This window comes from Podarcis liolepis (genome assembly GCF_965112155.1).
Source record: "Podarcis liolepis genome assembly, chromosome: 6".
NCBI lineage: Eukaryota > Metazoa > Chordata > Lepidosauria > Squamata > Lacertidae > Podarcis > Podarcis liolepis.
This window is the reverse complement of record NC_139559.1, coordinates 11,422,202-12,575,634: the sequence shown is the minus strand read 5'-3', so window position 1 is coordinate 12,575,634 and position 1,153,433 is coordinate 11,422,202. Positions and strand designations below refer to the sequence as shown.

The 1,153,433-nt window shown below is 44.5% G+C and overlaps 1 protein-coding gene and 3 long non-coding RNA genes across 10 annotated transcripts; 3 read left to right on the top strand and 1 right to left on the bottom strand.

Annotated features, from left to right (window-relative positions):
* The first annotated feature begins 77,363 nt into the window (after positions 1 to 77,363).
* LOC310708948 lies at positions 77,364 to 96,224 on the top strand. Its single transcript, XR_014527247.1, has 3 exons — positions 77,364 to 77,472; positions 91,130 to 91,255; positions 96,117 to 96,224. It is a non-coding gene; the product is annotated as an uncharacterized lncRNA (long non-coding RNA).
* Positions 96,225 to 281,659: 185,435 nt separating this feature from the next.
* Positions 281,660 to 1,087,826, top strand: CDH4 (cadherin 4). 7 transcript variants are annotated; one of them, XM_083507371.1, is made up of 16 exons: positions 281,660 to 281,989; positions 285,589 to 285,700; positions 762,071 to 762,294; positions 789,929 to 790,102; positions 901,279 to 901,434; positions 918,584 to 918,728; positions 945,563 to 945,735; positions 1,004,751 to 1,004,888; positions 1,041,259 to 1,041,444; positions 1,051,215 to 1,051,468; positions 1,057,187 to 1,057,329; positions 1,064,580 to 1,064,813; positions 1,066,623 to 1,066,856; positions 1,076,745 to 1,076,884; positions 1,078,242 to 1,078,406; positions 1,086,581 to 1,087,826. In XM_083507371.1, the coding sequence occupies exons 1-16, from the start codon at positions 281,930 to 281,932 to the stop codon at positions 1,086,785 to 1,086,787; spliced, it is 2,745 nt and encodes a 914-aa protein (XP_083363497.1). In that variant the 5' UTR covers positions 281,660 to 281,929; the 3' UTR covers positions 1,086,788 to 1,087,826. The 7 variants fall into 7 exon arrangements, with proteins under 7 accessions (XP_083363497.1, XP_083363501.1, XP_083363500.1 ...); XM_083507375.1 differs by having other exon boundaries at positions 281,703 to 281,989; positions 762,071 to 762,135; XM_083507374.1 differs by having other exon boundaries at positions 281,703 to 281,989; positions 762,071 to 762,135; positions 789,926 to 790,102.
* Positions 560,964 to 584,963, top strand: LOC310708911. Its single transcript, XR_014527203.1, has 2 exons — positions 560,964 to 561,302; positions 584,586 to 584,963. It is a non-coding gene; the product is annotated as an uncharacterized lncRNA (long non-coding RNA).
* A 17,469-nt stretch (positions 1,087,827 to 1,105,295) lies between the features above and the next one.
* LOC310708965 lies at positions 1,105,296 to 1,105,680 on the bottom strand. Its single transcript, XR_014527267.1, has 2 exons — positions 1,105,541 to 1,105,680; positions 1,105,296 to 1,105,500 (listed from the first exon to the last, which is right to left on the bottom strand). It is a non-coding gene; the product is annotated as an uncharacterized lncRNA (long non-coding RNA).
* Between the last annotated feature and the right edge of the window lie 47,753 nt (positions 1,105,681 to 1,153,433).

The window sequence follows — 1,153,433 nt, the reverse complement described above, 5'->3', positions numbered from 1 at the left end:
GCACTGCCCAAACGGTCTGCCAGCTGCCTTTCCCCAGCTGTAAGGTGACTGAGTGGGAGGAGGCAAGCAGACTCTGGAGGCCTCACAGTGTGCCCCGCCCCATGGGTGCCTCACTCCACCCTCACCCTGCCCCTAAGAGCAGTTCACCCCGCCCCTGGGCATGCCACCCCAGGCACCCGAGCAGCTTCCTCTGCCGCTGTCTAGAATCATAGAATTGTAGAGTTGGAAGGGACCCCAGGGGTCATCTAGTCCAACCCCCTAGAATGCAGGAATCTCAGCTAAAGCATCCATGACAGATGACCATCCAAACTCTGCTTAGAAACCTTCAAGGAAGGAGAGTCCACCACCTTCTGTGGAAATCCATTTCACTGTCAAACAGCTCTTGCTGTCAGGAAGTTCTTGCTGGTGTTGAGTTGGAATCTTCTGTTTAAACCATTGGTTCGAGTCCTACCCTCCAGAGCAGGATAAAACAAGCTTGCTCCATCCTCCATGTGACAGCCCTTGAGATATACTGCAGTAGACTGGATCATACTCTTGGTCCATCCAGTTCAATATTCCCTACACTGGTGGGCAGTGGCTCTTTGGGGTTTTAGAGAAGATCTCTCCTGGTCCTACCTGGAGATGTTGGGGACGCAACTTGGAACCTTTGGCATGCAAAGTTGGTATTATACCTCTTAGCCATGGTCTACAGTATGGATTTCTAGAGAAGATATATTGTGCTGGAGCAACCAATCTCAAGAGGAACAATAGATATAATGTTGCAGATATTTAAATGAGTGTATGTGCCTTGAAATTCCAAGAACAATTTGTTTAATGCATTTGTTTAATTTATTTCTGATATCTCATCTTTCCTCCAATGGTGGCATACACGGCTCTCCCTTTCCCCAGTGTCATCCTCACAGCAACTCTATAAATTAGGTTAGGCTGGCCCATGAAAGTATTCTAGGTATTACCGTCCTTCATTTTCTTCTTCTTCAAAGAATGGCCATCACCCCACTTTATTCATTGCTTCTTGGGCCAACCACAGTTCCCTTCTTCAAGCAAATTCAAGATAAAATTGTTTTTAAATTAATATTTAATTATCCTGCTGCTATTGCATGCGTCCTGCGAGGAAGAATTAGCCCATCTATATGCATGTTTTTCATTTCTTAGGTATACCTTTCTTGCTATGAATTTATCAATCAAAGAAAACGGCAGATAAATAATCATTTCTGCCGTGAGTCTATTATGCTCTCGGAATTTATTTCAGGCCTGGATTAAGTTCATAACTATTGCTGGAGAAATATTGGGATTTATCTCTTCTATTGAGGAATAAATTTCATCAGCTCTGGTGATTCAAGAAAGCAGCTGTCTTATATGTCAGAAACAATGTTCAGTTGGACCTCTTTTCTCCCTAAGTCAGGTGACCATATAGCCAAGGAGATGGAATATCGATGTGTGTTCCAGGGAGCTGTTCCTTTTGCACTTGAAAGAAAACTCCATCTATTTCACTGAGCTCAGCAGTCTGAAAGTTCACACTGAGCGTAGACCTTTCCACAATGTCTAAGAACTTATTTATTTATTTATATCATTATTTCTCCCCCTGCTCTTCTAATGTATATAGCACAGGCAGGGCAACATACAACAATTAAAATCACAGTACCATGATTGTGATGCATGTTGTGTAAAATTTCAATGGAGCCAGGCAAACAAATTGCAGATTCTATCTATCTATCTGCCTGGTAATGGGGGGGGGGGGCTTGCCCAATAAGGTCATATTCACACCATACATTTAAAGCACTATGATTCTACTTTAAACAGCTATGGTTTCCCCCATAGGATTCTCTGAGCTATAGTTTGTTACGAGTGTCAATAGTTGTTAGAAAACCCCTAGTTCCTTTGCAGAGCTACCATTCCCAGGGTGGTCTAACAATTAACCCCTTCTCACAGGAAACTCTAGGAATTGCTGTTTTGTGAGGGGCCACTGCCTTGCAACACAGAGAAGCCAACTGGAAGTTGACTTGTACATCAACAATGGTTGGAACAGTGTCTTGTACCACACCAGTGGGCAGCTGGCTAACTTAAAGGGCTCACCACAAATTATTTCAGAAAAGCACAGGGGTAGTCTAGGGGGCTCAGAAGGAAGAGCAGGGGCCTGCTGCTGCCGTCGCCCCCACACATCTCAACATCTGTCACCTGAGGCTTCTGCCTCTCTTCAGTGAGGCTGGCCCTCATGTGGAGCTGCCATTTTAATGTCACTCGGTGCTTTAGATCATTGCCATGATGGGGGCATAAGATGGCAGCTAGACCCAATGCTCAAGGTACTAGACCAGAAGATGGGAAGGTTGCACAGTTTTAACAGAAGTGGCTGAATAAAGCAACCTGAATCCAGGAAGTTAAGGTCTTGGCAAACTTTACTGAGCCACAAACTGATAAGAGGAATGAAACAGATCAGGCAGCTGCAACAGTCACACATGTTGGATATGCTAGCCTCTAGAAACCTCAGGCTGGAGGAATCTTCCAAGGTTCTGCCTGGCTGCTAAGCAAAACATACATACCACTTAGGAGCCCAGTTTGTAGCCAGGGTTCTCTGGGTGTAATAGAACTACCAGTTAGCTCTGACATGACACCCAAGAACTGCTTGCACTTTGGGTTGTGATCCCTTGCCACTACTATTCCAAGCCACAGAAAGTTGACTTATACAGGGTCAGACCTGACAGGATCAGGCTATGGTTACCAGATTTTTTTTCAATGAATTCGGAGACACTTTTTTAAAGCTGAGTCAGTAGTGGGGATGTCAGTGGACAGGGAGTCAGTAGTGGGGATGGTGAGGCAAAAGACCCTGGGCCCAAGCACACATGCATATTGTATAAAAGTGCAAAGCCCTTCTTTCACACCATGTGAAACATAAATGTGCAGAGTTTTTTTAAAACTGGGCAACGGCTGCCCGCCCGCAATTCCCAAGCCTCCCCCGATCAGTCAAAGGGAAGGGAGCAGGAGATCTGTACCGCCGGACGTCCCTGGTTCCCCTTTGGCAGTGGCAACAGTCAGCAGCGCATCTTCCGGCGAGGAAAAATGGTGGGCGCCACAGCAGCTAGCAGCTCCTGAAGCCAGCCAGAGCCAACTGCGCTACCAGGCTGGCTCCAGGCTGCTGAGGTTGCCACTGCCACGTTTCCCAGGGACAGATTTGCAAATCTAGAGACATTCTGGGGATGGAATTTGTCCGGGGACAGATATACAAATCCGGGGACTGTCCCCGGGAACCGGGGATGTCTGGTAATCCTACCATAGGCCCACCAGTGTTGTCTACACTGACTGGCAGTGTCTCTCCAGAGTTCAAAACAGGGGCCTTTCCCAGCCCAAGTTGGCCAAGGACTGAACATGATACCATCTGTGTCCAAAGCATGTGCTCTCCCACATCCCCAGGAGAGGCATGAGTGGTGAGCAATACCAGGACATTGGGACCCAAATAGGTGCCAAAGGATACCAGGTTCTGACACTGGCCTTGCTCACAGAGCTCCCCAGCAGCTCATGGTGCTGTTTATTTTTGTATTCTTTGTGCATTCAGTCTCCACCCCTCTTCATGGCAAACTGCTGGCTCAAACACAGGGACAGCAAAATAAATAGGAGGTGTGCAGAATTATGGAGATTTTCTGACAAAGGCATTGCCAACGCAGCAGGACACAAATCCTTCTCTTGGGACGCCTCTGAACTTCCTCCTGAACTTTGAGCTACTGTAAATGAAACTGCAAGTTCTGATGGCACATTAAATATTAAAGCCAGTATAAAACTTAATCCGAATTTATAGTTCAGTTCAGTCTAATTTACTACATATTGCACAATTTCCTTTACAGATAACTTTTAGTGTGCTATATAAATAATAAATCAGCTCTCATGATTCTCAATTGTTTTAATAGGGCTTGATATTAAACTTGCATTTGCCTTCACTTAAATATCACCACACCAATTTATTTTTATATGAACTCTTTCCCTGCACCTTCTCTATCCCTTAATTCAGCTTGCACATTTTAAATCTGTTCAGAACATTGCCTATTATTTTCTGGGAAATGCATGAGTTTCCAGTGAGCCAGGGATATTTTTTTCTCAAAAAGAGAAGAAAAATCAAAGAAGTATGTGTTGTTTTACTTCATGAACAGGAAGGGCAAGCATACAAGTGTGTGAAAGGTAAGATCTGATCCTTGAGTTACAGTTGTTGGATGAGGAAAGGTTTTCTATCGGCTTTGATTACAGTCTAAGTCATGATGACGTCATCACACATTTCTGGATTTGCCACCCTGTCATAATTATGACATCATCAGGAGGAGAGCGATGGAGTTGAGGATATGGCTGGACAGTTTAGTATGACTACTATTCACCTGGAGAACCAGGTTTGATACCCTTTCTAGGATATGAATAAAATATTGCCATGTCCATCTGCCCCATGTGGACAACTACTGAACTGCAGGCTGAAACCTTCCTGGTGAAGAACTTGAGACTTGACACCATTACATCCTTCTGGACAGGAAGGAATATGCAAGGGCTTCCTCTTCCTGCTGCAGGAAGTGGAACAGCAGGAACGATCCATTGTGTGATTTAAGGGGATAATTCTGCTCCCGATCTGGATGACAGCAAACTGGAGATTCTAGTCAGCTCGGAGTTTGCTTTCAGTGAGGAAGACCGTTGAGATTTCACAACTCATGAAGTTGGAGAGCAAAGTCATTCTGAACGAGTTTTTCCCTTGTGTACGCCTAGCCTAAGGAAGTCAAACCTCTGTTTCATTTCTCTTCAATTTATACCCTGTATTTGTTCAGTTTACATCTGTTTCTTTTCTTAATAAAATTGCAATCAGGACTTGAAATATAAGCAAAGGAATGAGAATGATAAAGGAATGTTATGTAGGATGTATGTTTTAAAGAAATATTATATTTATGGCAGTAGATGAATGATTTGAATAGAAACATCATGGAAGAAAGGGTGGGAAGTCAAAAGTTTAAGGGAATATAGTATAGAAATTGAATTGGATTTGTTCAATTGTTTAAAAACTAATAAAAATTGTGTTTAAAAAATTCTGTTTCTTTTCTCTCTGGACTCTATCTGTTTTTCCCCCTGGTAACATTGCAAAGCCCTGGTACTGCATCCTTGATTATTCTAATCAGGAGATTAGTCTTCTGAATTGCTCACTGATGCTGCCTCCTGGCTTGTCCTCTAGTCATGACTTCCACTTCATCAATCAGTTCCTCCCTATTGGTGAGGACCAGATCCAAGATAGATGATCCCCTCATCTTGTTTTGCTTCCCATACTCATGGGAACCATGAGTTGTTCCCTGCAGCTGCTTCCTTCCTGTAAGTTTCTGGAGCACCACCTCAGTTTCCTGTGCATACATGTAGCTATTATCCCCAGTGCTAGGTGCTCTTTTGACATTCATATTGTTTTCTCCCTCCCCCTCAAGATCTAGTTTAAAGCTCTCCTGGTCAGATTCTCAAGATTCTTGGCAAACACATTCTTGCCAACTGCTGTGAGGTGCAGCCCATCTCTCTACAAAAGTCCTACCTCAAGGAAGCGGAGACCATGATCCAAGAAACCAAATCCTTCCTGATGACACCACCTGTGCAGCCAATGGGTTACCTCAAGTATTTTCCTCTCTCTTCTTGGGCCACGACCTTCAACAGGAAGGAGTGATGAAAAGACTACCTGTGCCAGAAGTCTCTTCAGCTCCTTGCCCAGTGTCTCATAGTCTCTTGCTATGTGTTGGAGGCTATGTGTTGCAGTATTATTTGTACCTACACAAATCAGAAAGAAGGGGCAACTTCTCCATCACATTGTGGACCTTTGCACCCAAAAGACAGCCCACCTCCCATGACACCCTGTTTCCTCCACACACTACTGCCTCTGTTCCCCTCAATAGGGAGTCACCTATCATCACCACTCATCTCCCCCTCCTCTGGGGAGCAGCAGAAATCATTCTATGGACTTTGCCTTCCAAAGGCTGCTTGGAGTGTTCTGAGGTCTGCTTCTGTTGTTCTTGAGTCTTCCCCTCTTGTTTATTGGAGCCTATTTTGATATTGTTGTGATAAGTTACAAAGGCCGGAAAATTGTGGTTTGAGTACTTGGTTTTCTTTCTATTGGCTTGTGGGGAAAGGTTGAAAACAGCAAAGCTTTAATTTACCCTGGCACAAAAACATATCAGAGAAGAAAAATATACAAGAGGCAAATGGTGATGCTAGAAGAATTAAAGTGTTATTATATAAAGAGAAAAATTGGTGTCTTAGGGGCATTAAAGATCTTTTAAAACTTCATGTTCCTCTTGAATTAAATGGGGGGGGGGAAGTAGCAAGATGAAAAAGGGATAATTAACAAAGAGGCTATGGGGGATCCAAGAAGATCTAAATTGGAGTTATAAATGAAAGCAACAAAAGATGATGATGTGCTTAAAGCATAATATCTCTGCACTTTTATTTTCCCTGTTCACTGTTATACATCAGCCAAGTGGCAGAGACATAATACACCTGCCTTTACCTCAAAGCTCTAGTCTTCCAGATGGAGAATGCTTAGTGTTCTGATATACTTCCCTCTGTTCTAACTGGTTATGTATTTCTTTATAAAATTTATTCAGCACCTTTCCCAAAACATAAAAGCAGATAAACCAGTCTAATAAACATGCCTTCAAAACAGAGTAAAAATCTGCAATGCTATAAATTAGGAAGCACCTGTTTAGACAAAGCTAATGGGTACTACCTGTTCTCAGCATCCGTGTGACAGGGGTTGTACCAGGTAGGCCCAGGTAGGTCCTATTTTTAAAAAATAAAAAAGCAGAGATCATTGGAAGAAGACAGAGAAGTAGGCAGAATAAATCTGAGCACCTAACAGCCACCAGTCAATAACTGCTGATAAAGCAGGGGTGGGGAATTTGAGGTCCTCCAGATGTTAGACTCCAAGTCTCATCATCACTGACCATTGGCCATACTGGCTAGGGCTCATGGGAGTTGTAGTCCGACATCTGGAGACCCACAAGTTCCTCTACTATTGCCATTGATGGGACAGCTACAGGCATCAGTTCATAGCCTGACACACATAGACATTCATGTGGTGCTGCCAAGGAGATGTGGTGAAAAGCATTACCTGGGGGGGAAAACTCCTGCTCTTAAAAGTACAGGGGAGAGCCTGAGTTTCAAGGATGACAATCTCATTATTCATTTATTTAAAAGATTTATGGGCCACTTTGTGCTTGACAAAAGGCCCCTAAGGTGGTCAGCAAGGAGAGAGGGTGGGAGCACATCATCCAATGATCAGGAGAGAGTGTTGTTGCTTATATATCCAAAACAATGACATCTACTTGCAAGAAGGAGGCATCAGCAAAAGCACAAAGACATATTTAAGTGGAAAGTATTCCTAAATAGAGGCTGGAGGAACACCCAGACAAAGATCATATGCAGTAACCATATAGAGCTGACTTGATAGTTGGATGAGGAACAGAAAACCTGATTGGGTAAGCAGGGCTAAGCTGGTATACCTGAAGGAGCGTCTCCACCCCCATCGTTCTGCCTGGACACTGAGGTTCAGTGCCAAGGGCCTTCTGGCAATTCCCTCCCTGCGAGAAGCCAAGTTACAGGGAACCAAGCAGAGGGCCTTCTTGGTAGTGGCACCCTCCCTGTGCAACGCCCTCCCATCAGATGTCAAAGAAGTAAACAACTATCTGACATTTAGAAGACATCTGAAGGCAGCCCTGTTTAGGGGAGTTTTTAATGACTGATGTTTTAATGTATTTTTAATCTTTTGTTGGAAGCTGCCCAGAGTGGCTGGGGAAACCCAGCCGGATGTGCGGAGTATAAATGATTATGATTATGATTATGATTATTATTACTACTACTATGGACTGAAATATCCTTGCGGAGAGCATGGCTGAAATGATGAACGGCAAACAGCCCCCACTTTTTGTAGACAAACAGATTCATTTACTTATGTTAAGATAGGGCTCTTATGAATGCATTGCATAGGTAGGTGGATGAGATGATGATGTGATGACTCCGTTCTGACCCATTTCACGCCAAGGTCACTTTCCCCATGGACAATCTTCTGGGGAAACCACATGCCAGTGGTGGACAGGGCCAGAGGGGAAAGTGGGTGGGGCAACTGTGACTCTTACGTTTGTACAACAAATGTCAGAGGTGTCCATCTTGGAGAAATTTAAGAGGGGTTCCTAGACTGGAAGTATCTGTCCCAGAAACCCAACAGAAAAGGATGCAGGGTCTAATTGAAAAGGTATGCTTCTATTGAAATACAGCCTCAAAAATAAGGAGGCTGCAAAGAACCACAACCAAAGCAATGTTTCTTGCACACTTCCAGATTACACACATGATTTCCATTCACCAATCAAAGGATGGCAGCAATCTTAGCAGTTGCAGCCCAATGTCATCATCCAGAACCAATCATAATCTTTAAGCTCTTCAGATCAGCCCTAGTGATAATATCATGTAATTACATATAATCATTTTTCAGCGTCTTTCTTTATTAAGACTTTGACTAATTTCCCCTTTCATTAAATGTCTCCCAGTATCCTCTTCCATCTTTCAACAGAACAATTCAAGATTAACAACAATCGCCATGCCTAGCTAGCCAAGTCAATTCTCTTTTCGTGCATACAATGGTCACCACAGAGTCTAACACTTTGTTCTTTCCAGTGTTCTGCAATGAACATTTGCTACAATCAGTACCTAAAAGCAACTTGTTCTGTTTTGTGAAAGGTTGGCAGGCACAGGCCTTCTCAGTTCAGTTGGCCATAGGCTCAAAAGAAAATAGAATCATCAGAACAGTACAGTTTTGTGAAACTATTCTTTCCTCCATCTTCCAGATATGCTCACACCCCAGACATATGCTCCTCCATCCTCCATCCAGATAAGCAGAAGAAATGGACTGAGAATGGGCATTATTATTGTTACAGATTTAGGGAGGACCCCCTCCTCCCAAAAAACCTAGGAATTAATAAATGCTAGGATTTTGATTAATTGGGATGTGGATTAAAGTATAAACTTCAGAGCCATGCCAAACAGGGAATTCCTGGGCCATAGCCATATTTTGAACAGTGAACATCCAGGCAGAAAAGTTGTTGACTATTTTTGCCCAAAGTTGTTGGGCTTTTTTTTTTTTTTTAAGCAAAAAAAGAGAGTTCTGAGATCTATTTTGGCTTGAGGCTGCCTGTGTGGCTGCCTCTTAAAACGACCAGGCCATAAGATCTGGACTCCCTTCATGCAGATAGATGAATAAACCATATTTCTTAAAGCCGCAACAGTCTCTGCCATGTCTTCAATTCTCCGAAGAGACACAGACCCTGTGTGGGTGCCTGGGACGCCATGGGCTCTTGCTACCACTTGGCAGAGAGAGGGGCAGGCACCTGACTTTTGTAACATTATTTATATCCCAACTTTCCTCCAAGAAGTTAGAGGTGGTATACATAATTCTCCCTGCTCCATTTTATCTTTGTAACAACACTGTGATGTAGGTCAGGCTGAGACACTGTGACTGGCCCAAAGTCACCCAGTGGGCTTCATGGTTGAGTGGGGGATTTGAACCCTGGTCTCTCGGATATATATATATATATATATATATATATATATATATGCAGGTTTTGGTGTCTTCGGGTGTCTTCCCGTGTAAGAGTTGGGGTGTCTAGGCGACGTTTCGACGAGGTCTCACTCGTCATCTTCAGGCTGGTGCTTTCGGCTTCTTGTTACTGGAACAGAGCAGGATCTCAGTGTTTGAGTTCCTATAAATACTGTTGAGGGGGTGTGGTGTATGGCCTCCAACGTTCTGGGCAGATAGGAAGTTCCCAGGTTAGTGTGCCTTTTCTTCTTTTGTTCCTTAATTACTTGAGGGATATCTTGAGTGATTTCTTGAGTGATATTCTGAGTACCACTTAGGTGGGTCATTAAGTGTGGATTAGTTGCTAAAGCTTTCGTGTCTTGACCTCTTGAGCTTGTGAAGAGTTTTTCTGAGAAGATGGCTGTACTGCACTTAGTTGTGCTCTGGCTTGGCTTCGTGTATAGGGGCGAGCTGTGGTTTTGTGCCCTGTGCCAGCCAGATCTGTGTAGGGATTGCAGGGGGGTGCAGCATCCGGAGGTGCCACTATGGTTTGGCTACTGGATGGTGTCTGTAATTTATCTGTGGAGAGGGTCTGGGTTTGGGTCTGGTGTGGTTGATTGGTGATGGCGTTCTGTGTGCCTCTGGTTCTGGTGTCGGTTTTTGTGGGGAGGGCTAATTTCCAGATGTCTGGCAGGCGGGACGTGTCGTCACGCTTGTTCATGTTGTGAGGGTGTTTCTCTATCTCGATGGCTTCCATGATTATTCTCTTGTGGTGATGTTCCATGTTAAAGAGCAATTTGGAATCTGCAAAATTAATTTCGTGTCCTGTTTCTTTCATGTGTTGGAAAAGAGAGGAAGTTTTTTCTTCTTTTTTGACGGCATTCTTGTGTTCTGCGATACGTGCATTTATTCGTCTGTTTGTTTGTCCAATGTACGTGGCTGGGCAGACTTTGCAGGGTATTTCATAGACCCCTTGGTTTTCCAACTGGATTTTATCTTTGGGGTTTCTGAGGATATTGGCTATTTTTTGGTTGGTGCAAAAGGCTGTTTTGATATTGTGTTTATGGAGGATTTTGCTAATTTTATCTGTAGTGCCCTTGATATAAGGAAGGAGGGCCATGCCATTGTTTTCTTCTGTGTCTTGGTTTTTGGGGGGACACAGAAGAAAACAATGGCATGGCCCTCCTTCCTTATATCAAGGGCACTACAGATAAAATTAGCAAAATCCTCCATAAACACAATATCAAAACAGCCTTTTGCACCAACCAAAAAATAGCCAATATCCTCAGAAACCCCAAAGATAAAATCCAGTTGGAAAACCAAGGGGTCTATGAAATACCCTGCAAAGTCTGCCCAGCCACGTACATTGGACAAACAAACAGACGAATAAATGCACGTATCGCAGAACACAAGAATGCCGTCAAAAAAGAAGAAAAAACTTCCTCTCTTTTCCAACACATGAAAGAAACAGGACACGAAATTAATTTTGCAGATTCCAAATTGCTCTTTAACATGGAACATCACCACAAGAGAATAATCATGGAAGCCATCGAGATAGAGAAACACCCTCACAACATGAACAAGCGTGACGACACGTCCCGCCTGCCAGACATCTGGAAATTAGCCCTCCCCACAAAAACCGACACCAGAACCAGAGGCACACAGAACGCCATCACCAATCAACCACACCAGACCCAAACCCAGACCCTCTCCACAGATAAATTACAGACACCATCCAGTAGCCAAACCATAGTGGCACCTCCGGATGCTGCACCCCCCTGCAATCCCTACACAGATCTGGCTGGCACAGGGCACAAAACCACAGCTCGCCCCTATACACGAAGCCAAGCCAGAGCACAACTAAGTGCAGTACAGCCATCTTCTCAGAAAAACTCTTCACAAGCTCAAGAGGTCAAGACACGAAAGCTTTAGCAACTAATCCACACTTAATGACCCACCTAAGTGGTACTCAGAATATCACTCAAGAAATCACTCAAGATATCCCTCAAGTAATTAAGGAACAAAAGAAGAAAAGGCACACTAACCTGGGAACTTCCTATCTGCCCAGAACGTTGGAGGCCATACACCACACCCCCTCAACAGTATTTATAGGAACTCAAACACTGAGATCCTGCTCTGTTCCAGTAACAAGAAGCCGAAAGCACCAGCCTGAAGATGACGAGTGAGACCTCGTCGAAACGTCGCCTAGACACCCCAACTCTTACACGGGAAGACACCCGAAGACACCAAAACCTGCATTCCTGTACCCGTGAAAATCTACAAAAGCATATATATATATATATATAGTTTTTACATATGTTTTCCAAACGTAACATCCCATTTTAAACAACATAACAAACCTTTGCTTATCACAGCCTAGGACTTCCATCAACCTCAACTGATGGTTTTCTAACTTCCTTTCTAATTTTGCATTTTATTATTATAGTTATTGATATTAAATCCAAATCCTAAATAAACTCCTTCTTAGTCCTCTTTCGCAATAATGTAGTTCTCCTTACAAAGAGGTTGATTGATTACAATTGTCTTTCAAATACCGATATATCATGGATTTCTTCCAGTCCTTCAGGAAAGTGTGGTCTTGCTGGCTCCAAATTTTCCCAGTTAATTTCACCAACTCAGCATAATCCATCAATTTTATCTGCCACTCTTCTCTTGTTGGTAATTCTTCCTGCTTCCATCGTTGGGCTAATAGTATACTTGTGGCAGATGTCGCATATAAAAACATGTTTTTATCACACTTATGTCTCTGTACCTACAATACCAAGTAAAAGGGCTTCTCTTTTGTTTTGGTTTTTTTACAAATGTATATTTCAACATTTTGTAAAATCTCATTATAAATCATTTCCCAGAAGTCCTTCACATTCTTACATTCCCACCACCTACCACACATGGCTTGGGAAGAGTCCTGAGGGTGAGACAGAGAGGCCGTGAGTCTGCATTTGGCCTCCGGTCCTGAGTTTCAGTAGCCCTGCTTCCCAGACATGCGTTACCTAGCAACCAAGCCCAGGTAGCTCCAGGTATTTTCATCTTGAGGAAGTGGGGCTTCTCCTCAGCTGGGCAGTCAGCAACAATTTCAGCAGCCGTGGTGACTGTAGAAGGCACCAGAGGCAAAGTCAATGTGAAATGTACTTTCTGAACATCCTTTGGCAAGAACGAGAAACTAGAGCAATTATTTAAACACCTGTCCTTGTCTTTGTTGCAGTCGTTTTGGTATTTGGGAGCAAATGCAGGTTTTGATTACAACAGCAAAAGAAAGAAAGAAGAGAAATGGAAGGGAAGGCTTATATATAACTGACTGGAAGCAAAGATTGCAATTCTTTATGCTAATGTAGCAGTTGTTTAACCAAGAAACAGCACTTAGATTAGATAAATTTAAGGACTTTCACACACCCGAAGTATATTTCACGTTCTATACTTTAACTCAGTATTGATTATTTGATAATTATTATACCAGAAATGCGTTATAATGGAGACCTCTGTCGTGGTTTATTGTGCTGTAGTGTGAACGTCTATATTTCCAGTTGTCATTTTGGTAGATTTATTTCTAATCAAGACTTGTCTCAGTGTCAGTAGGCCTTGTATTCATATGATTTATCAAGATAATGAGCCAAGAAGGAACTTCACTTTCCAGTAACTAAGACAGCTTTTTTATTTATAAATAAATGTACAAAGCAAGCTACAGTCTTGAAACAGGAAGTTCACCTCCCATACTGGAAGAACTGCTTTCCGGACCTGGAAATCTCTGAGAGTATCTGAGAGTATCATTAGTCATTAGGACAGCCAAGACGCTCCCTGGTCAAGGAGATTGTATTCCTATGTTGTTGTTGTTGTTTAGTCGTTTAGTCTGTACGACTCTTCATGACCCCATGGACCAGAGCACACCAGGCACTCCTGTCTTCCACTGCCTCCCGCAGCTTAGTCAAGCTCATGCTGGTAGCTTTGAGAACACTATCCAACCATCTTGTCCTCTGTCATCCCCTTCTCCTTGTGCCCTCCATCTTTCCCAGCATCAGGGTCTTTTCCAGGGAGTCTTCTCCTCTCATGAGGTGGCCAAAGTATTGGAGCCTTCACGATCTGTCCTTCCAGTGAGCCCTCAGGGCTGATTTCCTTCAGAATGGATGCGTTTGATCTTCTTGCAGTCCATGGGACTCTCAAGAGTTTCCTCCAGCACCATAATTCAAAAGCATCAATTCTTCAGCGATCAGCCTTCTTTATGGTCCAGCTGTCACTTCCATACATCACTACTGGGAAAATCATAGCTTTAACTATACGGACCTTTGTCGGCAAGGTGATGTCTCTGCTTTTTAAGATGCTGTCTAGGTTTGTCATTGCTTTTCTCCCAAGAAGCAGGCGTCTCTTAATTTTGTGGCTGCTGTCACCATCTGCAGTGATCATGGAGCCCAAGAAAGTAAAATCTCTCGCTGCCTCCATTTCTTCCCCTTCTATTTGCCAGGAGGTGATGGGACCAGTGGCCATGATCTTCATAGAATCATAGAATCATAGAGTTGGAATAGACCACAAAGGCCATCGAGTCCAACCCCCTGTCAAGCAGGAAACACCATCAGAGCACTCCTGACATATGGTTGTCAAGTCTCTGCTTAAAGACCTCCAAAGAAGGAGACTCCACCACACTCCTTGGAAGCAAATTCCACTGTCGAACAGCTCTTACTGTCAGGAAGTTCTTCCTAATGTTTAGGTGGAATCTTCTTTCTTGTAGTTTGGATCCATTGCTCCGTGTCCGCTTCTCTGGAGCAGCAGAAAACAACCTTTCTCCCTCCTCTATATGACATCCTTTTATATATTTGAACATGGCTATCATATCACCCCTTAACCTCCTCTTCTCCAGGCTAAACATGCCCAGCTCCCTTAGCCGTTCCTCATAAGGCATCGTTTCCAGACCTTTGACCATTTTGGTTGCCCTCCTCTGGACATGTTACAGTTTGTCAGTGTCCTTCTTGAACTGTGGTGCCCAGAACTGGACACAGTACTCCAGGTGAGGTCTGACCAGAGCAGAATACAGTGGCACTATTACTTCCCTTGATCTAGATGCTATACTCCTATTGATGCAGCCCAGAATTGCATTGGCTTTTTTAGCTGCCGTGTCACACCATTGGCTCATGTCAAGTTTGTGGTCAACCAAGACTCCTAGATCCTTTTCACATGTACTGCTCTCAAGCCAGGTGTCACCCATCTTGTATTTGTGCCTCTCATTTTTTTTTGCCCAAGTGCAATTCCTTCGTTTATTCCTATAGACAATAGCAAACATCATCACCACCCAGTGTTGAACTCCCTCCCCAAAGAGGTGTGTCTAGTATCACTGCGCTTCTGTAATATATGGAAACCATTTAGTTTTGCCATGGCCTCATGAATATGAGCTTACAGTAATGCAGAGGTGGTATTTTCCACTGTCAGCCCCAGCGTTACAGCTCTCCCTACTGAAATATGAGAGGCCACAACAATACTGGCATTCTGCCAGTTCTGGAACACACACCTGTTTAGACAAGTATTCCTATCATCTCCTGTTTTAACTGTTTTAATTGTATTGCTGTTTTAATTGCTGTCCATTTTAATTGTGGGTGTTTATTTTTACGTTTGGATGAAGTCACTTTATTGTCTATGTTAATTATGTGTGTCTTTTGTTATTGGCTTTACGCTTGTAATTACCTTGGCAATTAAGTGGTGGGTGATGATGATGATGATGATTAACAACAACAACAACCTTTGAAAGTTAAGGTATTTTTGTGAGACCCACCAGTTTCCTTTTGTTGAACCTATACTCTGCTGCTTTGGTTTTGAATTGTTTTATTTGTTTTTATTTGTATGATTATATTGCTGTAACCTGCCCTGAGACACAATGGTGAAGGGTAGGTAAAAATATTTGAACTGTATGTCTTAATGTGTGTGTGTGTTTTAATGAAATTCTACATTTGTTATTAATGTTATTAATGTAAGCCACCTTGGGAAGGCTATGAGCTTGAAATATGGCTTAGAAATGTCTGGAAATAAAAGAAAATTAATGTCCTTATGTTCCTCACACAGTGGGCAAATGAGATAAGACTAGAACGGCCTCCGAATTTAGCTTAAAATGAAATTGCAAGACAGAATGCGAGTCTTCTGGCTTGGGAAGAAACATCTAGTGATTTCCAGAGAAGCACAAAGGCTCATGATAAGACCAGCAAAATTTCTCAACAGACGTCACTATCAGTATGCCAGTAGCATGCGCTTTGCTTCTCGATGCTGCTAAATAAGAAAACTTATTTAGAGAAGGGTAAAATATCATCACAGGAAATCACTTTATTGATCTGTAGCTTCCAATTAATATTTATGGAATTCTCCAGATGATGCAACAATATATCTACTACCGAGTGACTGCCCCCCAAAGCTGCTTGCCATTGTCATGAAAGGAAGTCTTAATTTTCTGTGTGCCAGAAAGGCACATTGCACTCATCATGCAGCTGCCTCCAAAAAACAGGCTAATGTGGCAAGCGATATCTGTCCCTTTGGCAGCTCTGCAATTCCTCTGACGTTTCATGTGACGATAAAGGCATTTTGCTTCCCATTTTGCTCCAGGCGAGATATCAGTAGCAACTTCAGCTGGGGCTCTAAGTATCAATTCCCTGAGCACAACAGTGGGCTCTCACTCCTGATATTGCCAGATGGTGAGCCCACTTCTCCTTTATTGATCCACAACTCTGAAACAGAAACAGGTGCTTTGCAGGACCATCCTGATGACACATTGAATTCGATTTATGTAGCAACAATTGTATCCCGAGCTCATTTTGCTGGAGAGTTCTTCCTGTTTTTTGTTGGTTGGGCCTTCTAACTCCTTTCCAAAGTGGTCCACTATGTTTTTTCAAAGGCTTGTTTATGTGATGCATTAAATCCCCCAAAATTGATCTCCTCCCAAAAGTAAGCATCTGCTCTCGAGGAATCCAGCCCTGATCAACCCCGGAGAGGATGCAGGTCCAAGGCGGAACATCTAAGGCAGCAGAAGCTCTTTGAGAAGGAAAAGCAATAAAACAAATGTTGCTAAATTATTCATTGAAGTGGTAAGTGAGTAGATTTGGTCTTGACTGATTCTCACATTGTCTGCGAAGTGTTGATGTCAGTTACGGAAACAGATGTCCTATGTCTTTGGCATGGCTCATCTGTTCTGGTCTAGTTGCTTTTTATATCCCAATTGAGAAGATATACAGGCTCACGGTTCTTGGGCAGAAAAGGAAGGAACGTCTTCCAAAAACTGGAGCAAAATCAGCAGCTAGTGTGCTCCCCTTCTTCCTGCATGTGTGTTCAACCTAGAAGGAGGTGGGGCTGTGTGTTTAGTGGAAATGACTCAGCTGGGGCTCCTGACTGCGGCCACATCCACCCCATACATTTAAATCACAGTGGTACCACTTAAAACAGTCATGACTTCCACCAAAGAATTCTGGGAGCTATAGTTTGTTAAGGGTGCTGAGGGTTGTTAGGATAGATATTTGTATTTCGAGGAGTTGGTGATCTAACCTGGTTTCCCTTCCTGCCTCTGTTTGCTTCCCCCTATTTCTTGTTCAACTCTTTGATGGCTAAGAACAGCCTTTAATGCCCTAATCCATGGGTAGGCAAACTAAGGCCCAGGGGGCCAGATCCAGCCCGATCACCTTCTAAATCCAGCCCACGGACGGTCCAGGAATCAGTATGTTTTTACATTATTAGAATGTGCCCTTTTATTTAAAATGCATCTCTGGGTTATTTTTCTCTCTCTCCAAAATATAATCCGCCCCCCCCCCAACAAGGTCTGAGGGACAGTGGACTGGCCCACTGCTGAAAAAGTTTGCTGACCCCTGCCTCATCTGTGGACGGGAGTGGTGGGTACCTTCACCTTCTTTGATATTAGACATTGTTTGGAGAGCTTGAGGCACTGGGAAAAGTGGCTAATGAATAATCTGCATGTAGCCAGTCTAGCAAGCAATGCAGGCTAACAGGCTAGCTCTCTAGAAATCAGATGGTGTTGGACCGAGTTCATAGAAGCTTATGCACAGACTGATGGCCACAGGGCCATGCAAACTGAGGTTGCCTGGGGGAGTCACTTCAGCATATCTTGAGGGCTTCCAAGTGGCAGACTGAAGTGCTTGCTTGGTTATGTATACAGTGGTACCTCGGGTTCAGTATTTAATTCATTCTGGAGGTCCGTTCTTAACCTGAAACTGTTCTTAACCTGAAGCACCACTTTAGCTAATGGGGCCTCCTGCTGCTGCCACGCTGCCGGAGCACGATTTCTCTTCTCATCCTGAAGCAAAGTTCTTAACCTGAAGCACTATTTCTGGGTTAGCGGAGTCTGTAACCTGAAGCATATGTAACCTGAAGCGTATGTAACCCGAGGTACCACTGTATGTTGCTAGCTGTTTAGAATAAATTGTTAATCTACTCACTCACTTGTGTTTTGTATTACTTCTGAATCTCATTTAAAAGAACCACTTTGCATTTGGCAAGACAATATTATAAATGCTGTATTGTTTGTTAATCATATAATATGACTTTGGTTATAATTGTTATGTTTAGTTTATTTTTAATTGCTGCTTTGTTAATGGTGTTTTGTAGATTGTAATTGTTTTACTGACAATTTGTTAATTCTTTTATATGATTTATGTTGTATTTCTGATGTCCCTTTATGTTTAATTATGTTACTGCTATTTCACAGAATCGTAGAATTGTAGAGTTGAAAAGATCATCTAGTCCAGTCCCCTGAATTTCAGGAATCTCAACTAAAGCATCTGTGACAGATGGCCATCCGACTTCCACTTTGAGAGTCATTTGAATGGAAAGCAGCATAGAAATACAATCAGTCAATTAATCCATCCATCAAAGGTCTGTAGGGGTGTTATGTACTGAAGTTCTCACCCTGGGCCAGCAGGGGGATACTGTAGATAGTTCAGGTCCACATATGCAAATAAGGGATCGAAAGTGACGTTCAGTGATTGGATAGTTACAGAAAGTTGTTACAGTTACGTTGTACTGGAGCTCTATATAAGCAGGCTGGCTGAACCCTTCAGTTCAGTTCTGTTCTGACCTGTGAATAAACAAGAGCTGTTTGGAGAATCGCTGTGTCGTCTGATATGTTCACCCACAACTTAACAAGGGGCATTTGCTCTATCTATATTGACTCATCTCTATAGCTGGTCACCTTCTGATAGACCTTACAATAATATAGTCAGCTCCCCTTTCTGGTCAGAAAGTTTTTTCCCCCTATTCCACTGGAGAAAATTGACCAGAATCTGAAAATGGTAGGGGCCATGGAACTTTTATAGACCAATCACTTCATTTTTTTATTTCCCAGGCACACTATTAGGCTAATTCCAAAAGGAAGGTCTCTGGTGTAAGAATGGTATTCAAGCTACACAAAACACAGTGTAGAAACACTTGTTCCCGCTTTTCAAAGCACAGCCCTGGAGTGTGATCTCCTCTGATCATTTGGAAAGAAACTTTGTCCGCAATTTTTCAAAGAAGCTCTCATTGATTGAGTGTAATATTTATAATGCAGAACGTGCATGTTTTGCAGCTTGAGCCCAGAGGAAGTATGAACTTCAATGAGACTGTTGCTTTAAGGTATTTAGTAAATTATTTTCAGGCACGGGCTTTGCGCAGCCGACTCACCCAGCCTGCCTTGGAAATATTGGGCCACAGTGACTATTTTGCTCATGATACTCTGCGGGTAAATTGACAATTCAAAATGAAAGTTAATCAGAGGGCAACAAATCTGGACAAGGTCAGCCATGCGGAAAATTGGTAAGGCACAAATACTTGGCCTGGTTTTTTATTATTATTAGGAAGTCGGTTCTCTCTGATACAATTTGTTTCTGTCAAGAAAATGGAAGAGTGTGTTCGCCGATCACACATGTTCATTTAGGAGGCATTGATACAAACGTTCACATTTATGTTTTACTTGATGAGATCCACAGTAGCTCAGTGTGTGGGTTAAACACACACTCAGTAAAAATGAACAAAAGGTGAGCTTGCTCCAAGCTAAACAGAAAGGAAACTGGAGCCGTTATATTGTAAGAAATTGCAACCAACGATCCTACAATCCTAAATCTGAGTACGATGCAGACAAAATAAGGTACATCTGAATCTGCAGATTATGAGTTCATTTCTTTCTGTTCTTTGCTTCTATTGTGTTGTTTTTTTAAAATGTTGCTGGTTTGTTGTTTGTACTGTTGTTTTTGTTTTTTATTTAAAAGGCATCCTAATCTTCCCTGAGTGCGCATTTGCCTTAAAAAGGTTATATGAAAATTCTAACATAAATGCATTCGTTCTCTCTCTCTCTCTCTCTCTCTCTCTCACACACACACACACACACACACACACACACATCCTAAGCACAGCTGCTAGGAAGCAAACCTTACTGAACTCAAAGATTTACTTCTGGGTCCAGGGCTGTGCTTCAAATTCCATTGATATCAGTGGGATAGCAGAACTCATTGGGCCTTTGAATGAATCACCCAATTGTTGACCAGCAATGTATGGAGGGGAAGAGTCGGTATTAAAAAAATAATAATTCAAGGATACATGGATACACACACACACACACACACACACACACACACAGCCAGCAGCTTAGACACATTTAACTTTTGTAATGATGATGATGATGATGATGGATGGGCATCTGGGGGAAAAGACATTGGCAATCCCACTCACCATTGCACCCAATGTATTTTGACTATACACAATTTCGGCTTTGGCACGATCATCAGAATGTAACCCCTGCGTAAGTTGCAGGCTTACTGTACATATATATATGAACAGTTTGATTGCAGAGGCTTGGAGGGCCACAAAAAGCTTTTGGCATTGCAGCATCACAAGAGGTGAACCAATGAAAGCAGTCAGTATAGTCAGACGCTCACAATTTCGCACATACGTTTTATGCAAACCATTATATTTTGCATTACTCTCAAAAGTCCACTGCATGATGAAGTAGCTTACAAATTAATAAGGTGAAATATGTTTTGAGGATCTGTGCTTCTGTAAGTTTATAATCGAATTATTTCTTAAAATGTGTACCATACCACTTCTACTGCAGCAAAAAATGCAGGCCTGTCCTTATCTGGATGGCATGATGCTTGGTGTTTTCTATGGGTTTAATCATTTCTACTGTGCTACTTCTTTGCAAACAAAAGGCAAAAAAGAAAGAATTGCTCTATATTAATCTCTCTTAGTTTTCAAGGATGTACATTTTTTCTTATCAAGCATTCCGGCTTTTGCCTGGGGTGAAGAATTGTGTGATGAATTCATTTTTGTTTTATTTTCTTTATAAAACAGTGCTCACCCCTGCAGCGCAAATCAGCATCCCTGGATTGCCGCAAGTGGGCTCATTTGAATTTTATCATCGATCTCGTCTGCCCAGTGACTCACTTTGGTGTTATTTAATTCCTAGTGTGCTACTACTGTATGCCCCAACGTGAATCCCTTGCTCCCTCAACACTGCAGCATACTTTTATTCCTCCCTAACGACAGAGCTTAGTGTAAAATACTAGGCTACGCAACATCTCAATGCTAAACAGCTATTTTGCAAGAACGTAAATCGGCTTGTTTTGGAGGCATGGATAAAATGAAACCGGTGTAGCCAGAGCTATGTGTTTGTGGAGCCATGTGGTGTGGTACTATTTATTTATTTGTGGCATTTTTACCTTACTCATCAGCCCCCTCCCCCCCCCAAAAGCAGGTTACAGAAACCCACACTAAGACAGCCCGGCTCATAATTTTAAAATGCATGGCACATGAGGAAAAGGGAAAGGGGGGCAGAGGAAAAAGCAATATCAGGCACAAGTTGTTCAGGTTTCAAGTCTTATAATATGGTTATACAGTGGTACTTAGGGTTAAGAACTTAATTCATTCTAGAGGTCCGTTCTTAACCTGAAACTGTTCTTAACCTGAGGTACCACTTTAGCTAATGGGGCCTCCTGCTGCCGCTGTGCAGCTGCTGTGCGATTTCTGTTCTCATCCTGAAGCAAAGTTTTGGGTTAGCAGAGTCTGTAACCTGAAGTGTCTGTAACCCGAGGTACCACTGTATAGCTTCTGGCTGTGTTGCCCTTAATTAAGAACAGACCTACCCTAAATTACTCTTTATGCTGTCATGTGGGTTTGTTCCTGTGCGCATCACAAGAGATGGGCCTCTGCGGAGGAGAATAATTCAGCAACAGAGAAGCTATGGCTTTCTCCTGTTGGCTTTTTGCAGTATAGTAACGCTGCAGAGAGCTTGCTGGGGAGATCATGCATTAAAAAGAAAGGACTCAAAAATAACTTAAAGAAGGTTTTAATAAGAAAAACAAAAACTCCATTAACACTAAATACATCAACAAACCAGACCCAACCACCAACCCATCCCCCAGGGTAATGGGAGAGCTAGATGCTGCTCCTTATATACTCTACCCAAATGCTGACACACCTTAATCAAATACAACTCAGCAGCACCTGCTATGTTACACAGCTGTAAAGCTGGCTCTCGTTATCTTGCTCTGGCCCCTTAAAGACATACACATGGAGTGAAACAATGATGAACCTTTACATTTAAAGAAACCATTCAACATTTCCCCTGCGGTTCATCATTGTGGAACAAAAACATAAAGCATACTTTGTACATGTTTTTCATGTGTAACCTTTGGAAGTGCTTCTTGTAAACTGCAACCTATAATGTTTGGTATGTTTAAGGTACATTACCACTCTCTTAAGAGCAGAGAAACATTGCATAGTGGGCTTTTCCACATTGTGATGCATCTTTTGACAAAAGCTTAACTGTTTCATATTTTACACTTGGTGAATAGCACAAATCATAATCTTCACCTGGAATTTGTTGAAAGACCCTAGCAACTAGTCTTGCCTTGTACCTTACAACTTCATTTTTGTCATTCATTTTAACTCTATAAACCCATTTTGAATCAATAAGTCTCATATCTGGGGTTTGTGGTACGAGAGACCAAGTGTTATGCTCTTTTAAAGAAGCTATCTCAGAGTTCATAGCTTTATACCAATTTACAGCTTGGTGCTTAGGTAAATTCTTAACATCATTGTAGCTTTTTGGCTCAAAAGCCACCTTATTGGCATACACAGTATTAAAATGTTCATCTGCGAAATGTTGTGGTTTCTGCCTCTTTCTATCTGAACGTCTCAGTCCGGAAGGAGAGTCAGACTCCTCAGACTTAATGGGACTCAGTGAACTACTAGTTTCAGGTTGTAAATTATCATTGTCAGACTGTAGAGGTGCCTGTAGGCTAAGCTCACGGTCAGAAAACTCAAGAGAATCTAACCTCCCCTCGGGTGCCTGTGACTTTAAATCATCAAACAAATTATCAGATTCAACAGGCTTTTTGTCTTTTTCTATTAATTCAGAATCACCATTTCCTCCTCCTGCTGCTGCTGCTTCCTCTTCTTCCTCAGTATCATTTATACCATCAGTATCTTGGAAAACAGCAACCCCATTCCAATTTACAGTTTGTATCATGCTTCTGGTAATATGAAATTTGCCAGTTGCTGGTATGTAAATTCTGTACGCCCCCTGCTGGTAGCCCATTAATTTTCCCTGAACACTACGTTCACCCAATTTCTGCTTAGCAGGATAATGCATAATTACATCTGAACCCCAAATACGTAGGTATTTCAGATTAGGGCGTTTTTTTAAACAACTTCTCATAGGGGGTGACATCTAAACCAGAATGATAACTGCGATTTCTAACATAACAAAAGGCATGGAGTGCTTCAGCCCAAAAGTCTTTGGGCAGATTAGCATCGTGCAGATAAGTTTTAACCCCTGCCTGCAGGTCACGCTGCACAACTTCAACAAGCCCATTTTGCCAGGGACTTCAGGGGCAAGATAACTCATGAGTCGTCCCCTGCGCTTCCAGGAATTTCTCAAAATCTTCAGAAACAAATTCCCCGCCCCGGTCAGAAAACAGGTTCTTAATAGGTTTGTTAAAGCGCGTTTTTACCCAGTTGCAAAAAACCTTGTACTTCTCAAAAGCTTGGGACTTCTCAGCTATTGCATAAGTCCAACAATATCTACTATACTGGTCTATCAGAGTAAGCCAGTACTTTGAACCTCCTAATGAGGGTGGGAGTGGCCCAACTAAATCACAATGTACACGCTCAAATGGCTCAGTTACTTTCCTATCTGAGCACCTACCCTTGCGTGCAACCTTAATCTTATTCTTGCAACAGGATAGACACTGCATAAAGAATTTACATGGTTTTAAGTTGAGGCCATTGACAATATTCTTTGTCTTAATTACATCAGCAAAATTCAGGTGTCCCAGAATTCTGTGCGCCACGTGGATACACCCAGAATGTGGTCTTACATTCCTCAACCCCTGGCTTGACTGTGCTGCTCTGCAATTTATAGGCGATTGGGAGTAGGTGCGAAAATACAGTCTATATAAACCATCAGATTCCCGGGCATACAATAGACGTTTGTTCCCTTCGAAAAACTCACACATTGACTTTAAGAAACGCACAGTTATGCCTTGACGAGCAAAACACCTTACTGATAATAAATTGTCCACTGACGGGCAGTAAATGCAGTTTGCTATTGTAATGTTTAAAGAGTCAAGTTTAACAGTACCCCTGCCAAGCGACTGCATGACTTGTGAATTGGCTAAATGTACATTACCAATTTCCTCTTCGAAAGAAATAAACAAGCTTCGATCATTGCAAACGTGCTGCGATGCTCCTGAGTCGACAACAAAAGACTTCCACTTGGCACCTTTAATTCTTTTACGATCTGTAGTCCGAGCGTGAAAAGCTCGCGGCTCGTTTCTGTCTTTACGGTACGATGCCGGCTGCTGGGCTGACGACCGTGATTGACGAACAGAAACAGACTTGGGAGTACTTTGCTTTCTTTTGGCTCTGCAGTCCTTTGCAAAATGTCCTTGCTTATTGCAGAACCAACAACGCTTTGCAGCTTTAAATGCAGTTGTATCACCACAGGTTTGCATAGGGCGTTCCTCATTCTTTCTGGAAACAGGAGTGCTTATGGCACAAGCCTCCCTTCTATCCAACTCGCCCATTAATCTTGCCGTTACCCCTTCCACAGTTAATTGTGCTGGTGGAACAGCAGATATCTGGCTAGCTATACCATCAAAGTCCTCATTAAGGGAACAAAGGATGATAAAAACATACTGAATATCAGGTATCTCCATGTCCCTTCGACTTAACTCGCCGCGTATTGCCTCCAGACGTCTCAAGTGTGCTGCCAAATCTCCACCAGGCTGCAACTTCGTCTGGTACAACTGCTTGAAAAAGGTCAATGCAGACGCTGACTCTTTTCTAACATGCACTGCTGCAAGACTGTCCCACATTTCTTTGGCAGTTTTCTTATTTCTTATATAGACTACTTGCTGGTCGCTGACTGCCAAATTAATTATCGCCCTGGCTTTTGCATCTCCTTTCGACCAAGCATTAGTCACAGGGTCAGGAGGGTCATCTGTTACATAGGTCCATACTTCTCTAGAGGTCAAAAGCACCTCCACCCGAAAAGACCATAAACTATAGTTCTCATCTGTCAGCTGTGGGAAGACCAGAGCCTTCTCAGCTTCAGGAACCCGGTCAACCATTCTGGAACTCTTCCAGACCCACAAAAACTACGCTAACAGGAGAAGGAGTTTTCAAACCTTTCTCAGAGTCCAAAAATAAGCAGTCATCCACTCAGCAGCTGGGCCCATAACCAAAGATGTTGGCTTTTTGCAGTATAGTAACGCTGCAGAGAGCTTGCTGGGGAGATCATGCATTAAAAAGAAAGGACTCAAAAATAACTTAAAGAAGGTTTTAATAAGAAAAACAAAAACTCCATTAACACTAAATACATCAACAAACCAGACCCAACCACCAACCCATCCCCCAGGGTAATGGGAGAGCTAGATGCTGCTCCTTATATACTCTACCCAAATGCTGACACACCTTAATCAAATACAACTCAGCAGCACCTGCTATGTTACACAGCTGTAAAGCTGGCTCTCGTTATCTTGCTCTGGCCCCTTAAAGACATACACATGGAGTGAAACAATGATGAACCTTTACATTTAAAGAAACCATGCAACAGAGGCTCCTCATATTTTACATAGTTAATAAAGTTTATCTTATGTATATGGACATTTTGTATCCTGCTAGTTATGGATCTAAGAATAGCAGACGGTATCAGAAATAGTTAGGTGCAAGTTGGACTGACTGCACTTAGCAACAAGGAAGGTGAAATAGATACAAAAGATCAGGAAGAGAGGGGGATAAAGGGAAAAAAGATGGAGCAACTCAGAACTCCAGCACTTCTTATTCTCTTTGGAAATGCAGCAGAGAGCTTGAAAAGGTTCAGACGAGAACTTAACCTCTTTATGAAAGCTGGTGGAGCTGCGAAGAAAACTGGTGAGCAAAAAGTAGCTATTCCCCCCCCCCAAAAAAAAAAATAATATTGCTGTGTCAGAAGCATTAGATGTATTTAGCAGTTTGCAGCTGAGTGAAGAAGAGCAAGTTCATTATGAGGCTGTGTTACAGAGATTTCAGGAATATTGCACTCCTAAACTCAACCCTTGAGAGATGACAGTTTCATACGAGAGCACAGAAGGATGGGAAAACATTTGAATCCTTTATTACACATCTTAGACTGTTAAGCAAGGCATTTAATTTGGGAGGACTTGCAGATTCACTCATTAGGGACCCAGTTGTCATTGGAAGCAAGGCTTCAGACTAAAGAGAAAGATTGCTTGAGGAATCTGCCTTAACTTTGAAAAAGGCACTCAGAATTTGCCAAGTTGTGAAGCTGAACAAGGCCAGAATGCAAGTTCTGGAAGGAAAGTAGGAAATGCAACCATGGACTAGAGCAGACAGTTTGGGAACCAAAAGAGCATGCAAAATCAAAATAATGTTCCAATGTGAATAGTACAAGGAAGAGTCGGACTGAATCTGCAAAAGACCGTATAAATGAATGTTCATGCTGTGGGAGCAGACATTTGTTGTTTAGTCGTTTAGTCATGTCTGACCCTTCATGACCCCATGGACCAGAGCACGCCAGGTACTCCTGTCTTCCACTGCCTCCCGCAGTTTGATCAAACTCATGCTGGTAGCTTCAAGAACACTATCCAACCATCTCGTCCTCTGTCGTCCCCTTTTCCTTGTGCCTTCCATCTTTCCCAACATCAGGGTCTTTTCCAGGGAGACTTCTCTTCTCATGAGGTGGCCAAAATATTGGAGCCTCAGCTTCAGGATCTGTCCTTCCAGTGAGCACTCAGGGCTGATTTCCTTAAGAATGGATAGGTTTGATCTTCTTGCAGTCCATGGGACTCTCAAGAGTCTCCTCCAGCACCATAATTCAAAAGCATCAATTCTTTGGCGATCCGCCTTCTTTATGGTCCAGCTCTCACTTCCATACATCACTACTGGGAAAACCATAGCTTTTACTATACGGACCTTTGTTGACAAGGTGATATCTCTGCTTTTTAAGATGCTGTCTAGGTTTGTCATTGCTTTTCTCCCAAGAAGCAGGCGTCTTTTAATTTCGTGGCTGCTGTCACCATCTGCAGTGATCGGGAGCAGGCATAGACCCAGGCAATGTCCTGCATTTGGAAAGAGCTGCAACTTTTGCAAAACAAACAAACAAACAAACAACAGAATGACTTTGCAAATGTTTACAAGCAAGCACAGACTGGGCCCAGACAGAAACAAAGTATCAGCATTCTGCATGACAGAGAAAACATAAACACTCATTTGCAAAGAGAGGATTACAGCACAGCAGAAAACTTTTTATTTTAGGAAGTCTACAAGAGGCATCAGGATTCAGTGACTGAACAACTACTCTGAATACAAATTGAACTTTTGTTACTTAAAAATTGGATACTGGAGCTCAAGTAAATGTAGTAGCTGAGGTGAAAGGATTGGAGCGAAAGCCAAGCCACACAGAATACAACTTAAAAAATCCAGTTTAAAACTTACAGTTGAGAGCTTATTCCAACTCAGGGAGTTTGTGAACTGGATGCTCAGGTAAACAACAAAACATTAAAGTTATTGTTTGTAGTTGTTGCTGGAAATTGGATACTTATATAAGGACTGAAAACATGTCATACTTTAGTTCTTATTAAGAAGCTGTGCAGTGTGGAAGGACAGGGTCACATGAACACTGAAGATCAGTTTTTAATGATGTCTTTATCGACATTGGCAAGCTTTGAGCAGAATATAAAATAGAACTGATTGACCCCTGTATTCCAGTTGTACATGCACCCAGGAATGTCCTGCTGGCTCTTAGAGATAAAGCTAAAAGAGGAACTAGGTAGACTAATCGAACTTGACATTATAGAGAAAGTTGAAGCACCTGCAGAATGGGTTAATTCTGAAGTTGAGAAAAAAAGATGGGTCCCTAAGGCTGTGTCTGGATCCTAAAGAACTGAACAAATATGTTAAAAGAGAACATTTTCCAATACTCACTAAAGAGAAGATCTTTGGTCAAACATATTTTTCACCTTTGCACGCATCTTCTGGATTTTGGCAGGTGCCCCTATAACAAAGTAGCAAACGACTTTGCACTTTCAATACCCCTTTTGATAAGTTTTGCTTTACTAGATTTCCTTTTGGACTTTGTTCTGCCCCCAAAGTCTTTAATAGAAAGATACAACAGATCTTTTGAAACTACTAAAGTGTATATTGATGATGTTCTGATATGAGGTTGTGAAGTTAACCCACATTCCATCATATTCACACGTTGCTAGTCATTGCTTTAAAAGGTGAAATGAAACACACAGGAGAGACATTGGGGAAGTGGGAAAAAGGCTTATACTGTACACTTATACTAACTTCAAACTCACAGGGATGGCTATGGATCCTAAGCTTACATCATGAGAGGTAGTTTCGTGGCTGCCTTGTGCAGTAGGCAGGGGGGGAGAGGCTGCACACAGGAGGAAGGAGTGGAGATTGGGGGTTTATTTAGGGTTGCCATATATCAAGAGGTAAAAATCAGGACAAAAAATGTTGTTGAGCTATTTGGGGCCCCCGGCTGCCAACTGCTGCCCATGCCGAGCCTGAACCTAAACCTTAGCTGCCCCAGAATTTCCTGGACATATGGCAACCCTAGGTTTCATGGGAAACTGTACAGTCATACCTTGGTTTTCAAACGGCTTAGTTCCTGAATGGCTCCCGAACATCACAAAACTGGAAGTGACTGTTCTGGTTTGTGAACTATTTTTGGAAGCTGACCATCCGCCGGGGCTTCCGCAGCTTCTGATTGGCTGCAGGAACTTCCTGCAGCCACTCAGAAGCCACAATTTGGTTTTCAAACATTTTGGAAGTCAAATGGACTTCCGGAACAGATTCCGTCCAACTTCCAAGGTGCAACTGTAATTTACTTCACTATCTGTTAGTCTCAACCCTGTCCTCTACTGACTGGAGACATGCAAGGTTGCATTTACCCAACGGGACTTACTCTTGAGTAGACAGGAATAGGATTGTATTATCATTCCAAAATTACTTTCACCTTATTGCAAGCCCTACAGAGAATGATAAGAAAAGAGGAGTCGACTGCCCTCCCTTGAATTTGGGCAATGAATGAGCTATAGCTCAAGCCTTTCACACTCAATTTCCTTTGAAGTGTTGCAGCCCACACTGTTTTCCAAATGGAACTCCACAGGCAAAGCAACCCTTTTCACTGGTTAATTGAGGCAACTTATGAAGTCTTCTGTTCCATCTGCTTTTGCTTGCAGGATTTGAACATATTATCATAATGAGGCTCCCAGGCTTTGCAAAAGACCCATATACAAATGTATCCTTAGGAGTGGGCTGGATCAAATGCAACGTCCGGTGGTCCAGAGACAACAGTCTTAGCATCATGAGATAATGCAAATGGTTTTGAGGACAGGCTGGTGAACTTCATTCAGCTTAATGAAGATCCCTACTGTGTTGCTTTCCTTCTTCTTCTTCTTGCACTGCAAGAGAATTGATAGAAGAGAGAGAAATCAGCCAGTCCTCGCATGGGCTTTAGCGAAGAATTTGACCCGACCTCTCATTAGTGTGTTGTCTGCCAGAACACTGTGTTTCCTTTGCACGAGACAGGTGATGCTGTTTATTCTTTTTCTGCTGACGAGCTTGAGAGCTAAACTAAACAAATGATTTATTATCTACGGATTCATAGAGAGAAAGATGTTTTCTTATGAGCTTTCAAAAGCAGTTGCAACGAGGAACTCGGCTACACTTAAGAAGAAGCAAGTATCAATATATCACATGGAGAGATTTATGCCAATTAGCAGTGTGTGTGGAAGAGGACTCATGTATGGCTAATTGGCAGATTTGGGGACCGACAGTAGCTCGGTGGGAGAGAAAGAGAGGCAGAAGTTGCTGGAAACCACAGGAGGGCCGAGAGCTCTTGTGCTGGGTACCACTTGTGGGTTTCCCACAGGATGACCACTGTGAGAGCAGGATGGGCCCATGGCCTGATCCAGCAGGCTCTTCTTATGTCCTAATAATAATAATAATAATAATAATAATAATAATAATAATAATTTATTATTTATACCCCACCCATCTGGCTGGGCTTCCCCAGCCACTCTATGCGGCTTCCAACAAAATACAAAAATACTGTAATACATCAAACATTAAAAGCTTCCCTAAACAGGGCTGCCTTCAGATGTCTTCTAAAAGTCTGGTACTGTAGTTGTTGTTCTCTTTGACATCTGGCGGGAGGGCATTCCACAGGGCGGGTGCCACTACCAAGAAGGCCCTCTGCCTGGTTCCCTATAACTTGGCTTCTCGCAATGCGGGAACCGCCAGAAGGCCCTCGGCGCTGGACCTCAGTTTCCGGGTAGAACGATGGGGGTGGAGACGCTCCTTCAGATATACTGCATGCTTTGTAGGCAAAAGGTCCTTTGTTTAGACTCAATGCTACATAACAAGATATATCCTTGGACAGCTGCCAATCAAAGTATGCATCACTGTGGAAGTGGCTTACTGGGTGGGCTTGAGCCACTGGTCTAAACCACTGAGCCTCTTGGGCTTGCCAATCGGAAGGTCGGCGGTTTGAATCCCTGTAATGGGGTGAGCTCCCGTTGCTCTGCCCCAGCTCCTGCCAACCTAGCAGTTCGAAAGCACACCAGTGCAAGTAGATAATAAGGTACAGCTGCAGCAGGAAGGTGAACAGCATGTCCGCGCACTCTGGTTTCCGTCACGGTGTCCCGTTGCACCAGAAGCAGTTTAGTTATGCTGGCCACATGACCCAGAAAGCTGTCTGTGGACAAACGTTGGACAAAAGTGAGATGAGCGCCACAACCCCACAGTTGCCTTTGACTGGACTTAACCGTCCAGGGGTCCTTTACCTTTCTTTTTTTAACCTTGCTGTGCTAGGAGCCTAAAAGGTGGATTGTTGGAGGAAAGGCAGGAGGTGCGAGGTGGTGGGGAAATCATGATGCAAAGATATGGATGCCTGTATGAGAGGCAGGTCAGGGTAGTTTTTCTCAGGGTGGGACACTGAAGAAGAGGAAACTCTACCAGGTGGGAAGTGGGAGGATTCAACTCTCTGTATATGTGAAGATCAAGATAAAAGGGTGACCAAGGGTTACAGCAATATATTTATAACTTTCTGTCTCATGAGGCTCATATAAGGATTATTAATGTGTTTTGTTTTCTTTTTCTCTTTTTTTCTGTTTGATTTATTATTTTCTATTAGTCTCTTTAGCTGGAATTTTATGGTATATAAAGTTGAAAACATTTAATAAAATTGATTTTTTTTAAAGGCACAGGTGGAGCTAATCTGCCAGTCCTGCTGGTATGTCTGCCCCCTGCCAACCACCCCACTGCCTCCTCCTTCTCCCACCCATTAAGCAACAGTGACCCACCTGCTGGAAAGCTAGCAAATGAGCGCCACCCCAACCAGTGGTAAAAACGAAAATATGAAAGCTAGGAGCTCAATGGCACCTTAAACCTAGATTATGGGCGCAACAACGGAACGTCTAGGCATGCATTTTTATAACAAGAATGCAAGGCCAAAAATGAATGAACTGCAGTTAAAATATTATGCTCATTTTTCACATGGCCTAGGCCTTCCCCTGCCCACCCCCCTAATATTCTTAAGAGGGTCTCTTCTCCAGTTTTCAGAGAGTAGTTGCAAGTGGGGAGGCAGAAAAAGATCCTCCTTTCCTTCCACTCTGCAGTTTTAATCTGAAATCTAAGGTGCAGTACTGTGCCCGGAGCTCAGAAACTGTTTCTGCTAATGAAATTCCCTGTTGCAAAATGCGCCTAGAACAATGGGAGTTTCGAACACTGACCCCAACCCAGGGAGCTGTCTCTTCATCAACTCCGGTCTGACATGGCATAACGCTGGTTCATATGTTCGTTTTAATGTGTGCATGAGGTTGTTTTCAATGCTAACCCTGCTCAGACTAGAGGCATTGAAGTTAATGAACATTACCGCCTTAGATTCATCCATGTAAATGAGTCTACTCTGAGTAGGGCTAGCATGGGGTGGAACTGAGTGACCTACTCTTCCAGCTGTTTTGCGTGAGCAAGCATTGAAGCTTGCCAAATGGAATGATTCCCCTCTCCTCCTCTGAGTTCTCTTCGCTGGCAGTGGTGGAGGGTGTTAGGATCATCGTACTCGTGTGTAGGACGCCGGCAGAGACACATGCCTGACTGGCATGTTCTCTCCCTCCTGGTCAGTCGTTCAGGAGCTTAAAAAACTTTCTCCAGCCTGAACATCACAGCGACTGATACCAAGAGGCATCAACACACTTACGGAACCTGCAGAGTATTGGCAGTTCGTGTAACAGACTCAATAGCTCAGCATATTGGCTAAACTACTTTATTTACATATAATATACTCGGAGCATCTTGACTCAGCTCCTTCCGCTTTCTCATCAGATAGCAAAAAGAGAGAACAAAGGACAATAGTCCTACATGATGGAAACATAGTAATCCAAACATCCTGTCTCCGTCACCTCCCACTGTGTGGAATGAAAACATACACCGTCATGTGATAAAAAAACAATCCCATGACTGCAAGCATGGAGCAAGAATCCTAACAGAGGGATGGGGACACGGGGGGGGGGAGAGAGAGAAAGCCCCATGGTGCAAGCTAAAGTCCTTGTGTAGGGCTTCTGCCAACAGGATGGGTTAGGTGAATCCCACCCATGGTGAATAATTTCATTTCTCTTATCTGGGGTTGGTGCCAAGGTTCACAATCGATGGTGAAGTGCAGAGGGCCCACATCCCAGCTGGAGGTCCATTGGCAAGATCCCCCTGGCAGTGAAGAGTTAGACCCACTGAGGGAGGGGGGCCATGGAAGGCATCTTGCCTAAATTCCCTCCAAACTCTGGGGTCAACACTTCTGTCAGTTTCCCCATTATGTCTTTGAAAGGCAAGGCAAGTCATTTTTATCTAGGTAGCCAGATTCAGGGTACAGTTAGGGGTCATTGACATACAGCAGAGACTATTGAGAATGAGGACATTTGTGTGTGAGACTTTTATCCACAAAAGAAAGTGCTGCTCCTCCAGCTCTCTAGTATGGAAATCATGCAAATTAAAGGACTGTCACTTTATAACCTGGCAAATTATGAACAGTCCTGTTGTTGACTCTGTCACTAGGGCAAAATAAGTTAGATCCTCTAGGGGATTTAAAGCAGGTAAGTAAAATCCTGGACATTTGGAGGCATTGCTTTATTTTAGCAATTAAATGTGGACTTGGAAACACAGATCCCCAATGCCTAACAGTACAGGTCACTACTGCCTAATGGTGATTATAGCTACTTTTCCTGTTTTCAGAATGGCACAGTGCATCGTAATCATCATTGTATCATTATTCGTGTCTGCTGCCTGTAGAAGCCCCTTTGTGCAGGCACATCCTTTTAAAGTTGAAGGCAACATTGACTGATGTTTGTTCAGACATACAATTCTGAGTTTACAGAGAGAATAAGGGCCAACTCCATTCCATGTCAATTTCCCTGCTTACTATATTCAGAGTTCTTGAAAATGATGGCCACGGTAGGTGGGGGTGATAGACACTCAACAAGCAACACAATTATGGGGAAGAGCTTCAACAGACACTTTGCATCCAGTTTCAAAGGGGAATTAAACAGCATCTGTGCCATGTCCAAATTGCAAGATGGTGGCAACCCTAAAAAGGAAAGAAAAAACGAACTCCCTGTCTGTGAAAAATCTGTTAGAATATGCCTTCTGCCCATAATAGATTCTTAATACTTTTTTCTGTCATTAATAATCCCCACCATCATATTTAACAGTGAATTCGTTCCTTAAGGATAAAAAGTAATATTTTATAGCTGTGGAGAAATATCATTATCTGTGCTCTGAAAGATGGGCAAAATACCAAGGTCATTTGTACCATTTGTACCAAAGTCACGAGTAGGTTTGTCATTTTTGAAACACCAAATGCAACTTAGTATATCTGGGGCAACAAAAATGCATATGATATTGGGAAATGTACAGTGTCTTCAAAGCCTTTGATTGGAGTGTGTGTGTGAGTGAGTGAGTGAGAGAGAGAGAGAGAGAGAGAGAAATTCAGAGGTCATCTGGAAATCATCCAAAGGAGCACTGTTATTTTGACATCATGTTAATAATACCCAACTGGCCTCCATTAGTTGGGCATTCAGTATCAGCCTTCTTATGCTGTTGAATAGTCTTCCAGCAGAGGTTTGGTAGGCATCCTTGCTTAGATTTTTAGATACAGGTAGGTAGCCGTGTTGATCTGCCATAGTCGAAACAAAATTTAAAAAATCCTTCCAGTAGCACCTTGTTGTTGTTTAGTCGTGTCCGACTCTTCGTGACCCCCTGGACCAGAGCACGCCAGGCACTCCTGTCTTCCACTGCCTCCTGAAGTTTGGTCAAACGCATGCTGGTAGCTTCGAGAACACTATCCAACCATCTCGTCCTCTGTCGTCCCCTTTTCCTTGTGCCCTCCATCTTTCCCAACATCAGGGTCTTTTCCAGGGAGTCTTCTCTTCTCATGAGGTGGCCAAAGTATTGGAGCCTCAGCTTCACGATCTGTCCTTCCAGTGAGCACTCAGGGCTGATTTCCTTAAGAATGGATAAGTAGCACCTTAGAGACCAACTAAGTTTGTTATTGGTATGAGCTTTTGTGTTCATGCACACTTCTTCATATACAATGAAACAGAAGTCACCAGACCCTTATATATAGTGAGAGGGTGGGGAGGGGTATTATTCAGAAGGGTGGTGGGAATGGGTGATTGGCTGATAGGTGTGGTAAACCTGTTGACGACTGTTAACGACTGCAGTTGGTCTTACAGGAAAAAACAAGGGGTGAGATGGCTAAAAATAGCTTTATCATGTATAATGAGATAATCCAATGTCTCTATTCAGACCAGGTCCCTCCATGGTTTTAAGTTTGGTAATAATTCAGAAATTCAGCAACTTCTCTTTCCAGTCTATTTCTGAAATTCTTTTGTAATAAGACAGCAACTTTGAGATCTTGTATAGAATGTCCTGGGAGATTGAAGTGTTGTCCTACTGGTTTCTCTGTCTAGATGTTTAGATGTCTCTTGAAAACCTTCGTGCACCAACAGGCCTATGCAGGAGTCTTGAAGATTTTGGGGGGCTGTTCAGTTGTTTGAATGATTCTTTTGTACTGTTTTTAACAATGCTTTCTTGTGGTGCGTCATCCCAATATTGCAGTATATACTTTTATAAAGAAATAAAATAGTACCTTCCAGATGATGTTGACCAGAATGCCATCATTCCAGACCTGGGAGACTAGAGCTGATGGGAGTTGTAGTCCAAAACATCTGGAGTGGGGCCACATTGACTATCCTTGGTGTAATGAGTCTGGAAACCGACAGGAATCCTGACAGCTCACTGATAACATTTATCAGTGTCAAATGAGGGTGAGAAGAAAGGAATCTTGTATTGCTCTCTGTTCTTGTATGAAGTTGAACAAAATGCTGTGTGTGTGTGTGTGTGTGTGTGTGTGTGTGTGTGTGTGTGTTATCAAGTAGCCAATCTGCTTTTAATTCTTTTAAGAATAGTGTTTTATAGCTCACTTTGGTGATATAAATTTGCAAATATTTTCTTTTGTATTTCACAAAACTTTCTTGAGTTGGTGGGACAGAAATCTCTTCATGGGCTCTGTAGCATGAATCTTGGAAGGATGTGCTAAGACCGCTGTCCCACACATCTAGTGTTCTTCGCTATCATGTAGTGACAGATGATAGCTGGAGGAAGCGGAGCAACAAATACATTTAACGCCCTTCTGATCACAGTAAGCATGTTGCAACAGAAGCCAAAGTAATTAGACCTGTTGTTCTGAAGGGGCTCTTTTTCCACTCTTCCAACTGGTCTGGTGGAATGGAGGGAGATAGTACTGAGGAGCACGAAGCCCTTAATGGATTAGGCAGTTCTACAAATCTGCAAGGGTTTTAGAAGGGGGGGAATAGTTTACAAAAAAAGAAAAAAGCTTTGAAATAAACATCCAGGCTAACAGGAAATAAAGAAAAAGGACAGGTATTGGATGTGTTCTTTTATGGAGGGCTGATCCTAGATTTAAAAAGCTCCTTGTTCACAGTTAGTTGGTCTGATCCAACCATCATCATCATCATCATAAAATTTATTTATATCCCGCTCTCCCCAGCCGAAGCCGGGCTCAGGGCGGCTAACAACAATAAAACAGTACAAAAGTACAGACACAAACAACACTCTAAAAACATTCATTATAAAATTAATTCAAATCAAGCCACTGGCAACCATTGGGCCAGAGCTCCGCAAAGATTGCCGAGGGAGGGAGTCAGGCTGTGCCCTGGCCAAAGGCCTGGTGGAACAGCTCTGTCTTGCAGGCCCTGCGGAAAGATGTCAAGTCCCGCAGGGCCCTAGTCTCTTGTGACAGAGTGTTCCACCAGATCGGAGCCACAGCCAAAAAAGCCCTGGCTCTAGTTGAGGCCAGCCTAACTTCTCTGTGGCCTGGGACCTTCAAGATGTTTTTATTTGAAGACCATAAGTTTCTCTGTGGGGCATACCAGGAGAGGCGGTCCCGTAGGTACGAGGGTCCTAGGCCGTATAGGGCTTTAAAGGTTAAAACCAGCACCTTAAACCTGACCCTGTACTCCACCGGGAGCCAGTGCAGCTGGTATAGCACCGGGTGAATGTGATCTCGCAGCAAAGACCCCGTAAGGAGTCTCGCTGCGGCATTCTGCGCCCGCTGGAGTTTCTGGGTCAGTCTCAAGGGCAGCCCCACATAGAGCGAGTTACAATAATCCAGTCTGGAGGTGACCGTCGCGTGGATCACAGTGGCTAGGTCAGGGCGAGAGAGGTAAGGAGCCAACTGCTTAGCTTGGTGGAGATGGAAAAATGCCGCCTTTGTTATAGCTGCAATCTGCACCTCCTTGGAAAGGGAGGTGTCGAAGATTACACCCAAACTCTTAATGGACGGTGCTGGCACTAATTGCACCCCCGCAAGAGATGGGAGTTGCCCCCCCCCCCAATCCCATATCGTCCCGTCCCAGCCACAGGACCTCTGTCTTCGAAGGATTTAGCTTCAACCGGCTCCCACGTAACCATCCAGCCACAGCTTCCAAACATCTGGTCAGTGTGTCATATCAAATACCCCCAGGTTCAAGACAGCAAGACAGTTGTCCAGTGGTTGAAGCACAGATTGCTCTGAGTAGGGGATGGGGAGAAATTCAATCCAGTTAGCACTGAAAGGCAAATTTATCAAATTTGCACTTTCTGAAACAATATGGCGACCAAAGCAAGGCCATCCTTCAAAATTCACACTTCCCTCAGTTTTGCAATGCAAGTCTCCAACCAATGTTTACCAATAATAATAAAAAAAAATGGAAGGCATAGAGTAGGGGGAAGTGTGCATAAAAATTAATACATTGGTGAAAATAACCTTAAACATGCGTTGTATGTGGGTGAATGGCTTGCAAAAATGTGCCCATCACTGAAAACAGCTTACAAAGCTGGACTAAGCTTGCACTAAAATGCTAATGATTTTCATGATATTATTATTATTATTAAATGTGAATTGTTGCAGAAATCTGAAAGACAGAGTGGCTAGAAACTTATGCTGTCCAACTTTTCATGGCAGGAGAGGGAGAGGAAGAAAGAGAACATTATTTTGCCTCCTGGGTTCCAACATGGCCCCATTCACAGGAGACCGATCGATCCTTTTCATCTTGGCGTGGCTATAAATACATCCAGATGAGTGCTGTGTTTTTCCTAAGCAACAGTTAGCTGTGGCCTTTCTTTGTAGTTCTTCTGTTACTGCATTTTTAAAAATCTGTGTTTCTTTCTGCCTGCTGCACGAGGTTACTGTTGGGTGGACCAAAGTCAAAGAATACTCACAAATGGTTCCTCAACATCCTGAAAAAGTGACAAGGGTTCTGTCCTGGGCCGACTGTTGTTCAACATCTTTATAAATGACTTGGGTGAAGGAATTGAGGGGATGCTCGTCAAATTTGAAGATGACACCAGTCTTGGAGGGTTCGGTGCAGAAGACAGAATCGGGATTCAAGAGGACCATAATGGGTTGGAGAACTGGGTCCAAACTAACAAAATGAAGTGCAATAGGTACAAATGTAAGGTTTGACACTTAAGCAGTGAGAACCAGCTGCACAGATATAAGATGGTAAACACCTGGCTTGCCAGTAGTACAAGTGAAAAGGATCTAGGAGTCTTAGTAGACCATAAGCTTAACATGAGTCTACAGTGTGATGCAGCAGCAAAAAAAGCTAATGCTATTCTGGGCTGCATTAACAGAAGTATAGTGTCCTGATCAAGGAAAGTACTAGTATCACTCTATTCTGCCTTAGTCAGACCCCACTTGGAGTACTGTGTTCAGTTTAAGGTACAATATCTTTTTCCCCACCATCCTGCAAAATGCAGACCACCTAGAGGCAATCTTTATAATTACCTAGAGGCAATTAGATAGATATAGATATAGATATAGATATAGATATAGATATAGATATAGATATAGGTATAGGTATAGGTATAGGTATAGGTATAGGTATAGGTATAGGTATAGGTATAGGTATAGGTATAGGTATAGGTATAGGTATAGGTATATAATATTTCATAATACAATGCAATAAAAAACCAAATTAATCTAATGAAAATGAAAACAGAAAGAGGAAGAGGAAGAAAAATGCAGTCTTCTCTCACAGGTAAATATTAACTCTTGTCTAACACAGAAAGTGATGGACCCTACCAACTCACATCTGGGAGCTTCCCTTCCTTCTGTTCCCTGCCTCTTACACAGGGTTCTTCACCATCCATCCATCACCTTCATCATCTGTGTTGGGCACCTAAATCTAGGAAGGATATTGACAAGCTGGAACGTGTGTCATGGAGGGCAAGCAAGATGATGAAAGGTCTGGAAACCAAGCCTTATGAGGAACAGCTGAGGGAGTTGAGTATGTTAAGCCTCGAGAAGAGGAGACCGAGAGGAGATATGATAGCCAGCTTCAAATATCTCAAAGGCTGTCACACGGAAGATGGATCAAGCTTGTTTTCTCCTGCTCTGATGGGTAGGACATGAACCAATGGCTTCAAGTTACAAGAAAAGAGATTCCAACTAAATATCAGGAAGAACTTCCTGACCATAAGAGCTGTTTGACAATGGAACGAACTCTCTCAGGGTCACTCCCTACTCTACAATTCTATGATTCTATGCTTCCCCCCTGCCTGGATCTAACTCCCAGTTAACAACAGGGCATATGGTTGGGCTCATGTTCTGTCGTGTAGCTCAAACAGAACCTGGCTGGATGTGACAGGTCAATACCAGCTTTTCAGAATTCCATACTGGTTACCCATGGGTTTACTGGCCTGTCTAGTACAACAATGGCAGGCTGGCAACCCTACAGATTCCTCAAGTGTGGATGCAGCCAGTGAATGACCATGTTTCTTTTCCTTTCTTCATAGTGCCTTGATCTTTTCTGATCTTTGGAAACGTCAGCCCCTCTCCCTGCATCCTGCAGCAACTTAATCCAGCTATGTTGCTGCTGCATATGGCGCAGTGTCAACAACTCAGTTATTATCACTATCATAGTTTTAATCAGGAGATGATGATTTTGCCTTATACAAAGTCAAATTATTTGTCCACCTGGCTCAGTTATTGTCCATTTTTCATCAGCAGTGGTTTCCCAGGAACTCAGGAAGTGGCTTTTCCTCGTCAGGTCAAGAAAAACAAAGAACTTATTTATGTATGCTACAACAGCGGTAAGAGTCTTGATAGCACAAGGATGGAAGGACGAGGAAATCCCAACAAAAGAACAGTGGCAAGAAAAATTGATGAGCCACGCAGAGCTGGCTAAATTGACATACAAATTGAGGGACAAGGACAACTGTGACTTTAAGGGAGAACGGGAGCTTTCTATAATTTATCTAAAAAGACAACAAAATGAATTGGACTCCTTGGCAGGTTTTGAATAAACATACACAAATTTATTTGTTGATAACATGGTCGATAGATAATGTAAGGATATGGATAATTTTATAACATGCAGAGAATAATATGTGCTGAGAAATCAGAGAGAGGAGCTGAGGGAAGTCGCTGGGGGGGAGGGAGGGTTTGAAGGGGGTGGGAAAAAAAGAAAAAATAATGAATATGATACGTTTTGATAATTTGTTATGTTGAAATTGTTAATAAAAACATTTTTTTTAAAAAAAAAAGGAAGTGGCTTTTCCCAGCATCTGGTAAGCAGTTCTGAAAGCTGGAGATATCAGGGACTGAATCAAGGATCTTCTGCCTGAAAAGCGTGTTATTTGGGGGATCATGAATCAAAATAGATGTACATCGATCCCCCCAATAGTTCCTAGTTTTCCCAAACTAAGGACCCATGTTATATACTTAAATGGCTCAGGACAGCAATATTTCAAAAACCACCTCTTCCCATATGAACTGACACAAACCCCGCAATCATCATCTGAAGCTCTTCTTCATGTGTCTCCTCCACAAGTGTGGGGGGGGGCTCTTTTGCTTGGGTCATGCATGAAGGTTTCCCACAGGTATTTGGGTGGCCACTGTGGGAACAGGATACTGGACTAGATTGGTCTGATCCAGCAGGCTCTTCTTATGTTCCTCCCTATCCCGGTGTTTTCAGCAAAATATCGGAAACCTGGATTTGACACAGAGAAAGCAAAATGGAATGAAGCAGAACAACTCTCTAAAGACTTGTCTACAATGTGGCTTTCCAGATCACTAATATCTTTCCGCTCCGTGATCAGAATACTGGAACAATACTCCACAAGTGTGGTGTGTGTGTGTGTGTGTGTGTGTGTGTGTGTGTGAGAGAGAGAGAGAGAGAGAGCTGTTCTACCAACTTCAGCAAAATGAAGCCTGATTGCTAGTCTATTTGCCCTTCTCCAGATATTTAGAGAGTGACCATCTGGGAAGTTAGTAATAATTAGACATTGTTTAGCCAGAGTGTGCCAGAATTCGAGTGTCTATACAGATTTGCAAATTGAGCTGAGACTTACCATGCATAATAAGGGGGCTCTTGCTGTTGTAGCACAGTGTGTCTGCAGCTAAATGCAGGAATGTCATTCTCGTCAGGAAACTGAATTTAGAACTTTATAGTGCAGGGGTGGAAAAAGTGTGATCATCCAATTGTTGCTGGAATGCAACTCTAATAATCTCTGTCCATTAGCCGTTATGGGAATTGGGGTACTTTTAAGGTTCTGGGGGAATTTCTGAGGCTCAGCATTCAGAACTTTGGATCCACAAGGATTGTACCACTCGGCTCCTTCTCCTCCACCCTCCGATGCTAATGACTCCCCCCCATGCTGATGCCTCCAGTGCCACCCCCCGATGTTGGCGTTCCTCCTCCCTGTACCAGCTTCCTTTTCTCATCCTCCTTGTCCTCGCCAGGGCAGGTGAGAGACAGTCAGTGGAGGTAGGTAAGCAAGGGAGGAGTCTTCAGTGGCAGAGAAGGAGGGGGCACTTTTGTTTTGCCTCACTGACAAAATGTGCTGGGTCTTCCTTGGGAATGTATTTTGGAGCTAAGCTGTCTCACCCACTTGGAGTCAGGAGGGCTCAGGGTGGCTTCTCTCAACGACTGAAGAGGAGTAGCAAGGGCCAGATTTAGGTTTGATGAGGCCCTAAGCTACTGATGGTAATGGGGCCCTTTATATGTCCAGCTGTCCTTTGTCAAAAACAAATTGTTGCTGTTTTTTGTTTTGAATATATGCTATATGGTAATTATGGACCTAATAGGTATCTATTAAAAAGCAGAAGCAGAGACATCACCTTGCCGACAAAAGTCCGTATAGTTATAGCGATAGTTTTCCCAGTAGTGATGTATGGAAGTGAAAGCTGGACCATAAAGAAGGCTGACCGCTGAAGAATTGATGCTTTTGAATTATGGTGCTGGAGGAGACTCTTGAGAGTCCCATGGACTGCAAGAAGATCAAACACATCCATTCTGAAGGAAATCAGCCCTGAGTGCTCACTGGAAGGACAGATCCTGAAGCTGAGGCTCCAGTACTTTGGCCACCTCATGAGAAGAGAAGACTCCCTGGAAAAGACCCTGATGTTGGGAAAGATTGAGGGCACAAGGAGAAGGGGACGGCAGAGGACAAGATGGTTGGACAGTGTTCTTGAAGCTACCAGCATGAGTTTGACCAAACTGCGGGAGGCAGTGTAAGACAGGAGTGCCTGGCGTGCTCTGGTCCATGGGGTCACAAAGAGTTGGGCATGACTAAACAACAATAGGTATCTGAAGCCATTTGTACATGCAGAATGAAAGCACCCTATATATTTACATCATAGGAGCCTATACAACACAAAAAATTGTTGCTGCACATTTATTTGTTTTTTTATCTTATATTTTGGAAATGTACATCCAGTGGTTTTTTCCCTTTGCAGTTTTTTTGGGGCCCCAAGAGAGTGGGCCCCTAAGCTATAGCTTGTTTAGCTTATACATAAATTTGGCACTGGGAGTACCCAATGGGAAGAGGGTAGGAATTCGGTCAGGCTCACCTGAAGCTCCAGGTAGGTATATTCATGAGGTGGCTCCTACAACAATATGCAATCTTTCACGGTGTAAGAATTGTTGGACATCTTGCTATTATTATAGAGTTGGGGGACCCCCTCTCTAAACCCAATAAATTAATAAAGAATAGGATTTTGATTACAGTGGTGCCCCTAAGACGAATGCCTCGCAAGACGGAAAACCCACTAGACGAAAGGGTTTTCCGTTTTGGAGGTGCTTCGCAAAACGAATTTCCTATGGGCTTGCTTCGCAAGACGAAAATGTCTTGCGAGTTCCTGCGGTTTTTTTTCCCTCCCCCCCCTTTTCCCCAAGCCGCTAAGCCACTTAACAGCTGATCCTAAGCCGCTACGGCGCTTAACAGCTGATCCGCTAAGCCGCTTAACAGCTGATCCGCTGATCCGCTTACCAGCTGATCCGCTAAGCCCGCTAAGCCGCTAATAGCGCTAATCCGCTAATCCGATAATGGGCTTGCTTCGCAAGACAAAAAAACCGCAAGACGAAGAGACTCGCGGAATGGATTCTTTTCGTCTTGCGAGGCACCACTGTACTTGGGATATGGATGAAAGTAGAAGCTGCAGAACTGTGCCAAACAAGGAATTCCTGGGCTGGCTTATTCCTGGCTGGCCTAGTGAAGAGCAAATCTGTTATTATGACAAAAGGGCCACCTGAGACAAATCCTTTGGCCTGGGGAGACAGATGTTGCCAAAGTGGGGGGGGGTGTTTGAAGGGACAGGAAAGGGGAGTTTTTGAGCAAGGTGTTCTGGGAAGAAGAAGGGAGAGAAAAGACCGAGATCCATCTTGGGCAGGCTGGCTGAAGGCCGGCCGCACTGCTGTGGGGGACAAGCCCCTTTTGAATTGGCCATGCTGTAAGCTCTGGACTTCCTCCACGCAGACTGAAGGTGTAAATAGGTGAATAAATCATATTTCTTAAAGCAATGGCAATCTGTGCCATGTCTCAATTCTCCAAAGGAACACAGACCCTGGGTGAGTGCCTGGAACCCGCCTGGGCTCTTGCCACCACTCGGTGGAGAGAGGGGGAGGCACTCAACTTTTCCAGCAATCTGTTAGTGCTGCTCCAGATGACTTGTTTATTCTGCATTCAGTCTGGCCTGCTTGCACCTATTCTCCTTGGGGAGGCCACTATGCCAAATATTCACCAGCAGAGGACTGGAATTGTCCCACAATTCAGGAAGACAGAAAATAAACATTTCAAATGATTTTTTCTTTTCTTTTTATAAGGAACGTTCTTATGTAAATTTCCAGCTTATCCCTACTTTTGCCCCATTGTCCTATCAGGTTCTTGAAGTGCCAAAATAACCTGTTTATTTTCTTTTTCTTTTATTTCATTTCTCCCTTGCCTTTCTGCCCAGAGGGCCCACAAGGCAATTTGCCAGATACGATAGTGATGGGACTGTGCATATGAAACTGTGATAGCTATATCACACCATCCTCAACATTCAGAAAGAAAGAAAGAAAAAGACTTTCATGGGTCTCCAGGCTTACCTCACAGGGCTCTTGAAAAGAGAGATGAGGATCCATTAGCATATTTATTTTTGAGGTGATAAAATCTGCACATGGTGACTTTAGCACATTATTTTCATGTGGGGAACTATTTTTGAGAAATCACCCCCACATAGGAGGGGAATGAAAAGTTACCACTTCAAGAGGAATGTTAGTTGTTGAGCATTTTCTCTGACACAGTCGTTTTTCATTTTCTCCTGTGAGAGCTGTTTCATACAAAATGGCTCCCCACACGAAAATGAGGTGGCAAATTTGCGAATTAGCCCTCAGATAACAGCTGCAAAACATTTAGCGTGCTAAAAGGGGGGGGGCTTGAATAAATGAAAATACAATTTTTTTGAGTCTCATTAACCAGTCTGAAGAAAAAGAAGAAGAAAAACTGCATCAAAGTCATTTCCTCGTTTGGCCATTACATACAGGGAACATTAGCTGGTAGTTTAAGAGGGGCACTTTGCCTACCCTTCAGTTTTAACAGAGACCTGGACCTTTTCCATATCAGCCAAATTTAATAGGTACAGATGGTGATACAGCGATGAAAGCTGCATCTATTGAACATCTGTATTTCATGCAACTGTTAAAGGCACACAATCCTTTCTTGGAGGGGACAGGAGAAAGAAAACCTGCAGGCCTGCTCACCAGTTGAAATAATGTACATTCCAGAATCTTCCAGAATCGCTATGATGAAGGGTGGGACTTCTCTGTCCTTTCTGCCTCATGGTTGGTACAGTGGTACCTCGGGTTAAGTACTTAATTCGTTCCTAAGGTCCTTTCTTAACCTGAAACTGTTCTTAACCTGAAGCACCACTTTAGCTAATGCCGCCACGCCACCGGAGCATGATTTCTGTTCTCATCCTGAAGCAAAGTTCTTAACCTGAGGTACTATTTCTGGGTTAGCAGAGTCTGTAACCTGAAGCGTATGTAACTTGAAGCGTATGTAACCCGAGGTACCACTGTACAGCTATGTGCTCTAACCAGTGTTTGGTTGGCTTCAGTATGAGATCTATGCCACCGATGTTCTAGCTGCTATCCAACTTGCTTCACTGCCCACAGCTCACTAGATATATCACAGGCTCTGCAGCACTAGGGAGTGCACTCGGTATTTCAGATATTAATATTGCACAGTTTGAAGTGACTGGATGCATAAAAACTGTTCCTTTTGGAATGAAGCATTGTCTAGTCCCATTAGATATTATTCAGAAACTGTACTTGCAGAACTTTCTCCAAAACAAAACATCAAATGGTACACCCAAAATGATCCATAAGATCATGTTCAATGTCCAGCACAGCCTCAGCTTCTTAGAAATAACTTTAATTTATAATCAGAACTGACAAACATAGCCGTGTCTCTTGTAGGCTCCATTTTGACTGCATTCCGGCCCCAAGGCTGTATGCTCTGGAGAGCCATTCACACATCCTGACTCCATGGAGCCTGGGAACAAAGAAATCAAGGGCATATACCTTCAAAATGGTGATTTGCAATTCAACACCTCTCATGTGATCTAAAGTTAAACACTCACATGTTAGCTAACAGAAAACAACAATACTTAATTATAAACTCGGTTAAAGCTCAGAGAGACCTTTTCCCTCTTAATTTAGCTTCAGTGGAATCTTCCAGTTACCGTAAACCCTTTCACCAATACACATAGCCACTCACAATTTCAGTGTTAATTAAACCAATTATACTTAACACTCAGGAGTGATTGTGACAGTAGTCCTCTGCCTCTGTACTCCCTCTCCCTCTCCCTCTCTCTCCCTCTCTTTCTCTCTTATTAATATATTAATATCCCACCATTCTCCCAGTCCGGGATACAAACTAGCTTACAACATAAAGCAATGTACAGAGCTACATTATATTGGGGAGGGGATGCATAGGAAAATGAGCAACGTGCATGAAAATACATGCTAATTTCCATGCCAATTTTTGAAGAAAAACCTGCAAATTGATGTTGAAAGGCAGGGGGCAGAGGTTTGGAAAAAAATGAGAAATAGAGAAACGAAAAATGAGAGATTCGTCTGTTCCTAGCTGCAGGACTTGAAGTGTTTACATTCAAGCCTTTAATGATGTAGAGAGACACTGGAATTGCTGAAACAGGGTACTGCAAGGATGCCCACATGGTTTTGGCACTGGGATCTGATCACAAACAGATTTTTGCCTCTGTTGCTAAAGAACACTCACCCCCCCACCTCCCAGTTCCAGCTCCATTGTTCTTGTTCATGTTTGTAACCACAGCTCCCTCACTCAATTGCAAATCTTGTAGCACGATGGAGATGAAATCCTTTTCACACATGCATTCAGCAGGCACATGAATACCTGTTGATTCCATTAGTAGTTCATTGTGTCAACACTCGTTTCCTAATAACAATAATCTATGATGCTGCCTATTGATTACTAAAAGTAGGATCGAAAAAGAGCTTTATGCTAAAGGTAGTGGAGAAACCCTTCACTAACCTTGAAACTTTTTTGTGCTATGCATAAAAGATGCTCTTTCCTCCTGAATAGTCACTTGCTTTCTTCAACATTTTCCAAAGGCAGGTTTTCTCCCCTCCTTTTATTCTTGCCCTTTATCTAAGTGTGTCTATTCAAGCAAGTGACGTTCTTCTTCCCTCGAGCCAGAGTCCTAGTATTAGCTCTCATAGGGAGGGGGGGAGGAAGCTCTGGGCTTCACAAAGAGTGGGGTATAAATATAATCAACAGATATCAAATGCTGGTATTTTCAAAAAATATATAAACATGGATGCACCTACAAAGCTGCCATTGGCCTGTCTGCTCTGAATCATAGCAGCCCCTCGGATCTTGAGGGGTCTTTCTCAGATTGCTTGCTCTTTTAGCTGGTGTCACAACCTTAATATATCACATTAAGAGGAGGACCACCTGCTGAGGGCCTGAAGGGCCCCACCCTGCCTCTTTCTACCTGGCGTGGGGTGGGGCCTGACAGGCTTCACAAGGACTGCGGCGGCGGCTTAGCACCGAGGGCTCCTCTTTTAAATTGTTTTTAATTTTTATCTGTGTTGTTTTAAATGAGACCATCTTGGCTGTGAGCCCTGGAAGACCTGTACCCTGCCTTGGTGGACTTTTCCCATCTGGCCTGGGAGAATAGAGTGTGGACTGACTCCAGCTACAAACGCTGAAGCTGTTGAACAGATTCTTGGGCTGCAGTATTGCTGTTGCTGTTATTGATATTATTGACATAAGAGTAGGGCTTTGCAACTGATTTGTCTAAATGAGTTTGGGGCAAATTTGTAGAGAAAAGGTAAATTTTAAGAAGGGAAGTAATGTTCCACACGTAAGGAGCAGCAAGGGAAAATGGGTGGAATCATTTCAAAGGGTAAGGTCTGCTGAAGAAGGTAAACCTGGAAGAGTGAACACCGCAGGAAGGGTTATATTGGGAAATAACTAGGGAGGAGCAAAACCATGGAGGGTTTTGAAGAGGTGGATAAGAAACCAGTAACGTAATGCAAGGTGGTGCATCCCATGGTCAGAGTGATGAAAGAAGTGAATAACTTTGACTGGATTTATGTATCTCCAGGTGTGGGCCTTTCCCAGTCCACAAGATGATATTCTATAATTTAATTAATTTAATTTAACCCTACTGCCATGCACAGTTCCAAATCACCTTCGGAAGTCTTTGTCAGTTTGCATTTCTTAGTGCAGAAAGTGTTGATCTGATGTCTAGATATCTTTCCTATTCTAAATCATTCAAGAGGGTTCTGGAAGTTTCTGGAAGTTTCTCTGTATGAAAGTAGCTTATGATTGTTTGGGTTATACCTTAAGGTTACGGGATGTCCCCATTTCTCGGGGACAGTCTCCGGATTTACAAATCAGTCCCGACAAAATCCATCTATTTAGTAGGAAGTTGAAAAGTGTCCCTGGATTCATTGGGGGGGAAATCTGGTAACCTTATTATACCTTCAGAGAAGCTGAGTACAGCTGGCTTGAACTGGTTCGTCTATCTCTTCCAATTAAGGTCACATTGACTATAAATATAGGCCAGAAGGAGCCTGGGTTTCACTTTCTCTTTCTATCTCTTTGTTCTCGTGTGGTGTTCTGTACATAATATGCTTAGTCTTAGTCTTGTTATAAGTTTTGTAAGTGCTGAAACTGCATTTCAATGGACTGTGCCAATCCTGAAAGTAATGGATTTGCCTTCAGTAGCAAGTAAAGTGCTGCTGGATGAGGTAAAATTGCCTCTGGTCTATTTTTGGGAACTCTGCTACGTGTTTAAGATTTTTTTCCTGCTCCCCCATAATGGGCGTCAGTCTTAGTTTGCTACTACTTCCCTAGATGGACTGGCCTGTGATGTGGATTTGTTAGACCATTTACAAGATGTGGATGCACATAGGCAGCTATCATAAAGTTATTGTTTTCTTTCCATATCAGTGTTTTCAACTGGAAGAGATAGAGCACAGAAACTAGGACAGTTCACAGGTACCAGCTAAATCCCAGGTCCTGAAAAGAATCAGGCCAACCCAAGATTTGTCTGGACTGGGCTGAGACAGCCCCAGATCACCCTGGACCATACTGGGTCCATGAAGAGCGAACCAGGGTTTTCAAAAGCCAAGTGGTCTGGTGGTGAGGAGTAGGAGGGGGAAGGCGATACAAGCAGGCAGCCTGTATGAATTTTCTTCTTCCCTCCCCCTCCTGATTGCATGTTTAGTTAGGGCTGAAAAACTTAATTAAACACTGTGCAAGGACCCCAAATCAGTTTGGAGCCCTGATCTGAGGTGGGTGAGCCCCACCTTGTTCTGGGTCAGATTGGGGCCCCTATGAAATGACAGACTGGGCCCCAAACTGGACGGGACTTGTGCACTGCCTAATGGAAACTCATAATTATTTTGTGTCTTCCATTTGCATCTTGAGTCTTCCGTGTAGAGTTAAAATGAATGAATGAATCAAACGATTTATTTTGGTCACTGACCAGAGTAGAGTGAAAATGGTATCACCACTAGGCTGGTGTTTGTTTTTCTTGGAGGTAATGGAAAATATTTACTGCAACCTGGAACCAGCCCTGCATCAGAGTAGGAAAACAATAGTCAAGTTTAGTTATACGATTCCATTGAAAGCATTCTGAAAGTTGCTATGGTTTTCTTTTTATGTCCCAATCTCTTGACTATTATTGTACATGATCCAGGTATTGGTAAACCATACGTGGATTTCATAAGGACCTTCCAAACAAGCATAAAAGGGCAGCTCTATACCATACCGTGTTTCAGTTAAGAGGAAGCTAAGAAAACATTCAAAAGTACACAGAACCCTTGCCTGTATATTATTTCCATAACTGTGTATGGAATAAAAGTTACCCATAGAATTTGTGAAGGACACAAGGTTCCTCTTAAGTTCCTTTTCATGAAAATCTCATTATCTTTCCCACTGCTCCTCTTTTCCTTTCTTGTTTTCCTTTCTTCTTAGAAGAGTCCTCAGCAAGTCAAATTTCAAGGTCATGGTGAAGAGGATTCTAATGTAAGCAGCCTTGATGAAGCAAGTCTCTTTGGCAAAGCCCTCAGCATCTGGTTGAGGAACGCTTCCCATTTGACATCAGTTAGAAACACAAATTGAGAGCTGACGATTCTATTGCATGAGTAGCATCTGACAGATCTAAACAGAGAATGGAGAGGCACAAATCTTATTCCAAATCCAAGAGATGAGGGCAGCAAGTCTTAGAGGGAAGAGGTTGAAAGTGGAGGTGGAATTCTCAAACAGATTTGTGCTCCACTCCAAGTTCAGTAGGACTATTAGCATTGAAGCTGAAACAATTTTTGTGATGGCAGAGAATCCCCTTACTCAAACTTATTTCTAAAATATGGATTTTATGTTATTCTGCTTTTATTCATTCCTAACTTTCCCAGTTTGGATTTAGAGAATGTAATTTTAAAAGGCATCAAAGAAGTGAATTTGAAAAGCTGATACTGAACATCAGAAGAAGTTTACCCCTCCACACACACACACGCAAAAAGGTAATTTTGAAATTGAATTACAACAGCAAAATAACCCTGAAAATATCCACAATGGAAAACATGGATTTTATTTCTAGCACCCAATATTAAAATTAATTTACCCAGATTTTGATTTTATGTGAAACTTTGGATCCGCTCTAGTGGAAGTGAATCTTGGTTTTGTGAATAGTTCAACATGAAATATGATCAAAGGCCAATGCAACCAGGACAGTCTCATTTGGCTGGTAGGAGAGTTGGCCAGTGATCAGAGAGCATGTGTATCCTTTGAGATGAATGTGGCTCATTTCAATCTGCACCAGGAGGAGGCAGGGGAGAAAAAAAAAAGCTGGGGAAAATGAATGCAAATTCATTGTGAAAGACATCTATATTGTGTTCCCAAATATGGGATATTTGGTTTCTCATTAAAAGCCAGTGATGTATGCAGAATTCAGGAAGCAATGAGGGAGTTGGTAACTGTCTGCCCCAGTTAAGAATGGACATAGCCATCAACGATGCGAGGGACCTCCAACTCCCAAGAGACTGCGATCTACTCACAGAATAAAAAATGGGCAAAGGAATAATAATAATAATAATAATAATAATAATAATAATAATAATAATAATTTATTATTTATACCCCGCCCATCTGGCTGAGTTTCCCCAGCCACTCTGGGCGGCTCCCAATCAGTGTTAAAAACAGTACAGCGTTACATATTAAAAACTTCCTTGAACAGGGCTGCCTTAAGATGTCTTCTGAATGTCAGGTAATTATTTATCTCTTTGACATCTGATGGGAGGGCGTTCCACAGGGCGGGCGCCACTACCAAGAAGGCCCTCTGTCTGGTTCCCTGTAGCCTCACTTCTCGCAATGAGGGAACCGCCAGAAGGCCCTCGGCACTGGATCTCAGTGTCCGGGCTGAACGATGGGGGTGGAGACGCTCCTTCAGGTATACAGGACCGAGGCCGTTTAGGGCTTTAAAGGTCAGCACCAACACTTTGAATCGTGCTCGGAAACGTACTGGGAGCCAATGCAGATCTCTCAGAACCGGTGTTATGTGGTCCCGGCGGCCACTCCCAGTCACCAGTCTAGCTGCCGCATTCTGGATTAATTGCAGTTTCCGGGTCACCTTCAAAGGTAGCCCCACGTAGAGCGCATTGCAGTAGTCCAAGCGTGAGATAACTAGAGCATGCACCACTCTGGCGAGACAGTTCGCGGGTAGGTAGGGTCTTAGCCTGCGTACCAGGTGGAGCTGGTAGACAGCTGCCCTGGACACAGAGTTAACCTGCGCCTCCATGGACAGCTGTGAGTCCAAAATGACTCCCAGGCTGCGCACCTGGTCCTTCAGGAAAAAGTCGCTCACCAGAAGATCGCCCAGGAAACAAAAACCTTGCAGCGATAACTCCGGCTTCTGTTTTAGCAATCATGCATGAATGGAGGCCAGGGCAAGGGACAGGGGGAGGATGTTCTTTTTCCCCCACAAAGGAAAAAGAACCTGCAATGACCGCTAGCTCCCGGGGATCAACCCATCAATCGCGGTTGACCGGTTGGACATCCCTGAACGATGTCATCCAGGAAGTATTTTAGATGATATCACATACCTATTTTCACTACTTCTTTGAAAGCATCATAATAAGGCCTTATTCTTCATACCAGCCCATTACAAAAGGGTATTGGATTCTTGCCTGAAACAGGAACCTCCACAAAGGTACTTTAAAAACACTGTTTGGCAAATAAATGCCACGTGTATCTAAGGGCTGGCATTTGTTTTATTTAAAACATTTTAATGCTGCGCTTCATTCAAAATTCCATGGACGTTTTATGACATATAAATAACAATACAATAAAACAACAATATCCTGTAAGTTACAGATAGGTAGCCGTGTTGGTCTGCCATAGTCAAAATAAAAAATTCCTTCCAGTAGCACCTTAAAGACCAACTAAGTTAGTTCTTAGCTCATACCATAACTAAGCTCATACCAAGAACTAACTTAGTTGGTCTTTAAGGTGCTACTGGAAGGAATTTTTTAATATCCTGTAAGTACAGCAACAACAACAACAACATACAACATCTGGACAATTCTGCAAGGATTGTTATGAAGGTCCAACAAAGGCCTGAGTAAGCAGGAGGTGCAAAAACCCAGCAGAATAGGTGCCTGTCGTATTTCAAAGGAAAGATGATTCCACAACAGAAGAGATTCAGCAGGATGCCGAACAAACTGGAGAACCTCATTTTGATACCTCAGCAACTAAGCAGGTCTATACAGTGGTACCTCGGGTTAAGAACTTAATTCGTTCCGGAGGTCTGTTCTTAACCTGAAACTGTTCTTAACCTGAAGCACCACTTTAGCTAATGGGGCCTTCCGCTGCCACCGTGCTGCCACAGCACAATTTCAGTTCTCATCCTGAAGGAAAGTTCTTAACCCGAGGTATTATTTCTGGGTTAGCAGAGTCTGTAACCTGAAGCGTATGTAACCTGAAGCGTATGTAACCCGAGGTACCACTGTATGTTCCTTTGGGGAATCAGGTCTCAAGTCATTAAGGGTTTTACATCAACAATGGGCTCTTTGCCCATTCTCAAATGAGCAGCCAATGTCGCTCTTTGAGCAAAGGTACCGCATTCTTGTGGTAGGCTGTGCCAGCTGGCAGCTGCATATTGCATAGCCCACAGCTCCCAGACCAACCTTAAAGGCATCCCCACATCTAGTGCATTGCAGCAATTTAGGCTTGAGGTTACTAATGCATGGATTAATGTGGCCAGACTATTCTCATCCAGGAATGGACATAGCTGGCAAAAGCTTTAAAAGGCACTCCTAACTGCTATGGCCACTTCAACCTCCAGAGGCTATATTCAATAGGACACCTAGACTGACTACCTGTTGCTCAAGGGGGAGTACAACCCCACCCAGAACAAGCATTCTGCATGATATCCATACCTGGAAACCAGTTACCCACAATGTCTCCATCTCCTAATTTTATTAAATTTGCTTAGTAACATAACATTATTATATATATTCTATAAAACAAAGAATACAAAACACCATTCATTCATACTACAATGCATAACTACATAACGTTTATATATATCCATCTTGACCTCTACACTTTCACTCCACCTTGGAGGCTCGGTAGGAGTTTGCAATGCTATCACAGCAAGTCTCTCAAGGCAAAAAGAAGGAGGAGGAGAAATGTAGTATAAACACCAGCAATTGGGAAACACTGGCCTACGAGCGCTCCAGTTGGAGAGCAGCCTTTACCAAAGGTGTCATGGACTTTGAAGATGCTCACACTCAGGACGAAAGGGAGAAACGTGCTAAGAGGAAGGCACGCTTGGCAAACCCTCACCGTGATCCTCCTTTGAATCCCCACTGTGGAAGGATGTGTGGATCCAGAATTAGCCTCCACAGTCACTTATGGACTCACTGTTAAGACCGTGTTCATGGAAGACAAACTTACTCGGCTACAAGTGATCGCCAAAGAAGAAGAAAGAAGCTATCACAGCAGAGTAAGGTCAAAGTTTTAAAACAAAGAAAGGTTGTCTTCTTGGTGGCAATATATTATATGGCTCTGGTTACCTTTACAGAAGTAACCCTAATGGGGTTCATTTTGCATGTTTCACACAAATGCTACATACATATGTGCACACCCACCCACATACACACAACCGTGTTATTTTCTTATCGATTCCCTCCATGCTTTGCCATCCTGTAGCACCTGTTGAAGGATCACTTCCCACCTTTTCTCCAGCTCCTCTCTCTTTACAAGAGCTCTTGGGGCATTCCATTGGTAAACCACAGACAGGATAACAGGAGACAAGGCATTTAGCTCTTCACCAGGCACTTTCTACCTGATTAAATCAAGTTGCATTGTTCACAGAAATGTCACGCTGACAGACTGGAGAGGGAAGGCACTACCAATCTGGAGAGAAGTGTGCCATTTGAAACTGCAAACTTATTAGGATGAGTGGAAATGGACATTTCCACCGACAGTTTCAGAACTGTTGGGAAAAAACACACCTCCCTTTTCCAATGATTTCACAGCACTCCTGACTAAAATGCCCACCTGTCCACAAGAAGCTAAATGGGACATGTGGACTTTGTTTAAATACATTTCTTAGAACTCAACGTGCAATTCTGTGCATGACTACTCAGATGTACTCCAGGTAAGTGTGCATGGTATGGTTTGGGAACGTCAGGCCAGGGGTAAATGTGACCCTCCAGGCTTTTCTGTGGACAGAGAAAAGGTTTTCTACAGTGGTACCTCGCAAGACGAATGCCTCGCAAGACAAAAAACTCGCTAGACGAAAGGTTTTTCCGTTTTCGATTTGCCTCGCAAGACGAATTTCCCTATGGGCTTGTTTCGCGAGACAAAAACGTCTCGCGACTTTGTTTCCTTTGTCTAAAAACAAAGACATGTTTTGTTTATAAAGTTAATTTATTTTCCCTTCAATTTTTGAACTGCTCTTTACAGTATGTGTGACTTTAAAGAGCAGTTAATAAACTGTTGTTGTACCAAATTTGGCTTTGTTTGGACTTTTTTTGACCATAGGAACGCATTAATTGATTTTCAATGCATTCCTATGGGATTTCGTGATTCGCAAGACGAAAAATTCGCTAGACGACAAAACTTGCGGAACGAATTAATTTCGTCTTGCGGGGCACCACTGTATCTCCAATAATGCCAGAACTCGTGGACACCCAATAAATGTTGGAAGATTTGTGGCTGAATAAAAGAAGTGCATCTTCACACTGAGCATAGTTAAACTATTGGAACTTGTTCCCAACTTTAAAAGAAGTTTGGACAAATTCCCAGAGGAAAAGGCTACTGATGACCACTAGACAAGATGGCTTTGCTCTGTCTCCACAGCTGCAGGCAGCAATGCTTCTAAATACAGTGGTACCTCTAGTTGCAGACACGATCCATTCCGGGGTGCCGTACGATAGAGCGCTTCTGCGCATGTGCAAAGTGCTCAGAACACTTCTGCGCATGCACAGCAAATCCAGAAGTATACGCTTCCAGGTTTGCTGCGTTTGCAAGCCAAAAAGACGCAACATGAACCGAACGCAACACGAGGTATGACTGTACCAGTTGCTGGAAACCACAGGAGTGCAGAGGGCTCTTGTGCTCAGGATTCTTGAAGCTGTAGTTTGTTAAATTCCTAAGATTTATTACTGAGAGCCCTAATCCCCTCGCATAGAGTTCATAGAATCATAGAGTTTGAAGGGAATCAAAGGTCATCTAGTACAACTCCTTGCAATACGGGAATCTCAGCTAAGGCATCCATGACAGGTGGCCATCCAACCTCTGCTTAAAAACCTCCAAGGATGGAGAGTCCACAACTTCCTGAGGGAGACCGTTCCACTGTCAAACAACTCTTACTGTCAGAAAGTTCTTCCAGATGTTTAGTCGGAATCGCCTTTCTTTTAACTTGAAGCCATTGGTTCAAGTCCTAAACTCCAGAGCAGGAGAAAACAAGCTTGTTCCCTCTTCCATGCAGTTTAACAAACACATGGATTGAAACCTCATGGATTGTTAAACCAGAGTGGTTTAACAAACAATACCTCTTCACAGGGAACTCTGGGAATTATGGCCCTTGGAGGCAGGGGAAGAGGGGCTTCTTGAAAATTCTTAGCACCTTAAACAGACTACAAGTCCCAGAATGCTTTGGGGATGCCCTTCTTTAGGCTCTAGGGCAGGCTTCCTCAAACTCGACCCTCCCGATGTTTTGAGACTACAATTCCCATAATCCCTGGCCACTGGTCTTGCTAGCTAGGGATCATGGGAGTTGTAGGCCAAAAACATCTGGAAGGCCGAGTTTGAGGAAGTCTGCTCTAGAGCTACTTCTTTCTCTGCTTCTACAATGTGAGGTAGAAGGGATCATGGAGATCCTTGCAGGGATTTCTGCCCATCATACTAGGTTTAAGGAAGAAACAAGAAGTGTGTTTTGTGTGGCAGATATATTGGCAATGTAGACTTTGGATATCGTCCACACCTTCTGACCTTCTATAGGTCCTGGAAGAAAAATAATCATTACCAAAGAGTATTCAAACATGTAAGTTGCACAGCTTCTGGTCATTGTGAGTGCGAGGTCAAACACCGATATCTATAGCCTCTAACCAACTGCAGAAACATCCCCATGTTATCAGATTTTCAGAATATTCTCTGCCTAGACCCAATTTGATTGAACATGGAGACTGCACATTGACCCCCCACAAACTGCTATTGTACTATCATTTAAGTGGGGTGGATGGGTATTGTGAAACATAACAACTCATCCAGTTAAATGACATTATTGGACATTATGTTATTATATGGGGAAACCATACTATGAAAATAGCATGTTGGGCTGGTCACATTGTGGTCTAAACGACTGAGCCTCTTCGACTTGCCGATCGTCAGGTCGGTGGTTCGAATCCGTGTGATGGGGTGAGCTCCCCTTGCTCTGTCCCAGCTCCTGCCAACCTAGCAGTTTGAAAGCACACCAGTGCAAGTAGATAAATAGGTACTGCTGTGGCAGGAAGGAAACACTGTTTCCATGCACTCTGGTTTCCACCACGGTGTTCCGTTGAGCCAGAAGCGGTTCAGTCACACTGTCCACATGACCTGGAAAGCTGTCTGTGGACAAACGCCGGCTCCCTCAGCCTGAAAGCGAGATGAGCGCCGCAACCCCATAGTCACCTTTGACTGGACTTAACCGTCCAGGTTTTTTTACTACCATTGAGCTATAAGCTTTCATGCAATTGCAAAATTCATAATGCCACAGGGCACACACAAACCTTTGCCTTCCCTCCTCCAGCTCTTTGGATCTTTGCCACTACCTGACCATTAATGAAATCCTGGCGCTGTCAACAAATCAATGCGTATTACACATGGCTTACAATTTTTTCTCCATCTCTCTCTCTCTCTTTAAAAAAGGCAAGCGTATTTTTAAGACCATACTCGTCTGAACTGTGAGCTTGACAGAGCAGAGTGTTGCGCACTGCATTTATTTATTTATCTCTCTGAGCTGACACGTTGCGTTGTGGAAAGTCACTTCAGATTGTGTCACTTCCCTCAAATTGTATCCCATAATGAAATGTGACTGATGCAAGCTGACATCACATGCCACCCCCGGGATCCCTCAGCTGAAAATTTGAGTTAATTTGTTTTCTCAAAAGCTGCAAGATTCTAAAGATTAAGGTCATGCTCCGTGGAGGAACTTCATCTTTGGTGGGTCGTAATTAAAAACTGAGGTCCTGGTGAAATTCACTAAATTTGCTTGGGCTCCGATACAGACTTCGGGACTTGTAAAACTCACCTGTTTTCTCTATGAAGTTCAAAATTTGGATTGAAGTCTGAGATGGAGGGTGTGTGTCGTTTCCCCTCCTACACTCTCTCTCTCTCTCTCTCTCTCTCTCTCTCTCTCTCTCTCAATTTTAAAAATTATTTCTAATTTCAAGAAAAAAGGCAAATTAATACAATGGTACCTCGCTTTTAAAGGGATGCGGGTGGCGCTGTGGTCTAAACCACAGAGCCTAGGGCTTGCCGATCGGAAGGTCGGCAGTTTGAATTCCCACGATGGGGTGAGCTCCTGTTGCTCGATCCCTGCTCCTGCCAACCTAGCAGTTCGAAAGCACATCAAAGTTCAAGTAGATAAATAGGTACCGCTCCAGCGGGAAGGTAAACGGTGTTTCTGTGCACTGCCTTGGTTTGCCAGAAGCGGCTTAGTCATGCTGGCCACATGACCTGGAAAAACTGTCTGCAGACAAACGCCAGTTCCCTCGGCCAGTAAAGCAAGATGAGCGCCACAACCCCAGAGTCGTCCATGACTGGACCTAATGGTCAGGGGTCCCTTTACCTTTACCTCGGTTTAAGAACAGCCCTGTTTACGAACTATTCAGTATACGAACTCCACAAAACCGGAAGTAGTGTTCTAGTTAGCGAACTTTACCTCGGTCTACGAATGGAAGCCGAACAGTGGAAGGGCATCGATGGTGGGAGGCCTCATTAGAAAGTGTGCCTCGGTTTAAGAAAGGCTTTTGTTTAAGAATGGACTTCTGGAACGAATTAAGTTCATAAACCGAGGTACCACTGTACAACATTTTCCAATTAACATTGGACTTCCCCTTGACGGTTTCCCCATATTTTCAAATATTGCTGCATATTGAATGAATGAATGAATGAATGGATCTTTATTTGCATCACCCATCGGCCATAAAACAACAATACGGTATACAAAGAATAGAAATAAAAAGTCAATTATATAAAATACATTTTAGGGTTTTGAATCAATAGTCAAATAGTGGATCTTATTCTAATTGCCCCAGCTAAAAACCTTGTAACCTTTGCTGTAACCTGCTCATCTTGATCTGCCAAGAGAAAAGACAGTGTTGCAGTGGCTGGGCGACCCGGAATGGACAATAAAAGAGGGGTGATAACCTCATTCCTTAAGTCTTTATAAAGAGTGGAAGGCAGAAGGGCTTGTGCCACTGATTCGGTACAGGGACATAAGCATTTTTCATGTGGAATCTGTTGGAATCATCCCTCAAGTACAGCCAAGGGCAATACGTTCAATCTTGTGAGAGTAAAAGTGTGTCTATATTTTAGAATCGCTAGGTTATGCAGATAACCTGCATATTATAGTTATTTCACACCTTATCTCCACCTCAATTTTCTCAGATAACTTCCTACTACTCTTCCTCTCAAGCCTTCCTTGTGTCCCAAATATATTCCACATCAGCCTCCCAATTACGAACATAAGAAGAGTCATTGGGCTAGGGATTTGGGGTATAATATTCAAATGAAATCTTGGAAGAAGTTATGGAGAGAAGAAATTAAATTTACCGCGTGTTGTTTGCTGAAAGAAAATTATATGAAAATGATGTATTTGGTGCGATTAAAATTGCAAAGATGTATAAAATTAGTTCAAAATTATGTTGGAAATGCAAGGAGAAAGAAGGTACTTTTTACCATATGTGGTGGTCTTGCAATAAGGTAAAAGCTTTCTGGGAGATGATTTATAATGAATTAAAGAAAATGTTTAAAAATACATTTGTTAAAAAATCCAGAGGCCTTACTGTTAGGTATAGTAGGTGAAGATAGACTATTTATGTATGCAACAGCAGCGAGAGTATTGCTAGCCCAAAATTGGAAATAATAATAATAATAATAATAATAAAATAATAATAATAATAATAATAATAATATCTTTATTGTCATTGCCCCCTCTCGGGGACAACAAAATTACTTAGAAGTACCATTGAAAGAAGAATGGCAGACAAAACGGATGGACTATGCGGAGATGGCAAAATTGACAGGGAAGATCCGAAACCAGGAAGATCAGGTATTTGAAGAAGACTGGAATAATTTTTTTACATTACTTAAAGGGCCACTGTAACATCTAAAATCACTGGCAGGAATGTGAAGATGCTTGTAATGTGAAATTCTAATCATATGGTGTTTTTTAATGGAAAAAATAGTGGATTGATTGGATAATTTAAAAGGATGCAGATAACTTTGTATTATCGAAAGGACCCATGGAGAGAAGTCCGATGGTTCTAAGGAACCTTAATTTTTTGGGGATGTGTGAGATGGTTAATGTAAAGATATACAAAAATGTGAAAACATATAATGAGAGAACATACAAAGAGTCTGCTGGATGATGCCAATGGCCCATCTAGGCAAGCAGAGGCAGCATGGTATAGCGGTTAGCGTTAAAGGACCTAGGAGACCTCAAGTCCTCACTCAGCCAAGAAACTCCCTGGGTGGGGTTTGCCCAGTTAGAATCATAGAATCATAGAATCATAGAGTTGGAAGAGACCACAAGGGCCATCGAGTCCAACCCCCTGCCAAGCAGGAAACACCATCAGAGCACTCCTGACATATGGTTGTCAAGCCTCTGCTTAAAGACCTCCAAAGTAGGAGACTCCACCACACTCCTTGGCAGCAAATTCCACTGTCGAACAGCTCTTACTGTCAGGAAGTTCTTCCTAATGTTTAGCTGGAATCTTCTTTCTTGTAGTTTGGATCCATTGCTCCGTGTCCGCTTCTCTGGAGCAGCAGAAAACAACCTTTCTCCCTCCTCTATGTGACATCCTTTTATATATTTGAACATGGCTATCATATCACCCCTTAACCTCCTCTTCTCCAGGCTAAACATGCCCAGCTCCCTTAGCCGTTCCTCATAAGGCATCGTTTCCAGGCCTTTGACCATTTTGGTTGCCCTCCTCTGGACACGTTCCAGTTTGTCAGTGTCCTTCTTGAATTGTGGTGCCCAGAACTGGACACAGTACTCCAGGTGAGGTCTGACCAGAGCAGAATACAGTGGCACTATTACTGCCCTTGATCTAGATGCTATACTCCTATTGATGCAGCCCAGGATTGCATTGGCTTTTTTAGCTGCCGCGTCACACTGTTGGCTCATGTCAAATTTGTGGTCAACCAAGACTCCTAGATCCTTTTCACATGTACTGCTCTCAAGCCAGGGGTCCCCCATCTTGTATTTGTGCCTTTCATTTTTTTTGCCCAAGTGCAATACTTTACATTTCTCCCTGTTAAAATTCATCTTGTTACTGTCTCTCAGCCTAACCTACCTTGCAGGATTGTTGTAAGGGTTAAATGAGGAGGGGGAGAACCATAAGCTCCTTGGAGGAAAATGTGAATAAGCAAGAAAGCTGTGCCTTTCTTGGTGCCGGCCACCGAAAACAGTGCTTCATCGCAGCTCATAGTAAGACTGACCCTGACGAAGGCTTCTATAGAAGTGACAATTTAGAACAAAAAAGCAGGTGATAATCCTTTTGGAAGAAAGCTGTGAATCAAGTCATAACATCATGGCTACTGTCATTCCATTTTGCAGAGACCGCCAAATGTTCCCCTCAAATAAATGAAGCTGAAATGGTTCACTCAGTTGTGCTACAATAAGCACGCTCTAATATTTCTTTGTTCTGCAAAGTAGGCCTTAATGCGCACATCAGAAAAGGTAGACGGCTTGATAAAATGTCTAGCCTGTATAACGCTATTAAAGTTGTTATGAGGGAGCAAAACAGAATTTCGTGTCAGATCAAATTGTCTTGAGTTGCAAAAAAAAGAGAGGAAAAAACAGAATCATGGATATTATTAGAGAGGGAAAGTGTACACTCTGGAAGCACAAGTAGCACCAGGCAAATTATTCCTGTCCATTTAAAAATAATAAATATAATCTATATACTAATATGAAACTCGAGGTTGCTAGTTGGAGACCATGTTAAGGGGAGAAAGAGGTTTGAATGTGGTCTGCCAGTGACTGCAGATAATCATAGTTTTAGAGGAAATTTGCACAGAAATACCATTATTATTTTTAAACACACATACACATGGAGAGATTTTTACCCACAATTAACAGGAACAGCACAATTGCATGTATGTATGGTTTATTTTAAAGAAACAGCAGTAAATTTCCATTACCTACATATCCTGATGAAGTTCTAGCTGGCAGGATTTCAACCTAAACACTTGCATAGCAGGCAACACAACCTCCAATGGTGCTTAAAGGGAAATGGTCTTCAGCCATCTCACCCCACCAACTTCCTTCATGGCTGTTTCTAAGTGAAGGAGAGGCAGGAAGATGAATGAAGAAGTCTCTCGCCTCCCAAGGTTCGTATGGGCTCACTGTCAGCTTCGCCTTTGAGCCAGTGCCACCGTCTGGGCTCAAGCACTTCAGCCCTGACTGGGCCAGGCGAGCTGGGTAGCACTTCCAGAGACCTTCTTCTGCAGGAGGTTGTGAAGAACTTCCTGACAGTAAGAGCTGTTCGACAGTGGAATTTGCTGCCAAGGAGTGTGGTGGAGTCTCCTTCTTTGGAGGTCTTTAAGCAGAGGCTTGACATCCATATGTCAGGAGTGCTCTGATGGTGTTTCCTGCTTGGCAGGGGGTTGGACTCGATGGCCCTTGTGGTCTCTTCCAACTCTATGATTCTATGATTCTAGGAACAGGTCTAAGTCCTGTGGACTCACAACTCAGAGCTGTGAGCACCAAACTCACTTCCAGAAGACAGTCATGCACAGCAGAGTACAGCAGAGCATAAATCACTCGGACGACAGCGCTGAAGAATATCTTCTTTTATTCACTACAGCTGCTGTACTATACAAACTATATACAAATGGAGACGCTGGACTGCACTGAGTGTTACAGCTGTTTTCTGCAGCGACCTTATCTACACTCAGTCTCCCCCTTTGAAGTGAGGCTGGAGCGGAATAAGTAGCAAGCACAATCCGCCCCCTCCTCTCTGGAAAATCAGCAGATTCTTGCAATGGGAGGGGTGAAATCTCCTCACTCACTACCTGCCATGTCGCACTACTTATTTCAAAATAGTTATCTACCTCTCTTTAACTGGAGGCTACTTCTTCTGACCCTTGAAGCCACCATTGATGGGTGGCTTCCTGCACCTGCATCTTTTGTGATCAGCATCGCATGGGGTGCAGTTGGACCTCACCCTCTGAAACCAAAAGGTGCATACGGGTTCTTTGGAACCTCATCTATGGTTTGCTGCAAAAAAGGCCTGGTGTTACTTCACCAGACATCCCGGAGATGTCTCTGATAACACGGGAGCCTGGAGTCCCCATAACATCTTTGGACTTTGTGACATTAGGGTCTTTACCTGATGAGGAGTCACTTTGGGCAGATGGGCCGAGTTCCGCCCAACATTGTGGGGCTCGTCACATGTGTGTGGTATCACACATGCCACATGCCACACATTGTGTGGTCCTGAGGGCCTGCTGCCACTGCGCCAAGGCACTTTGAAGGCCTCTCTCTCTCTCTCTCCCACACCCACACCCACAAACACACCCCACTTTGTATTAAACATAACATATGCTTTGGCCCTATACTGTGATTCTAAACCAGGGGTCAGCAAACTTTTTCAGCAAGAGCTGGTCCTTGTGGGGGGCTGGACTATATTTTTTTTTGGGGGGTGAACGAATTCTTGTGCCCCACAAATAACCCAGAGATGCATTTTAAATAAAAGGACACATTCTACTCATGTAAAAACACACTGATTCCCGGACTGACCGTGGATTGAGAAGGCGATTGGGTCATATCTGGCCCCCGGGCCTTAGTTTGCCCACCCATGTTCTAAACACACAATGCTGCTGGTTTAAGACTAAACTGGAGACCAATACCTTCACAGCTGTTTCCCCGGATCGGTAGCAATGTTGTTTTGCTTGCTTACAACTTACCCTTCATACAGTAGATCCAAACCCAAGCCCAAACCCAGATGAAGAATACATGGGACCAGCAAAGGTACCTCATGTTGTCCTGGTCTTGTGATGCCTTATGAAGCAACTGAAATGTCTTATACTGTTGGAGGAATCCTCATAAGAACATAAGAAGAGCCTGATGGATCGGGACAGTGGTCCATCTAGACCAGCATCCTCTTCTCACAGCAGCCAATCAGATGCCTGCGAGGAACCCTGAAGCAGGACCTGATCACAAGAGCATTCTCTTCTCCATGGTGACCTCCATGGGTTCCCCCATGATCCATACCTGTTTAGAATTGTTTTTGCTACATGCTACTCCTGCACTCCTGTAATTTCCAGTGTTAAATTAAAGGAGACATGGCTGTGAGAGTGGTCTTCTACAATTCCTCCAACCACTCACTATGATTTCCATCTTTCTTTCTTTTTCATATCTCAGCTCATGCAGGCCTATTACTTAGTTTAAAGTAAAATTGGAAACATTTCCTCATCTGGGAAAACACAGAATGTATAGCCCCTGTAGCCATAGTTTTATTAGTTTTTAAAACATTCCCAGTGCTGGGTTTTTATATCTTTTTTTTTTAAAAAAAAGTAGAACATAGTTCTGTTAAATTGGCAACAAATGCTATTGATAAAAAAAATTCTACATCCATTGGATTAGGCAATATTCTGATCTTGCGTTTGAACGAGGAGAACGCCACTGGGTTTTGAATGCTATTTCTGTCATTTTGCCACAACTCGGAAGCATTCACATCTGAAAACATGACAAATCATGGTGAATTTAGGGGAAAATGTATATTCAATAAATCCCCCAGGTATTTTGCAATGCAACGTATAAAGACGGTATCAGAAGGCTTTCAGTCAGCAAGCGTGGCATTTTGCAAGGAAGTCATTTGCATTCATTACCTTTTATACCAGCTTATTTACTGTGTTTCTGAAAAATCATTGATGTATCTGTGCCAAACACAGAAAATAACTTATTAAAGCTTGAGGAAACTATTGATGAGATTGGGGAAAGGATAGTGTTGTTGTTTTTCCATCAATGCTTATGGCTGCACTTTTCCAATCATAGCAGAATTACAGGAAAGTAAAATGTAAGACAAACCATTCAACGGGCCTGTCAATTTCCCCATTTTTAAAAGAAGACAGACAAAGAAAGGAAGCTGCCTCATATTGCGGCAACTGCTCCATTTAGCTCAGTACTGCAAAGTCTCTTTAGGGTTTCAGACAGGGGTCTCTCCCAACCCTACTTTGAGGTGCTAGGGGTTGAATCTAGGGAGCTTTTGCTTCCAAAGTGGGTGCTGTGGCCCTGCCAATTAACTTTTCAAAAATAGTCTTCCTACCTTCCATTTTGACATTGACTGACCTGGCATTGCCATTGTTCCAGTCAGCTCAACCTCCCCTGGCATTTCCTGAAAACATAAGCACACATTATGACTTCACATAACACACAATTAATGTATAGAATTTTACCAGAGATAGTTCTATTTACTAAATTTTAAATTTTATTCTCTTATATCTGTATCCCACCTTCCCTTCACCATGAAACCCAAGGCAGCAAAAGTGTGGTGCCCAGGCAATCACCCATCCAGACACTAAGTAAATAGGTAAAGGACCCCTGGATGGTTAAGTCCAGTCAAATTCAACTATGGGGTTGCGGTGCTCATCTCGCTTTCAGGCCAAGGGAGCCAGCGTTTGTCCACAGACAGCTTTCCAGTTCATGTGGCCAGCATGGCTAAACCACTTCTGGCATAACGGAACACCGTGATGGAAACCAGAGCACATGGAAATGCCATTTACCTCCCCACTGCAGAAGTACCTATTTATCTACTTGCACTGGTGTGCTTTTGAACTGCTAGGTTGGCAGGAACTGGGACAGAACAACGGGAGCTCACCCTGTCATGGGGATTCGAACTGCCAACCTGCCGATCAACAAGCCAGTGGTTTAGACCACAGAGCCACCCGTGTCCCTGGCATCCAGACACTGACAAAGTCCCAATCTATGGGGGCCATGTTCAAACCTTATGCATTGCATGGAATTTGGAAGTATGTCATGTTCACCTGATAGGCAGATACACTCTCACTCCCCTCCACATTTATGAGCCAAACTGGGAAGAAAACTCTCCAATCCAGCCCCCTACTTTGGTCAGGGAGTGGCCAGGTTCAAACTGGATTCTACCTGACTCCAAGCTTTGTCTCTTCACCACTACTCTGAATGTTCAATAAGACTCAGATATCTCTCAGGGGCATTGCACATATCATCACTAGGTCGCTGCTGAATGTCAGCTAAGTGGCATTCAAAGCAAATTCGAAATCCTCACTAGGGTAAAATACCTGAGAAATAAGGAAAGAGGCTAAAAGTTTTTCAATCAAAAACCAGGAAATTTCACTGCAGTGTTCTGTGCATCCTGGTTTTTTGTTTTGTTTTGTTTTTTAAATGCACTGGTCTTTTGAAATAAACATCTGGTCTGATGCCATCAAATGTACGCCTATAGCAATCTTACAGTAGAAGCAGCATCTCTGAATGCCTCACTTACTCGTTCCAACTGGTTTGTACAGAAACCTCCCTGAACAGGATGTCAACATTTCTCTGTGAGCATGAATATCCATAGAAGGGAATAATTTCCTAGAACTTCAGTGAGCTTTGATACAGATGCTTCTAATGTTGCGCCAGTATTATCAGTGGAAAAAAGGTAGCCAATTTATCATTGTTTAGTCATATAAAAACATCGGATTCCTAAGGCATGGAGGAGATAACGGTGTTTCACACTCAAAATAAAAGTAACAAAATCTTTGCAGGTAACGTTGCCATAATCTCCCAAACCAGATCACTAACCGTGAACAGAGATGCAGGAAGGAAAGCCCTGCTGAGCAAAGGATGGGTAATTTTAGAGCTTTTTGTCACCTACCTGGACAACTTTCGTCTGTTTCCCTCTCTTCATTCTCCATTTTGCCATTTTATTGTATCATATTTTTATTTACTTTATTTACCTCATTTATAGACTGTTCTTTCTTGAATACTTTCAGTCCCAGAGCAGGGAATAAATATAATAATAATAATAATAATAATAATAATAATAATAATAATAATAAAATTTATTTATATCCCGCCCTCCCCAGCCGAAGCCGGGCTCAGGGCGGCTAACAACAATAAAATAGTGCAACATTCTAAAAACATTTCATTATAAAAATTAATTAAAATCAAATTGATGGCAACCATAAGCTTAAGTTCTGTAAAGATTGCCAAAGGAGGGAGTCAGGCTGCGCCCTGACCAAAGGCCTGGTGGAACAGCTCCGTCTCGCAGGCCCTGTGGAAAGATGTCAAATCCCGCAGGGCCCTAGTCTCTTGTGGCAGAGCGTTCCACCAGATCGGAGCCGCAGCCGAAAAAGCCCTGGCTCTAGTTGAGGCCAGCCTAACCTCTCTGTGGCCTGGGACCTTCTGGATGTTTTTGTTTGAAACAGCTACTACTACTACTACTACTACTACTACTAATAATAATAATAATAATAATATATTTATACCCCGCCCACCCTGGGCGGCTTCCAACAGAATATTAAAATACAATAGTCTATTAAACATTAAAAGCTTCCCTGAACAGGGCTGCCTTCAGATGTCTTAATAATAATAATAGGAAGTAACAAAAATAGACAAGAGGATACAAAAATTACAAAATCATATAAGCAGGTGCAATAAACAACAAATTATCAATTGTGTTGCAAGGTGAGCAAACAAAACTGCAAGGACATTTTTTTAAAAAAAAAATCCAGTATAATCACATGCCTAAACAACCAATGGTCTTCGCCAGTGGCGTAGCATGGGGGGTGCAGGGGGGGGGCGGCCGCACCAGGCGCAACATCTGGGGGGGGGGGCGCTCGCACTCGCAGCTCTCTGCCCCTACCTGGCTCACTCACTCTCTCTCACTGCAGTGCTGGCTGTGCGAATCCGATCCGAGCCGCTGGGTCACCGCCCACTGTGGAGGGGGTGGGTGCCAGGCGTGCGGTGCGGAGAGAGAGCGAGGGACTATCTGGGGGAGGGACAGTGCAGCGGCTGCCCAGCGCAGCGCTGAGCGCGGGAGAGAACCACACCAGACCAGACCAGGCAGCAGCAAGAAGAAGCTGGCAGCGGCGGCAGGTTAGGGGTTAGGGGCGCAAATTACTTGCCTTGCCCCGGGTTAGGGGGCACAAATTACTTGCCTTGCCCCGGGTGCTGACAACCCACGCTACGCTGCTGGTCTTCGCAGCAGTTCCAACCCCATTTTCCACTTACAACAATGCACTCGGTCCCCGCTGCTCTGTCTCTCACACAGAGAGGACCGCACTCTGTGCCAACACACTCTCACTCTGTGGCTTTTGGGCAACTGAACACCTTTCACCTCCACTCTCCAGCCCATCCAGGCTCTGACACAGAGTGATAAGAATTGTTGCCCACAAGCACCTGTAGCAATAATCTCTCGCAATGATCTCTCTGTCCAGAAGCAACAGAGTAAAACATACACGGAGAGACAGGAGAGGAAAGCCATAAGCCACAGCTGGTGTCCCAGGTTTAGTAGGATTCCTAGGGAGTGACATGCAGGTAGCCTTGCTGCTCCTCTCATCTGTCTTCTCCTTACCAGCCCTGGTTTGTTAAGGGTGCTGGGAATTGTAGATTGTTGAGGACAGTGTCCATAAGAAACTACCATTTCAAGGATTCTCCATGACTCTTAAAGTGGTACAATAATGCTTTAAGTGTATGGTATGGGTGTGACCCATGTTTTTCTTTGAACACTTCTGCAGGGTTGTTAAGGCAGCAGAGAGCATTGTTGGCTGCCCACTTCCCACCTTAGAGCAGATTTATGCCACAAGGTGCCATAGGAAGGCACTGGACATAGTAAAAGATCCATCGCATCCTGGTCACTGTCTCTTCGAGCTCTTGCCGTCGGGTCCGTGATACAGGACGATGAAGACAAGAACGAGCCGTCTTAAGAACAGCTTCTTCTCCAGAGCGATCTCGGCCCTGAATGGGAAGCCCGGACTTTGAAAGTCATCTAATCTCCCTTGCTGTATTACACTGTATTGTTTAATTAGTGTTTTTATGGAACAGTCAAATAATTTCGTTGTCCCCGAAGGGGGCAATGACAATAAAGATATTATTATTATTATTATTATTATTATTATTATTATTATTATTATTATCTGGGTCCCTGAAAATTTTTAACACATTGAATCATACAGAGATGCAGTTGACAGCCTCTTGCTGCAGATGGCATGATCTGCAGTTGACAGGAGCCTTCTGTTATAATTTTGATTCGTTTCTCATTGCACACTAGCAATTGTCTTGCAGAATGCTAAGTTTGTACAATGAACTCAAGGTTTCAAACTGGGGGTTCCAGTAGCCACTGTACTCCCTGCCCCACCATGGCATTTCCCCAGAGGAAGAAACTGCTGGCATGTTGTCCACTGCTTTGCAATGAAAATGGACAACCAGTGTGATTAACCCTACTAGGGGGTCAGGTGAGAAAAATGGGCCAATAGGATTCCAGCTGGTCCCATACTAGTGAATAGTTTCTGGATTGGTATGTCTCTGTCCACCTTTTGGAAACTTTCTGCCCTTCCCTAGGAGTCCCACCAGAACTTGGTTCTGGTTAGCGCGTTGTGATAGTGTTGCTAGTAACTTCCCTGCACCAGAGCAATCAAAAGTTTAAATGATGAGTAATTTGAATTGTTTATGTCTCAGAACAATGGTCTTTTCATAATTGTGTGTTTTGAAGCACACAGAATAATAGAATCACAGGACTGTAGAGTTGTGAGGTCCTCTAGTCCAGGCCCTTGCAATGCAGGAATATTTTGCTCTGTGTGGGGTTCAAACTCACATCTGTGACATTAAGCATCTCATGTTCTACTGACTGCACTATCCCAGCTGCACCCAGAAGCATGAAATGAAGTCTCTGTCTGTCTGTCTGTCTGAGGCTGGGCCTCGGTTTAGGGCTCTGTATTGTGGAAAAGACCCTGATGTTGGGAAAGATGGAGGGCACAAAGAGAAGGGGACGACAGAGGACGAGATGGTTGGACAGTGTTCTCAAAGCCACCAGCATGAGTTTGACCAGACTGCAGGAGGCAGTGGAAGACAGGAGTGCCTGGCATGCTCTGGTCCATGGGGTCACGAAGAGTCGGATACGACTAAACGACTAAACAACAACAACAATTGTGGGGAGGCTTTGTGATTGGGGTCATGTGTAGGATTTGCTTATCGTGTGACACCAATATTCAGCATTGCTCATGTGTGTCAGGATTTGTGAGCTGGACGGTGGAAGACCATTGACGCCTCATGTTGGGATAGGCTGGAACGTTCCGATCCAGTATCAAATATGAAGTAATATCTAGCATAATGTAAACCTCTTAGCAATTTAAGCGGTATATAAAATTTTAAAAAGAGAAGAGGGAAGTGAAAGGAGAAGATAAAACTGTGAATCCTAGCTTAGTCCCTCAATCTGAGCAGTTTCTCACTCAGGCACGGGCTGAGTTACTCTCAAGCTGTTCATCCCATCTAAAGACCAATCCTGACATTGTGCCCTTACACACAGTTAGGGCATTACTGAACCATGATTATCTCTTGTTGAGATCAACAGTAATTCAAGCGGCCTGTACAACAGCTGAAGGCCTCGGCCAATTGTCCCAAATTGTGAATATACTTTCAGATGCCGTTCCTGACCCCATCTGCTACCCCCAGCCTCTGCTTGACAAGAGGCAACCTAAATTGAGTTCATTACCGGTCATGAATCTTCTGATGATATTGGAGTTTGACCACTGGAGTCCCTCTTTAGAGCCAGAGTGTTGTGTTTTCTTTTGCCTTGCCTTGCCTTCCCTCTCCGAAGACCTATCACTAAAGTTGCAGCCTCAAATATATCCTCCGGGAAATCAATAACAAATCAAGCCAGCTATTCACTCAGATTTATTGGCGTAACCAGGTGAGGCTGCCAAAAATCTCCAAGAGTGGGTTGTTGATTACCAAGGAGGCAGCGTAAAGCCACTCATGGCTGAATTTCAAGCTGATTTGATAAACTTCACCTGCAGCCCCTGGTAATGCAAGCGCTAAGTCAAACGGACAGATCCTCAACTCGGAGCAATACACTTTATTCTGCTTCCTGCATGGGCCTGTCTGGAGAATGCCTTATCCGTTGCGGGTCAGGGAGGCCTCCTCAGATACACTTTAGGGATTAGAGCACAACTGATTAGAACATAATTGAATATAATTTTAAAATGCAAAAGCGCAGCTCTCGTTCTCAAAAATGGCATTGAATATACAAAGCTGCCTTATACTCACTTTGACCACCTGTTGAAGTCAGCACTCTGTTTTACTAGCAAGCCGTGGCTTTGTAGGGTTTGACAGTCTATCCTGGCTTTAGTTGGATATGCTAGTGATTGGGCCCTGGTGTTTTCTCTCTCTATCTTCTCTGACTCTTGATCCTCATTGAGAGAATCAGGTCCCATCTGCTGTAAATGATTAAAGCAGCATCATAGCCTTGGGTTGTTAGGAGATCTCTATTCCCTCACAGAGCTACAGTGACCAGAGTTCTGTGGGAATCATAGAAGCATAGAATCCTAGAGTTGGAAGGGACTCCAAGGGTCATCTAGTCCAACCCCCTGCAATTCAGGTATCCCAGCTAAAGCATCCATGACAGGTGGCCGCCCAACCTCTGCTTAAAAACCTCCAGGGAAGGAGAGTCCACCACCTTTTGAGGGAGACCGTTCCACTATTGAACAGCTCTTGAAAGTTCTTCGTGCTGTTTACTCAGAACCTCCTTTCTTGTAACTTGAAGCCACTGGTTTGAGTCTGACCCTCTAGACTCACAGCAGTTCTCAACCTGTGGGTCCCCAGATGTTGTTGGACTACAACTCCCATCATCCCTGAGCTCTGGCCTTGCTAGCTAGGGATGATGGGAGTTGTAGTCCAACAGCATCTGGGGACCCACAGGTTGAGAACCATTGCGTCTAGAGCAAGAGAAAACAAGTTTCTTCCCTCTTCCATGAAGAGAGTGATTTTTAAACCACTCTGAGAATTATAGCTCTGTGGGGGGAACAGGAGTGCCCTGACAACTCTTAGCACCCTTAACAAACTAGAGTTCCTGCAATTATTGTGGGGAGGGAACCCGTGAATAGTATTATTAATATTTTACATTATTACCCACCCTTCACCCTGAAGACCCACAGCTTCAAACAGTTTAAAAACTTACAATTAAAAATGCATGTATTATGATATTGCTTTAAATGTGTTGTACAAATGAGGCCTTTATTTGACAGGGGAAGGACTTTGTGGGATCCAGTGTGTGTGTGTGTGTGTGTGTGTGTGTATCATCTGTTTGAAATCTTGGCTTCATGCTATGCTCAGCATATGAAAAGCAGCTCTATAATGTATATCATACCCTGGGTGGATCTACACACAGGGAAAAAACCACTATAAATAAATCAGAAATTAGATCGTTATAGCAAAAGGGGAGGGAACCCTATGGAAAATCAGGTAGAAAAATATTCTGCTCTCTGGCACCATCAAGTGTTGCATGTTTACAATCCATTCAATTAATTGTTTTTTGACTAATGTAGCTGAGTTCTCTGACTATCGAGAATTCTTAAGTTTCACCTAGAGAAAGCTGGTTGAGGTGTAGAATCGCTCTCACCAGTGTTTGCTTCTCTTATTTAGCAGCTTGTTGTCCCTGCTCCACTTCCCTCCTAAGTCCTTGGAACATTGACCTGATTGCATAAACAAATGGTAAGCATAGTTCAACCTGGTCCCTTGACGTAGCTCCACTGCAACTTTCATCAGCCCCAGCTGGCATGACTAAGGTTCAGAGATCATGGGAGCTGTGGTCCAATGCTAGAGAACCTCTGGTCTGTGGGACAAATTAGGCCTAGCGGCACTCCCATGGGGCCATTTCCTCTAACCATGCCTGCCTGCTCCACACCTGACATATTAATGTGCATGGGAGGGCAGATACTGACTAGGGCCAATGGAAATGGTCATCCAAAACATCTGAAGGTCACCAAGTTGTTGAAGACTGCAGTGAGAAGTGTTGGAATCTTAAGCCTTATCAGAGGAAACTGGCCACTCTCCAGGCACCCGGCTTGAGATCCTTGTTGACCTCCCCGTCTGCGTCTCCTGGCAGGATACAGGTGAGGTCACTATCGGCGATCCCACTCAGCGTGAGAGGGACACACCACTCCTCCCTCCTCCCTGCTTCCCTCAGGGAGGGGAAAGAGACAGACAGAAATCTATTTACATGTCTTTATTTCTGTCATTGCAGCAGTACAGAGAAACACGTCTGCACTCTCCAGACTCCAACAGTAGAGTAAGAAACTCCACCCCTGTACTTCCAGTACAGGTCAGATGACACTCTGAGCTAACATCCGGTGCTCAGTACAGTGAATAGACTGCCCCTTTGTTCCCATGGTACAGTCCCAAACATCAACATCCTGTTTTGCTTTCCAGCCATCTGCAGCTCGCTCTCGCATTGCTGCTTTTCCGTAACATACTCCCCCAAAAGTATCAATGTGCGTTGCGAGCAAAGCGTGATCCAGAGAAGAAAACAAACAGTTGTTATACATATAACATTCCCCTGTTGTTTCAGTTCCACCCTTGGAACTCCCCATCCAAAACATCTGAAGGTCACCGAGTTGTTGAAGACTGCAGTGAGAAGTAGTTTCATAAGAACATAATAATGTACAAAGAGCTTGCTGGATCAGGTCGGTGACCCATTTATTCCAGCATCCTGTTCTCACAGTGGCTACCCACAATGCCTGTGGGAAATCTGCAGGCAGGACCCAAGCAGAAGACTCTTCTCATTTCCTGAGTTTTCTAGTTACTGGCTGTGGCGTTTGCCCTCCTAGGTGTGTGACGTCATACTGGGTTCATAAGGAAAGGGTTAAAAGGTAAAGGGACCCCTGACCATTAGGTCCAGTCGTGACCGACTCTGGGGTTGCGGTGCTCATCTCGTTTTATTGGCCGAGGGAGCCAGCGTACAGCTTCCGGGTCATGTGGCCAGCATGACTAAGCCACTTCTGGCGAACCAGAGCAGTGCACGGAAACGCCGTTTACCTTCCCGCTGGAGCGGTACCTATTTATCTACTTGCACTTTGACGTGCTTTCGAACTGCTAGGTTGGCAGGAGAAGGAAAGGGTTAACCAATTGTAAAATGACTAACCAGGGGAGGAGTTAGAGTTAGGGCGGTTGAGAAGACAGTCTGGAGTTAGAAGAGGATAAGTCTGAGGGTTGGGCTAGTCTGATGTGAGAGAGTGAGAGAATTTGTTAAGAGGAGTCAGTCAAACAGCTGAGATAATCAGTCAGTATTGGGAATTAGGAAGGTATAGGCCGGTAAAGAAACTAAAGTTAAGATACTGACAGGAATATTATCTGAGAAACCATAAACTTGTTAACGTTTATAAAATAAACTTGTTTATTTGGTTCACTTTTAACAACCCAGTGTTTTACCCGAGAGTAACGGGTTGGTGGCAGTGGGGAAGTGAACACAGTGGTGGCACAGGGATCAATAAACGTCCAGGGACCCTGTGTGATCACCACACTGGCATTCAAAGGCATACACCTCCAAATGTGGAGAGCAAGCATAGTCACCTTGACCAGCAGTCATGGAGAGACTTCAGCTGCATTGAATCCCAACACTGGTGTTTCTTGGAATCAGGGTCTGGGTTTGAATCCAAGGAAGCTTATGGGGGGGGGGGTAGACTGCCCCTCATGGTTTCCAGCTGCCCATTCTAGCCTTGAATGAGTGTGTGAGAGTCAGGAAAATGTAATTTGCCTTTGAACAGCTGTATCAAAGTACAAAATGTCAAATGAGAAGCAGCCCCCACAGGCAGCGTGGTTAAAGGTGGTCTTGTTCTGAATTAACAACAGCAAGGTGGCCGCAAACAGGATTTGAAAGGCACAGTTAAAAGGGGGGGGGGAGAGATGCCACTCATTTTCATTGGTGGCGAGGCTGCCAAACTGACAATTAATTTTCTATTATCCTTAAACATTGTTAAAGGGCTGGATCCTACCCCCCACCCACTGACATTGTCTCACTTTGTTTGCAATCACTTGTTTGGGTTGGCAGCCTTCTATGTTTCTTAATTGGAAAAAAAATGTCACCTGAATGTTAATTTAATAATTCAATATATCATTACAGTTTCCTTTGGCTAATTGGGCTCCCTTCATTCTTTGCAGGTATAATTAGAAAAAGGGATGACTAATTAGGAAAAGAACCTTCCTGAGAGTCTAAAAGAAGCTTATTTCATGTCGGTGCACCAAAGCACCCTTAACCTAAGCAAGATAAGTTAACTCTTTGTGCTATAGACCAGTGTTCTTCAACCTTGGGTCTGCATATGTTGTTGGACTACAGTTATCATCATCCTTGACCATTAGCTAAGCTGACTGGGGATGATGGGAGCTGTAGTCCAACAATATATGGGACCCAAGGTTGAAGGACACTGCTGTAGACCAGGGGTAACCATTGTGGGAGTTATATGTAGGTTCCACTGTTGATCATAACCATCAGAGTTTGTGGCCATTGATAGCTTCAATCTCCATGAGTTTTTCTAATCTTCTTTTAAAGCCATCCAACTTAGTGGCCATCACTTAGTGGCCATCACCATTTCCATAACCTAGGACTATGTACTGGATTCAGCCAATGCCTGAACCAAAATGGGCCAATTGGGGGAAGGAATCTGGGCATTGTTCAAGTTGGTTTTGGCATGGTCCCAGTTCACCACAGATCAGGTGGTCCAGAGCGATCAGAGGTTCTCAGGCAACAGGGATCAGGTAAGAAGGAGAGGCAGGCATTGAGTGAAAGAATGAGAAACGAGGAGAAGAAACTAGGAGACATTTACCTGCCTTCCTGCGTCTTCCTGGGAGGGTAGAGGTGGGTTTGGATGAGTTTGGATATAGGATGCAGGCTTTCCCTGACCTCCTGACCTCTCCTTCTTCCCACCCAGGGTCCTACCCTTGACCACCGGTGAGTAGTCATCAGGTTGGCCTGGGGTGGGAAGGTCTGATCCAAGGCTCCCAAATTGGGTAGATCCAAGACTCCCACAGGGTAGATGGGGGGGGGAGGCTGGGCTTGCCCTACTTTATATGCTGCATGAATATATTTCACACATACCCTGAGTATTGTGTCAATTTTAAGCTGCAAGGCCATCCCATCAGTCTAGCCACATCCTCAATCCTAATTCTAATTAATGCAAAGATGCAATAGAATGGTGGGTTTTGCTTTTACGCATATGAATTCTGTGTGAAAGCAGACTTTGCAATGTTTCACTTACGGCATTTTCCTTGTCTCCAAAGAGATTTTTGCCTCTCCTTTTTTTAAAAAGAAAAGAAAGAAAGATAAGATGCAAACAACACTGAAGAACCAAATAAGGATCAGTACAAAGTGCTGCAATCTGTTTACACACCTATAGCTTTCTCTTAGGAGCCCTCACGAGAAGTGTGCGTTGTGTTTGTAAAAGAAGTTAGTTTATTGGCCCTTGTTTCATGAGAGCTTTTATTTCAAAATCTAACAAAGAACAAGTAGTGCCATCTAGCAAGATGCACCTGTTGTTATTGTTATTCCTAGTCAGTGCATGATTCTTCACTTAACCCCCACATGTGGACCTGAAGCTGCATTTGTAGTAGGCACTCCGAAACAAATTAGCGTCTTTGCAGCATGACAGCCATCGAGCCAAGGACGTTTGTGATATCTCTTCTACGTTTCTTTGTCAGACTGAGATGTACCATCTATGGATAGCCAGACCATCCCTCCAGAGTCAGTCGCAGAATTGAACTCAGTGGGTACAGAAACCTCTTCCAAAACTGGACATGGGCCTTCCAACCTCCTAATCTTCTTAACTTTCTCATGGGACCTAAAATCTGAGAACTGGGGAAATGAACTCTCTTGCATTCTTTTTATTTTGGAGGTTTTTATTTTATTTTTATTACAAACTGAAGAAATTGCTTTGCTTCATTAGTTTGAATGGGGGAGCAGAAAAAAAACCTGATCTGGAGTAGGTTCTGACTTCTCCCCGGCTACACACACCCTCCAGAGGTTGGGATATATTCATCCTTCAGATTTTGCATATGGAGGTTTGCTTTCTCCACCTGATTCCAAGGCTGTCTGGAAACCTATCTTCCAAGGATGGACTACCCTAATAGGTCCCCTGCCTCTGCAGAGGTGAAAAGGTGCTGAAAGCCTAAATCTCAACAGGAAGTGAACTGACCATGACAAGGGACTAATAGTCCATTTTGTGTGCTTTGTTGAAGCCTTTGCCCTGTGCCCAAGACAGTTTCTCCATTCAGCAAACGTGCCCATGGCCCCCAGAAGGTTGGCAGCTGCTGGCTTAGGGGCTAACTTTTCCCTGCCCGGCCCTCATCCCATGACATGGAGGCTTCTACCTGACCAAACTTGATAGAGCTATCGACATAACTTGAGAGATGAAGAAGGTTCACTGGCTGATACGAATCAGCTTGTCTGTCAGAGAGGCAAAGATGACAGCTGAAAGATTCAGAAGGCACATTTTCAGTGAAAGGAAACTGCTGACATCCCAACAAGTTAAGAGATGAAAGGATTGGTATCACTGAGATGATGTACTTTTCTCTCTCTCTCCCGTCCCCACTGTCACCACCTTAATGCAATGGCAATATTTCTATTGATCCTGTGGTCAGGAGAATGATAACAAAGCTGTGTTTATTTCTGTGTGTTCTTTGAGAGCAAATTGAATTAGATTAAATTGACTCCTCTTAATCTTCCCCAGAGTATTTGCCACCCATCTTCTTCAATGTAACTAGGCCTTATGTGTTATCTGTTGCATGTACAAGGGAGAGCAGGGCAACGCCACAGTCTCTGGTCCTAATTATGTGCCACCACTAGCTTTGACAGCTTAACATCCTCATGTTTACCACAGAAACTTGCAAAGGTGTACCTATTCATGAGCAGATGATTGTGCCTCAGGGCTCAATGTGGTTGAGACCCTGTGGGGTGAGGTATCCCAATTTTTTAGAGCCTCTGTAGTGACAGGTCTGGAGGAAAATTAGTGTGTTTGAGAATGATAACCAAGCATGCTCAGTGTTCTCCATGAGTCATGGCCTGTTAAGCATTGGCTGGAATGGAAGAACAGAACGGAAGATGTCAGTGAATGGAATGATCTGTTTGATCCCCTTGAAACTTAAGAAGGGAAGCTGGTCTGGTCTAGATAGAACCCCCAAAAGGAGCATGTCCTAAGTTATAAACCCAGAAACATGCAGCAGCTTAGCAGAAACCCTTCAGAGCCACAAGTCCTCCCAGTTTTCTAGAGGTGATGTGGTGAGTCTCTTTATTACTTTGCAAAGGAAGGTCTTTTTATATATAATATTTTTATTAGTTTTCAATTACAGTCCAATAATAGCCTCATTATAAAGGAAGGTCTGGCACTCTTCACCTCACAAGGTTCTTGTGAGGCTTAATTGTATATTATTACTCACCACCCAAAGTTTTTATAGCACCTGCTTCCTTCCAGGTACCCAAGACTGCGTAGTTTCTTGACTGACAGCCCCCCATTTTAGCAACCCCACCTTAAGTCCACATCTTCTCTTGGATTTCTTCATTGCCTCTGAGGTTGTCCTAAGGTTCACTCTCAACCTCCGTCATTTGCTGCTGCTGCTGCTGCTGCTGCTGCTGCTGCTGTATTTGCTGCTATCACCCTTCACCTTAAATGCAGGCAGGGTTTCCCCAGCCACTCTGGGTGGCTCATAGCTGGGATTATATTCTTTGGGATCATTTTTGTACCAAAGGGTGTTGCTTAGAGGACCCCTTCCCTGTTTGAAGGAAAATGAACTTCAGCAAATTTCAGCGTCTGAGGGAGAGGTTAGAGAGAAACCCCCTTAACTGCTTTGTCTGGGAGTAGGGATGTTGAAGAATTCTGACAAACGTGGAATTGAGAACAGAAATTGCCAATGCTCACTTATTCATCCCATGTCCCTAACAGAAACCAGTCTAGTTGATGGTGAGGGACTTGTAACAGATGGGTCTAATAAGACCCACCAAACCCCTTGATTTGGCCTGTGAGGTTACTTATAATGTGCCTAACATAAAACATGGAAAAGTTCAAGCCATGGCTGCCAAAGGAGAACCAGGTGTGTTAAGTTCAAATTGGCGGAATTGGTGGAAATGACTGGTAGAATCCGAGACCAGGGAGAAGAGTCGGTGGAAGAAGATTGGAAGAAATTTAAAGACTATTTACAGAAATATTGCAAAATTAATGAATGTTAGAAGGATGTTTGATTGAAGTTAAGTGGTTTCTAGCTGTAATGGTATAAAAGAATATGGAAAAATTGGATTTTTAATAGGTAAAAATTTAATGCTACAATATATTAAGATTAAAGATCAGGATAATAAGGAGGGAAAGGAATTGCTGAACTAATAAATTGAACTGGAATACAAAAAAGGGAAGTATGAGGAGGTCCGGGAAACAAGTAAATGAAAGATAAGTGACGAAAAGATGGAATTATTTTTAACTGTTTTTTATTTTGTATTTTTTCTTTTTTCTTTTTCATTATGTTAATACTGTGAAAACTTTAATAAATATTTATAAAAAAACAAAAAAACAAATTTGTCTGCTTTTTTCTGTTGACCTCACTTTGGCAGAGATTACATCCAACCGGGAGTGATAGACAGGAGAAAGGAAATAGCACTGGATATCTGAAAGTAATGACTTCAAGTGATGACTGCAAAGTTAAAATTGGAAGCACTCTGAAGCTTGAGTGCCTTCTCATTTCTTCCTTTACAACCATGGTTTGAAATTTCCTGTTGTGGATGTCAGGTGATTGACAGGTGAGGACATTCCACCCAGGGGCGTAGGAACGCCCCAGGTACCATCATGGAGGGGGTTGACAAATTATCAAGGAACAATTACCGCCCTACTAGGGCGGTTCCTAAAAAACTTTTTTTTAAAAAAAAAAATGCCTGCTCCAAAGGTCTTATCTTACTACACTAGGGATTATATAGCTATACATGAAATTCCATGCATATCGGTTAATAACTTGACCCTCCTCCACAAAAATAGCTGTTTACTTGGCTGTTCTCCTATGTCATGAAGGCTGAAATTTCAATTCAGTGGAGCAGGGTCAAGATATTAACTGATATGCATGAAATTTCAGATATAGCTATATAATCCCTAGTTTAGTAAAATAAGACCTTTGGCGCAGGCATTTTTTTTAAAAAAAGAAAAGGTTTTTATGAACTGCCCTACTGCCCTACTGCCCTACCCTCCGCCGGGCTTCCCGGGTCCTGGAAAGTCGTCCTATGTGAAGAAAATAAGACTAGGCCGAGTAGATTAGATAATACAGAGCATGGTGAAATCACAATAAATAAAACCTCCCCTTCAGTAGTTTCAAGCACTACTACAGGTTCCACATAATACCTGTACTGCATTGTTTACTGTGACAGCACCTGCAGTTTGGAACTCCCCGCCTATTGCAACAAAGCACGTCCCTTTGCTAGACTCTTTTCGGGCACCTGATAAAAGCATTCTTCTTTAGGCAAGCATACCTTCCTTAGGAATTTGAAGTAATTTTAGTCTTCATATTTTAGCTTTTGTATGTTTTAAAGTAGGATTGTTAATTTTTCTTGATTTTACTGCTGTGGTTTGTTTGTTTTTTGGTTGTTGTTGTTTTTATTTTTGGTAAACCACTTTGCAGGTTTTTTAAAATAAATTTTATTAAATAAATAAACAATAAATATAAATAAAATAACACAAGCCAAAACACAATCCATCCTGTAGATTTAAGTGTCTGTCCATAGTTGCCTGCTTGCTATCAGAGGCCCAGAATCAACATTCCTTTGTAAGAAACTATGAAATAACGTAAAACCATTTTTGCAGGCAAAAAATCAATTGGGGGGGGGGGTGACAAGTAATTTTTTGCACCGGATAGCACCTAACCTTCCTATGCCTCTGATTCTACCCACTAATCAATATGGCTGGGCACTTTGGGATTCAGTCCTTGGGTTGAAAATGGTTTCCTACCCCTAGGGGTGTAGATAAACACACACACCACCCTCAGCCCCCTCACCATGATGGTGAAAAACCGGAGGACAGATTTCGGCACGACACTAACATGAAATAGGACCGCAGATTTTCTAGTTTCCCTCTTTCCTCTCAGCTCCTGTCGCCTTTTGTACTGCATCTCTCAGATTCTAAGCCTTTCCTTTCTCTACAAAGAAGTATAAACTTCCTAGAACACCTTGGCAGAAAAGTGGCTGATAAATGGCGCAAGAAAACAAACCAAGTGCTGGGAATAGTTCCTAAGCAGGTGCATATTCCAAAAAGCACAAGCTATGGCTGTGCAGAATCGGTGTTTGAAAATGATGCCGACTTCAGCTGGAAATATTAAAACACTCTTTCATGGATGTCTGCAACCGTACATCAGGCTTTCAATCTTCCCCAGAGGGTCTTGGGGCGGGGGGAACCTCCAGTAACAAGCCTCGTAATTCCGCTCTGCTTATCTTCAGCCGTCTCGCCTTTATTTATTGAGGGACCTTCAGCACCTTTGTCTTTCTTCTTTTGCTTTTTTGCTTAACCTTTCCTTCTTCATCCTCCTGCTGCCTCCCATAAGAAAAAAATTGCATCAGTATTTCATCTCTTCATCCACACTTAAGTGCCTTTGATCTGTTGCTGTGCAAGGGTTATTTATTTGCCACTACCTCCGGGGGTTGGTTGGGAAGTCACCCAGGAATAGAACAATAGAGATTTCACCCTTTCATGAGTGTTTTGCTGCGCGCAACCATTTATTTTCCCCTGATTGTCTTTGCATTTCATTTTGATACGGTCTCGACTGAACTTTACCATTTCTGCATATTTGGCATTCTTCTTTTCCCGCAAAGATGAAACGGCTTCCCCCAAATCTGTATTGCTTTATTATTCATCTCCCTTTGTGCTGGAGTAGCAGAAACATGATTGCCTTTTGTCAGGCGGGCTTCAAAATCTCTTTAATTTTTATTTCCTTCAATGAGAGACCTCTGTTTGTAGCGTTAATGTTTTCCCAATTACTTTTTGATCATTGCTGAGAAGCAGCCTGGTTCCCCCTTTATTCTAGTGCAGAGTCTCCAGCACTGGAGGCTACATAAATATTTGTGTGTTTATTTGTTAAATGTATATTCTGCCTATCCGAAGGTGCCCAGGGTGGCTAGCCACATAAAAGGGGTGGAGAACCTCAGGTCTGAAGGTTAAATGTGGTCCTCCAGGTCTCTTCCCCACTCCATTCTCATGCCTTCTCCAAAGGCCATACCCTCACCTGCCTGCTTCACACCCTCCTTGAATGTTTCTGCATGACTGGAATGTGTCCTTCAACTCTGGTCAAGACATTTGTTTGCCTGGATTAAGGGGCAGCTGTGAGTGTGCATTGCTGCTTTTGTTGTTGGCACCTGTCTGTCTTGAGAGAAAATGGGGTGAAGTCAAACTTCTGTGTTAGCAGCACTGAAGAGACTTCCCCTGGGCAGTGTGTATGGAGATCCTGGGCTGCCCAGACAACAGGATTCCTATTTTGTGGTCCAAAGTAAAGTAGAGTAATATGTTTGGAACCAGCTTGGCTGCAGGAGTTGCCAGAAGGAAGTGTACAAGGCGTCATCCAACCACCTTAGGGACTCCAGATTTTTTTACTTGTTGCAGGAAAACTCCCCCCCCCCCCAATCATTCAGTTTGTACAAACACAACACACACACACACACACACACACCACATACATGACATTTCTGTTATAAATTCATAGTAAATCAACCATACATTGGATTTACACCGGTCCACTTTTATTTTACTCCATAAAGGAAGGACTGTCAAAGAAGGGTGGTTTGATACAGGACGGCCATAATCCCTTAACCATACCAGCACATACACAGGAGCCCTGCCCAGTTGGCATGACAACCTTGATGGTCCCAGACAGAAGACCATCCAGGTCACAAAGGACTTGCATATGGGAGTGGATTCAACATGGACTGGAACAAAGGCCAATGATCAGATCTTCCCTCTGGGGGCAGGAAACTGCTAACTCCCTTTTGTCCTCTGGAAATGACTCATGGGGAGGGGGAGAGGAGGAACCAGCCAGGTGACAAGATAGTCAGGTTACCTCCACAACTCCACCCTCAACCCCTCCTTTTTTGTGATGTAGTTGTGATGTAGTCTTAGGGGTGTAGTTTGGGGGATTAGTAACTAATAAAAGTTGGGGTCTTATTTTGTTCTGGACTTCCATTTTGCTTCATCTTGTTGCGGGTGGGAGTCCTGTTGCAACAGTATCCAATAAAGGCCAAGCCTACAGGCTGCTGTTTTGCTCCAAGTTATCCTGGTTGGCGTCTTTGTTTTTGTCCAAGGGAGCCCTCAGATTTTTGCGTTAACATACTCCTTAGCCTTTTCTTTTCCTGAAGTTATCCCTCAAGGTGGCAGATGTTTAGGATCACAGTAGATGACACAGTAGATGGCCTCTCCTTGGTCTTCCTACCATTAAACCCCAAGAAGAAGGAGAAGTAAACTATCTGTTGGAACTTATTGAAGAAGGTACTCCTGCGGATACTTGGGCTTTGTGTATTACTGCCAATACCTTGAACTGGAAGGACACCAGCAGCCACTGCACTATTATTACTATTACTAGAAGTATTCCCCACACACACACTCTGTGGTCCCAGTACTCTCAGTATGTGCTCTTCTCTGATTGCTTTATGGTCCAGTTCAATGATCTGGCCTAGTTTCAGCATCATTTTCCCCTGAACTAAGGAGACCCATTTGACATCAACACAATACCAAGCCTTTGGTGTCATTGTCTTACTCATGTGAAACGCTCTATCACAGAGATCAGCAGGCACCGTTTGTCTCTCTCCTGACTCAAATTCCCCTCCCTTCCTTCCCAAAGTCACAAAATCTCCTCAACATTTTCACTGCTTGCAAATCCGGCAGCAAAATACAATGTGCAAAGAAAGATTATTATTTTTTTTGCAACAGCCTTGGCTTTTTTTTTAACAATAAAAATTGCTGTTTTCATTAAGTGTTATATTTGAACATTTTAATTATTACTTTGAATTCTCTATCTCAGGTACATTTTGCCAAGCAAAGAGAAATGAATTCTTTAATAGGAGCCCATGAACGTCCTAAATAAATGCATTATCGACCACCACACAGTACAAAGATCTATGATAACATTTAAGTCCTGAAGAATTATGAGATGAATAATATGTATATCCCTCCCTCGGCTTCAGTTATCAAGTGATTAGCTGAGAAAATTTTCTGTGAGAGATTTGCCATGTGAACAAGAGCCCCCAAATTACTTAAACTAATAAGTATATTATTGCGAGACTCTCTATATTATTTAAACATTTCTGGTTACTGCTAGCATGATTTATACATTCAATACGGAAAGTCTCGGATGCTTTGCCTGCTATATTATTAGTCTCTCTTGATAAAACCTCTTTGCTTTCCTTCCATCTCAAGGGAACCTAATTTAAATATGAATACACACACGCACATAGAGAAAAAATAACAGTTGTTGAAACTGAAATTAATAATGCCCCTTTTTTAAGAAAGGAAAAGATAAAACAAAATTGAACAGTTCTCTCCCCCCCCCCCCTCTTTTCTTTCTTTCTTCGAAATAGCCTGGACAAAAATATGAACAAAATGTTAGTAGTTCCTATTTTAGAAACAAGAAAAGGGTAAAATGTGCCTGTTTGGCATTGTGTTTGCCTTATGGGTAATCGATTTAGGATGCAATAAGATTTTGGGTGCAATGCAAGCAACAGCAGGTTAGCAGACTCAAGTCTCATTGGTTTCCATAGGAGTGGAATGTAGTTACTTCTCTCCCATGAAAATTAATCAGATCTGGGGTGTGCGTTAAAGGTCACAATCCTAAAGTTGGCAAAAAGCCCTCTGAAGAAGCCATTGGGGCTGTGGGAAGAATTGAGATCTGTTTGTGCCCTACCATACTCCTTATTGTAGATGTTGGTCAGTTACCAACATCTGGCTTAGGGCCCTCGTATTTACAGGACCGCCTCTCCTGGTATGCCCCGCAGAGGACCTTAAGGTCCATGAATAATCATAGTTTAGAGGTCCCGGGCCCTAAGGAAGTCAGATTGTCCTCCACCAGGGCCAGGGCCTTCTCAGTGATGGCTCTGACCTGGTGGAATGCTCTGTCCCATGAGACCAGGGCCCTGCAGGATTTAACTTCCTTCTGCAGGGCCTGTAAGACAGAGCTATTCTGCCTGGCTTTCAGTGTGAACTTAGCCTGATCTTTTATTCCCCTTGCTTCCCTCCCCCTCCCCTTTTTATGAAGATTGCCCACTCTGGGATCCCACAGCTAATTATCCCCTGGTCTCCTTGTTGGCCCAAATAGGACTAATTTAGCCAGCTAGCCCTGGTGATCATCTAATGTTTATTGGCTGGATTTTCCCCCTAAATTGATTTTTGAATTCTGAATTTATTGTTATTCACATTTTATACTGTATTTTATGCTGTTTTTTGTTGCATCAATTAAGTGTTTTAAATTTGTTGTTAGCCACCCTGAGCCCGGTTTTCTGAACTGGGAAGAGCGGGGTATAAATAAAAATCTATTATTATTTATTATTATTACCAATTATTTAGTCAGTCTATTGATTGATTGATTGATATACCACTGAGGTTTCTAAGCAGAGGTTGAATGGCCATCTGTAATGGATGCTTTAGTTGAGTTTCCTGCATTACAGGGGGTCAGACTAGATGGCCCTTGAGTCCCTTCCAACTCTATGATTTTATGAGATGCTGAAATGGCTTCTAAGCAGTTTAGAGCTAGCTGTAAATTTGATCCAGGATTATAATATGGAATGGCATTAAAGAACCCATAATGGAAATAAACAATAAAGCAAACAATTGAAAAGTGATTTGAATTGCCACATCCATAGTCAACATCAGTTGACATCTGCACAACGTGCCCCTTCTTGGTGATGTTGCCTTCATCGTCCATTGGTAGCTTCCAGCTCAGGTATGATAGACTGATAACCTTCCCCATTCAAGCTGTTCCCCTCTCCAGTTCTGCCCATATATCCTTATATTCAAGAGGTACAGAATTTATTAGGTGGAGGCGTGATAAATGAAAATTAGCAATCAGTATTAATGAGCCTACTGTATATGCAAATTCAAAAAAATGACAGCATATCCTGTGGTATAATTATCTAACACCCTTTGCACCATCCTAGATAAGGGAATATCAGTAATGCATGTCTAGCTTATGTCTCTAGAGAGAAAAGTAAAATGTATTTATCCTCAGACTGACTGAATAGGCATGTATTGAAAACTAACAAAGGGATTCTGTTGATAATTTTTTTTCATTCAGTGGGTTTTTTGTTTGTTTGAAGAGAAATAACCAAAAATTTGAATTACGTTGGCTATCGTGGTACGATAGCTGTTATGGTTTCTCACAAATACAAAGGATTAAATGACTATCACCATTAAATGTATAAAACGAACGGAAATACATGTGCCAGAATTGTTTCACAACTTTTTTTCACTTACAAAATATTTTCATTGGGTTATAATTGAACAGTTAAATTGCTGTGATATAATTTATAGCAGTTAGCTGATGTGGTTAGACTTCTTGCTTGCTGTTGTTTTTAAAATTCACTATGGGTTCTGTTTAAGATAGATGTTAGATAGATAGATAGATAGGTGGTAGATAGATAATAGATGACAGAGAGATGAGAGAGAGAGAGAGAGAGAGAGAGAGAGAGGTCACCACAATCTTCACTTCCAGGGGTTCCAAATACAGTGGTATCTCGGGTTACATATGCTTCAGGTTACAGCCTCCGCTAACCCAGAAATAGTGCTTCAGGTTAAGAACTTTGCTTCAGGGTGAGAACAGAAATCGTGCTCCGGCGGCGCAGCAGCAGCAGCAGGAGGCCCCATTAGCTAAAGTGGTGCTTCAGGTTAAGAACAGTTTCAGGTTAAGTACAGACCTCCGGAATGAATTAAGTACTTAACCCGAGGTACCACTGTACTTACCTAGGGTTCATGTTTTTTTCAGAAATTAGGCACAGCAGAGACTGTGGTGTCTTTATGATATATGGTTTTATTTGCAAATATCTACAACCTGTAACTCCTCTGCTACAATTGTTGCTACTAGCCATCTCTGACTTCTCACGTTTCCTCTCCTGCTGTGAGAGCTGCAGCTCAGATTTCTGGCAATGAGCCATCAGGCAGTTTAGGTGCATAGAATCATAGAGTTGGACGGGATCCCAAAGGCCATCCAATCCAACCCCTGGCAATGCAGGAATCTCAACACGCGGTCCCCCATGCAATTCAAAACCATACCCGGCCCTGCTTAGCTTTGCAAATGTGCCGGCAGTTTTATTGCTGAACCACTTGGCAGGGCTTAACTCACTCTTCTGCTCTCCCCCAGAGTGGAAGAACTGAATTTAAGATTGGGAAAAGGAATTTAAGATTGGGAAAAGGAGAAACTGGGAGAAATTGAAGCTCACAGATTCACCCCTTCCTTTATTCAATATAAGGCAGCCTTGTGCACTTTGGCAAATCTGTAGGCATATATTTCCATTACTGTGCCACAACCCCCCCCCCAAAAAAAAAAAAACCTTCTATCCAGCAGGATCTAACCAATTCAGCCAACCTAACTATCATGGGTCTCTCTGTGCAGGTTCTTCTGATGATTCCTCACTCCCACCCCTGAATAAAACTCAGTAGGACCTTTCGTGCATTGACAGTTTCCCTCATCTTTCAGTTACTCAGACTGTTGCCTTTGATATGTCGGAAGCCATTTCATGTGAAAGTTCTCTCCTTCCTAGGCTTGAATTTGATTCTCTGAAGGATTACTGTAGCTGTCTTTGAAGTGAGGTCATCATCACAACGGAATCCTCACCATCGATGGTGACAACCACCTAGTTGGCTTGTGCGCTAAGCTTTCACTTCCTCTTTCTTTCTTTCTTTCTTTCTTTCTTTCTTTCTTTCTTTCCAGACCCAGACGTTTTTAGTTCCAGCCTTCAAAGAAAAGTAGGAAGAGAGGCAAAAAAGCCTCTTGCACTGTCGTTTCCTTGCACCTGTAGTTAAACTTTTCCAGCTGACATGTCACCCTGCAAGATGTCTTTTCAGATTTGATTGAAAAGAGGAGTCAGACATCCTACTGTCGATTAAACCTGAGCCAGTCTTCAGGGGCTTAGGGAGCATATGAAAGAGGCAGGGAGCCTTCCTGTCTGAGCTGTGCTCCCAAATCATTTCCGCTAACTCTTTTGTGAGGCTGAGATCCTTTTTCCTGCTCTGAAGCCCTTGTGCTGTTAAAATGTTGTTCCAGATAGGTTCCATTAGGGGCTGACAGGGGCACACATCAATCAGATGCTTGCAAACAAATCCGTCAGATGTCAGCCATATGCAAAGTTGCAGAGAACGAGGCCCTTATAGATCCTTTTCCTTAAATTGTGTGGCATATTTTGCATTTATATCCCAGCTTTTTCCCCAAAGAGCTCCAAGGTATACACAGTTCTTCACCTCCGCAATTAATCCTCACAGCAACCCTTGGAGGTAGGCGAGACTGAGAGGTAGCGACTGACTCTGGGTCACCCAGTGAGCTTCATGGCTGAGTGGGGCTTTGAACCCTGGTCTCCCAGGTCCTAGTCCAACATGCTATACCACTATACCCCACTTGAGGCAGTGTCTTTTGTCTGCCCCACACTTGCCTCTAGGGCTTTGCAAAATATTCTCCCAGAATTGGTTACAAGGTGATTATAAATATTTTCCAGAAACCCATTTTTTTGCTCCAGTGCAGTTTATCCCTGTTTCCTGTTTCTCCAGCTCTAGCGAAACTTGTGTGTGTGTTTCCTTCTGTTTTGCATTCTGTTTCTCCTAACGTATGCATTTTGGCAAGCCATCTTCCAAGTCAATGCCTTGTTATTTTCAGTAAGATACCCACCATATAAATCCTCTCCCCAATATACACATTTTTGTGTCCATCTTTGGCTGGAATGTTGTTGTTGTTTAGTCGTTTAGTCATGTCCGACTCTTCGTGACCCCATGGACCAGAGCACACCAGGCACTCCTGTCTTCCACTGCCTCCCACAGTTTGGTCAAATTCATGCTGGTAGCTTCAAGAACAATATCCAACCATCTCTATCCAGTATTGGCTGGAATACTGCATCACAAAATTCAGAGTGCAGCAAATGTCAAAGAGTTGCATGCATGTGTTTCACACATTCTTTCAAGAAGTGTGTACAGTGGTACCTCAGTTTTTGAACGTCTCCATTGATGAATGTTTTGGTTTTCGAACACCATAAACCTGGAAGTAAATGCTTCAGTTTTCGAACACACCTCAGAAGTTAAACATGAAACATGACTTCCATTTTGAGTTTTCCGCTTTGAGCAGGCATAGGCAAACTCTGACCCTCCAGATGTTTGGGACTACAATTCCCATCATCCCTGACCACTGGTCCTGTTAGCTAGGGATGATGGGAATTGTAGTCCCAAACATCTGGAGGGCCGGAGTTTGCCTATGCCTGGTTTTAAGGCTTCCATTCTGAGCTTTCAGTTTTCGAAAGTTTCGGAATTCAAACGGTCTTCCAAAATGGACTACGTTTGAAAACCGAGGTACCACTGTATTTGGCAAATCTGCACCAGTATGTAAATTGAAATTAATTTACCCTCCATCACATGACCTTTCTTTCAGCCTTTGAAATGGAAGAACAGAGAAGGTGACAGACAACTACAAGAAGCATCCCTCGCTTTGGCTGAGGAACTAACTTTCCTTGGATGTGAGAAAATGACTGACAGTGGTTCAGTGCATAACAACTTTTGTAGGGCCAGCATCAAACCCAAATGTCCTTTCGATATGTTAGATGAGCCAGGGAATTTGCTGTCTCCACTTGCTGTAGATTTTGAGATTATCCTAAAAGCGAGGCAAGTGGGTAACCAGGCCACTCAAGCAAATCTGAAAATTGGTGAAATTTTCAGCCTAGAGTTCATCAGACTGCTCTCCATGACCCACAAGAGCTAAATTTTGTTCATTAAACCAGAAGACGCTGCATGTAGTGCTACAAATTCTGAGATGACCGGCTGTAGGAATCCCTGTGCTTATATAATTGCAGACACTCTGCAAGGAACAATCTATTGCAATTTCACAGGAACAGAGGCTGGGGTTGTGACAGTTCGTTCTGATCCATTGCTGTCCACCCTTGCCTCCCCTGGTTCGTGACAAAGCTGGCAAACTTTTCCACTTGAAGGAAACCCTGCAGTTTTGTTTTTTTTAAAAAAGGGAAGAAATGTAAATCTACGTCTGTCCCATTTCATCTTCATCATTATGGATTAGGATAACCAGACAGCCTCAGGTATTGCTGTGTTCAGACATCCCATGACAAATGTAAATTGTAATGCAACATTTAGATGGAAATTCCTGGGAACCAGAGATGCTTATGATGAACACAACTGGGCCAAAGATTTGTGTGTGTGTGTGTGTGTGTGTGTGTGTGCGTGTGTGTGCTGTTTCACTTTCAGTAACTACCTCTGTATTCAATGTGCTTTCCAAATTTTGTCAAGTTTTTGACAAATCGTGACAAAGGCTCTTTTTTAAGATAGTGGGGTACTGAGCTAGCCTACAAAGCACACACCAGGGTTGTTCCTGAGCAAGGAATCCAGTCCCTGCATCTGCTTGATCAGCCTCTCAGGAAGTCTATCCTGAGAGTCAGTAATCTGACAGATCCATCAAGCAGCTGTTATTTCATTTCCAACAGAACCTAGACGCAGCTGGTTAGCAGCACAATCCTATACTTGTCAACTTAGAAGCAAGTTCCATTGAATTCAGTGGAATTTATTCCTAAATTATGGAACAATCCAGACCACCAACCCCTTCATCCAGATTAGGGTGGTGGTGGATTGGGCAAAAGTGACTCATCACCCACCTTTCCCAGAAAGGCAAGCCAGCCATCACCACCAACAACCACGCCATCCAAGTCACACAACCCTTTCCACTCACTGAACACACAGGTGGGCAGGATGCCTGCCACTGGAAGCCCACAAAAGGGACATTCTAGAGGTAAAGAAGAGCTGAGATGGTTCAGAATCTGTTGATTCCTGAGCCAGTCTCACTGCCATTGTTCAATGGCATCTGACCTGATCCAGGTCTGATTGCTGGTTTGATCGCTTCTGGAATTCTGGAAGACATCTGGCTAGCCACACCTAACTAGATGGGACCTCACTCTGATGCTGTGGAACTATTCTTACATTCTTCTTGTGTTTTGATCCAAGGGAGGATGAAAGACCACGTTAGACATAATGAGGAGCATATTTGTCTTTAAAAGGTAAAGGGTAAAGGGACCCCTGACCATTAGGTCCAGTTGTGACCGACTCTGGTGTTGCGGTGCTCATCTCACTTTATTGGCAAGGGAGCCGGCGTACAGCTTCCAGGTCATGTGGCCAGCATGACTAAGCCGCTTCCGGCGATCCAGAGCAGCGCACGGAAACACCATTCACCTTCCCACCAGAGCGGTACCTACTTATCTACGTGCACTTGACGTGCTTTTGAATTGCTAGATTGGCAGGAGCAGGGACCGAGCAACTGGAGCTCACCCCGTCGCAGGATTTCGAACCGCCGACCTTCTGATCAGCAAGTCCTAGGCTCTGTGGTTTAACCCACAGCACCACCCGTGTCCCCTATTTGTCTTTACAGGGGAGCGATTTTTAAAATTGTTATCAAGATTGCAGCAGTCTGGCAGGAGAAGTTTATCCCTTCCTTCCCCAGTCAAAAAACTGAGGAACCTGAAACTCCCCAGTTTCACGAGGTTTGGTTTTTCCAAAAAAAAAAAAAAATAAATCTCATGGGGATTGTGGTTGGGGAGAGGTAAAGCTTCTTGCCCCGTGTGCCACAATTCTGATGACAATTAGTCAGGGAAGGGGGATCTCTGGCTGCAAGCCATTAAAGAAAAGCATGAGAGCTGTGCATTTCATGTTAATCGTGACATACAGTTTTGCCCCCCCCCCCCATAGCTCCTGGGAGCAGTGCAGGAATCCATGCATGACCTCATGCTGATCGGCACATCTGTGGCAGCAGGAAGCCGCAAGCGTACAGTAAATTGAGGACAAGACTGCAAGAGCAACTTCTGGGATTCTAAGGTAATGTTTCCTTTTCTCCGCCGGCTGAATTTACGCCAATAAGATTTCCTCTTCCTGCATCTGGAGAACCAAGAAGTGTCTTCAGTGCCGCAAAGCTTCACCTGGTGACATTACGGTTTAATAAATATATAGCTTTCCATTTCCTCTGCCATTGACATAATGTTCTTTGTAGATTTCCTTTGCCTAACTTTTAGTATGCCTGTCAGCACTGAACTGCCCTGTAGCTGCTCCCATAACAAGGGAATTTGTGCCTCCTAATTCCAGTCACATGGCCTCTTGGGCATCGATTCATCACTTAAATTTGTCATAAGTGCATTAAACTGAACATTGAAATTGTTCTTGTCAAATCATCTCCAAGACTTATAGAGCTAGGCTCCACCGCATCCCCAGCATGCAGCTTAGATATCTTTGCTCTGTCAAAATATGGCAGGCATTTTCATCCTTTTAAAAAGTCCTTAAGCCATTAAATTGCATTATCGTTTCTACATTTTGATGTAAGAGCTTATTTGCATTGCATGTAGTTATGAATCTGTCAGGGTGTGTGTGTGTGTGTTTTCTTTTCACTTATTAAATTCCCTCCCTTTCACTATTGCCAAGGATTCAGGCAGTAACTCAGCCTTAGCCATTTGCTTGAGGCTAAAACTTAAAAATGTAAACTCTCAGATGGAGATACAAAATGAAGCAAAAGTTGGGAGAAAATGCTCGAGCAAACTGGGTTTTGTAGCCTTCAGACAGGATGCTTCCAAAATTTTCATCATCAAAATTGCTCCATGAAGTTTGGGAGTTCTTAATGACCTATTCACAAGTTTTGACTCATGCATTGTCAGGATCTCACCCAACCCAGGCCTTGGAGAGACCTCTTCTGAAGAAGCATCAGACCTCTCTCCAACTGAGGACCCAGAAGAACATCTCAGAAGTACCCAAGGCAGCCTAAAGTGGCTTGGATCCTGCGTGTCTCACCTGTGCCCCTGCAATGATCCGTCTAACCACAGGCCTACCTTGATCTCCAATTCTGCCCGATCATCATCTGCTCCTCAAGAGCAAAGGCAACAGTCAGCCCCAATGGAAAACCCACAGTCACAGGAGTGTCCCCTTGGCTGTCAGAAGACTCTACTGCTGGAGGTCTCTTTGGGTTGAAGGGTCTACTCAGGAGGACTCTCTCCACAGAAGGGGAGAATGCTGTTGTACTTAGTTCAGGCTCATGGGCTTCAGGTCAGAGATGGAAAAGGATGCTGGACTAGATGGGCCATTGGCCTGATTCTGAAGGGCTATCCTCACATTCTTAATGATCCAACAGATGACCAGGAAAAAGAGGAGTTAACAATGAGAATATAAGCCTCTCAGTCTCCTCTAGACTCCGGTTGGGTTGAAAGCTCACTTCCTCAACTCCAGACCTCTTGCTCTGTCTCCAGAACCAACTCCCACAGTAGATGCCACACACGAGCATGCATTTTCCCAAAGTGTGAGTTGGGCAGCACCAAGTAGCCTTATTCCGGACATCACATGCTTAGGCATGGCCCTGGCAGCTGGGCAGCTGTGTGAAGTCTTTGTCTCTCTGAACATTCATGCTCTAGGTCCAGGTACCAAGGGATGAGACTAGTTCACACATGCAGTCTTCTTCTTTGGCGATCACTCATAGCCAAGTAAGATTGTCTTCCATAAACATGGTTTTAACAATGAGTCCGTAAGTGAGTGTGGAGGCCAATTCTGGATCCACACGTCCTTCCACAGTGGGGACAGTTGTTTCTGGGCAGGAGGTGATCACGGTGTGGATTTGCCAAGCATGCCTTCCCCTTAGCACATTTCTCCCTTGCGTCCTGAGTAAAGGCTGTTCTCTAATTGGGGTGCTCGCAGGCCAGTGTTTCCCAATTGTTGGTGTTTATATTACATTTTTTTTTAGATTTGCCTTGAGAGAGTCTTTAAACCTCTTTTGTTGACCACCAGCATTACGCTTTCCATTTTAAAGTTTGGAATAGAGTTGTTGCTTTGGAAGACGATAATCAGGCATCTGCACAACATGTCCAGTCCAATGAAGTTGATGTTGAAGAATCATTGCTTCAACACTGGTAATCTTTGCTTCTTCCAGTACATTGGTATTAGTTCACCTGTCTTCCCAAGTGATGTGTAAAATTTTTCGGAGACACCGTTGATAGAATCTTTCAAGAAGTTGGAGGCGGTATTTATAAGTGGTCCATGTTTCACAAGCATACAGTAAGGTTGGTAGTACAATAGCTTTGTAAACAAGCATTTTGGTTTCCCTGTGAATGTCCCAGTCCTCAAACACTCTGCACTTCAATCAGGAGAAAGCTGCCCTCGCAGAGCTCAGGCAATGCTGGATTTCAGCATCAATGTTGGCCCTTGTGGAGAGATAACTGCCCAGGTAAGATAAGTGATCAACATTTTTTAACTTTACACCATTGAGTTGGATTTGTGGCACTGCAGGAGGGTTATTTTGTATTTGTTGGTGCAGCACTTTGGTTTTTTGGATGTTGAGCAATAGGCATCAGGGACATAGCAGTCCCACTCAGCTGTTAGCAGGAGGCATGCATTAGAATTCTGAACAGGGCAATAATTCTATTTCCAAGGTGGAGCTGATATATCAAGAAGCCCCGGTTGTTCTGATTTACTGTATATGTATATGACCTGCAGGTATAGGGCGGTATATAAATTCAATAAATAAATAAAAAATACGTATATGAATATGTACATCTAAGCAAACTGAATATTTTAGAACTTAGGTCATGTGAATGAATGAATCGATTTATTTCGGTCACCGACCAGAGTGCAACATATGCAACAACAGATACCATGCAAGCATGTTAAAATTAAGCTCCGCGAGCTAATACACGATAAATAATTCAGATAAAAACAGCTAAAATATGTAAGTTAAAACCTTAACTGCTATTTTAAAACATATTAAGACATCGGCGGTAAGATTCGTTCAAGGCTTGTCTCCTTAATTTTATAGCATCAGCACAGAATTGAGCCACTTTTAAGGTAATCTCTGGTCATAGGCAGTTTGCACATATTTCATTTCCTTCTGGAGACAGGTGACTTTGAGTTCTCCCCATTTTAATTCAATATGGATTTGAAAACCCCCCTCCCAAAAAATGGGAGAAATGGGAATTTTTTTTTCAGAGCCCAAATGGGAGTGGGCTGAAAAATGCCCACCAACGACCTATTTCCTCCCCCAGCTTTGCTCCGGTATGATTCCTGCTTCCTCTGCCTCTGTTCCACAGGCAGTGATAGCAGAAGCATTAAAGAAGTTTTGAAACAAAGGCTTCACCCCTTCTTCTCCCTTATGCACTGACTAGCAACTTGTAGGGCAGAAGATCCCAGTGAATGGTGTCTCAAATTTACACTGCAATCCTGCACCCATTTACCTTGGGAGGAGGCTCAATTGATTTCATTGGGGTTTCCTCCTACAAAGTCGGCCTGTATAGGATTGCATTGTTAGGGTGCGAGGCGGGCAGGGTAACGACTATTCTCAGCTTACATTACTCTATAAAATGCCAAATGCACTGATAGTGTTAGAAGATGATGATGATTATGATGTGTGAGAGAGAACCGTAATGTCTGCAAGAGTGAAATGGCAGTATTGATTTTTAAAAATTTGTTTCTAAGGGTTTCGTGGCAGAAAGCTCTTGCTGAAAAAGAGTGTGGAAGAGATCAAGATTTCAGGCAGAAGAATCCAAACCCCGCTTACCTCAAAGCAAGCTCCATTCAATTCAGTAGGACATCTCTGCCTGCGATAAGACATCACACCACCCAAACACCCTTCATCTAACTTTAGCTGTTATTTCCTTGTCATTACCATCCCTTTTCCCCAAATTACGGTTGTGCAGAGAATGGCATTTTGGCAGATTACATTTTTCAAACACTTGCTTACAGCCAAGAGTAATATGTCAAGGAGCACATACTAAAATCCTCACCTCTGTGCAGTTATGAATGATAAAGAGCCCTAATAAAAGCACAAGAAAATTGTCCATTCTGCATAACAGGTCTCAAACGTGCTGAGGAATGGGTCTACTTTTATAATGGACCTGCCTCCAATCCAAGTGTCTACAGTTGTCGGATAACTGATTACAAGCCAACCTTGTTAGCCATGCTTAGAGTTGTTGTTTAGTCGTTTAGTCGTGTCTGACTCTTCGTGACCCCATGGACCAGAGCATGCCAGGCACTCCTGTCTTCCACTGCCTCCCACAGTTTGATCAAACTCATGCTGGTAGCTTTGGGAACACTGTCCAACCATCTCTTCCTCTGTCGTCCCCTTCTCCTTGTGCCCTCCATCTTTCCCAACATCAGGGTCTTTTCCAGGGAGTCTTCTCTTCTCATGAGGTGGCCAAAGTATTGGAGCCTCAGCTTCAGGATCTGTCCTTCCAGTGAGCACTCAGGGCTGATTTCCTTCAGAATGGATAGGTTTGATCTTCTTGCAGTCCATGGGACTCTCAAGAGTCTCCTCCAGCACCATAATTCAAAAGCATCAATTCTTCAGCGATCAGCCTTCTTTATGGTCCAGCTCTCACTTCCATACATCACTACTGGGAAAACCATAGCTTTAACAATACGGACCTTTGTTGGCAAGGTGATGTCTCTGCTTTTTAAGATGCTATCTAGGTTTGTCATTGCTTTTCATGCTTAGAGTAGACCCATTGAAATCAATGGAGCTTAAGTTGGTCAGAATGATGCCCCACCGAGTCCAACAGGCAGAGTCTGTGTCTATCCCTCTGTCTCCACTTTACCTGCTTCCTTTTAATCATTTCAAAGATTCGCAGTGACATTTAACCATTCTTGAAATGAGGACATCTCTAGAAGCAAAAGTGTTGCCACATCCATTAAATGGTCCCCATTTTCTTCTTAGGAGAATGAGAGAAGAAATGAGGAGGAGAATCTGTGGAAAAAATGCAGAAATAAGGTTAGAATTGACCTTGTTGCTACGAGGACTTCTGCCAGCTTTTGAGGATGGGGGAAAATAAAATAAAATTTATTAACCTTGTTCTCTTGCATCTGCACTGCCTGAAGAAGGCCTCTTGGCACACACATCACTTCTAATCTTATTTCCATTTCTTCTTGTACATATTGTATTAAGCACAGTTTGCATTTGCCTTGTTTTTAGCTTTTTAAAAGCATCACATGAGGGTTTGGAACCCCCACCCCATTGCTTTGCCCAGTCAACAGCAATTTAAATCTTCAGTGTCACGACAGATTAATTCAGTTGGAGGGTAGGGCTTGTGGCTGCCAGGTTAAACACGAAAATGAGTTTTGGGGAAAGCTGATGCAACATCTGCATGTATTTGTGGGTGGAGTTGGGGGGGTGTCAGCTGGCCAACAGCCACCACTTCCACTGAAGGGACATACTTCCACACTGAAGGGCATGAATTTATGAACACAAACCCCAACGTACAGGCAGAGAACCTTCCCTTGCAAGGGCATTCATTTTTCAAGAGCAGGGAAAACACTGGGCACACATGTTTATTCCGCTTATTTATTTATCAGGCTTATACTTTGCCCTTTCTTCACAAAGGTCAGTGCTTCTTATACAAGTTTCCCAGGTGGCCTCCTAGCCAGACAGTTAGCAGGGCTGGGCCTGGCTAGCTTGACTTATAGAAGCACACAGGCTGTTCTTGTAGAGAATTATCTGAGGGGCGGAAAGGGAAAACAAAGAGATATCTCCAGAATGTATTAGAGATAAGTACTATACAGAGCAGTTTATAGGTGGCTGCATTCTATCATCCCTAGGGATGGTGACAAAGTTTGTGGAAATTGAACAAGAAAGTGAACTTAGTGGAGTTCACTTGTCCACAAGCAGAATGATCCTCAGACTGCCCTGTGAGTTCTCCCAATAAGGCTGGATACCCAATTTTAAAAACCTTTTTCACACCAAAATTCCAATTACTGAGTTTTGGAGCATTCTGAGGCAGCCTAACGAAACCTACCAGCACTAACTGAGCACAGTGAAGCAACATGCCCCATCCCTAAACATCACAACAGCTCTGTGAAGTGGGTTGTGTTGAATGATAATGGGTTGTATCTAGCCCTGTGCAAGCAGCATCTCAAACAACAGGACTCCACTTCTGTGCACCTCCAAAAACTGCAGAAGGGAGAAGTCCCATTAAGCAAGTCTGTTTTGTGGCCATCTGTCATGGATGCTTTAGCTGAGATTCCTGCATTGCAGGAGGTTGACTAGATGGCCTTTGGGGTCACTTCCAACTCTAGGATTCTATGATCTTAAATCCATCCATTTTCGTTTCTCTCAGCTTCTCGTTTTTCTTCAGGTCTCCACATTTCCACATCAGGTTGCATTTTTTCCCTTTTGGTCCTGAAAATTCATCATGATTTTAGTGTGCTTAAGATACACATTTTCAGAAAGCATTTCCACCTGGTACAATGCATTACTTTGTGTTATTTTCATGAATGTGTGCATTTATATGCACACTTTACCCTGGCACATGCATTTTTGTGCACATTACATAGCTGGAAAGCTACATTGCAAAATTTGGGGAAGTCCAAATTTCAGAGGCTGTGTTTCAGACTGGGTACTGTTTCAGAAAGTGAGAATTTGGTGGGCTCACCTTTAAATGTGAACTGAATTGAATTTCTCTCCCCAACCGCCTGCATAGGATATAGGGCATACATAGCAGATTTTATTAAACTCCTATACTTTCCTGTTGCATTCAGTGGGCGTGTATTAATTTAACATCTAGGTATTCCACATTTTATCTTCAAAATAACCCTGTGAATGATACTTAGTGGTCTGAGAGGCGTTGAAGGATGAAGGTTGTCTGAACCCAGGTTTGTGAACACAGCAAAATTTCATTCAGGTAGGCAATCGGTTAGGCAGCTGGACGGAACATCAGAGAACTAGTTGGAAAAAATGTGTGTACATCTTTGCTCTGCTCTGTTGTACCATTTTCCTTTTTATTGAGTTTTAAATATATTGTAAGCTGCCTCAAGAACTTTGGTTGGTAGGTATAAAAGAAATCCTAAATAAAGTTAGCCATGTCATGCTTTTGTTTACTGCATGTCTTTTAATATATTTGAATCTCTGTCCTGACAAACCACTTTGAGATTGCCTTGTTTATACTAATCAGCATATAAATATTATTGCATGGGGGGGAAAACATTAGGTGGGCTTCAAGAAACAAGCCTTGTCCATTGATGGTCACACAAAGGTTTCTGCTAGCATAATGGGGGTTTTCCAACTTTCCTCATCACATGCCCCCCATTTGCTGTGGGGGTGGGTTGGGGGAAAACCCTGAGAAATGCACAGCAAGATGAGAAGGCAGATCATTCCATCACGCTAGCAGAAATGTTTGCACTGTCTGACCTATCTGCTTATTGCTACACTGAATTCCTAAGATCAAAAAAACTTCCAACCCAGAGGGGAAAACCCTCTACAAAGGCAGGTTGAACCAGGTTTCTTTGGACTACCATCCTCAAACCATTCACAAGGCTGATTCAACTAATACAAAACCACTTAAAATGTATTTGACGTCAAACCCAGTGATCTCTGCCTGCTTGCACAATCAAAATCTGTTTGCATATGGAGAATTCTACTTTCTCTTCTCTCTCTCCAGTTCCCCCAGACCATAGCTGTCAACTTACAGATTTGAAAATAAGGGACCAGCAGCCTCGAAAATAAGGGATCAGCAGCCAAAATAAGGGATTTTCCAAGCACAGGTATGTTCAACTTCCGAGCCCCTCTGAGCCAAAGGCAGAAAGCCCAGCCAGCAGCCAAACGAAGCCTTAAGCCTCAAGGAAAACCACCATCACCTCTCCGCTGGGAAGCGCTGAGCAAAGGCGACTCCCCAGGCAACGCAGCCGATTTGATCAGCACAAAGCATGCAAGCTCCACCCCCCCAGTCGTTCTTAGACTTCTTATTGGGTGAGTAACACAGCCAAGCAACACAGTTGGAGCCTCCCTCCTCACTGGCCAGCAAGGAGGGAGGGAGAGGAGCTGCTTCCTTTGAAACCCGGGAAATTTAAGGGACATCATCAATAAGGGACAGCAGCGGGACATGGCGCTGGGATAAGGGACTGTCCTGCCAAATAAGGGACCCTTGACAGCTATGCCCCAGACATGCCTCCAAAATCTACTCTGGAGGGTCTACTTCTGAAGCAGATATTGTGGGTGGGACACACAGGGAGATTCAGCCAGAGAGGAAAGGAAAGAGAAGCATTCTTATGTGAGTGGATGCCTGCCTTGTGCTGAAACACCACCCTCCCCTTAAAAAAAGCCATCAATGTGATTCTAATTTGGATACATGGACATGCTTGCCTTTATCAAAGCTACTAGGCGGCTCAGTCCACACGCCAATGTGTTGTCGTTTAATGCACACAGTCTCCTGATGAGGGTGAACAGCTGCATCAACCAGAGAGAGAGGATATTTGTCGCTTTCCCCACCCTGCAGTGTGCTTTGTGTGGTTTCTCAGTGGGATGTTATGGCCAGCTATGTTTGTTTCTTTAAACTGTTCATGTCCTGCCTCTCAGCCATAGCTGCAACAACATTTCAAAGTATCTACAAGAAATGCAACCGCAAAAGCTAGAGCAGCAATTAAAATGAAGTCGCGGAAGAAACAGTAAATGCAAGGAGTAATGAAACTGCTATGAAAACATTTCAGAAGCAACACCACGAGTAACAAGTGTATCTCAAAACAGAGGTTGAGCCAAAAGTTTTCCACAGAGAACTTCAAGTTCAAATTTAAGGCTCATAGTAGGGTGAATGGGGAGTCATCAAATTGGAGAGCGGCGACTCGCCATAGGTGAAATTGACTTTGTGGGCTGGACTCACTACCATTCCCAGGTACCATCCCTTTCTCAAAATCCCTCTGGAGCATCACTCTAATATGATGTTGCATCACTCTGATTGGGGCTTCTGGAAATTTTGTCTCTGTTTTTTATATATTAATTATTATTATATTATTCAAATTTCTATCCAGCCCTCCTTCCTCCCAAGAGATCCCAGGGTGGAAAACAAACAAAGGGGCATCATGAAACCATGAAAGATAGAATGAAAACACATTTAAAACATTTAAAGATGGGGACATACTGCCCCAGCTACTAATTCCAAGGTTGCCAGGAACTATATCTTTCAGCCAGGGTGAACAGGGATGCTTTAAAATTCCTCCTGAAAGTTAACAATTAAGGAGACAGATGTACTTCACCAGGAGGAGCATTCCACAGATGGGAAAACCACGAGCTAGAAGGTCAATTCTGAGAATCAGAATTGCCTCTCCTCCTTCGCCCTACTTCTGGAAGTTACTGCTATGTGAATCCGGACCAGTTTTCTTTCACTGTCCTGAGCAAAGTAATTGAAGCAGATTCTTCTTATGCTGTAGTACAGCAGTAGCCAACATGGTACCATCCAGAAGCAGTGGACTACAACTCCCATCAGCCTCAGCCAGCACGGCGGGCGATCCAGGATGATGGGAGTTGTAGTCTAAAATATCACCTTCTGCTTCTTTAACAAACCTCACTAAACCAGGAGGTCCTTCTAGGACATTTTCAACCCTATCTTCAACTCAGACCCTTTCTCAAAATGAAAGGCTTTCTTTTTCAGGACCAGGACACATGTCAAAAGCTAAAAGAAACCATTGCCGAATGCAATGTCTCAGTGTGATTCATTATTATTTATGAATCACTTACAATAACAAAAATTTCCAAAGTGGTTTTAAAAAGAATGGGTAAAGGTAAAGAGACCCCTGACCATTAGGTCCAGTCGTGACCGACTCTGGGGTTGTGGCACTCATCTCACTTTATTGGCCGAGGGAGCCAGCGTACAGCTTCCTGGTCATGTGGCCAGCATGACTAAGCCACTTCTGGAGAACCTGAGTAGCTCACGGAAATGCTGTTTACCTTCCCGCCAGAGCGGTATCTATTTATCTACTTGCACTTCAACGTGCTTTCAAACTGCTAGGTTGGCAGGAGCAGGGACCAAGCAACAGGAGCTCACCCCGTCATGGGGATTCAAACCGCCGACCTTCTGATCAGGAAGACCTAGGCTCTGTGGTTTAACCCACAGCACCACCCAATACATAAAAATGACATATAAAACTACGGGGTTGCATTCAACCAAATTGCATGTGCAGACTGAAGTTCTTCTCCCTCTCGTTGCCCCAATGCCCCCAATATTGCCCCCAAAATTACTACAGGCGGTGGGGGGGGGGAATCACCTAGAGTAGATTGGGAAGAAGGGTCCAGAGGAAGAAGAGATGTGTAACTTTTTGTTGCACTCGTGGAAGTTGTTCCATGTACACAACAATTTTGTGGCTACAGCTCACTGTCGGAGTAAAATTTCTCCAAGAAAAAATAATTAGTAGTCTTTTGAGAAACTAGCAATATAAAATATTCAATTTAGTACTTTTTAAAATGGCAACTATGAGAAGGCCACGGTGTATGGGGTTGCCATATGCCTTTTGCAGCAAGAGTAGAGTTGTTACTCCTGAAGACTGTTGGCTTAAAGGCAGGATTTATTTCCTTGAAGGAAATGGGAAATATCGGGCAATGAACTGGAAAAGTTTGAGGCAATTTCCCTCTACCTTTCCCCTCAGATGTGTATGTGATGAAGATGCACCATACAATGTTTGCCGCCACGAGAGCGGAGGCTGAGGACGGATCCTAAACTGTACTTCTGTATCAAGAAAAGATGACAGGAGAAATCAATAAAAAGGGAATTGCTTGTCTTGTTTTTGCTTTCTTCCTTTCCTATTATTTTCTTTAGTCTCCCCCCCTCTCCCCCCAAGAAAATAATACTCAGAGAAAATATGATAACGTATCTTGAAGAGAGGTCAGTCAGGGGAAGTTTAACTGAACAGAGACATAGAGGAAACAAAAGGTGTGACTAATCCAAGGATTCCTTTATGGTCGGGTCTCTCCAGCTCCTTGATGCTGCCGGATTGGATTCAAGCAAAACCGATTGTGGAGATTGCATTTTGTTTCCTTCGCCTGCGCCACAGCAGGGGGCTCGTCACCATTAAGTTAGCAGAGGTTCTTTGGTCAGCAGAGCAAACCTGCATGTTGGGAACATGTGTTATCCATCCGGACCTGCTTGAAATCCCATGGTGTTTTGGGACAACCGGAAAGAAAGACCAAGATAAATAAATAACATCAAGCCACCCTTTTCTCCAGGACTCTCCTTCAGTCCCCCCGCCCCCCAAAAAACCATACCTATCACCAGCCCTCCTTTAATACCTCCTTGACAATTTTTGCCTGCCTGGAATGTGTCCTTGAACCATGTTAATGCCTCTTGCTTACCCATCTGGAGAATAGAGAGATGTATTTGTGTAAAGGTAAAGGGACCCCTGACCATTAGGTCCAGTCGTGGCTGACTCTGGGGTTGCGGTGCTCATCTCACTTTATTGGCCGAGGGAGCCGGCGTACAGCTTCCGGGTCATGTGGCCAGCATGACTAAGCCGCTTCTGGTGAACCGGAGCAGCGCACGGAAATGCTGTTTACCTTCCCGCTGGAGCGGTACCTTTTTTATCTACTTGCACTTTGACGTGCTTTCGAACTGCTAGGTTGGCAGGAGCTGGGACCGAGCAACAGGAGCTCACCCGGTCGCAGGGATTCGAACCGCCAACCTGTGATTTAACCCACAGCGCCACCCGCATCTGAAGAATAGAGAGATGTTTTTGTGTAGAAACCTTCAAATTTTGCATGGCTATGATATATCATGCTCAGCCATTGTTCCACCTCCTTTTGCCTCTGGCCCCATCTGCCACCAACATGTGGTCCCCAGAAGGTTCTCTGTGTGAATGTGCCCCTCATATGGAAAATGTTCCCCACGTCTGATTTAGGTGTCCATAGATCTGGGAGAATTCATAATGTCCCACCTTCTGGTATCCGAAAAGCTGAGCTGCAAGTATTATTTTCTACAAGCATCTGTAGGAAAAGAGAAATTTAGGATTTGAAGCTCCTTTTTAAAGCCACCACAACGCTTTAGATATTTGACCATGGCTCCCCTCAGTCTCCTCTTTACCAGGCTAAACATACCCAATTCTTTCAATCATTCCTCATAAGACTTGGTTTCCAAACCATTTATCATGTGGTATAAACACCAACAACTGGGAAACGATTGTGAGCGCTCCAGTTGGAGAACAACTTTATCAAAGGTGTAATGGGCTTTGAAGACACTTGAACTCAGGACGTGAGGAACAAACGTACAATCCTACAAACACTGTCGTGGGAAAGAGCCCTGTTGTAATCCATGAGACTTACTTCTGAGTAGACATGTGTACGATTGTGTTTTCATCCCCTGGCTTTCGCTGTGTTTCAACAGAGTTTGAGGCTCAAAAATTGCAACTAAACTATTTATTTCTTTGTTCGTGAACCAGTGAATGCAAAAACAGGTCTCTAAGCAGCTTTCAAGCATAAAAACCAATTATGGAAGCATTAAAATATAAACATTTATAATTTCAAAAATGTAATAAAACAGTTCCATTCAAACATTAATATACAAACTTTCATAATTTAAATATGCAATTTTTTTTTATTAAAAGTACATTAATTAAAAAGGGAGGCTCAGGTCCAGAGATCAAAGGAATCCCTGGTAAACAGGTGCATAATAAAAAGCCGACAGAATGCCAATACAGATGGGGCCTCTCATATTTCAGCAGGGAGTGCATCCCATAATACTGGTGCCATGGGTGGAAAAGCTATTCTTAAATATATATTTCAAAATGTAAATCTGGAGAGAATATATGCTTTAAAATATGTATTTTTTTAATTTGGAGAGAAAATACAATTAAAATACATATTAAAATATGTCTTGTGCTGATTCTTTTTTTTTAAAGATATTGATACAGAAATTAAATTGAAACACCCACCTTATGAAATGATCTCTCTTTGGAGGTCTGGCAGGCACCCACAGCACTGGTATTTCACCGCTTATTAAAAACTCATCTGTTTACTCAGGCATTATCAAGCCATTAATTCTTCGTAACAGCGTTTAATAAGCCTGGATATTTTTGTGTGTGTGTTTTAGTTCATTGTAAATCACCCTGTAATCATTCTGGTGAAAGGTGACATAGAAACTGCTTTAAATAAATAGGATGGAAATATGGGTGAGCAAATGCAAAAGTGCCAAAGACCATAGATAGATTGATTTGTCCAACCAGAACCAGAACTCTATGGGGCAAAGTACACATTGCTTGTAAAAGAGTACAACAAAGCCCTATTATACTCTTTTTCAATGAAAAGCAGCCTTGGGAGGCTGCATTGCTGATCAGAGGAGCATTAGGGACAGGTAACTCCTTCTCTCATTGGCTGATTGCATGTTTCCAAGATTAAGTATGCATATGCTTCCCTGTAGAAGGGAAAGTTGCTTGGATACATGTGCTTTCAATTGGAAAATCAGCCATTTGGGAAAGAACTAAGCACATACTCGTCCACACACACAAATGGGCTCCCAGCCAATCAGCACTCCTGCATAGCTGGCTCCCAGCCAATCAGCATCAAGCCAGCTCATCAGTGCTATGCTGTAGACCGGACAGAACCAGCCTTTCTGTTCTAAAGAGGAATAATATGTGAGTCAACAATGCAGTATGTGCATTCCAGAACACGGTGAATTCGGTCCCTTAAATCTATTTTACTGCTTTCTGTATTACCAGTGAGATTCTATAGAAATGTTTCCCTTTCTCCTTCAGAATGTATATTTTAATAAAGCTATTGACATCATGCTCCCCACTCTAAACCATAATCTTCTATTTTTCCACTGCATAACTCATAAATTGCATCAACTCCTCCACTCCCCAATCACTGACTTCTTCCCTGGTCTAGTTTAGGAGATTCACCTCGACTCAAACTGTCTTTTGAAAGCAGGCAGCAACAAGATTAGACTGAGAAATTCAAGGCACTCATTTCCTAAAGTTAGGGTCTGCTTGAAAGGAATTCCCATTTGACACAGGGTCATGCTAGATGCACAAGCAATCCAAGCCTCGGCTCTGAAAACATCAAAGACTTCAAACAAGCCAATAAGGAAAGGAACAAACAAAAAACAACGTGTAAATTGAGACTCCCTGGGAGGTTTGTAAAAATAAAAAATAAAAATCAATCTTTTTCCATTTGAAATAATGTCTCTTTTTTCAGGCTTCTCTCCTGAGGATATAGGAAGTAAAGGGGAGGGGTTGAGAATAAGATGTTTTGTAAGAAAAAGAATTCAGCAGGAGGTGAAATCAGTTCTTATATCCTTTCCATTTCAGGCAAAATTTACATGAGCAAATGCTACTATCCAGCATGGGCTCACTCCAAGTGGAAAAAGGAGTTGGGTTCAAAGTGCCCTGGAGTGGACCAGTGCCTGGGAAGTTCATTTTTAAAAGGAACTAGTTCAAGCTATAGTTCCTCATGTCCCAAAAGGAACTAGTTCCGGTTCTAGTGCTTCCTTTTACAAAATGAATTAAGGTAAAGGTAAAGGGACCCCTGACCATTAGGTCCAGTCATGGCCAACTCTGGGGTTGCGGCGCTCATCTCACTTTATTGGCCGAGGGAGCTGGCATACAGCTTCCAGGTCATGTGGCCAGCATGACTAAGCCGCTTCTGGTGAACCGGAGCAGCGCACGGAAACGCCGTTTACCTTCCCACCAGAGTGGTACCTATTTATCTACTTGCACTTTGACGTGCTTTCAAACTGCTAGGTTGGCAGGAGCAGGGACCGAGCAACGGGAGCTCACCCTGTTGCAGGGATTCGAACTGCCAACCTTCTGATCGGCAAGTCCTAGGCTCCGTGGTTTAACCCACAGTCCCACCCAGGTCCCTACAAAATGAATTAGTTTGATTCAAATTCATCTGAATGAACATTTTAGTTCATAAAAATGTAACGCTCGCATATATATCAGAATGTTACAAGCTCCTGTAATCAGGGGTATAACTAGCTGCTCTGGCACCCGCAGCAGCAGGGGTGGGGCGATCCAGCCAAGGGGGCCGGGCGATTTGCCCAGGGGGGCACAGTGGCGATCTACCCTCCTGGCCGACGCAAGTCCCATGCTGCCGTTTTGAGCAGTGCGGAGCACTGAGCCACTGTGTCACTCCCAGGAGAAATGCGTGGCTTGGGCGCACTGCAGGCCAGGCCCCACGGTAAGTGCCACCCCCCCCCACGGTGTACCATTTTGTCACCCACTCAGGGATGACACCCGGGACGGGCTGCCCCCTGCCCCCGTTCCTACGCCCCTGCCCGTAGTGAAGTGTAGGGTCCAAATGTAAATCATAATAAGGTTTCTGACAGGCTGAACATCTACAGGTGAAGCATTCACTATCATTTTATTTCCATACTTGAAAAGGCTTACTTTGTTTAATTTGTACCACACACACACAGCCATTAAAGAGGCAAGGCATCATTTGTTACAGGTGTTGCATGTATTTCTTGCTGCAAGCTGCTCTTGTGGGACGAGAGCAAATCTCTTCACCAGGGAACGCAAAGGAAATGCCTCATTTTCCTCCCTTCTGATTGCTTTGCAGCAGTGGTATGCAGAACAAAGCTAAGTATTTGAAACCGGTGGAACTGGCACTGGTTAAAATTAAGATAGCATAAATCACCTCTATTGAAACTCTGTTCAGGAGTGGGGTTATTACCAGCTGAACTGGCCTAAGCCTGGCAGAGGGAAAACAAACCTTTAAAAAAGAGTTTTACTTATACCACTCTTTTCTGCCAGGGTGTGCTGGTCCCGGGGGTAAGGTACCGTGAGTGTAGGAGAGTCCACACGAAGAGGGGCGAGGTCCGATGCAGAGAGCCGGGCGGGGAACAGGAACGCTGGAACAGAAGGCGGAGCAGGTAACAGGAACGCCGGATGGTCGGGAACAGGAGGCCGAGCAGGGAACAGGAGTACTGGATAGTCAGGAACAGGAAGCCGAGCAGGGATCAAGAACACAGGAAGGTCCGTAGCCAACAACGACGTTGCTCCCGCAACCTGGGGCCGGCCTGACTGGGCTTTTATCCTCTTCTAAGGTCAGGGGCGGTCCCGACCCCCAGGAGCCCCGCCTCCTCTGGCCTTAAGGCGAGCACTCCTCCTGGGGGCAACCAGTTCCCTTCGCCTCTCTGCCCTAAGCCTCTGCAGATCAGGAGAGGCCGAAGGGTTACTGGGCCCTGGAGGAGGCTCACCTGTGGCCACTGAGTCATCCAGCACCTCTGGGGCCAGAATGGTTTCACCTGGTGCCTGCTCTTGAGTTTCCTCAGCATCTAGGCCTTGCCCCAGTTCAGCCGGCCCTGGAGGCGGGGACTCCTGTGCCGGCTGGGATTCCTCCGGATCGCTCTCAGACTCGGAATCCCAGGCCATCACACCATCCCCCCTCCCAGGCCCCCCCCCTCACTTGAGGGTCCGGACCCGGCTTGCTGGGGTACGCCGCATGAAACTCTCGGATGCAGGCAGGCGCGTGGACGTTGGCCGCTGGTTCCCAGGAACGGTCCTCTGGCCCATACCCCTTCCAGTCAATGAGATACTGCAGCCTTCCCCTGCGGTATCGGGAGTCCAGAATGTGTTCCACCTCGTACTCGGGCTCTCCCTGCACCAAAACTGGCTGCGGTCGGGGACGGTTCGGGTGGAACTCGTCGGGTGGGGCCACCGGACTCAGAAGGGACCTGTGGAATACCGGGTGAACCTTCAGGTGTGCTGGCAACCGGAGACGGAAAGCCACAGGCGAGACCTGGTTCACGATAGGGAACGGGCCGGTGAACCGGGCGTCCAGCTTCCGCGAAGGCCGAGAAGGGTGGAGGTGGCGAGTGGAAAGCCACACCAGGTCACCGACGTGAAGTTCCGGCCCCACCTGGCGGTGGCGGTCGGCCTGGACCTTGTACGCCTCCTTGGCCTGGCGCAGCTGCTCCATCAACAGCTGTTGCTGGGACTGGAGCTCCTGAAGCCACTCTGTCACCGCAGGGACCGCAGATGCCGGCAGCACATCCGGAAACAACCGTGGATGAAAACCATAACTGGCTTGGAACGGGGTCTGCTGGGTGGACGCATTCACCGCGTTGTTATAAGCGAACTCCGCCAATGCTAGGTGGTCGACCCAGTCGTCCTGCTGGTAGCTGCAGTAACACCGGAGGTACTGTTCCAGCACTGCGTTCGCCCGTTCCGTCTGGCCATCAGTCTGTGGGTGGTAAGCAGATGAGAGACAGACCTCTGTCCCGAGGGCCTGGTGCAAAGCACGCCAAAACCGGGACGTGAACTGAACGCCACGGTCGGACACTACACGCTCAGGTAGGCCATGCAGGCGGAAGACATGCTGAAGGTACAGCTGCGCGGTTTCCTTAGCTGAGGGTACGGATGGGCAGGGGGCACAGTGCACCATCTTCGTGAAGTGGTCGGAGAAAACTAGAAGGCAGGTGCAGCCACGAGACGGGGGTAACTCCACTACAAAGTCCAAAGAAACTGTGTGCCAAGGACGTGGTGGAACCGGCAACGGCTGAAGAAGGCCGGGGGGTCGCCCGGTAGGCCCCTTGGCCCGCCTGCAGACGTCACAACCAGCGACGTAGCGAGCCACGTCGGCCTTCAAACGGGGCCACCAAAACTCACGGCTTACCAGATGGGTGGTCCGATACCGCCCAAAGTGCCCCGCCGCTGGCGCATCATGGGTCATCCGGAGAATCTCAGCCCGCAGCGGCCCTGATGGGATGTACAGGCGCCCGTGGTGCAGCAGAAGACCCTGATGCGAGACCAGCCCTGGATACTGAGGGCATGATCCTTCGGCCAGTTCCCGGAGTCGTTCCTGGGCCCAAGCGTCGACCCGCTGCTGTTCCCGCACCCGAGCCTGCAGTGGCTCAACCTCCTGGGTGGCCAGGAATGCGGCTGGTGGTAGGATCGTGGTGGGTGCTGCTTGCTGAACCGTGTCTACGTTGTCTTCGGGTTTCCGGGACAGGGCATCCGCCTTCTGGTTTTGGGAGCTAGGGATGTAGCGGATCCGGAACTGGAACCGGGAAAAGAACAACGCCCACCGGATCTGCCTTTGGTTCAGCTTGCGGGTGGTCTGGAGGTATTCCAGGTTCCGGTGGTCGGTTCTCACCTCCACCGGGTGTCGTGCTCCTTCAAGATGATGGCGCCAAACCTCAAAGGCCACCTTGATGGCCAGTAGTTCCCGCTCCCACACGGTATAGTTACGCTCCGCTGGGAGGAGCTGGCGGGAATAGAAGGCGCAGGGTAAAAGTGGCGCTTCCGGTCCGTGCTGCTGAGACAAGACGGCACCGAGAGCCGTACTGGAGGCATCAGTCTCTACCACAAAGGGTCGAGAAGGATCCGGATGTTGCAAGATTGGCGCTCTCTGGAAACAGGCCTTCAACCCTTGAAACGCCTCCTCCGCCTCCTCGTCCCAGGAAAACGGCGTCTTGGGGCGCAGTAGTCGGGTCAACGGGGTGGTGCGGTGAGCATAGTCCGCAATGAAAGTCCGGTAATAGTTGGCGAACCCCAGGAAACGCTGTAGGTCCTTGCGGTTCCGAGGTGCCGCCCATTCTCGAACCGCTGCCACCTTCCCAGGATCCATCTGCACCCCACCTGGTGAGAGTCGGTGACCCAGGAAGTCCACTGACCGCTGATGAAACTCGCACTTGCTGAGCTTTGCATACAGACGATGCTCGCGCAAGCGCTGCAGCACGGTCCGGACATGGCCTTCGTGGCACACCGGGTCACGGGAGTAAACCAGAATGTCATCCAAGTACACCACCACGTACTTGTCTAGTAAGTCCTGGAACACGTGGTTAATGTACCGTTGGAACACAGCAGGCGCGTTGCACAAACCAAAGGGCATAACCAGGTATTCGAACTGTCCGTACCGGGTCCCAAATGCGGTCTTCCACTCATCCCCGGCGCGGATCCGAATCAAATTGTAGGCACCCCGGAGGTCTAGCTTGGTGAACACCTGCGCCCCTTGCACCCGCTCCAGTAACTCCGAAATAAGGGGCAAGGGGTACCGGTCCGGGATGGTAATTTTGTTCAGGGCCCGGTAATCATGGCAAAGGCGGAGCTCCCCACATTTCTTTTTAACAAAGAGCACTGGCGCAGCAGTGGGCGAGGTAGAAGGCCTAATGAACCCACGCTCCAGGTTCTTGCGCAAGAAGTCCTGTAAAGCCTCGCGCTCTGGCTCTGTTAACGAGTATAAGCGACTCACCGGTAGAGGCGCTCCGGGCTGGAGGTCTATGCCACAGTCAAAGGACCGATGCGGCGGTAGCTGGTCTGCCCCCCGTTCCTCAAACACGTCGTGATATTCCCGGTATTCAGCGGGGAGCGTTGCAGCAACCTCCTCAGTGGGCGCAGCTGCTAGCATCTCAGTCTCAGCAGGAGAACTGGGGTCTGGGAAGTGTACAGTCCGTTTGACCCAGTCGATCCGCACATTGTGAGCCTCCAGCCAGTCCATCCCAAGCACCAGGGGGAACCGGGGCATGGAGGCAATATCCAGAGTTCGCATCTCACGGTGCTGCTGGAGGCACAGGACCAGGGGCTGGCTCTCCTGAGTGACGGCACCCGAACGCAGGGGCCGTCCGTCGATTGCCTCCACCTGCACTGGTTCTGGCTTGTTCCGAAGTGGCACCCGATGCTGGGCAGCAAAAGCAGCGTCCATATAAGAGCGGGTTGCGCCCGAATCCACCAGCGCATGGGTAAGAATCCATGGCCCTCCTGGAGGGTATAGATGTACCGGAACCATAAGGTGTTGTAATTCAATTGGTGCGGCCCCATTCTGTGCTGTTTGGGACCCCAGGTAGCCAGGGCCATCAGCTACTGGGGTTTGGTGGTTTCCCTGCGGCTGGCGTTTCTCAGGACAGGACCTTGCATAGTGTCCGCTTCCGCCACAATAGAGACATAGATTCCCCTCCCGACGCCGCGACTTCTCTGCGGGGGAGAGGCGTGGCCGCACTGCCCCAAGCTGCATAGGTTCCTCCAATGACTTAGCTGGGCCCATGGGGCTGCTGGTAGACACTGGGGCCAAGAACTGGAGGTGCCGGCGGTCCCGAGCCTGACGCCGGTCCTCTAGCCGATCGTCAATCTGTAGACTCCATTGAATAAGAGTGTCTAGCGTGGTGGGGCGTTCCATTGTGGCCAGCTGGTCCAGTATCTCATCTGAAAGCCCCTCGAGATACTGGTCCCGGAGAGCCGAGTCGTTCCAGGTCAAGTCCTGTGCCAGCAGCCGGAATTCTGTGGTGTATGCGGCCACCGTGGTCTTGCCCTGCCTCAACCGCCGAATCGCCCGGTTGGCTTGACTCTCCTTCTGGGGGTTGCCGAACGCGGCCTCCAACAGATTGCAAAACCCCCCGTAGTCTGTCAGCAAGGGGGAGTCTTGCCTGAGCAGCGGCAACGCCCACTTGGCCGCCTGGTCCTTTAACAAACTAATCAAAAAATGCACCTTGGTGCGGTCGTCAGGGAAATTCCGGGCGCGCCCCTGAATATACAGCTTGGCCTGGGCAAGGAACATGGGAAAGCTGGCCGGGGCCCCATCAAATTTCTCAGGCAAAGCCACTGGGTACTTTCCAGACGCCGGGGCGTCGGCCCCAGGAGCCGGTAGGGCGTCCAAACGCTGCTGCAGTGCCGTAACCGCGTTACTGAGCTGCTGCACGGTGTGCCTCAAAGCCTGGTTCTCCTGGGCTATTGCCAACAGTGTAGCCGCTTGGTCGGCCATGGCCTCTGACTCTTCCCGAACGCACCCCTACGAAGGGGGAGTGCGGGTGTGGCGGGAGCAAACTGTGCTGGTCCCGGGGGTAAGGTACCGTGAGTGTAGGAGAGTCCACACGAAGAGGGGCGAGGTCCGATGCAGAGAGCCGGGCGGGGAACAGGAACGCTGGAACAGAAGGCGGAGCAGGTAACAGGAACGCCGGATGGTCGGGAACAGGAGGCCGAGCAGGGAACAGGAGTACTGGATAGTCAGGAACAGGAAGCCGAGCAGGGATCAAGAACACAGGAAGGTCCGTAGCCAACAACGACGTTGCTCCCGCAACCTGGGGCCGGCCTGACTGGGCTTTTATCCTCTTCTAAGGTCAGGGGCGGTCCCGACCCCCAGGAGCCCCGCCTCCTCTGGCCTTAAGGCGAGCACTCCTCCTGGGGGCAACCAGTTCCCTTCGCCTCTCTGCCCTAAGCCTCTGCAGATCAGGAGAGGCCGAAGGGTTACTGGGCCCTGGAGGAGGCTCACCTGTGGCCACTGAGTCATCCAGCACCTCTGGGGCCAGAATGGTTTCACCTGGTGCCTGCTCTTGAGTTTCCTCAGCATCTAGGCCTTGCCCCAGTTCAGCCGGCCCTGGAGGCGGGGACTCCTGTGCCGGCTGGGATTCCTCCGGATCGCTCTCAGACTCGGAATCCCAGGCCATCACACAGGGTAAGTTCCACCAAGTTGCAAGGTCATGTAACTGAGCCAAATGGAGTTATGATCCAGTGTAAGTCTCCTGAGCCCAGTTTTTCCCTCACCACCCTGCAGCTGGCCCATTTTCCAGGGTTTATACTGGTGTAAGATCCACCAGTCTTGTCTCAGTTGACTGAACCCTGGTTTCACTGAGACAAAGGTGTTACACTGGTGTTGCATTGGCTGAACTGGGACATGGGCTTATTCAGGTAGAGTTTGGCTGAACCAGAAACTGGTTGGCTGAGCCAGAGATGTGACAGACCCAACCTCTTACTGGCAGGTCTTTTCCCCCCAGCTGGAACTCACTGGAACTCAGTTCCAGCACCCCTCAGGTGGGTGACATTGCCATTCTAAGAGAATGAGGGAGGTGTTCATGTAGAGTTCCAGAATCTCTTTTTCTAGAAAAACAGCACTGGACAGATGCTTACTCTCTTGTCCCAACAGACACTGTGTTTAGATTGTCCCTTAAATCCAAAGCAACGGCATTAGCCATGCCTGCCTAATAAGCCTTAAAATGTTGCCTCCACATTTTGCTTTCTAACTTACTAATTGATGTCTGATTAATTTACTTAAAAACAGAAAGTTAAAAATTCATCAGTGTTTTAGTGCACTTTACTGAAAACAAAACAATTTCCTTTAATACAATGAATCGTTATATGATTACTTTATATGCATTTTTATGCACACTTTCCCCTAGCATACGGAATTCTGGATTAGGGAGCTGTATTGCAAAATTGAAAGAAGTGGGACTTTTGAAGGACAGCTGAATTTTGGTTCATGCATTTTTCAGAAAGTGTGAATTAGCTGGGTTTGCACTAAAATGTGATTGAATCCCCCCCCCCATCCGTAAGGAGGACATGGATCAAAAGAGGTAATCCAGGGTCATTAACAGAACATAGTAAAATTAAAAATGTAAAGGACACCTGGACAGTTAAGTCCAGTCAAAGGCAACTATGGGGTTGCAGTGCTCATCTCACTTCAGGCCGAGGAAGCCGGCATTTGTGCACACACAGCTTTCTGGATCATGTGGCCAGCATGACTAAACCACTTCTGGTGCAATGGAACACCATGATGGGAGCCAGAGCACATAGAAATGCCATTTACCTTCCTGCCGCAGTGGTACCTACTTATCTACTTGCACTGGTCTGCTTTCGATCTGCTAGGTTGCCAGAAGCTGGAATAGAGTGCCGGGAGCTCACCCTGTAGCACGGATTCGAACCGCCAACCTCCCGATTGGCAAGCCCAAGAGGCTCAGTGGTTTAGACCACAGCGTCGCCCGTATCCCCCTAACAGAACATAGCATAAAGAGTCATTAAACTGACTGGTGTGCCTGTGGGAATGGATGTGGAAGCTGTGTAGTAAAGGCTAAAGCTAACATCCTGCCTAACCAACCAATCTAGGACCAGGGAATCAGTGATTTTAACTCTCACCTGAGTCATGAACTGCCTAAGTGGCCTTAGGAATGCACCATCACTTCTCCATCTGCAATATACAGAAGGTAATAAGAGTAGGCATTACGAAGGGTGAGGTGGCCTAACTCCAAGGGACGATGCGTTCCTGCCTATGCAAAGAGGACACCTTCGAAATGTGACTTTGAATACCCCAGCTTCCATAATGTTCCTTTCTCTGCAGAGAGGCTTGGTTTTGCTAATGAAACCTTATTCCTTTCCTCACCCCCTTCCCATCTCCCTCTCTCTCCTTCTCTTACATTCACGCTGCCACCTTGCAAGGAAATGTTCGTTTCCAAGCATTTCGGGGGTTTTTATCACAAATGTCAGCCTTGCCAACACTGCCAATTAGAAACTGAAGGAACTTTCCTTTCCCTTTTGACATTTTGACTTTCCGTCTGAAATCGGAAACAATGTGGGAATGACCTGCTCAAGTGGAACTGGCTGGCAAACCTAAGCCAAGTGCAAGGTACCTGCATTAATTTACAAGGCCCTTCACCATTTGGATCCAGGTGGCTCGAGGCCTGCCCAGTCCCTCATATTCTCGGATGTCTTTGGAGAAATCGCCGCTAGTAGTTCCTCCATGATTCAGTGCATGGTTTGCAACCACCAGGACAGATCCTGGTACTTGGGTGCATTTCTTTTCCAGTTGAGGTCAGACAGGCCTCCTCCTTGTTGAGCTTCGGGAGGCTAAAAGGTAAAGGTAAAGGGACCTCTGACCATTAGGTCCAGTCATGGCCGACTCTGGGATTGCACTGCTCATCTCGCTTTATTGGCCGAGGGAGCCAGCGTACAGCTTCCGGGTCATGTGGCCAGCATGACTAAGCCGCTTCTGGCGAACCACAGCAGCACACGGAAATGCCGTTTACCTTCCCACCAAAGCGGTACCTATTTATCTACTTGCACTTTGATGTGCTTTCGAACTGCTAGGTTGGCAGGAGCAGGGACCGAGCAACGGGAACTCACCCCGTTGCGGGGATTCGAACCGCCGACCTTCTGATCGGCAAGTCCTAGGCTCTGTGGTTTAATTCACTACTGAATACTTTTTTAAAAAAAAAACCATTAGGCATTTTAATTGAAATCTGATTTTACCGTTCCAACTGAATTCTGACCTTATTTGTGTTGTATTTCTTCTATAGCATTTAGAGGCAATGGTAGTTAAGTGGTAGAAAGAAAGAAAGAAAGAAAGAAAGAAAGAAAGAAAGAAAGAAAGAAAGAAAGAAAGAAAGAAAGAAAGAAAGAAAGACTGTCACCTCACACCACTAGAGGGAGAAACGTAAAGAGCATCTAGAAATCCAGTACTAAAATGGGTCCATTGTGATATCACAGCATTTGTGGCCATCTCCTGCTTTCAGCATCTAACTGTTGCTGCTTGTCATTGTTTCTGTAGTTTACTGAGAATTTTTAATTATCTATATGAGAGCTGGGCCCATATGAGGCCCTCCAGACCTAGTTTTGTGGCCCTCAGGACTCTCTCCCAGATCAAATTATCTACCCAGATCACACCTTTCGCTGCTCCTGCTCTCACCTGTCTCAGGTGTTTTTTGCCTGGCTGCAATGTGTCCTTCCACTGCAATAATGCCTCTTGCCTGCCTGGCTGGAGAAGGGATGGATACCTGTGTAAAGAAAACTTTTCACCTTTGCATGACTGGAATATATCCTCTTCAACAAAAGCAAAAGCCACATTTGCTGCTTTTCCGGCTTCTTTTCCCCCCAGGAGGGAAAGTGACCCTTGAGTTGAGAAAAATATTTCCCACCTTTACCAATAACAATAAATTATGAGAGAAATGGAAAAGAAAAGGCTGTTCCAATTTTAGTTATAACGTTTTTAAAAAAGGGTATATCATCCTTTTGGGTAAAATACGTAAAAGTAAAAGAAGAAGAAGCTGTCAGGAAGAAAAGAAGTTTGCAATAATTAAATTATGCCCCTGTCATAACAGTTTTGGAGCTCTGTAGAATTATTGAAAATCCTGCCTTTCCTTTTTATCGAGTTAAGTAGGAAGAATGGGGAAAAGGCAGAAGAGGATAAATGTGGAGGAAGGGCAGGGAAAGAGGAGGTGAAGGGGCAAGGAGATTGCTGATGGAGAGCCTATGCTTTGTCCGGGAAAAGTTCCAGGTTTAATCAAAAGCATCTCTCAAGCTAAATGCACCAGGCGATGGGAAATAATTTCCCCTCCTTAAAGTGACTTTGCTGTTGTTGTTGTTTAGTCGTTCAGTCGTGTCCTACTCTTCGTGACCCCATGGACCAGAGCACGCCAGGCACTCCTGTCTTCCACTGCCTCCCACAGTTTGGTCAAACTCATGATGGTAACTTTGAGAACACTGTCCCACCATCTTGTCCTCTGTCGTCCCCTTCTCCTTGTGCCCTCCATCTTTCCCAACATCAGGGTCTTTTCCAGGGAGTCTTCTCTTCTCATGAGGTAGCCAAAGTATTGGAGTCTCAGCTTCAGGATCGGTCCTTCCAGTGAGCACTCAGGGCTGATTTCCTTAAGAATGGATAGGTTTGATCTTCTTGCAGTCCGTGGGACTCTCAAGAGTCTCCTCCAGCACCATAATTCAAAAGCATCAATTCTTTGGTGATCAGCCTTCTTTATGGTCCAGCTCTCACTTTCATACATCACTACTGGGAAAACCACAGCTTTAACTATAAGGACCTTTGTTGGCAAGGCGATGTCTCTGCTTTTTAAGATGCTATCTAGGTTTGTCATTGCTTTTCTCCCAAGAAGCAGGCATCCGAAGTGACTTTAGCATGGTCTTTTCCAGTTGCAGCATGGTAGGACCAGCCTTTCGCTCATAAGAGCATAAGGAGAGCCTGCTGGATGAGGCCAATGACCCATCTAGTCCAGCACCCTGTTCTCACAGTGGCCAACCAGATGCCTGTGTTGGAAACCCACAACCACAACCTAGGCAGAAGAGCACTCTCTTCTCCTGTGGCTTCCAGCAACTGAAACATAGCCATCATGGCCCGCAGCCACTGATAGACTGACCCACCACGAATTTGTCTAATCCTCTTTTAAAGCCATCACAGTTGTTGGCCATCATTACCTTTCCTGAGAGCATCTCCCATAGTTAAACTATCCACCATGTACAGAAGTACCTTCTTTTCTCTGTCCTGAATCTTCCAACATTCAGCTTCATTGGATGATACCCATTTCTAGTATTAAGAGGAAGGGAGAAAAACTTCTCTCTATCAACTTTCTCCACATCACACACAATTGTGCATACCTCCGTCACGTCCAACCCCTTTAACCACCTTTTCTTCCAAACTGTCATCCCCACTCAAACCTAACTCTTCCTCAAGAGAGATTTCCTCCCCCAAAAAGTGCTTCCAGGTTGTAAAATTAACTGTGCCAATTCCTTTCCTTCCTGCACACATCCTCCCGCAATGATGAGCATTCATTTAGTATCTTTGTTAGTTCTCCATTGTGTGTATTAAAATACGCAGATGTCTTTACAGATGCGTAGACTTTGCAGATTGGTTTAAGTCAACTGTGATTTAGGGTGGTCCTTGATACCATCTTTGTGATAGTATTAGAAGTGTGTGTGAAATAAAGACCAGAGAGATTTGATCCAGACAGGAGCGTAGGAAGGGGGGGTGCTGGGGGTGCGGTCCACCCCAGGTGTCATCCCTGAGGGGGGGACAAGATGGCACACCGCGGGGGGCAGCACTTTCTGCGGGGCCTGGCCTGCAGCGCACCCTAGCCATGCGTCTCTCCTGGGAGTGACGCAGTGGCTCGGGGCCCTGCGCTGCTCAAAATCATAGAATCATAGAATCATAGAATTGGAATAGACCACAAGGGCCATCGGGTCCAACCCCCTGCCAAGCAGGAAACACCATCAGAGCACTCCTGACATATGGTTGTCAAGCCTCTGCTTAAAGACCTCCAAAGTAGGAGACTCCACCACACTCCTTGGCAGCAAATTCCACTGTCAAACAGCTCTTACTGTCAGGAAGTTCTTCCTAATGTTTAGGTGGAATCTTCTTTCTTGTAGTTTGGATCCATTGCTCTGTGTCCGCTTCTCTGGAGCAGCAGAAAACAACCTTTCTCCCTTCTCTATGTGACATCCTTTTATATATTTGAACATGGCTATCATATCACCCCTTAACTTCCTCTTCTCCAGGCTAAACATGCCCAGCTCCCTTAGCCGTTCCTCATAAGGCATCGTTTCCAGGCCTTTGACCATTTTGGTTGCCCTCCTCTGGACACGTTCCAGTTTGTCAGTGTCCTTCTTGAACTGTGGTGCCCAGAACTGGACACAGTACTCCAGGTGAGGTCTGACCAGAGCAGAATTCAGTGGCACTATTACTTCCCTTGATCTAGATGCTATGCTCCTATTGATGCAGCCCAGAATTGCATTGGCTTTTTTAGCTGCCGCATCACACTGTTGGCTCATGTCAAGTTTGTGGTCAACCAAGACTCCTAGATCCTTTTCACATGTACTGCTCTCAAGCCAGGTGTCACCCATCTTGTATTTGTGCCTCTCATTTTTTTTGCCCAAGTGCAATACTTTACATTTCTCCCTGTTAAAATTCATCTTCTTTGTTTTTGCCCAGTTCTCTAATCTGTCAAGGTCGTTTTGAAGTGTGATCCTGTCCTCTGGGGTGTTAGCCACCCCTCCCAGTTTGGTGTCATCTGCAATTTGGCAGCGTGGGGCTTGCGTCTGCCAGGCAGACTCTGTGGGCAGCTCACCGCACTGCCCCCCTGGGTGGATCGCTATGGCACCCCCGTGGGTGGTTCGCCCTGCTCCCACAGCTCCGGGTGCCAGAGCAGCTAGCTACGCCCCTGGATCCAGGGCAATGTGGCTAAATCACCAGATCACCTCTGATGGGCTCTATCAAGCATGGGCTGATATAATTGCTCAAGTGGGTATCTCACTTGGATTAGCAGCTGTCATATATATAAATTTTACAAAATCAGCCTGCAAATATATGTAAATCAAATGCATTATCTCATCAGAGTGAACATCGCTATCAAAAGACAAGTGACAAGTCTCACTGAGGCCCCCCTACTGAGTGCATATTCTGTCATTCAGCAACTTGTTCAAAGTCCTGTATTTTCCATTTCCTTTGCAAACTTTTGATGATCCTCTCTCTCAGTCTGGTTCCAACACCTTCTCACTTCTTTAGTGAAATTCAGTGGCTCCTTCGTCTCTCTTTCCACCTCCTATTCATCTCCGTATACTTCCCATCTCATGTCCTTCTTGGAAAACTGCCACCTGTAAGGGCAGCCATTCGACACAGCCTATTCATTCAGGAATATTTATCTCCAGCTCTATCTCATCTATAGATAGATGCACACACATGCACACGCACGCACACACACATGCACACGCGCACACATACACGGGGTATGAATAATAAATACATAATAAAACTGCTGCTGTTGTTGTTATATCCTGCTGTCCCTCCCCATGGGGACCATGGTGGCAAAAACTGCCTCTCAGTGTTGTAGCCTCGGTTGCAATACTTGCAGTTTTTTAAAAAATCTGTTGCTGTCTTGTTAGATCTCTCTGAGCATCTAAAGCTTGGTTCCTCTTCAGCTGGAAGGGTCCACCTATACTTGGAGGTAAGAACAACTTTCTTTGCACAATCTTACCTAGTGGAGCAAGGGATGCGGGTGGCACTGTGAGTTAAACCACAGAGCCTAGGACTTGCCGATCAGAGGGTCAGCAGTTCGAATCTCCGCGATGGGGTGAGCTCCCATTGCTCAGTCCCAGCTCCTGCCAGCCTAGCAGTTCGAAAGCATGTCAAAGTGCAAGTAGATAAATAGGTACCACTTCAGTGGGAAGGTAAACGGCATTTCCGTGTGCTGCTGTGGTTCGCCAGAAGCGGCTTAGTCATGCTGGCCACATGACCCGGAAGCTGTACACTGGCTCCCTCGGCCAATAAAGTGAGATGAGCGGTGCAATCCCAGAGTCGGCCATGACTGGACCTAATGGTCAGGGGTCCCTTAACCTTTACCTTTTAGCCTCCCGAAGCTCAACAAGGAGCAGTTTGAAAGCATGTCAAAGTGCAAGTAGATAAATAGGTAGCGCTCTAAACAGTGTTTCCGTGCACTGCTCTGGTTCGCCAGAAGCGGCTTAGTCATGCTGGCCACATGACCCGGAAGCTGTACGCCGGCTCCCTCAGCCAATAAAACCCCAGAGTCAGCCACGACTGGACCTAATGGTCAGGGGTCCCTTTACCTTTCGCTTTTACCTAATGGAGCAAGGGGGAGAGGCAACCAGATTGGGCCCCATGATGTTTGTCAGCAGTGAAACTGGCTTGGATGGATCCTGGACCAGCCCAGCAGCACAACAGCTGGAACACACTGTTTTGGAGCCTTCTATTGGATAGTAAAGACACTTTCTGACCTTGGAAGTAGCAGCAGTAGAGGCTGGTGCCCACTGAAACTGGTAGAAGGTGTTCCAGTAAGTGGAGATAGAGCCAACAGCTGGTGGAGTCAACTAATTTTGGGCTTTCCACCAGCCTTCTCCCTGCCAAATATCCTGCTGCACTGGATATAAGGAAGAATGTAGGCTGCTGGGATGAGGTTGATGACATAGTGCCACATTCATTCTAAGGGACCAGCTTTAACTGGTTGTTGTTGCAGAAAGAGGGTGAGACACCCTCTGGCCTAGGCAGCACATGGCAACAGATCCCTCTTCTGCCACTTTCCCAGTCCATCGGATGCTGACTGTGCAGGTAAAAAAGTGGGGCATCCTCTCAAGGCATGTCTCATTGATTATGAATGTACTAAGAGTTTCAGGGTAATAGTTCCTGGCTCCAAATAAAAAGTGAGTATTATGAGCAGCAGAAATTCATATTATATGTATCACTGGTTTTGTATTCATCAGCAACTTTAGTTTCAGCTCAACTCTGCATAATAGCATTCCCAATCTGCAGTTCATCTAGAAAGACTTGTTAGAGTAACACAATAACTGGGTATCCCTGTGTGTGTGTGTGTGTGTTTGTGTGCTTAACGCTCTTTCGTGCACAGGGCCAAAATTTCAGAGTTCTGTCAAAGCTGATCTAAATTAACAACTAAAACAGGAAAGCTTTATTGCCCAAATAGTATTTCTGTTCCCAGAATGATAAGGACATTATGACAGCTATTGATCTCCTAAGATGGCAGTAGGCATTGAAAGATGGATCTTCCCATTTTCTTTTTGTCCTCACCCTATTATTATCTGTATTGGGGATCTGTCGGGGTGGTTGACACTAAATCCCGGGCTGCTGATAAACAGATAAACCCTGTATATATGGGAAGTAATGACTGATCAATGTATATTAAATAGCTCTTAGGAGGGGGGAATATAATACTTTCTCGGCTTCCCCCTGCAGCAATATTTAATAGCCAATCATGCCTCCCAGTTGTTTCCTTGGGAATCTCCACTGCTTTCCCGACCCTCAATTAATTACTTTCATTTGGATGATGAGTATAGTTTTTCTCATGGGTGAGCTCTAAGTCAGAAGAGCTCCACTTGGAGAAGAGTAATTGTCAAACAATGTAACTTTGTATACTTGTTGTTTCTAATTAGATTCTTCTCCCCCTCCCTTTCATGCCTTACGCATGTTGAAAGCACATTTAGCAAATCAGAAATGTGCTTCAAGGGTAGCTGATGTGTAAATAAATACCAAGGTGAAAGCAGAAGATATAAGGTTGTGTTCAATGTAGCAATAAGCAAAAGTTTCAGTGGAATATTCTTCCCCTCTCCTTCCTTTGAATGCCTCCCAAATCTATTCTGGGATTTGTCATCCCAACCATCTGGAGCAGATTTGAGGATGGTGCGGGAGGAAAAGGGGAAATCCCATTGTATTCACAGTAATCCTTACATTAGCGCAACTATTTACAGTGGTACCTTGGTTTTAGAACAGCTTAGTTTATGAACAACTTGGAAACAGAATGCTGCAAACCCAGAAGTAGGTGTTCCAGTTTGTGAACTTTGCCTTGGAAGCAGAACATGTTCCATATCCTGTTGAGTGTGTTTTGTTTGTAAATTGAGTCACCCGCTGCTAATCAGAGGCTTCCTGTTGAGTCTCAAGCACCCACGCAACACAGAGGTGATATCTGGAGCTTTTGTTTTTGCTATTTTTTTGCATTTTTGTTTGCGTTGCTTTTTCCTTTTTTTTTTTACTGTGACTTGTTCTTTGTTTTATGGGACTGACTTGTGACTGTGGCTTGTGACTTCGTTTTTGTGACTTGTTTTTGTGACTGTGTGGAACCCAGTTCAATCATTGATTGATTGATTGATTGATTGATTGTGTGACTGCAGTAATGGATAAAAGCCCCCCATCCAAACAATGACTATCATCAGTGCACGTACGGAAAACATAATAATTTTAATTTTTATCATCTACAATACTGTCTTATTTATTTATAGTACAGTACTTTGATTGTTGCTTTCATTTTATGGATCAGTGGTCTCATTAGATAGTAAAATTCATGTTAAATTGCTGTTTTAAGGGTTGTTTTTAAAAGTCCGGAATGGATTAATCCATTTTGCATTACTTTCTATGGGAAAGCCTGCCTTGGTTTTAGAACGCTTTGGTTTTGGAGCAGACTTCCGGAATTGATTAAGTTTGGGAACCAAGGTACCACTGTAGTTGAAAATTGCCCATAGGCCACTTTAGACTGTCACTATTTTGTGAGAATGATTCAGTCGTATATCAGCATATTTAGGTCGCACAATTCAAGTGAATTTGACACTCTTGTACAACATGCTAGCTTCTAAAAAAAACCCACAACTCTCCTTCATTGAAGGTTTTTAAACAGAGGTTGGATGACCATCTTTCAGGGATTCTTTAGCTGTGATTCCTATATTGCACAGAGTTGACTAGGTGACCCTCTGGGTCCCTTTCAACTCTGCAATTCTATGAATCTTTGAAAACAAAAGCAAAACACCAGATTTTTATTTTTGCTGTCAGAAAAGTAATGGGGAAATGTCCCGGGATGCATGGGATAATGATGACATTGGGCAATGTCATATAACCTCTGTGCAAATAATAAAAAGGGAATGCTTAATAAGCAGCCATACAAATAAACTCCATACAAATATGAGGCAAACAAATCAGGACAAATGCTCAATAAGTAGGTTGTCTGGGAGAGCCTATAATCTAGTTTACCAGTGTAAATGATCAGTTAATCAGCAACAAAACTCTCTTCGTGTAGGAGTGGAATCAATCAATCAAAATGTCTTTACCGCACAGCGAGAAAATTGCCTGACAATATATCAAAAATTCCCAGACAAATCCGCAAGAATATGGTCCACCACTAAATCAAAAACATATTAACATGATCAATGCTATAGAAGTTAGAATTCCTTACATCGGCATGAAAGGGGAAAGGAAAACATGTTTCAGTCTTATCCATTTCCAAACTCGCAGAAACACAGCTGCGCAATTTTCCTCGTCAGCTAGCAAAAGAATGAAGTCAACATTCTGCAAACGCTAACCACTTTGGGCTCTTTTTAGTTTGTAAGAAAGAAAGATGGAAATGGTACCCAACAGAGGACCAACTTTTTTTTCATGAAAAGGAGGCGATTGGACAAGGTAAATGAAGAAGACCACTCAATAACCTTTGTAATAATAGTGCTTTGGGAAAATGTTAAACTTTTCATCTCTCTCTCTGTCTCTCTCTCTCTCAAATTAATTCCATGAAGGAACTATTTCGATGCATGCTCCTTCAAATGTCCTTCAGAGGATGAATAATGATGCTTGAATTTATTTTTGCTAATAGAGAAGAAAATGCTAATCTGCTCCCCCCTCTTAATAAATTAATTGCAGGGTTTCCCCCCCCCAATCCCTGTTGTATACTTGCAAAGTAATCCTGTTATTAGAATCTATTTATATTTTCCAGCTTTAGGTTGCATGGATTTCTTGCCTGCTGACAAAGCTCCTCTCTTTCTTTTATTGCATTTTGATGGGTTTCCTTTTCCTGAACCTGATCTCTATCTCTTGATATAATGGCAACCACTCTGTCCCTCTCCTTTTTTTGCAGATGCCAAATGGCCTCTCTCCCCCCCCCCCCGATAAAATGAAAAGGTATTAATCACATTTACAGGTCTGACGTCAGTCGTTGGTATGGCTGGGTATCAGCCAGGAGCAGTGCGCTCAGAAGGGCTCACTCAACTCAATAGCAGGATACATTGTGGGTGTGGGAATATTCAGGGAGGCAGAAGAGGATATATTGTTTGATGATAGCCTTCCTAACTTGTGTTAGCAACTTCTATATCTTAGCAGAGTTAAACGTTCCCTTTTAAATGCACAGCGGTTTCATTGTTGCACGCTCACCTGAGCCTCTCTCTATAAGATTCCTGATAAGATCCCTTCTTGTCCGTCTTAAAAAGAATACACAACAATCTTATTAATGTCTATATAAAAGGAATTTACTCACATTCATTCAGTTCACGGTTGGATCCCTGAAGGCAGACTTAGGTTACAAAAAAATACATGTACATGTGGAACTATCCCTTAAGGGAGTTAGGCCCAAGTGACTGCCGACACGTCGAAAAACAAAATGGAGAAGAGAGGAGCAAAAGAAGAATGTGTGCTCCTCTACCCAAATTAGGCCACACCCACAGGAAGTTTTCTCCTAGCTGGTACAAAGCATCTCCTAGCTTGTCCATTCTAGGAATGTTGTTCTTGCCTGCTATGTGTTTCACATCCCACAGTGGGTTGGCATCACTCACCCGATCTCTGATTGGTCCCTTTCTTGCCTCTTACCAGGACGTATAGGGGGAGGGGTAAGACAGTGGGGAGGTTTTTTATATTGGGAATAATCCAGACAGAAATACCCAGGTGTCAGAAAAAGTTTATTTATGTATACAACAACGGCAGCGCGAATATTGCTAGCCCAAAAATGGAAGGTGAGTGAGGTCCCAGCTAAAGAGGACAGGCAATTTAAGATGTTAGAATATGCAGAACTTGCAGGTTTAACACACAGATTAAGAGAACAAGAAGAACATTTATTTAAAGAGTAGGAAATATTTACTGAATATATGGAAAATATTTGTACACAGCTGAAAAAGCTGGCAGCATTAAGTTAAATTCAACAGCGTAAATAATGCTTAAATGATGTAAAATGGAGAACGGACTTAAATGGTTAGAGCAAAATATGCAGGATAATAATAATAATAATTTTTAATTTATATCCCACCCATCTGGCTGGGTTTCCCTAGCCACTCTGGGCAGCCTACAACATATAAAAAACAACAAAGCATCAAACATTAAAAAACAAGATATCCTATACAAGCAACATATAAACCAATAAATCAGTGAAAACCTGTAACAACAATAATAAACAGTTTATAGTTATACCCAAATTAAAGTAACTGCCAACCCCAATGGGAGATATATAAAATGAACCATGGAAAGAGAAGAAGAACAGAAGTCATTGGATATTTAAAAGTATGTAAAATGTTCATTTTTGAAATGTAAAATTGAAAACTTAATAAAAATTATTTTTTAAAAAGACAGTGGCATGGTTGGCACATTCCAGATGCACCAGCAATGGCAGATCACCTCCACTGGTGCATTTGAAACCATTTCCCCACCTCTCTTCTAGCTTCCTAGGAGGTGGAAATAGACATAGCTCTGAGCTACTGTGAGAATCTTAAGAATAGGCTTAATGAATAATGCACACTGTTGATCAGCTGCTCCAGTCATCAATATCATCACCCTAAAGCAGGTATCCCCAAACTCGGCCCTCCAGATGTTTTGGGACTACAACCCCTATCATCCCTAGCTAACATGACCAGTGGTCAGGGATCATAGAATCATAGAATCATAGAGTTGGAATAGACCACAAGGGCCATCGAGTCCAACCCCCTGCCAAGCAGGAAACACCATCAGAACACTCCTGACATATGGTTGTCAAGCCTCTGCTTAAAGACCTCCAAAGAAGGAGACTCCATCACACTCCTTGGCAGCAAATTCCACTGTCGAACAGCTCTTACTGTCAGGAACTTCTTCCTAATGTTTAGGTGGAATCTTCTTTCTTGTAGTCTTGTAGGATGATGGGAACTGTAGTCTCAAAACATCTGGAGGGCCGAGTTTGCCTATGCCTGCCCTAAAGTAAGGCACCACCATCCCAAACAAACTTTTGGGAAATGTCATCCTTTCCCTGCAGCAAAATAATAATAATTAAATATATATATTTCTGTGAATGGCAGCAATCCTGCAGATAGGAGGAAGAAGTGTGCATGCACACGAAAGCTCATACCAAGAACTAACTTAGTTGGTCTTTAAGGTGCTACTGGAAGGAATTTTTTTATTTTGACTATGGCAGACCAACACGGCTACCTATCTGTAACAGCAATCCTGCAGAAATGCAGAGTGATGGGGGGGGGATCACTATTTTCCAGCTGATATTGCTGCAAGAATGCCACAGTTGCATGGTGGGCTCACTTTCTTCCATCCTGGATTCCCCAGGGAGTGAGCCTAGTATTAGAATTGCAGGCAGGCAGGCAGGTGGGGCTTCTTGGCTGAATAAGCCATTGTGTTCAGTGGTTGGAACAGATTATTGCCACTAGGGACAGAACGAGCAGCATAATACCATCCTGTTTCAGCTTTGCCGGCTCACAGTCATGGGTTTGTTCCATCCCGTTTCATGCATCTACTTTAAAAGAATGCACAAAAAGACCGCATTTAAATTGCATGCATTTTGTAGAGACATTTTACACGTGGTCTGCAGTTTTATTGCCTTTCATCTTAAAGTGCATTTCATCTTAAAATATACATTTGTGTGTGTGTGTGCAGAATATGTACAGTGGTACCTCGGGTTACAGACGCTTCTGGTTACATACGCTTCAGGTTACAGACTCTGCTAACCCAGAAATAGTACCTTTGGTTAAGAACTTTGCTTCAGGATGAGAACAGAAATCGCACGGCGGTGGCGCAGAAGGCCCCATTAGCTAAAGTGGTGCTTCAGGTTAAGAACAGTTTCAGGTTAAGAACGGACCTCCGGAACGAATTAAGTGCTTAACCCGAGGTACCACTGTATTTTTGTGTGCACTTTTTGCATGCTGAAACAGTATTACAAAATCCAGAAAAAATGGACGTTTTAGTTAAGAATGGCATTCTGATCCACAAGACACTTCTGAAGTGTTGGATAGGGCTGGTCCACCGCAGTAAGGAGACCAAACGAATTATTCCTCCATTCCCAGCAATGACTGTTTGGAGAAAAATAATAGGAAACTGCCATAAACCACTGTCATTCTAGCGCAACATTGCTGGCACTGCCTGGAAGCAGTTCTCCAGGGTTTCAGGTAGGAAATCTCCCCCAAACCTACCTGGGGTTTCTTTTTTCTATTTAAACCATCTTTATTGAATTAAAATACAAACATATATACATACATAAACATAAAAAAGAAAAAATTAAGACAAGAAAAGAAAGAGGAAAAACACACACATACAAAAAAAAAGAATTTGCATTATTATACAATCGTTCATTGAATTTCTAAATAAAAGACTTCCAGTTCTTCTCATTGTACTTGTATTGTTATTTACGTTTAACGCACAGCCTTCTATTACCCTAAATTGTTTTCATGTACTCTAACAAATTAACATTTGCACATTTCATTTTACAAGGATCAGTTTAATTCCGCAAGGAGATTGTTATTTGGACAATACCTGGGGTTTCGAACAAAATGATCAAGAAGAAGAAGAAGAGTTTGGATTTGATATCCCGCTTTATCACTACCCAAAGGAGTTTCAAAGCGGCCAACATTCTCCTTTCCCTTCCTCCCCCACAACAAACACTCTGTGAGGTGAGTGGGGCTGAGAGACTTCAAAGAAGTGTGACTACCCCAAGGTCACCCAGCAGCTGCATATGGAGGAGCGGAGATGCGAATCTGGTTCACCAGATTATGAGTCTACCACACTTAACCACTACACTACACTGGCTCTGGATCAAGGGGAAAGAGCTCTATTCCATCAAGGGGATGGAACTCCCCTGTGGGGCAAGGTTGCAGCATTTGAGCCTCCTTAGTTTAGAGCTGGACCATAAAGAAGGCTGATCGCCGAAGAATTGATGCTTTTGAATTATGGTGCTGGAGGAGACTCTTGAGAGTCCCATGGACTACAAGAAGGTCAAACCTCTCCATTCTGAAGCAAATCAGCCCCGAGTGCTCACTGGAAGGACAGATCCTGAAGCTGAGGCTCCAATACTTTGGCCACCTCATGAGAAGAGAAGACTCCCTGGAAAAGACCCTGATGTTGGGAAAGATGGAGGGCACAAGGAGAAGGGGACGACAGAGGATGAGATGGTTGGATAGTGTTCTCGAAGCTACCAGCATGAATTTCACCAAACTGTGGGAGGCAGTGGAAGACAGGAGTGCCTGGAGTGCTCTGGTCCATGGGGTCACGAAGAGTCGGACACGAGTAAACAACAACAACAAGTTTAGAGACAAGGTGAGTAATAGGAGACTATAATGGCATGGTAGAAGTTTATGAAATTATGTATGGGGTGAAGGAAGTGGACTTTCTCCTTCTCTTGCAATACTAGAACTCATGGACCTCCAGTGAAGCTGAATGTTGGAAGAGTCAGGACAGATAAAAGAAAATACTTCTTCATGCAGTGCATATTTAAACTATGGAGCTCTCTCCCACAGGAGGCATTGATGGCCACCAACCTAGATGACTTTAAAACAGAGTAGACAAATTCAAGGAGAACAAAGATACTAACCGTGATGGCTGTAATCTGCTTCCAGCAATGCTTCTGAATGCCAGTTGCTGGGAATCACAGACTGCTCTTGTGATTGGATCCTGCTTGCAGGTTTCCCATAGTCATCTGGTTGGCCACTGTGAGAACAAGATGCTGGACTACATGGGCCATTGGCCTGATCCAGCAGGTTCTACCCATCTTCTTATGTTTTTATCAGTGGAGGCTGGACCATTAGTGTCAGGAATGAGCCAGCTCCCAGCAAAGGTTTGCAGCCAACTGCAGAAAGCAGCCAGGAACAGAGAGGCTTAGATGTTAGTCAGGCAGGGGAGAGCCGGCAGCTGCAGACTTCGGCTCTTCCTCACCTTGACAGGCTGGCTGAGAAGGCAGTAGCTGAGAGCAGGCTGGAACACAGCCAAAGTTTCAGGAAGAACAAAGAGGCATGAATAGCCTCTCAGAACAGGAAGAGGTTGGAGTTGATCCACTCAGTCCAAAGAGTCGGCGAATGGGAGGGCTGTTAGAGAAGAAGCAAAACAAGAGACGTAAGGGTCGTAAGTTCAATATCTTCTGTCATTGCCGGAAGCAGTCTTCAGAAGGGTCATCTTGAATAATGATGCTGGAGGCTTGGTTGAAGCTGTCCAGAGCTATCTGTTTGTTTTTGCAATTAATCCTCCTTTTTAATTACCTACGCTTACTGTGTTATCAAGTGGGGAATCTGGTCCTCAGCCAGCCCCAACACCTACCTTTTTCTTTAGAACCAGTCCAATAGGTGGCACTGGCTGTCAGCTTTATCCTTCTTAGCGTCAGTGTTGACTTTCTAGGACTCAGCTGGGATGAGGATGGGGACAAAACCAGAATTAGTTGGCTCTGCCTATTCTTGAATGTGGTTGCACCTGACATTGGCTCTAGCTCTGCCTATTATTGACCTTCTGGCATATGTCCCACAAGTCTCAACAGGCACCAGCCACCTCTTAGAACAAGCCTGGGACTTCTCGCAAGCAAAACATCTGCTTTATGAGACCATCACACAGGCCTCCTTTACAGTGTGGTTGTAAGCATTCCTGGGCTATGGCTTGTTAAAAAAACACACCTTTAAAAAGCCCTGTGAAATTAAGTATTAATTAAGTATAAATGCAACGAAGTGTGAGTGTGATTCCATTTCTCTCTCCTGCCTCTAAGAGCTGCTCAGCTAAGTCACAATTTGAATACCAACAAAGTGGTCCCTCCTGACAGCCTGAGAATTTGACAAGTTGGCATAAAGTGCCTTCGCTGAATTGTTGGTCTTGTCATGTTATTTCTCCCCATAATGGGTATGACTCGAGTTGATAGTGACTCGAATGCCTAAAAATAGATGAACGGAAAATAGGCCTTTTTCGAATCCATAGCCAGGAGGAGCTGGCGTTTCTTATCACCTTGGCTCTCTATGCCATTACATGGTGTAATGTGATAGCTTAAAATAACTAAGTGCCAGTTTGGTGCCAAAAATATGAAGTGTCACTCAGTATTACAGGATCTATTTCAGCAGGAAAAAGCTGGTATCACTTTCTCGGAGAAGCTTGCCTAGCAGAAATAATTTGAAGGGTTGCCCCAGATTGAATGCTTGCAAGGGACGAAAGCTCCTCCAACAATTACTATTCTAAACGTGGAATGAGATAAGCAATTGGGCCGTAGTATCTCCCCTTCTGCACTGGGATTAGTGTACAGAAGATGCTCTGCCCTGGTTTCCATTGATTCTGGGCTTTATGCAAGGTTCACAGGATGTGCATTTGTGACATTATGCTGACAACAGCCCCTTCTTTGTGTTTTTGCAAGAATTGTGTGTTTCCCTCCCCGGCGATGCAGCCTGATCTCCTGCAAGAACATGCTGGCTTAAGAATGCATCATTGGTGCCGACATCCCCGGGGAAGCTCCGTATTGACACTCTTGGGTTCAGCTGTGTGGGAGTACAGAATCTGTACTTATTCTTGCTTGCTTGCTCATGTTCTAATTTTTGTTCTTCCGGAAATCATTCATGCATATGATGAATCCACCGTTGTTTCAATGAGCTGGAACTTTCTGCTTGAGATGATGTCTCAGCAACTTGCTTCACGACTCAAATGCAGACAAAACATTTTCTTGTTCAGACATCATGCATTCTCATGAGCATGGATTTTGCATGTCTCTGGAGAATGTGCCACACGACAGATTATTTCCTGGGCATTTGATTGGTTGCAATTGCTTTAAATAAGGCTTGGACTTCCTATTTGCTTACAAATTTGTCTGATTATTTGATAAATTTGTATCTTACCTTTTCACCAAAGACTGCTCAAGGCAGCTTACTAACTACAGTACAATGTAAAGGGGGGGGGAATCAAATTGTTAAAAACATGGGAGCAGAACAATAAAAACAGCCTGTTGAACAAATTACACAGGTAAGGTAAAGGAGCCCTGGACAGTTAAACCTGACTATGGGGTGGGTTGCTCATCTCGCTCCAAGCCAAGGGAGCCAGTGTTTGTCTGCAGACAGCTCTTCCAGGTCATGTGGCTGTTGTTGTTTAGTCGTTTAGTCGTGTCCGACTCTTCGTGACCCCATGGACCAGAGAACGCCAGGCACTCCTGTCTACCACTGCCTCCCGCAGTTTGGCTAGCATGTGGCTAGCATGACTAAATTGTTTCTGGTGCAACGGAACACCGTGACTGAAGCCAAAGTTCACAGAAATGTCATTTACCTTCCCACTGCAGCAGTGCCTATTTATCTGCTTGCGCTGGTATGCTTTCAAACTGCTAGGTTGGCAGGAGCTGGGACAAAGCAATGGGAGATCACCCCATCGCATGGATTTGAACTGCTAACCTTACAGTCGGCAAACCCAAGAGGCTCGGTGGCTTAGACCACAGCACTACCCGCATCCCTAAAATACTTACAATGGACATAACAATCTGCTTATGAATATCTTCTTTTTCTTCATCTTCTTCTTTGGCAATCACTCGTAGACGAGTAAAATTGTCTTCCATAAACACAGTTTTAACAGTGAGTCAGTAAGTGATTGTGGAGGCCAGTTGTGGATCCAGACGTCCTTCCACAGTGGGGACATAGGTTTCCAGGTGGGAATTGATCATGGTGTGGGTTTGCCAAGTATGCCTTCCTCTTAGCATGTTTCTCCCTTTCATCCTGAGTTCAAGCGTCTTCAAAGCTCATGACACCTTTGGTAAAGGCTGTTCTCCAATTGGGGCAACTTGCAGGCCAGTGTTTCCCAGTTGTCAATGTTTATATTACATTTTGTGTGGCGGAGAGTCCCCAGAGAAGGGGCAAGGCAGTCCTCCCTTGGTAAGAAGCTCCAAAGCTTGGGTGAAGCCACCAAGAAGGCCCTTCCTTAAGTTTCTACTGTATGGAATGTCAGTGGCAAAACCAATAACCCTATGTTTCTTCCCAGTCACTCCCCAGTAGTATTCAGTCTTTTAAAAAGTGAGATATGATATTGCTTTAGCACTTGTGTGGTATAGTGGTTAGAGTGTTAGATTAGGGCCTGAGAGATCAGGGTTCAAACCCCACTCAACCATAAATCTCACTGGGTGACCTTGGGACCTCCTAGGGTGATTGTGTGGGTAAAATGAGAATTGTTAGACCACCCTTCAGCTCTTTTGAGGAAAGGCAGGATAGAAATGTAATAATAATTGGGGGAGGGGCTGGGTTCATCCTTCTCTTTCTCTGTGTTAGACATATATCTCAAAGAGCAATGCAGAAACAATGCAAAACAGACTTTCAATAAATACAAAGTGGCTTTATTTCTTACTGCTTATTTATTTGCACTTGCATGCCACAGTGATGAACATTCAGGGTTCACGAGAAAGCTCACCATGCAAATGTAAAATAGATAGAAAACCAAAACCAGCTTCAGAACAAATGCCACAGAAATAAATGTAAAGGCAATTGCACAACTTTTTTTTTTTTACAAGAAAGCTAAAGTGAATTCTCAGCAGCTAGCCAGTCCCAACACAGCTTTTCATCAGTAAGTGAGGAATTAGGGCCACACTAGATGTGATGTTAAATGTGCCTTTGCATTTAACATGCACATTTGGGTGCCAATTGGAGTTTTCCTCCCAATGCAAATAGAAGCTTCAAAGGAATGGTTTTTGTCAGGATCTCAGCAGGAGAAACAAAGACTAAACTCCCCCTCCCCACCCACTGTGATTCCAACACTGCGATTCTCGCAAACAACAGAGATACTATTTGCATTTATTTAATTTTAAGGGGCACATTAAATGCAAAACATACTTAACATTATGTTTAGTTTGGTCCTGATAGGGGAGAACAGCCCCTTTCACAATGTTTTTTGGGCTCTTTGTGAAGAGGAGTGGTTGGAGCATCAGGCAAGGACTTATGAGACCTGGGTTCAAATCCTCACTCGGCCACGAAGCTTGATGGTCCCGTCACTGCTTCTCAGCCTAACCTCCCTCATTTGATAATGAGGATTTGTTTATTTATTTATTTATTTATTTACGGCTATTAGCCCATAAAATATGTACAAACATAAAAGCACAGAGGCATAAGGACCGATATATTCGACACCAAAGGGTGAACACCACGGTACTAGGGTGGGTCAATGAGCAGAGCCAAATAACGATAATGAGGATAATCCCTCCTCATCAGTGGCGTAGCGTGGGTTGTCAGCACCCAGGGCAAGGCAAGTAATTTGTGCCCCCTAACCCGTGGATTTGCGCCCCCTAACCCTAACCCCCAGATGTTGCGCCTGGTGCGGCCGGGCCCCCCTGCACCCCCCACACTACGCCACTGCTCCTCATTATCAAATGAGGAGGGAGATAACTGTGGATCCCTCTTTGAGCTCCATGGTGAAAAAAGTGAACTATTAATGCAATGAATACATAGAATGCAATTGCATAGGCTTCTGTGCTGGGAAAAGTTGCAGGGGCAATAGGTATGATCCTGATAACCTCCACACATTCAGCTGACAGAATTTCCAACCACATAAAAAGAGAGACTGCTGTGTGCATGGACTGAGGGAGGATGCTGGAGCAATGTGGGGGTCCTCAGCAATGTGAAATCTGACTTAGGGGAGGGGGCAATCAAACCTCTGTCTCCCCTTCCCACAGTCCAGCAGTGGGGCCGCCTCTGCACCTGTAGTCCTGCTATGCAAGGCAGTAGGGACACATGTTGGAAGGTGAGCCTGGAGTTGGTGAAGCTGTTAGGATTGGGCCCAGTGCTGTCACATGATGGCGACAGGGCCATCTTGGAATCCAGTGGATTGTGAGGACAGGTTTACTTTGCTGGGGGGGGGGCTTTTTGCTGGCTGCTACCAACAGGGATTATGTTAGCAGCATACTTGGTCTAGTGGTTAAGAGCGGTAGACTCGTAATCTGGTGAACCGGGTTCGCATCCCCGCTCCTCCACATGCAGCTGCTGGGTAACCTTGGGCTGGTCACACTTCTCTGAAGTCTCTCAGCCTCATTCACCTCACAGTGTTTGTTGTGGGGGAGGAAGGGAAAGGAGAATGTTAGCCGCTTTGAGACTCCTTAGGGTAGTGATAAAGTGGGATATCAAATCCAAATTCTTCTTCTTCTTCTTCTTTGGGCAGATGGAAGGAGGAGCAAGTGGAAGTTTTTAATATATGATCAGGAAGTTTTTAATGCATGATGCTTTTCTATGTTTAATATATGCTGTAAGCCACCCAGAGTGGCATGAGAAACCCTGTCAGATGGGCAGGATATAAATAATAAAAATATTATTTACGTGAAGCTACCATTGCAGGTGACCCGGAAACAACAATTAATCCAAAATGTGGCAGCTAGACTGGTGACTGGGAGCAGCCACCAAGAACACATAACACCAGTCCTGAAAGACCTACATTGGCTTGCAGTATGTTTCCGAGCACAATTCAAAGTGTTGGTGCTGACCTTTAAAGCCCTAAATGGCCTCGGCCCAGTATACCTGAAGGAGCTTCTCCACCCCCATCGTTCAACCCAGATACTGAGGTCTAGTTCCAAGGGCCTTCTGGCGGTACCCTCCCTGCAAGAAGTGAGGCTACAGGGAACCAGGCAGCAGGCCTTCTTGGTAGTGGTGCCCACCCTGTGGAACACCCTCCCATCAGATGTGAAGGAAATAAATAACTATCTGGCTTTTAGAAGACATCTGAAGGCAGGAAGTTTTTAATGTTTGATGTTTTATCGTGTTTTTAATATTCTGTTAGGAGCTGCTCAGAGTGGCTGGGAAAACCCAGCCAGATAGGCAGGGTATAAATAAATTGTTGTTGTTGTTGTTGTTGTTGTTGTTGTTGCTAAACCAATGGACCCTGACAGGGGTGGGCAGAAGATTACCTCCATGCACTCCCAACACTCAACAAGGGAGAGGTGGATGGACTGATTTGCCTGCTGATTATCTTAAAGATAATTATAATTCCAGTTTATACCACAAGCAGGCTTAGTAGCATCACATGCTAAGCCACAGAGCCCCCCTCCCAGCGCGTGTAAGTGCTGAATGGTAGAATGAATGGACACGACAACTGTCTGGGATTTAAATAGCCACAGCTTAATTTTCTTCAGAAGTAGGAAGCTTTGGCATGGGCGCTGGGTGTGTATCCCTCTCAGCCCCCCCCCCAGGAACTAAGGCATGACAGGGTCTATTCGGGGGTGGATCCACTGCAAAACACAGGTTTACGCAGATGGCCCTCGAACGCTGAGGGAAGCTCTATGGCCCGCTAGCCCTACGCACTTAGATCTTTGGACAAACTTCCTCTAGACCCCTCTAACGGGGTACCCTGTTAACGCCGCCACAGGGAACGGGGTGGACAAGATGGTAAGCAGCCATTCTTCACACCAGTTTGAGTCTTCTCCAGTTGTCTTCAATATAATCATCATCATCATCATCTATTAATTATACCCCGCCCATCTGGCTGGGCTTCCCCAGCCACTCTGGGCGGCTTCCAAATAAATATTAAAATACCATAATGCATAAAACATTAAAAGCTTCCCTAAACAGGGCTGCCTTCAGATGTCTTCTAAAAGTCTGGTAGTTGTTGTTCTCTTTGACATCTGGTGGGAGGGCGTTCCACAGGGCGGGTGCCAAGAAGGCCCTCTGCCTGCTTCCCTGTAACTGGGCTTCTCACAATAAAAAAATTCCTTCCAGTAGCACCTTAAAGACCAACTAAGTTAGTTCTTGGTATGAGCTTTCGTGTGCATGCACACTTCTTCAGATACCATGCATGCACACGAAAGCTCATACCAAGAACTAACTTAGTTGGTCTTTAAGGTGCTACTGGAAGGAATTTTTTTATTTTGACTATGGCAGACCAAGACGGCTACCTATCTGTAACTGGGCTTCTCACAGTGAGGGAACTGCCAAAAGGCCCTCAGCACTTCAAGTCCACTTCACACGCCCTCCCCCCCCCCAAAAAAAAGTTACGACAGATATATGTGCACATAGCCAGACACTATAAGCACATAACTACTGTTTTACACTCAAGAAAATGTATGGGATTTCTCTTTTCCCTCCCCCCACCACTTCAAGATTTCCAACGTCTCCCTACCAGATGGTGGTACAAACTGGGGCAACCTTTTTATCTAGATTTCATTGAAGGCACTCAGATCAGTATTCATTATGTATGATGCATCTGTGGGAACGCTGGGGCAAAATCGAGATTGTAGTAGCCATTTATCTTCGTCGTGAAGCCTGTGAAGTTCACTCTGGTTCTTACAATCTATTTGCTGAAGCATCAAGGACATCTGCCACTTTTATCCATCAGATAAGGACCAGCTATGGGAGCTAGAGGTGCAAAGCCAAACCAATTTAGATATTATTAACCTTCATTCAAGTTGACGGGGGGAAAAACTGCAACCTGTTGGGCACTCTGGGGAAGGAACTCAGTACTTCTTCCAAGGTTGGGACCAAGTAGTCCTCCTAGCCGTCCTTGAAGAGAAAGAACAGGAGATTGAATGTCATCCACCCTTTCTCTGAGAGCTTTTCATTTCATGGAAACTGCTATCTATATTCTACTATTGCCTTTTCATCGGGTAAGAAGAATTCTGATTATTTCCCAGAGTGGCTAAGACATTCTACTATCTATCCATCCACCCACTCAGTTTATAATACACTCCACCCTAAAAGCTTCGTGGTTAGGCTATATTTAAAATGGATAAAAAATGGATCCACCCTGCAGAAATGAGTTTTTCCAAATTATCCCCTGTAGTCTCCAGAATCAACCATGGAAGTGATTCTAATAATAGTTACTTGTCATTGTTCACACACACCCCTGCCAATACAGAGTCCTGTCTAGTATTTCAGAGTGCCCTCCACATCAGACCTGGGATGATCCCACGCCAGCCTGACTGAGATCCGGGCCCTGAAATGACATGAGATGTCCTTTCCAGTTTCTGCAATCAGCTCTATGCTCTTTTCAAGGTTCGGAGTAGAATCACAGAATTGTAAAATTGAAAGGGACACCAAGGGTCATCTAGTCCAACCCCCTGCAATGCAAGAATCTCAGCCAAGGCATCCATGACAGATGGCCATCCAACCACTGCTTAAAAACCTCCAAGGAAGGAGAGTCCACAGTCTCCAGAGGGAGACCATTCCACTGTTGAAAAAGCTCTTAGGGTCAGAAAGTTCTTCCTGGTGTTTAGTCGGAATCTACTTTCTTGTAATTTGAAGCCATTGGTTCGAGTCCTACCCTCCAGAGCTGGAGAAAACAAGCTTGCTCCATCTTCCATGTGAAAGCCCTTGAGATATTTGAAGATTCTACTGGATAATTCTATGGGATACAACTTTTGCCCATATCCCTTGGAACAATGAGTGTATGTCTACAGTGGTGCCTCGCAAGATGAAAAGAATCTGTTCTGTGATTCTCTTCGTCTAGCAGTTTTTTTGTCTTGCGAAGCAAGCCCATTGACGGATTAGCAGATTAGCGCTATTAGCGCCATTAGCGGCTTTTAGCGGCTTATCTGCTGATCGGATCAGCTGATAAGCGGCTTAGCGGCTTAGAAAAGGGGGGGGAGGGAAAAAAACCAGCAGGAACTCGCAAGACATTGTCGTCTTGCGAAGCAAGCCCATAGGAGATTCATTTTGCGAAGCACCTCCAAAACGGAAAACCCTTTCGTCTAGCAAGTTTTCCGTCTTGCGGGGCACCACTGTATTTGCTTTCTCTCTTTCTGATTCTCCGGTTGTGGTGGTGGAGATCTGGGAGAGAGAGGGAGGAATGAGAAGAGGTGGCACGCACTCAAAAAAATCCCAATGCCCCCTTGGGCATAAAAACATTCAGTGATCCCTGCAAACTGCATGCCAGCTTAGACGGACCAGAGAGGGTTCTTTTATTTGTATATATATATGCTTTGGCCTTTGGGGCTGCAAGATTTGAGTGACTGACAGAGGCAATGAATCTACCAAAGCTTTAATTACAAACTAAAAATGGCCTTTCAATCAGTCTAGCAATCAGCATGGCTCACAACAACTCATGGTCCTCATATATGGTCTGAAAGTACATCTTTCTGACGTGGGAAACAATATCTGGCTGAAAGGCATCGTAGAGGGCATTAGAGGTTGGTTGCAGGTGTGAGAGTGTTGGCGGCGAGCCGTTTGGCCTTGAGGGGTAGTTAGGCATTGGATAAGTCTTTTTTTAATGGGGGGGGGTCAACAAGTGTATCCTGTTAAAGGGATCCGGGTGTGTGGATCCCAGATGTGGGCTAGGATCATTCCACAACCCCAACAGGGACCCCTCGCACCCCTAATTGATGTAAATCATAGGGCTCCCCCTTCTCATGGTTTACCCTTAGTTTGACTCCCTGCAGACCAGATGGAGTCAGGATATAGCCTGGTTTCACCCAATGCCTAAGCTAAACTGCTCACATCTGTAACCAATAAAGTTGTGGCCTGTTTTAGCCCATAGTCCTAAACACTCGCCTCTGTGTTTTATTAATCAATAGGTAACTGCTGGGTAAGGGGCCTTGGCACGCAATAGGCTAAGCAGCAAAAGACGAACAAACCATCCTTGCTGAAGCTAAGTGTGATGGCCTGGGACTCGGACTCGGATGCTGAATCTGAGGTATCCCAGCCTGCACAGGATTCCCTGCCTACAGAACCAGCTGAGCTGGGGCTGGGGTATGAGCCTGAAGGGTCCTCACCTGTGCTGGATCCTCAGGTGCAGGCATCAGCTGAGTCTGCTCTGACTCCTGAGGTGATGGAGGACCCATTGCCTGCAGGTACTCCACTCTCAGCCCTGTCAGAGGAAGCTGAGGTTCCCTCTGGGTCCGGTAACCTTCCAGCCTCTCCTGAGCTGCAGAGGCTCAGGGCAGAGAGGCGGAGGGAAATAAGTTCCCGCAGGAGGAGTGCTCGCCTCCAGGCCAGGAGAGGTGAGTCACCAGAGGATCAAGGCTGCCCTATGCCTTGGGGCAGATAAAAGCCAGCTAGCCCCAGTCCCAGGTTGCGGGAGCAACATTGTTGGTTGCTGGTTCCTGCCTGAACCTTGTCCTGCTTTCCTGGCCTGAGCTCCTGACCAGCCCTGGCTCCCTGCTTGCATGCCTGTTCCTGACTTCACCCAACTCCCTGCCCTGCACCCAGCTTCAGCTACTACAGACTGCCTCCACGTTGCTCCTTTGACCACGGACCAGACTTGGACCTTGCCTCTTGGGTAACCCACAGGACGAGGACACTAAGAAGACATGGGTTGGGTCAGGTGGGGGATAATGCAGTGGAAAAGTTCAATGATGGAAGGAAGTTGGGATATAAATGCAAGAGACAAATATTGGACAGGGTCCACCTAGGAGTGCTCATCAGCGGAAGCCTTGCACAAGGACTTTTGCTTGCACAACGGGACATCCTTCCTTTCCTCCCTAGGTACGCCCACACCCAAAATTGGCTTGCTAGAGTTCAGAGAACTCCCCAGACCAGCACAAGACAGGAGGAGACATTGCTTCATCTGGAAAGCTGATAAGCTTGTGCAGATTGTATGTTTGCAATAGCATGGTGTGGAATTCCTCCCAATATATTGCTTTCAGCAGTGTGGGAGCCCCTGCGATATGGCTGCTCCCAGACATTTCACGAGCCAGAGGTGACATGAGAGATGTTTTAAAAATAATGCATGGCTTAGAGAATGAAATTTCTCCCTCTCTCATAACGCTAGAACTCAGGGACATTCCTTGAAGCTGCATGTTGGAAGATTCAGGGCAGATAAAAGAAAGTGCTTCTTCGTGCAGTGCATAGTTAACCTATGGAACTCACTGCAACAGGAGGCAGTAGTGACTACCAACCTAGATGGCTTTAAAAGATGATAGATAAATTTATGGAGAATAAAGATACTAGGCATGATGGCTGTACTCTGCTTCCAGCAACACTTCTGAATGCTCTTGTTCTTGGGTTCTGCATGCGGGGTTACCCACAGTCATCTGGTTAGCCACTGTGGGAACAGGATGGGCCATTGGCTTGATATAATAATAATAATAATAATAATAATAATAATAATAATTTTATTTATACCCTGCCCTCCCCAGCCAAGACCGGGCTCAGGGCGGCTAACAACCAATAATAAAAACAAGCTGATTGAAATACAACTTAAAAAACAAGATTAAAATACAACATTAAAACATTAAAATGCAACCTCACCACAGGAGGAGAAAGGGTAAAAGAAAGAGGGGGAGGGAATGAAACTGATTCCAAGCCAAAGGCCAGACGGAACAACTCTGTCTTACAGGCCCTGCGGCAAGAAATCAGATCCTGCAGGGCCCTGGTCTCATGAGGCAGAGCGTTCCACCAGGCCGGAGCCAGTGTTGAAAAGGCCCTGGCTCTGGTTGAGGCTAATCTAACTTCCTTAGGGCCTGGGACCTCTATTTATGGACCTTAAGGTCCTTCGTGGGGCATACCAGGAGAGGTGGTCCCATAGGTATGAGGGCTAGCAAGCTCTCCTTATGTTCTCATGGCACCCATTGTAGTATTGGTAGCAGTGGCAGCAGCGGCATGCTCACTTTGGGGTGGGGTGGGGAGTCCATGTCAATCATGTTTGAATTCTAAGCACTCAGAGCTTGGTGGTTGCTTGGTAACTGTCCCTCCTCCCCTTTGTAGGAACACTTGAAAGTGTTTTCTGAAAAGAGGAGAGCTTAAAAGCCGACAGCAATTACAAGCAAGGCAAGGCAACTCTTTTCCTCTGAGAAACCAACATACAAACGGGTCCTACTAGTCTGTTAGCATTTCATTATGATTTAAATTGCCCCCCGCTACCCCTCCTCCTCTCCTCTACAAGTGGCAAAGTGTTGAGGTAATAGACCTTTGAATAGGAGTTTTGGTATGGTTTCTTTTTCTTTCTTTCTTTCGTCAACAGAAAGCTTCCACTTCCATCCACCTCCATCTCTAATTCAGCGGAAGAGTTTGAGAGAAACATCTGAACGGGAGGAAGGACAGAGGCAGACTGTGCCAACCTGGTGCCCTCTAGATGCTTTGGACTACAACTCCCATCAGCCCCAGCCAGCTTAGCTGTATTGGCTGGGAATGATGGGAGCTGTAGTCCAAAGCCTCAGGCTGTGGATGACTTCAGGGTAAGGTTGCCACCTTTGGTGGGTCAAACTATGGGACAGGTCGAGGGACTGGGGATTGTGGGGCACACATTCTCTCTTGACACCAAATCTTCTGCCCCTTGTGGAGGGGGGAGGTCCTTGCATTTGACCTCCTGCCTCCCTCACCATCCCAGCTCTGCTCTTCCCCTTGACTCAGGGCCAGGGGTAAACAGCTGGCTCTCATGGGCAGCTTGAGCCACAGCTCCAGCCTCTTCCCCATGCTGGTGTTGGAAGAGACTCAAGTGAAGACTAGAAGGAGGAAGAAGGAGAGGGAGGGAAGGAAGGAAGGAAGGAAGGAAGGAAGGAAGGAAGGAAGGAAGGAAGGAAGGAAATTATATTTATTTGGTCTCCTTCAGCCATTCCTGAATCCATATGCAAAGAGATCTGGCCACACAAAGTTTTGCATACGCCATCCTGTCCCTCTCGGCATCTTTCAGATTTTGTTTTCTCCCTCATACCTTCATCTGCTGGATAATGAAATGTCAAACTGTGAGCTACAGGGTGGTCTCGGCAATTATTTATTTATTAAACCTTTCACGGACTTTTGCCTCCCATTGTGATGGTTTTAATTAGCCATGCAAGCCTTGAGTAATTTGGTTTCCATCCAGCTCTTGTGACTGTCAAATGCCCTTGAAAAATGTCTCGAGAAAGAAGAATGCATAAAGGTAAACCCCCAAGTTGCTCCATGTTGTCCCAGCGCTGGCTCCGGAAGAGGCCAATTTCTTCTTACACAGAGGTCACTTGTGATATTTTGTGGCAGATGGCGAACTGACTCAGACCCGCAACTAAGAATAGAATGTGGCCTTTTCCACAGAGAAAACAGGTGTGAGAGAGGGCCTCCCTGGTGTATTAACTTTCCATGGACGAGCTTTTGCAATCAAACACCCACACTCAAAAGGAAGCAGGTCTCCTTCACTTCCAACAGCTGTGTGGGAGTAAGAAATCCAACAACATCTGGAGTGGCAGGAGGGGACGATGATATTCTGGACTAAGCCTCCTGGTGGCACCATCATCACCATGTACCTGCATGGGAAGGTGAAACGCAGAGTGGTGGGAATGTTGGGTGGTTTGGGAACACTTGCAGAGCAAATCCAGTACTCCCAATGGTGAACCTGAATCTTCCCAACTTTCCCAGTCCCCTGCACTGTCCCTTACTGTCCTCGTCTACAATAGTTCTGCCGCTACTAGGAGGCTACTCCTGTGCATGAGCTTGCTCCACTTTTCTTCATCTTCAAATATCTCAAGGGCTGTCACATGGAAGATGGAACAAACTTGTTTTCTCATGCTCACTGAGAGCCAGAGTGGTGTAGTGGTCAAGAGTGGTAGACTCGTAATCTGGTGAACCGGGTTCGCGTCTCCGCTCCTCCACATGCAGCTGCTGGGTGACCTTGGGCCAGTCACACTTCTCTGAAGTCTCTCAGCCTCACTCACCTCACAGAGTGTTTGTTGTGAGGGAGGAAGGGAAAGGAGAATGTTAGCCGCTTTGAGACTCCTTCGGGTAGTGATAAAGCGGGATATCAAATCCTAATGCTTCTTCTTCTCTTGGGGGGGTAGGACCCAAACCAATGGCTTCAAGTTACAAGACAGGAGATTCCAACTAAACACCAGGAATAACTTTCTGACAGTTAAGAGCTGTTCAACAGTGGAACGGTCTCCCTCTGAAGGTTGTGGACTCTCCTTCCTTGGAGGTTTTTAAGCAGTGGTTGGATGACTCTGTCATGGTTGCTTTGGCTGAGATTCCTGCATTTGCGAGGGTTGAACCAGCTGACTCTTGGGGTCCTTGTTAACCCTATGATTCACATGGCCATCTGCTGAGGAGAGCTGCACTGAGGAGGAATGGTGGGAGCCTCCCCCTCCCCCTGCTCCTGATCAGGATCCTGAAACTTCCCAGGAGCAGGGAAGTAGCATAGATTTGGAACAGTGGTTTGCAGAAGGACATAGTTCAGAAGGCTGGCGTTGGGAAGTACTTGGTGGGGAACAGCTAGGAGGAGGAGAACTGGGAGAGAGAAAGTTAACAGACTCATTGTCACTGGAAAGCATCCAGCCGCTCAGCCCAAGGTCAAGGAGAGCAGATAAGGTGGCAGCACAGAAAGCACAGTGGTTGCCAGATCAGGTTTCAAAATGCTGCAGTGATGTGGGTGACTAGGGAGAAAGTGGGTGGACCCCTTAATTGGGAGCGCCTTCATTCTGAGGAATGAATTATTTGTTTCTCTTGCTGTGATCATTAAAATTTCCAACTGGTAAGAGGCTCCTTTTGCTTTGTTCTGCTTATCTGCTGCCAAAGGGGGCGGGCGGGGGGGGGGGGAGAGCTGAGTCCCTGAAGCCTGACACCACCCAGCCCTCATAGTGCTATGAGAGAACTTTACCCCCTCCATTTGAATCTGTTCTCAATTTGGTAGGCATCGTCTCTTCTGTGATGGTCCAGTTGACTTTAGCTTGTTTCCAGATGCTTTCTGGGAGGCTAACAATCCTTTAGACGTCCATTCCTGTCATATATCCAATAATATCACTTTGTCCATTTGAAATAATTAATTGTCAGGGGGTGCCAGAAATGACCAGGAAACGCACAGCAGTTACCCTAACCCATTAACCCTTGAGTGGCTTCAGTCACCCTTCCCTTGAGTTACTGAAGGGTCACCAGGAGCCACAAGGATGAAATGGTATTTCCGCCAGGGCCATTAGCACACTCTGGAGATAATTACATAATGTAGTATTCCTCGGGATTTACTTCGGTGCCGTAATCATGTATGTGAAGTTCAGTGGTGGGAAATTATACGTAATTTATATTGGTTTTTGTTCTGTTTCTATAGCAATAGCAGTAATTACTAATAAACAGACCACTTTATTCACTGATATCCTTCTACAGCACAGCCTGAAATGGGAAAACAATGCTACTGAGACCCAGCCATGCAACCCACTCCAGAAAGAAATGCTATATATGTGTCCCGTCCCCCCCTTGCACACAACAGATCCTTTTTACTTGATTAAATTCCCAGGCAGACAAAGAGTTATGAGCTGGATCCTCAGCTGGAGTAAATCAGCAAAGACAGTGATGTGCCAAGAGTCTAATCTATCTGATGGAACTGGTGCCAAAACGCATCCCTGATATACGTCCAGTCTAAAAAAATATTAAAAAAATTAATGGGGCATTGAATTTTCTACAATTATTTCTTTACTCCCCCCCCCCCGTCAAGGCTCCTGTGCCTTTAAAAACGCAACAACAAAGACATTAAGAACATAAGAAGACCCTGATGGATCAGTCCAATGGTCCCAGTCTAGTCCAGCATCCCATTCTCACAGCAACCAATGTCTGTGGGAAATCCGCAAGTCGGATGTGAGGACAACAGCACTCCCCCCTCCTGTGGTTTCCTGCAACTGTTGTTCAGAGGAATACTGCCTTTGTCCATGGAGGTAGAAAATAGCCATCAGGAGTCATAGCCTATGATAGACCTCTTCTCCATGAATTCGCCTAACCCTCTTTTGAAGCCAGCTGTGGGAACAAGTTCAGCTATGCACCATGTGAAAAATGACTTTCTTTCCTCTGTGCTCAATCCACCAACATTCAGCTTCATGGACTATCCCTGAGTTCCAGTTTTATGATTATAATCTAGGTACCCATTTTACCAAATGCACAAGTCCTGGGATGTGTAAGTAATAAAACTATTCCCAAACTGGTTCAATTGTTTCTTTGTTTGTCACTCTCTCTATATATATTACTGATAATTATGTTTACAGGTATTAACATGTTCAGAGGTACTGCTAGTTTGTTGTACCAAAAAAGAAAGAAAGAAGTATATGCCTCTTTTCTGTATCCCGAAGTCAAGGTGTTTCTCCTACAAAAACAAGTAATAACCTACAAGTTAAAAGTGTTGTTGTGTAATTTTTCTATTACTATTTATATATTGTTAACACTGGTTAATTGTAACGAATTGATGTAGCAATTACTGCGGTTTTTTCCTTTGTTATTGTTGAATTCTAAATAAAGTATTATTCTTTTTAAAAAAATAACCTACAATTAAGAACACAATATTACAGTGTCAAATGCTATCCTTTTGATAATTTTTATTGGTTTACAAAATACAAGAAAACTTGCAACAATAAAAAATATATATATCCGGCACATGCAGCACAGTATTACAGTTTTGATGCATCATGAATGGATTAAGTAAACTATGCAAAGGTATCCAGCAGCCATGGAGAATCCATGGAGAGTCACCACCATCTCCACCATCTCTCGGGACACCAGCGCATCCTCCTCCCTGAGCTCACTGACAGCAGTACTGGCGGAAGAAATAGAGTCATTCTGGGATCAAATGAGAAGCCAGGATCGCTTTTGTGATTCCGGGACTGTTCCTGGAAAATTGGAGGGTATGGTTTTTCACCCTTCCTGTCTCTTCCTATTGCTAAGCAGGCAGCTGCCCAAAGCAAGGAAACTAAGGCTTTATAGGTCGCTGAGGGGTTCAGTTTTAATGAACGATAATGCTAGCCTTTTGATAAAATAGGTTCAAAGAGCAAGAGGATCAAATCTGACATCGAAGCCCCTCAGAACCAATTCAGAAACCAATCAAGCCCTTTTGCCAGAAAGACAGGCCTTCTACTGATGCCAAATTAAATTAGGAAGGCCACTTAGTCAGTGTGTCTCATAGGAGTATTCCACAATGTAGGTATTTCCTCTGAATATATATATATATATATTCCAAAAGACAGTTCAAGTGACACCAACAAGGTGATATAATAGAGAAGCCCGTTTTGTCAAATGAAACTTTACCAGAAGAGCCTTGCTTTAAGGGGAAAACTGTACTTGATACATAAACGTGTGTGAATCAAAAACGTGTGTGTGTGTGTGTGTGTGTGTGTGTGTGTGTGTGTAAGCCATTTTGGGAACCGTTACTAGCACTGCTCTGGTTTCGCCAGAAGCGGCTTAGTCATGCTGGTCACATGACCCGGAAAAACTGTCTGTGAACAAATGCTGGCTCCCTCAGCTACTAAAGTGAGATGAGAGCCACAACCCCATAGTCATTTGCGACTGGACTTAACTGTCAGGGGTCCTTTACCTTTTTTACTAGAGTGAGGCAGCCTCCTCAGGAAAGGGCAGTGAATTGTTAGTTATTTAATTCATTACTATTATATTGTCGCTGCCTTTGGGGGTGGACTCAAACTGCTGGAAGGTTGCAGCGCCTGCTGTGGCTATAGAGACCAATGTGGATGAGTCATGTTTTGCTGCAGCTGGGGCAGATGAAGGCGTTCGGTTATGCAAATGCACCATGGAATTTATGCTCCCTGCACTTCTCCAAGTGGAGAAATGCACGGGGGTGGGTGGGATGGAGGATTGTAAATTTTGAAGGATGGCTAGATCTCAGCTTGCATATTGCTTCAGAAAGTGTGAGTTAGGTAGGTCTGCCTTTAAATGCAACTTGAATTGAATTTTCTCCTCATTCCTAGACGAAAGGAGTGCATAACCCTTAGCCTGCCAATCATTTCTCCAGTAAAAATCACTCCTACTGTGCTGCTCTTCATTCCATCTTTATCTGCTTTTGAAACCTATTATTTTACTTTCTCGTGCTTGGGTTCTTCCAGGCACCATAGCGCTGAGAAAGCTGCAAGCTTATTTTTATCTTACATGTGCTGCTGTAGCCAGAAAACTTTCTGAGTATCCTAGATGAAATCTACTTTTTTTCTCTTCTGCTCCCAGAGATAAACCACTCCATCTACTCCTATCCCAGGACTCACTTGTCCATTCTTTGCCAATCTACAAAGTTTCTTCTCTCCCTGATCCCATGCTCGCTCCTCCTTTTTCTCCTTTAAAATGCACCACACAGGCAAACTCTTTGGTTTTCAGACATATTCCCAGACTGATCCCCATGCCTCCTTGAAAAATTGATGCACGGCGGTCTGCCTGCAGAGCTTCGCTTTCTCATAACTTGCATCTCTGTCTTGTACATATCTGTTCTGCCTTTGGAACGCATGGTCTAATTGTGGTTTGGACATCACTCTAGAAATAGACTCTCGCAAAGGAAGTCAGACCTGAGAAGAATCCCTTACAGTGGTTAGAATGTTAGCATGGATATACCACTATTCCTCATTTTTTAACCATGCTGTGTTCACTAATTGGTTGTTCCGACTGAGATAAAGGTACACTAAGGGAAACAGAAAGGCTACGGGCTTATCCACACTTAACATTCCTCTGTGCCTTCGAGGCATGACTTTTGCCATGAGAACTCGTCATTTGTGAGACCTGTGGCTGTGTGGGGCAAAATGTAAGAGTGAACATTCACAAACAATTGACAAACAATTGTTCCTACACTCTGGGCCACATTCACACTCTACGTGCCTTCCATCAGCTTCGGCTGGTGGCCCAGCTACGCCCCTATCTGGACAGGGATAGCCTAACTACTGTTGTCTATGCTCTGGTAACCTCAAGGTTAGATTACTGCAATGCGTTATACACAGAGCTGCCTTTGAAGACGGTTCAGAAACTTCAGCTGGTGCAGAATTCAGTGGCCAGGTTGCTCTCTGGAGCAAGACGGTTTGAGTATATTACACCAATCCTGGTCCAACTGCACTGGCTACCAATTAGTTTCTGGGCCCAATTCAAAGTGCTAATTTTGACCCATAAAGCCTTAAATGGCTCAGGCCTGCAATACCTCAAGGATAGCCTTGTCCCAAATGAACCTACCCAGACCCTGAGATCAACTTCTGAGGCTCTTCTTCGTGTGCCTTCTCCGTGAGAGGTCAGGAGGGTGGCAACACGAGAACGGACCTTTTCTGCAGTGGCTCCCTATCTGTGGATATGTTGGGATCTCCGCTCGGCCAAGCTGATAAAGCTCATTTTCTTCCCCTGAGTCTTCAGAATCGCCTCCCAACGTATAACGACCTGAGCCTTCAATGAGGCCTCAGGCACATTCTTCAGCAGAGTTTCCAGCACAGGAAAGAGATGAGAGGTTTGGGATACATTGTAAAGAGTTTATTTCTAAGCTATGCAGTCAGAAAAGACATCCTCTCTCTCTATGAAAGCAGAGAGCAACCGAACAAAGGAACAAACGAACAGGAAACCACTAACGTCACATCCTGTCTCCCCTCCCATGAGACTGGAAGGTCTCTGGAATGTAAACAGAGTCCTGTGACTCCAAGCAGCTGCACAGTGATAAGAACAGAAACTAACAGAATGCTCTCCCCAGGGAAGTTCGCCTGGCGCCTTCACTATACACTTTTAGGTGCCAGACAAGAGCATTCATTTTCAACCAGGCCTTTGCCTTGATATACATCCTATACCCTTTTTAAAAATGCTGGCTCTTGGGGGGCGTTATTAGGTTGTTGATTTTTTAAAATGTATTTGATATTTTATTACAGATAGGTAGCCGTGTTGGTCTGTCATAGTCAAAATAAATAATAAATAAAAAATAAAAAAATAAAAAAGGTATCTGAAGAAGTGTGCATGCACACGAAAGCTCATACCAAGAACTAGCTTAGTTGGTCTTTAAGGTGCTACTGGAAGGAATTTTTTTATTTTGATATTTTATGTGAACCTTCCTGAGACCTTTGGGTATAGGGCGGTATAGAAAACAAACAAACACTGAAAGCATTGTGATACTACTTTAAATGGCTTTCCCCCAAAGAGTTATGGGAACTATTATTTTCTAAGGTTGTTGAGAGTTACATAAAAAGGTAAAGGGACCCCTGACCATTAGGTCCAGTCGTGACCAACTCTGGGGTTGCAGCGCTCATCTCGCTTTATTGGCCGAGGGAGCCGGCATACAGCTTCCGGGTCATGTGGCCAGCATGATTAAGCCACTTCTGGCAAAGCAGAGCAGCACACGGAAATGCCGTTTACCTTCCCGCCAGAGTGGTACCTATTTATCTACTTGCACTTTGATGTGCTTTCGAACTGCTAGGTTGGCAGGAGCTGGGACCGAGCAACAGGAACTCACCCTGTCGCGGGGATTTGAACCGCCGACTTTCTGATCAGCAAGTCCTAGGCTCTGTGGTTTAACCCACAGTGCCACCCATGCCGCACCGAGAATTAAGTAGGAGGCCCCTGTTCACTGCACAGAACTACAATTTCCAGAGTGGTTTAACCATTGATCCCTCTCCACAGGGAACTCTGGCAATTTAAGCTGATGAAATGGGGATGGGGGAAAGGTTTAAAAACATGACCTCATCCAGATCACCCTACATGCACACACTTGTTTTAACAAGCCAACGAAAACGACAGGCTATCTCACCATAGTGTTGCCAAATCATCTATAGTTTCACCTTCAGACCTTTAACAGCTGCTGGGCTTGTTCAACATGCCGGTCCCCATGCGATAACCATGCATGTGTGAACCAAAAGCAGCCTGCTGTATAATTGGCTTCATTTCTCTAGAATGCAGAAAATTCACCGCATCCATAAAATTATAGGTATTATTTTATTATTCAACAAGTGTTCTAAATATTTTAGCCATAAATCAAGGAAAGAGAATAATACCTATTCTGGTGACTGCAGCTAAAAACACATATGCCATTTTCTTCTTTCTTTCTTTTTTTTTGTGTGTGGGGGGGAATAAGTTATCTGCACACATCTGTATAGCATGAATGCTTATTGTGGAAAAAGCTATCATTATATGTGATTGAGCATCAAACAACTATTTCATTATTGGGCCCATTATCAGAAAATACACTGGCATTAGAATACCTGCATGCTGTTACTATAGATACCTGACTTCTCGGTAAGTGTTCTACAATATCTCGATGTGTAGAGATCCTGAGTGCCTTCTTCAAGCATTTTGTACAGATGTTAGCGTACTTTGATAGACATAATTACACGAGGTGTGCTAGACAATCTTTATTTGAATGCTTTGAGATCTCACAAAAGTGTCACGAATGCAAATGCACGAGGCAATACTTTTGTAACTCAGCTTTTTTCTAGCAGGCAATACATTTTTTCTAAAAGAACCTGTGAAAACACATCGGACTAGGAGATTACTGTGTGGAGTACAAAGAAAATGTCTCTAATGGCTGGACAGTTATGCTTGCAAAATGTCAAGTGCCACATTCATCTTGCTTAGTCGTTTCCAATGCGGGAGGTACTGCCCGCTGGGGGCCTGGGGGATTACCAAGGGGGTGCTGAGAGGCAGTGGGTGGCATGGGGTGGCATGGGGATGCTGGAGATGTAAATGACAATCAGATTTTTCAAAGTTGGTATGACTGGATGAAGTTAATCTATTTTGTTGAATTAATTAAACTAAATCGTTTCAACTAGATTTTGAATAATTGTGAAACCAATTATTGCTGTCTTATCGTGTTATCATTTTCCTTAGTGGGCCAATCAAACCACTGTTTCGAACCATGCTTTTCCTAGGGTAGGAGGAATTGGGGATGAATTTATGGAAACAAGGGGGCAGCCAGTGCCCCAAAATCTTTGGGGAAAACTCGTCTAGCTCATCTCTCCACACTATACATTTTGATTTCTATGGGAACTCATTGGCTGCATTCAGACATAAAAGTTAACCATTATAGCCAGAGTCTAAAGCATCCCCCTTCTGATCTCTCATAGGGAATAGAAGCTTCCGCTCCTGGTTTTCAACAAACCCTAGTTGGCCACTTGATCCAAACTCTGAAAATGGTGGTTTTGTGTTGTGCCTACCATGGTTTGGCACACTGTTTTGTGGGCAAACCATTGTTTGCTGGGTTTGGATGAAATGGAAATCCAATGTTTGCTGCTATATTAAAAATGAAAGCTTTTCATGACTGCACTGCACACTATACAAAGAAGGAGGGAACAAATGAGACTTAGGTTCATGATGCTAAGGTAGCCTTTCTTAAAAGGTAAAGTCCAGGTAAAGTCCGTTAGGTCCAGTCACGGACGACTCTGGGGTTGCGGCACTCATCTCGCTTTACTGGCCAAGGGAGCCGGCGTACAGCTTCCGGGTCATATGGCCAGCACAACTAAGCCGCTTCTGGTGAACTAGAGAAGCACACGGAAACGCTGTTTACCTTCCCACCGGAGCAGTACCTACTTATCTACTTGCACTTTGATGTGCTTTTGAACTGCTAGGTTGGCAGGAGCAGGGACCAAGCAACAGGAGCTCACCCCGTCGTGGTGATTCGAACCGCCGACCTTCTGATCAGCAAGCCCTAGGTTCTGTGGTTTGGACCACAGCGCCACCCGCATCCCACCTAGCCTTCCTTAACCAGCTGCTTTTCAGATGTTGGAAAGCAGATCTACCTTCATCCAGTACCATTGGCCATGCTGGCGGGGGGAGATGAGTATTTGATTCCAAGACATCTGGAGGGCATGAGGTTGGGGGTCACTGTGCTAAACCATGGTATAACATGACATCTAAATAAGGTTGCTCAAATAGTTCTTGGCCCAGTAGAAGTCTAGGGATGACTAAACCCTACCCAGCAACTACAAAATACAGATATTAATCAGAAAATGCCACACACATAGAAAACTAGGGTATTGAGCAGGAGAGTTCTAAGTTATTACTTGTCCATAACTTACTAGTTTTATATGGTGCAGCAGTCCATGGATCTACTCCTCCTGCATACATTTCTCTGATGAAAATAGGGATGTGCTGTTCCATTATTATTATTTATTATTATTAATCTGACTGGGTTGCCCCGGCCACTCTGGGTGGGTTCTGACATATATAAAAGCATAAGAAAACATTCAACATGAAAAAGACTTTGCTGCCTTCTGATGTCTTCTAAAGGTTACTTATCTCCTTTGCTTGGGGGTTGCATAACTCCATACCTTCCAAGATTTCTCCAATGAAAATAGGGACATCTTACGGAAAAGTGGGACATTCTGGGATCAAATCAGAAACAGAGACGGCTTCTGTAAATCTGGGACTGTCCCTGGAAAAGAGGAACACTTCTCCTGTGTTTCACCTCTGAAGTCTCCTCCATTCACATTGCTCAAACCTAGGCTAAGAAACTCTTAAGCCTCCTCATGTAATTCCTGCAAGGATGTTACCCAACCTATCATGAATATTTGCATAGAAACAGAGCCCCCTCACAAATGCCATGGCATTAATTGTCAGTGATACCTTTGCAATGTAACATCCCAATGACCCCACCTGATTATAAGCAGTTGGAGGCTATGGTTCTAAAGTCCCCCAATAAGCACTTGACAGTGCAATATTCACTTAAGCCGCAACCATCCCTAGGCTTAATCATGGCATTGCTTGCAAGGTACATGCAGAAAGCCCTTTTCAAATATATCAGTCTTGGAATCAATGGCAGTGATCATTAAATCCCATCCTTCCTCTCCGGAGAGCCTAGCGTGGCTAGCTCTAAGCAGAAAAGTGTGAAATACAAAAGCAGAACCACAACACAAAAATACAGCCTGTAATAATAAGCAATAATGCATTATGCAAATGGTGGCATTCCTGCTGGAATTCAAAGACTCTGGGGATCCTCCGGCTTCCTTTCAAAATAAATTTGCATTCTGTGAGCAAAATAAAAGCCTCCAAAAATTAGGAGCATCATTGGCTACCTAGGCTGAATCCAGCCTTCCAGACCTGCCCATGTGGCCCCTGGGAGTCTCTCCAGGCCATATCTTCTCAACAGATCTGTTCTTTGAGTGCTTTTGGCTGTCTGGAATGTGTCCTTGAACTGCGGGGATGCCTCTCGCTTGTTGCCAGGATGGAGAGGTGTGTGGGTTGGTGTATGTATGCATAGAAACTTCTGCAATGTAGAAAGGTAAAGGTAAAGGACCCCTGACAGTTAAGTTCATCCGCAGACAACTCTGGGGTTGCGGTGCTCATCTCGCTTTGCAGGCTGAGGGAGCCAGTGTTTTTCTGCAGACAATTTTTCCAGGTCATGACTATGCTGTTTCTGATGCAACAGAACACCGAAACCAGAGCAGCGCACGGAAACACCATTTACCTTCCTGCTGGAGAGGTACCTATTTATCTACTTGGACTTTTTGGCATGCTTTTGAACTGCTAGGTTGGCAGGAGCTGGGACTGAGCAATGGGAGCTCACCCCATCATGGGGATTCGAACCGCCGACCTTCTGATCGGCAAGCCCAAGAGGCTCAGTGGTTTAGACTACTACTGTAAAAAGAGACGTGCCACTTCCATTCCCAGAAAGCACCAGAGGTGGGGAGATGGCCAGCTCTAAACAAGTTTGCACTCCCCTGGAAGAAGCAGGTCAGTAGCATGCTAGTGCTGCTAAATCAATTATCACTGGAAACTCAGACAGCCTTGATGATCTCTTTCCAGCTATGGCTGGTTCACTGGCTACAGTGCCTCTTTGACAGAGGGCAACTGATGTCTATGCAAAGTACACCAGCATCACCTAGAAGCCTATAATTTCCAGCTAGGTCAGGAGGAACCAATGTGTTGGATGGAACCATCCTTAGATCAGAGAAAGGAGTACTGTTCCTTCTTCTTCTACTCCTCTAAAGCCTCGACTCGCTTACCACAAGGGGCTCCTGGTTCAAACCCTGGGCAGCTCTGATACATGGATTTCATTTCTCCAGAATACTGTTGCCAAGCAAGGTGCTTTCATTTTCTTCTGCGCCCATGCAGAACATGCAAAACAACACGGCAGCATGTGAACCCCATAAACAGGTGACCACAGAAGTCACCACACAGCAGAGAAAACAGAACCCAGAAAATCTATTCTTCATTTAACTTAATCCAAGGCCAAGAAATAGAAGCGTAAAAACAAGTGTGTTAAACCCAGAATGTCACCTTGGTCCTTTTTCCTTTCTTCTTTTCTTTCCTAAACACACCTTCTTTCAAAAGAAAACGCACAGTCTCTCAAATTGCAAGCAACAATAACCCTCATTTTCAGGTCCCCTTGACCTGGACCTTGATCCTGGAATCAGATGGCAGAAAGAAAGAGTGAATGCTCATCTTTCATGAAATATATAAAGAGCCTGGATACTTATAAAGAGCTTTTCTTCTATTGTTAAAAAAAAGGGGGGTTGGTTAAAGGTAATTCTGACATTTTCTTTCTGATGACTCCTTTATTAACATTGTGCGGATTCACAAGAAGATGGCCTGACGAAAAGAAAAGAAAAGAAAAGAAAAGAAAAGAAAAGAAGAATGCAGTTACTACTTCAGTCTTTAATGGCACCAAGAGTTGAGATGCCAGAGTCAAGCGAATCAGCCCCCCCCCAATCCTCCACGCCTATATCTCTTTCTTGTACTCTTCTCCTCACCCTCCCCTCACCATTTTGCACAAGACTGAATTCTCTTTGGATTAGTTCTTGTGGAAATTAAATTGATTTATAACCTCCCCCACTTTCCCCGTCCAACAGCAGCCACTCGCATTGCCTTTGAGGACCAAGTTAGACGGTGGAAATTATGAGTCTCTCAGTTTGCTGGTTGAAGCAGAGGCAGTCCCAAGCATGGGCACTTGTGCCACAAGCAAGACGCCTCAGAGATCCAAGGAGCCATTTTGTGCCTCGCTCCTGAATTTGCTTTTGAAGCAACCCAAGAACTAAGAGGGAGAACTGAAAGTTGGCAAGTGGGCGATTTGTAGGGTTGTGGACCACTTTTTAGATCATGGCTCATGTGGCTTTTCAGCAATGGATTGCCTTCCGATGTACTAAAACTCCAACAGAGAAGTTGAGGGAAGTGTAAGGTAGCTGAGGCCTGAGCTAGACAAGACATGGATGCAGTTGATGTGCAAATTTTCTAATTATGTAAATAGCATGGTGGGGGTGAATGAGGGTAAATGAGGATTTGCTGAAATACTTAATTGAACTAGAATACAAAAAAGGGAGGTGTGAGGAGGTCAGGGAAACAAGTAAATGAAAGATAAGACATGGAAAGATGGAATTGTTTTTAATTGTTTACATTTTCTTGTATTTTGTATTTTCTGCTCTCTTTTTTTCTTTTCTTTTTCTTTTTTTTGGTAACTTCTTTGAAACTCTAATAAATATTATTAAAAAAAAAGAATGAGGGTAGATAACTCTCTCCCTGCACATGTCTGACAAAAATCCCCTCTCGGAACCTGCTGGTTGCATTTTAAGGGATGCTGCAATTAATACCAGTGTGATTTTCAGCTATTTATTTATTGGATTTATATTCCAACTTTTATCCAAGGAGCTTATGGGGGTGTACATGATTCTCCCTTAGGCTGAGAGGCAGAGGCTGGCCCAAGGTCACTCAGTGAGTTTCATGGCTAAGTGGGGACTGGAATTCTGATCTCCCAGTGCCAGTGTGGTGTAGTGGTTAAGAGCGGTAGTCTCGTTATCTGGGGAACCGGGTTCGCGTCTCCGCTCCTCCACATGCAGCTGCTGGGTGACCTTGGGCTAGTCACACTTCTTTGAAGTCTCTCAGCCCCACTCACCTCACAGAGTGTTTGTTGTGGGGGAGGAAGGGAAAGGAGAATGTTAGCCGCTTTGAGACTCCTTAAAGGGAGTGAAAGGCGGGATATCAAATCCAAACTCTTCTTCTTCTTCTTCTTCCCAGGCCCTGGTCTGAAACTCTAACTGCTACATATGGGGAAGAGATTCTTGTTGAGACTGTGGAAAGAAGAGAAAGAATTCGTCATCAACAACAACACTGTTTTATCTCAGTCCGCAGACCAGGGAAAGAAAATGCAGAGCACACCAAAATCTTAAATAGAGGACAAATACAAAGAAGGATAGCATAGTAACAACAGCTCAGTTATAGACAAAGAAACGGATAACTTCAGGTAAACCCCTGGAAATAAACCTTTTAGGTGTCAGGGACCGTGGTGAGGACGGCTACCCTGGGCTACCCCCTCCCCCTGATCCTGATCCTGAATCTTCCCAGGAGTAGGACAGCATAGATTTCGAACAGTGGTTTGCAGAGGGGCACAGTTCAGAAGGCAGAAGCTGGGAAATCCTCGATGGGGAACATCTAGGAGAGGAAAACGCTGGAAGAGAGAGAGAGAGTTAACAGATTCACAGTCTCTGGATAGCATCCAAAGTCACAAAGAGCTCAGAAGGTGTCAGAACAGGAAGCACAAGAGGGTACAAACTCAGATTACAAGACGTAGGAGTGACGTAGATTAATAGGGATGGAGGGGGGAGTGTCCCTTAACTGGGAGCACCGCCATTTCTAGGAGACGTGTTCTTTGTTCTCTCGCTGTGGTTATTAAAGATTCTAACCGGTAAGGCATTCTTTTTGTTAGATCTCTTATCTGCTTCTTGGGGGGGGGGGAGCCAATTCCCCGAAGCCTGACATTCGGTGGCTGATTGCTTTCTTGTTCTCATTGCTCCCCATAGAAATTTGGCCACTGTCAGTGACACACATGGGATTTGCTCTCCCAGAAAACAGACAACCCAGTGTGCCCAGACCCATTTCACATTGTCAGAGCATGAGACAGGATCTGTGAGTCAACGATGCAGCAGAAGCAAATGCACATTAGGTTTACATGCATGGGTCCAACTGCAACTCTCACCCTTGGAAGCACCCTGAGATGGGCAGGGGTTTAAGGTGCCCTTTCCTCTGTGCTCCTCACAATGTTTAAGGGAGCAACCAGAGAAAGTATCATCCAATTTGTCCCATTAGTAAAATCAATAATGAATGGAAACAGGAATGGATTGAATCATTTAATGCATTGTGAGCTTTTATAAAGATGCTTTTCACGGTGAAAAATGAAATTCAAACCCAGCAGAACTTTCTTCAGGAGATGTGTGGTTACACTGCTGAAAAACTTTTTGGCAGTAAAATGGGAAATGCAATTCAGTGCAAACAAGGGTAAAACGATACATCTTTGGACAATACCCCACCCCTGGCTAATTTCAAGTATAAACTGTTAGGGATGCTATAACCAAAGCAAGACCACCTCCATCTTTGTTACAACTGAAGATTCCATCTTGAGCCAATAGTCATTGACACCATTTTTAAGTGACATAATCATTTGTTTGTAATCATTCTAAAATGCCAGCTTAAGAGAGGAACAGAAAAAGAACAAAGAAATGGTGTAAGTAAAAGTTATAAAAGAGTGGTATTATTATTATTATTATTATTATTATTATTATTATTATTATTATTATTATTATTATTATTATATTTGTACCCCACTCATATGACTGGGTCGCCCCAGCCATTCTGGGCAGCTTCCAACATATAGGAAAACATAGTAAAACATTGCACATTAAAAGGCTTCCCAATGGAGAGCTGCCTTCAGATGTCTTCTAAAGGTTATATAGTTACTCATCACCTTGACATCTGATGGGAGGGCGTTCTACTGCCTGGCTCCCTGTAGCTTCACTTCCCGCAGTGAGGGAACCGCCAGAAGACTCTCACTGCTGGATCTCAGAGTCCAGGCTGAATGATGGGGATGGAGACGCTCCTTTGAGTATGACCTTTTAAAAAAGGTGTAAACAGGGAAATGCCTGGTTAGCTGAGGTGTGGAAACATCTGTCTTTGCCATTAAGCTTGTGGTAATATATCACCGGGGGTCTTGCACGTCTAACCTATATGGTTATAGATTCAGGTAAGTAGCCGTGTTGGTCTGACGTAGTCGAAATAAATTTTAGAAATGTGCAGTAGCACCTTAGAGACCAACTAAGTTTGTTCTGGGTATAAGCTTTCACGTGCATGCACACTTATTCAGATACCATATGGTTCAGATCTATATGGTTACAGAAACTGTGTGTTAACAGAAATCAGGATTCCAGACTCTGATCACTTTCCTGATTGCTTGCTGTAACCTTTCCTGACTGAGCAAGAATCAAAACCTTCCTTTTAGATAATTCTTGGGCGTCACTCATTATTGCTAGTGAGTAAAGGACTTGGTTGTGCAATGGACCTTAGGTGGAGATTTCCCAAATCAGGCACAAGGATGAGAGCAGAGGTAACTTACCTGTCCTGATTACCAACCCTTCTCCCCATGCTGATTAATGATTATGTTTAGGCTACTGTGCATATTATTAACCATATCTGTGCAACTTTTTTTTTTTAAAAAAAACCAACAACGAATACTTTGTAAACCACTTAGAAGCCTGTTTGGGGGTGTGTGTGTGTGTGTGTGTGTGTGTGTGTGTGTGTGTGTGTGTAAAAAGACTCAATAATGCTACTGAAAAGCTATAAATAGGTTGGCGGAAAGAATAACTACAGATCTGAGTCAATGGTCAGCCCTCACCTCTCAGTGACAGAGAAAATGTGGTGATGTTAGGCCAGATAATTTCATAGGCACAATAAATACCCTTCGCACAGTTTGCAGAGAGGAGATTGCTTTCATTATAGTTTGCTTGTTCCTTTTAAACAGAAGTCAAAAGGAACATCAACATATTTGCTTACATTTTGACCAATAGGAATGCTGCTTTTATCTTAAATTTAGCACTGCTGTTCATAAGTCGTCTTCTTCTGTAAAATGAGATGCAAATTTTAAAAGGTTTCATAAACTGAGGATGATGGGTTAATCATGTATATAAGTGGGATCTGCTACAAAATGTTGCAGTGTAAAGTGTTGCTGCTGAGGGTTCTAGTCAGCCAGCCATACCCCATTCCACTCCTGTCCCCCCCCCATTAAGGAGTAGGGCTTTGCAGGGAGGGAGGTACTTCTACAAACACTGGGTTCTCCTCCAAGCCTTTTACACCTCTCTCTAGTGCACAGATGGTGCCATTTTGAGTGCAAACAGATTCACACTCAAAGAATGAGCTTGCTTTTCATTTATGGGATACATTCATACCTCAGGTTACAGCCGCTTCAGGTTGCGTTTTTTTAGGTTACGGACCGCCGAAACCCAGAAGTACCGGAACAGGTTACTTCCGGGTTTTGGCAGTCGCACATGTGCAGAAGCGCTAAATCGCGCTTTGCGCATGTGCAGAAGCACCGAATCGCAACCCATGCGTGCACAGACGCGGGTTGCGAATGCTGTGGGTTGCACAAGTGCATCCTGCATGGATCACGTTCGCAACCCGAGCATCCACTGTATATATATTTTAACAGTTTCATGTGCCTGTCAAAATCAACAGATATTAACTTTGCAATTTTTGTGTGAGGGTTGACCATGTGAATTAAGCCTTGTATTCAGTATGATTGTGGGGTTGCAGCAAAGCTTTTGATTCAGCAAGAATCTGTGTTATTTTCTTGGGTTGCACCCCCCCCACACACACACATTCATTTTGTGCCTTAGCATAACCATTGAGGAGAAATTTCCTCTGAGCATTGCCTTTTCCCTCAATCCGCTCTGGAAACATATTGCATTGTTTTGCCCTGCTTGCCGGCTAAGTGCCTTTCTAAAGATCCCTGATGCCAAACTTGATATATCCTTAACATTTTCATTAAGTTCATTCTTTGGGGCATGCATTATCCCTTCAGGTAGCAAACAGCATGGTGTTTCCCTGCTGTGGCCACGCATAGTAAGCTTTTCAAAACACCGGAGCTATTGGTGGAGGCTTTACAAGTGAACAACGGAGGGGGAGGAACATTCAGATTTCTTATGCAAAAGATCTGTGTGGCTTAAGTGTGCCTTTACTTAGTAGCTATGGGTATGAAACTCTCTGTAAGTACTAATAGAAAAGACCATGGAAGACCAGGTGTCATGTGTGGCCTGTCTCTTTAAAGAAGTCCCCTCTCCTCTCTGGGTGTGATTCCCTTCATGGATCACATCCTTGCTCCCTTGTTGAGTTGCTGCTCTGTTGTTCCTAGGAAAGTTCAGTATGAAAGTTCTCCTGCTGCTTCTTGGTATTAGGGCAGATCTGTTGCAAAGTTTCTTGGGCAGTGGCTGCTGCTTCCAAACCCACAGGATACTACAGTAGGGATGAGGGAGGAATTAATTCAGTTTGGGTTTCGGTCAGAGCTTCTTTTTCCCAACAGGAACTCACCAGAACTGAGGGCGGTGTTCATTGTGAGTTCTCTTTTTCGAGAAAAAATAGCAGTGGTTTTAGCGCAACCCTACATGAACTGCCAGTTCCAAACCAGTAAGAGAATGGAAACACAGCTCTCCTGCAAAGTGTGCACTTCTCTGAATTCTGCAATGCTGGTGCATGCAAAAATGCGTGTACTAATTTAAAGAATGCACAAGCACATACATATATTAGTTAAAAATAATGTACAGAGTTGTATTAAATTAGAGGGCATTTTGAAAAAGTTAAGGGAGCATCGTTCATAAAGTGGCTGCCATCAATATATAGCATAACACAAAATGGCTGCTGTGGAGTGGGGCGGCCTAACACAAAATGGTTGCCACATTCGAAAGGGCAGAAAAGGAGGAAGGACCTCCTCCTAACCTAGCTCTGCAGTGAGGAAGAACCTCCCTTCTGCTGAGCAGGGTGCCCACTGCAATATGTGTATGTGAGCAAAAACACACCCCTGCCTTTCCATGTACCCGAATGTGTGCATGTGGTGGGTGAATGTGAGTGCATGCACCTGTGTACATGCACATGCACATGAGGCATACAGCCCACAGAACTGACCCTTAGACTGAAAAACATGTGCCACTCTTGAATGAAGGCTACGAACAGGAAACTGTTACCCTTATGCTAGCGTGGTCTGGCTTCAGTTAGGATGAGCCTCTGGGAGGCTGGGCAAGGAGATGGATGGGTTTAGAATCAGTGGCACATTCTGGAGAGGTGGAACATCTGTGATGCGCTCGGAGGTGGTGACTTGGCAAGGCAGCCGACCACCCCAAGTCGACCACAAGCAAAGATTGGGATGCTTGTGGGAATAGTTGGGGGTTCGGGAGAAATCCACAAGGAGCTCCCACTGCCCTTTGGCAACCTCCACCTCCCCTGGATTCCTCACACTGCCCAACGGTAGAGCCAGCCCTGCATAAAAGCAGAACTTCCTATTATATTGAAGTGATTTACACAGACTCTTTTTACCTGGTTTTCCATTGAATACCATGGGCCTTAGGTGTACGTATGTAATAGCGGACTAGTAAGCATATAGGATCAGGATGCAGCCATTCTCTGTTGATGCTATAATAAAAGATAATGCCTCACCTATTTTGCATTTTCTGTTTCTCCAAATACTGTCATAGAAAGCCAGCACAACAGCTGTTAGTTCTCCAGCAGCTCCTGATTCCTCCCCCAGTCTCTTCCCCTGTGATTTCTTCTTCTGTGATTTTTTGTGTGTTTTGTACAGATGCAATTTAACAGATCATAAATCAATCACTACTTTTGGTAGGTTTTCCCCCAACCCCTCTTCCATGAACAGATGTCTTCTTTAGGGACTGCCATATAAATGCAGTTAACCCCCACCCCATATTCTCTTTGTTTTGAAGAACTGCCAGTTACAAAAGGATGCCAATTGGCACCACCATTCCTTGAACATATGACTTCCTAATCGATACTATTTTCTGGATGACATATAGAGAGATGAGCACAGAAGGATGTTTTTCGTTGTCCATCTGAGCCTTCAGATGGGAGAATCTGCTTTTTAGCGTCATATGACAGAGCCACCACCAAGCAGAAGCAAAAATGTGTTCATTGTTGTTGGCACTTCAAATAAACAGCTGCCTTCTTAAATGCTTTGGAAGAAGCACTGGTGAGCACCCTCCCATGTTAAAGGAAGATCATCTGCTAATTAAAGACAATGATTCTCTTCAAATACCCACCTTTGAAAAAGTGCTGTTGCCACCCGAAAAACTTGGTTGACACAAAGAAGTACCAGTGAAGTGCTTCCTCTAGTCCAGGGAATTTCCCTTTCTTCTTCTCGCCTTAAAGGTGAAGGGACCCCTGACCATTAGGTCCAGTCGCAGACGACTCTGGGGTTGTGGCGCTCATCTTGCTTTATTGGCTGAGGGAGCCGGTGTACAGCTTCTGGGTCATGTGGCCAGCATGACTAAGCTACTTCTGGAGAACCAGAGCAGTGCACGGAAATGCTGTTTACCTTCCCGCCGGAGCAGTACCTATTTATCTACTTGCACTTTAACATGCTTTTGAACAGCTAGGTTGGCAGGAGAGGGACTAAGCAACATGAGCTCACACCATTGCGGGGATTCGAACTGCCGTCTTTCTGATCGGCAGTGGTATAACCCACATCACCACCCGCATCTTCTCGCCTTAGGTACCTCCTAAATCTGTTCTGGTGTTTCCTCCAACCCTCTGCATTTCGGGAGGATTAAGTGGGTGTAGTAGGGACGCAGGTGGCGCTGTGGTATAAACCACTGAGCCTAGGGCTTGCCAATGGGAAGGTCAGTGGTTTGAATCCCCTCGATCAATAAAGGTACTGCTCCGGTGGGAAGGTAAATGGCGTTTCCGTGCGCTGCTCTGGTTCGCCAGAAGCAGCTTAGTCATGCTGGCCACATGACCTAGAAGCTGTACACCGGCTCCCTCGGCCAGTAAAGCGAAATGAGCGCCGCAACCCTAGAGTTGGTCACGACTGGACCTAATGGTCAGGGTCCCTTTACCTTTTAAGTGGGTGTGGTAGGAGAAGAAAGGGAGAAGAAGTTCCTTTGCTTAAGTGGAAATCCCTGTGCTAGCAGAAGCACTTTGTTGGATACCATCCACATGCTGTAGCTGTATTAACTCAGAAGAACCTGTGCATTGGGTATAATGGAATAATATAAGACAGGCACCACTCTTTCATATATATGTCATTCTTGGGGGGGGGGGGGGTTAGAAGTATTTGACAAGATGTAGGCAAAAGTATGTCTAGAAATCCTTTTACATCTAGAAATCCCATGGGAATTGGTCTTTAAGTGGTTAATATTGTTCTTTTTAATAAGGCATTAGTTTAGTTACGGCCTTGGTCCTGTACACCTGAAGGAGCATCTCCACCCCCTATCATTCAGCCCAGACACTGAGATCCAGCGCCGAGGGCCTTCTGGCGGTTCCCTCATTGCGAGAAGTAAGGTTACAGGGAACCAGACAGAGGGCTTTCTCGGTAGTGGTGCCCACCTTGTGGAACACCCTCCCTTCAGATGTGAAGGAAATAAGTAGCTATCCTGTCTTTAAAAGACATCTGAAGGCAGTCCTGTTCAGGGAAGTTTTTAATATTTAACACTGTATTGTTTTTAACACTTGATTGGGAGCCGCCCAGAGTGGCTGGGGAAACTCAGCCATATGGGCAGGGTATAAATTATTATTATTATTATTATTATTATTATTATTATTATTATTATTATTATTATTATTATTTCACACAGGGCTCATCCACATTTATCTTTTTCCCCACTTTTTCCAGGCACAGGTCCACACTTAAAAGCTCTGCATCTGAGAGTGCTTAATTTTTTTATGGTCCGAAGCTTTCCACGTGGAAACCCGCTCTTTAGCACTCCATGGGAAGCAGACATAATTCTGGGGTTAGCACTCCATGGGAAGCAGACATAATTCTGGGGTTTCTCGCATTGACGTTTGTCCAGTTGAGTTGTAAAGTGTGGGTTTTTATGTGGAATTCTCTGAAGCAAAGAAAAAGGGTGGGGGGCCAGACAAGGAGGAACTTTAAAGTGTGGACTGTTCCTGGAAAGAGCAGAGGAAAGGAAAGGATAAGCCATTAGTTGTAGATTGAGATGGCACCACATTTGCCAGAGGCGCCAACTTCTGAGGGACAATGTGTGTGTGGGGGGGGGTGAAGTCATGCACATGACATCAGGACATTGGGAGAAGCTGGGGATGGAGCTGAAACTGGCAGCAGTGAAGCATCAGTGGCCAGCGGCTCCTCCTCCTGCCACCGCCAGCGGACACTGGGTGCTTTCCTGCTCCTTCGCATCTGCAGGAGGAGGAGGAGGGACTAGCCTCTGAAGCCACACCATGCTTGGCCTCTTCCACCCCCTTTAAACATTGTGGGAGTCTGGCCTCCTCCCAAAATATATTGGGGCTTGGCTCCTAGGAGGTGGCACCCCTGGTATATGCCCACTTGACCACTTCGATCTGCAGAGCTTGCAGCAGGGGCAGACTTTGTTTTTTCACCTTTCTGCGGTGCCCCGTGCGAAGATAAAATTTGGCACCCTGCTCCACAACTTGCCTTCTTTCCTGCGCAATTCACTACTTCCTAGTCGGTGCTCTGTGGTGCCCCCTAGGCTTGGCACCCAGTTGTGCTGCCCGAAATCCGCCTCTGCTTGCACTTTCACTGGTGCCACATAATACTTGTTCCACACTTGTCAGAATTGATCTTTCAGTGCAGCAGCACCCATTCTTTGAAACTCCCTGCCTCTTGATCTCAGGCAGGCACCTTCAGTGTACAGTAGTACCTCTGGTTAAGAACTTAATTCGTTCCGGAGGTCCATTCTTAACCTGAAACCGTTCTTAACCTGAGGTACCACTTTAGCTAACGGGGCCTCCTGCTGCTGCCAAGCCACCACAGCATGATTTCTGTTCTCATCCTGAAGCAAAGTTCTTAACCCAAGGTACTATTTCTGGATTAGCGGAGTCTGTAACCTGAAGTGTCTGTAACCCGAGGTGTCTGTAACCCAAGGTACCACTGTACTGTTTTCAGCATGTGCTAAAAATATTTCTGTGACTGGCCTAACATTGCCCAGCGAGCTTCATGGCTGAGTGGAGATATGAACCCTGGTTTCTTAATTCGTAGTCCAATGCTCTAACCACTACACCACACTGGCACTCTATCATCCAATGCCAGGAAGGCCTGAGTGAACAGGTGAGATTTTGACTAGCTGAAGAAATATTGGCATTGTGAGCCCATGTGGGGAATCCAGGGGGGTGATGAATATCCAGAAGACATGGCCAAACCTAGAGGACTTCTTCTGATCAATGTAGTGGGCAAGGCACTAAAACTCCATGTAAAATCTGGAAGTGTGTTTAATCTGATAGCTGCATCCTGATCCATAGGAAGGTAAGATCAGGTTAGTCCACTGTGAAAAGTGGACCAAATGAATTCCTCCCTCATCCCTGGACTTTAGGCTCTGCTGCCGATTTGCCTTTGGATGGCTTCATGCCTTGACTTTAGCAGGTGAGACAGGCACTCTGCATATTGCCCTCAAATGAAGTGGTATAAGATGGAAAACGAGTCATGCCTGGTAAATGAGAGCATCTTAATCAGATGGAGAAAATATCTGTTATGCCCATAGGCAAGGCTAGCTCTCTTTCTACAGATAGGTTGTTGTTTTTCCCCAAATCTGCACAGCCTACAGAAAGCGTAAATAGTTAAAGTGAAAGCAATACAGAGAAGTATCACGGTTGTCATATAGCAAAAAGATTTTCTTCACTTCTCTCTGAATAAGTAACTTATCGGGGCAAAGATGTAAGAGTAATTCTATTGCAAACACTTCGTATGGCTTAGTGACAAAAAACAGCCAATCCTAGGGGGAAATATGACAAAATCGCACTGGTTATTGATGATCCACTTGCTCTGATTCCTACTCCTGGTGCAATGTTAGCTGTTACTCAATCGATGTTGTAGGCTATACTAAAGCTACAGTCCTCTGTGCATTTCAAATGAAGCCCATAGGGTTAGAGCCAGACTTAGGCGGCAATTCTAACCACGTCTACTCAGAAGTAAGTCTCATTTAATTCAATGAGACTTACTCCCAGGTAGGTGGTGTTAGGATCACCGCTTAGTCATTCTTATTGTGACTAACCTAAATCCTATTGATTTCCATTAGTCTGCTCTAACCATCACAAAGCCTGGATCCAACACATGGGCTTTTAAAATAATAATAATAATAATAAACCTGCAATAGAGCCTTCATCTGCAGTATGAGCCCAGATTTCCAGGTTGCAGACATACATTACCAAGAAGTCAAACACAGGATCAGCCCACAGCCATGTGGCTCTTGATGAACATCATACAGTGTTTTTGCCTTTTAAATAATTATGGAGATGGCATATGAGCATCTGCTCATAAATTAATTTCTTGCACTCTACCCTTTAACATCACAAACATTTACAGAGGAATGTTGCATATGTTTCCTTGGAATTAAATCCCGCTGTGCCTAGTGAGGGTCTCAAGTAAGTGTGCAAAGAACTGCAGCCTTAAAGACAATTGCAAGACTGCTCCAGGGTTGTTCTTGTTTTGCAGGGGGGCAGAGTTAGGTATGCTACTGATGACACAGACACTAGCCAATAGTACCTCCATCACCAGATTTTCCTACTGAAGCGAAACCCTTTAAAACAAACAACTGCAGTGTCCTCTGTGTTTTTGTTCTGTGCACCTTGCTCTGAAAGTGAAAAACAAACCATTGGTCTTGCTACCAAACTGGCTACTCTTAAAATGTTCCCTCCATCTTCACCCATAGATGATGAACCAGGGAGCTGAATGCTTTGGTGAATAATAGAGGAATGTCACGACAGTGTCAACAGAGTGTTTTATTTGTCCACTCTGAAGCAACACAGATAACAAAACACAAAAGCCATCAGATGAAGAGCGCTCTCCCTCTGCAAAGCTCAAAATTACTCCATTAATGTATCCCATCAAAGGCATCAAATATCGGCTGGCAGTTTCCTTGCCAACCATCTGGAAAGTTGATATGCTGTTGGCTTTGCATAAAATTACCCTCAAAATAATGTTAAATAATGAGGGAGGGGTGGAATCTCACAGCTGATAAGGACCTGTGAGTGGAAGACAGAGATGTGAAATGCAGTGGGGCAAGAACAAAACACAGCAAATGGATGGCACATATTTCTCTACTTACATTTCAAAGTATGCATTATCTAATGAGCATGGATTCTGTTTCTTTCCAGTTTGGAAAATAAATGTTACATTAATCCACTAGATGGGGGAATATCCTTCTGTTGAGGGAATGCTTGGGCAAGTGTGGGGTTTTTTTGCATCTGATTATTGGAGAAAGAGCCCTTCTCTGTGGAATGGATCATTTCTTGCCATGGGAACTGATGGTCACACATCTGACATAGCTTTTGAAGACAAGCAGTATGGAATCTAAGCATCCGCAGATGGCCTTGACATGATCCTCAGGACATATGTAGGTTTTCTGATTTTTTAAGGAATACAGATAAAAAGCAATTTATGCTGAGGTCTTTAGAAATGCCTTCCTCAGCCTAACTAGTGTCATTCAGATCTCTTGGACTACACTCCAAAATGTGTTTAGAATGTGCATATTAGGGAAAATGCGATTTTATGGACCCTGCGAGGGCATCCCAGAGACAATAGGAGATACTGAATCGCCCACTCTGAAGTAAACAAACAGGCAAAGCAGCCTTTGCAACAGGACCAAAAGGAAACATTATTATTATGAAAATGAGAGAGCAAAATCTGATGTTGGATGCTGCCTCCCTGTCTTTGCAGAAACATCCATGGCTTTAGCCCAGTTGACATCAGTGCTCCAATGTCGGTAGAGCCCCAAAGGTGAAGTATGGGGATTGTTCAGGACTATGTCATGGGCAGAATGGGAAAGGGCTTGGATCTCAAGGATCCAAAGACATCATGGTCCACTGACACATCCCAAAACCAAAGAGAGATTCAGACCCTCCAAACGTCACTATTTTCCAGGGACAGTCCCGCATTTATAGAAGCTGTCCTGGTTGCTGATTTGATCCCAGAATCTCCCGCTTTTCCTTAGGATGTCCCTATTTTCATCAGAGAACTGTTGGAGGGCATGGACTCCCCTAGGAAAGGAGATAAGTAGCTATACAACCTTTGGAAGACACCTGAAGGCAGCCCTGTATAGGGAAGGTTTTTAAAAATGTTTTTATATATGTTGGAAGCCGCCAGAGTGGCTGGGACAACCCAGTCAGATGGATGGGGTATTGTTGTTGTTAAATAGGATGCCCTGATGGAGAAATGTTGGAGGATATGGAGATCTAGACCAATTCATGGGCGGGTCGAGGTCCCCATTTGAACAATACCTTCAAGTTACTATGATACCAATTTAACAGTCAAGGCTCACCTTCTCCTGAACTATAGTTTTGTTAAGAGTGAGGAGAATTGCAGCACCAGATTTAGGGTGGTGCAGGTGGTCCCCCCCCCAGGGCGCTGAGCCAAGGGGGAATATATTCAACATTAAAATCATCATCATGCCTGTATTTATATGGATACCTATTGCAAAAATCAATTAAAAAGCAACAGGACCAAAAGGAATTATTATTATGAAAATAAGAAAGGGGGGGTGATTTTGTCCTCACTTGGGGCACCATATTACCAAAGCCCACTTCTGAGAGTTCTTAGGAGACCCCCCATTCTCTTCACAGAGCTGAAATTCCCAGATTTCCCTGGGAAGAGAGATTGATTGTTAAACCACTCTGGGAATTGTATTCCCTGAGGGGAACAGGGGTCTCATAAGAACTTTCAGCACCCTTAGCAAAGCATAGTTCTCAGGTTTCTTTTGGTGGAGCCATGACTATGGGGAAAGAGTGCTTTCAAGTGGATGCAACCTAAATCTCTCCTGTGAATTTCCCTTACATTGTTCCCAACCTCAGCAACACTGATTAACACAATGGAGGTTTGGGGAGAAGAGTATTTCTCCAACCTTGCTTCCACCTTGCAAATGGAAGCCTGGCAGAGCTTTGGGTGTGTAGTTAAACTACCATAAAATGGCACGTTAAGAAATGCAGACCTTAAGATAGTGCATGTTTCTTATTTAAATGTAGATTTCCCTGCTGATGTTTTTTTTTTTTTCTTGGAAAAGTTGTCAATTAATGCAGAAGTGAAACTGAACTGACTTTTGAGTCAACGCATGCAAAAGAGTCAGCAACCAGAAATAGACAGTGGCTGATTATTATTGTAAGGTAAGGTAAAGGTAAAAGGGTAAAAGACCCTTGGATGGTTAAGTCCAGTCAAAGGCGACTATGGGGTTGCGGCGCTCCTCTCACTTTTGAGGCCAAGGGAGCCGGCGTTTGTCCACAGACAGCTTTCTGGGTCATGTGGCCAGCATGACAAAATCGCTTCTGGCACAATGGGGCAGAAGCCAGAGCGCACAGAGATGGCATTTACCTTCCCGCCGCAGTGGTAGCTATTTAACTACTCGTACTGGTGTGCTTTCGGATTGCTAGGTTGGCAGGAGCTGGGGCAAAGTGAAAAGAGCTCATCTCGTTGCATGGATTTGAACCACCAACCTTCCAGTCGGCAAGCGCGAGAGGCCTCATGGTTTAGACCACAGCACCACCTGCATCCCTAATTATAGTAATATATGCCTGTTACGCCTGGAAGGACAGATTGTGAAGCTGAGACTCCAATACTTTGGCCACCTCATGAGAAGAGAAGACTCCCTGGAAAAGACCCTGATGTTGGGAAAGATTGAGGGCACAAGGAAAAGGGGACAACAGGGGACGAGATGGTTGGATAGTGTTCTCGAAGCTACTAACATGAGTTTGACCGAGCTGTAGAAGACAGGAGTACCTGGTGTGCCTGGCGTGCTCTGGTCCATGGGTCACAAAGAGTCGGACATGACTAATCGACTAAACAACGCCTGTTACATTCAATGAGCGTAGCATTTGTGTGCCCCTGTACACTAAATTGACCTGTATACTTGTTTAATTCACATGCAATTATTCACATGCAGCATTCAAGAAGTGTATCGTTCACAGACCTGTTCACACAATAACTGAGTTGTAGAAATCAGCATGTGTGCAGTTTCGCACTCGTGCATGTTCAAAAACAGCTTATACCTGCATTGTGTGTCGTGTGTGAACGAGACTTGGGTGAGGTACAGTCAAGTATCTGAAATGAGTTCCAGACTTCCTGTTTGCAGGAAACGAGAAACCAACCATCTACTTACAATTGAAGTGTTTTCAAACTTGTTGCTTAATTTTAATTATTTATGAAAAAAGAAGATATTTGATATTACCATGAGAGATACTTAAAAGGCACTTGAAGTAACTGATACGCCTTTGAATACACAGTGTGAGACCTGGGGAACAGAGCTGGTATTTTCGAAGCCTCCTGGAGTTCTGTAGCTTACCAAAACAATGATCATAGCTTGGAAGGAGAGAAGCTCTCACTTTGATACTAGCCACCCGACTGTTGAGTGAACATCGTAAGCCTGGAAGAACGTCGTAGGAGATGTGGCTGACAGAAGTGTCAGGAAGTTTCATCACTAGGAGGGAGAGGAAAGCAAAAGAAAACGAAGCAATATAACTAGACACCAGAAGAATAATGAATTTTGTGGAACAGACACGTAATTGAATAAAGACACCCTACTATGTTTAAAGTTTTGCCCATCTTTTTTGATGTCAGATGAGCCATTTCTTAAGAGTAAAGGCAGGGATCCAATGATTTTGATTCTGATTGCGTGGGTTTGTTTTTCTTTTGAATGCTAATGATGTGAAGAGAAAAATAAATAGCCCATAGTTATTCGTAACATTTTCTGATAAATTACAGAGTGGCTGATTGTACCAATTGAAGGCCACATTTATGGGGTTGACTTGACCCAAGACGGTCACATTAGCTCGGCCCAACCAACAAACAGGCAAAGCAGCCTTTGCTCACAATTGTTTTAAAGAATGTTCAAGCTGATTAAAAATGGGTTGGTTAATTTGCAGGTCAATTGGTTTATAAAGCCCTCAATTATTTGCAACGGCATTTCTCTTGAATGTCTCAGAAAACCGTTCCAGGTTTTTCAAAGGAATGTTTCTTTTTTTAAAACAAAAAAACTCTGCTTTGCTAGATCAGCTGAAAGTCCAGTGTTATATTGCCAGCTAAGGCCGCAAAAAATATTAGACGCCTCTGAATAATCAGAGCAGAAGCAAAGGATGAAAGTGCTGGCCTTTCACTGCAGTTCGTCCCCAGAATCTGGTACCTTGGAATTTTTTATGAATGATGGAGAGAGAGTAAATTAACAGATGTTCTGTTCTGTCTTTCACAATACTATAAGTCAGGATCAATAAATTAAATTGATTGAGGTATCACAAAACAGAGCACTCCTTGCCACAGCACATAATTAACTTATGGAATCCCATTACCACAACAGTCACCAGCTTAAAGATTTTTTAAAAAAATCATTATATTATACAAATTAATGGCAAATAGGCCTTCCAAGAGACATTTGCACACCACATGGAACCTCCACAGCCAGAGGCAATCTATCTGGGAATAGCATGTGCTGGCAATAAACGAGATATGAATGGTTAGATCATGCCCCATTCGAGAGTTCCCCACAGTTGTTCACAGTTGTCATCCAAGTGCTGGACATGATGGGCCTTTTGCAATGACCCAGCAAAGCAATTCTTGTGCCCTTAATTTGAAGGCCATTTACAGCAGGAGTGACTGAAAAGTTCCCTTCTCTGAAATGAAGCATTTGCCAGGAGAGGATCCAAGCTATTATCAAATAGCTAGAAGACACAATTGCAAGATATCTACCACTGTAAAAAGGAAAAGGGGATTATTGCTTTTGGAAACCATTAGAAAGCATGTAAATAACTTGAGTAAATCTTCCTCTCATTTACATAACTCTCATTTGCATAATGTTGCTTGTTTACGCACTGGCATGGGCTCTCCTCTTCTTTCCCCTTCTCTCTTCCTTTGGCTACGGCAAACCTCTGCGTCTGCGGTGGATATTTACTCCTGCAACAAGAGGCTTAGAAACGTGTTCTTTTTGAATACTTCATGACCTTGGCTTTTGCTCTTGAAGCTGCTAGATTGAAACTATGAAGTTCTGAACAATATATATATTCTCACCCTTCTTGCCTTCCGATAATTAGCTTGGCTTGCACTAATGCTGTCACTTTGCCACCCATTTGCATAGAGATTTGGGCGCAACGGCTGAGTTGATTTCCCCTCCCAAGGAAGGCTTGCAAGAAGTGGAAATTTCAACCATAACTCTTTGAGAGTAAGAAAAGATACATATTTTACAGGCCTGGTGAAGTGAGAATTCCTTGCGATGCTCACCTCACATGCTACAATTAAATTTATTTATTGCATGTATATATGTAGGACCTCAAGGTGGCATAAACACTTCTCCTGCTCCCCATTTTATCCTCACAGTAACTCTGTGTTGTAGGTTAGTCTAAGAGACTGTGACTGGTCCAAGATCACCCAGTGAGATTCATGACTGTGTGAGGATGTGAACTCTGATCTTCCTGGTCCTCCCAGCTCTTGTGTTTACCTTTGAAGACCTCCATAGGTATGTACCATCCTATCTTTCCACCCTTACCTCCAACCTTTTCCTGCCAGTGACCTTCATTCCATCTTTGGCCATCCCAACTTTCCTCTGAGGTAAAGCTAAAGGTACCCCTGACCATTAGGTCCAGTTGCGGACAACTCTTGGGTTGTGGCGCTCATCTCGCTCTATGGGCCGAGGGAGCCGGCATTTGTCCACAGACAGCTTCCAGGTCATGTGGACAGCATGACTAAGCCGCTTCTGGTAAATCAGAGCAGCGCACAGAAACGCCGTTTACCTTCCCACCAGAGCGGTACCTATTTATCTACTTGAACTTTTTGGCATGCTTTCAAACTGCTAGGTTGGCAGGAGCTGGGACTGAGCAACGGGAGCTCACCCCATCATGAGGATTCGAACTGCCGGCCTTCTGATTCACAAGCCCTAGGCTCTGTGGTTTAGACCACACCGCCACCTGCGTCCCATAACTTTTCTCTTACTCCCTTACAAAGCTCAAAACTTAAGAGCAGGCCTGCTGGACCAAACCAAATCCCATCTAGTCCAATATCCAATTTTCAGAGTGGCCAACCAGATGCCTATGAGAAGTCTCCCCACTTGTGATTCCCAATAACTGTCTCAGGTAGCGGAGGCAGACCAGAGCCATCCACTCGTTTTCTAATCCTCTTTTTGAGCCATCCAAGGTGGTGGCAAAAAATACTCTCTTATGGTAAGAAATTCCATAGTTTAACCATGTGCCGTAAGAAGCAGGTGCTTATCACTTCATGCTGCCTAATGGGTGGGTCGGCCCTGGTAGCAGGTGATGGAACAGACCTCTTTGAGAGCCAGTGTGGTGTAGTGGTTAAGAGCAGTAGATTCATAATCTGGGGAACCGGGTTCACGTCTTCGCTCCTCCACATGCAGCTGCTGGGTGACCTTGGGCCAGTCACACTTCTCTGATGTCTCTCAGCCTCACTCACCTCACAGAGTGTTTGTTGTGGGGGAGAAAGGGAAAGGAGAATGTTAGCCGCTTTGAGACTCCTTTGGGTAGTGATAAAGCAGGATATGAAATCCAAACTCTTCTTCTTCTCTGTCAGAGAGCAGCCACCACTCAACATAGATAATACTGGCCTAGATAGTCCCCTAATCATATTACTAACATTTTTTCCAAATGAGAAAAAATGTGTCTTCCTGAAAAGGGAGAAGCTCTGTTGGTTTACCCTCCTCTCCTATGGCTCAGTGGAATGTGATGCAAATGGCCTGGGATGGACCCTCACCTGCCTACTACATACCAGCTGCAGAGGTAGCCAAGCTGAAGTGAGAGGACAACATGGGAAGAGAGGAAGTTGAATGAGCCACCATTACAGTCCCAGGGCAAATAGCATCCCAGTCCTAGTCAGGACTGTGTTTCTTGCAAAGAGTTAAATGCCACCAAGCTGTGCCCCTGATCCAAATAACCTCACCCCAGATATCATGGATGAGGGGACCACAAGGGTAAAACATATTGTGAAATCACATTAGGCCTTAGGTTACTCCTCTGGCCACCTCCTCCTTCTACTCCTTCCTCTGGACTATTCCCTCCCTCCATCCCACATCCCTCTGCTTCTAGGGATTTGCCTTCTCCTGAAGTCCCTGCCTATGGTGTTCCTTTCCTAGCCCCTTCAACCTAAATCCCTCAGCCAAGGGTAGGGAACATCAGGCTCAAGAGCCAAATATCTGCCTCTAGCCCTCTCTGGTCCCCTGGGTCTCCCTAGGCTTCATCAGCTCTCTTCTAAGCCATCCGTGAGTGCTTTTGCTGGCTGGAATGTGACCTTGAACTATGATATTGTCTCTTGCTTGCCTGGGCAGAGGATACAGAGGTAGATGGATGGATGAATGAATGAATGTGGGAGTGCTGATTTTTATATATCTGGAATGTATTCTGCCATACAAAGGTATGATTCACAAGAGAATGCACCCATCTGGTTGAATGTTCCCCATCTCTGCCCTAGGCTCTTACAGCTGTTTTTGTCCTCTCTAGGATTTGAGCAGCTCAGCCAATTACGACCCCACTGTGACATAAGGGCAGCTCACCCAATCACTGCCTCGTGTTCCGCCAATGCCAACACATTTTGAGAGTGTTTCAAAAGATACTGCACTGTGCCATCTTAAATATGGGCTCTGTCTTCGTGAGTTCAATACCTTCCAGCAGGAAATATATATATATAATGTATGAAGAACAGAGTGATTTATATCTGGTTTTATAGTTAAATAATGCACTACGGAACTCATTAATCAAGGCTGCGTTTGTCCCGCCCCCAGTAAGACAATGAATGAATTTTAACTCCAGGAAACAAAAGTTGTGTGACACTTTCAAGCCAATTCTGGTGGTAAAATTGGGAGTTCGTGGACAGGTCTTTGTGGTTTTAGGGCAGTTGATTAATCCGCCATTCTTCAGAGCAGGTTTGATTTCAGAGTTCAGGTATTTTACAGACCCATTCAAAGCAGCCGGCAACAGAGACTTTCCTTTGAAATTATTTTTCATCTAAGGCAGTGCTGAATTATACCTTTTTTCCCCCTGACAAGGGCGCAGCTGTGTTAATAACAGAATCCAGCACAAGCTCTCCTACAGTCCTCATTTTCCCAGAGAGCGCCATTTAAAGTTTCCACGGATGTCCAACAAAATGCAGCAAAGGGACACCGATTTCTTTTGTGCTCTGGCTAATGAAACCCAGAAACTACACACCAGGATTCCAGGTGGATTTTCTAAGTGTGCTGAAATGTTCCTAACAGCCAATGAGGCCTATTCTAGTCAATGCTAATGATTAACTCCCTTTGTTGGCAGGACCAGGGGACACTGGGACTATGTCGTCATAGTCTGCAGATTATATGCTTCAGTTTTCACCATCAGGAACAATAAATATATAGAGATAGGTAAGAGCCGTGACATGCCCTCCAACATTTATCCGATGAAAATAAGGACATCCTATCCTATTGTATATTATTATTATTATTATTATTATTATTATTATTATTATTAATACCCCACCCATCTTGCTGGGTTGCCTCAGCCACTCTGGGTGGTTTCGAACATATATAAAAACATTAAGCATTAAAAAACTTCCCTATACAAGGCTTCTTTCAGACATTTCCTAAAAGTTGTATAGTAACATATCTCCTTGGCTTGGGGGTTGCATAACTCCTTATCCTCCAATATTTCTACAACGAAAATCGGGATGTCCTAAGGGAAAGCGGGACATTCCAGGGTCAAATCAGAAACCGGGATGGCTTCTGTAAATCGACGATTGCCCCTGGAAAACAGAGACACTTAGAGGGTCTGCCATGACCTTAGGATTCTGGAACATTCTAGAGCAGGCATCCCCAACCTTCGGTCCTCCAGATGTTTTGGACTACAACTCCCATCATCCCTGACCACTGGTCCTGTTAGCTAGAGATCATGGGAGTTGTAGGCCAAAACATCTGGAGGGCCGCAGGTTGGGGATGCCTGCTCTAGAGCCTCAAGCCCTAGGGCCCTCCTAGCTTCTATGTGTGTGGACTCTCCCCTGCCCATACCCCTTCCTCAGCCACCTGTTTTCTCTCTAGACCACACCTATCCCTGGTCCTGTTTGGCAACCCAACTTCTGAGGTTTTGCTTGGCTGGAATGTGTCCTTTGACCTCTGATCATGCATCTTGCTTGCCTGTTTAGAGGTTAGGGATGGGTGCGTGGGTGTGTAGAAGCTAGCCTTGTACTACAAAGGTAGCATTGCCATTCCTTGCTCTGCCCACTTTGCCTCTGGCCACACCCACTCCCGGCATGTGGATCTGTGAAGGTTGCCCGGAAGGCCGTGAAGATCTGGCCTGTAAATGTTTTTTCAACCCTGCTCCCAGACAGAAGCCACGCAGGCGAAGAAGTGGGATTATGTAGATAGGGGTGAGGTTCATATAGCATTGGTTCCCACTGAACTCAACGAAACACAGAAGAAGAAGAAAGCAATTCCATCAGCCGACATTAAGATTGGTGGTTTTTGAGGGTGATGTCATGAGGGCTGCAAAAATTAAATGGGAATGCAAACGGTGGACTCTCACAGTAAACTCTGTTGTGGACAAGCTCTGAGTGTTCACTCAACTGCAAACCATCGCAGTGTAGTTCTGCAATGCGCTCATTTGACATACTCACACTTTACACTTCAATAAAGGATACATTTAAATGTTTTGGATGTGTACACCTAAAAGTGGGATATAGCTCTCATAATAATAATATTTTAGAATAATAATTTATTATTTATACCCCACCCATCTGGCTGGGTTTCCCCAGCCATTCTGGGCGGCTCCCAACTGAATATTAAAAACATGATAAAACATCAAACATTAAAAACTTCCCTAAACAGATGTTCAGATATCTTCTAAAAGTCAGATGGTTGTTTATTTCCTTGACATCTGTTGGGAGGACATTCCACAGGGAGGGTGCCACTACCGAGAAGGCCCTCTGCCTGGTTCCCTGTAACCTCACTTCTCGCAGTGAGGGAACCACTAGAAGGCCCTCGAAGCTGGACCTCAATGTCCGGGCTGAACGATGGGGGTGGAGATGCTTTTTCAGGTATACTGGATTTCTAAAGGAGTATACTCAGATTTCTAAAGGAGTAGTGGGATAGATGTACTGTATATTTGCTGTGTAGCACTACATGTGTTTACTCAGAGGTAAGCTACTTTGTGTTTGACAGGATTTGCTCCCAGATAAGAAAGTACAGGATTACAGGAAAATTGCAGTCAGCAAATCTCACGGAACACAGTAGGACTCATTTTCCACCGTAGGAATTTACGTTGCTCTGTAAATGAGTTAATAAATATTTGGAGTTTCCCTGCCTTTTCATTGAGATTGCTGGATGCAAAAGAGGGCGAGGACCCCAAGGTGAAGATAAAATAATTTCAATGAGTATAGTTTAAGTGATTGAAAAATCTTATTGCATTTGGCCATGCTATTTTTCATCAGAATTTAATTTTGAGTTTTAGGGTCCTAGTCGTTATGATGGGATTCCAACAATTTTGTTATACCACTGCAATGACGTGTCAATTAAAAAGAGATCGTTAAGAACAGCAAATTAGTTAAAATATTCTCTGGTACACCATCACACCAGCATAAATCATTTAGTGACAAGAAACTTTTAGTATTAAGCAATTCCACCAATGTAAGTGGGGAGAGAGAAATTCCTCTGTTTTAATGAGAACTGAACAGAGAGATACCTAAACATCAAGAGGGCTTTAATTAGAAACCCTGCCTGTAACTACATCTAAATAGTGGGAAGCAAAGTCACTGAATACTTCTAATTATAATCATTATTCTGTTTTCTTTTCTTAGGTAACTAGATTCATTAATTACTTGGAAAAACTTCAAGGCTTTTATTAAAAAACCTACCATGGAGTATAGAGTGGTTTCTGTTTGTATTGTGATAGTTACACACACACTGCAAAAGCACTTTGTATTAATTAAGCAGTAGAAGCAAATGTTAGTAGGTCAAATCTAAGAGGATATTGGCTCGACTCTAAGGCAGACAAACTCTTCCAAGTTTTACCTGCTTTTTTCCCCAGGTTTGTAATTGACATGCCCACCCCTACCCAAGTATGACAACTTGTCATTCATCCATTCTCTCAGAACATAGCATGCAAATATCCAAACCCGGACACTTGTGTCAACCCATATAATTAGATACATGACACTTCTGAGCAGCGATGGACAACTCAGACAATTTCAGTTTCTGCCCCCTTTCTCATTTTCCCATTTTTTCTTCCACATTTCTGCATCAATTTCTGGTTGTTGTTTTTTGTAGTCATCAGGAAAATGTGTTAGCCTTTTAGCATGCCTTTTGCATAATATACATTGTGCCATGCACAGTTTTGCTTAATATACCAGTTTTGCAAGCAAATCCCCCTAACAAATGAATTTCTGTATATTGATTTTGCTACAACATGCACCTTTTCCCTTGATGTGTGCATCACAACTGCTTCACAACATTTGAAGAAGTGTGAATTTCAAAGAACAGCGGTGCTTCACACAGTATTTCAGGAAGTGTGAATTAGGCATCCCCTCCACCACCAACAACCCCCAAAAAATCCTTGCTTCCAGGCAGAACTAATGTCATAAAGGACGTCGAGCTGCAAGAAGATCAAACCTCTCCATTCTTAAAGAAATCAGCCCAGAGCGCTCACTGGAAGGACAGATCGTGAAGCTGAGGCTCCAATACTTTGGCCACCTCATGAGAAGAGAAGACTCCCTGGAAAAGACCCTGATGTTGGGAAAGATGGAGGGCACAAGGAGAAGGGGACGACAGAGGACGAGATGGTTGGATAGTGTTCTCGAAGCTACAAACATGAGTTTGACCAAGCTGCAGGAGGCAGTGGAAGACAGGAGTGCCTGGCATGCTCTGGTCCATGGGGCCACGAAGAGTCAGACACGATTAAACAACTAAACAACAACAACATGAAACAACAACAGGAAATTGACATGCTTGGGTCAACTCATCATCCTACAACATGACCTAGGAGGGTCACAGGCAAATGATGTGATCCAAGACAATGGTCAAGTCTGAAAACAAATCAGATTCCAAGATTCCAGAAGCAAGTAACGTGGTTCATTGCTTATGTTCCACGACAGGCAGCCAAATATAGAGATCACATGGTCCAATACCCTGGCAGACCCTCCAAGTGTCCCTATTTTCTAGGGACAGTCTCAGATTTACAGAAGCAGTCCCAGTTTGTGATTTGATCCTGGAATGTCCCAATTTTGTTTAGGACATCCTTATATTCATCAGAGAAATTTTGGAGGGGTATGGAGTTATGCAACCCCTGAGCCAAGGAGATAAGTAACTATACAACCTTTAGAAGACACCTGAAGTAAGCCCTGCATAGGGAAGGTGTTTTTTTATGTTTAATGTTTTAATATGCTTTGATATATATTGGAAGCTGCCCAGAGTGGCTGATGGGTGGAGTATAAATGATAAAATTATTATTATTATTATCATCATCATCATGGAATAGAACATCCCTATTTTCATCGGAGAAATGTTGGAGGGTTTGAGACAGGTAAAGGGTCTATTTCCAGACCGTTGGTAAACCAAGATTTCTCAAGCAGTAGTTTTCTCAAAAAGCCTCGGTCCGCCTCTAGGATTTTATATAGCAAGTTGATGTCTTGCCCTGCAAGACCCAAACAGGACAACTTGAAACTCTTCACCCTTTTCAAAAGGGGGGGGGGACTGGGATGGGGGCAAGCATTTTGGCAAATATTTTCAATAGGTTGTGTGTGTATTAATTCTCCCAAAGTTCAAAGAGAGCCCCAAAAAAGAAATGTCTCATTAAATTTACCAGAAACTTGTTTTGTGTAGAAATTCAGACCTGCAGCTCACCCACATTTACAGGGAGCCTAATTTTCTCACTCATGTTTTCCTCAAGAGGATGAATTGAATACCAAGCCCATAATGAGCATTTAAAGACATTTTTCCTCCTGAGATGATTGATTGATTATTTCTAACAAAGTACTGAATGTGTGTAATCAGCTTACCAATTACATGAAAAATGCAAATGATTCGATGTCCTTTTCCCTCCTCCTCCTCTCATTCCATTCTTGACCCATACAGAGAAAGTAGGTTTCTATTTAGGTGGGATTTGAATGTCAGATTTATGACAAATACAGTGGGGTATTGATAGTGCTAAAATGCTGCCTGCGGCAATAAACGCAGCTCTGCCGGTATTTGCTTTTCAATAATTTGATGAATTGCCTTGTCAAAATACATTGCAGAAAGTTCTCCAGGTGGGGGAGGGGGGGGAAAAAGATTGGCATTAGATTGAGTCTACTTTTTTAAAAAAAAACAACAACTCCCTCCCAAACCAATCCTTTTTTGTAGGAAGGAGGGGAATTTTGGAATTGTTTTCAAAATAATTCACGAGTAAGGCTATGTAGAACTGTAATTAATGCATCGCTGTGCTTTTGATTCCATTGTGCAATTAATTAGCTGTTTGTATTGACGCTATATTACTAATTAAGGCTGCCCTTGGCCAATTCAATGAATCCTTCAGGACCAGCAATTGACCTGCCTAGCCAGACGCAGAACCTCCACCCTTTCGGCAACAAACATAACTGCAGCCATGCTTTATGCGAATAACCATCCTCCGCTGCCAACCCCCCCCCCCTGCTCCTGAAAATGATGCCATGGCTAGATCTAGACATATCAAAGGAGCGTTTGAGTTTAAAGCATTGTAAATTTAAACAGGGAAAACAGGTAGAGCAAACTGGGACTCCACTGCACCATCTGGTGGCACAGTGTTATATTGCACAAACAACACACAGGGGCGTGGCTAGCTGCTATGGCGGGGGCGGGGCGAACTGCCCACAGGAGTGCCGCAGCGATCCGCCCAGGGGGTGGCGGAGTGAGCTGTCCATGGAGTCCGCCTCGCGGACACAAGCAACACACTGCTGTTTCGGGCAGTGCAAGGCCCCAAGCCACCGCGTCACTCCCAGGAGAGACATGTGGCTCAGGCACACTGCAGGCCAGGCCCCACAGTAAGTGCTGACCCCCGCGGTGTGCCATTTTGTCACACACACCCCTCAAGGATGACACCCGGGGAGGACCACACATCCCACACACCCCTTCCTATGCCCCTGACAACACATATAAATCACCTTTTCTCTACCAGTCTAGCTGAGTCTTTGGAAGAAGAAGAAGAAGAGTTTGGATTTGATATCCCGCTTTATCACTACCCGAAGGAGTCTCAAAGCGGCTAACATTCTCCTTTCCCTTCCTCCCCCACAACAAACACTCTGTGAGGTGAGTGGGGCTGCGAGACTTCAGAGAAGTGTGACTAGCCCAAGGTCACCCAGCAGCTGCATGTGGAGGAGCAGGGAAGTGAACCCGGTTCCCCAGATTGCAAATCTACCGCTCTTAACCACTGCACCACACTGGCTCCCTTAGTCGTCATCTAGGCAAAAGTGGTTTGTCAGGTAAGGTATAGTAGCTATGCCAGCTTCCCAGCAAGTGGGTCATTGGTTGGGCCACAGATTGGCACCACAGGGCAGGTGTGGGGGTCCATGCGCAACCCTACTTTCCACTCTGATGCTGAACCTTCACTGCCTTGTGGGATATCTTAAGGAGGAGAAGAAAAAGGATAAAGAGTAAACTCTACACAAATCTGGAGTGGATTCCCTACGATGGTTCAATGCCTCCTTGCACTCCTCCTTCCAGCAACTCCTGAAGCTAAGCTGGTGCCAAACATATCGCTTTGCTTTCCTTTGGACCACATCAGTGAGGCTAAGAAGGGAATCTTGTCATCTGGGCAGCCCAGGACCTCCAGACACACTGCTTGCGCCCCGGGGAGGTCACGTCAGTGCTGCAAATGCTACAATTTGACTTCACCTCCAAAGCCGCACTCCATTGTCTCTCGAGACATATGGATGCTAACAATAAGAGAGTTTCTGGTACCTCTGCAATGTCCAATGATCACTACCTGTTAGAAAGGTCTTTCTGTGAAACTGGAATCACTATCCTCCTTTTTCCATAATTGATGCTTGATGAATTCCTTCCTCCTCCAGAGGAAGGACGGCAGTTTGACTCCGATATCACATTGAAAACCAACAAGGGAGAGAGCCGGCAGGAAAAGAAGAGAACAGAAAAGCCCGATGTTCAAAGAGAAATGATTCTCTGTCTCATCTTTTTTATTTTTCACTCCGTTGAGATTTGTTGTATGTATCTGATTTGCTGTTCTTGAAATGTGTAATCTTGATGTCTATAAAGGAAGCATCTTTGCTATCAAATGTGAATATGTTTAGAACACTGTGTTCCTTCCAGCACTTCATTCCTAGTTCGTTTTGCCCTTAAGTTTGATGAAGGAAACTGGGTCTGAAAAGTCACTCCGTTCTGGGCGGTTGCATCATCATTTTGCATGCGTTTTCACTTTGGGAAGGAAGAAGCTCCCATGCACGAAAATGATTTACTCCACCCTCACCCTCCCGGCATAGTTTACCGATGAAACTGGCAGCACATAGAATCAATATCATACAGCGGATGATCCTCGGGAATACGGAAGTCAATATATGTACGCTCTATTCAGCTACGGCTAGAGCAGGACTCCTCTACGAACATCAGAGCCCTGCTGTATCAAACCAAAGGTCAATCTAGTCAAGCATTTAGTTTCCAACTGTGGCTAGCCAGAGGCTTCCAAATGCTCAGAAACAAGGCAGGGAAGCAACTTTCATTCCCTGTTGTTGATTCACAAAATTATCAATGAGTTACAGTCATACCTCATGTTGCATCCGCTTCGGGTTACGTGTTTTCGTGTTGCGTCCCGTGGCAACCCAGAAGTACCGGAACAGACTACTTCCGGGTTTTGCCGCTCACACATGCGCAGAAACACTAAATCGCATTTCGCGCATGCACAGAAGTTATGCCATGTGCATGCTCAGAAATGCTAAATTGCGCCACATGTGTGCACAGATGTGGCGTTTCGGCTTGCATCAGTTCCGTGTTACGGACGGGCCTCAGGAACAGATCCCGTCCATAACACGAGGTTCCACTGTATTATAAAAAACACTCAGAATCATAGAATCATATGTACATGATTGTCACTCAGATTTTACGTGGCTTGAAACAGACACGGAGGAAACAGGAGAGGGGAGAACCTCAATAGGTACTAGGAAACAATTCATTATGAAGAAAGTAAATGATGTTGGTCATAGGATCAGAGACTTGGAAGGTGTTCTGGGGTCATCTAGTTCAACCCCCTGCAATGCAGGAATCTCAGTTGAATCATCCATGACAGATAGCCATCCAACCTTTACTTCAAAACCTATTGTGGAGTCTACAACCTCCTGAGGGAGACTGTTCCAGAACTGTGGTTCTTTTCTAACCTATCTCCTGGGACTTCATGTATTCCAGTTTTGTCAGAGTAGGGAACCTCAGGCCCGATCCTGATTATGGCCTTCCAGTCTTCTTCATCAGGCCTCCAGAAATCTCCCCGGGTGATGTCACTCTCTCAGGCTAAGAAAGGTTCCTTGTCTCGTTCAGAAGAGAACACTGCTTCTGCTGTTTCCTAGTTCTTGTTGACATCCCCTCCTCTCCTTTTCCCCTATCCGTATTTTCTTCTTTCCCCCATAGAGCCATTGAATCCCAGTCGAGGTGGAATAATGCATTTATGAACTCAGGAGGTACTAATTGTGAACTGGATCCACAATTGCCCTGATGAGAGTTCTGCTTTAATGAAGGGGCAGGCAGGCAATGTTCCCCAGTTGTACATGTCGCCTCTCTGTGTCCCCTTAAAAACCTCTGCTTAAAAACATCCACGAAAGGAGAGTCCACCACCTTCCAATGGAGTCTTTTCCACTGTCAAACAGCTCACAGCAGCAGCAGTAATTTACTGTCTTACTCTTACTGTCAGAAAGTTCTTCCTGGTGTTTAGTCAGAACAGGGATGGGCTTTGGTCTTCTGCATTACAGCTGTGCCCTGTGCGATGCCAAAATTTAGTGCTCCCCCTTCCATTCTGCTCAATTCACTAAGTCATAGCTGTGACACTCTGCAACGTCTTTTCCTGGCTAAACATACCCAGCTCCCTCAACCATTCCTCATAAGGCTTGGTTTCATCTTGAATCCCAAGTCTGTCTTCTGTGGCATTAGCTACCCCTTCCAATTTGGTGTCCTCTACAGATTTGATGAGCATCCCCTCAGTTACTGCATCGAGTCATTTATAAAGATACTGAACAGCAGACAGAATCCTGTGCCTCACTCCCCCCCCCCCCGCTTGTAACTTTTTCCCAGGATGACAAGGTACCGTTAGTAAATACTCTTTGGGTTTAGTCAGCCATTCAGTTACAAATCCACCTTACAGTTATCTCATCCAGCCCACATCTTACCACCCTCTCTGCAATCATATCATGGGGGACTTTGTCAAAAGCCTTACTGAAATCAATATATACTATGTCCACAGCATTCCCCTGATCCACCAAGCTTGTAACTCTATCAGACAAATAAATGAGATTTGTCTGGCTTGGCTTGCTTTTGAGAAACCCATGCTGGGTCTTAGTAATCACAGTATCCTTTTCTAAGTGCTCACAGACAAGCTGTTGGATTATCTGTTCTAGGAATTTTCCTTCCAGTAGCACCTTAAAGACCAACTAAGTTAGTTCTTGGTATGAGCTTTCGTGTGCATGCACACTTCTGGTATTGATGTCAAGCTCACCATTTGGTAGTTACCTGGGTGCTCATCCCCCCACCCTTTTTGAAAATGGGGACAAAATTTGCCCACCTCTAGTCTGCAGGGACCTAACCTGTTCTCTAGGAAACCACAAAGCTTATAAACAGAGACTCTGAGATTACATCTGCAAGCTCTTTTAGTACCCTTGGATGCAGCTCATCAGGACCTCGAGATCTGAATTCATTTAAACCAGGTAACTGTTCCCTTACCAACTTTTCTCCTATCTTGGGCTGCAGCTCCCTCCTTGAATCTTTTATCATGTTATCAGCAGGTTGGGCCCTGCTTTCCATTTGGGTGGAGGAAAAGCAGGCATTGAACAGTTCCACCTTCTCTCTGTGACCCAGTGGCATTTCTCTGTCTTCATGCAAAGGACCTTGTATCTGCTTGTTCTTCCTCTGGCTGGTGTTGGTTCCTCAACCCATTCAAATACATGCCAAAAATATTTACTGCGGATGTGCATTAGCTTTCTGCATACCCCCCCCCCCAATTAAAAGGTGAATTGAGGTGATTTGGAGGAGGTCCTCACCTTTTTAATGTGGATCCTGCAGTTCAAGGCGATTCAGGAATTTCCTTTGTTTTCAAAGTGGCTCTGTGGCCTTGGGTGTCCAGAAGAGTACGAAGGCATGACCACTGTTTCCCTGCAAGCAACAAAGCCAAGCTTATTGGGGAAATGCCAGAAGCTCTGAGAGAGGAGAGTGGTAAGGTGGGGGATCTTTGGTTGTGATTTACAGGTCTATCTTTTAATCCTAGTGAATAATTATCCCAGGGTTTTCCTGTTACTGTGGAGAGAAGCAAAGTGTTTTTGGTTTCATGTGGGTGCCTGTACTCCCCTATGAAGGTCAATGGAGAGACATCCATTGTCTCCTCAAAACTCTGTTGTGGGGAGCATAAGCTTATCCCCACCAGGAAAAAAAACCATTCCTCTTCTCCCTGGATTTTGGCTAATCAAACCATGTATGGCTTTTTAAATTGGAGAGGTATTGATTTCATTTCTTCTTCTTCTTCTTCTTCTTCTTCTTCTTCTTCTTCTTCTTCTTCTTCTTCTTCTTCTATATTGTAAACTGCCCAATGATCTTTGGATGAAGAGTGGTATTGAAATTTTAACAACAACAACAACCATTGGAGCAACAGCTGGCATTTCATAATTCCTAGTGATTTCTGCTATTTTTCCATCATCCCCATCCCCTGTGTAAGACCAGAGAGAACAAGCTGTAGCTCCAGCATTCCACAAGGTTGTGAGAAGAAGCTCAGCCCCCACCAAATGATGCTTGGGGTCCCTGCTGAGAATGGCATTTCACCCACCCCAGTCTTTCCTGGGAATACGTGCTATTTTTCCACCACCTTCACACCCCCTGTGATAAAGTGTTAAAGTTTGCCATTGTGGGAGAATCATTGCATTTATCCTCCAAAGGTGAGGCACTGCTTGAAAAATGTATCCAATTCTGGTAGAAAATGAAAAAGTTATAGGGTTCCCCCCTTTTTATAAACATATAAAAATCAAATTTTAAAGGTGCCCTGTACATAAACTCATGGATTTCTCTGGCTACGATTTGGCAGTCTTAATCCACTCTGCTGTGCCTGTCTATTTCATCCAGTTCTGTGAAAAGGGGGAGCGAAAACAATGTTTAGATTCCCCATGACAGGAGTTGAAAGCAGAACTCAGTTTTCTACAGATCTGCTCTGGGTCTGAAGACACAGAGCACCTCCAAAACAGATCAGACCACTTTCCAAAGCTACAGAGACCAGTCAAATCATCTGGTCAGTACACACCTTTAACATTTGCTAGAAGTAAAGCAAGATCCACTTAATATCCTGCTTTAGCACCTTGGAAAGCAGGTCTCTTCACCAAACACTGCCTTGGTGCAACCCACTTTAGAACAGAACTGAAGTCTCCTCTCACTCAGAGATGGCCAAATCTGTTAATTTTGGGGTTGTTGTTTTTCCAGTTTCTCATTTATCCAGTCTTAAATTCATCTCATTTCTGCATTTTGTGCCAGCACAGGAAAGGCCCAACTCCAAATTCCCTTTGTAATCGCTCCATAAGAAATAGAAGGAGAACAGCTTTCATCAACCTGATACCCTCCCAGATGTTTTAGACTCCAATGCCCATCAGCCCCATCCGGCACAGCTGTGCCTCCATCATTTGGTCAAGCTGGCTGGGTCTGATAGGAGTTGTAGTTCTACACATTTAGAGGGCACTAGGTCTGTCTTAAAAGATGAGGGGGAAGCATATGGGAGAGAAAAGGAAGGAATGTTTTTCACATTTACCCAGGTATTCAAGCATGCAACAATTTGGGTTGGATCAGTTGCCAGCTTTCCCAGTTAAGTGTCATTAAAAATGGCAACGATTACAGAATAGGTACTAAGGCACAGAAAGTTTCTGCAGATCTTGACTATGGCAGATGTGCTCATCTACACTTAAATAGAGTTCTGAGCCATATCTTTTCCCAAAGAGAGGTGTCAAAACGCTATCAGTAAATGATTCATAACATTGGATACGAGCCCTGCATTGCATGGCAACATCTCCTTTAAAGTGTTCCCTCTTTTCCTCTCTCTCTCACGCACAGAACTTGCAGAATTAGCATGAATTGTGCACAAAATTCTTGAGTCAATGACCTGCGTGCAGCTGTTTTTTAATAGGACATTAGGTCCGTCTCACCTTTTAGATGTTCCATGTTCTCGCAAACAAGGCCAGAGTAAAAGATGATATTTTGAAATTGAAACTCACCATTAATTATAAGAGGAATTCGCCTTATTCAAAAACCTGCCAGGGACTTGTGCTAGGGATCTAATGAAGGGGGCTACAAGTATTGGGGGCCCATATGAAAACCACACATTTTTTGGGGGTACTTTCTCTGAGTATATTTTAATTCCTTTGTATTTTACATTTTGTAGCAGCAGCAGCTAGAACAGTTTCTTCCATTCATTTATTAACTTCTCAAAAGTTTTAGTTTTTCATTCAGCCTTGTTCAGTTCACCACGTTTCCATATCAATATTTCTTTTAAAATATCAGCCCAAAAGTATGTATCTTTTGTTTTATTGGGGGGGGGTCCACCTTGATAATAAAAGTCACTTTTCCCACAGAGTACACTCAAATTCAACTTATATTGAAACCAGTTAAGAACATTGTGGGAGACTGGGACCTAAAAACAGAACAAACAGATAAAAAGCAGGACTTATACATTCCACGGCACTAATAGAGGTCATGGTGCCACCCTTTAAATTAAGGACCAAAACCCAAGTAAAGAGAAATGCCTTTGCCTGGCACCTAAAAATGGGGGGGGGGGGGGAGAGAGATGGCACCAGACATGCCTCCCTGGAGAGATCGTTCCACAAGCAAGGAGCCACTGCTGAAAAGGCCCAAATCTTGTGCTGCCACCCTCCAAATCTTCTGTGGCAGGGTCAAATGAAGAAGAGCCTCAGATTATGATCTTAGGTACCATACAAGGAGAGGCGATCCTTGAGGTACTGTGGTATATGGGTTTTTGCATGCAATTGCCTGCTTCTTGGGAGAAAAGCAATGACAAACCTACACAGCATCTTAAAAAGCAGAGACATCGCGTTGCCGACAAAGGTCCGTATAGTTAAAGCTATGGTTTTCCCAGTAGTGATGTATGGAAGTGAGAGCTGGACCATAAAGAAGGCTGATCGTCGAAGAATGGATGCTTTTGAATTATGGTGCTGGAGGAGACTCTTGAGAGTCCCATGGACTGCAAGAAGATCAGACCAATCCATTCTGAAGGAAACCAGCCCTGAGTGCTCACTGGAAGGACAGATCCTGAAGCTGAGACTCCAATACTTTGGCCACCTCATGAGAAGACTTCCTGGAAAAGACCCTGATGTTGGGAAAGATTGAGGGCACAAGGAGAAGGGGATGACAGAGGATGAGATGGTTAGACAGTGTTCTTGAAGCTACCAACATGAGTTTGACCAAACTGCGGGAGGCAGTGGAAGACAGGAATGCCTGGTGTGCTCTGGTCCATGGGGTCACGAAGAGTCAGACATGACTAAACAACTGAACAACAACAACAAATGCATTCCTGAAAGGTGATAATTCTCTAATAGAATGGGTTGTATTCAAATTAGTACAGCAAAGACTTTCCTCCTGAAGAGAGGGGAGTGGTTGTGGGCGGGAGCCCGAGCCCTGCCTCTAGCAGGGGGCGTTAGCCCCCTGCCTCTCACTCACCTGGCTGGCGCCCACGCCCATCGGCAGGCACCCAACCAGGTGCCTCTGAGGGGGCGTGTACAGCAGCCTTAATACTGCGGCGCCAGGCCCTCCTCGGCCTCACTCTTCGTCGTCCCATCGCGATTCACCCACCCTCCACTCCCTTTGAGCTCAGGGCTTAGTTTTCTTTGGCCTTGCTATGGACCTTAGGTTGGTCGCCCTGGTTGTCCAGGGGGCCTGGTAGGAATTTTTCCATTTGGCATTAGGCTTTTTGGTTTTTTCGCCTACCTCGTAGCAATCGTCACAACTTTCGTGGTATTGGTGGGTAGGTTAGGCATTGGAATAATGTATTGTGGTGTCGAAGGGCTAGGTGTGGTCATTGCCTATGCCTTCAATTTTTGGGTATTCCGTTAAAGGAATCTGGTGGTCGTGTATTCTGTCCGATGCCTGCTTGGTGGGAGGCCATGGCACGACCCTCGGTGACATCAGGGGAGAGCCTATAGTTGGATTAGCATCAACAGGCTCCGCCTACTGGTGAATAAACCCCCCTTGTTTTAGACTCACCCCTCTCTGAGGGGGTGGAGTCAGCTGACGTAATCCAATGCCTAAGCCAATACCTTTTCTCTTGCTGTAATCAATAAAGTTGTGGCCTTTTCTTGCCCATTAACGTTATATCACGTGTCCTTGTGTATTCATTCCACTTGGGGGGGGGGATCGGGTCCTCAAACCACAATTTCTGCTTGCACAACAGAACTTTTTTCCTCTTTCCCCCCAACAGGAATCTGATCTAGGGGTCCCCCCCAACCCTCTGGAGCAGATGTGGGGAGAGGAAGGAAAGTGTGAGATTCCATTTTGCAAGTTGATGGGATGAGTTAGTAGAGTACCACTCAACATCATTTTCTGCCTGGTTTTTACTTCTGTTGTTGGAGAGATGCACCATAAAACCCAGAGATGTGTGAATTTTGCAGGGTAGCTGCGTTTCAGTTCCCTTCTTGATTCAAGAGGTATGAATCAGAACAGATTCAGCTGAACTGAAGGAATTTCAATTAGGATTCAGTGTGAAATTGCATCCACAAGGCTTTGGTGCTGAGGGTTGATTTTTTTAACATCACCAACTCTTCCCTTCATTGATCATGAGCATTGCCTGGCTAGAATCCTACTAATGAATGAAGGAATACATTTCATTTGGTTCTCAATAAAGAGGATATAGGGTGGGTGTTCTTCCTCCTTTAATCAATTCAGAGAGAAACTAGTCCTGAATTAATATTAGATTTTTTTTCCTTATGTTTAATTAAGTCTAATTAAACAATGCAGACATCTTCCTGTCACCTGTGGTGTGATTACGTTAAATATTTAATGGTTTTGAAGGATTAGCCTGAACATCTAATCTATATCTAGCAATCTGTTTTCCTCTCTGGGGTATATGTATTTTTTATTTATTTAGTTCTGCTTTGGTATAATGAATTGCATTTCCAAGGAAATTGTTAGATGCGTCGGAGGAAAAAGGAGATGGGCTGGGGGCCATTTGGGAAGGTGGAAAGCACTTCTAATTGGGCGTGGAGAATGACATGGTGGTGGTGTGCTTTGATGCTTGCTCTTGGGAGACATGGGAAGAAGAAGGTATCTGCTTTTCGAGTACCATTCCTTGCCCTTGTTAAAAAAGAAAAGTGCTTATTTAGCTGTGGTCCATCCCTCCCAAGACATGGCACCAGGACTGCTGTTCTGATAATAGATGACAACAAACCAGTTCAAATCTTTTGGCTCATTTGCACAGGTAGCTGTTGACATGAACAACAAAGACTTAGGCTGCACACATACCATACCTTTAAAGTCAAAAATAAAAAAATTCCTTCCAGTAGCACCTTAAAGACCAACTAAGTTAGTTCTTGGTATGAGCTTTCGTGTGCATGCACACTTCTTCAGATACACTGAAACAGAAGTTGCCAGATCCTTCTATATAGTGAGAAGGTGGGGAGGGGTATTACTCAGAAGGGTGGTGGGAATGGGTGATTGGCAGATAGCTGAGATGAGCGTGTTGACGACTCTTAACGACTGCAATAGGTCTTACAGGAAAAGGCAAGGGGTGAGAAGGTGAGAAATGGCTTAGTCATGTATAATGAGATAAGAATCCAATGTCTCTGTTGAGACCAGGTCTCTCCATGGTTTTAAGTTTGGTAATGAGTTGCAATTCAGCAGCTTCTCTTTCCAGTCTATTTCTGAAATTCCTTTGTAGTAAAACAGCTACTTTGAGATCTTGTATAGAATGTCCTGGGAGATTGAAGTGTTCTCCTACTGGTTTCTCTGTTTTGTGATTCTTGATGTCAGATTTATGTCCGTTTATTCTTTGGCGTTGGTGAGGTTGATGGACTTCCATTTCATGCGGCTCAATGTGGTGCCTTCCATAGGCACCACATTGAGCCGCATGAAATGGAAGTCCATCAACCTCACCAAAAGGCTACCTATCTGTAACTGGAACTATGGAAGGCACCACATTGAGCCGCATGAAATGGAAGTCCATCAACCTCACCAAGGCTACCTATCTGTAACATACCTTTAAAGCACATTCAAAGTGCACACAAGAATCCTGGGAACTGTACTTGACCCCTAGCAGGGCTACAATTCCAATCGCCCATAGTGAACTACAGTTCCTAGGATTCTTTTAATGTGCTTTCAAGCCATGGTGCTTATTCAGCCTCACACAAGGGCCCAGACTTCCCTGTAGCCTGAATCCCTGCTGATCAGGATCTTATCACCACCAAATTCGTCTTAGTTAGTAGTTGTCAGCCAGCAGAGGAACCAACCCCCACGACAGGTTGCCAGGAATGGACAAGGCAAGGGAAAGTCCTTACCATCTGCTTTTCTTCAATATTCACAGAGAGAGGCTTGGGAATGTGGCCTCTCGGAATAATGACATTGCTCCGAGTGAATCTCCACCCCTCCCACTTCCTCATGAGTCATCACTACGGGTGCTGGGACATGCCTTCTGCCTTTGAGCTCTTTGCTCTCCTACTTTCAAGGCCCGCCATGTTGTGGGAGAGAGGGGGGTCTGGAATGCTAAGGACACTGAGTCTGTCAGCTGTCTCTCTCCTGGTGCTTCCTCTTCTTCCTCCTCCTCTCCCATTATTTCCCAGCTTTCCCCCTCATCTGCCTCTGAGCTGTGACCTCCCTCAAAACCCTGTCGTAATTCTGACCTGTCTCCTTCTTCTCTAGAAGGGCCAGGCTGGAAAGGAGGTCTTCACCACTCCTCCTCTGCCCTGTCCCTGACATCAGTGATGGGAGACAATGTAGAAGGTTCCACCAAAGACCAGAGGGGTGCAGGCTACAAAGAGACTTGTTAGGGTACCCATGCTTCTGCAGGGTAGCTACAGCATTCTGCAATTATAAGATCTGAAATCCCCGTGATGTCAAGATACTTGAGACATGCTGTCCTGAGGACTGTCTATAGCCTGTGCTCTACTTTGATGGGGCCCTACCTGCTCCCACCATTCCATTCTCCAGCTCCAGGGTGTCTAGCAGAGGGGGGGCAGCACACACCTTCCCTCAGCAGCAATACTGTGCTTACAGAGAGGGAAAGGGAGCATGGCAATGAAGTGAAGGACACGAGTCAGGTGTTGGTTATCGGGTGAGCTGTGCATAAGCAAGCTGCCAGCTAGCTCTGCCAAAGCTTTTTTTTTTTTATTACCACAATATGCAAAACCAGTCAGACACATTTTGGACTGTAACCTTTACACATCTTCCAATCCCAAGATTGAGGGGTGGTACAAGGTTATTTTGGCACCAGTTTCCACCACGTCACTTTCCCCTTGCACAATGTTTAATCAAAATAGACAAAGGTCACAGACAGGCCATGGCAGACTACTAAAAGAGCAAAAGGTTAGATAGAGGGCATGATGTTCAGACAGCTGCGGTTTGTCTGCTGGTGGAAGTGTGCTCCTTTGCAGATGACTTGGTACTTACCCTACAAGAGCCAGACACTAGTACAAAAAGGGTTTTAGAATTAATTCAAGAATTTGGTCAAGTTGCAGGATTTAGGTTGAACAAACAAAAAACCAAGGTATTGGAGAAAAACTTAACAGATATTGAAAGGGAGAGGTTCCAGAATGAAACAGGATTAACTGTGGTTAAGAAGGTGAAATACTTGGGGATTGATATGACATCGAAGAATGTGAATCTATTTAAAGATAATTATGAGAAATGCTGGACAGAAGTAAAAAAAAAGACTTAGAAATATGGTCAAATTTGAAGCTTTCCTTGTTAGGCCGAATTGCTTTTATTAAGATGAATGTATTGCCTAGAATGTTGTTTTTATTTCAAACATTGCAAATTGTGCATAAGATGGATTGCTTCAAGAGGTGGCAGAAAGATATTTCGAAGTTTGTCTGGCAGGGCAAAAAACCCAGAATAAAATTTAAGATTTTAACTGACGCAAAGGAAAGAGGGGGATTTGCCCTGCCGGACTTAAAACTGTACTATGAATCAGCAGCTTTTTGCTGGATGAAGGACTGGCTACTTCTTGAGAATACAGACATTTTGGATTTGGAAGGTTTTAACAATGTATTTGGATGGCATGCATATATATGGTATGACAAGGTTAAAGCTCATAAAGCTTTTAAAAATCACATTGTTAGGAAAGCATTATATAATGTTTGGATTAGATGTAAAGACTTGTTGGAAAATAAAACCCCAAGGTGGTTGTCACCAATGGAGGCAAAAGCCGTGAAAAAGCTTAATATGGAGGCCAAATGGCCAAAATATTGGGAAATTTTGGAACAGGAGGGAGATAAATTGAAATTAAGGAGTTTCGAGAAATTGAAGGTGAAAGTACGAGATTGGCTCCATTATTATCAAATAATGGAGGTTTATAAACAGGACAGGAAAATTGGCTTCCAGGTGGAGAAATCAAAATTAGAAACAGAACTGTTAGAACCCAATACTAAGAATTTGTCGAAAATGTACAACTTATTGTTGAAATGGAATACGCAAGATGAAATAGTGAAATCAGCTATGATAAAGTGGGCACAGGACATTGGTCATAACATTATGTTTGCGGACTGGGAACAGTTGTGGACCACCGGTATAAAATTCACGGCATGTAATGCCTTAAGAGAGAATATTATGAAAATGATTTACAGGTGGTACATGACCCCAGTCAAGCTTGCAAAAATCTACCATTTGCCCGATAATAAATGTTGGAAATGTAAAGAAACTGAAGGTACATTTTTTCACCTTTGGTGGACGTGCCCAAGGATTAAGGCTTTCTGGGAGATGATATATAATGAAATGAAAAAGGTACTTAAATGTACTTTTCCCAAGAAACCAGAGGCATTTCTCTTGGGCATTGTCGGCCAATTGGTGCCAAAGAAAGACAGAACTTTTTTTATGTATGCGACAACAGCTGCAAGAATACTCATCGCAAAGTATTGGAAGACGCAAGACTTACCCACTCTGGAAGAATGGCAGATGAAGGTGATAGACTACATGGGACTGGCTGAAATGACCGGCAGAATCTGAGACCAGGGGAAGGAGACGGTGGAAGAAGATTGGAAGAAATTTAAAATTTATCTTAAGAAATATTGTAAAATTAATGAGTGTTAAAATGTTGTGGTTATAGAAAGTAAGGGATTATAGCGGTAAAAGTTTAAGTAAAAGGAAAGAAAAGGAGGGGAAATTAGATAAAATTAAGGGGGAGGATTTGCTGAAACAAATTTGGGATTTTATTTTTTTTTAAGGAAGTGTGCTCCACACCCGGCGATCATTCCTTCAGGGAAAGATCACAAGGAGGCCTATCTGGTGCTCCCAGCACTGTTCCTGCACCATGCTGATATCCCCGCTACCTCTCCCTTCCCAATAAGTGCAGTGACACCGCTGGCAGGGAGCCAAGTGCATGATGGCATCTCCCAAATCATTTAAAGGCATAGCCAGGTCAGGTTCACAATGGCATGGACATAACATGTACCAAGGCTTCTAGACCTGACATGCTTCTAATTATAGCATTTTAGAGTTAGAAATACCCCCCAAGTGCAATCTCCAACCCCCTGCAATGCAGGAATTTCAGCTAAAGCATCCATGACAGGTGGTCCATGTACTCATTGGAAGTACGGTACACTGAGATCCGGAATATCCCAAGAACATTTTGGAAAGTTCACTACCTTCATAGAGACTCCCAAATGCCAGCTTGGTGGGTGAATCTGAATTAGGCTGCTGAAAAACCTTTGGAATCTTTGGGGAAATGAATGAAGGAATGAATGGAGTAGGAACAAAAAGAACAGGAAATGCTTACTGCGAGACAGATATCATCAGGTAGCAGCTACTATGGAAAATGCACCATTGGTCACTGTCAGGCAATGAATTTTACCATATCACATACTGTCAAATGTTGGCTGCTGTTGAAAGCAGGAAATAACTGCATACCAAATGGCAAAAAATATGCACAGCCAGTGAATATTTGCCACCCCAATTTGCAGGGAGGAGAATCTGGACATGAATTTCAACTTTAGTGCACACCCACAGCGCAACATGGCCCAAACATTAATGCTGGCATGGTTGTTTGTTTGTTTTGGTGCTTTGCAAGTTTCTGAGGGGTCCCCTTGCCTGGCAGAGCAGGATGATTAAGGACCGAGTGTGATAGCTGAGGGTTCACATTGGAAATATCCCTGCTGGCATATGCGCACTTCTCAAGGTTGCTCATTTCTTAGGCTTGTTTTCCCAAGGCGCTGTCAGCTGTGTAACAGGAGGAAAAATGTATTTGCACATCTCCCCCTTCCAGCCTCCTCCCAGACCCACAGCCCCCTTTGCTCCTGCTTCTCGGAAACTGCACAATGCACAATTCAGTCACTGTTGGGAATAGAGCAATTGTAAGCAAGGTCCACAAACATGTGAGCATGCTTTATTCTGTTTGTGCATCCAACAGTTCTTAATGATGTCTTCCCTTTGGCTGGCAAAAAAAGGAAAGGGGGAGGAGGGAGAGAGAGAGTCCTACTTTGAGAGGGGGGGAAAAATATTAGAAGAAAATATAGCACAATCAAGGCTATGACTAGCAATGGGGAATAATTCACAGAGTCTTTATTTGTATTGCATCTAAGAACAAAAGATAAATTCCTATAATTATTTTCCAGTTGGTTTGGTCCATGCTTGTGTAATCATTCTTCCTATTATTTCTTTCCCCCCCTTCCCATCATACACAGCCATTCCTCCATAAAACATCCTGGTTAATGGCTCCTTCATATTTACTGCTCAGAAGGAGATGATCCGGCAGTCGGACTTTATTTTTATTTTATGATGTAGGGTGAACTTTTAAAAAATTAAATTAGTGGTGCTTACAGCGGCGCCTCTCGTTGTGAGCTAATTGCTCCTCTTGGCAGGGCCACCTTGGCTCCTGGGAGCACAAGGGGGATTTGCTGTCAGAATGTGGGTTGGAAACTCCCACATTCATTGGAAACGAGGAGGGCTGGGGGAGAGGTGATGCACTGATGAGGTGAGAGGTGGCCAGGGAACACTGGAAACAGGCCTTCTCAAACAGGAAAGAAACTCTCATCTGAGCGAACCAGGAGCACGTCTTCTCTTTTTCCCTCTCCCGCCCCCCTCAATTCAGCAGAATCTCACAGTTGCAGCTTTTCTGATCCTGCCGATAAACCCACACGTTTTGATCTGCAGAAACTGTTTAACGTTCGGAAGGGGCTCTATTACATGGAGCTCTGTAGGGGGAACTTGAGTCAAACAATAAAGCCTCAAACAGAGGAACACACCCACCGCTTGCCTTCTGTGCAGTGGGGGGGGGGGAGGAGGTAGGACTGAAATAAATGGCTCCTTGGGTACCTGTCGGCAGAGCAGATCATGTATATTCAACAGCCTAACTGGCTTTTTGAGCAGTAACTTTGCACTTATGCAAAATTAATAGGGTATTCATTATGAAATCCAGGCAGAGTCTTATTAAATCTGCTCTGTCACTGAAAGGAGAAGTCGGAAGGAGGAGCCAGGGGTTTTTGTTTTGTTTTGTTTTTTTAAGCTGGGGTTTGGTTGCCCTCTAGTGAATGAGGTCAGCACTATGCATGGGGAAATTATTTTGATGGCTGCATAATTAATGTTTGTGGAAGTTCACAAAGAACACAGAGTCCCAGCCCAAGCTCCCCGAAACCGCTTGATTCACATGCACGACAGAGAAGCCCCATGCTGCTGACACACAATTTTTGCTGCTAGCTTTTCTCACCGCAATGGAAGAGGATGTTCAACAGGGTGGCTTTTCATGATAAGGCGAGCAAAAGAGGCATGTGGCATAAATCAGCAGCAATCTGGCTTGGAAGAACAGCAGCTGTTTCATATATTTGTATACACTGAATGTGCCTTTGAAAGAGAATGTCTACTGTCGTGTTCTCCCCCCCCCCCAAAGAAAAGGTCAATGAGTTTACAATAGTAACCTCAATGCGCACCATGGTTTACTTTCAGAAAGAACACCGAAATTTATGGGCAAAAACTACAATGCCACATTTTTGAGGGGCAGGGGATGAAATAAAAGGAAATCCACAAAGAAGCACTGATTCCTTCGTTCCAAGGAAAGCAAGGATTTCCACTTTGACGCCTCCTTCTTCCCATGTCCTTCAGAATCTCTTCCAAGGATTTCCTCAACCAACCAGAGCAGATTTGTGAAAGGCATGAGATGGAGGTGGGACACTGAGGGGGAGGAAAGTTCCACTTGTGAAAGTGGAAATCTTTGCAATAGAGTTGGATATCGGATCTCAGTCAGGAGAATCAGTGAAAATTCAGTTGATGCCCCAAAGATGTTGGAATCCGTAAGAACGAGGAAATCCTGACCAAAGAACTGTGGCAAGAGAAACTGATGGACTATGCGGAATTGGCGAAACTGACACACAAACTACATGATAAGGACAACTGTGACTTTAAAGAAGAATGGGAACCCTTTACAAAGTACTTAAAGAAACAACAAAATTAACTGGACTCCTTGGCAGGTTCTGAATAAACATACACAAACTTTTTATTGGTAGCATATATAGAGATAAATTAAGGATCTTTACAATTTTATAATATGCAGAGAATAACAAGTGTTGAAAAACCAGAGAGAGTGGCTGAGGGACGTCTGGGTGGTGGTGGTGGGGTTCTTTTTTGGGGAGGGGGAGGGGAAAATGGGGGGGAATGAGGATGGTGTATCTTTGATAAATTGTTATGTTGAAATTCTAATAATTTTTTTAAGGAATCCGTTAGTAATGAGTTGGTGGAATTAAAATTGGGTGGGAATTCTGTCAATCTAGGTAACCTAAAGGGGGACACAAAATAGGTAATGGGTGTGACTGACAGATCTTGGGTCATCCTGCTGGCCAAGTGGAGAGACAACCAATCAGGTGGTAGTCAAAAATAAGAAGGTAGAATTTGGCAATTTAACTGTGAGATTGGGCCTGGCTAGGGAAGTAGCTGTGTGGTTTGGAGCTTCTTAGGGAGGACAAAGTGGTTTAATATCCATAGGGGTCAGAAGAGATCCTGGAAAGGGGCTAGAGGCATTTTACAGGCAAGGTAAAACAGATAACCATCCTAGGAAGCATTGGATTTCTTAGAAACAGCATGGTAGAGGAAAATTATAAATGAAGTTCTTTATTGCATTTGTAAAAGAAGGTTGGATTGAAACTAAGTACTGTGCCTTTACTAGCGAAACCACTACGCTTCATTCCTCATAGAGTGCTTGTTAATAAAATTCCATTTTTATTTCCATTCTGCCTCATCTTTAGTTTTATCCCAGTTCAAGAAATACCTGGTAACAGGACCTCCCACACATAAAGAAAAGTCCTTGTTACTGAAAACACTACCACAAACATAATGGGACACGGGTGGTGCTGTGGGTTAAACCACAGAGCCTAGGACTTGCCGATCAGAAGGTCGGCGGTTCAAATCCCTGCAACAGGGTGAGCTCTCATTGTTCGGTCCCAGCTCCTGCCCACCTAGCAGTTCAAAAGCTTGTCAAAGTGCAAGTAGATAAATAGGTACCGCTCCGGCGGGAAGGTAAACGGCATTTCCGTGCGCTGCTCTGGTTTGCCAGAAACAGCTTAGTCATGCTGGCCACATGACCCAGAAGCTGTACTCCGGCTCCCTCGGCCAATAAAGCGAGATGAGCGCCGCAACCCCAGAGTTGGTCACGACTGGACCAAATGGTCAGGGGTCCCTTTACTCTGAATTCATAGCTGTTTCTAACAGGGAAGGTTTGAGTCTAAATCACCCAGACCTGGTCAAATTACCTCACTTCCACAATGGGCTCCCTCATCACTGCTCATAGGGGGAAAGTGGACTTGTCCAGAGATGCTGTAGTTGTATCACCAGTCCTGTTTCTATAGAGACAAAGTCACTAGCAATCTATTTACCTTTTTCCTAGAGCATAGCATGATTTTCAGGCAATTGTCACCAAACACGAATGGAACACTGGATTGCTCAATTTCCCCAATAGTGGAGAAATCTGGGGCACTGGCAGACTAGAAAGATTTTAATGTAGTATATATTTTTTTAAGTACAGTGGTGCCTCGCAAGATGAAAATAATTCGTTCCGCGAGTCTTTTCGTCTTGCGATGTTTTTCGCCTTGCGAAGCACGGTCCGTCGCAACTGCGCCTCTTCAAGCGGCTTTTAAAAAAAGCGCAAGACGTTTTCGTCTTGCGAAGCAAGCCCATAGGGAAATTCATCTAGCGAAGCAACGCAAAACCGAAAAACCCTTTCGTCTAGCGAGTTTTCCGTCTTGCGAGGCATTCGTCTTGCGGGGCACCACTGTAGGCATTATCCCCCCACCCACACTCCCTGAATTGTATCAAGTTTTCTCTTTCATTCTTGAATATAATTCCACTGAACTACAAGTATGTCAAAAAGTTGGGGGCTGAGGGGGCAGATATACAAATAGTTCTTTATTATGGAATGGGGTTTGGCACACTTGCCAGCAGTACAGATAATGCAAAAAGCCCAATGTGATAAATACATTTCTTTGAACCTGTCACTGGCAGGATGAGACACTGCAAGGGTTAGTTGTTTCTTCTTCTTCTTCTTCTTCTTCTTCTTCTTCTTCTTCTTCTTCTTCTTCTTCTTCTTCTTCTTCTCCTTCTTCTTCGATCACTCATAGTCGAGTAAGATTGTCTTCCATAAACACAGTTTTAACAAAGAGTCTGTAAGTGACTGTGGAGGCTGATTCTGGATCCATGCGTCCTTCCACAGTGGGAGTTGATCATGGTGTGGGATTGCCAAGCGTGCCTTCCTCTTAGCACGTTTCTCCCTTGTGTCCTGAGTTCGAGTGTCTTCAAAGCCCATGACACCTTTGGTAAAGGCTGTTCTCCAAGGCCAGTGTTTCCCAATTGTTGGTGTTTATACCACATTTTTTAAAAAAATGCCTTGAGACAGTCTTTAAACCTCTTTTGTTGACCATCAGCATTACGCTTTCCATTTTTAAGTTTGAAATAGAGTAGTTGCTTTGGAAGACGATAATTGGGCATCCACACAACATGACCAGTCACACATAGGACATAGTGAGCACAGCAGAACGGAAGCCAAGGTGTGGAGGGTGCCAAATCAAAAGGACTTTCTCTTTCAGAGTTCCCCTATCTTTATTTCTTTAATTTCATTGCATACTTCTGAGTCCATTCTCGAGCTATTCTGTTGTTGTTTTGATTTCCATTTGACTGCTTTCTATAAGCCCACGCCTCATCTTCCCCTGGGCACATGTTTACCTGATACCGAAGTGCTGCGTGTTGTACATACTTGGAACAATGAAATACTGTATTCCATACCAACATTGACTCCTAGCGAAGAAATGTGTGTGAAAAGCCAGTTCTTCAAAGTCTAGTTGTGAGCATAAAAGCATTCCTAAAATATTTAAATTGGGCATAAACCGAAGGTAGGGGCAGGGGGCAGAGAGTAAAAGGCTTTCAGTGATTGAAAAGGAGAATTTTGTTTAAGTGGAATCCTTTTAAACTCATAACAGTTATGAAAAACGTATGTGAAGAACTTGAAGCTGTTTCTGGATTTTTATTCTGAAGGACCTACTTAGGTAAATGTATGACCTAAGGTCAAACTGTACCCACATCCTGTGTTTAAAGGTCTAAGTTTAACTGGTCAGCATTTAAATGCATTGGAGCTATTAGTGCATCAAGTGACGTTGATTTTGTTTTGGCTTCTCTCCCCCTCCCCCCTTCCCTTCATAATTTTGGTTTGTAAATATATTTTTTTTCTAGGCTTGATACGTTTCAGAACAAAGCTTTCCTAAAGCGCCCCGTTCATTTGATGAGAATTGCTGAGGAAAATGTACCCGAGGAGATGGATCAGCCCACATCGCATTGGGTTGAGTCATAGCACCATCCTACACACATCTATTCGAAAATGAGTCCCTCTTAAGTACAATAGAGCTTACTCATAAGAACATGCCCAGACTGAAGAATCGTCTGCGAATTTGGTTTCCAATTGTACTTGTTTTATCTGTTTTGTATTATTTGGTTTGACTTGTACTGAGATCATACATGATGAGGGACAGGATATAAATCTTGCATACAAACACCTTCTGGGTCCAAAGTTCAGCTTAACATACTGTCACAGCAGCCAGCCAGTTGTCTATGGGAAACCTGCAAACTGAATCTAAGCTAGGCTTGCCATTTAAACCGGAAAATTCTGGTCATGTCCATGGGGCAATGACAAACATGGATGCCCAGGTGGAATTTTAAATGTAATAGTCAATATCTGGATTCCTGTCTGTTCCCCAGCGGAAGCAGAAGCACTGTGGAGAGGTCGCTTTTGCCTCCCAGACAGTGATTGCAGGAGCCCGCTCAACACCGCCAGTGCCGATCACCCAAAGAAAGGTCAACAATCTTGGACGATCACCCCCCAAAATTGCAACCCTAACCTAAGCCCTATAGCACTCTCCCCATTCATGCTTCCTAGCAACTGTTATTCAGAGGCATGCTGGTATTCACTTGCTCCTAGGTAACTGGATATAGGATTGCAGGTGATGCTGTTTCGTGTGTTGATTGGCTGGTCATCTGAAGCTTTTGCCCAATGACGAGTTGCCAAATTGTCTGTCCTTTCCAAAGACATGAGCAATCAATGTAAAGCAAGGCTGGAGGGAACCTCTTCAGGTGTCCTTGGACTCCAATTCCCATCAACCCCATCCAGCACAGTTAAGGATCGGGGAGATGAGAGTTACACCACATCAAAATCCATAGGGCCCAGGGGTGGAGGAAGGGGGGGCAGTGGGGATGGTCTGCCCTGGGTGTCATCACTGAGGGGGGGACATTTGGCGTGCTGCCGGCCTGTGACTCCCAAGCCTACCCCGAACTGTCATTTTGACAGCTCAGGGGAGGTTTGGGAGTTGTGGGCAGGCGGCGCGTCGTTGCCCCCCAGTCCAGGGCTGCTTCCTGGGGGGGGGCAGCCTCCCCCAAGCTGTGCTGGTCCCGGGGGTAAGGTACCGTGAGTGTAGCAGAGTCCACACGAAGAGGGGCCAGGTCCGATGCAGAGAGCCGGGCGGGGAACAGGAACGCTGGAACAGAAGGCGGAGCAGGTAACAGGAACGCCGGATGGTCGGGAACAGGAGGCCGAGCATGGAACAGGAGTACTGGATAGTCAGGAACAGGAAGCCGAGCAGGGATCAAGAACACAGGAAGGTCCGTAGCCAACAACGACGTTGCTCCCGCAACCTGGGGCCGGCCTGACTGGGCTTTTATCCTCTTCTAAGGTCAGGGGCGGTCCCGACCCCCAGGAGCCCCGCCTCCTCTGGCCTTAAGGCGAGCACTCCTCCTGGGGGCAACCAGTTCCCTTCGCCTCTCTGCCCTAAGCCTCTGCAGATCAGGAGAGGCTGAAGGGTTACTGGGCCCTGGAGGAGGCTCACCTGTGGCCACTGAGTCATCCAGCACCTCTGGGGCCAGAATGGTTTCACCTGGTGCCTGCTCTTGAGTTTCCTCAGCATCTAGGCCTTGCCCCAGTTCAGCCGGCCCTGGAGGCGGGGACTCCTGTGCCGGCTGGGATTCCTCCGGATCGCTCTCAGACTCGGAATCCCAGGCCATCACACCAGCTGTCAAAAGGAAGAGGGAAGGGAGGAAGGCTGCTGGCAAAGCTGCGCAACTCCACCCCCCACCCACCCAGGAAGCAGCACACCATGGGCGGCTCACTCCGCCCCCATGACCCCACCCACGGGTGCACAGCATGTTAGCTCTGCCTCTGATAGGGCCACAGAGTCTCCCAACCATAAGACTCAGGGCAGGGCCTTTTCAGTTGTGGTGCCCAGACTGCAGAGGCAGTTTTAGGGCAGCATGGCCATTGCAGCGGCACTGGGTGCTGCACTGCAGGGGGTGCCACAACAATGCCGTAGAACAGAGTAGGAGAGGCAGTGGGGATGCCCAATTTTAGCTCCACACTTTAGCCGCTGAAATTTGAGAGCCCAAAGTCCACCACTGCCAGACTATGGAACTCCCATCCTAAAAAAATTCCGCACTCCTTTCTGAGTGCAGGAGAACCTCAAATCCTTAAAATCTTATAATTGGGATTGAGTCTTTGTCTTTTGTTCCCCCTGGCTGATGGTGTTTTATTACCCACAACTGCTCCATGTGCCCTATAAGAGACAGCCAACACCTTCTCATTGCAAGGTCTACTCCATACAATGTAGGAATTGGGCCTTTTAGTGTAAAACCACCTCCCTCCCGTTACATCTGAGAGGTGCAATCTGCACTGTTTCCCCATGACCTTCCTTTTTCAGCAAGCCTTTGTGGTAGAGCTATTTTATGCCTGTGTGCCTCACTATTAAATATGAAATAATTTTTATACATGTTTTCAATGTTAAATCACCTCAGGATGTTTCACAGGAGGCACCTCAAATGAAATAAACAAAACTGATCTTCTCTATTTTCATTTTTAATTGTTTAACTAATATTGCTGCTGTTATATTTATCGGTATTATTTTATCATAAGCCACCTTGGTAAACTTTTAAGGGTCGTTGAGTTGTTGTTTTTTAAAAAAAGTTAATTACTTAATTAATAATTTGGTGCAAATTGTGGCTAACCTATTGGGAAACCTAATAATAATAATAATAATAATAATAATAATAATAATAATAATAATAATTTGCAGATCCTTATGGACAAAGCAGTCCATGATTTGCATTTCTTTATTCTATGCGAAGTTTTTCCCCTGTAGACCTTTTGGGGAGATTTCTAGTATTATTTAGCTATCTTCATCTTATTTTCCACCTGCTGTTTAGCTTTTATCTGCTCAACTATTCATAGTAACAGCATTTCCCACCATGACAGCACAGCAACAGCATTTATAATGTCATCCTGTATGCACATCAGGCAGAGTTAATAATATTGGTGCTCGCGCAGAACTTGTGACCTCTAGACAAGAGAGGAAAAGAACCAGAGGAACATAATGTTGCATGAAGCAGCATGTGAAGTGTCAAAACATAGAGAGTCAGACCTTGGTGTGCAATTTTTAAAATAAGAAAACTAAATGTAGGAAGCAATCCTGAAAGGGAGAAGTCGGAGGTTAAATCCTGAATATACTTGCTTGGGAGTATATTCAGAAGTGGCTCACTTGATAGAGCAGAACTGCAATGCTAGATTTTCAGCAGCGGTCTCATTGCAGCTCACCAGCAGGGGGAGAAGTAAAGTGGCAGGGAGATTGTGACTGTGCAGACACAAGGCATGCAGGGCCAGCAGAACCCACCATGTGTCAAGATGCTGTCAGTGGCTCCCGGCTGGTTGCCCAGGAAAGTATAAAGACGAGGAAAAGTATCTTACAGTCCTTTTTGATTTCAAACTTTACAGAGAGGCTGTAGAACCCAGCCTCTTGGATAATGGCATTGTCCCGAGTGAATCTCCACCCCCCTTCTTTTCCTTCTTCCTCATTCTGCATCATCATCACCTTCTCCTCAGTTTGGTGTAGTGGTTAAGAGCGGTGGACTCGTGATCTGGTGAACCAGGTTCGCTTCCCAGCTCCTCCATATGCAGCTGCTGGGTGACCTTGGGCCAGTCACACTTCTCTGAAGTCTCTCAGCCCCACTCACCTCACAGAGTGTTTGTTGTGGGGGAGGAAGGGAAAGGAAATTGTTAGCCGCTTTGAGACTCATTAGGGTAGTGATAAAGTGGGATATCAAATCCAAACTCTTCTTCTTCTTCTCTACGGATGCCGCTAAGTGCCCTTGGTCTTCGAGCTCTTTGCTCTCCTGCATTTAAGGCTCAACTGGTTCTGGAATGCTTTTTCTTTTTTCTTTACTTTTTTATTAAAGATTTCTTGATTTACAAAAGTATGTGCAATGTCTGTTTTTTCAAGTTACATTTTCTACAGATCAGTTTCATTTGTTGAGACATTAGTGTTACATTAGGAAGAAATGGGGGAAAGAGGTGGAGGGGGCCATGGTGAGTGGGGTGGAGTCGGGTGGCAATGCTTCTATTCTTAATGTATGTTTGGGGTTTTGTGTCAGCGTCGCTTGTGCGGGTTCTCTTTACTATTCACTTGTGTTCCTTTGGTGCTGAGAGAGGTTGGGGTTGGCCTAGGGTGTGGTTGCTTGTCTGTGATTGGCTGTGATGAACTTTGTTTTCATGTGTGAGTTGGGTGAGTGGGCATTTTTGAATCAGGTTAGCCATACTGATTCGAACCGCCAACCTTCTGATTGGCAAGCCCTAGGCTCTGTTGTTTAACCCACAGTGCCACCCGCATCCCTTCTGGTGCCAGATGTACTGCTCTGCTTTCCTGCAAACCACATCTGCAAGGTTGAGAGGGAGTACTTGTCACCCTGGGCAGCCCAGGACGTCCATCATCATCATTTTTAATTTGTATACCGTCTTTCTATCTTACAATACTCAAGGCGGTTTACAATCTGAAGAAACAAAAAATGTACATCTTATAACAATCTAATGCAATACAAAATGTGATAATAAGACAACTTTAAAATAGGCAACCTACATCAAAAAAGTAACATTCAACAATCATTAGAATAGTATAAAATAATAATATATAAAAGTTAAACTGAATTCCACTCAACAGTTACAATAAATAATTTCTAAACTATAATTAATAAAACAATGGCAAGCCACAGTACAGTGGTACCTCGGGTTACATATGCTTCAGGTTATATACGCTTCAGGTTACAGACTCCACTAACCCAGAAATAATACCTCAGGTTAAGAACTTTGCTTCAGGATGAGAACAGAAATCGCTGGGCAGCAGCAGGAGGCCCCATTAGCTAAAGTGGTGCTTCAAGTTAAGAACAGTTTCAGGTTAAGAACGGACCTCTGGAATGAATTAAGTACGTAACCAGAGGTGCCACTGTACATAAAATAAAATACAAATTGAGAAGTAGAGATAAGAGGGTGGAGCAAGGCAGGTGGAAGAGGCCTAGCTTGATGGAGTCTCTCCCCTCACCAGACACACTTCCCAGGCTTGCGCCCTGGAGAGGTCACTTCAGTGCTGCTAATGCAACAAAACAATGCTGGAGGCAGCAGTTATGAGTAATAATAATAATAATTTATTATTTATACCCCGCCCATCTGGCTGGGCTTCCCCAGCCACTCTGGGCAGCTTCCAAAAAAAATTTAAAATACTGTAATACATCAAACATTAGAAGCTTCCATAAACAAGGCTGCCTTCAGATGTCTTCTAAAAGCCTGGTAGTTGTTGTTCTCTTTGACATCTGGTGGGAGGGTGTTCCACAGGGCAAGTGCCACTACCCAGAAGGCCCTCTGCCTGGTTCCCTGTAACTTGGCTTCTTGCAGTGAGGGAACCGCCAGAAGGCCCTCAGTGCTGGACCTCAGTGTCCGGGTAGAACGATGGGGGTGGAGACGCTCCTTCAGATATACTGGACCGAGTAACTGGACTCTGCAGCTGCAGCAGACACTGTGTTTCTCCAGAGGTTTGACTTCACCCCTGGAGGCACGCTCCATTGTCTGTTGAGACAGACGGATACTAACAATAATACTTATCAGTAAAGTGTAATGTGCAACCATCCCGTATGAATGAAAGCAGCAATATAGTCCTCACTTTCCCCATTATGCATTGGCCCTGTGATATTTGCTAATACGGTTTGATTCCCCTGCCTGCTTTTTGTACTCAGTGCAAACAGCTATGAACCTTGACCCAGCTGCCACTTATTACATCCCCTTTTGCAGCTGCATTAAAGTAGAGTCTGGGAGTTATGGACCCCTTGGCAATAAAATGCACTCATAACTGGAAATTGTTTAAAAAATTGCAACAGAGGGAAGACACCAAAAGAAAGGCATCTGGTTGACTGGTCTCTAGGTAGCTCATATAGATAAGCTTCGACTCTGTTCCCTCCATTAAGAATGAGAAGTCGTTTTGCCACATTTGGGGGAATATTTCAAGGGCTTTTGCTCTGTGATTACAGATAGTTATGTGAAAATGAAATCACAGGTTCCACTGCTCTGGGAAGTACTTGTATTTCCCCTGGATCATGATGGAATAAATGTTATCTGAAGTTGCAAAACTGTAGGATCAGGGCATAGTTATAGCAGCAATTGGCTGAATGCCCTTCAGGGGGTTGCATTCCCTTGAAGGAAGAAGGGCATAATTTGGAGTTTCTCCTGGACTTGACACTTTCTAGGGGGACAGTGGTGGCCAGGAAGAAGAAGAAGAAGAAGAAGAAGAAGAAGAAGAAGAAGAAGAAGAAGAAGAAGAAGAAGAAGAAGAATTTAGATTTGATACCCCGCTTTATCACTACCCGAAGGAGTCTCAAAGCAGCTAATATTCTCCTTTCCCTTCTTCCCCCACAACAAACACTCTGTGAGGTGAGTGGGGCTGAGAGACTTCAGAGAAGTGTGACTAGCCCAAGGTCACCCAGCAGCTGCATGTGGAGGAGCTGGGAAGCGAACCTGGTTCACCAGATTACGAGACTACCACTCTTAACCACTACACCACACTGGAACTCCTTTTAACACTTGTGTCGGCTGGGGTACACTAGTGGTAGCCCCCTTCTCATTTGTTCCTCCTTGACTGTACCTGTCTGCTGGAGGACAGGATTGTGTGAGCCACTCCAGGAACCCCCATAACTTTCCTGCCTCAGGGAGCAAAATATCTCAGGCCGACCCAATAGTCTGTTTTTGCAGAGAAACCATTACTATTTTCTCCTCTTAGACTGTTGATTTCTTGTACATGTATTTTAATTGCTTTGTTTCTTTTTAACTATAGACCTCCCTTACTTTCATTGACCTGAAAGGTAGGGTATTAAACATTGCAAATAAAAGAGGAAACACGACAGCTGGCAGACATATGTCGTCTTGGCACTTCACATTTCATGATTCCAAATTGTGGAAGCCTATCTCTTTTTTTGATAATATTTTTTATTAGTTTTCAGTTACAATAATCCAATAAGAGCCTCATTATAACAATGCCAAATTATAATACAATTACTAATACTAATCATTCAGATAACAAATTATATAATTTAGGTGGCCCCTGCATGCTAGAATTGATGGTTTGATTATTTACTTTATTTCTGCATTCCAAAATCTTACTAATTTCAAATACACTCCAGTCAAAATAATAATCCCTTATACAACAACTGCAATATTAATAACTTATATTTGTATTGACACATTATATTATTTATAAATCTACAGGTGAGGCACTCAAACTTGTTCTTCCTGTGTGTGGCAATTATTCTGTTGGTGATGTTTCTTCCTGTCTTTGTAGAATAGTATGTCTATCTTTTCCCAGTTGTTGCTGTTCTCCATCATGTTGTTTCAGAAATTCTCCATTGCTCCATCCCGTGCTTCATTGTTTTGCAACTATAACAGCAGCTGCAAAAATCACACTGTCCCAATAAATAACCTGTTTTCGCCATTTCCCCTCTCAGCCTGGGAAGAAGAGTGATCCGTCGAACTGCAAATGACTCAGTAATGAACCTTATCAACTCCTTTGGCAAGCTGGCAGACCCCTTTCATCCCTCCGTTCAACCAAAGATATGTGAGCCAATCTCAACCAGAACATCGCAATCAATGATGGAGGTTAGTGTTCTTCAACCTCAAGCCCCCAGATGTGGTTAGACTATAACTCCCATCATCCCTGGCCATTGGCTAAGCACACAAAGGATGATAGGAACTGTAGTCCAACCCAAGGCTGAAGAAAACTGATAAAGGTAAGTTGGTTTCAGACACTTAACAATCACCTTTACATTATGAGCAAATAATCCTGTGAATGCAGTCCTTGATTAGGTTGCTCAAACCATGTGCCTTTATATCACTGTGCTTTAAAAAATAATAATGTGCTGCCGTGCTTACTGATCTTCACATTCAAATGGTCCACTTCTGCTTGTCTCTTCTTTTGCATCCTTCACTATCCGTGAGACCTAATCTATGGATTTGTGCTGAGCAAATAGAGCTTTATATCCCAGATAATTGATTAAACTCAACATGTTTGCATGGGGAAAACAGTTGTAGGCATAAGATCCTGAGGAGGAGCACACAGCTTGCAAGTGCTGAATCAGATTACAAATGGCTGGCTTCTTCAAGAACAGAGCTAGAACAGGGGCATTACAAAGCAAAGAGAAATTAACTGCTACACGAAATTTTGGTCTCGCAGCATTTTTTATTTTAATGAAACATTCACGGAAGGAGTACATCACAGCACGTTTCGTATGCCACCTCCTGGGCAAAGGCAATCTCTGTGTTGCCTTATTCTCCGTAATCATCAAGCTATTTTTCATAGCTTTATACACTGAAAAAGCTGAACCACGACTGACAGACGGATCCTAAGGAGCTGTGGTTTTGCCATCCTAAGCAGAGGAGCTAGAACAGAGCTTCCCTGCTCGGTCCCACTTGCAGTCAGAAAGCCTTTAAAGAGCAGGAATTCCCGACACAGCACTGCAGCAGGTCAAACTGTGAAGAGTGATGAACCTGTGGCCCTCTAGAACTTGTAGAGTACATCTTCCATCAATCCCAGCCACCATGGCCAATGGTCAGGGATGATGGGGACCGAAATCCAACAAAATCTGGAGTCACAGGCTCCCCACCCCTTTAATATAGTGAAGAGTCTCCTAGTTTTCAGTGATGTCTTTTGACAACATGTCAGTCTGGACTGTGGAATTTTTAGCAATCATCTTGCAGGCCACTCTACTGTGTTATGTTCGGGCCCTAACCTGCTGAACCATCTCATTTTAGTAAATCTCCACAGTGCCCTGGAAGCAGGCTGCAGGAATCTAGCCATTAGGGAGAGAGGTGAGCAGGGTTTAGGAACATGACCTTGTTGATTCTTCTTGGTCTCTCTGTGGCTCTGTTTCAACACCTCCGGCAAAGGAGAACCCACCACTTCCTGAGTTAGTCTGTTCCACTGCTGAAGAGCTTGTACTGTTCATTTTCATAAAATTTACATAGCGCTTGATTGTAGAAAACCAGGATGTGGTTTTGCTTCTGTGAGAAACTGTTGTTCTCTCCTAACGTTTAGCCAAAATCTGATTCCTTGTAATCTCCACCCATTATTATTTTTTTTGAAATAGTTTTTATTTGATTTCACAAGTAAAAAAAGTTATCACATTACCAAATACATAACTATATGGTGGGATTTCTCTGAATCCCTTGACCTCGAACCATCCCCTCCATTGGTCCCATTGTCAACATTTTCACCTGCATATTATTAAATAAGTCACAATTTCCCCCCATTCTTCCTGTTGTCTTCTTGGCTCCTGAGCTTTACAGTCAGTTTTGCCATTTCGGCATATTCCATCATCTTAATTTGCCATTCCTCTCTTGTGGGGACTTTGTCTTCTTTCCATCTCTGGGCTAGTAGCATCCATGTGGCTGTTCTCACGTACATAAACAATCTTTTCAGCTCCTTTGGAATGTCAGTACCTAAAATTCCTAGTAAAAAAGCTTCTGGGTTGGTGTTTTTTACAAAGGTTATTTTAAACATTTTTTTCAATTCATTATGTAACATTTCCCAGAAAGCTTTCATTACCTTACATGACCACCACATATGATAAAAGGTACCTTCTTTCTTTTTACATTTCCAACAGGTATTTGTACTTGTCTTAGTAATCTCCACCCATTGGTTCTAGTTCTGGCCACTGAAGCAACAGAGAACAAGCTTGTGGCATTTTTTGCATGAAAGCCCTTGAGATATTTGAAGACCACTATCATGGTTGTCTGCTCCAGATGTTTGAAGACATAGAATCATAGAGTTGGAAGAGACCACAAGGGCCATCGAGTCCAACCCCCTGCCAAGCAGGAAACACCATCAGAGCACTCCTGACATATGGTTGTCAAGCCTCTGCTTAAAGACCTCCAAAAAAGGAGACTCCACCACACTCCTTGGCAGCAAATTCCACTGTCGAACAGCTCTTACTGTCAGGATCTTAATGTTGTCTACTCCAGCTAAACATAGCCACCTTTTTCAGCCATTCCCCACAGAGCATGGTTTCTAGTCCCTCATCAGAAATTCAGCCTACACCTCATATGACTTCATATATATATATAATATGCAGGGATGGGGAGAATGGGGCTCTTCAGATGTTGTTGGATGACATCTTCCATCTTGCCTGGCTATTCACCATGCTGGATGACAACATCTGCTTCAACAACATCTGGAAGGCCACAGGTTCCTTATGCCTGCCTTACTGACTGTCTGTCCTTCTGCATTCTTTCAGTAATTTGGAAGTTATTTGTTTTCGATTTATTTCACTAACTGCCATGAGCTTTTTAAAGGAAATGTGGTATATTGGATAGACAGATAGATATTCTTAGGAAATGATGAGGCTCAGCCTTGCATACAAATGGAGATGATGAGGGTTTTTTGGTAAATTATTCTATTTGTGCATTGCTATACCTGTCAGATCTGTAGCTAGTTCCTTATATAACATTCAAACCCACACAAAAACGTCTTCATACTATTTAGTGTAAGAGGTCTTAATTTCTAGGAAATGATCAGTCCCCAAAATGGATCGCCATCTCCATAGCAACATGCTTTGAATGTGTGGTTTTTTTGTATTCCAACATGTAGCAAAAAGTGAGGGAGGCTGTGCTTCTGCTTTCAAACTTCTTGACGATAATTAGCACCGGGGATGTCAGCCAATTAAAGACTGTGTAGATGCCTGTCAACCAATTAATTATTTGATCCAGTTTAAATGTGGATTTATAGCAAAACTTCAGTATAGATGCCTTTTAAGGGATGTAAGAAAGACACATAAGAAAACACACAGTTCAATAAGGAACAGATACTACTCTTTGTTAGATGGGAAGATCCCCTTTAATATTTTTCTTTTTCATTCCTTACTAAGCAACAAGCAAGCTTGTCCTTTCAGTGTAATCAATACAGCAAGCATCAAGTAATCAAGTGTAACTCTTTAGTAATTTAATCTGTCAGTCAAAACAAGAGTGGGAAACCTGCGGCTCTCTATTTGTTGCTGGACTGCAGGTAGTATTGGCTGTGGCTGGTGTGAGTTGGAGACCAACAACATCTAGAGGCTACAGATGCCCCATCCCTGTCAGATGTTAGAGCTATAAGCTAATGTTCTCGCCATTTGCTACATGGGTCATGCAGTTGACACCAGAAACTGCATCCCCTATAATGTGTTTGGTGCTGTAATTTATTAAGTCAATTCTACTAACTAGATGGAAAGTTTGCATGGCAACACTGTAAGAGTTCATCTAGATCAGACCAAAGGCACATCTTCTCCAGCATCTTCATTCCCACAGTGGCCAACCAGATGCCTAGGAGAAGTTCACAAGCAGGAGATGAGCTCAATATCCCACTCTTCCCATTGCATTCCAGTGACTGGTCTGCAGAATCATACTTGCTCTGATAGTGGAAGCAATATATATATATATATATGTATTCATCATTGCTAGTAATTATTGGTAGGCTGATCCTCCATCAATTTGTCTTTCAAAGTCATTGAAGTTGATGGCCATTGCCACCTCTTGTAATGATGATGATGATGGTGATGTACCGGTATTTATACCCAGCCCATCTGATTGGGTTGTCCCAGCCACTCTGGGCAGCAGTGGCGTAGCGTGGGGGTGCAGGGGGGGCCGACCACACCAGGCGCAACATCTGGGGGTTAGGGTTAGGGGGCGCAAATCCACGGGTTAGGGGGCACAAATTACTTGCCTTGCCCCGGGTGCTGACAACCCACGCTACGCCACTGCTGGGCAGCTACATTAAACATTATAAACTTCCCTATACAGAGCTACCTTCAGATGTCTTCTAAACGTTGTAGTTAGTTATGGGGTTGCTGTTTTTCAAGATGTGAAAATTGAGCTTTTTAAAGTTTTGCCCAACATTTTTGTGTTTTTGTTTTTGTTTTGCAAAGTTAGGCTACTTTTAAAGAAAATTGGCAAAAACGACACTGCCAACATGGTTTGGCATGTGTCCAGACATTTTCTGCCAATTTCCGGGAAGTTCTGGACGTATGGTAACCTTATATAGTTATTTATCTCCTTAACATCTGATGGGAGGGCATTCCACAGGGTGGACACCATTACAGAGAAGGCCCTCTGCCCGATTCCCTGTAACCTCACTTCTCACAGTGAGGGAACTGCCAGAAGGCCCTCAGTGGTGAACCTCAGTGTCCGGGCTGAATGACCGGGGTGGAGATGCTCCTTCAGGTATACAGGGCTGAGCCTAGGGCTTTAATGGTCAGCGCCAACACTAATACCATAGTTTAACTATGTGCTGTGTATAGAAATACATGCTCTTGGGGGGGTGGGATACTTCCTTTTGTCCACCCCGAATCTCCCCTCATTCAGCATTTATTCAGTGGCTGTGGCTTGTAGAGTTATGAGAGAGGATGAAATCCTCTCTCCATTTTCTCCACCTCTGGCACATTTCTATCCCTTTCTATCCTACCCATCCTTAAGATTTGCTCTTGGAATTTATTTAAAGCCTTGCAGATACTTGCAGCATTGGCCACCTCAGAAAGGACTGCCCATTTGGAAGCCAACATCTTAAAGCAGCACTTAAAGAAAAATAAACAGCCATTTAGTCGACTTGTACAGTAAAATAAGAGGGACGCGGGTGACGCTGTGGGTTAAACCACAGAGCCTAGTGCTTGCCGATCAGAAGGTCGGTGGTTCGAATCCCCGTGATGGGGTGAGCTCCCATTGCTCAGTCCCTGCTCCTGCCCACCTAGCAGTTCGAAAGCACGTCAAAGTGCAAGTAGATAAATAGGTACCTCTCTGGCGGGAAGGTAAACGGCATTTCCATGCGCTGCTCTGGTTCGTCAGAAGCGGCTTAGTCATGCTGGCCACATGACCCAGAAGCTGTACGCCGGCTCCTTCGGCCAATAAAGTGAGATGAGCGCCGCAACCCCAGAGTTGGCCACGACTGGACCTAATGGTCAGGGGTCCCTTTACCTTTACAGTAAAATAAGATAGGTGCAGCATTGCCTTTGGAAACGATGTTCTACCCCTTGAATAGTTGGGGGGGGGGAGACCATTGAAAGGTTTGGCAGAGCACAGCTTCATACCTTCCTATTTTGAGCCAGAAGCTTGCAAGGGCAATGCTAAGGACATTTGGTGTTTCTGATAGCAAGGGGAACTCCAAACCTATTCACCTGAATGCACATAGACTGAATGCACTTCAGAACTTTCCCTGTGGGTGAAACTGTCACTCTCTTTCTCTTAAGTTCAGTTCTCCATGTTTCCACATCAGCCTGCAAGTTCCTTTAAGTCCTCATGAAAATTCAGCAGCATCTTAGTGCCTACACTGTTAGGATTCTTGCTCCTTGTTTGTAGTCATGAGATTGTTGTCTATCACATGACTGTGTATGTTTTCGTTCCACAGTGTGGGAAGTGATGGAGACAGGATGTTTGTGTTACTGTGTTTTGTGAAGTGGGACTATTGTCCTTTGCAACAGCCTGCACAGCACTTGTGTCTGATCCAAAAAGATGCAACAGTATGAGGAGGGAATGAAGTAGCAGAATGGAATGTGCCATATCAGGCTGCAGATGGGGAGAGTCATATTTTTTACACCTAATGTTAGTATTAAAATACCCCACTTCTGCAAGTAGAAAATTAACCCAGCAAGAAACAGTCTGGCCTTGAATCTTTATTCCTCAGGTACCAACTTTTTTCTTTTTTAACTTGCAGGAGAAGTTACATGGAGAGCATTAGATACATCCTCTACCTGCAACATAAAATGACACAGTCCACTCTATCACTCAAGATTCTACTTTCCCATTCAACTGCATGGGTAGACCAAGCCTTTCTCTGGCAGAATTTCCCCATTGATCCCTCTGGATAGTGGAGAAACTCTTGTTGCTGACTCTTCAGGTTTTTCGACATCCAATATTGTATTCTCCTGAAGTACGTAGGTGTGCATCTCATTTGACAAGTGAGGGCTCTCCCCCCCCCCCCATATTCGTTTTCTTCAAATAAGTTCTTCAAAACCTGCAGACTTTGACAGGAAATATTCCATAAACAATGAGTCAGTCTTCACTGCTGGTGACAGCAGAAAAGCATATTCTCCGGCACTGGCTTCAATTCAAGTCTTCAGGAAGGCACAACAATATTAATACACTGGGGAGTGCTTTCCATATAAATATATGTGACTATATATAGGTACATATTAGAGGTACATATGGGAGTGGGAGGGGAGTTAAATGAATAAGATGGTCTGCCGAAGATATATTCTCCAGGTTCAAAATTTCATAGCAACAGTGTTGTAGTGCGTTCTATGTGGTCTTGAGTCCTGTAATGCACTCCCCATAGGTCTAACCTTGAAGGCAGTTCAGAAACTGCAAAATGCTGTCCCTAGCATGTTGCCTAGGCACTTCAGTGCACAGCCATATAAAACTTATCTTGCAAGCTTTGCATTGGATGCCTATATTTCCGCAGGGCCTGCAAGACAGAACTGTACCGCCTGGCCTTAGGTTTGGACTCAGGCTGACCCTTATGTTTCCCTCCCCTTACGGTTTTGACCTATGGACTTTAAAATGAGGCTGCATTTTAAATTGCATTTCAACCTGTATTTTAAATTGCTTTATTTTATTTTATTCTATTATGTTTTTATTGTAAATTTATTGTTGTTAGCCGCCCTGAGCCTGTCTTTGGCTGGGGAGGGCAGGGTATAAATAAATATTATTATTATTATTATTATTATTATTATTATTATTATTATTATTATGCCAGGGGTCAGCAAAGTTTAGCTCGCCTGAGCCGGTTACTCCAGCAGAGATCCCTCTGTGGGCCAGATCACGCATGCACCCACAATTTGCAACGTCTGCTCGTCCGCGATTTCCAGTACTTTCATCTGCGCGCCTGTGTGTCATTTTTTTAAAAAAGGAAATGCCCACCTCTCCATCAGCTGGTGTTGCTCTGATGGGTGATGAATCAACCAACTGATGAGCCTTGGGGTGGGGTTCAATATCGCATTGACTACATGTGTCAGTTCCTGTTAGGGACCTGCCATGTGTAGCAAGGGCTGTAGGATTTCAAATACGCTAACCCTTTGGGGCAGGGGCTTAATCCTGCTCAGATTAGCAAAAATCGGTGCAAACCCTTGCCTGAATTAGCAAAACTGCTGAGATGCCATGAGGTTGAATGAGCAGTGATAGTGGCAACTCTCTCCTTATCCAAGGGCTGAAAACAGCATCTCAACACACAGCTGCTGCTCCTCCCTGTTTTGGAGCCTTGCAGCCACTACAGGAGAAGGGAGGCTTCTTCCCATGTTGATGCTACATTAAGAGGCAAACAGCTGGACCAGAGCTCACACTGTCCAACTTTTAAAAAGCAACATCTCCAAGATATAGCAGAATCCCCAAAGCAGAGAAATATGCCAGGATCACACAGGGCATCCTGGCATCTGCCACAATATATGAGGCAATTAGCATGTTTCGTTATACAGTAGACAAATAGAAGCTCTATCTGTGGATTGATTCCTAGCCTTCTGTGGTGTGTGTGTGTGTGTGTGTGTGTGTGTGTGTGTGCACGCACATGTTTTATTAGCTGATTATTAACATTGCTGCCTACCCTGCTTTAATGACCCATGTCATTAATCTGTGCTGCTAACTTCCTGCTCTGTGCTCGCCTCTCTGTCAACCCTTCATGCCCATAAATATCCTCCGCTTGTACACCGCCACAGAGAACTCTGTAAATCATCTCCTCCATCCTGCCCACTCTGAAATCCAGCACTTAAGTTCTAAAGTTCAAAGAGCAAGCGCATCATGCACAAAAGTTGACTAAGCTGAATAATAAGTTGTGTAAGCTGAGTGGTGTGAAGGTTTTCTTTTACTGCAGTGAAACTTGAAATGACGCACTGTGCAGCTCTGTTGCAGATGTGAATCCTGTGGCCCTCCAAATATTGCTGGACTACAACTCCCATGATCCCTGATCATTGGCCAAGTTGGCTGCAGCTGGTGGGGGTTGGAGTCAAATGACATATGGAGGAGCACAGGTTCCACATCCCTGACCTAAGAAGAGGTGGAAAACCAGGCTGCATCTCCAGCCAACATGGCCAATGATCAGTGGACCTAGAGGCTGATAACATCAGAAGGATGAAGGCTTCCCATGTAGAGCACTTAGGTGAGAAGAGGGAATTCATCTTAATACCATCCACAGCTAGAAACCAACACAGCTTTCTCTCCAAGACCCAACGCCTTGGTTGCCTACTCTGGAGTCAGAGAGGGCATTTTGAGAGGGCATTCCACAGCCACCACTGAGAAGCCGTCTGCTTTGTGTGATCACATAACATACTTCCAGTTAAGAAGGCACTTGGAGTAATGGAAGATCTTATAACATTGATGGATAGAATCCTTCGGGATTGGAGTCCCTGACCATTTAGGGCAGGGATGGGGAACCTGAAGCCTGGAGGGCCAATGCAGCCCTCCAGGCCTATCTGGTTAGTCCTTGAAGCCCTGCTTTGCATCCTCCTTGAGTGTTTCTCCTGACTATAAATGGTATTTGAACTCTGATATTGCTTCTAGTTTGCAGGATGGGAGATGCGATGGTGGGGGATGTGAAGAGAATCCGGCCTACTCTATCATGGTAAAATTCATCTTTTTCATTCTGCCCCCCCCCCCCAGGCCCACTGTTTTGCATGTCACTGCAGTAGGTGGATCTTGGAGTTCCAGTAAAAATAAAAAGTATTTGGTCTGTTCATGTCTGCATAAGACCATGCCGACCCTAGTAGCTGACCCAGAGAGTGGTTTTGCTTAGTGCTTTATATTGGAAGATACCCTATACAAGTCAGACCATTGGTCCATCAAGCCCAGTACTGTTTACACTGAGTGGCAGTGTCTCTCCAGAATTCCAGACAGGGCTGTCTTCCAGTCTTGTCTAGAGATGCCAAGGATTGGCCCCCAAACTTCTGCATGCAAAACAGATGCTCTAACACTAAGTCATGGTCCTTCCATTTATTCTTATCTCTGACTTGGTATCTATAGTCTTTGTGCCTTAGGAGGTGAAATTTGCCCTTTCACACATTACTTTGCTAGATCTGAGAGTTTTGAATGGATAAAATTTGTTGGATGTTTTTGAGAGGGCAGTGCTTCTGAGCCTATGCAAAGTGCCACTGAAATAATTGTGATTATTAAGACTCCTCTGCATTCACATTTAAATTGTATGGGTTTGTTTGGAGATTGAAGGGAGGGCTTGCATAAGCAAGGAAAATATCTCAGTGGATGCCTGTCGAGATTGGGGTCATGTCAGCAAACGTACGGCGGAGCGTTTTCAAGAGGTATCACAAGACAAGCTTGATAAGAACTCTTAACTGTCACATCTACAGGAAAGCTGACTTTTCATGAGGAAGATGTTGGCTTTATTGTGACAAAGTACAGTGATGTTTGAGAACTCCTAATATCTAATATATAAGGAAGGTCATGAATTCATATCTAAGAAGGGGTGAATATCACACTCTGTGTGCCAGAGATGGATGGTGCTTCACTGTGTTATGCTACACAGCTAAGGAAAACACTAAATCATAAGGTGTTCCTGCTCACCTTGCTGAATTTCTAAAATGGATATTGCATTCCCTGCCCACTGAAAGACCCAATTAAAATAGTGAATTGGCATGTGGTACAGATCCAGGGTTCCCAGAAGCTAAGCTACTTTCACAAAATGAAGCGTGAAAGACTCCGCAGAGAACTATACATCAGAAAAGGCAATAGGAGCCATGTTGGCCCATAGGACAAAAACATCCAAAAGCCACAGTCAGGCATTGCCTTTATTCGCTCAACCAGAATGCCACAAAACAGTGTGCCAGCTTTTGAGCTCTCCAGAAATCTCCATCAAACCAAACCAGAGACATGGAACCTCAAGCCTGGGAGTCAAATATGCCCCTCCAAAACTCTCTATGTGGCCCTTGAGCCACTCCCCAAGCCACTCTCTCTCTTTCCTGGCCACACTTTTTCCAGACCTGCCATCGGTGCCGGTGCCAAGCTATTTAGCACTCTAGGCGAGGATAGCTAACCTCAGTTTTCAAAAACAGAGGCCTTGTCGGGGGGGGGGGGGGATGGGGGGATGAAAATCACAAAACTTGAAACTGCTAAATTTAGTTTAAATTGCAATAATGAGTAACACAACAATGGTTGATTATCTTTCTCAGGTAGAAAAGAACGGGTTTTTGCACACAGACCACTTAGAATAATCTTGCGAATTGTGATGTTAAAATTTAAGTCTCTTAAAAGTTTCAATTTCAAGCACGTCATAGTTTGTTTGCTTTTTCAGGAATGATGGGGCTGCTTTACCAACCTACCATCCACTGAAAATCCAACCTGATTTGTTTGCAAGGGAATTCAATAGCATTAACTAATAAGCATTTACTCTGGTTTGTTTACAGGGAGGCTGAATCATGCTATGTCAAAGCAAGTGTTATCCCACAGTTTCCATTGCACTTTCTTGTCACTTTTCTTTCAGCAAAACAATTATGATCTTTTAGGGGAGTGGGCTCAGTGCACAAGACATCTCAATCAACTATAATTATGCAACCTGAATTTGCCAGTATATGATTGAATCCCACCTGAAAACAGAGTGAGCCTGGAAGTGCCCTTTGTGTCCCAAAATAAGGAGTGTCAATGTCACACACTGGCAAGATGTCAACATTTGTGCTGCACACATTCCTGGCTTTTGTACAAGGTATACAAGCTCACCTTCGCTCTTGGTGAATGTACACACTTTGAAACCTGGAGTTGCATCCCTGAACAATAGGAAACAGATATTCTCTTCAGCAGAATGGATGGGGCATGTCTTTTATGCTCTACACAATTGTACATCATCCACCTGTAAGATCTAAAGCAGATGAAACATTATCTGATTGGGTAGTTACTATCTGTAGCTTGGGAAGTTTCTTGAAGAAAACAAATGGTGTTTATGGTAGAGTTTGAGGGAAACAATTGTTCTTTCAAATGATTGATTGAAAGAGATGTCAAGCGATATTAGCTTCAAGTACGCAGTAAATGTCAGCCAAGTAAATGAAAGAATGATACCTTTTTTTAAGGGTGTTTGATTCACAGATACACAAACCCTAGATTAACTTGACTGATTTTCTGTTTGCTATCTTCATCCAAAGCTCTTCTCCCAGCCATTGTGACTGGAGGCTATGGGATCTCTTACACAGAGCACTTAAATAGATTCTCGCTCCCGTTGCTCAGTCCCTGCTCCTGCCAACCTAGGAGTACAAAATCACATCAATGAGCAAGTAGATAAATAGGTACCACTCCGGCAGGAAGGTAAACAGCATTTCTGTGTGCTGCTCTGGTTCGCCAGAAGTGGCTCAGTCATGCTGCCCACATGACCCGGAAGCTGTACACCGGCTCCATCGGCCAGTAAAGCGAGAATGAGCGCCACAACCCCAGAGTCATCCGCTATTGGACCTAACTGTCAGGGGTCCCTTTACCTTTAAGCTTAAAGTCACAGAGTGATCCTGTGGCCGACCAGATGTTTGGCCTCCAACTCCCAACAACCCCAACCAGCAATGGCCAATTATGAAAGCTGCAGTCCAACGGCCAGGTTCACAATTCCTGATTTAGGTCCTATTACCTAAAGTAGATCGGGGAGTTGGGAACCTATGACCCTCCATGTGCTTTTGAACTGCAGCTCCCATAATCCCTGCCTGTTAGCCATGCTGACTGGACCTGATGGGAGCTGGAGTCCAGCAACAATTTAGAGGGCCTTGGGTTTCCCATTCCTGGGAAATGGCTCATGTAGTGACTTTCTGGGGTTTTAGACAGCAGGCTTTCTCAGGTCTACTTGGGATGCCAATAAACCTAGGATCTTCTGCATGAGAATCATGTGCCTTATTAGTGAGCTACAATCCATCCCTATGGCACTTTTCTGATGGTGCAAACTTTGTTTCTCCATGTTACCTGGCATTTTTTTAAAAAACAGATTCTCATTGTGTCCCACAGTTATTCTTCATTAAGACATAGTTAAATTACTTAGCCTACTATCACCTATCACTAATACTCCCACAAACAGGCAAACGTTCCAGGGAGCACTTGAAAACACACCAAAAGGAAACAGAGGAGGTATTGCTGTTAGTGAAACAAACTAGAGAAGGTTCCATTTCAGCTATACTGCAGAAATGTTCTTCCAAATACTGTGTTTCGTTTATACCTATCCAACTCTGTCCCCTATAGAGAAGCCAGCAAAGTTATTCTGAGACAGGCTCACAAAAGAAGCCCACTTCAAAAGAGAGGCAACACAGGAAGCTGCTGAGTAAGTATTCCAAGTCAGATCATTGGTCCATCTACAGTAGCTCAGTATTGTCAACACTGTGACTAGCAAGGACTCTCCAGGGTGTCAGGTAAAGGACATTCCTTCCCCTACCTGAAGATGCAAAGGATGGAACCTGGAATTTCTGTGTACAGGGCAGATGGTCTTACCCTGTATAGGCTCCAGAAGTCTTCTTCCCATTTATTTATAATGTGTTTGTGTGTGAGAGAGAGAGAGTGGGCGGAATTGTTGGCTCAGTTTTGAATGCGATGGAGCCATGTTGCTCCATTATAGATAGCTAAAAAGTGTCAGTTTGGGAAATGCTACTTTAGCAATGCCACAAAAGTACAAATAATAATTTGGGGATGCAGAAAAGGCAAGTATGCAAAGCAAATGCATACAAATGGCTGGTCTCTGAACAAATGTGCAAGGCTTTCTGTGCGCTCCCTTCACATTTCTAGGCAGAAGTGCTGACAGTCTTTCCTGGAGAATCATCACAGAATTTTATATAACAGATAGACCACACACACAATTGTAATTGTATGAAGATCATAGGTGTTGCTCTTAGCTATAGCATATAAGAGAAAAATCAATTTTTCATTCCTCTGGAACAGAACTGGCAATACAAAAGGAATATTACAGGTACCAAGTAAACAAAATTATATTTTAGTTCTACTGGAAATAAGAAAAAAAAATGGAGCAAAAAAGATTTCTTGTTCTCTGTCTTTGAGTGGTTTTCAGAGATTTGAAAAAGGAGAAGCAGGAAGGTAAATCAAGTACAGTTTGGTATGAACTACTATTCTTTTTTTCTTTTCTTTAAGTGAATCAAAACCAACTTGAAGCACTTTAAAGACTCTTTACTGAATTTTATTCATTAACTAGTTTTGGTTCCAGTTTCAGCTCAGCAAAAGAGTTTCAAATTATGCTTCTGGTTCTGTGCAGGCCTGTTCCTAAAATCCATCCTTATCCTTATCAGCCTCATAGCAACAGATTCACTTTAGAACATTGAAATGATTCTTACATACTGGAAGCTTGCTTCTTGTGTTCTGAATGATTATTAAGGTCTTTGTGACAGAAGAACCTAAGACAGTTTAAGTGTACATCTAATTGAGGAAAGTATATGAAGCAAGTAATATAGTATTTGTGTCACACAGGTACACTCATAAAACAGCTCGGATTGGTTGCAGCTCTCAGAGCAAACCCAGATTTGCTGCTACCTAATCTTTGAAATGGGCCTCTTTAGATATTCTGGCCTACTCTACCCACTTTTGGAAACCCTATTTGCATTTAGTGAAGAATAAGCCCTGTCAGAATCAGTTCATGCTGTCATACTGAATTCAACCGTAATTAACAGTATGAACTACAATCACCTCAGCCCTAGTGGAACCAGAGGAAGAAATGAGCTGCAAAATTTACTAGCATGACTCTCTGGACAGGAAGTTTGTAGGACAAAGGCAAAGTGAAAGAAATGTAAGCACCCAGGTTTAAGCAGGTGCATGAAATCCAAAGGAAGAATGAAGTAGAACCTTGCTTTGGACCAGAGCTCTGTGAGTAGTCAGGTATATATGGGCAACACTCTACTGTGGGTTGGTTGAACCTTTCATTAACATAAACAGAGTTGTTGTGAATCAGACCAAAGGCCTATCGAGTCCAGCATCCTGTTCTCATACTGGCCAACCAGATGCTTATGGGAAGTCCTCAAGCAGGAGGGCAATAGCACTCACCCAGACTGTGGTTCCCATTTCAATGGAAGAGGAAATCCACACATACCCTTAAAAAGCACACATTAATCTTCTAGCTCCACAGCAATGAACTATCAGAGCTCCACACCCATACGAAACTGCTGAATCAGTGTGCTTGACCACAAATGATTACTGTATTTTTTGCTCTATAAGACTCACTTTTCCCCTCCTTAAAAGTAAGGGGAAATGTGTGTGCGTCTTATGGAGCGAATGCAGGCTGCGCAGCTATCCCAGAAGCCAGAACACCAAGAGGAATTGCTGCTTTCACTGCGCAGCGATCCTTCTTGCTGTTCTGGCTTCTGAGATTCAGAATATTTTTTTTCTTGTTTTCCTCCTCCAAAAACTAGGTGCGTCTTGTGGTCTGGTGCCTCTTATAGAGCGAAAAATACGGTACTCTAACTATATCCCTTTTCAACTTATGCACTGTCCTTTGTGCTGAAATGTGGACAGGAGGATACTTTCTTGTATATCATCCTGAATCATGAAACCTTATTGCCCTTCCTTCTTGAGTACAGAGGTACCTCGGGTTAAGAACTCAATTCGTTCTTGAGGTCTGTTCTTAACCTGAAAATGTTCTTAACCTGAGGTACCACTTTAGCTAATGGGGCCTCCTGCTGCCACCGCCACGCGATTTCTGTTCTTATCCTGAAGCAAAGTTCTTAACCCGAGGTAGTATTTCTGGGTTAGCGGAGTCTGTAAGTTGAAGTGTCTGTAACCCGAGGTACCACTGTATGCATTGCAATCAGTGATGACAGTGAAAACATTGCCTGTCCACCTTCATTTAGTGACCATCCCCATTAAAATCCAGCTACAGAATTTGTCTCAGTGAACTCTTAAGAGGCATGAGTTCTACAGGATGAAATGCCCATTAGGAAAGAAATAAATGTGTGGGTTTATCTTTAAATTATACATGGGAGGGGGAAAGGAACTGACATATACTGACCTCCTCTATATGTCAGCTCTAATGCTAATCCCCTTCCTTTCTTACTACAAATGGTGCATGACATATTTTTTTCCTTGAGTAAAGCTCAGGATGGTAATCAGAAGTGTTCAGCAGCTTTCATAGCATTTACAGAGTGCAATTAACTTGCCCGACAAAGAAGAAATACTAATTAATGTGCAATGGGTGTATTGAACATCCCATTTCCTAAAGCTTTGAAATTACTTCACTTAACATTGTATTCTTTGTTTCTTTTTCTTTTATATATGAGTACAGTAGTGGTTGCCCACCCCCTTTAGATTTCCAGATGATTTGAAATGGTTTGGGTTGAAGCAAAGGAAATCATAGTTATATACAATAAAATTTTAATTTAATTGAACCTCGGGTTATTTATTTCCTAGAAGATTTTTTTTAAAAGTAATTATCTCTACCCCAAGCTTGAATCTTTTTTCCCCCAAGTCAACAAAACTTTATTGTCTAAAACCTTATTGGGTACCCATGTTCTTTAATGGAAAATGTAGCTGCATATGCCTCCTGGAAAAAACAATCTTGGCTTGTTAGTTATTGAAAAAGGCATGCCATCTGGTTCCCTGCACTGCAACAGGGATTTCAGTGTCCAGTGGGATTTTTTTGTCATATGTTTACCTCTTTTATCAACATCTCAGTATTTACAGAAAAGCCAAACCCACCACTATTTACCCTGAAACAAGTCTCATTAAACATCTTTGTGGCACAATCAATCAAGACCTTCCCCAGTGAAAGCCCATTGAAAGGCATGGGAGATGCTCAAAATGTTAGTTGTGCTTCCGTCCACGACACTGCACCTTTTTCTTTTCAGTTGGGCTTATATTTTGGAGAACTACCCAGTCAATGCTGAGTGCCAGTTTAGAGTGCTGGGTTGTTTTTGTTGCTGTTTATTTTACGTAAGTTTTTCTAGTACTCTTCCCATCTCCTTCTCATTGGCATCCGCCATTCCTAAAGCACCTTTAAACTACACATGGCGCTTCGAGATCCATATGTCCTTGCAACAACCTTGCTTGACAGGTTTACTGCTGTTTCATGACAGGGAGCAGAGATTGAGAGATAGATCCCAATCAGCGGTGAAATGGAATGGTGTGTTTTTTCTGAAACTCCTGCAACACCTTTCTCTTTCCCACGAACACACACACACACCTATTTTTAAAAGCTAAGTTTTGAAATGAGCCTGTGGAATTCCCATGGCAGATGCTCACTGAGCCCCACACAACTTCCTGCAGGAGCTGGGCTGCTAGCCAACTTCTGACCCAGCTGGGATTGTGTGTAGGTGCCAAATCATATCACTGGAACCTCAAGATGGTGCGGGGGTGGACATGTGGCTTCTGCAATTTGTTTGCTCCCACTGCCACCTTTTTGAGCTGCTACAATTGTACAAACAGAAGCAACCATAAGTTATCCCGCCCATGCAAATGTTGCAGCACTGTATTATACCATCTGCACCTATGTGCAGTCCTTGCCATGTTGCAAACCCAGTGTTCCCAAAGGATCCAAGTGATTCTCAATGTAAATCTGACCTGGGTCCATGATATGGACAACTGGCTCATCCCTGACCACTATTATCACTGGGTTACAGCACAAATGAATCTGTCCAAGAAGTTGCAGAAGGTGCGGGTGGCAAACTGATTGACAGGCAATCTCACCATGGAGAATTCAAAATGAGATTAGGAACAGAGAGGAGTTCCACCCCAAAGAGAATCCTGGCCTTTGGGATCAAATCCGGGAAAGGGGGGTGAGAGTTTAGGAATCCAAAGGGTGTATAACTATATGTTTTCTTTTTGGTATTTTGTTTTGTAATTATTATAAAAACTGGGAAATTTGTGAAAGGGAATTTGGGTCGACCTTAGAAAAGGGTGTAGATGAGTATTGGTGTTTAAATTGAGGTCTATAAGTTAAAATTGGTCATTTAAGATGAATTAAGTATAACATTAATAAGGTAAAAGTTGGCGATAAGAACTTGCTGAGCTAATTATGGGAATTGGGATACAAGAAGGGGAGGTGTGGGGAAGTCAGTGAAAGATGTTAACAAAATAAGGATTTGAAATTATACTTGTTATTTGTGTTGTGTTGTGTTGTGTTGTGCTGTGCTGTGTATGTCTATGTTTTTGTGTCTGTCTTAAAAATTTGTGAAAATTCAATAAAAATGTTTTTTAAAAAACAACAAAGAGAATCCTGGCCACAGTGAACCATGGTTTTCCACTGCTTTCTAATGGGTTTGTGGGTTCATTCCAGATACTTCATTTATTCTATCAATTACATTTCTGTTCCATCCTTCTTCCCAAAGGAGTGCAGGGAAGGAAGCAACATTGCAGGAAAAGAGTTTAATTGTTTTACAAGCGGTTTGAAAGCATTAAAAATATCTAAAGATATTTAAAAGCACTCATGTATCATCACAGCTAATAATTTCAAGGATTTGGGGTACAGTATCTTTCAAGCCATCAAATGCTTGGGTGGACAGGGATATTTTAAAATTGTTTCTGAAAGTAAATAATGAAGGAGACAGACACACCACACTGAGAAGGCCCCATCATGATGAGTCAGCACCAGGTGATCATAAGCCCCCAAATGACTGATATTTGAGAAGGCATTCTTTCATGGCTTTGTGTGAGAGGGGAGCAAACTATGGCTTGTGGTGACAGTGGCGTGTGATGAGCCCCTGTGGGCTGGTGTCTCCACCTCTTCCGTGTATTGTTTGGCCTCTCTTTGCATGCCTAGCATCTGCCACAGAGCCCATGAACTCCATATGGGAGTTGGAACTTAAGAGGTTAAGTTGTTCCCATGATGCCTCAGCATTCTGACGTCAGGAATGGAAGCTGGGAGGAGCTTTCCTGTCTGTTCCTCTCTAGTCGTTGAGAGAGAGAGGGTGTTTGCCATGTCTGCGAGAAGTCCTGGAAATATCTGAGAAAATGATGCAATAAAAGAGCTGTAAATGGACATTACTGTGCTCTGTGTGTTTGTGGGAAACTGAGTGACAAGTTGCTGCTGTGTTTTACTCTGCTGGGCGTGACGGAGAAGAAGGAGCAGATTCGCGCAGAGGAAGTGTGCCGGACCTGCCGAAGCTGCCATAAAGAGCTAATTGCCGATAATAAATCAATTAGCACGTCACGGACTAATCAAAATACCTACAGGTTATGGACCCATAAATTACCGCTTGTAAACTTGTCACTAGAGGCTGCTGGAATGCTTTGAAGTTGCGTTCGGATGGCAGTGGAGTTGGCGAAAGCGGAGGTCTGTGTCTAAGGCAAGCAAGCAGGCTGAAAAACGCTGTGCTGAATGCAGAAGTGCTGAGAACAGTGGAAATCGTTTCTCCACGCAGCAGGAGCCGGAAGAGCTGGTGTTTCTGTGAGTACAGCTTGGGGCCCCTGGGGAGAACAGGAAACCATGGCAGAAGGCCACGATTCCTATTCCGTACCTTTCGAAAAATTGGACGGAAAGAATTGGCAAGAATATAGCAGGAGGCTGAAGGCATGGCTGGTGGCGAAGGGTCTGTGGGAGGCCGTGCAGGGACCGCCACTTCCTACACCAGGGGCTGGAGCTACAGCAGCTGAGATAGCAGACGCCCGAAATTCCCAGAGGAGGAACCAGAGGGCCCTGGGAGCAATCGTGCTTAGCCTGGATGGTTCGCAGCTACCTTTGGTTGAGGGCCTGGAAAATGCTTGTGAGGCTTATCAGGCGTTGGAACGGGTGCACCACAGAACCACGGCTGGGGCAAAGATCCACACCACCAGACGCTTGTTTGAGATGAAGTTACGTCCTGGGGATAGTATCAGGAAGCATGTAACTGATATGCTGGCCGTGTTTAACCAGCTGAGACTGTTGGGTGTCGATTTTCCAGAGGAGCAGAAAGTGTACATTTTGCTCAGTTCTCTGGACAAGAGTTATGACAATCTGTGTCTAACTCTGGAGTCTCAGGATCCGCAACAGCTGACGCTGCATTACGTGGCGGGACGCTTGCAGGACGAAGAAGAGAAACGCAAGAAAGAGGGCAGAGCTGGCACAGGGAGCTCGGGGTGCAGAGGCGGAGCCAAGCCCGCGGAATGCACGGTACAGGCGTTTTCCGTTCGTCGGTGTTACATTTGTAATTCTACAGACCATCTGCGTCGAAATTGCCCCCACCGGAGCAGAGAGGCAAGGCAGGATGTTTTCAAGGACAACTCTCATGGGAATCAGTCGGGTTTCCATGGCAACAAGTCTGGGAAAACAGCCAGGCGTGGGACTGAGGCTAGTGTACGTGCCAGGTGCCAGGAAGAGACGTATGAGGTCACGGCTAGTCTGGCGTTGTTTGAAAACAGCTGTGAGAAAGGATCAAAGTTTCGTTTCGTTATAGACTCTGCAGCTAATCGCAACTTGATTCCAGAGACCCCTGCTGTCGAGATGTGGAATTGCAAGGCAATTCCTGCCGGGAACACTGTGCTGTTTGCAAATGGACAGAAAAAATGTATGACTAACGTTGTAAATCTGCATTTTCGTATTTTACAGGAAACGCTGGAGTGTTGTACCGTTCCTGGGATGAACCACTGTCTTTTATCTGTGCCGTATCTACTGAAATTGGGATTTACGGTTTGTTTTCAGGGTGATGTGTGCACAATCTCCAAAGGAGGGAGGATGCTTGCCAAGGTTAAAAAGGGGCAGAATGATCTTTTCATTCTTGAAACGTCTCTGGAGGGTGAGGGGAAGGTTGAGAAAGCACAAGCACTGCGTGCTACAATTCCCAATCATGATGCATGTGTACACGCTTGGCATGCTAGGACAGCTCATGGCTCTGTAGAAGAACTACAGACGCTACCCGAGGTCGCTAACGGTTGCCACATTGTAGAATGTGGATGTGCGATGGATTGTGAAGCATGCAGACATGCAAAGGTAAAAGGGTGCAGTTACCCAAAAGTGGATAGGGTAACCGAAAAACCTTTTGAGCTAGTTCACATAGATCTGTTTGGTCCTGTAAAAGAACCAAGTCTGGGAGGGTCAAGGTTTCTGCTCTCGATGCAGGATAATTTTACGCAGAATTCCTGGACCCATGGTCTCAAATCCAGGGATGATGCAGCACAGCTGATCAAAAGGTGGATTGAGGAGGTGGAACAAAGGTTTGCCACCAAAGTGCAAGCTGTCACAAGTGACAGAGGTGCTCAATTTACAGGTTCTGCTTTGCAGAAGTTCTTTCGCAAGAAAGGGATACGTCACACAGTGACTTCACCCAATCAGAGGGGGGAAGCAGAGCTACGTTGTGAGGCTCTGGTCCAGACTGCAAAGGTGTTGCTGAAGGATTCTGGGTTGCCACCAAAGTTTTGGCTGGAGGCAATCAGGTATGTGAGCTTCACCTGGAATCGGACCTACAATTCAGTGGTAGGTGACACACCGTTTGGGCTGTTGCATGGCAGGAAACCCCAGATTCATTTTTTGCGCAAGTTTGGGTCGGAAGCATCTGTGCCAGTGGCTAAAGTTTTGCAGGGGCCAGATGGATCCAAGTTCCGGAAAATGATCTTCTGTGGGTATGAGCCAGCAGCGAATGCATGGAGGTTCGCGTTTCCATCAGGTGATCAGAGTAAACTGCTGATCAGCAAACACGCTGAGTTCTATGAGCAGGATGAAAAGTCCAAGGCTGCTGTCAAGCGTGATGTTCTCTCAGAGTGTCTCTCTGATTCAGAACAGGAAGGTTCTGAGGGGGAGGAAGAAGAGGCTGAGTCTGCTGATGACGATCAGGTCACTGACCAAGGTCTGGAGCAGGGTGGGGCATCTCCACAAGTTGTTAAAAGGGAGGCCAAGAGTGAGCCCAGTTCTCCTGTGAGTGTAATGGAGAGGATTCGAAAACGCTTTAAGTCAGAGGGGGAATCCCGTGATGCTGAGGACACAGTTCCTGGTGGCAGTGAGTCAGAGGTAACATCTGAGTTTGTGCCCAGGCGATCCAGTCGCACAACGAAGGGTGTTCCACCGGAAAGATACCAAGCCACAGGTGCGTTGGTAAGTTTCGCACAGTGTGAACCTAAGAGTGACGTGGATGTTCCACAGGTATTGTCAGAATGTGTGGCAGAGGGGGTATGGGAGTTGGAACTTAAGAGGTTAAGTTGTTCCCATGATGCCTCAGCATTCTGACGTCAGGAATGGAAGCTGGGAGGAGCTTTCCTGTCTGTTCCTCTCTAGTCGTTGAGAGAGAGAGGGTGTTTGCCATGTCTGCGAGAAGTCCTGGAAATATCTGAGAAAATGATGCAATAAAAGAGCTGTAAATGGACATTACTGTGCTCTGTGTGTTTGTGGGAAACTGAGTGACAAGTTGCTGCTGTGTTTTACTCTGCTGGGCGTGACGGAGAAGAAGGAGCAGATTCGCGCAGAGGAAGTGTGCCGGACCTGCCGAAGCTGCCATAAAGAGCTAATTGCCGATAATAAATCAATTAGCACGTCACGGACTAATCAAAATACCTACACTCCAGAGTATTAGCAGAGCAGAAGGGACACAAATGTAGTGGGCAACCCTAGCAGAGATTTCCAGTCTGCTATTCCAACCTAAAATGCCCACTATTGCCAACAACACCTCAACTCAAACTCTGCCTCTGTTTTAAATCCTGCATGCACTTTTAGTGCTCTGCTGAATCGTCTGTGGAGATGAATGGGGGCCCCTCACAAGAGCAGAGTTATGTATGTGTTTAACTAATTGCAGGATAAGGACCATGGAGAGCAGCCGAATTGCTTGTAAGGAAATTGAAAACATATTCTTTCCATTTAACCGAGGCTGCCTAGAGTAATTCGTATGACTGCGCTCCAGAGGCATTAAATAAGGACTCTGACTTGCTGCTGTTTTAAAATGCTATTTATATCCCCATTGTATGTAGTCTGCAGCTATAATTATTTCTTTAATGCATTATTTTATTGCAGAGGTACCGCAGCAATGATTATAAGGTATCAGAGAGTGTAGGTGGTTGTAGTGTTAATAGCATTCATAAATCCACCGGAACATCTATTTTCTCTGATGGCCCAGAATTTCCATTTTACTTTTCCATATATTTACCTCCATGCAAAGTCATCACCTCTAAATTTGATTGTAAATGAAACATTCTGCCCACAGCCAGGTAAATGCCCTTTTGGAGGAAATCCTGCAAATTAATAGTGATGCCTTCTGTTTGATGAAGTGAGCTGGATTATTTTTTTCTACAAGTCATTAAGGCATCTGCACTCTATGTAGCTGCTGCACCATAGGTAACATAGTATATTTAATTGGAGCAGGTTGTGTAAATATACAACTAGACTCTCTGCTAATGCAGAATACTTTGCCAGGAAGACAGAATTCTTCTGTAAGGTCTTCCAACTGATGATACGATTTTAATGCCCCAATCACCTGCCTTTTGACCACTTAAATAATGGCTTGATCAATTACCTTTTAATAAATTTGCCAGTTACCAAAGCCTTCGTTTAGGTGTTCTTTCCTGAGATGGTGAAAAATAATAGGATCATGCAATAAACAAAAGTTACCCATCATTCTATGAGGATACTATTATTATTATTATTATTATTATTTATTTATTTATTTATTTATTTATTTATTTCCTTGGCAATCCATTTAGATTTATAGGCCTCCCCAATGTGAAAGCTCAAGGCATGTAACAAAGAAAAAATAAATCAGCAAAAAGGAAAATAGTTTCATCTAAACCTGTCTATTCTAGACTTAATCCTAATCCCCCAAGGCCAGCTCAAACTGGTGGTTCTTTCAATGCTTAAGAAAGGAACTTGGGATTGGACTCAGTGATTTGTAATATTTTCCCATGTATGCCTTACGATAGTAACATACTTTACTGAAACTAGCCCTTAGCTTGCAATGTCACCAATTAAAACTGGCCAGCTGCCACTCATCGATGAAATATTCAGCTAAGTAATTCACGAATAAAGCCAGCTGAGGCTTGCAGTCATAGTACCAGCAGGTCAAAAGTTCATTGATGTGTCAAGGATGGTTTGGTGAGATATGGTGGTTAGCATTGTCAGAGGTTAAGTAGTAGACTAATTAGGGGGACTGTAAAGGAAGAATAAATAAGATCGGTTTAGAGAAACCTGTTTTCCTTTAATGCCATATGGAAGAACCCATAGGTTTTTCCTGCTGAAGTCCCAGGTGTCTTGGATGGATTGTATTGTCATGAAGCAAATAAATAAATAAAAATGAACTCTTGGAGGAAATAAAGTTTGTTACATGGTTTTTAGTGAGGGGGAAATGGAAACATTTAGGACACTTGTGGCTCAAACTCATTGCACTCAGACTGTTGCTTATTAAGTTTACTCTGTGTGTTTGGTATGTATGCACACACGGACCAATATATTATATAATATAATCACCATCGGCCTAATTCATCTCTAGCACCAATTTGGCAACATCCCTAAGAATGTATTTGACTGAATAACACAATATTATTATTCATTTTATAGTTTCGTCTTTCTGCAAACTGCTTTGAGCTTTTCTCCTTTTTTTGCAATTGAGTGGTGTGTAAATTGTATGAAACAAATAAATAATATCCATTGTTGAGGGGTGGGTTTTGTGTGGTTTTTTTAATATGCCAATCCCCGTTAGATTTCATCATGAGCGTGTGTAAACACATTTCCCTTTTTTAATTACCATATTTTTTGCTCTATAAGACTCACTTTTCCCCTCCTAAAAAGTAAGGGGAAATGAGTGTGCGTCTTATGGAGCAAATGCAGGCTGCACAGCTATCCCAGAAGCCAGAACAGCAAGAGGGATTGCTGCTTTCGCTGCGCAGCGATCCCTCTTGCTGTTCTGGCTTCTGAGATTCAGAATACTTTTTTTTCTTGTTTTCCTCCTCCAAAAACTAGGTGTGTCTTATGGTCTGGTGCGTCTTATAGAGTGAAAAATACGGTATTTATTTATTTTAAGTCTCCGGAGACATTTGAAATTGCAAAGCCTCCCGAACATAAAATGGTATCACGGAAGAAGAAAGAAGCTGTATAGTTTTCCATTCTCTCTCGTTATGTAAAGTATAATTGCTACCAGCACACCTGAGTCTAACATGACATTAAGAGGGGAATGCTAAGCCCCCTTCAAGCCATCTTGAATAAAGGGGATTACTCGTACAAAGGTAGGACTCTGATCACCTAATATCAATACACCGGTGAGGCCTTTAGTTTTTCCTCAGGTGTTAAGTGGGTGATTAAGGAGTTAAGCAGGATATACAACAGTTTAGTGACATGCTGTCAACAAGTGCAGCAGAATCCCTGGGACTCAGCTCCTTTTAGCTTTTCAGGTCATGCCACTCCTGTCTGTCAAGCAAACACAATAGGAATTACTCAATTTAACACCATTTCAGTTCTAATTGAATTCCATTTGCTAAATCCTGAATAAATACATTATAACTGCTGCTTCGGTCAAACAGAGAGAAATAGCCATCTTTTAATGACTCCCCTGTGGATTTAATGCCTATTCTATCTGTTAGAATAATGATTCCAACATCACTTGAATACATTTAAGGGATAATAGTTATTTAAACATGCCAAGTCTTCATAGAGCAGATAAGGGTTGGGGACGGGGAGGGGCGCTTTTGTTTCGTTTCAGAATTTGCATTTATGAAATCGGAACAGAGGGCATCAAACACGCAGTTGCCAGCTTGTCTGTTTTCCAAGACATCTGTGAAATCTGCGCGAATCATTTTTTAAAAGTGTATTTTGCATGTGATGAGTAACATCCCTGATGCAGATTTGAGACTGAATGGAATTCCCCAAACTCTGGCAACATTTATAAATCCATCCAGTTCTAATAGTCAGGTTTGAAGGCTCTTGCTTGTGTGGACAATATGGCACGGACCATACACTAGAGGGAAGAATTAGCAGGATTTGGGGGGGAAACTACAAGGTCTGCATAAGTATCTTGGGTGGAGGAGTAGGCAGTGTGGAGAACTCAGCCCAATAGCGAATGAAGACTGAGAATGTCTAGTGGTCATAAAATGTTGAGAAACAGTTGAGGGGCTGAATGGAAAGCAAGTGGGAAGGGGAAAGGGAGTGGTTTGAGATTTGAATGGGGACCAGTTGCTCTAGGCGCCATCTATTTTAGTATTGTATAATGTGAATTCAAGACATGAGACGCAACAAGGCATTGAACTAGCATTTAGATTTGTTTGCAAAAACAAAACAAAAAAATCAGTCCTTCATTGGAAGTTTCAATTATCTTTTAACAATTACAAGAGGGAGAAATAATAAATATTTCTCAAAACCCTTCTTCAGAAGAGCAGATATGTTATCTCTATGGGTGGTACAAAATTGTATGGAAGGAAAAAAATGCTTCACATAATGAAAGGATGTGCCTATTATTCACAAATTGATCTCTGACTTATCCCACTCCACAGCTTCCTACAAAGAGGTGTAGCTGAATTATTTCTCTGCAATGTACAGTTGGCAAGAAGTGCCTTGCAAATTCAGAGTCAGGAAACCTGCCACAGTCATTCTCTCCTCCACAGATGCAAATTGGTTTCAAACCAGTTACGCAGGTGATAATCATTTGGAGTAAAAACTCTGCTTGCTACAGGCTTAAAATTTATAAAAACCAAGGACTAGCCTATGGTGACAGACCTTGATGTCAACTCTGGACACGTATTTCCTCTGGCAAGCCTGTTACAGCTGCTAATAAGGTCATCTACACCATCCCATGCTCATTCCCCTGCTCCAATGTGGTATTGTTGTTGGTATGTGGTGGTAACAGGATCTCCCAGAGAGAAAGCTGGAATAGCTGGGCCCTTTGGTGAGGGGTCCTCCTGAAATTTTTGGAAACTTGCACTATCCATGGAAGTTCCACTGGGATGGCCCAGAGTGGGAAAACTCAAAGACTGGATTTACCCAGCCCTCCTTCCCCATGGGGAAGCATAAGAGCAGCAGAGACATCACCTTGCCAACAAAGGTCCGTATACTTAAAGCTATGGTTTTCCCAGTAGTGATGTATGGAAGTGAGAGCTGGACCATAAAGAAGGCTGATCACCGAAGAATTGATGCTTTTGAATTATGGTGCTGGAGGAGACTCTTGAGAGTCCCATGGACTGCAAGAAAATCAAACCTATCCATTCTTAAGGAAATCAGCCCTGAGTGCTCACTGGAAGGACAGATCCTGAAGCTGAGGCTCCAATACTTTGGCCACCTCATGAGAAGAGAAGACTCCCTGGAAAAGACCCTGGTGTTGGGAAAGATTGAGGGCAGAAGGAGAAGGGGATGACAGAGGACGAGATGGTTGGACAGTGTTCTCGAAGCTACCAGCATGAGTTTGACCAAACTGCGGGAGGCAGTGGAAGACAGGAGGGCCTGGCGTGCTCATGGTCCATAGGATCATGAAGAGTTGGACATGACTAAATGACTAAACAACAAGACCAACAGCAAGGAGCTAGGACACTCCCATCCCCTTTAGCAAGAGCCTGCCACAGAACCCTGGCAGGATCTGAAATCTGTCCCTGAAATCTGGGATTTACTCTAAAGGAGGCTTAAGTAGAAAAAGGAAAAGTGGAGAGGGAAGAATGCTGAAGTTGCCACCTCTGGGAGACAAGACCTGTTGAAAAGTGAAGTCATTTAAGGAGCTTGGCAGACGCAGGAGTGTGAATTAACATTCCTGAAATAAAGCTTTACTTTGGGTGAGGTGGTGCATCATTCTGATCCACTAGCATATTTAGGGTACCCCATTAGAGGGGTCTCGGTGGAAGTCTCTGTCCCAAAGCGAAGAGAGGCATAGATGGGCCATAGAGCTTCCAGCAGCAACCATAGGAGGGCCATCTTTGTAGACTGGCATCTTGGGGAGGCCATAATCCTTGGCATGACCCTGGAAAAGTTTCAACTCTCTATCAGAAGGCTAAAATGGATTTACTTCCAATGTCTGAGCCAAAATTCCACCTGCATCTGTAATCAATGAAGTGGTGGCCATTTCTAATCTAGATCTTTGTCTTTATATTATGTGAGTTTACATTATCATACCTTACATTTAGCCACTGTCCAGGGAAGGGTGGCACTACAAATGAGACCGCAAGTCCCTTTCCCCAGGGTGAAGAACACAAGAGTTTCAATGCTATCACTTATGGACATAGGTGCCGACTCCATAGGGCCTGAGGGGGCCCGAGCCCCCTCAAAAATTCCTTTGGGGGGGCTCTGCCCCCCCAATAATCTCGGGCGCCCCTCCAGCAGAGTGCCACCGCCGCCCCTCCCCCAGCCCAAAATGCACAGGGTCGGGCTGCATGCCTCCTGCCCTCCCTCCCGAGCAAAAGCTCCACCCAATTTCCTTTGGAGCTGATTAATAGGCGCAGCACGCTCTCCCCTATTCGCTCACGAGGAGGCGGCGCCACTTTATCTGCATATTCATGAGCTTATTTATTATTCATGAGCTTTCGCGGGCTCCCCCAATATTTTTTATAAGTCGGCGCCCCTGCTTATGGACTGAACCACAAGACAAAGGATTTTCAACTCATTACATGTGTTAATTGGCTTACCAGTGCCAGGATGTCTGTATCATCGAGAGCTGTTTTTTGGGTTACCAATGTTAAGTATGTAATTATCACTTTCTGTACTTTTCTGCATTTCATTTCCCTCTTACATCGAATTTACATGCACACACACACACCTCCCCAACCCCAACCCCCCAACTCTCTGTGTATTTGTATACACACAAATAGCTATAACTCAGGACAACACTTTATGGCTATGATGAATTGGACTGTGGCCCACAAAGAGTTATGCCATGATGAATGACTTACTCTTGAACATGCCACAAGATTCTTGGTTGAATTTAAAAAGACAGGCACAAATAATTATCAGGCACAACAGTTGAAGGATCTGCACTTCTAGTAACAGCGTGAAAGATGGGTGCTGACTGGAGGATTTTGAATACAGAGAAATATTTCTGCACCAGATGAACATATGGTCCACTACCACCAGTAGAGATATGCCAGCCCAGCTGTGTGGACAAGCCAGCACAACTCCACAATGGCATAACCTCTCTTTCTACCCCCCCCCCCCCCCGCTATTCTTTTTTTATTGGGTTTTTCATTTTTACAATATCTGTAATCATTACATTACATTCAGGTTTCAATTTCCCCCTTTCCTGCTGACTTCCCTCAACTTCCATCCCTGGTTTATTACATCTCATGTTACATTCTGCTGTTTATATATACTTCTGTATTATTGTACTATTAAGTTTCTTGTTTTTTATAAATAAAATTAAAAAAATTCCTTCCAGTAGCACCTTAAAGACCAACTAAGTTAGTTCTTGGTATGAGCTTTCATGTGCATGCACACTTTTTCAGATACACTGAAACAGAAGTTGCCAGATCCTTCTATATAGTGAGAAGGTGGGGAGGGGTATTACTCAGAAGGGTGGTGGGAATGGGAGATTGGCAGACAGCTGAGATGAGCCTGTTGACGACTCTTAACGACTGCAATAGGTCTTACAGGAAAAGGCAAGATCTCAAAGTAGCTGTTTTACTACAAAGGAATTTCAGAAATAGACTGGAAAGAGAAGCTGCTGAATTGCAACTCATTACCAAACTTAAAACCATGGAGAGACCTGGTCTGAATAAAGACATTGGATTCTTATCTCATTATACATGACTAAGCCATTTTTCACCTTCTCACCCCTGTAAGACCTATTGCAGTCGTTAAGAGTCATCAACACGCTCATCTCAGCTATCTGCCAATCACCCATTCCCACCACCCTTCTGAGTAATACTCCTCCCCACCTTCTCACTATATAGAAGGATCTGGCAACTTCTGTTTCAGTGTACCCGAAGAAGTGTGCATGCGCACGAAAGCTCATACCAAGAACTAACTTAGTTGGTCTTTAAGGTGCTACTGGAAGGATTTTTTTTTTATTTTGACTATGGCAGACCAACACGGCTACCTATCTGTAACTATAAATAAAATTGCAAATGTTTATTTAAATCATGCCAGTGACTCTATTTTTTTTTTGTTGTTTCTGCAAATATGATGTAAAAGGGTCCCATTCTTTTTCAAAGTCACTATTGTCTTTTTCACGTAGTTTATCTGTGAACTTTGCCAACTTTGCAAATTCTCTTGCCATTGCTCCTTTGATAGTATTTCTCCACTCTTCCAGTTCTGTGCTATCAGAATTCTTGCCACTGTCATTGCATACAGAAATAATGTCCATTTTTCTTTCGGCAGTTGTCCTAAAATTCCTATCAAAAAAGCTTCTATATTTTAGTAAATGTCATTTTAAACATTTTTTTTAATTCATTATATATCATTTCCCAAAAAACTGAATATTCTTACATTCCCACCACATATGATAAAAGTACCTTCCCTTTCTTTACATCTCCAACAATTCCTTTGTTCTGTTTGCTACATTCTTGCCAATTTTGTTGGTATGACATGCCACCTGCACATCATCTTCATATAGTTCTCCTTTAACAATATACAATCCGTAAACTTCAAATCAACTTTCCAGAGTATAACTTCACTTTCAGCACAACTGGGATATAGGATTGCTCACCTAACACAAGGTAATAGGTTGCTTCTCATACTTCCTGGGATCCTTTTTAACTATATCCAATGGAGTGATGATAGATTTTTGCTAGGTGACCAGTGCAGTATTCACTTCAAAATGTCTAGATCTTAAAAGGGTGTCATGTCATTGTGTGCATATTTATTGATTTTTAAGAAAGGTTTCAGTGAAAGGGAGGGGAAGTTCCTTTCCAGTTGATACAAGTCATTGTGCTCTGGGTAACTGTTCTGCTTGATATCTTCAGCATGGAATATAAGTTGAGCCAATGATTTAAAAGACACACACTACTGGTTTGGAATCATAGAATTGTAGAGTTGGAAGGGACCTCAAGGGTCATCTAGTCCAACCCCCTGCAATGGAGGAATCTCAGCTGACAGATGGCTATCCAACCTCTGCTTTAAAACCTCCAAGGAAGGAGATCTAGCCTCCTGAAGGAGTCCGTTCCACTGTTGAACAGCTCTCACTGTCAGAAAGTTCTTCCTGAAGTTTAGTTGGAATCTATTTTCTTGGAACTTGAAGTCATGGGTTCGAGTCCTACCCTCCAGAGCAGGCGAAAACAAGCTTGCTCCATCCTCCATGTGACAGCCCTTGAAATATTTGAAGATGGCTATCATGTCTCCTCTCAGCCTCCTCTTTTCCAGCTCCTTCAAGTGCTCCTCATAAGGCTTGGTTTCCATTTTGGTTGCCCTCCTCTGCACATGTTCCAGCTTGTCAACATCCTTCTCAAACTGTGGTGCCTAGAATTGGACACATTATTCCAGGTGTGGTCTGACCGAGGCAGAATAGAATGGTAAGCCAGAGCTGAGCCTCTTCTTTTCTCCTTGGGCTGACCTCAGAAGAGTTATGGACACTTCTAATCTGCGTAAATTTAAGAAAAGCAGAACACATATACACATCTTCAAGCTAATGAAAAGATAAGATAAACACCCACAGATCTGGAGCGGGCGATACAATGCAATGTGCTGGTGAGCCAAAAACTACATTGGCAGCAGCCCAGAAATGTCTCAGGAGACAGACGAGAAAGGAGGAGGAGGGGTGGGGGGAAGCAGGCAGATTGAAACAATTATTGATCACGACCTTTCGTACAAGGAGCCAAAGTTAATAACATTTTATATCAAAATCAACGGTGAATCCTGAGGGCTAGATGCACATTCTAAAAATGTTTGTTTGCCCTTTCCTATGCCTAGCTAGACAGCAGTTCGAGTTGCTTAGGATTTCTGCTGGTGTGCAACTCCTCTTTCTAACAAAGTACATCCGCAGCCTGTGCTGCCTGTATCAGATCGCTGGCAAAATGCCTGCCATTAGAGTGTGTGAGTTCTATGCAGAGAAAGGGGTTTCACAATGCAGTCACCCCCAGGGTGGGGAGCTGTGAGCAGGGGCGTAGGAAGGAGGCAGTGGGGGTGGTCCGCCCTGGGTGTCATCGCAGAGGGGGGTGACAAAATCCCCTCTGGGAGGATCACCGCCGTGCCGATCGGGGGCCCCAGGCAGATCGCCACCACGCCAACTGGGCCTCCCCGTGCGGATCGCAGCGCCCCCGGGAAGTGCACTGCTCCAGGTGCCTGAGCAACTAGCTCCGCCACTGGCTGTGAGCCCTGTGTGTATGTACAGATGCAATACATACCTCTGCAAAATCTTGGCTGCTGTTGAGCCAAGTCACAGCAGCAGAAGGAGGTACTGGGCAGCTGGGCTCCTGGTTGCAGTTTTGTTGCGGCTTACCATGTGAGCAGGAGAGCAAGAACTGACTCCACCAGGGCACATGCACAGCCCTGCACCAGCCCAGTAAGTGTCAATGCCCTCTTCTGCTGGCCTGCTGCTGCATGGTGTGTCCTACCCAGCTGAATTCCTCCCCCATCCCTAGATGAGAAAGCAGCAAGGCTGGGGGTCTGCTTATTGAAAAAGCAATGTCTGCTTGTTGAAAAACATGTAAGCAAAGCGTGAGTTGAGGACAACAGAAGGCTGCATACTTAAGTCTACTGTCTTTTGTGAAAGTGGCAAATCTGGATGTACAGGTGGGCGCAAATGATGGAATGCATACCCTCCCACCTGCTGCGGAGGAAAATTGGGTTTGCACATCTTTGGGGACTGGACTCTTGCACAAGTCATGTGACTCACATGAGAGTGCAACCCCCCCCCCCAAGGGAATCTTTGGGGTGGTGCTCTTGCGGGAGCCAAAACAGGACATCCTGAAATCCAATCAGAAGCTTGGATGGCTTCTGCAATTCTGGGATGTCTGGGACGGTTGAGGGGTATGTAGAATGCTCCCCAGCAGGCATGAAGGAAGATTCCTACACATCAAAAACTAGCAAGTCAAATATGATACTAGACTCTGCTCTTGGACATGGTGGTTTTCTGTGTACATGGATGTTCTCCTTCTTGTTGTTCATTCAGCTATGTGGGCTTCCTCCTACACCTTGTAAAGCGCAGACCAGAGGCGGTTGGTGCCCAATGAGACTTTTCAGTGAGACCAACAACAGATGGAGCCAGCTAATTTTAGCTTTGCCCCCAGTCCCCATTGAGTTCTACAGGCACTAAGGAGAAACAAGCTGATAGCCAGTTCTACACCATGAGCTGGCTGAAGGTAATAAGGCAGGAAGGTGGAGCTGGCTGAGAACATATTGGTGTGGGTGGGATACTCACCCTAATGAATCAACCTCCACTGACTCAAACACAAATTTACCATCTCAGTGACAACTAGCCATGCACACACACTTACACACGCACACGTGTGTGAAACAGCTGCCCCAGAATTGCAATGTATGAGAACTTTGGCAAATGCAAGTGAATACCTCTGCTGCAAGTTCCATTTGTACCAATATTTTGAGTTATCATTAAACCTAATGTGGCATAGATGTGCAAAATCACATTCAGTTTTGGATAATTCACTTTATATACATGAGAAGCATGGTGCTTTCCAGTGAAACTAGTAAAGCAAACATCCTGCTTCTGGCTAAATGTCAGAGCTTCTACCTCATTCTGAAAACATATCTTTATGAATTAAACAACAACAACCCTCCATTGATTCAGGCAGAAGCTGGTAAACAATGTTTCTTGTTTGCCATTGACCATATCGTTATTGAGACAGAGAAGGGGAATTTGGTAGGTCAAAGGTTGACCCAAGATTCTTAATTGTGCCTGCAAAATTTTGAGATTTATAAATTATGTATTTACTGCAAAGTCTACATATCTTTTCCTATTATTTGAATGCAGATGAGGAATTTGTGTTGATAGCATAAGAAGGAAGGAAGAGGCCTGTTGTGTCAAGACAAATACTTTGTTTTGTTTATTATATTTCTATGCTGCTTTTCATTCAAATGAATCCCAACACGGCTTACAAACATTAACAACATGATATAACATCACAAGTGCAGAATAAATCATATCAAATAATTAACAAATCACCAGTGGAACAATTACAATCTATAAAACACTGTTAGTTCAGCAACCGCTGAAAAAATATGTTAAGCATCACAACTGAAGCAAAAGTCATGTTATACGATTAACAAATCAGTACAACGTTTCTAATCCTTAAAGGGTAAAGGTAAAGGGACCCCTGACCATTAGGTCCAGTCGTGACTGACTCTGGGGTTGCGGCACTCATCTCGCTTTATTGGCTGAGGGAGCTGGCGTGTAGCTTCTGGGTCATGTGGCCAGCATGACTAAGCCGCTTCTGGCGAACCAGAGCAGCGCACGGAAACGTCATTTACCTTCCCACCAGAGCAGTACCTATTTATCTACTTGCATTTTGACCTGCTTTCGAACTGCTAGGTTGGCAGGAGCAGGGACCGAGCAACGGGAGCTCACCCTGTCACGGGGATGCGAACCACCGACCTTCTGATCAGCAAGTCGTAGGCTCTGTGGTTTAACCCACAGCGCCACCCGCGTCCCTTATAATCCTTAGAACAACATTAACAGCATTAGCAAAATAGCAGCCAAAGACTCTTAATAATCTTCCACTCTATTCAGCTCATTAAAATACGCATACACATAATGCCCATGGCAGCCACTCCCTTCTGAAGGTTCTTCAGGCTGGAGGCAGGACAGCACAGGAGAAACCAACCATCCCCAATGGCAAACAGAGGACAAAGGCCCATTTAGTTCAACATCCTGTTCTTGCAGTGACCAGATGCCAATAGGAAGTCCACAAGCAGGCTGTGAGTGCAGCAGAATACAGTGGTACTTTGGTTGTCAAACTTATTCTGTTCCAGGAGTCTGTTCGACTCCTGGAACGCTTCAAAAACCAAGGTGTGGCTTCAGATTGGCTGCAGGAGCTTCCTGCACTCAACCAGAAGCCACGGAGGATGTTCAACATCCCAAAAACATTTGCAAACCGGAACACTCACTACTGGGTTTGTGGCATTTGGGAGCCTAGTTGTTCGGGAGCCAAGCCATTTGACCACCAAGGTACCACTGTAGTTACCATTGGTGGTTTCCTGCAACTGGGCTTCAAGGACATACGGCCTCTGGCCATGGAGAGAATATAGAGCCATGATTACTAGTAGCCAATAAGCAGTGACTTGAGCATTCTTACTGGTAAAATCCCATATGGACTACAGGAGACGTTTTTTTCCTTTTGGAAGTGTCAAGTGCTTGAGACTTTTGTGACCTACTTGAAGACCAGCAGAGTCCCTATCCCCATCCATATCAGCCGATCTAGCTAGAATTGGTCCTCAGAGGTAATTCTTCCTTGCCTGAACAGTGGGTGAAGAGGGGGTACTTGTAGAAACTAGTCTACTGGAAAAAGGTAAAAAAAAAAAATGTGGTAATTAGTTGTGCGGACGTTCCTTTGACAGGCGACAGGTCCTTTGACCCTTTTAAATAGTTCTCTTTTCTCCTCGAAAAACCATGCGACACTTGCTTTTAAAGTTTAAAAATAACATGTGACTTTTACTTGCTCTTGTCAGATTGAATGTACAAGAGAGGCAGGTGATACCTATATTTACATGAATTTGCATCTGACTGGTATTTACAGACTGGCTCTGATGCTGGCAGCAGCATAATGCAACACTCTTCCTGCTTTCACAGTTAAAATTCTCACACAGTAGATAACTGAACTAACTGGAAAAACCTGCCTCAGTGTGTGTGTGTGTGTTATAAGAATTTTAAGGTATCAAATATAGAATAAATATTCATGAATGAACACATATCTAAATATATAAACCATGTGTCTGAAATAGTACGGGAGAGCAATCCTGAAGCCATATTGACTCTCGCAATGACCTCAAATATTCCTCTGCAGTAAGGGAGGCAAATGGGGAAAGCCTTCCCATTGTCTTTTCGCTTACAAATCCTGTCTTAAGGGCATGCATGAATAGGGTGAGCCTGTGACCTGGAATCATCTCAAAAGAATGGCCGGGCTGCCCAGGTAATGCAATCAGTGACCATTATCAGGTATCCTGGCAGACAGGATTTCTGCTGCAGACCACCTCCTTCTGTGGTGTATGTATGATGATTTTGGGGTGGTCTTTGGCTAAGGGGGTTGGGCAATGTCAAAAGTCTTTAAGGATTCCTGTACTCTTTTGTACAGGGTCTCTCCCTCCTTAGAAGGAGGGGAGGGAACTCTGTTGCAACAGAAAAATAAATACCTGACTTGTTTTCCACTGGATCCTGCCCTCCATCTATTTTTCTCTGACCGAGCATGGACTTAGGGGACCCAGAGTCCCACGGGATGTTGGGCAGCAAAAACAAAACCCCAAGTTTTACATTATATGACATCACAAGATTGTATGCTACAGCATTAACCCTTTGCATAGTATTATAGACGCACCATTCTCACAAAATTCGAGCTAGTTACTTTGCTTAGTTTTGCCTCTGGTGCTGCCCATCACTGGCATGTGTCCTGCAGAATGTTGCCCGGTGTTAGGTTTAGCTCCAATACTTTGGCCACCTCATGAGAAGAGAAGACTCCCTGGAAAAGACCCTGATGTTGGGAAAGATGGAGGGCACAAGGAGAAGGGGACAACAGAGGACGAGATGGTTGGATAGTGTTCTCGAAGCTACCAGCATGAGTTTGACTAAACTGCGGGAGGCAGTGGAAGACTGAAGTGCCTGGCGTGCTCTGGTCCATGGGGTCATGAAGAGTCGGACACGACTAAACAACAACAACACAGTTTAACTCCTTTAACTTTATTTGGCGATTACAGGCTTACAGCAAACAGAGCCTCCCACAGCTCATTCTTCACTATCAGAGTCAGTTGACTCGACTGACCTCCGGCCCCTTCCAAAGCCAGATATCAGCTGATCTTCCTTTGCTGCAATTGCTTGCTCCGCCTCCTACTTCTAGGAGACACAGGTGCAGCCAATTCCTTCTCCTCTGGAGTTAAATCCAACCCCTTATGACCACCTGCCTCCTGCTGCTGCATCTCAGTGTTGCTTTGAGAAGTGACAGGCAGCCCTCTGTTTTCCTCTGCCTCTTCCTCCCCATCTGCCAATTCCTCTCTGTGGGCCTTGTCTCTGACACCCAGAAGGGTGTCAATCTGGAGAAAAGGGGTTCCCCATTCCTGGAAGAAGCTAACAAGTTGCGGCACACCTTTCAGCAATTATCAGGGTGACATTGTGGATGAGCAATGGCCAGATAAAGGAGCTTTCTCCATGCTTGAGCTACGCTGGTGTTAGAGAGGGTAAGTAAGATGTCTGCTTGCATTTTTCTAGCTTGTGCTTGCCGATAGGGAATAAGAGGACCACTCTGGGGCCATGGTGGTCCTCCTGCAGGTCCACCACATGCTGGTGGTAGCACTACATGCTTGTTTTTTCCCCTTTCTTATATTTACTGGTCACCTTTTTTACATGGAAGCATCTCAAAGTAGTTTTCAGAGTAGAAATAAGAAGGATCGTTCAAACCAATGGTAAGAGCAACAACAACAACAGCCTGAAATGCTTATTCATAAATACATCTAAAATGGACAAATCCAAGCTACCCTACTAAAAAGCTGAACACACACAAAAAGAAACCAGAGACATGACCCTCCCAAATATAGATCTGAAGGCCTGGTACATAAACCAGAAGAAGAAGAAGAGGAGTTTGGATTTGATATCCCACTTTATCACTACCCAAAGGAGTCTCAAAGTGGCTAACATTCTCCTTTCCCTTCCTCCCCCACAACAAACACTCTGTGAGGTGAGTGGGGCTGAGAGACTTCAAAGAAGTGTGACTGGCCCAAGGTCACCCAGCAGCTGCATGTGGAGGAGCAGAGACGTGAACCCGGTTCACCAGATTACGAGTCTATCGCACCTAACCACTACACCACACTGGCTCTCAAACAAATGAAACAGCCAATGATAGCGTGCCTTCCCAGGGAGCAGTGGCGAAGCTGCATGCTGTGGCACCGGGGACGGAGAGCAGGCGGGGTTGTGGCTGGCGTGCGTCCCGGGGGCATTGCACGTCACCCACGGGGGTGTGGTGTGCATCCCAGGGGCGTGGCATGCTGCCCGCGGGGGTGTGGCATGCATACAGGGCATGGTGTGCCACTTGAGAGGTGTGGTGCCACCGCGGTGGGGGAGGGTGCAGTGCGGTGCGTGTCCGGGGGGGCAGCCACAATGGTACCCCCTCCCCGATGATGCCAGGGGCAGTGCGCTCCCCCCCGCCACCCCCGTTCCTCCGCCAGTGCCAGGGAGTGAATTTCACAAGCAGGGTGCCACCCCTGGAGGAGCCCATTCTCTTGTCTCCACCCACCCCTTCTCTTAAAGGGGCACATGAAGAAGAGCCGCTGAGCCACCGCCCTTCTTCTGTAGTGCTTATATTTGGTCTTCTTTTGAGTCTTCTCACTTACATTATGTAGCCTTCTGCGCAGTTTAGGCCGTTTTTTCCACTACTTTTTGAACAATCTTGGTAGCTCAGCCCCCTCCCCGCCCCAAAGGGAAATCAATTTGGGGCTAAAGTACTAACAAAATGGCACAAAATATAGTTCCACTTACATTCAAGGCTATGAGGAATATTTCAGTCTGGAAGCTAAGAAGAAATGATATCCAGGAACTTTTTGGAAACTTCGGCCTTCATTAAAAGTACTGAGACTTCTGTTACAAAACCTCCAATTCTTCCTGTAACCCCTTTTGGTTTTTCTTTCCCCCTTTTTTATTACTCCATTTTGATGGAGAAGATTTTAAAAGGTTGTTCTGGAGAGCAGTGCATTAACTGTTTAGGGGGGAAATAGTATATATAAAATAGTTTTGTTTTTGAAGCTTGCTCTGTGGCTTTAGAATGCTTCCACAAGTGGTGATAAAAACTCACTTTTATTTTTTGACACATTTTTAAAAACGAAATGAAACAAAGAATCACGTGATCCCCTAGAAAGGTGGCTATCAAGAGTTTTAAGCAATGAGTTATTTGAAAGCAGCCTGACCTAGCCACTGTGATCCATGAGACGGTCACCTCCAGACTTGATTATTGTACCTCACTCTACGTAGGGCTGCCCTTGAGACTGACCCAGAAACTCCAGTGGGTGCAGAATGCCGCGGCGAGACTCCTTACAGGGTCCTCGTCGTGGGATCACATTCACCCGGTGCTATACCAGCTGCACTGGCTCCTGGTGGAGTACAGGATCAGGTTTAAGGTGCTGGTTTTAACCTTTAAAGCCCTATACGGCCTAGGACGCTCGTACCTACAGGACCTCCTCTCCTGGTATGTCCCACGGAGGACCTTGCGGTTTTCAAACAAAAACATCTTGGAGGTCCAGGGCCACAGGGAGGTTAGGTTGGCCTCAACCAGAGCCAGGGCTTTTTTGGCTGTGACCCCGATCTGGTGGAATGCTCTGTCACAAGAGACTAAGGCCCTGCAGGACTTGACATCTTTCCACAGGGCCTGCAAAACAGAGCTGTTCCACCAGGCCTTTGGCCAAGGCACAGCCTGACCCCATCCTTTGGTAATCCTCACAGAACTCTAGCCCAATGTTTGCCATTAATTTGATTTTGAATTGATTTTAGAATGAATTAATTTTAGAATGCTGTGTTACTTTTATTGTTGTTAGCCGCTCTGAACCCGGCTTTGGCTGGGGAGGGTGGGATATAAATAAATTATTATTATTATTATTATTATTATTATTATTATTATTATTATTATTATTATATTAAAATCTAGCAGACATAAGAAAAGCCTACTGGATCAGACCAATGCTCCATTCTGTCCAGCATCCAGTTCTTACAGTGGCCAACCAGAGGCCTGTGAGAAACTGCAAGCAGGATCCATGCATAAGAAGAAGAAGAGAAGTCCTTTGTCCACCTATGACTCCCACCAACTGGTATTCGGAAACATGGCTGCCTCTAACTATGGAGCCATTGGCTAAGTTGCCTTCATGTCACAGAGGGAGGGATGAGGCAGGCAGAAAGGTCTTGAGCTGTTCTCAGCCAAGAAAAGGCAGCCAGAACAGCTGAGGAAGGGGAGGTTGAAAAAAAACCAATCTACCTTCAAAGCCTGAGAAGGCAGCAGAATAAGGGAAGCAAGAAGGGAAGGGGGCTGACGATCCAGAAAATTCAGCCAGAGATGGAGCAAACAGAGGGATGGACAGCTGGAAGGCCAGGTGGGACCAGCAGCAAATAAAAGTTGCAGTCTGGCAGTCGTGGTTGCTGCTCATTGGGACTGGGAGGGCACAAGGCAGAGAGCCCATTCAGTAGCTGGAGCCAAAGCCAATGACAGGCAAAGCCAATGAATTCCAGTTTTGTACCCAGACTCCTCCCTGCTGAATTCTACAGAGGAGGAGGAAGCTGACAAGCAGTGGTGTCCCCTAGGTAGAAAGAGGCTGACCCTATTTGCCCTTATGGACCAGCAGTTTCTGGGCTTGCCTTCATAAGGCTTTGGTCCTACTGGGTTTTCTGTTTCCTTCTGAGAACTTTGGGGTCCCTCACAGCTCCTTCTTCTTCATGGGCCATGTCATTTTGGCTAGATGCTGGATTGGCGCTTGGAGAATGAGTTTGCTATTAGTACACAGGAACTGCAGAACATACCAGTGCTGAAGTTCACATCATTTCAAATCACATGCTAAATCTTTGCTAGCAGGCTCCCAGATCTGCAGTGCATCTAGAGTTTCCAAACTGCCACTCGTGGATTGAACGAAGACAACAGATTTTTAACCAACGATATGTGTTAATTTGCTTACCAATGCCAAAAGTCTGTATCACCGAGAGCTGTTTTGTGAATGACCGGTGTTGAGGATGCAATTATCACTGCTTTTACTCTGTACTTTATTTCCCTCTGATCTCACATTTGCCCACTCCTAAAAATGTTGTGTGTTTATATAGACACATATACATACATCTATAACTCAGGGTTATTATGCATCTGATGAAATAGACTGTAGTCCACTTAAGCTTATGCCATGATTGATGCTTTACTCTTGAACAGGCCACAAGACTCTTGGTTGATTTAAAAAAAAAAAAAGCACAAAGCATTATCAGGCATAACCGTTTCGTTAAGAACAATACAACATTTCCCCAATAGTTAATTTATCCAATGCATTAGAATTTCCTGTTGCAAAGCAAAAATCAGGTGTGGTCTTAAATCCACAGTATTCTGTGATTAATGTTCCTACATTTCAGTTTTGAGTTCAAAGTAGTGCTTTCAGGCAAGGAGAAATATTGTTAGATGAGGGACCTTGATTGTGAGAAAATTCACATTCCACTCCCACCCCCACCCCCATTTTCTGGCACTGTCCTTGTTTCCCTTGCCTTCTGCTTTGACACTATTCCCACCCCTCTTCTAATTACTGTGCTAACAAAAAATTTCACACAATTATTTCCCAGAAAACATACACAGCATAACATAAATGTGGAATGTAACACAGCTAATTAGAGCCCATACATAAAATAAGCTGGAAATTTAATATACAACACAAACAATAAAATCAGTGTCGTTACATATAAATGAAGCAAATTATGAACCAGTGTTTAACAAGGCATGGCTTAGTGAGCACTTCTGAAAGTGAAAGTCGACCTAATCTCTCCCCAATGGAATGCAGAATGTTTGTGAACATTCTGTGATGCTGTAACAGTTGAACTCATGGCTGCAGTCCTCATCCAGCAGCAACCAGTGGTAGACAGTTTGAAGCATGCAATTTTGGCTTGGAAGCATCACTTGCAATAAGCACAGAGCTTTAATTTTGTTCCCATTTCATGGGGCAGGAGCGATGAGAATGGAAGGTTTAAAATCAGGTCCCTGATCTGGGACAAGAGCCCAAAGCCCAATGAATGCATGTGCCAGTATGTGGCCACTAAACATTTCACACTAATACACAATAGTACGAAACCCAGGGGGCCTCTGTTTGAAACTTTAACACAAATAAACTTGTGAAAAGGAAAAGGTTTCAGAAAGTGGTTGGAGGCAAGGAGCAAACTAAGAAGAGTGATACAGGAAGGGTTAAGCACCTTCTCTCCCTTGTTGCCTCCACCTCACACTATGTTTTCCCTGGTGGTGTTGATACAGAAATACCAGCCATCTCAGTGTTGCTATACATCTTTGCATGTACAATGCAATGCTTTGGGGCTGTTTGGCATTTGAGGCGCATAAGTACATTTTTGAGACAAAGCTAGTAAAGAGCGTTCAGAGGTTTCCATTTGAGCAATTTTTAAACAGAAGGCCTTTAATGAATCCTTTCCACAGTTTTGGGGTGTGATTTTGAGGTGGAATATTTAACCTTTTCTGTATGGTGCCTTAATTGGAGAGAATGCATTGTCTGTTTATCTTCTGTGCTTATTTTAGTCAGAAGGTGAATATAAGTCATTTTCATTAGGAACCACTCTGTAAAATGTGCTATTTATGGATTTGGTTGCCGTTTGAAAATGTTAAGTACGTAGTTCCACAAAAAGTAAAAAACCACATCAGCTCAGATTCACTATTCAGGGAAGGGCTGTGAATAAATTTCCTACTCCTTAACTCATAATCTTATTTGAAATAATGAAAAATGCCATTTTGACGCACCTTCCTACATTTGGTGTTTCTGCAAGTTAATTTTTTTCAAAGGGTGAAAGAATCTGTTAGTTAACACTGCAGTTTAAAGCTGTGCAATGGGATGACATTGTAGTTCTCTGCATTAGCCAGATTGTACTCAGTGATGCTCAGGTACCAAAGTGATGTGCTGAGGGCTGCCAGTTCCCATGGTCCCCACAGGTGTTCTGTACCTCGCAGCACAGGCTGCAATGCTTCGTCCCTGGACCAAACACTTCTGTCAGTTCCTGGCATCATCTCCTGCCTTGATAAATCTATGAAGGATCCCAGCAACACTCACTTTGCCCCTTCACCAGCTGCACACATCATCATTCCCCACCTGCGGTACACTTTACCTGCCACTCCTCTTTCACCCAGCATCCTGATCTCCTTGACAACAGCTACCTGAAGGCATGCACAATGTACCTGACCTTTCTTGTCCTCCATTCCACCCAGGTGAATCTTCCTACTTCTTGCTACAAGGCATTCTACACACACACACACACACACACACAGAGAGAGAGAGAGAGAGAGAGAGAGAGGGAGAGAGAGAGAGAGAGAGATGCTGAACCTCCCCACCCAGAAGTAGTGCTGGTTCCTGCCAGAAAACCACCAGATGGCATAGAGCAGATTTATGCCACAAGGTGCCATAGGAAGGCACTGGACATAGTAAAAGATCCATCGCATCCTGGTCACTGTCTCTTTGAGCTCTTGCCGTCGGGACGGAGATACAGGACGATGAAGACAAGAACGAGCTGTCTTAAGAACAGCTTCATCCCCATACTTGCCTGGATGAAGGATAGAGAGTGACATGCAAGTGTCGAAAGTGGCCTATTATACAAAAGTAATATCTGCCAAACCTCCCTGGGGACAGCATTCCACAAACGGAGCCACTGCAGAAAAGGCCCATTTTCGTGTTGCTACCCTCCAGACCTCTCACGGAGGAGGCACACGAATAAGGGCCTTAGAGGATGATCTCAGGGTTTGGGTAGTTCATACAGACCCTCCAAGTGTTCCTATTTTTCCAGGGATGTTCCTGATTTAGAGAAGCTATCCTGGTTTCTGATTTGATCCCAGAATGTCCCACTTTTCTTTAGGATGTCCCTATTTTCATTGGAGAAATGTTGGAGGGTATGGAGTTATCTGACCCCCTCCCCCGAGTTATCTGAAGGTAATCCTGTATAGGGAAGGTGTGGTTTTTTTAATGTTTAATGTTTTATTATGTTTTTGTAAGATGTGTGGGATATAAACAGTAAAATTATCTTTATGGAATGGGATGTCCCGATTTTCATTGGAGAAATGTTACAGGGTATGGTTTATAGGGAGAGACGCAGTCCTTGAGGTACTGTGGTCCTGGGCCATTCAAGGCTTTATAGGTCAAAACCAGAACGTTGAATTGGGCCCAGAAACTAATTGGCAGTCAGGCCAGGATCGGTGTAATATGCTCAAACAGTCTTGCCCCGGCCACCAAATTCTGCACCATCTGAAGTTTCTGAACCACCTTCAAAATATTAAACATAGAAAGTTGTCTTATACTGAGTCACACTACTGGTCCCACTAGCCTTCTCATGTCTCTCCAGGGTTTCAGACTGGGCACATTTCCTACCTAGAGTTGCCAAGGCTTGAGCATTCAACCTTCTGCATGAAAAGCCATGGTTCTACTCCTGAGCTATGGCACTTTCCCAAGGAAGGTGAAGAACACCCTTTTGCTGAAGTTTTTCACCTGCTGTCAGATACATCTATACATCTGTGGAGACTGGCAGGTGCCCTGCTGTTGAGTTTTTTTAAGAAAAGGTGGAAGAGAGTCACAAATGCATCATGGTTGCATTCAAATAATTTTTCGCAGTCTCTGAATTGACTTGACAGATTCTTCTATCCAGCTGTGAGGTTAACTATTAAGTTCTAAACAAGGATGTCTGTCAATAAACATGGTAACGATGTGGTAGCCTTGGCTTCTCGAAGAACTATAATTTCTTTCCAGATGCTGCAAACTGCAGTTGCATGATACATAAATAGCTGCTTCCTGTCTCTGTGATAACACCTACATTCAAATCATCTACTGAGCACAACAGGCGCAGAGACTAAATATGAAGCATTCATAGTTTACCTACAGGCAATAACTAGAAAAAGCTAAACCCCCAGGAAGTTTCATGTTGGACAGGTGTTCTCCGGAAATCTAAAACTACTGGTTTCAAATGCTGGGAGGGATTGCAACACGAATCTGCAAGATGAGTTTGGAAGCTTCCAGAAATTGGAAAACTGGATTGTAGCGAGTGCCACCCAAACCCTCTCATACCTGCCAACATACCACAGAGGAAAATCGGGATGAGCATCTTTTGGGGCTGTGCTCTCTCATGTGTCACATGACTAAATGGTCTCAGTCCAGTATACCTGAAGGAGCCTTTCCACCCCCATCGTTCTGCCCAGACACTGAGGTCCAGTGCCTAGGGCCTTCTGGTGGTACCCTTGCTGTGAGAAGCCAAGTTACAGGGAACCAGGAAGAGAGGGCCTTCTTGGTAGTGGTGCCCATCCTGTGGAATGCCCTCCCACCAGATGTCAAAGAGAACAACAACTACCAGACTTTTGGAAGACATCTGAAGGCAGCCCTGTTTAGGGAAGCTTTTAATGTTTAATAGATTTTTGTATTTTAATATTCTGTTAACCCAACCAGATGGGTGGGGTATAAATAGTAGTAGTAGTAGTAGTAGTAGTAGTAGTAGTAGTAGTAGTATTGCAGAGTTGGAAGGGCTCTTGTGGGTCATCTGAGCCCAACCCACTGCAAGGCTGGAATCTTCAACTCATCCTGGCAGGGCAGGTTTCCTGGAGGCTAAGAGCAGAGGAAGCAGTAAAGCTTACAAGGCCTACACAATCATTTAATCCTAAACCTGCTGAATGCTAACTGTTAACAGCAAACTGCTGCATCACTGTGACTCATGACTCATCTTGGGTGATGACTCATTCTCCCTATAAAAGGTAGGCAGCCTCTCTATGGGCCTCAGTCAGAGAGCTGTATGGATTGTGTATGGAGTAGTCTGTGGAATAGCGCTGTTGTTGCTGCTATGTAAAGCTAAGGCAGACCGAGTGGCTCCAGGACTCTAGTAAATCCCTAACTTAAGACTGTGCCTCTGCGAGGAGTCATATAGTTGCTATGAGCACTCTGTGTATGCTCTTTGACTATACTGTTTCTGAACAAGTTTGTTTTCTTCAAGTAAAAGTTTTATTCTGTTTATAAAGAAGACTCTGCATCAATTAATTTACCGCTGCGCAACAGAGAGCCCAGGCTCTCTCCTTAGAGCCAGCTGCTGGCAGGGGATGCAGCCTGTTGGAAGGTGGAAAGGAGGCATGGAGGAAGCCAGAGTGAGTGTCTGCCTTCTCCTCCTCCAATGTTGGGTGGAAGTAGTGGCTCTCTAGGCCAGTGTTTCCCAAACACCACCATTAAAGCCCCGCCCCGTGACGTCAGCGCGCAGCGTCACGCCGGGAGGGACGCACAAAAGTGAAAGTTTTTTCCCTCCCCCTTGCTGGGGAACCTCCAAGCTTTGGGGGTGGGAGGAGGCAGCAGAGCGAGGGACTGAGGGACGGCGGCAACTGAGGCGGCGGCGGCTGTTGTGGTGGTGGCGGCGATAGCGGGCGGAGGAGGGGGCGGCGGCGGGGCTTGAGGAGCCGTCGCCGGGAGTTGCTGCTGCTGCTGCTGCTGCTGCTGCCCGGACATGCCGGCCTCCTCCTCCTCCGCTGTCTCGCGCTCCTCCCTTTTGCACGCGCTGCCCCGCCGCTCGGCACCACCACCGCGGAGCCGCCCCCGGCTCGACGCGGATCCTCGCCGCCGCCTCAGTTGCCGCCGTCCCTCAGTCCCTCGCTCGGAATTCAGTTCGGAATTCAGCCTGAGGAAAACCCCAAGTCCCCACATTTCTAGTTTCCCGCGCCCTTTAAAGGGCGATACGAGCCCCACGGCAGGCAGGCAGGCAGAGCTGGGAAGGGGGTTTCCAGGGGACACGGCAGCTCCTCGAAAGGCTTCTCTCAGCTGCGCTCAATCCGCCTCGGAGAGGATTTCCCCTCCGGTCCCATGCGTTCGTTTGGGGCATCGCTCCGGCTGCTCCCTCTCCCGCCGCGCAGGAGCGATGCCTCTCTCTGGCTCTCCCTCCGCGCAGGCTGAGGGAGGGAGGGAGGGGCGCGTGTGACCCGTCTCTGCTGGGAGACCAAACCCAGCGAGGCAGAGTCGCGCGGAGGCGCCCAGGCAGCGCTGCCGGCTGCGAGGAGGAGCGCCAGGCAGCAGCAGGAGGCGCGGCCTCTCCTCGCCGCCCCGCCTCTCGCCGCCCGACTCGCCCACCTCCCTCCAGGCATCTCGCGGCACACGAGGCAACGTCTCACGGCACACTCGTGTGCCGCGGAACACCGGTTGGGAAACACTGCTCTAGGCAGCACCATCACTATTCAGGGGCTGTGAGCGTCTCGCAGACACTGTGACGGACTCTGTGTTCTTCAGTGACTCACACAAGAGTGAGGTCCACCAAAATGGGCGTATTTTGGGACTGCGATCTTGCGGGAGCCCAAAATGGGACATCTCGGGATCCCATCAGAAATTGGTGTGGCTTCTGTAATTCTGGGACGTCCCGTTTAAAGTGGGACCATTGAGGGGGTATGCACTCATTCATGTGGAATTTGAAACTCATTGGGAGTTCTTCATTTTGATGCATCTGAGGAATTTTGTGAGAAGCCAAAGTTATAACAAGATTTAAAAAACGGAAGGAAAGAGCTCAAGGTGACATACATGATTCTCCCCCTGCCCAGTGCCCAGGAATGCCGTACTTAATACTAAGCAGCAGCACAAATTTATGCATTTCTACTCAGAAGTAAGTACATTGGGACTGGACCGAGTTCTGAGGATAGGACTATGGCTCCAGGATTGTGCAGCAGAAAATACAATGTGGAAGGGGTTCTCTGAGGGCAAGATGTTTGGAAACCACCAGTTCAGTATTCTTGGCATTTCCTCTGTGGACTTAAGTAGATGAGGCTAGCTAAGATTTTAGCAAAGAAGAGCTCTTTGCATGTTTTAATCAGGAACACAGAAAGCTGCATTACACCGAGGCTATCTTTCTTAGCAGTTTCCACAGTGATGGGCAGTGACTCTCCAGGGTTTCAAACAGGAGATATTCCCAGCTCTGCCTGGAGAAACCAGAGGTTGAAGCTGGGACCTTCTGCATGCAAAATGGATGCTCAACCATGGAGCTACAGCTTTTCTCCCAAAATGCTTTCTTAATAAGAAAGCCTCTTTGGGAACTTTCCATTGATGAGCAGCCCACTCATCATTCTGGGAAGTGTGAATGCACACAGTATTGAATTATCTTGCCAGCTCTTCTAGATGTTTTGAGCATTTATTTTTGCATGCCGGAGTTTATTTATTTTTCCAGATTTTTGCATATAGGAGTTTGTTTATTTTTTCAGATATTTTTTTTTTTTAATAACGTCTCTAGCATAAACCTGATTTACCTCTGATATTTCTTCTCCCCCTGGGAAATTCACGTCTGTTTCTGGCATCTGTCCTCATTTTTGTGTGCAAACACTGAAAGAAACATTAATTTTGTGGGTATTTTTTTATGAATTTTGGTCAATAAATCATCCCTTATTCTCAAGGAGAAGCTGCACCCCTGCACATCAATATCGTTTCAAAAATGGACTTAACAACTCACGCTCGAAGAATAATTCATAGGACTCGGAGGGGGGCAGATGCAAAATTGAGACAAGTTAATTTAGTGGCTTAACACCACATTCCCCAGAACAGCCATAATGAGGAACGGCCAAACAATTGGCAAGCGTTGTTTTGGGCAAAATATACTGTAGAAATCATCTATAATATGACTTTAAATTAAAATAAACTCTGGAAGTACACCTCTTGATTGACATGTATTCTTCCTCCTCTGAAATGCTCACAAAAGTTGCAAAGGAGATTGCAAAGAAAATTAATGGATCTAACATGTGCAAACTGTGGCTGTAGACTAGACCTGCTCCTGGAACTTTGCCATGGGACTATCTCCACTTAGACATCATCATGTAGCTTGGGCACCATGCCTTTTAAGTTGACAGATGATCAGGGATCTGCTCTGGTGGGCTTCACAGTGCAAGACATCCTCCTCCTATACACTGGAAAGAGCCCACTGCCATTTTTATCTTCCAGATAGAACTAGCAGAACAGCTGTTACTTCCCTGTTGTGCAGGGATTAAAAAGATGTGGCCTCTTTGATGTGCCTAGACAACCATTCCCATCATCCCTGACCATTGACCATGATGCCTGGGGGTGACAGGACCTGGAGTGCAACATCTGGAAGGCCATAGCTTCCATATTCTTATGGGGCAACCTTAACCCTAAATCTACCAGGTTGGAACACAGTCCCACAGGAGGCAGTGAGGGCCACCAACTTAGATGGCTTTAAAAGAGGATTTGAGAAATCCATGGAGGACAGCACTATCAGTGGCTACTAGCCATTATGTCTATGCTCTACCTCCACAGTTGGAGGTGATAATGCTTCTGAATAACAGTTGCTGGAAACCACAGCAGAGAATGCTCTGGTACTCATGTATCCACATGGTGCTTACAGAATAACTTCTACCTAAATGTTAGTAAGACAAAGGAGATGGTATTGGACTTCCGGAGGAAGAGAGGGGAACATGCCCCATTGTATATTGGGGGGGGGTGTGGAGAGAGTCTCCTCCTTTAAATTCCTGGGAGTTCACCTTAGTGAGGACCTCACTTGGAAAATCAACACAACTCAGGTGGTCAGAAAGGCCCAACAGAGACTCCATTTCCTCAGGGTCTTGCGAAAGAATAATGTTAAACAACAACTGATGTTAAACAACAACTTTTACTGGTCCACAATAGAAAGTGTCCTTTCATATTGTATCAGTGTGGTATGCTGGCTTGACAGCCACGGACAGAAAGTCTCTACAGCAGGTGGGGAATGCAGCACATGATATCATGGGTTGTCCCTTGAGTCCACTAGATGACATCGCAAGGGATTGTTGCCTTAGGAGAGCAAGAAAAATTCTCAGGGATGACTCACACCCTGGCCAGCACCTCTTTAATCTTCTACCCTCGGGCAGGAGATATAGAAGTATAATCAGTCGTACCAACAGGCTAAAAAATAGCTTCTATCCGTGGGCTGTTAGGCTGTTGAACGGAAAATAACATAACACAACTGACTTGTGTTGTGCAATAAGCACACAGAGTGCAATGAGATTGAGTGTTTGGGGGGGAGGCTTCGTTAATTTCATTGTACACAGGGTGTACATTGACAATAAAGGTATTATATTATTATTTATGTTCTGCTGTCTGGTTTCCCACAGGTTGGCCACTGTGAGAACAGGATGTTGGACTACATGGTCCATTGGCCTGATCCAGTGGGCCATTCTTATGTTCTTATATTCTTAACTTGGTATTGACAGGTACGTTGCCTCTGAACATGGAAGTTCATTTGCCCATCTTGGGGCAATAGTCATTGGCATGCCTATTCTCTGGGAACTTGTCTAAGTCGTCGTCTTCTTCTTCTTCTTCTTCTTCTTCTTCTTCTTCTTCTTCTTCTTCTTCTTCTTGGAAGGTTTCTAAATTGGCGCACATCACCACATCTCATGGCATTGGAACCCATAAGTTAATTACCCACTGTGTTAAGAAATATTTCCTTTTGTCAGCCCGGAACCTACTCCCCATCAGCATCCCACTGACTTCTAATATTATATGAGAGGGGGAGAGAAAAGTCATTTTCCCTAATTTTATTAACCTTGATCACACTCTTAGTCATCTACTCAATACATAATTAAAATCTCAGTTTGATTCCAACTTAATGGATGGTAGACAAAGAACACTTCCATTCATTTCTTTCACTTTCTTGCATCAACAGAATTGTTAAGTCGCTGTCCTGAAACTTGCAGAGAAAAGGGTGTCTGGCGCCCTTTGGGACTGGCAGGGTGGAAAGCAGGGAGCCCAAACAGTAGATGGAACCAAAGCCAATGACAGAACCAACTAGTTCTAGCCTTTCCCCTTTCCTCTCCTCAGTTCTACAAGGGCATAGCTGAGATGGAAGAGGAAAAGTTGGCTAACCCAATCACCTGGACTGTTGTAAGTGGGAAGGCTGGTAGGTGGGGGCTGGCTGTGGGTAGACTTTGGTAGGTCAGTGCCCCATTTTCCCTAATGGACCAGCCATCACTAGATGGAAATGGGGGGTGAATGAAGTGTTCTCATTAATGTTTTCTGTAATATATCTTCAGTCTTACATTTCTGAGGTGGTCCAGATGAAATAGAGGACAGTATTCATAGAAGCATAGCATATTCCACCCAACGTGGGGCTTGAACCCACGACCCTGAGATTGAGAGTCTCATGCTCTGCTGACTGAGCCACAGCACACTGCATCTTTAATAGTTCCATGGAAGAAGCAGCCGTAGCTTCTCCATCCATCTTGCACACAGTTGTTAAGGGTGCAGAAGCTCTGTCCTCTTTTTAACCCAGCCACTCTATTTGAGCTTCCTAAGCTAGCCTGCTATCTTCAGATATAGGGCAAGACATGGTCCCAACACTATTGCAGAACTAAAATAAACTGTCAGGCCATATGTCAGTGTTGGTTTCATTGTGATTCCAGCATTGCAAGGAGTTGGACTAGATGTTTCTATCCCTCCTTCAGATCAGAACCAGTGAGGCCAGTGAAGGTCCTGTGCGAGTGTCTGGATGCAGTTGGCAGGTGGATGGAGGCTAAGAGATTGAGGTTGAATCCTGACAAGACAGAGGTACTGTTCTTGGGGGGACGGGGGGTGAGTGTGGGAGACTCCCTGGTCCTGAATGGGGTAACTGTGCCCCTGAAAGACCAGGTGCACAGCCTGGGAGTCATTTTGGACTCACAGCTGTCCATGGATGCGCAGGTTAATTCTGTGTCAAGGGCAACTGTCTACCAGCTCCATTTGGCCAGTGTGGTGTAGTGGTTAAGAGCGGTAGTCACGTAATCTGGGTAACCGGGTTCGCGTCTCCGCTCCTCCACATGCAGCTGCTGGGTGACCTTGGGCCAGTCACACTTCTCTGAAGTCTCTCAGCCCCACTCACCTCACAGAGTGTTTGTTGTGGGGGAGGAAGGGAAAGGAGAATGTTAGCCGCTTTGAGACTCCTGAAGGGGAGTGAAAGGCGGGATATCAAATCCAAACTCTTCTTCTTCTTCTTCTTGGTACGCAGGCTGATACCCTACCTGCCCATAGACTGTCTCACCAGAGTGGTGCATGCTCTAGTTATCTCCCACTTGGACTACTGCAATGCGCTCTATGTGGGGCTCACCTTTGAATGTGACCCGAAAACTACAATTAATCCAGAAGGTGGCAGCTAGACTGGTGACTGGGAACAGCCGCCAAGACCATATAACACCAGTTCTGAAAGACCTACATTGGCTCCCAGTATGTTTCTGGGCACAATTCAAAGTGTTGGTGCTGACCTTTAAAGCCCTAAACAGCCTCGGCCCAGTATACCTGAAGGAGCGTCTCCACCCCCATCGTTCTGCCCGGACACTGAGGTCCAGCTCCGAGGGCCTTCTGGTGGTTCTCTCGCTGCGAGAAGCCAAATTACAGGGAACCAGGCAGAGGGCCTTCTCGGTAGTGTCAACCATGCTGTGGAATGCCCTCCCACCAGAAGTCAAAGAGAACAACAACTACCAGACTTTTAGAAGACATCTGAAGGCAGCCCTGTTTAGAGAAGTTTTTAAAGATTGATGTTTTTATTATGTTGTGTTATGTTATTATTTAGTTATGTTGTATGCCGCCCAGAGTGTCTGAGTGGTATTATTATTATTATTATTATTATTATTATTATTATTATTATTATTATCATCATCATCATCCTTCTCTGGCTGGTTTGCACAAGGGCTTATGCATTCAGCTTCTGACTGCTGGATGGATTTTGCCTGACAAATAAATAAACAAACAAACAAACAACATAGAATTAGATGTAAGCAAGGTTTTAAACAGTTGTGCACACCAATATCCACATTAGAAATTTACCCTGTTGATTTAGTGAATCCCAACATTCCAGTGAATATTCTCTGGAAAAGCCAGTAGTTTTTGCAGTACAAAGAGCTATGTCAAGATTTGAGCTGGAGTTTTAGAGATTCCTGTTAGAAGATTCCTTTTGTTTATCTGCTTTGCTCGTTTCTTCCTGATTTATCTCATTGAGCAAAAGGATTAATGAAGTTATACTAGATTCTACCTAGGAGTCTGCATCGGTCTAATCGCTCTGACAAAGCTCTCCTTCCCTTATAAATTGTGAGCATCATGAAGGCGCTGTACTGTAAATAGCACCACTTAGTGGCAGAATGACACTTTAAAATATTTATTTCTATCAGCTCAGCTAGACAATGATATACGAATTAAATAAATGGAATACCCAGCCACACATAATTAATTTTTTGCATTCGGTACTTTGGGGGGTGGGGGAGGAGCAGGAGGTGTTTCATTTTGTTTTTGTTCGGATGCGTATATTCGCAATTCAAGCATTTGGTAGCATTGGGTACCTTGGGGAAGTGAGAATCCTAGTCAATCAGGCATCGCTTATTAATGGAGGGAGGCATATACACCTAGGATTCCTTTAGACTGATGCTAATCAAGCATCATTTGGTGGGGAGAGGGGAGAATGACTGGGGTGTGTGTGTCGGGGGGGGTCTATGGATGAGATCAGTCCACATGTTCTGAATCTTCTCTCCCCTGAAATTTGATTCCGTTTGAATTTAAAGATGAAACTGCTTAATCTATTTTGCTGTTTCCGAAACAATACAAAACAGGCGTCTTTTGAAATCTGCAGTTCTCCTAATTTTGCAAAGAAGTTCTCCAGCTATGTGATGTGCACAGAGATGCATATATTACTAAACTAGGATACAAATAGAGATAGATGATAGATAGATAGATAGATAGATAGATAGATAGATAGATAGATAGATAGTAGTAGGGAAGATTGCAAATATGGGCATCTTAGACATAATTGCATAGAAATTGTGGGTATTGAGAGAAATTTTCACCAAAATGCTGATGGAGTTTCCTGAGGACCTTTTTAAGTAAGTAAGTAAGTAAGTAAGTATTGTAGACTGATGTGGAGAAATGTGAATTCAGATTCCCACTCAGCCACAACAATTTCTGGGCAACTTTCCCAGCCTAACCCTGCCTCTCAGGGTTGTTGTGAGAGAAGGCAGGAGTCATGTATGCCATCTTGTGTCCTTTGGAAGGAAAGGTGAGACAGAAACACAAGAAATAAACAAAATAAGTAGATCGTTGCTGTTCTATGTCTGATTTAAGAAAGGGGAATCTGAACTGGTTGTGTGAAGCAGGAAAGATGGCTTCATGCCATTGTAATGAGAAAAGATAGTAGTGACAGTAATAATACATTGCTTAAATCAACTCAACAGTAACGTGACCTTGCATAAGGAAAGAGAAGACGCAATGGTGTCTTCAGTGAACTGTTTCAGGCTCTGCCTGGAAGAAATCCAACAATAGCTACATTACAGTCAATTAAAAACCCCTATTTCAAAGTCATTTTTCACATTCGGTGAAGTTAAACATAGTTTAAACTAACACACTTTATCCTGCCATAATGTGAAATTAATGAGCTTAACGTCTGAATATAGAATTTATAATCCTTTCTTTTGATTCTTTTTTTTTTAAAAAAAAACCAACCCTGACAGTCAAGTTTATTCCTACCTTTACCTCAGAATCAAGTAAGTGAGCCAAGCTGGCCTTAAAACAGAAAACAGATTCGTGCCTAATCTCTCCTATATATTTGACTACAAATATACTGCCACGTATTGCCTGTGAGTCTCGGCCAATGGCCAAGCAGCTGTGATGTCACAGAATGTTCATTTCTTCGCTGCTGCAGGAGAAGGATCAGTCAAAGAATAGGGGCAACAGGACAATTCTCTGGGAGCAAAGGGAAAGGTCAGTTTGGTTAAGGATTCGATTCATTTGGGTCACAGAGCAGGTGTGTCTTTTGGTAGATTCCTGCATTGAAGGGGGTTGGACTAGATGACCCTTGGGTCCCTTCCAACTCCACAATTCTATTATTCTGTGGTATGACATTATCTGGCTTATTAGCAGGGTTCTTATACAGCTCTGTGGCAGGGCCCTTAACACAAGCCTGCAGCAGGGCATTTCCATTTTAGCTGCGATTTCGATGAAAATGTTGACAGGTCGTTGTGTGAGGACAACTGCCAGTCAAGTCACCTGATGTCATAAGGCTGGCAGGTGGATTGCCACACCCACCTGTCAGACTTGGCCCATGGGGGACATACAAGGATATTTCCCCCCAAAAAAACACAAAAACAGTTCCCCACCCTTGTCGTAAGCCAAGAGGAGAAGAGGGTCTTGTATGTACCTAAGGGAACAATGCACAGCAAATACTACTATTACTACTACTACCACTACTACTACTACAACAAACTTCCCACAGTGTGGTAAGGTAAAGGTAAAGGGACCCCTGACCATTAGGTCTAGTCGTGACCGACTCTGGGGTTGCAATGCTCATCTCGCTTTATTGGCTGAGGGAGCCAGCGTACAGCTTCCAGGTCATGGGGCCAGCATGACTAAGCCACTTCTGGCAAACCAGAGCAGCGCACGGAAACACCGTTTACCTTCCTGCCAGAGTGGTACCTATTTATCTACTTGCACTTTGACGTGCTTTCGAACTGCTAGGTTGGCAGGAGCAGGGACCGAGCAACGGGAGCTCACTCCGTCACGGGGATTTGATCTGCCGACCTTCTGATCGGCAAGTCCTAGGCTCTGTGGTTTAACCCACAGCGCCACCAGCATCCCTCCCACAGTGTGGTATGCTGGCCAAATGCAGAAAGGGGACAGGAGCCTCCTGCACCTTTAACAGTTGTATAGAAGAAAGCACTTCACTTGCCTAACAAGCTGCAGCTGCTGAAATCCTCCAGAAATTCTCCACCATTTTTGTGCCTCAGCTCATCTTGCAAAGTCAATGACAGTGTGATGCAGTAGTTTGAATGTCAGACTAAGGCTGGTCCCTACTCAGCCATGAAGCTTGCTGGGTGTCCTTGGGTCAATCACTGCTTCTCAGCCTAACCTACCTCATAGGGTTGTTGGGGGGATTAATTTGGGAAGGGAGAATTATATGCACTGCCTTGAGCTCGGTGGAGAAAATGTGGGATGTCAATCAATCGTCAATCATTTTTAATTGTCTTGTTTCTTGCCGTCCATACAAATAATGAATAAGGAATCTTCAACAAGTTTCCCCTCCTTATCGGGGTGTTACTTTCCTGTGTCACACTGCCTGATTTAACACAAACACATACACATCATGCCATCTGCAAGGTGGCACTATGCTAAACAGAAAAAAACAAGACTTGACCAGTCTCCAACTGTTTGGCTGTTTGAGTCTTGCATTCGGAGACCAGATCCTCTTCCTTCGATGTGTCACAATTGGAGCTGAAACCAAAAGCTATTACAGTTTTGGCTCAGGAGAGCACAGTTTGCTTTTTGCATCTCCAGGGAGTCCATGTTAAGCTGACCTGCAAACTGTGGTGCAGCCTCACCAGTTACATTTTTTTTAAAAAGGGTGGGTGGGTGTGCTCTTGACCTGGACAAGATGACTAGCTCAAGACATGCATGCCCCAACATGCTTTCAGTCACCTCATCTAAACATAGTGTTGCTAGGTTGACACTAATATATTTTACCGAGAGGTCTTGTGAGTTTTCAGCCTGAACTACCACCCTGGCCTCTGTGCTACAAAACTGAATTGAAGCACCCTGGTGAAAATTGTGATCATTTGCCTCCCAGTTACGATTTTTCAGCTGTTGTTCATGCTTTGGTGGCATCTGCTTACTCTCTCCATCCTCTCTTCTTCCACAGGGAGATGTTTTTCTTTTTAATCACTCTGCTTGACTTCAGAATAGTAATGTTTTGCAATCCAACATCAATTCATTACAACTTGAAGATGTCTGCCATTATGATGGGTAGGGTGCTTGTGGGTACCTCCTGCAAGGACCTCTAGAAAATCCTGTCTGCGATGCCTGAGTTGCTGATATTAAAGATGGGGGTAAAAAAGTACCCTTGCTGCAACAATGCTACCAAGTGTACCATTGATCCACCCACCCATAAGAATAGATGGCAGCGATTTGCTTACATTATTCTCTGTGTCCCACGGACTGTAAGAAGATCAAACCTCTCCATTCTTAAGGAAATCAGCCCTGACTGCACACTGGAAGGACAGATCCTGAAGCTGAAGCTCCAGTACTTTGGCCACCTCATGAGAAGAGAAGACTCCCTGGAAAAGATCCTGATGTTGGGAAAGATGGAGGGTACAAGGAGAAGGGGATGACAGAGGATGAGATGGTTGGACAGTGTTCTGGAAGCTACAAACATAAGTCTGACCAAACTGTGGGAGACAGTGGAAGACAGGAGTGCCTAGTGTGCTGTGGTCCATGGGGTCATGAAGAGTCGGACATAACTAAATGACTAAACAACAACAACAAATTTTCTGTGGTGGAGAAACAATGGGGTGTATTGATGCTAAACCTGTTGGCTGTCCCTGCAGAACACACACACCCCACTACAGTGATGGCACACACAGAGATCCTGTAAAGTATAATTGCTTAATTGACACTGAAATGGAGAATGCCTGTGTGTATTGCTGAAAGGGTTTAACTGGAAGATTCCATTGAAGCTAAAGAACAGCAAAGAGGGCTCTCTGCACTGCTTAATGGGTTGATAATTAACTATCTCCTCTAGCAGCTAACACCTGAGTGAATAGCCTTAGATCACATGAGAGCTATTGAATTGCAAATTCACCATCTTGGAAGGGTGGTAGCCGAGTCTTTGTTCCCAGGCTCTGTGGGAGTAAGGATGTAAATGAATCTCTCCAGGAGTGCACAACCTGAGGCTGGGATGGAGGAAAAGACAGAGTTATGATCTCAATCCTGTTTAAAGTTATTTCTAAGAAGATGCTGATCCTATGCTTTGATCGGCATGTGTTTTATGGAACTATTTGGATGTATCTTTGATGCGTTTGTTCTGCTTTGAATAAAGTTCTGCAAATAAAGTTCTGAATCAAACAAATAGGTCTAGACGAAGTTTCATTCCAAAAGGACTCAGTTTTTATGCATCCGGTCCAGGCATAGGCAAACTCGGTCCTCCAGGTGTTTTGGGACTACAATTCCCATCGTCCCTGACCACTGGTCCTGTTAGCTAGGGATCATGGGAGTCGTAGTCCCAAAACATCTGGAGGTCCGAGTTTGCCTATGCCTGATCCGGTCAGTTCAAGCCGTGCAATATTAATAGCTATAATAGACTCAAGGTGCAATAGACTCAAGCATGTTGCTATATGGATAGCTGCATCCTGGGATGCAGGGATACCCGGCGCTCACCTGATGTTATTTGACCATTGTGCCCAGTTCAGCCAACTGGGCATGACATTAGCTCCCCCTGGTCCATAGGAAGCAGATTTGCACCAGATCATCTAGCCTAGCATTAAACTACTCTGATACTGACTCCCCAGGTGTCATGTTCTACCTGATGCTGTTTAACCTAGAGATGCCAGGGATGGTACCTAAAGTCATCTGCATGGAAAGCTATGCCTCCCCCCCCCCCGGCTTATAGTCAGAAGTTTAAGTGGCATCTCAGTGGCCCTACTTCCTGTTGAGAGAACCTGTTGTTCCCATACTTTTATATTGATCAGGCCCACGTTGTGTGCTTTATAGAACTTCGCAGATGCTCCACCCCTCCTTTGAGCTTATTTTCTATTTTGAGCACCTTACCTGACATCCGATAGTTCTCTTCTTGATACTCACGGTTCCATTATCCCCTTGACACGCACATATAACTCCCATTGCTGTCATTGAGAATTGCGTGTGCTCAGTGAGGGGAGAAAGTTCCTTCATTGTTTTCCACATTCCATTCATTATCTTGGCACAGTCTGTTCCATGGATTTCTCATCTTTTAGAGCCCTCTATTCTCTCGAGTGCGGTGTAATGTAACAAGTTGGCTCTCCAGAGAAACAGCTTCGCTCTTCAGACATTTAGTAAGTTGATTTAATGCACACATGTACATTCCTGTAAAAGTTGTCAGCTAGCAAGCCACATGCCTTGTTATAGAGCTCAGATGGTGCAGGATGAACCTCCCATTCCACACATACACCCCTTTCCCATTGAAACCCTTTGGCCAATTCAGACAATCAAAAGGGAAAGACAAGGAATGGGGATTTCAGAAGCAAGAGGTATTCCCTCCCTCCAGTTCCTTGTTTCTAGCAGAACATTTGAAAGAGGAAGCTGCAGATCTCATTCTGGTGAGAGACTTGTGAGCCCGAGGTCATTTCAGGCATCCAGACCTCAGAGATCTCTCTGTGTTTTTCCCAACTGGACAAAGAGCAGTACGGAAGGAGGGGCAGAAAGATTTTATTGGATTTGGTGGAAAAGTCACTAAATCCTCCATTCTGATCCAAATGCTCCCAGTGGCTGCTATTCAATAAAAAAGTGGGTATTCCTATTCATAGTTCATCCACTTCATACCTACCTGAGCTGTGAGTGAGCTTTTAAACCTAGAATCCTACAGTCGGTCACTGTATTCACAGCATCACTCTGGTTTTCAACAAACGCTGGACATCAGCCAGCTCATTCAGATCCATGCACTCCAAACAGCTCCAGTTCATTCATCATCATAAATTATTATTATTATTATTATTATTATTATTATTATTATTATTATTATTACCCCACCCATCTGGCTGGGTTTCCCCAGCCACTCTGGGCAGCTTCCAACCGAATATTAAAAACAATCCATGCATTGGCAATCTGTTCAATTATCTCAAGACGCTGTCAAAGGTTAATTAATTAATTATTATTATATATTTATTTATTGAATTTATATATCACCCTTCATCCGTAGATCTCAGGAAAGTTCATAACATAATATATGATTTTTAAAAACCATGCAAAATACATAATAAAAACAAGAACAAAGAGCCCCCCCATACCAATAACCCCACCCCACTCCTCTTCTGCAAAAGGGGTAGAAGATGTTAAGCATTTAAAAGGGGTAGAAGATGTTAAGCAGCCCAAAGACTGGTTGAAGCAGAATGTTTTTGCCTGGCACCTAATGGTGCATAATGAAGGCGCCAGCTGAACTTCCCTGGGGAGAGCATTCCACAAATAGGGAGTCACTGCAGAAAAGCCCCTGTTCTCGTGTTGCCTCCCTCCGGACCTCATGTGGAGGAGGAACATCAAGAAGGGCCTCTGATTATGATAAGAGGGTCCATACCCTCCAACATTTCTCTGATGATAATAGAGATGTCCTATTCAATAATGAGGATGATGATGAGAAGAAGAAGCGTTTGGATTTGATATCCCGCTTTATCACTACCCTAAGGAGTCTCAAAGCGGCTAACATTCTCCTTTCCCTTCCTCCCCCACAACAAACACTCTGTGAGGTGAGTGAGGCTGAGAGACTTCAGAGAAGTGTGACTAGCCCAAGGGCACCCAGCAGCTGCATGTGGAGGAGTGGAGACGCGAACCCGGTTCCCCAGATTACGAGTCCACCGCTCTTAACCACTACACCACACTGACTTTATTATTTATACCCTGCCCATCTGACTGGGTTGCCCCAGCCACTCTGGGCGGCTTCCAACATATATAAAATCATAGTGAGACATTAAACATTAAAACAAAAACTTCCCTGTGCAGGGTTGCCTTCAGATGTCTTCTGATGGTTGTATAGTTGCTCATCTCCTTGGCTCAGGGGTCACATAACTCCATACACTCCAACATTTCTGTGATGAAAATAGGGACGTCCTAAGGAAAAGGGGGACATTCCAGGATCAAATCAGAAACAGGGATGGCTTCTGTAAATCTGGGACTGTCGCTGGAAAATAGGGACACTTGGGTAGGTTCATATGGTGAGTGGGGTTCTTGAAATATTGTGGCCTTCATGAGGGGCTTTCCATATATGGACATTTACCTGGGGAAATGTCTACTTCACCAACCTTCTGACCTCCAGATATTTGTGGACCACAAGTCCCATCCTCTGTGGCCATTCCTGAATCTGCCTGGGGCTGGAACCCAACCACATCTAGATAGAGCATGCAGCAATCATGACTATCCTTATCCCTCCAGAAAGTTGGAAGAAATACAAAGAACTTGGAAAGGAATATATGTATATATTTATCAAGTGTCTGGAGGTAGTAGCAAATGTGCTAAAACTGAAGATGGAAAAAGCTTGTTTCTTTGGCTGTGGAGGGTGGGTGGGTGGGTGGGGGAAACAGCGCCGGTGCTTTTGTCGCCAGATTAGAAGCCTATTTTAAATACACTGAAGAAATCTATTTCTCCTGCTCTGCCTTTTTCTTCACAGTATCTCGTGGTGTGAGACTTATTTTGACAATACCGGCAGAACTTGTCATGCTAATAGTTATTTGAGAGAGAATTCACGCTGAGCAACAGCTGTAGTCCAGCCAGAGTCAACGATTCATAGGTGTTTTCAAGAGAATACTCGCTTACACTCGGCTCACACAAATCAGCTTCAATTTTTTTTAAGGAACGAAGAACAACACAGCGACGCTGAAGCACAAATCCTTGCCCCCTGAGATCTTTAGATTTCATATGGCAGCCGCAACAGCTGCACCAAGTCCCCCGCAACTCCTCATCCAAATGTTTGGGTCCCGAGGGGAAGATTACAGAAGGCCGCATTTAGGCGATGCATTAGTAGAGATTATTGCTAAATCCTTCCACTGGGTCAGTGGTTTTCAAACTGTGTGGCAAGGGATACTCGGGTTCCTTCAGGAGCTATCATGGGCACCAATTAGAGCTGGAAGGGTCATAGCTTAGTGGTGGAGCATATTCTTTGCATGCAGAAGGTATCAGGTTCAAACTCTACGGTTCTATGATCCCATGAAATGCAGAATGAGTATTATATGGTACTCTGTCAGCAATCATGCTGCAGCATTCTGGATTTCGCAAGGGTGAGGAGCCTCAAGCTGAATGTGGCCCCCGAGGCCTCCCTATCTGGCTCTCAAGACTTTCCCCAAGCCATACCCCATCGTTGACCTTCCTCAACTGTTTTTGCCTGGCTGGAATGTTTCCTGGAGCTATGACCATACCTCTTGCTTGATTCTGAGCCTGCCCACCTATTCTGTGTGGGGTGTCCATGGGGAAATATGGTCTTGGGCTGAAAACCTCACTCCTGGAAAACAGGAACTCTTTGTTTGCCCCTTGTCTCAGCTCCTATGCTTTGAACAGCAGCCTGCAAAACATTAACATTTGCAGACATTGTAGCCACCTGTGTTAGAATCTATACAGTGGTACCTTGGGTTAAGAGCTTAATTCGTTCCGGAGGTCCGTTCTTAACCTGAAACTGTTCTTAACCTGAAGCACCACTTTAGCCAATGGGGCCTCCCACTGCTGCCATGCCGCCGGAGCACAATTTCTGTTCTCATCCTGAAGCTATTTCTGGGTTAGCGGAGTCTGTAACCTGAAGCGTATGTAACCCGAGGTACCACTGCACTGCCTCTCTGTATAAAAAGGAACTTTGGCCAGTGATTGGATTAACTGAATTTATTTTGTTCCATGTTTCCGTCATACAAGAATATGGTATGTAAACTTCTTGTTTAATTTGTATGTTATGTTACTTAGTTTGTGTAAGGATTGTGTTATATCATGTTTGTTTAATTTAGAGTATGCACACTGACAAAGCCCGGTTGGATGAAACAAGGTATTAACCCAGAATCCCTGTCGAGTCATACCTTCAAGTTTTCCATCTGATATGATATCTACAAACAAGGAATGTTAGAATCCTCACAGCAGCGATATGTGGAACATCAAAAGATAAGCATACCATATTGTGGTTATTGCCAACATGCCAATTTAGGAACCGAATGGACTTCATCTCCTGACCATCCATTGGACTTTAATTTCTCTTGACAGTGGCATAGTGTGGGGGGTGTAGGGGGGCCGGCCGCACCAGGCGCAACATCTGAGGGTTAGGGTTGGGGGCGCAAATCCACTGGTTAGGGGGCGCAAATCCACTGGTTAGGGGGCGCAAATCCACTGGTTAGGGGGCGCAAATTACTTGCCTTGCCCCGGGTGCTGACAACCCACGCTACGCCACTGTCTCTTGATATGTTCTATTTGCACGATGCGTTGGTCTATGGAATTACACTTTGTGAGATATTATATGTTGAATTGTGTTTGAAATAGAAGTTACATAGTTAAAAACAGCCTGTTACGTTGTGTGTGTTGTTACTTGAACAGCAGCCGGGCATGCATATAGCTAAAGCCAGTGATGTTTTTGGCTATCTTTTGATCTCCATGCTAGGAAAAACTTCAGCTGCTAAATTTCTGTATGCCTGGCTGTGGTTAAAAGGCATATGACATGGTGAATACGCCTGTTGAAATGTCTGCTTATTCCTTACATTTTACAAACCACGTTTCTCCCCAAGGTGGCGTGTGTTGTTCTCTCTCACCCATTGTATCTGCACAACAACCCTGTGAGGTAGGTTAGGCTGAGAGAGAGTAATTGGCCTAAGGCTAGCCTTCATGGCTGAGTGGGGAGTGTTGAACACTGGCCTCCCTGGTTAGAGTCCAAAACTCTAACTGTTATACCAACAGCAAAAGCCTACCCATAGTAACCCCCCTACTTTCCCCCATGAGTGGCGACAAAATTTATTAACCTTGCCTCTACTAAATTGCTGCTTTGATCAGGAACCACACCCCTTTGTCATTTCCTTTATTTTATATTGTTGTTGTGCACTACTCCCTCAAAGTCAACCTCCCCCTTTCCCACTGATATAATATTAGCATAGCAACACTGGGCTACTTTGCAGGGACGCTCCCTTGAGTTCCTTGGAGGAATAGATGGCATATTAATCAATCAATCAATCAATCAATCAATCAATCACAGGTGTGTGTGTGTGTGTGTGTGTGTGTGTGTGTGTGTGTGTGTGTGTGTATAACCACAGACTTGGTTTGAATGAAGCCTGTACATTTATTTCTTCATCATATCTTTAGTTCCATAAGGGCTGGAGACTTACTTTTTTCTTTAGGCGGGGTGATTTATTTATATATATATATTTAAATAGCTCAGCGTCTGCCCCCTTGTTGGCTTTGGGTCTAGTGCAGCTGTACCCCACGTATTTCTGGGAACCCCGGTTGTGCTTTGAAAGAACTCAAAGATTCTTCCTGAAAAAATGGGGAGGGGAACCGCCACATTTCACAAATAAGCACATGTTTCTTTCATGTTTCACACTGAGCATTTATAAGACTGAGTTAACTGCAGAACAGACCAGGGGCACAAAGCTGGAAGTACAAAATTCTCTGCTTTTTTTTTTTTTTTTTAGTCGTGTTTCCCCCTTTATTACCAGCCCTGGTTTTGTCCCTTTAACCACAGCCTTGTGCGCAGAAATTCAACAGCGCGCTTTTGTCTCTGCGCCTGGAAAAGCTTTGCCTGCTAAATTGCAATGCAGAAGCCTGCTGTTAGTGGCATGTAAGCAGGTTCAGTAATAAAACTGACAACCCTGTTTTAGAGGAGGGCTGATGAGGCATGTTTTACATACATATCAGGAAAGGGCAGTAGCTTGGTGGGAGAGCATCTGTTTTACATGCAGAAGGTCCAGAGTTCAGTCATTGGCATCTCTCCAGGCAGACCATGCTACTTGCCTGAAACCCTAGAAAGACCCTGCCAGTCCGTGTCAGAAATATTGGATGGGATGCACTAGGGTCAGAGAGACCTGGGTTCAAATCCTGATCATCCATAAAAGCTCACCGGTCATTTGTTTTCAAAATGCTTTTAATATTGCATTCCAGATTGTTGTAACCCACCCTAGAACCTTAGGGTAGGTAATAAACCAATTTCTTCGTTGTCATCATCTTGGGACATCCTTTGGGCATAATCTACCCCACAGGGTTGTTGACAGGATTAAAAATGGACATGGGGTACTGCTACTGAGCATGCCAGACAGCTCATAGCTGTCAACTGTCCCTTATTTGGTGGGAAAGTCCCTTATCCCAGCGCCGTGTCCCGCTGCTGTCCCTTATTGATGATGTCCCTTAAATTTCCCGGGTTTCAAAGGAAGCAGCTCCTCTCCCTCCCTGCCTGCCTGCCAGGGAGGAGGGAGGCTCCAACTGTGTTGCTTGGCTGCGTTGCTCACCCAATAAGGAGTCTAAGAATGACTGGGGGGGTGGAGCTTGCATGCCTTTTGCCTATCAAATCGGCCACATTGCCTGGGGACTCGCCTTTGCTCAGTGCTTCCCAGCAGAGAGGTGACGGTGGTTTTCCTTGCTGCATCCCCTTTGCCGGTTGCTGCGCTGTGGGAACCACCGCTTGAGGCTTCATTTGGCTGCTGGCTGGGCTTTCTGCCTTTGGCTCGGAGGGGCTCAGAAGTCGAACATACCTGTGCTCTGAAAATCCCTTATTTTGGCTGCTGATCCCTTATTTCCGAGGCTGCTGGTCCCTTATTTTCAAATCTGTAAGTTGACAGCTATGGTGGTGCTTGTAATGCCAAGGTTGCAGGTTCGATCCCAGCTGCATATTCCTGCATTGTGGATTTTTTGGGGGCAACAATTCCCATCATCCCTAGCTAGCAGGACCAGTGGTCAGGGATGGTGGGAACTGGAGTCCAAAAACAGCTGGAGACCCAAGATTGGAAAACCCTGGACTAGATCCTCAGGATCCCTTCCAACTTTGCAATTCTATGATTCTATGCTCCATTGCAGCCAAACATAGGAAGCTGCCTTAAACTGACCCAGACCATTGCTCCATCTAATTCAGTACTAGCTGCACTGACTGGCAGTCCCCCAAATTGCTGCCGCAAGTAACTCTGTCACTTGCATTTGCTCATGCTGCCGGGCCAAACCTTGACCCACTTCTGCATTTGCACCTAAGAAATCTAGCGACGCTAAGAAGGACACCCTGGGGCCTTGCCAGATCTGTGGAAGGGAAGGAGCTGATGGAAATTTACATCAGGACTCTCTCTGCTCCTTTTAAATCTCAGCTCCTTCTTCGGTAAGCATTTCCAGTCAGGCCATCAGAGCAATACCTACCAGAAACCTGTGTTAACATCGCTCTCTCTCTCCCCCCCCCCACTTCCCTATTCAAAACATTTCAAATTCAGCAGAAACGATTGAGTCTCGCAGTCAGCAAGTGGCTTTGTTAAGGAAGCTATTCCAAGCTTGAGCTCGTGCTGTGCTTTCTCCTAGCTATGTTAGTTTTTCCCCCCTCTCATATTTCTTGTACAGAACATTACACTGCGGTGCATAAATAAGAACTAAAAAGGGCTAACCTAATCATTTCCAAGATGAAAACCTGACTTCTGCGAACACAACGGTGCTCTGCTTTGCTTTGCAGAGATAAGATGTCGCTAAATTGTCTCACGGAGCAGCATGGAGGGCTGCTCCCGAAATTGTTTAATTGGCGCCTTTAAAAAAGATCTGCAATTTTACGGGACTTTTTTTAAAAAAATGATGCAATGCCACAAACTCTTCAAAATAAGACACTACCCAAGACATCACACAGTCAGTGGTATAGATTACCCCTGCGGTCCTTCCCAGCCCGTCTTTTACAGCACACGTCATTTACAACTTCAAGGAAAGAGAATATGAAAAGAGGAGAAAGAGAGGCGGAAGGGAGACCACAGTCAGGAACAGCAAAAGGAGGATAACCTGGAGAGGATGAATGATTGAACTTTTGCTTTGGGCATTTAGAACTGCGAGGGTTAACAATCCCATTTTTATTTTTTATTTTTTGTATGCCTTCATGCTTGCTTGAATGGGACATGGGTGGTGCTGTGGGTTAAACCACAGAGCCTAGGACTTGCCGATCAGAAGGTCTGTGGTTCGAATCCCCACAACGGGGTGAGCTCCCGTTGCTCAGTCACTGCTCCTGCCAACCTAGCAGTTCAAAAGCACATCAAAATGCAAGTAGATAAATAGGTACCGCTCCAGTGGGAAGGTAAACGGCGTTTCCGTGCGCTGCTCTGGTTTGCCAACAGCAGCTTTGTCATGCTGGCCACATGACCCAGAAGTTGTACGCCGGCTCCCTCGGCCAATAAAGTGAGATGAGCACCGCAACCCCAGAGTCGGTCACAACTGGACCTAATGGTCAGGGGTCCCTTTACCTTTACCTTTACGCTTGCTTGAAACATGCAAAAGAGGTGGGGCTCCTTTAGAAAACTTAGGAGAAAACCAACGATCTGTTTGCAAACTCCAGTTCTGGTACAGTGTAACCTTGGTTCTTGAACTTAATCTGTTCCAGAAGTCCGTTCGACTCCTGAAACCGTTCGAAAACCAAGGCAGCACTCAAGCAGAAGCTGTGCTGGACGTTCGTCTTCTGAAAAATGTTCAAAAAGCAGAACACTTACTTCCAGTATATCTGAAGGAGCGTCTCCACCCCCATCGTTCTACCCGGACACTGAGGTCCAGCACCGAGGGCCTTCTGGCGGTTCCCTCACTGCGAGAAGCCAAGTTACAGGGAACCAGGCAGAGGGCCTTCTCGGTAGTGGCGCCCGCCCTGTGGAATGCCCTCCCACCAGATGTCAAAGAGAACAACAACTACCAGGCTTTTAGAAGACATCTGAAGGCAGCCCTGTTTCGGGAAGCTTTTAATGTTTGATGTATTATAGTATTTTAATATTCTTTTGGAAGCCGCCCAGAGTGGCTGGGGAAGCCCAGCCAGATTGGCGGGGTATAAATAAATAAATTATTATTATTATTATTATTATTATTATTATTATTATTATTATTATTATTATTCCAGGTTTGGGAGCTGATTTGTTCATCAACTAAGCTGTTTGAGAACCAAGGTACCGCTGTACTTTAAAAAAAGCATTCCTTAGCTAAGCATGTGCTCAGAGGCACCTTGCTCCTCAATTCCAGTGTGCTGTAGTGGTTAGCGCATCAGATGAAGAACAGATTTCAAATCCTCAGCCATGAAGCTCACGGGGTGACCTTGGCCAGTCCCTCCCTCTTTATCAAGCCTACCTCACAGGGTGGATAAAATGTAATAATGCCATCATTGACTTAGTGCAGCAATGAATTAAATAGAAATAAATAAATTCTCTGCCATCCTTCCTGAACTACTGTTTTTGGTAGATCTCAGGGTTTTAGTTTTAAAAAATGAAGTCCCTCTGCCCCTGTTATATACAGTATTTTCATCCATGCAGGCTGTTCACACATTCACACTGCAAGAAATCTACCACCAGTGAGACACTAAAAGAGCTGGCCTTTCTATGAGCCAAATCAGCGTGGGCTGCCTCAGGCTGTGGAGTTAGGAAGGGCAGATGATGTTCATTTATTTTTAAGGCTTTCACATCCTCTTAACTTTTTCTAAACGGTGCCTTCGGCAATATATTTGAATTAATATTTCCTCATTGTGCCCGTGGGTGTAGCACGTGGGTGTTCTGGGCAGGAAAAACCACCCCAGTCAAGAGGGAGAAGCCAAGCACAGTTTTAGGTGAGGGGTATCTCCAGATGACTTATATATCGAACCTCCATTTTAATTTACTTATGCAAAAATTAAACTGTCTTTATTGCCTATTTGTTCCAGTTTGTTTGTGGGGAGGTTACACGACAACGAGCATTTTTCCTGATTCACTTGTGGGGTGTTTCTATGGCTCCCCGTTGATCAATCATTCATCCCAGAGTTTTCAGTGCATTTCCTCCTCACTTCCCCACCTGCAAAATGTCATTTAAAAAAGTTGACAGGTTGAATGTGCTTCAGGTTGAGCGCTTTCGGGTTGTGCTCCGCGGCAACTCAGAAGTAACGGAGCGCATTACTTCCAGGTTTCGCTGTTCGCGCATGCGCAGACGGTCAAAATTACATCACACGCATACGCAGAAGTGGCAAAACACGACCCTTGCATGTGCCGTCGCGTCTTACATTCTATTCAGGATGTGAACAGGACTCTGGAATGGATCCCGTTCACATCCCGAGGTACCACTGTACAGTGGTACCTCGGGTTAAGTACTTAATTCGTTCCGGAGGTCCGTTCTTATCCTGAAACTGTTCCTGGGTTAATGGAGCCTCCAGCTGCCACCGCGCCGCCAGAGCACGATTTCTGTTCTCATCCTGAAGCAAAATTCTTAACCTGAGGTACTATTTCTGGGTTAGCAGAGTCTGTAACCTAAAGCGTATGTAACCCGAGGTACCACTGTATTAGCAAAACCGGGTCCGCATAGGAATGTCAGGCCTGAGCACAGTAATAGGTCTTGTTGCCCATGAAAAAGTTGTCAAGACTAAAGGCCCTCACCTCCCCACAGCCACCTGTCTCCTCCTGAGTTTTTTTTCTAAGCAGTCAGAGACTGTGCCTGCGTGTCTCTCTTCTCCTACTTCATATCTCTCCTGGTTCTGGGAGACCAGAGGGGAAGTCAGCTTGGTGTGGCAGGAGGGGGAGACCCCAGCGACTCTTCACCAGTCTGACTCATCTCTGCCATTTGACCTTCGTCATCCCACTCTCCTGGTTCAGCTTCTGTCTGAGATTCTGGATTGGTCTCTGCCACAGAGTCTCCCAGCTCACTGAACCCTGTTACCTCTTCAGCGTCCAATGCCTCCTCTTCCCAGTCATCTCCCTCTGACTACTCATCCCACCACCTTTCCCTCAGCTCTGAGCTTTCTTCCCTTGGGGGTTCCCTCACTAGCTCCTCTCACCGTTTGTTTGTGTCCAACCAATCCATGACAAAAGTGGATTTGTGCTAGAGAGAGGGAGCAGTGATGGTCTGGAGACATCCTAAATGGCCAATTGACTGAAACCACCCCTCTCCTCAAGGACCTCAATAATAAAGAGAGTGGATGGAGTGGTCTAAGGGAGCACATAGTTCCAGGAACACTTGATGCTGAGAGCACCCCAGTGTTTTCACCCAGCTTCTGCCACCTCCTTTGCTATTTTAATCTGCCACCTCCTTTGGCCATTTGAGTAGGTAAAATGAGGTTGCATGGATTGGGGGGGGGTAAATTAGGGGGGACCTGACCATTAGGTCCAGTCATGGCCAACTCTGGGGTTGCGGCGCTCATCTCGCTTTACTGGCTGAGGGAGCCGGCGTACAGCTTCCGGGTCATGTGGCCAGCATGACTAAGTCGCTTCTGGTGAGCCAGAGCAGTGCATGGAAACGCTGTTTACCTTCCCGCCGGAGCAGTACCTATTTATCTTCTTGCACTTTGACATGCTTTTGAACTACTAGGGTGGCAGGAGCAGGGACCGAGCAACGGGAGCTCACCCCATTACAGGGATTCGAACCATGGATCTTCTGATCGGCAAGTCCTAGGCTCTGTGGTTTAAACCACAGCGCCACCCCTCCCTTTGTGGGGGGGGGGAGGAAGCAGCTAAAAAGAAATAAAAGGGGAAAGGGGGGTGGAGGGAGAGTTTGGGGGCACAAATAGTTTTATATCTAAAAGCAAGTACTGGGTATCTTGCTACTATATCTTTCTAATATCCAGTGCAGTGGTGAGATGAGACCTGGGGGGGATTATCTGTAAAACTGCCTAGCTTTTGCTCTAGGAAGTTTTGTGGAACCCTACAGGAATTGCTCTCCTCTAACTCATCTGTAAATGAATGTGGGCTTTTGCAGAGACCTGGGCTCCTGCATCTTTCTCCCCTCTTTAGTTTCCGACATGCCAGCTCCAATGGACCGAGGGTGTTCAATAAAAGCAGCTGTCCTTTTTTTCTCCATGAGCCTAGTGGTAGACCTATGGACATCTAAATCATGAAAATAGCATAGGTGAAAGGGTTTCTCTCATGCCTTCAATACTCATTCATAAGAACGTAAGTCTGATGGATTAATATTATTAGTATTACTATTATTCATCCCATCTCTCTACGGCTTTATAGTTTTAAGGGGGGGGATTCAAAGTGGTTTCATGACACATTAAAATATCAGATAAAACAACCCAGAACAAAACATTACGGGAGAAAGTCAAATCTAAAGTATACATTCAATGCAGCATAATTAACAGGAAACCAAAATATGATTATCTTAAGGATTTCAAAATGAAACATTACAAAGGAGGTCCACCACAGAAAACGCATCTAATACAGCAAAGTTACCAACAAACAACAACAACAAAAAATTATCTTAAACATTTCAAAAGAAACCATTAATAAAGGAAGTCAAATATAAAATGCACATCCAAAACAGAATAATTAACAAGATAATAAATATTATCATCAGCAGAAAACGTATCTGCTGCTCTTCCTGCTGGTCCTGCCAATGGTGGTTCATGGAGGGCAATGGCTGTGGAAGGACCTGGGTCTGCGCAAAGAGACAGCCAAGAATGGTCAGGTCAGTGGTCCAGCATTTACTCCAGCATCCTGTTTTTATAGTGGCCAGCCAGATGCCTATGGGAAACCTGCAAGCAGGACCAGAGCACAAGAGTACTCTTCCCGTTCTCTCAGGATAGCTCAGTTGGTGAGACTGTGGTGCTAAAACACCAAGGTTGCAGGTTCGATCCCTGTATGGGACAGCTGCGGCGCAGTCTTTAGCATATGCACCGCTGGGGTGCAAAGATCTGCCCAGCGCCCCCAAATTTAGTTTAGCCTCCAAATTAACTTTTATTATGATGTAAGAGTTAGTTTCGTGTGCACGGAGCCGGTGAGAATGACAAGTGCCACTATTGTGAAGGACAAGCGCCGCCGCTGGCACGGTGCGTCTTTGGTAAATGAGCGCACAAAGTCAAAAGTCATTTAGTGAAACAGTCGGTATACATTTTGGTAATATCTAGGTATATATGTATTTTGTTTTCCCAGCTTGATCAAAACTATTTATTATTTCATAACAGGTAGATAGTTAGGCAGCTTCATTGGTGGGTGCCTGGCACCCCCCAGAATTCGGCGCCCTGGTGCCCTGCATCCCTTGTACCCCTGGGTAAAGACGGCCCTGGACAGCTGCATAGTCCTGAATTGCAGGGGGTTGCAGCGTTTCTCAACCTGTGGGTCCCCAGATGTTGTTGGACTACAACTCCCATCATCCCTGAGCTCTGGCCTTGCTAGCTAGGGGTGATGGGAGTTGTAGTTCAACAACATCTGGGGACCCACAGGTTGAGAAAGGCTGAGCTAGAGGATCTTCAGGGTCCCTTCCAATTCTATGATCTGAGATATTTTAAATGGAGATGCCAAAGATTGAAGCTGCGACCCTTTGCCACTACCAGTGTCCCCTTCCCATGAGGCTATGTTGACTATCCAAATAATGAGACATCACTCGCGTCCATGTTCACAGATGAATTAGCCCTAGGCTAAGGCTGTTACTATACTCCAAAGGCAGTGCCCCTTTAGGTACACTAATAACTGTCCCTGAACTATCCAGCAAGCCGAAAATTGCACGTTCTGCATGTTGCAAAGCTTCGTGACATCATCATGCGTCCATGTTGCCACGAAGATGCTGCTGAACATGCCACATGTGTACTCTCTTCCATGTCATGCATGTAAAATGTTGCCACTAGGGGAAAATAAAAACATTCTCTGTGATGGTACTGACTGGGGTGTTTTGTTCCATAGCTGCAGTTTCCCACAGGTGGAGTATTGTTTAAGACTGCAATGAGCTGACATGTGCCAATCGGCCCATTGTAGCGGCAGGAGCTTCCACGCTCCAAATTTAACATTTCTGAGAAACAAATTAGAGATGCAACAAGCCATACCTGGGAAAGAAATAGTGCTGTTTTTTAATTTTTTGAACTGGTGTATTTTTCCTCATATGTTTTGTGCCATTGGATTTTTGTCCATCATAACTGTTGCATGAGGATCTACAGGGCCTGAGCCAAGAGGCTTGTGGGTAGGATAACCAGATAGGGATACAGTACAAGAAGGGATTCCAAAGGTGCAACATACATGACTTTGACTAACCATTGCTCCGTGTCCACTTCTCTGGAGCAGCAGAAAACAACCTTTCTCCCTCCTCTATATGACATTTTTATATATATAAAATATATATATATTTGAACATGGCTATCATATCACCCCTTAACCTCCTCTTCTCCAGGCTAAACATGACCAGCTCCCTTAGCCGTTCCTCATAAGGCATCGTTTCTGAGATTTTTGGCAAAAACATTCCTCCCAACCGTTGTGAGGTGCAGCCCATCGCTTGCCAGAAGTCCATCTTCAAGAAACTGCAGTCCGTGATCTAAGAATCCAAACCGTTCCTGTTTACACCATTTGTGAAGCCAGCTGTTCACTTTCACTATTTTTCCCTCTCTCCCTGGGCCACGTCGTTCAACTGGGAGGACAGATGAGATGGCAATTTGTGCATTTAATTAAACCTACAGTGGTGCCCTGCAAGACGAATGCCTCGCAAGACGAAAAACTCGCTAGACGAAAGGGTTTTTCGGTTTTGCGTTGCTTCGCTAGACGAGTTTCCCTATGGGCTTGCTTCGCAAGACGAAAACGTCTTGCACTTTTTTCTTAAAGCCGCTTGAAGAGGCGCAGTTGCGACGGACCGTGCTTCGCAAGACGAAAAACATCGCAAGACGAAAAGACTCGCGGAACGAATTATTTTCGTCTTGCGAGGCACCACTGTAGTTTATTTAAACCTAGTTTGTTTTATTTAGAAGAATATTTTAAAAACCCCACCAACTCATAAAAAATATGAGTTATTGTTGTGTACAATAAAATCATTAAAACCTACTAACTACAAGATGATAAAAACATTTATTTTGCATTTCTAGGGGCCCTGGAGAGAGAGTTTAGTTTGGATGCAAAACTTACTTGGGAGTAAATTCCACGAAACTCAGAGAGAGGCTCTCTTCTGAGTAAACATGCATAATACATCCAGTCTATTAAATTTTCATGCAACCTGATCTTATCCATATTTACTTCAATTGGCTCCTTTTCAAACAAGTGTGCAAAGCGTTGTATTTTTATTTTATTTTAAAAAGGAAACCAAACCACAGCACAACCCTACAGATGTGCAATCACAATGGTCATTGGTTTGAAGGGGCACCACTTCCAAGCAGGTGTGCATAGCATTGCAGCTCACATGTCTACTCAGAAACAAGTGCCATTGAATTCAACGGGCACCACTCGCGCGCACAGGATAGCAGCAGCCTCAAGGTCCCGTTTGCGCACCTCCCTATAGGAGACAAATGCAGGCCGAGCTATCGCTGGGTAAAGCAACCCAGTACTGCTTAACGGGCTCCGGGCTCGATTAATGCAGCGCACGCTTACTTCGGGGCAAGCCCTGCCTGAACTCCGCGGGCCCTACTTCCGAGTAAACCTCTTGCAGCCGCGGGGCCCGATCGTCGGCAAAAACACAACCGTGCAACAAGAACCTCGAGGAAGCGCGCCTTCGAATGATGCCCCTTGCAACCCCGCAGGCGCTTCCTCGGGAGTAAGACCCGCGGAACTTCCTTCTGCCTGCGCCAGCGGGAGAGTTGGAGCTGGGGCAAGTCCTTACTAAGTGGATCCTGGGAATCAGCACCCAACCTCTGCTGACTCCCGAGTAAGCCCGTCCTGGAGAGCGCAGGATTCCCTCCCGAGCCTTTTTTTGTGTGTGTGCGCGCTGGGCTGGCCAGCCGGCAAGCGCGCGCTCCCCTTCTGGCTGTTGCTGCTGCAGCCGCGGCTGCTCCTTTAAGGGCGCCCGCCTGCCCCTTCCGCACCGTATGGGCCGGGCTTGGAGGCGGGGACTCGCTCGAGCAGCACGGAGAGCGCTTCACCTGCAGTTCAGAGCGGCGGCGAGGAATTGAGCGCGGCAAGGCAGGCAGAGGAAGAGGAGCAGAAGCAGCGGCGACGGCGGCTGCGAAGAGTTGGCGGCTCGGAGGCGCCGCGGGATAACCAGGCAGCGCCGGGCGGAGCAGGCAGGTCGCGCGCTGGGGGTTGCCCTGCCCGGGCTGAGCGCGGTGGAACCGGCGGCAGGAGGCGGCGGACGAGCCCGGCTCGGGATCCGCGAAGATGCCCGTGGGCTCGAGGATGCTACTTCTCTTGTTCTTTTGCTGCGGGGGCTCGGCCCGGGTAAGTTGCAGCAGCAGCAGCAGCAGCAGCAGCTCCCGCCTGGAGAGGGATGGGGCGCTGCCGGAGGGAGACGACGACGAGGAGGAGGGGTGGGGGGTGGGAAGGGGACCGTGCTGGGTTCCGGGGCTTGGAAGCTCGCCTGGAAGGAGCCACGAGAGTACCGCTTTCCTTGCAATTCCTCTCTCTTTCCGCACATCATTAACTGCACGCTTGGAGATGGCTGGGTTATAGCTCTGCTTATGTATGTGTGTGTGTTGGGGAAAGGGGTTCCCCTTTATTTCTGCATGCGGCTTGAGCGCCCCCCCCTTCTCCAGATGCCTTGTGCAATAGAGGTTTCTCGTGAATGTGTGTGTGTAGCGGGGGGGGGGGTAGAGGAAGAGCTCCTGCAAAAGCTCCACCGTACAGCACTTCCACACACACACACACACCGCACCGCCGGCTAAGCGCTGTCCCTTTTCCTTTTTTGTTTTTTTGCAGAGTATGTGCAACAATGTTAGCCTGTGTGTGTCTCCCCGCTGAGCCCCCCTCCCCTCCACTTTCTCCCCTCTATCAATTCATAGACAACTGGCAGACGAAAATCCAGAGGAGGAGGAGGAGGAAGGATTGAGCAAAGGAGGGGGGCGGCGGCGGTAGTGCTAGGGAAAGCTGGATGGTCGTTTTGCTAAATACAAAGCGACTTAACGGGCGGAAATGTGTCTCTTTGCCGTAGCCGGGGATAGAGACCTGGGCTGGTAGACAACCGCGTGGATAGAGCATCCCAAGTTGTTTTTAGCTGGCGATGAGATCCAAACGGGGGAAAAAAGAAAGAAAGCCAGCACCGCTGAAAGGAGCATATAATTATATCTGCATATTAGAGATCGGTTATTATTTTTTAAAAAGCTTTGCTTTGTTAGGATCCTCCCAGAACTTCAGAATGCATCTTGCCCTCGTGTGCTTAACCCACGTGGCGTGGCTGAAGTCTTGGGTGTTGCGCTGTAGAGAGAACTGGAGCACTCGGAGGACCCAGGCAAATCGAGACCGGCTTAAGGGTGGTTGTGTGGATGTGGGACTCTTGAGCCTCTCCTCTGCTATTAAAATTTTTTAATAGCATTTTTTTAAGAGCAGAAATTGTGCATCTTTCAACCCGACACACCCATGGCTGAGGCTAATACGGATCTATGCAGGGAGTCCTGCTATGCACCTGATAAAACTACTCATAACATAAAAATTGGGAAGTCCCCCCCCCTTTCCCCCAAAATAGGTATTCCCTAGAGAAACTTGCTTTAATAGCTTTTAGGGGAATAACAGACTTTTACTTGACTGCAAATGTGTATTAACGCAGCTCAGAATCTGGGTTGGCAGCTCTAACTTGCTTCCAAATATCCCGGTGTGCTGTATGTATTTTAAGGGAATATTTACCATGCGGTCTGCCACGGAGCCTTTTAAAACGAAAGGATAGGGATGCATAATGCTGAAATACTTTTTTTGTGGGAGGGATATTAGGTGCCATGCTCCCTTTCTGCTTTTTGATTATTCCTATATTTTGTCTCTTTCTAAATTTTAAGATGATTTCAGAAGGACACCCACGGCTGCCAAATCAGCCTGATTCTCAAAACCATTTTTGAGTTAAAATTGATCAGATGGCAATTTCTCTTCCTTTCCAGGCTGATATGGAAAGCCCTCTAGAGTCTTATTATCATTAAGCACATTTCCAGTACTGGAGATCTGACTGACAATGGACACGATCTGTTGGGAAGTTCTCCTGCATAAATCTGCCTACAGCAGTGTGCCATTCATTGCTTGGACAGGAGAGCTTCCTGGCAAATGGCACCCCAATAATGGCTCTTGTTTGGGACCCCCTTTCCCAAGACAAATTGAGGCACTTTATTTGTAAGCCTGGAGAGAGAGAGAACTTGATTGGGGGTGGGGAGAGAGAGAATACTGTCCTAATTAAAAACCCATCAAGGGAAAGCCGCTTTGTAAGGCTTGGCTGTGTAACCCTACCACCGACTCTCTGCTGCAGTGGCCCCACTGCTAGGGCCATTGTAATAAGTGGGTGATTGGAAATCCAAAGCCTATTATCTACTGTCAGACTCTGAAATGCTTCTGAATTGTAGATCTTGCCAGGAGACTGCCGGAGTGCACAGCCGAGTCCCTCTCATGCACTTTCCAGAGACGGTAGCTGGCATTTCTCTCCCAAGCGTGATTTCTCGCCGATATTACATTGGCTTACTTTTTGCTTAGTAAGCTCCTCTGCAAGCCAGGAGACAGACTCTCTGTTCTCTTCGCCCCTTCTCTCCCTCTCTCATCCACATGCTGTGTGGCTTTCTTTCAGTCCACCGTTATTTAAAAAGCCACCTCAGCTGAGCCTGCTTCTTTCTGCTACATATTAAGTCCTCAAAGCGCCTAATTTTTCCAGTGATCATGGGGTTGGCCTGGCTTGCTCCCCCCCCCACTCTCTATAGGGTTTAGACCACTTGGTTTTGTCATCAGCATGTACCTTTAATCTGTTTGGGAGAGTCCCTAGAAAAATCTTGCCTGGGGTAGTAGAAAAACAGGGGTGACACCCCACCACCACCACCTTCCCAACCTCATTTGCTATATAGGAATTTGTTTACAAATCACCAGCTAACAAGCCATTCAGTTTCTGTGCCTGCATGTTGGCTGGAGTCTGATTGAGCACATAGATCTGGAAAGCCTAGGCACAAGGAAAATTGATTCTCCCCTCCAAGGCTTGGGCTTGAAACTAGCCTTTTTCTACGACGATTCGCTCCAGTGTGCAGCTGGAAACAAATCTCTGTCCCTAAAGGGAGGAAGTTACATGGCATAAGCTATGGATGTAGCATGCCGGCTAGGGTGTCTAGGTGATGCTCCTAAATTGCCTCGCTGGGGGTGGTCAGGGACAGGCAGAGGGACTGTGCGTATTTCTGTTTCTCTGGGTTACCCTGTGAACCTTTCAGGATTTTGCTTTGCGTTCCAGCTAGGGATGCTTGCATGTGTACACTCGCTTCCTCCCTCTCCCTCCGCCTGCCTGCCAGGTGGTGATTGCTCAGCAGTTCTGCATTGATTTGTTAAGGGAGGTACAGGCTGGGTATATATGCAGACTTAACAGCATCCTGCTGTAGCTTTAACAGTAACTCTCCAGATCCCGATTGTCCAATGACTAGGGCCAAAGATGGTGATCAGATGGGTTTCTTAAACCTGGGGGGGGGGGTGCTTCTGGCATGCGAGTCCTCAGGCTTGCCAGCCACGGCTTGATTTGTATTGATCTGAGATGTGAGGGTGCCTGTAATCCAACTGGGGAGATTTATTGCTGTGTTCATCACTCAAGCCTCCACCATTCCCAGCAACCTTGCTGAATAATATTCCCCCCCCCCCCCCAAGTCATCTCTCCAGCAAAAGGCTACTGCTATTTTCTGACTGGTGTTTCATTTTCCCCACCCGGCTTGAAACATGTTATCAGTGTGAGACTTGATGAACGCTGTTTCTGTTGCTCAGACTTGCCTGTTTGCAGAACACTTGCGCACGGGCTGTGAAACCTCCCCCCAACCCTGGAGATTCCCACTAGAAACAACAATACAATTCACAGTGTTCTGTTGCTCTTGTTTTGGACTCTGCAGGCACCCAATGGGGATCTTACAGTCAGACCCACTTGCAAGCCAGGCTTCTCGGAAGATGATTACACAGCGCTGGTTTCCCAAAACATCATGGAAGGGCAGAAGTTACTCAAAGGTAGGAAGTATAAACTGGGAATGCAGTGGGATAGGTTAAGGAACACTTGTCCCAGTGGAGAGGAAACAGCTGACAGATGTGAAAAGCAGGGACCCCAGACTCAAATGTTTCATCAGCAAAATGAATGGTGAATTGTGGACTTGTGCACTGGTGAGACGAAGACCACATTCTTCGGTTGCATATTGTGTGGCTTGAGTGAAAGAAATGTCAGAGTAGTGTGGCACACCAGCCCTTACTTCATGGATTTGGTTTGTTTTTTAACCTCTGCCTGCTGTTGGCAGAAGTATCTGTACCTGTGTCATATATTTTTTTAAATATTGTGGGTGTGCACACCTCTGTAGAGAGCATCCTTGCATTTGAGATGTGAAGATCCTTAAACCATCCTTTGCTTGCAATGCTTGATAAAGCAGACATTGTTGTTGGATTATGTGGTAAACAAGCCCACAGACATTCTGTTCTCAAATGTGGCATTCATGTTCATTACTGTCCCACTGACAACATGAAAACACAGCCAGTGAGAAAGTACCAATTAGCTTTACAGTAATTGCAGGATTATAACGTGTGTGTGTGTGTGTGTGTGTGTGTGACGAGAAACTCTTAAAACAGCTTCATAATCCGAAGGAAAACAGCTTATTTGTGAGCATTGTTCCTTTTCCTTTTTGTCCCCTTCCCCTGCCTCTGCCTTTTAAAGTTATTACAATAATTAAACTTTCCTATTTGTGTGGCACAGGAAATGCAGCCTTTAGTTGAGTCCTGTGAGAATCTTAAAAGCCAAACTGGAACACTTCTCTGTACTTTGCTTCCTAATTGCTAATAGGCGCTGTAGATGTCACGCTGCCGCTTCTGCAGTGCCAATCTGATATGGCAGGGAGATGTTGCTGAAGGAAGAGAAGTGAGTTTTGGAGTAAGCAAGAGATGGCAAACACTTTAGCAAAGGAGGCCAACGAAGCTCATTTTGCGATGGGCTGTTTTTGTTTCCTTGAGGGTCTGTTGTAATGAGACAGCAAAATGGCACACTGAAACCCAAGAACGTTGTTCTGAATGGTTTCTTTCTGCTTCCAAACCCTTTTATTTTCTGCAAAGATTTCATTCCTCCTGTCTTTCATGTCCAGAAAGAGGAGAATGATTATGGTTGTACAGTGTTACATGCATTGCTGTGTGTGTGTGTGTGTGTGTGTGTGTCTTGCTCTAGAAACTGGCATGGCTGTATTGTAAGAGGACTGTCTGGTAAGTCATGAGTCATTTTTTAAAAATCCTATCTCAGAGGAGTAATTATATTCTGAGAAATATAAATAATATTGTGAGGAAACATCCTATGTGAACCTGAGAAAACAGCTCAAAATCTTAGGTATGTGCAATTTTATTTAAGGACCTGGAAATTTCTCCAGGCTAGGGTTACTGAGATGCCGTATGCTAACAAGTGCAGCTATACATTGCAAAATACTTTCTGGTTTTTTTTAATTTCTACCATTTTAATTATTAAATGTAGCTGTTAATACTGAGTTGATTATTTTGGGGCATTGCCCCCTCCCCAAATATCCTGCCACCACTTAATTTTAATTATTATTACATTTATATCCCATACATATTTGCCCCCTCCCCAAATATCCTGCCACCACTTAATTTTAACTATTATTACATTTATATCCCACACATAGCTGTTTCCCTTTCTAAAAGGGAAATTCCCTTATTCCGAATAGGATTCCTCGCAAGAAAAGGGGAAAAGTTGACAGCTGTGATCCCACATTTCCTCCAAGGGGTTTAAAGTGACACACATGGTTCCCTCTCTTCTCATTTTACAACCCCCCTATGAGGTTGGCTAGGCTTGGGAGATGGTGCATTGCTGAAACCTTCTTGATCCATTGTTTCCTTGAGTAGCTAGTATCTAGCTGCTACTGCTACTACACCCTCCCCAATTCTTTGTCTCCTGGCTACTCTTTTTCTCCTGCTTCCTGACTAGTCGGGTACCATTACTGGGATGGGATGATGATGCATAGCCACATAGCCAATCAAATCTGATGCCACTGAGGGCAAGCAAAGTTGGCTGGAGAGCAAGGGAGGGCCACATGAGCAGACAACCATTTTTGCCAGAAGCGTCCCCCCGGTCCACACAATTCCTGTGTGACTTGACACTGGCAGAAAGGGGCGAGTCAGTGTTTTGCCGGTTATGTGGACAATAAGCAGTCTAAAGCTCAGTATGTCCTCAAGTGTTGGATTCTAACCCTACTGGGAGCTCAGAAAGGAATGGAGGAAGGCCATGGGCTGTGAAAGGCTTCATTTCCTCAGGCTGGAGGTGAAGTGGGAGAGGAATATGGGCCGTCATCCAAGGATACAGCAGATGTTGGCTGCACAATGCATCTGCTGCTGACTCCTTTAGAAAGGTATATGAGTTCTGAACTTCTTTATTGCTTGACCATAATTTGCAGCTGAGTGTGCACCTTTGCCACTTCAGTCTTATAACCCTTTTATTACACCCTGGGCTTTCAGTCCGTTTTGTGCCTTTGCCTTACGTTCAGAAGTCCATTTTAATTTGTTCCCCTCTCTGAACTTGGAATTAATGAACAAAGTTTGAGCTGTTTTGGATTTAACTGACTCGATCCAAGCGCTCCGGAGGATGAATTAATGCTGGGTTTGTATGATCAGAGGCAGCAGCAGAAGGGAGCTTCTCAGTTGGCCTGGTGGCTATTCCAGTGTGGTGTAGTGGTTAAGAGTGGTAGACTCGTAATCTGGGGAACCGGGTTCGCTTCCCTGCTCCTCCATACAGCTGCTGGGTGACCTTGGGCCAGTCACACTTCTCTGAAGTCTCTCAGCCTCACTCACGTCACAGAGTATTTGTTGTGGGGGAGGAAGGGAAAGGAGATTGTTAGCCGCTTTGAGACTCCTTCGGGTAGTGATAAAGCGGGATATCAAATCCAAACTCTTCTTCTTCCAGTCGTCCACCACCTGCCTGCAGGTTGATCATTGACTGACTGACAACATGAAGGGTGTGTGGGGAGGGAATAACACATGAAGCTGTCCTATACTGACTTAGGCTATGGTTATTGCCATGTCTGCTTAGGTGTCCAATTGGATTCAGTGGGGCTTACTTCCAGGAGATAGCTCAGTTGGTAGAGCAGGAGACTTTTAATCTCAGGGTTAACGGTTTGAGCCCCACCTTGAGCAAAAGATTCCTGCATTGCAGGGAGTTACTAGATGACCCCCTTGTTCCTTCCATCTCCACAATTCTATAATTGTAAAGTGAGATGGGGACTGTAAGCTTAGATGATTAGCCTCTCTAGCTCAGGAATAGGGATTCTGTAGCTCACCAGAAGTTGGTGGATTCCATCCGCCCTTAGCCCCAGGCAGCATAGCCATTGATGAAGGGAGTTCTAAGTCAAATATCTAGATAGCCACAGGTTCTCCATCCCTGATCTAGCCCACTCTCAGGCCAGGGTCTTATTCTGCTCTCTTTAAATGGAGACTAGTCTGGATTTTCGGTTCTGTCTGTATGCAAAGCACTTGCTACACCATTGAGCTAAATCTTCCAAATCGTAAAGTGTTCCTTGCTCAGTTCAGGTGAAGTGGGTCTTCTTTGCAGCAGGTAACCAGACAAGTGGCTTTGCACATACTTTAGTTAACATTGTATCCATGATCCAATGGGATCATTGTGGTTTGTATGCATTTGCTCCCAGGCTGCTTCTTACCCTTGTTTTGCTATCTTTCTCTGACTGACAGTGTTTTTCCTAATGTTTATCTTGCCTCTTCATCTTTGCAGACAATGTAATTGGCCTGTTCTTTTGGAAGGGGATTTATGACAATTGGGTGTTTGATGCATTGTGTTGTGTTGTTGCTGGCTGGACAATAGAGATGGAACAGAAGGTCTGGGGAAGGCAGTTCAAAGGCAGTGCCAGCTGAGGCTGCAGAGAAGCTGCCATGTAATTATAACATCAGCTGATTGTGATCTTTAAATAAATAGAAAATTATATCACAATAAGCCATTTAAGCACTTCCTGTGAATGAGCAATTTCCATCAATGATTGTTTCTCCTGATCATGTTGAAACTCCCTTGAGTTGATGCTGGGAGTAGATTATGAGTCTTCAGAGGGTCTGTTTCCAGAGCAGCAACCATGCTAGTCTGCTGCCACAAAATCGACCCTCTTGTGGTATCCTAAACTTTCATTGTCTTACTTCATCAGATGCCAAGGATCTTGTGCATGTCTCCATGATCTTATCGGGCAGGGCTTTTACTTTCATGGGCATTTCCCACTCTTGAGTTTTTGCCCCAGGGTGCTTTAGTGGGATATGTTAAATGTATTCAAATTCCATTCAGCCAATGAAAAGTTTCAGTGATTTCTGTCTGAATTCATATCAAGAGAAGTGGTTTTGGGGGAGATTTATTTTTAAAGGGGATTTTTTTATTTTATTTTGTCAGAGGGCAAGCTAGCTATTTATTACAAAAAAAATCTTCTTGCTGGCATCCCAAGGAAGAAACCAAAAATCATTGAAATACTTGAAACAGCTAAGCAAGCAAGCAAGCAAAAAAACCAAAAAACTAGCATCTTTATTTGAAAAACAAGCAAACATTGGAAAACATGCTTTAACTTAGGCACAAGTTAAAACTAGCATCTTTATTTGAAAAACAAGCAAACATTGGAAAACATGCTTTAACTTTGTGCCTAAGCAAAAGCAAGCAGAGAGGGTCTTTATGGGCATCCTTCAGGATGTTTTTCAAACACTGTTGTACCACTTAACTGCTCCAGCAATCTTATAGCCTGATTTCAGAGAAGGCGTTTTGTGACACTAGGAGCAAGCAGTTGCCAGTTGTCCTTAAGACAGCATGGTTTTGTTAGAGAATCTTCCTCTGTTTCAAAGGCAAAGTGGTCCAGTGGCCCAATCAGGACACAGATGCCTGGAAACGATGCCTTATGAGGAACGGCAAAGGGAGCTGGGCATGTTTAGCCTGGAGAAGAGGAGGTTAAGGGGTGATATGATAGCCATGTTCAAATATATAAAAGGATGTCACATAGAGGAGGGAGAAAGGTTGTTTTCTGCTGCTCCAGAGAAGCGAACACGGAGCAATGGATCCAAACTACAAGAAAGAAGATTCCACCTAAACATTAGGAAGAACTTCCTGACAGTAAGAGCTGTTCGACAGTGGAATTTGCTGCCAAGGAGTGTGGTGGAGTCTCCTACTTTGGAGGTCTTTAAGCAGAGGCTTGACAACCATATGTCAGGAGTGCTCTGATGGTGTTTCCTGCTTGGCAGGGGGTTGGACTTGATGGCCCTTGTGGTCTCTTCCAACTCTATGATTCTATGATTCTATGTATCATGCCCCATGCCCCTTGATTTCAACAACAGGATGAAGCATCCTATGGACATGCCACACCTCATGGTCTCGACTGAGTTTCTTCCTTTTGGATATTTTCAAGCATTTCAGAGCTAACATAGAGCTTACACACGAGCCTTGATAAATGGTGAATAAGCAGATGACTAACACTTTGGATAGCAAGCTGAGGTTGTGCAGGTCACCAGGTTTGCATCCAGAGTGGAGCCATTGAGATACCAGCAGAAAGTATTGTCCTGCTTGCAGGAACCCTGTGGTTTGCAGAAGCACCTAATACCTTCAAAAGCAGAAGCCAACCAGAAAAAAAAACCCACACACAACTTTTTTTGGGAGATGGTGATGCAGCAGAGAACTGGAAGTCCCTCTTATATTGAATAGGGTATATAATGATATATCTACAATTTGATGATTCTAAGTGGCGTCACTTATATTGAATAGAAAGAATCGCAAGATCTGCAACATAAATGTCGTACTGCACATGCAAGGGGGGGAGGCAAACGAACCAGAGCAAGATGAGCAATATATCTGAGCATGATATAATAAATGGTGCAATAATGAGAATGGACACAATCCAGTGGGAAGATACCCAGGCAAGTCCCATTAAAATTAGCTTGAGCTGTGAAAGAGCCAGCTCTTCTACAGAGGATGGCCAAGAAAAAGAAAAGAACAACTTGCCAATAAGCTAACATAAGACTAGATAGCAGAAGGAAATTTCTCAAGAGTCCAGAGTTTCTTGGTGCACGTAGACATCCAAAGCAGTTTGATAATATGGGCTGTCCTTGTTCTCCATAGTATGAATTCTCTCACTTCGTGAAAATCCTGTTGGTCATATTTGAAGCTTTCAGCTACAAACGCAGTGCTTGGATCTGATGCATTTGAGATCCATGGTTCTTTTGGCCTTTCCTTCAGAACGACTCTGTTTCTGGCTGAAGCTTAAAGTGATGTCGAAATGTCGCTGCAGCAGCCAGTAACAAGCTCCACTGAAGAGTGGTTACTATGCCCTTGCCAGGTAGTCCCATTCATTTCAGAAGGTCTTGACCTTGGAGAACTCTGACTGGACTATCCTCATTGTTTGCTTATGGAACATATTCTGCTAGTGGGAATAGAGTAGCAATTTTATCAATGGAACTCCTTGTGATCTATCTTTAAAAAGTAATTGTTTTGTTTGCCAATAGACGAGAAATCTGTTTTGCACCTTTTGGAATTCGTATGCTGAAATACATGTTGCTGTTTATCATTGTGAAACAAATATCTCTAATTTGTATAACAACTGGGATAAATCTGTTACTTTAAAAATACTCTCCCCCCACATACACATTCTCTTCCTTGCTTATGAATTGAGTTAATTATCCAAGGATACATTTCATTTTATTTCCTGACACTTTGTATAAATGCATTTCTTTTTCTTTCCATCCGTGTGACATTACCTCTGTTTTTCCTATGTGGCTGGGAGGTGACGATCAGAAAGTTTTGCTTGCATTTCAACTAAACTATGGTCTGTACCTGGTTAGACCTTTCCATGGTTTTGTGAAGTAAGCCAGCATCAGCAACCATGGTTTGCCTTGTTTCTTTTAAACATAAGTCCAACCGGAGCTTTTTCTGCGTTTCTAGTATCAGAAGACTACCGTATTTTTCGCTCTATAAGATGCACCAGACCACAAGACACACCTAGTTTTTGGAGGAGGAAAAAAAGAAAAAAAATATTCTGAATCTCAGAAGCCAGAACAGCAAGAGGGATCGATGCGCAGTGAAAGCAGCAATCCCTCTTGCTGTTCTGGCTTCTGGGATAGCTGTGCAGCCTGCATTCGCTCCATAAGACGCACACACATTTCCCCTTACTTTTTAGGGGGGAAAAAGTGAGTCTTATACAGCAAAAAATACTGTAGTCACTCATGGAAACAGGATGACCACTGTGATTCAATATGGCAGTGCTTTTGTTCTTAGGCTAAAAAGCTCCTGGTCTCCAAGCAGGTTTTGTATATGTGTTTATCAATTGGTACTTCTGCATGCTTGTTGCTCAATATCCTTTTTGTGTACATGACTCAAAGGGTCTAGATAGACTTTTCAAGTAGTGTGGTTATTTGTTGTCCCTGACTTGGAATTTCGTGCAAAGCTCACATATTTGAAATGTCCCCACTCCTCTGGTGGAACAGTGAACTGCAAGTTTACTACCAGAAATGTGACCACAAATATTTTTGTGTGGGGAAGGGAACAGAGCTCGGTGTCAGTGCGTTGGCCTTGCATGGAGTAGGTTCAAGGCTCAACAGCGGTCATCTCCAGTTTAGGAGGACCAGCTATCAGGTGATATAACCTGAGATTCTGGAATGCTGCTGGCAGTCAGAGTGCTTAGAAGACAGTTTCTTATATTCCTACGCAGGCATGGTGCTGAGTCCACAAAAGAACTACATGGGTATCAGTGTTTTAAGGGTAAATTTGAAGTTATCCCTTGAGATCAAAATTAGGACAGATGCCTCAGCTGCTGGTAGTTGCTACGGGAATAAGTGGCCTTTTTGGCTGCTTTTTCATCCTCCTCCTGAGAGCATAAGCGATGCTGGATGAGGCCAAAGGCTCATCTACACCAGTGCTTTGTTCTCAAGGGGCCAACCAGATGTCCCTGGGAAGGCTGCAAACAGGCTATTGAGCACACTAGCACTCTTCCCACCTGTGATTCCTAACAACTGGTATTTAGAGGCATACTGCTTCCCAGTAGGTGGCTGTCAATACCTCCCAGCTCCCTGCCCGCACCACTTAGTGGAACTCTCTGCAGAAATTGTGCTGACTTCATAGATAAGGAGGGGCAGGGATGGAGGACATTGCAGTGTGATGAGCAGGTTCTTTGTGATCTGCCTGAAGGGGTTAGAAAACATAACACTGGGATGCCAGTCTCTGAGGGGAGTGTAATGGCTGCATGACCTCTGATATTTATCTTGGGCTCAAAAGATTGGGATAACTCAATGGAAGGAAGGTAGCTCTGTTGGATCCTGGGTGGCTAACCTTTTAGCCCTCCATCTGTTGTTGGACTTGAGCTCCCATAACCCCCAGCCAAGCTGTAGTCCAGCAACATATGGAGGGACACATGTTAGCTACCCTTGCTTTAGAATCCCAAGGAAAGAGGCAGAATGAAGAAATGCAATTGCAGTAGGTACTCATCTCGTTGCCACCATCAGCGCAGCAAGGAGGAAGTTGTGTTCCGACGTGCTGAGCTGTTAAGACAAGGAGAGGAATACTTCACTTTGGCCCAATAAAAACAGACAAACTGAACTGGTGTGTGTATTTAAGAACATGAGAATAATTGGTGTTCAAAATTAGCCAGGCCCGTTTTGCTACTGGTCCAAGTGTGACTACATGGAGATTTCTGGGTGCCAGGTTGGTGACCCCAGGTTAAAAACTTCTGCTTTACTCCATGGTTAATTCCATTTCCAATTCTGTGTTTTTCTCCTCCTTGCATACTGGGACAAGTGAATTGTTGTAAGAGCAAGCTACAGACATGCAATGTAGTTGAGATCACAGAACCATAGAATTGGAGTGTTGGAGGGACATTTAGTCCAACCCCCCAGTGAATAGTAGTAGATAGGTAGCCGTGTTGGTCTGCCATAGTCAAAATAAAAAAATTCCTTCCAGTAGCACCTTAAAGACCAACTAAGTTAGTTCTTGGTATGAGCTTTCGTGTGCATGCACACTTCTTCAGATACACTGAAACAGAAGTTGCCAGATCCTTCTATATAGTGAGAAGGTGGGGAGGGGTGTTACTCAGAAGGGTGGTGGGAATGGGAGATAGGCAGATAGCTGAGAGAGCCTCTTGACGACTCTTAATGACTGTAATAGGTCTTACAGGAAAAGGCAAGGGGTGGGAAGGTGAGAAATGGTTTAGTTATGTATAGTGAGATAAGAATCCAATGTCTTTGTTCAGCCCAGGTCTTTTCATGGTTTTAAGTTTGGTAATGAGTTGTAATTCAGCAGCTTCTCTTTCCAGTCTATTTCTGAAATTCCTTTGTAGTAAAACAGCTACTTTGAGATCTTGTATAGAATGTCCTGGGAGATTGAAGTGTTCTCCTACTGGTTTCTCTGTTCTGTGATTCTTGATGTCAGATTTATGTCCGTTTATTCTTTGGCGTAAGGTTTGGCCTGTTTGTCCAATATAGAGAGCTGAAGGACACTGTTGGCATTTGATGGCATACACAATGTTAGACGATGAGCAATTAAATAGTCCCGAGATGGTATGTGTGATGTTGTTGGGGCCAGTAATGGTGTTGTCCGGGTGTATGTGGCAGCAAAGTTGGCATCTGGGTTTATTGCAGGCTCTGGTGCCAGTGTCTGTGTTAAGTCTGGTTGTAGTATTATTGTGGGTTAGGAGTTGTTTAAGATTGGGTGGCTGTCTGTAGGCAATGAAAGGTCTTCCTCCCAGAGCTTGAGAAAGAGAACTGTCATTGTCCAGGAGAGGTTGTAGATCTCTGATGATGCGTTGTACTGTTTTAACTTGGGAGCTGTATGTGATGACTAGAGGTGTTCTGTTATTTTCTTTTTTGGGTCTGTCTTGCAGCAAGTTCTCTCTGGGTATCAGTCTGGCTCTGTTGATTTGTTGTCTAACTTCATCTGCTGGGTATTTTAGTTCTGAGAAGGTTTGCTGTAGATCCACAGGGGATCTACACAGGGGATGGAAGTTAAGCTATGAGGGAGGATCTCGTAGTTTCTTTTTCTGGTTCTTTCTTCTCGTTCTTTCCTGCCGATTAGCTTGTTTCTTCTATTGTATTGTGAAAACTTCATTATTATTATTTTAAGGCATCCAAATCGGTGGCCGTCACTGTAGGAACAATTTCCTTAGTTTCAAAGATGTGCTGCGTTTAAATGGTTTGCCATTGTCTTGACAATTGCTTGTGCCTCCTTCTAGAAAGGAGATCTAAATCACATGCTTGGAACTTCTGATAATAAAGCAGATGTGACTCATTGTTGAGGTTCTCTTGTTTGGCGTGTGTGTGTGTGTGTGTGTGTGTGTGTGTGTGTGTTGGAACTGAATCAGCATTCCAGTGCTCAGCTGTGTGTCATTCTTCAGGTCCCCGGACTGGCATGACTCCTCCTTCCATTGCATCTAGATTAGAAAGGGGGGGGGGGAAGCCCAGGCTTCCTGGTTGGAATTCAGTTAAACAGATAATGACTACTTTGTAATTGAGTTATTCCAATGGAAATGGCTTAGCCTTAATTTGACAACAAAAGCTTTCACAGAGTCATTGTTTTATTATAAGTACGCCATAAGCTATTAACTACTACTTTGTGGTTCATCTTCTTTGCCTGACTCAGCTCTCTTAACATCCTCCAAAACATTGGGAATCCAGCAGGCACCCATTTGTTACACAGTAATTAACTTGTTTATGATGAATGGATGGAGGAAATGCCATGGCATTTTGCTTTATGTCTCACTGAAATAAAATAAAAAAAACCAGTGTTTGCATTCTTCCCAAATTCCATGCTAATTAGGCTTCAAATAGTTTTCCCCAATAGGGTAGCAAATCCAGCAGGTTGCAAACCACGGCACAGGCCACGTCTTAATGTGGACATACTTAGCTGAAACTGATTTGCAGAACTATTGGCGTTCTGTGTTGCTATTTTTTTGCCTTGTGTTTCTTTTATTATTGCTCCGTTATTTGTTCGTTCCCTCGATATAGCACGTCGTCTTCTTTTTTTTGTTGTTTAGCAGGATAATAAACTTATGCTCATGATCACTGGTGCATGGAAATGTATGAAATAAGATGGTTAAAGCTGTTTTCTTAAGGCTAACATTGAACAGACGTGTATGTGAGTGTGTGTGTGTGGGAGAAATTCTGCATTGTAGCAGAGGACAATTACTTCGCTGGTATCTCTTTCTCTGCTTTGTTTAATTATTAATGTTAACTTAAACTGGTGAGAACAGCCTGCCGCAGGCTAGGGAGGGTGCTGGCTGGGAAGCGAAGAGAAAGGGAAAATGCGGTCGATGAAAGGTTGGGCGAAAGCGCCTGGTAATATTGGTGATGCAAGAGAAATGTGGAGTTCAGGGACTTGGAATGGTCATACACTGACTTTACAGTGGGGATTGAAATTTGGCAAAGGGGAGAGGGAATTTGTGGCTCTTCCTGGTCTAAGTGGTAAAAAAAGAAGTTTTTTTTTTAAAAAAAAATAAACCTGGGTTGTGAAATATAAGTAAGAATTAATTTCAGGCTGACTCCTGTATTTAGACCGAAGCACGGTGCCTAGCGATGCTTGTTCGTCTTTTCGGTTTGGGTTTGTACCCAGATCACATCGCTGTAATTCCTGAACACCTGCCTTCCGTGCATTAAATAACATGATTAGCAGCTGTCACTTGTGGTTCTCTCAAGAGCTCTGAGAAGGGAGGTTGAGCAATTGAGAGTGGAAGGTGGTATTTAATTATGCTGTCTCATTGTGTTTGCCAGCACCTGTTTTATGCTATTAACTGTTTAAAAACCTTGGTGGCTCTTGTCTCCCCATTTCCCCCATGCAGCTTTAAGAAAGTCACTTTGACTAGTTTGCTCATTGGTTAGCATTTCTTAGCCAGAGAACAGGGATGAGGGATGTTTCTCAGCCTGAAGGCTACGCTTACTCATGGAAAACCATCTGGGAACGATGTGTCCATAGCAGGTGGGTCTCCACATGGTGTTGGACTGAAATTCCCATCATCCCCAGGCAGTTTAGCCCACGAACAGGGAAAGGTGAGAGTTTCAGTCCTGCAACATCTGGCAACTCAAGGTTGAAGAATGCCATTTTCATCCACTACAGAAGGCAGGTTCCTATGTTTGTCTTATCCCTGTTATATGGTTACCGCTTAGATGACTCTGAAGGCCATGCCTGGAGATGTTTTTATCTCTCCAGACCATGGGTAGGCAACCTAAGACCCAAGGGCTGGATACGGCCCAATCACCTTCTAAATCTGGCCCACGGAGGTCGGGGAATCAGCGTGTTTTTACATGAGTAGAAGGTGTGCTTTTATTTAAAATGCATTTCTGGTTTATTTGTGGGGCATAGGAATTCATTCATTTTCTTCTTCTTCAAAATATAGTCCAGCCCCCACAAGGTCTGAGAGACAGTGGACTGGCCCCCTGCTGAAAGAGTTTGCTGACCCCGGCTGCAGACCATTCTAATCAGCATTCCAAATTTTCCAGGCACCAGGTGCATTTCTTACCTGGCTCTCAGCCACTTGAGACCAAGTGAAGATGCCTGGATGCTGGGATGGTGCCTGACAGCTCCACCATCTGGAGCTGCAGGCCTGGGAGTCCTTGGACCTTGATTGTGTTCACACACTAGCAACATACCCCACAGAATTCTAGCCATGATATTTTATCTGCACAATCAGAATGAATTTTGGAAACGAAAAGTTGTATGGAAAAATTCAACTTTTGAGCTGTCTGGCCCCCAAATGGAAACTCAGTATTCTGTTTTAGCATCTGTAACCTGGATTTCAGGAGCCATTTGGTGCCTAGTAAAAGGTAAAGGGACCCCTGACCATTAGGTCCAGTCATGGCCGACTCCCAGAACAGCGCATCAGCAGATAAGCCGCCAAAACCCGCTAATAGCGCTAATACCGCTAATCCGTCAATGGGCTTGCTTCGCAAGACAAAAAAACCGCTGGACGAAGAGAATCACAGAACGAATTCTTTTCGTCTTGTGAGGCACCACTGTAATAATAATTTATTATTTATACCCCGCCCATCTGGCTGGGTTTTCCCAGCCACTCTGGGCGGCTTCCAACCGAATATTAAAAACAATACAGTGTCAGACATTAAAAACTTCCCTAAACTTCCCTAAACAGGGCTGCCTTCAGTTGTCTTTTAAAAGTAAAATAGTTGTTTATTGCCTTGACATCTGCTGGGAGGGTGTTCCACAGGGCAGGCGCCACTACTGAGAAGGCCCTCTGCCTGGTGCCCTGTAACCTCACTTCTCACAGTGAGGGAACCGCCAGAAGGCCCTCGGCACTGGACCTCAGTGTCCGGGCTGGATGATGGGGGTGGAGTTTTGTTTGTTTGTTTTTCTTTTAGTGGTTTTTTTGTATCTTCATTTTTAGGTTTTATTATGGTTTATGTGGAAATTGTTCAGTTTGGTTGTGTACTTTTTGATGTGTTTTATTTATTGTTTATGACTACGTTTGTAATTATGTAAATTTTTTCATGTTGGGAGCTGCCTTGAGCATGGTTTTAACTATGGAAGGGGACAAATGCAGGGATAATAATTAGGCTCTGAGCAGTCACCAACACTGTGGCCTCAGCAGCCTGGTCTGATGAATGCTGACCATACAGGAAGCTGGGCAGGCAATCGCCTTGGAAAATGCCTCAGGAATTAAGAATAGGCTGAGTTTAAATTGCGAAGTATGGACACAAAGCGCAGTTGGGCTATGAGTGGAGGCCATTTATGTTTGTATATTTCCTTGGGTGGAGGGAGCTGTGCCTGGCTTCTCTGGCTTTTTCCTTAAATTGGCTTTGAATTTATGGAGGTTAAAGGCTACTAGGCACGATGGCTGGGTTCTCCCTTCACTGTGAGAGGCAGTAAGCCTCTGAATGCCGGTTGCTGTAAGCCTCTGAATTCAAGTTGCTTCACAAACGGGAAGAGGGCAGCTGTGCTCAGGTCTTGCTTGCAAGCTTCCCCCAAGCATCTTTCTTGGGGTAGCTCACTTGGTAGAGCATGAGACTCATAATATTAGGGCTATGGGTTCAAGCTCCACATTGGGCAAAACATCCCTGCATTGCAGTGGGTTGGACTAGATGACCCCATGGTCCCAACCCTGCAATTCTATGATTCTATCTGGTGGTTGGGCCTTTTGCTTAATCCAGCTGGGCTCTTCTTATATTCTTCATTCTCTCTCTCTCTCTCTGCAGGAGCCTTTCACTATCAGTCGCCTCTCTGTTCAATAATAATTGATATGGGCTAGAGCTCAAGTATTCCATAAACTGAGCCATGTTTAACATTTAAAAGACTTTTACTTCTTAGCGGAGTCCCTTGACCGTAGCCTTCTCTTCCGAGGGGCTCAGATTAATTGCTTTTTATCAGAGGCTATTCTAGAGATCTGTCTATTGCCGGAGAGAAATTGCAAACATGTTGCTGTTGAAGCCATTTACTACCCTGTGATTCTTCCTGAACCCTCATTCACATTAATATCTGATTTTAACTTTTTTTAAACAAATGCATTGAACTGAAACTCTGTTCCTAAGTAATGCAGAATTTAGTGATGCAAGGATCTGTCAATTTCAGTTTCAGTTATTTTCCTGACCTCCCAGTCTTTAGTTTAATTTGCAACATTCCTGCATCAGTTTGCATTAAAAAGTTTTCACTTCCTTGCTTTTTAGTGTTCATTCATCCTATGACAAATATTGTTATATGCAGTTTGGCCTCAAATAACTTTTTTTTTTTTTGCAATCAATTTTCCTAATACCATGGTTGTTTCTTAAATGAGCATTATCACACCCCTGCGGAGGGGAACTGCACCAGGGAACTCCGAGAAGTGTGAATTCTGAAGGATAGTTGAGTTTTGGTTCATGTACCACTTTGGAAAGTACCAATCTGCTAGGTTCTCAAATGCATCCCCTTGAACATTTCTCCATTGAAAATAGAGATGTCCTATTCCATAATAATGGTAATAATGTTATTATCTGTGCCCTGCCCATCTAACTGGGTTGCCCCTGCCACTCTGGGTAGGTTCCAGGGTATATAAAAACATAACAAAACATGAAATGTTTTAAAAAAAACTTCTCTATACAGGGCTGCCTTCAGATGTTTTCTGAAGATTGTATAGTTACTTATCTTGGCTCAGGGATTGCATAACTCCATACCCTCTAGCATTTCCAGGATCAAATCAGAAACCGGGATGGCTTCTGTAAATCCAGGACTGTCCCTGGAAAATAGGGACACTTGAAGGGTCTGCAAAGGCACCCAAGACCTCTCTGTTCTTGATTATCTTCAGGGTAGTAAACCTGTCTCTGAACAGTACTGCTTGAGACTGCTGGAGGTGAGGACACTCAAACTGAAGGCTGCTTTCTATGAAAACAAATTAATCCCTGCACATAAATGGCTAGCATGTCAGGGACCTTCTGTGCAAGGAATTTTGCTGAACAAAGGAGTGTTCAGTCGCACACTTTATAGAAGTCTGAAGTGGTACAGTTCTCGTTGGGAATGCTAGGCCAAAGTTTCATAACCCATGACACAATGAAAGGGATGTGGAAAAGATGAAGCTACATCATCACCTTCACTGTGAGAAACTGCATTTTTATTTACTTTGTAGGCATCTTTTATTCTACTTTTATGCTGCCTAATGTGATAAGCAGTTTTACTCAAATACAGTAAAAATACAAGAGGAATTCCATAAAACATCTTTAAAAATAAAAGGAAAACACTTCTGTGTAACCCAAATAAAACCAAACAATGCACAAAACAAAAAATAAGGGTTGTATCCGCTGTTGGTCATACATACTCAGAGTAGACCTGTTGAAATGCATGGACACTACTAATTTAGGTACATACATTTCAATGGCTCTGCTCTGTGGAGAACTTAGTTGGAGGCGAGCCAAGGAACTGGAGTGAAGGAAAGCTTTGCTAAATGTATTGTTACAGATTTAAGGTAACAGAGTTTAGGGGTGCAAAGACCCCCATAACTGCTAGAGTTAGTGAATGTTAGAAATTAGTAAAATTTAGATAACATTTGGGATATTGAAGGGAAAATACAGGCTGCAGCAGTTCTCCTGAAGTGTACCAAACAGGGAAATTGCTGGGTTTAGCCTATGCAAACTAGCCTGGTCAGGCTTGTTGAGTGCAAGCCATGATGAAACGATGCCCAGTCATCAACACATCAAAGAAAGATCCTTGGGTCTGTGCAGAACAGGTGTTTGTTGCCAGGGTTACAGAGGAGGGGGGCATGGTGTCACACAGGAAAAAGTGTCCATTTTAAAACAGGTTTGAAGAAGGTGAGGGACCACTGAGCAAATATTGCTGGGAAGGAGAAAGCAGGTGCTTGAACTCCAGGCAGAACCCACGCAGGGCAGAACCATATTGGCAGGCTGGGGCAGAGGCACAGAGATCTGCTGTTCTGCTGTGGAGAACAAACCTCTTTGGGGATGTAATTCTGTGAACTCTCTTCCTCCGTCTACCATGGGTAGGCAAACTAAGGCCTGGGGGCTGGATCCAGCCCAATTGCCTTCTAAATCTGGCCCGTGGACGGTGCGGGAATCTGGGTTATTTGTGGGGCATAGGAATTCATTCATTCCCCCCCCCCCCGCCAAAATGTAGTCCGGCCCCCCACAAGGTCTGAGGGACAGTGGACCAGCCCCCTGCTGGAAAAGTTTGCTGACCCCTGATCTAGACCCAGGTGTATATAGGTCTTAAATAAAGCCTCTATCTTAAAACACTACAGTCTCTGATGTGCTTGAATTCCCAATGGAAACACGACTCAGGGTAAATGACTGGAACCCTCTGAAATCTTGCTAGAAGAAGAGTTTGGATTTGATATCCCACTTTATCACTACCCGAAGGAGTCTCAAAGCAGCTAACATTCTCCTTTCCCTTCCTCCCCCACAACAAACACTCTGTGAGGTGAGTGGGGCTGAGAGACTTCAGAGAAGTGTGACTGGCCCAAGGTCACCCAGCAGCTGCATGTGGAGGAGCGGGGAAGCGAACCCGGTTCACCAGATCACGAGTCCACTGCTCTTAACCCCTACACCACACTGGTTCTCACCAGAGATTGTGGGTGGTGCACAACCTTTGCAACAGTATGTTTTTAAGAGGTATTGAAAGGTTATTTGACTTGCAGTGGGTGACATTCCAGGGTATGGGTGCCTCTGTTGAAAACAGGCTAATGGACTTTGTGAACCATTTTTGCCTGGTTCTGTTTTGTCCTGTTATGTAAGGACTGTAGAAATATGATTTCCTTTGTTCCCTGATGCACACAGACAGTACCATTCCCCCCTCTTTGTTACACAAATCCTCAGAAGCAGCACAGGAATGAATCTGTGCTTGTCTAAAAGGACTGACAGCTCTATTGATAGATCATGTGGTTTCTGAACCTTTTGTCCCAATATGCTGGGTACAACCCTTTCAGGTGTAAGTGTACCTGCAGTAAAGGAGGCCAAAAAAAGGGAAAGAAAACAGAATACCAAGTGGTGAATTTGCAGGAAGTCTGTGTCTAGATCAAATACCTCTTAGTAAGAGCCATAATACCTTGCTGTTTGTGCAAAGCGGTGATGAATGCTGGTGAGTAGATCTTACTTGTTGAAATTTCAGTAGGGAAACTTTTGAACATGCCGTAACGATTGTATACAAGATCGAGATTCTTCCTACCTGCCAAAAAATGCTTGTATAATAGAGTTCCATTATCCTTTCAAAAGAGTGAGAATTTTTGAGTCTATTTCCAGGAGTTATGGGTAAGTTATCTTCTGTTTCAGCAATAGGTTAGGGTTGCTACCTCCCATCAGAGAGGGTACTTAGAAAGTCATCTTGTCCATTCTGTTGCTACAGTTTTGGCTAGTCTTGCATCCATCCCAGTTTCTCAATTTCAGATGCATTGATACTATACTCTATGCTGAAATGTCCAAATGAGTCTTTGATTGTCCTTGAATCTTTGCAACAAACTTACTATCCTCTCCAGTCACATCCATTGAAAACCACTGGAAGTGTCTGGGGAACGCTGAACAATAAGTTTTGAAATGAAAAGATGTTAGAATGCATAAATAAAATGATGATTTTTTTTGGGGGGGGGTGGAAAAACTTCCAGTACATCAATAGAGCATTACAAAACTTCTGGAGGGAAATTCCACCCGACATCACTGATACAGTTATGGGGGGCTTGGGGGGAGGTTGTGTCTGTCCTGAGATACACTAGGATCATCCATTCATTCATTTGCTAGTGAATAAACATCTCTGTCCCCACGTAATTTTTCAGGACACCAGCTGCTCATCTGTAAAAACCAAGACCACGGCTCTTCTAGACCTTCCTGGGATTTTGTAGCAATAAATACATCAAAAAAGTACAAGAATCTTCTATCACACAGCTTTTTTTAGGGTGGGGGAAAAATTCCAGCAACCTTAGATGCCCATATGTAGGTCACTTATCCAATTGATGGCACTGAAGCCTGCAGAGTAGATACCACTGGGGTATGATCTTTTGTCACTGTGATTGATGAGATGTCCCACAGTCTGAAGTACAATTTCCCAGGCACAAAATGGATTGTGTCGCGGGTTCCGTTTGTGACAGAGGTAGCAGCGGGTGCTACGGATGAGGTTCAGAGTTATGGCATTGTTTTGGGGACTGATAAACTGCTAGCTCTTTTAGTGTGTGTGTGTGTGGGATATGTAGAGTTGCTCTTGCCATGTCATTGATCCATAATAGGGAGGGATTTATTGATGCTTCAAGCTTTTGCACTGTTTTGGGGTTTGCGCCGGTACTTCCGACCGTATCCTCTTGAGGGGTGTTCAGAAGAGAGTTCAAAGCCCCTCTGAAGGGATGAAACTGTGCCAGGGTTTTTAATGTTTTGTTCTTTGTTATAAAGATCACTTCCAGACAACCCATGAGCATTCATCCTGGCTTGTTTTCACAAAGTTTCAGAGGAGGTTACACAGTGTCTGCTGTTGGAACATTTGTTCTGATTTCTTTGCAGGAAAGTGATATTGTTTGTGGGAAGCTTATATATGACCTACGAAGCCACTGTCATTCTGTACTTTTCCAGTGCATTTTTGGGTCACTTTCCGTATTGCAAAATTTGGTTTTGGGGGTGGGGCGGGGCAGTGGGTTTGACAGGAATATAAGGACATATGAAGAGCTTGGTGGATCGAGCAAATTGCCCATTTCTTCTAGCATCCTGCGCTCAGTGGCCAATCAGACGGCTGCAGGAAACCTGCAGTCAGGCTCTGGGCATAAGAACACTCCTCATTCCCAATCCTACGGTAGATTCCAGTAAGCGGGTAGTTAGACGCACCACTAGCTTCAAACTGTGGAGTCAGAGCAAAGGACCCCATGGCAGTTAAGTCCAGTCAAAGGTGACTATGGGGTTGTGGCACTCGTCTTGCTTTCAGGCTGAGGGAGCTGGCGTTTGTCCACAGACAGCTTTCCGGGTCATGTGGCCAGCATAACTAAACCGCTCCTAGCTCCCGTAACAGAAACCAGAGCGCATGGAAACGCCATTTACCTTCCTGCTGCAGTGGTACCTACTTATCTACTTGCACTGGCATGCTTTTGAACTGCTAGGAGCTGGGACAGAGCAACGGGAGCTCACCCCATCATGGGGATTTGAACCACTGACCTTCTGATCGGCAAGCCCAAGAGGCTTGGTGGTTTAGACCGTGTCCCAGGCTATCATGGCTAATATCTTTATTCTCCATGAATTTGTCTAACCCTCTTTAAAAGACATTTAGGTTGGTGCCCACCACGGCCTCCTGTGGGTGTGAGTTCCACAGGTTAACTATGCACTGTGTGAAGAAGTAGCATAAGAACACCAAATTCATTGTGCAACCTGAATTTGCTGCTAAGCAATTGAACTGCGTTTGGACTAGACCACCCTCACGGTCCCTTCCAACTCTACAATTCTATGACTCGCCGGCCAGAGATCATGAGTCTGGAAGCAAACCCACATGGCTGCTTTCTATAGGCTGTTGTCACCAGAAAGGTCACAGGAAAGAGAGAGAAAAATGGATTCAGTACAGTCATACCTCGTGTTACATTTGCTTCACGTTGCGGCTTTTCAGGTTACAAACGTGGCAAACCCAGATGTGTTTACTTCCAGGTTCGCTGTGTGTGCATGCGCAGAAGCGGTCTGTGCGTTTTGCGCATGCGCAGGAGTGCTCTATCGCGCTTCGCGCATTCACAGTAGCAGTGCTCTACTTATGGCCTTTTTGGGGTGCGAACGGCACCCTGAAACGGATCACGTTTGTAAGTAGTGGTACCACTGTAGTTTAAGGGGGAAACTCCCCCCCCCCACAAAAATATGAATTTGGAAACAAATACAGGACTCTGCATCGGGGCCTAGAGTTTGGAGGTGGGGGTTGAGTTGGAACTAATGTCTATTATGGGTAGAGATAAAACACAGTTAAAGGGGCTTGGGGCACTGTGCAGTGTGGAGCACCATAGAAGAAAAGCCAAAAGAGAAGGCTGAAAATCTGGCCAGCAAGTGACCCCTTGGGAGGCCCGGGAAAGGATAAGTAATGGCTTGGATAGGAGGACAGTCAATTCTAGGGTTTGTTGGCTGCGCTTCCCTCCTTTTTAAATATTGCTCTTATGGGACTCCACTTTTTTTTTAAAAAAGAAAGACTTATTTTAAGAACAATGTTCGAAAAGTGCTTTAACTTGCTTGCCTCCCCGCCCCCCCCCCGCTAATTAAAAACTCTTTGGGTTTAAATATGTCGGATATGCCTTGTTCAACCTATTTCTCATTGCCTAAACCACTTGATTGTGACAGGGGTTTTTTGTTTTTAATGTCCCTAAAGTTAAAGCTGTTTTGGGGAAGTAGCCAGGAAAGAAAAATCCACTCAGTGACACTGGTCAAGTTAAGGTGATTTACTTGCCTCCTATCTCACAGTAAATGTTGCTAGCCTGTGCCAGTCCAGACGCAATTTACATTGGGAGAGATTTTGCAGTCTTTCTAGGTAGCATCTTCTAAGCCTGGTTTATCCTTGGAAAGTCAACAGAATATTATTCTTAATAATAAAAGGTAATAAAACACCAAACACTAAAAACTTCTCTACACAGGGCTGCCTTCAGGTGTCTTCTGAAAGTCAGGTAGTTATATATTTCCTTGACATCTGATGGGAGGGTGTTCCACAGGGAGGGCGCCACTACCAAGAAGGCCCGCTGCCTGGTTCCCTGTAGCCTCACTTCTCGCAGTGAGGGAACCACCAGAAGGCCCTCGAAGCTGGACCTCAGTGTCCTGACAGAACGATGGGGATGAAGACGCTCCTTCAGGTATATTGGACCGAGGCATGAATTGGAAAATTCATGGAGGATATTGGTTGGCAATAGTCACAATGGCTTTCGTCTCCCACCACTGTAGTATGCTTCTGAACAGTAGCTTCTTAGAATCACAAGTGCAGAGTCTTGCTTGCAGGCTTTCCATAAGCATCTGGTTGCGCACTGTCAGTACAGAATGTGGCTCTGGCCTGATCCAGTTGGGGTCTTCTTAATATTACCTTTCCACCTACCTCTTTTTTAGCTCAACATCTGATGCTTGCCTTACCCTTTATGCGTATGCTGAACGTGTTTTTATTAGTTTGACTTACTTAAAAAAAGAATGCTATTGGTATTGCAGTTTCTGAGACAGCTTGCAGAAACCAAAAAGTAAATTAAAATACAGTGTTACCTCGGGTTAAGAACTTAATTCATTCTGGAGGTCTGTTCTTAACCCGAAACTGTTCTTAACCTGAGGTACCACTTTAGCTAATGGGGCCTCCCACCGCCGCTGCGCTGCCAGTGCACAATTTCTGTTCTCATCCTGAAGCAAAGTTCTTAACCCGAGGTACCATTTTTGGGTTAGCGGAGTCTGTAACCTGAAATGTCTGTAACCCGAGGTACCACTGTAATGCAATTAAAAACAGCAGCAGCAGCAGCAGTAGCGACAGAGAGCACCCACTGTATGGGGAACTTGGTTCTTTTTGAAAAGGCCTGGAAAAATGCAAAAGTTTTGCTTTGTGCCTAAATGCCATCAGGTTTGTGGTGGCAAGCTTCCCTGGAGGTGAAGGGCAGGTTCCAAAACCAAGGCCATCACAACCGAATCAGCACCTTCTCTGGTCATTGTTGTAGAATCTTTGAGTCGCCCATTGCAGGGCTTCATATGATCAACAGTAGTAACTGGGCATATTAATATGGGGAGAAAATGGTAGTTTAGTACTTGCCTCTTCCTACATCAACTATCTTTCTTAATACATTTGAAATCTGCCAGCACCTCGCCAGCTCCAGAACCCTATGTACTTAATCTTCTATTTTTAGATTAAGGTATTTTTATGCATAGCACAGGAATCCACTCAGGATGGATTCTTGCTGGGGGAAATGAAGCAGCCGACGTCGCTGACAAACATTTTGAAGGGGAAAAACCTGATGCTTTCTGCTAATTTCTGTTCAGTATTCGTGATACGAATGGGCTCAGTGTGTTGTCATCATATCCTTCATGCATGTTGAGCATTTGCGCCTTGAGTGTGAGGCCTGTGTGCGAGAATGGGTGGCCCCTGACTCTTGGCTTCCTGGGACACAGGAGCAAATGGCGGTCCTTCCACAACTCTCCCTCAGATCATGGCTCTCCCTCAAATCAAGGCCGGCCAAATTACTTTGACAGCAGATTACGTAAGCACCTTTCATTGGAAGTAAAAATACAATAGCCGGTTAAATAGTGAACCATTTTCTGCCCTTTTGTAACACGCAAAATCTCCTCACTATCCAATGGTAGGGCTGGTTACATCTATGCCTACATTTCTGGTTCTTCCACCTGAATTGCTTGGCAATACAGTGGTACCTCGGGTTAAGTACTTAATTCATTCCGGAGGTCTATTCTTAACCTGAAACTGTTCTTAACCTGAAGCACCACTTTAGCTAATGGGGCCTCCTGTTGCCGCCATGCCACCGGAGCCCGATTTCTGTTCTTATCCTGAAGCAAAGTTCTTAACCTGAAGCACGATTTCTGGGTTAGTGGAGTCTGTAACCTGAAGCGTATGTAACCTGAAGCATATGTAACCCAAGGTACCACTGTACACAGAGCTAGATTATCCTAGGTCAGACCCTCCATCTCTGCCAGTAGTGACTTCTGGCTGGCAACAGCTCCCTATGTCCTCAGGCACAGGTCTTTTTATCCCTTTACCTGATCCTTTTAACTAGAGATGTTGAGGACTGAACATTGCAATGCCTGTATGCATATCCACTCCCGTTGAGCTCTCCCTGCTTTCCTGTGATCTTCATCAGGAGTAGCCAACCTGTGGCCCTTCAGGTGTTGAACTCTCACTGGCCTCATCTAGCGGGTTCATTGGCTCAGTGTATCTGCTTTGCATGCAGAAATTTTAGTCCCCAGCACCCCTTGGTAGGGCTGGGAGTGAACTCTGTCTGAGCTGCTCCTAGTTAACAGAGGTAGCATTGAGATAGATGGCCCCAATGGTCTCACTCTGTATAAGGTAGCTTCCTGTGTCCTTGATGAGGGGAGCTGCAGGCCACCATCATCTGAAGAGCATCATGGTGGTAAACCAAGGCCTCTAGATCTTGTTCCAGGTTGTTTTCCTTCTAGGCATCCTTGAACTATGGTGACTAGAATTCCCCAGATCATTCAAATAAGCAGGGAATGGGTTGGCATTGGTTCTGGATCAACCTAGCCTCTTTGCCTTCTGTCCTACCCATCACACTGGGCACCAACCACTACTGCAAATACGGTATTGCCAGTACTCAGACTTTCAGAGTCTTAGAGATGAGGCCCCCTTCAGACAGCCTTTATTTACCTATCTTCTTGCATTCAGTCCAGGGAGTGACACTGGCTATCGGATTCCAACTCCTTAGTCTCAGTGTTGCCCTTGAATTACTCAGCAGAGGAGTATTATGGGGCAAAGCTGGAATGGGTTTGTATTGGTACTGGGTCAACCTAGCCTCTCTGCCTTCTGCTCCTTCTTGCTAAAGCCTGGACTTTCAGAATGCACTTAGGCTGCATTCACATGGCTGATTATTCCATTTCCCCAATGTTTCCCTGACTGTTCATTGCAGACTCATATTTGACCTTTCACGCAATGTAGAAGGCGGTTCTGGAAAACCGGTGGAATGTTTAGTGCTCGGTTCTATGTTACTCGGCTAGAACAAAATCCCTTACCCCAGAAAATTGCAATGTCGAAGTAATGGAATTTAGGGTGATACACTGGCACACAATGTTCTCCTGTTTTCATGGGGGAACCATGAGGGAACAGAAGCACGCATGAGTAAAAAGGATGGGGGAGTTTGGCATTGCCCAGTGATGTCCCTTGTTGTGCCACACCACACCCATTGGTTTGAATGAAATCAAGTGCCACATGCCAGGATGTTGGTTGAAAAAAACTGTGGTTCCATAACACAACTGTTGCAGAAGGAAGATAAGAAAATGGGACAGAAATGGTAGCATTATAAGTAGGAAAACTAAAGCAATATTCGCCACTTCTGCATGCACTCCTAGTCAAAACTGTGATGCATGTGGCAAAGTGGAGAGTTTAAGAATTCTTTAGGTGCTGCTCTGCTTCTCCTCCTGGCAGTGTGGAAACCCTTTTGGATTAACTCGAGACCTAAATGCTTGAGCTGGAGATGAAGATCTGACAACAACCGCGCATCAAGCCCAATCATGAGCGTGTGGTATGAATATTTCTTTTGTAAAGAATAAAAGGAAAACATCTGTTTTTCCTTCAAAAATATTTGTCTGTAATGCTGGATGTTTTATTTCCTTGAGCAAGAATCCTTCCCAAGTGGATTCCTGTGCTGTGCATTAAAAAAAAAAAAAAGTTAGCTGAGCAGAATTCCTTTCTGCTGCAGGCTTTAATGTTTCGTCGCTTATTATCAAATACAACTACGTTCGGGTGTGTGAAAATATTAGTTACAAGGGTAAGAGAGAGGAAGTTGGGAGTTAAGTTAGTCTGGAGATGAATAGTACCCCCCACCCCCCGCACCGTCAGAGTTGGCAGCTGTATGATGAAAGCGTTGCGGTGTGTGGATGATGATAAACAGCCGTTTTCCCCATTGCTCAAGTTGGGCTGTATTCTGTTTCCAGCCTTGGGGTACTTCTGGGTGGTTCTCCCAAAAATACATTCGGGATCTGGAAGAAAAATCCCAAACTGTTTTCAACTTTGATGCCAGTCCTGTCCCTGATCTGTACATCAAGGTCTTCAGTGGAGGGTGGGTAGCCTTGCCATCTGAGCTGAAGCAGGTGTCTGTCAGAGAGCCTTGGTGGCATCCTGGTTTTGGAATTCTCTCTCCAGAGAGGGCTCCCTACCTGCGTACCTTCTTTCAAGGCACCAGGCAAAGCTCTTTTTATTTTTTGTTTTGTTACAATCCTGCTGACTGTGTGGTGTTGTGCTGCTTCTACTGATTTTTGTAGCTTGTGTGGGGTCTCTGTGTTATATATTAACAGTTCTATTTATTTTTCTCAGGTGTTCTAAAACTATTAAATGTCATAGCAAAACAGGAAGCTACTGTTGTGAATTTTTGGGAGGCATCAATATACCCCTAAAATATATGGATTCATATAGTAAAGGGCTAAAATTTAAACAAGCTCCTAAATTCCTGGGTGTAGTAGGTGCTGGAGTTCAAACCTGTTCTTCAGGGTCCAGGAAACCACCTGGTAGAGGAGAAATCAGGAGGTAATCACTGGAATGATTGACATAACAAAGACAGAGTCATGATGCATCAAGATTGTCCATCAGCGAAGCAAAGGTTGTGCCAGTCACAAATGGGAGAGTTAGTAAGACAGAAGACCAGTAGTTTTGGTTTAGGAATCCACTTTGCCTCATGTAAGCAAACAGAAAAAAGTGTCAGTTTGGCAAGTCAGAGAAGGAGGAGGGGGACTGCTCTCCAGCTCTGCATTAGTGAGCAGAGACAAAAGAAGGGTTTGGGATTTCGGTTTTGGATGACGTAGGCTGGGAGGAGAGAGCACCATGTGGGATGGCTTGGGACAGGCTATAACAAAGACAGAGCACGGCTGGCTTCTCTGCTTGCAGACCCAACCCTGCTGCACTTACTAGAGAAGCAAAGGACCCCCTTTGCAGTGTAATGCTGCGGTTTGAATCCCCGCGACGGGGTGCGCTCCCATTGCTCTGTCCCAGCTCCTGCCAACCTAGCAGTTTGAAAACACATCAGTGCAAGTAGATAAATAGGTATACTGCTGCGGTGGGAAGGGAACCATGCACTGTGGTTTCCATCATGGTGTTCTGTTGCATCAGAAGCAGTTTAGTCATGCTGGCCACATGACCCAGAAAGCTGTTTGCAGACAAACACCAGCTCCCTTGGCCTGAAAAGCGAGATGAGTGCTACAACCCCATAGTTGTCGTTGACTGGCCCTAACCATCCAGGTGTCCTTTACCTTTTACCTATATATGTGTAAATAAACAATCCATCTTAAAGACACCACAGACTCTGCAAAGGAAACACAGACCCTGGTAAGTGAGTTTGATACCCTAGTAAACTTGCACGACTCAGAGGTTGGGGTGGCATGTAGCACTACTTTGTTGTTGTTGTTGTTTAGTCGTTTAGTCGTGTCTGACTCTTTGTGACCCCATGGACCTGAGCATGCCAGGCACTCCTGTCTTCCACTGCCTCCCGCAGTTTGGTCAAACTCATGCTGGTAGCTTCAAGAACACTGTCCAACCATCTCGTCCTCTGTCGTACCCTTCTCCTTGTGCCCTCCATCTTCCCCAACATCAGGGTCTTTTCCAGGGAGTCTTCTCTTCTCATGAGGTGGCCCAAAGTATTGGAGCCTCAGCTTCACGATCTGTTCTTCCAGTGAGCACTCAGGGCTGATTTCCTTAAGAATGGATAGGTTTGATCTTCTTGCAGTCCATGGGACTCTCAAGAGTCTCCCTCCAGCACCATAATTCAAAAGTAGCAATTCTTCGGCGATTGGCCTTCTTTATGGTCCAGCTCTCACTTCCATACATCACTACTGGGAAAACCATAGCTTTAACTATACAGTCTGTATAGTTAAAGCACTACCTTACACTAAGGCAAAGCATAGGTCCATGTAGTTTGGTACTGTCTACACTGATGTTCTGTGGGGTCCCAGGCAGGGGACATCCCCAGCCCTACCTGGAGATGCTGGGGATTGAACCTGGCACCTTCTGCATGCAAAGTAGATGCTCTGCCACTGACCCAGGGCCCTCTTCCCAACTAAGTCATACTCTGAGGAGACCCGCTGAAATCAATGGTTGAGTTATTAAAGTCCATTGGTGTCATCATTGTACTTTGAGTATTGCAAGCATATTGCCCTCAACAAATAAGCACGACCAAAAAGAAATGCTTGCAGTGCCATAGGAAAAGATTTCTCTGTTGTAACACCCACCTCCTAAAGCCTGTTGCCTATCCCTGTCCAAAATCTTCTGGCTGGTCTGCCACCCAGCCTTTCTGAAATGGATGCGATGGTGACATCTGCTTCCTGTTCTCCCACTGTCTGCCTGATGTTGACTGCCTGCTTGCCGGCCAGCTCACCATCAGATCAGCTGTCTGCTGCCCCTTCTTGGTCTGAGAGATGCTTTGCTGTTCCAGGCTGGTCTCACGATTGCCTCCAGCCTCTCTGCTGCATCCCGTTTGGTGCCAGTGGCAACAGAAGCCACCATCCTGTTTTATCTTCCAAAATGCCTGGCTGTGCAGGAGGCGATAATGCAATGTCTGTGAGCACTGACCATCTCTGTATTTCTACAGAGTGTCTTCTCAACCTCCCCCCACCAAAAAAAGAAACATTGGTCCCCAAATACAGCAAATGTGCCCAGTAAAATTTCAAGATTCCTACGTGTACAGTATCCTTTATCTCTATTAGCTGCATAGCAAGTAGGGCACAGTCACTGTAGCATTCTCCTGGGCAGATTTAAACAAAACTGTTTGGTGAGACTGATAATCAATCTTGCCCAGAGTTCTGTGGCCAACAGACTGTTCATATTTATTCAAATTGGAGGCCTGATTCAGAAATAAATAGGTGTGCATGGGAAGTTCGATAACTGCCATGGCTCCCGCTTGCTGCAGAACATGGACTTGGCAACACAACAACAACAAACAAACAAACCTATGGTCACGTAAAGCATCCTCAATAAACACACAAGATGTAACCGGCTGTGTTCTTAGATAAATAAGGTATACTATTGTATCAAATTGTAAATTTCAACAGAAGTAACTCATAAACGAACAAAGCAGAAGACCCAGTGGATCAAATCATTCACAAGCATGTTCTCTCCTGCTCTGGAGGGTAGGACTCGAACCAGTGTCTTCAAGTTTCAATAGAGGAGATTCCGATTAAACATATGGAGAAACTTTATTGACAGTAAGAGTTGTTTGACTGTGGACAGTCTCCCTGGAGGTTTTTAAGCAGAGGTTGGATGGTCATCTGTCATGGATGCTTTAGCTGAGATTCCTACACTGCAGGTGGTTGGACTAGATTTCCTGGTACCTAAACATAGACAAACCAAACTATATAACTGAATCTTAGAGTTGGAAGGGCCCCAAGGATCATCTGTCATGTAAGCAGTGCTATTTTTCCAGAAAAGAGGTTCTGGAACTCACCATGAACACCTGCCTTCTTCTCTTATGATGACAATGGTGCCCACCTGATTGTTCTAGCAAGTTCCGGCAGGGGGAAAAAGCCCTGTGTGTAAGAGGTTGTATTTGAAGTTCACGTGTACATTTAAAGCAATCATGTGCCACCTTAAATTGTCATGGCTTTCCCCAGAGAAAGAAAAACAGACCCCTGTTCCCCTCGCAGAGCTCAGTGGCTTAACAATCAATTCCTCTTCCCACGCAACTTAGGAATTGTAGCTCTGTGAAGGGAATAGGGGCTTGCTAACAACTCACCATGTAAGGTATAGCTTTTGGGATTCTTTAAAGGAAGCCATGATTGCCTAAAGTAGCATAAGAGTCTTAAAATATACGTTGTGGACAGGGCTTTTTTCTCCCCCCACCATTATAAGTCACTCCACAAAAGTGGCTTTTAGCAGTTCTTGAATTGATGTCCCAGCCAAAATATTTGCAATTTGCAGAGCTTCTGTCTGGTTGAGTTTTAAGTTCCCGACACTGCTTTCCCTTTCGTTCTGGAATAACATGTGGATGAAACCATTTTTTTTTTTAAATAGCAAGACAGGGTGCTGCTGCTTATAAACAAATGATCTATGCAAAGCTTTTTATCAGTTTTACCAGTCAAGTTGGTCTCTGTGGTATCTTGCTATGGGCCTTTTACAACAAATACAGGTCAAGCAATCGATGAAGTAAAATGGGTTTTTGCTCTAGCTTGGAAAGTAATACGATTTGGGGTTTCCAGGCATCTTTTAAGAAGAAAAGCAGCACAGCACACTACATTTCCACTTAGGGAAACAAACATATTTCTTTTTTTCTTTTTTAAAAGAAGAATAAACAAACAGGATTCGAAGCCTGATGCAGCACAAAACCCAAGATTTTATAAGTCATTTGGCATTATTAGGAACAAGTGTCTGAGCTGAAAACAGGAATTGTTTTAGATCTTGCTTGCCGGTTTTTTATCTGTCACATTTTGTAACCATCCTTCCCTTCTACTAAGCCTATTGGGATGGCAAACCCTCTCTTCTCCTCCCTCCCTTTTTTCACAGGACAACTTCCAAAGGGCCATGTTCAGTGTATGTTACATTATTGTTAATATGTCACCTTTCAGCCCAGAAAGACACCCCAAGGCAGCTCACAAACAATGCAAATGCAAACATGCCAGTGCAAACACAGAACAATAAAAACCCAACTAAATATTAATACCTGGAATACAGCGTCCAGTTCTGGGCACCACAATTTAAGGATATTGACCAGCTGGAATGTGTGCAGAGGAGGGCAGGCAAGATGATCAAGGGCCAGCAAACCAAGCCTTATGAAGAATGGTTGAAGGAGCTGGGTTTATTTAGCCTGGAGAGGAGGAGACTCAGAGGAGATATGACAGCTGGGGCTGTTTTTTAGCCAGAACTCACCAGAACTTAGTTCTGGCAGCTCTCAGGTTGGCACCATTGCCATTCTAAGAGAGCAAGGGAGGTATTCAGGATGAGTTCTGGCATCTCTTTTTCTAGAAAAATAGCATTAAGCAGGCTTAAATCCTCATTGCAGCCACCATAACTCATCACTAGAAGATTTGACTGGGCTGTTTTCTTTTTCTTTCTCTCTTTTTTGAGCTCCATCTTTAATTACTTTCATCTGCTCTGGGTCCTGTTGAACAGATAAGCTTCAAGCAGGTCGGCTCAGGTGCTTTAACACTGAGTTGCCATCCAACCAGATAATAAAATAAAAACAGATCTCTAAAAGTTGGTGTTGTGCTCCTGATATGTTACCAAGTTTAAATTAGCTTAATAACAACCATTTAAACCACATTTAAAATAAACAAAACAGCAGAGCTCAGACTTGCCGTGGCACTCCAAGCTCCACCTCAGGCATACATCCAAAAATTCAGTTTAGAAAATTAAGAAATTCATTGACAAGCTCAGGAAAAGCAAGGCAATTAAAAAGAAGAAGTAGTTACCAGTGCAAGTTGCAATCTTCCTTTCCAAGACACTCACTTGGACTCATTCAAATAACAAAGTCCAATGAAAGACACAAGCTTCTGTTGAGCAGAGGTTTGGCTTTGCAAAAGTTATCACGTTGACAGATTTTTTTGTTTTTAGCCATGCGGGCAATTTTTTTGTCCACCCCTCCCTCAATTCTTCCCATCAGTGATCTAGTTTCTCCCTGCTTCCTGAAATTAAGCTAAGGAATTTGAAAGTTTATTCAGCCCCCAAATCTGTTGTTCTGTCCCTCTCCTCTCTCTAACACCCTTTCATAGATCATAGAGTTGGAAGGACTCTGCCCCTCATACCGGTCCTGGGCAATGTATCCATACATCTCCCAGGCCTACACTGACTTGCTCCTGGGACCTGCAGGAATTCTAGGTAGTAGAGGCTGTTGAATAGAGAAACAAACTGCCCCCCCCTCTCTGGAATATGTTCAGAAGTCGTCTGAGGCAGTACTGAGATGCAACAGTCTGAAGCGGATAACTTGAAGCAGAACGTTGCGAGCAATTTCACTGAGTTGTACATTGCAGTCAGGGGTTGGTGGCACGGCAGAAGACTGTGTGTGCAGCTGGGATGGCACCACCTCATTTTGCCCTAATACCAAGCCTCTACTGGGGGTGGATGTGGGTTTTCCCACAATTTTACCTCTACAACACTCCTGGGAGGCAGATGAGCCAGAGGGTAGTGACTGGCCTAAGTCATATTTATGGGGTGAGGGGAATATTTGTTCAACTGTAAAGAAGTGGGGACCACTGGGACATCCTCTTTGGGTTTGACTACAGCTTTCTTGTTGGCCGCTCCTGTGTTTGCTGTGAAGTCATTATTCTTTGAGTGGAAGGCACTTTCCATGTGCAGAAGGACACCTTCTGGATGCAACACTCCGGGTGAAGAATGGGTATTAAATCCAGCGATAATAACAACCCATTATGCATGCGCTTCTTTGTCTTCATCCCGAAAGGCCACAGTCCTTGGGGGCCCATTATCATGTGGCGTTTCTGAATGTGGAGCTCCCAAATAGTCTTATTCAAGTCTGCGGGAATACTTTGGAGTAAGTGGTTCGGGCCCTTTGGGTATTGTCAATAATTCATCCGGCAGCTCTTGTCTACTGAGCTCTCTCATAATCAGCTTTACCACAGCCTTGTTCGTGTGGGCACTGATGGCACTTAAAACCAATCTAAAGATCTCCTCTACATTGCTTTCCATTGCTTTGAGAGTGCCGAGGTAATGTAGGCTCTGATTATTCTTGCTCTGTGTGTTTGCCATCTTCAAGCAAAGCCAGACTGTTATTTCAGCACTCAGAATGCCCTCCTGAGCCTTTAAAATGTCTGTGGAAAGCCATAAAAAGAGATACAAATCTTTGCAATGCATGCATACCCCCTAAAGGGTACATTACTTTATTCATAAAAAAACAAAGCGCAACTTGCTTAATTCTGAGGGTATTACGGAGAGTGTTCTTGTATTAATTCAATATAAATATGGGCACCTGCAGTTCTGATAATGGAGAGGCCTGGGGAAGGCACACAGTGGATTAGGCTGTGCATCTCCTCTGGTTTAAAGCCATGTTATCCCCAAGGAGTCCTGGTTTATGTTACAACTGGCAACTTTTAAGTGCAGCTCGGGAGCCCAGATTGAATCACTCAGTATTGTTCAGCTTCTGCCCAAACTGTACTCTAAATGGAACGAAAGCTTCCCTGTATAGTACAAAGGCAGGCTTTAAAACTACATCACTGTCTGCGGCTCAGTCTGCAGGCAACATCAAGCCAAACACTCGCTTTAGGGAAACATGTGAGCATTGAGGCTCACAGGGTGGCAGTTGGACCCTTGGATGTCATCGTCGTCATCTTCTTTGGTGATCACTCGTAGCCAAGTAAGACTGTCTTCCATGAACTGTGTGTCTGTAGGTGCCTGTGGAGGCCAATTTCCACCCTTGGATGACAAGGGAGTCAAAGGTGTGCTAAAAGAAGATAAGGAGATTGCAAAGAAATTGAATGACTTCTTTGTATTTGTCTTCACAACAGAAAATATAGGGCATAACCCAGTGTCTGAAGGAGCTTTTACAGGAAGGAAGTGATGAGACACTCCCTTTCTGCAGATAGCGGTGAGCAGAGATGATGTTCTAGGCCTAATAGACAAAACAAAAACTGACAAATCACCAGGTTTTCTAACAAAGTAATTTGTCCTCATAGCAGCCTCCATACCTGAGGACTGTAACACCAATATTTATAAATTGATGCAAAGGGGATCCTGGAAATTACAGGCTTGTTAGCTTGATGTCTGTCCCTAGGACACCGGTGGAAAGTATTGTTGAAGATCAAATAGCTAAACTTGTATAAGAACAACCCTCGCTGAAGCAGAGCCAGCATGGCTTCTGCAAGGACAAATCCCTTCTCACAAACCTTTGGGAGTTCTTTGAGAGTGTTAACAAGCATACTAATCATAGGGACATGTTGCATATCCCTATTCTCTTCTGTGTCCGAAAGTATGAGGACTCAGTATCCACAGTCCATGCTAACTCAACAGGCTAGGGCAGATTTCACCAACCTTATGTCCTTGAGATGTTGTTGGACTCCAGGCTCTCATCCGCCCCATCCAGCATGATCAGGAGTGATGGGAGTCACAATCAAAAAACTTGGGGAGCACACGGTTAGGAAGGGCTGAGCTAGGACCTAACCACTGTTGTGAATTCCTGAGGCTCTTTCTTAAGCCTGTTTAGGATAAGGCTTACAGCAGGCATCACCAACCTTCGGCCCTCCAGATGTTTTGGACTACAATTCCCATCATCCCTGACCACTGGTCCTGTTAGCTAGCGATCATGGAAGTTGTAGGCCAAAACATCTGGAGGGCCGAAGGTTGGGGATGCCTAGCTTACAGTGACTTGTGTGGGTAGTTTGCATTACAAATTGCAGGTGCACTTTAAAGGATACTGATCAGTTTCTTTAAACACGCATACTCATTTGTCTTTCTATCCTACAGCTTTACAATACTTAAACATTCTTTGTAAGCATTGTCTTCCTCCCCTGATGCTCTGTACTGCCCCGTTACTCGTCTGTTCCTCAGATCAAAATTAATAGCAAGAAGAGCAGCATGTTGCTTGCCAGTCCATTGTTTGCATGGCACCTGAAAGCTGCTTCAGTATAGAGAGTCTGGTCATTCTGCTTTTTCATGCAGGACAGAGCCAGGTATCTTTTTAAAAACAAATTCTCACAGCCTGGTAACAGTAGCTTCTGCTGAGCAGCAGGAGAATAGCTACTGTATTCTGAATTCTGGGGGAGGACAATGGCATCCAGAACAGAGCATAAGATTGTAGTCCACTCTTTATTGTAGTGAACTCTTGAGATAACTTGACCATAGCAGGGATTCCTGTTTATCTGAAACCCAGTTCTATAACATTCTTAGACCTTGGGCTTAGCCTGCTGTGTTTACTTCATAGTGCTTACTAGCTCATAACAATAAAACCTTCCCTTTTATCATGAATGATCTTTTGAGGCAGGCCTGCCAGCTTCATTACAAGCATGTAACGCTTTGGAAGTAGGGAAGCTATTTTGATTGCCTGGTCAGTTCACAATAAGATGAGATTTTGTTAATTCAGCAACGTGGCACAAATGGGATGTGCTTAATACAAGAACTCCCTTGGGATGAAGGTCATCTTTGATTGGCTGTTCTCTGGTGCGTTGGAAGTATTTGCAAAATGCTGGACAGTAAGCACAGTGAGCTAATGGAAAATGCCACTTGGTATTATGCTCTTTGACGCATGATGTCAATCACGAGGCTAAAATAATGCCCCTCTTGTGTAGGGATTGGTCCCCAACTACCAATGGGCCACTTGGCAATTAGGGCAACTAGTAGAACAGGGGTCACCAACCTACGGCCTGGGGCCGGATAAGGACCGAAGGACTCGTTTATCCAGCCTGCGGTGGCGCCCGCCGCCCACTCTTACTGGCGCAGTGCAGCGTGGGGACCCACTTCTGGGTCAGAGGAGCACCAGAAATAGCTTGTGCGCATGTGCACAGGCCTCCTCCGACCTGGATGTGCACCGGAAATAGTGTCTGCGTATGCGCAACGTGTGCACAAATGCTATTTCCAGTGAACATCCGGGTCGGAGGAAGCCTGTGCGCATGCACACAAGCTATTTCTGGTGCTCCTCCGACATGGAAGTGCGCTGGAAATAGAGTGTGCACGCACGTATGGGCATGTGCTCCTCCGGCCAGCTGCGCAATCGTCGCTGGAGACACCGGCCCGAGGCAAGGAAAGCTTGGAGACCCCGGTAGTAGAACGTCTAAGGCCCTACTAATTAATGTGATGCTTGCAAATAATGCTGGAACTATGTCTGGGTGCAGCGCAACCAGGCAGTATTATTTAATCAGTGTACATTCAGCGCCTTGCAAGTCGAACGTTTTGGCTCCCGAACGCTACAAACCCGGGAGTGTTCTGGTTTGTGAACGTTCTTTGGAACCCGAATGTCCAACTCGACTTCAACAGCCTCCAGTTGGCTGCAGGAGCTTCCTGCAACCCATAGGAAGCCACGCCTTGGTTTCTGAACATTTTCAAAGTCGCACAGACTTCCGGAACGGACTCCGTTCGACTTCCGAGGTACCACTCTATATATTTAAGTTTTGTTTTTTTTATTTAGTCACACGTTACTTCACAACAGTTCATGTTATTTTTTTAAAAAAATATTACAAATCACAGAACATAATTCAACTATCAGTAAAATATTAGCAATAATAATAATAAAGCCACAAATTTAGCACTCTAAAACAAAAGACTCAAGACTCAAAAGCAGTATAACCATAGCCACCCAAAACTAGACGTAATAAGTAAATTTCTGCTAAACAGTGAACTCGCAACAAACATGTGACCATTCATGCCTTCTGGAGGAGAATGTTCCAGAACTGGGACATCACTAGCTAAGGGAGCTGGGCATGTTTAGCCTGGAGAAGAGGAGGTTAAGGGGTGATATGATAGCCATGTTCAAATATATAAAAGGATGTCACATAGAGGAGGGAGAAAGGCTGTTTTCTGCTGCTCCAGAGAAGCGGACATGGAGCAATGGATCCAAACTACAAGAAAGAAGATTCCACCTAAACATTAGGAAGAACTTCCTGACAGTAAGAGCTGTTCAACAATGGAATTTGCTGCCAAGGAGTGTGGTGGAGTCTCCTTCTTTGGAGGTCTTTAAGCAGAGGCTTGACAACCATATGTCAGGAGTGCTCTGATGGTGTTTCCTGCTTGGCAGGGGGTTGGACTCAATGGCCCTTGTGGCCTCTTCCAACTCTATGATTCTATGATTCTATTATAGCCACTTGGTTCTTCCTCTTGTGGGTCTTCATGTGCCTGGGCCGACACTCCATTAATGTCCTCTCCATCTTATGCTCTTAATTGGTTGGTCACCCTTGGCTGAAAGCCACAGGGGGGAAGCCCTTTGGCTTTCGTGCCAAGGGCTCACATCCTTGCCAGATGCCAGCTTTACGTAATACTGGAGGAAGTTGGAGAAGGAGACGAAAAGTCTCACTTGCAATCTGGAGCAGCAGCTGAGTCTCCTCCACCAAATACACAGCCCCACCACGCCAGAACACTTCTTCAGGTTAAGTGAAAGTTCATGCTTGAAATCATTAAAAACAGATTAGTTATGCCTAATTGAGCATGCAAATGGATCATGTGGATTCAGGTTTTTTGTGGGTTTTTTTTAGAAAAGGGAAGGATAGACCGTTGAAGACTGATCTTGCTCTAGTGTGCATGCAATAGAAGGGCATGCTAAAAGACTGAAAACTAACTTTTAAAAACCAGTCGAATGAACCAACAATGCAGCATTTCAAGTATTTATTACCTAAATGCATTATCTTTGCACTTTGTGAAATCTCACCCACTTTCAGTATTACATTTGAAGCCATCCCTGGGAGAGAGAGACCCTGTAAAGAGCCATGTCAAATTGTTCAGTTTCAGAATTCCAAAAAATGAAGGGTGCTGACAAGTTGTAATATTACTTGACAGTACAAAATATATTTTGGTTAAATTAATATAATTTAGTTTTGCTTGGTGAATAAAATATTTGTAAAATTGCATAAAAATGATTAAAAATGATTGCCAAGGACTTGCATTTATATTATCTATTAATATTATTTTTATTTATTAGATTTATTTGCCATTAGCTGATATTTTTAAGCTAAAATTAAAATTCTTTGGTTTTCCAAAAGCAGCTTATGTGCCTCTTCATCAAACGTGGACTTGCCACGCTAAATGTTGTCCAGTCACAAATACAATAATAGCAGATCTGAATTCCTCACATCCTAGAATTTTTTTTTAAGATGCATACTGAATAAAGTTGCAAGAAATGAGTTTCACCTCCTAAAATGACATAATGGGGCAACTGAAGTATGGGTGGAAGGTGTTTTAACCAACAGCAGGACCTGTCTCTCTGAACCTCATGAGACATTTTTTGCAGAGAGCTTTTGGCTGCTCCCCTCCCTCCGTAAGTCCTAGCCCTGTATCAATCTCCCATTGATACCTTTGTCTGATATCTGCAAATACTTCTAGTACTCAGTAATATATCCTTTTCCGCTGGCATCACTTTACATCTGCAGTTCTGAGCTCCTCTTTGGAATGCTACCAATAACAGCTTTCATTTGACCTTGGTTTCTGTTGGGGTTGAATGAGCCTCTAACACAAAATATGATGGGGATGGCAAGAGCTACTGTACCATATAGAGCTTTGTATTCACTACATTGCTGGGTTGACAAGGACTGATGCTTCTGGCTCCTTGAACCTTCCTTCTTGCTTCCATTGCTTGGAAAGAGTCACTACTTTCTTTGGTGTTTGAGCATTCAAAAACCTGTGCTTCTTCCACAGTCTTTGTCTTGCTTGATCTTTGGGTGTGGCAGGCAGCAGTAGGGTAGGGGTCCAGTGTGGTCTGTTTCATGCCTCTGTCATGAACTACCTGAGACTTGCACCTTGGCCATCCGTATTGTAAAGTACCCTGTCTTAGAGCAGGTGGTCAGATGATATAATTTGTGGAGTCTTTTCATTCTCTAAAAGGCCGCTATTGTATCCCGTCCATTGGGATTTCAGATTTCCACTTGGATCGTGACAGGTGCATGATCTGGGGATAGATGAGAGACAATGTAGTCCTTTTATCTCTATGGAGACTTAACAACTAAGGGAAAGGAGATAAGAATAGGGCCAAGGCTCTGAACTTCAGACAGAAGCCCAGCAACTTCACATTGCAAGACTTAACTGGGGGTGGGGATTTGGGGCGTGGGTGGGGATTAGCTGCAGTAAATTAATAAAACAAGGTGCCGTTGCAAACTTAATTAGATGGGCACAAAATTACAGAAACAATTGGAGTTGCTTAAAATGTGTGATGCCTTGAGAAATAATGGGTTTATACACACTGGGCCAGAATGGCAGATGTGCAACCATCTCAGGATTGAAAGTTATGCCCAGAATCTGGGTAGAATGTGGGGGTCAGATGACAGCACAGGAGCTGGGGAGGTGAGGTGTCAGAGTGGTGCATCACATCCAGATGGGGGAACCTCAGGTTATACCGTATTTTTCGCCCCATAGGGCGCACCGCCCCATAGAACGCACCTAGTTTTTTTTGGGGGGGGGGAATAAAGAAAAAAAATTATTTCCCCCCCAGGCGCGGGGCTGGTGTGGGGGAAGCCCGAGCTTCCCCTAATCCCAGCCCCGAGAACAGCCTGCTATCCGCAAGCCTAGGGAGGCCAGCGGTAAGTCGTGCCAGTCTCCCCAGGCTTCGGAATGCAGGCAGCTCTGCGCAGCCATCGGGAGGCGGGCGCGACTTCGCGCCCCGCTCCGGATGGCTGCGCAGAGCTGCGCTCGCCTCGGGACTGCAGGCAGCTCTGCGCAACCCTCAGGAGGCGGGCGCGAAGTGGCACCGGTCTCCCGAGGGTTGCACAGAGCTTCCTGAAGCCTGGAGAGCGAGAGGGGTCTCGCTCTCCAGGCTTCAGCGAAAGCCTGCATTCGCCCCATAGGACGCACACACATTTCCCCTTCATTTTTGGAGGGGGAAAAGTGTGTCCTATAGGGCGAAAAATACGGTGAGAGAGTTGGCAGCCACCATAAGAGATGTCAATCCGAAAGCAAGGAATACTAGCCAACAACAGCCTAGCCAATACATCTTACAGACCCATCCCCTGGTCTTACACCTATTCACACATTGCACTGAAAACATGTACAAACTGTCTCTACACGTGTAAGTCTGGCTTGTTGTGTACAGACTGTGCACTTACTGAATGTAATGTGTGAACACCCATAGTCAGGGTTTTTTTTTAGGGCGTATTCCCCCCAAAAAGCTCTCCCTAAAAAGGTCAACAGGTTCCGTCACCACTTTGTCTAGGAAAAAAGCCCTGACCATATTAACAAAACTCATCAGAGCAAGGGAAACAGATGTTGGCCAGGCAAGAACAGAACTTTGTGTTTGTTTCCTTCAAGTGGTGCTGTGGACAGCTCCTCCTTTAATAAGAAGTTCATAGAGTAGATAGGGAATCCTTAGCCTAAATGTTGATTTCCTATATGCATAAACCTCACCGTGGTTTTTGCCAGACTTTGCCCAGGAGTTGCACTACTAATTGGCAGTGGGGGGAGGGAGCAGGACTCTTCTTCAAGGCTGATTGTCCATCATGACCCAGTGTCTTACTGAGACCCCCCCCCCAATTAGCTTTCAAGGAGCCTCAAGGGATTCCCATAACATGTTTGAATGTCACTGATATAGAGAATACATATTTGAAACTGGCGCTCCTTGCTCTCCTATTACACCTGACCAGGAAGCTTCTATGATGTGTGGCTGGTCTTGGTTATAGAGTTTTTTTACCCAGCCTTCACCATACGGTCCCAAGGTGGGTGAGAGCAAAATATTGATGGTAGAGAATGAGGCAGAGGATGCGCTCTGCTAGGCTGCCATTTCTGAACCTCTGAGAGTGATGGAACTACCAAGAGAGCTTCCTCTGCTGATCTTAACACCCGAGGAAGTCCATAGGGAAGGGCAGGGTCCTCCTGATATTTGAGGCATAAGTCATTTAGGGCTCACTACCGTGAGCACACTTGAATTGGGCCCAGAAGCAATCAGGCAAGAAATGCTTTAAAATGGGGATCGTCTGAGTTCTAGATGAAACTGTGGCCAGAAATATGTGTGCTGTAATTTGGACTCAAAGGCAGCCCCACATACAACACACTGTAGCAATCCGATCCGGATGTTATCAGAGCAATGGAGTACATTGGTAAAGTCACCTCTGTCCAAAAGCGGCTGTAGCAGGCAGACCAGCCACAGCTGGAACCAGGCACCCGTGCCCACCAAGGCCACCACCATGTTGGACCTGGAATGCCTCCAAGCTCTTTCAAGTCCCATTCTAATGTTGGAGTGCCATTTTTTTGTGGTAGGACAATGAACTCCCTGCAGCTACTCCTTTTCTGGTTGATAGTTGGGCATCACTCTGATGTTCACCTTGCTGTGATGCTGCCTTAGGAAGCCGTCTCCCCATGCCCCTTGCTCCTTTGACAGGTGACAAGAGGCCATAATGCCCAGTAGATTCCACCTTGTTGCTCTTGCCTCCGAAATCACGAATAGCTTATGTGAAAACTGGGGTGCAGCCAAGGTAATTCGTTCCTCCTTCAGATGAAATGGGAACAAAGCTTAAGAAATTTGCACAGATAAAGCAAAACTGCCAACTTTTATCTTTCCAACCAGTGCAAGTATCTAATTGCATTGTTTTTTTCCACTTGTATTATATCAGAAAGGCAGACCATACATGTGGTTATCTTTCAGTTCCCTTATTGCTTTTGAGCTTTATCAGTGTAGTTTTTTATTATTATTAACCACCTCTTTTCTCCCCCACTCGTTTTAAATACAAAGCTGGACAAATTTTACAATTAAGTGTTATCAATACAGAACACTCCCCCACTCCTCATTGACTATAATCCCTAGTGTGATAGAGGAATGTAGTTAACGTGGATGGCTTTCATTCTCCCCCCACCCTCCAAAAAAACACAAATGGATGGGGAGTTGATCCTTAACAGTTGTCTATGACCTAGTTCTACTCCATCAGCTAGGACTGTGGAAGGAAAGGCTTATCTATTTATTTCTGAACGTATTGTGGTTTTAATCTAAACCTACTTTCTCCCGATGGAATTGCTATTCAGAAGGCTTTGGTCTCTCTCTTTGGGAAGCTATTTGATTTCTGAAGTTCTTACAAAGAAGGAAGGGATTTGATATTGTGGTGTTTGTGATAAGCTTGGTTCTCATACAGAGTTACCCATTATTGTGTCTTCTGAATAGTTGGCTATGCAAAAGCAGTTCCTTGCCCTCTGAGGAAGAGTGCCCAAACTGACCTATGTGTGGGCAAAATGACTGAAAACAAGGGTGTGTTGCAGGCCACAGTGGTACATCTTCAGTCCCATTGTTCGGCTGTGACACCCCACAATTTAGCCAGCCATGCTCTCACTGGCTGGGTGAGAATGGCTTCAGAGGGGTCTATTCCTAGTAGGGGCTCAGTGTTGTATGTTACCTCCTGGCTATTGTCTGGAGTAGACCAATAGGAGTAATGCCAAGAGACAATGACCCAGCAGAAATAGATGCCACACTGAAGCATTTTCAAAGACCTCGTGGTTGGAGTTCTTGGTGCCACAGGTCAACACTGTAGTGTTTTAACAAAGAAAGGGGGGAGGGTTTGATATTACTGCCTTGCAACTCAGCTGAAACCACTTGCTCCAAAGGAAGAGAGGAATCTGTGGTTAGACCAATTTATTTTTCAGCGTTTCCAGTTACTGGATCTTCCATCTACTTAAAAAGGTAAAGGGACCCCTGACCATTACGTCAAGTCATGACCAACTATGGGGTTGTGGTGCTCATCTTGCTTTATTGGCCAAGGGAGCCGGCGTACAGTTTCCGGGTCATGTGGCCAGCATGACTAAGCCGTTTACCTTCCCGCTGGAGTGGTACCTATTTATCTACTTGCACTTTGACGTGCTTTTGAACTGCTAGGTTGGCAGGAGCAGGGACTGAGCAATGGGAGCTCACCCTGTCGCGGGGATTCGAACCGCTGACCTTCTGATCGGCAAGTCCTAGGCTCTGTGGTTTAACCCACGGCGCCACCCGCGTCCCTTCCATCTACTTTACTTGCCAACAAAAAGTCATGGGTGACCAAGGAGATTTTAGCACAACTCCTTGCCCATTCTAGCCCACAAGCTTACGCACTCCGGAACAGTGGAGGCTAATTCATTGGGGTAAATGGGGCACTGCCCCACCTATCTCAATCTGTCCTCAGCCAGCCCCCATCCTCCCATACCTGCTGTCTTACTTACAAGCAGTTCAGGGGGCAACACTGACTGTCAGTCTTTTCCTCTCTGTGTTGCCTTTGAGGAACACAGCATGGAGGAGGATGGAGACAAAACTTGTATTAGATGGCTCTACCTGTCACTGGTCTTGTCTATATCTATTGTTGATCTCCCTGCTTTGTGCTCTGTCTGTCCCAGTGGTCACTAGACACCACGGATCTGGAGCCTGCAGAAATTTGCCGTATGGAAGATGTTGTGTTTGCCATTTGCATATAAAAATATTCTTATAACAGCTCAGCTTTATTTGAGTGCTAAAAATTAATGTCAGTGATATGACTGGGTTTAATAATAACTACTAATGACTTAACAATCTTGATGGGTGGGCAAGAGCAGGCTTGTATTTCTGAATGCCTCTACACCCTCCATTCCCATGAAGCTAAGATTCCCCTGTCACAAGCATTTTACAAGCCTCATTTTGTGTTTGTGTGTGATGTGAGTAATGCATAACGATGGGATCTTTGATTTTCTTGAAGGAATTTATACCCTGCTTTTCAGAATGTCTCAAAGCAGCAAGTATGCTCTCTCTGTGTTACATATATAGAAACAGACAAAATGGGTGCATAAAATAGCCGCACATCTTTAACAAAAATAATAATACAAGGTTTTTCTGTGCCGTTCCTTTTGTTTGTATGATATTTGCAGTGACCTTGCTGGTTCAAACCGCACTTCTAAAAGTGGTTCTTGTAAACAGAGTGTTGCTGAACAGGCTTAGAAAACAATAGCAACGCAAGGAGCTTGAGACTTCCCTGCGTAGGAATCTGGGTTAGCAATACAACTGGCGATTAATTTTGTTCCTGAGAAATTGGATGTGAGAGCAGGCGCTGTTATACTATTGCAAGATTGCACCGCAGATGACCTCTGGTTTTCTTTTCTTAAAAAAAAATATGGTTGTGAGATCAACTGTAGGGCAAAGAGCTGCATAGCAAAGGACGAAGGGATGACAGATAATTGGAAAGAAATGGAGATAGAATGAAAATCTGTGCAAATATCCTCAAATGTACGATACCAGGTTCTGGGTGGGGGCAGCAGTGGCATGACTTCTGCAATGTCAAATGGGAACTGGATAGAGCCCCTTATGATATTATAGTAAATATAGTATGTTCAAATGGATTTTGGGGTTTTCTTCTGTGTCTTATCTTCCTTCTGATGGCTGCAGCTGGTTTGCAGGGACAATAATTGTTTCTGCAGTGCTACCTTGGTTCTCAAACTTAATCTGTTCCAGAAGTTGGTTCCAAAACTGAAACATTCCAAAACCAAGGTGCGCTTTCCCATAGAAAGTAATGCAAAATGGATTAATCCATTCCAGACTTTTAAAAACAACCCCTAAAACAGCAATTTAACATGAATTTGACTGTCTAACGAGACCATTGATCCATAAAATGAAAGCAATAAACAATCAGTAGCTGAACTGGGTTTCATACAGTCACACACACACACAAAAAGAGCCGCAAAAATAGAAATGCAAAATAAATAGCAAAAACAGACAGACCTCAGTGTAACACTCAAAACAGAAGCATAACTCTCAAAACGGAGCATGTTCGGCTTCCGAAAAAAGTTCGCAAACCGGAACACTTACTTCCGGGTTTGCAGTGTTTGGGTTCCAAGTTGTTCAAGTACAAAGGCGTTTGAGAACCAAGGTATCACTGTGTGTGTGTGTGTGTGTGTGTGTGTGTGTGTATTTACCCAGGAAATGGAAAAGTTGGGAGGCTATTGTTATACTACGAGGTGTAATTGGCAGTGGCTGTGGAAGGCACCAACTGTGTGCTCTAAAGATTGTAAGAAATAGAACCCAAAGTGGCAAACTGGGCTGTCTGGGTAGAAGCAGGCTTCGTTCCATTTCTTCCCTGGTTCCATTTCTTCACCTTTCTTTACCTTTCCTGTTGGGTTCTGCGGGACTAAATGGAAAGGTCTAGGATGCCATGAGTTGTGAAAGGGTAAACTGCGGGAGGCAGTGGAAGACAGGAGTGCCTGGCGTGCTCTGGTCCATGGGGTCACGAAGAGTCGGACACGACTAAATGACTAAACGACAACAACAAGGCCCGATGCCCTGTTTTGTAGCGTGCCGAAGGATCTTAGGGTTCTCCAGAGTCCCATGTTTCTCAAATTTTCACTTACTCCTCTGTTAGAGGAGTTTAGACGCCCTTTTCATCTTTTAATGAGTTTCATCTTAAGCATAACCATGAAGCACTTTGACTTGTGCTCTAGCTAGTGAAAGATTTCAGTAACGTGCATATTTGTTCTCTGAATCCAGAAGGTTTATAGACCAGGGGTGTTTTGGAGAAGGTGTCCTTGGCTCCCCAAACAGTCTGCTCCAAAGATAAATAAAATAGATTAAGCAATTAAAAAAACCACAAACGGCTTAGTGACTTAGCTCCACCTCACCACTTGCTAGAGGACACTGGTTTGTCATACAGCTAATGGAGGCTAGCAGGGGAGTGGTGTTGTCAGCTTGGGCACAAGCCTCAAAAAGAGCCTTCTGTTCCTTTAGAAAAAAAAGCATCAGGAGAAAAATGTCGCCAACCCTGATGGCTGTAGCCCCCTAGCTCTGTCACCTGCGGTCATGGCTCTGCGTTCTTCACCCCTGCAGCCAGGGTTTACTATCTGGGCAGATTCAAAAGTTCCTCTCGCATGATTGGTAGAGAAACGATCAAATTGTGGGACATATTTTAAAGCAACAGCTGTGTTTGAAGTCACTTCAAACCCACTTTTGCAGGCGCAGGCCTGAGAGTGCCTTGCAAATTTCGTTGTGGTAATAAAACACTTGGAGAGATAAAGCTGGCACGGCCAGTGATTTGACTTAAAACTCAATTAATGTATTTCACAGAACATTGATTAAGACACACTCCAGTACTATACAGCTGAGCCAAGCAGGTATCCTAGGCTTCTTGGGGCTTTAGGAACTCTGAAGGGAATGTGTGAGGCGGGGTTCTGACTCCTTCCTGTAATGGTGGCTGGGGTCTCCAGGGATTCTGCAGCTGCCCTGCTGTTATAATAGTCTACTGTAGAAGCTGGGTCATTCAGCTCAGGTATCACCCTTAACAAGAACTTATTTCAAGCATGCGCCTGTTAGAATTCCTGCTCCATGATTGTAGTCATGGAATTTTTGTCTATCACATGACGGTGTATGTTTTGACTCCACAGAGTGGGAAGTGACAGAGACAGGGTGTTTGTGTTACTGTGTTCCGTGAAGTGGGACTATTGTCCTTTGTTCTTTTTCTCTTTGCTGTCTGATGGTAGAGAGAGGGGAAGCCGTGTTGCGGTGCTCTGTGTGTGTTTATATGTAAATAAAGTAGATTAGCCAAAATGCTGAGTTGCTGAGTTCTGTTACACAAGCTGCGAAGACTCTGCGGATCCCTAAGTGTGCCAATGTCTGTTGGCATTGGTCGCTGTGATGTTTGGGCAGAAGAAAGCTTTTGAAGCTCCTGAACGATTGACCAGGAGGGAGATAACATGCCAGTCGGGCATTTGTCTCTGCTAGGGTCCTACTCGAGGGTAGGACAAGCTCCTGTCAGCACCTTGGAGATAGAGCACATAAATGGTAGGGATCTCCTTGAAAAAGTGCTGCTGCCGATGGCTCCCTGGTGTATACAAGTTATTCACTTAGCCCAAGAAGAGAGATTTCATTGTAGCAACCAGCAACCAGCATTCAAAATTGGCCTAGCGCATTTTGCACCTGGCTATTGGCCACTTGCGATCAAGCCTGGAGATCTCTCATGCCTGGAGATCCTTGGATATTGCTTGTTTTCACACACTTAGTGTGTGAAAAACACATCTTTTAGAATTCTGTCCATGATATTTTATCTGCACAATCAGAATGAATTTCAGGAACCCAAAAGTTATTTGGAATACAGTGGTACCTTGTTTCTCAAACTTAATCCATTCCAGAAGTCCATTTCAAAACCAAAGCGTTCCAAAACCAAGGCACGTTTTCCCATAGAAAGTAATGCAAAATGGATTAATCCATTCCAGACTTTTTAAAACAACCCCTAAAACAGTAATTTAACACGAATTTTAATATCTAACAAGACCATTGATCCATAAAATGAAAGCAATAAACAGTGTACTGCAGCCACACAGTCAATCAATCAGTAGCTGAACTGGGTTCCACACAGTAGCGAAAACAAAACAAAAAAGCTTAAAAAACAAAAATGCAAAATAAATAGCAAAAACCGACATACCTCGGCGTAACACTCAAAACAGAAGCATGGCACTCAAAATGGAGCATGTTTGACTTCTGAAAAAAGTTCACAAACTGGAACACTTTGCAGTGTTTGGGTTCTAAGTTGTTTGAGTACCAAGGCGTTTTTGAGAACCAATGTACCACTTTAATACGACTTTCAAGCTGTCTGGCCCCAAAATGGCAACCAGACATTTATTGCGGCAACTGTAACCTTGCTTTAAGGAGCCATTTGGCACCTAGCTTATCTATCTGAGTTTCTGACACTGGTTGTATCTAATGGACAGGTTGTTGAAGGTATCTGAGGATCATAGGAAGCTGTTTTATATGGAGTAAGGCCATTGGCCCATTTACCTCAGTATTGCTTGCACTGACTGACAGCAACTGGCCAGGCATTCAGACGGGGGATGTTCTCAACTTGACCTGGAGGTGTTGGGAACTGAATGTAGGGCCTTCTCCAAGCAAGCGTCTGCTCTACCACTTAGCTATTATTCTCTCCTCCCACTCACCTTGGAAGGCCACATCTGAATTTGCTTAGGCTTTCTTCGCAGGCCAGCTCTGAGTAAAGTAGAACATAATTGGTTTTCCTTTTTAAAAATCCCCCTCCAGTTTATATGAGTTGGCTTTTTAATGTAAAGAAACAATAGAGCATCCTAATGCTTAGGCTTCTCATATTCCATTAAGTTGCTCCTTTGAAGAAACATCTTCATTTCACCATCTAGGGAATAGACTGTGGCAGTTTCGATGTCTTTTCCCCTTAGGAGAAAGGCCCTTTAATTGTCCCACCTGTTGGAGAGCGGCCAAGGACATTTCTTTCATAGCATATTCCATTACCTGTTAAGGTCCAGTTAGCAAAGGGATAGCAAAGCCCATTAAAAGGGCAGCAAACCCCCTAGAGTCCTTTAGCAACTGCTTCTTCCTCTCTGAGACTCTTGTTACCCAGGATTTAATAAAACAATGATTTCCTCCCCGCTTTCTGTCTGTGTACCCGAAGGGGGAAAATGAGGAGTGCTGCCTGCTAATAGATATACTGAGCAGAATTCCATATTGTTGTATGAAGTTACAAACAGTGTCTGTTTGTGGAATGGAGAGGCCACAATGAGAAGCTCTAAGAGAGTTAGCTTTATAGGGCCATTGGGTTAAGGGTGGGTTGACTGAATCACATTTTGGCATCATCGTGTGAAATTGAGGAGTGGAAAATAGGTTTCATGGGTTGTATTCTCTCTATATGTCAAACCGTGGTGCCTCATTTGAGTGGATGGGGGACAGAAATAACAACAACAGCAGCAACAACAACATTATTATTATTATTATTATTATTATTATTATTATTATTATTAATTGAATTTATATACTGCCCATACCTGGGGGTCTCAGGGCGGTTTAGTTTTTTTAAGTGCACAAAAAGTTTTATTTACAGAAAACAAGGCATGCCTCGGCAGGTGTTGTTGTTGTTTTTTGTATACTTCCCCCAAAACTGTTTCGTATAAGCCAACATTAATTTGGTAATCAGTGCAAGAAAATCCTAGTAGTTACCTTTTTAATTAAACTATTCAAAACAAAGACTTGTGAAATTATAAATGAAACAGAAATGGTATGATGCATACCATATCTTGTCCATACTAGAAATCAAGTCTTTACAGATTTTTAAGAGTTCATTCTTTGCCTCCTTTTTGCTCAGCGCCTTCTCACGCATTTACTTACTTCATAAAATAAATAAATGGATATTCATTTACATCAAGCAAACCACTTGATTGTAAAAAAAAACCCCTCAAAGAGTTTTGTGAAAAGAGGGAAAGTATATGACTATTATTAGTAAAAACGATTAAAACATTCAAAATATTTAAACCAGCAATAAACAAAAAACACACCAGCATCCTGAAAAACTGGGTAGGAGTGAAGACATAAGCTAGGCCAATAAATTTGCCTTTCTGTCTTGGGTGGAAATAGTAGAATCCAGCTGGTATGAGCCAATACCCAGAGAAAAATATGGTGGCCTTCTACCAGGCTTGGCTGGTTCAGAGGTTTTCATGAGGGAGATCTCACAGGATGCTGATGAGGATAAACTAATTCTAATAAATGTGGTAGGTGGTTCCATAAAATCTCAGCACTAAAAGGCTCAGGGGGAAATAGTTTTTTAAAGCTTGATGTCAAAGGATAATGCGATAGATGCTGGCTGAACTTCTGAGAGGAGGATGTTCCACTGCTGTGCAGTACATGGAGAAAGGACCTCTCTTCCAGATTTTTGAACAACCTACCAGGATTAAGATCACTGCAGATGGTGACAGCAGTCACGAAATTAAAAGCCGCCTGCTCCTTGGGAGAAAGGCGATGGCAAACCTAGACAGCATCTTAAAAAGCAGAGACATCACCTTGCCAACAAAGGTCCGTATAGTTAAAGCCATGGTTTTCCCAGTAGTGATGTATGGAAGTGAGAGCTGGACCATCAAGAAGGCTGATCGCCGAAGAATTGATGCTTTTGAATTATGGTGCTGGAGGAGACTCTTGAGAGTCCCATGGACCGCAAGAAGATCTAACTTATCCATTCTTAAGGAAATCAGCCCTGAGTGCTCACTGGAAGGACATATTGTGAAGTTGAGGCTCCAATACTTTGGCCACCTCATGAGAAGAGAAGACTCCCTGGAAAAGACCCTGATGTTGGGAAAGATGGAGGGCACAAGGAGAAGGGGACGACAGAGGATGAGATGGTTGGACAGTATTCTCGAAGCTACAAACATGAGCCTGACCAAACTGCAGGAGGCGGTGGAAGACAGGAGTGCCTGGCGTGCTCTGGTCCATGGGGTCACGAAGAGTCGGATACGACTAAACAACAACCAGGATTAAAGGCAATCCTTTAGCTACTGGGTTCTTGAGTTGCATGTGGCTTTATGCGCCAACCTCAGCACAATGACACTGTTACCATAAACCAGCTCTTGCATTTTTTCCCCTGGGGAGTCTCTCCACCTGAATTAAGTGTTCTTGTATTTTGTCCGTTGCAACTGCAGAGTGTTCAACCGAAATCTTTTTTGGTGACCCCTAAAATTCTAAGAGCAGACCCTTCAGCTCATCAAACTTTATTTTCTGAGTTTGAAGCACTCAGAGTGATACACTTCACTTCTTTTCAAATCCATCCTTCTGACAATTTGAAGACTTGGGCCTACCCAGCTTGAACTCTGATGTGCTGATAGTTGCAGTTTCTTCCTTTATTGGGTCCTCTTAAGGGGGAATTCTAGTTCCTAACTGCTTATTGCCACACACAACAGCTTTGTTCCCTCCATCCCTCTTGTGCTTCCAGGTGTCTCATTTTGTTTATTTATTTACTTCTGAATAAAGTAACTGTCATAGTCTGATGGGCTATGAACACATGGCCCCTTTATTTTTCTTCTTCTTTTAAATAAACCTTTCAGCTGTGTGCAAAATGCAACCTTCCCCACTGACCTCTGAAGTGCCACTCTCCCCTTGCAAAAAATACACCTGTCTCCTGTGTGCATTCAAAGCTAGAGAGTTTTGCCTGTTATTTCGAACTCCTTAAACTGCTTAACTGACAGCATGGAGCAAAGAGTGAGTGCCAAGAGCGCTCTGATACAGTTTGTACTACCTTGCAAGTTGCTTTTGTGGAAAGAATCTGCTCCCTCCTCAGTGATTGTAGATTGCTCATTAATTTGTCAGATTGTGTCCGACAGAGTTCTAGATTTGCAAGATGATACACTCCTAGGACACCTATTTCCCCAACCTCACTCCCAGCTCACACCAAGTTTCGAAACAGACTGTGGTTTTAAACCTTTCCACAGATGGTACAATTTCCCCTGTTAAGGAATGTTTTGTGTGTGTTGAGTACTACAGTGGTACCTCGGGTTAAGTACTTACCGTATTTTTCGCTCTATAACACGCACCAGACCATAACACGCACATAGTTTTTAGAGGAGGAAAACAAGGAAAAAAATATTCTAAACGAAATAGTGGATATATGATTTTTGTGGTTCATGCTGTGGCCACAGACATGTGATCTGACAGTGAGTTTGGAGTAGACCAATGCAAAAATCCTGAGGATCCATGTGGATCCATGCTTTGTAACCATGGAGGAGGGAAGGAAGGGGAACCATGGATCCTCTGCTCACGACTGCAGCAGATCCCCCCCCCCGCCACCTGCAGGCATTCGCTCCATAACACGCACAGACATTTCCCCTTACTTTCTAGGAGGAAAAAAGTGAATGTTATGGTGCAAAAAATACGGTAATTCGTTCCGGAGGTCCGTTCTTAACCTGAAACTGTTCTTAACTGAAGCACCACTTTAGCTAATGGGGCCTCCTGCTGCTGCCGCGCCGGCAGAGTACGATTTCTGTTCTCATCCTGAAGCAAAGTTCTTAACCTGAAGCACTATTTCTGGGTTAGCGGAGTCTGTAACTGAAGCGAATGTAACCTGAAGCATATGTAACCTGAGGTACCACTGTACATAACAATGGCAATGGTGCTGTAGGAAAAGCGAAGGGTTTTTGTTTTGTTTTTTAAATCCCAACTTTTATTGTCACACTGATAGAGTGGACTTGCGAATGTGATCCATGTAGGATGCATGTTCACAAACCGCAGCGTTTGCAACCTGCGCCTGTGTGTCTGTGCACGCGCGGGTTGCTATTCAGCACATACGTGCATGCACAAAGCGTGATTTAGTGCTTCTGTGCATGTGCGACCACCGAAATCCGGAAGTAACCCGTTCCGGTACTTCCGGGTTTCGGCGGTCCGCATCCCAAAAAAATGCAACCTGAAGAATCTGTAACCCGAGGTATGACTGTAATTACTTTAAAAAGCTTGCTAAACCCTTCAACATTGTTCTTTCTTATCCAAAAACTCTGGCTCATCGTACAGCTGCCTTGTTCACAGTAGCGGAGCTACGGGGGTGGGACAACTGGTGCCGTGCCAATCTGTCGGAGGGTGTGTGATCAGTGCGGCATCAATCCACCGGGGTGTGTGTGTGATCAGTGCTGTGGGGGTGTGTGTGTGGATTTTGTCACCCCCCCATCAGGGATGACATCTGGGGTGGACCGCCCCCCTTCCTACGCTTGTTCCAAGTATTAACACAGTATCTTAGGGTTTCCCAGCTGGTATAACTTCCATGAAACTCATATGCAGTCCCCTCCCAAATAAGTATAAGAATAAGAATAAATTACTTGTCATAGTGTTGGATAGGCCCTAATAAAGATATTGCCCTTGGGTAGAGTCTGAGGCTGGGTAGATAAAGGCACTTGGATGGTTGAAATATCCTCCATATCTGAGGTTTCTCAGCCTTGCGCTACAGACTGCGCTGTAAGATGAAGACATAGAAGTGTAATTGTATTTTACTAAACTGCAGTGAGTTAACTCTGTTGTGACCCTTGTACACACAGTCCAGCTTCCCTGTGGCCTAGAGCAGTGTTTCCCAACCACTGTTCCGCGGCACACTAGTGTGCCGCGAGATGTTGCCTGGTCTGCCGCGAGATGTTGCCTGGAGGGAGGCGGGCGAGTCGGGCGGCGAGAGGCGGGGCGGCGGCGGCGAGGAGGCCGCCCAGCGCGGGGCTCTCGCTGTCTGCCTGCCTGGCTGCCTGTGAGCTCGGCGGGCAGCGCCTCCGTCCGCAGCGCCCGCCTCGCGGCTCTCATTCCCTGCCCCTGCCAAAGCTCACCCAGCCAAGCCGCGCTCTCCTTCCTGCCTCGCTTTGCTGCCTCCTCCCCCCCACCCCCAAAGCTTGGAGGTTCCCCGGCAAGGGGGAGGGGGAAAAATTGAAACTTACACTTTCGTGCGTCCCTCCCGGCGTCACGGGGCTGTAATGGTGGTGTGCCTCGAGATTTTTTTCATCAAACAAATGTGCCTTTGCCCAAAAAAGGTTGGGAAACACTGACCTAGAGAAACCCTGCTTGCTGGCCTGGGTTAGGAGGGCAGGCAGGAATTTGCATACAAACTTGGTAAATAAGCTGAGCTATTTACAGTTGCTGCGTAGAGCCTGAATACAATAGTTGGGAGACAGGGCATTGTGTTCAATAACGTCAAGGGTTCAAGGAAATGTGCCTCTTACTAGATATTGGAGCTGTAAATACTGCAGAGAGCTGGCCTTGGGTGGAAAGAAATGGCGAAATACTCGGATACGTCCAGCTATGTTGCACCAGTGGAGTGTGACCAATGGAACAGATAAACACCAGACAGTGCTAGGTAGAGTCAGTCCCTTTATTGACAGTATAATGCAGTTCCACAGCTTATAGGTTACATAGAGTTGTAATATATAGTCCTTCCAGCAGCATAGAGTCTCCTTGCAACCTCATTTCAATACAGTGGTGCCCTGCAAGACGAATGCCTTGCAAGATGGAAAACTCGCTAGACGAAAGAGTTTTCTGTTTTGGAGGTGCTTCGCAAAACGAATTTCCTATGGGCTTGCTTCGCAAGACGACAATGTCTTGCGAGTTCCTGCTGGTTTCTTTCCCCTTTCCCCCTTTTTCTAAGCCGCTTATCAGCTGATCTGATCAGCAGATAAGCCGCTAAAAGCCGCTAATAGCGCTAATCCGCTAATCCGTCAATGGGCTTGCTTCGCAAGATGAAAAAACCGCTAGACGAAGAGAATCACAGAACGGATTCTTTTCGTCTTGCGAGGCACCACTGTACAGACCAGGCTCTGGCCAAGGGTAGGGGCCAACAGCAAACTTGCTTTAAACACAAGCATATTTAGACTTTAGATTGTGCTGACTCACTTTCCCATGCTTCCTGACTCACTCCCACATGCTGAACTTGTTGCAGGTGCAAGACAAACACACCCAGAATTAACCAGCACACCTAGCTTAACCCTCTCTTGTCCTTTTTCTCGGCATGCATTAACCGTTCATACATTAACAGACTATACAGAGCATAGAGAACTCTTAACGGTAAGAAACCCAAAGGCCCACTAACAAAACAAGACGACATAACTCCTATGCAATTAATATAAGGTTGTGTTTTCTGCAGAGAAGGGTGATACATTGAAAGATTCTTATTGGATCTAATTAAAAAGCAATGCAAAAATAATACTGACTGAGGCTGGATTAACTTGAGATGAAAGTTACTCAGATAACAGAGCCTATGAAGTATCCAAAGAACACACGAGAACAATAGGCTCTGGCGTACGCTAATTTAAAAGCAGGCGGGAAAGGGTCAACAGGCCCTTGGACTGCATGGCCCAGTAAACGTCCCCAGTGTCTGCTCACTGCAGATTTGCATTGAAAAGGAAGAATGCTCAGCACTAGAGAAGATAGGCAAAAAAATTTTTTAAAATTCCTAAGGAATATGCCATCAAAGGACATTTGACTCATACAGAGAATGAACATTCTTACGTTAAAGAAGCCAGCAGTGCTGATGGAAGATTTATACCTAGCCACAATATATAATAATAGTATTTTTTTTGGAATGGAGGAAGCATTTTTCATCATTCAGAGGACCCAAGACAGAACTAGTAGACTTTGAAGATTGCTGTGGGAGTACAAGTTAACTGCATTCCTGAGAAAGGGAATCTGAGAGGATAGTACGGAACAGGAGGCACTTCTCCGGAGGATCAGAAAGGAGAGTGTCAAATGCAGTAAAGATGACACAGAATCATAGAGTAGGAAAGGAACCTGGGCACCATCAATCCATCCTCTATCCACTGCTGGATCAGCAAAGCAACATGAAAGCCTACATGTCTGTGGTAGACTCACCTTCTATGCCAGTATTTCAACTGAAGGCCCTACAGACACAAGATCTATTTAAAAAAAAAAAAAAAATCTTAATGACAGTATTTGGCTCAGTTGAATCAAGTGGAACTCTAGTGAATGAAGGAGCCAGGATAAATCAAGAAAGTTGAAGAGCACTCAGAACTGGTTAAGTTTAGTAGTCACTGTAGAAAAGAGAACAACCAGTGCGGTGCACATAGGTCAGAGACTGGAATAATCTGAAAGTATGCAGGGCAGCTGTTGTCCAATGCTTCTACCTGGTAACAGTGCTACAGGTAGGAACAGAACCACTATAACATTCTGAGAGGAACTCAGCATTCAATCTGGGTAAGCATTTTGGCTTTCCAGACAGAATGAGTCCCACAAGCTTAACACGAGTCTGCAGTGTGATGCAGCAGCAAAACCAAAAAAGACCCTAATACTAGGCTGCATCAACCGAACACTAAGGGCACCCAGAACAAGCGAAGTAATAGTCCCACTCTAGTCTGCCTTGGTCAGACCACACCTGGAGTACTGTGTCCAGTTCTGGGTGCCACAATTTAAGAGCGATGTTGACCAGCTGGAAAGTGTGCAGAGGACAGCGACCATGAAGATCAAGGGTCTGGAAACCAAGCTTTATGAGGAACAGTTGAGGGAGTTAGGGATGTTTAGCCTGGAGAAGAGGAGACTGAGAAGAGATATGATAGCCATCTTCAAATATCTAGAGGGTTGCCACATGGAACATGGAGCACGTTTGTTATCTTCTGTTCCAGAGGGTAGGGCCCGAATCAGTGGCTTCAAGTTACAAGAAAGGAGATTGAAACAAAACCTCAGGAAAAAAATTCTGATGGTAAAGAGATTCTTGACAATGGAATGGACTCCCTTTGAAGGTGGTGGACTTCCCTTCACTGGATGTTTTCAAGCAGAGGTTGGATGACCATCTGCCATGGATGCTTTAGTTGAGATTCCCGCATTGCAGGCAGTTGAACTAGATGATTCCTGGGGTATTTTCCAACTCCACGGTTCTATGATGCTATGATACACCTCCCCTCAAGGACATTGTTCAGAAATTGGCGGCAGCAAATATTTTAAATGTGCTGGATACCCTGTTGGGATGCTGGCAGAGCAGACTGGATGAAAACAGCAGCAAACTTGCCACCTTTAATGCATAATTTGGAAGTTTGCCTTTTGGCATATCGTCTTTGTGGGAGCCTTTCCAAAGTGGGGGGAAAGTGTAATAATTTTCTAGGGTCTGGAGGGTATCAAATTGGATGATATTCCAGTATGCGGAAGCTCTAAATAACTGATGCAACAAACAAACAAAAAAAGACAGAATGCAAGGAGACCAGCTGAATGTTGAATTGAATGCTGAGGAAAAGCAAACTGGAGTAGAGCAAGTGAACAATGTCAGATGTTTCCTACAAAGGGAAAGCATTAGAATATGGTAAAAGAAATGAAACAAAGGAACATCCTCGCCAGATGGAATTTCTAATCCATGCGCATCTTCTAATCTTGAGTTGTAGGGATGGTTGAGCGTATTTTGCTAAATATTCAGCAGGTTCTTGGCGACTGCCCATTGGTAGTGTCAGGGAACTGACATCAGAGCAGAGGGGGGAGGCGAGGCTTCCGGATTCTGCAGGAGAGGGAACGAGTAAGGGTAGAGAGAGAACGTCATCTGGGGAAGGAAGTCCAGGTGACACCAGGAAGAAGGGAGAGGGAGAGAGCATCTCAGAGGTGAGGCTCCGAGACTCTTCCAGTGAAGTCAGTGAGGAGGGTGGAGGACCACCACTAGGCATGCCCACTCTGCGCAGAAGGCTTCCGCGCAGAGAGGCGAGGCGAAGGTTGTCTGTTAAGGAATTCTTATGCTGGAGGAAATTTAGGAGACGCCCACTCACGGATTCTGCTAGCGACTAAGCAGCAGCGGCAAGGCTGCTCAGTCAGGGAAAGACACAACCGTCCCTAAGCAGTTTGGAACAGCTAGAGGTTTACACACAAGCAACCCCAATTCCCGTGACAGGTAGTGACACAACTCCAGCCCCAGCTTTATCTTTTCAACCTGACTGCACTTTAGTTTAACTGGTTTTATGGCTCCTTATTCTGAATTACCAGAGGTCCGTTGCATGTCATCAAAGCAGCCTTCATCAAACTACTGTCTATTACTGTTTTGGGTTGCCTGCATCTCTAAAATAACTGAACACCCTGATCTCGAAATATATTTCCCTTTTGCATTTCCTTTAAAGGAACTAGTAAACTGCAGGCAAAGGCCGTGAAAGGTGGAAAAGACAGATGCTCTTTAAATACTATGCACTACAAAGGCTAACATATTGAACTACAAACTGCAGGAGCAGACATTTTCCCATTTCACCAAATTCCTCAATGGACTAAATAGTACCTAGCAAAAGAGACAGAAATGATGGCCAAAAAACCCACACATAAACTGGCATTATATACAGTGGACCCTCCGGATACAAATTTAATTCATTCTGGGGGTCCATGTGCACCCCAGCAATTTCATAAGAAGAGGCACCACTTCTGTGCCTGCGTGCGGTGTGCAGAGCGCTTCTGCGTACATGGCAAAACTCAGGTTTGCCGCATTCACAACCCAAACGTTACATTATCCGAAGTTAACGTAACCCTAGGGCTACCATACTTGTATACAAAGTTAACTGAAAAGTTTATTCCCTGCAATTGTTTTGCTTCAAACAATGAGAAAAATAGTCTAGTACATAAAAGCATCCTAACGATATGCTACTTAAGTTCCATTATTTTTTTATTGCACTAAAGCTAGTTTCTACTCCTCCTTCCATGGAACTGTTTCACACCAGTTGAGCCGTGTATCTGTTTAGAGTATTCATTTCCATTCATCATGTGAATTGGGCATATTTAAAATGATCCCTTAACCCTAATATATTGTTGGCGAATCCATGCTTCCACCACCACCCTGGTGATTTAAGGCTAATGTAGGGCATCCATAGCAGTTTATTTAAACAATGCTTTATTTAAAATGTACAGTGGTACCTTGGGTTACATACGCTTCAGGTTACAGACTCCACTAACCCAGAAATCGTGCTTCAGGTTAAGAACTTTGCTTCAGGATGAGAACAGAAATCGTGCTCTGGTGGCGCGGCAGCAGCTGGAGGCCCCATTAGCTAAAGTGGTGCTTCAGGTTAAGAACAGTTTCAGGTTAAGTACGGACCTCCGGAATGAATTAAGTACTTAACCCGAGGTACCACTGTATAGACTCTGTACTCACAGAACTGAGCAAATTCCCTCTCAGATTTTGGAGTCAGCCTTTTCATGCTTGAGTTCCGAAGTGGTTGGCCAACCAGCTGTTTTTGCAGAAACCTTCTTTGTTAAAAAAAGGTCACTTTTAAGGGGGGAGAATCTAGTTGATATAACTGTGGAGAAGGCGTGGTCAACCCTCACCCTCCCAAATTCTTTGTTTTTGTAGGCTGTTGTGCATCAGTTCAGATGTATGTCCCCCCCACTGAGGTATAGTTTAATGATGGTGTTGAATTCATTTTATATCACACGCTTCCTCCTTAAGGAGCCTGGGGTGGTAAAAACATTCACAAGAAGATAATCTAAAAAACATTCTAAGAATGGTTAAAAACATTCTGCCATATAATGATCCGAAGGCTGCCAGGAAAAAGTGTCCTTCAGCTAGCAAATACCTAGGTAAACAGAAGTGTTTTCAAATTCTTCCTCAAATTCAGTAATGATGGTGACAGATGGTGATAGGGAGGGAAATGAGGAACCACCAAGGAAAAGACCATGTCATGGGTTAACACAAACCTGCCAACCGCTGCCATTTGTAAAGAACAATATAGCTATTCTGAAGTTATTTCTATGTTGCTGAAGGAACCTTACTCAGAACCTATTGTCTCGCTGCTCCAGATATCTCTGCATCTATAAAGTGGTTATTTAGTACTCTGGACACACAAAATGATATTTACCAGTTAAATTAATTGTATTATAACCATAAAAACCATAGGCAGAACAAATTTTGTCTAAGGGTTGTTGTTTTTAGATGTGAACTACCAATATCTCAGGTTTATTTCTAGCCAGCCGTGTGTCTTCTGTTGACTGAAGTGTTTTTAAAAGGCCATTCTCTTTTCTAACAAGTAAATCCAAAAAACAGATCACCTCAGGATTCTTACAGGCATCAGATTGAATTTTAGCATATTTCAGTGCGCTCAAAGAACATTTCCAAATCTGCATCAGTTTCCTTGTACACCTTAAGATATAAGTACAAGGCAAGAATGGTGTCATCTGATACTGCCTGCACAATGGAGACTGTAAAATGCCTCTTATAGAGCTATTGTAATGAGGCCCCAGAACTTGAGTGCTTTGAAAGACACTTTATAAAATGCTAAATATAGCTGTTATGTTGGTCTAGGCATATTCAGACCCTAAATCTCTGCTGAGGGTTGGAAGATTATATCTCCAAAACTAGGGGGTGATGCTCAGAGGCTGTAAGTTGTTCCTTTCCGCACCTCTATGGTAAATCCTGGTCCTCTTCATTTATGATGGGGTTAAAAGTTTATTTTTACATAGATGTGCATTAGTTTTATTATTGTTGTTGTTGTTGTTTCTCTTTGGTATTAATATTTTATTGAAAAGCTTTCAATTATAAAGAAATAAAGCGATACAAAGAAAAAGAGAAGGAGAAAATAAAAAGGCACACAAATATTGGGGGGGGAGAATATATACAAAAAATACCCTAACCCATAGATTCTTTTATAAATTTGATATTATTATCCTAATACATATGTAAATATTAATAGCCTACTACATTTTGTATAAACTCAATAGGATAACACTCACAACTTTTGAACTTAAGGTGCTACTGGAAGGAATTTTTTTGTTTTGACTATGGCAGACCAACACGGCTACCTATCTGTAACTTTTGAACTGACATTGACTTTGTTTGGAAAAATATGACAATATTTGTGTTCATATTACACAAGCAGCTCAATGCCTGGGTATACATACCCCCCTTTTTTTTAATCCTCAAAACAACCCTGTGAGGTGATTTAGGCCAAAATTGTGACTAGATCATGCTCCTCCCAGCGAAATGTACAGCTGATCAGATATTGGAACCTGTTTTAACCACCTTAACCATGAGACCATATAATGTTAAAGTGGATTTGGAGGGCCCATATATACAAATATTTTGCACACATTTGCAAAATAAAAACACACAGTTGGTTATTGTTTTTCATTTAAAGATCTATGCCCCATTTTCCTCAACAAGAGTGGCTAATAATACATAAAATGGTTCAAGTTACAGCAAAAAAACAAGCAAACCCAGACCAAGAAACTGAAATCAATTTTCTACATTAAAAGGAGGAGCAGGGTAGAATGATTCAGCATAAAACAGGGAGATGCATCTTCAGCTTGCACTAAAAGCTCACCAAAATAAAGGCCTTAAGAGCTCACTCGAAGTTTTAAATATTGGTTTTGGGGGGGGCACAACTGAGGATGGAAAGGAAATGGGTTGGTTTTAGAGCACAACAGTTCCTTGTTGGACTACTGCAGTGCACTCTATGTGGGGCTACCTTTGAAGGTGACCCGGAAACTACAACTAATCCAGAATGTGGCAGCTAGACTGGTGACTGGGAGTGGCCGCCGAGACCATATAACACCGGTCTTGAAAGATCTACACTGGCCTTCTGGCAGATCCCTCGCTGCGAGAAGCCAAGTTACAGGGAACCAGGCAGAGGGCCTTCTCGGTAGTGGCACCCGCGCTGTGGAACGCCCTCCGACCAGATGTCAAAGAGAAAAATAACTACCAAACTTTTAGAAGACATCTGAAGGCAGCCCTGTTTAGGGAAGCTTTTAATGTTTAACAGGTTATTGTATTTTAGTGTTTTGCTGGAAGCCGCCCAGAGTTGCTGGGGAAACCCAGCCAGATGCGCGGGGCATAAATAATAAATTGTTGTTGTTGTTGTTACAGATCTGAAATTTACAAGCATGCAATGGACATGGCTTCTCAGAATATGTAACAAAACACATTCTTAGACATTCCCCAGGCACCAGGCATGTTTTGTGACTGGTGTGGGTCCAATTGTGTCCACATGGAGATCTCTGGATGCAAAGCTGGTGACTGACATCTCCATTTGGCTGGATTGGGATTCAGTTTGTTGGCTCTTTCCCAGCCTGTTATCAGGGCAAAACATTGGTCCAGCAAATCCACTGACACACCTGTAGATGGAAAGGAGAACTAGAGCTGTGTGTCACCAGGATATTGCTGACAATCTACTCCAAATCTCCAAAATTTAATCTGGGATTGCTAATCCCCCCTTTTTCTTCTTCTTTTTACTGCAAACAGTTTAATTGTGTTTTATTTATTTTATTACATTTGAATCTTGCCCTTCTTCCTGAAGAAGCCTAGGGCAGCAAACACGTTGGCGATAAAGCAGTGCAATTAAAAACAGAATAACACATTTGGAACATTAAAAAAATTAGAAACCTCTAAAAGCATGCAAAACAATCACATGTGGTCACAGCTAGTAATTTCGAGGTTTCTGAAAACAGTATTTTTCAGCCATCAAATGCTTCGGTGAACAGGCGTACTTATTCATTGCGACTGAAAGTTAATAAAGAGAGAGAAGACAGGCACACCTCAGTAAGGATGGCATTCATTTTTTCCTTGAATTTTTATTAACGCTTGAAAGAAAAACAGTATACAGGCATAAACATTAAATATCCAGCATTTTTTAAAAACATAGGAAGAAAAAGAAAATAGACAAAGAAGAGAAGAAACAAGAAATGGAGAAAATTTCTTATTCTCCATCTAACAACTTGGGTTAAATTCTGACTTTATAATAAACAACAACAGCAGCAACAACAACAATTTTATTATTTTATTATTTATACCTCGCCCATCTGGCTGTGTTTCCCCAGCCACTTTGGGTGGCTACCAACAGAACACTAAGAACAGAATAAAACTTCAAACATCAAAAACTTCCCTAAACAGGGCTGTCTTCAGATGTCTTCTAAAAGTTAGATAGTTGTCTATTTCCTTGACATCTGGTGGGAGGGCGTTCCACAGGGTGGGCGCCACCACCAAGAAGGCCCTCTGCCTGGTTCCCTGTAACCTCACTTCTCGCAGGGAGGGAACCGCCAGAAGGCCCTCGGCACTGGACCTCAGTGTCCAGAATTGCCCCCACCCGTGGGAAACACCTATCATGGGTCCACACCAACCAGGCAGCATTGCAAGAAGACCTCCTGGGCCATTCCTTGAGTTTGAGATGTTTTGTGCTTGTGATGGTCCAAGCCATGTTCTCACTAATGGAATCCCTTCTTTGTATCAATCGTAGCTGAGTACAGTGGTACCTCGGGTTAAGAACTTAATTCGTTCTGGAGGTCCGTTCTTAACCTGAAACTGTTCTTAACCTGAGGTACCACTTTAGCTAACGGGGCCTCCCGCTGCTGCCGTGCCACCATCACACAATTTCTGTTCTCATCCTGAAGTTCTGAAGTTCTTAACCTGAGGTTCTATTTCTGGGTTAGCGGAGTCTGTAACCTGAAGCATCTGTAACCCAAGGTACCACTGTATATGTAATGGAGGGGCAGCAGTAGTATTGTGGCTTCCCTAGAGATAGCTGGTTGGTCTCAATGGAAAGCAGGATTCTTAACTGCAGGGACCTTTGGTCTGATGAGCAGGACCACGGCATTCAGACCCTGGCCAGCTTGCTTCAACAAGCAGCCTTCATCATGTGCCTTCAGTGCATGTCTTCAGCGCATGCTGGATAGTGCACACCCTCCAAGTGTCCCTGTTTTCCAGGGACAACCCCAGGTTTACATCCAGGTTTCTGATTTGATCCTGGAATGCCCCACTTTCCATTAGGATGTCCCTATTTTCATCAGAGAAATGTTGGAGGGTATGGAGTTATCCGACCCCCAAGCCAAGGATATAAGTAACAGTACAACCTTTAGAAGACCTCTGAAGGCAGCCCTGTATAGTGATTTTTTTATGTTTAATGTTTTATTATGTTTTTATATATGTTGGAAGCTGCTCAGAGTGGCTGGGGCAACCCAGTCAGTTGGATGGAGTATAAATAATAAAATTATTATTATTACTAAATAGGACATCCATATTTCCATCAGAGAAATGTTGGAGAGTATGAGAGCGGTGCTGAAAAATGGCCTCACCTGTTGGCTTATGAGAACAGCTGGACTAATAACTGATGCCTCTTGCATATGTAAAGGGTATAGGGACCCCTGACCATTAGGTCCAGTCGTGACTGACTCTGGGGTTGCGCGCTCATCTCGCTCTATAGGCCGAGGGAACCGGCATTTGTCCGCAGACAGCTTCTGGGTCATGTGGCCAGCATGACTAAGCCGCTTCTGGCGAACCAGAGCAGCACACGGAAATGCTGTTTACCTTCCCGCTGGAGGGAATTTATCTATTTATCTACTTGCATATGTACACAGGGGTAAAATATATTTGGTCTTCTGTCTCCTTGGTCCTCTTACTATGGTTCCTTTACAATGGGGAATGAGACCACACCCTTAGTTGTTTCCTGAAATCGCCTAAATAAGGGGAGCAAATCCACGTCTTTCCGTTCCTGTAAAAATACTTCCTTTCTTTATATTTCTACCACAGAATTCTGCAGTTTTTTGTTTCCTGAGTAGGCCCAGCTCCTTGTTTCTGAGGTTTTGTTTCATATCTTTTACTACATTAAAAAACCAAAAAAACATTTCAAAATGGAAGGAAGGGGTGAGGAGAGCAATTCTCCACTTTCCCCCCTCCTTTCCTATGCAGAAATAAGCACTTGAGTATATCTGTTAACATTCCCAGTATAGTTTTCTCTGCTGAAAATTGGGTAACTGTGTAAAATTATATTGGCCTGAGGGGATGGAGATATGGAGGTGGCCGTGCACTTGCTTAACTGTGCAGGAATCAAACTGTTTTACTGATAACATTTTTATTGATTCATCTCCTCTCTGTGCTACAAGTTGCCTGAAGCTCCTCAGAAATGAGCTGACAGTGGGTGTCCCCCCCCCCCATTCTCATACAGCAGATAACTATACTCTGGCATCATTTTGCAAGGCTTATGATTTTTCTTAAGGAACCTGCACGTGACAGATGTAAGATGCTCGTTAATTATTAGCTGGTGAGTTTTCTTTAATGTCCAGTGAGAAAACTCTTTTTCACTTTTTAGAGTTGGGTGAAGCTGGGCTGGCAATGAGAACGGAACCGACAGACTAGGCCAGTGGTTTTCAACCAGTGTGCCGTGGCACCCTGGGGTGCCTAGAATGATGCTCAGGGGTGTCGTGGGCAACCCTGGCCTCTGTCCCTCTTTCCTTCCCTCCCTCCTCTGATGCCCTCTCACATCTCTGCCTCCCAAAGGCTTGCACAGCTGTTTGTTGCAGCAAATCCTGGCTACAAGCTCCCTAGGCGAATGGTGCCTCTGGCGCTGGCCAGGGGGGTGCAAGGATTGAGACATGCTCATCCATGTGGGTGTGCAAGAGCAAGTGGCTGCCAACCACTTTACCGGCATGTGCTAAATTGGTGTGAAAAGGATGTTCATGCTAAGTGCAAGGCACCCACAGAAAAGTAAAAGGTAAACCATTAGGTCCAGTCGTGGCCAACTCAGGGGTTCCGGCGCTCATCTCGCTTTATTGGCCGAGGGAGCCGGTGTACAGCTTCCGGGTCATGTGGCCAGCATGACTAAGCCCCTTCTGGCGAACCAGAGCAGCGCACGGAAACGCCATTTACCTTCCCGCCAGAGCGGTACCTATTTATCTACTTGCACTTTGACGTGCTTTTGAACTGCTAGGTTGGCAGGAGCAGGGACCGAGCAACGGGAGCTCACCTCGTCGCGGGGATTTGAACCGCCGACCTTCTGATCAGCAAGTCCTAGGCTCTGTGGTTTAACCCACAGCGTCACCCGCACCCCCACAAGTAGCTCTCCTCATTAGAGAACCAGACTTCAAATAGACTTACATTGAAGTATTCTGGTTTAACTGGTTTTTCTTTGGTTGGGATTGTGGATGAAGAAGATACCAGTGAAGGTTTTGTGGGCCTATCTACATGAACAGTCTTAAACTGGTTTCACAGCTGTTTCTTCTTCCCAAGGAACCACTGTGACGATGCCTCATCAAACTACCATTCCCAGGATTATTGGGGGAAAGCGTTACGGTTAACCAACATGACTTTGTACTTTAGCATCTTGACAAAGTCTGACCAAACTGCGGGAGGCAGTAGAAGACAGGAGTGCCTGGCGTGCTCTGGTCCATGGGGTCACGAAGAGTCGGACACGACTAAACGACTAAACAACAACAACAACATCTTGACAAAAACAAAACTGTGAAGAGGGCATCCTTGGGAAACAGGGAAGCTTAACAAATGACAATCCACTGGGAGGCTGGGCTATCAGGCAACTCCCATTTTTACCCTGCAGGAGAACTTTCTGCTAGATTCTGTGAAACAGTACTTGGATGTCCACCAATGTCTCTCCCGGGAGGAAGTATACTGCCCATCAACCGAATGATACCAATGCCTGCTGAAAAGACTTGCTTTGAGGTTGGGACCTCATTTTTCTTCACTCTGGCACTTACACATGATGAAAACTCTCTTCTTCATACCATCACTCCTTCCCTAGCCACAAGCTCCCTAGGTGAATGGTGCCTCTGGGGCTGGCCAGGGGGTGCTTCCCAGACCCCTGTGGGGCAGTGTGAGAAGGCACCTCTCTTTGGGTCAGCGGGGGCAGCTTAGAGACTGGGGCGGCAGCAGCAACAGCTGCCCAGAGGACTCCCAAGGAGAGGGGAGGAAAAGAGGCTGAGGAAATACTCCACAAGGGTGTTCGAAAAAGGGTGGAGAGACTGCCAGCTCTGCAGGCAAGGGGTGACATAACTGGGCTCCTGAGCCCCACAGAGGTGCCATAGAAAGACTGTAGTTGGTCAAGGGAGCCATGGACTCAAAAAAAGTTGAAAACCTCTGGACTAGGTGCCAGAAGCTCTTATGCTGCTTTAACCTTTAGGAGATCCCTATTTCCCCTCACAATTCCCAGAGTTCCACATGAAAAAGAACAGATAGTTTAAAAACATTCTAGGAATTTAGCTCGGGGGCTGGGGGGGGGAATGAGAAACCTCCTAACAACTTTCAGTGACTTTGAACTACAGTTCCCAGAATGCTTTAGGGGAGGCCACAACTGTTAATTGAGGCATAAGAATGCTTTCATGGTCTGGTGTGGTTATGGCTTAGCATATAAGACACTCAAAAACAGGGAAGAGGGGTGGATGATGTATCTTTGAGGAACTTCTGGTCCTGCACTGTGGTAACATTGTTGGAGGTTGATGTGCACCAGCATTTAATGTTCCGAATTGGTACAACAATGCTTGATTTTTGCACCAGGTCCTGTTTAAGATTAAGTATATGGTTGGTGTCCCTCTGGTCAGTTTCATGACTAGCACACAGTCATTTGAGGTATCTAGAAATTTCACTTCTTTGTTGTGACTTGTTAAATAGTGGGAAGGATGAACGAAGGACACAGCTCTGTTAGATTCACAGCTCTTTATTACAGCAGTTAGAACTGCTCCTGGAGTCAGACCGACTGCAGCCTAGCTGGCTGCTTCATATAATACTAAGTAACTTGTAACAGTAACAACTCCCAACTAGCTAACCAATCAGTGAGCGACAGTTCTCAATCCTTCATTTGCATACTGGTGGCTCTGAGTGAGAACTGCAGCTAATCTTAATACATAACATGACTGGTCCACATGTATCCAGCATATGTGAGATTGCCTGAAGTCAACCATTAGTGCACCATTTCCTCCTTCAGATGCCTCCTTGAATTCATTCTACTTCTCAGATCTCCCTGAGCATTTTTTTTAAAAAAAATCAGGGGACAATAATCAACCACTCTATTTGCATGTTGCCTTTCCAAAGTCAAAACCGTGATCAAGGCAGCTTACAACATGTAAAAAAATTGTTTTGCAAACATAACTAAAGTCATCATAAACAATAAGCAAATCTGACTTTGCCAGGATCAGACCTGATAAGTTCACCATAATGTAAAAACATTTTCAATGGCATATCTTTAAGAAGTGTGTGTGTGTGTGTGTGTGTGTGCATGCGTGTGTGAGAGAGAGTTCTCTGTATGTTTAAATCTGGATATGTTGACTAATTACATTCATTTTTTGTGGGAGCTAATTTGATATATTGCATTTAATGAAGGCTTGCTTCAGTTTTTAAAACTTTCCCCCCCTTGTTCCCATAGAATGCCACATTGACTCATGACATATTTTTACGCAGGCTTCATTTTTCCAGGAACAACAGTAGCTGAAAGCGGAGTGCTCTTGATGAAGTGTGATTAAATTAGCTCATTGTCGTTGCAGATGTTCCACTACACTTGTTTGCTCTGGTATGAATTGATCATGGGGTGCTCACAATAGCTTTTGAAGGCAATGTTTTGTTGTCGATTGTATTTCTTGATCTTGAGTGTTAGTCAACCTGTTGGCAAGTTTTGTGATATAATTTGGTTTTGCCGTGAAGGCTGCAAGGTGAAGAGAAGATGCCTTTTATTAATGCAATTAAATCAGAAGTGGAAAAAGCTCTCTGGCTGAAACTTGCAAATACACTGGAATTGAGAGTCTGCGAGATTCTGCAGATATGGACATTGAGGGGTTTTTTTTGGTTTTTTTTGTTTGTAACATATTTCTTGGATTAATGGAAAGTAGTTTCAAACTCTGTATTCCAGAGTCTTATTTCATTATTACATATTTAATTTTAAATATATTTTGATGCCACCTTTCTATCACACAGTGGGTGGTATTCAAGGCAGCTCCTAAGAGAACCCCGTTCCCTGAAAATCCAGCCATTTTGCATTATACGACCAGGGAGTCCCCCACACCCGCCCACCCACCTCCTGTCCCCCCAAAACAGTACGTCTGTATTGTCAGGATTCAACCTCAATCTAAATCTCAAGGCAAATTTAGTCATGCAATAAAGAAATATCAAAGTAATTTGACAACAATGCAGAGAAAACACCCCTGGGTGTAAACGCTGTGCAGATGAGCATCTATGGAGGAGACCAATTCTGTCCTGCTTCCCCCCCCCCCTTCAAGCTGGTAAATCTGGTTAAAACAATTATGGTTTATATAGAAATGTAGCACAAGCATTTTGGACTGCTCTGATGGGGACACAACCCTCTCCAGTGAAAGTAGGGACATCCTATCCATACCCTCCAACATTTCTCTGATGAAAATAGGGACACCCAGGGCTATTTTCCTAGAAAAAGAGGCACTGGAACTCACCACAAACACTTCCCTTGTTCTCTTATAATGGCAATGGCACCCACCTGAGAGGGGACGTCCTCTCAGCGCTGGGGACGCCCTATTCCGTACCCCTCCAACATTTCTCAGATGAAAATAAGGACGTCCTAAGAAAAAACAGTCCTGCCAACCTAGCAGTTTGAAAGCACATCAAAGTGCAAGTAGATAAATAGGTACCACGGCGGTTCGCCAGAAGTGGCTTAGTCATGCTGGCCACATGACCCGGAAGCTGTACACCAGCTCCCTCGGCCAATAAAGCGAGATGAGCGCCGCAACCCCAGAGTCGGCCACGACTGGACCTAATGGTCAGGGGCCCCTTTACCTTTACCTTTAAGGAAAAGCAGGACATTCCAGGATCAAATCAGAAACCTGGACAGCTTCTGTAAATCTGGGACTGTCGCTGGAAAATAGGGACATTTGGAGGGTCTGAAGAAGCTGTCCTTACTTGCTCTCCTAAAATCCATTATCTGGATTGTTTGTTTGCTTTAAGATCCAAGTGATTAGAAGCTTATATTAGTTTATGCCGGAGGTTTTGAACACCCCAAGGCAAACAAAGGCAGTCCTTAACAAAGGGGGTGTTTGTTCAGGAAAAACAACAGAAAATAAGACATGCTGCACTTTGCAAATGGGAAATATGGTGGGGAGACTATGACTCAGTTGCTTATACTGCGGTGCCAGGAAACTTCCTGACTCTGCTCAGAACTGAGCTGAAGCCTTACCCTCTGTCGAGAGTGGACTGGTTTTGTATTTTACAGTTGCCTGCACACTGGAAGGGGGACTCATTAACGAGGCACGGATGACGGAGAGAACCATAATTACATTTTTAGGGGGAAAAACATATCACGATGCTGCGGTAGGGTCCCCCCCCCCTTCATTATCTCAACTTCCGAACAAATAGAACAGGCAGCGGGTTGTAAAATGTTCATCTTTTAGATAAAAGTTCTTGAAGTTCCTGCTGGCTGTGTGTATATGTGCGTGTGTTTATCTAAATAATAATTTTTTGGAAGCTGCCCAGAGTGGCTGGGGAAGCCCAGCCAGATGGGCGGGATATAAATAATAAATTATTATTATATTATTATATAAATATATAACAATTTGGCAGTATGGCTGCTAATAATAATGATAATGATTTATATACCACTTTTATATTCCAAGAATCTCAAGGTGGTATAACATGGTTCTCCTCCTCCTCCTCCTCCCCATTTCATCCTAACAACAACCTTGTAAAGTAGTCGAAATAAATAAAATATTGTCCAGTAGCACCTTAGAGATCAACTAAGTTTGTTATGGGTATAAGCTTTCGTGTGCGTGCACACTTCTTCAGATTCACTGAAACAGAAGTCACCAGACCCTTATATATAGTGAGGGGATGTAGGACTAATTGCAGTCATTAACAGTAGTCAACAGGTTTACCATACCCATTGAACCAATCACCTATCTCCTACCCTTCTGAGAAAAACCCCACCCTCCCACTATATACAGTGGTACCTCGGGTTACAGATGCTTCAGGTTTCAGACTCCACTAACCCAGAAATAGTACCTCGGGTTAAGAACTTTGCTTCAGGATGAGAACAGAAATCGCATGGCGGCGGTGCTGTGGCAGCAGGAAGTGCTATTAGCTAAAGTGGTACCTCAGGTTAAGAGCATTTTCAGGTTAAGAATGGACCTCCGGAATGAATTAAGTTCTTATCCTGAGGTACCACTGTATAAGGGTCTGGTGACTTCTGTTTCAGTGTATCTAAAGAAGTGTGCATGCACACGAAAGCTTATACTCAGAACAATCTTAGTTGGTCTCTAAGGTGCTACTGGATAATTTTTTATTTATTTTGACTGTGTCAGACCAACACGGCTATCTACCTGTGTCTTGTAGAGTAGTTTAGGCAAAGAGATGATGACTGGCCTAAGGTCATCCAGTGATGATGATAATAATAATAATAATAATAATAATAATAATAATAATAATATTAATATGCCACCCATCTGACTGGGTTTCCCCAGCCATTCTGGGCAGCTTCCAGCAAATTAAAACAGCGAGCTTTATAGCTAAATGGGAAGTCGAACCCTGCTCTCCCAGGTCCAAGTCCAACACTAGCCATTATGCCACAATGACATATGTGTTTAATAATAATAGTAATAGTAATACATTTTTGGTACAACAGGTGGGGGGGATGAGAGGATGAATGAGAATATATGTATTTTATTTTTGTATTGCACTCTACCCTGGTATCAGTACCAAGGTAAAAAAAAGGCAAAGGACCCCTGGACGTTTAAGTCCAGTCAAAGGCGACTATGGGGTTGCGGCACTCATCTCACTTTCAGGCCGAAGGGAGCTGGCGTTTGTCCACAGACAGCTTTCCGGGTCTTGTGGCCAGCATGACTAAACTGCTTCTGGTGTAACAGGACACTGTGACGGAACCCAGAGCACACAGAAATGCTGTTTACCTTCCCACTGAAGTGGTACTTATTTATCTACTTGCATGCTTTCGAACTGCTAGGTTGGCAGGAGCTGGGGCAGAGCGACAGGTGTTCACTCCATCCCGAGGATTCGAACCACCGATCTTCTGATCGGCAAGCCCAAGAGGCTCAGTGGTTTAGACCACAGCACCACCTATGTCCCTCAGTACCAGTGAAGGGTGGGCTATAGATCTTCTTGATACTTATGAGGGTGTGGTGTTGACTGTACGGAGTCTCAACCACATAGGCAGTCTGGGGTGGAGCAAGCCAAGCAGCAGTTTTTGGGAGGCTACACCTGACTTTGTACCATGGTGGTATGATCGACTGGCATTGGGGGAGGGTGGATGGAGAGGGAGAAGCGAGAGATTCAAGAAGTGGTGGTAGAACCAGCTTTGACCTTTTCAGTATGCCAGGAGAACTTCCAAAGTGGGCAAGTTGGTAGCTCCTATTATTGTTTTGTTATATTTATATCCCGACCATTGCCCACACCTGAGACTTAGGGTGGCTTACACAAATTGAAACACAGATAAAATACAGACAAAAACACACAAAAAGATAATAGTTAAAAATAATAATTCAACTCTAATAGAATTAAAACAACATTTTAAAACCGCATAATGCAACACAAGCGTTTTGTTCCACTCTGAAAGGCACCCCTTCCCTTTCTAGACTTAAAACAATATATTAAATGCAGGTAATAAGAAAAATGACTTTTTAATTATCTGTATGGTTCTATATTTTGTTATTACAGTTCATACTTTTATGTTGTTATATTAAAACTCAATATTTTTTATGTAGCTAAATGCACAGCACCATTAAAGCCCTATCATTTCCTAACAGTCATTTTCAAAAGGCCTTTTGGAATAAGACAGTCTTCACCTGCTAGAGGAAGAACAACAAGGAGGAGGCAGTCTAGAACAGGGCGGTCCAACTTTCCATACCAAGTGGGCTGCCAGAGAACGTGGACACAGAACCAGTGGGATGCACATCTTCCCAAAGCCAGCTACTAGGCTAGATGGCTGAATAGGCTGATCTGATATGAGACAGCCTTGCTGGTAGCTCTGAGATGCACTCTTTTGGGGAACAGAGGCAAAAGAAGGAGAAGATGATCAGCACCAGGGAGGCAAGCCTCCAGTTGGCGTTGGGTGGAAAACAATCTACTGTATTTTTTGCTCTATAAGACTCACTTTTTCCCTCCTAAAAAGTAAGGGGAAATGTGTGTGCGTCTTATGGAGCAAATGCCGGCTGCGCAGCTATCCCAGAAGCCAGAACAGCAAGACGGATTGCTGCTTTCACTGCTCAGAGATCCCTCTTGCTGCTCTGGCTTCTGAGATTCAGAATATTTTTTTTCTTGTTTTCCTCCTCCAAAAACTAGGTGCGTCTTATGGTCTGGTGCGTCTTATAGAGCGAAAAATACGGTAATTCTCGTAGGGTGAAAAATCATAGCACACGCAAGATCTTTTGATTGGAAATTTCCCTCAAGGGACTAGAGAGAGATCCCTTGTGAGTAAGGTGCCTAAGGACATATTTATGGGGAGAGGCGGAGAGGGTGCTATTGCCGGTTGAAACAAATTAGATGTTGTAGTTTTTAGAACTCGGCTAGGGGGGGAAAAGAGAGTTTCCTCTACCAAACACCAGCTTGCCTGCCTTATCTGGATTTATCAGGGGGAAGTGCCATACACTTTCTACGTGCTTCTTTCCTTTCATTTTTGGTAAAAATTGTGGTGATCGGGATGTTCCCTGCCTCCCTTTGAGTTTTAAAATGTGCATGCTGAGATACATCTTCTTTTTGATGGTTTTCTCTCTTCCTTATTTCTCCTTTTTTCCTGCCATTTTGCTTCCCCCTTTGGCTCGGTGGGTTCTTGTGGTCATTTTTCTTTTGCATACTTGTCACTGTCAAAAATACAGTAAAAAGTTACTTAGAAAAGATAAACGCTTCTAACGCCAGTCCTGGCCCAATTGAACTGGCTTCCCATTGCAGTCATACCTCGGCTCCCAAACGCCTTGGGAGTTGAATGTTCCGGCTCCCGAACGATCAAAAACCAGAAGTGAGTGTTACGGTTTTTGAACATTCTTTTGGAAGCTGAATGTCTAACGGGGCTTCCATGGCTTCTGATTGGCTGCAGGAGCTTCCTGCAGCCAATCAGAAGCCACACTTCTGAAATTCGAATGTTTCAGAAGTCGAACGGACTTCTAGAAAGGATTCTGTTCGACTTCAGAGCTATGACTGTAGTTTCCAGGCCCAATTCAAAGTGCTGGTTTTGACCTATGGCTGAGGACTGCAATACCCCAAAGACCACCTCTCCCAATATGAGCCGACCTGAACCCTGTGATTATTATCTGAGGCCCTTATTCATGTGCCTCCTCCACAAGAGGTCCCAAGAGTGGTAACATGAGAATGGCCCTTTTCTTCAGGGACTCTCCAATTGTGCCTTCATTGCATATCTTTAGGTGCTGGGCAAAAGTATTTGTTTATAACCAGGCATTTGGCTGATTAACATCCTGTACCCTTTTAAATGTATGGGGGCTGGGACTGGGGTGTTTTGTCTTTGTTTTTATTATGTATTTTGTGTTTTTTATCTTGTTTTTTATGTTGTGAAGCTCCCTGAGATCTACAGATGAAGGGCAGTATACAAATTAATAATGTACTGTACTTTTCTGTGTATAAGACTATGATTATTTTCTTTTAAAATCATGCTAAAAAGTGGGGGTAATCTAATACATGGATAGTGCACAGGGTGGACGTTTGTTTGGTTGCTGCTGCAGCTGTTAGCAGCTACAGTGGTGCCCTGCAAGACGAATGCCTCGCAAGACGGAAAACTCGCTAGACGAAAGAGTTTTCTGTTTTGGAGGTGCTTCGCAAAACGAATCTCCTATGGGCTTGCTTCGCAAGACGACAATGTCTTGCGAGTTCCTGCGGGTTCCCCCCCTTTTTCTAAGCCGCTAAGCCGCTTAACAGCTGATCCGATAAGCCGATAAGCCGCTAAAAGCTGCTAATAGCGCTAATAGCGCTAATCCGCTAATCCGTCAATGGACTTGCTTCGCAAGACGAAAAAACCGCTAGACGAAGAGAATCACAGAACGGATTCTTTTCGTCTTGCGAGGCACCACTGTATTGTGCATGTTATTGGTTGCTGTGTCAATGGGTGGTGTTGATTGGCTGATGTTCCGGCAGTTGGGCAGGCGATTGGCAGCTTCTGCCGGTGATGGGACAGACGGGAGGCAGATTTTGTGACTCGTTCAGGCTCAACAACCCTGGGTAATCCCTCCCCCAAAAGCTCAACAACTCTGTGCCATCTCCCCTCATTTTCTTAAATTTGAGTCCCCCAAAATAAGGGGTGTCTTATACACGGGGGCATCTTATAGACGTAAAAGTATGGTAATATAATAACGTATATATCCCTGCCCATTTCAACTGCCAATCAGTGGCAGTTCATATGCCTCGCTGTGAGCTACTTGAATTTCCAAGGAGCGATTGTGTTTGAGTATTTAGTGAGTATGAATATATTGCTTCATTTAAGAACTGATGGCTAATCCTAATGAGTGGAAAATTAAGCACTCTTAAATGGAAATGAATTGACCGAAACCTTGATTCTAAGTCCTTCGTGTTGATGTCTCCTTGCTGAAATCTCATGCTAAATGAAGGTTACAAACTTCAGGATTTCCCCCTTTTCTATATTTTTAAAATAGTCATATTAGATTGCTACCTAGCAGCACATTATCCACCTTTCTTTTCCAGAAGTACATATTTATTAAAACCCCAGAGGGCTTAATTAAATGTGCCTGTTGCAGTTGTCTACCAATGTAGGCTAGAATCAAAACCTCAGCAATTGAAGAAAAATGGGAATAAGGTTTATAGTTCTTATTCCTTTCTGCTGTTTTGGCTCCTCCTGATTTTTCCCCAAAGAGCAAAACGGGTTGAAAAGATGCAAGATGTAGAATACATCACCAGGAATACTTTTGTATGGAAGCTTTCAGAGGTGTCTCCACTTTCTTTAGTGTCAAAAGCATGCAAAGCTGTTGGAAGACTCAACTGTTTGTTCTGTTTATGATCCTCTTCCCCAGTTTGCTGCTCTCCCGTATTCTGGGGCAGCTACAGCTAGGCCCCAGCTAGCATGGCCAGTATATGGGTATTGTGGGAGACACAGACCAAAACATCTGAAACTGCCTTATGTGGAGTCAGACCATTGGTTTCATCCTGTCAACCTTGACTGGAAGCAGCTTCGTGGATTTCAGACACAGGTCTCTCTCCCAGACCAACCTGGAGATGTCAGGGATTGTATTTGGGGCCTTCTGTGGTCAGAGGAGATGCTCTGCCATTAACCTGTGGCCCTTCCTTATAATGTACAGAGAATCCCCAATTCCACAATGCTAAGCGTTGCTTTGAGCACTGCATAATAATGTGTAGTATTGTGGAAAGAGTCAGTACTAGAATAGGTTATATATATGTGTGTGTGTTTAAGTGAAACAGGGTCAGAGAAAGCTCATGCGCCTGTGGAACGTCAGGAGTAGGGAAGCAAACTTCACTCCAATGGTGAAATGCACAAGCTGTCTCTTCCTCTGGCTTTTGTTAATCTCACTATACAAATGCGCCATTGCTTCTGAAACAAAGTGCCAACTATATGTGAGCCTCTTCTTTTCCCTGCTGTCTCAGCGTTATGTAACTTCCAAAGTCAACTTTGGTTCCTTCCAGATTCCGGTGTGCCCTAGGATCTTGGCAACCGTATCAGTCAGTGTCAATGTGGGAGGTATTTAGTAAGTGTATCTCAGACGTTTGAAGGTTTGAATCCACATCATCAGATACAACTATCTTTCTAAATAGTTAATGATAGCTGCTGATTTGGACAGGTGTCACAACCAAATGTTCCAGAAACAACCCAAGAAAAGGCAGGTGCAGTTTCTAATGAGGCAGTCTGTTCTGCTCCGCAGTCTGTCTTGGGTTATATTAGACCAGAGGATTACGTTGGACCACCACAAGCGGAATATGGTAGGGCTCGAACCAATGGCTTCAAGTCACAAGAAAGGAGATTCTGACTAAACATCAGGAAGAACTTTCTGACAGTATGAGCTGTTTGAAAGTGGAACGGTCTCCCTTGGAAGCTTGTGGGCTCAGGGCTGTCTTAAGCATATGCGGCGCCAGGGTGCAAAGATCCACCCGGTGCCGCCCCCCCCCCCGTTACCCATAGTTGTTGACCTTTGTTTAGGGCAGGTTGGCAAGGTGCACAGCAGAGCTGGCCTGGCCGGCTGCCTCAGCAGCAACAGAGGAGCCCGAGGTGGTGGCGGAGGCAGCAGAGCAAGGCCGGGGGGGGGGGCAAGCAGAGCCCAGCACAACAACAGTCGAGCCCGAGGCGGCGGCAACTGAGCAAAGACGGGAGCCTCATGTGAGCAGTGTGTGCTGGGCAGACCTCTCGACGGCCCGCCAATCCCAGGCGCGCAGGAGGGCAGAGCTGGCCGACTGCCTCAGCGCCCCGCTCACCCGGAGCAGAAGAGCTGTGGCGCTCCGACGGGCTCTGCTCCACTTGGCATCGGCTGTCCGTGCTTCCCAATCCCCGGACTCCAAACTCTTGGCCTGGTGCCCCTGAGAGCCCAGCGCCTGGGTACCCTGCGCCCCTAGCACCTATGGGTAAGATGGCCCTGTGTGGGCTCTCCTTCCTTGGAGGTTTTCAAGCTGAGGTTGGATGAACATCTGTCATGGATGCTTTAGTTGAGATTCCTGCATTGCAAAGGGTTGGACTTGGTAACCCTCGGGGTCCCTTCTAACTCTGATTCTATGATATGGATCCACATGACGTGTATCATGTGTGTGCAAGTCTATATTTTCCCAAAATAATGGACGTGAAAACATGAAATACAGTCATACCTCGGGTTACAGACACTTCAGGTTGCATTTTTTTGACCCGCCGGAACCCGGAAGTACCAGAATGGGTTACTTCCGGATTTCGGTGGTTGCGCATGCGCAGAAGCACTAAATCGTGCTATGCGCAGAAGCGCCGAATTGCAACCTGTGCATGCGCAGATGCGCCGCTGCAGGTTGCGAACATGCATCCGGCACAGATCCCGTTCACAACCTGAGCGTCCACTGTCATACGAAGGAAGACTAGTTCAGGTATTATAAGGATTAGGCCTTACCACTACTGCCATAGTGGAAGACTTTGAATTCCAGTGTCTACAGCTCTCAAACCTTTAGAGCAGGGGTAGCTATCATGATGCCCCCATATGTTGTTGGACTGCAAATCCCACCAGCTTAAGATGGCAAGGATAGGGACAGTGGAGATTATAGTCCAGAAACATCAGCAGGGAACCCCATTGTTCACCCCGGCTTTAGAGAAAATATTGGTAGAAATGGAGCACACAGCACCACTGAGATTCCTGTGCATTGTAGGAAACTGATTTCCTAGCAGATATTTTTTGGGAGCAGGTGATGGCCACTTTTCCCTTTTTCCCATATCCCTAACTTGGAGTAATAAAATTCTTTTTCCTTTTTGTTGCAAGAAGGGAGCAAACTCTGAAGGCAATGGATTTATCTGAGGACCCGAGTTATGAGCTGGCACTTCTGGGTAGTAATCCCGAAAGCAAACATATGACAGTGTAAAAGCTTTTTAACAGCACTGCATATTGGACCAGTTCAGAAGGCATTAAAACTGTAACAACAAGAAAAAGACAATGAAAAAGGATGCTCCTTGCATAAAAGCTTGCATACAAGGATCTCTGAATAGCTGACGGCTCCATTTCTACTTGTTTATGGGCAAATTACACAGTTGCATCTGTTCCCCATCTATATATACAGTCAAGCATCTCTGGTTTTTAAGGCGCTCCTTGACATTCTTTGAAGATTTAATGCCAAGCCGGAGATCAGTTAGAATTACAGATACCCTAAACCTTCAATATGATGATCTCGCTTCAAGGTTGTTTTACTTCTGCACCCAACTTTAATGAGCTGCACTCAAAGCATCATAACTAAAATGGTGGCATCAACAATGAAAATAAGCTTAATGCATTTTAAAATGGCAAAACAAAACATTTAGCCATCCGTCGGGCAGGGGTGGGAAATCCAAATGTTCTATATTTATTCCCCTTAAATGTGCATCTCAGAGCTAAGCCGAAACACATGGTCCGGTGAGTGACATGAAGCAGTTTTTCCTGGGTTGCCCCATTTCAGATCCCCGGTGAGAGATCAGGTAACAGATGCTTCCCTATATTAAAAAAAGAAAGAGAAGCAAATTCTTCACATAGAAAAATGATACTCTGGGGAGAAGATTAGGTTTTAATCTAAGTAAGTGTCCAGTCAGTTCAAGAATTCCGGCCCTCCCCTGGAGACCTCAAGTCTCCCTCTGGAGACTTGGTGGAAAACCTGAAACAGATTTAGGGGTGCACAGGAGGAGGAGGAGAAAATTGAGAATCCTTGCACCAATTGGATGCTTACTTAACACTGCATTAGATACAATTCTGTAGCCTTCATTAGATGCACTACTTCCTTGTATGCTTACGTGTGAGGAGCATTCCAGCATGCACAGCACCCCACAGTCTGAACCGAGAGCCTATCTTTTCTAGGTGTTATTTATTCAATTTATGAATCGCTTCCCATCGAGCTTTCCAAAGCTTTGCTTCCATCGTAGGGAGTGTACCAGATGGAGCTGGTAGACAGCTGCCCTGGACACAGAATTGACCTGTGCCTCCATGGACAGCTGTGAATCCAAAATGACTCCCAAGCTGCGTACCTGGTCCTTCAGGGGCACATTTGCCCCATTCAGGACCAGGGAGTCCCACACTCCCGCCCACCCCCTGTCCCCCCAAATCAGTACTTCTGTCTTGTCAGGATTCAACCTCAATCCATTAGCCGCCATCCATCCTCCATCCGCCTCCAGGCACCCAGAAGTCCGTGGCAAAAGAAAAGCAGCCACTGTGCTGGGAAACTTCTAGTTTCATTTGGTTTTGAATGCCCTTTTGCTTCGGTGCCATGCTGGTACCTGTAGTCTGAAGTGGCACAACCTGTGCCGGCGCAGAAGAACAGCTGCCCCTTCATTCTGCTGCATGTGTGAAAGCCCAAGAGTGTGCAGAGGCAAGGATGCCGGTACGTCCTCTCTCCCCCCAGCCCCACCTTGCATTCTGTGAGTTACATAACAAGCGTTGTGTGAGAACTCTGAGCTGGAGGAAACTGATGGTGGCTATCAGTTAGTGGATTTCTGTTTAGTAATTGTTTCATCCATTCAATACTATTGAAAAGCCCCTTGAGCGGAATATAGCTGCAGGGGAACAACACTCTCTAAAGCAGCCAGCTAATTAATGAACCTCATTGCCATTTAGGCCAACATTATGCAGCTCGCTTCGCTTGTCAGGAAAGATCTGTCTTTCCCGTGTTATGCCATTGCCATCCGGAATGGGGATTGGGGGGGAGGGGGAGGGGATGCCATTATGAAAAAAGCAAGTGGGTTTTGCAGCAAAGCACGGGAGCATGTCTTTGCATCTTATCAGGTCTGCCCATGTTCAAACCTATGCCCTTCTATGCAGTGCACAATTGTGTTATTTCCAATTCTTTTCCAACTGTCAGCATTCTGTGTCTACTGAGCATGCTCAGTCCACATTTGGCTTTCTTGGCGAGGTGCTCAGTACAAGTGCTCAGTACAGTGGTACCTCTGGTTATGAACTTAATTTGTTCCGGAGGTCCGTTCTTAACCTGAAGCCGTTCTTAACCTGAGGTACCACTTTAGCTAATAGGGCCTCCTGCTGCCACCGCCACTGCACGATTTGTCTTCTCATCCTGAGGTAAAGTTCTTAGCCCGAGGTACTACTTCCAGGTTAGCGGAATCTGTAACCCGAAATGTTTGTAACCCAAGGTGTTTGTAACCCGAGGTACCACTGTACTGGCTCCTTCTGCACAAACCTCACAAGCTGTGATGCTTTGGTTGTGACCCACCTTTGTGTTTCTTCGAAATTAAATGTGGTATTTAAACCCTTTTAGCAAATGGAAGCCAACCCATAGATTATTTGCAATGCTTTAATGTCTCCTGCTGATTTTCTCCATTGCGTTATCCAGAACCTGAATCTCGGAACATTGACTTTCAGCCTCAGTTTATAACATTACTCATTATCTTGTACTGTGCATATCCTGCAATTACAGAGGCCGTGCTTAATACATCTGAGATGTGATGTATGAGAGAAGACGGACGGAAGGGAGGGCAAAGGCACTGTTGTGATTAAAGCTCAGAGGTCCCTCCGGGAGACAAAAGGAAGGTGGTTGTACGGGACAATGGATCAATAAGGGCCATCTTCTCCAATCTGATCCTTCCCTTAATGCAGTAGCCTTAATTGGACAATCTGCTGTGTAATATCTTGCCTTGAATGGATACCTGCTGTTAAAAGTGGTTTTGCCCACATTGGTCAGATTATAGCTGCACCTGGCAGAATGGTTATAGTCACTTTTCCGATGTTTATGTGAATCAGATTGTTCAGCCACATACACACACTACTTATATATTTATTTACATTCGGTCCTTCTTCCTAAAGGAGCCTGGGCAGAAAAACTCGAAGTGCTAAAACAATGCAGTTGAAAATTATCTTAAAATGGGGAATTTACAAAAAAAAGGAAAAAAAGAATGTGAGTTAGTAGCCTACTGATCTGAGGGCCTTAAGTCATGGATACCCTGGGCACAATACCTCTGTGTGCTCATGAAACAGTCCCTTGCCACTCCTGAGTTTAACATGTCTTTGTCTGTGCAATGGTGCTGGAAGGAGGGGCTTGCCTGGTACGATTCTCAAAGTTTCCCCTCCCAGGAACTGTTAGCAGACCTTGTAGCTTGACTGAATAAAAATAAAGTACAGTGGTACCTTGGGTTACAGATGCTTCAGGTTACAGATGCTTCAGGTTGCAGACTCCGCTAACCCAGAAATAGTACCTCAGGTTAAGAACTTTGCTTCAGGATGAGAACAGAAATCTCATGGCGGTGGCACAGCGGCAGCGGGAGGCCCCATTAGCTAAAGTGGTACCTCAGGTTAAGGACAGTTTCAGGTTAAGAACGGACCTCCGGAACGAATTAAGTTCTTAACCCGAGGTACCACTGTAATCACTTACAATTTCTGGAGTTCAAAGGCATTGTTCATGCAGGAGCTATATTTACAGGATAAGTGGAGATGAGAGAGAGAAAATAGCAGATGTCTTGTCTGGAAAGAACAGCAAACAAATTGGCTTAGCTTTAGGGGTGGAGGTAATTTAGACAAAGAGGTATTGGCTAGATCGCTAGACAAACAGTGCCGTCATGTGGTTTAAAGTAACACGTGTGGTTCCCTAATTGCAAGAAGTGAAGTTACAGGGAACCAGGCAGAGGGGCCTTCTCAGTAGTGGTGCCTGCCCTGTGGAACACCCTCCCATCAGATGTCAAAGAGAGCAACAATTATACAACCTCCCGTAGGCATTGGGAAACTTTTAATTTCAGATGTATCATGTGTTCTTTTATACCTTTTTCTACTCTGGCCAGGCCAACCCAGTCAAATGGGTAGTGTACAGTAATGATGATGATGATGATGATGATGATGATGATGATAACAACAACAACAACTAGAAGCTTAAGGGAAGGAAATGTATTTGTTTTCCTGGGGAGACCTGGGAACTAACATTTATGGAATCTGCTATACTGGTGTTTCTGTGGCATAATGGAATTCACATTTCAGGGCCTTTCTTCCATGCCCGTTTAGTAGATTTTTGGTCAAGGGAAGGAAGACAAAGGCAGGGTCATTGATGCCTGTGGGGTAGGCATTCAGGCACTATTGTACCTCTGGGGTCATTGGGAGCGCAATGGGTCAAAACTTCAGAATGTTCTTAGAAATGAAATAGATTAATATCCGCTAATAATAACAACAACCGAGTACTTTCGAAATTGGATCTAGTGGAGGACGGTCTTGACTATTTCTATCTCTCTGTCTCTGATTGTCTCTCTTTCTCTATGTTTGTGTATGACTGTCAAATGAATGTATCAAAAACTGCCAATAAATCCATTAATTAGCTACGAAGATCCCTGGAAGGCTAAAAACTGCCAAGCAGTCATGCTTACATGGACGTAAGCCACATTGGATTTCACTAGGACTTCCTTCAGAGTAACTATGGGATTGTGCTGCACAGTATCGACATGATTAAGGGAATTTTGTTCTGTTCTTTAGGGCTTTGGTTCATAGCCTGGTCCGAACCAGCTTAGACTGAACTCTGAGTTTAAGACAAATGGTTATTCTCCCTGACTGTTGGAATAGGTATTGTAAAAAGATTGCAGTTGCAAATCACGTATTCTCTACTCTGTCACTTCTAATAACAAAAGTGGCCCATGATCCTTGGGTCTCCTTAACTGGTGCACTGAGCCATCGAATTTCCCCCCTGCAAATAACAGAGGCTGCCCGAATGTCAGTATTCTATAATAAGATTACGAGGAGGGAAGGGGGATGTAATAAAGGACATTAAAATGTGTAAAAAGTTAGCAATCCGGCGGCGGGGGGAGATTACTTAGCACTCCTGGCATTTTCCATCCAACGGATTTCTCTGCTCCTTACAAATATTAGCTAATTAAACCAAACATCATCCTGTGAAGCAGGTAAAGGTTAATAATCACTTCATTTGCCACTCTCACTAGTAGAATATAATAACATTTTGGGCCGCAGACAACAATGCTATGAGAGAATAAATGTATTCCCATGAAATAAAGGAATGGCATTTGGGAAGAAAAATAGTAATTTTTTGTAAAACACTAAGAGGTTCTGTTTGTGATTAAGCAGTATATGTCTTTTTGTTGAATTTTCACACCAAAGCTTCATTCTTTGGGTGGAAAACCATTCTTAATCTGTGGGTTGTGTTTCCTAGTAAATGCATCTGGGTTTGTGGGAGCCAATATTGATTCTTTTGATATCCCTACCAAACCACTGTCAACATATGGTTTTTGGTCATGGATTGTGTGAATGAGGACTGCATTGTGGGGCATACATGCACAGAGAGGTCTTTGTGCTACACTGATGATGCAGATGTAAGCACATCTGGTGTACATCTTCCTGACGTACTAACTTTGGATGTGCTGGAAATACACTCCATGAGGAACAGGAAGCTATGAGGATGCCCACCTACCTGCAGTCTAAAGCATCTTATCAGTCGTGGGGGACCTTTGGTCTTTCAGAAGTTGCTGAACTACAACTCTGCTTGCTGGGGCTGGTGGGAGTTATAGTTCAGCAACATCATGAAGGACAAAGATTCCCTGGCCTATGGTAGTCTGGTGGTTTGACCAGCTGACTCCTCAGACTTCTGAATTAGCATTTGATGCAAACATTTCTTTTCTTGTTCCCTATTTCAACTTGGTGAATGGGATGCTTCCCCAAAACCATGCAAAACAAGTCTATCATCTTCCACCTGTATGTATGGATGCCCCTAGAATTGATCGATGAATGGTGCAAGAAGGAGCTAGTTTGCTTTCCTTGGTGTGAATATAGGGCTGCGTCCAATGTTACTCCTAGACCCATTGATATTATTTTAGGAATATTCACTTCAATGGTGCTACTCTAAGTAGGATTAGCATTGGCTACAACCCAGGGCTTAATAATAATAATAATAATAATAATAATAATAATAATAATAATAAATTTATTTATACCCCGCCCATCTGGCTGAGTTCCCCCAGCCACTCTGGGCAGCTCCCAATCAAATGTTAAAAACAGTAAAGCATTAAATATTAAAAACTTCCCTGAACAATGCTGCCTTCAGATGTCTTTTAAAGATATGATAGCTGCTTATTTCCTTCACACTGAAGGGAGGTGTTCCACAGGCTGGGCGCCACTACCGAGAAGGCCCTCTGTCTGGTTCCCTGTAATCTCACTTCTCGCAATGAGGGAACTGCCAGAAGGCCCTCGGCGATGGATCTCAGTGTCTGGGCTGAGTGATGGGGGTGGAGACGCTCCTTCAGGTATACAGGACAGAGGCCGTTTAGGGCTTTAAAGGTCAGCACCAGCACTTTGAATTGTGCTCGGAAACGTACTGGGAGCCAATGCAGATCTCTCAGGTCTGGTGTTATGTGGTCCCAGCGGCCAATCCCAGTCACCAGTCTAGCTGCCGCATTCTGGATTAATTGGAGTTTCCGGGTCACCTTCAAAGGTAGATAAATAATTACCTGACATTCAGAAGACATCTTAAGGCAGCCCTGTTCAGGGAAGTTTTTAATATGTAACGCTGTACTGTTTTTAACACTGATTGGGAGCCGCCCAGAGTGGCTGGGGAAACTCAGCCAGATGGGCGGGGTATAAATAATAAATTATTATTATTATTATTATTATTATTATTATTATTATTATTATTATAGCCCCATGTAGACCGCATTGCAGTAGTCCAAGCGGGAGATAACTAGATAATGATAACTTTATCATTCAGGGAACTTCTTCTCTGGTCTGGCTGTAAGATTTCGCTGGGTCTGCACCCTTCATGGGCATCAGATAGTGGCTAGCCTGCCTTGTGTAGTTTTCCCCATGCTTGCTCTAGCTAGTTGTCATTGTCAGTATGCCTGTTTGCCTCCTTACCCTCCCATTCTGGCTCTCACTCCAGATGTATTGGTTCATGTTCTGACTCTGATTCAATATTGGCCCTCCCATGGATCTTCCCATCAGCTTCATATGAGATCTTGTGATTTGTTCTCATTTCACGTATACTCAGCTGCCTGCGTCCCATCTCTGGGACCTTGGATTTTCTCATCTGAAAGATTAAAAAAGGACCAAGAAAGAAGAAATTGGGAAATGGATCTGCAGCTATTAAAGAGAAGAGAGAGAGGGCCCACCTTAACTTTTATTTCATTATTTCTTCAGCTGGTAGATAATGAGACCCTTAATCTCAGATTCATGGGTTTGAGCTCCACTTTGGGTAAGGAAAATGCTGCGTTGCATTGGGTTGAGCTTAGATGACCTGCATAGTCCCTTCTAACTTATGATCATCTTGAGTTTATTTGTATGCGGCTTTTCTGTGGTAGAACCATACCCTCAAAGCTGCCCACAACAGTGTATGGAATACAATATAACAACATTTAAAGAAAACACATAACATAACAATTATGAAACAGAAGAATTATATAAATAATATAAATAAATAAATATTTTTTATATTTATTAATCAATATAAAACATTGATTAAAATGTGACTTTAAAACAGCATAAAATACAACATAAAATGCAGCGTCAATATCAATAAAATTCAAAAAAATAATAATTGGAGGGGGGGGTCACCCAAAAAACCAGTCAGCAGACATCAAATGATCACCAGGGCTAACTGGGCAGGTTGGTCCTACTAGGGCCAGCAAGGAGACCAGGGAAGAATTGAAATGTGGTGTCCCAGAAAGGGTTTCTTCATAGAAGAGGAAAGGGAAAATGGAATAGAGGATCAGACTAATTCAAATTGAAGGCCAGGCAGAATAGCTCTGTCTTACAGGCCCTGCGGAAGGATATCAAGTCCTGCAGGGCCCTAGTCTCATGGGACAGAGCATTCCACCAGGTCGGAGCCATCACTGAAAAAGCCCTGGCCCTGGTGGAGGATAGTCTGGCTTCCTTAGGTCCTGGGACCTTTAAGCTATTATTATTCGTGGACCTTAGTGTTCTATGCGGGACATGCCATTATGAAATGGAATAGAAAGTCACATTAATATCAAGAGGGCAAACAAACATTTCATGTTAATAAACGCTAAAACCACAGCTAACAATAAAATACAACTCATTACCAAACTTAAAACCATGGAGAGACCTGGTCTGAACAAAGACATTGGATTCTTATCTCATTATACATGACTAAGCCATTTTTCACCTTCTCACCCCTTGCCTTTTCCTGTAAGACCTATTGTAGTCGTTAAGAGTCGTCAACAGGCTCATCTCAGCTATCTGCCAATCTCCCATTCCCACCACCCTTCTGAGTAATACCCCTCCCCACCTTCTCACTATATAGAAGGATCTGGCAACTTCTGTTTCAGTGTATCTGAAGAAGTGTGCATGCACACGAAAGCTCATACCAAGAACTAACTTAGTTGGTCTTTAAGGTGCTACTGGAAGGATTTTTTTTATTTTGATAAAATACAAAACATCCAAATGGCTGCAAAAACAATACACACACTTCTAGGCCGGGTGTTGGGCAAAGCAGATGGAAAAGATGGTTCCAGAAGGCTCTCACTTTATGCCCTTCCACTTGGTTCCCCCTTTCTATCTTCACCACAACCCTGTGAGGTAGGTTAGAATGAGGAATTAACTGGCCCAAGGTCAGCCCCTGAGCTTCATGGCTGAGTGGGCATTTACCCCTGGTCTCCTAGGTCCAGCACACTGACTGCAACACCACACCGGATCTCAAAATTTGTCTTGTTTCAAGCTCTGTGTTCTTCTGAACAGGTTCCCAGTGATTGTCGAACCTCTTGGTCTGTGCATGGGCAGCTTGCATTCATGGTCTTGGCATGACTTAAGAGCCGTTCCTCGTCCAAAAAGCTTTCTCTAGTACAAATATGAAGGGAAAACTTTTAAAATATGAGCTGGTTTTTTTCTGATCTATTTATGCAGTTCTCTCACCATCCCTGCATTACTAGATGAATGCATGCCTTATTTATTTATTTATTTTTTCCTTTTGGGGTGGGGTGAAGCATATTTTTCTTTCCCCAGGCAGCCACAAATTGAGCTTAGTTATGCTAAGATGTTATTGTTGAAGTCTTAAAATTTTCCACTAATTATCCCCCGAGGGCACCTCAGTTGTCTAGAAGCTCAAGCCAGCTTGTTGTCACCCTCTTTAGATTTCTTCTTTTGCTAACCACATACAACCACACTAATTGGGCCGTCCCCTTCCATCAGCCAACTTGTATAAAAGTAAGAGAGGCTTTCATGGCTGAAGTTTTCCTGCTGAGGAATGCGCTTCCCCCGTTCCAAACTTCTGTTGCGCTTGGCTCCCCTCGACGCTTTCCTCCCCCCCCCCTTAATGACAAACAAACAAACAAACATAGCCCCTGCTCTGAAAGCAGCTGATTTCAATGGCAGCGAGAGGGCAAAATAGGTTTCAATTTGCATTTTTGGTGTGTGTTGATTTTAAATAATAGGGCTGGGGTTTGAAAGATCAGCGGTTCTTGGTCCTGAAGGCGTATGATGCAGTCAAATGGTGGAAGACGGGAGGTTGTTTTGGAACTAAATGAAAACCACCTCCAAGCTCTTTGGAGAAAATAAATAAAAAATGTGTGTGTGTGTGTGTTGATTTGAATAGTTATTATGCTATATTGTATTCCAGGAGGCATGTGTTCAGCATCTGATCACTTCTGCCTCCAACTTGGACTGCTGGACATAAGGCAGAACCAGATGCTACTGACAGGATGGGCTTTTTGCTGTGAAAAGTCCCTTTTCCTGTGCTATAGACAGTGTCGGGGGCTTTGCAGAAAATTCCAAATAGGAACATATTACGGTATGTTTCTTTTAAAAAACTCTCTGCAATCTGCATCGGAAATTCTTTAGTTTAGAAAAGGTTTAGTTTGAATTTTGTGGCAATATTAGGTTGAAAACCTTGAATAAAAGTGATTTTTTTAAAAAAGAAAATTTTCTGATGCTGTCGACTAGAGCATGAGTTGCCAATGTAGTTTCCTCTGGATGATTCAGACGCCAACGCCCATCAGCCCTGACCATTGGTCATGATGGCCAGGACTGATGGAGTTGGAGCCTGAAACATCCCCCGGCTCTCCCTGCCCTAGAGAGTGATCTAAATCACGTCTTTTATTTTACTTGCATTTAGTAAACAAACTTGAAACCTTCAAAGCTGCCAAAATTTCCTAATACTGTATCTGCAGTTGGCATCCGTTCTTTTGCTAATGAACCTATGAAACGGGGGGGGGGGGGAATTAAGCACTGGGAATCTTTTCCAAAAATCATTTATGTTTGGGGAGTTTTCCTCCCTGCATCATTGCTTATGAGTAGCAATGAAACATGTGGCATGCAGTGTGTTACATAATTCCATTAACCACCAGCCGCCAATTCTTTACCACCCTTCACCAAATCTGGTCACCAAGTGGTTTACAAAAATAAGGTAATATAAAAGTAGTAGATCATAAAAAGCAAAAAAAATAATTCTCATAAAATACATAAGTAGCATAGTTGCGTGTTTAGACCTTTTAACCTCCCCCTTTAAATAAATTCAGACAAGACTCAAATTTTGGTTTGGTTTTTTGGCAGAATTTAGGCCACAACTTTGTTGATTACGTCAAGTGAGTGGTTGCATAGGCTCTGGTTCAACTAGCTCCCTGCAGCCTTGCAGGCAGCGCTGACCCAGGGCACCAGCGTAGGTCAGCCTAGGGTGAACACCTGGAACAGCGGAAAGCTGGGGTCAGGCTACTCCACCACCCAGATGCCCCCCTGGACTCAGGCATGGGGACAACCCCTCTCAGGATTGACCAAACCATTGAGTTCCTGGATTCCTTTAACGGAATACCCTTCTCAAAGGGTTGGTGAGAGCGTTCCCCCATCCCTATCACCTGAACCAGAGCCTGTCCGCAACCTTACAAGTTGTGATGATTTGCTACGCGGCAGGCGTAGCAAATCAGCCAAGTGGGGAAAATTCCTGCCATGCCCCTGTCCCAACGACAGACGACACGATGGCATAGCAAGGTCAAGCACAAGCCCTAAATATAGGGAGAGGTGGGCGGGTGTTCCGATGCACTGGCCCAAAGAGGAAGCTCAGGGTCATGTGCATAGGCATATATAGGTCCCTCGATCCATTTGGTTAGCATCTCATTGGCCTGATTAAACCCAGCATCAAGGGACCTACCAATAAGGTGTTGTGGTTATCCAATCGTACCCACCCACAACACAGGGTTTGGTTGCCTGGTCGCACCGCAACACATGCTCTCATTGAGGGAGGACATGATTTAGAAACACCACAAAAATGACGTAACCCCGTCAGTCACTAAAGGTGGATTTTTAAACTGGCATCTGGAAGAATACAAAGTTGGTGCAAGACACAGCCCAGTGGCAAGATCATTCTACCACCGAAAAGGTTCTCGCACAGATTGCTGCAATGCACACTTCATTTAATGGAGGAACAGCTAGGAAAGACTCTCCCACTGATCTCAGTAGATAAGTCAAGTTGACAGGGGACAAGGTGTTCTCTCAGATATTTGGGCTCCAGGACAATTCAGGGCTTTAAATGGCAATGACGTGGAGGAGGGGAGAGGGACAATGTCCCTTGTCTCCCCCGAGCATGGAATGGGTGAGTGAGGGGGGCAGAAATATCGTGTCCAGTCCTTTAGGGAAAATCACATATTGGGGCACAGTGCTATACAACAGATGGGTCATGCAGCGACAGCAGTGACCAGAGAATGACCCCAGGGAGGAGTGCAAAGAGAAGAAATGCCATAATGCACCTGTAGCAGCGAAACCGGAAGCCTTCATCTGCCCCACCTGCAATAAAACATATCTCTCCCTTATCGGTCTCTACAGCTGCAGCTGGTACAGTCACTGCCAACAGTTTCCTCCTGAAGGCACACTTTTCCATTGTCTCTCAAGAAAGACTGATACCAATTCTAATAGGTGGCCTCCAGTGTCAGCCTCCTTCTCTGCAGTCTCAGTGTTACCTTTGTAGAATTCAGCAGGGAGGAGGAGGGTGACAAAGGCAGAATTAGTTGGTACTGCCTGTCATTTGCTCTGGCACCACCCTAAAAGTCCCCTATTCAGGGCTGGATTCAGGGCTGGATTCAGGTTTGATGAGGCCCTAAGCTACTGAAGGTAATGGGGCCCTTTATATGTGATATTTTAGGGAGCAGGCTAGCAGGCAGGGCCTATTATTTACATCATAGGAGCCTACACAACACAAAACACTGTTGCTGTATGTAGGTTTTATTTTATTTGTTTTTTATCTTATATTTTGGATTTTGGGGGGGGGGCATGAGAGTGGGGCCCTAAGCTATAGCTTGTTTAGCTTATGCAGTGGATGCTCAGGTTGTGAACCTGATCTGTGCGGGAGGCACATTTGCAACCCGCAGCTCCTCGTCTGCGCACTCGTGGGTCGCAATTCGACGCTTCTGCGTATGCACAAAGCACAATTTACCGTTTTTGCGCATGCGCGAGCGCCAAAACCCGGAAGTAACCCGTTCCGGTAGTTCCAGGTTTGGCGCGGTGCGCAACCTGAAAACGCGCAACCTGAAACGTCTGTAACCCGAGGTATGACCACATAAATCCGGCACTGCCCCCATTGGCACCAGCCAATATGTTGCCGTATTACAGGGAAACATAGAAACCAGATCTGAGGTCATATTGGCCACACAGAAGACTAGAAAATCTGCACGGGGCAGCAGGCAAGTGGGGCATAACATTGGTGGGGGAATGCAGCAAGCTTGCTGTATAAGCGCAGCAAGCAATAAGCCTCCTCTGTATGTCTGTCGAAGAGCAGCTGTCACATAAAGAGCCCTCCCTTTGTTAATCCAGAATTTAAGTTGAGAAGGTAAATGCAAATGCTAGAGAAAACTGGATTGATTTAAATCAAGGCAATTGAAATCGCCCAAGAAGGAAACGAGAAAAAAAAGACCAATTAAATAATTGATTTACATCTGGTTTCCCATTTTGTAAATTCATACATTTCCTGAACTAGCAACCATTTAGCGAGCATACTTGAATAATTTAAAACATTGGTTTACAACTAAATAGAGCCTTTATACTACTTTGAAGTAACTCTTAAAGCTTTTAGTCATGCGATCCATACGTCTTTTACACGGCAGAATTTATATCTGCTGCTGAGAGCTGAGGGGGGCACTGTAAAATTAATGGATTTCAGCTTTTCCTAGCCCATTTTTTTTTTTAACACATACAAGGACAGTAAGCCCAAAGTATCTGAGGATGAAGGTCAGGATCTGCAGAGTGGGGGTTTTAGACTTGTGCTTTTCTCACATAGCAAACCTTATCCAGCACCTTGCCTAAAGGCCCCACGGCCAACCGCTTTTGAATTTGCAGAGAGTTGCAAAAGTCTCTATGTCATGGGGAGAAGTTGCTGAGAGTCAGAAATCTTCTTCGGCTAGAAGAAACTGTGTAAACCTTTGTGTACGTCTGTGGATTCTGGCTGAAGTGCCCATAACAGTGCAGAACAGAGCTTTTTCATCACGACATTGAAAGTTTCTTCCCTCCCACGACTGACTACATTCATTCATTCATTCCCCATTTTATTTGTATTCCCCTTTTCCACACGCACTGAAACATGCTCAAAGCGACTTGCAGCAAAGAAACAGGAATGCATTTCAAAATCAAACATTGCAAAGCCGTGTTACAATAACATAAATAAAACAGCAGCACAACAGCAAATATAACAGCCTAAAAAGCAACATTTCAATACCAAAGATATAACCAGATTACATTAACAACACCCAAGAGCAAAAATATCAGGGGAGCTTGACAGTTTCTCCATGGCCCTAGAAACACCTCTCCTTGGACTTAATATCTATCTATTTATGATATGGGACGCGGGTGGCGCTGTGGGTTAAACCACAGAGCCTAGGGCTTGCTGATCAGAAGGTCGGTGGTTCGAATCCCCACGACGGGGTGAGCTCCTGTTGCTCGGTTCCTGCTCCTGCCAACCCAGCAGTTCGAAAGCACGTCAAAAGTGCAAGTAGATAAATAGGTACCGCTCTGGCAGGAAGGTAAACAGCGTTTCCGTGCGCTGCTCTGGTTTGCCAGAAGCGGCTTAGTCATGCTGGCCACATGACCTGGAAGCTGTACGCCGGCTCCCTCGGCCAATAAAGTGAGATGAGTGCCACAACCCCAGAGTCGGTCACGACTGGACCTAATGGTCAGGGGTCCCTTTACCTATTTATGATATACCCCCTTTAATCATAAGATCTCTGGGCTGTTCACAGAATAAGATACAGGATAAAAACAAGTAAAGAGGTAAAACAAGACAGCAAAATAATAACTACCCTTTCCCCCACATTAATCTGATTTAATGTTAAAAGTAACTTTTAAAAAAGCAACACTTTTTATAGTGGACTAGCTGCTTTGTAGGTGATTAAGAAACAATCCTCAATTATCATTGAATTGCTTAGCTTCCCCACTGCACTTATACTTTGGGGAGATCCACACAGACATAGATTGCTCTGTTAGCTGTTCCATCTTCATGGTTTTGCTTGTTAAGGCTGGAGTTCTTTGAATTCTCTTGTAGAGAGTCTTAGTCATCTGTAGAAAAACAGTTCCCAGAGCTTCCAGGGAAGTGGAGATGACTGTGGTTGTTGTTGCTGCTGCTGTTGCCTAAAAAAGTAATAATGTTTTAAGCCTGTGATGTAGCAATGTCTTTAGTTTCACATTCTTCAGGTAAACTCAAAGCCTTCGAATACTTTACTAGACAGTCTAAGCCAACAAATCTAAGTATTAAATCCAGCTCTGCTCCCTCATTCAATGCTACAGGGACCCAAATAAGTCTCAGCACTCTTTATGCCATTAATATAAATCTAATCTGCAAAACAGGTCACGTTAAAAAACTTTTCCTTCTAATTACAGTAAGATTTTTTTATTGAATGCACATTATACCTATAGATCATAATACTTATTTAAAAAAAAAGACTATTAAGATTTTACAGTTCAGGAATTTACAGGCAATGGAGAATAGTGGAAGCCTGATGTTATTTTCTGAGAATCATATCTGCATTAGGAAGATAAAGGACAATTTAGGAAGATTACAAAAGCCATGATTTAGAGTACAACATAAAAATCTGCTGAGAACTAATTCGCATTGCCAGCTGCTGCTAAGCTTCTTAATCTTTATCTAGTTCAATTAAAATCTGAATGTTGGGGATTTCATTAACAACTGGGGACCGCAGAAATTACATGCACTCATACACTGTAGTCAAAATGTGTTTGCCACGTTCCTGGGAAGGTTCCCTCTAACGTCCTCAGGTAGACTTGGGATATAATTAAAACTTAAGTACTTAAAGGATAATGCGGTAGTAAAAGAGGATTATTTTAATTTTGCTGTTGGATCCAGTTGACCAAAAGGAGAGAGTTGGGCTGCGGTGGGGAAATGGTTGCAGTCAAAGGGAGCTGAGGATCAGAATAAAAGGCAGCACAGCTGAGCACTACGGTGTGTCTGCTAAAGGGTTAAACAAGTTTCATAGTCTTCTTCTTGCCCCAAGGAACCTTGGGAACTGCAGTTGTGTATGGGGGGGGGACTAAGGAAGTTGTGGGGAGGCTAGGGGTCTTCAACTACTTCCTGGTCAAACTGTGGTTTCCAGGCTTAGCTTATGGCTTCCCCCACCCCCAAGTTATATATCATATCGAGCCTCTATGAGCAGTGGCTGTGCCATCACGAATGGCCTGCCTCTTATTTATACGATGGCTTAGCACCTCCTGCTCACTTCCCATTCAAATGCCCATTAATTATGCTTTTTAGGGGATCTGCAAGCCGAAATTAAACTTAGTAAAAGGAGGCACAAGGTTTTTAATCATTTAATACCTGCATGTGAAAAATCATTAATTTTCATTAATTCCTCTAGGTTAATTCTTTTTTTCTTCCTTCCAAAAGTAATGAGGGCCTTTATAGGTTCGTTTTCTTTTCTATGTGATTTTTTTTTTTTTGCACTTTGTATTGCAAGGATAAACAAGAAATGTGTTTTTTCTTAATGTGATGCAGACCCTGCAGATTTCTGCTACATCCTAATTCCGCATCCGTTGGTACATCATTTACCCTTTTAATAGTGCACACAGCAGACGGGGAAGCTGAGGCTCAGCACCCAAATGTGGTTCTCCAGACCTATCCTCCTGGCCTTTGGGATTCTCCCCAGGCTATGCTCCTCTTCAGCCTATATCTGGATATTTGGCCAGTGGGACAGGACCAAACATTTCTAAATGGCTGGGCAAAAGAACTGCAAAGTCTTCCATGTTCCCCCATTCAAAGGAAACTCCATGGAAAGCTAAACTCCCAGAAGGAGAACCATGAAATAGGTACTTATGGGAAACAAAATTGCTGGGGAGTATATAGACCATGTTAGATGTCCTCTAGAGCAGGGATGGGAAATCCACTTCTGTCCAAGATGATGATGGGCTACAACTCTGTTCGGACCTAGCCAATGCATTTATAAATGGTCATGGGAGTTGTGGTCCAGCATCTGCAGGGCCACAGGTTTCCCACCCCTGTTTTACAGGTAAGTAGGCTCCTGGGCCGTGTCCAGAAAGTGGTGGTGGGGGATGAGTGTTCAGACCTCTGGGCTCTCACTTGTGGGGTGCCTCAGGGTTCTGTCCTCTCCCCCATGCTTTTTAATATCTATATGAAGCTGCTGGGAGAGATCATCAGGGGGTTTGGACTGGGTGTTCATCAGTATGCAGATGACACCCAGCTCTACCTCTCCTTTAAATCAGAACCAGTGAAGGCGGGGAAGGTCCTGTGTGAGTGCCTGGAGGCGGTTGGAGGATGGATGGCGGCTAACAGATTGAGGTTGAATCCTGACAAGACAGAAGTACTGTTTTTGGGGTACAGGGAGCGGGTTGGTGTGGGGGATTCCCTGGTCTTGAATGGGGTAACTGTGCCCCTGAAGGACCAGGTTCACAGCCTGGGAGTCATTTTGGACTCACAGCTGTCTATGGAGGCACAGGTTAACTCTGTGTCCAGGGCAGCTGTCTACCAGCTCCACCTGGTACGCAGGCTAAGACCCTACCTGCCCGCGAACTGTCTCGCCAGAGTGGTGCATGCTCTAGTTATCTCACGCTTGGACTACTGCAACGCACTCTACGTGGGGCTACCTTTGAAGGTGACCCGGAAACTGCAATTAATCCAGAATGCGGCAGCTAGACTGGTGACTGGGAGTGGCCGCCGGGACCACATAACACCGGTTCTGAGAGATCTGCATTGGCTCCCAGTACGTTTCCGAGCACGATTCAAAGTGTTGGTACTGACCTTTAAAGCCCTAAACAGCCTCGGTCCAGTATACCTGAATGAGTGTCTCCACCCCCATCGTTCAGCCCGGACACTGAGATCCAGCGCCGAGGGCCTTCTGGCGGTTCCCTCATTGCGAGAAGTGAGACTACAGGGAACCAGACAGAGGGCCTTCTCGGTAGTGGCGCCCGCCCTGTGGAACGCCCTCCTGTCAGATGTCAAAGAGATAAATAATTACCTGACATTCAGAAGACATCTTAAGGCAGCCCTGTTCAGGGAAGTTTTTAATATGTAACGCTGTACTGTTTTTAACACTGATTGGGAGCCGCCCAGAGTGGCTGGGGAAACTCAGCCAGATGGGCGGGGTATAAATAATAAAAAATTATTATTATTATTATTATTATTATTATTATTATTATTATTAGGCTAGTTGAGACAAGGGATGATTTTTCATCCATATTAACTGTATAGACGAGGGCATTTCAACAAGTCCTGTTTCTCATTCCTATTGCACTACTTAAACCTATTTAACTATTTGGCATTCAGGGACCATAGAGTAGGTGCGGTGTGTGTGTGTTGTAAGCTTTCTAGTTCAGTGACCTTAGGGAATTGAGATATAGGGTGTCCCCAATAGATGACTGTCCAGCTTCTTGAGGACTTCAGTAAAGAAGAGGCCCGTCCCTAGCCCTTGGGCCCATCACTGAACTGCCACTATTATGGTTCTCCTTGTGATGCTACCTTGCTGTATTCCAAGCCCACCACTATCTATGCCCTGAGCAAATTGTGTGGGCAACTGTTTTCTCTCTCCTCCCTCTCTTGAAATTAGAAAACTGTCAACATCACCAGATTACTCATTCTCTTCCCACCACCCACCAGTGCCACCTCTAGCTAAATATACCTTCTCGCCCTTCAGCATTGCTAATCCATGTGGGGTCCTCCGCATTGTCTTTCAATGGTGCAAAACGTTTTTTTAAGGACTTTATATGTGAATAAGCTAGAGGATTTTCAAAAACCCATGACAAGGTGTGTCATGCATCTATGATGACTGCCTTTTGTCAGCGACCTAAAATTCTAAATGTGCAAAAAGAACTTTCTTGCATTTTGGACAAGGAGGATACATTTCATTCTTGTTGGGCACCAAGCGTTCTTCTCTTGAGTGATTCAGTCGTCTCTGCTTCTCTTTTTAAAGCACAGATAGAAGGGTTACAGACCTAAAGGATATTGCTTCATGGAATTTTGCTGTATTGGGAGCAAACTTGAAAACATAGTGTGGTGTAGTGGTTAAGAGCGGTGGACTTGTAATCTGGTGAACCGGGTTCGCTTCCCCGCTTCTCCACATGCAGCTGCTGGGTGATTTTGAGCTAATCACACTTCTCTGAAGTCTCTCAGCCTCACTCACCTCACAGAGTGTTTGTTGTGGGGGAGGAAGGGAAAGGAGAATGTTAGCCGCTTTGAGACTCCTTAAAGGGAGTGAAAGGTGGGATATCAAATCCAAACTCTTCTTCTTCTTGGTCAAGATCCAAAGAAAGGAATATTTTGTTGATAATTTTGTTCCTGCTTTTCCCAAAGCCTAAGGCACATTATGAAACTGAGGGTGATGGTGATAAAACTGTACTTAACGTACAGAAATATAGGAAGCTATCCTATGCCAAGTCAGGCCATTGGTTCTTATTGCTCAGTATTATCTACACTGGGTCCGAGGGTTCAAGCAGGAGGCATTGACAGCTCTACCTGGACATGCTTGAGATTGAACCAATCACCTTTTGTATGTAAAGTACCGTATTTTTCGCTCTATAACACGCACCCAACCATAACACACACGTAGTTTTTAGAGGAGGAAAATCCGTAGGCATGCCACCCGTAGGCATTCCCTCCATAACACACACAGACATTTCCCCTTACTTTTTAGGAGGAAAAAAGTGAGTGTTGTGGTGCAAAAAATACGGTAGATGCTTCACTACTGAGATGCAGTGCTTCCCCTATCTGTGTGTATTCAGTCCAGGTGCTTTGAACCCCTGTAAGATCGGCGGGAGAATTGAGCACCGGCCAGCACACCTTGTCAGCTTCAGGTCTGAGTGGGTGCTTGACCCCTCCTCTGTCACTGGACACTGACAAGCTTATCTGACTCTACTGGCACCATTGAGTGGCTGTGTCTTAGCCAACCTTTCAGTTTTGCATCATCTCCCAGAACAGTGCTAGGCTGGTGTCACTGTGGGAAATTTTAAAGGGGCGGTTAGATGCAGTCTTCTGGTGCTTTTCTGATGGTAAGGCAGGGGGGCAGGGAATAACAGGTCAGAAAAACAGAGGATGCAAAGCAGGTGTCAAAAGTAGACCCTAGCAGGGTTCTTGAGCCCTAGCAGATGTTCAAGAACACCTGCTTCTGGCACTGGGTCTCCTTGTGAGTCCTGCACCATTGCCTTCTATATGCCTGGAGGTCAAGAATTATGTTTATCAAGTACTTGCAGGTTGACACACTTGACTAGTGGACTTCATTTGGTTCATGTAACCTCAGGGTTTTGGGGGGTTTTTAATGCTCATTTTTTCCATTTAAGACATCGGGATGTGATTGATCGTACCACAGGTGGAACCTTTTAATTGGCTGTTTCTTGGTGGATGAGCATTTGATTTGGGGGAAGCTAGAGCGGTTTGGCCAATTCCTAGGGTGTTGCAGTTGTTTCCCAGTCTTGGAGTAGTAAACCTGTTCACAGGCATCTTGCAGTTGGCTTTGTAAATAACTAGTGTTCCCAAAGCGATGTTCTTTCCCACAAGTGATTCATGCATGCTATTGTAGAGACAAGATACTCTGAAACCTGCACAGTGACTTGTCTCTTCAGTTGCAGGTATATCTGCAACAAAACTGCAAAGTAAACATTATGCATATCCCTGATTTTGAACTGCAGCTGGGATCTCCAGGTGGTACTGTATGTCTGCTTCTTAAAATGCAAGTTCATAGAAAAAGGACCACTAACACAATTACTGTGTGTTGCCCACTACTGCCCTATGTCTATTACTTTCCCAACTTTTGACTCCAATGAGTCAAAATAACAACAGGTTGTTGATTAACAGTAGGTCATGAACAGAATGCATTTGTCAGTGCTTTTCTCTTTGAGAGTTTTGTGGTCTTTGCCACAATTCAAATGTCCACGAGACTCCCAGTGTGATGTAGTGGTTAAGAGCGGTAGTCTTGCAATCTGGGGAAGTGGGTTCGCGTCTCTGCTCCTCCACATGCAGCTGCTGGGTGACCTTGGGCTAGTCGCACTTCTCTGAAGTCTCTCAGCCCCACTCACCTCACAGAGTGTTTGTTGTGGGGGAGGAAGGGAAAGGAGAATGTTAGCCGCTTTGAGACTCCTTCGGGTAGTGATAAAGAGGGATATCAAATCCAAACTCTTCTTCTTCTTCTTCTTCCCATTCATGCACTGAGCTCCACAAGAGCAGGGTGGTGATTCCCATTCTCTTTGGTGGCGAATAATGAGTTACTCGTAACAAAAGATGCAGATCAGCCTCAATAATCAAACAATACAATGCATCCTCTGTTCACATGGAGCTTCACTGTTTCTATGCAGCCATTGGAGCTTTACACTTTGGGTTATTATGTTTCAAGAATTTTGCAACATCTCCTCTCACTCCCAAATCATCAGTATATAAAGAGAGAACCCCGTTGCTCCAGTTGTGGCAGCGTATCATCAGAGGATGGGTGGGTTTTTTTAAGTACTTCAAAGTTTCACTGAAGGCATTCATGGGCTGTATTCTTTTCTCCTCCAGCTAGAAGATGGAAATAAATAAAAGGAAAGATGCTGATATATCACAAGCAGTTACTGCAAATATATCACTGGGGAGGCGTGTGAGAGTTTTGAGCCAGATAGAACTGCAGATAAGTGTCTCTGCACTGGGCATCAGATAGCAAAATCTATGCCAAGAGATTGCTCCTGGAGGAGTAATAAATACACACCTTATCTGTAATGATTCTCCAACTTCATAAACCCTGCATTAATGGCATTCATTGCATCTTTTTCATGTCTCTCAGGTCTTATTTTTATGAGACTTCCATTTTTGTGTGTGTTAATTTTATGAAAATTGCACCATCTGTTGTTGTTGGGTGTATGGTGTTTATTTTCTCTCTCTCTCTCTTTTTCTATTTTCCTTGGGTCTAGCTATTGACTTAAACTAGATGCAAGCAGTAATTCCCAGCGTGTGTTTTGAGGTATGCTGTATAAAGCACCTATATAACCTCCAAAGTAGCCATCAGCAGACAGAAGAGCTTTCCCACGGTGTCTCTTCAAAATTTATTCTGGCCTCCTTCCAGTCAACCTCCATGCATTGCTGACAATTATGTCTCTGTGTAGCCATCTGATTTGGTGAATTGTATTCTCATTGGTGTTATTTTTTATTTTCCTAACCCATCATATCCATTGTGTCCCAGGGTGTGTAATAAACCATGGCAAGGATGCTAGAAGAGATGCATGTAGCTCAGTTGGTAGAACATTAGGCTCTTAGTTCCGGGGCGCAGTTCGAGCCCCATGTTGGGCAAAAGTTTCCTGCATTGAAGGGGGTTGGACTAGATGACCCTCGCAATCCCATCTAACTCTACAATTCTATTATATACTTTACCGGGGGGGGGGTCTAGTTTAGATCTATTGAGAAATCCCCATATCTCTTGAAATGAACAAACCATACCTTGCTTTTAGCGCTCATCTTCCCCCTTTCTTAGGTGTGAGGAGGAGTAGCTCTTCAGAAACGGTTGCTTCGACTTTTAAACAAACCACTGTTAAGGTTACATCTGACAGGGAAGACTGTGGTTTGTTTAAACTCAAGCTAGCTCAAACCAAGCAGTATCGGAAACCGCACTTAGATTCTGGCACATTTTAAAAATAGTTTCTTTAAAAGCAGAAATGAAAGATGTGACTCATCCATGCAGTGGGTAACCATATTTTCCTGTTACATTTCGACTGTTCCATTGATGGTTTTATTTTTTAACATTATTTTTTAAATGTTTCCTTGCCCTTGTCAACAGCGCCATAGACAACGTGGATAATGATGTTATGAACCAGCTTGACTTTGTCCAATATGCTTTTCTACCAATCCTAAAAACTTGATATTGATATCACAGTGTGAAGATAGTGCTCTGGTATCTCAGGGGTAAAAGTATAAGTAGCAAGGGACCTGGGACTTGTAATTGCCCTGTAACTTCCCATTTTATTGAACTGTAAAGTAAACTGTTGTGTAAAACCTGTGTAAGTTGCTGATGCATAAGCTAAAGCTGCCCCAGGGTTCCATTAACCTACACATACTGTCCTTGTAAATTTTTCCTCCACGGCATTTAACGTATTTAGGGATTTGTGCCATCCCTCTTCTTTTTAGCTTGTTGGCTCAAAAAACTCCTTTGTAAAAAGTTTTTTGACCCCAGTTAAAAAGAGCTGAAACAGAACATTTTGAGCTACTTCTGTCCAGAGTCGTAGCTGTGAGACCCAAGTCCTGCTATGAAGACATGCATAATGTGATTATTGGGTCTGACAGCTGCCTGGATTAAGAGTGTTTGGAGCCTCTTTGTCCCAAACTCTTTGTCGGTATGGTGGGATATTATCCTTCAACATATTAAAAATACTTGGGCAAGGCTTTAGTGTCCCATGCTGAGGAACAAAAGCCTTAATGGCTCTTATAACAGCTTCCCATTCCCTATATTTAAAAACTAATTGGGGTGCTGTTGGGTGTTTCCAGTCCATCTAGCTTGACATGGCTTACCCTAACTGGAAACAAATCTCTGAGATTTCAGACTGGGGACGTTCCCAGCCCTACTTAGAGTAGACCTGTTGAAATTAATGAACACGACAAACATAGTTCTATTAATTTTAGCGGGTCTGCTGTGTTCTGAGTAGCACTTAGTTGGATTTGTTGTTGTTTAGTCATCTTAGTCATGTTTGACACTCCATGACCCCATGAACCAAAGCATGTCTTGGAAACTCTCACTTGCTTCTCAAAGCTTCTCCTTTTTTATGTCCATGGAGTTTTCTTGGCAAAATACTGGAGTGGTTTGCCAGTTCCTTCTCCAGGTGGATCACATTTAGTCTAAACTCTCGGCTATGACCTGTCCATCTTGGGTGGCCCCGCACGGCATAGCTCATAGCTTCTCTGAGTTATTCAAGCCCCTTTGCCACAGCAAGGCAGTGATCTATGAAGGGGCTTAGTTGGATAAAGGTAAAGGGACCCCTGACCATTAGGTCCAGTCGTGACCGACTCTGGGGTTGCGGCGCTCATCTCGCTTTATTGGCCGAGGGGGCTGGCGTTTGTCTGCAGACAGCTTCCGGGTCATGTGGCCAGCATGACTAAGCAGCTTCTGGCAAACCAGAGCAGCGCATGGAAACGCCGTTTACCTTCCCGCCAGAGCGGTACCTATTTATCTACTTGCACTTTGATTTGCTTTCGAACTGCTAGGTTGGCAGGAGCAGGGACCGAGCAACGGGAGCTCACCCCGTCACGGGGATTCAAACTGCCAACCTTCTGATCGGCAAGTCCTAGGCTCTGTGGTTTAACCCACAGCAACCCTATATATTTCAGCAATCCAAAGATTGCTCAGAATGTTTGCTTAGAATGTTGTCAGACACCCTGGGTTCATTGGGGATAAAGGGCAGGATATAAAGTAAATAAATAATAAAATTATTGTTGCTGTTAATACTGTACAGTCGTACCTTGGATCCCAAATGCCTTGTAAGTTGAACGTTCTGGCTCCTGAACACTGCAAACCCATTTGAGTGTTCCATTTTGCAAACGTTCTTTGGAACCCGAATGTCCGACGGGGCTTCCGCAGATTCCTATTTGCTGCAGGAGCCAATCAGAAACTGCACTTTGGTTGCTGAATGTTTTGGAAGTCAAGTGGACTTCTGAAATGGATTTCGTTCGACTTCCAAGGTATGACTGTAATACTAATAGAAAACTGTTACCTTGCTATTACTGATTTCATTCCTCATTAAAGAAAACATTGTTTTTAGCAGTATATATATACCAGATAAATATTGGCTTCTTCAATGTACAGATCTTTTTTTTTCCTTAAAAAAAAGAAAGAAAATAAAACCCAGAAAACCTATTGGGAGCCTCCTGCTCATTCTGCCTGATATAAACGCCTTTGCTAAACAAATGTTTGCAGAGCAAAACTGGAAAAGCTCTTCATATGTTCTAGGCATATTGACAGTGAAATGAGATGCATGATTGGCAAAACAAAGGCTGGTTCCTCAAGAAAAGGCCAACCATGCATACTTCATTTGTTTTTTATTGTGTCTCAATTATTCTTCAATAACCGCAAGGCACCATTCTGATGACATCACTCATCTGTATTGTACAGTTGAGACGGAAGCTGCCCGTAAAACAGTTTAGTTGAGATGGTCCTATATTTCCCCATTGCTCACAATATAAAGCTGCCAGCAACAAAATAGCCCAACTTCTGGGAGAAGAGGTTGTCAGTTTGGCTGGGATTAATTTTATTTAGAAAAAAATGTAAACCACTTAATAACACAGAAAACATCTCTAATTTGTGAACATCAAATACTTACCAATAGCATACATATATAATTAGCAAATATTTTTAAAAACCAGTGGCTGGATTCAACTAATCTGTTCTGCTAGTAGAAGCAAGTGGAATAACTTCATTTAGTTTATTGGGATTTCCCCCACTCTTCTGCCCCTGTATGTCCCCCTATACTCCCAAATCCACCCTGGACGGTCAAGAGAACACCCAGAACAGCACAGGATAGGGCAGGGGTAGGCAACATAAGGACCAGGAGCCGGATGCGGCCCAATCGCCTTCTCAATCCGGCCCGTGGACAGTTCGAGAATCAGCATGTTTTTACATGAGTAGAATGTGTCCTATTATTTAAAATGCACCTCTGGGTTATTTGTGGGGTATAGGAATTCATTCATTCCCCTCCCCCCCCCAAAAAAAGATAGTCCGCCCCCCCACATGGTCTGAGGGACGGTGGACCGGCCCATGGCTGAAAAAGGTTGCTGACCCCTGGGATAGGCACTCCATCAGGCAAGCAGAAAAACGTGCATTGATGGAACAATTTCCTTGGCGCTAAGTTGGATTCTATCCAAGAGGGTTGTATTTAGCCAAATCCTACCCAAAGTATACCCAATGAAATTAATGAACCTGAGCTAGTCATGTCCATTGTGTCTGGGAGGAATTCAATTGATCCATACAAGTATTTTTGCTTGGCCGATGGAATGACTTCCCTCTGCTCCCCTGCATGCTTTTCTGAGGGTTTTCTCAGTCAACCAAGAGCCAATTTCTTTAGTAGGAGGGAGGCAAAGTCCGGTTGCACTAGCAGTAGCAGTGTCGTGGTGTGGGTTGCCAGTGCCCGGGGCTGCAGAAAGGGAAGGTAGCTTCCATGTCACCCAGGAGATCGCAACCACAGAGATAAGAGGTCTGGAGACGTCCCTTCCTGGTTTGCATGGAGAAGCCATTTTCAGTGGAGCCCAGCAATGGCAGCACACAGCTATATTGAGGAAGCACTGGGTGTTGAAACTTCACACCACTAACAATTTTGCACCCGGGGCAACCGCCTCTGTGCTACGCCACTAAGCAGGAGTGCTTGTGGGGGGCATCTTCTAGCAGAACTGCTTGAATCTGGCCTTGTAGGCTGGGTGAACTAAAAAAAAAAGATTTTAGCAGATGTTTAAAACAGTATAGTAAAGGCGCTTTCCTAATGTTAAGTTTGGATGAGTTATCAATGTGCGCTTCTTGTCTGATTGTAGCAGTGCTCCTGCTTCTCTTTTTTTTCTATCAAGTTCAAATCAAATGTGTTGCGGCTCTCGTTGGATATCAGATTGCAGCCATTAGGTTCTGAAGTCTGATCGGAGTGCTCTTTGGATATCAACCTTTAGTGATGTAGCCCATTAACTATTTTTGGATCCCAATATAGTCTATATATGTGTGTGTGTGAATGCATGCAATTTAGAAGCATGCTGCACCCATCCAATGTCAGTAGAACGAATCTCGTGTAAAACGAGTGTTTGCTTGTCTTTGGGATAGCAAGAATAAATTCTGAGCAGATGCTATAAAACACCCTTCCCCAACCAAGTGCCCTCCAGATTTTCTAGGCTAGGTGGTACTGCCTGCAGCTGATGGGAGTTGTGCCCCAAAAGCATCTGAAGGTCACTAGGTTGGGGAACGCTGCTATAAAACTTGACGGAGGCCCTTGTCTCGAAGCATTTCAGCAACACCGTAGAAATTAAGACCATCCCCGAGAGCCAATAGTATCTTTCTCGACAAATAGTCCAGTTGATGCCAGCATGAATTAAAGTGGGCAGAACTTCCCTTGAGGGAAAGAGAAGGCAACAAGGCTTTCATGGGTGGCCATTCATCCTCATCAGTCATTTCCTTTTTCCTTTCCAAATGTTAAGGCTATCTCCTGCATGGGCAGAAGAGAAGTGGGGGAAGCTAGCTTTTGATACAGCGTAAATACAAAGTGAAGTATTATACAGAATATGTCTTTTCTGCTAGAGGAGAATATATTTTTAGAATTGATTACTGACATTATCTGGGTTGTCCCCCAAGTAACTCCATGCGAAGGCTTAGAGAAATGTCTTGTTTACCGAGGAGATGGAAAGCAACGTGAGCCGGTATAATTAACAAAGTTTTAGAACTTGCCATAATAATCAGGCGTTGGGAGAGCGCGCGCTCTGATTTGTCGTCGTAAATCACAGCTGTGATGACAAAATAAATCCATTGTTTCAAGGAGGACTGAATAAATCTTTTGGCTGGAGGGGGAAAAAGGATATACTTATCAATGTCTCGGTGATTAGGGTTTTTACTTTTTTTCTTTTTTTGGCTAAGATTACCCTTTTTCATCTAATATGTGCCATGTCGTCTGGGAAAATGAATCACACTGTGTGCTGAGGGGAGAGCAAGTTGTCTTTTGGCTATGATAATTAAACAGAGAAGGGATCCTCTTGACTGATGACACCTGCATTCGGAGGAAGAAAACCCATTAATAAGTACTGTGCGGACAATGTTGTAGAGGGAGCACTGAGCTGCTGCCTCTTGTCCGTGGCACGGGACAGTTCTGCAAAGGAGAATTGCAAGGGGACAATGACACCGTTGACCTGTGTTAACCTTGTGTCCTGTCATCTAGACTAGGGCGGCCCAACTTTTCATACCAAGTGGGCTGCAGTAGTACTTCGAAACAGAACCCACGGGTTGCTCACTGTCATTTTGCACAGCCAAAATTTGACAACCCTGCCCAGCCTTCCCACTGCCTTCCCAAATCCAGGTAAATTATGTGCAGAGCTTGGGAAAGAGGCATGAGGCTCTGGCATGGTCCTTAATAATAATAATAATAATAATATCCCGCCCATCTGGCTGGGTTTCCCCAGCCACTCTGGGCGGCTTCCAACCGAATATTAAAAACACAATACAGCATGGGTAGGGAAACTAAGGCCTAGGGGCTGGATCTGGCCCAATCACCTTCTAAATTTGGCCTGCGGACGATCCAGGGACCAGCTTGTTTTTACATGAGTGGAATGTGTCCTTTTATTTAAAATCCATCTCTGGGTTATTTGTGGGGCATAGGAATTAATTCTTCTTCTTTTTTCAAAATATAGTTGGGCCCCCCACAAGGTCTGAGGGACAGAGTACCTGGCTCCCTGCTGAAAAAGTTTACTGACCCCTGATACAGCATCAAACAGATCCCTCCCACCTCCTTGCCAAAACTGGGCAAGTGTGAACTAGGCTTTGGGAAGAAGGCAGGAGGACTCTGGGACACTGTCAGAGCCTCACTCCTCCTTCCCAAAGCTCAACACCTCACTTACCCTCGATTTTGGGAAGACAGCTGGAGGTCTGGAGGGAGGGGTGTCAAGTAGTGCTGAGGACCATAAAAAATGCCTTGAGGCCAACAGGTTGGACCACCCTGATCTAGACAGTGACAGTTACCAGTGTGGTACCACCCCAGTTCGTGCACCCAGTATTCTTGTGGATCGGGCCTTTACTTGAGAAATTGTGTCTGTCGTTCCCATGGTGGGGTTTTTTGTTTTTGTTTTGGTCAATTCTCAGCCTGAGGCCCAACATTCCTTGCAGTCCATACTGTCCCAGCTTTTTCCAATGTGTGTCTTCTGGGATGCACTTCTGGGCGAGTCACATGACTCTTGCCTGGCTCCCAATGATTCGCCCCTGAAAAAGGACTTTTTTGAGGTGAGAGCGCAGCACCCCAAATGGCCACCAAGATCTCAGGTGAAAAAATGGAATGTCCCTTTTTCCCCCAGGGCCTATGGAAGCCTCCCTTTCCTTCTGTAATGTTGAGAAAGGGGTGGGAACAACAGGGATGGGAAAAAAACCTGGACCTCTGAATGTTGCTGGACTGCAACTCCTAACTTCCCTGGGTATTGGCCGTGCTGACCGGGGCTGATGGGAACTGGGTTCAACAACATCTGGCAGGCCACAGGTTTGTTTAAATATTGATAAAGCCTCTCCTCCTTCCGGAATGGAGGGGTTGTGAGTGGGAGACGATGCCCGCGTAATGCAGGGGGTGTTCTGCCCCCTGCCCCTCATCACCGCTGGCGCGCCATACCTCCCGGTTGGGCACCCAATCGGGGGACACTGCAGGAGCATGGTTTAGCCACTCAAATGCGGCCGCACCAGCTTGCCCCGCCATTGCGCTCCTGATCGTCCTCAAGTCACCCACCCACCACTCCCTGTAGGGCGTAGCTTTTAGCCTGGCCTTGCTATGGACCCATGGTTGGTTGCCGTGGTTGACCAGGGGGCCTGTAGGAGTTTTTTTCCAATTGGCAAATTGGCACCGGCCTCTTGGTTTTTGCCGCCTACCTCGTAGCAATCGTCACAACTTTCCTGGTACTTGGCGGCTAGGCATTGGAATGTGTTGTTGGTGTTGGGAAGGGCTAGGTGTGGCCATCGCCTACCCCTTCACTTTTGGGTATTCCGTTAAAGGAATCCGGCGGTTGTGGATCCTGTCCGATGCCCTGTGTGGCGGGGGGCCATGGCACGACCCTCGGTGACATCAGGGGAGAGCTTATAGTTGTATCTGCATCAACAGGCTCCCCCTATTGGTAGTTAACCCCTCATCAGACTCACCCCTCTCCGAGGGGTGGAGTCAAATCTTCTGTGGTCCAGTGCCTAAGCCAATACATTCTCACATGCTGTAATCAATAAAGTTGTGGCCTTTTCCTGCCCATTAACCTAATATACTGTGTCCATGTGTCCTCATTCCCCAAGCAGGGATCGGATCCTCGAATCACAAACCACACTTTAATATATAAAACATCACAAGGCAGAATATGAACAAATTACAGTAATGATTTTTTTAAAAAAATGAAATGCATTGGTAAGAGCCGGTGGGCAAAGTATCTCAGGTTTGCAAGGCCTGTTTGAATTACAGTTTTCAGAAAACCCCTAAAAAGAAGCAGAGGTGGCTCCTGCCAAACATCACTTGGCAATGAGTTCCACAGGACAGCACCTGCTACACTAAAGGCTTGACCAAACCTCAGGGGCATGTGGGACAACCAAATAGCCCCAGCAGAAGACCACAGTGATCGAGGTGGTGCATAAAGATCAGGTGGACCTTCAGATACTTTGAGTTTAATATATTTAGGTTCTCCCTGGGTTACAGGGAGGGTTTCCACCTGAGTGTGAAAATAGTGGGAAAGTCTTTAGGTCTTGCTGCACTCTCCATGATCTCAGGAATGTGACAAAGCTTAGGATCATTGTTGATTCTGAATCCACCAGATTTTAAATTGGATTAATGTCAAGCTTAGTACAGTCATACCTCGGGTTGAATACGCTTTGGGTTGATCACATTTGAGTTGCGCTTCACGGCAACCCGGAAGTAATGGAGCACGTTACTTCCGGGTTTCACCGTTTGCACATGCACAGATGCTCAAAATGACGTCACGTGCATGCGCAGAAGCGGTGAAAAGTGACGCACGCGTGCGCAGACATGGCGTCACTAGTTACGTTTGCTTCTAGATACGAACGGGGCTCCGGAACGGATCCCGTTCGTATCCAGAGGTACCACTGTAGTAAGCCTTCAAATGAATCTGGTTTAAACAGACAGCTTCCATCCACCACCACATTCATTTCCATAAAAATTGGTGAAGATCTACATGATTTCCAAAACTATCCCAATATAACCATTCAGTTCCAATAACTCTAACCCCTTTTTTAGCTGCTAGCGTAATGTAATTGCTTTTGACTTATTTCTTGACACAATTTTATTTCTGCGAGTTGCCTTCTGCGCCCCTTTTGGAAGATGACTAATGTTTAAACTAAACTAATAGACGAGATGCTATGGCAGCAGATACGGGAATGAAAGCAGCGCCGTCGGAAATTATGGACAGGAAAGGATGAGCTGCCAGGTGTTTTCAGACAAATGGGGTGGCTGTAGCTGTCATGCCCTCTTGGTGAACTTCCCCGGGGCAGGTCTGTGTCGCCACCGTGGAAGACAAAACATGAGGCTGCATAGCCTTTTTCAGCGCATAGCCTATTACATGCTTCAAAGGAAAGGGCAGGGTTTCTAGCTGGGTGTGAGGAGACAAGGAATGCAAGGGGATGAAGATGCTACCAAAATGATGCGAGGCATTTCTCCCATCCGGGAAGAAGAACCATGTTCCATTAGGTGGTGAGGAAAGGTCCTTGTGGAAAGGTCAGCAAGAAACTGAGGTGTATAGAAATGGACATGAAGAGAATTTTTCTATATGTAACAGCCACCGCTAGGTTATTGGTTGCTAAAAATTGGAAATCAGAAGAAGTACCATCAGTGGCAGATTGGCAACATAATTTTTTTTGAAATGATTGAATTAGCAAAAATGACGGCAACAATTAGAATGCAATCTAACCAAAATCTCAAACAGGAATGGAAATGTGTAGACGAATATATGATTAAAAGATGCTCCAACAAAAAATTATTTCATATGTATAGACTGATCTCACAAAGTGAATTTAAATAGTTATACAAGAATGTATGTTTAATTATTAAGATACAAGAATACAATCACAATAATAAAGTTATAAAATAAAAATTAGGAAGTCACGCACGGGTGGAGGGAAGCCATAGGGTACGACAAGAAGTTAGTCAGAAATGACTAAATGTCGATACATAATGAAATGAAAAATGTGAATTTACAAGTATAAGGTATATGTAATATTATGTAAACATTTTGTATATGTATTGAGATATAAATAAATAAATAAGGAATGGGCAGATGGTAGAAAGGCAAATTAGGGAATCAGAATGCATGCACCCATATTTCCTGCTCTGACCATAGTCTTAACTGCCTCTGGACTATTTAATCAAGGCAGGATGAGGTTAAGAGTTAAATAACATACTCCAGATGTGGGATGGATTTGGGGCACAGAACTGGGTATGTAAACATCTACTTATATTTGGGAAATGGTGGGTGGTGGTTGTGTTATTAATTATCATCATCATCATTATAATTATTATAATCTGGGTGGGTTACGGCAATGTAAAAATAGAAAATTAAAACAGTTTACATACAGAATCGTGTGTGTGTATATATATATATGTATATTTGTGTGCGAGTGTGTGTGTACACAGATACATATACCGTATTTTTCGTCCCATAGGACGCTCCGTCCCATAGGACGCACCTAATTTTTTGGGGGGGGAAATAAAGGAATTTCCCCCCCTTTATTTCCCCCCCCAAAACCAGGTCGGGGAACAGCGGGATGGCGGCACTGCACCTCCCTGCTGTCCCCCAAGCTTGTGGGGCTGGCTGATGTCTGCCCGGCGCGTGGGGCGCTCTGCTTCAGGGCATCCTGCGCGCCGGGCGGCAGGCTGCTATCCGCAGCGTGGGGAGCCCCACAGGAACTCCCGCGGGCTCCCCAGGCTTGCTGATAGCTTCCTGAAGCCTGGAGAGCGAGAGGGGTCTGAGGGGAAGCAGGTGGTACTTCAGGTATTTGGGGCCTAAGTCACTTAAGGTTTTAAGTAATAATGTGAGCAGTTTGAATTAGGCCTGGAAATGAACTGCCAACCAGTGGAGCTCTTTTAAAACAAGGGTTATGTGAAGTCTAAATGCAAAACCGCTCAGTAAGCTGGCATCTTCGGCATTTTGATGGGTGGCGCTGTGGGTTAAGCCACAGAGCCTAGGACTTGCTGATCAGAAGGTCGGCGGTTCGAATCCCCGCAACGGGGTGAGCTCCCGTTTCTCAGTCCCTTCTCCTGCCAACCTAGCAGTTTGAAAGCACTTCAAAGTGCAAGTAGATAAATAGGTACCGCTCCAGCGGGAAGGTAAACGGCGTTTCCGTGCGCTGCTCTGGTTCGCCGGAAGCGGCTTAGTCATGCTGGCCAGATGACCTGGAAGGTGTCTGCAGGCAAACGCCCGCTCCCTCGGCCATAGCTGTCAAGTGTCCCTTATTTGAAGGGACAGTCCCTTTTTCCAGCACCATGTCCCGCTGCTGTCCCTTATTGATGGATGTCCCTTAAATGTCCCTTAAATGATGTCCCTTAAATTTCAAAGGAAGCAGCTCCTCTCCCTCCCTCCCTGCCGGCCAGGGAGGAGGGAGGCTCCAACTGTGTTGCTTGCCTGTGTTGCTCACCCAATAAGAAGTCTAAGAACGACTGGGGGGTGGAGCTTGCATGCCTTGTGTGTGGCTAGTTAATGCAAGCTGAGGGGGTTTTGGAATGCTGGACGCCATTTTGTTGCATGTGCTGCTGCAAACTTTGCAGTGCAAAGCCAGGCCGGGGAGCCATCTTATGTTGAGGCTGCATAGGCCTTGTGGTGCATGTGATTCAGATTCTATTCAGTTGAACCTCTGGTTACAAAGTTGGTTGGACAGTGTTCTCGAAGCTACCCAGCATGAGTTTGACCAGACTGCAGGAGGACAGGAAGACTGGAGTGCCTGGAACAGTTGAGGCTGCAGGTCCCTTATTTGGGCTGCTGGTCCCTTATTTTCAAGGCTGCTGGTCCCTTATTTTCAAATCTGTAAGTTGACAACTATGCCCTCGGCCCATAGAGCGAGATGAGCGCCGCAACCCCAGAGTCGGTCACGACTGGAGCTAATGGTCAGGGGTACCTTTACCTTTATCTTTTAGCCCAGTTTTGGCCAGTTTTGGCAGAGTCCCTTTCTAGCTCCGCAACCTACATTCCTTATAATTGTTCTAGGAAATGGATTTGGGTCTTTCTGCAGGGCAAGCACGTGTTTCTCTTCCTTTTTCTTGCAATCAGACGATGAGTCTGAGGGACTTCTGAGGGACATTGCATCCCTCTCATTTTCAGTGGGAGTCCATCTCCTCCAAAGAAATATCATCTCTCAATGTTCTTCTGCACAGTGCCTGTATTGCTATGCTTATGTGTGAGTGGAGTGCTTGCGTACTGATTGGACAAATCCAGCGCCGTGAGTAGTGTCCCAGGAAATAAAAAAGATATTTTATGGCAGGGTCGACCACTGTCGTGTGAGCTTCTCCCATGCTCATCGCTCTTTGTTTCGGGCTTCGCCATGGAGAAGCACAGGCTGTGCCAAAAAACCTCCTCGTTTTGAGTGTGTCAGCACAATTTGGACAAAGACAATTTTGTTGCAAACTGAGGGAAGAAAGTGCCCATGAAAATGGGACAGAGACTCTAATTGCTGATTATACCCTAATGAGCACAGAATGTGTTGTACTCAATATGCATTTGAACAATGGAGTGGCAGGTGGGGGCGTTAGAGACAATAGGAGCCTTTGCAAAGCCCAGCAATCCCCCCCTCTTAAAAAAACCCTGTGTATAATTTTTGCCTTGGTTGTTCTCCACTTAATTTTGAAAAGCTACAGAAGTCTAATAAACTGCATTGGGTGAATTTGATAAAGTGGCTGAACATTAGCACGAGCAAACATTGTGGCCCATGATTTATGCAGTCGTAAAACTGGGGGGGGGGGCAACCCCACCCCAATTTTTTTCATAGGACATTTTGCCTGTCAATAGGATTTATTTGCACAGGGAAAGATTCTTTTTAGACTGCTGCCTTGTCTTCTGACATGCAACTTGTATTATGGTGCCTTGAATTAGTGTCTCCCCACACAAACTCCATCGGATTTTATAAGGGCAGAGTTCTGAAAATCTGTAAAACCCACAGCATCTTCTGATGGTCACTTGGGAAGCTGAAATTTGCAGCCATGCATAGACAGTACTTTTTCAGGACCAGGCACCTCAGAGATTCAGCAGATGCACTGCGTTCCTGCCATGGTAACATTGCCACCGCCCAAAGAAGGCAGGTTGACAGCAGGCTTCATTCATCAAGAAGTTCAGCTGTATTCATCTGAGTCTGAATAGAGACAATGGTTTCCTCTTCCACTGCAGTTGTTAATTAACTCCACGTTACAAAGTTAATTGTTTTACAACTGCTGTTGTAAAGGGTGTTTAACTTACATACCTATTTTGCATGCATTCTACCTCCTACTGAATTGTCAGTATCAGAAGTATTTATTTATTTTTTCACATTTTATTTCACTTTATGCATTTGATGGAGTGATTCCATGGTCTGGACTGTGCAAGGAAAGGAGTATTTTTTTCATCCCCTCTTGGCCTGCCATAGTGCACCAATATCCAACAGTCCCAAGGGTTTGGGGTGTGTTTCCTGGCCAGAAGAAATGCAAGACAGTACAGTGGACGCTCAGGTTGCAAACGTGATCTGTGCAGGATGCACATTCACAACCCGTCTGCGCATGCGCAGGTTGCGATTTGGCGCTTCTGCGCATGTGCGAAGCGTGATTTAGCGCTTCTGTGCATGCGCGGCCACCGAAACCCAGAATTAACCCATTCCAGTACTTCTGGGTTTCGGCGGTCCATATCCTGAAAAAACGCAACCTGAAGTGTCTGTAACCGAGGTATGACTGTACTATTATCAAAGGGTGTTTATGTGCTACAGTTCCACAGGAAAACAAAAAGTAAATATTTCAGCTTTCTGAAATATTTCCATTTAAAAAACACCAAAAAAATATATATGCAGGTTTCTAGCCCTTGTGGTTGAAAAATTGGGAAGTCCGTGGACCATATTTCTTGAAAACTCTGAAGCTAGAGTTGTGGCTGACTGCAACTGAGCCTCTGGTTATTTCAGGCAAGGATTCCATGCCATACATCATGGGTTCCCAAACTTGGGTCTCCCACTGTTTTTGGACTACAACTCCCATTGTAGTCAGGGATGATGAGAACTGTAGTCCAAAAACAGCAGACGATACAAGTTTGGGAAACACTGCCATACATGGTTCCTTGGCTCCTACTAAGACCAGCAAAGCAAGAGTGATCTATACTGTAGGCCTGCAGTGCTGATGCCAGGAAACACATATATATTGAGGGCACAGAAGATGCAAAGTTCATTTCTGGGAGGTGGCAATATTTGTGAAATAATGTGAAACCTTGAGGTAATTGCATGGGCATGGGAGGTGCTCTGGTGCCACCCTGCATGCGCCCGGCTTGCAAATATTAATTTTCCATTCTTCTTCTTGTTGGCAAAGGTTATCGAAGAAAATTGAACTGGGATCACTTTTTCAAAGGTTCTGTAAAACAACTATTAATAATAGCAGGGTTGCCAAAGAAAAAGCAGAAAAGCAAGCATCTATTGCAAGATCATTCTGTAAAGGCATTAATTAAAATACACACATTATTGCTGTGCCACTGTGGTGTTGATGATTTGTACCTTCTGTGGAAGTTATGGGGGGGGAGTGTCTCTGTAAATAACAGGTTTTTGTTCTGAGATGCGGTGCTCCCGGCTGCATTACAAATCCCTGAAACTCTCTCTCTTTCTCTAGTGAAATCTGAACTAATGTGTTGGCATTACCTTTGAAGTCCTACTTAATAAATCTCCCATTTGTCTCATTCTTCATATTGCCCACCCCCTTTGGCTTTCAAAGAGCAGGAGGCAGGGTCTCCTTGGAGGCAGCCATCGGTTCTGCTCTGTGGCTCTGGCAAGAGGGATTACTATAGGGGCAAGGCGACGAACCAGCTCCTTCTCCCGCAAAGCATTTCCATTTTGACATGCCAAGTTCCTAATGTTCCTGTGCAAGAATGCCCCAAGGTCACTTGTATGCTGTGGCTTCAGGGTGACAGCAAACATGCCACCAAGTTACTGGGGTTGCCAATATAATGACCCAGGACGTTCCTTTTTCGTTTTTGTCTAAAAGGCAAAATGCAACTTTCTGCGAGGATTTCTGTGTCTCATTAACTAAGCAAATGAGGTCGGGCATTGTCAACACTGGCTTTGTTTTGCAAATGAGACGGGGTGCTTGCGTGTTGAAATTAGAACAGCTAAAGGAATGTCAGAGTAGCCAAACTTTTAATTCCTTCCTCTCCCCACCCCCTTTAAGTCTGCTATGTCCAATTTTTTTTCATTGTTCCTTCCGTCCGCCAGTCCAAAGTGTCGTTATTTATTACATGCCAATTGGTCTGTCTCCAAAGACCCATGTTGCAATGCTGGAGCCATGTTCTCTCACACACCTGTTAAAAATAGCTCTTTGGAGTTCCCTTGGCTACTAAATCTTAACAGTCAGGTCAGATTAATGGTCCAAAGGAATGTTGACGCCATTTCTACATCTCTTCTAGCTGGTACAAATACACAACATCTCAGTTGCTTGCCCTTGTTTGCAGGCTGGCCGTGTTGTCGTACTATTGCTTCCTCTTTTCACAACAGCCAATGAAAAAGAAGGGACACCCTCACTGAGTTTCAGGTTTGCTAAGCAAGAGAACCGAACCGAACCTGGAAAGGAAGGTGAGGCTAGATACTGGGTTCCTGAGAGCTGGACTTCTATGTTCAACTACATATCAGAGCCAGGCCCTTTTGGAGTCTGTTCCCAGATTTAATTGGTCTGCTCAGTGCCTGATGGGTGCTGTCCGCATTGTGGTATCATGGTTAGAGTGTCTGATTAGGACGTGGAAGATCAAGGTTCGAGTCCCCATGCAAACATGGAGCTCACTGGGCCAATCACAGTCTCTGAGTGTTATGTACTGAAGTTCTCACCCTGGGCCAGCAGGGGGATACTGTAGATAGTTATGCAAATGAAGGATTGAAAGTGACGTTCAGTGATTGGATGGATACTGTAGATAGTTATGCAAATGAAGGATCGAAAGTGACGTTCAGTGATTGGATAGTTTTAGAAAGTTGTTACAGTAATGAGGTTCTGGAGCTCTATATAAGCAGGCTGACTGAGCCCTTCAGTTCAGTTCTGTTCCAGCTTACAAATAAAGAGCTGCTTTGGAGAAATCGCTGTGTCGTCTGATATGTTCACACTGAGCCTAACCTACCCCCAGCACGAAGAATTGTATACACCACCTTGAGCTCTTTGGAGGAAAGGTGGGGTATGAATATTAAAAAATGAAACTTCCCTAACACTTTCTGCATAAGTGATCTAGTTTGAAGAGCAGGAGAAGGCTCTCCCTCTTAGGCCCTGGGTAGGACTTGTTCCATCTGGAAACAAATCGGGCACAAGGTTCTTTAGCTGATTGCCCAGAGTTCCACAAAATATTTTTGGGGGTATGTCAGCCCATCACTACACCATATCAGCAAGCTTGCAAGGAGTCCAACATGCTATGTAGGTCAACTTTGTGCCCAAGAAGAGGCTTACCTGTACAGAAAGCACCCCTGGCAGCTGTTTTCACTAGTACTAGTAAAAGTGTTCTGAATTTGCTAAACGTTTTGGTCCTCCCACCCACCCATTTTTTCCAGACCCTTGATCATCTTGGTTGTCCTCCTCTACATACATTCCAGCTTGTCAATAGCCGCCTTAAATTGTGGCACCCAGAACTGGACACAGTACTCTGGACGTGGTCTAAGGCAGAATACAGTAGAACTATTATTTCCCTTGATCTGGACACTATGCAGCCTAGTAGAGCACAGAGGTCAAACTAAATCTGGATCTGGGTGTGAATTTGGAAAGACCAGATGGGCACATCTGGAATTTAGAGAAAGAGATATGGGTACCAGTCACAAAATGGCTACATGGAGCTGTGTAAGGGTAGGGCAAGGGTAGGGTAGAATTGTAGAGTTGGAAGGGACCACGAGGGTCATCTAGTCCAACCCCTTGCAATGCAGGAATCTTATGCCCAAGGTGGGGCTCAAACTCATGGCTAAGAATCTCATGTTCTACCAACTGAGCTACCCCAGCAAGCTCTTGTGCAGGTTCTGTAGGAGATCCTAGCTGCATTAGTGAGCCCTGATCTAGGCCAAGCTGAAAGTGGAGCGAGGCTTTCTGAACTGGGGCAGTTTAAAAATCTGAACTCCCCCAATTCTGAATTTTATCCCCTCGCTATAAATGCCCCATTGAGACCCTTTCCAAAAATGATTAAGGAGCATTGCACTTCCTCATAGCACCTGCCTACATCTTTTAAAAACATAGCTTTGCATCTGGAGAATTGTGTTCCGGTCTGTCTAATTGTTCCTTACTCGTCTTGCCCAAGGGCAGATAAAAAGTTGAAGAGGATTTTCTTTCTGTGCAACTGGTGTTAGCGCAAGGTTAGGAAAGGGCAGACAAGGTCACACTCAGATCTCCTTCCAACAGGCCGGTTCAAGTTTAACTGTGGACAAGCCCCGGGAGCCAATAAGGAATCAAATAACTGAATCCTTTTTTATTTTATTTTATTTTAAAAGGTCATATCGCTGCTGCTGCTTCTTTTACAGCCGTCTTTCATATGGAGTGCGAGGCATTTAAAATTCTCATTGTACGTTCTCATGAGAACGCTTGTAATGAAAAGGGGAGCTTGCATATTATAAATCCATTCTCCCGGTAATAATTGTAACTAGAACAGTTACTGCTACAAACGTAATTCGTTAATTCATCCATATGACAACTTGAGAGCTGAAATACAAGTTAGGGCACTGCACAGGCTCACTTGCGCTCTAGAAGTTTATCATACATATCAGTGGTGCTACCGCCTGGAGGGTTTTTAGAGCTAAAACCAACTTAGCAGCGTTGGAGAGCTGAAAGCTTTGGGAACTGTCGAGCACAGTAGTATCATATGCACTAGCTGTGTATGTGGCAGGGAATGAGGAATTGCAGACTGGAATGGCTTGCAAAACAGAACCAATCACTGCTGCACTGTTGTATGCAGATAGACCCCATGGAAAACATCACTTAGATGCAGCCTTACCCAATTTAGTACTAGGGCTGGGCGATATACCAATAAATCACCCAAAACCGGTTTGAAGTCCATATTGTGATATCGGTTTGATAGTTTTTGACCTGTGAATCATGATAGGGCTAAGCGATATATTGTCCAAACCCAGTTTCAAGCCCATGTCGTGATATTGGTGTCAGAATTTTTGACCTGGCAATATATTGTGAATCATGAAGTGTGTGTGTGTGTGTGTGTGTGTGTGCACTATGCAAAAATCACAATGTGGCGAAAAAGCTGTGAAGCCAGCTAATGTCTATACATAGCTCTATCCCGATTTCAGACATTCTGATGCATCAGTATACAGTGGTACCTCGGGTTACATATGCTTCAGGTTACATACGCTTCAGGTTACAGACTCCACTAACCCAGAAATAGTACCTCGGGTTAAGTACTTTGCTTCAGGATGAGAACAGAAATCGTGCTCCGGCAGCGTGGCAGCAGAAGGAGGCCCCATTAGCTAAAGTGGTGCTTCAGGTTAAGAACAGTTTCAGGTTAAGAACGGCCCTCCGGAATGAATTAAGTACTTAACCTGATATACCACTGTATTGCAATGTTTAGGCAGTGATATATCACAAAGTTGAAAACCAGGTCTCATCCAGCCCTACCCAGTACCCTCAAGATCAGCATGACCCAACTTTTCACACCAGGTGAGCTGCATGAGTACTTTGACATGGAACCTGTGGGACACACATTGACTTGTTGCATACAATTTCCAGTTCTTCAGGGTTCTACTGGGCAGGTGATGTTGGCTGAGACAAATAGGAGTTGGTGTCCCACTAGACCTGGAGAGCCACAGATTCCCCATTCCTGCCCTACCTGGAAATGTTGTTACTGTTAGATGGAACAGCAGCTCTTGTTATCCTTGTTGGAGAAGGCAACCGAGGTGGGAGAACTTGGGGTTGTACTAGAAGGGAGGACACCTGAGACATTCAGTGCCTTAGTACAGTGTTTCCCAACCACTGTTCCGCGGCACACTAGTGTGCCGCGAGATGTTGCCTGGTGTGCCGCGGGAAAAATTAAAAAATTCGAAAGATAGCTTCATATCCGGAGAGGCGGCCTTCAGGCGAGTTTTAATTTTAATTTTCCTTCTCCCACTTAATGCCCCACGCTCGCCCGAGCAGCTTGCAGTCCTCGGTAACCACGGCGACCCGAGGGAGGGGAGGGAACAGGGAAGTCGAGGGCGGCGGCGAGCCGCGATGACGTCAGTGGGCCGCGCCGCCTCGCACTGGCACGGTGTGAGAGCCCCGGCTAGTGGCGCGAGCTTCGGAATAAGTGGGATCCGCGTGCGCGAGACCGAGATCGCGGGTAAGGAGCTCAGCCCTGGGCAGGAGGAAGCGGGGCCGCGCGTACGGGCCACATCCCCACAGAGAGCGAGCCTCCCCCGGCCCACCACTCCGGGCAGGTCCACTCGCATGAGGGGGCGGCGATGGCGACGGCCGGCAGCTTGCCTGCAATGCCATCCCTCGAGCAGGCGAGGAGCCCGGAGGCTACCAGATGCGAGTCCTCTTTCCCACCCTGCTCGGGAGTCCAGAGCACTTGGTCGCATTCAGGATCTAGAGTGGGGAAGCGGGGCTTGTGTCTGGGCTGGACACATTGGGCTGCCTGTGCCGCTCGACCTGCGGGGAGAAATCAGGGTGGGAGTCACGACCGTGAGGCAGGGCTGCCAAGTGTGGCAGAAGAGGACACGGCCATCGCACCTGTCCTTAGGTAGGAGCTTCTTCCGTGTCGACCTGCTGCCCTAAAGTCTTGGCTTTTTTCTTGGCTTTTTGGCGGTTGGCACAGAAGGAAGGCAAGGGGGAGGGGAAAAAATTGAAACTTACACTTTCGTGCGTCCCTCCCGGCGTGACGCTGCGCTGACGTCTGACGTCACGGGGCTGTAATGGTGGTGTGCCTCGAGATTTTTTTCATGAAACAAGTGTGCCTTTGCCCAAAAAGGTTGGGAAACACTGCCTTAGTACATCCTCAGGTACCCAGATGTCTTAGGACATCACTAACATTTTCTCGCAGTCCTCCTGCATTTAGCTTGAAGTTGCTAGCTTCAAGTAATATGGCAACCTTAACTATGCTACAGGAAACTTCTCTAGGGGGGTTCCATTTTCTGCAGGCCTTTGTGATTCCCATTCTGTTAAGACCAGCTTGAAATAACATTGAAACATCTTTTTTTGATTTGTTGTCTTCCAGGCAGATGGCTAATTTAGCTTGCCTGGTCTTGATTTCCTGTTGGACGTATCTCAGCGAGGTTCCCTAATGCAAATACCCATAACTTATTTTTGTACTGTATAGCTTAAAACAAAAACAAAAAAACCACACACATTTGCAAGGAGATGCACAAATAATAGAAAGGCAATTTCCAGTTGTAAATGGTCCATTAGAAAGTGTGGATGTGTTTTCTTGGGGGAAATTGTTACCCTGGAACGGATCCAGTTGAGGTAGTTGCAATAACTGATAACTCTTCACGGCGTTCTTATCTTTGTGTGCTTCCCCCCCTTTTTGGTGCTGCTTTCGTATATCCTATAAGACACAGATACTATTACATGCCTTCTGGGCACAAAACTTATTGCCTTCAGTTTAGAAATGGAGTGGAGAGAAGGATTATTTGATTTCAAAGGTTAGAGGTGTCCAATATTTTGGGCAATCATCCTTGATATTCTCTTTATCTATCAGAGGTAGGATTCCCTCATCTTTTACCCAAACATCCTGCTGGAGTCTTAGAAATTGAACATAGTTATGGCAGCTTACTCTAATCATGGTTTCATTGTGGTCTACACATGGGACGATGTAATCCCTGCCCTCCCCCTCACTCACACAGAGAGATACAGTAGACACACAGCAGCCATGGAAAGAGACACATGGAAGACAGCCCAACGGCAGGGATCTATTTGTTTTTAGCAACATTTACATTCAGTGTTTCCACCAAGGAGCTAAAAAGCGCCATATTTCGATCTCCCCCTCCCATTTTATTCTCCCAACAGCCCTGTGAGGTAGAGTAGGTTGAGAGATTGTCATGAGCCCAATGGACATGGCAGGAGATTGGAGTGATATTGTGGTGCCAAACTCACTTCCCCGCTCTGTTCATTTGACTGTCTATAATTTATTTCATTTCATTTGTGAATCACCTCCTATGAAACATCCCAGTATGCATCTATCTATATCTATCTATCTATCTATCTATCTATCTATCTATCTATCTATCATCTATCTATCTATCTATCTATCTATCTATCTATCTATCTATCATCTATCTATCTATCATCTGTCATCCATCTCTCTGTCTATCTCTCTGTCTATCTATCTATCTATTGGCAACTAGCAGGATGATGTGGGGAAGCCCTCTGCAGAGGTCCTGGGGTTGGTGCTAGAGGAGGCGTTTGATTTTGTTTGTACAGTGGTACCTTGGGTTACAGACGCTTCAGGTTACAGACTCCACTAACCCAGAAATAGTACCTCGGGTTAAGAACTTTGCTTCAGGATGAGAACAGAAATTGCGCAGTGGCGGCGCGGTGGCAGTAGGAGGCCCGATTAGCTAAAGTGGTACCTCAGGTTAAGAAAGGACCTTCTTAACTAGAGGTACCACTGTATTTAAATGAGAAGCTGCCCAATTCACACGTCTAGAGTCAATACATGAACTGAAGGACTGCTGTCCTTTGAAATGTGCATTCCTCCGAGTTTTGTGATGCAGTTCTCCAACCAAACAATATGTGCAAAATGCATGTTAGGGTGGAAATGTGCACGAAACTCATACATTTAGGAGAGATTGCTGGGGGTGGCGGAATGTATATTAGTCAAAACCACGTACAAATGGAGAAATTTGCAATAAAATGCTGAGAAGTTTTTATTAATAATATTAATTTTCAAATTGCTATGGAAAAGTGGAGATCTGAATTCAAAACTGAGGGTGGGGGAATGAGAAACTGTGAGATCTGAGAATTGACAGATTCCTCCATCCTTATCCTGGCCAGCTGTGGCCAGTTTCAGGAAATAGAACCATAGAGTTGGAAGGGGCTCTGGGGTCATCTGATGCAAACCCCTGCAATTCAGGAATCTCAGCTAAAGCATCCATGACAGATGGCCATCCAACCACTGCTTAGAAACCTCCAAGGAAGGAGAGCGATTTCCCTCATTTTCTTAACCATTCTTCTACACTAGAGCTATGGTTTAATGACTAGAACCTGCCCTTATTCTATGAAAAAAGGAGGGTTAGAAATAAATATTTAATCTTAAGTGTTTATTTTGGGACTAAAAATAATATTAAGTATCCAGAGTGTTTGTTTCTAAAAGCACATATTCATTTTAAACAAGTTCAATCTGAACAATGTGACCTGCTGTATCCATTGCAGAATGGAAATGGAATCAGTTGGCGGGTGGTTCTGGTCTCTTCTGGGAGTGATCTGGTTATTGCTTTCTCCCTCCCTCGTCCGTTCTCCGAAAGTGTTGCAATAAAAAAATTCTGCAGTTTTGACATCTCCTGATGCTATTATTAAAATTCCAGGCCAAACAAGAAATAAATTAGCATCCAGGAACCACAGATTAATGGAACACTAATAGCATTCTATTGTACAAAAAAAGGTCACTGTATAATTAGGAAATGCTTAGTGCAATGTCAAAGCACAGTTGAGTTTGGTTTAAAACAAGGTGACAAATGCCAGTGCAGAGCAATCATTGGGAGAGAGAGAAAAAATGATAATTTATGCACAGGCCTGCCCTTGCGACTAGTTTTCCTCCAGCAGCGTATGCTTGTTGATGCAGCCCTGGGAGCTGAGGGGAGGCTGAATTGTTAAACTAGGAAAAAAATGGAAGCAGCTGTCGTGTGCCAGGCTTGAACTGAACATCCAAGTGCAGCAGGAACAAAGACCGATGCTGAGGTTCTGCACAGGTCCCAGTTTGCTATTTTAGCAGAAATGTGCAATAATACAAAGTTTACAGCTTCGACATCAAAGCAACGGCAAATTAAAGTCTGGGTTTCCGGGGAAGCCTATGGTGAAGCTTATTGCGCATGACGGGTAAAAGGCTTGCCTTGGCGACCACAACAGGCAGCATGTGCACAGAGCAAGTCAAATGGAGCCATTGAGCAGTAGCCTGGTGGTAGGAAGGGGCGTCATGCTCTGCAGGCACGTTTTTCCAGGGTGACACTTGCATGCACACCACAGGTGATGGTAATTACCCGTTGCCTAACCAGCAATTTAATGCAAACTCTTGACTGGTAAATACTTTTTCGCAGGGCTCATGAAAGGGCTGGAAAAGTCAGTCATGCTAGATTTCCTTGCAAACTGGGGCTGCCACTCCTCTGGGCGTATGGAGTATCTTAGTCACCATAAATTTCTTTATTGCTGTTACGGACTCCTAGCAGAGATGGATATAGGGCAACACGACGGGTTCTGCCACACTGGGCACCAAACCTAGGGGGCACCGCAGGGCATCACAACTATGATCTAGGTGAGAAGCAGGGGAGCCCAGGGCACTGCTGAAATTTGAAAGACAAAAGTCCACCCCATGTCCTAGGTGTGATGGCCTGGGATTCGGACTCAGTGGCTGAACCTGAGGAATCCCAGCCTGCACAGGAGTCCTCGCCTCCAGAACCAGCTGAGCCGGGGCTGGGGCCTGAGCCTGAAGGGTCCTCACCTGTGCTGGATCCTCAGGTGCAGGCACAAGCTGAGTCTACTCTGGCTCCTGAGGGGATGGAGGACCCATTGCCTGCAGGTGCTCCACTCTCAGCCCCATCAGGGGAAGCTGAGGTTGCCTCTGGGTCTGATAACCCTCCAGCCTCTCCTGAGCTGAAGAGGCTCAGGGCAGAAAGGTGGAGGGAACTAAGTTCCCGCAGGAGGAGTGCTCGGCTCCAGGCTAGGAGAGGCAAGTCACCTGTGGACCGGGGCCATCCTATGCCTTGGGCCAGATAAAAGACAGTCAACCCCAGACCCAGGTTGTGGGAGCAACGTTGTTGCTAGCCTGTTCCTGCCTGCACCCTGTCCTGCTCTTCTGCCAGAGTTCCTGACCCCACCCGACTCCCCGCCTTGGACCAGCTACAGCTTTGACGGACAGCCTCCATACCACACCATCGACCTCAGGCTGGACTCGGACCTCACCTCTCAGTTAGCCCCCGGGACCAGCACACTAGGAAGGAAGAAATCTGTCCATTTTGGTTACTCTCTCATTATTCCCAATGTAAGTTATGTTCATCAAATATTAGCTGGATTCAGAGTATGCCCACTGGGCAATGCCCATTGCACTTGCTCTGTTTGCCCAAGGATTTCCCCAAATATGCTCGAGGGTTAGGGGGTGCATGGAAAGAAGAGAGAGAGGGAAAGTTCCATTGCACAGCCAGAATGAGTACATTAAATACAACCCATTGAAATTAATGGATATGGCTAACTTAGCTCCATTTATTTCAATGTGTTTACAGTTGTACCTTGGATCTCAAATGCCTTGGCTCCCAAAAAAATCAGCTCCCGAACGATTGAAACCTGGAAGTGAGTGTTCCAGTTTTCGAACGATTTTTGGAAGCTGAACGTCTGGTGCGCTTCCGATTGGCTGCAGGAGCCTTCGCTGTGCTTTGGTTTCTGAATGTTTTGGAAGTCGCATGGACTTCCAGAATGGATTCCGTTCAACTTCCTATTATTATTATTATTATTATTATTATTATTATTATTATTATTAATGACTGTGCTCTGAGCAAAATTTAGTCAGAATCAATTGATTTAGGGATAAGTTCCACTCTGTAGTAGAAAACAATCTTATTTTAGATAAATAGTGATAATATGCACCTGTAACCATGTATATGCCCGGTTGGCTGTCCCGATCATAAAATATATTATAAAAAAAAAAAACGAAACAGGATGCTGCGGTGACTAGGGGCATTCCATTGGGGCATTCCAAAAGAGGCACTTACATTGAGTGTGCCCTGCCCAAAATGTTCTCATTGGATTTGACCGCTTAGGTCTTTCTCTCCTGCCCTCATTACGTCTTTGTTCTCTAAGTTAGATACCCAGCAGTGTTCTCTGCTAGTCCAAAAGAGAGCTCTCCCATTGGAGTCTATTAAGAATCCATAAGTGGGCCCCTCACGCCCAGGAGAGTATCCATTGTCCGATGGTAATTACGCTGCATTAAACTGTTTACTTTGAAGATAGCATTTTGGTGAGTGCGGATCACAGAATGTCAAGCTTTTAGTGCGCAGTACAAAATTACTATTTTCACTCAGACTCCTTCTCACCGGTAGCTGGAAGTCCTAATGTTGCATTCTGTATGTTGACCCTGGAAATGTGGCAATGGGACAGCCTCTGTGAAGACGTCTACCATAAATGTTGGTTTCAGGTCTTTAAATAGTATGTGTAATATTTGCTTGTGTGAGTCTTGCAGGGCTTAGGTGGAATGAAACTTTGCATATATATATATATATATATATATATATATATATATATATATATATATATTTGTAGAATGTGATTTCGGTTAAAATACATAAAGTGATACAGGAAAAAAGAAGGAAAAGTGAGAGGGAGAAAAACAACAAAAAAGATGCATAGAAAAACAAAAATATACCCCCCAAAAAGCAATATACAATATTCCCTTACATTCTTGTATAAATTGATATAGTGTTGTTGTCCTAGTGCTAATGTAAATGTTAATAGCCTACTGCATTTTGTATAAACTCATTCCAAATCAAATGCTATCGTATTTATCCATACAGAGTCTGCGCCTGTAAGCAGTCCATTCATAAATTGCCAGTGACGTCATATCATCAGTCCATTGATTGAAGGTTATCATATCTTTATTCAATATCAATCTCTTGGCCACCATTAGGGCACAGAAAATCCATTTCCATTGTCCCATTGATAATTTTCATACTGCAGGGATATAGTTCAATAAAATATTCTCCACTGAAAGTTTTAACATTTTCTGCACAGTCATAGTTACACAGTTCAGCACTTTCTCCCCAAAACTTGTTAAGTAAAGAACACTGTACAAACATTGTCCTTGCCACATCTCCAGCACTGAGGTATTTAAGGGGAACTGCTTTCTTTAGTCGGGACCATAATTATCCAAAACAATACCATAATTGCCCTAAAAAAGCTAAATGAATAAGTAATTTGTTTAACACATGAACAATGCTGTAGTCCCTCAATGCCACGAGTCAAAAAGAGAAAATTAGTCTATTCTTGCTCACAGACTTCGTTGTTGACCAGCCCAAACATTCTTCTAATTCACCAAGGTGCTGGGTACTTCCGAGCCGAGTCTTTGTAAATAGCTTCAGTCCCAAAGCAACAGGACAAGCACAGCAAACAACATAATTTGCAGCTTGGAGTACATAGCTGTGCAATTAGAATACAATTATAAACAATAATACCAGCTGTACAAAAAAAAAAGAAAATAAAAAAATCTCCCTGCGTTCTCCATCTCCTTGCTAATTAACCACTCTGGTGCAAACACTCATCTGGGCAGAGCAGTGGTGTAGCGTGGGGGGTGCAGGGGGGGCCGGCCGCACCGGGCGCAACATCTGGGGGTTAGGGTTAGGGGGCGCAAATTACTTGCCTTGCCCTGGGTGCTGACAACCCACGCTACGCCACTGGGGCAGAGGCATAGGTACCATGGACAGCTCCTGGAACGGCTCCGTCTGAAACACTGGGTAGGAACACACTGGACTGAGCCTTATAAATGAGCTTCACATTCCAGGGCTAGGTATTTTTATGGAAACACAGATTATCTCCCCCCGCTTTCAACGGGTGTGTCTACCATCTGTCCTGGTGAATGGACAGATATATGTGTTTGGAATTTAAAAAAAGATAGTGACAAAGGCTTTGACTTTAAGCTGGAGCCCTAGTGAGCGTTGTATTTTCACACAAACTATTCCAATCAGCTTCTAGGCTCAATTCTTGGTGCTGGTTTTTAACTTTAAATTCCTAATAGGGCCATTGCATCTGCTGGGATGTCTCTACTCCTGAGAGGACTTGCTGGCTTTTCTGAGTATTTGGGGCATGTGTTTGGACTTTGTGCTTGTAGGATGATCTTCTCTGTTGCTGTTGATGCTGATGGCAACTCTTAAAACTCCCTTCCTTCCAGTGGCCCATATCAACCATTCCTTAGATTTCATAAGCATGCAAAAGCAGTTTAATTTAACCAGATGTTTGGTATAGGGTGGATGATATTGTTACGGAAATGATTTCCTATTAGTTCTATATTATAACTGTATCTGTGTGCCTAATATCCTAAGAGAAGCACCTTGACTTGTCTTAATCATATGTCTATAGAGCAGTGGCACCCAACGTGCAGCCTTTCATATGAGGATGGCTGCAATTATCATCATTCCATCATTTCTAACCACTGGTGCTGATTAGAGTTGCAGACCACATAATCTGTGGGGCACATTGTTGAGTATCTTGGCTACAGGGCAATATATCCACCAGCCTCTGCAGGTATCTCATTCATATATATATATGAACACACACACACACACACACACACACACAGAGTAAATTGTATTTAATAGAAATAAATAAGCCATTGTGGTGAACTTGAATGCCTCACAGAAATTGTATTGTGTTGAGGGGCAGCTTACATGTCTCCTTAGGAAAGATGTAGCTTTTTGGCTAAAACATTTCCTTTCCACCTCTTTCCAGCATTTCCTTGTAAAAAAAGGTGTCACCTCTAGAAGAACTGCTAAATAGGATTCATTTAGCTTCAGTGATGTGCTGAACATAACCCCCAATGAATGAGACTATGAGATCTCCTTCGGTTCCCTCTTCTTTTAGTTAGGAGCTATTATTTCCAAGATGTGTAATTTAGGATTTAATATTGTAACATGATACCCGCTGCTGCTTGTCATAGATTCTGTCAATCTGAGAATTGCCCATCTTACTGAACCCATTTAGATTTATTTTATTCTTTGTTGTTGTTGCTTTTCCATTATTTTTGCATTCATTGTGGACAACAAGCAATAATAATGCTTTGTTTTTAAATAATCATTTTCAAAACCCTCACAACTACGAAGTCTCTCTGTTTCACACATACAGACACACCACACATTTAAAAATAGTTCTATTCTGCTTCTCTGGGCATAGCCCATCTGCCCAAGCAAGAACTGCAAGGGCATGTATGTATTTTTATATATTTTTATATTTTCTGTATTTCTAAATCCAAGGTGGAAACAGATTCGCAAAGTTAAAATCAAGTTCAGAACCCCAGTAACTTATTTCAGCCTCTATCCAGTGACTAGGCCAGAATGTTACCCACAAAAGGCAAACCGATTCAAAGCTGAAGCTGCCCAAAGCGAGACAGATCTGTCTAAGGAACCTCAGCAGATGTGCCCAGGGAGGGTTTGCAAAATGTAGGCTTCATTATAGTAAAAGTCCTTGTGTTCACCTACACTGTCTCTAATAAATGAGACACAGAGCAGGCCCCTGATAGGCTTGGGTAGCTTAATATGGGAGAAGGAGTTTCTTAAGTAGTCTTGGTTGTTGTTGTTGAGTTGTTTAGTTGCGTCCGACTCTTCGTGACCCCATGGACCAGAGCATGCCAGGCACTCCTGTCTTCCACTGCCTCCCGCAGTTTGGTCAAACTCATGCTGGTAGCTTTGAGAACACTATCCAACCATCTCGTCTTCTGTCGTCCCCTTCTCCTTGCGCCCTCAATCTTTCCCAACATCAGGGTCTTTTCTAGGGAGTCTTCTCTTCTCATAAGGTGGCCAAAATATTGGAGTCTCAGCTCCAGGATCTGTCCTTCCAGTGAGCACTCAGGGCTGATTTCCTTCAGAATGGATAGGTTTGATCTTCTTGCAGTCCATGGGACTCTCAAGAGTCTCCTCCAACACCATAATTCAAAAGCATCCATTCTTCGGCGATCAGCCTTCTTTATGGTCCAACTCTCACTTAGATACATCACTACTGGGAAAACCATAGCGTTAACTATACAGACCTTTGTTGGCAAGGTGATGCCTCTGCTTTTTAAGTTGCCTTGGTACTAATCCATTAAAGGTGATGACCCTTGTACTATGCATCTGCATCCAATGTGTACTAAAAGGCTCCTTACTACTCCACAGGATGCTGAGTAGTTTCTCCCTCTGCAGTGGCTCATTCTCTGCAGCAGCCTTCCCTAACTGGTGCCTCCAGATGTTTAATGCTACAACTGCCATCAGCCCTAGCCAGTTCAGCTGAGCTGGCTGGGGTTAATGGCTGCCATAGTCCAGAACACCGGGAAAGCATTACTTTAGAGAAGCTTGCTCTACAAGGTTTTTGAAGCAATCTCCCTGGATCTTATTTCTCTCTCTCTGGGTCAAATACATCCAGTGGCGTAGCGTGGGGGGTGCCAAGGGTGCCGGCCGCACCGGGCGCAACATCTGGGGGGGCGCGAGTCCAGAGGGAAGGGACAAGTTCCTTCCTCCGCCGGGCTCCCCGCAGCCACCGCCAGCCTTGCGCCCTAGCGCGCGCGCGCCCCGCCGCCGCTGCGGCTGCGCTCCACTCACTGCTCGCAGGAGGAGCAGCCGCTGCAGCAGCGCCGGCGCCGACGCCACCACCGACGCCTGGCCGGCACGGGCAGCCTCCGCACCCCGACGCGCCGTCGGGCCTCGCCGCGCCCTGCGCTCCCCAAAAACCTCCAAGAGGAAGCCGGTGGGCGGGCGAGGCCCGGCTAAGCCTCTCGCCAGCGGGTTAAGGGGCTTTCGGTTTTAAAAGGATTAGCTTGGGAAGGGGCGGGGGGGCTGCTCGCCGGCAAGCGCCTGCTCCGAGTTTCCAAAGGCGCTCGCCATCCGAGGGACACGGAGCACTTGCAAGGAACGGGCTCCGTGGAGCAGGTTAGGAAGAGATCCCTTCCCTGGCAGGCCGCCGCCTTCGCCAGCTGTTTCCCATTCACGATCAGGAGGAACTTCAGGCTGCTTTCAGCTTTGGTAGAGGGAATCTAAGCAAGGGGATGGAGCCGGTGCCCTGAGGAAAGGCGGCAGCATTGGGTTTGTTTTTAGTTTAGAGAAAAGGCAAGCAAGAGGCGACAGGAGAGAAGCCTGCAAAACTAAGGCATGGCAAGGAGAGAGTGGACAGAGAGGAAAGTTTTTATCCCTCTCTCTGTACAATATAACTTGTGGGCATCCAGTGAAGCTGAACGTTGGAACAGTGGCGTAGCGTGGGGGGTGCCAAGGGTGCCGGCCGCACCGGGTGCAACATGGGGGGGGGGCGCTCGCACTCGGGTGCTAAAATCCACGGGTTAGGGGGCGCAAATTACTTGCCTTGCCCCGGGTGCTGACAACCCACGCTACGCCACTGAATACATCCACTGTTTCCTCCAGCTTTCCCTGAAAGCTTTCCCTTCAGACACCTCACCAGCTTCATGGCTTTCTGAATTCTTTTCAGTTTGTCAGTGTTTTCGTCCCCAATGGAAGTTTGTAAAACCTTTCCTTATAAGCCTCCGAGCACTTCTTGGCAGCTTGTTGAATTGCTGAACAGGTTGGTTTTTTATATAGACTGCAAGAAGGATGGAACAGAAGCTCTTTTAAGTGCAAAGATGAGACTCCCATGCAAACACCCAGAACCCCATTTGTCTTTCCAGGTTTCATGACCTCATATTGGAGCAGAGACCTGTTCTCAAAGTGGGAGGATGCATTTGGGAGGGGGAGGAGTGAATATGATGCATACAGGTCTTGGGATCTAGGCCATAATCATGGTATGTGGGAGGAGGTGTTTTTGCTGTAAGGATCTAGAGGAGGTTGCAAATTGCATGTTGTGTTTTTTTTGGGGGGGGCAGGGACGGGATGCCCAGCCTTGCTCTGCTTTCATTCTAATTGCCTGTTTGTGAAAATGGCATAGCATCTCAAGGTTATGATTTCCTAATTGGTTGGGATAGATCCTAGTATTAATGTACAGTGGTACCTCGGAAGTTGAACAGAATCGGTTCCAGAAGTCTGTTTGACTTCCAAAACGTTTGGGAACCAAGGCGTGGCTTCTGATTGGCTGCAGGAAGCTGCGGAAGCCGCAACAGACGTTTGGGTTCCAAAGAACGTTTGCAAACTGGAATGGTGGTTTGCACCGTTTGGGAGCCAAAATGTTTGTCTCGAAAAGGCATTTGACTTCCGAGGTACAACTGTACATTGTTTTCTAAAGGTACAGATACTCCTTCCTTCCTTCCTTCCTTCCTTCCTTCCTTCCTTCCTTCCTTCCTTCCTTCCTTCCTTTTCAGAGGTCCATGTGCACAGTTCCATTTGTATGGCAGTGGCTTAATTATATATTAGAAATTCCCACTCTGAGTGCTGATAACTTTGTCTTTGAGCCATCTATTGCTCAGTGGACTAGACTAACAGTGCATCCAAACTCAAGATCTTCTGGGATGTGCAAATTCAGAATAGGAGGATCTCAGGCTCTCCTGGATAAGCCAGGGCTCAACTGGGGCTATGGCAGCATAACTCTCTTATTTTGGCTCAGCTAGAGATTTGCCTGTATAACTTCCTCAGCCCATGCTGACTCAGTTGACAGAACTTTGAAAAGATAGAGCAAGGCAAGCTTCTTGGTGCAAAATCTTGGTGTTTCAGCTTCTTGGTGCAAAATCTTAGATACAATTGAAAATGCAGAGCACCGAGACCTCATATTTTGGGCATTTCCACAAATATGTATTACGGTCCCCAAAATGTGGCAATGTAGCTCTTTACTCAAGAAGCATCAAATAACATTTGGGAATACATCTTTTTAGAAAATAGAATTATTTATTTCAACAAGTTTCAATACAAATTTTCATGTGGAAATGTGGCAGAAATATATATATGAGTGGAATAATAATAATAATAATAATAATAATAATAATAATAATAATAAATTTATACCCCGCCCATCTGGCTGGGTTTCCCCAGCCACTCTGGGCAGCTTCCAACAGGATATTAAAAACACGATGTTTTTAAACATATGGAAGTGACATGTCCCTCCCCCAAAATATAGTTTTGTCCATCACTATTTGAAAACTGTTTGTTGCTCTAGCCGGGGCAACTGCATGCAGCTCTAAAACAGCTGAAAATGAAAAAATTAGGTGCTTACTGCTCCTCTGAAATTATATGCCTGTTAAGTATAGCTCACACATTTCCCATTGCATAATTGGCATAATTCTCCCGAGTGCACCTTACACTCCTTGAAAAGTTATATGAAGCAGCCCTTGGTAAGAGTCCCGTCTCTTCCTTTTCTTTCCTGCACTCCTAGGGTGTTCTCAGGGACCAATTTCTCTGTAGATTTATGTTGGCGTTTTTATTCTATTGATTTATTTCTGAATAAAGAGATGGGAGGGCGAGGAACACATATTCTTATTATATCCTAACATCTGATAAAACAATTTGAGTCTATGGAGATCAGAGATATTTTCTATTTCCTGTGCAGGGGTGCACTGTGTTTTTACACGTGTCAGAGTTATTTACGATGACATTGATTGTGTTCTTTTATGGAAGAAAGCCTGCCTGCCATTAACAAAGAGTCAAGCAACAGGCATGGTTTGCAACCGGCAGAGACGTTTACATCTATTGAAGTCAGAAATATGCCAGGTAGAAACATTATGGGAAGAGTCCTGCCCTCATTTCACTTAGTCTTTCTTCCACAGGAAGCTGACATATATTGAGTCAGGCTGTTGGTCTATCTAGTCTAGTATTGTCTACTCTGACTCATAGTTTCTTGCCAGGGTTCAAGGCAGGATCTTCTCTTAGCCCTACCGGGAGATATCCATGATTAAACCAAGGACCTTCTTAATGCAAAGCACATAACGTTGCTCCTTGGAACGAAGAGGTTTGAACATATTGCACTGATCCTGGCCCAACTCCACTGGCTGCCAATTAGCTACCGGGCCCAATTCAAAGTGCTGGAGCCTTGAATGGCTCAGGACCGCAATACCTGAAGAGCCGCCTCTCTCCATTTGAACTGTCCTGGACTCTGCATTCATCATCTGAGGCCCTTCTTTGTGGGCTTCCTCCACGTGAGGTCTGAAGGGTGGCAACATGAGAAGGGGGCCTTCTCTGTAGTTGTTCCCCATTTGTGGAATGCTCTCCTCAGGGAGGTTCGCCTGGCGCCTTCAATGTCTTCAACAAGGCCTTGGTCTGATTCCTATTCTAGGTAAAGGTAAAGGGACCCCTAACCATTAGGTCCAATCGCAGACTACTCTGGGGTTGCGGCGCTCACCTCACTTTATTGGCTGAGGGAGCAGGTGTACAGCTTCTGGGTCATGTTGCCAGCATGACTAAGCCGCTTCTGGCGAACCAGAGCAGTGCACGGAAACACTGTTTACCTTCCCACCAGAGCAGTACCTATTTATCTACTTGTACTTTGATGTGCTTTCAAACTGCTAGGTTGGCAGGAGCTGGGACCGAACAATGGGAGCTCACCCTGTTGTGGGGATTCGAACCACCAACCTTCTGATCGGCAAGCCCTAGGCTCAGTGGTTTAGACCACAGCGCATCCACACAATCCTATTCTACAGCCTTTTAAATGTGTCTGTGGGAAGGGGGGGTTATAGTTTTGGTGTTTTGTTTTACTTTCTTTCATCCTGTATTTTACTCTGTGAACTGCCCTGAGATCTTATGGCAAAGGGTAGTACAGTGTATATAAATCAATCAATCAAACAAACAAACAAAATAAGTAATTAAGTAAGTAATTAAGTAATTACCACTGAACCACAGGTGGTGACAAAGTCAACAGTAACGTTTTAAAGGACTGGCACTTTTCGGAGTACGGACCCCAAAGAGTCATGTTGAGTGGTATGATCTTAGTGGCTGCCACAGAGAACGACCATTCCCCTTCCAAATTTCTGAGCATGGTGGAACTATCCAAAGTGCCCCCTCTGCTGATATTAACACCCAAGAGGGTCTGTAGGGGAAAATGTGGACTTTGGGGGATTAGGGACCTAAGTCATTTAGGGCTTTAGAAGCTAAGGTGAGCAGCTTGCATTGGGCCTGGCAACAAACTGCCACTCAGTACAGCTCTTTCAAAAGGTGGCTATGTGAGTTGTAAACTGAACCCTAGCTAGCAATCTGCCTGCTGCATTTTGGACCAGTTCTGGGTAACCCCACACAGAGTGTGCTACAGCAATCTGAAAGGTAAGGCCTCTCACCAAAAAAATGAGATGGAGGCCACTGCCTTATGCAATGCATATTTTCCTGGTACGTGGGGTAGCTATAAAATAAGTGTGTTTCCTGTTTGTCTAGGTTTCCAGCTCAGTAATGTGGGAAAGTCCAGTGTCATTGATGTGTCTCTCATATTATCAACCACATCCACCTTCAGCAACAGGCTTATTCTGGCCTTTTTGTGCTGTTAAGCATTTTTGAGCGATGGTTTTTGGGTGTTTTAAAAAAGAAAATCACGATAACAAGGACATTAAAAATCATAATGGCTTGGCATTTTAGGTGCCAGCTGTTAGCATGCTCATAACTTCTGCTTAGGGAGCAATACCTCTTCCATTTCACTCCCAAACTATTTTTTTTTTTAAGAAAACCCATTCCTTGTTTTCCAAATGAGCGTTCTGAGTATTATGCCAATTGAAGTGGTGAGGACACACAAAGAAACCTTGGGTAGAAAAGCTGACATTCAGGCTGATAAAAGCAGGTGGTCTCTCACACTGGTGGAAATTCTTGCATGGGGGGGGGGTCATCTTTTCCCTCCTTTACTTTTCTGAGATGTTTATATTCATAGCTGTCAACTTACAGATTTGAAAATTAGGGACCAGCAGCCTCGAAAATAAGGGATCAGCAGCCAAAATAAGGGCACAGGTATGTTCAACTTCTGAGCCCCTCCGAGCCAAAGGCAGAAAGCCCAGCCAGCAGCCAAACGAAGCCTCAAGCGGTGGTTCCCACAGCACAGCAACCCAGCAAAGGGGATGCAGCAAGGAAAACCACCGTCACCTCTCTGCTGGGAAGCGCTGAGCAAAGGCGAGTCCCCAGGCAACACGGCTGATTTGATCAGCATAAGGAATGCAAGCTCCACCCCCTAGTCGTTCTTAGACTTCTTATTGGGTGAGCAACGCAGCCAAGCAACACAGTTGGAGCCTCCCTCTTCCCTGGCCAGCAGGGAGGGAGGGAGAGGAGAGGAGCTGCTTCCTTTGAAACCCGGGAAATTTAAGGGACATCATCAATAAGGGACAGCAGTGGGACACGGCGCTGGGATAAGGGAGTTTCCCGCCAAATAAGGGATGGTTGACAGCTATGTTTATATTATGGTATTTATTCCTCCGTTAGTTCAGAATGCTGCAGCAGGGTTGCTGACAGAAGCGAGACCTTGTCAACATATAACTCCTGTGCTCAGAGACCTGTACTGGTTGCCAATTTGCTACTGGGCCACATAATATTCATGAAATGTCGCCCTTTGAAACTCCCTGCCTATTGACACCAGGCAGGTGCTTTCTCTGAACTCTTTTTGGCACCTGCCAAAAGCATTTCATGTTTAGGAAAACCTACGCAGACGTGTAAAAATGTTGATGTGTTTTTTAATATATATTTACCGTATTTTTCGCCCTATAGGACACACTTTCCCCCCCCCAAAAATGAAGGGGAAATCTGGGTGCGTCCTATGGGGCAGATGCAGGCTTTCGCTGAAGCTTGGAGAGCGAGAGGGGTTGGTGCGCACCGACCCCTCTCGCTCTCCAGGCTTCAGGAAGACATCCGCAGCCTAGGCAGCCCTGCGGGAGTTCCTTTGCTTCAGGATGAGAACAGAAATCGTGCTCTGGCGGCTCGGCGGCAGTGGAAGGCCCCATTAGCTAAAATGGTTTTCAGGTTAAGAACAGTTTCAGGTTAAGAACGGACCTCTTTAACGAATTAAGTTCTTAACCCAAGGTACCACTGTACTGTCCTTCATCCAAGTAGGCCTGGACAATATATCAATATTGCCCAGGACCGGTAAGGGGAGCAGACCGTGATGTCGGCTTTACTCAGCAGTACTCCTTCCTCCAGCAAGCGTCGCTAGCATAGGGACTCAGGTGTGGTGGTAGTTTCACCAGCGATATATCATTGAGTGAAACTGCCATCCCATTCTGCCCTCATACTGGACAGAGCGAGAACGAAAGCTACATTGGTGAAGCACCAATACAACTTAAAAGCTGTGTTGTCCCAGCCCGCTAGGCGTGGGGTGAAACCACCTCCGCTCCCGTGGTGGGAGGTATGTCAATTTCACCTGGTGCCTTGCAGGCTGAGACCAATGCAACCTGTTTTTTCAACATCATGGTATATCGTCAGACCACAATGTTTGCCTGCTGATATACCGCGATGTTGAAAAGCTGATATCGCCCCACCCTACACCCGAGGATCATTTTGCAATTAAAGACAATGGAGCCGGGTTAGGAGACTTGCGCTGTATCTGATGTTTTCACATATTTACTCCCATCAGCCCCCTCCAGCATTCTCAATGGTCAGGGATGATGGGAGTTGTAGTTCAGTAATGTTGGGGGGGGTATTGCTGGTCCCCCACATCACCCCTGCAGCACAGGTTAAACTCTGCATTGCTTTATGTATTTATTTCAACATTTCTATCTACAAGCGCCTTTGCACTCAACAGGACAGCTTGCAATTTAAAATTACAATATCACAATATCATTCTTGGACACTGTCGGAACGCAGGGAAGAATGTGTGCATTAGTGGGTGGGCAAGTTCCTTGCTAGCCGTTGAGTGCTCTAATCTTGGAGTCTTGAGCTCATAAAACACTTCAGAAATGCAAAGGCAGCACTCATTCTTGCCCCTCTGGCGTTGGTGACAATATATGTCAGGATTATGGATTGCAGCCAATTGTGCATTTCAGTCTGGGGGAAAAAGAAGAGGGAGAGAAGACAAGAAAGAAAGGCAAGTTTAAACTTTCTGAGAGCACAATGACTGTTAAGATCAGATCATTTGACTTAAACCACTTAGAATGCTATAGTGGAATAGGAGGAGCGGTAGTCTTTGCTAATTCAGACAGGCAACGTGCAAGGCAGACACCATTATTGGCATGACTCCCAAGCGATCTTGCCCAGGAAGAATGAGAAATGAACTCCTAATATCTTTGAATGGATGCATAGATGCAGAGTTCTTGTTGGAGTAGGGAGGTGGTGGACTTTCCTTCCTTGGAGGCTTTTAAGCAGAGGTTGGGTGGCCATCTGTCATGGTTTGCTTTAGCTGAGATTCCTACATTGCAGGGGGTTGAACTCCTGCAAAGCCCCTTGGAGTCCCTTCCAACTCTATGACTACTGTCCTGCATATTACAGTCATACCTCGGGTTACAGACGCTTCAGGTTGCGTGTTTTTGGGTTACGGATGCGCCCAAACCCGGAAGTACTGGAACGGGTTACTTCCGGGTTTCGGCGCTCGCGCATGCGCTTAACCACTAAATCGTGCTTTGCGCATGCGCAGAAGCGCCGAATCACAGACACGGCGCTGCAAGTTGCGAACGTGCCTCCTGCACAGATCACGTTCGCAACCTGAGCATCCCCTGTACTCTCTCAGTCTCCCCACTTGAGTAGTTTTCTTATCGAAAGTTTACGAGGCCAAGAAAAGCTTTGAAAATTCGAAGGTCTTGGCTCTCTCTGTACCCCTGCCCCCATTCCCATTTTTACCATCAAGAGATCCCAATAGCTGTGCATGATGAAGCAATCTTCTTGAAGCCAAGCAGGTTTGGGTCCAGTGAGCGTCTAGATGCATGTCATGTGTGGGGAGGACTCACCTGGGAAGCAGGTGTCTGTCACCTTGACTTCCATGATCCAAAACGGGGGGATAAACTACATGTGGTGATAAATTGTTGTTTTTGCATTTAACGTGCACATTCAACAAAAAATGCAGATAGCATCCACCTGGGGGGAGAACTTTTGTCAGCTGGGGTGGAAAGAGTTGAATTCCCTCTCCATGTCTGCTACATAGCTGCCTATTTGTGGCCTCCTCAAAGTAGCAAAGGCAAAGGTACATTTAATGTATCTGACTTGGCCCTCTGTTTATATATACAGTGGTACCTCAGGTTAAGTACTTAATCCATTCCGGAGGAATTTAATCCATTAAACTGTTCTTAACCTGAAGCACCACTTTAGCTAATGGGGCCTCCTGCTGCCGCCGCGCTGCCGGAGCACAATTTCTGTTCTCATCCTGAAGCAAAGTTCTTGAAACATATATAACCTGAGGTACCACTGTATAAAGAGAGAGATTTATTTTTAAATTGAAATTCCACGTTTCCTCCAAGGAGTTCAAAGTGGTCTACTCACATTTTACTTTCACAACAAACCTGTGAGTTAGGTTAGGCTAAGAGACAGTGGCTGGCCCCAGGTTAGCCAGTGGGCTTCATGGCTGAGTGGGGTTGATATTTACACACACACACACACACACACACACACACACAGAGAGAGAGAGAGAGAGAGAGAGAGAGAGAGAGAGAGATTTGTCTGCCAAAAGAGAATGGGACTTATGAGAACTCCACCCACCATTTGTAGGCGCGGGTATGTGCATGCATAATTTGTACATAAATTCTATCTGCCAGTATTTCTGATCCTTTATAACAATGAGAGAGAGAGAGAGAGAGAGAGAGAGAGAGAGAGATGTACCATAGGATGTAGCTTCCCACAAACCCGTGCTGGCTAAATACAAATATCTGTGATGAATTGTGCAAGGACAGTGTACTGGCAGTTGTCAGAGATGTTTAAAATGAATCAGACCTTTTTTCTTCCTTCCATTTCCCCCTCTAATAATGAACATTTAGACTCTTAAAGCTGCTAGCTATTAATTATGGCGCCTAAAAATACTCAGGCAATTCAGTAGGTTCAGAAATTGGTGTGGGTCCATTTTGCAGCAAAATGTTCTCCTGTCAGCTTCCTGCCACTACCTGGCTGTGTTCTTCATTATTCCCCACCCCTCTCTTTTTCTGGTATCAAAATTTATTTATTTTAATGATGCCAACAGGTGGCAAAATGGTATCTCCATCCTCCTGCTGAGACAGTGCACTCAACAGAGATAAAGTACTGGTTTAATACCCGAATGTTTCTGCAATTGAAATTATATATGGCGCAATTATCATAAATTTAGTTCTAGCCCAGACGTTTATATTGGTCCACAGGTAGAAATCAAAGTGGAAAAATACTAGGCTGCTCTGCAAATCCCTATAAATGCCATTGTTTTTTGATTTAAAATAACAGTTCTATAGATAAGAAGCTGCTCTTGCTTGTCTGCCTTTTCTCTTTCTAAATTTCCTGATACCACCGAGGGTTGCTTTCAGACACTTTAAGTAAGGCTATATTTCCACAGCTGAAATAAATGTTTCTACTCTGGAAATAAATGACTTATTCCAACAATAGAAAGCTGATTATGCTATTGATAAAGAGTCTGTCAGTCAAGTAATTCTCATTCATGCATTCAGAAACCTTAACTAATCACAGAGCAGTGCAAAACAAGCAGCCGGTCTGTTAAGAAATCTTTTGCAGAATGATATTTCCTCCCCCTTTTCAACTTTTCATATGGAAATATTCCCCCCCCCCAAGCATTATGTTGTTACTCACCCATTTCTGAGGACATCAAAAACGGGGGGGGGGGAGGGCTGGGGGGACAAACAAACCTTGCCCTCTGCCTTGAAATCCTGCATTTACACAGGAAAACAAAACATTTGGAATTACTCTGTAGCCAGTCATTGTTTTCAGTCACCACCAAACATCACCATCCTCTTGCATCCTCTGCATCTTTCTCCGTGTGTGTGCAGATAAGAATATTAAAAAGAGCTCTGCTGGATAAGGCAAATGACCTGTCTAGCACAGCATCCTGTTCTCACTGTGTTCAAATGGATGTTTGTGCAAAGCCTGAAATCAGGACTCGAACACAAAACCATTCTCCCCTCCTGTGGTTTCCAGCAACTGTTACTCAAAATCATGGCTGCCCCCAGTTGTGGAGGCAGGACCATGGATAACCTTCTTCATGAAGTTGTCCAATCCTCTTTCAAAGCCATCCAAGTTGGGGGTCATCCCTGCCTCCTGTGGCAGTGAGTTCCATAGTTTAAACAGGCACATGCAGGGGGTTGGACTAGATGATCTTTGGGAGACCATTCCAACTCTACAGTTCTATGGCTTTATGATTACCTGTCCTGAACCTCCCAACTTTCAGCTTTATGGGATGTCCACAAGTTCTAGTGTCATGAGGGAGAAAAACTTTTCTCTGTCCACTTCCTCCAGGCAATGCATACTTTTAAAAATGTCTATCATGTTGTAACGTACTTCTTCTTCTCTGGTGATCACTCGAAGCCGAATAAGATTGTCTTCCAGAAACATGGTAATAATAATAATAATAATAATAATAATAATAATAATAATAATAATAATAATAATTTATTCTATATACCCCACCCATCTGGGTGGGCTTCCACAGCCACTCTGGGCAGTTTCCAACAAAATATTAAAATACAGTAATGCATCAAACATTAAAAGCTTCCCTAAATAGGGCTGCCTTCAGATGTCTTTTAAAAGTCTGGTGGTTGTTGTTCTCTTTGACATCTGGTGGGAGGGCGTTCTACAGGGCGGGTGCTACTACCAAGAAGGCCCTCTGCCTGGTTCCCTGTAACTTGGCTTCTTGCAGTGAGGGAACCCCCAGAAGGCCCTCAGTGCTGGACCTCAGTGTCCGTGTAGAACGATGGGGGTGGAGATGCTCCTTCAGATAAAAAGGAGTCCATAAGTGACTGTGGAGGCCAATTCTGGATCTCCTCACCTCCTTCCACAGTGGGGACATTGGTTTCTGGGCAGGAGTTGATCACGGTGTGGATTTGCCAAGCATGCCTTCCTCTTAGTACATTTCTCCCTTTCATCCGGAGTTCAAGTGTCTTCAAAGTCCATGACCACCTTTGGAAAAAGCTGTTCTCCAGTTGGAGTGCTCGCAGTCCAGTGTTCCCCAGCTGTCGGTGTTTATACTACCTTTTTTTTTTTAGATTTGCCTTCAGAGAGAGTCTTTGAACCTCTTTTGTTGACCACCAGCATTACGCTTCCCATTTTTAAGTTTGGAATAGAGTAGTTGCTTTGGAAGACGATAATCAGGCATCCGCACAACATGACCAGTCCAACGAAGTTGATGTTGAAGAATAACTGCTTTGACACTGGTGATCTTTGCTTCTTCCAGCACACTGGCATTAGTTTGCCTGTCTTCCCAGGTGATGTGTAACATGTTTTGGAGACACCGTTGATGGAATTTTTCGAGGAGTAACATACAGCACATAAGGAACAGAATCACTGTCTTTCATTGTGCTGAGAGGCCTTTGGCTTGATCTGTCTTTGCTGCCACTTACTACCCCCCCCCCCGGACCCCTGGAACTAAATCCACTGTGGCCATCGACCATATTAATTTCTGCAAAATGCAGTACCCCAGCTTATATATCAATAAGCTCTGTGCCTCTTCACTCCACAAGAATTCAGGCCAGGGTCTAGGGGACTGCACCTGATTTTGTCTTTTTGTGTCACACCTTTCATTTCTAGAAGGAATAAATTTCCCCATGTCCAGAAAGTCATTAGGAGTTTTGGTATAGGGGGTGGGATTCTTCTATAGAAACAAAACTCCACTGAAATCAGTAGGACATATTTATGCCTGGGGTGTTAAAAGGTGTTCTTGTTGTTGTTTAGTCATTTAGTCATGTCCGACTCTTCGTGACCCCATGGACCAGAGCACGCCAGGCACTCCTGTCTTCCACTGCCTCCCACAGTTTGGTCAAACTCATGCTGGTAGCTTCGAGAACACTGTCCAACCATCTCGTCCTCTGTTGTCCCCTTCTCCTTGTGCCCTCAATCTTTCCCAGCATCAGGGTCTTTTCCAGGGAGTCTTCTCTTCTCATGAGGTGGCCAAAGTATTGGAGCCTCAGCTTCACGATCTGTCCTTCCAGTGAGCACTCAGGGCTGATTTCCTAAAGAATGCAGAGGTTTGATCTTCTTGCAGTCCATGGGACTCTCAAGAGTCTCCTCCAGCACCATAATTCAAAAGAATCGATTCTTCGGCGATCAGCCTTCTTTATGGTCCAGCTCTCACTTCCATACATCACTACTGGGAAAACCATAGCTTTAACTATACGGACCTTTGTTGGAAAGGTGATGTCTCTGCTTTTTATTCTGGTTTGGAAGTGGGGAGCATGCCATGTAATAATGGGAACTGCGCCTTTGATCTGAGAATTTCATTTCAGCAGAACACAAGTTGCCTATATGAGTCAGCAATGTGACAGTTTTGCAAGATTTCGCCTGGACAGAGGTTTTGTGGGCAAGGCTTGAGGAGGTGAGAGAGTCGCTTCCACTTGACTCCGCTTAAACCTTCCTTGGAATATCGTGTGCAGTGGTAGTCAACACAATAAAGGAGTGCAGAAGGACGAGAGAAGTGTGTGATATTAGAGGGGGGAAGTTAAGGAATTGAATACATTGACTACAGCAAATGAAAGGGGACCCAGGAGGCCCAAACCATTGCCTCAGCTAGGAATGCTTGAGGAATTTGTGAATTTTGCTGTAAACTGTCTGGACAAAGGTGTGGATCAGAAACTAGGTCTCCAAATTTTGCGTTTCTCCTGATTCATGCAATTTTCAGCTAAAAACACACAGGTCACAATGCATTTTTAAATAAATACATTTAGAAATGCATATTTATATGATAAAATATGTATTTAAATGTGGGCTTAAGTGCATGATTAGTGTAGAAACTGGATGGAAAAGGTTGAGGAACCAGGATCTCCAGATGTTTATAGAAGGATATCTCACAGAAGGATATCATAGAATCCTCGAGGGGCCTTGAGGACCATTTAGTCCAACCTCTCTGCAATGTAGGAATATGTAGCTTCCCTGGATCGAACCTGCAACCTTGACATTGTCAGCACCATGCTCTAACCAACTGAGCTATCTGGACCAGTGAATTACATGTTGTTGAACTACATCTTCTGTTAGCCCTGACCATTGACTGGATATGATGCTAGTTGAAGTCCATCAACATCTGGAAGGCTACAGGTACCCTGTTCCTGCCCTAAATGGTTTGGGCCCAGGGTATCTGAGGGCTCGCCTCCTCCCACAGCACCTTGCCTTCTCCCTAAGATAGGAAGGTGGAGCCATTCTCTGAGTGGAATTCAAGATCACACTTTTCCAATCGCTGCATCTGCACAAGCATTTCAACTTGCCATATGGAATTATTCCTCCCCTCTCTTCCCCCTGCACACTGTTCTGCAGGTTCTTCCATCTCTCTGCAGCCAGTTTTGGGGCTTGTGGGCTTCCCATAGGCATCTGGTTGGCCACAGTGAAAGCAGGGTGCTGGATTGATTAGGTCTTTGGCCTGATCTTTGTGTTCTTGCACAGACAATTTTAGTGCAGCTGCTATTTGGTGATGACTGTCTTATGAAAACACAGCCAACGGCTGCCATTTTGCTCCAGAATGGAGCAAAACTACATCTGGGCATCCTTTAGGGGAGTTTGGAGAAAGTGTGGGGTGCAAGTTGGAGGCTGTTGAGCACTACAGTTTTGTCACTGCCACCACTGTCATTGTTGCTGTCATTGCATTTAAAGCAGACAAGAAAGGAGTCATATTTCCATACATGGTAAGCCTCCCAAACTTTTATTATATATATAGTCCCCTGGTGTTAGCCCCATTTCTGTAACCAGGGGCATAATCCTCCTATAAAAACAGAATCCCAAAGTTCTCACAAGAAAACTTATAGGTTCACTCTAATTTTAGAACTTTTGGCCAGCTGTTGTTACTTTTAACACATTACATTATGCTAAATAATACAAATGTGGTGCCAAGTAGCATTAAAATAAATCTACACAGCTTTCCCTGCAGCTGGGGATGCTCAAGGCTTTTGTCTAGATGACATTCCAAAGTGAAGCAAACTGACCCACACCACCCAGAATTCTCTGTGGGATGCAGCGCATCAAACTTCCAGGTAGTGCAGTTTTCCTGATTTTGCAAAGAGGTTCTCATTTTGGGTATGTGTGTGTATATAGAGAGGAATGGCAAAAATAATATATTTTTCAAGTGTGGTAAAACGGAACAAAAACTCCTATGGTCAAAGCGGAAGTTTTATATGTACACACACACACACACACACACAATTTTCATGCATTTTGGAAAGAAACCATTCTTTGACATGGAAATGGGACAGAACGGGACAAGGAATGGGGGACGGGGAAATGAGCATCTGAACTGAATGGAATTAGGCAGCCCATCCCGACCTGTGTTTCTATGCCAGTGTCCAAGCTGCTCCAAAAGATGTAGGGGTTTTGCATGTTAAGGAACCCAGTGAACCTAGTGTCCAAATAGCACAGAGGCCCTACATGTAAAGAGGATCTCTTGTGCAGCATGGGGGTTGTTTAAAAAGAAAGAAAGAGGACCCAACATCTGGGGGCGGGGGCTAACACTGCCCCAGGCTGTACTCATGAGTAACACATGTCTAGGACTACTGTATAGCCGGAATGCTGAACTAGTAGTCCTGCAGATGCCGTCAGACTACAGTTCCCATAATCCCTGGCCATTGGCCCTGTCAGCTGGGGCTGATGGGAGTTGGAGTCTGACAACATCTGGAAGGCCACAGGTCCCCCATCTCCGCTGCAGAAAATTGCACTTGCTTATTTTTGTCCAGATTGCTTGCGTCAAGCTGCGTGCAGCTCTTAGGCAGGGGGAAATGATTATTTAGTTCTTCTTCTTGTTTCCTCTGTAACAATATTAGGCGCCAAACACGCAATTTATTTTGTTTCCTGTTGAACAGCCCACACACATACGAAATGGAAAAAGTACAATGCTGCGTGCAACTCTAATAACAGTTTGTCATGACAAAAGGTATGATTAAACAGAAAGCACCTTTAAGATGAGAGGTTTCTGCAGGTGAGTGAGAGACAAATCCATAACAGAGGTGGCGGGGTGTGTGTGTGAGAAAACGAATCCTAGAATAGTGGCTGGCTCACTCAAATACTATTTGGCTACATGTTGCTATAAGGTAAAGGTAAAGGGACCCCTGACCATTAGGTCCAGTCACAGACGACTCTGGGGTCGCGGTGCTCATCTCGCTTTATTGGTCGAGGGAGCCAGCATACAGCTTCCGGGGTCATGTGGCCAGCATGACTAAACCGCTTCTGGCGAACAAGAGCAGTACACGGAAACGCCGCTTACCTTCCCGCTGGAGCAGTACCTATTTATCTACTTGCACTTTGACGTGCTTTCGAACTGCTAGTTTGGCAGGAGCTGGGACCGAGCAACGGGAGCTCACCCCGTCGTGGGGATTCAAACTGCCAAACTTCTGATCAGCAAGTCCTAGGCTCTGTAGTTTAACCCACAGCACCACCCGTGTCCCTTTACATGTTGCTATAAATGGGCTTATATACCATTAACAAATTTCAGAATTTCAGATATACCTTAGAAGCAAGGGACGCGGGTGGCCTTTGACTGGACTTTAAAGGTAAAGGGACTCCTGACAGTTAAGTCCACTTGCAAACGACTCTGAGGTTGTGGTGCCCACCTTGCTTTACAGGCTGAGGGAGCTGGCGTTTGTCCTTAGACAGTTTTTCTGGGTCATGTGGCCAGCATGACTTAAGCCGCTTCTGGCGCAATGGAACACCGACACCAGAGCAGTGCATGCAAACGCGGCACCTATTAATCTACTTCCACTTTTTGGCGTGCTTTCGAACTGCTAGGTTGGCAGGAGCAGGGACTGAGCAACGGGAGCTCACCCCGTAGTGGGGATTCGAACCTGCCGACCTTTTGATTGGCAAGTCCTGGACTCAGTGGTTTAGACCACAGTGCCACCCGTGTCCCTCCTTTACCTTTACCTTTACCTTACCTTTTTTATATTCTGTAGCCATTCATGTTATGTCTCCTTTATCATTACTACATCACATGGGAAAGATGGGCAATTGATGTACAAACCATGGTATAGACATGTGCAATTCTTGAGATGGATTGCAGTTCTCTCAAGACATTCTTTGGCGCTCTCCCCTTAACTGCTGGTGTGAGAGCATTTCTGGCAAAACCCTCTTCGTATTCCCTCCTCTTTGCCAGGGTTACATCTGTTGCTTCTCTGCCAAGGATTTTGAGGCTGTCATGCATCCATCTGCTGCTCACTTCTTCCAAGCACTAGTTGCAATAGACTGCAGTGGTGATACAAATGCAAATACATTTTAAAAAAAAATAGAGGACTCCTCTCTTGAAGGCAGGAATTGTAACACATTATGTTGCAAACAAACCTTTTGGCTGAACATGTGGAAAGAGCGCAATGCAAAAATAAATAAATAAATACAGTCATATCTCATGTTACGTTTGCTTCATGTTACGTTCTTTCAGGTTACGTCCTGTGGCGACCTGGAAGTACCGAAAAGAGTTACTTCCGGGTTTCGCTGCTTGCACATGCACAGAAACACAAAATGATGTCACATGCATGCGCAGAAGTGGTGAATCGCAAGCCGTGCGTGCGCAAATGCGCTGCTGCGGGTTGCACTCTTTTCATGTTGCAAATGGGCCTCCCTGGAAGGAGTCACTAATCATCGACTCAAGCCAACTCCAAGTTCTTACCTAGATCAGAAACTCGCACAATGACTCATTTTTGCAGATAAAAGCATTAACCTGCCATTTTGCCTGGTTTTCTCAGTAAGGGTGTGTGAATGTCCCCTTCCCACCAATTCCACTTTGGGTTTTTTATTGGGTTCTGTAAACAAGAATAATGTTATACAAACAAGTATACAGTACCAAGTTTTCTCATGTCATTTGTATATCACAAAAATAGCATAATGAATGTGGAAAAATATCTACAACATACCTTTCATTGTGAGTGGTCAATGTACAGGTTCTTGGTTCATGAATTGGTTTAAACAGTTAAGAAGAAAGAAAAAGGAAGGAAGGAAGGAAGGAAGGAAGGAAGGAAGGAAGGAAGGAAGGAAGGAAGGAAGGAGAGGGGGAATGGTGAGTGGGGTGGGGTCAGGTGGTTATACTTCTATTTTCTACTTAGTGAAGGGGGGAGTTTGTGTCAGCGTTACTTGTATACTCTTACTATTCACTTGTATTTCCTTGGTTGTGAGAGGAGATGGTGGCTTAGGGTGTGGTTGGCTACGGTTTGTAGATTGGACCCAATGATTCATTCCACATGCTTTCCTGTTTCAGTTAAGAAAAGCTCAAAAATCAATCTTAGAATTGACACCTGCAGTATTTGGCAGAGTTTATCTCTGACGTGTGGAAATGGAGAGCGGCTTCAATTGTAACTCTGCACAAAACAGAAACGGGATCTCAGGATTTCATTTTGTGTAGTGGTCTAACTAAGGTGCACAGATCTTTGGGCACAGCAGTAGCCTGAAAGGAGGAGAAGCACCAGGAGCTGAAAACAATTGGTAAGCTGCTTGTATACCCACACACAAATAAAAAATAAAAAACTGAAGCAAGGCAGATTGCGACCATCTCAGTGCCATTCTGTAAACAAGTTCAGGTGTCTAGCGGAAAGACATTGGGATGAGAAGAAGAAGAAGAAGAAGAGTTTGGATTTGATATCCCGCTTTATCACTACTTGAAGGAGTCTCAAAGCGGCTCACATTCTCCTTTCCCTTCCTCCCCCACAACAAACACTCTGTGAGGTGAGTGGGGCTGAGAGACTTCAGAGAAATGTGACTGGCCCAAGGTCACCCAGCAGCTGCATGTGGAGGAGTGGAGACGCGAACCCGGTTCCCCAGATTACGAATCTACCGCTCTTAACCACTACACCACACTGGCTCTCTGAGTGCATTTTTGTTCTATTTCTTTTCCTTTAAGGATATACTAAAATTTACAAAAGAAATATCTTGACCCTCAAAAAATAGAGAGGATCCAGCTGTCCTAAATAAAGACTTAAAAATAATGTGATAGTTCAAAAGACCAAAGGGCATTTGAGGAGTCTCTCTGTCTTTGTTTCGTGTGATTCACCATGGCTATTGTCAAGCCTTCTGTCCTTAGTCTGTCAGTGACTGTGTAGAGTTATTTCCTCCCCCGCTAAAGTTCCCTAAATTCATCCTAATACAATGACTTTTGTTCCAGCACACTTGTCCCCTACTTAGCCTGGTGCAAATGAACTGATTGTCAGATGATGGCCATTACAGATCAGTTGGACACACTTTGAGCACAAAGCTTTTCAAGAATATAGAGAGGGCAAAGTGTATTTGTGCTGGAACTGGGGCTCAGTCGCAGGCTTTTGATTCCTAGAAAGCAGATAGCAAAAAGGCACTAGCCTTAAACGTTTGTTCATATGCAACAGCCTACTGAATTAACCGCTGTCCCTTTTTGAAATGGGGCTTTACTATTCAACACACCTGTAGCTGTGCTTTGTGTCAGAATTTTAGCTTCTCCAAGAGCACAATTTTGTATTGGAACTCATATCTCGATAGTGTTAATAAAATCCAGGCTAAGTACTCTGAGACCTGCTTTTGGCATCCTGTCCTGGAAGCTGTCTGAGTTTCAACAGCTCCTACTGCGTTGGGTATCCTTGCTGTCATGCTTCTGCTGGAAGGGGTTGAGCCCTTTGATGTAGGCCTTTCAGGCTGTGTGATGTTTCTGTCTTGTCTCTAGGCTCTTGACTGTGGAGTGGTGTCAGGCAAGGTATTCAGCCTCTGTACCTCCATCCAGCTCTGGCTGAATGAAGGAACTGCATAGAAAACATTAAGGAAGCCTCCACAGACAGGGTGGAGTTGCCTCTGAGGCAGAACTTCTTAGTGCTCACCTTAGACCCGGTGGGCAAATATACCCCCCCCACGAACTCTGCACACACACCAGCAGATTCAAAGTAAAGCGTTTCTGCAATCGCACAAACACTCAATATATTCACACACAGTCTCAGGACACACCCCACAGATTTAAACAATCGCTTCTGCAAACCCACAGACTCTCCAATTAAGGAAAGCCTTTAGCAGTAAGAGGGGTAATATTAGCAGAGTAGAATTAGCACCCACAAAAACGTAGCAGTGAAAACTCCCCCGCTTTTTTCTCCAAACAGCGCAGCAATGTTGAAGACACACACACACTCCAAATTAGCTAAACAAGGAGGCTAGATGGGATGTACAAAGAAACTCCCCAGATAGAGCAAATCAACACACTCCACTTGCACACACAGAGGCACTCAACCCTCCCAAATCAACTATCGTAGAGAAAAGGTAAGGCAAAACTTCTCTGTTAAAGCTTCTCTTCTTAGTCAGATCCACATGGTCGTCGCTGCTGGGAACGAACGGGGAACTATCCTGACTCGCTGCGGGACGACGACGACTGAGGAGGAGGCGGAGCTGGCCCCGCAGCATTAAGCTGCTAAACACGCCCACCGGAGACACCTGGTTGGCTGCCTCCGGTGGGCGTGGGTGCCAGCCCAGGTGAGGAGGGGCGGGGCCTAATGCCCCCGGCCAGGAGGCGGAGCTCGTGCTCCCGCCCACAACCACTCCCCTCTCTTCCAGGGAGGAGAGTCTTAATAATTTTCTTAAATTATTGGGGGGGCAGAGCCCCCCCAAACGAATTATTGAGGGGGTTCGGGCCCCCTCAGGCCCCATGGAGTCGGCGCCTATGGATGAAGGCATTGTTATGGAGATTGTGGCAGAGTTTGGACCTTGCCCTTTGCAGCTTGCAGCTTGTTTAAATCCATATTTTATTTAAATCCAGGTGTGATGCCCCGTGTCTTCATTCCAGGTTTAGAAGTTGGTGGTGGCTGCAGGACAAATGTCAGACCCTGTCCCATTGCACAAAGGAGTACCCAACAGTTGCAGGGAGGAAGTCAGGCTGGCTAAAGCTCAGAATGAGGTCAGGCTTGCAAGAGAGGTTAAATATTAAAAAAAAAGGTTTCTTCAGCTTTGTCTAAAGTAAAAGGTGGTAGGTCCTCTGTGTGGGGAAGATGGAGAAATGCTACTGGGTGACAGAGAAAAGGTGGAACTACTCAACACTTACTTTGCCCCTGTCTTCACCCAAAAGGAAAGCAATGCCCAACCTGGTGGTAACAGAATGAATTATGTAAGGAGGGAGCTGCAGGCCAAGATAAGAAAAGAGGTAGTATGGGGAACACCTAGCTACTTTAAATGAATTCAAATCTCCAGGGCCTGATGAGCTGCTTCCAAGGGTACTAAAGGAGCTTGCAGATGTAATTTCAGAGCCTTTGTCTTTTATCTTTGAGAATTATTGGAGAACAGGTGAGATCCCTACAGACTGGAGGCGACCGGTGAGCTTGACATCGATATCAGGGAAGGTCCTAGAACAGATAATTCAGCAGTCGGTATGTGAACATTTAGAAAAGGATGCTGTGATTACTAAGACCCAGCATGGGTTTCTCAAAAATAAGTCATGCCAGACCAAGCGGATTTCTTTTTTGGGTGGAATTACAAACTTGGTGAATCAGGGAAATGCTGTGGACATAGTGTATCTTGATTTCAGAAAGGCTTTTGACAAAGTCCCCCATTATATTCTTGCAAGGAAGCTGGTTGGTAAAATGTGGGAAGTATAGTGTCCAGATCAAGGGAAGTAATAGTACCACTATATTCTGCCTTAGTCAGACCACACTTGGAATACCATGTCCATTTCTGGGCACCACAGTTTAAGAGGGATGTTGACAAGATAGAATGTGTGCAGAGGAAAGCAACCAAGATGATCAAGGGTCTGGAAACCAAGCCTTATGAGGAGTGCTTGAAGGAGCTGGGTATGTTTAGCCTAGAAAAGAGGAGACTGAGAGGAGATGTGATAGCCACCTTCAAATATCTTAAGGGCTGTCACATGGAAGAGAGAGCATGCTTGTTTCCTCTTGCTGTGGAGGGTAGGACCAATGACTTCAAGTTACAAGAAAGGAAATTCCAACTAAACATTCGGAAAAACTTTCTGACAGTAAGAGCTGCTCGGCAGTGGAACAGACTCCAACGAGAGGTGGTGGACTTTCCTTCCTTGGAGGTTTTAAAACAGAGGTTGGATGACCATCTGTCATGGATGTTTTAGCTGAGATCCCTGCATTGCAGGGGGTTGGACTCGATCACCCTTGGGGTCCCTTCCAACTCAAAGATTCTATGATTCTGTATCTCATGTGTCATTTGAAATCACCCTCAGTTTTAATATATAATGTGTCTGCTCTTAAGACTGATGTAAGTCCAAAATGCCCATTGGGCACATGCTACTCAGCCAAGTCTTTGGATCCTAGGTTCTGAGCTTTACTAAAGAGACACAACTGAATTCTCAAAAGATTTCTTGCTGTGACTTCCTGCAACTTCAGATGAACTTACATATCTGAGCATTTTGCACTGTCTGGAATTGAGATGAACACCCAACGTCTAAATTCTAAGCATTGGCTATAGTCCTTCAAGGAAGTCTGTCTCCTCTCTTCCTCCCCACCTCCCAACACTGCTTTTTAAAAAGGCTTTGTTTGATCTGTTGTCTCAAAGAAGTGTATTATAGCTAATTACTCCACAAAGAACTTTCTCTTCCGGGAGCCTTTTTTTCCTTTAAGTATCACCTCACAGGGGGGAAGCCATCTTCATTTGATTTGATTTCACTCCAACGTAGAACATAGCTTTCATCAAGATTTCTCTTTTAAAAGATGTGATGGGAACAGTTAGTGGGGGGAAAACGAGGCACTTAGATGTTTCGCCCCTTCCCCTTTCAGCAATTCACACACACCAACGCCACCTATTTAGGTGTTGATTTCCAAAGACATGGAGGGGGGTAGTGGGAATGTACAGTGTTAGCCCTGCCCTCTCGGTTCTGCTGTTCCTGCAGGCAGTGTCTCTTAGCTGATAGAGGGACATGGGTGGCACTGTGGTCTGAACCACCAAGCCTCTTGGGCTTGCCAATCAGGAAGTCAGCGGTTTGAATCTGCTCAATGGGGTGAGCTTCCGTTGCTCTGTCCCAGCTTCTGCCAACTTAGGAGTTCAAAAGCACACCAGTGCAAGTAGATAAATAGGTACTGCTGTGGCGGGAAGGTAAACGGTGTTTCCATGAGCTCTGGTTTCCGCCACAGTGTTCCATTGCACCAGAAGCAGTTTAGTCATGCTTGGCCACATGACCTGGAAAGCTGTCTGTGGACAAACGCCGGCTCCCTTGGCCTGAAAGCGATATAAGCACCGCACCCCATAGTTGCCTTTGACTGGACTTAACATTCCAGGGGTCCTTTACCTTTAACCACCTGGCTGGCTCAGTCAGGACTCTTATGGCAAACCTGGGTCTCCAAACTAATGCAAAGCAAGGTAGAGGGGATTTGTAGCATAAAAGCAGCAAGAAGAAGGGTGTGCTTTAATGCTTCACCCACTAAGTTTCCCTTGCAACCTCCTCTCCTGTGTTGCTTTTCATGATAACATGGCAAAGTTGCTTCTGAAGCCTCAGCTGGAGAAGAGATTTCAGTGGTAAGTGGGGCTGGGCAAAGGTTAAGCCTCCTGCTGTTTCTCCTCCACATTGCAGCTGCATGGTCACAGAGACTTGGGTTTGTTTCTGAGCACCGCCTTCAGGAAGGAGCTGGCTGCTATGCTCAAAGGTGATATCACGCTCTATTCATTTGCTCCACTGTGTAGAGTTAACAAATCATTTTGTTTTAGGCCATTTGCTTCCTCGACGCCCTGTGTGGATTACAGATCAAGAGAAGGCAATGGGCCCTATGTTGTTAAAAGAGCAATGAACACAGAAAGTAGTTAGCAAACCCACCAGCTGTGCCCATTTAGCCTGTGTGGCATCTGTTTTTGTGCTTTCTGTTCTCTCTGCAAGTTGCTGCTACATACTAAGCTTGACCTCAATGCTGGAGTCCACCAGGCAAATGTACCTCTTTAGCTGTAATATACCTCTTGTCTGTCTTGAAAATGGGAACGTATCTAAGATAATTGAGTTTTAGCCTTTTAAGTATGATGCATGTGTTATTTACTAAGGGCAATAACACTAGCATCCTAACGTATTGTAGCTTACTGTTGATCCCTTGCCAGTGGATTTTATGGTGTCTTTACGTATGGGTTAAAAGCAGAGGTTTTTTCCAGGGGGAACTCACAGGAACTTAGTTCCAGCGCCTCTTTTTAAAAGAAAAATAGCACTGCTTAAAAGGGAGAGGTCATCCTTACAAACCACAAGTAGAAGGTGATTCTCACATCAAGGAAAATAATAAATGTTCCTTCTACCTCCAAGGATTAGTATCAGGACCCAATCTGTTCCATTCTTCTTTCTGTTAACAGCATTTTAAAATAAATGTCAAGATATTGGACAGCATTTATTTATAAAGCAACCATTTCGCTTTGTTCTATGCACCGATTGATTAATTAATGAATGCACCATTAATTAAAGAATACATGTGATCAATGTAATCATTGGTATTAAATATTTGATAACTCTCCTCTGTCCTAATACTGTCAACTCGTGGATCTGCATAAGTTAATGTTCATCCTTTTTCCCACATGGAGGCTTATGGGAGACAAAATGTTTAATAATCTAACATCTTCAAAAATTGCCTGCCCATCAAAATGATGAGTCAAGGCTATTTCTTAAATAGGGATAAAAGTTTGAGTGTCACTGACATGAAGTCAGGCTTTTCCTGGAATTAATGAATCTGTTCTGTGGGAGTTAAGATTTCCCTATTTTCCCCCTATGGGAAATTGTCTGTTTTGTAAATTCATTAGTAACAATAAAAGAATGTCAGATGAAACAAAAAAACAATATAAGGCAAGCTGGGAAGTTTCAAAAGTTTTTATCTTTCTTTACTATATACAAGTAAAATAAACATGCTGACTTAGATCACTCTAAAGGGCATAAGGACAGCACAAATTGCCCTAATTTGCATTGCAAATTTCCCTGAAAAAATTAAGTTCAAAATTTCCCAGAAAACACACCACTGCTTCTGTGCAAATATATGCAGAAACTTGCCCATCAAAGTAGACACTGCTGGAGATAATAAATAACACAATATTAAAAAGTTATGTGGAGCCTTTGCTTTGGTTCTGCTTCCAGCTGAAAATCACCCCCCCCCCACTAGGCTAACTGGCCTTTGTGAAGAAAGGGCAGGAGAAAAACCCAGCTGGATGGGACCTCGGGACACTCTGGGCCAGTGCTCTGCTCTCACTGGCCAACCCGGTGCCTGTGGGGGGAGTCCACAAGCAGGACATGAGGCCACCGGCCCTCTTCCCATCTGTGCCCCACAAGAACTGGCACAACATTTCTAATACTAGATATTCTATAGGCTTCTTGCCATTGCAAACCAAAACCTCCATGAATCATAGAATCATAGAATCATAGAGTTGGAAGAGACCACAAGGGCCATCGAGTCCAACCCCCTGCCAAGCAGGAAACACCATCAGAGCACTCCTGACATATGGTTGTCAAGCCTCTGCTTAAAGACCTCCAAAGAAGGAGACCCCACCACACTCCTTGGCAGCAAATTCCACTGTCGAACAGCTCTTACTGTCAGGAAGTTCTTCCTAATGTTTAGGTGGAATCTTCTTTCTTGTAGTTTGGATCCATTGCTCCGTGTCCACTTCTCTGGAGCAGCAGAAAACAACCTTTCTCCCTCCTCTATATGACATCCTTTTATATATTTGAACATGGCTAGCGTATCACCCCTTAACCTCCTCTTCTCCAGGCTAAACATGCCCAGCTCCCTTAGCCGTTCCTCATAAGGCATCGTTTCCAGGCCTTTGACCATTTTGGTCGCCCTCCTCTGGACACGTTTCTTAATTTTGGAACGTGTCTTAATTTTGTTTCTTAATCTGGAATGTGTCTTAATTTTGTTTTCAAGCCATCCACATTGGTGGCCACCATTGCATCTCACGGCAGCAAATTCCATAGTTTTAACTGTGTGCAGAAGTACTTTATTTTGTCTGTTCTGAATCTTTCATCCTTCAGCTTCATTGGAGGATCCCTGGCTCTACGATTAGGAGACTCAAAGGGCAGGAGCAGCTTAATAGGGGAGTTGCTCTAGCCCTTTGATAACAATTTTTAAAAATGTATTTTGTGGGTTGTTGTTTTTTTTAAAAAAAATATTGTCATTATATGTTGTGAACCGCCCTGAGATCTATGGATATAGGGCGGTAAACAAATTTAATAAATACATTACAGTGGTACCTTGGTTACAGATAGGTAGCCATGTTGGTCTGCCATAGTCAAAATAAAAAAGTTCCTTCCAGTAGCACCTTAAAGACCAACTATGTTAGTTCTTGGTATGAGCTTTCGTGTGCATGCACACTTCTTCAGATACCTTCTTCAGATACCTTCAGTGGTACCTTGGGTTACAGACGCTTCAGGTTACAGACTCTGCTAACCCAGAAATAGTACCTCGGGTTAAGAACTTTGCTTCAGGATGAGAACCGAAATCACGCGGTGGTGGCGCAGTGGCAGCAGGAGGCCGCATTAGCTAAAGTGGTACCTCAGGTTAAGAACAGTTTCAGGTTAAGAACGGACCTCCAGAACAAATTAAGTTCTTAACCTGAGGTACCACTGTAACAAGAACAACAACAGGTGCGCCATCTTGTTCCCAGAAGTAATCAACCAAGTGTCTATCGGAAGCCTGTCTTATAGGACCTGAGGGCAACAGCACTCACCCTACCTGTTATCCTCAACAACTGTTATATGGAGGCTCACACTGCCTCCCAATCATTTTGGTTGCCCATTCTTGCAACCAACGTCTTCCCTCAGCAGTTCCCTAAAATAACCTGGCAATATATGAAGCTAGAATGTGCAGCAGCAGGAGCAAAGGGAGAGATAGAGATAGAGAGATCACAGCTGCTTCTCTTTCATTTTGCTTTTGTGGCTGTCCCTTACTTCACTTTGAATATCTTCTCCTCTTTCAAAATGAAAAAAAAGGGTTCTCTTTGGCTTCAGGGTGCAACTTTCTCACAGCGTATTAGAAAATGATATTGTGGCAACTGATGGGTAGGGTCTCTAAAGAAATATATTGAAACAATAAAGTTTCGGTGCCTGGTGCTGTCAGAGCACTGCTGTACTTTCCCCCCAGCAAGTTGAATTCCTAGAGGGGTTGTAATGGGTTTCCTCCTTTCTCTAAAGAACAATCAGCTTTGCCCATGCTTGCTGGCTCCATTTGGATCTTGAGTCTCAGGTTCTTTGTGTTTTTAATTCAGGAGCTTTCCATTGCCATAATTATCAGCCTGTGTCAAGGTGGGTAGCATGGGGAGTGTTATTTAACAAACTCATTCTATCGGTGCAAGGATTTCTACTTGAACAATGGAACTCCACCACACACCTTCTAGACAAGATTTGGGGACGGCATGGGACAAGTTCCCTTCCCAATGTTGTTGGACTTCAGTTCCCATCATCCTTGACCATTGACGATGCTGACTGGGGGTGATGGGAACCACAGTCCAACAACATCTTAACAGCACCATGTTGCTGGCCCTGTGTATATGGTGTACATAAAGGGCTCAAAAGAAACACTTTGAATCAGTATTAATAAATGTAATATTTTGGGACCTTTACGTATGTGAGAATTGTTTTCTGAAATAAGCCTTTTTTTGTTTTATTTCCATTTCACAAATGAGCAGACAACAAGGGCTGTTTTATTATGGTTTTATATGTGCTGGAAGATGCCTAGATTGGCTGGGGAAACCCTGACAGATGGGTAATAATAATAATAATAATAATAATAATAATAATAATAATAATAATGTGCAAATCTAAATCAACTGGCTCTTGGCTCTTTATCCAACATGGTCTTAATCACGAATCAAGCTGAGTAGATATTGAGGAACCAAATGCATTAGCAATATGATTATTATTACTATTTAATATCATTATTAATCTTACAAGTTTGCTGGAGCTTTCCAACTATATTGTGAACTGATGCTATATGTGAGCCCTTGACTGTTGTTCTGGAAACCAGAGTATGAGGTCCCAGTCTATCTCAAGCTGATGTTCAGTGGCGCCAGATTACATCCCCTTTCAAATTGTTAGTGGTGATCTTTAGGCTGGGATTTATCCACGTCAACAGTGCCCTTTCCCTTCTCGGCAGCTCCCATTACCAGTTCACGGCAAATGAAATAGAAGCAAAAGGAAACTAAGTTACACCACTGAAATGAAGGTTGTAGGTCAAACTACTGAAGCCAGCTACAAAATATTCTGTATCCCATAGTGGCTTCCCCATGAATTAACTTGGGGAAGCTGTTCGTTTGTTGTCTCACCTCCCAACCTAAACTATGGGGTACAAAAACACTGATTGCCATACAAGGATTATTGTAGACATTACTATCCTTCCTTTAAGCCTCCTCCCCCAGATGACTCTCAAAGTAGGAACAGGAGGGGGGGAGACATAATTAATATTGCAAAGTATGCAACAGTATACTGGGTGGTATACAATTATTTATTCCTCATGGTAGACCTAAATCAGTCAAACCCATTAATTTCACTAGGTCTACTCTTGAGTATGGCTAAAATGAGATAGAGAGAGGGCGAGAGTGAGCACTTCTATACCTTTCAAACCCTACTAGAGCCCACCAACATGAATTTCAGAAAATTAAAATCTTGCTCACAAATTGGATGACATAAAAAAGACAAAATATCCCAATAAATTCTCTTCTCTCTCTCTCTCTCTCTCTCTCTCTCTCTCTCTCACACACACACACACACACACACACACTGCAAGATTAAAACAACGCAGAATGCCTGGGCAAATTCTAATACAGGATTGTAAACTACTTTGAACATTTGGAGAATCCTCTTTAAATGTCAAATTCTGCTTATTACTTCCTGCCCTTGCCTGGAGATCCATCACAATACTGGAGGAGGAGTTATTTTTTTAAGGATGTCTTCAATTTTCATTTCAATACTATTCCTGTTTATTAACTCTATACTGCTTTTTGTCCAAACAGGCCTCTAAGCCGTTTACAAGTATAAAAATGCATTCATTAAAATGAATGCATCTGTATTTAAAATACAAAATATAACAACACTGATATAACATTAAAATAGAAACATTCATAATTAAAATATGCTGTAAACCCACAAGTAATTAAAATGGGAGGACTCCGTTTGGGAGATTTCATATTTTAATGTGTCATCAAATAAATGCTTATTTGGTGTTTGTGCTGTTAAACCAACAACCGAGATAGCCACAAAATCCTTAGTAACACTGTTAGGAAGCAGGAAACGCACTGTGTGAAACTGGACTGGAAGACTGATTATATCCTGCTGCGTTTGTTTTGGCTGTGGTTGTAGAAGCCAGGGCATCCACTGTTCTGTGATTGTCTGCAGCAGGAAGCCAGCCTTTTCATTTATCTGAGTTCCATACTCTGGTCTCACACCTGTTTGGTTTTGTTGAGCAACTGTGCAGGCAAGTTAATAGCAATAAGGCTACAAACTCTGCTTGTGGAATGGAGAAGGGCGGGCAGAGGCTAGGGACGGTTTCTGTATCGGAAGTCATTATCGGGGATCATAGTGAATCGCTTGTGCGTGTTGTGGACAACTGTCAGGGGAAAAAAAGAATTAAAGATTCGGAGTAAAAGAACAAACAAACCCTAGGTGCTTCAGAGCTGGACGAAACTGAAAAGGGAGGTGTGTGTTTATTTTGGAAGGACTTAAAAGCTACATTGAACAGGATAAATTCTGTTAAATGTTAATCATCTTCTAATGCTTGGAATAATGAATGGGTCCCTCAAATAGTCATACCCTTCAGGGATGGAGTGATAATGTACCAATTCTTGTCATGGGAGCTGATTTTACTGGCTAATTCTGTTCATTTTGTCCATTTTATTTCATGGGGGTGGGAAACAGGAAAGAAGTTAGGGCAAAACAGAGACAAATGAAAGCGGATGCAACTAAATGAATCAAATGTCTGCCCAAAGAATAAATAGCAAAGCAAATGTAATGTTAATTAAATGTACAATAATATTCCGGGTTGTGTCCAACTGAGTTTTACTCAGAATAGACCCACTGAAATGAATGCAGCTAAGGTAGTCACGTTCATTATTTTTGATGGGTAGGGCTAGAATTGGAACACAACTCCAAAAGCTTAATAACAGAAAAAATTGCAGTAAAAACGTGATGGAAATTCTTGACTCTTCTTATTCAAGGTAAAGGTAAAGGGACCCCTGACCATTAGGTCCAGTTGTGGCCGACTCAGGGATGTGGCGCTCATCTCGCTTTATTGGCTGAGGGAGCCGGCGTACAGCTTCCAGGTCACGTGGCCAGCATGACTAAGCCACTTCTGGTGAACCAGGGCAGTGCACGGAAACACCGTTTACCTTCCCACCGGAGTGGTACCTATTTATCTACTTGTACTTTGACGTGCTTTCGAACTGCTTGGTTGGCAGGACTTCTTATTCAAAGGCGGTTTCAAAAAGGCAAACTTGACTATTGATATTTGTGCAAAGGTCATTTATTATGGTTTCATTCCATGCCTTCCTCCTGCAGCAAGGGTGGGAGAGCCTGTGGCCCTTGAGATGTTGCTGCTCCAGAGCTCCCCTCTTCTCTGAGCATTGGCTATGCTGGCTGGGGCTGATGGGAGTTGGAGTCCAACAGCATCCGGGGGTAACCTGGGGGAAGCACAGGTAACCCACCTAGAAGCTCAGGCACTCCTTCAGCAGTGGCTTAGGAAGTAGCGACTGGTCTGAGGTCATCCACTGAGTTTTTTTGCTTGGTGGAGATTTGATCTCTGGTCATTGTAGAGGGGAATTCTGACACTTTATCTCAGGGTAGCCAAAGTGGTGTGCCCCAGATTTAATGGACTACAACTCCCATCTTCCTTGACCATTAGCCAAGCTGCTTGGGACTGGTGGGGGTTGTAGTCCACATTGGGAACCCAAGCTATCCACTGCCCCACCTGTCTCCTCAGCTTTCCTTCCGTTTATGTGACTCGATATGAGCAAAGGAAGCTGTCTTATATACTAAGGACAGAACGTTAGCCCATCTAGTTCAGAATTGCCCCTTTCCAGTTTGTTTGTGGGTTAAATCACAGAGCCTAGGACTTGCCGATCAGAAGATTGGCGGTTCGAATCTCCACGACGGGGCGAGCTCCCGTTGCTTGGTCCCTGCTCCTGCCAACCTAGCAGTTCAAAAGCACGAACTGCAAGTAGATAAATAGGTACCGCTCCAGTGGGAAGGTAAACAGCATTTCCGTGTGCTGCTCTGGTTCACCAGAAGCGGCTTAGTCATGCTGGCCACATGACCCAGAAGCTGTACGCCGGCTGCCTCGGCCAATAAAGCGAGATGAGCGCCGCAACCCCAGAGTCAGTCACAACTGGACCTAATGGTCAGGGGTCCCTTTACCTTTACCTAGTTTGTTATGTACTAAGCTTGGATCCTAGAACAATAGGCAGGTAGGATCCTAGAATGCAACAACTGATTGGCTTGCAGGAGAAGACCAATGAGGCTCCAGGAGGAAGTTAATCAGCCTATTAGGCTGGTAGGATCGTAGAATGCAACAACTGATTGGCCTGCAGGAGAAGACCAATCAGGCTCCAAGAGGGAATCAGAATCAGCCAATCAGACGGGACTCATTGTGTAAATAATGTATATAAAGGCCTGAGGTTTGGGGGGAAATTCAATCACTGTTTTACTAGCTGCAATAAAGAGCATGAAATCACTGCAGGACTCAGAGTATATTTCACAGCTGGAGGCAGCTCTTCAGCTCTGGGGAAACTGTGGCCCTCCAGGCATTGCTGGGCTCCAGATTGCATCAGACCCTGCCCGGTGTGGTGGCCAAAGATCAGGCACAGAGGGAACTACAGGCTGGCAACATCTCAAGAGCCTCAGGCTTCCTGCCCATGCTTTGCTTGAAGACCTATGTCCTTTGGGTAGAGATGACAGGAACTAAACTGGAGATCTCCTGTGTGCTGTGCATGTGCTCTGGCACCAAATTATGGCCCCCTCTCCAATTGTAGATGATATCCCCCCCAATCCACATAACGGGTCTACAGGAACAGTCATTTTCAAGAATGTTGCCGTGTCTCTGAAGTGCTGTAAACATTCTTTGAAAGAAATGATTCTCTTGAATAGTAAGGAGGCAGAAACAGCTTGGACCTTAAAACGCACACAGCGTTTCCCGACTTTATTGAAATCATAATTCAAAGCTAGTGTTTCAATAATGTTGTTACACCAAAGATGATTTTAGTAATAACAGTAACAGCAACTGCTACTATTACTGTTGTTGTTGTTAATAATAATCAGATATTAAACCCCCTTAATAAGAGGGCTAAATGTAATTACCACATAAAACTTACTGTAAAACAAGCTGTGGTGGAGTTGGTAGTATATTAAACTAGTGAGTTTTTCATTACACAGATTAACTGTCCCCCTTATCAAAGCTTCCTGTTCATTATGCTTCCTGAATCGCTGCTTCATAGCCTCCTTCCTCTGTATTACAGCATCCTTGGAGAAGGGGAGAGAGATAGAGAACCCTATGTCATCAGGCATTATTCCTTTACAACACACACCTTTTAATTACCCTTGTTGTTAAGTTCATTACAAATTAATTACCTTAAAAAAAGAAGGGGAAAAAAGGCATGGTGGTGGTTGAATTGTATCATCTGATTAACAATACATGAGTATATCCCTACAAGCCCACGACTTATGTACATTTAACTTGGGCACATTCAGCTTCATGCGTGTAGCAAAATAAAAATAAAATTTAAAAAAGGTAGCAGGGTTTCAGGAAAAGATGGCATTGGCAATCCTACCCACCATTGAACCCAATGGGTTTTGACTATATGCAATTTTGGATTTAGGTGCAGTCCGCAAATCGTAACCTCTGTGTAAGTTGCGGGTTTACTGTACTAAGCCAGTGCTGATTTTTTGGGCTTTGCAATTAAATAGGGTTGCCATACGTACAGAATTTCCTGGACATATCCAGAATAATGCAACCGCAAGCGGTGTCCAGGCAGAAGTCGACTAAATGTCTGACGTATGGCAGTGTCATCAGTGTCGTTTTCGCCAATTTTCTTCTGAAATAGCTCGAAAAGGTCCGATTTCTTTGCTCCAGAACTTTGCCCCCTCCCCCCAAAAAAACTCAACTTTTCTGTCCAAATTGAGTATGGCAACCTTAAACTCCTCAGAGATCAGTGTATATAACCTGTCAGGGCAGGAAGAAATATGGGACTGTAGTGCTAGTCCTACTCAGAGTAGATCCATTGAAGTTAATAGACATGACTAAGTCAGGTTTTATTCATTTCAGCGGGTCTACCCTGAGGAGAACATGCAGTGTATATGAATTGTGGCTTCTGTAGGTGACTTTAACATGGGCCTGGAGAAATTGACAGACGATTGTCTTGCTAGTGGCCAATGGAACCTTCATTGTCCAAAGGTGGCATGCCACTAAACACTGGTTTTGGGGACAGAGGCAGCAGTAGAGGGCTGCTGCCTTCTGGAGATACAGTTGATCTCCCTGGATGGATCTGAAGGCCCTGCTATGAGATATGAGATGCTGGACAAAATAAATTTCTAACCTGTGTGAGCCAATGGGCCTTGAAGTGCAGGACACTGTTGTAAATAAAAGAAGCTGTATCTTTTATTTTATTTTTTTTAAAAAACATTTTGTACTCTGGTAAAGGCACTCAAGGAAGGCATGGAGCAGAAGTGTTTAATGGTTATTGTAATTGTATTTGTTGACATCTGATGGGTGGGTGTTCCACAGGGTGGGCGCCACTACCGAGAAGGACCTCCGCCTCGTTCCCTGTAACCTCACTTCTCGCAAGGAGGGAACAGCCAGAAGGCCCTCAGCGTTGGACCTCAGTGTGTGGGTTGAACGATGGGGGTGGAGATGCTCCTTCAGATATACTGGGCTGAGGCCGTTTAGGGCTTTAAAGGTCAGCACCAACAATTTGAATTGTGCTTGGAAACGTACTGGGAGCCAATGTAGGACTTTCAAGACCGGTGTTATGTGGTCTTGGCGGCCACGCCCAGTCACCAGTCTAGCTGCCGCATTCTGGATTAGTTGCAGTTTCCGGGTCACCCTCAAAGGTAGCCCCAGGTAGACTGCATTGCAGTTGTTGTTGTTGTTTAGTCGTTTAGTCGTGTCCGACTCTTCGTGACCCCATGGACAAGAGCACGCCAGGCACTCCTATCTTCCACTGACTCCTGCAGTTTGGTGAAACTCATGCTGGTAGCTTCGAGAACACTATCCAACCATCTCGTCCTCTGTCGTCCCCTTCTCCTTGTGCCCTCCATCTTTCCCAACATCAGGGTCTTTTCCAGGGAGTCCTCTCTTCTCTTGAGGTGGCCAAAGTATTGGAGCCTCAGCTTCAGGATCTGTCCTTCCAGTGAGCACTCAGGGCTGATTTCCTTAAGAATCGATTGGTTTGATCTTCTTGCAGTCCATGGGACTCTCAAGAGTCTCCTCCAGCACCATAATTCAAAAGCATCAATTCTTCGGTGATCAGCCTTCTTTATGGTCCAACTCTCACTTCCATACATCACTACTGGGAAAACCATAGCTTTAACTATACAGACCTTTGTTGGCAAGAAGAGGTGTGGCCGGGAGACAATCCTGAGGGCCAGATAGAAGATTTAGAGGGCCACAATGGGGCCTGAGGTTCCTCAACCCTGGATTAGAGGGTGACATGTATCATAATGTGCCATTGTGGCCTCAGACGTTTCTCTTGGTGATGTGGCCGTCCTCTCCCCCCCCCCATGAGATGTGTGTAGATGTGGCTGTGTCAAGTACCACCTGTAGTTAAACAGCTGCTGTTCTCTGCAGAGCCCAAGGAAAGCTCTGTTTTTCCAATTACAAATGGAGGAATCCACAGGGCGATATTGAATTAATTGACAGTCAGCCATGCATGAGTAATCCTGCACTTCGAAATGTAAATAACAAGTGCTTCGGAACAGTTAGAATAAAGATTTTTTTTGCGTTTATTGAAATTAATCCAACAACCAGAGCCGTGTCTGTACACAGGGAGAGAGGGGGGAGGGGGAAAGAAAACCCGCCAAGATGATCATTAAACAAACAAAAGGGGGGGGGAATTCAAAATGCCATCTCTGCTGAGGAGAGCTGATTTGCTGTGCTACTGTATGTGTTTAAGGGGCGGGGGGAGAGTCATTGGTAAATTAATTGGCTTTTTTTCTCCTCTGCTTTAGCATTTAACTGCTTTAGCACCGCCATCGAAAATGGGGAGAAAAATGGGCTTTAAATGGTTTTACTTAATTAATTACATGGCTAGGTGCCTAATTTAAATAAAGTGGTTTGATTTGTTAATAAGTTCCTTAAATTAATTGGAAAAGAAAAAGTTTGAGCATGTTCCTAATATTCCTGAAGTTTAACGTGGTCTATTAACTACCCCTGCTGTTAAAATAAATCAGTACCGTTTGTTATATGAAAGCTTCTGCTTTTTTAGAAATAGACTTATTTCATTTTTTACAAAAAAAGATATTCTACCTTAAAGCTGTTTCTGTTTGATCCTTTGAGCGACTGCAGTGGCCTACAGGCAAGGCTTCGTGTATGCTGTGATTCTGCCCAATTACAGAAAGATCAGACTGAAGGTTTCTAGTGCTCATCTCACCTTCATAAGAAACAAAGCTTTCGTTCTTTTTTATTTTATTTTTAAAAAGCAGGTTTCTAGCCCTCATTGTTTTGAATATTTGCATGCAACGATGTGTGTGAAGCCTAGGGAGAAATGACAGATTGGTGAAGGGCAGTTTTGTTCCCTTGTCTTCCCCTTATCTCCATGACTAGCTAAAAAAAGAATTTAAAAAATCAGTAATAATTTAAGAATTCAAAATGTGGGAAAAGATCTATTAATGTAAATTTGAATACTACTACTACTAATAATAATAATAATAAATATATTACCTGCATTTCACCTTAAGTTCCTGGGGCAGGTTAGAACAATGAAAACACAATATAGACTACAAAAATTTGATAACTTTAGCACTATAGTTTTCTTGAGCTGTTGGTGTGGCCTAGCCTACATACAACCTGTGGCATCCTTGAGCTGTTGGTGGCGCTGACTAGTGATGTTAAATTCTCGAGAATAATCTTTTGGATGTCCCATGATGTCCCATGATGCTCTCAAGAACTACCACAGGCTGCTGATACATAGCAACCTACCTTATGGTCTACCTTTTTGTGTAGATGCAGATGCTGGCTTTGCTATGTCGAAGTCTAGCATGCAGCATAATGGACTTCTAGAGTTGCAGTTGCCACATATAACAGTGGTATTTGGCAGAGAAGTCATGAGATTTGACTTAAGAAAGAGGGTAGGGCAGCTGCACATTGGTTAAGGAACAGGGTCAAGGGAGAAGGGAGCCAAAGTACTTTGGGGGGTTGGCTGTGCAATACAATGGATGATACTGGCAGAAGCCATTATTGGGTGCTGATGCAGCTTGCCTCTTCAAGGGTCCTAGTGGCTTTTTTATTTTTATGTCGGCCTAGCAAGCAAAACTGTGCATTAGAAGGCAATCCTAGAATTTGACAGGTTGTCTCATCCCCCTCATTTAGCTACTGTTTAGAAAGCTATGTTGTTGTTGTTTAGTCGTTTAGTCATGTCCGACTCTTCGTAACCCCATGGACCAGAGCATGCCAGGCACTCTTGTCTTCCACTGCCTCCCGCAGTTTGGTCAAACTCATGCTGGTAGCTTCGAGAACACTGTCCAACCATCTTGTCCTCTGTCATCCCCTTCTCCTTGTGCCCTCCATCTTTCCCAACATCAGGGTCTTTTCCAAGGAGTCTTTTCTTCTCATGAGGTGGCCAAAGTATTGGAGCCTCAGCTTCACGATCTGTCCTTCCAGTGGGCACTCAGGGCTGATTTCCTTAAGAATGGATAGGTTTGATCTTCTTGGAGTCCATGGGACTCTCAAGAGTCTCCTCCAGCACCAGAATTCAAAAGCATCAATTCTTCAGTGATCAGCCTTCTTTATGGTCCAGCTCTATGGGGCATAATTTGGGGGTTGTGGAGTCAGGTGGCTTGTTGATTTCATTAAGACCCTCTACCCTTGTCCCCATAATTTAAGCCAGGGTACCCAACGTGGTGTCCTCCAGTTGTTGGTTAGGTTCCAGCTCCCACCAGTCCCAGCCACCTTCAGGATGATAGGAATAGTAGTCCAATGACATCTGGAGTTTACCACATTGGGTGTCCCTAACTGAAACCTTGTTGGACATCTAGTTCATTGTTAATTCCCTTTGTGGAGCAGAAGATGTGATGAGTGCCACAACCCCAGTCTATCATGCATGTAAGAAGTGCTACAAGAACATCTTGCCTTGGGCTGTAAGCCCACATTGCCCAAATGCAACAAAATACTCAGGTGGCTTCTGAGAATGGTTGAGAGGGATGAACCTTCTTGCGCCAGGCAGAGAAAACTGGCCGGGCAGAGTCTGTCCGCGGGGTCTCTCATTTCTCTGGGTTTTTTTCTGAGAGTTATGCAAATCGGGTCGTCGCATTTGCTGCAGGCACTTTTTATTGCCCAGATTAATTTGATACTGTTTCGGAAAGGCGTACGCTTGAATATTTAACAAAAGCAGCAGTGCAAGTGACTAGACAACATTAAAAATATTGCTCTTGCATAATTTATGCCCGTTGACGCTGTTAGCATGCTTCACTTCATCACCTGCTTATGTGGAGACCGCTAGACGCTTCCAATCTCATTAAGCTATTTATTCATTGTAATGAATGGTTTTTAATGCACTGTGTCAGGGTTACGCCATGCTGGACCTCTTAAAAAAAAACCCGTCTTACTTTACATGTTTCAATGTTTGCACAAATTAATACTTTTCATTACTGCCACGACGGTTGAGCTGACACTGTTTTCCACATTAATCGTGTTTGTCGCAACTTCATCCCACTCTCCTTCTGTGCTGAAATTCTGAAGCGCCTCGCTTTTGGACAGGAATTCTGGAATGGTTCTGCCTTGGCCTTCACATGAAATGTACATGATCTGAGGCGGGGTGATTGTCGCTCAGATTTTACGTGGCCTGAAACAGACACGGAGGAAACAGGAGAGGGGAGAACCTCAGTGGGTACTAGGAAACAATTCATTATGAAGAAAGTAAAATGATGTTGGTCATAGGATCAGAGACTTGGGAGGGACCCCAAGGGTCATCTAGTCCAACCCCCTGCAATGCAGGAATCTCAGTTGAATCTCAGTTGAAGCCTCCATGACAGATTCCCACTGCTTCAACCTCTAACCTCTGCTTCAAAACTTCTTGTGGAGTCTACAACCTCCTGAGGGAGACTGTTCCAGAACTGTGGCTGTTTTTTTAACCTATCTCCTGGGACTTCATGCATTCCAGTTTTGTCAGAAGACAAGAGGAGGGAACCTGAGGCCCGATCCTGATTATGGCCTTCCAGTCTTCTTCATCAGGCCCCCAGAAATCTTCCCAAGCCACGTCACTCACTCAGGCTAAGAAAGGTTCCTTGCCTCATTCAGAAGAGAACGCTGCTTCTGCTGTTTCCTAGTTCTTGTTGACATCCCCTCCTCTCCTTTCCCCTCTGCTTATTGGAACTGCTATCCATTTTTTCCTCCCCCAAAGAGCCATTGAATCCCAGTCGAGGTGGAATAATACATTTATGAACTCAGGAGGTACTAATTTCTGTAAACTGGATCCATAATTGCCCTGATCAGAGTTTTGCTGAATGAAGGGGGCAGGTAGGCAAAGGTCCCCAGTTGCACATACCACCTCTCTGTGTCCCCTTAAAAGCTGCTCCGGAGAGTTGGGGATTCCTTCAGAGCAGCATGAGGGGAGGGGGAAATTGGCAAAGATTTATTTACCACATTCCTCAGCTTTCTTCAAAGGAGCTCTTCCCCAGTTTACCCTCACAACAGCCCTGTGAGGTAGTTTAGGCTCAGAGACCATTACTGGCCAAAATCACCCAGGTGGTTTTATGGCTGAGTAAGGATTTGAACTCTGCCCCCCCAGGTTCCAGTCCAACACTCTAACCACTATGCCACACTGTCCCTGGCTCCCATGTCCCCTTCCTTCAGTGGGAATCCTCGAGCACATCCCATTCTGCCAGTCTCTCTCTGATTAAACCATAGCTGGAAAGGAAGGGCTGCAAAATGCAGGAGGAAAAAAGAAAAATCTTTATGGCAGTAAAACAGAGAATGCAAACGTAAACAGATTCAGACTGCTGATGTTTCTCCCACTGCTATAATCAGTTAGCATTGTTTGCACTTAATACCTGTTTTTAACTGCTTCAGATAATTCATCCTGAGTGCCAAGCTCCCTTATGATAAACATTTCTTTTTGCTTAGGAGAGATTTTTCTTGGTTGGGGCGGGGGAGGGAATAGAGCAAAACACAGAGTATATGAAACTGATCTGACATAGGGTAGATTTAATTTTGAGAGAGAGAGAGAGAGCTCTTGTCTGTTATTTATTGTGGGATGACGTTCTCTGCCTGCGTGTGCACACCCTAGCTGCATTCACACTGCGGTTTATTCCGTTTCCCTGACATTTCTCTAACTGTTACTCTGGACATTGTAGTCGAGTTTTCACGTGATGTAAACGTGGCTCGTGGAAAAGGAATGGAATGGAATATAGCGCAAGTAACATTTCCCTGTTACTTGGTTCTGTAAAAAGAAAAGAAAAGAAAAAAAGAAAGTTTGCAGCCCCCTCAGCCCGGAAAATCGTGGGAGTTTTGTGTGACAGTTTTCCTGCCCTTTTTATGTGTCAAGCCATGAGGCGGCATATTGGCATGCACCATGCCCATTTTAAGGCTTGCACTTTTGTTCTGTTTTTGCCTGAGCAGAAAGTGTGCCAGTTTGGGGTACAGAAAACCCTGCCAAAAAGCTAAAACCTAGAAGAGCGGCAGAATGTAGAGGACACAGAGGGATGACCTCAACTTGGTTATACAGTGGTACCTCGGGTTAAGTACTTAATTCATTCCGGAGGTCTGTACTTAACCTGAAACTGTTCTTAACCTGAAGCACCACTTTAGCTAATGGGGCCTCCTGCTGCTGCCGTGCTGCCGGAGAACAATTTCTGTTCTCATCCTGAAGCAAAGTTCTTAACCTGAAGCACTATTTTTGGGTTAGCGGAGTCTGTAACCTGAAGCGTATGTAACCTGAAGTGTATGTAACCCAAGGTACCACTGTATAGTGATTGAGATGCGAAGGAACAGGCAAAGTAAAGTGCGACAGCAATGTCAGAAAACAGGACAGAAGCACTAGCCTTATACAGTCATACCTCTTGCGAACGCTTCATGTGGCCTTTTTTCAGGTTAAGAACATGGCAATCTCAGAAGTGTTTACTTCCAGGTTTTGCTGCGTGCACATGCACAGAAGCGTTCTGCGCGGTTCGCACATGCGCAGAAGCGCCGGCCTGGTTACAGACTTTTCGGGGTGCAAACGGCACCCCAGAACGGATCGTGTCCACAACCAGAGGTACCACTGTAATCAGTCAAACTAGCTCAATAAACCCCACATGTGAAATGCAGCCATAGTCTCTCTCACACATGCACATATGACGTACCCTCCAACTTGTTGAGTCCAAAAACTGGGACGTGTGTCCTCTTTTCCATGCTCCCAAGCAAGTCACATGACCTGTACCAGATCACAAAAATTATTGGGGGGCATGTTCCCATGGCACCCAAAATGTGTGTTTCGGTGCACCGTGTGAGATCACAGCCCTGATAAAGCAGTTTTTCAAGGTGAGAGCTTAGCACCCAAAATGGCCGCCGTGCTATCATGGAGAAAACGGAATGTCTCGTGTTTTTTCTGGGACACCTGTGGAATATGATATTATGTTACTAACCACCTTCTAGGCATTTAGGAATAAATAAAGAAGCCTTTAGTTTGGGTCCAGGGAAGATCATGCTCATATTGTGGTAGCTCAGCCTGAGATTTTGTGTTTTTGCAAATTTTGACAAACATTTGCTTCCCATGGTCAAAAAAACACACACAAATGAATCTTAAATTGGTGTCCCTCACTGATGTGGGACCATACTGTGGTGCCCCAAAGTGATACCACCTTGTTCTCCTCATGTAAAGACCCCTTTTGCTTCCCAGTGCCTCTCACATCTGTCACCAGGTAAGGAAATCCTTCTCATGAGAGAGATTAACTTTGGGCTGCTAGAGCAGCCACATCCTCTGAAGTCAGTCAAAGCCCTGAAATTCAGGAATAGAGCAGCAGCTGGAACGTCTATAAGACAGGTTTGTCCTTCCATCATAGCTCTTGTATATTTCAAAATGTAAGCTACCTCAAGACTGTTGATTAGTACATGGGTCTTCATCATCGACATTTCATTTATTTAACAGGACTCATTGCAGACACACTGCAATAAGGCTTCCATCAGTTTTATGGAAATATTTTGAAACAGAACATTTTTCAGATGTCTTAAGTTGATTGGGATCTGAGTTAGCATGACTGACTTATATTTATAAATGAAAACAAGCCATGTACGCCATCTCAATTTTGAATGTTGTATAGATATTTCAAAAGTGGCAGAATGTAGCCCAAAGTAGTTGAATTGAAATGCTCAATTGGGGAGTCAGTTATTATTATGTTCAAACAAATACAGCTTTTTTGTTCTGAAATTACTGTTGTTGGAAACATTTCAATTAAAATTAAATCTGGATAGCATTCACTACCCTTACATTGTTTAACTAATACCAGCAGTGGGAGGGATGAGAACATTGAAAACTATTAAGATACTTTTTTAAAAAAATGATGCCATGCTTGTTTGTAATTGATTCCTTGGCTAAGATAGAATGTGATCCTCAAATTCACCTCAGATACAAGACAGACATTCATAAGCATTCTGTCAGGGAACTGACATCGGAGCTAGAGGCGGAAGGAAGGCTCTCAAATGATGCTGGAGAAGGGCCCAGCAGGGAGAGAGGCAGCTCCGCAGATGGGGAAGCAAATCAGCGCAACACCAGGGATATAGAGGGGCTGATAGGGGAATCGGCGAGAGGGCTCCAGGACTCTTCACCGGAATCAGCGGGGAGAGCACGGGTCCTCCGCTACCCACGCTCACCCTGCGCAGAAGACTTCCGCGCAGAGAGAGTAGGAGGAGACTGGGTGTCAAACAACTTTTATGTTGGAAAAGATTTAAGAAACGCCCACTGACGGATTCTGCTAGCGACTGAGGCAGCCACGAAGTGAAGGGCTGCCCAGACAGAAAGGTTTAGCAAGGCAACAAAGCCTGGAGAGGCGGCAACTTACGCACAAGCAACCCATACACATTACACATTCTTATGTTATGAACAGTATATGAATGAATTGTAGAATTCGAAGGGATGACCAGTGCCATCTAGTCCACGCCCTGCAATGCAGGAAACTTTCATCCAATGTGGGGTTCAAACCCATAACCCTGAGTTTAAGAATCTCATATTCTAACAACTAAACTATCTGAGATACAGAGAGAGAGAGAGAGAGACTGTAAAGTTGTTTTGTGAAGTGCATTAAATAAATAAATTGCATGCATTTGTTTCAGAAATTATAAAACTCTCTACATGAGGAAAATACCCGAGCAATGTATAAAAATGAAATATAAAACCCAACATAAAATTGCATTAAAACATTGAAAAACCCTCACAAAAATTTCAAAAAACTGCCAATATAAAGTAGACTAATTTGATAAGGCTTGGGAGAAAAAGGAAAGCCAAACAACAACAGTAATAATAACAATAGGAGGCTGTTTCGAGCCTAGCAGTTGCCCAAGGAAACCAGGTTGCCCTGGTTACTAGGAATAGTGTTGCAGAAATGCACAATTTAGGTGGTGTATAAACTGGACCAAAACTATTATATAATTGCATGTAGGCTTCCTGTTCAAATGTGGAACCTTGTCTTCCAATATTTTTTGCTTCTTCCCCTCTCACTTCAAAGAGCTGACTGTCCCTGTTCTCCAGATTATTTTAGGTGATCCAGTTTTTGTTTTGCAGCTATGTATTTTATTCTTTTTTATTTTATTGCTTTTCAGCCAGTGGGCTGAAATGACCTTCAGATGCCTTCTCTGTTTTCCCCTCCTAAACTCCTTTTAACACAAATGTGTACTGCTGTTTTAAGTAGGCTCCTGGAACTCCTAGGTCTGTAATATGAAGCAACCTTGAGTGTAAACTGGAGAGGGCAATAAGAATATAGTAATTAGTGCATTATCTGTAAGTCTACTATTCAGAGATGCAAGAGTTCATCGGGCTGACTTCATCCATAATATGGCACACTGTGAACTTTGCAAGCCTTTCATTCTCTCTGAGGAGCTGGGTTTACTATATAGTCAAACAAACAAAGAATACTGTTTCAATCAACAAGGAGACAGAAGACAATTCCTCTAACTTGTTTGCACAGACAAATTCTGGCAAGATTGTCCTCTGGATTTAAGTCCAATGTCTGAAAGAGAGAAAGAAAAATTATAGATTTCTTTTTTTAAAGCTTTTGTCTGTTGTCTGCAAAGTCTTGTCTGCTTCTTACTGTTGTGGAACCGATTTGTGTCTCTTCGTTTCCATCTAATTTGTTTCAGTTAGATGCTTGATTTCTAAGCTTGCTTTTTCTAGTGGAAAGGTCACTGGTGGTCTCCTTTTTTGAACCCAGCATTTGATGATGTGGTTGCAATTTGACCATTATATGCCATCTTTCCCCGATGTGATGAAGAAAAAAGGCCTTTTGAAGAATGCACAAAAATATGGATGGCTATTGTGGGTACTTTTTTGGGGGTGAAGAATAGAAATAGTTTGCCCCTTAGACAAGAGACTTTTCAAGCTGTGTGAAGAAGAAGAAGGGAATATCTCATTTTGTATGAAAAGGCAGAGTAAGGCTGCCCATTTTGACACAGACACAAGCCCCAATGATGTCAATGAAACTTACTCCCAATAGTCACCAAAATGGTACCCTCCATAGACTGCTGGACTCCAGTTCCTATCAGCCTTAGCCAACACAGCCAGTGGTGTGGGATGATGGGAACTGTAGTCCAGAAACATTTGGAGAGCTATTCAGTATTTAAAAACAGGCGTTTACAATGCATGAAAGCTCAAGTAGAAGCTGGAAATTAACAGTCAGGGAAATGTCATGAAAATGGAATAAACTGTCATGTGAACACAGCCTCAGTAGCTTGTCAGAATCCTGGTAACTCTGTTTCTGCTGATGATGGATTAGCTGAGGCACTGCTAGTACTAACATAGGAGGGCTACCTCTTGGGTTTGAAGGTCTGAAGGCAGCCCTGTTTAGGGGAGCTTTTAATCTTTGATGAATTATTGTATTTTAATGATTTGTTGGAAGCCGCCCAGAGTGGCTGGAGAAACCCAGCCAGATGGACGGGGTATAAATAATAAATTGTTATTATTATTATGTTTCTTGAAATAATAATTCGAGTGCTATTGCAGGAAATTAAGGAAGTAGCCAAATGATTTCTCCACAACTCAGCCTGTTGCACATACAAGCTTTCAGGGCCAATTGCCCACATGGTACTGGAAGAGGAAGAGAAATGCAAGATAGGGCGTCATTTTCTTTGCCCTGTGCTAGTATGTTACCTGGTCAGTCTGCTTTGCCATTTTCATGTCTTGCAAACGAAACAGTAAAATGTCATTGAAAAAATCCAGACATGTTTGCAGCATATACTGAAAGCCCCAAATTGCAGGAGCCTGGTGATCAGTCCCCAGAATTTGCAGGCTGGGAATGTCCCATGTCTGAAATGGCAGAGAGGCTCTGTCAGCTGGTAGACCAGGATTAGCCAACCTGGTGCCCTTCAGATGTCAGACTCCAACTTCCTTCAGTCTCAGCGACCATAGCCAACAGCTGGGGATGAGGGAAGTGGAGCAAGCTGGATGCCCCTAGTGTAGACAGTACACAGCTAGATTACATTAACCATCATGGCTTTCCCCAGAGCAACCTGGTAACTGTAGTTTTTTAAAGGATGTTGAAAGTTGTTAAGAGAGCCCCTGTTCCCCTCACAGAGCTCAGGCCCTCCAAGTGTCCCTATTTTCCAGAGACATCCCTGATTTAGAGAAGCCGTCCCAGTTTCTGATTTGATGTCCCACTTTTCCTTAGGACACCCTATCTATTTTCATTGGAGAAATGTTGGAGGGTATGGATTTATCTAGCCCCTGAGCTGTCTGAAGGCAATCCTGTATAGGGAATTTTTTTAAAAAAAATGTTTAATGTTTTATTATGTTTTTATATATGTTGGAAGCTGCCCAGAGTGACTGGGGCAACCCAGTAAGATGTGTGGGGAATAAAGAGTAAAATTATCATTATGGAATGGAACGTCCCTGTTTTCACTGGAGAAATGTTGGAGGGTATGAGAGCTACATTTCCTAGAGTGGTTTAACAACATATCCCTCTTCCCAGAGAACTCTGGGTATTGTAGTTCTGTGAGGGGAATCAGGGTCCTCCTAACACCTCTTTGCACCTTTAACAAACTACAGCTCCCATGATGCTTTGGAGGAAGCCATGACTGTTTAAAGCGGTATGATACTGCTTTAAATGTATGGTCTGGATGTGACCTTAGCATAAGGCAGCTTCCTAGGCTGACACATTTCACCTTCCAAAACTTGAAGGAAGGAAGAACAGAAGGAAGAAAAGAAACGTGTTGGCTATTTGCATGTAGCTCTGTTGGATATTCCTTGAATGTTTTCTATGGAAGTGGACCTCACATTATTCTTCAATTGGGTGAATATAATTCAGAGAAAAACTAAATATACTGCTATGGGGTTACCAAAATATTGAGTATCCTTTTTGTAGGCTGTTCTGGTTCTGGAGAGTCCTATTATTAGCTCAACAAGCCGAGTTTCTCTGCATATATTTTTATATTTAAAATGTCTTTGTATTTAACATGTACAGCAAAAAAGCCTGCCCCTGCGATCTGAGTGCAGATCCTCTGCTCCCACGTTTTGTAGGAAATGAAATTGCCTCGGATATTAAAATTAACACTTTTTAATAACAGAAATGTGATACCGTCCATTGAAGTCAGGCTTGAATTTATCTTAGGACTGTATATGTCATGGCCCGGGAGTATTTATGGAGTAGTTTTAAAAGTTCATTAAACTCAAGAGATTAGATATTGCCCTGAGCAGTGCTCCATAAAAGAGAAAAAATATAGTGCTATTACTTGGTAAAATGTTGTGCTATGTTGTTAATTTAACTCCCCTGAGTTCTCATCTTCTGATTCAAAAGACATTTCCTCGTGCTGTTAAATTTGACATTTTCAAAGAATCCCGGCCTGTGTCTCAAAAGCTTTCACCAGAAATTCAATATTGCACGTTTATTTCTGAAGGGGGAAGGAGGGAGGGGGGAGAGGACAGTCGCTTCAACCTACGGTTCCTTGGAAATGTCAAGCACATTGCTCTCCGCCATTTATCTCTCTTCCTTTTTACTGTGTCACTCGAGCTACTGAAACCTGATTATTCGCCCCCGCCCGCCTTGCAAAAACACAGAAAAGTCACAGGTAGAAAGCAGGGTGGGGGAGCACTTTTGAGTCTACGGGTCATGTTGCCTTAGGGACGTTGCTGTGGGGACAATCTCTTGGAGGAGCTGCCTACAAGCAGTGGGTGGTAGCTGCGGCAAAGGACTCCAGGACAACCAATGCAACTCTTTCCTTCTCTATTGCAGTCCAACTGCACAAAAAGACAGAAGCTTTTGGCTCCATACATCCACATCTCTTCATCCAAGCAAACAGAGGCATCGTCCCAGCTCAAGAACGCATCCAAGGCAGGCAGAAGGGTCCCTTTACCTTTAACTAAGACCAGGAAACCTTCTTGGCAGAGATGCCATTGAACCTCAGCACTCTCAGGCCTGGATGCAAACTCTGGGATCTCATACAGAATAATTCAAAATAATTTTATTATTGCTATCCCTCCCATCTGTCTAGGTTTCCCCGGGCACTCTGAGTGGCTTCCCGCAGAATATAATAACCTACAACTTTCAATACAGGGCGGCCTTCAGATGTCTTCTAAAACTCAGATAGTTGTTCATTTTCTTAACGTTTGATGGGGGGATGTTCCACAGGGAGGGTGTCACTGCCGAGAAGGCCCTCGGCCTGGTTCCCTGTGACTTCACTGCTCGCAGTGAGGGAACCATCAGAAGACCCTTGGAGGTGGACCTCAGTGTCCAGGCTGAATGATGGGGGTGGAGGTGCTTTTTCAGGTATACTGGGCTTTAAATTCAGTACCAACACTTGGAATTATGCTCAGAAACATGCTGGGAGTCAGTGAAGATCCTTTAGGACCGGTGTTATATGGTCTTGGTGGCCACTCCATAAGGCTTACCACCAGAGAAGAAGTGAGCATTGCAAACTCCCCACATTACTATCCATCTGTGATTATAATTACCCAACCCGAGGTGGAGGAAAATCCTTATTTTGTTTCCAAGGGAATCTGAAATAAGCGATGGGTGGCTCACCAGACCCTACTTCTGGATCAAATCCTTTGCAGCCTGCCTGCTTGCCTACATCTGAGCCAGCTAGCACATCTGGAGACTGTATGCACACTGCGTACCCCCAGCTGCCAAGGAATGTACCGTACTTTTCTGTGTATTAGACGAGTTGTTTTCCTAAAAAAATATGTTTAAAAATGGGGGTGGGGGGTGGCGGCTTATACACCGTCAGTGCATATTGGTGATGTGGGATTGGTTGCTGCTGATAGCCTTGTCATGTTATTGGGACAAGGGCTGTGGTTGATTTGTTGTCGCTGCCACAATTGGGTGGGCGATTGGCAGCCTTTGGTGGTGAGGGAACAGCTGATAGGTGGCTTTTCAGATGGGCAAGCGATTTTCGGCAAACACCCCCCCCCCCAAAGAAGCTCAACAACTCTGGGCAATCCTCCGCAGCAAAGAAAGCTCAACAACTCTGGACAGATTCCCCCCATTTTCCTAAGTTTGAGTCCCCCAAAATAGGGGGCGTCTTATACAAGGGGGCGTGTTTTACACGGAAAAGTATGGCAAGTCAGTTTTTACTTTCACTGCTAAGAGGCAACTGAACTTTCTGTGTGTTTGTGTGTGTGTGTGTGTGTGTGTGTGTGTGTGTGTGTGTGCTGGTGCAAAATGGCTCCTGAACCCCCTTCCACCTCAGCCCCATACAAACTGCATGCAATTTACCAGCGAATGACACTTCAGGCAACAACACTTCAGGGGCTATGACTGGAATGCAGAGTCCAGATGAGTTTCTTGGATGGAGCCACACTTTTCCATTTCCAGTGGATGTCTGAGAAATTAGTCATGTTTAGTTCCAGAGAGAGAGCGGAAGGGGTGAGCTTCTCCATCCTATTTTTTGAATGTTCATTTAATCGCCCCACCCAGCCTAAGGTTTCGATTTCCAAAATGTTGTTGGGGGTTAGGAAAACACATGAAGACTCTCCTGAGCTCCTTGGTGAATGGACAGGCCAATATTATTGTTAGTGTTTTATAATACAGTGGTACCTTCAGGTTACATACGCTTCAGGTTACAGACTCCGCTAATCCAGAAATAGTACCTCGGGTTAAGAACTTTGCTTCCGGATGAGAACAGAAATCGTGCTCCAGCGGCATGGCAGCAGCAGGAGGCCCCATTAGCTAAAGTGGTGCTTCAGAGTAAGAACAGTTTCAGGTTAAGAACAGACCTCCGGAACAAATTAAGTACTTAACCCGAAGTACCACTGTAATAATAATTGATGAGGAAGAGGATGATCTGTCATTTAAGGTGCGGTTTTTTTGTAAATGGACAGACACAGGTGCACTTACAAGAATATGAATATATTTTCAGGTAGGTAGCCGTGTTGGTCTGACACAGTCAAAATAATAAAATAAAATAAAATAAAATGTTCAGTGGCACCTTAGAGACCAACTAAGTTTGTTCTATTTATATATATATTTATATTAAATATTTATTTATTTATTTATTTATTTTCACGTTTTCGCTTGAGGTGAAAAATGTAACTGGGAGGATTTTTCATGAGGAAAATGGCACTGTGGGTGAGGAGTTTAGGAACTGTGCCCATCACCATCTTGTGCTGGTTTTCCACGGGGTACCACAGGTAGCTTGGCCCATTGTTGCTATTGTTATGAATTTTGAGGCGTAATTTCAGGCCCGTGTTAACCGGTGGTTGCAACAAGGAAGTTTGAGAGGAGCCCTCCACTTCAAATCAAATCAAATTGTGTTTTGAAGCAAGTAATCAAATTGCAGTTTATCTCTCAGCAGGGCATATTCTGGCTTGGATGGCAAATTAAAGTATCCTTTGTCTTGGCAAAATAATAACCTTCCTTAGAAAATACTTTTAACTAGACCTGCTCTTTGTTTCCAGACAATGCCTTAAGGTAATAAGGTGCCATTACTGAAACCTCTTAGTTAATAAAGCTGCTTCAGAACCTATTTTGGGCTACTTAATTTACCAATGAATCTCATGTTTTATCTGCTGTAAGCCACCCAAATGGGTGGGGTAATAATAATAATAATAATAATAATAATAATAATAGTAATAATGTTTGCTCAGGTTGTAGTCCCACTGAGGTCCGTGGTTCTTGCTCCCAGAGAAGAATGCACAGGGTTGAGGTTTAAACTTTTGTTTGGTTTTTTGTGGCAAGGATGGACTTCTGTTGAGCTGTTTGTTTGATTTTGGCTGAGAAATTCAAACCTGACCTCTCCATTCCTCCTTAGCAACAGCTGCTCCATCACTTTAAACACCCTCCCCTCCAAAAAAGAAAAATAGTTTGGGGACTAGTAGATTTAGGAGCTATTTACTCATAGACTTCTAGAAGTCTGGGGACTAGTAGATTTTTGAATATTTTATACCATTCTTATAGGAAAACCATCTGGTCCAGGTATTTTCCCATTCCCCATTGTTTCTATTACATTCTCAATATCTATTTAGGGGTGCTGATAGCACATCTTTTTGATATTCTTCAATGGTTGGTATTTTAATGTCTTGAAAGAAGTTCTCCACCTCATCCTCTGATATATTTTGTGGCCCTTCATATAATTTTTTGTAGAATTTAAAATATTCATTATTGATATCTATTGATGAGGTCGCTGCAATGTTATTTTCATTTCTTATTAAAGGTATTATTTGGTTCGCTTTCTTTTGTTTTAGACGATTAGCTAGAATTTTTGTCGGTCTTTCTCCCTGTTTCCAATATATTTGTCTTAGACTTAGTAGGCTGAACTCAACTTTTTGAGCTAGTATATTATTCAGTTCTAATGTTTGTTGTTGTATTCTTTCATATGTAACCTTAGATGGGTTATTCCCATATCACCCCATAGTGTTTTTAAGGAATTTTTTAGATTATTTTCTTTTAATCTTTGCAGCTTGGCTTTGTTGGCAGAGAAGGATATTATCTTCCCTCTGATGTAAGCTTTATATCCTTCCCATTCCATCAGTCTTGGCGTTGAAGATTTGGAGTTATTTTAAAAATATATTTGCGTTTCTTGGGTTATATATTGAATAAAGTTTTTTTCCATTTAATAATGATATATTAAGATACCATCTCCTCATACCTTCCTGGGTTTTGGATAAATTATATTCCAGTATTACTGCTGAGTGATCAGCTATAATGGGAATATCAATGTCACATCGGCTAGTAAAGGGATATAATGATGCTGATGGTAGAAAGAAATCAATTCTATGCTGGGTATTATGAATTCCTGAAAAATATGTCTATGATTTTTTCCTTAGGATGATGCAATCCATGAATCCTCTAAATTCCAATGTAAAGGTAAAGGTAAAGGGACCCCTGACCGTTAGGTCCAGTCATGGACTACTCTGGGGTTAGGAATGATGCATCTCGCTTCATTTGCTTTGTGACCGTATTATTATTTGACTTGGTCTTCTAGCCCTCCGCAAGCCCACAGCGTCTTTTTGAAATTCGATATTCCCCAGCTGGTAAAGTGCCGATAAGCTCGGTTATAGTTGTTCTGAAGTTCCCTCCACAGCCTTCCTCCAGTCCATAAATCATTAAGTAGGTTTTAATCACCTTTAATTTATGCTTCTCCTTGCATTTTTGCCGCGGAGCTTCTCAGCGTGTCTGCTCACGCCTCCATCTCAAAAGCGGAAGTTTGTAATGGGACAGAGTGTGAGGTCGATAGAAAGAATGGAGAAAGCTACCATCCTTCTCTCAAAACACCTCTACTCAACAACCAGACAGCTTTTATGGCTTGGACAGGTATATTTTGAGGTCCAGAAGAGATTCCCTTTCAGATCAAGCACTGAGAAACATGGTATCTTAGAGACAATGGTTCAGGAAGGCTAGCCGTGTTGGTCGGACACAGTCGAAATAAATAAAATAAAAATTTAAAAATTGTCCAGTAGCACCTTAGAGACCAACTGTTTGTTCTGGGTATAAGCTTTCGTGTGCATGCCTACTTATTCAGATACCATTTTTTTATTTATTTAGAGGCAATAGTAACTCTGGCCTATCTAGGAAGCCAAGTTGCTGCCTGAACTAGCTTAATGATCTGTGCCATGCAAAGGATAACATCATCTTTGATTTATTGCTAAGGGCTTGGTCTTTTTTGTGTGTGTGAGAGAGAGAAAATGAACTGAAATGCTCCTTTCAGAAAATGCACACCCTAGCTTCTCGTCCTGCACAGGACAATATATATCTATAATCTTTCTATTTATATGTTTCCTCCAATTGCTATTATATCGTCTGAAGGCTCCTTTTGTAATTTAAAATGCATTTAGCAATTAAAGGAATTAGGAAGACTTTTCAGATCCATCAGCCATTGCCCTTTTCTTGATGCTAAAGCCTCCCTTAACTTCCAATATGTTTCTCATTTGTGAGGAAATGGAGCTCCTGTCTGCGCAAATAAACATGAATTTTAGCCTTTAGCGAGGCATTTTCAGGAAAGGGTAGGAACATGTATGGATATATTTGCTTGCTGAATTATGTAGAAAATGAAGGGAAGGAACCAGATAAAACAGTGTGCTGTTAAATCAGATTCCTGGAGGGATTATAGAGCTTTTCACATGACCCCCTCCAATCCCCCACAGAAAAATCCTGGGCAGTATTTTCAATTGTAACACCAATACCAAGTAAGACCATTTGCCCACATCTGCACTGACTGGCAGCAAATCTCTGGGGTTTCAGACAACCCAAATCTCAACAGGAGATGCTGGGAATTGAACCTGAGACCTTCTGCGTGCAAAGAAGATGTTCTACCACTGAGCTAAGGCCCTTCCTTAAAGCTCTCAAAGGGTAGCTTTGCTGCAGCTAAGACTGCTGTGTATGTGTGTGTACATTTGTTTGTGGTGAGGTATCCTTTATTTTAGCTAGTGCTATCCTCAGAATTACTCTGTACTTTTAGATTCAGGTAAGTAGCCGTGTTGGTCTAACACAGTCTATATATATATATATATAGAGAGAGAGAGAGAGAGAGAGAGAGTCCAGTAGCACCAGTGTGGTGTAGTGGTTAAGAGTGGTAGACTCATAATCTGGGGAACCGGGTACGCGTCTTCGCTCCTCCACATGCAGCTGCTGGGTGACCTTGGGCCAGTCACACTTCTCTGAAGTCTCTCAGCCCCACTCACCTCACAGAGTATTTGTTGTGGGGGAGGAAGGGAAAGGAGAATGTTAGCTGCTTTGAGACTCCTTCGGGTAGTGATAAAGCAGGATATCCAAACTCTTCCTACTCTTCTTTTTCGAGACCAACTAAGTTTGTTCTTGGTATAAGTTTTCGTGGTCTCTAAGGAGCTACTGGATATTTTATATATTCTGTACTTTTGTGGAACCATGCAGAAATGGGAAGCGTTTTATTCTGTTGCTTTTGCAGCATAACCCCAACATTTTTAGGCTCATGTTTCTTAAGATGTGTGGGTGATCTTCTGCAATCCGCTCTCCATTTCCTTCCTTGTATCCAATTCTGTGGCTGCTTGGCGCTCTTAGGGAAAGCGGGAAGTGTCTGGTCACTAGCCTAAGAGCATGCAGCACCTTGGACAGCTCCAAGGAGACAGACTAAGGCAGCTACATTATCTCTGTAGGGCTGGTTGAAGGGCCTACCTCACCTTTTTGGTAGCCTTTGGCTTCTACAAGGTGGGGAGACAGAGGTATGACAGGAGTGTCCTCCTCCTCTGTGTCAGAAGATGTTGGCAGGGTCGGAGGACCCCAAATGAGGTGATCAAGGTTCTCTTCCCATTGAAACAGCCTTAACCTCATCTTCATCCAAGTCCTCCATCATGCACTGAAAGATCCCTAGGTCAGGGCACCTGAGATTTGCAAAGGAGAACATTTCTTTCTTAAGCTTAAGAAGGCTTTGTGAAGGCTCCTTCCAAGCCATCAAAATGCTCTCTGCTTTCTCCTTGCCATTCCAGGTCCAGATCTAGGATCCCGCTACAGCCCTGACTGTTAAATGCCAGTCCAGCCTTGCCATTTTGACATTTCTGGAGGGTGTTGAGGCTCAGAATGGTGAAATTGTAGGAGAAGGGGCAGTTGTGGGGCAAGTACCGGGCCCTTCCTCTGCATTCTGGGACCTTCCTTCTGCTTGCTTATGCTGTTCTAACTTGGTACCTGAATGATACAGACAGGCAGGGTGAGGTCCAGCACCTGGAAGACTTGAGCATCTGCCATGAGCCCAACATCTCTGTCAGGACCCACTGCAGATGCTTGTCCTAAGCTCCTCTTTAAATATTTCTTTTCCTCCAGCCTGGAAATCCATGCAGCAGCCTGAATGGTGAATATATATTTTACCTTAACAGCAACCTAAAGTCTCTATTCTTCTGGTCAGGGAGATTGTTTGATATGGTGCGTCCCCTATTAAGCCCCTATTTGATAGGTAGGCAGTAATATGCCTCTGAACTGGCAAACTCAGTGCCTGATCTTTTCTCCTTGCTTGGTCAAGAAAGAGCTGTTGTTGTTGTTTCTGTGTTCAGACTGCCACTTCAGTGTAAGCTATAATAATAATAATAATAATAATAATAATAATAATAATAATAATAATAATAATATGCCACCCATCAGACAGGGTTGCCCCAGCCACTCTGGGTGGCTCCCTTCTCATCCCACATTCCCCATAAGTACTTGCATTGTCTTGCTGCTCACCTGGTCTGAAGTTCCTAATTCTATTTCCATATTTATTCTGCATGACCAGCGATTGCCTGAGCAGCAGTCAGCTCCCATGCCTTTTCTACTAAGCATTTACTGGAATATAGGAGGAGGTCTGAGTCGGAGGCATACCATTGATCCATCTAGCTCAACTGCCTGCACTGATTGGCAGCAGCTCTCCAAGATTTCCAGACAGGATCTTCTCCCAGCCCTACCTAGAGATGTCTGGAGATTGAACCTGGAATGTTTTGTGTACAAAGCAGATGCTGTATCACTGAGCTATGGTCTTTCCCAAACATATGAGCAGCTCCTATTCCAGATCTTGAATGTGGCTGCCTATTGCCTACAGCCTCACCTTGCAATATGCAGCTATGTTGATGAATGAAGTCCAGTTCTGAAACTCCATTGCCCAAAAGGAGAACATGCCTTTCGCCCATGTAGGGATATGTCTGCTTAATACCATTATCCCTGTTCAAGTTTCCTCAGAGCTTTGAAGGATGATGTGCCCCATCTAAACAGAAAACCAAACTTGAATCGATCAGAATCTGAAGCTGACAGTTCTGGAGAATCCCTCGGGATGTCAGTGTTCCCAAGAGAGGTTGAGTTAATTTGTTTAATTTTCACACCCATCACTCTCTCTTACAATGGTGGGCTGGATTATAGCTTCGATGCATCAGCCAAATTTCACACTTCTTAGCATATCAGGTGGGGGGGACGACCAATGTCATTCAAACGACATGCAGCACCTGGCCTGGAGAGAAATTTAATTGTAATTGTGATGGTGGCAAACAAAGGAACATGATTGTTCTTGGCAGCGGTTCATCATGGAAACACCTTGCAGGAGGGAGTGTTCATCAGCTTTGGTCTTTTGACACTCTGATTTCAGCTGGTTCATTTATTTTAATTTGAATTGGTGTGTGCGTCTGTGTATGTGTTTAAATCATATTAACGTTCCATTATGTAATGTTCCATTGTGTTATGATGTCTCACCAACCTCGTGTATAGCCAGGCTTATTAGCCTACTGACAGAGCAGTCCTATGCATAGGAAGCTAGCAAAAATTGTTCCAGTTTAACTTAAGCCACTGTAAGTTACCTAAACTCCATTCAAGAACAGGCCTGCTGCCAGCTGAGGTAGCCTAAGCCTGGGAAAGGAAAAACGAGCCTTCAAAATTGATTTTGACTTCTTCTTCTTCTCCTTGTTCTTCTTCATTTCATTTCTATACCTCTTTATATTTTTAACAAAAATCTCAAAGTGGTTTACAGCATATTAAAGGTCAATAAAACAATCCAGAATCAAACATTTCTGAAGAAAATCAAATATAAAGTATATAGTCAAAGCAACATAATTAACAGGAAACTAAAATATTATCTTAAAGATTTCAAAATAAAACATTGCAGAGGAGGTCAACTACAGAATACATATTTAACACATCGTCTTTTGACTTACATCATCCTTTGTTGCCAGCATAAGTTCTGCCAGGTCGCCAGGTCACATGACTCAGCTGAAAGAGTTTTGGAAAAAGTATACGTCTTTCATTGCACCATCCCACCCCAACTTTCTCCTGAGATGCCCCTTTTGGGGACTTACACAGTGGGTTGTTGTTGTTGTTTTAAACCAGCTTAAGTTTCACTGACTGAGCCAACACAACCCCAGGTCTGCAAGGTTGAGGGAGTTACACTGGCATAGCCCTGACTGAGCCTATTCCAAACCTGCTTACCTTGGCAGATGTTGTGTTTGGGTTCCACTATAAATGAACTCCTAACCCCATTATTATTATTGTTGTTATTATTATTAGTAGTAGTTTGATTGATATCCTGTCCTTTTCGCCAAAGGAACCCAGGGTGGCAGACTCAGCAATGATAAAACATTTCTTAAAGTAACTGACAACAGTTTGAAAACATTCCAAAAACAATTTAAAATATTCTTAACCAGTGATCTCAGGGTTGCCAAGAACAAGGCCATCAAATGCTTGCGTAGGCAGGAATGTTTGCTTTAAAATTTCTCCTGAAAGGCAGTAACAAGAAAGACAGGCACACCTCACTAGGGAGGCCATGCCACAGATGGGGAACCACCACCAACAAGGCCCTGTCATGGGTCAACACCAATGGGCAGCCTCCAATCTTAACCCATGGGTGGCACAATTAACAATTGGCCTGCGGGCTGGAGGTTTCCTACCCCTGTCCTCACCTGCCTACCAATGTTGTGCCAGGGTGAGTGGGGCTTGGCAGTGCACCTCACTTCTCTGCACATGTTTCCTTATATGTGATGAGACTGAACACCCCAGCAGGTCCAGCTCCTTTGTGCAATCAGGATCATTAGGGGTGGGGGGAGGAAAGCAATAAGAGAGCAAAGTTGCAAATTTGGCAGCCTTGCTGCTATTTCAGAATCACTAAACAAATAGCTGTTGGAAGAAGCAAACCTGTGAAAAATAAAACATTTCCCTTGTTCTTTAACGAGCCAATTTTTAATTATTTTTATTATTATTTTAAAGAAAAGCCTATCAGGGAACTCTTCCTACATGTCTTCGAAATCTGTTTGCAAATCTGCTAAGTGTATATTTTCTGTCGAAGGGAGCTATGTTGCGGCAATGTTTTTGCGTTCGTTTCATCGGAAATATGTGAAACCTTCTGTTTCATAAAAGAACCAAGAGCAGATGGGGTAGTCTCAGTGGCAGATTCCTCTGAGGGAAGTGTCAGCTTTTCAAGCTGAATCCTCACCCCTATTAACGCCATGATGTTTGGGAAGCACTCGCACAAGAATAAGCCCTTTATGTGCTCACTTCTTCTGCCGAACGGAGCAAAGAGCTGCTCATGTCAGGCAGAGGGGGCAGGAATGATTCATTCATTCTTTGATATTATTCCTCCACAGAGCTCAAGATTTGGCATGCATGACCCCCCCCCCCCAACCCTGTGAGGTAGGTTAGATTGAAAGGTGCTGACTGGTCCAAGGTCATCTTTGTGACTGAGTGGGGATTTGAACTCTGACCTCCCAGGTCCCAGTCCTGTGTTCTAATCACCACACCACACTGGCTGCCTTCCACAGGATGAATCTGAGGTCTGGACTAGACACTTTGCTTACCAAATGGTTGTCTTTCTCCCAGATATCATCATTGGGGAGGATCAAGACTATTACTGCAGGGAGGAGAGATGACTCCCCAAACACCGATGCCTCTTTTCTGCTAAAAATTGCCCTGAAGTTGCCCACTGCTGCAAACAGAATTAAAAACGGGGAGGGGAGGGGAAGGGAAGGGAGGTACTCACCCCTCCATAGTTGCATTAGCCCATCCAATGAATAAAGCACAAGTAACAAATAAATTATAAATGAAATGTATGCCTCTTCATATATTCAGAGATATATATGATATGACTATGGTGCATTGAATGCATTGCAAACAAGGCTATACAGCTGCACTGGGGCTGGGCTGGGCAGAACAAAAGAAGCTGAACCGGTGTGTGTGTGTGTGTGTGTGTGTGTGTGCATGCAAACCAATTTGGAGATCCAACAGTTCAAAAGACCTCAAATTCCTTAGTGCATTTCCAGGTCGAAACAAATCTTACAGTTCCTTGCAGGCACTGTCTGCTGAACCCCAATCTGGTGGCTGACCAGAAACCTGGGCAACTCTTGGGGGTCAGAGAAACAGGCCTGAAACAAAAATCTAGGCCTCCTTCTCCAGTCCGACTTCTGGAACTCCTCTAGGGAGACAGTGACTGAGCACGCTCCACTCCTCTAGAGAAAAGTGAAGTGAGGGGAGCATAGCTGTCAAGTGTCCCTTATTTGAAGGGACAGTCCCTTATTCTAGCGCCATGTCCCGCTGCTGTCCCTTATTGATGGATGTCCCTTAAATGTCCCTTAAATGATGTCCCTTAAATTTCAAAGGAAGCAGCTCCTCTCCCTCCCTCCCTGCCGGCCAGGGAGGAGGGAGGCTCCAACTGTGTTGCTTGGCTGTGTTGCTCACCCAATAAGAAGTCTAAGAACAACTGGGGGATGGAGCTTGTATGCCTTGTGTGTGGCTAGTTAATGCAAGCTGAGGGGGTTTTTGAATACTGGACGCCATTTTGTTCCACGTGCAGCTACAAACTTTGCAGTGCAAAGCCAGGCCGGGGAGCCATCTTAAGTTGAGGCTGCATAGGCCTTGTGGTGCATGTGATTCAGATTCTATTCAGTTGAACCTCTGGTTACAAAGTTGGTTGGACAGTGTTCTCGAAGCTACCAGCATGAGTTTGACCAGACTGCAGGAGGACAGGAAGACTGGAGTGCCTGGAACAGGTGAGGCTGCAGGTCCCTTATTTTGGCTGCTTGTCCCTTATTTGCAAGGCTGCTGGTCCCTTATTTTCAAATCTGTAAGTTGACAGCTATGGGGGAGTCAGTCCTCTGCTGGTTTTGTAAGGTACTTGCCTACTCTTAATAATGAGGCTAACAACATGGGTTATACTTACATAAATCTAAATTTCCATATGAAGAAGAGAAAAGGGGGAAGAGAAACAGGAATGCAAATGGACAAATTTCAGCAAATGCAGTTAAAGCACAAACCATGTCTACTTCGTGTCTAATGGCTTAAAGGTAAAGGTAAAGGTACCCCTGCCCGTACGGGCCAGTCGTGTCCGACTCTAGGGTTGCGTGCTCATCTCGCTCTAGAGGCCGTGAGCCGGCGCCGTCCAAAGACACTTCTGGGTCATGTGGCCAGCGTGACGAAGCTGCAGCTGGCGAGCCAGCACCAGCGCAGCACACGGAAACACCGTTTACCTTCCCGCTATAAAGTGGTACCTATTTATCTACTTGCACTTAAGAGTGCTTTCGAACTGCTAGGTGGGCAGGAGCTGGGACCGAACAACGGGAGCTCACCCTGCCGCGGGGATTCGAACCGCCGACCATACGATCTGCAAGTCCTAGGCACTGAGGTTTTACCCACAGCGCCACTCGCGTCCCTCTAATGGCTTAGTACTGCGTATAATTGGGGTTGAGAATGTGGGCTTAGGTCTGGTTTTCGTTGGAGGGTGAGGGCTAAGGCATTAAGCCAGCTGCCTCTGGGGAAAGATGTATTATAAGGAAAGGAGAGCGAGGCAGCCTCAGGCAGAGATGTGGGGGTGTTTTTTGTGGGGTGGGGTGGGATTCCAGGTATCAAGGCAGTAACTGCCCTTATATGTTGACTTTCAAAGTTGGCATATTAGGTTTTTGTCATGTGGGACGCGGGTGGCGCTGTGGGTAAAAGCCTCAGCGCCTAGGGCTTGCCGATCGAAAGGTCGGCGGTTCGAATCCCCACGGCGGGGTGCGCTCCCGCTGCTTGGTCCCAGCGCCTGCCAACCTAGCAGTTCGAAAGCACCCCCGGGTGCAAGTAGATAAATAGGTACCGCTTACCAGCGGGAAGGTAAACGGCGTTCCGTGTGCTGCGCTGGCTCGCCAGATGCAGCTTTGTCACGCTGGCCACGTGACCCGGAAGTGTCTCCGGACAGTGCTGGCCCCCGGCCTATAGATGTGAGATGGGCGCACAAACCCCAGAGTCTGTCAAGACTGGCCCGTTCGGGCAGGGGTACCTTTACCTTTACCTTTACCTAGTTTACACAAACAAATGCAACATTGCTGATAGAACAAATGATACTTCCCCGATTTGTTTTGATCTAGGGAGTTTGGGTAGTAGTGGTGAAATAATGATGATGATGATGATGATGCCATTTATATTCTGTTTAATGCCAAAATAGGCTTCTGTGCCATTTACAAAGTATAGGACCTAGTTCAACAAACATTAAAATATAAACACCCATAATTAAAATGCACAGTAAAACTCTCCCATTAAAATATAAGCATTCATAATTAAAATACACAATGAAACGATCCCATTAGAACAACACAGCAATTAAAACAGGAGTCTCCGGGAAACGGAAGGTTGTTATGCTGACAGAAGTAGCCATGATCCAGGTTGGAGTTTGGCTTCTGTTCGGAAGGGTGCAGGTTTCTCTTGAAATGCCTGATGGAGGACCAGCGGGAGGGGAGGGAGTTTGATGTGCCTCCTTCTTTGCTTTGGCTGTGTCTGTTTGGTTTCATTTTATGTCCATGATGCCTGTGGAGCTAATAGGTTTAAGGAGGGTAGAACAACTTGTGTCTGGGTAATGGAACTCCTGGTAGTCAAGTGTGCAGTCCTTGTGAAAGCGTTGCTGTAATGGAAGCTCTCTTTTTTGTGTGTGATTGGTGTGGCATCTTCTCTGCCGCCCGAAGGCTCTTAGCCAGATGGAGGACAAGAAAATGGGGACTTTGGTTCGGAATAAGTAGCAGCTTAATTGCCCTCTTTCAAACCATTATGGTTCCTGAAAGCTTTATCACTAGTTAACGCAGCATGTAAAGTTCCTATAATGTTAATTGTAAGGAAAAAAAGCAGCAGAGAGTCAAACCAGGGCTGCAATTCTGCAAAACAAAAGCTCTGTTGGAGCATGGGGGGGGGGAGTAGATAAAGACATATATTTTAAAAAGTAATGCTTTTTTAAAAAAAATGGGTCTCATGCTGATGCCTTTTATTGTTTGTTTGTTAGAATTCTTACCTACCCTTCGCTGCAAGGGCCCAGGGGCTGGTTACAACAATCTTTGGGTAGTGTGATATGAAAACATTGGAGTGACATAGAATTTTTCTCCAGGAAGGCTGGAAACCAGTTTCTATCTCTTTGCCACAGGGCACCTCTAAACTGTCAATATTTTGTGGGAGGGATACAAGCATAGAGTGGGAAGATTGAGTCTGTGCAATTAAAGTGCTCTGTTACTCTAGCACAACAAATGAACTTTCACTAAAAACAGGCCTTTTTGCTCTTGGGAAAGTGACTGCTTTGAAAAGAGCAGAATGAATTATTATTATTATTATTATTATTATTATTATTATTATTTGTACCCAATAGAAACTCTTCCTTTGCTCTTGCAATGAGCACCTGCCCACATGTTCCCATTATAGATATTGCACTGGAAGTACTGGTCATTCACAGGACCTCTCCACCAGTTTAGTGTTGCATTGAAATCTCCCCAAGGCAAGACGGTATAATGCAACCTTCTCCAGTCTGGTGTTCTTCAGATGTTTTGGACACCATTGTCCTTGACCATTGGCCATGCTGGCTGTGTCTGAACAAGACCTGAAGGATACCAGGTTAGGAAATTCTGATTTAATGAGGAAATGATGGGAAGGAAATGATTGGGGAACTGACCTTTTTAGAATGCGTATGAGAGAGTGAAGGGAAGGGTTCTTTTACATGATGAATAATGCTTTCTCACTTGGTTCAACACCTTGAAGTACTTGGCTCCAGTTGATGCTTTTGTTGTCTAGTGTCTCTTAGGAAGACAAATAATCTGGTGGGGAGAAGAGAAAGCAAATTAAGAGGTAAAGTTTCAGCAACAAGTTCAAGCTACCATGCCAGATAGCAAGGACAATGGCTCTGCCTTTTTGCGTATGTGAGTTCTGGAGTTTAAATCACCTTCACCTAATGCATTAGGTCTGCAGTTAATGGATTTTTTTTGGTCACTGAACAATGCTAGGAGTCAGGCTTGGTGACAGGAAGGCAAGATTAAGAGACCAGGATGGGAGATTGCAAGGTCAGAAGGTTGCAGTGCCAGTTCAGGAGAGATCTACTCACTTGCTCAGATGGCAACCAAGGCCGACATTCTGGGAAGCATCAATCAAGGCAGGCTGTGGTGGGCACAAGGTAATGGAGGGGAAAGCAAAGAAGAGCAGGATACAGTGGAGAAAGGATGGAAGCTTGCTGGTTGTGTTGGCCAAAGGACGAACATGCAGAAGCAGGGGTTTCTGTAGGTAGGAGGTTGATTAGGGATGGAGGAGAAATTCATTTAGTTTGCATCTCAGCATTGAACCCACCTAATTTGCAACATGTCAACAGAAACATGGCGGTGCTTTGCAATTCACACACTTCTGAATTTTGTGATGAAATTCTTCACCACCACCATGCTCAAATGCTTACAAAGTTGAGTAGATTCGGGGGAAGTATACACAATATGTGCATATATATGCACACAAAAGATGCACTTCACTGTGGAAAATTGGTTGCAGAAAATATATTAGGCAAAATTGCATACAAAAAATGCACATATTACACAATTGATCACACACATGCACACACACAAACATATACATATGCACCCACTCACCCATCCACATGATCCCACTGCTCAAGGCAGAATGCATAGTTTTCCTGCTTCCATTTTATCTTCTCAACAACTCACCTCAGACATCAGGACCATGTGGTGGCCACGTCCATGTGCTAGCAAGTTATTGGGGTACAGGAAGCAGTGGAGAGACTGATAACTGGAAACACAGAAGGATAGCGTGGTGGCCTCCCTTTGCAATGGGTTGCCCAGGCTGAAGGAATGGAGCATATCATAGTTACATAGTAGGCTGTGGCATGGGATTGAGTTTCTGGAATCAACTGAGATACACTTGTATTATGGCCTCCAGCATCCCAGCTTGAACTAGCTGTGATCCCTTCATCCAAGCAGTGGTCATAAATGCGTGGGGAATAATTAATTGGTGCCTGACTCATGGAGCTTGTAAATCAAGCCGTTGGGACCTGACACCCAGCTCTGACAGAAGACCCTGTGGTGGTCTGGGTCCTGTCACTCAAAGTCAAGAATCATTAGGCACCCTAAACTGAAAAGTATTGATGTAATATTCTATACTTGCATGGGGTTTTGTCTTCAGAATCCAGCCCTCAAAGTTTATTTTATATAGTAGTAGTAGTAGTACACAGTCCTGATGTCTGACAACATGGAAGCCCAACCTTGGACTATCAGCACTTCCTTGGCTTGATGGTGGAAAGGAAGCACAACTGTTCTGTCTTTCTCTCTTTTTTCCCCAAATTTTTTATTGATTTTCACAAAATTATAAACAAACAAACAGATAAACAGACAAACATCATAAATCATAACCTTATTAAAATTATACTTATTAACATTGTTAAGTGACTTCCTCGCTTCCCCTTGGTTGAATTTCAATGTATATCCTTTTAACAGTTTCCCAGGTGTTCTGTCTTTCGCAAATGGGTCCAGTCACGGACGACTCGGGGGTTGAGGCGCTCTTCTCGCTTTACTGGCCGAGGGAGCTGGCGTACAGCTTCCAGGTCATGTGGCCACCATGACTAAGCTGCTTCTGGCAAACCAGAGCAGCACACGGAAACACAGTTTACCTTCCCACCGGAGTGGTACCTATTTATCTACTTGCACTTTGTGCTTTCGAACTACAAGGTTGGCAGGAGCAGGGACCGAGCAACAGGAGCTCACCCCGTTGCGGGGATTCAAACTGCTGACCTTCTGATCGGCAAGCCCTGGCTCTGTGGTTTAACCTACAGCGCCACCTGCATCCCTAGTAGTAGTAGTAGTAGTAGTAGTAGTAGTAGTAGTAGTAGTAAATAATTAGTTCTAGTAGTAGAGAACCACCCAACCAACTTCTTGCAGCTGATTGGAGCTCTGGATTGAGTAGGAAGCTTTTCCTAAGAGATCTATAAATCAGGTTGTTTGTTCAAATTAAATTGTAGTTAAGCCAGCATTGTGTGCAGTTCTTTTAGAAAATCAGATTCTCTGTGAGTGTGGTAACGTTTTTTCCTCTCCCCTCCTTTTCTCTTCTTCAAAAGCAGCTCAAATGTGGTCCCTTGCAGATAAATATAAATGTGTGGCCGAGTGAAATTTGGATGAAATGGCACCTTTTTAAAGATGCAAATTGAAAATTAAGCCTCAAAACAATAGAATCCCCCCAAGCTTTTCAGAAAAGGGGATTGTGGAAACTCTGGCGCTGGGCTTGAAATGCTATTCCACCGTGAGCTCCGCTGTAAAGATTTTGGAGTGAGGACAGGATGTTCTCTTGGAAATATTCAATAGCCACTCACAAAAAAAAAGTCTATTCGCCAAATGCAGAAGGTCTACGGCGGGGAAGAATAATGCTGTTGATTGCTAAATGGGACATATCTGGTCTCTGGCTATACATTTCATTACAGGTGCCGTCTGTTGGTTAGCAGTGCATAATTATATGCAAGGGGAGTTAATCCTGATCCCTGCTTGACCCAAATCTGCTCTCTGATAGCATATAGAGCTTTTGTATTTCTTGTTTTGGATGTTTCAGTGCATACATGCATTTGGATGGTGTTTGGATGACCTATGCAGAAGCTGCTTACACAATATAATAAAGTTGAAAGATGCAAGAAGCCCAGCCAGAGATCATGAAGGGTTTGGAAATGCTAGCAGCATGTGTGCATGCGCGCGCGCACACACACACACACACATCTAAGAGAGGAAATGTCCCCTCTTCCCTCAGCCTCCAGTATCGGAAATCAATCTGATCTTTGTGGAAATTCCTTCCCTAACATCAAAAAGACAGTGAGTTTGAACAATTGCAAATCTACCAAATCATCCCAAGGAAATGCTTAAATATGTGAATTGCTACAATGTGGTAAAAATTCCAGGTCTGTATTATTTGCTAGGAATGTATACAATTGAGTGGCAAACACCCATCTAATGGGGTATCTCACTGATACTTATAAATGTATGGTTTTCTTTTCTGCATGTAGTTTTACACCTGGGGCGCCTTATTTTTGCCATCAGTCTCCTGTATTCATAGATTTTAAATGCTGGGTGAACATGGTGACATAACAATGGATCAAAACAACAACAAAAACAACAACATAAACCCTAAGGGTGTACTGGGCATGTCTTAAAAGCCTACAATTGGCTGCTGAGTTTGTGTGAAATAAATCACTGGATAGCATTTAAAAACATTCCCTGTGCTTGATCTTGATATAAACAGGCTGCCATTAAAATAAGATATTTCACAGGCAACATGGATTTTGTTGCTTGATGTAAAAAATCCATGTTTAGCAGCACATAGAAACTGCGGATCAGATGAAAGAACTAAGCTCCAAGGAAAGGGAAGGGAGATCAGTGGATGCTGATCTTCAATGTAAGATCCCTCTTTACTGCCACACAATGTCTTGGGGTTGTGGACTGCTTTTTTTATGTTGGTTGTGCTGGATCCTACTTGGGGAAACAAGTCTGGTAGTATTTCAGTCAAGGCTGCTCCAAGACATTTCGCTGCCTGAGGCCAAGGACAAGATGGCGCCCTCCCTCAAGGCGCACACAGAAACCAATAAGACTGTCGGTTGAATTTGAGTGAAATGGGAGTGTCTTCCACTGCCCTTGAGGGCAGTAGGCTAGTATAGGGGTTAAAGGGCAGGCCATATGTCACTCATAGCTTTGGCCACTCCCCATACCTCCGCATTTGCCTCCTGAAGCAGCTGCCTCACGCTGCCTCATCGTATGGCCAGGCCTGATCTCAGTGTGTTTGATTGATATTGCCTAGCAGGAGGGCAGGGGCTAGAATGGGGTTAGAATCTAGAACACAAGTCTTCATCTAGTGGGTTGCATTGTGGCCAAAGTTTGAGTCATGCCTTATGTGATTGTGGAACCTACTGGATCAGGTCCCTGGTTGCATGGAGGTTTCTAGTTATGTTCAAGTGAAGGTGGGTTGATAATCACTACACTACTAATTAAGAGTACAGTGGTACCTCGGGTTAAGTACTTAATTCGTTCTGGAGGTCCCTTCTTAACCTGAAACTGTCCTTAACCTGAAGCACCACTTTAGCTAATGAGGCCTCCTGCCGCCGCCGTGCCTCCGGAGCATGATTTCTGTTCTCATCCTGAAGCAAAGTTCTTAACCTGAAGCACTATTTCTGGGTTAGCAGAGTCTGTAACCTGAAGCGTATGTAACCTGAGGTACCACTGTAACTTTCCAGGCATCAGAACAATTCCCTGTTCTGTAAGAATGTGTTCAACACTGAGTGCATAGACAATATTATGATTTGTGGCAGGGATGAGTGCCATGTATTTTTTTATTGTTTTATTTCTGCAAATAAGGAGTTTTTGGGTTTCTTTTTTTCCTTTTAAAAGTTTCTTTTAATGTGAATGTTTCAAAGTCATCCTCGGAGCAAACAGGTAGCCTGATACCACTGTCTCATTCGTATGCTGAAGTTTCCATAAAAAAAAGTGTAGGCTTCAATCCATCTTCGAAACATGCTTGTCCTCTCCCCCCCCCCCTTCCCACCGCCACCTTTCTGTAAATCAATGTTAGCTTAGCAGCTGATCACGACCCATCAGGGCATCAATAAGCAGCCCGTATGTGAAAGGGAAACCCATCTGCGTGAAATGCAATACACAGCAGCCTTCTATTCATCAGTAACCTTCATGGGAACGCTAGGTCAAAGGGGGGCAATTGATTCCCTGGGTGCCTGCAGTCGATTGAGGGAAATCCCTGTGCTCTAACTAGCCTGAGCTGGAGACAGACAGACTGCCAGCTACTGGCTCAGCTGAAATTGGATCAATTTTTGCAAAAGCCTGTTTAAATTTCAGCACTTGCAACCGGTTCTCAAGCTGAAGAATTGTGACTCAAATTGAACACATGAAACGGGGCAAGTTCAGTCCAGTGCTCGATGTGGGATGCCACCCCAGTCTTCTCAGGTGGGCCTGTAAACACCCCATGATCCCACTTTATTTTTAAAAATAAGGCTAGTTTGACTTTCACACTTCCTTTCTGTCCTTTCAGGTTGAAACCATCCTACTTTGGAGGTTTTTAAGCAGAGGTGTGCTGACCTTTAAAGCCCTAAATGGCCTCGGCCCAATATACCTGAAGGAGCGTCTCCACCCCCATTGCTCAGCCCAGACACTGAGGTCCAGCTCAAGGGCCTTCTGGTGGTTCCTTCACTGTGAGAAATGAGGTCACAGAGGGCCTTCTTGGTAGTGGTGCCCGCCTTGTGGAACCCCCTCCCATCAGATGTCTAGGGTATAAAGAACTACACAACTTTTAGAAGACATCTGAAGGCCGCCCTGTTTAGGGAAGTTGTAATGTTTGATGTTTTATTGTGCTTTTAATTCTGTTGGAAGCCACCCAGAGTGGCTAGGGAAACCCAGCCAGATGGGCGGGGTATAAATAATAAGTTATTGTTATTGTTATTATTATTGTGTTTTGAATGCTTTAGTTGGGATTCCTGCATTGCAGGGGGTTGGACTCATCCTTGAGGACTAGTTTGGTTGAAAGGCAGCAAGGAATGTAAACCACATCATTGCTTGTCCTCCTTTCCCTCCATAGCCATAATACCATATCTCCTCAGAGTCTGTTTCTGCACATTGACCCTTTCCCCCCTGTTTCTGAAGCCCATGTTTCTTTTTCCTCTCACTATGTTTCACTTTTGTCCCCTTCCCTATTAAAACACGTTATTCATTTAAAAGCCTTTCTAGACCACTTAATATTTAAAAACCTCTCTGCGGTACTCAGAAACAAGACAATGCCATAAAACCAGAGATACAATATAAAAACCAGTGGCGTTATTCTCACATGAAGTCTAAAGCAACTTATGGATGATTTGCAGGCAAAATGTTGAAGAGTGCCCACTTTCAAGCCACTACCGTGTCAGAGACTGAGAGGAGATATGGTGGCCCTCTTTCAATATCTAAAGGGCTGTCCCATGGGAATTGGAGCAAACTTGTTTTCTCCTGATCGGAGGGTAGGACCCAAACAAGTGGCTTCAAGATACAACAAAGGAGTTTCTGACTAAACATTCGGGGGGGGGGACTTTCTGACAGTAAGAGCTGTTCGGCAGTGGAACAGACTCCCAGGAGAGGTTGTGGACTCTCCTTCCTTGAAGGTTTTTAAACAGAGATTGGATGGCCATCTGTCATGGATGCTTTAGCTGAGATTCCTGGACTAAATGACCTTTGGGGCTCCTTCCAACTCTACAATTCAGTGATTCTATGAATATTCTGTAGGATTCGGTGCCACGAGCAACATTTTCTTTCAAGACCGTATGGCAGATGGCTTGTGCCTAGGTTGTTAGTTGCATTGTGGAGGATGTTAGCCCTTCTGACCACATTGTCTGTTGCCACAGAGCTTGGGTCATCCATTGCCTTCACTATCCTTACGAGTTTTCACTATCCTCAAGAAACTGCAGTGACTCAATTCTTTTATCCAAGCTTCTCCTCCTCTTCTCTTTAACTCCTGTGCAGTATCTGAGAGTGTTAGAACAATGCCACCTTTAAGAAGGTGCCAAGCAGGAAGGAAATAATCATTTCATTATAAACAGTATGGGGTAAATTCTGCTCAAATTAGAGCACTGAGCGATGCCAGAGCTGAAAGGGATGCTAAACACACACACACACACCCAACCCATCCAGTTTCCAACTCTGCATGGAATATAACAGCAGATGAGAGCTTTCTATAAAATTTGTACTCAGTGAGGGAGATAATACTTAGGACGTCCATGGCCTCTCTAAATGGTGAAACAATTATTCAGACTTAAATAAGATAAAGGTTTTACAATTCTGCCCTCTATGTGTCTACTCATTGAGTTCAACAGGACTTGAGGATTGCAGTAGTTTGGGTTGCCAACCTGATGCCCATGGTCACCTGTGCCTTCCAATGCTTCTTAAGGTACCTGTAGAAAGGTATCAGTAAATTTCCCTTTCTGAGATAGTCACCATTTTTTTCCTGACTTCAGTTTAGGTCAGGAGATGTTTTCCAAGATGAAGAAATGTATGTGTGTATCTATTTGTATTTTTATTATTTTAATGAGCGGTATGTTTTATTTTTATACCTCATTTTGTTGGTCTGTGACCATAACCAACAATTTTTTCATTCAGTACGTATACTCTCAAAAATCCACAATTCGTGAGATGGGAGAGCATGCCCCCAACCATTTTCCATTCCTCTCTCTTTTTCTGCTCTTTTAGGTAGCAGCCATTTTGTGTTATGCCACACACCCAACAACAGCCATTTTGTAAATATAAATGTTATGTGGCCATCCAGCAGGGTTCTCTTTATGTTCTAGTAGTATGTTTGTTCCTGCTTCTCTCTCTCTCTCTGTGTGTATGTGTGTATTCTTTTCCATTGGGCATTAAATTGCTCTAATCAGCACAAGCAACCTTCAGATATGCACTCAAAAACATAGGAGCTGTTGTTCCATGGCCCGATTCATCATTGACATGGAGTGTTTATGAATGAACTGCACAAGTTTGGATCTTTTTCCAGAACCCTGTTTGTATCCTGGTTACAGTGCTCCAGCACTTCTTTAGTATGAATTTACCTAGAGTTCCAACTTGCTCTTCGACTCCACTCTTCTGCTCAGCAAATTTCCATAGGCAATTGTTTCCTGTGACTGAACGTGAGGATTGCTTACCTTTGGCCCCAAGAAATGATTTGCTTTTCTGCGTTGTCAGATGAATGGCAACTGATATGATTCCAGCGTTAAACGTTAGAAATGTAAACGCGTAGGCAGGTTTTCAGAGATTCTCACTAGGCAGAGAGCTTATTCAGGAAAGACGTGTTTTGTGGGATCTGAAAGTATGCCATTCCATCAAAATAGTTGAATTTTTTAAAAAAGAGTGCTATCCAAACAAGGTTTTTGTGCTCTGTGGGGATTCAGACTAGGGCTATTCAGACTGGAGATTTCAGGGACTGAGCACGGGCTATTTTTTAAAAAATAGAAAGCAGATTGTTTATGTGCAACCTGTCCCCATGAGTGTTGTTCTGAGCTCCGAAGGCAAAAGTTGGGGTTCAGATGTGCCGCCTTGCCGCCTTTTTACATAAACAATCCCAGTTAATGCTGACACCAAATTAGGTGTTAATTGGAATCCCCCAAGGGAATGATGCTTAGGTAGCATTATTAAGTTGGAGGTGAGGCTTAAAAGCTCTGGGATAATTATTATTATTATTATTATTATTATTATTATTATTATTATTATTTTATCCAGAAAGCCCTACCCTAAACCTGAGTTTGCACTCTTGCTTTGAAGAAAGGCTCATCAGTGTGCGAAGCAGACTTCTGCCTCCAGGCCATTTATAGTGCCGGAGCTTGTGAAGCTAAAACAGTTTGATGTGTAATTGCAGGAGGAAATGGAAAACCTGCTGAGCATGGCGGGATAGAGCGCCTTATCACCCTTTATGTGCATCCAGTGCTTGCCGAAATTGCCAGCGGATCCGCGGCGCCGACCGAACGGTGACATTTTTCATGGGCTGCCGTGTTCTGAATCAACACTGCAACAGTGCGATTAGAATAGGTAAAGCAGGGGAAACAATCAAAGAGGTACATGTGACAGATCAAGTTTTAGTCATTCCTTCCTCCTTATTGCCTGCTGCCTTGTGTGATATGCAAAACAGCTTCTCCAGACGCATTACACTTTCACATTGCCTGAAAATTGAATTTTATTTGGTGGCCTGCGTATAATTTATAGCACTCTTCCAATACACTTCAGTTCTCATTTAGCTAAAAGTGTGTTCTTTATTTCCTACTGGCAAGGAAACAGAAGGGATAAAAAACACACACACACAAAACACACCAGCACTCTGAATATTCAGCACCACTTACAAGCATATCGGAACCGAGCTATTGAAGTCTGAAGCCGCTCGGGGTATCTTATTGACAAGGACTTGAATTTGCAGGAACAGGTAAAAAGATGCACTCGATTCCCAGTGGTATCACTACATCCTAGCAGCGGGTATAGACGTGAGGATCAAGGGTAGAAGCCAAAAGGAACATGAGAAGATCCTGCCTGGATCAAGCCAATAGCTGATCTGCTCCAGTCTCTTGTTCTTACAGTGGCCAACCGTGTCTTTTTGGGAAACCTGCAAGCAGAATTTGTGTGCAGACAGCACTTTCTCTGTTTGTTATTCCCATTAACTTGTATTCAGAGCTATACTGGCTCAGACATGAAAGCAGAATGTAGTCAACACGGCTAGTCGACAGTGATAACCTTATTAATTTGTCTCACCCTTTTTAAGGCTAGTAGCCATCACCGCCACTTATGAGAGCTTTTATTAAAAGTTACTTTTATTGTTTATGTATTGGATTTCTATATATTCATTTTTCACATGTGGTTCCAGGGTGATTCACAAACATAGCTGCTTATGCATTAAAAGTATAGAAGTACCATGAACTTGTAAAGGGGTAAAAGAGTATTGGGAAATGATTCATAATGAGTTGGGGGGGAATGTTTAAAAGTATCCCCCCTAAAAAATAAACAACCTAGTTTTTTCTATTGGGGATAATTCAGACTGAAATTCCCAGGTGTCAAAAAAGGTTATTTATGTATGCTACTACTGTGGCCCATATTTTGTTAGCCCAAAAATGGAAAACGAGCGAGGTCCCAACTAAAGAAGAATGGCAACTTAAGCTGACAGAATATGCTCAGCTTGCAGACATATAGAATAAGAGAACAAGAGTAACATACGTTTAGAGAATATTGGAAAACGTTTATTGAATATATAGGATATAATTATGTACAGCTGAAAACGTTGGCAGCATTAAGATAAATTCAGCAGTGTAAATAAGTTTTGATGGATGCCATAAGGGAATACTGAATGGTTTAGTTTTTTGTAAAATATGCAGGGATTTATGATATGTAAAATGAACCACGGAAAGAGAAGAAGGGAAGTTATTGATATTTTAAGGATGTTAAAAGGAGTATTTTAAATTGTAAAACACAAAATTTAATTAAAAATATGTTGTTGTTTTTTAAAAAAAAGTATAGAAGCACCAAACAAAAGCCGTATTCAAGTTAAACCAAAACATAGACAGGTATCTGCTGGACAAACCAAACCAGGCACCCTGAGAACTCTGGGTAAAGAGATATATCTTCAGCAGGCACTCAAGAGCATGTGTTTGCCCCAAGGGTACCTTTGAGGGAAGAGTTCCATAGCTGGGGTGCCAGTGCAGAGAAGGCCCTGCCCAATGACTGTGCAGTGGGCCTTTAGAAGGAGCTCCAGCCAATGCCAGATGTTCCAGGAGGAAGAGTTGGTTGAGTCAGTCCCTATGCTGCCTTCTGAGAAAGTGGCAAAGAGCTGGCCGGCTAATCAGCAGAGCCGGCTGAAGTGGAGGTGGAGTGAGAGTTGGAAGGTTGAACTAAGGTCCTGTCACCAAGGATGCACCACAGACCAAGCAGACTAACTGTTGAAGTTCTCTCTTGCAAGCTCGGGATGAGAACTCTGCAAATGATGGTCTCTGCCCCACTCTTTAAAGTGGAGCAGGAGGAATATGCCATGTGTTTGGAGCATGACTTTGCTTATTCCTTGCCATACATCCTAGAACTCTGCTTATGGACTTTTGAACTGTGTGTCCAGTATTCTGAGCTGGTGCTGAGACCATGTGCTGACTTCTTACTGAGTTTCCTTAGTCTGTGAGTCCGGATATTGTGTCTGGGGGTAGGAGCCAGGACAATAACTGTTGCTTAAGCACTGCTTGCGGAGCAGAAGTGTCCTTGCAAAATTCTTCAGCTGTTTTGCCTCAGGAACCCTGGAATTTGTGTTGAATTCAATTTTAGGTAAAACAGTGAAAGATGTGGGATGTAAAGAATCTCTGGGGGAACCTTGAGTTACTTAGTTGCATATCTTTTGCAGAAACCAAGCATTCCTCAGATGTTTTGTCAGAAAAGAGATCCCTAAATTCATTCAGATGTTCACTTCGATTCAAACGGCCGTGGCAATTTAATAAGCACCCCCATGTTGAAATTATATTTACTTTTTATATCTGTGATTTTTTCTCTCTCAGGATTGTGGGTAGTTCTTGGAGTTTAATTTTAAGTATCTATCATATTAAATATAGAAGAAGAAGAAGAGTTTGGACTTGATATCCCGCCTTTCACTCCCCTTAAGGAGTCTCAAAGCGGCTAACAATCTCCTTTCCCTTCCTCCCCCACAACAAACACTCTGTGAGGTGAGTGGGGCTGAGAGACTTCAGAGAAGTGTGACTGGCCCAAGGTCACCCAGCAGCTGCATGCGGAGGAGCGGGGAAGTGAACCTGGTTCACCAGATTACGAGTCCACTGCTCTTAACCACTACACCATGCTGGCTAGGCAGAGACAGCAGTACAATCTTATGAACGCCATTGTTTTTGCTGGGTGTGGGAAACAAATGACAGAGGGAACCTCGAGACAGCTTTTCAGAACTGTGAACAAGAGATCTTGCATGAAAGTTAGTACCCATTTAATGAGACACTAACTTTCATGTTTCTAATAAATGTGGAAGTAGAGCACAATTGAGATGAGCATCAGAACAACATAGGAAGCTCCCTAGACTGTAGACGTGGCTCATATACCAGTCTCACTAAAACTAGCTGGTGCTAACATAGCTTTGCAACTTTGAATTTTACTATGATGGTGGCAAAAGCTTCCTACCGTTTGCACTTCTGGTATGCAGGAAAATCATGCAGAAATCATGCAGCAGTTCAAGGAAGTACTTAATGAATCTCCCCCATGGATATGTTAGAGGGCATGCATTCAGTTATAGTCTCAGAGATGGGGGTGGAGAGGGAGAGAGATAGTTTTCAACTCCATGGTTCGAAGTGTTTGTGCATCTGTTGTTGTTTTATATACACACACATATGCAGAAAATGGAGGAAATAAGAAACAGCTCAAGAATTAATGTTCACTAATTACCACAAAGAAAAGATGTGCATTCGGTTGGTGCTAAAAATTTGCAAGAGTTGGCGTCAGCAGTATCTCAGAGAGAAGAGACTTCCACAGCCACCGTGCCACTCCCGAAAAGGCCCTCCTTTTGCTCACCACCTAACAGGTTCCAGGTGGTATTATGTTCCTAGGTTTTTTAAACTAACTGTTTTTTAGCTGCTTCAACACCTAAGCATACTGTGTGTGAGAGTGAGTGTGTGTGTGTGTGTGAGTGAGAGAGAGAGAGAGAGAGAGAGAGAGAGAGAGAATGAGAATTTATTGAGTTATTTTGAGAGAAACCCATGTTGTTTCTAAGAGTGTTATCTTTCAAAGGTGGGCTGTTGTGCTATGTGTACTATGCAGAGATCTGGGTCAAGGTAACTTTGCATCTCTGTGCAACTTTTTCTCACTTTTTACTGAAGATGGTTCTCAGTTCCTTTTTGGGTAAAAGTCACCATGATATCATAAGGAAAGTTCTATCCTGTGCTCGGTTTCTTAGTCACCACAGAGCATGACAGCCTGCTGAGAATTGGCTTCTCTTTCCAAGGTAGACAGATGAACCTGAACTGATTTTGCATGGGAATGTTCCAATCAACCTCTGGTTTGGAACTGAGGATTGAATTTGCCTTCAGCTAATCCTGTTTGTCTGTTATGTGCCACAGTACAGGATATTTTAAAATAAAAGAGCCAGCGATGTTGTGTCATATGGGCATCAACAACCTCCAGAGAGAATACGCTTATTTATTTAGTCACACAATTGCCTGTTTCTGACAACTCCACAGGCCACATAGATAAATGCCCTTGTTCCATATGTAGAATATTGATACATGACTTTCTCTGTCTTTTCTTGTTATTATGTTCTCCTTGGAGATTTCTTCTCCCACATTGCTTTGCTCCTGACCAACTAGCATTGGTGAAATAAACGATTCTCCCTTAAGTGCCACCTGCATGCATAATTAATATGTACGCTATAACAGGAACCTTTGATAACAGCAGGGATAAGTGATGAAAAGTCAGGGACAGAATGCTAGTTTTTGATGCTAAAACTTTCATTATTGGAATTGCAGACAGCATTTACATTCATGTAAATTACAGCTGCTTAAATACAGCCACAGCCCAAGGACTAAGGGCGGAAGATTGCACAGAGTAGACAAATGCTGTCCGTCACATACATGCATGCATACATGAAGGAAGGTGGAATAGATGGGTTCAGCTTGGTAGGGATGGAAGAGCAATTCACTTCAGTTCACATTTCAAAGTGAACCTACCTACGGTAACTTGCAGTGTCCAAAGCAAAGGCAAACACCCATCCATCAAAATTCATATCTCTCAAATTTTGCAGGGCACTTCTCCAGCCAAGTAACATGCCCAAAAAATACATTTCATCGGGGAAATTGCTTGGCAAAATAAATATAGGTAAAATAGTATACAAAGATGTGTATATTAAAAGAATGTTGCTGAATTTTCATGAGGACTTAAAAAGAAAAGAAAAAAGCAAGCTGATGTTGGGAGTGCTGAAGTTGAAAGTGGAAAAATGAGAAAACTGAAATTGTCAGATCCACCCATCCCTACGGACAGGCTTCAGAAGATGTTATGACAAGCAACAGATGCACTGGTGCCTTGTTTCTGCTTGTTGTGCTGGTACCTCTGTGCCATGAAAGCACATAAAAGGAGCCCTGCTGGACCAGACCAAAGGCCTGTCTTCTCCAGCATCTTCTTCTCACACTGGCCAGCCAGATGCCTGCAAGCGGCACATGAATGCAACAGCAGTCTCCCCATGTGTGAGTCCCAATGACTGGCATTCCATAGCCACTTACTCTTACCTTTCATGAAATTGCCTAATCCTCTTTTAAAGTCACAATTGGGACAACAGTAGAACCCCATTGGCTAAAGTTGTTATCTCAAGCAGTCTTCAGTGTGCCTTCCAAGAAGGAGGATCTTCGAAAACAAGCTTACGCAGGAGGGCCACAGTTTACCCATTCCTAGACTAAGTGCTAATTGAAATCATTAAAACCAGCTACTTACCATCAGCTCCTGACAGGACCACCAGTGGCCTGAGAGAACTGTTGGGCCAGCTTCTCCCTCTCCAACTCTCCTGGGGCTGCTAAAGATCTAAGCGTCCAGAGGGAAAAGTGAGGGAGCCCAGGGTAGCGATAACTATGCCATTATGCCATCAGCTCCCAGTGAACCTGGTAGGACTCCCATCACACTTCATTTTATCTAATGCATTTGTTCTGATGTTTTGAAATTGTAAACCACCTTGGTGGAAAGGTAGAATGTAACTCCAGTAATAAGAAAGAAGTTTATTTCAGTTTGTGGCAGAGGTGGGGGAACCTGTGCCCTTTCAAATCTTGTTGGGCTACAGATCCCATTAGCCCCAGCCAGCATTGCCAGTGGTCAGGGATGATGGGAGTTGTTGTCCAACAACTCCTGCATAGCCACAAGTTTCCCATGTCTGATCTGCACAATTTAAAGGTAAAGGGACCCCTGACCATTAGGTCCAGTTGTGGCCGACTCTGGGGTTGCAGCACTCATCTCACTATTTTGGCCAAGGGAGCCGGCATACAGCTTCCAGGTCATGTGGCCAGCATGACTAAGCCGCTTCTGGCGAACCAGAGCAGCACACGGAAACGCCATTTACCTTCCCGCCAGAGCGGTAGCTATTTATCTACTTGCACTTTGACGTGCTTTCGAACTGCTAGGTTGGCAGGGGCAGGGACCGAGCAACGGGAACTCACCCCGTCGGGGGATTCGAACCGCCGACCTTCTGATTGGCAAATCCTAGGCTCTGTGGTTTAACCCACAGTGCCACCCGGGTCCCCCCTGCATAATTTACTCCAGTAGAAAATATACTGCAGTACTGTGAGAGGGGGGAAATGTTTTTTAAAGCTAATATTAAGCTTGTCTGTTTCCCCAGATCCTATTTTAAATTTTTGGTTGGACTGTCCTCAGAAAGGTGTATATTAAAATTGAAAATTGCAGGATTTGGGATTGTTCAGTAGGTGCTGGTGTTTCTGCAACTATCCCTTTTTACAGGCTTTATTTGCTCTTTATTTTTCCCTGGCATGACCTTCATGGTTTTGACACTTGTGATGAGCAGGTCTTGTTTTTCTTTTTCTTTTCTTTTTTGTAATTTGATTTTGTTGGTTCATTGGGTGAACCGTTTTGCTTGCAGTGTTTCAGTTAATTTGTTTCCACTGTTTGGAGTCTAAAGAACTTGCCAGCTCCGCCTTTATCTCGGAAACGCAAAAGATTTCTGCTCTTGGCAGGGTTTTCCAAATGTATTTATTCTGCAGAATTCTTCCTTCAGCCCGTGCAAGATAATGTTCTTATGCATCCATTCAATCTTAGCACTCGTGAAATGCCTTTGACCGAGTTCTCTTGACTTGCAGGGTTGTGTATTATATTAACTTCTTGGTTTAACCCCTCCCTCCACACACACACAGTACAAATCTGGAAAGGAACAGAACGAACAGCATTTCCCATGTTAAAGGGAAAAGAGATGTGGGATTGGGTCAGCAGCGGACTGAAGCCACTGAACTCTAAACCTCTTCATAATATCCTATGAATGGGAATGAGATGCAAAGTGATACAGTCATACTTCGGGTTGTGAACGCTGTGGAATGCACGTTTTCAGGTTACGGACCGCACCGAACTCTGGAAGTACTGGAACAGGTTACTTCCAGGTTTTGGTGCTTGCACATGCGCAGAAATGCTAAATCGTGCTTTGCACATGCGCAGAAGTGCTGAATAGCGTCGCATACATGCGCAGACGCAGCTCTGCAGGTTGCGAATGCTGTGGGTTGCAAACGTTGCCTCCCGCATGGATCACGTTCACAACCCAAGGTATGACTGTAGATCATCATAGAATCATCAAAGAATCATAGAGGTGGAAGGGATCCTGAGGATAATCTTGTCCAACTCCCTGTCATGCAGAAATATGCAGCTGTCCCATAGAGGGATTGAACCTGCAACCTTGGCATTATCAGCACCGAGCTACATAAAGCTGCCTTATCCTGAATTAAATCCCTAGCCTAAAATTGTCCACTGAGACTAATAAATGGCATAGCTGTCAACCATCCCTTATTTGGGGGGAAAGTCCCTTATCCCAGTGCTGTGTCCCGCTGCTGTCCCTTATTGATGATGTCCCTTAAATTTCCCGGGTTTCAAAGGAGGCAGCTCCTCTCCCTCCCTGCCTGCCGGCCAGGGAGGAGGGAGGCTCCAACTGTGTTGCTTGGCTGCGTTGCTCACGCAATAAGGAGTCTAAGAACGACGGGGGGGGGGGGAGCTTGCATGCCTTGTGCCGATCAAATTGGCTGTGTTGCCTGGGGACTCGCCTTTGCTCAGCACTTCCCAGCGGAGAGGTGACGGTGGTTTTCCTTGCTGCATCCCCTTTGCTGGGTTGCTGCTCTGTGGGAACCACCGCTTGAGGCTTTGTTTGGCTGCTGGCTGGGCTTTGGCTTGGAGGGGCTCAGAAGTTGAACATACCTGTGTTCAGAAAATCCCTTATTTTGGCTGCTGTTCCCTTATTTTTGAGGCTGCTGGTCCCTTATTTTCAAACCTGTAAGTTGACAGCTATGATAAATGGCACCCTGAAATCTCTGAGACAGGTATTTCCAAAAAAATTAAATGGATATGCTGGAGACTGAACTTGGAAGTCCAACATCCCGTTTTCATACTGACCAACACGATGCCAAAAGGAAGCCAATACAGTGGTACCTCAGATTTCAAACAGCTTAGTTCACGAACAACTTGGAACCTGAACGCTGCAAAACCAGAAGTAGTTGTTCCGGTTTTCAAACTTTTTCCCGGAAGCCGAACGTGCTCCGTTTTGAGTCCCCCCTGTGTTTCCTGTTGCGCTGCTAATTTGCGTCCCCCCATTGTAATTCAAGCCTTCCATTTCCATGTGTCCTGTTGCACTGCTAATTTTGCGTCCCCCTGTGTTTCCTGTTGAGCTGCTAATTTGCCGCCTCCCCATTGTAATTCAAGCTTTCCATTTCTGATTGGTTTTGGAATGCTTTGGTTTTGGAACAGACTTTCGGAATGGATTAAGTTTGAGAACCAAGGTACCACAGCACTTTCCCCATTTCTGGTTCCCAGCAACTGGTACACAGAGACATACTGCCCCCAACAGTAGGGGCTAAAATATAGCCATCATGGCTAGTAGCCAATGTGAAACCTTTCCTCCATAAATTTGTCTGATTCTCTTTTAAAGCCATCCATTTACTTCTTCCTAATTTATATAGAGGTGGGGAAATAGCTGCATGTTCGCTAATGTAAGAAGATTAATCACTTTAACTGTAAAATACCAGAATTTCAGCGGGTCTTCAGAGTACAATTCATAATAATAAAAATTAAAAGATTCAAACTCTCTCTGAGCTCAAGCGAGTTTCTGGAAGTCAGTGCAGCTGAGCATTAAAAAGGGCCCCGCAGATTGAACCATTTAATAACAATAAACACAGATATTTAGCGTTTTATTTTTAAAATAATCACTTTATTTCTTTTAAGCCCCTGCTACATATTAATGGTGAAAGCCAATTAAATAATGTTAGAACACTTCATTCTCTATGACAAGATTGATGCATCACGTCTCTGACACGAAGATCCATCTTGTTCTTTGAATACTTGACATGCTGAATGCTAAAGCTTTTAATAAACGTTTGCAAGCATCAGCTGTATTAGAGAAATGCACTACCCCTTTTTTTCTTCTGTATATCATTGCTGTGAAGGGCTCAGAAGGAGAGGGGAAAGTGAACAGTTGAGTCTGAAGCTGCAAGCTGGGTATTAAATGTCTCCAAAGCTAGTCTCATCGGAAGGTAGCCAACAAAGGAGCTCTGTGAGCAAAAAGATTTTTGTGGCAATTGAACCTCCTCCCCAAATCCTTTCCCTGTGCACTCCCGAAACCTGCTCTAGAAGATTGGGGGTAATCCCAGAACAGATTCAGGGCAGGCATGGAGAGAGGAGAGGATGGGGGAAGAATCATTGTGCTGACTGAACTGTTTTTTTAGATATCACCAACTGCTGCTAATTGTCTTTTGTTCTTCTAAGTGTGTGTGTGTGTGTGTGTGTGTGTGTGTGTGTGTGTAAAAAGCAGTGTTTCCCAAATTGTTTCCAAGCTGTTTTTTGACTACAACTCCCATTGCCCCTAGCTAGCAAGGCCAGTGGTCAGGGATGATGGGAATTGTAGTCCCAAAACATCTGGAGACCCAAGTTTGGGAAACACTGGTGTAAAGCAGAGATGGAGAACATGTCCTTCAAAAAATGATGGATTACAGCTTGTATTTAGAGGTGGGAGAAGGTAACCATTGGGGATAGTAGCTGTTGATAGCCTCTCCCCACATGAATTTGTCTAATCATCTTGTGGTGCCTCCAAAATATATTCCAGATTGTCTTCACCCACCTGTAGTTCCACATGAAAGCTTACTTCAGATGTGGAATAAATGTATCAAAAGGTTCCTTTCATTCCATACACCTGTTATCTAGGGGTAAAAAAGGAGTGCTCTTTTAAGGCTCGTCAGACATACTAATCTACTGTTTGGTGTTAAAACCTGCACTTCTATTATTTTAACATTTGATTAATAGATGGCAGGTTGTCAGTATTGGTTGTGCCAATGATTCAGGGAGCCATTGTTCTTTCCGATTAAAACATTTAAACATTTAAATCCAAGGCTAGGTCTCCAGGCTGATTTTAATTATTCCTTTTGTCTTTGGGAAATTCTTTTCTTCTAATGATCACACGGCTGTCACATATACATTACCTTTAGTCAGAATACATGACAGTGCTTTCTTATTAGCTGTCATGATTTTTGCAAGGAAAACTGGGAGCCACTAGAGCAGATATATTAATTTCAAAAGAAGACTGTCGGCAAAGTTATTAAAATAAAATTTGAAAGGGGGAGGGGGAGAGAGGGGGAATAAAACCCCTAGAAAGCTCTGATTTCATTTGATTTATGTCGGAAAGCTGGGACAGCATTTTCTTTTTCTTTGTTGGCTGTTCTGTTGTCCCACTTTAAATAAAATTAAATAAAGGCATAATATATTTTTAATGATATCCTGGGTCTCACTTAGGTAATTTTTTTGCATCTGCCAAGGTGAACAAGGTTCTCTGTACTGCTTTCAAAGTCCTATTATATATTTAGCTCTTCTTCATTTTTAACATCACACTCATGTGCCAAGCTGGAGTGTTAAGTGGCAATCAGAGTGAAAAGGGAAATGAATTCCTTGAATTCCGCAACACAGTTTTATTTCTTCTTTCACAGCTTACCATCCCAGTCTCCTGGGCCTCTCTGACACTGGCTCCAGGACCATGTGTGCCATCTGCTAAAACCATAGAGTTCCAAAGATCCATCTAGTCTCACCTGCTGCTCTATGACAGGAAATCCAGGGCTAGGAGATGGGACTTACAAGAGACAGCCCATCACCATTCTAACTAATTGGCTCCACTGTTAGACTCATAGACTCTTGCCACCAAGGCGTTTATTGCTCCAATAGGATCCTTCCCCCCCAGTGAGACTTGGGTCAAGGTTGTGCTCTCCGATGGGTTGTTACAGTGGCATAATGGTTAGAATGTTGGGCTGTGACCTGGGAGGACCAGGGTTTGAATCCCCACTCAGCTATGAAGCTCACCTTCATAATCTCGTACCCGAACCCAACTCACAGGGTGAGGATGAAATAGGGAGGAGGAGTACCAAGTGCACCACCTGGAACTCCTTGTAAGGAAAGGTGGTATATAGACTCAATAAATAAAATCAAATAAATAATAAATAGAACATTCAGGTGACAGGGAGTATAATTGGCAGGCAGTACTACCTAAGTGTGTGAGCTGCATGCTGAGAAGTCCTTGGTCCAGGTTTCACCTTAGCCGCAAACTCATTTGGTAGCCGTAAGAAAGGCATTCTTGCTCGGCCTCCGTCACCCCCACCCCCTTCTGAAATTCTGGAATTATATAGCCCTGCCTCCTTTCTTCCAAACCCTCCCACGGGTTCCAGCTTAACACTCCAAGACGAACCTGCCTGAAGTCTTCTTTGCAGGAGTTCTCCATTGCCTGCTGTCCAGTGTTGAAGCTCATTGTTTGGGTGGGGGTGACTGAGTTTGGTTAAAGAAAGATTTGTGTGCATCTACCTTGAAAGTGTGCACATCTACCTTGGTTGAGTCCCTGTCAGGAGAAAAGATGGTATCCTCCTCCTCCTCCTCCTCCTCCTCCTCCTCCTCCTCCTCCTCCTCCTCCTCCTCTTCTTCTTCTTCTTCTTCTTCTTCTTCTTCTTCTTCTGTTGCTGTGTTTTTCTTTTCCTTTGAATAAAATTATGCGTTGTATAGAAAAAGTGGATTGAGAGAAGACTTTCTACATTATTATTATTATTATTATTATTATTGTTATTATTAATTATTCCCTATACTCCCAGGTCTCAGGGAGGTTCACAGGATAAAATCAGAATATAAAACCACAAAGTACATAATCAAAATAAATACAACAACCCAATAACTGCCTTCAACACATTTTAAAAGGGCACAGGACATAGGGGAAGTATGGAATTCATTCCAACAAGAGGCCAACAAATTGTCTTTAAAAGAGGATTAAACATATTCATTAAGGCTAAGGCTGTCGGGGGCTACTAGCCACGATGGCTATGCTCTGCCTACACTGCAGCATACCTCAGATACCATTTGCTCAGTAACACATGTAGAGATAGGGCTATCACACTCAGGTCTTGCTTGTGGGCTTCCTGTGGGCATCTGGTCAGCTGCTAACAGAAGAGGATGCTGAGTGAGAAGGACCACTGGCTGGATCCAGCTGTTTCTTTTATGTTCATATGCATTTGAGGGAGCAGTCTGTATTGTGCAAGACAAGCACACTGGATGGTAAATCAAAATAACTCCACAGGAACTCCACAGGAACCAGGATACCATATATCCTACTATTCACAGTTGTCCTGCTTTGCCACCAATCACCTCAAAAGAGAGTAATGCCTTTTTTTATATTCCATTTATTTATTCCATTGGTTTGTGTGGAAATAAGCATGCATTATGTTCCCTAGGCATTTTAAAAGGGACAAAGCAAATTTGATTTAATCACAGATAATGTTGGGTTCTTTTTATTATTATTATTTCCCCCCCTCCCTTCGTAGTGCAAGATTGTGATTTCCACTGCTGATAACACATTGTTTCCTCCAGCTGCTTTCTCTTTTGCTCAGAAAAGAAAAAGGGTAAAACCATGGCGTCCAAAAGCTAGGAGGAGGAGGTTGCAAAAGAGGAGGTGCTGTTTCTGAAATTGCTTTCTTATCCTTCAGCCGGGGTGATTTGAATAATCTGAAAAACGTCAATAACCTCCTTTTCCTGTAGTCTTCCTTACTGAGGGCTAAATTCCCATCTACTTCCACGTGGTATGAACTTTAATCCCTCCAGAGGAGCTCAGTGTAGTTTTGTACTCATCTGTAGGTTATTTCAGATCATATGCTGTTTCTTGTGATACTACTTGAAAACAGAAATATAAGTCACAGCCACACCTTGCATTTAAAGCACTCTTATACCACTCTCATACCACTTTGGCAGTCATGGCTCGCTCCCAAGAATTCTGGGAATTTGTTAAGGATGCTGAAAGTTGTTTGGATGAAACAAAGTGGTTTTAATTATCAGTCCATGTAGCTCAGTGAAGGTAATGGGGGTCTCCCTAACAACTCTCAGTACTCTTAACAAACTACAGTTCCCAGGATTCTTTGGGGGGGGGGAGCCATGAGGCCATAAAATGGAATAGCAGTGCTTTAATTGTAAGGCAGGTATGCGACCGTCTTTGGGACCGTGCTTTCTAACAGAAATCCAACTATTACATAAAGTGAACCGAAAATTATCCAGATTATTCTTACTTGGGTTTGAGTTGAGCATTTGATTTGTTCAAATTTAAAAACGAAACAAGCAAAAATCCTGGTAGGGTTGTTCCTTTAGGAGAAGGCGATCAATTGCCTGGGATTCACTTCTAAATCATAGTAGAACTTGGTGTGAAAGGAGTGCGTACAGAATGCCTCTTTCCAGCGAAGTGGGGAGCAGCGGGGAGACAATGCAACTTAAAGAGGAACTAGCCTGGAAATAGAATAGAACCAGGAACTAGAAAGTTTGCATTGATTTTAGGGGGGGGAGGAGAGAATGGCAAAGAAGACCCACAAGCTCAATTTGCTTCATTGTTGTTGTTTTTTTGTAATGAAAATACATTGGGACTCTGAATATAAGTCGCTAGAAATCACTAGAGGGAGAGTGCTGTTGCCTCCTACTTGCCGGCCTCTGGATGATGCTGTGAATAAATACTTGGATGGCTGCTGCCTTGCAGGATATCTTCGGGAGAAGAAAAGGCTAAGGAGTAAACCCTACACAAATCCAGAGTGGAGTCCCTAAGGCAGTTGGATGGTACCTTTTATGCCTCCTTCCATCAACTCCTGCAGCCAAGCTGGTGCCAAAAAGTATTGCTCTGTTTTCCTTTGGACCAGTGAGGCCGAGAGGGGTGTTTTGTCCTCTGGGCAGCCCAGGACTTCCATATACACACTTTATTGCTGCTAAAGCTGCCGTTTGACTTCACCCCAGGAGACACACTGCATTGCCTCTCAAGACGGACAGGTGCCAACAATGTTGGTGGGGTGAGGAAGAGCTGCAGAACCATCCTTCTGGTGCCAGCATTGCTGCAGCTTATCTGGACAGCACAGAGTGATGGTGGGTTTGGGACTGGTGCACCAGCAGCAGCCCTGGACTGGCTCCAGTGTGGTGTCCGCATATCCCCAACCTCACCTCCACTCAGCCCTGCCCAGACTGAACCTAAGATTGAACACTGCCTGCTACTGAACCTAAGGCCAGTGCTGTGGCATTCCTTAATTCTGATAGGCACCTTGGGAAAGGGCCATCATGAGAAGGGTGTGTGAATCATAGAATCATAGAATCATAGAGTTGGAAGAGACCACAAGGGCCAGCGAGTCCAACCCCCTGCCAAGCAGGAAACACCATCAGAGCACTCCTGACATATGGTTGTCAAGCCTCTGCTTAAAGACCTCCAAAGTAGGAGACTCCACCACACTCCTTGGCAGCAAATTCCACTGTCGAACAGCTCTTACTGTCAGGAAGTTCTTCCTAATGTTTAGGTGGAATCTTCTTTCTTATAGTTTGAATCCATTGCTCTGTGTCCGCTTCTCTGGAGCAGCAGAAAACAACCTTTCTCCCTCCTCTATGTGACATCCTTTTATATATTTGAACATGGCTATCATATCACCCCTTAACCTCCTCTTCTCCAGGCTAAACATGTGTGCATTCCTTTCTCTTGACCATGGGAAAGAGGAAGCCAGCAATATTTGTCTGAACTGGTTCCCATACCCAGCTTCTGTTTGAAGGAACAATAGCCTTTTCAGGAAGTTTCAGACACGTGAAATGCAGGGAACAGAAAAGATTTAACAAAGGTCGCTCAAGGCCGTTGCGCTTAAGTTGCCATCAGAATGGAAGAAGAAGACAAAGTGGTTAAATATTTTAATGGTCCTCCTTGATGGTCCTCCTTGCAGATCCTTCTTGCCCTTTTCTCAATTCAGCCTTATAAAATGGTACATGCTGCTCCTTGATAAACGTGGCGGTTTTTTTCTTTGGTCTTCAGCGGCTGCTTTTTACGTGTCAGGATTAACACTGCGTGGAAATGAATAAGAACGAACAGACATTTATGTCTGTAATTATGACCTTTCTAAAGGCTCCCTTCCTCATAACTGCTGACACTTGGGGAAGCGTCTTCTCGGACAGCAACATCTGGTCGTAGCAGTTATTTTCATTAGCTGTTGTTGCAGTTTGATCATGTACCCATTAATTAAAACCTATTTCAGGGGAATGGATGCACAGACTTGTAACTTAGTGGGCATTATCTGTGAGCATGGACAGTTTTCATTATCCTTTTGTCTGTTTGTTTTCCCTTCCTGGTTCTTCTCTCTTTTCTGCAAAATCTACCCCAAGGAGTTTTGGGGGTGGGGTCAGTAAGTGTGATCTCACTCACCTGTCTGTTCATTGCATGCGCTTCTAGATCATGTGAAAGAAGCTTTAGTGACCGAGCACCCCAACTTGAACAGCAAACAAAGATTTTAGAATCATAGAATCATAGAATCATAGAGTTGGAAGAGACCACAAGGGCCATCGAGTCCAACCCCCTGCCAAGCAGGAAACACCATCAGAGCACTCCTGACATATGGTTGTCAAGCCTCTGCTTAAAGGCCTCCAAAGAAGGAGACTCCACTACACTCCTTGGCAGCAAATTCCACTGTCAAACAGCTCTTACTGTCAGGAAGTTCTTCCTAATGTTTAGGTGGAATCTTCTTTCTTGTAGTTTGGATCCATTGCTCCGTGTCCGCTTCTCTGGAGCAGCAGAAAACAACCTTTCTCCCTCCTCTATGTGACATCCTTTTATATATTTGAACATGGCTATCAAATATATATGTTTTACAAGGAGCGTGCCAGGATAGTAAACAAGTTGGCCTCTCTATGTTAAGAATACAAACACTCAGATCATGCAACTCAAGGTTCACCCTAAACTCCATCATCCCAAGGGGTACATAGGTTTTCACATGCAAAACAGTTGCTAAAGCAGAACTAAATTCTCACTGCAGCCACTCAAATGTGGTACATTGAGAAATAGGATACAATCAGATTTCCCAAGTCTGCAGATTTATAAAGCTCATAGGGTCCCGTCCCCCCCCCCCAGGTCATAGAACTCTTTTAAGGTTTGGTTGTGTGGTATTTGCTTGAGAAGTTTTATTCCACAGATGAGGATGTGGGACAAAGCAGAAAGTTTCTTAGGAGAGCAGGCCTTGATCTCCCACTTAGAAACTCTTTTACTGTCAAACTTTTCAAATCTGTCACTGGGAAGTGTTGCTGTCGTAAAGGTTTTTATTAAGCAAGGAGATCAAGATGTGAATATGAAACTTTCCCGAGAAGTAGCCGTGTCAGTTTATAATAAACCACTTAATACCAGAAGGAAATGGAAAGATATAGTCGGCTCAGCTAAAAAATCAAATTGAAGATATTATAATATACTGAGCAATTTAAATGTCACTTTAATATCAGAGAAAATTAGTGAGTTATATGTATAAATCTGAGGCTGCTTTCTCATCTTGGGTTTATTAGTGCTGGTTCTTATGCTTTCAGGAAAATGGGTTGACGGGGCTTTTCCCTCAGTGCATTAAATGTGCTTAAAGTTCTCCTTTTTCAGAAGTACATCTCCATGTTTGTTTAACCATTTAAATATTAGATCAGACTAAGAGTAGCTTCTTTAAAATATCAAGCTAAATGCCCTGAGCGCCATTCAAAAGGGAAGTTAACAAATAATTTGCCACAATTCCTTACTCACGCATCTCATTTTTCAGTTATAATCACCCAGTTCTGAATGCAGTTTTGAGTCACGTACATACTTTTGCAAGATTTTTTTCCTCCTAATATAATGCATTCTTGTATATTCTTTTCACTACTGCGTGCCTTTTTTTGCACACTTACCCGTAATATATAAAATTTTGTACACGCTGGTTGGAGAATTGTACCATGAAATTCAAGGAAGTGTGAATTTTGTAGGATTGCTCTGTTTCAGTTAGAGAATTGGTTTGAGAAGCCTGAGCTTTTCACTGGGATGCAAACCGAACTGAATTAATCCCCCATCCCTACTAGCAACCCCCACCCCCAAAACAACTTTTATACTTGACTCAGAAGACCAGAAACTGCCTCACACTTCTTTGGTGCAGAGATAAGGGCAGGGCAGGTTTAAGCTTCTACATAGTTAATGCCTTCCACCCTCTGAACCCTCAGAGTTCCAAAACATTTGGGGGAGCCTCAAGAAGTACAGAAGTCTCCCCACCCCACTCCACACAATTGCCCTTTGACAAAAAGGGGGCACAATGAGAACAACAGCAAAGGGGTGGAGCTCACATGCTCATCCCTGTGGTTCAAGCTCCTTGCACGATTACAATATTCATCAGAACACCTAAGGAGTTCTTGGGACCATGCTTGGGAACCTTGGGTTATGCAGTGTGTTTTTTTCAGCCGGAGCACAGTTCTAGCACCTCTCAGGTGGGTACTATTGTGAGCCGGTGCTCCCCTGCCCGCATATTGCCTTTCCGTACTTCTGAGAAGCCAAAAACGAACATTTCAAGTCAAAACAGAAGCTGGCCAGTGTGTGCGAGTCTACACCAATTTTTTTTGAGATTTATGACTCCACCTAGCTCCTAGCCACAATTGGTGGGGCCAGTTCATATTTCTTTTTCTTTAACCCATCTCCTGCATAGCGGTGGCAGGCTTTAAGCTTTCCAGCTAGGCTTCTATCGTCGCAAAAGCATGCATTTACGTGCGTTGCATTGCGAGCTGCCCTAGGCATCTGCCTGAATCTATGAGAGCAAGGGAGGTGGAAGCACATTTAAGTGACCTGCACCAGAACCAGGGGTGCCAGCATTTGTTCAGGGCTACCCCGAGTTGCCCAGCGACTTACTGTAACAACTTCATGGTGAGTTCTGGCACCTATTTCTTTTGAGGAAAAAAACACTGGGGTCATGTGTGATATTGTACATTGTAGCAGGAACCCCCCCCCACCCCAATCATTCTGTTTGCACAAACTTCACACACACTCACACTCACACACTACATACGCCACATTTCTGTTATAAATTCATAGAAAATCAACCATACATCGGATTTGCACTGTTCCATTTTTTTACTCCATGTGACAAAGACTATCAAAGGGGGGTGGTGGCTTGGTTCTGGTCGGCCATAATCCCTTCACCATCCCAGCACATCCACAGGAGCCCTGCCCAGTTGCTACGTCAACTCTGATAATCCCAGACAGAAGACAATCAAAATCACAAAGAACCTGTATATGGTAGTGGATTCAGCATGGACTGAAACAAAGGACAATAATCAGATATTCCCTCTGGGGGCAGGAAACTGCAAACTCCCCTTTGTCTCCTGGAAGTGACTCATGGGCAGGGGGAAAGCCAGGTGACAGGACACTCAGGTTACCACCACAAGTCCTCCCTCAACCCCTCCTTTCTGTAATCTATGCATGATGTCAACCCCTTCTGTAATGTATGCATGATGTCAACCCCTCCTTTCTGTAATGTATGCATGATGTTTCTGGGGGTGGGCTTGAGCTAGAGGAGGGGAATTTCAAAAGTTTTTATAAGGTCTTGCAGCCCATTGTTCTGGGTCTTTCCTCTCTCTTGCAAGGGAAGGGAATACCCTGTTGCAACAGTTCAATAAAGGCCAAGCCTACAGGCTGCTGTTTTGCTCCAAGTTATCCTGGTTGGTGTCTTTGTTTTTGTCCAAGGGAGCCCTCAGATTTTTCCGTTAACATACATATTCTGCTAACATAGCAGTCCATTTAGGGAAAGGCCACAGCCCATTGGTAGAACATCTGCTATGGGTTCAAACCCTGGCATCTCCAGGTCTAGGAGGGTCTCCTTCCAGTCACTGTAGACAATGCTGTGCTACAGGGGCCAATAGGTCTAACTCTGTGTACGACAGTGTCCTATGTTCCCGTGCCACTCTTAGGAGTGGCTATCAGCTGTTTCTAGTGTGTCCATAAAAGCTAGGTGCTCACTTACTTTTCAGTACCAAAACACCCTTATTCGAACTTCAGTTACTGCCAGCAGCCTCTCATTCTTTCTCAGTTTGCATTTCCCCCAGTGTAAATAGCACCCCTGTCAACCCAAGCTCTTATTGTGTGCATATTCTTTTGTGTTACCTAAATGGCGTTGCTGTTGTTGTTTACACGAGTCTTTTGTTTTCTAGCCGCAGCCTGGGAAAGCTTTTAACAGTATGCAAAGTTCACCACAGCTGAACTAACAGGAGAGGAGGGTGTTGTGCCGAAGTGATTCATTTTTCAGTCATTAAAAGGATTGCAAATTTAAGATGTTGTTGCTCCGAGAGGGAATATCTTCTTTGGCATTATTCAGGGTTAATGAAGTACATTAGCCGGTACTAAAAAGTGGGGTGGGGTGGGGAGGTGAAGTGTGTTGACAAATCAGACATTAAAAACATCTGCTTCTGTGGCAGAACAAGTCTTTAGTTTTTACTACATTAGATCTCACAAAGGAGAGTTAGTCAATTTACATCCTGAATCTAAGACACCAGCTTATATTGTGTTGCTGTTGGTTGGTGGTGGTGCTGGGAATTTGGGGCGGGGTGTTTATCTGGGTAATTTGGGATAGAAATCTGAATCAGCTCTACATTTAAGGTGAAACTACCTAATTTGCACCATTCAAAGCAAAAACAAGAACCGAAACGCAGCCAGCCTTCGAATTCTATACTTCTCAGAATTTTTGCAATGCAGCCACTTCACAGATACAAAATTCATGTATTGGAGTAAAGCATGGATAAAAATGAATGTACAAAAATGCACAGTGTTGGGGGAAATCACTCCTCAAAAATGTGTATATTGTCCAAAATTGCATATAAACAGGACTGTTGCAAGAAATTTGGTAATTTTAGCAACTATTTTTTTATCTTAAAAAATCACAAACTGATGTGGAGAAGTGCAGAACTGAATTTAAGATTGAGAAAATGAAATGCAAAGAGAAGACAAATTTGACAGGTTGACCCATCCCTGTGTACTTATGCAGGTGGCAGGCACCACTTCAAAATCTCATCTCAGCAGTGCCAAGTTCCACCCCAGTCCACAGAACACAAGAAAAGCACTGCTGGACTTGACCAACAGTCCTTTGGGTCCAGCTTTCCATGGGGATCAGCTGCCCACTTCTGAAATGTGTAGCCAATCAACTTACTTCTTAACAAGTAGTGGTTGCAGTTTCCCAGCCAGGTGCCCTTCATCTCCCATCGTCCCAGACCATTGGCCATGCTGCCTGGGTTTGATTGGAGTTCTCCTCCAGCGTGTTGTGGAATGGACCATGTTCTCTGCCCCCATTGCCCTCTAACCAGAAAGTGAATTTTCTCTTGTAACTCTTGTGCACTTGTGCACAAGAGGTGAGCAACAATACCTCTCCGCTCCACAGTCTCGGACATGGGATGATTCCGGCCTTTATAGCAGACCCACCTGGGAGTGCAGTCTGCCTCTGTGCTGTATGCAGAGACGCAGTTCCTTCCTCCCCCCACCTCAGGGCCCTGCCATATAAAAGCTCTTATTCCCCATCCTTCTCTGCTGTCATTGTGACGAACATTTTGCTAGTCTGGAATCAGCAGCCGCTCCGTGGGAGAAAACACTTTGACTATCGAGTAACAATGGAGGGTTAAGAGGTTATGCCAAGAAAGCTATCAGGTGCCAATAAATGACAAAATAAGCATCCCAAAAAGGGGAAAGTGAGCCCTGTAGGATTAAGCTATACAGCAAGGGCAGGTTTGATTACTCTGCCTTCCCCTCTCCCTATTTTAAAGTGTTACCAGTAGGAAATTGGAACAATCTCTGTTTGTGTTATTTCTGCATTTGTTAGGTTGTTCACTTAACCTGTGCAGTGACCTGGAATGCTCAGCACTGAGACAGAAAGAGTGACAGAGATTTGATGATTCCATGGAAGAAATTTATGGAACAGTGGCACATTTGCTTTCCTGGCAAAGGATATATTGTGGCAGTTTGGCCAGGACTGGACAGAGAAGGTCTGAGGGACCGTATCTCCCTATAGGAACTTGTCTGGGCTTTGAGATCTTATGAGGATATCTTTCTCTTGGTCCTGCCACCTGCACAAACACATTTGCTGAGGACACAAGGAATGGCTTTCTCGGTGGCTTCTCCAGGTCTGTGGAACTCCCTTCCACCTGAAGCTAGGATGGTCCCCTCTCTGCTTCCCTTTCGGCGGCAGGCTTAGCCCTCTTCTCTTCAGGCAGGCCTTGGGTCACTAACTGGCTGTTGTGTGGGTGTTGCACATTATTTCCTTTTTAGTTGTTCTTTTAAATGCTTTCTAGGTGTTTTCAGTGGTGTTTTTAATAGTTATTTATTTATTTCAAATATATATGTTTATATTGGTCAAGTGCTTTTAACTGTATTCATTTAAATCCACACTGTGAGCTGCCTTGGGTCATGACAGGGAGAAAGCCTTTAAAAAAAGAAAAAAGAAAATAAATAAATAATATACTGCTGGCAGCCAGAACACATACATAGCCAATGACCCAGGAGAATGGGAGTTGTCATCCAGAAACATCTGGAAGGCCACAGTATCCTCATGTTTGAATGAGTGCAATAGGTGATCATGGGGCCTCCTGGAGAGAAGATAACAGCCTTGTTCCTCCTCTAGGCCTGCTGCCGCTGGTCTACTGTGACCTAAGCTGTGTTGTCACCCAGAGAATCCACAAGCTGCCAGGGATGGAGTCAAACGCAGGCCAGCAAGAAAGGAAGCAAAACTACAGCACCAGTTAAATTAACTCTTTATCCAAGGAAACAAAAACACGACTCAGCCTATTGGTCTCAGCAACCCTTCCCTGGAGCAGTTGGCCAGACTGAAGGTCCCCACCAAGCAGCAGAGGCCCTGACACAGTGAGGAAACCGCCAGAAGGCCCTCGGAGCTGGACCTCCGTGTCTGGGCTGAATGTTGGGGGTCGAGGCTGTTTAGGGCTTTAAAGGTCGGCACCAACACTTTGAATTGTGCTTGGAAACGTACTGGGAGCCAGTGACGATCTAATGTCCTGATGGCTTAGTCCATAGTGGTGCAGCAACCAGGAGACCAGGTGATGAGCACATCGGCCCCAATCTACTCACCAGGCACTCTGAGCCTTTCATGCTCATGTAAAGCCATGATTTGGCTTGTGGTTAATGTGCTAGCTGGTGCAATATGCTGTGTTGCATTTAGTTTATGTGGCTGGACCCACCGTTTTCTTTTTTTCTTTTTTGCCGAGCTTGAGCAATCGAGACGAAATGCACTCACATTTCTAATGGAGCTGTTTGAGGTTTGAGGCGGTTGTGCTGTGCATTGCAGTTTGTGTTGGAGTACTTTCCCCCCGACCAAATGTGTTTGATTAATAAATTAATGAAAGCCGACAGGAAGAACAAAGGGTAGAGCAGACAGTTTCGTGGAGGGTAGCGTTCCTGAGAAACAAGGCTGATTAGTTCATAACAGCAAGCAACAGCGAAGGGTTGACAAGCTGCCAGTCACCCACCTATTAAAAAGAAAACCAAATAAAACCCCACACATGGTTTGGTAGGTAGGAGGAGAATGTGAAAGGAATGAGAGATCAGCAGCAGTCCTATCTGGCCATTCATGAGGTGGAGCGCATGGAGGCCATGTCTCCTCAGCCATGGCCCTGGCTCACCTACCACTCTCCACATCAAGTTAGACAAATTAGAGAGGCAGTGTGGTGTAGTAGTTAGAGTGGGAGCTCGGGAACCAAGGTTCAAATCTCCTCATCCATAAACCTCGCTGGGTGATCTTGGGCCAGACCCCAACTATCAACTTAACCATACCCTCTAATAGCCTTACTGCATGCTCGTGAAACATGGACCACTTATAAATGCCATCTCCAACTCCTTGAAATATTACATCAACTGTCTCTCTGAAAAAATTTACACATCACTTAGGAAGACAGACATACTAATGCCAGTGTACTGGAAGAAGCAAAGATCACCCATGTTGATGCAGTGATTCTTCAACAGCAACTTTGTTGGACTGGTCATGTTGTGCGGATGCCTGATGATCCGTCTTCTAAAGCAGCTACTGTATTCTGAACTCAAAAAAACAGAAAGCGTAATGGTGGTGGTCAACAAAAGTGGTTTAAAAACTCTCAAGGTAAATCTAAAAAATATGTAGTATAAACACTGACAATTGGGAAACACTGGCCTGCGAGCGCTCCAGTTGGAGAACAGCCTTTACCAAAGGTGTCGTGGACTTTGAAGACACTCAAACTCAGGATGAAAGGGAGAAACGTGCTAAGACGATGGCACGTTTGGCAAACGCTTGCCATGATCAACTCCTGCCTGAAAACCTGTGTCCCCACTGTGGAAGGACATGTGGCTCCAGAATTAGCCTCTGCAGTCACTTAGGGACTCACTGTGTTCACAGAAGACAATCTTACTTGGCTACGAGTGATCACTAAAGAAGAAGACCCTCTAACATTTCTCAGATGAAAATAGAGATGTCCTATTATTATTATTATTATTATTATTATTATTATTATACCCCACCCTTCTGATTGGGTTGCCCCAGCCACTCAGGGCAGCTTTCAACATATATAAAAACATAATTAAACATTAAAAAACATCCCTGTTCAGAGCTGCCTTCAGATGTCTTCTAAAGGTTGTAGAGTTACTTATCTCCTTGGCTCAGGGCCACATAACTCCATACCCTACAACATTTCTCTGATGAAAATAGGGATGTCCTAAGGAAAAGTGGGACATTCGGGGATCCGATCAGAAACCGGGACAGCTTCTGTAAATCTGGGACTGTCCCTGGAAAATAGGGACAGTTGTAGGGTCTGCTAACCTACCTCACAGGGCTGTTGTAGAAAGGGGGCAAACTATGTGACCACCTTGAAGGAGAGGTGGGATGTCAGTGTAAATGTCTTCTGTTCAAGGAACCTGTTGTGGCTCCTTGTGATTTAAAAGCCTAATCACACAGGCCTCTAAATTATGGGGGGGGGGGCTACCTGACTATATATATTTTTGTGTGTGTGTGTGTGTGTGTGTGTGTGTGTGTGTAATTTTATAATGACAAAATTAAAAGTGAATACTTTAATGCATGAAAAACTGACAAAGAAATGCTTATATAGCACACATGCATGCTTGCAGCCACACACACAAACATGCTACGTCCAATCACTGCTCTATTGTGGTATAAGGAAAGAGATATTGTTGGGCTACACTAGAAGCAGATGGAAATGTGGTCTTTTGGTCTTTTTGTTCCCAAAGGGTAGAAGATGGATAGAAATAGGGATAGCAGTTAATGGGGTACATCCCTCCCACTTTTACCTCCACTAAACAGGTTTTGCAAAGACACACACACACACACACACACACACAGAGAGAGAGAGAGAGAGAGAGAGAGAGAGAGAGAGAGATTGTACAACCAAATTGGCCAAAGGTGACAGCAGGAGAAAATAATGTACATACATTAGGGGGTAGTGATGCTTCTTACAAAGCACTTTTGACTCTCTTAGAAATGATTATCCGTCTCCAAGAGATGTAGGAAATATTTTTGCAAAGGGTACAGCAGGACCAATTTGAAATCTGTTGTAAATACTTGGAATCCCACCCCCACCCCCGCCCAGCAGCCTCCCTTAAAAAAGAAGAAGAAAAATCTTCTCCGCTGCTCCTATGACCTTAGGTTTCCTGGCGACGATAATGTCTTTTGACAACATGCTTGAGAGACTGCGGAACACTAACTGATGAAGGAATCAGAAATTTGCTGCGGAGCAGAGAGAGCTATGCTTTTGGAATTATACATAAGTGCCAAGTTGTGATGTGTCCATGTATATTAGACTTTTCCATTGCTAGCTTTCCATAGGAAAATGTTGGGTCCCTCCCCCCTCCCCCCATTTTAAGGTTTCTTAAGAGCTGCAGCCCTCCCTTCCACTTCCCTCGGGCTCCACAGTAACCCCAATATAAAGTTCACGTCACATTGAAGTTTCCTTTTTTTTAACTTTTTTTAAAAGAGGAATTAGAAGATGTGCACAATTTTCATTTTGGGATATCCAGTTGTCCAGGACTTAAATACCTGGGTTTGTTGTTTGTTTGTTTTGCTGGAGGAAAAATAGACGTTTGTTTAAAATTCAACTTGTGTTATCCTTAATAAATACACAGAAACATTCCCTGTTCATAAATAGTTTTGGGAATTCTGCTGTTCCCGCTTCTTATCCCTGCCACGTTTTGAGAAGTAGGGAAGCTGGGAAACTTCTGGGTTGAGACCAAGAAGCTGAATTCCCATATAAGAAGCTCAGTCTTTTTGGGACCTTCTGTTACCTGGCTGACTATGGACTGCAGTTCTTAGTCCCTTTGCTTTGTGAGCTCCAGCCTTGTGTTGTGTCCAGCAAGCAGGTCTTGGAATGTGTGAGGCCCCTGGTATAAAGTGAGTCCTTCCTTTGGTGAGTCTGGTCGCGAGGCTCTTGTTTTTGAGAGTCACAGCTCCGGGTTCTTTGGTTCCGAGTTGGGGTTGCAGCCTAATTCATCCTCCCTGTGGGTTGCACTACTGACCTGACCCAGATGGTTCCTCCTCTGTGATCCACTCAAGGTCACAGCCGTGACAACTGTGGGACAAGGGTATGTTCTGAAGGCACACAATGGAGCAGGTTTGGAGGCAAGCAGGCCTGCATTTGGTTGGAAGGGGACAAGATTAGATACCTGGGAGCTCTGTGCTACCTTGACCTCTGTAGACAAGAAAGATAGGAAGGGGTGGGTGCATAGGATGTAGAAGGGTGTACAGTGGTGCCTCGCAAGATGAAAAGAATCCGTTCCGCGAGTCTCTTCATCCTGTGGTTTTTTCATCTTGCCAAGCAAGCCCATTAGCGGCTTAGCGGCTTAGCGCTATTAGCGGCTTAGCGGGCTTAGCAGATCAGCTGATAAGCGGTTTAGCGGCTTAGCGGATCAGCTGTTAAGCGGCTTAGCAGATCAGCTGTTAAGCGGCTTAGCGGCTTAGGATCAGCTGATAAGCGGCTTAGCGGCTTGGGAAAAGGGGGGGAGGAAAAAACCCCGCAGGAACTCGCAAGACATTTTCATCTTGCGAAGCAAGCCCATAGGAAATTCGTTTTGCGAAGCACCTCCAAAACGGAAAACCCTTTCATCTAGCGGGTTTTCCGTCTTGCGAGGCATTCGTCTTGCGGGGCACCACTGTATAGGATGAAGAAGAACAATAGGAATGATGGCAACAACAACAACTTATACATCTGGCCGTGCCTCCCCAGCCACTCTGGGCAGCTCCCAACAGAATATTAAAAACACGATAATAAAACACCAAACATTAAAAACTTCCCTGAGCAGGGCTGCCTTCTAAAAGTCAGATTGTTTTTTATTTCCTTGACATCTGATGGGAGAGCATTCTACAGGGCAGGCACCACTACTGAAAAGGCCCTCTGCCTGGTTCCCTGTAACCTCGCAGTGAGGGAACCACCAGAAGGTCCTCGGAGCTGGACCTGAGTGTCTCGGCTGAATGATGGGGGGTGGAGACGCTCCTTCAGGTATACTGGGCTGAGGCTGTTTAGGGCTTTTCAGGTCAGCACCAACACTTTGAATTGTGTTTGGAGACTTACTGGGAGCCAGTGGTGTGTGTGTATAATATCCATATGAGATGGATGAGCCTATAGTTGTATTTATGTGGAAGGGGAACCCGGAAATGGGCAGCACCCTGGAGAGTCCTCCTGGCTTGCAAGAAGACCCTCCATAGAGCCCAAAGAGAACATCCTCTTCGGGCTTTGGGGAGTGTCTCCTTGTGAGCCGGTGGCTTCCCCGCCTATCAGCTGACTTGCGGGGTAGTGTAGCTGCCGCAGCCACTTCCCTACACATCAGCGGAGTTAGTCCTGCTGCCACACAGCTCATGCAAGCTGGAGGGACAGCAGGTCTTCTTGACCAGCTTAGCTGATCTGCAGGGAAGAAGCTGTGCAAGCCCCCTTCTCCTCCAGGGTGCTTCCAATGTAATCCTTGTGTAAATTGGGAGTTGCCTCTGCTCTGTAATTCAATCTGGAATCCAGGACCACCAAGTTAGGTTGAGAGGAGGTGACTGGCCCAAGGACACTCAGCTTTGTGGCTGAGTGGGGATTTGAACCCTGGACTCCCAGGCTCCTAGTCCAGCTCTCTAACCACTATGCCACATCAGCCTTTCAGGTTGCTTATATAGTCGCAGGCACATGGTGTTTGCTGTGTGCTGCCTTGCGAAAAACAAATAGCAAGAGGACATCGATTAAGCTTCCTTTGTTAGTACTTAACTTTGCACAGTGTGTCAGATAATGATCTTCAGAGCCATTCTTTAATATTTCATGATATTTTGGTCTGTGCTACACATAAGTCAGCCAGAGGTGAATTGCTGTGGGTTATTGGGGTGGGGGAGAGGGAGAATGGTGGTCTGGAGGCTTTTGTGCCAGTGGTCAGCACCGAGATCTTACTCCTTTAGTGTGTGCAGCCCAGCTAATGAACAAACTGAGCATTCTGCTTGGCAATAATATTTTGCCTTGCCTTCTTGTCAGCTTAGCAAGGGACGGCTGTCCTAGCCCAGTTCGGCATCTGTGTCAAGTTTCTCACATTTCATGGCACAGCCCACCTTCCATTCACCGGGTGCTAAATTGCCACCAAACCCTGATTGCTGACAACAAAGATTCTGACTTCAAAAACCAGCGAACCCAGCAGACAAGAATGCTTCTTTTATCCCTGGTCATACATTTTTCATTTCCCTCCTATTTAATAAGCTTAAGCCTGGAGATGTAGAATTTGATTTCTTTACTAGGCCAGCCTTTCCCAAAAGTGTCATGCGTTTCCTTCTTTCTTTCTTTCTTTCTTTCTTTCTTTCTTTCTTTCTTTCTTTCTTTCTTTCTTTCTTTCTTTCTTTCTTTCTTTTAAATGTACTTCAAAATCCCTGTGGAATCTTGATGGAAACTTTGATCATAGGCACTGAAAGTTAGCAAGAGTTTTGTCCAATGGTAACATGGAAGGACTTTAATTCCCCATTCTGACTCCAAAATAGAATGCCTAGCAAATATGAAATGCCTTCAATGTAAAATGGGGAAACAGATAAGGAAGCACTGAGCACAGTGGCATCTTGAATCTTCTTCAACTCTTTGGAGCTGAAATGTATAAGGGGGCGATCCATCTGGGAAATTGCACGTACACTCTTGCATGACATTGTATAGAGCAGATACTTGACAGGTTCCATGCTCTGTTTGACACGGCTAAATGCCTCTCTTTTACCCGTCGCTATTAGGTATTGAATTCTTCTTTATCCTATCAAATGTGCGCATTTCTCCAGACTCTGTACTTCTCTCTCTCGCTCTCTCTTTTTTCTTTTTGCTATGGTGGACTTTTAGAAAACAACAACAACAACCCCACAGAGTTTGGAAATGCTATCTTCGTTCATTCATTCATCATTTGGCTGTGGTTACCCATTTACTATGGGACGTGGGTGGCGCTGTGGGTTAAACCACAGAGCCTAGGACTTGCCGATCAGAAGGTCGGCGGTTTGAATCCCCGCCACGGGGTGAGCTCTCGTTGCTTGGTCCCTGCTCCTGCCAACCTAGCAGTTCGAAAGCACCTCAAAGTGCACCCACCTGTCCGCCTCCTCTGGCGGGAAGGTAAACAGTGTTTCCGTGTGCTGCTCTGGTTTGCCAGAAGCGGCTTAGTCATGCTGGCCACATGACCTGGAAGCTGTACGCTGGCTCCCTTGGCCAGTAAAGATAGATGAGTGCCGCAACCCCAGAGTCAGCCACGACTGGACCTAATGATCAGGGGTCCCTTTACCCTTTACCTATAAGTGTCCCAGAAAAAGGGCATCCCATTTTTTTATCATGGGAAAATGGCAGCCTATTTACTAGTGGAATCTTGTCTGGGCTACTGCAACGAATTGTAGATGGGGCTGCCCTTTGAAGACTACTCAGAAACTGCAGCTAGCCTAAAACAGGGTGGCTAGATTGGTAACTGGGGCCAGCTCATGAAGTATATCTCACTAGGCATAACACCGTTGCACCAGCTCTCAGTCCAATGGCAATTGAATGTGCTGGTTGAAATGTTTGAAGCCCACATGGCTTGGGATTTCTCCTATACAAACCAGTCCAGGTATTAAGATAATCCTGTAAAGCCTTTCTTCAAGTTTCCTCACTTCTGGAAAACAGGTGAGGACAGGAGACAGAGCCTGTGGCACCCCATGTTTGGAACCCCCTCCTCAATTTTATTTTTTTATGTTGGGGAGATACCTTTTTCTCCACCACCATAAGGAAAGTGTGGTGCAATAAAAACAATGCAATGATTGAGATATATATATATATATATATATATATATATATATATATATATGATGAAAGAATGCAAAATGCTCACTCATCTCATTTTGACCTGTGGAAAAGGCACCATAGGCATTATGTTCACATGGATGTCCCCATGGCACTGCTTAATATAAAGATGCTTTAGGGTTTTATCTCTCTTTCTCTCTTCCTTTCTGCACTACCCAGCCCCTCTTCATGTAAAGAGCTGGTGAATTTGCCAGCACAATACATTGTAAAGCTTGTAAAGCACTCTTTTATCACTTGAACAGTCATGGCTTCCCCCAGAGAATCCTGGGAACTGTAGCTCTTTGACGTGCCTCTTAACAACTCTTGGCACCGTTAACAAACTACAGTTCTCGGGAGTCTTTGGGGAAAGCCATGACTGTTCAAGTGGGATAAGGATGCTCTAAAATGTATTGTGTGGATGTGGCTGCAGTGGCCAAAAGGCAGCTCTGAATCGTTCACAGGTTTTTTCTTTTAAACCCACCCACATCTTGGTTTTTGTCCTGCTGCTCTGTGCCAGCTCACCTGAGACACCCTCCAGATGAGGGTGATGATGATACACACGTGCCTAGATGCTTGCTACTTGAAGTTCTTCAAGTGACTTACAGCACATTTGAAATTGTTAATATACCATATTTTTCACACTATAAGATGCACCCGACCATAAGACGCACCTAGTTTTTAGAGGAGGGAAACAAGAAAAGCCAGCAAGAGCTGCAGACACTTTAAAGATAGAGTGGCTCTTGCTGGCTTTTCCGGGAGGTGGGAGAAGGGACTGACGGGACTGTCCCTTCTCCCACCTCCCTGAAAAGCCAGAGCAAGCTGCGCAGCTATCTCTGAAGCCAGCACAGCAAGAGGGAGAGCTGCGCAGTGCCTCTAGCGCCTCTTGTTGTGCTGGCTTCCCAGTGAAGCAGGATGAGGGACGGAAGAGAGCCCTTACGGAGCCCCTTCCGTCCCTCATCCTGCTTCACTGGGAAGCCAGCAGAGGAAGAGGCGCTGCACAGCTCTTGCTCTTGCTCTGCTGGCTTCAGCGATAGCTGTCCAGCGCCTCTTCAGAGAAGCAGGATGAGGGACAGAAGCGGCTCTGTGTAAGGGCTCCCTTCCGTTCCTCCTCCCGCTTCGCCGGGAAGCCAGCAGAACAAGAGGCGCTGCGCAGCTCTCGCTCTTGCCCTACTGGCTTCAGCGATAGCTGCGCAGCCTGCATTCACTTCATAAGACACACACACATTTCCCCTTACTTTTTAGGAGGAAAAAAGTGTGTCTTATGGAGCAAAAAATATGGTAAATACAGTGATACCTCGCATTACAAACACCTCGGGTTACAAACACTTCGGGTTACAGACTCTGCTAACCCGGAAGTAGTACCTTGGGTTAAGAACTTTACCTCAGGATGAGAACAGAAATCGCACAGTGGCGGCAACAGGAGGCCCCATTAGCTAAAGTGGTACCTCAGGTTAAGAACGGTTTCAGGTTAAGAACTGACCTCCGGAATGAATTAAGTTCATAACCAGAGGTACCACTGCACATCGAAACCAAACAACCCCCAGGAAGTAGTAAAGCAGTACTAAGCAACCTGATGCCCTCCAGATATTGTTGGACTCAAATGTGCACCAGCCATGCCAGTATTTCGGGATGATATTCCTGCCACATCTGGAGGACCACAGGTTAATCATCTCTGAACAACATGCTGTGCATGTCAAATTGCTGTAGTAATCAGGGTTGCAACCTCAAACTTAGCAAGTTTTGGACAAGCTACTCAAGGCATCAGGAACAGAAGCAAGTAGGGCAAAATGAGATTTCTTACTACCGTGGTGTAATCTTGGAGTATATAATCACATAAGCATAATGATTTCATTTATTATCTACAGAGGCAGAAAACAGCTTGGTAATGTCCAATCTTCACTATATATATCCTGATTAACCTACATAACCATCCCAGCTTTCTAGATGGATGTGATGCAGGTTTTTGCGTGTCATTTATGAAATTCGCAATTGCCTTCCAGTTATTAAAAGCCCACGAGGCTGTGCGTTGTGTTTCTGTGAAGAGAAAACAGAGAGAAACCCCAAATGTTTTTAGTTCAGATTGTGTGTATGTGTAACATATTTACTGTTTGCTCTTTTGCTGACTCAAATACATATTTTTGAAATTGAAGTGATGGAAATTTGCTTAGACAGATCGTTCTGCCTTGTGCAGAAAATATGGCCAAACTCTGAACCATAATAGGTTTTTCACTTGCCTATGGATAGAGCTTAAAAAATATGAACAGTCCATAAAAAATTACAAACAGGAAGGAAACTCTAGTAGTAGTTGCAGTAATAATGACAGCACTGAACAGGCCTAAATATATAACAACTTTTCTGCAGGGAGAGATTGGTGATCGTATTGAACACCTAACAGCACTATCAATAATATATATATTCCTATTTCAATATATTTGCATCTTAGCAGACATGAGCCGTTAAGCCTTCATTTTCAACGACAGGTTCTCCTTGCACATTGTTGGTGTTCAACGGCCCAAAATGTTGTAGCTAAGCATCAAGGCATTTGTAATAGCTACCGCCACCAAACACACAAAAAAGCAGTCAGACACAAAACTCTGCATTTCTTGGAAGCAATTTTCTATCACCACACAAGTGCTGGACACGGAAAATCCTGCTTTGCTAAGTCAGTATGTGGAGCAAATCTTATTTAATGCCACAGATACATAAGAGCACATCCTCAGTTTGATTCATTTGAATGATGAATTTGACTGTTATCTACTCAAAAAGAGGGGAAAGATGGAATCTAACTATCTATATCTCTATCTTCTTTTTTATTATGGAATGTAGGAATGTCTGACTTCCAAAGACGCAGGTTCTACTACCTCTTAAATTTTGTCGCTTGCATTGCTATAATGAGTTCTCCCTACAATTGGGGAGACTCCCAGCCTTTGCACCTTTGTGTTCTCTCTTGTACCTACTGTTGCTAGGATAGAGACTCATCATGCTAGTCACACTTCTCTGAAGTCTCTCAGCCTCACTCACCTCACATAGTGTTTGTTGTGGGGGAGGAGGCGAAAGGAGATTGTTAGCCGCTTTGAGATGCCTTAGGGTAGTGATAAAGCGGGATATCAAATCCAAACTACTACTACTACTACTACTCTTCTTCTTCTTCTTCTTCTTCTTCTTCTTCTTCTTCTTCTTCTCCTTCTTCTTCTTCTTCTTCTTCTTCTTCTTCTTCTTCTTCTTCTTCTTCTTCGGCACCCATCATATTTGGGCAGCTGCCACTTACCCTGTTGGGGGCTGATGCTTTCCCTACTTGTATGTTTGCACAGGCAGACTTTGGTCTTTCAAATTTCAGTGGTGCCCTGTGCATGGCCAAAATCCACACCCACACACTACCTCTTACCTTTCATTCTGCTCAATTCACTATGTCAGGGGTCAGCAAACTTTATCAGCAGGGGGCCGGTCCACTGTCCCTCAGACCTTGTGGGGGGCGGACTATATTTTGAAAAAAAAAAGAACAAAGAACAAATTCCTATGCCCCACAAATAACCCAGAGATGCATTTTAAATAAAAGCACACATTCTACTAATGTAAAAACATGCTGATTCCCAGACCATCCGTGGGCCGGATTTAGAAAGCGATTGGGCCAAATCTGGCCCCTGGGCCTTAGTTTGCCTTCCCATGCACCATGTCATAGTTGTGATGCTCTGTGGCACCCCCTAGGCTCGGTGCCCAGTGTGGCAGAACCAGTTGCGCTGTCTTAAATCTGCCTCTGCTGTCTGCTCCCCAACTTTGCAGTGGGTACCACGGAGCAGTCTCCCTCTAGTGGCATCAGCCTCTAGCTGCTGTCAAGTCAGCTGTTTAATGGAAGAACTATGTTGCGGGAGCTGCTCTGTTCCATATCCTCCAACATTTTGCCAATGCAAATAAGAACATCTTCTTCCATGCCCTCCAACATTTCCCTGATGAAAATAGGGCCATCCTACCATACCCTTCAAATGGGACACGGGTGGCGCTGTGGGTTAAACCACAGAGCCTAGGGCTTGCCGATCAGAAGATCAGTGGCTCGAATCCCCGCAACGGGGTGAGCTCCCGTTGCTCACTCCCAGCTCCTGCCAACCTAGCAGTTCGAAAGCATGTCAAAGTGCAAGTAGATAAATAGGTACCACTCTGGCGGGAAGGTAAACGCCGTTTCTGTGTGCTGCTCTGGTTCGCCAGAAGCGGCTTAGTCATTTTGGCCACATGACCTGGAAGCTGTACGCCAGCTCCCTCGGCCAATAAAGCGAGATGAGCGCTGCAACCCCAGAGTCGGTCACAACTGGAACTAATGGTCAGGGGTCCCTTTACCTTTACCATACCCTTCAACATTTCTCCGATGAAAATAGGGACACCCTAAGGAAAAGCAGGATCAAATCAGAAACTGGAATGACTTCTGTAAATCTGGGACTGTCCATGGAAAATAGGGACACTTGGAGGGCCTGCTGTCCTCCTGGCCTAGACACTGTCACCCACTCTGTGTTTGAAACAGATGTGAGAAGAAGAATGCTTTCATTGAGGGACTACCCATTATCAAGGGCAAGACAGCCAGAACCTATGTAATTGTGTTACAAGAAGTGTAACTTGAAAAAATTGAGTTTGCTTTTTCCTTAGCCTGGCTCCTCATCACAGTTCCTTGATGCTCAGGTCAGCATTTGTCTCAGGAACCTCTGTCTCTTCTCTCCTCTTCTGGTCAACTTCTTCTTGCCCGGGGAAAGGGGCATAGCTCAGTGGCAGAACATCCACTTCGCGTCCAGAAAATCGCAGGTTCAGACCCTAGAATCTCCAGGTAGAGTTGGGAGAGACTTCCCATCTGAAATTCTGGAAAGCTGCTGTCAGTCACTGGAGATGCTACTGAGCTAGGCAGACCATTGGTCTGACTCTGTATAAGGCATCTTCCTATATTCCTGTATACCAAGGCAGTCCATAGCACAGTAAGCTGCAAAGTGGTTCTGGGCCTTCCCAAGGAACGGAAATCATTCCTACTGCCAAACACATTTCCACCCCACCTCACCCTTTCATAACTAATAACAGTGTAGCTGGAAACCTCCATTTAAATGTCGCAAAGCTAAATATAATGATCTATCTGCAAAAGACTGTGTATTTGCTTTTTATATAAAGCAGAACTCTTGCCTTTTAACTCAAAAGTCCTTTAGCACCTCTTATGCATTTCCTGACAGACTGTCCCTGTAAACTTAGCAGTTTCCTCTGCCTGCCTGTAATCAAAGTTCCTCATCTACGTAGACAACCGGGAAGGAAGAAAAGGCAAGAGGGCTGTGGAAATGAGCACACCAGAGACTCGGGGAACAGCACCACGGAGAGAGACGTTTGGGCACCCCAAAATAGATGAACATATCAGACGTCTGGAATCCGATGCAAAGTGGGGAAGCAGTATGTCCAGTCCTGATTTTGATAAGTGCAATGTGCTCTGCACAGGGCTGCCCTTGAGAAGGGAGATAGTTCACAGAGTTTAGCTGGTCCAGAATGCAGCTACTGGGCTGTAGGTCAGCCACTAACCAGTTTAAAAGAAGTCCCCTGATTACTACTGGCTCCGTCTCTTATTCTGTTAGAAACGAGGTCTTTTCTGCTGTGATGTTGCTATTGTATACCTCTTCGTCCTGTATATACTCACCTGGGTAGATCTTTTCGCACCTCTGGGAGGCAAAGAAATACCTCTCAGTTCGTTTCCGAGCACGATTCAAAGTGTTGGTGCTGACCTTTAAAGCCCTAAACAGCCTCGGTCCTGTATACCTGAAGGAGCGTCTCCACCCCCATCGTTCAGCCCGGACTCTGAGATCCAGCGCCGAGGGCCTTCTGGCGGTTCCCTCATTGTGAGAAGTGAGGCTACAGGGAACCAGACAGAGGGCCTTCTCGGTAGTGGCACCTACCCTGTGGAACACCCTCCCTTCAGATGTGAAGGAAATAAGCAGCTATCCTATCTTTAAAAGACATCTGAAGGCAGCCCTGTTCAGGGAAGTTTTTAATATTTAACACTGTACCGTTTTTAACACTTGATTGGGAGCCACCCAGAGTGGCTGGGGAAACTCAGCCAGATGGGCGGGGTATAAATAATAAATAATTATTATTATTATTATTATTATTATTATTATTATTATTATTATTATTATTATTATTAATTTTGAAAGCTGGGAACACAAGCATGTCTCAATGCTGCTTTTACTATTTTTCTCAAAATGATAGTGATGTGGCATGAGCCATAGCTGAGGATGCTCAGTGACCCTGTACCCAATGTTTCGTGGCACAGACATGAGGGGACCACATCAGAGTATCACTGGACCTCCACGTTGAAGTTTTGTAGTGATGCTCTCCCACTGCCTTTCCTCTCTGTTCTCAAAAAGACCACCCGCCCCCTGAGATGTGCTGTTATAATAGGACTATATCTTATTATGGGATGGCCCCTGATATAGAAGATCAGTACCTCCAGGGTTCTAAATTTCATTGATTCCCAGAGAATTTGGGGCGGGGAGCGACACTGCAATATTTCTTGGATTATTAAGACGTTGGTTTCCTTTTATTGCATGATGGAAAGAGTTATGAATTTAGTAACCACCGTGCCTTGGGTGGTTGGCGGTAAGCAATCAATACCTCCCTTTAAAACATAATTATGATGGCCCCCAACCTTTTAAGCCTCTTTTTCTTCCACTCTCAAAATATTGGTGGTGGTTGTTTTTCTTGATTGCCTATAGCATTTTTATATATACTTGCTATTTAAAAAAAAAAAAGTCAGATACTTTTAAGAATGGGAGCCATATCACAGATTGTTGTTTTTTTTTCCTCCCACTGTGAAGCTTTTATGAAATATTGAACACTTCAAGTTGTCATATCAGGAATTCAAGCTAACGTTTTCTGTGACAGAGCAGGGTGTGTGTGGCATGTAGCGTGCTAAGCATTAATTTTGTGCCACATATCAACCAGATTGGGGGGGGGGGAGAGAGAGAGAGAGAGAGAGAGAGAGAGAGAGAGAGAGAGAGAGAATGCAAATGCCTTGGCCAGACTGACTTCTGTTGCTCTGGTGCATCAGGCCAGGCCAGCACAGGACCATGGCTGGCCACACCTGAATTGAGACCTGCCCACATCCCTGTTTTCCTGCCCACATCCCTGAAATCACTTCTGGAGCTTATGTTGAGGTCTTGAGCTGGTGCTGGAGTTTGAGTTTGAGGAGTTGAATGTTGAAGGAACTGAGCTGTTGACCAGCCTGGGAAAGAGGCCTCGCCCTTAATGGGGCCCATCCAATCCAGAGGCTTCATATTGCCTGCCAATCAAACGAGCTGATGTTCCACAACTCAGGCTCTGAGAGTACGCTAGGCATCTCCAGCTTGGTGCCCAGTGCGGGCGAACCCAAAACCTGCTTCTGATCTGACCTATCCCTTTCTAGTTTTCAGCAGTTGGTTAAGACACTCCTTTTTGGAAGCAATGAAAGGAAGAGAGACTGGATTAGACAAATGGAGTAATTGCTGCTACTGCTAGTAGTATAACTGCTATATTGATATTTAAGTTCATAGAGTTCTTGTGTTGCTTATTTAAGGATTGCGTCCACCCACCCACCCCCCGCTATGAATTTATGTCTCCCTTTTATAATATCGGACTTTGTTGTAAACTGCCTGGACGTGTCATGGCACAGAAATCTGCTGTTATCTTTTTGGTCACTCTCATATCCCACTGATTATCACCATTATAAATATGGTTGTTGTTCTCCCACCTTTGAACTGGAAGAAAATACAAAATGTATAAGGCAATACAAACAACAATAACCAGATCGCAGAAAACAGAAATGTTAAAATGAAAAGCTGACAGGGGTTTCTCTATCTCACAGTCACCATACTCCTTGCCATACACATTATATTCATTCAGTCTCTCCGGCTTTGCTTCAGCTGCACATTTAAGCCTTTCCGCTCAAATATTCCCTGCAAGAACCTTGCAGCAATCCCAAATGTCCACAGATTAATGTCTGGGCGATGGTTAGCAAACATTGTCCCACTTTCTGTAGAGAATGGTGCACTCCGAGACTAATTTAACACATGATTTCTGGGACGGTGTTTTTGAAGCACCTGATGGCTGCTGCCTCAGACCCTCCCAGTCTTCCAAACATATCTCTCTCTCTCTCTCTCTCTCTCTCTGTCTCTCTCTGAACATCTGCATTTCAGAAATTGATCGCCACAGAGTAATTCTTTGTGTCACTTCACATGATCCCTAACACAGGTTCCCCCCCCCCAGTTGAAGCAGTTCACATATTCATGTGGAAATAATGTATTTTGTTTCTGAGTGATGTGCGTATGTGAATTGTTCTTTACTGATGACCTGCTGCTCAGAATTTAATTAATATCACATTGTGGCAAACAAAACAAAAAAATCTTTTTCTTTTTTAGGTGTCTGGCACTTAAGTTGGCAAAAGTCTTTGAGTGATTGTTCTTTCGATGACCCATAAATTGCCTCAGGATAAGGCTGCAGTAGCTTTTGTTTTATGCATTTCTAGAAAAATAAAACCTTCCGTCCCACTTTACCTGTCCCAAAAGTGGCTAATGAGACAGAAAGCAAGTCCGTCATTAAAACAGCAGCAACAAATACCATATTTTTCGCCCTGTAGGACACACTTTTTCCCCTCCAAAAATGAAGGCAAATATGGGGCGAATGCAGGCTTTCGCTGAAGCCTGGAGAGCGAGAGGGGTCGGTGCGCACCGACCCCTCTCGCTCTCCAGGCTTCAGGAAGCTATCTGCAAGCCTTGGGAGCCTGGCGCAACTTCCTGCCAGGCTCCCAAGGCTTGCGGACAGCAGCCTGCAGCCCGAAACCCAGGGAGCGCAGCGGAGCACACCCCGGGCTTTGGGCAGATATCCGCAAGCCTGGGGAGCCCAGCGGGAGTTCCCGCCGGGGTCCCTAGGCTTGCGGATAGCAGCCTGCATCCCGAAGCCTGGGGCGCAGGCTTTATTCCCCCCCCCCAAAAAAAATTAGGTGCGCCCTATGGGCCAGTGCGCCCTATAGGGCGAAAAATACGGTACTAGGAGAAGCCCAGAAATAATACAAAGAGCACAGAGGGCTAAAGCTTGCAATAAATAAAATTGTGATAGGATTGAACACCTTTAAAAAACCACAGACACATAGGAAGCTTCCTTCTTGGTCTAATTAGCTCAGTATTCTTGACTCTGACTGGAAGTGGGTTTCCAGGGTTTCAAGAATGGAGATGTCAGAATTTGAACCCAGGACCCTCTACATGCAAAGCAGATGCCCCGCCCCTGAGCTGCTGAGACTCTTCCCCTCCACTGGTGAAGTGTCTCCAGGTATTGGCAGAACACGAGTAAAAAGGAAATTAGCCAAACTCTTTAAGACAAGGAGTTTCACATGCAGTATGCCATGTCACAATCTCATTTGCAGTTCACAACTAGAATTTTGCAGAAGCTTGCCTGTGGGTTGTTAATTGACCTGTTGGCGTGTTCTGCACTCAGTTAATCTTCTGATATGTGTTGAATGACCTGTTACTTGTCAAATGGTCATTGCTGTGTTGTTAGTGTAGCATAATTGCGTATTATGGATATTCTGCTTTTATCGTATTTGCACATTCAATTTTCCGTGAACCACTCTGATCACAAAGGCTTAGATCCTAACTTGAATTTCTCTCAGTGAGAGCTTCCTCAGCAGAAGTGGGGGTGAATGCAACTTCCGCCGATTCCCCTTTCCTTCGTGCCCCCTGGGAACGTGCTCCAGAGGTGGTGTCAGATGATGCAGGAAGAAGCGGGAAATGGTGGAAATTGCCTCTCTCTTTCCCCAATACATCTGAGGGGAAAACAGTGCATATCAGTAAATTGATGGTGACTTTGAATCTCTTACCACACTGAAGTGGAGGACTGCCTACTGAGGGCCTGCAAGGCCCTGTCCTTGCCTCTTTCCACCTGGCTTGGGGAGGGGCTTGTCAGGCTTCACAAGGCTGTGGCTGCTGTTTAGCACCGAGGACTCCCCTTTTAAATTGTTTTTAATTTTTATCTGTGTTGTTTTAAATGAGACCATCTTGGCTGTGAGCCCTGGAAGACCTGCACCCTGCCTCAGTGGCCTTTCTCCATCTGGCCTGGGAGAGTAGAGTGTGGACTGACTCCAGCTACAAAAGCTGTTGAACAGATTCTTGGGCTGGAGTATTGTTTATGGGGGGGGGTTGAGAGAGATTGTTGCTGTTATTGATATTATTGTTGTATCTTTAGTCTTAGATCTTATGATTTACGTGGAAATTGTTTCCATTTGGTTGTGTACATTTTGATGCATTTTATTTATTGCTTATGACTTCTCCTATAGAATCATAGAGTTGGAATAAACCACAGGGGCCATCGAGTCCAACCCCCTGCCAAGCAGGAAACACCATCAGAGCACTCCTGACATATGGTTGTCAAGCCTCTGCTTAAAGACCTCCAAAGAAGGAGACTCCACCACACTCCTTGGCAGCAAATTCCACTGTCGAACAGCTCTTACTGTCAGGAAGTTCTTCCTAATGTTTAGGTGGAATCTTCTTTCTTGTAGTTTGGATCCATTGCTCCGTGTCCGCTTCTCTGGAGCAGCAGAAAACAACCTTTCTCCCTCCTCTATATGACATCCTTTTATATATTTGAACATGGCTATCATATCACCCCTTAACCTCCTCTTCTCCAAGCTAAACATGCCCAGCTCCCTTAGCCGTTCCTCATAAGGCATCGTTTCCAGGCCTTTGACCATTTTGGTTGCCCTCCTCTGGACACGTTCCAGTTTGTCAGTGTCCTTCTTGAACTGTGGTGCCCAGAACTGGACACAGTACTCCAGGTGAGGTCTGACCAGAGCAGAATACAGTGGCACTATTACTTCCCTTGATCTAGATGCTATACTCCTATTGATGCAGCCCAGAATTGCATTGGCTTTTTTAGCTGCCGCGTCACACTGTTGGCTCATGTCAAGTTTGTGGTCAACCAAGACTCCTAGATCCTTTTCACATGTACTGCTCTCAAGCCAGGTGTCCCCCATCTTGCATTTGTGCCTCTCATTATTATTTTTTGCCCAAGTGCAATACTTTACATTTCTCCCTGTTAAAGTTCATCTTGTTTGTTTTGGCCCAGTTCTCTAATCTGTCGAGGTCGTTTTGAAGTGTGATCCTGTCCTCTGGGGTGTTAGCCACCCCCCCCACCCCAGTTTGGTGTCATCTGCAAACATAGATCTGTCATCTATGTTTGTAATTATGTCAATCTTGCCGTGTTGCAAGCCGCCTTGAGCATAGTTTCAACTATGGAAAGGCGGCATACAAATAAAATGATGATGATGATGATGATGATGATGGCATCTTTGGGTAGAAAGGCCAGCTAACTGTGCTGGAATGTAAACAGACGTGTGACATGTAACAATCCCATGTCTTCAACTAAGGGTGGAATGGAATCTTCCAACAGATGAAGTGTGTTCTGTTAAAGGCCGACTTTCCCCTCACCCTTGTACAATGTAAACTCATTTTTTTCTGACTCAGGTGGAAGACAGGGAGGACAACAGTAGGGGGAGCCACAGGCAATGGCAGGACAGGCCCAACTAATTCCGGTTTTGCCCTCCATCTTTCATCCCTGCTGATTTCACTGCTGAGTCTGAGGTGGACGTTGAGAGCCTGGGCTTCTCCTGGACTGGATGCAAGCAAGAAGGGAGGCAAATGACAGCTGGCTGAGAACAGACAGAGGCTGGTGCAGCAGTTTGCTTTTAGCTCTAATATGACAGCCTTCACTGTCCATGTTGTTAGCAACATGTAGGATTCTTTAGTAATGGAAAGCAATGCATTTCTGCAAATGCATGATAAAATTCTCCACAATCCCATGCTTCCAAAAAAAGGGATATGTGCAAGGTGTGCTTTCTCTGACAGCATCAGGCACGGCACACTTTGTCGCTCATCAAAGTGACAGTCATGATCTTCCCTCTGAGTGTTCCCCTTGTTCCTGAATTTCGACAAGGAGGCAGCCTTTCTTGTCACTTCTGCCCTTTTAATATTTTCCTTTTCAAACTGCCTAAGCCTTTTCAAACTGCCCTGCACTTGACCTGAAATCTATATTGAAGGGAGGGATAGTGGGTAGAAATCTTATTTTTTTAAAAAAAATAAAAATGGAGAAGGAGAAGGAGAAGAAAGAGAATCAAAGTGACGCAGCAGGATGTATCAGAATACTTGTTGCTGAACAGAAATATGCCATCCATGAAGTAAAGACTATTGGGTGACTTTGCCCTCATTTACAGAAAATGAATCTGTCTTTCATTGAGACTGGAAATCCTTTCCAGCAATGGCTGCGAGTAAGTACCTCAATGGGTCCATCTTGCCTCCTTTTACTAACAAAACCATCTGCCATTAGGCTGGAGGATTTTAATAAGTTAGGAAGAGGGAGAGAAAGACTAATTCTTCCTCAGTTCACTGTGCATGTCTGACTCTTTGCTCCATATGACCTCACAGTTTCCTTTTTTTAAAAAAAGATATTTATTAAGGATTTTAAACATTAGATTCACCAAACACATATAACACCCTCACCCAAATACAACAAACAAAGAACAACAGAAAAAAGCAAAAAGAATAACATATAGTAACAAACACACCACAAAATCAAATATCCAACATCCATCTTTTCTTAAGCTTTTGGACTTCCTCACATCTCCCATTCCTGCGTTCCCAGTTATAGAATTATACACAGCAATTTATCACCTTGTTTCAACTCTTATTTTGTAGTTTTCAAATATTATGTCCCCGACTTTAAACATTTTTATCAAATACTTAAATACTTAATTTAGACATAGTGTTATTCCAAAATTTATCTTATTTCTCAGATCTCACTTATTCTCATATTTCTTTCAACTAAATTGCTGGTGCCGTGTTGTTTTCAGTCCTGCATCCTTCTTAGCATTCATACAATTTACAATGTTTTTGTAAATAGTCCTTAAACTTTTTCCAGTCCTCTTCCACTGCCTATGACCTCACAGTTTCCTGTCCTTCTTGGACTTAGTGCTTCAAGGAATGTTATATCAATTAGCAGAACCTCTTCTGACCACATTAGGCCTTGTTACCTGAGCCATGGAAGATGTTGTCTCAGCAGAGGCCCATAAACATCTGAAAGCTTAAGAAGGCTGGCTGGGCTTTCCCTTCCAATGACTTCTCCCCTGTGAGAGAGATCTGAAGTCCTGAAGGCCCTGTAGCCAGTTCTGCAGTTGTATGGTCCTCCATGGCTGTGGAGCAGGAGAAGTTAAAGAGGAGCTGTCTTCAGAGTCTGAAGATGATGGAAGAGTCACATTCTCAAGTGTAGAAAGGGGTTCTGAGGGCTTCCCCAAATTGTGGTGACCCATGGGTCATCTAAATATTCACAATGGATCCTAGATGCAGGGATGTGGCACAACACAGAGAGAGCTTCTGAAGAATAAAGCATCGTGTTCTCCGCTTTACTTTCTTTGCTTGCCATCTGTGTTTCCTCTTATGTCAGCCATTGTCCAGCACAATCCCCAGACGTCTTACCTCCTCATCTTAATCTACTGTACACTTGGATTTGCCACATACCAAAGAAACTGAGCTTTCTGTGGTAGCTGCTCCTGGCTGTTTTTGTGCTGGCCAGCTAAACCATCAGGACCAGGCTTGCAAAAATACAGGTGCCTGGTGCTTAGAAAAATTAACCATGAAGTCTTGAGAACATATCTTCTGAAGTATGGATCAGCTGATTTTTTTTCTCATATGAAAAAAAATGGCAGCTGAATTATTGTGGGTCACAACTCCCTTCCAACTCCTAAGTGTACTTTTAAAATAGCTAAAGTTTGCTTTCATGATGATATACTATTCTGCTGTTCCTCTACCCCGTTTTGTGTTTACTGACTGTGTGTGGTCCTTGACAGTCAAGAATTGCATAGTTTTACGCTGCTACATTACCAATGCAACACCAACATCCCACACAACGATGGTTTACAAGCCATAAGGAACACCATATCAGATAAAACCACAGCGGACCTTGCCACCAAACTCTGCCAATTTGTCCTTACCCACAACAACTTCAAATTCGGTGATGACCTGTTTCTTCAGATCAGCGGCACAGCAATGGGCACCCGCATGGCCCCACAGTATGCCAACATCTTCATGGCAGATTTAGAACAACGTTTCCTGAACTCCTACCCACTCAAACCTCTCTTGTACCTGCGATACATTGATGATATTTTTATCATCTGGACACATGGTCAACAGACCCTGGACACCTTTCACCAGAAATTTAATGATTTTCACCCCACAATCAACCTTACAATGAATCAATCTATGCAAGAAATACATTTTTTGGACACTACTATAAAAATACAGGATGGGCGCATAGACACCACCTTATACCGCAAACCAACTGACCGACAAACATATCTACATGCCTCTAGCTACCATCCCAAACATACCAAACAGTCCATTGTATACAGCCAGGCACTACGTTACAGCCGCATCTGTTCCAATTCTACAGACAGAGACTCTCACCTAAGGGATCTACAGCAAACCTTCTCAGAACTAAAATACCCAGCAGATGAAGTTAGACAACAGATCAACAGAGCCAGACTGATACCCAGAGAGAACTTGCTGCAAGACAGACCCAAAAAAGAAAATAACAGAACACCTCTAGTCATCACATACAGCTCCCAAGTTAAAACAGTACAACGCATCATCAGAGATCTACAACCTCTCCTGGACAATGACAGTTCTCTTTCTCAAGCTCTGGGAGGAAGACCTTTCATTGCCTACAGACAGCCACCCAATCTTAAACAACTCCTAACCCACAATAATACTACAACCAGACTTAACACAGACACTGGCACCAGAGCCTGCAATAAACCCAGATGCCAACTTTGCTGCCACATACACCCGGACAACACCATTACTGGCCCCAACAACATCACACATACCATCTCGGGACTATTTAATTGCTCATCGTCTAACATTGTGTATGCCATCAAATGCCAACAGTGTCCTTCAGCTCTCTATATTGGACAAACAGGCCAAACCTTACGCCAAAGAATAAACGGACATAAATCTGACATCAAGAATCACAGAACAGAGAAACCAGTAGGAGAACACTTCAATCTCCCAGGGCATTCTATACAAGATCTCAAAGTAGCTGTTTTACTACAAAGGAATTTCAGAAATAGACTGGAAAGAGAAGCTGCTGAATTACAACTCATTACCAAACTTAAAACCATGAAAAGACCTGGGCTTAACAAAGACATTGGATTCTTATCTCACTATACATAACTAAACCATTTCTCACCTTCCCACCCCTTGCCTTTTCCTGTAAGACCTATTACAGTCGTTAAGAGTCGTCAACAGGCTCTCCCAGCTATCTGCCTATCTCCCATTCCCACCATCCTTCTGAGTAACACCCCTCCCCACCTTCTCACTATATAGAAGGATCTGGCAACTTCTATTTCAGTGTATCTGAAGAAGTGTGCATGCACACGAAAGCTCATACCAAGAACTAACTTAGTTGGTCTTTAAGGTGCTACTGGAAGGAATTTTTTATTTTGACTATGGCAGACCAACACGGCTACCTATCTACTACTACAATCATATGAGTTTGGGTGCCAGGCCTTTCTATCCCCTAGGTCCAGCAAGTGTCAAAATATAAGCAAGCATGCTGATTAGGTCATCGCCTGGGGTGAAGGGCTATTAAGAGAACAAAGGCAAGATGTTTGTGAGGTGCCAAATGGGTGGGCCCAGCTCACAGCAAGATAAAAAGCTAGTTTAGAGTTAAGTTGGTGGTAATGATGTGGCCCAGAAATAAAGCCAGAGAAGCAGAGCATGATGTCTGATTTCTGCTTGAATCCAAGGCTGTGGCTATGAGAGAAACAAGACCCATTGAGGGTGCTGATGCTGGGAACCCCTCCATCCTAGCCTCAGGTTGTATAATCCACATATCATAAATACACCACACTCTCCACTGTGCCTCAATTTCCAAAAGGAAACACTAATCTTGGGCAAGTGCCTCCAACCCCTGGAATCTCGCACTGCTCAGAGATTAGGGTGGCAAGCAGCAATGCTGTCATAACTAGACAATTCCTGTTGCCTTTCACAGTTTTATAAAGTTTCACCCAAAGCCATGTAAGTTTCCAGCAGCTTGGATATAAACTTGAGAGCTAAACCCACGTAGTTTACATTTTGACGGGCAAGACTTGGGCTTGGCATAACTTAACAGGAGATGTTCGGCACCATTTGTATCGGCACTGGACTGTAAACTTGGCTCGCTTCTGTGTATGTGGTTGTTTTTTTAATCGCTTGCATTTCCAGTCGAAGTTAGCCATGTTTCACACTGTTTGATTCCCCTATGGGGGTTGTCTCAATAAAATGTCACGCACTGCAGCTTTTCCAGACGGGGTGCCTTTAACTTTTGAGTCTATTGTCAGGCTCTGATGAAGAGGAAAAGATTTGCCTGTTGTACCTGACTCTGCTTGATACCAAATTGTGTGTGTGTGTGTGTGTACACAGAGAGAGGTGGGAAGCTTAGCAAGATCAAAGTAATATGAAGGATGGAAGCTGGATAACTTTTCAAGGAAAATAAAACTGTATTAGCCTTTCCTAGCACAAACACTATCTGAAATATGACATAAACTACTACCTTGGCCTGGAAAGAGGCTTGTGGGGTGTGTGGGGAGACCAAAGGTGCTGTTTCAGCTTCTGGTTGCTTTCTAATATGGTCTATTAAATCAGGGAAATGGGATATGCCTTCTTTTTCTTTCTTTTCTCTTTTTTTTTGCTCTTTAGAGGTAAAGTGGGCAGAACCACATCAGCAAGGCTTGTTCTGTCTGCTTTTCATCCAAAGCTAAGCTGTACATTACACTGATTCATCCATTCATTTACTTCTTCAGTGACACACATCCCCCAACACAATTCCCTGTTGTCTAAGACCCTGTCGAATGTCACCAGTGGTAAGCAAAGGGCAACGTATCTCTTATAGATGATGGCCTGGCCACATTATGACCTCTACATTTACCACCAGTTATCATATCATTGTGGAGCCAGACATGAAGAATTTCAACAGCATCACCTGCATCCTGTAGCACTGGTGTGGGGGTCTTGTTCCACCAGGATCCACAAGAATTTGATGGCTGGTGTTCACTCATTTATTTATTTTTAATAACATTTTATTGATTTTCCAAAATAACAAAAATAAAAACAACAATACAAAAACAAAACAAAGCAAATTGACTTCCCTCTAATCCCTTCCTTGGTTCTTTTATTTATCAACATACAGTGGTACCTCGGGTTAAGAATTTAATTCGTTCTGGAGGTCTGTTCTTAACCTGAAACTGTTCTTAACCTGAAGCCCCACTTTAGCTAATGGGGCATCCCGCTGCTGCCGCCGCGCCGCTGCTGCGCGATTTCTGTTCTCATCCTGAAACAAAGTTCTTAACCCGAGGTACTATTTCTGCGTTAGCGGAGTATGTAACCTGCAGTGTCTGTAACCCGAGGTACTACTGTACTGCATGTCTATTGTTAAATTTTATCCTATTTGAATTCATATTATACATTCATAACACAATTACAAGTAATCTTAAAACCCTGCTAATGTATCAACCTGTGTTCATTGCTTTTGTAAATATGCAATAAACATCTTCCATTCTTCCTTAAATTTGATGTCATCTCTTCCTCTTAGTTTCATAGTCAATTTTGCCATTTCAGCATATTCCATTAATATAACTTGCCAGTCTTCTTTAGATGGGACACCACTTGTGTTCACACATTTTGGTGGCCCAATAGGTCTTCGACATTTGGTGTGGGGACACTCGTTTTGCTGTCCCTCCCAGTCTGCCACCTAATACAAGTAGATCAGTGTGTTTCATGGCAGTCTGGCCTTGACAACAAAACCTCCCCAACCAATAGTAATTTCGAACACATTGGTCTACATCAGACATTGTTTGGTTTCAAAAATGAGAGTTAGTGGGACCCAATCCAACCTGGAAATGATTTCATACCCTGTAAGTGCTGTGGTCTAAACCACAGAGTCTAGGCCTTGCCAAACAGAAGGTCGGCGGTTTGAATCCCCGTGATGGGGTGAGCTCCCGTTGCTCGGTCCCTGCTCCTGCCAACTTAGCAGTTCAAAAGCACGTCAAAAGTGCAAGTAGATAAATAGGTACCGCTCCGGCGGGAAGGTAAACGGCGTTTCCATTCGCTGCTCTGGGTTGGCAGAAGTGGCTTAGTCATGCTGGCCACATGATCCGGAAGCTGTATGCCGGCTCCCTCGGCCAATAAAGCGAGATGAGCGCCGCAACCCGAGAGTCGGTCATGACTGGAACTAATGGTCAGGGGTCCTTTTACCTTTAAGTGTCCCAGAAAAAGGGCATCCCGTTTTTTTTATCATGGGAAAATGGCAGCCATTTTGGTTGCTGTGATCTCTCGCGATTCCACGACGTGATTCCCCCCCCCCAACCCCAACCCCCACTTTTTCAGGGCTATGATCTTGCACAGTTCCCCAAACTGCACATTTTAGGGCAGCATGCCTTGGGGGAAAACATTTTTTTGGGGGTGGGTTGCTGTGGAGTGAAATCAAGCGAGATCACAGAAACCAAAATGGCCGCAGAGCTCTCACAATAAAATAAACCAGGAAGATGGCGTCCCGGATTTGGGGTTCAAAGTGTTGGGGGGTATGCAATTGTCTTCAAAACTATTTCCTATCACTCCAGATGTGTGGGGCCCTTAGGTTACCCATTGATTTGAGAAAGGTACTCCACCCATATTCAGAAACATCATCTTATATTATCCATCATATAACATAATAATGGTCTGCCATTGCATTAAAAAACAAAAGATGGATTGAGGGCTCAACTGTAGCAGAGATTTTTGCCTTTACAAGTCCTTTATAAAGTTCAGGCAAGGGTGGGGGGGGGAGTTTAGAGCCTAAATCTGCATGCAAATTCAAACCAATACAGCTGGTTGTCGCTCTTTTAAATTCTTGGTGAATGCCTGCCAACGATTTGTTTACATTACTGTTTTTATTTGCAGAATAATGAAAATATTACTGGCCGAAGGTGAAAATATGGATATTAAAATTTTAATAGAGTATGCACAGTCGTAAAAGAAAAAGAGAGGGAGAGAGAGAGAGAAAGAAAAGGAACACACAGATGAGGGCTCTTCCATGATAATTAAAAATTATAAAGTCATTACTCCAGCTTGCTTTTGGAATTGCCGAGTGAATTAAACAGTTTGTTGTCAGTGCAAATGCCTTTGCAGATTTCGGCTCATTAAAATTCTGCATTGTCAAAATGGGCACAGAATGCATATACAATGACTAATTTGATTTTAAACCATTTCTCTCCTCAAGGCTTTATCTCTCTGCACAACAGACCTCACCTTGGAGGGACATAAGGAATGATATATATTTGCTGATGCAGGGGGATTGAAAAACAACAACGAAAGCTTTTATTCTTTTGAGGGGTCTCTTTTCTTTAAAGGGTGCATATGTCTCTCCCCCAACCCCATTAGATATTGAGAAGGAAGGGAAAAGACCTGTGGGGTGTTCTGGCTCTTATGTGCCATAAAATGCTATTATAATGAAAAGTGTTAGTTTTTATGGCATCGCCAAACTATTAAGCAGCAACTTTTTTTTATGTAAATGTTAATCTTTAATCTTTATAAATTGCATGCTGAAGAAATAGTAGGTCTGTAAAACACTTGTCTTCAAGCCTTACAGGGATAAAGTTATAATGGGGTTGGCTGTTGTCCAGAATTTTACTATCCAGTAGTATTGGTTTGCTTATAATAATGTGGGCTTTCCCCTCCCCTCTATTTCTTTTTCTTCTTCTGCATTTCTTATTGCCCTGCCCACTGAGGAGCTGATTTGTGTTGCAAAGGATTCTGGGATTTCTTTGATGGCATTCAGCACATGACTCCCCCAGCGTAACTGACCCCCACTGTAGCCTCATGTGTAGTTGAGAGTAGGGCCCACTCAATGCTCCTTTTATGTCTGCTTGTTTCAATGGAAGATCAGTCCTGACAAGGGTGGGGGCGGGGGAAAGGAAGCATTACCCAAAAGCGGGTAATGATTTGCATGGAATTTGCATATTATAATAGATGGAAATTTAGAAATAATTGAAATACAGTGGTACATCTGGTTACAAACTTACGGTAATTCATTCTGGAGGTCCGTTCTTAACCTGCAACCGTTCTTAACCTGAGGTACCACTTTAGGTAATGGGACCTCCTGCTGCCGCCACTGCGCGATTTCTGTTCTCATCCTGAGGTAAAGTTCTTAACACGAGGTACTACTTCTGGGTTAGCGGAGTCTGTAACCCGAAGTGTTTGTAACCCAAGGTACCACTGTAGTAGCAGCGGTAATAGTAATAATAATTATACAGTGGTACCTTGGGTTATGAGAGGGACGCGGGTGGCGCTGTGGGTTAAACCACAGAGCCTAGGACTTGCCAATCAGAAGGTCGGCAGTTCGAATCCCCGTGACGGAGTGAGTTCCCGTTGCTCAGTTCCAGCTCCTGCCAACCTAGCAGTTTGAAAGCACGTCAAAGTGCAAGTAGATAAATAGGTACCACTCCGGCGGGAAGGTAAACGATGTTTCCATGCGCTGCTTTGGTTTGCCAGAAGCGGCTTAGTCATGCTGGCCACATGACCCGGAAGCTGTATGCCGGCTCCCTCAGCCAATAAAGCGAGATGAGCACCACAACCCCAGAGTCGGTCACAACTGGACCTAATGGTCAGGGGTGCCTTTACCTTTACCTTTACCTGGGGTTACTGACACTTCAGGTTACAGACGCGTACACGAAGTGTTTGTAACCCAAGGTACCACTGTAGAAGTATAACACAGCTGACCACAGTGGGGAAGACTGTGACCAGGTATCCCGTGTACCTGCTTAGTCTTCTGCCCAGCTGGTAACTGAGAGTATTCTGTGATTTATTTTATCATAGCTGCTGGATAGCTCAGTTGGTGGAGCATGAGACTCTTAATCTCAGGGTTATGGGTTTGAGCCCTACTTTGGGCAAAGGATTCCTGCATTGCAGGAGGTTGGGCTAGATGACCTTCATGGACTCTTCGATTCTATGATTCATTGACTGCATTCTAAAATGGAAATACTGCCTGCCTTATATTGATACTTTCGAAAAGGGATTATATGGATTATAATATAAGTCACTCCTGGATGAATAATTGATGACTTTCTCTTAGTGCTCAGAATTTGCTTAGCTTCTAAACATAATTGAAAATTTAATTTTAATAGTAACAACAACAACAACTACTACTACTACTACTACTCATTGAGTATACATAAGTAATCTGGTCATTTATCATAGCGTGTGACAAACCAAATCTGATTGTGTCTTCCTAATGCAGCTCTATTTATTAATTCACATCTTTCTTTCTTTCTTTTTCTTCCCTTAGGTAAGTCTCTCAGCTCTTAATTCATCTGGCAGCTTCCAGATTCTGCTGTCTTTACCACAAAGATGTAAGAAAATGTCTCTACATGACTCTCCTATATTTCTGATTAGCAAAATCCTGGAACTTTGCGGAAAAGTAAGAACAATCTAGCCATTTCCACATGGGTAGAATTTTCTTTGGGTTGTGCTTTCGATACATGTTTTGGTCCTATTGATTTTAGCTTCAGTCATCTTTTATGGCTTTGGGATTGCACAGTCTCTGTTTAACACATGTGTAACTCCAGGTTTCGAATCCCCCGTGGCTGTTTTTATACATGCGCAGTTGAGGTGCTCTGAATCAAATGGGACAGGTGACTTTACAATCTATGAATACTTAGATGGAAACCCTAATCCTTTGTGAGTCTGTATCTCTGAAGAGGGAGGATTCCTGAACATCTCTGTGTAGGGGCAGGGGACATCTACAGAACATGCACGTAACTATTATCTGCCCAACCTAGCTTGCCACTTCCAGGTCCTGATTCCCGTTCCCCTGGAATCATCACTTGGGTGGATGTCAGTAAGTGGAATAAAGGCCAGCTGAGAAGGATTGAGATGATGGCTGGATTCTATCCAGGAGACAGTCAACATAGTGCCATTCTGATGTTGTTGGAACTACAAATCCCATCATCCCTGATCATTGGCCATACTAGCTGGTGATGATGGGAGATGTAGTCAAAGACCATTAGGAGGACACTACATTGGCAATACCCGTTATTTGTTCTTGCTGGGAGTTTGTGCTTTTAAACACGTTTCTTTCCCAACCTTCAAAGGTTTGGGATTGTTGTTCTTTTATTTAGCATTGTTATTTATCATAATTTTTATAGGGATAAGGATTACCTGGGTTGCCAACACACCACCTGTGGTCACCACTGTGCCTGCCAGTACCTCCTTGGATGTCTGTGAGGTCTCAATAAATATCTGCAATGCTCTACCTGCTCAGTTTCTATTTGCACTGGTCCAGCCTCTCCTTTAAACATACCGACATTTCATCGTGTACTCTGTTCTGAACACAGGAGAAGTGCAAAGAGCTTCTTTCTGTGAGCAAGCATTGCAGTGGATGATCTAGGCCGGGCCTTTCCTTCATTAATGGGGCCAACATTGGTGAGGATTTTGCCTGCACCATCTTGTGGCCCGACCTCTTTTTCTGCTCTTTTAGATGTCCCACCATCAGGACCAGCCCACCCATGAGTCAAGGTGAGGCAACTGCCTCAGGTGGCAGAATCCATGGGGTCAGCACGTCCCAATGTAGATCTTTATTCCCCTGGGCAGGTGGGGTTGGCTGAAGGCAGACTGAGGTTGGTTGGGTAGTGGCCCATTTGCCCGAATGGACCAGATGCCACTGAGGGGGACCCTCTATGTGCAGGGTGAGGACATTGAGACTTTGGTGTCATGTGGACCCGACAACATCCTTCAGCTAAAGTGACAACTTCAAGGTATTACACCCTGCCTCCGTTCAGTTTGGGTGCGTGCATTTGGAGGAAGAGGAACATGTCTTTTTAAATAATAATAATAATTATATAAGTAACTCAACTGGAAGGAGTTAAGTAATAAACACATCAGCTCAGCTGCAAACTGCTCATGTGGCTTTGCGGTGTCTGTATTAGAATAATGACCTGAATTGATACTACAAATATAATTACATTGATTCTTTTCTGATGGCTATAAACAATGACATTTCCCTTGATCTCTGAGCAGAGTTAGTTATAAAACACATGCTCCACTTTTGTATTCACACACTGCCTTCTCATCACTTTTGTCTCGTACTCCCCGAGGGCTTGATTTAGAAGAAGTGTCTGATTTAATGGGGGGGAGGGGGGAGATGAAACAACAAAGGCAGCATCAGCTCACAGTAGACATATGTGTTTCCTTTTTGATTGTGTTGCTCGGAATCATTGCCGTGTATTTTAATATTTTGCTTAATAAAGAGAACCCTAGACGACGTCCATCTCCCCACTTCTGGACTCCCCTGTTAATTCCCCCCCCCATCCACCCCCTTAGGGTACACCGTCTTTCATGCCATTTCACAGCAGCCATTAACTGATGAAAAACCACACTGGAGTGATTTGATTTAACACACCACCCGTTAAAAGCTTCCCATCAGGGTGGGTAGTGGGGCGAGAAGAGGTTTCTCTTCCAGAAAGGCAATACCTAGCAAGTTAGGAAATAGGCATTTTTGCCACCAACATGTCTATATATCTTGTAAAGTCCATAAACGGATGGGAAACGCAACACGGACATTTTTGAAATGGCCATTCCTCCTTCTCCCCTGTGAATGTATACATTTCGAGAGGTTCATTGGATGCAGGAGTCATTGGGTACACAGGGGCATCAGGGTTCCTGCAGATTCTGGCTTACTCTGGACTTGGTGGTCAAAGGAGAGGACAAACTTTCATGGTGGCCCCAAATCCCCCAGCCCTGCAGAGGCCAATCAAATGCCATTGTCTCCAGTATGGTGGTACCTCGGTTTACGAACTTAATCTCTTCCGGAAGTCCGTTCTTAAACCACAACAGTTCTTAAACAGAGGTGCACTTTCCCTTTTGAGGCCTCCCACCACCAGTGCCCTTCCACCGTTCCGATTCCGTTCTTAGACCGAGGTAGAGTTCACAAACCGGGACACTATTTCTGGTTTTGCGGATTCATAAACCTAGTAGTTTATGCTGTTCTTAAACCGAGGTACAGTGGTACCTCAGGTTACATATGCTTCAGGTTACATACGCTTCAGGTTACAGACTCCGCTAACCCAGAAATATTACCTCGGGTTAAGAACTTTGCTTCAGGCTGAGAACAGAAATCGTGCCGGGGATGGCGCGGTGGCAGCGGGAGGCCCCATTTGCTAAAGTGCTGCTTCAGGTTAAGAACAGTTTCAGGTTAAGAACAGACCTCCAGAACGAATTAAGTACTTAACCCGAGGTACCACTGTACCACTGTATGTGCTCCTGCCCTGTGGGATGTCACAGTGAAGGAGGTCGCCAAGATCTCCCTCTATGCAGTCAGGCAGCCTTTTCTCTTTCTTCATCATTGTCATTTCTGCCAGCCTCACCTTTTCCTCCTTACACTACTGTCCTTTGGGAGTCAGAGAGGGTGGAAAATGTATTTTATGTTTCTTTTCCTTACATTCATCATGGAACTCAAGGCAGTTCCCAGAAGGTCTCCCATCCAGACACTGACCAGGCCCAGACCGGCTTAGCTTCAGCAGGGTGGTGGCCTCATGTGCCATCAGGCCAGACCTTGGAAGGAGAAGACCCCTTTGTTTATCCTCCCACTGCTGCAAATCTCTTCTTGCCTCTCCATCCCTTGAGCCATTTCATGAGGTAAAGAGATAAGAGAGGAAGCGGTGGAGTTTCTGCGTTTGGAAACGAAACTGGCTCTGCTTCTGTGCCTTTATCTGTAAGCTGGAACGAGGGAAGCTAGCAAGTGAAATGTTTCCCCTTCACTTATCCCGATGCCAGTATAAGCCGTGCTTTGTACGTGTGTTTTAAGTTACTGCTAAAGGCACAGGGGGCAGGCAAATTATGAAGGAGAAAAATCTGTTCTGGGAGGAAGAGAGATTCATTTCACAAAATATTAGTGCATATTTTAAACTGAAATTATCTTGATTTCGTACTTCATTTTATTCTCACATGTACCTCAGCCTCTGCATCTTCTGCTAGTTTATTCTCCTCCCTGTATATGATGAAGTTGGCCAGGGATGGATTTGGATTTGATATCCCGCCTTTCACTCCCTTTCAGGAGTCTCAAAGCGGCTAACATTCTCCTTTCCCTTCCTCCCCCACAACAAACACTCTGTGAGGTGAGTGAGGCTGAGAGACTTCAGAGAAGTGTGACTGGCCCAAGGTCACCCAGCAGCTGCATGTGGAGGGGCGGAGACGCGAACCCGGTTCCCCAGATCACGAGTCCACTGCTCTTAACCACTACACCACACTGGCACACTACACCACACTGGGATGTGAAACCTGCAGCCCTCGAAATGTTTCTGGATTCCCATATCCCATCAGTCCCAACCATCTTGGTCAGTGTTCAGGGTTCAAGGAGGATGGAAGTTGGAGTCCAGCCCTGAAAAATTCCCCACCCCTGAAAAATGCTATTGGCTACCAAATCTCATTCCACAACAAACCAGCCTGGCCTCTCCTCTGATGCCTTTTGGTGCTCTTGCCAATGGCCTAATTCTCCTGCTGCAAAATTGGCCACAAATGCGCATCAGCAGCAGCAGCTTCAGCTCTGCGTCCTCACAGCAGGGTTTTCTGATTATTCCATGTGGCGGCCAGCTTGGCTCTTCAAGTAAGGGGCGGGGCAGAATTATGATCTGTCTCCCTCTTCCTCCTTTTGCACTGCAAACTGGCTGCAAGGTGTATCAATGCCTCTGAGGCGAACCAGGACACTATGGTGCCTGCTGCAGAAAATCCAAACAGTGCCCCTCCGTAGGTGGTGAAAATATCACAATGAATAACTGATTCTTTGCTGCCCTTTAATGATGCTTCCAAATCTGCTGCCTGGGGCAGCCTGCCTCACCCAGCCTAACAGCCATGCTGTCCCTGAAACAGTGGCTTCAGCTGGACTCCATGTATAATGCGCTTTGAATCCACTGTGCACTGACTGGTTCTGATTTGAAATGATGCTTACTGGTTGATTTATTTAGCACAGAGGTGAGAAATGTGAGGCCCAGTCCATCTGGCTTATGTACACTGCATCCTTGCAACTTTTCCTAGACTGTTCCCCTTTCCAGGCTGGGATAGCCTGGCCTCAGTTGTCCATACTCTAGTGACTTTCTGCATGGGCTATTGCAATGCACTCTATGTGGGCTTACCTTTGAAGACGGACCAGAAACTGCAGTTAGTGAAGAATGCAGCTTCTAGGGTGGTGAGTGGGGCATCTTGTGTCATCAATCCTGAAAGCACTGCACTGGTTGCCAGTGAGCTACCACACTCAATTCAAGGTGTTAGCATAAGCATAAAAAGCCCCAAATTGTTTGGGACTCAATTTCCTAAAATAACAGCTTCTAGCATGACAGGGCCTTCTCAGTAGTGGTGCCTTGCTGGCACTGACATGTGGCAGGGCCTTCTTGGTAGTGGTTCCCTGTTTATGGAATGCTCTCCTTGATGAGAGGCAACCTTCTCCCTCATTATTAACAGTTAGGCTGAATGTAAAATCTCTGTTCACCCAGGAAGTGGCAGCCAGCAGGACTGAGCGGGTGGAGCTGTTTTGTTCTCCTATCTTCCTAATGGTGCATGTCACTACCACTTACCGGGGGGGGGGGGGAGATGGGCAAGGCAAGAGGAAGTTACTGCAGATTAGGTGCAGGCTCAGCAGTAAGAGCAGTATTTGGCGTGTGTGTGTTTGCCGTTACTGTACCCTGGCATTTGATGGCTGAAATGTATTGTTCCCAGTAATCTAGAAATTGGGACGTGGGTGGCGCTGTGGGTTAAACCACAGAGCCTAGGACTTGCCGATCAGAAGGTCGGCGGTTCGAATCCCTGTGACAGGGTGAGCTCCCATTGCTCGGTCCCTGTTCCTGCCAACCTAGCCGTTTGAAAGCACATCAAAGTGCAAGTAGATAAATAGGTACCGCTCCTGCAGGAAGGTAAATGGCGTTTCCGTGCACTGCTCTGGTTCGCCAGAAGCAGCTTAGTCATGCTGGCCACATGACCCAGAAGCTGTACGCCGGCTCCCTTGGTCAGTAAAGCGAGATGAGCACCGCAACCCCAGAGTTGGCCACAACTGGACCTTTTTAATCTAGAAATTGTTAGCTTTGAGGATATGTGTCTGTTTTCAATTTTTTGCAGATGTTCCTAACATTTTTTTAAAGGTATATTTGTTTCATTTAAAAAAAAATGTATTGGTTGCAGTTTTGTTGTTTGCTCCTCTGGAATGAACAGTGTGGTAGAATACATGGCCTTAACTTTGAGTAGCCCTAGTCCACATCCAGACGACTAGATATGCAACTCAACTATAAAACTGGGGAAACAAATGGGACCTGGAACAAAACATGGCAGCGTGTCCATCTTAGAAGCCGTGCTCTTGTTCATCGTGCCAACCATGCCCTACTCCAGAATACTCCATTCTGTCTTCCCACCAGTTTTCCATTAAAGGGAATGATGATAACCTCAGCCCAGGCCAAGCATTCTGCCTGATACAGACATGCTGCTCTTCTGCATGAGAAACACCACCCAAACAAATCTTGGAAGGTGTGGGAGGGGGACCGGCAACCCTGCTTAAAGCGAAATGGCTGAATATTATCGTAACACAAAGGCAGCTCACTCTTTTCTATCTCGGCTTATCGCAGATTCTGTGTGCTACTGATTCCGATCATACCTCTGGCAACAATGTAGGTTCCCTTCCATTGTCAGGCTCCTGTTCCTTGAGAATATGATGAGATATTCCGCAGTGATGGAGGCTGTTAACTAGTCTGTCATCTGTGCGATTAGAGGCGTTGCAATGCCAGTGGTTTCTGTGCTTGCATTGCGGGGGATTATTGTAAAGAATTGGTATTTTCTCTTGCACTTGTGATAGGAGCTTTGTCAAGGAAAGTTAAGGTTTCTCGGGAGCACGCTGACTGTTTTGCTCAGGGAAGATAAATACTCCCAACGACTTAAATACAGCACTTGTTTTCATACATCATGATGTGTTTGGAGGAATGGCAACTGCTGCAGCCCTCAATCAGCTGCTGACAACATGCTTAAGGTTTTGTAAATATCACCTGCAGGGTGTGCTGAACAGGTGGTTCTTCCCAAACCCTCTCCATGGGCATATGCAAAATGTATATGTGTGCATATTAGCAGAAAAGGAAAGCAAAACACAAGGTGTGTGCTTTTTTGTATAAAAACTGGAGCAACATACCTCACTGGGAGATTATAGGGCACAGAAAAACTTCCTTGATTGTAAAAACCATTTTCCAGGGAACACATTTATATTTTATTTTTTTCGCATCAGTGTTTTTGCTTAGGAAGAAGAGTGGCTTTTATTTTTACCTGGGCATAGCTAGTGCCAAGGAAGTATTTTTTAAAAACACAAAATTAAATAATATTTTAAAATGTATGTTTTTTGATCAATTCGGGTAGATGGAGGGGGTTATTTCACTATAGGAAAGAGTGTCTTAGACTGAACAAAGTTAGCCATAGAGCATAATTAAGGGACTAAGGTAAAAGGTAAAGGTAAAGGACCCCTGGACACCTAACACAGTCAAAGGCGACTATGGGGTTGCAGTGCTCATCTCAGTTTCAGGCCGAGAAAGCCGGTGTTTGTCCACAGACAGCTTTACAGGTCATGTGGCCGGCATGACTAAACCGCTTCTGGTGCAACAGAACACCGTGACGGAAACCAGAGCGCATGTAAATGCCATTTACCTTCCTGTCACAGTGGTACCTATTTATCTACTTGCACTGGCTTGCTTTCGAACTGCTAGGTTGGCAGGAGCTAGGACAGAGCAATGGGAGCTCACCCCGTCACAAGGATTTGAACCGCCGACCTTCCGATCGGCAAGCCCAAGAGGCTCAGTTGTTTAGTCCACAGCACCACCTGCTCCCAGAGTAAGGGACTAGGAACGGAGGAAGTGGGAGAGAAAGGTGTGATAATAGATTAACGAATGTGTTCTATATGCATACTAGGTTCATTTTGAATGCATGAGTGCTGCACAAATGCACAAACAAATGACTCTTATGTGTCATGTCATGAGATGAGGAGGTCCCAGATTTGTGTGGCAGAGGAATCCAGTCAAATGAGGTCGAGGCCATATCATGAAAAAGAGAACGACTAGTTCCTTATTTGGGACCATGCCATCACCATCTTCTGACTAAGAGGATGCATCACCTGGAATGCCTTTATCTCCCCTGAACACATGGAAGGCGAACCTGCCCTCCAGCAGGTCCTTGTTATACAGATTTCCATACCTCCCCAATCCTTCCATTCTTCCATGCCCATGTCATTGCTCACATACCACAAAACTTAAACGAATCTGCATTGCTTGAAAAGCTAGACCTGGGGTGCAGATGGTGCAAAACAAGTCACCATGCAGCCATGCCACAAGGTGGATGCATGAAGAATTGCAAAGTATATTTGTACAATGGAAAACACTGCTGGAGTTGTAACAACAACAAAAGTGTATGATTTTGTGTAATGTATTCTTACCACATAATTTGGCTATCCTAGGAGCAGAATTAAGTTTTCCTTTATGTGGATGGTACACATGGATTATTATTATTATTATTATTATTATTATTATTATTATTATTAGTCACTTGTAGCACTGACTACATGTGTGTGTGTGTGTGTGTGTGTGTGTGTGTGTGCATGCGTGCGTGCGCATGTGTGTGCGTGCATGCGCACAGGCTCTGACCTTTTGAAGTCTTCCATGTATAATAAGCTTATTATTCTGTATGTGGATAGACCATCCAACCTGCTAAGTTCATCATCAAGTACCTCCTTTGCTAGAGCCTGGAGGCAATTAAGTGGAGGTTTGATAGCCATCTGCTTTAGAATCTGTAGTTCCATCCAGATTGCAAAACTTTCATTGAGAAGGCAGTTGGAATAGATGACCTCCAATGGACCTCCCAGTTTTATAACACTGTACTTCTAAGATTTGAGCTGTTATCTGCAGCAAGGAAGAAGGCCTTCTGCATAATGGTTCCAGGACTCTGGAATTACTTTCCTCAAAAGCTAGCATTGCTTACCACTTTTTCAGTCTTAAGATGATTGTGTAAGCTCTATTCAGTAAAGCATTTGGGAATTAAGGACCACTGATTATTAATATTATTATCTTCTCTGTAAGTGCAAGGGAAAGGGGTGTGCTGCCAGAGTAAACAATGCCCTGCATGATTTTATATTGTGCAGGTAGGTCAAAGCAATGGCAAAATAACCACAATACCAAAACTATAAATATGGTGGGACATTCTCCTGGTGTGCATTCTAATATGCAATACATCAAATCTTTAAAAAAGCAAATCTGAACTCACTGAATTTTAATTATACCATCCTGGGATCTATCTCACAGATCCTTAGAACCAGCCCACGAATGACAGAACAGTAGCCTTTTCTCAGCAAGAAACAATATAGAGTTCTGCTTCAGCCATTGTGTGATTTTTTTTAAGTAGGGCTGCCACCCAATTTATGTTGATTAATTGTGCAAGCAACTAATTAAACCACTTTTATCTCTTTTCATCAATGTGATGATGAGGTATAACAAATATTCTTTAAAAATGCATGCTTTGTTTTCAAATGTTTCACACACTGGTGACAGCAAGGCATCATGTTAGGACAGTTGGCTCCCCAATTCTGAGCATCCGGTTGATTCAGCTAAACATTGCAGGTCCCATTTTCCTTGTCTTCATTTCAGTTTTCATGTTGGACGGCAAGCTTCCTAGATCTTTGGAGGGGCAGGGCAAACTCTCGATGGGACCCGAAGGCCTCCTGTACACTCCTTAATTAAACAGCGCCGGAGTTCCATCCTGAATTCTCAATTAAAACTACTTCATGCATATGGGAACATAGCGGGAGTATATCAGAGTTAGATGCGGGAGATGGAAGGCATCTTCTCCATTTGGAATTCGGCAATTTTCTTTTTCTTCGGTGATTGTAGCTTTGGGGTCGGACCTAATTTAAAGCAGGAGAAATTGCAGTGGTTACTTGGCAATGTAATGTAAGTAGCGAGGGCGGCGATAGTTGAGTTGTAATGGTGTCTGTTCTGTTACTTGGCCACAATTACCCAAGTGCTATATTCTCTCTATGCTTTGGGCTATCCTTCTGAAATGTATTTCCATTTCAATACCATGGAAATACGAGAAAGGGGCGGAGGGACTTAACTCCTGGAGTTCAAGAGTCAGGATGACTTCAGCAAAATTCAATTCAGGTTGTCATTCTGCATGCGGATTTTGTCAGAGTTTGCTTTAGACCTCAGAAATGTTCTACTGCAGGAGCCACTAAGCACTTACAGCAGGCCATTAATCATACGTTTAATGTGGGTTTTGCTAAAGTTTGGAAAGATGAATTGGGAGTGAGAAAAGCATTTATGAAAATGCACTTATTTGTTGCTTAACATTATCCTGAATGTGCAGGAGTGCTTAAAACAAATAGTAAAATGTGTAACCTTTTCCTCTCCCCGCTTTCATATACCATGTTTTCTTCTACAGTAAAGTAATTGACTGTGTTAATTTCTGCAGGGTTTCAATCGCCATTCCTTTGTTTGCTTTGTTGATTTCAGTAAAATGGAATTTTGTCATATCCCAAGTACCTAAAAGTGGTGAACAAATTGCATTTCACAACATGCGAGCTACTTTTTTGTTGTTGTTTAGTCGTTTAGTCATGTCCGACTCTTCATGACCCCATGGACCAGAGCACGCCAGGCACTCCTGTCTTCCACTGCCTCCCACAGCTTTGTCAAACTCATGCTGGTAGCTTCGAGAACACTGCCCAACCATCTCGTCCCCTGTTGCCCCCTTCTCCTTGTGCCCTCCATCTTTCCCAGCATCAGGGTCTTTTCCAGGGAGTCTTCTCTTCTCATGAGGTGGCCAAAGTATTGGAGCCTCAGCTTCAGGATCTGTCCTTCCAGTGAGCACTCAGGGCTGATTTCCTTCAGAATGGATCGGTTTGATCTTCTTGCAGTCCATGGGACTCTCAAGAGTCTCCTCCAGCACCATAATTCAAAAGCATCAATTGTTACATTAAGTTAAGTTGCTGACCATTCTGTATTCTTAAATGAATGGGTGGTATCCAGCAAATTTGAAGGACTTTTGACTGTGCAGCAGAAAAACCCCTCCCTTTTCTTTCCCTTCATTCTTCGCACATACCTCCTAAATTTGTTCTGGTGTTCCCTGCAGCCCTCCAAAGCAGATTTGAGAACAGTGTTAGAAACTCAGATAGATAAGCTACGCACCAAATGGCTCCTTAAACCAGGGTTACAGTCGCCAAAACGGAATGTCTAGTTGCCATTTTGGGACCAGAAGGCTTGAAATATTGTTCCCGAAATTCATTCTGATTGTGCAGATAAAATACCACGGACAGAATTCTACAGGATGTGTTGCTAGTGTGTGAAAATAGTCAAGATCCAAGGATCCCCAGGCATGCACCTCCAGGTACAGACATCAGGAGCCCAGGCATCTTCACTTGGTCACAACTGGCCAATAAAAGATAAAGGGACCCCTGACCATTAGGTCCAGTTGTGACCGACTCTGGGGTTGCAGCACTCATCTCGCTTTATTGGCCGAGGGAGCCGGTGTACAGCTTCCGGGTCATGTGGCCAGCATGACTAAGCCGCTTCTGGCGAACCAGAGCAGCGCACAGAAACGCCGTTTACCTTCCTGCTGGAGCGGTACTTATTTATCTACTTGCACTTTGACGTGCTTTCGAACTGCTAGGTTGGCAGGAGCAGGGACCGAGCAATGAGAGCTCACCCCGTTGTGGGGATTCGAACCACCAACCTTCTGATCGGCAAGCCCTAGGCTCTGTGGTTTAACCCACAGCGCCACCCACGCCATGTGCAAAAGCACCTTCTATCTGGCAGATTTCAAACACTGTTGGGAAGAGTATGGATTGAGGAGAAGCAGGTGAAGCTCCATTGTATAAATGGAATTCCTTCCACTAATAACTCTTTCATTTAAACCACCACATAGTGGTTTAAATAAAGTTTCAAACGTTGTTTTTTGATACCCCATGGAAATTAACACCAAGTGGGGAGGGTGGTTCATTACAGATCCAGGATAACATTCACTGTATCATTGTATCCCTGTACGATAGGTAGTAATAACCCTTAAAACATATTTATATATTTTTACATTCTGTTCGAATCACTGGGGAATAGGTCTTATTGTTTGAATGTGCTGTTTTTAAAGGTTAATTAATTGGAGTTGAACTGGCCCCAACACCACATAATTTATAAATCCCAAATATGAGAAGGCTAAATCCTATAGCCCTATTTATTATATTTATTCAGACAGGGACACTGAATTATGCTCTATTGCACCCCACAACAAACTAAAGAAAGGCTGCTTTCAATGAGCTGTGGTAGCAGATGTTCAAAGCACATTAGTTTTCATGAAAGTTTAATTTGGCAAAGCCTTTGTATCTCTGTTGAGAGAATAGATTAGTTTGTTTGTTAGCACAATTACACAATTTGTTGGACTGGGAGGAGGTTCTGATGACCAGGCATGCAAATTATTCACAGTGAAGTCCAAGAATAAGTGTTTCTGGTTCCCATACGGTGTGATATTCTGCACTGACTCCTACCTGTGTGTGTGTGTGTCTGTGTCTCTGTGTGTGTGTGTGTCTGTGTGTTTCTGACCTGGTTTGAACTCTTGACATTCAGCACATTTCAGTATGCATTTTTGCACACACCACAAAATTCGGAGAAGTGTGAATTTCAAAAGATGATTGTGTTTTGGTTTACATATTGGTTTGGGAACTTCAAACAAAATAGTTTCTCTGAAATGCAAGCAAAAATTGAATCCCCCCGCCCACCGCAGATGCTCACTCTGGGTGTTGAAGAAGAGGAGGAGTTTGGATTTGATATCCCGCTTTATCACTACCCTAAGGAGTCTCAAAGTGGCTAACAATCTCCTTTTCCCTTCTTCCCCCACAACAAACACTCTGTGAGGTGACTGAGGCTGAGAGACTTCAGAGAAGTGTGACTAGCCCAAGGTCACCCAGCAGCTGCATGTGGAAGAGCGGAGACTCTAACCCGGTTCACCAGATTACGAGTCTACCGCTCTTAACCACTACACCACAAACCTGTGTTCTCAGCTGTACTGCTGTCAGTATCACATAATTAAAGGCTCCTCCATACAGAAACAAATGATCTCCACAGAGATATTGGGCTTGTGGGTTAGTCTTAGTCCTGGTGTGCAATATATACAAAGATACATACATATGGCATGTGGAGGCCAAGAGAAAAATAATGGAACACAAATGAGGTGGTATTTGTTTTTAGATTTATAAACCACTTGATCCAAAAGCTCTTCAAGTAGTATTAAAATAAAGCTATAGATAAAACACAGCTAAAATCCTTCCCCTTCTCTCTATCAACCATCAAAACACAGATAAAAATCAACAAAACTTTCAAATCAAATATTGCTAATTGAACTATATGTCTGGGTAGGCTTGCCAAAACAACAACAAAGTTTCCCACAGGGATCTAAAACTATATACAAAAGGTGCCTGCCTAATTTCAAAAGGTGAGGAATTCTAAAACTTAGGTGAAATTTGAACTCAGGACTGATAGACCCAAGCATTTTTCTCTCTGCAGCACATTGCTTGTTTGTTGTTGCTGTTGCCATTTTAGTCTTTTCATAGAACATACTTTGGAAGTTTCAAATGATACTGGTTTATTAACAATTCAAGAGTTATTGCAAGATATATGCTTTACTTGGATGTTTAGTTTTTTCATTGCGTCCTTAACCATACCCATGCACAGAATTATAAAAGTTCATTATTTCTATTTTCGTTTTGAGGGAGGGGAGTTAATGCAACGGGGCCTCGGAAACTTGACACCGCTTAGGGCCTCAGCTTGTCTTGATCTCTAGCCTTGAGATCAAGGTTGTATGAAAGGGAGCAATTGATGTCAAAAGCTGAGCTCCCCCAAAGAAAAAAAGCAAGCACTAGTTTCTGGAGGAGAGTTCAGCGAAGCGGAGGTGCGCTGGTGTGCCTTGGAGTGAACAGCAAGTGTTAGGAATGCTGCACTGACAGATATTCGTAGTTTGGATACGGGTGGTTTATCTAGTGATGGTTGGGACATGTCAGAATGGAATTATTTAAAAGCTATTGCTGTGTAGAAGAGATCTTATAAAAATGTTTGGTCTCGAAATGCCTGCAGACTAATTCATCATGGGAACAGTCTTCGCCTCAGCTGACAGCTTCTTCAATCAGCCTCTATTGCAGGGAGCTCAGTCTCATCAAACTTTTGGGGAGGACAGGAAAAAAAGCAAAGGGGAAGCCAAATCTTGCGAACGCTGTGATTTGGTTTACTGCCGACTTCCGAATCCCCAAAGTCAAGTCTCACAGCTCTGGAATTGAGATGAAATGAACGTTTTCTACTTTGCTGCAGGCTACTTATCAGCAGCATGGACACATTGCACATACTTATTTTATACGATCTACATAAGATATGTGGAAATAGATACTTTCCAATTTACGGTAGTATTAATGTCCCGCAGTTATGGATTCTGCCATTGCTACTGCTAATAGGGGAATCTGTGTGTGTGATTCTGAAATTGATTCTGTTTGCTTTCCAGGCAAAATCCACATTCATTAACCTAACACAAGGGGGGGGGGAGAGAGAAGGAATCAGAAATCCAGGTTTACTTGAACTGCGTCTCAGAAGGACTCTAATCCTAATGGGAAATGACAAAGCAATGAAGAGCAGGGATGTGGAGCCAATGGCACTATAGGTGTCGTTGGACATCAGCTCCCATCATCCCCAGCCACCATGTCCATTGGCCAGGGATTATGGGAGTTGTAGTCCAGCAACACTTGAAGGGCAACAGATATCAGATGTTGGCCAGGGAGTTCTTGGTTCACATATTTGGTCAGTCAGGAAACTCGGTGGATGATCTTAAGTTGCTCACCATCTCTCAGTTTAACCTTCCTTATGGGGTTGTTGGGAGAACAATAAAGGAAGACACTCTTGCATGCTGTCCTCACTATCATTTGGAAGAAGGGCAGGATATATTAAGTAAACTGAAAATTGAATTAAGTGAAACAAAAAAATTAACAGTTGAGTCACAGTTTGAGAGTTACATACTCTTGAGTTCTGCCCCATTTAAGGAGCAAAAAACCCCACAATCCATTCCAAAAATAAGTACGCACACACACACACACACGTTTGTTAAGAAAATTCCCAAACCCAGTTCCACGGGCGAGTCTAGGTCATTTCTCTATGGTAGTCTATCTTAACTTTTTTATGTGTTTATATGCCTACCGCATTTTTAAACTTAAAATCCATTGTTGTATATTGTTTTAAATGTTTTTTTTGCTTTGGGTATTGTAGTTCCATTTGTGTTTCACAAGCTAGTCTCTGACCGTAACAATAAATCTCAAATTTCCCCCCAACAGTTTTTAGAAATGCAAATCATCAAACTGTACAACTGTCAGGTTCCCCCATCTCTGCAGCTGACTCATTTGCTTAAGCTTTGTGGATTTCTTGTGTGGAGCATATCATGATGTCTGTTGCGCTCTCTTGCTGACCATGTGGCTGCAGAGACACTCATGACATTCTTTTTGCTGCATTAGCAGCACTGAAGTGCAAGCCTGGGCAGTGTGTATGGAGACCCTGGTGCTGCCCAGGGAACAGTACCCTCCTCTTGGCCTCGCTGACGTGCTCCTAAGAAAAGCAGAGCATACGTTTGGCACTAGCTTGGCTGCAGGAGTTGCTGGAAGGAAGCATCTAAGGTGCCACCCAACTATCTTAGGGACTCCACTCCATATTTGCATAGGGGTTACTCCTTAGCCTTATCTTCTTCCAAAGATGTCCCGCAAAGCAGCAGTTAAGTGCAGTAGGCTACACATATCCCTATCTAACTTTCCTCCAGGCAAGCAAGAGTCATTCAAGGACCCATTCCAAACAGACAAAAGCAGGCAAGGATATGTGTAAACTAGGACCAGTGAGGGGTGTGGCCTGCAAAAAAGGTATGTAGTTTGGGGGGTGTCTTGAGGGCCAGGAAGAGAGCTCTGGGGGGCCATATTCAGTTCCTGGGCCTGAGGTTCCCCACCCCCTGTTTAAGGAGACAGGCTAGATCCCTAGTAAATTCCCTCATCATTTCATTACATTTGCGAAAGTTGCAAACAGGGACAGCCATAAGAGTTAGCATTGCTAAGCATCTTCCAAGCTGCACACACACAACGCAGAGAAAGGAAAAGCAACATTCTGCATCCAGGTATTGTGGGACTCTAACTCCCACCATCCACAGCTAGCATGGACATCGAGTAGGGATGGTGGCAGGGGTTGGACGTCAACAACGTTTGGAGAGTTTGCCCCTGCAGTGGAAGGTCCTGGTACTACTGCTTCTCCTTTTAGCTATTGCGGCCTGTTCCCCTGCCCTTCCCAGGTTTGTTGGTAGTTGCTAGGCAACAGTTCTCAGTAAGGACCGCTGAGGCAAAAGAGTAGGGCTGAGCAGCTCATGATGGAAGCAAGTTTTTTTGCGGGGGAAGATAGCCTTGGTATAAGGGAATTATCAGACAATTCCTTCACTATCAGGCAGTCTGGAGACTAGGGTGTGACCCCGGTTAGTGCTCAGTGAGAATGCAAGAAGAGCAGATCTGAACCAAAGGTTTTTTTGGCTCACATATTAGCTCCTATGCTACATCAGTGCCAATCACTAGTTGGACATATTAGACTCTGGATGGAAATCGATTAAGTTAACACTGTCCCTGGTGAACTGGTTTCCTGGGAGATAAATCACAATGATAGAATGGTTGCTGTGCAGTCCGGCAACTTTGCCAGAAATACTGCATTTGGGGGAATGTCACTGTGGCCTGACAACGTCAGAGAAGGCAATGCAACCCATATTTTAATATGTTCCAACTTTCTGTGAATAGGCCCTTCACAACAAGCAAAACAAGTGAAAATCACTGTTAGCCATGAGAAGGCTCAAGCAGTCTTTTCTCTGGCCTTGATTATGATAAAATATTAGAATTCCCACACCAAACAGCTTTTTTGCTTTTGTGGACATGATTGCCCTAGGTTCTTTTCCTTTATAAAATATTATTTTGAAGCGCCTTCCCCATTATTTAACCAGATAAACCTCATTCACTTGTCAAATACAGGAATGGATCCCCACATGACTGGGGCAACTCAGTCAGATGACTGGGGCATAAATAATAAAGTTGTTGTTGTTGTTGTGTGCAGTGTCAGCCATAGTACTACCAGGTCCCTGGACTTCCATGTACTAGCATGGACCTCTGCAGTGGTGAAGTCTACATGTGAGCTAATGCATAGGTTTAACAGTGCAGGTGCAGATGACCATGTCAAAATGGATCACCCAGCTCCCTGGTGATCATGTGTCTTTCACATAGCCATACTTGTGAGGTCCTAAAGACAAACTCATGCTACAGGTGTTTGCCCATTCAGGTGTGATTTGGCTTGTTAACTGAAAGGCAACACATGGATAACTGTGCTGATCATTTCAATGCATCCCTAAAGATTATTATTGTATAATTATAAGATCGTTATATAATCTTAGAAGGTTGCATAATCTTAGAAGGCAGCATGGCTGTGAGGGAGCAGAGCTGTATAGAAGGGACCCTGCACTTTGGGATTGATCCCCACATTGCTGCTGAATTGTGTTTCATTTATTTTTTCGAACGCTGAGTCCCACTCATGATTAGCATCCCTGCTTCTTTGCCTGTGTAGCTTTCTTGTGTTTTCTTTTAATCCCTGCTTAAAGTTTTCCAAATGGCCTTGTGTATGCATTTATTTACTTGCTTGCTTGTAAGGAAATAACAATGTTTGCTGTCAAATGCTTTCCACCCCAAGCAGCTAAAATTACAACATCTGCTGTAGTTTGTTAAACATGTAACTGTTCTCCGTGTTTTTTCCCCCTACCCTTTTCTTTCGTTCTCACCTCCTGAGGTGGCCTTTTGTGAACTTGCATTTTTGTTTTCTGTGGTTTGGTGACTTTATACTAAAAAAAAAGGTCCCTTACATCAGAGGAAATGTTGAATTTCTTCTTAGCATGCAGCCAATAAGCCACTTCGTTTAAAATCACAAGCATGTTCTTAAACCAGTTCAGACAAGGGTCTGTTAACCACCTTCAATCTCCACATGCACAGGAACTTTGGACAGACTGGCTGCTGTGGGTTGGTCAGTTACTAGAGGCACCTTGAGATGGGGGAGAATTCCAACTCAGTTTACATTTGAAGGTGTCTCCACAACAGCACTCTCCACAAACAAGACAGGAACAAAAACTAGGCCACCCTTTGAATTTCACACTTCCTCTAGTTTTGCTTTCCCCTTCCCCACCAAGATATGCATGCAAAAAATATGTATAAAGTGTGCATGAATTTTTGTATATCAGGGAAAATGAATTATATTAAAGGGCTTCGTTCAACAAAAATGTGCACATTATGAGAAATTCACCCCTAAATGCTGATGAATTTTCGTGAGGATTTGGGTGGGGGTAATTAAAATAAACTTGCAGACTGGTCTGGAAATGTGTGGAGCCAAATTTAAGACTGGAAAATATGAAAAACTGACAGAAACTGAAAATGACAGATTTGCACATCCATCCAAGATCCTGGAGAATCCTGTTCCAGCCTTCTCAGCAATAATCTTACCACTTGTCTATGGATCTCTCTGGGCAGTCTCTGGGTTCTCAGTCAGCGGGGGCATAAAGCAAGGAAGTCACATCCTAAAAAAGCCAGATATCCCAACACTGCCTGGCACCACCTTTTACAGCAGCCCTGGCATCTTGGGGAAGCCATTTTTTTTCCAGGCTATTGAAGGGAGAGGATTGTGTTGTGGTTGCTAAGTGATTTCAGCCCTTGATCCCCCAGCTACCTGGAAGTTGATAGGTAGCAGCAACAGTACCAGTATCCTGGTTAAACATTCAACAAGCTCTGATGGAAGGGGGTGAGGGGAGAGATCTGAGGGGAGAGGTCTGAGCAGTGAGGGGAGAGATGGGGTTGAGGCGAGCTGTGGAGGTGGAGGGGGTTGACAAGGTGTGGGTATAGGAGGGGGCAATGGGGTGGGGGTTGGCAGAGTTGGTGAGCATAGCATGCTGGTGCAGCAGCCCCTAGTACAGTGGTACCTCTGGTTATGAACTTAATTCGTTCCAGAAGTCCATTCGTAACCTGAAACCGTTCTTAACCTGAGGTACAACTTTAGCTAATGGGGCCTCCTGCTGCTGCCGCACAATTTCTGTTCTCATCCTGAGGTAAAGTTCTTAACTTGAGGTACTGCTTCCAGGTTAGCGGAGTCTGTAACCCGAAGTGTTTGTAACCCAAGGTACCACTGTAGTAGCAGCAGTAATAGTAATAATAATTATACAGTGGTACCTCGGGTTACAGACGCTCCAGGTTACACACGCTTCAGGTTACAGGCTCTGCTAACCCATAAATAGTACCTCTGATCAAGAACTTTGCTTCAGGATGAGAACAGAAATCGTGCTCCAGCAACAGGAGGCCCCATTAGCTAAAGTTGTACCTCAGGTTAAGAACAGCTTCAGGTTAAGAACGGACCTCCAGAACGAATTAAGTTCTTAACCCGAGGTACCACTGTATCCGCAAAGTCATTCTGTCAGTACCATGACTTCCATCTGTGCCAAAGGACTCCCCACCTCTCTCTTCTCCTCTGTGCTCCTTCCCAAATCTGTTCTGGGAGTTGCAGAAGCCCCCATAACAGATTTAAGGAGGTGTGTGGGCATGCAGGTGGAGAGATGAGGGACAGGAAATCCCATTGCCCAAGTGAAAGTCCTTGCCTAATGTGATGGCTTTGTTAGCTACAACCCAGTAAGTCTCTATTGTTATATGTTGTCGTCATCAGTTATCATAATCGCCAACCGTTCTTTTCTTCCTTTGCTCTTGTGCAAGCACCTCCAAGTGTATGTGCGTAATTGCTGAGCTTTAAGCTGCCGCTCCCACGCAGACAATGCATATTGTATTCTTATTTCTCCCTTCATTTGTTTCTAGAGGGTCAGTTTGTGCCACATCAACTGCAAAAAAAAAAAAAGCAGGAAGAGAAAAATATTTAGCATCTGTCATTGAATGTGCATTTGTTAAATTTTAATTTGATCTGTTTTAATATCATAGAACGTGATTTCCATCTTGGACTGAAACTCCTCATCGTTAGCATAAATCTGCCATGTGCTTTGCTGCTTCATTTTTATTAGCTTTTATTTAACTTGGTAAAAAAAGTAATTTATTTGTATTAATTGAATCATTCCTCTCTTCCCCCAAGTCAGTAATTCCGGCCAGGCAGAATGATCACATTTATATAAAAGCACGAGCTCTTTATCTTTTCACTCCTTGGCCCCTCCCTACCTCTATTGTCATTTGGTTGGGTTTCTCTGTGGCATAATCAAATCTGATTTGTTGCTCCCCCTGTCTAATGCAAGGGAGCCAAAATGGTGCCCTCATCCCTGACCATTGACCAAGCTGGCTGGCGCTGGTGGAAGTTGTAGTCCAACTACATCTGGAGGGCATCCCAGTATTTTGTAATCAGTATGTATTAGCCTTGAAATACTGATGGGTCTGGCTCTACAGAGTTTGTCTGCCAGTGACTGAGTTGGAACATAACACTAAACCATAGTTAGTTTACAGGAATGAGCCTAGACCTTTCCCCCTGTATTTGTGAACTTTCCCCTTTCCTTCTCTGATGCAACTGAATGGAGATAGGAAACTCTCACTTCCATTATAGGTTAACTGCAGTTTAGCATCTTGTCTGAACCCTAAGCTCTGGCTAATCATATCTGTAGTCAGTGGAAACTATGGGTTTGCTTGTTCCATTAACCTGGTCTTGCTCCCACTCCTAAAGCAGTGGCTCTTACTTCTAAGTAAGAAAGGTATCTTTATTCGGGAAATGCTCACCAACAGATGCAGGGCTTAGGAACCACAGTTCAGAAGTTCAAGAGCAGGGCAAGAACTTCAGAACTGGACAGAAGCAACAAAGATGTTCCAACAAGTTTCCACTCCCTGGCCAGCAAGCTTTTAAAGATGAGTCATGGTGTGTTCACTCCATGGAAATAGCATGATAGCAAACATGTGCCCATTGGGGTGAAAAAGTGGTGTTTGGGTCTAGGGAACAAGACTTCACCCTCCTGTTTGTGCTTCTGTTAAGTCACTATCACCTCTTGTTTCATCTCCCGACCCCAGCTGCTCAAAGCCCTCAATGGCCTTCTCTGAAGGCCTCTGCTTTGCAGGATGGTCAGGGGAAGGGAGGCCAGTAAAGTGGCTGAAAGGAGTCAAGGTGGAAAATGGAGATCCTCCTACTCCAACCCACTTTCCTGCTATTATGTGTCCCCCATTTCTTCCTCCTCCTACACCAGAGCCTGCGAATCCAAACACAATCCTAACAGCACTGTGGGGCTCGTGACACAAAAATAGTTGTGATTAATCAGTTTGCTGTGGTTCAGACAACACAACAAGCTGAGCTTAATCGAACATTGAAGTAGACTGGGGAGTGTGCAAGCTTAGGGGTTGTCCATGGCTTTTTTAATGGTAAATGCTGTTTCAGCAGTCATAGAGCAATACAGTCCTGAAGAGGACAGATACTGCATTTCTCTCCAGTTTTTTTATAAAGGCAATTAGTATTTCCTTCTCCCACTGGATAAGCAAGACCTGCTTTGCATGTAATATTCACCTATATGTGATATACTTTAAGAGTAGGCTTCACCATTCATAGCATTAAGGCCACGGTGTGGTTGTGGGTGCCCATTTTCAAATCCAGAGATAGAGGGTGTGTTTTCGAACCCAGATCCTTGAAACTCCATGGCTGGAGTGAAGGGTTAGAGTTGAACACAGCTTGGAGTACAGAAGGCAGAAGGTGCAACTCTGTTGGCCAATCAAGGGCAGAAAGGCCGGCTGCTAGTATTTATACTCAGCCAATTTTTATATATTTTTTTACGCGAATCAATTTATGGTTCCATCATTTATCTCAATCCACTGGAATTAGTTTGGACACTAAAATTTGGCTGATTAGCTGCATAGTTTAAGCTCTTGTTCATTAAAAATGGATCAACAATATCTGCAAATATTGTCTGGCAGCATCTTTATCTACAATTTCCCGAGCTGCCACTAAAGTTTATAGGGCATTTTTGTTTCTGTGAATACACAGCCGTTTCCCAGAAATATTTGAAAGTAAGTTGACTCGCTGCTGGAGTTATAAGCAGTAAAAGTCATAATGGCAGTTAGCCCTGCGTATGGACACCATGGGAGCTCACCAAAGGGAAATGAGAAATCAAATCATTATTATTGCAGGCTAGATATTTCAAACTAGCATTTATTTCAGAGCACACTGAAATCCGTCTGAAATGGGGTGTGCAAATAGGACTGCTTCCATATGTGCCCCCTCAACTAATTGTAATTGTGTCAACGGTTTGTCAGGCCATCAAACTTCCACTCCTTTCGAGAGCAAAATGGAAAAGTTATCAAGATGAAAAGGAAAGTGCACAGCTGCCGGGCGTTGAGGGATTGTTCCTGCTATTTCTTAATTTAACTGAATTCATATTGGCTTTAAAGCTTGCGATTATGTTATTGTTGTTGTTTATTGCATTTATTCATTGCTTTCTGCCATAAAAAATGACTCTTAAGTGACTTACAAAAAAAAATGTAAAATACCAAACAGCTTGCAAGTCATTTCAGATCTGCAACCGAAATAAAAAAGGGTGAGGCCATAGAATCATAGAATTGTAGAGCTGGAAGGAATCCAGAGGCTGAAAGCTGCAGGGCTTTCTTTCATCTGAAACTTGCTGGAACTCAGCTCCAACACCTCTCAGATGGGTACCAATGTCATTATAAGAGGACAAGGGAAGTGTTCATGGTAAGTTCCGGCACTGCTTTTCCTAGAAAAATAGCACTGTAGGGCAGTATATACATTCAAATAATAATCATCATCATCTAGTCCGATCCCCTGCAATCCAAGAATCTCAACTGAAATATCCATGGCAGGTGGTCATCCAACCTCTCCTTAAAAACCTCCAGTGAGGGAAACATTTCCACTGCCAAACAGCTCTTACTGTCAGAAAGTTCTTCCTGATGTTTAGTTGGAATCTCCTTTCTGGTAACTTGAAGTCATGGGTTCGAGTCCTACTCTCCAGAGCAGGAGATAACAAGCTTGCTCCATCTTCCATGTGACAGCCATTTAGATATTGGAAGATGGCTTATCATATCTCCTCACAGTCACCTCTTCGTCAGGCTAAACATACCCAGCTCCTTCAACTGTTCCTCACAAGGCTTGGTTCCCAGACCCTTGGTCATCTTGCTCGCTCTCCTCTGCACCCATTCCAGCTTGTCAATAGCCTTCTTAAATTGTGGCACCCAGAACTGGACACAACACTCCAGTTGGGTTTTGACCAAGGCAGACTAGAGCGGTACCATGACTTCCCTTGATCTGGACACTATACTTCCATTGATGCAGCCTAGAATTGCATTAGGTCCCAGTGTGCATGCATGAAAGTCCTTGCATACAAGCATTGGTCTTCCTGAATTGTGCCATGCTACCATCTGCATCTCAAAGTAATAACTTTTTTTTAACCTGCAAGGACCCTTTCCACACCCCAATGTGCATTCCCATAGGTATCACTGTAACACACATGCCACTTGCTTACTTGAACATGAATGTATGGACCGGCTCCCCTAAGAGGCATTGTGTTTGGGGCAGTGGCAGAGCTTCATGCTCTGGCACTGGGGGGCGGAGAGCAGGTGGGGGCATGGCTGGTGCGCGTCCTGAGGCTGTGACGTGCTGCCTGCGGGGGCGTGGCGCATGGGGAGGCAACTGTGATGGCACCACCAGGAGGCATTGTGCTCCCCCTGCCCCGCTCTTCCTCTGCCAGTGGTTTGGGGTAGTGTTGGCTCTATGGCATGGAATTACAGTGGTACCTCGGGTTAAGAACTCGGGTTTGTTCTGGAGGTCCGTTCTTAACTTGAAACTGTCCTTAACCTGGGACACCACTTTAGCTAATGGGGCCTCCCACTGCTGCCACGCTGCCACCGTGCAATTTCTGTTCTCATCCTGAAGCAAAGTTATTAACCCGAGGTACTATTTCTGGGTTAGCAGAGTCTGTAACCTGAAGCGTCTGTAACCTGAAGCATCTGTAACCCAAGGTACCACTGTAAACACTTGACCTAGAATTCATCAGGTGATGAACATCCATGTCTGAAGCAGCCCTGTGTTGTTCAGATACAGGGGATATCATGCGAGGGAAATACCTATTGCAGATAACAGCTCCATCTACGTATGATACCTATAGTCTCTGCCTCTAATATATTTTCCAAGACGTCATTTACATCATACTCTTTGTATATCTAAAAAGAATTATTATAATCAACAGGAGCTAATTATGGAACAGGTAATAAAACAGATTATTCAGGTGATGCTGCTTTATTACTGTCTCATTATGATTAAATAATTCCAATTAAATTCTGGGTCAGGGAGGGAATATCTCACAGGAGGGCTTACCAAGTGCTTTAATAGATTCTATTTATCATATAATCCCAGGGCACGGATTGGTTTTTATGCCATCACACTAATTTACTTTGACAATGCTGAGGAGCACATCTGCAGGCAGTAAAAGTTTCTTGTCCAATAGACTATGGCGGGAGAGTGTAAAATTGCTGCTGAGAGGGTTTTTCCATTATCTTGCTTGCTTAAGAAATAGAAGGGGGGGGACCTACATAGGAAAAGCCTTCCTGGATCAGGCCAAAGATGCAGCTTACACGGCATCCTGTTTCTAACATTGTTCAGCCAGATGCTTCTGGGAAGCTCATAGCAAACCATGAGCCAAGTTAGACCATTGGTGCATCTCACTGAGGATTGCCTGCTGTACAGTGGCTAGCAGTTTCAGACAGGAGGCTTCGCTATCTGGAGCGATCAGGGATTGATCCTGGGGATTTTTCATCCAAAGCATGTGCTCTACCAGTGAGATGTAGGCTTTTTGCATTAGGTTGTTGTTGTTTATTCGTTTAGTCGTGTCCGACTCTTTGTGACCCCATGGAACAGAGCATGCCAGGCACTCAAGGTTTTTTGGCTCACATTGTTAGTTCCTATGCTACATCAGTGCCAATCGTTTTGTTATTGTTTAGTCGTTTAGTCATTTAGTCGTGTCCGACTCTTCATGACCCCATGGACCAGAGCACGCCAGGCACTCCTGTCTTCCACTGCCTCCCACAGTTTGGTCAAACTCATGCTGTAGCTTTGAGAACACTGTCCAACCATCTCGTCCTCTGTCGTCCCCTTCTCCTTGTGTCCTCAATCTTTCCCAACAACAGGGTCTTTTCCAGGGAGTCAAATGCCTTGGCTCCCTTACAAATCAGCTCTCAAATGTTTGAAACCCGGAAGTGAGTGATCCAGTTTTCTAACAATTTTCGGAAGCCAAATGTCCAGCACGGCTTCCACAGCTTCTGATTGGCTGCAGGACGCTCCGGCAGCCAATTGGAAGCCGCACCTTGGTTTTTGAATGGTTCCGGGAGTTGGATGGACTCCCGGAATGCATTCTGTTCAAGAACCAAGGTACGACTGCACTTTTTTCTCTTTCCTTTTTTCCCCTTGTTGAATGTGCAAATAAAAATACAGTGGTACCTCAGGTTAAGTACTTAATTCATTCCGGAGGTCCGTACTTAACCTGAAACTGTTCTTAACCTGAAGCACCACTTTAGCTAATGGGGCCTCCTGCTGCTGCGTTGCCGGAGCACGATTTCTGTTCTTATCCTGAAGCAAAGTTCTTAACCTGAAGCACTATTTCTGGGTTAGCAGTGTCTGTAACCTGAAGCGTATGTAACCTGAAGCGTATGTAACCCGAGGTACCACTGTAATAATGAAGAGCCAGAGCAAACCTTGGCAGTTACTCATGGTTTGTCTGAAGCAAGGCAGACCACAAGCCTGGGTTCAGATGACATGTAAGCCAAACCATGGTTTAGCTCACAGCTGTGCAGCAGCAGAGGAGGAGTGAAGCAACTGTGATCTCCTCTCCAGGAGCCCCCCCGTCATTCACACTAAACCGTGGTTAGCACACTAAACCATGGTTAGAGTCATGTGAACCAAATCATTTAATAGAGTTGACCATCTCTCTCTCTCTCTCTCTCTCTCTCTCTCTCTCTCTCTCTCTCTCTCTGTGTGTGTGTGTGTGTGTAAATGTTGCTGACTTCTATAACAGCACCGGAGCTGTGCAATACCAAGAGCTTTTTAGTACCAATTTTGTTAGTGAGCAACTGGCCGTCATCCCTTTGCACCACCAGGCCTTCCATCGAGCTGAAGTTGGGGACTTAAGGACAAGGGATCAAGATAAGGCTTTGTGGTTGTTGAGGCACACAGGTCTGCTCAGCCGCCGTGGCTCAGCTGCCACCAAGGTTTAATACTCGCTGAAAAGAAACTGTAAATTGGACGTGGCAACTTACTTCCCGTAGCATCGTTCTAGGAAGCACAATTTTTAAAGAAGGATTTAGATAAAACTGCTTATTAGTAAAGTGAGGATTATCTGGGATTTTAAAAGTTTGCTCCTATCTCCGGTGTTGCTCAAGTGTAGAAACTTGTGAACATGGCAAGCTTTCATCTTGGATCTTCAGCTTAAAAAAAATAAAAGGGGAAAAAAACCAGAGAGGGAAAAACCCCACAAATCCTTTCCTTTACCCCCAAGCACCAGGAACGACTCCTTTTCTGGAGCCAAAAAGTTTGATCTTTGTTTCGAACTTCTTAAAGAGAACTGGCTGACCGAATTTAGAAGGTGTTTTGGATGGATGCAAGGACGAGTATAAACATAAGATGAGACCCTATTTCTTGCTGCCCCATGATTGCTGTATTCCCACAGATAATGGCACTCAAGATGTGTGCTGACAAAATAGCCTATTTTGCAGGCAGAATGTTTATTGCTGCTTTGTCTTCTTATCACACCCCCTTTTCTTGTCCAAAGCCACTTTCTTGATAATGTAGTCTGTGATCATCTATGACTGCTATTTATTTCTGCATTTGGGCTCTGCTGCTCTTCCAGAAGATTAGAATGGTTTATGTACAGTTCTTAGATGGCCTCTCACACTTAGGTGCCAATGCAGAGCTTCACCATAGGAGTAATGCTGCATCATAAACCTTTACTCCAGGGGTGGCTAACCCTTTTTATGGCCAGAGGGCATCTGGAAGGGCAGCAAGCAAGCAGTTTATATGGCCAGTTACCTCCCTGCCTCTCACTTTGGCCACATTCACGCCATATATTTAAAGCACTATGATACTACTTTAAACAGTCCCCCAAAGAATTCTGGGAGCTGTAGTCTGTTAAGGATGCTGAGAGTTGCTAGGAGACCTCCTGTTCACCTCACAGACGTAGCATGCCTTCTCCCAAAGAATTATGGGAGCTGTAGTTTGTTAAGGGTGCTACAATTCCTAGAATTCTGTGTGAAGAGGGATTTTTTTTGTAAAAAAAGAGAGCAGTTTTTATAAAGATTTTCTGGTGTTATAAGACAAACAAATAAACAGAGGAAAGTACATATAGCGTCTCCACTTTCAATCATACAGTGGTACCTCAGGTTAAGTACTTAATTCGTTCCAGAGGTCCATTCTTAAACTGAAACTGTGCTTAACCTGAAGCACCATGGGGCCTCTGGCTGCTGCTGCGCCGCCGCTGCATGATTTCTGTTCTCATCCTGAAGCAAAGTTCTTAACCCGAGGTAATATTTCTGGGTTAGCGGAGTCTGTAACCTGAAGTGTATGTAACCTGAAGCGTTTGTAACCTGAGGTACCACTGTAGAGACTTTTTCACAGTTTGTTTATATTTGCTATGAGACACTATTGTGATTGTTAAACCATGCTGAGTGTTGTATCTATGCAAGGGGAATAGGGCAGAGGACATTCCTCTGTCTGAAGGAGTCCTCTTTTGGAAGAGCAGTTTGGCCCCAAGTAGGATTTAAAGATAAAGGACCGTAAAGAGTGAATGAGGAGGGGCCTTGACATTGACCACCCACCTGGGCAACAAACTTGCATGTATACACACTCCACAGTCAAGAATGATACTACTTCACATGCAAATAGAAGCACATTTCTCAGCATTGGAAGCACATGAAGCATGGAAACACACCAACGGGGGCCAGCATGGCATTGTAGGAGAAGGCCATAGGTCAGTGTCAGAACACATGTTTCACATGCAAAGGCTCCTGGACTCAATCTCTGGTATTTCCAGGTTGGGCAGGAAATATTCTCTGAGTGAGTGGGGCTGAGAGCCAGTGTGGTGTAGTGGTTAAGAGCGGTAGTCTCGTAATCTGGGGAACCGGGTTCGCGTCTCCGCTCCTCCACATGCAGCTGCTGGGTGACCTTGGGCTAGTCACACTTCTCTGAAGTCTCTCAGCCCCACTCACCTCACAGAGTGTTTGTTGTGGGGGAGGAAGGGAAAGGAGAATGTTAGCCACTTTGAGACTCCTTAAAGGGAGTGAAAGGCGGGATATCAAATCCAAACAACTCCTCTTCTTTTCTCCTTCTTCTTCTTCTTCTTCTTCTTCTTCTTCTTCTTCTTCTTCTTCTTCTTCTTCTTCTTGAAACCCTGGTGAGCCTCTGTCAGTGAGTGCCAAAAATACTGAGACAGATGGACCAATAGCCTGAATAAGGTGGTTTTGCTACATTCCTATAGCTTTTGCATGACTTGCGGCAAAAATATCAACCACTACTCAGCACTGCTCTTACCACTGAGTCAGGGGAGAGGAGGCACCCTGTGTTAATTTCCACTTTTGAAAGGGTAGTATGGTAAAGCAAGGTTTTCTGTTTCTATTTCACCATCATCTCATAAATTAGAAAGGGATCTGCCCATCGAGGAGGTGCAACACTTTGCAAGCACCGGTGACCACTCTGCAAGCCTGGAAATCTCTGTGCCTTTGCCAGTGTGGTTGGATTCCAAACTACGTAAGAAAAAAATGGATCACCTGATGTCACTGTGATGTCAGGTGACCGACAGGTGTGCAACCCTGCTGGCCCATTGAGCCTTGGTCCTGCCCCTGAATTGGAGGACATAACTATTAAGTCACCCTGATCTATCATCATAGTAACTACTTTGCATGTGTGGAGCTGCCCATCTTGCAATGACTTCCTCAGTTTCAGTGGAACAAGTGACTCCATGTCTGCACACTTATAAATGAAGCTGCCTGCATGAAAGGAAACTTTATGTGCACAGGGTATGTAAGACTTTGGAATGGGCTTAGTCTCTATGGGTGCTATAACAATACAGACTTCATTCTTTACTCTGCTTAGGGACTTAGAGAGCCAGCTTGGTGTAGTGGTTAAGAGCGGTGGACTCGTAATCTGGTGAACCAGGTTCGCTTCCCCGCTCCTCCACATGCAGCTGCTGGGTGACCTTGGGCTAGTCACACTTCTCCGAAGTCTCCCAGCCTCACTCACCTCACAGAGTGTTTGTTGTGGGGGAGGAAGTGAAAGGAGATTGTTAGCTGCTATGAGACTCCTTAAGGGGAGTGAAAGGTGGGATATCAAGTCCAAACTACTACTACTACTACTACTTCTTCTTCTTCTTCTTCTTCTTCTTCTTCTTCTTCTTCTTCTTCTTCTTCTTCTTCTCCCCCCCCCCAGAACTATTCATGTATACTGCTGCTTCCATTGCATCCAGTGTATTATCCATTTTTTTGTACAAGGCTCCCGTTCTCACCATCACTTCTATTGCTTTCCCGTTTCCTTATGATGATGGCACTCAGCAACAAAGCTGTTAGCATCTCTACTTTCTTGTAAGGAATATTCCATACATGCATAATTTCTGTCTCTTTCCATTAACTTACTGTGTAGGCAGCTTGGGCGCTTAGAACAATTTCCTTGTTTTTCAGGTGGAGAAACAGGGTGAGTTTTCGCCTTTCATCTGGCATAACCTAACAAAGTAGATATTGTGCTTCTTATGTCAAGTGTTATGTGGTCTGTGTTTTTGCAACTTGTGCTATCACAGGGAATTATATTCTCTCTCTCTCCCTTCTCGGCTTCCCATAGGAATATGAGAAGCATATGAGAGCAGGGGCTATTAGGTTTCCAGCTTTATTTTCTCCCACATTACACGAGTTTGCATCCAATCAGAACATTAGCCTGTTCAGCTATAGGAAAGTGTGCGATAGCATTCATTCTCTTAGAAATGATAACCTGTTTTATTTAGTGCTGTGAACTGTAATCATTCTGTTTGTACTTTCAGTTGGAAATATTGTGTCAGACAGGCAGACGGATAGACATACAGCATGTTTACGTTCCACACTGCAGGTGATAGAGGTGGATTTGCGTGGTGCCAACAAAACAAAGCCAAAAGAAATAGTAGTAATGAGTGGATTAGACATATCATTAAGATTGCTGTTAATTTTGAAAGGTATGACTAATATTGGGGAGGTGGAAGAGCATCTGAAACAACTCAATGCAGAGATTGTCATATGCAAAAGACTCCTGTATGAGCTGAGCGTGCCATTTAGAAGTTTGATGAAGATAAGCATTGAGATGCAGAGTTTGGGGCGCAAGAGGTAGAAGAAAAGAATCATAAAATCATAGAGTTCGAAGGTACCCTGGGGATCATATAGTCCATCCCCTTGTAATTCAGGAATATGCCACTGTCCCATGTGGGGATTAAACCTGTGACTTTGGTATTATCAGTACCACACTCTAACCAACTGAGCTATCCGGTTGTCCACTCATTAAGGAGTAAGTGCAGTCTTGCCTTTTCAGCATGGGGGTTCTGGTTCACATATTCATATACTAGAGCAAAAAAATGATGCAGATCATTGGCTTGGGCAAGAGGCAATAAATCCTACAAGCTAAAAATTCCCACATTGGCAAACGTCAAAACAGAAATCGTGGATGGTGATAACAGGCCCCAAGAGTGATTTAGTACATTACTGGGGACATGCTATCGTTCACCTGATCAAAATGCTCAGGGAGTCCTTGAGATGGAGAATGAGAGGGAATGTTATAGCCATAGGTGACTTTAACTAACCTCTCATAGACAGGATGAATGTATGCTCCAACAAAGTATCTGAAGAAGTGTGCATGCACACGGAAACTTATACCCAGAACAAACTTAGTTGGTCTTTAAGGTGCTACTGGACAATTTTTATTTTATTTTTTATTTCAACTGCGTCAGACCAAGACGGCTACTTACCTGAATCCAACAAAGAGGTAAAGTTTCTAGAAGCTGTAAATGCACTGTGCTCTGGAACATTTTGCCGTGCAACTAACCAAAGTGGTGGCAACCCAGATTTCATCTTGAGTGGTGTGCAAAACCTGGTGTGAGATGGAAGTGCTCCTGAACTGATTGGGAACAGTGACCATTGTGCTATCAAATTCAGTATATATGTAAATGGACAATTGCCAAGAAAACCCAACAGTCACATTTGACTTCTACAAAGATCCCAAAAGTGAGGGACTGATAAAAAAGGCAGTTAAAGGGGAAAGTCAAGAGGGTCAAAGCTCTGGAAAAAATGCTTTCCATCCTCTGTGTTTGTTGATATATATTTTTACCTTCTGGAATGTGTCCTTGAACTCTGATAAATGCTTCACGCTAGCTTGACTGGAGGATAGATTGGGAGGGGTGCTAATCTGTTTAGAAGCTAGCCTAGTTTATCACTGTAAAATTCACAAGTCTTCTTCTGACTATATTGCCCATGGTCCTGTCCACCACTGGATTGTATGCCCTGGAAGGTTGTCCAGGAGAGAAGGTGGCCACAGAAGTGTGGGGAGAGACTTTTCCTCACCCATGGCATAGACATGTTATCCGGTCACACTAGGCAAATGCAGGAAACCCCCAGACTGCGGATGTAGGCTGAAACCAGATTTCATCCCAGCTGTCTCCTATCCCAAGGACTCTTCTTTAGTTTAGGGACTCTCCCTTAGTTTAGGGGAAAGACAAGTAAGAAACAAGGCAAGTAGGAGACAGGACAATAGAAAAATGTGGACAATTATGCATGGTATGGAGAGAAAAGTTTTTCTTGCTCTGTCATAACATAAGAACTCAGGGCCATTCAATGAAACTGAATGTTGGGCGATTCAGGACAGACAGAAGGAAGTATTTATTAACACAGTGCATAGTTAAACTATCAGATTTTCTCCCACGAAATGTAATGCTTGTCACCAACCCGGATGGCTTTAAAAGTAAATGGGAAGAATTTATACATGCATATATACATACATACATACCCCGTCCATCTGGCTGGGTTTCCCCAGTCACTCTGGGCAGCTCCCAACAGAATATTAAAAACATGATAAAACATTAAAAACTTCCCTAAGCAGGGCTGCCTTCAGATGTCTTCTAAAAGTCAGATAGATGTTTATTTCCTTGACATCTGATGGGAGGGCGTTCCACAGGACAGGCGCCACTACCGAAAAGGCCCTCTGCCTGGTTCCCTGTAACCTCATGTCTCACATTGAGGGAACTGCCAGAAGGCCCTTGGCACTGGACCTCAGTGTCTGGGCTGAAAGATGGGGGTGGAGATGCTCCTTCCGGTATACAGGACTGAGGCCATTTAGGGCTTTAAAGGTCAGCACCAACACATTGAATTGTGTTCGGAAATGTACTGGGAGCCAATGTAGGTCTATCAATGACTTTTAGGCTATCAATGACTTTTAGCTTATGATGGCTGTGTTCTACCTCCACTGTCAGAGCCAGCAATGCTTCTGAATACCCAGAGCCAGTGTGGTGTAGTGGTTAAGAGTGGTTGACTCGTAATTTGGGGAACCGGGTTCACGTCCCCACTCCTCCACATGCAGCTGCTGGGTGACCTTGGGCCAGTTACACTTCTTTGAAGTCTCTCAGCCCCACTCACCTCACAGAGTGTTTGTTGTGGGGGAGGAAGGGAAAGGAGATTGTTAGCCGCTTTGAGACTCCTTAAAGGGAGTGAAAGGCGGGATATCAAATCCAAACTCTTCTTCTTCTTCTTCTTCCATTGCTAGAAGCCACAATTGGGGAGAACACTGTGGCTTCTGGCACTCTCATGTTCGAATCCTGCTTGTGGGTTTCCCTCAGGCATCTGGTTGGTCATTGTGAGAACAGGATCCTAGATTGATGGGCCTGATCCAGGGAGTCCTTACATTCTCATGTTCTCTAGACTATTTCTGCTAGTGGTGGAGGTTCCCTCCCTGGTGCAGCTCCTCCGAGTGATGCAAGTGGCCTTTAGATTATTATTTCTTTGAAGACGGAGAAATAATCTGCGCTGCCAATAGCTAAGTCAGCAACCTTAATGGCTTTGGCAGCACCCCATTAGTAGCAGAATTAAGTGGCTTCCAAACGATGGCGTTGACATTTGGCTGCGCAGTTAGAGTAATAAACAAGCAAGCTATTCGGTTAAAAGCTTCCTTCCTTTCCCCACCGCCACGGGCCCCGGCTGTCCCTTGGCCCTTTACATCTTTGGCTTTTTGTGCAGGGAGGTACATCAAGGGGTCTGTCAGGGAAGAAAGCGAAAGTTGGCAGGGGAGAACATTTGACCCTTTCAAGTTGCTGTACAAAGTGGCTCGTTAATGGTAATGTACTCAGGTAGCTTCAAAGTTTAAAGGCAGAACAGGGAGAGTGGGGGTGACTGTCAATCCACAGGAAGTATCAAGAGAGAACCTGGAAGGTTTGGAAACAGCAACCCTGCACTGCTATTGATTTCTTTTATGTTTGCTGTAATTATGTTAATCTTTCGTGTTAATGTGGATTTGCTGAAGTAACTACACAGGCTTTCTGCTGAGGTGCAGTAACTAATATGCAACACCTGTATTCTGCTAGAAAAGTAGTCCTGAATTGTTTCTTTCAGAAAATGGAATTGTTGTTAGGAACGGAAAGATTTCTACTGAGATTTGGAATTGATGAATGAGATAGGTGCAGATTCAAATGCAAGTGGTCCAGGTCACTACCTCACAGGCAAATAGGCCGATCAAAACTTAGGGTTGTATTCAGTGCTAGCAACATTCAGAGTAGACCTATGCAGACTAATGGGTGTGACCAATTTAGGTCCATCAATTTCAGTGGGTCTGGGTAGAATTTAGCTACCAGTGTGGTGTAGTGGTTAAGAGCGGTAGTCACGTAATCTGGGAAACCGGGTTCGCGTCTCCGCTCCTCCACATGCAGCTGCTGGGTGACCTTGGGCCAGTCACACTTCTTTGAAGTCTCTCAGCCCCACTCACCTCACAGAGTGTTTGCTGTGGAGAAGGAAGGGAAAGGAGAATGTTAGCCACTTTGAGACTCCTTAAAGGGAGTGAAAGGCGGGATATCAAATCCAAACTCCTCTTCTTCAGTGGGTCTGGGTAGAATTTAGCTGGCTGCAACTTACACAGGGCAATGCTCATTGTTGCAACATCCACACAGCTCATGGTCTCCCTGCAAAAGAATATTGGCAACTCTAGTTTGTTAAGAGTGCTGGGAAGGGCAACCCTCTAAGGGTGTGAAGGATACTTTGGTAGAAGTAATGTGCTTGTGTGGTGTGGATGTGACTCATGACTACTCAGAAGTAAGCCCAATTGAATTCACTGCCGTTTACGCCACAGTAAGTGAAGTAAGGCTTACAGCCTTAGTTTTCCAGCAGGTTTCATACCTCCTGATCATTTTAACACCGTCCTAGCCTTTTCTTCCCAAGAAAAATACATTTAGAAATATGAATTTGAAGTAAAATACGTTGATAGATTGGAGAGAAAATGGGAAAATTCACAGTGAAATATGAATTTTCATGGATTTTCAAAATCTTAATGTGGAAATGTGATTTTTACAATATATATTTATTGCACTTATATGGTAATTTTGGTCCACATAGTTCAGGTAGTGTACACAGTTATCCCTCCTCCTCATTTAGTCTCCACAACAACCCTGTGAGGTAGGGAAGGTTGAGAAACTTTGACTGGCCCAAGGCCACTCAGCAAGTCCTAGTGCAGCATGGTTTTAGTCTCTGCAACAGACTTTTGAGTGGATGCACAAGAAAATGAGACAGACAAGAAGTAAACCGATTCCCTCACTCCTAGTTTGTATACACTGCTGGTTATATTATTTGTAGGCAATCAAGTTTGAGCTAATTAATCATTTGCCCTTTAACTGACTGATTAAGCAATTGATTAAATTTAAATATATTTGCCTATTGGCAAGATCTCCATATGGGCGTGTGAGTGTCGTTCCACACTTTTTTGTGACATTCTTGCTTGCCATAGTGTCACAGTTCAAACTGGTCAGTAAATCGCATCGTTCAAAGCTGGAGTTAACTCTTTATCAGTGAAACCCTCTTTTTAAAATATTATAATATTTATAGCTGAAATCCTGTGTAGCGCTTCCTTTCACAGCCACCTGACCTGGGTATGCTAACAGAGGTGAAATGTCTTTTGGTTGCTAAACCTATTTTTTTTCAATTAACCATAACTCGGTTTTGGTGTGGGAGAAGAAAAAGTTAATTCCATCAGCATTGCTTTCCTCCCTTAATTTCACAGCACTAATGTGTTACCCTCCTGACACCGTGAGCACAGCAGTGTTCCTCGTTTCATTTAATTTAAGCAATAGAAATAAATCCAGGAAAATAGAGTGCAGCACATCTGTGATTTGTTGGTGCTAACACAAACAGCTTAGACATATATACTAAATAATTGCAAGCGGGATGACTTATTCTTAGCTATAGAGCAAAATTGCATTTAACACAAAATACATGTTTTGATCTCTTTATCTTCTCAAAATACTTTGATTATAAGAGCGTTCTGAAACATAAATTGGCATTTGGTAAACCTAATTTCAGCTAGATCTTTTTTGAAGGCAGGGTGTGATCTCTCCCACCAGCCCCCAATCCAGTCACATATATATAACGGCTCTAACTTGGAAAGCTTGTGGGGTGGTGTGTTGTTTTTTCCCCCCTTATCAACTGCTTAAATATAAAGTTCATGGGTGGTATTCATGGAATAGAATAATAGAAGTATAGAATTAGAAGGGACCCTAAGAGTCATCCAGTCCAACCCTCTGATGTGCAGGAATAATACCTAAAAATCCCCTGACAGATGATGATGATGAATTGAATTTATTTATATACCACCCTATACTTGGAGGTCTCAGGGCGGTTCACAGAATAAAATCAAAACACAAAACCACAAAATACATAATCAAAATAAAAATAGCAAACCAATACCCCCCCAAAAGGAACCTGCAGCCTTTGCCCCAGATGTTGTAAGACTACCACTCTAACCATTCCCCCGCCATTGACCATTAGCAGTTGGAGCTGATGGGTGCTGAAGTCACCTACATCTGGAGCAGCAGTCAGCAAACTTTTTCAGCAGGGGGCCAGTCCACTGTCCCTCAGACCTTGGGGGGGGCGGACTATGTGGGGTTTTTTTTGTTGTTTTTTTGTTGTTTTTTTGAGGGGAAGAATGAATTCCTATGCCCCACAAATAACCCAGAGGTGCATTTTAAATAAAAGGACACATTCTACTCATGTAAAAACACTCTGATTCCCGGACCGTCCGCAGGCCGGATTTAGAAGGTGATTGGGGCGGATCCGGCCCCCGGGCCTTAGTTTGCCTACACATGATCTGGAGGGTTGTAGTCCGCTCCCCGCTCCCTCCCTGGCTTGCAATAGGACCCAAAATCAAAACCTTAGAGCATTTCACATTTACGTCATAATCAACTCACAAAACAGCAAGTGAATAACTTGGGTTCATTAATTTCGCTGGGGCTACACTGATTAGGACTTGGCTGAATACAGCCCATCCTAGTCAAGAGATTTAATCGCCAAACCCAGCATCATGAGAAAGTTGTTCCTTTTGTTTATTAATTTATATACTTCTCAATGCCAAAAGTAGGGTTTTAAGCTGTTCACAAAGTATCAAAGCATGCAGCACAGACATCGGAATGTAAACACAAAATACATTTTTGTGGCCAAAATACAAGCTAAAAAACATTCACATTAAAATAGAAGCATTCATAACTGAAGTATGTTGACATCACTGTTATGCAGATGGAAAATCCCCTCTACAAATGGTGTTGTCTGGTGTTGCCTCTGGCCAATTGATTGTATGATTATTTGATCATGATTCTTTTTGGAATGTTAATGCTTTGCCTTCTTTAAATGTGTCTTTTTGATATTTCTGGTACTTGTGATATCGTCATGTATCTAGCCATGCGTTTCTGTTTATTTGTATTGCTTCTCATATTTGCCTGAATGTTCTCAATAAAAGTTATAAATATGAAAACTGTAATTAAATACACAATCACTTATTTGCAAATTAAAAATTCAGTAACAAACTGAAACAAAATGCAGAAATATCTTTCTAGCTAGCTTTAGTAGAAATTCTGAAAAAAATATGTTAGCCACATATTATCAAGGCACTCCTGTCTCGTAATTAGCTGTGAAAATGGCCAGATTTGTAGGTTTCTGTGTGGATACAGCAAAAATAGACACCGTGTGAATAATACTTTTCATGATTTTTTAATAACAAAACACAGATATATTTTTTTCTTGGTCAGAAAATTCTGCCTATTTCTTTATTTTTTAAAAAATAAAATCATAATCATAATCATAAATCCATAGGAGAAGTGAAAATTCAGTATTGAGAAACACCGGGTTCCAGGACAGGGTTTCATATTTTTTGGATGAACAAAGTTGAAATTAAAGGGAAAGGACGTGTTTATATGGTACTGGCAGTCTTAGAGAAGCATGAAAAGTTAATAGGGAAGAATCTATTTCTGCACTGGTGTTCCTGCTACTTCTTGTAAGCTGTTTCTGAAAACCTAAAGAAAAGAGAGGGGGAAAGGATTTTTCTTTTTCTCCCCACAGCTATTCTTATGATACTCTTTGATGTAACAGATAAAAGCAAATGGCTGTGCTTTAAGTTAAATTTATGTACATACTTGATGTGCACCTAATGCATCAGGTGTAGCATGTTAATGAAATGCAAATGTATTGACATTAAACAATAATTATTAAGCTTCTTTAATCAGTTTAATGACTTATGGAAAGGAAACTTACATTAGTGGATGAGGGTGGGTTTTTCTTGTTTTGTTTTTTGCTGGCTGGAAGAAAACAGCTTCACATCACCTAAATGATTTTAGCCTAGTGAATTCAAAGTTTGATTAATTTCCTGCACTCACAAACTGATAAATCTGAAAGGAAGCTAGAATGAGTATGTGCATATTCAGTCCTTCTTGATTTTGGAAAAAGGACCAAGTACAAGATATGTGAATATGATCTCAGCTGAGGAGAGAAGGCTATATCTACAGAGTTAATAAGCTGCTTTAAAAGGCATTCGTTCCCATTAGATAATCTAGAAGCAGTAATTTTATATGGGAGCTAAAGATTTCTGATAATTTTTTTGTCTCTTCATCAACCTACACAGCCCAGGAATCTTGCCAGTAAAGTGATATGAAACCTTTATAAATGTGTAGCTTAACTGTATTCCAAACACTTTTGAGCAATGAGGTCAATATTTATTTTACGCTTAGACAGGAGTGAACATTTTCATCTTATTAAATCGTATTGCATATTTAATATGCAAAAGCCATTTCTGAAAATGCTGCGACTCTGGGCTTTATTCAGTTACACGAACCCAAGTTAGTTATGACCATTATTTCCATTGTGCCCACTCTGAGTAAAAAGAACACTAAGATGGAGCGTTGCAGCCAATGTTACATCACATTCTGGTGTGGCAAAGGAACAGAAATCACGCCTCACTGATAGGAACTGGCTCAACTAGCAATGGCAGGAGTCATCAAGGGCAGTGCATATACTTTCGAGTTATGTCCATAAATGCAGTTTCTCCTGTGGTGAATGGTTGCCATTCACTCCTATGGAAAAGAGTAAAATGTTGCACTTGAAGATAGTGTCATAGTGAGATCAAAATGTGCCCACAGTCAATGACAATGGTTGGTTCAGCCATCAGTGGTGGGGACCCTGAAGGATTAGCTCAGAATTAGATCATGAGACTCTTAATTTCAGCGTTGTGGGTTTGAGCCCCATTTTGGATGAACGATTCCTGCATTGCAGAGGATTGGACCTGATCATCCTTGTGGTCCCTTCCAACTCTACAATTCTGTAATTCTGTGATTCCACAGAGACAGGTATCGCATATCACAAAAATGCAGTCTTTATAGCAGAGAGGCCTCCCATCTACATGCTCTCGTCTGACTGTAAGGACAAGACATTTTGATAATTCTTTCCTAAATACAACCCAGGATATTTTCCCCTTCCCATCTCCTATGCTGTGCCAACTAGAAACAAAATTTGTTTTTAAAGGGTGCGGTAGTGTGATGGCTTGTTAAAGTGGTCAGGAAAGGGGGTGGGGAACAAAGATATGTACAGTGAAGAAAATTACACTTGTCACCAGCTGGATCAATATGTTCATCAAGCTGTAATCAAGGGTATACACCACTACTTAGAAAGTATAATTGGTTCAGCGCAAACCGGCATTTGAATGTACGCTACGCTTTAAACTGTTTGACTCTATTAACATTTAAATACCCTATTGTGTGCTCTGCTGTTTCTTCCTTTTATTATGCAACTGAATTCTCTGTCGTTTGCAATGATTAATTTCTTTTTTAAAAACGCTCACAATGAAGAGAGTTAGGAATTCCTTGTGTTCAATAATTACTCAGCAGCCTACCTTATTATTTCGCATAAACGATTGGGTCTCATGTTATCCAATATCGGGTCAATCATTTGTAATAATCATGAAATATACAATAAAGTTTCCCACTCCTTTCCTCCACACCAAGGACTACAAAAGCTTCCATTGCACAGGCAAGGTCGCCATTAATTTTTGGAGTACCAAAACAATTGATAGCTGCGGTACTTAGCATGTTCTAGGTAAGATTTTGTATTTTCTTCTGTACTAAGGTCACACTTGCACCATAACCTCCAAACCACTTTATGCAACTTTAACAGACATGGCTTTCCCCCAAAGCATCCTGGGAACTGCAGTTTGTTAAGCATGTTGGGAATTGTAGCTTTGTGACAAGCAAGCTACAGTTTTCAGGTTTGTTTGGGGAAAGTCATGACTATTAAAGTGGTATAAGAGAGCTTTAAATGTATGTTGTATGTGTGACCCAAGTATTAAGTTTCTATGCATATGTTCCTTGGTGTGATGGCCTGGGATTCGGACTCAGAGGCTGAACCTGAGGAATCCCAGCCTGCACAGGAGTCTCCGCCTCCAGAACCAGCTGAGCCGGGGCTGGGGCCCCAGTCCTAGGCTGCGGGAGCAACATTGCTGGTAACCTGTTCCTGCCTGCACCCTGTCCTGCTCTTCTGCCAGAGTTCTTGACCTCACCTGACTCCCTGCCTTGGACCCAGCTTCAGCTTTGACAGACAGCCTCCATACCGCACCCTCGACCTCAGACTGGACTCGGACCTCGCTGCACATTTAACCCTCAGGACCAGCACAGTTAGATGCCAAGCTAGCATGTCAGGAGGGAGGCTTCTAGCTTAGGTCCCTGATGTGCTAGCTTTCCATGGGCTGCCATGAAATTCACAATGAAATCCACCAGTCACAGTCTTTCAGCCTAACTTACATCACAGGGTTAATGTGGGGATTAAAGGATGAGGGACAGAAGCGTGTAGACCACCTAGAGATTCTTGGAGGAATGGTGGGATGTAAAAGTGATAAATAAAGAAATATAATAAGTATTCAGGTTCTGCCCTTCTGATCACCCCCCATAAGCTGGAGAGAGATATTCTGAAGTGGGAAGTCTCTACTAATCATGTAGGCTCAATCGTAGATCAATGGTAGAAGATCTACTCTGCATGCAGAAGGTCCCAGGTTGGATCTCTGGCACCTCCAGATAGGGCTGGGAATATTTCCTGTCTGAAACCCTGCAGAACCACTGCCAGCCAGGGTGGAAAATACTGAGTGAGATGGAGCAAAGGCACCTTCCTGTATTCTGTTTTCCAGAAGGAAATCTGAAGGACAGTTGCAAACATGGCCAAGGGCATGGTGAGGTAGAGCTCATGTGCCTTGCCCCAGTGTCTCCTGCTGCATGTTTGCTTAATATAAAATACCACTGGCTTGCTTCCTTGTAATAATCCTGGTCTGGAAACGCTCTACAGTTATTTCTGCAGATTTAGCTAACCATCATTAGCCCTGTTTAATTAAAGATTTTAAAAGAAGGGGGAATGCACAGGTTTGGGGGGAGCTGCAAAAAGCATGCCGCTAATTTACACTTTTAAATAAAAGTTTCAAATAATATAGCTAATGACAAAGCACACCTCGCTAATGGTCCTAGGCTAGTGAGAGAATTACAGTGTCTTTCTATATGCAGAAGCCTTTATTATAGGAATACTGCATTACCGTGCTGGTAATTAGTATTATCACAGTCAGTTCCCATAGAATTAATAATATCTTGCTGCTCAATTTAAAGTCTCACCCTGGGTCATTTGCACCCCCAGCACTGAAGCAGCCGCAATGTCTATGGCTCTTAAGCTGTGGACTTTTTATATCAGAAGGATAGCATCTGATAACATTAGAAGCCTCAGTCTGCAATGGGCCAAATTCCACCTCCCATTCTCTTGGAACTCTCCCAAGTCCACACCCCTTACCCACATCCTCATCCAGACCACATCCAGACCTTCTTATCTTCAGCAAGGTGGTGGCCTCATGTGACTTCAAAAGCTGGCTGCTCTCCGGTTTTGGAGAGCCCTTGAGCAAGGTGCTCTCACTGTGCCCCAGTTCCTGAATGGGCTTACCTCATCCTCACTGATGCCCTCGCTGCCCATTCTCGTGCCCTCTCTTGCCTTAAATGCAGGATGCTGTTCCATGTCCTTACTCTTGTAACTGCTTATATGCGCAGAGAGGGCAGGTGGACAGGAAGTGACAGCACACAAGGAGGTGGAGCAGTGGTGCCAGGAGACTCTGGCTTTCTTGTTTGGTGAGAGTCCGATGCTCACAGGGGACACCCAGCAGTGTACCATCAAGAAGCTGAGCCAGAAATTCAAGGCGAGGACCCAACTCAAGAATCCATGTCAGGCTTCCTCAAACTCGGCCTTCCAGATGTTTTTGGCCTACAACTCCCATGATCCCTAGCTAGCAGGACCAGTGGTCAGGGATGATGGGAATTGTAGTCTCAAAACATCTGAAGGGCCGAGTTTGAGGAAGCCTGATCCATGTCATCCATAGAACCTTCAGGACCCTGGATAGCTCCCCCGGCTCCTGCTGTGGCAACTGTACATACTGACATCTCTGCAAGCATCACTGCAAGACTGCAGTCCCTGTAAATGTTGACCCAACCTGTAGTGTAGTGAACCCCAGAGGAGCAGATGGAGCAGTTAAATGGCCTTCACCTTATTTTGCGGTTTTTCTCTCCATAGGGAAGCAGAGATAGAGAGACCCCCTTCCTCTGAATCAGAGGAGAGCAGCAGGCTTGGTAGGTCAGACTTTGGGCATTTATTTACTCAAGGATATTCAGAGCTGCCTCTGCCTCCTTGGGTGTCTCCATTGCTCAGTGCATGGTCCATGGGTTGTGGGCCATGGCACTGCAAAGGTGTGAGTCTCATCAAATGGCCAGTGATGTCTACCTCTGACACCGACCTGGAGCAGCTGAGAGGCATTATTGTCATCTTGATATGTGTGTATGTTTGCGCACATGCATGTTTGCACATGCGTGCTCACCCAGAGAGAGGCATAAACCAAATATAAGTGCAACGCACAGATCCCAGAACATCCCTCTACTTAAAGCAGAAATTGGAACGGGGAGAGGGTTAAAGAGAGAGATTTCCCATTTCCTCCTCGTTTAAATATCTCTGACAATCGCCATACCCACAAGGCTGCCATGGTAGTTAATCCAGTCTGGCGGGGGATTAACTTCCAGAGTGTTTATAAAAAGATATAAGAAGCTTTCTCCCTTCACCCCCCACCCATCCGCATCCCGAAACAGCTTCCTTCAGTCATTTTTTGGCCTTCCTTGAATTTGTAGGCAAGTTAAGGGGACTTGTTGACATGGAATCCCTGCTTCCCTTACAGGTCTCTTCTGCCCAAGCCATCGAACAAAGCATGAATAGGCTTCTGTGCCCTGGCCAAATTCCGTATGAATAGGTTATTCTGGTCAGGAGCCAACATCCATAGATTTATGTTGTATGGGAAGGCTCAGGATTGTCTGGAGATGAATAAGGCTCCAAATCATTGTGTCTTGAATTGTAGGAGGTGACTGTACTACAGATATTAATCCTTAGTTTTAAGATTAGCTGTTGTCCTAAGGAAAACCAGGTCTGTGTTCTTCACAGATGGCAAATGTTTTCCTCTTCTCTCCACCCTCCAAGACTGAGTAGATATTATCCCTTGTGTGGCAGCGGGTGGGGTTAATTCCCACACATCCTCTGAACAAAATCGTTAGAAAGCTTCTACTAATTATTTTCTGCACTCCAGACTTTTTTTTAAAAAGTTGCTATTTGGTATATTTACTTATTCTCAATTTATTTGAGGAGGGGGCATCTTGATGGATTGCATTTGGCACTCATCTGAATATTGCACAAGCAGCTTAATATTGGAAGCTTTAAGCACCTTTGCAATCTATGATAAGAGATTTTAATACATTCTATGAGCTACTGGAGAAAATGAAAGGCAGGGGGAGGCATGCAAGGATAGTCAAGACATGTATCAATAATGCTTCACAAAGGGCTGGAAGCCTTTGCAGTTTGCTTTGACACATAGCGTTCATTTTCTAAGGGTCAAATGCAAATCTGTAGTGCAATAAACATCGTGTGTGTGTGTGTGTGTGTGTGTGGTGTGTTTGTGTGTGTGTGTTTGTCACATTAAAAGCAAACAAGTTTGGAATCCTTTTGTTGTAATGCAAAGTTTCATATTTCCTTTTGTAGAGCCACATTCTGTCTAATAGCAAATGATCAAACAGATTCCCTTATTGGCCACATGCAAAGCTGCAAGCTCAGAATATCAAAGCAGGCCTTGCAAACTGTAGCATTCTCGCTGACTCGGCCAAGGGAGAAGGCAGAATTAATAATTTCTATGTCTTCCTCCCGTTTCATTCAAGTGAATTGCATTGCTAGTACTGTTTCTGCAGAGTTCTCATCCTTTTTTTTTTTTTTGAAAAAAAGAGAAAGTAGCAGAGGCGTTTTGTGCCAGAGGCAAAAATCCATATGGTGCACACTCCTTCCCCCTGGTGGTCAAAATGTTGTGAAATACATCGAAGCTTTTTAGCAACATTATGTCACGCTCCAATGTGACCAAGAATGGAACTCAAGATGTGTGGTTAAAGGGACATGGCTGTGTAGATAGGTTCCACCATGACATTGAATGGCTGGGGCCATAGTGATGACCATGTTTCAAGTAGCACAGTTAGCCATGCAATTGAATGGTTCCCACTCATACCTGATGGGCAAAATAATCGTGCTGCTCTTGAGGACAATGCTGCAATGAGGGCAGAGTATGAGCTCCACCCTTAGCAGCAGAAGGTCTGTCTCTCACTGATAAGGATTCTGTAGGTCACATGACTTCAGAACCTACCCAGTGAGGCCCTTGATGCAAATAAGGTAGAAGTATGGACAGCGCCACTTCCATCTGGAGGTAGAGATCACACTCTTACCCCCCCCCCAAGCACAGAAACAAACTCCTTGCAAGTAGAAAAGTAGTATCACAAGTAGTGAGCTGTACCAGAAATGTTCAGCTTGATGTTTTTTGTTTTGTTTTGCTTTTTTCTGAAACATGCAAGGTTTCCTGCACACGTAAGGTAAAGCTAAAGGGACCCCTAACCATTAGGTCCAGTCGTGACCGACTCTGGGGTTGCGGCGCTCATCTCGCTTTATTGGCCGAGGGAGCCAGCATACAGCTTCCGGGTCATGTGGCCAGCATGACTAAGCCGCTTCTGGTGAACCAGAGCAGCGCACGGAAATACCGTTTACCTTCCCGCCGAAGTGGTACCTATTTATCTACTTGCACTTTGACGTGCTTTCGAACTGCTAGGTTGGCAGGAGCAGGGACTGAGCAACGGGAGCTCACCCCGTCATGGGGATTTGAACCGCCAACCTTCTGATCAGCAAGTCCTAGGCTCTGTGATTTAACCCACAGCACTACCCATGTCCCCTCCTGCACATGTATATCAGGTAAATTAAAGTTTGACTGCAAGTTAGGGAGATTCAATTAGATTGGGGGGGGGGGATTGGAGGAGGTCTGCAATGACAAAGTTTGACTCTGCCAGGTCTGTTCAAACAACTCCTTCTGCTATACTTGCAATGTTGTAACAGTATCTGCTATTGATTGAGCCCGGGGGGGGGGGATTGTGCCATATTTATGGGGAGTGCAAATCCCTATTAGGTGGAACAACTTCATGACTGCTGCTCAGGCATTGGGGGGTGGAGAGAAAGATAAGAGATACAGATACACCTTACCAAATAATCAATACTAATTTCCGAATCCAGATTAGAATAAGGCTATGTGTTCAAAGGTATTTAACATGCTGTAGAGATGACAACTCCATTCTCTTATGTCTCCCCTGTAGCAATGGGCTGTTAAGACAGATTATAGTTTAAAAGCATCATTATTAAAAGACAATGCGGATATTCATAGGTCTAGTCCTGATCCCCTTCTTGTTCCCTTTCAATAAAAGCAAGCTTAGAGCAGCTATTGAAGTCTCATGCCATGAACATTATTAGTTGTGATAATGGGACTTAATGGCACTACTTAAAATCGGAATGTGTGGCTCTCGCTTAATAAGTGTGATATAAATTAATTTGTAGAACGTCCTGTGGAGTCGGGTCAGTATGAATGAATGGATCATGATTGTCTTAGCTTCCTGCCGTAAGGGGCTTCCTTCTCCCCACCCAGGTGAAAGCCAAATGCCTTGAAAGCAGGTACAGCGAAATGGCCACCCCAAGTTTAGAAAGACTGTCTGTAGCTAGCTTACTATAGTTGACCCTCACTGAATGGGATCAGTAAGGTAAAGGGACCCCTGACCATTAGGTCCAGTCATGACCGACTCTGGGGTTGCAGTGCTCATCTCACTTTATTGGCCGAGGGAGCTGGCGTACAGCTTCCAGGTCATGTGGCCAGCATGACTAAGCCGCTTCTGGTGAACCAGAGCAGCGCACGGAAACGCTGTTTACCTTCCCGCCGAAGTGGTACCTATTTATCTACTTGCACTTTGATGTGCTTTCAAACTGCTAGGTTGGCAGGAGCAGGGACCCAGCAACGGGAGCTCACCCCATCGCAGAGATTCAAACCGCCGACCTTCTGACCAGCAAGTCAAAGGCCTGGAAACGACCTGGAAACGATGCCTTATGAGGAACGGCTAAGGGACCTGGGCATGTTTAGCCTGGAGAAGAGGAGGTTAAGGGGTGATATGATAGCCATGTTCAAATATATAAAAGGATGTCACATAGAGGAGGGAGAAAGGTTGTTTTCTGCTGCTCCAGAGAAGCGGACACGGAGCAATGGATCCAAACTACAAGAAAGAAGATTCCACCTAAACATTAGGAAGAACTTCCTGACAGTAAGAGCTGTTCGACAGTGGAATTTGCTGCCAAGGAGTGTGGTGGAGTCTCCTGCTTTGGAGGTCTTTAAGCAGAGGCTTGACAACCATATGTCAGGAGTGCTCTGATGGTGTTTCCTGCTTGGCACTCGATGGCCCTTGTGGTCTCTTCCAGCTCTATGATTCTATGATTCTAAGTCCTAGGCGCTGTGGTTTAACCCACAACGCCACCCCTGTCCCTTTAATGGGATCAGTACTGCTTCTTGATTTTCAGTGTCTCTGTGTGGGGATGGGGTGAAAGATTTGTGTGTGGACAGGGGAAAGTGAGGATCCAGAAGCGAGACTTTCTGCAAGGTTTAAAGGACTGCTGCTAGGTGTATTCATGATGCAAATTGTTCTCCAAAGAACAAGGCAATTATGTCACTTGTTTATGGAATGCATAATGGCTATTAGCATCCCACACTTTTTGGTGGAGCTATGAAATGGTTCATTTTGCATGCCTTTGGGTAGAGAGCTTTTACACTAGTGGCCAAAATTGTGGAAACCTTTTGGAAAAGGTGTATTTCTGAGGTTTGATGGCTCATAACACCACTTTTTTGGAGTAATACCATAAAATTAAATATCAACGGAAAGATAATTTAACTAAGAATGTAATGCAGTAACTTTCATGAAGGATTATTTATTACACCAGCAGTCATAAAGAAGAAAAGTGAAACACATAGGGGGGGGGGGAAATGAGATATACAAAAATTCTCACCATGTCAGTTAATACTTAGTTGAATAACCTTTAGCTTTAATTGCGGCCTTACAACACCTTCCCATGGAGTGAACCAAGTTTTTTTTTTTAGCTCTGCAGCTGTAATAATGTGAAACCAAGATTGAATTGTTGCCTCTATTAATTGGGTTTTATTTGTGTATTTGTGTTTGGACAATTTGCCCCTGCTTTTCAATCGGAGTCCACCAAGTGGCTTGCAACAATTACGAAATGGGCACACTATGAAGAGTGCTCTTTAAATAACTGGCATCTAGCATTGCTTTCCACAGGCAATCTGTTGTTCCTATCAGATGACCTTTTGGTGGGAGAGGGGTCAGCTCAGCAGGAGGAAAAACAAGTGGCTGCCAAGTCAGACCATTAGTCCATCTAGATCAGCATTGTCTACACTGACTGGCAGTAGCCTATTTCCCTTTCTCCCCTGGCATCTGTTAGCAGTGAGGGACATGGGTGGCACTGTGGTCTAAACCACTGAGCCTCTTGATCTTGCCGATCGGAAGGTCGGAGGTTCGAATCCCCACAATGGAGTGAGCTCCCATTGCTCTGTCCCAGCTCCTGCCAACCTAGCAGTTTGAAAGCACGCCAGTGGAAGTAGATACTGCTGCGATGGAAAGGTAAATGGTGTTTCTGTGCACTCTGGTTTCCGTCCCGTGTTCCGTTGTGCCAGAAGTGGTTTAGTCATGCTGGCCACATGACCCGGAAAGCTGTCTGTGGATGAATGCCGGCTCCCTCAGCCTGAAAGTGAGTTGAGCACCACAACCCCATAGTCGCCTTTGACTGGACTTAACCATCCATGGGTCCTTTACCTCAAGTTGTCTGTGAGGCAGTGTGGTATAGGAGTTAGAGTGTTGGACTAGGACATAGGAGACCATGGTTCAAACCCTCCCTTGTCAAGGAAGCTCACTGGGTGACCTTGAGCCAGTCACTGTGTCTACCTCACAGGGATGTTGTGAGGATAAAGCTGGGAGGGAGAGAACTGTGGCCATCATCCTGAGTCCCTTAGAGCCAAGGGATAATAATGAACTGGTCAGAAATATAAATCCTTCTCAGAAATGTGCTTAGGTTGCATGGGTGGGAGATACTTCACAAAATCGTATCCCTACATAGATGCTGCAGTGGATCTTTGCTCTAGCCTTAGTTTCAAGTGATCTTTTTTTTAAAGAAGAAGGAGGAGGAGGAGGGGGGGGTGGACCTGATCTTCAAAATAACAAGAATCGTTACATGGCTGTTGTGTTCAGTTTTGTTTTGAGCTAGACTGATGTTAATGTAGCCATTCATTTAGCAATAATGGTTTTGCTCAACTAATGGATCTCACGAGTCTGATTTCAGGAAGCGCCGTCGTCCATCTATCCTAAGCATCTAGGGATGCTTAGCCAAGACTTCTGTGTACTTACCGAGTATCCATGCCAGGCTCTGGAGGAAAATGAAATAATGGTCTTTAGCAATCTCTCTCTGACTATATATACCCCGCCTTTTTTACCAGGTGAAGTCAAGGCGGCTTATAAAGCACACCTTGATATATATATATATATATATGCCTAACCAACACGTACTTCATCCACAATGGACAAAGATACAAACAGATAGAAGGAGCACCTATGGGATCACCCCTCTCACCGGTCATCGCAAATCTGTACATGGAACACTTTGAAACCAATGCTTTAGACAAGTCAGAACACAAACCCAAACTTTGGCTCAGATATGTTGACGACACCTTTGTAATTTGGCCACACGGGAAAGAAAAACTAGATAGCTTCCTCACACATCTCAACAGCCTACACCCCAAAATACAATTCACTATGGAAATAGAAGCCAACAACCAGCTTCCCTTCCTTGACGTCCTAATCTACAAAAAACCTGATGGCTCCCTAGGACACACTATCTACCGGAAAAAAACACACACCAACCGCTACTTACATGCTCAATCACACCACCACCCTGCACAAATAAACTCCGTAGCCAAGACCCTCATCTCCAGAACCAAACGCCTGGCTGACAAAGACCACTTGACAACTGAGTTACAGAATCTCTCAAATGTGTTAATCGCCAATGGATACCAGCAAAACAGGGTTAAGAAGCTAATCCAAAAAGAAACACCCCCCAAAAACCAAGACACGGAAGAAAACAATGGCATGGCCCTCCTTCCTTATATCAAGGGCACTACAGATAAAATTAGCAAAATCCTCCATAAACACAATATCAAAACAGCCTTTTGCACCAACCAAAAAATAGCCAATATCCTCAGAAACCCCAAAGATAAAATCCAGTTGGAAAACCAAGGGGTCTATGAAATACCCTGCAAAGTCTGCCCAGCCACGTACATTGGACAAACAAACAGACGAATAAATGCACGTATCGCAGAACACAAGAATGCCGTCAAAAAAGAAGAAAAATCTTCCTCTCTTTTCCAACACATGAAAGAAACAGGACACGAAATTAATTTTGCAGATTCCAAATTGCTCTTTAACATGGAACATCACCACAAGAGAATAATCATGGAAGCCATCGAGATAGAGAAACACCCTCACAACATGAACAAGCGTGACGACACGTCCCGCCTGCCAGACATCTGGAAATTAGCCCTCCCCACAAAAACCGACACCAGATCCAGAGGCACACAGAACGCCACCACCAATCAACCACACCAGACCCAAACCCAGACCCTCTCCACAGATAAATTACAGACACCATCCAGTAACCAAACCATAGTGGCACCTCCGGATGCTGCACCCCCCTGCAATCCCTACACAGATCTGGCTGGCACAGGGCACAAAACCACAGCTCGCCCCTATACACGAAGCCAAGCCAAAGCACAACTAAGTGCAGTACAGCCATCTTCCCAGAAAAACTCTTCACAAATTCAAGAGGTCAAGACACGAAGGCTTTAGCAACTAATCCACACCTAATGACCCACCTAAGTGGTACTCAGAATATCACTCAAGAAATCACTCAAGATATCCCTCAAGTAATTAAGGAACAAAAGAAGAAAAGAACACTAGCCTGGGAACTTCCCCTCTGCCCAGAACTTTTGAGGCAATACACCACACCCCTCTACAGTATTTATAGGAACTCAAACACTGAGATCCCGCTCTGTTCCAGTAACAAGAAGCCGAAAGCACCAGCCTGAAGATGACGAGTGAGACCTCGTCGAAACGTCGCCTAGACACCCCAACTTTTACACGGGAAGACACCCGAGGACACCAAAACCTGCATTCCTGTACCCGTGAAAATCTACGAAAACATATATATAGCAAAACCTACATCCCGATGACCTACTTGTGAGCTTCGATGTTGTATCTCTCTTCACACAAGTGCCCATTAATGAAGCCTTGACAGCCATTCAAAACAAATACAATCCCCCCGAATACATCCTGGACCTGACCAACCACTGCCTAACCAACACGTACTTCATCCACAATGGACAAAGATACAAACAGATAGAAGGAGCACCTATGGGATCACCCCTCTCACCGGTCATCGCAAATCTGTACATGGAACACTTTGAAACCAATGCTTTAGACAAGTCAGAACACAAACCCAAACTTTGGCTCAGATATGTTGACGACACCTTTGTAATTTGGCCACACGGGAAAGAAAAACTAGATAGCTTCCTCACACATCTCAACAGCCTACACCCCAAAATACAATTCACTATGGAAATAGAAGCCAACAACCAGCTTCCCTTCCTTGACGTCCTAATCTACAAAAAACCTGATGGCTCCCTAGGACACACTATCTACCGGAAAAAAACACACACCAACCGCTACTTACATGCTCAATCACACCACCACCCTGCACAAATAAACTCCGTAGCCAAGACCCTCATCTCCAGAACCAAACGCCTGGCTGACAAAGACCACTTGACAACTGAGTTACAGAATCTCTCAAATGTGTTAATCGCCAATGGATACCAGCAAAACAGGGTTAAGAAGCTAATCCAAAAAGAAACACCCCCCAAAAACCAAGACACGGAAGAAAACAATGGCATGGCCCTCCTTCCTTATATCAAGGGCACTACAGATAAAATTAGCAAAATCCTCCATAAACACAATATCAAAACAGCCTTTTGCACCAACCAAAAAATAGCCAATATCCTCAGAAACCCCAAAGATAAAATCCAGTTGGAAAACCAAGGGGTCTATGAAATACCCTGCAAAGTCTGCCCAGCCACGTACATTGGACAAACAAACAGACGAATAAATGCACGTATCGCAGAACACAAGAATGCCGTCAAAAAAGAAGAAAAATCTTCCTCTCTTTTCCAACACATGAAAGAAACAGGACACGAAATTAATTTTGCAGATTCCAAATTGCTCTTTAACATGGAACATCACCACAAGAGAATAATCATGGAAGCCATCGAGATAGAGAAACACCCTCACAACATGAACAAGCGTGACGACACGTCCCGCCTGCCAGACATCTGGAAATTAGCCCTCCCCACAAAAACCGACACCAGATCCAGAGGCACACAGAACGCCACCACCAATCAACCACACCAGACCCAAACCCAGACCCTCTCCACAGATAAATTACAGACACCATCCAGTTACCAAACCATAGTGGCACCTCCGGATGCTGCACCCCCCTGCAATCCCTACACAGATCTGGCTGGCACAGGGCACAAAACCACAGCTCGCCCCTATACACGAAGCCAAGCCAAAGCACAACTAAGTGCAGTACAGCCATCTTCCCAGAAAAACTCTTCACAAATTCAAGATGTCAAGACACGAAGGCTTTAGCAACTAATCCACACCTAATGACCCACCTAAGTGGTACTCAGAATATCACTCAAGAAATCACTCAAGATATCCCTCAAGTAATTAAGGAACAAAAGAAGAAAAGAACACTAGCCTGGGAACTTCCCCTCTGCCCAGAACTTTTGAGGCAATACACCACACCCCTCTACAGTATTTATAGGAACTCAAACACTGAGATCCCGCTCTGTTCCAGTAACAAGAAGCCGAAAGCACCAGCCTGAAGATGACGAGTGAGACCTCGTCGAAACGTCGCCTAGACACCCCAACTTTTACACGGGAAGACACCCGAGGACACCAAAACCTGCATATATATATATATATATATATATATATATATATATATATATATAAAGATTTGATTTCAAACATAGCATAAAACACAACTACAAAGAGAACAGCCTTAAAGTAATTTCCAGTGAAATATTCACCCAAATGAATATTCACCCAAACTGCTTAGATTTTTAAGCCACTCGGCGATTATCTGTCAAGTAAGCAGTAAATGAATTTTGTAAAATAAAAGTGTGTAATGTTACAGCTTCTTCATCTTACTCAGCAGAGCAATCCTCAGGAGTTTGTTCTGATGCATCGCCCCCCCCCTCCCTAAGGGACTAAGAAGAGCCTCACAGGTGTAACTTGGAGAGGAAAATGATCCCTCTACCCCAGTCTGGAGATCCTGTCATGGACATCACACGACCTTTGTTTGCTTCAGCTTCCATTGGGACCATTGTTTAAAAAGCCCCCAAGAGTGTAAAAGCCCATCCAGTCCTGGCCAACCAAATGCATGTGAAAACCCATGAGCAGGACCTGAACACAACAGCCCCCTACCCTCCTGCAGCTTCCAGAAACTGGTGTTCAGAGCTATACCGACAGTGGATCAGTCTAGCAAGGATGCAAAGGATGCGGGAGAGCAATAAAGAGAGTGAAAACTGAAGTCTGAGAAATGCAGATAGTGGTGGTTGTTTTCACAAGGTTGCAGGAGGTAAAGGTGGCTTTTCTCGAATGATTGCCCTGACTTTAAAACACGCCGCTTCCCTTGCCCCTTCCTGCCCTCTAGTCTGTCCAAAATTCTCCCCTGAGTGACCTGGTGCCAACCACGGCCATGTAGCGGGGGGAAGGATCACAGGGCTATAAATTATAGATGAGCGCTCCAGACAATACAGACAATAACATTGCCAAGCGAGTCACCTGTCGGAAGCCCAGGTAGCGAAGCGGCGTCCCCGGAGCGGGCAAGTAACAGACAGCCTTCAGATTAGCTTTCTTGGCAGCCAGCTGACCTCGGCCTTCAGTACTAATATCTGATCAGTAACCATCTGTTGGGTAGGACTCGAACGACTAAGCACTTTTTCCTCTCTCCCTCCCTCCTTCCTCTCTACTGTCAGGGATGATCCAGAGAAACCCACCAGGGAAATAAAGCCATCAGCCGCTGATTGGAATGCTGATGGCGGTCATTTGGCAATGGCGCCGCAGGTTGTCCAAATCGCGTCTGCATTCCCTGGCCAACTTCTCCTTGGCGCCATTGGCTATGTTCACACCATACATTTGAAGCAAAATGACGCCACTTCAAACCGTCATGGCTTCCCCCAAGGAACCCTGTGTTATATAAGTCCTGAAGGAGAAAAGGCTCTCTGTTTATTATCTCCTCCAATTATATGCTGTTTTCTGTTCAGTTTTGCTCAGTAAAGTGTTGTCAGGATATCTTTTCTCTCTGGATTCCGCCTGTGGCTTTGCTAGTAATGTGGACCCTCTAGGAATAGCACGGGGAATGAAAATGAAATTTTATTCTTTATAGAAAATAATATGCAGCCCACAAGTGTGAACCCTCATCTGTGGACTGTTAAGATGAGATGCACATTGCAAAGCTTCTACAAGGGAGAAGCACGGTAACTAATGTATGAAGAACACATGAGAGTAAAGTGCCTTTTATTTTTAAAATAAGCATTGTACACGTATGCACTGGTGACTTTCTGCTTTTATTTGTTGCTGAGAATGGCTTTAATGATTTGGAGCTTCTTTGATTCCATCCAGATTTTCAGTTTACAAAAGTAATGCAGTGGCCTTTGTACTGGGAGGGAAAAGAAACCCAGAAACTAATTTCCAGGCATAACACACAATGGCAGCACTTCAAAAACCTTGAACAGCTAAATTAAAATATGGCTCCTTTCCCCCCACTCAGCATCGATTGATGTACACAATTTCCTAAACATCTGTTCAGCTGCTACCCTGTTAAATCTCACTTACCACCAATGTCTGCACATTAAAAGATGGATATACATTTAAAATACTCTAATTGAGTTTAAGCATTGTTTCATTGCCCAAATCATAGGATGAAGAGCACGAGACATGATTGTCTGTGGCAAATCAGCAGCCCAATTCCTAACACATTGTTTATATTTTCCATAACCCCCCCGATGGCTCCATTGTTGATGGAGGATCATGAAGAGCTCAGGTACAGCAAAATGATAGGATTATGATAATTGCATATGCTGTGGGTTATCGCTTAAATCTAAAGTTGCAATCCTGTGTACATTTTGGATTAAGCATCATTGTTAGCAGTTGGATTGAGACTATATAGCAGGCTGCTATCAGGCTGAATGTGGGTAATTTCATTCATGCATGGTGTTTCCCCTGGTAGCATAGGAAATTCAGACAATTTCAGCAAGAGAAATGTATAGCTACATGTGGTTCAGATGACATGTACTCAGATTGTGAACTCTATAAATTGTACACAAATGTTGGGCCCATGGAGGGATGGTCTGTTGATGCCTTTAGCACCGATAGCCAAAAATGGAAGGCCCATTTTCACAGCCAATCACATACATCTGATTAGCTGGTTCTGAGCCAAACTACAGGGCATGACTATTTCCACCTTGTCTTACTTAATGGTGTGTGTGTGAGAGAGAGAGTGAGTCTTCCTTATTTCGTTGGAGGCACATTGCAGTCCTCAATGCCCAGAAGTATTTTGTGTGTATAATTCCATTCATAAGCACAGCCACCAATGATTAAGTGAGTGGGGAAATCTCATTAAGAAAGTTTTTATCAACAAATGTGGGTCCACATGTGCCGTTTCTTAATTGCTGGGACAAATGTAGAGTAAATATGTGCTTTGATGTTCACATAGAGCTCGCCCTCTACCTGCTTCAGCATTCCCGTAGATTGTGTGTGCGTGCATATTTTGATACTAGCTTTCTTAATAGAACATGTTATCTCAGGTGTGCAGCCAGCAACATGCTGCAAACATTTGCATTGGCATTTGCTTATAAAATTGACACTGCTGCAAAACCTATCTCCATACACAATACTCTCTTTGTGTCAAAATGTGAAATGCTAGTAGCCTGCAGGATGCAAACAGCATGCCGGGGTCTCTAGGATGCTATGATCCAAATGTCCATGCATTCCAGATATGGGTCAGGATGATGCCATGCTTAAATCAACGCCCTCTAGTCTGCTTCAGAGATTACTTTTCTCCCTTTTGCTATGGGACAGGGACAGGCAGGTGTAAGTTCAAGGCTATTATTGACTTGAGATTTATTGTTACTGGAGGTACAGCCCTATCTATCCATGTTTACTATAAAGCAAGTCCCATTGTACTCACTTTGACTTATTCAGTAGTTATTCGGTCCAGTACAACTGAAGGAGCGTCTCCACCTCCATCGTTCTGCCCGGACACTGAGGTCCAGCACCAAGGGCCTTCTGGCGGTTCCCTCACTGCGAGAAGCCAAGTTACAGGGCAGAGGGCTTTCTCGGTAGTGGCACCCACCCTGTGGAATGCCCTCCCAGCAGGTGTCAAAGAGAAAAGCAACTACCAGAATTTTAGAAGACATCTGAAGGCAGCCCTTTTTAGGGAAGCTTTTAATGTTTAATAGGTTATTGTATTTTAGTGTTCTGTTGGAAGCCGTCCAGAGTGGCTGGGGAAACCCAGCCAGATGGGCAGGGTATAAATAAATTATTACTATTATTATTATTATTATTATTATTATTATTATTATTATTATTATTATTATTATTTATTTGCCTAAGCCTATAGCCTAAGTAATGGCTGACCAGAGCTTCTGTCCTCAGCCTCTGTCTACTAGCAGCTGCTGCTACATGATTTCATAAAAACTAAGCATGCCACTAAAATATTAGAATGGCTGTCCTTCCTTGGAGGTTTTTAAGCAGAGGCTGGGTGGCCATCTGTCAGGGATTCTGACAGTGATTCCCGTATTGCAGGGGGTTGGGACCTCAGGGTCCCTTCCAACTCTACAATTCAATGATTCTAAGGCACTTTTAGGTGCTGTTTCCATCTACTAATGCAGGTTTCACAGGTTTAGCATTCCTTCCCCCACTCTCAGTGAAACAAAGATGGAAAGTTGCTTTCTGCTTCTTGGTGTGTACCAGTTTCAGCTGTGGCCTTTGCAACCCATGCATTGGTAATCTCACAATTGGATTACTGCACTGTGGGCCTACCCTTAACGGTCTTCTGGAATGCTGCAGCCAGGGTGTTAAATGGGAGATTCAGACATGTACACATTCTGTCTGTGCTTAGAGAGCTGCACTGGCAGCTAATTAGCCACCGGGCCATAGGCAACATCTTGTTAATAGCACATAGAGACTGGAACAACTTGGGCCCTGTTTACCTGAAAGACCACCTGCCCCTATATAGATCATGGGCATCATCTGAGGAGCTCCGACTTGTGGCACTGCATTTTACAGACCATCGCATGGTGGTGATTTGTAGAAGTTTATTTCCCACTGTTACCCCTCTTTTTTGGAATTGTCTTCCCTTTGTACCATCAGCTACCTGCTTCAGAAGTCTTTGGAAAACATACATTTTTTCACCTTGGGCTTTCCCTGATTGTTAAAGGTGGAACTTGTCCCTTTGTACAGTATATTGCATCCTTGAACTTCTTTGTTGCTCTTTGGGGGAAAAAATGTATGGATGGCTTTTCTCGCAGGGGTGCCCAAACTTTTTTCAAAGAGGGCCAGATTTGATGAAGTGAACATGAGCTTTTTTTAGGGTTGAGGTTTACCCCAAAGTTGTTGAAGTTGTTGTGTTTTTTGGGTTTTTTTTAGGATTTAACCTCAAAGTTGTTGAGCTGTTTAGACAATTTTACCCCGAGAATTGTTGAGGTTTTTAAGGATTGAAGTTGCTGAGCTTTTTTTTAGGATTTTACCCCAGGACATATACTGCCATGGGGGCTGCATTAAATTGACGGGTGGGCCGGATTAGGCCCCTGAAACAGCCTTTGAACATGCCTGTAAGTTCTTGCGTTATGAATGCCTGTGCATTTCTAGTGTGAACAAGATGTATGTTTGCATGTTCTGCACTGGTCAAAGATGGCCATATCTGATGGCTATTAGTGTCTCCTAGATGTGTCACAAGAAAAGGATGTGAGTGAAAGAGTGGCAAAGGCAAGCCTCTGCATCTGAACAAAAGGGGACAGCCAGCATTTGTGCATAATAGGAGCCTCTGCATCACATTGGGGATTACAAAATGATGATGGAAAGGTAACCAGAAAGGGGAGGTTAACCCAAGTGAAAAGGGTCACTGAGATGAGAGAGTGGACTGGGAGCCTTTGAGTGATTGTGCTAATGGATTTTGAAGAAGACATTTGGAGTACAATTCCAGGGGTTGGGGAGCCCAGCAACTGGCACGATGGAGCAGTTAGAGCTTTGGATCTTTTAGACTACTTTGTTTCGGTTCCAATATTCCATCTGTAAAATGGGTATATCTCTGAACATGGGCCATTGGCCTGATGCAGCAGGCTCTTTTTGCGTTCTTATTCTCTTATGGTGCCTTGCTCCTCAACACATGCAGAACAGCTTTAAAACATCTATTTAGGATGTATTGCTCTGGCTCTTATTAATGGAGTCGGAATTCAGGCTCTGGTGACTAAAATGAGATGCATTGATTGTGGAGAGTCACATATCGAGCCCCGAGAAGCTGAAGGCTTGCACTGTTTTGAATATTTTGAATACTGGAAGCATTGCACGTGAAATGGTTACTGGCACTGAGGATGAAAGGAGGATTTGGGTTGAAACATTTCCAGCACATTTTAATCTTTTGAATCTTTGAACCTTACCATTATATAGCACTTGATTTCATTTCGATGAACATTTTGGTCTTTCTGTTACCAAAAACTGGGTTGCATTTGAGGGTGGAGTTGTCAGTCTGTTTATTTATTTATTTATTTATTTATTTCCTTTCTAAATCACCACCCATAAGTCTCCAAAAACCTATTTACAATAAAAAGGTAAATGACCCCTGGACGGTTAAGTCCACTCAAAGGTGACTATGGGGCTGCAGTGCTCATCTCGCTTCAGGCCGAGGGAGACGGTGTTTGTCCGCTAACAGCTTTCTGGGTCATGTGGCCAGGATGACTAAACCCAGTGCTTTTTTCTGGGGGGATGTGGGGGTACACATACCCCTAAACATTTTGTGAATCTAAGTTTGGTCTCATAGAGGGGCAGTATTTCGATATGAGTAGGAAAATGAGAGCACCCCTAAACATTTTTAAAGAAAAAAAGCACTGATTCCTGCTTTCCTGCTTGGCAGGGGGTTGGACTCGATGGCCCTTGTGGTCTCTTCCAACTCTATGATTCTATGATACTATGATTCTATGATTAAACCACTTCTAGCACAACGGAACACCTTGATGGAAACCAGAGTGCACGGAAACGCCATTTACCTTCCTGCCACAGTGGTACCTATTTATCTACTTGTACTGGTGTGCTTTTGAACAGCTAGGTTAGCAGAAGCTGGGAGAGAGCAACGGGATCGGCACATTCAAGAGGCTCAGTGGTTTAGACCACAGCGCCACCTGCGTCCCCCAAAAGAGGCTCTGGCAATCCTGACTTCTACCCTGCAGCAACCTCAGCCTGGCTTACTTCGAAAGAAGGCTGTGCTGCAGTGAATGAGACCATTTTAGAATCATAGAATGGTAGCACTGGAAGGGACCATGAGGGTCATCTAGTCCAACCCCCTGCCCCAACTCAAACCCATGTCCCTGAGAGTCTCATGCTTTACCAACTGAGCTATCCCTATTTGTTGTATATTAGCATATATAAGGCAGTTACTAGGTGGTTGGCCATCTAGTCCAACCCCCTGCTATGCAGGAATCTCAGCTAAAGCATCCATGACAGATGGATTTCAGCGACGCCCTGTGCAATGCCAAAATTGGGTGCCCCCAGCCACTCACATGCCATTCTAAATAATCGTGGCGACGTCCCCTGCAGCACCCTTGAGTCTCCGCACCCGGTGCAACCAAACTGGTTGTGCTCCCCTAAATCTGCCCCTGCAATGGTTCAAAACTCCAGGGAGTTTTGAAATTTGTTCATGTCGTTTCCCATCAAAGCAGATTGTTGTGCACCCTCTCCTCCCCCCAAAAAACATTTCCCTTTGTTGTGTTCAATAAACATATTGGGATTTGGGAAGAGAATGCACACTTCAGAACTCTTCCCTTTGACTTGACATTTACAGGTCCAGGCAGTCAGTGAGTGTTGTTCCAGTTGGCAGAAGACAAGGCAGGGAGAGGTTTGCCCAAGGCGATGCACCGAGTAGTCAGCCACATCCTGGATAACCACAAAGGAGTTCCTTGGCTCTGAGTTCCTTCTACAGTCCACTATTCAGTTAGCTTGACCATGCATGGCGTTTGCATAGGAACTTTCTCAACTAGAAAATCTCATCTCTATCCATCTCCAGGGGGCAGAAAAATCCATCTCCCATCATTTCCCTACCAAATCCTTCCAGTGTGTGCTGGATTTGCTAATTCCAAATGTTATCACGTCATGTGTGTTCTGTTTTTATTTTCGGGATCAGCTAGCCGGTCACGCGGCTCAGTTGGTCATTCATGCGGCACCTGTAAAGCCCGTTGGTACGGAACAGATCGTGGTCTTTGGATGTTGTTTTAGAGACTCCTGTGCATTGTTCCATTAATATGAGACTAGGGCTGGCTTGGGGGCATCTGTTGATACACAGAACTCCCCATGCCAATAAAGAGATGATTTAGATGGCGCAGGTGAGCATGCCCATATGTTTGATCAAGCAAACACAAGCACAATATATTCTTCAAAGGCAGCTCCTGTTAAAACAATACGGTGTAGCGAAAAATGATTTAGCTTTGTAGCAGCAAATGTCCGCAGCTCTCCTGAAGCGTCGCATCACTTCCATGCTAAAATTAATAAAAATGACAACACGGAGTTTAGAATAAAATAGGTTTAAACACTTAAAACTATTTAAAAGCATCTAAAAGCAATAAACACACCAAAAACTAATTCAAGAATATTGGGGGTTTTTTTGTTTTTTATCTATGTCATTTTAAATTGTTATTGATATTAATGTTGTATTTTTAGTTTTAGATTTTGTGATTTATGAGGAATTTTTTTCCCATTTGGTTGTGTACCTTTTGATGTGTTTTATTTATTGTTTATGGCTTTTGTTATGTTGGTAATTATGTAAACCTTGTCATGTTGTAAGTCGCCTTTAGCATTGTTTTAGCTGTGGAAAGGAGGCATACAAATAAAATGATGATGATGATGATGATGATGATGATGATGATGATGATGAGATGCAACCAAAGGATGGGTCTGTATGGATAAGCCTACCAACACAGAAAAGTGTTCAGCAGGCATCTCAGAGTAAAGGACTGTGTACACCTCATATCTGCAAGCAAGTACAGGTGCCACCATACCTTTAATTAATCACAAATGTGTTTCAAGAAGGTCTACACAGGGCAGATTTGGTGGTGTCAACATGTGGAGAATACATTGTGCTGGACAAGTCAGATACGTTCTGTTGGACAAGTATAGATTATCAACTCCATATTCTTTGATGTCTAATTCCAAGGGAAAACACATAACCAGTAAGACTGGGAAAATGCCAGCATTCCATTTTTCAGCTTTTTATATCTGTTTTGGGAAACTACAGTAGAGGAGGAATTGGGTGTCTTTTTGCTCAGTTTTGTGTGATGCATCTATTTTTACACGTTTACAGAACAGTAAATCCTCATTTTGCTTAATGGCTCTTGTACTGTCTGCTATGGATAATTTGCAACATAATCCTATGTATGGCTACTGAAAGTAAGTCCTTTGAGTTCAATGAGATGTGCTCCCAGGTCAATGTGTAAGACATTGCAGCCTAACTAACAGCCTCATATCCAGTGCTGCTCAGGAATCCTTGGAAACCCGAGAAAGTCAGTGCAGCTTTGAAAGGTTCAGTCCGCCATCTTGATTCAAAATGGCACCCAACCGTGCCCAAACATAGACATAAAAATGCTGCTGAATCTCAGGAACCATCATGCAAGATTTGGTTATGACATATTAACAAGTGTTCAAATTCATAGTGAACAGAAAAACAGCTTCCAAATAGACAGTTAGTTGGATAGATAGACAGACAGACAGACAGACAGACAGATGATGATAATAATGATGACCAGGGACATGAATTTCAGATGAAATGCAGTAGTTTTAAGTCTTAGCTCCAGCCAATAATTTCTTGGAAGTTCAGTAAAGCTTAATTAAAGCATTTGTCCTCTTAATTTTCACAGCTCTGCTTTTCTGCACTTTTAACCTCCTGCTGCTCTGACAATACGAAATGTCAAAAGAGAGATACAGTTTTTACACAATTTTAAACTCAGCTGGAAGGCAAAGATGCCTTGGGAAACACACACACACACACACTGAAACACACACACAACACACACACATATACAGAGAGAGAGGGTGCCCCCACACACTGGCTGGCTTTGCAGAATAATTCGCATGGATATATACTTGCAAAAATATTTTATTTGTGTGAGTCGTCATGCAAGTTGCTGAAATACACTCCTACAAATTGATTTCTGGTTCTTTGGTTGGCATTTTAATCTTCAGCTGATAGGATTGTGTTTGATCCAATTGTGAAGCTGGCCCCTCCTGTTGAAACGTTTTCATTTACTGAAACGCTTTGTCAAACCATCCTGCAGATATCTCCTCTGTGTGTGTGTGTGTGTGTGTGTGTGTGTGTGTGTGTGTGTGAACGAACACACTGGAACTGTCTATTAGCACTTTGCCTCCAACACATCGTAATTGCAGGTACCACTCAATAACTTGAATGTGTGAAACTTTTACCAATTTGAGGTGTAATTTAGTGACAACTCTATTTTTCAGATCCCCGCTGTGATCAATGACGAGCTAGGCTTATATTCATGCTTCTGAGCTCTCTGTGTGTACTCCTAGCTAGCTTAGAAAATCTTCCCAGAATAATGAACGGTGGCCGATAAAAAGGAAGAAAAGTATCCCATTCAATATGTACTTCATTGAAGGACAAAGCCACAGAATGAGCTGGGGTGAGATGAAGGTGGTTTGTCATGAGTCAGACTGTTGGGCCATCCAGCCAAGTATGATTTATTATGATTGGCTGTGCCTCTTAAAGGTTTCTGCTAGAGGCTATTCCTGCCACTGCAACTGAAGATACTAGAGAGAGAACCTGAGGCCTTCTCAATGCAAAGAAAGTGTTCTGTAACTTGAGATTTAGACCTCTCCTTTCATTCTATTAAGGTCTGTTGCAGACAGACAAGCCCATTTGTTGTTGTTGTTGTTTAGTCGTTTAGTCGTGTCCGACTCTTCGTGACCCCATGGACCAGAGCACACCAGGCACCCCTGTCTTCCACTGCCTCCCACAGTTTGATCAAACTCATGTTAGTAGCTTCAAGAACACTGTTCAACCACCTCGTCCTCTGTCATCCCCTTCTCCTTGTGCCCATTATGTAGGATTTATTATTTTAGTTTCTTGATAGAAGCTGGGATTCTTCAGAATTTGAAAGATGCCTTTGATCCTGTGGTTGCTCAAGTTTTCATTCAGTATTCTTCTACCCTAGTCTGCTCACTCGGAAATTGTTGGAGGAGAAGCAAGAGTTGTTGGACATGGATTTCCTTGAACATCTATGATCATGTCATTCTACATGATCTCACTTTAATTTTAATTTTTTACTGTTGTTGCTAGCAGGATTCTGTTGCTTTCCGGATATGCTTCTTGCATATTTTGTCTTCATGGTATTGATACTAATCTTTGTCATTTGTCAGGTGATATGCTATGAATTCCAGGCTTTGCATATGTTAAATTTCTTAGGTGGTGCTTCGTAATGTATGGTTTCCCCATCTGTTGCCGCCATTTGGCACTTTGTGCATGGATGCCTCAACTTCGAAATGTTGTGATGCTGATTTTCTACATTTTGAGTGCCAGGTGGAAGGAAGCCATTCCTCAAAGGATGGGCACGAGCCATGGAAGAGGCACTAAATAATCCAGAATGGGTTGAAATCTTTGGTTTTTAGGGAGTCGTTAAGTCATCAGTCAGGTACTGAAAGCTATCTGTATGTCAGCAAATCAATCTTGATCTTTATGGAAAACTATCTGGATCCTGTGTTGTGTGATTGTGTGCCTTCCACGCTGATAAACGGAGCACATTTCTTATAATTAGGCACATTCTTTTTCTGTCTGCACCACTTATCCCATGAGTACATATGTCTGTTTTTGTAGGCAAACTTGTCAGTCTATATCCGTTTTCTTCCCATCTGTGCATTACTTTTTTTTACCAAAGACCTACAACCATCATCTCTTTACTCAAGTAGATCCTTGTCGTTGTCAGTTCCCTAGTATATCTATGCAAACAGGCTGTTGTTTTTAACTTCCATCCTTCACTCAAGCCAACTACTGGTACTTCAATTTTAATCCTCTTGGTAGAGACCCCTCTATTCTTGTTTAGATGTAGTTTTGTTGGTCCACCACTTGCCTGCAAATTGTGTGTGTGATTCAGTGTTTGTGTTTATTGGACAATATTCTACTAACATGTCACAAAGATTTCTGCTTGCACAATCGGAGTTCTGCTCTCTCTCCTGCACTTGCCCTGTGCCTTCCCCAAATCTGCTCCAGATTTGAGGAGGAGGAGATGAGAAGAACAGAGGGAGTCCAAGCAGTAATCCTAGGCCTTGGATTTTGTTTGAATCCAAACATTAGTAGGCATAGGCCTACTAATTGTTGTTAGTACTGCCTGTAATGCAAGATGCAGCTAGACTTAAAGGGACCCAGTCTTTTCCATAAACCATCTACTGTGATGGAGTGGCGGAAACTCAGGTCTTCAAGGGTTTTGCACAGTGGAATCCTCAAAATCAGGGAAGGGCAGTGCAACATTCCTACGATGGGTAGGCATACCTCTGGGGCTGGCTTTCCATCCCCTTCCTCTTCAGGTCTAGAGTTCTCAGTCTCCATGAAGAGGAATCCAGCTGCTGGTCCCTGACACAAGCCCTGGTTCAAATGGGCTTGTGAAAGAAGCCCCACATAGTGATGCGCTCTGGATGACTGTGGTAGCTAACAGTCCCAACAACTACTAACATAGCCTGCAGAGTCCCCATTTAGCTCTTTCTCTCAGCGCTGCCTGCTCACTTGCATTCCCTCTGGCTGTGCTAAGCATTTTTCATAGAACTTCATCTCCCTTGCTCCTAACTCAAGCAAAAGCCAGACATTGCCGGAGGAACGGTGGGCAAGGATGCAAAGGGCCCTGAGGGCAGGACGGAAGTGTTTCCTGCATGTTGTACCTGTTGCACAGCTACAATCATCCAGTGTTTTGTGAACTTGTCCTTATGCAGTCCCCCCCCCCCAAAAAAGAAGAAGTGCAAGGAAAATATTGAGATTCCTGAACAGGTAAAACATCTGCAGATCTCTGAAGGCATCAACAAGGACTTCAGTGAGATGAGAACATATTCATGTGTGGTTCACACATCTGAGGCCACATGGCAGAGAACATGAACCTAACTTTACAAATTCCTTCTGCCAGTTGTCAGGGCACAGGGTTAGGAATTGGAAGGAACTGGTCATTTTTGGTATGTGTTTATTTATTAATTTTTATCCCACCCTTTCTCCCAAACAGTGGGACCATTTCATAGTTGCCCCATTTCCATCAAATTGCTTTTAGTGTACAGTCGTACCTTGGTTTTCGAATGCTTTGGTACTCATACGTTTTGGCTCCCAAACGCCGCAACCCCGGAAGTAAGTGTTACGTTGCGGATATTTTTTTGGAAACCGAACTTCCGACACGGCTTCTAGTTGAGTGCAGGAAGCTCCTGCAGCCAACCAAAAGCCACACCTTGGTTTTAGAATGTTTTCAGAAGTCAAACAGACTCCCAGAATGGATGGCTTTCAAGAATGAAGGTACACCTATATGTCATTTCACAGCATTTTCCATCCAGAGTTGATGGGGTACTAATCATAAATGTACACCTATATTTTAAGAGGGTAAAGTCTGTAATCAGCAAGAAGTTCACCCCTCGTCCTCCCCACCTTCTACCTCCAGGAAAATATAGGGCTCAGCCATACTTCTGTTTGCCCCGCTGTTTGCCCCAGCCCCCAGGAAACCCTTGTTTTTAAGCGCTGAATTAGAGCAAACAGTTTTCCACAAAATGGCATTTGTTCCGATTTACCCAGCCTTTTAACAGAGGATGTTCATGGGAGTAGAAAGGAATATTCTTCCCAAGGCTTTCGGAGACCCAAAAGAATGCAACAATGGCTTGTACACAGAAACCACTCTAAATGGTTTCCTAATTTGACAGTCACTGTCTAGGGTTTAAGTGAAAAGAACTGCAAAAGACTAATTTCCATTTCTGGAAAAAAGGCTGCTTGAATTGGCCACTTGAAAAACAGCATCTTGTTTAAAATTAAAGTACTGGTTTTGCAACAGAAAATGGAACCGATGCTTGCAAATGTCCTCAATGAAAAGGTGCCAGAACTATTTATAGAAATGAAATGAGAATCTTGATTCCTTCCAAGTCAAATGACCTGTTATTATTTATGAGAAGTGTTATGAAAGTGGGTTTCTGCAAACAAAGTTGTGAAGAGTTCTTTACGCTTGTTTCTGTGGTGTCTGGAGCTGAAGGGAGAGTTGCTGACAGCACCAAGTTCTTCTAATACCGTGGTTCATGATGCGGCAATTCTAGGAGACATAAAAGTAGTTAAAACTGATAAAGGTGACTGAGGAAGTTTCATAAGTGTGTCTCAAGGGTCTCTTAAAGGAAAACGGCAAGCCACAATGACTGTTGAGCTGTGATGCTTTTCATCAGGAGAGATTACAAACAATAGGATAAAGAATATCATGTCTTCTTGAAACAAGGATGGGAACTTGCAGACTTCAAGATGGTGTTGAGCCCCCAAATCCCATTGACCTCAGCTAGGGACAGGTGAATATCTGCAGTTCAGTTTCTCCTCCCCCCCCCCATCTTAAATTCAGTACTCCACATTTCCACATCAGTTTGCCATTTTCATTTTTTTAAAAAAATCATAAAAATTCTTCTTTTTTTCTTATGTCCTATAACATGTACATGCTTGTATGAAATTTTGCTGAATATACGCATTTTTGCAGAGCACTTCTCCCTAGTATAATGAATTTCAATGGGTTTTTCCCCACTGACTCATGCACCTTTAAGCACAACTTATTCTACGAGATGAACTGTTGTACACATTGCTTGCCTCGTGAGTTACAACATTACAACATTCGGAAAGTGCAGATTTTGGAGGATGTCTGCATTGCAATTCTTGCACTGATTCAAAAGGTGCAAATTAGGTAGATGAACCATTAAATGAGAACAAAACTCAATTTGTCCCCCATCCCTAGCCCCAGTCAGCATGGCCAGCCATCTCGGATCGTGGAAGTTGTAGTCCAACAACAGGGTTGGAAAATCCCCATCCCTGTCTTGAGACTTGGGGTAGGATTGCACACTACACACGAACACATGTATCAAAAGCCTGATGACCTCTTGTTAACAGAACACGGGGGGGGGAGGAGGGGATTTGGGGCAGAGAAATAGGAAAGTGGGAAGAAGAAGAAGAGGAGGAGGAGGAGGAGTTTGGATTTGATATCCCACTTTATCACTACCCGAAGGAGTCTCAAAGTGGCTAACATTCTCCTTTCCCTTTCTCCCCCACAACAAACACTCTGTGAGGTGAGTGAGGCTGAGAGACTTCAGAGAAGTGTGACTAGCCCAAGGTCACCCAGCAGCTGCATGTGGAGGAGCATGGAAACGAACCCAGTTCACCAAATTACGAGTCCACAGCTCTTTACCACTACACCACACTTGCTCTTGCGCCTTCCTTCCCCTCCAACCCCTTTTCCACTCAATTCTGCGTGGTTTGCAATGGATGTTTTAAGTCAGGGGTCAGCAAACTTTTTTCAGCAGGGAGCTGGTCCACTGTCCCTCAGACCTTGGGGGGGGGCAGACTATTTTTTTGGTGGAGGGAATGAACGAATTCCTTTGCCCCACAAATAACCCAGAGATGCATTTTAGATAAAAGGACACATTCTACTCATGTAAAAACACGCTGATTCCCGGACCGTCCATGGGCCAGATTTAGAAGGCGATTGGGCCGGATCTGGCCCCCGGGCCTTAGTTTGCCTACCCATGTTTTAAGTACATCATTGTGCTTGGAGCACTATGTGGTGAAGCAGAAGGTAGTTGCCATGGAGAAGCAATCAGCATGGAGAGGCTTAAACTTCCTGTCACTTCTCTACCGCACAGGCTGCTTCCCCCAGGCCTGGCTCCAGGTTTGAGTAGATCCTGGCAGTAGTCACTGGTGCGCTTTGGGATGGGCAGAGTGGAAGCCCAACAGTAGATAGGAGCCAATGACAGGTGAAGCCAATCAATTCTTGTTTAGTCCCCATCCTTCTCCCTGCTGAGTTCTACAGAGACTGGGGAGGAGGAAGCTGAAAGTCAGTGCCAACCCCTTGGTCTGGTTTTTAAGTAAGAAGGCAGGTAGGTGACCCTGTTTGCCTCTTTCTCTGTTCATGAGCCCTAGTGGGCTTGTCTGGCAGCGGTGGTGGGCAGCAGCACTCCAAGCAGAATGGGTGGCCAGGGGCCGCCATGTTGATTGCAGTGCAATCAGGATTCTAAATCACGAAGTGAGCCTCCACAAATATCATGGTGTCCCTCCTGCAAACTTTCATACTGCGATGCAAGAGTTCAGCGACTGCAGGCTGTGAGGCTAGCAAGAGCGTCCCAGGTCTCCCTCATATGCAAGAACTGAATGAACTCTTCTTGGTTTGTGACCTTTAATGCATGAGGAGGCTTGTGTGTTTGCACATTTCTGTGCACAAAGGTAAAGGGACCCTTGACCATTAGGTCCAGTCGTGGCCAACTCTGGAATTGCGGTGCTCATCTCGCTTTATTGGCCGAGGGAGCCGGCGTACAGCTTCTGGGTCATGTGGCCAGCATGACTAAGCCGCTTCTGGCAAACCAGAGCAGCACACGGAAATGCCATTTACCTTCCCGACAGAGCGGTACCTATTTATCTACTTGCACTTTGACGTGCTTTTGAACTGCTAGGTTGGCAGGAGCAGGGACCGAGCAACGGGAGCTCACCCCGTCGCGGGGATTCGAACCGCTAACCTTCTGATCGGCAAGTCCTAGGCTCTGTGGTTTAACCCACAGCACCACCCGCGTCCCTCTGTGCACAAAACTCATGCACAAATACTAACCTTGCACATGTTAAACTAGCATGCAAGGAAGGAAGGGCTCAGTCTAGCCTTTCCCGCAAAAGGGTGTATTTTCCATGTGCAGGGAAGCATTTGATTGTGCTAATCTTACAAAGTGATGCAGCCCAGGAAGAGCTTTACTCTTTGACTGTGCATAACCTGGCCTTATATTGCTTTCTGTGCTGGCTCAGTTGTATTGATGCAAGGGATGTGTACTTTTATTTCATCTAAACATACGTAGAAAGGGTATGCACCTTGATTTTATTTAAGTTTGCTTTGGGGTATTTTGGAGCACCTGTTGGAAGGCTGTAAAGTGACTCAAATTATTTTGTAAATTCAAGTAAAGTGCTTCCACCTTTGAAAGTTGCACACACGTGTTCTATGCAGTTCTTGAAAGCTGAGCTATACATCCAGCCACCCACCCCACACGTATATCTGTGCCTTGTTCCTGTGGGGAAATGCTTGTAACAAGATCTCATTGTTTGCTAGACTCCCATCTTTATGTAGACATCTACTCACGTCCCCATCTCTGGCCAGTTCCAGTGCTGGGACTGAATGTTTATTGGCCACAAAGAAACACAAGATACCAAAACCAAAGGGACAAGAACAGGTAGCATTGTTTGCAATAACAGCTGTTAGCCTGTGTCAGAAGGGATTTTTTATTTTGGACGGTAACACAGCTGTCTGTTATGGAGATAACTTGACATTTTATTTGTTTTCGGTGGCACTGGGATTGTTACATCCTTTTGGTCCTGACAATAATGTGTTGTCTGAAGATAAGCTTGAATGGAGAAAATAGCACAAGCTGCGCCTTCACCTTGAGTTCAGGTTTCCCTTTGGACCCATTGCAGTTGAACCACGAGTCCTTTATGCATCCACTTTCTGGCACTTTCAGCGACATCCAAAGCCATTAAACAAGAGAGCAGAAGATACAAAGCTGGCTAATGATGGGGTTGGGGAGGCTAGCTGGAGATCTATGAGCCGTTCCATGCTCAGCCTCTATCAGGTTCAGATAATCTTGTGTCAATTTCCTTTCCCTGAATACGCAGGAGCTGTGTCTTAATTGCAGCCTCCTTATGGGTGAGAGATAGCTGGGGTTGGTGATTGATTGGGACTTCCACCATGAGCCAAAAAACAAATGCAGGATTGTCAGCAGGAGCAAACTCAGGCCAATTAGTTCCCACCGCTATTGGCACAGCTATGGGAAATCCATTTTTTATCAGCAAGACTGCAGCTTGCATCAGTAGGTCTCCATTTCTCATAAGCAGATCATTGACTTTATTTTTTATTTTTTTAAGTACCACCGCTATCCGTAGACTTAAGATTCCTCTTTTTTTCCCCTTCTCATTTTCTAGCATAGTGTGTATACTAAATCCAAGAGGGCACATCACAAGCTGTCACAGCGCCAACGCTAATATTTTCATTCATAATATTGTGTTAAGTGTCAGCAGAAACAGCAAATGCATTTTTATTGGCATGTCTCACTGTTGTGGGATTGCTCTCAAGAATCCATAATTTTACAAGAAGCTTCTTTTCTCCTGAGTCAGGCAGAGGCTCCATCAAGTCCAGAACAGCCAACCCTGTCTGGAAGAAGTCTTGCCAAAATCTCCAGAGAAGATCTTTCCTCGACCCACTACCAGAGATCCAGGAATAGGAGTTTCATTGTTTGAACATGTAACCCCTCTACAGAATACATTCTTCCACCACAGAGCTTGTTGGCCTTCCCTAAGTCCCTGTTTTGTTTATGGGCCTTGTGTTCACGAGACTCAGTCAAAGGCCAGTATACCAAGAGCAGCTTAGGCTCATGTTGTGCTTGCTTTTGAATAGCTGGACACAATTACAGACTGGGTTTAAAAAAAATATTATTATTAAAAAGCCCTCCATTAGGAACACCAGCTTTGCTATACAGCTGCTATAAAAAGACAACTAGACCAGTTTCTATGGTTCTTCAGTTTCTGGTTAAATGAGATAAATTAATGTTTCTGGCTAAAAGTAGCTTATTTATTACAGCAGCTTCATTCCTTTGCTTTGGCGAAAGACTTAAACAATTACAACAAAAGCCATTCCTTCCTTTACATTTTGAATTTTTTACCTGCATGTATCACATATGGTCCATAATAGTGCTGAGCTGAAACTGTTTTCTGAGTACAATGATAGAAGTTTTTTGTGTGTGTGCATGCACACATGCGTGTACATGTGCACACATTAAGCACACACATCCTTTTCTGGACAATTTCTCTGCACTCTTTTAGGTCAAGTCTCATTGGTTGCATAATTACACCCTTTTCAATATGATCCCTGATTGGCTGGGAATAAACCAAGAAGGAGAGTGAAATACTTGGAGGTGTATGGAAGAAAATAAGGAGAGTTAAAGCCCCCTCAAAAAAGTTTGACTTTGGATAGAAACTGCAATGTACAAGTCTTCCACAGTCAAGTACACTGTGTTAAATTACTAATTATATTCAGACAGTTAACTCCTGCAGTAAAGATTCCCTGTTTCTGTGGCATTTTTACTGTGGTTCTTTCTCTTTGTTTGGTTCCCGTGCTGACAAGAAAAATAGCGGTCATCTCATACTGCAAGTAAGAGAACCTAACGCTACTGCTTCCAAAAAGGGCATTCTATTCAAATATTTCCACCCAGGAAGACAGAAAATTAATTGCACCTCCATTTCCAGAACCCAACAAACAGAACCTTCGGAATAATTTTCTGTTTATGCTGATTATTCGGGCAGCCTGGCCCCTGTCCAGTCATTGAATGAATTAGTTTTTAGTGTACTTTTGAATACAATTGTTGGAGAGCAGGAGGCAGGAGTAGATCTGGACACCCTGTTACCATCATTCATTTTACAGAGATTGGCAGCTGAAATCGCAAATGGTCATGTGGCTATTTATGTGGATGCAAGCACCAGAATTTTAGGGAATTATTCTGAAGCCATCTGCTGAGTTCAGGGGTTTAGACTATTGTACACGGATGGTAATTTGGTCAGTATTAGGATTTTGCTGTGCATGGATTTAGTTTGGAGCGGAAGTGGTGGGAGAGTTACATGATCTCCTCCCAGCCATCATGAAGATCTCTTCCAGCATGATCCAATGCAGTCAGGACTGGAATGCCCAATCACTTGGGGGGGGGGAATGGCAGGTTGGAACTTAACTAGATTTTACTTGGAGCAGAACAGCTGAAATTAACATGACTAAGAGTGGTACATTAATTTCAGTGGACCTAATCTGAGTACAACATAGTTGAATACCAGCCCTAGTTTGCACAATTCTCCCCCCCCCCAGCTTTTGGAGGGAATCATAATGTCTGAAACACACACACACCGCCCCCCAGTGTTAAGTTCAGCAGAAGAAATCATCCTCAGACACTCAGGTGGCAGTGGCCCAGAAGAGGACACTCTGAGCCCAGCCTTGGCTGGGGAGGGCGGGGTATAAATAAAAATTATTATTATTATTATTATTATTATTATTATTATTATTATTATTATTATTATTATTATTATTATTTTATGGAACTCCCACAACACAGAGTGAGGCAATCTCATTATACAGTTTTTGCTGAATGCTGACAGTGTACCTCTTTAGTCTGCTATAAGATTGATAGTTTCAGAACACACCTTAGGGTTGTTGTTTTCATGATCACTTTTTTTTTTTTTGTAATCATAATACTTTAAAACTGTTTATATGTTGTATTTTAAATTGTTGTAAACCAGCTTGTGACCAAAGGGTGAATGGCAGAGACACAGGTAGTGCTGTGGTCGAAACCACTGAGCCTCTTGCGCTTGCTGATCAGAAGGTCGGTGGTTTGAATCCATGTGACGGCGTGAGTTCCTGTTGCTCTGTCCCAGCTTCTGCCAACCTTGCAGTTTGAAAGCACACCAGTGCAAGTAGATAAATAGGTACCACTGTGGCGGGAAGATAAACAGCGTTTCTGTGCGCTCTGGTTTCCATCACAGTGTTCCGTTGCACTAGAAGTGGTTTAGTCATGCTGGCCACATGACCCAGAAACCTGTCTGTGGACAAACACCGGCTCCCTTGTCCTGAAGTGAGATGAGTGCTGCAACCCCATAGTTAGGTTTGACTGGACTTAACTGTCATGGGGTCCTTTACCTTTACCTTTTAATAAATTAAAACCGTTGTTCTTCTGCATGATCAAGAATCATAGACGTGTAGGGTTGGAAGGGAGCCCCAAAGGTCTACTAGTCTAACCCCCTGCAATGCATGAATAAAGATTCTCCAAGGAAGGAGAGTTCACATCCTCTCAAGGGAGTCCATGTCACTGTCGAACAGCCCATACTGTCCCCATTCATTCTGAACCTTATTTGAAGGATGGAGAGAAAGAGACTCCTTGTGCCCTAGCACCCTATTCTTAGAGTATCCTCCCCAAATGACTGCATGAACTTGAACTGAAAAGAGGAAGTCCTGTGTTAAGTAGATGTGGGTATTATCCTGCACATCTCTCCCCTCTTTCACACACAAAATACAAGAGCCATTTTGCCTTCTAAGTGCAAGCATCAGAACACTCGTTTGTAAAATAAAACAGCTAATGAGATCCCATAAAGTTTCGGTGTGTAAAAGGAAAAATAATAATAATAATCTGTAAAATAGACAGCTGCAAGCTTCATATTTTATCCAGCCCTTTCTGTACAAGTTGTCTCTTTCTCTCTGAGTGAGACTATTAGTTCACTCTTGTTTACCCTTTAGGCTCCCTGGATCATAGATTCATCAAACTGAGAAGGGATCCAAAGGCCATCTGTTCCAACCCCCTCTGCCCCCTCTGCTGCAATACAGGATCATTTGTGCATTTAACCAGCATTGATATGTTCTGTCGCTACTTGTAATGTTCTCAAAGAATAAGGAAATAACATCGGAGGCATATATTGTAGTGGGGGAAAGTTATATGTTCCAAGTATGTATCAGAGGATCGCCAAAGCATGTGCTATCAGGACACATACATCATCAAAGCTAGAAGTCAGGTCATTCGTTATTCAGATGTAGAAATCCCCCAGTCTTGGGATTTGCATACACTCTTGGGTTGGGGCAACTGGCTAAAATGTTTTAAAGGGTTCTAATTTTGGCTCCTCTGTTTTGTTTTTGTCAGGTTGATGTTGGTTAAATGTTTAGTTGGGGGTTGGGGGTTACTTTAACTTGAGTATAACTGTAAACTGTTTCTTATTGTTATTGTTATTATTGGTTTCTATTGATTTTTTGGTTTGTTTGTTGTTTGTATAGAATATTTTGTTTTTAATGCTTGATGCTTTGTTGTGTTTTTAGATATGTTGTAAGCTGCCCAGAGTGGCTGGGGAATCCCAACAAGGTGGGCAGGAGCTACATTAAAAAAAAATAAAAAATATATTATTTTTATTATTTGTATACACAGGCTGTGCCTGAGGTTCTGAGAAGCTTAAGGAAAAAATTGGGGAAAATGTGTTTTTGGTTGTTGTTTAAATAAACAATCACAGAGAGGTTTGAAGGTATACCACAATATGATCAGGTTATGACAGGTTTCCTGGGGGAAAGCTAACATTTATTTATTTTTTTCTGTTATAAAATACACCCCACTTTAGACTTTGTATGCATAGGCTGGAGTACTCACTTAGGAATACAGCTGTGACCTTGTCAGTGGAAGGCAATGCTGAATTTAATGAGAATGGCATCTGTGGACTTCTGGCTATGCCTGACTCAACAGGAAATTCCGTTCAGATCCCATTGGCCTCCTGCTCTCACTCTCAAACAGGGATTTGAGAGGGGATCTTGGGTCCATTCAACTGGGCTCCGTATTGGAATGTCTGCTAAGCTATTGATTTCTGCCATGAGGTAGAGTGCTTTTACATCAATACCACTTGGGTTATGCTCCCTCTGTTTGGCTGCATTCTGAGCAACCTGTGGGTTCAGAGACATTATTTGGTGGCAGAGAAACTGATGCTTCCACATGGGGTTTCTTGCTACTCTCCCCCTGTGAATGGAAGCTCTGCTGAGAAACTGGGGGCTCTGGAAATCTGGCTCTGGAAATAGTGTGGCTGGCTACAGTCCTAACCCTCACATACCTATGGGTAAACCCCACTGAATTCAGTACAGCTTAATTCTGAGCATATATGGTTAGGACTGCATGGTTAATATGTCCTTTTGGTGTTATACTTGCTGATCAAATTATTTAAAAGAAATAAAAAATCTTAATTATGAAGCAGAGCAGCCGACCTCATTGGCAGCTCTAGATGAGTGGTCCAGCTGGAACAGCAGGTTCCTGGCAATGTTGGTGTTGGCAATTCACAAATTTGTGTGACTGACACATTCCAGAGCCTCTGCTGGAATGCCATTTCTGGTGGTCATTGACAGCCATCTCAGTTAATGCAAGCCGAAATTGACCGCCATGCTGGCATGAATATGTTTGGTCCTAGAAGAAATGTTGGGTTTTTCTTTGTTTTTCCTGCCAACAGAAGAGTTGTCCTTTGCCTTCCTATAATGGCCAGGTGGCCCCAGTGTCAAACTAGGCATTAACGGACTAATAGACCAAAAACACTGGGCTTGTGTTGGGAAAATCAAAACGAGAGACGGAAGCTGATTTTCCTGCAATTTCACACAGAGACAAGCTAGAGCGAATGTATTTCTCAGTATGTTAGCTCTAATAAGAGCATTTAGTTATTTATACATATAAACTGAGGGTGGTTCACAAAAAAGTGGGAGAGAAAGAGGAGAAGAATGGGCATTAAAATTACCATAATTTTTCCAGCTTTCTTTAACACAAAATGGAAGAGAGAGAGAGAGCGCTTTAGGAAAGTCCAAGGGAAAAATAAAATCAAACAAATTTTAGGTAAAACTGATTGTTCTTTTCTTTCTTTTACAAAAGCCCAACATTTCAAAGGAAAGCCAAGTGATTTAATGTTGAGTCTTGCAAAGTGTTTTTGCCGCCAGAGTTAATGCATTCATTGGAAGAGGGGGAAAACTTGGATTCCGATTAATAGAAATCATGCCCAAGCCAACACTGTAGATTTAAGTTGTGTTTCCTTGGAGAAGCCTCTGACCATCAGCTGTGTCTAGTTTGTAAGGCTACCCGTAGGAGACAAATATGCTTGCCCCTAACCATTTGAGTTAAGAAGCTGAGGATCCATTAATCCCAGATCTCTTATCTTTATTCACAGGCTTGAAACAACTTCCTGGGACACAGTTGTGAATAAGAATCACACAGAGTCTGGAAAAAAGGCAGGGGAGCTTTTGTAAACTGGAACAGAGAGGGTTATACAGTGGTACCTCGGGTTAAGAACTTAATTCATTCTGGAGGTCCGTTCTTAACCTGAAACTGTTCTTAACCTGAGATACCACTTTAGCTAATGGGGCCTCCCGCTGCTGCTGCACCACCACTGCGTGATTTCTGTTCTCCTCCTAAAGCAAAGTTCTTAACCCGAGGTACTATTTCTGAGTTAGCGGAGTCTGTAACCTGAAGCATCTTGTAACCTGAAGCGTCTGTAACCCAAGGTACCACTGTAGTCCTTTTCTAAAAAGACATGTGCTACCCTCTTTGATCAAAAGCTTTCAGAGCACCTGGGAATTATTTAAATGCAACAGTAACAATAATAATAGTACAAAGTCTGCACAATTCAACAGCCCCAACAGCAACCTGGGCCTAGTTCTAACAGGCGTCAACAAATGGAAAAGAGAGAGAGAGAATGAATATGTAGGCAGGCTATAGAAAAAGGGAACAGAGGGTTTTTTTCCTCTCTCTGTCTCTCATAATTCCCAGAGTCATAATGGTAGGACATTTCTGCAGGTCTGTTGATTCCCCCTAATAAGGTGGGACCGTTTTATGCTGTTATTGGAAGGAGGGGTTCCAATTGGCCACTATTGCCAAACAGCATGGCGGACTACTGGACTTTGGTCAGATCCAACCAGGCCTTTCTTATGTTTTAGACCACAGCTTTAATGATGACCTTAATGTTGCTGTCAACAGCTCAATTGTCACGTGGCTCCCATCTGATGTTCTCCTTCCCGACTGATTTGTGGGCGATGAGGAACACGTGGACAAGAGCCCAAATGAATCAGTGGTGATGGTTTCATGCAGTTGTGGCTTTTTCCAGACACTTACCTGAGCCAAAACTCCAGCTTCTGGAGTAAAGGAGGTTGAGAATGTGCTCACACCCTCTTCCGTAATTCAAAAAGTCACACACGATGCAGATGCATTGTTGAGACACCAGTTTGTGGCACAATTGTATGATTTCCATTTCTGACAAAGAAGAATCATTCAGGACTCTATTGTATGTCTAGAAGCATTTTTTTTTTAATTCTGCCATTGTACTTTAACAAAGACGCCCAAGGTTGCTAATAAACTTTTCTTTACAAAGCAGACTTCTTTAAAAAGCTATTTAACCCTAGACAAGAGGAACGGAAAAATTAATATTGCCTGCAGAGGATATCCAGGGATAGTCAAGCTTCCGTCAGGATGTAATAAGAATGTTAGAATAAAAATATATTCACCTGGTGTCTTCTCAAGTCATGTTATGAGCATGGAGGGGAGGTTTCCATGTGCCGTCACGTGAAGAAGCTCTTTGCTCAAAGTAGTCTTTGTTCCAGACCCATTATCTTCAACGGTGAGCCTTCCCATCAGATGAGAATTTGGCCATGTGAAGCCTTCCTAAATTGGTGGCCAGCAGTTAACGCGGGGCAGCACAAAGAAACAATGAGACAAATAAGGTAATTAAGGATGAATGTGTGCCAATCACTGACGCTCATAACTAAACAAGCAATTTGTGTCCCAGGCGGGAGAAATCATGATATAAAAACTGCACTGAGGTGGGAGGAGGAAATCACACCAAGTCAGAACAAAACACACACTTTTATAAAGAATAAAAAAAAGAAATAATTAGGCATACTGCTAAAATTGCATGTTTTCATTACTTTTGAAAACGTAGGATAAGCTGCAGGTATTTATTTGAGTCTTTTAATCATAAGGGATTGTCAAAGAAAACCAGGGTGAAATGCAGTGTTGATGACTGTTTTTAATTGCCAAGGGAGGGGGAGCCTCTTAAGTATTTCTCCCCCCCCCCAAAAAAAAACAGAACTAAAGAAGAAGAAAAAGCAGAAATAAATGTCAATAGATATTTAGCCCAGGGATGGGGGACCTGTCATGTTCCAGGTGTCATTGGACTCCAACTCCCATCATTCCATTGTCCATAGTGGCCAAGACTGATGGGAACTGAAGTCCAACAAGATATGGAGAGCCACTGATTCGCATCCCCTGAGATAGACACACCACTGATTATTTTTATAGTGTTTCAAAGGACATTAAACTAGGTTCCTTGGTGTCTTCTTGCCTTCATGAAAATGAAACTAGCTAGAAAATTCTGTTTAAGGTGCCTCCTCGGCAGTGCAGCGAGCTTGCTTATATCAGTTTGCCAAACTGATTTCTTGTTGGCGGCAGTTTGGGAGGAGACTGATGAAAAAGGCAGAATTTCATTGAATTCATAGAGTACCTCCTTTTCCCATAGAAGAATGGCAGTAAACATAGGGGTGTCCTTAATATATTTTTTCCATTAAAGAAAGGTGAGGGCTCAATACACTTGATAGAATCACTGTACTGAGTTGGCTATGCTCAATATTAAAAGTAAGAACTCAAGCAGAATCCTTCTAGATCAAACCAAAAGCCAATCTAGATTGGCGTCCTTTTTCTCACAGTGGCCAGGGAGATGCCCATGGAAAGCCCACAAGCAGCACACAAAAGCACTTTCCGTGCATTTGATTCCCAGCTGTGGGTATTCAGAGGCATGCTGCCTCTGCCAGGGGAAGTAGAACAGGCCCATCATGACTAGTAGCCATGGATAGCCTTATTCACCATGACTTTCTCTAACCCAGTGTTTCCCAAACTTGGATCTCCAACTGTTTTTGGACTACAACTCCCATGATCCCCAGCTAGCAGGACCAGTGGTCGGGGATGATGGGAGTTGTAGTCCAAAAACAGCTGGAGACACACGTTTGGCAAATGCTGATCTAACTCTGCAGCTTGTGGAGCAAATTCCATAGCTGGACTATGTGCTGTGTGAACAAAACACTTCATTTTGTGTGTCCTGAATCCTGTGTATAATCCACATAATAATGAAACAGGAGGTGAAGATAATTCATTCTCTCTCTCTCTCTCTCTCTCTCTCTCTCTCTATTCCAGGGTTCCCCCTAATTATACTTAACTAAGTTGGAACTGGGGACGCGGGTGGCGCTGTGGGTAAAACCTCAGCGCCTAAGACTTGCCGATCGCATGGTCGGCGGTTCGAATCTCCATGGCAGGGTGAGCTCCCGTCGTTTGGTCCCAGCTCCTGCCCACCTAGCAGTTCGAAAGCACCCTTAAGTGCAAGTAGATAAATAGGTACCGCTTTATAGCGGGAAGGTAAACGGCGTTCCGTGTGCTGCTCTGGTGCCGGTTTGCCAGAGCAGCTTCGTCACGCTGGCCACGTGACCCGGAAGTGTCTGCGGACAGCGCTGGCTCCCGGCCTCTAGAGTGAGATGAGCGCACAACCCTAGAGTCTGTCAAGACTGGCCTGTACGGGCGGGGGTACCTTTACCTTTACCTTTAAGTTGGAACTCCAAGGCTCCACTTAGCTAATAGGTTATGGTGTGTCCTGATGTTGGATGGATTAAATTTGACTTGCACCCCTCTGCCACTTTGTTCATAGATTAAAAGACTTTGTGTTGGCCATAGGCCTAATTGACTTGCGTGGATATGTGATGGAGTTTCATATTTACAGGTTTAAATGTGAGTCCTGCACACCAATGTTGCGTTCAACATTTCCCAGTCGGCCTCTTAAAAATCTCTGTTTATTTATTTTTTTAAAAAAGAGTTGTTTGGACATCTTATGTAGGAAGATAGGAATACATCCAGTGCTTGTGCTTTTCATATATATATATATATATATATATATATATATATATATATATATGCAGATTTGTAGGGACGGAAATGCTTACTGCATCTGTGCCAAAAAGATTCTGGCTCTGCGTTGTTTCAGATGCTTTTTGCCCTCTTTATTCATTTTGTTCATAAAGCTGTTATGGTCAGTGGCAGGGGGGCTTTAAAAACACACACATCATTAAGGTAATCCGAAATAAGCCATTTGTTTCATTTGCATGTTATAAAGAACCTAGGACCGGCTTCAATTAGAATTCTCAGCTGTGTTTGTGTTGTACAACCTTCCCCAATACATTAAAAAAAATCCCTGTTTGTCAACAGATGAATGCCCTCAGAGTGGTTCAAGGCAACATTTTGTATAAGGCAAGATGTTAGCCCTCCAGGCATATTGGCCAAATGGCAGCATGGGTAATTACATTTCCCCTTACCTAAATTCCCCTTGTTGTTTCAGCAGGGAACAGCGCTGTTCTCTGATTTCTGCCCCTAAACTGTTGTTCAGTCTTAGTTGCTGCTATCAAACAGCTGCTGCCTGGACATTTTTGAAGTGCTCTGGGATCCTCTGGGATGAAAAGCAGCATAAATATACAATTGTATTATTTGCATGTTGCAAAGGAGATTTATTGTGACAAACACTTGTTTCTGTATTAATTGCCCGTCATAATTAGAGTGACAGTAACACGTGTAGAGGAGCAAGAGAAGCCACTTGCCACATTGTCTAAGGTTCCTGTAAAACGGGAGTTGTAGACAGAGATAATTTGAGGGTTTATGGTAGGGAAGGGGAACCAGTTGCTGGACTACAACTCCCATGATCCCCTGGCTATGCTGACTGGTGCTGATGGGAGTTGCTAATGGTCTGTGGGTGGGTGGACAGGTTCTCTATCCCTAGTTTATGGCACACAGGTATGGTAAGCAATGTAGTATGAAGCATGTTTCGTTCTTCATCGTCTGATCAAAACCAGTTAGGGATCCTAGAGTGGACATGATGATTTCACAACACTACGTAGCCAATCAAGTTTGACTGCTTGATACCATCACTAAGGGAAAATGAAACCCATTTGGTTTGAGGGCAACATCTCACATACAAGCAGTTTGGGTGATCCTGATAAATTAAGGGTCATAAACAAAGTGCTTCCTGCTGTAGCCTTTCTGCAATGATCTCAGCATTTTGAGTCCAAGTCTGATGCAGAACAAGGCAGGAGTTTTCCACTCAGCCCTATCTCTAATCCAAAACTTGAATTCCCCTTCAAAATTTGTAAGGTGGGGAATATGCAATATGTGCCTAATATCTGGATTCTGCACTGTCATCAGAATTATCCTTGACACTTAAGGAATTTTGCATCATCCCTAATTGTAGCACTTTTCTTTTTGAAGGAATTAAACCCAAATTTGTATGCAAGCCCATGCAGCGTCCAATGTCACTGATAGAATCTCTCTGTACTCAAGAACAGCATTCAACTTCAAGAGAGCCCACAAAAGCATTGTTTGCTTTCACATTTATTCACCATCAAGACTGTATTGCGGCTGACAATTTCTGCTTCCAACTCTGAACCAAGAGCAAACTTTGCCAGCTGTGGAGTTTAAAAATAGGAGCGGGCCAGCGCTGGGGGAAGAAAAAAAAAAGCACTGCAGCAATGTGAATACTGATGCCATAATCAAATTATAGTAGAAGGGTAATTCAGTGAATGCTGATGCCATAATCAAATTATAGTAGAAGGGTAATTAAAAACATCTGACTCTTCTGAGAATCTAGAAGGAAATAACTGAAATGCAAGATGACCCTGGCTATCACACACACACAAATGTAGTTATTCATCTAGATGAAAGCTGGGGGCCCTTTGAGGTCATCTCATCAGATCCCCAGTATGAAATGGCCATAGATATGTCATGGGTCAATGATGATCCAAGCTTATTCAGTTCAGCTTGCTATAGACTAAGTAATCTAACAGCAGGCAATATCCTAAGGTTAAGTGACTCTTTCCATTTGTACTTGAATGCTTTGGAGCAGACAATAAGTGCCAACACATCTGGTGAAATAAAATGCCGTTATCCTTTGAAATTTGCACTTCTCAGAATTTTGCACTTGGACTGCTATCACTTGTTCCCTATGGGTCAGATGGACCAAAATGATATAAAGGTGCTTCAGATGTCCGGACAATAGCCAATGCGCTAAAGTTGGGTAACCTGCTCCATGTCACAGAGTCGTTACTGAGGACGACTCTGAACAAAAACTGTGTATAATTTGAGGAGAAAGGAACAGGAAGGTTTTGCCTTTCCTAGCTCGGGCCTTGTATGGAGCAGGAAGACATTTCACCAAGTATACAAAGGGAAAACTCCCTCACAATTGCCTGTTAGAGCACATGCTACCTCAGCGAAGATCATGGCACTCTCCTTGTTTGCTAAGCAGCACCTCCACCTGCCTCCATCTTGTTAGCTGGCTGGAGCATTAACAGAATTAACCCTTCAATTGCAAACTGAATGATCTGATCCCTTCTGTGGCACTTCCAGCACCATGATCCCTTCAGCCTCCTTTTTGAGTCTGTTTATAACATCTGCTACTTCCCCCCCCCTTCAGTTTCTCCACCAGAGCTCTTCGCCCCTTTGCAGTGAAACTCGACTCTATTTTTAATTATTACAGGGAGTTGAGAGAGCCGTGCAGTTATAAACCACAGATTTTTCTCGGGCTCCGGCATCATGTCCATCCAAGCAGCTTCATTGACTTGCTCCAACACCTGTTTCAATTAACCTGCGCGCTTTTTTTGTTAAGTGGAGGAAACCTCATTCCTGAAGTGAGCAGAGACCGTTTGACATGGAAAGCTGATATATAATGCATGGTTTTGTGAGCCTGGATAACAAAAGCAATTGATTCGCTCAGTCAATAAGCCATCTGCCTATTTCCACCCCCCTCTAGTTTTATAGCTAAACCTTGACAGGCCAAATGTGGTGTTCGTGTTGTACTCACAAGCTTCTGTGGATTCCTCCTTTTAGCAAGCTCAGCAGCTGATAACACAACGTGAAGGGCTGTAGCTTGGTGGTAGAACATCCGTTTGACATGCAGAAGACCCTAGCATATCCGGATAAAGTTGGGGGATAACACGACCTGAAATTCTGGAGAACTTCTGCCAGTTGTTGGAAGCCCACAGAGAGCCCTGAAATGGGGACTTCCATGGACAAGGAGGGGGATAAGATTGGGGTCCATATGGTGGCATTGGGCCTGATCTGATTCCAATCCCCACCTCAGATTAGACTGGTGTAGTCATCTGCATACTACAAGTGGAATCCAACAATTCCACAAACCTCTTCCACTAAACTTTAGGAGTGGCATCGGATGTTGATAAGAGCTTCAAGGGCAGAAGGGGAAATGAGAAATAATAATAATAATAATAATAATAATAATAATAATAATAATAATAATAATAATAATTCATTATTTATACCCCGCCCATCTGGCTGAGTTTCCCCAGCCACTCTGGGCAGCTTCCAATCAAGTGTTAAAAACAATACAGCATTAAATGTTAAAAACTTCCCTAAACAGGGCTGCCTTCAGATGTCTTTTAAAGAGAAGATAGCTGCTTATTTCCTTCACATCTGAAGGGAGGGCATTCCACAGGGAGGGTGCCACTACTGAGCAGGCCCTCTGTCTGGTTCCCTGTAACCTCACTTCTCACAATGAGGGAACTTCCAGAAGGCCCTTGGTGCTGGATCTCAGTGTCCGGGTTGAACGATGGAGGTGGAGATGCTCCTTCAGGTATACAGGACCGAGGCTGTTTAGGGCTTTAAAGGGCAGCACCAACACTTTGAATTGTGCTCAGAAACGTACTGGGAGCCAATGCAGATCTCTCAGGACCCGTGTTATGTGATCCCAGCGGCCGCTCCCTGTCACCAGTCTAGCTGCCGCATTCTGGATTAATTGCAGTTTCTGGGTCACCTTCAAAGGTAGCCCCACATAGAGCGCATTTCAGTAGTCCAAGCACCATTTTGTTTGGAGGCACCATCAGGAAGCACAGAAAGGTACTTTTGATGCCAGTCTGTGCTTGTGGTGAAACCTTCGGCACAATCGTCATGAGCTGATCCGAGAACATTTGACCCAAAATGTCAACCGGTAAGAAATGAGCTCCCCAAACGATTTGACCCCAAACGCAGCTCATTTGAGGGTAAATATTAGGAGCTTGATGACATTTTTACTGTGCTGACCTTTTTTTCCTATAAAAAAGGTAGGGGAAAAGACTCATTTAAAACTTTAACAATTATTCCTGAGATCTATTAACTCCCCAGGAAGTTAATAGTTTAAAGATTTTAAAAGGTCTGCCAGGGCTTAAGAACATCCATTACACAGCACATCAGTTAATACCTTGTTTTGAGGGGTTTTTCCTGGGTTTGTTTTTTTTAAAAGGAGCATTTCCAATCCACGGTATGGCAGGCTTGGGGCTATTCAAAGTCCTGATCCTTGGAGGGAACAAGCTGCAATGTTCGGCTTAAATATTTTATTATGAAAGAAGCAAACTGTTTATAAGCACTGCAGCCAAAGCCATGTGCCATTTTATCACAGCGCTAGTTTTTCACCCAAGATTAAGTGCTGTGTTATATACAACTGGAAGGCAAAATTATCCCTCCATAAACCGCAAAGTAAGGACATGATGGATAATTACAAAAAAATAATAGATACTTTTTTGTCATTGTTTGTATCCTTTAACTCACCAGGCAAGCAATAAGATTTTCAAGTTTTTATTCAGAAATAGCAAAAACAAAAAGGCAAGGGGCCATTTTATTCAGCTACTGAATATGCAAAAGTTTTGAGCTGTGTGGAAAATGTTAACTTTGACGTCCTTTGTGGATTCTCCATCTTAGGCAATAAATTCTGCTAGCTTCAATATTGCATCGGTTTATGCAGTTATGGCCCTGACAATAAGAAATGCTAAACAGGTGGAATGTGATATATGTTACTGGGAAGCTTAGCTTGTATTGTCAAAAGAATATGCTTCCCTATAGATGAAAAGCCAAGCTTGCATAACTGTGGACATGCACACAGCCAAATTCAGGTTTCCAACAATGTACTGCAGACTATCAAGGTCTCAGGTAACTTCTTCTAAAATTGCAGGGTTTTACTACTTTCAGCTTGGTCGGACACAAGCCACACAGTCTTGGCTTAAGCAGAAAACTGTTGTGGTGGCTTCATTTGTTGTGGGTTTTTGTGACAGTCCCACCCCCTGCCTCTGTGCTCTGATGGTCACTGTCCTTTTCAGTTAGCAGACTTAACCAATTCTAGTGACATCCTCTGCCTGAGAGTACAATTTCAAACCACAGCTGGAGTGGGAAGATATGATACCCCAAAAGTGGGGAGGGAATAGCCCTCCATGTACAAACTGGAAGTCAAGGGAAAGGTTTCTAGCCTAGCTGCCTCCCTGCCATGCAAGTCGTTTGTCTGCACTATATTTTTATTTATCTGAAGGAACATTTGGTTATGGGAGCTCCAACCTGCAGAAACCAAATAGGTGGTTATCACTGTAGAGGGGAAAACACTGGACCAGAGCAAAGTGCCATGCATATATTCTGCTTCTTGTCGTGTCCCTGCAGGGCTATTGATCAGGGACAGAGAACTGGCTTGCAGAAGGTCCCAGTTCAATCCCCAGCACCTTCAGGTAGGGTTGGGAGAGATTCCTGCCTTGGAGAGCCACTGAGAGTCTTTCTAGAAAGCAATGAGCCAGTTCAGCATCCTGCTTTCACAGGTACTTATGGGAAACCCACAAGCAGGACCCGAGGGCAGCAACTGGTCTACAGAAACATTTCTGCCTCCGACTGCTACTATCTTTTGAAAGCCCTCTCCTCCACAACAGTATGATTCAGACTATGTTTTTGTCATTATTGGAGTTTTGTTGTGTGTGTTTTTAAAAAAGCCAAGTCCACACAGACCATTAAAGTGTGCCATATGCATAATTTAAATCTCTTCCCAGAAATGTCATTCTGATGTGTTTTTACAACTTTCAAATGCATTTTTCATACACTTTCTTCTCCTGAATGCTTTAAAACCATGCATCTATTTCCCAAAGAGCAAATTCCTTATTTAACTATGCTAACACCTCTGCATACTCGTACCTTTGCAAACCATTCTGTTTGCTACACAGAATAACATGCCTCATTTCCCGTTTCTGCACAATGGCTTCTTCTGCCTCCTGTATTTAAAATGTATAAATGAATCTTAAGTGGTGGGTGGGTGGGTGGGTGGGTGCGCGCACGCGTACTTATTTCCCTGGGTTATAGTGTGGCTATTTAAAATGCAAGAGCTTTTCAGCACAGTCCTATAGTATTCACTCAGACATTTGTATCATTGACTTCATAGAATCATAGAATCATAGAGTTGGAAGAGACCACAAGGGCCATCGAGTCCAACCCCCTGCCAAGCAGGAAACACCATCAGAGCACTCCTGACATATGGTTGTCAAGCCTCTGCTTAAAGACCTCCAAAGAAGGAGACTCCACTACACTCCTTGGCAGCAAATTCCACTGTTGAACAGCTCTTACTGTCAGGAAGTTCTTCCTAATGTTTAGGTGGAATCTTCTTTCTTGTAGTTTGGATCCATTGCTCCATGTCCGCTTCTCTGGAGCAGCAGAAAACAACCTTTCTCCCTCCTCTATGTGACATCCTTTTATATATTTGAACATGGCTATCATATCACCCCTTAACCTCCTCTTCTCCAGGCTAAACATGCCCAGCTCCCTTAGCCGTTTCTCATAAGGCATCGTTTCCAGGCCTTTGACCATTTTGGTTGCCCTCCTCTGGACACGTTCCAGTTTGTCAGTGTCCTTCTTGAACTGTGGTGCCCAGAACTGGACACAGTACTCCAGGTGAGGTCTGACCGGAGCAGAATACAGTGGCACTATTACTTCCCTTGATCTAGATGCTATGCTCCTATTGATGCAGCCCAGAATTGCATTGGCTTTTTTAGCTGCCACGTCACACTGTTGGTTCATGTCAAGTTTGTGGTCAACCAAGACTCCTAGATCCTTTTCACATGTACTGCTCTCAAGCCAGGTGTCACCCATCTTGTATTTGTGCCTCTCATTTTTTTTTGCCCAAGTGCAATACTTTACATTTCTCCCTGTTAAAATTCATCTTGTTTGTTTTGGCCCAGTTCTCTAATCTGTCAAGGTCATTTTGAAGTGTGATCCTGTCCTCTGGGGTGTTAGCCACCCCTCCCAGTTTGGTGTCATCTGCAAATTTGATCAGGATGCCCTTGAGTCCATCATCCAAGTCGTTGATAAAGATGTTGAATAAGACCGGGCCCAAGACAGAACCCTGTGGCACCCCACTAGTCACTCTTCTCCAGGATGAAGAGGAACCATTGATGAGCACCCTTTGGGTTCGGTCAGTCAGCCAGTTACAAATCCACTGAGTGGTAGCATAGTCAAGACCGCATTTTACCAGCTTCTTTACAAGAATATCATGGGGCACCTTGTCAAATGCCTTGCTGAAATCAAGGTAGGCTACATCCACTGCGTTCCCTTCATCTACCAGGCTTGTAATTATGTCAAAAAACGAGATTAGGTTAGTCTGACATGACTTATTTTTCAGAAATCCATGCTGACAATTGGTGATCACAGCATTCCTTTCTAGGTGCTCACAGACTGTTTGCTTAATGATCTGCTCCAGAATCTTCCCTGGTATTGATGTCAGACTGACTGGGCGGTAATTATTTGGGTCCTCTCTTTTCCCCTTTTTGAAATGCGGCTTACTCCAAAGTAAGGGGTTGTCAGATAGATATCCTCCGATGTTTTAATTGGTATATTTCTTTGTGAGAGTGTTGCCCTAAGAAGGGGTAAAAATACATATTAAATAGTATATACAAGTCAGCTGAGCTTACTTCTGAGTCAGCATGTACAGGATTTCACTGTTCATAAATACTTGGTAAAGTTGCAACCAACCACTCTATGTGTGCTCTGATGCTTGAGCATCTGTACCCAGAAAGAAGGGAGTCCCATTGTGATGAATGCAACTTAGTCACTAGAAAAGTTCTCGAGGTTTGCAGCCAAAGGCCATTTCAAACCATTAACATTTCCTGTCTGGAAGACAGGAAGCTGCCTTATACTGAGGGAGATCATTGGTTCATCTACCTCAGCAGATGCTACTAAGATACCTGGAGGTGCTGAGAGCTGAATGTGGGACCTTCTGCAGACAAAGCAGATGTCCTACCACAGAATTACACACACTCTCCCAAAATGACTCAACCCTTAGGAGCAGAGGAATCTGCCCTATACAGTGACAGACAATGTAGCTGTTCCCCAGAGTCTCTCTTTCCTTATTTATGAGCTGGTCTTCATCCATGGGGATGCGGGTGGTGCTGTGGGTTAAACCACTGAGCCTAGGACTTGCCGATCAGAAGGCAGTTCGAATCCCCACGACGGGCTGAGCTCCCGTTGCTCGGTCCCTGCTCCTGTCAACCTAGCAGTTCGAAAGCACATCAAAGTACAAGTAGATAAATAGGTACCGCTCCGGCGAGAAGGTAAACAGTGTTTCTGTGCGCTGTTCTGGTTCGCCAGAAGCGGCTTAGTCATGCTGGCCACAGCTGTATGCCCGTTCCCTCGGCCAGTAAAGCGAGATGAGCGCCGCAACCCCAGAGTCGGTCACGACTGGACCTAATAGTCAGGCGCCCCTTTACCTTTACCTTCATCCATGAGCAGCCTATTATTTGTAAAGATGTGTGTCTCGGGGTCAAGGGAGCTGGCCCATGGAAAGAACCAACAGTTTCCACCATGACTGACCTCTCCAGTAAGAAGAGATGTTCTCTTCCCGCCACCCCCAGAAGATCCTGCTAGGTTTTCATTTGGGCATCCGCATGTTGGAGATATCTCTAAAACTCTAGGACATATAAGAATAATACACCAGCTGACCTTAGAACAGAATTCCCCTGCCTGATGCCCTCCAAATGTTTTAGAATACAACTTCCACCAGCCCCTATTAGATGGGAGTTATCATCCAAAACACCAGAGGGAGTGGACAAGTTGACATAGACTGCCCCCTCCTCCACTGCCCCAATTGCTTAGGTATTCCAGTGTTTTCTCTGGGTTCTTTTCCAACCTTTCGTATTTCTCTGCTGTCAAGATCTATTTGAAATTCTCTCACATTTCCTCAAAGAACAGATTGTCTCCTTTCCTGACAGAGAGCATGCCTGGAATGAAAGTTCATTAGTCTATTGAAACGTTTCAGTTAATTGCTGAGCTAGTACCCAGGACTGTCAGGTTCATATTTCCATCTGTGCTCAAGCATAGTAATAAAGAACTTTTTGTGGACAGGTTAATTTGCCTAAACACTGCATCGTCAGTGAGAGCAACAAAGTTCTTGAAGGGAGCATCTGTCAAAATTGTAGAGCTGTCCCTCTCTGCTCTGCTAACACCTCTGGCTACCCGGAGCTGGTGGGAGGGTGGGTGAGCTTAACAGCAAACAAGGATTGCAGATGCAGTCAGAATAATGTTATTCAGATGCCAAGCCTCCAGCAGGGGTTGGGGTCAGGCAGAAGGCTTTGTAGCACCCTCCTTTTCTTGCTCGTTCAGATACATTATTGCGCCGCGAACGTAGTTGAGTGTTTCCACTACATGCAATTTATCAATGTTTCTGTTGCCCATCACTTGCAGAAAAAGCATCAGACATGAGTTATGATACCACCACATTCACTATCTTGCCCTAGCCCTTGTAGGTAAAGATAGGCTCCAGGTATAGGAGTTAAGGAATCTAGACTGGTTAATATTCTGAAGCTCCACAGCCCCTCACACTTGCTTTATCTTGCCCTCCAGATGTTTCTGAACCATGACTCCCAATGGCCCTAGCTAGCATGGCAAATGGTCAGGGATGATGGGAGCTGGAGTTCAGCAAAACCTGGAAGGCCACAGGTTAGCCACCCCTCTTTCATTCCCATCAGTCCCTGATTCCATATATATTTATTCTCTCTGCATGTGGTGTGCTTATTTATACAGGAAGCTTGCAGGTAAAGATGTGGGTGGCGCTGTGTTCTAAACCACTGAGCCTCTTGGGCTTCCCAATCAGAAGGTCGGTATTTCGAATCCCCATGACGAGGTGAGCTCTGTACCAGTTTCTGCCAACCTAGCAGTTCAAAAGCACGCCAGTGCAAATAGATAAATAGGTACCACTGCGGTGGGAAACGGCATTTCCGTGCGCTCTGGTTTCTGCCACAGTGTTCCGTTGTGCCAGAAGTGGTTTAGTCATGCTAGTCACCAGTGTGCACTGCTTTTGATGGAAATATTTTAGCATGCAATTTTGCCTAGTATACACATTTTGCAAGCAATTTCTCCCAACAGAATGCATTTTGGGGTAGATTACTGGCAGTAATATACGCATCCCTGTGTGCATTTTGGTTTGTAAAGAAAACAGCACTGCAAAATTCAGAAAAGAGTGAATTGTCAAGCATAGCTGCAACTTGTTCCAGGGAATTTCAAACTATGGTTGGTTCATATTAAAACATGAACAGAGCAAAATTTCCCCACCATCTGTATACAACACACAGTCAAATGAATCTGAATATTGAAAGATTCAGGACAGGCCAAAAAAAGGGCTTCCCATAGGCATCTGGTTGGGCACTGAGAGAACTGCACAGGCCTCTAGTCTGATCCATCAGGACTCTTACTGGGTTCTTTTGTTCTCATTGCAGGGTCTGCAAATACCCCTGTAGTGTATTTTGTCCCCCCATACAGCAGGTAGAAAGAATTGTTTTCTGGAAACTTGGATCTCCTCTTAGGCAGGTGGAAGCAACAACTGAGATCAACATTTGCAAAAGCAAAGCGTGCACTAATGAGCCAACTGTGCCAGTTTACACAAATAAGCTCCCGGGCGAATTTGGTTAAGCGCTGCTGGGGAATGTCACATTTCAAAATTCTGACCTGTGATTTTCAAGTAATAAAACTTCCTGGCTAAGTGCTAATGGCTTTGCTTCATAAGTCACAGTTCAGCATGCACAGGTACCTATTCTTAGATCAGAGATGTCAACCGCAGTAAAGATGATGACTCAGTATTGAAATGGGTTCAGAGATTAATTGAACATTGTAGTTCATAGACAGATTTATGGAGGGCTGTGGTTTGAAGCCACAGACTCCACTGAATTCTCTCTTTCCCCCCATGATGGAATAGTTTTATTGAATTTGTAATGAGATTACACATCCTTCTTCTCCATTGGCTTACGAGGTGACCTCAAAGATTAATTCCCAGACAGCAGGAATATGTACTTTTTATTTCCCTGTTAATGATTTTAATGCTGCGGTTAAGAACGGAAAATTTGGAAGCTGCTGCGTTGCCAAACTTAGCTGCTTTATTTAGATATTGTTCCTGTTTTGTTTTTTGTCATTTCTGCTGCTTCTCACTAGCTCACAGTAAGTCTTCTGATGGGGTGGGAGACTGGAGCTGCAAGGCAAGCCAGATCCTTATTTTTCCCACCCCTGCGAGCTAAAATTTGGGCTGCCCTTTGCCAGCCACCTGGTGTCTGGTGAGCCATTTTTGCCTTTATGGACTATCAGCTCATCACCAGCACTTTTGAAACTGCCAGCAAGCAACTGATTATCTGCACAAGGCCTTGCACATGTGGTTGACTGAACCTGCAGAAACCATTTCAATCCAGACATAGGTGGGTATTGCTTGGGCAAAACAGCTTCATGGGTCAATTGAGGCAGCCTGGTGGAAAGAATTGGGCTTCTCCCCCAGTGCCTTATGCCATATGAACTGACTCACCATGGGAGCTTGACATTATGTACCGTAGAGGCCCTGTCCTTCACCCACTCCAAGTAGAGTTATTGATAATGTGCCTTGGCTGCTGTCTTGGACAAATTACACCACTGATGGTTGGCTGAAGATGCTTTGATGCTGGGGATGCCATCAGGCCAATGGCCAACAAAATAGCCCAACACTGAGCCTCAGCCTGCTCATGATGGGCAGGGGGTGAGCTGTGGAAAACCCAACTTAGGGATTACCGTAGAGACAACTACTAGAAGCTGTGGATAAACTTTAAAAATACCATATTTTTCACTCTATAAGACGCACCAGACCACAAGACGCACCTAGTTTTTGGAGGAGGAAAACAAAAAGAAAAAAATATTCTGAATCTCAGAAGCCAGAACAGCAAGAGGGATCGCTGCGCAGTGAAAGCAGCAATCCCTCTTGCTGTTCTGGCTTCTGTGATACCTGCGCAGCCTGCATTCGCTCCATAAAATGGACACACATTTCCACTTCCTTTTTAGGAGGGAAAAGGTGAGTCTTATAGAGCAGAAAATACGGTAAGTGGAATACCTGCAAGTTACATCATGAGTGAATGACTGACTTCCTCTGACTGGCCACGTATAAATATCTTCAGTATCTGTTTTAGTATCTGTTTTTTTGAGGTACTAACTTTTCCCATTAAGAAACACAACTACATTAACTGGAATGAAAAATGAGACGAGGTGTAGACTGTTCGAGTTACTTGTGGCATATATTTTTTCATGTTACTGCTAAATAAGACCCCACCCTACCCCTCAAAATCTCTGGCCAACTTATTTTGTCTCAACACTTCTTTACCTTGTAGCTCTATAGATTATGTTACATGAGAGTGACAGCTTTATTTGCTTTTTATTGTCCAGTGTGGAAACAGCGTAAGTTTAGGCCTAAATTAATCTTTATTGTGTTTTAAATTTCATCAGATTCCTTGACAGAGCTTGCTATCTTGGACTTAGCTGTGCTGGCTACAATCAGTTTATTATTCATAAATTCTCTGTTTTGACAGCAGTAGGCTGTATTCAATTACTACCGAAAGGACCAAGTTATACTAGGGCTACATTGGTAGAAAATGAGTTGTTCAGTGATGCGGTCCGCCTTAGCAAACCGTGCAGCTTCTTTGATAATTATTTAGACATATGTACGGGGAACCAAAAAAAAAAAAGTGGTTGAGGGTGTTTTTCTTCCCCATAATGTCATCAGGAAGAGAGAAGAAGTGAAACAGGAAACTATGATGGGAGATTAGAATGGGAAGAGACATTTGTTTGTGTGGGGTCGTGCCAAACATGATGTGAGCAGATTTCCACTCAAACAGCAGGGTTCCTCTTCTTCTCCTTCTTTATGAAGCTCCTCCCCCCCACATGTTGACATGCAACCAAGGAAACAGGGGCAATTGGCAGGCCCCCAGCAGGCTCCAGCCCACCGGCTGGTGTGCCGGGTGAACTCCAGTCCTTGGTTCAGCATGAATCTGTGACCCAAGCTTCAAAAGCTAGAGCACGCTATTCAGCAGAGTAAACACTACGCAATAGAAGTGGCAGGAGAGGCTGTGTGAGCATATTTACAAGCAGTTTATTTAGCATACATCAGGACAAAGGGAAAGCATGTCCGATCTCCTTCATGTCCAAAGCAAGGCAGCAAAAGCAAAAGCTATACACAAACGGAAGTTTCCAGCAAGCTGTGCTGGAGTGTAAACAGGCATGTGACACACAACAATCATGCCTTAAGGTGGAACGGAACATCCCAACAACACACACTTCCAAAATCTGCTGGTTCATTTTGGTGAATGGAGCAAGGTCCCTCAGTTTGTTGTCTGAACCCCTTCCCGTTCTTGCTTACAACTAGTCCAGGGGTAGCACTGCTTTCTCCTCAATAGTTTGAGTGCTGCTCTAGTAGAACTCACCAAAGGAAGGGGATAGAAATAGAATTAGTAGGCTCTGGCTCCACTGACTTTTAGGCTCCTGTCCTACCAATGGGCATCATCAATGCCTGGAGAGGAGGAGGTTAAGGGGTGATATGATAGCCATGTTCAAATATATAAAAGGATGTCATATAGAGGAGGGAGAAAGGTTGTTTTCTGCTGCTCCAGAGAAGCGGACACGGAGCAATGGATCCAAACTACAAGAAAGAAGATTCCACCTAAACATTAGGAAGAACTTCCTGACAGTAAGAGCTGTTCGACAGTGGAATTTGCTGCCAAGGAGTGTGGTGGAGTCTCCTACTTTGGAGGTCTTTAAGCAGAGGCTTGACAACCATATGTCAGGAGTGCTCTGATGGTGTTTCCTGCTTGGCAGGGGGTTGGACTCGATGGCCCTTGTGGTCTCTTCCAACTCTATGATTCTATGATCAGCCAACACTGGAAGGAACTCTTAGGATGTGATCCAGAGGACTGCAATTCATGCATGTGCTCATCCACCTCCCTTGGTGTGTCTCATCCAGGGACTTCCCTTAGAAACCCCCAAAGCATGCCTTAATCTCACAGTTTGAAGATGTAGCTTGAGAACTCTTTAGAAAGAGAAATGACAGCATCAGTTCTCTCCAGTGTTCAAGGCTGTTGTCACTGGCATTTCCCTCGGGAGACAATGTCTGTCTCGGGAGACGATGGAAGAGCAAACCTTTGTGGGTAAAGTCAAACTGTTGGAGAGTTACAGTGCCTGCTGTGACTGTAGAGACCGATATGGGAGAGACATGTTTTGTAGAAGGCTGGTGTAAACAGCTTTGTAGGTGGCTGCTTTGATCACCACCCTGTGGAGGTCAAACAATTTGAATGCCTTATTTAACACAGCAAATATTAACCTGCTGAAAGACAGCAAAGTCCACAAATGCATTGAGACTTTGGATATTCTGGAGAGGTTCATAGTTTTTCTACACATCTTGCTTCAGATCTGACAGCACCAACCTTTGATCTTGGACCACTGGGAAGGTGTGTGGATCTGTCTGCTTGTGTGTGTAGCTGGATCAGGACCCCTGACTTTTGCAGCACCTCAACAGAAAGCAAGAGGATAGCACAATAGTTCTATACTGATTCAGTGGAGCGGGGAAGTAAAAATCCATACACATGCAGAACATGTTATAATGAAGTAGCTTTATAAATGATACAGCAATCGAGTTGCCTCATTGGAATCAGATTCCTTTTGAAAAACTGGACCCGGTTCTGTTTCATGCACGTAATTGTTTGGAAATGTGCAGTTTGTGTGTTCTTTGTCGAGGAGTTGTTTATAAGCCTTTAAAAAAAAAATCCCCATGACTATTTGATGACGCTCTAGTCAGCATTTGTATAGTATTTTCATTATTATTTTTCTCTCCAGGAACGGCAGAAAATAAAAGACGCAATCAATGGGAGAGAGGCAGCATGGTGTAAATGTGAAACCTTGCCTGCTTACGAGTGTATCTAGAACACAGGTGTAAGGACAGGAAGCCTGAAAAACAAACAGAAGGTGCATTGAAATGTTTTCAGCAGGTGATGTGGAGAGGTTATTTATTCACATTCTAGGAACAGGTGCTAAACTGTATAGAAAGAATCACTGGGAACCATTTTCCTGCAATTATCCATGAGGTTTTTTCAGTGATGAGTGTCTCCCAGACTCAGTCACACTAGTCGCTATTGATTGAAGTCACTTTTTTCTCTCTCCTCCCCCCCCCCCCATTGTTTGATCAAGGACCACTTTACAGCAAGCAACAGTGATACAATTTAACCTACTCTTCCTATCTAGATTTCTTCTTCCGAGTTATCTATCTGGCTGGGTATTTTTTGTTGTTGTTTGACTTAGTTGTGTTTGACTCTCCGTGACCCCATGAACCAGAGCATGCCTTGGAAACTCTCACTTTCTTCTCAAAGCTTCTCCTTTTTTATGTCCATGGAGTTTTCTTGGCAAAATTCTGGAGTGGCTTGCCAGTTCCTTCTCCAGGTGGATCAAATTAAGTCTAAACTCTCGTCTATGACCTGTCCGTCTTGGGTGGCCCTGCACGGCATAGCTCATAGAATGTTGTACTATTTTATTGTTGTTAGCCGCTTCGGCTGGGGAGAGCGGGATATAAATAAAATTATTATTATTATTATTATTATTATTATTATTATTATTATTATTATTATTATTATTATTATTATCTGAGTTATTCAAGCCCCTTTGCCACAACAAGGTACTGATCCATGAAGTGGTGCTGGGTATTAGGTGCATGTGAAACTTCTTTATTTCCATCGAGTTGTTTTCCTCCCTTTGCTCGGACTGGAATAATGTATCTAGGATATGTCTTATCCTCAAAAAGCAGGTTATGGTTTTTGCAGTGCAAAGCCACATCATTTAAATAAAAATAAAAATGGATGAACATTATTAGCAGTAATAGACATAATTGTGACTAATGTTGCCTCTTTAAAAGCACATCCATCTCTAAGCAGTATAATGTAGCCTAGACAATACCTGAGAGTAGATTAGCACATGCAAAAATCAGGCAGCATTGTTTTTTCTGCCAGCAACTCTAATTCCATTGCAAAATTTCACATCAGAACTCGGACCTGTAGTAAGTTTCTTGCACTTCTGAAGAGTAGAAAATATAATTCTGAAGGAATATATTATTGCATACCTTCCCTATTAATAATACTTTCCGAGAGATGCCTGTGGCATTTTTAAGTCCATCACTTCCATTTTGTTCCTGAATAATCTCACTCTTTAATGCTGCCTCTGTTGCTTTCATTTCTGCTCTTAGTGTTCCCTTTCTACTTTAAATGGGAACTTGCCTTCCCTATAAATAGGATGTTCCAACATTTGAGAGGGGGAGGTTATCTGGAAATGAGCAGGTATTTTAAATTCCATTGGCATATTTTTGGCCTCTGTCTCCATCCTTCATTTTATATTGGTTATCCCTGAACTTCAAGCGAAGAACCTTCTAAGTAATAAAGGGGGCTTTTGAGACACTAAAATGTAACACAATATGAATCAAAACTGTGTTTTACAGAAACAAACAAAAAAAAAAAGCAGGGGAGGCATTGACTCAGAAAATAGCCAACAAAATGGAATGAATAGCACTAGCATTGGGTACAACCCTATATGTTTCCCACTCAAAAAGAGTTTTCCAATTAAAAAGAAAATGAGATGTCCAGTCCAGCGTTCAACAATTAGAAAATACAAGGTATGCTTCTGGAAGGAAAATATTATCAGAGATGTTTTGTCCGTGGTTTCAGACAAATGCACTATATTGCAAGTTTTCAGTTTTCATTTAAAAAATAACATTTCTATTGATTGCAGATGTCTTAAGGGACACTTCAGAATGAACTCGCCTAAATGGAGCTAATTTGGACTCATTCTGCATCCTTTTTCTTAGTCTGAGTGCAGGCTCAAAGTAACTGGACAATGCCTGGAGAAATTTCAGAAACTGGAAGGTAGTAGCTAAGAATTCCAAAGTACAGACTACAGAAGTTAATCTCTCTCTGTCCAGGCAGGGGAAAGCCACTTTCCAGGATATCCCCAATGGGCATGGGAGTGAGCTCTCCATATTTCGACTGTGAGAATGCTGGAGAGACTTAGTTCCTGACTTGGTAATTAGGTCTGTCTGGATGAGTCCCAGCCATTGATGCTTGTGTCTCCTGGCGTACTAAGGAGGAAAACATTATCAGCCTCACGTTGATTACAGCATTGGTTTTTCCACCATCAATGTCAATGACCCCATCAGTTTTGCTCCCCTGAAAACTGAAGAGGAGGAATTGCTGAAGTGGGGAAAGATGGATTTCTAGCAAGTGTCTAGAAATCTTGAGTTGGTCACTGCATCAGAGTAGATTAAGGCAATGCACTCTTGATTTGATATTGGGCAACATGATTTATACACACATGGTGCTTTTCCAAGTAGTTTCAGTGCAATGTATGAAACTTGGCAACTGTTCTCAGAGTTCATGAAAACCAATGAATTGAATATGCTAGATCGACATTAAATTATAATGCCGCTCACTGACCCCCCTGCCGCTGATCTGGTGATCAATAAAATTATAGTACAGTCTGGAAAGTGTCTAAAATACATAACAGGCACACATTGTATTCTTGCAGTAGCAAAGGCAATTACTCAACAGGCTATTGATGATAACCACTGGCTACATCTACTGGTACAATAATTTAGCATCTTATGTCTTGTTGAATTAATTGATTTCTCGCTCTGCTGTGTACAATTTGCTGTGTTTTACTATTTTCTTTTTCATCGTGGAGAGATGCTTTCTGTCTTGTGGTTTCTCATGGACTTGGGTTTGCTTTGGGGTGTGGCTTCTTTTAAAGGCACCCAATGTAAACTTATGGTCAGTAGTGAAATAATTTTATGGCCTTATAGAAGGCCATATTTCCTAAGCGAAACTCGTTTTGTCCGGTGCTCACTTGACTATGTGTGGAATTGTGATTCCCAGTGAAATGGGGCTCTTTTTTTACCATCACTCCCTATGCTCCACAGCTCCTAGACACAATGATTGAAGATGGTTAATATATGCGTACACATGCAACAACAACAACAGTAGTAGTAGTAGTAGTAGTAATAAATAAATAATAATAATAATAATAATAATAATAATAATAATAATAATAATAATAATTTATTATGTATACTCCACCCATCTGGCTAGGTTTCCCCAGCAATGGTCAACTGATATTTTGACATTCATACCCATAGTGCAATAAGTACCACAATGGAAATAAAGAGGACAATTGAAAATTTGTCACCAGATGTTTTGACTACAATTCCCATCAGCACCAGATGGCATCCCTCCTGCCAGGATGCTGTCAGCAGCTCCTGGCTGGTTGCCCAGGAAAGTATAAAGACAAGGAAAAGGTTTTTTTTTAAAAAAAAAAATCAGTCTTTACAGAGAGAGGCTATAAAACCCAGCCTCTTGGATAATGGTGTTGTCCCAAGTGAATCTCCACCCCCACCCCCGTCTCTCCCACTTCCTCTATCATCATCATCACCTCCTCTATGGGTGCTGCTGTGTGCCCTCTGTCCTTGAGCTCTTTAAGGCTCTTTAAGGCTCACTGGGTTCTGGGAGATGGGAGGGTCTGGAATGCTTTCTAGTGACAACATGTCAGCTGGGTGTTGTTCTAGCTCTCCCATGATTTCCCAGCTTCCCCCCTCATCTGCTTCTGAGCTGCTATCTCCCTCAAACCCCTATATTGCCTTCCTCTTCCTTCTCTCTGGAAGGGTCAGGATGGGGAGGTAGTTTCCACCATTCCTCCTCTTCCCAGTCCCTGACACCTGCCTGTCTGCATATACCATCTATCTATCATCTGTCTATCTATCTATCTATCTATCTATCTATCTATCTATCTATCCGATGGTACAGCAGTGGCAGGCACTGGACTTTGAGATGGTCCACAAGCAACAATGTAAATAATAGGTCTGAAGTAATTGACATGATGATAATGGAAGGGTACATCAAAGGCAACCGAGTTTCCAGTCAACCTATGTGCCCACAAAGTTGTAACAATCAGTTTGTGGTGTCCTCTTGTATTTAGCAACTGATGTGCTAAATGAAGACAGCAAATGGCTCATGAGGAAAAGATATGGATTACCTCTCCTTTCTCTAATGTACTTTACTCCCACTGGTCTACCTTGGAACATCGCAATTCGCTGCTAAGAAACAAATCCAAGCATTATCACTCTGGCCTTGATTAATTGAACTATAGCAATGAGCTTTGCGATAGCTGAGGTGGTGAGGTGACAATGTTGTGAATAAAACATTGAGAAATGCTTTTTTGGAGAGTACTGTTATAAAAGCAAAGCTTGTAGCTGGCTCACCTGTATAGCAGGGACACATTTTCCAGGTCTGGGCTGTTATTGCCATGGTGAAAGAGCAAATCCTCCCAGTGTTCAAAGAAGTGAAAAAAAATAAATGTTGGGAAGTAGCTTTAAATGTCAGAATCAGGTTGTGGTCAGAAAGGTCTGTATTAGTCACTATCGTGGAGATAACCTTTATGCCACTTGAGCTCGCAGGTCACTTACTTCACTTGAGCTACATTAATTCTGTTTTAGAGGTAATTACCTTCCTAAAAGCACCCGTGAAGCTTTATCACATTGGATAGGGTGCTATAGGGAGGTGGATGGGGAAGGGAGCAGTTAATCTCAGTTTCACATAAAACCCAATCTTTCCTCTCTTAAGTTCCTTTTTTTCTTCACTTGCTGTTGACCATTGTTAAAAAGCTTTGTACCTTATCCATAACAATTAGGAAACAGCCTGCCCTATGTGCAGTTGCACAGATTGCTGTGTTCAGAAAAGGGCCAACTTCTTCTCAGTTTAGCAAATCCATTTGCTGCGCTAAGCGGTTCCATCCAGCTGAACTCTCTAAGGGCACCTCATAATAAGAGATGCCCTGTCTGAGATGCCAATGCAACACACAGGCATGTCAGTTAGCTTCACTTTCTCATTTGCGCTGTCTCGTATGTGGTGCTCTTTCTTTTCCCCAGCCTCCCCCAACCTGCAGCTGGCCACTGCTGACTGGGGCGGATGGCAGCTGTAGCCCAGAACATCTGGAGGGTATCATCAGAACACAAGAAGAGCATGCTGGATCAGAGGAGTGGTCCATCTAATCCAGCATCTTGTTCTCAAAGTGGCCAACCAGATGTCTGTAGGAAGCCCACAAGCAGGACTTCTCCTGTCTTCTCCTGTGGTTTCCAGAAACCGGTATTCAGAAGCATATGGCCTCCAACAATGGAGGTTTGGGAGAAGGCTGAATTATTCTTCAAGGAATCATAAAAAGAACCCTACCAGATCTCACTGGCTTACCATGGGTTGCCAGCACCCGGGGATGTGGGGAGGGTAGTGGGTGGGAAGGAAACAGACATGGAGTACAGATGCACATTTAACTGCCTAACAACATCTGTGTCACCCAGGAGATCGCAGCCACAGAGATAAGAAAAGAAGAGTCATTCTGTTGTCTGGAGAGGTCACTTTCAGGTTCACATGGAGAAACCGCTTTCAACAGAGCCCAGCGACAGAAGTGCACAGCTGTATCGAGGCAGCACCAGGTGTTGCAATTTTGCGCCTATCAGTTTTGCACCCAGGGCAACCGCCATTCCATTACCAGTTAGGTACACACATGTGAATGCACATACATGCATGCACTTCATGTATATATAACTCCAAAGGCGACCACTACTTTATAATTTGGGCAGGCAATGTACAGTGCTGATGATATATTGCTTAACTGTGGAGGTCCTACCCACTGCATGCTCTCCACCCTAACCATGTAGGTAGAAGATGTACCTGTTATTTAGAGCAGAACTGGGACATCCACAAAGGAAGCAATAGGGATTACATCACCCTAGGGCAGTGGTGGCCAGACCTGGTCCTCCAGCTGTTTTGGGACTACAACTCCCATCATCTCTAGCTAACAGGACCAGTGGTCAGGGATGATGGGAATTGTAGTCCCAAAACACCTGGAGGGCCAGGTTTGGCCACCACTGCCCTAGGCAATATGTAAAGGAGGCTTTATTGCAGACCAGGTGTGGATAATCTCTGGTCCTAAAGATGTTGTTGGGCTCCAACTCCTATCTGCCCCAGCCAGGCCATCTAGTGGGCAGGGATGATGGGAGTTCTTACAAGGCCCTACCAGATGCCTACAAGAAGTCTGGAAACAGGACCTGAGTGTAACAGTGCTCTCCTCACTTCTGGTTTTCAGCAACTAGTATTCAGAGGCATAATTTATCCAGCGGTGGAGGTAGAACATCGCCATTGTGTCTATGCCGCACTAGCTCTCATTTCATCCCCCCTTTAAACAACCTTTTCTCAAATGTTCTTCCAGTATTTCTTTCTGATTAAAATATGGCGGAGATAAAATTGTACTATTAAGAGGAAATAATCCCTTATAGTTTGTATGTCTTCCTAAGGCTGGTAGTTAACAAGCTGCGAAATAATATAGACATACAGTTTCATCTCTAAAACATAAAGCTGACAGAAAAGGAGAGAGCCAGAGGACAAATCCCTTGAAAATATACGAGGTAGACACTATTTCTCTTCTGAAAGCTCACTTCTCAGCCAATAGGCTTATGATGATCTATTAACTTTGCTGGTCTTATGGAGTAGGTGTTTCTTTGTCCCTTGAGAAATAATAGCTTAGTTGCTTGGGAAAGGTGACAAAACTGCCCTAACTTCTCTCAGTGGATGGGTTCATGTGTCGAGTGAGCAACTCAGGAAACGAGGGGGCTGGGGAATTCGCTTCTCTTATGACCCAAGTTGCACTTAACACTAAGACAAACTATGGCATAGCATGTACGAGCAAACACTGCAACTTCCTGGACCCACCACCTCTTCCAATTCTACTTCTGCCATGTTACCAGGAACTCAACCATGGTTTAGCATTATGTCCAAATCTGAGCTTGTGGTTTGTCTCACTGCAAACAAACCAAGAGCTGCGGCCAAGGTTTGTTCTTGGCTCATCCAACATGGTGAATTCCTCAAGTATATATTCCAACATAGAGTAAAGTAATGTAATGACGGAATATTATGAATTATGGAAAGGATTTGATGTGACAATTATTAATCAAGATACAAGAGATGGGAGGAGGAGGAGGTCATGGAAAGAAGGTAATGAATGTGGAGAATTTGAAAATGATGGTTTTATTTTTATTTTTATTTTTTTATAAATTTTTTATTAGATTTTAACAATAAGAAGATATAGGAAAGAAAAATCCAAAAATAAAAACACATACAATACAAAGTCCCGAAATACATGCAAAAAATACCAACATTAAACACACAGAATACAAAAATACATACATTTACAAGTTAAAGGTAAAAAAGAAAAAGCACATATAGGAAAAACACAAAAATTCCCTCTTTCTTAATTTTATATCTTAAAATCACATATTTTCTTGACTTCCTCACATCTCCCGTTCTTGTATCCCTTTTAAAAATTAATTCAGCAAATTCATATCCCCTTAGTTTATTTGTTGTTGGTCTAATCTTACATTTTACCTTGTTGCTAGAGCCCCAGCAGTTCATTTCAGATGTCATCAACATTCAAAAATTTTACAATATTTCTGTAGATAGGTTTTAAATTTAAAATGATGGTTTTATTTTTTTTTTATTTTTCTGTTTTTTTTTTTGCTTTTGTCTTTTTTTCTTTGTAATTTTTTTTAAAAAATTCTTTTTTCAATAAATATCATTTTAAAAAAACAACAACAACATGGTGTATCTGAAGCCAATAGACTGCTAGCTCATATTTGCATACAGTGGTAAACTAAACCATGGTTTAGTTGCCAGTAGCATGGTAGTAGCAGAACCAGGGAAGGAGCACTGGAGCCATGATAATCTCTCTGAGATTGGTTTGTCTTAGCATTGTGTGTCAACTAGACCAATGTGTATTGTCTGCGGTGCACTTTCTTCTTTTATCTTTCTTAAAGGGTGCTTTTGAATGATCCTTGAAAGGAGCCAAAACATAGGAAGTCTTACTGCCAGGGATTGTGGGCCTTGTGATTGCTAATGCTGTTTAGATTTTTATGCTGAACACCCAGAATTTAGTTTAGGTGGAAAAAGTGAAGGAGATAAGAGTTAATTGTTTTCTTTCAGTGCTCTGTGCCGCCTTTCTATCTCTAGCAGTAGGTTCCTCTTGCTGAGTTCCTCCCTTTCACCATACAATGATGGGGAGGAAGGTGTGGTGCTGCTACCTTCTCTGGGGAAGGCGAAGGAGACGAAGGTGCAGCCTTGGTTCTTGGGGAAGGGCTGTAACTCAGTGGAAGAGCATCTGCTTTGGATGCAGAAGGTCCTGAGTTCAAACTCTGGCATCTCTAGTTAGCGCTGTGAAAGTCATTGCCTGAACTCCTGGAGAAACACTGCCAATCAGTGTTGACAAGACTGAACTAGATGAGCCAATGTTCTGTCAGCTTGCTATGTTTCTAAGGTGTCCCTGAGCCATTAAACTGTCCCTGTACTAGAAAGAAGGTGGGGGGTTTTTCACCAGAAGCTTAGGGTCAAATTAGGCTTAGTGTGAGAAATCATCTCCTGAAAGGGTTTTTTTAAAATACATATAAAAATGAAAAGTAGTCACCAGGTGCTGTGCTGTCTGGTGGTTGAGCTGCATGAATAGGTGTGCTGCAAGGGTGAGTAAGTTTTCCCCATATGTGAGCATTTAGTCTGTATGTGTGGATGTGTATGAGATATGGGGGGAGGGAGGGAAGGTGTGGGGTGGTGACACCTACTTTGGCTACACCCACTTTTTGCTTTGGGCATGCCCACCACTGGTGTGCAACCCTGGGAGGGCTGACCAACATGGAATTTGACTCTCCAGTTGAAAAGGTTCAGTCCTCCTATACCTAGGGAGTTGGATATTCCTGCGTATTAAACACACACCGCCAGAAGGCCCTCGGTGCTGGACCTCATTGTCCAGGTTGAACAATGGGGGTGGAGACGCTCCTTCAGGTATACTGGGCCGAGGCTGTTTAGGGCTTTAAAGGTCAGCACCAACATTTTGAATTGTGCTCAGAAATGTACTGGGAGCCAATGTAGGTCTTTGAAGACCAGTCTTATGTGGTATCGGCGGCCGCTCCCAGTCACCAGTCTAGCTGCCACATTCTGGATTAGTTTAGTTTCTGGGTCACCTTCAAAGGTAGCCCCACATAGAGCACATTGCAGTACTCCAAGCGGGAGATAACTAGAGCATGCACCACTCTGGCAAGACAGTCCAGGGGCAGGTAGGGTCTCAGCCTGCGTACCAGATGGAGCTGGTAGACAGCTGCCCTGGCACATAGAATTGACCTGCATCTCCATGGACAGCTTTGAGTCCAAAATGACTCCCAGGCTGTGCATCTGCTCCTTCAGGGGCACAGTTGCCCCATTCAGGACCAGGAAGTCACCCACACATGTCTAAGGGAAGACTTTTCATAGGATCATAGAACTGTAGAATTGGAAGGGACCCTAAGGGTCAACTAGTCCAACCCCCTGCAATGCAGGAATATCAGCGAAAGCATCCATGACAGGTGGCCATCCAACCTCTGCTTAAAAACCTCCAAGGAAGGATTTTTATGATGGGAGGTCATGTAAACATCACCATCCCGCCCTGCCAGACAGCCTGGTCTAGGATACACCCCATCTTAGACCTTGGAGAGCTGCTGCCATCTAGGGTTAGCTACACTCAGCTCAATGGACCAAGGGTCTCATTCAGTATACACTGAGCCTCCTATGAACAAGAAAACCCACATCTCAGTATGACTAAGTTTGAGAACTTCTGTTTATGATGAAACCTTGAAAGACAGAATGGAAGAAACTCCAGTGCCCTTTCATTTTTGGATGTTTCAAAGAAAAAAGGGAAACACAAATATATATTTTTTCAAAAAGTTCTAAAAGCTTCAGACCATGAAAAAATAAATCCATTATTGCCCTCTTCTCAGCAGGGAAGAGTCTCTAGAATGAACTTTAGAATGAGCAGTATTTTCATATTCATATTTTCCTTTCTATTCAAAGAAATTCCACTTTCATCACCAAGTGAACTTGGTGCTAATTATTTATATATGAACTATTGATTAATGTATGAAGAGCCGTGAATGCTTTGGCTACAGTATAGGTCTATTTTCAGATGCTTTCCGTTCTATATTTTAAACTAATAACTCCTTAATATTTTATAGTTTGGCTCTAAATTAGAAGAAATAAACAAGCATTCTAAAAAGGATGAAAGGCATGCTGCCACTAGTGGCATTATTGCCTTGGTGTAAAGCAAGTAACATTGCAAATCAGACCATTTTAAAAAATATATTAAACTACAGAAAGCATGCCAACACAGTGGAATATTAACTTAAACAGTCACCACTAATTCAGTTTCTGGGTGATTATTTTTGGATGGTGGTGGATATTTGCTCCTTTACATTTTAGGCATATGGATTTTTTGTTTTTGAAATGAAGTGAATACTCCTTAGGTCAGGTGTGGGGAACTTTTGATCCACCGGTCCTGCCCAGTGGTCATACTTGCTGGGGCTGATGGGAGTTGTAGTTCAGCAACATCTGCAAGACAAGCTCTAGACTTCCCAGTAAGAACCAGAGACCAGGCCCATCTTGTTCTCACATCTCAGTTCTGTTGTTGCCGTTTAGCAGACAGCCATGGCCACTTTACATTGGTGAACAGGCAAATCAATGCTCACAACTGGATCAGCTCCTGAGTGGGCACTCAGCTCTTGGACCAGTGTTCTTGGACCAGCCTGAAGGAAGGGGAAGAAACAGAGATTTTACCCGGATGTCTCATCCTCCTCATAGACAGCTTCTTATCTACAAGATTTAACACAGAGAAACTGCACTCTGGCCTTCTTTACATTACAGTTGAACTCTTGAACTCGGTGACATTGAATAGTAACTTGTAATATTGTATATATCTCTCCAATATTGATTTGAGTCACTGCATATAGTATTTGAGTTTGCATTGTTTTGTGTTATAGTATGTGTTACATTGAGGTATTTAGTGTACAATGTACGTATTTAGCATACAGGGGTTGTGCTTGAACTGGTTCTGGCCAGTCAGTACTGTGCATTTCCCACTTCTTCAGTAACTTTTAGCTCAATTGAAGGTAGAATATAATGTATCTGAACAAAATAGCATGACGAGTGTGGTTCCTCTGTTGTAAAGGTAAAGGTAAAGGTACCCCTGCCCGTATGGGCCAGTCGTGTCCAACTCTAGGGTTGTGCGCCCATCTCACTTAAGAGGCCGGGGGCCAGCACTGTCCGGAGACATTTCTGGGTCACGTGGCCAGCGTGACGAAGCTGCTCTGGCGAGCCAGCACCAGCGCAGCACACGGAAACGGAAATTTGTGTTGTATCACCACACAAATCATGCCTGTCTGTGTACCCTTAGAACTATCTGTTGCTTCTCCTTTTTAATGAGCCCTTCAAAGACTCTTGATCAAAGGTATAAACATTTCTCTTTTCTTTTCTTCGGGTGACTCAACTGCTTTATATAAAGTAGCCAATGGCCAAAGCAAGCATTCCAAAAATACCTGTTTGCAAAGCCAAAGACGAGTTGCATAACCTCACAGGGCACTTAACTACGAGATAAATGACATATCAGTTTAAAGTACAGAGCACATCTATTTGCAGAAATATAGTGGGTTTCTTACAGCTGACTCGTAAAACCAGCTAAATATGACAAATTAAGAGCAGGGTGTTGAGAGAAATAAGCTGCAGTCTTTGAAACTGGTTTTAACTAGTGGCTGCAAGTGCTCTGGCTTCAATAAGAGCCTTTCCTAGCTTGTGCCACAGAACATTAATGCACAATTAATGTGCTCAGAAATGCACACGGCTGTCCAAGGTCTACAGACCAATGGGGCTATGTGCTGTTGGTTGGATGATATGGAAGTGGTCAGCAGCCTTGTAACTGGAGTGTAGCCCTCTCAAGGGACTGAGGAACTGGGGTAAGGTGACGTGTGAGGGTTGCACGAGGCTGAACATATTTCCACCCCCTTCCACATTGCCTATGCAACTTGAAGAGGAGCTGTCTGAAGCCTAGGATCTGCTTCTACTCTGAGGGTTCTATATCATACAGAGAGGCAACACCTGAAGAGGGATTGAGTATGTGAATACCATTCAAGGTGCTGTATGTAATGTGTGTGCCTGTGCGCATACACAATATATACTTGAGGAATTCAGTCTTTGCAAATTCTGATACTGATCCACGTATCCCAGGATAATGTGTGAATCAGAATTTTGTTATCTAGCAGCTTTCGTATTGCTGAATGTTCCAACGTTGCCATCTTCTCAAAATGTGTTTTAAAACCCATAGTTGCTTCTTTTTTGAAGGAAAAATACATACATATCAAAGCTTCTGCTGTGGTTGAGCACGATTCCTTATGACATTAACCAGTCCACATCAAAGGTAATGCCACTGTTGAGCTGGCTGAAGGTGGGCATACCTTTATAGATCACCCTTGACCTCTGGACAGTGTGGTACCCAAAGAACTAATTGGATTTTCTAAACCACTCTCAGTAATTATGCTTCCAGGCGGGACTTGTGGCTTCCTGTTCTCTAAAGATTCCTCACCAATATGGAGAGGAGGTAAGGGAACAGGGTATCAAAGGCAAGGGGAATTAGTTGGGGCTGTGCCAATCCACCTCAGGAGAGTTCCCATGAAATTCCTGGACTTTCTGGGCAGGATTTGGCAACGATGTCCAGAGGGTAACAAGCAGGTGTTTCTTCTCCACAGCAACCTTGTCTGTCTATTGCAGAGTGAGGAGGTGGGGAACAAGTTCCAACCAGTGGTCCAGATCCTGAGCAGGGGGGAGGGTATGGCGATCCATATGGCCATCACCTGATGTCACAATGACTTCAGACGACTCATTTTTTTTACTTTGTGAGTGAAGCTCAGGTCATGCCTCAGAGTGAAATCCTTTGCATCTCCAACTTGACTTCAGGATGACAGAAAAAGGTGCCAAGTACGAAAAATGCCAGCTTTTTCTGTTCGGATGAAGAGTTGAGAGCACACTTCTTCATTTCAGCCATGGCTTGAAGTTCCCAGTGCCTGATGTGATCTGTCATGTCAGGCGTATGGAACATGGGCACTGTTTGCCCCAAGCAGCCCAGGAGGCCATCCTCCAGGGCTTGGCAAGTCTAATGAGGCCTATGGGCCACACGTTCTCTACACCTGATCTACCAGTATGTATAGATATTCAGTAACACTGACTGACAGTCTCTTTTTCTGTGTGCAGATCTTTTCCCTGGAGCCCTTTCCCCTTTGCATCTTTCAGCTCCTGCTGGGATTGTAGAGCAAGATGTTCCTCTATGAAATCTCCATTGTGTTCTATTCCAACATAATTGCTCTAGCTAAATGTTTCCCTTTCAATTGCCTTCCTTCTGAGTCGCAGAAGGGCAGCTTGTTCTCTTCCCACCCCCCAGCTGACGTGACTCATGCTTCAGCATCGAAGTTGCTTAGGAACAAGAACATTTTATTTATTTCTTTGGTAGAAACTGAAGACGAGTCTGAACAATGACTGGATATGCAAGTATCCCTGAAGAAAGTTCCCAGATCAAAGTCATCAGTTAATTTTTTTTTTTTTGCTTTCGTCAACTTGCAAAATAGGCCATTGTTTCCCATGTATTTTTATTTTATTTAGTTGTGTCTGTGTTGGAACATCACAATGCTTATTGTAGAAGAAAAATGGACATTACTAGATTTTAATGGTGTTCTTAGCTTGAAGGATAATTAGCAGAGATGCAGAAGAATGCTCTCACTACAATCATCTTTCAAAAGGGTGATATGTATTATATGTAGAGACCCTGGAAGAGAACAGCTTTCCCAAGGTGGTCAGGTGGGTGATCCCTCTCCTCTGAGATTATCAGGCACAAAGAGACTGGTTTAGTTAAACCTGGTTAATTAAAAGAGAGAGGGAAGAAATGCACGGCAGCATGTTTTCTTAGCTGCAGCAATTGATTGCAGCATCTTACTAGCTATGTTTCAGAAGCAGAGCTTGCTTGTGGGGGGATGAGCTGAGAGTTAATATGTTGGGCAGGGGGAAGCTGAGATTGGCAGTGAAGAATTCAAGCCCTGGACAGGGGGGTGGGTTCTAGTTTTTCTACAGTTCTGTACTATTAATGAGCAAAGCCTTTTCATCCTTTCAAAATGAACTGCCTCAGTCTCTGCTATGGAAACAACACCCAAAGTTTCTGATTACCCTACAGCTGTGCCAAAATTTCCTTCATTTATCTATTACAGTGGTACCTCGGGTTACATACACTTCAGGTTACAGACTCCGCTAACCCAGAAATAGGGTTAAGAACTTTGCTTCAGGATGAGAGCAGAAATCGTGCTCCATCGGCGCGGTAGCAGCAGGAGGCCCCCTTAGCTAAAGTGCTGCTTCAGGTTAAGAACAGTTTCAGCTTAAGAACGGACCTCTAGAACGAATTAAGTACTTAACCCGAGGTACCACTGTGTTGTTGTTGTTGTTGTTACTCTTATTATTATGTACCCTGCCCATCTGGGTGGCTCTGGGTGGCTTCCAACATATATAAAAACATAATAAAACATTAAACACAAAAACCCTTCCCTGTACAGGACTGCCTTCAGATGTCTCAGAGGTCAGATAACTCCATACCCTCCAACATTTCTCTGATGGAAATAAGGACATCCTAAAAAAAAGTAGCACATTCCAGGATCAAATCAGAAACTAGGGTGGCTTGTGTAAATCTGGTACTGTCCCTGGAAAATAGGGCCACTTGCAGGGTCTGTTACAGGGTATGAGGAACCACCAGACTATAACTGTAATAAATGAATGAACAAGCCCCTATAGCCCAATCCATCTGTTTCCTTGGGGTGTGGCTGTTTGGATGTGCACTTCCAACAACTTCCACAATCCTACAAGCCTCCCAGTTCATTTCTGGACAAATCCATGCAAATGACTGACATTAAAGGGAGAAGCCCATTCACCCAGAATCCCCACAGTTCAGACTGGATCACAAATGGGCCAGCAGCCTCCTGTTTGTGGTTTTCTTTTCTTTTCCTTGCCAGGGAACCAATCAGGCTTCCTTATTTGCCTTGAAAAGTGGGGTGGGAGGGGTGTCACAAAAACAAATGCCAAATGATAAATCACAAGCATTTGAAACATTCTAATGTTTTTGAAACCTGGTGAATGGCCATGCTAGTGAATAGATGTTTGTGTGTTTTGAAAGATTTTCCCACAAAGCATCGCTGTGATTGATGTTCATGATGAAAGATCCTCAGCCTTTAAATCAACTACTCCCCCCCACACCCACCCACACTATGCAGTGATATATGGCAAAGCAATTCCTTAATGTTGACATCGCTGTCATATTTGTGGGCATTCAGTAGAAACCCATTAGGCATGATTTAAGGTGTGTTTGAGATGGGGGGGATCTCTACTGCTAAACAAGATGCTTAGGAGATAATTAGTAAAATAGGCACTTCAAGATCTTTATGAGCTGATTGAGGATTGAGAAGTTCATAAAATTAAGGAAGAGTTCGTAAAACTGAAAATTCATAAAGCAGATCGTCAGCAAATTAGAGCCCTACAAAGGCATTTAGTTAGAATATGAGGCAATTAAGGACTGGTTTGCAAAATTAAGGGATATCCACAATAGCCATTAACAGATTATCCCAAGTCAACAATGTAGCCTTTTGAGAAACCAATTTGCAGTGCAATCATAGAATCACAGAGCTGGAAGGAACCTCAAAGGCTATCTAGTCCAGGCTGCTCTTGATGCAGGAAATTTGCTGTTACAGCATCCCTTATAGCCATTCTCTGCTTAGCAAACTTTCACAAAAGAAAGTCCACCACCTGCCAAAGGCAGCCTGTGTAATGATCTCTGGCAGGCAAGCAAGCCCCGATGAGAAGTAATGGCGCTCCGGCAGTTTTATGTACGTTTATTTACACACACAAAAACCACACACATGCAGAGCATGGCTTCTCGCCTGCTCACATTGATGATAGTTGGTCAGTCTGAATCTTCACCCCTCCCACAGCAGGAAGGACGGCAAACTCCTGCCCGTCCCCTCTTGCCCTTCCGTTGCCCTCTGATCTTATCCAGTCTCCTAGAACAAGGAATGAGAGGCTGGCCTCCCCCCTCCCACTTGACACGGTATCAGACCTCTGCTTATCTGCTGATTGCCTAGCAATGCTCTGGCTGCCTTCCAACTCTTCCTCTTCTTGAGAGCTAACAGAGTCTTCCCCAATGAGGGAGGTCAAACTGCCCTTTCTTGACTCTGTCAGCCAGCACTCATCTGCAGAGTCGGTCCCTTGTTCACTTAGTTCAGTTTCTGAGTCTGACTCTTCCCCTGCGCTCTAGAGGGCCACGTTCCTGACAGCCTGATCCCATCAAGAAGTTATTCCTAATATTTATCCAGTAGTGCAATGGGCCTTTTCATTGGCAGCTCCGTGCATGTGGAACTCTTTCCCTACAGAGGTGCATCTCTACCCTTGGAGGCAGCAGTACCATATTTCTGAATACCCAGTTGCTGGAAACCACAGGAGAGAGTGCAAGGCAAATGGCATACCAAAGCTGATTGAGTCCAACGCAGCATCTTCGAAGCTGTAGCAAATTTGTGGGAGATCTAGTCATGGATTCATTTGTTTCTTTGTTTGTTTTCCCGGTATTCACACACCACCCTTGGTAATCTTTATTCCAGGGAGCTTTTCAACGTAATTTGAAATAAAGCACAATAATAAAAAATATGCAATAAACCAATTAACAGGAGTGAACAAATAATATAATTAGCACAAATTGGATTAGCAATTCAACCACAAAGTAAACACTTCGATTCCATGGTTTAAAAATATAGCACCACACGCTCAGTATTATTTTAAAATGCAAACTGTTACAACACCCAGTAGAATAAAAAGGTCTTAACCTAATGCCTGAAAAAGAATCCAGGGTGGACCAGGCGATCCTCTTTGAGGAGGGAGTTCTGCAACCAGGGAATGGCACAGATGGCAGTGCCCCCTTCTATGCTGCCACTTCCATGATCTCTGAAGTTGACAGCACTCTGAGTAGGGTCTCAGTGCATGGATAGGTCAGTATGTGTGACAGTTATCTTTAAGATTCCTGTTTCCCCAGCCCTGAAATACTTCACAGGTGAGCACCAGCACACTGAGTTGAGCTCAGACCAGTAACCAGTACGGATCCCTCAAAACTGATAGTGTGTGTTCCCACTTAGCTCTCCCAGTCAAAATTCTGGAGGGTGCATTTTGCACTAACCACAGCTTTCAAACTGCCTTCAAGGGCAGCCCCACAGACAATGCATTGCAGTAGTCTAAATGTGGCTGTCCCGCCGGCTTGTCTAGTTTGGCCTCTGTGTTACTCCGAAGAGAGGCATTTGCATGTATGTACTTTCTTGCAGCTTCTGATTGCAGAATACATTGTAGGAGCGATGAAAAAGAAACATCCATTTGCAGCAGGTCTCCCTCCCATTGTTCTTTCCGCATTCCCAGCCCCCCTCCCACTTCTGAGTTCACCTCCCATGGTCTACTAATGATAGACCCTATTTCTGAAGCCCTGTGAGTTGCCAATGCCTTTCCTTTTCTGAAAAAAAGAGGAAGAAATCAAAGCAGGAATCCTCCAATGGCTTCATTCCACACCCAATAGTGCCAAGCTTTGTGTCTGTACTGAACTGCAGCAGGGAGTCATGTGATTATTCACATTGCCAGTCCTACTGAAATCTAGATTTTAATTTGGTGCCGTTTGTTCGGCTGCTCCCATTATGCAACGTGTGCTAATAGCATTGAGCGGCTCAGCCATGGTAACTTGTGAGAAGGCTTTCCATTATGCCAAAGTTTGAGGGTTTGTTGGTGTGCCGTGGCATCGTTTTTAACGGAGCTCTCATTTATTTTCACCATAGGATGCAAATGAGAATCATGCATAAGGCATATGGCGATTTGCATAGTCAAAACATTGAGGAAACATTTACATTAATTCCCTCCGCATCTTTATGGAGAAGGCAAATATAGCCAACCGCCAAGCATTATAAATGTCTTATCATGTAGGAGGTACCAGGCCACAGTATAAATGTCTAATTGTTGTGGAGGTGCACAGCTTGCCCTCAGTTGATTAGTGACTGGTGCTCAGAATGCCAAGGTTGCAGGTTCAATCCCTGTATGGGACAGCTGCAGCTTCCAGAATTGCAGGGGGTTGGACGATGATCCTCAGCGTCCCTTCCAAATCTACAGTTCTATAATTCTTTGTGCTGCTCCTGCCTGCTCCAGATCCAAGGCTGTCTGCATTGTCTGAGGCAGCCTGAAGACAAGGACGTTTAGCCAAGCATGTTTACCAGACTGACCACAATCAGGAACCCTGAGCACTACTGTGGTGCAATGGCTAACAGGCTGAGCTGATTCCAGTTGTGGGTCTGTCCTGAATTCTCAATTTGGTCTTAGGCCACTGGATGGGATCTTCAGGCCCAGGGACAGATTGCACCCTCCAGGTCTCTCTGCCTGGCACCTGAGATGCTCCGCAAGCCACAACCTGCACCCTAGACCATGGTCCCTGCTCCACACACTCCTTGAGTGCTTCTGTGGGTCTTGTCAGAATGCCTCTTGCATGCCTGTATGGGAGATGGAGAGATGTGAGGGTGCATGCAGAAACCTCTGACTGCATACTGTATAAAGGTAAGGGTCACACGTGTTGCTCCACCCACTTTTGCCTCTGGCCATGCCCACCTTTGGCATGTGGTCCCTGGAAGGTTGCCCAAAAGGGATTAGGCTGGAAAAGTTCTCCACTGCTGTGTTAGGCAAACCATTGTCTGTCTCTTGTTCACAGCGTGCCTTCTGTGATATGGGGGTGGTTGTACGAACCTACTTTATGGGGTTGTTATAAAAAAAAGGTAAAGGTAAAGGACCCCTGGCAGTTAAATAACTTAACTGCCACTGGACTTAAGTTTATCTAGGTAGGCAAAAAAGGTACAGGACCCCCAGTCGCTTAAGTCCAGTCAAAGGCGACTCTGGGGTTGCTGTGCTCATCTCGCTTTATAGGCCGAGAGAGCCAGCGTTTGTCCGCAGACAGTTTTTCCAGGTCATGTGGCCAGCATGACTAAACTGCTTTGGGCACAATGGAACACCAAAACCAGAGCAGTGGACAGAAACGCTGTTTACCTTCCCACCGGAGCAGTACCTATTTATCTACTTGAACTTTTTGGCGTGCTTTCGAACTGCTAGGTTGGCAGGAGCTGGGACCGAGCAACGTTAGCTCACCCCGTTGCAGGGATTTGAACCACCGACGTTCTGATCGGCAAGCCCAAGAGGCTCAGTGGTTCAGACCACAGCTCCACCTGCGTCCTGGGGTTGTTATAAGCAGTGTTGAAATAATGCATGAAGCTCCCTAACAGCACAATCTTATATATGTCTCTTAGAAAGTCCTGTTGAACTCAGTGGCGCTTATCCCCAGTTAAGTGGGTTTAGGATCATAGCCTACAGCAATAAGTATTATTTCAGTTTTATTTTGTTATTGAGGAGGGAAAAACACCTATTCCTGTTGTACATGCCATTTTCATTTATTTCCAGAGCGATGCCTCTGAAATGTTTAGAAGCTCAAAATCAAACACAAATTTGCTACGTGCCAAGGATGACAAAGGTCCTGTGTTTTATTTTCTGTTGCAGATTTGTCTTTTCCCCCCTCCCCCCTCCCTCACCCATCACTGTGGAGGAAGCCAGAAACAGCATCATAAAAAAGATTGCATAAATACAGAGATAAAGCAACTGCAAACACTCTATTTCCCCCCTTTCAGATTTCAGCTCTTTGGGGAAGATTTCTCATTAATGGTACCATGCACATTCCAAAGATTGCAAACACACAACAGTTAGAACCCAATGACGTATATATCCAGTAAACATTAGCTATTGACAAAGGCTGCAATCCAGTTCACAGTTACAGACGCTTAAGCCCCATTTAAATAAGTGGGGCTTAAGCATGTTTAGCAACATCCTGGATTGTAGCCAAAGGCTCTTTTGCAAACAGGTTTAAAGATACCCACTGATCCTGTACTCATTGTGTCCTATATTAAATGTTGCTTTAATAAGGGGTTCTTTTAGGTGGCTTTTGGGGGTCCTCAGCCTCCTCCAGCTTCCTTATGGATAATAGTTATTCGATAGCATGCCGCAAATATTTATCTGCATAGTTGCGGGCTACAAATGGCTGCAGTGACATCTGGAACCAGCTGTTTCCTCTCAAGATGACTGGATCAGCTGGCAGGTATATACAGCAGGGAGGTTTGCTGTTGGTATGTATAACTGCCACATGACCTGGACCATGAGACCTTATGGCAGGTGCATCTGTGGAAGTGCGGGCTGTAGTTGTTGTTGTTTGCAACCCATAGGTAGTGGTTCATCTGGCCCGACAGATGGATCTGGTATTTATAGTTCTGTTGTTTCTGCATGGGTGTTCTGTTTAACTAACTTGCCCAATAACTGACAGCCTTCCATGAATGTTTGTGTTCCAGAGTCATCTAAGCTAGGGCCCATCTGCACTATACATTTTAAGCAGTACCATGCCACTTTAAACAGTCATGGCTTTCCTCAAAGACTCACAGGGGTTGGTTGATTGATTGATTGATATCCCACCTTTTCCCCTGATGGGACTCAAGGCATTGTGCGGGGGGACGACGACACCATTATAAGCAATCTAGACTGGTGACTGGGGGCAGCCGCGGAGACCACATAACACCAGTCTTGAAAGACCTACATTGGTTCCCAGTACATTTCCGAGCACAATTCAAAATGTTGGTGTTGACCTTTAAAGCCCTAAAAAGCCTCGGCCCAGTATGCCTGAAGGAGAGTCTCCACCCCCATCATTCTGCCCGGACGCTGAGGTCCAGTGCCGAGGGCCTTCTGGCGGTTCCCTCACTGCGGCTCCCAATCAGTGTTAAAAACAGTACAGTGTTACATATTAAAAACTTCCCTGAACAGGGCTGCCTTAAGATGTCTTCTGAATGTCAGGTAATTATTTATCTCTTTGACATCTGATGGGAGGGCGTTCCACAGGGCAGGCGCCACTACCGAGAAGGCCCTCTGTCTGGTTCCCTGTAGCCTCACTTCTCGCAATGAGGGAACCGCCAGAAGGCCCTCGGCGCTGGATCTCAGTGTCCGGGCTGAACGATGGGGGTGGAGATGCTCCTTCAGGTATACAGGACCGAGGCCGTTTAAGGCTTTTAAGGTCGGCACCAACACTTTGAATTGTGCTTGGAAACGTATTGGGAGCCAATGCAGATCTCTCAGAACCGGTGTCATGTGGTCCCGGCGGCCACTCCCAGTCACCAGTCTAGCTGCTGCATTCTGGATTAATTGCAGTTTCCGGGTCACCTTCAAAGGTAGCCCCACGTAGAGCGCGTTGCAGTAGTCCATTATACTCCATTAGCTAACTTTCTGTTAATTAAACATGGCACAGTGGCATCGTTTTTACCAGGTCCTCTGATTGCAAGGAACAAGAGTCTCCCGTAGCATACGAATGATGCCAAAATGGCACAGAAATAGTGTCTTCATAATGCATAAGATGTGTCTTTGTATATCATGGATTCATGCATACACGTGGTACTGTCACTGACAAGAGACTCCCAGAGCTTCATCTGCAAAGGGTGGATGGATTGGAAATATAAACAGATTTTTGGTGCTATTTATCTCCGGCGTTCAGTTCAGGGTTTTTGATATGTGTGTGTGTGTGTGTGTGTTGGCTTCCTCCCAGAAACGCTGAGGAATAATCTACAAAGCATTCAGCACAAGATCTTCAGAGCTTGCTGCGTAACAAATGTGTGTTTGTTTCTGAGCTTTTTACATGTTCCACACAACATTGTCTGTGGAAGGAACAGAAAGGGTTTCAAACAGGAGCAGCGCCGGCTTTCGCTTAAGCGTTTGCGACGCCGAAATGGAACTTGGATGACCTGAAACAACCCGTTGTGTTCAATGCCCTGCCGTCACTCTCTCCTTCGGTTTCTGTATCATTCCTTGAATGCAAAATACATAGCGGTATAGATCATAATTCCTATGGGATGTGTTCTAGCAGAGCAGCTGTGTTAGTCTATAAAAAGAGACAGTCCTGAGACACCTGAGAGAGCGAGGCTATTTGAAATGTTACTGTTTCCTTCACTGAGATTAATTTCTGTCTAAAGAGAGGAGAGATTGGGGGGAATTTGATTCAGGCTGCGTGTAAAGGAGAACCTGGTGAATTTTCAGTTTTCAAAATGGCACAAGAGCTGAAGCACATCCTATGAAATCCTCACTTCTCGAAATTTCGCAAGGTGCTGTTCCCCAGTCATATTGCACATACAAAAATTCATATACCATAGTAAAGTGTGCATTAAAATGCATGTATAGGAGAAAATAACAAAAAATACATTAAATTGATGGAAATTGCTTTGCCAAGCTACCAGGCAAATGTATATACAAGCATATGCGTGTTATGAGAAATTTGCATTGAAACGATGAATTTTCATGATGTCTCTCTTTTTAAATGTAGAACTGGAAAAAGAAAAAAGAGAAGCTGAAAGAACCTAAAACTGGCAGATTTGCCCATTCCTAAACAAGAGAAAGAATGAGAGAATATACCTTTAAAGCACAGTCAAAGCACATTTTCCTCCTCAACAAATTATGGGAACTGCAGTTTATCCCTTACAAAATTTCATTTCCCAGAAATGCTTAACAAACTGCTGTCCCCACAATTCTTTGACAGGGGAAATATGTTTCAATTGTGATGTAAAGGTATAATGCAGAGCTTTCCAAACGGTGTGTCACGACACGTTAGTGTGTCGGCTGCAGTGTGTAGGTGTGTCGCACGAATGCTCCCCACACTCCTCTTGGGGCTGGAAAGGGGTTAGTTTAACTTCCAGTTTGCCAGTAAAACTGAATTACTGTGTCACGAAATGATACATGTCTAAAAAGTGTGTCACCAACATGGAAAGCTCTGGTGCACAGCCACAGAGAAGAGTGAAGCCTGATCTGTGTGTTCCCCTTCCCCAAAGTAGAAATCCTCATGCTATCTATATCTATATCTATATCTATATCTATATCTATATCTATATCTATATCTATATCTATATCTATATCTATATCATCTATATCTATCTAGATCTAGATCTAGATCTAGATCTAGATCTAGATCTAGATCTAATCTATCTATCTTCTTCCTTGGTGATCACTCGTAGCTGAGTAAGATTGTCTTTCATATACACGGTTTTAACAATGAGTCCGTAAGTGACGTCCTTCCACAGTGGGGACATTGGTTTCTGAGTGGGAATTGATCACGATGTTGATTTGCCAAGTTTGCCTTCCTCTTAGTACGTTTCTCACTTGCGTCCTGAGTTCGAGTGTCTTCAAAGCCCATGACACCTTTGGTAAAGGCTGTTCTCCAATTGGAGCACTCTCAGGACAGAGCGCTTCCCAGTTGTCGGTGTTTATACTACATTTTTTAATATTTGCCTTGAGAGAGTCTTTGAACCTCTTTTGTTGACCACCAGCATTACGCTTTCCATTTTTAAGTTTGGAATAGAGTAGTTTCTTTGGAAGACGATAATCAGGCAAACGTACAACATGACCAGTCCAACAAAGTTGATGTTGAAGAATCATTGCTTATCTTTGCTTCTTCCAGTACACTGGTATTAGTTCACCTGTCTTCCCAAGTGATGTGTAATTTTTTTCGGAGACACCGTTGATGGAATCTTTCGAGGAGTTATTCAGTCATGTCTTCCTGTTACACAGTTTTAGAAATCATTTAATGGGGAGTAAATATATGAAGACCTGGCCTTAAAAAAAAATGTTCATCATTCTAAAAGAAAATATTTCACTAGCCTTTATTTTCTTCAGGGTTTTTTTTTTTGGGGGGGGAGCTTCAAGGAAAAAGCAGGGGGAGATTGGTTTGATTGGTTTTGGGGGAGAAGGAATTTTTCCTATTCCCCTCCCTGCCAGGACTTCAGATTTTCTAGGTGTGAGGCACATTTGAGGGGAGGAGAGGGTGAAGTACCATTGCTCAAGTGGAAATCCTTGTGCTAAAAGGATGCCCTGGTTGGGTACCACATGTTATCACCATCATCACTGCCTTATTGCAGCATGAACTTTCCCTCTAAACCACAACCCTCACCATTCATTTCTATCCCATAACACAGCTTATAAATGGCAGCATTGGTAACATTAAACAGAAACATGTGGCATCTGAGGTTGTAGTTAGTTTTGAAGTTCACTTTTCCTTAAGAAAATTGGTTTATTGGTAGACTATGGGGTTGTAAGAACTAGTAGGCCTTGTGTTGGGATACCCAGTGGTTTTCAAGTAAATAAACTAAGCCTGAAATTAAATGTTGTTCTTGTAATGATTTACCTTGCGTAATAATTAAATGTCTGCAGGTGCAACAGTTAAGCACCTTAAGATTCATTCCTTCTGCAAGCGAACTTTCTGGATGCAGCGGATCGATGGCGCCTTGGGTCTCATCACAGTATTGGTAATTAATAAGCCAGTTCATAATCATTACAGATGTTGGCTGTCAGATAGATACGGTGCTGCTCATCTTTTCTTTCCAAGTTGAAGATGATTAATTTTGTGTTTTCGCTTTTCCCATAAACACACAAGTGCATGAGCACACAAACACATACTGTTGTTATTTTAGAGTTTTCAAGCGAGAAATATATTCTGAAATTTGGAATAGTTTATCATTTATTTTCCTTAATTAAACCCACCATGTAATGATTGTTTGACAGCTCTCGGGAAAAGCAGCAGCTTAGCTTGTAGGATGTGTGATATTTCTGCAGTTTTTACAGCTATAAACTTTGTGGGTCTCGTCCTCTTTCTCTCTCCTTCCACCTGCTCCTGAGTAGTGAAATGTACACATTTATAATGTTGGCATATTTTAAAGTGATGGTTAACACATACACCATTTCCCCTCTAGAAATAACAGAGCATCCAGTTCATTGGTAAAGTTCACTGTATATCATTAAAAAACAACAACATAAATCTCAAATGACATTGATTATATTGGATTATGCTAATTATGCTAATTGGATCAAGACTCTTCACAGGTAGTCTTTCAGGATAATGAAAAAGAACTTGAATTTTTAGGACAAATGTTTTCCCCAACCTCAAGTCTTTGAGCTTTGGGAGGTGAATGAAGCATATAATTTGCTGTCTGTGAAACTCTTGTCAGATTTCTGACAGATGTGGCTTTGCCATCTTAATGCAGTAATGGATTTTAGGACACTCAGTGATAGGTGATGAACACCCCACACTCCCAATTCAGAACAGGATTGGTTTCAGCAAATTGAGTGATTTGTATTTGATTAATCCCAATGCTTATTCAGATTTCATCATGTTCACTATGACATGATCCAAAGTTTGATGGAGTCTGAAACTCCAGGCTTCTCTCCATGAGTTCCTAAATGCACTTCTCTGGCTGCTGCTATAGTCATAGAGATATCTTTCCCCTTTTCCTTCATGGCATTTGAAACATGGCTACAGCAGTATCTTATGCTCCAGGAACCCTGGAAAGTGAGATTTCCCCAAGTAATCTGATGTCCCTAGTTATGGATGTTGGACACCTTGAAAACATGTCCAAACTCCAAAGAAAGTGAGAAAGACTTCCTTGCCTGCCTGCCACAGCAACAACTAGGAATTGGAGGAGTAGGAGATAGGAGTTTTTCTCCAACTTGGCTTGTAGCTCAAGGTTAGGGGAAGAATGAGGAAACTATGGCTGATACCTGCAATATCCAATCTTAGAGCAGACAAAGTGAAATCAAAAGATGTAAGTAACTTCAGTTTATCAGTTTTAGTGAGCATACTCTGATTATGAGTTATTTTGCGTCATGAATGAGCCAGCTTCCAGGGAAGGTCTGCAGCCAGCTTCCACGGAAGGGTTGCTGCCAATTGAAGAAAGCAATCAGGAACAGAGAGGGTTAACTGCCATGCAGGATGAGCATTGGCTAGTGCCAACTCCCCCGCCCCTTGGAATGCCGGCTGATAAGGGAATGGCGGAGAGCAAACGGGAACTAGTCAACACTCACCAGAAGCACAAAAAGGTGGGAAAGAGTTAAGAGACAACCTCTCAGAGAATGGGGAAGAGAAGGGAGCTAACCCCCTCAGACCGAGGTCTTGACTAATGGGAGGGCTGCAAGATAGGAAGCAAAACAAAAGACATATGAAGCAAAAGTTCAGTTGCTTCTGGTCTTGCCGGAAGCATTTTTCAGAAGGGTCATCATGATTGATGATGGCGGAGGCTGTGTTAGAGTCGTCCGGAGTGATCTGTTTGTTTTGACAATAAGTCATCCTTTTAAATTAACTACGTTCACTGTGTTATCAGCCGGGGACTGGACTCCTGACATTTTGGATAGCAAGCTATCACACTATACAAACTCTGACAATGTCAATAGCACATGTTGGTTTCAAATCAGCAGCATCCAGTGAAAAGATTTGTCTTAGATTATTTGTCCATGGTTGGACGCAGTAATTCTTCTGAATACCAGTTGCTGGAAACCACAGAAGAGGAGGATGCCCTTATGTTCAGCCCATGCTTGCGGGTTTCCCACAGGCATCTGGGTGGCCACTCTGAGAACAGGATGCGACACTAGTTGGGCTATTAGACTGATCCTGCAGGCTCTTCTTATGTTCCTACTTTCTTAGATTCCATAGTCAAGCTACCAAAGCACTAGTGAGGCATCTCTCATATGCGCTCTAATTGCCCTTATCAGAATGACTTAGTTGAGCCAGTGTGGTGTAGTGGTTAAGAGTGGTAGGCTCGTAATCTGGTGAACCGGGTTCGATTCCCTGCTCCTCCACCTGCAACTGCTGGGTGACCTTGGGCCAGTCACACTTCTCTGAAGTCTCTCAGCCCCACTCACCTCACAGAGTGTTTGTTGTGGGGGAGGAAGGGAAAGGAGATTGTGAGCCACTTTGAGACTCCTTTGGGTAGGGATAAAGCGGGATATCAAGTCCGAACTCCTCCTCCCCTTCTTCTTCTTCTTCTTCTTCTTCTTCTTCTTCTTCTTCTTCATACAGCCAAGCTTCCAAGCCCTGCTTGATTTCCAGTTGGAGAATGCAGATTGGGACAACGAAGAAAATCTAGCACATCTGTGCAACGAGCTTTTTCTGTCTCTTTCTTGACCTCTTGTTTGCATTCATACTGCAAAGGGATTTTTCTTTTTTCTTTTTTGGTATGGTAATCGCTTTTCAATACTGAAAGAAATTAGAAGCAAACAAAGAGCACAAATATAATCTTTTCTTGTCTGGTAATACCAGCACTCAAATTAATATGAGTAAACATAAGTGCTTTTTTCGCTCCGTGTGCCGTGCTAGGAAGGAGTGCCACAAACACCTACCTTGCCTTCTGTAGAGATGCGAAGCTTTTGAATGTTTGAGTTATGCACACAAGGTGCACTGGAGAGAGAGAGCAGATTCAAGGTAAATCAAAAGTTTGTATTGATTTCTGCAAGGGGAAGGGAAATGAACCAAACGCCGCAAAGGGTTGTTTGAATCACTTTTTGTTTTATGATCCTCTTCACCAGTGTGAAAATTACACTGGATAATACCCAGAGCGCTTCTTTGTGTGATAAATTAACCAGTTTATTTATTTCCCAAAGGTCCACTTTATTGCCCCGGAATGAGTTGATGTTCATATGGCACTCAACATTATTTGATACTTTGGTTGCCTTATACAACTCAGATACCTTATTTCTAAGTGCCCTTGAACAATCAGGCTTTGAACTCCAATAGCTCCTGTTCCCTACGGCATATGACCTTGCTCACGTACAGATTTTACACCAACACAAATGTATCCATCCTGCAGCTGAAGTTTGATGTATACATAGTTTAATCCTAGTTCAAATTGCCAAAGGCTAATAGAGTTCTTCAGGTTAGTTATGTCTGAAACCCGCTCTTATTTGGAGAGCCTTGGTTTAATATCATAGCATAAAGAGAGGTGAGAAATGAGAGGCTGTAGGCATTGGGTTGATGTTGACCTTACATAACAAGTGCCTGCTGGATCACGCCAATGGCCTAGGTTCTCCAGCATCCTGTTTCTTACAGTGGCCAACCGAGTGCCCATAGAAAGCATGCAAGCAGCACCTGAAAGCAAAAGCAATCTGCCCACCAGCAACTGATATTCAGAAACATGCCACATCTGACTGTAGAGGTAGAACATAGCCTTCTGGGTTAAAGGTAAGGGTAAAGGGACCCCTGACCATTAGGTCCAGTTGTGGCCGACTCTGGGGTTGTGGCGCTCATCTCGCTTTATTGGCCGGAGCCAGCGTACAGCTTCTGGGCCATGTGGCCAGCATGACTAAGCCACTTCTGGTGAACCAGAGCAGTGCACGGAAATGCCGTTTATCTTCCCGCCAGAGTGGTACCTATTTATCTACTCACACTTTGACGTGCTTTTGAACTGCTAGGTTGGCAGGAGCAGGGACCGAGCAACGAGAGCTCACCCTGTCGTGGGGATTCGAACCACCGACCTTCTGATCAGCAAGTCCTAGGCTCTGTGGTTACACGCCCACAGCACCATCTGGGTTAGTAGCCATTAATAGCCATATTCTCTAAAGCAGTGTTTCCCAAACTTGGGTCCCCAGCTGTTTTGGACCACAACTCCCATCATCCCTAGCTAGTGGGACCAGAGGTCTGGGATGATGGGAATTTTGTCGAAAAGCAACTGAAGACTCAAGTTTGGGAAACCCTGCTCCAATGATGTTCCTGCTCCTTTAAAGCCACCCAAGCTGATGGCCTTTTGACAAGCACAATGTCCATCCTGCTATACTGGTTGCTTATTTTGTTCTGAGCCCAATTCAAGCTACCCAACTTTGTGTTTTAAGCCATAAACAGCTCCCCCCCCAAATACCCACAAGAGTGCACCCCCCCATGTGCCAGGCAAGATGTTTCAATCTCCAGGACAGGCTCTTACAGTGCCATCTCCCTCTGACTTGCAGGAGGGCCTTCTCTGTAATGGCCCCAAAATTGTGGAGCTTGGTCATGATGGAGAATGTGCAGGACTACAGCATGCAGGGAGGGGATTGCTCTTTCTTTCCCATTCTGGTCCCCCCCCCCCAGCAAAAGATCACCCCTTCCCAATACTACTGTTTGCTCCTAAAGCTGAAATTTTAAGTAACTAAATAACGTATCTGGAGGGTATAGCAGAGGAACATAGGAAGCTGCCTTATACTGAGTTAAACCACTGGTCCATCCAGCTCAGTATTGCCGGCACTGACTGACAGTGGCTCTCCAGGGTTTCAGACAGATAACACTCCTGGGACATATCTGGAGCTGCCCAGGGCCACCAGGAGACGGTGGAAGCAAAACAAGGGAGAAAGGGTTACATCCCTTTCCCCATATGCTGCAGTGTCAATCCAGTGTGCCATCCCACATTGACTTTGGTTAAGAAACAGCCTGCCCTGCTCTAAGCATCCTATTTGAGACGCAGTGGTGCAATAGGTAGCATTGAAGGTGCTCCTTAGTCTGGAAGGACAACCCACCGTTTTCCAATTTCAGTTTGGCCCCAAACTCCCCACCTGGCCCCTAAATTGGGTCCAACCAGTGGCATATGGTTGCTGCAGGGGAACCCAAACCACGTAGGTGTCCTGCGGTTTCAGAGGTGGGGAGGAAGAGCACTGTTGTGCTCTTGTCCTTCTGGTGAGCTTCCTAGAGACGGCGGGGGAACTGATGCTGCCTTGTAGGAGATAGACTTGAACTCCTCTTCTGGCCTCTTAACACCCCAGCCTAAGAAGGTAACTCCCCAGAATGACAAGATTTTGAGTCTGCTTCCGCTGACACAGATAGAGGAAAGACCTCCTGGCAAACATCACATCGCTTCTCTGTAGACAGCAGGCATCACTCCTTATGTTCCTGGAGATTTAACACTTCCTAGAGACATTTGATTGGCCACTGTGAAAACAGGATGCTAGACTAGATGGTCCTTTGGCCTAATCCAGCAGGGGTATTCTTATGTTTTTCATAGAATCATAGAATCGTTGAGTTGGAAGGGACCCTGAGGATCATCTAGTCCAACCCCCTGCAATGGAGAAATAGGCAGATATCCCATACAGGGACTGATCCTGCAGCCTTGGTGTTACCAGCACCATCCTCTAACCAACTGAACTATCCCGACCATTTACAGCTGATCTTCCCTGATTCTTCAGTCTGACCATTTCTCCCTATCTTTATTTTGACTTTTTCTGTGGGGACTTAACAAAAAACAAAACAAAAGCTAGCACCCCCCCCCCCCCGGGTGGGGGATGTTAAAGCGTGTATCTCATTTTTGACAGCTATATGAGCACAAAAAGTCTCTCAAACATTTTAAATCAATTTTCTTTGCACTCTTATGATTCAAACCCCACAGAATGGCTTCCTTTCAAGTTTGCTTGTATGCCAATTTTCGGCCCAAGGGGGATTTTTATGGCTTGAAATAGGGCTTTGTAATGGGGAAGCTTGACAGATCCGTTACTATTCTGACACTTGGCGTGATGTTTTAATATATAGGATGATATTGACTCTTGTTTTAATAAACCGTTTTGCACAGAACAGAAGGAGACATTTCCATATTGTTAGTCAACATCTGAATTGGGGCGTAGAGGCAACATAGTTTTGTTTTGTTTTTTTAATCACTTCCTTAGATGCACTGATTTTCACGATGCCCACAAAATCTTCAACATGCAACAGAATGTAGACACAGACCCCCCCGCCGCCGCCCCTGCCGCCGCCGCCCTAGCCTGCAACTAGCCAGCATTAGTATCAGTATCCAAATTTTGTCCTGATGAGATGGGTTTTGAATACCTTGGGGAAAGTTAAAAAGAAAAAGAGCATTTCTGAGGGTTTTGTGGGGTAAAGAAGGTCCTTTTAAAATCTTCTTCAACCATAGCAATTTCCTCAGCAGTAAAAGGCCAAACCTTTAGGTTTTCCCCCTCATGCCTGTCTGAAGTCCTAATATAATGATATTAGAGTTTCTTTCTCTTCCACTGTGATTCCAACCAATCAGTGATCACAGGATGAATGTGGTGGTGACATCCACCGGGTAACCAATCAGATTTGTCCTGACGATAGGGAGGACGAGCAGAGCTCACTCTCACTGCCCTCACTGTGAATGGGTGGCAGAGGGAAATTGCTCCAGTTGCTAAGGCTATTGGGCCAGCACTCCTTGCCTTGCTAGACTGTACTGGCCATTTTGTTGCCCGCCAGCACTGCAGGGCAAGATCTCCATAACTTGGTCCTGCTCTAGTTGCACAATATGGTGATGGGAATGTGCACTTGAAGGATCACTGAATGTGGATCCCATTAAAAGGCGTTCAATGCAGCTCAACACCATTGCATTTCGATGCATAGCCAACTGTGAATGTCAACCATCCAGACCGTATTATGAGATGGGCATCCTCATCTGCCTTCTGCTGAATGTCAGGAGGATGCAACTAATTTGCGGTGAAAGAGTGTCAGCAAGGTTGCTGGGGTTTTTTAATGTCCTTGCCTACATGTGTACACAGATTCATGTGCATGCATTGACCTAATGAACACATGTATTCCTGGGTCTTTAGTACAAGGTCACGGTACACCATGGGGCAAGTTGCTGTTACGCTTGGAGGTTATTTCACAGTCAGACAAGCGACTCAGGGTTTGCCCTAACAGTCAGACCTCACCTGGAGTACTGTGTCCAGTTCTGGGCACCACAGTTCAAGAAGGACACTGACAAACTGGAACGTGTCCAGAGGAGGGCAACCAAAATGGTCAAAGGCCTGGAAACGATGCCTTATGAGGAACGGCTAAGGGAGCTGGGCATGTTTAGCCTGGAGAAGAGGAGGTTAAGGGGTGATATGATAGCCATGTTCAAATATATAAAAGGATGTCACATAGAGGAGGGAGAAAGGTTGTTTTCTGCTGCTCCAGAGAAGCGGACACGGAGCAATGGATCCAAACTACATGAAAGAAGATTCCACCTAAACATTAGGAAGAACTTCCTGACAGTAAGAGCTGGAATTTGCTGCCAAGGAGTGTGGTGGAGTCTCCTACTTTGGAGGTCTTTAAGCAGAGGCTTGACAACCATATGTCAGGAGTGCTCTGATGGTGTTTCCTGCTTGGCAGGGGGTTGGACTCGATGGCCCTTGTGGTCTCTTCCAACTCTATGATTCTATGATTCTATAAGGCAGAGTGAGGCAACCGCCTTGGGCTGGAGATGCTTGGGGCAGTAATCTCAGCTCCTTATGAGCCCCCAGCCATGTTTTTCTGTTATATGATGCATAATATCATCCTGTAACCATGAGGAAGCTGCCAATTCAGTTAGCTTCTGTGCATGGAATTAGGAGACACTATCATATTGTCCTTCACTGTAGGCATTAAGACACTTTGGGCTGGCGCTGCAAGAGACATATACCTTTGCAAACATTTTGCCTCTTTTTAAAGGGGTGTAAAAGAGGTGTAAACGAGAGAAGGGTGCTTTTTTGCAACCCCCTTGCTCTAATTCAACTCAGAACTTGCTAAATTGGAGGTTGCTTACTAAACCTTGTCAGTACAATTATTCCTTAGCTTTGGGGGCCATTACAGACAAAACCATTCTTCTCTTTGCTTTCAGCTGAACCTATTTGACAGTGATACTCTGAGCCAGCCTTCCTCCTAGATCTTATCACACAGTAAGGTTCATCTAGACCAGCCTTTCTCAACCTGTGGGTCCCCAGATGTTGTTGAACTACAACTCCCATCACCCCTAGCTAGCAAGGCCAGAGCTCAGGGATGATGGGAGTTGTAGTCCAATGACATCTGGGGACCCACAGGTTGAGAGCCGCTGATCTAGAAGGAGCTGCCTCTGAGACTATAGAATCGTAGAGTTGGAAGGGATCCCAAGGGTTATCTAGTCCAACCCCCTGCGATGCAGGAATCTCAAGCTTATCTGAAGTAGTTTAAGTTCTAAGTCTCATATTGGGCTTTATGGCATTCACAGCTCAGTCATATCTTCCAGCAGGAGAGCAAGAGGGGCACAGCCACAGTCAGCACCTAAACAGCCAACTGAGATGGATGGCACAAGGAAGAGTGGAATAGCTTGGGGAGGCATGATCCATGGGCACATTATTTTGAGGGTGTGTGTTCAGGTACCCCCACAGCAGGCTATCTCATCAAGGCCATGGGGAGGGAAGCCGCGGCCGGGCTGAGCCTCTGGGGCCTGACTCCAATGTGCAAGGGAGTCAGCTCCCTCGCACAAGGGCCCAACGCAGCCAGTTGGCCATAGTTCCATTCCTGGGTCAGGTCTGGGCTGAGGGCAGAGAGAAGGAGAGAAGAGGAGGTGCTCCCCGTGCTGCTTTGCAAGGCGCCCTTGAAGCAGCAGTGGGGGCTAGCCTGGTGCTCCCCCCACGGGCTCCCTCCACACCCTGCCCCTCTCGGGGGGCGGGTGTTTCCCCACCCACACACCCCAGGCAGTGGTAGCATATACTCTGTCACTAGCACAGAACACCTGGTTTCCCCCTCTATGTATTGTATTTCTGTTTAAATTGTAGCTGTTGCTTCTAAATGTGCGTTTGTACCTTAGCATCCAGGGACGCAGGTGGCGCTGTGGTCTAAACCACAGAGCCTAGGACTTGCCGATCAGAAGATCAGTGTTTTGAATCCCCGTGGCAGGGTGAGCTCCCGTTGTTCGGTCCCTGCTGCTGCCCACCTAGCAGTTCGAAAGCACGTCAAAGTGCAAGTAGATAAATAGGCACCGCTCCAGCGGGAAGATAAACGGCGTTTCCATGCGCTACTCTGGTTCGCCAGAAGCAGCTTAGCCATGCTGGCCACATGACCTGGAAGCTGTACGCCGGCTCCCTCAGCCAATAAAGCGAGATGAGCGCCGCAACCCCAGAGTCGTCCGTGACTGGACCTAATGGTCAGGGGTCCCTTTACCTTAGCATATGCAAACCTCTGTGACTTTCTTTTTTGCCCGTGTGTAATAGCTATCCTTGGGTTTGATGTTAAATGCATAAGAGCAAAACTCCCAGAAAAGTTGGCAACCCTGCTGAGCTGTCTCTGCCAGGCCAAATGACATCTCCTTGGTCACACTCAAGCTTTGGTGGAGGAGAGGGATCTTTCTTCCGAAGGCTCTCTACTCCCACCTAAGCCCTGATTTTCACTGTGCATTCATATGGTTGGAGCGACGGCTGGCTGTTCGCTCGGAGCTGCCTTTCCTCTCCGCAGCTACGCACCGTTGATTTACTGAGGTTGTACCAAGGAATTCCCATCAGCAGGTGATTGAGAATGTCCAGGTTTTGCTTTTCAATTAATTGTGAAACAATCTGTTGTCAACATTCCCCGCAGATAGGGAGACTTTGCCATTCAGAACAAATGTGATGAATGCGGACCTACAAAGAGATGGGGGGAAGAAAAGCTGTAATGAAATTCAAGCTGAACTGAACTGGAGAGGGGGGAAAAGGGCAGCGGCGGGAAAGGAGGCAATGCAAAATAATGGGCACATTCAGATTGTGGATGAATAAAAAGGGGGCTTGATGAATCCTTTAATTTAAGTCGGCAGGCTGGCTATTGAGCTCTGAGAGATTTGGCACAGGCCTGGAATAATGTAGCATCCCAAAGTACAAACCTCCATAAATTAGTTGCATCGGGGGTGGGGGGCAGGGTGTGTGTGGATAGGAGAGCACTATTGGTTGAAAAGTGGATGCCAATCTCCATACATGTGCAAATGTGAGTTAGTTTTGTATATGCTGTAAATTTAGGAGCATATGTAAAAATCCAATTCCCAAGCTGCCATTGATTATTTCCTCCGCCATCAATATGCTCAGCAGTTTGCAAAGCCGAAGAGAAGCCCCTGCTCCCGATCTAAACTTAGGCACAGTGCAACCTGATGCAGCCAAATGTTTTGGGACTGCAGCTCTGCACGGCCCCAGACAACGCAGCTGTGCTGTCTGGGGCTGATGGGAATGGAGATCAAAAACTCCTGAGGTTGAGGAAGGCTGACCCTGGTGAGTCCGAGGTCACATTCAAACCATATATCTAAAGTGGTGTCATACCACTTTAAACAATCATGGCTTCCCCCAAAGAATTCTGGGAGCTGTGGTTTGTTAAGGGTGCTGAGCGTTGCTGGGAGACTCCTATTCCCATCACAGAGATACAATTCCCAGAGGGGTTTCACAATCAATCCCTCTTCCCAGCCAACTCTATAGCTCTGTGGGGGGGACGGGACAAGAGTCTCCTAACAACTCTCAGCACGTTTTACAGCTCCCAGAATTCTTTGGGGGAGGGAGCTCTGACTATTTAAAGTGACAGCGGCTGCAGCATGCAGAGTGCCCTCGCCCTTGCGCCTCTTTCTCCAGCTTGGGCTGGCAGCAGCCCTGGCATACAGAGCAGGCTGAGCCCGAGCCGTCCATGGCCCTACTCTGTGGGTTCTTTTCTTTTTCCTTTTCTTTTTTGAAAAATAAATAAATAAGGGAGTTCCAGTTTCAAAGGAAGGCTGTGGTTGTTTCAAAATGTGTGAATCTGGTTGGCCTGCCATTAAATGCAAACAGTGAACTGCCTTGAGACCTCCAGGTATAGGGCAGCATATAAATTCTATTATTATTAACAACAACAACAAATGAATGGAAATTCTACCCCACGCGCCCCTCAGAGAGAACTTGTCCTACGTTGAACACATTTAAGAAATCAGTTCCTGCTACATGGGAATGAACTGGTTATTACCCTGGTAGGAGACAAATATTCTTTAGGTAAAAGGTAAAGGACCCCTGGACAGTTAAGTTCAGTCAAAGGCGACTATGGGATTGCGGTGCTCATCTCGCTTTCAGGCCGAGGGAGCTGGCGTTTGTCCACAGACAGCTTTCCAGATCATGTGGCCAGCATGACTAAACTGCTACTAGCACAACGGAACACAGTAGCGGAAACCAGAGCGCACAGAAAGGCTGTTTACCTTCCCGCCACAGTGTTACCTATTTATCTACTCGCACTGGTGTGCTTTCGAACTGCTAGGTTGGCAGGGGCTGGGACAGAGCAACAAGAGTTCACCCCATTGCAGGGATTTGAACCGCCGACCTTCTGATCAACAAGCCCAAGAGGCTTGGTGGTTTAGACCACAGCACCACCCATGTCCCTTGCACTCCTCTTTATTTCTACCTCGAGTATTCAGGTAGATGAGGTTCAGCTCACATGAGAAATGTACATATGCTTGTGGGAACCTACCTACCTAGAACTTTGGCATATGGAAGTCCTACGTGGAAGAACACTGGTCACCCGTGTGGCACCCAGAGATGTGCATGTGCTCAGCGAGGTTTTTCCTGGTACCCAAAAGGCCCTTGACCCTCCCCCTGAAAGTCACATTTTTCTGTTGTCAATATAAAGCAGGTTGCAGAGGATGAATGGTGCTGGCAACACTATATCTGTTATGCAAATGTACCCACAGGGGTAGAGGGAGGAGATTTCAGTAGTCAGGGAGGTCAGTGTGCACTAGCAAATTTTTATTTAATGTAAAAATAGCATATTAAGTGCACAAAAGCAGTTTTCTTCTCACATTATGCCATTTGTATCTTTCACTTTTCAAATGATAGAGTGCTTATGCCTGCTGAGAAATTAAAAACCGTCTAGGAGATGACTCTATTGTTTGCTTTCCCCTTTAACAGCAGATATATATGGAAATCTATAGTTATTACTGGGGTCTTTTTAATACCTGCATAAATGTAAGCGCTGTGGAGGGTTGGGCTTTTTAATTAAAATTTATAAATGAAATAATGTTGGAACAAAAAAGATCTAATTGTATAACAGAGGCATAATAATTAAAATTAATTCTGTGGAGCTTGCTTGCCTTCTTGCTGTGAGTGTTTGCTCATACATCAATATTACTGTTCACTGGAACCGTTTAGGATTTTGGCCAAACAATTCCTTCATAATCAACAGCGAAATACAGATGAATATATATTTCTAAGCAGTTCAAAAAAATGCAGGTCTCCCCCCCTTCCTCCTTCCTCTCTCCCCCCCCCTCACTTCCCCTCCCCTTTCTCTCTCTTTTTAAGGAGAAAAGAGACATAATTTGTGTTCACAGCAGGGGAAGGTGGAATAGGGGTGGATGAACCTGTCTCTTTCTGGTCCGTGTTGCTTTTGAACGTTTTTACCCATAATTCCATTCTGTTATGTATTCACCGGCTTTTTTTTTATAAAAAAAAACACCTTCAAAATGTGTATAAATGTGTGTTTTCTCTCAAAATGTGAATATAAATGTAAGTTTTCTCTCAAAAATAGAATGGAAAGGTCTTTCATGTATGTATCTGTGTTAGTGTGTGTATGTGTTTTAGCTGCTGAGAACCACGTTGCCATGTTTGAAAAAATGGGGAATTTGGTGGGCAGCTAAATTCTGACCTGCACAGGGATGTATCAGATGATGATGATGATGATGATTTTATTTTATTAGTAGTAGTAGTAATTTATTATTATTAATTTATTATTAATTTATTTATACCTCACCCATCTGGGCGGCTTCCAACAAAATATTAAAATACAGTAATGCATCAAACATTAAAAGCTTCCCTAAACAGGGCTGCCTTCAGATATCTTCTAAAAGTCTGGTAGCTGTTTTTCTCTTTGACATCTGGTGGGAGGGCGTTCCACAGGGTGGGTGCCACTACCAAGAAGGTCCTCTTCCTGGTTCCCTGTAACTTGGCTTCTCGCAGCGAGGGAGATCATTTTAGATAGGGATTCACAAATATTGAATTCCTCAAATGTTTGCCATACTCACGAGAAGTCAACTCCTACAACCATATTTGGCATAGAGACAAAACTGACTCAGTAGGTCACTTACTTCCTGTGGAGTCAGCCATGGGACTCCTCATTAAAGGAGGGCCAGGAGGCCTTGGCCTTACACCAAACCCTGGGTCAACTAGGGGGAGAGGAGCCAGGATCCTGCAGCAAGGCTGAGGAGGAGCCATCCATACCCCCAAGATGAGTTCATCCTCTGTCATCAAGGCTGATCAGGTCCTCAGCCGGACAGAAAGGTGGCCCTGTAGATGTGCCATGGAAACAAGGACTCCTAAGGCATGAATCACTCCTCAGGAGTAAATGACTGGCCTTGGATACAGGGCATCCTTGCAAGTAGGGTGCTGTTGTTTCCCCGGTGGAAGAGAGGAAGTGGTAGATGGTAAGGAGGTTGATGCCATGGAACTGCACTGTTGGAGCCAACCTCCATGCACCGTGAGAACTTCCCTGCCACCTCTCCCTCCTGATAAGCAACACTGACCCACCTGCTGGGAAGATACAGTAGCAGCTGCACCACAGCCCCTTCTGCACACAGCTCCCCATCAGTCGCTAGACTGGAGAAATGCCTTTTCCCCAGGCACAAAACATTGCTGTTTCTATTAAGTGCTTAACTTTGTAAACGTGCTAGCAGTTTTAGTGCCAGACAGACCAAAGATCTGACACTGCATAAAGCAGCAACTTCTGTTCTCACAAACACGTTTCTGGTACCATCCTTTTTTCATAAATTTAATATCTAAAATACTTAGTTACAGATAGGTAGCCGTGTTGGTCTGCCATAGTCAAAATAAAAAAAGTCCTTCCAGTAGCACCTTAAAGACCAACTAAGTTAGTTCTTGGTATGAGCTTTCGTGTGCATGCACGTATCTGAAGAAGTGTGCATGCACACGAAAGCTCATACCAAGAACTAACTTAGTTGGTCTTTAAGGTGCTACTGGAAGGAATTTTTTTATTTTAAAATACTTAGGGATGTGAAAACAGCAAGGTTATTGTATTTTAATATTCTGTTGGAAGCCGCCCAGAGTGGCTGGGGAAACCCAGCCAGATGGGCGGGGTAGAAATAATAATAAATAATAATAAATAATAATAATAATAATAATAATAATAATAATAATAATAATAATAATAATTAGGCTGTCTTTCAGTAGAGCATAAGACTCTTAAATTTCAGGGTTGTGGGTTTGACCCCCACGTTGGGCCAAAGATTCCTGCTTTGCAGCGAGTTGGACTAGATGGACTTTGTGCTCCCTCCCAATTCTACGATTCTCTGAAATCTTTCATCTCTCCCTCTCTTTTCTTCCTCTTTTAGCCCTTAGCCTTTCCCCCTGTGTGTACCTGGCAAGGAAGCAGGTCATCAGAAAGCCTAGCAATTTTCACCTCAAAAGGGATGTCAGATCTAATGTTCCAGGTGAACGTCCACGTCTTTCTTAAGACCTCATTATCTCAAGAACATGCGGGCCAACTCCAAGAGCTTTCTATTTTTAATATTTGTCTGTCAGTGTCCGATCCGAGACCTCTTTTGTATAAGCTTGAGGAAGCGTCAGAGAAGAGTATTGAGAGCCAGGGAGAGAGGAAAGAGGAAGAGAGAGAGAGAGAGGTTGCTTCATTAGTTTGATTCCACATGTCTTGTGCATGCAGCGCTTTCAAAGAGACATCACAAAATCCGTTCACAATGTGTTGCGAAGATGCCCACGGAGGAAATAGCATGGGGAAATTACCTCGATGCCTAGGGGGCAAATCAAAATCACATATCCGTTTCTGACAATACGATCCGTTACACAGACACACACACACACACACACACCCTCCAAAAACAAAACAAAAATGAGCGAAAGGAACAGTAAACACGAAACCCTCACACATCTTTTTGGGAGGCATGAAACCTGCAGGATCACTTGAAATTATACTTATTAAGAGATTACATTTGCCAAGAAGGGAGTTGAATGGGCTAAGTACTGCAGGGATGGAATTGCCCTGAAAATGTGTAAAAAGTAAAAAATAAAATAAAATCAAAAATAAAATTTTAAAAAAGCTGAGGAATAAATACATACATACATCTTGCCTGCTGGTTTTTAATTAACTTTTGAACCCTGACAGATACCAGATTGGCAAACCTCTGAATATGCTGAACCGTACAAGTGCTGCAAGTTATCATCCATTTCACAGATGCCGTGCTTTAAGCCATATTAAACTTCTGCAAATGCCAGCATGTGTCCAACGCATACTTCAGCTCTATGGCATGCATGGGGACTGTAAAGCGCTTAGAGGCTTCTAGGCAGGAGACGCAATGTGGCTCTTCAGACATGTCTGGGCTGGGACTTCCAGACACTAGTCTGATAATATAGGCCTATTGTGGCCTGGAAATTGATGCTGGAGCTGGAGCTAGTGGCAGACATATAAAAGCTGGCCTGTTAATCACCTGTTAATCAGAAGAGTTCAAGGATATTTAAAAAATAAATTTTATATGATTATTTGATCCTTTTACATGGTTTTGTACATTTTGAGGTATTTTATGCATTGCGACTTGCCATTACTTTCACTGATTGCAGTTTAGCAATTCTTTATTGTAACTGATAAGTGCAAACTGTTTATTATTTGCAGATATTTAATTTTACTGTTTAATATTCTGTTCTAATGGATTCCTGAATATTGCTTTATTTGATATAAGTTGTTTATTTTAAAGTCATCGGGACACTTTTCTTTTCTTTTTTTGCATTGGATCAGACTGGTATTATTAACATTCGGCATTGTATTATGTTTTTGTATGCATTGGAAGCCGCCCAGAGACACATTGTTTCTGGGAACTGAGTCTTCACACGTACATACCCTCCAAGTGTCCCGATTTTCCAGGGACAGTCATGGAATTTTGAAAGAATTCCCGGCTTCTGATTTGATCCCGGAATGTCCCCATTTCCCCCCACCAGCACCGCTGCTGCTGAGCTTGGGGAGCAGAATGAGCCAGCGCTTATCCCAAGTGACGATGATGGCGGTGGCAACAGCAGCTGTGAGTGTGCAGTTAAATTATCTGGCGCGACCCCGCTAATTGATTTATTATCCTCAATTAGCTCTTTATGGCAGCTTCGGCAGGTCCGGCACACTTCCTCTGCGCGATCTGCTCCTTCTTCTCCGTCACGCCCAGCAGAGTAAAACACAGCGGTGTAAAACTGTCACGTAGCTTCAGACAAACACACAGAGCCCGGTTTGTCTATTTACAGTTCTTTATTCCGATATTCCCCAGGATTCTCCTGGACTCACCGCAGCCATGACAAACTGCTGCTTTTCCCCACAGGGCTCAGAGTGGGACTGGCAAACTTCGCCTAAGCTCCTCCCAAGCTTCCAAAATTGACGTCAGAATGGTGTGGCATCATGGGAACAACTTAACCTGTTAAGTTCCAACCTCAACACCCCCCCTTGCTGCACCTTCTGACAAGACCCTTTTGAGTTCAACACCTTCCCCTTTGCCTTGTGCTTCTTCCCGGCATCTTTCCCAGGCACCTGTTGAACCCCTTCAACATTCCCAGAATCACACTGTGCGACACTTTCCCACGCACCCGTGACCTGAAACCCCTCTGACCCACCTGGGCCAGCAGTTGTGTCTTCTCCGTCAGACTTTTCCCCCTCTGACTTGACAACCCGTCCGTGAGCTTTCTCCATTACGCTTACCGGAGATGAAGCCTCACACCTGGACATTCCTTTCACAACCCTTGGAGATGCCCAAACCTGCCCTGACCCCTGACCCTGGACCTGGTCCCCATCACTGGGTTCTGAACCCTGATTCTGGACCTGGTCCCCGTCACCGGGATCTGAACCCTGATTCTGGACCTGGTCCCCATCACCGGGATCAGTCTCTGCCTCCCTCTCCTCATCTTGAGGAGACTTTGCACCCGTCACCTGGTGACATATTACCTTTTCCTTGAAAAACTCCTCCAGAGCAGACCCAGTAAACTGTGACCCTCGGTCGCTCTTGAACTCTTGCACCCTGGTGGAGAACCTTCGTTCCACCTCCGCAACCCAATCCTGGATCAGTTGCGCTGCCTCCCTCTGTGATTTGAGAGAGAAACACCAGCCAACCTGGCTGTGGTCACCTGTCAGCGACAGCACACACCTGGCCCCACCCAGACTCTCACACCTCATGGGTCCTGACAGATCTGTGTGAACAAGCTCAAAGGCTTCTTTGGCTACCTTCCCAAACCCGGGGAAACCAAGTACCTTTGCACCTTTGCATGCCCTGCACCCTTGGGACCTCCCACATTGTGTGATTTTACACCCTTTTGTGCACCTGTGCAACTTTTGCACATGACTGGGAACCTTAGCACACTGCGCCTGTGCTTTTCCAGCATTCCCACCACCCTCCAGAGGTGACTCCAGAACAAAGAAATTGTTCTCCCTCTGCACGTTGACCAGTTGTCTCCCTCCTCTGAAAATGGAACAGGTGTCATTTTCAAAACGAACATTGTATCCCTGCTTCATTAGAGCTGATACAGATAAAAGACAACAATTCAGTCCCGGCACAATGTAGACCTCTCGCTCCTCCTGTGAAGGAGAAAAAAAAACATGTTAGCCACACCACAGACTGATTTTTGTGTTCCGTCTGTGAACATTACAGTCATTCCACTTGAAACAACCCTGCAGTTCCGCATCTCAACAGCAGGTGTCTTTGGAATCAAATTGCAATTAGCTGCAGAGTCAATAATAAAACTTTGCTCTGTCCTTGTCCCACGGCTGTCTTCAGCCAACGCCAGACTAGCTGCTATTTGGTAAGTCTCCTCCTGGCACCTGGCACGTCCACCAGCCTCAGTCCCACGCCTGGTTGTTTTTCCAGACTGGTTGCCATGGAAACCCGACTGGTTCCCATGAGAGTTCAGCTGTTTGACCTTGGCAACATCCTGTCTTGCCTCTCTGCTCCGGTGGGGGCAATCTCGCCGCAAATGTCCCGGTGCTTTACACACGTAGCAACGACGAACTCCAGTGGAAAAACACTGCCTGGGGCTCTTTTCAGCTGGCTTGGCCCTCCTTCTTCCGGAAAAGCACTCCTTGCCAGATCTGCCCCCCCTGAACTGCCGCTTCATTCCAGCAGGTTCAGTGGAAAACTTTTCAAACTTGCCTTTGGAACTTTCCGCCCCCCCGACTTGCTCACTAGCACTCCTTGAGGCTAAATCATCAGAAACAGGGGCTCCAGCCATCTCTAGGCTTTTGTATTCCTTCCCCAGGGCTCTGGCCTCCTGCTGAAGCTTCACAGCAAACACAGCAGTACATCCCCAGACAGCCCTTGCTGACTTCACGTCCTTGCCCAACTTCTTAGAGTGAGCTTTCCAGACGGAATGTCCTCCAAGACCTGGCTGCCTGCCATTGTCTTCCGTTCTCCCAAGGCGCCCCAAGCTGTACTCACAAGATCACCAGCTCCCCTGGCGTGGAGAAACGATTCCCTGCTGCTCTCAGCTCCTGGCTCCACAGCAACACAGGCAAATCTCTGCGTTTTTCAGCTAGCCGCTTGCTTCCGCCTCCTACCGTGCCTCCTGCTCGAAACCGCAGATCTCAAAGCTCCGGCAGTATCTCCCGTGACAGTTTTACGATCGATGATTTAGGTTACCCATAACCTGTGCAGTTAAATTATCTGGCGCGACCCCGCTAATTGATTTATTATCCTCAATTAGCTCTTTATGGCAGCTTCGGCAGGTCCGGCACACTTCCTCTGCGCGATCTGCTCCTTCTTCTCCGTCACGCCCAGCAGAGTAAAACACAGCGGTGTAAAACTGTCACGTAGCTTCAGACAAACACACAGAGCCCGGTTTGTCTATTTACAGTTCTTTATTCCGATATTCCCCAGGATTCTCCTGGACTCACCGCAGCCATGACAAACTGCTGCTTTTCCCCACAGGGCACAGAGTGGGACTGGCAAACTTCGCCTAAGCTCCTCCCAAGCTTCCAAAATTGACGTCAGAATGGTGTGGCATCATGGGAACAACTTAACCTGTTAAGTTCCAACCTCAACAGTGAGGAACCATCCTGTTGCTTCTCTATGGCTGCTGCTGCCAGCCTCCTCCCTTGGGCAGCTCGTAGCAGCTGCTGGAGAGCAGGTGAGAAAGAGGAGAGGCTGCCATGGCTGAGGCCCAGCCCCACATGATGAACCAGCTCTGAAGGGCAGGCAGAGGGCAGGGCCACTCAGAGTGGGAAGAAAGGGGGAGCGGAGCACAAGGAGTCTTGATTCTTTTAATTTAAAAAAGTGCTTTGTGCATCTGCGTCTAGCATTGCTCCTTTTGTAGTTTGTAAATTAGTGTGTGTGTGTGTGCTGGGCCCAGGGGTAACCTGTGAAACACCGTCCAGGACTGGTCCAGAATCCGAAGTTTCTGCCAGTGGCGTAGCGTGGGTTGTCAGCACCCAGGGCAAGGCAAGTAATTTGCACCCCCTAACCTGGTAGGGGCAGAGAGCTGCGAGTGCGAGCGTGCCCCCCCAGATGTTGCGCCCGGTGCAGCCGGGCCCCCCCTGCACCCCCCACACTACGCCACTGGGTTCGACTAGGAGTCAGTCCAACAGAGCCAAGGCAGGAAACCAGGCAAGGACAGGTATAGGATCTCAGGCAGAATCTAGCACACAGCAATGTTGCTCCCGCAACCTGGGGCGGGGTCCAACAGCCTTTTATCTTTGTCGGGGTAGCGGCAGGTCGTGATCCCCCGGTGACTCACCTCCCTGTCTCGCCCAAATGCGAGCACTCCTCCTGCGAGTACTCAGGTCTCTCCTTCTCTCAAACCTTAGTCTCTGCAGCTCGGGAGATGTTGGTGGGTTACTAGACCCAGAGGCTGCCTTAGTCTCCCCTGATCAAACTGGTAGCAGAGCAGCTGTGATGGCCCAGCTGAAGGCTACGAGGTAACCTCCGCATCTGGAGCCAGGGCAGGCTCAGACCCCTGACTCATCCCAGCTGGTGTTTGTTGCAGGGGAACCTGTGCAGACTGGGACTCTTCAGGGTCAGGCCCCAGACTTGGTTCAGATGATGCCTGAGGCAAAGGATCCGGTGCAGACTGAGACTCCTCTGGTTCCAAGTCCGAGCCTGAGCCCCAGAATACAATAAAACTGGGGTTGAGGGGTTTCCTCAGGGCGATGGAGGGCGTGTGAGCTATGTCCCGTTGGTGTAGTTGTGGTGGAAAAGATCTGCAGGAGGGGACCACAGGAAATGGAGGGCCAAGGAGGGTCAGTTGGGGAGGAGTGAGAAATGTCCTTATTTTCATCTGTGGGATGTTGGAAGGTATGCCTACACAACGCCTCAGATAACAAACCGCTGGCATCACTTCAGGCACAGTGCTTTTCACTGGGGTGAGTTCACACAAACAGTTGCTAGGCAAGTGAACAGGAACTGTGTCGAGATCTTGGGTGGCTTGCGCGTGTCCGTGTCTGTAGCAGCTGCAGTTCCCTGAGGTTGGAATTTTCAGTTTTTAGTTATTTGATAGCACCATTTATTTCCCAGCCTTTGGTAGAGACTGAATACGAATCCCTGGGGAAACACCACTGAGAGATGACTGTTCCCCTCTAGCGCTGCTTGTGGGCTTTCTAGTTAGCTGCTTTGTGAAGTAAGATACTGGACTAATTAGACCTTTGGTTTGATCTAACTAGAGTAGAGTAGCCTCTTATGCCAAAAGAGAATGCATGCAAAATACAATATGTGCATAGAGATGGAAATTTGAAAACAAATCTGACATGCAGTCCATCTCATCACAGAAGAGAAGACTTGGACTAGGTGATTTAAGGGCCTGCTAAGTCCGCTGTTGAGATCTAACCATGGGTGGACCATTTCAATGACCTTCTTCTCCTCGCTGCTTATGATCTTTGCCTTTCAACCAGACTGGGACAACCAGGTTTCCCAAACTTGGGTCTATCTCCAGCTGTTTTCAGACTACAACTCCCACTGGTTCTGCTAGCTAGGGATGATGGGAGTTGTAATCCAAAAACAGCTGGAGACCCAAGTTTGGGAAACTCTGAGACAGAACAATCCTTCAAAAAGAAGGCTGTCCTCTGTAAAGTAGGGCATAGGGTTACTCTCAGGAACACACAGCAAGATACAGCCCTTTCTAGATAGTATCAACTTCATTGCAGGTTCCTTGGCGTTTGAGATCATATATAATCTTTGTTCCTTAGAAAGCCTTTCCCGTACCCCTCCGAGAAACTTAGAGCAACTGCTGTTCTTGCCAATGTACATTGTCTCCCGCCATACACAGCGAAGCAGGAGACATAATTTAATACAAATTACCTTCAAATTGTATGCAGTCTGGCTTAGTTTCCCTTCAGAATATTTAATACGATTTCTCTTCTCCCTCCTGCCCTCCCCCCCCCCCCCCAGTCAAAACCATAACAGCAAAATCTCCCTGAATGGCTGAGATGAAGTGCAATGCCTAAAATAAGGGTAAATTGCTGTGCAGGTGGCAAGAAGGGGTTAGACAATTGCTGATTTTTCATAAATGTTACTCTCGCTTTCCCCCCGCTTCTCTCTCTCTCTCTCTCTCTTTTTGAAGTGAATTATTTACTTCAAAAGATCTGTCCTCAGGGGGAGGGAGAAATAACAGATATACTATCTTGCAAATCCATAAATGCCTCTTGTACATGAAAAAGCTTTATGTATCTCACTCCCTGGCCAGTACTATCTGAGCGTAGCCATTATTTTTAAAGGGTGAGTCTTACCCTCTGATACTTGCAGATGCACATTACCTGCGCTATTATGCTTGTTCATGAATACATAGCAGCCGCCTTCAAAAAGACCCTTTCCCTAAGACTTTGCAGGCAGAACCAAATCCATTAAAATTGAGGGGAAGGGTGCATTAGACAATGTAGACCGCTCTTTCCTTAAAGTGTATGTTAACATTATGGACAGATGGAATGGAGGAGATGGGGAAGATTTACTATAATCAGATATGACATAACTCCCTCCCCGCAAACACACATAAAAGCACAAAAGAAATACAGGGGTCTTGACAATGAGATGCACAAGTCTTAATACGTGTTCTCCAATAGCTGCATTTTTATTTATTTATTCAAAAGTCAACGACGTAAGCACTTCCATGAAAATTTCACACATGTCCTCATCTATATTGCCCCAATCCCCTGTCATTTAATCTGGATCTACCATTTTAATTTGGGGTTTTCATCAGTTGTATGCCATGATCATCAAAATTATAACAAATAAAGGCTTGACATATCTCGCTTTGCTTGTCATGAGTCTATCTCATATATTAGTTCCACCTTTTAAGTTGAATTACTGAAATAAATGAACTTTTCCACGATATTCTAATTTTCCGAGTTTCACCTGTATAGCGTGAATATTGCCTTTCTTGCATTGTTTCTGTTGCACAACCTTCTGCGTTGGATTCCTCCGTTGCACAGCATTAAAATTCAACCGTATGCTAGCGCAAAAAACAACTAACACCCTTGCATTCATGGACAGAAGCACTGTATGAGACCAAAATTTCCTTCTTTTTAAACTTACTGGTTAAAAGTCACCAGTGACCTGTGTATGCATTTTCTTTCACAACAATGTTCTGCAAAGCATTTTGCCAGCAAAAGAAATTTTTGCTATGTGTCTTTTGGCTCTGTGGCATTCAAGAGTAGTTTACATATGGTTGTTAAATGGGTTTCTGTACACACTCCTGTTTACTCTGCATCCAGCTAACTCCCACTGCTGCTTACATTAGCCCCAATCCACATCTATCCTTCCTCTGTCCTGTCAATGTGTTTCCCCTTCCAAACCAGGTTTGATACAAATTGAGAAAAAGAGTGACCTATCTACATTTTAAACTGGTAACGTGTACACCAGTATGTCTAGGCAGCATGAAGAACACAGATAGTGTCAGCAGGAAAGCCGCATTAGGTGCCTTCAAATCGTTCTCTGACCACTTATTTTTGGCAATTTATTTCTAGTAGAGCTGAAAACCATGGATCTGCTAATCAGTTTTTTAGGGAATTCTTGTATGTGGCACATGGTGTATCTGGAGGACTCAGGTTTGTTCCGTGTTTAAAGCGTTTTGGTTTAAAATCCATATTTTTATGGATTTTATGGATTTGGGGGAGGGGTGGAGCAAGGAAGCTTTAGTCTTTGAGATTTTACCCAAAACCTCAAAAACGAAACATTAAGAGGTAAAAAGAATCAATTAAAAAATTGACATCCTTTAGTTTTGAAATCAGTTTTGTGCTGTGGAAAAGATGGATGAGCTACTAAGGTGAATGACATTTGTGCTGGAGAAAACTCATACAGATTCCATGCATTTCTGAGAAATAAGAATCCAGAATGAGAAGGCAATGCCTGCAAAATCTGGATATGTATCCACTGGTCCTCAAGCAAACCAGTATCTTAGCTTCTGTTCCCTAATCTGTAATTTAGGAATGCCACCCCAATTCATTAGTTTTTGCTGTGTTGTTGAATGAGCTGAAAAGGGGCTGTTAACTTAACCTACCCCTATTATTACAGTGGAGTATAGATCTAAATCCATTAAGTCAAAAGCCTATTGGTTCAGAAAATGCGAGTTGCGACATATTCATTAAAAACCTTTCAAAATAATAAAAGGCATTGCAATGTAACAAACCCGTCTCTGTTGCTGTTGAACTCTCCATACTATCAATCATTCTGTTGAAACTTTATTCCCTGTGTATTTGTTTTTGTGCGTTGTGTATTTTAATTTTTCAATGGCTGTCATTTAGGGTTCTTTTCAGTCTCGTTCTCTGATTGTCAGCTGTGTGATTGAGTGCTGATAATGAAGGGATTTCTGTAGATTTCTTTGTTCCATAGGAATTTCCAAAATGCTTGTTTCTCCCCATCACCTCCCCACGGTGACTGAGATAAAATGTTGTTAACTAAGGACAGGGTAGGTTATAAATAAATCGTACCCGTGGATATAGTGAATATTTGGCGTAGGTCTAGTGTGCTTTTGGAAAGACAGATGACATCTTAATATATGGAGTCAGACTGCTGTTAAAGTGCTGAACCTCAGTAGTTAGAGGCCTTAAAAAGCCATTAAAGGAGGAAGGCAAGTTCTCTGTTAATTTGTCACCCTTTTGCATGTGTTTTTATCGACATCTGGAAGGAGGAAAACAGGACTTACATGCAGAAGCTCCAAGGATATACCCTGAACCAGGAAGGACCAGTATTGGATTAAACCCTGAGGAGGCCCCTAGGCAGTCAAAATCTTGGGGGGCTCATCACAAATTATCAGCTACTTGCGAATATTCTACTAGGATCTGGAGTCCGCAGGAACTTGCGGCACACTAACTAGCAGAAAGCTTTGTATCTGGAGGTTTCTTGTTCATGCACTCTTGTGGGACCACACTGAACTAAGGAAGCTTGATTGTAATTATCTTTCAAGATCAAATCAATATTATTATTGTCGTGGAGCCCCTAAAAGGCATAGGGCCCAGAGGCCGCTGCCTACTCACTCTATGTGGGAATCTGGCACTGGGAAGGATCTCTGCCTGTGATCCCGAAAAGACGCTGCCAATCAAAATAAACAATAGTGGGATGGATGGGCAAATCGGACAAGGCAACTTCTTCCGCACAGCCTTCTGTATAGCTCACTCTGGAGGACAACGCCACTGTTCATCCCAAGCAGAGCCTTACAGGTGTCTCATTTCTACTCCAGCTTGAAACCCACCTGCTCCCCCAGCCTTTGTTGAAAAGTTCCTTTGCTAAGCCTGTACATTTGGTGGCTGCCTTGCTGCAGAGATCCCAGGCAGAACTATACAAGCAGCTCACTGCAGCACCTGCTACTGTGTGAAACTCACCTGCTCCTCCTGCCTGAGTACCAGCTTTGTTGAAAAGGTCCTCTGCTAAGCCTTGAGTTCTGACTGATTGCACATCTCTCTGTGGCTTGCCAGAAGGAATTTGCATGAGGATGATTCTCCTACCTGTCCCTTTCCCCCTTCTCTCCCCTCTCCACCCTCTCTCTTTTCCTCTCCCTCCCCCCTTTTTTATTGTATGAAACTTGGCAGTTTTGGCTGCGCTCTGTGTTGTGCTTTTCAACTTGCCCCCAAACAGAGAGATAGTAAAGCTGGGCAAAGCAATCTCCTCCCCTGGCAAAAATTAATGAAACACCGGCTGTGAACAGACTTTCCCAACGTTTTGTATGCCGTGTGCTTTCTGCTGGTTCCCCAGGCCGCAGTTACTGTACATTCCTTTTTTCCCACTACCCTCCCCTGCTCCCTGCCACTGTCATCCCAAAGTTTCTACTGTACGAACGAATCGCTGGTAGTCTGTGCTGGGCTGCCACTCTACATTTCCCATTTAATTGCATGTGATATTAGCAATGATGCTGTGGAATCGGAAGAGCAATTAGGCCTGCTGAGAAATTTCACACATCTCCAGTCTTCCCTAGGCAAAAATAAATAAAGAAGAAGAAGCATTATTTCTTGCCTAGGGACTCGAGACCAGGCTGGTCAGCTGGTAACTCACTGGATGCTGAGCAAAATTGTGCAAGCATTTTGCCATTCTGACAGGAAGGATCTTCCTTTCTTCTACCCCTCAGCCTCTCTTTGGCAGCTGGAGCAGGAAGCAGGAGCAGTCCTGCCAATTCAACCTTCACTGGAACAGAAGGAGATGACATAGAGCAAGCCAGATTATTGGCCCAACTAGCTCAGGCTGGTCTACACTGCCTGCTCTACACTGCCCAAATCCAGCATTTCCTGAGCTCTGTGAGTGTAGCTTTCTCCCGATTCAAGTGCAGAGTGTTTAAGGACTGGGACATTCTCAGGGAAACCAAAATGCTTGTTTACAAAGCTATTGTACTACCAACCTTACTGTATGCTTGTGAAACGTGGACCACTTATAAATGCCATCTCCAACTCCACAAAAGATTCCATCAATGTCTCAAAAATATATATATATATTATACATCACTTAGAAAAACAGAAAAACTAATGCCAATTGCACTGGAAGAAGCAAAGATCACCAGTGTCGAAGCAATGATTCTTCAACATCAACTTCGTTGGATTGGTGATGTTGTATGGATGCCTGATTATTGTCTTCCAAAGCAACTACTCTATTCCAAACTTTAAAATGGTAAGCGTAATGCTGGTGGTGAACAAAAGAGCTTCAAAGACTCTCTCAAGGCAAATATTAAAAAATGTAGTATAAAGACCAACAACTGGGAAACACTGGCCTGCAAGTGCTCAAATTGGAGAACAGCCTTTACCAAAAGTGTCATGGGTTTTGAAGACACTCGAACTCAGGATGCAAAGGAGAAACACGCGAAGAGGAAGGCATGCTTGGCAAACCCTCACCATGATCAACTCTCACCCAGAAACCAATGTTCCCACTGTGGAAAGTTGTTTGGATCCAGAATTGGCCTCCACAGTCACTTACGGACTCACTTTTAAAACCGTGCTTATGGCAGACAATCTTACTCTGCTATGAGGGATTGCCAACACACCACTCTCACTGAAATTCCCTCTTCTGCACAACTCTGGTAAGCTGGAAATAAACTGACAGCGAACAGCTCAGCCGGCCTGTATTTATAGTCAGCCGGCTGTCAACATTGTAACCACCACAGCCCAGAGTTCCCGCCTAAAATAACGGACGCGGACCTGAGTGAAAACTATCTACAGACCTGAGTGAAAACTATATACAGTATCCCCCTGTTGGCCCAGGGTGAAACTACACTACATAACACCCCTCCCCACCGAGATAAGGCGTTAGTTACAATCGTAATGGTTTCCTTATATACAGCACTACGCGTAATGGTTCAATTAGGCACAAAAGCATATCGGTTACATTTCCCATACTTAGACCAACAGTGATACCTGTCCAACAACATAGTCCTTTAAATAAGTTGGGCGCTTGGAAACTCTGCCAGACCGCCGGGGACTGGTAGCCAAGTCCGGAGGGCCACACAGTTCTCGCTGAGGCTGTGGTGCGACCCTAGGTGGCGTTGGAACCAACTCCCCTGGATCCGCTGCTGTGGGTGGAGCCTCCGCAAGTGGAGTGGTCTGAGTCTGTTCTGAAACGGCTTGGTTCGGCTCCACGCTGGCAGTTTGCGAGGGAGGTGTAGGTGGGGCCTCGCCATCTGTACGTGTCTCTTCTGGAGCCGCAAGCGCAGTTGGGGGCACCTCGGTAGTGTCCAAGTCCCCAACCCTGCGCCTAAGCTGGTCTATGTGCCGTCGCCACAAGCGTCCGTCTTCGAGTGCCACCTGGTATGAGCGAGGTCCAGTGACTCCCACTACTGTGGCTGGCACCCAAGGGATGTCCCCCACATAGTTCCGGGCAAAGACCTGGTTTCCTGGGACAAATGACCGTGGTGCGTTGGCACAGCCTGGGGGTTCAGCCACGGCAAAGTCTGGGTGTAGCCGGTCGAGCGGTGACCTGAGGCGGCGGCCCATAAGCAGTTCAGCAGGACTCCTCCCTGTGGCCGCATGAGGGGTGATGTGTTGCACGAACAAGTATTCGGCGACCCGCTCATGCCAGTCTCCCCGGTCCAGGCGCGCCAGTGCCTCTTTTGTTGAGCGCACCATTCTTTCTGCTTGCCCGTTGCTGGATGGATGAAACGGTGCCGTTAGGGCATGGCGGATGCCCAGTCCCAAAAGATACCGCTCAAACGTGCCTGACGTGAACTGCGGTCCGTTGTCAGAGACCAGGACATCAGGACACCCATGCGTTGCAAACAGGCCTCGCAGCACCCGGATGACAGCGTCGGTAGTGGTGGAGGGCATCAGGGCGACCTCCAGCCATTTGGAATAGGCGTCCACCACTACCATAAAGGTCCGGCCGTGAAAGGGGCCAGCCAGATCGATGTGCACCCTCGACCAGGGTGTCTTTGGGGTGGGGGCCTGCTGGATAGCGCGGATCTTGGATGTGGTTGGATGAAGACCGGAGGCATCGATAAGATAGCCCAGGAACTGTACCTGTGGAACGGCGATCTGGCACTTCTCCCTCTTTACCTTGAGCCCGGCCTCCTGGAACCTGGTCAGCACGGCATGGAGGCGCTCGAACAGCTGCTGGTGTGAGTCTGCAGACACCAAGACGTCATCAAAATATGGTACCACGCCCGGAAGCCCTTGCAGGAGACGCTCCATAAGGCTTTGGAAGATGCCAGGAGCCACACTCACCCCGAACTGCAACCGGCGGCAACGGAATGCCCCCCGGTGGGTGACGATCGTCTGGGCCTCAGCAGTGGCATCATCGACAGGCAGTTGTTGATAGGCTTGGGCAAGGTCCAGCTTAGCGAAGACCTTACCCTCACCCAGGGAATGCAGCAGGTGCTGGACAACAGGAACCGGATAAGCGTGCTGCTGAAGTGCCTTGTTAATCGTGCACTTGTAGTCAGCGCAGATTCTCACCGACCCATCTGGCTTGACAGGCGTGACGATGGGGGTTTCCCACTTTGCGTGGTCAACCGGCTCCAAAACTCCTTGGGCGATCAGTTTGTCCAGTTGTTCGTCCACCTTAGCCTTGAGAGCAAAGGGAACCCGGCGTGGCTTTAGCTTGATGGGGGCGACTTGTGGATCAAGGCTAAAGGAGATGGGCGTACCTGTATATTGCCCCAAGGTGCCGTCAAAAACCTCGGCAAAGTCTTTGACCAGACCCTCAGTCTCTGCGTTAGAGATGCAGTTGATGCCGGTGATTTCCAGGCCGAGGGCATCAAACCAGTCTAGCCCTAGGAGGCTTGGCCGCTGTCCTTCGACCACCACCAACCGGAGCAGGCCCGAAAAATCCTTGAAGGCGATCCGGAACCGGCCAACGCCTACCACGGGAATGTCGTTTCCCTGGTAGTCTCTCAGGTGTACGCGGTGAGAGTCGAGTTGCCTTTTGGACACTCTGGGTACCAGTCTTTTGAGGGTGCTCCATGACACGATGGACAGGGCAGACCCGGTGTCGATCTCCATGTCACATGGAGCTCCTTCAATGAGCACCGTGACGTTCAGCTTGCGTCGCGTCGACGAGTCGGTTTGGCCAATCGTGGTTCCAGACGGGCAGCGGCAGTTGGTGAGAGCGAAACAACTTTCCTTGGCAGACTGGAGTGAAGACTTGGACTTGCGAGTCGATGAAGGGGGGGTGTCAGACGGAGCCGATCGGCAGACCTTAGCGATGTGGCCCCTTCTGGAACACTTCCTACAGATGGCGTCTCTGAATCGACACTTGGCACGGGAATGGTTGCCTCCGCAGCCAGCACATTCCGGTTGGCCCTTGGAGTTCTGTTGGAACTTCCTGCGCTCCCGCTTTGTCTGGTGCACATCATCGTCTTCACTGGAGGATGCCTCATCACTGCTGGCCTCTTCATGATGCACCGGAACTGGCTCCCTAGCAAGACGCGGGCTGCTGGACTTGCGGATCTCCTGAGCGGAGCGTTCAGCAGCTTCTGAGGCCACAGCCTCCTCAATGGCTTTCTGTAGCGTGAGGTCTGGCTTGGCTAGGAGACGCCGTTGCAGATGGATGTCCCGGACCCCGCAGACGATTCGATCCATCAGGGCATCGTCTAAGTCTCGGAACTCACAGTGCATTGCAGCCTGTCGCAGGGCGGTGGTGTAGTTGTTGATTGACTCCCCCTCTGCCTGGTTCCGGTGGTAGAACGCATGGCGGGCAGCAATCTTGGACGGCTTTGGTGCGTAGTGGCTGCGGAGCTTCTCTTGGATCGTGTCCCATGGTGTTTCCTGGACTGCTTCAGGCGCAACCAATGCTCGGGCCGTCTCAAACACCTCAGGCCCACAGAGGCTGAGGAATAGGCCCCGCTTCCGATCCTTTGATACTGCTGTCAGCTCGTTGGCTTGGAGGTAGCAGTCGAACCGAGCGAGGTAGGAGCCCCATGATTCAGATGCTGGCGCAAACGGCGGTAGAGGCACAAGTGAAGCCATGATTCCGATGCCGGAGAGAAGGGCGATGGATGGAACACAGTGCTCCAGCCAGAACAGTCAGCTCTGAATTGGTTCTGCCCAGTGATTTCGCTCTGTGATTCAGCTCAGTTCAGAGGCTGGCCGCATCTGGCTGTGCTCCGATGTCCATCTATCCCACCTTCGTCGCCAGTGTTAAGTTGTGGGTTGACATAGCAGCCGGCACAGCGATTTCTTCAAGTAGCTCTTTTATTCTGGTAAGCTGGAAATAAACTGACAGCGAACAGCTCAGCCGGCCTGTATTTATAGTCAGCCGGCTGTCAACATTGTAACCACCACAGCCCAGAGTTCCCGCCTAAAATAACGGACGCGGACCTGAGTGAAAACTATCTACAGACCTGAGTGAAAACTATATACAGTATCCCCCTGTTGGCCCAGGGTGAAACTACACTACATAACAGAAGGCATGCTTGGCAAACCCTCACCATGATCAACTCTCACCCAGAAACCAATGTTCCCACTGTGGAAAGTTGTTTGGATCCAGAATTGGCCTCCACAGTCACTTACGGACTCACTTTTAAAACCGTGCTTATGGCAGACAATCTTACTCTGCTATGAGGGATTGCCAACACACCACTCTCACTGAAATTCCCTCTTCTGCACAACTCAGAAAGGTGCTAGAGTTCTGCCCTCCTCTTACTGGAGGTGGACTTGAAGGGTCTCCTGATTAGGGATGGGCAAAGTTGTCCGCGTTAGTTTCTACCAGTTTCTCATGGTTCTGATATTAAGTTTGGTGCTCTGCATTTCCACATCAGTTTGTGTGAGATAGATGATAGATAGATGGTAGATGGTAGATGGTAGATAGATGATAGATGATAGATGATAGATGATAGATGATAGATGATAGATGATAGATAGATAGATAGATAGATAGATAGATAGATGAAGAAGAAGAAGAAGAAGAGTTTGGATTTGATATCCCGCCTTTCACTCCCTTTAAGGAGTCTCAAAGCGGCTAACATTCTCCTTTCCCTTCCTCCCCCACAACAAACACTCTGTGAGGTGAGTGGGGCTGAGAGACTTCAAAGAAGTGTGACTGGCCCAAGGTCACCCAGCAGCTGCAAGTGGAGGAGCGGAGACGCGAACCCGGTTCCCCAGATTACGAGACTACCACTCTTAACCACTACACCACACTGGCTCTCCAGTGTAGATAGATATTCCTTGTGAAAATTGTAGTCCAGCAATGTCTGGAGTTGTCGTTCATCAACATCTGGAGGGCCAAACACATCTGTATTTGAGGAAAAAGGAAAAAGAAAATCAGGGAAGTAGAAACTCTTCTTCCAAAGTTCGTTCTCTCCTGCTGTGCTATTTGTATTCCAGCTTGATTCAGAACTTTCTGCTCCCAGCTCAGGAAAGAAAATGCCACCATGCTCTTTGAAAATGTATAGAAAAGCAAAGTCAAGGATTCCTCTTAGCAACATTATTCATGCGAGAGCCTAGCAAATAATTAATTCAAACAAAAATAGGAAACTCAAAAGAGTACCTCATGGATATGCATTTTTAGTGTAACCAAAAATTCAGGAATAGGTTCCTTATTATGCCTTCTTTAAACTATCAGGAATAAATAAAGTGAATGCAGACTGAGAGTAAATCCATGCTAATGAAATGAAGGAGGGAGGAAGCACTTGACAAAGAAAGTCATTCATTGTATAGTTTTGGAGAGAATCCTGATTGTTAAAATATAGGGCTTGTTTATATGGGATTTGGGGTATGTGAAAACTGCCTACCTCTGCAGGATTCCATGAGGTCTAGCATCTTGTTTACATGGGTTTTAAACCTTGATCTCTGCACTGACCTCTTCACTGAAGAGGTTGAGAGAGCAGACCCACATTGCATATCTAGATTCAGGTAGGTAGCCGTGTTGGTCTGTGGCAGTCAAAATAAATTTAAAAAATTGTCCAGTAGCACCTTAGAAACCAACCAAGTTTGTTATTGGTATGAGCTTTCATGTGCATGCACACTTCTTCAGATACACTGAAACAGAAGTCACCAGAGATTGTGGTTGGGGATTTTCTCAGAAGGGCAGTAGGAGATGGGTGATTGACTCAATGGGTGTGGTAAACCTGTTGATGACTGTTAACGACTACAGGAAAAAGCATGGGAAAGCATGCAGTTGACCAAAAATAGCTTTAGCATGTGTAATGAGACAAGAATCCAACATTGCATATCTGTGATTTTTGATCCGGAAAATTTTCATTATTATAAGATTCAGCCACTGGAGCTGCAATTCAACAAGGGGAGTTTGACACAAGAGAAATGCAGGCTTCTTAATGTGTTCCTCTTGGGCCACATTCTCACCAGAACTCACTCTTACCAAAGCTTCAAAGAAGTGATTTTGTTGGGAACCATGGCAGGAAGAGAAAGAGTTAAACCTTCCCCACAACTCAGAGGCTGTGCCAGCTTCCATTTGCATAACAAAAAAGGCCTGCCAATTTCATTCACGCTGTTAATATAATTTAACCCTTGCTGAGGTGTTCAAGGACAGGAAAGCAATGAGTTCATCAGAAAGGTAAGAGGGATGCTCCCGTGTCCTCATAGGAATTTAGTAACTGGGCACATTTTCAAATTTAGGGTCCCCACATCGAAACTCCCTCAGGCCTGTCCCTGCTTTTATGGCTTGGCTTCATGCAGCCACATTTGTATGGCTTTGATTTCTTAAAAATAATAATAAAAAAATCAAATTGCCTTTTACTGAATCATAGAATTGTAGTACTGGAAGTTTCTCAAGGGGCAATCTAGTTCAATACTTTGATTGATTGATTGATTGATTGATTGATTGATTATGATTTATAACTCCCACACTATTACTGCAGAAACCCACCAGGATGGCATGGGGGCACAAGTTGTCTGAAACAGCTCTCCTTCGTGTGAGAGTGGAAGCTGACATGCAGCGGCCATGATTCATACAACCACAGCAACTTAAAAAAATTAAAAATCTCAGCAGGTTTCTGAGAATGCCATTGAATCCCAGCAGGGTTATATCTGGGATCAGAAGTTCCACCAAGAACCACGCCTGTTCATTCTGCTTGGGTGGCGATCTTGAAAACCTGGTGGTTGTATTTATCACAATATAATTTATGAGCACAGGCTTTCTGACTATGTCTGAGTTTCTTTTTCTTTTTCTCCCTCGTGGAAAGAGACAGCTGTGGCTTGAGTCTGCAACTTCACACTTCTTTCCCTTGCCTATAACCAGAAGTGTTTGCCAGCTTGTCTTCAATAAATATGTTTCCTCTCTGCCTTCCTGGGCTGCTTCTCTCAATCTCTCTCTCTCTCTCTCTCTCTCTCTCTCTCTCTCTCTCTCTCTCTCTCCTCCCCTTCAAAACTTCCCATAGATCTACAAACTGTTCATAAATTTATTGGCAGTTGGCAGACCTGCTGCGAAAGCGCCAGTGTTAGAAAGCAGCCTTCTTCACATCTGTTTCGCTCGCCTACGAGACAACCAGTGAAAGTAGCTTAAGGTTTTGAGGAGGCTTACACCTCTCTGTAAATAAAATAAGAGGGCACACCTCTTCCTGAATCTCTCCATCTCCCACTGTGCCTAGAGACGTTTTTCCGTCAGATCCTTGAGTTCTTGACTGACTTCTTTGTCAGAAGTAGGGAACCTTTCTACATGCCAGCAGGAGGGGGGCGGGGGGAGTGGGCAAAGCAACAAATGCAAATTTTACTTTTTGCACAGTGGGCAAACTTCTACACATGCCCCTCTGTGCCCCACCCAGACAAGCAAGAGGCATTTTCAAGCTTGAGGACAAATCCCACCCAGGCAAGAATGCTTAAGGAGAGGGCTAGGCAAGGCAAATGGCTCAGGAGGGCATGTAGCCTAGGGAGAAATCTGGGAGCCAGATTCAAAGGCCTGGAGGGCCACATTTCTGCCTGAGTTCCCCATCCCTGTTATATTCATGCCCTACATTTATCTGATGAAAATAGGGAGGTCCTATTTCACAATAATGATAATAATATTTATAGCCCGTTCATCTGACTGGGTTGCTCCAGCCACTCTGGGCAGCTTCGAACATATTTAAAAACATAATAACATTAAGAAACTTCAGATGTGTTCCAAAGGCTGTCTAGTTACTTATCTCCTTGGCTCGGAGGTCAGATAACTTCATACCTTCCAACATTTCTCCAATGAAAATAGGGACATCCTAAGGAAAAGCGGTCAAAGTATTGGAGCCTCAGCTTCAGGATCTGTCCTTCCAGTGAGCACTCAGGGCTGATTCCCTTAAGAATGGATAGGTTTGATCTTCTTGCAGTCCATGCGACTCTCAAGAGTCTCCTCCAGCACCTCATGAGAAGACAAAACTCCCTGGAAAAGACCCTGATGTTGGGAAAGATTGAGGGCACAAGGAGAAGGAGAAGACCGAGGACGAGATGGTTGGATAGTGTTCTCCAAGCTACTAACATGAGTTTGACCAAACTGTGGGAGGCAGTGGAAGACAGGAGTGCCTAGCATGCTCTGGTCCATGGGGTCACGAAGAGCCGGACACGACTAAGAGACTAAACAACAACAACAAAGGAAAAGCGGGACATTCCAGGATCAAATCAGAAACCGATATGGCTTCTGTAAATCTTGGACTGTCCGTGGAAAATAGGAACATTTGGGTGATCTGCGGTATGCACTAGGAGTGTGTTGCTGCCATCAGGATCAACAGCCCTTCATACCCTTTGTAATGTTTTATCGCATGAGGCATGCTATGTGCCAGCATCATGTCTGGAGTTCACTCAGAGCCCATTATGAAAGATGGGAATAAGGAAATGGGGAAGAGGAGAACCATTTACACCATCTTGAGATGCCTCGAAAAGAAAGGTGGTATATGAAGGAAATAAATAATAGCTCAGTAGCAGAGCATCTGCACTGTGTACAGAAGGTCCCTGCTTCCATTCCTGGCATTTCCAGGTAAATTTGGGAATGTTCCTCACCTGACCTCTTGGAAAACAGCTGCCTGTCTGTGTGGACAACAGTGAGCTAGGTCGGCCCATTGTCTGACTCAGAGTAAGGTAGTTGTCTATGTTCATATGTTCGTAGAAGTTGACAGGGTGCAGCTGGGCTGGTGGATCTTTAAGCATGAGATCATGTCATGAATCCATGCCCCCAATATATAGTTTGGTCCTCAGACAATGTGAAGAGAAGAGGAAGTTTTCTTGTATGACAGTAGCCTCCATCCTTTTCAAGCCCACCACCCACTTTTAACCCAACCATGTCTTTAGAGACCCATTCCCTTAATCCCTTACCATGTTTTTGCAGAGTGATTGGGCTCTTGTTGTGTTTCACCTTGGATCAGGTCCTGGTGCACTAGTGGATCCCGACCCACCCGTCGAAGATCAGCGCCGTATGATGTTTGACTCACTTTGATCAGTCGTGGTGCCACGCAAAACAACAGAATTAGCAGGATGCTTTTAATCTGAGCAAATGGAGCCCTCAGTCAGATTTCTGCTTCCTGTAGCTGGCGGATAAATAAAAGTGCCAGGAAGTTTGCTGATGCAGGTGATAGTTTTAAAAAACATCTCTCCCATTTTAATTTTACAAAATGAGCCTAAGAAGTATTTTAGGGGAAAGCTTTAAAGTACAAAGAAGAACTTTGTTTAAAAATAGAGTTGACAATGTAAAATAGGTTAGAGCTTCCCTTTGAGGCAAACAAACAACCCACTTAAGAATTAAAAATTTCCAAGCAAATGATTTAGAAATCCTTCCTCCTCTGGCCCCCCTCCCTCCTTCAAGCATGATCAAAGTAAAAGCTTTGACAGGTAGCATTTATCACAGATAGTACCTTCTGCTCGGTAAGTATTCAGTGATGCAAAAGGGGAAAAAATTAAAATATGGTTCATAGCTGCATTCCTAACTTTTGCATTTAGAAAATGCATATTGTTTGATTTGATACTAAAGTGCCACGTGGGGTGATTTTTTAAAGCTTGAATTGTCCCAGTGCCTACAAGTTTGGGTTATGCTGCAATGCTTCATCAGCTAATTGGTTATATTAATTGATTAAAAGAGTAATCCTATGGGAAAGGGAGGAATCAAGGCAGAATAAGACCCGCCTTTTCCAATGCCCTGTTAGCTTGCATTGGGAATAGGAAAATGAGGTTCCTCTTCCTTTTTTTGGCCTTCTACCACTGATATGATCTGAAAACCTTTTCCTTCCTGTTGCTCCCAAGACTGGTTAGTTGCTTCCCGCCTTATTTATTTGCGGTATTTATATCACACCTTTTCCTCCGAGGAGCTTAAGGTGGTATGCATAGTTCTCTCATTTAATTCCTACAACATCCCTGTGAGGTAGATTAAGCTGAGAGGAAGTAACTGGCCCAAGGTCACCCAATGAGCTTCATGGTTAAGCGGGGATTTGAACCCTGGCCTCCCAGGTCCCAGTCCAACACTCTGACCACTGCACCACACAGGCAAATGGGAGGATTTTGGATCCTGAAGATTCACAGCCTCTCCTGGTGCACCCATGACATGCCCCTGACACAACCTCCTTTTTTTTTTTTTTTTTTGCCTTTCTGATGTCACTGTTCTGAGGTCGGAGTGGCTCTGGCTGCAGACTTTTGCACAACCACAGGCATGAGTCCTGTGAGAGTGAATCTCTCTCTCTCTCTCTCTCTCTCTCTCTGGAAAAGTCCAGCTCAGATTTTGCTTGGCAGTTCGTAACCCGAATTTCACTTTCTCTGCTCCTTTGTACCATTCTTTAGATTTCAGTTTGGATTTGGAGGGAGGCATTGTCTGTGACATGGGTAGGCAAGCTAAGGCTCGGGGGCCGGATCCGGCCCAATTGCCTTCTCAATCCACCCGCGGACGGTCCAGGAATCAGCATGTTTTTACATGAGCAGAATGTATCCTTTTATTTAAAATGCATCTCTGGGTTCTTTGTGGGGCATAGGAATTTGTTCTCTTTTTCTCTCTCCAAAATATAGTCTGCCCCCCCCACAAGGTCTGAGGGACAGTGGACCGGCCCACTGCTGAAAAAGTTTGCTGACCCCTGCTCTGTGAGCTGGATTCCCTCTATAGAAGACTCGTACTGTACTATAGCTCATGCTTAGGAGAGGGAAAAACTTTCGAGATTAATAAATGTTAGCAATTTGTGGTTATTGCAGTGGGTCATAAAATATCGGCACAGTGTACAAAAGGAATCAAAAAGAAATTTTTGTTCTTCAGGTCTGCCAATGGAGACTAATGGCTGCCGGTCTCCATGCATGAAGGACAAGGTTTGATTATTCTGGGTTTTCTCTCCCCCGTGCTGCGAAGAGAGATTTCTCTGCATTTCAGAGACCCAGACTTGTCTGGAGAACGTCTGTGCTCCATTTTCTCTGGAGTAGTCCCAATGAAGATTACTTTTGAAGCAAGCGGTTGGAAGAATTTGAAATAAATAAGGCTAAAGAATGAAAGATTGTGTGCAATTTGGGAGTTAACGGTTAATCTGAAGTACCCTCAGTGGCTGAAATAGCAAGTCACTGATGTAATATAGCCATCGCTGATCTAACACGATGATCAGGGGGATGCTGTGGACATAGTGTATCTTGATTTAAGTAAGGCTTTTGACAGAATCCCCCATGTTACTCTTGTGGAGAAGCTTGGAAATGTTGACTGGACAAGGTAACTGTTAGGTGGATTTGTAGCTGGTTGACTGACTGAACCCAAAGAGTACTCATAAATGGTTCCTTGTTTTCCTGGAGGGGGAATGAAATGTGGGGTGCCGCAGGGCTCTGTCTTGGGCCTGTTGCTGTTCCACATCTTTATGAATGACTTGAATGAAGGAATTGAGGGGATGCTCATCAAATTTGTTTATGGCACCAAACTGGGAGGCCACAGAAGACAGAATTGGGATTCAGTATAGCCTTAACAGATTGGAGACCTGGGTCAAAATAACAAAATCAATTTCAATAGGGTCAAATGTCAGGTTCTACACTTAGGCAGGAAGAACCAGCTCCACAAATATAAGAAGAGGGACAACTGGATTACCAGTAGTACATGTGAAAAGGATCTAGGGGTCTTAGTAGGACATAAGCTTCAACAATGTGATGCAGCAGCGAAAAAAGGTAATGCTATTCTAGGCTGCATCAACAGAAGTATAGGGTCCAGATCAAGGGAAGTCATAGTACCATTCTATTCTGCCTCTGTCAGACCACACCTGGAATGGGTAAGGTAAATGTAAAGGGACCCCTGACCATTAGGTCCAGTCGTGGCCGACTCTGGGGTTGCGGCGCTCATCTTGCTTTATTGGCCGAGGGAGCCGGTGTACAGCTTCCAAGTCATGTGGCCAGCATGACTAAGCCGCTTCTGGTGAACCACAGCAGCGCAGGAAAACACCGTTTACCTTCCCGCTGGAGCGGTACCTATTTATCTACTTGCACTTTGATGTGCTTTCGAACTGCTAGGTTGGCAGGAGCAGGGACCGAGCAACGGGAGCTCACCACATCACAGGGATTCAAACCACCGACCTTCTGGTCGGCAAGTCCTAGGCTCTGTGGTTTAACCCACAGCACCACAATACTGTGTCCAATTACGGGCACCACAATTTAGGAAGTATGTTGATAAGTTGGAACATGTGCAGAGGAGGGTGGCCAAAATGATCAAGTGTCTTAAAGCCAAGCCTTATGAGGAACAGTTGAGGGAGTTTTTCAAGGGACTCGGATCCCACATTCAGTGGCCCAGGCACAAGTGCCAAGTAAATCAAGTGATATTGACACATGTGAGAGCTGCCCCTACCAAATCTCTTTGTTTTCATCTCCGAAGAGAGAAGCTTTCACTATGTATTTAGCAGATTATTCCCCCACCCCTCTCCATAAACGCTCATTGTTGCAGCTACAAAGTGCTCTGTCAATTGGTGATATTATTAGAAAACAAATCTCCGAAGACAGCAGATGGCAACAAGCTCTCCTATCTTTGTGAAGATGGATCAAAGTCGTGTGGGATGAGTGTAGCCCCTGGAGTTGCGTACCTGATGGGCGTTTTGCCTTTCCAGGCAACTGCCGTCTTACTTAGCTGCTTGAATAAATTCACAATAGACTTTATCGGGAACACACAAAACAACCTCATTTCTCTGACAAAAATCTGCAGCGGGGCCTGGCATTCTGGGAGTATGGGATTTCCAGATTTATACTTCTACTATCTGGCATTTCATCTCCAACCTATTATGAGCGGGTGTTCATTTTATGAGTGTGATTACATTCCTTCATGGTCCGTGATAAAGAAGGATTTAGCTGTTTGTGCCAGTGGTAAACACACACACACACACCTTGCCCTTACTGCGTTCAGGCATCTCTTCTTGAAAGGAGGGAGGGTAATCTTTTCACCAACAAAGAAAACCTAGTATATTCAGACTTCTGCACCCTTTGTCCGCTCATTGTTTGGAGAAATAAATGAGCGTATTTAGAAAGTAAAATAATGTCGGCCAGCTATGTGGTTTGTGAGCAGAATCTTCTTGGTTGCATATGAAGAAATAGAAGTCCCATTGAAAGATTAGCAGTAGAATTGCAGAATGGTAGAGTTGGAAGGGACCCAATAGGTCATCTAGCCCACCCCACCTGCAATGCAGAAATCTCAGCTAAAGCATCCATGACAGATAATAATAATAATAATAATAATAATAATAATAATAATAATAATAATAATATTTATTTATACCCCGCCCTCCTCGGCCAGAGCCGGGCTCAGGGCGGCTAACACCAATAAAATCACAGTAAAAACATAATGGGGGTGGGGGGGGGAGAAAAAACACACAATTTAAAATACATGTTAAAATGCAATTTAAAATGCAGCCTCATTTTAAAAGTAGCTGATAAATCAAGACCATAAGGGGAGGGAAACATAAGGGTCAGACTGAGTCCAAACCAAAGGCCAGGCGGAACAGCTCTGTCTTGCAGGCCCTGCGGAAAGATGTCAAGTCCCGCAGGGCTCTAGTCTCTTGTGACAGAGTGTTCCACCAAGTCGGGGCCAGTACTGAAATGGCCCTGGCCCTAGTTGAGACCAATCCAACCACCTTGCGACCTGGGACCTCCAAAATGTTGTCATTTGTGGATCTTAAGGTCCTCTGCGGGGCATACCAGGAGAGGCGGTCCCGTAGGTACGTGGGTCCTAGGCCGCATAGGGCTTTAAAGGTCAAAACCAGCACCTTAAACCTGACCCTGTACTCCACCGGGAGCCAGTGCAGTTGGTAAAACACCGGATGAATGTGATCCCATGGCAAGGACCCTGTAAGGAGCCTCGGCATTCTGCACCCGCTGGAGTTTCTGGGTCAGCTTCAAGGGCAGCCCCGCATAGAGCTACAAAAATCAAGCCTGGAAGTGACTGTTGCATGGATCACTGTGGCCAGATCAGGGCGAGAAAGGTGGCTTCCCAACCTCTGCTTAAAAACCACCAATGAAGGCCCAACAGGGGGATCCACAAGTCTGCAAAAGCACACACAAACACACACATACAAATCAATTTTTTTGGGGGGGGGACCCAACTCTATGAGAACTGTTCATGCTCAGTGTCCATATAGTGCTATTGTGGGAGGGAAATGCGAAACTGGGTGGGAGAGGGATGGACTGGAGTCTCATGGGGGAGGACAAGGCTGCCAACAGTGAATAGGAGCATAACATTCTGCAACAATTTGTTGCAGTTTCCCTTTGTCCCTTTAAAAAAACATCTAAGTTAGCGGCCATCACAACTTCTTGGGGCAGTTAATTGTTGTTGTTGTTGTTTAGTCATTTAGTCGTGTCCGACTCTTCGTGACCCCACAGACCAGAGCACGCCAGGCACTCCTGTCTTCCACTGCCTCCTGCAGTTTGGTCAAACTCATGCTGGTAGCTTCGAGAACACTATCCAGCCATCTCGTCCTCTGTCGTCCCCTTCTCCTTGTGCCCTCCATCTTTCCCAACATCAGGGTCTTTTCCAGGGAGTCTTCTCTTCTCATGAGGTGGCCAAAGTATTGGAGTCTCAGCTTCAGGATCTGGTCCTTCCAGTGAGCACTCAGGGCTGATTTCCTTCAGAATGGAGAGGTTTGATAGATTCTTGCAGTCCATGGGACTCTCAAGAGTCTCCTCCAGCACCATAATTCAAAAGCATCAATTCTTCGGTGATCAGCCTTCTTTATGGTCCAGCTCTCACTTCCATACACCACTACTGGGAAAACCATAGCTTTAACTATACGGACCTTTGTTGGCAAGGTGATGTCTCTGCTACCAGGAGTTAATTATGCATCCTGCGCCTAATAGTTTAAAAACTTTTCCTCACCCCCCCGCCCCACTTTTTTAGCTATTGTTTACAAAGAGCAGAAGATCCATACCACATCAATAAATGAAAATTGTAGTTGTCAGTTTGTAACGGTTTGATGGTGCCTAATTAGCCATGTTTACCCATACATAGTTGTTCATTAGATCCTTCGACTTCACATGTTCCAAGCTTGCAAAGCCGCCTGAAATTAACTCAGTATGAAAGAGGGAGATAATGAAAGCCTGGAGTGTGTTTTTTTCCTCCACGTGTTCTGCACTAGAGAATCCCTGGGGGTGTTCAGTTTCACATTATTGAGTGCTCACAAGTGCAGGTTTACCCTAATATTATTTTCGTGGGAGGCTGTATAAGTCTCTGTCTGTACATGTTTGCGGACATATTTTTATTTGAAGATACCAAAGTACGGGGATGAATTTCATTGACAGAATGACAGAACAGGGATTTTTTTTCTTGTTTTTTTCTTGATAATTTATATACTGCTTGCTCAAAAATAAAAATCTTTAGGTGGTGTACAGATCCATAGCTAAAACATAAGGTAAAGGGACCCCTGACCATTGGGTCCAGTTGTGGCCGACTCTGGGGTTACGGCGCTCATCTCGCTTTATTGGCCGAGGGAGCCGGCGTACAGCTTCCGGGTCATGTATCCAGCATGACTAAGCTGCTTCTGGCGAACCAGAGCAGTGCACGGAAACGCAGTTTACCTTCCCACCAGAGCGGTACCTATTTATCTACTTGCACTTTGATGTGCTTTCAAACTGCTAGGTTGGCAGGAGCAGGGACCGAGCAACGGGAGCTCACCCCGTCGCAGGGATTCAAACCGCCGACCTTCTGATCGGCAAGTCCTAGGTTTAACCCACAGCACCACCCGCGTCCCAAGCTAAAACATAGAGACCAATTAAAAACAATGATGCCTAAAACCGTGTATGAATTTACAATGCCCTGGACAACTTAGGTCAGGGCACATTAGGGGCCGCCTAAACCCTTATATCCCAGCTTGATCACTGATATCATCTGCAGGAGATTGTTGGTCATTCCCCGAGTTGGAGAGACTCATTTGACAGCAACAAGAAACTGAGACTTCAGTATCATCTGCCCTGCCATGTAGAATTCTCTTCCAACAGAGATTCAGAAGGCACCTTCTGTTTCTGCTTTTAAACACCTGTTGAAAGGCTTTCTATTCCAACAGGCTTACGCAGGCAACTAACAATACAACTTTCCACAATACTTAGCCGATTTCCAGTTTTCTACATATATGGCTTACTGTTGTACAACACCCTTTTGTAAAAAAATAGTGATATATAAATATTTCTAAATGAATATAAATAAATAAATTGCTTTAAAAAAACAAAAACCCAACCTGCAACACTTTTTAAACAAATGTAACTATTCAAATAGATCAAGTGCTGGCACAGGCTTGCTGAAACCGACAGGTTTTCGGCAGGCATCTGAAAACAGTAGAGTGAAGGCACCTGCATAATGTCACTAGGCAGGGAGTTCCACAGCATGTACCATGGCAGTGGATACTCACAAATGCAGTGCACGCTCGGCTGCCAGCCAGAGTAAGTAACATGGGGCTAGGTGGACAAGTTGCATGATCTGGTATAAGACAGCTCCCTGTGTTCCTAGGATACTTAGCCCACTGCTGGCGTGTGTGCGCACACACACACACACACACACACACACACACACACACCATTTCCCACCAATCCCGAAACAGCACAGAAGAGACAACCCCATTTGTGTCCCTGCGTGACGAGCCTGAGCTGATGCTGTTGACATGTGTCCTCAATTCCCGTCCTCACTTTAGAGGGACTGGAACACAGGTTGAAAATAACGTCATTGTGTGTCTATTTCATGGCGCTTTAGAAAGAGAACTTGCAGAGAGACGGGCGGCATAAGCGGCTTTCCCCATAAGCATGTTGGTTCTGCTCCACTGACGATGGCTTAGGCGCAGATAAAACGGAACTATACAGTCCAGCGTGGCAGACAAAAGGGCTTCTTTTTGTATCATGCAGCCAGATTGACCGTGGAAAGTTCAGAGCAGGAATAGCTGACCTGCAGGCCACATCTGGCCTGCCAAGGTGCAGACTGAGAGCTGATATGATGGTCACTTTCAAATATCTGAAGAGCTTGGCTTCCATTTTGAAGTTTGGAATAGAGTAGTTGCTTTGGAAGATGATAATTGGCATCCGCACAACATGACCAGTCCAACAAAGTTGATGTTGAAGAATCATTGCTTTGACACTGGTGATCTTTGCTTCTTCCAGTACACTGATATTAGTTCGCCTGTCTTCCCAAGTGATGTGTAGAATTTTTCGGAGACACCGTTGATGGAATCTTTCGAGGAGTTGGAGATGGCATTTATAAGTGGTCCACATTTCACAAGCATACAGTAAGGTTGATGCTGATGAATGTCCGTGGCTACATGTTCAGTGGCTGGTGTGAGCTTGGTTTATCCAGGAGACCTGGGAGATCCGGGAGCAGTTTGGATTAATCTATTTAAATAAGGAATACTTGGTGAATTTTGTCTTTATGATCTTACCTTATCCACACCTCACAGAGCAATGTGCAAATGGAAACTTAGCTTATTTATTCATGGGTTGCCGCAGGGCACTAGCTGATCTCCAGTGCTATTTAATATCTACATGAAGCCATTGGGAGCAGCCATTAGCAGTTTGGAGACAGGGTGCCATCAGTATGCTGATGACACTGGGCTCTATTTTTCCATGACATTTGAATTGGAAGAGGTTGTGCAGTCCCTGGCCCATCGCTTGGATGGCCATTGGTGAGATGGATGAGGAAAAACAAGCTGAGCCTGAATCTTGGGAGGATGGAGGCACTGTGGGTTGGTAGTTCCTATGTCTCAGAAATCGGACAACTGTCTGCCATGGATGTGGTTGCACTCCTCCTCAAGGAGCAGGTTGGAGGTGCTTCTGCATCCATCTCTATCACTGGAGGGTCAGGTAACTTCAGTGGCTAGAAGGATCTTTTATCAACTGCAACTGGTTGGACAGCTATGGCCATTCCTGGACCAGGAAAGCCTGGCCACCATAGTTCATGCATCCGTTACTTCAAGACTGGATTATTGCAATGTATGAGGCTTCCCTTCTGCTTGACCTGGAAGCTACAGAGACCAACCAGATGCCTGTGGGAAACCTGGAAGCAGAATCTGAGCCCAAGGGCACTCTCTTCCACGCCCCCTGTGGTTTCCAACAACTGGTGTTCAGAAGCACCATTAGTATTCAGAGGCATTGCTGCCTCCAGCCATGAAGCACACAGCTTACTAATAGGTCAAGTATCCATTAAGCAACTTCCTTCTGAAGGCTGCTAGGGCTGAAGGGTGGGGCAGCACCAGTGAAACCAATTGTCCCATGATGGCAACCACAAAGACACTCTCCCCTCGCAGTTCACTCCCTTCTGGAGCCTCTCACCCTTTCCAGTTGTTCTAGCAGCAGCTTCCTTCTGAAGACTCCTAGGGCTGGAGGATGGGTCAAGGTGGGTAGACAAGTCCATCCTCTGATGGCCAATACAGAATTGCTCACCCATCACCTAACATGTGGGTGCTCCGCTGACCCTGTTTAGGTTTGCTGTACCAAATGCCTGAGCTTAACTATATATTCTATGAAGACGATGATAATTGGAATTATTATTATTATTATTATTATTATTATTATTATTATTATTATTATGCATCTCTTTATATACTAATAAAGCTACAGAAAATGAAACACAAACAAGAACAAAAATATTTCAAGCAGGCTTAACTGTGATCTCTCGCAACATTTATTCTGGCATGTTTCTAGGGTTGTCAGCAAGGCTATTTTTAAGCAAGCTGCTTTAAGGATTTCAGTCGAATTGCATAATTCAGTGAACACCTTCACATAGAGATGAAACAGCAACAAGAAATGCTCCCAACAAATGTGTGGCACAATGGGAAACCAGCTGTAGTGGAAAAGAACCATCAGGCCACCATGATGTGGTGGAAGGCATGAATTCTAGCCCTATCTCCTACTCCCTAGACTATGGGTAGAGAGGTTAGGGCCCTCCAGGTGTTGCTGAACTACAAATCCCAGCATTCCTGAAAATTAGCCATGTTGGCTGGGGCTGATGGGAGATGGGGTCCAACTTTGGAGGGCCAAAGTTTCCCTATCCCTGCTCTCTAGGCTTCCTTCTTCAGAAATGCAACTGCCAAGCTGAGCAGCGTTGAAGTTCTCCAAGGACCGCTGAATCAGCAGCATAAATGGCTGCTGAGACATCACAGGGGATGGGGACAGTCAGGGCCAGGTCAAAACATTTTGCTACCTGAGGTGAAAAGCAAGATGGTGCCCCTGCACCATTTGAAGCCAGGTTGAACTGCAAGTAGTCTTGGATGGAGCAGATTGCTTTGACCTCTTTCAAACTGCGTTCAGGCCTGGTCATGGGAATGAATTGGCCTCGGTCACCCAGATAGATTACCTTTCTTGGGAGGAGGGTGAGTAGAGTGCAATCCTGTTGTTTTTACTTGAATTCTGTTGGCTTTTGATAGCATTGACCATGGCTTCCTTCTGAGCTGACTTTGTAGGATGTTCTAGTCTTATCTGAAAAGGTGGCTCAGGAAGTTTGTAATGTCCTGTGTTCATTTTTTTCTTTTATATTCTACTGGAAGCCACACAGAGTGGCTGGGGCAACCCAGTCAGTTGGGTGGGATATAAGTTGTTGTTGTTGTTGTTTAGTCATTTAGTCGTGTCTGACTCTTCGTGACCGCATGGACCACAGCAAGCCAGGCACTTCTGTCTTCCACTGCCTACCCCAGTTTAGTCAAACTCATGCTGGTAGCTTCAAGAACACTGTCCAACCATCTCGTCCTCTGTCGTTCCCTTCCCCTTGTGCCCTCCATCTTTCCCAACATCAAGATCTTTTCCAGGGAGTCTTCTCTTCTCATGAGGTGGCCAAAGTATTGAGGATCTGTCCTTCCAGTGAGCACTCAGGGCTGATTTCCTTAAGAATGGAGAGGCTTGATCTTCTTGCAGTCCATGGGACTCTCAAGAGTCTCCTCCAGCACCATAATTCAAAAGCATCAATTCTTCAGTGATCAGCGTTCTTTATGGTCCAGCTCTCACTTCCATACATCACTACTGGGAGAACCATAGCTTTAACTAAACGGACCTTTGTTGGCAAGGTGATGTCTCTGCTTTTTAAGATGCTGTCTAGGTTTCTCATTGCTTTTCTCCCAAGAAGCAGGCGTCTTTTAATTTCGTGGCTGCTGTCACCATCTGCAGTGATCATGGAGCCCAAGAAAGTAAAATCTCTCACTATTATCATCACCCCCAGGGTCAGTAGGGTAGTTGTCTTTCAGCCCCCTGGTGGTTGTGCTGTGAGATGCTGCAGGAAACCATCTTGTCGCCAGTGCTGTATAAGAGCTGTAGGGAGCTGTAGGGAGCGGGGATTAGGAGATTTTGAGATGCCATCAAAACACTGATGGGACCAAGCTCTGTTTCTCTGTAACCTCTGAATCAGGAGAAGTCATGATAACCTGGACTCAGAGGTGCACTGGTTGAGGGCTAAGAAATAAATAAATAAGAATAAACCTGACCGCTGAACATTGATTTGGGGTGCAGTGATGGGTGAACTGAGCACACAGCTCTGCACTCCTAGCACCTCCCCAACACCTCCTGCCCCAGTCTCCCCAGCACCCACTGTCTGAGGCAAGTGGCTCATTGTGCCTAATGTCAGAGCCAGCACTACAGTGCTGGGGCAAGAGGCAGAGAGTGTGCCCAGTTGTATATACCAAAGCTTCTATTTAGCAATAATAATAATAATAATAATATGCTTGTGGTACACTGTGAAATGCATGAGCAATTCTGTATTTTTCTTTTCTATTCGTAAATCTATTGAGCTTTCAAAACTCTAAGTGTTCCCGCTTATTGATAAACTTTGGAGTTCCATCATATGTGTCTCTCATCTTTAACCAATTTATGATGCAATTTCTGTCCTCTGAGAATCAGGACACTCCATGGCCCTACCTGGTTTCCATGTAGGTGGAAGAGGTGTGTGGACTGCACTAATGGAAAAAGACCAGCAACTAAATGACAAACGAAAAGCTTGGCGCATGTCTGGAGAAAAGTTATAGACTAACCTACTATGCTGGACCATAAAGAAGGCTGATCGCCGAAGAACTGATGCTTTTGCATTATGGTGCTGGAGGAGACTCTTGAGAGTCCCATGGACTGCAAGAAGATCAAACTCTCCATTCTTAAGGAAATCAGCCCTGGGTGCTCACTGGAAGGACAGATCCTGAAGCTGAGGCTCCAATACTTTGGCCACCTCATGAGAAGAGAAGACTCCCTGGAAAAGACCCTGATGTTGGGAAAGATTGAGGGCACAAGGAGAAGGGGACGACAGAGGACGAGATGGTTGGGCAGCGTTCTCGAAGCTACAAACATGAGTCTGACCAAACTGTGGGAGGCAGTGGAAGACAGGAGTGCCTGGCGTGCTCTGGTCCATGGGGTCACGAAGAGTCGGACACAACTAAACGACTAAACAACAACTATTTGCTGTGCTAGCTTTCTATGGGAAGGGGAGGTGCTGTTTTTACAAAAGAGGATGTCTACAAACACTCATGTCTGCCATTGGCATGTGACTCCCAGTCAGTTGCCCAGAAGGGAATGCCATTCTCAGCCCTTGTGTGGACAATACTGAGTTACACGGACCACTATTCTGGCTCAGCCTAAGGCAGCTTCCTATGTTCCTGGGAGTGCTAGCCAGATGAGAGATTTCTTGCATCACACATACAAAAAAGTTCAGCCGTTCACCACAAAAAAATAGCAAAAGATTAATGAACATTTTATCCAGTGCATATGAGCTGCCGATCAAGAATATTTTCCGCACGGTGCCCGTGATGCACTGCAGATAGTGCTGACAGAAGCTAAAGTGAAATGTCATACTTTTCAGATCTGATGCTCTGAGGAGTTGGAACTGGGCCTGTAGTGCCTTCAGAGGCTGACAGCTAAATCCTTCACTCGTTTGGCTTCCAACATATGGCACAAGGCAGGGTGTGAAAGATAAATTTCTTTGGATAGGTGCAGAAAAATATGGAGGACTCCCCCCCCCCCCAATTGCCTGGCTTTGTGGAAAGATCAAAAAGAGGCCTACGTTGTCTAGGAGAAAAATGATAATTCTTTGAAATCCCAGCTCCAGATTGTCAAAGCTAATGATATTAAGCTGATACTTGCTCGGAGTGATTAGCAATGTACTTTGTAAACATAACTGTGGCTATCTGGCGGAAGAGAAAGTTAGGTCAGTCTGGCTTTCTTTACAGATAAAGAAATTCACACGGCAGAGTGAAAAACAACCCCTGAATCAATATTTGAGCAAGTTGGGTGCATAACTTTGGTCTTAACATCATGAGAACCTTAGTTTTTTTTTAATTTTAAAAAAACCCAGTTACAACTGTCTCTCACGGTCACAGAGAAAATCTTGAATATATGCAGACAATTGCTGTAAAAACCCTTCCAGAAGTTATTGGGTAAGGTCATAACAGCTTGTATACTTCAGTGTCCCATTCCCAGAATGCCCACACCTTATTGCAGCTTTCTCAACTCCTCTTTCATCTACTGATCAGGTCTGTGCCAAAATGACTACGTCTTTGTAAGGCTGTTTCTGGAAGGAAGGTTGCATTGCGTGAATAGATAGATAAACACACACACACACAAACTGCCAATTTGCATAATTTACTCTGCAGAAAGAACTATGGTTTATGTAATTGTGTGGTGCAATATTACCACATTGTGGGTTGCCCTGATCCTCTACGTCAAGGGTAGGCAACCTAAGATCCGGGGGCCGGATGCAGCCCAATCGCCTTCTCAATCCAGCCCGCGGACGGTCCGGGAATCAGTGTGTTTTTATATTAGAATGTGTGCTTTTATTTAAAATGCATCTCTGGGTTATTTGTGGGACATAGGAATTCATTCATCCCCAAAAAATTCATTCATCCCCCACCACATGATCTGAGGGACAGTGGCCCGGCCCATGGCTGAAAAAGGTTGCTGACCCCTGTTCTACGTCATTGGCTGATTCAGTACAGAGGCACTCATGGCCTGAGGAATGTCAAGCAATAATCTGTTAACATTATGACAAATTGGGGGTGGGGGGAGGAGAGGGAACTCAACTTGGCTTGACCTTTTGGGGAGCTATACCCTGTGTTGTGTGTCACATCTCCTGCATATGACAGAAAGAGAAAAGGGAGCAAGGATCAATCTGAATGTTGGAAGATCCAGGACGAACGATGCAAGTTCTCTTTTACATGGTTCAGTAGTTAAACGATGCTACCAATTTAGATGGCTTTCTATGGGGATTAGGAAAATTCATGGAGGATAAAGCTATCAGTGGCTACTAACCCTGATGGCTAAGATCTGCCTCCATTCTTGGAGGCTGTGCCTCTGCATAACAGCTGCTGGGGATTGCAGCTAGAGAGAGTGCTCTTCTGCTCAAGTCCTCCTGGTGGGCTCATAGACATCAGATTGGCCATTGTGAGAACGGGGCTCTGGACAAGTTGGGTCGCTCCAGAAGGCTCTTCTTAGATTCTTACCTGGGAAAACTTTCATTTTAGTGCATCCCCTTTTCTCCCAGGAATTCCCTGAAAATCAAACCATATCATAGGTGCCCCTAGTAATTTCTTTACACTGGTTTCTGTAAGGAGAAATCTCATTGATTGAACCGTCTGATTGCTAATTGGATTGTCTGTTTGGACATCCTCCGGCTGTTTAAATAACCAAGGTTTCATTAAATCATCTCCTTAGCCAAAGTAATATAGCTAATTAGGAGACCTCCCATGTCCCGTGGCTTCGTCAGTGAGTGCAAATGAGCTGGTTGCCCTCATGGCTGCAGGATGCGATTCTGATGACATTGTCTGGGACAATTTGGGCAACAAACAGTTCTGCTCATTTGAGATCACTGTTTGTTTGTTTGTTTGTTTATGCACTTCCTCTTCTGGAATTACTGTATTTTTTGGCCCATAGGGCGCACCGGCCCATAGGGTGCACCTAGGTTTTTTTTGGGGGGGGGAGGAAAAAAATCTTTTCCCCCCAGGTCCGGGGCTGGGGCGGGGGAAGCCCGAGCTTCCCCTGACCCCAGCCCCCAGACCATGCAGCTCTCCACAAGCCGTGGGAGAGCCGTGCCAAGTCGTGCAGTTCTTCCACGGCTTGCGGATAGCTTCCTGAAGCCTGGAGAGCGAGAGGGGTCGGTGTGCATCGACCCCTCTCGCTCTCCAGGCTTCAGCGAAAGCCTGCATTCACCCCATAGGATGCACACAGATTTCCCCTTCATTATTTTTGAAGGGGAAAAAGTACGTCCTATAGGGCGAAAAATACGGTAGCTTAATCTAAGAGGCCTGTGTGACTGGCCCCATGCTTTATTGGTCCAGGACATTTAAATCAGCCATTATCAGTTACAGCCAGCCAGAAGATTCTGACCAAATGGAGGAATTTTAGGCCTCTTGAACTAATCTGGCCTCTGACTCAGGATTAAAAGGACCCGAAACATTATACCCAGAAAGAGGTCCTAATGCAAAATATGCAAGCTCCATAGTTTATATCCCCTTGCAAGAAAAGCTCTAAACATCCACCCTCAAGTAATTGCTTTCTGAACATCTCTCTCTCTCTCTCTTGCTGTAGTTAGATCTGTACTCATCAGAGACCCAAGGGTTTTTATCCCTCTCCAGCATCCAGTACAAATTTTTGTTAAAATATAATCCTGCCAATACTGCCAGTTCACAAATCATATGCCCATAAAATATGTTTCTGTTTCCTATTTTGTAACACCCGTGGAAGAACTTGCCAAGGGGGCAAGGCAGCAAGTTATAAAAAGGAATCCAACAGCCACAGAAAACAGCTGCTATAAGGAAAGCAGTTTATGTAGGAGGATTTTTTTACTGTAAAGTGTGAAACCCATTGCCTTTTGAGTGTGCAATTGTTCGTCACGGGCAAGCACAATAAAACAAACTTGGAAGTTTATTTTTAGTGTTTCGCATTTGGAATTCCCATATGGAGGAGGCATAAAAACTTTAACGGATGCCTGGGCAAAAGCCTCCAATAAGGCTGCAATGGCATGCATACTTACCTAGATTCCACTATAAATTGTCTGAGATAGATTCTCCTTTAAGGGAATAAGCTTATGCAATCGGCCTTCATTTCTATGGTGCTCATGCAGGAAAAGCTGATGAAGAATTGGGTGCTCCGATGCCTGTGATTAGCTGATCAGATCCGCAAGAGCCCAAGAGGCTTTCTTGTTGTCATCTGTCATGGAGTTTTGCAGAACGATTCAAACCCTGTCTGGGCAGTAGTGGGGCTTGGTGCAGCTGTTAGGACACCGCCGTATCTGCAGGCCTGTCACTCACTCTGGCCAGGACAGCAGGCAAGGAGGCAGGCAAAAGCCTATTCCAGGCCACACCAGCTTGGAGCTGGCATAGAGATCAGAACCGAATTGGACCCATGCTGTCAACTGATGGCACTGATGATCCATCTGATCCCAAGCCATATCCATCAATCTCTACCCCTAGAATACCCATTTTTGGGGTTGTCTTAATATTAATGTGGTCAGTGGTGCTACTCAGAGGTGTGTGTGTGTGTAATTATAACCTGCATGGCAGCACAGCTGTGAGCTTTTGACAATTCAACACACCTGTAGCATCTCAACAATTCAACTAATTAGCAGGGGAAGTTTACCTGCTGCACACCGAATAGGGTAATGGATTAGTTTGAAAACTGTATTTAAGTTGACCAAATGCTTTGTATGGTACTGGCTGGTGTGGAGTGGTGAGTTGCAGCTGTTTGATTATTATGTAAAAATAAAGTAAGCAAAGATATTGCGGGCAAGTTTTTATTCCATCGCCCCAGTTACTGCGCAAACTCGGTTGGCGAAGGAAGTCGAACAAGGCAGCCACCTGAAAAAAGCCCATCAGTGAGTGGAATGGGAAGCTCTCCGCTGGCAGAATGAGGCTAGTAAAGCTGTTCTGGGCTGGAAAGAGGGAGACCTCCACCACTTACACAAGCACACCCTGCAGTGGATTGGGTGAGGGGGCACTGAAATGGAATCACAGAATCTTAGAGTTGGAAGGGACCCCAAGGGTCATCCAAGGAAGGAGAGGCTTCTATCAGCCTCAGCCAGCATTGCCTATAGAGGGATGGGAGAATCTGTCCATTTTGAGTTTTGTCAATTTGCCTTTTTTTTCAGCTCTCCACATTTCTGCCTATATGCTTCCAGATGTTTAAGTCCTCATGAAAATTCAACAGCATTTCAGTGTCAATTTCTCCAGAAATGCAGATTTTGCATGCAGTTTCACTTAATATGCACATTTTTGAAATAATTTTTCCTAATGTGATGTACTGCACTTTTTCATGTCATTTTCGGTAAAATGTGCATTTTACCATGGTGCATTAAAAAATGTGCATTCATTTTTTGGGACACATTACTTGGTTGGAAAACTGCATTGCAAAATTTGGAGAAACGTGAATTTCATAGGATGACTGTGTTTCAGTTAGGGTATTGTTTTAGAAAGTGCAAATTAGAAAAGTTTGTCTTTAAATGTGAACTGAATCAAATGTCTCCACCATCCCTAGGCCTGTGGCGAAGGATTATGGGAGTTGTAGTTCAACATCATCTCAAGGGCAGAAAGAAAGCATTTCATTTCATGCTGTTGTGTGTTTTCTCATTATGGCCTCTGCCACAGGAATGATCTACTTACATTTTAATGTGAAATACCGTGGGAGAGGCTGAGCATTGACCTTCTCAATCTTCTGAGTTTTAATTGGCTGACCGTATGATTCTTTCATAAAGGTTATATAGGCTGTAAACAGATAACTCTATCCCACCACTACCCAGACAAGCAAATTGTAGAAAACTGATGCTGTCAAAACATTTCAAAACATTGCTGTAATTAAAACAAAAAAGCCCAGTTCCTTAATTGTGTCACATATAGTGGGAGCATATACTCATCTAATTAACTGGCAAAATGTGGATTATAAGTACACTGGGAGAAAGTATTAACTTGCCTCCATAATAGCATTTAAGATTAACTTTGTCCGCACAATTATGTCCTTAGAGTCAAAATACAAATCTTTGGCTTTTTATAGCGAAAAAACATTCATCTGGAGACGGAATGTTCTAAACAGGTCAGATGTACATAATAAATTGGCCTGATCAAGTGATTAACATTGTAATTCACAGTTCAGGATTACTCAGCGTTCAAGACTTCCTTCTGCAATGGCCTGGCATTGCAACCCACAAATTGTTACAATACTGTGTGTTGTTAGCTGCATGCTATTCTGGTGCTACCCTTCCAACACTCAAGGAGTTTACCAATGGAAGCAGAGGGCTTCAAGGTGATGGAGACAAAGAAGTCAGTGACAAATGCAGCCACCAAGCACTCTTGTCAGCCAGCCACAGGGATCTCACAGAGCTTTGTTTGCTATATCTGTAGCCTTCTTTGCCTTACATGTGGGAAAACACATGCTTGTACTCTTGGCTGGAGATAGGAAGTCAGTACCTCAATGGATCAGTGTTGGTCCAATGTGCCAATCATCCATGTTCTAGATCATGAGTAGGGAACCAGTGAGACAAATCAGGTCCACAGGCCACCCAGTTGGGCTTGTGTGGCCATTTTAAGATGGCCATGCCCACCCAACAAAGTTATCTCTTTGTACTTGCCCCAGTTCTGCTAACTCTGTGTGGTGTGCTTAGATTCATTATTCTACCAGCAGGAGTGGACAGTTGACCAGCTGGACAAGGATCAGGTCCATGGCAAGGTTTACCACAGTAACAGGGGAGCTGTCTAGCCAAGGATTCGGAGATGGAGATGGGCAGATGGTGATGTTGTTCCATCAACATCTAAGCAGAAAGTGAGGGGCTTTCAGGCAAGATGAGATGATTGTTTCAGGGTGGTGATGGACTGGCCTCCTCACATCCTTTTTTCTGGCTGGAATGGGATAAGTCATTCTGCTTGCTGGCAACTGGAGGGATGAAGAGGTATGTTTGCATATAGAAACCTTTGTCTTTCCCTTTGGGTGGAATGTAGCCTAGTATGCAAGAGTAAGATTCACATCTTTTGCCCCTCCCACTTTTGCCTCTGGCTCCACCCACCACTGGCATGCAGACTCCAAAAAGTTGCCCATGTGGGGATGCAAGTTTCCAACTGAGAAAGATCCCCCTCCAAAGGCTTTGATTCTTCATTCCTGCTCCAGAGTTCTGTTCAAATGTTTCTGCCAATAGATGTGTGCTTCTAGTGCAGGGTTTAGTTTGAGCTCCTCACTGGTTCTGGTCTTGCAGCTGATTATGGAGAGTCTGGGACTGTGGGGCAGGTGCTATCAAAGTGCAAATATCCCCCAATTTACAGGTACCCCTGCAGTGCATATAGCCAGGTGGCAGCCTTGCGGTGTACTCCAAGGTATGCCAACTCCCTTAAGTACATTCTAGGGATTTCGGTGGAATCGTCCTCTGAGGAGTTCTTATTCAGTTCTGGTTCCAGGCTATTCCTACCTAGTATTAGAATATCACGGTGATGTTAGAGTGATTAGAGGTTGACCTGCCCAATACAGGATCCGTGCCACATCTGACCAATGATCTGCCTTCTCTAGTACTATAGTGGAACCTTGGTTGTCGAACGCTTCAGGAGTTGAACATTTCGGCTTTCAAAGGCCGACAACCCGGAAGTGAATGCTTCCATTTTTGAAAGTGCCTGAGGCACATTTCTCCATTTCTTCCAGTTGATTTTGCCAGCTGGCAATTGCTCCTCTGATGTTGAACGTTTCAGAAGTTGAACAGTCTTCCAGAACGGATTACGTTCAGCAACCAAGGTTCCACTGTACCTGACAGAATGTTGTCTGAAATATCAGTCTGTTTTAGCCCTGCTTTAAAAAAACAAATGAACAAACAAACAAAACCTTTAATTGGGAAAGTTGTGGATTGCACTTGTATAATCCTCCTCCAAATCTGCATGAGCTTAAATCTCATTAGTTACTGTCAGTTTGGAACCAGTGATATAGTGATTAATCTGGAGTTAAAGAGTGTGATTGTATATTTTATGAAAGATATTATGTTAGATGTTGGATGAGCCATGGAGGACTGATGAAGGATATCTGCTGTAAAATCTTACTGCTTTATAGCAATATGAACTTTTTAAGGAGATGTGAAATTTAAATTGTCCTGGCTCTATATCATTTCATAGTTTTGTGGAATTTTGCAATATTACAGTCTTCGTTCCATTCATATAGTTCACGACTGTAGGTATGAACCTGGATGGCATGGTTTTGATATTTTAAGAAACCATAATGAGATGTTTTCAAAGAGTGTGAACGTGTATATGTAGCATATGACTATTATTTCTTGGGCATTCATTTCTTCAATATTTCTCCTGTGTCTAATTTTACGACCTTTAAACGCATTTAGAATTGCCCATTAAAGGCGGCTTTCTACGTTCATCGCTGCCTTAAATAAAGAGAGAGAATGGGGAATGGATTTTTGCTGCCTCCTCCTATGCAGGTGAATGACAAAAGGGGCCAGGAGTCTGCATTGTTGCCATTGTTTAAAAATGATCAATCTCCTCGGTGTCAGTGGAGACGTAGTAGTTCCAGTCCCATACAGGTGATTATTTAGCAGCCTCAAGAATAGGCCAGGAGTGGACTTTGCCATGCACATAACAAAACAGGCTTTAATAATTCATCTCTGGTTGCTAGACGATTGCATTACAGTGGCCATCTCTCTGAGAATGCACAAGCAAGCTGTCTTGGGAAGACAATTTTTTCATTTATCGAGAGCTTTGAGTAAAACCAGAATTGTACATTTATGCCAAAGGTCATGTGCCTCATAACAATCTTTAGCATTTCCCTCGGTCTTTTTCAAACTGTGGTACACGTACCCCCTGGGGTTCCAAAGAGTACTTGGAAGATTGTTTAAATATCACGTTATCTTTGGGGGTTTTTTTAGCTGCATTAAACAATTCAAAGAGGGGGCTGGCCAGCTGCGCCACAGTTAAATCACCAGCGGCCACACCCACCCTGAAAGCTGACTGGCTGGGGCTGTCCCACGGGGGCAGAACCCCAGCAACAATGACACGGCCAGCATGACACATCAGAGAGGTGATGTCTCTCGGCTGCTTTGGCCGGTAAACTGTTGAGACCCGGCTATCTGGCTGCAACACCGCCCACCGGGAAAAGGTGAGCAAACTTGCCATTGGAGGTTTCTTTTAGCTGCATAAAAAGGTAAAGGGACCCCTGACCATTAGGTCCAGTTGTGACCAACTCTGGGGTTGCGGCGCTCATCTTGCTTTATTGGCTAAGGGAGCCGGCGTACAGCTTCTGGGTCATGTAGCCAGCATGACTAAGCCGCTTCTGGTGAACCAGAGCAGTGCACAGAAACGCTGTTTACCTTCCCGCCAGAGCGGTACCTATTTATCTACTTGCACTTTAACGTGCTTTCGAACTGCTAGGTTGGCAGGAGCAGGGACCGAGCAACGGGAGCTCACCCTGTCGCGGGGATTCGAACCGCCAACCTTCTGATCGGCAAGTGCTAGGTTCTGTAGTTTAACCCACAACGCCACCCGCGTCCCTTTTTAGCTGCATAAAACAATTCAAATCTTTTCCCAATACAGGGTATGCCTGTAAGACTAAAGTCTCAAAAGCGGGCACATGACTTGGGAACAGTGCCTTATTGCAGTATGCATTATGTGATGCTCAGTTGAGACCCAGATTAAACCTCCATAATGTTTAAAGGCTAGAGCTTCCGAAATGAGGCCAATCTATTTACCCTCCCTCAGGCGTCGAAGGACCGTGGTGAATCTGTCCCTCTAGCAAAGACCATCTCCGCTGCTCCTTTCTTCGAACCTGTCTAGATTTTGAATTAAATTTAGAAATAGGAAAGTCTCCCTTTCTCCCATTTCCTTCTACCATGCAGAGCTGTGTTCGAAACATAATAATCTCTTCAGGCAGAGCTTTAATTATACGATTTACACTTCTAAAATTAAATATGCATATGCCATTAATAATAAGAGGAAGGGAAGGAGGGGAAACTGTTTAGCTAATTCTGAAATAATCCAGCTATCCCGCTGATAGGCAGATTCTTTCTTCTTCTTCTTTTTCCTTTTTGCTAGTTGGCAGATATAGGCTATATGGAACAATAAAAGCTAAAGATTGTCAGCTGTAATTTTGCTTTTGAAGGGATATCAGCTGTGTCTTTGCGAGTGTTTGTGTATGTTATGCGTGTGGCTGCCTTTTTGTTAAATACACTGTAACATGTAATATTGTAATTCTGCTTTTACTGGGGAATGCAAACACATTTGCAATATGATTTCCAGCATGGAGTTGATGTAAGAGAAACTCACAATTTCTTTCACATGCTAAAGAATGCGTAGTGCTACATACAGTTTGCGTGCTATCTGTGATACCCTCCTTCTGTAGAATCCATAAGAGCAAACCTTTGTCAAGGTAATGGTCTTAGCTGCTCAGCTAAGTACCCATCGTCCACATTTTAAAGAGTGAGCTCAGTTGCCATAGAGACAAATGGATGAGTGTTTTCTCACCTCACCTTCCTGGGTGCCATGTCATCCTAGGATGGAGCATGTCTGCTCCATGTTGAATCCAAAGCTGCGAATTTACCGTATTTTTTGCTCTATAAGACGCAACAGACCACAAGACGCACCTAGTTTTTGGAGGAGGAAAACAATAAAAAATATATTCTGAATCTCAGAAGCCAGAACAGCAAGAGGGATCGCTGCGCAGTGAAAGCAGCAATCCCTCTTGCTGTTCTGGCTTCTGGGATAGCTGCACAGCCGGCATTTGCTCCATAAGACGCACAAACATTTCCCCTTACTTTTTAGGAGGGAAAAAATGAGTCTTATAGGGCAAAAAATATGGTAACTTAAGAGAGGTTGAACAGTCCATGCCCCTTTCGAGGAAACTCTGAGCATATTAGCTGTGTGAGACCTTCTGACAATTCATAGCACCCTTAACAGACTACCGCTCCACAATTATTGGAGGGAAGCCATGACTGTTTAAAGTAGCATCATAGTGCTTCAAATGTATTGTGTGAATGTGGCCATAGCCCCCTTCCAACCTACAGAGGCGGATGAACACAAAAATGAGGAAGGTCACAGGTTTGATCCCCGTTTGGGGGCATTGAAGGGGGTATTTTAATATTCTGTTGAAAGCCGCCCAAAGTGGCTAGGGAAACCCAGCCAGATGGATGGGGTATTAATAATAATAATAATAATAATAATAATAATAATAATAATAATAATAACTAGATGGTCCATGGGGATGCAGGTGGCGCTGTGGGTTAAACCACAGAGCCTAGGACTTGCCGATCAGAAGATTGACTATTCCAACTCTATGATTCTATGATTCTATGGTTCGAATCCCTGTGACGGGGTGAGCTCCCGTTGCTCGGTCCCTGCTCCTGCCAACCTAGCAGTTCAAAAGCACGTCAAAGTGCAAGTAGATAAACAGGTACCGCTCTGGCGGGAAGGTAAACAGCGTTTCCGTGCGCTGCTCTGGTTCACCAGAAGCAGCTTAGTCATGCTGGCCACATGACCCAGAAGCTGTACGCCGGCTCCCTCGGCCAGTAAAGCAAGAAGAGCACTGCAACCCCAGAGTCGGTCACGACTGGACCTAATGGTCAGGGGTCCCTTTACCTTTACCTAGATGGTCCATGGGATCCCTTCCAACTATGATTTTAAGTGAATCTTTTGCACTCATCCCCAAGTATGTTTACTGATCATATTATCAAAATGTCTGAGTGGGGCTCTGAGCACATTCATCAATGAGTTGTAAGGTCTCTCTCTCTCTCTCTCTGTGTGTGTGTGTGTGTGTGTGTATTGTGTGTCCTTGTCAGCATTCCTTATTTTTCAGTTAATCATTTTGCTTTACTTAGAAGGCTGTCGCTGCCTTGATTTTGCTTTATAGGAATTAAACATGGGCAGGCACAACAACTGTTTATAATTATACACATCTCATGTATCTGAGCGTGCATCTTATTGCACACAAAGGCACTTTTTGTAGTTTTGAGTCCTCCAACTGTGTAGCATTCAGCAAATCTAATTATAGGTGATGTAAATTTGTGAGAGTCTCTGCATCTTTATGTATACTTACCCGTTCCCTCCTCCCCCCACCCATCCCGTCACTCCCCTTACTCCCTCCTCCCCTCTCCAAAAAAAAAAGTGCTTTGAAGGATTTTGCAATTAATCTTCAGTTTCACTTGATTGGAATTTACCATTCTTGGCCGACATCTGTCAGCGGCACCATAAAGCAAGCGAGAACCACAACATTTAGCATGTATTTTGTGGATTCTCATATATTTTCACCCACCACTCTTTCAACACACACACACACACTTTCTGGTAGTAAAGATAGTTGGCAATTTACATTTAAATCAAAGAGAATAAAAGAAATGCAGCTTTTCTTTTCTTTTTAAGGAATGTTGTCTAGTGCGACCGTCATTGTTGATGTGTTTAAGATAAATAGGAAACAAAGCAATCCAATTAAATTAACATTTCTTTTCTGCATTTCGGTGAGGGCGATAGTCTTATCAAACAAACACTTCTGCTAATTCACTAGCATATGATGGTGGTCTTTATATTCTGCGCAACGTCCCCAAACTGTTATGCTCAACCCATCCCAAACACCTTGGCTGTGATCTGACATCTTTGAAGCACGTAGGAAACATTTCATAACCAGCAGCTCCCTCTAGGGACAGGGAAATTGCCCATGAAGACACCTCGTCCTTTGCATACAGAAGGACTCAGTTCCAACCTCTGGAATCTCCAGTTAAAAGGATCAGGCAGTAGGCTGGGCTTCAGAAGGCCACATTCACTTCTTGCGCCATGTTCCAGTGGTGGGCGGGACCAGAACTGAAAGTGGGTGGAGCCATGGGTGTAGGCTGGCTGCTAATCACACCCACGACCCTCTCTATCCTCCATCTCAAAAGGCATTATGGGATGATGATAATAATAATAATAATAATAATAATTAATTTATTATTTATACCCCGCCCATCTGGCTGGGCTTCTCCATATTTTGCTTCCAACAAAATATTAAAATACATCAAACATTAAAAGCTTCCCTAAACAGGGCTGCCTTCAGATGTCTTCTAAAAGTTTGGTAGTTGTTGTTCTCTTTGACATCTGGTGGGAGGGCGTTCCACAGGGCGGGTGCCACTACCGAGAAGGCCCTCTGCCTGGTTCCCTGTAACTTGGCTTCTCACAATGAGGGAACCTCCAGAAGGCCCTCGGTGCTGGACCTCAGTGTCCAGGTAGAACGATGGGGGTGGAGGAAGGGCAGTTTAGGATGTGGCCTGAAAATACTCTGAGGATCCGATAAGAGAGGCTTGGTGGGGGCTGCATTTGGCCCCCATATATTAGATTCCCGGCTCTCAGTAATGCCACCCACTTTTCCCAAATGGGAAAATAGTATTTTCACAGTGAGATCATTTTTTAAAAAAATAGTTTTGTATTGTTTTAAAGCACCGCGGTCCAACACACGACCCTTGTCAACATTTGATGACTCTTCTCTGCCCTTGTGCTGGCATCCCAAAAAACAGGTGCTGGCCTTTGGGAAGAAGGCATGAGCTCTATGACAGGGTCATAGTCTTTCCACCTTTGCCCCAAAGCCTAGTGAATGCTTTCTCAGCTTTGGGAAGGAGATGGGAGGGCTCTAGGACCCTGCCAGAGCCTTGTGCCTCCTTCCCAAAGCCTAAGGTAAAGGTAAAGGGACCCCTGACCATTAGGTCCAGTCATGACCAACTCTGGGGTTGCGGCGCTCATCTTGCTTTATTGGCTGAGGGAGCCGGCGTACAGCTTCTGGGTCATGTGGCCAGCATGACTAAGCCACTTCTGGCAAACCAGAGCAGCGCACAGAAGCACCGTTTACCTTCTCGCCAGAGCGGTACCTATTTATCTACTTGCAATTTGACGTGCTTTTGAACTGCTAGGTTGGCAGGAGCAGGGACCGAGCAACGGGAGCTCACCCCGTCGTGGGGATTCGAACTGCCGAACTTCTGATCGGCAAGTCCTAGGCTCTGTGGTTTAACCCACAGCGCCACCCGCATCCCTAGTGCCTTGCTTATCTGGCTTTGGGAAGGCAGCACAGAGACTGAAGGGGAGTCAAATTTTGGCCTTGCTCCCCCCTCCCTCATTGCAACAAGGCAGCGTGCAGCCTGTGGGTTCCATATTGAAGTACTCTTGTGACCTGCTCAGTATGGAAAATTGGCCCACCGTGATCTAGAGATTAGAAAGCTGTTCCCAATGGTCACAGCCACTTGACAATGGATTAGACCACCTTTGAGATGTGGTAAGTTCTCATTTGCTGGAGGTATTTAAGCAGATACTGGGCAGCCATCTCTGTCAGGGATGCTGTAGTTGCAGTGTGTATTGCAGACCCTCCATGGAACATTGGTTTGGACCAGGTGACCTCCAAGGATCTATTTCAACACTTTGATTCTGTGGTTGTTGCTTTTTAAAGGCACAATGATGTCAAAACTAGGTTCCAAAATGTTCGTGTCTGTTAAAAAAAAAAAAATATTGCCCCCATGCAAAGGAAACTCGCTAATGCCCACGGCTGACCTTTTCTGTTTGAATACACTGTGAGGCTAAAAAGGCTTGCGAAAGGGGTTTGTGGGATGACCCACAACTGTATCGTTGCAAATCTCACTGCTGCTACATGACAGACAGCACTTAGCGGAAGGAAACAGCAGGCAGCAGAATGGCCTCAGAGACTCTTTAAAAGGGACACTTTGACACGCTATCAATCAGCGGTGGGAAATCTCTAGAGGGTGGCTTTTGCAACAAGTTAGGAGGAGTCAGGGAGCCACGGAAACGAAAAAGGAGTGAGACGTGTGTGTTAGTGGAATTTGGGAGGCAGATTTTCTTTTGCAATTTCTCAGGAACTTATGACCCAGTTGAAGTTTAATTTAGGATAGTGATAAATGAATAGATAAATAAGTCTGAGAGTTTTGTTAACATTTCCTGTAGCTGAAGGAGCTCAGCTGAAGGATCTATAATATTCTCGTGGAGCAGCTGCAATGCTCTTCAGGTAGAGATAGGTGTAATCTGTCAATTTCAGGCCCTCCCATTTTCTCATAGTCATAAATTGAGTTTGCCACATTTCTGTATCAGTTTGTAGGGTTAAAAAAAAAATCCTCATGAAAAGTAATTGGCATTTTTGTTTACATTGTTGTTAACATATTCTGTGCCATATGCAATTTCTCATAATCTGGAGGAAAAAAAACTTTTTATAATGAATTGTATGTTTTGGTATGTTTTCTAATATATGCATTTTTATGCACAGTTTCCACAAAAGTAAACATTCCTGGACACATTTTGGGGCGGGTGCAACAGCAGTGCAAAATTCAGAGAAGTGTGAATTTCAAAGGATATTAATGTATTGTTTCCAGAACTGTGAATTGGGCTGGTCTGCATTGCAAATGCATCAGATGTATACTTTACATTTTCACACATCCACTTAAGACACCTTAGCTGACAACTTGAATTTGTAAGGTGTGCAGTGCCTCTACCAGAAGTGCTGGCTTTGAGATGCTACTCAGCAACCAATGAGGAATAAGAGTCTTGATATTCTTTCCACCCCTTCTTTCTGTCTCCCTCTGCTCTGCTTTATCTGACCCCTTTCTTGGTGGGGTTTTTTGATGTTTGGGGGTTTGTGATGTTTGCTAGGGATCCTGTCCTAGGATGGGGCCAGCTGTACATTGCCAAATACAAGGTTTTGTATCACACAAAAATAGGACAATAAGGATACCAATTTTCACAAAGTATGCTTAGGTTACTGTATATCTATAGTATCTCTAATGTATATGTATGTATATGTATCGATAGATAGATAGATGATAGATAGATAGATAATAGATAGATAGATAGATAGATAGATGATAGATAGATAGATAGATAGATAGATAGATAGATAGATGATAGATTGATAGATTGATAGATAGATAGATGATAGATAGATAGATAGATAGATGATAGATAGATGATAGATAGATAGATAGATAGATAGATAGATAGATAGACAGAAAGATAGATAGAGATATATAATGTATATCTATTGGGGCATGTTTAGAAAGAATTGCTCTAATTTAGTGAGGAAGACACCAAGTGGCTTTTGCATCAGCTTAGTCTGCAGATGGACAACTTTGAGGCTCTTGCTCACTCTCCCTTCTTATCCAGACTCAAACTGGGAAACCTTCAAGCAGAAAGCATCTTCAAACAGAAGGCAGCCTTTCGAAAACAGACACACAGGTGGCCTGCTGAACTTTGATGTAAGATACTGCATTGCACCATCACAAAGTTGTACTCCCTTAGGGTTATAGCACGAAGGTGAACATTCCATCAAGGATTTATCACTGTTCTCTCCCCTCCTCTCTATCCATTGCACCCCAAAATCTGTTTTGGGGTCTCCCCCAATCCCCTGAAGCAGATTTTGGGGTTGCGGGGTGCAGGGGGGGTAGGGGAAAGTCCATTGCTCTGGCAGTAATCCTTGCACAAGCAGTTATTTAGTTGGACACCACCCTAATTCTACAGCCTATGTGGAACCTGGTCTGAGTTCGACTTGATGGGGCCATCTCCTTATCCTTTTGCATCAAATCTGTATTCAGCATCAGTTGACTTTCAGGATATGCTGAAAGACCTTTTGCATGCGAGTGCCTGGATTGATGTAGCATGTAGGCTTTTGTCTAATGCAAGACTGGAGATGTTTATCAAAGTTCTGCTCCTTTTGCAAAATCCCTGGTGGTTTTCAGGCTGAGCAGAATTTAACCCTTTCTTCTACCCCATCTAGTCTGGCAACACAGATGCTAGTTGAGGGGGAAAGGAAAAAAAACCTAATTGAGTACCAAACTGTTAATAATTCTGACGTGAACAGTCCTTGAATTGAGGACATTTTCATAAAGGGGACTATATTCTGACTGCCTGTCAAAACAGAGGACTGTCTCTCTAAAGTAGGTCACATGGTCACCCTATCCGATCCACTTTCTCTGCAGCCTTACCCAGTCATCCCAATTGTGTGCTGTGGCAGAACAGTACTCAGTGTATGCTCAGAGTCCCTTTCTTATTAAGAGAGTTTAAGAGTTTGGATTTGATATCCCGCTTTATCACTACCCGAAGGTGTCTCAAAGCGGCTAACATTCTCCTTTCCCTTCCTCCCCCACAACAAACACTCTGTGAGGTGAGTGAGGCTGAGAGACTTCAGAGAAGTGTGACTGGCCCAAGGTCACCCAGCAGCTGCATGTGGAGGAGCGGGGAATCGAACCCGGTTCACCAGATTACGAGTCCACCGCTCTTAACCACTACACCACACTGGCTCACTGGCTCACTTATTAAGCTGTGGTCCTAAAATTCAAGCCAAGTCTTCAATTAAGCCCTGATGAAACCACGTAGCTGTGTATCGCACATTCAACTCTGAGACACACAGATGCCCGACTTAGTGTTTATTTACTCTGCAACGCTGCTGTCCTTTGGATATTTTAAAAGCCAAGATTGTGTTTGTTCTTTTGGTTAAAGCTGTACCAGGGAAAAAAAACCAAAAACATTGCTGGCTGCCTATATACTGCCTCAGTTCAAAACATACCTCGGCATCTGTGATGTGTGATGAAAAGGGAGAATCCAGGCCAGCCACAGTGTGTCACAAGCAGAGAGCAGGTGAATGCGTGTGCGGCAAAAAACAAGAACAACAACCCAACTCCTTTCGGGCAAGTGAATCATCCAGCAGCAACAGGAAAGCAGAATCCAAAACCAACTCAGGGTTGCCATCAGACAGAGACCACTTTCAGGTGCTCTGCTTGTGGAGCATCTTTGTTTCCACACAGTTTTGTGGTGAGGTTAAACAACAACAACAGCAACAGCAACAAGCAGCCCATCTGACTGGGTTGTCATCTACTCTAAGTGGCTTTCCATATATATATAAACATCCAAAGCACCAAACATAAAAAACTTCCCTATGCAGTGGTACCTCGGGTTAAGTACTTAATTCGTTCCGGAGGTCCATACTTAACCTGAAACTGTTCTTAACCTGAAGCACCACTTTAGCTAATGGGGCCTCCCGCTGCCACCGCGCTGCCGAAGCACGATTTCTGTTCTCATCCTGAAGCAAAGTTCTTAACCTGAAGCACTATTTCTGGGTTAGCGAAGTCTGTAACCTGAAGCGTATGTAACCTGAAGCATATGTAACCTGAGGTACCACTATATAGGGCTGCCTTCAGATGTCTTCTAAAAGGTTATTTATTTCATTGACATCTGAAGGAAGGGTGTTCCACAGGGTGGGCACCAGTACCAAGAAGACCCTCTGCCCGGTTCTCTGTAACTTCACTTCTCGCAGTGAGGGAACCACCAGAAGGCCCTCGGAGCTGGACCTCAGTGTCCATGCTGAATGATGGGGGTGGAGAAGCTCCGTCAGGTATACAGGGCCAAGGCCGTTGTTAAGAAATTGCCATCCCATATTTTCTGTTGCATTTCTCCATCACTTTCCTTACTGTGAAAAGCGTAGTCGGGGGTGGCGGAAGAGGGATTGTTGCACAAGAAGGCCAGCTCTGTTTTAATTGTGCAACAGGAATTTGACTGTACATCACAGAATCCAAATGTTTTCCTTAGGCATCTGATCATAGAATCATAGAGTTGGAAGAGACCACAAGGGCCATCGAGTCCAACCCCCTGCCAAGCAGGAAACACCATCAGAGCACTCCTGACATATGGTTGTCAAGCCTCTGCTTAAAGACCTCCAAAGAAGGAGATTCCACCACACTCCTTGGCAGCAAATTCCACTGTCGAACAGCTCTTACTGTCAGGAAGTTCTTCCTAATGTTTAGGTGGAATCTTCTTTCTTGTAGTTTGGATCCATTGCTCCGTGTCCGCTTCTCTGGAGCAGCAGAAAACAACCTTTCTCCCTCCTCTATGTGACATCCTTTTATATATTTGAACATGGCTATCATATCACCCCTTAACCTCCTCTTCTCCAGGCTAAACATGACCAGCTCCCTTAGCCGTTCCTCATAAGGCATCGTTTCCAGGCCTTTGACCATTTTGGTTGCCCTCCTCTGATTGGCTGCCGTGAGAACAGGGGGCAGGACCAGATGGGCCACTGGCTTGATACAGCAGGACTCTTCTTATACATTCCACCTGCAAAATGGTGACAGTCTGGTAGTGGCCTAAGTGTGGGGAGAATGGTTCTCCACATAATCATCTGGTCATAGACTCCAGGGCTTGACCTAGACAGTCTGACTCTAGCCTCGTAAATGACCATGGACTCTCAGACTAAGAAAAGCTATGGAGCATCAGCTTGTGGTGTTGGGAAAAAGCACCAAGGCAAAAGCCAGCTCCAGATGGCTGGAATGCAAAACAGGATGTTGTTGTTTTGCACTGTACTGTTGGAGAAAAGGTGGAGCCTATTCTCTGTACTGAGCACCGGATGTTAGCTCAGAGTGTCATCTGACCTGTGCTGGAAGTACAGGGGAGGAGTTGAGTCTCTTCTGATGGAGACTGAAGGGTGCAGTCACATTTCTATGTACTGTTGAGTGACAGGAATAAAACATGTAGAAAGGACTCCTGTCTGTCTCATTTCTCCTCCCTGGGAGAATGCAGGGAGGGAGAGAGAAGCAGAGAAGCAGAGGGTGTGTTCTTCTCACGACTAATGAGAAGAATCGCTGGGTTTGTTTACCTAGCCTGCCGGGGGTCGCGGATGGAAGGTAAACACAGTATCTCGCTCAATTGCCTCGGGGGAGGCCAGGTACCTCTGACTGTGAGCGAAGATACTAACATGTGGGACTGATTGGCAACACAAAACCTATAATTATTAATGGGAGCCTGACCACTCCCCTCCAGTCAGTGGAGCAGAAGATAGTTCCTGTGGGCTTCTTCAGCATCCAGCGGTCAGGATCCTGCCTGACATAGACTCCAGGAAGAACTCTGTTGAAGCAGAGGCATGGACCCAAGTCCCGAGGCAGCTCCAAATGCCTTAGAACATGGATGTTTTGTCTGCCCCCTCCAAAAAAACCCTCTCATCCTGAACACTGCCTCAATAATGTGTTCCCCGCTTCGCCCCCTGAACCTCCAAAGTAAAGATGGCAGCAGACCTGAGGAATCTCAGCTTCAGCATTGGTTTGGCTGCCAGAAGCCTCTGTTGTCAAGGAGTCTACTCTGGAGGAACAGATAACTCAGCAGATAGCCAGGAAGAGAAGGAGCTGGCAGTGAGGACAGAAGTACTTCCATTTCTTCTGAAGCTTTGCTGGTTATTGTGCTCCTTAGTGTCCAGCTCACTTGCACAGTTTTGTAATTCTCTGACTCATATCAGGTGCTGGCCATGTGGCCCTGTGGATATTGCTGGACTCCCAACATGAGCAGCAGTCAGGGATGGTGGGAACTGTGGCCTGAGAACATCTGGAGGGACAAAGGCTCTCCATTCCTGCTCTGGCTCAAGCTTTCAACTCCCACCAGATGGACCTCAGGGTTCCTAAGCGGGAAAACATATTCTCTGGAATCTGTATTGGGATTTGCACCACCAATGACCACAGCCTGGCTTGGACACTTCCTAAGAAAATCTCATTGGGATTCAGCTCCACTTGTCAACATCCTTCCTCAGATTGTGGTAGTGCAGAGGAAACAGAGGAAACAAATACTCAGGATTATATGCATATGCCAGCATGAAGTACATTGCAGACCCAACATTATAAAAGACAGAATGTATTTTTTTTAGGGAGAATGTGAACTAGTTAAATGTACCACTACTTACTGATGGTGATTGTACAAGGCCAAACATGGCTTCTTCAGCCTGGTAGAAAAGTGCAAGGAAGTGTTGCATGTTTCCTCAATAATATATGAAGTTCTTCTTCTTGATGGTATTTAAAACAGCATGAGAGTGGCAGCTAAGATCTTTTTTCATGCACCGTCCTTGTACATCAGGGTGTTTTGCAGCATATTCTTCTGTGGGAACATCTCCCAAGATGGATGCATAATGTATGGTACAATTTGAAGACCAGCATAGATTTCCTATTAGAGGCCAATGTTCCTGGTTTCTAAGATCCCAAGAGCCCCGCTGGATCAGGCCAAAGGCCTATCTTGTCCAGCATCCTGTTCTCACGGTGACCAGACAAATTACTTGTGGGCAGCTCCCAAATGGGACATCCTTTCTACATTTTTTAAAGCATATGTGATTACAAAACTATGATTGCAGGCATTTAGGCCCTGTCTGAAAAATGTTTCAACAATCCCCTGACATTTCCTGTCTTATCATAGCTTGGCATGGCTTGCCACTTTGGGGTCCCACATTGCCTTGGTTAATGTCTGGCAGCCCTGGCTAAGTCTGACTCTTATGCATGGACTGCCCCCTGCAAACTCCCATTGCAATGCACCCTTAAAGGTAAAGGGACCCCTGACCATTAGGTCCAGTCGCGGATGACTTTGGGGTTGCGGCGCTCATCTCGCTTTATTGGCTGAGGGAGCCGGAGTACAGCTTCCGGGTCATGTGGCCAGCATGGTGAACCAGAGCAGTGCACAAAAATGCTGCTTACCTTCCCACCAGAGTGGTACCTATTTATTTATTTGCACTTTGACGTGCTTTTGAACGGCAAGGTTGGCAGGAGGTGGGACTGAGCAATGGGAGCTCACCCCGTCGCGGGGATTCGAACCACCAACCTTCCAATCGGCAAGTCCTAGGCTCTGTGGTTTAACCCACAGTGCCACCCTTAGGCTTCCGCAATCCAATATATTTCTGACTATGTGCCCATCCTGTTGTGAAGCGTGCTGGAATGAGAAGCAAAGGGATTCCACCTGCGGATGTTTCCACTGTGCTGGCCAATTCTGCCGGGTGGTACAAAATGGGAGTGGTGTGGGAAGCTGTTTCTTTTAAAACAGAATTTCTGAAAAGGTACAAGTTGGAGTCAAAGTAGATATTAAGCAAATGAGACTGGTCTGCAAAGCCTGGACCTTGCAGAACATAAAAAGGGGCTAGATAAGAGTGCAATTTGGAGGGGGAAAATGAATGCTTTACCTGTCTCCTACCTGCTGATTCTGCCTTGCACACCCCTCTCCAAGCTTCTTTTCCCCAGATGTGGTTCTTAGAAGCACCTACGACCTTCCCACAGGCATCTAGTTGGCCACTGCAAGAACGGGATGCTGGCTTGTGGTGGTCATAGGAGGAAAAACAGGTACGGGGAGGGAATTGCAGAAGAAAAAAGCCAGGGTGGAAAGAGTTAAGTATGCCTCCCCAACTCACTGCTTCCCCTTGTAATCACACCCTCCTGCAGCATTTTAGAAATGTGCTGTCAAGACCTAGTTCTCAACACAGGGTCTCCATCGGGCATTTAGCCACGGTACAGCACAGCTCAGTAAATATCAGCGTGGCGCCAAGGCCCTTCATACCGCCAAGAGACTGTGACTGAACACTTGCCCCCCAAAGACCCACCGCGACCCCTTCGCGAACCTTGAAAAGCCTTGCGTTGATATTTGTCATCCCAAAGGACACCTCTCAACAGCCATCGCTAGGCTTCTGGACTTGGTGGCGCAGGAAGACTTCCTTACTTCCGGAGAACTGGGTTAAAAACTGGAGGTTCAGCCAAGTAACCTCCAAAGTGCTTTGCAAACTGTAGAATTAATCAGTGGGTTGTCGGAGAGCTGCAGACTTATTACTTTTTAATGGCATTTTTTATTACTTGCTAATTATAAGGTGGGAAAGGTGTGAGGCGCAGCAAGTATCTTAGTTCCTTAAGTAAATCAGAGCAGAAGGTCGCCATAAATTGAAAAGTTATTAACTGCATACTTTGCTGAAGATATAATGCTTACCATTAGAAAACCTTGGAATAAAGAGACTCTCCTTTCTTCTTCATCTTCTTCTTCTCCCCCTACTTTTTTTTTTAATGTCCACAGATGGCACAAGCTAATTATTCTCATTTGTATCGCACCTTACACCTCGCTCGATATTCTTTTTCCCCCCAGAATGTTGAAAAACAGATGATCGCGTCAGTTTTTGTAGCTGCGTGAGAGATTTTTTTCATTAACAGGATCAGGCAGGACCATCTGTGTGTTCTAGTGAAAAGTTTACCACCAACGGTGATTTCCAAACTTTCAAACAATGGGTGAATGCATAATTTATCCTGGGGAAGATAACAATGCCTTGGCAAATTTGGCTCAGGGTTCGTTTAGCTCAAGTCGCATGTTCCTCAATCTGTCTTGGAAAAGCAGCTGGCGGAAAAGAGGGTTAATGGTCTAAATCAGTAGTGGGCAATTAACAGCACAATCCTTTGCGCTGTCTTCAAGGTCCCCATGATCCGGCTGTCCTCAGTGGGGCTTATTCCCTAGTAAGGGTGCTTAGGTCTGAAGCCTAAGTTGCTCATTGTGGTATTCCAGACACTATAGGCAACTCCCCATTTCCATGGGTTGAATAGGAAGACTTGTCTATTGGCTCAGCTCTTTCTGCATCAAAAATTCACATGCATATGAAATATTTTTGCAAAGTGACAAAAATGGCATGGTACACACATCGCAAGGGACCAAGCTATCGCATAGTGTGAATGAGCAAGGCTGATGGTAAACACAGTGTAGATTATAGTCACTTTACTCCTTCCCTGGTTCAGCTGCCACCATAAAACTGAGATCTAAGCTGTTGTTATGTCTCAACCCAGGATAGGTGTCTGGTGTTACTCCAAACAAACTATGAGCAATAAACCCCACCCCACCCTCCCACTATATACAGTCATACCTCATGTTACAGACGCTTCAGGTTATGTGTTTTCAGGTTACGGACTGCAGGAAACCCGGAAGTACCAGAATGGGTTACTTCCGGGTTTCGCCTCTCACGCATGCGCAGACGTGGTGCTTTAGGATGCGAATGCTGCAGGTTGCGGACGTGCCTCCATCACGGATTATGTCCGCAACCCGAGGTTCCACTGTATAAGGGTCTGGTGACTTCTGTCTCAGTGTATCCAAAGAAGTGTGCGTGCACACTAAAGCTTATACCCTCGTATCTATGGGACCGCCTCTCCTGGTATGCCCCGTAGAGGACCTTAAGGTCCCTGAATAACCATAGTTTAGAGGTCCCAGGCCCTAAGGAGGTCAGACTATCCTCCACCAGAGCCAGGGCCTTTTCAGTGATGGCTCCGACCTGGTGGAATGCTCTGTCCCATGAGACTAGGGCCCTTCAGGATTTAACCTCCTTCCGTTGGGCCTGTAAGACAGAGCTATTCCGCCTGGCCTTTAATTTGAATTCAGCCTGATCTTTTATTTCCCTTCTCTTCCCTCCCCCTCCCCTTTGATGAAGATCACCCGCTCTGAGACCCCGCAGCTAATTCTCCCCTGGCCTCCTCGCTGGCCCAAGTAGGAACAATTCAGCCAGCTAGCCCTGGGGATTATCAATTGATTTTTGAATTTTAAATTTTATTGTTATTCATGTTTTTATACTGTATTTTATGCTGCTTTTACAATTAAGTGTTTTAAATTTGTTGTTAGCCGCCCTGAGCCCGGTTTTTGAACCGGGAAGGCCGGGGTATATATATATTAAAAAAAAAATATTATTTATTATTATTATACCAAGAACAAACTTAGTTGGTCTGTAAGGTGCAACTGAACAATTTATTTATTTATTTATTTCGACTGCGTCAGACCAACACGGTTACTGACCTGAATCTGTAACCAAGGTCTATTGTTGGCTTACCACCTGTGGTTTGTCCGTGGGGGACAAACCAGCCTGGATTTGGGTACAAAGCTAAGCTAAGCCATGTGCAAAACTTAGAAAACTCTGTGGTGTGGATGAGATAACATCATCTTTCCTTGCCCCCCACCCACCCAATACACCTTTGTTAATTGGCCTGGGAACATGCTTCCTGGACATGCACAGCTTTTAGGATGTTATTGTGGTTTCCTAAACCAAACCGTGGTGCCCAAACTAGGAAACCCTGGTCTAAGGTCTCCAAGATATTAAACCAGTGGGTGAACTATTACTGGGCATGATTCAGCCAAAGCTAAGCACTTTGAAGCCCCATTGATTTCTGCCAGAGAGACTTAAGCCTGGGATTTTCTCTCCGGTTGAAATCAATAGGACCAATGCTTAATTTTGGCTGAATAGTAGCCAGATAGACACCTCCCCTCCCCTCTGGCATAATGGGGGGAGAGAATGGGAAATTGCTGAGGTTTGGTTGCCTTTTGACCTCTTCTTTTTTGTAACGTTGTCAGGATTCTGTACACAGCCCAGAGCGTTGGAGGGGCACATAATAAATAATAGATATCCTGTTGTGCCTCCATCATTCAGCTGTCATCTCCCCGATTATTATTTCTGGATAGGTTTCTCTGGGGAAAGAATTGGCCAGAGGGTAGAGCTCTCAAGGTGTGATGCTTTGTATTGATTGCTCCCACTCTCCGCATTGCATGCATTTTCCCAGGATCCTTTCCGCCAGCTCTTTTAATTCCTCCAGCCTCAGATTACATAAAGTGTATTCCGTCCATCCCAACAAATTACCTAAATGGGCCAAGAACGCAATGCACCTTAGGAATTAGATGGAGCTGCTGCGGCTGGGGGTGCCAGGAGGAGACGCAGCCAGGACCCGCTTCTTTGCAAAGATCTCTTTGCTTTCCATGCATATTTTTGTGTGTGTGTGCGTGTGAGATAATTACATTGCAAACTCATTAATCTGATTGGCCATGGGGACAAGCGAAGCATCTGGATAATCAGAAAATTGGTATGCTGTTTACACAAGGTTAGTCCATGGGTGGGCAGCTTGTTCGGCGAGGAGGTCCAAATCAGGAATAGACCAGGAGCCAAAGGGCCACTGCTCATTTCAGAATGTGAGTTGCCTGAAGCTAACACAATATGTGTCGTGACAATTTGCATAACAGAGGAAATGTGCACATGAATATGTATTTATATGCAAATGCTCTTCCTTCCTGGGGTCTTGGGCGAGAGGATAAAGCCCTAAAGAGCCAGAGCCCTAATTATATGAAGGAAAACCTATGCTCCTATAGAAATATCCTCATGCCTGATGGATGTTGGAGGGGACTCTGTAGATGAGGGCCAGCCAACCTCTCAGACCAAGATGACTTAGACACCGTGGGCCAACACACGCTGAATTAAATTTCCATTTTGCGAATTAATGTGTTCACAATATATTTAATATTACTGAATATATTCAATTAAATATAGATATTTAAATACGCAATAGAATTAGTATATTTAATTATTAAGCACAAATAATACACAAATAGATGTATGTGCATTCATTAAAAATACATGACAGCCAACCATTATTTTTTTTTAAAAAAAGGGTTTCATGTTTTTTTTCTTGAATGCTGCTGAGGACCACCAAAAATGGCCTCGTGGGCCAATGGGTTGGACCACCTTGCTGTAGATGCTGCCCCCTGAGATAAGTTCCTTCTTGGTGGTGGCACCATATCTCCAGAACTCCCTCCCCAGAGAAGTTTTCCTAGCCAGAAAGGCTCAACAATATTTCTGTCTGGATTTTCACTGTTGGAAACATGACAACCCTAGCCTACTTGCTCCTGTCACTTGGAAAATGAGTTGCTGCATCTCCTCAGGTGGCTGCTATAACTGATGTCTTTCTCGCAATGATTTAAATCAACAGTAGTCAACATGGTGCCCCCCCATATAATGTTGAATAACAGCTCCCATCAGCCTCAGCTATCAGGTCCACCAGCTGAGAAGGATGGGCACTGGAGTTCAACAATGTCTGCAGGCCACCTTGTTGACTGCCTCCGATTTAAACAATAGGATGTTTTTTGGAAGCCTTTTATTATGTGGTTATGATTGTAAGGCGTGGAGGGAGCATTTTGCTGGGGACCAGAAAGTAAATAAAGGCGAAAATCTGGCCTTCCTATACCATTGCTAGGGGAGGGGGCAGAGTATAACGTGAGGAGAGCGACAAATGTGAGCTCTACCTTAGCAGTCTAGTTTCTACATGCGCTTGTGTGCATCCACCCCCCTCTCCATCTAAGCGTGGAAGAAGCATTATCAGAGTTTAAGGCTGCATTCCAGCCAAGCAAAAACACTAGAGGTGGGTGCAAATCAGGGCTGGTGTTGGGAGAGGATGTGAACTGTGCACAGTCCCCTAGGCTTGAGGTTTCCACATTGTGGATGTTGAGAGACTTAGTTGCTGGTGCAGCCAGCCTCCCAGTAGTCTTTCGCTGTGTTGCTGTACAGACGGAATTCTTTCCCCAAGACCCCTTGAATGGGCTCATATCCTGGTGTCTACTGGAACATTAAAGCGGTTATTTTCTTAACGCTGCCATTTCATCATGCATGGCATGCTGCAATGGAGGTAAAGCTCTCTCTCTCTTCTTTCCTCTCGATAACATTCTTGCCTGATTATTGCCCAAGGATCACATTAGCTCTTTTAGCTGCAGCGATGAACTGAGGCTTAATGGTCAGGTAGTTATCTACGACGGCCGTTTATGCCCCCCTTTTATTCCAAGTCACCGCTTTCTAAAGCACACGCATGGTGGCGTTTATTAAATGTCCACAAACCATTATGAAATCCTCGGATGAAGGTAAAATGGGATGTTAATTATTTTTATCCCTGTGTTTCTACCGCAATGCAATGAGCACATGAGCTTGCTTGATGGTTGCTCTGTTTAGTGCTATTTCGATTCGTTTCCAGTTCATGTAGGCACAATTAGTACTAAATTGTACCCTTTGGGTTCAGATTTGGAATGAAATCTAGGGGAGAGAGGAGCGATTTGCTAATAGTGCAAGAGGGAAGTTTTGTGACATTGCAGCTGACTTTTCATCTTCTTCCCCTTGTGGTTTGTTTTGTTTGCATTTCACTGATCAATTCCACCCCAAGATGGCAAATGTGTTGCAAGAGAAACTAATGGTCTAAGAAGAAGAAGAAAGGATGTAAATGACATCCAGCCATGCTGCGTTATTCACACCAGGATGTGCATTTGACATGGGCACCCATATTCTTACCCAAGTAGTCAACTATATACAACTAGTTTGGGTCAAGTGACTAACAACCAAACCAACCAACCCACCAACAAGCCCATGTAGATACATTAAAACTACCCACTTCTAGAAGACCACAGATAGCTAAAGGCCATAAAGCCTGGTTATAGAGGATAGTTTTTGACTGCCACCTATATAATGATGGCTCCAGGTGAGTCTCCCTGGGGAGAACATTCCACAAATGGGAAGCCACTGCAGAAAAGGCCCGTTCTCATGTTGCCACCCTCTGAACCTCTTGCAGAGAAGGCACATGAAGAAGGGCCTTGGATTATGATTGCAGGGTCTGGGTAGGTTGATACGGGGAGAGGTGGTCCTTGAGGTACTGCAGTCCTAAGCCATTTTAAGGCTTTATTGGTGAAAACCAGCACTTTGAATTGGGCCCAGAAACTAATTGGCAGTCAGAGCAGTCAGGCCAGAGTTGGATTTATATACTCAGACTGCCTTGCCCCAGTGACCAACCTGGCCACGGAATTCTGCACCAGCAGAGGTTTCCAAATTGTCTTCGGAAGCAGTCCCACCTATAATGTGTTTCACCTATAATGTGTAACACGGTGTTTAGACTGCATTATGCATGGCAGATGAATGTTGTGGAAACCTAGTGCAGACTTTGCCTAAGAGAGCAAGCTTACTTACTCTTCTGCCCCCCCAGAAGGACTTTGCTTCTGCTTACAGATGGGTAGCCGTGTTGGTCTGCCATAGTCAAAATAAAAAAATTCCTTCCTGTAGCACCTTAAAAACCAACTAAGTTAGTTCTTGGTATAAGCTTTCGTGTGCATGCACACTTCTTCAGATACACATCTGAAGAAGTGTGCATGCACACGAAAGCTTATACCAAGAACTAACTTAGTTGGTCTTTAAGGTGCTACAGGAAGGAATTTTTTTATTTTGCTTCTGCTGTTGGAGGTCCCGAGAAAGACTGTCAGGAGCCACCATGTTTGCAGAAAATGATACCCGTTGCCACTGCTGATAATGCTGATCTCTGTTATATTGATTCTGGTGTCAGATGTGCTTTGTGGCTCGCAGACGGAGCTCCTTTCTTTTGCCTTTGGGATTGTTCTTAATGATAGGCATGTTTCCAAGAAATGGTCAACTCCTGGCTTTCTCATTAAAATACAGACAAGGAGGGAAAAGACACTGTTTTCTCACCATAAGCTATGACAGTGGGTGAAAAAAAGAAAAAGAAAAGCTGTCTTGATTTCTACTTTCATGACTTGAAAGAATTTACTGGCCATTAGATCCCGTCTGTACTCGCCTTCTGTCTCCCCCCGCCGTCCCCCCCCTTCAGCCTCAGTACATATCTGAGCCCATTTTGCCAAGCAGCCTGTCTTAAATCTTTAACTAGGGAAGCCAAACTTTTCATCTGTGTTCATTTACACTCAACCTTAAGGAAGAAGATCATGAGTTACTTTCCAGCAAAACTTCCCAGCCTTAATAGTTGTGTTGTAGGGAGATCAATAGCTGGGTAATGAGCTATCCATTTTCTCCCTCTGCCTTAACGGCAGAATCCGGGTGTGCTTATTTTAACTTCACATTGTGAGATGATAAACTGCCTTTTAATAGAACATTAACATTAATCTAAACAAGATTAGCGGTGCAGAGCATTGTACGAATAAGCTTGCTCAATTAAAACAGATGGCCGCCTGCACTGAATTCTATTATGTTAATGTAACCCCTCTTTTCCTCTCTCTCTCTCTCTCTCTCTCTCTCTCTCTCTCTCTGAGACAAGTTCAATCTTGCACCACTTAGTTTTATCATGTTTTATTCCGCAAACACTTCTGCATTGCATATTTATCATATTATTTCTGAATGATTAACAAAAGACCTCCATAGTTTCTTCTAATGATATGGGTGCTGCTAATCGTTGCAATTCCGTTTTGCCACATGGACCCATGCACTCGCGCATGCATCCACACCCTCCTCCCAAGTATTTTAGGGAAGGTGGAGAGGCATCAGCAATTAGTGTTTGCTTTCAGCATCCCTGAGACGGAAGGGAGTGGAGGTGAAGCGCAGAGAGCTTTCCCAGAGATAATTTAATGGGCAGCACTATCCAAAATTAATGATCAAGGCCTCCGTCGTCTTAGCATCTTAATGCGATCTCAGACATAACTGCTTTACATTTGCAAGCAAGCAATATATGTGTTGCCATCAACTCACCACTTTTGTTGTTGTTTCCCTTCTAGGCAGGCATAAGCTGCTCGTTTTGTTGCTTCAAGTACGATTAAAATATGTTTTTGCTGCTATTGCTATCTATTATTTAAACAGCACCATCAATTCACACAGAGCTTTAGACTCTGTTGAGACAGCGGCATGGATGGAAATGCCAGCTCCCTGCCCCAAGGAGCTTACCATATAAATGTTGACAGGGAGAGGGAACCAACAAAGCAGGAGTAGGAAACCTTTCTTCAGCCTGAGGGCCAAATTCCCTTGGAAGCAACCTTCTGGGGGCCACATGTCAGAGAAAAAAGTGGGCGGAGCAATGGTGTGAAATTTACCTTTGTACAGTAGGCCAGTTTCTACAGCAGTATCTCTGGTGAGGGACATGTCATGTTTCTTCTGGGGTACTCTGTCCACCTTTGGCCTCTGCCCTGCATTCAGCTCTCACCTGTGGCTCCTAGAAGTTGTCAGCATGTGACAATGGCCACACCCTGGGAACAGCTTTGACTAGCAGGCTAAGCTAGGTGAGGATAGCCAGTGGTCCAAAACCATCGATGAGTTAGGGACTTCCCCTGCAAGTGAAGACAGGCTCTGGTGGATGAAGTGGATGACACCAATAGTGGGTCCAATGGTCAAGAAGGTGATTTCTGTATATGCTGCAGAGGGAAATGAGGGACAGATGGGGCTCATCAGCCTGGGAAAGTAGCCCATCTCAGTGAAGGAAAACGATGATCCTAAACCTCTCCTGCAATGCGCCTATATGCCTTGTGGGACATCTTCAGGAGAAGAAAAGGCTATAGAGTAAACCCTACACAGATCTGGAGTGCCGGCCATATGGTGGTTGGATGGTGTCTTGTATGCCTCCTTCCAGCAACTCCCGCAGCCAACCTGGTGCTCTGCTTTTCTTTGGACCACATCAGTGAGACTGAGAGAGGGATCTTCTTGTCTGGGCATCCCAGGACCTCCATACAGGACCTGCCCAGACTTGCACCCTGGGGAGGTCACTTTGGTACTACAAACACAGCAAAAACAACACAGGAGGCAGCAGTTATAAGTCTACAGACACAGCAGGTGCTGCAACCTTCTAACCATTTGACTTCACCCCCCATTGTCTCCCGAGACAGATGGATGCCAACCAGCTAGTTTCTACATGCTCATACACACACCTCTCTGTATCCTCCATCTGGATGAGCAAGAGGCACAATCAGAGTTCAAGGCCACATTCCAGCAAGGCAAAATCTCTCCAGGAGGGGTGGGGGAAGCAGGGCAGGTGAAGGGTGTGGCCTAGGGAGAGGGGAGTGACACCTAGAGAGAAAGCCCTTGGGGCCATATTGAGAGATCTAGAGGGACATATTCACCCCTGAAGGGATGGCATGCCTGGAGAGGATATGCTGTGTATAAACACAGCAACATACTGATAAACGAGAGAAGCCTAAAAATGGTTCTATATCATTTTTATTTTAAACGATCCTTTTCCCACTTGAACACTTGAATACCCAAAGATGCAAACCATCCCCAAAGTAGCAACTCTGTTAGTTTTTTAGGGTTTTGTGGGATGGCTTCATATGTGGTTATAAGCAGATGCAATTTAGTTTCTCAGCCCTAGAGAGGGAGTGGAATGTGTGCCGGGAGATCACCGCAATTCAGTAGGGATCGTGCCTGACTTGAAATCTTCCTGAGGCCTTCCTGGCTGATCCTTTTCCTCCTCCTCTGGCCTCCTCTGTCTTTTGTCCTAAATCTGCTTTGATGAGGCAGCTTTCCTGTCTTGAAACATTGAATGGTAAGACAGCAGCTTGGTCTTGTTTTCCCCAAACCTAATTCCCTATAGCTTGAGATTCTGTAAATGGAGATGTTCCTTAATAGCTGCTGCAGAAACTATAAACTCCAGTGGTGTAAATCCCTATGGGAGATGTGTTATGAGCTGATATAATCAAGCAGAACTCCAAAAACCAGGGAGAATGTCAAAGATTTGAGGGGGGGGCTCACATTCTCTCTAGAACAACTTGCATCAGCAATGGTTGTTGCAAAAGTGGCTGTATTCACACCCTATCTCACAGACACAAACAGGCACAGACCAAACACCCGTGCATGTGTGGCCAAACACACAGAGCCTCCTCTTTGCCACAGCAAAATTGCTAACTGGTCAGTGGGGATGGGATACTAAAACTCCTCTCCCTGTGATCTGCCCTACCCCTGCTCAGCTGATAAAACCGGAAACTTCAGGTGGGGCAGTATTTTGTGGCCAAGGCAAAATGAATTGTCTCTGGACCTCAGTGTCTGGGCTGAACAATGGGGGTGGAGACGCTCCTTCAGGTATACTCGACTGAGGCCGTTTAGGGCTTTAAAGGTCAGCACCAACACTTTGAAAAGGTGGAGGAAATCTTTGGAGACCTGCAACCTCTCACTGCCAGTCAGGCTAGGCCAGGCATGGCCAAACTTGGCCCTCCAGATGTTTTGGGACTATATTTCCCATCATCCCTGACCACTGGTCCTGTTAGCTAGGGATGATGGGAGTTGTAGTCCCAAAACAGGTGGAGGGCCAAGTCTGGCCATGCCTGGGCTAGGCATTGCCGAGCTAGATGGAGCAGTGGTCTGAATCAAAATAAGATAGTATGATGAGTTACTACGCTTCAAAATCTGCAACTACATCAATGGGATCTGAGTATATTCAGTTATGTGTACGTAGAGAAGATAGGCAAAGTAGTTAGATGGATCCAGTTACAGATAGGTAGCCGTGTTGGTCTGCCATAGTCAAAATAAAAAAATTCCTTCCAGTAGCACCTTAAAGACCAACTTAAAGACCAACTTAAAGAACTAACTTAGTTGGTCTTTAAGGTGCTACTGGAGGAGACTCTTGAGAATCCCATGGACTGCAAGAAGATCAAACCTATCCATTCTGAAGGAAATCAGCCCTGAGTGCTCACTGGAAGGACAGATCGTGAAGCTGAGGCTCCAATACTTTGGCCACCTCATGAGAAGAGAAGACTCCCTGGAAAAGACCCTGATGTTGGGAAAGATGGAGGGCACAAGGAGAAGGGGATGACAGAGGACGAGATGGTTGGACAGTGTTCTCGAAGCTACCAGCATGAGTTTGACCAAACTGCGGGAGGCAGTGGAAGACAGGAGTGCCTGGCGTGCTCTGGTCCATGGGGTCATGGAGAGTCAGACATGACTAAACGACTGAACAACAACAACATAAATTGATAAACAATTTTGTGTTTCCATTTTTATTTCACTTTTCTTCTCTGAGCACTTGAGGTATCCGACAGCAAAGAAACGTGCATTTACAGCAATAAAGAAATAAGAAATATGTAAAATAGATATATATGTAAAGTACAGATTAAAAAAACAACAACCACAAGCATCTAAATAAACCTGACAACTGCCAAATAAGCTAAAAGCTCCAACTGAGTTAAGTGTGAATGCAACAAAGAGGTGTTTTTAATTTAAAGGCATGCATCATGCAAGCACGCTCCTCAGGGAGTCCCGCTTGCCAGCATCTTTCCTGCTGCGTTTACAGTCGGTGGCAAACTTAGATTTGTCTCTCTGTAATGTGTGAAATGGCCCTTAGCTGCAGAAGGATGAATGTAGCAATGTCAGTGTTTCTGAAAGATGGAAGAGGAGGCAAGCGAGGAGGCAGTCGCTCGACAAGAGTCTGGTAGCAGCGCGCTCACGCACCTGTGAGAGCACTGCAAAGTGGGCCTTTTTGTTGGCGTGCAAAATTATACCCCTCCCGAAGTGTAAGGTAGGCAAAACAACATGCAATGAATGATTCATGTGGGCATCCTTTGCGTGCCGTTAATCCTCCCTTCGTTTATCCCCCCCCCCCCGTTCATTGTAAAATAAAAATAAAGAATGCAACAAACGGAAAATAATCAATAGCTGGCAACAAAGCAATGTTGGTGTCATTTGAGAGCTTGGGTGACTCGCTCAAAAAAATTGATTTTAAATGCTGAGTTTGTTGGTAATATTTGTACCCCACTTATCAGCCAAAGACTCCCAGAGCGGCTTGCATAATAATAATATTATAATAATTTATTATGTATACCCCACCCATCTGAAATGAAATTGGAACAAGACACTCCCAACCCACATGCTTACACATACATACATACACACTACATACATACATACATACATACATAAGCAAGCAAGCAATCTGGCTTGTCTTAGCAGAGCCGATGGATAACAGTTGAGGGACAGCAAAGACAGCATACTGGTGTAATCAGTAGGAGAGCAATGGTTTTTGACTGCATTTGAATGTCTGCTGAGTCCTCAAGGAGACATGCTTTCCATGTTTGTGTGTGTGTGTGTGTGTGTGTGTGTGTTATAAAAAAAAGGTGTGCGCCAGGATTTCAATTCTTTGCCAAGAGAAGGTAGATTCTGTGACTTAAGAGATGTTTAAGAGATTTCATGTACATTCCAATTAGCACAATTCGTTCTGCATCTGCTGGTAATGGATGGGCAAAGAGCCATGCAGAACACAGAACACTGACCCCCAAAGGACTATTAAGCGTGTAGAGAGGCATCACTTCCTCTTCCACCCTGCATGCATTGCATGCAACACTGTTTCCATTCCACTGCAGTTCACCTTCTGCTGAAACCTACAATATTTGTCTCGCTGTCTGCTGTGGCAAAATTATGCAAGTTATGAAATTAATTACATAAATTACAGTGTCACTGCATTATTGCAGCCCCGTTTATTTCAACGCAAAGGAAGCTCAAAGCAATTGGGGTGGAGGGACATAATCAGTGACACATCATTCGTAGGCTGAAACAACTTCAAAAAGCAATAATATTCGCTGGATTAATTTCTCTTCCATAAAAAAATCAAACATCACCAATTAGCACTCCCATGCCTGTTTTGGTTGGAATTCTCTGACATCCATGCTGCCCAGAACTCATACGCTTTCAAGCTCATCATTATACTTTCTGGAAACTAGGAACAATGACAACAATACTAATAGCTGCATTGAATCAGAAGAACGTTGTGTGTATGTTGAGGGTTAAAGCTCGGTGGTGGAGAAACTGGAAAATGACTACAGAAAGAAGGAAACTGTTGGCAGAACAGTTCTCCCACTCTTGTTGGACTACAATTCCCATCATTCCCTGATCATTGACCACGCTGGTAGGGACTGGTGGGAGTTGGGAGTCCAACAGTCTAAAGGACTACAGGTTTTCCATCTCTGAGTTAAAGGATCTCAAGTAGCTGGACCTCCAGTAGTTCTGCCTCCAGAGTTGGTGGCAATATGCCTTGGAATACCTCTTGCAGGTGGAGAGAATGGTCTTACGGTTGTGGGCTTCCCAGGGGCAGCTAGTTGGCCACTATGAGAACAGGATGCTGAACTAGATGGGTCTTTGGAATGATCTAGCAGGGTCCTCTTATCTTCTGATGTCATGGGAAATATCTCTCGCCTAATGACAAACCTAGACAGCATCTTGAAAAGCAGAGACATCACCTTGCCAACAAAGGTCCGTATAGTTAAAGCTATGGTTTTCCCTTTAGTGATGTATGGAAGTGAGAGCTGGACCATAAAGAAGGCTGATCGCCAAAGAATTGATGCTTTTGAATTATGGTGCTGGAGGAGACTCTTGAGACTCCCATGGACTGCAAGAAGATCAAACCTATCCATTCTGAAGGAAATCAGTCCTGAGTGCTCACTGGAAGGACAGATCCTGAAGCTGAGACTCCAATACTTTGGCCACTTCATGAGAAGAGAAGACTCCCTGGAAAAGACCCTGATGTTGGGAAAGATGGAGGGCACAAGGAGAAGGGGATGACAGAGGACGAGATGGTTGGACAGTGTTCTCGAAGGTACCAGCATGAGTTTGACCAAACTGTGGGAGGCAGTGGAAGACAGGAGGGCCTGGCGTGCTGTGGTCCATGGGGTCACGAAGAGTCAGACACAACTAAACGACTAAACAACAACAACAAGATGACCATGGCATACCATTGCCAGTTAGAGCAGATGACGCTGACCTTAGATGGACCAGTGTTCCAACTCAGTTTAAAGAAGCTCTACAAGAAAGGTCTTCAACAGATGTGAGCAAATGCTAGGTGAATTGCTTGGAGGATCTGCGCATGTCCCCTGAAGTTGTGCTGCCTGTGATTGACAGCTCGGGAGAAATGCCCATCGTTGACAGCAATATCTAATGGCAAAAGCCTGATGTGAAACAAATGATGGGCAATTGGTGCCTCGGGACAAAGAGCACCGTCTGATAAACCGCAACTCGGCAGTGTGCAGTGCTGGGAGAGAGGCCCCCTGACCCTGGGCTGCTTTCTGAAGGCAAAGCACAGATGTGACGGGGTTGTCCAAGCAATCATGCACCCAGCAGGGTGTTCTGATAACCTGTAATATCCGCCGCAATCTGGGTGTATTGTGCAACTCAGGCACTCCGGAAAGAGGGCAGCTTTAACGCACAACAACAATTTGAAGCAAGAAAATATGTAGTTTCCTGCTCAGAAAGCAATTGCAAGGGAGGATTTTCCCAAAGACAGCAGAACAGTTACGTTCTTTAAAAACACACAGAAAAGAAACAAACAGGATTCAGCCAAAGGGAAGCAGGATCTGCAATCCACTCCAATTATTTCTGCATTGTCGTTTTTGCAACACCATCAATGCACATTGCAGGGTTTTTCTTACACACCCTTTTTGAGATCTTATTTGCAGGCTATGTAAAAGGTTGGGACTCTTCAGGGGACAAATTTTGGGGTGTTGGGAAAAAACCTACCCGAGATCCAGTAGCTCCCAGCTGCCACTGGAAACAGCTGGAGCAGGAAAGTTTCAAGTGTCAGTGGGCATTGTTGCCCCACCCTAAAAGCTGAATGAACTGCTCCTTTTTTAAATTAAGCCCTTGTCAAATTGAGGCAAAGCTTTTGGTATTCCTTACGTTCAGCCTTGCACCTGTACATAACATTCATTAGGGCAAGGATGGTGAAACAGTGACTCTGCAGATGTTAATAATAATAATAATTTTTATTTATACTCCGCCCTCCCCAGCCAAGGCTGGGCTCAGGGCAGCTAACAAGCAATAATAAAAACAAGTTGAATGAATACAACTTAAAAACAAGATTAAAATACAACATTAAAATATTAAAAGAGTAAAATATTAAAATGTTAAAATTCAGCCTCGTCACAGGAGGAGAAAGAAAAGGAAAAAAAGAGGGGGAGGGAATCAAATTGGCTCCAAGCCAAAGGCCAGGCGGAACAACTCTGTCTTACAGACCCTGCGGAAAGAAATCAGATCCTGCAGGGCCCTGGTCTCATGAGACAGAGCGTTCCACCAGGCCGGAGCCAGTGTTGAAAAGGCCCTGGCTCTGGTTGAAGCTAATCTAACTTCCTTAGGGCCACTAGGGTGTTGCTATTTATGGATGTTGTTGGACTACAACTCCCATTATCTCTAAGGATAGAGGTGAATTTCATTCAGTCTGTGTTTTAAAGTGCACTGACCTAATTCATAGCTTGTGCACAGTGCAAAACTCAGCTAACAATCAAATTGCACAGCCTGAATTTTGCAATGAAGTTTTTGTTTTAATGCATGCAATGATGCATAAGTTTTGGTGGGCGAGGGAGACAATGTGCACAATATGTATCTGGGGGGAAATGCATAGAAAATGCTTATTTTAAGCGCAAGTGCAAACAAAAACAGGTAACAGTATAAAGGAGAATTTTTCACACTGTTAAAAGAAATCCTCAGAAAACAGGACAGAACAGACTTGTGATTGAAGGCAAACAAAACTGGATGACAACAAGTCTCCATGCCTGTATTAGGGACTATGGGAGCGGAGGCAGAGGTAGATTTGGAGGAGGGTGAGCTGTTCTATTACACTGGGCATGGAGCCTTGGGGGAACCGCAGGGGGTACCACAGCAATGATGTTGAATTGAAGGCAAGAGGCAGGGGTGCCAAATTTTGGCATTGCACAGGGCGTCTCTGAAATTTGAAATTTTGGTCTGAGCCTAAAACCTTAGCTACGTGAGCTACCTGAGACTCTGTAGGTGTGCATCTCCAGGCACATAAACACTTTTGCAGAGGGCCTTCTCGGTAGTGGCGCCCGCCCTGTAGAACACCCTCCTACCAGATGTCAAAGAAAAACAGCTACCAGACTTTTAGAAGACATCTGAAGGCAGCCCTGTTTAGGGAAGCTTTTAATGTTTAATAGATTATTGTATTTTAATATTCTGTTGGAAGCTGCCCAGAGTGGCTGGGGATACCCAGCCAGATGGGCGGGGTATAAATAAATTATTATTATTATTATTATTATTATTATTATTATTATTATTATTATTATTATTATTAATCCCCCCTTGTATAATGCACTTCTATATGTTACTTTCACTGATGCATGCATTTCTAGTCCCATTTTTTCTGTAGCATGTGCATTTTATGCACACATTACTTGGCTGGAGAACAGTAAAACCTGGAGGAGTGTGAGTTTCGAAGGATGGCCGCATTTCCCTTAGCCTATTGCAGCCTTTCTCAGACCTGGGTGCCCAGATGTTGTTAGACTACGACTCCCATCATCCCTAGCTACCAGGACCAGTGGTCAGGGATGATGGGAGCTGTACTCCAACAACATTTTGGCACCCAAGTTTGAGAAAAGTTGGCATACTGTGTCAGAAAGCACAAATGAGGCGGGTTCACCTTTAAATGTGAACCAAATCTATGTCCTTTCCCATCCCTAACCTGGCCCCCTACCAGATCAAGCTGTGTTCCAGATCTTCAAGGCAGCACACCTTAGCTCCCAGACTCCCACACCAACACCAGGAAGTCCACAGAGGCTGCAGGTGTACCATTTGGCAGAAGTGGGCTTTGAATATTGCCCAGTTGTATGCTTTCTATCCCAACCTTTCTGGGTGCAGCTGGATGGCGCAGGCGCAACTGAAGCTGCAGCAGGAACGCTGCCATGCTTCTCAACGAAACTCAAATGATGAAGTGCCTCTCTCCTGTTTTCTCTCTCTCTTTTTTTTAATTAAGTAAAAGAATGTGTGCTGAGGGCTGTGCATCTCTCCCCCCCCCCTTTGCGTGTGTGTGTGGGGGGGAGCCACCGTCTTTTGTGTCCTTTCGGAAAGCGCTTGGCAGGCAAAGGGAATCTGTTTACAAAAACGAGCGGAGCTGGTAAAGTTCAGGTTCGTGTTTGGATTCAGCCCCAGCAAACCGACGCTGACGCGGTGCCAGGCGTTTCGAGCTGCCAAACGGTTCATCTCAAATTGTAAATTAAAGGAAGGTGTTGAAGGGCGGGGGGAGAAACTTATCAGGATGCTTCTGTGTGCCTCTTTGGCAATTTGATTTTGTGAACCCCAGCCCCCAAACACTTGGGCTGCCGTGCCTATGGCTGTGTGTTTACTTATTTTCTCTTAGTGTCCAGAGGGTGAGTGGGAAAGCCAAGGATTTAGTTGGCAAAGCAAGAAAGCTAAGGTTGATGAAGCAAAACAAAGCAAAATAACAGGAGGTTCATCCCAAGTGCTTCCTTTTATAGGGGCTGCTGGGAGACTGGAAGAAAAGAAAGCAGGGAAGCTGGTGGGGATGAGGAATGAAGTGCCTAGGAACTGCTTGTAATTCCCTAAACCAAAGCATCCACCCTAATCTGATGCTTTGAAGACCAAGTCTCAAACTGCCGGGGATTTTTCTCTGACCTCCCATCTGGTTGGGTGAGAGGGCAGGCTGGGGAGAGACCTTACTGGATCTCTTTTAGCTAAATACTGCATGCTATTGCATGCCAGCCATCAAATACCATCAATTTCAAAGCACCGCTGCATGTCATCCATCTAGTGAATGCTGTCAGAAACCAACAACCATATATAAGCCCTGCTGTTAAACATGGCGGGCTGCCTGGTTCAGCTAGCAAACATGTGGTGAATATTTGAATATTCAAAGAGACTTTACGTCAAATTTTACAGCTTTTGAAGCAAATCCATTTCAGTTCTGATGCCTGTCATGGGCATAATAAACAGCCAGGCCTTGAGCTGTCTGTCTAGATGCGGGCAGTTCATATTTTACCTAATTTTATTCACCTCTGAAGCATTGATGTTACCATTTGCTTGCAAAGCTTACATTTGCAGCCAGCCTCCTGTACATATATTGATGTCTGAAATGTTCAGTTTTATAAATATATTAGCAAACGCCTGTGCTTTTCCAAATAAAAATAAATCGTTAGTACTACAATGGCAAAACGGGAGACTTTTTTCTTTTTTTCTCTTTTTACTGACAAATTGACTGTACTGGGATTTATTTACTTCATACTCCAGTCATAATTAAAACACGCAGCCCTATCGGAGGTAGCTCCTACAGCTTGAACTTTGCTCTCCAAGAGACGGAACACATTGATTAATCCATGAGGTCATTTGGGCCAACTTATGCAGAGTTAATCATGGAAAGCCCTGCAACAAGGCCAGAAGCTGTGTGGGATTATTTATTGGCAGGTAGGAAAGCACCCAGGCTGGCCTGAGCGAAGGCAAAAAGAGCTTCCCTGCTAGCTGAAACCTTTAATTGCAAAGCATCTCATTAGTTTATCGGTAAACCTGATGACTCTAACGAGGAGGTGGTGTGATTCCACGTGCCATGCTCCAGGACCATAGATGGGTTATATAGCCTACTGGGGTGTAAATTGTGTGGCCTGACAACCCACGGAGCGCCTTATCTCCTTTGCAGACTCACCCATAATGAAGGAGGCTGCAATTGCCTGTTGGGAAAGGTGCAGCCGGGATAACCATTTAATGCAACCTTGCTGCTGCATAAGAGTAGCTGTAAGGATGCGATAAGCCTGGTCAGCAAAAAGGAAAAAAAAGGAACTTAAGGAAAACATGTTTGAGCACCAGTGATGCATGGTTTAAAAAATAATAATCCTAGGGCTGCAACAAAATGTTACAGTGTGGCATGTTCTGGTTTTAGGTTTTCAGGCAGCCATATTAAATGTGGAATTATTTGTTTTGGGGTTGTAAATAGAATCAAGAACTAAAGGGGAATTGTCCGAAAAGGGGGGGGGAGGGTTTGGGGGAGAGCTGACATATTTCCCAAATCTTCTAACCCACCTTTTGATTGAGGTGGGTTGGAATACAGAATATCCCTCAGGCGATCGCTGAATTTCAGTGGTTAGCAGGAATCATCTCCAGACCATTAGACAATGAATCTTTATACAAATTGGCTCTTCCCCTCATTTTAAGCCACAAATGACTGTCATAGATATGTGCATAAGAGCAGGTAGGTTAGAAAGTGTTTTTTTGTCTGGTTGGGGGGGAGGGACCCTTAATAAGGTGTCTACCCTACTGCAACGCAATGGTTTCCATCTCTAAATTGTCCCAATATGTTCATTTTTCATCTGACCAGATGCATTTTATATTCCAGTGAGGCAGAATGATTGATCCTAAGCATATCAGCCTTTTAGAATCTACAGTGACTGCTTCCGTTATAGGACAAAGGATGGAGGACATTAAACCAAGCCAACACCTAACTCAGGCTATGATCCTAACCATGCCTCTCCAAATGTGGGTCCTGTTGAATTCAATGGGGCTTACTTCCAGTTAAGTGGGGTTAGGTAAAGGTAAAGGGACCCCTGACCATTAGGTCCAGTCGTGGCCGACTCTGGGGTTGTGGCGCTCATCTCACTTTATTGGCCGAGGGAGCCGGCATACAGCTTCTGGGTCATGTGGCCAGCATGACTAAGCCACTTCTGGTGAACCAAAGCAGTGCATGGAAACGCCGTTTACCTTCCCACCGGAGCGGTACCTATTTATCTACTTGCACTTTGATGTGCTTTCGAACTGCTAGGTTGGCAGGAGCAGGGACCGAGCAACAGGAGCTCACCCTGTCGTGGGGATTCGAACCACCGACCTTCTGATCGGCAAGTCCTAGGCTCTGTGGTTTAACCCACAGCGCCACCCGTGTCCCTAAATGGGGTTAGGACTACAGGGTAAATAGCAGTTGTATGTGGAGAAAGGAGGCTGCTTTAACCAGCATATTCAGAATGAGTTTGTGCCTGCTTGCTGCTATAAGTCATCTTTTTGGCGGCGGGGCGGGGGTTCCACTTAGTCTTTCTGGAAGTCATCCTCTCCAAGGTGCTCTTACTCCCATCCCAAATGTGAGAGACAGCAACATCTGTTTGAGTCAAACTGGATTCAGGCAAATGGGGGAACGTCACTGGGGGACGTTGGGAGATGGGCAGCTTTAGGGGGAGTAAGAAGTCCTTTGCTGGATCTATTTCTAGTTTCGGGATTTCAGTCTCCAACAGGAGTCCTCCCAGATGTCTTTGGAAGCCAGGATGTCATGAATATGGTCTTTGGGCTGATGGAAGGCTCTTTGAATCCAGCAGAATCTGCCATCAGCAGAAGAGAGAGGGAAGGAATTGTTGCCTATTCCTTCTGCTATCTACCCCTTAGCCTCTCCCCCCACCAAAAAAACCAGTTCCATGGTTTTGGGGGTCCTTAGAACACTGTGGAAGGTGGGACAGGAGAAATCGGGAGAAACTGTGTCAAATAAGACCACTGATCTTTGATAATTGGATCACCCCATCTCCTCCCATTACTGCTGTATATGAATACGCACACCAGATTCCCTAAAGTAACCAGGACATAAACAGATACATACAGCTGTTCATATGGCTATAAAAATGCTTGTACATTGCTACTTACAAAATTATGCTGCAGTAATATTACATCACATGGGGCTTGACTCTCTTATATGTTATTTATGTATAATATATTGCGTATACTTTTGCATATAATTAGTCGGGCTTTTAAAAATAAAATAAAAATGGCAATATGTGAGCAGCTCAAAATTAAGTGGGTTCTTGATGAAAGAGGTGGTCCAATGCAGGCAAGGCTCAATCAGGCACCAAATTCTGTGCAGAAATCCCTTTAAAGCAGTTTCCTCCTCCATCCCTAATTGGGTCACCATAATGCTTTCTCTTATGATCTCAGATGCAAATCTAAATTAGATATTTCTGGTCCCTGCAGTTAAAACAATAGGCCACAGGTGGTTCAATTTCTTATTAGCAGCACAGGACCTATTGTTCTCAGCCTTGGAGCTGGTACAACCTAGTTTAATCGAAGCATGCTTTATGATAACAGCTGCAGTTTATCATGCTATTTGTATCCCATGCATTGGTTTTAGCTTCATTTGAATAAATATCCAAAGCTAAATCATGGTCCTGTTTTGCAAACCCGTGACATATCGGGCAAATATTGTTTAATAACGAAAAAATTGGTGAGCCAAAGAATGATCTTCTCAGACCATCAGCATAATGTCCTCTATTGACTTCTCCAAAAGAGAAAAATTGACTTGAGACAAAGTTGATGTGTAAACTGCCTTGTTTTGCCCTAAGTACTTTTCTGTTTGCATGTAAGGCTAATCGTATTCATTAGAAAGCTTCTGGCATGCAGTTTACTAAACAGATATTGACGAAGGCAGAAGATTCATTGACTCGAGAGTGAGAGAGCTTAACCAAGGAGATATAATTGGTTAAATTTCTTCCAGATTTTCAATAGTCTTGATTAGAAAGGAGTAAACATAGCAGTTGTTCACATCTCCTAAGCAAATGTGCTTTACCAATCGAGAACTGAAGTTGTGCATTCCCTGTCTATATATATTCAAGAGCTTAGATTGCCCATTTACAAGCATGGCAAGGAAGCTGTCCAACCATAGCAAGGAGCATGTTTCAGGCTGGGTGAGGATTTGAGAGACAGCAGTGGAGCTGTCCAGCCAGAAACTGCAGCTGAAGTCTGTTGTTATTTGGTCCTTTAGTTGTGTCCGACTCTTCATGACCCCATGGACCAGAGCACACCATGCACTCCTGTCTTCCACTGCCTCCCACAGTTTGGTCAAACTCATGCTGGTAGCTTCGAGAACACTGTCCAACCATCTCATCCTCTGTCGTCCCCTTCTCTTTGTGCCCTCCATCTTTCCCAACATCAGGGTCTTTTCCAGGGAGTCTTCTCTTCTCATGAGATGGCCAAAGTATTGGAGCCTCAGCTTCACAATCTGTCCTTCCAGTGAGCACTCAGGGCTGACTTCCTTAAGAATTGATAGGTTTGATCTTCTTGCAGTCCATGGGACTCTCAAGAGTCTCCTCCGGCACCAAAATTCAAAAGCATCAATTCTATAGGTGAAGTCTAGACACAAGCAGATGTTGCATAAGGATGCTGCCTTATACTGAACCAGACCATTGGTACATCTGGTTCAGTATTGTCTGCACTGGCTGGCAGCAACCCTTCAAGATTTCACACAGAGATCTCTCCTAGCTGTACCTGGAGAGGAGAGCTGCCAGGAATTGAACCTGGGTCTATGGCTGATGTTGTTGGGTCCCATGATAGTTATACCAGGGTGGATACTTATTTATTATTACTTATCTATCCTACCTTTCCTTCAAGGAGATCAGTGTGGTGTACTGCTTCTCTCCCTCCCCATTTCCTCCTCACTACAGCCCTGTGAGGTAGACTAGGTTAAAAGAAAGTTTCTGGTCCAAGGACACCACATGAGCTTTGATGCTGAGTTGAGCCCTGGTCTCTAGCACTCTAAGTGCTTTGCTGTGTTGACTCAGTTGGTATCTGGACTTATTACAGGTTCTATTGGCCCTTGTGTTTGTTTCTCTGAGTCTGGTTCACCCTGTGGCCTATTTTTTTTGTGAGGAGCTGCTTTAGGGTAGGAGACTACAGTGGTACCTCGGGTTAAGTACTTAATTCATTCCAGAGGTCCGTACTTAATCTGAAACTGTTCTTAACCTGAAGCACCACTTTAGCTAATGGGGCCTCCCGCTGCTGCCACGCCACTAGAGCACAATTTCTGTTCTCATCCTGAAGCAAAGTTCTTAACCTGAAGCACTATTTCTGGGTTAGCGGAGTCTGTAACCTGAAGCGTATGTAACCTGAAGCGTATGTAACCCGAGGTACCACTGTATCTAGAAACGAAGCCTTACAAGGAACAGTTGAAGGAGCTGGGTATGTTTAGCATGGAAAAGAGGAGACTGGGAGGAGAGATGATAGCCATCTTCAAATGTCTCAAGGGCTGTCGCATGGAGAAATCTTGTTTTCTCCCACCCCAGAAGGTACCAATGGCTTCAAATGACAAGAAAGGAGATTCCGACTGTAGTGGTTGGGAGTTACTCGTGCGTAATCCTGCTCCGTTTGAGCATTAGATTGCCTGGTTAAACCATCCGGACTGCACAGCCCATCTCAGTGTGGCTGCCCTTAGTCACTCGTAGAATGTGTCTTTGGGTGTTTCCTAAAGCGTTGCCAACATAAGAGTTGTTTGACGCCTAATCGTCTCCGCCTCTCGCTGCGCGGGAGTCTCCTGCGCAGGGTGGGCGTGGGCAGCGGGGTGCTTGGGCTCTCCTCACTAACTTCCAACGAAGAGTCCTGGAGCCCCTGCACCTCCCTGTCCCGTTGCTCTCCTGGATCCCTGGTGTTACACTCATTCTCTTCCCCTTCTTCCCAGCTGAGTCTCCCCCTAGCGCTGGGACCTTCTCCTGCAGAATCAGAGACCCTCTCCTTCTCCCATGCCTCTGATGTCAGTTCCCTGACACCGACTAAACACCAGGAAGAACTTTCTGACAGTGAGAGCTGTTCGACAGTGGAATGGACTCCCTCAGAAGGTGGTGGGCTCTCCTTCCTTGGAGGTTTTTAAGCAGAGGTTGGATGGCCATCTGTCATGGATGCTTTAGCTGAGATTCCTGCATCACAGTGGGTTGCACTAGGTGACCCTGTCCCTTCCAACTCTACAATTCTATGATTCTACCTGTAGACAAGAACAGTTTTTACCACCCATAGAGTATGAAAGAGATATCACTTTTTCCAGCTTGTGTTTTGAGTGGTATTGACTGGAAGCTAAAGGGGACAATAAGTGGTGTATATTTTATTTATTTATTTATTTATTTATTTACTTACTTACTTATTTAATTTAATTTAATTTAATTTAATTTAATTATTTAATTTTATTTATACCCTGCCCTCCCCAGCCAAGACTCAGGGTGGCTAACATCAGGTATAAAAAACAATTGATTAAAATACAACTTAAAAACAAGATTAAAATGCTACTTAAAATGCAGCCTCATTTCAGTGGAAGCCCAGATCAAAAACTGTTTAGGGGGAGAAAACATCAAATCTTCACCAAGGCCAACTATCCAGACTGGTCCTACGTGGGCCAGAAAAGCCAGGGAAGTCCCCAAATAGGGGTTCCATCACAGAAGGGAAAGGAAAGAGGGGGAGGGGATCAGGCTGGTCCTAAACCAAAGGCCAGGTGGAACAACTCTGTCTTACAGGCCCTGCAGAAAGAAATCAGATCCTGCAGGGCCCTGGTCTCATGAGGCAGAATGTTGTTTCATTTTATCTTCTGGGTCCGTCCTGTAGTAGATTCCTGCTTGGGATTAGACTGGTCTTGCTGATCTGGTGGCATGGAAAGTCAGGTTCAGTTCTCCATGGCTGAGTGGGGCACCCTGTGACTTCTCCACCAATGCCTGCCTTCCAGCTGTGCGGTGGCAAGCCCTGGCCTTTGCAAATCAGCCTCTGCAAATGTAAATTGCAGCTGGTTAGGAAAAATGGAGAAGGAGAAACACTGTAGGTAAGTGGCAGAGTGTCTGTCCCAGGTCCAATCCCTGGCATCTTGGGTAGGGCTGGAAAAACCCACTGTCTGAAACCCTAGAGAGTTGCTACTAGTCAATGCTGAGCTAAATGACTCAACCTAAGGAAGCCTCCTATGTGATGTGGATCACAGATTTTGTCAGCTGCATCCTTTCACTGCATCCTTTCTCTCCTCCATCACCCGGATGTCATATCTGTACCCATTGGCATGTTGCTGAGACACTTTGTGGGTTGGTGGTTTTCCCACAACCTGATGGGCCTGCAATAATAAACAAAAGGTTGTTTGTTTGTTTTTACACTGGTGCTAAACTGCAAATATACCGTATTGTATTTTTCCATGTATAAGTCTATATTTTTTCCTAAATTTTTGAAGTTTAAAATAAGGGGTCGTCTTATACACAGATAGCGCACGGTGCTTTTTCTTAATTTTGAGTCACAAAAAATAGGGGGCATCTTATACAGTGGTACCTCGGGTTACATACGCTTCAGGTTACATACGCTTCAGGTTACAGACTCCGCCAACCCAGAAATATTACCTTGGGTTAAGAACTTTGCTTCAGGGTGAGAACTGAAATCGTGCAGTGGTGCTGCTTCAGGTTAAGAACAGTTTCAGGTTAAAAACAGACCTCCGGAACGATTAAGTACTTAACCCGAGGTACCACTGTACATGGAAAAATACGGCAAAATAGCCTATTGCTGACTCAATAGATTTTGTGTTAAAAAAGAGAGAGAGGAAGCCAGCAGATGATTGCCAACTAGTTTCCCAAGTGCAATAAAAAAAAAAAAACACCACCAAGATTCTACCTGCAAGAAGGGTGCATTTAGAGGTGATAAAAATTTCATGGAGCTAAATGTGTTCTCCCAGGCAAAAGCAGAGCTAAATCCTATCCTTTGAGTTTTTGTGTCTTCCGTTAAACTCTACATCATTAGCTCTTTGTAATCCGTACAATCCAATCCCAGGAGAGTGGCAGGGAACTAAATGTCTTGTGTTTACTTACAAAATAAAAGCCTTCTGCTTCTACTGGAATGAGTATCACTTAATGCAGGCGCTGGGTTTTATCACAGGCTGGGTGAGCAGATACATGGCTGAAAGTGGGGGGCAGTGTAGGCTCAATTTTCCCCCGAGACAGAATAAGGAAGCAGGCCAGATTCATGTTAATGGGTAATTCTTTGGAGAAGGCTTAGAATTGTAGAACTGTGGAGTTGGAAAGTATCTGGTCATCTAGTCCAACCCCCCTGCAATACAGGGAACACGGCTCCTTGCACCTCGTTTTTGTGCTGTACCGTATTTTTCCGGCTAGAAGACGCCTCCATGTATAAGACGCCTCCTATTTTGGGGGACTCAGATTTAAGAAAATGGGGGGAGATGTCCGCCGTGTATAAGACGCACCCAAATTTTGGACATTATTTTTTAGGGGGGAAACTTAGTCTTATACATGGAAAAATACGGTATGTTTCCCCATTCTGTGTATTCAATCTATTATAACTCTAGTTCAGCAGAGAGAGGGCCTTCTCGGTAGTGGCGCCTGCCCTGTGGAACGCCCTCCCACCAGATGTCAAGGAAATAAGCAGCTATCTTATTTTTAAAAGACATCTGAAGGCAGCCCTGTTTAGGGAAGCTTTTAATATTTAATGCTGTGTTGTTTTTAACACTTGATTGGGAGCCACCCAGAGCGGCTGGGGAAACTCAGCCAGATGGGCAGGATATAAATATATTATTATTATTATTATTATTATTATTATTATTATTATTATTATTATTATTATTATTATATTACAATTCTCCTGTGAGTTTAAATAACCACTGATCCAAAATTCACCACCCTGATCATTTTTACTTCTCCCTCTCTCTTTCTTTTTTAAAGCAAAAAACAGAAGATCATAGAATCATAGAATTGTAGAGTTGGGGGACCCCAAGGGTCATCTAGTCCAACCCCCTGCAATGCAGGAATCCCAACTAAAGCATCCATCCAACCTCTGCTTAAAGACCTCCAAGGAAGGAGAGGCCACAACCTCCTAAGGGAGACCATTCCACTGTCAAATGGTGGGTCCCCTGCCCCTTTCTCATCTCATTGCACACTGAGAGAGCACCCTACAGTGAACCCAACTTTTTTGTGTGCTGCTTATTTTAAGGGATTCAAGGAAGATTGGGAGAACTCAAGCTCAGTGTTCATGTCTGTTCTAGCAAACCATGGTTTACCTGACCTGGAACATTAGTTCTAAAGCGGGCCAGCATACAGTGGCTATGTGTCCTTCCTTACAGATATTAGTCCTCTGCAGTGGCGTAGCGTGGGGGGTGCAGGGGGGGCCGGCCGCACCGGGTGCAACATCGGGGGGCGCGCTCGCCGCCTCCGGAGTCGCCAAAGAGCCTCGGGCGCAGGCTGTAGCAGAGCCCCATGTCTCGCGGAACCGATGAGCTGGCAGCGGCTCTCAGTGCTCGCCGTGGTCCCCGCGCGTCAGGGCTGCGGAGGGCGCACCAGGCAGCCCCTCCTCACAGCCCCGCCGCCACCACTGCTGCTGCAGCTGCTGGGCCATGTTGCATTTTCCTCGCCTCTCTGCCCTCCTCCTCCTCCGGGCAAGCGGTGTCATTTGGGCGGCAGCGCCAGCGGCAACTCGCCTCAGATCACCTGACACGGACCCGCCGCCGCCACCGTGGCTACCTTACCGTAAATACCCCAGCCCAGGCAGCAGCAAGAAGAAGCTGGCAGTTGGCGGCAGGTTAGGGGTTAGGGGGCGCAAATTACTTGCCTTGCCCCGGGCGCTGACAACCCACGCTACGCCGCTGGTCCTCTGTTTGAAGAGTTGTCAGAGGACAGCCCACTGTTTGATGGAGCAATTCATTTAAAGGACTAGCATGCCAAGTCCAGATTAAAAATAAAGAACTCTGAGAAGGGAGAGGAAGAAAGGCCTTAATCTGCCCATCAACAGTTAGTACCTGGGCAGCAGATGAAGCAGCACACATGGGATGTATCGTATTTGTATTTAACCTATAGTCAACATTTATAAATTTGTGTATACACCCATAGATTAGCACTTGCAAATCTGTGCCCCCCCCTTTTCTTTTGCTGATGTGAATTTATCATATTTATATTTCACAACATGTATATACCATTTGATTGGAATACAGCCTACAAAAAGAATAAAACAATAACATTATTGGTGAAGAACCATAAAAACAACTATTTAAGATCTTCAAAAAGATAATTAAAATCACCAAAAAGCTAAAATCAGATTAAACCACATGGCATTTTCTACATGCCTAATCAGAAAGGTTTTTGCCAGGTGCTAAAAATAGTACCGTGAAGGTGCTGAACTAATTTCATTAGGCAGGGAGTTTCAAAGATGGCTGTCTATGTGCAGGGTGCCAACTTGAATAATCAATCACATGATGCTTTGCACGAACACTATTTGAATGGCAATGCCAATCAATTTTGGGGAGCTCAGCCCCCTCAAATATTTTATTGGCAGGGGGAAGACCCCTTGGCCCCTAGGAGTTGGCTCCTGTGTGTATGTGGGGTAGGAACTCTTCTGCAGGGCCTGTAAGACAGAGCTATTCCGCCTGGCTTTCCATTTGAACTTAGCCTGATCTTTTATTCCCCTTCCTTCCCCCTCCCCTTTTATGAAGATTACCCGCTCTGGGATCCCACAGCTAATTCTCCCCTGGTCGTCTCGCTGGCCCAAATTTAGCCAGCTAGCTCAATAATGTTTATTGGATGGCTTTCCCCCCTAAATTGATTTTTGAATTCTGAATTTATTGTTATTCACGTTTCATATTGTATTTTATGCTGTTTCTTGTTGCATCAATTAAGTGTTTTAAATTTGTTGTTAGCCACCCTGAGCCCGGTTTTTTGAACTGGGAAGGGCGGGGTATAAATAAAAATTTATTATTTATTATTCATTATTACCTGGTGTAGACACTGCTTCTTACGAGCTAAAGCACTGGGGCTAGCCCTTGTAATAAATGCAATAGCTTGCCTTGAAAAGAAAGCTAGCAATCAATCTTAATGGGTGTAAACTCTTCTTCTAAATCACGCTGGTGAAATTACTTTCATCCTGGCTTTAGGGGATGCTGTGTTCGCATCCTGCGCTCTAACTCTTGCTCCGGTCTGGAGATTGGGCTGCATGACCTACAAGGACCTTTTACAGCGGCATAATTCTATTTAGAAAGCTGAGAATGACTGCAATTTGCAAGGGAAGCAACTTTTGAATTAAAGAAGAAAGGGGGCGGGGGGCGGGATATGGCTGCTTTTACTCAAAGCTCAGATCTCCCCAGACTCAGATCTATGTTCCTTTGACCAGCCTAAAGTTTCACGAACCACTGTAGACAGTTAGCGTTCAAAGGCTGCGGCGTCTGTAATTAGGGTTCGAGATAAACAGCAGAGCTTTGCATTTTATCCATTTTACATTGGGGTTGGGGAGAGGGGAAACCGTTTTTAAAAATATATGTGCGTATCAGCCCGTGGAACGCTTCACTGATGCTTATCAGAAGCTTATGCCAGAAGGCATATCAAATGCCCACCAGAGAGAAAGCGGGCATAGTACCTTCATTAGCAGGAGTTTTTGGTTTAACCCTTTACCCTCATCATTTTTAATTGCTTGCTCTGTGAAGGGAGGGCGGGTGTCGAATTGGGGGGAGGCATCCCAGGTGATGAATTGAGCAGTCCAGCGAGTTTGTTCATGTGCCGCATGTTGTATTCAAGAAGCGTGCAGAAGAACACTGCCTTTCCATAACTGTGCATTTCTGAATCAATCCTTTTTGAAGCATTCATTCTACCACGCTAACAGCCAGGCCCAAATATTTAATAATAATAAATAATAATAATAATATTTTTTATTTATACCCCGCCCTTCCCGGTTCAGAAAACCGGGCTCAGGGTGGCTGATAACAAATTTAAAACACTTAATTGATGCAACAAAAAACAGCATAAAATACAATATGAAACGTGAATAACAATAAATTCAGAATTCAAAAATCAAAAATCAATTTAGGGGGGAAAGCCATCCAATAAACATTATTGAGCTAGCTGGCTAAATTAGTCCTATTTGGGCCAACGAGGAGACCAGGGGAGAATTAGCTGTGGGATCCCAGAGCGGGTAATCTGCATAAAAGGGGAGGGGGAAGGAAGGAAGGGGAATAAAAGATCAGGCTAAACTCAGATTGAAAGCCAGGCGGAATAGCTCTGTCTTACAGGCCCTGCGGAAGGAAGTTAAATCCTGCAGGGCCCTGGTCTCATGGGACAGAGCATGACAGAGCAGAGCCCTGGTCTCATGGGACAAACGTCTTAGCTCCTGCTCTCCAAAATGAGCATGAATGTTCTCAGTTGCTGCAAGGCAGCATTTCGAAGTAAGTGAAGCAATGCACATTGCTATCTAAAGAGGGAGCCCCCCTCCTTCAGACCGCAGAGTCTAGAATTAAGTTTAAAATTACCTAATTGCACAAATGTCACAGCAGGGATCAGACCCAAAGTTCCTTGCACCTGAGTGCTATCCCAGTCATAAGAGAGATACCTGGCTCCTGTTGCCAGAATCCAAGCCTCAAACTTGGATCCATCTGTCAGTTTTGGTTACCCTCTGTTTCTCATTTTTTGCAATCTTACGTTCAGCTCCTCCAATTCGAAAACTTTTTTAAAAGCCCTCATTGAAAGTTGTGCGCATTTGCCTGTTTATTTCCCCCAACATTTGTGCAAGCATCGTCCCCTGAAATGATGCATTCTGACATTATTTTCACAAATAGATACTGTGTGTGTGTGTGCGTCCGCACACATGCACAATTTCCCCTAGCATATGGCATTTTTGTACACATTGTTGTTCTCGCTGGAGAACTGTGTTGCAAACTTCCAAGTGCAACTTCTGATGGGCAGGTGCATGTTGGTGCATTTATTGATTGGGGAAATCCAAATTAGATAGGTTCATACTAAAATGCAAACTGAACCAAAATGCAAACTCCCCCATCTCTATTTGAGTCTGCGACACCTTGCAAAGATATAGAAAAAGAGCCAGACCAGGTTTGGGTAAAATCCCTTGTTGCTTTTGTTTGGTTGGTTGGTTTGCAATATAATTTGGAATATCTCCAAGAGCAGGTTGTCAATGCTTGCATCCTCTACTGCGTACCCTCCAAGAATCCTGATTTTCCAGTGACAGTCCCAGAATTATGAATGCCACCCCGGCTTCTGATATGATCCCAGAGTGTCCCTGTTTCCCAGCCAGTGCTGCTGCCGCCGAGCCCCCCAGGAGGACAAACCGGCGCTTCTCCTGAGCAATAGCAGCTGCGATCTTGTTGCCTCTCCATGGCCGCTGCTGGCCTCCTTCCTTGGGCAGCTTGAAGAAGAGGAGAAGCTGTCATGACTGTGACCCAGCCCCCCATGATGTGTTAATTCTGAGGGGCAGGAAGAGGACAGGGCTGCCCTGGGCGGGTAGAAAGGGGGAGCAGAGTTCAAGGAGTCTTCATTAAAAAAGAAAATGCTTTGTGCATCTGCATCTAATCTTGTCCCTTTCTAAAATGTATTCATCAGTGTCCTTTTTTTCTTTCTTTTTGTAAACCTACCAGTGTGGTAGAGCCAGTGTGGGGTAGTGGTTAAGAGCGGTAGACTCGTAATTTGGTGAACCGGGTTCGCATCTCCGCTCCTCCACGTGCAGCTGCTGGGTGACCTTGGGTTAGTCACACTTCTTCGAAGTCTCTCAGCCCCCTCACCTCACATAGTGTTTGTTGTGGGGGAGGAAGGGAAATGAGAATGTTAGCCGCTTTGAGACTCCTTCTGGTAGTGATAAAGCGGGATATCAAATCCAAACTCTTCTCTTCTTCTTCTACCATAAAATTAAAGAAAATCAGGATTACGGGGTAGGATGGCAGAGGGTGTGTGTGCTGTGTCCCATTGGTGAAGTGGTGGTAGGAACTCACCCTTCTTCTGACAGGAAATGCTCTGGGACAGGGGCAAAAAATGGGGCATCAAGGAGGGTCAGTTGTGAGGGAGTGAGAGGTGTCGCTATTTTCATCTGATGTATGTACGGGGGCATGCTGGGGAACCAGTAGCTTTCCAAATCTTGTTGGAATCCAACTCCCTTCAGCTCCGGACAGCAAGGCTAATGGTTCAGGGTGATGGGAGATGTAACCCAGCCACACCTGCCCTCCTGCAATCCCTTTTCCCCTCCCTCCGGACACCTGAAATAGCAACCCTGCCCATAAGATGCCCTTGGTAGCTTCTCTTGTCCTCCTGCCTCCTGACAAGGGAAGCCCTGTACCAACCAAGGGCCTCAGCTTGTTTCTAAAAGGAGAGCTGATTTCTCTCCTGGCTTCCCCTGTCCTTAGCCAGCGTTGTTTTAAACTAATAGAAATAATTAGCAAATCACAGAGGGCCTTTTGTCTTTGAGGCAGTCATTTTCAGATAACGGAGCACAGAAATCAACACGGTGACACAAGACTCAAGAGCAGCATATTGGAGCAACCTGCTGTGGTTTAAGCAGATGTTTAAGTATTTTTAGTATTGCTAAAGTGTATATATACAGTGGTACCTTGGTTCTCAAACTTAATCCGTTCCGGAAGTCCGTTCCAAAACCAAAGCATTCCAAACCAAGGCGCACTTTCCCATAGAAAGCAATGCAAAACGGATTAATCCAGACTTTTAAAAACAACCCCTAAAACAGCAATTTAACATGAATTTTACTCTCTAACGAGACCATTGATCCATAAAATGAAAGCAATAATCAATGTACTGTACTATAAAACAAATAAGACAGTATTGTAGATGATGAAAATTAAAATAATTTTTTTTTTCTTATTTGCTCTGATGATGGTCATTGTTTGGAGGGAGGACTTTTATCCATTTCCGCAGTCACACAATTAATCAGCTGAACTGGGTTCCACACAGTCACAAAAACAAATTAACCGAAAAAGCCTCAAAAACAAAAACGCAAAATAAATAGCAAAACCAAACGCGCCAAATACAGTGGTTCCTTAGTTCTCAGACCTAATCCGTTCCAGAAGTCCGTTTGACTTTCGAAACATTCGAAAACCAAGGTGCAGGCTCCCCTGAAACAATAGCCGAAAACCACACTGGACGTTTGGCTTTAAAAAAAAAAACCCACTGTTGAAAACCATAACACTTACTTCCGGGTTTTCGGTGTTTGGGAACCAAAGCATTTGAGAACCAAGGCGCCACTGTATTTAACACTGTGCATCTACTGCTGATGTTAATATGAAAATGGACTCTACATATAGACAGCTCTTCTATATATTTAGGAATCTGATGAGGACCCCTGACAATGTGATGGAGGCCTGCACATATTCAGAGGTCCATACATACTTTACCGGACTGTTGTAAGGATTGTAAGATAACATATAACTTGGAGACTTTAATGTTCCCAAGCATCTGAACAGTGTTCTAAAGTTGCTCTTTTAAGCAGAATCTGCAACAAAATGCTGCAGTGTGTATCCTCACCTAACAGGAGTTCTCCTGTTCCAGCCAGCTATCCATTTTCCCCCCTCCCCCAGTATACTCCATTTCACCTACCCTCCAGAGTTCCTTTCCAACTGACACTCAAAATTATGTGGCTGCTGGACATGTTGGATCCTAACTGGGCTAATTTTTTTATTATTGTTGTTGTGGAGTGTTGTGTTTTTAGTCCAATCCTGTTGGCGCTGTTGGAGGGAGTGACAAATGATGCTACAAGAGTCAGGGAGCCCTTCTCATGCACATGTGAATCAGCACCCCAAAATCTACAGGGAATTGGTCCTTTCCCTCCACAGCTGATCTTCGAAGCTGTTGAGTGCAGTCGGGAAACCCAGCGCTTTGATTTTTGCAACCTGTGTTTAAAATAGTCCAAAGAAATGACAGACAAGTTTAATGGCAACATACTGTTCCCTGAATGTCCCGGTTTAGAAAGGGGTCCAAAAATGCCTATTTCACCTAGTCCATAGAAACCAATCTTTTCCTCTCCCCCCCGCCCAGCGTCAGAGGTGGGAGGCATTGATTGTGGGGGCGGAAATGTCAAGACTGAGATGCTTTGCACGTCGCAGGTGTACGAGATCATTTTCACATGCCAAATGGCAATAAAAAGGTGAAAGCAAAGGCTGCGGTGGGGTGGAATTCGCTTGACGGAACAAAACAGCGAAGCACCTTTTCCCCTCCTGGGTTTTTGGAATAAACTGTAATTAAATTGAGCAAGCTGTGACAGTGAAATTGCTTAAAACCTAATTCTCCCACAGTAATTGCATAGATACCCCCACTAACAACCACCCCACAAAAAAAACCTAGGACATTATCCATCGTTGTTTATCAGTCAAATGTGACACTTGCTCTTGGCTTGGCTTGTCATTTCCACCCCTCTGTAGGTGACAGTTCCAAAGGCATCTGCCTACCAAATAAATGAATGAATGTTCGTATCTACAGATATTTCAATGTGTTCAAGCAAATAGGCTGTGGGAGATTATTTTCTTCAGCACAAAAAAACTGGGTTCTTTTCACCCATTCTAAGAGGAGTACAATCCACTTCATTAAAGTGGACTTGCTTTACTCCACCCTCGTAAATATTTGCAGGGGGGGGGGGAGATGCTGGAGGAGCCTAGGAACAGCAGTAAGAAGTATTTCAAATTGCTGATAGGTTTTTAACATCACGAGAGTGCATAGCTTTCTGCAACCTGCGAGTGCACGCCGGGAGGGACTAATGGTGGCATGAAATGACAGCAATATAAAACGTTCAGAAATGCACGCTCTGAAGTAAGCATCCCAATGATGCTGGCAGCAGAGAAGAAAAAGAAAGACCTGAGACTTTGTTCTCTGTCTCCACACACACACACACCTTGAGCAAATGAAAAGGTCTCTGCTTGGTGCCAGAAAATGGTGGGCTAAACACAAAAGGAGATCTCCAACAGTGACCATCTGCTGATGGAAGAGAATCCATATCCAGAAGGGAATAAAAGCAATTTGCAGCAATGCCCCCTGCAGCAACCCACACTCTCCCTAAACTTGCTTCGGAGGGTTCCTCAACCCTCTGGAGTAGGATTAAAGGGGTACAGTGTTGATGAAAAGGTAGCAAAAATGCAGCTGAGAAGCTCAAATCACATATATGACTGGCACACTTCTGTGGAAATTAAACCACTGTCCAGATTTTAACATTCAAAAACTTTTCTTGCAGAAACTTATGGGTGAATTAAAACATAATATGTACATGCTTCTCCAAGCATGGGTTCACTGTCTCTTCTTTTAACTTCCAAACAACTGTATTTTCCCTCTCTTTCCGGACCTCAGCACTTTCACCCTTCTGTATCTCAATTATATGCCTTGCAGCTCCTATGAGATATTTCCGTTTTTACCTTCTCCTGCAGCTTTGCTCTTTCTTTCAGGCAGAGAAGAAGCACTCCAACACTCAATTCAGCTTAGCAGTGTTCACAGTGGATTCTTAAAGACAGTCATCTTGCTTCACATAAGTCTCTCTTTCACTATATACCTCCCATGTGACTAACGTTAGCCAATCCCACGAGAACTCTCTAGAATTCAGTTACCAACCGATCAGATTTAAACACATAGTAATGCATAAAATGGGACGCAGGTGGCACTGTGGGTTAAACCACAGAGCCTAGGACTTGCCGATCAGAAGGTCAGTGGTTTGAATCCCTGCGACAGGGTCAGCTCCCGTTGCTCGGTCCCTGCTCCTGCCAACCTAGCAGTTCGAAAGCACGTCAAAGTGCAAGTAGATAAATAGGTACCGCTCTGGCGGGAAGGTAAACGGCGTTTCCGTGCACTGCTCTGGTTCGCCAGAAGCAGCTTAGTCATGCTGGCCACATGACCCGGAAGCTGTACGCCGGCTCCCTCAGCCAATAAAGTGAGATGAGCTCCGCAACCCCAGAGTCGGTCATGACTGGACCTAATGGTCAGGGGTTCCTTTACCTTTTTAATGTATAGAAGCATTAACAAATTCAATGAATTAAATTCCATTACTTAACATACAGTACTTAACATACACTGCAGACGGGGGGGGGGGGATAGCTGAAAATTATCCCCCTCCCTCTTATGCTGCTGTGTTTCCTTCTAGCAGGTGAAAGTTGCCATCAGACACCATCCATACCTGGAAATAACATACAGTTTAGACTCCCAAACAGAGAACCAGCCAAAAACAGCTAGACTCAACCTCTGGACCTTTATTAAGTATAGCCACCCTAACTGAGGGTGGGACAAATGAAATGAGGCCTTGTCCCATGGAAAATGCTTCTCCAGCAACTGCTCATGACTTTAGAAACTGTTGTCTGTTCCTGCTCTTAGTCTAGAAGGTATCACTTATGTCTGCCATTAAAATGAGCCAGGAGAGAGTAATTTAAAAATATATGCGCTAGTCTGTGTCTAGTCTCCATTCAATGCATCTGCAAATCAAATGCCAAAACTATCTTTTAACTGTCACTAGAGACCTGGTCTGCTCACACCAAACCACCGGTTGCAGCAAGGCTTATTTAAAAGAAAAAAAGGGGGGTAGTCAAGGTAAAAACAAAACAAAAGTATAACATTAAAATATTACGGTATCAAATATGTACAAAAAATATTCAGACTGTGCCCCCAAACTGTGTATAAATCACTGAAGCAAGCTGAAGCTGCAAATCATCTTGTGACTGTCCATTTGAGAGTAAATGTTGTAAAAACAAGTTATTCTCTTGGATGTTACTAGGCAGTTTTGCAAGTCAAAGTGAAGCTGTGAGATGGCTTTTAGAGTAAAAAAACGGTGGATTATAAAGATAGTAGCCAAATGCATTTAACCACAGTACCTTAGATGCCTCCAGGGTTCAAATCCAGAGCAGCATCCACTAACATAAGTATTAGGGTTTGCTGACTAATATATCTTGATTGACTGACCGACATTTATATAAGCCCTTTTTGGGCATCGTGGCAAACATGTATACAATTCCGTGGGCTGGGAGAGTGGAGCTGAACCCATTGTTTCCACCACATCTATTTCATCCCTGACAGCCGAGTCCCACCATGGTCCATGAGTGGAAGAGCCAAAGCAGGTTCTCTGCTCATGCTCTCCATACAATTTAGATGCCCACATGATTGGGCTTCTAAATTGCATAGGGAGTCTACATACATACCTGAACCTGCTATGGGCCTTTGGCCTATGTATATGGAGTGGCAGCAGGGCCAGACCATTGCACATTCTCCCTAACACACTTAGAATCCCTTGAGGGCACTGGATGCCTGAATGTGGCTATTTTGCCACCATTATAGATATACAGATGGAACACGGTTGGCGCTGTAGGTTAAACCACAGAGCCTAGGACTTGCCAATCAGAAGGTTGGCGGTTCGAATCCCCACGACGGGGTGAGCTCCCATTGCTCGGTCCCTGCTCCTGCCCACCAATAATAATAATAATAATAATAATAATAATAATAATAATAATAATAATTTATTTATACCCCGCCCATCTGGCTGGGTTTCCCCAGCCACTCTGGGCGGCTTCCAACTGAATATTAAAAACAATACAGCATTAGACATTAAAAACTTCCACCTAGCAGTTCGAAAGCACATCAAAGTGCTTTTCCGGCGGGAAGGTATACAGCGTTTCTGTGCGCTGCTCTGGTTTGCCAGAAGTGGCTTAGTCATGCTGGCCACATGACCCGGAAGCTGTACGCTGGCTCCCTCGGCCAATAAAGCGAGATGAGCACCACAACCCCAGAGTCGGCCACGACTGGACCTAATGGTCAGGGGTCCCTTTACTTTACCTTTATATACAGATATATACAGATATATGCAGAGAAAGAGAAGGGAGGTGGCAAATGTAAAATCTTATCTTCTGCTCATTGGACTAATTGTGAACAGGGTCCTGTAGGTCTGACTCTGTCATTTTAAGGTAAGCTTCCACTCGCCACCTATCTGCCATAGAAAAGCTTTGCCCTTACCCTGCTTTACATGAGAGGGAGTGCATCATAGCCCTAGCAGTAGCACTGGATGAAGACTACCGCACACAGTGGTTCTAAGGATAAAATATAAAGTTTCTTTCCCACCCCCATCAAGGAGCTGTCAACAAGGCAGGTCATCCACAGGGCAGGCACACACACACACAGAAGGCACAGAATGCAATTAGCTGTTCATTAGCAGAAAAACAACAAAACAGCAATGTCCCTGGTTTGTGCTAACTCAGTGTAGGTATTGCTGAAACTTAGCCCTAGGCATGTCTTTCCCCTCCAGCCTCTCCTTCTGGATCCCTCCCAAGCAGACGAAGGCTGTGTTGAGGAGGTGGGCTCCTCCTCTGGACCTGTCTGGCACGTTGCTCAGCATGCAGTATCCTCCTTGAGCCGGGAGTCGGAGGGGGAGGTGGCCACAGGACTGGGACTGTCTGTGTGCACTCTGTGACTTTCAGCTTCTAATCCTATCCTGGACTCTCCTTGATCACTTGTCTCCTATTTCTATCAGCTCCTAGCTCTTCCCTTCTGCTGCCTAGTGTTCCACCACCAGGCTCCAGGTTCTAAGGTGTCATCTTCAGAGTCCTCCCCACGGAGCTCTTGGGCTGGTGGCTCCCATAGTTTCTCATCCAGCCTGTTGCTGACACACACACCTCCCCACCATCTGTTGAGGCCTCTGTTGTTGTTTTTTCAATTAACGAGCTATTAAAACACAATTGCAGTTTCTACAGTATGAACACGCTTATCGGATGGCATTTACTTAAGCTGCATTTCCTTAGTACGTATCGTGTCACAGTGTCTCAAATCTCTTTCATAAGGAAAGGCAAGATGGCTGTCAAGCAGACTGACAGTGTATGTCTGAGTTAGAGAGAAGGATTCGGTTTCAGTGGAGCGTTTTAATTGTCGTCCAACCCAAAAGTAAAAAAATAAAATCTGTTAACGGAATGATTATGGACATTTAAGTTGCCATTAAGGCATGCGTAAGCATCCCATAGACTAGGTAGATAGCTGTAGGCTTCACAAAATGACAGACCAGCCATGTGGCTAATTGCTTCTCATCATATTCAGTGGATAATGGAGGCAAGAGAGGAATCCACTCATAGCAGTGGGGATCGACTGCCTCTCAGATGTAATGAAACTTTAGAAAGGACTTTTTTTAGAAATAGCCACTAGCAGTTTCTCTGGGAATGGTAGTAAAGTTCAAGAGCTTTCTTGAAAGGTCAAATACACCGTTATATAATTTCCTTGATGTTTCTTTGTGAACATCAAGCACACTGTCAGAAATGGCCTGACATCCAGCCACTGTCCTTTTATGGGGTTTTGTTTCCCATCTGAACTTCTCGCCCTCCTTTTCCTTTCTCCCTTCAGCTCTCTCCCCCAACCTCCTCTTTATGTGAAGTTGCTGATCAGAGATCTGCCTTGCCCTTTCTCCCAAAAGAACATATTTCAGCATAAGTGGCCGCCATGACAACTTTGTCCTCACAATAATTATGGGAATTAGCTTAGGTTGAACCTAAGAAGACACACTGCTGGATAAGTATACATAAGAAAAGTCTGCAGGATCAGGCCAGAGGCCAATCTAGTGCAAGATCCTGTTCTCATAGGAGCCAGCCAGATGCCCATGAAGAGCCCAAAAGCTACACACTGAAACATGGAAGTTAGACTGGCTCCAGATGTGATTATTAAAAGAGGGGTCTATCATTGAGAATGGCAGCCCACTGCTGCATCCTCTCCCTTCCCTCCTCACATAAGAACATAAGAATAGCATGTTGGATCCAGGCCAATGGCCCATCTATTTATTTATTTTTAAATGATATTTATTACTTTTTCAAAATTTCCAACACAACACTACAAACAAAAAGAGAAAGAAAAAAAGGAAAAAAAGGAAAAACAATATGAATACAATACAAAAACGCTACATGGACTAACAAATCAAGCAAAAACAAACAAAAACAATTTAAAAACATCTCAGACATTTTCAATATCTTATATTTCATTCACTTATTTCCAGCGACTTCCTCACACCTCCCTTTTTGTATTCCACTTCTACTATTTGTTTCAGCAATTCCTTTCCATCTTACTCTGTTTTCTGTTCTATAATTATCTTAACACATTCTTGCCATACTTTTCCTTTAATTTTCTATTAATCTATTTATACTTAATTCCTTATGACATTTCTACTAAAGCCATGTAATTTCATTCCAACATTTTTCTAACATTCCTTAATTTTACAATATTTCTATAAATAGTCTTTAAACTTTTTCCAATCTTCTTCCACCGACTCTTCACCCTGGCCCATCTAAGTCCAGCATCCCATTCTCGCAGTGGCCAACCACATGCCTGGGGAGCAGAACTTGAGCACAACAGCCCTCTCCCTTCCTGCAGTTTCCAGCAACTGGTATGTGGAGGCATAGTGGCCTCCAGCTGTGGAGGTACAGCATAGCCATCATGGCTAGTAGCCATTGACAGCCTCCATGAATTTGTCTTATCCTCTTCTGCAGCCATCCAGATTGGTGGCCATGACTGCTCCCAGTGGGTGCGAGTTCCAGAGTTTAACTCTGCGCAGTGTGAAGAAGTGCCTTCTCATATCTGTCCTGACACTTCCCATATCCAGCTTCATTGGCGGTCCATCACTTCTGGTGTTATGAGAAAGGTCTCATAACTCCCTGGTCTCATAACTCCCTGGTCCTGAATGGGGTAACTGTGCCCCTGAAGGACCAGGTGCACAGCCTGGGAGTCATTTTGGACTCACAGCTGTCCATGGAGGCGCTGGTCAATTCTGTGTCCAGGGCGGCTGTCTACCAGCTTCACCTGGTACGCAGACTGAGACCTTACCTGCCTGCAGATTGTCTCGCCAGAGTGGTGCATGCTCTAGTTATCTCCCGCTTGGACTACTGCAATGCGCTCTACATGGGGCTACCTTTGAAGGTAACCCGGAAACTGCAATTAATCCAGAATGCGGCAGCTAGACTGGTGACTGGGAGTGGCCACCAGGACCACATAACACCGGTCCTGAGAGATCTTCATTGGCTCCCAGTACGTTTCCGAGCACAATTCAAAATGTTGGTGCTGACCTTTAAAGCCCTAAACAGCTTCTGTCCTGTATACCTGAAGAAGCGTCTCCATCACCATTGTTCACTGAGATTCAGCGCCGAGGGCCTTCTGGCGGTTCCCTCACTGCGAGAAGTGAGGTTACAGGGAACCAGGCAGAGGGCCTTCTCGGTAGTGGTGCCCGCCCTGTGGAATGCCCTCCCTTCAGATGTGAAGGAAATAAGCAGCTATCTTATCTTTAAGAGACATCTGAAGGCAGCCCTGTTTAAGTTTTTAATTTTTAATGGGGAAACTCAGCCAGATTGGTTGGGTATAATTATTATTATTATTATTATTATTATTATTATTATTATTATTGGCCAGCATCCGGTTTCTAACAGTGGCCAGCCAGATGCCTATGGGAAGTGTGCAAGGAGGATCCAGGCGCAACAGCACCTCTTCCCACTTGTGATTCCCAGCAGCTGATACTCAGTGTTATGCACTCAGTGGTCTGTGTTTGCCTGAACTTGAGTCTGGACTCAGGATTCTGAGCCCCTGTGTTCTGATTCGATACATGATATCCAATCACAGAACGTTTCAGGATTTGGGCCTCTGCCATTGGACCTTAAACTCTGAGTCATGATTTGCAACTTGGAAGTTTAGATAGCCAATCACGTTGGGAGTGGGAGTAGCCCAGGCCTTCAGAAATGCATATAAGCAATTGCAAATATGTTGGACAGCATGCAAACAATGTAGCTTATCCTCATAGGTGCTCTTCCTCCTGATCATTTTCGTTTGCCCTTCTAAGTGGTACACGAGCCACCTAAGAGAGCCACCAATTGGTTCAAGGTAACCTCTTAAGCGTTCTAGATGAGAAGGGATTTGAACCCAAGTTTCCCAGACTAATTCTCTAACTTTATACCATACTTCCCTGATCTATGTCATAGCCCTCTTTGCCAATGAAAGCACACCCCAAATGTGTGCAACTGCATTTTCTCGCAACTGTCCCCCTTTTTCTTTTCTTTTTTACTTTCCCTCTATTCACCTCTCCTCTGTCATCATATTTAGAATGCAAGGTCCTCACAGCAGGAACCTATCTTGATTTTGTTGCTGTTGCTTACATTACCCTGATAAGTGCTGCACACATCGAGGGCATAATAACAGTTTCAATAACCACCGTCCTCTCTTTTTGTCTCCTTTCCCCCAGTGAAATTTAGCGGCTGCTCTGAGAGCAAAGGAATCCAATACGAAACCGACAACTTGGACTTCAAGGTGAGGACAGATGGGACTATCTACGCCACCCAACAGGTGCAAATCCCCTCGGAGCAGACAATATTTATGGTGACGGCATGGGACCACCAGGCCGTAGAAAGCTGGGAAACTATGGTCAGGTTACTGGTGGGAGAAAAATCACAACACAAGGGACACAAGGTAAAAATAACAATGATAGCAATTCAGAGAAGGGGAGGGGGAGAATTGCCAATAAATTTGTTGGCTTTATGATGCCACAAGACTCTTTTGGTGGCACATTGTTTCAAGCTTTTGGGGGGGCAGCGGGTGGGGGGCTTATTATGGGAATTTCACCACCACCACCTTAATCTGGCCTTGGTGCAAGGTGTTAGTATTTTGGCCTATAGCCCAGAAAGGCTTGGGGCACTGTGCTCAAAGGACCTTGTACATCATTATAGGCCTCCACAATCTCTAATGGTCAATTAAAATGTGAAGAAACAGTGCATGCTAATATCTTGGCTGGAATGTGGGAATCGTATATTTAAAAGGTCTCCATGTTAACAAGCAATATAGACTCTTCTCCCTAATGTGCTAACTCTCCATGACCTGCGGGATGTTTAAAAATAAATAAATCCCAGAAGCAGATCCTTCACCTGCAGTCTGAAATGGTACAATCCAAGACAGACTGTATCATAATAAAAAAATTCCTTCCAGTAGCACCTTAAAGACCAACTAAGTTAGTTCTTGGTATGAGCTTTCGTGTGCATGCACACTTCTTCAGATACCAGGTATTCAGGTATCTGAAGAAGTGTGCATGCACACGAAAGCTCATACCAAGAACTAACTTAGTTGGTCTTTAAGGTGCTACTGGAAGGAATTTTTTTATTTTGACTATGGCAGACCAACACGGCTACCTATCTGAGACTGTATCATGTTTGAATCAACCAAGAATGCCCGTTTCTAGGCTAGCTAGGCTAGGGGGAAGTGTCTGTAGAGGAAGCAATTATACAATAGAATCAATGAATGGTGGAACGGTTTCCTGCCTCTTTTCTTCCATCAACACCCATTGCCCCTGCATTCATAGTAGACAGCAAACCAAGGGCTACAATGTTTGCTCAATTTCCCAACAGCCTTTGTGGCCAGGAATAAACTCAGGCTGGGGTGAAGGAGGGTGCTATTGCTATTTTTAGTCTTTTGTTTAAGAACCCAGGGCCCTGGATCCATCCCAAAATGGTACCTCATCTTGCTGTTGGCCATCCAAACATTAGAAACAAGGCGGGCGGGAGATGTGAGCAATAAATAAATAAATCAGACCAGGCATGTTTTTCCAAACAGGCACAGCAACACGCAGTAGTGAGACCCTTGTGAATCATTTCGCGGCTGTGAATTCTATTCCCCGTGTGCAGGCTTTCAGGTTAATGTAGCTAAAGGGGGGAATTGACTTTTGAGCTAGGTTCTTCCTTATTCTTAAAAGGCCACTCGATCATCCTTTAGATTGAACTTTGGTGAACTGGGGAGAATTTCTCACCCACTTCCTGCCTTCACGTCCCCTTTTGTGGTGATGTATCGTCCCCTTTGGTTGAGATACAGCCTTCAGACAAATGGGTGGAAAAGGAAGCTTAATTCTCCTCTGCTCCTGGAGCTTCCGCCAAGCCCCTCTTTTCACATTGACTCTGACTCTGCCTGTGTTGCCGACATCTGAACATGTACCTGAGGCTCTTCAGCAGAGAATCCCACGGCAATAAATTTCCCTTCATTGACCCCATTCTTTGGCCCTGTAGCTTCGCAGACGTGCCATTTGCTATTGAAGAAGTAATCCAGACTTCCAACCTGAAGATTTATTATCTAGAGATGGAGGACTGTCAGGTTGGAGGGACCGCTTTTGGAAAATTGGCTGCCAGCTCATCCTGACCTTTAGGGAAAGCAATGACTGCATAGGCTCTGGGACAGGGCGGGGGAGGGGGATTTTGTGAAGAAGGACTTAAGGAACAGGTTGTGTTTAGCTTGCGGAAGTGAAGACTTGAGGGGGGTGGGGGGAGCAGGATGGCATAATACTCTAAAATATCTGAAGAGGGCAAAGACTTGTTTTCCGCTAACCCCAGAGGCCAGGTCAGATATAGCAACTTTATGTTATAGACTGTACACCAGTGGGGTGTAGTGGTTAAGAGCAGTAGACTCGTAATCTGGTGAACCAGGTTCGCTTCCCCGATCCTCCACATGCAGCTGCTGGGTGACCTTGGGCTAGTCACACTTCTTTAAAGTCTCTCAGCCTCACTCACCTCACAGAGTGTTTGTTGTGGGGGAGGAAGGGAAAGGAGAATGTTAGCCGCATTGAGACTCCTTAGGGTAGTGATAAAGCGGGATATCAAATCCAAATCCAAACTCTTCTTCACCCACAATAAACACTCTGTGAGGTGAGTGAGGCTGAGAGACTTCAGAGAAGTGTGACTGGCCCAAGGTCACCCAGCAGCTGCATGTGGAGAAGCGGGGATGCAAACCCTGTTCACCAGATTACAAGTCTACCTTGAGACTCCTTCGGGTAGTGATAAAGCAGGCTATCAAATTCAGACTCCTCCTCCTCCTCCTGTAGATTTTATTTTAAACTGCTTAATGGTAAGAGATGTTCATCAGATACCTGGTGACTCTACCACCCTAAAGGTCTTCAGTCAGAGACAGAACATTCATCTGTCAATCCTTTTCTGGAAGGTAGGTCTTGGACCAATGCCTTCAAGTTACAAGATTCCCACTAAACATACCCATATATGCATACCCAAAGCTGCTTCAGGTCAGCTCAGGGCAGTGCAAGGCAAATCAGAACCCTGAACAGCTCCCAATAAGAACTGCTGGCTGAGCTTTTGGAGATGTTATCTGGAGTTTGGGAAGGCCTTCTTTTCCAGTGATCATGTCACCCTTGGTGAGCAGTCTGCAATTCTTGTGTGGCCAAGTAGCTAGAGGTGAGCCACCCCCTGGGTCTGAGGGTGATGGGGAACAACGTCCTTCGAGTGGGATAGTGAAGAAGGGAGTGAAGAAGGGATAATTTTTGTGTCTGGATAGCTCAGTTGATTAGAGCATGAAGAAGAAGAGTTTGGATTTGATATCCCGCTTTATCAATACCGTAAGGAGTCTCCTTTCCCTTCCTCACCAAGGAAGCCAGTGTGGTGTAGTGTTTAAGAGCAGTGGACTCATAATCTGGTGAACTGGGTTCGATTCCCTGCTCTTCCACATGCACCTGCTGGGTGACCTTGGGCTAGTCACACGTCTTTGAAGTCTCTCAGCCTCACTCACCTCACGGAGTGTTTGTTATGGGGGAGGAAGGGAAAGGAGAATGTTAGCCACTTTGAGACTCCTTAGGGTAGTGATAAAGCGGGATATCAAATGCAAATCCAAACTCTTCTTCACCCACAATAAACACTCTGTGAGGTGAGTGAGGCTGAGAGACTTCAGAGAAGTGTGACTGGCCCAAGGTCACCCAGCAGCTGCATGTGGAGGAGCGGGGATGCGAACCCTGTTCACCAGATTACAAGTCTACCGCTCTTAACCACTACACCACACTGGCTGATGGTGCTAATAATGGCAAGGTTGCAGGTTTGATCCCCTTATGAGACAGTGGCATATTCCTGAATTGCAGTGGTTTGGAGTAGATGAATTTCCGGGTCCCTTCCAACTCTACGATTCTATGATTCTATGTGAAACTGAGTCCTTCATAGAGCAACACTGTTTTAATGCTTTTTGCAGTTGAGCCGGAGTGCCCTATGCCCTATACTCTGCAAATATGAACACATTTCATTTCAGTATTACAGATCACACTGTCGTCTCGAGTGAGCTACGTAAAATTTCTCCCCGGCGAAGAGAATACAAGCTGCAGTGCATTTCAACTTTAGCAAAATATTTGACTGGAAATTTGTAGAATATTAATACAAGCTGAACTCTGGTTCAAGACAGAGAGAACTCTGGCTTTTTAAAATTCACATCATTCTTTTCTTAAAAGCCTTATTAGTGTATAGTTGGAGGGTGAAAAAACAGTGGAAAACAAGACTAATGACAAGGTCACAGACTGTATTATTGTGTGTCATCATAGTGGGATGCTGAGCTTCTGCTTCATTTAAAGCTTCCTGCTTCGCTTTTATGAACAAAACAAGAGTTTTGTTTGCAAAAGAAATGAAACAGGTTCGTGGGATTATTTGAAGGATATCAAACAGCACTGAAACCAAACATTATCAAGTCAAAATCCCAGTGCTTTTGAAGCACTGACCCTGACGCGGCTGTTCAGGGAAATTGATCTGGTATGTTGTTTTTCAGAAATCCAATAGAATTAAAACAAACATGAACACACTTAGCGGCCACTGAAGGTTATGCACAGAGTTGTTGTGTTGTTGTTGTTTTTTGCAGTAATTAAAATATGCTTTTTGTTACATGCTGGGTCTCCTCTCACATGTTTCTCTGAGGACAAGAGTAGACAAAGAATGCTTCATATGGTGAATCTACAGCTAGACTGTAGTTCTGCATGATGTAAGTGGAGGATTGGATGTCTTGATAGGCATGCAAATAGCGCGCGCACACACACACACACACACACACACACACTTGATTAAGCAAGACCTTCTTCAATAATCAGAACATAGTAAGGATGTAACATAAACCTGCTGGATCAGACCCATCTAATCCAGCATCCACAGTGGCCAGCCTGCAAGCTGGGCATGAAAGCAACAGCACTCTTTGCCCACTTGCAACTTCCAGCAAGGTTGATAATAAAATAGCAATTCTAGGTCTTCTCAGGGTTCAACTTCTGTCTAGTCAGTGGCCTTGATCCTCCAGCTCATTAATGCTAGTCCTAATCAGAGTAAACCTGCTGAAAATTAATGAACATGCTAAACTTAGGTTCAAGAGATGCGGGTGACGCTGTGGCTTAAACCACAGAGCCTAGGACTTCCTGATCAGAAGGTCGGCGGTTTGAATCCCCGCGACGGGGTGAGCTCCTGTTGCTCTGTCCCAGCTCCTGCCAACCTAGCAGTTTGAAAGCATGTCAAAGTGCAAGCAGATAAATAGGTACCGCTCCGGTGGGAAGGTATACGGCATTTCCGTGCACTGCTCTGGTTCGCCAGAAACGGCTTAGTCATGCTGGCCACATGACACGGAAGCTGTCTGCGGACAAACACCGGCTCCCTCGGCCCATAGAGCGAGACGAGCGCCGCAACCCCAGAGTCGGTCACGACTGGACCTAATGGTCAGGGGTACCTTTACCTTTTACCTGAACTTAGGTTTATTAATCTCAATAGGACTTCTCTGACCTACAACCTACAGCACCTTGTTTGAGACTGAGCCCATGTTTTCCCAGTGCCAGTTGATTCCAGAGCTGCATGATCATAGTGGAGAACCTGTGCCCCCCTAGATGTGATTAGACGACAACTTCCATCACCCCTTATAGGCCATACTGGCTCAGAGTAATGGGGGTGGCACAGATTCTCCACAGGTTCTCTACTCATGCCTTAGTGCAGTCATAGGCAAACCCGGCCCTCCAGATGTTTTGGGACTACAATTCCCATCATCCCTGACCACTGGTCCTGTTAGCTAGGGATGATGGGAGTTGTAGTCCCAGAACATCTGGAGGGCTGAGCTTGCCTATGCCTGCCTTAGTGGCATGCTCTACAATATAAAAGTGGCAATACCCAGAAAAGTGACCTGACCAGGGGCAGCCTATATAAATTTTGTAAATCCAGAGATAAGTGACCGTGCATGTGGTGTTATTTGCTTTGCTTCACAATGCCTAAAGGAGATGCAGTTGTTTATTAGTTGCCAAGTAACCTTTTCCACTTACAGAGATGGACCAAAACATGTTGGTGCTTAAGGCAGAAAATTCATATGGTGGTGATGATAAATTGATGATAAGCTAAATAATTCACCATTTCTTGCTCTTTAATTGGACTCTGTCGTCTTGTCCAATGATAAGCTGGGTCCCGGTCACCCCCTTGAAACAAAGCGTGGTATTTTCATCCCTCTGCCCAGCAAACATTTCAGGATATGTTTAAGCAGAATGGCAGCGATATCTGTGGGGAGAAGCCTGGGCACAAACAGCTCAGTAGGAACCCCTGTTGGCATTAATCCTGGCTCCCTGTGATGGGGTTTAGATCTGAGCATTGTCTGTCATTGAAAATTCTCTACAATGCCTGATGTAGCAACATTCCAAGACATTGTGTGCCACTTCAAATGGCAGCTGATGTAGGAGAAATTCCAGCTTCTTGAGGCTGTCTGGTCAATGGCAAAGTCTATGGCATTCCATGAACTAACAATATTTTTCATGCTAAACAGACCCATAAAGTAAGCTTTCTCTCTCCCCCCCCCAGCTAATCCAAGTGGTGTTATGAAACTGTAAGAACTTTTCAGGGTGGTGTCCCCCCCCCCCATTTTCTCTTTTTGGTTGTTCACTCTTGCAAGAAACCTGATAGCAATTCAATTAGAAAATGCAAATGAGGTCACAGATTTACCACCAGAGTGCTGAATTACCGCCTTCCCCCCCTCCCTGCCCGAAAGTGGAGTGATATTCTGGAATAACAGTAAATACTTAAGATAAAAGTTTTTTCACACTGTTCTCATCCAACTGGCTATTTTTACAGTTGAATGTGTTGATGGCGCCTGTGGGTATATTCTGCAAAAGGAAGAAATGGGGAGAGAGCGAAAACCTTGTTTATGAAATGAATAATTTGGCCTTCTAGCTCATGTCAGCATTTATGAAAGATACACTTGAATGAAATTGCATTCCCAGGGAAAAGGGGAAGCCTTTTTATTTCTCTTTTTGCTGGGCATGGCTTATAAGGGCTTTCCTTGTGGATAACTTAGGAAGCGTGTATTTGCTGGCTTAATGAAAGTCAGATGATCAACACCACAAATACTAGATAGGTTGTTGAGGAGTTATTGTTTACATCTTTGTCATGCAACCACCATGTGTCCTATGCTGGGGAAGGGAACATCCAGGTCAAGGATCAGATGTGGTCCAGCAGGGGTGCAAATTTGGCCCGTGAGACCCCACATCAGATGTGGGGCAGGTAAAAACATGGCTGATTGTGTAATCAGGAGTCTTAAAGGGTGTGTTGGCAAGGGAAGGTGGGCTTGGGCTCTTCTGCAGCTGATAGAGGGCTGATCCTTCAGTTCCCAACAGCTGGTTGACTGTTGATCACTTGGGAACCACTGTGGAATCAAACGTCAACCCAAACACCCAAACAACCACTGTGTAATGGATTTTGACAGGTGGGTGGGTGGGTCAGCTGATGTCATGATGCTACCATACAATTGATAGGTAGGTTGTCCCACCCACCAATCAGAGTTGTCTCATGTAGATACACTTTTGCCCATGAAGCCAAAAATTCCTTTTGAAAGTCAATAATGAGTGAGACAACCTTAGCAGGCCAAAGAGCGCACTATATGCTAGTTTTAACACCTTTAATTGGGCCCAGTCGCTCCCTGGTAGCCAGCACAATGCTTTCAGGTCTGATGTCACATGGTCCCATCATGCTATCCCACGTACCAACCTAGCAGCCACATTCTGCACCAGCTACAGCCTCCGGTCTATCCTCAAGGGCAGCCCCATTTACAGCACAGTACAGTGATCCAGATGGGAGGGCATCAGAGCATAAACAACTGAGGCCAGGCTAAGACATCCATCTTGTTATATGTGAGGTACTTTCTGCCACATCACCCAGGCAAGCCATACTCATAAATAGATCTGTTAGCACACAAATATGTTCACTTTGACAGAGCTCTCATTTGCTCAAGGTATAAGGCATTGAAGAGATAATATGCTAATCTTGCCAAGGTCCTGAAATGTATTAAAATCTCACCCCAAGGTGAAATTTGTTTGCTGCCTGTCTTTCATAAAACCGAGCCACCCATGCACTAATAAATCACTTCTCTTGAACAAAAGAAAACAAACACTGAGACCCAGGTACACCTGCTCATGATGTATGTTTCTTACCCTGCCTGATCGCAGCCCTTTGACCTCCAGTTTTCCCTGTTTCTTATTTCCACCTGCCAATGTCACATTATGCCGCATCAAAAAGCTGATGTAAACAAAAGCTCCATAAAGAACACCAACACACAACATACACAATCACCGCTGTGATGATTCCTCGTGGTTAAAATATATGAGATTCTATATAAGCAAGTTTCCAGAAACAGGAGTTTTAAGAGTAACCTTGAGAAGAGATTTATAGTAAGGAACACAACTTGAAACATTGTGGGGTGTTGTTTTTAAAGCACTGGGCTGTAAAAAGAGTGCTGTTGAATCAGGCCAGGGGCCCATCTCAACCAGCATCCTGTTCTCACAAAGACCAACCAGAAACCCTTAGGAAACCTGCAAGAAGGACCCAAGCACCATCAACTGATGATCACCTCCATCAACTGGTATTTGGAAGCTTTATGGTGGTACACCTGGTTACGTACTTAATTCATTCTGGAGGTCCGTTCTTAACCTGAAACTGTTCTTAACCTGAAGCACCACTTTAGCTAATGGGGCCTCCCGCTGCTGCTGCACCGCCGTCATGCGATTTCTGTTCTTATCCTGAAGCAAAGTTCTTAACCCGAGGTACTATTTCTGGGTTAGCAGAGTCTGTAAGCTGAAGCATATGTAACCCGAGGTACCACTATACTGCCTCCAACCACAGAGGCAGAGCATAGCAATCATGGCCATGTTGGGATGCTTCCAAGGAATCAGGGGCAGGCGATCTCCAGTCCTTGGATCAGCATGTAACTGAGACTCGAGCTTCAGAAGTTGAGCACGCAAGCCAGCAGAGTAAAAAATTCTTTGCAACAGAAGGGCAGATAGAGACTGTGTGAAGCATATTTACAAGCAGTTTATTCAGACAAAGGGGAAAAAATCTTTTCTCCCTTTCATGTGCAAGCAAGCAGCATAAGCAAAAGCTATACACAAAACGGAAGTTCACAGCAAGCTGTGCTGGAGTGTAAACAGGCATGTGACACACAACAGCCTGTTCCTCTTAAGGTGGAATGGAATATCTTAACAGGCCAGTAGCCATTGGGAGCCTTACCCTCTCTGAATTTTTCAGTTCTCAAGTTGGCCATCATCACTGCCTCCTGTGGGAGCAAGTTCCATAGTTTATATCAATGGTAGAGCAATAGCCTTGCATGCAGAAGCTCCCAGGTTCAATCCCCATCATCCCCAGGTAGGACCAGGAGGATTCCCTACCTGAAACCCTGGAGTCAGTTTACACAACAGTGAGCTAGATGAACCATTGGTCTGACTTAATATAAGGCAACTTCCTCTGTTCCCGTCAGTCACATTTCCCTTTTTTGTTGACTGGAGAGCATAGAACAATGTCTGTAGATGCCATTTTTGGTTTGCATACAACCACTTTAGTTGTGCTAAGAATAGACCCTATTGAAATTAAGGAATATAACTAATTTAGGTCAGTTAATTTGAATGGGTCTTGAATTTACTTGCTTGCTGCTCTTTGATTGTGCAGAACTTCTTCATCCTGCTCAAGGTGTGGTGCAACAGCCAAAAGAGTTGCTCCATAAAGAGGTCCTTCATCACTTCTAGAACATATTGAGGGCCTCTTCTGGCAGATGCTTGCTTAGCAGCGCTGCTGTGACACTGCTTTGGTAATGTTGGGTCAGTTGGGAGAAGCTGACAATGGGTGCCTCCAGACTGTCAATATTTTGCAGGAGGAATTCAAGCGCATACCAAAGCATTAGGTTTGCACAATGGAAATGAAAGCTCTCTGCCACCTGAGCACCAAGGAGAAAAACAACAACGCTTTTTGTGGTTTGGAAAATGGAAATGCTTTGAAAAATGTGGGATGAATGAATGATATAGGGAAGACTAAACCAAATGAATGTTCTTTGTCATAAACAAATCAGAACAAATGCTCAAGAACAACTGGACATAGGCCACGTTTGGGTCAGATATTTAAAGCAGGATTATACCATTTTAGCAATCCTGGCTTCTCCCAAAGAATTATTGGAACTGTATTCCTGTATTACTGGTGCAGAGAGTTATTAGGAGATTCCTGTTTGCTTTACGGAGTGAAAATTGCTAGATGAATTGAATGTTAAACCACTCTGGGAATTGTAGCTCTGGGAGACAAACAGGGGTTACACCCTTAGCAAACTACAGTTCTCAATATTATTTGAAGGTAGCCATGGCTGTTAAACTGGGATAACAGTTCTTTGAATGTATGCCGTGTATGTGGGCATAGTCTAACCACAATATAAGCTTTATGCAATTAAATCAGGATGAATGCTCAATAAGCAGGTCATTTGGTGAATCTCCATTAGGTTATTTCTCATGGCAATAGCAACTCTTCCAGAATGTAGGACATTGACATAAAAAAGCAAGCCCTATATCCCAGGCTCATCCCATCTGACGTGAAGTTTCTGACAAACCCAAATGACATTGGAAAGATGCTTTCACTTGTGCTACTGAGATCCTCCTCCCAAATAACTTTCAGGCAATTGTATAAACGTTGCTTTCCATTTTGCACACTTTCTCTAGGTGTGCTTGGAACAGATGCTCTTATTGCTTGCTGCCCCCTTCACCATATGCATTCCTGTTTCAGGTTAACTGACATGGGAGAAATCTAGTTTTCAGATGAAGCTTTGCAATTAGATGGTAAATATGAAGGTCTCTAAATTTCATCTTAGGAGACGTTTGACAATGTGTTTCATGACTGCCAACACAGCAAGCGACAACGTTAGGAACAAAAACAAAAAAAGTGCAATTCTAGGCGGTTTTTTTAATTTAAGAAATACTTTTGACATTTGGAAACTTTTACTACATGATTCAGACTGAGTCCTTTTTCGACATTGTCTTGATGGCTCATATCATTCACTTCATGCCCTGCTAACAGCAATCTAAGCTCAGAACAATTGCAAAGTCCCCAGATATTACCAGGACATTCAACTATAGCAAATGGCCCAAAGAGAAAAGGCTATGTTTTAAACATGTTTTGTTATTTTAATCATGATTCTTAATTGTTCATTTCACTTGCATAACAGTACACACCACTTGTCATGGCTGCAGACCAGGAATCCTTGGAGTCAGGGTCTTTCTTTTCCAATGGCAGCCCCTAGGAGGAGATGCCTCCTCTTTCTGGTCTGTCCTATATGCAGCAGCAGACACCAGAGACCACAGCTTTCCTCTTTAATCCTAAGGAGACTCCTTTGCCCCCAGACTCTGATATCAGAGGTCCACAGGTTCCTTTGAGGATCAGGGGAGCCTTGTGATGGTATCTCCCCGGACTGAAAACTCAGGGCCTAGTGGAAGCGAATGGCTGCAGAAAAAGACACCAGCCCTTTAAATGCCCTGATACAGAATTCAGGAAATGGGCCCTGAATTTCATGAATCCCAAGCCTAGGGTGTAAAAATCTGCCAGGTGCCCCAAGACATGGTTGAGGCAACTTGCATGTTCCTCCTCAGCTCTACGATCACCAAGTGTGGTTCTGAAATGCGTATCTAGAGCCCTCTCCAAGGTGCTGATCTTGCCTTGCCATCTGCTTGGAACCCTTGGGATTTATGAGCTCCTCTTGCTTGGGCCATCACCTAGCCATGGTGGTAGACAACATCATGGATCAGGATGCCACCTCTGGACTTCTGGGTGCCTATATTTTCACTTTCCATTCATCTTATGAAGTAAAACTCTTGCCTACAAGAGCCCATGCTACAACAAATTAGTTAATCTCTAAGATACTATTGAGTTGTTGTTTTTTCCTGCAACACAGCTAGACTTAGAACTGTATTTTTGGGTGTGATCCAGCCAAAGTTAAGCACCATTAAATCATATTACTTGCAATAAGAGAGATTTAACTATGTGCTCTATTCACTCACTTAAATTAATGGTACTTATGCATGCTTAATTTTGCTTTGATTGTGTGCTTTATGTTTACAGCACCCTTTCGAAGCTGCTTTAGATGGAGGCAGGTGGTTGATGTCTCTATCTCAGTAATGTTTTCCTTGATGGGCAGCCACAAACTTCCAGGAGGGGAGGGGAGGGGTCTTCCCCACCCTTTGCTCTCTGTAGTGCTATAACCAGAGATTACTGGAGTTGAATGGGGCTCAAGACATGCAATGCAGGTGGTTTTGCACTGTGCAGAAGAAATGAAAGCAATGCAGTGCAATAACATCTCTTTCAAAAACATTTAAAAAGCAATTATAAAGGAGTGAATGAGAAAGGATTGCAGCCTTCAAGCAAATTGCAGCAGAAGCCCAAGGAATAGACTTGAAGACCATTCAACCTTTCCTAATAATAATAATAATAATAATAATAATAATAATAATAATATATCCCCCCCCAAAAAAAAAAAATATCTGGCTGGGTTTCCCCAGCCACTCTGGGTGGCTTCCAACAGAATAATAAAAACATGATGAAATATTAAACATTAAAAACGTCTCTAAACAGGGCTGCCTTCACATGTCTTCTAAAAGTCAGATAGTTGTTTACAGTGGTACCTCAGGTTACATACGCTTCAGGTTACATACGCTTCATGTTACAGACTCCGCTAACCCAGAAATAGTGCTTCAGGTTAAGAACTTTGCTTCAGGATGAGAACAGAAATTGTGCTCCGGCGGCACGGCAGCAGCAGGAGGCCCCCCTAGCTAAAGTGGTGCTTCAGGTTAAGAACAGTTTCAGGTTAAGTACGGACCTCCAGAACGAATTAAGTACTTAACCCGAGGTACCACTGTATTTCCTTGACATCTGATGGAAGGGTGTTCCACAGTGCAGGTACCGCTACTGAGAAGGATCTCTGCCTGGTTCCCTGTAACCTTACTTCTCGCAGTGAGGGAACCTCCAGAAGGCCCTCGGCGCTGGACCTCAAACCACTACGTAGTGCTGGTGCATTCTTCTGTTGAGGAGAGAAGCCATAGCAGAAGAGCATATGCCTTTTATGAATGCATGTCTGCAGGAGAAATGATCACTGATGGAGGCAGTTGTGCCAGAGAAGAAACTAAGAGGAAGAAGTCCTCAGACATGCTGATGGAGAGGACCACATTATTACACCTGTCCATCTGATGCAGATGGCAGTGCAGGTGGGGAGAGCACTGCTGCACTCAGGCTCTGCTTGTGGGGTTCCCATAGGCCACTGTGAGAACAACGTGCTGGACTCGATGGGCTGTTCGGCTGATCAAGCTGGGCTGATCTTTTGTTACTATCCCTACTTCTCATTGGATTTTGTATCTAACGCTGCTGTTTCACCGATGCTCCATAACCAGCAAACCCCTGCTAGATCATAGATCTTCAACCAGCAGGTTGGGACCCACCATTGGGTTGCGAGTTCACATCAGATGGGTCTAGATCATAGATCTTCAACCAGCAGGTTGGGACCCACCATTGGGTTGCGAGTTCACATCAGATGGGTCACAGCAAAGCTGTTGCTGCCATTCTGAAGGCAGCATTCTTAGGCTGACCAAGCCAAAGGAACACGGCGTGCATTTCCAGACTAAGACACATTAATCTGACGAGGGACTCATTTTAACAGCTCCTATGAGTGCTGCAATGTGGCACGAACCATTTTTTTTAATAAGATGCATATTTCTGCGAATTGCCATTTGACGATTAATAATGTGCATTATTAGCACTATTACATATAAGACAAATGTGAAAACATGAATATGGCCTCCATGTTGCAGCCTGGGAGTCAGGTCTAGACCAGTGGAAGACCATTGTGCTAGATGAGCCCAACGTTATTACAGAACCTGAAACAAGTTATGTACTTCTGGTCTCCAAACTCTTATTTGAAAAAGCAAATGTCCTCTAAGAGTAAAAAAAACTGGCCACCTCTGACTTTCATAAACACCCCCTTATAGCACACCAGATTTGCAAAGTGCAATTGCACTGAACATTCTGCAAATCTCTTATCACCCGCCTTCTTCCCTTCCCTTCCTTCTTTCCCCTTTTTTTTGGTCATTATGAGATGTCTGTGTTAGTCTCTCACTCAGTCTTTTCCCCGTCTGTCAACCAACGAATCCTGCGTGCTTGCCAAAATTGACAATTTTTCTTACTAATTGACTCTAATGCGAACTGTTCTATGCAGCCCTCCTGTTAACTGAAACCACCCCTCCCAGAAAGTAATGAATTTCTTGCTTAACTAGCTGATTAACAGAAAATAGAAAATAAAAACCACCCTGCAATTGTATACTGTTCTGTAAATGGGGAGGTAATTTTATCTAATGAGTTCCTAAGCAAACATAGCATTCTTGATTGTGTGCCGCCTGTTTTGATAAAGGTCACAAATATGCCACAGCCTCTGTTTGCCTTTGGAAGTGCCAATGATCAAACAGTTTGATCTGGCACTTCAAGCCGCCTGTTAGGATTGGTTCCTGTTTGCTTCCGAAATTAAGATACTTTTTTTTTTTTAGGAGCAAAGAGGTGATCTTGTCTACCTGTACATATATTCCTTCCCAATGCTGTTCATTATCTTTAAAGTAGAAGTCAGATGCCCAATTCCCATTTCTTTGTCAATTAGCAAATGCATTTTATGCAAACACATTAATTTAATGCCCTTGCTGATGCGCTGTGCTCAGGAGAGCATCTTGCAGCTAAAAATGCCAGTTTTTCGGAGCACTTTGACACAAACCGTTCATGAATAGCAATTTGTGTTTTGATGCTAATAGGACGCGATGCGAAGCTGCCTTTGATTAAATTCACCACGGAGCTTACAACTATTTGTAAATATGGCTGATAGGTAGCCATTATAGCTTTTCAACAGGGGGACGGGAACATGCTAGGAAATAGAGGGGATGACACCCTGACAAAGAGAGCAGCTTAACATCAATAGGCAGAAGCAAATCAAGGTCTGAAATAAAGAGGATCATTGGACATGGTAGTTTCGTCTACTGTTGCTGCAGATTTTCAGGGTTGCTGATGCTTCAGTTCTGGCAAATTCGGCAGTGACCTAAATGCAAACACAGTAATTATTTAAGCAAACAAGTGTGAGTGTGTGTGTGTGTGTTCTGCTTTCGGTCCACAAACCTTTCATTTCTTCTGCATGACAATGCCAAATGAAATCTCACCCTATTTGCTAAAAAAAGATATAAACATACATACATAAGATAAAAAGAATCTTGTTTGTTACCTTTACAGTTGCCAATGGCAGCTGAATGTCTTGTACATGTAGAATAGAATTCATACATCACTCTGTTTCTCCACTAGATTTATTATTATTTTAAAAAATAGCTAGCAAGCAAAGGTGATTTTTGTTGTTGTCAGACTAAGTTAAATTGAATTCTTCGCATTTCTTCTCTCTGCATGGTTTGTGGATGTGCTCCTGAGTAGTTACCCTGGAGTATCTACAAACAGGAAACTTTTCTAAAACAGCAAATCCAGAAATGTAAGATGGGATTGATAATAGATAGGTTAATTTGGATATGAATTTGCTGAACCAAATTTTGAAAAAGGAATACAAAAAAGGGAGGCATGAGGAAGTCAGGAGAATAAGTTAACTAAAGATGAGAATTTTTTTAAAAAAGAGGGAGTTTTGTTTTTATGTGTTTTCTTTTTTCTTTTCTTTTTTCTTTTGTGTTTAATGTTTGTATTTTTGTATTTTGTGACTTTGTATTTTTCTGTTTTTGTACTTTTTTCTGAATTACTTTATTGATAAAACTTAATAAAATATTAATTACAAAAAAAACAGCAAATCCAGTACCTTCTCAGCCATTGTCTGAAGTATTGCAGGAAACTGAGTGCCTCTGTAATGAAGGAGTCCATTCTGGTTTAGAAATGAATCCACCACTGGCAGTTTGGGAGTGGGAATGTGTACATGCCCTGTCCTGAACACCACCATGAACTTGGTGCAGGGTCTGGTGACCTCAGTTTCGTGGGCTGAATATGACTCTCTTGGTCTGGCCCAAAAGATGCTAACCCAGACCCCTTTTCCTCAACCCATAGTCCTCGCCAGTCCTGCTCTGCAGCCTCCGTGAGCATATTTTGGCATGCTTGGGATGTGTTCTTGAACTGTGATAATGTCTCTTATCACTTCCTTATTAGAACTGCTCCACTGACTACCAGTCTGTTTCCTGGCATCATTCAAAGTGCTGGTTATGACCTAGAAAGCTGTACATGGCTTAAGTCAAAGCTACCTGAAAGACCATATTGCGTGTCAAGACCCTGCACCGCCCCTCCCCCTCTTTTATGTTGAATAATAACACGTGGATACCATATTTAGGTTAATGGGCAAAATTCAGGCCACAACTTTTATTAGTTATAGAATGTGAGCAGCATTGGCTTAGGCATTGGAATTGAACCGACTATATCTGACTCCTGCCTGCCTGCCTGCAGGAAGTCCCACAAGGGTTAACCACCAGTAGGGAGAGCCCTGCTGATGCACATCAACTAGGATCTCCCCCAGGGTCACCGATAGGGGTCATGCCATGGCCCTAGCCCCCATCTGGGTTTCGGACAGAGACCATGCCCCTCCGATTCCTTTAACAGAATACCCTTTAGTATGGAGGGGCAGGTCCCGAACAAGGTTTTACCAATGCCTAACTGCCAAACCTTACAAAGTTGTGACGATTGCTATGAGGTAGGCGGAAAACCAAATGTCCAGTGCCAATGTGCCAGGTGGAAATAATTCCTACCAAGCCCCTTCAACAGGTGACCAACTGAGGTCCATAGCAAGGCTAATATGATGAATGCATGAAAAGCGGGTGGGAGGGCAGGAGATCCACAGAAACCGGAACAAGAAGGAGATCCCCCTTGCCGCACTGTGGTTTAAAAGGAGTAAGCCACGCCCCCGGCCAACCGGATTGGCTGGCCCGGGGCCATGACACTGGGCTTCCCCAGCGCCCGCTGTGTGTGGAGGCCACGTGGTCTGACCGCAACACCATCCCACTCGGAATTAGAATGGCTTTCCCTCATACACACGTGGATTTTGACATCTTCAGAGGGGCTCTTTTTCTCGGTCCCGACACCCTCACACTCACACCGGGTGGAAATGCAGGACAGGGCCTTCCTAGTGACTGCTCCCAGACTTTGGAACTCTCTCCCTGAAGAAGCTAGAGTGGCTCCCTCTTTTTTGTCATAGAATCATAGAATCATAGAGTTGGAAGAGACCACAAGGGCCATCGAGTCCAACCCCCTGCCAAGCAGGAAACGCCACCAGAGCACTCCTGACATATGGTTGTCAAGCCTCTGCTTAAAGACCTCCAAAGAAGGAGAATCCACCACACTCCTTGGCAGCAAATTCCACTGTCGAACACCTCTTACTGTCAGGAAGTTCTTCCTAATGTTTAGGTGGAATCTTCTTTCTTGTAGTTTGGATCCATTGCTCCGTGTCCGCTTTTCTGGAGCAGCAGAAAACAACCTTTCTCCCTCCTTTTATATATTTGAACATCCTTTTATATATTTGAACATGGCTATCATATCACCCCTTAACCTCCTCTTCTCCAGGCTAAACATGCCCAGCTCCCTTAGCCGTTCCTCATAAGGCATCGTTTCCAGGCCTTTGACCATTTTGGTTGCCCTCCTCTGGACACGTTCCAGTTTGTCAGTGTCCTTCTTGAACTGTGGTGCCCAGAACTGGACACAGTACTCCAGGTGAGGTCTGACCAGAGCAGAATACAGTGGCACTATTACTTCCCTTGATCTAGATGCTATACTCCTATTGATTGTCCTTCCACCAGCAAGTAAAAAACTACTTTTTCCAACAGGCTTTTGGGAACTGATTGCTTTTCATGAAAGGGCTGATGCTGTGCTTTTTAATTGTAATTATTATTAATATTTATATAAATATTTATATAAATATTTGTATAAATATTTATATAAATATTTATACCCTGCCCATCTGACTGGGCTTCCCCAGCCACTCTGGGTGGCTTCCAACAAAATATTAAAATACAGTAATGCATCAAACATTAAAAGCTTCCCTAAACAGGGCTGCCTTCAGATGTCTTCTAAAAGCCTGGTAGTTGTTGTTCTCTTTGACATCTGGTAGGAGGGTGTTCCACAGGGTGGGCGCCACTACTGAGAAGGCCCTCTGCCTGGTTCCCTGTAACTTGGCTTCTCGCAGTGAGGGAATCGCCAGAAGGCCCTCGGTGCTGGACTTCAGTGTCCAGGCAGAACGATGGGGGTGGAGACGCTCCTTCAGATATACTGGACCAAGGCCATTTAGGACTTTAAAGGTCAGCACCAACACTTTGAATTGTGCTCGGAAACTTACTGGGAGCTAATAAAGGTCTTTCAAGACCGGTGTTATGTGGTCTAGCTGGCACATTCTGGATTAGTTGTAGTTTCTGAGTCACCTTCAAAGGTAGCCCCACATAGAGCGCATTGCAGTAGTCCAAGTGAGAGATAACCAGAGATAACCATTTGTATGTTTTAAGCAGATTTTATATATGTATATAGTTTTGTTTCTATTAATGTTTACATGATTTTTTTATTAAAAAAATGTTTTTTGTATGATTTTAGTAACTCTTGTCTTTATCTGTAAGCTGCCTTTAATTCCATCACACACACACATACACACACACACACACCCCCCAATAGGGAGCGCCCTGTGCTGTCCAGGAATATGTGAAATAAATAATAATAATAATGGATAGTGCAGTTGTCGAGTTTGGACCCATCATGCCAAAAATCAGGGGAAGTCATGCCAAAGTCATGTTTTTATCTGCCATCTTGATTCAAAATGGCACCCACCATGCAAACATCAGTGAAGGTGATCTCCTCCCCCCACCGAGGGAACCTTCATGCAGAGTTTGGCAACAATATCTCAACAGGTCGCCAAACCTATGCTAAACAAAATGGCCAAAGAGAGGTAAAAGTCATGTTTTAGTCCACTATCTCCCATTTTGAATCAAAATGACACCCAGCACCCAAACATCTATGAGCTCTCACGCCAAATTTGGCAACTGTGTCTGAAGAGGCACCCAAACCTATGCCAAAAATGTCACACCAAAGTCACTGTTGAGTCTGCCATCTTGATTCAAAATGGCGGTCAGCATCCAAACATTGACAGTAACCTGTGCCCCCGGCTCAGCAACACCTTCTGCCAAGTTTGGTGATGATATCTCGAATGATGGCCAAACCCATGGAGAACAGATGGACAAACCGCTTTCCAAAACATAATTGTGTGTGCATATGTCTGTTGCCCTGTGTTTGGAATGACCTCCACCGTAATGCTTTCCTGGTCTCTACTTTGACTTCTTTTGTTGCCAAGCAAAGACTTTGTATGTTACACAGCTCTCATACAGCTTGTTTTAATTGTTGTTTTATAGTTTGACTGTTCTTTTTTTATTGGTGGATGTTGCTGGGATGGAGGTTTCCCCTTGTGTTTTTTATTCCTTCAGTTGTTAGGTTTGTTGCTGGTTTTTTCTTCTTTTAATTGAAAGCTGCCATGAGAACATATTGCTGAAAGGTTGCTAAAAAAATGTGACAAATAAACACGTATGAAGAGGAACTGAAAAGAGTAAAGCTTAATGGCAGGGAAACAAAAAATGTCAGGAATAACATAGTGGGTTTTTGGGAGGGTGTTTATTTTATTTTTATTTTATTTATTTTATTTATTTTATTAAAAAACACCTTCCTCCATTCCTAATTTCTTCATGGAGTCAAAGCAGTGCATCGCCATGCAGAACATATAATATTTCCTTTATGGAGCTAATAACTATAAAATTAATAGCCTTCAAGGGATGCATTAAGACACCCCATAACTTAGGTTCACAATGGTGGCTTATTCTGTCCCCTGAAAAAAGCTACGGCAATCCAAAAGGCGCCGTTAAGCTGGTACACAAAATCTGATCTTGTATTATGTAAATGGGCTGGTGGTCCACGCTTGGCTGGGTAATAATGTCCAGATGTCTCTCTAGCCAGGGGCTGACTAATAACAAAAGCAGGTTGGCTGGAAGGGGAGAACTGCCAGCTGGCTGGACTGGTTACTGCTAACTGTAGCGTAAGGTGAAAGCTGGTATTGTTTCACACTCACTGGTTCTGCTCTCAGCCAAATGAGGAGGCAGTGGCTTTTGGAGTCTTTCTGCATTGCTCTCCGAGGTAGTGGCAACTGTCAACTAGATCACTTTAGCCTTTATCTCAGAGAAAAATGCAGTTCTGTCCTAGCCTCTGTCTGCCAATGCCGAGGCCCATAGACAAGGGGTCATCAAGCCTGTGATTGTGCACCTGCGATGTCAAGGCAGGTGTTGGCCACGAAGCAGTTGAGGACCAGAGGCACAGAGATGTGAAGCTAGGGATTTAAATGAATCCCGTAGCCCAGGGATTGAACAGGGACTTGTTCTACTGAAGTTGGTTTGGATAAAAGAGCAGGAAGGATTGCCCAGAAAATTTCCCAGAGAGCCAGGTATTCCCAGTGAGGACATGTCAAAATTGTGTGGGTACATATGCACCATTTTTCAAACTTAGGATGTGCTTCACTATGGGATTTGTAGTGCTCACAGTGCAGACCCACTTGTATTTTGTGGTGTGTGCATCCTGCTGTGAAATGTATATGTATGGATGTTTGAGCAATCTTTGCAAATTCTGGTACATGTTGATCTGAGCCGCACCTTGCATAGGACGTAATGGTGGGCATGCTGTCACCTAAGGGCACCAGGTTGGTGACCCCTGACTTGGGCCACATCCAAATATTATGGATTTGCATGGGCTTCTGGAGGCCCTCAATATATATATATATATATATGGTCCAGATCATGGAGAAGCATCATCTAGTCCACCCCAGGTTTATTACAACTGTAGGATCCTGTAGAAAAAGAAAAAGGAAATCTCTATGCATGCGTATAATGCTCCCTTTTCGTCTGTTACTTTCAGAGCTTGTTCTTTTTACAGAAAAGTGAATGGATCTGGCACTCCGCCCCACCACCAGTTTTGTTCACACAGTTTACTTAGCTTTTGAACACCAGAGAACATGCATAACTTATTTAAACACCATGGGAGAAATTAATGCTATGAGAACACATTGTCAACAAATGAAGATGAAAGAGAGTTATTGTTTTGGTTTGACATGAAGATATTGGGGGTGGAGACAAGGAGGCTTTGTTGAAAGGGAAGGTTTGTGATTCATGTTCGTTCTCATGTAGTCTCTGTACTTTTTTGTATTATTATTTTTTACACTGGATAAATGCACCAGAGTGCAAGCTTGGATTGGTTCCCTGACACTGCAATCCTATGGAGGGCATTCCAGCAAACATGGTTCCCTTCAGAACTCCCTTTCTGACATTGGAGACAGTGCTGTGGATTTCCTCACCGCACCACCACCACCTCACCACCACCAGAAACATCAACTACTCTGGCTCAACTGACACCGGAGCTTCAATGTCTGTAGGGCTAGATCAGGGGTCTGCAACCCGCGGCTCCGGAGCCACATGTGGCTCTTTTACACCTTTGCCATGGCTCCATGGCAGATACTAGCGAGGGGAGGAGGCGCATTGTGCGCCCCGACACTCCCCACTGTGGCGGGCGCTGTACTGGCTGTGACGTCGCATGGGGGCGGTGCGTGTGTTAGTCACGCACCGTCCCGACGTCACCTTCCCACCCACCCGCCCGCTACATTGTAAGGGGCATGTACGCTGGTCACTGCATTGAAAGGGGGCATGTACGCTGGTCACTGTTTTGAAGGGGAGTGAAGAAAACACACACACAAAAAGGCAACTTGTTAATTTAACGTTTATTTCTATGAGGAGGAGTAATTCTGAGGGGTCAAACAAAGAAATAATTTTTAAAAAGTGACAAAAAAGTTATTTTTATAATGATGAGTTTTGCGGCTCCCAGTTTTTTCTTCTTCGGAAACGGGTCCAAGTGGCTCTTTTTGTCTTAAAGGTTGCAGACCCCTGGGCTAGATAGTGGTGTCAATGACAGTTTGTGTGGGGATGTTTAGGATAATAGGTAAGGAAATATTTGTTAAGTATTATCCTTCCTTCACTTACACTAGTGAGTGAAGTAGTAGAGCAAATCCCCTCTATTCACAGAAGCTGGTTGATTAGATTCGTTTGAATCATTACAAGAGGACTAATCCAATCTGGCTTCCCCATATGGATTATTCCTGGTCTCCCCTTTTCTCCCTCTTAAAATACAATAAAGACTCACGAGTCCGTCTTTAAAAGTATAACAATCAGTTGACTCACAAGTTGTTCACAGTACACATCCTAACAGGCAGGCTTTACAACACGTTGTGTGTTACAAACACAAAACGTGGCTTACATCCTTTGGGAAGATGGGCCCAACTGAGAGCCAGTAGACAGCAAAATGGATGAGTCTTAACTGAGAGTTGAATCGAATTGAGACAAAACGGCTGCATGACTCTGCTTTTATGGAGTCTCACTCATCTGCTGAATCACTTACAGCAGGAACAGAAAGTTACACATCCCCCTGTCTCCATCCACTCTAGAAAGTGAAACATGTTGTAATTGACTGTACTGGTAACACACCCCACAGTTAGTGTCATGCTGGCGAAGGATTGGGAAACAACTTGGATCCCAAAATCATGCCCCTAAACCAGGGAAAGAGTTAGAGCTACCTAGAAGCTGATGACAGAAACTTTAAAAATTAGAGGCAGTGATATGCCATTTGACTCTTACTAGGTTATCTTACTAGGATTTTTAAAGGGCACAGTGCTACCTGAGAATGTGGAAATGGTCACTCATATTTCGACTGCAGCACAATTGACCATTCTTTTAAAAAAGGGACGAAGATAACCCCACCACTGGTTTTTGAAACTGAACTCACACATCTGGAAGAGCTAAACAGAGGAGAGACTCCAACATAATAATTCATTGATAAATGGAGTCTTTCATTCAAACCCAGAATGTATTGAATGAAAGTGATGCAGCTCAAGCTTAGTCTCTTTTGGGATGGATCTGAGTTGCATGCCGTTGGGGAGATTTGATCTATGTTATCTATAATTAAATATGTCACTGTGGTTTGGCATACACTGCTCATATTCTATTTTATTTTTTTCATTATCAGTAATGCTTAGGTAGGGCGAATTATGTTGGTGATGCGCTGGTGCAATTGCTATTTTGCATGTTTCGTAATTTGGAAACCATGGAAAGAAAAAGGAAAGGAAAAAACCCTGTGAAATGCAATACAATTGCTTTTCATCCATAGAGCATATGATGCTATCATGGATGCTGTAGTATATAGAGCCTGCATAGAAGATATTAACATATCAAGGACTTTGTAATCCCCTCTGACCCTATGGTGCTGCTCCCAATAACTGTATTCAACTTTAAACATCTGCAGATGGGTATGTATGTGTATAATGTATGCAGTCTGCGTGCTTTGAATCCTTGCATGAAAGATCACTGCCTGGGTCTTCCTTGACTTTTCCACCTGCTCTGCAATGCCTTTCATTTCCTCTATGATATCCTATCCTCTATTGCAGGGATGAGGAATCTGTAACCCTCCAGATATTGTTCAACTGCACCTCCCATCAGTCCTGAGCAACGTGAGCAGGGATGCTGGGAGTTGTATCCATGAGGGCTGTACTGCTGTACTGACTTCTGCAGCAGATGTGTTAGCAAGCTCACCAAAAGAGATGGTATCTGTGAAATATGCAAGGGACACTTGGCAGATGTACAGTGGTACCTCAGGTTAAGTACTTAATTCGTTACGGAGGTCCATTCTTAACCTGAAACTGTTCTTAACCTGAAGCACCACTTTAGCTAATGAGGCCTCCTGCTGCCGCCATGCCTCTGGAACACGATTTCTGTTCTCATCCTGAAGCAAAGTTCTTAACCTGAAGCACTATTTCTGGGTTAGCGGAGTCTGTAACCTGAAGCGTATGCAAGGTACCACTGTATCATCTGTAACTTTAAAAAATGAAACAAAAGACCTTGATACTTACAACATACCCCTAAGAAGCAAATCAAGGACAAGAATTGAAAATAGAGGCTGCCCCTGGTAAATGGGAGAATTTCAGCTTATTCAGAAGCACAGTTGCTTAAAGGTGGGATGTGGTCATCTCATGCACCTGGACCAGGTGGGAAGCAGAGAGACACTTGTATTTACCCACTGCCGGTGCAAACTATGTGGTTGATATTGCCTAGTGTGATGAGAAATCTTGCAAGCAGCACATCCCAACATTCTTTGGGCTTGGAAAGAGCATAGTTGAAGGAAATTTCCCTTTGGGTCCTGTGGTGCGTTTCCAGCCCAATATATTTCAGCAATGAGAAACATCTGATCAATACATATAAGTAAGCCAGCTCCCCTTGCAAGGAAATTATTTAGTTCTATTTATTTCATTTTTAGAAAAAGCACAATAGGCTTCTAGCATCCCACTAAGTTCTCCCCTCCCTACTTGGAGCTGAAAACTGGAAACATGATGGAAAACAGTGTGATATCACACTTCTTTCCTCTTTGTATGGTGATGGAGAGGACCAAGCCAGTGGGCGAGGAGGGGAGACCCTTTTGAAAATGTCCAAATTGGCCCCTTAGCTTCAGTGCACACAGTCAACCTCAAAGTCTGGTTGGCAATCTATGCTAATGTCAGAAAACCTCATTACAAGTGACAAAGAGTTATGTTCCACTCACTAGCCATCAAATATTTCTGAAAGAATGAAAGGACCAGGATGGTCTTGCTGAGCCAATACTAATTATTTCTGCATCCAGAGGGCTTTGGGAGTTGTGTTAATTCTCAAGTCTCTCTTTAGACCACCTCCATTCCCTGGTGTAAACTTGACAGAGCACAAATTATTTTACCATCCCTTCGTAATTTGTCTCTCACTCTTGCATGCCAATTATCAAAACTGACCTAAGCTTCTGCTCTCTCAAGATCCCCCAGCTGGGAATTGCAAACTGATTTTTAAAAGGGGTCCATTCCATGGAGCAAATGTGGATTGTGTTTAGGTCTCGTGGATGCATAAATTCATGTCGAGCTTCTAGGTGCCCTTTTACATTTCCTGGTGCCACTTATTAATGAGCATTTTCAAGAAGAGGATTAAGCACGGGTGCTAGAAAAGCTCAAAATGTAAGAGCAAGGAGATAAGCACACACAGGCAAGACTTTGTACTCTTAAGATTTGGAAAGCATTTAGCACCTGTGTTGTAAATCTGTTGCCAAATTACTAGGAGGACAGTGGTAGGAAACTGCCTGATACCAATTCAGACTTATATCTGAATTATATCTGAGAGCCAGTGTGGTGTAGTGGTTAAGAGCAATGGACTCATAATCTGGTGAACCGGGTTCGCGTCTCCGCTCCTCCACATGCAGCTGCTGGGTGACCTTGGGCTACTCACACTTCTCTGAAGTCTCTCAGCCCCACTCACCTCACAGAGTGTTTGTTGTGGGGGAGGAAGGGAAAGGAGAATGTTAGCCGCTTTGAGACTCCTTTGGGTAGTGATAAAGCGGGATATCAAATCCGAACTCTTCTTCTTCTTATATGCCCATCAAACCCAACATTGTTAGTCCTGACTGAGAGTGGCTCTTCAAACTCTCAGACAGGTCTTTCACATCATTTGCTACATCAGACATGGGAAACACACACACCCTCCATGTGTAACTCCAATCACCCCTGACCACTGTCCATGCTGTTTGGAAGTGTTGGGAGCTAGAATCTGATAACAGCCAGGGACCGCAGTTTCCCCATCCCAGTGCTATGTGATAGTTTTACCTGGAGATATCAGGTAGTGAACCTGGAACCTTCGGCCAGTAAGACACAGGCTTGATTTTTTTAGCCTGTTGTGGTCTGATAACTAGCACATTTGATTTATAAATATGAGAATTGTATTGAAAGTACAGCTGTAACACCCTTGGGTGATATTCAACAAATGATTTCCACTTGGACTCAATCCTTATATTTGATGTGGGAACCATGCTAACATCCTTTCATAGAATCATAGAATTGTAGCGTTGGAAGGGACCCTGAGGATCATCTAGTCCAACCCCCTGCAGTGCAGGGATATCCACCTGTCCCATGCAGGGATCGAATCTGCAGCCTTGGCATTATCAGCACCAAGAAACAGCTCTGAGCAAGCTCAGAAATGGAGGAATGATTTGGTTTCCCGGGGCTTTAGAACCAATACCCTCTTCCCCATCCCAATTCTCAAGTGAGCTTGAAGCCTTGAATCTCCTTAAAGAAAGAAGCCCAGTTAAGCCATATGGGTTGTGTGGCCACAGGTTCTTGCTTAAATCAGGATGGCAAATGCAAAATCACACAGTCTAGAAGAAAACACGAACACCATCTAAATCTGCATTTTGTTTCCCCCAAACATAAACTGAGAAGGGCATGACTGGGTGGTGGAGAGATTTTGAGTTCATGGGGGAGGGGGGAATTCATGAAGACTGGGGGGCTTTCGCCTGAACAGGAGTCAGATGCTCATAAGGCCTCAATTCATTTCCAGTGCTTATGGAGCAAGTAACACGCTAGGAGCTTTCCTTGGTCCTGAAGCAGGCAACATCCCTTGCTCTCTTCCCCTGTGGACTTCTCTGTTATACCAGAACAGGACAAGCAGACAGAAGCCACTGTCCTGTTGATCAGGCCATTCCAGAACCCTCCCTTGACCTAGATGCAGCCCTGTATCAATGGGGAGTGGGAAAATTTAATTGGGGTTGAGCTGGTGAGCGGAGAGTTCAATTCTGCTGGGTGGTGCTTCACAAGTGCCTGCCCTGTGGGGAACATGCTTGCCAAGTTGCAAGCACCCTTCAGCCAGAAGAACTGAGCCTTCCATACAATCCTGCCGGGTGCTCCTTGTGAAGCACCCTGCAGTTAGCAGGACTGAATCCTCCACTCACTAGCTGGTGAGTGTCGGATTCAATCCTACACAGTTTGACTGTGTGCATGTGTTCCCCTGCTGGTAACAGGAGTGCACAATTAAAGCATTGCTCTTTGCAGAGGCTGCCTACCTCACCTATTTCTCTGCTTGACATTCCACCCCCTGATTTTGCCTGCATCATTCTGGGAGGCCTGACACTCTTTGGTTTGGTATTTATCTGCATCTGCTTCATAAGCCAAAGTCGTGTCAATAATAATAATAATAATAATAATAATAATAATAATAATAATATACTGCCAATCACAAGGGCTAATGTTGCACATTTATATTCATTTTTCTGCTTCAAGAAGGTGCTGAGCCCTTGGTACACATGGTCCCATGGTGCTTAGTAGGCTAGGTGCCAAATTAAATACATGGGGTTCCCATTTTAAGGACCAGAACCACTGACAAAAGACCACACACATAATCATGTCAATCACAGTTTTTACAGTCATCATTTGGAGAGATCTGTGTGGAAGTAAATATAGTTTGAAGCAGACCTCCAAGACATACCAAGACGTACCAAGATCTTCTTCTAGACCCTCCTTTCTACCTTGTGTCCACCAGATGATGGATCTCTTTAGACAGCATTCAGACTGCCTGAATCCTATTCCACGATGACTGCAAATAAGTCAGCAGTGCTTTAAAATTCCAGGCTAGCGAGGAGCTTAATACTGCGTAATGGACCCAGACCTACCACTGGTAACGCCAGGGGTGTTTTCAGCTTGTTTCATTTCGTCCTTGTGATTTATTATATTTATTAGGAATCTGCAGATTTTATCCTCCAAGGGGCTGATAAAGCTTCCTGCAGTTGGCATAATGAAGACAATCCGTCGTGGAAGAAGGCTTGATTGTCTAATGACAGCTCCATACGTGTGGAAAAATGAAGTTGTCAATAGGAGTGCCACTCGCTTTTGTAATGCAGAAATGTTTGCTTCATTGTAATAACAAAAATACACCCCCCACACACCCCCAGTTATTTCTCAACCCGAATGAGCTTCAACATGGTCCCAAGGAGTTGATTTTTCCTTACATGCATTGCATTGTTGCTTTGTCTTCCTTTTTTTGTAAATGAAACTAAGCAAAATCAAAACAATACCTGTTTTCCTCCCCCCCCCCCTTCCATATCAGCAGAAAGGAAAGAAGAACACATCAGCAGACCTCCTGCAGCAGCCGAGCGACACTCTCCTGCCCTGGCGCCATCAGCAGAATTCTCATGGGCTGAGACGGCAGAAGCGAGACTGGGTCATCCCGCCGATCAACGTGCCAGAAAATTCGAGAGGACCCTTCCCACAGCAGCTGGTTAGGGTGAGTGGGACGGCTGAATAATGGATACCCGTGATTGATTGTCGATCCGATGGCACCCTGCACATTTCCCAAAGCTTGTTTGAGGTGTCGTTTTCGGAGAGGAAGCTCATTTCTCCAACGCCGAAGGCCAAACTCAGTGCGACTTTAGCAGTATACCTGTGCCTTTAAGTGGGCTTTGTTTTTTAACACAGGGATGGGGAACTTATTTCCAGCTCAAGGGCCACGTTCCATTCTGGGCGGCCTTCCAAGGGCTACATGGCAGTGCTGGGAAGGACCAGAGGCAAAAGTTGGTGGAGCAATGAGTGTGTATTTTACCTTTGTACAGTGGGCTAGTTTCCTCCATATGGGCAAGTGAAATACATAATCAGAGTTGAAGGACGCATGCCAGCCTGGAAGAGGGGAACTCAACAAGGATGCAAAGCAGCACCAGTGGTGGGTGCTTTTTTGACCTAGGAGTGTCCTGAGGGCCAGATAACGAGACATGGAGGGCCACATTTGTCCCCCTGGCCTGAGGTTCCCCTTCCATAACTTAACACAAATTGCTGCTTCAGGAGGGGTGATCCATATTGAGACACTAGCAAGAGGATGAGGGAGGGGTCTTTAGCTCTCCCCCCACACACCTTGCTGATCAGGGCCATAGCAAAGGGGCCAGCAGTTAAAGCCCCTTTACCCCCATGTCAGGGTCCTGATCCATCAGGCTGGCAATTTGTGTGACAGCATGCAGACCTGCACTTAAAGGCACAGCGAGACGTTTAATGTAATATGTAGTTTTGTCGTGAGTCAGGAGATGGCTGGCTGTGTTTTGGAGATAGGCGCTTTGCAATTCCAAGTGGTGCGCCATATTTTTGTAGATGCTCAGAGCTGTAAGTACCATTGTATTATTACCATTCTTTGCATTTGTATACAGCTTCTCCACACAGAGACACCCTAAGCAGAGCATGTCTCAAGATCAATGGTACAGGAACAGGAACACTTATCAAAGCACAGTTGCAGTGAATCTGTAATGCTCTGTTACCCCAGGGAAGCTGTAGCCATTCAGCTGAAGTTCTGCACTCTGATCCAAGGCTAGTGGTTACATGGGGTGGGGGAGAGACACTCTGCACATGCTTAGAGGCATTATGGATTCTGTTATTACCTTACATGCTCCAGAACCAAATCCCATCATGGACTCCTCTTTTTCTTACTTGCTTACTATCCACCCACTTTTATTTTTGATGTTTAATTGTTTTTTATATGGTGACGACAGTGAACATGACATTTTACACAGTACAAGGGGACAGGCAGTGGCAGAGCCTATGCCTGTGCTGCCCAGGGTGGGCACACTCCTGAGGGGTGTGGGGTGTGGAGGGTGCCCTCCCTGACATACAATAGCCACTTGGGTGCATGGAGCAGTGCACACACCCTGCAGCCAGGATTGGAGTGAGCTGCCCATGGGGGCAGAACAAGCCTCCAATGCAGACATTCAGCACATCACCTGCCCTTGACTGCCAAATGTCACCCCCCTCAGTGAAGACACCCGGAGTGGTCTGCCCCCACCACATCCCCCTTCCTCCGCCCCTGGAGACAGGTCCCTCCATATAGGCACTTAGAGTTCAAAAGCCAGCATGGTGGAAAAAACAGAAGGAGGGAATGCATGGCTGAAGTAGAAAGCAATATAATAAATAATAATATTTTTATTATTTGTACCCCGCCCATCTGCATTTGTTTCAGTTGATTGTGCTTAGCCATGGTTATAGGCTGCACTGCAGCTCAAGGACTCCTTCCAGGTTAGGAGGAAATGCTCAAGAAGGATGCAAAGTGGTGCAGTGGTGAGGGGTGTTGCCTGGGAAGAGGAGTGTGTGGCTGGGGAGGGTGTATGTGGCCTGGGGAGCGCCATACTCAACCTCAGGCCTGAGGTTTCTCCCAAAGCTTTTGGCCTCCTCTGTTCCTTGCCTTTCATTGTCAGCTGCTCCTCTTTTGCTTAGCTCCTTCGGTTCCCAGAGAGGCAATTGCCAGCTGGCACTCACAGCATTACTCACCCTTGTTAATTGGCCCTGTTTGATGGCTCTTCCCAACAAACTTCCCACTAGGTGCATAGTTGTCAGAACTCTGTAACTGGCCATTACCCCCTTCAGCAAGTTAGAAAGTTTGTGATCATTCCATGACATCAGCATCACTAATGGTGCACTTGGAAATGACAGGCTACAAGCAGAGACTTTTAAGTTATAGTCCAGTTCACTTACAAGATGGCACAGGGAAGTTTGAATGACGCAGAGTACATATGGATATGTTTGCTGTCAGTAGCCAAAGCAAAACAGAAACCCACGCCGTGTATCTTGCATCTACCAGGCTTTCTATTTTGGAAGCAAAAAAACAACCTCCCAAAACAAATATTGTGTAAAACAAATGAAGGAAGAAGTAAAAGCCACCGGCAAACATTTTGTCAAGTTGTCCTCTGGAAGAAAATTGCAACGTAATTGCAAGAAATTTTAGAAAATAATTGGACAAAATGAGGGTGCATCATTTGCATGCCTTGTCAGGAAACAATACTTCCCGAGTCCTTTCCAAGATTAAAATGAATGCTGTCATTACCTGCTCCATACTGATTAGCCATTGCCTCGCTAAGCACATGACACTCGGAAGCGAAAAGTGGTTTGTTAAATCCCTCTGAGGTACGCGCAGTCTTGATAACATAAATTACATCTGAAAATGTATACTCTCCTTAACCCAATGCATTTCCTGGATGACACATGAAATATAACTGGGGTGTCTTGAGTGCTAGAGGCCCACTCATTCAGCCTTCTTTCTGCCTTCCCCCAGGCCCCCTGGAGAGCCACTGGGACAAAAGATCACATGGCGATGTGGTCATTCCAGGAAAGGCTCCCAGGCTGGAAGCCCATTTAAAAAGAGACACTGTGAATGTCCTCAAGGAATTCACTGGGAAGAAGGAAAGACCAGGTCACCTCATAAGATAAATAACACCTGACCCACCTCCCTTTTCTAGCCACCCATTTTGGAGGCATGTTTGCGTCACCCCCAACTCCAAACTCCAATCCTATTGAATGGTAAAAACAAACCAAAACAAAAACTCAAAGGTTCTGCACAACATTAGCCAGTGCTGCTGGGAGCTCTACTACCATGGCTTTTCTGCTTTGGTCCACTGCCAGAGGACGGTCCCCACCAAAGGACACTTTACCCAAGTTTCCTGCAATCGTGGAACCTGGCCCTCTCACCCTTCCATCACACAAACCATCTGTAGGGAGGGAGGAAGACCATGCAATCGTCAGTACCTGGCAGTGTCCTGGCAGCTCCCTTAAGCCACATGTAGAAGATGAAAAGGCTGGGCAGGTCAGGCTTCCCTTTCCTAACAGGCACTGCAGCTATCTAATGGTCAACAAAAGCTCCTAGGAAGCATCCCATGGCAGGAGACCTTGGACAGCTTCCCACTTTCTGGGTAGGATTGGTGTCTGATCTTGCCAACCATTCCAGTTTGATGCAGTAATAGTCTCTGCTCACCCATGGATTTAAAAAAAACACACAAAGAAGGGAAATAATTGAACAGGAGCTTATAATGCAATAGCAGTGCCTCCATATTGGAATGGCTAACATTTGCATTTCCATCTTTGGTGAGTCAGGAACAAGAAGACACTAGGCCTCTTTGGGCATTAGGACCATGTGGAGACAAGTGTTCTAGCCTGCCTTACTTTGTCATCATTCCCATCTCATGGAGCACACCTATGTTAAGCAAGGGGCTTCCTGGATGTGCAGAGGCTCTCTGGGAAATTTGGAACACTGGAAAGCCAGAGTTGTGAAATGCACAGGGAACCTCCATGCAGTGGCGTAGCGTGGGTTGTCAGCACCCGGGGCAAGGCAAGTAATTTGCGCCCCCTAACCCGTGGATTTGTGCCCCCTAACCCTAACCCCCAGATGTTGCACCCGGTGCGGCCGGCCCCCCCTGCACCCCCCACGCTACGCCACTGCCTCCATGGATTCTCCTCCTTCACAAAAGCAGCCTCCATGAGTGGAGGGTGATGGGAATGATGATAGTGGAAGGGTGCAGCTCGTATTGTTCTCCCCACTCCCCCCCCCGCCCCCATGTGTTGTTGTTTTAAGCGCTGGATCCTATCTCCCCAAAAGGGCTATTATGATGATAACTTGGGAGTGTGGATTGAAGAATACTCATAGCTGTCAACTTTCAGATTTGAAAATAAGGGATCATCAGCCTCAAAAATAAGGGATCAGCAGCCTCACCTGTCCCGGGGACAATATACGGGATATCTAACAATCTGGGATAGCAGCAGGAAGCAGCGGGAAATGGCGCTGGAATAAGGGAATTTCCCGCAAAAAAGGGAAGGTTGACAGCTATGAGAATACTAATGAAGCATCTTTAAAAATAAAAATAAAAATCAGTTTGAATAGTTAAATTATCAGTATCCAAACTTAAATTTTGAGAAGCTGACACATACTCAGGGTCTGATTGGAGTACAAGTTGAAATTGTCATGGTTAGTGTAGCGCAGAACTCGTAAACATTCTGCGGGGATTGATCATGCTCACGGTAAGCTATCCTGCATCAGAGAGTTAAGAAAGCAACTACAATTAAGAATTGCCAGCAGTCATTAAGCAATTAAGTTGAGTAATTAATTCTGTAAGGTATGGATTCCATGATTGGCTGACTCTGTCATGTGCGCAGAGGCATTGAAAAAAGTGACAGCGGAGAATAATCCTTGGGTTGCAGTGGAGCATAATTCTTTAGTTAACCCCTTCTTCCCATAAAATAATTTCCAGTATACTTTCCACTGTGTAACTAAAACTGTGACCCTCACAGCTGCCAGGTCTTAAACATTCTATTTTCTACATGTATGAGGCATAAACAGACATAACAAAAGCTGAGAGAGGTAAGCCAAACGCTGTGTGGTCAACACCAGGCAGTTTGATTTTACTATAAGCAGCTCTGAACCAGGTTACCCAAGGGACCACCTTTGTCCAACTGCACCCCACAGATGGAGCACTGCTGAGAGCAGCACATTCCCAGGGCCAAGTTTACGTATAAGCTAAACAAGCTATAGCTTAGGGCCCCACTCTCTTGCAGGGCCCCCCCAAAAAATTAAAGAAAAAATCTGGATGTACATTTCCAAAATATAAGATAAAAAAACAAATAAAATAAAACCTACATACAGCAACAGTGTTTTGTGTTGTATAGGCTCCTATGATGTAAGTAATGGGCCCCGCCTGCTCCCTAAATTATCATTGGTTTGCTCATTTCAATATATAGGGTGCCTACATTCTGCGTGCGCAAATGGCTTTAGATACCTATTAGGTCCATAAATTACCATATATCATATATTCAACACAAAAAACAGTGACATTTTGTTGTGGACAAAGGACAGCTGGACATATAAAGGGCCCAATTACCTTCAGGGCCTCATCAAACTTAAATCCAGCCCTGCACATGCCCCGGAGGTGGTGTGCATAGGGGCTATTAGAAACCAGGCTTTTAGTGTTTCAGCTCCAGCCTTCTGGAATTGGTCATCAGCTGAAATTAGGCATCATGATGTTAGGTGTCTACTGAGTATGTTTCTCTTTCCTTTGAGGTTTGGCCCAGCCATTTATGGAATATTAATTGCCCATGAATTTTAAATACAGTTTTGCTGTTTTTAGAGCTTCTGGTTTGGGGAAAAGTAGCTTGGGGCTGGTGCAAGGGCTTGGGCTGGCGTGCAGCACATATCCCACCTCCACATGAAAAGATGCTTTGCCACCGGGTAGGGCAGATGAAGGTGTTCTCCTCCCAGCGGTCATTCTTTCTCTGGTCACTGCTGTGGATACACAACCTGACTGCCTGTCTCTGGGCACTGGGGTCATTCGCAGGTGATTCCTAAACAGCATTCGTGTCATGTCTGCAGACATCTTTGTGATGGTCTGCCAACTGGTCTGGTGCCTGAAGCCAGCTCCCTGTAAAGAGATCCTTGAGGATCCTACATTAAAACAGCAAACAAAACAATCCCAAACAAAATATTGCAAAAGAAAGTCAGTATAAATTCAAAGCAACATAATTAACAGGAAACTAAAACGTTATCTTAAAGGTTTCAAAATGAAGTTTTTCACTTGAAGTAAAATAGCATGAGCAAGAACTGTGAACTATCTGACATCAAGTGTAGTTTGACCCATAAAGTGCTACTCTCTTTAATGTACCATTTAGGGAAAAATTGTATGTCTTCAGAGACCACCATTCAGTGCTTTTTCAGATCCTCGTGATAATCATCACCCCAGGGTATTCTCTTGTCAGAAAGATCTAGGGGAACAGTTCTGATCTGGTTTTGAAGACTCCTGTTTGTCAGGCGTCAGAAACCTTGAATTGATTGTGGCATTGCCTGGAAGTTAAACTATCTGTAGCCCAGGTGTCTCTCTCCAAAGCTTCAATGAGCTTTCCACATATGCAGTAATTTTATGTATCCATTTATTCTTTACATTTATTTATTCTCTTCATTTATACCACGTTGCTACGGCAACTTACCGCGAGAATTAAAATAAACAGATAGCTGCTTCCTACTGACCTGTCTTTTCTGACAGGGACAATCTCCCTGAACCTCCATTTGCCATTCATGTGCAATGAAATCAGTGTATGCATGAGAGAGAGAGAGAGAGAGAGAGAGAGAGAGAGAGGGGAGGTTCAACTGTTATGACTAAGGATGGAGGAGAAATCTGATTCATTTGCATTTAGAAGTGGACCTATCTGATTTCCACTTTGCGAAACAACCCAAGAACTGAAGCACAACCGTTCTTCAAACTTCGGACTTCTCCAGATTTTGCAGTGCAGTTCTCCAGTCAAGTGATATGTACAAAAATTCATACGCTGGGGTAAAATGTTCATTAAAATGTATATTATTCATGGGGGAGGGGAGGCTATAAAAATGCATTATTGGAGAAATTGCTCTGCAAAAGTTGCAAGTCACACCAAAATGCTAAGGAATCTTTGCTAATGACTTAATTTCAGGGTTTGCCAAGTTATGTGGAAATGTAGAGAAGTGGACTTAATATTTTAAAAATGAGAACCTTGAGCAAACCAAAACTGAGAGAACCCGAGGTATCCCATTCATAAACAACAGCAAGGCACAAACACAGTGAGCATTTTACAGTGCGCTTGAATTTGCCTTCCCTGCAGCTGCCTGCATTCTGTTTCCCATTTTTTTATAGGTCAAACTAATTTGAAATTCATGGGCAAATCTTTTTTTGGCTCCCTCCCCCCATCATCCGGCTTTCTATTGTGAATACAGAAAGTTCCATTTTATGGGAAGTTGATTAGCTGCTTGTCAGTATTTGAGCGAGGCTCCGCCTGAATGAAGTTTCAATCCTTGCCAAGGTGAATAAAGCTGGATGGTGCCCACATAAGCCCAAACTACAGCCCCCTTTCCAGTTCTGCTGGGATGAGCAGTAATTCTCTGCTCATTAAAGCGTTTCGTTCTTTGGGAAAATATGGTAAACGAAACAAGACGTGCCACGTTATTCTTGCAAACGTATTCAGCCCTCCCTGTCAATTGCAATCCCTCTTCATTCCATGAATTTACTTTCTGAGCCTCAGCTGCATCTGATCCAAGGGCCTTGATGAACCAGTACACCAAGGATGCAACAGAGGAGAGGCTACGATTCATTTCAGACAGCAACTTTGGGCAGGAAACTCCTTCTCTGACCTATGCACAGTCATTCCAACATGTACGTTGTTGTGGTTGTTGTGGATGCGGGTGGTGTTGTGGTCTAAACCACCGAGCCTCTTGGGCTTGCCGATCGAAAGGTCGGTGGTTCGAATCCCCACGATGGAGTGGGTACCCCTTTGCTCTGTCCCAGCTCCTGCCAACCTAGCAGTTCGAAAGCACACCAGTGCAAGCAGATAAACAGGTATCACTGTGGCGGGAAGGTAAACGGCATTTCCGTGCGCTCTGGCATCTGTCACGGTGTTACGTTGTGCCACAAGCGGTTTAGTCATGCTGGCCAAATGACCTGGAAAGCTGTCTGCAGACAAACGCCATCTCCCTTGGCCTGAAAAGCGAGATGAGCACTGTAACCCCATTGTCACATTTGACTAGACTTAAACATCGAGGGGTCCTTTACCTTTGCTTTACCTGTGGTTGTTGCAGTTATATCCCACCTTTCCTCCAAGGAGGCATATAAGGTGGCATACATAGTTTCCCCCTCCCCATTTTATCTTCACAACAACCCTGTGATGTATGCCAAGCTGAGAGTGAATGAGCGGCCCGAGAGCATCCAGTGAGCTTCCTGGCTGAGAGGGCATTTGAACCTTAGTCTCCTAGCTCCTAGTCCAACACTCTGGCCATATAGAGCCTGCTGTGCCTATAAATGTATGCAAAAGGCATTAACTCGGGGTGGAAATATGAAACATTCCTCCCTGCCATTCCACTCTAGAGATGATGATGACGACGATGAAGAAGAAGAAGAAGACGATTTATATGCTGCCCTTCATTACAAGATTTCAGGTGGTTCACAAAATAAAATACAGGATAAAAACTAGTAAGTAATTAAAAACAAAACAGCAAAACAATAACCCACCCCTCCTTCCCACAGACACATTTAAAGGGCTGTAGAATATTCATCAGACAAAGACCAGGTTGAAGAGGAATGTTTTCGCCTGACGCCTAAAAATATATAATGTGTTGTGAACGCAGATTTAAAACTGAGCTCTAGAAATGCAGTGAGCCTACGTAAGTGTGAACACAGCCCGGGAATCCAAGCGCAGTGTTCTACCAACAAGTCCTGTCAATGGAAGGATTTCTGTTTAAACAGAAGAACATAAGAAGAGCCTATTGGATCAGGCCAATGGTCCATATGGTTCAGTATCCTGTCCTCACAGTAGCAAACCAGATGCATGTGGGAAGCAGGCGAGCAGGGCCCTAGCACAAGAGCATTCTCCCCTCCTGTGGCTTCCAGTAATTGATAACCAGAGCAGCTTCTGTCAATCTGGAATGTCTCGCTTAAAATGGGACACTTGGGGAGGTATATAAAGGTAAAGGGACCCGTGACCATTAGGTCCAGTCGCGGTCAACTCTGGGGTTGCGGCACTCATCTTGCTTTATTGGCCGAGGGAGCCGGCGTACAGTTTCCAGGTCATGTGGCCAGCATGACTAAGCTGCTTCTGGTGAACTAGAGCAGCTCACAGAAACGCCGTTTACCTTCCCGCCGGAGCGGTACCTATTTATCTCCTTGCACTTTGACATGCTTTCGAACTGCTAGGTTGGCAGCAGCAGGGACCGAGCAACGGGAGCTCACCCCGTTGCGGGGATTCGAACTGCCGACCTTCTGATCGGCAAGTCCTAGGCTCTGTGGTTTAACCCACAGCGCCACCCACGTCCCTCAAGAAGGCATATAGTAACCATCAATTGCCCTCTTCTCTGTGCACAGTGAGACTTCTTCCCTTTCCTCTGTTCCTTGCATAACCCCATGCCCTACCAAAATCTGCTCCAAAGGGTTGAAGTAACCTCTGCAACAGGTGAGGGGAGCATCTGGGGAGAGAAGAAGGAGGAGAATGTTCCATTGCTCCAACAAAAATCCATGCTCCAATGGAATGTCCGTGTTGGACTCCTCCCTAAGCACTTACTTTCTATGCTATTTTATTGCTTTTGACAGTCTGCCCATTCGCATACCTGCTTCTCTTTGCCTCAAGCAGAACCATTTGGTTCAAGCAAGGGAAGTCAAAGGAAACTTGAGCCCACCTCTGCTTGGCTACAAACGTTCCAGCATCTCTTTGAACATCCTTGAAACAACTGCCTAGGAAAAAAAGAGAGGTGGAATTATCAATCACAAGCCCAGTGTTCTCAACGTATCTTGCTGTTTGGAACTTAACATTTCAGTATCCATTAACCTCTAACTGTATGAGGGGGAAAACAACAGATGGTATTTGCCTGCAGTCAAGCAATGTTTGTTGAGTGAAGGCCCAGCAAGTGTTCCTTTAAAAGGTAATAAAGGACCTTTCTTTTTACTAAGGAAACGCTGGACAAAGGCACAACAAAAGCAGGCCACCTATAATTTTCTGTCGCCAGTCAAAATGAACAGGAAAGTCCTTCTCTCCCTCAGGCTCAGTTCTAGGCTGCATGCATGCCATTCATTTGAAGCGCATTTAAAGTGCAGGGCTTCTCCCAAGAAACCTGGAAATGGTATAGTTTCACCTTTGCAGAACTACAATTCCCAGCACCATTGACAAACTGAAGTTCCCAGGTTTCTTTGCATCTGCAGGTGCTGCGGTGAATGGTCTAGATCAGTGTCTTGTTTCTGTAATGGACTGGAGGAGAGCCAATTAATGGAAGCTTAATGCAGATAAGAAGGGACACAGGTGGCGCTGTGGGTTAAACCACTGAGCCTCTTGGGCTTGCCAATCAGAAGGTCGGTGGTTCAAATCCCCGTGACGGGGTGAGCTCCTGTTGTTCGGTCCCTGCTCCTGCCAACCTAGCAGTTCAAAAGCACGTCAAAGTGAAAGTAGATAAATAGGCACTGCTCTGGCAGGAAGGTAAACGGTGTTTTCGTGTGCTGCTCTGGTTCGCCAGAAGCGGCTTAGTCATGCTGCCCACATGACCCGGAAGCTGTACGCCGGCTCCCTTGGCCAATAAAGCGAGATGAGCGCCGCAACCCCAGAGTCGGCCACGACTGGACGTAATGGTCAGGGGTCCCTTTACCCCTTTACCTTTAATGCAGATAAGACAGTTAGTGGATCTTTTTAGACTGGATGGATTAGATGTGGCCTGCTCTGGATGGAGTTACACTTCCTCTGAAGAAGTAGATACATAGCTTACTGTCCCAGTTAAACCCCTATCCAGACAGGAAGAGCCTAATTTCCATGGTCTACACTTTAGTAGCTTCTAGGCTGGATTACTGCAATGCATTATAAGGGTGGCTGTTTTCGAAAGTGGTTCAAAAGCAGCCACGCAGGTGGTGCAGAATTCAACAGCCAGATCGTTGACCAGGGCATGGCAGTTCAAACACAGAACACCAATTCTGGCATGACTACCCTGGCTACCAGTTAGTTTCTGGGCTCAAATCAAATTGCTCATTTTGACCTATAAAGACTGTTGCGGCTTATCACCCCAATATCTCAAAGACCACCTCTCCCCACGTGAACTGACCCAGACCCTGCAATTGTCATCTGAGACCCTTCTTCATGTGCCACCTCCACAAGAGGTCCAGAGGGCGGCAACATGAGAACGGGCCTTTTCGGTGGTGGCACCCTGCTTGTGGAATGTTCTCCCCATGCTTAGTGCCATCTTTATCTATTTCAAGGTGCCAGGTAAAAACATGTCTCTTTACCTGGGATTTTGGTCCTTGATTTGAAAGGTTTCAGGTAGTTGTGGCCTCTTTTAGTGGGGCAGGATCTGTATTTTATCTACATAGACGTATTTCACAGTTTTTATTGGTTTTGTTTACTACAACTGGCTTTAATATTTATACTGTTTTGGCAAGCCACTTTGGGTCATGGCGGAGGGGAAAGAGACATTATCTTTATCACTCCACCACCAAAAAGTTCCTTTTCCCAGGGGCCACCAGTTGCTTGTAGCATCCAGAGAGGGGCCTCCAAAGATGTCCCCCCCCCCTGCAGTTCTTGTACTAAATAAATAAATGGAAATAATCATCTCCAAGAAACATCCAATGCTTGAGTGGCTTCTCAGCTGAATGTTACACGCAGGTGCAGATTCCAAGAATACCATTAGCATCATTCAAGATACTGCTTTAGTCATACTCTTTCATTACACTTGGTGCCCTGTGGCTTCCTCCTTGTTCCTTACCATGAGCAAAATAAAATAATAATTTTATTATAAATAAATAAATAATAATAGTTGTTTAGTCGTGTCCGACTCTTCGTGACCCCATGGACCAGAGCACGCCAGGCACTCCTGTCTTCCACTGCCTCCTGCAGTTTGGTCAAACTCATGCTGGTAGCTTCGAGAACACTGCCCAGCCATCTCATCCTCTGTCGTCCCCTTCTCCTTGTGCCCTCCATCTTTCCCAACATCAGGGTCTTTTCCAGGGAGTCTTCTCCTCTCATGAGATGGCCAAAGTATTGGAGCCTCAGCTTCAGGATCTGTCCTTCCAGTGAGCACTCAGGGCTGATTTTAGATCTAGATGCTGCCTAGGTTTGTCATTGATAATTATAATTATAATTATAATTATTATTTAGATTTTTATACTGTCCTTCATTATATAAGATCTCAGGGCCGTTCACAGAATAAAATGCAGGATAAAAACAAAGGAAATAAGACATTTAAAAGGCTGCAGAATATTAATCAGCCAAAGGCCTGGTTAAAGAGGAACATATTTGCCTGGTGCCTACAAATATACAATAAAGGCACCAGGCGAAACCACAAGTCTACCAATATCAATGTCTAATGCTAAGAGAATTCTTAGGGTATTCAGATCTATGCACTCAGAAGAGAGGGAGGTTGTTGTTGTTCTTAAAAAAGCACACCCACATCATATGTAATATAGCATCATCTGTAATACACTGTTAAGCCACAGAGGAAAAACAATGCAAAGTCCTGGCTAAGTCCTAAGGTTCATCAGCTGCTGCTAACTTGTCACAGAAGAGGCTATCAAAGTGTGCATCTTGAAAATCCCCCGGCTAAAGCAGAGCTTAACTCTTGTCATTGAGCCAAAGCATGAATCAAACAAGGCATTCTCCGTGTGGAAATCTTGGCTTTCCCAACAAATAGCATGGGATTTCTCAATAACGTTTTAGAGAAAATCCTCTGTTCTTCAAAGAGTAATGTTGCATGCATCAATGTTTCAGGTCAGTCAGGCTGAAGGCACAGAAAGTGTTTGGCATGTGGATTTTTCTGAAGGTGGATTTGGGGAGAGAGGAGAAATTAAGTTTGGTTTGTATCTTAATGCAAACCTACCAAAATTACAGTTCGCAAACCAATTCGCAAACTGAAATCCTTCAACATTTGCTCCCCACAACCAAAGGAGGCTCACAATAAAACATATATTAGAGATATGTGTGCACAGAAAGTCATAGATTAGCGGAAACCAATGTTTAAAAAAATGCATTGCATGAGGGTAAATAGCTTAGAAATGAACATGTTGAGGAAAATTGTATGTGCATCTATTAGAAGAAATATGCATGGAAATGCATACAATTTTTCTGCAGACGTCTCTAAAAAACTGCAAAATATAAATAAATTGCAAAGTGATGCAGAGATGGAGTGAACTGAGGCAAGACTGGGAAAAGTAGAAACTGAAATTGACAAATATGTCCATCCTTGTTGAATGCAGACCTTTTAAGACTAATTTTTTAAACTTATTTTTTAGACACCTCTGTGTACCTTGCATGCAGCAAATGTGCGCTGTTGCTATGGCTGCCAGTAAAAGCTTTTCCTAAGCTAATGGCCAATTAAGAAAAATTGTCCAGAATACCTGTTTTATCACGTGCATGTCAGTGCTGTGCTTTCTCTCAAGCTAATGGACAATTAAGAGAAATAACTGCTTGACAATATAGATTTATTAATGCGGAGTCAAAATTAGTGATGTGGAAAAGCAACCTCCCACTCACAAAACACACACACACATCCCAGCTTGTATTAAAAAACATTTGTGCTTTTCATTTGTTGCTTTAAAATGCTTGAAAAATCTAAAGGGCTGTTTTTTCTCCTGAGCATTTGAAAAGGAGAGTGGGGAGGGGAAAACCTCCAAGGGTTTTTACCAGCTTCCCTCTCCCTAGGTAAAAAAGGTAAAAGTCATCAAAGATGACTATGGGGTTGCGGCGCTCATCTTGCTTTCAGGCCGAGGGAGCCGGCGTTTGCCCTCAATGGTCTCATCATATTGTCAGCATCGCCCTAGAGCCAGTGCACCAACTGGACTCATGCACCTCAACCCCGACTGGGCTGGGCGAGCTGGGTAGCACCGCCAGAGACCCCCTTTCTCACAGGAACAGGTCACAGTGCTGTGGACTCACAGCTTAGAGCTGAGAGCACCGGGTTCACTGTCTCAGTAATACAGTCGTTGCGCAGCAGAGTTTTGCAGAGTCTTGCAGAGTATAAACCACTCGGAGAGCAGCTCTGTAGAATATCTTCCTTTTATTCTGTAACTACAACTACGATACAAAACTATATACAGAGCTGAATATTCTAAGCATAAATCAATGCTACACTGAGAGTCTGCAGCTGCACTTAGCAGCAATCTTATCTCTAGAATCTCTAACACTCTCACTTTCTCCGATATACTGACTGACTGTCTCTCACTCACACACAGATACGTTACTGGGCAGAATAAGTAGATAGGCAGGACACGCCTCCTCCTCTCTGGAGAGTCAGCAGAGACCATCAGGAGATCATCAGGAGATTCTTGGGTATGGGAGGGGTGAAATCTCCTCACATATAGCCAAATCCAATTTGCTTCATGGCCCAGTTCCAAGTTTTGGTGGGTCCTGGACAAACTGCTCTCACTGGTTCCCCATGGGACAATTGGTTGTGGCTTCCAATAACAAAGGAAGTTAAAATGGAACAAAATGCTTTGAAACCCAAGGTTTGGTCCATCATTTTGCATGGTGTACAGGAGTGCAGGAGTGTGTGGTTGCTTAAGATTGCAGAGTGGTCATTGTATATATATATAAATGTGTAAAGTCTCCAGAAACTGATAATATTATTAGCAGTACCTAATGCACGTTGCGGTTACAACTTGATGATGCAACCTGGACCCAACACCACGGTGATTAAGATTATGCTTGTTTTGTCAGTCACAGTTACAGATAGGTAGCCATGTTGGTCTGCCATAGTCAAAATAAAAAAATTCCTTCCAGTAGCGCCTTAAAGACCAACTAAGTTAGTTCTTGGTATGAGCTTTCGTGTGCATGCACACTTCTTCAGATACACTGAAACAGAAGTTGCCAGATCCTTCTATATAGTGAGAAGGTGGGGAGGGGTATTACTCAGAAGGGTGGTGGGAATGGGAGAATGGCAGATAGCTAAGAACTAACTTAGTTGGTCTTTAAGGTGCTACTGGAAGGAATTTTTTTATTTTGTCAGTCACAGGTAATTGAAACTTCAATCTCAGCTTCTACAGCAAAGAATTGCACCAAGAACTCTTTCTTTCTTATCAGCACAAAATGTACAAAACTCCTGTATAAATTAATGGGGGAGAAAGAGAAATGACTCATCTAGCTGCAATGTGCTTGCGATAAGTCCCATTTCCTGGGAACAACTAGGGACAAAAAGCTAGGCTGGAACAGGTGTGAATTTAGGCCTCTGGGTATGATCCCTGGCACTGGGGCAGGATTCGTTTTGCTGAAAGCATCTTAAGAAAACAAGCACAGAACATCAGTTGTCATGGGGTAGATTTACAGTGGTACCTTGTATTGGTTCTCAACGCCTTGGTACTCAAACAACTTGGAATCCAAACACTACAAACCCAGAAGTGTTCTGGTTTGCAAACTTTTTTTCAGAAGCTGAACATCTCGATTTTGAGTGTTACACTGAGGTCTGTCTGTTTTTGCTATTTATTTTGAGTTTTTGTTTTTGCGGCTCTTTTTTTGTGACTGTGTGGAACCCAGTTCAGCTACTGATTGATGAATTGTGTGACTGCAGTACATTGTTTATTGCTTTCATTTTATGGATCAATGGTCTCATTAGAGAGTAAAATTCATGTTAAATTGCTGTTTTAGGGGTTGTTTTTAAAAGTCTGGAACGGATTAATCCATTTTGCATTGATTTCTATGGGAAAGCATGCCTTGGTTTTGCAACGCTTTGGTTTTGGAATGGACTTCCGGAATGGATTAAGTTTGAGAACCAAGGTATGACTGTACTGGAGTGCCCCATGGCAGAGGTTCTTTATATGGATCAAAGGATGTTAGTAAATAAATATTAAGGATGAAGAAATCACCATTGTTGATGTCATCCCCAGTTGGTTTATGGATGTGATCCAAGATGACCAGAAAGTGTCAATGGAAGTGACCACGGCATTGCCAGAGAGAGAGAGAGAACAGGTTTTGAAACCTGAGCTTTGTACAAGTCAAAAGTGATCAGCCTTCCAAGAAGCAGTGTCTAAAATATTTTTTTTAAAAAAATAAATAAATTATAATTTCCACTGTTACAAATTTTTCACATTCACCAAAAACTAATATATTAGTCATCGACTTCCCTTAGCCCTATCCATGGTTCATTCTAGTTGATAGAGTCACAGAATCTTAGAGTTCGAGGGGACCCAGGAGTCATCTAGTCCAACCCCCTGCAATACAGGAATCTTAGCTAAAGCATCCATGACAGATGGCCATCCAACCTCTGCTTAAAAACCTCCATGGAAGGAGAGTCCATCACCTCTTGTGGGAGTCTGTTCCACTGCTGAACTGCTCTATCAGTTATCCATTACTGCTGCATATTTTGATTACTCTCTGTGTGTTTTTCTTTCTCATTTTATCCCAGCTTAATTTATACTGCTGAATTTAATCTAATCTTGCTAACATTTTAACCTGTTTACAACGATTCTTCAAATATTCTAAAAACATTTTCTGATCTTCCTAAAATGTTTTTTCTTCTTCTCAATCTCTGATTCTAGTGGTTAAGCTTGCCAATCCGGCGTATTTCTCCCTTGTTGGTACTGTTCCCTCCCTCCATTTCTGAGCGTATACCACTCAAGCTGCCGTAGTTGTGCAAAGAAACAAATTCTTTTGATCCCTGGGGACACCTGACTCGATTATTCCTAAGAGAAGGGCTAAAATAATTTCTAACAATCCTCCATTTAATTATGCGGCAAGCTTGAAACACATCAGAATCTGGAATCTTTCTTTTTTATTGGTATTGTAAAGCACACCCACACATGAAATTCATTGTCACAAGATATGATAACGTCCACAGACTTAGATGGTTTGAACAGAGAGACTAAATGTATGCATGCAAGAACACAAGAAACTGCCTTATTTTGTCATACAACTGGTCCATCTAGTACAGTATTGTCTACAACAGGGATATCCAACAGGTAGATTGTGATCTACTGGTAGATCCTGGGAGGGGGTCTGTGGTAGATTGCGGCCCCCTCACTCAAAAAATCCCACAACAACTCAACAACTTTGGCTCCCTAAAAAAGCTCAACAACTTTGGTAGATTACTGCCAGTTTCTTTATAGTGTCGGGTAGACCTCAGTCTCTTGAAAGTTGGACATGCCTGGTCTACAGTAGCTGGCAAAAGCTCTCTGGAGCATCAGACTGAGAGTGGGATTTATCCCCAAGGTTGCACCAGGACAAGCGCTTTGCCAGAAGAAGAAGAAGAAGAAGAAGAAGAAGAAGAAGAAGAAGAAGAAGAGGAGGAGGAGGAGGAGGAGGAGGAGGAGTAGTTCGGATTTGATATCACGCTTTATCCCTACCCAAAGGAGTCTCAAAGTGGCTCACAATCTCCTTTTCCTTCCTCCCCCACAACAAATACTCTGTGAGGTGAGTGAGGTGAGTGAGGCTGAGAGACTTCAGAGAAGTGTGACTGGCCCAAGGTCACCCAGCAGCTGCAGGTGGAGGAGCAGGGAATCGAACCCGGTTCACCAGATTACAAGTCTACCGCTCTTAACCACTACACCACACTTCCCCATCTTCTCCACAACCTCTCTGTAGGGGTGCATGAAGGGAGGAGAGGGGGAAGCCTCATTGTGCAAGTGCTCTAAACGGCCTCGGCCCAATATACCCAAAGTAGTGTTTCCACCCCCATCGTTCAGCCCGGACACTGAGGTCCAGCACCAAGGGCCTTCTGGCGGTTCCCTCACAGCAAGAAGTGAGGGAACCAGGCAGAGGGACTTCTTGGTGGTGGTGCCCACCCTATGGAATGCCCTCCCACCAGATGTCAAGGAAATAAATAACTATCTGACTTTTAGAAGACATCTGAAGGCAGCCCTGTTTAGGGAAACTTGTAATATTTGATGAATTGTTGTATTTTAATATTCTGTTTGGAGCCGCCCAGAGTGGCTGGGGAGGCCCGGCCAGATGGGCGGGGTATAAATAATAAATTATTATTATTATTATTATTATTATTATTATTATTATTATTATTATTATTATTATTACTACTACTACTACTCTTGCATAGGACTTCTGGTGATGAGACCAACTAGTTGTATCCAGTTAGTTGAGTCTTTTCCAGTCCTGCCTGGCGATGTCAGAGATTGAATCTGGGGCTTTCTGCACATCCAGCAATTGCTGGATATATTGCTTTTCCACAAATATGTCAGTGTCACGATTGCTGATATTTGAACCCCTTGCGGACATGGATTCTTCCAGTTTTTTTTCCACCCGCGAGCAAATTACCGCCCTGAAATCTGCTAAGAGCTCTTTCAAATAAAAGACGATCAGCAACAGAACTAGACTGCTGCTGTTTACTGGACATTAGACATACGTACTTTGCACTATGGAATGAATAATGCATCCACCGTTTGAATTCCTCTTAACAATAGCATTCAGGACTATATTATAATTATACCTATTGTACTTCCTTGTATTCAGACCTATGGGGATTTTGCGCTGTCCTGGCTGCAGCCAGTGGGACTGAAAAGAAAAACGTCGTTTAATGATTTCAGCTGTCTCAGACTCTATCATTTAATCAATCATCTGAAGGAAATTTTAGCCCCTTTTGTATTTAGAATTCTCTTGTCTGAGCAAGGGAGGGGGGAGGGAAATGTTCCTCTTTTCCTGAATTGCTTTAATAGCTGTATTTATGCAGTTGAAAGTTCCCCAAGAACCGCAAGTGGAACCAAATTGCCGAGAATGCCTCGATAATTTATCGGAGAATATTCAATTAGAATTTATTAATATTTTAGATTTCCATCATTAATTTAATCTTCAGAGATTTAATTTAGCCCTTCAATTGCTGCAGCGCTGTGCGTGGGCAGAGCGTGAGCTCTTAAAACACCTGCCACAAACGGGTGTCTCTCTCTGCTTGCTTTTCCGTGGCATAAAATGCTCCTTCGCTAGCACTGAATTCGCGGCAGAAGGAGACTGAATCCTGCTTTGCTGCGTCTCTCTTACTGTGACAAGGTTCTGGGAAGAAGCAATATGGAGAGAATAATAATAATAATAATAATAATAATAATAATAATAATAATAAATTTAATTTATACCCTGCCCTCCCCGGACAGAGCCGGGCGCAGGGCAGCAAACACCAGTAAAATCACAGTAAAAACATAATGAGTGGGGGGGGACGACCAATTTAAAATACAGGTTAATATGCACCGAATGAGGGGAAATCTGAATTTTACAAGAAGCTGCATGAGACTTTGTTGGATTATTTGGACTATAACATTATTTTGATGGGAGATGTGGATGGAATGGTATCCACAAACATGGATAAGTCACAGAGACAGGTAGTTACTAAAGATGGTAGACTACCAAAAACTTTTTTTGAACTGACTGACAATATGGATTTGATTGATATTTGGAGAATTAGGAATCCCTTGGGCAGAGAGGGAACCTTCTTTTCTGAAGCCCAAAAGACATGGACAAGAATTGACCAAATCTGGGTAACTAGAGGACTGGCACCTAAGACTCGAAAAGTAGAGATCTGCCCTAAGACGTGCTCCGACCATAATGCCGTGAAAATGGAGATGAAACTAACACCAACCAGTTCCTTCGGATGGAGGATGAATGACACCTTGTTTAGAGATCAAGAGGTTATTAAGAAGGCCCAAAAAACCCTGAGAGACTATTTTGAGATAAACTTGAACACTACCGTGTTCAAATAAAAAAATAGCCTCAATCAAAAAGTAGATGATAAATCAAGACCATAAGGGGAGGGAAATATAAGGGTCAGACTGAGTCCAAACCAAAGGCCAGGCGGAACAGATCTGTCTTGCAGGCCCTGCGGAAAGATGTCAAGTCTCGCAGGGCTCTAGTCTCTTGTGACAGAGCGTTCCACCAAGTCGGGGCCAGTACTGAAAAGGCCCTGGCCCTAGTTGAGACCAATCTAACCACCTCGAGCAAACAATAAGAAGAGCCTACATAGCTCAGGGGTTTGCATGCGGGGGCGGGGGGGGGTCCCCAGCTTCAATCCTGGCATCTCCAGGTAGTGCTTGGAAAGAGGGGCTGCCAGTCAATGTAGACACATACTGAGTTAGATGAACCATGGGTCCAACTTGGTCTAAAAGGGAGGACCACATCTCAGGGGAGAGGTGAATTTAAAGGGGGAAGGAATACTTCACCTGCACTGGGTGCCAAGCCGAGAGGGCACTGCAGGGGGCGCCGCAACAATAACAAACAACAGAAGACGAGAGGCGGGGGTGGCACTGAACTGAGCAGAAAAGTAGGGTGATTTTTTGATTTTTTAAAAAATAAAGCAAAAAATGGGCATCATCGTCATCCACATACCTCTTTCCATATGAACCTGTCCAGACCCTGAGATCATCTTCTGAGGCCCTCCTTCATGTGCCGCCTCCTTGAGAAGTCCAGAGGGTGGCATCACGAGAACAGGGCCTTCTCTGCAGTGGCTCCCTGCCTGTCAAATGCTCTCCCCAGGGAAGTTTGCCTGGCGCCTTCATTATACACCTTTAGGCACCAGGCAAAAACGTTCCTTTTTAACCAGGCCTTTGGTTCTGATTTACATCCTATGCCCTTTTAAAATGTGTGTGTTTTTTTGTGGGGGTGGGTTATTGGGTTGTTGTTTTAATTTTTATTATGTATTTTGTGGTTTTATATCTTGATTTTATTCTGCAAACCACCCTGAGACCCCCGGGCATAGGGCGGTATATAAATTCTAATAATAATAATGGTACCACCTTACATTTTAAAGGAAAAAATCTCAAAGCTATCTACAACCTACATAAAAACATCAAACGAATCAATCCAGAATGAAACATTACTGAGGAAAGTCAAATATAAAGTATGCATTCAAAGCAATAATCATTAGCAGGAAACTAAAATTATCTTAAAAGATTCCAAAAGTAAAATATTACAAAGGAGGTCATCAACATAATGCACATTTAATGGAGCAAAGTTAACAAAACAAAAAAACCTTTTATCTTAAACATTTCAAAAGAAAACATTACTAAAGGAAGTCAAATACAAAATGCACATTTAAAACAGCACAATCAGCGAGAGAATAAGCATTATAAACATAGAACATGTCAGCTGCTGTTGCAGCCATTGGTGATTCATGCTGGGTAGTGGCTATAGAAGCTCAAGCTCAATGACCTGGGTCTGCACTAAGAGATAGGTAAAAAAGGTAAAGGATCCCTGGATGGTAAAGTCCAGTCAAAGGCAACTATGGGGTTGCGGTGCTCATCTCACTTTCAGGCCAAGGGAACCGGCAATCATCCACAGACAGCTTTCCGGTCATGTGACCAGCATTACTAAACCATTTCTGGCACAACGGAACACCATGACGGGAACCAGAGTGCATGGAAACGCCGTTTACCTTCCCGCCACAGTGGTACCTATTTATCTACTCATGCCGGTATGCTTTCGAACTGCTAGGTTGGCAGGAGCTGGGACAGAGCAACGGGAGCTCACCCTGTCATGGGGATTCAAACTGCCGAGCTTCCGATTGACGAGCCCAAGAGGCTCAGGGGTATAGACCACAGTGCCACCCATGTCCTTAAGAGATAGCTCAGGTGGTCTCTGGCCTTAGCAACCCCAGAGTTAGTTGTTGTTGTTTAGTCATTTAGTCATGTCCGACTCTTTGTGACCTCATGGACCAGAGCACGCCAGGAATTCCTGTCTTCCACTGCCTCCCACAGTTTGGTCAAACTCATGCTGGTAGCTTCGAGAACACTGTCCAACCATCTCGTCCTCTGCTGTCCCCTTCTCCTTGTGCCCTCCATCTTTCCCAACATCAGGATCTTTTCCAGGAAGTCTTCTCTTCTCATGAGGTGGCCAAAGTATAGGAGCCTCAGCTTCAGGATCTGTCCTTCCAGTGAGCACTCAGGGCTGATTTCCTGAAGAATGGATAGGTTTGATCTTCTTGCAGTCCATGGGACTCTCAAGAGTCTCCTCCAGCACCATAATTCAAAAGCATCAATTCTTCGATGATCAGCCTTCTTTATGGTCCAGCTCTCACTTTCATACATCACTACTGGGAAAACCATAGAGTTTGTAGCTGGAGTCAATCAGGTCCCTTGGCCCTCCCAAGCTAGGTGGGTGAAGACCACAAGGCAGAGAGCAGGTCTTCTGGTTTTTGCAGCCAAGACACTGTGAGCAAGTAGTGGCTGGAGTCCACGTAATAATTTGAAGGAATTAGCCCATTTTCTTTGCTTTCAACTGCACTGGACTTCAAGCTGTTATAGCGGCTGAGATTTCCAGAGCCAAAGGTATCACACCATGTCAATCCTTATGGAGATGCTTCTCTCACCCAACGGTGCCGTTTCGTCTGTGTTTCAAGAATGAGCCGCAGGAGCGTTGTTGGCTAACACTTCCTTCGAACTGGGGATACAATCCTTCTCTCGGCATTTCGATTTTTGATGAGAACTCCCGAGGGACAGCTGATCATGTCTTTGATGGCATTTGGTATTTGTGTCTAATTTGCTCCAGTTGACAGACACTTGTTAGGAACCTCTGTTAAACAAAATCTGTATAATTAGACAATCGCTGATGACAATCTGGGTAACTAAACAATTTGGGTGACTGTCTCAAGGCGGTCTTTACAGGCATTCTGTTGTTTGCTCAGAAATGGGTGTTTATCCCAGTGGAGCTGTCAAGGAGGTTTCAGGCACCTAAAATTGGAGGGGTGGATGTGTGTGTGTGAGAGAGAATGCATGTGCATCGTCTACCCGTTTTTCAGAAACCTTTGCGACACAAATAAGCACCTTTTAATATTCCTCTGACAAAGCAGGGAGGGTATCTTCCCCCTCCAAATCCTTCACTTTATGAACCTCATCTTATTATTCTGATAGTTCATAGTGGGTTTTAGCTGACAAGTGCACCTTTATGGTTGTTTACTAAACTTTTTTTTTTTTTTTTTTGGCCAGAAATAAAAATCGTAGCCCAATACTGAATACAGTGGTACCTTGGGTTAAGTACTTAATTCGTTCCAGAGGTCCGTTCTTAACCTGAAACTGTTCTTAACCTGAAGCACCACTTTAGCTAATGGGGCCTCCTGCTGCTGCCACGCCGCCAGAGCACAATTTCTGTTCTCAACCTGAAGCAAAGTTCTTAACCTGAAGCACTATTTCTGGGTTAGTGGAGTCTGTAACCTGAAGCGTATGTAACCTGAAGCATATGTAACCTATGGTACCACTCTACCTAAGATGAAGAAGCCAACCACTGCAGATGCGTGAAAATGCCTGTTATAGCGGCTTGGATTTCCAGAGCCAAAGGTATTTCCAGCAATATCTTCCACCTCATCACATGCTCAGAACAAATAAAAAAAATTCCTTCCAGTAGCACCTTAAAGACCAACTAAGTTAATTATTGGTATGAGCTTTCGTGTGCATGCACACTTCTTCAGATACACTGAAACAGAAGTTGCCAGATCCTTCTATATAGTGAGAAGGTGGGGAGGGGTATTACTCAAAAGGGTGGTGGGAATGGGAGATTGGCAGATAGCTAAGATGAGCCTGTTGACGACTCTTAACGACTGCAATAGGTCTTACAGGAAAAGGCAAGGGGTGAGAAGGAGAAAAATGGCTTAGTCATGTATAATGAGATAAGAATCCAATGTCTTTGTTCAGACCAGGTCTCTCCATGGTTTTAAGTTTGGTAATGAGTTGCAATTCAGCAGCTTCTCTTTCCAGTCTATTTCTGAAATTCCTTTGTAGTAAAACAGCTACTTTGAGATCTTGTATAGAATGTCCTGGGAGATTGAAGTGTTCTCCTACTGGTTTCTCTGTTTTGTGATTCTTGATGTCAGATTTATGTCCGTTTATTCTTTGGCGTAAGGTTTGGCCTGTTTGTCCAATATAGAGAGCTGAAGGACACTGTTGGCATTTGATGGCATACACAATGTTAGACGATGAGCAATTAAATAGTCCCGAGATGTTGTGTGATGTTGTTGGGGCCAGTAATGGTGTTGTCCGGGTGTATGTGGCAGCAAAGTTGGCATCTGGGTTTATTGCAGGCTCTGGTGCCAGTGTCCGTGTTAAGTCTGGTTGTAGTATTATTGTGGGTTAGGAACCAGTGTGTTTTTACATGTCCTTTTATTTAAAATGTACCTCTGGGTTATTTGTGGGGCATAGGAACTCATTCATTTTTATTTTTATTTCAAAATATAGACCGGCCCCCCACAAGGTCTGAGAGACATTGGACCGGCCCCCTACTGAAAAAGTTTGCTGACCCCTGGCATAGGAAGCTACAAAGGAAGCAGCACCATTCTTTGAAATATTATAGATCTACACGTGTGAGTGTGTGTGTGTAAAGTTGTATGGATGTTTGCATATATTTTAAAGAGTGGCAGTGGGGGGGGGTGTATTAGGGGAGGATTGTGATTTAGAGGAAACTGATGATACAATTTACTTACTGGTAATAGCATTCTGCAGCATCTAACAACAAAATCATTTAGGGGCAAAAAGAATCAGATATCATCAGCACATAAATCATTTTCCCGAGGCTGTAATAGTTATTTATGCATTTGACAGAGGAGAACTTAGAGAGGCGAGGCAAGAGATTTCTGTTGCTGATGGAAAGTACAGCTTGGCAATGCCTTTTGCACGAGTGAAAAGGTACACATCCACACATGTGCACACGCGAGCACACACACACACACACACACACACCTAGCAAGCATATGGATTCAGCTTGATGGCAGGAAAGCACTACAGGGTAGCATCTGGCTTTGCAGGAAGGCGGGCATTTAAATAGGAGCTCAAAGATCGATGCACGCTTTAAAACAACTGCCTAGGTTCTACCAAATAATTTTGCATCAAGCATTATGTTTATGGCACAGTTTTCTGCACATTAGATCTTTTTTTTTTTTTTAAGAGGCAATTCAGAATTTACGAAACAGCTGCTAGGCCTTGTAAAGCGTCTTGGGGATACAGTGACACTATTATGTATTTCTGAAGCCATTAAAAGAATTTCTCTGTCGTTCCCTTTCAATTACATCTTATGGTTTACCTGCCGCTTTTGAGAGAACATTTCCTCTACGCTGTATGATTAGACATGAATGCACAATTTAAATCTTGGCAATAGTTTCCTGTTTCATAATGTGCTGATACTACATTTTGGCCTCTCTCTCTCTCTCTTTGCATAGAGTTGTAAAAACACACGTCTTGGGATTTTTTTCCTTTTCTTCTTAACCTCTTGTTCTTAATGAGACTTCCTTCTTCTCCCCATGAATCATTATTTAAGCAACCTTCACTTGTGATTAATCAGTAATTAGAGAAGGAGCCGTACTGATTTTCAAGCCTCTTGTATCCTCCTTTCCACACCGAAATCCAAATCATGAAATCTAAAAGCCAGGGAGGGTGTCAATATTGTGCCACTTCAGGGCATGTGATCATAACATTATCACATCTGCATCAATAGCACTCTGTCTTATTGCGACTTGGCTTACGGGAGGCTAAGAATACCTAGCTGTTAAACAGCACCCCAATCTCTGCCAAGTGGTGTGCAAGACTTCAATGGTTTCAGGCACTTACCCAGCATTTGTGCTTCCTTTGGAAAATTAGGCATAACGGAGGCTATAGCGTTTTTAATGATATATGGTTTATTCACACATATATACGACGTGGGTGGTGTTGTGGGTTAAACCACAGAGCCTAGGACTTGCCGATCAGAAGGTCGGTGGTTTGAATCCCCGCGACGGGGTGAGCTCCCGTTGCTTGGTCCCTGCTCCTGCCAACCTAGCAGTTTGAAAGCACATCAAAGTGCAAGTAGATAAATAGGCACCGCTCCAGCAGAAAGGTAAATGGCGTTTCCGTGCACTGCTCTGGTTTCGCCAGAAGCAGCTTACTCATGCTGGCCACTGTACGCCGGCTCCCTCGGCAAATAAAGTGAGATGAGCACCGCAACCCCAGAGTCGGCCATGACTGGACCTAATGGTCAGGGGTCCCCTTACCTTTGCCTTTTTTACAACCTCCACTGGAGGGGCTCACAGCATCATCATCCCAAAGAGCACCAGTTTATTCCATCTCTGCTTCCTGGTTGCATCACACCAACTCCAATCCCATAACTCCATTGCTAGCCTAAGTTCTGGCCTCTTTTATAACCCAGAGGAAGGTCCCTCCTTTGATGTGCTAAAGCTCATTACCTCAAAGGGGATTAGCTTTCCACACCTTATTCACACTTAGCACTTTTGATGCTTTGAACTTCGAATGGTCTATCCCCCCAGGCAGTCACCTCACAAGGAAATTAGTCTTTTCAATTAACACTTGTTGATTTGCTAGGATGACTGCCCTAATACACAGCCCAGCAAGTACGCCTATTTAACTAGCTTTTACGTGTGCTGATTATGAGTGGGTCCACCACACTTCTCACCACCCCATATACACACTTGGGTCTGGCTATCCCTCCATCCTTACATACCATTTCTAATTAAATCCCAACAGTTATAAAAACCCAACCATTTAGCACCCACAGATCTGCAACACCAACACTGTGAAGGACAAGTAATGGCATATCAGGGCTTACAGAGATATTTGAGAGTCAGTATGGTGCAGTGGTGAGAATGCTTGATTTAGACTAGGCAGTCTCAGGAAAATGGTACAAATGAAAATCTTCCTGCAGCAACGTGGCCCTGACCCAATTTATTCCTCTGTCTCTATTTGCTCTTAAGCTTTAGGGGGAAATGGTGAGAGTTCTAGGCCTAGGTATGCTGCTGCCTTGTCTGTTTTGGCCCTGAAAGAGTCTTGAGTGTTAATAGTTGTTCAGCGGAATCAATCCCTGATCTGGACTTTGTGTAGAAATGAACGAGCTTTCCACCCCCAAAAGCTTTACTGCAGAGCAGTCTTGAAACTAGTTGCAATTGAACATTACTAAGAACAAAGTAATGTATTGCAGGCAAAGCTGTTCATTCCTTTAATACAGCCTAGGAACATCTCTCTCTGATCCCAGAGAGAGCCTCAATTATTCTGGAAGCTCCTTCTCCCAATAATCTGATCTGGTGATCTTTCTGCTGGCTTCTCACAAGGCAAAGGCAGCGGAGTTTCTCAGGTTTCAACTTCCTGCTGGGGATAGCTGCTTGGCTTTACTGTATTAGCTCAAGTAAAAAGTTCCCACCTAATTTAAACTTCTCTTTACGATCATTTTAAATACAATGCATTTGATCACAGCATTTTATGTATATTAAACTTTTGTATCTTTAACATTCAGAGTCATAATCTGACCAATCTTTTTGAAACATAGCAAGCAAAACCTGAGCACAAGAGTATGTTTCCTTCCTGAGGTTTTCAGCAACTGGTATTCGGAAGCAACCCTGATTCTGCTTCCAACCATGGAGGAAAAGCATAACCATCATGATTAGTAGCTGCTGATAGTGTTACCCTCCATGAATCACATAATGTTGAGAAGTGTGTTTTTGAAGGATAGCTACATTTTGAACCATGTGTTGCTTTGAGAAGTGCAAATTAGGTCGGCTTGCATTAAAATGTGGATTGAATCAGATTTATTCCCCACTTCTCCCAGGTATAGTTGTGTCAGGATCTTAAAAGGCTCACCTTACACTCTGTATACCTGAAGGAGCATCTCCACCCCCGTTGTTCAACCTGGACACTAAGGTCCAGCTCTGAGGGCCTTCTGGCGGTTCCCTCACTGTGAGAAGTGAAGTTACAGGGAACCAGGCAGAGGGCCTTCTCGGTAGTGGTGCCCACCCTGTGGAACACCCTCCCATCGGATGTCAAAGAATTAAACAACTATATGACATTTAGAAGACATTTGAAGGCAGCCCTGTTTAGGGAAGTTTTTAATGACTGATGTTTTAATGTATTTTTAGCCTTCTGTTGGAAGCCGCCCAGAGTGGCTGGCCAGATGGGTGGGGCAGAAATAAATTATTATTATTATTATTATTATTATTATTATTATTATTATTATTACTCTTCACAGCTGCCATGTTGATGCATATTGCACATTCAGTCAAAATAAAAAAATTCCTTCCAGTAGCACCTTAAAGACCAACTAAGTTAGTTCTTGGTATGAGCTTTCGTGTGCATGCACACTTCTTCACGAAAGCTCATACCAAGAACTAACTTAGTTGGTCTTTAAGGTGCTACTGGAAGGAATTTTTTTATTTTGACTATGGCAGACCAACACGGCTACCTATCTGTAACTGCACATTCAGTGTTCAAGAGTCTTCAGCATGTCATCCAAAGTGAGTTAATTTTTGAAGCCTTGATTCAGCTCCCTCTGACTTGGTCAGAATAGCCAGTGTAGCAATGATTTAAGAACTATAATGCCAGGGTATCCAGATAAGGCCACTTGAATCCTATTAAGTAAGCTCACTGTGAAGCTAGTGTGTTTTCAGTAGGAATCCTCAGAGGAAGCAAGTTGGGTTGAGGAGATATATGGCAGGTTTTTCAACATTCTGTAACACATTCGGATGAACAAGGAACCGAAATCATATGGGAGCTGGGCAGGTTCTTGAGACATCACCGAAAGCAGAAAACAGTAGTGCAGTATAATACTAACCATGTTTACTCAGAAATAAGTCCTACTGAATTTGGTGGAGCTTAAACAGAGTGACTGGGGGAAACCCAGCCAGATGGGCAGGGAATATCATCATCATCATCATCATCATCATCATCATCACTCCCAGGTAAGGGGGGAGGGTAGGACTGAAGCCTTAGGCTGCATTCCAGTGCAATATTCTAGTGTTTTCCCTTTAAACTTTCCAGTGGCAATGCATAGCATATTGTCACCAAGACGGTGAGTCCTACCGCCGTTCTAAACAGGGCTGGCCCAATACATTTTGGCACCTGAGGCAAACTACAAAATGGTGCTCTCCTCCCCACTGAGGAAGAAGGGGAAAATGAAGATCTGCATCAGCAACAAGGGGTAAATAACAATCTACCTCAGGAACAAGGCTTGGAAGAGATCAGCAGTGGCTCCTATTTGTCTAAGTACATTCACTCCCAAACCTCCATTTGGGAGGTTGAGTCACAGAGGCTGAGTCACCCAGGGTAAGAAATCAGCAGACATCCCCTAGCTGCTCTCCATTAGCTTCGACCAGTGGGGTGTTCCCATTGTCTTTTCAACAGGCCTGAGACCTCTTGATTTTTGCAAATGACCCCTACACCTCACTCATCTCTCAATCAAATTAAATGGAATCACTGTGACTCACTGGCATTCTATAGCCTTGGAGAGGGAGAACATTTTGCTGTGCACCCAACTGGTAGGCGCATGAATACCCATTGAAGTTAAGAACCTCCACCCCAAAGAAGAATGCAGCCAGCACACCATTGCATTTATCACCCCGGTGGGAATAGGAAAAGCTTACCAGCACTGTTGATGCCCTTCCTCTGTAGGAAAGTCCTGTAGTTTCCAACAACTGGAATTCAGAAGCATGCAGCCTTTGGCCAAAGGAGGAATCCCACCAGATTTGATGAGTCCTTGCCAAATATATAATGAATGGCAGAAGCCAAGATGGAGAAGTATTTCAAACTTCCTTCCTTTTTTTCCAGCAGTAAAATTTGGGTAAAAATACTTAAGAGTCAATGGAGATGCTAATGTAGGATCTAAGGCTATTCTCTGATCCAGGTTAATAAACATTTCCTTTTTTAAAAAACCTGTATTCTGCACTGATGTGATCTGATATTGAAGTCCTCCCTGTATTAGCAACATCAAACACCATTTTGGAGGCAGGAAACAGGTTCACTTAAAGATGTGGGAACCTGTTCATCAAAGAGAGGGTGCTAATTACACCCTATGCTCCCCCTCCCCCACTGGGTAAATTCACTCTTTATTTCTCTGACTGGAGACTTGGATAAAATCATTTAAAGCAATCCTACCGAAATCAGTGAAGGGTGTGTGTTTTCTGGGTGTGGTAGATGAAAAATAAGTCACAAATTACATTTCCAGATACACTCACTGGGTCCAGAGGAGAAATGGGAGATGAATCTGCAGGAATCAGATTCAAAAACAGACTAACCTGATTCAGTCCAGGCAGATCATAGGTTTGGTTCACTTCAGAATCCACAGTCCTGTATTTCCAAGGGCTACACAGCTGTTCCTGTCTGGTAACTGGTTCTTTGCCTCGTTACAAAAAGCTCCAAAACAGGTCAGCCAGCTGACCACAGTCTGGATCAACTAGCTTTGGAGTTTTTAAAAAGGCGGGGGGGGGGAATCAGAGGCAAAGCTGCAGCCCTTGGACAGCTTTGTAAGAATATTTATTATTTTTATTTTATTTTGTTGCAGAAATAACTGCATTTCTGCACAGATTTCACATGGAAACAGGACAGGATGGATTCAGTCCCATCTAGGGATGGATGAATCTGTCACTTTTCATTTTCTCGGTTTCTCGTCTTTCATTCAATCTTAAATTTTATTTCACACTTTCAGAGAAAGTTGTGATTAAAAAAAAAACAGCTCAGGAAAATATCATCAGCATCTTTTTGCTGATCTATTTTGTATGCAGTTTTAGCCAACACACTCATAGAAACATAAGAGTTGTAAGAGAATCATCTAGTTCAATCACCTGCGATGCAGCAGGAATATGCAGCTGTCTCATACGGGGATCAAACCTGCAACCTTGGCATTATCAGCACCACACTCTAACCAACTGAGCTGTCCAGGCTCAGCAATTTCCCCTAATATAATGCATTTATTCCCACGAATTACGTTTCAATGCACATGTCCGTCCCCCCCGCCAATATAGTTCACGTTGTACATATTGTTTGGTGGGAGAACGGCATTGCAAAGTTCAGAGAAGTTTGAATATTGAAGGTCAGTGTGTATATTGGTCCAAGAAGTGGGAATCAGGTCACTGAAAAGCGAGCAAAATCAAATAACTCCTCCTGTTCCTGTTGCCACGCACAATTTGGATGGACAGGAGTATTATGGATTGTTGGGAGCAGGGAGCTAGCCAAGAACTGCACTAGAAAAGCTAGAGATGTGCGAGAACCTAAGGACGACTGTCTCTTGATCCACATATTAGCCGAGGAATTAGATTAGCTGGCTTAAAATCAGATTAGTTCACTTTAAAATACAGACTGATTGAAGAAAGAAACAGAAACAGAAAAGCGACAGAAGGTAATGGAATATGCAGAAATAGCCAAACTAACAGGGAAAATTCAACAACAGGGCGATGAAACATTTCAAAAAGAATGAGAAAAATTTATGTTGTATATAGGAAAGATAAGATGAAATAGTAAAACCAGTAGAATTGGAAACAAACCTCATAACGGGAAAGATTAAGAAAAGTGATGGATAAAGAAAATAATAAGAAGCAAAATGTATAAGGAAACTAATATAACTAGCAGTGGTAAATGAATACAGACAGACGACAAGAATTGTATAAACGTGAGGACTTATTTGTTTATTGATACACTATGTACAAATATGGAAAATGAATAACAATATATAAAATGGAAGAAAATAATGCGGTAAAATTATATGTGATATAAAAAACCAGAAGAAGGAGGGAGGGAAATCAGCTCTGAAGAGCAAGTCTAAATGTAAAATGTAATACAATATGTGTCTGTGGAGTATCTAATTGAAAAACTAGTAAAGATTATTTGGAAAAAGAAAAGAAAAAATAAACAGCTGAGCATCCTTATTCAGGAATGCTGTTGCAGGGAAGGCAAGACTTTCTCTTTGGGACTGACTCTGGCCCAGCCGTCACAGGCAGGAGAGGTGAGCATCGCATATGTGCAATATCTGTGCACAAACACCCAAGCTCATCATCCACATGCTGCTGAATCATACAGTGCCTAGATTTACAGCTGGAGGTGTGCGGGAGAGTCACAGTGCTGATTCATGGAGCTTGCCCCCGTGAACAGGAAAATGGAAGGAAAGGTAGAAGAAAAATATAGCGGGAGGAGATAATGAATCTCTCGCTCGCTGTGTCCACTCATGCATGTTCGTATATCTGAGAAGTAAACAAGTCCTTACCTCCCACTTGCATCATTTCTATGTGGGCGGGGAGAGGCAGACAGAGACGTTTTGCTGCATTCTTAGTCACGAAACATTTACCAGTGCATGCTGGGAAACAAAGACTTTCCCAGGAAGGAAACCAGATGGGAAGTGACAATCTTGGAGCTAAGAAAAGACCAGGGCCACATTCACTCCATATATTTAAACGCTGATCCCCACAGTCATGGAGAATTCCCCCAGGGCAATTCCGGTAGCTGTAATTTCATCGAATCATAGAACTGTAGAGTTGGAAGGGACCCCAATGGTCATCTAGCCCAACCCCCCTGCGATGCAGGAATTTGTTTGGAAGTTAACTGCCCAAGATCCTTGGGAACGGCCTCAAGGTCTCTGTTTGGCTGGCCCATGAGTCTGTTGTGGTTTGCTAAGAATGCTGATAGTTGTTAGGCATCCCCCATTCTCCTCACAGTTCTCGGAGTGGTTTAACAACAAATTCCTCTTCCCAGGAAACTCTGGAAACTGTAGCTCTGGGAGGGGAATAGGCGCCCCTTAACTCTCGACACGCTTCCCAAACTACAGTTCCTGTAACTAGAACTAGATGTCGCCTACAGCAGACTGGTGACTGGGCGTGGCCACCGAGACCATACAACACCGGTTCTGAAAGATCTTCATTGGCTCCCAGTATGTTTCCGAGCACAATTCAAAGTGTTGGTGCTGACCTTTAAAGCCCTAAATGGCCTCGGCCCTGTATACCTGAAGGAGCCTCTCCACCCCCATCGATCAGCCCGGACACTGAGGTCCAGCGCCGAGGGCCTTCTGGCGGTTCCCTCACTGCGAAAAGTGAGGTTACAGGGAACCAGGCAGATGGCCTTCTCGGTAGTGGCACCTGCCCTGTGAAACGCCCTCCCAGCAGATGTTAAGGCAATAAACAACTATTTTACTTTTAAAAGACAACTGAAGATGGCCCTGTTTAGGGAGGTTTTTAATGTCTGGCGCTGTATTGTTTTTAATATTCGGTTGGAAGCCGCCCAGAGTGGCTGGGGAAACCCAGCCAGATGGGTGGGGTATAAATAATAAATTATTATTATTATTATTATTATTATTATTATTATTATTATTATTATTATTATTATTATTATTATTATTATTATATAGGAACATGGTACATATTGAGGAAGTCATATAACTCCCTCAGTCTTGATGGGGCAAATGCTATGTGCCTGCCTCATTAAAGTGACCATGTTCAGCTGGAGTGCCCATGAAATAGCATTTGGACTGAGATCACCTCAGTGACACAACACAGGAGACACTGTCCACTTCAAGTAGGCCATGGCTGAAACCCTTGATGGAGGGACACCATGAGTTGGAACACTGTCCCAGGTGAACACCCTTGCTCACTTGTAGGGATGGGTGGTGTTACGTATTCAGTGGTCTGTGTTTGCCTGAGCTTGAGTCTGGACTCAGGATTCTGAGCCCCTGTGTTCTGATTCGATACATGATATCCAATCACAGAACATTTCGGGATTTCGTCCTCTGCCATTGGCCCTTAAACTCTGAGTCATGATTCGCAGCTTGGAAGTTTAGACAGCCAATCACGTTGGGAGTGGGAGTGGCCCAGGGCTTCAGAAATGCATATAAGCAGTTGCTTTGCCCCTGCTGCCTTATTCTGTTAATTCAATAAAGCTTCTTGCTGTTATCACTGTGTCTTGCCTCGTGAGAACCCACCTACACTTCAGGTGGGGATTTTTTTAAACCCCAAGGGGCACCTTCCCCCTACTCAACATTACAGCAGCCACATGGCAGTGGGCGTGTGGTCAGTGGATTAGGGGGACAAAGCCAGTCCCCTAAATGTTCCCAGTAAATTAGAGTATTAAAATATTAAAGTCTGGTGCTTCCTTCCCAAAGTCTGGGAAGCTTCTGCTCGGCTTAGGAAGGGAGGAACAATGCTCACGCGCATGATGTTCCACACTCCCAATTGCCCTCGCAAGCTGGTGTCTCTGGCTCTAACTGTTCCCCTACCAAAAAAATAAAATAAATCGCTGCACACCACTGGGTCAGAGGCTAAGTGAGCAGAGCAATGAATCTAAAGTTTACCTTTGTGCAACTTCCCGAGGGAGACTGTTCCACTGTTGAAGCAATGACTTCATTAACAAAGGCTTTTTAAAAAATAAAAGAGAAGGCAACCCTTCCTTTATTGGGATCGCTTCCCCACAGAATAGAGGCGGAGAGAGTGTAAAAACATGGGGGCAGTTAATCTGGGTGATGCAACCAGTGCTTTTTTCTTCTAAAAAAATCTTTAGGGGGTACTCTCATTTTGACTCAAGAAAACCACCATTTGATAGTTCAAATCGGGGGAAATAAATACAGTAAACAGACAAAAGTACAAAGATTCACAAAATGTTTAGGGGTATGTGTACTTGTCAACAAAGGTCCGTATAGTTAAAGCCATGGTTTTCCTAGTAGTGATGTATGGAAGTTAGAGCTGGACCATAAAGAAGGCTGATCACCGAAGAATTGATGCTTTTGAATTATGGTGCTGGAGGAGACTCTTGGGAGTCCCATGGACTGCAAGAAGATCAAACCTATCCATTCTTAAGGAAATCAGCCCTGAGTGCTCACTGGAATGACAGATCGTGAAGCTGAGGCTCCAATACTTTGGCCACCTCATGAGAAGAGAAGACTCTCTGGAAAAGACCCTGATGTTGGGAAAGATGGAGGGCACAAGGAGAAGGGGACGACAGAGGACAAGATGGTTGGACAGTGTTTTCTCGAAGCTACAAACATGAGTCTGACCAAACTGCGGGAGGCAATGGAAGACAGGAGTGCCTGGCGTGCTCTGGTCCATGGGGTCACGAAGAGTCGGACACGACTAAACGACTAAACAACAACAATGTGTACCCCTGCGTACCCCCGGGGGGGGGGAAGCACAGGATGCAACTGTGTTTTTTTGTGGGTGGGGAGGATTACTTTCAGGAGTATCTCAAGCAATTCATGGAGCGGATCAAGCATGCACTGAGTCAGGGCCAAATGCTTGTGGCTTTTGGGGGGAGCGGGGACATGTAGCTGCCATTCTCCTCCGTTATTCCCTTTTGCAGTGGTATTATTCCTTTGGTGAATTTCCCTGTATTTATTTTTATAATCTCACCTGTATCGCTATGAACATATATGACGGGGAAGTGACTAATTTCCTCCATCCTACCCACCGTTAATGTGCACGCATCACAGGCAATGCATCTCTTATTTTCACTCCACTTCTTCCATCAAGAGAGGAAGGGGCTGATGCGCTTAATGAATTTAATATATTTATTCTCGGCAGCCTCCATATGTCTGGGTTACTTCCCAACTTTTCAATGTCAAATAAACACGACAACAACACAGGTGGGTTAAAAAAGAAATGTATTTATATCCTCCCATCGTACATGAAACATCATCTCTCTTCCCCCACCATTTTATTTCTCCTCTGCTCAGTGCAAAGATGAAAATCAAAATTGTAGACCTTTTCTGAATTAACATGATAAGAATAATGCAACATAATACAGCAGGCTTCCTCAACCTTGTCCCTCCAAATGTTTTGAGACTACAGTTCCCAGCATCCCTGACCACTGGTCTGGCTAACTAGGGATCATGGGAGGTGTAAGCCAAAAATATCTGGAGGGCTGAGGTTGAGGAAGCCTGTAATACAGTGTTTCTCCTTATTTCAAGGCCTGGTCAGGGGCCAGTTGAAGCCAGCAGATGCCATCTCCAAATCTCCCACTTAGGTCCCCAAACCCAGGGGCAAGAAATACAGTGGTTTACTCCTGCTCTGTTGACTAAACATAGACAGTAGAGAAGATGCAAATTATATACAATTGTAATGGATTTAGGGGTTGCTCGTGCGTAAGTTGCCGCCACTGCTGGCGAGGTTACCTGGTTAGACCCTTTCTGACTGAACAGCCTCCAGCATCGTGACTGTCTCAGTCGCTGGCAGAATCCGTCAGTGGGCGTTTCTTAAACCTTTTCCAGCATAAAAGTTGTTTGACGCCAAGTCTCCTCCTACTCTCCCTGCGCGGAAGTCTTCTGCGCAGGGAGGGTGTGGGCAGCGGAGTACCCGTACTCTCTCCGCACAAAATGCCTCCCCCCCCCCCCCGATTTGCAACAGTACCCAAATTTCATTGGTTTCAATGGGTTGTGGATTGTTGTTGCTTTGAGTTGGGGGTGTGGAGCAGCTCTTGGAAACACATAGTGGGTTATGGTTTCCTTATAAGATGACGACCATATCATTATTATTCATAGACTATAGAATCATAGATTGTACAGTTGGAAGGAACCCCAATGTTATCATCTAGTCCAATCCCCTTCTTTGCAGAAATCTGAGCACACGGTCCCCCATCCAATTTGGAACCATACAGGCCCCTGCTTAGCTTTGCAAATCTGCTAGTGGTTTTACGGCTGCACCATTATTAACACCATCAATACTACAGTGGTACCTTGCTTTACAACCATAATCCATTCCGGAGGTCCATTTGTAAACCAAAACAGGTTGTAACCCAAGGCGCGCTTTCGCCAATGGGGCCTCCCCCAAAAAACTGTTCGTAATCCCCCCCAAAATGGGTTGTAATCAAAAAAAGGTTGCAAATTGGGACACACACTTCCGGGCTTGACATGTTTGTAATCCAAAACATATGCAAACCAAGACGTATGCAAACCAAGGTACCACTGTACTACTAATAATAATGAGAACAACATTCATATCCCAGCATTCTTCCAGGATGTCACACATGGTTCTCCCCCCTTGAATCTTCCCACCACAGTTGCCACAACAACGTAGTGCGCTACACACACACACACACACCGAGAACCACCGCACTAGCGCAATTAGTCAAATCCAGCCCATAATTTCTACATATAGGGCAGTATCTAAATAACTTGTTACATTTGAGCAAGGTTTTCCACTTGTACGCTGGAACTGCCTCGCTTCTTCCTTCCCTTTCACCCCCTAAATCTGTTATTGGGGTTCCCCAGCCCCCTAGAAATTTGGGGAGGGTACTGGATGCCCGGGGGGAAAAACAGGAATTCATTGCACAACCAGAATGCCTTGCGCAGACAGCATGACTTCATTGGATACTGTTCATCATGTTTTCTCACCACCTAGGTTTGCCTTTAGAGAGAGCCATATAAGTTTAATACATACTTTTTTGAGCAAAGATGATGTTTCTCATGAGTGGGAAGGTTTTCTTTAAAAAAAAAAATCTAAACAAAAACCCACCAGACAACAGATGAGGACTTGTATCATCCCTTTTGCTGTTGAAGAATCAGAAAGCTTCAATGGGGGAGAAAATGGTTTTGTTGAGGTTTTTTTTTTTAAATATATACATCATCCCTTTTGGGAACTGCACACATTCACTTCTGCTGATGGCAAGTGCCAGGAAATGGTGTGTGAATCAAAGAAAAAACTGGGGAGGAAGAGGGGGAATATGCAAAGTGCCTTGAGATCTTCCACTTCGCAGAGAAATTATTTAAGTTTCCTGCAGCTTTCCAGATTATGACAAGCTGAACAACTTGTTCTGGCTTGGTACTCAAGCACCATATGGTACTACTTCAGCAATTTGATGTGATATTATGAAGAAGGCGGGCAGGAGGAGGGAAATGGTTTTGTTACTCTGCAACATGCTGGCCTTCTGCAGTAGCTATTAAAAAAAAAATCCATTTTAGAGGAGAAGGAAGACAGACGCCAAAAATAGCAAACCTGACTCCGGATAGCACAAGCACCCCAGATTGAAAATGGAGTTTCGGAGAAATAATCCTGGCCCCTGATAAGGACTAGAGATGCCAGGTGTTGATTTTGAAAAACTAGGTCCATAGACAGGAAGCAGAATCAGGGTGGGTGGAGCCTGGGCAGGAAATGATGTGTTAAGGGTTGAGACTGGGGGAATTGGGTAGATCAGAAGTTGCGTTTGGGGCATCTAGGAGCTAGGATCGAAACCTAAGGATAAGGAAAGAAACAAGAACAGAATCTTCCCAGTCAAGGGTGTAGCCAGGGCCGAAGATGGTGGATTATGGATGGAGCGTGCCAGAGTCTGAAGATTACTATTTTGTTTGAGTCTTGTGATGGTTACCTAGGAATGCGCAGTTTCACAGGAAAATACTGGTTGACTGGCAGTATTAAAGGGCACAGAGGCAGCCCTGTCATAAGTGAGTGTGCACAAGAAAAAGTGTGGTGTGTTTACTGGTGAATGGGTGTGGGTGTACCATTTGGAGTGCATTTTAAGCAAATTGTTGTATTTTTTTTAAGCCTCTAGTTCTTCATGTTTATTGCTGCTCATTTTATCTGCTTCATTATTGTTGCTGATGTTTTTTTAACAACAACAGTAGTAGTAGTAGTAGTAGTAGTAGTAGTAGTAGTAGTAGTAATTATTATCATTTATACCCCGCCCATCTGGCTGGGTTTCCCCAGTCACTCTGGGTGGCTTCCGACAGAATATTAAACAGAATAAAATAACAAACATTAAAAACTTCCCTAAACAGGGCTGCCTTCAGATGTCTTCTAAAAGTCAGGTAGTTGTTTATTTCCTTGCTATGACGGGAGGGCGTTCCACAGGGCAGGCGCCACTACTGAGAAGGCCCTCCGCCAGGTTCCCTGTAACCTCACTTCTTGCAGTGAGGGAACCGCCAGAAGGCCCTCGGAGCTGGACCTCAGTGTCCGGGTTGAACGATGGGGGTGGAGACGCTCCTTCAGGTATACTGGGTTGAGGCCGTTTAGGGATGTAAAGGTCAACACCAACACTTTGTATTGTGCTCGGAATATTTTTAAAAACATTATTGCACTTCATTGCTGTTGTAAGCTGCCTTGGGGTCATTTTTTTCAGCCGAAGAGCAGCATATAAGTTTATATGTGTAGATAGATGATAGATAGATAGATAGATAGATAGATAGATAGATAGATAGATAGATTCTCTTCCTTTAAAGGCCCATTTCGGTAGCAACGATGAAGACTTACAGGCTAGTTTAGATGGGTTTTATTTAAAGGAAACGGATCAGGCATACTTAAGAAAAGTTATGTTTATTCACAACTCTTAGCACTGATAGCTAAATGGGGCCTTCGTGCTCATGGGCAGTGTATCTTTGAAAACTGGATGTTGCGGATGAATAGCTCTTATAAATATTTTCTTGGGAAGTTTCCTTTTTGCCCTGCTTCCCAGGGGACTCTGGTTGGTGATGATAGGAACCGGAGGACTGAAGCAGATAGACTCAGGGCCTTATGCAGCAAGCCATTTCTTATATTTTATAATACTTTGGTTGCTTGTACAGTGGTGCCTCGCAAGACGAAAAGAATCGGTTCTTTGTCTAGCGGTTTTTTCGTCTTGCAAAGCAAGCCCATTGACGGATTAGTGGATTAGCACTATTAGCGGCTTTTAGCGGCTTTTAGTGGCTTATCTGCTGATCGGCTCAGCTGATAAGCGGCTTAGCGGCTTAGAAAAAGGGGGGGGAGGGAAAAAAACCAGCAGGAACTCGCAAGACATTTTCGTCTTGCGAAGCAAGCCCATAGGAAATTCGTTTTGCGAAGCACCTCCAAAACTGAAAACTCTTTCGTCTAGCGAGTTTTCCGTTTTGCGAGGCATTCGTCTTGCGGGGCACCACTGTACAATTTAAGGTTTCAGCACTGCTATCTGAGGAGCATTATCCAATGATAATTCCTGCCTGCACCAACTTAAGAGTTCCAGCGGCTTTCAGTCAAAGCCATCACTGACTGCGTTGGGTCGTTCACAGGTCACTGTTTTTTTGTCCGGAATGGTGTGTTGAGTTCACCCAAGAGAATAATCCTGCTCTTGTTTATGTGATCATTTCCTTGGTGATTCGAGAATCACTGGTCTTCTTGCCGGGAGTACTTGACTCTCAGCTCACTTCTGCATCTGATTCACCCTCTGGATAGGTAAACATACATCCTAGGCTGAGGAGAAATCAGTGGCGGCAGCTGTTAGCCAAGATAAATTCAGGTGATGGAGCCCTGAGAAAAGTCACATCATCCTAGCCTAATGACGACTGCTGTAATGAGAAGGAGCGAACATGCAATCCTTCTGCCCTGCAGATTTTTTTGAGTGCTCTCTAGTCAAAACAAAACAGAAAAAGACAAGGAAGAGATTGGTTTCTGAATGAAATCCCTTCCAATTCTATAATGAATCCCACCTTCCCACTTCACTAGCAAGATCACTAAATCATGTCCACCTGGGTATTTCTACTTAGTTAAACTCATAAGTAGACCCCTGCTGGATCATGTCTGTCAGAGGACTGCCATTGGAACAGGGAAGGGAGGCAGGGGGGCCATTGGGATACAGAGTGCCTCCAAAAATCCTGAGGAGCAGCTCCTCCTCCAGCGGTGGGGAAAGCCACACCTCCAGTGAAGGAGAGAAGGAAGGGGCTAGCCAAGTGGGGAAAGGGCTTGAGGATGCTGCGGAGAGCCCCAGCGCCTCACATAGCCAGGCTGGCCAGGAGGGACGCACGCCCCTTCCGTCGCCCAGCCCGCTCAGAGGGGTGAAACGTAAGGAGGGAGGAGGAGGCTTGGGGTGCCGAAGTTCTTATGTTGGGGAAGAAACTGGAAGGGGCCACTCCCAGATTCTGCAAGTGACTAAGACGGACATAAACTTTGTGTTTCTGCACTGTAAATGTGGTGTTGTTGTTTAGTCATTTAGTCATGTCCGACTTTCGTGACCCCATGGACCAGAGCACGCCAGGCATTCCTGTCTTCCACTGCCTCCTGCAGTTTGGTCAAACTCGTGCTGGTAGCTTCAAGAACACTGTCCAACCATCTCGTCCTCTGTCATCCCCTTCTCCTTGTGCCCTCAGTCTTTCCCAACATCAGGGTCTTTTCCAGGGAGTCTTCTCTTCTCATGAGGTGGCCAAAGTCTTGGAGTCTCAGCTTCAGGATCTGTCCTTCCAGTGAGCACTCAGGGCTGATTTCCTTCAGAATGGAGAGGTTTGATCATCTTGCAGTCCATGGGACTCTCAAGAGTCTGTAAATAGTTTGCACCAATAAAACCTGTAAAAGAGAGGTCGGAGTCCTGCCTGGTTACTCACGAGCAACTGCTACCCGCATCTGACAACGTCAAAAGCCCATCTAGTCCAGCATCCTGTTCTCAAAGGATAAACTTATGACTGCAATTGTATACTATAGAATAATTCCCACTGAGCTCAATGGAGCTTACTTTGGAGTAGGAATAGGTGAATCTGTCAATCTCAAGTTATTTTATTTCTCCTATACTGAGCCTCCTATATTCCAAGTCAATGATTCTATGAACTTCTCACTTTTTTTCTTTATTTTGGTGACTTTTGTAAACCAAAGTGTGCAACCTCCCACACCCCCTTACATGATTAATCAGACTTTAATAATTCTTTGCCCTCTCATAATGCCTTTTTTCCCCAGGATCGCAGGGTGCTTTGTAGAGATTAATTAATCCTCATAATGCCACCTCAGGGAATCTCTGGGGGTGTGAAGAGTGTTGGGATGAGCTTTCTGCTTTACCCCCACTGTTTATTAATAAAGATATTTACTTGCACTTTTGTCATCCTTATGGAATCCTTCCAAGGTTTTTGAAGGATTATCAGCCCTCTTCATTGTGAGAAATGTAAACCAGACCTCAAGAGTTTCTCAATACTAGTGTTCTTGAGGCCATGTAGCAGATTTGGTGGGTTAAACCTGGAATGCAGTGGCACTTCGAATACAGGTGGTAGACTGCACTCCCTGTCTGCATATTAAATATCTGCTAATTATTCAACCTTCATTATCAGAGTCAGGCACCACTGATCAGCAGTCTGGAAGTCACTGTCTGATGCCTGATAGATTGTGACTTCAAGCCTGCTTTCTACAGAGACCGACTACCCCGTGCCAGGCCAAACTTGGCTGACGGGTCAAGAGTTTCACTACCGCTGTGAACCAGCACTTGACATTAATCCTGGGAAGAGAGAGAGATTGCCAGTGCAAATGATGTCTCTCGAGTTCCAGATAGCAAAATGGCCACTACATTCTGAACCTTTGAAGTTTCTAGACTGTTTCTAAGGGCAGGTCCATGTAGAGAGCATTACAGCAATCCATCCCAGCAGTAATTCAGGCATGGGTAACTGAGCCGGGTCTGGGTTCCCCAGCAGGGCACCTTAAATCTAGGTTACAAGAGAATGTCTGTTTGCCAGGGAGTTGGACCAAATGATGCTTGGGATCCCTTCCAATGCCACCATTTTAGGATTCAGTTCTAGGATTCTATGATCTCAACTTTAGGGAAGTTTTTGAGGTTTTATCATGTTTTTAATATTCTGTTGGGAGTCGCCCAGAGTGGCTGGGGAAACCCAGCCAGATGGGCGGGGTATGAATAATAAGTTTGTTGTTGTTGTTGTTGTTGTTGTTGTTGTTGTTAGGGCTGCCATGCATCCAGAATTTCCTGGACAGAATTTCCGGCAATCAGAAAGAGTGGGCGAAAATAGCTGAAATGTCCAGGAAAAATCTGGATGTATGGCTCGACAACTTCCCGCTCCCCCCCCAAAAAAAAAACAATTAGCTTGACAACCCTAAATATGGCAACCCTAAACTACATTGCTTGACTGTAGCTTGCTTTTAAAACAATTCACTTGTCCTGATATACAAGGAGAAACACAAATGGAAATGGAAATGGTATTAACTATGGACTAAGGCAGAGGTTTTAAAACTGTGTTACGAACCTGGCAGGCAGAAATCTCCATGTATGTCGCAATTGGGCCTGCGCACCAGTAGCAAAATGTACCTGGTGGGTGCCTGGGGAATTTTGAACACTGTTCCACAGATAGGAGGGGAGCGGAGGCCTCAGGCCTAATCTTTTTACCTCTACTGTACATGCGCATTGACTGTACACCAACATGACGTAAGCTAAATTTGCATGCACTGGCTTTTGGAGGGGAGAAAAATGAAGCACACGTAGCACATGTATGCCAAATCAGATGCAAGTTGGATTCCTCAAGAAGCATCCTCTCTTCCCGTTAACATTCAGGTTGGAAGGAGTTTCCCACAATGTGTAGTTGCTTCAAGCCTGTGTTTAGTTGACTGATACTCCAGCTAAGGTAAAGGTGAAGGGACCCCTGACCATACGTGACCGACTCTGGGGTTGCAGCGCCCATCTCGCTTTATTGGCCGAGGGAGCTGGCGTACGGCTTCCGGGTCATGTGGCCAGCAGGACTAAGCTGCTTCTGGCAAACCAGAGCAGCTCACGGAAACGCCGTTTACCTTCCCGCCGGAGCAGTACCTATTTATCTACTTGAACTTTGATGTGCTTTCGAACTGCTAGGTTGGCAGGGACAGAGCAATGGGAGCTCACCCCGTTGCGGGGATTCGAACCGCCGACCTTCTGATCAGCAAGTCCTAGGCTCTGTGGTTTAACCCACAGCGCCATACTCCGGCTATAAATGTGGTAAAAGGATGGTAGGCAAGGCTATGCAGTACCAATTCCAACCCCACAGCATTTGGCTTTCAGTTTGGAAAGAGTAAATTGAAGTTTACATCAAGCAACCAGAGCCGTGCCCTGGTTCCGATTGATTTCCGCTTGCTGTTTTTGCATCCGCCTTATCCTCTGAGGATTCCTTTTCTGTTGTTGTTTCTCCTTCCTAATATATTCCCAGTTGGAAGTTAGCCGTTGCAAGATCTCTGCGTTGATGTGGTGTATTCCGAACAGTTGTCGCCTCCTTTTATGCGGCGCTCTTGCACAGCAAGAACATTTTAACCTTTTCTTAATGATTAACATTTCCATTCCTGCTGTTCATTAATCTATACCGGGCAAGGGGAGCAGTGTGCCACCCCACGAACATGCTCTTTTTCGCTATTATGACTGGCTCTGCGGAATTCCCTTGCCCACTGAGATTTGAGTAGGCCAGCTACCGCTTCCCTTTTGAAGTCTGAACTTAAAACCGATTTATTTATTTTGTAATAGATAGGTGGCTGGCTGTCCTAGTGAGTTATCTCCTTTTGTGAAGCGCTTTGAAGCACTAGATGTGTCGAAACATTCTATAAATACCAGGCACAGCTACTGTTCTCGGGACGCAAACAGCACATGGCAAATTCATTGCACAAAACCAACGGAAGCTGAAATATACTTGTGGGAGGTTGGGCAGAAAATGGAAAGCTGTGGCCAGCTTAAAAAAAACACCAAAAACCCCTGCATTAGGAAATAATCTAGAATTCCTCATTCAGATGCAGACAAGTGGAACCTGCAACAAATTTTGCTATATATTCTTTCAGTGGCGTAGTTTGGGGCACCACAGGGTGATTGACCCAGGCACAAAATGGTTAGGGACGCAAAATTTCAACACCCAATGCTGCCTCAGTACAGCTGTGTGCTTTCGTTGCTGGGCTCCATTTAAAACAGCTTCTCTGGGAAGTGATCTCTCCAGACGATGGAACAACTCTTGTTTTCTTATCTCTGTGACTGCGGTCTCCTGGGTGACGTGGACACCATTAGGGAGTTGAATGTGCATGCGTACGCCATCCGTTTCCCTTGCTCCATGTGGCCCTGGTCACTGGCAACCCACGCTATGCCACTGTATTCCTTACCTCCTAGCATGAGTGCTCTTCAGGGTTCCAGCCAGCTGTTTCCTCGTCCAGTATATTATAGAGCAGGAATAAGGAACCTGTGGCCCTCCAGATGTTGCTGAACTACAACTCCCATAGTCTCCAGAGATTCCTGCTCCAAAAGGTGTGCAGTGGGGGGGTGTATTGTGGAAATAGGGTCATGATGTGTACATCCATACAATGCATGAGGAAAAGTACACAAATGCTCCTCCTTGATAGGAAGCAATTTGGTGGCCCAAGAGACCACAAGGGCCATCGAGTCCAACCCCCTGCCAAGCAGGAAACACCATCAGAGCACTCCTGACATATGGTTGTCAAGCCTCTGCTTAAAGACCTCCAAAGTAGGAGACTCCACCACACTCCTTGGCAGCAAACTCCACTGTCGAACAGCTCTTACTGTCAGGAAGTTCTTCCTAATGTTTAGGTGGAATCTTCTTTCTTGTAGTTTGGATCCATTGCTCCGTGTCCGCTTCTCTGGAGCAGCAGAAAACAACCTTTCTCCCTCCTCTATGTGACATCCTTTTATATATTTGAACATGGCTATCATATCACCCCTTAACCTCCTCTTCTCCAGGCTAAACATGCCCAGCTCCCTTAGCCGTTCCTCATAAGGCATCGTTTCCAGGCCTTTGACCATTTTGGTTGCCCTCCTCTGGACACGTTCCAGTTTGTCAGTGTCCTTCTTGAGCTGTGGTGCCCAGAACTGGACACAGTACTCCAGGTGAGGTCTGACCAGAGCAGAATACAGTGGCACTATTACTTCCCTTGATCTAGATGCTATACTCCTATTGATGCAGCCCAGAATTGCATTGGCTAGGAATGTAGAAAACTATATTATACCAGGTCAGACCATACCAGGTCTGTTCACCTCAGCATTGTGGACACTGACAAAGCAGAGGCTTTCCAGGATTTTGGACCAGGAAAATTACTAGCTGTACCTGGAGATGGCAGGAATTGAGTCTGGAACATTCTGCATGCAAAACACTTCCTATACGTCTGAGGGACAGCCCTTCTCCTTAGAGCCGGTCTCTGAGGAGGCAGTGGACTCCAGGATGTATTTGAGAAAGGCAGGAAGCTGCTGTTTACGAAGTCCAGCCATTAGTCCATTTGGCTCAGTATTGTCCAGAAAGCCATGCCTAAACCATTCTGGAGGTGTTGGGAATTGAACCCATGGCCTTCTTCATAGAAAGCAGATTTTGTATCACTGAGCTATGGCACTTACCCAAGGCTAACTAATGTTAGTATAAACTGGGCACAAACACATTTGTTCTTGATCCTGGCTTCCAACTGCAGGCAAGGATGTTTGCTGTTTAAGCCCCAGATCAGTGACACCATATAACTAATGAAAAGTAAGTGTGCAATGATATAGTTTCCTTTTTGGACTGTGCTATCTTGAGGACCATATTTTAAAGAGTTCTCCTAGGGCAGTTTGTTATAGAAGTACATTTCAGGGTGGTTGTTTTTCTTCTCCATGAAAGAGTTTTCAGGCTCAAAATGCAGTTGCGGGTGAGGATGTGCACAAAACCAGGATCTGAGGCTGTCCTATTAGGATAATTTTGCCAGAACAGGAATATTCTGTGACTCCAGTCAAACTTCAGACAGGCCCTCCTTTTTTTATATCTATAGCTGGAGATTTGCTGAGATTCCCCAAAAGCGGCTTTACCATAATGGAATAAAAAGAGCACCGTTTAATTTTCTTCTGTGTTATCGAGAGGCAGAGGCATATTCAAAAACATGGTTTTGCTACAACTTGAATATGTTGCCTTGCTTGGATTGCAGAATGTTCCACGGAGATTATGAGCACTGACATGCCCTCCTTGGCATGGAAACACAATGTCTGACCTTTACCTCTTGAAGTTCATTATTTAAATGCCAAAAAAACCCCACCATCAAATCCAGGATGCATACAGAAAGACATGGGTTTGCTATCAGCTATATAAAGGTTCATTTTATCCCCACCACACACTTATTTATTGCAAATGCGGAAAGAAAATGAGTCTGGAGATTCTGGCTGTATATATATTTCTACCTCCCTTCCAGCCTCTTCTCTAGCTAGTTGTGTCTTACAATCAATCCATCTTTCACACATCGACTCCACTTGACTGAGCATCCCTAGGGCTTCTTGACACAAGAGTGTCATGACCCCCTGGAAGGCTGAAAACAGATTGATTGGGATGCAGAGGGGGGAAGAAAATACCATGCCTGACTGTATTTAAAGTGACAGGATCCATCATCATCCATTTTATTATTTAGGCAGAAAGGGCTGATTGGCACCTCGTAGTTTGTCATGCATAAACCGGGCTGGGACTTAATCTGGATGGGCTGTGGACTCCCATTTGGTGGAGAATAAATTAGACCATCTCAGGATACTTTTCTTTTTAAAAAAAGATATTTATTAACGTTTCCAATTTTTTACAAACAAAAAGAAAAAACAAACATAAAAATATTAAAAAACACATAAATTTCACAACTTATTTTCTTGTAACTTATTTTCCCGACCTCCTCATACCTCCCCTTCTTGTATACCCAGTTTGAATTATTTATACAGCAAATCCTTATCTCGACATCTTAAATTATTGTAGCTTTAAATTCTTACTTACAAAAAGAAAGTCATTTTATCATAGTTACAGCTTGAAACCACTTAATTTCAATCCAGCATCATTCAACATTCCTTAATTTTACAATATTTTTGTAGATAGGCCTTAAATTTTTTCCAGTCTTCTTCTGCCGACTCTTCTCCCTGGTCACGGATTCTGCCAATCATTTCTGCCAGTCCCATACAGTCAATCAGCTCCATCTGCCATTAGACCATCTCAGGATACTTAACTGTTTTGAGGCTGCTGGTGTGACTTCAGGTAGACCTTGTAACCCAGACATTGGACCAGTACCTTTAATTCTGTTGATGTAGCAGAGGAGGAGACACGGCTCCTCTCCATTCTTCCCATGCCCTGTTGTCTCATATCACTCATGCACACAACTCTGCCTGTTGCAGAATTCCAGCTATGCTGCCCAATAGTTGAGAGGGCAAATGAACAAGAGAACTGAGGAAGAACCTGTCGGGAGGCCTGTCTGCTTATTTGTATGCTTCTTTGGCACAAAACTGTGCCCGAAGTGGTTCACAACATATCGGATGACCAAGAGGCATATCAATTTGGAAACATTTGAAGCAATGATAAGTGCTGACATCGAGAAGTATGCCATCCAATTAATCCATGCGACCATACAAATAAGCTAATTTAACAGCCTAAAATAAACACCACTGGATAAAAACAATATGAACAAGGAAGCCTAATTAAACAACGAAAACTACAATTCCCAGAGTGGCTTAACATCAATCCCTCTTCCCAGGGAGCTGCTCCAAGAAGGCAATTCATTTGGGAAGATGGCCTGAAGTTTTGCGCTGAAGAGCTGTCATAGCGTGCTGCTAGGAAAATCACTGGGGAAGTTGGTGCTTGTGCAACTATGGCAACCCTGAACCCTAGGAACAGGGAAGTTAAGGCCTGAGGGCTGTGTTGCTAAACCATGATGCAGGAGGTACAGGGGTTGGTCTTTGCTGTTTTATGCTTAAATTTTTTCATAATTTTTCCATTGTTCCCTTGCGGTACTTGTGAGGCCAATGGTGGGGTTTAATCTCATTTACTGGCCGAGAAAATGTTTTGGTTTACATGGGTTACTTGAGGTTTTGTAGGTTTATTTGGCTGAAGTTGTTGGGCTCAAAAAGGTCGTGGTTTGAATGCGGCATCTTCCAGTTGTAAGCTGGGTGCTTTATATAAGCTACTTTTTGTTAGTCCAAACACACCTTCCGGTACGCTTACCATGTTACGACTTGCCTCCTCTAGTTTAAGTGGTTTTTGTTTATGAAAGTTGTTTTGTTTTGTTGAGGAGGGTGACGGGCGGTGTGTACGCGTCCCAGAGCGTTGCTAAAACAGACACTCTTATCTGTTTTACTACTAAATTCACCTTCATGCAGTGTTTCATAGTGCAATCCGTATTTTTTATTATAAAAAATGTAGCCAATCTCTTCCCTAACATCTGCTACACCTTGACCTGACGTATGAGCGTTAAAGGCTATTGTGTCTACTATTAGGCCTTCATAGGGTAAACTGTCGACGGCGGTATATATGGCCCTCCAAGCCTCTCTGTCTAGCTGTCAGGGACTGACTGGATGAGGAGAGGTGGTGGCTGGATTCTGATGAGTGGGCATCAGGAGAAGCGGGGTTGAAGGCTGACTTGGAAGAAAGGATCACTGATCTAGGGGAGGCAGTAACAGCCAGGAGATGAGAGTCAGAGGCAGGAGAAGCTGCAGGATTGGAGAGTGAAGTATAGGTGCAGGAGAAGGAAGAGATACACCAACGGCTTCCACACCTCCTCCTTCTCCTACCTCCACCTCTCCTGTCCCACTGTCTCCCAGGACCAGAAGAGGGTTGAAGAGGGAGGAGCAGAAGCAGGTTACATGCAGGCATAGTCTCTGCCTGCTTGTGCATAGCTTGGTTGAATATATATATATATATATATATATATATATATATATATATATATGCTGAGGTTGGCAGGGGGTGTGGGCAACTGCCTCAATGAGTGCACACCTAGGAGTAGCTGAGAGATGTAGGACTGATGGACATGTCTTTCCCTAACTTGCAAGTGTGCTTTCGACAATAAAGAGTTAATCCCTTGCCCGGCAGCACTGTGACACTGGCCCATGTAATTCTCCCAAGGCTTGAGTGCTTTTGTTTAGCTAGAATGTGTCCTTGAACTGTGGCCCCATCTACACTATACTTCTTCTTCTTCTTCTTCTTCTTCTTCTTCTTCTTCTTCTTCTTATTATTATTATTATTAGAATTTATATACCACCCTATACCCAGAGGTGTCAGGGCGGTTCACAGAACTAAGCAACATCATAACTCTTTGAGCAGTTATTGCTTCCCACAATGGATCCTGGGAGCCCTGGTGTGTTTGTTAAGAGTGCTGAGAATTCTTAGGAGACCCTCTGTTCTTCTCATGATGCTACAATTCCCAGAGGAGCTTAGCAGTCAATCCCTCTTCGCAGGGAACTCTGGGAATTGTAGCTCCTCTTGTACCAGAACCCCTGCCCTCCACCCTTTTGCCTGCCTTATCTGTGAAGCCAGCCCTACTCTGACAAACTTAACTTTGCTGCCTTCCAAAATAATATCTGCCAGGCGCTACAACATATTTTGCCAGCTGCCTGCGAAAGACCCAGAGTCAAATATATATAGAAATAGACAAATACAGCAATCACATTATTCTTCGCAACAGCCATCTACAGCAATGTCAGATGGGAGGGAATGTAGGAAGGTGAGAGATTTCGGAGGACAAAGTGTCCCCGGGGTATTTTCATTCTGTTGTACAGCAAAGGTCTCCTGTTGCTGCAGTCTTTTCTCCCCCTGTTCCCTAACAATGAGCCGACTTTGCTGTTTATTCAGCGGAGGAAGAAGATGCCGAATGTCACTGTGTTCTTAGCATCTTCCGCAGCTGATTTGAATCCTTTCTCGAGATGCTGCCTGGTCAGAAAGTCTTCAGCATTTTGTGACTCATCAAAGCTAGCAGCGGGGAAAGAAGAGAAATCTTGCTGGGCAGCTTCTCTGAAAAGCAAATTTCCCTGCAGCTGGGTAGTAAAAATGTATCTGTTTAATATACCATCCTGCTTTTATTGTGCGACAAATGCAGGCACCACAAAATAGCTTGCACACAAAAAACCCCCCGTGTATAACATTAACCGTATCATCAGACGGTAGGAGAGATTCAAAAGGATGATGCTGCCAACCCAAAACCATAAAAGCAACCAGAAATTACACAGTAACTATGACTCAGTGTTGATCCCAAATGTCCCCTGGAACAGAACTGTCTTCACCCGACATCTAAAAGCAAGCGAGAAAGGGGGCAGGCTGTATCTCATATGGGGAGAGAGTTTCATAACTCTGGTGCCTCTCCTAGGCATGTCCCAGCCCACATCAGCGCCCTCCAGACCTTTGATTGGAGAAGAAGCAGGAAGAGGGCCTCTGTAGATGACCAGTGTGTGAGAGTAGTTTCACATGGGAGCAGGCAGTCCATAAGGTCCCCACAAGCATCGCCAGGAGCAGTTGGGAATGTCCCCGTCCTGAAATCCCAGAGAGCCATTGTTGTTGTTGTTCTTGGCATCCATCTGTCTCAAGAGACAATGGAGTGTGCCTCCAGGGGTCAAGGCAAACTGTGGTTTTTGCTCTGTTAGCGGCATCAAAGTGATCTCTCTGGAGTGCAAGCCTGGGCAGTGTGTATAGAGGTCCAGGGCTGCCCAGATGACAAGGTCTGTCTCTTGGCCTTGCTGATATGGACCAAAGGAAAGCAGAGCAATATGTTTGGCACCAGCTGAGCTGCAGGAGTTGCTGGAAAGAGGTATATAAGGCACCATCCAAGCGTCTTAGGGACTCCACTCCAGATTTGTGTAGGGTTTACTGGTTAGCATTTTCTTCTCCCGAAGATACCCCTCAAGGCAGTGGAGGTTCAGGATGAGAGTTTTCCTTCTCCTGGATGGGTTATCTTTCCAGGTTGATGAGCCCCATCTGTCCCTCACTCCCCCCTGCAGCTCATGCAGAAATGACCTTCTTGACCATTAGACATGTGGGAATGCTTAGGGATGCGGAGGAGGATATAAGATATCCTATCCCAACTTGTCTTTACAAGTTCAACAAAATCAGCAGAGTTAACATTCCCCTTTTTAAAAACACACGCACAGCAGATAGCTTGCTCAGACTCGTTAGAGACTCTGTAAATATTTCCTGGTATTTTCCCCGTATAATCCCTCCTAAAATGAGATGCTACACAGTCTTCTGCAAAATATAAAATGTTTACTCCCAAGTAATCATCTGTTCCCACAAAGGTTCCCAGAAGGCAGACTTATAAGGTTAGAACATAGTTTAAATGTGGTGACTATCTATTTATGGGAGAAAGCTCCCCTTTTCTTCTCTTGGCCTGCAGCCAAGGGTGCATTTTAGTAGTACTGTTATTGAGATGGCATTGATAGAGACAAGAGAGACAAGATGGTCGCCAACCTGTGCTTCTGGTTCTTTCTACTTCAGGAGAGAGGCCCCGCCCATCTCAAGTTACACATAAGAAGTTTCGTCTCAGTCCTGGAAAGCAGGATGTTCCGGCTGGAGGACTGAGACAACATTCATGCCTACTCTAGCATGACTGCACCTGATTCTTACATCTCACAAGACACATACCCATTGCTCTGGTCTGTTCAATCTGCTGGAGCCTGTCTTCTCATCTAGGGAAAGTCCCTAACTCACTCAGGGTTTGAGACTGGTCAATGCTGACAATGTTGAGCTAGGTGAAGCAATGGTCTGACTCAGTAAAAATCAGCTTCCTATGTTCCTGTGTAACTGAGCAGAGCTTTGAAAGGCTCAACAAAAAAAAAAAAAAAATTGCTGTTGATTTGGGATTGGAAATCTACTAAGAACTTTATTAAGAAGAGGCCTGCTGGGTAAATGTTGCCTGTTGTAGAATTCAGCAGGGAGGATGATGGAGACAAATTTCACATTTTTCTTTCTTCTCGTTGGCGATCACTTGTAGCCAAGTAAGATTGTCTTCCATGAATATGGTCTTAACAGTGTGTCCATAGGTGACTGTGGAGGCCAGTTCAGGATCCATAGGCTCAATGGTTCTGTCTCCACCTACAGTCAGTCTCCTTGCCTTCCACCCTACCAGTCCCAATGGGTCTCAGTTACCACTGTCAGTGACCTTGCAAAGGTACCAGTCTGTCTGTGCATGCCAGAGTGCTGATCTCTCACTTTGACTTGCAGTGATTAGTCAAAATAATTAGGATGTGCTTAAGCTGGAACCTCTGGATGAAGGTTTTGCTTGCCGTTTACAAGGAATTAAGCTCTTCCTTGTTTGCAAAAAGACAGCAAAAGCGGGGGGGGGGGGGAGAGACACCTCCTTTTGCAGCAGGTCATCCAACCTGCTGAGATTGTGTTGGTTCAAAGGGAATTTCTGTTGTTAATGTCGGCAAACAGAATGTGCACTCTTGGCAATGTTTCCGATGGCAAAACAGAGACTTATTAAAAATGTGCAAAACAACCCATCTTGCAAAATGTTTGATTCAGGTGAGCCCAGGGATAACTTTGGAAGAGTAAGCAAAGAAGAAGGGGGCTGCAGGAAAAGGAACAAATGAGTGCAGGTGTATTTATTTATTTATGCATAAATACACGTGGAGCCTTTGTGTAGAAAAGTTTCAAGGTTTTGGCTTGGTGGACCAATATAAGCAATGCACGATTTCCCCATGTATCTGTAATTTATTTCCTTCAGGCAGCTGGTGTAAGCAGTCTTCAGTGGAAGTAAGTTCCAGGGAATCAGTGGGCTTACTTTTGAGTAAATAGGCACATCACCCATAGCCACCGCTCATATTCTGTTTCTGCGTTTATCAGCACAAAGGCTTGTTTCAAGTATAACAGAGCCCAAAATACACCACCACCCCCTGACACACCTTCATAGCTCAATTTTCAGGGTGCAAAACATGGGGAGGGGGTTTTGTTTTCTTCAGGTGAGTAGAAGAGATCCTAGAAACTTTCGGGAATTGGGGGTGGGTTACTGGAAAAAGTCACTAGCCAGTGGGACCTGCCACCAACACCTTCCAATAATGCCTCTGTAGCAATGCTGTAACACTGGGATGCGGGTGGTGCTGTGGGTTAAACCACAGAGCCTAGGGCATGTTGATCAGAAGGTCGGCGGTTTGAATCCCCGCGACGGGGTGAGCTCCCGTTGCTCGGTCCCTGCTCCTACCAACCTAGCAGTTCGAAAGCACGTCAAAGTGCAAGTAGATAAATAGGTACTGCTCTGGCGCGAGGGTAAACGGCGTGTGCAGCTCTGGTTCGCCAGAAGCAGCTTAGTCATGCTGGCCACATGACCCGGAAGCTGTACGCTGGCTCCCTCGGCCAGTAAAGCGAGATGAGCGCTGCAACCCCAGAGTTGGCCACAACTGGACCTGATGGTCAGGGGTCCCTTTACCTTTACCTTTAACAATGCTATGTCATGGTGTAGCTGTGTTTCAACCAGGGCCCTGACTCAGCTCACATTTATCACTAACCATGTGCAATTGAGCAAATGTGAGCATGCCCAGAACCACGATTGTGGCCACTGTGTTCCTCCCCTTGTCCTGCTGCTGACATGTGACCTAGAGCTAAGCCATGATTTGCGTTGCATCAAACCTTGGGCAGCAGATGAACCACAAGATGCAATGAAGGTTTGTTCTTGGTTTACCACCTGTGGCTTTCCTGGAACAAGAGAAGCCATGAGCCCAGGTCCGGACACAACGCTAAGCCAAATTGTGGCTTACTCCCCAGGTATTGAGATGGCCCTGCAAACGTCAAGTGTGTTTGTTGTATTTATATAATACAACCTTGTTACAAATGGATTCCCCCCCCCAGACCTGTTAAAACTACAAAATGATCCAGAAGTTTTAAAAAAGCATGTGGCAGAAACTCAGTCCATGAGACAGTGACAATATACATCACAATATACAATATGACATCACAATATATATGTTATCTGAAGAAGTGTGCATGCACACGAAAGCTCATACCAAGAACTAACTTAGTTGGTCTTTAAGGTGCTACTGGAAGAATTTTTTTTTTATTTTGACTATGGCAGACCAACACGGCTACCTATCTACAACTATCACAATATACAGTGTGTAGTCAAAGGTGAAAAGTACATTCCATTTGTAAAGCTCATACCATAGTTGTTGTTGTTTAGTCATTTAGTTGTGTCCGACTCTTCGTGACACACACACACAAACCCCACTTCCTCTCACACCCTTACACAAATACACCCTTCTTCTTAAAACACAAATACACACAGGCCGTTGCCCCTCAGCTGGGACTGTGCATTCCCTCTCTGGAATGTTCCCCACCAGGATGATTTTTGGGCTTTGTAATTCTAATAACTGAGGCTTTGGAGAAAGGTCTAGAAACATGCATCTTCCTCCCTTCTCTTTCCCTGATCGGAAAAAAAAGTGCAGCTGCTTAGCCTGTGAATAAATATCTAAGCTGCTTGAGTAACCATAACAAGTCATCACACCCTGCGAGCCGTTCAAATATCATCTCAGGTTCTTTGCATAATGGTTTTAATAAATGTTATCTCCATTTTAATATTGCATGTATTTCATTTTACAAGGCGATGATGATGCATTTGTGGGACATGACGCGCATTTCATTTAGCGGCTACAAGCTAAATCGAATTAAACAGATGATTACTCTAATTCTATATGATTTGATGGATATTGTATTCGATTCGACACTCGGTGCCGGCGCCATCACCTGCTCCTCTCTGCATACTATGTTTCCCCCTCCGTGTAAAATGGTGTGAACTTTAATTAGCATTCTTAATGTGTATTTTTTTTGGGGGGGGGGTCAACTGCTACAGGGATGGGAAGCTGTAGCACTCCACATGTTAGTGGGCTGCAACTCACATCATCCCTGGTCATTGGCTGGGATTGATGGAAGCTGGAAGTTCACCAAAAATCTGGAGGGCTGCAGGTTCCCCAAACCTGAGCTACTGGAACAGTGGAGGACCTACCTAAATCTCTATGGGATGTCCTCTACGTACCTACAGGACCACCTCTCCCGATATGCCCCACAGAGGACCCGAAGGTCCATAAATAGCAACATCCTAGAGGCCCTAAGGAAGTCAGATTAGCCTCAACCAGAGCCAGGACCTTTTCAACACTGGCTCCGGCCTGGTGGAATGCTCTGACTCATGAGACCAGGGCCCTGCAGGATCTGATTTCTTTCCGCAGGGCCTGTAAGACAGAGTTGTTCCGCATGGCCTTTGGCTTGGAATAAACTTGATCCCCTCTCCTTCTTTCCTTTTTCCTTTCTCCTTCTGTGATGGAACTCCTATTTGGGGACTTCCCCGGGTTTTTTTTATGGCCCACGTAGGACCAGTCTGGATAGTTGGCCTTGGTGAAGACTTGACGTTTTCATCCCCAAAAAAGTTTTTGATTTGAGTTCCTACTGAAATGAGGCTGCATTTTAATGTTGTATTTTAATCTTGTTTTTAAGTTGTATTTCAATCAATTGTTTTTATATTTGGTGTTAGCAGCCCTGAGCCCGGTCTTGGCTGGGGAGGGCGGGGTATAAATAAAATTTATTTATTACTACTTCATTTATTATTTATTATTTATTATTTATTATTTATTATTTATTTATTATTACTACTACAGAACTTCCTAGCTACCTGCATTTACCCCAGTGTTTCCTGAACTTGGGTCTCCAGCTGCTTTTGGACTACAATTCCCATCATCCCTGACCACTGGTCTTGCTAGCTAGGGATGATGGGAGTTGTAGTCCAAAAACAGCTGGCTACCCAAGTTTGGGAAACACTGGTTTAGCCTCTATCAGCAGTGAGGGGCCCGGATGTGACCCTCTAGGCTTCCCTATCTGGTCCTATTGGATCTTTCCCAGGTCACATCCTTGACTTGCCCTGCGTTGAAGCCTCCTTGAAGGGTTGTTATTGTTGTTTTGTCTCGGCTGTGATGTGCATCCTTGTAACCTGATTATACCTCTGTTGGCCTGGATGCAGGATAGAGTGGGGTGTAGAAACTAGCCTACAGTACAAAAGCAAAAATTATGTGAATAGTTCTGTGTACTGTTTCTTCTGGTCCCACCCACCCCTTGTATTTGGCCCCCAAAAGGTTTCCCCAAAGGGGGATGTGGCCCTGAATTAGGGTTGCCACCAATCCTGTATAATAAAGGATCGTCCCGAATTTCAGTGTAAATTTGTGACGCTACCCAACTCAGTGACCATCACTACATCTTGTGGGAATGGAATTTCATAGTTTTAACTCTATGAAGAAATACTTTTTGGTCAGGAGGTCAGGAGGTCTGTTCTCCCCCCCCCAAAAAAAAAAACAACAACCCCCAACCAGCTTCATTTGTGGCCCCTGTTACTAGTAGCACAAGAGCAGGGTGGGGATTTATATATATCCACTTTTTCAACACCGTGAGTAAATGCCTCCATCATGTTATCCCTCCTCATCTCCCCCCTCCCAAGGTCCCAAATATTGTAACCTTTGCTGCATTTTGGTTGTCCTTTTCTGAACCTCTACAATATCATGGGGTGGTGAAATCCCAGTGTCAGTCGGTTGCAATCCATCCTCTAAGTCCTTAAACTTTCCCTGTTCCTTAAAGCCTCCTAGATCCCAATACAATATCCTTGCCGCTTCTTGAACAGATATTGTAATTTCCCTTCCACAAGCCTTTCTATAAAAATTTCTCTATGTTTCATGATTGGGCTTGTTGCAAGATTCTACACACACACACACACACACAGGTTCTTTGGAGACCAGGCTTCTCATGTTCTATCAAGCAGTGAGCATTGCCTGCATCACAGTGGATCAACTTAACCAAATGATATCATTTCACATCCCTTCAGCACAATCCCCATTGCTGAACGGGTGCATCAAACATTTAAGCCAGTAAGCCAGCTGAAGAAAGGTTTCTGAACAACTCACTCTTTTCTGGATACCTATGTATAGAAGGAGGTGTTTAGTACATCCTGCGCTGGATAGAAAAGCCCTTTAGCCCCAAAGCCTCATGCTTGGTGTAATTTTCTGCAGGTTTTCATGAGACAGTGGGCTACACCCAACATTTTCTGTCCACAAGTGCCAGGGGTCTTTGCACAAAGGTCCCTTGTCCAAAAGGTCTACAGAAGGGTTGGGGAAATAATAATAATAATAATAATAATAATAATAATAATAATAATAATAATAATAATTTATTACTGATACCCTGCCCATCTGGCCGGGCCTCCCCAGCCATTCTGGGCAGCTTCCAACAGAATATTAAAAACACAATAAAAGATCAAACATTAAAAACTTCCCTAAACAGGGCTGCCTTCAAATGTCTTCTAAAAGTCAGATAGTTGTTTATTTCCTTGACATCTGATGGGAGGACGTTCCACAGGGCGGGCATCACTACTGAGAAGGCCCTCTGCCTGGTTCCCTGTAACCTCATTTCTCTCAGTGAGGGAACCTCCAGAAGGTCCTCGGAGCTGGACCTCAGTGTCCGGGCTGAACAATGGTGGAGACGCTCCTCCAGGTATACTGGGCCGAGGCCGTTTAGGTCTTTAAAGGTCAGCACCAACACTCTGAATTGTGCTGAGAAACATACTTGAAGCCAATATAGGTCTTGCACCTCTCCAGATGTTGTCAGACTACAAATCCTCAACCACTTTCATCTGGAGGGGTGCAGGCTCCACTATGAGAGACTTAAACTTGGCAAAATAATATTAACCCTCATCCACATTCCACAGGCCAGGAATTTTGACAGCACCCAGCATTCTCAGGCAGGTCCTGAGACCCAAACACCCTATCAGGGCCCATTTCCAAACCTGGCACAGGACTCCCACTAGCAGAGCGGTCTGCCATTTTAACCAAATGCAACCTGGGGCATGATGGGAAATTTAAAAAGTGGTAGCTGGGGGCCCACCAATGTTGGAAGAGGCCCTTGGCTTTGGCCCACAGGGGAAGCAAGAAGAAATGCAGCAGGAAGCGTGGGCAAAGGCAGCGGGCCAAACCTCCTCAACATTGCAGTTAGGGGTGAGAATTAAAGGGCTAAGTGGAATGTTCACAGGGAAATGTAGGCTTTGAAGAAGTATCTGAAGGCAAAAAGAAAAGTCATTGTATGTTGCTGTTCAGGCATAAGGGCAGGCAAGTGGGGTCAGAGCTATTTAGGAACGCAGGATGCTGTGTTCCTAAATATTAGGTCTCACACCACCTGGTTCAGAATCTTTACTCTGAATACTTGCCACTCCAAAATTTCAGAAAGGGGGTCTCTCCCAGTCTTACCTGGAGATGCTGGGGGTTGAAAGGCATGAAAGACAGATGCTCTACCACTTAGCTATGAGCCTTGCCCCAAAATGGAACAATTTAATGGAACTGCAGAGCCTACATTTCAATGACAGCATTTGGAAATGGATCATCGTGAGTGGCTGGTCGTGAGCTCTTCCTTGTTCCGTGGTAACTGGATTTGTTTATAATTGCTGTTGTGGTGGTTTTACTATTATGTGATGGGGACGGCCATTTCATTTTTAATTGGACATTTTGGTCGTTTGCTAGCCCCCTCAAGCATAGGGGATACAGGATAAGTAAATAGCATAAGTAAATTATCTCTCTCTGTGTGTGTGTGTTTGTGTGTGTGTGTTTCTCTACACATCCCCCTAATTCAGACCTCATGATACTAGAATGAGCATTTGGTATGAGGAACGGCAGAAGGGGCGGTGGCGGCCCCTTCTACTCTCTTCCGTCACCAGCAAAAGAGTTTTCATTCAGGGCACCTTTTCTCTGATCAAATAGCAAATTACCATGTGGAATTAAAGGCATCTCTTAACAAAGTAAGGAAGGTCCACATTGTTTATGCCTGGCAGAAGAAACACAGAAAGAAACTGATGCAATTTGAACACTTCTGACACCCGCAGCCTCTCAGAAGGCAATCAAAGGCATTATTTATCCACATCCTTCTCATCTGAGCAGAAACACAAGCTAGACTGACAGTTTTCCAGTAATCTACATTTTCTTTCTCCTTTCCTCTCGCATATTTTTCCCCTCCTTCTCAGGGTGGGGGGGGGGGATGCCAAATACCATCTTATGCAAATGGTAAATATGACAGCAAAGGCCTTGTGAATGATATGCATTCGGAGGCCGAGTAAAATTGCCAGGAATTGCCATGGTTTTGAACCTCGAGGGATTCTTCCAGATTGCCAAAAAAATGCTTACAGGTTAATTTGTGCCCCTGCTCCAGGGACTGTGGGTGCTATTTTATCCACGGAGCAGAGAAAGGAATGGAAAGCAAGCCAAGGGCTGCAGGAAAAGGGAAGGATTTCAACATTGTCCCTGGATCACACCTTTCAAAAGGCGGCTTTGATCTCCTTCCCACATTCTGGTAAACACTATAGTGCTGGATGGTATGCAAAGTTCCCCTCTAAAGATTTTGCCCCTGGGAGCGTCAGATCTACCCAGCAGAGATGTTTTCAGTCTTTCTCTGATGAAAAGAGATTGTGCTGGATGATAGAAAACAAGAAGCGGCTTAGATTCTTCAAGTGCTTGTTGCTAACAAAGGCTGAAAGGTTAGTGCATTCAGCAATGCTCTCTAGGGGTTCCCAGCAGAATTAGCTCCTGGAACACAAGTAGATAATATGTACATAATATGTTCGTTTCGGTCACCCTAGAACACACGTTGCAAGGAAGTGAAGAATTAACCACAGCATTTTGCTCCTTGTTGTTGTTGTTGTTGTTTAGTCATTTAGTCGTGTCCGACTCTTTGTGACCCCATGGACCAGAGCACGCCAGGCACTCCTGTCTTCCACTGCCTCCCACAGTTTAGTCAAACTCATGCTGGTAGCTTCAAGAACACTGTCCAACCATCTCGTCCTCTGTCATCCCCTTCTCCTTGTGCCCTCCATCTTTCCCAACATCAGGGTCTTTTCCAGGGAGTCTTCTCTTCTCATGAGGTGGCCAAAGTATTGGAGTCTCATCTTCAGGATCTGTCCTTCCAGTGAGCACTCAGGGCTGATTTCCTTCAGAATGGATAGGTTTGATATTCTTGCAGTCCATGGGACTCTCAAGAGTCTCCTCCAGCACCATAATTCAAAAGCATCAATTCTTTGGCGATCAGCCTTCTTTATGGTCCAGCTCTCACTTCCATACATCACTACTGGGGAAACCATAGCTTTAACTATACGGACCTTTGTCGGCAAGGTGTTGTCTCTGCTTTTTAAGATGCTGTCTAGGTTTGTCATTGCTTTTCTTCCAAGAAGCAGGTGTCTTTTAATTTCATGGCTGCTGCCACCATCTGCAGTGATCCTGGAGCCCAAGAAAGTAAAATCTCTCACTATTTGTCCCACATAGAGATTTCTCAGGAGACAGATGAGGTGATCAGGCACTCCCATTTCTTTAAGAACTTGCTGCCCAACGCCAAAATTGATGGCACCTAGTCAACCCCAAATTTCTCTCCCCTTCCCAGTTACGAATGGAATGCTATTGACTGAGCTAACTCTTTGGTTAGTAAGAGAGTGCATGCAGACCAGTTGCCTGTGTTGGATGGTAAGATGCACATCAGTTTTATCCCAAGGATATGTGGTGACTCAGCTATGAAAATGACATGCAGTTCATTAGCAGAAGTTACGGTGAAGCAACCCTGAAGCTTCCACCAACACCAACACCAGTTAATGCTCCTCGTCTGGCGTGACAAGGCTTTCAGATGACAGGGAGAATACTGGTGCCAGCTCAAAGTTGGAGTAAGTACAGGGCCCAATCCTAGGGAGTGGACTTCCAATCTGGCAGCTCCAACACCACCCCAGTTTGGCCTCTATTTATTACAGTGGTACCTCGGTTTAATAGGGACGCGCGTGGTGCTGTGGGTTAAAGCAGAGCCTAGGACTTGCCGATCAGAAGCCACCCTCCAGACTTTCCATGGAGGGGGGACATGAAGAAGGGCCTCAGATGATGATTGCAAGGTCCAGGTAGGTTCATATGGAAAGAGGTGGTCCTTGATGTATTGCAGTCCTGGGCCATTGAAGGCTTTATAGGTAAAAAACCAGCTCTTTGAATTGGGCCCGGAAATAAATCAACAGCTAGTGCATTCAGGCCAGGATTGTTGTAATTGGCTCAAACCATCTTGTTCCAGTGTGGTGTAGTGCTTAAGAGCGGTAGATTTGTAATCTGGGGAACCGGGTTCGCGTCTCCTCTCCTCCACATGCAGCTGCTGGGTGACCTTGGGCCAGTCACACTTCTTTGAAGTCTCTCAGCCCCACTCACCTCACAGAGTGTTTGTTGTGGGGGAGGAAGGGAAAGGAGAATGTTGGCCGCTTTGAGACTCCTTTGGGTAGTGATAAAGCGGGATATCAAATCCAAACTCTTCTTCTTCTTCTTCTCTGGTGAGCAATCTGGCAGCTGAATTTTGCACCAGCTGAAGTTTCCAAACAATCTGCAGAGTCAGCCCTATGTATAATGCATTGCAGCACTCTCTGTGACCAACTGAAGCACTGTGGAGTAGATCTGCATCTAAGTACCAGGGGATTTAAAGGAAGACATGCTGCCCTGCCAGCAGAACAATGTCTGGCCAACAGATGGGGTTTCCTGTCCCATCTTAAGCCCTTTCAACCACCTTCAGCAGGAGTCAGAATTGCACTGTTAGCTAGGCAGACATACTTCCTGGATTCCACCCAGAGCTGTTGCCACATGATCCCTGCATTCTAGATCTGGTTGCCAGTCCTGACTCCCCTGCCCTCAACAGGAGCTCTTCTGAAGATCTTAAAGTGCGAAGCGGCTCACAACTATGGCACAACTCAGTCTATGCTGGAAATATCCCCAATGCCATGCTTAACATGGAAATGCATTCAATACCGTTGTTCTCTTTGAGCCCCTATACAGAAACCGCCACATCACAGCCCGCTTGGAAGAAGGGGAGGGTGCATAAGAAAGAAAAGTGAAATTCAGGCGTCAGATTCTTCATGAGAAATAATAATGGAGAAATGGGATGGTGAACGCTATAGAGATGTGTTGATAGTGCCTTTTTAATAATGGCATGAGACTGCAGTGAATAGATTAAAAAAAGCCAATAGAGAACACAGAGAGAGAGCCAAGGATCCCTCTTAACTTAGTGACAGAGATTGCATTTGCTGGGGTTTTTAGTATTAGGTCATAGCAGGCTGCTAAGATATCTGCACTTCAGACAAGCGAGGTCTGATTTCTAACCTTAGAAGATAACAATCTGTTTCCTTGGATTTGTTTCAAGTTTTGCAAAGCCAGCTGCATAAAATGCCACTGTGCTCTTCTACAAAGAGACATTTGTCGTCGCTTCACCCTGTGGGAAGGGTGGAAATGTCTGCTTTATGATGTCCTTGAACTCTGATAATGCCTTTTGCTTGCCTGGGTGAGGGATAGAAAAGAGGTGTGTGTGTGTGTGTGTGTGTGTGTGTGTGTGTGTGCGCGCGCAAGCAAAGGTAACACCTGCATTCATTGCTCTTCCCACCTTGGGCATGTGCCTTGCTAGAAAGTCTCCCAAAATGGAATGTGCCCCCTGGGAATGAAAAGGCTTCCCCTCCTTGGCTATATAACAGCCTTTTTTTTAAAAAAAAAAATTACATTAAGCTAAAATGGAAGCTTAAATAAAGAAGAGTGCCTGTTTCATGGCTCCAAAAGGAAGCTCATGCACCAATCCATGATGAATTCATTCCCCAGAACTGAAATTCCTGATCTGACAGTATGGACTGCATCCTCTTGGACCCAACCCTATATTCTTCCTCCCTCCCATAATTCAAAATGCCAGGAAGATCATGGCAACTGCCCCTGGGGAAGAACTCAGACCTCCATACTGCACAACTGTCCCATTTTAAGTGGGGCACCCTGGATTTAGAGAATCCACCCCAGCTTCTGATCCCAAGTGTTTTGGTCCCCTATTCTGTTTTGGGGGGACAGGGGGCGGGCGGATGTGGAGGATTTCCTGGTCCTGAATGGGGTAACTGTGCCCCTGAAGGACCAGGTGCACAGCCTGGGAGTCATTTTGGACTCACAGCTGTCCATGGAGGCGCAGGTTAATTCTGTGTCCAGGGCGGCTGTTTACCAGCTCCATCTGGTACGCAAGCTAAGACCCTCCCTGTCTGCAGACTGTCTTGCCAGAGTGGTGCATGCTCTGGTTATCTCCCGCTTGGACTACTGCAACGCGCTCTACGTGGGGCTACCTTTGAAGGTGACCCGGAAACTGCAATTAATCCAGAATGCGGCAGCTAGACTGGTGACTGGGAGTGGCTGCCGGGACCACATAACACCGGTTCTGAGACATCTGCATTGGCTCCCAGTACGTTTCCGAGCACAATTCAAAGTGTTGGTGCTGACCTTTAAAGTCCTAAATGGCCTCGGTCCTGTATACCTGAAGGAGCGTCTCCACCCCCATCGTTCATCCCGGACCCTGAGATCCAGCGCCGAGGGCCTTCTGGCGGTTCCCTCATTGCGAGAAGTGAGGTTACAGGGAACCAGACAGAGGGCCTTCTCGGTAGTGGCGCCCACCCTGTGGAACACCCTCCCTTCAGATGTGAAGGAAATAAGTAGCTATCCTATCTTTAAAAGACATCTGAAGGCAGCCCTGTTCAGGGAAGTTTTTAATATTTAACGCTGTATTGTTTTTAATACTTGATTGGGAGCCGCCCAGAGTGCCTGGGGAAACTCAGCCAGATGGGCAGGGTATAAATAATAAATTATTATTAAATTATTATTTCCGCCATGACTTTCCAGCCTACATACTTCTGGACACTGGCACTCCACTTATGGAAACACTACTGGCTTCCACATGGATGGTGAAGGCAGAGGCTGCAGAGGTGGGCAAAGGTGTGAGGAAGGGAGGGAGCCAAGAAGGGTTGAGGCTGGAGTGAGAGGGGGTGCAGCCTCCGTTGAGGTCGTATCCTGATTTCCCTTATTCCAGTGTTGGAGGGTATGGAGCTCTAGAAAATAAATGTGTGGGATCTGTTTTGAATAAACACAACAAGCACCACCCCGCTTCTGCCATATAAAGTCGGTAATGTTGCAAGGACATCAGAATAAACAAGGAGGGGACTTAACACAGAACTCTGCAGTATGGGGTTCAGCCAGCCATTTCTTCTCTCCCCCTGCCTAGTTTTTTTTTGGGGGGGTATCATTTTCCACCCCCAAAGGCAGTCAGTACTCCCAGACAGCATGCTTAGTCCTGCTCCAAGAGCTTACAGTTTAAATTTCAACAAAGGTGGTGATGAGAGACAGGGAGGAGGAACGGAAAGTCGATGGTAATATTAGCGAGGAATTTTAAGCGTTTCAACTCTGCATAAATCAATGTTTTTGTTTTATAAATCCTGCACAAGCATACTGTACAAGACAAAAACAAGATAAACTATTATCTCATACTTGATTCACTTTTTCCTGTCCAAAGTTTGTGTCGCTCTGAAACTAACTCTCTTGGTTTTCTCTGCACATTAACCTTCACAAAATTCAGCAGACATACCAGTAGCTCAGCTCTTTGGTTTGATATTTCCTCAATTCTTTTAATCTTCCGAAAATTTCTGTGGCCGACTGCTCTTCCTCCACACCAGAACACAAAGCAGAGGAAAAGGCATAAATCAATATTTACCATTAGGATCAATTCCTTTTTCCTAGACTTTTATTTCTAACAATCAAATGTGTGGTTTATTCCAGACAAATTCTGATCAGAGGCTTTCGGAGATGCTTCCTTTTTAAAAAACAAAGTTTTTAAAAGTCCATCGTTCCCCATCTAAGCGTTACAGATCTCTCCATGCACCACCACCCCCCTCTCTCCACTTGGCTTCCAGTGCTTTTCAAATGCATGGAAGAAGAGAGAAAATGTAGAACATGAATAAAAGGTTTTTAAGCATCTGAAGAAACCTGCAGGTCAGGCCCATTAAGAAGAAAACTGGCTCCTCAGTCTTTATCTGCATAACCTTTTCCCTCTTCTCAATCTTCCCATCTGAGATGTAATTTCTCAAACTGCTTCTTAATGATGAATCTTCCGTCTTGTAACTGCAATAATAGAAAAGTGAGGTGCAGTGCAAGCTGCAGGAGTCTGCAAAGGGTTTCATGTGAGCATGGGTCAACCTCTTTTAAAATCCAGTAAGCATTGCTGAAGGTGCAAAGGGGCAGCAGGAGGGAAACCCATCAATGGCACTGCCTTGGCCTTATTCTGGCCAATTACTCTTTGCATATCCAATGGCTTCTTGCTTAACACGCACAAAGCTAGTCATACGCTATCAGCTGCAAATGACAAAGGCTTCCAAGCAGAGTTTGGGATGATAGAAGCAAACAGAGGGAAGCATTGCAGGGGCTCCGTGCCAGACATGGATTCAATACCCAGGGGCAAGGAATCTCTGGTAGCAGGTGCTGGATCACAGACTTCCTGAGATCCTAAAGATCTGTTGTCAGTCAGAGCAGGCTGGGCTAGGAGAACCTGTCCAAAGTACAAGTTGGGGAGAAATTGGCATTTGCATTTTTCACATTTTGACTGGATTCTTCAAACCTGCTTTATTATTACTACAGTAGTACCTTGGTTCTCAAACACATTGGTTTCCAAATGCCTTGGTTCCCAAACACCGAAAACCCAGAAGTAAGTGTTCTGGCTTTTGAATGTTTTTCTCAGAAGCCGAACGTCTGATGCGGTTGTTGGCTATTGTTTCCGGGGCGCCTGCACCAATCAGAAGCTGCACCTTGGTTTCCGAACACTTCAGAAGTCAAACGGACTTCTGGAATGGATTAAGTTTGAGAACCAAGGTCCCACTGTATTTGGCGCTTTTGTTTTTGCTATTTATTTTTCTGTTCTCATACTGAAGCAAAGTTTTTAACCTGAGATACTATTTCTGGGTTAGCGGAGTCTGTAACCTGAAGCATCTGTAACCCGAGGTACCACTGTACAAAGAAAGCTGCTGGGGCAGTATAGACGAGACAGCTGACTCCCGGAAAATGCGTGTCCATTCTCAGCAGCTGAGAGTGGGCAGGAGTGGTTCAGTAGTGCTTTGGTTCCAAATGTGCAACTAACAAACCTACCCTTATTTTACACTATTTAAGATGCAGCCATACAAATGCCATCTAAATGTTTTATGTTCTATAAAGGTTTACTGGTTTTAAAGGGCTGCATGGATTCCAGCAGAGGAGATTTTTCATGTTCGGTTCTGCAGTGTTTGTTTCTCCACAGGCGCCGGCGTATCTTCATGTCTTATGTTTTACTGCAGATCTTTATTTCCGGGGAATGCAGATTGAGAAATGTGATAGCTCCCTCCTTTTTCCCAGCTGCAGGAGCCTACACCGTTTGCCGACTTCCAGCACTCGGAATTTCATTTTTCTCCTTTCCCTCCACCCTGAAATATTCATATCCTGTGTCAGGGATTGAACCTGGAACCTTCTGCTTTCAGAGAAGGTGCAGTACCACTGAGCTACAGCCCATCCAGGTGTAAGAAGGCATGGCCAGGCCAGAACACCTGACTACTCCAGGTGTCACATTTTTGTTAAGTATTTAAAAGGGGGGGCTATGGGAGATAGAATGGAGGGGCAGGAAGAGGAATAGAGAGAAGGACCATTAAACCTTAATGTGAAGTAACAAGTTTGAGTTAAAGGCAGATCCTTCCTCTGAAGATGTTGAAGACAACTGTCTTTAAAACAAAAAACACCATATGAGCCATCATGATATTGAAAACAAATTCGTCTAAAGCGATCTCATCAACATCTTGGAAAGGCTAAATTAAACGGGGAGTTGTGTATCCCTGTTCTCATATGCAACTGACGTTTATTTCATTTGTATAGTCTTTGATCTGTGTGGCATTTTTAAAGGAGCAACTTGAAGTATGGTCTTAATCCTATCCCCTCCTGGCTAATCACATTTCCAAAACACACACACAAAAGCAAAAACAAAAGAGGCAATATTTAATTTACAAAGGAGACCAAAGGCAAAAAAACAAAATAAAATCAATTTGGACCACACCAGCAAATCTCGTTTAGAAATTCTTCAAAGACTCTCTTCCCTAAATACATGTGCAATATTGAAGCTGTTTGTAATTACTACCTTTATGAAATGCTTTGGTAACTGAATGGCATTTACAATTGAGTGATAAAGGATTTGATAAAGTAGCATTTAAATATTCCTTTTGCCAGGAAAGAAAGATTCTGTTGAGCAGTGCCGAAACAGCTGGAGATGGAGTAATTGTCACGATGGGATTATACTCCATTTGTACTAGTTGAGCTATTTTAAACCCATATGTGTCATACATTAATATAGTTGGTTGAAAGCTAACATTTAGAATTCATTTTAGAGTAATTGTCTGCTCCTGCAGTTGCTTCTTCTTTTGGTACAACTGCCCAGCTCTCCGTTGTACTTCAAATCTTTGAGTCACCCACCTCAGCGCTACAGCAGAAACCACAAGGCACAGCAATAGGGAATAAGCTGAGTCTTGATTCTACTTGAAACAGATTTATTTAGGTTCCTACCTTAATCTCCCTCTATGTGCCTTCACCTTCTCTAGGATCAAGCAAACTTGGCTGTGTGTGTGTCATATCACATGTTGTTATTATCTTAGGAACTCAGCTCTCCAAATCTGCCGTCCGCAGCTGGTGATTTGAGCCTGAAGACAGACAGAGAGTTGAAATGCCTTTACAGAGGAAAGGCTGTCCGTAGTATGTACTCTCATCCCATTGCGTCCTCTGGTGAACAGGTTTTGTATACGGCTTCAAAACGCTGTAAAAGCTGTTTGATCAGAGGCAACAATGTGTTTGTGTCTGTGTACTAAGTGATGTGATACCTCTTCTGAACTACTTCCATTTCTCTTGACTATTGTCTGTCTCCTACCTATGACAGCTAGAGACAGGCAGGTTTTCCCCCCTCCTTGTTTGTTGGCAAAGGAATCAGTTAGTGGAAAGACTAACAATAGAAGTGACTCCAAAACCCATGCTAATGAGATACTGACCTCTGCTATTAACAAACTTTGGGGAAGGCAGGGGTGGACTTTGGGAATATGGTGCTCTGAAAACTTCACACGCCTCCTAAATATATCTTATTTTCACATAAAGGTAAAAGGTAAAGGACCCCTGGACAGTTAAGTCCAGTCAAAGGCGACTATGGGGTTGTGGCGGTCATCTTGCTTTCAGGTCAAGGGAGCCGGTGTTTGTCCACAGACAGCTTTCCAGGTAATGTGGCCACAGGACTCAACCACTTCTGGCGCAACAGAACACCGTGACAGAAACCAGAGCGCACGGAAATGCTGTTTACCTTCCCGCCACAGTGGTACCTATTTATTTACTTGCACTGGTGTGCTTTCGAACTGCTAGGTTGGCAGGAGCTGGGACAGAGCAGCGGGAGCTCACCCCATCACGGGGATTCAAACCGCCGACCTTCCAGTCGGCAAGCCCAAGATAGTCAGTGGTTTAAACCACAGCACCACCCTCACCCCTATTTTCACATAAATTCATTTTGGTACAGTTGCTCTTTATGGATATTCTCAGCAGGTACACATATAAATATAGGTGGTATTATTATTATTATTATTATTATTATTATTATTATTATTATTATTACTACTACTACTACTACTATCCTGCACGCATTCAGCTCAGCGCCCTGTGCTCTTTCTCCGAGTGGAGAGATTTCCTTCATTCCATAGAATCATAGAATCCTAGAGTTGGAAGAGACCACAAGGGCCATCGAGTCCAACCCCCTGCCTAGCAGGAAACACCATCAGAGCACTCCTGACGTATGGTTGCCAAGCCTCTGCTTAAAGACCTCCAAAGAAAGAGACTCCACCACACTCCTTGGCAGCAAATTCCACTGTCAAACAGCTCTTACTGTCAGGAAGTTCTTCCTAATGTTTAGGTGGAATCTTCTTTCTTGTAGTTTGGATCCATTGCTCCATGTCCGCTTCTCTGGAGCAGCAGAAAACAACCTTTCTCCCTCCTCTATGTAACATGCAGACATTGCCTGCATGTTAGATGAGTACTCTCTTCAGGTGGAGTCTGATCATTGATAAGGGTGATCTAAAATGGCTAATGGATAAATAGGAATGGCGGGGAAGCTTCAACCTGTTTGGATAGAATGGAGGCTCTCTCTCTCTCTCTCTCTCTCTCTCTCTCACACACACACACACACACACACACACACACACACACAGCTTTTCTGAAGAACTTATGAAAAACCTTAATGGGTCAGACAAAAGGTCCATCTCAGAATCCAGTGATCAAAAAAGATGCTTCTGGGAAGCCTACGGGTTTCTTTGAGAAATTAGTTCCTCCTGCAGAATTAGGTTGGCCTGTCTTCCTAAGCTACTATTCACAGGGCTTGTGAGAAGCAAAATTCTTGGTTTTTTCCCTATGCTGTGAGCTGATTTTGTGGGAAGAAGAGCATTGCCTAGATGTTCCTATGGAATTATCACTGCTAGAGGTATGCGGTCCCAAAGGCTGCTCGGCCTGTACATTTTTAGATAAATTGATTCCACTATCCTTTCCCAGAGGAAAGAACGGTGCAAAAGTGGCCATCCATGTTCCACTGCTTGGGCTTAAGCAAAACCAAAATTATGATGCAAACAGAATGCTTAGTGACACCATAGGCCAGAATTCAAATAATCTGAAAACCAGATCCATGTATCCCAGGTTGGACTTTTGAGACAGAAAACTATCCCCAGGGCTGGCATGAGATATTTTGCTGGCTGAGGCAAAGGACAAAATGGTGCTCCCTCCCTGCCCACCACCTCATTCCATGTACAAAAGCCAACCAGAATGACAGCTGGATCTTAGTTCAGCACTGGCAATTGGACAGCGTTCTCCACTCCACCTGAAAGCAGCAGGCTAGCTTAGACCCTGTGGTGTGCACAGCTCTGCCTCCTCCTCAGCACTCAACATCTGCCACCTGAGGGCAGCTGCTTCACTCTGCCTCATGACAGGGCTGGCCCTGACTATCCCCCAGGTGTTGGGGACATGAAAGGAAAAGTGCCTTTCTCCGCCACGCTCTGCTCTGGGTGTTTCCCAGCTAGGCTACAGTTGCTGAAGTTCCCTCTTGTGAACCGTTTTTAAGGGTTACGTACATCCAGTGATGGTCTTCCTCAAAGTACAGTCACATCTTGGGTTACAGACACTTCAGGTTGCGTTTTTTCGAGTTATGGACCCGCCGAAACCCAGAAGTACTGGAACGGGTTACTTCTGGGTCTTGGCAGTTGCACATGCGCAGAAGCGCTAAATCGTGCTTTGTGCATGCGCAGAAGCACCGAAACACAACAGTGCATGTGCGGATGTGCCGCTGCAGGTTGTGAACACTGTAGAGCGTCCACTGTAGATCCACTGTAGTTAAGCAACATGGCTGGCTTGGGTTCAGTAATTTCAATGGGTCTCCTCTGGGTAGGTCCAGCTCTCAATAGAACTCTCAAGCTGCAGAAGCCACAGCCTCTTCTGTATGTTGCCAACCGGTTCCTAGATCACAGCCCAAACATGTGGTGGAGGAGTTCTTCATGGGTATACTTAGATTGTGATAAGTGACCCTTCAGATTGGAAGTCACTTCTAACAGGTTATCTGTGCCCACTCTGTTGTCTATAGATAGCACATCATAATTACATCGTGGTCGTTATAATTGTTTGTTTGATCAAACCTCTAATTTCTTCTCATTTGCAAAAAAATAAAATAAAAAGGAGTCTAAAAGTAGTCATTTATTTTGAACTGCGTACTAAGCACACCAAGAATAGAACAGGCTGCACAACAAACAATGCACAGATTGATTCTTTGGGCAAGAGGTAACATTTGAATGCTTCCTTGCACCTGGCTTCCATAAAGGGTGTCGAGCTCTGTTGTTTTAAAATGCAGCCTTTGTGCCTGGATATTTTCTTCCCTCTTGCAAAGCTGCCTTTGGAATGCCAGAGGTAAAGGGTTTGGGGGATTTGGATGAGCAGGTGACCTTCAGACAACTTTAGTGGGAAAGGACAAAGTTGGAAGATGAATGCATAAACGCAAGAGACGTGCCGTGTTTCGAAACCTTTCCCTTTGACCATTTTGTGCTTTGCAGGTGTATCAAAACATCACAAACACAAATGAAATAAACAAATATTGCCAGAAAGGAAAACATAAGTGTTAAAAGAAGCAGGAGGACACAAGACCCCTACACAAGAGCCAGTGTGGTGTAGTGGTTAAGTGCAGTGGACTCGTAATCTGGTGAACCAGGTTTGATTCCCCGCTCCTCCACATGCAGCTGCTGGGTGACCTTGGGCTAGTCACACTTCTCTGAAGTCTCTCAGCCTCACTCACCTCACAGAGTGTTTGTTGTGGGGGAGGAAGGGAAAGGAGAATGTTAGCCACTTTGAGACTCCTTAAGGGGAGTGAAAGGCGGGATATCAAGTCCAAACTCTTCTTTCACCGGATAAGTCTATCTACTCCAGGGTGGGCACATTTGACAATGGGTAGGTGCTTGGGGACTGCATACCAGCTGGTGTGGGCAGTAGTGGGCAGAGTTGGCTGTTAGGAATAGAATGGTAAAGTAGGAAAGGGTTCTACGGGCCATCTAGCCCAACCCCTTGCAATGCAGGAATCTCACCTAAAACGTCCATGACAGGTGGCCATCTAACCACTGCTTTGAAAAACCTCCAAAACTACCACCTCCTGGGGCAGTCCACCTTGCCTGTTTGCCCTGGTGTTTTTTAACTACAACTTTGTGAACCCTGAGCTTTCAAGCAACACAGGAATCAAGAATTGGTTTGAGGAGAAAGTAAGGAAGAAAATATCGGCTTAGCAAGTATCCTATTGCCCATCCTGAATCTATGTGGAAAAATGTTCTTACATTGCTACTGAAACCAGGGTTTTTGTAACTGCGTGACAGAAAATGCTAACTTCTTCCACCCGTAACCCATAAAAATCATCTTTATGAATGTATTTAAAACTAAATGTTACTTTTGGCTTGGCTAATTGATATTGTCTCAATTTTCTTCGAAGAAAATGTTAAGCAGTTGACATGCCATTGCTGTGAATGTGATTTTAATTATGACCGTCATAGGTTTATGGAGCTAGCTCCGCAACTGCATAATAATTGCATAATTTGTTTGAAGTGGCTAGGACAGAGATCCTAAGCACACTTAGCAGGGAGTAAGTCCCATTGGATTTAGTGGGATTTGCTTCTGAGTAATCGGATCAGGACACAAATGATAATATTAAACAAGCTATGGACAATAGCTCCTCTCTCCCTTCCACAACACTGAGTTATAAGGTTTCCCCCTCTCGTTTTTCCCTTTTGTTCAGGGGTCTTGGAGGTGGGGTCTTTCTGGAGCCTGGGAATGCATCACAGCACAGGAAAGACTTAATGCAATGGGCAGGAGCCCCCAATTCTGCATATTTCTTCTTCTAGCTCTGGTAGCTGCCAGTATCAAACCACATTTCAGTGCATAAAGTAGTTTAAGAGGGATAACCAGTATAAGGTTTCACAATGGCAACTGTCAGCTCCACAATGGGGCATCACGGTATATTGAAATGTTTTCCCGTGGGTTTCTGAGTATAGTTCTTCCCAATGCCAAATTTGTGTTCATTTATGCTTTGGCATGCAAAAAAAAAGATCAAAGTTTCTGGGAATTGCAAGTAAGGAGAGTGCTGTTGTGCTCAGGTCGTGCTTGGGGATATCTAATTGGCCATTGTAACAAGAGGTCATAGAATCATAGAATCATAGAATGATAGAGTTGGAAGAGACCACAAGGGCCATCGAGTCCAACCCCCTGCCAAGCAGGAAACACCATCAGAGCACTCCCGACATATGGTTGTCAAGCCTCTGCTTAAAGACCTCCAAAGAAGGAGACTCCACCACACACCTTGGCAGCAAATTCCACTGTCAAACAGCTCTTACTGTCAGGAAGTTCTTCCTAATGTTTAGGTGGTACATTAGGTGGAACAAGAGGTGCTACTGGTCACTACTTGGTTGGGGTTCACTCATGACAGGACCTTCTCAGTGCCCATTTGCAGAATACCATCCCTTTTATGGTGCATCCTTCTTCCTCGTTAATGCTCAGGGGGAATTTAGAAACATTCCGGTTTACCCAGTCATTTGATGGCTGAATGATACAGTTCTCCACAACCTTGAAATTATTAGTTGTGAGGGTATGTGATTGTTTTTAAATGTTTTGGGTGCTTTTAATTGTCTTTAAATTAAGTATTCCATATTTGATCGTGCTGTTTAAACGTGTTTGCAACCAAGGCCTTCTTAGGAAGGAAGGGCAGGAGATAGATTTCATAAATAATGTAAAAACAAGATAACAGGTGGGGCCTTTGGATTGATCCAACAGAGTTCTTCCCATCATCTAATATCAAATATTGTATATTGCTTTTTCTGTACTAACTCACTACAAACTGACTTGCTGGTAAATCAAGCTTAATTCATAATTAATAGTTTAACAGCCAATCCCTTTTCGCAGGAAACTCTGTAAATTGTAGCTCTACGGTAGGTTGGGGATAGGGACCCCCTAGCAACAGTCATCACCCTTAACAAACTACAAATCCCAGAATTCTTTGGAGGAAGCCGTGACTGTTGAAAGTGGCATAGTGCTTTAAATTCATGGTATGAATGTAGCCCAGGAAGCTGGGTCATATGCTTAATTTACGTTGCAGCCATATGCATTCCTTCTCAAAATTAGAAATAAATTCAGTGGGGATTACTTTATTGTAACTCTGTTTACGATTAGATCCCTGATTTCCACAGTACTGACCCTGACTCAAAAACACAGTGCTTTTGGCCCTTACTATTTTGCACCTTTTAAAAATCATCACCATCATCAAAGTAAAAGGGGAGCAAATTAAAATTCAGACTGTTTCTTTTTGGGAGGGGTGCAAATGTGGGACCAGATCCCCCTCTCTTGGACTGGAAAACATTTCATCCTTTGTTTAACCGCCTGATCTAGCAGCAACAAATGCATAAAACTTAATGCTACCGTTCATTGGATTCGTTTACAATATGCCATTCATTTCTCTAAAGAATAATCTCAGAATGTCTGCGTATTCCACAGTCCCCCTTTAACACAGCGATTCATCATGTCTCTTGAACATACATCATTAAGATGATCATATGCATTTACAGATCTAGCAAGGCTGGTGCTGAAAATTCATTTCGCGATGACATTTCAGTCCTTGTTTTCTAAGCCACTGTTTGCCATGATTTAGTACTGGTGTACATCACTTATAAGAAAGTGTCACATTTGATGTCCTTATTTATTTCCCTTTCATTGCTGATTGGTATAATTTATATGAATGCTCTAAGCCCCCCATTGCGCCTTGGCTACTTAAAATGCACATCTAATTACAAACCTTTCTTCCTTGCTGTGTATCTGGAAAGAAAGGACCTTCTCTCTCTCTCTCTCTCTCTCTCTCTCTCTCTCTCTCTCTCTCTCTCTCTCTCATCTCTCTCTCTTTCTCTCTCTCTTGCTTTTTCTTTCGGGGTTGCCAATTATTATTTTTTTACTAGCTCCTGGCTCTTCTGCCTTGAACAGAAGTTTGATCCACACATATGAGCAGGTGATTGGGTCCAGCTCCAAAGCAGTGAAAAACATCAATGGCTGGTTTCTGCAGATCAAGCTCCATTAATGGCAGCACAGCAGGCGAGGCCATTTTTCCGGTCAGTTGGCAATTGAGCTGGAAACATTGGTTCACATCTCCCCGAAACAGCTTCACTGGGGGTGGGGAACTGTGCCAGACTCCACAGCTGTTGATTGAGTGATTGATTGGTGCCACAATCAAAGAAATGGAGCCAATTCCATGCAGAACAAACAATTCCAGATTATCACCCAGAGCTGCAGATACTAATCCAAGCCTGAACAACTTGTAACCCAACAGGAAAAATGTACAAATTAATTGTGCAAATTAATTGAAACAAACAAAGTAGTTTATTGTACAAAACTCACATATGCATGTACAAAACTCACATATACGTACATTAGTAACGGATATGACCTCCGCTATTTTAAAGCAGCATTTGAACATGGTTTGGCATGGAGTCTACTAGTTTTGAGCAGTCAGTGATGATTTTCGGATCCCTGTACAGTGGACGCTCGGGTTGCGAACGTGATCCGTGCGGGAGGCACGTTTGCAAACCGCAGCATCCGCAATCCGCAGCGCCGTGTCTGCACACGCGTGGGTTGCGATTCGGCGTTCTGCACATGCGCAAAGTGCAATTTAGCACTTCTGCACATGTGCAAGTGCCGAAACCCAGAAGTAACCCGTTCCGGGTTTCAGCGCATCCGTATCCCAAAAATGTGCAACCTGAAGCGTCTGTAACCCAAGGTATGGCTGTACCACACTTGAATCAGCGCCTCAATGAGCTTCTCCATAGTTGTACAGTCTACAGCACGGAGGCGACTTTTGCATATAGCCCACAAATTCTCAATGGGGTTTATGTCTGGGGAATTCCCTGGCCAATCAAGTACCTGTATTTGCTGCTCTGTCATGAATTTCTTTATCACTTTTGATGTGTGACAGGGGGCTAGGCCCTGCTGCAATATCCCAATACCGTCAGGATACCTCTTTTCCAGCTCTGGAATAACTCTCTTTTGAAGAACCTCAATATATTGTGGCGAGTGCATCATTCCTTCTGTTGGCTGCTGGCTTCCGACACCATAATGATCAACTGACTTTTCCTGTTTGTTTTGAGTACAGGATTACGAGTAAGATAGAAAACATGCTTTGTTTCAATTAATTTGCACAAGGGTGCAGCTATGTATTGTGTTCTTCTAGATGCTCGACAATCTCCCTGTTTCTGAAGTCCCAGAAAGTTTGGGGGGGGGGGGAGTTTATCAGGTTTCTGGTAGGTTATCGTGTGCACAGTTATGGCTGGTTTAGCCAGGTGCCAGCTTCAAGTCTGATATCTAGGGTGTTTTTTTTGCACATCACCCCAAAAAGAAGACACAGATTTGCATGAAAATTGCATATGTTGATTTATATGCATGGGTATACATTTAGAAATAATTACTATGGCTTGGATTCAACTACCTAGGTATGTAAGTATGTAAGAACTCCAGCTAGCACAAGAGGGCTTCCCTCTTTCTCCCCAACCCCCACCCCATGCCTTCCCCAAATCTGCTTTGGAGGGTCGTGATAACCCCTCAACCACCACTCAGGGGGAGGAAAGGAGAGATGGTTTGACTGGACAATCAGAAATGCTCGCTCTGACATAACCATCTCCTTTGTGCTACATTGCTTCCCACCCAGTAATTAAAATAGAAATACAATGCATCTCCCCATAGTGAGGGGAGGGACAGAGAGACTGTGACCAAGTGACCTTTGTGCCTGCTCAGTCTGCTGTCCAGGTTCTAATAATAATAATAATTTATTATTTGTACCCCACCCATCTGGCTGGGTTTCCTCAGCCACTCTGGGCGGCTTCCGTAGAAACCAAAAATACAGTAAAATATCACAGATTGAAAACTTCCCTGAACAGGGCTGCCTTAAGATGTCTTCTAAATGTCAGGTAGTTATTTATCGCTTTGACATCTCGTGGGAGGGCGTTCCACAGGGCGGGCGCCATTACCGAGAAGGCCCTCTGCCTGGTTCCCTGTAGCTTTGCTTCTCGCAATGAGGGAACCGCCAGAAGGCCCTCGGCGCTGGACCTCAGCGTCCGGGGAGAACGATGGGGGTGGAGACGCCCCTTCAGGTTCTAACTGTTGATGGGCAACTTCAAGGCCCTACTTGCTCTCCCTTTTTACGGTTCTTTGTCTTTAAACTGGACTTGGACAGAACACAAAAGCCTTTCAGACACAGCAAGTGTAGGGAATCATCTGGATGCTGCTAAACTACAGTTCCCATCAGCCCCAGCAATCATGGCCACTGGCCAGGGTTGATGTGAGTTATAGTTTGTGAGTTGGGTTTGGAATGCTGACTGGTGTAGGCTTCTTGTTTAAGGAAAACCAGGGTGGATACAAAATAGGATAACCTGGCTGCAACCCCAAATGGGAGCGCTCTTTGTGCTGCAACATATTGCTGTCCAATTTGGGTTTCTGCCTCTTCTGTTTTTCTCCTTCTCCTTTCTCTGAGCACACATTCTTAGCTTGCATCGAAAAGGGCACGTTTTGCATTGTTGCAAAGACAGGAAATCTGGAGCAATGCAAAGTTTAAAGAGTCGCCTGGTGGCAAATTGCAAAACACAAAAGGGGAGCTAGGCGACCCAGATGTGGCAACAGCCTAATATTGACAAGGCCCAAGTCTATGTTGCTTGAGTTAGGAATTTGGTTTCCTAGACAAGGTTTCCATGGTTAAATCAAGCAGTCAAGGATCACTGTTCACGGCAATGAGCAGATTAGTTCTCCCTGGGAGAGGGTGAAAATGTTTTCCTTTGCAAACATTGGCTTTCTGTCAGGGAACTCAGCAACATACAGACTCTGAGGATCTGAGTCTAAAGTGGTATGTTAAAAATGCAATAGCTTGGTGTGCGAGAGAGATCATTTACCCTGCCCACAATATGTGAAACGGGGGGGGGGGGGAGAGAGAGAGAGAGAGAGAGAGAGAGAGAGAGAGAGAGAGAGAGAGAGTTTCAGAACAGGATTAAGTTAAATTATTTGGTTCACTTTAGTAAAGATTAAAACAGGGAGCTGGTGTTAGTTTATAAACTTTCTGAATACCCAAGATCCCTAACTGTCATATTTTGAAGTGTTTTGATGTTAATGTTGTCTAATTAAAAGCAACAAAGGGTTTTGTGGCACCTTAAAATAATAATGATAATAATTTATTATTTATACTCCGCCCATCTGTTTGGGTTTCCCCAGCCACTCTGGGTAGCTCCCAACAGAATAATGATAATAATAATAATAATAATAATAATAATAATAATAATAATAAGCGATAAAACATCAAACATTAAAAACTTCCCTAAACAGGGCTGCCTTCAGATGTCTTCTAAAAGTACAAAGTTGTTTATTTCCTTGACATCTGATGGGAGGGCGTTCCACAGGGCGGGCGCCACTACCGAGAAGACCCCTGCCTGTAACAATAAAGGCTAAAAATTTGCTGTGGCAGAAGCCAGGAAAGGGGAAACTCAGCCCCAGGGGGCCAAATGCAGCCCCTAAGAATGCTGCAGTGCAATCTCACACCTTTCTATTCAGAAGGGAGCCCTATTGAGTTCAATGGGATTTACCCCGGGTCGGTGTGTGTATATGATTGCAACCTAACTGTTGCAACCCTAAGATAAGATTTTTGAAAACAACAGTTATTACAATAAGAACAGAGAGACTTAATGCAATGGATAATGTTATGCTAATGAGGAAAAAACAAACAAATTGCACAGCAGTTGGATTGAATTCTGAGAAGGTGTAATGAATTTTAAATGCTAACAGACTTGCATTAATATGGAAGTGTTGAATGGCAGGCAAATCCAAGCAGTTATTTTCATAGAACTCTTAAGGCAATGCTAAACAATGGCACTCTTTTAAAATTAAACACAAATAAACCAAACATAACAACGGTTACAATCAGGATTTAAATATGGTCTTGCTAAGTAGGCAGCAAGCCAATCCATTTTGCCTTTTGCTTTACATTTTGTTTTCTGTTTTTAGCTTCCGCGGTCTTATCTCTAACAGTATCTCCATCTGCGTCCTTATCACATTCCACATCGACTCATCACTGCTCCTGCCTCTGTTTGGAGATGCTGGCAGATAAAGCAAACCAAGGTCATGGCTAGAAGTCAGATGGCTGCAATTTCCATGTCCCAAACATTTATCAAAAGGTTCGGAATAGTTCTGTTTGGCGCGACACACTTTCCCTACAGTCTCATCAGAGCAATGTGCACAAACGAGAATTTGCCCGGTTTTAGTGGTGTTGCACTAATACAGGCATGGAGAATCTTTGACCCTCCATAGTTTCTGAACTACAACTCCCATCAGCCCAAGGAAGCATGGCCAATGACATCATACACGGCATGAGGAAAGTGGGTCTTGGACAAAAGGTGCTATGCAGGTACCTTCAGTCAGTTGCAAAGCCCCTTCCCTGGTGTTTACCAAGCACAGACTATGAGTTGATAGTTGGCACTTAGCAAGCCTGTGCAGAATCTTCTTTTGACACCCTGGTTTGATACCAATGCACTTGCTCCCCAATCCAGCTTTGGGGCAGAAACACTCTTTTGTGCACATCTCATGTGCTGGGTGCAGAACTGCCTTTGGAAAAGGCTGTTTTGTGCACTGAACACTGTTCTCTCACTACCCAAAGGGCGGGACTCTGTGCTCATAGACCTGTGTCAGAAGACCAGTGATATGACTAGCCAGCTGTCTGGGGGAGAATGGGATTGGATTTAGTCTCATCCATCCAAATAGCTGATAGAATGACTACCTGTTATTTTTCAAGGCTACTTGCAGCTCAGGCTGTTGCATCCAGTTAGGTTAGACGCATTTATCTTTTTCTTTATATAGGTGCATCGGTGAGACAGTTTGTGTTCTAATAATTTTGGATGTGTGAATGGAACACACAGGTACACCTATATGACAAAGGAACCAGAAGAAGAAGAAGAAGAAGAGTTTGGATTTGATATCCCGCCTTTCACTCCCTTTAAGGAGTCTCAAAGCGGCTAACATTCTCCTTTCCCTTCCTCCCCCACAACAAACACTCTGTGAGGTGAGTGGGGCTGAGAGACTTCAGAGAAGCGTGACTGGCCCAAGGTCACCCAGCAGCTGCATGTGGAGGAGCGGAGACGCGAACCCGGTTCCCCAGATTGCAAGACTACTGCTCTTAACCACTACACCACACTGGCTCTGGGAGTGGTAGGAAAGGGGACACAAAAACTATTTGCTAGCAAAGAGTGAAGAAAGAAATCACTGCTTTTTCTCTTCATCGCAGCAAATATTAATATTAATAAGTGACTTCCAGAGTTTTCTTTCTTTCTCACAGTGATGAAGACCACAAGCTCACCCTGCAAAATCAAATGGTAGTCATGGTTCTCAGGATCCCCCTGCCTGTCACATGACAAGAGGGATACCATGTGATCTTTACTTTCTGAAAGTCAGTGTGGGGTAGCGGTTAAGAGTGTTGGACTAGGACCTGAGAGGTAAAGGTAAAGGGACCCCTGACCATTAGGTCCAGTCGTGGTCAACTCTGGGGTTGCGGTGCTCATCTTGCTTTATTGGCCGAGGGAGCCGGCGTACAGCTTCCGGGTCATGTGGCCAGCATGACTAATCCGCTTCTGGCAAACCAGAGCAGTGCACGGAAATGCCGTTTACCTTCCTGCCGGAGCGGTACCTATTTATCTACTTGCACTTTGATGTGCTTTCGAACTGCTAGGTTGGCAGGAGCAGGGACCGAGCAACGGGAGCTCACCCCGTTGCGGGGATTTGAACCACCGACCTTCTGATAGGCAAATCCCAGGCTCTGTGGTTTAACCCACAGCGCCACCCACGTCCCATAGGACCTGAGAGACCAGGGTTCAAATCCCCACTCCGTCATGAAGCTCATTGGGTGACCTTGGGACAACCACAGCCTCTCACCTTAACCTCCCTCACAGGGTTTTTGTAGGGATTAAATGAGAAGGTTGAGAAACATGAATGACAGCTTGAGCTCCTTGGAGGAAAAGATGGCATATAAATGTAATATAATAATTCTGTTATATTTTTGTTTTATGACTGGAGTCCTGTGAATTTCCACCCCCATCACTAATACAGATGCTGACCACTGCTTCCTTTCTTCATGATTTTTAAAGGATCAGTCTGTTATATAATCCAGCATACCTTTAATTTGTCAGGATTTTTCAGCATATTATTTTTACATCATCACAGTATGCAAAACCAGAGGATTACTCCCCAATGTTTCTATGAATAATGTGTTTATTATTCCTTCCTGGAGCCTCATTCCCTGCAACAGAGACACTCACATCATAAAAGCAATTGTCATTCCATCATGTTAATAGAATAACGGTTGCATATAATGCTGAGAATATTACTCCGCAGTTCATATTGGAGACAATGCCACAGGAAGGCTGGCACATTTATAGTCTCAAATGATGGCCGAGTTTAGGTGAAAAATGTTTTATCACGACTTTGCAATGAAAATAATATGAACACAGGCTTTTTATTTTGTTTTCAAAAAAGAGAATTATAAAACCCAGGCTCCAGCTGCATGCCCAGGAAGGTTAGTTTCCGATGCCATGGCAACCCAATATTTGTGAGAAGCAGCCAGCCATGGAAGCCAAGTTCAGAGGTCAGGAGGGGTTTTTTTACTGCTCATTCCTTCCAATGCCCAACTCAAGTCTATCCAGCCACTCAGCTGCAGGCAGTAACTCTTCTGGGGTGCTTTGGATAAGAAGGTCATGTCAGACAATAGGGCTGTGTACAAAACAGCAGCAACTTCATTAACCTGTCTTCTGTTCCAGCCAGACTGTTGGAGGGGGTCACTCAGTGGGAATTATGCAGCAGGCAAAGCAGGAAACAGGGTGAGGATCAGCACCAAGGGGAGCTCCTAGGAAAAGCAGACGTTGCTCCAAAAGAAACCCTATTCAGTTCCACACCCACCCACTTTGCTAACATCCAGCTAGTTCAAAAAATGATTCAAGCACACTTTCTTCTTTATCCACTGTTCCCTGAAGCACAATCTGTGTCAGAACTCACCACAAACACCTCCCTCAATGGCAATGGCACCTACCTGAAAGGTTCTGGAACTCAGTTCCGGCAAGTTCTGGCTGAAAAAAGCCCTGGTTGTGGAAGGGGATAGGGAAGGGGGAACTATTGGTTAGTTTGTGTTCTTATTATGTACTTTGTATTTTTTATCTTGGATTTTTATGTGGTGATCTCCCAGGCCTGAGGTTCATCACCCCTGCTGTTAATAAACCAGCTCAGTTACCAACATCTGTGTAGGATTTGAATTCCATGCTCAACAAACAGACAACACCAATGTTAAAATGTATGCATGTGGTCCCCTCTTAAGGGAAAGGACTGCAGCTCAGTGGTACCCCATCTGCTTTGAGTCCCCGACACATCCAGGTGGACATCAGATCTCTGCCTTTAACCATGGTTGGCCACTTCCAGTCTGCATAGACAATATTCCGCCAGATGGCCTGCATTTCTGTATCTCTCCTAATTCTGGAAGTTCCACACTTCTTTGAAAGATGTGGGGTTTGTTACACTCCTGCTTTGCCCCCACCCTACTGTCAGCTTGCAAGGTGACGGAGGGCAGAAATTCAGAGGCAGCTGAGTCTGGGAGCTTTTATGGGGAGGTCATCTGCAACGCACCTCCTTATGCCAGCTCTGAGTTTAGAACCCATAGAATGGTTGCTGCAATATGGAGAGGTGGGGGGGGCAGAGAAAGAGCTTTTGTATCTCTGAACTAAATGTTCCTACGGTGAGATCAGACCATCAGTGGGACAGTTGGTATGTGGGTAATTGGCAATTCTTAAAAAGGAAAAGGAGAAAAGAAAAGAAAAGAAAAGCAGTTCAGGATCCCGGCGAAGGTATCTGAAATAAATAGAAGAATGATCTTCCCTGCTGACATTCGTTTGACACTGCTGGAGAAGGCAAGATATATAAAGTCGAGAGGAGAATAGCAAAGGTTATTCACTTTAATTCAAGCACACCGTTTAATTTCAGCAACGGAGCTTTCCTACCATCGAACTCCTACCTGTCTAGATGACAGCAGGAAGACTGGGCCAGGTCTGCCTTGGAGCTCATTTGCATACCCTGCTGAACCAATGTGGTGTGGAGTGTTTGACTAGAGCCTTGGAGACCTGGGTTCTAATCCCCCCATCAGCCATGAAGTTCATTAGCTGAATACCTGGGGCTTGTCGCAATCTCTCAACCTAAGCTACCTCACAGGGTTATTTTGAAGGAAGTTTGAAATGTAATACGCTTTTCTATCTAAAGATATAGGGTGTGGGTGTGACCATTAAGTTCAGAGTCTAAAACTGACTGACTGAACTATGATGCAGGAATTTAAGGTGATGGTTAAGGCCTATGTAGACCCTCCCATGTACCAAGGGGTATGCTTCCTCAAAACGTAAAGAAGGCTTTATTTATTAATTTAAACATGTTTTACCCTGATCTTCAGCAAAAAAAAGAAAGAAAATAAAGGCTTTCAGGGTGGTTTACAAATCAATAAAAGCAAAGCAGCCCCTGGTGTTGGCCTTACAATCCAAAAAGAAAAGAAAATGGATTAGGGGGGGAGGAGGAAATAAGTAAACTCAGGAACCAGTTCTTGGGTACAAGCTCATTTTAAGGTAGTTTTCTGGTTTTATGATGGATTGCGGTGTAGTGGTTAAGAGCGGTAGATTCGTAATCTGGGGAACCGGGTTCACGTCTCCACTCCTCCACATGCAGCTGCTGGGTGACCTTGGGCCAGTCACACTTCTCTGAAGTCTCTCAGCCCCACTCACCTCACAGAGTGTTTGTTGTGGGGGAGGAAGGGAAAGGAGATTGTTAGCCGCTTTGAGACTCCTTCGGGTAGTGATAAAGCGGGATATCAAATTCAAACTCTTCTTCTTTTAATTGTTCTTGGTATGATTTTTTTTTAAAGAATAATAATTCTGTACACTGCTTAGAAATTATGACTAGTAAACAGTATGTAAATACCAAATCAAATAGTACTAACCATGTTATCTGAGTAAGTAGCTATTGATTATCCTGGCCTCCATGAAATTGCCTGCTTTTTCCTTAACGGTCTCTAAGCTTTCACTGTGCTTTGAAATACTAAAGTCTATAAATTCATCATGTGATGTTTGGAGGAGTACTTCCTTTGATCAGTTTTCACTGCCGCTTGATTTATCAGGACTAGCCCTCCCCCTCCCCCTGCCCCCCAATCAACTTTCAGTATTATGTGAGTGGGAATAAATTTCCTCTGTCTCTACCAGGGTACCTAGGTGTCCTGTTTTTCACTTGACAGTCCTCTATTCCCATGGCTGTGAACAGTCAGAAGTACAGTTTCAAACAAAATAAGCATAAAAGAACTGCAAGGACCTGAGGGATTCTCATTAGCAGTTAGTAGCACCCTGGCAACAGAGAGAGCAGGAACACAGATCACCTGTTTTTTAAAAAGGGGGTCTGGTGGGGTACATTGAGAGCATGCTGGACAGCTCCAAGGGAAAGCTTGTCTATGAGAAATCTACTTACTATGCCCCTCAAGCCAAGGTGAGATCTAGAGCAGCCCAGAAATTGATCTACTGCGATCCTTGTTGTTTCCCAATGGGAATGAAACCATAAACTAAGAAAACCAAAACAATGAGTGAGAAATTGCTCTCATTTGTGCCCTGCTGGCAAAAACCCAGCAGGGCAATTGATGGAGAGGTTTAACCATCTTCTGTCTCCCACCAGCACCAAGGGGCAATGTAGTGTAGTGGTTACAGCGTTGGAGTAGGACCTGGGAGATCAGGGTTCAAATCCCCACTTGGCCATGAAGCTCAGTCACTGCCGCTAATCATAGCCTACCTCACAGAGTTGTTGTGGGGATTATATGAGGAGGGATAAAACCATACAACGCCTCCTTAGAGGTCCTTAGAGGAAAAAGGTGGAATAGAAATATACGGTAATGGGTTTGATTGTGGTGGTGGTGGGTCATTTAGCCAGCTAAATGGTGTCACCCGAAATTGCAGTGTAAAATCAAGCCCCCAGTGTCTATGGCTGGCCATTGAAAGGAATGAGTTGTCGTCACCCCTATATAGGAGTTAGAGAAAAAGGTTATTGATGTGCATCGTTACTCCTTCTCTCTCTCTGGAGAGGTTATGAAGAAAGAGATGACAACAGGAGTCCTCTGAGGGAGCTCAATTTGATGGTCTTGGATCCATCGCTTATGAGCTGTGGGGAGCGCCAAAGTGCTGACGAGCTCTTTTTTTGCAACTCTCCAAATAATCAGAAAGGGACATACTGGGTCATAAAAAGCGGGACCAGGCTTATATTAAAAGCATTCATAACGAGAGAAAGGACATTGAACACTGTTGCCTTGGGGAGGCCGTATCAATTGCTGGTTTCATCTGCAAGCTCTTTCTGGGTTGCCTAAATGTTGGCACCGTCCATGGCTCAGCCTTTTGCTCTTGAGAGAATCGGAAATGGCTCCAAGGGCAGGTATCCAACCAACGATGGTAAGAGAAGATCTCCATGGACTGTTGCAGAAACTTCTGCCATGACTGGCAATAGGCCTCCTGTTGCAGAGGTGGGAGAATGCAGTTAGACTACAACTCCCATCATCCATTGCTAGCAGGTTATACACCCCTCTCCATCGCCCATCTAAGGGTGCAAGAGGTGTGATCGAAGGACACATTCCAGTCAGACAAAAAAAACTTAAGGAGGGTATGAATCAAGGTCAGAAGAGGGTGGGGTTGGGGAGGGTGTGTGGCCTGAGAAGAATTCTGAGGGCAGACACAGAGATCTAAAGGGCCACATTCAGCCCTGGGTCCATGAATGCCTTATTATTTTGAAGTGTGAGCATCTGGCAAGCGGATTTGGTTTTTCTAATTCCCCCTTTCCCTGTGCCTTGTTCCCCAGAGAAATGCAAGTCTTTCTCTCATTTTTTTAATTCACATGTTCACACACTGCAGCGACAGGGAATGTTCCTGCAAAGTTAAAAATGCTGACAGTTCTTCGCTCTGTTCTTTCACAGCCTTGCACCGGCGCTGTTCAAGTCATGTCACTTGAATTCCTGCTGACCAAGATTATAGCTCTCTGGGGGGAGGACACTCCTCGCAAATGGTATCCTAGTCTAAACATTTTGGTTGCCTTTCCCATTAAGGCTCCAGAAGGGAGCAAACCAATTGGTTCTGGGCGATCCTTTTTAAATGCTTCTGTCATTCAAAACAAACACACCCCACAACATCTGGGTGTGATTCTCCTCTATTTTTTTTGGAGTGAGACATTCTCCTCTCTCAGCGAGGAGACTTTCAACAAGAACCTTTTTTCATCGCAAACACTTTTCTCCTATGTATTTACTACACATTTAGTGACAGATTGGAAACTCCTCTTGGGAACCATGGCTGCAATCCATCACAGTACATAGTGAGGAGTGGGGGTGCAAAAAAGGGTGCAAGTAAGAATATTACTTATGGCTTGCTCTTACTGTCTCCTTTCCTCTCATCTCCATTGCTCCCTTTTTCTGAATATGCCTCTTTTAAGGTGCTTTGAGTTAGGTTTTTATTTTGTTTTGTGCACAGGAAGCTGTCTTATACTGAGTCAAACCCTTAGTCCACCTATTATTTGGGGATGAGGGTGGTGCTGTGGTCTAAACCACTGAGCCTCTTGGGCTTGCTGATTGGAAGGTCTGCGGTTTGAATCCATGCAACAGTGGTGAGCTCCCATTGCTCTGTCCCAGCTTCTGCCAATCTAGCAGTTCAAAAGCATACCAGTGCAAGTAGATAAATAGGTACTGCTGAGGTGGGAAGGTAAACGACATTTACGTGGCTTTGGTTTCTGTCACGGTGTCCCATTGTCCCAGAAGCAGTCTAGTCATGCTGGCCACATGACCCAGAAAGCTGTCTGTGGACAAACGCCGGCTCCCTCAGCCTGAAAGAGAGATGAGTGTCTCACCCCATACTCGCCTTTGACTGGACTTAACAGTCTAGGAGTCCTTTATTGTCTACACTGACTCACAGCAACTCTCCAGGATTCTGGACAGGGGTCTCTCCCGGCTCTGGGCTTCTCTGAAAGTCTTTGAGAGTGTTTCCTCTGAATTTCCATGTAGGGCAGATTCCAGTGGCAACTTTCTTCTAGTTGCTGTCTTTCCTCCCGGATGAAAAACGTAAGAGTTTTCAAGTGCATTTTCCCCAATATGCATGTTTTTGCAAGCACGCATCTCTAACGTAATGCATTTGAGAATGCTATTTTCACTGTACGTGCCACCCCAATCTTTGAGTGGCAAGAGACTTCAGGGGTTCCTGGGTTTATGCAGGGTTCAGTTTCAGGGGTTAGCAGAAATCATGGTGTCTTTAGAACATGGATAGGCAAACTAAGGCCTGGGGGCCAGATCCGGCCCAATCGCCTTCTAAATCCGGCCCACGGATGGTACGGGAATCAGCGTGTTTTTACATGAATAGAATGTGTCCTTTTATTTAAAATGCACCTCTGGGTTATTTGTGGGTCCTGCCTGGTGTTTTTACATGAGTAGAATGTGTGCTTTTGTATAAAATGCATCTCTGGGTTATTTATGGGGCACAGGAATCCGTTCTCCCCCCCCCCTTCAAAATATAGTCTGGCCCCCCACAAGGTCTGAGGGACAGTGGACCGGCACCCTGCTGCAAACGTTTGCTGACTCTGCTTTAGAATATATGGTTTTATTTACCCATATATACAACCTGTGCTTAAGACAGAGGAGCTCGCAACAATAGCACGTCTTGCTTCCCCATTGGTTTCCAGGGAAGTCCCAAAGTTCAGAAGAAAGCAAACACATGTCTTCAGCTCCCTATCTGTTTTGCAGCTCAGCTCACATCCAACTTCTTCTACCTAGGATCACATGGTGTCCACTCATTTATTCTATGGCACAGAGCAACTTCTTTGGTTATGCTAGATCATGGTACTTTAGTAGAAAGCCAAAGCCATTAACTTGGTTTGGAAAGCTTCCTCATCTTATATACTCTACCCCCATGGAATCAGGAACACAGGTTCTGTAAAGGGACCCAGGATTCCATCCAGACTGACCCCCCCCCAAAAAAAACTCATAACTCTATGCATTTTCATGCCCACTTTGCTCCAATAGATGCTTTTTCATGCATACATTTTTTGGGTGGGAGAACTTCTCAAAATGAAGTATAGTCTCCAGAACAAGAGAAGTAATAGTACCACTCTGTTCTGCCTTGGTCAGACCACACCTAGAATACTGTGTCCAGTTCTGGGCGCCACAATTTAAGAAGGATGTTGACAAGCTGGAACGTGTGCAGATAAGAGTAACTAAGATGATCAAGGGTCTGGAAACCAAGCCTGATGAGGAACAGTTGAAGGAGCTGGGTATCTTTAGCCTGGAAAAGAGGAGGCTGAGAGGAGATATGAAAGCTATCTACAGAGGAGATATGAAAGCTATCAGGGGCTTCACATGGGAGAGGGAATAAGGTTGTTTTCTACTGCTCTGGAGAGTAGGACTCGAACCAATGTCTTCAATGGCAAGAAAGCAGATTCCAACTAAACATCAGGAAAAAACTTTCTGACTGTAAGAGCCGTTCAGCAGTGGAATAGTCTCCCTCAGGAGGCTGTAGACTCTCCTTCCTTGGAGGTTTTTAAGCAGGGGTTGGATGGCCATTTGCCATGGGTGCTTTTAGCTGAGATTCCTGCATTGCATCAGATGACCCTCGGGGGTCCATTCCAACTCTACAATTCTATGATTTTATCTCATAACAATAGGTGGATCCCATTTGTTCTATAATTTTACAGCAGCAAGAGCCCAAATTTGGTGGTTACACAGTCCGGGTCCTTTTCAGTGGTGGCTCCCTCCCTCTCCACCTTTCAAAATGCTGTGAAAAACACCTCTTTTACAACACGAGTTTAAAATCTCCTGTCTGAAGATAGCGATAACAGTGTTTATTGTAAGTGGATGTTTATTTTAAGCTGTTCCTTGGACCGCATTATCTGTTGATAGGTTATGACTGTATGTGATGTTTTTAGTTTCAGTTGCAAGACCCTTTCGGGTCCTTTGATTGATGGGAAGTGGTATACAAACGGAGAAAGAAATAAAATAGAAAGTGAATAAAAAAAACTACTAGTGTGAGAATTGGGTCAAGCAGCCAAACTGGTTCCTAATAGCATAGGCAATGATTTGTAAAGTTTCTTAAGAATTTCATATTGTTTCCATAGCACTCTCCTTACAGAGATATCAGTTTCACTTGACCCTTTCTCCGAAGCTTGGGGTTTTGTTTTGTTTTGTTTTGTTTTGTTTTAAAAAAGCATAATGGTTCATTCCATCTTGGTTTCTTGGACAACACATAATTGCCACAAACGCATCCTGGTTTACCCTCATGCCTTAAGATGATAAAAATATGTTTGGCTTTTATTTAAAGCTCTGCATTGGTATGGGAGGCAGGAAATTCCATTAGAAGGGATCTTAGGATCCAGCGAGGCACAGAGACAATCTCATCTCTTGATGTGCAAAGAGGGAAATAAAAAAGTCAATCCTTTGAAGTGTGGGGGTCTTGGTTTTGCTGCCCTTGGTAATATTATATGATTGACAGAGTTGGGCATAATTAACTCCTGCATCTCCGAAAGAAATCAGGTCTATTTTCCCACTAATAGGGGCTGAAGTGAAAGAGCGGTTTAAATAGCTAACAGGCCCTTGCTCAGTTCCAGAGTTAGAGCTCTTGAGCTTTCATTCATTCAGGAGGTTTAGGAAGTAAACAGATAAATCCCAGCTGAAGGCTCAAGTGTTATCCTTGAATGGCGGCAGAGGTGGGTTTGTTTGGGGTGTTGCTGTTTTTTTTTTGTTTGTTTTTTTTTTTTTTTTTGCTTTTGTGGTTACCGTATTTTTCGCTCTATAGGACATACCGGACAATAGGACGCACCTTGTTTTAGAGGGGGGAAAACAAGAAAAAAAATTCTCCCCCTCTCTGCCCAGCACCCCTTCAGTGAAGTGGCAGGAGGTGCTGCGCAGAGAGGGGGAGAATTTTCCCCCTCTTGTTTTCCCCCTCTAAAACAAGGTGCCGTTTAAGGTGCGTTCAGTCGCCTTCAGGCGGCTACCTTGGAAGCCTGGAGAGCGAAAGGGGTCGGTGCCCACCGACCCCTCTCGCTCTCCAGGCTTCAGGTTCCTTTCGACCTGCTCTTTGGGGCTGGCAGGGGGAAGCCCACCACCAGCCCCAAAGAGCAGGTCGGGGAGCGGGGAAAGGCGCGCAGCGGAGAGGCTCCTGCCATATCCCCTCGCGCGCTCTCCAGGCTGGAGAGGTGACACACAGCTATAGAGGCTCCTGCTGTAGTCGCGCTCCTGCTGTAGTCGCGTGTCACCTCTCCAGCTGGGAGAGGGTCGCGGGGGGCTGCTTTAGCCGCGCGGGCACTCTCCCGGCTGGAGAGGTGGTGCGCGGCTAAAGAGACTTCTGCCATAGTCGCGCGTCACCTCTCCAGCTGGGAGAGAGTCACAGGGGGCTGCTTTAGCCGCGCACGCGCTCTCCCGGCTGGAGAGGTGGTGCGCGGCTAAAGAGGCTCCTGCCGTAGTCGCGCGTCACCTCTCCAGCTGGGAGAGGGTCGCGGGGGGCTGCTTTAGCCGCGCACGCGCTCTCCCGGCTGGAGAGATGGTGCGCGGCTAAAGAGGCTCCTGCCATAGTCGCGCGTCACCTCTCCAGCCGGGAGAGGGTCGCGGGGGGCTTGTTTAGCTAAAGAAGCCCCCCGCGACCCTCTCCCAGCTGGAGAAGTGGTGTGCGGCTAAAGAGGCTCCTGCCATAGCCGCGCACCACCTCTCCAGCCGGAAGAGGGTCACGGGGCTATGGCTTCTTCGCTCCATAGGACGCACACACATTTCCCCCTCATTTTGGAAGGGGAAAAAGTGCGTCCTATAGAGCGAAAAATACGGTATACTGCACTAGAAGAAAGTTTGTTCTGTTTGCATTTTAACGCAAGCCTTCATCGCGCCCACATTTTCTGAAACAAGACACGAAGTGAAATGCAGATATCCTTTGAGATTCACACTTCATAGAATCATAGAATTGTAGAGTTGGAAGGAACCCCAGGGGTCATCCAGTCCAACCCCCTGCAGTGACAATGGGCACATAGATCGATTCACCACAGAGAGGGGCCCCTCTGGAAGTGCATCACAAGGAAAGTTTTGTTCAGATTTGAACAAAATTCTTGGATTTGCTAAAGGCAGAAATACTTGTTATTAACCAACATGGATTCCAAAATAAAGTAATGTGAATTGCGGGGGTGACATTCTGGGGGAAGTATTCATCCTGGAGAGTGAAGTCAAATGGGCCTTAGAAAGCACTGCTAATAACAAGGCCAGTGGAAGTGATGGTATTCCAGCTGAACTATTTAAAATTTTAAAAGATGATGCTGTTAAGGTGCTACACTCAATATGCCAGCAAGTTTGGGAAACTCAGCAGTGGCCAGAGGATTGGAGAAGGTCAGTCTACATCCCAATCCCAAAGAAGGGCAGTGCCAAAGAATGCTCCAACTACCGCACAATTGCACTCATTTCACACGCTAGCAAGGTTATGCTTAAAATTCTACAAGGCAGGCTCAAGCAGTATGTGGACTGAGAACTCCCAGAAGTGCAAGCTGGATTTCGAAAGGGCAGAGGAACCAGAGACCAAATTGCAAACATGCGCTGGATTATGGAGAAAGCTAGAGAGTTCCAGAAAGACATCTACTTCTGCTTCATTGACTATGCAAAAGCCTTTGACTGTGTCGACCACTGCAAACTATGGCAAGTTCTTAAAGAAATGGGAGTGCCTGATCACCTCATCTGTCTCCTGAGAAATCTCTATGTGGGACAAGAAGCTACAGTTAGAACTGGATATGGAACAACTGATTGGTTCAAAATTGGGAAAGGAGTACGGCAAGGCTGTATATTGTCTCCCTGCTTATTTAACTTATATGCAGAATTCATCATGCGAAAGGTTGGGCTGGATGAATCCCAAGACGGAATTAAGATTGCCAGAAGAAATATCAACAACCTCAGATATGCAGATGACACAACCTTGATGGCAGAAAGTGAGGAGGAATTAAAGAACCTTTTAATGAGGGTGAAAGAGGAGAGCGCAAAATATGGTCTGAAGCTCAACATAAAAAAAAAACGAAGATCATAGCCACTGGGCCCATCACCTCCTGGCAAATAGAAGGGGAAGAAATGGAGGTGGTGAGAGATTTTACTTTCTTGGGCTTCATGATCACTGCAGATGGTGACAGCAGTCACGAAATTAAAAGACGCCTGCTCCTTGGGAGAAAGGCGATGGCAAACCTAGACAGCATCTTAAAAAGCAGAGACATCACCTTGCCAACAAAGGTCCGTATAGTTAAAGCTATGGTTTTCCCTGTAGTGATGTATGGAAGTGAAAGCTGGACCATAAAGAAGGCTGATCGCCGAAGAATTGATGCTTTTGAATTATGGTGTTGGAGGAGACTCTTGAGAGTCCCATGGACTGCTAGAAGATCAAACGTATCCATTCTTAAGGGAATTAGCCCTGAGTGCTCACTGGAAGGACAGATCGTGAAGCTGAGGCTCCAATAGTTTGGCCACCTCATGAGAAGAGAAGACTCCCTGGAAAAGACCCTGATGTTGGGAAAGATGGAGGGCACAAGGAGAAGGGGATGACAGAGGACGAGAAGGTTGGACAGTGTTCTCGAAGCTACCAGCATGAGTTTGACCAAACTGCGGGAGGCAGTGGAAGACAGAAGTGCCTGGCGTGCTCTGGTCCATGGGGTCACGAAGAGTTGGACACGACTAAACAACAACAACATTCATTGGTTGATGGTACTTGACTATTTTCCTGTCTGATTATTATTCTTGCACTACCACCGAAGTCTAGCTGGAGAAAATCAGTGAGAAAAGGAGCAGCTGGGAGGAGTGGCAGTCCGGGGGAGAAATATTCGCCTCAGTTCTATGCCTGTCTGCACCCCACCTGCGCTAGCCTTACAAGGGGGACGTGGGCTTAGAATCCCTGTATTTGCTTTGCAATGTTTAGTTCTGCCCTTAGCAATTTCCAAAGAGTGCTGAGCCCCCTATATCTTTGTGAACATTCATTCCACTCCTGTAATGTTTCCCCCTGACACAGATTTCTGCCTTTTCAGAGTATTGGTCTTTGCTCTGAAGGCGGGTAATGTTTCCCTCCTGAGATCTCTCTCCACAGCACATTAAAGGATGAGCTGTTATCTCCTCTATATTCGGTAATGCAGAAATTATTGGGTCACTTGGGATGCCATTGTTTATGCCTAAATCCTTCTCCCTGGCTCTCCTGAGATGCTGCCCGCTGCCTACCCTGCTCCTGGGACTCATCTGATTGAGCTAAGAGTGTCCACAGTATAAGCTGGAAATCTGAGCATTAAAAAAGGGGGAAATATTGTTCTTCAGGCTTGGCTTGCTATTGCTGTAGGCAGCTTTGTCTCATGTGTGCCTACCTGCACTATCCAAATAGGAACAATGACACTGTGAAAGGCCAGAGTGGAAGCCTGCTTGCCAGAGGTTCAGGAACAAATATAAGCCTGTGGCTGTAGGCCCCTGGGATTTTGAGATCACTGCCGTATCTCTTGGGAACATCCACAGAAATGGAAAAAGAGTAGCACACCCATCCCTGTCTTCAGCAGAGCAAGGAACTGCAAAATAACAATGACAAGCGGTGAAGCAGACTAGGGAAGCAGACATCCTTGAAGCTTTCTGGGCTCCCCAGTCTCTTTCGGCAAGACGAGCAGATACAAAGGATCCCACCTGCAAATGGTTTCATCAAAGGCAAGAGTGGAAGGACCGAAGGACTAAAAGGTTTTCAGAGTTCTTTGACCCAAATAGCTCCTGGCTTTCATCTTGCAGATGTAAAGCATGGGTTGGAAGTGTTGGGATGGATTTGGAGAGTGGGGTATTTTTTGTTATATATAGCCTTTCTCTTTCTCACTTGTTTTCAACCTTGGCTTGCTATTGCTGCAGTCAGCTTGTCACTTTCATAACTTCCTGTGCCAGGCAAATTAGGGCAGGCTCCCTTATCTCATTTTCCAGGCACAAACGGACTGTCTTAACACTCCCATTGAAATCAATGAAAAGTGCTTAACTTTGCTGGATCGTGCCCTATCATAATAGATTTCGGAGCTGACATTTCCGGCGCTGCAAGTGCGGTTGTAAGGGCCCTTGATGCTGCTCTTGTCATTCATTATTGAGCTCCTGGGACGCTCAATACGGGAAGGTTAAGCATTCACTCTTGGAACTCTAGGGCTGTTTGCTGAAGATTCTGCTCCTTTCTCACATCCATTTCGTGACATTGGGATTTGCTCCTTTCTTGCACCTCCCTTCTGCTTCATCATGTTCACATCCAGATACAAGGAGAACCTCTGGAGAGTCTTCTCCTCAGCTCCATTTTCCTGATACAGTGGTACCTCGGGTTAAGTACTCAATTCATTCCGGAGGTCTGTTCTTAACCTGAAACTGTTCTTAACCTGAAGTACCACTTTATCTAATGGGGCCTCCTGCTGCCACCACGCCGCCAGAGCACGATTTCTGTTCTCATCCTGAAGCAAAGTTCTTAACCTGAAGCACTATTTCTGGGTTAGCGGAGTCTGTAACCTGAAGCGTATGTAACCTGAAGCGTATGTAACCCGAGGTACCACTGTAGTAGAAAGCACTGCTCCAAAATGTGCTGGGTAGCTGGGTCTGGTTGCCATGTTAATTTCCCATAGTGCCCCCCGGTGTTGCATCACTGCTCAGGAAAATCCATCCCACTTCAGTTTCTTTCAGTTTCACAGTCTTTGAAATATATCTGCTTCAGCCTCCCCAATAAAATATTTGAGGGGGTTGTGGCCTCCCCAAAGTTGATGGGCACCGCCATTCAGATGGTGTGTGCATGCTGTGTCATGTGATCAGTTACGCAGGGTGGGGCTTACCTGGAGCCCCCAATATTTTATTCAAGTTGGCACACCTGAGCGGGTGGGTAGGCAGCAGTAGCCGCTTCCCTGCACCAGTGATATTACATTGACAGGGCTGGGGGGGAAGTGTCAGCAAGATCATGGGAGCTCCACCTTCTTGGGGATGACCTCCTACAGGTGTGCTGCCACATCCTACCACTCTGCCTAATCATGATTTATTTAGTTGGTTTTTACTTGCTGGCACTCCAGCCTCCAGCTTGTCTCCTGCCTTTGGGCTGCCTGGAACAATATTTGGGAAGGCCTACTCCCAGCCTAGCCTTGCCCCATCAATGTGACATTTTGCTTTTTGGGGAGTCAGGTAATTTTCATTAGAAGGGAGTTGCATTCATCACTGGACATGCCAGTTATGATTGAGATAATGCAAAATATCTGTCTTCCTTTGTTTCTGTGTTAATGGTTGCAGCAGCACAGTGATAGCAGTGCTGTCCTCCTGCCAGCGCTGTCCTTGCTGGGAAAGTGATGGGTAGGCATGAAGCGGTGAAGATGCTGGAGGTGCTTTGGGTTCCTGGTACCCAACTGCAAGTTGCCGCCACCAGCCCCATTCCCACCCTGAAAAATGCAGTGTTTCAGCTAGCAAGAAGGCACTGCTACTATTCCTTCTTCCTCATGCCCCACTGCTGAGCTTCTAGTTCTTCACTTAGATTTCATCATTTCTGGTTTTAACGCTAGAGGTTAGCTGGATTTTAGGGCTGGGGTGATTCACTGTAATGTCTTTTCACATCAGTTGTGAAAGCAGGTGTCGGGATGATCTGCTTTGGTGAAGCTGTTCCATTTTTTGGAGATGAGTCATTTGCCTTTAAAGCACCTTTCCTTCTGTGATGAAACCCTCTCCCTCCTTGGCAATATAACTGAAACGAAAGGAAAAGAGTCTGGCATCGCTGGGAGGTTGCTATCTACCTGTCTCTTTCCATGATGCAGAAAAGAGACGAGGAGATATGCTTATGGAAACTATGTAATAAAATGATCACCTCCTATTAGAAGTGAAACTTCATTTTGGCTAGCTTTCAGCATACAGAAGGATCTCTTTCCTTATACAAGGAAAGAGTGGGATGGAGGAAAAAAGGTTTCCAGGGCTGACATGTGCAGGGGTAGAGGGGATACGGATGTACCAGGTCCAAAGTCAGCAGAGAGGCCAGGTGTGTAGCTTTCATTTAAAAAGAAAAAGTAGGTCTCTATGAATAAAGCAATCGAAGCAAAATGTATAGGCAGCATTCTAACCAGCTTGTGAGAAAATAGCCTGCTCCCACCCAGGGGTGTATCTAGGGGTTGCCAAGAGCACAGGTCCAGGGGTGTTTGTTGTTTGTCTGTAAGTGTACAAATCATGTCTCTCCACTCTGGCTCAGAGTGGCTAGGAGAGGAAGCAGCTAGCAGAGGGAGGGAGGCAGGCAGGAAAGAAGGAAGACCAGTGGAAGAGGAGGAGGAAAGGCAGAATAGAGCAGCCCCAACCCCAATGGCCACAGAAGAAGTCACTGGCAAAACATGAAAGGTGATGAAAAGCAATTTTTTTGAGTTTCTGGGCCATGGTCTCTCCCAGCTTGGAAGGCACCAATACATCTTGCCAAGGGCACGAGGGACCGAGGTGTGGGACACTGATACATTTACTTGAGAGGGCACAAGGGAGACTAGGTTTGCCTCTGCTCCCACCTTTCCTTGTTTCTAGCCAATGAGAGAAGTCATAGCTATAGTGGATGCATGCTATAGAGAACATTAGAGCCTAACACTAGGAGAAATCAAACCAGGCAATGGAGAAGGGGCTCCCCAGTTTTGAAGCGGCTCAGTCCTCCTTGAGTGTATGTCTTGGTTCAGCCCATGTAGAGGGACTTCCTGGTCCATTTTGAAGACAGTTCTTTCTTTCTTTCTTTCTTTCTTTCTTTCTTTCTTTCTTTCTTTCTTTCTTTCTTTCCCAGGACAGGAGTTATTGTTGCCCAGAAAAAACAATTGAGAAATGCAGGATTTTAGTGACACCCCGTCCAGATGACTTTCTTGAGGACCAGTGTGGTGTAGTGGTTAAGAGCAGTAGACTCGTAATCTGGGGAACCAGGTTCACGTCTCCACTCCTCCACATGCAGCTGCTGTGTGACCTTGGGCTAGTCACACTTCTCTGAAGTCTCTCAGCCCCACTCACCTCACAGAGTGTTTGTTGTGGGGGAGGAAGGGAAAGGACAATGTTAGCCGCTTTGAGACTCCTGAAGGGGAGTGAAAGGCAGGATATCAAATCCAAACTCTTCTTCTTCTTCTAAATGAAAGCTAGTTGGAAGCAGTGTCAGATGCTGCTCCTAGGGGTCTTTTGACTTCCAGGAGCAGCTTTGGTGGAGGGGATGAAGTGGGTCTAGAAAAGCCTCCAGGCATATGGAACAAAGCGTGGGTCATGATCCTGGGTTGAAAACCCTGTTCAGCTCCAAATCTCGCTGTTCAACTTTGGGCTAATGCATTAGCTTACAGGGTTTTGAAATTAAGTCAGCTAGATTTAAAGAAGGCATCGGGGGGAAAGCATCCCACCAGAACTGAGCATTCAGCAATGGATCAGGTTGACTAGGGGAGTTGTGGAATCGTGTTCCTTGGGGGCATTCAAAGGGGGAAAGGTGGAGGCTTGTCATGAATGAAGCAATGTTGACTTTAGATGGCCCATGGGAATGTCCCCGTATTTATGAATCTTTGGGAAAGTTGACAAGTGTCTATGAACAGTTCCTTCCTGGGTGCTTAGGGATGCAGGAAATGCAGACGGATCCTCCCATTTGTCTAATTAGAGGAGAAAAATGGTCCCACAGCAGCAGTCTGTAAGCAAGAGGGATGATCAAAGAGGGAAGACATCTTGAGCATTAAGGGATGGGCAAAAAAAGCACAAATGACTGGGAATGTGGCCATAAAGACGGATGAATGGAATGCCCTTCCAAAGCAACTCTTGGGGTGTGTGTTTTTTCTTCTTCCCTTGGTCTCATTAAAGGAAGTTTGCAGTCATTCTGCCTGCCACAGCAGTTTCAAAGTTCAAATGCTTACAAGCATAACCCGCTGCACATAAGCTATGCTTTGTTCGAAATGCTCTTAATTAACGTTGGCATTGGCGAGCCTCCTGCTGTTGGCCAACTTTTGTGCAACTTAAGAACTTTCCTTTCTTTTCTCTCGAGTAAAGGACCAAAGCCATATCCCATGTTTAAATAGTCCAAAGCTGTGTTCAGATGCTAAATAAGCATATTGAGGATTGGCTTGTCCCCCGTCCCCCCACCTCACTTCCCTCGCCCCAACATATTGCGGCAATTGTGAGCGATTTGTACATATGGAGAACTGGCAGGAGAAGAAACATGAGCTGTTCAAGCTTCTCCTTATCCCAGTTTTTTGTTTTCGTTTTGTTTTTGCATATAAAAAGTGGTTCCTTCTAGCCAAACGTAGAGTTGGTGACAGGCAAACAGACTTCAGCTCAAATCAGAATTAGGGCATAATTAAAAACATCAATGCAGAAGGCTAAAAACCTGCCCACAATTTAGTTAGTTAGTTGGTTGGTTGGTTGGTTGGTTGGTTGGTTGGTTTATTCCATGGGTAAGCAAACTAAGGCCCGGGGGCCGGATCCAGCCCAATCGCCTTCTAAATCCGGCCCACGGACGGTCCGGGAATCAGCATGTTTTTACATGAGTAGTATGTGTTCTTTTATTTAAAATGCATCTCTGAGTTATTTGTGAGGCATAGGAATTTCTTCATTTCCCCCCAAAAAATATACAGTGGTACCTCGGGTTAAGTACTTAATTCGTTCCGGAGGTCCGTTCTTAACCTGAAACTGTTCTTAAACTGAAGCACCACTTTAGCTAATGGGGCCTCCTGCTGCCATCATGCCGCCAGAGCACGATTTCTGTTCTTACCCTGAAGCAAATTTCTTAACCCGAGGTACTATTTCTGGGGTAGCCGAGTCTATAACCTGAAGCATATGTAACCCAAGGTTCCACTGTAGTCTGCCCCCCCCCCCAAGCTCTGAAGGACAGTGGACCGGCCCCCTGCTGAAAAAGTTTGCTGACCCCTGGAACTTTATTCCATAAAATTTTATACATTGCATGATTGTTGTTGTTATTAAAAAAACTACTTCAAAGGAGTTTATAAAGATAAAGCAGGTTACCAAGCTAATTTTGAAAGAGTTCTAAAATGTCTTTTGATTCTGGTTCACAAACAGTTTTTTCCCACCTCCTGACTACTAATCCCAGGAAGGGTTTCTGGCAGGGAAAGCTTTTGGCCTCACCATATGCTTAAAACAGGGATTCCCAAATTGTGGTCTCGTGGTCCTTAGGCCTCATTCAGGTGGTCTGTGACATGTCTGTAGTTGAAGGCAGGAGACAGCACATCCATCACATTAAATATCTGTATTGATTTGCACTTGTATTGTTCTTTTATGTCTTACATTGTATTTTATTGTATTACCATCTGAATTCCATGGAATTCAAATGGCAATACAACACATAAAGAATAAAAGAGGCAATAAAAATAGAATTTAAAATCACACAGCATCTAGCACAGGACGTCATAAATACTACAACAGGCAGAAAAATCATTAAGTGCTCCACCAAGACCCTTGGCAATTGGAGAGCCAGTGTGGTGTAGTGGTTAGGAGCAGTAGACTCGTAATCTGGTGAACCGGGTTCGCGTCTCCGCTCCTCCACATGCAGCTGCTGGGTGACCTTGGGCCAGTCACACTTCTTTGAAGTCTCTCAGCCCCACTCACCTCACAGAGTGTTTGTTGTGGGAGAGGAAGGGAAAGGAGAATGTTAGCCGCTTTGAGACTCCTGAAGGGGAGTGAAAGGCGGGATATCAAATCCAAACTCTTCTTCTTCTTCATGGGGAGGAAACATCTGAGAATGGCTGCCTTAAAGGCCAAGACTCAGGTGAGAGCTAACAAAGGGTGCATTCAAAGCCTTTGCATAAACTAGACTGCTTGTGTTGGGACTTCAGAGTTCCCAGAGCTGGGGCAGACAAGCTCAGGGATTGCATGTCTCTTTCCTACAGATGTGAGCATCCTGGGCTTTCCTAAGGTTCCCTGAAGCCTTAAAAAAGAACCCACTGTGGTGGCATTTATGTAGCTTGGTTTCAGCTAGGATAACATGTAGGACTTGGACAAAGCATGCAGAATCTTATTTTGCATTAGGCCCATTCCTGTTGAATAGATGAAACTGAACCTAGAAAGCAAGTTAGATCAAATATACAGAAGGGCCACAACTCACTTGGGTATACTTAGCGAGGGACAGAGGAGAGACTGAGAGGAGATATGACAGCCATCTTCAACTATCTAAAGGAATCACATGGAAGATAGAACAAGCTTGTTTTCTCATGCTTCAGAGGCAAGGGCCTGAACCAATGGATTCAAGTTACAAGAAAGGAGATTTGGACTAAACATCAGAAAGAGCTTTATGTTAGGATTCTTGCTCCGTGTTTGCAGTCATGGGATTGTTTTCTATCGCATGACGGTGTATGTTTTCTTTCCACATAGTGGGAAGTGACGGAGACAGGATCTTTATTTTACTGTGTTCCGTGATGTAGGACTATTGCCCTTTGTTCTTTCTCTTTGCTGTCTGATGAGAAAGAGGAAGGAGCTGAGTCAAGATGCTCCGAGTGTATTATATGTAAATAAAGTAGATTAGCCAAAATGCTGTGCTACTGAGTTCTGTTATGCAAACTGCAATACTCTGCAGGATCCCTAAGTGTGCTGATGCTTCTTGGTATCAGTTGCTGTGATGTTCGTGCTGAAGAAAGCTTTTGAAGCTCGCAAACGATCAACCAGCAGGGAGAGAACATGCCAGTCGGGCATGTGTCTCTGCCAGGGTCCTATATGTGAGTAGGACGAACCTAACACTTTATGGTGGTATGAGCTGTTGGGCAGTGGAAAAGACTCTCTTTGAAGTTGGTGGACTCTTCTTCGCTGGAGGTTTATAAGCAGAGGTTGGATGGTTGAATTAGATGACCCTCTGATTGGATTAGAAGACCCGCAGAGTCCCTTCCAATTCTTCAGTTCTATGATTCTATGAACCCCATCTTTAACCTTTTCAGGCAAGAGCAGTGGGACAATTGCTCTATGGAACACAGCTTTAAGTCATATGGACCCCCCCCAAAGTGCTAAATCCATTTTAAAAAAAGGATTTTGGGACAATATTCTAGGCACAATATGGCTTACCATCCTCATTGTTAAGAACCAAAGCAAATCTACTAAAATTGGCGTCTTTACTAAATATAGCAAAATGATAGCTTATTGGAATAAGTTTTCCTATGGAAATAGTCAGAAACTTTCAACATTATCCCTAATTAGTATCCCAGACAGTGACTGGGTAAGCTGATACCTATGGTAGGATTTCCATCTGATTCTTGTTGCTGCTGCTGTGAAAGCAGGGAAAAAAAGAAAGCTTTTGACTTCAAGAGACAGCTTATCTTCGATTTAGATTTTTTTTGAGTTGTTGGCAGAGATTTAATACCTAAAGACTGTCACCCTTTGACCTGAAAGTGTATGTTAGATATGCCCTTTTTGAGTCTTGTTGGGTGAAACCCTTCAGATATTCTTGTTCTATTGTATTATGATTCTATAAAGGAGGGACAAGCACAATTATTTATTTTATATATCTGGAGGTGTTAGAGACTTTTTCAGGGAAAGCAATGAATAAATGCAGTAAATAAATTGAAGAACGAAATAAATAGTGCCACTCTGCCACTAATATTACACACACAAAGAATCAAAGATTAATCGCCTTGACAAAATAAACAGATTCCCCTCTGCAGTTACATTAGGATGGCTCAGAGGGATTCCCCTGGATTAGCACTGACAACCAGCGGTGGAAATCCTGGAACACAGAATAATAGAATTGTAGAGTTGGAATGGACCCAAAGAGTCCTCTAATCCAACTCCCTGCAATGCAGAAATCTCAACTAAAGCATCTTTGGCAGATGGCCATCCAACCTCTGCTTAAACCTGCAAAGAAGGAGACTCCACTACCTTCGTAGGGAGTCTATTCCACTGTCAAACAGCTCTTACTGCCGGAAAAGTGCTCCTGATATTTATTTGGAATTCCCTTTCTTGTAACTTGAAGCCATTGGTTTGTGGCTTCAGAGCAGGAGAAACCCAGCTTGCTCCATCTTCCATATAACAGCCCTAAAGATATTGAAAGAAAAGCTATTGTATCTCCTCTCAGTCTCCTCTTTTCCAGCTAAACATTCCCAACTCCCACAACCATTGCTCATAAGTCTTGGTTTCCAGACCCTTGATCATTTTGGTCACCCTCCTCTGCACACCTTCCAACTTGTCAATATCCTTTTTAAACTGTAATGCCCAGAACAGGACACAGGACTCCAGGTGTGGTCTGACCAAGGCAGAATAGAGCGGTACTATGACTTCCTTGGAGCTGGACACTAGACGTCTGTTGATGCCGCCTAGAATAGCATTAGCTTTTTTTGCTGCTGCATCACACTGTTGACTCATGTTAAGCTCATGGTCTACTAAGACCCCTAGATCCTTTTCACATGTATTACTGTCAAAGCAGGTGTCCCCCATCCTATATTTGTGCAGCTGTTTATTTCTGCCTAAGTATAGAACCTGACATTTGTCCCTACTGAAATTCATTTTGTTAGTTTGGGTCCAGTTCTCCAGTCTTTTAAGGTCATCTTGTAACCTGAGTCTGTCTTCTGCGCCAAGACCTACCCATCCCAATTTGGTGTTATCTGCATATTTGATGAGCAAGGTGCTGCAGATGACTCCCCCAGCAAGGTCATAATGAGCAAAGGCAAGTTTCAGTAAGGAATTTTCTTCAGCACATAGCTGGATTGCCTTTTCTGAAATGGGGGAGTTTGTTTCCACTCTTCCCCCATGCTGACATTCAGTGGCACCCTTAATTAAAACTCTCATGAGGCTGTACCTGACAGTGAAATAAGAGATTTTGTACAAATGTGGGTGAACGCCTTTATGTCTCAGATAAAACAACAAATCCCGATAATAAAATTCTGCCAGTGTATTTTTAGCAACTAAGTACTAAATCTACAGACTCAGGCGGGAGTGAAGAGGGGAGAGTGGCAGTTGTGGATTAATATATAAAAGGACATTTTTATTTCCTTTAGTGCTTCCTTTAAGTGCTGACCAATGAAACAAATCCTGAAAACTTCTTGTGCCCTAACTGGTCTGGCCCTGGGCTTCCATTCCATATATTGCCTTTCATCTCCTGCAATTTAAAGCTTATTTGCCTTCCATTTACCAGTGTTTCATGTCACTTACTCAAAAACTCACGGATACTTGAAAGAGGCAAAGAAGCTTTCTTCAAGTCACTTCCATTCTTGTTGATTTCCTTAAGGTGCAAAAATGCTTCTTTTTATTTCCCGAAGTGCCAACCTATTTTGGGGGGCAGGGTGTCTGTGTGCAATATCACATCACAAGTAAGATGAGCTGGTATAATTCAGATCGTTGGCTGTTAACCAACAGTGGAATGGAGAATTGTGCAAGGTGATTTTGCATTGTACAGCTGGAGAAAGAGAAGCTTCTCCACTGATAGGGAGGTCCATGGTCCAGAGAAGTGCTCTCACAATATCAGTGTGGTTCAGATTTTCCTATCTGCTTGGACATAGCTGCTCTCTTCCCATTCATAGGTAAACTAAAGAAGGTAAAGGACCCCTGGGTGGTTGAGTCCAGTCAAAGGCGATATGGAGTTGCTCATCTCACTTTCAGGCCGAGGAAGATGGTGTTTGTCCACAGACAGCTTTCTGGGTCATGTGGCCAGCATAACTAAACCGCTTCTGGCGCAACAGAACACTATGACGGGATCCAGAGTGCATAGAAACGCTGTTTACCTTCCTGCCACAGTGGTACCTATCTATCTACTTGCACTGGCATGCTTTCGAACTGCTAGGTTGGCAGGAGCTGGGGCAGAGCAGTGGGAGCTCACACCGCCACAGGGATTCGAACCACCAGCCTTCTGATTGGCAAGCCCAAGAGGCTCAGTGGTTTAGACCACAGCGCCACCCATGCCCCTAGATAGTTTATTCATAGGTAAACTATCACTTTAGCATCCCAATAGTGCATTTCCAGTGCTTATTGACACCCTGAGATGCCACAGATGGGAAGTCAGTGCATGCAGTACTTTGAGCTGGATTTCCGTCTGCCTTTGTGCCTCCAATGGTCATGTACATCAGCTCTCTGTTGCACAGTGGAGGTTGGTCCATTACCATGAATGGAACTGTTAGAATTCCTGCTCTGTGATTGCAGTCATGGGATTGTGTCTATTACATGATGGTATATGTTTTGACTCCACAGAGTGGGAAGTGACGGAGACAGGATGTTTGTGTTACTGTGTTCCGTGAAGTGGGACTATTGTCCTTTTTCTCTTTGCTGTCTGATGCTAGAGAGGGAGGGAGCCATGTTGCAGTGCTTCCTGTGTGTTTATATGTAAATAAAGTAGATTAGCCAAAATGCTGAGTTGCTGAGGTCTGTCACACAAACTGCGCAGACTCTGCAGATCCCAAAGTGTGCCGATGTCTGTTGGCATCGGTTGGTTTGATGTTCGGGCTGAAGAAAGCTAATGAAGCTCCTGAATGATCGACCAGGAGGGAGAGAACATACCAGTTGGGCATGTGTCTCCACCAGGGTCCTACTTGAGTGTAGGATGAGCTATTGACAGGAACACTGCCCCATCAACCTTAGTCTACTCTCAGCCAGCACCCACCTGCCTCCACTGGTGGAGGAAGAGGAGTGCGGGGGGAGCGTATTGCCCCCGGCAGCATGATCCCAGCAGGGTGCCATCGTGGCTGTCCCCCCACCTGCACTGGGTGCCACATCCCCGCTCGCCCCGCCCCTAGAATGCATGCCAGCCCTGCCCCCGCCTGCTCTCCACCACTGCCTGCCTCCCTTCTTCCCTAACACCCAGTCATGCGGTGAGCAGGACATCCCACAATTACGGAAGCCACCCCAGCTTCTGATTCCACCACCCCACCCCCCGGGATGTCCCATTTTGGCTCCTGCACTCTGCCTGTACCAGAGTGTGGGACAAAAAAAAATGCACTGTTTTTGTGTCTCGCACTCTGGCATGAATCAGTTGACTCCCATCAGAGGATGGGGCCAAATACAGACTATTTTGCTTCTGTGCTCTCACTTTGTGGTCACATTCCACCATCCCCCTTCCTCCTTCTGTACTTGGCAGGTGGCGGGCAGTGTTAGTGGGCGAAGGTGTGTAAGGACCCAACATTGTGATGGTGCAGGAGGTGAGAGTTGTGATCCCCAAGGGAGACAGTGAAGGAAGGGGGAGCAGAGGGCAGAGAGATAGGGGGGTCTGAGTGAGAGGGAACAGGGCCTCCGCTGACGTGGTGTCCTAATTTTCCTCACCGGGATGTTGGAGGCTGTATGCATTACCTTTGCCTCCAAAATTGCTGGTCTCCCTTCCTTCAGCCCTACCAGTCCCAATAATGGCACCAGCTACCACTGCTGTTTCAGGAACTGGAATTCTTATCAGCAGGGAAGCTAAGGACAACATCAGCTGCCGTGCACTTATCATGGCCAAAGCCGCTGGGTTTGCATGCATGGTGCCAAGCCTGGCTGCCCTGATTGCACAAAATAAGTCTTGATTTCAGCTAATATGCAGGGTGCGCAAGCTACTCTGCTCATGTGAGTAATCCCTTTGAACTCAAGGGAGCTGTTCGCATGCCTAAGTGATTTGCATGATCACTGCTTAAGAGCTGGAATTAGTCCCTGCCATCTGTATTTACAGTATTCTGCTAATCCAGCCCTTTTAGACGCTGCAAATAGCCCCCTTCTCTGTGCACCGTTATTGATCAAGAGAGAGAGATTTGGTTTGACAGAGGTTTGTGAAAAGCCTCGTGAGTTGTCCAAGGAGTAGTCACATTATCAGCTCTGCTAAGATGACATGTGGTAATACGGAGTTTAATACCGAAGCAGTGTCAAGCCACAACGCCAGCTGATGCCCTAAAGTACAAAAATAAATATCCGAAATGATTTTCTGCTGCCATTTCTGGATTTTACAAACTCCTGTGCTGTTTTGACTCCTTTTGTTACACTTAAACATCCTTTGGCAGGGGCAGGGAGGGAGGGATGGGGACTACACTCTGCCACTCTCCCCATTTGGAATAAATTAATCGGATTGTCTCGCCATTTTTGTATAGCCTCATCTTGAAGTAATTTTAATTTTGGTGACTAGGTTCATAATATATATATATTTCAAGCGTGTTATCCCATTGACCGTACATAATCACGTCTCAGAGCCTTAAATACTTGGAAGCTCCTTGAGCTACACTTCCCTTGCTTCAAACTTTTAAGTTTTAAGTGATAACTAAAGGACTATAATCTTACAGCTCTGAAATTAAATCTGTTAATACAGCAGTAATGGACCTTCTTCTTGTTGTTTTTTTAAAAAAATAACCAGCCCTGGACTCTGAAGTTCAGCAGTTGATTTTAATCTTGCTATTAGCCAAAACCTTTGCCTTCCACAGATGCCAGAAGCAGAATTTATAACGGGGTATAGTTTGCCCTACTATGAACTTCTGCCTTCCTACAGGTAGAAGAGGATGCAACAGTTTTCATCAATGACTTCTAGAGGAAAGGGCAGAGGGAAATCTTACCATATTTGTGGTTCACATAAACTAGCGGTGACAGCAAACACCTCAGCAGATAGGGGGGAAATCCAAAATGCAATAGAAAAAGCAGGATGGAAGCAAACAAAATATCAATTTCTGGAAACTGCAAGAGGGGAGAGTGTTGCTGTTGTGCTCAGCTCCTGGTTGTGGGCTTCCCATTGGCATCTGGTTGGACACTATGAGAACAGGTTGCTCAGCTAGATAGACCACAGCCCTGATCCAGAAGGGTTCTTCTTATATTCTTAAAATGAAATTCGACAGAGACAAATAAGAAGGTCTGCCGTTAGGGGAGGGGAATGAAATGCACCAGGTGTAGGAGTGTGTGTGTGTGTCCTGCTTGGCAATAGTACATATGAAAAAAAGATCTCAGGATTGTGCAAGATTGCAGCATGATGATGTGGCTGCATATTGGAGCTGGGACATTCTGCATGCAAAGCAGTTAACAAGGACAAGGATGGCAATTGAGGGTGAGCACAATGCTTCCTGGACCTCAGTGCCTTTCATGTGGGTTAGCCCACCACAAACAAAACAGTGAAAAGACCCTGTTACTGAGTCATTCAGATTTGTCTAAGTCCCAACATCATATCGCTGTTTCTGCAAGCATCTCTCTGACTCCTCAGTGTTGTTATTCCTACTGCCTGCATTATATTCCTTGGCTGCTTTTAGAAATTGACCTCAGCTTCCATTATGACTCTCTTTCATCTGTCCTCCCCTTGCACCAATCAGAGTCTTGGCCTAGCCAGATCCTTCTGTCCTCCAAATGGTTTGTGACCCATCAGTGGTGTTGTAGAAGTACATTCAAGAGCTCATCATGAAAGCTTCCCATAGCTATTCCCTCAAGTGTTGATTCATTCTAGATCTTGGAGTCAGCAGAGAATACTAGGTTGGCCTCATTCTCTGGCTTCGCCTTTGCTAATACAACACAAACAATAATAAACTTGAAAGCCTCTTTGCTGGAACATAAGAAGAGCCTGCTGAATGCACAAAGAGATGCACAAAGATGCATCTTGACCAACGTTCTCTTCTCACAGCGACCAACCTGATGCGTACGGGAAGCCCATAAGCAGAAAATGAGCACAACAGCACACATCACACCTGTGGTTCCCAAGCAACTGCCACTCAGGAAGGATGTCCCCCCCACCACAACACTGGAGGTGGAACATAGCAAGGGTTGCTAGTAGCCATCCATAGACTTATCCTCTATGAATTGGTCTAATCCTCTTTTATAGCCATCCAAGTTGGTGGCCATAAGGGTGGCACTGTGGGTTAAACCACAGAGCCTAGGACTTGCCAATCAGAAGGTCGGTGGTTCGAATCCCCGCAATGGGATGAGCTCCCATTGCTCGGTCCCTGCCCCTGCCAACCTAGCAGTTTGAAGCACGTCAAAGTGCAAGTAGATAAATAGGTACCGCTCTGGCGGGAAGGTAAATGGTGTTTCCATGCACTGCTCTGGTTCGCCAGAAGCGGCTTAGTCATGCTGGCCACATGACCCAGAAGCTGTACACCAGCTCCCTGAGCCAATAAAGCGAGATGAGCGCCGCAACCTCAGAGTTGACCACGACTGGACCTAATGGTCAGGGGTCCCTTTACCTTTAAGTTGGTGGCCACTACCACCTCTTGTGAAGGCAAGTTCCCTAGTTTAATTATGCACTGTGTGAAGAAGTTATTTCTTTAGTCTGTCTAATGGATGCTTTCCTCCCATTGCAAATAACTGGCACAGGGAGAAGCCTTTCCAGTTGGGACTGCAGTGGGGTAAAGGATGAAAACCTTGCCGCCACCTTGGTCTGAACTCCTACCCTATGCCAGTTATTCTTAAATACGGCTTGGCCCTTAGGGGTCTTCTGAGAAAGAGTGTGGTACAGGTGTAATTAATAAATAACAAAGGTTGCAAGATTCAAGTGGTTTAATCAGTAGATCAATCAGCTAAATTTTAGTTAATGAATCACGGGGGCCCTTAATCAATGGGGTGATGATTTGAGAGCACAGTTCTTAATTACTGGAACTGTTTTATTCCTGGTGTGAGACTACAGTGGGAAATGACAAACAAAATATGAGAGATGCTCTTTCTCTGAACAATGAATGGAAGCTCATGTTTATTAAGCTGAAAGTTATCTTAAAAATCCTTCAGTATCTCATAAAAACTCTTCTACTGAAGTTTGGGTAGCATCCACTCTCACCAATTGATTAATTAGTTAAAAGGCAAATGATATGATTTATTTTTATTTATTTAGCAGGATTTCTATAACGCTTAATCATCCATAACCTCTAAGCTGTTTACATAGTGTACAAAGCGCTCATTTTTTTTTTTGCTCTACAAGACTCACTTTTTCCCTCCTAAAAATTAAGGGGGAATGTGTGTGCGTCTTATGGAGCAAATGCAGGCTGCGCAGCTATCCCAGAAGCCAGAACAGCAAGAGGGATCGCTGCTTTCGCTGTGCAGCGATCCCTCTTGCTGTTCTGGCTTCTGGGATTCAGAATATTTTTTTTCTTGTTTTCCTCCTCCAAAAACTAGGTGCGTCTTGTGGTCTGGTGCATCTTATAGAGCAAAAAATACAGTATTTATTAATATAGCCATCTCCTTTGTGCCTGTTGCACATGGATGTGCATCTTCATCAGCACATCCCGACTCACCCCAAAAAGCGGCTGCCATCGAGATGTGAAGTTTCAATCTTCTTTTGCTGTAAAGTGGGCTTCTATTATCTCTGTCTCTCTCCACCCGCATTTCCCCACCCCTCCACATTCTTTCTTTCATAAATCTGGGCAGGGGGATGTCAAAGAGAGCATTTGCTTGTCACCACGATACTCTTCAGACTGTTTTCAGAAGCTGAGGTTGGTGTCAAGATGGTTTTTTTCTCCCTTGTACCTTGCACCTCTCTTACCCCTTTCAGAAATAGTCCTGATCTTACAAGAACTCCTTTACATTGCTGATCAGAAAATTAACTCCAGATTGCAGAGCGATAACAGGTCAAGGTTGCCACAGTTACGTCTCAACCGGCCTACTTACTGTCTTGTATCTGGTGGCTGGAAACGTGAATGAAACTATCTTTGCAGAGCTTGTTGTTTATTTGCTTTCATTTTCCTTGGGAAAATATGTGTGATGGGGTGGCAGAGGTGGCCTTGAAAGTGACTTTCGGTGAACTGCAAGCACAATCAAAACAGGGTGGCAATATGGCCTACTTTACACAGGATAAACCTCTGTTTGAAGGGGGTCCCCTGTTTGAGGGACTGTCACACTGCACACAAGGTCTTTATGCTGCCTGGACACAGCAGACAATGGCGAAACATATTGCATTTAAAGAACAAAAGTATTTTCTAAATCTGAACCTATACAGATAAATTAGCATAGGCACATTTTAAACAAACCCACACAGTGGTACCTCGGGTTAAGAACTTAATTCGTTCTGGAGGTCCGTTCTTAACCTGAAACTGTTCTTAACCTGAAGCACCACTTTAGCTAATGGGCCTTCCGTGCCACCGCCGTGCGATTTCTGTTCTCATCCTGAAGCAAAGATCTTAACCCGAGGTGCTATTTCTGGGTTAGCAGAGTCTGTAACCTGAAGCGTCTGTAACCCGAGGTACCACTGTATCTTCATACAGTATGTCCTCTTTTTATGGTGAGTGATGCTTCTCCTCTTTCTTACCCTGAGTCAAAGCCATCTATCAGTTTGTGTCAGTGCTTCATCTAGTATTAACTTCTCTGCTGGTAAAAATCTATTTTAAGAATAAAAGAGGAGCCCTCCTGGATGATGATGATGATGATGATGATGATATGCCGCCCACCTGACTGAGTTGCCCCAGCCACTCTGGGCAGCTTCCAAAAAAATATAAAGAACACAGTAAAACATCAACCATTAAAAACTTGCCTGAACAGGGCTGCCTTCAAGATGTCAAATAGTTGTTTTATCTGTTTGACATATGATGGGAGGGCATTTCACAGGGTGAGCAACACTACTGAGAAGGCCCTCTGCCTAGTTCCCTGTAGCTTCAGGTCTCACAGTGAGAGAACCACCAAAAGGCCCTCAGAACTGGACTTCAGTGTCCAGGCTGCATAATGGAGGTGGAGATGCTCCTTTGGGTATACAGGGCCGAGGCCGTTTAAGGCTTTGTAAGTCCATACCAACACTTGGAATTGTGCTCAGAATTGGCCTGTCCTGTTCAGCATCCTGCATTCTCACAGTGGCCAACCAGATGGTTGCCCGTGGGAAGACCACAAGCATGACATGAGCCAAACAGGACTCTCCCCTCTCCAATTTCTACCAACTGGAACTCAGAAGCATACTGTTTCTGACAAATCAGGGCTGATAGCCATTTTGTGCAATGGAGAAGAGAAGGGAAACTGTGTTATTTTCTGAATGGCTCCATCTTCTCTGGGTGCACCTTCCATGTGATGTGCAGCAGATCCTTTAAAAAAAATGGTCCTTTTCAGTGGTCACACTCCAGCAGTGGAATACCTGTTCCAGAGAGGCTTACCCAGCATCTACCTTGATGTCATTTTTATTTTCCCAAATCTCATAATCTGCCTCTTCTTTATATATATATCTGTATTATGGTTTAGTGATGTGCTGCTTTCACGGGTTTTATTGATTTATTGTATGCAGATTTAATTTGCTTCTTTCTTTGTTGCAAGCTGCCCTGATAATATGGCTGTAGGGCAGGCGACATGCAAATATTTTGATCAGATAAAAGATTGTGTATGTGCATTTTCACGCATTGTTAAAACAGACCAGTCTGGCAGTGACTGCATCTTTTGTTTCCCAAATTCCCATTTGCCTTTCTGGAATCCACTGGGCACTATTACTGATGCAAGCCATGGGACCCATGAACCAGTGGCTTGTGGATCTCACAGAAATTGTTTGTGATCTCAGGGGCTTGTATAAATAACACAGGGTACGCACATGGCTGAAATGCGTAAGCACACAGCGTGCATTGTGTCACAGAAGATGTTGGGAAGATTCCTAAAACAAGCACCTCCTTGGTCTTTTGTGAACAGGTTGCTGAGTTGTCCCCTGCCTAAATCCACATGTGTGTAAAATAATAGGCTATTTTTCACTACTCTTGAAAGGTTTGTGTGTCTTTGTGTGCATGGCACCATGAACTTTCTTTCCCACCTGCTTTGCATTCCAAGCTCTCTCATGGTTCCCTTTCATGTTTTATTCAGATACGTTCGGATAAGGACAGCGAGATCCACATAAGATACAGCATCACTGGCGTGGGAGCTGACCAGCCACCTATGGAAGTCTTCAACATTGACCCTGTGTCTGGGAGAATGTACGTGACCCGTCCGATGGACAGAGAAGAAAGAGCATCCTATCACGTAAGCATGCAGCTTCTAGTATCTTGAGGCTTTCAGCCCTCAAATCTTTTCTTCTCTTACCTTCTGGTTGGAGCTGACAATCTCAAAGCACATCTCAATCAGAATTAAGCACAGAATACACAGTTTTGACAGCGCCGAAACCAATCCGTCAGCTCCTAACTGGGGGCATGAGGGCAGAGCAACAATTGTGCTTTAGAAATTATTTGAGGGAAAGGCTGAAAACGAGTGAGCTCCTGGTTTATTTCTACCCTTCCATCTACCCCCCCACCCCCCCAAAAAAGGTTATCAGAGCAGCTTTCAAAAATCAGTTCTAAGAGAGTCTCTGGTACATGAGGAAAAATGAAAGGGAGGAGGGCAAAACTAACTCAAGGACCAGTTCTTAATGTTACTATGGGTCTGTGCTAGAGCATTCCCTTCCTCATAGGTCAGATCTCCTGACCAGAGCTGGTGATTAAACATCCAGACCAGTGGAACAAGGCATCTAGCTGATTAGGAAGAAGATAAATAACCAGAATGACATCTTACGGCAGGAGTGATGAACCTCATTACATCTTCCAGGCCTCCCCATTTGACATGTCAGACTGTTTTCACCAAACCACAACCACCTCCCCTAGGACACCAGGTGTGGGGTAGCTAAAGATGTGCTTGGGCCAAGGCAGATTTGTACTTTTCAAGCCACAGTGATCAGCTGATTGTCCGAATGGACAAAAAAATGATCATTGTGATGTCAGGTGATTATAGCTCCTTACCTATCAAACTTGGCCCATGAGAGGTGGGGGAGATAAGGATCCTGCCTTCTAGCTGGATCCCCTTCACCACCTCTGTCATAGAGGAAGATCTGTGGTGATCAGTATTACCTACTAAAATGTTTCATGTAGCAATCATGACACTTGTTGCTCCTTTTTAAACGTTGCATGGCCTCCCATAGGAAGCCCATATGTCCGTATCAGGCTTCTCTTGATTGCCTGCATGAGAAGTCTAGTATCTGAAGTACTTTGCAGGGTTTTTTTTAATTTCGTTTATCATTTATTACATCACTTTGGAGCCAAGAACCTGATGGCTGCTATATTCAGATATTAAAGGCATGCCAACCCAAAGAGGTGAATATATGTCTGGCATGAGAGTTTTCATCACATCAGAAAATATGCAGAAGGCTTATGGAGTGCCCGGTTTTTCCACTTACATTTAGAAACATAGGGAACTGCTCTACACTGAGTCAGAAAGCTGGTCCACGTTACTAAAGATTGTCTACAGCAGGCATGGCCAAACTTGGTCCTCCAGCTGTTCTGGGACTACAACTCCCATCATCCCTAGCTAACAGGACCAGTGGTCAGGGATGATGGGAATTGTAGTCTCAAAACAGCTGGAGGGCCAAGTTTGGCCATGCCTGGTCTACAGTGACTGGCAGCAGAAGTACTGGTTTCAGATAGGAGCCATTCCTACACTACCTGGAAATGCCAGGATTTGAACCTGGGACCTTCCTGTGTACAAGGTAGATGTTCTACAAATCAGCTATGGCCCCCTGCAACTTGCATCTGTGTGCTTGCATTTTTCAAAAGCATTTATCCCTTCCTATCTTGTACTATATTTCTATCTTCATCCTTCAATTCTGCTCTAGTAATCGCAAGTTTATCAACCACTGACTCACCAAAACCTTACCAATAGTTTTGTGCCTCTTCCTTCTTGATACTGCAATCCTGTTACTATTCTCTTGCAAGCCAAAATGTCTTGCCAACATCCTGTCCTGCGCAGCAGTCTGCCACCTGCCCATCTGGCACCCAAAATTCTGTCCAGCCTTCTCTGTCTTCCCATTCCCAACATTCATCTGCTACAACAATCTCAGTACACCAGAGTTCAGGTTTTTGTGTTTTCCCTGAAGAAATACAAGAGTCTGAAGAAAATAGTCAGCTGCTTTCTGGAAATCAGAGCCACCTGGGCGAGGTTTGCTTCTTACAAAGAGGCTGCAAGAGAGATCCTCATTATATAGGGATGGGGGATTAATTCAATTCTGTTTGCATTTCAAGGTAAACCTACCGAATTAACATTTTGCAAAGTGAAGCATAGCCGCCCTTTGAAATGTGCTCTTCTCCAATTTTCGCAGTGCAGTTCTCCAGCCAAATGTGTAGAAAACACATATATTAGAGAAAATTGCACATACAAATGCATATATTACTGAAAATAGCATATAGACATGCATTGTATTGGGGAAAATTTTGCAGAAATTAGTATATATAGGCAATATTGCATACAATATTAGGAGCATTTGCACTAAAATCCTGATGAATTTTGGTGGCGGTGCTCCATAGGGAAGGGGGTGGTCTTTCAGATATTTGGGGTTTGAGTCATTCAGGGATTTAAACATTAAAGTGAGCACATTGAATTGGGTATAGAAATGAACTTGAAGCCAGCCCAGGACCTTTTAAATACAGGAATTTACTCTACCACTAAGCTATAGGTAAAGGTAAAGGTAAAGGGACCCCTGACCATTAGGTCCAGTCGTGGCCCACTCTGGGGTTGCGGCACTCATCTCGCTTTATTGGCCGAGGGAGCCAGCATACGGCTTGCTAGGTGGGCAGGAGCAGGGACCGAGCAACGGGAGCTCACCCCTTTGCGGGGATTCAAACCGCCGACCTTCTGATCGGCAAGTCCAAGGCTCTGTGGTTTAACCCACAGCACCACCCGCACCCCTACCACTAAGCTTTAGCCCTTGTTCAAAATCTATTGCTTCCCACACATGGATGCAAAGACCTGTCTGCATCCTATGTACTGAATGACCTCCTGTGATCCCCAGAAAATATCTGAAGCCTTTGGCCTCCTGTGCTGGCAATGGGTGGATGCAGAGCAGAGCCTCTGAGCCAAATGGCTTTCCAAATGGATACAATGAAGTAACTATGAAATTGTAAGGATTGCTTGCACTGACTTCATCTTCTTAAAGAGTTCCATGGCAAGCACTGATCCCGCCAAGCTGTGTTTGCTTTGTCATACATTGAACTCTGTTGGCATTGCTTGTGGACAGAGGTGGAGGGACGACTAAACTATATTACCTCCTTAGCTGGAAGGAAGAAGAGATTTCCCCAGGGTTAAAGGGGAATCTAAGGGAAAGTTATTTTATCCTCCTTGAACAAAAGCAATTATTTTCTCCAGTGATCCTGGCGAAATATGAAGCAAAAGGAATATTTGAGACTTGGGCTTTGTGCTGCTTCGGAGCTGTCAGTAATGTTTCACTGGTGGCAGACCATTATAACTGGGGGATAATTGGGGGAAATGGTCTCAGAATAATGCCTTTGATGGAGTCATTAGGATTCCAGCATTAGAAACTCGCAGTCCAAAAGAAATAACTTTATCTGTCATAATGACGACTTTCGGCGACCTGGGACTACTTTATAAAAAGCGTTCATTAATAAATATACTGAGTTAAGACAATGGCTTTCAAGGTTGCTTAGAAATGGGTGCCTCTATCTCATTGTGATATATTCATGGCTAGGGGTGAAAACGTTGAGTTTATAATTCCAAAAAGAACTTCCTTTAATCATAGATCTTGAGTTTAGCCGTCTAGCAATACATTAAAATCATTTAATCATAAGGCTGGGTATGTTTAGCCTGGAAAAGAGGAGACTGAGAGGAGATATGATAGCCATCTTCAACTATCTAAATGGCTTTCGCATGGAAGATGGAGCAAGCTTGTTTTCTCCTGCTCCAGAGGGTAGGGCCCGAACCAATGGCTTCAAGGTACAAGGAAGAAGATTCCAACTAAACATCAGGAAGAACTTTCTGGCAGTAAGAGCTGTTGACAGTGGAACAGAGTCCTTCAGAAGGTGGTGGACTCTCCTTCTTAGAGGTTTTTAAGCAGAGGAAGGCGATCTCTCATTAATGCTTTAGCTGAGATTCCTGGATTGCACAGGGTTCAACTTCTTTCTTCTTCTTTGGTGATCACTCGTGGCCAAGGAAGATTGTTTTCCATGAACACAGTCTTAACAGTGTGTCCGTAGGTGACTGTAGAGGCCAATACAGGATCCACACGTCTTTCCACAGTGAGGACATGGATTTCCAGGTGAGAGTTAATCACGGTGAGGGTTTGCCAAGCGTGCCTTCCTCTTAGCACATTTCTCCCTTTTGCCCTGAGTTCGAGCATCTTCAAAGTCCATGACACCTTTGGAAAAAGCTGTTCTCCAGTTGGAGCGCTCGCAGGCCAGTGTTCCCCAGTTGTTGGTGTTTATACTACATTTTTTTAGATTTGCCTTCAGAGAGAGTCTTTAAACCTCTTTTGTTGACCACCAGCATTACGCTTTCCATTTTTAAGTTCGGAATAGAGTAGTTGCTTTGGAAGATGATGATCAGGCATCCACACAACATGACCAGTCCAACAAAGTTGATGTTGAAGAATCATTGCTTCAACACTGGTGATCTTTGCTTCTTCCAGTACACTGACATTAGTTCGCCTGTCTTCCCAAGCAATGTGCAAAATTTTTCAGAGACAGCCTTCATGGAATCTTTCGAGGAGTTGGAGATGGCTTATATAAGTGGTTCATATTTCACAAGTGTACAGTAAAGTTGGTAATACAATAGCTTTGTAAACAAGTATTTTGGTTTCCCTGCTATGTCCCAGTCCTCAAACACTCTGCACGTCAAAACTGCACTCACAGAGCTCAGGCTGCCTTCAGATGTCTTCTAAAGGTTGTATTGTTATTTATCTCCTTGGCTCAGGGGGTCGCAGAACTCCATACCCTTCAACATTTCTCTGATGAAAATAGGGATGTTCTGGGATCAAATTAGAAACCAGGACAGCTTCTGTAAACCTGGAACTGTTCCTGGAAAATAAGGGTCTCCTACAGGCATAAAATCTAATGAAGATACCTAGATTAGCAGATTCACATAAACCCTCTTTGAGCCCATGCAGAGATCCGTGTCTTCCTACTGTTGCCTTTCGGTGTCCAATTTCCAAATCAATTAAAATCAGAATTAGTGTAGATATTAATCAGAGTTCTGTTTAATTCCATCCCTAGTTTTCAACAAATGCTTTCCTTTTAACCTAATTGCACTGCTTCGTGATCACAATTATTATATCATTGTGTGTATTTTTTTAATTGTCCGTGTTCATCATCCATTTCCCTAATTAACACCAACCTTATTTTTTGTGTGTACCAAGGGGGAATAGAGTAATTTTCGAATTAATTTGGTTGATGTGTAATGGATGTTGCTTGGAATAGAACTGTTGGCAAAATCTTCAATACTTCAATCTTCAACGAATGTTGAAGGGAGATCTTTGGAACCAAAGATACAACACACATTACCAGGTTCTCAAGCATTGCTGGGGGGAAAGAGAACTAAAAAAAGATATAGATTTACATAACATTTACACCTACTTGTTTATATGTATAGATACAAATTTAGGGTGGAATTAAACCGACTTTTACTCAGAGTAGAGCTATTGAAATTCATATAGCTTCATCTTATTCAGTAATTTAATTTGGTGGGTCTACTCTAAATACAGGAAGAACCTTCTAACAGTAAGAGCTGTTTGCAGTGGCGTAGCGTGGGGGTGCAGGGGGCGGCCGCACCGGGCGCAACATCTGGGGGGGCGCTCGCACTCGCAGCTCTCTGCCCCTACCTGGCTCACACTCTCTCTCTCTCACTGCAGTGCTGGCTGTGCGAATCCGATCCGAGCCGCTGGGTCACCGTCCACTGTGGAGGGGGTGGGTGCCAGGCGTGCGGTGCGGAGAGAGAGCGAGGGACTATCTGGGGGAGGGACAGTGCAGTGGCCGCCCAGCGCAGCACTGAGCATGGGAGAGAACCACACCAGACCAGACCAGGCAGCAGCAAGAAGAAGCTGGCAGCGGCGGCAGGTTAGGGGTTAGGGGGCGCAAATTACTTGCCTTGCCCCGGGTGCTGACAACCCACGCTACGCCGCTGGCTGTTTGACAGTGGAATGGACTCTCTCAGGAGGTTGTGAACTCTCCTTCCTTGGAGGTTGTAAAGCAGGGACTGGATAGCCATCTGTCATGGATGCTTCAGTTGAGATTCCTGCATTGCAGGGCGTTGGACTACATGATCCCTGGGGTCCCCTGAGGATGCCTTCAAGTGCAGTTTTCCAGGCTGAGAGAAATTCCATAATGTATTCTCTCATCACAGTTGTGCGGTGATGGGAAGAGTACTAGAGACACCCCCTTAAACTCAACCAATTATGACTAGACCAAGTTCACCTTGAGTCAGGGGCGAAGTAAGGCGTCATGACACCCGGGGCGGGCGTCACTACATAGGGTGCATGTGCAGCGCTGCTACGTACGACGCATGCACCATACGTAGCGACGCCGCACATGTGCTGTATAGTGGTTTGCCGCCGGCGCCGCTCCGGCTGCAGCCGCGAGCAGAGGATCCCAGCACCGTTCATACGGTGTTGGAGTGGCGCTGGCTGCAAACCACTATACAGCGCATGTGTGGCGTCACTATGTACGGTGTAGGTGTGTGAAGCTGCACATGCGCTGTATTTAGTGGTTTGCTGCCGGCGCCGGGATCCTATGCTCGCGTCTGCAGCCGCAAATGGAGGATCCTCTAAAAGCGGCTAAGGCAGCGCAATGGCTGCTCGTGCTGCCAAGAGCCCCCGCAGGATGACCTCTTGGCACCCCTGCAAACATGGAACCTGCTACACACACACCCCATTGCAATGCCACAACCAGAAAAGTAAAGCTTTTGGTTGACAATTTTAGTCTAAACGGTACAGAATACCAGAATCCTATCCAAAACCTTAAGAATGCTGATTGTCTTTTCTTATTTGGGAGCCCATTTTCTCCTATGTCCTACATTTAAAAAATATTGACAGTTGATTAGTCTAACAAGATCACCTCTTGGATTAAGAGTCAGTAGCTGTGGCCCAAACCTCTGAACAGGAAAACCAGCGGATAAATGTTTGCGCAGCCCACATCAGAAATTGCAAGGGTTTCCTTTTTAACCTTCTGTGCCTTCCTGTGGTGGTGCCAGTTGCAAAGTACAGGGAAAAAATCATTCCAGTCTATGGATTTTAATTAATTCCATAGACAAGTTGATAGCCTTTGGACTTCATTAAGTCTCCAGGCCTTCATCTTTTAATTAAGAACAGCCTGACAAGATCAGACCAATGGTCGATCTAGACAAATACGTCATTTTCAACAGTGGCCTCTTGTATTTATTCTAAAGGAAGTCCACCTCATCACAGAAAAATAGCCAGGTAGTGAATTCTCCATAGCACAAAAACCCAGCTTCTGCACATCGAGCATACATAGTCTGCAGTCATTATGAATAATGCATTTTTGAGCATTTTTTAACGCCTCTGGTTTCTCTGTGATTTATTCTGTCTTCAGTAATTCAGGGAAGCCCACAAGCAGAGTGTAGATTCCATGTGCATGTGTTAGAAACATTGGGAGTTGCCTTAGACAGAGTTAGACCACTGGCCCATATATCTCAGTACACTGACTGGGTTTTTCCAGGGTTTCAGCTAGGGGGCATTCCTAGCCCTAGCTGGTGATGTCAAGATTTGGCCCTGAGACCACCTGCCTGCAAAGCAGATCCTCTGGTCTGCCACTAAGCTGTCTCCTTTCCCCCTGAGTTCCAATGTTGTCCGCTGACTCCATTCGGACCCTCCAAATGTCCCTATTTTCCAGGGACAGTCCTGGATTTACAGCCTCAGTTTCTGATTTGATCCCAGAATGTCCTGCTTTTCCTTAGGATGTCCCTATTTTCATTGGAGAAATGTTGTAGGTATGTCCATTGCCCCAACAAGGCAAATCAGGCCTGTGGTAGCAGTACAATTAGGTGCATAGTGGAGATTGTTGCAACTGAGCCCCATGTAGCTTGAGCTTCAAAAGTAGCCTGTGATGTGCTATGGAGGTCTGCGGTTCATAGAGACAAAAATCAGCCATCCTGCTACCTGCTCTAATGGATCCATGTGCAGCCGTTCCCATGTGGCAAACTACTGAACTTTTGGGCTTGTACTGACTCCACCTCCCAGGGGGTGGGCATTTGGGCCACATCTGGATAGCAAGGAGTACAAAATGAGCTCACGGGTTCTCCTGAGCCTAGCTTGAGGTCATGAGTCCAGGTTCCCAGCTTGATAACACAGCAAGCATAGTTAAAAAAGAAGATTTATTGCAACAACAAACAGAAATCTCCAGACGGTCCTAACAAGCCGCCAGCATTATCAGTTGTGATGACCCCTCTGAAGACTGCTTCCGGTTTTGACAGAAGATACTGAACTTATGTACTTTACGTCTCTTGCTCTGCTTCCTGTCTAACAACCCTCCCATTCAATGACACCAGGGGCTGATTGGCTCAGCTCCAACCTCTTCCTGTCCTGACAAGCTGTCACTGTGTAAGCTCACGTCTTTTTGCATGTCCGGAGAGTTTTGGCTGTCTTCCAGCCCACTCTCCAATGTTCCCTTGGCAACCTGCATTCCATTGCCCAGAGGAGTTGCCTCTAACTGCTGTATCCTTTGCTCAGCCTGATTAACCTCTGAGCTTCTCCGTTCCTGGCTGCGATTTGCAGCCGACTGCAAATCTTCACTGAGAGCTGTCTCGTTCCTGACATGAACCCTTGTGTGCTTCTGCAGCCTTGCTCAATCTTTGGTCCTGACTTCTAGTTTGGTCCGTCATCCTGCCACCCAGTTTGCCCTTCAGTCCTGAACAGCACAGAGTTAAACGATGGAGTTCACTGCTGTAAGATGAGCTTGGATAATTTTAGGAGAGGATCAGACATATGCATGGAGGTTGAGGCTACTAACTCTGATAGCTACATTCCACTTCTATTGTTGGAGGCAGTGTGTCTCTGAATGTCAGTTTTAGGGAATTGAAATTGGGGAAAGTACCTTTGGGCTTAAGTTTTACTTGTGGGTTTCCCAGAGGTATCTGGTTGGCTACCACAACAAGAGTGCATTTATTGCATTTTTTTAAAAAAAAGACAAAGAAGAAACCGAGCCTCATGTTTAGTCTTTAAATGTATATTTTGTACTGTGTAATTCTAAAATCATGAAATATGTATGATACGTCCATTCCCCACCTGTGTATTTACAGCTTTGCTGCTTCCCTGCTTAGCAATCCCCACTTGTGTTAAATGCAGCTATTCAATAATGTCAAAGGGCAAAGGGCAGATTGCCCTTGGGGTGGGGGGAAAAGTAATTCTCAGCTAGAATTAAAGTTATTATCTTCAAACTGAAATGGCGATGGATTCATTCTTTGCTCTATCTCCAGCTCAGAAAAAAACACCTCCTTTCTGAGATAAAGCAGAGAGCAAAGCAGATATCTCATCCTTTCACATCTGCCTCCCCATCCTCCCCTCCCTTCCCAGACAAAGTTTTAATTATATTTGATAGCTCTTCTTTGAAATCTCCAGGAGTTAAGTAATTTCTTTGCACTGTAAGCCTATCGGCGTGTCGCCTGCACTGCCCCACATACATATGCATTCGCTCGCGGTTTGCACTCGAGCAAAAAGCAATTCAGCAAGCAAGTGTCTTGTAATCTCACTTAAAGCTGCTGCCGTGATACACGCAGACAAGCCCTGGTTGACACATCTGTTTAATGGCACATTTGTGTCAAGAGCTGGGCTGGCAAGTGGGGATTCCCCAAGCAGAGGTTCCGGTGAAGGATGCTTGGCAAATATAGTCTTTGCGGATACCGATATGAACTAACCTGATCTGAGCTTTCCACATGAATTTGCAAATCAGTTCTAGGGAAGGAGGGACGCATTGAAATCTGGTCCATCCCAGTTCTCAGAGAGAACAGGACTCAACCCATTCTGCCCTGCTTCCAGGTGGATTTTTAATGGAATGTCCTTACAAACCCACCAGGCTATCTATCTATCTATCTATCTATCTATCTATCTATCTATCTATCTATCTATCTATTTGCTTAATAAGTCTCTTCTTGTGACACATCTCAAAGCACATTTTCACAAAACACTTAGATAAAGCAAGTGGGTATGTAAGAACAATTCAAAACCACTACATCTACAAAAACAGATAAAGCTATTACATGGATAAAAAAAAAAGCAATTTCAAACCCAAGACAAGTAGCTACTGGGATCAGAATCTCCATTTAGAAAAAATAAAAAAAAATTCCTTCCAGTAGCACCTTAAAGACCAACTAAGTTACTTCTTGGTATGAGCTTTCGTGTGCATGCACACTTCTTCAGATACACTGAAACAGAAGTTGCCAGATCCTTCTATATAGTGAGAAGGTGGGGAGGGGTATTACTCAGAAGGGTGGTGGGAATGGGAGATTGGCAGATAGCTGAGATGAGCCTGTTGACGACTCTTAATGACTGTAATAGGTCTTACAGGAAAAGGCAAGGGGTGAGAAGGTGAGAAATGGCTTAGTCATGTTTGCTTTAAAGTTTGCTTTAAATATACATTTAAAAGCATCTTACTGGATGGTCCGAGGATTGTGCTCTGCTTTCATTCCCCCAACTTTTCCCCCTTTAACGTTTCTGAAATTGTTTATCCCGCTTATCACAGCCTGAGCAGTTCTCTACTTGATATTGTGCACCTTGAATGAACATAGAACAAACCCCTTCCCATGGAGCCATGGAGCAATGGGGTTTTATGCTGTTTCGGGAGGAATTGTGCAGGAAAAAAAACAACCCAAATCAAAACTATGGCTGTAATTGTAATCCCATCTACATAGGAGTAAGCCCCACTGAAATCCATAGGGGCTTCTCTTACTTCTGAGAAGCCATGTTTGGGCTTGCAGCTCCAGGTGATCACTGCCTTTCACACCTCCAGTGCAGATCTCCACACAAAAAAAGATTTTCAAAAAATATTAAGGCATAATTTGAGAATTAATACTTTTAGAAATATAGGGACGCGGGTGGCGCTGTGGGTAAAATCTCAGTGCCTAGGACTTGCCGATCGTATGGTCGGCGGTTCGAATCCCCGCGGTGGGGTGAGCTCCCGTCGTTCGGTCCCAGCTCCTGCCCACCTAGCAGTTTGAAAGCACCCCTAAGTGCAAGTAGATAAATACGTACCGCTTTATAGCGGGAAGGTAATGGCGTTTCCGTGCGCTGCGCTGGTGCTGGCTCGCCAGAGCCGCTTCGTCACACTGGCCACGTGACCCGGAAGGAGCGCTGGCTCCTGGCCTCTTAAGCGAGATGAGCACACAATCCCAGAGTCGGTCATGACTGGCCCGTACGGGCAGGGGTACCTTTACCTTTACCTTACTTTTAGAAATGCATACTTTCTAAGAATAGGTCTTTAAATGTGGATTTTGTGCATATTCTGTCAACTCCAACTGGTGACCCAGCTATACCCCTACCTGCACAGGAAAGCCTAACTTCTGTTATCTATGCTCTGGAAACCTCTAGGTTAGATTACTGCAATATGTTATATGTGGGGCTGCCTCTGAAAATGGCTCAGTAACTTCAGCTGGTGCAGCATTCAGTGGCCAGGTTGCTCACCAGGGCAAAACACTTTGAGAATATTACAATGATCCTGGCCCAACTACACTGGCTGCCAATTAGTTTCCGAACCCAGTGTGCTGGATTTTACCTGTAAAGCCTTAAACGGCTCAGAACTGCAATACCTCAAGGACCGCCTCTCCCTATGTTGTTGTTGTTGTTGTTGTTATTGTTTAGTCGTTTAGTCGTGTCCGACTCTTCGTGACCCCATGGACCAGAGCACACCAGGCACTCCTGTCTTCCACTGCCTCCCGCAGTTTGGTCAAACTCATGTTGGTAGCTTCGAGAACACTGTCCAACCATCTCGTCCTCTGTCGTCCCCTTCTCCTTGTGCCCTCCATCTTTCCCAGCATCAGGGTCTTTTCCAGGGAGTCTTCTCTTCTCATGAGGTGGCCAAAGTGTTGGAGGCTCAGCTTCAGGATCTGTCCTTCCAGTGAGCACTCAGGGCTGATTTCCTTCAGAATGGATAGGTTTGATCTTCTTGCAGTCCATGGGACTCTCCAGAGTCTCCTCCAGCTCCATAATGTAAACCTATGTAAACCGGCCCAAACCCTGCAATCATAATCTGAGGCCCTTCTTCATGTGACTCCACCACAAGGGGTTGGCAACATGAGAATGGGCCTTTTCTGCAGCGGCTCCCCACTTGTCAAATACCCTTCCCAAGGAGGCTCGCCTGGCACCTTCATTACATATCTTTAGGCACCAGGCAAAAACGTTTGTCTTCAACAAGGCCTTTGGTTGATGAACATTCTACAGCCTTTTAAATGTGTCTGTGAAAGGAGGGTTATTGGTTTGCTTTTCTTCATATTTTTATTTTGTATTTTTGTGCTGTGAACCACCCTGCCATCTTGGAATGAAGGGCAGTATACAAACGTAATAAAAATAAAATAAAAAATATAATAATAATAGTAATAATAGTAAAAAAAAAATTATTTATACCCCACCCTTCCCAGTTCAGAAAACCGGGCTCAGGGCAGCTAACAACAAATTTAAAACACCTAATTGATGCAACAAAAAACAGCATAAAATACAGTATAAAACACAAATAACAATAAATTCAGAATTCAAAAATCTATTTAGAGGGGAAATCCATCCAATAAACATTAGATGATCATTGGGGCTAGCTGGCTAAATTAGTCCTATTTAGGCCAGCGAGGAGACCAGGGGATAATTAGCTGTGGGATCCCAGAGCAGGTAATCTTCATAAAAATGGGACGGGGAGGGAAGGAAGGGGAATAAAAGATCAGGCTAAGTTCAAATGGAAAGCCAGGCAGAATAGCTCTGTCTTACAGGCCCTGTGGAAGGAAGTTAAATCCTGCAGGGCCCTGGTCTCATGGGACAGAGCATTCCACTAGGTCGGAACCATCATTGAGAAGGCCCTACTGGGACTGAGATTGATTCTCCAGCAACTTCAGGTAGAGGTGAGGAGGAATTATGGATGGAACCCTGAAGAACCACTGCCACCAAGCAAAAACAATACTGATCTGGATAGGCCAATGATCTGACTCAATATCAGGCAGGTTCCTATGTCCCTAAGTCTCTTCACATACGCCTCCACCCAGGCAAGCAAGAGACGTTATCCCAGTTCAAGGGCAAATTCCAGCCAGGCAAAAGCATTCAAGAATGATGCAGATCAAGGCTGGTGAGGGGTATGATCTGGGGAGAGGGAGCATGGCCTGGGGAGAGGGGGAAATGGAAGAGAAATGGAGTGAATTGTGTTCCTATGTTTTCACATCAAGACACGCTGGGGAAACAGGTGCACAAAACCACTTTCCCCCCCTCAGATAATGCGTCAAAAGAACTGTGTCAAATAGAGGTGACAAAGGATGACATTTAAAAATAACAAGTCATGGAGAATTGGTGGCATTTGAGGATTATTGAAGAGCTAAGATATGAAACTGCTGAACTATTAACTAAAATATGCAACTTCTCCATAAAAAAATACCTTCTTAACCCATTGACTGGAAGGTAGCCAAAGTAAAACCAATTTATAAAAGGAGCCAGGTGGGATCCAAGAAACCACAGGCTTGTCAACCTAACTTCTGTCTCTAGTAAATCAGTCGAAAGCATGATTAAGACTAGAATCGTTAAACCTTTAGAAAAATAAGCCTCGCTTAGGAAAAGGCAGCATGGCTTCTGCAAAGAGATGCTTCCCTTCGCTAGCTTTTTAACCTTTCCTTTTAACAAATTCCTCACCAAAGAACCCTAAAGAAACATAGCAATATTGGGATGAGAAAACCAGAGTTCCTACCATTCCAGTTAATGGATTTTAAAACAAGAGATTAGGAATAAATGGATAACCTTTCACAACCAAGGGAAAACAACATAAAGGGGTGTGTGTTTTCCCCTCCTGTTGATATTATTTAGCGTATTTATAAAATGTTTCAGGGCCAGGGGTAGATTGCAAAGTGGACAACTTTGCAGGTGAAACCAGCCTTTTTAAAAAGCTGGAATTCTGAGCAGACTAGAGAGAGCTCCAAATGGATTTCTCCAAACTCAGGACCAGAAGAACCTCCTGCTTCAGCTCAATGGCACATCTAGTCCAGCATTCTGTTCTTACCGTGGCTAACCAGGTGTCTAGGGGAAGGCTTCAATCAGAACCTCAATGCAACAGCATTTTCTTCACTTGTGCTTCCCAGTAACTGGAATTCAGAGGCGTACTGCCTTTGATGCTGGACATAGCACATGGCCATGATAGCTAACCTTGACGGTCTTATTTTCCATAAAAGTTAAAGTTGGCCATCGTGCGACAGTAAATTATGTAGCCTGTGAGCTAAATTTGCATTAAATGTTGGCGAATGGACAAGAGAATGCCAGCTCGGAACTCGGATTCAATGTAAGCAAAGTGATTCACAATGGAATTCAAGACATCCAGTATATTGGTTAAGTGTTTGTATATGCTCTTGATTGGTGTCATTTGGCTGTATCTCCCCAAGAAAGAGCTGCAAACTCATCGAACAAAATCTGAAAGAAAATAGAACAAGGTAAAAGGGAAATTCAAGGGAAGGTCCTAAAATTAAAAAACCAAACATCTTAGTACCATTGTGGCCCATCCATGCTTAGAACCTACTACACACTGTCAGTTGTGCAACCTTAAAATGTGTACCATGGATGTGGAGACAGTTCAGTAGCATGGCAGTACTTCATTATGAGGGTATATCAAACAAATTCCAGACCTGCTTACATCCAGAAGTGCCATTGCTCTCAGTGGAATTTTCTTGGAAGTCAATACACTCAAGGTCGCATTACTAACCACATACCCCTCAACTGCCCTGATTAAATCAGGACATGCTGTATGTGTGATATCTCTCACGAGAGCCCAGAACCCAAAACCACACATTTTTGGGCTTTGTGCTCTCACAAGAGTCACATGACTTGTGTGGGAGAGTGGCCTGGAAGACGCAGGTCCTGGTTTTCAGCCTCAGTGTGTTGGATGGTATATAATCAGAAGGGCTGGTCACCAGATTTATCTGTGGCCCAAACCCTGAGCCAATGTGGACCTATTTGGAGAGATCTGGGTCCCAGATCGCTGCAGGTCAGGTTGAGAGCCCAGAGCCATTTGGGGCTTTCAGTGGAGATGGGCATCAGGCAGGAAGAAGAGGCAAGTGTGAGTGACAAGGCTGAGAAAGGAGAAAAGGGGGGGCACTCAGCAGCAGCATCTTCACAGGAGAAGGTAGGAGGATGCCTTTCCCACCAGACCTCTCATTCTTCCAGAGCCTCTCTTCTTTCCTGATCCTTCCTTCCCCCTGAAGCCACTTGGATAGCAGCAGCACCAGCAAGATTTTCCTGATATCACCTTGTGGCGATCATAAAGGGTCCCCGGACGTTTGACGGTCTCTTGATCCCTGTGCCACCACTGTGCTCGCTTCCCTGCTGCACCAACCCGTTTCTCTTGGGTACATACGGAGTCCAGAGAGTTGCTAACATTAAACCAATTAAACAAGTTTATTTATAAGCATTAACAAGTTTATGGTTTCAGATAATTTTTCTTGTCAGTTTCTTAATCTTAGTTTCTTTACTGACCTATACCTTCATATTACCTACTAACTGATTATACCAACTGTTTAACTGACTCCTCCTAACAGATTCTCTCACTCACTCACATCAAACTATCCCAACCCACAGACTTATCCTCCCTCTCTCTTCTCTAACACCCAACTGACTCCTTAACAACATGAACTCTAACTCTAACTCCTCCCCTTGGGTTCCCACTGACCAATCACTTCACACTCATTTAACCCTTTCCTTATGACCCAGCATGATGTCATCTAAGAGGGCAAACGCCACACATCTTCATGGCATTTGAAGGAGCTGTGGAAGTAGCAGCTCCCACACTACAAAGGTAGTGCAAGTTGGGCTGCTCACATGCCGATATTTCTGCATCAGTGGAAATGGGCCGGTCAGTTTCTTTCCAGTACACATCAGTTTTGCATGTGTTTATTCCTAAATCCATTTCATCCCATTTCAGGATTAAACCTGCACAAAATTTGGTTTCTAAAATACATGGTTTTGAAGCAGATTTTATCCTAAAAGATGGACTTTTAAATTTATTGAGCCAAGAATTGTATTGCAGCATTCAGAGAAGTGGACTATTGGAAGGATAATAATTGTTCTGATTCATGTATCCCCATCCAGGAGGTGAAAATTAGACCAGTTCATTTTTTTATATATAAAAAAGGACTATGCAAAGTTCTCCTCTACATCCCTACGACAGCACATTATTTATTTGCAATTAGTTGTTGAGTCCTCAGCTGAAATGGCATGCTGTGTTCAATCATTTTTAGTATCAGTGTGAATAACCACAAAAATGGCCCACTAGGAACAGGAAAAAGATTTTTTTTTTAAAAAAAAAAACTACCTACATAAATAGACAGAACAATGAGTAATCATCTGAGAAAATGGAAGATAGGTTTTTTAGGATGAAAAAACAGATGGTGGTTCTGAAGAAATGATGTGTTCTTAATATTTGTATTGATAACGGCTTGGCAGAGAAAAAAGTTCCGGAAGTTTTCCTTTCTTCTTGATTGACTGCTTTTGCCTTTATCGTTTCTGGGTTTGGGCTGCAGAAATAAAAAATCTGTCTCTATAAAGGCATTTGCCGCTCTCCTGTACATGGACATTTGTTGATGCAGTGGCCTGAGAGACTAAGTAACCCACTGGTGAAGCTGCCACAGTGTAACTCTGCCATACAGAAACCAGGAGGAAGGATGAAGAACCCTTAGGTCCCAATAGGACTTCAAAGTATGACAATGTGTCCTCCGTTTTTTGAGAAATCCAAAGCCCAGATAGCATCCCCCAAAACTGATACCGCACACTTAGAGTTTAGTGCAAATCCAGTGGAACTTTCAAGAAATGAGGTCAGGTTTCCCCATTACTATGATGGGATTTGCTTAAAGAAAATCAATATATCGTCCTCTTCCTTTTTCTCTTTTATAGAAAAAGCAGCTTTTTTCATATGTACAGCTGCACCACTCATGAGGTTTGTCCAGAACACAGAATTTCAAGCAAGCCACTAAAACTGCAGCACAACTTCAAGGTTCATATTATTATGCATACCAAAATCAGCTGGATAGCTTTGCTATAGAAAACCCCATAGAAAATTTCCATTATTATGTCAGTTATAAATCCTAATGTTGTTGAAGAGTCTAAATGACAGAAGATGACACATAACCTTGCCGAGTGCTGAATCCCATTACTGACGTGGTTTCCCCCCTCCTCTCTTTTTCTTAACAGCTTCGAGCGCATGCAGTGGATATGAATGGAAACAAAGTAGAGAACCCCATTGATCTCTACATCTACGTTATTGACATGAATGACAACAGACCAGAGTTCATAAACCAGGTCTATAATGGATCCGTTGATGAAGGATCCAAACCAGGTACGGTAGGAATTGCCCGTGGAACTGTTGCAAGTCTTTAGATAATAAAGTGCTGTTTTATATTGTGTCCGTTGCCCATCCTTGGCATTGTTGTTTATTTCTATGTAGAGCGTCCATTAAAGAACAGGAGGGGGTGTGGAGGAATCCCAGAGCAGCTGACACATTCAGCCCTTGAACAGCATTGGGTTCGTTCACACCAAATCATAAAAACGACAAGATTCTTTTAGTGCAAGGAAATAGATGCTATTAGTCAAGAGCCCTATTTCAGCGTTACAAGCCCAAAGCACAATCTAGACCCATACAGACACAGGGGTACACCTGCCCTGGGCTTCGGAGGGCTAAGCTGGTTGGGGGCTCCACCAGACTTAAACTGTTAAGCCATGAATGCCCCTTGCCTCCCAGCTGACCAATGACGTAATGGATCTAAACCACTGAGCCTCTTGGGCTTGCCGATCAGAAGGTCGGCAGTTCAAATCCCTGTGACGGGGTGAGCTCCCGCTGCTCTGTCCCAGCTCCTGCCAACCTAGCAGTTCAAAAGCACACCAGTGCAAGTAGATAAATAGGTACCACTGCAGTGGGAAGGTAAATGGAGTTTCCGTGCACTCTAGTTTCCATCACGGTGTCCTGTTGCTCCAGAAGTGGTTTAGTCATGCTTGGCCACATGACCTGTAAAACTGTCCATGGACAAACACCGGCTCCCTCAGCCTGAAAGCGAGATGAGCGCCGCAATCCCATAATCGCCTTTGACTGGACTTAATCATGCAGGGGTCATTTACCTTTTACCTTTTTTTATGGAAGTCTTCAATGGTAAAATCTGGACCTGAGTTACTGCATACTTGCGTGTAGCATCAGATCAGATTAGGCGGCAGCGCTGAGGCAGCACATCTCATGCTCAAGACTCCTGCTGTGGGTTTCAGACAAGCTCTGCATGGGCCTGGCATGAGTTGTATAAGTAACTCTGAGGTCTGTGTGAGCTGAGTAGAGGTGGAGGAGATATTTGGTTCAGTTTGCCATTAAAGGCGAATGTACTTAATTTGCACGTTCTGAAAACTGAAACAGAAGCAGCCTTTGAAATCCACACTTCTCCAAATTTTGCAATGCAGTTCTCGGGCCAAGTCATGTATACAAAAATGCATATACTAGGGTGAAATGTGCATAAAAATGGATATATTCATGAAAATGTATTATATTAGGAAACACCGAATTGCAAAAAATAAATAAATTGGGGAAACTGCAAATAAAAAAATGGGTTTATTAGGAGAAATCCGCACTAAAATGCTGCTGAATTTTTGAGAGGATTTATTATTATTATTATTATTATTATTATTATTATTATTATTATGGCAAACTCATGTAGAACTGAGAATAATACTGGAAAACAAGAAACTGACAGAAGCCAAAACTGGCACGTTGACCTGTGCCTAGTGCTGAGTAGCCCCTACCTTTGACTTCCATGCAAAAGTTCCTTTCCCAAAGGACTTTCCTTGAGCGGGGTAACTTAATGCAATTCCCTCCAGCTGTTGTTACAGCTTCCAACAGTCCCACCAGCATGGCCAAAGGTCAGGGATTATGGAATATGTAATACAGCAAAATCTGGAGGGACACAAACCTCTGCAGAGCACCACGTTGACCCTCCATGTCCTTGCAGTTCAACAATGGAGGCAATCACCTGGAAATATGGTGAGTTTTCCGTCAGTTGAGCACAGGCTGAATGGCCATTTGTTGGGGATAAATTGACTCCCTTGGATTTCCTGCATCACACAAAATCCTAGTTTAGGCAGCCTAATTTCTCCCTTCCTGGTCTATGATTCTAGGCTTTCCCTTTTTTTCTGCTTCTCTCTTTTCCCTTCTCATTAAAATACAGAAGGAAATTAAAAACAAAACAGAAGAAATGATGTAGCTGAAACTTGCATAATGCAGCTTAGGCTGGGACGTGAACCACTTCCGGGTCTCAGATAGCAAGTAATGCAATTCAGTGTAAGTTAGGCAGGACTTAGATCTTCTATCACTTCCCATCAGTTGAAAATCAGTTATTCAGAGCATCCATTGAGGGCGTATACCCATTGGGACTGGTAGGGCAGAAGGCAAGGAGACCAACAGTAACTAGTACTGGAGCCAGTGACAGGCAGAGCCAATTAATCCTTCTTTTGTGCTCATTCTGCTCCCTGCAGAGTTCTACACAGGCAACTCTGAGGCTAAGGGCTGAAAGCCAGGGCTGCTTTTAAGGAGGAAGGCAGGCAGGTGGGGGCTGGCCGAGGACAGGCCAAGGTTGGTGGGACAGTGCCCAGTTTGCCTGAGTGAACCAACCTCCATGGAGAATATCACTGCACCGGCTCAAGGAACGGAGCGATTTGCAATCTTTGAGAGAGATTGGGCCCGGATGCATTCCCAGGTGTTGTGAACCTAACCCAACAAGCCAAGCTTCAGTAGTGGCTTGTGAAAGGCGGGAGTCAGCAGTGAGATCTTCCTGCTGGTAGAACTCCATTTATCAGAATGGAGAAAGCCAAGGTGGCAGTGGGGTCAGGGGAACTCCAGGCTGCCACTACCAACCCTCAACTCCTCCAGTCTCGCCACCACTCTTTCTATCTTGTCAAACTTCCCACACCACTGTCACTGCCCCTCACCCACTAGCCACAATTTATAAATACATTTTTATAGCAAAAAATGATGAAACTCTACACTGCGAAAGGGTTTCTGTACCTTATATCCACCCCTGTTGTTGTGTTTGTTGTTGTTTAGTCATTTAGTCGTGTCCGACTCTTCGTGACCCCATGGACCAGAGCACACCAGGCACTCCTGTCTTCCACTGCCTCCCGCAGTTTGGTCAAACTCATGCTGGTAGCTTGTGCCCTCCATCTTTCCCAACATCAGGGTCTTTTCCAGGGAGTCTACTCTTCTCATGAAGTGGCCAAAGTATTGGAGCCTCAGCTTCAGGATCTGTCCTTCCAGTGAGCACTCAGGGCTGATTTCCTTAAGAATGGATCGGTTTGATCTTCTTGCAGTCCATGGGACTCTCAAGAGTCTCCCCCAGCAGCATAATTCAAAAGCATCAATTCTTTGGCGATCAGCCTTCTTTATGGTCCAGTTCTCACTTCCATACATCACTACTGGGAAAACCATAGCTTTAACTATACGGACCTTTGTTGGCAAGGTGATGTCTCTGCTTTTTATCCACCCCGTTAGCTCTTCAAAATGCTCTTTTTAAACCATCTATGTTCCTTAGTCAAGAGAAACTGTTGCCTTCATCGTCTTCAAAATGTGACCACCTGCATTGAGATAAATCAATTATTTCCAGTAATTAGTCCATTAAATCGGTCCATCTGACAAATTTAAGGCAGCTAATTGACAGCAAATTTCATCTGTCAGGAGCTTTAATAATAACAAATGTGAAGGAATTCAGTGTTTGGTGTATATTTTTTAAGGAGAAATGTAGGTTATTTTGTGAACAGTAGGGAACGTGCTGTGAAATCAAGATCTCGGGGCAGACTTAATGAGGTTGTTTTCCCTTGATAAATTTGTCTTCCACTGTTGTTTACCTGGTGGAAGGGTTAAATATCACATGCCTCCTGGATTGTGTCAGCAAACATTTGTCATAACTTCTCCATTGCCTGGGGTAGTTGTCATATAAAAAACCTCCGGAGGACACCATTTTTAACAAGAGGAAAGGCAATTGGGATTGATTGCCTTTCTGCCAGTTGAGGAATTGGAATAGGGCACCAAAATGCGTAGCAGGGACAAAGTGTTTTGACTCATGCCTTGAGGGGGGAAAGTCCACGCCTCTTCTCTTTTGCTTTGTTTTGCTGTTGTACTGGCACTGGGTCTACACCTGCAGCAGAATGAGCTGACAGAGCAAACCACACCACTTTAGACCCACCACCAGCTCCAGGCTCTAAGGTGTCATCTTTGGAGCCCTTCCTGGAGGTCTCTTGGGAGGCAAGGTCCCACCACCACTCTTCTTCATCCAGCCAGTCCCTGACACACATCCAGAAATGTCCAGGCTAGAACCTGCCTCCCAGAAGTGCTAAGGTTTCATTTGGCTGCATGGAGGGTTTTGTTTTGTTTTGAAGGTCATACAACATTCAAAAGTGCTCTTCCTTACCTGTAGCTTGTTGTGGGGCAGCCCACATGCCTGCTTCATTCTACTGCCTACATCACCATCTCCTTCTTTATCTAGTCTAGGGGGGGGGACTAACCTTCTCTTTTCTTTCTTTTTTATATACATTTTTATTAGTTTTCAACATATCATTTTCAACCATAATTAAACATGCTTTCATATCTTGTACCATTATTTTGTTTTTACTTCCATCAATCACATCTGAAATTTTTCCAAACTATTCACTTAATATACATTTCTTACTTTCACTATTACATTTAAATCTCATAACTAATATCTCTATTCTTTCTTTACTTTGAAATATTTCATATATTTCTCCTTACAAAATTTCATGTAGTCCTCCTAGCGTAATTTGTTGATTACAGTTGCTCTTCAAATAGTTCATATATTTCTTCCAACCTTCTGTGAATCTCTGGTCCTGCAGGTTTCAAATCCTTCCTGTCATTTTATCTAATTCTGCTTACTCCATTAATTTTGTCTGCCATTCTTCTTTCGTCGGGATTTCTTCTCACTTCCATTTCTGGGCTAACAATACTCTTGCCCTAACCTCCTTCTTTCAGCTGGAGGAGGACTGCATTTCCTCGTGGGCAGCCTTCCCGGGGCCACATGAGTGTGGGGGGTGGGGCCACAAAAATGTGTGGAGCAATGAATGCCGTGCTTACGTTTGTAGAGTAGGCTGTGTTCCAGTCATGCAAAAGACACAGATTTCTACACACACACACACACACACACACACACACACACACCACCCCTCTGCTCTCCAGCCAGACAAGCATGGTCACCCTTTCAAGGACACAACCAGCCAAGAGCAGCAATCAAGGAGTTTATTGAGCAAGACCAGTGCAGAGTGTGGCCCGGGGGAGAGTGCCAGTGGCCAGACTGGGCAGAGGGGGGCACATTCTGCCTAAAGTCTGAATCCCTCCACTCCTGGCCTCATCCCTTGTTGCTTCTTTGATGCTTTAGCTGAGATTCCTGCATTGCAGGGGGTTGGACAAGATTGCCCTTGGGGTCCTTTTCAATTCTGCCTTTCTGCAGTTCTATGATTCTATGATTCGTGGACAGAATTGTTGAATATTGGGCCCTTACATGCCCACACTAACTAACTAACTAACTGAATGACTCACTGACTATCTATCTTCTAAAATTGTCAAAGTGGTTTACAACTTTATATCTCTATATCTATCTATATAATTTAAAAAAATTAAAAACAAAAGTCAGGAACAACCAACAACCTATTATGGAAAAATATTTTCATAATTGCCTGCATAAGCCTGTTGGTACGGGGGGGGGGGAATTCAGCAGGTGTTTAAAGGTTGAAACATATAACCGTCAATTTATACATTGCCTGTAAGTTCAGATTAGTTTTTAAACTCAGGACATGATTGAACTCACTGACCACCCACTAAGTAACCTGAGCGAGCCTTAGTGATTAGATAGTATACAGCAAGCCCTTCTCCTGCAAGAGCTCTATTTTACAAGAGCACGTCTTGGAGGAGCTTTGGCAGCAAGCTCTGGGTTTCTGGAATGCATTTGGATAATTCCTTTGACGTTCAGGTGCATGCAGATGTTTTCAGCACGCGTAAAATGCTCTTAGTGCAGGAAGGATCCCACACTCCATCAGGATTTCAGCAGGTGAAAAACTGCTATGAGCTCACATGTACGTTGAAATGAGCTGATGTCCTCTTGACACTTCCATGGCAAATCAAACTTCCTGTGTCTTACTCTAAAACAAATCAATACAGAAAAGAGTTACCAGATGTTAAACTAGCTCTGCTCATTAGGATGATAGATAGAGTAAATTGCAGCTTCTTCCTGTTTAAAATCCGGATAAGCCTTTAAGCTATTAAATCAGAATTGGATACCTTTGACTACAAAATGCTTGCTCCTCTGGTTAGAGGTATGGGCTTGGGTGGGATTTTTTCCTTTCTTGTTGTTTTACTATCTATCCCAAACCGTAATACGGGTACAAAACTGTCTCTCCTATTCAGAAGCAATTACATTCTCCTTTGATGTATTTCCCCAGAACCAACCCGTTACTTAATCTGTATTCTCTTAAAAGGTTTATATTGGGTATTGAATTTCTCTTCCTTGCCTTTGCTAAATTTCATGGGGACCGAGCCATGAGAAGCCCTCATTCTGCACATACAGCAATAATGGTGATGTTATGCCTTTGAGAAAAAGACAAGGTCATGCAGTCAGATGGTCCTGCCTATGGGTGCCTTGACAGCTGCAAGTGTGGGCGCCAACTGGCTCGGCCTTGTCCTTTTATTCTGCTTTGTTCTTTATCCAGAACAATTAACTCTTTTTTTGCCCACTGATGCAAAAGATGCACTTTAGGTTATGGGGAAAACCTTGCTGGCTGGGTCATTACGGTCTTCAAACAAAAACATCTTGGAGGTTCAGGGCCACAGGGAGGTTAGGCTGGCCTCAACCAGAGCCAGGGCTTTTTCGGCTGTGGCTCCAATCTGGTGGAACGCTCTGTCACAAAAGACTAGGGCCCTGCGGGACTTGACATCTTTCCGCAGGGCCTGCAAGACAGAGCTGTTCCACCAGGCCTTTGGCCAGGGCACAGCCTGACTCCCTTCTTTGGCAATCTTCACAGAACTCTAGCCCAATGGTTGCCATTATTATGATTTTGAATTGATTTTAGAATGCTGTGTTACTTTATTGTTAGCGGCTCTGAGCCTGGCTTCGGCTGGGGAGGGCGGGATAGAAATAAATTTTTATTATTGTTATTATTTTATTATTGTTATTAATGTCATGTTTAGGGAAGGTACAGTGGTGAATAATCTGAAATCTGTGGTTATTCAACCCTACTTTGAAAAGATCTACCCATGTATACATTACTACTGATCACCAGACTTCCCTTCCTGGGGAAGTTTGTTCAGTAGAAGTTCTGGACAGTTGACAACCAACAATGCTGGGAATTGAAGTGTGTACAAGTTTGTTTATTGGGTAACGTAGGGTTGTGAGGGGTTATAGAAATAAGTTGGGTGCAACTCTTCAGCTTTGCTTCAATGGACAATATGCCAAGGTAGCTCCTACCACAGAGGCTTTTGCACAGAGCAATTTGAAATTTTCTAACCCATTCAAATTTTGCAGATTTTCTGTTTTGAAATGTAGATAGTGAGGATGGAATTGAATCCTGAAATTTGACATTATGCTTTAAAATCCAGGTCTGCCTATCACCTAATTGGATAAAGGTATTAACTACATTAATACAAAAATAACGAACTGCTGTTGCAAGATAGATGTCAAAAACTGAAGACAGCCAGATGTTTCCTGTCACAGTTTGTCAGCTATCAAATACCATCATACCAACTGTCAGTTCATATCAAATATTGAAATCGGTTATTAAATGCCATCAGATGTCAAAATGCCAGACACTGGAGAATATTCTCCCTCAAAATTCCCAGACAAGAATTGCAGAGGAGGAGTTTGGGGAGTAGGGTGGGGAGATTTACTTCAGCTGAGTTACTCACCCTCAGACTTTTGGATAGAGGTGAGTTTAAATTCTCCTGGTATAAAGGTGGAAGGGAGGCCCATGAATATTATGGTTGCCTTTGTGATTTCTAAGAAATTATTTCTTTCTTTTATTGAAAGGGGGGAGAGTAGTCGTTTTATAATGCCAAACAGTACATTATTATATTGAAAGCAAGATAGTCCTTGTGGAATTAAACTGCTATCCCATGTAAGCAAAGGCATATCAAGCCTACTATATATTGCACCCGCGGCTCACATTAAAAAGGAACTCCCTGCTTTAAAAATGCCGAAGAATAAATTCTCCCTAACTGCTTCTCATGTCATTAGCGTAAGGTTATGCAGATGAAGCCTTTAGTGTTCGCTTTTTTTTATTACGTGTTAAACACGGGTCTTTGCTGAGCTTTTGAAACGAGTTCAGAACATGAAATAGATTTGAACCATTTTTAAAAACACACACCCCAAATCAGCATATCGCCCCCTTTTTCCTGAGCTGTTTTGATTTAATGCACTGCTGCTGATTGAAAGTGTATCTTAAAAGGCCATGTTTTACTCTCCTCAAATAATGTTCTGCTTCTTTGAACTTTGCCTCTCTATGAAGAACATAGCTAAGTTTCCAAAAAAAAAAAAAAAAAATAGCAGCTGCAAAGCCAGAACTGAAAATTCCCACTGGACCCGCCAGCAGTCTTAATCAGCAAAGTTCTTTTCCGGTTGCAGAAGTTTCCTTTCAAGAGTAGATAAAGGTCTCCAGATTCCACAGTTTCCTCTTTCAGTGGCGTACAGGTGGCAGGTACGCTTTCCGTCCCCAGAAGATGCTCCTTGTTGCAAATTGGGCATAGCTAAAGCCATACTACAGCTCCTGTTGCTCAGTCCCTGCTCCTGCCAACCTAGCAGTTTCAAAGCACATCAAAGTGCAAGTAGATAAATAGGTGCCACTCTGGCGGGAAGGTAAACGGTGTTTCCGTGCACTGCTCTCGTTCGCCAGAAGCATGCTGACCACATGGCCCGGAAGCTGTACACCGGCTCCTTTGGCCAGTAAAGCGAGAAGAGGGCCGCAACCTCAGAGTCGGCCACGACTGGACCTAATGGTCAGGGGTCCCTTTACCTTTACCTAATATATAAACATTGTAGTACAGTATGTTTCTGTGTATGTGCTGGCTACTTAGGAAACCAGCATTTTTAGTGGAATTGTTGCAGGGAGACTCATCTTTCATTGAGATTAAGCAGCAAGATAGGAACGAGAAGCGAGAAATCCATGCAGATAAGTCTGACATCAAGATTTTCAGAAAGCGCCATCCCTACCTATAAGTCTCCACACAAAATTTGCATTAAAATGTGTATTTTTAAGCATCTTTATTTCTTTCTTTTTTACGCATTCATTCTGCTGCTTTCTGAGTCGAGAACTGAATCAAACTATTTAGGAATTGCAAATGTTTGTGGGTAGCTCAGTTGCCATCTGGTCACTAGCCTAGGACAGTCAAATGGGTAAAGACTGAATTCCCCGAGAGCATTCCTAGTCAGATGTTATGCACAAGTCCACCCCGCCACAACACTGCCAAGGAGGTTTGCTGTCGTGTATTCATAATATTTTCACAAGGTTTTCCTATTTGCAAGGCTTCTGTTTCAGCACATTTTGATCTTTGTTGGTGTGAATGACCGCTCACCAGTCCTGACGTGGGCGGCCTTTGCAACCCGGCGTGGCTTCCCTGGCCCATAAGGCCACACCTGCCTTTGCCCCATCCCCATGGCCACCCCCATAGGCTGCAGGTCACCATGGCAGGCCCCATCAGCCAATCAGCTGCGGCCTCGGGAGCAGAGCCAGGAGCCAGAAAAGGCGGCATTCTGTTCAGATTGTCACCCACCCAACCCTCCCTTTAGGCGTACAGTGGTACCTCAGGTTACATACGCTTCAGATTACATACGCTTCAGGTTACAGACTCCACTAACCTGGAAATAGTGCTTCAGGTTAAGAACTTTGCTTCAGGATGAGAACAGAAATTGTGCTCCGGCGGTGCGGCGGCAGCAGGAGGCCCCATTAGCTAAAGTGGTGCTTCAGGTTAAGAACAGTTTCAGGTTAAGAACGGACCTCCGGAATGAATTAAGTACTTAACCCGAGATACCACTGTGGTGTTAATTGAAGTCTAATCACACCTTTTCCTTTCAGGTTCACAGGCTTTGCTACAGTCGCATGACGGTTACTGTTTCCCAGAGCCGGGAAGGAATTTTCCCTGCTCTGCAGGTTTTGCCTTACCTGTAGCAATTGACACAACTTTGGCGGTTTTAGGCCTTTAGTCCAGGGACATCCAACTCCAAAGTGACTGCGATCTACTCCGAGGATAAAAAAAACCAAAGCTGGCAGTGATCTACCCATTGTCATTGACAGGAGTTGTTGAGCTTATTTTAGGGGAGGATTGAAGAGTTTGGATTTGATATCCCGTTTTATCACTACCCTAGGGAGTCTCAAAGCAGCTAACATTCTCCTTTCCCTTCCTCCCCCACAACAAACACTCTGTGAGGTGAGTGGGGCTGAGAGACTTCAGAGAAGTGTGACTGGCCCAAGGTCACCCAGCAACTGCATGTGGAGGAGCGGGGAAGCGAACCCGGTTCACCAGATTACGAGTCCACTGCTCTTAACCACTACACCACTTTTTTAGGGGAGGGTTGATAAAAGTTGTTCAGCCTTTGGGGGGGGGGTCAGTAAGAAACTCACCGGCTATTACTTAACTTAGTACCACGGTCGACCTGCGACACCCCTGCGATCGACCAGGTTTAGTCCATCAATGTAACCAAGGGGTAGCGCAGTAGCGAACCTCTCATGTGGCGGCGTTAGCAAGGCCCCAGTAGAGGGGTTTTATGCTGGGTCCCACTGACCATGAGTGCTCGGTGCATGGTCAGAACTCCATAATGGGAGGAATTGGAGAGGCCTGTCGTGTAAACTTATGTTCTGCAGTGTCCCCCTGAACTCCTTACAATCCCGGCCCTTCCTCAGTTCCCAGCCGGGGGCTGACAGGGATGCCTAAGCCAAGGTTCTTCTACATCTGAAATTTAATAAAGCTGTGGCCTAATTTAGTCCCATAGCACACTGTGTACCGTATTTTTCGCTCCATAAGGCACACTGGACCATAAGGCGCACCTAGTGTTTTTTTTTGGGGGGGGGTTCAAGAAAAAAATCTTATTCCCCCCCCCCCAGCCCCAAAGAGCAAAGTAGCCAAGACAGAGAGCGGGATCCATCCCGCTCGCTGTCTTGGCTTCATTTTTTGCCGCGGGGCTGGGGTGGGGGAAGCCCGAGGAGTTGAACAGAACAGGTCCGGGAGTGGCGGCAAGGTTGCACGTAGCCTTGCCTCCACTCCCGGAGCTTGCGGGGCTGGGGGCAGGGGAAGCCCGAGCTTAGGTCCGGGAGCGGCGGCAAGGTCACCGACCCCTCTCGCTCTCCAGGCTTCAGCGAAAGCAACACGTAGCCTCTGGAGCGCGGAGGGACCTTAGTTTGCCTACCCCTGGTGTAAACGAATCAACTTTAATCAGATTTCCAAAACATGTTTTGGAACCCTATATCCCCACTGTGTTGGAATGTGTGTATGGGGATTCATAAGACAACCCATTGCAACAGACAGTGGTAGGAACATAGGAAGCTGCCTTATACAGTGGTACCTCGGGTTACATGCGCTTCAGGTTACACTATTTCCGCTAGCCCAGAAATAGTGCTTCAGGTTAAGAACTTTGCTTCAGGATGAGAACAGAAATCGTGCTCCGGCGGCAAGGCAGCAGCAGGAGGCCCCATTAGCTAAAGTGGTGCTTCAGGTTAAGAACAGTTTCAGGTTAAGTACGGACCTCCAGAATGAATTAAGTACTTAACCCGAGGTTGTTGTTGTTTAGTCGTGTCCGACTCTTCGTGACCCCATGGACCAGAGCACGCCAGGCACTCCTGTCTTCCACTGCCTCCCGCAGTTTGGTCAGACTCAAACTGGTACCCGAGGTACCACTGTACAAAGGTCCATCTAGTTTCATATTGTCTACTCTGATGGGCAAAGGCACTCCAGAATTTCAGACAGGGTTCTCTTCCAGCCCTGCCTGAGGATTGAACCTGGGACTTTCTGCTTGCAAAGCAAGTGCTCTACCACTGAGCTACAGCCCTTTCCTCAGAGGGGGTTTGTTATTCTTGCAATTAATGGGAAGCTTCAGCTTTTGTCAGGGAAGGGAGCTGTTTTCACAGTCCACCTGCTGCACTTGAAGATGACCGGTTCCTCTTCTTACATCCGACTGCTCTGCAATTTCTGCTTCTGACACTTTCATTTCCTTCTCTCCTATAATTTTACCAACTCGTTCGGCAACGCTCTTCCATGTCCTTTTACCAGGAACGCAAGTGGCAGGATGCGGAGCTATTTCTTCATTAAGTGCACTAGCAGGTAAAAAGGAACACCTCTTCCCTCCCCCAACAAGACTTGGCAGAAGATTTGGGATCTTTGTGTGAGCTTATGTAGAAATGCAAGGCTATGCCTTAAAGGATTAATTTCACAAACCTTTAAATTGCAGTTTAATTTGAAAACTAATTCAGGCCCATAATTGGCTTTCTGTTCAAATCGCTGAGGCTAAAAGATTTAAATTCTTAATATCCAGATGACTTTCAAGTATCTCGCCCCATCTGTGCATTAGTCCACAGTTTTAATCTCTCAGGGGGATCTCTGCCGGCACAGGAATAAAATAAATAAATAAACAACAGGAGAACTAATAGAATAATCTCCTCTCTTTTTTGTTTTTTGTTTTTTTGTTTTGTTTTTTTGGCTTCTTTAAAAAACACCGTTCCTGGCATTCTGTAGAATATTTATTTTTATGAGATTTCTCCAATTTAATTTGCGACATGTAGATCTCACTCCCAGCTATTTAATTTTTTAAAAGGGACATCAATAACAAGAAGAAGACTGTGGAAAGGGAGGCGGGGGGGGAGCAGAGCTACTGCCGTGGCACCGAGTTAGAGAAGGCAAAAAGGATTTTAATTACAACATTCTTCACATAAGCAATAACACCAGCAACGCTCGTCTCCTTTGGAGGTTTGCCCTCAGTGCTTCGAAGCACACACTCACAAACACTCCATGCCTTGTCTCAAATGAAGGAAACCAGAGTTGATGGCTGTCTTTGAGTCAGCATTGTAAGCTGTGGCTGGCAGCAGCTCTCAAAGGTTTCAGATACAGGTCTTTGCTCAACCCTACCTGGAAACACCAGAAGATAGAATCTTGGCCCTTCTGCATGCAAAATAGGCCACCGAACCACAACCCTTTCCATGTAATAATAATAATAATAGTAATAGTAATAATTTTGTATTTATACCCCACCCTTCCCAGTTCAAAAAACCGGGCTCAGGTGGCCAACAACAAATTTAAAACACTTAATTGATGCAACAAAAAAACAGCATAAAATACAGTATAAAACATGAATAACAATAAATTCAGAATTCAAAAATCTGTTTAGAGGGGAAATCCATCCAATAAACATTAGATGATCACCAGGGCTAGCTGGCTAAATTAGTCCTATTTGGGCCAGCGTGGAGACCAGGGGAGAATTAGCTGTGGGATCCCAAAGTGGGTAATCTTCATAAAAAGGGAGGGGGAGGGAAGGAAGGGGAATAAAAGATTAAGCCAAGTTCAAATTGAAAGCCAGGTGGAATAGCTCTGTCTTACAGGCCCTGTAGAAAGAAGTTAAATCCTGCAGGGCCCTGGTCTCATGGGACAGAGCATTCCACCAGGTCGGAGCCATCACTGAGAAGGCCCTGGCCCTGGTGGAGGATAATCTGACTTCCTTAGGGCCCAGGACTTCTGACTGTTATGGGGCCCTACAGTCACCCCTGATGTCCTCATTTACTTGCCGTACAATGGAGGCCATGTGGCTTTGCTAGCATGCATGAGGCTTGTTCTGAAGATACAGATTGTGCTTTGCCATGAGTCGTTATTACACTCCAGTCCTTCTCCTGCGATGCCTGCATGGTTAATTAGTTATGATTATCAACCTCCACAAAACACGCAGAACACACATCCCAACAATGCGATCACAACTCGGCAGACTTCTGTGCAAAAAGAAAAGGTTTGTTTGTTTTCTTAACCAAGCACTTAATTTTGTTAACATGAAAGGCATCACTTCAGTTGCTCACGACAGGGTTCGTCTTGCATTCTTCCCCCAAAAAATCTCTTCAGGCCAGTTTGTTCTTTTTTATCCTCATTAAGGCATCTCACTGCACCTTTCATGAAGCTGATAATCTCCAGCAGTTAGGAAGTGACGTCCTTTATTAATTAGGTTAGCTGCTTGAAAGGTCAAAATCTGCCATTGATTACAACAAATAACAGTGAATGAGAATGGTTGGAGTTTCCAATTGGAGCTCGATCGTGCGTGGTGTCAAAAGGCTGCTACTGTTGTCTGCAAATTGTTGGTTGTGTTTTTTTAGATGCTGGGTTTGCAGCAGATCTGGTTTGGGGATCCCTGCTAGGGCAACAAGACAGCTGGTCTAACTTGTCAGAGGGAAAATCTAACAAGGGAGTTGGGTGCAAGCAGGCCCCAGGCCTCCATCTCCAAAATAGCCAGCCCCTGCCTTTGGCATTGGCATCTGGGAAGGCAGATGTTGCCACTTAGGGGTCAGATATGACCGAGGCTCCTATCTTGGAATATATCAACATTTCTTTATCACATACACAGCCCAACAAGACAATGACAATAATCCACCAACAGCATACAAAATCAATATGGCTAACCTGATCCAAAACACCCACCCACCCCACTCACACACGAAAACAAAGATCACCACAGCCAATCACAAACAAACAATCACACCCTAGGCCAACCGCAACCTCTCTCACCACCAAAGAAACACAAATGAACAGCACGAGCAACGCTGACACCAAACCCTACATACATTAAGCAAAATAGAAACATCGCCACCCAACCCCCCCATCTTTCCCCCCTCCACCCCCTTCCCCCCCCCCAATGTCTCAACAAATGAAACTGATTTGTAAAAATGTTACATGGAAAAAATATGAGAGACATTACACATACTTCTGTAAAACAAGAAAATCTTTAATTTTTAAAAAATGTAAAAATAAACACCGAAAAACAAAACAAAGCAAAACATTTCAGAATTCAATTTCTGGGTGCCCCTGGAGAGTCAGATTCTAATCTTTTGCATTTCTCCTGCATGTCTCACAGTTTGTGGGCAAACACAAAAGGTCACTTGCCCTTTTCACACATTCAGGGAAAGTGCGCAGCGGCCCTTGGGATGGTGCCCACTGACCTATTCTCCAAGCAACCATGAGTGTTATCTCACCCTCTTCATGTGGTCACTGAACACCTGGAAAGGACTTCAGCCACCGTTACTAAATGCTGCCACTGCAGCATGCAGCTGAAATGCTCTCAGTCTTCCCTGCTGCCCTCGTGGCCAGCAAAGGATAGTGGCTGCTGAGGAACATTCATAGCAGTGGAGAACTGCAAAATATATCTTACATGGAAGGCGAAGCTTCAAGCAAGGAAATGTGTGGGGTATACATATGGAGGGGACGTGGGTGGCGCTGTGGGGACGTGGGTGGTGCTGTGGGTTAAACCACAGAGCCTAGGACTTGCTGATCAGAAGGTCGGCGGTTCAAATCCCCGCGACGGGGTGAGCTCCCGTTGCTTGGTCCCTGCTCCTGGCAACCTAGCAGTTCGAAAGCACGTCAAAGTGCAAGTAGATAAATAGGTACCGCTCCGGCGGGAAGGTAAACAGCGTTTCTGTGCGCTGCTCTGGTTCGCCAGAAGTGGTTTAGTCATGCTGGCCACATGACCCAGAAGCTGTACACCGGCTCCCTCGGCCAATAAAGCGAGATCAGCGCCACAACCCCAGAGTCGGTCACGACTGGACCTAATGGTCAGGGGTCCCCTTACCCTTTACCTTTATACATATGGAAGGGCCAACACTCGCTGGTGGTGCTTTGCCTGCAAAGGGTCTCAGATCTTCCACATTTCCTTCTAGGACCTGAAACCCTGCAGAGCAACTGCTGGTCAGTTTAGGTCAGGCATAGTCAACACAGTGCCTTTCAGACATTTTTGACTACAACTCCCATCATTCCTGGCTATTGGCTATGCTGGCTGGGGCTGATGGGTTTTGTAGTCCACAACATCTGGAGTGCACCATATTGGCTACCCCTGGGATGGGCAATACTGAGCTAGATGGATCAATTCCCTATCCTCCTAGCTCCGCAGAGGCCATAGTAGCTCCTGGTGCTGAAGCTTTTTGTATTTACAAAAGTTCTTTTCAACTCATTGCCTCTGCAGAAGAATGGAAGGCATTTCATTCATTTTCTTGCCTTACGCATGACTTTTTAAAATTCTTGATGATTGCTGTTACTTGTTATTTGGGCATCCCCGTTCCCATTCTTTTTTCTTGACGTCTTTTCAGACAAGGATATGAATTGCTATTATTTGGTTTCCTCTGCTCGCGCCATACCTTGTCAACCATATATGTGTAATCGTATCTAAATGTAGATACAGATGTTTTCATTCTGTGCACCCAGATTGCAACCAAGGGGCCAGGAGATTATAAGGGGAACGACATGATGCACAGCAAGGTATAAAAGCCCGCAGGGATATTATTAAGTTTAAATTGCAAAGCAAGAGAGAGAAAAGCAGTGCCTTTTATATTAAAAGCATTTGTTGAGGTTATTTTGTATACCTTATAGAAGAGGGTAGGGAAGCTTTCTTCCAGCCAAGGGCCACATGGTCTCATGGACAACCTTCTGAGGGCCGTATGCAAGCAGTAGGCAGGTCCAACAGCCAATGTGGGTGGAGCAATGGATGTTTCTCTTGCCTTTGCACAGTTCCATAGGCTGCATTTCAGTCACACACACACACTGGCAGGGGAACGGGGGAGCGGAGGGGCGCACCGCCCCTGGCACCATTGGGGAGGGGGCCACCATTGTGGCTGCCCCCTGGACAAGCGCCGCACCCCCCCCCACTGCGCTGGGTGCCACGCCCCCATAGTGCCATGCCCCCAGGACACATGCCATGCCCCCGCAGGCAGCACACCACGGCCCCCAGAATGCACACCAGCCACACCCCTGCCTGCTCTCTGCCCCCCGGTGCCAAACCATGCAGCTTCACCACAGCACACACAAGTCAGATGTTCCTACACACACACACACACACACACACACACACACACACACACACAAAGACAGAGAGAGTTCTCAAACCAGTCAAGGAAGAGGTATTACTATAGCCAGGCAAATGCACTCAAAGGGGGGCAGTGCCAGATTAAACCCTGTGGAGACCCCGAGGAAGTCAAAATATCGGTGTGGGGGGGGTGTCCTTACAAATTATCTCCTAATACGTTTTTGAAAGCTTCGTATCTGGAGGTTCCTTGTACACGCTCTCTAGTGGGACAACATTGAACTGAGAAAGCTTGATTGTAATTGTCTTTCAAGATCAAATCAATAGTATTTTGATCCATTGTCGCAGGGCCCCTAAGAGGCGTGGGGCCCATCAGCTGGTGCCTGCTCTGCCTATTTGGTAATCCGGTGCTGAAAGTGGGGCATGGATGGGGTTCCCCTGCTCCAGTCTCACAGACGCTACTGCAGTGTTAATTCAAGTCACACTCCTTGGCACACGTCCTATTGCGGAGACCTATTTTTGTAACAATCAGCATCAAGTGAGAGCAAAAGACAAGACAAGCTCAATCAGGCCAGTAGTCTAGTCCAGCATTTTACTTCCCATCATGATCAGTAAGATGCCTCTAGGAAGCCCATGAGGAAGAGGAGAAGGCCATAGGCATCTCCTGTTGTGGTTCCCCAACAAATGGTATCTAGTGGTACATACTTCCCCTAATAATAATAATAATAAATAATAAATTTTATTTATATCCCGCCCTCCCCGGCCGAAGCCGGGCTCAGGGCGGCTAACAACAATAAAACAGTATAAAAGTATAGCATAAACAACAATCTAAAATCATTCATTATAAAATTAATTAATTCAGGCCACTGGCAACCATTGGGCCAGAGCTCCGCGAAGATTGCCGAGGGAGGGAGTCAGGCTGTGCCCTGGCCAAAGGCCTGGTGGAACAGCTCTGTCTTGCAGGCCCTGCGGAAAGATGTCAAGTCCCGCAAGGCCCTGGTCTCTTGTGACAGAGTGTTCCACCAGATCGGAGCCACAGCCGAAAAAGCCCTGGCTCTAGTTGAAGCCAGCCTAACTTCTCTGTGCCCTGGGACCTTCAAGATGTTTTTATTTGAAGACCGTAAGTTTCTCTGTGGGGCATACCAGGAGACTCCATATAATCATCATGGGTGAAAGCAATGGGTAAAGCTATTTGAGGGCTTCCATGTAAAAGAATATGAGTAATGCATCCCCCATGCCAGTGGGAATTCTGGAAACCACAGTGGGGGGGGGGTATTCCCTCCTGGTCAATAAATCACTTCCTTTGCAGTTCAGGAGGGATGAGGCAATCTATCCATTTCCATTTCTCTGTTTCTCAGTTTTGTCAGTCTTACATTCAATTCTTCACATTGCTACATCAGGCTGTGAATTCTTGTCAGGGGTCCTTGTGAAAACTGATGGTTATTTTAATGCGAATTTCTCCTCATCTGATATATGAAATTTTGCCTGATATACAAGCATTTTGGCAAGCACCCTTCACTAATATAATGCATTTCTGCAGGCTTCTTTCACTAACATGCATTTGGGGCACTTTTCACCCTAATACACACAGTTGATTGTATATTACATGCCTGGCGAACTGCAGTGCAAAATTCAGAGACATGAATTTTTGAAGGGTTCCTGTGTTTCGGTTTGCATGTTGATTCGGAAAGGGCAAATTAGGTAGGTTCATTTTTAAATGTGAACTGAATCAAATTGCTCCCTACCCCCACTCCCCAATCCCTACTCTGAGCAAATCTGGAAAACTTTCTTGCGGATAGTGAGAGACAACTCAGATACCAACCCTCAACTTTCGCTTCCCCTCCCTCTTGCAATATGGTAGGTTTGTGAAAATGTGTGGGGAAAGCAGAGAGGAGGAAAACAGAACTAACGAAAGATCTGGCACTGAGCCACTCAAAACTGAATCACAAGTGGAAGTGGATATGCATATGGCTTTTTTTCTGCTGGAAATTTCTAGAAATCAGTTCTGGCACCTTTCAGGTGGGTGCCATTGCCATTTGAAGAGAACAAGGAAGGTGTTCATGGTGAGTTCTGGCACCTCTTTTTCTGGAAAAAATAGCACTGGATACGAGAACATTGTAGAGTTGGAAAAGGTTCCAAAAATGGCAACCAAAATGATCAAAGTGATTGCCCCATGGACTGCCCCATGTAGAAAGTTTGTAGTGTTTGGAACATTTAACTTATAATAAGAGGTGATATGGTAGAAGTTGCATGGCATGGAGAGAGAGAGAAGGTTTTCTCCCTTGCTCATAACTCATAGACAAGCAATGAAGCTGAATGCAGGAGGATTCAAGACACAAAACAAAGCACTTCTTCACACAGATGTATAGGATTCACTTCCACAGGAAGCTGGGATGGCCAGCAGTTTAAAGGTACTTCCTCCCCCCCCCGAGTTCTTTCTGTTGGGGATAATTCAGACTGAAATCCCCAGGTGTCAAAAAAGGTTATTTATGTATGCTACTACTGCGGTCCGTGTTTTGTTAGCCCAAAATTGGAAAACGAGCGAGGTCCCAACCAAAGAAGAATGGCAACTTAAGTTGACAGAATATGCACAACTTGCAGACTTAACATATAGAATCAGAGAATTTAAAGAAGATTGGAAAACGTTCATTGAATATATGGGAAATAATTGTGTATATCAGAAAACGCTGGCAGCATTAAGGTAAATTCAACGGTGTACATAAGTGTTGATGGATGCAATAACAGAATACTGAATGGTATAGTTTTTGTAAAATATGCAGGGATTTATGATATGTAAAATGAACCATGGAAAGAGAAGAAGGGAAGTCATTGATATTTTAAGGATGTAAAATAAGTACTGTATTTTTCTGTGTATAAGATGAGGTTTCTTTATTTTAAAATTAGGCTGAAAAATTGGGCTTGTCTTATACACGGGTAGTGGAGAGATGGGATGGGTGATTGGTGGATGCAGTGAGCAGGAGATTGCCAGCAATATTTTTGTGGGTGATTGATGGGTGCGGGAAAGTCCGCTGGCTATTGGCTGCTGCAGCAATTGGGCAGGCGATTGGCGCTTGTCTTTGGTGAGCGTGCAGATGAGTGGCTGCTGCGGTCCTGCAAGTGAGCAATTTTCGGCAACCCCTCTTCCCCCCCCCAAAAAAGCTCAACAAATCTGGGCAACCCCCCCCCAAAAAAAACTCAACAATTCTGGCAATCTCTCCCCCCAAAAAGCTGAACAACTCCAGACAATCTCCCCCCATTTTCTCTATTTTTAGTCCCCAAAAAGAGGACTAAACACATGGGGGCATGTTATACATGGAAGAATAAGGTATTTTAAATTGCAAAACAGAAAATGTAAAAAACACACAGTGTTTTTTGCTTCATAAGACACACATTTTTCCTTCTAAAAAGTAAGGGGAAATGTCTGTGCGCCTTATGAAGCGAATGCGTGGGCCCTGGAGCCGAATTGCCCAGGGGTGAAAAGCAGATCATGGTTTTTTGTTTTTGGGGTGTTTTTTTTTAGAAAGAGGCAAGGGGGTGTTGAAACAAAGCCACTGAGCAGCTGGTCGGCAAGTGATCGGGAGGGAGATAAGGGACGCTAGCGATAAAGGAGCTATAAAGGCTGCCTGGAAGGGGGGAGGTAAAGACAGCAAACTTGCAAGGAGAGGAGACAGGAATACTAAAACAAGCAATGAGGAGAGAAATTAGAAGAGGATCAAGAAACTGCTCCAGCTAAGGAAAAGACACTAAGGCAAGCAAGAGGGAAGGGGGTGTTGAAACAAAGCCACTGAGCAGCAGATTGGCAAGTGATTGGGAGGGAGATGAGGGACTCTAGCAATAAAGGAGGCTGCCTGGGAGGGGGATATAAAAGCACAGCACATGGATCCTCAGGATTTTTTGCATTGGGTCACCCCAAATTCACCATCAGATCACATAGCATGTCCATGGCTACAGCCTGCACCAAAAAAATCACGCATCCACTGTTTCGTGGGGCCGCAATGGTGCAAAAAACATGGTTGCAAAGCACAGATCCACATGGATTCTCAGGATTTTTGCATTGGGCTACCTCCAAATTCACCGTAAAATCACATATCATGTCTGTGGCCACAGCATGAACCACAAAAATCATATATCCACTGTTTCGTTCAGAATATTTTTTTCTTGTTTTCCTCCTCTAAAAACTAGGTGCGTCTTATGGAGCGAAAAATACGATATAGATAGATAGATAGATAGATAGATAGATAGATAGATAGATAGAAAAAATATCATGGCAGATAAGGCTATCAATGACTACTAGCCAGGATGACTATGCTCTACCTCCATGGTGAAAGGCAGTAATGTTTCTGAAGACCAGTTGCTGGAAATCATGAATGGGGGGAGGGCTCTTGTGCTTGGGTCCTGCTTGCAGGTTTCCCACAGGGATACGATTGGCCACTGTGAGACCTGGAGGCTGCTCTAGATGGGCCATTGAGCTGACCCACCAGGCTCTTCTTGTGACCTTAGGACTCAGTGATATCTGAACTGAAGGAGTTCATTTCAGAACCCATGACATACTTGCGAAGCTCCTCTCCCACACTCAACTTCTGTCCTTTCCCCTCAAATGCTCATAAGCACACTATCCGTTCCGCAAAACATCACATATTCAGGAGGAAAAATCGCCAGAAGGGAAACTTTCCATCAACTGAAAGACATTATTAGCTCAGGTTAATGAAGATCTAATATAATATGGCTGTTACTACACGTCTGCCCATAATGATTGAAAATTTTTTTTCTATGGGGGAATGATTAAATTAACTATCGTGTAGTTCGGAAATTAGACCGAAAAGGTTAACCAACCTTTAATGATTTGGCAATAATAAGAATTTATAAACATAAACTGTAAGGTGCAGCTCAGTAAAGAATAATTATCACTGTTTTATGTTTAGATCACAGCACTAGACAAAGTGTTGTTGGGGAAAGGTTGTACATTGCTTGGAGGCATAAAGAGCAAAGTGGAAGGGTTTTTAGACGAGGGTTTGGCCTCTTGATAAATGCCCCATTACCTCTCTGTTTCAACATGCATTAAGTCTAACTAATGAACATCAATCTTGCTTTAACCTAGCTTGGTTTAATGGCAATTCTAATACAGCTATAAAAATAAAGCTTTTGGGTGATAGCTGTTCAAAGAGTTTAGAACTTCAGAGGCGGTCATAATTCCACACTGCATGCCCTTGGGTCTTCCTTCCATTTTGGACACATAATTTTTGGCAATTAACTTACATTAATGACGAAAATGACAAGCATTCTGTGGGTCAGGCACAGCCCTGCTTTGCCAAAGCTGCTGGCCAAAGGAAGGAGCTGTGGTTGTGAAACTATCACAGCCATCCAGAATTAGCCTTTGCCCTTATTACAGAAATTAATATTGTCCTCATTCCATAAATTAATATTGTGCAGCTTGAAGCACCTGGAAGTACAAGAACAGACTCCTTTTGGAATAAATCATTTTCCAGACAGAAAAATGTTATTCAAACTTTCACCTGCAGAACTTTCTTCATAGCAGAATTAAAATTAAAATGATACATCCAAAACATTCATACCATAGGTAGGCAAACTAAGGCCTGGAGGGTGGATCCGGCCCAATCGCCTTCTAAATCTGGCCCACGGATGGTCTGGAAATTAGTGTGTTTTTACATGAGTAGAATGTGTCCTTTTATTTAAAATGCATCTCTGGGTTATTTGTGGGGCATAGGAATTCATTCATTTTTTCCCCAAAATATAACAGGCAACAGTCAACCAGGAAACCTTTTCAGCTCATCGACCTGAGCTTTGGCAGTTCTCATGTTAGTGGGAAATGTCAAGAGGCAAACACTGATCAAGACCAACCCATTTAGAAAGAAAAATAAATCTTTGCCCGTTACCCCCTTGAATTCAAGAAGGTCATTTATCACTTGAGCGATAAAGGTGCTCTCAGGAAGAGCACTTAGATTTCGGAAACAGCATGTGCACTGACACAATAAAATACACATGTGTGCAGTTGTCACACATCCTAATCCACTCTTGAGTTGCAAGCCAGGAGCGTTGCCCCAAATAGGGATTTTGTCATGCTTGAAGTGGCTTTCGGTACATCCGGCGTAAATCTAGACTAATGCAAATGCAGAACATTTCTTTAAATTAAAAAAAAAAGAAGTGTTGCTCTTTCATCACAAAGGTTGGAGAGGCGCCAAAGGAGGTGCCAGCATGAGAATATCAAACCTAGGCTTGTAGTGCCTGGAGCAGCGAAGTATTAAAAGTGGCACTGAAAGAGTTGTGGGAAGGAGGAGTGAACAGAGCAGGGGGAAAGAGTGAGTGTGGGGTAGAATAAAAACAGAGAGAGGCACAAGTCCCTTCCCGATACATCAAAGGATAGTGGAGCAAGATAAATGGCTCCCCATCCAGGGCATATGGATACTAGAATAAAGAAGGAGCCCTCACTAGGGATGGGGAAGAAATCTGATTCCGTTCACATTTAAAGGCAAGCCTACTTAATTCACCCTTCAAAATTTGTGCTTCTCTGAATTTTTCAGTCCACTTCTCCATCCAACTAATGTACACAAGGATGCATACCAGAGGGTAAATTTCACCATAAAATACCTATACTGATGAAATTAACGTACCAAACTGATAAACAGGGGAAATTCATTTGCAAAATGGGTAAAGGTAAAGGACCCCTGATATTTAAGTCCCGTCTTGAACAACTCTGGGGTCTCGCTTTACTGGCTGAGGGAGCCGACGTTTGTCCGCAGACAGTTTTTCCGGGTCATGTGGCCAGCATAACTAAGCCGCTTCTTGCGAAACCAGAGCAGCGCACGGAAACGCCTTTACCTTCCCGCTGGAGTGGTACCTATTTATCTACTTGCACTTTGACGTGCTTTCGAACTGCTAGGTTGGCAGGAGCAGGGACCGAGCAACGGGAGCTCACCCCATTGTGGGGATTCGAACCGCCGACCTTCCGTTCAGCAAGCCCTAGGCTCAGTGGTTTAGACCACAGCACCACCCGCATCCCTTGCAAAATGTGTGCTTTGGTCAGAAATCACGTGCTAAAATATTTCCATTTGGAGAAACTCACATTACAAAATGCTAATCAGTGCAAACTAATATGGAGAGCTGAATTGAAGATTGGAAAAATGAGAAACCGAGAGAACCCGAAATGGATGGGTTCATCCATCCCTATTCCTGATATATCAAATTATGGGAGGAACAAGGAAAGCAGTGGCAGGTGGCTAGATGGAATGATCACAGTGGTCCCCTCTCCTGCACGTAGGAGAGGATTAAATCAGTAGGAGTGCTGAGGAAATCTCAGTTTCAACAGACTGCAAAAGTAGATAGAGAACTAGTGAGTGGTCCTTGCAGCTGTGTCATAAGACATCATTGCCCATGTTACTTAAATGGGGTGTGCTTTGTTCCTAACTACTTAAATAAGCCATGGTGGAAGTGCATGTTGCTTTGTATAGGAAGCTGGGTGACAAAGAAGTTTTCATCCAAGCATAAAAAATGGGTAGGGGGGAGATGTGTGTGTGTGTGTGTGTGAGAGAGAGAGAGAGAGAGAGAGAGAGAGAGAGAGAGAGAATGACATGAATAGTGTTTCTCCCTTAGGGAGAAAGTTATGGAGCATTTACCTTGGGACAAAGCAGCCATTTCTTAGGGAAAGGACAAATGGGTGTACATTATAGTATAAGAAGATCTCTGTCTAGTTAGTCCAGCACCCTGCTATCAAAGTGGCTGACCATGTGATTATGGGATGTTGCAATGCTCCGCAGCTGGTATTCAGAGACTTATTGCTTCCAAAAGTGATGCTACAGCATAGCCATCACACCCACAGGTCATCGATGGCCTTATCCTCTGTGAAAATCCCTGCCCTGCTAAGATGTCCAAGATTACTATTATTGTTGTAATTTAGTTTTTATCAAAGATTTTTTTGTGATACAAAACAAACAAATAAACAAGTACATATAGCATCCCTACTTTCAATTCATAGAGTCATTTTTCACAGCTCGTTTACATTCGGTATGAGACACTATTGTCATAGACATTGGGGAAAATAAGAGGGGAGAGGGAAGGTTGGGGTGATGACCTTTGCATAGTGTTTGTGCGGGGGTTTTGTGCAAGCGTCTCACGGACAGGTCCTTTGTTTATGTAGCTATTTGTTTTTATTGGCTTGTGAGAGATTGGAAGGTCCAAGCCTTGGTTTGTATTTGGTTCTCTGTCCAACTGGGTTAACCCCATGAGCCCCAAGTACAAAGAAGGCTCCATAAACAGTCCTATGTGAGATGGGGAGATGTGGTCACCTCTGATCTTGGATTTTGAGTACCATTAAGGACTGCAAAGTGAGTAAAACTGACACATGCAGCACAATTGACTATTGTGCCCGTGCGTGTTCGTTTCAGTGAGGATTGTGCAAAATAACTGCTCAGCGTATTGTGTCCCTTATCAACTATAGCAGGCATGCCCAACAGGTAGATTGTGATTTACCGGCAGATCACTGGACATCTGTGGTAGATCACTGGAAGATCACTGGCTCCCCCCAAAGAAACTCAACAAGTTTGGGTCTCCTAAAAGAAACTTTGATCTCAACCCAAAAAAACAGGGCTTTCCCTTAAAAAGCTCAACAACTTTGAACCCCCCAAAAGGGGTTAGATCACTGCCAGTCTTTAACTCTGTGAGTAGATCACAGTCTCTTGGGAGTTGGCCACCCCTGAACTATAGCATATGAGCTGGGGGGGCGGTCCTTCCAGGCAACAGACTATCTTGGAAGGTTCTGCCAACTCAAACCCTGAAGCTTTCATCTCCAGCTTCTTTGTGGCTTGTTCCTTTCAGTGCACTCCAGTACGATAGCATTCCCTACGTGATTCAGCCCAGGGATGTTTGATGATTTCAGCTGCTTTCAGCCTGCAACCTTGCTGCCTCTGTAAATTTCTGGGAGATAAGTTAAGTACATTTTTTTGTGTGCTCAGGAAAGTGCTCCAGGTTAACGCAGCAGCTCTGCCTGCCATCTCCATTGATATTTTTGTGTGAATACCATCTTTTTTGTTGTGGTGGTGGTTGCGAAAGGTTAAATGGACGCTCCGCTAGTGAGCCACATTTCCAAGCGCTGCCAAAAACACCGCCCCACTTTCACAACCCCTGTGGAAGTGGGGCAGCATTTTGTTGGACGCAGCAATGCTTCTGGATACCAGTTGCTGGTGTTCACTCTCCTGTGGGAAGAGTGCTCTTCTTCTCAAATCCTGCTTGCAGGTTTCCAACAGGCATCTTGTTGGCCACTGTGAGAACAGGATGATGGGCTAGGTGGACCATTGGCCTGATCCAGCAGGTCTCTTCTTATGTCAATGTTTTCAAGAGGGAGGAATTTGTTTGCTTTTTCATGGCTCCCTAGAAGGGGATTACTTTCATGAGCAATAACAATGGCAGAAGTTTTCTCTGTGTGTCCTCTTGTCTTTTTTGGTAAAGCCCAGGACCCAAATTTTATAGCCCTCTAGCAGCTACAGTGCCTCATTTACCAGAAGTAATGCACCGTATTTTTCGCTCTATAAGACGCACCAGACCATAAGACACACCTAGTTTTTGGAGGAGGAAAACAAGGAAAAAAGTATTCTGAATCCCAGAAGCCAGAACAGCAAGAGGGATTGCTGCGCAGCGAAAGCAGCAATCCCTCTTGCTGTTCTGGCTTCTGGGATAGCTGCGCAGCCTGCATTCGCTCCATAACACACACACACACACACATTTCCCCTTACTTTTTAGGAGGGAAAAAGTGAGTCTTATAGAGCAAAAAATACGGTATTTAGTGTTAACTCCAGAAGTGTATACTTGATTCTGACCAAACTAAGCCTCCTGATGTATATTGTGCTTCAAAGACCAAGATGGCAATTTGCAATTCAATATCCTCCCATGTGATTTAAGGTTAAACATTTGGGTGTTGGCTAGCAGAGAACAACAACAGTTAACCAACAGTTAACATCAGTTAATCAACCAATCAAGATGCTTAGAGAGCTCTTCCTGATCTTCTTTAGCTTCTACGGAATCTTCCAGTTAAACCCTTTCATCAACACATACAGGCATACTCCATTTCAGATGGTGATTGATTCTGTTGTCATTTCCACCTTGTGTGAAGGAACCTACGTGATGACAGTGACGGCCAACGATGCAGACGACGTCACTACGGCCAACGGGATGGTGAGGTACCGGATCGTGACGCAAACCCCACAGAGCCCATCGCAGAACATGTTCACCATTAACAGCGAGACTGGAGACATCGTCACGGTGGCTGCTGGGCTTGACAGAGAGGTAAGAGTTCAATGAGAAGCAGAGTGAGCATGCATGGTGGCTTCTCATCACTGGGGTGGGGGCCTTTGCCTCCAACGCTTGCCTTGGTACCCAAGTAGCAGCTCCAACAAGCCCAGGCACCTCTTACCCTAACTTAAGTTTATTTAAGTTAGGGTAATTTATCTGAACGAAATATTCAGCTGCTGGAATGCATCTGGGAAGCCCTGATGCACCTCTGAGTTGAAGCAGAGGGGACATTTGCAGAGAAGAATCAGTGGGCGGGAGAATGTCTCTTAACCCTTCCCCCCATGCACTGCTTTCACTCCTACAGCTCGCCTCCAAGTCACTTTCCACTTTTGATATGACAAATGTGTATCCAAAACCCCAGTTCTAATGTGAGTGAGGAAGATATGGATGTGATGCTGGTAGGGGATGGGTTAAACACATCCTCCCCTGTGCTGCATCTCCACCATACACATGAACCATTAGATCTCAATCTAAAGTCTTTCTGGGACGCAGGTGGCACTGTGGGTTAAACCACAGAGCCTAGGGCTTCCTGATCAGAAGGTTGGCGGTTCGAATCCCCGCGATGGGGTGAGCTCCCGTTTCTCAGTCCCTGCTCCTGGCAACCTAGCAGTTCGAAAGCACGTCAAAGTGCAAGTAGATAAATAGGTACCGCTCTGGCAGGAAGGTAAACGGTGTTTCCATGTGCTGCTCTGGTTCGCCAGAAGCGTCTTAGTCATGCTGGCCACATTACCCGGAAGCTGTACGCCGGCTCCCTCAGCCAGTAAAGCGAGATGAGCGCCGCAACCCCAGAGTCGTCCGCGACTGGACCTAATGGTTAGGGGTCCCTTTACCTAAAGTCTTTCTCCGAGTCTCTCCTTTGGGAGAGCTTCAGAGGCTGATGACAGATTCAAGGGCCTTTTCAGTTGCAGCTTCAGATTTATGGGATGTTCTCCCCAGTGAGTTCTGCCAGGCACCTTCCCTGACACCTTTTCTGTGCCAGGTGAAAACGTACCTTTCCTCCAGGCTTTTGATCGACTATGATGGTGTTGTTTGCTATAAATGTGCTGCCAAACCTTTATGATGTTGTTGCTTGAGGGAAGCAGGGTTGCTTTGTGTATTTTATATGAATCGCATGTATTTTTGCATAAATAGGTTTATATAGTATTATTATTTTATTATAATTTATATCCTGCCCTCAATCAAAAGATCTCAGGGCAGTTCACAGAATAAGGGTGGTTCGCAGAGTAATATATTTTTAGTTGTGCTTATGTTTTTAAATGGGTTGTGAGTCACAGCTAGTGACTAGCAAGTTTCGTAAATAGTGAAGATGACAAAATAATGGTGTTGATGATGGTGGCGAACCCCCCCCCCCTCTTTTGCAGCATAGAGCTATAGCTTCCAGACGTGTACTGACTGTGCCAAACATGCTTTTCCTGCTTGAAAGTGAAGGGTCAGAGAGATCAGGAGGAGACTCTGCCTCTTCTGGCACTGACTGCAGTAACTTTCAGTGTCCTGCCTCCTTCTTTGAAAGCCATGGATCTAAAGTGCCAAAATCTAATGTGCAGGGAGACGCCAGTCATAATGCACCCTCCCTTTCTTCCCATCCTTGCAAGCTGCCTCAAAGCCTCCAAGTTCCCAAGGAGAGGCAGCTGCCCAAACTGTTGCTCTCCCACCCTCCCTGCTTCTTCCTTTCTCCGCTCCCGCCCTCCCCGCACCAGCGTTTCTGTCTGTTTCTTTCAAACACCTCGGGCTGCCTTTTTCTGCTCAGAGGCTGCACGAAGGCTTTAAGGATTCCGGGCTGCTTTGACACATCCCCGCCAAGCCTCAGAGCGGAAATCCTTGAACGCCGCCTCTGAGCAGAAGGAAGGTGGCCACTGGTGAATTCAGAGAACTTGAGGGAAACATTGACAGCCAGTCAGCAGCCAGCAGTGGGGGACCTGATGGGCCGTCAAAAAGATTTGGAAAGAGAAAACAGGAGGGGTGCCAGGTGGAGCTGGCATGGAGCTCTCTGGCTCGCCTGAAGCAGACTTGTCAGCTACAATTGACCCTTAGGCAGCAGAATCGGCTCGCGTTGGGTAAGTCAGTTGGGTAGGTGGAGAATGTTAAAGAGGCTGCGAGTGTTAGCGACTGAACAGAGCCTGAGAAAATTGCTTCCATTGGCTTCATCCCCAGACAGGGCAATTTAACAAAGAAGGTCGTAGCTCAGTGGAAGACCTGCTTTGCAAACAGAAGGTCCCTGGTACAATCCTGGGCATCTTCAGGTTAGGGCTGGAAGGGACCCCTGCCTGAACTCCTGGAAAGCTGCTGCCAGTCTGTGTAGACAGAGCTGAGACCAAGTACAAGGCAGCTTCCTATGGTAGTAAGAGGCTTACTGTCACTACTTGGAACAGCAGCCAAAGAAAAGCTGAAGGTGTTGCTCTTTGTTTAGCAAGGCTCGGGGACAACATTTGCCTTCCTGTTTTCCAGCAGAACATTATTCTGGGCAATGGCTTTGAACAGATTGATTAATTGCAGGTTAGAAGCTGCAGAATCTGTTACATATTCTCCATTTCCCCAAGAGGTGAGAGCTCCCAGTGGACAGCATGGCTGTTTCCTTTGCACAAGAAAGGGAAAAGGCACCTATATGTGCACAGGCACCTATATGTACAGTGGTACCTCGGGTTACATATGCTTCAGGTTACATATGCTTCAGGTTACAGACTCTGCTAACCCAGAAATAGTACCTCGGGTTAAGAACTTTGCTTCAGGATGAGAACAGAAATTGTGCTCCGACGACGCAGCAGTAGCACGAGGCCCCATTAGCTAAAGTGGTACCTCAGGTTAAGAACAGTTTCAGTTGAAGAACGGACCTCCGGAACGAATTAAGTACTTAACCTGAGGTACCACTGTACACAGGAGCATTTCACCACCACTTATGGTCTCCCCGATATGGTTCATTCATCACCTGGGACCCTTCTCTGATTGTCTGGGCCTCAGGGGCAAAGCTGGTGTCAACTTGGGGCAGGATGTTTTCTGTTGTGGCATCCACCTTCTGGAATGCCTTGCTTCTCGAGATCCATCAGGCCCCAGATGGTTGAAGAAGACCTCATTCTTTGTGCTGATTCCTCATTCTTTGTGCTGATGTAATTTGTTGAACATGTTGGGCATTGTTAGTTTACTAATTTGAAGTGATATCTGTGAGTTGGGTATTATCTTTTCTTTATTCTGCTTTTGCTACTGGCTGGAGATATAGTCGCTTTGCTTTGAAAAAATAGGTGGGATAGAATTTTTATGTGTAAATAAGGAATGAATGATGTCACAGCCTAATACAGTGGTCTGCATTATCTGTTCTAACTGGAGATTCCAGAAATTGAATCTGAGACTTTCTGCAAGCAAAGCATCTGTTCAACCATTGATCAATAGGCATGCTTACATAGTAGAGCAGGGGTTGTCAAACCTTTTCAGCAGGGAGCTGGTCCACTGTCCCTCAGACCTTGTGGGGGGCCGGACTATATTTTTTTGGGGGGGTGAACAAATTCCTATGCCCCACAAATAACCCAGAGATGCATTTTAAATAAAAGGACACATTCTACTCATGTAAAAACATGCTGATTCCCGGACCGTCCGCGGGCTGGATTTAGAAGGCGATTGGGCTGGATCCGGCTCCCAGGCCTTAGTTTGCCTACCCATGTGGTAGAGCCTCAGAGAGCAATGTGATCAGTACACCGCCAGTACTAGCTAACTCTAGCTAGAAGCTTTCTCTCCTCCAACCTCCTTGCCTTTTTTTAAAAAACTCTCTGCTCTTCATTACCTCCTATCTCTCTTTGCCAAATGGAAACACGAACCCATTCTCCCTTCCTTCAGATGGAGAAATGCCACCTTCTTTAAACCCTGATGGGTATCCCATTCAAACTCACAGAGAGATCCCCAGCTGTCGAGAGGCCATCTTGCAGCAATTACCTCCCATTGATGAAACATCACTGGAGCATCCTTTGCTATAAACGGTCTGCCTATCAATAGTGGGACAGGGGCTAGGGGCTCATGGCTGAACCAGCATTCAGTTTCAAATACTGCCATGCCGTTTGCAAAACTGAATAAACTCAGGCCCATACCATGGTTGAAAAAAACACTTTAACCCCTTGAAATATTACCTTTGTCTTCAATAAGTAAAGTTAGAAAAAGCCACCCAAACTGCAGAAGAAGGAGGGAAGCATCGTATGAATTACTGATGGATTTAAAGCTATATTACCTGGCTCCCATTAATGAGGCTATAGATATGGTGACAGAGCCATGTGTCCATTCACTCATTATGACTGCGCTTAATTGAATGGATCCCCAAAGAAGACAGTGATAATTGGACTATAGTTCTTAAAAAATATATTAAAGGGAGCTGGTTTCGCAGCAGCCTGCTTTAAGCTCCGTCCTCGCATGACAGCATAAAATGCCAAAGCTGGACAAAAGGTTGTCATTTCCATTGAGCTAATGAAGGGATTGTTAGGCAAGTGAGTCGTTTGTAGTTCAGGATGTTCAGATGATATTTCATCAATGGGAGATTCAAAGGTGCATTGAAATAAACATGCAAATGTAAAAAAAAATAAAAAATTAAGAGGTTGAAAGCAAATGTTGCTGCTGAAACATGTAAAGGGCAAAGGAGAAGAAAGTAGTTTGTTAAGGAATGTTTCAAGATTAAAGAGGAAATGTCAGGCACTGGCAAGCAATATATGGATTAGCAAGAAAAATGCACAGCCAGGAGAAAGAGGGACAGAGGAGTGTTATTAGACATTTTGGTGGAAGGGAATTTTTAGAGCTGTTGCAGAAGGCATACAGAAATATACTAGGAGTGTGCAGATGCCCTGAGATTTGCACCATATCTGTGTCTGTGCATTTTTAAAACATTCCAGTCTGCTTCTGAGTCACACTGTGCTTTCTGCACTTCTATCTGTGTCTGGGGTTCCAAGTTGCTTGTATAAAATGAGGCAAATCTATTTATTTATTTTAAAGTCTTTATGGCCAAAGCGGATAAAATCTACAGGCACAGGAGCTCTTCCAGAGGGAATTAAGGTTGCCAAATTGTAGCCGAGAGGGTCTAAGGGACTTTTTGTATGTGATGTAAAAAATGATTCTCTTTCTTCTATAATCTCTTGTGGGTGAGAGGAGCTGAAGTCTGTAGCTTTCTGACTTAAAAATAATCAAGACGTGGCCAAGTGGTTTTTATTCTTATTGTTGTTATTGTTTAAGTTTACAATTTCATATCGGCCCCTTTTCTCCCTGGTAATTGGGTTGTATCCACAGTATTCTTTAAAAACAAACAAAACCAGAACCTCCACTGCTGTGCTTTAACAGACAAAAAACACATTTCAGAGCTCCACATGCAACATTTCCTTTCCTTCTTGCCAAGCCCATGGACCTCAATTAAAAAAGAGAGATATATACAATGGCATTGTAGTGGCCGGCTCCACCCTGACTTCCATCAACTGAAATTCAAGCTATTCATTTAAATAGTTGTTTAAACATAGGGAGCCTTTTCTTTGGAGTGAAACTAAGCTACCTTCTCCTCATCTGGAGATATACCCTGTGTATAAAGGCAGGGTTTCTCATCACACTAACATAAGCAAAGACTGTTGGATCGGGCCAATGGCATCCTGTTCTCACAGTGACTGACCAGATTCCCGTGGGAATCTGTATGCTGCTGGAAGGACTATATATTACAACTGTGTGTATCCTATGACAGCATCTTAAAAAGCAGAGACATAACCTTGCCGACAAAGGTCCATATAGTAAAAGCTATGGTTTTCCCAGTAGTGATGTATGGAAGTGAGAGCTGGACCATAAATAAGGCTGATCGCCGAAGAATTGGTGCTTTTGAATTATGGTGCTGGAGGAGACTCTTGAGAGTCCCATGGACTGCAAGAAGATCAAACCTCTCTATTCTGAAGGAAATCAGCCCTGAGTGCTCACTGGAAGGACAGATCGTGAAGCTGAGGCTCCAATACTTTGGCCACTTCATGAGAAGAGAAGACTCCCTGGAAAAGACCCTGGTGTTGGGAAAGATGGAGGGCACAAGGGGACGACAGAGGACGAGATGGTTGGACAGTGTTCTCGAAGCTACTAACATGAGTTTGACCAAACTGCAGGAGGCAGTGGAGACAGGAGTGCCTGGCGTGCTCTGGTCCATGGGGTCACGAAGAGTCAGACACTACTAAACGACTAAACAACAACAACATGTATCCTATAAGCCATGGAACTGCATTATACTGTCAGTAAAGGACCTGATCCTACCCCAACTGTCTGGTGTTTTTCTGTTCCATTGGCATCTTCTGCTGGCATGTCGAATGAGCACATGCCCCAACACTGTAATTCTGTGGGGGGGGGGTAAACTACCATTCCCAGGATTATTTGGAGAAAGTCATGTGCTTCAAACATACTTCAAATGTACATGCTTGCGTACACAGCCTTGGCATTATAGCACCACCATGTCCTCCTGTTTCAATGCTTCACAATCCAGCAAAGAAAAAGTTATCTTATAAAGAAGCTGTGCAGAATAAACCACAGATGGTGTCATCCCACCTAGGGTTGTAAAGGCAGCACAGCTTGCTCGGGCGAGATTATTCTTCACGCCACTGATACTGACAAACAAAGGGATCTGTATGGGCTTTCTTTGGAGGGATTATGTGGCTTCCAGGAACGACACATGTTAAATTGGTGCACCTGAGCCATGAAATAACTGCAGGGCAGAGAAGCTTCTCAGCTGACTCCCTGAAACAGATGATATCCTTGGTCTTCTTTGTCATGCTATCCTGCAGCTTATGGAGTAAGGAGATATTTCAGATTACTTCATGACAGGAGGAAGGCTGTGAGCTGGGGATGTGGTACAGGACTTGCAGCACAGAGAGCAGACAAAGAAGGATGGACATCTCATGGTCATCTATGCTTTGATGGGGTGGTAGAGCACCTGCTCCACATGCAGAAGGTCCCAGGCTCAACTCCCTCCATCTCCAACTAGACCTGGCAGAGATCCTTGGTTGAAATGCTTGGAGAGCATCTGCCAGTCAGTTCAGATCATGGACCAATTGTCTGACCTGGTATAGGGCTCCCAACACAGCACAACACAACACAACACAACACAACACATGCCTTGCGTGTTAAGATAGACCATCTTTCAAGTTCTCCTTATGGCAAACTATCACCACATTACTATTAACTGAATGACTACCCCTTATTAAATGATTGGGGAAACACCCGATGAGTTTCTTGTGCCACCACTTTAATTGTATCTGAGAGTCTGAATGTATTTGGTGGCACCGAAGAGGACCATAGTCATCACCCAAGATCAAAGGTTGGAGATGGGTGGAAAGCCCAATGGTAGAGAACATGCTTTACATGCACAAGGTCCCACATTCAATCCCTGGAATTACCAGGTAGGGCTGTTGATTTCCCCTGTCTGAAACCCTATAGACCCGCTGCCAGTGAATGTGGTCAATACTGACCTAGATTAGCCTATGGTCATAGAATCATAGAATTGTAGAGTTGAAAGGGACCCTGAGGATCATCTAGCCCTGCAATGCAGAAAGATGCAGCTGTCCCATATGGGAATTGAACCTTAAGTCTTGGCGTTATCAGCACCACACTCTAACCAACTGAGCTGTCCATCTGATTCAATATTAAGTCATCTTCCTGGGTTCCTAACTAGGGATGGGCCAATCGGTCAGTTTTGATTTCTCTCAGGTTCTCATTTTTTCAGTCTTAAATTCAGTTCTTTTTTTTTAAATTAATGATATTTATTAAAGTTTCAAAGAAAAGATTACATAAATAAAAAGAGGGGGGAAGAAATAAAAAGGGAAAAAATACAAAATACAGAAAAAAGATAAAAAAAAAACACTTAAAAAACACATCAATCTTTCCATGCCTTACATTTCATTTCCTTACTTCCCTGACCTCCTCACACCTCCCTTTTTTGTATTCCAGTTCTGTTAGTTAATTCAGCAATTCTTTTTCCTCTTTGTTTTTGTCTTAATCCTTTAACTTAATATATTATAACTTTGGATTTTCACCTGTTAACAATCCATTTTTATATACACCTTTATAACATTACTGCTAAAACCACTTAACTTCATTCTGACATCATTCTAACATTCATTCATTTTGCAGTATTTCTGTAAATAGTCTTTAAATTTCTTCCAATCTTCTTCCACCGACTCTTCTCCCTGGTCTCGGATTCTGCCAGTCATTTCCGCCAGTTCCATATAGTCCATCACCTTCATCTGCCATTCTTCCAGAATGGGTAAATCTTGTGTCTTCCAATACTTTGCAATAAGTATTCTTGCTGCTGTTTTAAATTCAGTTCTTCACATTGGTTTGAGATTTTTTTTTTTTTTTTTTGTGTGTGTGTGTGTGTGTGTGTATAGTACTCCTGAAAATTCATCAGTGCAATTCATCAGTGCAAATTTCCCCTGATATACGCATTTTTGCAAAGCAATTGTCCCTAATGTATTTTGTATGTCATTCTCAATAATATATGCATTTTTCTACACATTATTTGGCTGGAGAATTCCATTTGGAAATTTGGAGAAGTGTGAATTTCAAATGATGGCTGCATTTCGGTTTTCAACTTGTTTTGGAAAGTCTGAATTTTGTCTTTAAATGCGAACTGAATTGAATTTCTGCCCCATCCATAGTTCCTACCAACAGCTGAGATACTGATAGCATTTCCCATCATTCTTGGATACAACTACACTGATCTCTCTTGCGGCTGGGTATATTTCTCTGCAGCCTTGTAAAGCTTCATCCAGTCTACAGCAAAGGCGATCCAGCCCTCTGGAGAGCTTGAACTAAATATTTTATAAAAGAGGACTTTGAGCACATAAAAAGTGGAGGGAGGGAGGACACAGAGAGAGGGGAAAGCAGAGAAAGCAACTGCATTTCCATGCGTATTGCTGGCATGGCAATAAATGTTGAGACTTCTCAAATGCCACCAGGACTTATTTGAGATAATAAGTATTTCAGCTCTGTGTCGCTTGTAGCAGGAATGGCACTCACTTTCCCCCAATCTTCTTTAAACACATAGTCTTTACTAGCACATTCATCTCCTCTTAAAAACCGAAGAGTCAGAGGCTTTTGAATCTCTTCATATGGAATTTCCCTAGTAAAATTCTTCCAAAAATTACTGGAGCAGGGTCGCGCATAGCGCTTTTAAAAAATGCATGAACCCCCAGCTCTGTGATTACCGCTGCTTGGCTCTCAGAAACTGCAGCACTCTGAGATTGGGTTTCTCCACCAAGTGAAAGATAAAAGAGAGAGCTTTCTGGTAGAAGAGTTAGTGGCTTGTTTAGTTATGAATGTGGTGGGGGTGGGGGAACTGAACATTTCTTCATCATATTTCCTTTTCCCGCATACACTGGTAGAAGGAACCAATAATGCTAGATCAAAGTTTTGTACAAAATCAGATAATCTATTTCATTGTAGGGGTTTGGACATGCTCACTCGTTTTAGCTTTTATTATTAACAAAATCCCAACGTTCTAGCAAGACGGGTTGGGTATAATCTTCCTCGTGCTGTTTAATGGAGAGCATTTCCAGGGCATCTTACAAATCCTAACAATAATATGGGCTCATTTAGGAGGAAAGGTGGGGATTAAATTTAAGAAAATAAAATAAATGATAATGAATAGTAATATTTAAAAATATGAAAACAAGCCAGGATGATGTTCCGTGGGGAGTTAGATGACTTTGCATCATAGCAAGTCTTATTTCACACTTTCCCATCGCTTTCCAGATTGCAAATAGTCAAGTCTTTGGGGAAAACAGGTTTATTGTGCAAATCAACTTTACTTGTGCAACCAGAATTTGACAGTATGCGAGTGAATCCCACCTCCAAACAGTGACAGTCCGAATGTGGCACAGCCAGAATAAATAACATCATAAAACCCACAAAGCATCAAAACAGTTCCCACTGCAGATTAAAAGCCTGGAGAAATAAATAGGACCCCACTTGGAGCCAAAGGGACATAATTGAGAGCGCCAGGCAAGACTCCATCGCAAAGACTATAGGTTGTGTGCCATAACTAAACTAACTCTCCCTAGTCACCACCTGTCTCACTTTAGACAATGGAGGCACCTGGAGGATGTTAAAACTGTAAAGTGATGAAGATCTTGTGACCCTCCATATCTTGTAGGACTCCAGCTTGAACCAGCCCTAGCCATCAGGGATGATAGGAGTTGTAGACCAACAACATCTGGAGGAGATCAGGTTCTCCAATCCTGGAGAATGGGAGCAGGTAATCCTCTAAATACATCAGGTCTCAGACTTTGGACTTGGGGCTCTTGATTCACTGCAGTGCAGTTGATCATTCCAACTTGGCATTTTGCTCATGGGATTCACCATCCCTTGACCCTGGCCCTGCAGTTGATCTCTACTAGAGATTCCCTCTGCAACAAGTGAATTCCTTCCATGGCCATTCCATGCTTTCTTTAAGTTGGGAAGAGAAGGATGAAACACTGACTTGGGAGTATCAGACGAAGGTGGCAGTAACACTTGTGAATGCAAGTTGCTAGAAACCACAGAAGGCAAGAGTGCTTTTCTGCTTGGATGCTATGAGTTTCCCAAAGGCATCTGGTTGGGCACTGTGAGAACCAGATATTGGCCTAGATGGACCATTGACCTAATACAGCAGGCCTCTTCTTATGTTCATCTATTTTGCTGGTGGTTATTTTTGGCTGTTGCCGTTTTCTCATCAGTTTCCTCTCCTTCTGGTTTTTTGCCCGTCTAAAGATTTACCCTCATCTTTGAGCAGGCATGTTGCACCATCTGTTGCAGAATTTCTCCAGAAAGACCTTGATGTGCAACCAAGTTACATATCTGTGACTTCCCACAGTGTGCGGGTTGTCTCTTGTCAAATGAGAACAAATGGCTATAAGGAAAATGACACCTTTGTTGCAAGGCAGCCTTGCGTTTGTTTTTATTTTGGGTTTTATTATTTCCATCCTTGGTTGTGGGGTTGTGGGAGGGAAGAGAGAGAGAGAAATCATGAAGAAGCAAGAGAGAAGGGACAAAGATGCTCTGCTCTTACACACTTGTCCCATAAAGTAAGGGAAAGGATCATTGGGTTTCAGCTGTAGGAAGCCATTTAAGATGTTCCAGTGGAAAAATGAACAATTCAGAGACCACAAGAGCTTGTGTTCCATCTCCCCACAAAAAATAGGTCCTGATCCAAGAGGAGATATGAATTGACCCTTTCCTCTCATTTTCGCCAGTTGTTCCACATGGCTTATTTGCTGCTTCTTTGTCCTGCCCCCTTCCAGGAGATTTGTGAAGTTGAACATTCATTGCATGTAATGAACTGCAAACCTCTATGAACAGCATTCATTTCTATGGCATTATTGCTGCTAGCTCTTAACTCTGTGGGCCTGTGCAATAAAAACATAAATACAAAGGTTTTATATGTTAATAAGCTTGGGTATCATTACTAAAATAATCAAACGGTTGGAATTATTCTACTAGGAAATTGTCCCTATTTCTGCAGCAACATTTCCTGTCAAGGAAACAGCTGATTAGCGCTAAACCGAATTTAGCCAGCCATAGATTTAAACTGTTGGCTGGGAGCTGGTGTTAGTATGAGAAGTGTATAAAATAATCTCACCTCGCTCCATTTTGATTTTGTCATTATGTGCAACCATGACCTTTAATAGCACATTAGTGTCGTGTATAATGTCACTCATTAGCAAAAGGAGTTTCTTTGTGTAACCCAAGCTAATACTCTTAGAAATGTGCTCTGCACCTTCTGGTGAATTAATTGCCGTAATGCAAGGACGTGAGGGGTTTGTGGAGGGAGGAGACAGAAGCAGCTTTAAGCACACACACACACACACACACACACACACACACACACACACTATTTAGTCTTGCAGAATGGCATACACCACACTTCTGATGGATCAGGGTCAAGTCCATGTCATGGTGGTCGGGTTTGCATGGGCTTTGCCCCCGCTGCACTAAGAATCTGGATCACATTTTGCACATAGGAACTAAGGAATGCATTATACTGAGTCATATCATTTAGCCCAGTATTGTCAACACTCACTAGCAGTGGGTCTCCAGCATTTTAGACATTGGACATTCCCAGTTGTATGTGGAGGAGCCAGGGCCTTCTTCTGCCTGCAAAGCAGACGTTCTATCTCTGAGCAATGGCCTTTCCCACTAGGCAAGAAGCTTCCAGTCAGCAGGCACAGGAGCCCAAACCCATCCCAATTTAAGCAAAGGCTTGAAACCTCATCTGCCTCCCAGGTCCTTTTCTGGATCAGACCTCCTTGAACCTGCATTTTAATGTTTGCATTTATAGGTATTTGTAAATGAATGGTTTAGATTCATGGTAGCCAACACAGTGGAGTCCCTGTGTTGTTGGACTCCAGCTCCCATCAGCACCAGCAGGGCTGCCTTAAACATTTGCAGTGCCGGGGTGCAAAAATCCACCTGGTGCCCCCCCCCCCAGCTTGCCCAGTCCCAGCCATGCAGGAGGGCGGAGCTGGCCAGCCACCTCAGTGTCTCGCTGGCTCTGTCACCCCCGAACTTGCTGCGCAGAACCGCCCACAGCAGAAGAGCCCGTCGTGGCGTTCCTACCAATGGGTGGGCTTTTCCCCAGACTCAACTCTTGGGCCCTGGACTCTCAGCCTGGCACTCCTGAGAGCCCGGCGCCTGAGTGCCCCACACCCCTAGCACCTATGGGTAAGACGGCCCTGAGCACCAGGCAGCATAGCCAATAGGCAGAAATTGTGAGAATTGCAGTCCATAATGTCTAGAGCAGAGGCGCTGCCTTGGGTCGAAGGTTGGGGGCCTGGCAACATTTTGCGCAGATGTCACATGCCCAATGTGCACCCATGGCATCACGTGTGCAGCACACAGCACATGCATGTCATCAGGAGGAGGCACATCGGAATGAGGCCTTGCCCAGTGCCATGTAGCATCAATGGCTGCAGCGCCTCCTCTCATGCTCAGGAGAAGCCTGCCTTTGATGCCACACTGCACTCAGCTCAGCTGTTCGACCCCCTCCGCCCCTTAATATTGGGGGGCTGAGCCCCTGCTTTCAGGGCCTGAGCAGAGTAGGAATGGTGGAGACCGCCTCCCCATCCTGACCCTACAGGGGTTTGAGGGAGGTCACAGCTCAGAGTCAGATGAGGGGGAAAGTTGGGAAATCATGGAAGAGCCAGACCATCAGCTGGCTGACACGTTGTCACTAGAAAGCATTCCAGACCCACCATCTCCCAGAACCCGGCGAGTCTTAAAAGTAGGAGAGCAAAGAGCTCGAAGACAGAGGGCACTTAGCGGCACCCGTAGAGTAGGTGATGATGATGACAAATGATTAAGTGGGAGAGATGGGGGTGGAGATTCACTCAAGACAGTGCCATTATCCAAGAGGCTCAAATAAAGAAGGACTGTAAGAAACTTTTCTTTGTCTTTATACTTTCCTGGCCAACCAGCCGGAAGCCGCTGATAGCATCTTGACACCTGCTGGGGAATCTTGAGGGGACTGGTGACACCTTTTCCCCCTAGAGTTAGTCCACCAGGTCTAAAGGGCACTATATTGGCTGTTTTAAATCACCCTGTGTAAACCACTCAGAGGTCATCTGCCGAGTAAGCTGTATGTAAATTTTGTTAAACAAGTAATCAATCAATCAATTTACTTTTTAAAAAAGCCATTCACACAATTGCTAATTGTATGAATGGAGTCGTGTCTAGTTTTCCCTAACAGGAAGGCTTCATTAGAAGATCTAAATGAGGAGAAAAGTTCTTAAGGGTTTCCATGCATAGGTATGTGGCAAGAGTTGTTCCTGTGTACCGGACACAGGCTGCATTCACGCAGCAGCTCAGTCCGTTTTCCCAATGTTTTCCTAACTGTTAATTTCTGCATCATGTTTGAGCTTTTGCACAACATAAAAGCCACTTCCGGGAAAATAGCAAGTTTAGTGCTCATTTCCATGTTCTTTGCTTCCAGGGGGGGGAATCCATTTGCAAATAACATGGAAATGAGCGCTAAACTTGCACTGCATTCCAGTGTATTTCTGGAACTGGCTTTTAAGTTGTGTGGAAGCTCAGATATAATGCAGAAATTAACAGTTAGGGAAACTCCAGGAGAATGGAATCAACTGATGTATGAATGCAGACACAGCCTCTATTTTGTTGCTCACTATGCCTGCTGAATCACAGGCCCTGTTTTTGCCTTGGGAAGAATGGGGGGTGCCGTATTCATATTTAGCGAGGGTGAGTCGCTAGCAACACTCTTCAAGGTTTAGCTCTCTCCTCAGGATTCCTAGAAATGAAAGCAGATACATTTATTTGTTGGCTTGAAATATTTCTACCCAACTTCTCCTGCTCAAAGTGCCTCACAGTGAGCATTAAAAGCATGCACCTCACCTCCATCACAGACGTTAATGTATGTTGGGGTGGAGAACCTTTTGCAACCCAAAAGGTCCTTCTGGATGCAACATGCCAACAGTGGGCATGGAGAGAGGTACATGTGGGTTGAGCAACTGATGTGCATTCTGCCTTTGTAAGGTAGGCCATTTCTGAATGCATCCACACATCTCTATCTTCCATCCAAGCAAGGAAGAAGAATGATCAGAGTTCAGTGATGCATTCCAGCCAGGGAAGACCTCTCAAGGGGGATGTGAAGTGAGGAGTGTGGCTAGGGAGATGATGAGACCTAGGAAAAAATCACAGTGGCCAGATAGAGATGCCTGGAGGGTTTCCAGTCCCTTGTTACCATGTTAAAGGCAGAGTGAACTGCGCTGCCGGTTGGATTTTAATTGTACGTTACAGCTTAGTATTGCCTTCATTTTGAATTCCATATGGGACCACCATAATATTTTCATTGCTCAGGCCCTCCAAAGGTCCTCATCTGGCTCTGCTGGTTGGCCACTGTGAGAACAGGATGCTGGAGTAGATGGGCCATTGGTCTGATCCAGCAAGCTTTTCTTCCCTTCTCATGTGGAAGGGTCAAAACTATGTATATATATATCGGATGGCCCCTAGGTTTCTCACTCAGTACATTTGTATCTCAGTAAGTTGCTGTTTGGTATATCGTTTTCCCCATTCACCACCAAGCTTCTGAAGATCCTGAATATGGTTCCTCCTAGAAGCAGCTCACCAGATGGGTTGGATAAACTAGATTCCTGGCAGTTTGGTTACTGCTGCTTCCCAGGAGGGAGAGTGGGGGGAGAGGGCAGCGAGGGTGGCATGGTGCAAATGCACTGGCAGAACCAATCTGACCAACTTGAAAGGCTGCTTGCACCATGCTGACGTCCCTACTGCCTCACCTTCTCTGTCATGGGCTGACCAAGTCAGAGCAATCCAGATAGATGGGTTGTTGGGTATGTGGAGGAGAGCTCCAGCAGGTTGAGGAGGACTCTGCCAGACTGGGAGGAGTGTGATAATTAGGATCCTGGGTAGGGTCCAAGTGTATGGGATCCTCTCAACCTGCTCCCTCGAACCACCTGTCTCCAAGGCAAGAGCCCCAAGCCCTGCCTCCCTCTCCAAGCCCTGCTACTCTCTCCACAGCCTTCAGAGACTATCTGTGACACTTCCACAGTGCCTCTCATGCAACCCTGGAGTTGTCAGATGCTGGGCACTGGCACCAGGTATGGAGAGCACTATGAGCTCCAGCCCCCTCAATATTTTAAATCAGGGGGCCCAGGGCCCCCCCCACAATATTGAGGGGGTCGATATCCCCCGCCCCTGCTGTGTGCCCTCCAGGTGCCCTAGCCCCCACCCAGGAGCTGTGGGAGCCCAATGTTGTGTTCTACCTCCTTCCCCCCCACACCCAATGCCGCGTGGGGAGGAGGCCAAGTGGCGGAGCCCAGTGTCACACACTGCTTCTGCCTCCCCATGGAATGTCCCGCTGGGCAGGACACGTCACGTGAAATCACATGATGTGCCTCACCAATGAGGGAGCAAGTTGGTGCCCCTGATGCTGCGTATATCCCTGCCTCTCCAGAGGGGGCAGAGGCACACACACACACACGTACCCATCACCTAGGTGCCAAATCCACCAAAGAAGACATGAACTGATGGAGCAGATCTTGCCTTCAAGATGGAGTGCTAGGCTGCTCTCTTTAGGAGCATAACCACTTGCTGCACTAACCAGAGCCTGCCCCATTCCTTTATAAAGAATAGCATGGAGAAGAAGAAGAATAATTTATTATTTATACTCCGCCCATCTGGTTGGGTTTCCCCAGCCACTCTGGGCGGCTTCCAACACAATATTAAAATACAGTAATGCATCAAACATTAAAAGCTTCCCTAAACAGGGCTGCCTTCAGATTTCGTCTAAAACTCTGGTCGTTGTTGTTCTCTTTGACATCTGGTGGGAGGGTGTTCCACAGGGTGGGTGCCACTACCGAGAAGGCCCTTTGCCTGGTTCCCTGGCTTCTCGCAGTGAGGGAACCACCAGAAGGCCCTCAGCACTGGACCTCAGTGTCCAGGTAGAACAATGGGGGTGGAGACGCTCCTTCAGATATTCTGGACTGAGGCCGTTATGCTGGTGTCAGATCAGCATCTTAGCTAGACACCTTCTATGCCTTTGTATAACTGTTCTTCGGATTAACTGCCTGCTGTGTCTTTAACCAGCATCACCCTAAACATTAAAGACCTTGGAAAGAACTCTCCCTAGAGTCCTTGTTCTTCAGCAGCTGGGAGCCAGGACACCCTCCCTCCCAGTGAGCAATAATAAGGCTCTGCCTGCCAGGAAGTTAAGCTGGCAGATTCAACCCACCTGGCAGGACGCTCTATGAGCACCTCCACTTTCGCAGACCACTTGATTTCCATGTGCATTTGAGTAACTTCACATCCAGCCCTGAGTGCTGCACTTTGATTCAAATTGTTCTCTCTCTCACACACACACACACACACATACACAAATCCCTCCACCTTGTCTACAGCTGGTTGCTTTTTACATTATTCAATAAATAAAATCCCAGCTGAATAAGGGGAAAAAATGTTAAGTATTCGACTGGAAGGCTCACCGGGTTTTAGCATAATCTTAGCAGTTTAAATCTACTTTTTCTCCCCCCCCCCCTCTCCCACATGAGCTTGCATTGCGGCGGAAAAATAGTGTACCCTTCCAATTTCAAGTTAGAGAAAAGCACCTGCTCGGCTCGAAAAACGATTTAAAGTTTTCTTTTGGTTAAATCACATATTTTTTTCCAATAGCCCCATCCGCCTCTCTAAAGGGATTATTGTATAAAGCTGCACCAGGTCAAGTGAAATAATTAAACACAAGCTGGCTCCACTAATTAACTTATCCACAGACCATTGTTAGGTATTAGCATTTTAAAGACAGGATTAGTCTGTTAACCCTTGGTGGTCCAGAGGCAGAAATGTTCACAAAGGCCAGACATTGCTACACGTTTGGAAACTGCAGCTTTACGGTATTAAAGTTTGCTCCCTTTTGACTACATAGCGTAGGGACAAAGTATACCATTCTGATAAACCCACTTCCACTTAAAAAAAAAAAAAGTGAGTGGAAATTGGCCAGCCTTTATTTTGAAGTAAAAGTAGCCACAGGGCTCCAGTCCAGACCTGCTTCTGCATCCCAGTTTTCTGCAGAAATTGCATCCCCACCCTCAGCTGCTATTTGCAGACCCTCCAAGGGTCCCTTTTTCCAAGGACAATCCTGGAATTACAGAAGCCATCCCGGTTTCTTATTTGATCCTGCTTTTCCTTAGGATGTCCCGATTTTCATCAGAAAACTGTTGGAGGTTATAGAGTCATGCTACCCCCAAGTCAAGGTGATAAATAACTATACAACTTTTAATAAGGTATTACTATTATTATTATTATTATTATTATTATTATTATTATTATTGAATAGGATGTCCCGGCGGTTCGAATCCCCACAACAGGGTGAGCTCCTGCTCCTACCAAGCTAGCAGTTCAAAAGCACGTCAAAGTGCAAGTAGATAAATAGGTACCGCTCCGGCGGGAAGGTAAACGGCGTTTCCGTACGCTGCTCTGGTTCGCCAGAAGCGGCTTAGTCATGCTGGTCACATGACCTGGAAGCTGTCTGCAGACAAACGCCGGCTCCCTCGGCCTATAGAGCGAGATGAGCACCGCAACCCCAGAGTCGGTCACGACTGGACCTAATGGTCAGGGGTCCCTTTACCTTTTTATTTTCATTGGAGGAATGCTGGAGGGTATGTATTTGGCCCCTAAGAAGCTGTTTTAGCACTTTCAGGAGCAAATATTACTCAGGGGAGTTTTTTTAGAAGGTCTCTGATAATGCAAATATGGAGCACATTCTGAATCAGCCTTCACAGCTAACCTGTCCTTCAGAATGAAATCACCCAGGTTAAGTACCATTGTAGGGAGTCTGTTCATTAGGAGGGGCAGTTTGTCAGCTGTCCCCACTGCAAAACATCTAGAGGGCACCAAGTTGGAAAAGGTGGTTGCAAGCTACCTTGAGCCTTCCCCTCCCCCGGGATTTGTGGGGGGGGGGAGTGTGGCAATGAAGCAGAACAGATAAAACAGAATGCAACCTGGTACCCTGTCAACTGTGTGTGTCAACTCGATTCGTTCCAACCAGAGACACATATGCTACCACAGCTGTGCATGGGGCCAGTCCTATCATTAAACAGAGTGAGACAGCTTCCTCGGGCAACTGATTTTGGATGTCATGAGGTGTCAGCCAGTTGTTATTTCCTAAACCACGATGGTCTTTTTATTGCCAGCAAGAGGTGCTTGTGGGATTTTCCACCTCCGCTGCCAAAATAATTTGCCTGGCCCTTGGAACTCTGCCCTGTAAATTGGAGGGGGGTGGGGATTTGGTGTTCTGCCTCAGGCAGAAAAATGTCTTCACCCCATGGAGAAGAGAAGGAATCTGCAAATAGAGGCTCCACTTCCAACCCCTTGAAAGGTGATGGACTGGGCTGTTCTCCAAATGACCAACCAAAAGCCAATAGTGATGTGGAGAGAAGTGATAGCTTCAGCAGTGGGAGGTGTCAGCTGTGCAGGTAGGAATGGTGCTTTTTCAAAACAGCTTTCCAGCAAAACTAGTTACTGAGTAAGGGCAGTCATTTCTAAAACTTCTGAATAATTCCAAGACCCTCCAATTGCCCCTACTTTCTATGAAGAGTCCTGGATTTACAGAAGCCATACCAGTTTCTGATTTGATCCTGGATTGTCCGCTTTTCCAGAGGACGTCCCCATTTTCAGCAGAGAAATGTTGGAGGTTGTGGACTTATGTGATTCCTATGTCAAGAAGATATGTAACTGTACAAACTTTAGAAGACACTCGAAGGCAGCCTTGTATAGGAAAGTTTTTAAAAAAATGTTTAATAATTTATTATGTTTTTATATATGTTGGAAGCTGCCCAGAATGGCTGGAGCAATCCAGTCAGATGGGTGGTGTGTGTGTGTGTGTAATATCTATCTATCTATCTATCTATCTATCTATCTATCTATCTATCTATCTATCATCTATCTATCTATCTATCTATCTATCTATCATCTATCATCATCTATCATAATCTATCATCTATCCATATATATTTCCCGCCCATCTGGCTTGGGTTTCCCCAGCCACTCTGGGCAGCTTCCAACAAAATATAAAAAATACAATAAAACTACAATAAAACATTAAACATTAAAAACTTCCCTAAACAGGGATGCCTTCAGTTGTCTTCTAAAAGTCAGATAGTTGTTTATTTCCTTGACATCTGGTGGGAGGGTGTTCCACAGGGCGGGTGCCACTACCAAGAAGGCCCTCTGCCTGGTTCCCTTTAACTTTGCTTCTCGCAGTGAGGGAACCGCCAGAAGGCGCTCGGAGCTGGATCTGTTAATGGAATAGGATGTCCCTATTTTCATCAGAGAAATGTTGGAGAATATGCAATTCCATTATTTCATTTCTTTAAGTTAAAAGCATGTTCAGAGCCAGCTTCAAAGAAGTTGCACTTTCTTAGACTCCATAGCACAGCACCCCTGACCCAACAATCCTGCCCTTTTCAATCTGCAAGTAGTGGTCAACATGGTGACTAAAATCCCAGTTTTGCACCCCACACAATTTCCAAGTCAAAAGTGCTCACTGAGATTTATTTTTCTGTCCCCTAAACACACACACACACGTCCTGGAGCTGCCGCTATCTGAATGTCCTCATTTGCTGTATCCTCACCTGTAGGGCATTTGTAGGAGCTGGGTGACACTTTCCCTCATTTTGCTGCTCATATTACACACTGCAGCCTCTGAATATTGAAGGCAGGAGCACAGTGGGTGAGACGGTCTCCTCCTCCTGTGCCACAAGCAAGCTTTGTTAAGAGGAAATGACAACCAGATGTTCGCAGCAGGAAGGCAACGGGCACCAGCAAAATCTTGGCAAAACAGTTCATCCTCCTTATAGCTCGACTGGCTCATCCTAAGCTTATCAAGATGTCTTCTCCTCTGGGCAGATGTAGCCGGAAACAAGGAGCCTTAATTGCTACCACACAGCTGTCTATCAAAATGGCTTTAGCATCCCATCCTTCAGCTTTCCTATATATCCAGAAATGGCTTCAGGCTGCCTGGGACAGGAGCAATGTTTCATTCCCTACACCAGTGTTTCCCAACCGGTGTTCCGCGGCACACTAGTGTGCCGTGAGATGTTGCCTGGTGTGCCACGAGATGTTGCCTGGAGGGAGGCGGGCGAGGGTGTTTGCTTCCCGGAGGACTTGTGGGAAGCTGCCCCTTCCCTGGGCGACGCGCCACCTCGCGACTCCGGAGTCAGTCCCGAGGGCTCTCGGAGGGACTCGCGAGCGACGGCGCGGCGGCTCCGGGGCGCGCTCAGCCGGGCCGCCGCGCGCTCCCGCGCAGCCCCTGCTGCAGCGGCCCGGCGTGGAGCGCGACGCGGAGCCGGCCGGGCTTGGAGGCGCCCAGGTAGGGCCGAGCCGGGCGGGGGCGGGGAGGTCTTGGTCTGCTGCGGGTGCAGGAGGGCGAGCGGGAGAGGGGGAGCCGTCGGGTCTCCTGGAAGGAAGCGAGGCGGCGGCTGAGGGGGATGCAGCCCCGTCCCCAGCAACAGGCGCTCCTCGAATTGAGGCCACAAGTCGGGGCTCGGACAGGGCCTGGAAGCAGCGGCTCCGGCTCTTGGGAGCGGAGAAGGGGACTTCGAAAGCGGCCTGGAGGAGAAAAGCCCCGATGCAGCGAGAGCGGGGAGCGTGCTGCCTTGTCCAGGCCTCCTCGCTTTGTGCCGTCCGCTGCCGGGAGCAGGACACGGGGGCTTCTCGTTCGCATGCTTTCCCGGGTGATCGGTGAGGGTTAGGGTTAGGGTTAGGGTTAGGGTCCCTCAGTCCCTCGCTTTGCTACCTCCTCTCCCCCCCCCCAAAGCTTGGAGGTTCCCTGGCAAGGGGGAGGGAAAAAAATTGAAAGTTACACTTTCGTGCGTCCCTCCCGGCGTGACGCTGCGCGCTGACGTCACGGGGCTGTAATGGTGGTGTGCCTCGAGATTTTTTTCATCAAACAAGTGTGCCTTTGCCCAAAAAAGGTTGGGAAACACTGCCCTACACCCCTGGAGAGACAGTCAACAGGCACACTGCTTCTGCATCACTTAGTTGCTTGCATTCCTGGTGCTCACCTGCAAGGAAGCAAAGGAGGATTTCAGGGCAGACAGCCTCAGTGTATCCAAGGGTAGCTTCAAGCCTTTGCAGGCCCTAGGGCGGGAGGCCATCAGCGGGTCTTCCAGCCAATGAAGAAGCAGCCCAGACGTGAATAATGCAAGTAAGCCAAGCCATATCCTAAATGCTGTCCAAGCTATTTTGGTGCCTGAGGCAGAACAGATGGCACATGTGTGGTTCCCCTGCACACACACACACACACACACACACACACACACACACACACACACGTCAAGGTGCATAATACCCAAGGCCAGCCAAGTTATTTTGGCACCTGAGGCAGAAAAAACACACAAGCACCATTCTCTGGCAGCAAAAAATACAATACATAAATAAACTACCTAGCAATTTGCTGACATGTCAAGATATCTCAGATCAGCTGTGTGACGTGGCTCCCTCTTTTTTTGCAGTGGAAGGGCTGACCTTATGCAACAGAGCAGTGATAGGCAAGAATCATGGGAGTTGTAGTCCAACAAAATCTGGAGGACCACAGGTTTCTCAGCCCTGACATAGGGCATATAAAATTCAAAACATTCCCCTTTGAAACTCTGGCAAGTATAAGCTTCATTGAAATTTGAGGGGGCAGGATGGAAAGGCTATGTGGTACATTTGCCAGAAGGCTGCTTCTAGCTTCCTCAGAGTCTCTTATCATTTGCAGAGTCCTACTCCATCTTGCCGTACCTGAAACACACCATAAAACTGTATCCCTAGGATGTCCATCATACATTGGCAGAATGCAGGTGTCAGGGGCTGGTCAGAGTCAGATACCAGAGACTGGTCTGACTCTGAAGATGGAGGAACACAGTCACAGACAGAGCAGCCTCTGACAGAGGAAGAAGGGGAAATTTGCCCCCCCCCCAACTTCATTCAACATTCCCAGTAGTAGATTCAGAGGCCACACAGTTGGGGGAAGAGTTGCACAGCTTTGAGATAGTAGCTAAGCAACCAGGAGATAGGGAGCATTTGGAAGGCTTTTCATCCAAGAGTAGGGGGGATTTCCCTCCCTCCTCCCGAGCTCAGAGGGTTGAAAGGGTTAAAGAACAATGGAAGTACAGGGGAGGGAAAACTGGACGCTGCTGCACTCCTTGTTGCGGAAGGAGAGGGGATTCAGAGTGACCAACTGCTATTCTGGTGGAGGGTAGCCCAGGGCTGCTCTCTGTACGTTGTTGTAAATAAAATGGGCTATAAACCTGCCAGAGGCTCAATAATTCTTATCAGAAGCTCTCAGAGAAGGGGAAACTCCTGTGGCTGCCAGTGTATCTGACAGCAGGCTGCTACAAAACAATGTATCTTGCACCTAGGCCTTTGAGCACTATGTTGGCTACCGCTCCCAAGTTTCTCCCAGTTTCAGACACCAACTTCTTCCCACTCACCCCAAAACATGAAGCAAAAAGTTTTCATTAAAAAAATAAATTCATCTTCGCCTTGTGTTCTGCCTCTGAGCAGCTGGATCCATCCCAGCTGAGACACTCAGGGTGCTTCCAGATGGTTGCTTATTGTGGCATCAGTACTCCGCGTGCATGCAAGCGTTTTTGCAGCACCAACTTGAAGTTGTTGACATCAACATTTCAGCCTGTACAACACCAGATTTACCCTTTCTGAGGAAAATCTTCTTAACAAAGCCCAACAACAACAACAACCCTGTTGTTGTAACTCAACAGCAATGCATTTGCAAATTAAGCCCCCATCTGGAGGCACCCATACTGTCTCCCAAAATCAACTCCTTCATGGGGTTGTTGTGAAAGCAAGAAAACCCATGCACACACCCCTGGAGCTCCTTGTTGGAAGGGCAAGATCCAGAAGGCATTGATAGATAGATGTACTTATTTAAAAGGGGGGGGGGGAGAAAAAAGACACTGTTCTCTTTCAACAAACCTAAGTGGATTTTTTTTTTACCCCTGCATTTGATTTCAAACTGTTTTTATATATGCAACTGATTTATATATGCTTTTATTGTGCAGTCAGATCATTCTGAGATGCTTCATAGGAAGTGATTCATAAACAATGGTGACGATAGTCATAGTAATAGCGATAATAATAATAATAATCACAACATTGCAGTAGCATTGGATGGATGCATATGTTAGCAGAATAACCTCACACTGCTATTGCGTTTTGTTTCGCCTTCCCCTTTGCTTCCACCCACCCTCCCTCCCGTACACCAAACCAGCGACTGCAAACACTTTGTTTTTAGTGCACTTGTGTTGCTCCTGACAGATATTCCAGCAGCTGGCTTGCACGCCACCACTTATTCTGAAAGCGAAGATTATTACTATTCAGGAAGAGTGCTATGTCATGATCTGAGGTGATATTATTGAAAGCCTACTGCTAATGCATTATCATCTAACAGGAGGCAATTACCTGATAAATTGTGACATTTTCTCGAGCCAGGCATTGGTTATACTCCACTGGGAGCCCAGGACGCAAGCCGTAATCCCGTGTTCGGAAGTTCCTTAAGCACCACTGAAATGTTCTCTAGTGGCTCCCCAGGTTTTATAAATAAGGAAACAAGCCAAGCGATGTGAGGTACTGAGCTCTTTTCTGAATTCTCTCTGCCGCCCTCCGAGCTGAAATGAAATCTGAAAGAATCATCTGGAGGGTCGCACGGCAGTTGTTGAAGAAGCAATCGGGCGGCGACTGGTCATCATCACAGGACAATGCCTTTATTGTCGTGGCATTAGTGTGAAATGTATGACAGGCACTTGGCTGGCAGGAAGTGGGTCTGAAAATACCGGAGGAAACAAAGGGGGCACAATCCACCTTCTTCCTCTTGTGCAAGCCTCACTGAAATTAATGGGAGCAGCTCAAGAGCAATGGGAGCTCTCCTGTTGCGAAGTTTGCCCATGAGAGTGCTCTTACCTTTGTGCTCTTACCTATTTGTGCAGGAAGAATGATTGATAAAACTGTCTTTTCCAGCTGACCACTGTTCAAAATGTCAGGCAGAGACATCTTCCTCAGCTTAGTAAATGCAGACGCAGAAGACGGAATTGGGGTATTCCGAGCACAACTCAAAGTGTTGGTGCGGACCTTTAAAGCCCTAAACAGCCTCAGCCCACTATACCTGAAGGAGCGACTCCACTGAGCTCAGCCCGGACACTGAGGTCCTCTCCGGGTCCCCTCACTGTGAAAAGCAAAGTTACAGGGAACCAGGCAGAGGGCCTTCTCAGTAGTGACACCCAGCCATCAGATGTCAAGGAAATAAACAACTATCTGACTTTTAGAAGACATCTGAAGGAAGCCCTGTTTAGGGAAATTTTTAAGGATTAATGTTTTTAATCATGTTGTTAGATATGTTGTAAGCCACCCAGTGTGGCTGGGGAAACCCAGCCAGGTAGGTGGGGAATAATAAACAAACAAACAAACAAATAATTCTGCCTGCAGAGGAAATGCTCCACCACATGAGTGGGGAACATCAGGCTCAGGGTCCAAATGTGGTCCTCAGGGCTTCTCTGTCCAACCCCTGGGACTCTCCCCAAGGCCACATCTCCTCCCCAAGCTACACCTAACAATGGCTCTGCTTCAAGCCATCGTCAGGTGCTTTTGCCAGACTGGAATGTGTTCTTGAACTGCGATAATTCTTCTTGATTACCTGGATAGAGGTGTGTGTGTGTGTGTGTGTGTGTGTGTGTGTGTGTGTGTGTAGAACTCTCTGGCTTTAGCATGGCTGAAATATAGCCAGTTGTACAAAGAGTCTCCTCGTTGTTTTAAATTTTGGAAATCGCTTTGAGGTTTGTTGGTTTTTACAATTTTATGAAACAAATAAATAAACCATTGTTCCACCCACTTTTGCCCCTGGCCCCACCAATCACTTACAACTTGCAATCACTTACAACCCCTGGAGGCAGAGGCAGGCTTTGGTCTTTCAGATTTAAGCAGCGCCCTGTGCAAGGCCACAATTTGTGGCGTCCCTTGCCTTCCGTTCTGCTCAATTCACTATGTCATAGTTGTGACATTTTGTGGCAAACCCTAGGCTTGGCACCCAGTGTGCTGGAACTTGTCCCACTTGCCCTAAATCCATCTCCACTGGAGGGAATGCAGCCCTTGAAAGTGTTCCCAAACCTCTACCAGCACCAAGCTATGCACCCTTTCCTTATTTGGGCAGTGAAATGTGTTAGCTCCTTTAATTTTGGAAATACCGTATTTTTCGCTCCATAGGACGCACCTGACCAAAAGACGCACCAAGTTTTTAGAGCAGGAAAATAAGAAGAAGAAAAAATCCAACTCAAATGTTGTACTAAACTATTTAAAACAGCAAAGTGGGTGGCTCCTGTCCACTTTGCTGCTTTAAAGCGAGCCACGGTATGAAGAAATTGGAAAAAGGACAGACATTCCATTATAATGTAGCTGTTTTCATCATCACTGGGAAGTCAGTATTGGCAGCAGTCACAAAAATTAAAATTTGAGCATTTTACTGTTATTAATCAAAAATATTAATAGTCAGGGAGAGAAACCAGGGCTGTGCAAATGAGAAGTGCTTGGAGTATGGAGGAACAGCAAAGAGATCAAATGATTGTGCTCCAGTTCCTAAATCTCTGAAGTTTTCTCAAAACAGGCATGGTTGTTTTGAAAGGAAGATTCAAAATGGAGTGACTGAGCAAAGAACAGAGGAGGAAAAGAGGGCAAATAAATAGCTTCCATTCAATAACAAGAGAACACAATGTTTTTGGTTTGGTATAGGTGGACTGTACTTGTAAGAATTTGTATAATGAATTATAGATTTGGAGTGGAATATCAGTGCCTCTTTTCAGCAATAAAGATTAGCTGCTAGAAACATGGTCCACACACAAACACACAGGATGTCTGGTTATAGTTGCAGTTACAGATAGGTAGCCGTGTTGGTCTGCCATAGTCAAAATAAAAAAATTCCTTCCAGTAGCACCTTAAAGACCAACTAAGTTAGTTCTTGGTATGAGCTTTCGTGTGCATGCACACTTCTTCAGATACAGAGCAGTGTATCTGAAGAAGTGTGCATGCACACGAAAGCTCATACCAAGAACTAACTTAGTTGGTCTTTAAGGTGCTACTGGAAGGAATTTTTTTATTTTGGTTATAGTTGTTTAGTTTAAACTGTTACTGAGCCAGATGCCTGCTCGGTTTTAGCTGAGCTCACTAATACTGAATTGTGGAAATGCTTTGCATGTATTTATGACTATTTCTGCAAAACTGCTACCTGAAGAAATCCCCAAACTTAATATTTTTAAACTTCAAATGGAGCTCAGAATCCGGTTAGGCAATCCTTTGCAGTTGAATTAGGAGGCACTGAGAGAAAGCAATTTGCTGCTCCCCACCCCCCTCCACCCCAGGAACACACAGCCTTCCCTCTGCTTGCAAACCTTGTCGGGGCTTCAAGGGAAAGCAAAGGCTGTAGGCAGAGCAGTGTGGCTCCCCACCCCCCACCCCCAAAAAGCACCCCAGGAGCGTGGGGCAAAGACGCACAGCCTTCCCTCTGCTTGCAAACCTTGTCGGGGCTTCAAGGGAAAGCAAAGGCTGTAGGCAGAGCAGTGTAGCTCCTCCCCCCTCCCCCCCAGGATCACACAGCCTTCCCTCTGCTTGCAAACCTTGTCGGAGCTTCAGGGGGAATGCAAAAGCTATAGGCAGAGCAGTGTTGCTCCCCCCCCCCAAAGAGCACCCCAGGAGCGCAGGGCAAAGACGCACAGCCTTCCCTCTGCTTGCAAACCTTGTCGGGGCTTCAGGGGAAAGCAAAAGCTGCCGGCAGAGCCGCTTGGCTCCTCCCGCCCACCCCACAGAGCAGCCCAGGAGCGCACAGCCTTCCCGCTGCTTGCAAACGTTGCCGGGGCTTCAGGGGAAAACGGAGGCTGCCGGCAGAGCACCGTGGCTCCTCCCCCACCCCACCAAAGAGCACCCCAGCAGCGCAGGGCAACAGCGATTTGGCTCCAGGGACCACACATTCGCTCCATAAGACGCACAGGCATTTTCCCTTCCTTTTTAGGAAGAAAAAAGTGCGTCCAATGGTGCGAAAAATACGGTAGCTTCCTTGCAAGGTGTTGTGCATCACTCCTCTGTGTGCCAGCAGCCCTGGCCTTGCCTATATTACCTTATCACTGACCCACGAAACAGATCCATAATCCTAGCTGGGTAATGAAATGAAGCATTCCATTCCTGGAGAAAGGACGTGTGTGTGTGTGTGTGTGTGTGTGTGTGTACATGAGGGTGTACGTCACAAAATTAATCCAATTCAACTATGTGGTGATTTTGAATTATATCTGTTTGAAAGATGGCCAGCTATCATAAAGGGCTGTTAATATGGTGGAAAATTATATTAGAAAGGAACAAGACAAGAGTTGATTATATCCAACTCTATTTTACTTGCGACAAGGGTATTGATCTGCTTTTAAACTTGAACTAAGACGCAGTCCCAGAATCTGATTTGAATGATGAAAGTTTATCCCTGGAGCTTATGAAAAAAAGTGTCTGTATCCATATGCAGAGCAGATCTCCCTTAACACCGAAGACGCTCACATCTGCTCAGCAGCTGAAACGTCTCCTATCAGTGTTTGGGGGGGAAAGACCTACTTGCTCAACTTCTATAGCATGCATCAATGAAAAGGTCAATGAACAGATGCAGCTTGAACCCATGTTCATCGCATCATCAGACAATCCCCTTTTGGCATTTCTCTGTACCAAGTAAAAGTAGGCTGGGTTGCAAACTGATCGAGCAATCACGGAGCTGCTAATTAGGACCAGGGTTCTGTCCTTGTCTTCTCTGAGTAGGGTTGGAGAGTTACCTATCTAAAACCCTGGAGAGTTACCACCAGTCTATACAGAAAGAACTGAGCTAGATGGACCAATTGTCTGACTCAATATGGTCAAACCTCGGTTGTCAAACGTACAGTAATCTGTTCCGGAAGCCCATTCAGCTTCCGAAATGTTTGACAATTGAGGCACAGCTTCCGATTGGTTGCAGGAGCTTCATGCACTCAAGCGCAAGCCACGTTAGACGTTCGTATTCCACAAAAGATTAAAAAAACGAAGCATTTACTTCCGGGTTTTCGACGTTCGGGAGCTGAAACGTTCCAAAACAGAGGCATTTGGGATCCAAGGTTTGACTGTATAGGGAGATTTTCCACAATACCACAAATACAAAACATATCCCAGACACACTCAAGAATATGGTTACCAGATTTTTTTTCAAGGAATCCGGGGACACTTTTTAAATAAAAAAAACATGCTTTATTATTTTAGGAAAGGGTTGCCCAGAGTTCTTGACCTTTTTTAGGGGGGAGGAACCCCAAAATTGTCAGGTGCGCACCTCGACAGAGAAGCCAATCTACAAACACACAAACGCCCAAGAAAAAGAGTTTGGGGAGGGAGAGAGATCGAGTAAAGGCGCTCGCTGGTCTTGGGAAATCATGCATTAAAACACATACACAAGGCTCCGTCTCTCTGTCTCTGTCTTTCTCTCTCGGTCAACACAGCGCAGCTCTTTTCTATGCTTCTCATCCTCTTCTTCGCTGCCTCAGCGCCTCGCTCACCCACCCACCCCCGAACTTGGGTGTGCAGAGCTCTGCGTGATTGCAGGGCGAGTGTTGATTGAGGAATCGAGCCAGAAGGAAGTTCTCTGGCTCACACCTCAGTTTAAATAGCCCCACCCCCCACCAGTGGATTGGCTGGCTGGAACTTTGATGTGGCTGGGACCTCCGGTGCTGCTTGCTGCCATGGCACCCACCATGTTGCCTCACCGGAAGTCCCCAGGCATAAATCCGGGGATGTTAATTAAAATCCGGGGACAGATTTTGTCCGGGGACAGATTGGTGAATCTGGGGACTCTCCCCAGGAACCAGGGATGTCCGGTAACCCTACTCAAGAAACATTCTCCCAAAAATATACAAATTACCCAATGCAAAAAGAGCCTGCTGGATCAGACCAGTGACCCATCCAGCATCCTATTCTTGCAGCATCCAACCAGATGCCTGTGGGAATTCCATAAGCAGGATCCGAGCACAAAAGTGCTCTCCTCTCCCATGGCTTCCAGCAACTGGTATTCGGAAACATAACTGCTTGCAGCCATAGAGGGCAATGTATAGCCTTCATTGTTGTTTGTGTATTCCTCTCTGATGTGTTGATTCATACTGATTGTATCTGGGATTTAAGGAACGCTAATTTCAAACATAAAATGTCAGATTTCATATTGAGAAAGGGGGTTATAAAGGTGTTCTCCCCACCAGTTGTCATTTCCATTCTCAGCTTTTGTCTTCCTATTTTGACAGTGGGGAGACATACTTGGGCAGGGGGGATAATTACAACCATGTCTAACCAGGCAAAGCTATGTAAATTTAACATTTCTACATGATTATAAATGTCAGGACAGCTGAAGACAAGACAGGGAAGTTTGGAGTATCTCTTTTGTACCTAGTCTAAAATGTCTTTATTGCTAATCCTATTCATCTGGAGTAGGAGCCTAATTAGAATATTTATGGACTAATAAGTAGGTGAACAAGACACTCCAAAACTGTTCTAAAGGTGAGAAAAGGCATTCGTTAGAAGGCGTGTTGTCTGTTTTGATTAATGTATGGGGTAATTACTAATGCACTGTTAGACAACCGTCCTCGATTTATTTCATCTGCAAATGTTTAAATAAAGTTTTGCTGCGATTTGTTCTGACAGAACTCTGGCCAGAATAATGAGAAGCAGCATTTGCCAGATCTTCCTGTAGGGAAAATAAAATTTCTCATTTAGAATCTTTGATCACAGAGTCTCACATGTGAAGAACCGATAAGTGGAATGTCAGTTGACCACTCAAATGTTAAAATCATAGAGTCAGAGGAAGCCTTGTAGGCCACGGACAAAGGTGGATTTAGGGGAACATGACCGCTTCGGTTGAACTGGGCACTGCAGGGAATGCCACAACTATTATTTAGAATGGAGCACCAGAGGCCAGGGAGAATTTTGGTGTTGCACTGAGTGCCACTGAAATTTAAGACCCTAAGGTCCACCACTGCCACTGAGATCCTGGTAGTATGTAGATACCTGATGCTCAGGGGAGTTACCATGTACTGAGTTATACCATTGGTCCATCTTACTGAGTATTACCTGTGCTGATAGGCAACACCTGTCCTCAGGATTTCAGACTGGATTTTATCCTTGCAAATGAGACAGGCTGGTGTACACTAATTGGCAGCCTCTCTCTGTGTTTCAGAGAGGGAACAATCCCAGTCCTTACCTTACCTAGAGATGGCCAGAGATTTAACCTGGACCTTTTGAATGCAGAGATCTTCAGACTCTTGAATGGAAGATGGAACTGTACCATCCCATCATACACAAGCATCCATGGGCTGTGTATGGAGAAGACCAACACCCATTTCTATGGAATTGAAATTGTGCTTTGTCCAGCTGTCCATAGCAGTAGCTTCAACTGTAGCCATGAACAGCCCGATTCATGCTGATGTTTCCCAATAAGCTTGGTGCATGATACAACCTGCCCCTTGAGAAAATACCTGTTTCTTTAAAACTCTCGTTGTACAAAGCATGCTTAATAAAAGACAGAAAGTTTGCATAGCTTCAGGCCTTCATAATATGGGGAATTATATTTAGGCATCTCATTTTTACAAAAGTAAAGATAAATATAGCCTCATTCCATTGCTGATGGATATCATTAAGAACCATTATCAACCTTAATTAATATATTCACATTATTCAAATGCAGGTAGAAGATGTTCTTTGCTGTCAAGATGAGAAAAGTAGAGTGCTTCCCTCTTTGTTTGATGTGAAAAGCAACTGATGCTATGCAATAGACTCCAGAAAGGGGGGAGCGGGAAACATTTTGTTTAGAATCCCATTCCTTCAGTCTACCCCTGTGCCATCTTAAGTTGCAGGATTAGTCACACAGCTTCCTCCAGCCTCGTACACTCCAGGCGTTGAACTCCCAACATCCCTGTCCATTGGCCATGTTGTCTGGAGCTGATGGGAGTTGCAACTCAATAACATCTGAGTATTTGGTTCTCAAGTTCAACTTCTTCAGGACCAGTGATCCACTCAGCAACTGAGCATTCACATTTTGCATAAGCAGCAGCTTTTGGACCTTCTTCAAGGGCAGCACCACATAGAGTCAGTTGAAGTAGTCTATCCAGGAGATTAAGGGACGCGGGTGGTGCTGTGGGTTAAACCACAGAGCCTAGGACTTGCCGATCAGAAGGTCGGCGGTTCGAATCCCCGTCAGGAAGGTAAACAGCATAAAGGTAAAGGGACCCCTGACTATTAGGTCCAGTCGTGGCCGACTCTGGGGTTGTGGCGCTGATCTTGCCTTATTGGCCAAGGGAGCCGGTGTACAGCTTCTGAGTCATGTGGCCAGCATGACTAAGCCGCTTCTGGTGAGCCAGAGCAGCGCACGGAAACGCCGTTTACCTTCCTGCCAGAGTGGTACCTATTTATCTACTTGCACTTTGACGTGCTTTCGAACTGCTAGGTTGGCAGGAGCAGGGACCGAGCAACAGGAGCTCACCCTGTCACGGGGATTTGAACCGCCGACGTTCTGATCGGCAAGCCCTAGGCTCTGTGGTTTAACCCACAGCACCACCCGCGTCCCTCCAGGGGTCCCTTTACCTTTACCTTTATCTAGGAGATTAGCAGCTGTGGTGAGAACTTTAATGTGGAAAGTGATGTTCTTTCAAACGAGCATTTGGATCCAGCAATGACTGGCCAGAGGACCGGGCGATGTGTCACATAGTGCTTGTTCCAACCATGTCTTCCCCTCTTGTGGACCAACCAGGTTCAGTATGCATTCTGCATTAAAGAGCATTGATTCAATAATGGATCACCCCAAGAAACAGGGGAACTGTTACAGCTAAGCCAGTTTCTTCTGCCAGTGGAAACCTGAAATGGGCTGACATTTGCTACTGAAAAAAGAGATGTTTATTTTATTTTTTTCTGAAGCCACATAGAGCCATATAAATAGGACACAAGGCAGAAAAATAGTGCTATACGTGAGCCTGGCTGCCTCAGAGGCAAAGAGTGCCCCTTCCCCTCTTGGATACAAATATGACTGCAGCACACGATAAAATTAAACATATTTCATGCTTTCACCTTTCTCCCTACAGGGCTACAAATCCACTTCGCAAAAACCTTGACACATAGTTTTATCACCATCTGCAGCTTCTGCTTACGAAAGACCCTGGACCGGAATCTAAATCCCTTTGCATCCTACCTAAACAGAATGCCCCTGCTAGGTCAAAATGGGGTAGGCTGTGATTTGGGGCCGTTTCTAACCAGGATACAGCACTTCCAGATTCGTCTTTCCTTAACGTTCGCAGAACAGTTTTGTCCAGGGCATGGTGGGAATGTAGCATGAACCCTGATTCATCTAGGCGGGTTCTTTAAACTTGCCAACACAGTGTTTCTCAAACAGTTTGCACTGGGCTCACTCAGTATCACAACCTGCCCAGTGCCTCCTAATTTGCTTGCTCTACCCCCTAGCCATGAAACAGCTTTGGGTTAGGCAGATACCACCCCCTGCAAACTCCTTGCAGGTTGAGTAAAGGTGCCTGGAAAGCAGAGAAGGTTACAATGGGAGGGAGGAGGGAAGGAAGGTCTCTATCCTCTGAGGAAAAGACCAGAGGAGGCAGAGCCCTGGGTGCCATGGCCCCGGGCACAATTTTGAGAGGAGGCACAAACAGGCCCCCCTGCATCAAGCTCCCTCATCTGATCCTGGCTCCACACCAGAAGGAGCTGCGCCTTGGCTGTGGCGCTTGTGCCTGGTGTAGCTTTGCCCCCCCGGGTCAGGTCCTTCCAGTGAGAACCCAGGGCTGATTCCCTTCAGAATGGAGAGGTTTGATCTTCTTGCAGTCCATGGGACTCTCAAGAGTCTCCTCCAGCGCCATAATTCATAGAATCATAGAGCTGGAAGAGACCACAAGGGCCATCGAGTCCAACCCCCTGCCAAGCAGGAAACACCATCAGAGCACTCCTGACATATGGTTGTCAAGCCTCTGCTTAAAGACCTCCAAAGAAGGAGACTCCACCACACTCCTTGGCAGCAAATTCCACTGTCGAACAGCTCTTACTGTCAGGAAGTTCTTCCTAATGTTTAGGTGGAATCTTCTTTCTTGTAGTTTGGCTCCATTGCTCCGTGTCCACTTCTCTGGAGCAGCAGAAAACAACCTTTCTCCTTCCTCTATGTGACATCCATATATATATATATATATATATATATATATATATATATATTTGCTTTCGTAGATTTTCACGGGTACAGGAATGCAGGTTTTGGTGTCTTCGGGTGTCTTCCCGTGTAAGAGTTGGGGTGTCTAGGCGTCGTTTCGACGAGGTCTCACTCGTCATCTTCAGGCTGGTGCTTTCGGCTTCTTGTTACTGGAACAGAGCAGGATCTCAGTGTTTGAGTTCCTATAAATACTGTTGAGGGGGTGTGGTGTATAGCCTCAAACGTTCTGGGCAGAGAGGAAGTTCCCAGGTTAGTGTGCCTTTTCTTCTTTTGTTCCTTAATTACTTGAGGGATATCTTGAGTGATTTCTTGAGTGATATTCTGAGTACCACTTAGGTGGGTCATTAAGTGTGGATTAGTTGCTAAAGCTTTCGTGTCTTGACCTCTTGAGCTTGTGAAGAGTTTTTCTGAGAAGATGGCTGTACTGCACTTAGTTGTGCAGTTGGAAAACCAAGGGATCTATGAAATACCCTGCAAAGTCTGCCCAGCCACGTACATTGGACAAACAAACAGACGAATAAATGCACGTATCGCAGAACACAAGAATGCCGTCAAAAAAGAAGAAAAAACTTCCTCTCTTTTCCAACACATGAAAGAAACAGGACACGAAATTAATTTTGCAGATTCCAAATTGCTCTTTAACATGGAACATCACCACAAGAGAATAATCATGGAAGCCATCGAGATAGAGAAACACCCTCACAACATGAACAAGCGTGACGACACGTCCCGCCTGCCAGACATCTGGAAATTAGCCCTCCCCACAAAAACCGACACCAGAACCAGAGGCACACAGAACGCCATCACCAATCAACCACACCAGACCCAAACCCAGACCCTCTCCACAGATAAATTACAGACACCATCCAGTAGCCAAACCATAGTGGCACCTCCGGATGCTGCACCCCCCTGCAATCCCTACACAGATCTGGCTGGCACAGGGCACAAAACCACAGCTCGCCCCTATACACGAAGCCAAGCCAGAGCACAACTAAGTGCAGTACAGCCATCTTCTCAGAAAAACTCTTCACAAGCTCAAGAGGTCAAGACACGAAAGCTTTAGCAACTAATCCACACCTAATGACCCACCTAAGTGGTACTCAGAATATCACTCAAGAAATCACTCAAGATATCCCTCAAGTAATTAAGGAACAAAAGAAGAAAAGGCACACTAACCTGGGAACTTCCTCTCTGCCCAGAACGTTTGAGGCTATACACCACACCCCCTCAACAGTATTTATAGGAACTCAAACACTGAGATCCTGCTCTGTTCCAGTAACAAGAAGCCGAAAGCACCAGCCTGTAGATGACGAGTGAGACCTCGTCGAAACGTCGCCTAGACACCCCAACTTTTACACGGGAAGACACCCGAGGACACCAAAACCTGCATATATATATATATATATATATATATATTCAAAAGCATCAATTCTTCTTTATGGTCCAGCTCTCACTTCCATACATCACTACTGGGAAAACCATAGCTTTAACTATACGGACCATTGTTGGCAAGGTGATGTCTCTGCTTTTTAAGATGCTGTCTTAAAATACAAGAGTATGGGAAGTGGCATTTATATTGAGCTAGACCATTGGTCCATCTTACTCAGTACTGACCACTCTGACTGGCAGCAGCTCTCCATGGTTCCATATATGAATCTTTTCTCAGCCCTACCTGGAGATGCCAGGGGTTGAACCCAGGACCTTCTGCCTGCAAAGCAGGACACCTAGCACTGAGCTATGGCCCCTTTCATTGAGGAAGCAAAAGGTCCACTGGTCTCTGTACCATTCTTTCTCCAAGAAGCAATTACAAGGTTGACACATAGTGGGCATTTTCCTGCCCTCCAGCATCCCTGCATTGCAAGGAAAGTGCATATCATTTGAAGTGAAGCTGTCGAGCTTGAGGTTGCAATGGGTGAGTAAGTTCACCAATTATTTTTTTTAGTGAAAGATGACTCCCTCCCTCCTTGTTGCAACACGGACCCAAGATATATGTTGGACTTTGCAGCCCATATTGCAAGCACTCATTGACCTACATTTATCTTTTTCATCTCAATGTATGAACCAAATCTGCCCTGACCTGCATAGGCGGCCAAGTGGAAGCCAAAATTGCAGTCTGGAAAAAAAGCTGTACCAACTAAAAGCAGGAAAGCAAATAGCTTTCTTGGGTCTAAAGATGTTCAGGATTCGTATTTTTAAAACCAAAACAAAATTTTCAGAATGAATTAATATGTCTGCCATGCATATTAAAATGATTCTGGCAGGATGTGACAGCAAAAGGCTGAAATTTGGGGGCTGGTTTTATTTTTGTTTTGCATGTTATCAAGCAGCAATGGACATAGCTAGGATTTCACACAAACACCTTAGAGTGCTCCCTTTAGGGAATCAAAGTGATGCTACACATCAGCGGGAGATAGAGATTATTTGCGCTGGAGCAGTGTAGAAAAGGACCTTTTCTTACAGTCTTTCTCCATTCATCTTTGTCTCCTGATTAGTTTTTTTCCCCCTCTGACAGCTGCGACCATTATGACAACTAAATAAACAAACTTCAGACAGCAGGAACTCAGCCCTGACATGTTCACCAGAGGGCATCTCCTGGCAACTGTTGGTTTCGTTAGGATGATGTTACCTTGAAGAGATGCTCACCTTTACCCAAAAGCTCCCCTCGGATGATAGGAAAGAGTTATTTGCTTCCTTGAACATCGCCGAGGTCTCTTGCACGCTTCCTTGTCAACCCACCTTTGTAGGGGGCTGTCTCATGTTTAAATAGTGTGATGATGATAGAGATCTGTTGCCATGCCAGTCCGCCAGAATAAAGTCCTATTCAGATGACACGTCCAGGGCAAGGAAGGAGAGCACTGAGCTATGTGCATGGGTTTAGTTGAACATCTGCATGGGCTCCTTGGGGGAGAAGGACAGGATATAGATTAGCTGCAAAAGTGTAGCATGGGTGGGATGGGGGGGACTGTAATCTTGGGCACTGTTTTCTTGGGGGGGGTCACATTCCTCATGCCACCCTCCAGCTGGAGGGCAGCTTGAGAAGGATGTAGCAGGCATGTACCCTGCCAGCACTGCACCACTTCTGCAAGTTTCTCAAAGCAGGTAAAAGGTAAAGGACCCCTGAACGGTTAAGTCCAGTCAAAGATGACGATGGTGTTGCAGCGCTCATCTCGCTTTCAGGCCAAGGGAGCCAGCGTTTGTCCACAAACAGCCTTCCAGGTCATGACTAAACCACTTCTGGTGCAACAGAACACCGTGAGCGCACGGAAACACTGTTTACCTTCCTGCTAGAGCAGTACCTATTCATCTACTTGCACTGGTGTGCTTTTGAACTTCTAGGTTGGCAGGAGCTGGGGCAAAGCAACAAGAGCTCATGCAGATTCGAACTGCCAACCTTTGGATTGGCAAGCCCAAGAGGCTCAGTGGTTTAGGCCACAGCACCACCGCTCACAGGGGCGCTGTGAATGCACACTTCAAAGCAGTTGGCTGGCCCAGGCTCCCCACTTCGCGGCCAGGCAGGTGGCCCAGTGCAGCCCTGCTTGGCTTCTGTGGGGGGCTCTGGCAGTGCACACCATGTATGTGCACACACCCAGACAACAGCAAGAAATGCTCAGCCACTGACTGGCTACTATTCCTAATGGCTATGTTCTGCCTTGAGGGTTAGAGGCACAATACTTCTGAATAGCAGTTGCTGGAAACCACAGGAAGGCAGAGTCTTCTTGTGCTCAAATCCTGATTGCAAGCTTCCCAGAGGCACCTGGTTGGCCTGATCCAGCAGGCTCTTGTGTTCTTAGATCATTCATTTCTGCTTATCACTCATACAGGTTATGGGGGGCTTACTTTCTCTAGCCGGAATCAGGGAAGGCCGCCATTTTCTTTTTATGGAGGCCATACCTTCTGGAAGAATAAAATGGCAGCCTCTAGAAGACAGCTGCTGAAATCAGTTCCTCTATGCCCCACCTTGCCAAAAAAGAGGAGGAGAGGGAATGAATGGGTATAACAGAATGAATGCTGAATTAACGAATCAATAGCAAAACAAATGAAGTCTGATAATGAAAATGAATGGAACTACAACATGAAAAACATTTTCCTGTGCACCCTTGGAGTTGGCATAGTATTAATTCAAAGTCTTAGCATTGCACGGAGTTATTTATCAGAATTCTGGGAAGCCAGGGAGCTGCATAAAAAGGGACAAATATTTTGGTCATTTCTGATACAATTTTTGAATTGTTTTTAATTGCAAGCGCATTGAACATATTGATTGGTACGGGACTTCAATTCAGATTCGTATGCTATAGAAGAGAGTGTTTACTCAGTGCATCTGCAGGTGCAGAAACTGGCATATGGCTTTGAATGCGGAGCTCCAAGAATTAGAACTTTTGTGCTAAAAATGAGCATGCGGCTCTTTATGGCTCTGGAACTGACTTGAATGCAAATTTCAGAGTCATCTTAACAGTTTGTGCTCCCTGAAAGGAAAAACAGGGGAAAGCGATAGCCTCTGCTCATCTTTTCTCAAGGAGGCACATTCCTGTGGGGACGTAACTAGGTATCATTTCATGCCCTGCCTAAAAATGGATCACATGCAACACTGTTTCCCTTCCGCTGCAGTTTTACCAGTTTTACTACCTTAAAAGATATTGGGCTTGGGCTACCTTGGTCAATGCCTAACAGTACCAAATTACAATCAAGGAGATTTCAACTAAACATTAGGAAGAACATTTGTTGTTGTTGTTTAGTCGTTTAGTTGTGTCCGACTCTTCGTGACCCCATGGACCAGAGCACGCCAGGCACTCCTGTCTTCCACTGCCTCCTGCAGTTTGGTCAGACTCATGTTTGTAGCTTCGAGAACACTGTCCAACCATCTCGTCCTCTGTCGTCCCCTTCTCCTTGTGCCCTCCATCTTTCCCAACATTAGGGCCTTTTCCAGGGAGCCTTCTCTTCTCATGAGGTGGTCAAAGTACTGGAGCCTCAGCTTCAGGATCTGTCCTTCCAGTGAGCACTCGGGGCTGATTTCCTTCAGAATGGAGAGGTTTGATCTTCTTGCAGTCCATGGGAATCTCAAGAGTCTCCTCCAGCACCATAATTCAAAAGCATCAATTCTTCGGCGATCAGCCTTCCTTATGATCCAGCTCTCACTTCCATACATCCCTACTGGGAAAACCATAGCTTTTACTATACGGACCTTTGTTGGCAAGGTGATGTCTCTGCTTTTTAAAGATGTTGTCTAGGTTTGTCAGGAAGAACATTAGGAAGCTTAAAAATGGAAGTTGGGTGGCCATGTCACGAGATTCTTCAGCTGTGATTCCTGCGTTGCAGCAGGCAGACTAGATTACCCTTGGGGGTCCCTTCCAGCTCTGCAGTTCTGTGATTCTGTACCCCTGACGCCAAATCAGTTGCACCCCATTGTGGAATTTTGAGTTGCTAGGGCTGGCGCAAGTTGCTTTCTGTAACACTGAATAGGTTTAAACTGGCTGGATTCAAAGGGTCGTAATCCAGGGCTGCGCTCCGGCACATCTCAGGTGGGAAGCACCTGACCAACCTCAGGAAAGACCCACTGCACTTCCACCTCACAAGGAGACCCTCCCCAGAGCCTGGACCAGACATCATCTACGCAGGCTCCGGAGAGCGTCTCCTTGCAAGCAGGCTTTGCTAGGGCTCTTCTACATCCCTGCTAACTGATGACACATGGGAAAGCTGCTTTGTCCTTTCAGCCAGAGAGGCAGAGCAGCTTCCTTGACCCACAGAGCTGAGGCACAGGGAAGAAACCTCCCAGCCCTTAACTGAGAAAGCCCCCACTCCACTCGCAGCAGCACTTCTTGTAGAAAAATACTGGTTGTATCCAATGTAGCGCCAAGTAACCCATTCTGTTAATAGAAGGATTTATACTTGTGCAATGCAACACACCTGCTCTCCTCCCCATGCCGTTCCTAAATATGTTCTGGGGTTTCTCACCCCCCCAAAAAAAAAACCTTCTCCATAGCAGATTTGGGGAGGGCATGGATGCACTGGGGGGGGAGGAAAGAGGGGAAAGTTCCCTTGCGCAAGCATAAATCCTTATGCTAGCGGCGCTGAGCACATTGGATGGTGCCCTATGCTTTTGCCATTAAGAGGGCTGCATAATTTTATATTATTTGTGATAAATATGCCACGGTATATTAAGGAATTCATCCATCTTGAGGAACCTGCTGTCTCCGTTGAGGTTAATATACTGTGCAAAAGTGTTTGTCGCTCCGCCCGCATGAAGGATCAGGGCCACTTTTTAAAAGGACTGTAAAAACAAAAAACAAAAAATCACTCTGCATTCCTCTTTACTCTTATAATATTGAATCAGTTCAGCCTCTCCCCCCCCCCCCTTGCACTTACCCATTTTTCCTTGAGCATTTGTGTGTTTGCCAAGTTTTGGATTTAAGAAAAGAAAAAAACCACAAATTTTTGTAGTCAAGCTGCAGACTCCCAGAAAATAGATATCGCTGACATGCAAACTTAACGATAGATGCGCAATTTAGAAAACCAGGCCTTGTGTCAACTTTGAAGAATGAGGTGAATTTAAAGGCACTATTTAGGTGCGAGCAAATTCTTTGGATTTTAACAGCATCGGTTTTTCATACTCAGGTCCAGCACTTTGTTCCCTCCCCACCTTCTTCTTATTCTCCAACTCCTGCAGGCACGTAATAGCATTGTCCTAAACGGAAAGGATTCAGGAAACAAGAGATACGGCCTCCATCCCCACTCTTTGCATCTCCTAATCAAGAGCAAGTATCTGATAAGACAGGGCACACTTTCTGTTGCTAACCTTAGATATGGCAAAGTTCCATGTTTTAGTGAAGGTTATTTTAAAAAATGAAGAAAATGGAAACAAATGTGAAGGGGCTCAAGAAGAAGATCTATTATCAGTTTGTTCAGCTGATTTTCCAAAACATTTGGGGCATCTATCTATCTATCTATCTATCTATCTATCTATCTATCTATCGTTCATCAATCTATCTATTTACTTGTAGGTCTGGTTAACAAACACGATGCGTTCACAGAAAATCATATAGCAAGCATGCAGATAGCAGAAGCTATGTGTATTTATTTACTGGTCAGGGGAAGCAATCAGTAGCCCCATTTCAGGGGTGGCTCATATTTTTCAGCCCAAAAACTGGATCACCATATATTCTCCAGGGGCTGCAGTGATGGGTAAATGTGGGAAGTAAATTTGATTTAATTGGCATTTAAAGACGGACTTACTGAATGTGCATTTTCTGAAACAATGTTCAAACGGAAACACAACGGTTCTTCGAAATTCACACTTACCTCCATTTTATTTGGGGTTTTGGGGTTTTTTACAAATTTTCCAGGGTGATTAATCACCTGGGATTATCGCCTGATTGCCATGACAATCCCTGGTGGTTGGGGACAGTAGGAGGGGAAAGAAGGTTTATCCTCATGAGTAAATGCTCACTAGTCCACCAGTGAACTCTCTGAACTTCAGTGATACTGTCAGGGGCTCAGGGACAGAGGCACAGGGGAGAGAGGAAATGGAGAGCGAAGGGGAAGAATCTGAGGGCAGTGTAGGGGAGTATGACAGTGACCCGAGAGATTCCATGAGCTTCTCCAGCAAATCAGAAGATTCCCAGAAGGAGGCGCCGATGGTCAGGGCAAGGGGGGTCCCAGGGGGGGGACACCAGAAACAAGGGGCCAGCGGGGACTCCCAAAGCAGCAGCGGGAGATCAGGACCAGCTTCCCCACCAGAGCGTAGTGGGGGGGAAGAGTCCCATGTGTCAGGGCCAGTGTCTCCTCCAGCAGGGGGAGAAGATGAGTCAGGACTGACCACGCCTCTATCGGAGGGGAGGTCGGGTCCAGCTAGCCCCCCCGAAGGGGGAAGCAGTGACAGGAGCAGTGTAACGGTCAGGAAGAAGGTTGCCGGCTGGGCGCGCGCGCCAAGTTCGAATGTACAGGCGCGTGGGACAGTAGAAAACCCGGATTGGGAACCAGGTCCTAAAGCCCGCCGGAGGCAGGGGGAAGACTCAGGGGACTCAGCGTCAGAAGAGTCTAGGAAGGGCGAGACCCCATCTGACAGGCAGAACCAGAGGAGGAAGGAGCAAAGGAAGAGGTGGAGCAAGGCTAGAGTCTTAAACTGGTGTCTGGGGGGAGGAGATTCAGACGGAGCTTCGGCGGTCTAGAGTTTCAGACGTAGAGCTGCACGCTACGGCTGTGGAAGCGAGACTGAACTTCAATAAAGACTTTTGTATATAACAACGAACTGGCGTTGGTCCTTTGTGAGCTGGGACCTCGGGCAGCTCTGACAGATACGTTTTTAATACGGCTTACACTAAATGGCATGAGACCAGGATATCTAAACATGACTAAACATATGATTCTGCCAGTCCACAAAGATCAGGCGGAGAGGTCCTGCTGTGTTAGAAGGATGGTTGGGTGAAAGAAAAAAAGGGGGGCTTCTCTTTTGCAACACCCAGCATGTTGAGCTCCCAACCTTGGGATATCAATCTTCCCCCCTTATTCACTAGCCCTCCACTGGCCTTTGGGAAACCAAAATGAATTGTTTCATCTGGCCTCCGCACCGGTCTGTGATTGACAGCTGTCAAGTGGAAGGAGCAATTCCTATTCACACTGCAGTTCCTTTCACACTGCAGTACCTACTAGATGCAGCCTGCAGGAGGGGAAACGGCAGTTTTAAACAATGAGAGAGTAGAGCATGAAGGAAGTTGGGAAAGGTTGTAACCAGGCTGGCATTTACATGTTAGCTTTTGCGCAGTACCAATTTCCGGTGTTTTTCCTTGTTAATTTATTTTTTAAAAAATAAAAACCTCCTCAGTGTTTCTCCCTTTGCAATCCATTTATTGTTTTAAACCAGGGCTCAGCAGACTTTTTCAGCAGGGGGCTGGTCCACTGTCCCTCAGACCTTGTGGGGGGCTGGACTATATTTGGGGTGTCTGTGTAAATGAATTCCTATGCCCCACAAATAACCCAGAGACGCATTTTAAATAAAAGCACACATTCTGCTCATGTAAAAACACCAGGCAGACCCCACAAATAACCCAGAGATGCATTTTAAATAAAAGGACACATTCTACTCATGTAAAAACACTCTGATTCCTGGACCGTCTGCAGGCCAGATTTAGAAGGCAATTGGGCCAGAGCCGGCACCTGGGCTTTAATTTGCCTACCCATGTTTTAAACAATTGTTTTTTCCCCCACTCAGTGTGTCTCCCCTTTTGCTCCCATGCCGTGAGCACTGCTGTAGTGCAAACTGCCTCCTCTTTCCATCCCCCTATGCTGCCCTGACTTCATGCAAATTCAGGATTGTGATGCAGCAGCGCCAATCTTCCAATGGGGGTGTGGCCTGATGATAATCAAGTGCAACTATAGTATAGAGCAGGCATGGCCAAACTCGGCCCTCCAGCTGTTTTGGGACTACAATTCCCATCATCCCCGACCACCGGTCCTGTTAGCTAGGGTTGATGGGAGTTGTAGTCCCAAAACAGCTGGCAGGCCAAGTTTGGCCATGCCTGGAAAAGAGCGATGGCCACCCACAGCCTTCGGCCTGACCCTGAACATATGTATGTTATTTTTTACACAGAAATAACTAATATATTTTGAAGTGTCTGAAGGAGGCCTTGCTTTGCCCCTGCACATTCTTCAGAATTTAATAGTAAACACCGTGTGTTGCACAGCCAAGAAGATGTGAAACGGCAACTACGCCATAAAAAATTAATAATTAATTGATTCCTTGTGAAACCGGAACTGGTATTTACACGTCACTGTTCAGCAGATCACAATTTTAGTGCTAAACCCTAGGCTGCAAAAAAAAAGAAAAAGAAAAAACCCAAAACATTACAAACAAATCTTTAATCTGCCTTTTTTTAAATGATCACGGAATTGTGTTAAAAGATTATTTAAGAGTTAGACTTTATGACATCTAGGCGAAGATAAGTACCTAAGATAGATCTAAATGTTGCATATTGAACGGCTGTCCTTTTTCAAAGTGCCACACCAGAAATCGTAAATCAGGTGGATTACGTGCAATTCTCTTTTTCTTTTTTTTCATAATTTTTATTGGGTTTTCCGCTTTTATAAAAACAAAACACACACAAATAATAACACATAACGAAACATGTATAAATTCAGCCAGTCCTCGTTTCATAACCTTATTCCCTGACTTCCCCCCATCCCCCCTCTTGCATCCCAATTCCCAAAATTATATCAGCAAGTTGGTATTTCTCCTCTTAACCATCTTATTCGTCTTATTACCTCTTTTGTAATTAAAATTGATATTCCTAAGTTGGACTTAAATTCTCTTCCATCGATTTTTCATTTTATCTTAATTAGAAGTCATATGAACCAAACCTAAAAGTCTTAGGAGTTTCTGATAATCTCCTCTTCCCTCCCTCCCATCCCCGGTTTTTGTCCCTTCCCAATGAAAGTCCAAGGTCAAAATTCTCAGCCTGGGTTCCTCACGTCCGAGGCTTTCAAATCTCTTTCAGTCCCTCTCCGCCGGTCTTGTTGGTAGTCCTTTATGTCAGTCGTCGAGCCTGGAAAAAACTCTTTCGGCATCCAAGTATATTCTCTTCCCACAAGGAGGTTTGTAGTCAACTGCTGGTAAATTTCCACAAAGCCTGTATCCTCAGAACCAAAGTCCAAACGGAGGCCCCAAACGTATCTCTTTATTTTAAGCTCCTGTATTCCATATTGTCCCAGGGCCTCCTCCTTCTTCTTCTGCATCTTTCGCAGACTTGTGGTAGATGTGTTCCCAAAGTCTCCTTGCTTGTATTCCACAGATATCAGCTTTTGGATGTTGCTTCCCAAAGTTACTTTCTCTTTTTCTTGTTTAGTCTCTTCCACCTCTGAATATATTGTTTCCCCTTCAGCTGTGGATTCTTTCTCATTCAGGTCCTCAACACACACAGCAGAGTTGCCTGTTCCCAAGGTCATAGTCATAAGTTGTTTATTCATGGCCAAGCTCTGCTCTTGTAAGGTTCCCACCAATTGAAACATCCTTTCGATTTCCACTAGTAACTTTCCATCCACAGCCATTATATCCATTGTAATTTCACAGAATTCCCCCTAGGGGGAATCTGGTTACTTGTTAGTCTTTTGCTCAACAACCCTTTAACTTCTTATTATTACTTTATTTCCAACAATTTTGACTCAATTGTAGCTCGTCTTAGTCCAGGGGGGTCTTAAACAACAATTTTTCCGCTTTAAATTGCCCGTTTGACAGCTTTGACAGCTGTCAAACTCCGCAGCTCTTACAGAGGCACAAAGGCAGGACGCTCCCGGGCCCGGGAGGGGGGGTTGTTTAAAACAAAAAGAAGGCTTCTGAAACTCCACTCTCCAGCATAAGATTTCCCTTAGCCAAATCTTGAAAGTTAATGTCCTTTTTAACTCACCCCACCGAGGGTAGGCTCTCCAGCTTAGCTCTTATGTCGTTGCTTAGATCTTCTGCAAGGGGGGGGGTGCGGACTTCCTTTTAGCACACCCCCCGGTCGTCTCTAATTCAAGGTAAAAAATTTTAAAGTCCCAATCCGTCTTACTCGCGGGTAGTTCTTTCAATCCAAATTTCCAAGGAAGAAAGTCAGCGCTCTCTGGTCATGGCTCGCGGCTTCGCTCCACCGAGGTAGCGATCGACTCTCAGTGCCACGCCACCCCCGTATCCCCTCCGCAGCCTTTAAAAAGGCTCTTTGCGAATCAGGGGGGGCGCTTAAGGCACCCGCCGAGTCTTCAGTCCGCAGGCATCCGCGCCTGCGGTTTTTAAGGGTCCCCGCGTCGCCGGCGCGGCAAAGACCCGTCCCCGGTGGAGCCGATTCCCTCCGCAGCTCGGAGGGAATCCGCCATTTCCAGATCGCGTCAACCCGGAAGTCCCGGATTACGTGCAATTCTCATCCCCCTGTCGCCTTGATGCCAATCCCTGGCACAGCTGATAGAGAAGGAGGAAAGGGGATCATCGCCTCTGATATTGTACGAATGCATTTAAGTATTTGCTGATTTTCTTCTCACGAGACTGCTGCAATCAGTTTTAAATCAGTCAGATAAAATTTAGGCATGGAGGGTGATAGGAACCTTTAATATAAATGCCACCAACATATAACACCTTGTTCGGGGGATTTGCACTGTCTACCAGTCGTCTGCTGGGTTAAGCTCAACGTTTTGTCACTAACATGTAATGTTAGATCCACTTCAGTACAAGGTAACTTGAGAGACTGCACTATCCCTTATACACCCAGTTAAATCGCTCTACTCTGCAGTGTAGTTTCTCTTTAAAGACTGCTCCAGAGAAATGTGGAGTAGAGCTTTCGGCTGCCCCTGTTCTGTGGAAAAGCATCCCTGTTGAAATATGACAGGCACCCCACTAACTGCGCCTTCTGAAAACAACTGAAGACATTTTTGTTTTGCCTAGCTTGTCCACCTGGTCTTGGTCTTAGATGTTTACTTTGATTTTAAAGAGGGAACACCCTACCTTCAGTTGTTTTTATGCTCTTTTTAAAACTATTTTTAGCTGATTTGTGGTACGTTTGTAAATTGCATTTTTAAAAGGTGATTTTTTAAACCAATATCATTATTGTTATGAGGTTGTGTTCAACTAAGTTCTGCTTTGAGAAGGGCCATTGAAATTAACAAACCTAAATTAGTCTTGTCTATTCATTTCAGTGGGTCTACTCTGAGTAGGGCTAGCATTGACTGCAGCTCTTTGGGAGGGATTCAAGTAATGAGTCCTGTTATGTATTCAGTGGTCTGTGTTTGTCTGAGCTTGAGTCCGGACTACGGATTCTGAGCCCATGTTCTGATTCGATACATGACATCCAATCACAGAACATTTCAGGATTTGGGCCTCTGAGTTATGATTCGCAGCTTGGAAGTTTAGACAGCCAATCACGTTGGGAGTGGGAGTGGCCCAGGTCTTTAGAAATATATATAAGCAGTTGCTTTGCCCCGTTGCCCAGTTCTGTTAATTTAATAAAGGTTCTTGCTGTTGTCACTGTGTCTTCCCTTATGGGAACCCACGTACCCTTCAAGTCCTTTCACCAGAAGCTAAGCAAAAGGACTCTAACTTGCACAAAACGGGGATTAACCCCTTCCCTCTGTGCCCCCGAAATCAGTTCTGGAGTGATTGGAAGAATCCCTGGAACAGAATGTGGGAGAGGATGTAATCATTCCTTCTGGCAAGCATTTTGTTTGCTTTAAAATGCTTTTAATTACCGAATTTTTCGCCCTACAAGACGCACCCCGACCATAAGACGCACCTAGTTTTAGAGGAGGAGAACAAGAAAAAAAATGTTCTCTCCCTTTCTGGAAGGGGCTCCGTTTCTCCTCCCGCTTTGCTGAAGGGGCGCTGCGCAGCTTTCCCTCTCTGCTCAGCGCCCCTTCAGCGAAGGGAGGCTTCAGGCAGCTATGGAGCGTCTTATGCATCTTATGGAGCGAATGCAGGCTGTACAGCTTTCGCTGAAGCCAGGAGAGCAAGAGGGATTGGTGCGCACTGATCCCTCTTGCTCTCCTGGCTTCAGCGAAAGCGGCGCAGCCTGCATTCGCTCCATAAGACGCACACAGATTTCCCCTTGCTTTTTAGGAGGGGGAAAGTGCGTCTTATAGAGTGAAAAATACAGTATATCCTTCAAAAGATATTGGTGGCTTTGAAGTCTCTTAAATATACAAATGAAATTAAAGAACAGAGTGTGTTTGGGAGCCCAGGTGAACTGCCCAAATTGCAGCCAAAGGTCTACCATTACTTGGGCTGACACTGAGGCCTCTACACCAGGGCCATATTCCCTTCCAGGGACTACAAGCCCATTGTGGACAGGGTTGGCATTGCAACAGATTCACAGATGGCCATCTTCCACCCAGGCAAAACTCAGTGATTTCTATATAAACCATGCACCCTACATACATCTCTCCATCCATCATAGAATCATAGAGTTGGAAGAGACCACAAGGGCCATCGAGTCCAACCCCCTGCCAAGCAGGAAACACCATCAGAGCACTCCTGACATATGGTTGTCAAGCCTCTGCTTAAAGACCTCCAAAGTAGGAGACTCCACCACACTCCTTGGCAGCAAATTCCACTGTCGAACAGCTCTTACTGTCAGGAAGTTCTTCCTAATGTTTAGGTGGAATCTTCTTTCTTGTAGTTTGGATCCATTGCTCCATGTCCGCTTCTCTGGAGCAGCAGAAAACAACCTTTCTCCCTCCTCTATATGACATCCTTTTATATATTTGGACATGGCTATCATATCACCCCTTAACCTCCTCTTCTCCAGGCTAAACATGCCCAGCTCCCTTAGCCGTTCCTCATAAGGCATTGTTTCCAGGCCTTTGACCATTTTGGTTGCCCTCCTCTGGACACGTTCCAGTTTGTCAGTGTCCTTCTTGAATTGCCCAGAACTGGACACAGTACTCTAGGTGAGGTCTGACCAGAGCAGAATACAGTGGCACTATTACTTCCCTTGATCTAGATGCTATACTCCTATTGATGCAGCCCAGAATTGCATTGGCTTTTTTAGCTGCCGCGTCACACTGTTGGCTCATGTCAAGTTTATGGTCAACCAAGACTCCTAGATCCTTTTCACATGTACTGCTCTCAAGCCAGGTGTCACCCATCTTGTATTTGTGCCTCTCATTTTTTTTGCCCAAGTGCAATACTTTACATTTCTCCCATCAGGGAGGCAAGAGTTATTATCACAGTTGAAAAACACATTCTAGGCAGGCAAAACACGTGAGCAGAGTTTGAAGAAGGGCTGGTGAAGGTATGGCTTACTGAAGGGGCGTGGCCAAAGGAGAAACTCAGGTGTGGGGGCAATGACAATAAAGATATTATTATTATTATTATTATTATTATTATTATTATTATTATTATTATTATTATTAAAGGGGCATGGCCAAAGGAGAAACTCAGGGCCTGAGAGAGGGGATGGAGGACTTCATTTTGCCCCCAGGCCTGAGATTTGCAGTCTGTGCTGTAGTATAGTGGTTCCCAACCTTTTCTTTAATATATATATATATATTTCTCAATAAATGAGACAAAAAATGAAAATAAAATAAACAAACAAATACTGATACAAAAAGAAACAATACATATACCCCCTATACTACAAATATAGATTCTACATACCCCCGTGACTTCCCTCCACCACGACTCAACTTCCTTTGGTTCAACTTTAAATATTGTCATTGCATTCTTTGGATAATGCACCTCTTATACTCCTTTCTAATTATTTTTCTCACTTATACTTTACATACTTAATCCGTGTATATCAACATATTCTTTTCAGAGCAGTGTTTTCCCATATATTCCTCGAAACATTGCCATTCCAATCTTAATTTTTTATTTGTCTGAAGCCCTATGGCTGCTATAAACCTTGCTCCCAACCTTTTCAATATGGCGTCCCAGCAACCCAAATTTGCTTGGTGTTGTGGTCCATTGATTTATCATCACATGAATTTTAGACCGTAGGTCTTCGGCAGAAGTCAGTTTTGTGCACGTTTAACTGAAATGTTGCCAATTTTATAGCCATGGCTTGAGGCACCTGAGCAAAAATGTACGTAACGCCCCTATTAATGTGAAATTTGTTGTACTTACAAAGTTATTCACAGTATGGTTTATGGGAATGTAAGAACGCCAATTACATGATTGCTGGATACCCGGAAGGGAGCTGCAATAGTCACTCAAAACAACTCAAAACAACTCCCTTGTGGTGAACATTCACCACATGTGCCACCAGCCAGCAGAGACTGGTTCCCAAGTGTTAAAACATAAGTCTTAAGCCTTTCTGATGTTCCACTACAAGTTGTAAGAGGTTTGGATACACGTTGTAAGTGGTATTCATCATATTTGTTAAGGATTAAAAGCAATTGTTTGGGTATTTACTTCAAAAGCCCCACCACCAACTTGCAGGGGCCTCACCAACTATGTGTGGGTCATGACCCACAGGTTGGGAAATGCTACTATAGCATACCCATAATAACACCTGGCTATGGAGGCAGGGCATGAAGCAAACTGAGAGTACAGTGGACGCTCGGGTTGCAAACCTGATCCGTGCAGGAGGCATGTTTGCAACCCGCAACCCGTTCGTCTGCGCATGCGTGGGTTGTGATTCGGCGCTTCTGCACATGCGCAAAGCGTGATTTAGCGCTTCTGCACATGCGCTGAAACCCAGAAGTAACCCATTCCAGTACTTCCGGGTTCAGTGCGCTGCACAACCCGAAATTGCACAACCCGAAGCGTCTGTAACCCGAGGTATGACTGTACAAGTTCTATAGAACCTTCAAAGAACAAGTCACCTCTTAATGTGCTGGCCCTTAAGCACCTGAGTTATACCTGAGTATTTGCAAACTCTGGGCCTCAGACATTGGCCCTTTCTTTGTCTGTCAAGCACCCTTAATAACTATATGATATCCCAAAAAATTCAATGGCGGGAGGGTGGAGATTTTCCCAGAGAAATGCTGTGACAAATTGTAAAGACACATTGAAATGGTAATTTTCTGAATGGCTCAATAAAATCAGCTTAACACACAAGCATGAAAAAGTTAGTGTTCAGGGAGGGGGGAAGCTTCGTTCAAATTTCTCACATATTGGGGCATGCCTCACTGGTGATTTAATTAGAGATAACTGAAGAGGCTTATCTGAAATTGCTATGCCTTATGAATCCGGGCTCTAGACATTCAAATGAAATAGCATTTGATGGCTAATATTTTACAGATCACCTCTTATTTTTCATCACTTCTCAAAATAATTGGGGTATTCTCTGCTTTTCAGGGGTATCTTTAATTTCCTGAATGCACAGACTAGGTGTTCTTTTTTGTTTTTATCCTTCTATGCTTTCACCCATTACTTCCTATTTAGGATAAAATGTCATTGCACTTCCAACTACAGTGATATCTATTAGGCAGCTGAATTTGTTAAGCCAAAGATCTCAGTAGCAACATTGATGAGATCTACTGAGCTAGGTATCATCAACTAACTGGCAGCCTGTAGGCCACTTTCTGAGTGGTGCTGGTTGGCCTTTCAGAAGGAAGGAGGAACTCACCCCCCCCCTCCTCTTATCCTCATCTTCAGGCTGGGATGGGAATTAGGTAAAGGTAAAGGGACCCCTAACCATTAGGTCCAGTCGTGACCGACTCTGGGGTTGCGGCGCTCATCTCGCTTTATTGGCCAAGGGAGCCGGCGTACAGCTTCTGGGTCATGTGGCCAGCATGACTAAGCCACTTCTGACGAACCAGAGCAGCACACAGAAACGCTGTTTACCTTCCCGCCGGAGTGGTACCTATTTATCTACTTGCACTTTGACGTGCTTTCGAACTGCTAGGTTGACAGGAGCAGGGACCAAGCAATGGGAGCTCACCCCGTCATGGGGATTCGAACCGCCGACCTTCTGATCGGCAAGCCCTAGGCTCTGTAGTCTAGACCACAGCGCCACAAAAGGTCATTTGGCTGCGGCGAAGAGGTTGGGGGCATGGAGAAGCTGCTGCTGTAAGGGGAATTCCCCTCTAATCCCAACAAATTCAATCTTCTCAAAGTGGCTTCCCAGAAGAACTGAAGTTCATTACACCAATGGTGCATGGAGCACCTATCATGCCAATCCTTGCTCCGTTGTGTTCACACTGATCTCAGTCTTAGCTTTATTCATCTCTTTCACATTTCCTATAACGGGGAACTGTCCTCACAATGAGAGTTTGCACATACAGTCGTACCTTGGTTCTCAAACGTAATCTGTTCTGGAAGTCTTCTGGTTGGCTGCAGGAAGCTGCGTCGGACGTTCGGCTTCCAAAAAACATTCAAAGACCAGAACACTTCTGGGTTTTTGGCGTTCGAGAGCCAAAACGTACAAGTACCAAGGCATTCAAGAACCAAGGTATGACTGTATCTGCAATTTTGGAGAGAGGCAAAAAACAGAATTCTCAAGACAATGGTGCATTCCCCACTTTTCTTTTTTGTCACATTCAACATGTTTGAGTCTTTACCTTGTTGAAGGCAATTGAGGATTGCAGGCTGTTGTTCCAAGCCATAGCAACTCCTTCGTCATCCTCCACTCTCCTTATGTTAGTGAGAAAGCACTGGAACACTGTTGGATCCAGTCCATTTGTCCTTGCATATTACATCAACCCTGGGCCATAAGATGACTCTTTCTCCAAAGCGAGATCCGTATAGCTCCGTGGAAGGGAACATACTGTGCAGGGAAAAGGTCCTAGGTTCAATCCTGGCATCACCAGATAGCACTGGGAAAGACGTTTGCTTAAAACCCTGGCTAGCTGCTGTCAGACAATGGTAGGTAATGTTGATCCAGATGAAACCAGTGGTCTAGTTTGGTAACGTGACCTTTCCAGTCCTGAATATGTTCCAGCATGGATATCACCTGTAGCTCAATTTTATAAAGTTGTGTTTAGCTGGTTTACACTCTATCTTCTACCCCTTCCCACTGCTTAGACTAGGCATAGGCAAACTCGGCCCTCCAGATGTTTTGGGACTACAGCTCCCATCATCCCTGACCACTGGTCCTGTTATCTGGAGGGCCGAGTTTGCCTATGCCTGGCTTAGATGTCTTGCAAGACTGTAGGTGTCTATGGAATGATTGTACCTCATTGATAGCACTTCTGTCATGCATGTAGAGACAGGTTCAATCCTCAGCGTCTCTGGGTATGGCTGGGAATGCCCCATCTAAAACCTTGAAGAGTTTCTTCCAGTCTCACTAGACAGTATTGAGCTAGATGGGCCACTGACAGTTTTCTATGTTCCTAAGAGACATTGGTTCTTATGTTGTTGAGAGCCAGTGTGGTGTAGTGGTTAAGAGCGGTAGTCTCGTAATCTGGGGAACCGGGTTCGCGTCTCCGCTCCTCCACATGCAGCTGCTGGGTGACCTTGGGCCAGTCACACTTCTTTGAAGTCTCTCAGCCCCACTCACCTCACAGAGTGTTTGTTGTGGGGGAGGAAGGGAAAGGAGAATGTTAGCCGCTTTGAGACTCCTGAAAGGGAGTGAAAGGCGGGATATCAAATCCAAACTCTTGTTATTGGGATATGCAGGGACCTTTCCTAGCTAGCACTGCACAGATACATACAGTGGTGCCTCGCAAGACGAAATTAATTCGTTCCGCAAGTTTTTTCTTCTTGCGAGTTTTTCGTCTTGCGAAGCACGGTTTCCCATAGGAATGCATTGAAAATCAATTAATGCATTCCTATGGAAACCGCTTGCCAGGCTGGCGATGCGGAGAAGGGCTTTTCTCCCCACCGCAAGCCTTCAGGACAGGTACGGGAACAGAGGGGAAGGGGCGCAGCACTTCTCCTCTGTTCTCGGGGCTTGCGGTGGGAGGAGGGTTTTTCCTCCCCACCGCCAACATTCAGAACAGCATTCTGAATGTTGGCGGTGGGAAGGAAAACCCTCCTCCCACCGCAAGTCTTCAGGACAGCCATCCGAAGGCTGGCGCAGGGAGAAGGTCTTTCCGCCCCACCGCCAGCCTTCGGAGCAGCCTTCCGAAGGCTGGCGCGGGGAGAAGGTCTTTCCGCCCCACCGCCAGCCTTCGGAGGAGCCTTCCGAAGGCTGGCGCGGGGAGAAGGTCTTTCCGCCCCACCGCCAGCCTTTGGAGCAGCCTTCCGAAGGCTGGCACGGGGAGAAGGTCTTTCCGCCCCACCGCCAGCCTTCGGAGCAGCCTTCCGAAGGCTGGCACGGGGAGAAGGTCTCTCCAACCCCACCGCCAGCATTCGGAGGAGGTCCGAGGACAGTGGGGAAGATGCGCTGCGCTTCCCCGCTGTCCCAGAGATTTCCCTATGGGCTTTCGTCTTGCGAAGGAAGCCCATAGGGAAATTCGTTTTGCGAAGCGCCTCCAAAACGGAAAACCCTTTCGTCTAGCGGGTTTTCCGTCTTGCGAGGCGTTCGTCTTGCGGGGCACCACTGTATACTGTGGTACCAGGGTTCTCCAACATCTTGGTACTCAAACAACTTGAAACCCAAACACTGCAAACCTGGAAGTAAGTGTTCCCTACTTTTTTCAGAACCAAACATGCTCTGTTTTGAGTGTTACGCTTCTGTTTTGAGGGCCACACTTCCTATTTGAGTGCCACACTTTCGTTTTGAGTGTTACGCTGAGGTCTGTCTGTTTTTGCTATTTATTTTTAGTTTTGGTTATTGCAGCTTTTTTCTTTGTTTTTGTGACTGTGCGGAACCCAGTTCAGCTACTGATTGATCGATTGTGTGACTGCAGGACAATGTTTATTGCTTTCATTTTATGGATCAATGGCCTCATTAGATAGTAAAATTCATGTTCAATTGCTGTTTTAGGGGTTGTTTTTAAAAGTCTGGAATGAATGAATCCATTTTGCATTACTTTCTATGGGAAAGCGCGCCTTGGTTTTGGAACGCTTTGGTTTTGGAACAGACTTCCAGAATGGATTAAGTTTGAGAACCAAGGTACCACAGTATAAATATATCATTATTAGTCTTCAAAAAATCAGAGTTTTCATAAGTGACCTGGATTTGGGTGGAGGGGATGGGAGGACAAGAATGGCAAGATAGTGAAGTTTTTTGAAATAAAAATAAACTTTTTAAAAATGAAACTTTTCAGATTTCTTATCTTGGGTCAGCGGTTGGATGCCTTTTCTCCTGTAATGTTCTTTGAATAACAGACAAGCCAAAAGAGCAAAAGTCAGGGGATGAGGGGACTGGAGAACAGAAGGCAACATTACTGGAACAACCACCTTCAAACAGCTTCACCCAGCAAGGCCTTCTGCGATGCGATGCAATGCAATGCAATGCAATGCAATGCAATGGGGCTTCGCCGGAGCAAGCACTTAGAAGCCTTGCTATCAAAAAGACTTTTTCTCAGACTTGCGTGACCTTCTCTTGCAGTTCAGCTTTCAGGTTCAGATGAAAGTTTGCATAACTGCATCACGGGTTCCCGAATTACTTTTGACACAGAAACCATGCTGTCTTTGCGGTGCCCTAGCTGGAGGCAAAACAGTGAGACAAGAGCAGCAAACGGCTCTGACAGTCCCAGGTTGTTCCGACTGATAAATCTGCAAGTGACGACCTCTGAGCCCAGACACTGCTTTGTAGGGGTCATGCTGAAAACAAGGTAGAAGAGAGCGCCACAAAGTTTAAATGGGAGGAAGGAGCTGCGCAGGAAAGCAGAGAGATGCTGTGGTTCTTTGATGGATGGGAGGGCAGAGAGGAGAAATTATTTTCCCCTCCCACTTCACTTCTGTTGTAGACAGAAGTTTTGTCCGGGTTAAGTTCTGGGGTTCAAACCTAAACCCAAAATCTTGTATACTCAAAACCCATCGGGTTAAATGGCAAGCAGGTTTAAATGGCATGCAGGCTTGCCAATGCCATTTTTCCTGGAATCCTTGTTGTTGTTGTTGTTGTTGTTTAGTCGTTTAGTTGTGTCCGACCCTTCGTGACCCCATGGACCAGAGCATGCCAGGCACTCCTGTCTTCCACTGCCTCCCGCAGTTTGGTCAGACTTCTTGGCTTCGAGAACACTGTCCAACCATCTCGTCCTCTGTCGTCCCCTTCTCCTTGTGCCCTCCATCTTTCCCAACATCAGGGTCTTTTCCAGGGAGTCTTCTCTTCTCATGAGGTGGCCAAAGTACTGGAGCCTCAGCTTCAGGATCTGTCCTTCCAGTGAGCACTCAGGGCTGATTTCCTTCAGAATGGATAGGTTTGATCTTCTTGCAATCCATGGGACTCTTAAGAGTCTCCTCCAGCACCATAATTCAAAAGCATCAATTCTTCGGCGATCAGAATCCTACCCCTTCTAAATTTTTAATATATTTTTTGCAACACACGTAAAGCTGAATGTGCACAAGTTAAATGCATGTAAGTTGTGGGCCTGCTGTACAGAGTAGGAATTGGAGAGGGATTTGATTCAGTCCACCTTTAAAGGAAAATCTATCAAATTTACATTTTTTGAAACAATACATAAAGCAAAACGCAGCCGTCTTTCAAAATTCACACTTACCTGAATATTGTGATTCATATATTAAGGGAATGTGTGCATAAAGATGCATTTATCTGTGAAAACAACATAGAAAAATGCATGATATATGGGGAAATTCCTCGCAAAATGTGCTTGAGTCAAAACCACATGTAAGACCCACTGTGAGCAACTGGATAAAGTTCCTCAACTTCAGAGTGGTCTCAATGTTTCCCCTTGACCCCTGTCCCTCCTGGCTCATCAAATCTAGCAGAGAGAAGCTGTCTGGTTGGGTCCAGAGTGTGGTTGACCCTTTGCTGCATGAGGAGGTGCTCTGTGCTGCACTGAAAGAAGCAGTGCTGCAACCACTCCTAAAGAAACTGGTTCTGGACCTTTTGGATGGGACCTTTTGCCAATACCTGCTTTTAGGGAGAAGGTGGTGGACACAGCTGCAAATATTCTTGGAGGATGCAGATTATAGTGGTACCTCGGGTTAAGTAATTAATTCGTTCCGGAGGTCCATTCGTAACCTGAAACTGTTCTTAACCTGAAGCACCGCTTTAGCTAATGGGGCCTCCTGCTGCTGCTGCGCCGCTGGAACCTGATTTCTGTTCTTATCCTGAAGCAAAGTTCTTAACCTGGAGCACTATTTCTGGGTTAGCAGAGTGTGTAACCTGACGCGTATGTAACCTGAGGCATATGTAACCCGAGGTACCACTGTACTTAGATCCATTCCAATTTGGGTCCAGGCCCGGCCACGAAATTGAGTTGACCTTGGTCACCCTGATGGATGACCTTTCCTTTGTCACTTGTACAATTTGTATACAGTGAGATTACACGAGCACCCCCCCTCACTCAGCTCTCTTAGTCTTAATTCCCCTCGTTTACTGATGTACACCCACCAAACCCGAAAGTCAGTTGCCCTGTTATTATCTTTTCATTCAGCAGCCTAACAGCCCACGGATAGAAGCTGTTCTTTACCCTGTTGGTGCGACTAATCATGCTTCTATATCTTTTGCCCGAGGGCAGGAGATCAAGAAAGTGCCGGCCAGGGTGTGACTCATCCCTGAGAATTTTCCTCACTCTCCTGCGGCAACGTTCTTCCACTATTTCATCCACTGGATTCACAGGACAGCCCATAATATCTTGTGCTGTATTCACCACCCTCTGTAGGCACTTCCTATCAGTTGATGTCAAACCAGCGTACCACACCACAATGCAGTATGAAAGGATACTTTCGATTGTGGACAGGTAGAAGGAGATCATCAAATGTTGATTGACATTGTTCTTTCACAATACTCTGAGGAGATGGAGTCTCTGTTGGGCTTTCTTAACCACCTGGGTTGTATTTATTTTCCAAGTAAGGTCTTCACTGAGATAAACTCCTAGGAATTTAAAGGAAGAGACTCTCTCCACACAGCCCTCCCCAATGTACAACGGGGCTAGTTAGTTACCCTCTCTTCCTCCAAAAGTCCAACACTATCTCCTTTGTATTGCTGATATTATTTTTATATTTTTGAGCTCCCATTGGTATTTGATGCCATCTACCATGGGATCCTCCTGAACTGGCTCTGGGGAATGGGAATTGGGGGCCCTGTATTACATTGGTTCCAATCCCACCTCCAGGACTGAGTCCAAAGAGTAGCATTGGGAGAGTGGCTTTCAGGAGACGATCTTTCTCCAGCATCTTGTGTCTCAGACATTTCTAGGAGGCTGCTTTCAGCTTTGTGGGTCCGAACAGCTTCAAAAATAAAACTTGCTTTTGTTCATTCCTAATCATCTGTGGCTGATGATCCCAGTCAATAGCAGATGGGACATCCTGGCTCTCTGAGGAAATTCAATTTTCAGCGATTCCTAGTAAAGGAGACACTTTGAAATGATAAGGCCAATAAGTCATTTGTTGCGTCAAGATTCCCTTCCCTTTCTAAAGCTCCACATCAATATTAGCAGCTCATTTAATGGATTCTCATCTGCCTAAGTGAACTCACGGAGCTGGTGTCGCAGGTATTTATAGTTGTTTGCCTGATAATTGCTCTGATAATTCTCCCTTTTTATTTTGGCTTCCATAAGGAGAAAGCAGAACCTCTTATACCTCCAGGAAAAACAATACCACAACAAAAAGTCTCTGTCCACCCTTCCCCTCACCCTATCACATTTTACAGCTAGTGTTTTCCAGGAGATTTTAGGTCTGTGTCCATGGATGTAACCCCTTTTCAGGACCAGTCCAAGCAGAAGTCGACTGGGAACTGGCAAGGAGGCAGCATTCTCAGCTGCACCAGGCTATTTTAGTGGCACACAAAACTCTGGTCTCCAGCAGAGTGGAATGGTCAGGCGGCTGAGGAGGAGCCAACATATGTTCAATTTTCTCCACCTGCCTAATGATAGGACTGGCCCTTTTTATCCTCAAAACAGTCCTGTGAGGCAAGGTTTTTATCAATATGAAATTGCTGCTGGTTTTTCAACATATCAAAGTTTTTTCTATATTTTATGTTTAATTGTTACATTTGCTTTGCATATATGAAATTGCGTAATTGTTTCTATTGCCAATGTTTTTACCGAGAAATCGCTTTGAGATGTTTTGTGGGAAGCAATTTGGAGATGGAATCAGATGAGTAAATGAATGAATGAATGAATACAGGCATGCATGCATGCATGCATAGGCAAGGGTAAAGCGTAAACAAAAAAATGCAAATGAAAATAACATAAAAATTCATTATTTTGGGGGGAAATCGCTTTGCAAAAAAAAGGGGGTGCATTAAGCAAAATGGTGTGCAAAAACAAGTGTATTAGGAGAAATTTGCACTAAAATGCCAATGAATTTTCATGAGGAGATTGGGTTTTTTAACAAAATGCAAACTGATGTGGAAATGTGGAGAACTGAAATTAAGACAAGGGGGGGGGGAGAAACTGAATTTGACAGATTAACTCATTTGGGCTAGGCATAGGCACGATGATCAAGATAGTTGAACTAGCTCTCCCTCACACAATTCTAACCATGTGGGGAAACTGAACACCCAAATAGGACTTACAGGATTCATGTAAACATGGCGTGCAAGTTTTATTCACCTCACATACAACTTACTATTTTCAGAAAAGTTTCCATTAGAACCAGCTAGATATTAATGCATCATTTATTACAAGGAGAGACAGAGAGAGAGAAAGAATGAGGCTTTTTTTGCTGTCTCTTGTGTTTACAAGGGGAGACAAAAGTTTGTCCTAAGAAAACATTTTGCAGCAGAGATAGATCTCAACAGGGTGATATTTTTCTTTTTTCTTTTAAAAATGAAGTTGCAGAAAAGTATAGAGAGACAGAAAAAACATTTCACATTCTTGTCCCCTTTGTTGTTTCCCCTTCCAGAAAGTTCAGCAGTACACAGTCATCGTTCAGGCCACAGATATGGAAGGAAATCTTAACTACGGTCTCTCGAACACGGCGACGGCAATCATTATGGTGACAGATGTGAATGACAACCCACCCGAATTCACTGCCAGCACCGTAAGTATCAATACATCAGCGCAATGATGTATGGACACACAACGTGTTTGTAATTCATGGACATTTGATACGGCTCGTCTCCGTTTGCCGGTTTGGCAGATAGAAAGAACTTGATAGATAACTGTGTAACAAAGACTTTCAGCAAATAAAAATTGGGGGGTTGGGGGAGAAAGAGAGAGAGGGAGTTGTGAGAAATGATTCATGAAGAAGCTCTGCTATCTGGCTACCAGTTTGCTCTGAAGTGGAATACTGAGAAAATGAAAAGATTGTGGAAATATATATTCTCTCCATGTCATGAGATGTTCACCTCCTCCTCCTCCTCCTCCTCCTCCTCCTCCTCCTCCTCCTCCTCCTCCATTATAGTCTTCTTCCTCTTCTTCTTCCTCTTACGTTCACTATTCTGGTCACTTAGGCACCACCAGCAAATAGTGGAGACACATTGCCGAAAAAGAAGCCACATATTTGCATTAAAATGGCATATTGTTATTATTATTATTTAAATTTATATCCCACCCTTCCTCCTAAAGGAGTCCAGGGTGGCAAACAAACATATTTGAGAGAACAATAAAAATGTCTAAAAACAATGGGCGCTATTCAGTTAGCTTTCCCTCAGAATCAACCCACTGAAATCAGTGGATGTGACGAAGTCAGGGTCCATCCATTTTGATGGGGCTACTCTGAGTAAAACCCACCTGGTTCCAACACAGATGCAGTCTGTGAAATATGTCTACCTAAAAGGATTGTTGGAAGAGGGAAACCTTCAGCAGCTGCTGAAAAGATGGCGCCCATCAGATATATAACAGGAGGGAGTTTCAAAAGGGGACATTTTGGGGTCCCTCAAGCTTGAACTGACATGGGGGGGGGCCTTTCGCAACCAGCAATGACGTCTGGGTAACTACTTTTATCTTCTTCAATGGGATTGTTCCACGGCAGATCACCACATCTTTACAATATCTGTGCTACTGACTCTCAAACTTTGGAATTGTTGAAATACATGCAACAAAAAAATTAACCAATTTGAGCTGTGTGACTCAAATTGGGTCGACTAGACCCAATTTTTTTAAGCAATGTGGACTAAAGTCGCTTCTGGGACCCCTCTGGGATTAGAGCCCCTGAAGCTTATAAGCTTCATCAGTTTCACAGTAGACTGGCACCCCTGGGTGCCACAATACTAAAGACTTAATTCCCTTATTGTGCAGAATGGACTTCCTGATAAGATGGTTTCTGCAGAAGCCCCTCACCTAGGTGGAATCTACACACATATAAAAAAAATTCTGAAAATGCTTTTTTCAAAACGCGTATTTAAAAGTACAGTGGTACCTCGGGTTAAGAACTTAATTCGTTCTGGAGGTCCGTTCTTAACCTGAAACTGTTCTTAACCTGAGGTACCTCTTTTAGCTAATGGGGCCTCCCACTGCCACCGCCATGCAATTTCTGTTCTCATCCTGAAGCAAAGTTCTTAACCCGAGGTACTATTTTTGGATTAGCAGAGTCTGTAACCTGAAGCATCTGTAACCCAAGGTACCACTGTACATTGAATTTTCCATAAGGCTCGCCACCGCCATCTATTGTCACATTGTATATTGCACTTAAAACATTTTAACTGGATATATAAAGGGAGAGATTATTTCTAACCTATCCTGGTCTCAAGGGATGCAGGTGACACTGTGGGTTAAACCACAGAGAATAGGACTTGCCGATCAGAAGGTTGGCGGTTCGAATCCCCGCGATGGGATCAGCTCCCGTTGCTCGGTCCAAAGTGCAAGTAGATAAATAGGTACTGCTCCGGCGGGAAGGTAAACAGTGTTTCCATGCGCTGCTCTGGTTCGCCAGAAGCGGCTTAGTCATGCTGGCCACATGACCCGGAAGCTGTACGCCGGCTCCCTTGGCCAATAAAGCAAGATGAGCACTGCAACCCCAGAGTCGGTCACGACTGGACCTAATGGTCAGGGGTCCCTTTACCTTTACCTTTAACCTGGTCTCAAGCTGAGTAGGACTTTATACACCCAAACCAGCACCTTGAACTTAGCCCATTAAATTATATGAATAGAGTCAAAATTGGACATGATTACCATAATTCCATACAGTGCATCTCAACGTAGTCAGGAAACTGTAACTCGGTGATTTCTGTGTCCACTCAGGCTGCTTTCCAGAAGATGAATGCGAGTGTCCCTGCTTAGGGATCATTACCTTTATGCCAGGCAGACTTTCCCAGCAAAGGTGCCTTCAAATAGAGAACTGTCCTCTATAAATCAGATTGCATGGCCACCTTGGTTTTCATACCCAACACCAACAAACCTTGGGATCCACTCTTCTGCATTGAATCATAGAATCATAGAGTTGGAAGAGACCACAAGGGCCATCGAGTCCAACCCCCTGCCAAGCAGGAAACACCATCAGAGCACTCCTGACATATGGTTGTCAAGCCTCTGCTTAAAGACCTCCAAAGGAGGAGACTCCACCACACTCCTTGGCAGCAAATTCCACTGTCGAACAGCTCTTACTGTCAGGAAGTTCTTCCTAATGTTTAGGTGGAATCTTCTTTCTTGTAGTTTGGATCCATTGCTCCGTGTCCGCTTCTCTAGAGCAGCAGAAAACAACCTTTCTCCCTCCTCTAGGTGACATCCTTTTATATATTTGAACATGGCTATCATATCACCCCTTAACCTCCTCTTCTCCAGGCTAAACATGCCTGGCTAAACATCTCTATAAATCAGATTGCATGGCCACCTTGGTTTTCATACCCAACACCAACAAAACTTGGGATCCACTCTTCTGCATTGTTTGTGTGTGTGTCTGAATCTTGTTGCAGAAAAGTTTTAGAAGAAGAAGAAAGTCTAGGTTTTAACTTACGCAGATACCAAAGAACTAAAAAAATTTAAAAGACTGTGTTGCATTCCAGAAATACTGTTGCAGACTGAGGGTGGTGGCGGGGAATTATCCACCAAGCATCAGAGTGGATTCAGTATGTGGAGCAGCTTCTGATAGGTCATTAAAACGTCCTAGGCCACAATTCACACCACATGTTTGAAGTGCTGTGGTAACTGGCAAAGCTTCCCCCAAAGAAATATGGGAGCTGTGGTTTGCTAAGGGTACTGAAAGTTGTTAAAGGTAAAGGGACCCCTGACCATTAGGTCCAGTCGTGGCCGACTCTGGGGTTGCAGTGCTCATCTTGCTTTATTGGCCGAGGGAGCCGGTGTACAGCTTCCGGGTCATGTGGCCAGCATGACTAAGCCGCTTCTGGCGAACCAGAGCAGCGCATGGAAACACCATTTACCTTCCCGCCCGAGCAGTACCTATTTATCTACTTGCACTTTGACGTGCTTTTGAACTGCTAGGTTGGCAGGAGCAGGGACCGAGCAACGGGAGCTCACCCCATTGCAGGGATTCAAACCACCGACCTTCTGATTAACAAGTCCTAGGCTCTGTGGTTTAACCCACAGAGGGAGAAAGGTTGTTTTCTGCTGCTCCAGAGAAGCGGACACGGAGCAATGGAGCCAAACTACAAGAAAGAAGATTCCACCTAAACATTAGGAAGAACTTCCTGACAGTAAGAGCTGTTTGACAGTGGAATTTGCTGCCAAGGAGTGTGGTGGAGTCTCCTTCTTTGGAGGTCTTTAAGCAGAGGCTTGACAACCATATGTCAGGAGTGCTCTGATGGTGTTTCCTGCTTGGCAGGGGGTTGGACTCGATGGCCCTTGTGGTCTCTTCCAACTCTATGATTCTATGATTCTATGATTCTAACCCACAGAGCCAGGCGGCTCCTATTCGCCTCACAGAGTTACAGTTCCCAGAGTTTCCTGTGAAGAGGGGTTAATTGTTAAACCTCTCTGGGAATTGTAGTTCTGCGAGGGGGGTCTCCTACCAACTCTCAGCACCCTTAACAAACCACAGCTCCCAGAATCCTCTGGGAGCAGGCATGACTCTTTAAAGCGATATCATAGTTCTTTAAATGTATGGTGTGAACCTAGTGGCATATTTGTTTTCCTGCATGTGCCTGGCTTGGAAGCCTCCACATGTTGACAGGATCTACCAGACTCTGGAAAAATCTCTGTTCCAGAATATTTCTTCCTCAGCCCAAATGCAGTTATCAGTTAAGACAGCAAATAGGAAGCAAAGCCCATTCTGCAGCATGAATTTAGACAATCGTTTTCACAAAGCTAAACAAGATGCTGAACTTGACAGTCCTTTGCTCTGACTTAGCAGGACTCGTTTTATGTTCTTGTGACTCCCCTATCGTTCTCTCATGGAAATGCTTTCTTGTGGAAGTTGTAAATAGATTGCTTTTGAAATTCCAAACAGATCTGAGTGTGCCTTCATAAGAGAGTTCTCACCTAGTGTGAGAATCTGGATCAAAGGTAATGCTTTGGAAAGGCATGTCTGGTATTTACACTTTCTCACTTGTTAGTAAGTACACTGTCTTCTGCTGTGGGTTTATTTTATTTTATTTTATTTTATTATGATGTTCACAGTGTTTTGTGATGTTTTGAGCTGTGGGGGATTTTAAGCAGAGCTGTACACATTCCACACTGTGATATGTTCCTCATTTAAGGCAGGGATAGGTAGCGTGAGGACTTCCAAATCTTGATCAGCTTTTCACTCCTATCCGTCTGCATGGCCAGAGACGTAGTCCATCTCTCTTGGGAGAAAATGGAAGAGTGCGCCAGCCCAGGGTGCATGGGCCTCACTCCACCAGCCATGAGGAGAAGGAGGTCCCAGGTGAGCCTCCTTGGGGAGAGAGCATTCCACAAACAGGGAGCCACCACAAAAAAGGCCCTTTCTCGTGTCGCCACACTCCTCTCGCAGAGGAGGCGCATGAAGGGATGATGTGAGTTGCAGCCGAGTAATAGGCCACAGACTCCCTATCCCAGCACAACCAGTAAGCTAAACTGGTTCTTGCCTTGTAAGCAGCTTCCATACTGCACTGCAGCACAGACTACTCACAGCATTCTAAGACTCAAAGCAGGGGTTAAGATGGTAAAACATTTTAAACTGTCAGGAAAAACCGGGTGGGGGAGGGGAGAGAGAGAGAGAGAGGCTTCCCTTTTAACCTTCATTTCAGTGAAAGGTAGTGACATCTAGTGGCCATTTTTTATTTAAAAAATTCAAAACCCAAAGTGTATAGGGTCTGACTCCTCACTGTGCAAATACTTTGTAAGTGCAATAAGTAGAGTTTAAGCAACTACCGGCTGTCTGGCATCAGTATCTGTAATACAGAAATACTGCAATATAGAAATCCCTGCTTTTATTCTGCATAATGTACAGATGACTCACTCTCATTAACGCCTTATTCGCTATTGAATTAGTTCGGTTTTACCAGAATCAGCTAAAGACCGCAGCCGTAAAACAAAATGACTTGGGGAAAAAATAATCTGCAGAATTAAAGCAGAGTCAATTCATATGTTTACAAACAATTTTGAGACATTTGTCATCAAGGCTACAGATATAGTTCCCCAAAAGAGCTAAATTCAAACAGAAATGATCACCAACTTCTTATCATTACAGAAGCGTATTCTGTGGTAGCTGTATCGGGAGCTAATGTAAAGGGCACAGCCTCCAGGAACAGCGCTGGCCCAAGTCATTTTGCTGCCTGAGGCAAAGGACAAGATGTTGCTTCTTCCCATTTCTTGCACAGAAGCTCACTAGGCTGGCAGTCGATTCTTAATTCAGTGCAGGCCATGGGACTGTCCCATGGCATGCTCTATGTCACACACAGCTGTGTCCCTTTCCCCTCCACTGCCTAAAGCAGCTGTGTCACCCTGCCTAATAGCAGGGCTGGTCCTGCCTAGTAAACACCTCCTTTGCCCTTCCAGTTTAAAAAGATAATGATTTTGACCATCTACACACACACAAAAATGTCTTTCCTAAGAAAAATTGGATGTCTTGCTGTGCTTTCTGGCATAAGGAGCAACCAGCATATTATTATGCATGCACTAATGACAGGGCTCAGATGTTGCTTCAGCAACAATCAGTCTGAGACTGAGCCCCATATAGTAGCACAGCTGCATCCCAATTGCTGGCCCCACCCTCACTGGAAGGAACCTTTCCAGTTAAAGGGGCCTAATCCCCTCCCATGGACTGCAAGAATATCAAACTTATCCATTCTGAATGAAATCAGCTCTGAGTGCTCACTGGAAGGACAGATCCTGAAGCTGAGGCTCCAATACTTTGGCCACCTTATGAGAAGAGAAGACTCCCTGGAAAAGACCCTGATGTTGGGAAAGATGGAGGGCACAAAGAGAAGGGGACGACAGAGGATGAAATGGTTGGACAGTGTTCTCGAAGCTACGAACATGAGTTTGACCAAACTGCAGGAGGCAGTGAAGAAGAAGAGTTCGGATTTGATATCCCACTTTATCACTACCCTAAGGAGTCTCAAAGCAGCTAACATTCTCCTTTCCCTTCCTTCCCCACAACACTCTGTGAGGTGAGTGAGGCTGAGAGACTTCAGAGAAGTGTGACTGGCCCAAGGTCACCCAGCAGCTACATGTGGAGGAGCGGAGATGTGAACCCAGTTCACCAGATTACGAGTCTACTGCTCTTAACCACTACACCATACTGGCACTCCTGGAAGACAGGAGTGCCTGGCGTGCTCTGGTCCATGGGGTCATGAAGAGTCAGGCATGACTAAACAACTAAACAAACCTCTCCTGCCATCCACTACTCCTGCAGAGCAGGGGAGATTCTGGTCCTACTGCAGCTTCTGCAATGGAATCCACTATGAGAGGAGACATGACAGCCATATTCAAGTATCTCAAGGGCTTTCATGTAGAAGATGAAGAAAGCTTGTTTTCTCCTGTCCCGGAGGGTAGGACGCAAACCAATGGCTTCTAGTTACAAGAAATGAGATTCCAACTAAACCTCGGGAAGAACTTATTGTCAGTAAGAGCTGTTCAACAATGGAAGGTGGTGGACTCTCCTTTCTTGGGTGTTTTTAAGTAGAGGTTGGATGGCTTTGGTTGAGATTCCTGCATTGCAAGGGGTTGGACCCATGAGGTCTCTTCCAATTCTATGATTCTTTGAGGACAGCAATATGACATCCTGAGGCCAGAGAGGCAGTGGTACCATCTTCTGGGGCTGGTCCTCTGGGCCATTCCTCTTCTGATTCAGAGTCCACATCCTCATGAAGGAAGGGGCAATAGATCTGTGATACAAGACCTGCCATTCATGCTAAGCTTCTCAGGTTCAATCCCTGGCATCTCCAGGTAAGGTTAGGGTACACCACCCCTTCCTGCAACCCTGGAGAGATGCTGCCCATCTGTGTAGGCCAGCCTTTCTCAACCTGTGGGTCCCCAGATGTTGTTGAACTACAACTCCCATCACCCCTAGCTAGCAAAGCCAGAGCTCAGGGATGATGGGAGTTGTAGTCCAACAACATCTGGGGACCCACAGGTTGAGAACTGCTGGTGTAGGCAGTGCTGAGCTGGATAGAGATTTTTCTTAAAAATATAAAGCGGTATAGAAATAAATTATTATTAATAATAATAGTAATAGAGCAATGACTGGCTTTTTATAAGGCAGGTTCCTAAGTTCCAAGCGACTGGAGAAAGGGAATCTGACTCCAGGGTCATGACAGGATGAGTTAGTAGAGCCAATTATTCACTTTTCCCAGTGCGAAGTTGTAAGGCAAACTATAGGTTACACTGAAGCCATTTGCAATGAAGTCTTGACATCCCCTTTCCTCTACAAAACATTGGGGGGGGGGAGGATTTGAAATGAATAATGATAGTGTTTCATCCAAACCCGCCTTTCCAGATCCCGAAAGCTTTCTTCCTCAGCAAAAGGTGGTTCCATTTTTCTGCCTCGCCCTTCGCAATTTTCAGTGTGGGACTGAGCTTCCCGTATTGTAGCAAGGCAGCCATGGATGATGTGTGCTTTTCTTTCACTAAAACAACTCCCATATTTGGAAGGGAATGCTTAACCCCTTCCCCTACCAGCTGGTTTCCTCTGAATCTTCCCCATAACTTCTGTTACCCACCACTCACTTCAACATTCAAGACCCATGTTTCCCTTCCAAGCACCAGCCTGGAACCTTGGTGCGAAGGAAGCCACTGGAAGAAAAATTGGGGGACCACCTGGCAGCTGAAGGGTTCAGAGCTCCCCTCCCTATACATTCTTCTTTGCTTCAAAGCATCCCTCTCTGAAAGACGCTTTGCAAAGGGAGAAGGGGATCATGGGGCTTGATTTCGTAAATCATTTGCCCCCTGTTAGAGCACCCTGCCTACTCAACAACTTTAGGAAGAGAAGCTTTGGGAGGCGGCATTCAAACGTCCGCTGAGCATTAAAAGTCCTCACATGCATGCAAGCCCACAAGGCATTACGGTCACCAAGACATCTCTGCCTAGAATCCAGCTTAAACGGATCAAAAACTGCTGCCTCCCCCTCGAGCAGGAATAAAGGACAACTCACCCATTTCTCTAAATTTGAGAACTGAGCAGAAAGTTTTTGCAAGGGCCAGAAACAGCTTTGCACGTTCCCCATTGCTCTTTTCCATAATTCAAACCTGAGGGTATTTTACAGTTATATAAACTACTGCTCTTTAGCAAAAGTGACCTTTAAAATAAATCAGCCTCCTGGTTATAGTCAGAAATCCATTCCAGGTAGGCACATAAATAGAGCCTTGTTCTAGCAATATTAATAGCCGAGTCCTGGGCATGTTTTCTTAGACATGAGGCCCACATTTGTTTGATGGCCCCTGCTCCCAAGGAAGGACTGTGACCTAAGCATTTGCTATCTCCCACATATTCTGGATTTTTGCAAAAAGCAATCAAGGCAGCAAACGATACAACAAACCACGTTTTATTCTGGACAACCAAATTACAATCATAAATTAAAACAGGGATGGTGTCAGATTCCATCAGCCCCAGACAGCATAGCCAATGGTCACGAATGATGGGAGTTGCAGAGCAGCAACATCTGGAGAGTAACAGCTTAGCCACCCCTGCCATGAAAGTTGGGTGTAGGGCATCATAGAATCATAGAGTTGGAATAGACCACAAGGGCCATCGAGTCCAACCCCCTGCCAAGCAGGAAACACCATCAGAGCATTCCTGACATATGGTTGTCAAGCCTCTGCTTAAAGAACTCCAAAGAAGGAGACTCCACCACACTCCTTGGCAGCAAATTCCACTGTCGAACAGCTCTTACTGTCAGGAAGTTCTTCCTAATGTTTAGGTGGAATCTTCTTTCTTGTAAATGAATCCCACCTGCCATATTTGGACCAAAAAAGCAGATCCACCTCTCAGGGGTAGACTTTGGTAATCTTTGGTAGCAAGGCTTTCTGAGTGTGGCCAAAATCTGATGCCACCAAATGGATCTTCTCAATGATGGATCTTCTCAATTTTGAGCCCCCTTTGCTCAGCGCCCTGCGCAGGAGAACCACCCACACCACACTAAATCTGGTGCTGCACTTCTTGTCAAGAAAACCTGGCATCCCAGGTCATGATCAGAGGGCTGAAAGCAGGTATAGATCAGACTGGTGCTTGGATGTGAGTCCACCTTGACATTTCAGATGTGCCTGCGTTGATTTCCTTGGTGAGATAAAGGCAGGATCTAAATTGGGGTTTCCCAAACTTGGGTCTCCAGCTGTTTTTGGACTACAACTCCTATCATTCCTAGTTCACAGGACCAGTGGTCAGGGAAGATGTTGATTGTAGTCCAAAAACAGCTGGAGACCCAAGTTTGCAGAACCCTGGCCTAAATGCGCTAAGCAAATGATAATGTAGGAAGCTGCTTTAAGTATAGGAAGGCCATTGGTCCACCTAGTCCAGAATTTTCTGTGATGACTGGCAGCAGCTCCCTAGGGGCATCCTAGAGATGCCAGGTCTTGAACCTGGGACTTTTCACATGTAAAGCAGACCCTCTACCACAAAGCTATGGTCCTTATCCAAGCAGGTGAGCAATTTCTGGCCAGTCCTCATGTAACATTTGGTTAAAGGTAAAGGTAAAGGGACCCCTGACCATTAGGTCCAGTCATGGCCGACTCTGGGGTTGCGGCGCTCATCTCGCTTTATTGGCCGAGGGAGCCAGCGTACAGCTTCTGGGTCATGTGGCCAGCATGACTAAGCCGCTTCTAGCAAACCAGAGCAGCACACGGAAACGCCGTTTACCTTCCCACTGGAGCGGTACCTATTTATCTACTTGCACTTTGACATGTTTTCGAACTGCTAGGTTGGCAGGAGCAGGGACCTAACAATGGGAGCTCACCCCGTCACGGGGATTCGAACCACCGACCTTCTGATCGGCAAGTCGTAGGCTCTGTGGTTTAACCCACAGCACCACCTGTGTTCCTAACATTTGGTTACCCCAGCCGGAATTTAAGACACATGTTTGCTCTATCCAGCAGCTGGAGGGGAGTGGGGAATGGTTTTGTACCTTGACTTCATCCTGCAATGTATCCATGGCAAATTGCTTCACCTCCACCTGCAGGTCAAGTGTGCTTCAATTTGACTTTTGCAATCAGAACCATGTCCAGCTTTGGATGTTGTGAAATGCAAGAGTGACACAAAGCCCTGTCTCTCCCTCTTATGATATCTCCCACCACCACCACTGCAGCCCCACCGTGTCTTTTCAGAGTAGGATTTGTTTCAGCGGCAAGAGAACCGCACAGTTCTATTTGAAGCAATTCTGCTCTGAGTTACGGCGGGGGAAGGAAAGAGGCTGGAAGATGGCAACGGAGGCTTGCGCTTGGCACAGCGCCGACGGAGGAGAAATCAAGGGCTGAGCTCACCACTAACGCTCACAAAAGCACATCCTATCTTGCTCTCAAATTACCTGTCAATCAAAGCAGGAGGCTTGAAGCTTAATAGTTTCAGGATATAAACATAGCCCAGGGGGGCTTTGCAATACATTGCTGCTAAGCCCCACGTGTTCTACAACGGGAATTAACGTTGCTATGTAAAACTTAACAGTTGGACCGGAGCAAAAAATGGGAATTGGCTGTGCTGGTGGTCAACTGGGACAGTCAAGCCATGCAGCTGGAGAAACGCAATCTGGTTTTCTTGTTCGTATAACTCGGACGAGGCTTTAGACACAAGACACGGGTGGATGAGCTTCTGAGGCACAAAGTGAGGAGTGTGAAGCTGAATATTAGGAGATTCAGGACAGATGAAAGAAAATACTTCCTCGCACAGCACATAGTTAAACTATGGAACTTGCTGCCACAGAAGGCAGTGATGGCCGCTGTAATAGGTATGAGTGACTCGTGCGTAAACTGGTGCCTTTCTCGGTTAATTTGCCTTGTTAAACCTTTCTGACTGCACAGCTCCTTCTCATCGTGGCTGCCTCAGTCACTGGCAGAATCCGTCAGTGGGCGTTTCTTGAACCTCTTCCAACATAAAAGTTGTTTGACACCCAGTCTCCTCCTCCTCTCACTGCGCGGGAGTCTTCTGCGCAGGGAAGGTGTGGGTAGCAGAGGACCTGTGCTCTCCTCACTGATGTCCAGTGAAGAGTCCTGGAGCCCTCTCTCCAATTCCCCCGTCTGCCCCCCTTTATCCCTGGTGTTGCACTGATTGGCTTCCCCCTCTACTGAGCTGTTTCTCCCCCTGCTGCTGGGTCCTTCGCCAGCATCATCTGGGAGCCTCCCCTTCGCCTCTCGCTCCAATGTCAGTTCCCTGACAGCCGCCAACCTGAATGACTTTAAAAGTGGGTGAGACAGATTCATGGAGAATATAGATACTAGCCATGATGGCAAGGCTCTGCCTCCACAGCAATGCTTCTGAACACCAGTTGCTGAAGACCACAGCAGGGGAGCAAATCCTGCAGTGATGTTTCCTCCAGGCATCTGGTCAGCCACTGTGAGAACAGGAAGCTGGACTAGATGGGCCATTGGCCTGGTCCAGCAAGCTCTTCTTAAGTTATTGTGTGTGTGATACACACTATGGTGCAAATATATACAGTCAAACCTCAGGTTGCGTCTGCTGCAGGTTGCGTTTTTTCGGGTTGCGGACTGCCGAAACCCGGAAGTACAGTCATACCTTGGGTTGAATATGCTTCAGGTTGAGCGTTTTCAGGTTACGCTTAGCAGTGACCCAGAAGTAACTCGTTACTTCCGGGTTTCGCTGCTCGCGCATGCACAGACACTCAAAATGATGTCACGCACACGCATGGAAGCAGCAAAATGCGACCTGCACATGCGCAGATCTGCAGTCACATATTACATTCTACTCAGGATGCAAACAGAGCTCTGGAACAGATCCCGTTCACATCCAGAGGTACCACTGTACTGGAATGGGTTACTTCCAGGTTTCAGCAGTTGCGTATGCACAGAAGCACTAAATCGTGCTTTGAGCATGCACAAAAGCGCCGAATCACAACCCGCACATGCACAGACATGCATGTTGCAAATGCTGCGGGTTGCGAACGTGCATCCACTGTACACGAATACACCCTGCAGTCTTCACAGAAGCCCCTTTTCAGGGGCCTCATCTTCAAGAGGTACGGAAGGTGCCTACACAAGAACAGGCTGTTTCAATGGTCACTCCCAGTCTGTGAGAAACATGCCTGGCACCGCGCTTGCCAGTTTTATTTTATTTTATTTTATTTTATTTTATTTTATTTTATTTTATTTTATTTTATTTTATTTTATTTTATTTTATTTTATTTTATTTTATTGCATTGCATTGCATTGCATTGCATTGCATTGCATTGCATTGCATTGCATTGCATTGCATTGCATTGCATTGCATTGCATTTATACCCCAAGGAGCTCAAGGTGGTGTACATGACTCACCACCTCCTCATTTAATATCCACAACAACCCTGTGAGGTAGATGAGGCTGACAGGCAGTGACTGGCCCAAGGTCACCCAGTGAGCCCCATGGCCAAGTGGGAATTTGAACCCTGGTCTTCCAGGTTTTCGTCTGACGCGCTAACAACTACAACCATACTTGGCCCCGTGCTAAGGTGCTTTTTAGCGGTTAAGTTACCCTCTGTTGTGGTGCTTATCTTTTAGTGGAGTGGGGTAGGACTTATCCTTTTCCTTGCATCGCAGAATGAGCATTTTAGGAATATCGTATTTTATTTTTTTAAAAGATATTTATTAAAGTTTCAAAAATTTTATATATATATAAAAAAAACAATAATACAAACAAAACACAGACAAAAATAAGTATAATTTCAATCCCTTATTTTCTTATAACTTACATCCAAATTTAAAACACAGTTAAAAACATGTAGAATATCAATTGCTTATTTTCTTTTAACTTATTTTCTCAGACCTCCTCGCACCTCCCCTTCTTGTATTCCAATTCTAATTATTAGCTCAGCAAATCCTTTATTACTTATTTCTCAACTTTAACTTAATAGTTTATCTTAACATATCATTCTTTACTTTATTTCCTTCATCCCTTTCTTCAATTTATTTTTGCTAACCTTATTTTCATTTAATTTAATTCATTCTAAAAATCCAATTTTACCTTGTCCAAACTTAAACCTCGAACTTATACATCAAATCTTATTCTTAAAACATTTTTTCTAAGATCGACCAAGATTCTCTTCCACGGATTTCCCTATTTACATGCCAATAACAAACAAAATAAAAACAAAATAAATTGTAATTATGAACCCTTGGATTCCCAAGCTCCACCCCCCTTTCCCGGTCCATTTTAGGAATATCGTATTGTGCGTTGTTTTAAATTTGGCTTTTGTCAGTATTTCATTTTGTTGCTAAGTCACTTTGAGACATTTCTTTTGGATGAAGCAGCAAACAAATACTATTATGATTATTAGATATATATTTTTCCTGGTTAAAGGGTGGAGCGGAAACATTTAAGACAGACTTACTCACATAAAAGGTGCTAAATCAAGAGCCAATGAGAATCTGCAATAGCCAACAAGAACGGCCGAGAAACCACTAACAAGAAACAACGCCCTCTCCCCAAATGATGGTTTTTGACGGAAATGATTACATGAATGAAGCAACGAGCTAAGCCCTGTCCCCATAGCTATATGTCAAATAGGAGGAAGTGTCTGTGCAAGGAAGATAAAGGACTAATTATCTTAATATGTAAATTGGGGCATATTTATCCCATGAACCCCTTGATGCTCAAAGGATCATGCAGGCCGTCTTCTCCTTGGGTATCTCTTTCCAGCTACTTTTCACAGGCAATGCTTTGCTGTGTTTTTATTATGTTGGAAGCCGCCCAGAATGGCTGGGGCAACCCAGCCAGATGGGCAGGGTATCAGGAATAAATTATTATTATAAATTATTATTATTATTATGCAGGACATCAACACCAGAGAATGGTGGTGTTTTTGCCTTGCTTGCATCTCATCTTATCTGAAGGAGCATCTAGTATTTCTTTTCTTTATTTTGTCTGCCCTCAACTGACTTCTAAGTAGAACAAGTTAGGATTGCACTCTTGGGGGGGGGGGAATCCCACTTTCCCTCGGTCAGTTAGTAGAGATCATTGCCCTGAATCTCCTGCGACTTGAAGAATAAGCAGGAATCCTAATTCAGCCTGTGTGCTATGCCACACGTATTATTCCTCAGGAACTCCTTTGGATCGGATTATTATGTGGCGGGGGGGGGGGGGAATAGCCACAACAAATGCTCTTTTATTATATTATTATTATTTAACTATTTTTAGGCTGCTTTCTGGGCCAGTGCTCATCCAAAGAAGTATGCACTCAGAGCAATTGCAGTTGATTCTTTTGTAGTCAATTGCCATTTTTTTTCTTGCCTACCCGAATGATAATACCCACCCCTTAAGAGTGTTCAAAAACGGAAAAAAACAGGTTGCATGCAACTAAGTTTTAGGCCTACTGAAATGAATAGTCCATAAGTTAGTCTTATTCAGGCATCCTCAAACCTGGCCCTCAAGATGATGTTTTGGGACCACAACTCCCATCATCCCTAGCTAACAGGACCAGTGGTCAGGGATGATGGGAACTGTAGTCCCAAAACACCTGTAGGGCTGAATTTGGGGGTGCCTGGTCTTATTCATTCATTTCAATGGGTGAGTAGGGTTAGCACTGCACACAACACAATCAAAATGCATTGTAGCAGCACTAAATTCGGCATCACTTACAACAGGACCAGGGAACTCCAAGCCCATGGCTTGATCCAGCCCAGCAGTCCCGCAGCTCCTGGCTCTTGTTCTTGTGCATGCATGTATGTATCTGGGGATAATAAGGCTGTGTGTGGTGCTCTGTCTTGCTGCAAGATCACTGTGTTTCCATGTGCTGACCCTCCCAGTGCTGATAGGAGAACCAGACCTGCTGAGTCGTGTTAGCCTTGAGTGAATGCTGCACCCCTGAGTGATAGCTGCATGCGAACTGAAAAGCAAGAGTCAAGGCATGGAACGGCACTCCTTCCCTCCATAGGCTGATGCTGGCACTGTGAAGGAAAACCCTTTTAATCAAGGGCTTTTCACATGTGATGGAAAGAAGCTTATTTACCCAACTTGCGTGGTCATGCTGATTCCAGAACTTCAAGCCTACGATGCCATTCCACAGTTCTGCCTACGACGCGGTTTTTCGCCTTCGGAGGACATCCACTCAAAGTTAGCAAATGCTTAATCAGAGAGGAATGGGACTGAAAGGGGGATCCATGCCCACACACAACTCAAATAAAGTCTATTTTTATCATATTCAATCAAGAACAATCAAGCAAGCGAGAGGAGACGAAGACAAATTTGCATGATCACACTTCTGTGCCTTAAATGTTAATTAAAAGTTAGCTTAAATTTGCCTACTGTGCAGAACTTCTCTATTTTTTTTTCCTTATCCCTTTCGCAGTAGCCCATGTAAGGAAAATAATATGTTAGCCAGGCTGAAGTGTTTGTGATTAGTAGAGCTGTGGATTTGTGGCGGGGCAGGAGCGGGTGGGAGAGAGCGTTTGCAATCAAGCTCCTTTTCCTTTTTAAAAAAAAAACACACCACCACACTGGTCCGTTCCACTTCTCCAAGCCTTAGGAGGTCTTATTAAAAGCTACTTTAAATTTCGCCCTTTGGCATCGCTTTGAGGTACTCCCGTTGAGTGCCAGAATCCAAAGCAGAAAAGGAGCCTATTTAAAAGCAACCACGCTACGGATATCCATTTTCTCAGTTGCTGCCCTGCCTAATCACAACTTGGATTTTCTTTCGCAAGTCTGTGCGTGAAGAGAAAAGCAGACTTTGATGAGGCCACAGGGAAGAATTGTGGAGGAAGGAAAGAGGGATATAGCCACAACTGCCTCTGTGTTGAAAAATGTTCCGAGTTGCAGATGCCGGAACAAACAATTGCTTTTGTGCCGTTCTTGTGAGGTTAAGAGAGGCGTTTGGGTGGTCTCTGTGAAAACAAAATGGCGGACACGGTCTGCTCCATGTAATCCTTAACCACCCTTATCTGAAAGTAAGTTCAGTTAAAATGAATGAAAGTATAGCTAGGCTTGAGATGTATGATGATAGGTCATGGAATTGAGCCATTTCTACTGTGCTTTCAGGATTCTGCAACAAGGATGAGGAAGGCATTCATTCCAGTTCACATTTAATGTGGACTTACATGACGTGCATTTCCTAAAACAATATATGAACTGAAACTCAGTTGGGCGCCCTGAGAACAAGACTTTGCACTAGTTGGGTCCCTGATCCAACAGGCTTTTTAATGTTCTTCTTGTTTGAAATGTGCAGTCCTCCAAATTTTGGGGGTGCAGTTCTCCAATCAAATCATGTGTCCAAAAAGTATATAGTAAAGTATGCATAAAACTCATATATTAGTGACATGCAGACATACCTACAGGAAATTGCTTGCAAAAGCTTGCTTTTAAAGATAAATGTGGGCTAAACTGCTACTGAATTTCCTGAGGAATGAATATATAGAGAGATATATATATTCACAAGCTGATGTGGAAATGTAGCAAAATGAACTTAAGATTGGGGCCAGGGAATGAAAAATTGAAAGAAACCAAAATTGACAGATACATCTATTCTGGAACTCCCATCTCTTTAAGTTTTTAGGAGGCACTTTGATTTGGATGGTACATGGTATGCTATTGGAGAAATAGGTGGTCTTAATTCAGCTGTTATTGTGTTGGGTTTGTGGGGGAATCTTTGTGAACTGCCATGAGCATCTATTAGAAGCTTTCCACATAGACTTTTTGATACCAGGCATGAAAGCCGTTTCATGCTAAGCATGGTATCAGGCAAGCAATTAATGAAGTGGCTTGGGAGGGAAACAAAGACAAAAGAAGTACCAATATGGATAAAGAATAGCCAGGTTTCTTTTTAAATAAAACGAAACGAAACCCTACAGTCACTGTGATAATAAATCGACATCTGTCGCGTATATGTAAAAAAAACAAATGCACTCAGGATTTGTGAACTTTGCAACGCGCTGCAGAAATTGTAGGGAAAACTGACAATTCATAATACATCAGATGGCAGCTCTTTATAACTTTTTTTTTGGGGGGGATAGAAGCAAGACAGGGATCCCCTGTTAGAATTCCTGCTCCATGACTACAGTCATGGGATTGTTGTCTACCGCATGACGGTGTATGTTTTGACTCCGCAGAGTGGGAAGTGATGGAGACAGGATGTTTGTGTTACTGTGTTCCGTGAAGTGGGACTATTGTCCTTTGTTCTTTTTCTCTTTGCTGCCTGATGCTAGAGAGAGAAGGAGCCATGTTGGGGTGCTCCATGTGTGTTTATATGTAAATAAAGTAGATTAGCTAAAATGCTGAGTTGCTGAGGTTTGTCATGTGAACTGCGAAGACTCTGCGGATCCCTAAGTGTGCCGATGTCTGTTGGCATCGGTCGCTGTGATGTTCGGGCTGAAGAAAGCTCCCGAACGATTGACCAGGAGGGAGAGAACATGGCAGTCAGGCATGTGTCTCTGCCAGGGTCCTACTCGAGTGTAGGCCAAGCTCCTGACATCCCCCTCCATCCCAGCAAGAATGCACACCAGCCAAGCGAAAGCATTTGAGGGTATCAAAAAGGACCAGTGATGGGTGTGCAGTTTGGAGGGCAGCATTTGAACCCCAGGCCCAAGATTTCTTACCCCTACTTTACATGGAAGTCAGGATAGGGATAGGGAACCTGTGGCCCTCTGGACATTGCTAGAGTGTACAAAACATCTGGAGGGCTGCAAGGTTCCCCCATCTGTGCCTTAGACCTTTCTTTTCACTGCCTTAGCAGCGAGGTGCAAAATATGGCTGTCTGACTTGCACCGAGTAAGAGTCGTCTTCCTCTCTCGATGGTGGCATTCACCGTGTTTCTGACACAGCCCTTCCTCACCTGATGCCAGAGACTGCACCCTTAATTTCCTGCGCCTCTCAGTTCAACGCAAACAACCAATCCTGGAAGTTGCAAATCAGCCTGCTTGGTTTGAAGAAAGAATTCAGCGCTTTTCAGTTGAAATGGACGATCTGCTCTTAATTGCATTTCAGGTCCAGAGAAAAACTCCTGTAAATAATTAAAAGGAGCAAAACTGTTGGTTCAGCAGCAGCAGGGGAGGGAATGCGGCGGGGAGGGAAGAAAGCTGCTCTTTGATGGTCAAGGCCAAGGAGAATAGAAAATGCCTTCTTAGTCTTGTTCTGGCTGTCACTGGATGAATACTTGTCAAAACCAGACCCTCCAAAATAGCTTTCTAAATGGTCGAGCATCTCTGATTGCCAAATGTGCAATGGTGTATAGGAGGGGAGAAGAATCTCTTCCATAGAAAGCTGGGTTATTTGTCCGTTTAGCCCTATATTGTCTAACCTGCCTGGCAGAGATTCTTCGGGGTCTGCAGCAGAGGTTTTCCCCACCATCCTTTTAACTGCCAATGCCAGGAACTGATCCTACCTTTACCCGGTTTAGCAGGCCAGTCAAAACCATTCCTGGGTTGTGGCTGCTGTTGCATGCTGACAGCTTCTAGGAGTCACAGGTGAAAGCTGAGTGCAGGATGGGAACCAAAGAGCTGAGTGCAGGATGGGAACGAACTACCCCAGAAGGAGCATGACGTGTCCCCCACCAGAGGTACTACCCTTCCCCTAACACCCCACACATGGGAAAGGACTCCTAAAAGTGCCTTTCCTTCATTATAGAGAACTTGCAGGCTGTTTCCATTCACTTAGAATTAAGGAGCAGTTTCCTTTTGGGGCAGGTGGCAGGAGACCCAGCAGACGCAATCTGTGATGCTTCCAAACTATTTGATTTATTGCAAAACTAGGGGGTTCAGGACAAAAGTGGTGACTGGGAAAATGAAAAAGAGTGGGCTGACATCCACTGTTGTGTCAGCAAGCTCCCACTTGTGCAACACGACTCACCTTTTCCTTTCTTCCCCCTTCCTCCCCAAATTAGCTCTGGGTGGTACCCCAAACCTATGGAGGAAATTTGGGGGGGTGCAGTGGGCTGTAGGGGCAGGAGAGGAAGACCCCTGGCATGAGTGAAGAAGGTCTGATCTGCTCACACAGATGGTTGTCATCCATTATCTCATCTCAGCTTATTGTTTAATGCCACTCATCCCTGTGTTATTGATGTGGCCATGATGGCAGGTGTGAGGCAGGTGAACATGGCTGATGGAAAATGGCCTTGTGGGTAAAATTAGGACTGCCTGGTGGGCCTAATTTGGCCCATGGCTGGAGATTTTCCCCGCCCATGCCTAATACAGCAGCTCACAGCGTGAAAGCGCTCAACTGTAGGCACATCAGTTCCCCTTTTTACCTGTCCTGCCAAATGCACAGGCATTTGTGGAACGGGGCCAGCGAGGAACTCAAGGGTGGGGGCTGAGCCAGCCCTGCCCCCACCCCAAGTGTTTTGTCTGTATCTGAAAAAGGGCTAAGCACGCCAGAACATCTGCCATTGAGATACGCAGACAGCATTGTCTAGAAATGCAGCCTTGTAGAGGAAATTGACAACTCGTGGAAATACCTTTGCTGGATGCAATCCGCTTCCAACAGATGGTACCATTTAGAAAAATAAGTCCCTTGGATGATTCCCAGATCTAAACAGGCATCTTTGCCAAAATCTCTATCTTTGATTAATTTCCTCACTCTCTCATATTCAACAATAAGCAACATTTCTCCAACAAGGGTGCTTCACAGCATTTTGACCAGGTACAAGATAATGTGTGCTTTGCCAAAATAATTAATAATAATAATAACAACAACAACAATAATAATTTATTTCTACCGTGCCCATCTGGCTGGGTTTCTCTAGTCACTCTGGGTGGCTTCCAATAAAAGATTGAAAATACAGTGGTACCTCGGGTTACATACGCTTCGGGTTACATACGCTTCAGGTTACAGACTCTGCTAACCCAGAAACAGTGCTTCAGGTTAAGAACTTTGCTGCAGGATAAGAACAGAAATCGTGCTCCAGAGGCGCGGCGGCAGCAGGAGGCCCTATTAGCCAAAGTGGTCTTCAGGTTAAGAACAGTTTCAGGTTAAGAACTGACCTCCGGAATGAATTAAGTACTTAACCCGAGGTACCACTGCACATTAAAACATCAGTCATTAAAAACTTCCCTAAAACATTTTTTAAAAAATAATGACTTATCTCCCAATACTATTCACACTGAAAACAACAACAGAATCCACTGGGCACCATGACCTTCATTGTCATCTCTTTAGGGCAATAGGCGGGTGACCATCTCCTATAAGCCTCAACCTTAAGAGTTCTGGCCAGGCAACATCTAAAGGGCCACAGGTTCCTCACCCCTGGCTTAGAGACAAGGGCCATAGCTCAGGCACAAAGCACATCAGTTACAGGCAGAAGGTTCCAGGTTCAATCTATGGCGTCTTCAGCCAAGAGGATCTGGTGACGTCCTGATACTTTGGCAAACCTCCTTTGTCTCAGAGAAGGATTATTGGCAGAGCTTTGCACGTCAGAGAGTCCAGGTTCAATCCCCTGCATCCCTGGCCATGAAACCCTGGAGAGCTGATGCTGCCAATCTGTGTAGACACAACTGAGTTAGGTAGACCAGTAATCTGGCTCGGTATAAGGCAGGTTTCCCCCCAGATAACACAGGAGAATCTTTAAAAACTGATTTCCCCACTTCTAAAAATTACAAATATTGGCTCCACAATTCTGTTCTGTATATGGGCTGTGGCCCTAGCCACCAGATTCCTTCCTCCCCACAGCCAGAAGCATTTCCAATTGCTTGGATGAATTTAGCAGAAGTAAATCTTGATAGTCAACAAATGTCCCTGGACAGTCAAAGATTTAAATTATGGAACCACGCTAAAGCCAAGACTATCTGTAAGCCACTTTGGTTCTTGTGTTTTTATTAGCGAACACCATCACTTCTGTTTCATTATAATTTATGGTTTAGCGTTCTTGTTTGCAAAGTGCGCTGTGGATATTTTCTCTCTCTAACATGGCTCACATCAGTGACAGGACACATGCTTTGCCCACGAAAGGTCTCAAGCACAATCCCTGCCATCTCCAGCTCAAGGGATTGAGAAACAGGTGATGGGGAAGAAATTCAGTTTTGTTCTCATTTAAAAGCCAACCTTTTTTATTATTTATTGATTTTATTGCATTAGCCGTGTGGCCATAGCATGATATACATTGAAATAACAACATAAAATGGGGGTGGGGAGGTAAAGGTAGATATCGTCCTGGGCGATTACTTAAAGATTACTTAAAAGTCAACCTTCATAATTCTCACTTTCCAAAACAAAGCACAGCCAGCCTTCAAAATTCACATTTCCCCCAATTTTGCAGTTTGGTTCTCCGGCCAAGTCCTGTGCACAAAAATGCACACCCTGGGATAAATCAAACATAAAAATGCATATGTTATTGAAAATAGCATGCAAAAGTGCATTGCGTTAGGGGAAATTGCTCTTCAATAATGTGTACATTAGAAACATCTGGAGACAAAACTCTGTATATTAGGAGAAATTTAAGAAGCTGACAAATTTTCATGAAGACTTTTTTTTAAAAAAAAATTGCAGACTGATGTGGAAATGGTGAGAACTGAACCTAAAACTGGGGGGGGGGGGGAGGGAAACTAAGAGAAATCATAATTGATAGATTCACCCATCCCTTGGGAGGGGGTACCTACCTGAGACACTAGAGCACTTTTCCCATGGTAGACAATACTCTTCTAGATGGACAGTTGCACTGGCTGCCGGGCAACTTGCTGCAATATTCAAACTATAAGTTACCTGGAGTTCTGTGAGTCTTTCCTCAGCAGGTTCTCCCCCAGCAATTCTTCCCCTAGGCTGGCTACATATGAGCTGAAGGAAGGTGAGCAGGGAGAAGCTAGTCAACTCTTTACCCTCTCGTCATAATTCAGCTTAGAATCACATTCTGCTGCAGGGAGAAAGCCGTGGGGAGTGTGGTTTTGAGCTGCAAAGGGACTAAGTAGTAAAACTGGCCTCTAGCCATGCATTCTGCTCCCACTCTTAGCTCACCCTTTGAGTCAGTCTAGAGTTTTGGAAAAAAGAAAACAGCGAAGGAAAGATGACCGCAACTCTTGGAAATGGTTGTTTTGAGCTAGAGTTGGATAAAGGACCATAGCAGAACAGGTGGCTTGCCATTTGCAACTGAGGGAGGGGGAAATTAGGCTCTATAAGTCCCTCCTCTTGTCATTAAAGTAACAGTCAGATGGAAAAGGGGCCAACAGGCATCTCTGATTGACATCTCAAGGAGCTACAATACTATGTGTTGTATATTATGTATGCTCACCCAACCCATGCCCTGATCTCCATATATTGCAGCAGAGCTTTGCTTTTTAGCTGAAAATTAAACAGGATTGTTATTACTATTCTTCCATAGAACCTCTATCACCGTTGTGTGTCTTCCTTCCAGCTGCCAGAATTGCAGAGTGTTTTCCGTATACTCCTCACCGCTAACTTCAAAGTAACTCAAAGTGACTGATGCTTAACGTCCCCATTTGTGTGCACATTTCAACAAATTATTCCGATAAAGCTGACCAAATAATTTGCGAAGGTTTCCTCCCCACACCCCCGCAAAAAAATATTTTTTGTCTCTTTCAATAACATTTCTAGAAGAATGGGGGAGAGGAGTTAACTTTGTCATTTCCAACAACTTCGAGTAATTAACAGCCTCATTTACAACCCAGTTAAACTGACATATTTGAATTTAAGCTAATTGCATCCTATTGAACTCTGCAGCTTATTTCTGGTCTGCGCATGCATCAATCTCATTGGTTTGAGTAGGACATATGTCCACATAACTGTTTGCAGCGATAGAGGCGATTAGATTGATTTGGCTTAGATCCAAGGATGTTGACTTAATGGAGCTACATAGCACACTCCATGGGAAATAACATTTCTTTGTCACAAAGCAGCGCACAGAAAGCGAGGGATAATGGGCTTTTAATTTCGGTTTCCAAGGCGGCAGTCCTACGCAGGCTTACCAGGGTGTGAGTCCCACTGAGCTCAGTGAGGCTGAAGGCTAAGTTGCAGCCACGAGTAGCTATGGCTCAACTTTTTTCCTCTTACAACAGGCATATTTCCTGGGGTAAAATCCTTAAAAAAAAACCTCAACAACTTCAATCCTTAAAAAAAGCTAAATAGCTTCAGTCCTAAAAAAAAGCTCGGCCCATTGGTCGCCCCTCGTGGCCCTTCACTTCATCAAATCTGGCCCTCTTTGAAAAAAGTTTGGACACCACTGTCTTACAAAATGCCATCTAAACTAGGGCAAAGTACTTCTTAACACTTTCTCTTCCTGCAGTTTTCCCACTACAAATGATGATGATGATGATGATGATGATGATGATGATGATCTTAATATTATTTATACCCCACCCATCTGGCTGGGTTGCCCCCACAAGTGCTGTTTACCACATAAGGAAAATATCCAGATAGCTGTATCTTTGTTTTCTGTGGGAGAATGGTAGGGGTGTTTTGTGTGGTGTTGTGGTTAAGAGCAGTGGACTCGTAATCTGGTGAACCGGGTTCGCTTCCCTGCTCCTCCACATGCAGCTGCTGGGTGACCTTGGGCCAGTCACACTTCTCTGAAGTCTCTCAGCCCCACTCACCTCACAGAGTGTTGTGGGGGAGGAAGGGAAAGGAAATTGTGAGCTGCTTTGAGACTCCTTCGGGTAGTGATAAAGCGGGATATCAAACCCAAACTCTTCTTCTCTTCTTCTTCTTGTTTTTGCGAGGGGTAGTTTTAGTGGAACGACATCCAGTGGGGAAGAATTAATGGGTTTTTACTATACACTCAGGTACACCGAAGGGACGCGGGTGGCGCTGTGGGTTAAACCACAGAGCCTAGGACTTGCTGATCAGAAGGTCGGCGGTTCGAATCCCCGCGACGGGGTGAGCTCACATTGCTTGGTCCCTGCTCCTGCCAACCTAGCAGTTCGAAAGCACGTCAAAGTGCAAGTAGATAAATCGATACCACTCCGGTGGGAAGGTAAATGGCGTTTCCGTGCGCTGCTCTGGTTCGCCAGAAGCAGCTTAGTCATGCTGGCTACATGACCCGGAAGTTGTACACCGGCTCCCTCGGCCAATATAGCGAGATGAGCGCTGCAACCCCAGAGTCGGCCACGACTGGACCTAATGGTCAAGGGTCCCTTTACCTTTACAGGTACACCAAATTCAATGTAATGCCTAAACATGGAGTGTCCGAGGGTGTTTGAGGTGGGACAGGAAGGTAAAGGACCCCTGGATGGTTAAGTCCAGTCAAAGGCAACTTTGGGGTGCAGCACTCATCTCGCTTTCAGGCCGAGGGAACTGGCATTTGTCCACAGACAGCTTCCTGGGTCATGTGGCCAGCATGACTCAACCACTTCTGGCATAACGGAACACTGTGATGGAAATCAGAGTGCACAGAAACGCTATTTACCTTCCCACTGCATCAGTACCTATTTATCTACTCGCACTGGTGTGCTTTCGAACTGCTATGTTGGCAGAAGCTGGGACAGAGCAACGGGAGCTCACCCCGTCGCCAGGGTTCAAACTGCCGACCTTCTGATTGGCAAGCACAAGAGGCTTAGTGGTTTAGACCACAGCGCCACCCATGTCCCACCAATGAGACAGTTACACCTGATGAGCAAGGTGTGTTAGGGAGAAATGAGAAGAAACTATGACAGTCATAAGGTCATAAGAAGGTCCTGCGGATTAGGCAAATGGCCCATCTGATCCATCGTCACTGTTATCGCAGTGGCCAATCAGATGGCTGTGAGAAACCTTTCAGTGATTTCTAGCAACTGGTATTCAGAATCATAGCTGCCTCCAGCTGTAGCCATTGATAGCAGGCATCAAAAGCCCTCCCTTCCAATGTGAAGTAGGTCAGTAAAAATCAGCTTGGTGTACATTTTAGCTCCTGTATATATGGCCTGTCCATTCATTTCAAAGGAAGCACATCCACAGATGCAAATGTATTTCCTCCATTCATAAATAGAGCAGCCTTTGAAGATGGTGAAGCTGTGTGCATATCAGGCACAAGACTCTTCAACACTAAACCTTCCTTTAAAAATTCTTTCATCCATAAAGATCAAGCTGAACTTTAGTTATCAGAGATAGTTCAAGTCTCTATTTAGGTCTGAATGCACCCTATATCTAATTAGAATTGGTAGATTGTCTTTTTAAAATGGGTCAGCCACGTGGGGGGGGGGAGGGCAACAACCCAACGCTCCCTAAGATCTAATCTTGAGATTGTGGAGGGGGGAGAAGATCGTTTTATATTTGTTCATTTACACCTTCTCTATGGTTAAAAGAAGAATTAAAACGAGGTCATTAAAGTTTCCCTGGAGACAAACCTCAGACCTCAGTGGTAATATGATTAATCAAATGTAAAAGTGAAGCCAGCTATCTTGAATGAATATAACTCATTTTTATAAAATATCTAATTACTGTAACATAGTCTGCTGTAGGAAAAAAAAGGAAGAGAAAATTAATTGCAATAACAATTCAAGAAGATAATTTTTTTCAAATTGAGGTCTACACACGAAGCTAAACGGAGATGATTAAGTAATTTTGGCTTCATGAACCCCCTTGATGGGAGTTAGTAATAATGAATTTTTCAGACCCTGGAGTTTAAAATTGCCAAAGATTAGGGCATTTCTTTTTTTAAAAAAACTAGTAGACTTCAATTTCCTGTTGCCAAAAAAAGGAAGACAGATACATTTGCTTTTCTCAAATTGGAATATAAACCTACTTGTTTAAATTTCAGAGTGACAAAATGTGATCTTTCAAGTCCCAATCTCAAGCCACTTAAAGCTGAAACAAGTATATCATCCACAAATGCCTTTGCATTGTCAGAGCCAAGGACCCTCAAAATTCAAGTAAGCAAAATCCAAAATCACAACACTGGCCTGATTAGCACATAACCATGCTAAGCAATGGGTAACATTAACCATAGTCTATGCTAACTGCAGTTAATAAACCATGGTTAGAGCTGAAGCATTTCACAGAAGATCGTTTAAACCTTGGCCTATTTTGTTCCAGAATAGTTAAAAGCATCAGTGAGAGCAGCTGAGCCTTGAGAGCAGTTTAATTTTATTTTATTTTTACACTCTGTAGTCACAGTTCAGTAGTTTTTGGGTGGTGAAGACTCCTTAAGGAGGAAGTCCAGTTTCACATGGAAGCCTAAAGCTGACTAAGGCTTATAAACCAAATACAAACCTTAGTTGGTAAGTGACCTTTAACCATTGTTGTTGCAAACTCATTAAGAGAGAGGGGGGGAGAGAAATGGGGGACAAGTGGGGGAACCATCAGTTCATATTATTAATGCATTTACACCCAACATACAAAAGCTGTTACTTGAAAGTAAGAGATCTTTATTCAGGCCCAGCAGCAGATGGTGCTCAAGAATGAGCAGGGCAAGAAATTCAAAACTGGTCAGAAGCAACAAAGATGTCCCAACAAGTTTCCACACTCCTCCCTGTTTTTTCCTCTTTAAAAATGCCTGCATCTGTAAACACCATGACATATAATTGAATTCTCCCAGTTTCTCTACTGGAAAACATGAAGCTCCCCCTTGAGCTCCAAGTCCAGCCATGGCTCCACCCAGTTTTCAGCTTTCCACTCAGTCCTTACTCACACATGGCTTGAAGAAATGTTCGGATCCTGGTCTCAAACAGACACTCTCTGCCGACGCCTTCACACAGCCAGCTGCTTGAGAAACACTGAGTTGCTTCCAGTCTCTGGGTTCTTTTCACACTCTGTCTCTGCCCACTCAGGACTGGGCCCATAACCTGTTATAGGGGGGTCTTTCCTCTGGTGGCAGATAACAGAGACTATGACACCACGAGACCGGTGTAAAACCAAATCAAATAAAGTTTTTATTATAAAACAACAAACAGCAAAGCTTGTGGGTGTTTTTCCTGCAGGTAAAGTTCAAACTGCAGCTTTTCCTCCTTTTGTAGTCATGGCCAGCTGTACCCAATTTGCCCAGAGCTTACAGAAACTGTTCTTAAAGGTACAAATATCTTTACTGTTTCTTTGCAGAATGATTCCCAACACTCCCGCCATGCTATTAAAGACAAGGTATGGTTCACTCACTCATGAGACTCTCTCGCCTTATGTGACCATTGGGTTTACAAACATGTACCCCACCTCTAGTTTCTTTTTCCCTTCAATGAACACCTCAACATTTTGTACATCCTAAAGTTCGCAGGTCCTTTTCAGGCCGTTATAAAACACATTTAATTTGCAAGCAACAGTAGGACATGATGGCAGCATCCAGGAAGTCCCCAGAATATGTCAAAATTACTACTAGTTTTTTTGGGTGGTCTCTTTTTTGCTTTGAAACAGATAGACACCTGACTATTTGAGGGCATGATATTCCTGATAGCATGAATAGTTGTGGTTAATATTTGATCTTCAAGCAAGGTGGTTTTGATGGACCATGCATTAAATTTCATGGCAGCCATGTGTTCTCCAGGGCTGTTACACAGCTTATGTCCTGTGCAGCCTAGTCCATGCCAGGTACCCTGTCAGCTTGTCCTGAGCCTATTTGTCATGAACCATTTCATTTGTAACATCTGCCCGTGTTACACATCCCCCTGCTGTGGTATTCTCCCTTCAATGCAACCTCTCTGCAATTCTCACTTTTCCATTAATATGTGTGGAGCCAGGAGGAAGGAATCCATTAGCCAATGCCCCTGTAATATGTATTATGTAATAATGAGGATAAAATGTCCAAAGTGAAAATGAGATGCCTGTGCCAAGGCGCTGCTCTTCTAGATGTGTGCAATGAGATGTAACGTTGCCAGATGTTGCCGACAAAAATGTCCACAATTCAATTAAATGGTCTCCAACCTTCCCCGCGTTGCGCTTTAGTCAGGAAGCAAACCACAGGTAGTAGCTTTATTGAGCTAATATGTATTCACATTGGATTCCTATAAACAGCAGTCTGGGGTACATCTTTGCTATCATAAAGCAGTGTTTGTTGGCAGACTAAAGCAAACTGTTTCTCCTGGCTGGCAGACTCCAATGGCACAGAGTCTTCCGATCCAAGCAACCACCTGTTCTACAAATTCCAACAGCATCACTTCAAAGAAACAAACAAAGACTCCATAATGGCACAACTTATTCTGGGGTTCACAGCATATATTATGCTAATCTCTGGATGTTGTGTGGCATCATAAAAGGCAATGTGCATCTGGTGAGTCGGACCATTGGATCACTGGAGCCAGAGTTGTTTCTTCCCCCTTCTGTAGCTCACTGGAATCTCAAGAATAATGTTCTCCAAGCTGTGCAAGTTGAGATCCTTTGGCCCTGGGATCTCCTGAGGTTGGTGCTCCTTCCCTAGCTGGTGCAACAACATGGGCCAGGGAAGTTGCTATCAAGAAGTCGCTATTGGACTGGGCTGTAGCTCAAAGGTAGAGCTGTAGCTCAGAAGGCAGCTTCTTCTATTCCTACTTAGGTCTAGGTAGAAGGACAAGATGTACACCTATGTGTGTTGCTATGGAGGAGGTGGACTTCCGAACCTAAAAATGGAAAGCGTAATGCTGGTGGTCAAAAAAAGAGGTTTAAAGACTGTCTCAAGGCAAATCTTTAAAAATGTAGTATAAACACTGACAACTGGGGAACACTGGACTGCGAGCGCTCCAGTTGGAGAACAGTGTTTACCAAAGGTGTCATGGACTTTGAAGACACTCAAACTCAGAACGCAAGGGAGAAATGTGCTAAGAGGAAGGCATGCTTGGCAAATCCACAACGTGATCAACTCCCACCCGGGAACCAATGTCCCCACTGTAGAAGGACATGAGGATCCAGAACTGGCCTCCACAGTCACCTAAGGACTCATTGATAAAACCATGTTTATGGAAGACAATCTTACTCGGCTACAAGTGATCGCCAAAGAAAGAAGAAGAAGAAGGACTTCAAGGACTACATAAACCCATTCTGAGCTCCACCCAGCCCTTTTGTATTCCTGGCAACTTTGCTCCTAAGATACACTTCAGTTGTGACTGGTTGCTTCAGGGACAAATAGAAATCTTTTGCTTGCTCATGGTTGGCCCTTTGAAGCAGGTTCCCACCCACCCACCCACCCACCCCCATCTGCTCTGTACTGGCTAATCTGGGGGAGGGTGGAATCCATCATGAAAGGAACACACAGGTTGCCCCATGGCTACCATTCTCTGAAATCCAGATTTTGTTTTAAGCTTGCCTTCTACCATCTCCTGTTTGTGGGATTCCTTTAGGCCTCTGGTTTGCCATTGTGAGAGCATTCTGGTGGAGTGGATAAGCCTTTGATCTTCTCCAACGGGGCTTTTGTTATGCTCTTAATCCCAACCTCCTCCATTTTATAGCCAATAGAAATGAAAACTCTCTGTTGCAATGAATGGAAAGAAGAAAAATGCCCAAGAACGATGAATAAGCAAAGTAAAAAACATCCTTATGGAAGACAGTTTTCAGCTAGGAAGTTTACAGCTTTGAAGCAGCTATTTATGTCAGTCTTTTTAATTTAAGTGGCTCCCTTTAAAGCCACATGACTTGGTTGCCCTCCAGCTGTGCTAGCTGGGGCTGTTGAGAACTGTAGCCCGAAAATCTGGAGGGCATCGGTTTGGGGAAGGGTGGCTGAAGCTGTTTTGTTTCCAACTGGGATATCTTATAAATTATCTTTGCATTTATGCACACACCCTTTTCTAATGAGACAATTAGCCTTAACTAATGAGCCCATTTACAGATGCCAGCGCTGCCTGTTGCTCATCCCTACCTCTCTCTCTCTCCATCCCCTTTGCAACCGTGTAAGGGTGTGACAGTTTTACCAGAAGAACATACTCAAAAGGCTTTGGAGCAGAACAAGAAAACGGTGCTCCCCGTGGAGATGGGGGATTGAATCGATGCCTGAGAAAGAAGAGTGCAAATCAGAACTTTCTTGAAGATTTCATTCCTTATTATCTAAATCCACAGCCCCCCCCTTTTTTTTTTTTACAAATAGCCCCAAAGTCAGTGAAATGACACTGTGGAAAGAATTTGGATTTTTCCATCGGAAAATGATGTTTAAATAAAACTAATCCAACCATATCAGCCCCTCCTGCATGAACTCCACACACAAAGAAAGTGTGTAAATAATTACGCATTTCATAACAAAAAAAGTATATAAAGTCTGTATTTCACTCCATATTTTATCCCAATGTATGCATTTCCAAACATACTATTTGCTAATATTTAATGCATTTTGGGCAAACAATTCTCAATGGCATTCCTCGCTTACTAATGTATGAGTCCCACTTTACAGAGGGCAGTCCTTCATTTGAAGAACTGCCCAGTCTTCGGTCCATTTAATGATTTTTAAAATTTGGAAACGAAATCATGGGCTGGTCAACAATTAGCACCTGGACAGAAAACCAGGTAACCACACAATTCACCTGGTCAGCTTGGTGAGATGCACTGTATGTCTCATTCAGTTATATGCTAGATTTACATCTATGCATATAAATTAGCATATGCAGACGTATTTAGCAAATCAGTGTCCCCTTTTGTCTTCTTTTTGGCTGATTTGTTTCCTCTTCTTTTGGTGATGAGTAAGTGGCCAACCTATCCTGATTTGCTTGTGCAGCGCTTCCAGGGTGCTAACGCTATGACTGTTCTTTAAGGAGCATTTGTTCTGATTTGTTTGCGGGGTGGTTACATGACAATGAACATCCATCCTTTTTTGCTTGTGTGGTGCTTAGGCTTCTTCTCAATCATTCAGCACACACTTTTCAATGCATTTCTCGATCATTTCTGTAACTGGAAAGAGTAATAAAACAACAACAACAAGTGAATCGGCTGTGCCATAGAACCCTTTAATCCACTTTACTGGGGCTAACCTGAATTTTCAAAATGTTTTTGAATCCTTCCCACACAACAGTGACAGTCTGGAGTCCGCCTAAGAATACACAGCTGCACACTTAGGATCGGATATCCTTTCATCCAAAACAATCCATCTGGGGTCACTACTACTTCCTGGGTCGGCATTTAGGGTCCCCCCAAAAGGGTTAGAATCCTCATCTTCTTTGAAGGGGGTGGGGGATGAAGATTATCCACTTACTATGACTGCACCAGCCTAATGCATGCTTCATCCAACTCAAGTGTTATGGGATAGCTATTGTGCTTAAAGTGATCTTGAGGGTGTGCTCTCAGCGAAGGACGAAACTGCAAATGCATTCCGCTCCGAGCACAGATAAAAGCAATCTTATCTTAGAGTGTATACTTCAGCAAGTTTTCATGTACAGATTTAATACTGATTCCTGCTACTTCTGGACATTTTTCCAATAACTTTTGACACTTTGGAACGCATTCTCTGTGATTCTGTTACTTCACAGCAATAGACTTACATTTTCTAGATAACTTCTTCTGGAGCAGGGACAGGGAGCCTTCAGCCCTCCAGATCTTGCAGGACTACAACTCCCACCTGACTGTTCACCATGCTGGCAGGGGCTGATGGGACTTGGTTGTCCAATGACCTGTGGAGGGCCACAGGTTTCCTACCCCATTCTAGAGGTTAAAAGGAATGCTTAGAAATTCTCCAAATTCTCAGTCCAAAATGCACTCGAGACTACTGTTCTTTTTGGTCTGTTGTGTTTGCCGGGAGCAAATAAAAACCCACAAAAACATAATTCTAGAATAATGTGCTTAATTTGCACAACATATTCCTGTCTCAGTTTATTTTGGTTACCTTGGTGCAGAAACTGGATTTTGCTTGAAATCAAGGGAAGATTTCGTTAACTACCCATTCGCATGAGGTGCCACAAGACACTTAATCTCAGGGTTGTGGGTTCGAGACCTATATTGAGCAAAAGATTCCTGCATCGGAGGGGGTTGGACTAGATGACCTTTGTGGTCACTTCCAACTCTGTGATTCTACATTGAGCTGGTTACAATATATATATATATGGGAAGACACCCGAAGACACCAAAACCTGCATTCCTGTACCCGTGAAAATCTACGAAAGCATATATATATATATATATATATATATATATATATATATATGCAGGTTTTGGTGTCTTCGGGTGTCTTCCCGTGTAAGAGTTGGGGTGTCTAGGCGACGTTTCGACGAGGTCTCACTCGTCATCTTCAGGCTGGTGCTTTCGGCTTCTTGTTACTGGAACAGAGCAGGATCTCAGTGTTTGAGTTCCTATAAATACTGTTGAGGGGGTGTGGTGTATAGCCTCCAACGTTCTGGGCAGAGAGGAAGTTCCCAGGTTAGTGTGCCTTTTCTTCTTTTGTTCATTAATTACTAGAGGGATATCTTGAGTGATTTCCTGAGTGATATTCTGAGTACCACTTAGGAGGTACTCAGAATATCACTCAGGAAATCACTCAAGATATCCCTCTAGTAATTAATGAACAAAAGAAGAAAAGGCACACTAACCTGGGAACTTCCTCTCTGCCCAGAACGTTGGAGGCTATACACCACACCCCCTCAACAGTATTTATAGGAACTCAAACACTGAGATCCTGCTCTGTTCCAGTAACAAGAAGCCGAAAGCACCAGCCTGAAGATGACGAGTGAGACCTCGTCGAAACGTCGCCTAGACACCCCAACTCTTACACGGGAAGACACCCGAAGACACCAAAACCTGCATTCCTGTACCCGTGAAAATCTACGAAAGCAAATATATATATATATATATATATATATATATATATATATATATATATATATATATATATATATTCAAACAGTTCTCACTGAAGCAGCACTATTAGGTTACCCTCCACAATCAAATAATTTTGGGGTGGCTCCTGTTTCACGTTATCCATTCCTCGGGACCGAAACAAAGGTATGTTCGATGAGAAAGCAAACTCAACAAAACCTGAAAACGGAAGCCCCTGCTTGCTTTTTTTATTATTCTTATTTTTATCAGATCAGAATTTTAACGTGTCCTCTCCACCCTCACCCCCCGCCAAGAGTTTGCGAGATAAAGATCTTCTATTGTTGAGCCAAAGAGCTCTTAAAGGTCATTGGCACAGGAGCTCCATCACTAAGACTGGGATGAGATCCCATTTTGGATAAATTCACAATTTTTCTTCCTAACAAGATGATAGTATCAGGGCTGGAGCGTACAGGAGTGTTGGGTTACAGATGAAAGGCTATTGTGTTCTCAAAGGCAGACTCTGCGAGTTTCTGTGCAATACACAAGGCCCCAGAAGTCAAGTAGTTTGATGAAAGGGCTTCTCTCTTTATTAGCTTTTGAATACAGATAAAAGTACAGTTTTCCTGTGAAAGTCTAATGCAAGCTTCGAAGGCTTCTCCACCCCCACCCCCTTTTTGTGTGTGCTCACAGCTCTTTGGTACAGCATCTCCTTTGCATGCAAAAGGCCACGGGTTCAATCCCTGGCATCGCCAGATAAGGCTGGGAATGCCTCCCCCCTGAAACTCTGGTGATGTGCTACCCCAGTGTAGACTATACTGAACTTGCTATAAGGCAGCTTCCCAAGTTCCTAAATAGTGAGGGGCATAGGGGCAGTTGCCCCAGGTGCAAAATTGTTTTGTTGTTGTTGTTGTTGTTTAGTCGTTTAGTCGTATCCGACTCTTCATGACCCCATGGACCAGAGCACGCCAGTCGTCCCCTTCTCCTTGTGCTCTCCATCTTTCCCAGCATCAGGGTCTTTTCCAGGGAGTCTTCTCTTCTCATGAGGTGGCCAAAGTATTGGAGCCTCAGCTTCACGATCTGTCCTTCCAGTGAGCACTCAGGGCTGATTTCCTTCAGAATGGAGAGGTTTGATCTTCTTGCAGTCCATGGGACTCTCAAGAGTCTCCTCCAGCACCATAATTCAAAAGCATCAATTCTTCGGCGATCAGCCTTCTTTATGGTCCAGCTCTCACTTCCATACATCCCTACTGGGAAAACCATAGCTTTAGCTATACAGACCTTTGTCGGCAAGGTGATGTCTCTGCTTTTTAAGATGCTGTCTAGGTTTGTCATTGCTTTTCTCCCAAGAAGCAGACGTCTTTTAATTTCATGGCTGCTGTCACCATCTGCAGTGATTATGGAGCCCAAGAAAGTAAAATCTCTCACCACCTCCATTTCTTCCCCTTCTATTTACCAGGAGGTGATGGGACCAGTGGCCATGATCTTCATTTTTTTGATGTTGAGCTTCAAACCATATTTTGCACTCTCCTCTTTCACCCTCATTAAAAGGTTCTTTAATTCCTCCTCACTTTCTGCCAGGGGTGCCAAATTTCAACACCCAATGCTGCCTCAATACAGCTGCATGCTTCCATCGCTGGGCTCCATGTCGTGAATTCTTTACGGTGCTTTAGCAGAAATGCTCAGAGTTCCAGGCTCTTCGGTGCAGTATATTTATTGTGAGCTATATATACAAATATCTACAGGCTATTATACACAAGCAGTTCATACAGTCAAACAGAGTACCTGGCTGCACCTTAAGGCAAATAGGAGGACCTCTAACTCTCTCTCTCTCTGACCACACTCCTCTACACCACCCATTTACTGCTGGGCGGGTTTCCCTTTTAAACCAATGACAGCCAATCAACTGTCAGCACATTACTGCTGAGTCACTCTGACACAGCACTTCCATAGAAAGTATTGCAGGCTGATTGCACCAGCCAGTTGCATCAGCTAGCAAACTCAAGCCTGCAGACTTACTATCTCACACAGCATTCTGCGAATCCCGACACTCCATTGAAAATGGCTTCTCCATGCGAACCAGGAAGCAACCCCTCCAGACAATGGGACAATTCTTCATGTCTTATCTCTGTGGCTGCAATCTCCTGAAAGTCATGGACACTATTAGGCAGTTGAATCTGCATCCGTACTCCCGTCTGTTTCGCTCCCTCCCCGGTGGCATGCTAAGCCACTGGAAGGCAGAAAGGGCAACAGTAGGTGGGTCTAGGGCCAATGGCAGGCAGAGGCAACTAATTCTAGCTCCTCCTCCCTACCAACTTCCGCAAGAACAACAGTGAGAGTAAGGAGGAGGAAGCCTGACAGGTAGAATGACCCTTTGGACTGTGAAATATACTCGGAGTCCTGTAGTGATTTCATGCTCTTTATTGTAGCTTGTAAAACAGTGATTGAATCCCCCCCCCCAAACCTCAGGCTCTTATATACATTATTTGCACAATGAGTCCTGTCTGATTGGCTGGTTCTGCTTCCCTCCTGGAGCCTGATTGGTCTTTTCCTGCAGGCCAATCAGTTGTTGCATTCTACGATCCTACCAGCCTAATAGGCTGATTAACTTCCTCCTGAAACCTGACTGGTCTTTTCCTGCAAGCCAATCAGTTGTTGCATTCTAAGATCCTACTTGCCTATTGTTATAGGAGCTGAGCTTAGTACATAACAGACTGGTTGTAAGTAAGAAGGCTGGCAAGGTGGGACTGGCTGAGGTTGGCATGGCAACGCTCCATTTGGCTTACTGGACCAGCCTCCACTGTATTGTTGCGGGAGATACTGTTACCAGATGACCTGTGGACCTTCTCAGTCTGCTGTTCAGTTGCTGACTATTGATGGCCAACTTCATGGCCCCTCACAGTCTCCCTCCTTGTGGTTCTTTATCTTTAAACTGGGCTTGGACTTGACAGACCTCCCATTAGAGAACTGTCCTTCAGACGACCATTGAGAGGTTTTTAAGTCACGGTGCCAATTTATGTATTTTATGATAATTACTGTCAATGTTCTTATTTCTTAAGTGTTTTTTAAATATCTCCTTGGTTGTTGTAAACCGCGGTATCATCATTTTTGTTGGAGGGCGGTATAGAAAACTCTTAATTAATTAATTAGCAAAATAAACAGGGGAGGCAGATTGGGAATGCACTTGCTGTTGCTGAACCTTCGAACTCTGATGGTTTGGAGCTTCCAAGCGTACAGACAACCAGGTGAACACGCAATGAAGAGACATTGGGCACTTTCCCCGATACACACACACACTCCATTAGTTCACTCGGTTGTCTGAAAAGGGCACTTGAAAAAGTAAACACTGGGCTCACACATTTTCTGTACCATTCCAGTTGGTCTTCCATTATGTGAAGATGTGATGAACACACAAACATGCATGCTTCTAACAGCACTTTCTTTTTCTTTTTCAGTATTCCGGTGAGGTTCCAGAAAACAGAGTGGAAGTTGTGGTCGCTAATTTGACAGTCATGGATAGAGATCAGCCTCACTCGCCCAACTGGAATGCCGTTTACCGGATTATCAGTGGAGACCCTTCTGGTCACTTCACCATCAGGACAGATCCCGTTACCAATGAAGGGTTGGTAACAGTTGTGAGGGTATGTACATTGTGCTGCTCACCTCATTTGGGGCTCCATCCTTCTACTCACCCCATTTGGAATTCTGTCATGGGCAATTTATTGGAGATTTCTGCCTGTAGAAGAGTTAGTCAAGATCTTCTAATGAAGGGGTCTGGACCATAAAGGACTTTTGCATGGGTGCAACACTCTACCTCCAATTTTTAGCTTGCCCTCAGGGCTTTCCTCAGAACCTGTCCCACCACAGCTCCTCTTCCCAGGCCATGTCTCTCACTGAATAGACCCTTAAATTAGCACGATCAATTCACCCTATTGATTTCAATGGGTCTACATTAACCAAGTCCAACTTTGGATCTAACCAATTCTCCTCAAAATGAGACATTACCAACATCAGTGGCAACTATGCATACCTGATAATATCTCGTTTAAGTTTTAGACCCTGAGCGCAATGCCCATACCATTAACCTGCATACGGAGGTGATTGTTGCCTTTTGTCTTTACAAAAAGAAACCCACATTCGCTATTTGTTTGAAAACGCTGCTTAGAAAATCAGCAGCACGGGTCAACACCTTCTCTCCCTGTGTGTTATTATGCACAGAGAACATCAAGTGAATCAGTTAGCAGATAAGATTCCTGCAGCTGTTTTCCATAGAGTCTGTGGCATAGACCATCAAGACAAGAAAGGATGTGCGAATGAATAGGCTGTTCTGATCGGCAAGGACCTGCGCAGTGTGTCCGATACACTGTTCTCGAAAAGAATATTTTTTGCAAGCATGTTGCTGAGAACAGAGCTTTTTCAATCTTTTGAAAAGTGTGACCTTCCCATAGCAGCAATTTTTTTTAATGTACTATGCTGCGCTGCTAAAGTTGAAAGAGCAGCATTGTGAGAGAGTGATTCATGGGCAAAGAACATTTGCTGCTACCTAACAAACTGCCCTGCCTCCGAATGCAATGCCATCCGTGAAATGCCACAAGGATGGAGGGAGAAGCTTGTGAGCTTGTTCTTGCATTGACCTTGGGGACATTCACGGTTGCTACCTGGTTAAGCAATTATTATTTTTAAAGTCATTTTAACTTGCTCCATCTGTGGTTCCTGCAACCTTCATACACACACACACATACCTAAAACCTCATTCCTTTTCATCGCCCTTATCTTGGATTCAATCCATGACCTATAAGACAATCTTCTGTTGCTTGCATCTTTCTTCATCATCAATGGTAGCATTTTACCGATCCATTCAGAATTCTTCCATGGAATCCAACAGCCTTGCTGCCTGAGAATGACTCTCCGACAGAGAAGGAAACCGAGAGCCTGGAGTCTGAATCTGTCTGGCTCTTCGGATGCCCTAAGCCAGGCATCCCCAGACTCGGCCCTCCAGATGTTTTGGGACTACAATTCCTATCATCCCTGACCACTGGTCGTGTTAGCTAGGGATGATGGGAGTTGTAGTCCCAAAACTTCTGGAGGGCCAAATTTTGGGATGCCTGCCCTAGGTCATGCTCCCTGTCCAAGCAGCACCCCTCTCGGGCTCTGCTCCATGTCACCCTCTAGAGCTTTTGCCCAACTGAATTGTGTCCTTGACCTGTGTTGATGTCTCTTGCTTGCCCAGATGGAGACATGTGTGGAAACCTCTGGTAGAGCATCTGCTTTTTATGCTGAAGGTCCTCGTTGGATAGCTCAGTAGGTTAGAGCACGGTGCTGATAACGGCAAGGTTGCAGGTTTGATCCCCATATGGGACAGGGGGTTGGACTAGATGATCCTCCAGGTCCTTTCCAGCTCTACAATTCTATGATCCCTGGACTCTCCAGATTGGGCTAGGAAATACTTGCTGCCTGAAACCCTGGAGAGATGCTGTTGCCAGTCAGTGTAAGCAATACTGAACTGAATGGACCAATGGTCTGACTTGCTGTTAAGGCAGCTTCCCATCTTCCCTGTGACTTTTGCATGGTTGGATTGCAAGCTACTTCCCAAAGTAAGAGTTACCATACATTGCTCCCCAACTTTTGCCTTTGGTCCCACCCACTATGCGACCCCTGGAAAGTTCTTTATGAGGGAATGTGGCCCTTCAGCTGAAAAGTGGGCCCCTTCTACTCTACTACATAAGGTTTTGGGTGAGATAGTAAGAACTCTTGTTGAAGATTGGATTACAGCATGTTGCATTTTTCAATTTTCAAATTCCAAAAAGGAGGGGTGCTTAAAAAAAAGAAAAAGTTGTAACATGACTTGGGAATTCAAAAGATATTTCAGCTAAATTAATATAATTTAGTTTTGTTTGGTAAATAGGAATGTGTGTAAAATTGCATGGAAATTATTAAAAATGATTGCAGAAGCCATCTCAGTTTCTGAGTTGATCTGGAATGTCCTGGTTTTCCTTTTACCTGCCCTCCATGTCTCGGAGAACAATCAAAATAAGTGTAGGTGTCATCCACACTGGTGGCTATCACTACATTTTGTAGGAGAGTGGATTTCACAGTTTAGATCTTTGCCACGTGAAGAAATACTTCCTTTAATCTGCCCTGAATTTCCCACCATTCGTCTTCCTTGAATAGCCTCAAGTTCTAATGTTGTAAGAGATGGAGGAAATCTCCCGTCTGCCCTCTTAGTCCACAATACATAATATTATACAGCTCTATCATGTTGTCCCTCTTTTGCCTTTTTCTGAAGGAAAAAGCACCAAAGGTCATAACTTTTCCTCAACAGGGGAATTTCTACAGCCCCTTGATCATTTTGCTGCCCCTTTCTGGCATCTTAAGTTCATCAAGCCTTGCCTTCATCCCCATTTAGAGGCCTCATGCCAGAAACGGGAACAGGAAATCATCCTTGAAATTAGGATGAAAGCCACTTTTTCTGTTATATATGATATATAACATATATATTTGCATATGTAACAGTCAAAAAAATTCCATGCTTTGTTCGCCCACCCTTAATAAAAGGCTCTGATGGTGTTTCCTGCTTGGCAGGGGGTTGGACTCAATGGCCCTTGTGGTCTCTTCCAACTCTATGATTCTATGATTCTATGATTCTATGATTCTATGACTTACCGTACTTTTCCGTGTATAAGATGAGGTTTTTTTCTTTAAAAATCGTGCTAAAAAGTGGGGATCGTCTTATACATGGGTAGTGCATAGGGTGGACGTTTTATTGGTTGCTGCCAAGGCTGTCAGCGGCTATTGTGCGTGTTATTGGTTGCTGCGTTAATGGGTGGTGTTGATTGGCTGACGTTCTGGCAGTTGGGTGGGCGATTGACAGCTTCTGCCGGTGATGGGACAGACGGGAGGTGTATTTAGTGATGTGCACAGGTGAGTGACTTTCATCAATCCCCCCTTAAAAAAAGGCTCAACAACTGTGTGCCATCTCCCTCCATTTTCTTAAATTTGAGTCCCCCAAAATAGGGGTCATCTTATACATGGGGTCGTCTTATAGACAGAAAAGTACGGTATTTACTAGCGTTCGTCAGAAGTTTTTATATTAGGGATTGTTTCTTCCAGTTCACACTTCACCCAATTTTGCAGAGAAGTCCTTAATCCAAACGAGGAGGGCAAAGAAGTATAATGGGAGCAAAGTTAACGTACATATCAATTTGTAGATTAGCTAAAATAATGAACAAATGTACCTTATCACAGTGAAATCCCTTGCAAAAATGTGTATATTAGGCAAAGAGTAGAGTGGTACCTCGGGTTAAGTACTTAATTCGTTCCGGAGGTCCGTTCTTAAGCTGAAACTGTTCTTAACCTGAAGCACCACTTTAGCTAATGGGGCCTCCTGCTGCCGCCGCACCGCCGGAACCCGATTTCTGTTCTTAACCTGAAGCACTATTTCTGGGTTAGCAGAGTCTGTAACCTGAAGTGTATGTAACCCGAGGTACCACTGTACTGGTTAGAGCGTTGGGCCAGGCCCTGGGAGACTCGGATTCAAATCCTCACTCAGCCTTGCAGCTCACTGAATGAACTGGTCCCAGTCTCTCAGCCAGACCTACCACACAGGGCTGTTGTGAGAATAAAAATAGGAGGGAGAGGACAATGTACACTACCCTGAGGTCACTGGAAGAAAGGCAGGATATAAATATAATGAATAGTAAATAAATTTAAAAGCCTTAAATAAATAGAAACGTGTCCATGAGGAGAACAAAAGTAAATGGATGCAGGAGAAGGACACTGACAAACTGGAACGTGTCCAGAGGAGGGCAACCAAAATGGTCAAAGGCCTGGAAATGATGCCTTATGAGGAACGGCTAAGGGAGCTGGGCATGTTTAGCCTGGAGAAGAGGAGGTTAAGGGGTGATATGATAGCCATGTTCAAATATATAAAAGGATGTCACATAGAGGAGGGAGAAAGGTTGTTTTCTGCTGCTCCAGAGAAGCGGACACGGAGCAATGGATCCAAACTACAAGAAAGAAGATTCCACCTAAACATTAGGAAGAACTTCCTGACAGTAAGAGCTGTTTGACAGTGGAATTTGCTGCCAAGGAGTGTGGTGGAGTCTCCTTCTTTGGAGGTCTTTAAGCAGAGGCTTGACAACCATATGTCAGGAGTGCTCTGATGGTGTTTCCTGCTTGGCAGGGGGTTGGACTCGATGGCCCTTGTGGTCTCTTCCAACTCTATGATTCTATGATTTCTATGAGGAAAGGCAAAATAAAAAAAAGCAGAGAGAAATCTAAATTGACAAGTTTGCTGTGGTTTGATCAAGTGGGGTTGAGGACCCAGCATATCCCAAACAGCTGGATGGCGCACTTTGAAAAATCACATCAGTCAAAGAACTCTTCAGAGACTTGCTGGACCCCTCACTTAAACCTGTGTAGCTGCAGCCCTTTTAACTGGCTTTCACTGTAAGTTTGTCTTCCACGCGAACTTTGTGCGCCGAGAGGCAACGAATGATGTACAATTTCAATTTTGTTTTTTCATCTCAATGAAAGCTATTTCCTTGGTGGCGCAAGATACTTATCTCCCTCGCAAGCCTTGTAAACAGGGGTGGGGGACAAGGAGGAGAGGGGAGTCTGGCTTTTCCGTTCCATGTAGGGCCTACATAGAATCTCCAAGTGCTGCAATAGGTACCCTGTGGCATCTGACTCAATAAAATCTTAATATGAACCCTAGTGGATTACAGAAATGGTTTTGAAATGGAGGCATTCTCCATTATTGTTTGTCTGACTCCTGACATAACAGCAAGAAGTTGTAGCTTGTTCCTGATAGTTAAAGATGCCTTTAGAACAAAAAGGTACTTTATTATCATCATCATCATCATTATTATTATTAATCTATTTATATATATTGTAATAATAAAATAATAACTCTCAGACATAGCTCGATTTATCTGCATTATGTGCTCTCAGTTCCACTAGAAAGAGGTCACAGCAATCCTCTCAACCTCCAAAACCGCTAGGTAGGACCTGTCTAAGCTTTTAGAGACACAATGAAATAATATGCAATAAACAGGGCATCTGGGCGACAGTGGGACAAAATGTATAGTTGACTCATCATAAACATTCAGCCCAAAGCTTTAATTTCTCAAAGGGTTTCCTCACATTTGGCAGGAGGGGTTGTTGGCCCGAAGCAGGGAAATTATGGACGTATAATAATAATAATAATAATAATAATAATAATAATAATAATAATAATTATTATTATTATTATTATTATTATTTAATAATTATTATGAAAATTATGCTTGCCCTCCATGAGAACAAACATGGGACGTTGTCGTAGGCTGAGTCAGACCACTGGTCCATCCAACTCAATGATGTCTACACAGACTGGCAGTAGCTCTCCAGGTCTTCAGACAAGGGACATTCTCAGCCCCTACCTAGAGAAGCCACGGACCTTTAGTGTGTGATGCAGATGCTCCACCACTTTGTTGTGGTCCTTCTGGGTGCCACAAGGATGTTGACAAGGTGGAATGTGTGCAGAGGAGAGCAACCAAGATGATCGAGGCTCTGGTAACTAAGCCTTATAAGGGACTGTTGAAGAAGCTAGGTTTGTTTAGCCTGGAAAAGAGGAAGCTGAGAGAAGACATGATAGCCATCTTCAAATATCTCAAGGGCTGTCACAGAGGGAAGAGGGAACAAGCTTGTGTTCTCCTGCTCTGGAGGGTAGGACTCAAACCAATGGCTTCAAGCTGCAAGAAAGGAGATTTCGACTACACATCAGGAAGAAATTTCTGACAGTAAGAACTGTTTGACAGTGGAACGGATTCCCTCGAAAGGTGGTGGACTCTCCTTCCTTGGAGGTTCTTAAGCAGAGGTTGAATGGCCATCTGTCTTGGATGCTTCAGTTGAGATTCCTGCATAGCAGGGGTTAGACCACTAGATGACGCTTTGGGTCCCTTCCAACTGTACTGTTCTATGATTCAGGATGCAGACTGTGTTCATATTATTGGACATTCTCCATGTAGAAAACTCTCTGCTACTAATTACCAATTACTGGCATAGGTAAAAGCTAAAGGGACCCCTGAACGTTAGGTCCAGTTGTGGTTGACTCTGGGGTTGTGGTGCACATCTCGCTTTATTGGCCGAGGGAGCCGGCATACAGCTTCTGGGTTATGTGGCCAGCATGACTAAGCTGCTTCTGGCAAACCAGAGCAGCGCACGGAAACACCGTTTACCTTCCCGCCAGAGTGGTACCTTCTTATCTACTTGCACTTTGATGTGCTTTCAAACTGCTAGGTTGGCAGCAGCAGGGACCGAGCAACGGGAGATCATCCCATCATGGGGATTCGAACCGCCGACCTTCTGATCAGCAAGCCCGTGTCCCATAGACATACTGGCATAGACTGGAGCAAAGCACCATGAAGTTTTCAACAGGGGTCGCCAACGCAGTGCCCATTGGTGCTAGTGTGCTTGCCAGTGCTTCTGGTGGTCTTACTATACATTTCCTCAAAAGTCCATAGTGCTTGAGAGATGCTTTGCTCATAATAATAATAATAATAATAATAATAATAATAATAATATCTTTATTCCTGCTCGGTTCCTGTTTGCACCGGCTCTGCCTCTCCTACACTGAACATGTCCCCTTAGGCATACCCACATTTCATTGAGTGCCAAGACTGGACCCCTACCCTCCCAGATCTTTGAAACACAGGAGAGGCGCAAAGGGCTTCTCCCTGTGGGTGAGCAAAGTGATAGATTATAAACATGCTGCAATTCCCAAAGTAGCTTAACATTCAATCCCTCTTCCCAGGGAGCTCTGGGAATTGTAGCTCTGGGAGGGGAATAAGGGGGTCCTTTGGGGGAAGCCATGGCAGTTTGAAGTGGCATAAGAGTGCTTTCAATGTATGTTATAGGAGAATTTACTCAGGCCGTTGTAGGCTATCAAACCCTATATTCCATTCAGTGTCTCCAACCCAACTGTTTCAGCAAATTCTATTTTGATAACTCCACTCAAGGTTAACTGAAGCAGGGGGGAGAGAAATTAAACCTTTCCTCCTGAGATGTTTTACTTGCAGTAAGCTATTCTTCCTAAAATGCCTCCTAGCCATGTAACTTTTGTTTTCAGTGCCTGACATAACAGCACCGTTCTGGCCCCTTGAGATGTGAACTAATAAATATTAGAGAAAGCTTACTTAATCTTCGCCGGTCTGTTCAAACGTGCCACCACCAAGTTTTTATTAAGCCATGTGTTCACAGTGAATATCCTGTGTTCTGCTCTGAGCTCCTGAGCTGTTGAAGAAGACAGTAGATAGATAGATTTGTATGCTTTCTGACTTCTGACAGTGTAAATGTACAGGTTGGGTTCTGACTATTAAGCCCTATGACATAAATGTATCAGGAATTAGGTGGCCAGCAAATTGGTGGATAACGCACAAAATATATTGGGGGATACACAGCAGGAACAAAGTGTATTTCAAGGGTGGTGTGGAAACTTTGTCTCACAGGTTAAACGTCTAAGTAGAGAAGTGATATCTATCATATTAACACTTCCATCTTAAATATGTTGGGGTGAGAGACTTGTCTGGCACTGCCTCTGTGGATCTGGCACATTTAAATAGGCTAAAGTCCTTATGTGTGGTTATGCATGCAGTATTCCCACTGAAAGGATGATTCAGATCTTAGCCCTGGTCTTCTGTAACTCAGATTAACCTCCAGGTTGGGAGCCCAGATTTAAAAAGAAGGCTCCCTTAGAAATCTGAAATTACACTGGTAAAAGAGTTGTGCATTACTATGACCACCATTTCAGTCCTATTTAGATTTGCACAGAATTATGACAAAAGGGTTTCTTGATTTTCACCATTATCATAATCATCATCAGAGGGACAATTTAGACATCGGCAGTGATAGCTGTACTATTTAGACAGGCCTTCATAATATGATTTCCACCCCTTTTAACCAATCAGTATCCACTAGTATTTAATTGATTTTTTATGGATATATGTTTTATTGATTTTTGGGGGTGGGGAAACATAAGGCATCTTAGTATGAAAGCATGGATAATAAAATAAATAAATATTAATAGTATTTGTGGCAAATCAAGCTTTCTGCAAAGTGCAGGCAACCATGTGTTATTAGTTATCTGAGTGACCAAATGGTTTTTATATAAGTTTGAATTCAATTCTTTGTTTAATGCATGTTTTCTATCATTCCTATGTTGCTTAGGTAAATTTTTCTTTGTGCAGTATATAAATTTGTTACACAAATCCTAACAGTAATGATTATTGATACTACTATTGTGACGCTGCAGTTCAATCAGCTATGCCAGATAAAGCTGGCTGTGTGTTCTATCTTGCTTCTAAGGGTTTATGCAGACAATCAATAATATGTGCAAAAATGCATACTATAGGCATTTTACTGAATGCACACTATTTTGACAAAATAAAAAAAATCCTTCCAGTAGCACCTTTAAGACCAACTAAGTTAAAGGTGCTACTGGAAGGATTTTTTTTATTTTGACTATGGCAGACCAACACGGCTACCTATCTGTAACTATTTTGACAGTTTTATTTTGTTAGTATTTTGCTTTGTATTGCTTTGTTTGGCAGAGCACTTGAAGAGCCATCACTTGTTTTTGAAATAAATACGAATCGCCCTTTAAGGGTGCCACTAGACATATTTTTATCCATCCTGCAACAGGCTAATATGGCAGGCCACAAGAAACAGCATCACTGGGCAGATGACAGAGCTTAGGATTCCAGCAGGACCCACATCAGATGCCTGCCTTACTCCCCCATTTTAGAGAGGGGAAAAGGTCATTGCTGCATAGCTAGGTCTGGGAGCCACCAGTTACTTTTCCCACAATGTCTCCAACATAGTCTCACTCCAATGGCATTGTGGGGAAATGAAAACAGCAGCTGACAGTCACCTGACACTCACCACAGCACTGCTGTTGTCTTGTGGCACCACAACCACCACCTAGGACTGCTAAGGCAGAAGGGGGCCCAGCAGGGATTACCCCCACAAACCTAGAGCTATATCTGCCTTTGGAAGCCTTTCCCAAGACACTTAAGTTGTGGGATGCAGGGAAAGCATCTATCCAGACCAGACAGCGTAGGTCATGTTATTCTGAAGTGCTGTCTTCCAGCATTCTGGAGGAGTGACAGTCCCACATCAGCTAAAGCAATTTGACCATGTGACAAATGCAGGTACTCAACCATGAGGGACACATGCCAAGTAAACAGTCAAGTTTGTTTGCCATTAAAAAGGCGTTCTTTCAAAATGACCGTGGCTATTGCCCTTGAAAGTTAAAATGTGCCTCTGAAATGCCCGTGAGATAATGAGATAGCTAGTGATTATCATATTTCCAGTCTGTAGTTCACGTGCACAGCTTTTCTGTCTCTTTTGTGTATTTCTTTGCATTTCCTAGGAAGTTGACTATGAGATGAACAGAGCCTTTATGCTGACAGTGATGGTGTCCAACCAAGCTCCCCTGGCCAGCGGTATCCAAATGTCCTTCCAGTCTACTGCAGGAGTCACCATTTCCGTCACCGATGTCAATGAACCACCCTACTTCCCCACAAACCACAAGCTCATCAGGCTGGAGGAAGGAGTACCTACGGGGACGGCATTGATGACTTTTTCAGCTGTGGATCCTGACCGGTTCATGCAGCAAGCTGTAAGGTGAGAAGGAACCACCAATCTAAAGCAAGGATGTGCATTGCATTTCCTTAGAAAATACCAGGGAAGAAGGGGCGCTGTCTGTTTGTCTATATGGATGCTGAAGATGATTTAGCACATGGTGTGCCTCGAATCTGGGTTTGTGATTCAAGGACCCGCCACCCGCTTGGGGATAAGAAAGACACATGGACACAGTGTATTAGGTTAAAGGGCTAAAAAAGGCCACAACTATTGATTACAGCATGTAAGAGGTATTGGCTTAGGCATTGGATAAAACAACAGAGCGTGACTCCATCCCTTCAGGGAGGGGTGAGTCTATCCCACCAGTGGGAGGAGCCTGTTGATGCAAATACAACTGAAAGCTCTCCCTGATGTCACCAGGGGTCGTGCCTTAAGGCCCTAGCCACCAGCAAGGGCGTCGGACAGGATCCACGACCGCCGGATTCCTTTACCGGAATACCCATAAAGTGGAGGGGTAGGCGATGGCCACACCCTGCCCTCCAATACACAAACATATTCCAATGCCTAACTGCCAATACCTAAAAGTTGTGATGATTTGCTACGAGGTAGGCGAAAACCAAGTGGCCGGTGCCAATTTGCCAGTTGGATAAAAATTCCTACCAGGCTCCTTGGACAACCAAGGCGATCAACCACAGGTCCATAGCAATGTCAAGAAACAAGCAGTGAACTAAAGGGAGGGTGGGTGGGTGATCCGACGAAAACCAGCAGCGGAATGAAAGGGAAGTGCTGCTGCGGCCATGTTTGAGTGGCAAAACCCTGCCCCCAAGCCTCCACCTGGCTGGTTGGCTACCTGGGGGTGTGGCACGGCAGCCAGGCCAGCTGGGCAGGGGGCGTTCCAACCCCCTGCCAATGCGAGAAACGGCTCCTGCTCACAACTCCTCCCCTCTGTAAGGAGGAGAGGTTTTTGTGACCTAGATGTTTGCAGTGTAGTCAATTCTACCATGGTGATAAAATGCTCTGGGCTAAACTCTCTGAATACAGGGTAACATTATCATAGGATCACCCTGCTAAGAGGATTTTTTTTTTTTTTTACCATACATCATGTGCAGATGTGGAGGGAAATATCTGCAAGAATATATATTATAGGGATAGCCAACATGGTGCCTTCCATATATTGCTGGACTCCCATTGATCATGCTGGTTGGGAATGATGGAAGTTAGAGTCAAATAGGCACCATGTTGGTTGCTGGTGACTTGTGAAAGTCAGTTGGTAGTTTACCACACCTCAGCCAGTGTGATGTATCAGCCAAGCCCTGGTTGAGTCTTCAGAAGTTTCCTGTTCCCAGCAGACAGCTTCTTCCAGAGTCCCCAGTTAAGGGGGAAACTCCTCTCCCACATGGTTCAAAATAAGAAGGTGTTTATTGTCTCCAGACACAAGACACAGCTAAACACTACTACCTACAGAAATGCTTCTACTCACAGAACAATTGTTATTGCATGGTGTTGAATTCCACCTATCGTGTATTAATTGCCCCATACTTTTTCATGTGCCTCTCTCATAATGCTAGAACTCGGGGTCATCCGATGAAGTTGGAGGTTGGAAGATTCAGGACAGACACAGGAAAGTGTAGTTATACCAGCTCGTAGTTAAACCATGGCCACCATCTTTAAAGGAGGATTGGACAAAATCATGGAGGATTAGGCTACCAGTGGCTACTAGCCATGATGGCTATGCTCTGCCTTTGTGGTCGGAGACAATATGCCTTTGAATACCAGCTTCTGGGAATTGCAGGTGGGGACAATGCTGTTGTGCTTCCCTGTCAGGAGCTGGGCAGAGGAGGAGGAATGGTGGAGACCGCCTCCCCATCTTCCTCCAGGGAGGAGGAAGAGGAAGACAGTATAGACTTGCAACATAGGTTTGCGGGAGGTCTCAGCTCAGAGGCAAATGAAGGGGGAAGTTGGGAAATAATGGGAGAGGAGAAGCCGACAGAGCCAGAGCAGAAACTAGCTTACATGTTGTCACTAGAAAGCATTCCAGACCCAGCATCATGCAGAACCCGGCGAGCCTTAAAAGTAGGAGAGCAAAGAGCTCAAAGATTGATGGCCGTAGCGGCACCCATAGAGAAGGTGGTGACTAATAAGGAAAAGGGAGAGAAGTGGGGGGTGGAGATTCACTCGGGACAACGCCATTATCCAAGAGGCTGGGTTCTATAGCCTCTCTCTGTAAAGTTTGAAATAAAAAAGGATGGTAAGAAACTTTTCCTTGTCTTTATACTTTCCCGGGCAACCAGCCGGGAGCTGCTGACAGCATCCTGACATTCCCATAGCCATCTGGTTAGCCACTGTGAGAACAGAGAGCTGGGCTTCATGGGTCCTTGGTCTGATCCAGCAGTCTCTTCTTACCTTCTCATGCTCTGTGGCGGCTGAGAGACACATATACTCCAGAGACAAGAGTGCCACTGAACCATCCGTTTGAGCTGCTGACTGCAACCCAACGCACAGCTGGGTGAGCTTAAATACCATTTGAATGAGAAGGACCCGTGTTCTCCACAGTACGCTCAGCTGAGTCCTAAGGAAAAGGGGGTTTCTAACTCTCCTCCCTGCCTCCCAGCCTCACTGGTTATCTGTCTGCTCCTTTATTGCAAATGCTAGATATATTTGGCATAGCAGGAGGGCACACTGTGGAACAAGAGCCGGGGCCAATTAAACTTACATCACTTGTGACATTTTATAATCATTAGAGGGTTGAGATATTTCACCTGGGATGGAGCTGTCTGGAGCAGAAAATGACGGTGGTTACTCACTGCCTCTGCCTGTTGGCTTTGGACAGGCAGTGAAACCTTTAAGGACAGAGGGAATGTCTCAGCTAACAAGGCCATTTTTCTTAGTTGTTTCATTCTGAAGCTCCTGGGCTTTTGAAGGGTGCTTATTTCCCTTCCTCGCTCGTAGCGGCACTGAGGTGTGCAGACGGAAAACTGTTTGCCTTCCGATCAAATGCAGGCTGTACATCCCAGCTGTGTGGAGTGGGAAAGACCCAGCTTAGGATTTTCTGGTCCAAGAGCAGAAGAACAATTGGGTGGTGGTGCTATTGCCTGGGTGGCTTTCCTTCCGCTTGCAAGCTTCCGTGCTAGAAGGCCTGTGTGTCTCTTTCGTTGTTTGTGGCTGATTTTCCCAGCCATGTTCCATAGGTCCAATTCAAGTGGCACAGTCGAAACAGCAAAAAAAAGGGCCACAGTTTAATTCCCCATAAGTTCAGTGATTCTTGCTGGCCCTTCTAGTCCAGCATCCTGTTCTCACAATGCCCATGAGAACCCCTGAGTGCAACAGCGATCTCCCCTCCGGTAGCTTCCAGCAACTGTAGTGTGAGAAGACAGGCGTTGTGGCTAATAAGAAGAAGAAGAAGAAGAGTTTGGATTTTTGATATCCCGCCTTTCACTCCCTTCAAGGAGTCTCAAAGCGGCTAACATTCTCCTTTCCCTTCCTCCCCCACAACAAACACTCTGTGAGGTGAGTGAGGCTGAGAGACTTCAAAGAAGTGTGACTAGCCCAAGGTCACCCAGCAGCTGCATGTGGAGGAGCGGAGACGCGAACCCGGTTCCCCAGATTAGGAGACTACCGCTCTTAACCACTACACCACACTAGCCATGGGTAGCCTTATCTTCCATGAATTGCCTAATTTTCTTCGAAAGCTACCCAGGTTGTTGGCCATCAAGATGGAGAAGTATTTCCTTTTTTGTGTCCTGAGTCTTCCAACGTTCTGCTTCATTGAATGTCCACAAGTTCTAATAAAGAGTGTCTGGAAATGCATGCATTTTTATTTTTCTAGATGAAAGTTCTGGATTATTATTATTTTTTCCATTTTCCTTTCCTTCGATTTGAACAGTCTTGATCAGGATCCTTTGCTGCATCTCTTCATGTATTAACTAGGGGTGGGCAATATATCATTGAATGCCATTTTGAAGTCCATATTGTGATGTCGGTTTCATAATTTTTAACCTGGCAATATATTCCGAATCATGGGGTGTGTGCGCGTGCGCTATGCAAAAATCACAACGTGGGGAAAACTGTGAAGCCAGCCAATGCCTCTACATAGCTCCATCCTTATTGTAGACATTGTGATATATCAGTATATCGCAATCATATACAGGTCGTGCCCATTTCATATCACATATATTACTGTTCATGTATTACTAAATAATGCTTTTACTACCACTAGCATGGCAGTATCCATGACATAAGCAGCACTTACCACAGGTGTCAGGGACCGTGCTGAGGAGGGCTACACTGAGGAGGAATGGTGGGAGCCCCCCCCCCCCCTCCCCTTGATCCTGAATCTTCCCAGGAGCAGGAGGACAGCATAGATTTGGAACAGTGGTTTGCAGAGGGGTATAGTTCAGAAGGCAGAAGCTGGGAAATACTGGATGGGGAACAGCTAGGAGAAGAAACAGTGGAAGAGAGAGAGTTAACAGATTGATTCACAGTCTCTGGATAGCATTCCTCTGCTCAGCCCAAGTTCGAGAAGAACTCAGAAAGTCTCAGAACAGAAAGCACAGAAGGTACAAGATGAGATTACAAGATGTAGGAGTGATGTAGATTAATAGGGACAGAGTGGGGAGTGTCCCTTAATTGGGAGCACTGCCATTCTAGGTAGACAGGTTCTTTGTCTCTCACTGTGATTATTAAAGTATCTAACTGGTAAGACATTCCTTTCGTTTGATCACTTCTTATTTACTGCCATGGGGGAGGAAGCCAGTTGCCCCGAAGCCTGACAACAGGGCATGAAGACTTTCCTGGAAAATTGTGCAGTTACAGAGGTCAAAATAAGAATTGCCAAACATTTATAGGGCCCTTTTTTGTCAATAAAGAGCAAACTGCACATTAGGCATAAGATCCTTTATTGGCTCCCCAAACATTTTCTGTCTTTCTTTTCTTTTAAAATGAGATGCAACCTGAGAATTGTTTCCACATCAAAATTTCAACCTCAGGCTCTTGCTTGCTCTATGGAGGTGGGTGAGGAAAATACATTTCACACAATTTCTCTCTTCAGGGCAGACAGTCATGGGGGAGTACAGTTCTGATCTGTGAAGGAGTACAATGAGATAGGAATGGGGGGGTTGATTTATTTCACTTTTAAAGGCAAAGCTACCTAATTTGTGCTTTCCGAAGCAATACACCAACCAAAACACAGCTGTCCTTCGAAATTCACGCTTCTCCAATTTTTGCAATGCAGTTCTCCAGCCAAGTAATGTGTACAAAAATGCATATAACTAGGGTAAAGTTTGCATTTAAAATTGCATATCTTAGTAAAGATACAAAAATGCATTAAATCAGGAGAAATTCTAGATGAAAATTAGTGCATTGGGATAAACCTGCTCTAAAATAGTGGTGAATTTCCACAAGGACTTAAAAAGTAAATGGAAAATGTGGAGAACTGAATTTAGAATTGGAAAAATGATCAACTGAGAGGAACCAAAATAGAGAGGTTCATCCACCCCTTCCCAGCCCTTGCCACAGTTCCAATAAATTGGCAGCTTCCCAGAACTCTGTTGTGTGTGTGTCTTGCAAGTTCCAGTCATGGGGGTCTCTCACACATAACATGTACCTTAGGCCTGACTAAATGTCCAAGTCCTCTTTCAAAATGAAGAGCCAGGAGTCTGAAAACCAAGAATGCCAAAACACTACTCAAGCCTTATTTTCAAGCCATATTCAGGACATGTCATTGGAAGAGACTGCCATGTATTTATTCTCGGCTCTCCGCAGATACTCCAAGCTGTCAGATCCTGCAAACTGGCTGAACATTAATGCCACAAATGGTCAGATCACCACCGCTGCCATCCTTGATCGCGAGTCGGCCTACATTAAGAACAACGTCTACGAGGCTACGTTCCTGGCAGCTGACAACGGTAGGCCCAAGTCCTGGCATCATCCATGCTTCAATAATACTGTAATGTGATGCATAAATGGGAATGTTGCCCTGACAGAGTTGTCAGGGTAAGTTAGATATATATTTTTCCCCAGGTTTTCAAGTAAAAAAAGCAAAAAAAAAAAAAGTAGAAAGGGAGAGGAAGGAAGACCTCATGAAGCTGGGACAGGAGATTGCCAGAATAAATTAGATGCGTGAAATTGTCCCAGACTATGATGAAGAAACAAATAGGAGATGGATGGGAGGGAAGATGTAGACTCTCACCATACGTGAGTGTGTAAAACCAGTAGAAAGATGGGGCAGGAGAAATAGGTAATCTGCTGTACGTTTCTTCTCCTTATTATGCTCCAAGCTGAGGACAGAAGAGGAGATGCTCCTTCAGGAAATCAGAAACAATTCGAGGATGAAAGGGAAGGGATTTTATAATCCTATCACCAGGGTTGGGTGTTCATCAGTATGCGGATGATACCCAGCTCTACCTCTCTTTCAAATCAGAACTAATGAAGGCGGTGAAGGTCCTGTGTGAGTGTCTGGAGGCAGTTGGAGGATGGATGGTGGCTAACAATTTGAGGTTGAATGCTGACAAGACAGAAGTACAGTGCTACCTCGGGTTACATACGCTTCAGGTTACATACGCTTCAGGTTACAGATTCCACTAACTCAGAAATAGTACCTCGGGTTAAGAACTTTGCTTCAGGATGAGAACAGAAATTGTGCAGCAGCAGCAGGAGGCCCCATTAGCTAAAGTGGTGCTTCAGATTAAGAAAAGTTTCGGGTTAAGAACGGACCTCTGGAACGAATTAAGTACTTAACCCAAGGTACCACTATACTGTTTTTGGGAGACAGGAGGCGGCGGGTATGGAGGACTCCTTGGTCCTGAATGGGGTAACTGTGCCCCTGAAGGACCAGGTGCGCAGCCTGGGAGTCATTTTGGACTCACAGCTGTCCATGGAGGTGCAGGTCAATTCTGTGTCCAGGGCAGCTGTTTACCAGCTCCATCTGGTACACAGGCTGAGACCCTATCTGCCCACGGACTGTCTCACCAGAGTGGTGCATGCTTTAGTTATCTCTTGCTTGGATTACTGCAGTGCACTCTATGTGGGGCTACCTTTGAAGGTGACCCAGAAACTACAACTAATCCAGAATGCGGCAGCTAGACTGGTGACTGGGAGTGGCCGCCGAGACCACATAACACCGGTCTTGAAAGATCTACATTGGCTCCCAGTACGTTTCCGAGCACAATTCAAAGTGCTGCTGCTGACCTTTAAAGCCCTAAATGGCCTCGGTCCAGTATACCTGAAGGAGCATCTCCACCCCCATTGTTCTGCCAGGACACTGAGGTCCAGCGACGAGGGCCTTCTGGCGGTCCCGTCACTGCGAGAAGCCAAGTTACAGGGAACCAGGCAGAGGGTCTTCTTGGTAGTGGCACCCACCCTGTGGAACGCCCTCCCACCAGATGTCAAAGAGAAGAACAACTACCAAACTTTTAGAAGACATCTGAAGGCAGCCCTGTTTAGGGAAGCTTTTAATGTTTAACAGACCACTGTATTTTAATACTTTGTTGGAAGCCACCCAGAGTAGCTGGGGAAACCCAGCCAGATGGGTGAGGTATAAATAATAAATAATAAAATATTATTATTATTATACAGATCAGAGGCATCGGACAAGACCTTTGGAGGTATCCAACATTATCTCACAAAGTTTGGTGTTGTTTTTCTCCCCCAGTGGTCAAGAAACCACTGGTGGTATACGTAAGCCCTGATTAGGCATTTGATCTCATGTGTCCTCCAGCAAAGAGGGCGGAGATGTTCCAATTAGCCCCTGCCTGCTCCTCGGCGATCCTGACCACCCACCCAGGCCCGCAGCTCTCCATTTGCTGGGTCCTGAATATCTCTGCAGCTGAGAGCCTCCTGATCTTGCCTAGGCTCGCAGTCAAGGTTCTGAATTGTGTCGGGAGCCTACAATGGTGCAGCGGGCTCGTTGCAGCCATTGACCCTGCAGGATGCACAGGACTGCAGAGCCATGCAGAGGAATGCAATTGAAGAGGTGGGACTTACAAGAGCGGTCCTGGTCTCCCTTTACCTGAGATGGAGAACACATGGGCTTAATGCCTAAGCAGGGCTTTACGGACAATCAGATCCACCTCGGGAAATGACCAATTGCGTTGCGTTGGAAGAAAGCTTGTGTTCCTCACACTGTGGCAGTAGAGTGAGGGGCAGAATGTATTGATATTTAAATAAATAAATAAATAAATAAATAAATAAATAAATATTAAAATCTATTTACCGTATTTAAAACAATGTGTGAAGCAGAAGTTAGGCGTTACCGGTCTCTGCAGCCACAACAGGCTCTGTGATTCTCCAGGGTTTGACTTCACCCCCAAAGGCACATTCCATTGTTTCCTGAGACAGGCAGATGCCAACTGTAATGGGTATGAGTTACTCGTGCGTAAACTGGTGCCTTTCTCGGTTAATTTGCCTTGTTAAAACTTTCTGACTGCACAGCCCCTTCTCATGGTGGCTGCCTCAGTCACTGGCAGAATCTGTCAGTGGGCGTTTCTTGAACCTCTTCCAACATAAAAGTTGTTTGACACCCAGTCTCCTCCTCCTCTCACTGCGCGGGAGTCTTCTGCGCAGGGAAGGCGTGGGTAGCGGAGGACCTGGGCTCTCCTCACTGATGTCCAGTGAAGAGTCCTGGAGCCCTCTCTCCACTTCCCCCCGTCTGCCTCCCTTTATCCCTGGTGTTGCGCTGATTGGCTTCCCCCTCTACTGAGCTGTTTCTCCCCCTGCTGCTGGGTCCTTCGCCAGCATCATCTGGGAGCCTCCCCTTCGCCTCTCGCTCTGATGTCAGTTCCCTGACACCAACCAACCAATACATAGTGACTTTCAATATTTATTTTTATTTAATAATACTTAAATACAATTTATTTTTTAAAAATGTTTTTTGGTCTTGTGTTGTTTTTTAAATGAAGGGGTTGTTTGCTTAGTGAGGAATTGGTTGTGTTGGGGAGGGAATGCCGCCTATTCTTGGAAATGATGCCTGTTCTATTTGTTTGGAGTGGGGTGTTGGTGTTTTACCTGTTGTCTTAGGAGATGGGTTCTGAAGTTTGCCTGCTTTACTTCTGTGAAATTGATTTTTCATGGTGCCCATCTAAGATTTCATGGTCCCCTGACCATTGGGGTCCCCGACTCATAAACCTCTGTGTATTTCGCCCTGTGATCTCACTTAAAACTAGCACTTTCGGGGCTGCTGCAGACTTCTGTACTAGGACTTAGATGACAAACAAGGTAAAAAAGATGAAGTTTTTGAGGGGGCAGTGAAAAGCAGGCTGAAAAAAGAGAGAGATGCCTTTTAACAGTAAATAAAACAAGGTTTAAAAGACTGTTTTGGTAACTGAGCTGGAGTAAAAAACAAATGTTCTATTTTAAACTCAGGTGTGTGCTTGATGTCTGTTTTCACTGTTTCACCTCTAAATGTACATCACATTTGGACAGTTTTCTTTTTTTAGAGGCACAACTCAGAGGTTTGTGAGTTGTAAAATAAATAGATGAGATTTAAGCCCCCGCCAGCCATAACCTGAACACTGTGTAAGACGAAGTGTCACTTGAGCATTCCTACATAATGATAACTAACTCAGCGGTTGCAGGTAGTCGTGGAAAAACCCCTGGGCTTCGCTTTACTGTTCAGCAAACTCAATGCCTGATCAAGGCACCGAGCCTAGAAGGAGTTCTGTCCGGGGCCACCAGGCTGAATGAAAAGTTTCTTCAGTACCAGACCTTGAGGTTGGCAGAGTTAACGTAACAATAATCAGAAAGGGATTGGAAGGGCTTCGTTGGGGATTCTGAGACTCTTCAGTCAGCAAAAACAAACAAGGAGAGTAAGACAGAAAGCTTTATAAAAATAGCCAGGAAGAATCAGTGGAAGGTTTCTTTTCCTTCCTTTTTTTTTTTTTAAGAGTAGGGTTGCTTTATTTATTTCTTCTTCTTTTCAAAGCATTAAAAAAAAAACACCAGCCAAGAACATGAGCTTTAAAAAAAAACTACTCAGGCAAGGCTTTTAGAGGAAATAGTCTGGGTAGAGGCCTGGAACAAAACTGTCTGCAGTTCACTGGGGATGGTAGATGGGAGAAAAGAAGAATATTAAACAATTTAAAAGTGGTGTGTTCCCCCCTCTAACTAGAGGGAAGTTACTGAAGCATTCAGATCTGGGGAGTTGAAGAATCTCTCTCTCTCTCTCTCTCTCTCTCTCTCTCTCTCTCTCTCTCTCTGTGTGTGTGTGTGTGTGTGTTTTGCAAAGGATTATACAGGACAGTGATGGCTTTTAACCTTTATAAAAGTCAAACTCAAAGCCGAGAGCCTGATCTGGCAGCTTTGGCACAGCTGACCCTTCGTTAGAGGCTTAGCCATTGATCTTGCAGGACCCCTGTGGGGAGGGAGACCAGTGTTAGAACCGCTGGTGTCTGCTCTTGAAGGATGCTTTTTGAACCTTGAATATTTACATGCCTGGGAGATGGTTGATGCCTTCAGCTACTCTCATCACTCCAGCGGTATGAAGGGGGAAAGCTTGCACCTTTGTTATATGTGGCTATAAATCCTTCACTGCGATACTACCTGGGACTCAAAGAACTGCCCTTGTTGGGTCAGATCAAGGTCTGCCTAGCCCAGCATTCTGTTGCCAATAGCAACAGATGCCTCTGGAAGCTTCAGAGCAGGAGATGAAGGCCTCCGATTCATCTGTGGGCCTAATTAAATGCGCTTGCTTTAGCCTAGAAAGCCTTACATGGCTTGGGATCTTGGTAGCCTGAAATTACACCTCTTCTTCTATGTGTCTACCTGGGCCTTATAAGCCTCCAAGAAGGCCCTCCTCTGGGGCCCCTGTTCTGCTGAGGTATGGAGGGTGGCAACTAGATATAGGGCCTTTTCGGTCATAGCCCCCAACTTGTGGAATGTTGCCCCCATAGATGCTCACTTAGCACCTCCTTAAATGTGTTTTTAAGGGACGCGGGTGGCGCTGTGGGTTAAACCACAGAGCTTAGGGCTTACCAATCGGAAGGTCAGTGGTTCGAATCCCCGTGACGGGGTGAGCTCCCATTGCTCGGTCCCAGCTCCTGCCAACCTAGCAGTTCAAAAGCACGTCAAAATGCAAGTAGATAAATAGGTACCGCTCCAGCGGGAAGGTAAACTGCGTTTCCGTGCACTGCTCTGGTTCACCAGAAGCGGCTTTGTCATGCTGGTCACATGACCCGGAAGCTGTACGCCGGCTCCCTCAGCCAGTAAAGCGAGATGAGTGCCGCAACCCCAAAGTCTGTCACGACTGGACCTAATGGTCAGGGGTCCCTTTACCTTTACTTAAATGTGTTTTTGTTGCCCAGTGAAGACCTTTTCCCCCCCTCCCAGGACCTATCACCCTTTTAACATCTTTTATTGGCTTAATGTTTTCAACATTAGTTATTTTCACTTCCTATTAATGTGAGAGTGGTTATTTTTTACTTGTTGCTTGTACTACTTTTAGCCTCAGTTCATCTTGGGTTGCTTTGCTTTGGTTTGGTTTATCTGCTATTACATTTCGATCCCAACTTTCCTCTAAGGAGCTCAAAGTGACATACATGGTTCTCCCTTCCTAACTGCATTGTATCAGCACAATGACCCTTTGAAATACCATATTTACTTGAATCTAATGGTCACCTTCATTGGCCAAATGACATTGCAAAAATTAAGGCGTGCATTAGATTCAATGGCACATTTACATTCATCACCAAATACTTTTTTGGTTTCAAGGTTCTGAAAATTGAGGTCCACGTTAGATTCCATGATGCATTAGACTCAAGTAAATATGACACATTAGACTGAGAGGCAGTGTCTAACCCAAGATTCAGTGAGTTTCATAGTAACTTCCAGAAGGATATCACGGTTAATAGTATCAAAAGCTGCTGAGAGATCAAGGAGAAAGAGCAGGGTCTCATTACCCCTTTCTCCCAACAAATAGCATCAGATGGGCAACCAAGGCAGTTTTGGTACCACTGGCAGGTTTGAAACCGAACTAGAATGGACACAGGTACAATCGTACCTCAGCTCCCGAACGCCTTGGGGGTCAAACGTTCTGGCTCCCGAACGATTGAAAGCCAGAAGTGAGTGTTCCGGTTTTCAAATGTTCTTTTGGAAGCCAAATGTCCAACAGGGCTTCCACGGCTTCCGATTGGCTGCAGAAGCTTCCTGCAGCCAATCGGAAGCCACGCTTTGGTTTCTGAACATTTCAGAAGTCAAACAGACTTCTGGGATGGATTCTGTTCGACTTTCAAGGTACTGTAATCTCTAAGTATTTCTGCCATAAAATAACTTCTTCGTGACCTTTAGGGATGGAAAATTCCATAAGGATGCTGGGAACTGTAGCTGTGTGAGGGGTTTCCTGACAACTCTTAGTGAACTAGTTCCCCAGGCCTCTTCAGAGGAAGCCATGTCTGTTATAGTGGTATGGATGTGACCAAAGTTGTGGGAAGAAACACTTTCTTGTGTCTGTTCTGAACCATTTCTCAATACACCTTCTTCACACCATTCATAAATGTAGCGGTTGGGAGTTACTCGTGCGTAATCCTGCCCCGTTTGGGCATTAGATTGCCTGGTTAAACCCTCCGGACTGCACAGCCCATCTCACCGTGGCTGCCCTTAGTCACTCGTAGAATCTGTCTGTGGGCGTTTCTTAAAGCGCTGCCAACATAAGAGCTGTTTGACGCCCAAGCATCTCCGCCTCTCACTGCGCGGGAGTCTCCTGCGCAGGGTGGGCGTGGGTAGCGGGGTACCTGGGCTCTCCTCACTAACTTCCAATGGAGAGTCCTCGAGCCCCTGCACCTCCCTGTCCCATTGCTCTCCTGGATCCCTGGTGTTACACTTATTCCCTTTCCCTTCTTCCCAGCTGAGTCTCCCCCTAGCGCTGGGACCTTCTCCTGCAGAATCAGAGACCCTCTCCTTCTCCCGTGCCTCTGATGTCAGTTCCCTGACAATAAAGTATCATGTTGTCTCTCCTGTTTGTATTTATACTATACTTTTTTTTAAAGTCTGAAATGCTTTAGCCTTTGCTCTCAGTGGCTGTGTCCCAATGCCTTGGTAACGGTAGTTGACTTTTCCTGTACTTTTTAAACAGGGGGCCATGGCGAGAGCAGGTCCCTCTTTCTGCCTGGCGACTTCTATGCCAACCTTAACAATCACTCACGGAAATGATCCTTCCTTCATTTAGGTATCCCCCCGGCCAGCGGCACTGGCACACTCCAGATCTATCTAATTGACATCAACGATAATGCTCCTGAGCTCCAGCCAAAGGAGGCACAGATCTGTGAAAAGCCAAACCTGAATGTCATCAACATCACAGCCGCCGATGCTGACATCGATCCAAACATCGGGCCCTTTGTCTTTGAGCTGCCAAGTGTGCCATCTGCCATCAGGAAGAACTGGACCATTACGCGGCTAAATGGTAAACCAGGCAGGCAACACCCAACGGCATTTGCAGCTTGGCACACGATGCAAGCAGTGGAGGGGATCAGCCTTCACCCTTTCAAATTTCCTCTAGTCCTTTGATTTATTTTATTTTTTAAACCCCACATTCTGGCTGACATTATAGGCAAGGTAGTTAATAAGAAATTGCATGGATTGGGCCTTGAGCAGAACTCTTAAGCCCTTTCATTGGCACTCGGCTTCCCCGCCCTCTAGGTTTTAATGCAGTTCATAATTACGCACCGTTATCAGGATTGAACTGGGAATAAATCATCAGTAATAGCCCAGGGGGGGAAGCTATTATCAGTCTTCCTTATGTTCCATTTTTATTGTCACAAGCCACAATCAGGATCAATGATCATTCCTCCGGCTGTAATTGCATAAAAGTCACCCTCCTTTTCTCCTTTAACAAGGAAGTAGCTTTTGAGGACGGGAAAGTAGGAAGACGGCTCGTTCATTGTCATAGGAAGAGGGAAGTGGAGAGGCTATTGAAATCAGCGAGCTGTAACTGACCTCATTGCTTGGCTTATCATAAACCTCACTCAGTGGCAGCTGGGGATGGGGAAATCTGTCAGTATGGGCTCCCTAAGTTTCTCACGTCTACAAACTTCAGTTCAGTTCCTCGCATTTCCATAACAATTTCAAAGATGTCCAGATTTCAAAGGATGACTGTGTTTTGGTTCTCATAACGTGTTGCTTGTGGAGGTCCCCAAGCCACCCCTCAAATAATTCACAAATCACACATAATTTTAGTTTAAGGTTTTTGGCACTATTTTGGCCACAACTTTATTAAAATACATAATCTGTGAGTGGTTGCTTAGGCATTGGTTATGACTATCTGTCCTCCTGCCTGGGACAGAACTGACTATCCAAACTCCCTCAGAAGCCAGTGAAGGGAAAACAATGTTGGGGATTAGTTGAGCTGAGCGACAGTCCCTCACCGCTCACCCAACCAGCTCCCCAAGGCTTGCCAGCCCTGGTCCCATTTCCAGGATTGGACAAAATCGTGGCAAGCCCCAGGATTCCTTTAACAGAATTCCCTTCCAGCACCATTCGAGGGGCAGGCACAGCCTATCCTGACCCCTCCACCACCAATTTTTATAACCAATGCCTAACCGCAACCTTACAAGTTGTGACGAATTGCTACGTAGTAGGTAAAAACCAAGCGGCACAGGACAATCAGGCAAATGGATAAAATTCCTACTAGGCCCCTGCCCCAACAGCAGGCAACCCCATGACAGGCATAGCAAGGTCAACTGGATCACAGGGCGGGCGGGCGGGTGATCCGAAGCACTTTGCGAAAGAGAAAGCAAAAGCAGTGTGCCCCCAATATTTATAGCCTTTGGTCCCACCCACCTAATTTGAAACATGCAATTTGCCCCAGCAACCCGGTCAGCCAGTCATTGCTTCAGGCAATAACCATTAACCTGCCTGGCAACAGAGGGTTGGCCCGGCGGCCCACACCACAACACGTGCTCTCATTTTAGGGAGAACACGCTTTGTAGAATGTGAACTAGGTATGGTAGTTTTGCCTTTAAATACAAACCAAATTGAATTTATCCCCCAAGCCTACTTGTGGGCTTCCTTAGCCATCTGGTTGGCCATTGTGAGAACAGAGAGCTAGACCAAAGCCAGCAAAGATCTATTTATGTTCTTAACATAGGTCATGGGGGCGGGGAGAGGAACTTTTCCTTGTGGACATGTTCTTAAGATTCCTTGTGGTCCCTTCCAACCCCACGATTATATGACTCCCTCAGTGCTGCAGCTGACTCCTTTTTGCTCCCCGCAGGTGACTACGCCCAACTCAGTTTACGAATAATGTATTTGGAAGCTGGCGTCTATGATGTTCCGGTCATCGTGACGGATTCTGGAAACCCTCCTCTGTACAACACGTCTGTCATTAAGGTCAAGGTGTGCCCTTGTGATGAAAACGGAGACTGCACCACCGTAGGAGCCGTTGCCGCAGCTGGGCTGGGAACAGGAGCTATCATTGCTATCCTGATATGCATTATCATTTTACTAAGTAAGTGTTGCAATTCAAAAGTACCTGCATACAAGTTCTTAAAAAGGTAAAGGAAAAGGACCCTGGACAGTTAAGTTCAGTCAAAGGCGATTATGGGGTTTTGGTACTCATCTCACTTTACAGGCTGAGGGAGCTGGTGTTTGTCCACAGGCAGCTTTCCGGCTCATGTGGCCAGCATGACTAAACCACTTCTGGCACAACAGAACACCGTGATGGAAATCAGAGTGCACGGAAACAATGTTTACCTTCCCACCGTAGTGGTACCTATTTATCTACTTGCACTGGCGTGCTTTCAAAGTGCTTGGTTGGCAGGAGCTGGGACAGAGCGACAGGAGCTCACCCCAATCGGCAAGTCCAAAAGGCTCGGTGGTTTAGACCACAGCGCCACCTGCATACCTTTACCTTTTTTACTGCATTCAAACTCCGACCCCAATCCAATGGTATTCAAGGGAAACTTAGTGGGTGAAGCATTAAGGCACACCCTCCTTCTTGCTGCTTTTATGCTACAGATCCCCTCCTCCTTGCTTTGCGTTAGTTTAGAGACCCAGGTTTGCCATGAGAGTCCTGACTAGAGGCTTCTGACTGATCCAGTTAGGTATCAGCTGACATAGGTAAAGGTAAAGGACCCCTGACAGTTAAGTCCAGTCACAGACAACTCTGGGGTTGCGGCACTCATCTCGCTTTACAGGCTGAGGGAGCCGGCGTTTGTCCACTCTGCAGACAGTTTTTCCGGGTCATGTGGCCAGCATGACTAAGCCGCTTCTGGTGCAACAGAACACCGAAACCAGAGCAGCGCACGGAAATGCCATTTTCCTTCCTGCCAGAGCGGTACCTATTTATCTACTTGCATTTTTTTTTGCGTGCTTTTGAACTGCTAGGTTGGCAGGAGCAGGGACCGAGCAACGGGAGCTCCCCCCGTTGCGGGGATTCAAACCGCTGACCTTCTGATCGGCAAACCCTAGGCTCTGTGGTTTAGACCGCAGCGCCACCCGCGTCCCTGTTTACACACAAAGACACTACAGAGCCCACCGTTTTCATAAAATACTTTCTCAGTCATAAAAACAGAGTCACATTGGAGCCACAACCTCATTCAACACGTAGGCACTATCTTCTCGGTCATTCAGCACAGTTGCTGCTCCCAGTTATCTCAAGGTTACAGCAGATCAGCAGTTTTGGGCTAGCTCTTCAGAAACGCAAAGCCCCACCCCTTTTCTATTTATTATTATAAATGTATTTAGTTAATATATTTATGTAGCAGTTAATACGAAATCAGTCTCTAAGCTGTTTACAGTGGTTGTAGGTGCCTACTTGAGGTTGCTAAGAGATGACAGAGGTGTGGCCAAGTGACTCTGGTTTTCTCCCAGTCTTCATCCCTTGCAAAGATGCTGTGGCCACTTAAGAGCTGAAGTTTTCAAACAGGTAGCACATGACTATTCTAACTATTCAGGAGTTCATTGCCATGACTAATCGCTACAAATAGGAAATGCTGAGTGTCCGGATGGCAGTAGGAAACTGTCAGGGAACTGACATCGGAGCAGAGGGGGGAGGCGATGCTTCCAGACTCTGCAGAAGAGGGAACGAGTAAGGGTAGAGAGAGAACGTCATCTGGGGAAGAATGTCCAGGTGACACCAGGAAGAAGGGAGAGGGAGAAAGCATCTCGGAGGAGAGGCTCCGAGACTCTGGCAGTGACATCAGTGTGGAGGGTGGAGGAGCACCACTAGGCACGCCCACTCTGCGCAGAAGGGTTACACGCAGAGAGGCGAGGCGAAGGTTGTCCGTCAAGGAATTCTTATGCTGGAGGAAATTTAGGAGACGCCCACTCACGGATTCGTCGAGCGACTGAGCAGCAGCACCCAAGCTGCTCAGTCAGGGAAAGACACAACCGCCCCTAAGCAGTTTGGTACAGCTAGAGGTTTACACACAAGCAACCCCAATTCCCGTGACAGAAACCTAATTGGTTAGCATTCACAATTTGAAGGCAAGATTTCCATTTCATTTCACTTTTTCACTCCATTTTTAATTTGTATATTACTATGCACAAGGCGGTTTACAATCTGAAAAAAACAACAAAATAGACAGCAAAGATCATACACGTAATAATAACAATTTGATCCAATATGAAAATGTCACAATAACTTGAAAATAAACAACTCATATCAAATTCAGAAATATTCAATAATCCATTAGACTATAATAGTAAATAGCAAAATTAAATATCAGCAAACAATAATTAAACAGTTTACACTTGTAAATTGCAATGGAGAATTATTAAACTATAATCAATAATGGCAAGTCACAATGCGTAAAATACCACAAAACATACAAAACCATGAAAAACGGTCAAGCTGAGCAACAAGGACACACAACATATAAAATTATTTTTAAGAAATATTCCTGAACTCCTCTTCTCTCTCACCAACTGCTTCCGCTGTTCTCAAAGTCAAGGTTCCTATGGACTGGAGAATAGGGAGAGGCAGGTGGGAAAAGCCATTGCTGTTTTATGGCAGACCCTAAGGCTAGTATGTCCAAAGTCCATTTCAGGGGCCTAATCTGGCCCGCCAGTCAATTTAATCCAGCCCCCATGGCAGTATATGTCCTGGGGTAAAATTGTAAAAAAACAGATCAACAACTTCAATCCTAAAAATGCTCAACAACTTTGGTCGGCCCTCACACATGTTCAAGGGACATGGATTAAACCACAGAGCCTAGGACTGCCGATCAGAAGGTCAGAAGTTCGAATCCCCACAACAGGGTGAGCTCCCGTTGCTCAGTCCCTGCTCCTGCCAACCTGGCAGTTCGAAAGCACGTCAAAGTGCAAGTAGATAAATAGGTACCGCTCCGGCGGGAAGGTAAACGGCATTTCCGTGCACTGCTCTGGTTTGCCAGAAGTGGCTTAGTCATGCTGGCCACATGACCCAGAAGCTGTACGCCGGCTCCCTTGGCCAGTAAAGCGAGATGAGCTCCGCAACCCCAGAGTCGGCCCGACTGGACCTAATGGTCAGGGGTCCCTTTACCCTTTACACACATGTTCACTTCATCAAACCTGGCCCCTGGCCCTCTTTTAAAAAGTTTGGGCACCCCTGCCCTAAGGTATCCATCTAAGGGTGCCACTGCACATTATGTGTGGAACGCGGAAACCTACAGAAGCACCAGAAGCCCATGTCAAGTCTTTCCCATCTCCCAGCAGTGAGTGGCCCCAACCTCTCACTGTGGTCCTTAGAGATGCTTATCTGTATTGTGACACATTTCCTCACTCCCACCAGCAGCAACCAATTAGAGGAAGAGTGGCTGGAGAACTGTGCCATCACAATATAAGCAAGCACCATTACATGTTTGGAAGCATTTTAGCAGCATCTCATAGACCTCTGAAGATACTGTCCCCAGGAATGGCAAAAAATGCTCAGGCATTTAAAAAAAGACCTACGTGGAACAGACAACAGCCTTCAAATTTTCACATGCAAAATAAGCACTTTGATTTCCTGCACAATTTTTAATATACACATGCTAATTTTATAGTGACGTGATGATAATGAGCAGTAAATACACATCTGCTTTTTAAGCATGTTGAATGTAATAAAGGTTCTTAAAGCCTTTTTCCCCTTTGTGTTTTGCACAGCGAAAAAATTTGCATGGGAAGTAACAGGAGCAATAAAGCACAAGATGTCTTTTTACTCCCCCCCCCCCCCCGCATACTCTACATATAAATCATAGTCTAAAGTATGATTTAAACACTTGAGAAAATTCTGTTGACTGAAATTAACTACAGCTGAAAGACATTTGATTTAGGAGAACCCTTTTTCCATTTTCAAATCCATTACCCTGTTCTAAATTACAGATTTTATTGCAAACACATATTTTTTTACATTCATTGTCATTCTAATTGACTTTTTAATGTTCGGCAGCCACCCTAGGCTTATATCGGTGGTGAAAAATGGAATTGGGTGGTAGGAAGATCTTTCCTACTTACATTTTTATTTTCAGAATTTAGGAAGGGCGCGGGATTTAGCCCTGATAAAGAGCTATCACACAGCACTGCCATAACTCAGGTCTGGCGGTAACTTCGCCCCCAGCCATCCCACCCCCACGTCCAGGCTGCTTTAGTACTGCTCCTCAGGCGGGGAGGGTTGGATAGAAATTAATAAATATACAAATAATGCAGCTGAATAGATAAGCCTCCTACCACCAACATCTTGCGGCTACTTTCTGTTCCCGAGGCAGCTGCCTCACCTTGCCTAGTAAGAGGGCCGGCCCTGAAGCCTCAACACGTCCCCTGTCAGCTCTGTCCAAGGCATTTAAATTATCCGCCAGCAAAATGCCTCATCAGCCGCCAAGTGCTTGGCATCTTAAGCTGCGACTCTTAAGACACTGGAGAGAAAAGCAATGCAATAGAGGGAAAACTGTGACTGAGGAAGACAATGGGCTTCAAGAAAGCTCTGCGCAAAGTGAAAACAGGCCTAGCAGCAGTAATAGAGCTTTGTGTATTTGTGCGAGCGGATAAAAAAGGCTGAGCTGGATCTGCTATTGACACTTTTGAAAGCCTCTTTTTCAAGAAAGCTGTAAAGCTGTTAATGGGACAGTTTTTCTATAAGTGTGACCAAAAAAGAAGATATATCTTTTTTTCTGGGGGGGGGGGAGGGATGGGGAGAACCAGCCATTATAATATTGTTTTCTCATATCAGGCAGTTTGCTTATTGTGCGAGACAAAGTGGGGTGGGTAGGCAAGACTTCAATAGTTGGCATAAATAACAGAGCTTTTTTTTAAGAGAGGAGGAAATCTCTCTCTTTTGTTACATCTGTGTTTTATTCCTCCCCCCCTCCCCCCCCAAAAAAAAGCCCTGGAGGGAAAGTGGTAAAGAAATGCGAAGCACTCTGAAAACAATTTTGTTTTGCTAGAAAAGAAGGGAGGGCGGCCAATTGACATATGGAGGCTGTAATTAGCTGTCCGGTTCTCTTGTCCTCACTTCAGTGAATTTTTGTTGGGTAGAAATTGCAGAAAGCCCTTGGAAAAGAGAAAACGGAGTGGGGGAATGGGGGGGGGGACATCAACAACATGCATGAGGCTTTCCCTGCCAAACACCTTCCTCCAAATGGATTCTTTGGATATGAATCTGCTGGTGTGTGCACATCCAAAGACATTCTCATCTTGCATTTGGTGACATGCTGATGAAAGGAAATACTGAAGCTGGGTGACCATTTTTTTTAATTAAAAAAAAAAAGACAAAACAAAACTGGAAAGTAATTAGAAGCAGGTTGCACTTTTTCTGCTGTGTAGCGATGCCACTGAAATCTGTACTTTGCGGCTCGGAAATATGCCCTTGCCATTTCAGTAGCTCCTGGGGAAACTGTGTTTCCCACGTGTTACTTGTGCCTGGCATTTTGTGTAACTGGAAGTGGGGACACACTTCCTTTCCTCCAGAAAGAGAGGAGAGCCAGTGTGGTGTAGTGGTTAAGAGCGGTAGTCTCGTAATCTGGGGAACCGGGTTCGCGTCTCCGCTCCTCCACATGCAGCTGCTGGGTGACCTTGGGCCAGTCACACTTCTTCGAAGTCTCTCAGCCTCACTCACCTCACAGAGTGTTTGTTGTGGGGGAGGAAGGGAAAGGAGAATGTTAGCCGCTTTGAGACTCCTTAAAGGGAGTGAAAGGCGGGGTATCAAATCTAAACTCTTCTTCTTCTTCTCCTTCCTCCTTCCTTCCTTCCTGGTTGCTGCTACCCCAGAAGGAGCATGATATGCCCCCTACCAGAGATAATACCACTCCTCTGACACCCCACGCAATAATACAATAATTATTTCCAGCAGCCTTAGCGAACTACTGTTCTCAGGATTCTTGGGGAGTGTGCCATATGCTTTTAATGTATGTCGTTTACATAGCCCAATTCCAATTCATTCAGAAACAAGCTGAATCATTTCCTGATTAGCAGGGCTGGGTGAGCGCAAAGGAGCTTGGCTTCTTCCCAGGCCAAGCCAGTCGGAGCCTGGGGGAGATTTCTCATTACGCTTCCGCCGTCTCTGCATTTGCAGGGTTTGGGAACAATATTAAGCAAACCTCCAAACCTGTTGGCTAGAGGCATACCCAAGATGACAGCACACACTCCTATTCCAATTGAGCTCCCTTAGCATAAATACTTAATAATTCCTCATTATTCGGAAATAAAGTCTCCCCCAATGCCGTTCCGTAGCATTTTAGCACCCAGGCAATTATCCATGGCAAAACCTCAAGACCAGCATATAGGAGTATGACCTTATTGCAGATACTGGGGACCTATGTTTCAGCCTAATGGTCCCATTCCCTTGCAAGCATCCCTACAGGGATCAGCTGCTAGGGGTGGATGGGGTCTGACGTAGAAGAGCAAAGTAACTCTTACCTTTGTATGGTTGGTTATATTTCAGCCATGCAAAAGTCAGAGCTTTCTATACCCACACATAGCTCTCCATCCTCCTTCAAGGCAAGTAAGAAACCTTATCATAGTTCAAGGACAAATTCCAGCCAGGCAAAAGCACTCAAGAATGGTGTGCCCTGGGAAGAGCCCAGAAGGTCAAATAGAGAGGCCTGGAAGGCCGTTTACAAAGCAGAGGTTCCCCACCCCTCCTTACAGCAGTGGCTGCTCCCCATTGGGACTGATAGGATGGGAGGCAAGGAGACCAATAGTAGGTAGAGCCTGAGTCCATTGAAGGCAGAGACTACTAATTCTAGTTTGGTCCCCATCCTTCCGACTGCTGTGTCCTATTAAGGTGGCACTGAAACTAAGAGGAGGAAACTGGCAAGCAGCAGAACCCCCTGGACTGGGGGTCTGTAGCAAGGCAAGGCAGGTGAGGGCTGGTTGAGGTTCATGGGGCATTGCTCCATCCACTGTTACAGACCAGTCTCCATAGCTGCCTTATAGTGTTGAGCACACAAAGACCCAATGTGGTTCATGGCGGTGGAGGAATTTAAACCTGGACATTCCCAAGCCATAGTCCAATTCTCCAACCTTGACACTGCGTTGGCTCTGCATACTAATTGTGGCCATTTCCCCAGGCGGGCAGGAAATGGGTAGGACAACTTCTGATGGCGAAAGCAGCAGTCAACACTTTTAATTTCACTAAGCTCCTCTTCAAGCAAAGAGAAGAGAGGGAAGTTTATCTAGGCTGGCCCAAACCAGATCTGCAGTTCCTCGATTTGCTTTCTCTCCTTCAGCAAAACCCACCAGCACTTTTCAGTAAAGAGTTCAAAGACGCTCAGATCTGCTTTCCAAGTAGAGCAGCTGAAAGAGTATCACAGTGCATTTGTTAATGTGATTTCGGAAATATAGAAAGCCCATAAAGAGGAGGAGAATAAGTCCAAATTTGATTATGCGAGCTAATGTTTTATCCAGCCTCTGTTGCATTCCTTCTGAGAGAATTGCACATCATTAAAATGAAATTAGCCCAGCTGCAACAACTTGCAAATTCAAAAGGATTTATTCTTTCCAGAGAGTAGGGCCGAGGGGGTGGGGGTGGGGAGGGGAAGCAGCCTATAGAAATAGCTGGCCTCGTGGCTGGTTTTAACATGTTGGTGTGCTTCTTTGGATGCATTTGAGAACGAAAACAATTCTTTCCCAAAATGGCCACTTTTCTTTTGGGTGAAATGCTTTGCTTGTGGCTGCCTTGGTCCCAGGGAGAGAGACACTGTGGTCCCATCTGTCATGGGTGCTTTAGCTGAGATTCCTGCAATGCAAAGGGTTGGACTAGATGGCATGATGTTATGTCCTGGACCTGTTGTTGTTCAACGTCTTTATAAATGACCTGGATGAAGGAATTGAGGGGATGCTCATCAAATTTGCAGATGACACCAAACTAGTAGGGGTAGCTAATGCCACAGAAAACAAAATCACAATTCAAAATGAATTTAACAGATTGGAGAACTGGGTGCAAGCTAACAAAATGAATGTCAGTAGGGACAAATGTACGGTTCTGCACTTAGGCAGGAAGAAGTGGAGAAATATAGGACTTTGTTCAGCTTTACGGGGATACTCTTGCAAGCACAATGTACATGAGGAAGGATCGCATCAAATGTGTATAAATTAATTAAATATAATTGATCAGGAAAAGCTCATTAATCAAGCTGACTAATAAGGGTGCTTATCAACCTACGGAAAGCAATAGAACGCCATTTGGTTTTTCCCCTCAACATTGTTGCTTAGTCAGGCCAGCAACCGCTTAATATTTACATTTCTTTCATTTTTGAAGTGTACATCACATTCCGTGCCGCAAAGCAACATGCCACGCTGGTAACAACACCGTAATAGGAATGCCACAGTAGAAATTCCCAGAGCAATCAAAGCGGCAAGCAACAACTATTAATTTAAAATGAAATCCAGCATATCTGTCATACAGCTAGATTTTAAACACCGTCCCAGGAATCACGGTGGAGTTAAATTGCCCTGGAATGCCTTCGTAAGCAAATGATATCCCTTTACAGATTGAAGTCAACAAAATGGACAGCTGGGTTTTCTTTGGAAGAACATCTCAAGGTGTTTCCATGCCCTCTAGGAAGGTGGCAAGTGGCTTGCCCTCCAGGTGTGGTTGGACTACAGATCTCATCCTCCCTCACCATTAACCATGCTGACTGGGGCTGGTGGGAATTGGAGTCCGACAACATCTGGACGGCACCATGTTGGCGACCCCTGCTCTAGAGTCTAGCAAAGAGAACTTTAGGTATTGGGTGCTTTGGGTATTGTTAAGCACTGGCACGGGGACCATGAGCCCCAAACCTGTTTTTCAGTGTCCCCAAGACATGTTTACCTGCCTCTTTTTAAAGGATTTATAAATTGCTTAATATTTTAAACATCTCCAAGTTCTGTTCAACATTTTATTTAATGGCATTAAAACAAAAATACAACACAAAGCCCGCCATGCAAGAGAGTATAAAATCATATTACTAAACAAACGAAAAACAGGAATTCCGATAAGGGTCTGATCTTACGGGCCAGGGAAAGCCTTGGCAAACAGATATATCTGTAGCAACTGATGGTTGTTCTTTCACGTGAGGCACAGGGAGAGGCATTCCACAGTACAAGGAAAGACCAGAAAAAGCCCCTTGTGATATTCTGTAGGGTGTGGTGCCATGAGCAGAATTTCCCCAGATGATTCAAGTGATCTTGCAGGCAGGTGGTCTTTCATGTAGGTACCCAGCCAGATGGATGGGGTATAATAATAATGTATTTGTTGGTGGTGGTGGTACAGGTGTTCCCTAAGACAGTTTTCATGCAGCAGCAGAAAATTGGGTTACATGTAATATTTTTGTCCAGGTCTCTAGCTCTTCAGAAGTTTCTCTTTGGCATCCCCATTGAGCATCTCGTAATTTCTCCATGAACCCCCAACCCACTACCATGTCAGTCTACTTCTTGCCTCTGATGAAGTAGGCTTTTGTCAATTGAATTTTTTTTTAATGTCACATAAAAATATAGTAGTATCTAAGTTGCAGCGCAGGTTAACATGTACAGAGCACCTCATAGCTGCTCTTCTGCTAACCAGGAAGTGATTGTATCCCATTTCAGGCTGTGCTGTGTGATGCGCTAAAAGCAAGGAGCTATACAGTTTGTTCCCATCTTGTTTAGCTGAAATATGCACCTTGATGGTATTCTGTGTTCAGGTGATGGAACTATTTACAGTGACCTCAACCCTTAACTTTGGCTTAATAAACATGGTTCCTAATAGCACAAGAGGGGGTCATTTATTTCCTCCGATTGTTTTGAGTTTTGCAGCTCCACTCCCAGACATACCATCACCTCTATAATCATCAATTATAGAGAAAAGGCGAGGGCACTTTTAATGCCATCCTTGTGGCTGAGTTGCTAGCCCATGGGGGACAGTTAATCATCTCACTCAGCTGTGTCTCTTCCATTGTGTTTCTGTTTCTCCCTGCAGCCATGGTTTTGCTGTTTGTGGTGTGGATGAAGCGCAGGGAAAAGGAGCGTCACACAAAACAGCTTCTCATCGACCCTGAGGATGATGTCCGGGATAATATTCTGAAGTATGATGAGGAAGGAGGTGGAGAAGAAGACCAGGTGAGGAGAGCATCTTCATGGTCCAGCTTCCTACATGTAGACTCACAGTTTAGACCTCTCTGTAACAACTCCATGGCTGCCACATGTATTTAGGGATGGACAAGCCTGGCAATTTTGGTTTTTACCAGTTTCTCATTTTTCCGAAGTTTAGTTTTCCGCATTTCTGCATCAGTTCCTGACTGTTGTTTTTAAGGTCCTTGTGAAAATTCACTGGTCTTTCCATGTGAATTTCTCCCAGTAGACACAGATTTGCCTTAATTCCCCCCAATATACACATTTTTCACTAACACAATGGCTTTTTGTATGTTACTTTCACTAATATATGCATTTATGTGCGCACTTGACCTTAATGTGCACATTATTTTGCTGGAGAATTTTGCCACAAGATTCGCAGAAGTGTGAATTTTTAATAATAGCTTTGTTTCGGTTCATGGCTTGTTTCAGGGAGTGTGAATTAAGTAGGTCCACATTAAAACTCAAGCTGAACTGACTTTCTGCCCCATCCCTCGACTGGTACTTGAACATCAGCCCAAAGACAGGACTTGGTTGTACTGCAATTCGTAAACTTCCATATGCTGCTGAGGGCACCCTATTTGAAATGCTTGCAAACTGGTTTTTGCTGGATTCTGAGGTTTCAGCACTCCATACTTTACGGAATCCATGCCCAATCCAAAAAGGGTCAAACATGAGTTCAGGGCTGCTCAATGCTCTGTATAACACAACATTCATAGTTGATATACAGCCCTCGCCAGAGCCAGTTTTCTGTAACCTGCCATGCCAGTTTGCACTTAATTTGTAATCTGGTTTTATTTTACTTGGGATGCAATCCTATACCTGCTTACCTGGTAGCAAGCTTTACTGAACTTAACAGGGTTGATTGCTGAGTAAAGAGTGTAAGGGATTGCAGAGTCCAACGACAATCTGGGAAGTCAGTGTGGCTATTCTAAATAAACTGCAGATCAGAACTTGGAAGGCTAACTCAACCCTAAAGCAAAACAGGTACATTGGACTCTGTTCCTCTCCTCAACTCACTCTGAGATCTTTGCTGTCAGGTGTCCAAATATGAGCTGAATAACTGATTATTAAAGGGCAATGCTAGATTGTCTTTAACTCCCCAATGTGCCTTGGAGCACTGTTCAGCTGCCTCCAGCAAACAATCAATATCACATGAGTCACGTATGTTTAAATAGGTGCAGGCATCAATGCCGAATGCCACATGGTGGAATGGTTCTGCCTCAATTCCAGTTGAACTTGAGCCAGTGAGGTTATTTACAGACCTCTGCAGCATAGAGGCACTTGAAGGGTTTTCAGTGAAAAGCCGCCTGAGCCTCACTCTCTGCTTCTCCATTTGTTACAGGATTATGATTTAAGTCAACTTCAGCAGCCAGAGAATATGGATCACGTCTTGAACAAGGCAAACGGAGTCAGACGGGTAGACGAGAGACCAGTTGTTGCTGAGCCCCAGTATCCTATAAGACCTGTAATCCCCCATCCTGGGGACATTGGGGACTTTATTAATGAGGTACATTCTTGAAGGCTTCCCAGGATGGCTGCTGGAGACTCGTATAGCCCGCAAAGGCTACCGATGCAATTAACTTACACAGAGTTCAAAATTAGATGCATGTGTGCATGAAACGGGGCCTGCCAATTTTTGCCGATAGCTCCCAAAAAAATGTTACTATTTTAGTCGTTAACAGCAAGATCCTAAGCATGTCTGTTCAGATGTAAGTTCCAGTTTATTTATTTGGGATTTACTCCCCGGTAACTGTGCCTAGGGACGTGGGTGGCGCTTTGGGTTAAACCATAGAGCCTAGGACTTGCCGATCAGAAGGTCGGCGGTTCGAATCCCCGCGACGGGGTGAGCTCCTGTTGCTCGGTCCCTGTTCCTGCCAACCTAGCATTTCAAAAGGATATCAAAGTGCAAGTAGATAAATAGGTACCGCTCCTGCAGGAAGGTAAACGGCATTTCTCTGGTTCACCAGAAGCGGCTTAGTCATGCCGGCCACATGACCTGGAAGCTGTACGCTGGCTCCCTCGTCCAATAAAGCAAGTTGAGCGCCGCAACCCCAGAGTTGGTCACGACTGGACCTAATGGTCAGGGGTCCCTTTACCTTTAACTGTGCCTAGGGTTGCACTGGGGAAATATTTTTGGACCCTCCTTAACCCTTAAAGATACTAGCACATAGTGTAAAATGGGCATTGCTGAGCTAAGCGTACCAGAAGGAATTCAACGTAGTGCTAAGCAGATAATTCCCGCAACTCACCTGATGGAATGATCTGCCCTTCCCTTCCCTTGCAGGCTGTTCCAGGGGTTCTCCAGACCTTCCTCATGGCCAATTGGGGGTACATGAGGGAAAGAGAACAGGAAAACCATGTTGCACTTGCAGAAATCCTTGTGTGGGCTTGCACTGGTGGGACGCTTTTGCTGAATTTTGCCCACCAAGAAAGAGTACAAGAACAAATTCATGAAAGAAAGTATATTTTACCACACTTAAAACAATAGAGCAGACCAGTACCATAATCAGTGCTTAAAATGCTTGGATAAATTAGGGGCAATACCCAATGCACTCATTCCATAAGTGCAAAAATTTACACTTGTGTAACAGAACATCACACACACACACCACATGCCTGCCCTAAATCTGCTTCGGAGGCTAGCACAGATTTAGGGAGCTCACAGAGGGGAGAAGTTCCAAAGTTCCATTGTGCAAGCAGAAATTCTTACACTAACAGAACAGGTTGTATAGCACTACTTTGGATACAACCCAAGCTTTTTAACCTAGCACCAAAACAGTAGTAGGTTTCTATGTGGCAAACAGTTGTTTATTATCATATATTTTACAAGTACACTCCGATATTCTCCCAAAATTATCCTCCAACGAGACTTATATATGGGCCTTCATCCGAAGATCTCCAGTGCTAGTTCTGTACACACCAAGGGAACTTTAGATATGAAACGTTCAAACATTTGCTCTCCATGCTGCGTGAAAAAAGTCTTTCGGAACTGAGACAAATTTCCAGAGCAGTGTGTGGCATGTTGTGGAAGTCCTGCTGCTCCAAGGGTACATTTGTATTCAAGAATTGTGAATTCAATGAACAATGTCCACTTAACACCAACCCACTCTCCCCTTAGCCTAGCAGAAACCCTGAAGCAGGTCTTTATAGAGAGCCCAGGGAGGGAGCTGTATAGAGCTCTGTTAACCAAGACATTCATCAACAGAGTCTTAAATCCATAGTTAAGGTTCAATAGAAAAGACTAAAAATTGAAGTTTTCATGCCCAAGTCCCTGGATAGTCCTTTGACCCTCAGCCATCATTTCCAGGTGGTCTACCATCCAAGGCTGAACCTACTTGGCTTCATCAGTAGAACTGCACCATGCGCCTGAAAATTCCTGCGTACTCTGAAATGCCACGCAGTGGTATTCATTTATTTGCTTGCTTAATCGCAGCACTTCTATTCCGACTTTCCAGCAGATTGCCTAGCATAAAGCAAGCCTATCTGAAATCAAATCAAGCAATAAAATCCAATTTTAACAGCAAATCAAAACCGTATAAGCAACATACACACTGCAATGTAGCAAAGAGGGGAATGGGTTGCTTCGTGTAGTGATGGCCATCAAACACGGGAGGTAGAAGTCACAGAGCTCCTAAGAGACATGAGCACACGAGAAACCTAATAATGGTGACAGAACTATGAAACCTCATCCCCACCCCCAAACCTAGGGGGCACTGGAGTCTTTGTGAATGAGTTATGCTCTTTAAATAAGTGTTCCAAAAGGCCAACATCCATGACTTCCATTCAACAAGTTCAACATCCAACGAGTTATGAAAGGATATATTGCTTTATCCTGAGACCAGAAGGATCTTTGGCCTCATTCAGCAGATCTCTGTCTTTTTTTTTTTTTTTGCACACATGATACCATGGACATTCCACCTGGAAAGGTGGGAAGTACCTGTACTCTCTGTTCTTGCGCGGTACAGATTGCATTCTTGGAGTCCATGAGAATTGGGATGCATAAGCATGAACCCCTGGACAGGACCAACAGGTGCAATCCACTGCCCTTCAAGGGTGCCAACATTCCCCCATGTGGGTCCGGTGGCCATGTGTGGAAATATCGCCACAGGGAGGAAGAAGGAAGAAATCAGCAAGTGGTACAGCTCACACAGGTGCCAACAGGGAGTGGAGCATCAGGGCTTTGCCAAAAGTACAGGATAACTCCCTAAGCAGGCACTGCAACTGTATTTAGCAAATATTTAGCAGTACCACAATTTTCTTTGCCACCAATCTGGCCTAGAAACATGTTTTTAAATTAAGAATAATAGAAACAGCCCCAGATTCCGCAGCAATAGCTGTGGAACATTTGCAATCACGGTCATGCGGGCTCCCATGCTTGCTTGTCTGAACTTGAGCCTTCCGGAAAAGAAATGAATTCCCCCGTGCATTTCTCGAAACTGTGCATTTAATATTTTTCTTTAATTTGCCAACTTGATCCTTTTACTATTGAAAAGACAGGCGGCGTGTTTGCAAACCAATCGATGCTTTATTTCCTCTGAGGCGAAAATGTGATCCATTTCATAAAGCCTGATACATCAATGTGGGAGCAATTTAATTTTGTTATTATATCCATTTCCTGCTCTTGAGACATTTTGTTCTCGGTTTTTAATCATTAAAAAATTCTTCCTCTCTGCCCTCTGTGGTGCATATGAACCCCATTTACATGCTTCTGGAGTCTGGCAGGAATCCCTCTCCTTAAACTCATGCTTCTCATTCCTCATGCTGCGTGCAAGGCTCTCACCCATCAAAAATGTGCCCCCTGTTACTCTTTTCACACAATAATCACACACATAATCAGTGCATATAGAAAGGGGAGAAAGAGTGTGCCTGTTGATAGGGAAGTAGGGAGACAGCAATTTTCATCCCGTCCTGTGTTCATCTCAAGCAGTGCTGTTCCCATTCCGCTGCAGTTCGGCTTCCACCAAAACGTACATTATTCATCTCAGTATCCGCTGTGGCCAAAATTAACATAATTAATAATGTAGTCCATTTCAATGGAGGGGAAATGTCAAAAACAAAACAGAAAGTAACATAATTTTACATAACTGTCAGGGAACTGCCATCGGCTCAGGGGCAAGAGGGGAATAGCCGGATGGATTACAGAGAGCCCCCAAAGATCATGGGAAGCAGCACTTCCTCAGCGGAGGAAGGAAGCCACGCCTCCAGTGGAGAGGAGCTTCAGGGCTCGGAGGAGGCAAGGCGGTGCCAGGACAACTTGCCTGAGCAAAGCAGGGAGGAGAGAGGTCCCCCTTTACCCAAGCCATCCTTGCGTCCGTGCAGAGAGGGGAGGCGCAGACTGGGGGTCAAGAAACTACTCTGCTGGGGAAGATTTAAGCACCGCCCACTCTCAGATTCTGCCAGTGAATGAGCAAGACATGGAATAGAGGCCCTCTGCATTTTAAAGATTTTTACCACCAATAAGAAAACAGACTACTGAGGCATATTGCCCTGATTGCTCTCGAGCAACCAACCGATACACCTAACAATAACATTAGCAGATTCTAAATGCAATGGTGGCGAATACTGCTCGAATTCCCTCCCATGATTTCCATTTCTGACCTCAGATGAGCATGTAAATTGTGGCCATTTCTGCTCCCGTTTCCATTTTGGATGGAATTATCTGACGTCTGATGGCATTCCCTCACACAAGAACATAAGAAGAGGCCTTCTGGATCACGACAGTGGCCCATCTAGTTCAACAACCTCTTCTCACAGTAACCAAATAGATGCTTGTAAGAAACCCGTAAGCAGAATCCAGGAACAAGAACACTCCCCTCCCCTATGATTTTCAGTACCTGCTGGCCCAGCTCTCAACATCTATAAATCAGCCCTAAGTTCAGAACAGAGCTGTAGGTTCTGTTTGATCACTGGAATAAGCACATGGAATTTGCAGACTGGGCTGAGTGGTACCATCTCAATTCCCTGCTGCTAACAACAACAACAACAACAATAATAATAATAACAATAACAATTATTATTATTATTATTATTATTATTATTATTATTATTATTATTATTATTATTTTATTTATACCCTGCCCTCCCCAGCCAGAGCCGGGCTCAGGGCGTCTAACACCAATAAAATCACAGTAAAAACATAATGGGGGGACGGGACCAATTTAAAATACAGGTTAAAATGCAATTTAAAACGCAGCCTCATTTTAAAAGTAGCTGATAAATCAAGACAATAAGGGGAGGGAAACATAAGGGTCAAACTGAGTCCAAACCAAAGGCCAGGTGGAACAGCTCCGTCTTGCAGGCCCTGCGGAAAGATGTCTCATCCCGCAGGGCCCTAGTCTCTTGTGGCAGAGCGTTCCACCAAGTCGGGGCCAGTACCGAAAAGGCCCTGGCCCTAGTTGAGACCCATCTAGTCCAAGATCCTGTTTCCTACCATGCCCAACCAGCTGTGGGATGGAAGCCCACAAGCCGAACGTGGGTGTAATAGCGCTCTCTACACTTGTCCTTCTCAGCAGCTGGTATTCATGGTGCCTCTAATTCTGGAAAGACTCTCCTCCCTGCAAGAGAGGGGAGTGGTTGTGGGCGGGAGCCCGGACTCCGCCCTGGCAGGGGCCTTAGCCCCTGCCCCTCCTTACCTGGCCGGCCGGCGCCCACGCCCACCGGGGGCAGCCAACCAGGTGCCTCCGAAGGGCGTGTTCAGCAGCTTAATGCTGTGGCGCCGGCTTCTCCTCCCCCTCAGTCCTCGTCGACCCGCAGCCCGTTGGGTGCGCTTTATGAATGGCCAAGTCATTTATCATGACCGTATCCGGATCGGCGACCAAGCCATGTACCGGAATGACGGAGTTCATCTAACAGACATTGGGAATGATATTTGGTTGGACAGTGTCATTAGCAGCATTAGGGATTGGTTGCAGCTGTGAGGGTATTGGCGGCGAGCCCCTTTGCGGCTCGGGTGGCGGTTAGGCATTGGATTCATCTGCTGTGATGTGTTAAGGGCTAGGTGTGGCCATCGCCTATGCTATCTACCGTGGGTTATTCCGTTAAAGGAATCCGGCGGTCGTGTATTCCGTCCGATGCCTGCTTGGCGGGAGGCCATGGCACGACCCTCGGTGACATCAGGGGGTGAGCCTATAGTTGGATGAGCATCAACAGGCCCCACCTACTGTTGAATAAACCCACCACCTATAGTCATCCAATGCCTAAGCCAATACCTTTTCACTGCTGTAATCAATAAAGTTGTGGCCTTTTCTTGCCCATTAACCTTATACCACGTGTCCATGTGTATTTATTTCACTTAGCGGGGCCGGGGCCCTCGATCCACAAAGACTCTCCTCCCTGCAAGAGAGGGGAGTGGTTGTGGGCGGGAGCCCGGACTCCGCCCTGGCAGGGGCCTTAGCCCCTGCCCCTCCTTACCTGGCCGGCCGGCGCCCACGCCCACCGGGGGCAGCCAACCAGGTGCCTCCGAAGGGCGTGTTCAGCAGCTTAATGCTGTGGCGCCGGCTTCTCCTCCCCCTCAGTCCTCGTCGACCCGCAGCGAGTCACCCACCCTCCACTCCCTTTTAGCTCAGGGTCTAGGTTTTTGGCCTTGCTATGGACCTTAGGTTGGTCGCCCCGGTTGGCTGGGGGGCCTGGTAGGAATTTTTCCATTTGGCATTCGGCTTTTTGGTTTTTTCGCCTACCTCGTAGCAATCGTCACAACTTTTGTGGTATTGGTGGGTAGGTTAGGCATTGGATTCATCTGCTGTGATGTGTTAAGGGCTAGGTGTGGCCATCGCCTATGCTATCTACCGTGGGTTATTCCGTTAAAGGAATCCGGCGGTCGTGTATTCCGTCCGATGCCTGCTTGGCGGGAGGCCATGGCACGACCCTCGGTGACATCAGGGGTGAGCCTATAGTTGGATGAGCATCAACAGGCCCCACCTACTGTTGAATAAACCCACCACCTATAGTCATCCAATGCCTAAGCCAATACCTTTTCACTGCTGTAATCAATAAAGTTGTGGCCTTTTCTTGCCCATTAACCTTATACCACGTGTCCATGTGTATTTATTTCACTTAGCGGGGCCGGGGCCCTCGATCCACAACTAGTAAATAGCCATCATGACTAGTAGCAATAGATAGCACGTTGATTTTAAGTGCAACTCTTGTAAAAGAGGGCTGATTACAGTGCTTATCCCCCCTCTCCTTTGAGAGAGCAGGGGACGAGAGAGAGAATCTTCATCAAATAAGTAGCCCAAACTAGCATCTGCTAATTTGATTTATGAGAACGCAAGTGAATTATCCCTCTCTCTCACACTCGCACACAGGCGTACAAGTGCAGCAGGTTGGTTTCTGTTTTAGCGGCACAGAACCAAATGCATGGCTTCATGCAGGTACAGTTGGATTGATGCTACATATATATGCAGCATGATCCCGTGCATGTTTACTTGGAAGTAAGTCCAGCACCTTTAAATGGGCCTTATTCACAGGCGAGTATACATACGATGCATTGCAGTCTTAAACTGGTCTAACGGCTCTTTGCTATCACCAGCAACCCCTGGCAACAGTAACTCTACAAGAGAGGCTAGGAATATCAGTACAGTGGTACCTCGGTTCTTGAACTCAATCCATTCTGGAAGTCCATTTGACTTCCAAAACATTTGCGAACCAAGTCGCGGCTTCCGAGTGGCACAGGCGCCCCAGAAACAATAGCCGACAACCTTATTGGACATTTGGCTTCCAAAAAAAATTCAAAAACCAGAACACCTCTGGGTTTTCGGCGTTTGGGAGCCAATTTTTTCATCAACTAAGCCATTCAAGAACCAAGGTTCCACTGTAGTCTCGCAAAAGTACAGCTATCACGATTCTTTAAGGGACACTCTGACAGTTAAACTGATTTTTTTATTATTTAAAAAAACCATAAACATGTGCAGTGTAGAGATGTGGCCATAGGGTTGTATCCAACCAATATCCTGTTCCCCTTGCACAACAGAACTTCCCCTCCCTCTCCTCTCCCACCTTGAACCCAAAATCTCTTCTGGGAGTTTCCCCAACCGTCCAAAGGTGATTTAGGTGGGGAGCACAGCGAGAGGCAAGGGAAGGGAAGTTCCGTTGCACAAGGGGAGGTCCAACATACACACCATACAAAGTAACACTATGATGCTATATTAAATAGTCATGGCAGTTGCTAGGAAACACCCATTCCCACCCCAGAGCTACGATTCCCTGAGCTCCTTGGGAAGAGGGATTTATTGTTAAATGATTCTGGAGACTGTGGCTCTGTGAGGAGAATAGGGGCCTTCTAACACAGGCATAGGAAAACTCCAGCCCTCCAGATGTTTGGGACTACAATTCCCATCATCGCCGACCACTGGTCCTGTTAGCTAGGGATGATGGGAATTGTAGTCCCAAGCATCTGGCGGGCCGGAGTTTGCCTATGCCTGTTCTAACAAGTCTCAGCACACCCTTGACAAACTACAGTACCCAGAATGCCTTAGGGGAAAGCCACAGCTGCTTAAAGTGGCACGTGACTGCCTCAAATGAATGGCGCAAATGTGGCCGAAGTCCTGATACAGATGGGGTGGCTTTGCTGGATGCAACCCTTCTGCATTAAGCTCTGAGCCATGGAGCCACATTTAGGTTGCTCCTACGAGCGATGCTTCCGGCATGAGGTAACCTCTTCCTTCTTCTCCTTTGACATTCCAGGGCTTGAGAGCGGCAGATAATGACCCAACAGCCCCACCATACGACTCCCTTCTTGTCTTTGACTATGAGGGCAGTGGTTCAACAGCAGGGTCCGTCAGCTCACTTAACTCCTCGAGCTCCGGAGATCAAGATTACGACTACCTTAACGACTGGGGGCCAAGGTTCAAGAAACTGGCGGACATGTACGGGGGAGGCGAGGACGACTAAACTGACCTCACTTTATTGTTTTGCAAAAGGAAAAAGAAAGGAAGGAAGAAAAGAAAGCTATAGCATTAGAAGAAGAAGATGATGATGAAGAAGATGAAGAAGTAAAAAAAGAAACCCAGTGTTGAGGAAGAAAGGAGTGAAAGCAGACTAAACAAGAACTGTACAGAAGTGGCAACTTTTTTAAAATTAATATCTCCTGCTGACTGTATTCCTTTGAGTGGTGACTTAGAAAGTTTATTTTCCTCTTTTTTTTCTTTATTTCTGTTTCTTTCTCTCCCCCCCTTTTTTTTAAAGAACATCGAGCTGTCTAGCATGAACACTCGTCTCTGCTGCGGTTGTGTGTTTTTTTGTCGTTCCCCCCCCCCCCCAAAAAAATTGTTTTTCTTTTTCCCCATGTGTCAGCAGGGATATTGCTTGGTCAATCCACTTTATGACTAAAGGGAGTGAAAGGCACTCTGTCTTAACTTGAATTTCTTAGAACAGAAGCACTGTTTTTAAAATATATATACAGATATATATATTTGAAAGTGCCTTTTGGTACACGTATCAGATTCCCTCAATCTCAGGAGTGTTCAAAAGAAACAAACAAAAATAATTTACGTTTCCACCGTCTTGGACACCACACTCTATATGACCCTATGCCAGTTCTAGCTGGGAAGGAATTAACAAAACAAAAACCAGGAACTATGGAATGGTTTCTCTTTTTGGGCCTTTTTGCTATTTAAAAAAAAAAATGGGCAAGTTGTTTGTGGGGTGGGGTGGGGGGAACTAAGGAAGAAAGATGCTTTGAATTAAAACAAAAAAAAACACAAAAAAGAGAACTGCTATCTTTTGGCCTAAAGCAGATGGTGAACTGAGTAAACCTGTTGTGTATATATAATTCATTGTTTAGCCGATGCAAACTATCAACCTGGGTTTTCTCTTTGTGACCTGGTCACACGTGATGTAGCTTCCTAGAACAATAGCATTGGTTAGCCTTTGGTGCGTGTGACACAAAAGACCTTGCATAAGCCCAACAGTAAATGATGACAAGACCAAAGGCCGCTTGTGTGTGAGAGTTGTTTTTCTTCCTTTTATTTTCTTTGAAGCTCCCTCCACCTGCTGAATCCCATCCACCGTGGTTAGGTAGTACGTTTCTTATCAGATGTTCATCCTGATGAATGTGGAATTCTGAGCGAATGTTCAGAACACAGAACGGTGGGCAAACTGAAGAAATGGTTTTAGGGAGGCTGCGGAAGCTCTGTCACCGGAGCTTATAAAAGGGGGCGGCTCGTATACATTGTTCAGCCACATGAACTCTAATGCATTGAGTTGCATCGTGCACAGCCGCAGATTACCTGTTTCGAAGCCTGTGTGATGTTGGCCAGAATTTCCACCCTTTCCATAGCATAGCAGGTAGGTGGAGCTAAACACAAGCAAAATGTAGATATAAGCCATTTGGTAGGTGGGTTGGTGGACGGGAAATCAGTAAGTACCCAAATGAAGAAATTGCCCATCTCCGTTTTGAAGAGTTGCAAACTTAGTATAGGGGGCCATTGCTATAGGTCAGTTTTCAGTGCCATAGAAGCAGGTGTTTGAGGCCCTTGAAATAGTTTGCGTGCTCTTTCACCGTCAGAAGTAGACCCAGCAAAAGCCACTATCTTACTAGGGTTACACCATTTGTTCTCTTGAGATTTTTAAGGAGGAGACTAGTTAGGCCTGCCGGCTGGAATGGTTTTAGCCTATGGTTTATTGCGTCAAGTCAGCTGATATACTTGCCCACATAATCTGTTCCATGAATCAGCAAGGAAAACCAATGAACTTAATTTTAAAAGCACACGCAGACTGAAAGAGCATAGCAATTAATCTAGCGTATTTACCTGACCATTTATTTGTATGTTGCTCCATTGTCAAAAGGAAGGTACTTCAGAGGGTCCTTGTTTTGGAGAGTTAAGTCCCCACAACGTGAGGTGCTGGTTCAAGAAACATTTCTGCCCAAATCAGTTGTACTGCACATGATCCAAGTAATGGAGCCCAGGACCCTTGAGCTGCTCGCACATATTGGTACTCAACAAAACTTTGCTATCCCAGACAAACTTTTGGGCTGCTTGAATAGTCAGCCCAGTCCAAATCTCAAATTCAAAACTGCTTGTATGTGCTAAAATTATATCCAACAGGCATTTGCCACATGATGAGTTTTGCTTCTGAATACAGTTCACATGGTGTGTTCTGGCATTGATCATGTTCTCCTGAGGCCTACTAGAACTAATGTTCTCCAGAACACAGAAAGCACCAGCTCTGGCCATGTACTGAGGAGCATTAAGAAAAGATTAAGGTTATAAAAACAATGGGAGACAGTTATGTTGCAATAACTATAATCATGTCAAAAGCTAACAGGCTGATCAGGCCTACTACAAAATTAAGACAGCCTCCTTTGCCCTCAGTCAGGGAAGAAACCAGAAAAATAAAAGGAAAGAAGTGTAAGTACGTCCAATAAAGACCCTCAGGAAAGCACACAGAAGGAGGGAAGATGCTTGTTGATCCTCAAGAGAGAGTAAGCACTACAGCATTCCTTTCTGCAATTATTTGAAAGGAATGATAGTGAGCTATTATTTTTCTCAGTCTAACATAGACCTTGAGAAGCCATAGCTCAGTGATAATTAACCTGTTTTGCGTACAGAAGGTCTTGGTTCAGCCCCTGGCGTTCGAAGTTTGCCTAGAGAAATGCCTAGGAAATGCGTCAACCTGGAGAACTGCTGTCAGCCAGAATAGATAATACGCCATAGTCTGACTCATGATGAGACCACTTCATAATTCATATGATATCCACAGGGTGGAGTCCAAAAAGAGACTGCATTTCCTGTGGCGAGAATCTGCACCGCCATAGAGTGGCCAGCTTCAAATTTTGAGAACTATTGGATACAGTGCTGGGTTATTCGTACTAATGATATCCCAAGAGAGATGTCTTTAGTATCATTCTGTGCCTCTACAACAGGATGGGGAAGGTGTGGCCCTCCATATGCTGTTAAACTCCTTCAAATCCCAGCCATCGTTGCCAATAGTCACAGATGATAGGCACTGTAGTCACAGCAACATCTGGGAGGGCCACAAGTTCTCCATCCCAGCTCTCTGGGGAAGAACCACTAATTACTTGCCCTTTGTCCTACAGAGATGGTCAACATCCGTAAGGGGTGCTATTTTCCAGACAGTAATCTGGGAGACAAAGTGTGTTCTGACACACAAACTGGCCCCTCGCATGTGATCAGGCTCTGTATTGAAGTTGGCGCCATGTAGAATTGAAGGCTTCCCAGATATGAAGACCTGCCACTTGAGCATGGTTGGGACATTGCATGTGAAACCCAAAGAGAGATGAAATGTTGGCGTGTGACTTATCTATATGTCATACAACCTGTGTGCTTCTCCCTTGATTAAAATTTGGTTGGGCCACCAGGTACCAAAATTGCTTTGGGGATCACCAATATGCCATCTGGGGCCTACAACATGAGCATCTCTTGAATGTCATGAGCCAGCTTGATGCAACTATATGTAAACCAGCTCATGTCTGTCCTGATGAATAGGTACTTTGTTGTGTAACCAATGCCTATTGGATGAGAACAGAGAGCCAGAGGTATAAATAGGTATCGTGTGATTAATGTGTTTAAATGGTGACAATTCAGCCACTGATTTGCTGCATTCTGATGGGACCTCACTGTTATCAATGGTAGCATACTACCTTTTTGTTTTCAAATAGGGTCAGTATTTATTTTTTATTTTTTAAAAAACCATCTAGATTATGTGCTTTCTTTAATCAAACAAAAGGTTTTTTTCTCCCCTTTAATGATTTGGACTAGTGAGGTTTATGTCTAATGTTTGTACAATTATTTAGATTGCATGGCTGTGTAATGTAAAAACCACATTTAATGGATTATGAGCCACTTAATTGTGCTATGAAATCTTGGATTATCTATGAGTTAAACAATAAGAAAGATGTCCTGCTGCAGCAGGTTGGAGGAAGAAGTGGAAAATGTAGGAGAGCTTAGATATTATTTCTGTTAAATCCAAGAATGTGCACAGTTTTAGGGAAATGATATCGGATTATCCATGAGGGATGGGGCTGATCCTGCTTCCCCCCCCTTCTTTTTTTCCAATCTACAAATTAATTCTCATTTGGAAGTTGAAAAAGGGAGGGGAAAGAGCGAGGAGAAATGTATTTCAAGTGGATGTTGTTTTAAAAGACTGTCTCAGAATGCAAGCTCCTTTGTCTATAGACTTTGAAAGTGCTCCTCGCGCATTTTATATTTCATTGTATCATATTTTCTATAAAATGCAATTTCTGTAAATTAACGAGCATTTGAAATGTGTCGTGTCTGATAATGGAATGTGGTTCTTTTTAAAAAAAAAAAGTATTCTGGAGGGAACATTCTGTCTTATCTTTCATGATTTTACTCACTGGGGATGCAATTTCATTGCCATTTGGTAACCAGCCACAATCCACACTTTTGGTGCATATAGACTTCCCACACACATAACTTCTCCCCCTTCGCCCTGCCACCTCGTACCCTTTAAACAGCAGGCTATATCAAAAGCTACTTTTGAAACTCCCAAAATTACAAAAAAATAATGGTTAACTATGCAAACATAGCAGGAGAGGGGCTGCTATTGCTTGCACATGACTTGGTTGTGCTATTGTTGAGACCGTGGTCTGTGTCTCCATCAACCGCTTAAGCCAGAGCATTTGGATTTAAGTCATTTGCACCCCAGCTCCCAACTTTAATAAGTCACTGGGCAATCCAACCTATCTTTGCACTGGACTGGGGCTGGGACACTGGGACGAGGTGTCCCTCTTCCCAGAAAGGAAACCCTATTGGAGAACCATCAGCAGCCAAAATAGACAGTTCTGGGCTAGATGGGCACAGCTTCCTGTGTACCAAGTGCAAGGATTGAGACCTGCTCATCCATGTGGGTGTGCAAGAACAAGTGGCTGCCAACCACTTTACCAGCATGTGCTAAATTGGTGTGAAAAGGATGTTCATGCTAAGCGCAAGCTGCACACACACACAAGTAGCTCTCCTCATTAGAGAACCAGACTTGAAATAGACTTACATTGAAGTATTCTGGTTTAACTGGTTTTTCTTTGGTTGAGGATTGTGGATGAAGAAGATATCAGTGAAGGTTTTCTGGGCCTATCAACATGAACAGTCTTAAACTGGTTTCACAGCTGTTTCTTCTTCCTAAGGAACCACTGTGACGATGCCTGTGGGTTATTAACCAAATCCTCATCAAACTACCATTCCCAGGATTATTTGGGGAAAGCGTTACGGTAAACCAACATGACTTTGTACTTCAGTATCTTGACAAAAGCAAAGCTGTGAAGAGGGCATCCTTGGGAAACAGGGAAGCTTAACAAATGACAATCCACTGGGAGGCTGGGCTATCAGGCAACTCCCATTTTTACCCTGCAGGAGAACTTCCTGATAGATTCTGTGAAACAGTACTTGGATGTCCACCAATGTCTCTCCCGGGAGGAAGTATACTGCCCGTCAACCGAATGATATCAATGCCTGCTGAAAAGACTTGCTTTGAGGTTGGGACCTCATTTTTCTTCACTCTGGCACTTACACATGATGAAAAGTATCTTCTTCATAACATCACTCCTTCCCCTTAACCTGACATTCCAGTGTCCTTCAAGCACCAAGTTTACCTGATCTCCTAAATGATGAAACAAACCCCATCCCCCTCTCTTTCTGAATTGCATGTCCCTTGCATACATTTCTCTCTCTTTCTTTTTGCAGTCATGTGATCTTTAGCTATTTTGTATTGCTTTTACCTTTTTAAAAAGAGAAGAAAAATTACAACAGGTGGAAAGTATCAAACTCAAGACCATAAATTATTATGTACTACAGAGCAACATTATCTGGTTCATGAAAAAAACTGGTGGGATTTTATTTTGAAGAGCTTCAGTGTTTCTTAGTAACTATCCCATGTTCATGCTTTGCTGCCAGAATCAGAACCACCTCTCATAAAGGACGCTATTCTGCTTGAATATGGAATCCAGAAAACCTTTTGGAAAGTATTTAGTCTATACCAGCATACTATAGAGTTCATGTTGACTGGCCCCTGTCTCAAATCTTTCTAGATGAGCCTTTTACTACCAAGTACTCACCCACCCAAAAAATTATTGGAGTATCTGATTGGCTCCAGTGGAGAGCACCACACCAGATAACATTCAGAAGCTTTCTAGCTCTGATTGCTTCTTCCAGGGGGAGGTCCATAGGTCAGTGGTAGAGCACATACTATGCATTGCAAGAGTTCCCAGATTCAAATCTGCAGCATATTCTGGTTGGACCTGGGAGCAATTTGTGTCTGAAACCCTGAAGAGGCACTGTTAGTCAGTGCAAGTGAGTGAAGAGATATGGACCATGGTGCCCTACAGCTGTAATTGGATAGTACTTATCCACCTCAGCCTTCATGGCCATTGACCTCTCTGGTCAATGAGAGGTGGAACCCCGCAGCATCTGCTTTCCCCACCCCTGGTGAAAACAATCAGCTAGATGTACAAGTTATCTGACTCCATATAAAGAGCTTTGGTAGTGGTATTTAGTAACGATTCACTCTAAAAACAGGAACAGAAGGGCTCGGGGCTTGCTTTGTAGATCAAAAAGCTGAAGCTAGCAAAAGGTAAGTATTTAGCATGCCATATAATTCCATCAACACTCTTAATATGAGCATGCATTATATTTGCCATGTGGAGGTTCTGCTTTAACAGAGCTTCCACGTGGTAACTGGTAATCAGGTGTTTGTGTGTGGTGGCTCTCTGTGATAACTGCACATTTTTCTCCGTGCCACAGCAATCCTCTCCCTTTGCACACTGGTGGTGGTGGGGCTACAAGCATCCAATTTATAGAGTTTGCCACTTCAAAACAGCCACTGCATGCCTTGATTCTTTGACTAAGCACAATGTCAGAGGCAATATGCCTCTGAATACCAGTTACTGGGAGTCACAAGTGGGGAGAGCATTACTGCACTCAGGTCCTTCTTGCTGGGTTACCCATAGGCATTTTTTGGCCACTGTGAGATGCTGAAGAAAATGACCCCTTGCTCTGATCCACCAGGACCTATCTTATGTTGTTATGACTATGCAGCAGCCACAACGATGTAAGCCAGCTCTTACTAGAGTTTGAAGAGACTCTCATATACAAGCAATCCTTTCAAGGAAATGGATAACCAGATAACAAGGTGACTTTCTTATCATGTTATGGAATTGGCTGACATGCAGCTTTGCAGTTGATTGATTGCGAACACATTGTTTACAGCCCCCTTGAAAATATCCCAGGATGTCAATTTAGCCAAGAGGTAGACAAATGCAAGCTGAACACGTGTCTGGGGCATGTCGGAGTATTAACAACAACACCATGGCAGAAAGTGTCACTTAATGGTTTATGCTGGTGTTGACCTTTAAAGCCCTAAACGGCCTCGGCCCAGTATACCTCAAGGAGCGTCTCCACCCCCATCGTTCTGCCCGGACGCTGAGGTCCAGCGCCGAGGGCCTTCTGGCGGTTCCCTCATTGCGAGAAGTGAGGCTACTTGGAACCAGACAGAAGGCCTTCTCGGTAGTGGCGCCCGCCCTGTGGAACGCCCTCCCATCGGATGTCAAAGCGATAAATAACTACCTGACATTTAGAAGACATCTTAAGGCAGCCCTGTTCAGGGAAGTTTTTAATCTGTGATATTTTACTGTATTTTTGGTTTCTATGGAAGCCGCCCAGAGTGGCTGGGGAAACCCAGCCAGATGGGCGGGGTACAAATAATATATTATTATTATTATTATTATTATTATTATTATTATTATTATTATTATTATGCAGAGAGGCCTTCAGAGGTGATACTTTTTTGCCATTTCATTTTTTATTTTTATTATTTATTTATTTTTAATAATATAGCTTTATTAGAAAAAAGATTCACATTACATATCAGACTCCCAGAGCATATATGCATGTCAATAAAAGGTATACAAAAAGGGAAAGAAAATAAACAAATTACGAGATTGCGAATCCGCAAAGAAGAAAGAAAGAAAATAAGAAAGAAAATAAGAAAGAAAGAAAAGAAAAAACAAAAGAAAGGAAAAACACGAAAGAACCAAACAGAAGACAGACTTCCGTTCAACTTGATCCAGGGTTACACAATCATAGAAGAATATTTGCAGTATAGTCTACAATAACACTTAACATCGGAGGTATCAATCATCTTCTGCTGTGATGTTACTAATACCCACATTGTTCTCAACATAAATTAAAAATTTCTTCCATTCATCTTTAAGTTTCGTAGAGTTATTTTGCCTTAATTTCTGTGTTAATCTCGCTAGTTCTATATATTGATATAATTTCACTTGCCACTCTCCAACCGTAGGCATATCAGGGGATTTCCAGTTTTGTGCAATTAGAATTCTCGCCGCAGTAGTCGCATATTGGAAAAAGATTTGATCTGGTTTTTTTATTTCCTCGCCAATCATACCTAAAAGAAACAACTCAGGTATCTTGGGGAAATTATATTTTAAAATTTTTTTCAATTCGTCATAGATCTTTCCCCAGAATTCCTTCACTGCCTCACAGGTCCACCAAATGTGGAAAAAAGTCCCAACCTTCTCTTTGCATCTCCAACAGCTATTATCAACAGTTTTATACATCTTGCCTAACTTTACTGGGGTCAGATACCAGCGGTATATCATTTTCTCTAAGTTTTCTCGGAGGGTTGCGCACGCTGTAAATTTTATCCCCTTCCTCCAGAGTGTCTGCCATTTACTATAATCAATATTATATCCAAGATCCCTGTCCCACTTCATCATCACACCCTTCACCATATCTTCTCTAGTATCCCACTCTAATAGTTGTTTATATAATTTAGAGAGGTGTTTATCGTTACTCTCTAGGATTTCTATCTGGAATCTTGATTTTTTATCACTCATCCCCTGTTTCTTGTGCTCGCTCCACAGTGCATTAATCTGGTGGTAGTGGAACCATTCTTTTATCTTTTCTTTCAACTCATCATAAGGTTTCACCTTCCAACCTTCTTCTGTCTTAGTTAAGAGGTCCTCATAGGTCCATCTTTCTCCCATCATATTTGGTTTTTTTATTTTAACAATATCCACTGGAGAGAGCCACCAAGGGGTCCTTTCTTCAATCAATTTTTTATATCTGTTCCACACCTCCAATAGTGAACCTCTGATTATGTGATTAGAAAACCCTCTATGAATCTCACCTTTCCCCTGCCACAGATAGGCGTGCCACCCGAACCTAATATCAAAACCCTCCAAGTCCAATAGATCAGTGTTCCTAAGGGTGGCCCATTCCTTTAACCAGCTTAAACAAGCTGCCTCATAATATAACCTAATATTCGGTACTGCAAATCCGCCCCTCTCTCTTGCATCTGTTAAGTATTTAAGCCTTATCCTAGCTCTCTTCCCCTGCCAAATGAACTTAGTCAAAATTCTTTGCCAGTTCCTAAAACGGGTGGTGCCTTTAATTATCGGAATATTTTGGAACAGAAATAATAATCTTGGGAGGATGCACATTTTAATCGCCGCGATCCTCCCCGTCCATGAGAGCTTCAGCCTCTGCCAGATGTCCAAATCTTTTTTTATTTCCTGCCAAATTTTATCATAATTATCTTCTACCAAATTTATATTTTTTGGAGACAGCCAGATTCCCAAATATTTTACCTTATTCACAATTTTTATACCGGTTCTTTGTTCCAATTGAGTTTTGTCCTCCGTGGTCAAATTCTTTGTTAAGATTTTTGTCTTCTTCCTATTTAATCTGAACCCTGACAGTCTGCCGAATTCCTCTAATAGTTCTATCACCTTGCTAACACTGTCCACTGGTTCTTCCAGAGATAAGACTAAGTCATCGGCATATGCTTTTAGCTTAAATTCTTTCTTTCCAATTCTTATCCCCTTCACACCAACTGCGTCTCTTATTCTATTTGCTATGACTTCCAAAACCATTATAAAGAGCAGGGGAGATAAGGGGCAGCCCTGCCTGGTACCTTTCCCAATCTTAAATGGTTTAGTTAGGCTGTTATTTACAATCAGCATAGCCTGTTGTTCCGAATAAATTGCTTTGATTCCTCTCAAAAATGGGCCCTCTATGCCCACCTTTTCCAAACATAATGATAAGAACTCCCAGGAAACATTATCAAAAGCCTTCTCGGCGTCTATAAAGATTAGTGCGGCTGGGATATCAATCCTAGTATCTAAATATTCAATGATGTTTAATATATGACGCACATTATCCTTCTGATGTCGATTGGGGAGGAATCCCGCTTGGTCTTTATGAATGTATTTCGTTAATAGCTTCTTAAGTCTACTAGCCATTATATCGGCGAAGATCTTATAATCGTTGTTAAGTAGAGAGATTGGCCTATAATTTTTAATGTCAGTTTTCTCAGTTTCTGATTTTGGAACTAAAGTTATGAATGCCTCCTTCCAGGAGCCAGGAATTTTCCCTCCCTGGAGGATATTATTAATAACATCTCTAAGTATTGGAGCAAGGAGTTCCTCTAATATTTTATAATATTTTGAGGGCAGACCATCCGGCCCGGGGGCCTTTCCATTTTTCATCCTATTAATAGCTTCCTTCACTTCATTTACAGAAACTTCCTTGTTTAATCGTGTTCTGTCCTCTTCTGATATATATTTTCCTCTTTCCTGCTCCAAGTATCTTTCAATTTCTAATCTATCTTCAGTTCCTCTTTCATATAACTTTTCAAAAAACTGAACAAACCTTTTTTCTATTTCGTCTGGGGCTTCTATGATGTTATCTTCCATTATTATCTTGCTTATCACATTTTGCTTTTTCCTCTTTCTCAACTGCCACGCGAGTAACTTCCCCATTTTATTTGCCGATTCAAAAAACCTCTGCTTCATATATTTGATTCTCCAATCTATTTCCATATTTAATATAGCTGAATACTGGGCCTGTAGCACCTTTAGGGCACGGGTGGCCTCAGCATCTGCTGGGTTTATAGTCAACTTCCTTTCATAATTTCTCAGTTGTGTTAGAATTTCTTCTTTCTTTTGTTCTCTTAATTTCCTCCTAAGGTTATTTTGTTGAATTAAAACCCCCCTCATAACCGACTTACTGGCATCCCATACAATATCTATAGTGGGTCCTCCCTTCAGGTTCAAATCCAAATAATCTTTTAAGGTACTTTTAACCTTTTCTTTCACCTCATCATTATCCAATAGATTTTCCTCCATCCTCCATCTATATTGTCCCTTAGGCCCACCCTTAATTTCCATTACCAACGCACAGTGGTCAGAAAGTGTCCTAGGTAAGATTTCACATCTCTTCACCCTTAAAATAAGGGTTCTCGTCATCCAAATTTGGTCAATTCGACCCCAACTTTGGTGTGGTTCTGAATAATGAGTAAATTGTTTGGAGGTGGGGTTTTTGTGTCTCCAAACATCCACTAAATCTAAATTATCCTCTAAATCCTTAAAGGATTTCGGCAGTTTTCCTTTGTTAGAGTTCCCTCTCTTTACGCTCCTATCCAGCTCCGGTGCTGGCACCCCATTCATATCCCCGAGCAGAATTAGTTTGTGCGTTTCTAATTCTAATAGGATTCCTTCAAGTTTCTCAAAAAATTCTGCTCTATTTTTATTCGGGGCGTAGACCGTCACTACATTAATTTTTTCCCCTCTAAAATTTAGTTGGATCCCTAGAATCCTACCCTCCTCATCTTTACAAATTTGTACGGGGTTCCATTTCTCTTTTACATAAATCACAACCCCTTTTTTTTTATTTATCTCCGAATTAACAAATTCTACTCCTAACTTTTTATTCATCAAAATATGTTTATGTTTCTTCGCAATATGGGTTTCTTGGAAGCAAATTACATCATAGTTTTTATTTTTCAACACTCTCTCGATTTTATTCCTTTTAACTTTCTCATTCAACCCATTCACATTCCAAGATAAAAGGTTTAATGTGTGTGTTATTGTTTCTCTTTATCTATTACGATTTCTCTGACCTGGGTCCCGAACTAAACTCTGCTGCCTCTATTCCCTGAAGGCTCCCCTTCCTCTGCCGTCCCCGCTCCCACCACGGCTTCCTCATCATCCTCGTCTGTTCCTTCCGTCCCCTCCTCCTCTTCTCGTTCCCCCTCCCCTCCTGTCTCCTCCACCACCTTCTCCCTGCTCCCGGGCTTGTTCTCTGGCCTTCCCAGATCTTTCTCATACCTTCTCATAAACTTCTCAACCTCCTGTGTGTCCATCAATCTAAATCTCTTATCCTTATAGTGGAAGGTAATCCCTTCTGGGAACTCCCATTTGAATTGTATCCCGTTTCTCTTCAAAAAGGCTACCACCTGTTTATATCCCTCTCTTTTGCGTAATAACCTGACCGGTATTTCTTTGTAAATAATAATGGGTCTTCCATCAATTCTTAATCTATTGTGGTAGCTCTTCCTTAAGATTAGGTTTTTCACTTCCACTGAGTTGAAAATCACTAAACAGTCACCCAGGAATTTGTTAGTTCTAAAATGTTTAGGTTTTGACATCCTGAAAACATTCTCTATAGAGAGAGCCAGCTCTTCCTCCCTTATATCTAACCATTTAGACAGTTCTCTAATCATTTTCCCTCTTATATCTTCATTTCTTTCCTCCGCTACTCCTCTAAACTTCAAGTGTAGCTGCTTTTGTCGCATGTCTGCCATGGCTAGATTGTCCCATATCCTGTCTTGTGAGCTACTTAACTCTCTTAACTCTTCTTTCACCTTCGTTGTCTCTCTCTTCTGCTCCCTTATCTCTTTCTGTAATTTCTTATTAGATTCTTCAATCAATCTGGACTTAACAGAGAGGTCCTGGATTTTAGCTGAGAGTTCCCCAACTGCTCCCTCTATCCTTTTGTCAATTCTCTCCTGTACCTCTCCTAACTTCTGTTCCATACATAATGTATTCTGTTTAAATTCCTCCTTTATTCTCGCCCACAAATTGTCTAGATCTTTAATTTCTTCCTGGCGGGACCATTTCCTCTCCCCCGGCGTCCCACCCCCCTTCTTTCCATCCTTCCCATCCTTCCCCGCCATTCCCCCTCCCAAATTCTTTACCCTCCCCCTGCTACTTTCCCCTTCCCTTGTGTCCCTCCTTTGAATTTCAACAAATATCAACAATTACAGGCGAAAAACAGGAGGATAACAAAACCGAAAGATACAACAGAGATGAAGCAGTTTTCACCATCTAAAGAAGGTCAGTCTTTCCAGGGTTGTGTCCAGAACATAAATCTCCAAGCAACCCCAGGGCAGGGCTCTATGTCAATGTCAATACCAACGTCTATACCAAAAATCCAAGCATAACATAGAGTATTAGGAGGGGGGTGCAGGCGATGCTGAGCGGGGTAATTCCACTATATAATCCCCACGTTATCTTTCAAATTCTTCTCATCGATCCACTTCCCTCCACTGGTTCTGAGTCACAGTCGGCAAGGCTTTCTGCCCGCAATCCAACCTTAAAGGTATATACGCAATCCAGCCTTAAAGGTATATACTCCGCTTTTTAATCCAAAGCCAAGTCCAATTGTCTGTGTTTAGCCTCCAAACGAAGAGGCAAAAAAGGGGGAAATAAAAGAGAAAAGAAAACGAAAGGGAGGCAGCAGATGCACAGAGGGGAGGGGGGAGTGAAACCTCTTACCGCCACCTCTCCCTCTTCTAAAATATTCCGTCCTCCTCTAAGTTCTAAGTTCTCGGGACCAGTCTGGAAACCCTTCAGGGACAACCAAGCACGCCTCAGAGCTTCCTCATATCCTCATATCCATTACAAAATGTAAAAATGTCGAAAACAAATTAAACGGCTTAAAATCCAATAAACGTACAGCGGCTAGGAGCTGCGTACACAACAGAGAGGGGTTGGCTAATGCCGTCCCCCCCCCCACTTAGTCAGTCACTTAATCAGTCTTTATAAACAATTAAGGCTTTTAAGCAGATACACTGCACTTCTAGTTCCACAACTTAAAGTTCGCTCACTCAGGCAGACTTTGCATGAAGCCTCCTCAAACCTCCGACTTCCTCCTGCGCCATCTTAGTTCCATCGCCGAGTGAACTCCTCTGTAGATTTCTAACAAGAAAAGTATAAGAACCAGGCGGCACGCAGTTCCACCATTAACTTTGCGCTTCCAAAAAGCAAACGCGTTCTAAATTAACGCTACGAGACACTGCGTGTGCCTTCCTATTCTTCTAGGAGGTCCGTCGCCTCTCCTGGCCGGAGCTTGAGGCGTCGCGTTGCGGGGGCAGGACTATCCCCAGTTGCGCTGGCGGTCTCCGTCTTCGCGCCCTGTCGGAGCGGAGAGGTGACCTGACCGCTTCCACGCTGCAGGGGGCCAGACTCCGGAGGGTTCCCCCCTTCGGATTTTTCGGGTTCGCTGCGCCCAAGCGGCTCCCCAAACCTCCGCAACACTCAGAAAACCAGGAGCTGGTCCTCTGCGCTCCCTCCCAGGTCGCGACCGGAACCGGAAGTCTATTCTGATGTGGTTCTCGATAGTGCTTGCTTCCAAGTCTGCCATTTCATTTTTTAGAAGACTGGCATCTCAATGATTCATGACTTTTCTACATTGATAGAGGCAGTTAATCCTAAAGGTGAGGGAACTGATTATATATCTACATTCACTAAGGATGTGGTCATCAAATGTTGAGGGGGCGGAAATGATGTTCCCATTGGATTTATGTGGCATCAGCTTTGATGCTTCCCTGGTGCTTCCTTGCCTTGTAGGCTTTGAATGCATAGAACCCCAGTTAGATTCCATGTTCAGACGACCATAGGTCACTTATGTGATAACCCATGTCCTGGAAGATGCAGTGACACTACTATTTTTGCAATAAATGAGCCTTTATTTTTCTGAAAACTAAGCCCAAATGTGCCAGTGCTTTGAAATTAGAAAAGCTGGTAATTTGGAAGCCTTTATCTATATCCTGTGTAATGCAGCCTTACTCAAAAACTGCTTGGAAATATGCTGAAACTGATCAATTCATTGCCATCTAACCAGGGCTTTTTTTTCAGATGGACCTCACCGGAACTCAGTTCCAGTACCTCTCAGGTGGGCACCGTTGCCATTATCTGGATGCATTCATCACCTCTTTTTCTAGAAAAATAATACTGCGTGTAACCAAATTCCAGGCTAGTTAGATCCCATGAGTTAGAGAGCTGCGGGAAGGGCTTGTGGGAGAGGCATTAGCTTGGTGGGAGAGTGAGTAATTTGAAGGCAGAAGGTTCCAGTCCCTGACATCTGAAGTTAAAAAGGGTCTCAGATAGTAGGACTGGGAAAGACCTCTGCCAGGGACCTTGGGGGATCATTGCCACTCAGAGCACTGGGTACATGGACCAAATGGTCTGGCTTTCTATAAGGTAGTTTCATACAAAGATGTAACAACTGTGCTATTTCTGGAGCCAGTGGGCAGGTAGATAGAAAGTGAGTAGTGGTAATAAGAACAGGTACAATCCAACCAAAGTTAATTTTAAGTCTCATTTGTTTCAGTAACGATGGCCAAACATGTGCTTAGTGCTCTCATTGAAACCAATGGGATGTAAAAGTGCCTAACTCTTGCTAGAGCATGACTGTGGGTAATGACAAAGCAATGGCTTTTTTAAGAAATAATAACTCAGTGGAAAAGAATGGCACACTTTGCTTCATTTGCATCCCTATTCATAAGGGTTATGAAACAAAAGGATAGGAAAATGTAGAAGCATACCCAAGACGAGTAGCATCATGTGTTTGCCTTCACTGCTAGAATTTGTTCTTAACAAATATAATTTATAAGGCTGAAATCCTAAGGTGTCTGGTCTGCAGGGCAGTTTTTCTATCATATCCAGTGATCAGCTAGGCTCAGGGCAAAAGTAAGGGCAGAGGAATGATTTTACAATTCTCCATCCATTTCTGTGTGTGCTTACAGATGACTTGTTTACCAAGCATTCGTCCTGATTTATTCGCAGGGAGTTTAGGTGCCATTGCATAAAAGAAAGCGTTGTTCCATGCATTTTCTCATCACTTTCCTTATTACAAAAAGTTCAATCGTTTTAGGGAAGAAGGTGCAAGACCTCCCGATCAGCTATAATTGCATAACCTGAATTCACCAGTGCGTGATTGAATCTCACCTGAGAATAGTGAGAGATTGAAGTGTCCTATGCTTAAATCTTCATTCTTTATTTTTTTACATTTCCTCTCCTATTGGAAGCAACAGGAGGGAGAGATTTGGGCACACACCTGAGTATGTCAAGAGGCTGGGATGCCTTAGCATCATTTGGATCCTAGCCATTTCCCGGTGTTCCCCTCGTATGTCCCTGATATGTCCCCAACACACATCCTTTTTGTCCTGCTGATGTCAGAGCTCCAGAGTTAGAGCTCAAAAACATCTGCAGCAGCAGGGATGGTGTGGATCAAATATCATATCTCCCTTTGCCATGTCAGAACCCTGGGCTCCTCTACACCAGTGTTTCCCAACCACTGTTCCGCGGCACACTAGTGTGCCGCGAGATGTTGCCTGGTGTGCCGCGGGGAAAATTAAAAAATTCGAAAGATTTTTTTTTTTAAGTCAAATTTTCGATTGGGGCGCCGTCACTAGATGACCCCTGGGGTTCCCTCCCTCCCTCCCGCTCTGCGCCTCCCTCCTCCTCCTCCTCCTCCGGGGAGGCCCTTCCTGGCTCTCGGCCAAGGCTTGGCGGCTGCCACTCACTCACTCGCTCGCCCACCCGTCCCTCCATCCCTGCACCCGGCCTCTCCCCCTCCGTCCCCGGCGCGGGGGCTGCCGGGATCCGTAGTCCCCTCGCCCTTGGGCTCCGCGCCCGCGCGGGGTGCGCAAACTACGTTTCCCAGCGTGGCCTGGCGGGCCGGGCGTTTTGTTTGAAGCGCTCTTCTCCCGGCCATGGAATGAGCGCAGCGGCGGCGGCCGGGCGGGCAGGGGCTCTTCCGCGGAGACCCCGCGCAGCCTGCCTGCGCCCCCGCGGAGATCGGGCGGCAGGATGGAGCCTGGGGATCCCCGCGGAGGCGGAGCGGCGGAGGCTGCCCCCCAGGTAGGGCTGCGTCGGGGGTTTTTTATTTTTGCAATGCTGCATCCGCGCCGGAGGGGACGCATCGGACCGCGGGGAGACCCCTTGGCGGGCGTGCAAGGCAATGCATGCGTGCAGGCGTTGCATGGAGTGCAGTGCAATGCAATGGCAACGCGGCGCCCTGCATGCATGCATGCAACTTCCACCGGCGCTCCGGACTTGGCAGGTGAGGGGGGTCCCCAGTGAGCGGCAGAGAGAGCCGGGAGGGCGAAGGGGAGCCGGGGGGGGAGCAACGCTGCTCCCCGAGCCGAGCCTGGGGGGAAACTTCGGCGTCGTTGCGCCGGGTGTTGGAAGCGGAGGCTGGCGGGGGCCCCTCACCTGCAAAACCTGGTCGCCTCTCATATATTTCGTGCATTGCATTCATCGCCCGCTTTCTCCTCCAAGGAGCTCCCGGGGGCGCGCGTGGTTCTCCCCGTGTTATCCGCACAACAACAGCCCTGCGAGGTGGGTCAGGCGAGTGGCCCAAGGGAGCACCCAGGGATTGTCCTGGCCAGGTGGGGTGATTTGAACCCTGCTCTCTGCCCGGTCTTCGTCCTCATTTAGCCCCCACATGTGCATGACTGTGCATGACTGAGGTTTTCCCCCCTCGTCTTGGCTATGGTGTGAGTCTGTGCTGTTAATTAATGGGGTTCTGCCTTCGGAGAAGATGAGCCAGCCCTCAAGGAGGTGATTATGTAATTTGCTAGCAATTCATGTCCCTCCTGGCGTGACGCTGCGCGCTGACGTCACGGGGCTGTAATGGTGGTGTGCCTCGAAATTTTTTTCATGAAACAAGTGTGCCTTTGCCCAAAAAAGGTTGGGAAACACTGCTCTACACATCCTTTCTATAATGCAGTCAAAATTATTTGTGCTGGTATCAGGGTACCTATATGCGATCTCGCTTTCAATAATGTTTGCACTTGCCAGAGTTTCAGAGTGGACATACTGCTTCAGAGCCAGTATGACGAGCCAGTGTGGTGTAGTGGTTAAGAGCAGTGGACTTGTAATCTGGTGAACTGGGTTCGCGTCCCCACTCCTCCACATGCAGCTGCTGGGTGATTTTTGGGCTAGTCACACTTCTCTGAAGTCTCTCAGCCTCACTCACCTCACAGAGTGTTTGTTATAGGGAAGGAAGGGAAAGGAGATTGTTAGCCGCTTTGAGACTCCTTAAGGGGAGTGGAAGGCAGGATATCAAATCCAAACTCTTCTCTTCTTCTCTTCTTCATTTCTAGTCAGTGCATGCTTTGCAACTTCTTGCTGAAATCCTTCAACTTTTCATCCCAGAAATGTTGGGGGAGGGTCTGGCTTTTGCTATGCTATTGTGCTCTCCAAATGGCTATGTGGCGATCACACACAGGCCCCCTGGACGTTTGACAGTCTATTGACCCTGTGCCGCCTCTGTGATTGCTTTTTCCGCTGCCACCACCTCATATCTCACGGGGACACATGGAGTCCAGTCAGTTGTTAACATAAACAAATAATCAAGTTTATTTTTAAATGCAGGAACAAGCTTATGGTTTCAGTTAATTTTTCTCTTGTCAGTTTCTTATTCTTAGTTCCTAACAACTCCAAACTGATTATTCCCAACTATCTATCTGACTCCACCTCACAATTCCTCTCACTCTCTCACAATACAACTCTACCGACCCACTGCCTATTCCTCCCTCTTCCTTCTTCAACTCCCAAACCTCAACTCCCAGCTCAACTCAACCCAACCAACTCCCAACTGACTTTCAAAACCTCCCACTCTAACTTTTATTCCCCCCTTGCATTCTCACTGGCCAATCATATCACACCTATTTTAACCCTTTCCTTATGACCCATCATAGGAGGCAAACATCACAGGCTATAATACAATAACATTGGGGTAGCATTGTAGAAGAACGAAGTGGAACGAATTGTGGAAGGTTGAATATAAATCCTCCCTTAATTCAAGATTATTGCCTCAATTACATACTGAGGCCCTCCATTTTGGGGAATCCTTGTGTCTCCAACATTGGAGCAGGAGGCCTGAAATAGCCTGTGGCCCCTGGAATGTCTTAGGGGGCCATAGGATGGTGCCCTGAGCTAGGTAAGTCCTACAAGGAAACACAGAAAGAGAAACCAGCCTCCAACACGATGAAGAGTTGCCCTTGTCCAAGTCAGAAAGTGTATATTTTCTACTTATCCCCCTAGGTCTCTTACCAAGACATTGCCTTTTGGCCTCTGCAGGTGACAAAGCAATTACTTCAACCAGAAAAGCCAGCCAGGGGTCTTCCAAGCTCCGAGCAGAGGTCAACATCCTTAACCTCCCGTCTACCACGGAGAATTCTCCTGACTTTCTTCTAGATTCCAGTCCTACCAGATCATATCCCACAGTACACCTTGGGCCAGAGAGCTAATACAGTGTTCACTGTTAATAAAAGCATCACTATCACTAATAGCAGAAACATCACCACCAGGCATCTTCACACCGTGGCTTGTAAATACCAATATCCTTTTGAATGCCCTAAATAGAACTACTGGAAATAAATGGATCTCAGAGCAAGTTTCTTGGTTTGATACACCAACCCTGTGAAATTATAGAAGGGGGCATGCTAGTCTATTGCAGCAGAAACAACAAAATGTCTTGTAGCACTTTCGTAGAATTATAGAATCGAAGAGTTGGAAGGGACCCTGAGGGTAATCTAGTCTAACCCCCTACAGTGAAGGAATCTCAGCTAAAGCATCCGAAACAGATGGCCTTCCAACCTCTGTTCAAAAACCAATAGCTTAGTATAAGGTTTGTTGGACTAGAACCCATTTCATCACATTGGTTTGGGCTTGGATCAAGAAAATTATCTGCGAGGAGGAGAAGGGATATAGTTCAGATCTCTGTATCAGCATTCAGCTGAGGACCCTGTATGAATGTACCAAGTCACCTGGTCACAGAAGCACTTGTGCAAATCTGGCAACCATGATTGGAGCAAATGAAGCTGCCTTATTCTAAATCAGACTATTGGTCCATCTGGTTCAGTATTGCGTGCTCTACACTGACTGGGGATGCCTGGAGAGGCCAGGGATTGAACCCAAGTCCTTCTACATATCAAACATGTGCTCTGCCACTGAGCAACAGCTTCTCCCAGCTTAGGCCCTACTCTTTATTTTACGCTTTAAGATGAATAAATGTATATAGTGCATGGGTGTGGTTTTTAAAAAGTGGATTTACCCCTTTGCACAACCTGAAAGATGCTCATAGGGTTGCTATACATAGAGATTTGTTTTTGAGGAGAGAATGGGAGGTGGTGGACCAGAACATGTCCTTATTCTCCAAAAGAGACTGCAAGCAAGGTCACCTCACCTTCCTCGTATTCATATTTCCCTTGGGGTGGCAACTTGTAGGTGTGAGATACAATCATGCTCTATTCAAGGGGCAGATTTAGCACTAGGGACTTCTGTTGCTGATTTCTGCTATACTACTTGGACAGTTGACATAGTACAATTTGCTTGAAGAACACTCTGCAGCTCAAAGCATTGCTTGACTCTAAAAGGGTGTTTGGAATTCTTCAGAGTAACTGTCTGTGAAAATAGTATGTACATTTTTTTAAAGTCTGTGTGCATTTAAAAAATGAGAAACTGGACACTGTAGCTTTGTCAAAATTCAGAAAGCACCTTTGTTTGGCAGAGATAGTGAATATTAGGTACTGGACCAAGCCACCTCCAATTTGCTCACTGTGTTTATAGTTTAGCTCTTGCTTGCCGCTGTCAATCAAAGTGGCGAGCATAAAACCAATATCAATGTGCAACAGAGGATGCTTTCTTCATATTTCTTTTGCATGTTTCCTTTTCCAGTGGGGAAAAGCCCGCATGATTGTGGTTATTTTAGAGGAGAGGCTGTTTGTTTTCTCATTATCCTTTTCTGATTCAGAAGGAGCCTTGGTGTATCCCTGATGTTTGGAAAACAGGGTGCTTAAAGGGTGGCAAAAAGCTCAAGGGAGGGGGAAATAGTGCACAAGTTAAACTGAGCTCAAATGTTCTTTTGTAACCCATCAAAACAGCACAACTCTTTTTGTATTGTTCTTTGTACCAGTTTTGTACCAAATAATAATAATACAGAAAAAGAGAAATAAAAAACAAAAAGGGAAGAAAGTTGATGTTTTCAGTGTTTTCCGTGCCACTGCAATCTTGGTTCAGAAACGAATAAGAGCTTTGCTGATTTATTGTGTATAAAAGCTGAATTGGTGTGTTGGCACCAATCTCCAGTGTAATAAATAAAGTCCTCCTTTTAAATAGCTTTGTTTGGTCATTTCTTACAAAATCCTTTATCATAGCCAGACACAGTTCCTTGCAACTGGTCATAAGAGTTCTGTTGGACGAAACAAAGGTCCTTCCTGTCTAGAATTCTGATTCTAATAGTGGTCAATCAAATCCTTCAAGGAAGCCTATGCACAGCCCATGAAGACATCAATCAACTGAGGATTGTGGATTGTCCTTTGTTGATTGATGTCTTCATGCACTTCCCCTGGGCTTCCCCAAAGCATCTGTTTATTGTCACTAGCATTTGATATCCTCTGGCTATGGAGGTTCCTTTTAGGTGTTGTGGCTAATAATACCCACCAATAGCCTCTGGAATATTTTGCAAGGGGGATGCACAGATATATCAGGAAATTTAAAGGAAAAGTCACAGACAACTCTGGGGTTGCGGTGCTCATCTCACTTTACTGGCCAAGGGAGCCAACGTTTGTCCACAGACAGCTTCCGGGTCATGTTGCCAGCATGACTAAGCCGCATCTGGAGAACCAGAGCAGCGCACGGAAACGCCGTTTAGTTTCCCGCCAGAGCGGTACCTATTTATCTACTTACAGTTGACGTGCTTTCGAACTGCTAGATTGGCAGGAGCAGGGACCGAACAATGGGAATTTAGGTTTGTGCAATTAAGGTAGATTCAAGAGCACTGTCACCCCAACACAAAAAATCCACTTTTTAAAAAAAACTTGGAAAATGCTGAGGAAATGCATTTGAAAAGTGGGGGATAAAAAAAAGGGTTAACAACAATGAACACTACACAAACAAATCAGATTGAATAGTCATCATCATATATCCTCCCCACAAACAAATCATAGACATAGTCCAACCTCTAAGCTTTGTGCAAAGATATCAGGATGAATGTTCAGCAAACAGGTCATCTGGAGGTTCCCTTATCCGCCCCAAATCATATGTTCCAGACCGGAACACCTCTTACTATGAACCCTAAAAGTCTTGTCCATTGCATCCATGTTATTGTACCTTTATTCTGGAAATGTGTCATGTACACTGCACTTTAGATCTTCCTCCATAATAGGAGACAGAGATCCTGACCTCAGGTATGGAGCGCCAGCACTTATTCCTGTGTCAAGGAACAGCTACATAATCAGAGGTGAGTTTTCAGCAGATTCAGGTTACTGAGTTACCTGAAATGGTACATAATATGGCTTGTATTTCATATCAGAGTTTCACAGTATGCCAGACCTGGGTCATGCCTCCTGTCTTCACACAAAGCCTTGTAGAGGCACAACTTAAGTCATTACTGACTCATGAGAGTCATTGTGGTATAGGACCTGGAAGACCAGAACTCAAATCCCCACTCTGCTATGAAAGTCATGGGGCGAGCTTGGGCTAGTCGCAGTTTCTCAGCCTAATCTACCTCATAAGATTGTTATGGGGAGCAATTAAGGAAATGAAGAACTGTGTATGCCAACTGGTGCCAACTAGTGGAGGTGGAAGACAGAGTTGGTGGAGCCAATGCCAGGGAGCAGTGGCGTAGCGTGGGGGGTGCAGGGGGGGCCGGCCGCAACATCTGGGGGTTAGGGTTAGGGGGCGCAAATCCACGGGTTAGGGGGCACAAATTACTTGCCTTGCCCCGGGTGCTGACAACCCACGCTACGCCACTGCCAGGGAGAACCAACCAAAATAAATTTGGTCCTCAACTTCCTCTGTGTTGAATTCTACAAAGGTAACAGTGACTCTAACTAATAGGCAGCGCCGTTCCCTGGTTGTATGTAAGAAGGCATGAAGGTGAGGGCAGCCTCCACTGGATGAAAGGGAAAAGCCATTTAACTGGCATTCACCAATGATCAGCTCTTGCTTTTGTTAACCATATCCCACATAGCGATGGTCCCAAAGCCTGTAGTTCATGACCCGGTTTGGAAGAACTATAATATCAATCATTTCTGCTTTCCATTCACATCTCTGTCTCTTCTGTTCTTGATTCAGGTAGGTAGCTGTGTTGGTCTGAAACAGATGAAATAAATAAATAAATTGTCCAGCAGCCCCTTAGAGACCAACTAAGTTTGTTCTGGGTATAAGCTTCCATGTGCATGCACATGTCTTGAGATACACTGAAACAGAAGTCACCAGACCCTTATATAGAGTGGGAGGATGTAGGACTAATTGCAGTCATTAACAGTAGTCAACAGGTTTACCATACACATTGAACCAATCACCCATCTCCTACTACCCTTCTGAGAAAAACCCCACCCTCCCACTATATATAAGGGTCTGGTGACTTCTGTTTCAGTGTATCTGAAGAAGTGTGTATGCACATGAAAGCTTATACCCAGAACAAAATGTGTTGTTGTTTAGTTGTTTAGTCGTGTCCGACTCTTCATGACCCCATGGACCAGAGCATGCCAGGCACTCCTGTCTTCCACTGCCTCCAGCAGCTTGGTCAAACTCATGTTCGTAGCTTCGAGAACACTGTCCAACCATCTCGTCCTCTGTCATCCCCTTCTCCTTGTGCCCTCCATCTTTCCCAACATCAGGGTCTTTTCCAGGGAGTCTTCTCTTCTCATGAGGTGGCCAAAGTATTGGAGCCTCAGCTTCAGGATCTGTCCTTCCAGTGAGCACTCAGGGCTGATTTCCTTCAGAATGGATAGGTTTGAACTTATTTTTTTATTTATTTCTTCTGTTCTTGTATGGCATAGTTAAATGTCATGGATAAAACAAAGTTTGATGCAACGCCAGACAGCCCTTGCTTGTTGGGTAATTAGAGATGATCCTTTCCGTACTGTATATGCATTTTATGATGGATGGTCTTTCAAGTCTCTTTCACACTCTCTGTAGCAAGAAGAAAATCTCCTCCTCCTCCAAGCCTCATCCCTGCAGTATACATGTCTCACCCAAACAGCCATGCCTCTTAAAAGTCTTGACAGTAGCAGCTGCCTTATGTCAGCCTGGCTGGCAGAGAGATTGGCTCCCCCAAAATATTCCCTCCCCCAAAATATGGGCTCACACTATAGATCGGGGCCAAGCAGGCATCAAAGTCAGAGATGAACCACTGTTTTGTGATCCGCTGTGTTCCAGGCTGTGCTGCCAAGTGCTTTCAACAAAAATGATCCACACCAGGCTGACTACAATGGAAAGAAGAGTCCCAGAATTGAGGGTGCAACAGAACCTTTTGCTAAACAAACGGTGCCCCTTCCGAGTAGTGATGGGGCAGAAATTCAATTCATATCACACTGAAAGGCAAAATTACCTAATTTACACTTCCTGAAACAAGACCGTAACAAAGTTCCACCAGGAAGTTGCGCCCCCTTAAACTCAGCAGGCCTGAAGTGTGCTTTCTTTCTTTCCCCTTACCTATTTGTCATCCATATCTTCCATATATATAATTTCCAGGAATTTTTAAGAAGCTTTGTTGTTGTTTGGTTGCTTTTTGCTGCAACACCTTTTTCAGAACCAAGCGGCAGTCCTTTGGTGGATTCAGGTATGGGTGGTAAATCCCAGGGTCTTTGGGTTCTGTGCCTGCAGAGCACCTTAAAGCTCTTGCTGATTGTGCTGCCTTCCCTAGGAATGGATTTTCCATGCCCTAATGGGGACCAAGAGATTGATATTGAGGAACTGGGAAAATAAAGATATGATACACATCAGAAAAGGGACGCGGGTGGCACTGTGGGTTAAACCACAGAGCCTAGGACTTGCCAATCAGAAGGTTGGCGGTTCGAATCCCCGCGACGGGGTGAGCTCCCATTGCTCGGTCCCTGCTCCTGCCAACCTAGCAGTTCGAAAGCACATCAAAGTGCAAGTAGATAAATAGGTACCGCTCTAGCAGGAAGGTAAGCGGCGTTTCCGTGCGCTGCTCTGGTTTGCCAGAAGCGGCTTAGTCATGCTGGCCACCTGACCCAGAAGCTGTATGCCGGCTCCCTTGGCCAATAAAGCGAGATGAGCACCACAACCCCAGAATCTGTCACGACTGGACCTAATGGTCAGGGGTCCCTTTACCTTTATTTTACACATCAGAAAATAAAGATATGATACGCATCAGTCAAGGGACTGATGACATGATGTCACTGGCAATTTATGAACGGACTGCTTACAGGCGCAGACTCTGTATGAATAAATAAATACGATAACATTTGAAATGAGTTTATACAAAATGTAGTAGCCTATTACCATTTACAGAAGCACTAGGACAATAACACTATACCAATTGATAGAAGAATGTATGGGAATAACGTATATCGTGCTCTCTCTCTCTCTCTCTCTCTCTCTCTCTCTCTCTCTCTCTTCACTTTTATATGTATCTTTGTTGCTGTTTTACTCCCTCTCACTTTTCCTTCTTTTTTCCCATATCACTTTATTTCTTTTAACTGAAATCACCTTAATAAAATATAAATATTTTTTTAAAAATAGACCACAAGCTCACTGCAGCCGTATAATTGAGAGGCGAGGGAAAGAACACCTATCAATTTACTCCCTCAAATTGTTTATTTTGATTATGAATTGCTTCCTGTGAAGCATTTCAAAGTGACATAATCATAATCATAATAGTAATAATAATACTTTTTCAATGTTTGATGTTTTATCATGTTTTTAATATTCTGTTAGGAGCTACCCAGAGTGGCTGGGAAAACCCAGCCAGATGGGCGGGCAATAAATTATGATGATGATGATGATGATGATGATGATGATGATGCATATAGTTAAATTGTGGCACTCGCTCCCACAGGAAGCAATGACGGCCACCAAACTGGACAACTTTAAATGAAGATTAGACAAATTCATGAAGGAGAAGGCTATTTATAGCTACTAGCTATGATGGCTATGCTCTGCATCCATGGCGGAGACCGTAATGATTCTGAATACAGTTCCCGTTGCTGGAAGCTGGATCAGAGGAGAGTGATCTTATGCTCTGGTTGTGCTGGCCAGTTTGCCACAAGTATCTGGCTGGAAAGAGGAGAGCGCAAAATATGGTCTGAAGCTCAACATCAAAAAAACGAAGATAATGGCCACTGGGCCCATCACCTCCTGGCAAATAGAAGGGGAAGAAATGGAGGCAGTGAGAGATTTTACTTTCTTGGGCTCCATGATCACTGCAGATGGTGACAGCAGCCACGAAATTAAAACACGCCTGCTTCTTGGGAGAAAAGCAATGACAAACCTAGACAGCATCTTAAAAAGCAGAGACATCACCTTGCCGACAAAGGTCCGTATAGTTAAAGCTAAGGTTTTCCCAGTAGTGATGTATGGAAGTGAGAGCTGGACCATAAAGAAGGCTGGTTGCCGAAGAATTGATGCTTTTGAATTATGGTGCTGGAGGAGACTCTTGAGAGTCCCATGGACTGCAAGAAGATCAAACCTATCCATTTTTAAGAAATTCAGCCCTGAGTGCTCACTGGAAGGACAGATCCTGAAGCTGAGACTCCACTACTTTGGCCACCTCATGAGAAGAGAAGACTCCCTGGAAAAGACCCTGATGTTGGGAAAGATGGAGGGCAGAAGGAGAAGGGGACGACAGAGGATGAGATGGTTGGACAGTGTTCTCGAAGCTATGAACATTAGTCTGACCAAACTGCGGGAGGCAGTGGAAGACAGGAGTGCCTGACGTGCTCTGGTCCATGGGGTCACGAAGAGTTGGACACGACTAAACGACTAAACAACAACAACAATCTGGTTGGCCACTGGGAGAAGAAGATGCTGGACTAGATGGGTCAGCACCAGCTTGATCCATCAGGCTCTTCTTATGTTCTTAGACATATATAAAGGAATTGCATGCATTAAAAAGTTTTTAAAACTGCCTATCTTTAAAACAATTTCAAACCCAACTCTTTGAGATAACTCAAAATCCTTTACGGCTCTTTCTCCTGCTGTAACATGGCTTGAAAGAGACAGAAGTTGCTTCTTGAACCAGGTCTCTCTTTCCTTTATCGTTCCTTTATTTTCCATGCTCTCTTTTTTCCCAGCCCATAATGAGGGAGATAAAAAGGGGAGGTTGGAACAAGGAGCTCCGAGCAGCCTTTGTATATATTCCTACACAGCTTGGGCAGGTGGCTTGAAACCTCTCTCACCTGACCCCACCACCACCGCCTCCCTGCCATTTGCTTGCTTTTGAAGTGTCCTAACCCTTGCCTTCTCTTGGGCACTGAGCGTTACCTGGTGGAACTTGGAAAGAGAACCTCTTTTCAAACCGCCCTGCGTGTTTCCAGGCTAATTAGATCACTTGACAAAGGGGTTCCTTCATGTACTTTTGCATTTAATTAGAGAGGAAACATTCTGGACCTGCCTAGTCGAGTCAGTGCTCCTCAGCTGCATTTGAGCTCAGGGGCAGTTGCAGTAATGAAGCCCTTCCCCAAAACTGACCCTTTGTCCCTTTGCAAAGCACACTCACGTGGGGATGAGGGGGGAATTCTATTCAGCTCACATTTAAAGAATCCACCTGATTTGTGCTCTCTGAAACAGCACAAGAACCAACACAGCCACCCTTTGAAGATTCACCCTGAATTTTGCAATGCAGTTCTCCAGCAAAATCATGTGTTCAGAAATGCATAGTCAGTGGTACCTCGGGTTACAGGCGCTTCAGGTTACAGGCGCTTCAGGTTACAGACTCCGCTAACCCAGAAATAGTACCTCGGGTTAAGAACTTTGCTTCAGGATGAGAACAGAAATCGTGTGGCGGTGGCGAGGCGACAGTGGGAGGCCCCATTAGCTAAAGCGGTACCTCAGGTTAAGAACAGTTTCAGGTTAAGAATGGACCTCCAGAATGAATTAAGTTCTTAACCCGAGGTATCACTGTATTCGGACAAATTGTGCACGTGAATGCATCTGTTTGTGAAAATAACGTACACACAATGAAACATTAGGCATAACTTTCTCGACAGTGGAATGGGCTGCCTCAGATAGTGATGACGTTTCCTTCACTGGAGGATTGTAAACAGAGGTAGATGGCCATCTGCCATGGGTTCTTCAGCTGTGATTCCTGCATTGAAGGGGGTTGGACTAGATGACCCTTGGGGTTCTCTTCCAAGCCTACAATTCTATGATTCTATGCATTCGCCTTCCTAACTACCAGCTAAATGTCTAGCCTCAAAACCCAGGCATATCAATTACGTGGTGATGGGAGATATGAGGGCATGCTGAAGTTTTTCAGAAGACTCGGCTCCACGCTGATCTCACCATGGGGTGATCTCATGGTGGGAGAAACATAGCCTTGCCAACTCACCTTCAATCAACTGTCATTGACAAGGAAAACCTAGTTCTGTCTGAGTCAAGTTTACCAAAGACAGCGGGGTGCTTAACATGAAACACGATGGCAGAGGCTTCCAGGGTCTGAGAACCTTATATTCTAAAAGAAAAAGGAGGCAGGTCAATGAGAAGCTTTAATATTTCCTTCAAGTGATATTGGCAAGCAATTTAGATAGCCACATTCCTCAGACTTGCTATCACCTTGGGTCACATTCTGGATCTGTTTTCCCGAGCGAAAAGAAACGAGCATGATTGATGTTATGCTATGCAAGCTGACACTCTTGGAACTTGGTGACAGCGCTCAGACAGAGACAGTTATTTTACTTTGAAGGCAATAAGTCAAAGGAACTCCAGGAGGCATCAGCACGAGGAAGGTTCGGAAACTGCTTGCTTTGGGCCGAATGGATGGGAGTTGCCAAACTTGCTCATTATAGATCATTGCTCTTGAGAAATCACATGGCCAGCTAGTGATACATCTTCCAAGACTCAAGGATAAGTTGACACTGTTACGACTTGAGTTAGATGGTGGGCTGATTAGTGGGCAATCAAGTCACCTAGAAATGCAGGGCGCATGCAGCACCAAAGGACACACACAAAGGACTTAGAGTTTTTGAGCTACTGCCAAGTTACTAATACCCCTTTTCAGGCAAGGTGATCAAGAGGGTGGTTATCTAGCCCCATTTCAGTCTGAGTTGAGAACCAGTTTGGGGACATAAACAGCCTTGGTAGCCATACCAGGTTGCATTAACAGGAGAGGGGTAGGAGAAGTGTAACCCTATTACTCTTACTGTAATGATCTCTGACAGGCAATCAAGCCCGATAAGGAGTAATGACTATCCGGCAGTTTTATGTACGTTTATTTTACAAAAAGACACATCCAGAGCCCAGCATCTTGCCTGCTCGCATTTACATTTGTTGGTCAGTCTGAAATTTCACCCCTCCCACAGCAGGAAGGACGCCAGACTTCCGTCATTCCCCTCTTGCCCTTCTGTTGCCTTCTGATTTTATCCAGAAACCTGGATCGGGGATCAAAAGGCTGAACTCCCCCCTCCTGGTCAGTCCAATTCGACCCAGACTCAGACCTCTGCTTATCTGCTGATTGCCTAGCAACGCTCTGGCTGCCTTCCAACTCTTCCTCTCTGTGAAAGCTAATAGAGTCTTCTCTGGGAAGGGGGTGTCGAGCTGCCCTTTCTCAATTCTGACAGCCAGTTCTCATCTATAGAGCCGGCCCCTCGTTCACTTAATTCACTCTCTGAGTCTAACTCATCCCCTGTGTTCTGGGGGGTGGGGCACGTTCCTGACACTTACTAAATCTCCCAGTGGCTTCGGATGCCATCAACTATGCTATCCCCTTAGGTCATCTCCATAGGTTGGGAATTGGAGATGCTGGGCAGGATTCACCTAACAAGTCCCCATCAGCACAAGCTCTACGCAAAAGATTTCCACTTGAACAATGGAGATTTTTTCCTCTCATCTCTTTGCATACACACACACACACACACACACAAATTGGCTCTGAGGGGGTCAGTAGAACCCCAATAACAGCATGCAGAGGGTGCAAAGGAGGGATTGTTCCATTTGGCAATCTGGAGCACTTGTGCTGATGATTAAGCGATCAGAACAACATGATATTGACTTCTTTCCACTGGGTTTCTATAGGGGTGGCCTCAGAGAGCAGGGCTGGCACCTCAGTTCTGGAACTCAGGTGGACACCATTGCCATGTGAAGAAAATGAAGGAATCTGCCACAGTAGGAGAAAGTAGGAGTGAACAGTAGGAGTACGGTTCTGTGTGGAAGTTAACACTTTGCAACCTCAAGATGTTGACCACCTCTTATTCCAGTCATGCACTGAATACTAATAAGCCCAATCCTATGCAGGATCACAGTATGCTATTAATTGCCATCCTGCATGCTTGCTTACTACCTTCTCAACCTGTGCATCATGGCAAAGGGACGTAAAATCTTAAGAAGCAGGCCATGTTAAATGACTTCACAGGCATGAAACAATATAAAAGGTATATAGATATATATAACTCTCTCATGTTTCTGAGTATATTTCAAATTAAAGATTGAAATGCACCACAGAATAAATATAGAGCCATATTAAATATTTAGCTTCTGAGCACATCATCAAAGTGGCTTCTCTTGACATTACATGATGTGTCCTTGTAAGATACATGCAGTCAAGAAGAAATATCCATCATGCAACAACCAAATATCATTTCAGCACAGTGGCAACCTCAACCCAGGAGATCCAGGACAAGAGGCTGACATGAAATGTACATTACTCCCCACTGCTGAGGACCCATTAATGCTGTCTTTGTCCTCTCGCTGATCCCTGGATGAGAAATGTTTTACAATCCTGTTGGGTCTGTACGGACACTGACATAAATGGGATAGGAATCGCAGGATCTCTGCAGCTACAATGATTTCGCATTGTGGAACATGGACTATGATAACCCATTAAGAATTGTTGTTGTTGTTGTTGTTGTTGTTGTTTCTATACTGCCCTTCATCCGAGGATCACAGGGTGCTTCACAACAGAAAAGCACAAAAATGCATAACATAGTAACAAAAAACAACAAGGACATACAGTTTAAACGGCCATAGATTATGTAATTAGCAAAAAGCTAATTAACTGTTTTCTTTATCTGGTTCTTTATTAATATAGACTTACAACATGTATAGTGCTTTGCAGCTTGCAAGAGGGCAAGTCCCTGCTTGCCATTATTTTGTACTTCAGTAATTCAGAAATGTATCTATCTTGAGGTTTTGGCTATATGTCATTTATATAAGCAGAGACAATCAGTTGGTGGTAGGGGCAGGTGATTCGCCCGTTTATATTCTTTAGTCAATCAACAGTTTTAGCCATCACAGTTGGGTCCACGTTCAGGGCAGACAAGACCTGGACAGCTGAGTTACAATCACAGGCTGGTAGGTTGGTCAACTTGCTACCCAACTTGGAATAGACAAATTCATGGAGAAGGTTTTCAATGGCTACTAGTTATGAGGACTATATTGCCTCCAGTGGCTGAATACAAGTTGCTGGGGAACACAAGTGAAAGAGGGCTCTTACGCTCATATGTCCTGCTTCCAAACACACCTGGTTGACCATGATAGGCAACAGGATGCTGGACCAGAAAGGTCTTTGGTCTGATCCAGAAGGGTGCTTCTGATGCTCTCACTAACAAATCAGAAGAGGAGAAAGTGCAGATTCCATATGATGTGTACTGTTGTTGTTGTTGTTGTTGTTTAGTCATTTAGTCGTGTCTGACTCTTCGTGACCCCATGGACCAGAGCACGCCAGGCACTCCTGTCTTCCATTGCCTCCCACAGTTTGGTCAAACTCATGCTGGTAGCTTCAAGAACACTGTCCAACCATCTCGTCCTCTGTCGTCCCCTTCTCCTTATGCCCTCCATCTTCCCCAACATCAGGGTCTTTTCCAGGGAGTCTTCTCTTCTCATGAGGTGGCCAAAGTATTGGAGCCTCAGCTTCAGGATCTGTCCTTCCAGTGAGCACTCAGGGATGATTTCCTTAAGAATGGATAGGTTTGATCTTCTTGCAGTCCATGGGACTCTCAAGAATCTCCTCCAGCACCATAATTCAAAAGCACCAATTCCTCGGCGAACAGCCTTCTTTATGGTCCAGCTCTCACTTCCATACATCCCTACTGGGAAAACCATAGCTTTAACTTTACAGACCGTTGTTGGCATCCACTCAAATATTCAGCTCCCAAGAATTCTACAGAAGACGGGCTCCCCGTAGGGATTCTCTTCCTTGATATTGTAATGACCGAGAGAGTACTGACTTGAACAGACTTTTTCTTCCGAGACACATTTCTCATTTTCACTGCTAGCATAAATCCTGCTCACACAACCTTCCTTCCTTGTACCATTTGTGCTCTGCCACTGTTGCTGCATTTTCATTCACTCTGTGTTTGCAGGACGAACCCCTCTTAGCAGACAACATCAGTCAGTGGAGCATATCTCATAAGAAGTCTGAAGGGATCAGGCTCTGTTATCTTTCCTGTCCGCATTAACCTTTTGATTGTCATAGGCCTTTTTCACTTAAAGCGTTCTGCATTGTCAAGGTTGTTGACAGGTGCTCTGGGCTGCTCTCTGCCAGCAAAAGTATTTCGCTGTTGCTTCTCGAACTGGCTGAAACGAGACCAAGTCCAAAAAGGATGAGGAAATAGATGTAAAGATAGAACACAGGTAACAACTGCAAGCATGTCAGGGCCATTTTCCATACTCAGAGATAATCACATAAGCAGGAAAATAGTACTGGATTGTCAGTTCAGAAGCACTGACTGGTTTTCTAAAAAGGTGCTTTGCTGACTGTGCCCTCTCTTCTCTCCTCGACGTGCCAAATCAGCACTGGTGCACTCATTTTAAAAACAAACAAAAAACACCAACTCAAATTGTGAATAGCAGCTTGACTGAGCCTCCTTTCCCCCGTTTTCCATTCCTGTTTGGGGACAGGACATCTGGTTACTAACAATGGATTGGACATTAGTGAAAGGGGAGAATCTGGGAGCTTTAATAAACTGCAAACGCCTGAAGTGATTAGCAGTCAGCAAGATTGTCCAGAAGAAAATTAATTAAAATACAGGAAATTAAATAAACATTGGTTTTATAGTGTGAACACACTATACTTTTAAAGTACACGCAGAGAAGATTATTTCTTCCCTTAAAAGAATTCTGTAGTTTACCCCTCACAGCGTTACAGTTCCCACCAACCCTTAACAAACTAGTCTCCAGAATTCTTTGGGGTGGGAGAAAGTGTGCTTTAAAGGTTTAGCGTGTATGCAGCCCAAATCATCACATGAACCTCAAAAGCTTATCTCAAGTGTAAAGAGAATGAAAGGTTCTGAAAAGCTGAAAATGGCAGAATATTTGAAGGAACACAAATAGCTTCCCTATTGGTCATGCTGCCAATTTCCAGCTCCCTTTTTATTTTATTTTATTTTATTTTAGCAGAAGGTCCTACTAAATTTGAGTTCTCTGGCTGCAGATTTTGACCAATGTTTATCCTGGCACAGTAAACAAGCACTCTTTGCTGTGTCTTCCTTTGATATTTGGGAAATAATTGCTTCTTTATAATGGAAGTATGGGTTGGATTAGCATGACACAACAGGAAAATTAGCTAGCCCACTTTAGCTTCATACCTACCTCTTCAAAATGGAGTCGGCATATCCTCCCCTCATATATACCAAATGTCCAACTTTATAGGTTGCAAACAGATGCAGAAAAAAATCTTGCAAGCCCAGCAGGCTACATTTTTAATGCAAACCTTTGGAGTTTTTCCCCATAGCGTCCATCTGATATATTTTAAGATGCATATTAATAGTTTAGTATATCAAGCTCTAATCATTAAAAAGTAATGAAAACCACAAGCTAAGTGTCATCAGGAAAGAAAGAAGGCAAACTTTGATTAATCTAATCTATTTCTGCTAACCAAAGTTCCATGATGAATTTTAATTCAAGGGGTGGCAGGCAAGTAGGTTTTACTGAGAGCAGACCCACTGAAATTAATGAACGTGGGATATAAAGTTAAATAATAATAATAATAATAATAATAATAATAATAATAATAATAATAATAATTTCTGAGCTAGATAGATCAGTGGGTGTGACTCAATATAAAACAACTTTCTAAGTTCCTGTGTTGCCCAGTGTCATCATCTAGATCAGTGTTTCCAAAACTTGGGCCTCTGGCTGTTTTAGACTACAATTCCCATCATCCCTGACCACTGGTCCTGCTAGTTAAGGATAATGGTTGTAGTGCAACAACAGCTGGAGACCCAAGTTTGGGAATCCCTGATCTAGACAGCAGAAACTTGGCCTTTTGTTGATGTTTCTGCGTACAGTGCTATGTGCACTGATGGCAATATATAAAATAATAATAATAATTAGTTAACTGAGACATAATGATCAACTTGGGTGATGTGTTGTTGTTTCTCCCGAAACAGAGGAAATCAACTAATTATAAATACGCTACTTTGAGAAACCTAATTTCCGTGAAATGCTTTTTCATATTGCACACAGCTCAAAGGCCTCATTAGCAACCATTTTGCCAGATTATTCCCCTACCTAATGGAGGAAAAGAGATGAGTAGTTAATTTCGGCATCTTTTAAAATATGGCATGTGGGATTAATGGAAAGCATTTGTAATGTAGGCCCACGACTGCCTGCAAAGTGAGCAAGACTGTCGCATGGTCTCCCTTTGAAGCGCACATCAAAGGTAGCAGCTTTCTAAGGGATGTTCGTAATATAGGATCTTCATAAGAGGAGACCAATCATTTTTAGCAATTATAAATGGGTGATGAATGAGTGCCGCGTCTGGAAATTTATGGGACCCTTCCTAGTCAGCAAAATACTTCAACTCCACAAAAAGGCATGGCATTCCACCAAAAAGAGGCCCTTTAAAAGATGCACTATCCATTATTAAAATGATCTGGTAAAATTTGCACATCAATGCCCACTTCCAGCTAGCGTTGCTTTTCTTTTTTAAGAGCAAGGCGTACATAAAATGGTGCATAAGAATATACTTAGGGCTGTTGTTGCATGGTTTTGCTCGGACTGAAACTTCTTTTTACTGGTGTGGGGAGAACATGTTGTTGTTTAGTCGTTTAGTCGTGGCCGACTCTTCCTGACCCCCTGGACCAGAGCACGCCAGGCACTCCTGTCTTCCACTGCCTCCCGCAGTTTGGTCAAACTCATGCTGGTAGCTTCGAGAACACTGTCCAAGCATCTCGTCCTCTGTCGTCCCCTTCTCCTTGTGCCCTCCATCTTTCCCAACATCAGGGTCTTTTCCAGGGAGTCTTCTCTTCTCATGAGGTGGCCAAAGTATTGGAGCCTCAGCTTCAGGATCTGTCCTTCCAGTGAGCACTCAGGGCTGATTTCCTTCAGAATGGATAGGTTTGATCTTCTTGCAGTCCATGGGACTCTCAAGAGTCTCCTCCAGCACCAAAATTCAAAAGCATCAATTCTTTGACGATCAGCCTTCTTTATGGTCCAGCTCTCACTTCCATACATCACTACTGGGAAAACCATAGCTTTAACTATACGGACCTTTAACTATACGGGGAGAACATATACACAGTTATTTCTTGCAACTCCGTAGTATGGATAAGCTCAAAGAGTTCTACAGACTTCACTTGCTATCATTAATAAGAGGGCAGGTTTTAACCTGAGTTCAAGCCTTTATAATCAATTAATCATACTTATTAATTGATTAATCCCTGTCACATCCCATTAATTCAAGAGGCGTCAGAGAGTGCTTCATTCTTGGGGAAATAAGCCAAACACAGAGTCTGTTTGGTGCATGGTGTCAGCCCAGCTGAGGCCTGAGCTTGTAGTGGGGGGGGGTGGAGAATCTCAGGCAAGCAGTTCTCTGCATGCATAAATAAAATATGTTTACCATTCAGCAAAATAAATAAAGCTGACTTTTTCACTCCACTGCCACCACCTTTTAGCCTCTTCTTCTTGACACATCTTGAATACATAAAGTCAATTTTGCCCAGGCCTCTGCAGTTTCAGCTGCTAAATTTGACTGGAAAAGAATGAAAACTGAACCAAGCATGCAATGAAAATCTCAAATGTTTGCTGACATCGGAAGCTAAAGGACAATCTCATTAACTGTTGCCTTGCCTCTCTGCTAAAAAAATCCAGGATGTCGGTGATGTTAAAGTTTTCAGAAAGTGAAGTTTGTTAAAGAAAGAGGGAAAAGATTCATTCATACACACACACACACACACACACACACACACACACACATACATACCGTATATTCCAACCATGAGAAAAATTAACTTACTGTACATTTTTCTTCATTGTGTTTAAAAGCCTTGAAAGGAGATGGAAATCTGGGTCAGAGAGTTGCAGCTGTTTGCAAACAGAAGCAAGAAATGCAGGATAAAAAAAAATATTGTACCATACATAATATACAATATTAATATAAAGTAGTGTATAAAACAAGATTTAACATCCATGCACTCAAGGCAGCATTATGTATAATATATCATTGGATGTAGCTCTCAAAAGTTTTATAAAACAGAGGGAGTTTTTTTAAACAAGGAAACAAAAAGCTCCACATAAGAACATTGGAAGAGCCTTGCTGGATCACATTGCAGGGTCCGGACAGATAGTTATGGGAAGTCCGCAAACAGCGTTGCCCTCCAAAAACTGGTGTTCAAATATACAGAGGGTTTTATTTAAGGGAATACTAAGGTGAACATTCTGTTGGCACAAGGCTTTCTCCATGAGCAACGGAATGATTTCCCATCTCCTCTTCCCATGCACCCCTAAATCTTCTCTGGCATTTCCCACAATCCTCTGGGACAGATTTAGGGGCAGTGCAGGGGCAAGAGAATGGGAGGGGTGGATCCAATTGTGCTAGGGATAATCCTAATGCCACTTGATTGTTGAATACTGCCTGTTGCCTCTGAACCTGGAAGTAGCTGTTGCTGTTCATTGAATTTTTATCCCGTCCTTCCTCCCATAGGAACTCAGGAACAATAATCATTACTAATAGCCAGTGATAGGGACATATTTCCATCACCACTCCCAGGACAATTTCATACGCCCATGCCATTTTTAGCTGTACCATTTATTTATTTTTGTACAGCTAAGACCTCCGTATAATTCAGTTTTCAGCTGCCTGTCCTCTCAATTTCCTATAAAGGTGATGATGGCTGAGATGTCTTTTTCCATTGCAGGTCTATATTTTGGATACACTGTCCTTCTTAAAGCAGTATATAAAATGCAGGACCATGTTCTTGCAGGATACTTCACTCAAGGAAAGTACTGGAAGGGGCGAGCCTTAAGAAAGCATCCCTTTCAGAAAAGAGCTTTACTTGAAGCACCAAATTCTGGCATTGGTTGCATCCATCCATTGTATTTCACCTTATGATATAATGGAGTGCGTCCACCACCATCGTTCAGCCCAGACACTGAGGTCCAGCTCCAAGGGCCTTCTGGCGGTTCCCTCACTGTGAGAAGTGAAGTTACAGGGAACCAGGCAGAGGGCCCTCTCAGCAGAGGTGCTCTCCCTGTGGAATGCCCTCCCATCAGATGTCAAGGAGATAAACAACTACAGTGGTACCTCGGGTTAAGAACTTAATTCGTTCTGGAGCTCCGTTCTTAACCTGAAACTGTTCTTAACCTGAGGTACCACTTTAGTTAATGGGGCCTCCCACTGCCACCGCGCTGCCGCCATGCGATTTCTGTTCTCATCCTGAAGCAAAGTTATTAACCTCAGGTACTATTTCTGGGTTAGCGGAGTCTGTAACCTGAAGTGTCTGTAACCTGAAGCATCTGTAACCCAAGGTACCACTATACACAACTTTTAGAAGACATCTGAAGGCAGCCCTGTAATGGGAAGTTTCTAATGTTTGACATTTTATTATGTTTTTTTTTATTTTGCTGGAAGCTGCCCAGAGTGGCTGGGGAAACCCAGCTACATGGGTGGGGAATAATTGTTGTTGCTGCTGCTGCTGCTGCTGCTGCTGCTGCTGCTGCTGCTGCTGTTAATTCCACCAGCTGAAGCCTGATCCAAGAGATGGCTGCTCAAAGGCTTATGAAGGCTGAAATCCTATACCAACTTACCTGAGAGTAGGCCTCATGGAATCAATAGGATACTCCTGAGCAAACAAGTATAGGATTGTGTTGTAAAGCTACATATACATATAAGACTGAAACTAGACACGTCAAAAAAGTGATTGAGTTAAACTCATGTAAACTTCATACAGGGAAATCCCATTGACGAAAGATGGGACTCCACAGCGCCATCTTGTTGTCACAGTGTTATAAAGTATATAAAGCACTATCTTTATGAATGTAGCGGAGTCCTAAGTCTCATTAAACTCATTTGAACTTCCTTTGTAGGATTGTGATGCATGGTGCACAGTCTGAAATGAAGTCTGATCCTTGAACCCTGTGTTAGGCTGCTTTCAAGGGCAGGATTGTTGATCTTCAATGACAGGAGAGTGTGCCAGGAGGAGTACTACACCCACATGCAGTGCCATCTGCAGGGGACAAGGACCCTTCAGCACGGAGACAGGCCTCATCCCAATAATGAAGCAGAAACTAAGACAAAATACAAAAACAGCAGCTGCTCAGAACTAGAGTACCCACTGAGTAATAGATAGCTCCACATTTGCAAGAGGGTCAGGAAAGATTGGTGTCTACCAACGTATGGCTCTAATTAGATCTCCCCTGCTATGGAGGCGATTGCCTTGCACAGAGGTCAAAGTGGATATCACATCTTACATTATATATTATAAATTTGCTTTCGTTTCTGTTCTTCAAGCACACAATTCCCATCAGTGCCTGGCTGGAGGAGGCTGCAGACACTCTCCGTTCAAGGCAGCTCACCAAATGTTTGAGGCCATTAAGAACTGTGCAACAAAACTGCATCATTCCGTTGTTCAGTAGATGCTGTAGTTTTCCTTTGGCAAATTTGTTTGGGCCATCAATGACCATGGAAGCAGCAGGTTGCCAGATCAGCCCTCTGCCTTGGGTATCTTGTGGCTACACAAGGCCACACTCTCACACATACACCTCTGCTGCATTGTAGTTCATCAAGGTGAACTTAAAAAATAATAATAATAATCAGATAATGTCACTCACACCCCAGTCAATTAAATTCACTCTAGGCTTTAAAACAGACTCAGTTAGTGCTTTATGCCTCAGAGGGGGATGCTATGATCTGAAGAACCAGTCTAGGAAAATGTTTCTGTGAGATGGCAAATAACATTTAAAAATTAACAAAAAGCTGCACCTCAAATTTTAGTGACGCCCTGTGTGATGTGAAAATTCAACACCCCCACCTCTTGCCTTCTTTTCGACAGCATAGTTATGGCACCCCCATGGCACTCCCAGGGTCCAATGCCCAGTGCAACCAAACCAGTTGCACTCCCCTAAATCTACCTCTGTACATCCCATTATCCTTTACCATTGGCCATACCAGCTGAGGCTGATGGGAGTTGTAGTTCAACGAGATCTAGAGGGCCACAGATTCCCCACTCCCACAAGAGAGACAAACTCCCCACCCACAACCCTCTTCTGTGTGTTGGGTCACTACAGGCCTTGTGAGGCACACTCTCATCTTCTGTAACATCCTCATTTCAACTCTCTCAAGCCTCAGGTTCCATTTGCATCGGGTCAAAGGGAGCCTGAGATCCCATGCAGAAGATCCACACAGATGCCCCAGTCCCTGCAGTTACCAGGGGCGGAAAGGAAAGGCAGGGGTCTCTTGAGTCCAGCAGTGATTCCTCCCTGTGCCAGCACAGTGTCCATATTAGGACTGATTGTGCACTTATTTTAGAAGAAAGGGACTGGTCCACCATCAGTTATCAGGCAACACCAATGTAAAAAGAAAGCTTTGTCCGGGCATTATACTGTAGGCATAATATGATTTACACCAATAACCATAGCTTCAAGCTCCTACATTAGACAGGCAATAGATGGTTTCCTCCTTCCAGCCCTATAGAATTTCAGCACCTAGAACAGCTGGTTTCCTATGGTTTCCTATGCCTGTCCCTGGTGATTAAAGCCATACCCTTCTATTCCACCATCTAAGGCAGATGTGGGGAACCTCTGGCCCCTGCAGAACTACAAATCCCATCAGTCCCACCAAGCCTGGCCACACTTGATTTAAGGGGGAAGTGCCAGGGATCCTGGATGACGTGGCTTCCAAAGGAGATAGCTGTGGCTTCAGAACTAGCCAACCAGTTCGGCATCATTCCTATGAGCTGGTGGGCTTAATTGCTTGATCATATTCCTCCAAAGGCAGTTTGTCGAGAATATCTCCCATGCAGAGTTTTAATTTAAATACAAAACTCAAGAGAAATTGAAAGGCAATAAGGTTTTGTTTTGTTTTTCATTTCGTTTTGTTTCTTAGAAAGAGAAACTTTAACCATCTGAAATCTACATTTTAATTGAAACAGTAGTCATCAGAATGCTTTTTTAAAAAATCCTAATTGCAATGGAAAAGAGCAATGTTTGGTTAACTCTTCCCTTCCCAGCAACTAGGTCCCCTCACAAATAAAGATATTGGTCCCTCCCCCACTGCAATTAGGCTCCAACAAAAGGTTCTTTTCTAGCATGGTTAATGTAGTGGCTATTGGATCTTCTGAGAGACTTCAGCTGGGCAGGGAATATTAACTCTTCCCTTCCCAGCTTCACTCTGCAGGAAAATCAGCCTCTTCCCCAATTCAACTTGAAAGAAAAGCAAAAACACTTTTTCCATGCCTCATTGCTGGTGGGAGGAGTGTGTGAGAGTGTGTGTGCGCGCGCGCGTGTGTGTGCTTGTGTGCACACACACAAACTCATGTGTGGTGCTCATTATGATTTTTCCAGTTTGCGAATGTAGTCATGGACCCAAAAAGGCTGGTGACCCGTACCTTAGAAGCCGCACTCAACTTGAGTCACAGCACCCATTATCCTTCAACCCATCGCTCCTTCACCACCCACAACGGTGGCCCAGTGCTTTTAGGAAAGGATGTGTAAAGGAGGAGGTGGGAAATGGGTTGGCAAGAAGGGTAGAACTGAGCTATTTTGAGCTGGGGCAAAATTCAGAGTAGGACTGAGCTCAATTCCCAATGGCTCAGGAATTTCTGAACTGGGAAGGTCCATTTCTGACTCCTCACCCCACCCCATTCCCAAAACTCTCCATTTCTGTGCACTGCAACCGAGATATCAAAACTTAAAATAAATGAGGTGTTCTTCTGTGCCAGAAGTAAATCTCAGGAGAAGTCAGTTATCTGCTGAGGTGACTTTCATCAGCAATGCTCCCAGACCCCTTGGATTCCCACATCAGCCTCACCAAGTGTGCATTTCTCTACAAAGCCCCAAAGACATTGTCTTTTATTACAAACAGCAGGATCTCTGGCCTTCCACGAACTGTTCCAGGAGCCTGGCTTGCCTGTACATGATAATGTTTTTCTATATACTAAAGCCCACTGCTTTCTTCTGGAGCAAGGGAGCCAGTCATTCAACTCGGCATCTTGCCTTGAAATGTGCTGCTTTACATAACATCTGGCAATTCAAATCTCTGCTTCTTGGAAATGTGCTCTGTGGGCTGCTGTGAAACCCAGAGAGGAGACAGAGCCACAGTAATTGATGTCAAAAAACTCCCGTCTTGTTGGCACTGCTGGGCTGGATCTGACACTATGGATAGTAATCACAGCTAATACTTAAGAGCAAGTTCTCACATCGGATAGCAGCCTAAAATCTAGCATGATTCAGGCGGCTGGAGGGAATGGATTTCACTCAGTGACCTTTCGTAGGGAGCAAGCACAGAGTTTAGGCTGCTCTGTGTCCATCAACATGCAGTTTTAGGGGTGGAGAGGAAACTGCATTCAGTTTGCATTTAAAGGTGAACATTCCTAATTTCGCTTTCTGAAACAAGGCACAAACTGAAATTCAGGCTTCTTTTGAAATTCACCCTTCTCCAAATTCTGCAATGCAGTTCTCCAGTCAGGTCATGTATACAAAAATGCATTATATTTCAAGGAAAATGTGCACGGGAATGCAGACATTAGTGGAAAACAGCATCCCAAAATATGTTATATTAAGGGCAATTGCTTTGTGAAAATGTGTGTGTTAAACATACTTGCCCCCACCCCCCCAAAAAATGTGTTTAATAGAAATAATTCATACTAAATACTGGTGAATTTTCAGATGGCCTTTTTAAAAAAAATGCAAATTGTTGCAGAAATTAGGAGATCTGACTACTGAGGAAAATTTTCATTCATGGGCCTTTCATCAGGAGCAGGCAGATGGATTGGGTTTCTCTGCATCCATCAATGTCTTTCATGCAGTTTCTACCACCACTGTCAGGCATTGTGCCTCTGAATCTTCGGGATCATCAAGACTTCATTTTGCCTCACACTTTCGAGGCACAAGTCTGCCCTTTTAAATATCTATGCCTGAGCACTTTTCTTTTCTTTTTCTGCTTCTCCAGCGCTTTCCTGGCAAAAAAACCCGCTCTTTACTGCTGAATCAGAGCAAACGGGAATCTGCAGAAAATCTAAATTGCTGTTTGTTCCGAATCAGCATTAAAGAGCAGGTTTTCCCAGGGAAAGTGGTGGAGGAGGGAAAATTGGTCAGACATGGAGCTTTAAAGAGTGGACTTGTGCCTAGAAAGCAAGGGGCAAAAAGTAACTGTGGATGAGCTCTAAGTTGCAGGTAGCCTGGCTGATGCTTTGCACATGCCCAGCTTGCAGGCTTCCCAAAATCATCTGGTCGACCACTGTGAGAACAAGATGCTGGCCTAGGAGGACCAGGGACCTGATCCAGCAGGGCTCTTCTTACATTCTCATGTTATTTCTTTTTCCCTTCTTCTTTTGCTTCTGCCCCCAATTTTTCCTCTCTCTTCACACTTCCCTCCCCCCTGCCCACTGTATCTCCTTTTCACTTATCTATGGTTAAAGCAGCCTGTCGAAGGCCCATCTAGTTAATAATATAAAATCATTTTGATTTTATGGAATTATATAAGCCCATCGAGCAGTACTGCAAAAGAGAACATCAGATCTCCATTAGAGGGAAGATGCCTGTCACTGCGCATCTCTAGTTATGGATGTGACAAGTGCATACCAAATGAGATGGCCTCATAAAATCCCCCTAGTGATGGGAATGTGTGTGCACAGGAGAGGAGCCCATGGGAAGAATGCAGCAGGGTGAGTCCAGCAAGCTAGGCAATCGCAGACAGTGCCAAAATTCTAGAGGTGCTAACCTCACCCTTAGGAAAGACATAGCTCAAGGTTATTGTGCATTCATTCTTTTTCTTTCCAGGGTGTTTAGATGGCATGGCACCAAAGCATTGCTACTCCCACACTCTCCATTGCATTATCCTACCACTTTCCTTATCAGGAAAAAGTCTAGTCTTTTGGGAAAGTGGTTTCAATGCACAAGATTATTTCTCACATGGAAGTCTGACATTAAAGCAGGGGTACCGTTTTTTCAGCCCAAGAGCAACTTTTTCTTTCTCTTTTTCTTTCTCTTCCGGGCCACCCTCCAAGAGACGCCTCCCAGCTGGTTGTCAGAATCAGGCACAAAAGTGAGCGGAACCACAGGTGCAAATCTCACCTTTGTGCACTAGGCTAGGTGTATTAAAGGTCACAGTCCATCACTCTTTCGCTGCGTGAGAATACTCATGTGTAGGCACCTCGTTAGAAGCTTTCGTCCATTTAGCAGAGTTTCTGGAAGCAGTGGTCAGCACCTGAAGTTACACTTTGAGATGAAACACTCACAACTCAGTCAAGGGGTTTATTGCTTGACGGGTCCTAAATGCATCACAGTAGCACTATTTACATTCATTATAGCAATAGCTGTAACGGCATACTTAAGTTTCAGTCCCTCTTTCTCTTTAGCAACGACATAGGCAGATATAGTTTATCGGCACTCATGACGCAGCCTTTTGCAGGCAGCACTGGTCTGTCGTCTGCAAAAAAGCAAAAACGGAAGTTCTCCATTTATCGGCACTTCCAGCTGAAGCTGCGCATGCTCAGAGTGCCACTCCCACTTATATACAACTGTTCTCGAATCTTCTCCCTGTTTCTTGATGAATGACTCCCTAACTACCGGTAGGTGCCCTTCCACATCCACCCAGACAAGCAAGAGGCATTACCAGAATTCAGGGACACATTCCAGCTAGAAAGAAACACCTGGGGCGAAGAAAAGCCAGTGAGGAGCATGAGCTGCAGAGAATTTGACAGGGCAGAGAGCATTTAGCCCCCAAGACCCCGGGTTCCCTGCCCCAGCATTGAAGTGGGTCAAAGTAACAGAATACCCTTGTATCAACAGGCCTATCGATAATAATAATAATAATAATAATAATAATAATAATAATAATAATAATAATAATAATTTATTATTTATACCCCACCCATCTGGCTGGGCTTCCCCAGCCACTCTGGGCGGCCTCCAAAAGAATATCAAAATACTATAATACATCAAACATTAAAAGCTTCCCGAAACAGGGCTGCCTTCAGATGTCTTCTAAAAGCCTGGTAGTTGTTGTTCTCTTTGACATCTGGTGGGAGGGTGTTCCACAGGGAAGGCGCCACTACCGAGAAGGCCCTCTGCCTGGTTCCCTGTAACTTGGCTTCTCGCAATGAGGGAACTGCCAGAAGGCCCTCGGTGCTGGACCTCAGTGGCCGGGTAGAATGATGGGGGTGGAGACGCTCCTTCAGATATACTGGATTACGTTTGCAGCTGTGCCAATAACTCCAGCTGGGAATTAGTAGAAACATGTTTATATCTGGCTGCCCACCCTGTCCTCTCCTGCTAGTTCTGTTCATTCCAGGGGTCCTATTTTCTCGCCACTATTGCTAACGTATTCTAGTTACTGTGTGCCTGCCGCAGAAGGAACGAAAGCCATGCATATCACTTCAGAGCTCCAAGCTGTACTTTTACTTGGCACTAGCCAAATCTAATTTCAGAGATAATGTCCATGAAATAGGGCATTATCTTAGGGTCATGATTTCTCCTGCTGTTATATAAAGGCAGAAGGGAAGCCAAGTTTCTATTTCAAGAACAGGAGACATTGATCTTGTACTATGTTTCTCTCCCAAAGACAATAATTGTTCGGTGCCAGACAGTTGATCATAGCTCTGCACGTTAGAGATTGATCACACTGAAATGATACCAGTTCCTCTGGGGATTGCAGGGCAGTGGTGTGACTTGGGTTAGAAGACAATCTACCTTTTGTTCTTATGGGTGCCATGCTTTTTTCAAAAAGGGACACTGGCCTGCTAGGGAATGTCCAGAGGAGATTGGCCAAGATGGTGAGGAGGTGTCTGGAAATGTAAGAACATGAGAAGTGCCATGCTGGGTGAGGTCAAGGGTCAATGTGGTGGTCTTGTGGTAAGGTTAAAGCTTACTGGGAAATGATATATAATGAATTGAAAAGGATGTTCAAAATAACTTTAATTTTAAAAAAACAGAAGTTTTTCTTTTGGCTGCACGGTCCAGGGAAAAAACAATGCTGTCCAGGGTTGTAAAGACTGCGGAGAGAATAATTGGGTGCACTCTTCCCACTTTGGATCAAATCTATGCTTCCAGGTGTCATAAGAAAGCTGCAGAGATAGCGCAGGGTAGTGCGCACCCCGGAAATGATCTCTTTCAGCTTCTACCTTATGGAAGAAGGTACAGGGTTATAAAGACTAGGACTAGCTGCCTGAGAAACAGTTTTTATCCAAATGAGATTTTGGTTTTAAACGCAGTGTAAGGTAGTCTCTGTGTGAGTATATTGTATTTAATTATTGGGTATCAGAGTTTTTAGGGGGCTAACCAGGCTGGGATAGCTGGGATAGCAGGCTTGTTGGTTTTGAATGTCTGATGTAGATTTTTTCAATTTCATTGTTCTGTATGGGACAATGACAATAAAGATTATTGTATCGTAATTATAGGGACAGAACTACCTAAATTGTATCAAAATTTATTTATATATGCTACTACAGCAGCGAGAATTTACTTGCCCAAAAGTGGAAAGAAGCAGAAGTCCCAGTAAACAGTTGGCATGTCCAAAGTCTATTTTGGGGGCCTAATTCGGCCCTCTGGTCGATTTAATCCGGCCTCCGTGGAAGTATATGTCCTGGGGTAAAATCCTTTAAAACTCAGTAACTTTGGGGTAAAATTGTAAAAAAAAAAGCTCCAACTTCAATCCTAAAAAAGTCAACAACTTTGGTCAGCCCTCACACATGTTCACTTCATCAAATCTGACCCTCTTTGAAAAAAGTTTGGGCACTCCTGCGAATAGATATAAAAAGTTATGGAAAAAGCAGAAATGGCGAAATTTACTGGGAGAATAAGAAATCAAGATAACAAACTTTCTGTAAAAGAATGGAAATGGTTTATTGAATGTTTACAGATAAATTGTAAACAGATAAAAACATTGGCAGGATTACTGTAATAACCTGCAGTTTTATAAGAGTAAATATTTACTGTAGATAATTAAATGAGCAAGTTAAATGAATTTGGACATGCAGAAGATATTAAAAAATAAATTTATGGAACCGCAGAAAGATTGGGAAGGAAGTCAAACTCTGAAATGTTAAATTGATTGTAAAAATAATGAAATGTATAAATTTGAAAAGTATAAATAAAAACATAATAATAATAATAATAATAATAATAATAATAATAATAATAATTTTATTTATACCCTGCCCTTCCCGGTTCAGAAAACTAGTCTCAGGGCAGCTAAGAACAAATTTAAAACACTTAATTGATGCAACAAAAAACAGCATAAAATACAGTATAAAACATGAATAACAATAAATTCAGAATTCAAAAAATAAATTTAGGGGGGAAATCCATCCAATAAACATTAGATGATCACTGGGGCTAGCTGGCTAAATTAGTCCTATTTGGGCCAGCGATGAGACCAGGGGAGAATTAGCTGTGGGATCCCAGAGCTGGTAATCTTTATAAAAAGGGGAATGGAAGGGGGGGGGGAAAGATCAGGGTAAGTTCAAGTTGAATAGCTCTGTCTTACAGGCCCTGCAGAAGGAAGTTAAATCCTGCAGGGCCCTGGTCTCTTGGGACAGAAACTTCCACCAGGTCAGAGCCATCACTGAGAAGGCCCTGGCCCTGGTGGAGGATAATCTGACTTCCTTAGGGCCCGGGACCTCTAAACTATGATTATTCATGGACCTTAAGGTCCTCTGCGGGGCATACCAGGAGAGGCGGTCCCGTAAATATGAGGGCCCTAAGCCACAATAAATAAATAAAAATAAAAAGGGAATCCTTGGTCTCACAGTACCAACCATATGCTTTCGAGAAGGTCACAAGCAGAACCTGAGGGCAACAATTCCATAATCCTTGGTGGCCATCCTAGCTGGGTCTGATGGGAGCTGGAGTCTAACAGCATTTCGATGGCCACAGATAGGTCTCCATCGATCCTGACTGGCAATGACTCTCTTGGGTTTCAGAGGAGAGTGTCTCCCAGCCTGACCCGGAGGTGCCAAGGTTGGAACCTGGGATCCTCGGAGTGCAAGCCACGTGCTCTAACGCTCCCCAGAATCGGATCAAGACATTCTTCTTCTGAAGGTCCCATGAAACTTTCACAAGCAATTGCTGTTGGCAGGTACATCTGCTGCGATCAATAATACAGCAATCAATTGCATCACCTTGGCAGTCAGGAGGGAGAGGCATCCCTGTGGGGTTCAGTGTGGCTGTGCTGCTGGGCCTGGCAAGAGAGGAGCCCGGCAGCCAGATATATAAACATATAGCGGTGGCAAGAAGACACTGCCAACAAACCACTCAATCCCAACCATGAACTCCTGATTGGTCCCCTAGTGAGGAAGATCTATCCAGTGCCAAGCCCCTACGACTCTTTCAGAACTCCCTATGCTGTGTCTTCAGATGCGCCGCATTAAACTCTTCTGAAATTTTGCCAAGTTTCAGCCCAATGGCCAGAAATAATCTATGAAATCAAAGGCAAGCCAAGCGGGTAAAATGAAGGGTTTTTTGGTTTTTCCCCCAAAGCAGGGGGAGTTACAGTCTGCTGCCTCTCTAGGGTTCTGCTAGCGCTTTGACTCTGGCAGAGGGAAGCTAACGTGAAGTGCAATCAGCACTTTATTGTGATCATGTTGAGTTGCTCTGACAAGTTCCATGTGAGGGGTTTTTTTTGCCGCAGCGAGCGTAATTTTCAAACACCAACACACATGAAAACTGAGACATCTGTTGAAGTGGTTTTTTAATATAAAAAAATCATAATAATTGGAAAGAACAGGCCTGATGTCATGGGTAAGAAGCTGACAGCACCTGCTGTATGTGCCTATGTTGGGGGGGGGGGCGTTGATAGATAGGAGAAATTAAGGGGGCAAGTGCAACTGTTGCTGTGCACCAGCCATATGGAGGTATGGAGCATACTTTCCAGGGGCCAGCACTTTGCAAAGGCGTCAACACTATATCAGGCTTTATTCTAGAAATGTTGTTTCTCATTGTCAGCTTTTGCCTATGGCCCAAAGTCATCTCAGGAAGTATTCAATCAGCAGACCTCTTATTCTGAAGTCGCTGCCGCAGCGTAGTTCTTTTTCTAGAGCATCTAAGGCCAAATTCGCACAATGCATTTAAAGCAGTTATGGTCGCTTTAGACAGCCATGGCTACCCTCAAAGAATTATGGGAGCTCCTGTTCCCCTCAGAGAGTTAAAGTTCTCACAATAGTTTATTAACATCCAATCCCTCTTCCCAGGGGAACTCTGGGAATGGTAGGTTTGTGAGGGGAAGAGGGGGTGGCCTTTGCTTCATGGGAAAAACATTGGGGAGGGGGGTATTTTGTTTTTATTTTGACTGTGTATTTCATGTTTTAATGTTGTGATTTTATCCTGTGAACTGCCCTGAGACTTGCGGGTATCGGGCGGTACAGAAATAATAACTAATAATAATAAAATGGTGGTTTTGTGAAGCCTGTACATTTTGCTTTTTTGCAAAACGGCAGCTTCAGATAGGAATGTTCCTCAAGAAATTGGCGCAAGAGAAAGCTTAACTCCCCTCCTGTGGAACTGTGACTTGGATCTGAACTCCTCTATCCCACATACATAAGTATGCATGTTCACCACATGCACACACAAAATGGCTGCTATTAACATTTTTTTAACAACAGGACATGCCAGTGTGGTGTAGTGGTTAAGAGCAATAGACCCGTAATCTGGGGGACCGGGTTCGCGTATTAACAACAGGACATGCCAGTGTGGTGTAGTGGTTAAGAGCGATAGACCCATAATCTGGGGGACCGGGTTCGCGTCTCCGCTCCTCCGCATGCAGCTGCTGGGTGACCTTGGGCTAGTCACACTTCTTTGAAGTCTCTCAGCCCCGCTCACCTCACAGAGTGTTTGTTGTGGGGGAGGAAGGGAAAGGAGAATGTTAGCCGCTTTGAGACTCCTTCAGGTAGTGATAAAGATGGATATCAAATCCAAACAACTCTTCTTCTTCTTCTTCTTCTTCTTCTTCTTCTTCTTCTTCTTCTTCTTCTTCTTCTTCTTCTTTTTATGGTCCTCCTCCTTCACAATAAATCTAGCCCTCAGCCAGGAGCCCAGGTGCCTCAGACTGGCCTCAGTTGCCATGCATAAATTTTTAAAAAATTAAAAAATTGCCCAGTAGCACCTTAGAGACCAGCTAAGTTTGTTCTGGGTATAAGCTTTCGTGTGCATGCACACCTCTTCAGCTACACTGAAAGAGAAGTCACCAGACCCTTATATATTGTGGGAGGGGAGGGGAGGGTTTTTCTCAGAAGGGTAGTAGGAGATGGGTGATTGACTCAATGTGGTTTTCCTATGGTCTCTAAGATGCTACTGGACAATTTTTTATTTTCTTATGTATTTCAACTGTATCAGACCAACACAGATACCTACCTGAATCTGTGCATAAGTTGTTGCTGCATCATGAACCCATAGCAAGCAGTTGCTCCATTGCCTTCTGAACATAGGGGCCGAACTCCAGCAGCAGAGCACACACTTTGGATGTAGAAGGTCGCAAGTTCAATCCCTTGCATCTCCAGTTAGAATCAAGAAGTTGGTGTTAGGATCAAGACATCTGTCAGAGTAAACAGTGCTGGGCTGGATAGGCGTAGTTTCTTGTGATCTGTCCTTGGTTCTGAAGCCTGGTTTGCACTTAGTGCAGGGGTCAGCAAAGTTTTTCAGGAGGGAGCCGGTCCACTGTCTCTCAGACCTTGTGGGGGGGCGGACTACATTTGGGGGGGATGAACGGATTCCTATGCCCCACAAATAACCCAGAGATGCATTTTAAATAAAAGGACACATTCTACTCTTGTAAAATCACGCTAATCCCTGGACCGTCCACAGGCCAGATTTAGAAGATGCGTTGGCCGGATCTGGCCCCTGGGCCTTAGTTTGCCTACCCATGACTTAGTGGGTCCTGAAGCCAGAATCTTAAATTATCAGCTTATTCTAGGTAGAGAGGGACCATTTTGGTTTTTCTCAGTTTTCCAATCTAGTTCACCCAATTTCCACATCACTTTGCAAACCTTAAGGGGGGAAATAATGAAAATTTATAAACATTTCTCTTAATACACACATTCATCCTAATCTGAACATTTTTTGTAAACTTAATGTAATGCATTTATGTACATCATATGGGTGTGGCTGTGCACACTTCCCCCTAATATATGCTCTATTTGAACATATACCAAAAAGGGGAAAGTAAGGAGATAACAGCTGAGATTAACAATATGAATAGTCCATTAATTCTAATATAAACATCTAAATTAATATGATCATATTTCCAGATAACAAGGTTGGAGGCCCCTATGGACCAGAATTTGTGGGCACATGGGGAGCAGAGTCCGACTGCATGAGCTGAACTCTGTGTGCCCAGTGCCAGATACAACCCAATGTTTTAAGATATCTGAGAGTAAAATTGAGATGATAGCAAAAGCACTCAGGATACACATTAGAAAGTTGCCCAGCTGCTCCCTGGAATTTCAGTTGCTCATTGACAGTGGTGGTTATCCAGAGTTTATTTAAACTGTTAACATGAGTCAACAGCGTGCTGCTGCAGCAAAACAAAAACATCCTATTGATATTCCATGTTACGATATAGATGCAATGAAGCAGCGAGCTGCAGCTGGCTGGAAAGCAAAACATGATGGGAATGTTGGGACTGTTCCATGGGAACAAAGGGACAGTCTAATCACAGAGCTGAGCACCGGATTTAGCTCAGAGTGTAATTTGGCCTGTACAGGAAGTACAGGAGGTGGAGTTTGTCTCTCTGCTGATGGTGTTTGAAGAGAGCAGACGTGTTTCTCTGTAATGCTGCAAGGACAGAAATAAAGGCATGTAAATACATTTCTGTCTATCTCTTTCCCCTGCCTGGGGGGGGAAGAGTGGTGTGTTCTTCTCACGTTTGAGGAGGATCGCCGATCGTGACCTAGCCTGTATCCTGCCGGAGAATGCAGACAGGGAGGTCAACCGGGATTCAAGCCGGGTGCCTGGAGAGTGGCCAGTTTCTCCTGATAAGGCTTGATTTCCTAACATTCCAGACTACATTAATAGAACTATAGTGTATTGAACAAGGAAAGTCATAGTGCCACTCTATCCTGTCTGGGTCAGACCATGCCTGGAGTACTGTGCCAGTTTTGGGTGCCACAATTTAGGAAGGATGTTGACAAGCTAGAATGTGTGCAGAAAACCAAGAAGATAAAGGGTCTGGAAGCCAAACCTTACGGGGAACAATTGAGGTCATTGGGTATGTTTACCCTGGAAAAGAAGAGACTGGGAGGAGCTATGATAGCCATCTTCAAATATCTAAAAGGCTGACACATAGAAGATGGAGCAAGCTTGTTTTCTCCTGCTCCAGAGAGTAGGACCTGAACCAGTGGTTTCAAGTTACAAGAAAGGAGATACCAACTAAACATCAGGAAGTGGAACAGACTCCCTTGGAAGGTAATGGAGGTTTTTAAGCAGAGATTGGATGGCCATCTGCCATGGATGCTTCGGCTGAGATTCCTGAATAGCAGAGGTCTTGGACTAGACAAGCCTCCCAATGCTACAATTCTATGAATAACAATCCCAGCCACATATCTCATACAGTAGCTTCTTCCTATGATGCTATGAAGCCCCAAAGGGACAAGGAACAGAGACCAGCAAAAACTATTAAAGTGAGAGTCAGAAAGAGAGAATGCAACCTTTATGGATAATTCATTACTTTTGCTCCTACATTTTAGAAGAAGTGGGTAGCCTCTGCCTTCTCAGCTGAACCGGGCTGCTTTTTGCGCTTCTTGTACTCTAGTGCACACATCCTCAAGAACAAAAGTCACATTATTAATATCAGATATGAGTTTTGCATGAACGTATTGCTCTCTGCTTTCTTCCCAGTCAAGTACAGGTGAGCAGTGCCTTGATCCTTTCTCCGAAAGCATTTCCATGTATTTAGAAGTAGTGATGGAACAGCAAAAAAAAAAAAAGGACACATGTGCTGTTCCTATTGTATTAATAATGATTTCCACCCCTTGGGGAATGCATATTGTATATGTGATCCATGTGTACTTTGTTCCAGGTATGTGTAGTCAAGGAGAGAAGAGATAGATAGATAGATAGATAGATAGATAGATAGATAGATAGATAGATAGATAGATAGATAGATAGATGGATGAAGTAGGAGTGTTTGTGTCAGGTACAAGATTCACCTCCCGCTGACACTTTTCGGTGGTTTGTAAATACGGAGAACAGTGAGACCTGCTCATTAAAAAGGCAATATCACATTTTCTGGCATTTAGTCCCACCTCCATTGTGATAAAAGCCAGCTTCTGTTTTGCCTGTTTTTCTAGGTCACGAAGCATTGCCAGAGGGAGAGGACCTAATGAAGAGTATTTGGCAACTTACAAGGTTATTAGTTCTGCTGGTTAAAGATGGGGAGGGAGAAAATAGTTCTCTAAGTAGCTTTTTTTTCTTTTTGCTGATTGGTGACCTTAATTAGATTGTCAAATGGCAAGTGCTAATAAGAGAAAAGATGGCATGCCCAGAGGTGATGAATAAAGTGTATTGATTCTGCAACCACAGATTGGAGGTTTGTCTGAGCTCAAAAGTGCTTTGCAGATAAATATAGCACAGAGCCGCACAGAGACTGCGAGCTTTTCATCAAAGACAGCCCCTGCACAAACAGATTTTCTTCCCGTGCCCCCATCATGTATGGTGACCCACGAAGAGTGTTTATTACCCACCTAGGACTGGTGGGTGGGTGTTGGTAACATAACTTAATGTGAAACAGAAATTGCCACTTTATAAGATCGTTTGATTTGATAGACTGATTGGTTGGCTGTATTTCTATGCCACTTTCCCATTCAATCAATCCCAAAACAACTTTCAAACAATAAGCAACAGGAATATAATTGGCCATCATAGTTACTTTGATGTGATTTGATGTACTGAGTGATTTTTCTGCAAAAGAAATAAATAGTAATTTTTGTAACATTTTAGAAATGAATGTAGTGTTTCTCATTTAGTCCATAGCCTTTCCTTTTTCGGCCAGAACATCAAAGGCAGGAGGAAGTTTGTTTCTTGTTAAGAAGGAAGGAAAAGCATGGGTTGTCAACGCTGCACCTTTGGGTGCTCCTGCAAAGACTTTCCCTTGTACCAGCCCTGCCCTGCCCTTTCCACAATGCAGCTGGGCTTGAAAGAAGCTTCGTTTTGCTTCAACAGAAGTCTTTTTACAGGCCTAGTTTGTTCAGCCCATCCATCAGCAAATAGGCTTGGAAAATTGTTTTTGCTTTTCTCATGGGGTGTGTGTGTGGGGGGGTGTGTGACTGTCTGTCTGTCTTCCTGTCTGTCTGTCTGTCTGTCTTACACACACACACACACACACACACCCCATGAGAAAAGCAAAAACTTTTTCCCAAGCCCATTTGCTGATGGGTGGGGTGAGTTAGTGGGTGTTGGGTGCTTGCATGTGTTTATGGTTTATCCAGCAGCGGTTTATCCAGTTTGCACAAGTGCCCATGAACCCAAAATTAAGACCTGCAATTCCTGAGTCAAGAGTCCCAGGTGGCTTTTCCTCTTAAGTCTGCTAAAACATAGTACCTAATAGAAGTATTAGCCAACAACATGAAATTTGGCCCCAACTTCATACAAATCTTCAGACAAATTTACTCTAAAAAAGTGAAGAATTAACAACACGTACCCCAATACCATAGCAATCCAAAGAGACACAGTACTTCTGTTAAGACTTCTGTTAGGTATTTCCATTCTAAAGCATGAAAGGTTAGAAGTGTGCTCTTAAAATAAAATGGTGAAAACTGAAAATTCAGTGATGGGCCTATAAGACTACCATCCTGTTCCCAAAGAGGCATATGAACAGAGCTGCCTCCTCCATTAAAAAGAAGAAGAGTTTGGATTTGATATCCTGCTTTATCACTACCCTAAGGAATCTCAAAGTGGCTAACAATCTCCTTTCCCTTCCTCCCCCACAAAAAACACAGTGTGAGGTGAGTGATGCTGAGAGACTTCAGAGAAGTGTGACTATCCCAAGGTCACCCAGCAGCTGCATGTGGAGGAGCGGAGACACGAACTCAGTTCACCAGATTACGAGTTCACCGCTCTTAACCACTGCACCATGCTGGCTCTCTAAAGTGAATAGGGAAAGCCACACACTCCAAATGGGAGCTCCAGATGTGGGCTGAAGCACAAAGAGCTCTGGGTTGGCCGGGATGCTGTTTTTCACTCATGCCAAAAACACTGAGTGACCCCATCCTCCAGGGCCTTTTCCTCTACTGCTCCTTTCCTGGGACAAATGCTTCAGTTTACCTATGGGCAAGCGGAACCAGCCTGTGCACAGCCTCCAGAAAAGCCATCGAACGGCGGGCAAAAACTTTGCCAAGGATATGATTTAATAGCCATCTTCGAAGCAGCGACAGGAGGCCTGCTCCCCCTTCCAGCTCCCTGCCTTCTTCTCCTGCGCAACCTCTTGCTGCACCAAACAAGCCAGCCCAGTTTGTGATGGCAAGCGCGCTGTGAACAGCTCCCGCAAAAATAAGTGGCTATGAGTGGTTTGAAAAGGAACAGCTCCTGTCCTGGCAGGCACCTGGAACAGATAAGCAGATATCTCAGTGCCATTTGATACAAAGCCAGGAACGGCTGTAATTTGATACACTGTGAAATGAGTGGTCTGTCAGCAAGCTCTCCTTTCTGCTCATTCTAAAAGCAAGGAAGGTGTAGTGGACAGGATCCTTTTTTTCACTTTTTTAAATTTTTGAGCAAGAAGGGATGGGAACTGGCTTTGCGAACATCCCTGAAATCTGTGGCCATGGAATCTAAATCAAAGCTATCGAAGGAAGCCCCCATCTTTTGTCATCAGGAAGGGAAAGATGGCTGCCTTCGCAGCACCTCTACAAGCCTTAAACGCATCCATGCATAGGGCTGGGTGATATCTGGTTTTCAACATCATGTTATATCACCAGCTAAACATCACGATATACAGTCGTACCTTGGTTTTTGAACAGCTTAGTTCTGAAACGTTTTGGCTCACAAACGCTGCAAACCCGGAAGTGAGTGTTCCGATTTGCAAACTATTTTTGGAAGCCGAATGTCCGATGGGGCTTCCGTGGCTTCCGATTGGCTGCGTCAACCCCTGGCCAGCCAATCGGCTGGCCTGGGGGGGTGTGGCTTGCGCAATATCACACTGGCGCAGCCGGGGATCTCCCTCTTTTGCCACCTCAGCTCAACGGGTTTCCCACCCTCCTGCCCTTTAGGTTTTCCTTTTGGCCTTGCTATGGACCTATGTTGGTCGCCGTTAAGGGGCCTGGTAGGAATTTTTCCACTTGGCAAATTGGCACCAGCCACTTGGTTTTTCTCCTACCTCGTAGTAAATCGTCACAACTTCCTCGGCATTAGCGGTTAGGCATTGGTAGGGGTATTGTTATGCAAATGAGGGGGAAGGAAGCGCCACCACCTCCCCCAAATATCGAAGGGTAGTCCGGTAAAGGATTCTGGGGGGCGTGGCCCTGTCCGAAGCATATGGAGCTGAGGGCCTAAGGCACACCCCCGAGCGGTGACCCCGGGGGAGTTTCTAGTTGATGTGCATCAGCAGGACTCCCCCTACTGGTGGTTAACCCTTCCCGGTCTTTAAGCAATCGGGCTGAAGCCAGATAGTCGGTTAGGACCAATGCCTAAGCCAATACCGCTCATTCCTGTAACAAATAAAGTTGTGGCCATTTTTTGCCCATTAACCTAAATATTTGTGTCATGTGTCTTTATTTCCACTGGGGGGAGGCGGGAACTCGCCACGCAATGGAGCACTGGCTGGCTTCCCGGTTTTTCCTGCATCATGATTTTTGCATAGCACACACATACAACCCACAACACACGTATATCATGATTTGCGAAATATTGCCAGGTCAAAAATTATGAAACCAATATCACGATATGGACTTCAAAGCGGTTTTGGACAATACATTGATATATCACCCACCCTATCCATGAGCTTGCAAAAGAAAATTGATGCAAAGCCTAGTTCCACAGCGATCCCTAAGGGGGTGTGCAGCTTGGGGTAAATGACACTAGGTGTCACACAGACACCCCCCGGCCACCATCTCTCTTCTACCTCTGCCATTCCTCTGCTGGATAAAACCAGTTCTTATGACTTCTATCTGTCCACTGTATTTTCCATATCTTTCTCTACATCCAGGAGCGGTCTGTTTTGCTTTTGTTATCGTTCCTTTCTTTTCCTCTCTCGGTCTCCAAAATGCTTTTTAAAATAAAAATAAAACAAAAAGCCTCCCTTTGGCTCATGCTTCGTGTGTGTGTGTGTGTGTGTGTGTGTGTGTGTGTGTGTGTGTGTGTTTTGACAATTTAGAACCAATGACATAATACAAAGGGTGCCAGGTTTCATCACCAAATCATAACGCTAGCAGTGACAAAGTCCCAATGAAATAAAATATCCACAAAACAATTTTAGCTTCGCAATGTCATGGCGGTAAATTTGAGGTTTTAGTACGGCAATTGTGTTTGATATACATCTGGCTGTGTCTTGTTTGGTCTGGCTCCAGGCACACAGACCAAGAATAAACACACTTTGCAAGAACAGGGGTAGCCAAGGGGTGGCTCACAAGCTGGAAAAACATGCCCAAACAATTTGGGCTGGCTAGATCACACAGGAGTGAGGAACAGGCCACATTCTCCTGTGAACAACTCCTGGAGGTCCGCATGAGAGCTGTGAATGGGTATCAGTTTTCTTGACACATTGTGCATTTCACTTAGGGGTGTGGGTGTGCTTCTGAAATTCTTCAGAATCCCATTTTCATACACTTCCAGTGCCAGATTTACATATAAGCTAAACAAGCTATAGCTTGGGGCCCCACTCTCTTGGGGCCCCCCCCCCAAAATTAAAGGGGACAAACTGGATGTACATTTCCAAAATACAAGATAAAAAATGCCTGTTGTGTTTATCCATGGAGTTTTCTTGGCAGGGATACTGGAGTGGTTTGCCGGTTCCTCCTCCAGGTGGATCACGTTTGGTCAAAACTCTCCACTATGACCTCTTCATCTTGGGTGCACTGCTCGGCATAGTTCATAGCTTCTCTGAGTTATTCAAGCCCCTTCACCACGGCAAGGCAGTGATCCATGAAGGGTGCTCACTGGAAGGACAGATCGTGAAGCTGAGGCTCCAATACTTTGGCCACCTCATGAGAAGAGAAGACTCCCTGGAAAAGACCCTCATGTTGGGAAAAATGGAGGGCACAAGGAGAAGGGGACGACAGAGGACAAGATGGTTGGATAGTTTTCTCGAAGCTACCAGCATGAGTTTGACCAAACTGCAGGAGGCAGTGAAAGACAGGAGTGCCTGGCGTGCTCTGGTCCATGGGGTCACGAAGAGTCGGACACGACCAAATGACTAAACAACAAGAAGATAAAAAATAAATTAAATAAAACCTACATACAGCAACAGTGTTTTGTGTTGTGTAGGCTCCTAGGATGTAAGCAATGGGCCCCGCCTGCTAGCCTGCTCCCTAAAATATCACTGGTTCGCTCATTTCTATATATAGGGTGCCTACATTCTGCATGTGCAAATGGCTTCAGATACCTATTAGGTCCATAAATTACCATATAGCTTATATTCAACACAAAAAACAGCAAAAAATTGTTGATTTGTTGTTGAGGAAGAACAGCTGGACATATAAAGGGCCCCATTACCTTCAGTAGCTTAGGGCCCCTTCAAACCTAAATCTGGCCCTGATACCCTCCAACATTTTTCAGCAGAAAATCATGACACATGTCAGCTGGCTGGCTGGCTGGCTGGCTGGCTGGCTCACACAGGAGCATGGCACAAAATGATGCGCAAGTCAGCTGGCTGCCTCTCCTGCCACAACCCATACCTGGCAGTTGCTCACTCTCTTCCCTCCTTGCTTCCTTCCTGTGCCTGCATTGCGCCTCATGCCGCCATGATGGTGGTGGCAGTTTTGGCGGCGGCAGAGAAAAGCCGGCAAGAGCATCGTGCATGTCCTCTGCCTCTGCTCCGCGAGGAAATGCCTCCCCTGAGCACAAGGGTCCCACTTCACGAAGGTTCCCTTGATAAGCAGCAGCTGCGAGTACCAGACCATTCTCCTCCCATGCTCAGAGATGGTGGCACTGGAGGGAGGAGAATGAGACAATCCCAGATTGCCAGGATTGCTTCTGCAATTCTGTGAATGTCCCGGGAAAACAGGGACACTTGACGGGTAGGCATTTTTGACCATTCTTCGTCTCCACTGCTACAGGAGCTTTGACTGTGTTCCCCTCCCATTCCAACCTGCTCAACTTCATTTTGTGGGAGCAAGGAATCTCAATTTATTAATTTTTTCTTAAAAGGTCCCACATAACCAAGCCAGCCCTCACCTTTCTCCAAGGCAAGGAGAAACCATCAGGAGCTGTTAACATGCAGGTGGCTGCAAATTCTCATGCAGCTGACCTCCTCCCTGGTCACAATCCTATCTGCATGTCAGGCTATTATAGTTTATTATGCTATTCTCCCTCCCACATTTGCGGGAAGGAAAGCAACCCACGGTTACTAAATTAATGTAATCTACATGAGATGTCCCTGTTATGGCTGGCAGACTGTTCTCAGCCCACAGGTTTTGTGAACTGCTAATTAACTCTCTATTATTATGATTACTCCCCCCCCCCCTTTTATCAAACTAAACCAAGATGACACAATTCAATTAAAATGACAAGAGGAGAGTTTGGGCTGGTGTATGTTTCACTCAATGCATCTATTTGCTTGTTTATTTATTTTCCCAGATAAGGTTGAAGTGTCGGTCTCCAGTTAGCAATGTTTTGAAGGATGGCAAAGAAATGTATTGGGATCACAATGCATCGTTCTTTTCTTCCCACCGTTTTAACTGGTGTCCCTGCTGGAGTCTAGTAAAGAAGTCTCTGCTTTCCATATCTTGGCCTTACTGGTTTCCAGAAAGTCTCTGCATTAAAGGCAGAAGCACCAAAACCACACATGATGGGAAACCATCAAGGAACGAGAGCAACAGAGAGCGGTGGAATGGGATGAAAACAGAAGAATCCAAAAGGTGGTGGAAGGCAGGAAGCATAGATCTGGTTCATAAGAACATGGTGAGGTCAGGGGCCCATCTCAACCAGGATTCTAATGTCACAGTAGCCAGCCCCATGCCCATGGAAAACCCGCAAGCAGGACACTTTATTGCACAATTATCTTGTTTCTTTGCAGAGTTTTGTGCAAGGTTAGGCAACCTAAGGCCTGGGGGCCGGATGTGGCCCAATTGCCTTCTCAATCTGGCCCGCGGACGGTCCGAGAATCAGCGTGTTTTTACATGAGTAGAATGTAAAACATGAGTAGAACGGTCCCTTTTATTTAAAATGCATCTCTGGGTTATAGGTCCAGCACCGAGGGCCTTCTGGTGGTTCCTTCACTGCAAGAAGCCAAGTTACAGGGAACCAGGCAGAGGGCCTTCTTGGTAGTGGCACCCACCCTGTGGAACACCCTCCCACCAGATGTCAAAGAGAACAACAACTACCAGACTTTTAGAAGACATCTGAAGGCAGCCCTGTTTAGGGAAGCTTTTAATGTTTGATGCATTAGTGTATTTTACTATTTTGTTGGAAGCTGCTCAGAATGGCTGGGGAAGCCCAGCCAGATGGGCGGGGTATAAATAAATAAATTATTACTATTGTTGTTGTTGTTGTTGTTGTTTGTGGAGCGTAGGAATTTGTTCATTTCCCCCCCCAAAAAAAAAAAAAGTCCGGCCCACCACATGGTCTGAGGGATGGTGGACCGACCCACGGCTGAAAAAGGTTGCTGACCCCTGATCTTGAGGATAAAGGCGGAGCTAAAAGGTCATGACAAAAGCGGTGGCATAAAGGGTTGTGGTTAAAAGAGGAAGTGATGGGGAAAAGAAGGAAGAGGTGGAGCAAAGGGGCATGATTAAAATTGGTCATGTCTCCCACATCAGGGTCCCAGTGTCACCCCAAGGAGATTTGGGCACAGCTCATCCCTGTTAGGGGAGGGGAGCCCTCAGCACCTGAGGAAATGGCTCTCTCATTATCAGCAGACTTGTCTTCAGCTTCTCCTGCTTCATAGACAAGCTGCATCATGTGACTGTAGAACCAGTCAGGATTCCATACAGCTCTCCCCAAGGGCAGGAGCCACTGGAAGGTGAAGCTCTGCCAGTCTTCTTAAGCCTCCAGATAACTCTGATCCTTGGCTGAGACAACATCTCCCATAGCTCAGCTAGCAGGGTCAACTTGTCTGGCCTTGACCTGACTGACTTTGGCCATTTCTAACACTTCCCTTGTGAGGGTCAAGCCCCATTAGAACAAGATAAATAGGTCAGTGCAAATAGGTCCTTGATTTTAGCTCCATTGAGCTTGACTCTGGGAACTAGTGGTGGCAACCAAAAACGGACTGGGCCAGAAATGAAAGTAAGTGGGAAAGATTTATTTAAATGAAAGCAAGGAAATTAGGAAAATATACAAACTCAGCAGTAAATATAAGAACAAACAGAATAAAGAATAAAAATAATGTATACAGGAAATGAAAAAAGCAATGTTTAAACAGAAAAGAGCAAGATGGGATTGGCAAATAAAAATAATTACCCAATAAATCATGTATATTACTAAGACTTAAATTGCATCTTCTTGAAACTTCCTCCAGTACAAACTAGCTAAAAAAAAACCTACTAAATTCCCAGTTATATAACGTCAAGATTAAGAAAGAACGGGATTTATAACTACCAGTCCAAGAAGGGATCGAAGGAACAGGGTCCTGTAAACTCAATAAGAAAGCTGAAAAATATGAATCTGGGATCCAGAGTGATCCAAAGGGGGAAATTAGTTCAGACAAAAAGGGGGGGGGAGTGTTTGAAATTGGAATGGCAAAATCTGGACCTCACCCAAAAGAATCAGGCCTTTTAAAGCCATGAGTGTTAAGTTGTAGGTGAACATATCAGACGACACAGCAATTCTCCAAACAGCTCTTGTTTATTCACAGATCAGAACAGAACTGAACTGAAGGGTTCAGCCAGCCCGCTTATATAGAGCTCCACTACAACGTAACTGTAACAACTTTCTGTAACTATCCAATCTCTGAACGTCACTTTCGATCCCTTATTTGCATATGTGGACCTATATGTGGACAGTATCCCCCTGCTGGCCCAGGGTGAAAACTTCAGTACATAACAATGAGCCAGCAGTTCTTGACCAAAATTTGCTTCTATTCCACTCCATAGTTCTCTGAGGCTATCGCCTTCACCATGCACAGGAATTTTCCCTAGAAATGAGCTGAGTGAAAGGTTCCTGGTGGGATTCCATTGCATATCAGAAAAAAACAGTCTACAATTATCATAGAATTGTAGAGTTGGAAGGGACCTGAGGGCCATCTGGTTCAATTTCCTGCAATGCAGAAATATCAAGTATTATTATTATTATTTATTGAATTTATATATCGCCCTATACCTGGAGGTCTCAGGGCGGTTCACAGAAAAGATCAACATAAAAACCATAATATATCAAAACAAAAACAACAAAACAACAAATGCAGGACATTGCAGGGCACTGAGATTGTCCTTGCCTGGCCTCAGACTTTACAGCAGAACCCAACAGGGCACACCGGTTGAGGATCTTGCAACGCAATCCTCTACCCATGTCTACTTGACAGTGAGTCCTCCTGACTTCCTAGAACTTGCTGATCAGAAGGTCGGTGGTTTGAATCCCCGCAACAGGGTGAGCTCCCCTTGCTCAGTACCTGCTTCTGCCAACCTAGCAGTTCAAAAGCACACCAAAATGTGCAAGTAGATAAAAAGGTACCACTCAGGCGGGAAGGTAAACGGTGTTTCCGTGTGCTGCTCTGGTTCGCCAGAAGTGGTTTAGTCATGCTGGCCACATGACCTGGAAGCTATATGCCGGGTCCCTCGGCCAATAAAGCGAGATGAGCGCCGCAACCCCAGAGTCATCCATGACTGGACCTAATGGTCAGGGGTCCCTTTACCTTTACCATAAATAGAATTAGGATTGCAGCCTAAACTGCTGAACCCCCACCACAGCTGTGTTTCTTGTGTAGGACCACAGAGACTTCTCACAGCGGCGCATTGCACAACGAGGCAGGCAGTATCTGTGGCTTTTACAAGAAAAAGAGTTGTGCTCTGCTCGGGGAGCCCTCAGGCTGTTCTCCCAGAGGGGTCTAGCAGCTTGTTGAGTGAGAAGGAACATGGACACCACCGCGCCTGAGAGGAAGGGGAATTCCTTTTTCCTCCCATTTGTTTAATTAAACATGCTAAGGAAATACTTGTGGGAGCCTCACGAAGATGCCTCTCTCTTCCTCGTGCGCGCACTCTCTCTCTCTCTCTCTCTCTCTCACACACACACACACATAACCTTGCTTCTCACATACTGTATCTCATTAAAAAGTGAAGAGCAAGAGTTTTCTGGAAACATGAATCTCAACTAAGTCCTCCTTTATATAACAAAATCTGCCTTGTGTTTTGTTTTCTCTCCCTCCCTCCCTCTCTCTCTCTCTCTCTCTCTCTCTCTCTCTTTCCTTCTTGTTCCTCAAAGTGGCTTCTTTGGCCAATTAAAGCATGATGTTTACTGCTGGAGAAGATGGGGTGTACTGCAGTTAGGGATGGAGGAGAAATCGAAAAGGGTTCGCATTTAAAGGCAAACCAACCTAATTCACACTTTCTCAAATAATACGCAGCTCAAATAGCAGCCATCCTTGGACAGTTGCACTCATTTTGGAGTGCAGTTCTCCAGCCAAGTATTGAGGGTCCTAGGGCTTTTAATGTGCATAAAAATGCACACATTTGCTCAATTTCAAACAATTTGGTTTCTTAGCTTCGACAAATCTGGATTCATTAGGTCTAAACATTAACAAAAATCCTAGTGGGAGCGGGAGTGTCACCTTGAGATTAGAGTTAACCATGGGGTTATGCTTCAAGAAAAAATGGTTACTGTTTGGACCTAATGGGTCCCGATTTGTTGAAGCTAATAAATTGAATGGTTTTGTAGCTCCTGACAAAGCAGATTTCTCCAAAGCACATTGAGCAAAATGAACAGCTGATTATCAGAAGCACCAGAGCCTGTCTACTTTTGAATTTATTTATTTTGGGAAGATAATGAACCATAAGCAGGGAGAGCGGGAGCCTCAAAATTGCTCATCAGCAGTTAGCATCTGCACCACACAAACTCGCATGTCTCCTCATCAGTTCCCCCCACAATTGTTCCTGGAAGTAAGATCAGAGCTCACAATTTTGTCATGCCTGTTGTTGTTGGTATCGATCCATCTCAAGAAACAATGGAGGAGTGAGCCATCAGGAGTAAAGTCCAACTATTGGTGGAGTTACAGTGCCTGCTGTGGCTGTAAAGACCAATGTGAGAGAGACATGTTTTGTTGCAGCTGGGGCATTTTTTATTATTCTTATTCTTATTCTCCTCCAGTTTCACTGTTACACATGCACCCTGACCTTTCTTCTCTCTGAGTACCTCCCAGTGATCATTTCTTCTCTGGTCACTGCTGTGGATAATACACAACCTGACTGTCTGTCTCCAAGCACTTCAGTCATCAACAAGGAATTCCCACATGGGAGGGCTGACATTGCCAGCTTTCATATCACATTTGCAGACATCTTTGTAACACATAGTTGGTCTTCTTGTGCCTGAAGCCAGCTCCCTGTACAACACATCCTTGGGGATGTTGCCATCTTCCATTCTGTGTACATGACCAAGCCAGCATAGATGTCACTGAGACAGGAGTATGTACCAGCTGGGAATGTGGGCTTGGGAGAGCATATCTTTGCTTGAGACTCGGTCCTGCCATGTGATGCCCAAAAGCTTCCTGACACAGTGCATATAGAAGGCATTGAGGCATCACTCCTGGTGGGTTCAAGGCACTTATAACTCACTTCTATAAAGCAGCATTCTCAATACACAAGCCTGGCAGACCTTTTGCCCTGGCTATGGTGGGTTATTCTTGGGAGAAAAGCAATGACAAACCTAGACAGCATCTTAAAAAGCAGAGACATCACCTTGCCAACAAAGGTCCATATAGTTAAAGCTATGGTTTTCCCAATAGTGATGTATGGAAGTGAGAGCTGGACCATAAAGAAGGCTGATTGCCGAAGAATTGATGCTTTTGAATTATGGTGCTGGAGGAGACTCTTGAGAGTCCCATGGTCTGCAAGAAGATCAAACCAATCCATTCTGAAGGAAATCAGCCCTGAGTGCTCACTGGAAGGACAGATCGTGAAGCTGAGGCTCCAATACTTTGGCCACCTCATGGGAAGAGAAGACTCCCTGGAAAAGACCCTGATGTTGGAAAAGATGGAGGGCACAAGGAGAAGGGGACGACAGAGGACGAGATGGTTGGATAGTGTTCTCAAAGCTACCAGCATGAGTTTGACCAAACTGACCAAACTGCAGGAGGCAGTGGAAGACAGGAGTGCCTGGCATGCTCTGGTCCATGGGGTCACGAAGAGTCGGACATGACTAAACAACAGCAACAACAAAATGACCAGTAAAAAGCAAGGAGCCTTTGTTGGAAGTCCCAGAGTTGTCCCAGGTTTTGGGGATTTTGCTTCTTTTTTCCTGCTTTCATAAATTGTATTTGTACTGCTCTTGTGCATTTTAATGCATTGTAAACCATCCTGGAATCATAGCTTGAACAGCAAGCAGAAATCTAAATTGAATACATGACTGTAGTGAGATGCATTGCATTGTAGTCATTATTTCTATAAACATGCATCTAAATTAGCATGGGCAATTTGTTATGCAAATCTGCACCGTATTTTGACTTCTTTTTTGTGGTGGGAATAATGCATATATTCTCTTTTTTTGACCCATCTTAGGCCAGACTAGTGGACCGTCTACTGTCTGCCGCAGAACCTTTTCTTTACCAGTAGCTAGTGTGCAGGCAAGTTTGGAAGAAAGGTGTAAAACTTCTGTAATGGACAATTATGTGCTAAGATGCCCCAGGGAGATGTTTCCTCTTGACCCCAGCAGTTAGTGCTTGGCTTCTATCTTGAAGCACGGGGGTTTATATCCATCGTAAAATTGTTATCCTACCTAATGTATCCCAAAGCTCTTTTACACACTGAAATACTAGCCCTTCCCATTTCACAGTCTTATCTACACAACCGATTACATGTGAGGGGCTCAGTTTGGGGCCAAAGAAAATCTGAATGACACAATTGCAGCATGGCAAATCATGCAATCTCATTGTGGGCAGATTGACTGTGATAACTCCTTTGCTACTTAGATATGCACTTACTTATAGGCTGTCTTTTGGGTACATAGCACACATGATGCAGCCTGCATGTGATTCTCAACAGACTGCGAATTAGGCAATCTAAACGACAACAGGATAAACACATTAGGATGCTAAACACGGCTAATGTTGCTCAGAACAGACCCATCAAAATCAACAGACTTAAGTAAGTGCATTGATTTCAGCAGTGGCGTAGCGTGGGGGGTGCCAGGGGTGCCAGCCGCACCGGGCGCAACATTTTGGGGGGCGCGTTTGGCCGGCCCCCCTCAAGGAAGCGGGAACCTCTCCAAGGCACAGCGCGCCGTTGGTAGAGGAAAAAAGCTGCGCAGCAGCAGCAGCAAGGCACAGCGTGCAAAGTCGGGAGGAGGAGGAGGTGGAGCGAGCCTGCTAAGAATTCCTCGCAGCTGGCCATCCAACCTCCAGCGAAGGAGGGCCCCGCTCCACCTTCCGAGGGAGCCTGCTAGGACCCCCGGCTCCCTGCAGGTGGCTCACAACCCCCGCTAGCCCAGCCGGGGCTCGGGGAGGATGGGAGCCGCCTGCTGGGCTGGCACAGCTGCGTGTGAAGGCGCGGAGGGAGACGCTCCCAGGGCTGCCGGCGGCCTTTCCCCGCACGTGAAGGAGCAAGGGCGGCGGCGAGGCTGCGCAACAGCCGCTGCGTGAGAACGAGCCCTTGCCCAGCCCGGGGGACGATCCGGAGGCCCTCTCCGAGCGCGTCGCGTGTAGCCAGCCTGCCAGCCTGCCTGCCAGGGTGGAGCAAAGCGGCGGAGTGGGGAGAGGTTGCCCTTCTTCGCACGCAACCCCCCCCCCCGCGTCACGCCTTAAATCCACCCTCCCACAAACTAGGAGCGAGCAGCTGAGAGGGAACAGCTGAGAGCCACGAGCAGCTTTTTCTGAAAATGCCCTTAAAAAAAAAAATC

Coding starts and splice junctions, on each gene's coding strand:
- CDH4 (XM_083507370.1), top strand. CDS start 281,930: ATGCCCGTGGGCTCGAGGATGCTACTTCTCTTGTTCTTTTGCTGCGGG. Junction 1,041,445..1,051,214: donor GGTTGGTAACAGTTGTGAGG/GTATGTACATTG, acceptor TGCATTTCCTAG/GAAGTTGACTATGAGATGAA. Junction 1,057,330..1,064,579: donor GTTCCTGGCAGCTGACAACG/GTAGGCCCAAGT, acceptor TCCTTCATTTAG/GTATCCCCCCGGCCAGCGGC.